Raw genomic sequence first — 1,149,227 nt, 5'->3', positions numbered from 1 at the left:
TTATTGGGTATTATATTTTTTAAAAGGTCATTTCATGTCCGCTGTACTCGGTTATTGGAGGATGAAAATGAAATTTAACACTTGACTGTTAAAAAAAGAAAAAAACACTTTTGTCACCGAGATAACATTAAATGGACAAAATGAATCATAGAATAAAATAAAAGAAAGTAACTAATGAAAAGCAGGCTAACTTTGTTGCGCTCCAGCAGTTACTGTATTAAAAAAAAAATTGACCTGGAGAAAAATGATCATTTGGAAGGTGCCTTCTCAGTGCACATTTCAGTTCCCTGCCACAATCTTTTCAATACAATCCGGGGCTCTTTTGGATTGTCTGATTTGACTTGCCACACTGAAAAACATGCAGTGTTGAATTTTACTCCCATTTTATTCGGTCAATAGTTGCACAAAATCAAATCATCTGGATCCAGATACCCTTTAAAGAAGTACAGTCTACTTAAATAATGATTTAGAGCAACCACTTTATTTCAACAATAACGTTTTTTTCAGTGCAAGAAGGCTCCAGTTTGTCTCCTGTCCAAGTACTTCAGTCATCATTGTGGCTTTTTCTTCTTTTAATAGAAGGCTACCAACAATGTTGTATGTGTTGTCGGCTCAAATCTTCCATTTGTTATTGAAGCTTTCATTTCTGTTTCGTCAAACCGGGTTGCCATCTTGGGCCGTAGCGGGGATTCTCACGGGCTGCTAGCAAGTATTGAATTTACGATGCCCAACCAAAACCGTGCTTTCACTTATTTAAAAAAACACCTGCCCCCTGCAACTGAGGGAAGGTCGAGATCAACGACATGAGGCGCCATCCAATTAGTTTCTCGATCTGGGTCCACATGGACAGATGGGATTGTATTGGCACCCCTTTATGATCTCAGCAAATACCTGTGGACAGAAACTAAAACCCAAACGCAAGTATGGTGTTTTTCTAGTCTGCAATTTCAGCAGAACTAAATTGAGTTTTTCGAAAGAAAAAAAAAAAAAGACTTATGTGCTGTTCTTTTTTTTTTTTTCCACCCACCTATGAAGGCTCACAAAGACTCTGTCCTATGGAGAGCAACACTTGGGATCCGGAGAATCTTTGCCAGATCATGGAAGGTGACACAAATGCAGTGTGGTTCCATATAATGATATCCCAAGGGAGCTGGGCTCTGGGCACCATGCTTTAAGTCATTTATGAGCCTGATCTCTCTAGGCTTTCCCCTTCCAAACCAGATTGGACCGTTCTTTGTGTGTGAGTCTGAGTCGACATGCTCTGCACACCATCCGCAGACATGTGCCTCGCATATGGATTGGGAGCGGCCCATTAGGAAAGCCTTGGCCGCCAATCAGCACTTATTGGGGCCTGGATTATGTGATTAAGGAGGTGTGATGGACCCATTGATTCGGAGCCCACCTTGACAGATGTTTTACTCTGGGAATTCACCAGAAGCTGTTTAGCCAAAGGGCCTTGCGCGAAAGGGTTAGGCTATGAATGTTTGTGACAGATCGAGCTGTCTACTTGTGCTGTAGAGCAGCAGAGGTGAAAAAGGTGGGGAGGGTTGGGGGGTGACACTCTACAGATGTAAATGTACAGATGCTTGCATAAAACAACACCAAAAAGCTCTGGTAAAAGTACTGATTCACCTCCTTTTAGTCAAAGTCAACTAAATACAAACTGAAATGTATTACAAGTACAAAATGTGTTTTTTTTTGGCAATTAAACGAGTGCGAGTAGCACCAAAAATGCTTGGGGCATTTCTAATTTATTCATTGAGCTAATTTGATACACCTATTAACCACAAATGCTGTTTAATATTATTTCAGGCTATCATTAGCCACACTACAAATTATGTGCCCGAATCAATTAGACTCTGTATGCGCCAAAATCAATGAAGAACTTTGCGGCGCTGCGAGCATCTCCCCTTGTTAAGTGCTGCGTTTCCATATTTTTGCAGAATTGCCCTTGTCTCCCATCTGTATTTTCACCATAAAAAAAAAATCAATAGCTTCTCTGCTGAGCCAGTGGAAACACAATACAATAGTTTGGTAGTTGAGGACAGAGGGAAGGTCATCGTGGCGGGCGATCAAGTGAAAACGCCACATGCCGTTAAATAGAATCTGTTTCAAGGGGGGGGTGGGGGGGGGAGTCACGTTGTTGGTCGAGCAGCATGCTGATGTGTGAGCTGACAATAAAATAAAGAGATAAAGTCTTGGGAGCGTGAAACAGTTCCAAAATTTTCCAAAAGAGTTTTCTTCCGGACAAAAAAAAATTACCACTGAAGTATTACAAATAAAACTAGCAGGTGTGTATATATATATATATATATACACCTAAAAACATTACATTTTTCTCAAAAGCTGCCAGTGCACTTTATAATCCGATGCGCCTTATATATGGGTAAATATTCTGATTTCTTGGTCGTTCTATATTAAATTTTCTGCAAAGCACATCGTTACAGCTGCAGCGGTTGTGAAAGTACGATATAAATAAAGCTCTATTGTATTGTATTGTATTCCCTTTAACGCAGCTCCATCTAGTGACTGCATAATGCAGCCTCAGCCACTATTGTAGCTTCTATTCTATGCACCTTATAATGCGGTAGTCCCGATATATGAAACGTTTTAAAATAGGCCATTCTTTGAAGGTGCGCCTTCTACTCTCAAGCGCGTTATAGTGCGGCAAATACGATATATATATATATATATATATATAAAATAAAAAATTTCTCGTCTCACCCCCCCTCGGGTGGTGTCCGTCCCTCATTCAGCTCGGGTCCTCTACCAGAGGCCAGGAAGCTTGGGGGTTCTGCGCAGTATCCTTGCTGTTCCCAGCACTGCACATTTCTGGACTGAGATGTCCGATGTTGTTCCCGGGATCTGTTGCAACCACTCATCTAGTTTGGGGGTCACTGCCCCGAGTGCTCTGACCACCACAGGCACGACTGTCACCTTTACCTTCCAGGCTCTCTCCAGCTCCTCTCTGAGCCCTTGGTATTTCTCGAGTTTCTCGTGGTTCCTTCTTTCTGATGTTTCCATCACTTGGGACCGCTACATCCACTACAACGGCTTTCCTCTGCCCTTTATCTATGATCACGATATCTGGTCGGTTCGCCATTACCATCTTGTCAGTCTGGATCTGGAAGTCCCACAGGATCTTCGCTCTGTCATTCTCCACCACCTTCGGAGGTGTTTCCCATTTTGACCTTGGGGTTTCCAGTCCATACTCCACACAGATGTTTCGGTAGACTATGCCAGCCACCTGGTTATGGCGTTCCATGTAGGCTTTCCCTGCCAGCATCTTACACCCTGCAGTTATGTATTGGATTGTCTCAGGTGCCTCTTTGCACAACCTACACCTTGCGGCTTGTCTGGTGTGGTATATCTGGGCCTCAATGGCTCTGGTGCTCAGGGCCTGCTCCTGAGCAGCCAGGATGAGTGCCTCTGTGCCGTCCTTCAGGCCAGCCCTCTCTAGCCACTGATAGGACTTCTTGAGATCGGCCACTTCAGTTATGGTCCGGTGGTACATCCCGTGTAGGGGCTTGTCCTCCCATGATGGTCCCTCTTCCAGCGACTCATCTTCTTTCTGTTCCCCATTGTCTGAGGCATTCTCTGAGTACGTCATCCGTTGGAGCCTTCTCCTTGATGTATTCATGGAGCTTGGATGTTTCATCCTGGACAGTGGCTCTCACACTCACTAGTCCCCGGCCTCCTTCCTTTCGGCTTGCGTACAGTCTCAGGGTGCTGGATTTGGGATGGAACCCTCCGTGCATGGTTAGGAGCTTTCGGGTCTTAACGTCCGTGGTCTGAATCTCTTCCTTTGGCCACCTTATTATTCCTGCAGGGTATCTGATCACTGGCAGGGCATATCTGTTTATTGCCCGGGTCTTATTCTTGCCATTGAGCTGGCTTCTTAGGACTTGCCTCACTCGCTGGAGGTATTTGGCCGTAGCCGCTTTCCTTGTTGCCAGTTCGAGGTTGCCAGTGGCTTGTGGTATACCGAGGTACTTGTAGCTGTCCTCACTGTCTGCTATTGTTCCTTCAGGGAGTGAGACACCTTCAGTGCAGACTACCTTTCCTCTCTTAGTCACCATCCGACTACATTTATATATATCCTGTATATATATATGTAGTCGAGCCTGTGTGCGTGTGTGTGCGTTTCCTGCCCCTGCTTGTGCTCACCTGCAACTGATTGTGCTCCCCCCTCCCCACCCCCATCTGTGTCTTGTCACTCCTATATATATAATGTTATGTTTAGAACCTCGTGTGTCATTCTGTCGTATCACCCGTTCATTGTACAACGTACCCTGCCATCACTTTCTAGCATTTGCTGTTGACTCAGCTACGCTCTGCCCCTGATTGTTTATTGACCTTGCCTTTTTGCCTCACGTATTTGATACTTTTGCCTTCACTGACCGGCAACTGTTGTCCTCAAACCAAGCTGGTTATTCAATTCAACCGTGTGTTTTTGTCGCACTGAGTCTTGCATTTCTGCCTTACCTCTTGAACTGTTCTTGACAGAAAGTGCTGCTGCGTTTTTGCACAAATGCGTTGACCTGAACCGAATTTCACTGGCATAAGTGACTCAAGTGAACCATATCACTTTAGAGAATGACTCACAGTAACCCGAGTCCATAAAATGAAGTGACTTCATCACCACTTGGACAGAAAGCTTTCATAAATGGTACTGCTATCTTTTTGATATCTTCACAGAAATATGCCTAATATGACTAAATTTGAACAATTGTTAGTCAATAACAGCTTTTTTAAATTTTGAAAGATAAATCTCAACATATTTCATGCATTTATACCCTATTCAAAAAAAACTGAGCATTGAACATTTGGAAGAGAAAGAAAAGGAAGTTGGGGACATTTTTCTGACAAATGGGACTTTAAGTGATGGAAATCCATAAACCTGAAAGTCTGCTGCTGTGCTAATGGTTCTACAAGGTTGCACAGCACCGCTTTTGTTTTTACGTTATAACTCGCATGCCATGTCACATTTGCATATCTTGCCATACTGGCACAATAGATTTGACAAGGAATATGATACATATTTTGAAAAATTTGCATTAGCTAAGATTATTAATGCAGATTATCTCGTATGTAAATTAGTAACGGCAGTTTAATTAGGATCAACAAACTTGTGGAATTAGGTACAGTACTGTACGTTTGGTTAAATGTCTTCCGAAAAGGACCACCGTCTACCACAATTTACCTGTGCATAATTAATACCATATTTCTTTTCTTTTAAACAGGTTTTGAATTCTATCGGTTTAGACAAAAGAAAAAAATTTAAATAACGCACACTGTGATTAGAAAGAAATTTAACTGACTGTGATCTTATCGTCAGGATTGTGTAGCTTTTCAATTATAGAAGCGCCCTGAAATGAATCACTTTTTTTGATCATACAGCAGGTGGCCTTTTGTCAAATGTATAATGCAATATCTTCAGGGATAGCACATACTGTTTTTTAAAATTAATTTATTCTCATTTTGTGCATTTTTATTCTGTCAATTTGTGTCACGCTACGAAGTGTCTGCAAAATCTACTTCACGTTGTTGCCGTTACTCACTCCGACCTTGTGCTGCGGAGTGTGGCAATACAAAAAATGGCTTTCATTACCATCACAAGTCGGGGCTGAGGTAGGGAGTGGCCTCTTATTGAGCTCAGTGTCTAATAAACTAGTGTGAAATAGACATTGCCCTTGAGCCATCAAAAAATAAATAAATACAATTAAAATTCAAAGCCCGGATTGCGTTTTCACTCCTGGAATCGGCACTTAGTTACTTCCACCTTAGTTACACTCACCAATTAGTGTGCTGAGCCATAAGTGTGGCACATGCAGCGGACATATAACCAGTGATTTGAATGGCACTCACTGTATATTGGTGGTGCCATGCATTTGGTACCTGACTCACCTTATTACCACCAATGTCATGTCGCAATTATACTGTAGAAACCCTTATACTAACCAATACTGTACCATCGATGTTGGAGCACTGACTGGAGTACCTCTGACTCAATATTCTATTTAATGAGTTCAGCAAAAAATAATAATAATAATCATCCGCATGAGAGATACTGATTATTAAACATATTGTGCGTAGATAAATGGTCATCATCTCCGCTCCCCTGACGCTGAGCATGGGAGTTCCTCAAGGGTGCGTCTTGAGCACCCTACCATATTCCATATACAGCCACCATTGTGTGTCCACACATTATTTGAACTTGGTGGTCAAGTTCGCTAATGGCAAAACAGTTGTTGAATTCAGAGAGACAGCATGGCATGGTGGAGTGAGAAGAACAACCTCTTCGGTAAGTGTTACCACAACCTCGGGAGGTAATTGACATTGAAAACAAAATAAGATGCGGGTCAGTATGCGTGTAAAACTGAAGAGTGTTGATGTGAGATTTGAATCTACAACACAAGGTTTCCACATGACAACAAATTAATTTTCTGTCAAATTCTTGTACATCGAATATTTCAATCTGTAAACATTCCATCAAGACTTCAAGGTTATAGAAGTAACATCCCAGTCACAATCCGTGGCGTTTCCTGCAATTTAGCGAAGGTTCTTAAGATTGGTTTCTTGAATAACACATTTTGTCCTCATCCATGGCTCTTCACCAGACGGCTAAACAAACTTGATCAACTGTGCTATTGCTGAGTTATTATAGGCGGTATTTTTCATTTGGAGCTGACTTGTGGAGGCTTCTACTCACACTTTAAATCTCAAAACTGTTCATACATCGTTCATGCAGTATTTTGATCCAGTGGAGGCTTTGGAGTGAAAGAAAATCGGTTTCAACTTTGTCATTTGGCAAGTAGCACAAGTGGCATGTGAGGAAAAACTCATCCAGCTTTTTATTTCATTACATCTACCATAGACGAGTGCAGCATTCCTCCTTATTTACCGCAAGGGCTGTGATAGGTCAAACGAAAACGATTGAAACAAATCTAACAGATGTGTTAAGTCAACTGCTAACAAGGCAACAACATTGCATCTCACTCTATCTCACACACACACACACACACACACACACACAATCACACGTGCACACAAAAGCACACACACTCACACATCACCATTACAAAATCCGCATGTATGTTACATTTTTTTGAATGATCAGTGTCCAAAGAAATATGATGTTCAATCAATTATTAGTAGAGTGCTTTACTGTGCAAACCATAACACGATGGGATTGTTGGTATGGTAGATCGCTTTCATTTGTGTTTTATTGGTTATTATTATTATTATTGTTTTCATGTGTAACTTATTTATTTATTTATTCACATTTTTAACTTAAATTTCAATAAAAGTTGTTTGGATAATGTTGCAGATTCAAGGTTGTTTTATTTCGCTTTTTGTGACCATAGCATGTGGGTATGGGCATTTAAATCGACTTCTTTGATCGACCGTGGGGGAAAATGAATCAATGAAAGAACATTTCAAATACTTTGAATAGAATGGCAACTACCACTCTGAATATTCTGATTATCTATTTGAGTGCTGGTGTTGTCCTGAGAAGAATTACGCTGTCTGGAGAAGTTACAGTAGCATAGCTTGTCAAGGTCTTCTTCAGGCCTACCACTCCTCGTTGCAACCAAATATTCTCCTCCATTTTGCCAAAATTGCTTCAAGATTCATTGACATTTTCATCATGGGCCAGAATTCTAACTGTACAATTATTGATTGATGACACTGCTCCACAGCAAATTTTAATCTGAGAATTTTTTTATGTGTTCCCCAACGTATTTGTTGACTGACGCTGATCTCAAAAAATGTCTTTACTTTCTTTTTTTTTCTAGCACATCAAGATTTTGAGATATTTTCATTTTTTACATTTTTGTTTGACCTATAAAAGCTTGTAAAAGTATTATTATAATTTATTATTATTATTATGATGAAAAATGAGGGCAGATTTAGCACCCAAAAATATCAAGAAAAGTTGACTAATACTGTTTTTCCCATCTGTAAATGCAAGCGATTTCAATAGCTACCTTGACTTCTCAGTGAATAACGCACCAATCCTAATAATACATTTAGGCAGACCAGTAAGTGTGCCTCCATGAAGGTGATCAAAATTAGGAATGTTCAACCTTGGAGGAGGTCTGCACCCTGCCGAGTGACATTCAAGTTACAGAGGCAGTAGTAGTTAGAGATGTAAAGCTCAATGTCAAAACAGAGAAGTACAAAGGGGTGTTTTCACTACCTCATAAAGTATTTATGTGCTCCCAGGAATTGATTATAGACGCCTCACCTTGTCCATAGACTTGATATTAATCTGGGACAAAACACTTGACGCTTTCTTGGTCAAAAATACCAAAAAAAAAACAAAAAAAACCAGGTTAAATAACCGTCTTCCCTTTTCTTGGGCGGGGAGATTTCAGATCATTCCAGCCAGCCAAGGAGGGAGAAAGAGTCCCACTGATCCCAGTATACACACGAGTACAAACATCCAGAGGAATATTCTGTCGATGACCATGGCGACATACTTCCAGTCCTCTTTCACCTAATGGACAGGGAAAACAGCAAAAAGGGACATTGAACACTTATTCCAATACACCAACATCCTGTTAGTCAGCTGTCAGTTGTCAGTTGAGTGATTTCTCACGAGTGGATGATTTTTTTCATTAGGATGACTAGTCCCGAAATGTCATTCAATCGTGTCATCTCTTGAAAAATTCAAGGTTGAATTGCTGAGGTCCACTTATTTCAATGATGGACCTTTACTGTGAAAGTGACTCAAATTGTTTTCTTATTATTTTTTTTTTAACTGTATCCACCATGTAGATATTTTGATAGGGCCAAGAACCCAAGGTTGTGATTTATTTTGTCTGTATCTGCAGCTTGCTAGCCAATGTGCTAAATCCCATAAAATAACATGGCTATGATTTATCAAGATCCACACTGAAAATATACAGTTTAAATAAGAACTCACTTGTAATGTTAGGAGATGAAACGTCTATTTCCAAAAAGAAAAAAAAAATCAACATTTACGAGATAAATTAGCTTTTATTAGAACGTAAGATCTATAAGTTAATACAAAGAACTGAATTCGGAAATCATACAAGGTACTGTAATTGCAAATGTTGCACACTCCCTCGAGCAATGTGCCATATATTAAGCATGCAGATAATCTAGCTAGCTACCCAGCTAGCTACCCACCCACCGATCTATCTATCTATCTATAATTATATACTAGATTTATAATTTGTGGACCTATGGTTTTCTCATAAATGTACTGTATGTATAACAATCACATTACAATGTTGTGAGGATCGTGTCGCACATTGACACAGAGTCAACGATGCTATTAGTTAGCCCGTACATGGCCTTTTGCATTGTTTGTTAGCATTAAGCATTCTGATTCTGAAAAGAGCAGAACATGTCAAGGTTATATATTAATCCTTATCTTTTATTTTCAAATTTTGAAAAATATAGGAATAACATGAAAGAGATAAAAAAAAATCGGTATGGTGTGAAAAATGGAAGAACTACAGGAAAACTTTAAAAAAATGGGGGCACTCTTATTTTGAAATTTTGAAAAAAATGTGTGTGTGGGATGAGATGAACATCAATTTGAATCGTGGAAAATACAAATAAAAGGAAGAAATTAGAGGGGAAAACAAAATGATTTCACTTTTTTTGGGGTTTTTTTTAATTTGGAACTAATAGAGATTTTTGGGGGGGTTTTAGTCGTGAACATGTTGAATATTTGCTAAATTTGAATTTTGGTGATGTTTTAAGTCATTGCCAAGGTGGTATTGATGGAGCTGAACATTTAAAAATTAGAAGGGGTTCAGGGGAACAACGTAAATCTCTTTTGTTGAATATGTGGTGGAGAATAATTTGGGAATTTTTGTGGGGATTTTACTGGGGAAAATGTAAATTTTTGGTACATCAGGTTTTTTGGGCGAATTTGAGTCACCTTAAATATTTACTTTTTTTACTCTTCTAACCGTGTAACTGTGCAGTAAAGAGAGCTTTAGATTTAGTTTTGATACTTTCTAAAAAGTACCACCTTACTTTTTTAACATTTCCATCAACTCACTGAGAAGTCGTCGTCCTCTGCCCTGAGATGATCAGCTATGTATTGAACTCCCTCAATGGCTCGTTGCATAGCAGGAGACAAGCGATGGATCACAGCTTCTTGTTGGCTTCTTGGGTCTTTAGCAGGCTCTGCTTTGAGGGTATCTGTAAGGCAGTTTGTCGAGGCTCGTTGTTTTGTTTGGTCTGCAGTCCCAGTCCATTTCTCCGGCCAGTCGTTGTTGTGCAGGCAGCAGGACTGATAGCCGCCCGAGTGACACCGTCGTGCAGCTCTCAGGGGGAGCTCCCTCTGCCGGTCACACATTTGCTCCACGCTGAGTGAGCGGCCATTTAAGAACAATTTATTCACGTCTTCGTTGGAAAGGTTGCGAAGGGGCCCGAGAGGCAAAGTTGGGGGTAAGGAAAGTTGAGAAGAAGACAAAATGGAGGAGTTTTGTCCTCGTTGGAGACCTGAATACTGTTTAGTGGGTGACTGGTAGAAAATGTTGGCCTTAACTGGGGGATCTTCCTGGTTGACTCCCTTGAGAGGGGAGGAGGAAGGAGACGGGGAGCAGACGCGGATGTTTGGGCTGTCGGGTGGAGTTTTTGGGAGGCTCTTCTCCTTCTGCATTGTTTGGGTCAGCCCTGTTTCTAAACCCATCCAAAAGGTCTGGGAGTTGCCCGTTGCTGATATTATGGTTGGGCGGTGCATCATTTCAATCAATTTCTTGCAGTGTTGCTTGGCCGTGCCGGGGGGCCGCTTCATGAAAAGGACCCGGGGCACCATGTCCAAAAAGACCCTTCGCACCCAATGCGGCATTCCGTGGGTTTGAGGTGATCGGTGGTGGACGTTCAAAACAAAGACTGTAATTATAATTGAAAGTGTGACAAAGACCATGGTGAACAGCAGGTATTCGCCAATGAGTGGAATCACCAAGGATGTGGACGGTATTATCTCTGTGATCAACAGCAGGAACACGGTTAGGGACAATAAAACGGAAATACACAAAGTGATCTTCTCTCCGCATTGGGACGGTAAATAAAACACCAGCACAGTCAAACAGGAGATAAGGAGACAGGGAATGATAAGATTAATGGTGTAGAACAACGGGAGCCTTCGGATGATGAAGTAGTACGTGATGTCTGCGTAGATCTCAGTGCAGCACTCGTACTTTTTGGTGTTGTACTTGCCCACGGCGTTCATAATGACCCACTCGCCGCTCTCCCAGTAGTCCATCTGATCCACGTCGCTGGCCATGCTGATAAGGTCGATCTTGGCTCGGTCGTAGGTCCAGGAGCCAAACTTCATCTTGCAACTTTGTTGGTCAAAGGGGAAAAAGGTGACGTCGATGCTGCACGAAGACTTGTAGATGGCCGGTGGCATCCACTTGATCCGTCCGTCATGGAATAGATGCGCCTTGGTTAGGTGGGTGACTGCAAAGTCACCATCAGCACTGCAGATCAGTAACGGGATATGAATGTGGTGATTCCCAACAAATGCAACGGTGCCACGAGAGATCATCGGGTGTGCCTTGGGATTTTTTTTCCCCCTGTTTCATTTTCATACTACAGTACAACACAAGTAAACCCTCTTCCACGAGATGACAGAAAGTTACAATTAACCTGCATGTGGATCCACCCCTTGCTCTTCATACAATAGAATGAGAGCTAGCTTATGTAATGTGCCACGAGAGCATTTCTCCCCCCCCGCCCCCCCGTTTCATTTTCATGTTTTCCTACAGTACAACACAACAAGTAAAGCCTCTTCCACCAGATGGCGGAAGCTACAATTAACCTGTGTATCCACCCGCTGCTCTTCATACAACAGAATGAGAGCTAGCTTAGCGTTCAATTTAGCGTTTACCTAAACAGGCCCCACAGCTTTCAAACTGAGTAAGAAAATGTCGAAATCATCATCATTTTAGTTAGGGCCCGACCAATCTGATTCCGGTTTACCTTTGCAACAGACAAGAAGTAAAAAAAAAACACCAAAAAAAACCACGTAAACAAGCACGAACTGATCAATTTAGATAGATATTCAGGCCATAAATGTGTGCAAATTGGAACATAATGAGGAAAGTTAGTGGAAAAACGTGATTTATCAAACACCTCTTCTTTGACAGAGTTGCAATTGAAATATTTGACGTACAATGGGAACCAATTTTTACACGAATAATTTTTATACTCAGCATGAAAATAACCCTTAACAGCACACTGTGGATATACTTTCAAACATTGCATGTCAACCGCCATTTGAGAGGACTAAGGATGATGTAATACACACAGAATAACGTTCGTCACCTGACTTCTTGCCCATACCTACTGAACAGTATTTACTGGTCAATGAAAATGTTCAATCATATTACAGTTTAAATGGCAAAACTCCAGTGGATTCTTATTATTATTTTGAAAAGGCCTAATTTTGACTGATATAATTGACTGTCTGATTGATCTATCACGCCCCAATTTGAGGAAATATACTTTTTGGGAACATTATTGTTTAACATTGACATTGTCTCATGCAACATTTTCTTCCCTGGACCCAGTGAAAAATAATCATGAAGTCACCAACTGATCGGACAGCGTTTGGGAGGTGTTTGCGACTGAGATGACTTTTTTAATTAAACGGTCTCGCTCCACTACTCTGGTGTGCACCAGGGTTCAGAATCAAATATATCATAACAAAAACTGTATTTCGACTGTGAGCGCAGCCCGTAAATAGAAAATACAATGTCTAAAAGTTTTACAGCAAGCATATGACCCCATGCCTTCCCCTTTTCTTTTCTTCTGCCGAAAGGCAATCACATCCGTGCAACTCTACGACATCTCAGCACAATACAATAAATAACCTCTTTCCAGGGCTCCATTATGTCATGCAAATCAATTTATATGTTAAAAAAAAATGGGCATCAGGTGCGGTGGTAATTTCAGTGTCATATGCTTTTCAAACGATGGCCACCTGTGTGCTGTTGGCTTTTTGTCTCGTCTTATTAGTTTCATAGCTGATAGGCCATTTAATCAGAAGACAGTGCAGTACACTCACTTTTGAATGACAAATCGATTTGGTAATGGTATTGCTCATATCATGTCATGTCTCATAAATTTCATTGTTATATTGGTCATTTAGAATTCCCTTCACTCATAATAAGAGACACATTGGATGCATTTATATCGGAGGCTCTTTGAAACGCCTTTAATTACATTTTATCTCCTAGTTCCTTCGCATAATATGCATTAGGCTTGCTTTGTGCAATGTACCAAGTTTGTTTATGGCCATTCCCATTAATGATGACCTTGCTCACAACCAAAGTACTTGATGACGTTGGCACAGGACAAGAGTGTTGGCACAGCGGCAGGATCTTGTTTTCTTCCAGTAACGCCTTCTATTGGAATTGAATCAGCAAATTTTGCAAATTAATGCTGATGTGATTACACTTGCGTCAAAGAGGGCAGCGTTGGTGCATGAATCACTTTGTGAGACTGCATCAAAGTAACGTTTGGCGATATTCTACCGAAGGATGGCTGTGATAAATTGATTTATGTAGTCATGATGGTTGTAAACTTTGCTGCTTTTGTTGTAATGGCTGATCTAAGGTTTGTAATAATGAGGTTGTGTTGTGAAGGGAACGAATGAAGTTGTAATGGATTTTAGAGGAGCAAGCAAAGAATGCAAAATGTCTGATAAAATGTTGGTTGTGGTCACACATTTTTTGTTTGGCTTCTAAATAGAAAAGTGAGGGAAACCTTAGAATAAAGCTTTCTCCTTACTTAGATGGTTCCGGCCCAACATTGTAAGGGAGGTGCCGGGGCGCGCCATGTAAAAATGGATGCATCTCCATTTTTGTGCTAGGGCAAGTCTAGTTTAGCATGTTTGTGATAGAGGCGTGAGGTGTTCCGGGTGATGCAGCTGCCGCACATACGGACGCCGTGGGTGCAAGGCGGTCTCCAATTGCCCACATGAAACACAAGGCCGACTACATCATCCGCAAGGGGAGAACTTGCAGTTTACCTTCCAATGTCATAGACGTACCCCAACGGGTCTACTTCTGCTTTTGCAATGTCAAGCACTGCTGATTTTAATGCAACTGACGGTAACTGTTACAATTGGCCGGGAGTCAGCTATATCCCATCCCACAAAGGCACACCGCATCTGTGCGAAACCTAGGAAAATACCAAAAGTGTGCGAGACTTACGCTGGGCACAAAATAGGGCTTCCTAAGGTTTACATTTTATACAATCTATCCATTCATCCTCTTTACCCTCACAAGGGTCGCGGGGCATGCTGGAGCCTATCGCAGCAGTCTTCGGGCAGTAGGCGGGGGACACCCTGAACCGCTTGCCAGCCAATCGCAGGGCACACACAGACGAACAACCATCCACGCTCACACTCACACCTAGGGACAATTTAGAGTGTTCAATCGGTCAATGTTTTTGGAATGTTGGAGAAAACCGGAGTATCCGGAGAAAACCCACACAGGCACGGGGAGAACATGCAAACTCCACACAGGGAGGCCGGAGCTGGAATCGAACCCGGTCGACCTCTGCACTGTGAGGTTGACGCACTAACCACTGGACCACAATTTAGCTGAATCTAATTTCTTCTTGGAATAAGACTTGTAAAACTGTCAAATGGATTCAAGAACAATTCCTCCACAAAAAAATAAAAACAAAAAAAACAATTCTTTTGACCAAATATCGATAAGGAAAATTAGGACCCTCCTGAAAAACAGCCCAATTACAAAAAAAAAAAAAAGCTGTTGGATTAATAGGATACATTTGAAAGTTTATCACAAAAAACTATGTTCACAGTCAAGTAATATTATTATTTTGGCAGGTCCCAAATGTCAAAATTGATCCCATTCACATGAACCTAACCACAGCAGCCCCTATTTTTTTCTCTAGAGATTCATCAAATAAGAATCGTTAATATTATTTTTGGCTACAACAACTCCCCAAAAAGAGTTGTTTTTAGTGTGTGTAGTTCTTTCTCAGGCACAGACAGGTTAACAGTTCCCATGATAACAAACTGCTCATAGCTGATGATGTTGTGGATGTGCCAACAATTTGGCCCTGCATAATCGGCCCCAATACTCCTTTGTTGGAAATGTTTTCAAAAGGCCACGCCAAATTGTAACATTAATGCATGCTATTAGAGGACACCCTTACTTGTTGTAAAGGACGATGTCGGGCCTCCAGATGATCTCTGAGGGAATACGGATGGAGGTAACATTCTCGTATTCCTCCGGGTTCCAGCGCAGTTTGTAATCGTTCCATTCCTGGAGGACAACGTTCACCATGGAGTGGTTACAATGATGCCATTCCGCATCGGATTCATTCTAGCGATTTTTATCTGCTGTCATTTACGTACTTGCTTCACCCAGACATTCGTAGTCATCATCTGGTTCTTCTCATCCTTCGTTGGTGGAAATAGAAAACAAATTATTTTCAAACAGTTTGGATAGTTGTCTGGAAGTTATTATTAGTATTGTACAAATTTGCTCAAAAACATCCGTGTCTTGTTAATGATACTTTTACTCAGTAAGAACATACGAAACAAGGCACCCAAATTTATGAGCTTACTGTGATGGAGAAAAGAAAATAATGCCTGGAGGCAATGTTTGCCACGCTCCTTCCAGCCCTGAAATACTCTATAGGAGAAGACAACTTGGCCAAGAGTTGCCTCATACTCTCAGGCATGTGAGACAAGCGCTCTCTCGAAGTGTGAGTAAAAACAATCCTCACGGTCATGCAGGCTTTGCATTTTCAATCATCCGAGCCCCCTGTAGAAAAAAAAAAAATGCATGTTCCCGACACCAAATGTCAGGTTTTCCCTGAGTCAGTAGAATTCCTCGAACAGGGTTTATGTAAAATATTCTCCACAGGGCCTGCAAATGCTATATGTATGCGATAGAAAAAAAACACCCACATTTTCATTCCCAGCCCAAGTTGAGCACAAAGAGCAGTCGAACTGTGCGCATTTGTGGAGTTTTCTTTTGGTATTTTGCAAGACCGGTAAAATTGGGCATAAAGCGGAACTTGCACCATTGTGTGCCATCGTGAATGGAACGAGTCTTATCCCGGCAAATTGTGGCAACATCTCTCACTTACATTAAAATCAGGCCTGTCAGAGCACAGTACATGCAAGTACAGTACGCCGTGCTTGACATTGAAGAAACAGAAATGAACTTGCTGGAGTCTGTGCGTGACATTGGCAGGTAAACTGCAAGCTCTCCCCTTGCGGATGATGTGCAGGTGACGTGGGCGACTGGAGACTGCCTTGGGCCTGCATGTGTGTGACCCCCCCCCCCCACCTCCCCCACCCAAAACTATTTAGAAAATGGTCCTGGTAATGAATTTAATGTGTTCAATGAATTGATTTTTACAATGATTTGGAGGGATTGTTCCCACACCGTTGTAATGTTTATGAATTTGATCCATTGACTTGCACTGCGGGCGGCCCGGTAGTCCAGTGGTTAGCACATCGGCTTCACAGTGCAGAGGTACCGGGTTCGATTCCAGCTCCGGCCTCCCTGTGTGGAGTTTGCATGTTCTCCCCGGGCCTGCGTGGGTTTTCTCCGGGTGCTCCGGTTTCCTCCCACATTCCAAAAACATGCATGGCAGGCTGATTGGACGCTCTAAATTGTCCCTAGGTGTGAGTGTGAGTGTGGGCGTGGATGGTTGTTTGTCTCTGTGTGCCCTGCGATTGGCTGGCAACTGATTCAGGGTGTCCCCCGCCTGCTGCCCGAAGGCGGCTGGGATAGGCTCCAGCACCCCCCGCGACCCTAGTGAGGATCAAGCGGTTCGGAAAATGGATGGATGGATGGACTTGCACTGCGGAGTGCCGAATTTGTCGACCTATGCCTTGATCAAAACACACCTAAATTGCTTTATGCCACCTACGCTGCACAATACACCTCCTTTTAGCAGGTCTTAAATTTAGTCTACTTTTTCTTACCAAATTGTGACAAGTACCCAGGTCCATTGAGGAGTAGCATATCTACCAAATTCACAAACACGCTGAATTAGACTATTGTCCCGGCACGAAAATGCAGACTACTTGCTGTTATGAAATTGTTGGATGAGTCAAGGGTGAAGTAACTCCATGCGGGGGAATGCTCACAGAGCCGCAACGTGGCCCCAAACATGCTGGATTTGACTTATTCTGGCACTAAAATGAAGTTCCAACCATTTATACACTGAAATGCCAGCAGCCCAGTCCACGAAAATAGTTCCCACTGTGTTTGAAAGTAGTGAAGATCTTACTCACCACATCTATAAGCTGAGCAATAGAAAGACCAAAGTGGACCAACACTGTGTCTGAGGAGTTTTCCACAGGCCTGGAGAGCTTGTTGTAACGCACAAACAGATCCTGCAGCAGTTTCTCCTCAGCGTGAGCCCGAGGACCAGCATAGCAGTACACTGGAGGAGATTATGAGAAATTACCAAACTGTTGACCAAAATGCTCTCCTCAAACATTTTAATATCCCTTTCCATCCATCCGTACATCTACGATAGAATTTTGGATAACAGTCCCAGGCACAATTTACAGTATGCGAATGTAATTGTCAGTGGTTCTTTGTTTGTATCTGCCCTGTGATTGCCTGGCGACTGGTCCAGAGTCAGCTGGGATAAGTTCCAGCTCACTCAGAACCCTCATGGGGGCTTCGCGGTATAGAAAATAGATGGATGGAAAGTTGCCGTTATCACAAATTGCAACTTTACACAAATATGGGAGGTTTTAATTGCATGCATTTTGATCAGCTTGTTTTTGTGTGCTAAACATTAATATTTCATTTGCAATTCACTACCTGTCTGGATTGGATTTAGTTATTTTTTTTTTTTGGGCAATAATGAGAACACGTTTGTAGTGCTGAAAACAGAAGGCGACCTGCGCTAGACCCAGCTGGCGTCATGGTTACACGAGACAGTGGGGAAAAGCAAAAGGAAGGATGAATGTGGATCAGAGGACATGTTGTGCCTGCAAAGCGTTTCGTCACCCCACCCTCACACAAAACTCCCACCTGTGCACCGGTGTCCCTTTGCTAACCATCTAATGGCACACCTCCCCCCTCCACCCCCACTCCTTTAAAACCACCTCACATTACACAGAAGATGACCTCGCCAAGTCCCAGAACAATTAGAGACTTGTCCCGAGGCTTGCACAACGCTTTGCCAATCTGTATACGCAGTGATATTTTTTTTTCCCCCTACAGTGAGTCGGGGCTTTCTTCTATTTGAGCCATTCATCATCATTGAGTGATTCATATTAGTGACTTCAATTACTACACTGGTACTGCTGCATTATTAAGTATGTTTTATGTGGTAGATTCATCCATCATTCCATCTATCAGTTTACTGCGCTGTACTGTATTTATCTTTTGGAAGTGGACTGAAAGAGCCTTCAGGAGTCTGTTTGACCTTGTCAATTATTTTATTCTCTTATGGTGGGGATGAAAGTATTTTGTTGCTGGGTTCTTTTTTATTTTTTATTTTTTGCCCATCGGTACAGGTAACTTATATACATCGTACAGACATTACTCGGAAAAATGTTTTCAGTTGTGAAAGAAGCCCCATATGATCTCTGTCGTAAGGCAAAACCATCTGCATTACGGCGTTACAACCAGAAGAGACGCTGTTGAGACACAGATGTTGGCGTTGTCCTCCTACACATTCAATCAAAGCTGATGTGTTGTCCTTTACTCGCTTGCAAAACGACATCCCAGGATCAATATCTGCCCACATATCGTCATGCTTTTTTTTTTTTTTAAATGCCGGATTCCATGTGCAAGTACCCATTAAGTAAACGGCAACAAAGCATAGTAGCCTACACATTGACCTTTCTTTCATCATCCCGTTACGTCTATCTAATGCATCTGATATTAAATCGAAGCATGTGCGAAATCTGTATAATAGCCAGCGAGGTAACTATTTGTGAGCCAGCGCAATGGTGTGTTGTAAAAGGTAGTAAATGTTTCATGATGGAATACTTGGCCTTGCAGACACTTTTCATTTCATTTCATGGCCACACTGAGGGTGATTTCGTTCATTTGATGGAGACAACCTGGGGCAAAGTGTATTTATGCTCTCCCCCAGACTCAAATTAAAAGATACAATAACGTGTTTTAATGAGGCATTGGCATCAAATGATTTGTCAATTTTTGATCTTCGAGATGATGTCAATCTATCACTTACAGCAACGAGGTTGTGTTGTATCGTTGCTACATCGGAATGCGGCATAGGCTAGCACTAAACTATGCTAAGTGGTAAAGTCATAATTATCATAAATATTTGCATGAAAAACATTTCCAGCCCATGAATGGGAAAGAATCGAGTATGGTAGTAAATGGATGGGACTTCTTGTGCTGCGTGATGACATATTCTTGTGCTGGTGTGCAAACCCAAACACTGACTTCAAAACCTCCTTTCAGGCTGATGTAGCCACTGAAAAATTACCTTACATGGACACAGGGTTCCAACAATACATTTATAATCAGTGAAATAGAGCTCTGATGCCTTTTCATATGCTGCTTCAACTTTTCCCTTCATTATTCAAACCATGTCATGTTATGCCCCTGGTTAATCGTGTCTTTCGGTGCTGTTACATCACATCATATAAAACCAGCGTAAAATCTGAAATTGAAATCAAGGATAACAGAAGACAGGACTTAAATATCTTAAATGGAGAGCTCTTTAAGCCACAGTAGGCTTGGGCCACCATTATATCTGACAAACAAGATACATTTAGATGCGGAAAAAGCAGTGGTTAACTTATTTTTACACTTTTATGATGGTTGGCAATCAATCTCAATTTCCTGAAAGATAAGTTGAAATGTTATGTCCATAATGCAAATGTTTTTTTTAAAGCAAGCATGAAAAATTTGGAAATATCAGATCGAGTTTTTCCACTTTAAATAAGGTACCATTGATTTAATTGGTGCTATGATGCCAAACTGGTGCGTGCAGGTTAGTTAGCTGCTGGTTTTTCCTGAACGACTGGACCTGATTCTGTCCTCATTTGATCAATGGACTCTCTGAGGCCAATAGTGCATCATCAGCAGCAAATATCTGCAAGCAGTGTTTACGCTCCGTCACAGGGAATGCTTTTTAGCAGGTCACCAAAGAAACATTGATATGATATTTACAGAAGCATAACGCACTCTTTTCAATTAGTACACACCTCCATCCAACCTGCTTGGTGCTCTGGGATTAATTCCCCTTTTTTTATACAGCATTTTAATTTCATTTTAAAATGACTTCGTCACATTTTCAATGTGATTGAAAGTTTGAAAAGGATGGAGGAGACATGCCTCGGAAACACAGAGCAAATATCGAGATCTTATCTCACGGTAGTATTTGATCAATCAAAATTACCTTGTGTGCCGAGAGTGAGCCAAAGTAAACTGAAACATTTGTTTACACCCATGGCGCTCCTCAAGCCGCAGGACGTCGCCATAGAAACAGTGTGGTCTTGCTTCAGATGATGTTATTAAAGAGGCAAAATGTTGAATGAGTCAATGTCAGCCTGGTGCCGCTCCCCGCCTCATCCATCTGTCCTTCCCTGTCACTCGGCTGTCCACTTTGAGTTGAGACAGAGGGACGCCTGCCTGGATTCGACTACGAGCGGGCGCCTCCTCGCTCTGGTGGAATCCTCGGATCACAGGAGTTTGCTTCCTTGCTCCTCTACATGCATGACTCCCTCAATCTGACTCTCGTCTCTCAGCCTCCTCCCCTCCTTCTCTCTCTCTTTCGCTCACCCTCACTTGAGCCCTCCAAACAGTTCCCGAAGAATGTACAATGGGCCCACTGAGGATGAACGGAATTCATTCCGTTCCTATTTTGAAGCATTTTTCCCCCACTGGATATAATGCTTATGCTGGGTCAGATTGCAGGAACATTTCTTGTTTGGAATGCAAGTCCGCTTACTTCAAAAAAGTTCACACTCTATGTTCAGTTGACTTAAATAGTGCTTAATACAAAAAAAATAATAAATACATAAACAAACAAAGGCAACTTTCATTGGAGTATAAAAATAGATCTAATTTCCTTTGTTGTTGCAGTGACATGTTGCTCATTAAAGATGATTATTACATGGGGAGAAAAACTCTTGGGCTTCAATTTTGTGTAATTGGTTGGCAAGAAAAATTAAAGTTCAATGTTTTATTTCTCGTATGCAAAAAAAATGTGATTCTCTGAAGTGCCTAACAACTCAGTCGGCATGGCTCGGTCGTAGAGTGATTGATTCATAACCCAAAAGGTTGGTGTTTTGTTTTGTTTTGTTTGCGACCATGTCGAAAGTGAATAAAGTAACAGTGTAAAGCGCTTTGAGTACCAAGGTAGAGAAGCACTATATTACTGACAGCTCATTTACAATTCATCCATCCATCCATTTTTCCAGCCGCCTTCGGGCAGTAGGCAGGGGACACCCTGAACCGGTTGCCAACCAATCGCAGGGCACACAGAGACGAACAACCATCCGCGGGACTCACACCATGGGGCAATCTAAAGTGTTCAATCAGCCTGCCATGTGTGTTTTGGGAATGTGGGAGGAAACCGGAGTACCCGGAGAAAACCCACGCAGGCCCGGGGAGAACATGCATACTCCACACAGGAAGGCCGGAGCCGGGATCGAACCCACGACCTCTGCACTGTGACTGCACTGTCGACGCGCTAACCACTCATTCACCGGGCCACCCATTTACCATTCAACAAGTCCAAAATAATTACATTTGGTCCTAATACGGTGTAACGGGCACATTTAAAGGGGTTACTTCACATATGCATACCATTTACACCAGTAAAAAGTGAATCTTTTGTCTGGAATTAATTTGATAACTTCATTTCTTTTTCATGTATGTTTAGTAACCTAATAAATACAATTTTAAAAATAATGTACCTGTTCATGTTCATTCGAAGACATGGTGCTCATTTCCCAGCTACACGCACACATGGACAACGTTGGAATTATTACACAATGTCCGTCTTACCTGACATGAGTGCTGCTTGGTCCTGTGTCTCACCGTAATTTACTCCGCTCGCATTATGTTCACGACGCCCACAATGCCACAGCATGCGCCCGCCGGGGATCGGGATGGATTGCGACAAAGTAGATCCTCGTCACATGTTCACGACACAAACGTGCGTGCCTGCCTGTTGAGGAGCACACTGCGGCTTAACAAAACTTTGCAGTCCGTCCATTTTTTGTAAAAAAAAATATAAATAAATCAATAAATTGTAGAATAACATACCTTGTTTACCGTTTCTGGTCGACCCCTTGCAAATGTTTGCTATGCATTATGCCGTTTTTTGTGTGTGTGTGTGTGTGTGTGTCCTTGTTATTCAATGTGTGTCTATTGTCCAGCAGTGTGAGTTTGCACATGTTGGTCCCAGGTGGACTCGCGTGCGTCGAAAATGTTGCCCTAAAAGTGAAATATATCCATTTTCCGAACCGCTTGATCCTCACTAGGGTCGCGGGGGGTGCTGGAGCCTATCCCAGCCATCTCCGGGCAGTAGGCGGGGGACACCCTGAATCAGTTGCTAGCCAATCGCAGGGCACACAGAGACGAACAACCATCCACGCCCACACTCACACCTAGGGACAATTTAGAGCGTCCAATCAGCCTGACATGCATGTTTTTGGAATGTGGGAGGAAACCGGAGCACCCGGAGAAAACCCACGCAGGCCCGGGGAGAACATGCAAACTCCACACAGGGAGGCCGGAGCTGGAATCGAACCCGGTACCTCTGCACTGTGAAGCCGACGTGCTAACCACTGGACTACCGGGCCGCCCTGTGAAATATATCAATCCAGAATTTATTTTTCAGTTCTTATATGTTCATGGGCATTTGGGTTGCTTTTCTTCAAATGTAATTGCGAATTTATCCATGGTGAGACAAATAAAGGTTTTTCTTCTTCTTCTTCTGCTCATAGTTTAGTCAGGGTAATGCAAGGCCATATTCATGGTGGCACACCCCACAGTTGAAGTGGTGTTACACTTGTATAAGACGCGATTGTGCCTTATCCTGTACTTCTTGAGCATTACTGGATTTTGACAAAAAAATAAAAAAGGTTCCTAATAGGTCTCTCTCTCTCTCTCACACACACACACACACACACAAATGCTTGCACAAACCTTTGCAGATAATCTGTTAAATTATTTTGACCTTGACTACACTTTCCTTTTGTGTAATTGGAACAAGTAAACTAGCGTATGATAAAGGTCTGTCTCCCCCCCACCCTCTCTCTCTCTCTCTCTATCCCAAACACTCGCACACATGCGCAGGCAGGCACAAATGCACTCACAATTCATTGCTTTCTCAGCCTTCCACGTTTTGTCTTTTCTTTCCAACCCAATCTTCCAGTTGTCTCTTTCGTTAGTGTGTGTGTGTGTGTGTGTGTGTGTGTGTGTGCATGCGCGCGCATGAGTTGCAAAGTACCTGCCAAGGTATATAGTATCCAAAATGTAAACAGCAAACCAAATATGCACGAATGCAGCGAACATCCGTCAACGTCCTCACTTCTCAAAAGAGCGAGCGTTGCGATGCATCAAATCACACCTTGGATACTCTTCAGGCTGAACCCAATCTCATCCCCTTTATTTGTTGCACCCTGACCCTCCCTGCTTGCAGACATTCCTCTTTACACCCCTCTCCTGCTCAGAGATGTTTGTGTCAGGTAGTGCCGGGCAGACTCTACCCGTCGAGAAACACGATCTTATTTGACCAGGTTGCATATGATATGTCATGAGCAGTGTTGCCACGGATACCTTGAAAAATGAACTAAAAGTAAATGATTACTTCCTATTACCTGATTTTCAAACCCTGCTTAACAATATATATATATATATATATATATATATATATACAGTACATACAGACGACCTTTTTGACTTACCCCAATTACTTTTATTAAAAAAAAAAAGACCCCACTAGATTTCACTTAACACGAATGAGCTACTTATTTTTTACTTTCTCGATTAACGTTAAAAACTGTGGAAATAAAATATAAAATAAAGGCAATCTTTTACTTGACATAGTTAGCTATTCATGTTGAAATGGAAAAGCGCAACATTTATAATGTACAATGTTGACTTCACGACTGAAAAATGACCTATTGTGGCAGAGATATATTTTTATTTATTTCTATTTTTTAAAAAATATGTCTGTCATATTTTCAACGCACCCACAGAGTAAAGCCTCCGCAGAGTACACATCAATATTTCTCGAATGAAAGACACAATTCACTTGATCGGCTCATGACTAACAGTGGCGTGAGCAAAACGAAGTGAGCCTCTCAGCCCCCATGCCATCCCCGAGGGACGCAACTACCACACTTTCATTGGCTGATTGTGTGTGTTGATAGCCGATAAGAGCCCAAGTAGGAATGTATTCGAGAAAGGAACTCAGCAGTTGGTAACCCGAGTGGGTGGAAATGAGCTCATTAATAAACACTTGAACACAGCAGTTTTTCCTCTGGTCTCTTCAGTTGAATCGAGGAGGTCCACCACAATTGCCTCAAAGTACGATTTTATCAGTCACGCATTATGTTGGATCATATAGCACACGTTTTGATGTCATTTTCTATTTCGATTCCCAAAACAGCATCAGCATTAGTGTTTGGAGAAGAATTTGATCGAACCATCCTCATGGGGGTGCTGGAGTCTCTCCCAGCTGTCTTCAAGCAGAAGGCAGGAGGACACCCTGAACCGGTTGCCAGCCAATCGCTGGGTACACAGAGACCAACAACCATCCACGCTTACGTTCACACCTAGGGGCAATTTAGAATGTTACATAACCTGTCATGCATGTTTTTGGAATGCGGGAGGAAACCACAGTGCCTGGACATGATTATCAGTCGATCACTGTGCCGCCCACATTCATGATACAAATAAGTAAACAATGTATAAAATTGGGCGGCCCGGTAGTCCAGTGGTTAGCACGTCGGCTTCACAGTGCAGAGGTACCGGGTTCGATTCCAGCTCCGGCCTCCCTGTGTGGAGTTTGCATGTTCTCCCCGGGCCTGCGTGGGTTTTCCCCGGGTGCTCCGGTTTCCTCCCACATTCCAAAAACATGCGTGGCAGGCTGTTTTAACACTCTAAATTGTCCCTAGGTGTGAGTGTGAGCGCGGATGGTTGTTCGTCTCCGTGTGCCCTGCGATTGGCTGGCAACCGATTCAGGGTGTCCCCTGCCTACTGCCCAGGTGACAGCTGGGATAGGCTCCAGCACCCCCCGCGACCCTAGTGAGGATCAAGCGGTACGGAAGATGAATGAATCTATAAAATTATAATAATAATCTCACTATTTTCAGTTTGTATCAGCTAAAAACAAAAAAATGTTTCTTGCACATCCGGCGTCATCAACAGAGTGTTATCTAGCTTCAATCACCCAACATTAAAAATAAAAAACAAGGATTGCAGCACCGTATTGCACTCAATCTTGAGCAGAAAGTCAGGAGGTCTTTTGTTTTTTTTGTTATATTCACAATGTTCTTTGTACAGGTGGGGCGGTGTAGCACGTCCGCCTCACAGTGCGGAGGTGCGGGGTTCGATTCCAGCTCTGACTTCCCTTTGTGTAGTTTGCATGTACTCCCAGGGTCTGTGTGGGTTTTCGCCGGGTACTCCGGTTTCCTCCCACATTCCGAACACACACATGGCAGGTTAATGGAACACTCTATATTGTCCCTAGGTGTGATTGTGAAAGCGGATCGTTGTTCGTCTAAGTGTGCCCTGCGTTTGGCTGGCAACCAGTTCAGGGTGTCCCCTGCCTACTGCCCAAAGACAGCTGGGATTGCCTATAGCACGCCCCACAACCCTTGTGAGGAGAGGCGGATTAGAAAATGGACGGATGGATGGACATCAAGGGCATGGATGGAATTTCAAATCGACACCACTCAGGGTTGAATCCAGGTGACATACCATTTCAACGTGTCAGTGTTACACAGGCTATTTTATTACAGAGTGGCGTTAATGCATCTGTTTTGAACACACCGCCCCTGATCTTTTAGGACTGGTTGATTTGCACTGCATGTCCAAAATGTCTTCATAAATTGAAGAGGTAAGATTTAAGAGTAACTAAGGTCTCGAGCCTAACCTCTTACTGATGAATTTAGGAAGTCTTTTACTACATAGGGAATTGTGACTCGCCAATTTATAGCAACAACAACAGTGAGAATGTGACGATAGATTTAATGATTATTCCACAAGGCTCAAAGTCCAGAGGGAATGAATCTTGTGACAATAGTTGAATTATTGATGAGCTTACCATGAAAAAACTTTGCCATTGATCACAACAGCCAAAGGGAAGTGACATCACTGCAATGGGTCAGATTCCGGGATAGAACTCCCAACAATGCATGCTTTTTTTTCTGCCTTCATGATTCAGACCTACTGCTTTTTCTTTGTTTGGATTCTTCCTCAGCATATACACACGCACGCGCCCAGGCACACACGCACGCACGCAGAGGGATACATCCATGCATGCGTAAACACCACCACCCACTAACACTGCCAAGACCACCTGTCAATCACGGCTTTAAAATAATACCTTTTCTGCACTTTTGCTGATTTATGGGCCGAACGTCAGATGTTTGCTTCCGACTATGAATATTAAGTAGTGATATGGATCACGCTCCAATTATATAATTGGACTTTACCGTATTTACTTAATCCAATATATGGCACTTGATTAAGCGGAATGCCAATACTTTTCAAAACATGGGTGGGGGTTATCGTTTGTTAAAATAAGACCGTGGCGACTCACCACTTATTTTTCTTTCGTGAGCTTGCGTTTACCGTCTATCAAAAATGTTTTCCTTTTTTTTTTTTTTTTTGCACTGATTACGTATCTGCCCTCATATCTGCATGCATGGAGGGTATAAGGGGTGCTGTAACCGCATCCGAACTCCGGCGAGCACCCCCCCCCCCCTTCCCGCACCTCACCCCCCTTGACGCTCCCCTGCAATTTATTTATTTATTTCAGTTTAAAAACATGAACAACTTCACAAATACAGTACGGTAATTGTGTTGTAACCGAATGGCTACAATGCAATTACCGTACGGTTCCTGTGCTCGGGCTGCAGCTGGATACGTTTGTGAAGGCGGTTCGGGGCAGGCCGAGTTTTTTTGGGACTTACACGTTTTCACACATTCGAACCTATGTTTGGATTTCTTTGAATCATTTTTGATAATGAATACAGAGCAGAGATTTGGCAGCTAAAATCATGTGCGGAAAAATTTACTTATATTATCCATAATGTGATGTTTTTGGATTAATTTTGTCAGTGTGTGTAAGACTGATGTATTCCCCCCCCCCCCCCCCCCCCCATTGCATTGGGTAATGGCATATGGCTGAGCTCCATAAAATCTGCCTCGCACAACATTATCGTTAAAGCGGGATTTTAATTAAATCAGTTCAATTAAACATATTATCATTTCACTAGTATGTTGTTGGAAAAGTGCTTTCTCTCTAAACACCAATTTACAGTGTACTATATTTGTACATTATATTTTCAATATTACCAATAATCCCATGCGGCTACTAGACTCTCGTGAGTTGTGTGGAGCCATTGTCAATACTTAAGTGACGTGACTACGTTTGGTTCCCTGACGGATAAAGGGTTAATATTCTTGTCATCATTCAATGGAGACATTGAAGCGTTCATGCATGCTGAGAACTAATCTAAATATTGACGTTAGCCGGATAGAACCGAGAGGAGCTGACATGGCTGTTAAACAGGTAACGGCAAAGGACATGGAACCGGTGACCGTGTCTGATTCGTTTATTTATTTATTTGTTTGATAAAGTAGTGCCTGTTGGGAGATGAAAACGGTGTGAACCTTTTAAATGCTGGTTCTTCTGCTGTTTGTAACAATTATGATGACCAACAGCTTTGGTCCGGGCTATTTGGAATCAATTTTACAGTATTCTGGTTAAGGTGTGTGTGTGGGGGGGGGGGGGGGGGGGGGGGGGGGGGGGGGGATCAATCATTGAGCTAAATTAATGGTGCATCCATGTGCAGCATCATTACCATGTCTTAATGCGTTCTGCTCTATTGATTGGTGACGTTAATTGGCAGATTTTTTTACATGCCCTCACAGTTGCTCAAATACATCACATTAATTGATGTCACATTGTTTGCACAGTAAAAGTAATGGTAGTGTTTGACTAGTATTATGACAACTACTGCTACTGCTGCTTATTCTTCCTTCTTTTTATTTTATGGCAGACTGGATACATGTGGCACCTCACAGGTCAGTCGTAGTATTTCTTTGGACATCCTAAACACGTGTCATGTGCTGCGTTGGTCATCTTGAGCAGACCACACACAAAAAGAGCAGAAGGAAAACATTTTTTCCCCCCCTCGTCAGGTGTGGAATCTGTCACAGTTAAAAAAAATTGGCTGGGATGTTGAAAATCATGTGTGTAGCCATCTTAACCCCCCCCCCCCCCCCTGAAAATAACTGACAAATGTCAGTTGAAACACTAATTAGATAAGACTAATTGACTTATGTATGTTCTCTCACACTTTTTAAAATATTTCTATTATTTATTTTCATTATATTTCTACAGTATATATATTATTTTTTCTCGCTTTGGGCAGAATCCACACGAACAGCTTAACTGCCACTTGAGGTATACACCAGGCAAAAAAAATAAAAAATACACCGCAATGAGCAGTTTAATTCCATTTTAATTACTGTACGCGATCCTTATAATCCCCGACAGCCTCTGCTTCCACTGTTTGTTTTTTGTCCCCCCCTTCCAGGTACACGCACCATTAATTATTGCTCAACTGCACATAGCTTGAAGTGTACTTCTGAAAGCAGTGTGATTTTATTTGCGAATGTTCATTGTAAGTCTGCTCATCATCATTTTCGATAACGCTTAGCATGCTCTATCCCATCTGACATCTAGTGAGAGGCAAACTAAACTCCGGATCCACGAGAAACAACTCATAATAAACACATTAAGCACTAGGACCAGGAAATTAAAAGATGGTCGTGATTGGGAATATTGTAAACACATTTTGAAGGGTTTTGTAACAGGACACTCGGTGAATACTTGAAAAACGTAAGTAGGGTATGACTAATCCATTTGAATAAACATTAAGGGGTAACAAATATGGTCGCAGTGGATAAGAATTCAAGCAAGAAATAAGCACCTCCAGATGCTTCAGCTCCTTTTTATGCAAGACGATCAAGTGTTAGATAGCCTCCAGCAAGGGTCACCAACGGGGTGCCCGTGGGCAGCAAGTAGCCCCCGAGGACCACATACAGTTAAGTAGCCCGCGGGCTAGTTCTGCAATGGAATATTTCCTTGGAATGTTGTAGAAGTGAGCATGTCTAAATATACCCCCACCTTGTTTAATCATTGCACAAAATCATTCACGTGATCAGTGTCTTCACATGCGTTAATATAATGACCAGTCGTTGTAATAATTTATAATTGAGGAATATTTGAGGAAATTTGTTATGTCGGAATTATGTATCAAACTTCATATTAACAGTAGCCTAGAAGTAGCTGTCAGTTCAAAAAAAGTTGGTGACAGTTGGCCTCCAGTAACAGATAAATGCTAAGTCACTCAGTTGTCCAATCGGATTGGGCTGATGACATCGGCAAACTGCTTGCAGCGAGAAAGGGGGGTCATAACACGATTACAAATTTTATTGTACAAAAAGAGGAGTCAGTAAAATATGACAAAAAACAAATTTTTTTGGATCCACCCGCCGAGCCATTATTTATCATTTTTCATGCCTTAGCCCATCCTTCAGAAAGTTCTTCAAATTAGTTTCTTTTTCTTTTTTTAATTCCACTGTGGTTCATAGATACGCAGATGAAGCAGAAAAGGGAGTAAAGCAATACTTTTTCTGCATGCATGTTTCCCATACACAGGCATTTCTCATCCTCTTTTATTGCCTTCTAACGTAATAAAATACCACATTAGCCAGCAATGTACATAAGCAGCAGTCAAATTCCAATTTTGCCCACAGAGTAAACCACGATGAGAAGTTTTTCTGCCAAGCTTCCTCTGAATGATATTGCTGCAGAGGGTGATCCCGTTAAAAAACGGTTATACTGGCAAAGTGTTAAACATGTGTCAGCAAAATATCCCAAAACGAGAACCGGAGGAGGCATCTCGGTGTGAGATGAGAATCCCCTTGGCCTGCGTGGAAATGACATTTTTATTTTTATGAAGAGCCATAAATCCAGTTTGCTTCTGGAGTCCATCCTCTTTGCCGGTTTGGAGTGAGACGCAGATGACACCTTAGGCTAGTTGCTAATCAATCACAGATTGTAAATGAGGCAAGTGGAAATGTACCCAATGGCAGGATGAAGTGGGGCAGTTGACGAAACTGCGACACAACACAAACAAAAACCTTGAATTCCCCAAATGTTGAGTAGTCGCGAAAGATAAAAACATGCCAACATCAGTCTACAGTGTAAAATTAAAACAAAATCCTTCTACAGTGGAAATTTTCCATTGAGCATTTTGAAGCACCAACAACTTGCAATTCCGCCACAAGTGAAATAACGTTTCTCAAAGTTGATCGACCAACAGATCAAAAATGTCAAGTCTTCATATTTATTTGCCCTTTTTATGTGTGGAGGATGGCATCTTCACAGGTCAGCTTCGACTACATCACAAATCGGTATCGTTGACACACGGCAGTGAATCTCAATTAGACTCAACTGTATTTATAGAACGCTTTAAAATAACCACCGCTGTATAAAGAGTGCTGTACGTGGAGCAAATGTCATATATACAACAATAAAACAATACATTAATAACGAAGACAGTAGAAATCACAAAAACAGTAAAACAAAAAATTAAGTCTGAGTCATGCTGAGTCAAAAGTCAAAGAATACAAATGAGCTTTGAGATGAGAAGATAATAGGACCTTAAAAAGAACTCTAAAATGTTTCGAGAGCCAGTGAAGGGATGCCAGAGTAGCTGTTATGTGCTCCCTCTTACGAGTACCAGTCAAGAGGCGAGCAGCAGCATTCTGGACCAACTGGAGACGCTTCATGGAGGATTGGCTGACTCCAAAGTCAAGTGCATTACATTAATCCAGCCGGGATGTGGGGATGTGACGAAGGCATGAATTACTGTTTCAAAGTGCTCATGAGAAAGGAGAGGCTTTACTTTAGCCAGCTGCCTAAGACGAAAGAACTGTCAAACGGCAAAGACTTAGATGGCCTGTGTGGAAGAAATATTTCTATTCTCTCCCAAAACCTCACAGCGATTCTCGATGTAATTCTTTTCCCAAATTTTAGTTTTACCAGCAAGTTATTTGATCTTTTGCGCATTCATGACTGTGAGCTACAGTAAAATGCGGAAGCAGTTGATTCAAAACCACCGCTTGACCGCAGATATATTTGTGGGTAGAACACAAGTCGCCATTTTAATCGGCTCTCCTTCAAATTTTGCGTGTCTGTAACAATACTCAAGGTCACCCAACTATGGTGCAAATCTTGTTCTTCAATTTGGATAATGGCTTACATTTTCCCGTGGACTCCTTATCATTTAATAATGTGCCCCTGATGTACATTTTCAAAATAAATGAATCCAAAGAATCTTTTTTTTTTTTCAGTGTATACTGTACATACCGGAGAGCGGTGTTTGCCACTTTTAAATTAGCCAAGGAAGATCACAACAGTCTTACAGCAGCCCTTCAAAAACAAAAATGCCCAAAAAGTACATGCAGGTATGCAGAAATAATCATGATCCTATCCTAATTTATTCATAAATGTATACAAAAGGTCACTCACATGCTCCACTTAAACTAAATATTGAAAATGAAATTGGTAGCGGCCGGAGTGATTATTTTTGGATTCACGGGAGACACTTCAGAATTAACGATGCATATTTTAAAATGTCAAGTGAATTAGGCGAAATCTCCAGATCATATCATGAGTCGCTTGTCTAGCTTAAAGGGCGTGACCCAAAAGACACGCGAGTGTCAAGTAGCCGCCAATGTTTGTGGCATCTTACAAGAGGCGTTGTCATCCATCATGAGTTCGAGGTGACAGCACTCGCCGCGCCTGAATGTTTGCATCTAATCCCTCCTCCTCACACATCACTGTGGCTTCCACAGCCCCCCCCCCCCCCCGAGATGCTCATCCATCAAGGACATAATTTGTACATGTGACATTTCATCATGCCACCAACTTTACTATGCAGAATAAAAATATAAAGGACGGACGGGAAAATAATCAGTCTGTCACGAAAGAATATCACGTCAGTAAATTTTGTTATGCAAGTCTTAAACAAGCAGTTGGCATGCTTTGTATCTGGCCAATAACAAGCTTACAAGAATGACTGTTTGGGGTACTTGATGACATCATTAAAGGACAAGATTGTCACCACACGCATTTTGCAAGAATTGAATTGTGAAAATTTGAAAAGTCTGCACTGGAATTGTGAGGAGAGGCCTTCTCTGCTTTCAGGAAGTGTGTAATTTTCCAAAGAGTGAGGCAGGAAATAGCAAAGAATGGCTTTGAGCAACCAAAACACCAACGGCAAGGAACCCATTTTAATCACACCGACATTAAACGGTTCAATATCAGGGCTGCAGGTAAATAGTAGATTATTTTTATGAATCCATTAATCTGACAATTAACATTTTGGATGAATAAAAAATTGGGTTAGAAACATTTTTAATGCGCTTCCTTTTACTAAAAAATAAGAAAACCTTTATTTGTCTCACAATGGAGAAATTCCCAATTTACAGCAGCAAAGGTTATGCAAGAGAGAAGTAGAAGGACAAAAAGTATATAAGTAAATATAAATTATAAAATATTAATACAAGCATATTCGGAATGGGTGAGTGGGGGTGAGTCCAGGTTTTCAGGTCAGGTCTGTCTATTCAATAAATAGGACATTATTTAAAAAAAAAATCTTTTTTCAAAAATTTATTATGATTCAGTTAAGGATTTGGTTCACCACATGTCACAAAATAGCATGATAACACATTTTGTCCTTTGATTCCAAAAGCAGATGTTGCAAATGTCTTATTTTGATTCTACATAAAGATATTCAATCTTTTTTTTTTTCTAGAAGGACGACGAAAATTTGAGAATATTCACTTTTGAGAGACTGAAATTTCAAGCAGGTGGACAATTAATTGTCAGTGAAAGGTAAAAGACTCGAAGCAATTGATTTATTTGACAATCCATTAGTTGTTGATGAATTAAAAATGACTTTTTTTCTTTTATATTCTGGCAATGAATGTCGCCGAACAATTATTCAAAATAATCAATGGCATAAAAACGTGTGCCGAGATATCTCCGTTAACAGGCTACCTTCTAGTTTATGGAGAATGATAGAAAGTAGGCGATAGGCAAGACAGAACAGGGTCGACCATATTTACACTCCGGGGGTCGAGGTAATGGAAGTGCTGGCGGCTCAGACGTGACTCAAAAGACAAAAAAAGACAAATTAAGTACCTCTATCCACATCGCATGGAAGGGTGATGGACTCTTCCTCACCAATTCACTAAATTTCCTCAAAAAAAAAAGGAAAAAAAAGCATTTTTGTTAAAAACAAAGGATACCTCCAGTCCCTGAATGGTATTAAGTCTCATGCATTAAAGACATATCTATAAAAATAAAAATAAACAACTAAGTGCCTATTTCCACATTTAAGAGGATCACCCTTGGCACACCATTCAACCATTTCATTGAAATTAGTTAGAGTTGTGTAGGCTTTGCATAATACGGTGAACCAGAGTCACACAGATTGAAAACTCACATTGACTTGAAAACAGTACGTCGTCAAAGGATACGTGTTCCCTCCCGTTTGTCAAGGCCATTGCATTCTTTCGCCTTCAAACATGACGGCGTCAGTCTGTCTCTTTCCTTCCTTTCTCATTTAATTTAAAGTTTCAAAGCGAGCTCAACTTTTTCTTTCCTCTTTCCATCCATCTCTCATCCTTTCAAAATCCATCCATCCCAATCTGCCCGCCTTGAAAGCACCTGCTGTTGTTCCCATGGCGAGAAGGGTCAGGGGGGCATGTGAGCATCTGTGTGTGTGTGTGTGTGTGTGGCCTATTTTTAACAATGTGCCGAAGACAACAACTGACAACCTCACCATCAGCAAACCTTATCGGAAATCCGTGTCAAAAAGTTTTCCCAAGGGGAAACTAAACTTGGAAACATAAGTTTATTTGAAATCCATCCATAGATTTCCTGTTGTGCTCGGCCTCATTAGGAATGAATAAAAAAAGAGCGCCAATCCCGCTGACGTTGGGTGAGAGGCCGCATACTAATATACAGCCTGAACAGAAAAAAAAAATCGGACGTTCACAATCACAACCATGGATAAACTTCATAGTAAAAGAATTGTCCATGTTTTTGCATTGTGGGAGATGATTGAGGAAAATTTAAACAGCTTGACTCATTTTTGAAACATGAGCAACCACACACATTCATTCATCTTCCGAACCGCCTCATCCTCATTAGGGTCGCGGGGGGTGCTGGAGCCTATCCCAGCTGTCTTCGGGCAGTAGGCGGGGGACACCCCGAATTGGTTGCCAGCCAATCGCAGGGCACACAGAGACAAACAACCATGCACGCCCGCACTCACACCTAAGGACAATTTAGAGTGTTCAATCAGCCTGCCATGCATGTTTTTGGAATGTGGGAGGAAACCGGAGCACCCGGAGAAAACCCACGCAGGCCCGGGGAGAACATGCAAACTCCACACAAGGAGGCCGGAGCTCGAATCGAACCCGGTACCTCTGCACTGTGAAGTCGACGTGCTAACCACTGGACTACCGGGCCGCCTAACCACACACATCCATATGCCAATCTGCTTCATCTTCACAAGGGTCGCGGGGGGTGCTGGAGCCTATCCCAGCTGTCTTTGGACAGTAGGCGGGGGACACCTTGAACCGGTTGCAAGCACACAGAGACGAACAACCATCCGCGCTCACACCCAGTAACAATTTTGAGTGTTCAATCAGCCTGCCATATATGTTTTTGGAATGTGGGAGGAAACCGGAGTACCCGGAGAAAACCCACGCAGGCCCGGGGAGAACATGCAAACTTCACACAAGAAGGCCGGAGCTGGAATCGAACCCGGTATCTCCGTATTGTGAGGTCGACGCGCTAACCACTCGATCACCGGGCTGCCCACCACACACATGAAGAGGAAGGAAAAAAAACAGCGTGCGTGTGCCTACTGCTCATAGTGTTTTGTGTAGTCCAGAAAACCGACCTGGCACCCCACATATGTATCGAATAGCTACACCAACAAGTGAGTGCCCTCCCGACAAAACCACGACAAAAATATGAAGTTTCATATAGTCAGAAATTATGTTGGGTGCCTGCAAAGTATATTGAAAGAAAAATAGCAAGTGCCTACATCCTGCGATGTAAATGTTAATACCCCATTTTTAAAAGTTATTTTTTAAACTCGAAGTTCTTTAGTGGAGGAACAATGAAATCCCACACAGAGTTCGATTTAAAGTAACTACAGACATGCAGACAAGATTCTGTACCCGATGAAACGAGGTTTGAACTCTTTTGGCTTCAATTTTAAAACCGCACGTGTGGAGGAAATCAGGCACTGCTTTTTCCCTGCTCTCCTGCCGGCACACAAGAGAAGATTCTCCTTGCTACTGTTGTACAATGACAGTGCAACCATTTTAACTGAATTTATTATTTTTCTATAGGAGGTGGGGAGGGGGGTCAACTATCCTTGATTGTTTTGTTTTGTTTTTTTGTCAAGAAGGAAATGAGCAATACTGTATTGAGGAACATTACAAGGCTTCAATTGTTCTGACCCTGAAAAAAAAATGGAATGATATTTACCGATATAAAACATTTTTTTTCACTCAGGAAATAAATCTTACAAGGACAGATTTTGACTACATTTTACTTGCATACATCACTGGCGTCCGCAGGAATACACGGAGGTACCAAAACTGTCAACTTGGAGCAAACGCAAGTGATATCGTGCATGAGGATGAGATTACAATTTCTGCATCCCCGGTGCCCTCAAGTTTGTCGGACTGCTTTTATGTTTCGCTCTCTCTATGACCAATAACGTCACACAATGTGGAGACTGTAAAATAAAAACTTTGCATCCTCCTGTATGCAAAATGTCAGTATAAAGGGAGCACTTAGATTGAGTTGAGTTAGGAATTTAAAGCATTTTGATGTAGCCCGCCAGGCATTTCTAAATCTATCTCAACCCCGAGAGGAGCTCTTGTAAACATATACAGGTAGCCACAATCGTTCATAATAGAGAAAAAGAAACATCAATGGGTTTCCCCCAGACCCGATTCAATGCTTTGCAGGTGAAGAGAAGGAAAGAGTTTAACTTACCGACTTACTGCCAACAGCTTTAGATTAGATCCGGCAAAAAAAACATTTCATTTCCCTGCTGAAAGAGAAACGTCCTTGTCTATTATCAAAGCAGTCTGCTGGAGCAAGTCAAAGAGTATTTTTTTTTTCAGCGAGGTGTACAGCCTATTTCAATGTCAAATACCCACCTTGCTTTTTGTTGCGTGCGCGCTGTCAAGGCTGATCTCACTCAATAGAGCTACATGAATAGCACTGTAGAAGATGACATTTAACTCGAAATTGAATTACAAAAAAAGTTATGTTTTTCCTTTCGCTCAAACTTAACCATGAAGGCAAGTGCAGGCATCAGTTTAATTTATGGCTTACTGCTATGGCCCGGAATCAAGTATTGATATACTCCAAAGGCTCTGTTTACACAAAACAAAAACAAGAGTGAGAACAAAAGACAACAACCGAGAGACTAGAGAGCAAAAACGGCAAGGGCGAGATCGAGCGGTCTAGAAAACAACACTTGAGCATGAGCGGCAAACAAGGTCAATAAATGGACAGAGACAAAGGATTTTGGCAGTCCTTAAATACTTGGCTAACTTAATAACCAAATAGGCAGCAGGTGTGCATGCTGGATGGAAGGCCCTCCACTGCCACCTGCTGGAGACATAAAAGAACAGGATCAGGGCTTTTTTTAAAAATTATTTTCAAACATGCTTTGTTTTACTTTGTTTTTTATTAGTTTTAGTATTATTTTTTGTCAAGTGTAAGAGTAAAGAAAAAGATCAGTAAGTATTGCATAATTAAGTAAACTTTCACTGTCAAGCGACTGTTTGACTTCCTTCTTCTAAAAGGATGTATATCAAAAGTGAAATAAAAGCATTTAAAATGAACCCCGACAGCTCATGTATGACACTAATCGACAAAAACAAAAATGAAGGACATTTTTGCGAGGATTATAGTGTTATCAATAACATGAAGTTTCAGTTAGTTTTCTTTCTTTTTTTTCAAGAGCTGTTTCATTTTTATTTTATTTTGTTATGAATTTTAGTTTTTGTTATTTTGTTAATTTTCATTAACTTTAATAACCTTGCTCTAAAAAAATATTTGTAATTCAAGTAGCACGTGACAGCATATCGGGTGTGAGAGTTTAGCATACTGTACGTGACGAGATTTCTGTTTCATGAGTAAGCCTAAAGAGGAAGTCAAGTCAAGAATTTTATTTTAGATTGCGTTTAGGGATCATGAATTAAGCAGCAAAATCCATCTGTTTTTGCGGTTGACTGAAAATGACATCACAGTTGCGCACGGCTCAGCTGTTTTCTGGGTTTGGTCATGCGCCGTTCACAAGCTGAGCCGTGATTGGTCATTACGTGAGTGAGCCCTGAGCAACTATGAAGTCATTTTCAGACATTTGCGGTTCCGCTGAATTTCAATTAATTCTTCATCTTCAAAAACATTTGAGAAAATCATGTTCGATGCCCATAAAGTGAAAAGTTTGTGCTCCAAGGTCAAAGCCAAATGACTTTTCTCACCCCAAAGGATGTTATCTCAGCTGCTCTTTGAATTGAAACCTGCGTTTTTAATGGCTTGTTATGAAAATGTAGCACAGACATCAATATCCCATCAGGATTAATTGGGATATCTGGTCCACCCACTTGTCATGTGACGAGCATTGTAAATACTACCGACTAAAAACCCTCATTGTCATTGTAATCTCATCTGATGCATCACAGTGGCTCGATGAATCATGACTTCCAATGGACACTTTTGTGGTAGGGGCAAAAGAACGATAAATACAATTTTCTTTATTTTCTTTCATTTAATTGAAATGCTTCTTATTGGTCGAAATTGGAAAAGATTTGAATACCTGTATGAACGTGAGCATAAGGGTGCAATATACAATAATTGGGCATCACCGTGGCCACCCTGTTGAAATGCACCATAAATATTACAATGGAAAAATGGTAACCCTTTTCCGAGCAGAAAAACACAATTTCAAGCAACTCAGTCATGTCTGTGTTTGTATCAATACAATTGATGTGTGACAACTCCTGAGAAGAACTGCTTCAGGCGAAAGCCATGACGGGGAAATGAGATCAATCCATTGTGGTAATTGTCTGATGATAAATGATCTGCTCCGCACACTCAATTAGGTTTAGTTCTCAATAACCATTAGGTGGATCCCTCTGTATGTTAAATAATGGGCAGATTTCTATTGTAACCGAATGGTTCTCACCCTCACAACATCATTTTTTGTTTTTTTAATTCTGTTCGGTACTAGAAAAATGAAATGCTTTTCTCATTATCTTCTAAGTTGCAGTGAGTTCATGGCAGATGGTAGGAACAACCTTTGCATCCACTTCTTGCCTCTCATGCAACAGAATAAGCCATGGCTTCCTCTGAGTATATGATGAGTATTTGTTTGTATACAACGGTTGGATCTCTAGATCGGTAAACTGAGCTCGGCTTGAAATAGAAAAATAAGTCGACCGACTCATATTTGTTTTCATTTGTTGGCTTTTTCTGCATTACTCTAATCGGTTTAGCTTTAAGTTCCACTGTCAAAATCCAAGACCGTTTCACTTAAGGGCCCGGTATCGTTAGCAGTTTAGCTAAAACAGAAGCGATTTTGCCATGGTTAGCTAGCAAGTAGCATGATGAGAGCCAGCTGTCGTTCCGGTCTGGAAAGAATCCAACATTTCTGACGTCAACCAAAAATGAATAGTTTATAAATCTGTGTCACTTCAGAGTAAATCGTAAACAATGAAAATGGAGCTACATACTGTATGTACAATATGTAACATGTATTCTCTCTCGAACATTGCTAAGCATCAACGCCTGCCTTCAACCAGGTGCTCAGAACAAAGTGATGTATGTATTGGGTCTTTGGCCAGAGTGAGACAGGTCCGCAAATTCGCGAAAGCCACAATATCCGTCTTTTCCTTGACAAATGTTCGCTCTGGCATTCATGCTAGTAAACAGTAAAATGAGACTTTGGCAATCCACCAGATGTATCTGTTTGAAAAAAAATCAATGCGCACCAGAAGAAAACAGTGTACTGCATACAGATCTCCAGCTTGAGGTGCTTGATGTTAAAAAAAAAAAAAGTTGACATTTACAGCATGAATTGGCCTTCGCCGGCCACATAAAATTATGTGGTGGGCCGAATCTGGCCCCAGGCCTTGAGTTTGACACTTGTGGTATAGACTTGGGCCGTGATACGTTACTGATGTATCTATGATATGCCCCGGCGTTTTGGAGATAGCATTTTAGTTTAAAAAATACACTTTAGAAACAAAATAGTTTCATTTGTGTCGACTGTGTTGCTGGAACACTTTACTTCAGTAAATCAACACAACTCGTCCTTGTCACAAAGACACTGTAGCCTTCCACCAGAGTGCAATAAAACTAAATGACATATCAGCCCATCAATATTTACACAACTGTTTATCCCAATCTGCTGTTGTCATTATTTAAGCATGCATATCAGGAAAGTCAGTTGCATTTGCCTTCATTGGGACTTTGATGCAGTTTTTTCTTATCATAACTAACACTGTAAAATGTTTATCAAGACGAGAAGGAGCAGCAGCGCACACCAACATACAGCTGGTATCAAGGACAAAAAGGTCATCCAGTCTCAGCTGTGATTGTGCTAAGGCATTTGAAAAGGCTTTTTCAAGGATATAGTTTAAGTATACAATGACTCGGGTGCGTATTTATTGCCGAGCATATTAGCGCACATCGCAGAAGGCTCAGTCCATCTGTTTTTTGGGGTCCCTCTTTGGACAAGCAGGGGTTTGCATCACGAGCTTTCATTGATCACTGGGCCTTTCCATTCATCACCAAAGGGCCATTATGCTACCTCCATCTAATGACTTTGTTTAAACGCCAATCTCTCATGTCTGAACAAATAGCTTGTGTCACTTTGTGTGAGCACTGCAGACGTTGTGTATGCTACAGTAAAAAAAAAGACTATATTTTCTGCACTATATAAGGCAGTTTGGATTATAAAGCGCACTGTCAAAGAATGGTCTATTTTCAAACTTTTTTCACATATTGGGCGCATTGCATTATAAGGCGCACAGAACAGAAGCTAATATAGTAGCTGCGGTTGCGCTATGGATCCACTAGATTGAGTTACGCTAAAGGGAATACAATACAATTTTATTTATATAGAGCCTTCCATCCACAAGGGGCTGAATATCCTTAGAAGTCTTGCTTGTCTCCTTCTTCTTTCATTTAGTCAGTAGTTAACTGTGCTTTGGGTATTATTTTCGTTTCATTCTGGCTGTGCAGAGCTCACAAAGTAGCTGTCTGTTTTGGCGAATGCACATGTCAATTTCTCATGTCAACTCCTTTAGGTTACAATTGGTTCCTGCTAATAATCACCACTAGATGGGATAGGAACACTAACACGGAAACAACTCAATGTGGAATATAAAGAGAGTGTAAGAGGCTTTTGGGAAAATGGAATGCTTTTAGGTGCGCCATATGAGTGTGGAAAATACGGTAATCTGTATTTTGTTTTAGTAGAATTGCACAATTGACAATCATTAAGTATCGCACCAGACACTTGGAAAATTTTTAAAATGCATTCCGGCACATGCTTTAAGTGAAGGGCTAAAGTTTGATGGATGGATGGGTGGGTGCATGTATCGATAGATCGATTGATAGGGAGAAAATTGAATTATTCCAGAGTTAGTCTGTCTTTGCCATCTTACAGCCTTCATCAACTGTACAAGTAATATTTAGGTAACATTTTTACAAATTCATACAAATGCAAAAACAGGTTTAGCACTGTACTAAACAGACGAGATCATGTGTGCTCTCAATTGTAGGAACCCTTTGTGGGAACCAATGGGCAGAGAGAGAGAGGATTTACACATTTTTCTTTTGTTCAATCCACGTTGACGTCTCCAGTTGTAAACACGTGAAAATAAACATCACATCATAGATAAAAGTAGATAAGCGTTACACCCTTTCCTGCCATCATCTGAATTTCATTTATGAGCCAATGAAATCCCATCCATCTTGCAATACTTCGAAATTGGCACACATAGGGCTGAGCCTTCTGGCCACGTTCCTGTTCTGCGCTTATTTGCCGTTAAGTAGGTTGTTAACTAAAATATGTCAGGGTAACACAATAGCTACATCAATTTTGTGATGACACAAATGGGACATTGCGGTTTAATTCCAAGAGAGGACGACCATCTGTCTGCCGGTTTTCACTATAAATTAAAGAACTCGACTGCCACCTGGTGATAAATGACGAGAATTGCACCATGTCAACGCGCTTCCTGCTGTTTGAAAGCATGCCCTTGTTCACATTGATTTATTGAAGTCGTCCAACTTTTTACATCAAGTACCACCTAAAAGGAAAATCCGCTCTTTAAGAATAAAACTTGTGATTTCGTCATTTAATTATTTGGTCAAACTTCTTATTCCAGTAGCCCTTTGCAATAATCAATGCATTAGGAGTAGTCCGCAGGTTCACCAAGGTCAGTGATTACTGCTGCAGGTGTAACCTCGCAAGATTTGCCCAAATCTTGACTTTATCAAGAAAAAAAAAACATACATAAAATGCAAATTTCTTGAGAAACTGAATTGTGGTTTTTGACCGTGACTCTCCGGTTCCAAAGCCCCAGATCAGTATCGTACGTACAGACCCTATAGACAAAATGTGGAAAGATAATGATGTCAAATAAAAGGTGTTTAACAGCCGCCAGCTGTCAGAAAACGTGTAGCTTTATTTAAACCCAAAACCACGGGGAAGAAAAAAAAAAGGCTCCTGGATTAAAAATATTGTACCTATCATTGAATGATCATAAAAACAAATTTTCAACTAACAGCTGGGATGTTCCAAAGGTATTACTGTAACTTGAACACATTCTTAGTAGGTGTCTTGAATAAATCTCAGGCCAACTGCTTTCACAAAATGTTTCAATCACCAGGCAACACGCCACCATATTTGGTACATTGGGACGCTTTAGAGGGGAAAAGTGATACAGTTGTGATTGAAGTGGCTACACAGAGAACATATGGAAACATGATTTAAAAAATAAGAAGAGCATTTAATATACCGTATGCATTCTGTAGTCACAATGTAGATCAATTCAACAACATAAGACAAAAAAAACGCACCACAACCACAGTCCCACCTCTCTTTTGGCAAAGTCTCTCAAACGAAACAGAGGAAATGACGAGATTGGGAATATTTGGATGAAAAACAACATCATTCTAAAATGAAAAGTGATAGCAGAACTCAAAACATGGATAAATTAGGTTCAAAACACAAGAAGGGGGGAAAAAAAGAGACAATGTGCAGAAAACTATTGTTTGGCCCACTGTGTTGTGTGCAAGGTGAACCAGCTCAAGACACAAGCAGTCTCATCAGAGGAAATGTCCTGTGTTTCCATCTCAAAAAAATACAAAACAAAAAGCTGAGCTGGCAAGAAAGGAGACGATTTACCCAATCCTGCCAGTGGGTGTTGCCGTTTTACTGAGGGGAAAGAAAACAAAAAACAACAAAAGCACTGCTTTTGCTTTCCTGCCCCAACACACAAGTCAGTGCTTGTTGGACAATAAAAATACTTGCATTAAAAAAAAAAAAAGTGAATGTGACCAAAAACAAAAAAAAAAACACAACAGCAGCAACTGACTCAGTCTATCTTAACTGCTGCGTAGATCTTCCTGATGAACATGTAGGCGGCGTAGAAGCCGATTGTGCCCGTTAGCAGCCAGAAGGACAGAACCATCAGGGTGGTGTAGCCAAAGTACAACAGCGACGGGATGAAATCCACAATGTCGAGCTGTGGAGGAAAAACCAAGAGGGAACACGCTTTCACATCACTTTTTTTTTTTTTTTTTTTTTTAAATCTCATGTTTGTCTTCTTGTTTTACGGAGGTCCGAGCAGATGACATCACGATTTCTTTCCAGTAGGTAGCAGAGCGGTTTATTTAATTGAGGAAAATGGGTGGGCTGTTTAATTGCGATGATTATAGCATATCACCACTAAATTAACATCAGTCAACTGTAATATAAGATTCAAACTGCATGTCATATATTTGTGTCAATTATCTGTGTGATCTACAACTATTAAATCTCATCTAGAAGGTTGCATTTATGCAAGTGTTCCAGCTACTTCCCATGTCCACCATGATCTCATGTATTGTTATACCTCACAGTCCTTATGTGAACAGAGTGACTATCTAAAGTTCCTTTTTTTAAATGAGTGTTAGTTTTCTTCTTTACCTTGAATAACATTTTGAGTAATATAAGAACTTGATTTTAAGTACAGTATCTAAAAAGTGGATACAGTACTAATGTTCTAATTTTACATATCTGACGGCTTCAGGTTCAACTCCAAAACCAAATTCTAAATTAAAAAACTCAGACCATGTGAACGCAAGTGTGAATGGTTGTCTGTCTATGTGCCCTGTGATTGGCTGGCGACCAATCCAGGGTGAAGTCTGCCCTTTGGCTCCAGCTCGCCACGGCCCTGAACACGATAAGCCCATTGCTTGTATGCTCGCATGGATAAAGGGAGTTCAACTCTTAAGTTCTCAACAACTTCAAGTCCAGAAAATGTGAGTCTATTCCACCATCTGACACTTGCTCAGCATACTGTGAAAGAAGTGAGCTTCGGGTACGACCCTTGGACTGTTTGCCAATCAAACGCAAAGCACATGTAGACAAACAAACATTCACATTTTCAACTATGGACAATTTTGTGAACAGGGAGAACATCCAAATTGCACACCAGCGTTCCAACGGATATATTCAAACAATGGAGTAGTTGAGCCCCTTGATAACAGTGTGAACTTCTACCTTGTTGACAAAGTAGAAGACGGCGTACACAAGGACATAGAACGCTGACCCTCCTGAAACCAGGAACGTTCTCCACCACCACCGGTAATCCTTTGTGCAACGTTGGCAGAAACAAAAAATACAAAGGTTAAAGCAGGTTACGGCAACAGCCAAATCTGCCCTTTTGCAATTCAAAGACGAAGAAAACAAACTAATCCTGAAACATGAATGCTGAAATTTCACCAAAAGCTGAATATTTTTTATAAAAACACGAGAAGTAAAACAAAAAAACAAAAAAAAACCAGGAAGGGCTGCTGGTTAACTACCAAAATATAACAGTATCTGTATATACAGTTTTAAATAAATGAAACAATATACTATACAATATATTTGAAATAATATTTAGTGTAAAATATTGGACATACTGTATGTTAATAAAAAACTTTTTTTAAAAAGGACAAAAGAACAAATATCCATACCTCTGCACACAGTTGGAAATAAACCATGACAATGCTGATCTGAGAGCAGGAGACCACCAATATGATGAAGACCAGAAACAGGAAGCCAAAGAGATAATAAAACTGATTCTCCCAGATGGCCTAAAGAGGTCAAAGTACACATGGGCATGAATGTATATGCAAGCGGGCGCTTTGCAACCGGTAATATACCTACTGTCGGTAGGGGCGAATAAACACACTAAAATGTACATAACAGAGAGAAGACTGCTTTTCAATGTGTCACAGTCATCACACTCACACTGAAAATGAAGAAGAGCTCAATGAACATGGCACCAAATGGCAGGATCCCAGCCATCAGGATTCTAATGAAAGAGGGACACAAAAAACAAACCAAAAAAAGGGCATGGTAAACAAACAGGCCTTGAATCAGCCATCTAAAAGGCCAAAATAGATTTTTTTTGGAGTTGTTCAACACTCACCCCACAAACTTGTTCATGTACCAGCGCTGCTCCGGGACCTGCCGAGGGATCTGGTTGGTGCGCACGGGGTTGTCATATGGCTGCTTGCGGAAGCCAAAGTAGTAGCCCAGGTAGACCAGGGGCATGGAGATCCCAAACCACATACACAGCAGAGCCAGCATGGTCGTGAAGGGCACCTGAATTAAAGCACAATCAAGCTGCGATTGGTCGTTTTGCTCTCATGTCGTATATTCACTGTCAATAATATCTGGCATTTTTAAAAGCGATGCTAACAATTCAGTACTATCGGATTATGCAGATCTTTGGCCTACTCACCGCCCCAGAGGAGTGCTCTCCCCAGATGAAACAATTGAGGATGAAGCAGATTCCAAACACCACAGCTGGATACAAAGTTGCCGTCTACGGGAGAGAACACAAATCTTCTCAGAGGTCCAAAAAAAACAAAGAGTTTACAAATTAGTCGCAATTAGTGTCCCAAAAGCCCCTGTACACTTCCTTTTTTTCTGTTTTGTTTCAGGCATCATCCGGACAGATATAAGGCCATCAGCATTGGATAACACAGCCAGAGTTTTTTTTCCATATAACTCTATCAAATCTAAATATAGAAAATGGCCCCATGACACTTTGTCCTGGTAAAGTTGGCACCCAAGTTCAAAAACGTTAAGTGGCTCTCATCTACAGACACTCACACAAAAGGCTCCTTTCCTCCACCGGTGGCCTTTCAGTGTGCGGTATAGTCTTCCGGCGAAGTAGCCGCCAAACACACTACAGGGGCAGGAATAAACAAAAAACAAAAACACTTCAACACGACAACCTGTTTCTCTGCATCATCATGTTGAGGATTCACGAGTCAACGATTCTCACCCCATAAACATGAAGAGGAAGCATGCAGTAGTCATCAAAGCTCCTCTACTCGAAGGAGACAACATGCCCAACATGGCAACAACTACACGGCACAGTGGAGAAACAATCAAACGCTGCTCAAGAATATTTCTTGTGTAAATGGAAAAACTATTTAACATAATCAATCATTTGTTATGCAAAGAAGGGTTTCATTTAAAAACTAAGGATGTTTGCCAGCTATCCCAAACAAAGTTACGTAATATATGTACCTATCACAACAGAACAGATGGTGACATTTCCGAAAGGGTCGGATTACCGATAATGAAGTTAACACTCACAGATGACGATAAGGATCATGCAAAAGAGTTGGATCCCTGAACCCAGAAGTGAGCTGAGTATCATGGGATACTGAGGCGGCCTGAAGACGTCGCCATGAACATTCTTCCATCCTGACTCTTCCATTGTGTCTTCCTGATTTGTGCGAGGCAGGGGAAAAACAGTCACATGGCTACAGCATCCTGGTCGAGCAAACTGAACAATCACAGTGCCCCAGAGACTTACGATATCGTCCTCTCGGTTGTAATTTGCAATGTCCTTCCTTAAGGTTCTGATGATGATCATACTCAAGATACCTGAAAGGGTAAAGACATAAAATTTAAAGCACTTGAGTGAGGTGATTTCGGGAAGGAAAGAAAAGTTTCATCATTTTCACGAGGAATAAGGCATAAGTGTTGTACTAACCCAGAAAAAACAAATGCCCATTATATCGTATTTTCCACACTACAAGGCGCACTTAAAGCATTTAATTCTCTCAAAAGCTGAGAGTGCACTTTATAATCGGATGCGCCTTATACAATGATCAATATTCAGATTTCAGAACATAGTATTTTAAATGTTCTATGAAGCGCATTGTTACAGCTGCAGCGCTTGTGAAAGCGCTCAATTAATGAAGCTGTATTGTACTGTATTCCTTTAGCGTAGCTCCATCTAGTGGACGCATAACGCAATAGCTGCCACTATTGCAGCTTCGATTCTATACGCCTTATAATGGAGTGCACCCTAGGTATGAAGACTGTTTCACAATAGCCTATTCATTGAAGATGTGCCTTATATTCCGAGGCCGCTTATAGTGCGGGAAATACGGGATATGTGCATTTATGACCTGAGATGCACAATGATTTCTACAATGGGGCTGTTGATCCAAAGCAAACATTTGTGCAGAATTTGACAACCATACCAGAGAGGAAGAAGACAACCACCACAGAGTTGACAATCGAGAACCAGTGTATCTGCACATCGCTCATGGTCAGGTACGTGTCCCATCGAGAAGCCCATTTCACCTCACTCTCCTGCACAGGTTACAAGACACACGGATGTCCTTATCATCTATTTATTTATCTTAGTGTAACCTGGGAAAGTTAAGAAGCTTTATTTTTTGTATTTATTATGTGGCTCAACAGTAATTATCTATTAATTTGCTCTCAAAAAGTCCAAACTGGAGTGTCATTACTCGTAAGCAGTTTGGGGGTCGAGTGTTGTTTCGCGGTTTGTACATCGACATACAGCTCTAAAAACGAAATGATGTCTCACCACAGCAAATATATTGAGACCATCAACTGTAACCTGGATCGTTCAGTTTCATTCCACTCATCAGTGGGCCACCCATATCCTGTGCTACTCAAGTGTAAACTAGCAGGGCACTCCAATCTGTGCTGTTAGTGCAACATACGGCACATTTGACAATGAAGTTGTACTGGACTTGAAAAGTTCTCCAGACAAATCAATTGCGCACAGCGCCCAAATCATGGCAGCCTCCATGAGTTGGACGTCAATTCAACACATGTCCCGTTAAAATTGCTTCTTTTCGGTATTATGAAGCCGAAAACAGCTGTGTGCAATCCATCAAGGATGTTGTCATGGGGAAACAGTGAACGCTTTTTTCTGCTAAATATTGGGAGAAATTTCATCCGAGTGCTGATCACTGCTAGACTTCGGACAGGACTCGACTACTTAATTGATACTTAAATGACTTTGCTATTGTACCGCCCTTTCAATGGGCCTCATTCACTAACTGTGCGTATACACAAATTGTGCTCAAATCACACAGACACAAATCTGTGATTCATCATGATGTTTGTACTCTGCAAACAAATTTAGAACCTTGTCGGCCCATGCATGTGCACAAACAATAATGGATCGGCTTTTGAAAAAAAAGAGAAAAAAAGAGTCAACCATTTGTTTGATGGTCGTCAGTCAACTGTAACTTTCTGGAAATGTTACTGTGGTCAGACAGTAGCAGAAACACAAAGCATATACACACATGAGCGCACTTGAACGACACAAGGGTAAAAGTGACGAGAAGTTTCCTTCACGGTTATTCAGGACATTAGTCAGCGCATTAGCAAATTCTCAGTTTAAGTTGTTATCGTTGCAACCGTTACTGATTTTCTAAATGACTGTAGTTTCAATATCTTTCATGGTATTAGTGAGGCTCTGATGCATGTTTTGAGTCATTAAGGGGGCATTGCTGAAAAGTGTGTATTGGACCTTGCTTGGTTTGAAAGGAGGGTCCAAAAGAGATGACATCTGAAGTCTCGCTGGCGTTTGTACGACATGACTGCTTCAGGAAGTGCTTCCGCTGTCGCCCGGAGATTTGACAGCAATTGAAACGTCTCAGCACCATTCAAATGCTGTGTTTTTTAGAGTTGTGGTCAGTTCAGTTGGGACAAAGATATCATAGTTTGTAGTCTAGAGTTTGGAGAGTGTCAATGGCATTTAATTAAATTGAGAGATAGCTTGCAGAGGAGAGTCAGCGAGCACAATCTCGCACGGTGCAACTGTACATTGGTCAAACTACACTCTTAAACCAAAGCCATTTTCTGAAATTGACTGAAAAATATTATAAAACCTGCCATATCATATGGTACCACCTTTTGGGGGATAAAAACACACAAAATACATATTTAAAAAATATTTTGTATTTTACACTTTTTAGTTAAGAAATTATACTTTGATGCGTTTTTTTTTTAATCATTCTTAGTCATAGTCGAGAGCCCCCACCAAAAAACAAGCCCCCCCCCCCCCAAAAAAAGCATCAATTCTTCAGGCTGAGATCTAATTGTGTGAAAAAAAGGTATTGGGTCAGTTGCAGTTGGTAGATCAGATCTGAAAACTTTAAACAAATGTGTTCCGTTTTCAAGAAAACTCACAACAGTCACTGACCTCCCAGTGCACAGAATACGTGAAGAGGACCTCATTCTCCTTGGTGGGGTCAATCTCCAGCGCAGCAGAGCTGCTGGCGTCTGGCAAGGTGCAAGTCTTTTCTTTTTGCACAGCCATCAGATCTGCAAATACAGGCCAGGTTCTCATGTAGATTCAGACATATCAGTGCATCGAGAAGTGCTGACAACTACCTTCGACTGGCACACTTTGCGGTACGACCTCAAATCGCACCACTCTGTAGTTGTGCTGCTCCCCCTCTTCGAGCTTCTCCTTGTGGAAGTACAGGATGAAGGAAAGGTGGTTGTGCAGATAAAACTGTGAGGGAGAGGAGAAAAGGCGCACAGGATTGGTATGTAAGATGCTCATGTCAAAACCAAAAGAACTTCCATTATCATATTTGGGGGTGGGGAGGCTTGTCTTAAACCACAGTATTCAAAGACATTTGATTCTCTGTGGTTTTATTGTTCTTGTTTTGGTTGTAAAGTGTCCTTGAGTGTCTTGAAAGGCACTTATAAATGAAATGTATTATTTTTATTATTATTCTACTCTCAAATTTTAGAAGGCTGCTTGAGAAGTTTACTTTGATACAACAACTACCCAGAATTGACTGTTTTCATGTGCAAGTGCACAGTACAGTACTATATTAAAGGTAAACAACAGAACTGGAACAACCTGCACAATTGTTGCCATTTTAGCAGTAAGAAATGCATGCAATAAAACCCCAGAGAAATCCAATAACTAACCACAATACTCTAAACGAAACAAGTTCAGATAAGTCAAACTGTACTTAAAAACAGTCCTCGGCAATCCGAAAAACAGATATTACCTACCTTGTTGTTGTCCACAAAGCCCAGCCGGTAGCCATGTTCAAACTGGACATCTTTTATGTCTTTCTTAAACTCCTCTTCTGCTCCCGCTTCTTTATTGAGATACACCTCCAACCTGGTGGCTACTGGCAGATTATCTGCAATTCTAAATGAGTAGAGAATGGCGTTGGGGTTTGGTTTGGTTTGCGCAGTGGGAAACATTTTCAAGTCCTCGGATTATGTCACACACTACTAACATCATGTCCAGATGCTGCAAATCGATTGGGCGTATTGCAGAAAAAATGTTTCAAATCAACATGGAGTTATTGTAATGCAAAGGCATGTCGTCATCTCGTTTACTCTGGGAATGGCTGGTTCTGGAAATGAATAAGAAATACTCACAGATGAACGTAATACTCCTCCTGTATTCTCTCGGCAAACAACTTGCTCTCTTCTTTGCTGAGTTTTTTCTTGTCGCACACTATCTCGCACTTCTTGTCCTTATTCATTTGCACATTGAAGGGCGTGTTTACAATACGGTCCCCACGCAACACCTCACCTGCAAAAGAGAAATGATTTGGGAGAGTTGAAACATAAACGCAAGCTTACTCAAGTGTAGGGAGGCCACCGCTCTTACCTAGGTTCTCTCCTTTGTAGACAACGGAGTTAGGCTTACAATACGGCAGAGAGTAGTATTCATAAGGAAGCTGGGTATGAGAGCTTGTCATCTTCACAGCCTGCCGAACAAATGATGAGACATTAAAGCGGGGCAAACACAACCAGTGATTTCTTCACATTCAGATTGACAGCAACGTAGCACCTTTGACCACCCTGACTTGCAATGAATTAGCTAAATTAAAATAAAATGGTATATAGTCATATGTTACCCAAGACACAATCTCAGATTTATCTAAAAGTGACTTTTAACTGGTGAGTAATTGGATTAGGGCTGTCACATTTTTTGTATCGATTTATCCTATTGAACGGTCCATCGAAGAATCAGATGGCTTTGCACCCTCCACCCCTTGTTGAAGAATGTTCCACAACATGTCCCACATTCCAACCAGCAACACACCTATGCACATCAATGCAAATAAAACTCAGCTTCCAACTTGTAGTCGACCAACACCATACAGTACGTTCCACTTAGCGATGCAAGCTTAACAGTCTGTTTTAACTGCCCATGGTAGTTTCTAAACGCAATCTACTTTAAGGCTGACAGATGCAATGGAGTGCAATGTTGACTCCTTTGGAGACAGGCGACCTTATACCGATGATGAAAGATAACATCCGAGTGTGCATGCTAGACCTCACTTCTCAGCTACTACCGGTCACAATCCCAGATAAAAATGGGTGAATTGTGTCATCAGGGCCACCTGATGTAAAAACTGTCACAAATGTATCACCGGTGTGACGACCCCACGTCAAGACATCATTGACTACAGTCACATCTTTCACCAATAGAGGGTGCTAGCAGACTGCCCCCCCCCCCAAGTAATTTACACTCAAAAAACAAACCTTGGGACAAATATTTGTGGCGACCTATTCTTGTGGTGACTTTTAGATGACTTTTTCCCAGACCATAATTGGACAGATGACATTCATTTTTCCATTTACTTTTCCATGCTCAGGAAAAAAAAAAAAAAAAAAAAAAAAAGTTGTTGAGTGTAGTTGAGTGTTCCTACCTTAATATCTACAATATCCCCTTCATGGAAGTCCCGGGGAGCAACGCCAGGAACGTAAAAGGGCAACACCACAGGCACCAAGGACAAGAGCAGCAAGGCCCACCACGTCTCCTGTAACAGACACGTGACATGGCGGCTGATCTCAGGAATCAAAACAAATTTACCAGCGGAAATTACAGCTTGTGGTTGTTTTTGGATTACTTTCACCCTTTGTTGAAAGCTGTCTTATACGCGTTCATTGAGAAATATATTGAAGTCTATAAAACCATTTACATGGCAATTTACAGAAAATGCATTCAAGCTATTGGGAGAAGGTTCATCATGCAACATGTCAGTGACACAAAACACACTGTCAACACAACAAAGGATTTAATCAGTGGGAACAAGGGGAAGGTCTTTGACTGGCCGAGTCAATCACTGAACTCGAATTTTTAAAAAAGCATGTTTTTTGTCTGTTTTACTATGGTTGAAAAGAAAAGGTTATATGGTTATACTCCTGATTGGTCCTTACAAGTTATGTATTGCTTACTCAGTCCTGGTTATTTTAAATTGAGCTAATCTTATGTAAGATCAGATGTATAAAGGACTTGTATACTTTCTTCTTTTATTGACTGTATGGACCTGTGAATTCACAATAAAAAAAGAATTGGAAAAAAAAGCATGCATTTCACCTCCTGAAGTGGAGAGTGAAAGAAAAAACACCCAGAGGAAAAAAAACAAGAATTGAAAGAGGCTGCACGAAATTCTAGACTTTTTCAAGACATTTCACTGTATTATTTCCAAATTCATAAATTCAATGCTTTTTGAGACTTTATAAGACCCCGCGGGAACCCTGCACACAATTTACAACGCGTTCCAAATACGAATGTAAATTATATTTTTCTCTTGATTTTCCTAAACAGTAAATGCAAATGACAGCATACTTTAAGTCATCACTGTTTGAGCAAGGACAGGCAAATTCTTTCATTTGACATCATACCGAGCACTATTAGAGTAAACATCAGGAAATTTGAAGTGTCAACTGGGAGGGTGACCACATTTTCCTGGCATCCCCCTCAAAAACAGTGTTTGTCATATTTTATTTCCTTAGGGTTTGATAGTAATAAACTGTCTCAAAATAGCCCTTTAAGAAATTTATAGTCCAGCATAGGACATAGTAAGACCCGACCGATATGGATTTTTTGAAGCAGATGCCAATTTTTGGCAAAAATACCAGTTACCGATTAATTAGCCAATGATTTTCAAAAATATACTTTGTTGGTTCACTCGTGTTGACACATTCTTAACTCTCTGTGCTGCTTTTGTCTCTTCATTTTACCCCCTCCAACATTCCCATTCACAATGATCTATTTTTGTTTAGTGTGGTCCCAATTCAGATTTTTGAATCATTGATAAACAGACAATGGAGGTGTCATGTCAGTGACCTTCATACTGTTCAACCCCAAAAGGACGGTGCCTGTCAACATCCAAGACTCCCAATTGTGCAAATTTGTGAGGGCATACATTGAGTTATGTTTTGGTTGGCTCTGGATGAAGGTTGACACTCTTTGCTCTGCCCTCCTTCCCTTATCTCCCTGCTTGATGACTTGGTTTATGTGCTGTCTTCTGTCTCAACTTATGCAAGCCTCCTGCTGTATTTTTCTTCTGGAAAGCAAACCGTGGAATTAGACTGAGCACTGTGGAGACATTTTTTTTGGACGAAAAGAGCAGGTAGTGGGGAGCATTCTTGGGACATTTGCTGCTGGGTACACCTTATATCAGGGGTGGGGAACTCCAGTTCCTCGAGAGCCTTATCCTGCCTGTTTTAGATCCCTCCCTACTCCAACACACCTGATTCAATTGTTTGTGATCTTTTCAGGCCTCTACTGAGCTTGATGGTGAGCTGATCATTTAAATAAACTCGTTTCGGTACAAAACTAAATTGTGGTCTACTTCATGTTCTAACTAGGGGCAAAAAAAACCCCTACATCCACTGTAGGAGAACTATGACCACATTTGTCATTTTATTGTAGACGAGTGCTTTGTATTTCTCTGGTGTACAGCTTCAGTGTGGAATTTTTTCATTTAATGTAGAATAACGTGTATCTTAGCTCACTACATATCCAAGTAGCTTGCCCAACACTGGTTGTTGGATCAACGTTCGGCAGCAACTCCTGCACTGTCAGCAATGAGTGATGCAGCCTGGAATGATACGGAGCCCAAGTTCTGCAGCCTATTTTTTCTCTTTAATTCTGTGAATCAATGAATGAATGATAGTTGAATAAAATCATCCGAGGCCTCCTCTATATTGTCAACACAGTCCAATTGACCTGACAAATACATTGGATCCGTTTTTGCAGCCACGGAGGAAGCTATGTGATGTTAGCTAAGTACCAGGAAGTTAGCAAGCACGTCAACACGAAACAACAGCTAAATCGCTATTCGTTTTCAAAGTGTTATATACCAAGTAATATAGACACAAAAGTGACCAATCAAAACCTTTCACCCGTTTTATAATCTGAACAGACATTCGGGAATGTGTGATTAGAAGAAAAAGTACTCGTTCCTCCACTCACCATCGCCGTGGCCGCCATTTTGACTACGTGTCATTGGTGACGTCATAGAATGCAATGTATGTTTTTTTTTAAAACAGCTATGTCCGGTTCAAATTCCATCGTTTTCACCATCGCATATTTCTACATTTTATCATGTTCTGTTTTTACAGCTGCTTTTTCTTTGGGACAGTAATATTATTCTTGATTTATTTGGGGATGCACTTTTAACATTGTATTGTATTCGATTCATGAGTTAAATGTTTTTTTTTTTTAATGAATCAGATCACTTCCCTCCCTTTATTCCAAAACATGTTATAATTTTGACATTGGCAGCCAAAAAAAAATCACAAACATAAATTTATTTTGATTCACTTAAACTGGATTGGCCCGTAACATGTAAATGAGGCAAAAATGAAATACATGTAGTAGATGTTTGCATCATTCAATGTTTTATATTGATCAAATAAAAAAGATATTCAGTCAACTTTTATGTAGGACTGCTGAAATCTGAAAATATTTACTGTTGAGAGGCTAAAATTCCAAGGATTTGGACAATTTTAAATTTAATGTGGTGTCCAATCAGTTAATCAATGATCAAAATAGTTGTTGGTTAATTTGATACTCGATTAATTTTGATTAATTTATTCATTGTTGCAACTCTCCAATTTTTATAGCTATTTGTATGGTGACATTGCTATTTCATGTTCTGACTATTTTCTGACTATATGTATTTGTCTCTGTATACTTTTCTGTATTAATTTAAGATAAGATAAGATAAGAAATCCTTTATTAGCCTCGCAATGGAGAAATTCCCGATTCACAGCAGCAAAGTTATGAAAGGAAGAAGTAGAACAACAAAATATAGGAGCTGCTGGAAAGGCAGCCACTCACGCGGCACCATTTTGAAGTCAAAATAACAAAAATAACACAACACAACACATAGGACACAGACAGTCGTGCAATCTTCACCACTTTTCTGCATACACTTTGTTCTCTGAAGCAGTTATAGATGAAAGAGGAGAGGATCAAAGTGTCCTTTCACCAGTGGATCAGAGACGTCATGCTGAAAATGTGCACACGTCTGCTAAAAGCTAAGTTTTGAAAGCAAACACGAAGCTGTAGCGTCCATTGACGAAAAAGAGATTGGCTCACATCTCCTGTCCCATGTAAATCCTCTTCAATTCCAAGCCGCGACTCCCAGTTCCACATCCGCATCGGCGCTACGCGCTAACGCTCCTTTCTTCTCATTGTCGGCTCCTCAAGCCTTACATCCATCCAGACCGTTCAACAGCACCGATCTCTCCACTGAACAAAGCGGGGCTGTGAAAAATGCTGCCCATAACAGGCGCAAGACACAAGCGCCCCGGGACTGTCCAGCAACGACAGTCAAATGGCGCCGACATTCCTCCCAGGCAAAAACAGCGCTGGTATACCCATGCTGCCGAGAAGGTGCAACCACCAAGCACAGAGTTTCCTCCTTGATGAATGTCGTGGCCAAAAAATGCTGAAAAAAGTCCACATCAGGTCCACACGATGTAACAACAAACACAAAGTGACAAAACAAACCAAAAAACAGTAAAAAAAAGCAAGGCTCATGAGAGCACTTGCCGACGGCTGCCTACTCGGGCGCCATCTTGACTTCAAAGATTACATGTTGAATACATTTGCTCTGTAAAAAGAGTTTTTAAGAAAAAAAATTAGTGATGAAACTCTCAAGCGTCTTCATGTAGTCAGTAAACTTTGTTTGTGGCAAGTTTCTTTCATTATTTCTGCCGAAAAGTAATGTGAGAAACATATCTCCTTTCCTTTGGTAAAGTATAGTCAAGGGGAGTATACTATGTGGGTCAAAGGTTGCATCCTTCAATCCTCTGCACCACTCTCATCTTCACTTGCATTGGAGGCAATTTTTGTCACATGGCAAGCCAGCAAACTGCTTGGACGCCATCCAGTGGCTCACTGACAGTTGTGGAGAGACAGGTTATTGGCCGATAGTTGGATGGGACTGCACCCTTTGAGGGATCCTTCATGATCAGGATCGTTCGCCCTTCGGTTAGCCTTCCTGGGTGAGCCCCATCCCTCAGCAACTGGTTCATTTGTGCTGCTAGGCGCTCATGGAGTGCCGCGAGTTTCTTTAGCCAGTAGGTGTGGACCATGTCCGGGCCTTGTGCTGTCCAGTTTTTCATATCTGAGACTCGTTCATATCTGGCCTCATTCTCTTTCGTGTACCTCTTTAGGCGATTGGACAAGGCTTGGAGCCTTTGTTTGGCAGTTTCGAGTGCTTCAGGTATGGTCATCTGGATGTACCTCTCAGGTATCGGCCTTTTCATCACACCTCTCTGGGCCTTCGTCAATTGACTCACATCTTTCCGAGCCGCCTTGATCTTAGCCTCCAACCGTTTTTTCCATGGTAGGTAACGTATCTCATGGCTCCCATGGTTGCTCTTATAGCCAAGCATCTCTAGGATCACTGATGCTGAAGCGTATATCAACTCATTGGTTTCCGTGATCGTTACGGTAGGGGTCGCCCTCAGTGCTGCATTCACAGTTTTCATGAGACTTTCAGGTGGTACTTCACATAGCCGTTGTAATCAGTTTCTAGTATGTATACTGTGTGTATATATATATATATATATATATATATATACACACACACACATCAAACTTCCTGTTCCTCTGGAATTACTCACCTGGCAGAAATAAATGCCTCCATCCATTTTCATATCCGCTTATCCTCACAAGGTTCGCAGGTGTACTGGAGTCTATCCCAGATGTCTTTTGGCATTCGGTAGGGTACACCCTGAACTGGTTGCCAGGCAATTTCAGGGCTTGCATAGACGAACAACCATTCACGCTCACAATCACACCAAGGGACAATTTAGTACTCCATTAACCTGCCATGCATGTTTGGGAATGTGGGAGGAAACTGGATTTCCTGAAGAAAATCCACACAGGCACGGGGAGAACATGCAAACTCCACACAGAAAGACTAGAGCTGGAATATGAACCCTGCACCTCTGCACTGTGAGGCGGATGTGGTAACCAGTTGACTACTGACTACCAATAAATGCCTCTTTAATATTCAAATGTTATTCGAAAAGTATTACGCTCCCTTGAATTTCCACTAACAAAACAAGGGACCTTAGGTAAAACATAAAATTAAAAACTGAATCTGGGCTTTTGATTCTACATATAGAATCAACATTATGTTCATAATCACTTCTTTATAAAAATTCCAAAAAGACCATTGAAAAGTCATTTTTATTGTTTAGTATTTCTCTTAATGCAAGCAATTTATTTGACCTTGACATGAAAATATAAGTTATTTTTCCAAAGAACAAAATGAAGGCTAATATAGTACCGTATGGCACTGAGTTTTCTTTCTTGCCCAAATGAATAACTAAATATTAATTTAAACTTGAAAAAAAACCCTTCATCTTTAGCTCAAGTAAAAGAAAGCAAAATATAATTTAAGCATGGGGCAAGGCACAAAGAAAAAGAAATGTTGAAAGCCAGCACTTAATAGTATTAGATTTTTTTTTTTTACTTTTGACTTTGCTCACCAGTATGCAGTTGAATGCTCAGTTTCAAATTAACAGTACAAAGTGCTTTGTCAAACCTAATTGTGTATTGGGAAGTGCTTGTTGTGGTAAATAGAAAAAAAAGGCCTCATTCTTTCTAAAATTTGGATCAACGAACTATCCTTTCAGCTTTCACTACTGTTTTTACTATTCATAATCCCACATACCTTTGTAATCTATTTTAAAAAATGGTGCAAATTGCAGTCACAGGCAATTCTTGAGACTTTGACTTTTGATAACACAATCGCTGAAAATGAAGGAATCAGTCAAACTGGTGCGTTTGTTTTCCCCAAGAAATTTCGTCCACAGCCTGCTGTGACATCAGGTTATTAAGGGGTAACAGATGTATGTACACAAGGACACATAGGAAAATACTCTCAAGATTTTGTACAAATACTACATCATGAAATGGCACAGAAACGATGACTCTGAGTCATGGTTGCTGCTGGTACTGGCTCTCTGTGGCTGTGTAGAAATCCTCCAGGACACTCTGCAGGTAGTCAAAGGTTGGACGGTCATCCGGTTTGTTCTTCCAACACTCTAGCATGATGTCATAGAGTTCCTTGGGACAACTGTCCTGACGCTGCATTCGGTAGCCCTTCTCCAGTGAACGGATCACCTCTGGATTGGTCATCCCTGAAAATACAAATCACTTCATGAAATTCACCATTGGAATTTGGTAAATAACAACGTCTTGAGCATTGAGAAGCATTGAGACGGACTCCTGCGGATTGGTTTGCGATGGCAATCAAATCTCACGACGGATTTATCGCATTGTCAAACATTGTGTGGTCGTTCGATGAAGGCCGCTTCACAACGGTGATCGCCCTGTCCTACGTTATATCATCAGCAACAGCGTATGCTGTATCAACACCGTAGTTGTTACCTGGGTACGGTGTGCGTCCATAACTGATGATCTCAGTCAGCAAAATGCCAAAAGACCAGACATCTGACTTAATCGTGAAACAGCCGTAGTTGATGGCTTCAGGGGCGGTCCACTTAATGGGAAATCGTGCTCCTGGAGAACCATAAAAGAATATTCCAGCTCATACATGAATAAAAAAACCTAAAATTCAGGCAGCTCATTGAAGACAAAATTAAATAATACTGTAGCATGTCGTACCTTCTCTTGCTGTGTATTCATTGTCTTCGATGATGCGGGCAAGCCCAAAGTCAGCAATTTTGCATACTAAAGCCTTATTGACCAGGATGTTGGCAGCCCTCAAGTCTCGGTGGATGTAGTTCCTTTGCTCAATGAAGGCCATACCCTCCGCTATCTAGGAATAAACAAGAGTAAGAACCAACACCTTAGCGCTGTGTGTGACAAAATGATCATAATGAAAAATCTTTCAGTTAAGTTGCAGAAGAGACTTTTCAGTTTCTGTTGGCTTCAATTTGTTGGTTTACCACTGCAGTGATACAGCATTACACAATGTGTGTTATGGTACTTGTTTTGATTAGAATCTAAAAAAATAAACTACAAAGGATTATTAGCAAGATATTGAAAAGGTTCAACGAATCCAACGTAAGACATATTCACATTGCAACATTAATGTGGATGTTTTCTAATTAGAGGGCTGAAGCTCTGAATGAGACTGAGGGACTATTACCTGGGCAGAGAAGTCGATCAGCTTGGGAAGTGGGATGCGACTGCCTTCATCACTCTTGAGGAAGTCTAATAAACTACCTGCATGCATGATCACAGGCAGACATCATAAAGGTAAATCCAGGTAAACTGGGCTTTTAAACTTTCATCAGCGGCCATCATGAGAAAATTGTCATCTTAATTCCTTTATTCTCAGCAGCAGCCCCTGCCAGTCTTCGGGCAACAGGTGGGGTACTGAACTGGGTGCCAGCCAATCGCAGGGCACACATAATGATAAACAACCATTCACACTCACAATCACCCCTAGGCACAATTTAGAGCGTTCAATCAGCCGACAGACAATTTAGAGCATTCAATTAACTTATAATGAATGTTTTTGGAATATGGGAGGAAACCGGAACACCCAGAAAAAACCCACGCAGGCATGGGGCACATGCAAACTCCACACAGGAAGGCCGGGGCTCGGAATCGAAACCCATGACCTCTGCACTGTGAGGTGGATGTGCTAACCAGTCGACCAGCCAAAAAATGTAACATGAACATTTCAATTTATTAAGAGGACATATTTTGCACGTATGCACATATTTTGTTCATATTAAAAAGGGCCTTTTTGGCATATATCTGCTTAGAAAGTTCTTGGTCCTCCTTGCTGGCTAAGAAGGAGCAACAAACAAATTTGCCCCTCACAACTTTTTCTTCGAGCAAGTTATTTCACGATTGGTTTAAGATTGTTGGAGCATTGTGCTTGACTAATACAGTTAAAATCGAGGAAGTTAGAAATTCCTGACCTTTGATATAAACACATCACACACACACCACACACACACACACACACACACACACACACACAAATAAGACTAGGAAGTCATTGTGATGAAGAACTCTGACCTCTAAATGGCACTTCACATAGTAAATGCAAAACTTCAAATCAAACAAAATTTAAATGATAGCTGTCTGTAGTCCTTGGTTATGTAATACAACAGTGCTAATGCTAATGTGCTGAACAACTTGCTTGTTGCGCGGGTCACTCTCTCTCTCCTACTTTGGTTTGAACTACAATTAAAACCATGTTCTAGTGTGACAAGATTTACACATACCTTTTTCCATCAATTCAGTGATAATATAAATGGGCTCCTCCTTGGTGACCACGGCATGGAGTCGCACCAGTTTGTCGTGCTGTAAAGTCTTCATCAGGTTGGCCTCAGCCATGAAGGCTTCCACTGACATGCTCCCAGGTTTCATGGTCTTCACTGCTACCTTGGTGTGTTTGTTGTATGTAGCTGAACACATAACAACATTGATCGCAAGACACTGAAATGCCGCCCCCCAAACAGACATCACCAGAGTCGGAAAGGTGCTTGAATGTGTTGTACCTAGCCAGACTTCTCCAAATTGGCCAGCACCAAGCCTCTTCTCCAGCTTAAGCGATGACCTTTGGATCTCCCAGGCGTCTTTCTCCCAAGGCTTCTCTGGTTTAGGACTCAGGCAAGGGTTGGTCAGGGTCTGGCAAAGGCCATCGCCTTGCTCTGGACCGAATGAGAAATTGATTTACCCGTACAAGATCTGTTACAGTATATTTAGATTTTATCATATGAACACAAACGATCTTTGGGTCAAGAAGTTTTATAGTTCAGTTAAGGTCAGATGAGAGAGCAAATTTAGCATCCAATAGTACAACAGATATTGTCACCACATAAAGATGGTTTATGTGTTTAGATCGACTTCCTCAAGATCAAAACTTAGGAAAATCATACTCACTCTTGTAATGCTTGACCATCTCTTGCAGGGTACTGAATGTGATCCGGGGAGAGATGTAAAATCCTCCATTGTCCAGCATACGGATTTTATAATGTTTAACCGTGTCACCAGATGGGCCATCACTGTCCCTGACGGACAGGGAGAAGCTTCCTGTGAGAAGAAACCACAAGACCATTCATGCTCATGCATATATTTTTTAAAAATCATCATGTTCGTCATTTTCATCTTTTGTGGTTATGTTTGACTTTGGGTTTGACTTCACAGTAGCTTAATTCTCTTTTTTGTGCCTTGATAGTGCAACGTGTTTGGTCGCAGTTTGGTTATTTCCCGTTATTATGTCTGCCCTTTCTGCTTGTTGTGATTTTCTTCAGGCGGGCTCATCAGTGCTCCTCCCCCGTCAGCCAAACAGCTCCCTCCGTTCTTGCGTGCTGCCTAACCGACTTTTTACACCACTGTGAGCATTTAAAAAACACCTCTTCAATTTCTCCTATGGGGCGGCCCGGTATTCCAGTGGTTAGCACGTCGGCTTCACAGTGCAGAGGTACCGGGTTCGATTCCAGCTCCGGCCTCCCTGTGTGGAGTTTGCATGTTCTCCCCGGGCCTGCGTGGGTTTTCTCCGGGTGCTCCGGTTTCCTCCCACATTCCCAAAACATGCATGGCAGGCTGATTGGACGCTCTAAATTGTCCCTAGGTGTGAGTGTGGGCGTGGATGGTTGTTCGTCTCCGTGTGCCCTGCGATTGGCTGGCAACTGATTCAGGGTGTCCCCCGCCTACTGCCCGAAGACGGCTGGGATAGGCTCCTGCACCCCCCGCGACCCTAGTGAGGATCAAGCGGTTCGGAAAATTAATGAATGAATGAATTTCTCCTATACACGGTAACCGAAACCGGACTCCTTGTTGGCCCAGCAGAAGATGGGATGGGCTGAACCGTGGCTCATTTGGATGAGACAGGACTGGTCCATCAAACCAGGCAAATTTCAGCGAGGCTCAAGAATAGAGGGTAAATGTGCTATAATTTTTGACCCTTGAGGTATTTAAAGCATATCAGACATGACACATACTGCTTTTAATTGTGAGACACCCCCAACCCCCACATTCTGACACATCTCCCTGCATGCCAAAATGGAGGCATATTGTCATCATCTTATATTAATAGAAGCAATTTTTTAAAATTATTGCTTTAAACATCTCGTCTGGATGTTGGCTGTCTGCAAAAATGGGCCACATCCCTAGTTGAACAGATCATTCAGTTCTACCCCAGAAATGAAATTATTCATAAAAATAACAATCAGAATTCTGTTCAGTTTTTCATGTTTTCCAGGGAAAAAAATATAAAAATGACTTTGGGTATTATTTTAGGAGGGTGACAATATGCAAGAGTTCGGTATCAATTAAGTTGCACAACTTTGTGCTAAAATAAGTTTGGAACGTTTAGCTTTGGTGGAAGTTTGAGCTGTGCTAAGTTTTGAATAAATATAAATTGTTTTTAAAATTGAGAACTGAAGAAGCAGAAAAAAAATATAAGACCTATAAAAATAAACTAGTAAATATTATAAGAACCAGTAAAAGAGATCATTATCATGCACTATTAGAGCAGAATAAAAGTAACACACAAGAAATATGGAAGATACTTAACCAAGTAATCAGAAATAGTCCTAAAAAAATGGATTATCCAGAGTATTTTATCAAAGGCAAAAATACTATTTTGGAAAATACTGCAGAAATAGCAACTGAATTTAATGAGTATTTTGTCAACATCGGCAGTAACCTAGCAAAACAAATTCCTGATCCAACAAACTTGTTTGAAATAGATAGATATGTAGAAAAAAACTCCTCCACGATGTTCCTTACTGCTGTAAAACAAGAAGAAGTATCAAATATTATAAAAACTTTTAAAAATAAAAAGTCAACTGATTGCTTTAATATTGACATGACAATAATAAAGCAGATTATAGAATATGTAGTGCGACCTTTCACGCACATATGCAACCTGTCATTCAAAGCTGGTATCTTTCCATCAAAAATGAAAATTGCTAAAGTTATTCCAATCTATAAAAGTGGAGAAAGACATCGGTTTACAAATTATAGACCAATATCACTACTACCACAATTTTCAAAAATATTAGAAAAACTATTTTCTCGCAGACTTGATAGCTTTATACAAAAGCATGCGCTGTTAAGTGAGAATCAATATGGCTTCAGGGAAAAGCGGACCACCTCAATGGCAGTTATGGAGTTTGTGGAAGCAATAGCCACTAATATAGACAACAAAGAATTTACTGTTGGGGTTTTCCTAGATCTAAAAAAAGCTTTTGACACAATAGATCACAGTATATTATTGAAAAAACTAGAAAGATATGGCATTAGAGGTGTAGCTTATAAATGGATAAAAAGTTATTTAGAAAACAGATATCAGTACGTGCAACTCAACAATAAAAAAACGAATCAACTAAAAATCACTCACGGAGTTCCTCAGGGGTCAGTGCTTGGTCCAAAACTATTCATCTTATATATAAATGATATCTGCAAGGTCTCAAAACAATTTAAATGTGTCCTATTTGCTGATGATACAACTTTCTACTGTTCTGGAATAAATCTGAAACAGCTCCTGACAACCGTAGAAAACGAATTAAACAAATTAAAAAACTGGTTCGACAGAAATAAATTGTCACTTAACCTGAAAAAATCGAAGTTAATTGTTTTTGGCACAAGACCAATCAAACACCAAGCTAAAATTATGGTAAACTCAATTGAGATAGAAAGAGCGTATGAAACCAAGTTTCTCGGATTAGTAATAGACTCAAAACTATGTTGGAAGCCACATATCGATAACGTAAAAAGAAAAATAGCCAAAACCGTAGGGATCCTCTACAAAACCAAGGAAGTGCTAAATAAGAGATCTTTGTACACATTGTACACCTCATTATTATTACCATATATGACCTACTGTGTGGAAATATGGGGAAATGCCTGCAAAACAAACACACTCCCTATTCTCAATCTACAAAAAAAAGCAATTCGAATTATTAATAGATCAAAATATACGGAACCCACAAATCCACTATTTATCAAATTAAATACGATGAAATTTTATGACCTGGTTGACTTTAAAATCGCCCAATTAATGTACAAAGCACACAATAACCTGCTCTGCCAAAACATTCAGAAGTTTTTCGAAATTCGAGAAAGCAGCTATGATTTAAGAGGTACCAACTTATTCAAAAAACTCAAAACAAGAACAAACATCAAGCAAAGAAGTGTATCTATCAAAGGTGTTAATCTGTGGAATAATCTCGAAACGGACCTGAAAATGAGTAAATCGCTTGCTGAGTTCAAAAACAAATTCAAAAAAATAGTACAAACAACCTACATCAATCAGAGTTAAAATGATAAATTCAAAACATTAAATATAATGATAAATCAGAACTAAGTTGATAAATAGAGAAAGGTATATAAATATCCATTATGAATTTAAGAGAAAATTGACACAAGAGTGTCAGGGTGTGGAAGTATATAATCCCGATACAAACCAAAAGTTGTAAAAATATCACGGTTAAGGGTAAAGTATGAGCCTTAATGGAGACTTCTTTCTTCTTACTTTTCTGATTGATATAAAAATGATTTATTAGATACAATCACATAACGGGGTAGGACTAGATAAGTTTTTTACTTCTTCCTACTCCCTTGAACATAATAACTGTGTTGAATGAAGATTGATTTCTTTCCTTTTACTTTTTTTATCTACCTTATTTTCTGTCAAATTATTACTGTATATATGTTTTATGTTCAATAAACAAACAAACAAACAAACAAACAAACTGCACCCTACTTGACTCACCCTTGTTGGTCTCGCTGTCTCGGATCATGAACGATCCTACTCTGTTCCCAGGGGCCAGCAGCTGCCTCTCGGCATCTCTCCTGCTCACGCCCTTAAAGAACCACCTCAACAACAGGAAACAGCCATAAGAGCAGAAACCACATCTCAATCCAAAAAAAGGTTCACTTTCCCTTCAAACTGTGTTTTGTGCTTTATTTTACACCACTGCCATGCTAAATTATTCTGTTTAAATAAAATCACATTTGAGCTTCCTAATCATGAAAAATGCAGCCTAATACAAAGAAATGCATGCAGTTTATTCATTTTAGGTCTACAAATATCGGGAGAGGGCCTTTATGATTTTGTCACACAAAGTGACATAAACCACTATTTGTAATACTCTAACAAACAGTTTGTAAGTAAAGATACCATGAATAGCCTTGCATGCCCATGAAATAACATAAACAGACCCTTACCATGTTTAATGTCTCTAACTAGTGTTGGTTGTACTGTATTTATACTTTTGATTCATAAAGTCATCTCTTGATTTTGTATTGCAGGCCAAATTTGTCGTAGGCTGAACTGCATCCTTTATTTTTAGATGTGTCCCAGCAAAAAAAAAAAAAAAAAAAAAAAAGGATTGGATTATACCTGTCTCCATCCCAAATCTCTGATATTAGTATTCATACACAAGCAGCCCATTCCGGACGCCGCTTCTACTCTTCTATTCAGCTGTGTCTTGATCTGGCATTCGGAATTCGAATAAATGGGTCTTATTTTCTCAAAGCCAACTGTCGTTGACTTTGTTTGAATAGTATCACTTGATCAAGTCTCTTCGAAAATTTCATACACAAAAAAAGCATGCATCATTCCTGCTGATATCGTATCAAAGCGATATTGGTATCGAAGAGTACACTAGGTTGCGATATTGGTATCGTATCGGAGGTGAGCGAGTTGTAACGGGACATCTCTATTAATTTCGTGCTCTTCTGACTCATTATATTAAAAATACATTTGTTAAGTGACAATGAAAGGACATCAAGGCAATTAATTGATATGCTGAGAAAAATAGAACTGTTGGCAATTAGAGCTTAATCTTCGGATGTGTTCCTTAATATTAGAGACCACAAAAGTTGCGCCATGGCAGCAAAAGACACATTCTCTTCTTTTCCTTGTTACAAACCAGATCAGCCTTCTAATGATGAAGTTGTTATTGCATTGTAAGGTCATAGTGTTACTTGTGTCTTGTGTCTACTTACTCCTCCGCCTCCAGGGTGTCTTTCGCAATATAATTGCTGGGGATGAAGCCTTCTTGACCTGTCGAGATTGCCATCGCTCGCCACCACTCCCCTGATCTAAACAGAGAGACAACAAAGGATATTCAGTGAATGAAATTTGTTTCGATGAACGAATCAAGCCAGAAAGCAGATATGTATGTCACTGGTGGCTCTACTCACTCCTCCAAAATTTTAAGTCGGTCTCCCTTCTTGAAGCCAAGGTCTCCATCATGAATGGCATCGTAATCGTACAGTGCGATAGCAATGGTGTCCCCTGCGTCAACATGGAAGAAGGAGAGAATTTCGTCTGCGTATATTTGAGTGCTCATAGATGAATATCCATCCTTCGATTTGTTTCATAGCAATGTCAATACCGCACATACCACCACCTGCCACCCTCAAGCTAAAGTATTTAGTGTCAACTCCTCTTACGCTTAAACCTGCCTCTGTTAATCATAAATGGAAAGGGAACCGACGGTATTTAATATCATTACAGACATTTTATTTTAGCTGTAGTCCAGAAAGCTAGCAAGTCAGCTATTTCAGCCTTCCAACAAGAAAAATGTGCAATGGAAAAAAAGACCTGAGTCTGACTTTTGCCCAGTGTAGCATATAACAGTGTTTTTGGTTCTGAAATTTCGACACTATCTGAAAACGTCAGTGTCACTCCACACATCCCTTGTTATCGAGTAAAACTTATTTTTAAGGGAATTGTATGACAGTAAGAACGTTAAAATCCATCCATTTTCTACACCATTTGTCCGCATTGGGTTACAGGTAGCTTCTGGAGCCCATCCGCCTCATGTGAAATGTCATTTGTCTCTTTAGTTGTAAAACGTCAGATTATGGTGATAGTTCCCTATTTCCATTATTTCTTACAGAAACAATGATACGATATTGACGTGGCCAAAAAACATCCCGCAAAAAAGAAATGACGTTCAATATTAGAGGTTCCACTGTACTTAATATTAGGCACTTGTCAGTCATGTGACTGACCATCCCGTTTTAGTGCCGAGATCTTTGCGACGATGACATAGGATACCATCCCGTGGCCAAAACTATTCTTTCCTTTGCGTGTTGAAATTGCTTGCTTGTGTGTACTGCCCAACATGGTGCCGAGCAATGTTGCATAAGTGCGAGGCCAGGCAATGTGATACATTGCAGAGGATGCAAATACAAGTAGTGGAGGGTGACGATAAAGCAGAAAAAGAATGCAAAAGAGGGTTGTACGAACCATCTGTTAAGTTTGCATTGGAGGGTGTTTTGCTCTGTGGACAAAAAATAAATAAAAAATGAGTACATAGTAACACGTGAAACAAACATAAGTACAAGCGCATATTTGACAGAAAGGAAGGACTTATTCTTATCAGCTTTAAATATCTGAGCCTTGTTGGTAGGTTTTCACTTGCTCAGTATATAAAAAGCAACCAGGAAGTAAAACTCGCTGTGTGTGCTATATCATGCTGCATCTAAAGGTTGAGTGATCTTGGTTGTTGCTTAATAGTGAGGTTTTAATCACGCATCTCCAGCCTTTTTGACGCTCTGCTTCTGCTTTAGTCAATTCTCCTTTCTTCACTTTGGGTGAAAGACAGGAAGCAACGGCCAGGGGAACCACACTTATTAGATAGCAGCAGTGCACTGCTACCCAGTCCTTCCAATTGTCCAAATTCCTAATTTGCAACCCAACAACAATTTTATGCAGACTTTTTGTCATATAACGACATGTATTTTTAGGATAAAAGATAAAAGTGGGCACACGGCGGTTCATCACGTCCGCCTCACAGTGCAGAGGTGCAGGGTTCGATTCCGGCTCCGGCCTTCCAGTGTGGAGTTTGCATGTTCTCCCCGTGCCCGTGTGGGTTTTCTCCGGGTACTCTGGTTTCCTCCCACATTATTGAAAAAAAAAGTACAATCTTTCGACTGGACTGGTTGGATTTTTTTTTTTTTTGTAAGTCTTAATTTTAACTACATTTCTATCATAGTAACTGCTTACACTTTTAGAATTTCCTACCGTGGGATCTTTGACGTAGTGGGTTGTCTGTGAACTTTTCTGCACCTCACTCTTCCCTTTCTGAAGATAGTCCCGGTCCTTCTTTGAGCCCACACAGCCCATGGTGACGTCCTCCTACTTGAGAACGAGAGCAGAAGAGACTTTCAGATGTCATCAAAGAATTCCTTTGTAATATCTTTTTGAAAGTTTTGTTGTTTTTAAATGTTACTAATCGCTGTGGTTAACGTTTATGGCTTGTAAGATTGTTAAAATGCTACTCGAGTATATCATGACTTCATATTACTCTCTTATTCTGGAGTATCCATTGAGCTCCATCAGAGCACATACTGTACAGCATGTAAGATGCCTATTGGAGAGATTTTTTTAAACCATCCCTGATTATACAATACTGTCTTGTATGTATCGCCAATATGTCTAAAATGTGACTGGGAGCCATACAACTAGAAAATCCCAAGATACGATATATAGAGGACAAATGCTCCTTTTGACATTTATGCAGTCAGCTGACTGCCCATGCGATATCTGGAGTGCAGTTTCGCTTGATGTTTTTATTAACTGTAACTGTGTAAGAACAGAACCAGTCAGCTCAGATACTGTGATCATATACATTTTTGCATACAACCACACTGAACTGCTTCGAGGCTTTCGGTCATTGTGTTGAGATGAGAATACAGTATACCAAAGGATGTGTGTGCGCGCGCGCGTGCGTGCGTGTGTGTGAGTGTGAGTAGCCCACCATCAGAAATCTATGTAGCCCAGGGGTGTCCAAACTTTTTTGTTTGAGGGCCAGATACAGAAAAATGGAAGGATGAAAGGACCACTTAAAGATTCTTCAACTTTTTTAAACACGCTTCAGTCAGTCAAGAGAATATGCATGTATTGTTTGTCGTGTCCAGTTAAATTCCGCAGCTTTCTGTGAAAGCAAATAGTAGAGGGGTTTTCCAAATTTTTGGGGTGGCCAACAGCCCGCTATCCCACAGATCCGATCCAGCTCTGCACTGAAAGCAGCCAAATCCCATCTCCACATTCAGAACCAAAAAATACAAAAAAAAAGTGTAGTTAGCTGTCCATTTTTCAGTTACTTGAGGATCATGAATGTGATGTCTTCATATATCAGGCATAGAGCTCAAAATGGAAGAAACTTTTTTTGCCTCCAAAATTGAATTAGCATTATTCACCACAGTGTTCCATCCATCCATCCATTTTCAACACCGCTTATCCTGAAGAGTGTAGTTGCTGGAGCCTATCCCAGGTGACTTCAGGCAGAAGGCAGACTACACCCTGAACTGGTCGCCAGTCAGTCACAGGGCACATGTGGAAACAAATGACCTTTCACACACACATCCACACCGTCACTAAGTGGGAACCGATCCCACGCTGCCGGCACACAAGACTGGCGAGTGTACCACTACACCATCAGCGACTTCCACTCCAGTGTTTTGAAGATAAGTTGTGTTCTTCTATTTATCACAAATGGTTTATATCTTTAAATATGGAGAAAGGTTCAACAGTACGCACTCCTTCAACAGTACGCACTGCCGTCTCACACATCTTCACGTTTTTTGACTAACCTTCCAGCCCATGTCAAATGTTTGTTTTTTTGCCATGCATGCCGCTGAAAAATAGATGGCGGGCTGGCAAATGGCCCCGGGCTGTAGTTTGAACACCCCGGATGTAGCCCCCAGTTAAGCCCCATCCAGCATTTTATGTGATATTGTAGAATATATTTAGGAATTATTTTCTCAGCACCCCTATGTATCGGACAAGTCCTCCTTTTGCCCCGGGAGAGAAAAAAAAATCCCAATCGCATTTGTTAGTAGTTTGATACAAAAATAAAATACTTACAAAGGTGTTAACAGTTAAGCATGACTTATTTGCTTTTGCAAGAGAACTACAATGTTTTGACATGTTTGGTGAAAAGTTTTGTTTTACAGTATGTGTTAAAGGTTTTGCAAAAATCGCCAATAGTTATGAATACATAACTGAAGCCATCAGAAAAAAACTAATTGTTGGATATAAATATAAAAAAATTGAAAGGTTTTCCTTTCTGACAAATGTTGTCAAAATAACCAATAATGACAAAAAAGATGTGCCTAAAATGAAAAATGAACAGACTAGCGATGATTTCAACTTTTTCATCTGTGGCACCATGAGTCACATTTCAACGGGATAGTTGCTATGCCAAGAATGTTTCCTCGATTCATTCATTTTAACAATACTGAGCATTGCAATGTCAGTCCTGACACATCGGTCCTTGTTTTGTGCGTGGTCTCGTGGTTCTATCCATTTACAAGCGCAGTTGGTTGACTTTAAGGCACATGGGCTGGCATTTCAGCCTTTATATCGTCAACTAGGAGAGAAGTGGGGCTCTCTTGAAATAATTTCAAGAATCATCCACCACTTCCTGCTGTGTCAAGGGATATATCACTTGTATTGTAAATTGATTGAGAGATGATTTAATCCTATTCTGCAATATGGCAATGTTCCTTCTAATATATTGTTCAGCTTTGTACAAGTGTTAGCTAAAACACTGACGTTTTTGAAACATTGGCAAACGAAAGCATTTTTGTGTCAATGTGTGTGTTTTGCTGAGAGAGAGATCATGTCATAAAATGGATGGGGAAAATTGCTTTCAGATGAGTTTAACCAAGGAAGACCCACCAAGGAATAGGAACTGGACAAATGATACATGAGGATATTCAAGTGAACAAGGAAAAAAAAAAGAGGAAGAACCGTGTGTGAAATTAAATGAACTTTAAATGAACCCACAGGGGTGAACAGGTATGTTGTACGTAAATGACATGAATGGTGTAGAAATAGAATGAATGACTGGGTGAATGATTTGTGGAGCATGGTTGAAAGTGGCATATTATCTGCATGGTTGCAAATCCTTCAACATGTGTGGAAAGAATAGAAGTTAAAAATGTGAGTGACTGATGAATGAACATTGAATCAGTCACTTTGGCCCACTTTAAGATAATCAATAATACTGGTTATGATTTATTTAGTGTGGTTTTTGTGATGGCCCGGTGCTCGAGTGGTTAGGGACCCCCAAAAATGGGATTTGGAGGTGACAAATGGAACACACTTAAGTAATTTTCAAAGCAGCAGCACAGGGCGCCATGCTTAAATACACCTTCGTCTTATTTTCATGGCCAAAAAGTGTTTTTCAAATAAATATTATTAATATAAATAATATTTCATCCAAATAATTACGAATTCACTCTTGTGTTTAGTGATATATGACACAATCGGACTCATGAATGAATTCGGGTTGGATCTACACCGTCGTAAAGCTTTGAAATTTAGTGGTTACTTTGCTCTATTCCCTTTTATTTTCTGTTTTGATTTCTCCTGGTTTCCATTTTGGGCAGCAAACTAGAGTTTAGATGCTGGGTTTAAATTGCACCCTCTGCTGGTTGCGATCTTATTGTGAAAGTCATTTCTTCAAACCAGCAACTCGAAAGCATAACTCAGTTGATTAAGGGGTGTGAAACTTGTTTTAGTCACAGGTCACATCGTAGTCATGTTTTTTTTCTGCATAATGATCTAATCTTATTACATACAATACAGTATACATAACTGTTCCTGTTGTAATTGAATTTGCAATTATAAACCACAAAAGCAAATATAAATCTTTTTAAAAACTACAACTTTCTCTTCAATAATATTAAGAAGGGATTCGGTCAAAAAAAAGTAACATCTCTTAAAAATGAAGAATAACTGCATTTTCTCTGCTCCAATAAAAATGCAAAAAAAAACAAAAAAACCCGTTTGGGCAGAAAAAAAAAGTCAACACTTTATTTGCTCTAGATTGCCCATTTGCTACAAACTGTAAAGTGATTGGGCCGGCCTGATGTGACCAGCCTCTGTTTTAGAGGTTGACATTTGTCATAGATTGATTTAATTCGAACCACAAAATTGATGATTGAATGAATCACATGTTTCCAGGACACTCTTCTTTGTACTGTGTTTCATGGAACAGATAAGAAGCAATGTCTTCATGATTTATCAGTCGTCATTAGTTGCTAAAATGTTGAATGAATGACCAATAACGTGGAGTTTACATGCTCCTTTGCATAATCGTGGAGGTTATTGAACAACATTTTGCCTAGAATGTTATAGTTTGAAATACAGCACAGACAATTAAACAATGATTTGGCCGGGGTATGATGTAATGTTGGCATTTTTTAAGAAAGGTTTTCACAACACACGGAGGACCGCTCCCATTTTACATTAATATAATATACCTGTACGTGTATATATATTTTCAAAAAGGAATCCAAGGATTAAAGCAGGTTTAAGAGGGATAGTGCATTCGTGCATGACTATAGCCTCCTATTGCATGACATATTTATTTGTGACAACACATGGGAACAGTGCTAAAAACACTCAAACTTCGTGACACATCACAGATAGTACCGACGGACCACGGATAATTTAGGCGCAACCTGTGTGAATCTTTCCCAGCATTAAAAAAAAAAAGTTAAAAATTGTAAAGGCATCAATCAGGTCGGTGCAGCTAACGTTTCGTTTATGCTAGGATAAAATCAAACTCCTAACCAATTCACTCACTGTTTTTTGATCACAACAATTGATGAACAATGTTTATAATTTCGTTTTTAGGACAATTTGGAATACTTGGCTCGACAGTGATGTCACAATATAAAAAAAGAAAAGAAAACTCACCGCCGCTTTAAACGAGCACTCCTATGACGACTAGTTTAATAAAATTATTCTGCCAGAGTCCCGGGTCCGAAATTATTCCTCATTTCGTTCTAGCAGCTTCCATTGCCAATGTGCTTCAAAATGAGGAGCACAGCAACTGCGACTTGGACGAGGAAGTTGGGAGTGTGCTGCTGCTAATCTTGAGCGAACAGACAAAAAGGGGAACCAGCTCTCCGAATCTTCCACTTTTACATTATTTGTTTGATTTTGCTTTCGTTATATTTAACAACACCGCCGTTTTTCACAATTCACTTTTTTTTGTATTGAAAACATTTTTAAAATGTAGGCCATATGCAGTAGTTAATGTCGTTATCTCTATTCTTTTGGTTTAATCCATTAGAGGTCGCTACAGAGAGTCGTCCTTTCCCATCTAATCGTCCAACTACGTCTTCCAGTGTATACAGAGAGTATGAACCCTCTCCTAGGTCCTCCTTTCCCTCTTGCTCCATCCTCATTGTCCTTCTACCAATAAACTCACAATCTTTCTGCTGAACGTGTCCTAACGTCCAAGGCCCAGTCTCTCTAAATTTGTCTCCAAAACGTCTAAACATGACTGTACCTCTGATGAGCCCATTTAAAATTCAGTTCAGTTTGGTCACTCGAAAAGAGAACATTAACATCTTTAGCTACCATACATTATGGCTGGCCGCACCAGTTTTATGAACCTGTCCATCGATCCATCCATTTTCTGAACTGCTCATGGTTCCAGGTGTGCTGGAGCCTATCCAAGCTGTCTTCAGGCAGTTGGCGGGGGACACCCTGAACTGGTCGAGTGTTCCATTAACCTGCCACACATCCTTTTGGAATGTACCCAAAGAAAACCCAAGCAGGCACGGGGAGAACATGCAAACTCTACACAGGAAGGATGCAGCGGGAATCGAACCTCTGCACTGCAAGGCCAACACGCTAACCAGTCGACCACCCGGCCACTATTTTTTTTAACCAGGGGTTTGAAAGGAGGTTGCATATGGATTGTACAGCGGCACAACAGCAGCTCACCAATGGGACACAAGAGAAAACCACCAGCTCTCAAGCATAATCCTTAATCAGCAGCCAGGATTAGAAATTCCCCTGAAATTTAGGGGAGGAGGATGGGGCTAAGGGTGAAAGGGGAATGAGGACACAAATTAAATGAGATGAGAGAAATGGAGAGAAGGGGCGGGGGGAGCAATGAATGGTAAAATGTAAGAGTTTTAAAATTGTGGAAAGATAATAGAAGATGAGTCAAGGGATAAAAGAATTGCGGCTGTGCAGCTGTTTACCCCTGCTGATGACCTCCTGTTCCCTCAACCACACTAAGCCAGTTGAGTCAGTGCTGACCTGGAGGGTGTTGACTCTAAAGATGAAGGTAACCCCCCCCCCCCCCCCAAAAACGTTCAATTTAGTAGTATTATGATTAGCAATATAATATTAAGAGTGATACTCGCACAACATAAGCATGTTTGCCACAAATAAAGTCTTAGTAATTGCGGGTGTATATTTTGCTTTTTGTAACATGTAAAAATATTAACCACTTTGATGGAACATGTGATGTCAGTATATCGTGCAAGGTAGCGTCACTGTCGTGCGTGACAGCGGCTTAGGAAGCAACAAAGTATTCACTCTGCATCTGCGTTGTGTGTTTTCCTTAGTGTTATGTGCTTTTATTTTGTAACACCCATTCCAAAAGAACATAAATGAAATGCATTTTTAATACATTCTCTTGCCTTTATATTAAGTCTAAAATGTGACACTATCATTATTATTTCTACCTTTTTGAAATACGAATAATCGACGGATATTGACCAAGCATCCTTGAATGGATTCTTTTTCAACCTCTTACCATATTTTAATAGACATTCTGTCAAAAACTGTGACCAAAAATAATCCATTGACAGGTGTACATCACTTATTAAAAAATAAAATAAGGGATTGGAGACTTGGTCACATTGGTCTCAGTTCCTCTGGACATCAACTTTAAGGAACCAAAAGTCCTGATGAGGCTCAGCACAGTGATGATCACCTTTCAACAAAGTTACTCGACTGGCTGAGAAATTTGATGATCAAAGATCATCACACCACAAGATTTTGCATAATCCCCTTCTTAAAATATGAATTGGGCTCTTACTTCTGCTTAGTAATTCCCATAGCATGCATTATGTTGCCTTTTATTTTGACAAAAGTTACCCGGACACCACAATTTAGTGAATCCAAACAACATACAGTATATTGATCAGTACCAGCCAATTCTGGACCAAGTCTGAAAAGATGTTTAAAAACGTCTTTGGGAGTGAATGAATTGTGTATAGGCAGTAAATTATAGTTGTAATTGACTGCATCACAATAAACAGACGAGTAAACAACAGTAAATTTGCAATATACCTTTAATTGACTGAAATACAACAGGAAACCATTGACTACTCATCCACATCATGTTTGCTTATGCATTTGGAAAGACGATCAGCTCAGTATCACAGCATCAGGGTCGCTCACACAAAGGCTAAAAACAAAGTGCAGACAAATACAAAATTCAAATCAAAAAGTGCAAATGTTAGAGCGAACAAAAAAATAATGACTGCTTTTATGGAATTACAAATGACACGGCGAATAGACTGAGCCCGGTCGAGGTGGACGACAGCCACAGTGACATTGCAGCAGTCTATCATTAAACCAACATTGTAACTGTAGTTTTATCACACGCACCCTTCCGCATGAACAGATGCTGTCACAGCTGTAAGTGGAAACTTAGTAGTTGCAAAATATGTGCATGTTGAAAATGAAAAAGAGGAAGAGGAAGTTGTTTTACTCATTTTTTTCCCCTTTGTTGGGCCACCTAAGGCTCTGAAGGCAACATGAGGGGGACTTCGTAGTCTAAAGTGGTGACACCAATGCCAGGAAAGTGAAATAGTTCCAAACATGTTTCAAAAACAAGAAGACAGTTTGTACTGAGCCTTTGAGGGAGTCTCAAAGCATAGAGTCGATACAACAAATTTAGATTTGTTGCGACAGAGCCAAATGTGGTATCGAATTATTCTTTCTAATTACTGTAGGATATAAATGCTAAAGTCTCCAAAAGCAAGATAGTAAACTCACAGATGCCCCCGATGCTGTGCCATCATTGGGTGAGTTCGGAGATTATGTGAAAGCATTGAGAGTAACGTGTGGGTAAAAACGCACTTTACATGAAAAAGCCCATTCACCATTTAAGTGCATTTAATAGACACAGATGAGCGAAAATGACAAGTGAAAAGTGTTCCCTATAAGCCTCGTTGCAACCATTCAGGTCCCAGTGAAAGTTTCTCTGCTGTTATAGTGTTGCATAAATTACATGGCTGGTGTCATGAGTGTTTTCGGGCATTGAGAAAACAAGCCACAGTAAGTCACATGGGAACGATTTGCAAGTATCTCCAGAGAGCTTTACTCTTGAGACACTTGGGGACTGACGTGCTCTGTTGTCATGGCCAATATTGCTCATAGTCACTTAGGAGTTATTTGCATGGCTTTTGAGGACTGCTTTTAAATAGCTTTTATGGGTCTCTTTTTTTTTTTTTTGGATTTCTTGGGCAATCTGGCTGGGTAAGAGCCTACCCCAGTATCCATCCATCCATTTTCTGAACCGCTTGATCCTCACTAGGGTTGCGGGGGCTGCTGGAGCCTATCCCAGCTGCTCTTCGGGCAGTAGGCGGGGGACACCCTGAATCGGTTGCCAGCCAATCGCAGGGCACACAGAGACAAACAACCATCCACACTCACAATCACACCTCGGGACAATTTTAGAGAGTTCAATCAGCCTGCCACGCATGTTTTTGGAATGTGGGAGGAAACCGGAGTACCCGGAGAAAACCCACGCAGGCCCGGGGAGAACATGCAAACTCCACACAGGGAGGCCGGAGCTGGAATTGAACCCGGTACCTCTGCACTGTGAAGTCGACGGGCTAACCACTGGACTACCGGGCCGCCCCCTACCCCAGTATTTGCGTGCAATTTAGGAGATGGTTTTCAATGAATTCAAGTTTAACCCGAACTACTTTTAAAACTTCGGAATGTACTGTACTACTTTATGGATCCCCAATTGCGGGTACAATCTTCCTTTAACTCCTGTGATAGAGCTCCAGTCCGCTCCCATCAGCTGGAGTTCTTTTCCGGAGCTCTTACTGTGATCTTGACCTTCTTTGCTTTTGCTATGACAGTGAGGAAAGAGAATTTCAAAAAATCCGTGTGGGCAAGAAGCTAACTTTAGACTTGAGACTGATGCTCACCGTCAGTGTCTGAGTCTTGGTCCATTTCTGTGTCCACGAATAATTTCTTCCTCTTGTAGGCATAGTTGGTTGCCTGTTCTGACACGTTTTCCTCCTCCTCCTCCTCCCCTGCTGCTTCTTCCTCCACTTCCTCCTCATCCTCCTCCCTTTCCTCCACCTGCTCCTCTGAGTTTTTTGGCTCGACGGCTGGCGGAGATGACTGCGATGAGACAGATATCATAATTTTCTTATTGAAATACTGTACTTGTAAAATCTGTTTCCTGTTGCCAAACACGTTCACGGTGAAAACAACGTTAACAAAAAACAAAGTGTTTTTGTTGTTGTTATTGGTGTTTGTGCATTCATGTATAGAACACGGATAACATAAGGCAAGAGACAGACACACATAGACAAGCAACAACATTGCTCACAGCATTTGGTCAAATGGCTCATCCACTTTTCTTCGGCACAGCGATGGGAGAAAGCTCATCATTTTGGAATTTAGTCACAACTCTGCGCAAGTTTATGCTCACCGACAACCACATTTTTGACATGCCAAAAAATAAAAATAAAAATCAAGGAATGGCTGGTAATAGTTAATCGATGCTTGTCTCCCCCAAGTACCCACCACACACGGCGATTAATAAGGAATCAACCACAATACAACTGTGGGTCGGAAAACTTGAATTAGGGTTAATTTTCCTCATGTGTAGCTGGTGCCCGTCAATTTATATTTTCATACGAAAAGATACCTGCAGGTCTCAGCATCACCTTACCTTGCCATTTGTTGATAAACCGTCTTGCATTTGAATAGCGGAACTCATACTCTCCAGCACGACTACTGTTCCAGAAACAAGACATGACTGCGTTAAAGATCAATGCATGGCTCCCAACTCAATTATTTATGAACCTTGTTTACCTGGACGTAATGATATAGTGAGGGCAGGGACCTTCTTTCCATTGCTTTGCTCTGTCTTTTCATCGGCCTCTTTTTTCTGCTCCGCATTCTCTTTTACCACCTGCTGGCATAAGACATTGTACGACAGACCAGACAATCTCTTGTCATCATTCACTGATTAGTCTAAGTACCTTCTGTTTGTGTTGCGTAACGTCTTGTTGTTGCGTGACCAGAGGTAAGGATGGTGCCAAGGATCGAGAAGAGGGAGGCGATGCAGTTTGACCAGGTGTGGGAAGACTCTGCATCAATTCCTTGTCAGTTCTCTTGTTTACACACTCTCCCTCTTGTGAGAATAAAGAAGGTTCATGTTTCGTTGTTTGGCTAGGTTTCGACTTTCCTCTGTCGGACAGATCGAGAGGACCATTGCAGAGATCTCTAAGCCCATCCCCAGAAACCCTTTCGGTGGTGGATGGTTGCGTGTCCCTCTTCTCCTGAGACTTACCCAGAATCCCTGTATGCTCTGATAAATTATTCAACCTAAATACCACGATTGGTTCTTTAATGGGGCCTTGGAAGCTGCTGTTTTTGTGCCACTGAGTCCCATAAACCTGATCTTGAATGCTGGAAAGGCTTGTGTGCTGGCCACTTGGGACCAAGTTTGGAAATCGAGGAAGATTTGATTTAGGATAAGGGTGCCTCGCCAGGTTTGTGCCTGAATTTGCCAGTGAAGCCCAGGCAGAAGATTCGGGTAGAGCCCAAGGAAAGGGAACAGGGCTGCTTTTGATTGGTTGAGGGCGACAGGGGACGGGGGCTTTGATTGTATGTCGGGTTGGATTCACATCAGCATTGAGTGAGGTCGTCCTCAAAAGAAGAGCTTGAGAGGGAACTGGGGGTGCCTGGTCCGGGGCTCCCACAACGTGAGATCTATGGGAGAAAGTGAGGAATGAGAGGAATAAACCAAAAAAAAAAATGGTTGAACCGGGTGCAAGTTATTTGAGTGACTTTGTCAATAAAATAATCGATTTTGTCCTACATTAATTAATATGCAGTTAATTAAGCAGTGCTATACTGCCCACCAGCATGAAATTATTTTTGTTTGGAGTGTTCAATTAGCCTGCCATGCATGTTTTTGGAATGTGGGAGGAAACCGGTGTACCCAGAGAAAACCCACATAGGCACGGGGAGAACATGCAAACTCCACACAGGAAGGCCGGAGCTGGAATCGAACCCGGCACCTCTGCACTAACCACTTGTCTACCGGGCCACCCCAGAATGGACTTTTAATACAGAAAACATTGCTCCCTTATAACTTTCTTGCACTCTGTCTGCCCAGTGATCCAAGTGATCAAGGCAGACTGCAGCCCCACTCTTGAGTCTCGGATCTCTCAAAAGTTTTTTTAGAGGGAATTTCTCCATTAATTCATCGCCGAGTGCTTGTGGGGTTCAATTAGTCCATTAATGTGTGAGGGGAGTTTGTTCTAGACCTGCTCCATATGTAGCTTCCTTGAGACAACTTCTTTTGCGAATCGGCAGGATATACTGGAAGTCAATTTTAACTGAAGTGAATTACCTCCTGTCGCCATGTGTCACACTGCTTTCTGTCTTCCAGGGCGGTGAAGTGAAAGTTGAGAGAGCCTTCAGCCAAGCCAAAAATAAACAATTACTTCATGTTCATGTCAAGAAGACTTTATTTATTTATTTATTTATTTATGATTCATCAAATATGTTGCCTGCTAACTTTCTGTATATCACGTTAAAAGCAGAATGCTGTGGCTGTCTTATACTTCAGAGTTTGACCCAAATAGCTCCGCTTGTCCAATACACAACAAGGCGATAATAAACTAAAAGAAGAGGAAAATAAGGTAGGCAAAAGTGGGAAACCAAGCTATGAGAAGAAATGTATTTATATCCTTATCACCAGTTTTATAAATGTAAATAATTCACAGTGCATGGAACTAACTGTATGTAGAAGGGGTCAAAATTAAACTTACAAAGTGGCTCTTGCTTATTGCTTGGAGCTGTCTGAACTCTGACGGAGGCTCTGTTCGGTCAAATAGAAACCGCCAATAATTTAGAACATGGGGAAAAAAAATTGAGAAACGCTTCCCCTGACTGCTGGGTCATTTTTCAACCTCACCATCAGCCATTTGGTTTGTGTCCGTTTTCACTGCAACATTGCCATCTACTGGCTGGTCGGAGGTAGCCCTGCCAGTCGCCATGGTGATGAGAGACACAGGTCCAGATAAAGGTGAAAGGTCAGGGGAGGTGTTTGGTTTTGCCTCCAAAGGTGTGTGGCTGTAAGATGCAAAGTCATCGTTGAATCTGTTGCACACATCTTAAACAAGCTCTCTTGTTGTCACTGTATACTTACCTTAATGCTTCTCTGAGATGATCAATCTCATCTCGTAGTCTCCTGTTTTCCTTTTTTAGGGCATTAGTCTCTCCAGCTATGACACAGTGACAGAGGGAATCCATGAGCAAAAAAAAAATAAAATACAGCGGAGTGCTAGATAGTTTTTATTTTTCCAGTTGCATCCCCCCCCACCCCAATAGTTTGGTTTGGTACTATAACTTCAGGTGTGACTTGTATCGACAGTATTAACATTAGAGCTCGGATTTGAACATGAAATTCCCTGTTTTCTAATCGTATTGACGGTAGCAAACGAGTTCCAGGTCGATTCAAAACTTCTGCTTCTAACTATGGAAATGTTTTTTTCTTTATAGTTTAAAATGGCTTACCCTAACTAGAATCCCACGACATGTTGTGGCCAAAGGTAGATTCCAGTTCAGTTATTGTGTCTTTTGGTGCAGTATAATAGTGAGCTACCTGGGGAACCGGTCCCACATTCTTTGCCATGACTAATTCTTGTTTTTCTTCCCTATTTTTCTTCTTACATTTTTCCCCCCACTTCTTTTTAGTGAATGGCAAATGCATTTGGTGCATTACCACCGCCATCTTTATTTTTACTATTTACAGCACAGTTTGTGCTGGTATTACCATCTTGCAATGATTGGCGCTTATTTCCCACGCAAAAGCTTGAGCCCCTGTATTAAAGGACTCGATATACGACCATGCTTGAGACACATTTCTGGTTATCATTAATGAGAAAGACTACCTAGCAGTGTGATGTGTTGGATGGTCTGCATCTGAGAGACTTCAAACTCCTGCTGCCTTCTCTTGGCCACCTCCTGAGTGACTGTGCATCTGTCACACAGGCCTGCCCTCAGTCTGCGAGTTGCATCGCACGAGCAAAGAATAACAAATGAGGAGGAATTAAAAGAATGGAAGCTAAAGGAAAAAAACAGATGTTGCATATGTATTGCTGCTTGTCCACTCAATTTCAAACCTTTATTCAAATGTGAATAAAACATGTATTTTGTATACCTGTTCTCAAGTGTCTTGATATTTTCAGTGAGTATTCGCTGCTGCTCCTTCATCTGTTGATTCTTTGTGAACAGCTCCTCCATTCGCTTTGTATCACTGAAAACACACACACACACACACACACACACACACACACACACACACACACACACACACACACACACACACACACACACGCACACACACACACACACACACACACGCACACACACACACACACACACACTCACACACACACACACACACACACACACGCACACGAAGTCATATCGTAGCTTTTTTCAACTGATTTGGGCGATATCAAAAAGCATATCTGCATCCTGACAGGGTTGTCCTTGTACATTGTACGTTGCACCCCACCTCCTTGTTGTTACTTTATCAAAGCATCATTTATTTCAATCTTCTCGACTGTTTTCCTTTCCATCCCAAGTAAAAAAACGGCGACTCTTCAGGCTCGTCCGTTCTGTCCCCCTCTGGTGGACATTATCGTTTTCTGTCTCTTCAAACGGCTTACTGTAACTTGTAACTGTTGTGTGAAATTTGTTGCTCTCTACTCATGACAAAAAAAATTTTAGGGGCGGGGGGGGGGGGTTCTCGGACTGGACCTGTTTGAACAAGAACTACCTTGAGAGTTGAACACAACAAGAAGTAACAGGTGGAGTGCACAGCTCAGTTGAAACGGCTCGACTCATCGATTGCTCATCTTGAATTGCCATCAATGTGGGAACAAGATTTTGTCTACAGACAAAACCGTGAAATTGAAGCCTTCACTCACCAACCCTTCTTGTTGGACAATTCTTGCACCTTCATCTGCCACCCTGAAAGTTAAACACAACACACTCAATTTTTAGGTCATCTCAAACAATTATGCCTTTTTTTTTTAAACTCATAAAACATCATTTATTTCCTCGTACCCTCAAGTTCTCGCTCATGGACCTCCCTGAGTTTAAGAAGCAGCTCATTGAAACTCTCCATCGCTCTCACGTTCGCTGTAGCGTGTCAGTCTGGAGGCAGAATGATTATTTTTCAAGGCTTTTACAGGTGAACAGCATATATACTGTATATATATATATATATGAGATTTTCACACTTACCTATAGTGTCATGTGGTTATCTGCTGAGGCATCACTATTTCTGACGACAATACTGTAACAAAAGAAAAAAATCTATTAAGGCAATATAGTAATCAGTACTCACACAACTACAAGAGCAAAATCACTTAGCTCCAATAATTTTGCTGTAAATATGTATTTTCATATATATACTATTTATACCTTGGGAATTTCTTTGCAAAGATGATAGTATATGTGAATAAATCACATTTTTTATTGATGTAACTATATTAATCAAAAATGACTTGGTAAATTGTCAGTGTCTCCATATACTGTAGGTTGTCACATGTTCTAAGAGTTAAGTAGTGTTTTGCATGGTAACCTTATTTGTGAACTTGTGTGAACATTCGGAAAATAACATGAGATTTCAAATATTATGCTCAGAGTTTCCCCCCATATTCACAGCAAATCTGAGCTCCATCCAACAGGGTTGTGTTTGCCCTTGGAGGTTCTCACTGCATCCAACGGGTTGAGTTTGCCCTTCGAGGTTCTCACTGCAGTCAGCTAATTTAGTGCTTTATCTATCAGGCAATGAGGCAAACATAGTTAAAGAAATAAAAAAAAGCCACTCTAACTCTAGCATGTGCTTTAATGCTAACTAACAAAACGTTACGCCCCAGGACCTTGTCATGCACCTTCGTACATGCGCTGCACCACATTTTGGTTGTCAAATTTGGTTGTCATATTGACGATGATGACAGCTGGCTGGACCGGTCTAGCTAGGCCTGGGAAAGCAAATGTGAACTTTGTGTATCAAGTACACAAACGTTTTTTTTTTCTCCCAAATGCGTATGTGTCAGCAGAACTATGTGTGCGGGTGGTAATTTACAGAATGTCTTCATGCAGGAATGAGTAAAATTACCAAACTGGCACACCAAAGACAGAGGGTAACATGGAGGAGCGAATATGACTTTTGATATCATTTCTGGTGTTTTACAATTAGCTTGTGGACTGCATGCAGTGTTCTTACTCACGTCACACAATGGAGCACTATATGGGTGAGGTGCTAGTTAATTTCCAAAACTGCCATGATGGCCTTGAACAAGACAACAAGGACCAAAGTGATCAGAGGTGGCATGGAGCTGCTTTCTTGGCTCTCCATTATATTGCTTACGCATGATCCTGATTGTATACGTACAGAGTCAAACTTAATCTAACAAGACCAAGACCTCTGCCAAGGCCTGACTGTTTAGAAATATGGTTACAATAAGTGTATTAAAATGCAAGGAAATTTTCACAAGTGGGACCTTATTTAGCTGTTTGTTTAAATTTAAGTGAGCAAGACTATGTAAATATAACTTAACCTTGTTCCATGAAGTTTTGTTTCTGGGTGGTGTAGACTGTGAATCTATTTGCATCATGAGTTTTTTTTTTAATCATATAGTTTATTTTGTAGTATAATACGGTCCTGAGGTCAGGTCAGCAGACTTGGGTCAATTAGTCGAGCCCAGAGTTGAAAGCAAACATGGTGCATCAGCATTTAGATGCTATGTTGCACAAAAACGGAATAAGCTGCTGACAAAACTGAAGTTAATTCCAAGTGTCAATTGTTTTAAATTGAGATTAAAAATGATGCTTTTCCTCCCATACCTACGATTTTGGTCTTTTAGAGCAGTTCTATAATCATTTCAAAATCATGCTCCTGCAGTAATTTTAGTGAACTACTTTTTACTTCTCTACTTTGCTTTTAAATGTCTTAAATTCTTCTGTTTTAATTGTCTCTATATTTAGTGTTGAATTTCCTGTTTAAACATTGTACAGTATTTAAATGTTGATTTGTAACTGTGAAGCACATTGAGTTATCTTGTGTATGATATGCGCAACACAAATGAAGACGCTTTGTCTTCTGAATTTATGTTATTAATGTACACTGGCCTTTTTTTTACTTTTTGTTAACAGTCTGGCAAAGATAGTGCCAAGAAGCACGCAAATAAACAGGTATGTTAGGTAGACAAAAACTAAGCATTCATATCATTATTTCGCATTGGTGAGTGGAAACTATCCTGCATCCACACCTATGAATAAATTTGTTTCATGATTCTGTTTTTTGTGCAGGTTACATTTGGTTTTGTCATAGTTTTGTTTCCTCGTGTTCTTTTGTCTTCCTTGTTTGGTTTTGTGTCCCCCTGTTCTTCTCATCCAGGTCCCTTGCGTTAGCTAATCAGCTCCCTCAACCCTTTGGATCTTGACGAGGTGTTTGTTGTCTCGTCTGTTTGCTTGTATTTAGTTCCCAGGTTTCAGAGCACGTCCTGCGGCTGCCGTCAGTCCCTGCTTTGGCGGTGCACGTCCTGCGGCCCCTGCTCGTCCCAGTTCCGGCGCCGCACGTCATGTGGCCGCCACCCATCCCAGTTTTGGCGCCGCATGTCCTGCAGCCACCGCCCATCCCTGATCTGGTGCCACACATCCTGCAGCCACCACTGGGTGACTTTGGGATGTCTGGGGTCCATCCCTTGAGGGAGGGGTACTGTCATGACTCTGTTTTTGTTTACGTTACATTTGCTTTTGGTTCCTCATGGGCTTTTGTCTTCCTCGTTTTGGTTTTGTTTCCATCTGTTGTCACCCGAGTCCCTTGTGGGAACCAATAATCTCCCTCAACCCTTTGTCTTGTCCTGGTGTTGTCTCGTCAGTTTGCTTGTATTTAGTTCCCAGGTATCTGTCAGCCTGTGTCGGATTGTTGTGTTACTGTTATGTTGTTTTGTCGTAGTGGTATGTTGGATCAGGTCTGAATAAAAAGTACAAACCACTACGGATTTGTACCACCTACTGGATACATGCGACTTTAGAAACAAAGTGTCGTGAAACTTGCATTGAATGACCTGCTCTTCACACTCAAAATCATTTAGCAGCTCTAATAACAGCACAACTATGCAGAAAGTAGGAATTTCATATTTTCTTCCATTTCCGGGTTTGTGCTCTGCGTACTACTTTCGTCATTTCCGTCCAATTCGATCGTCACACACATCAATGTGTACTCTTGCAAAAAGTACAGTATGACTCGAGGGGTTCGACTTTTGTGCTAACAACATTAACACAACAATGCCATGCAGTCGATCGGCCACAGTGGGAGGCTGCTTCCCTTTTCCTTGCAAACGCTGGTAGGTTAAGTGTAAATTTCTAGATTGGTTTATGTCACTAGAATTTTTTAGTGGGCTTTGATAATCGTTAGCAATGGAGATGTACACGGACACTTTAGATAGGCAGGCGAGTGTGTGGTATATTGTCTTTGATATGCGATTAGGATCCTTATTGAAACTTCCAACTGTCATGATTCGGTTTGGGACCAACAGGTGGCACTGTAGGGCTCCCCCCCCCCCCCCCCCCCGCCCCTGCAGCTGCACACCTGTTGGTCGTTAGGTAATTAGTGGCTTTAAACGGACTCCCAGCCTGAGGACTCATTGTTGTTGGTGCTCTTTGCTACTGTCATGTTTGTTTGGTGCTCTTTGCTGCTGTCATGTTTGTTTGTCATGTTTCAGTCATGTTTTGGTCATTGTTATGTTTTATCTTCAGTCGTGTGTTTTGTTTGATACTTTGGACTTGGTTTGTTTTGGATTTAGTTTTCTCTATATTTTAATACAATTCTTCAAGTACACCCTGCTCCTCCCTCCTGCCTGCTTTTTGGGGTCCACCACCACCTCGCAACATGACACCAACAGCAAGACTGGCTTGCTGACTTGCAAGTACTGCCCAGCGTGACTTATTTCGATCTCAATTATTATATATATGTGCATGGATACAAGTCCATGCAGAATAGTCTTGCGGTGGTAGTCACCCAGATCGGAATTACAGCGCTACGAAGTAGGCAAATGAAATTCACATGTTCTCATCAAATGTACGTTCAAGATTATTTGTTTTGGACGGGCGCTTGACAACCTATTGTACAAGAGGCAAAACGTTCTTAAAGGTGTTTATTTGTCACTGCAAACTGGCTGTTGTTCAATGCAAAACTGGCATTTAAAACAATTTATTAAACAACGAACATCTGCTAGCTAAATGCTATCATAAATTAAAAGGCAGACATGTCCATCAAAATTAGCGCCGATATTTCTGCAAATTATAAACCTTCAAACAACACGCAGGTAGCAGTCAGGTGTGTTGTATACTTATCTTCTTGTGTGATAACTATTCACAAAGAAAAGGGGAACAACCGCACGTCTGAGGTTTATTTGAAGCTCTCTCCAGAATCCTGCAAACCAATGGCAATATATGTGGCTTGCAAATATAGCAACAACTGAGCTTCCGGTAAAAAGTAGGCCTGCCTCTTTGTCAGTCGCTTTACTTTTGGTTGGGCGTAGTATACCTGGTTTGTGATGATTTTCTGAAGTCGAAAGAAACCTTTTCCTCCCTTTCCCCCCCAACTATTACAGCCAACAATGACACATGTACAAGGCATGATGAATTGTTAATGGGCCTCGCCTTTCAAAATGTCCGCCGCCAATGCATTGTGAGAGATGCAGTAAAGGCTGAACCCCTCAAAAGAAACCACAATAAAAGAAAATAATTATGTTTGCTTTTGGTCTGGACCAAAGGACTTTTCTGGTGTGGGGAGAAAAAAAGCCAATACAACAACAGAGCTGTCGTTTGATATGACGTAGGACAAACGTGTCAAACTCATGCCTGGGGGCCAGATCATTTTATGTGGCCCGCAAAATCACATCATGTTAACTTCAGTTGAACCAAATGACTGGAATCAAATTATCAAGTGTAATAAGTAGCGTTGAGATTTCACGTTTTAAATGACCCTTTTTACCATAATTATCCAAAATTTGTATGGTTTAGAGGGACAGCTGTGTCAAGAAAAAAAAAGGATTCTTTGGAACAGCTAATTATTGTGTGTGTGTATACATGTATATACATTATATGTATATACATGTATATGACATAGAACATTTAACGTTTTTTTAAAATCAGGACAAAGACCCGCTGGGACTGACTTTGGTAATTCTGAAGACAAGGCATGCCGTAATTGCAAACCTTTAATATTAGTTTCCATTTAGATCAGTGAGCTTCACACTCCCTCTTCAACAAGTCGGGATATGTCTTGCTCATCTCTGTGGTGCAAGAGAAGACCTGCCTGTCTTTCTGATGATCCAGCACAAACACACAAACAGACATGCACATGACGCTGAAGCAACATAATGACCAGCGCATGCCTGCATGAGGTATAAATTGTAGATAATATTTCAAAGGTAAACAAAAGTACACATCCCAACTTGACCGTGGCTTTTAAAAGTTTCGATATTCTAACCTCATTCACCCTTGATGCATGGTGGGGTGGGGGTGGGGGGATGAAAGCCCTAGTACCGTACAACGAAATGTGACTTCCCCTCTTCTGAAATCATTGACCACCCATTATTGATAACATTCGAAAAATGCCCAAGCCAGAACTGACTCTATTGAACCTGCACACACATGCAAATGAGCATGCATGCTGATGTCGATTGAGGTTATGGATAATTCCTGCCTTCACACCTCCACAACAGATATTGCCACCTGTGCTACACACCTGCCGGCAAAGGGCAACACCTCAGCACCCAACAACTCACCTCACACGGTGGGGCGATGCCCTCGGCTCCCCTTCTTTTTTCCCTTTACGCTCCAGAGATGGACGGAGTAATATGGACACACAGAGAAAAAAAACGGCGAGTGAGATTGTCTGACACCCTCCCATCCTTCATCTCCCCACCCCAGGAAACCGGTCCGAGCGGTTGTTCCCTTGAGGAACACAAACACTGAGGCCTGGGCAAGTTCTCCCTTGATATTCCAGTTCTGCTGAAATCTCACATAACTGGCCAAACTGGTCCCATAAAGCCCTGAGGTGATAGAGGGACGGGACCAATTGGGTAACTGGTGCAGGTCATTGCACATCCCTGTTGTATGCTCGACGGTAGATTGACATACTGTAAAAAAGGTATATTTAGCACACTATTCTCAAATATAACAAAATAATATCTTTCCACGATATCACAAATTGGAAAAGACAACATTATAAGGCAATTTCCGGATTCTGTAAAGTAAATTTCCGATGACTAACTTGACTGATCTCACTTCGCATCACGGTGCCTCACTCCATAGCATCCTTTCATGAATGGCAACCTTAAGTCTTGTAAACAAAAAACAGGACCTGGGCCGCTGTCCTGCCTGTTTTCCAGCTCTCCCAGGAGCAACACACCTGATTCACATCATCAGGATTGTTCTAAAGCTGCTCCAGAGCTGGTTGATGAGCTGATCATTTGAATCAGGTGTGTTACAGCTAGGAGAGCTGGAAAACAGGCAGGACAGCGGCCCTCCAGGACCGACTTTGGACACCCCTGCATTAGGACTTCTGTCGTCATTTTTGCTAGTCTCTCTTTTTTTTTTTTTTTTAAATAGACAATCCATCCATCCATTTTCTAATCCGTTTATCCTCACAAGGGTCGTTCGGTGTTATAAGTCATCACTGGATCATTATACATCGCTGTCAAAAAAACGTTCTGTTTCGTTTAATGCGGTAAGAGTAACCTGCCAGCGGATGTCAGTGCCGCCAAACGAAACACTTTCTCGATGCGTTGGCTTTTACATGGTGTAATAACACCTTTCTTTCACTAGAGGGTCCGAATACCCTGCAAAAATAGATGATGGGGACGAGACCGCCGAATCCTTGAAAAGGCTTGTTGAAGCTATTGATTTTGTTTTGGTGGTTCACAGCAGTGAGTTTGGCTTGTGCAGGGTGACCCCAGGGTGAATGAACAAGACTGCTATTGATTACCATTGCATTGATTTAATTGAACCAATTAAAGAGGAATGCGTTGCAAAACACTTTCCAACATTCAAAGGGCAAAAACCACATACGGGTTTTCAGTATTAGACTTTCAACACATTGTCGCGAATGGTGCCTTTGTTTCGCTTGTGCAAAGCACAGTCTTTGTTTTTTATTTCACTTCAAGACAGCCATTAGATGATGCGAGAAGTGCAGCTGGTGAAACGCAATGAAACAAAAGCTGCGAGTGCACAATCCTATCTGAACACGTGTGTGTTTTACAGGGTGAGTCTGTCTCAAGAGCTGTGGTGGCATGCTGTCACACAGACTGGTCTGTAAGCGTGTCATTGTGCAACATATTGTGCATGTGTATGCTAGAATGGTTACTTTAACTATTTGCGCTGTTACAGTGTGCACAATTTGGTTCAGCAGTAACACAAGTATTATTATTATTATTATTATGTTTACCGTTTTGTATATTATTGAAAGAAGAACAATTTTTATCATCACTCTGAATGACAGATTTGATGCTTGAGCTACTCAAAAGCCCTAAACTGCCCCCTGGTGGTTGTGTTAGAAATGATGAGAAGCTTCGGCCATTTGAACCATCGATAATTGGAACAGTTAGCGGCTAACTGTTAGCCACACTAACCTTTGTTCCTCTTTGCATTTTCCAGCAGTCTGGATACTCTGTGGCACCAGTCTTGGTGCTTTTCCAGACATCTGGTTTAGGGGAGGAGACTCACGACTGTTGGATATTTTGTTCCATGTGTGCTGTCCTGTGTTGTCTTCTCAAGTATGCTACAAACCATCAGAGCAGTAAACACACTTAGTGATATTTTCCTCATCATGTGTGGGGTCTTTTTTAACACTCAGTTAAGTTGTTAAAAATTGGCACATGCCCTGCTTAAAGGTACTAGCAACAAATTGTAATATTCTAATTATGTTTAATAAAATGTGGACTGTATACCATTCATGCTGACATAAAAACAAGAACACAAGAGATGAATAATCCTTAGCATGGGGCTGAAAATTTGATCTTTTTTTTCTCTCTACAAAGAGCGATAGAGGCTCTCGAGGACTGGACTTAGGCCCCTGTGTTATTGATCCTCTAAAACTATCCGAATGCCCCTGAGGTCATACAATTAGGAATTCAATCATAAATTTCGTTTCAGTCATAGAAAATTTCCAAATGTCCTAGACACTCTTGGCAATAAAGTTAATCCTGTGATGCCTTCAGATTCTTGAGGATTAACTCTACATATGTGCTTTTGTGCAACCCTTACAATATTTGAAAAGAAAGGGGAGCCTCCAGGAGAAACTACTTAGAGAACACACCGAAACTCACATTTGATGCGGGAAGCCTCCAATGTCACGTTATTCAGTTAAGGTCGATTGTTTTACTTTTTTTCCTGTGCTGTGTTTTACTTTCCGTTATACTTTTGGCAGTGGACAGTGTTACACTTGTATGATAGATTACAAAGATGTTTTATTTACAATGGGAAGATTTGTCTTGTAATATGAAGAAGTCAGAGGCTGAGCAATATCTTGGAAAGTATTCTGTTCACCCTCAGAGGTTCCACTGTACTGCGTCATTTAGTTCTAGGTCCTGAAAATGCTGTCATTTTTTCCAAGAATCATCAACAACAATCAACCAAGTGAAAATGTTCTAAATTTTGTATGTTAATGGGTTGCATTTTACTTGAAAAATGTGTGAAATGTTATGAAAGTGTCATCAATGTACTTTCCATGCCAGAGTGTGTACTTAAGAGCTTAAGTGTATTGGTGCATGATTTGAAAAACTGTTTATTTCATAAACCGTATTGAAAAAGAGAGGTAGAGATCATTGAGAGTGGTGGCCTCACACAAACGTGCTGTAAATTACGACACTCATGGCCCGAAGGAATTTGAACTTGTACACTTGTTATGATGTTCACGCAGGCTCTCTTTGTCCCCCTCCTCTCCTGCAACTCTTATTTATGATCATTACCTTGACCTGCTCTAGCCCGCACATGCTTGTAAATCACCACCGTCCTTCCCTCTTGCTCTCATGCTTACATAAACAACATTTAACACATCTATCGAGCAGGCTGCACGCCTGAGTGAGGGCTCTCATCAGAAAGACATCTTTTGGTTTGCTCGGTCTATGAAAAATGGGGGGAAAAAATTGCCCACCTGCAACAGTGTTTTCAAGAGTAACATGCTTTCAAGACCATTTCCTGGTTTCTGAATGTACGTGATATGCCTTTTTAAATCTTGAATAGATGAACTCAACAAAATGTAAGATTGAACTGGTTGAATGAATACGTCAGCCATGACAGAATTTCCAATTACCGTACTAGCTTTGCCATAGAAGCAAATTTTATATACAGTTTAAATTTATGGGTGGGACAGTGCTCGACTGGTTAGCATGTCCGCCTCACAGTGCCGAGATGCAGGGTTTGATTCCGGCGGAGTTTGCATGTTTAGCCCGTGCCTACGTGGGTTTTCTCCGGGTGCTCAGGTTTCCTCCCACATTCCAAAAACATCCATGGCAGGTTAATGGAACACTCTAAATTGTCCCTAGGTGTGATTGTGAGCACGAATGGTTGTTTGTCTATGTGTGACCTGCAATTGGCTGGCAACCCGTTCAGGGTGTCCCCCGTCTACTGCCTGAAGACGGCCAGGATAGGCTATTGACCATTGTGAGGATAAGAGTATTAGAAGATGGATGGACATAAAACATGAACATTAGAATCAAGGTTTAAGCAAATAGTCACTTCAAAAACTCTTTACTGATTATGTTTTGCCTTGTGTTACTCTTCTCTTTTGCATGTGTGGATTTTCCAGTAAATCCTGTGTTGTATATTCGTGTCATTTTAACGCTGGGCCGGGAAATAGGATCCACTCCGGGCTAGTCGCCAGTTGAGTCATAGAGTCATTTATATTTCCATTAAAATGTGATCATATAAAGTACTATTAATTGCATAAAGTTGGTGTTACACAGACAAGTGCAAAGCAGATAAGCGTTGAGCTTATTTTTTAATTTATCTATTCGCCCCGCATCCTGGCACAATAGCAGCCTTGTTCTGCCCACCGTCTTTCAAAGCTTAAATCATTGTGGAGCTCATGCGGAACGGCTACGTCATATATCAACAAAGACAGACACACAAAGAAGGACGATAGTTGCTTTAGGCAGAGATTTCCAACTTGTATGCCGTGAAAGCTCTTACGGTGTGCTGAGGGAAATGATCAAATTCCACTTCATTTGACAGGATTTTCTTTTTTTCGATAACAAATAATGTAGCTTTGTTTATCTATCTCCGCCAGTGTCTTATAGTGACAGACAGAACAAATAAATGATCCTTTATTACATGCCAGAAAGTATCTCTGGACATGGTATCTACTTTTGCTGTTGACATTTTTGTTTGTTGGTGTGCCGTGAGATTTATCGAATTTAAAATACAGTATGTGCCTTGGCTCAATATAATTTGGGAGTCGTTAGCTTAAGGGCTCTCCAAAAGTCTACCACTGTGAGAGTCACTCTACTTTAATAAGTACGACTATTTGCCAATATTTGTGAATTCTTGTTGCTGAGCATGATTCTAACTTTTACAGAGAACGGCGATAATATGGCGATTGAATGGCTGGAAAGAGCGCACACATACACACAGCGGTACTGTAGATAACGCATCAAAGCGGCAAACTGATTTACAAGACGCCATGGAGGGCCTTTAAAAATTACTGCTGCGTAAATGTTTATGCAGCTCTAAGCATGTCAGGCACTATGGGGAGGAGAGCATGGCTGCGCTGTGAACAAGAAGACACTTTGCAAATTAACAGCCTGGAATCAGACGTTTGCATTTCTGCTTAGGAGGAATGATCACGGCTTTAAATGCCTTTAAATCTTTTCTGCTTACTTAGAAAGGTCTGGAGGGTTTGACGCGAGTATTCTACGGAGGGCACTTTGCAGAAGTGGCAAATGGTATATTCAAGCAATGAGAAAAAAAAAAGGACTTCTATGGCAAAAGCAGCATGTGCGATTCAATGGTTTCTATACTTAGAGCACTACGTCTAAACTATGTGTACACATAGTGACACTTAACGCAGGCACACATGACAACTATGGAGCAAATGAACCAAATACATCTTGTTTGAGTGTAAATGACCCACTGCCCTTGAACCAGCTATGACTCCAGTCAGTGACCTCATCATATAGAGGTGCAAACATGAGTCCTTTAAGCAAAATGATCAATCTCCAGTATACATTGCGAACTGGCTCTGAAAACTCACCCCTCTTTTTTTTTGGGGGGGGGGGGGTAGATGATATTTGTGCCTCTAGCATCTGTGCTTTGGCTGTTGGTAGCGTTTATCTCATCGGTCAGCGTAGTACAATGATGTCAGGCTCACATCGACGGGGGGTATTACCATTTGTGCTTTGGTCACATTCACATTCAAAAATCAACTCAAAAAGAGGAAGAAAGTAAACGTCACTCCAGTTTCTGTGTGCACAGCCGAGTGGGTGTATTGTAGATTTATAGAAGAACAATGCTGATTTGAACATTCACCCAGGTGGAAATATCAAACACCTTTGCCATCTGCAACTATCGCACTATCACACACAGTTCCACCAGTTGGAGTGTGTGTGGGGGGGGGGGGGCGGGGGGGGGGGGGGACTGAGTCATTCCTCGGCCAGTAATGAGACATAAATCCTTTTCACAAAGCCTATTATCGATGGCATACTTTCACATTTGTCTCAGGTCGCTGTCTGTATGAAGAGACCCAGAACAGAGGGTAGAAATTTTATAGCCTTTGGAAGTAGTATCAGAGGACTAACACCCTGTCATGATTCGCTTTGGGACCAACAGGTGGCACTGTAGGGCTTCCCCTGCAGCTGCACACCTGTTGGTCATTAGGTAATTAGTTGTATAAAAGGACTGCCGCCCGACCACTCATCATGTTCGGGTCATTGTTTGTTTGTTTGTTTTTGTGTTGTTGCTTGTTGCTTGTCCTGTCATGGTTCTGTTCCTGTTAGTTTTTTGCCACACTCGTGGTTTTGTTTGATACTTTGGATTCGTTTTGTTTTCAGGACTTTGTTTTGGTTAGGATTTAGTTTTCTCTGTGTTTTAATACAATTTGTCAAGTTCATCCTGCTCCTCCCTCCTGCCTGCTTTTTTGGGGTCCACCACCACCTCGCAACGTGACACACCCCAGTGACTGCAAGCAAGCTACATACCCTTTTTTGAGCAAAATCCCACAAAATTCAAGTGAGAAGGTTCTTTATCTCTGGTAAAAGTTGAACTTTCTCAAGCGTTGTTAGCTTTGGCGAATTCCTGTCACATTTTCGCTTCATGTATGCACATAAGCCCAGACACGCAGTCACCTTTTCAGTTGATTTGTTTGTTTATCAGCAGTTTACAATCATGAAAAATTTGCCGACGTTGTTGTGCGACTCCCGCCGACTTCCTGCCTATACCAGCCTGTTTCCTGTGTGCTTCCGCCACCAGGACGTCTGTGGACTTCCTGCTTGGGATTACAGTAATGTGTGACTGCTGATAAAAGCAACGTGGCACTCTGTTTTTCTTCATCACTCTATTGCTGTTTTTTTTCTTCTTTTTTAAATATTTTTTTTACTCTCCTGTGCGTCACCACATGAAACTCTTTTTTTTTTTTGGTTGCACCCTTTCGGTGAGGAAATCATGTGAAATGGATGTGCGGTGAGCATATGTGGTGTATGCATTCATCTTCATTCCATGTAATAGAGATGGACAGATGGCCTCTGGGACACGGCGTATGTAACTCTTTGCAACACATGCGTCTTTCCAGCCGGCCAGACTGATGGACTGAAGACAGGCTGAGAGAGGTGGATAATAAATGGCTCTCTGATGGTCAATTTTAGGCACTTCTTATAAAGTTTCCTGCACCCCCCGCCCCCCATCATGTTCCCCTCTGCCTGGACAGACAGATTGCCTGGCCTTGGAAAGGGGTGAACACGCTCAAGTCAAGGGAGTGTTGGCGGAGGGAGAAGCCCTGATTTAAACATTGTTTCTAGTTCACGGCCTTTAGGTGACACTCATTCGTTCCATAGTATTAAACCTAAAGAACTGTTAACTTTGGCAAAATGTAGTATCAAAAGTCATCTGTGTGTTTGTTCCACACTGTAAAAAAAAAAAAAAAAAAAACACGAAAAACAAAAACAGTTGAGTGAAATGACAATCTCAAGGCAACACACAGTTTTGCTCATGTAATTGGCTTTCAACAACGAAATAAGAGTTTACAGAACTAATTGCCCCAACTTAGAGATATGTAAAAATAACTCAGAAAATTGTTTTTGGAGCAAACAACTTACATCATTGTTGTGCTAACTAATATCCATCCATCCATCCATTTTCCGAACCGCTTGATCCTCACTAGGGTCGCGGGGGGTGCTGGAGCCTATCCCAGCCGTCTTCGGGCAGTAGGCGGGGACACCCTGAATCAGTTGCCAGCCAATCGCAGGGCACACAGAGACGAACAACCATTCACGCCCACACTCACACCTAGGGACAATTTAGAGCGTCCAATCAGCCTGCCATGCATGTTTTTGGAATGTGGGAGGAAACCGGAGCACCCGGAGAAAACCCACGCAGGCCCGGGGAGAACATGCAAACTCCACACAGGGAGGCCGGAGCTGGAATCGAACCCGGTACCTCTGCACTGTGAAGCCGACGTGCTAACCACTGGACTACCGGGCCGCCCCGGCTAACTAATATACTTACCATAAATGTCAATCATTTATATTTCAAAGTTGTTCAAACTTTTACAAGTTGTATTTTTTACAGTGCAGTCTTTCTGCTGTCACAGTGATTGTTGTTTGAGTTGACATCCCCATAAAAATATAACAGTGGAGACGTGACTCCGAACTAGAATTTGCTAACCGTACTCTCATCTCTCATCACGAAAAAAAAAATGCTTGACCTAGGTCGGGATCTAGTCTTCTGGCCATGGGTGCTACTTTGTGGTTGTTCACTGGTCCTCAAAGATGGGTGAATTGGGTCTTTGATTCCAGCCTGTACCCTGGTAGATATGTGGTGCTGGGGATTTGGAATCACTGTTTTATCATTATCATTATTGATATTATTTTAAAAAAAATCACTGGTTATATGCTTAAATAGACATGAAAAGTAACATCTTGTTTTTGAATTTATATATCGAGATCCACTTTTATCTTAAGCACTCGCTTGCCTTGTTTTGGCCTCATTGGCTGTCTTTCAAGCCATTTGTCTTGAGAGCAACCAATGAGCAATGACGTCTAAGCTAAGTCAATCAAACAGCATGAGAGAGTGACACTGTGGGAGATTCTGGGACTATCTGGCCTGTTTAGAGTCTCCCGCCGCACTGACAGAAAGCAGAACCCCCGTTGGGAGGAAGAAAAAAAAGCAATTAGGCAATTACACCACTGAGTCCTATAAGGAGCTCACATCGCCCTGTTTTCATAGACTCTCTGTGGGTCGATAAGGGACAGCCACCGCCATGGTTGCGGTCCGGCTGACAAATGAGCACTGCAAGGACCTGAGGATGGCAAGTGAAGAGGGATGGCAAGCAAAGCAGGATATAAGAGAAAGGCTTTCCTGGGAGAAAGGCAGGAAGCAAATGGAAAGAGGGAGAAAGTGATGGATCAAGGAAAGGCTCCGAGGAGAAAGCCAAGGAATGCTTTAGTACAGAGCGCTCGGTGAAACAAAGCACCAGAAATGAATTGCGTGTCTAAGCTTGACGGAGTGGCTTGAATAAGTTAATGTGTTTTCACGTGACTCCATGAAAACTGCACATTTTACTTCGATAAGCAATTTTACGTCACTTGTGGTAAAACAGTGCATAGGCAGGACCATGAATGATGAGGCACTCTAAAACATATTTTTTTCCTATTTTTAAGCAAATAGCGCAAATAAAATTCAGGCAAATGTTGGTGTGGAGTATGTAAAGGGTTGATCAAAATGAAAATCGTTTCACTTTAGTCAAAGAAGATGATGTTCCTCCCATTCAGCTCAACACAGACTGACCAATAGACTGCTGCGCGTTTAGCTCTGCCCTTTTATGGTGCACTACTACGATTGGTAGCTCCAGCCGGAGTGGTACCCTGCTAGGCTGTATAGTATCCTTTCCCTTTACAATGTACATAAATGTTCAGAAAATACAATATATGTGGGCAAAAGAAGTATTTTGAAACAGGCCGATTGCACACATGTTTGACAGAATGAAGGCATGACATCATCGGTTGCAGATGAATGCTGCTGAGTCAAAAGAATCAAAGTGAGGTTGGCCATTCACCCGGCAGAATCCTTTTTGGTACTTCGTGAGGAGCACACTTGGGTGGTCCACAAGCATCCATCGCTTCTTCTCTAATTTTTTTCTCCTTTCCTCCCACACTCCCACATATCTATCCAGCGTGTGTATTGTCAAGCATGTCTATGCAAGCACTGCAGTGTCGCATCACAATTCAGATAGAAGCCATAAACACCTTCCATCAAAATTCCTTCATTCAATTTCTTTGGTCCTCTCCTCCGCATCCCATCATTGGACTCTGTGTTTCAAAGGCAAACTTTCTCCCCTCTTTAGCGAGAAATATGAGGTCCGCAAAGAGAATCTCCAATGTAATAAACAATTGTCAAGCGAGAGGGAAAGCAGAGCAAGAGAATGGGCCACTTTAAAAGCACATCAAAGGCTTGGTGCGAGACGAGACACACACACACTCACACACACACACACACACACACACACACACACACACACACACACACACACACTCACACACACCATTGTGTCCAGAAATGACTTCAAAGCCTTTTTAAGAAAATCCTAATAGTTTATGTTTAACTTTGTCACGCTTTAATGTTATCCCAATGCAAAGCCACAGACATGCAACCCTTTATACCGCATACAGTACATTTGCACAGATGTTACGAATTGTACTATACTGGATGTCCACGACCCCGTTTACTCCAAGAGATATTCCAGGATCTCTTGAACAGGTGGGACTTTATTTGACTATTAAATGGAATGAGCGCGCGGTAGTGCAATGCCAACGGGCAGGATGTTCCAGAGGGTTGGAGCGGCGGAGGCAAAGACTCTGTCCTCCACTTTGTCATGGTGATGATAGTGAGAAGGTTGCTGTCAGGAGAATGGTGGTAGCGAGTGGGTGAGCGGCAGGGGCGGCCCAGGTCATTTGGGGGCCTTATGCAAAATAATGCCATGGGGCCAATATTTTGGGCTTGTCATTTAGTTACAGTAGTGACATTAGTGCAACCCCTCCCTCCAGATTTCACCTATTCATCAGATTTTACAACATGGCAGAAGATAATTATAACTTTTCATCCCGACTGACTTTTGTAGATGGTTATTCAGAGCTTTGTGGCTAAAAAACATTTTTCTAAATAAATTAGCTGGATGCTAACTTAGACATCTACACAGGTATTGTACCAGTGTTCATCAATCTGCATTGTTGTTTTCAGATAAATAATAACCAATTTTTAATTGCATTGTTATTTGGAAATTGTTATGATATCATGTGATGACATGCCACTTCATCCACTTTCCCAGCTTTCTCCTGAGCTATACAGCCATTTTCCAGGACAGGTGGAGGTCCCGTCCGTCAAGGAACGCTCTCCTCGAACCTTTGCTGGTGTATTCAACCCCACCCACACGATTCCTCCCTGTTGGAGGAGCCAGGCTGGCTGAGGAGGAGGGATCCATCCCTCTGTTGGGCCAGCAGAGGAGGGAGATAAGTCGACTTCACAGCCTGTGACGTAAATCACATCAAGACATGACAGTGGGACGCTGAGCAGGACCGCTGATAAACCTCAGCATGGGAGGCACTGTTGAGGCACTGTTAAGGACAGAAGAAGAAGGAGGAGCGATGGCCTCCCAGGTCATTATTACTCCAACAAACTTGGAGAGGTGCTCAGTGAGGGGGTGGCATTGTTCCGTCTCTTACATCCCACACGCCTCAAGCAGCATATACTCTGATGATGTCATCTGTGAAGTGATCATATGGTTGGGTGCGTAAATAGGTCAATGAGGTACCGTCAATGTCTCATTGTTCCCACAGCAATATCTAATTATCGGGGGCCACACTTACGATATACAATGATAGTGCGATTTGATGATATTCAAACACAATCGTTATAGCGAAAATGTAAAACACGATGTGAGCTGCGTCATCATTTATTTAAAAGAGAATTCATCGTCATGAAGTATTTAACACTCATCAAAGAACATAGAACACCATAATGAAATTAATTTGTTTGTGAACTGGGGGGGACTAAAGAAGGTGTAGTGATTTATATTTATAATGAACAAAAAATCATTTATTAAATTATATATATATATTCATTTATAATTTAATAAATGATTTTTTGTTCATTGTAAATATAAATCACTATATATATATATATATATATACATAGTGATTTATATTTATAATGAACAAAAGATCATTTATTAAATTATAAATGAATATATATATTAGCACGTCGGCTTCACAGTGCGGAGGTACCGGGTTCGATTCCAGCTCCGGCCTCCCTGTGTGGAGTTTGCATGTTCTCCCCGGGCTTGCGTGGGTTTTCTCCGGGTGCTCCGGTTTCCTCCCACATTCCAAAAACATGCATGTCAGGCTGATTGGACGCTCTAAATTGTCCCTAGGTGTGAGTGTGGGCGTGGATGGTTGTTCGTCTCTGTGTGCCCTGCGATTGGCTAGCAACTGATTCAGGGTGTCCCCCGCCTACTGCCCGGGGATGGCTGGGATAGGCTCCAGCACCCCCCGCGACCCTAGTGAGGATCAAGCGGTTCGGAAAATGGATGGATGGATATATATATATATATATATATACTGTATATATATATATATACTGTATATATATATATATATATATATATATATATGCGCGAATGAGGGACGGACACCACCCAAGGGGTGAGACGAGGATATATATATATATAAAAACAGTACACATAAATTACAGAAATTAATTAAGGAATCCAGATTTTTTTTTCCCTTGAATTTTTCACAATATAATCAACATTCTAGGATTATATTTGACGGATTTTTCTTGGTCTTTTCACTGGCCCATAATACAGTTTTATGACCTCTGACCGCCCATTAAATGTAGAGATAAGCTTCGCCCTGTTCGTACCACATCAGTGAGGTTGGTAGCCAAAAAGTGGGATTCTATACTTCAGTCATTGCTGTAGTCTTTAAATTGTTCACATTGTAAACACACTCACACACACACACAAATGTGTACCCAACTGAACTAATATGGACTGGTAGGTTGAAATGAAACGTGACTATTGTAATGTTCTCTCAATCTCTCCTTCAGTGTGTGTGCGTATGTGTGTGTGTGTGTGTGTGTATGTGTGTGTGTGTGTGTGCGTGCATGCTGGGATTCTTCATGCCTGTCTCATTGTCCATGGGCCCTGTAAGACAAAGGGTTAAGTAAATGTTTGGGAAAGATAAGACCACTCAGCCTGACAGCCAGCAGGCCCCACGGCAAAGGGGGACCAAGTCCTAAACACACACGCGCGCACACACACACACACACACACACACACACACACACACCCGCACACACTGGTCTCATGGATAATTTTCATTCTGTGTAGCATGCAGTTCTGCTCATCCTTCATCCCATATGGACGTAGATCAATCACCATGGGGATGAGTAATTAAATTCCCGTTGTGGGTGAGGTAAAGGTCCTAGTGCAAAAAGGTCTGTTGGGTGCCACATGACGGCTTTCCGGATTTATCTGGTGGTCAGCTGCCTTGTTCCATATAATGTCTGTGATGAACCACCATCCAAACCGTTTGAGGGCAGTAATTTGTCCCATAGAAAATGATAAAATGATGACCAAAATATCTATTCCAGTGTCATATACTGTGACCATTGTACAAACTTTATAAACCATTCAGGTAATGTTTGAATGAATGATTTAAATGTTCGATAATTAAATACAGAAATTCACAAATGCCAATAATAACGTGCTAACGACTAAATATTCAATCTTCAATGCTGACGGTGTAATGTGAAGGCGATTTTTGTTGCAGATGTGCCTGACAAGACTCATGTTTTTAACATCCTTATCCGTCGGTCAAGTGTAATAAGATAACACTGGAAAACGTAAAAATGATCTTTACTTGGAAGTTCATCTATGATGACATCCGTATATTCTTCTTTTCATCATCTTACACAATTTTTTCAGGCTGGTCTTTTTGCAAAGGATGAGGGGGGGGGGGAAGGAAAACCTGTGTTCATGTTGGCAGTTTCAGTTTTGTGCGGCTTGACAATTTGTCAAAGTCCAATGAGTCTTGGTCGTATTTTTAGATGCACCAGCAATATCGCTGATCTCTACAAACATGAACCTCCCCAAAAAAGACATTTTAATCAGCATTTTGTTTCCGCAGAGTATGGCTTCATTCAGGTTGAAAAAAAAAGACTTTAACATAATTAAACATTTTTGCCACATTTTCAAACGATTTCAGTATTTCCAAATATAATATACACTGAAAGGTGCAAACAGCACTTTTTTTTTTTTAATGGCGATCTCAATTGTTTCCACTCAACTATGATGGGGCGACCCCAATCAGACCATTTTGTTGAATTGCTGTCTCTTGTTCTGGATGAGCTGACTGGAACTATTTATTTCTTCTTTACGTTTGGCTGCTGTAAAGTCCCTTATCTGTATGTTTAGCTGCTGTATGGAAGGAATGCAGCAACTAGCCTTTGTTCCTGTTTCCGCTGAGTTATACAGGGATGCTGCGTTTCAGTAGAGCGCAATGGTGCTAAATGCCTGCATTATTTCGAGCCTAAATCAAGAGAGGGGGAGAGAAAAGTTGACCCGAATCACAAAACCAAGTCAGACATTTCCTGATATTTTTTTCGGTGTTTTTAAGGCCCAACCACGAATCTGTCATTCATTTCAAGGATCACGCTACACTGTGTATGCGTGCGCATGATTGTGTGTGTGTGGTTGCACGCTTGCAAAGTCAATGGTGTATCATCTTGGATCCAGACAAAAACGTGGATCCATATGAGATTTGGACTCTTTCCTTCTTGGTCGCAGGTTCTCAACAGCTCCTTCAAATGTTTCGGCATTATTCCATCCAACCATGATCCTGTTCATGTTTGCAGTGAGGTGGAGGCTGTCCCAACTGCAATCTGGGCTGGCAGACGACCGTTCGCATCCACACTGTTGGTGAGTGGGAACGTGAATCGACCACATCTGCACCAAAGTCAGACAAGTGTACCACAACCATTATGACAAAATAAAAAGTATGAAATAAGAGTAAATACAATATTTCATAACCTGACCTTGCTTACCTTTTCACGTTATTGTTCTGGCCTAATGTAACGGCTGTTCCACTATGAACGGTACCTACACTCTATAACCTTGGAAAACCTCCTATATGAACATAAGTTTACGGTCTACCAAGTGAATAGAGCGCGTGACAGGCTAATTGACCAGGAAAGGGAGAAAGCAAAAATCAAAGATCAGCAATGACCAATAAGTACATTTTAAATGACCGATTTTTTGTACTAGCTGCTTAAACGTTTGCCACTGTTTAAACCTCATAGACTAAAATAGCTTCTCCCCCTCAGGTTTGCGGGTTTTGAGTTGTGCAAAATAACATGCAACTTGAAAGGTTCCACTGTACTACATTGACCCTTTTTACAGTCAAATGTGCACACGCGTACCGTAAGCACATGTCATCATTGTCACCTCCTTTATTGCTGCCCTTAAGTAATTAGTCATAATTGTACTAGATTGGGTTCAATTGAACTGGCAGCACACCTAGCATAACTTTTGCTCAATAAATCAACCATGTCCACTAATGCTGCCAGTGATTTCTTGTCCAGAGTTGAAAAAGCTTTAAAAAAAAAAATCCTCATCAGAGTATTAAGCTACATAGAGAAACAAAAAAAGGTTCTGCCCACTAAATCCCAGCGCACTCATAAACGGCACCTAGAGAATTCTTGTTTTCTCCATAGTTTATAAAGGCTATTAAGCGTATCGCATTACTGTTGGTCTTTTTCTGGAGTGTGGAGTATGAGGTGCTAGCTGGCCTTCAAAGATACTAATCGCACCTTTACAGATTGGATCCAGGAACATTCCTGGAGTTCTTAAATCAACATGTCCTCACCGCTGCAGAGATGTTTTTGTCCTAAAAGCCCAGTGATGCATTCCTGTAAGCTCTTGAAATGGAAGATGGGGGGGGGGGGGGGGGGGAGGAGTAAATTTGCCCAAGACAAAAAGTTCCCACGCTATGCTATCAAACCTAGCATGACTCATGAATATATCTCGCTCCACCCCCCCCCCCCCCCCCCTCCCAAAAAATAAAACAGAAAAAAAAGGATCCCATCATCTCTTATTTGGCTAAATCCACTGCAGCCAGTCAGTCTTTGGTCTGCACATTCTTCCCCACAGAAAAACTACTGAAACAAATAGGGTGCATCTCAGCACAGGAAACATTGGGGAGGCTTTGCCGAGGGTTATCCAGAGTGCACATTCAGAAGCTGAGACAGAAACAGATGACGGTAAGAAACGAGAGGCAAAGAAATGAGGGAGACGGATGGAGATGACTGCCAAAGGCCGGGAAGAAAGAAATGTATGAACTTTCAGGGAATGAGGAGAACTGGAGGAAAGAGAAGAAGCATGCAACGTACAAGTAAGAGGACAATATTGTCAGTGTTTTGCTCCTTCTTTTTATACTTGCAGTATTGCTAGCGAGGATCAAGGGAGTCATCTATTTTCTTTGCACAAGCAAACAATCTTAAAAAAAAATTACCTCCACTCTACCACAGCCATGGAACCCTTTTTTTTTGGGGGGGGGGGGGGGGGTTGGTGAGACTCATCATCATCAGCTGGAGGAGGAAATACAGAGAGAGGAGGGCTGGCAAGGAACTGATGGGGGAGATAATACAGGGAGATGAGTCTTTACGACGGCCGTAATGACGATTATTTAGTGTTGCGCTCAGGCGCATGCAAGCGGTGACTGCAGTTTCGTCAGAAGATCAAATGATGCTTGTCGGGTGGCTGAAAGCCTCCCCCCCCCCCCATCCCCTCCCCACTTCACTCCACTGTATCTTCAAAGCTTTTTGTGCATCACTGAATACACACCAGGTAGCAGCAATGTGTTTCCACTCCTGCAGTCGTCTACGAAAAGCAGTTGGAGTTGCAATTTTTATACGCGAGATGTATATAATTGCATTGTAATATTTCAGCTAACCGGTGTTCTCTGAGAGTTAATCTCAGTGTAACCAGCGTTCCGGCAGTGCTGATGGGTAATCCGTCAGTCTGGCACTTTTTTGTTGACATTTTAAGAGTCACTTTTAGGTTAAAATGTGACTTAAAACATTGCTTTGTGAAGTAATCCATATTTTCTAATGACCCTGAAACAGACCCATTTTTTTCTACTCATGCACATAGTGAGAAAACGGGAATGGATTTTGGAATGGATTGTGCTTGATTTCAGCGCTTCTGCTGTATTTTAATGTTGTTGCTTAAGTGTGTTTTGCCTCAACACGCAGGAGAAACAGTTCCTGTGAGGTCTCATTTGACATCTCAATGGACTACGTTCCTCTGTACTGCTTCTGATTTGTCTGTGGGAGATCATGATGAGTCGCAAGTGTGTGTGTGTGTGTGTGTGTGTGTGTGTGTGTGTGTGTGTGTGTGTGTGTGTGTGTGTGTGTTTGAGTATTTGTTTAAAAACACCAAAATACCAGCAGACCCTTGGAGCCGGTCATCGCTGACACCGCCCTGACTTCACTGAGAACTGTGTGACTGAGGGCTAGTACCTGGCACACATCACTCTACACCCCTTCCTCTCTTTCTCTCCCTCCCTCTCTCTCTCTCTCTCTCTCTCTCTAGCCACATATCGTCATCTTGCCTTCGGAAGTGCAAAGTGAAGAAAAACCATCTTTACAGCTATAACTTCTACTTTTCTGGAAAGACTTTCTACAACGTCTTGGAGTGTGCCTCTGTGAGAATGTTTTGCAAGTCACCCAGAAGGGGTCAACTGATAAACCTGAAAGAGAGCCTCCTGTTGTGCCATCTCTGATCTAGTTCATCCAAAAGCTGAGGTTATGGCCGGGGCTCGCCGGTTCTTCCATACCAAACACATCCAAGCATGCTTCTCTGGACCTTGTTTGTGTACGAGAGCGCAGTCATACTGGTCATTATGCAGATGTGCAACTCTGCTGTGTGCAAGTGCGCCATGGAAAATTGCCAACCCTTCCACTCCCACACAGTCACAACTGCAGCTACCTATAAATCAGAGGACTTTGAGAGGATTTGGAAAAGACCGTTGGAAAAATATCACCTCACACCTGCTGACATTTAACCCTTTCATGCACCGTGTAACCTGATAACATAATAAGCTGTCCACTGTAGTAACCGCCGTCACTGAAAGCGTTAAAGTTATCGGGTTTTTAGTCACAGCCTTAGTCTCAGACTGAGATTTTACAAAGACCGTGAAGGCATTTTTTTTTTCACCCCAATGCAATATTTGGCCATCAAGTTCGGTTGCGTTTGCACCTTTGTTTGTCCGTGCCTTTCTCATGATTGTAGACAAAAGTTTCCTGTTTGCGCTTTTGTTAGAGCTCATCTTTTGGTTGTTGCCACGTCACTGCAAAGACTGAAAGACGAGGAAAAGGCTGATCCAAAACACTTGAGATTACCACCTTACATTAAAAGGTGAGACGGGCACGCGCTGTGACTCCAGTAAAATTCTAAAACTTCCTTCTGACTTGTTAGTTTTTAGTCTGAGACTGTGGAAATCGTTCGGTGTTAGCCAATATCCAAACCTGATTTCACCTGAATTTGGTATGGCTATTTTAAGCAACCAGAATAGCCAAAGCTAACCACGCTAACCTGTGCGCTTATTTCTCTTTTCCTGCTCCTTCTCTGCTCAGAGATCTCCTCCTCCTCTCATCAGCTACTCTTTTGACCCATTCCACACCTCCTCCCCCCCGCTACTCTGTAAAATCAACTAGTTCTCCTCCCTCCTTAGCCCTTCATCCTTCATGTGAAGCTGATGGAGAGAGGGGAGGAAGAGGAGGAGGAGCGCCCGTGGGGGTTGAGTAAGCCTGGACTTGACCCCTGCTTTCTGGGCTCCGAGTAGTCTCCTCTCCACCCAAGCCAATGACTGATGGAGAGACAACCAGGCACGACACACATGCACGCTCATACACACACACACACACACACGCGCGCGCACACACATTGAATTTCTTTGGTACAAGCAGGAGACATGAAACTATGGGATCGACGTCCATTTGGGGCCAATAAATCCAACACTGTATGCATATGTGTATATTTGCTAGATTATGAAATATGGCTGTTTTTAGAGAGAGAGCGAGGTACGAAGGCTACATGAATCAACGTAAGTGAATGTCCACTCAGTTAACTTCCAAAAGTGATATTTTCTGAACTTCAAAGTTCGGAACATTGTTCTCTTGGGCACTGAGAAATGGATTAAAAAAAAAAAAACATCTTTCAAAACGTTTTTCTTTTCTCGTACATATTTATGTTGAACGCTGTGTCATTATAAAATATATATAACTGAGTAGTCACCAATCAATATGTGGAATACTCCATCTAGGGTGGCATTTATGATTGTTTGCATGAAGATGACATGGAACCAACTTGATGTGAAGCCGATATGCTCATGATTTTTTCACAGCTCAACCCCTATTTCTTTAGCCATACATCCATTGTCCTAATCGCTTATCCTCTGTCACGTACGTGCTGGAGAATATCACAGCTCTAGTTATATATTTATTCATCTATCCATCTATCTATCTATCTATCTATCTATCTATCTATCTATCTATTTGCAACATAAATAGAACCGAGTATCAGGATAATGTTTTTAATAATTCTTGTATTTATTCATAATGCACAATGATAATCATCATCAGGGTGGAACGGTGGTCGACTGGTTGCACGTTGGCAGCACAGTGCAGAGGTGCAGGGTTCAATTCCGGCTCCGGACTTCCTGTGTGGAGTTTGCATGTTCTCCCTGAGCCTGCGTGGGTTTTCTCCGGGTGCTCTGGTTTCCTCCCACATTCCAAAAACATACAGTACATGGTAGGTTGATTGGACACTCAAAATTGTCCCTAGGTGTGATTGTGAGTCTGAGCGCGGAGGGTTGTTCTTGTACATGCACTCTGCGATTGGCTGGCAACCAGTTCAGGGTGTCCCCCGCCTACTGCTTGAAGACAGCTAAAATAGGCTCCAGCACACCCCGCGACCCTTGTGAAGATAAAGCGGATCGGAATATGGATGAATGGATAATTATTATCATCATTTTTTTCACCCTTGTGAGAAAAAAATGCTTGAACTTGGCCCGAATACTTGCTATAGTGAAGCATTTGCACTGCTGTGTGTGCACGTGTGCGCGTGCATGCATGAGTGCCGAGAATCCAAAGGAAGGACATGAATCTTGCTCACGGGCACTTTCACTTTACCTCCCCCAAGGCTGACACTGTCAATATTACTTGAGGTGTCTTGGAGGTAATAAGGAGGTGAGGTCTGAGGTCGAGGTATTGTATTTGTGAGGCGTGATTCATATCCTGCATCAGAGCTCTCGGTGGAGTACAGACCTCTGCCACGGGTTAAACAACACCTGCTTTCACCATGTATTCATGGTAAATTGGCACATCAGAGGTTGAAGAGTTGGACAGTATTCACTTTCAGACCAAATTCATTGAAGCGGTATCAGTGCCATGTCTGAAAGTATACATTCACAATGCTAGAGGTAGTGTAATGAGATGTGAGGTGAGCTCCAAATTCTGCATCTTATGACGTTAAGGGTGGATATATAATACGTGCTAAGTGTAACCGGTGCTCGGAGCAAAGTTTCTCAATTGGTTCACTGCCCTCAATGATTGAGTTGACATTCTTCCCTTCCTTTCTAACTTTTTTTTTCTTCCTCAAGGAAACAATCAAACTCACGGTCACGGAAGTCATCGTTCACGTGTGTCACCGGGCCATCTATCATCCTGCTGTTTTTGGTTCTTATTTTAGCGCTCGCTCAGCCGTTTATAATACGTCTGTGAATGGCGGTCTGAGTTCAGGGCCAATTATATCAAGGGGTTTGTGATTCATGGTCTATGTATGGAGAACATCGAGAAAATAAAGCATGTTTCAAGCGCAGCAAAAAGTGGAAGTCATCAAGCATCGTTGGCTAGCATGTTAGCTCTCTGCTGTATTGCTGCTTGAGTATTGTTGACTCAATCTAATATAAGAGTGAAGGGTCACATGGGTTCAGTGTGGCCAAACAACAAACTCTAGAAGAGGCTTGACGGGTCTGGGTTTTGGGTTACAGGTTGTCACAAGCTTTGTTTCTGACTATAAGTTCGTGTCAGAGGTGGGCAACTCCAATCCTTGAGGGCCAGTATCCTGGATGTTTTATTTGCATCTCTGCTCCAATACACCTGATTCAAATATAAGGATCATTATCCAGCCGGGGTGGCCCGGTGATCCAGTGGTTAGCGCGTTGACCTCACAGTGCAGAGGTACCGGGTTCAATTTCAGCTCTGGCCTTCCTGTGTGGAGTTTGCATGTTCTCCCCGTGCTTGCGTGGGTTTTCTCCGGGCCCTCCGGTTTCCTCCCAAATTCCAAAAACATGCATGGCAGGCTGATTGAACACTCAAAATTGTCCCTAGGTGTGAGTGTGAGTGTGAGTCTGAGCGCGGATGGTTGTTCATCTCTGTGTGCCCTGCGATTGGCTGGCAACCAGTTCAGGGTGTCCCCCGCCTACTGCCCGACAACAGCTGGGATAGGCTCCAGCATCCCCGGGACCCTTGTGAGGATAAGCGGATCAGAAAATGCATCATACATACAACCATTCACAGTCACAGTCACACTGAGGAACAATTTAGAGTGTCCAATCAACTTACCATGCATATTTTTGGGATGTAAGAGGAAATTGGAGAAAATCCACGCTGGTATGAGGAGAGCATGCAAACTCCACACAGGGAGGCCGGATCCAGATACGAACCCTGCACCTCTGCACTGTGAGGCGCACATGCTAACAGTTTGACCGTGCCGCCCGGAGACATGTTGCAACATTCTCGAAAGCCATTTAAATTGATTGTGTCTGAAACTCCTAAAAACACTGTTCTCCATTTCAAGCACCTACTTTATTACCCTTTACCTGGCACGAAGGTGATCATGCCGCACTTGATTGAAGGCGTCTCCCAAGAATAGAGAGGACATAACATCTCACCCGGCGCTATAAAGTAGGGCGGTGTTGTTGGCGCAGTGGTGCCTACACGTCGCCATGGTGGCAGTAAAGCAGCCTTGTTGCTGACTGGGGTGCGTTCTCCTCCTTAGCATGGATTGATGCCATAAAGCACAGTTGGAACACAACCTTTGGACGACCACATGCCAAATAAACACACAAGCGTGTACACACACACACACACACACACACACACACACACACACACACACACACACACACACACACAAACTTTGCTCACTGAGTGAAGTTATACAGTTGTGTATTTTGCCGCAATTGTTAAATGTATGTGAGTGAAGGAGCGTGTGGCTCATGTTCAACTTTTACGTTACATTAATACAAGTCACTGCATTTAGAAGAAGGGGCAACTGACATTTCTTACACTATTACATGAGACACCATTTTGCGATCAGTTGGTCACTATTTTCCACAAATAAAATGTCTGCAGCAATCACAGATGTAATTTGAATCCTTATCAAGAATTATATATATATATATATATATATATATAAATGTTTAATGTCCATGATTAAGCAGAAATTGGACAGCTTCAAGTCTTAACAGGGATATTTTATAGACACATATACTGTTTGGTGCTTTCTACCGTCTTTGTGATTGATTTATTGTTTTATTGTTGTATGTATGATAGTTGTTCCATGTACATAACTTTGTATACAGCGATGGCTGTTTTAAAGTGCTTTATAAATACAGTTGAGTTGAGATATATATTTTTTTACAATTGTGACAATCAAGCACATGAAAAGAACAAAGATAATACATGGATTTTTAAAAATAACATTTAAGAATAATTGTTTGAACAATTTTTTCGAATTTAGTTTTCATTTTTGGACTACCGGTAATAGCATATATATTGTAAGTATTAAGAAAATATATTTTGAGTTACTTGAATGACTTTTTCTTCAACAACAAAAAAAAAAAACTACAGTATTAAGTTATGAAAATCCCACTTGGCAGTTTATTTGACGGTGTTGTAACAGGGCTCTGCATCACTAACTGTTTGTATTATTGAATTCTTGTTTGAATGCCATACATTGAGTTTGGCGGGGTGATCGCATGGATTTTTCATGACCTGTTGGGAATAACGTGTAGACTCCAGACCTACATTGGTAAATTACCAGTTGTGTTGTTTCATCTGCTCTCGTGACTTTGGAACCATTTAAAGGTGGTATAATTATTTATTATTGTTTTTAATGTTATTATTATTATTATTTTGGAAATACCGGTACGTTAAAAATTGTTAAATCCCTTCAGTGTTGAAATAACGTGTACGGATGACCTGAACTTGAAAAGGTCAATTTTTGGTCAGAATTATGAGCTCTTACATGCACTGAGATTTACTTTTTATTACATTCATTCTTTTTTCCATCAGTCAAATTAATAAATAGTAAATCGGTTCAACCTGAACTGATTTCAAAGGACTTTGATAAGAGAGAAGAAACAGACGGTGACATACGCTTTAAAATATTACAACAACAAACAGCTTTCATTCTCGACAAAATACATACAATGAAGTGACATTAGTTTTATAATTATTTCACTGTTTTTTTTTTCAATGGAGCCATTGCACCTTTATAGTCAATCGTTAGGGCAAACCTCTGATATGTACTCACAACACCTAAAAACGAACAATTGGGGATTTATTGATTCCCGTCATATCTCACAAACTAATTGCTCACATAACCCTGCATGGAGGTCACGCAACATGGCCGACCCACAGGGGGGAAGCGGTGTCAAACGATATTGTCTATGCCTTAACTGCCCTTATCTCAACATAAATAATGCGCCTATAAAAGTCAATCATCTACATGCTGAGTTGTGCTCAGCAGCCATAAAAGAAAAAAACTAAAAAGTTTTTCTGTCCATTTTTTTTTCTGCAGTGACAGTAATGTCCTTATTGTGTTCCTTAAACTCAGCAATAACAACTAGCTAGGCTATGGATTTAATATCCAGTTATGTGTTTCAGACTTTACGAGTCATATGACTGTCTTTGTATTGGTGCATTTCCTTGCTCCATAAAAGGTAGTTGTTTGTGAAATCCAGGTATGCTGCATCCTGGATCTTGGAGGTTCCTTGACAATCATGTAAGTTGCAGGGCCCGGTAGTACATTGCAAGTGGATCACGCTCTCTCAGCTGTCCTCATTTATATATGTGTGTGCATCAAATGTCCCGGCCGGTAAGACAGTGAGACTGGGTGACCTTTTTTTTTTTTTTAGGCCTCATGCTTGAGATAGAGCGCACCAGGAGTTCTGTGGGGCCATTGATGTTGGAGTAAAGGCATAATCCTCATATTTAATGTCCATATGTGCTGATGACACTGTAGTTACGTTCAGCTGGGTAGCCGTCTGTAGAGGAAAGGAAATATAAACAATTAGGATTTTTTCAAACCCAATGCGGTTTGTTGACATGTTTTGAAAGTCCAACTAAGGCTGCTTCAAACTTCAAATGTTTCTTCTGACAAAATTTAAAACTATCATCCAGAAAGAAAGAAAGAAAGAAAAAAAAAGACAAAAAAACCCTTGCACCTTTGTAATTTGGTGAAGTACAAAGCAAGATGCTTCCTAGAATGTTCGTACTATTTTAAAGCTCTTGCGGCAAATATTACACATTGCTCCTTTAAAAGGGGAAATAACATTACCGGTAATTGGAAGATGGACTTTTTAATTGGTTGGATAGAAATATTAGCATCTTTGTCGTGCCTGCTCACCTATGAAGTGTGAAATGAAATCTTTGGTTTTCTGCCTATTTGTGAACATGTGTCTGTTCACACAGTTTAAAAATAATGGGCCCCATTTTTCTGCCCAGACCAAGTCTAACGCAAAGTGCAGCCTAACCATTCTTTTGTTGTTTTTGTTGATGGGTGCAGTTCGAAATGGGCATTTGCGCCAATGTGGGAGTGAGCACAGCGAACGTCCAATCGGAACAGCTCCCCTCATTCCTAATACATTCAGCACTGCTGAGGCGTGTGGTCTACATGGCCTAAGCAAAATGGGCTCTTAGGAGGCAATTCACAGTTGAATTACCAAATTTCAACTTCAATACAACAGTAGTTAATTTCGATAGTTTCAAAATACAGTCAGGTAAGAGTTGCCATGCTCTATATTGATATGAACGAGATTACCTGGGAGGCAGACGTGACGGTTTGCCCGGCGTAAGGTGAGGAGGTCATGCTGGGTTCACTCTTGATGGTTGAGGCGTGCTCAGATACCGAAAGTGTCGATGGCGACCGACTGTTTGAGCTGATGGGTGCTCCTGAAGAATAACGTGTTTCCGACATTAGACCTTTCACTTCTCCTCTTCATTACGTTTGACAAAAACGAACAACGAAATGCTCCATCATTACTTGCTATGCCATTGTTATCTGCTGAAAAGGGAATGCAACACAAACATTTTCTTGACAAAACACGTTATTCTGATTAATGTTGCGTTTGAGAAATATGAAATAAACAGCAAAATCCACCCGTTCCTATCCATCCCAAGGGGTGGCCTTTTTGCCACTTTTGTGAGAGTTGCAAGCTCATGATTGGTTGTTACCGGAGCCCTGAGCAACTGTGACAAAATGGCTGCCCCCTGTGATAGATAAAAAAGGGTGGTTGTGGTTGCTGCTCATTTCATATTCCACAAACGCAATATTAATCAAAATACCATGTTTACACTAGTGGGGCTGCATAGAGTATATTTTTGAAAGAACATTTTTGAGTTGACTTCCCCTTTAAGAAGTAGAAGTTGGGATCTTTTTTTTTTTTTTGGACAGGTTGCTCCTTCTTGTTTTTGTCTTTTGAGCTACAGAAATAAAAAGGGCAAAGGGGGAATCATATCTTTAAAAAATGACATGCTATGTCATGCATACCTGAATATTATCTATTTTCATTTATGGCACATGTGTCAAAGTCAAGGCCCGGAGGCAATATCTGGCCCGCCACATCGTTTTATGTGGCCAGCGAGAGCAAATCAAACCTGGCAACTTCCATGATGCTTGCTAAACTATGTACCAAAATTTCAAATTCTCATATGTAATAAATAAGAGAGACATTGTTAGCGTTTTGTTGTTGCCAACACCTCATTACAGTAACTTAAACAATAGTTGAATAAACTGTTATTCTTGACTTCTTTATATGATTTCAGTCATAATGGCCCTCCAAGGGAAATGGTGACTAAAATGTGGCCCGCGACAAAAATGGATTTGACACCCCTGCTTTATGGTATGAATAAAGTATCTAGAATATTTATCATCTCACAACAACACGGATTTTATTCTTCTCCAAGGTAAGGTAACATCCATCTGATTGCGAAGCTGCCATTTTAATACAAAATGCCTAGAGGTTGCTGCTTTCATTTCTATTTCAGGCCACTTTTGCCCCACCTGTTGATAACTTGTTCTTGGGCATCTTGGGTTTGCGCTTCCTTGTCTGTATACTCTCTTTCTTCATGGCTAAAGGTCTGGGCACCTGTAGGGAGGTGGGAAGCAGTCATTAGTTGACTCACTGTTTTTACAGAGGCCACGGTGTCATGACAACCCACACAAGCTCCACTCCCACGTTGCAGCCCTGATAACATTGACCACAGCGCCCTTGGAGATGCATTTTGCTGTACAAATATCAGCCGCTCGACACTGGAAAGCCACGTTCACGCCAAACGTAACAGTTTAGTTCGGATCACAACAGGACGGTTTGGAACAGTAAACCCAAGCTGGCTCGTGCGTAAGCACCAGTGAGTCACTAAGTAGCGTGACATCACCGGATAAACCCACAAATAAATTCAACACTGATGAATTTGACATAGCACAGTGCTTTGTACTGGCATCAAAACGGCAACGGCTTTAGATCCTCTCTTGTTTGTAATGAAAAATGATGTGTTTGGAATAAGAAGAGGTCCAATTGTCTTTGATTCGTCTTTTGAGGATTAGCTGTGTGGTGTTCCGGTTCTTTTATACAAAGTACTAACCAATTAACTGTTCTTATAGTAATCGCTATGCATCCATCCATTATCTTTACAGCTTGTCCTCATTCAGGTCACGGGAAAGCTGGAGCCTATTTTAGCTGACTTTGAAAAAAAAGGTGGGGTACATCCAACCAATCGTGGGGCACGTACTGTTTAGACAAACACGCATTCACATTTAGATTTACGTCGAGGGGACAGTTCAGAGACTTTAATTAAACTTACGTGTTTTAGAATATGGGAGGAACCTGGAGAAAAGCCAGGTGAGCATGGGGAGGGATATGCAAATTCCACAAAGAGGGCCTGAACTGAGATTTAAACCCAGAACCTCTTGACTGGAAAGCAGGTGTGCTGGCCTATCATAATTGCACAATTTTAAAAACAACACATTAATTCCTCTTTGGCTTATCATTCCTGAAACCCTTGCAGAAATGTGTCGTACACAGTACGAGTAATAAAAAAAATAAAAAATATTTTTAAAAACCCAAAGTGCTATGTTTTTGTTCTCGTCATCTGGGTCCCTTGTGTTGAACCAATCAGCTCCCTCAATCCTTTGTGTCTTGTCCAGGTGTTTATCGTTGTCTCGTCAGTTTGTTCATATTTTCTTCCCTTGCTCCTTTCAGTTAGCGTCAGATCTTTTGCTTTGTATTTAGTTCCCTGGGTTCTGTCGGTTACTTGTCGGATTAATGTGTGTGTCTGTGTGCGCCTTTATGTTTTATTTCTGGAATTGTTTTATTATTATTATTTATTTTTTTTGCTACCTTGGTTCCTTGTGGTTTTCAGGACTTTGTTGGAGTATTTGAGTTATTTCTTCAGTGTACCCTGCAAGTGTTTTTTTTTTCCTCCCGTCTCCCTGCTTTTTGGCGTCCTCCCACCTCCCACCACGCAAAATGTGACACAAAGGACATGAAACACTAATATGGATGCAGAACATCTGCTGTAGATTTTTTTTTTGTTTTTGTTTTTTTAAAATATCCTGCCTTCCCCCTGTTTTGTAGACTTCAGTCACTTTGCGTGCAGGGATAGAAAGTAGGGTGGGTGAATGGATGTACAAATGAATAGATGATCTGATGGATGGATGGATGTGAACCTAACAATGCTAACCAGTCACTGTCGCTCACTGTCTCGTGCACCACACTGCACCTGCTGTTAGTACCACATTGGTAAGGTGTCCAAAAAAGTTTCATTATCATAATTGCTTTGGTGACTTTTTTCGTTGTGAACAATGGAAACAACCTAAAAAGTGAACCAAACTGTACCATTTGCACAAACTCAAATCTGATTGAAAGTAGACCTGGAGGCGTAGAAGATCTACAAATCTTATATACATACATGTGAAGATATGGTAAAAGAACCGAACACCAACGATAACCAAATTGCTTAATAACCATGCGAAGGTCCCGTGAGATGCAACATACCCCGTGCAATTTCATGTAGAGACCACAGGCGTTACACACTGGTTCTCCCTCCGCGTTACGTCTCCACAGCGTGGTGGTGCTCGTGTGACAGTTGGTACAGCACAGGCCAGCTCGGCGAGATGTGGTCTGCTGTAGGTGAAGACAAAAATAAAGTATAAACTTTGGATTTTTGCTTTGGCTCAGACCCCCCCCCCGAGACTCCATTTTAAGTCAAACTGTTCCCTTGAAAAAGAATCACAGGATGTCAGCGCAGGACAGAAAACATTCGACAGGGATGAATTATTACTGCATGGCTCGGATGCGAAAATAGCTAATGAGTCATTAGTATGGCAGCCTTTTAACAACCACATAAAGATTTTTTTTTTGCAAACAAAAATAATGATCTTGTTTTATAGAGCACAAGCAACAGCGGCCACGTTGGTGCTGAGAATCTCACAAACACCTCGTCCAAGGTCAAGGTCAATACGGGACAAATAAAAGCAGCTCTTGAGGTACTGGGGGTGTTTTTTTTTTTTTGTTTTGTTTGGGAAGGCCGGCCAACCACAGCTGCTCCACAAAAGGTAGCAAGCTTGTGGGAAATAACCAGCTGTGAAGCCTTGCCTTGACACCCCGCTCACCACTTGCAGAGCATTTTCATTTTCTTCAGTCTCCTAAATGACAAATGCCAACCGATCTTTCAACAATGTTTGCATCTTTACATGAAATGATGTTTCAACTTAAAAAAAAAAAAAAAAAAAAAAGGTTAGGCTAAAAGTTAAAGTCAAGCAAAGCAAAATAAGCAGGGGCATAGTTGGGCGGGGGACATGCGGGAACCGATTTAGCAATTTTCTGCAGTCAAAAGTTAATATTTTATCTATAATTAATTTGATGGGATCATTATTTTTCCATGCACACTGAACACCTTTAAGAATACATTTTTCACTTGCACCATGTCCCAATCACAGCTCAGCTTGCGAATTCCTCCATTGAGAGACGAATAAAGGTTTTCTTATCTTATCTTATCGTATCTTATGAACCTCACGTGAGCCGAGATTGGCTGTTCCCTGAGCCCTGAGCACATGTGACTTTTCGTTGACATTTTCAGTTGACAGCGTTTTGAAAGGTGTTAATTGTACATAACAAATAATGAAGTTATCAAATTCACTGTAGACAAAATTCAAAATAATAATAATAAAAAAAAGTTTAGTATCCCTTCCAGTTAAAACCGTTACGCTGTGATAGCCAATTTATGACAAATCAAGAGGTAACGTAAACATAAAATGATAATGCGGAGCGGATCAGTAATATTTGTCATTATCAAGTGTGGTCTGAGAGGCTTCTGCATTTTTTTTGTCAGTATCTCACGATTTACAAACAGTTTGACTCAGCCTCTCGAAACCATTATGGTCATAAATTGAGAGCCATTAATAATAACATATTAAGGTGAAGTGTGTATCAAAATGGTGGCCCTTTGCATTATTCAGCAGCCAGGTAATGTAGCTTGGAATTTCAAAGAGGTTAGTGACTCCTAATAGTGGCAGATTGGCCTGACTTGAGTCCAAGCAGCATGCATTCTGTTCCCACTCAGCGATGGTGTGAATGTGAGTGTGAATGGTTGTCCATCTCTATATGTGCCCTGCCATCGACTGATGACCAGTTCAGGTTATAGTCCGTCTTTCTCCGAAAGTCAGCTGACATAGTAGCCCGCAACCCTGAAAAGGGCAAGCGATGTTGAAAATGTGCTGGAGCCTATCCCAGGTGTCTTTGGGCAGTAGGCAGGGGGACACTCTGAATTGGTTGCCAGCCAATCGCAGGGCACACAGAGACGAACAACCATTCGTGCTCACAATCACACCTAGGGGCAATTTAGGGTGTTCCATTAACCTGCCATGCATGTTTTCGGAATGTGGGAGGAAACCGGAGTACCTGGAGAAAACCCACAGAGGTGGAGAGCAGTCAAACTCCACACAGGGAGGCCGCAGCCGGAATCGAAGCCTACACCTCTGCACCGTGAGGCTGATGTGCTAACCAGTGGTCCGCCGTTACGCGCATATTTCAAAATGTTCATCCATGTGCCACTCTTTCAGTTTTGGGAATGACTGAGGTCGTCTTTAATTCAAAATGTGAGAAAGTACTGGGAGGCTAAAAGCTTTTCTATGCTCAAGCTAATCCTTTATCCTTTATTTGTCCCACACTGGGGAAATTTACAGCCTCCAGCAGCAAGAATGTAGGCAGAAAGAAGAAAAAACAAACAAACACCGTTCAATTAAGTGCAATATAAATACAAAATGGATAAATCGCAGTGCTATTTACAGTTGTTTTCCACATCATTTAATTATCCATCCAACCATCCATCCATTTTCCGAACCGCTTGATCCTCACTAGGGTCGCGGGGGGTGCTGGAGCCTATCCCAGCTGTCTTCGGGCAGTAGGCGGGGGACACCCTGAATCGGTCGCCAGCCAATCGCAGGGCACACAGAGACGAACAACCATCCACGCTCACATTCACACCTAGGGACAATTTAGAGCGTTCAATCAGCCTGCCATGCATGTTTTTGGAATGTGGGAGGAAACCGGAGTACCCGGAGAAAACCCACGCAGGCCCGGGGAGAACATGCAAACTCCACACAGGGAGGCCGGAGCTGGAATTGAACCCGGTACCTCTGGACTGTGAAGTCGACGTGCTAACCACTGGACTACCGGGCCGCATCATTTAATTATTATTAATATTATTGTTGCTATTTTTTATTCAGCAGCCTGACAGCAGTTGGTAGGAACGAGCGTCGGTATCTCTCCTTCTTGCAGCGCGGGTGTAACAGTCTCTGGCTGAAGGAGCTACCTAGTGCTGTCAGGGCGGGCTGGAGAGGGTGGGAGGGACTGTCCATCATAGCTTTTAGCTTAGTTAGCATCCTTCTGCTGCCCACCTCCTCCAGAGTGTCAAGGGAGCAGCCCAGGACAGAACTGGCCTTCCTGACCAGTCGCTCCAGTCTCTTTCTGTCCCGGGCTGAGATGCTGCCTGACCAGCAGACAATGCCCATAAATGTCTTGCGCTCCTTGAAACACGAAGACAATTTGTCTGCATTCTTGCTGGACTGAGGAAATGAAAGTATTCACATTCGAGAGAATAAAATCAGAGAATTTGGAATTCTCAGCGTGAAGCCCAAGAAATGGCTCAATGGTTCTTTCCATTTTGTGTCCAGTTCTTCACTGATTTTTTTGTTTGTTTGTTCACTACTGATACTGTACATGCCATTTATGTTTTACTGTCATTGTGTTTTACCTCCTATGTGTCATCCTGAAAAAGAAAACAAAAACTAACTATCCCCACTTCTGAAATAATGGCTACGTCCCTGAAAACGAGCACATCCATAAGCCCCTAGACCCGGTGCAATTTTTAAAAAGTGCTGCAGTAAAACACATTTGCCAAGAAGACATTTGAGATTTTCACTTTCATTCATCCAAATCCTGCAATTGTGTTTAAATAAGAAAATATTTAATTTCGACTTGGCGGCCCGGTAGTCCAGTGGTTAGCACGTCAACTTCACAGTGCAGGGGTACCAGGTTCAATTCCAGCTCCGGCCTCCCTGTGTGGAGTTTGCATCTTCTCCCCGGGCCTGCGTGGGTTTTCTCCGGGTCCTCCGGTTTCCTCCCACATTCCAAAAACATGCGTGGCAGGCTGATTGAACACTCTGAATTGTCCCTAGGTGTGAGTGTGTGCGTGCATGGTTGTTTGTCTCTGTGTGCCCTGCGATTGGCTGGCAACCAATTCGGGGTGTCCCCCGCCTACTCCCCGAAGGCAGCTGGGATGGGCTCCAGCTCCCCCCGCGACCCAAGTGAGGATAAAAGCGGTTCGGAAGATGAATGAATGAATGAATAATTTCGACTAATGAAATTTCATCCAAATGTACTTTAGAAATAAATCTTAATTGAACTCAATTCAATATTAATTCACTTTGCAATGAATGATCAGATTAATCAGCATTTAAGTATTGATGTTAATAATGTCATTTTTTTGGTATTGTCATTGTTAATGAACTATTTCTTTCTTGCATTAAAACATTTTAATATTTATTTCATAATTGCTATATGTGGAAAAATAATGTCTCACGTGTCCAAATAAGTCATCTGTACTGTATGTTTGCAGTTGTTGTTGACAATAAACCTTTTGTGGTGAAAAGGCACATTCAAGCTGCACGCATTCGAGCTCCGTCTTACCAATCGTTTCTGAGGTTTGATGAGCGGCCTGTTGATCCCGTTCATCTTGTGGTAGAGGCCACAGGCGTTGCAGAGGTAGTGGCCCGTGCCATCTCTGCGCCACAGTGGTGTGGAGATGGAGCCGCAGTTGACGCATTCCCTGCCCTCGGTGGACATGTCCTCCACCAGATCTGAACACACGGTTTTAATCTTAATGGTGGCAAAAATGTAAACATCACCATTCGAAAGCGTTTATTACTAGATGACTCTCTGAGAAACAATAACGTGTCTCATTTCACCGAGATGCCTTTCTTTTTTTTTCCTGACGTAGAAAAAAAATCAAACAACAGGACCATTGTCGCACCAAATACACACTGTTTTTCTTTGCTTGTAATATGAATTTTCCATTCAATGCAGAGCAGTGGTTGTGCCGTGTTTCAATTGTGTTTTGTGTGTGTGCGTGTGTTTTTGGACACATATTTCCCAAGTGTGCCGTCTAGTTTAAGTTGCTCAGAAAGAAGAATTGCAATTGGGATACTTTAGTCTGCCAATATCGATTGTCCATGAGTGTTATCGGCCGATACCAATCACGTAAATTTGGTGTTTTTTATTTTAGAGCTACAACTACCGATTTTTTTTTTCGGTCATAAAGAGTTAAAATGACTCGCTCTCCTTGACGTTACAACGGCTCACCAAACATGCCGTTTTCTTTTTGTTTTGGTTTCTTGAAAAGTGTTTTTTTTTTTAGATGCATGATTTCCACTCAATGCCATTTTTGTGCATTTTATTTTAATCATTTCATGCATATGGGGCTCTAAAAAACTTTCCTGCACAACTAACAGCCATGCGGTCATATGACATAAACGTTCAACTAACTGTAACATGTAGCCTATTGGTAGGATTTTAGGGGTGGGGGTCTGGTTTAGGGACCAGTGGGTGATGAATAACTGTGTGAGGAATTTAAAATAACATCACTCTCATTCCGTGAGCCACGCATGTGATGGAGAGTCATCAAAACCTTCGTTGGGGAGACAGACTAATGGAAGGAATGGTGAGGTGGGGGTGTTATCAGTCGGAAAAAAATACAGGGGTTCCTTCTATCCATCACAGCCTTAACACACAACGGACTCCTGGCATGCATCCGTCAAAAATTCCCAATTACTCATCGAATGAGGGATGCCCTGCCTGCATGGCGACGTTTGAAAATGCAATTGAACAAGTCTGGAATAACTGTTGTTGTGTTAATGCTGGGAAGCCAGCATTGACACCGTTTCTTAAGTAAACATGTTATACAGTAAAATGCATTCTGAGACAAACCTTTTTTTTATTATGTTATTATACGCCAATACGAACCATTCTGTGTCCAATTAAGTCCAGGGACAACAAAACCAACAAATCGATAGCTGCTCGATTCGGATTTGCAGCCCAAACACTTCTTGGTTCTGCAGTTTGCAAACTAAAATAGATCATAATGTGTGTAGTAGGTCTTTCTTCAATTTTCAAACATTTATGACATTTTTGTCATAACTTTTTAATTCAATGGTGTTGAAAAGACAACTAACACGTCTGAGCTGAGCTTGATGATTTTCACGGTATACTCACACTGAAGGATGCCCGTCAGTTGTAGTTGTTTAGGCCCACACATTTATTTTTACTCATTGATTTAATGTTTTTTGTATATTATTATTTTGTTTCATTTGACGATTGCATTATTATCGTTAGTTCTTGCGTATCGCTTGCTTTTCTGTTTATTGGTCATTATAGAATACATGTCTGATGGAGTTTGGTCGGTATTGTGTTGCTATTACTTCAACATTCGTCTTATTTATTACAGATGAAAGACTAGTCACAATAGCAAATCTAAGATTGGATGAATCAAATTTTATGATCAACACAAACATCAAAGGAGACTTTAGTAGAGTTCGTTTATTGTCAAACTGTGTATGAGCAGAGAGACATTTTGAGTAATTCTTGATCCCAGTCTTGATGGTGGAGGTGATAAATGCTGCTGATGGCTCGGGACAATGGGTATTTGTGTGAGTGTGTATTGAGCCCTAAAATCAAAACACTGCACTGTTGCTCGGGATTAGATTAACATTTTAATTGATTGTTGTTACTCGGCTTTTCTGTCGAAGAATGTGTATTGTCTCACTTCAATTTGGGGGGGGGGGGGACTTTGATTCAATCAATGACACTGTTAGGGCACCTCCTTATAAATGGCAGTGACATATGATCAGAATGTATTATGGCAAGTTTAACAGAGAATTCCGTCGGTACAGGTCACGATTGCTTGTAACACTGTTCAAAAGAACAATAATTTATTAATAAATAAACACAATACCAATGAAAACGATGGACGGCTCACTGATAGATTTGTGAAATAATGACGAATATCTTGAAGCACAATTGAAAAGAAATATGACATTATTAATCATAGCTACACATAAAAAATGCCATTAATACATTTATTATATGTATTATTTATTTGTAGTTTAGTTTTGAGCCTTTAAAATAAGATGCTTTTATTTGGGTCTTAATCTAATAACATTATTATGAGGAAGATGTTTTATATTAATTATATTATTATTATTAATATTCTTATTATTATTATACGGAAATTTGTATCATACTGAGAAGATGTTTCTAATATTTTAAACTAGGGTTATTAATCTTGAGATGGGCACAATTTAAATCATCACAAGAATGCAACTATTGTTATTCACATACTCTATGTGTGTATTTTGTGATATGAATTAAGTTCTCATCTTTTCGACAGTGTAGATTTGAAAACATAACAACAGCATTTAAATGAGGCGAGTAAATTAATGCAGCTCCTTTATCGGATAGTATTTGATTGTGGAGAGTCTTAATAGAACCTATAAGATTTGCGTGTGATGTGAGATGTTTTTATGAAAATAAAAGTTTATTTAATTAGTTACTTTTATTGGAGTTGAAAAAGTGATAATGATATCATGTCGCAAGTTTTTCACCTAGCCATTCAAGAAAAATTACACCTTTCCCATGGGTTGCCATGAAATATTTCAATTTCATTTTGCTGGCAACCGCCATAACATGGCCGCATGTGACGTGGAGGCCTACCCAGACTGGAGCGCCGCGTTGACATGCCTCCTTGGCGGCCCTGCAGGCTCATCACTCCGCTCTCGAACGGTCCCGGCGTCCAGGAGGAAGTCGCCATCTCAGGGCTCATGTAAGCGTACGGGCTGGTGTAAGAGCCTCCCACTGGACGCACCAGGGCCCCGCTGAGCTGGTCCGCCCGGCCGCTGTTGCCGAGCACAAGCGAGCTCTGGTAGGATGCATCCCGGCCGGTGTTGGTACTCAGCGGCGGGCTGTGCGAGTACGAGAAGCCGTGTGGGGGGTGAGGACTGCTGGGTGCGAACGACGAGCCGTCCACGGTGCTCTGGGGCCAGCCGTGGTGGGGGTGGGGGTGATGGTGGTGGTGGTGGTGTGTCCCGAGTCCGTGGGACTGGTGAGGCGGTTCGCAGGTCTGCAGGTACGGGAGGGTGGGCAGCATGCTCGGGACCCTGCTGGTGGGGACGTAGACGGGCGAGTTGGCAGACGGGTGCATGTAATTCCCGGTGTCGTGCGTGTAAGGGGACTGGTTGGACGTCAAGGTCAGGCTTTGATACATTTTCCTCTCCTCTTTGCACGTCTTGGTATTAGAAATAATTTTGTCCGAGTCCTTCGTGCGCGGGAGATCTTCTCCACGCTCCTTCGATCGTTCCACAGCTTGCAGCAAAACACCAGTGAAACTGCAAAATACATCACACGAGTCATTGCAGAATTTGAGGACGCTTAAAAAAGAATCAATATACACGTGTAAAATAGGGAAACAAGCGCGTGTTAGTCATCGACAAAAAATTAACTGAAGCGGGTTTTAAGTGATTTCCTGAGCACCCTTTTTGTCTTGCCTCCCCCTTGACGAGCAACTTCAAATGTAACAAATGAAATACAGTTTTTAAAATTACGCATTTTGTATTAGTTTGATTCGTCCTTATTGTAAACATGAAACATTGTTTTGTTTGTTTTATCGGAGACACATTTGAAAGAATATTGATTATGCTTTGCTGTGCCTTTCAATACAAAATAGAATGCCCCGTTTAAATTTCAACAAAAGACAAAGAAAAGATCGAAGCTATGTTAAAACAAATCATCCTCATCACGTCAGACATTTTACGCCTTCCTCACGTGTGTGAGCTTGATTTAACTACGCATGCTAATTGAAGCTCACATAGGGGGGGGGGGGCATTAAAGTCCTCACAAAAAGAATCAAAATCACGCACACACACACACACACACACACAAATACACGCAAGCACGCATCCATCGATGATAACGCGCGGAAGGATACACGAGGAACATTATTTGGTTCCAAGGGCTCTCTTGCAGCGTATTATCTTACCAGATAAGGCCAACCAGGTGATAAAAAGAAACAAATCCGTCCAAACCCTGGAAGAATCCAAATATCACCCAAAGGAGAGAACCCCCCAGGCAAACGTTGTGGAAGGAAAAGCGAAGAGTGACTCCAAAGTATGCAGGCGCTTCACAACGCAGTAGTCCTTTCAAGTAAATCCGGGATTTTGGACTTCTTTCTTGTCCTCCCGTGGCCCTTGGTCGCGTGGAGATAGGGACCGGAGCTGATAATTGCTGATAGGCGTGTGTGTCGAGGCGCTCTCCCACTGGAAATTTTGTATTCGCTCGAGGAACACGTGACTCAGCGCGGAGGTCGGCCCAAAGAAAGGCTGCTGGTGGAGGAGGGCCATAGGTGCCCCCCCCCCCCCCACCCCCAGAGAAAGGCCTCTTCGGGTGCTTACACCTGTATGCAGGATTACTGTTTGTTTTTCTCGAGAAGAAAAAAAAGCAAGACAATTAAAAATCCAGATTGAAAGTACAGAATACAATTAGTTTATGTTACTTTGAGCAAAATTACTCGTTTCAGGACTGCGCTGTAAAATGATGGCAGGAATAAGTTCTCCACAGCTAATAATTCAGATTTAATTAATTTATCGAGTAACTTCATTTTCTGCTGCAGGATGTCTATCTTCTGATATGTTCTTTAAGAGAAAGTCACAATGGAACAAATCCAATTTTAGCGTTTATATTTTTCTATTCATTTAACGGCCATTCTACATGTAACAAAAACTCGTTTCAAGACGAAAGGAGGTCAAATCGAATAAATACACAAGTCATAATGAATAAATGTGGCGCTAATGTCCACTTTGGGGTTTTACATAGATAGATACATAGATAGATACTGTAAATAATAGCTACATCATGAAATAATAGTTTCAGTCCTCATTAAAAGACAAAACATCGGGCCTCGTAAATTATTACGAGGGCTTCAGGTTTCCACCAGTGTATGAATGCGCCTTGTGTGGGTGTGCGCGCTCGCGCGCGCGCGTGTGTGTGGGTGTGCGCGCGCGCGCGCGCGCGTGCCAAGCTTATTTGAGTTCGAGTTTTTAAAAAGCACCGTCATTTTTTTTCCATTCAAATATGCGTAAACATTTGTCTTTATAGAATTACATTTTGACTCAACAATCAATTTAGATTTGTACCCAAAAGATATTTAATCATAATTTTTATTGATAGGCATACGGTCATATTTTATTTACGATTTTTTTAATTGTTAAACAAATAATCTAGAGAAGTTTGGATTTTACAAATATTTTTACAGTGACAAAATCTGAACTTTTATTCCTTCATAAAACATAAGTCAAAATATGGACCTGGAGAGGAGTTGAAAACAAATCCAAAAAAATAAGCCGAACCAATCGTAAGTAATCATCATACATTTATGGAAATAACGTCGTATTTTTTTAAGTATTAAAACTGAAAGAAGGGACACATTCAAGGTGAATTGCATTGTGACTCTTTGATGTCGGACTTTCTTTTTTGCCACCTCAGAGTAATAACATTAATGGTCTGGTCTGCGGTCTTCGACCCTCACGCTCGTGTCTCACTTCCACTTACGACGACGGGGGTCTGCGCGCTTATCCTTGTTCTTGCTCTTCTCATGGCCCAACATTTTGTGAATGATTTCCACAAGCGCCGGTGTAAATGCAGTTATCCGTGCAGCTTTGAAGCCATAATAGGCGATTTAGATTAAAATGTGTCAAACATTTTTTGCATATGTTGTTTTATGTTTCCATTTTTTTCTTTTTGTCAATACCCAAAAGTGAATGGAACGCTTCAATGTGTTCTACCATATTTGTAGTGGGGTACAAAAAAAAATAAAAAATACAAACTGAGCATAAAATATATTTTCACATGTGTATGAGCTCATAATCCTTTTTTAATCTTAAATAATCATAATTGGGGCTTGATGAAAACATCGAAGGAGACGTTATCAAAGTGCAATAAAACAGTTTGCTTGATAGTTTATTACGACTTCATGTTCCCATATTTTTTTATTTATATATTTATTATTTTTGTAAATTGATGGCTTAACATTCAACAATATTCGTTTTGTTTTCAACGTTTAACATAACAACAGAGAAAAGAGCAATTGCATAGTCAAATTACCAAATTAAAACGCGCATTTATGTTTATGGGATGAATTAAACTTAAATAAAATCCTCACATTTTTTTTTATATTCCTGTTAATGCAACGTCAATTCATTAAAGTTATCATGTGCAGGAATTCAAGATAACACCATATAAATAAAGTTTTGTGTTTTACTGCCTAGATAAAATAGAGAGAGCTCCGGTTCTTCCTCTACAGGTGAGACATGCAATTCTCTTGTTAGCTACAGTTGTACAGATCACAAGTTTAGAAGTAATTATGTTCAATTAAATGTGCTGCAAACTGCACTATGTATGCAAGTTTGAACAGTGCACAACAGCTATTACAAAGCATGTGGGGTGGTCCACTAGTAATAAAGTGTTTCATCGTATCTTTAAAAATATATATACTGTCCAGATCATACCAAAAAACTACTTGAGTTTTGGTGGCACATGATTCAAATGTGTTAAACTAATACAAATCTTTTTTTTGGGGGGCGGGGGGTAATTATATAAATTTACCACATTTTAATCATGTGCAACTGATGTACATGTTTTTTCGGCTGATTTGAGGGGCGTGGGGGGCAGACTACACCCTGAACTGGTCGCCAGTCAGTCACAGGGCACATACAGGGACGAACAACCAGTCACACCCACATCCGCACTCGCTGAATGGGAACCGATCCAACGTTGCTCACACACAGGTCAGGAAAGAAAAAACTCGTCATAGTGCAACAAATGAAAAATCCAATTTGATCAATATGGGTCCGACACAAAGAGTTTAACACACACACACACGCACACGCACACACACACACACACACACACTTATTTGCCTTTAAAATTGTTAAGTACAGCAAGAACAGTCGGTAGCTGCCTGCTGCTGTTTTAATTTCTAAAATGCCAAGAAGTTTTCATTTAAAGTTTAAAAAGTGGCTTATCTTAAAATCCAATCCAAGTATCTTGCACACCTACTCCTGTCTTTAAATGCTTTGCTGCTGCTCCTTCTTCTTCTTCTTATTATTATTGGCAGATTACACCTCTGGTGTAGACCTTCACCTACTGTACAGAAGCTCAACGTGTTTTCATATATAGCTAATGGAAGCAACCCTGCTCCTATTCAATTCAGTCCCACGAACAAACAAACAAGATAGTCTTGAATATCCATAATTTCACCAAGATATAACAGAAAGCCACAACCATAAACGTTTATATGCAAACAAATACACAATCATAAAGTATTCAACTCAAACAAAGATTGTAGATTTGCGTGGTCAGTGTAAACCAGGGGTGTCAAACTCATTTCATATTGTGGGCCGCATACGGCCTCGGTCGATGTCAAGTGGGCCAGACCATTAAAATTATACCATACTCTGCTATAAATAACCAAAATATGTCTTTCCTTTGTTTTGATATAGCGACGCACAAGTACATGAGGAAAATGTTGAAATGTACCTACATTTCATTTACCTAACATTTCATAAAACACCTTAGATTTCCTTCGACAAATGTGCAATTTAATTTTATCATTCACTTATATGCAGTGCAACTGATCCCACTGATTGTACAAAGGCACAAAACTTGAACAGTTAGTATTTAAAATATAGTCATGCATTTTAAGATTAAACAAGATTTATAAAGAAAGGATTTTTTAAAACCATTTACACATGTGCATATGAAATCTAAATGTAACCCCCACCTACACTTTACAAACGAAAGAGAAAACAATGACTAGCGGTTAATACATGAATTGCATCTTAATAAAAATATTCATTTTGTGTCTTTTATGCTTTTTTTTCATTTTTAAATTATCCCGCGGGCCTGATCGAACCCCCTCGGGGGCCGGTTCCGGCCCGCGGGCCGTATGTTTGACACCCCTGGTGTAAACTGACATCATCGGATTCTACCTCCTTAGCCAATTGCAGCTGGCCATCACAGTCCCCACAGAAATTGTATTGAAAACAGGAGCATTCACACTTATATAGTCAATGTTGTCCTCTTTGAGAAAGCCTCGCAAACCCGAGATAGGCTGGGCATGTTTCTGTCCGTCAGCGACTGACTGAGAGGTCCCTCCGTCTGTACTTGACCGGGTTAATGACGATTACATGACTAAAATCCAATTCAATCAGTGCTTAGGCTGTCTTTTTTTTTTCATCAATTGTCAAGTGGATTCTGACATATTTGTCGGAATCCGTGACAAAAGTCACAATTTTTTAGTTTTTCCAATAGTCCCAAATAATTAATTCCAGGACACTTTTTGCCCTTAATTGAATACATTTTTAACATTACCAAAAAATAAGCAAACTTGTGTTAAAATAATCTATAAAAAATAATACAACAACAAAATAATGCAGTCAATTTGAATTCTATTGATGGGTAACTTGATGAGCTACAAGAAGCTCAGTGCATCCAACAATAAAAGGCGTACCCTCAACTTTGATGACGAAAGACTCATGATTTGGACTTGAAATCACCAAGCATGTGAACATTTTGTTCTTCTTTGCCCTTTTTTTTTTTTTTGCTCAATGCCTCACTGACATGGGCACATTGAGCAACCACAAGAGACATGTACCATTTTCCCTGTCATCATCACACTTTTTGTTCTTTTGGTTGTAACGTTATAAATACGGGTACTCTTCTGAGGTGACCTTTGAACAAAAGACAAAAGACAGACAAAAAAAAAAAAGGCCAAATATGAACACATTTGGAATCAATCCTTTTGATGCTCCTTGAGCTGAACTCATAGAAGATGATTGATTCCCCATGACAGTGGTTCAGTCTGGTGAATGTTACGCAACTTGAAAGAGTATTTGTATTGAAAACTAGGAATTCTGATTGGCTCTCCAGGTGAAACGTTCAATTTAAGTGGACGTGCTTGTTTTGTACTAGCGGGATTATATTTCACATATTTGCTCAGTCTATAAACTCTGCATGCACCATCTTGCGTCAGACCTGAGACAAGGCCAACGAGAGGGTTTAGCACACAGAGTAATTCTCGTCTCTCACTATAGGAGTCAGATAGCGAACATATGAATGAGGTGATTGGTGAGGACTCGCTCCACCGCAGCCTCATTTACACCCTTCATCATGCTCGGTGCTCATTGGTCTGTGTCAAGGGGCCTGTGGTAATACTGCTCACCGCGGTCACACAGTGGTTATGTCAATAATAAGCAGGGTCCGTAAATGTGGCGCATATTCCTCTTCGGCCCACATATTTGCTATTTGCATCGGTTTTTGTTTCTTTTCGGACTGTTCGGTCAAGCCGGTCACCACATTTAGGCATCGCCTTCAGGTCCAGAAAATACCTTTTGACTTTGAAACGCTCGCCAGCTGTGGTATAACTGTCCTTTTACTGCAACATTCTTTGGGCTGCAGTGGAATTTCAGTCTCTATCTTTAATGTACATACCTGCAAGATAAGTCAGGAATTTCCCTCAGGTATTTCTAGTCTATCAAAGAACACGCTGGTGTGCATGTGTATATGTGTGCGCTGTCACTCATGTTTTAGAGGTCCCCCCCTCACCCCCCTAATTCTTTGTCATTTTTGCAAATTGATTCAATGATCTGTCCAGATAAGATCCCAACTGGTCTTCATTCATCGCGAGGGAAAAGCATTATCACCTCCAGCCTAAACCAAACCCACCATGACCCGTTAGCGGCGACATGCTGGGAAGCAGCCATGTTGCAGAAGACACAGATGAAGGAGTAAAAGTCAGATAGCCGCTATCTCTGCGGTTGATTCCCGCATCATCCCTCCTCTTCACGTGATGGCAGATGACTGTGTTCACGGAACGAAAGCTGAGACTGTTGCTGGCCTCTGCTTTGCTACGAATGGAGTGATGCTGGATGTGAACAGACAGAACTCATGCATGGTTAGAATCACTTTCCACCCTTTGTGTGCGTGTGTGTGTGTGTGTGTGTGTTGGTGCGTCGTAGACATTTACATGTTTCAACAGGATTTTACGAGAATTTAGTAGGAAATCATTCAAAGAGTTAAGGGCTTTATTATGTTTATAACAGGCAACGAAGTGTTGTATGTGGTTCATAAATCTGCCTCACAGTTCTGAGTTTCAAGGTCTGAATTTCGGTTGTGGAGTTTTTAACTTTCTCCGTGCTTGAATGGATGTTCTCCATGTACTGCGGCTTGCTCATTGAAGAGTCAAAATTCCTCATCAACAGTACCCGGGTCCACATCAGACCACAAACTTCTTAATCAGACATATGACAAATTTGCCATTTATCTATGGACAAAATATGGATACACTACCTGTATATGAGTGTTTTCATTTTAAATTGAACCAACAGACATCAAGAACTGTATATCATTATATTTCATGTTCAAATATATTTATAAAAGATCCGCACGTCTCGGATCTCGACCAAATAGGGGTTCGTCCAGGAAATGTACCGTAAGATTTTTACGCCTCGATTTACGACCGAAAACCGGTTTTCGACCCAATTAAGCAAACCCGAATACGACATTTGTCTCCTATCGCCTTCCTTACACGAGGAAGTGACGTTTCCTCATTTTGCGTTCATTGTGAGCAGACGCGTTTGTTGTGATTTACGCAAATCTGTTTTTTTTCTTCTGCATAGTGTGTTAGCCCCTAATCATGGGCTAATAAAGTAGTTTTGGCTTTCGAACAAATCGCTTTTCGAACAGCATTCTCGAACGGATTATGGTCGAAAAACGAGGTATGATTGTATGTATATTTAAATTTGTATATATATGGTAATGTAGTATATTTTTATGATGAATACATGGGTTTAATTAATAAATATCTGATGATTTGCATCAGTTCAAGATGAATCGTGTGCCACAAATTAGTACAGTAATCTTAAATGGTGCTACGCAAGTAGGGAGGGAGCCTCACTTCCTGCTCCAAATGGTGTTTGTATCCATGATGCTTCACCCAAAATGATGTCATCGTCCAACTTGACTATTACAAGTTACCCTGAGTGTGACTCAGAGCTGAAAGTCTCCCAGAAAAAAAAAGAAAAAAGTATTTAAAGGGGTCAGAACAGGCCCCACGTGTTGCTTGCTTGGCTGGGGAATGTGAAGTAGGAGTCAGCCTAATCTCCAGCACCCATGGGAGACTGGCTCCTGTCTGCCTGGACGCCATGTCACTATCTGTGTGTTTCATTTCAGCCTGTCAGGTCCTATCTGGACTGCTGGTGCTGCTACTACCGCTGTTGGGTCCAAGCCGGGGAGTAGAATATACACATATACATACACAGGACTGCCAAGTACTGATAGTAAGCACCGAGCTGGTTCTCATGAGAATTAAGTTGGATTTCACACAAAAACATTGCACTGCACGTCTTGGACAAAAAGTGATGTATGTCAAAAGTTTGGTCACGCTTTCTCAGGCTGAGATACAGTACCAGCACTTTTTTTTTTAATGGGAATGGCATGCCGCCATAATTTATGGAAATCTAACGTTGTTGGACTGCATTGTAGCGATAGACCGACATGGGTTGATACAGACTATTAGTACTGAATGGGACAATAACTGATATTTGGAACTCATATTAAATTTCGATAAAAGGGAAAATATTGGCATTAAGACAAATACAAACTTTAACTCTTAAGTCAAACATTAAGGTAAAAATGTAAAACAAACAGACAAACAAAAATGGACATAGGTGTTTCTCATAGGACAGCATGATATGCAGTGTTTATGCTTGACCCTAGTTTCTGGTTTTAGAGCTGTAGACAGCTGTGGAACATAAAAAGTGAAAGTTCTTGTGGCTAAATAATTCAAAATTACAGTGAATTTGTCACAAAACTCAATGGCAATCATACACATCCTGCGAAAACCCAGTGTACCTCAGTTCGGTGAGCATCAAAGGATTAATTATAATTTCAAAAGTTTTTTTTCAACCCTTTCAGGGACAGCTGTTACTACAGTGGACAGTTTATCATGTTATCAGGTTACGGGGTGCGTGAAAGGGTTAATAGAGCCTCTATAAGAGAATAAAGTGAGAAGAGAAGAAGAATCCACAAGTTATGTGAAGTAAGCAGACTACCAATTGAAGCAGATCACTTATCCAAGTTAAGGGAGAGTGATTTTTTAAAAATACATATTTTTACATTTAGCGTGAGTTACCTTTGACAATCGCAGGACAATATTGTAAAAAAAAAAAGTGACTTTTACAACAGTTTGACTATTTTATATTATTTATTATTATTTATGTGTTTATTTATTTATTATATAATAATAATTATTATTATTATTATTAGATATTTAGATTATTAAAAACAGATAGGTTGATGTTCCCCTTATAAAATGTATTTGTTTGAGTGTCATATAAATGGTTCACATTTGCGGTGAGAGAAAAAGAAAAAAAAACCAAATCTCCATTCAGATAGCAGAGGAAAAACTCCTACGTGCACATAAGAGTTGTATGTTCACCTTGAGTTTGTTCACACAAGTGCCGTTGAATTAGCGGGAAGACTGCGTGACAACTGGTTGTGTGGCTGTATTGAGCAGTCCAAGTCCTGGTAAATGATCTGTGTAAATTGGCCTTTTATGGGACTACGGGGAAGGACCGTTCACACCCTGTTTAAATCTTTATCATTATTTTGTCCGAAAGGTCTCAGTTTGCAGGAATCTGAAGTGGTAGGGATGCCAGTTAGTGCTGATTCAATAGGGGAGAGAGACTGTGCCTTTTACTGGTATGTAAAGCAGACAATCCCCTTTTTCATCTGCACTGTCAATATGCAGGAGCTGAATTAAAAACAATATGGCGGAAGTGCTAAGATCAGCTCCATCAAACCAAAACCAAAACAAATATTTTCATCAATTGGTGCGCATATAGCATTTGTGACAGGGTCAAACTCTCATCATCATAAAACCTTGAATCACTATACACAGACTTCACGATGGAAGGTTTTAAGATACCTTAAATCAGTCAAGTTAACTAGCTGTTCATGTCCCCCCCCCTCTCCCAAAAAAACCCCCATCTAAATTATTTTGAGTTCGTTTAACGAAACATAATAATCACGGATATATCTTGCAACTCCAGAGCACCAAATAGAGTGTACAATATCTATGGAACTGCAGGTAAGTTGGCTACATGCATTGTCTGTAAAACCACACACGCACAAGCACGTACACACAGTGCTGATAGTAAAGTGGAGAAATACTTGCAATAGCGACCTTGAGATAGAACGCTATACAGACTTTTAAAAAATGTAATAGCGACAAGCACCCAAAATAGAGTAAAGTATATAACACACAATACATAAGTGCCAGCCGATTAATTCAAGTGGAAAACAAACTAGGAATGTATTTATGACCAAAAACAAAATGTGATTTGGGTTTGTTTGCAGTTTCTCACTAATCTAATCTCTAATTAGCTGCGGTTACGCAAGAGCTACCGACCACCTGTGTCAGCATTGCCTTGTCCCTCCAGCACACATTGCACAATTCCTCACCCTACACAATATCCAAGCACAAAGATTGCTTTTAACATGTACGCTCATTTCAAATTTCAGCGTTTTTGTCTGACATTTTTGACGTGCACGGTTACTTTCCTAACATGTCCTTATGCTAACCTGGGAAGTTCTTCTGATCCTTTGTTGAAGCGGATCATGCTAAATCACAATTGAAGCACATGAATTTGTGCTATTATGATTTAACTGGCTTAAGCGATGGCAACATGTCGGGTCGTGATTCGCACGTCTGCCTCACAGAACTGAAGTTGGAAATTTGAATCTCGGCACGTGTCTTCCTGTGTGGTGTTTGAATCTTCTCCCCATTCTTCCTTGTATTTTCGAAAGGTACTCTGGCTTCTTCCCACTTTCCCAACTTAAACATGTTGGGTATGACGACTTTAAATCGCATCCATAGGTGTGAATTTGAATTAATATTCAAAGTCAACTCGGCTATATTCAAGCTCACCTGTGACCTAAATGATGACGGGTGGTGTAGCGGACGGTGTATGAGCCACACTTATCACTGTGCACTATGACCCTTTTGTCAGAAATGGAAAGTAACAAAAGTGTTTGTGCTTGAATATGTTTTTCAGTACTTGAGGATGTGTTTTTCGGACCTTTTGTCCCCTTTTACCGTTTACATTTGAAAATGGGTGTCTGTATTTCCTAATCATGACTTTGTCAAAATAATCTTGTTCCTCTTTTCATGATGCAAAAAAAACCCCATATAAATAGAATCAGCTGCAAATGAATGATTTAGGTCTTTTACTTGCAGTGTATGATGGATCGAACGTGGACAGCGGCGAAATGAAGGAAAGTGAACCTGGGAGTATTTGCGATGACAGAAACAGATTTGGACAAGCAGAATATTCTTCAGTCATAGCCTTAAGAGAATTGATGATGACTCACGGCAATTGCATTGTGACTTTTGACAAGAAAAATCACAAGAATTTGGTGTTCGAAAACTCAACCGTACATACAGCTTATGTATTTTTCCAGCAGTTTAAAAAAAAAAGCTAGTTTAGTACATTTTGTTGATCCATTCATGTTAGCAAACCTATAGGAACACGGTTTGATAGCATCAAAATGGAGTCAGTGCAAGCAAACTAAAAAATAACATTCGACACACAAAAAAAAAAAATCTGTTCTTCTCAATTCTATGTGTTAAGTTAATGAAAGAGGTAACATATTTTGTTTGCAGAGATGTTTTTATTTGACATAAAAATAAATCTTTATATTTATTATCTTTATATTTATCTTTATAAAAATATAAAGATAAGAAGGATCTCAACTTTTTTACATTAACTTAAATGTGTTGAATCTAAAAAACGTAATTCTACTTTTACAAGACTCTTCTCTGCGAAGAATCTTTGAAGGAGGTGTCCTGCAGAGTGTGAGAAAAGTTTTGCCACCACTGCCCCTCTCCAAAAACACAATTACGGAGCTTCGACTCTCCTGCTGCAGGGAGTCCTGGAGGTGCAGCGCACACATCAACCAGAAGGGGGCAGTATGGACTTTCTCACGATTGGCGGAGAGACCATCTGCACTGCGTCGACTGTACTTGCGGTTTAAAACGCAGTCATGTCACAGGGACTTCTGAGGACTCTGTGCTGAGACCCTGAAGCCTTTTTTTTCGATTTCCAGATCTAGTTATGTAAATTATAAAACATGTAATGTAGATAACTACACGGACTATACTGACACACGACACATAAAACACGAGGCGTTTTATTTCAAGCTCAAAGTAAAGTCTTAACATTTCTTTTTGACTCCCTTTAATATGCAATAGTATAGTAATGATAGTAATCATACTCTGCAGCTTCATTCAATCGCAGGATGCACCAAAAGAGTTGATATATTTTCATGAAGTTCCATTCATTTACATTTTTTTTCTTAATTTCATGAAGGCAGATTTCGTATTATTACATTAACTGCTGCACTGTATGCTTGACATTCTCCTTGAGGTGTAAGGACCCCATAAAGGTTAGATCCTAGAATAGCCCCGTGTATGATCGTGACTGAAATACTCGCTGAGTAATGCAGTTCAAACTTTATCCTGCGCTGTATTTGAAATTTAGAGGGGTTTCCTGAATCACAAGCCTTGTAAAACACGGTATGTGCATAAAAACACTCCATCCAGTGCAATGGCCTTTTAAATATGACCTCTGCAGAACAATGATTGATGATCCGTCCTCAAGCCTGGTCTGTTTGTTTACAAATTAAAGTACTGTATATCTTCACAGTGGCTAGAGGCATTTTTATTCAACAGCAGAGAAAACTTGTCACCTCTTGGTAGTGAGCCGTGATTGTGGGGGCAGGTCTTCATTTGTACAAATGCATAAGTGTCACTACAAACACAAGCATTTTGTATCCCACCTGACGTACTGCATTTTGACACAAAAGCTGAAATGCGTTCTTCCTACATATAAACAAAGTAGGCCACAACTTTAACCATCATAATACATCCATCCATTTTTCCCACCTATTTGGCGTCGACTTGCGGGGACAGCTCGGAAGCCCAGACTTCTGCCCCCCTTGCCACTTTATCCAGCGTTACCATGTCAGACGGGAGGAACAGGCTCTCCAGCATCTGCCCCTCCCCCCTCCAAAGCCTCCTTGTGGTGAAAAGGAGAACACATCACCATGGAGGCATCCAGGAGACAACCTTACCAGATGTCCGAGCCAATTTATCTGGCTGCTCTTGATGGGGAGCAGCACCTAATCTATTCCGACTGTGACAAAACCGTGTCTCAAAGCGAGCCCCTCAATACAGTACTTCAAGGAAGCTCCATTCAAATAATCCGCATTGTTAGTTGGCTGGCAACCAGTCCAGGGTGTCCCCCGCCAACTGCCCAAAAACGGCTGGGATAGGTTCCAGCACGCCCTACGACCCTTATGACGATAAGCGGATTGGAAAATGGATGGATGGATGGATGGCTTTCAGTGGATGTCAGTTATACCCGGATATGTCAGTTCTATGCTGTGGTCCAACCCTTGATCAAGAAACCTGGCCTTGATCCAGATGTGCTGTCAAGTTTCAGGCCCATTTCCAAACTGCCTTTCATTTCCAAAATTCTGGAAAAAGTGGTGCACATGCAGTTGAAATTTTTCTTGGATGAACATAACATCTTGGAGGTCTTCCAGTCAGGTTTCAAGACGATGCATAGCACGGAGTCAGCCCTGTTACGCGTTTCTAATGACATCCTCCTGGCAAATGACTCTGGAGACCACGTGTGTCTAGTTTTATTGGACTTAACTGCAGCATTTGATACAGTGGATCACAGTATTCTGCTGTCTCGTTTGCAGCACTTGGTGGGCATTGGCGGCATTGCTCTTGAGTGGTTTAGGTCCTATTTAGCTGACAGAACCTTCTGTGTCAGCCTTGGCTGCTCTGAGTCACGCACTGCTCCCCTGTCATGTGGTGTTCCACAGGGCTCAATTCTGGGGCCTCTGCTGTTCTCGCTGTATCTGCTCCCATTGGGTTCCATCTTAAGGAAACTTGGTATTCCCTTCCACTGCTATGCAGATGACTGCCAGATCTATGTCCCACTGAGCAAGAAAGACGCCTTCTCATTAAGGCCACTCCTATCCTGTCTGGAAGAAATCAAAACCTGGATGGCACAAAATTTCTTGAGATTCAATGAAAAGAAGACATAGGTGATATTGTTTGGTCCCAGTGGCCCTTGTACATTCCATCCTGTAGACTTGGGCCCCCTGTCTCCTTATCTTAAGTCAACAGTCTCAAACTTGGGCCTTAAACTGGACAGTGATTTCAAACTCGATCGGCAAATTGGTGCCGTTGTTAAATCCAGCTTCTTTCACCTTAGACAGCTGGCCAAAATAAAACCTCTCCTCTCACATGAACACTTTGAAACAGTAATTCATGCCTTTGTCACATCCCGGCTCGATTACTGCAATGCCCTTTACTTTGGAGTCAGCCAGTCCTCCATTAAGCGCCTTCAGCTGGTCCAGAATGCCGCTGCTCGCCTCTTGACTGGTACTCGTAAGAGGGAGCACATAACTCCTACTCTGGCATCCCTTCACTGGCTCCCCATTCATTTTAGAGTTATTTTCAAGATCCTCTTATTTGTTTTCAAATCTCTGAATAATCTCGCGCCACCTTACCTCTCTGAGCTCATCCGCCCCTACACACCTGCCCGGCGCCTCAGGTCTGTGGACCAGACTTTATTAGAAGTACCAAGAACTAAACTGAGGCTCAGAGGGGATCGAGCCTTTTCTGTTGCTGGTCCCTCTCTCTGGAATGACCTCCCACTGAACATTCGGCAAGCCTCCTCGCTGCCCATCTTCAAAACCCTCCTCAAAACTCACTTGTATTCTTTGGCATTCGACTCAGCATGACTTAGATTTGTTCTTGGTTTTACTGTTTGGTGCTTTCTACCGCCTTTATTACCGATTTGTCTTACTGTTTATTGTGCATGTTAAATTGCTCCATGTACAGCACTTTGTATGCAGCGATGGCTGTTTGAAAGTGCTCTATAAATACTGTTGACTTGACTTGACTTGACTTCTACCCAGATTTTCGCTAGTTACTGGGCCACGATATTAATAGACCAGCAAGGAAAACCCCTCACATAGCATTCGTGCTAATATGATGAGATCCACCACACATGTCCGCCAAGTTCAGGATCTTTCAACCTGCGTCTCGATCAAGTTCACCAAAATCACGCGAGACCACCTACGCCAAAATTTTCACCTGGTTTCAGCAGGTGAAAAGTTTTCAGCCAGCAAGTTGTTAAGTGCATTGCGGGCATGTAAAAGAATGCCCTTGCTTTGTCGGAAACGACCAGCATCTGACCTTGCATGTCTGCATGTGCGTGATCTGGTTGTGTGTGGTGTGCAACAGAAAATATACAGAAAACCGTAAGTTGAATTTATCCTTGAGTGATTTTAATGAGTCCAATAAATGAATCTAGACAAAATTTACATCTCAAATGTTTTATTGTTTGTTCATGTCACATATGACATCCAAGAATATGAAATGTGACAGGTTTTTATGATAGTAGTTTGTCCCTGGCACAGATGAATTCAATTTCCATCATTTCCACTTGGAACATTTGTTCGAAAATCTCAACAAAACTGATTGTGTTTGAGCTTTGAGTTGATACTGTAACATGACAGGCTTTGCGGCTTTACTTATGGTGAGACCATTTGAAGAGCTGGTCATCTCTGCATTTGGCAATGAAGAAATAACAGAAGACAGCAAATGAGGATGAGATGACTTCACGCTTTCTGACTCACTAATGAAACTATTAATTGAATAAATGCAGACTGTTGTTTTGACTTCAGTGGCCCATGAAATGAGTGACTGTGCACTGTGTATATTTGCATGCGAGTACATTAGTGCGGCTGCCCTTGCCCGCAATTGCTTGTGTGTGTGGGGGGGGGGGGGGCACAACAGAGTGACAGTACGCCCAGTAAGCACATTTCCAACAGGCTAATTAAAGCTCCTCCGGAATAAGGCCAGGCTTATTAACATCTCAGCACAGCCACTAAAGTGTGCTCATAACCCAACGAGGATCAATGCTCTTCATTAGGGCAGGACCCGGTACTGCGGCCCTGCCAGAGCCACCTTAGCCACCCAAATGAATACTTGAGGGGCGATGCAGAGAGCTGCTGAAAATGCAGGAAGTGAGAAGTCGCCAGCAGTACATCCGCGCATTGCTCTGTAGGTGCTGGAAAGAGATTTTATCCAAGATCCAGATCAAAAATGTTCCTTTTTTAAAAACTGATAAACTACATCAAAGAGCACAAAGTGCAGACTTTACTCTTGAAAGGGTCATCACTGCTTTCTCTGGCATTAACCCTAAAACAGCCTCGGCTGCCTGTCAGACCATGATAGGAATCTTCCATCAAACAGCTGTTCGTTTTCGAGCTGGCTTTCTGCTCCTCCACTGACATGGCACATTTAAAGGAGCGAGGTGTTTGGATAGCACAGAAGGAAAAAAAAAAGTTAAGAACATCATCTGAAAGTTTTAAATTGGGTTCCAGAGAAAATTGGTGATAGGTGAAACACTAATAGGGTTTTTAGCATGCACAAGGGATTTATACACGTGTAAAAATCGAGAACGTGAGAGCTTCAATGGTATCAATTGTCCTGCTGATGCACTGGGGGAAATGTCAATTTTGACAGCTCATAGCAAGCCACCTTGGACAGTATATTCAAATACGGATCCATCCATCCATCCATTTTCTAATACGCTTATCCTCGCAAGGGTCGCAGGCGTGATGGAGCCTATCCCAACTGTCTCCGGGTAATAGGCGGAGGACACCCTGAACCGGTTTCAGCCAATCGCAGGGCACACATAGATGAACGACCATCCGTGCTCACACTCACACCTAGGGACAGTTTTAGAGTGTTCAATCAGCCTGCCATGCATGTTTTTGGAATGTGGGAGGAAACCGGAGTACCCGGAGAAAACCCACGCAGGCACGGGGAGAACATGCAAAATGCCTTCTACACAGGAAGGCCAGAGCTGGGATCGAACCCACGACCTCTGCACTGAGGTCAACGTGCTAACCACTCGATCACCGGGCCGCCCAAATATGGATCCTTGGCCAGCAAAGGACTTTTGTCTCCCATTCTAAAATATGTCTTCCTCTATTCTTTTTGTACAGAAATAAGGTGGAAAATCCTTCACTCAACTTCATCAATTAACGATGTCCCCCATGAAAGGTTAAGACTTGTGTACGTAAGGAATGCGCGCACACGCGCACACACACACGCACGCACGCACGCACACACACACACACATATTGTCAAACACGGACTATCCTCTTCATAAAATTAGTAATTCATTTGTAGGCAGATCATATTTACTGAAGTGTAGGCACAGCATATATCCTGTCTACCTCGAGGGCATCGTTGCTGACTCGTATCATATTTACTATGTAATTGATTTTTAAGCACACACATCTCTCCTTTTCAGCACTATAAGTTATTCTCTTCATTTTGGGGGTTGTGGGGGGGGGGCTTTCTTTCCTCAGTTAAACCCAGCAGTTCATCCTTTTAGTGTGACTCCATTTCTATAATCATCTTTTCTTTTGTCAAATACATTATCTCAGCATCCCATATTCTGTTCCATGATGATGATGAGTAGGTAATAGGACCCATGGGGGTGGAGGGTGGCTAGTAGATCAAAGCGAAGGAATAGGTCAAGGAGTGATCCGTGAGAACATGGCTGAGGTACATGAACATACTATGGGACCACATAGAAAACAAGATGACAGTGAAATACATTTTCATCGGAAGAGAATGAGCTGAAGGCTCAACAGACATGATGGAAATGCTCCTTTTGTGTTGGGTGGTCTCACTTGATTGTGCATAGTACCATATTGTGACTTGGGACCAGACCAAATCCAAGACAAAATAACAAACACACCATCACCAAAACTCACGATGAAACCGAGCGTGACAAATGATGGGGACTCCAAACCAAAGCAAAAATATCTGATGCTAACTGAAAGGAGCAAAGGAGGTAAATACCGTATTGGCCCTCATATAAGACGGTGTTTTTTTGCATTGAAATAAGACTGAAAAAGTGGGGGTCGTCTTATATTCTGGGTATAGACATTATACCCATTCACGACGCTAGATAGCGCCAGATATCATTGAAGCGAATGCTGAATTTGACTCCCCAGGCCAAAGTGAACCCCTGTCACGAAGAATAAAAATAAAAATAGCAGTAGCACGAAGAAGAAAAATAAAAAATAGCGGTAAGAAAGAAACGAGAAGAAAATAATGGAAGAGATAACAGAAAATGGAGAAACGTAGCAACAATCTGGAGAAAAGCGGGTCGAAGATCGGCCAGGTTAACCGGCAATTGAGGAGAAGTTATGATGTAATTTACGTTTCAAAACCACAAGCCATTCAGTTACGAATATGATTGCACTTTAGTTTACATATTTAAATATTCAGATATTAAGATTTGAATGAGGCAAAATAACATGCTTTTTCTCTCAAATATATTGCTTTAATATTTTTTTCCAGATGTATTTTAATTATTTTCTGTATCAAAATTAATTTGGTGTTCAAAAAGTATTTTTTCAAACTTGAGTCTTGAAAGAGGGGGTTGTCTTATAATCAGGGCCGTCTTATATTCGGGCCAATACGGTACCAACAAAATGACATGACAATGAGAAACACCCAGATAAGACAAAAAGGGTTGGAGCTGATTGGCTAACACAAGCAAGAGTATTGACAAGCACAGGTGGGCATGTTGACCTAACGAGCCAAAAATTTATAAAAACGGACACCATGAAAACATGACATAGCTAAAATCAGTCTGGCGGAATGCCCGCTTCTGCTAAGACAGCTTTCGGCAGGAAGACAAGTTACCTCAGCAACACTATTGAGACAATTTCATTATGGAAACAATGTCTTTGTTTTGAAAAAATGAACGTTCAAACAACATCGGTGAGATTATTGATACATTTTCAGTTCTAAAGATTTCAATGTAGCCACACATCATTGATGACAAATGCATGACTGACACCTTGTCAGTCATGCCTTCTGTCTCCAATTGGTTGTTTTTCTCGGGAGCGGTGGTTTCACGAAAATCATATTAGAGGTACGAAGATGGGGATGACATTTTTTTTTCCCACAGATTTGACTAATTTATACATTTCTGATCAAACTGACAGGTAAAACAAATATGACAAAAAGCTTTAGGGAATCATGAAAATCATACACTCGAGCTAAAAGAGGGATGGGCAACTTTGCTATCATTGCAAGTTGGACCTAATTCAGATGGCATACACCCACTCATTGGCCAAACGGCCGAGGATGGGGGGCCTCCGCGAATTGCCCGAGCCTGCCCTAAAAGTTTCCAAATCGATTTGGAAGCATAAAAATTGAATATAAAGGATCGATCAAAATGTGCTTGTGGGTTACGATTGTAGGACAACAGTGACAATGTACGAGAAGGTACGAAAAGGAGGACGGGCGGTGCAATTAGAGGAGAATGGAAGCAGAGAAAGTGAAGCCCTCCTTCCTTAGGGGAGGTGCAAAGCTCTTCTAATCAATCCATGGATGCATTGTAAAATCAATGCCCTGTATAATTAGGGCAATCCAAGGGTAAAAAAAAAAAAAAAGAAAAAGAACACCCTGCTCTGCATTTTGCCTCCGTCTGCACTCAGTCTTTCCCCCGCTGTAACGCCTTCATCTTAAATGGCTCTGGGTTACAGTTATACTATTCCAAATTGGTTGGAATAATTGAAAAAAACTCGTCACAAAGTGCGATAACCTTCCAGGCAACAATGTACCTTAATAAACTTCAGCCGTTTTTGGAAGCTGCCTTGTCTTATTTTCCGATAGAGTTTAGTACCACTCTCACTTTAGCTGAGCTCGAATCGATAGTGTCCAGCAAACCTATTTAGCATATATAGATTTTTTAAAATATATATTTTTGTTTTTTATTCCACTCCTCACCGGTGAAGACGTTCACGAAAGCAAACGCTGACAAGCGCATTTCTCTGCTTTTGCATGAAGACATGAAAAGGTTGGTTGTGAAAATTTGTTTGAAAGCAGGTCGTGTACACATATTCACTGTAATGTGTTTTATTGGATGGATGCCAAATCAAAAGTAGTTTTTCTGTTTTTACGACATGCAAAAGAAGCCACATTTTATGTATTCCGCGTATTCACCCGTCAAAGCAACAGGTGACACTTGAATGGGTAGCTTGCCAAGAGCACAAACTGAATTCCCTACTTTCAGGAAAATTGTTCACATCTTCGTGATGATAGAGCATTTCTTTTGACCACAAATGTTATTACGATGGATTTTGATGATAACCTCAATGCATTTAGAATTGATGAGGATTTGTTTCTTGTTAATGAGGTGTCTGACTCGATGTTATTATCGGCATGATGATGGATAATTTTCACATGAAAATGATGACAGAACATGAAAATGATGACAGAACACAGATCGTGCCCTCCTACTTTTTTGTGTGAGCTCTCTGAAATATTTAATTTAAATTTAAAAAAAGTGTTTTGAATTGAAATTTTGTAATATGCATTATTTACGGTTGAGGGGCAAGGGGTATTTTTCCCTACACTGTATAGTGTTAGCATGAACACTCGATAATGTTAATCCAAACACTCGAGACTGTCATCATTACTACACTGTCAACACCACATTTGTTGCTGTAACACACAAGTGAGTGTTGAACATTTAACACCTTAGAAAATGTTACTTTAACACCGGGTAGTGTGGATGAATTCAGATGCTTTTCCGATGTTAAAATTAACACTTTAGGATGTTGAATTAACACCAGTAGATTAGCAATATAGTAAGCGCTGACAGTGGAATGATGTGATTCTCATGGAATACCTCAGAAGATCTTCATGTGTCCATTAGTGATGAATTATATACAGTATATTGCATAAAAACGGAGCCAACCCACAACTAATCCATAAAGGATCATCAGACACACACCCGCACGCACACACACTTACACGCACGCACGCACGCATGCACGCACGCACGCACGCACGCACACGCACACACACACACACACACACACTCAGACTCTCCCTCTTTCTCTCATCATACAATCGCGTTTAATCTGTTTGAGTGTTTTCCCACTCCCCCTTCTTTCTTCCCGTCTTCCATTTCTCCCCCCGAGCTTTTGGGGCCATGAGGCTTCACGGTGCTAACGCCACGCAAGAGGCCATTCTTCTTCTGGTCGTCATAAATCGCTCACTGGACTGCTGATGCTGATGTCTACGTTGCAAGATTTGGCACGAGAACACATCTAATTTCTGAGATTAGATGGCTGATTTGTGAGAAAATAAAAAAATTCTAAGTGGATCCATATTGGGGGCTTTGTTTTGAAAATGGGGTCTCTGCAAAACTTTTGTTCTCTAAATACTCAAATATTTCTAATGAAGGCCATGCACTCGGAAAGTTAATTCATATAATTTTTCTTCAGTTTGAAGAGCTTTCCAGTTATCCCTCTTTCTATCGTTCCAGTTAAGTGGCTATTATTTTGGAGTTTTAAAAAAAACCCCAAAACTTATTGCCTAATATTTGATGTGTATGCATGTTTTTATATTCCCAAGATGATGTCACCACACAAAAAAAAATCACATTTGAAATAACACATCAGAGATTCATGTGAGTTATATTTGGTATCAGTAATCCACTCAATATTTCATTTAGATCAGAGGTGTCCAAACCATGGCCTGGGGACCATTTGCGGCCCGCCATCTATTTTGCAGCGGCCTGCTGTCAAGTGCAGAGCTGAATCTGCTCTGTGGATAGAGGGCGCTGGACACCCCAAAATCCTCAACTATTTGCCTTCACACATTTAACAGAAAGCTGATGAAATTAACTAGACAATGCGAACAATATATAATTGCTTTCCTGATTGACTCAAGCGTATTTCAAAAAGTTGGACAATTTTAATTGACGTTTTCATCCTTCCATTTTTTCTGATTTAGTTGACACATTTTGGTGCAGTGAAATAAGACATTCAATTATAATAAACCATTTTGCATCGGTGAGTTTAGGTGGCCTCAAACAAATGGGGAAATTGTTTTTTATTCCAAGTGGTACACTGTAGATATAGAACCATATGTAGTCATTCTAAATATACTTTAGTTCAAAATGTACCTGTCTAGAATATGCCATGAGAAAAATAATTGTCAGAATTGTTGTAATTGAATACTAACGATAGTTTCTGCCTTAGGTCTCGACTAAGGTAGGCAGTGATTTCCTTTTCACAAACTCACAAACTCTTATGTCTACTTCAATTTTTTGTTTCATTCATGTTATGGCTGTTGCTCATCAAGGCATGTGATGTGCACTTTTGCGCGTGCGTGTGCGTGTGTATGCATAGATGTGTGATAACGGGTCCATCGCGGGAGATTGGTTGCTTGAAATGTAGATCTTGGGTCAAAAAAGGTTGAGCATCCCTGCTCTCGGTTTTATAAACGGCAAAGGTTATTTTTGGGATACTTTTATGCTTTTATGATGGTTCCAAACTGTTTTTCCCCTTCAACCAATTTTCTCTGGCCTAACCTGAAGTGAACTGGGGGGCTCATACACACAATTTGAAACTGATGAATAAGTGAGACCATCTTTTACACACACGCGCACACACACACACACACACACACACACACACACACACACACACACACACACACACACCTGTACTGTTTGTTTGCCTTCGAGAAAGACCAATAACTGGATCTTACTGTCCCTCTAATTTCTATTTACGTGACTGTTTTTCTCCTGGGAGCACTGTGATGGATTGATTGCTTCACATTTGCTGCAGTGAGTATGCGATTTTTGTTTTAATGCTCCTTTTCCCCTTCACTCTCACCGTAAAGGAGCAGCAAGGAACAATTTGTTTGATTTGCTCCAGGATACCCCGTATAGAGTTACGGGTACAGTGTAATTTATTGTTAAGCCAGTGGTAACAATAAATGGGCGGAGAACAATCAGTATCTCGGCTGGTCAACTATGATTGTAGACCACCACAGGAGTTGATCAGGGTCGTAAAGTAAGTTCATCCATTTTCTATCCCAGCTGACTTTGGGTGAGAGGTGGAGAGTGCCGTGGACTGGTCGCCAGTCAATCGCAGAGCAATTATTAGTAAGTGAAACATAAAAGTAATTTTAAAGATGAGAATTTAGTGCCAGTGTAGTTCTCACACTCAATCAAAGTACCAAACGTGTTGACCTCTAGGAAAAATGTGGGGCAGGCTTAATGTGCATGGCAAGAATAACTCAACTCCATCCATATATCCATCCATTTTCTAACGCTTATCCGGCGTCGGGTCGCGGGGGCAAGAGCTTTAGCAGGGAAGCCCAGACTTCCCTCTCCTCAGCCACTTCTTCCCACTCTTCCCGGGGAATCCCAGCTGAGAAACATAGTCTCTCCAATGTGTCCTGGGTCATCCCCACAGCCTTTTGCCGGCGGGGCATGCCCGGAACACCTCACCAGGGAGATGTCCAGGAGGCATCCTAATCAAATGCCTGAGCCACCTCATCTGGCTCCTCTCGACGTGGGGGACACGCGGCCTGTCAATTTAAAAAAAATAAAATACAATAAAAATAAAATCGATACAATAATGAACTAAAACAATTCTGTCTCATGCTGAGTTGAAAGCCAAAGAATAAAAATGTCTCCAGGGTGTGATATTTCCAAAAATACGAGAAATTCCTAATTTTACCAAAGCTTCAGAATGCAAAATCACAGCAATGAAAACACACAGTTTTTAATTTGTCACATAAAAACAACAAAATGACAGCACATTTTGATTTTAGTCGTCAAACGTTTTCCCCTCAAATAAATAAGATTATAATCATGCACCGCCTCAAAAAATTAGCACATTTCCTCTATGTCATTCATGTACGTGTGTGTGTGTGCGCGCGCGCGCGTGTGTTGTCAATTTAGAAAAAGAAACACGTGACTCTCAAGATTCGGTGACTGATGATGTCAATCATGGCCCACAGAGGGAGCAGTTCTGAGACCCTCTCTCTCTTGGGCCTTCCTGAGCTGCAGCAACCTTGAAACGGGATAAGGAACAATCAACCATAAATCAACACAAAATGGGGTTGAGGGGGTGCGCGGCACAGGTGAGGAAAACTGGGTGAAGACGGGAGGCGAAGGGGGAGCCTGCGACAGCTGTCATTCCTCGTTTGGTTTCAGGACGTCAGTGGCTGGCCAGGTCGTGACGCTCCGCTGTTTGGTGGACTCAGCAAAATGGCAGATAACTCACCGGGGACTGACCTTCAGGAGGTGAGTGAGATTAGGGAGGCAGTGGTGGGGGTGGTGTTGAGGGGGTGGTCGAAGGCTCGTACTGTATATTACTGCACCATGCGTAGGTGTTGTTTGACAATTCAATCTGTCACACAGGCAATAGCCACTCTACAATAGAAACAGGGGGGACCATTTTTCTTTTCAATATGCATGTTGTATTTAAAGAGGAAGCCAGTTAAAAAAAATGTTCTTTTCAATGATATGTTCCATGTGCCCACACTAGTCTAAACACAGTATTTTGATTAATATTGCATCGGTGGAATATGAATTAAGGACTCGTTTACATCCATATCATGGGGTCACCATTTTGCCACTTGCTGTCAACTGAAAATGACATCACACTGCCAAAAGGCTTCAACATCACATGACAAAAGCCAGAAAACAGGTGAGCGGTGATTGGTTGTTACCTGAGCCCCCTGGGCATTGTGATGTTATTTTTACTCAAGTGGCAAAACGGGCGCCCCCTGAGATGGATAAAAACGGGGTGGATTTCTCTCCTAAATTCAGATTCCACGAACACAATATTCCACATATTCCACACAACATTCCAAACACATTATTGCAAAGGAAAAAATGTGACTTGGGGAACCTTTTTAATGCACAGCAGTAATTTAACTGAAAACTATTATCCATTCATCAGTCTTATAATCCGGGAAGCTCTGCCACCTTTCTAATGGGAGTGACCATGTTTTTCGTTCGCCTAAGGTGCAATAACAATTGAAGAATTTGAACTCCACCTGGCATATACCCAAACAACATGACATGGGCAAAGAATCCGAGAAGGGGGGATGATGGGGGGTGGTATTATTAAAGCCCTGTTCACACGTATGTGTCTATTAAAAAAATAAATAAATTACTCACAAAGGGGGAATTCTTTTGAGCATGTGAATGTTGCGCTCGATAAATGTCTGACTTCTCAGGGGAGCCCAGTGAAGACATTCTAATTTGGGTGTACAAAAGTGAATTCAGTAAGAATTTCTGATTCCCGTTCAAAATGATAAGAGCTCGTTATGGCACTTCATGAGGTTGGATGGGCTCAGAGAATAATACCGTCAATGGTCTCATATTCTATATTTATTTTTCTCCCTTTTGCACAAGTTCATTTGTGCAGCTACTTCCAGATGGACTTTCGATTTCTCTGTGCTCACTCGTATTCATGCTTTCCTGTGTCTGCTTATTAATTGCACTTTGTAATTGACTCCTATGTCAGCCACCTTAAATGACTCAGAACCATTCTGTCCCTCATGCATTTGTAGTCATCAGATTTTCATTGTCACTTGTTTTTGTCACATTGTCATCTGGTCATTGTACTTTTATAGTCTAAAGCCCTTGGATATTTAATTTTTTGCTGCTGCCGTGCGGCAAACTGCCAACTTAGCATTTCATTAATACATCAAATAATATCCATCATCCACCCTCTCATTTTCCATTGCACTCATTCTTGGGCGAAAGGGAGACTTCACCCTGGACTGGTCTGCAGTCAATCGTCCAAAAATATATACAGTATAACAAATAATGTACCTACATTTTCAAATTTTACTTCATTATCCGATCATTGCTGCATATACTTTCATCTGTAGCGGAGTCTTTGATGGCAAATAAATTTATTCATGAGGTTAAGTAAGCATGGAAGCTTTAATGAAAAGTAGTTGTGACCGCTTCCACAGCTGCTTTAAAGCCTTTTTTTTTAAACGAGTGCGTGCTTTCCATACTCGGATGGAGACAAGTGATTGGCTTAAAAGTGATAAATGGACATAATGTTGAGGATTATGAAGTGGATATGGTCAGTTGAAAAATAAATTGGAGGCATGGCTAATTTATCAAGACTCCGATATTATGATATTCATTAATTTACACACACACACACACACACACTGTATAGCAAAATACACTCTTTGTATCACTGTTTCACTAAAACAGTTAACTGTGATGGAACAATAAAACAGATTGGAAGGTGTCATTCGGCCACAACTATTTGGCTGACCAGAATCTGACCTCAGTATCATTGCTCAGCACGTGACAGATATAACTGCCCGGCCAATTGAGAACAGTCCACTCCAGTTGATGGCTTGTGTTTGGACCAGTGACAAATTTGTGCCGTAAAAAAATGCCCCCTATTTGTCTGTATGGTCATTGTAATTGTGAATTAAGTCCAATGCGTCCCTACGACGCCGCATTATGTGTTTATCCATAGTCGACTATCATCGATGTAGCCGTAGAACTGGTTTGGCGGTGAAGGTATTCGAGCCAGTGCAGATAAATTGGTTAGTGTCGTTATCCATCTATCTGGTAGTGAAGGAATCAGTGGTGTAGGTTATGACTGGTGCATGTCATTGTGATCCATGATCATATTGTATATTCAGACGAGCTGAGGCCTGTTGATACGGCACGTATCGACTCATATACCAGGGTCACACCGACCACAATGATCCATCATCATCGCCATGTATTTGTCTTTACGGGTACTCCAGCGTGCGCGTGTGTGCGCGCGTGTGTGTGTGGACGAGGGCAGTGCTGCTCTGCTCATTTGAGAATGCAAAGTGACGAATAAGGCTTGATTCAGCAGTATTGGTGATGTGAGTAAGGATGTCAAGGGAATCCAAAAGGCAAAGGCGGTTTATTTACCAAGAAAGATGACTGCTTTGAGGATTTTCAAGTATGTACACCAAGAGTGATCTGATTACTAATGTTGCAATGTACTGACTAGATTTTCAAGAATTTGCGGAAGCACTTCTCAGAGATGAGTACTTCACCCTATTTGTGTGCACCTGAAAACTGCATGTGCACACGCCCACCACACGCTGGTATAGAAATAAAGGTGACAAGACTTTAGAGTGTCAACATGACTCCGCTTTGTACTCCTAATGTAAAGGTCAATGGAGTTTGTAGATTTTGCTGAGCAGTAGTTTGAGATACCTACATTTTTTCTTTTTCTTACTGAGACTTGTTCCTGCTTGTATTACGAGTGGACATTGTTCTGGATATGATTTCATTTTATTTCATGACACCCTCCCTTTTACAGAAAAGAACACAAATATCAAACTGATGCTGACCCACCAAACCCACACCTCTCGATGGTGTTGTGTCACCCTGGCCACCCACTCTGAACATTTTCTGGCCACACACCCGTGAACACAAGATTGCCGTTCGAAACTCTATGCTGCTTTTTAGTGCCGTAAGCGCTTATAAAGTTCCATCCTGTAATATTCAAACACAATTTCAAAAGGGCATGTTCAGAGGGATACAGTAATCCCTCATTTATCAAGGTTAATGGGGACCAAAACCATCCCGCGATAAACGAAAATCAGCGAAGTAGCGACCCCCCCCATATAGGTACATGTACATAATATTTATAAGGCCAAATTTAATGGTATATATGCATGTAGAAGTAAATTTTGAAGTAATTAACATGACTTAATGCTGTATACTAATAGATTTAAACATGTATAAGTTAGGTTAGTTTATGAATAACAAAATACAGGAAACACAAAAAAAAGTCCGCAAACGGTCCGCGAGAAGCTGCGAAAGTCAGCAAATCGTAAATTTCCCCAGTGTGGGACAAATAAAGGATATCTCAAACAACAGCGAGTCACGTAGAGCAACATATACAGTACTGTACTTTTATTTTTTATTTTTATTATTTTTTTTTATGAATATGTTTGAAAAAATTTGCGATGCACTGAAGCCGCGATAAAAGAAACGCGAAATAGCGAGGGATCACTGTACTCCAAGTCCAAATGTAATCATTGAGATTCCCACATCAGAAGAGCTCGTGGAGACAGGTGTGCAGGGCTATTTGTATAGTCATGGCCAACAGTTACCGAAGCGGAAGGTGACACTGTCTCAAGCAGGGTCCCTTGGAGGTCTTCACTCATCAATACAACCCTCCAACCCAGTTTCTCCCAGTGACATCTGAGCTGCTTCCCCCCCTATAAAATCCCAGCCCGCGTGTGCCTGCATTGGGTCTTTCTTTAGCCTTTGCTGTCCGGCCAAATGCTCGGGCTGTTATATACCAAGCTATTCGAGAATGCATTGGCAGGGAACTTAAGTGTTCCAGCACCAGGAGTTCCCTGACAACAGCAGATTATACCAGCTGTTGCCACCTTTATATACAGCAGCATGTCATCTCTTCTCCCGGGTCATCTGTTTCTCTCTCTGAATATAGCAAAAAAAAAAGTATTTCTCTTTGTAGCTCTTGTTCTTCACTGCCTTTTATGTTGTCAACGTTTATTTATCTACACAAGCATCTGCCGTTTATACTGTCATGTCTCCACCCAACCCCCATGAGTCCATACATTTTTTTTTTTTTTAGTTAATGGCTTGTACTCCATATGTATAGGAAGTATAACGTAGTGAAGAATAGACAAATCTCTGAACAAAATAGCCAGAGCCATTTTGGGGGGAGGCCTTCTTCGATGTGTCTTGACAGTGCCCTTGCAGTGAAGGTAATGTCAGAAACACAATCGGAAAGGACTTGGTAAGAGGAACAGAGGGTTAAGCGCCACCTCAGAGAAAACTAAGTTGATTTGGAGTTTGATCAGCAGCCCGGTGGTCGACTGGTTAGCGCGTCGGGCTCACACTGCAGAGGTGCAGGGTTCGATTGTGGCTCCGGCCTCCCTGTGTGGAGTTTGCAGGTTTTCCCTGTGCCGGTGTGGGTTTTCTCCGGGTACTCCAGTTTCCTCCCACATTCCAAAAACTTGCATGGCAGGTTAATGGAACATTCTAAATTGTTCCTAGCTGTGAGTGTGAGTGCAGATGATTGTTCGTCTATGCCCTGCTATTGACTGGCAAGCAGTTCAGGGTGTCCCCTGCCTACTGCCCGAAGACAGCTAGGATAGGCTCCAGCTTGCCTCGTGACCCCTGTGAGGATTAGCGGATCAGAAAATGGATGGCTAGATGGATGGATGGAATTGATTGCTTGTCACAGCCCAGTTCGGTTCCCAAGCACTGACACGAAACCTCGAGCAAAAAAAAACGGAAGCCCCAACTGCTCTACTGTGACATGTTTCATTGAAGTGCAATTTTCCCTCAAGCATCAACATCATATGTAAAATAGCATTAACCTATCAATTCCGTTTGGTCACCAAATTGCCAGATGTGCGGTGGGCATGCAATAGATTACGATGAAACGCCTCTGGAGACAGAGCGTGGTTGACCAAATTCACAAACACGCTAAACTACACTTGCCCCGGCATGAAACTGAAGATGCAACCATTTTTTTATGCCGAGAATATGGGCACCTGCCTATGAAAATCAGGCCCTTAGTGTTTTGTTTTCTTGAGGCGGGTGTCGGAGTCTAGCGTCAAAGGGGCGGAGACTTTGGTATGGAGTCTGACAATTATGAGATTGAAGTTGCCTGATTTTGGAGAGCTTTGTAGGAAGGTTCAATGTATGGTAGTGCGATGTGTGTGAAAAGTGGGGACCTAGACTGACACGATCCCTTGACAACAATCTTTTCATTTTGAAGTATTGAAGTGGTTGGACCCAAAGTGAGATTTTGAAAACATCAGTCGATTCTGGATGTCATGAGCATGTGACCGCCTTCATCATGACCTCCACATTTGAGCAACTTGGGAAACCGGAGATTAATGTCGAGTGGAGTAGATCAATTAAGGAGTGGGGCAGCCCTACTTGCTAATAGACTATTCAAATCATATGCGCTAAAGGTTATATTGTGTATTGTTTGCCCTCATGCATTCAAATGCATGCATTGCATTTTTGAGGAGACGCAGTGTATACGCGCGCACACACATATGCACACACACATGCACATGAACATGCGCACACACACACACACACACACACACACACACATGATGGATAGGATAGTGTGTCTCTATAATCACTTTCTGGCCCGCTACTTCCCCTCATTTCTACCCATCATCTCATCTCCAGCGTTTCATTACAGGGACTTTAAAAACTTTTTCCCAGGGGGAGACTATTTTTTCTTCTCTCCCGCTGCTTTTGCTTCTTGCACCATCCTGTATGCTCTCCCTTCACTTGTATTACAAGCTACAGCACTGCTGTTTTACACAAGACCAATCCACTCATGCAGTGGTTTCTTTCGTCATAATTATATTTTATAGTGAGAATTTTCCTACTTTAAATCCTGCTGGTACAATCGCCAAATGAAGAAAAAAAAACGCATTATATATTCAGTTGGAGCCAAAATGAGACGTTTCACACATTTAATGTATAATGTAATTTATTAACTCATTCACTCCCAAAGACGTTTTTAAACGTCTTTTCAGACTTGGTCCAGAATTGGCTGGTCCTGAATGAGTTAATGTGGAATAATAGTCTAAATGTATCCATCACTGAGGTGTTACGGAGATTATAATTTTAAAACTTTGTGACAGTTTTTTAATTGGAATAAATCATACTATTTTTGTCCAACTTCAGATTTATTTGCAGATCTTGATTAAAAACTTGAAAAAAGTCAGATTCTCCTTTGTTTGTTTGACAATAACATGGTAATGGTAATACTGCCTCTTAAAGGACTGGAGTGTGACAATGACAACTATTTTCTTGGTCTCTTTAATATTTCTATTTCAAAGCTTGCAATTCAACCCTTTGTCCAATCCACCCATCCATCCATCAGGAGCCTATCCCAGCTGACTTCAGGCAGTAGGCGGAATACACTCTGAAATGGTTGCCAGCCAATCACAAGGCACACATCGACAAACAAACATTCACATTCAAAATCACAGCAATTAAGAGTAATCACTTAACTTACCCTGCATGTTTTTGGAATATGAGAGGAAACCAGAGTACCCAGAGAAAACTCACACATGCATGCAAACTCCACACAAGAAGGCCAAAGCCTGGAATCGAACTCACATCCTCTGCGCTCTGAGGCGGACGTGCTATTCACCCATTTTTCCTATTCACTTAAGGAAAACAATTTGCTTCAAAAAAAATTTCTATTAATGTTCCTGGAGAATTTACACAATTTGAGTTTCAAATTTTCCGTTTATTTTCGCTGTTTGAGCGTTTTTTATTTATTTATTTATTTTGCTACTTTTTAACTCTGTGATCTCATTTCCAACCAGCAATAAAATGAATGCATTTGTTTAAGCAGTATCTACATCTTTTGTCCTTTTCAAAGGGGAATGTGCGCATATTTATTTTTTTGTCATACTAGAAAAAAAATGTATTACATGTCCATTACAGATGTTTTGGCAGTGGCGCGCCCATTGTCAGACAGCGTGCAAGGAGTGTTAGCTCCTCTACAGGAGTGTACTTAAAAACAAATTTATAGACACATGATACTATATCTAGTCCTGCCGGAGAGTCGGGAGGGCCGCGGAATGTTTGCTTCTTCCTGGGGATGAGGTGAGCAGGGGGGGGGGGGGGCTTAAAAAGAAATAATTGAGATGCACTCACTGAGACTCACTTACCGGTACTCAATTTGGACTGGGTTATTATTTTGTTGGATGCTTTTCAGGTCTCCACGAAACTCTGTCCAAGTCAAGCGCCCCCCCCCCCCCCCCCCCCTGCCCTCCACTCATTTTCCTTCTCCCTCCTCAGATGGACTTCATTGAGATTTTCCTGGATGTCCTTTGCTTCCGACCAAGGTCTTTTCCGCTCATTCTTTTGCTCTCCACTCACACACTGTCTTTTGACTGTCTTAACCCAGGTAATGGAAAAACTGGCAATATGATGAAGGGTGCATTTGATGGAGAGGCAAATCAAGTCAATGTAGACTACATTTCAACAACTCGACAATATTTTGTGCTTTCACATGCAGTATATCAGTGCACCTACTGTGTGTATACACACACACCATATATTTATGTCACCTAATTACTGCAGGGGAGACTTGTCCCGAACATTTCATGCTGATTACATGCATTCGCTCATGGTCATAAGTGATGTGGCAATATTGGTTCTGTTTATGTGTTAAACAGATTGTACAACCGTCATCTTTACCTTTGGATAACGTGTGGCATTCTACAGAGTATCTTTGTCTGAGTTTTGTTCTATAATACGATAACTTGGTGTTACATCACAAAGTTGTTCACTACGGAAGCATGTTAACTGCCAATGCGCAGTTAAAATTTCTGACAGGGCTATGTTGTTCAAATGCATTGCTAAGGTGTTCTAACGTATTTGATGAAGTAGTTTGAACGCATTCCACTTTTCTTCCTTTTTTTTCTTTCTTTCTTTACAAATCATTTTGCTCTTTTTTAACAGTCTTTAACTATTGTTATAATTTGCATTGGTGCTTTTCCGCATTGCATATGTTTCTAATATTTTGCATCCTGTCGCTGAACAAGATGAAGTTGAAAGTGGAACATTAAGCAGGCGTCAAAACCTCGTTTGGATGAAATCGGTTTTGTTGTTTTATCTTGCGTTAATAATTTCACTGAAAGGACGGGCCCTGGTCAGTAATAAAGTATGTCAGTTACGTTAAGATGACTAAGAGACCAAGCGGCTGCAATCTTCTGTTGTTCTTTAAGTAACAAGAGACGAGATTAAATTTAAATGGAATAAAATGGAAACTGAACCTCATGAAAAATGGCGATAATGCCTACAATTTCCTGTGTGTGTGCGTGTGCGTGTGCGCGCGCGCATATACTGTATATCCTTTTTTTTTTTTTACACTGTGTTGCATTTAACCACATCGTCAACATTTGTGTAGAACAAAAGGAGCCAAGGACAAGGTTACGCAGATAATCTCTTACAACGCTCTCCCCCTTTAGGCACGTGCGAACCATAGCGGCGGAATTGAGGCATTAACATTAGGAGGAGAATGTGCTGCGTCTGCCGCATGTTGTGCGTGTATTCGGCAAGAAAGCGCGTGCGCGCGTGTATGTTTGTGTGCGGGTTTAAATTGGCCGGCTGGTGAAGGTCTAGTATCAGTCAAACCGCCTTCTACTTGCATGAGGGATTGGCCCCAGCTAAGACCTCACGTGGAATACCGACAGGCAAGTGAGGAAGATGAGGAGGCTGAAGAAGAGAAGATGGGGAATGCTTACTGTCCGATATCAGCCGCAGGGACACTTGGAAAGCAATCATTTGTTTGTCGATCCTTTGACCATTCAATCTTTTCGTGAGCCAGTCCGCTGTCACTGATTGCGATGCGACTTCACTTTTAACACCTGCTTACTCTTTTTGTGATTTATTATTATTTTCTTTTTTGGTGTGTGTGTACTCCGCTAAAGGCTGCATTTATATTGCAGGTCTCAGTGCTCAACTCAAACTTTGTGTGTGTGTGTACTGTATGTGTGTGTGCGTTGCGACATCTCACCCTGAAAGCTCTTTGCTTTCATAGCTGCACCTTAAAACGTGACCATCCCAGAAAAGGAATTAGGAGGAGCTTAGGGGAGACACTGAGTCACATCTACACTCTTGGCATACTGTACATACTTTAATGTATGTTTGTATGAGAGAACCATTCTCAAATGCATAGGGAGATAAGCACCTGACAGTTCTCATGAGAATTCTTTTAGGAGCAATTCATTCAGGTTAGAGTTTTGCAATTCAGATCGACCAATACAAAACTCATTGGAGCTGAATTTTTAAAAAATGGCAACACCCCCCCCCCCCCCCCCCCCCCCGCATGTATGTAAAGGTTTCGGACATGTTTTACATGTATTGTAAATTTGGCCATAAATAGCATTTTATCAAACGTATTTTTTCCAAACGTTTTTGTGCACTTTTTTGTCATTCATAAGCTTAACTAACAAGTGTAAAAATAAGCTTACTCTGCTGGGCCAACATAAAATAGCAGCGTTTAATGTTTGACTTGCGGCCCGGTGGTCCGGTTGGTTAGCACGTTGACCTCTCAGTGCAGAGGTATCAAATTCGATTCCAGCTACGGCCTTCCTGTGTGGAGTTTACATGTTCTCCCCGTGCCTGCGTGGGTTTTCTCCGGGTATTCCTCCCACATTCCCAAAACATGCATGGCAGGCTGATTGGACACTCTAAATTGTCCCGAGGTGTGAGTGTGGGCGCGAATGGTTGTTCGTCTCTGTCTGCCCTGCGATTGGCTGGCAACCGGTTCAGGGTGTCCCCCGCCTACTGCCCGACAACAGCTGGGATGGGCTCCAGCATGCCCCGCCACCCTTGTGAGGATAAAGAGGTTGAGAAAATGAATGGATTGATGGATGTTCGACTTTAGTACCTTTAATTTGAAACCTTGATTGTGTGTCTTGGTTTTGCGTCGATTGTCTTTTCTCTCTTCTTGTTACGTCATCCATTTAAACACAGTGAAACTGACTGATTTTATGTCTTATTGAAACTGACCCACTTAGTTTTGAGTTTGTGTCAAAATACATGACAACATTTCAGTTAGCAATTTGCTTTTTCCCTCTCATAAAAGTTTTATGAGGTCAACAGTTGAACCCGGGCGGGCGCTGACGTTTCTAGTTTCTTGTTCCGTTATTTCCTCAGTGGGGGTGAATTATTTGCTTGTTGGATTTATCAGCTTGAACGACAGCAATAGTTTGAACAGTAATATCAATCTGTCCGACAAATGAGTAATGATTGACAACAGATGATATCATGGTGTGGGAGACACGAACAGGGGGCAAGTATATGAGGGCGCACAAATCACTCAGTTAGAATGTCAAGGTTGTCATAAGGCTCTCTGCTTTTGTGCTGAGTCAAAGCAACATTTTTAATCATCTTATGTATCTCCTGGAGGTCATTCCCCATTTGTGGCTCATTTATTAACCCCAAAGTGCTGCTGCTGGCAGTCTTTAACTTCCGGCATTCAGGTGTTGGAAGATAAGCCGAGGTCGGCCATATTTATTTATGAATGTTTAGTGGCGTTTTTATGGGGTGAAATGAGAATGAATTATATCCCTCGTTTTTTTTCCGTTTAGAAACAACTGGGGCAAATACAGTGTAGAACAATCATGTACTCAGATAAATCAGCATAGAACAGGTGTTTCATTCATATATGACATCCTTTTTTAAAATTTGTATTATTGTTCTTACTAACCTACAAGTTTCACATCAACCGGAAATATGCATGTAATTATTTAGTATTTTATGGGCGTGCATTAATGGTCGTGAGTATGTCTCGCTTAAGAGCACAGACGAAGGCCTCAAGAAGAATATCTTGTCCCGATGTGTTTAGGTGTGCAGCAGGTTTTATGTCTCTCATCCTCCGTTTCCTAACGCCAACAAATTGCCACATTTTGATGAACTTCCACTAAGAAATCGATGAAGATAATAGCGGCTGCCTCGAAAATGTAATGTACAAGCGGAGAGCGCGTCAAGAAACGGTGAACGTCCTTGGTTGTATCAAATTAGGGAATTAGTTGTGAGAAGATTGATTCCTCGTTGATGGCTGGACTTCTTCCAGTCTTTTGCATCCAGTGTGGCATTGGCATGTTTGATTGATAAACGGTCATTTTTTTTGTTGTCCTGTACAAACTGATATGAGTTCCAGATAAAGATGTCTGTCAATTGATCAATCTGTGGACTCAACCTTTTATTTTATTAGCTTGGCTTGTGTGTGTGTGCGCGTGACTAAACATGTATTGGTTTGTTCCACCTTGCTGCTACAAAGTACTTCAAAATGAACCGAGCCCAATAACGGCATTCTCTCCAAAAGGTGATCTGATGCTGACTCAGGTTCTGGAAGGTGGGAGTAATTCTTGAAGGACAGTCAGACAATGATAAAGTCTCCCCTCACAACCCCCTCCCCAGTTCCCGGAGTAAGGGATTGTGGGATTGGCACCTCAACCCCACCCCTGCCCCCTTGCAAAAGGCAAAAGAAGAGCGGCGAAGAGGAATAAAGTGCTGATCAGGGAAATCTCGACTGCTTACACCTGGGGGGGCGGGGGGGGGGGGTCAAGGAGAAGACAAACCGGTGTCCGAGTACTGTCAACATTTTATTTTGCAGGAAGACGTCAAAAACAGAATGAGGAAACAGGGAGATTGATGATCTTGTGTCTCTATCTTCATGACTTCTTTTCACTCATTTTTAGTGATGGTCGGGATGGGTGTCAGTGTAACTCACAATACACCCGTGGAAATGTTACTTATTTTGAAGAAAAAAAAAAACCTGCCCATCCAACTGCATTTTGACTTAGGAAGACAAGTCAGTAAGTAGCTCCCTAACAGTAATTGAATGGGCAGCACTACTCTTTCTAAGGCTGGAGGTTAAGCAGACGAGCGAGCATACTGGGAGGAAACTGGCCTTGAGTCCTCTAAACGATTCTAAATGGAGGGATCTCCTCATTGCTGACCTTTCTGAGATAGATTTTAATGCATAAAGTGGAATAAAGCTGAATTAATCATGTGAAGGGACTAGGTCATGGACAGAGGTGTAATGTAGAGAGCAAGGTTTGTGTGTCTGCGTGTGTGTGTGTGTGTGTGTGTGTGTGTGTGTGTAGGCTTGTGTAAAATACAGACGGAAAAGATAAAAATGATTTACTGATCATCGACACAGAGAGCCACACATTGGCTATTTATATATATATTCGTGTATTTTCACAGTATGTGTGTGTGTGTGCGTGTATATATATATATATATATATATATATATATATATATATATACATACAGTATACACACACACACTGGGTATTTTCACACAAACACTTGCACGGGCATATGGATTCTTGTGTTAGTGGAAAATATTTTCATCGATTTGATGAAATAGTGCCAATTGTGTTTAACCATCAAGGTGCTTTCACAAGAGCGACAAAAAAAAAAAAAGGCACTCAAACAAATTGAAAGTCATTGATCATGCAAAATTGCGTGAAATGCACTAGAAAATTGAGAAAAACTGATCCTGTCCAAAAAAAATAGTAAAGTCAGCACCAAAATGTTAATAAATTTGCCAAATCCTTGACCGATGCTCCACCCTACAGAAAAAGCCTGATAAATGGTTAGAATGTGACAATGTGCAAACACAACATATTCATGTTCAGTATGTAAGCTTAAAATCAGCTGTAAGACATGCACGTGAACGCGCCCAAAAAATCTAATCAAATAAAATCCAAGGTCAAGCAGTGAGACATACAGTATGCGCATGTGGGTGCTGCTATAAACAGTAATGGCTGTGCACTCGAGTATGAGGCCAGGCTAACAACTCGACTGGCCCGCCTGCCGCCACACATCAGTGCTGCCCTCACCATCGGACGTGACAGCCACAAGCGTCCACACTAAAATAGCCACCATACGGCTCTTACAAGGCTCAGTAACAGAGGTCTGCTTACGAGGGCTGACGGCATCACATTTCAGCCCCAGCTGGCAGAACTCAAAGCTGGAAGGCAGGATAGAAAGAAAAAGAGATACTATAAAAGATGGCTAAAAACTGTAGTCAACCTTCGATTTGTCTGGATTTGCTCACAATTTTTCCAATAGGACATAGAATTTTTGGCGTCATGAAGCCATTATTTTTCAAGTCATAATAAGTGATTCATAGTTGTGTGATGCCCAGTGCATAATCTTCCCTCATCACATTTTTTTTAAATCAAACTTATTCAGTACCCAGCTGCCCATACCTGGATATCAGACAATATTGATACCTAAAATAAGTATACTGATGATGAAGCATCTGAGGATAACTATAATGTTTAAAAAGTGGAGGGTGTTGGAGTTTTTGTCTGGATCACACAGGTTTGACATAGCTGTTGTTAAAGAAAAAAACAAAACAAAACAAAAAAACAATGGCCAAGTGCTTACTATTCTTCCAATAAAACTTGAACGCCAAAGTGATTCGGATCTTGATCATGTCTCTGACTCGTTTTTGTAAAGATAAGATTGTCATGAAAACGTTTTTGGAGACTGATTCTGTGAACTACATTCTACACTTAATTTATTCCAAAGTTTAACTTCGTAGATGGTGATACAAAAGGTCTTTTTCGTTGTGCATGTGCGGCCAACCTTAAAATGTAGTCGTCACCTTACCACTCCCTTTTGATCAACATTGTCGGTCTAGTTTCTGGGAACATTATATTTCAAGCTCTGTAGATTGTTTGGACAGCTTAGAATTTAATTAGATCCATTAATTTAAAAGTTTTGGACTGTATGAATAATGTATGAGTGTGTTCATGAAATGTTCCATTCTGCATTATTCTGATGGCTGTTTTTTCAAGGATGCACAACGGTTATAAAGACATCTTGTATTGTATTTGCCCAGATCTGTGAACAGTAATTCAAATGTGGTCATATCAATGAATTATGAAGTATATGGAGCAATTTATAATTCAGGGAATATTTGACTTTGGACAGGACAGAAATGATTCTATACAGCTTGGTTTGTGTGTGTTTTATATGATGTTTCCAGGAAATGCTGACATCAATAATCACCCCTTGAAATGAATGTTCATGTACCTTTTTCGAAACTTACACTATCGATCTGGAACCGGATACTAGTACTAATATCCATCCATCCATTTTCCGAACCGCTTGATCCTCACTAGGGTCACGGGGGGTGCTGGAGCCTATCCCAGCCATCTCCGGGCAGTAGGCGGGGGACACCCTGAATCAGTTGCCAGCCAATCGCAGGGCACACAGAGACGAACAACCATCCACGCCCACACTCACACCTAGGGACAATTTAGAGCGTCCAATCAGCCTGACATGCATGTTTTTGGAATGTGGGAGGAAACCGGAGCACCCGGAGAAAACCCACGCAGGCCCGGGGAGAACATGCAAACTCCACACAGGGAGGCCGGAGCTGGAATCGAACCCGGTACCTCTGCACTGTGAAGCCGACGTGCTAACCACTGGACTACCGGGCCGCCCTAGTACTAATACACGTTTCCAAATATTATGTTCGTTTTATTTAGGTTTAGCAGTAACTTATTTCCATCAAACCATCCATCCATCCATGTTCCAATCATCTTATCCTCACTAGGGTCGCGGGGCGTGCTGGTGCCTATCCCAGCTGTCTTCGGGCAGTAGGCGGGGAACGCCCTGAACCGGTTGCCAGCCAATTAATCGCAGGGCACACAGAGACGAACAACCATCCACGCTCACACTCACATCTAGGGACAATTTAGAGTGCTCAATCAGACTGCCATGCATGTTTTTGGAATGTGGGAGGAAACTGGAGTACCCGGAGAAAACACACGCAGGCACGGGGAGAACATGCAAACTCCACACTGCTGGAATTGAACCCGGTACCTCTGCACTGTGAGGTCGACACGCTAACCACTGGGCGACTGAGCCGCGTTTCCATCAAATAATTTTTAAAAATAATTTGATAATCTCTCCAGAATTTTTCCTTTACAATAGCACTTGTATCGGCCATTTTGTTTTGACCTCGCTCTTGTTGTGTTCTTTCTTGTTGGCTCGCTGAATTGTGCTGATTTGGAGTCTTCAGGACGATGGCGAAAGAGGGTTTAAAATGTTAGCGCTGCCATACACGCCACAAATTGGAACAGGTGAGAGGAGAAGAGTGACTGAGTGAGGAGGAAGTGGGGTGAGATTTAAGGTTTCAAAAAGCCACTTTATATTATCAGCCTGCCTCAGGCTCCGCAGAGTCCGCCGCGAGGCCCAGAAGCTGCTGTTATCTCGCCTATATCTCAACAAATTATCCCAGCCAGACCCCACAGCCTTTCATCAGCCACGTCTCACCATGTCCTCGGGAGCCGGCCCGAACCCTCCAACCACCCCTTACCACCTCACCTTCTCTCCTTTTATAATAGCCTCAGAACCAGCCCGCTTTATCATTCAGCTGATATTTTGTTCATCTTCTGGGAAGTGGATGAACACCATAGAAATCTTTGTGCGGTGGGGATAAAAAGTCTCTTCAATTAGGTTCGGAAATGATTGGCACATTCGGTTTGGCTCTACTTGACTCAACAGCAAAGACGCATTGATGTTGGATTTTTTTCCCCCAACATACTGTGGACCTCAGTATTTTTTTTTTTACACTAACACAGGCAGTGCATTCATAATTTTCAGAGTCCTCTATTTTTTTTGGGTGGGGGGGGTATCGATTCATTTTCTATATTGCTTATCCTCAATAAGCTCCATTGGAGCCTCTGCCACCTGACTCTGGGCTCGAGGTACACCTTGGACTAATCTATCAGTAACAATGTTTATAAAGACAAAATTCACATACATTCACGTCTTTGGACGATATACAGTCTTCTGTGAATTTAGCATAGAACCGTGATACCCAGAGATACCGACACAGAGCATGTGCATGGTAACCACTAAGCAACCTGTAATTTGATATGATCATTTGTCAAAATTCATTCATACTTCAAAATAATCTACACATACTTCAAAATAATAATGTTCAGACACACATTTGGCAATCCGTCGACTTCAAGCTATAACTGTTAAACACCTTTAATTTGATTTTACGACTAGTCAGTGAAAGCGCCTCGTACATAGTTCATTCGCACATTCAGCTACAGCTATGGACATCAATAGTGCAGAGCAAAATCCGAATAAAAGCAACTCTTGGGCAAAATTGTGACCAAATTAACATGGGTCTGACATACAGTCAGTATTGAAGAACACATCTTAAAAAGGGCACACCTAAAATACTGTCGACAACATGCAGAATTGCACGGAGAAGACCAGCCAGTTTGATTTCATTTGGAAAACAAAACCTATTTAAACAAAATTAAGTATGAGAGATCTCCCCCAAAAAATCACTCAATGTTGGTGTGCACATTCTGGTGGGATCCGTTGAAAGTGGCAAATTTGGTTGGGAAGACGTTTTTGTCTGTAGGCAGGAGCAGCAGTGTGTGGGCATGTCTGCTCATTCATGCTCAATTGACTCTATGAGCGACACTGATACAGCACACTTGCCCTAATGGATTCTACTCAGTTCTAATTCACAGAGAAATGATCACCTGGCGGAAACTCCTCGGCCCTGAGCAAAGAGAAATGAACAGATAACTGTGTGAAGTGTGTTTTGTCGTGTTTTGCACACACAGCTACTGTAAGTATAAGCCACGGGTTTTCCCATCCAATTTCTATGCCTCCTGTCAATCACAGCGCTGATACTATAGAGAACAGAATACCATTTACAATCACAATCATATGGACAATTTCATAGTCTAGTAACCATTTTAGGTGTCATTCAAACTTGGCCAGCTCGGCGACCCGCCATTCATTACACTCCACGTTTTGGTTGAGCATCATTGAATGTGCTCATTCATGACCCTATGAACAGGAGTGGCTCAAGCTCTCTCTCAAAATTGTCTAAATGTGCCTTAAGAGTCTTCAGTGAATCTAACATTTGTGGTTTAGGTTTGCGATAGAAAGAGAATACTTGAAAGGTCCGGCAGATTTGAACACAAAACATCTCCGAGCTCCAAGGGCCTGCACGCCGCCTGTAGTGGCTGTTCAGCATGAGAATAGGAAATTAGAAAATTGATGGGAAGAGGCACAATCGCGCTCTTGGTAAGGATGATGGAAACGTTTAACTTCATTTTTATTGGTTATGTTGTCATTGTACTGTGCAGTCCCGACCTTGACATTAGGTACGGTGCATCTTTTGGAAAACAACTGTAAATAGCACTGCGATTTATCCATCTTGTATTTATATTGCACTTAATTGAACGGTGTTTGTTTGTTTTTTCTTCTTCTTTCTGCCTACATTCTTGCTGCTGGAGGCTGTAAATTTCCCCAGTGTGGGACAAATAAAGGATATCTTATCTTATCTTATCTTATCTTATGTTAAAAAGTGTGTAAAGGGTAAGCCAATGCTTTTTTCAGCCTCCTTCACGGATGAATGACATTCAAACCTAAATGACTCTCCTGCATATTTTCTACCCTCCTCACCAAGACAATGGAGCTAATTGCTAATTGGTGACACTCCAGCTCATATTTGAACACAATTTTTAATACCATGTGGTAAATGGTTAGAATTGGCTCATGGTTCTGAGCCCGCCTCTCACCCAATTTCTTGCAGAGATGACCCCACAAACAATGAAAAACATTATTTGAATTTATTGAGGTAAAAAATTTCATGAACATACATTCATTCATTCATTCATTTTCCGATCCGCTTATCCTCACAAGGGTCGCGGGGTGTGCTGGAGCCTATCCCACTTATCTTTGGGCAGTAGGCCGGGAACACCCTGAAACGGTTGCCAGCCAATCGCAGGGCACACAAAGACGAACAACCATTCGCGCTAACACTCACACCTTGGGACAATTTTGAGTGTTCAATCAACCTGCCATGCATGTTTTTGGAACGTGAGTAGAAACCGGAGTACCCGGAAAAAACCCACGCATGCCCAGGGAGAACATGCAAACTCCACACAGGGAGCTGGTATTGAACCCAGTACCTCTGCACTGTGAGGTCGATGCGCTAACCGCTGGACCACCGGGCCACCGTTCATGAACATGAAGTATAAAAACCAAACACGTTGAGTACAACTAACAAAAAATGAAAACACCCTTCAGAAAAGGTTGAAGCGCAACAAACCCCCGGATAAATCACAGAAGCACTTATATGAAAACAAGACAGACAACAGAATTTGACAGAGACGATACTGGTCACTAGCAAAGCAAAAACAGCCACAAGCAAAAATATTCCTGCACCTTCACTGTCCACTGAAGCCGCTCCTCCATACGACTGAGAGTAAGTTTCCAGCAGGTGCGGCAAGGAGCCCTCCTCCCCCACCCAACCCAGTGCTCCCGAAAGGGTCCGGGGAGATCACGGAAAATGATGTCACAAGCAGGCAGAAAGCCAGAACTTGACAGCGGTGATAGTCTGCATCCTCACATTATGAATATGAATCAAACAAGAAGGCACAGACGAATGCTTTCCTATTAACCCAAATTTCAAGTATAATGTTCATATAAAACACTTTAAAGTTACTCACTACTTATAATTACACGATTGATACATTCGCCATTTTTGTTAATGTGTCTTACTAAACTGACTTTCATCAGGCTTTTGATTGTCAACCTGCTGGTTATGTATTATTGTAAAAAAAAGAAAAAGCAAACAGTTGCTATAGCACGTGGTTGATGGCCATTTAGGAAAGTAAACAGCTACTTCATACGATAATGAAACAGCATCAGAGGAAAAAGTCAGATTCATTATCTTGCTCAAGGGCACTTGGGCAGGTGTACAAAGGAACAACCACAGAAGCTGTTAAAAAATGCTCATCGTCTTGACGCGTTTGTCACTCCGACTCTGTCATCCATTGGCAGGATTTGGATAGAAATATAGAAAGAGTGGTGGCGGTGATTGTGTCAGCGTTACGTGAGCCATGACTATATTTAGATGTGTTCATTGATTTGCTACTGACACATTACACTGGGCCTGTCTGCGGCCCATAATTTAGGTATCCGCAGAGATAGGCACAACCCTGAGCGCTAAATCACACAGCGGGGTGAAAACCTCATAAATGGTATCAATGGTGTCCATCACTTTAACACTCATAAGATGATAGAAATTTACAAAACTCAAAGCAAGTTAAGGGCACAATAAGGCAGTCGGACGGGTAAGAACATATTTGTTTTTCAAATCTCATCACAATGAATAAAAACAAGCCCAGAGTTCTTTAAACCAGCTCCAATTTTACAAAGTCTCCACACATACCAACAGACGCTTTCTGTGAGGACTTTGCAGACCACTTGAGAAGTAAAATCGATAACGTAAAATCCTGTCTTTTAGCTTGTCGAAATGTAGGCTTTTATAAACCCTGACAGTTATTTTTAGCTCAGGAAACACTGGAAAGCTTTGCCGTGGTTAATGCTAGGGACACTTGGTCGAGTTTCCAACAACTGCCTTTCAGATTCAAAGACGAAAGCCATTTTATAGATTCATCATAGAACTGATTTTAAATAAGTCGACTGATCTCTTGATATAGGTGTTTTCCCATTTAAATGACTGCTCTCAGGTTTTCCTAAAAATAATATTTCAAGCTTACACTTACTGCAGAACTCAGCCGCACAGGTGCTGACGAGGACCAGAGGACGGGAGGGAGCACATTATGCCATTTTTTACAATCGCTGCATTGTCTCTCCGCGTGTTTGAGAATTGATTTCAAGGTGCTTTTATTAGTTTATAAATGTCTTAACGGTCTTGGGCCATTTCATGTATCTGACCCGTTTTTATCACAGCAGCCTTCGTGTATCCTGAGGTCCTCTGGCACGGGCCTTTTAATTATTCCTCGGGTGAGAACCAAAACACACGGTGAGGCTGCATTCAGCCATTTTCGTCCACAGCTGTGGAATAGCCTGCAAGAAATCAGGTCCACAGAACCTGTTGAGACTTTTGAGAGGAGGCTCAAAACACAGCTTTTAGTTTGGATTTCAATGATTTCTTTCAAATTTTTAATTTAGACCTATTTTTATCTAATCTTGTGTTTGTGTGTGTGTGTGTGTGTGTGTGTGTGTGTGTGTGTGTGTGTGTGTGTGTGTGTGTGTGTGTGTGTGTGTGTTACGAGGGAGGGGGCAGGTCTTCTTTTAATGTTGTATTTTTGGATGTTTTTACCGCGCACCACTTTGAATTAAATTTCTATGTATGAAAAGTGGATTGACTTTGATCGATTGGTTCAGAACCAAACTTAACAACAAATTACATGTATGATGCTACTGGGGTTTCCTTCACAAATCTTCCGGTGTAAATTATTCTTCCCTGCTTTCACTTTAGTATGTAGCCAACAACAGTCATTGAAACAAATGTGCTGACACTGCATCAGCACGCAAGCTGAAATGTCACTCAAAAATGCATCCGTGAATATTAATGACGCTGTCGTCTGCCGCTCCCGTGACATCTTGTTTTTATTACCTGCGCCAGGGAGGTTATCACTTAATCACTTCTTGATTCTTGGGTAGCAAATTACTGTACTCCAAAACTGCAAAACTTGTTCTTATAAACGTTGATGATGTTGGGGGTTGGAACAAGAAAAAAAAATCTTTATCTGTGTAAAGCAATTAAAATGTACTCCATCCTTCCATCCATTTGCGATCGCTAATCCAGGATTGGGTTTAGCAGGGAAGCCCAGACTTTCCCTTCCCCAGCCACTTCTTCCAGCTCTTTCCGGTGATCCCAAGGTGTTCCGGAGCCAGCCGGCAGACACAACCTCTCCAGCATGCCCTGCATGACTGCAACACATCACCAGGGAGGCATCCTAGAGGCATTCTAATCAGATGCCCGAGCCACCTCATCTGGTTTCTCTTAACATGGAGGAGCAGCGGCTCGATTTTGAGTCCCCCCTGGATGACCGAGCTTCTCACCTTATATCTACGGGAGAGCCCGGACACCCTGTCGAGGAAACCCATTTCAGTCGCTTGTAACGGGATCTCGTTCTCTCGGTCATGACCCACAGCTCGTTACAATATGCGGGGGTGGGAATGAAATTGCTCGCCTGAATATTGTGCCGTGTGAGAAAATCTCTAAAAATCCTGCCGTGCCAATATGTTGTCTATCCACTTGTACTAACGACAAAATATAGTCACACACATTGTATTCTGTCTGTCGCACATTCTTTTGGCCCTTTCTATTTGCCCCGTGGGTGTTAAATACTCTCTTCCCATTGACTTTTTCAGCAGGCCTGCCGCAGGCAGCCAACACAGAGATGAAAAAGATCTGTACTTTGCGTCCACTCTGCTTCCCTGCCAACAGGTAATGCTGCAAAAAAACATTAATCTCCAAGGCCATTTCACATGGCTGTTTAGGAAACGGTCTCCTGGGAATTTTCATGGTTCGGAGAAGGGCAGAAAGGGAGGGGAAAAAAAACAAAGTAAATATTTAGGTATTTAGTAGCAGTGTGTGCAGCTTTTATGCAGTGAAGCATGTTGCAAAAACACTTTGAGAAACCAGCAGTTTTGCGCTTTGTTACATTTGCCAACTCAATGCAGTTTGATTTTGCCTGACAAAGGGGAAACTCACTCTGAGACTAAATGTTAATTGACCCTAATTAGCCAGCTGTAAAATAATGTCAAAACTTATGATTAAAGTCAGTATTTGGTGGTCGACTGGTTAACGCATCGGCCTCACTGTGCAGAGGTGCAGAGTTCGATTCTGGCCTTCCAGTGTGGAGTTTGTATATTCTCCCCCTGCCTGCGTGGGTTTTCTCCCACATTCCAAAAACATGCATGGCAGGTTAATGGAACACTCTAAATTGTCCCTAGGTGTGAGTGTGAGCGTGGATGGTTGTTCGTCTGTGTGTGCCCTGCGATTGGCTGGCAACCCATTCAGGGTGTCCCTCACTTACAGCCCGAAGACAGCTGGAATAGGCTCCAGCACCCTCCCCCGCGACCCTTGTGAGGATAAAGTGGATCGGAAAATGAATGGATGGATGGATAATGGGACCATAAAAGCCAAGCAAATGTTAATTTTAATAAAAGGCAAAAAAAGGTTCAAATACATTAGAATTGGTCAGTTGAATGTATTTTAATGATTATTGTTGGTTCCTGTTGTTCAAATAAGTGTGTAATATGTGATATGCGGTATTATTATGCATTTGTTGTCATTGCAGGACATTACTAAACAGATGACTCACATGAGTGAACCCCTGCTACACATCACCTTATAATGAATAATAATAATTATAATAATAATAATAATGATAATAATTAATAGGGCGGCCCGGTAGTCCAGTGGTTAGCACGTCGGCTTCACAGTGCAGAGGTACCGGGTTCGATTCCAGCTCCGGCCTCCCTGTGTGGAGTTTGCATGTTCTCCCCGGGCCTGCGTGGGTTTTCTCCGGGTGCTACGGTTTCCTCCCACATTCCAAAGACATGCATGTCAGGCTGATTGGACGCTCTAAATTGTCCCTAGGTGTGAGTGTGGGCGTGGATGGTTGTTCGTCTCTGTGTGCCCTGCGATTGGCTGGCAACTGATTCAGGGTGTCCCCCGCCTACTGCCCGGAGACGGCTGGGATGGGCTCCAGCACCCCCCGCGACCCTAGTGAGGATCAAGCGGTTCGGAAAATGGATGGATGGATGGATAATAATTAATATGTTAGCATGCATTCTATATTAGATACAACATTATTTATTCTTATTATTTCTTATATTTCTTATTATTATAATTATTTATATACGAAAGTGACTATTACTAGTAGTGACTAGTACTATTAATTTAGATGTGTGTTTGTTAAGCATTAAAGACATGGTCAGGAGAAAAGAAGGCGAAGGAATACATCTGGCGTAAAATTACAGAATGTACGTTCAACGACTGACAAACATAGGAGAAGACCATGTGAGGACAGCAGGGCAGAGATGTTTTTGTCCCTTTTTACAAGCCAGTGTAGCATCAACCGAACCCTGATGTCCAGGGTCAAATTACAAAATACGACATCGGCTCTATTTTGGTCGTCAAGGGCCTGGGTGCTTCGCGTAAAAATGGGCGTAACTTCATTTTGGTGCTTTTCCTTTTGGAGGGGAGTGCCATCAGGCCCAGACAAGTTGTCCAGATAGTGACTAAAGGAGACGAGCTTGCTCAAAGATGAATGGACTGAAACGGTGAGCATCAACAACAGCAGCAGCAGCAGCAGCTCCATTGACTGACACTCTTTCTCACCTCAAGTCTTCCCCGCCCGGACACTCCCACTTTGACACCCCCACCCGACCCCCAAACACTCCCAGTGCCACTTGGGAGGCTATTTTTTGCCACTCTTCACTAAATAAGGCTGTGCAACAGGGCCAGGATAGCTGGCCGGCGAAGGGGTGTGAGCCCCTAGCTCGTACCTTGGTATAAAAATGCCGGGACAGCGGGGCTTTCCTCTGATCACCTCCACCTCTTTCTCTGTCTCTCATGCTTCCCCCAAATTGCGTCCTTTAACTCCATTCTGTCTAACCTGCTTTGCTCAATCTTTAACACTCTGCTAATCATGACACTGATAAGAATTTATTTTGGGAGGCTATTATGAATCACCTTTTTATTTTTATTTTTTGGAGAACTTTTTTTGAAGGGGTGGCTAAGAGGAATATGATGGCAAAAGGACGAGAAGGCCAAGAAAGAGAGTAAGCAATAATTGAGATTTTTTTTCTCGCAGAAGTCAATGCTACTGATCATTAAAAAAAAAATTAAGAATTTCTTTTTTAATTGTTAGTCATAAAATCAACATACCTTCAATTATATTAGTGTATATTTGTGTGCAGGATCGTGAGAATGCTTCTGCTAATAGCGCAAAACAGACGACCGTGATGATTTTTCGCTCTGTCTTATCATTTGTGTTTGGGTTTTTTTCTAAACTATTATATTGTGTTTTACTATTTTCATATCGGGGCAAAAAAAAAATCCTGATGTTGTAACAATACTTTATTTTTAGTGTCATTTATTTCATTCTATTTATTCTATATATTTAATACAAACTGTATCTTGATCTGCACCAAGACCGTTTCCCTACTGCACATAATGAGATTTTTATAAATCCTGCTCACCAGCATGCCCAAATAGTTGTCCTTTGTAATATGTTTAAATTGTTCCATCCTTCTCCTCACCCTTGCCACCAGCATTCCCTCTCGTCCCCATTTGTCCTTCAGCTCCATCAGCGTTCACTACTATCTCGCTCCATCTCCTTCTTTCCTTCCTCAGCCGCCTCATCTGCTTGCCCTGCGTCCAATATGGATGGACAGCTGACACATTTTAGTGCTCAGTCATCACTTCACAAACATTCCTCTTAGACAAACCTCTCAGTGGCTCCTTTTTTTTTTTTTTTTGCCGTCAATTTCTGCCTCCGCCGGGTCACCGTCCACCTTCTCGTTTTTCCCCCTTCCGTCCGTCCTTCCTTCCTTTCTTCCCGCCTCCTCCTCCTCTCTCGTTATAACCATCAAGAGAGAGAGAGAACGAGAGAGAGAGGCAAGTCCCATGACCCTTTCCTTTTCTCTCCTGTCCTCTCTTTCACTCCTCTTCCTCCCCGCATCCTTAAACTCTCCATCGCTGATTCAGCTCCCAGCAAGGAGGAGGAGGAAGGAGAGCCACCGCCTGCAGCGACCGCCTCACTCCGTACGGGCCGCCAGCCTCATCTGGACCACTTGGATTCTGGTAGGTGCGGAAGTGTCTCTTTATTTGCATGATGAAAAAAAACAAAGTGGACTTTGGAAACATCTGTGCTCAACGTGCGCGTGGGTGTGACACTGTGTGTGACTATTCTCTTAAATCATACCACTCAGTTGTCAATGTGTGTGACTTGCAGTCAATTTCGCGAAACATTTAAGAGATCCTGCGTCAGACTTGCCTCAGCAGTGAACACGATTGAGGCACATTTAGTTGGGGTGAAAAGGTCAAGGCTTCTATTTGTGTCTTTCAATTAGCTTCAACAGTGGCGCTGTTGTGCTCGCATACTAAAAAAATGTACACGCTCACTTATGAGGTTTACAATAATTTCAACTTCCAGAATTCACCCAGTGAGAAGGTTGCTGGGAATAAGGAAGCGATCTTGTCAAGTCAGTGGTGTACCCTGTTTGCAATTTTTTTTGGGGGGGGGGGGGGGGGTTGCTCCAACGATCCCATCAATCAATCAATCAATAAATATCGTCAATTGTTATATGTATATATTTGCATGTTTATTTTTCTACTCTTACAAAAGATCTTCCCATGAGGATTGGTTAAAGATTTTTTATTTTTCCTAAATTCAAAACTGAGCGTCCTCACATCCCAGGCGTGACCTTGATTCATTCTATTTATTTCGATCTCATCTCTATCCACAGACAACATGTGTGTCACTCTCCGCAAGGCGGGGAAGAGAGGTTTAATAATAGTTTGAAGCAAAGTTTCTAAAAGCGTAACGCATTCCGTTCCCTTAACTTGCACCGGCTAATTTTACCCGCGTTGCAAATGCCGTGAAGATCAGCGGTGTTCAGCTGTCTTGTCAAAGCTCCTGCGGAGATGCTGGAGGTGGCAAAGTGTCAGGTGTCCCGAAAGGACACGGCCTGGCATGGCTGTGCCGCTTATAGTCGACATGCAGCTGTTATCGTGGGCATCGTGTGCAGGTTCTGAGTGTGTACCGGCGTTAAGCAGAGTGGATGTGAAACTTAATGTGGACTTGGACTTTTAAATATAAATACTGAAGGTGCAAGGGAAAAAAAAGCATGACCTCAGATAAGGTCATGACAGGAGTTCTTTTTGGAAAATAGATCGTTCTTTGCCGAGTTTTAAGTTCGGCGGGCTGCCGAGTAACACAAGTTGAATACAAAGTGTCCTTTTATTGCCAGTTCAATGCAACTCATTGTGATTTAAACCAACAAAATGGTGACTAAAAAGGTGTTTGAAAAGTAAAAGAGGAGAGGGCGATGAAGATAAAAACATGATCAAATTTGAGAATTGTGTTCACTCATCAACATTTGGAAGAAAGATCTTGATTTAAACTTTTCTTTTTTAATTTAACCTATTCTGGTAGGTTAGCACATTGTCTTTTTTTTTTATTTTGTAATCATGCAGCATTTCAGCGAAATGGTACTTTACTTTTTTTTTTTACTTTACTTCATGACCGTTTGGCCCACGAGGGAGCTCAATGAAAAGCTCAGAATGGTTTGAAATCATTTAATTTTTTGGGGGTGTTATTCTTGTAATTTATAATCATGATGTATCAAGTCAGTCAATGACGGCGTGGCGCTATAATGGCCTGACTTTGGTAAATACACCCTGGGTTCAGTTTCCACCAAGCGAGGGTGTCAATTAGAGAGCAAATGTTTGTTCAATCTTTATCTGCCACCCTGTGATTGACTGACGTCCAGTCCAGGGTGGTGTGTCCGCCTTTCCCCTTAAGACAGCCGAGATATGCTCCGGCTCCCCGCAACCTTGAACAGGATGAACGTTATGGAAAATGCACGGATTGATGGTCATGTCAAGATATTTCAAATAGCTTTTTCATTGTTCTTGTCACCTTCACTGATTCCCTCGATAGAGATTTCACCTCATTCAGGAAAAAAAAGGTCCATTTTCACTTAATTTGACCAAATATGGTTCCTTGTGCTGTCAAGATGTCAATTATGGATCAAATCATTTGGTTTAATTACATATGTACTGCTTGCATAATGGCAATGATTAACACACTAGAAGCATTTCTAAAATTATTCAGGAAACAAGTGTGAAGACTACAATGAGCTCCCTTTTTTTTTTTTTTTTTTTTTTGTATACTGAAGTCTTGCAACGTCATTTTGAATGAGCTGGCGTCCGTGTGTGATTTTGTGCCAGTTGGTGTTGTCGTGCGCGTGTGACTCAACTCTCATTGACGAGTTGATTTACTCAACCTTTCTTCCTTCCCGAGGAAAGCGAGCGAGAATGAAAGGAAGAAAGGAAGAAGGGAGGATGAGCGTGATTTATGTTCGAGACTTTTTCGTTTAATGACTGGGCGGGCAGCTCTGATGTGCGCTGCCACCGTGGCCCTATTTGCAAAACAACAAAAAGGGGTTTTGTGGGGGGAGGGGGGGGGGTGCAGAGGGATGACATATTCATATCGTTTGTGCAGATGCATTCCGATTCACTGACCCGATTTTTGTTCAAAGCATGGGACACGGGAAAACACATTTGACACAAACACAAATTTCCACAACCTTTCTAGAAGTCTATTTGTCCTGCATTCAAAGAAAAAAGCCTTTATTCATGAGAATATTGTGCTGTGTCAGCAGTTTCACATTGACGGTCAAGGTGAAACATTCACACATCAAGACTGTCATGTCTGTATGGTTGTAAACGTTCCACCGGTGCAAACAAATCTTTAACGGGGGGGGGGGGGGGGGAAGCGCAAGTGTAACAGCTGTTCATCCAATTTAATCACACAACACACATGCAAATTTTGCGACTAACCCTTTTCTTTACCGAGTGATCATTAAATGCCCGGTGCGGCCGATGGTTCAATTCATTAAAAGCACAGCTCGGCCTTTGTACATTTGCTTATAAATTGGTATTGATCCCGGAGAAAGTGGTGTGTGCACCAATGTGTGTGTGTGTGTGTATTGTTACGCGCTTGCGTGTCTACGTGTCGGCTTTTCTAACTAATTCTGTAAATGTTGCCATCATCACAATCATCATGTATCTCCGTGTATCTGCTAGAGAAGAAGAATTGAAAAAGCTTGCTCTAAAAGCGGGGGTTGGCTTCTGCGTGCCGGACGAAAACTTTAGCGCACGGGTAAGAGGGAGGCGGGAACGAGATAGGAAAGAGGAATACAGACTGCAGAGGCAGCACCTGGGCTACGCTGACTGAAGGAAGGGAGAAGGAGAGCACAGAGAGTCAATTCCTTCCTTTCTTTGCTCTCGATACTCTCTCCTGATGCATCGGGGAGTGAGCGCAGAGGGGTAGTTGAGGAGGGCGAGTGTGTGCGTGTGTGTATGCGGCGGGGTGGTGCAATCCAACATCTGCCAGTAGGTAAGTACAACATCTCCCTCATTTTCCCCTTTGCAGCCCCGCCCCCAACATTCACACACACCCCACAACTGGGGGCTTCACACTCAAGGTGAAGTGTGTGACAATGCTGATGGATGACATGCTCACCAGATGTTATAGGAATGCGTAGACCTCCGCAATTTATAGCGCTGCAATTTTTTTTTCAAGTCTAGGACTTAAGTCTGGGTTTTAGCCTGCCCTTGCACTTTTTTGTCCGGCACTTTTAGACATCAGCATAAATACTGCATTATTATTGCAGTTTTGGTACTGTGTCTTTAGTCGTGTGGCTTTAGCGTTCTCTCTTCGGTTTAGCCGTGAGCAGGATTCTCAGTTCTGGTTCTTAGATTATGTCTACAGCGGTTATGTTACAGTTTAGGCTCTCATTTTTTTGGGTATATTTAGTCCCAAAATGATTCCTATTACTTATCCCAGATTTAGCTCGTAGCGTTAACGTTTCCTCCTATGACTTGCCCCAGATTTAGCTCTTCGCGTTACCGTTTCTTTTTACTTTACATCTTGAATATTTCATCCATAATTAGTTCCTCCAGCTGTTATTCCTCAAGATTTTTGCCGATTTTGATTTGTTTGTTAGATTAATTCCAGCATATTTTATCATACAGCTGTAGGCCACTTGTAAAAAGTGGGCCTCTATAATTTTAGACAGCGCAGCTGCACTCGAGCGTAAAAACCAGGACTATCTGGATTTCTATGTCGAGGCAAGCCTAAATCCTCACGTTTGGGAATTTGGTTCATCCTTGTCCCATGCTGAGTGTTCCGAGGACATTTTCTTTGACATGTGCCCCGGTACAACTGACAATTTGGTGGCTAAAAGCAGACAAGCTAACTTTATGCCTGCTGGAACAATGTCTACGTATCGCCGCAGGTAGCGTAACGCGATTTTCGTGATTTGCATCAAGGTGCAGCAGATTCTGATGTCCTCGGGCATCATTGCTAAATTTGACAACAGTGTGCTTTGAACCTCCTGAATGATTACCGGATCAATTCATTGAATGCATGATTATTATTTTTTTAATTGTTATGATTGCAGGAGACTGGACTGTCTCAGAATTGTTTATTTTATTCACTCCTTTGTTGTGTGTTCACAACCCCCCCCCCCTCCCCATAGAATTTATTTCGTGATTTCCTCGCTTGATTTTCTGTTTTAGTGCATTATTTTGACTTTTCTGAGTGTCATTGAAGTAATCATTAATTTACGGGTTTTCAGAGGCGGCCCTTGAACGTCTCTCGAGTCGAACGGTAGTAGAGAAGGCACGGTGACGTAGAAGGGCGTGATTTTATTGGTTGAGACTGTGAAAAGCATTAATAAAGCATACGTTTTAAAAACCAACACCACAGCTCTCCTTTTTCGGAGCTGCAACATCATGTTTGTTATATATTTTACATAATCATCCCACTGTAGATGACACAGCTATGAAGGTTAGGCGGGAAAAAAGGGGGTGGTCAGACATACACATACCTGCGTACAATCCAGGTGAAAGGCAGTCTCCAATATCTGTAATTTCCCTGCCAACGTTATATGATCGGGGCCATGGAGGTCTGCTTGCAAGTTCCTTATAAATGCACTTTGCGCACCTTGACCGCGAATCAACCTTGGGTCTCAAAGTGTATTTACTCAAATCCCAACTAGGTTTTGCTAAATTGTAAGTTCCTTCCCTAAAAGGTTGTGGCACGATAGCAAATAGGTTTAAAATGGCCTCCAAAACTGAACAGCGAATATGTGACAAGAGTTAATAGTTGAGGACGGCAGGGTGGTACATGTGATTTCCAAATCCAATTCACAATTCTGAAGTCTTGGGGTTTCAATTTGGGCTCTTGAATTGAATGCTGTCAATTGTTGATTAGAATGTGATTGTAAATGATTGTTGGTCGGCCTCTCACTCCATGTCAGCTGGGTTAGGCTCCAGCTCACCTGTGACCCTAATGTGGAGAAACGGAATAGAAAATGGATGGATGGATGATTAGATCGGGACTACTGTATCTGTATAAAATATTCCAAGCAAACTACATCAGCATTCCTCTTTTCGTGCTGAGTTCAAGTAAACACAGTGCAGCATTTCAGACAAGCAGCAAGTTCTCCTGGGACGGCCGAGCCATTTGTATCCCGAAGGCCACTTTATTAGGGAATTGTAAATGAGGAGAACCGGCAGCCCGGCCCGGTCATAGCGCCTGGTTGGCAACTCCCTCTCAGACGCACTATTTTAAAGACGCAGAATCGGCCAGTGCAATTTATCTTGGTTTTGATGAATCACGTCGCACATGCTTGAGTCATCTTTTTTTTTTTTTTTTTGCATATACCTGTACTTCTTCCATAATGCGCAAAACGGACCATGTGACAATTTGCGGACACAATCCCAGTTGCGCCCGGTAAGATTAGCTTCCATCCATTTGCGTGCACAATCAAGTTCATCTTTGTGTTTCCATTGAATTCTTCTGGCAGCCATATATAGTGCTGTATCTTTCATCCCGCAGTTTCAGTTATTGATTTTAGTCTTTAGTTTCCTTCCTTGGTAGTTTTTGTCCTCAGATTGGATGTTATTTCATCCATCCATCCATCCATCCATTTTCCGATCTGCCTATCCTCACAAGGGCCGCGGGGGGGTGCTGGAACCTATCCCAGCCGTCTTGAGGCAGTAGGCGGCGGACACCCTGAACCGGTTGCCAGTCAATCGCAGGGCACACAGAGACAAACAACCATCTGCGCTCACACTCACACCTAGGGACAATTTCGAGTGTTCAATCAGCCTTGCATGTATGTTTTTGGGATGTGGGAGGAAACCGGAGTACCCGGAGAAAACCCACACAGGCACGGGGAGAACATGCAAACTCCACACAGGGAGGCCGGCGCTGGAATTGAACCCGGTACCTCTGCACTGTGAGGTTCGACGCGCTAACCACACGACCACCGGGCCACCTGGATGTTATTCCTCCATTGAAATTTGGGTTAAAAGAAGAGAAATTGTGTTCAGGGGAAGTAACTTGACGTGTGTAACTGAGACATATTGCTAAGTGATTTCAGTAGACTTTATTTCGGTTTTAACTGATGTTATTCTGGGATCCTCTTGCCAGCTGGGATAGGCTTCGATTGGCCACAGCCCCTCAATAGGGTGTGGGTGGGATCCAAGGAACCAGGACTTCACGTCACCAAGGACTGTGGCCCACTTGGGGGACATACTTCTTTATATGCCCATATGAACAAGAGCAGCTATGGAATGTAAAGAAGTATGTATCTCAGGTCGGGACATTTGACAACCAACCAGTTGTTCATCATATACCTGTCTGCAAAATGACTGCAACATTGTGAGTAAAGAACGTGTAGTCGTATATTTCTACACATCTACAAGATGAGTTGCCTCCCGCCCATTAGATCGGGCTGAATCCAGTCGATTCAGTGCTGCAGAAATATTTACAGAGTGGCAAAGTGGAGATGCTGCAACAGCACAAGTCAGCAGTTGTTTGCTGTAACCTCGCAGATGGTTGTTGGGGGTTGCCCTTTCAGTGTATCTTTTAATTTTATTGAACTTCATGTTTCTATTGTGCGCTCATGGGGAGGTTTCGAATCGCATCTTGATTATTCTGCCCCGTTTCCCCCCCCAATAGACACGTCAGTGATAGACACCACCTGTTTCCGGTCAATGGTACAGTGATTAAATGCTTGCTTAATGGATAACATGGGCCAAGCGTTTCACGGGAGAGCGATAGTCTAGCTAGTGGGCGCATGATGTCTTGTCAGTTTCGACTCCTTCTTTGTAGTCACCCTGGCTGTATCTGTAAGACTCAAAACATGCTGCCCTGTATAAAAGCGTAATTTTCCATTTCAACGATCGACAACAGGGACCATAAATAGCAGCATTTTCCACGCCCTTCTTCGATTGTTTGTTACTCCTTTTGTATGTACAAGCTATGAATGTGTTATATTTCCTCAAGTTTGGGTTTGACTGTCCCACCCCCCCCCCATCGCAGCCCCTCAAAAGACTGCACTAACAAAAACAGGAGGAAGACAAAATATTCAAAGACCTCATTTGTGTGATAATTACTTGTAATATAAATTTTCACTTTGTTTCCACTTTTTAAATTCGTAATTCTTGAAGTGTCGCATTCTTTACAACTACATATAATATTATGACTTTAGTCTATTAACATATGCATATATTTCATAATGTAGGGACTACACTACTGTAGACACTCACTACTGTGATTACAGGGACAAATGATGTAGTGTAAAAAAAATTTAAAAAACACACACACACGCACACACACATACACACATACTGTACATATATATATTCTTGTAGCATAATATTTTATCCTTGAAATGTGGTTTCATTCTTTGAACGTTTTTACACTTCATTTTGATAACATGATGAATTTTTATGACGAACTGTTAAAAGTGAAGTAGTATTCTCATGACTTGATGAGTTTTCTTTAAACAGTTTAAGGGGAAAAAAAAATCCCAGTGTGGCTTTAGTACGCAAACACCATCAGAGAGTGACAATCAAAAAGAAATTGCTCAGCAAAATTTGAAAGATCCAACAATGCGGGATACACTTGCCATTGGATTCCCAAAGCGCTTCGAGGCAGTCATGGAGCTGCGAGCGCGTGATATAAAGCAAGACAAAAAGAGGCGTTGACTGGATTGATGTAATGTCCCGCGCTGGTGTTTGACCGTGTATTATATGGAAAGGGGTGGGGTTGGTATTATAGATGGGGATGGGGTTCTGGGCGGGTATTGTTCTGTCACTTTTCCTGTGTCAGCAGGTGGAAGCTCTCATCAGGGCATTAAATATGCAACAATGCTGACTGCGGCACCATGCTGAGCCAGCCGTAGCCGCATGACTGCATGTGGGAGGGGGTCCTTTACAAGTGAAACAGCAACACACACACATACATGCAGCACACACATACGGGGATGCCCCGACCTTCTTTCCCCGTTCTCCCTCACTGCCTGGGCACCGGCTGCTTGACTGCTTCCCCATCTGTGAGCCAACCCAAGAGCAACAATGAATAAGAAAGTCCCACTGCAGCTCCAAATAGAGCAATCGTGGAAGATATGCATGGCAACAACATGGAAAGGAATGGTTGATTTATACACTCTTACTGTCTTACTGTTTATTGTGCATGTTAAATTGCTCCATGTACAGCACTTTGTATGCAGCGATGGCTGTTTGAAAGTGCTCTATAAATACTGTTGACTTGACTTGACTTGACTCCTGTCATTGACCGCAGCAAACATTCTAATTCTATTGCATTTCCAAGCCCCATCCGGAGAGTGGAATCCATGTACCATCCATGTGTGATTCCCATTTATTGATTAGACTGGTGCTTTTTTTTAAAGTCTCTTTAAATGAAAATGATTACGGTACTCTTTTTGTCTGTTTGGTTTGCATTGTGACCGATTGACATTTTTGTTGTTGTTGCTATGCACTGTAGGAATCATGATTGATTGCGGTTGATTATTTTTTTTTCAATATGCAGTTTTGATGAGATAATCAATTTCAATCATATATTTAGTCAGAATAGGAAACTTGATCCAAATTCAACTCGTTCGTTTGATTCGTCATTTAGCTCAAAAGTCATATAATTGCGTCCCCTTGTGTGACACAACAAACACATTGTACCTCCAAGAAGCTGATCAGTCCCCACTCTGGGATGGAGATCAGATCAATGCTGAGATCAATTAAACAGACATCTGCTTGAATTAGACTCCATTAGACTGCCAAAGGCCCTCACCCCTACACAACACGCGTGCGTGTGTGTGTGTGTGTGTGTGTGTCTTTCTGTCGAATGCACCCTCCCATGTGCGTGTATGTGGACTCTTCAAAATGTGTGGCATTCCTCTATTTTGTGTCACTGAATAACGTAACAGCAACTTGGATTTGTAAACGCGTCACAAATTTTCCTCAGTTCTTGCCTAATGCTGAAAGCCATGTACAGTGGCTTCTTTTCGATAGATGTTGCAGCAGTAGATGACCACCATATAACCCGCTGGACACCCCGCAATGTGTCTACGCGCAATGAAAACCTTGAAATACTGTCCAGGTACTGTGACCGTGTAGTGGCAGACATGCGACTTGTAAATCAGATGCATCCTCTCAACCACTTGGAAACAATGAATACCTCCACAGACAACTTTGTACGTAAGGCTTGTGTGTATTGTTGATGGTGCAGGGAAAGAATGAGCTCTAAGACAGTTGTGTTAGCCGGAGTTTAATATAATGGCTCCCCCAAGTGTTTTCTGTACATCACGCGATGCTGCTGACACCAGAGCTGGTCCATTACAGCAAATATGAGGGCGGGCAGTGGGGTAGGAGTGGGTGGGGGTTACTGCTGTCTTCAAATGAGTGCACGGTATAATGATATCCACTGTCGTTGTGAAGTGATTAAAGTAACAAGAGCATAGTGGCACGCCACCTCTTCCTCAAACATGTTCATCTTACCGGCCACATGCTCAATCTGTTCCTGTTCTGGAATGTTTATTATTTAGTAAAGTCATCTTGAAATAGCTTTAAAATCATTTATATGGTCCACTGTCTTGTGATATTGGTTTTTGCTGTCTTGAGTGTTCAGGCGGTTTAATTAAGGATCCCAAGGAAGACAAGAAAACTGAGTTCAATCGTTGGTGTCTCATCAACAAAAAACACATGGAAACCATGGATACAAAGTACGAAAGTAAAAACAAACAAAAAAAACCCCAATAGCAATAACAACATATTTTGTGACGTGAGGTAAGTAATGCAAACGACTAATAAGCTAATAATGCACCTGTAGCAAGTAATACAGAAAATTCAGAACAGGCACTTGGGCACTATTATAATGTATACAGTCTTATATATTATGACCACACCAGTTATTGAATCCGTTTAAAAAATGTTAGTGAGCACAACATCAATCCCTCTCGTGTAATGCTGCTTAACTATTGTGTCAATGTTTTATTAATCACTAAACAATACCAAATAAACAGCAAAAATGGGATGACAATCGGGGAACGGAATGGTTTTGTCACCCACTTTAACGTAAAGTTAAATGGTATCCCATTGTTTGATTAATTTATGGAATAATCCAGAGAATAATGGATTCTAAAAATATTCCACTGTGACAGCCCCAGATGGCCGTGAGCAAAGGTAATAATCTGACAACTCCGTTTTCACTCCACGACAGCAAGGCATATAAAACCCCAACAGATTGCAATAGCTTGCAGGTGCGCAAAAACGGACTCCGCCCACCAACTCTCACAGAGGAAAGACAAGGAAATCAAATGAAAAGAAAAACAACCTGTGGACATAACATATGCCACTTAACGTCGCCTGATTTTACCACCTTTTTGCCATTTGAATTTGCATTATATTTATGTTATTTTCCTGAAATTTTTATGGGAAGAAAATGCTTGAAGCATTTGAAATGGTCTGTAAGAAGAAATATGCACATGTTGAATGTGGACGGTCAGGCAGATTTTGACACTCTCTCGAATGAATGGAAATATGTTGTTCAATGGCGCATGTGAGTGGAGTGACATGAGTTTTCATTACGTGTCCATGGTTAGAATCATTTTTAAAATTTTTCATTATAGTTAGTTTTATCTTGTTTTGACTTTTGCTTATTGTTTAAATTTAATTAGTTTATCAAATAGCTTTAAAAGCTAGTTTGTAAGTTTTTATTTTTTTTAAATGCTCCATTTTAATTGAGTTTTTATTATTATTATTTTTAAGTATATGCTGTAATAAAATAAACTACAATTCTCAAGAGACTTTTTGACCTTCCTTCTTCTGTATGGATGCACAGTAATATAAATATAAATTCGTTTTAGTTTTATCAACTAAAATGTAGTTTGTTTGTTTTCATTTTTATTTTATTTCCTTCACAAAAACGTTTTTCAATTTTCCTTTGGGGTGCATGCAACTGAATTAACCGATGTTGACGTGAAATATGTGGAGGACATGTAGTTCTTATGTATCTCGAGAGACAGATGGAAGTTTGGATTATGTTTGTAGTATGTCGGCAAATGCATGAGTTGACAAGCATAATGTGCTTGTATCATGAGTCAGAAAGCTTTACTATATGACAACACTGTCCAATGGTTAAAAAAAAAAAAAAAGGACGTACTTGTCTCTCTGGCTTTTCTGAGCACAGAATTACAGTCGTAAAGTGCGGGCTTCTGGACAAGTGCTCCGTTCTTAACCTTGTGGCATGCTACATCGTTCTCAATGTTTGCGATGTCACACTGACTTGGTCGTCAAACAAAATTGACCTCAGTAAAAAATAAAATGTCTCTGCCATGGATGAGTATTGAGTGCCAAGATCCCTACATGCCGTAGCCCCTCATTTGAAAGAGCCAAAGATGCTCAGTGGGTCCTCCACTGTCCTTCATTACGTGAACGTATCCAGGAGAAGGTGAGAAAAAGAGTGCAGAGTTAGGACACGGCGAGTGAAAGAAAAACACAGGAAGAGAGACAGAAATAGAAATTGAAGTGCACAGGTTGGCGGCGGAGGAATAGAAAAGGACAAGGGACTGGAAAAAGTAAGCCAAGGTAACATTAAAACGCCTTTGTGTGTGTTTAGCTTACAAGAAACACGTGGATTAGTGGTCAATATGCCAACAAAAAAAGAGAAAAACAATCAAGGATGAGGACTCGGTCGTACAGGATATAAATTCCGAAGTGCACGAGCGCCATTCCCTCAAAGTAAATCTCCCGAAACCATAAAGAGTTACGCGTTGTGATCTGTTCCCCAGATCGTTGTGTGCTTTGCGATAATTGCTTCCATTTTCTGGCCCTGAGACTATTACAGTATATGAACGCTGGATTACTGTCTGTACAAGTGAGCGTTCCACACTTGCAAGAAGCGCTGAATCAGCAGCAGAGATGCGGCAAAACTTGGAGCTTTCGTGTACGGAAGAAGGAAAAAGAAGAACAACCCTTTATTAGTGTTAACAGCGGGAGTGTGTGTGTGCTGGCCTCAGGCTGTTGTACCACTTATGGGGTCCATTTTGTAGAACAGTGAATGCATTCTCAACCCCCGCCACCCCCCCCCCCCACCCCCCTCGCCGAATCCAACGATATCAGTGCATTACCTTGGCGGGATCAAATTCCATTAACTGCGAAACAAGTGAGCACACCTCCAACCTCAAATAGGTGTGCGCATGCAGAGAGAGAATCAATCACACTGTAATTCTGCATTTAAAAAAAAAAAAAAAAAAAAAAGCTCCCGGTTCCTCGAGAGCCATGTCCTGCCTGTTTTAGATCTTTCCTGACTTCATCTCACCTCATTCACTTGATCATGATCCTTTCAGGCTTTGACAGAGCTTGCTGATGAGCTGATGGTTTCAATCCGGTGTCTTATTATTTGCCTTCTTATTTGAGCTGTATGACCCTGTGATTGACACGGTGACAAGTTCATACCACTTCTCTCAATGAGATAGACTCCAGCATGTCCGCGACTCTCGTGAGGATAAGTGGTTCAGAGAATGAATGGATGGATGAACCAAATGAATTCGGAGAGAAAAGCGTTCATACTACAGTCATCCCGTATTTTGTTATTTATACACTAACATAACCTAACTTATACATCTTATACACACACACACATATATATATATATATATTTACATATACAGTATATACTGTATGTATATATATATATATATATATATATATATATATATACATATATATATATATATATATATATGTATACACTGTATATATATATTAGCATATAGCATTAAGTAATGTTAATTACTCCAAACATTTACTTCTACATGCATGTATACTATTAAATTTGGTCTTATAAATATTTTATATACTCATACACATGTACATATATCTGTACAGGGGGCGTACCTACTTCCCGGATTTTTGTGTTTCGCGGGAGGTCTTGGTCCCCTTTAACCGCAATAAGTGAGGGATCACTGTATTGGCATTACGAATATAAATAATTGTATTCATGGTTTATATACTCAACACACTTGAGTATGCTGAGAGACAGACATTGTGACCCTCGAGCAGGGGTAGGGAATTCCGGTTCCTCGAGAGCCAGATCCTGCCTGTTTTCGAGCTCTCTCTCTATTCTTCAACACATCTCATTCAAACGATCAGCTCACCAGCAAGCTCTGTAGAAGCCTGAAACGATTCAATTGAATCGGGTGTAATAGAGTAGAGAGAATTCTAAAACAGGCAGTTGAGGAACCGGAGTTCGCGTACAGTGTTTGAAGCTCAATCCGTGCGGCCCACAAATTGAGACGTGCCCTAAATTGTCCTTAGGTGTAAATATAAGTGTGAATGCTTGTTTTGTTTATCCTGTATGTGCCCTGCGATTGGCTGATGTCCAGTTCAGGGTTGCCCCACCTCTGCCCAAAGTCAGCTGGGTTTGGCTCCAGCTCAAGCAGGACCCCCAAATGAGGAGAAGTGGTCCAAAAAATCGATGATGAATGAAAGATTACAAGCAATTGTGAGTTTCTGAGTGTACTTTTAACTGCAGCCGCACGTGTTTGATGACAGGGATACTTTCAGAGGTCCACAAATTTAAACTTATACATCACTAGTACATACACTGTAGAATTCCTAGCAGGGAGCCAAAAAAGTAACTTCATGTGTTTTTAATTGCATTGGACAGAATGTATATTAAGTTACTACAGCTTCGAATGAATCGAGGCTTAAATAAGTAGAAGTGGTGGCCGGTTGAAAGGGGGAGGGGCGGGGTTGGTGGAGGAGGGGCGGCATCGGAGCGTGCTCAGCGTATGAATCAGAGTCACCGATACAGACAGGAAGGTGAAGATAAAAGGCAGGGTTGCGGCAGCTTGGCGAGTGTGGATCATGACATCACTCTCCCGCAAGTTGAAACCGCATCTTCGCCACGTTGACAATGAAGGAAGTCCTTCAAAAGAAAAAAAGGAAAGCGTGCAAATACACAAATCCAGTACCTGCGATTGTTTCATTGACCTTTGCCTGTGCCTTTCGTCATCTCAATCCAATCTCATTTAATGAGAAAACGTGAAGCTTTTTCCTTCATCACAAAAGGTCGTTTTTATCTCTTTGCCATTACTTCCCCCATCGTGCAATGCACGTATACATATAAAACACACTCACAAACGCACACACATCGTATATACACACACATGTGAGCTTCGTTTCCCATCAGACAATTGGCCGAGACAATAAAGACTGAAGCATCTTTAACTCTTCAAGGGACGGCGGTTACGAAAGTGGACATCTTATCATGTTATCAGGTTACAGCTTGCGTGAAAGGGTTAAACAAAATAGTTTGAAACTTCATCTCAGTATTTTCTCAACACGTAAAAATCACAGGAGCTGCAACATTGGCAGAGCCGTTATTCTTGTCTTTGTCGTATTGTTATTTCTTTCATTCAAGTTGTGGGGGGGAGGGGGGGGGGGTGCTGGCGTTGATGACATGTCCATGCAGGAGTCAAGGCTGGTTGGATTTTTTTCGTCTTGCTGAGGCCGATAAAACGCATACATGGAGTTATGATTTATTTGGCACATTCTTCCTGAATCTACTGTGTCGTGTGTTTTAACCAACACAAATCAGCACATAGGAGAGCAGTGATAAATGAAACGATTGCTTTTATCGTTTATAGCAGGAGCATTAGGGTTTTTTTTCTTCTGTTTTGAGTTATATTCTTAACTGTAATATTTGCATCCTGCATTGAACAATGGATCCTGTTTAGCAAATGTACTGATAAAATCAGTTTTTTATGAAATGTAAATGTCAGAGATTTTCTCGGACAAAGTTAAAGAAATGACTCGGCACACAGGAAAATTGTCTTCAATATCGGCGGGAGCGGATCTCTGAGAGCGAACGACGGTTAGTTGCTCCGCGATCACACTCTCAGTCCCGCCACCGCGAGTTCGACATTTTATTGTAACATATGCAAAATACAAGAAAAACACTGCCCCCGATGTTTGCATGCCGCACCCCGGTCCGGCTCCTCGGTAGTGATTGGTTACCTGTTTTTCCAACTTGAACCACCAGTACATTGGCGCCTTTTCTGGCTGGTCTACATCGAATTAGCATGTTGTAGACTTTGCGGATGGTCAATGTCTTCTGGGCGCGACGGGTGTTCTCAACTCGTCTTTTGTTGCTCAACCGCTGTTCCCGAATTATTCATTCCCCTTTTGTGACCGAGTGTCGCCTTCTCCCCTGTGGTTGTCCACCTGTATTGACGTGCTAATTGTGGACTTCAACAGTCCCCCGGCCAGATGTGTGCAGGCATTTGGGGGTGCTGGATACGCACCCAAACGCTTCGATGTGCCCAAATTAAATGAAACTTTAAACATGATACAATTTTGCTCATAGATTCCTCTAACATTCCCACCTCTGTATCATAATTAAAGTTTCGTCAAACGCCCAGGTGACATTGATATGCAATTGCACGGGTGGGAAGAAAAACTGTCCTGAGGGGAAGGGGGTGTAACGATCAGGACAGAAAACCCTTCCCGGGCAATGGCTATACATTAAATGAAAATCAAAATCTAATCTAGACACACATTAAATGAAAATCAAAACCTAATCTAAACACAAAGTAATTTAAAATCAAATCGAATCTAAACACACCTCGAATGAAAATCAAAATCTAACAAAACTAACTACTAACTAACTACTATATACAAAGTAAGCCAACCCAAGAACATCAAACACTCACATCTGCAATGCTTTTCTGTGAAGTCGTCATACGGGCTTACATAAGGTTCCAGTAAATCAATCACCAAAGTCAGTGTTAACATAATCTTCGTCAGACTCCGTGTGCACCTGTTGGTACTCCGACATGGCCACAGTCAGGTGAGCCGCCACTTCACTTTGATAGCATCCATGAATTTGGCAGCACAACCTCTGACCAGCGGGATCGCGCAAGCGACACGAAAACACAAAAAGAAAAATATACCAACAATCGTCTCCTGCCTCCCGACATTGAATCCCATGGGGCAAGTCACTCCTTCTGTGGGCCTGTGTGCCCACCGTGACTTCTCTTAGGCCCATAAGGATGATGCCGATGATGCTGATGGTGCATCGGCAACGCTTGACTGCCCTTCCGGTGGTCTTTCGGCGGCACGCAAGGTCAGCGCACTTGGACTTAGGTGCTGATTCTCCTTCCTGGGACTGGCGTCGCTAGGCCCCTCAACCTCAAACCGAAGGAGCTTGCACTGCGACTGGTGGATCCAGCCATCGCGTCCTTCGATCTTGACCGCAGTTTTTGTTGCTGCAATCACTTGGGAGGGGCCATTCCAGCGTTCACTGTCCCAGAGAAGTCTTTTCAGCACCTTGAGGAAATTCTGATCACCACTCCGGACCTGGCGAGTCTGTGGAGCAGAACACTCTGGCAAGTCATTGTGCCTATGCATCTCTTTCTGATCAAATAGTCTTTTAGTCTCTCTCATTGTCTCAATGAGCCTGGCTTTGACAGTTCCATTAATGCATTCCACAAATCCAGCCGATTGCGGGTGGTACGCACAGTGTCGCTCCAAATCAGTGTCCAACAATTCGCCCAATGCTTTCATGACAGTTCCTGAATCATCGTGAGCGCTCGAAGACAGTTCAACCCATTTTGAAAACACATCAACAATGACAAGACAGTATCGTTTCCCTTGTGTTTGGTTCAAACAGATTACACAACATCTCCAAATTCTTTTTGAAATATGCATAAACCCATGTGTATGATAATATTGGTGCACCTGTGTTATCATCGCTATCATCCCCCCTGTTGACACATGTGACAAGCCATGTGTCAACCTCGCGGCGCACTCGAAGAGAGAGATTGGAAGCCAACGTTTCCCGCCTTCCAATTTCTCTATCCCTGCGTCATCTGGTTGTGCTCTCTTATTTGTCCAATATTTTCGTTCTGTGTGAGGTGCAAAAATTTGTCTTGATTTCAAATCATCCTGTGTTGTGTCCTGTGCCTCTATTGCTAGTACGTCACGTGTTACTGCAATTTGTCAGCTGAAATGAACGGCCGGAGTAGTCATCACTTTCCAATTGATGTATTGACGCACCCAGCCATCCTGTGTTTCCTCGCACCCCGGATTGGCGGGGGAGGGGTTCCACAGGTGGTTTGGAACGGAGCTCGCAAGGTTATTCATATTTTTCCACTCACATTGCTCTGGTTTGCCGAGCGGTATGTAAATGTGTTGCCCTTGTGAGAGGAGGGGCTTGACCGCCCTTCCTACCCGCGCTGTGGTGAAACACCACTGATCTTTCCAATACACGTGCTCAACAACGATACCCTGGGGTTGCAGGCCCAGAAAAACTTTAGTGTAGTCAGGGTCTGGTCCTGGTGTCTGCTTACGTCTGATAGTCACGTGCAGGTTGTTCGCCGTTTGCACGTTACCTCCTGGCTTTAATTTGGTACCTGCCAATCGAACTAGACATTCGGAACTCCGAGTTACGTCATCGTTCGGTAAATCGAGTGTCCAAAAATAGCGAGCATCATGTTGACTGTTCCCCATGCGGGCTTCAATCTGGCCCTTGTGATTTACGATGGTGTAAATCTCGAGTTGCGTTTGAGCATCCCGTCCCAATAAATTATGTGGACAGCGAGAATTTAGCGCGGCTTCGACGAGTGCCTTCCGATTTGGGTCTGTGGGGGAAGTAATGGTTACTGTTTGCGATAACGTCAGGGGCTGCACGGAGCCGTGTGCTCCTTTCATGCGAATTTTGCCATCGCTTGGCTTCACAGTAACGCGATCCCAACGACCAAGAACAGTGATATCGGCGCCCGTGTCAACAAGGAAGACGGTCGGGATTCCTTCAACCAACAACGTCATTTCCGGTTTAGTTATGGACGAGGTTTCACATCTCAGCAGGTAGTTTTCTGTGTCGAAAACATGATTGCTACCGGCTAAGATGTCACCCTCGTCCTCACTTGAGGCGGGCGATTCAAACAAAGGCGCAGAGGCCTTTATCGCTGTCATAGCTACCTCCTCTTTTTTATTCCGTATCGTTTGTAAATCCTCCTCATCTGATGAGGAGGTCCCCGTGCTACCATCACGCTCCCGCACGCGCCTGTCCTTCCGCTGTTGTCTACATTCTTTCACCATGTGACCCTTTTGCCCACAAAGAAAACATCTGCCTTCAACAAAACGTTTTTGGTCCCTAGGGGTTAATTTGAAGGGAGCAAACGACCGTATTTGTTTATTACCTTTATAAGGAGGACCCGGGGTTTTCCCGTGTGCGTGTGGGTTTTTTGCGGCGTAATAAATGTTGGTCACGTGACTCTCATTCTTCCTTTTCTTGTTCTCGAGTCGTTCGTAATTCCGTGCGTAATTCAAAACCTCATCGATCGGACATGTTGGCCAATTCAAATTATGTCTTTTAACATATTGGGTAACATCAGGATGTGCTTGGTTTAGCAAATGCTGTTTTAAATGCGAATTGAACAAGTCTGACTGTGTCTCAGGGATACCGCCGTGTATTTTGAACACTATTCGCAGACGATGGAAAAAATCGTCCGTAGTTTCGTCAGCCTTTTGGATGCATGTGGCAATTTGTTTTGGATCTTGCGTCCGCTCGTATGCCTTGGCGCAACGTTCCATAATTTGGTCAAGGGGTCCCCCTACCTGCGTGAGTTCATCATAGCACAGATAACCTCCCGCAGCTTTCCTACCATTAAAGTTGCCCACAACTGCGCCAAACTTGGAACTGGTAGTTAATGAGAGCAATTTCAAAAGTTCACTCGCGTTAAGCCTGTGACTGTGGACTAAATCGGATAGTTCCCTTACGAACTCGTCCGGATCGTCCTTCGGTTTTGGAAGTGACGCGGCGATGTCTCGAAATTCGGCTGGCGTCCATGGTCTATATACGTACAGCGATTTGTCGTTCGTCGACGGCATTTGAACCATAGGGAACGCTTGGAAAGGGTACCATTCGAATCTAGACTCATACGAATTATGCTCTAGCGAGGTGGATGGGTCGAGGGTCCGCCTCCACTCACCCACCGTGCCTTTGGAGCGCGTTTCGTGTTGATGTCCAGGGTTTGGACCATCCTGCGATTTGACCGGGTTCTCTAGACTCCAATTCTGTGCGGTAGTTTGATCGAGGGGTGTTATGGGGGCTTGGTTAGTTCCCCAGGGCGGAGGGGGTACCGAATTCTTTTCTCTCGTAGTTTGCGATTGTGGGGGGAAGGCCGGGTACAACTCCCCCGAAACGGCGGCCGCTGGAGCGGCTGAGGGTTGCGTTGCAGCAGCCGCTGCAATTAAATCCTCATCCAGCCTCTGACGTGTGTCTTTCGCCTTTTTCACCCGTATTCGTCTGGCCCTTTCAACGAGTGTTTTACACTTGTACCATTGTTTACCGTGTTCATTATTTTTCCGCTTTTCTTTGTCTTTCAGCGATAATTTGCCCAACACCGTTTCCAATTCATCGCAATCATTAACGTCTCCCGAGAATCCGTATTTCTTTTTCCACTTTTTCACGAATCGCGTTGACCCTCTGCAGTCAATTTCAGCTAATCGTGTGTTTTCAATGATCGCCTCTACATCGTAACGTGCTGTTGTCTGCTGTGTTCCGCTCAATCGCCAACAACCCGAGGACTTCCGTGTCGCCATGTTGCCTAGCAACAGCTGGAAGCGTTTAGAGGTATTTTACAAAAAGAAAAAAAATCGCGATCTAGATCTGGGTCGTCACCCGAAAACAAACGGTACGTGCCCGCGCCGGAGTTTATATGGGTTACGTTACCACAATAGTGTGTTCACCAATCACACTCACGCACTAACACAAACCGATACGCGCAATATACGCATACAACGTTAGATGCAACACACGCCGAGGTGGTCAACCTCCGCAGGAAGACAAAGCTTCCTTACCGTTTTCGCTTAGCGAGAAACGATATCTAAATGAGCCGATGCTCTCACAGATGCGCTTGGGCTCTGTGTCCCGGGGATCTAATTTCCCCCGTACCGCTAACCACGAAACGGTACTCGAGCTAGCCTACTCCGTTTTCGGCGTTAACTCGTCTAATTCCGTCATTCAGTGGAGATAACCGACTACGCAACGGCTTCTCCACCACGCCGACTGACCTTATTTTTCCGACAATTGTCCCGATGCCGAGCTGAACCCAGGTTCGTTGGATGATGGCGCTTGCTTGCTCCTCACGGTGTCCGGTGCGGGGCTGGCTCCTCCTGGAAAAGTCTCCACGAGGTCTGGTCGGCTTCGGAGGCGCGAAACACGCGATCAGCCACGGATCGTCCACCGGAGGAAATCGGAGAGTCCAACAAAAAGCTCAAATCCGTTCGAACAAGCACATCATCCTGCCGACAACGCCAAGTTTCTGTCAGAGATTTTCTCGGACAAAGTTAAAGAAATGACTCGGCACACAGGAAAATTGTCTTCAATATCGGCGGGAGCGGATCTCTGAGAGCGAACGACGGTTAGTTGCTCCGCGATCACACTCTCAGTCCCGCCACCGCGAGTTCGACATTTTATTGTAACATATGCAAAATACAAGAAAAACACTGCCCCCGATGTTTGCATGCCGCACCCCGGTCCGGCTCCTCGGTAGTGATTGGTTACCTGTTTTTCCAACTTGAACCACCAGTACATTGGCGCCTTTTCTGGCTGGTCTACATCGAATTAGCATGTTGTAGACTTTGCGGATGGTCAATGTCTTCTGGGCGCGACGGGTGTTCTCAACTCGTCTTTTGTTGCTCAACCGCTGTTCCCGAATTATTCATTCCCCTTTTGTGACCGAGTGTCGCCTTCTCCCCTGTGGTTGTCCACCTGTATTGACGTGCTAATTGTGGACTTCAACAGTCCCCCGGCCAGATGTGTGCAGGCATTTGGGGGTGCTGGATACGCACCCAAACGCTTCGATGTGCCCAAATTAAATGAAACTTTAAACATGATACAATTTTGCTCATAGATTCCTCTAACAGTAAAAGTCTTAAGTAACATTTGAACTGTACTGTTAGATAAGTGAGTGTTCACACGTCATTGGCGACGATAAGTTTAACTTCTGGATCCGCGACACAAGTTTATTTCACATTCAAAGTGTGATAAATTTTTCCGAATGGGTCTTGAAGGAAATCACATGTTCCTTGAAAACGTCACGATCTGGAAATTAGGGCTATCCTCAAACTTCACCGAGCCATGTGTGTGTGTGTGTGTGTGTGTGTGTGTGTGTGTGTGTGTGTGTGTGTGTGTGTGTGTGTGTGTGTGTGTGTGTGTGTGTGTGAGATGTGTGGACAGGAGAACTGGCCAACCTTGAAAGTATCCATGCAAGGCGTGCAAAGGCCATAACGGAATTAAGTTTTTTTTAAGATACATTGAAGTCATTGAGGTCATGCAAAATGATGTCGACAAAACAGGATATATTTTGCGGAATTATGTTGAGCAGTTTTTGCATAAGTATGCTAACAAACAAATCAGAAAACAACTGGTTACAAAAAAAAATATATCTCCTTGGCCGATATGTTAATGTCCACATTTTTGTTGCAGTATGCTCAGTGTACTGTGTGTCTGCCAATCAATAAATGCTGCTCAATTACTTTTTGCTAACATTTTGTATCATAACCAAACTTACTGATGTAAAAAGATATCAGAAATGTGTCATGTTGCTGGGTTAAAGCAAGATCTGACACATTTTAGATTGACACACCCTTTTGCTGTATATGTAGCATGATCAAGATTCTTGAATCCTGAAATGTTTCAATGGGCAAAAATAAATGACATAGTGCGATCATCCTCAAAGAAGGGCAGGACAAGTGTGCACCAAAGAGGAGTGGATATAATTAAATATATCATCTAAATAGCTATTGATTGTCTGCAGGGTGTTGCTGTTGGATTAAAAGGTGAGGGAATTAAAGCGCTTTGAGGATTAAATCGTTATGATGTAAAACCAAGAACATAAACACTGCAAAAATCACAACGTATAGAACGCTCAATAAGGTCCTCCACTATCACGGCATTTAAGATTTGGTTCAGGATCACGACCAAAGGTGCTCACGGGTTCGTTTGCGTGCGCTCTGTGACAAACACAGCAGTGACACAAGGTCAAGCAAGCGACGGCGGGGAGTAGATAGCATTATCACCAACTGCATTAACCCACAGAGGAATGTCAAATGATAACGGCTACATTTTTCGCGGTAGCATTTCAATACCTGAGCCGAAGTTACCTTGCAAGGTCATCACGCGTTGTTTTATTTAAAAAAAATTTTTTTCAAGAAGACGTGTTTTATCTTCAGCGAGTGTAAAGAGGATAATAATTAAAAAAATATAGTTCTGTGACACCCCCAAGTCTTGTTCTGATTAACCAGTCAGGCTCTGAAATGCTGAAATAATGCTGAGTCGATGCGCAGGGAGCGGCGCGACGGCAGAGTAGCCAGTTAGCGATTGTCGACCGTGGACTGCACCATCATTAGCATGACCGACCCAAATGATGATTGGGGTTTTAGTGCACCAGTTATATTTGATCCAACTTGAATGTTTGCATTAGCTCCAGTATTGTCTTATATCAGAATTACACAACAGTGGAAAAGTATCAGGCTACCATTAGATTTGGACTGAGGGTGCTTATTTGCAGTGGCGCACAGTGAGGTGACTGGTGAGGACTCTGGAGTTGGATGTTAACATATTAACCCAAAATACCTGTAGAAGATTAGCCTGTACAGTCAAACCTCGGTTTTCATCCATGAAAACCGAATTGTTCGAAAACCGAAACCACGCTCTTTTTAAAATGAAAATGTTTGTTGAACACATCTGCTCACAATGGAAAGCAACACGAGGAAGCGTCACTTCCTCGTGTAAGGAAGGCGAGAGGAGTCAAATGGTGCATTCAAGTGCGCGCAGTTTGTTCGAGCATCGAAATTTGTCATCCGAGGCATAAAAAACTCGAAATTTTTGGTCGAAAACCGAATTGGTCGAGAATCGAGACGTTCGAAAACCGAGGTTTGACTGTATTTGTTTTTTGACCTAAACATTTGTTGTCAAAGCTTTTGATTCTGCTTCAAACACTTTTCAACGTGATAGCAAAAAAAAAACTAAAAACATAAAAGGATATTTAATGTAAGGTCAAGTTCATTGTGGTTTATCTGATCTCTCTTCCATCCATCCATCCGTTTTCCGATCCGCTTATCCCCACAAGGGTCGCGGGGGATGCTGGAGCCTATCGTAGCTATCTTTGGGCAGCAAGCGGGAGACACCCTGAAACGGTTGCCAGCCAATCACAGGACACACATAGCCGAACAACCATCCGCGCTCACACTCACACCTTGGGACAGTTTGGAGTGTTCAATCAGCCCGCCATGCATGTTTTTGGAAAAAATCTAATTATATATTTTTTTTAGCTGTTCAAGTTTTTCACCAGTCAGCAACAATAACCTGAAAGAAATCATATATGGAGCACATTTTCTTCAACTAATCTGAGCAAAACCAGCAGGAATTGGGCCTAGATGATTAAATTTACAGCTGACCACAGGTCAACGTTTGTTTCATTGCTATAGTGGGCCTCACATTAAGCTAATTATCAAACTGGCAGACACTCTCATCAGACATGCGACATCATTAGGTTGCCATGTCTATATGTGCTTCATTCCGATGCAGCATTACCGAGGATTATTGCCTTCTTAAGTGGATTTTAATGGATATTTCGTAAGAGTGGCCTCGCTGTTGCCCAGGCCTCTTGATCAGTTGGTCGCGGTGAGAGTGCGACGGGATGTGGCGCATTGAGGTTTGCAAGGCCTCGCCCGTGGCACTCTCACGCTGTAACTCGACAGCGGGTCGCTCGCTGAGATCCGCTTTGGGCTGATTAGGGGAGAAGGCTGAGAGGGAAGCTGAGGGAAAACAGAAGCCGACACTCAGAGCAGTGTGAGTGATGGCAAGTTGGGCTCGTAAGGTTCTGGCGTCAGGCCAGGAAATGGAAAATAAGACCGTGAACTAGAGTGACAGAGTCTGCTGTGGGACTGACTTGGAAGTGGCGAACCCGGTGGTGGGTTGGCAGCTGTTCCCTCACACCACACACTCGTACTGTGAGCGGGTCCCCAGGGATACCTTGCACCGTGACTGACCTTCCCGCTGTGACCCCCTTGACTGACTTTCCCACTGCGTCATGCCCCGCCTTGTCCCTCGGTGCTGGTGTCAAACTGTCCCCACCCGGTCCTTTGCCTTCCTGTCTTTCAATATAAGGCCAGGAATGCAGTGGACAGCACACACCCGGAATAGACAAGAGGCCAGCCCTGAGGGAGAGAACCTGCAGCTGCAAACATGACGCGGCATAAATAGTTCATAGAGTTTGGAGGTCTATAGCAAACTGCTTTTAGTGCGTTGTTTGATTGGACATTCTATGTATACATTTGCTCTTTTCAACTCAACCCAACCGTATTTATAGAGCACTTTAAAACAACCACCGCTGTAAACAAAGTGCTGTACATGGAACAAAGATTATTTGGACAACAACAAACAATAAAATAATAAATTAGCAACAAAGGCAGTAGAAAGCACAAAAACAGTCAAACTACACATCAAATCGAATGCTTAGTCAAAAGTCGTAGAATTAAAAATGAGTTTTGAGACGAGTGTTAAAGATGGGCAGCGAGGGGGCTTGCCAAACATTCAGTGGGAGTTCATTCCAAAGAGAGGGACCAGAAACGGAAAAGGTTCGATCCCCTCTGAGCCTTCGCTTAGTTCTTGGTACCTCTAATAATATCTGATCCGCAGACCTGAGGCATCGGGCAGGTGTGTAGGAGCGGAGGAGCTCAGAGAGGTAAGGTTGGCGCAAGGCCATTTAAAGAATTGAAAAGAAATCATCTTAAAAAGAACTCTAAAATGGATCGGGAGCCAGTGAAGGGATGCCAAGAGTTATGTGCTCCCGCTTTAGTGAAAAGAAGGTTTACATATTCAGCCAGAAAATATTGACCGTTTCCACCGCGGTGTCAATACTCTATTTGAACGGGGTGATTCCTTAATGATTATATGTTAAGCAATTGGCTAACAGAACCAGGAATTGTGTCCCGCTGAGGCGAGAGTGCTGAGTGCATCATCTGGGCACTGCGGAGCTCGAGACAGTGGATGGCCCGCAGAAATGCAGAAAAATGAGTGTGTGTGGATGCGTTAACAGCTGACGAATGTTGTACAATGCTGGAGGTCATCCTGTGTGCCTTCATTTGTGCTATTAACAATTTAGGTGATGAATTTCTTGTTTTCCGCAACTTTGGTAGCTTCTTTCTTATCTCTTAAGGCTCTCCACAGACAGACAGAAAGACACACACGCACACACATGCGTGTGTGCGCGCGCGCACACACACACACTATTTTCATCTTGTTTGCGCTTTCCTTTTCTGCATTCCCTTATCCTGTTAATTTTCTTCATCTACTTCCTCCATCTTCACTTCATTCCCTTTTTTTGTATACTTATGCTTCCTCAATGCAAAACAGGCACTTTTTCAAGGGCAACGACTGATTATCAGCGACTGAGTGTTGACTGTGCGTCTCCATATTCGTGCGAGCGTGTTGCGCATGCTTGTTTCGATGCGCCAGCCACATGAACTGACATTATTTTTCCTTGTCTGGCCCTTGCAGGTGTCCACCCAGATGGGTTCTCCAGCTGCAACAACCTTCTGTTCCAGAATCTACTTTCTCCCCATCCCAAACAACTTATGTAAATGCTTTGCTAAAGCTGGTAAAATGGAACCAAATCAACTGTTCAATGGATTTGGTCCCCTTCAACCAGCTGTAGCTGTGCATTGATTGCTCCGACTACTCACCCCACCCGCTCGCGCCCCTGTCACATGTGTGTGCCTGCAAATACGAAGGACCAATTTATGCAAAGAAGAGTGTTTGTTGCACCACTTTCAACAGCCACACACACATGCGCGCGTGCGCATGCACACACACACACACACACACATATATATACTCTATATATATATACACACACACTATTTGCATGAGTAACTGTCTTATGTCATTGTAATTTAGTATCGTCAGGGACAGTGAAAGGAAAACTGTGGTGCCATAGTTGCATTTTTTTTTATGTACTGTGACTGCATGCACAAACAAGCTTTGATTGTGCTACTAATCTTTCAATCAATAAAAGACAAAATTCCAACAAATGTATCAGGTAATCTTGTTTCTTGATTTCGGGCAAAGGTGGTGAGTTTTCAATGCATTCTCAATATAATTGCGAACTGAATACCCCATTCATTCAAACACTACTACTCTATGTTGTCCTTGTCTTACAGTGAAATCTACATCACATAAAATTATTATTTGTAATGATGGTCAGCAGACAAGGTTCACGTTTTATGCGACTTTTTAATAACAACGTGGCAGAGCTGTAAAATATGCGGTGTGCTCACTCTCAGTTACTTCCTGGAACTGCCCCTAGGCGGGACCTGTCAATCAACCGGAGGATGACGTATCACAGTACTGTCCAAACTTTCATAAACACACTACTCATATAATAATAGCCTATTATATGACATCATTATCCTTCAAAAAGTAGGCTGCTTGCTTTGCTTCATATCTTTGATAATCCTATAGCTCCTTTCGTCTTCCGGACATCATGTGAGTTACTCCCTACATGCATTTGTTTAGGCCACAATGATGGGAGGATCGTAACAACATTACAAGGCAACTATGCTACATTGCTAGTGGCTATCCCGCAGCAGACGACTTGCTACTTAAAGTCACCCCTAAAAAATAAAATACAAAAATATTTAGTAGTAAAGCAGTAAGGCTAACTGTCTGGCAATTTAGCCGCTAAGCTAACGAACCAAAGCAAGCTGGCAACTTCCAAATAAACATGAACACTGGCAATGTGGATAAGTTTCAGTCATTGATTGAAAACAGAAATTGTGCGAGTGTGTGTTTCAATGATAACAACTATATGGCTAGCAACATTGTTACTCAAACGTACCAATGAACCGCGATTATATAAGATACTGCAGTACATCAATCGGTAATAAAACACAGACAATGTAAATTATAGACATAGTGTGGACTGGCTAGGTGTGGAAATAGGAGTTGACTGATTGGATATCTATGTCTGGGTTGTTTTGCTTCGAATGACAATCTGCTGAGCCAAACATTTCTGAACCCAGCAGTTCAGAAGATCAAATAAAACATCTTGGATGGAGGAATTTTGAAATGGCTTTCAAAAAAAAGGGAAAAAAAGGGTAAAACATTTCCCTGGCATTTTGGGGGGGGGGGGTGGCTTTGTTTGGAATTATATTTTATTTTTCTAAATAATGAATGTGGCCATAAAACTTTAATACGCATGATGGCTTCTCTCACAATGGACACGAGGATAGAGAGGCAGTGGAGCCAACACACACACTGAAACAGCGGATGCAGTGATTTTGTGTTTTTGCTGTCATGGGCAAGTGAGCCATTATAAAATGGGTAGGTTGTAGATGTACCGGTAATTGCAGCAGGGATGAATCAGTGCTTGTCAAAATTGGAAACAGAAGTGAGAGAATCAAGTGGAACAAGCGCATTACAAATAAACTTGCAAATAAACAAGCAAAGCGATAGCATTTTGATGAAGATCGCGGTGTGTTTACAACCCGTTAAATCCGTGGGATTATTGAAAACACCTGTGCTGTGTTTCAAATGAGTGTGAGGATCAACAAGGGCTGAAGCAATCAATCAAGTCATAATACCTCTGTGTGCAAGGCTGAGGAACTTTTGAAGAATAGAGTGAGAGAGAAAATTACGATACAGGAAAATTACAAGCGTAGAGGTTTCCTTTTTTTTTTGACAATGACATAGAGGAAAGAAACGAGTAGTTAAACAGACGGGTCTGCGTGAAAACTTAAACATCTTAACAGAAATAAGGGTCAAGTAAAAGTACGTACATTTGCATTGTTTACATTTTGCACGTTTCCATTTAGGTGTTGCATTTTTGGATTGATTTTTTTGCCTCGATGTCAATTTTTGCCATCATTCTCTGTACTTCATTGCTTGACTTGAACTCAGTCACAGGAATGGTTCTGTTGTACATTTCACTGAATGCTACGCAAGAATGATCACAGGTTAACATACCTGTCAACTCATACGGTTTAGCCATAGTTCATACGGATTTTGTGGTGAATCTTACTATATGGCCGTATCGCACAAATCATACGGATTCTGACAATTTCCGTTTTTTCCCCCCTAACAGGTAGTTCCGTTTGCTTTTGCCCAGAATGGTGCTAGTCTACTCGAATGCTTTCAATTCCAAAGTAAATATGAATGGATGCTGTAACTTCCAGCCGATGGGTCAGCATTTGGAGTTGGTGAAAAAAGTAACGCAGGAATACAACTCTGAACACAGTAATGCCACTAAGTAGAATGATGATTAGACATTAACCAGACATTGTATTATGGAGATCTACAATAAATATCATTGAAAATTTCGTGGGGGGGGGGGGGGGGTTGCCGTTATTTTGACATATAAAATGCTTTGGTATGTTATAAGGATTTTTTGCTCTTTATAAGGATTTTTTTGGTAGTTTATACAGGTTGGCGCTCCGAAAAGTTGACAGGTATGGGTTAAGTGGCTGTATCGGGATTTTATGAAGTGTGGGGGAGGCATCCATTGAAACAAATTGGGGGGTTTTTTCCAACATAAAACCATTTTAGTACTGTTTCGGGCGGCCCGGTGGTCCATTAATTAGCGTGTCGACCTCATAGTGCAGAGGTACAGGGTTCAATCCCAGTTCCGGACTCCCTGTGTGGAGTTTGCATGTTCTCCCCAGGCCTGCGTGGGTTTTCTCCGGGTACTCCGGTTTCCTCCCACACTCCAAAAAAATGCACGGTAGGCTGATTGAACACTCCAAATTGTCCCGAGGTGTGAGTGTGGGCGCGAATGGTTGTTCGTTTCTGTGCCTTGAGATTGGCTGGCAACCGGTTCAGGGTGTCCCCTGCCTACTGCCCGAAGAGAGCTGGGATAGGCTCCAGCACCCCCCGCGACCCTTGTGAGGCTAAAGCAGATTGGAAAATGAATGGATGGATAGATGTATTGTCTAATTATATACATTATTCCAAAACAACGATTATACAACAGTAAACATCAGTTGGTGGTCCCTCGAAAGTTGATAAGGTGCGATTTTGGAGAAACTACGCTAAAGGACACCTCTCCAACCTCAAGCTTCATTATAGTCAACAGGAACCCTTTATGAGGATCAATATGTCCTCCACTTTCACAAAAAAGTTTAACCAACTGGTGCCAGACATGTCAGCCAACGCGAGTACGCAAAAGCCTTGCCCTTTACCGTACATCGGCAAATTTATCAGCCTCACCTCGTACATTGGAACAAATGTGCCAAGTCTCATAAAACAATGGGAGACATTTTAATAAAGAAATTGAAATGAAGGTTAGAGGCAAGATAAGTAAAGAGGGGTCAATCTAAACAGTGGAGGCAGTGTGTGTGTGTGTGTGTGCATTTGTGTGCGTGCGACCATTACCTTGTATTGATGCTGGACATCATCCATCAGGCCTTGCTGATTTGACTCTTAAAAGGCAACTACAGTTGTTGTACTTTTTTTTTTTCAACTTCCACTTGTGATGTCCCCCCTCACACTTTCTTTGACGTATACAATCCAGGCTGTCACTGTTATTAAGATAATAGTTTATATAGTACGATAAAATGACATAGAAATGATCTCCAAGGTCAAACTGTCGCTATGGATTAATTTAGCTCAAAGTTGCCTATGTGGATGAGGTGGGAGACATTGGGATCACTTTTTTGGGAGAGAATAAATGAAGACCCCGACAGACAGATTAATTTACTGTCATTATGCAACCTCACAGAAGCTTCATTTGGCTTGCAATGGCTGCCAATGTAAAATCTCACCCTGGTTTAAGGGAGGGCTGGTGAAAAAAAAAAGTCCATCAATGCGACCAAGTCAATCACAAAAAATAGTCGACGCAAAATATTTTCATCAGACGCAACTTTGTTCATCATCACAGACATTTTCAGGCCACATAGGGTAAATCTGTTGTATTCTATCTAGTCCGCACAGGAATTTGTTTTTGTTTTGTTTCACACCAGCTGAAGAGTTGGGCGTGACCCTTCAGCGGTGCACCTGTCTCTCATCAGCCAATCAAGCTTCAGTGGATTCAAGGACTGCCAAGTTCATGATCTCCCTGTCGGATTATTGCTCTTTTTGCGCAGTTCTTGCCCAAGTGCCGTTTTCAAGACCTCTTGCTCATAGTCGCTTTCCTCGTTATGGCTTTTGGTTTTGTAAGTATCTATTTTGTCATACTTTTGTTGACCATTTTTTCATGTTCGTAAGATTGGACTCATTTTCATTATCGTTTTGTGTATTTTCGGTGCGTAACTTTACCTCGCCGTTTGCAAGCGCTTTTTGTTTCTCATTCGGTTTTCCTGTTTTATGTCGCCAGCGATTTCTGTTGACTACTTTGTCGGTCTTTCGCTTTTCGGCAAATACATTTCTTTTATTATCGTCATATATCTGAGTCTGCGCTGGACGACTGGCTAGCACGTATGCCTCACAGTGGAGAGTACGGCCTTCCTGCGTGGAGTTTGCATGGTCTCCCCGGGCCTGCGTGGGTTTTCTCCGGGTACTCCGGTTTCCTCCCACATTCCCAAAACATGCATGGCAGGCCGATTGAAGACTCAAAATTGTCGCTAGGTGTGAGTGTGAGCCCGGATGGTTGTTCGTCGATGTTTGCACTGCGATTGGCTGGCAACCAGTTCAGGGTGTACCCCGCCTGTTGCCCGAAGACAGCTGGGAGGATAACCGTAATGGATAATGGATGGATGGATAGACATGTATAATGAGGATTTTGCTTTAGCACAGCATGAATATGAATCACTTTTCTTTCTCCCCCATGATTTCAATAAATCATAAGTATGCACAATCCGTGGAATCAAACAGAATTCTTGATATTCCCTGTTGCTTTAAATCTTTTTTTTTAGGCTAGATTCACTGCAGTTAAGAGTCAGTGAAACATTACTTAATGTTTGCAAATCTATATTTTATGACATAGCTGTTTCTGCTTTAACTTATTCAGTTACTGTATATCCACAGATGAATAGAAAAAGTTATATTTGTTGGATGTCTTGATAGCTTACGTTTTGTCCTATTTCCTACTTTGAAATGCTTGATAACAAAACACCTTGATAGACTCAAAATGGTCATTACCATTCAAGTAAATTGCATAAATACTGTATAAGAGTAGATGTTGTTTGTACACTAACCACTAAAATGTGTGACTCCGCCAGCTAAGCTTTGACAGAGCATCCATCTGTCTAAAAGCTTTATCAGCCTCACTTTCGCAATTCTCAAAGTGGGAGAAGATGAAACGGATTCTGCAAGGAGAAATGAATCCAAAAGTTTTTACTCTGTGTCCTGTGTCTCAGTAATATGCTCTCATTCAATAACAGAGAATATTGCTGTAAAGTCGTTTGCGGAGACATAGTGGAACTAGCATCTGGCTAAGTACGTGCATGTGTAGGTCACTGATGTAAATTGATGCTATGTGCACACTAATCATTTGGATTCCTTTGTTTCTTCCTAGAAGGTAGCCTGGTAGTCAAAGCACTTTTAAAATGTTGCCTCTTTAACACAATGCTAATGGCATGAAGAAGACTGGGTACTGTGAATCGCCCGTTCGGCCAGAGAGGAAGATGCTAAAGGTGCCGTGGACTCTTGGGGGCATCAAAAACTGGGCGATAATTCATCCATCCATCCATTTTCCGATCCGCTTTACCCTCAGAAGGGTCTCGGGGGGTGCTGGAGCCTATCCTAGCTGTCTTCGGGCAGTAGGCGGGGGACACCTTGAACCGGTTGCCAGCCAATCGCAGGGCACACAGAGACGAACAACCATCCGCGCTCACACTCACACCCAGGAACAATTTAGTGTTCAATCAATCTGCCATGCGTGTTTTGGGAATGTGGGAGGAAGCCCGACTACCCGGAAAAAAACCCACGCAGGCCCGGGGAGAACACTCCACACTCCACACAGGAAGGCCAGAGCCGGGAACGCACCCATGACCTCTTCACTGTGAGGTCGACACGCTAATCACTGGACCACGGGGCCACCCGGCAATAAATCATTCAAATGAATTATTACCATTCATCCATCCATCCATCCATTATCACGAATAATTCTCAATTTAAAGTCAAAAAGAAAAAACATTTATAAGACATAAGATATCCTTTATTTGTCCCACACTGGGGAAATTTACAGCCTTCAGCAGCAAGAATGTAGGCAGAAAGAAGAAAGAAGAAAAAACAAACAAACACCGTTCAATTAAGTGCAATATAAATACAAATACTTAATAATTTATACTCTAGCCATCTGCTTTAAAAAATGTAACTGGATCCAGATGATTTTATTTGTGCGACCGCTTGGTGAAATGAAATTGAGTAAATTCAACACAGCCTTTTTTTTTTCAGTTACAGGTCCGTATGTCTCCACATCATGGTTGTGTTTTTATTTCATTGTGTTTGCGGGAGACAAATCCGTTCAACAATCAAAAGTTGTGTAGCTTCCGTTCACGAATGGAGCAACGTCCTCCTGAATAAGGTCAAGATGATTGACAGGCGTTTCCTCCTTGCTTCCTTTTGTATTGAACTTCTTCACCTCTTTTCTGTCTCCTGCTTTTTTTGCTTCATGTCTCTGTTTCTGCTACACAAGGGCTTTCAGTTAAAATGTATTGATTTCTGCCCCCTTGTCCTCTTCTACCCCCCCCCCCCACCCCACCTCCCCGCATCCCATTCCCCTCTCATTCACACGCACACACAGACACACACACACCACACACACGTGTGTATACAATTCTGTGTTCAGAAAATAATGGCAGCTTTAGTACCCGCGGGTTCCGCTAGATTGTTACAGTTGAGTAATTGTCTGGTATTTTCTATCACTAGTATGGTTGGATGATACAAGGAGTTTAGAAACTCCCTGTAAAATATGATGTGCAAAAGAATAATTGTGTATTCAGTGATTCAGCAAATGGTCAAACCCAATCAGTATAGCCAACATCCAATTGTTATTTAAAACAGGTACATCCTGGGTCTTCTTTACATTTGTCACCTTCAAGTAAGGTAACTGAGTACAAATACTATGTTACTTTTCTTCTAAGATACGTGTACTTGTAGTCGGTTTCAGGTACTTAACCCTCTCAGGGTCAGCGGTTACCAGAGTGTTGTCAGGTTACAGGGTGCATGGAAGGGTTAATACAAGACTGGACCTTAACAAACTGCTCTGATGTTCCAGAATGCATTTCCCTGGCAAAATATATTTGTAATGACACGTTTTTTTTTTTTGTACATTACTTGTACATATATTTGTGTCAGTTACGAGTGCGTTACTGTAGTTATTAGTAGTATGGCATTTAAGACACAAGCTTGATGCTTCGTTCATGTGTTGCTTCTTTGCATCTTTTTCCTTTTATAACGCAAAGCTGTGTTTTGGCAAAGTTTTTTTCAAACGTTGTCTTTAGCGTGTACATTTATTTATTTGCTTAGTTATTCAAAATGCATTATTTAATGGCAGAACATAATATGAGTCCATTTCATTCACATGTATAAGAGCAGCTATAATGAATGTGGTTTTGAAACATACTTAGATGACATTTCGAATATAATCCAGTCCAGCATTAGATTTTGTAGCTCTTTTAAAACCGTGCTTGGCAAAATTTTGCCGCAAATGTAAATTTAGATTAAGTTTCGCATTGGTTTTTACTACTCTAGAGGACGGAAGAAAAAAAAAACCTTTGAAAACGTTTCTTAAAGGCACTCAAGATGGGTGCTGAGGTGAACACAACAGAAAGAGGTTGGGGCTAAAATGAGACGAAGATTTGACATGTCCAAAACTGTCCATCGAAATCTTTGAAACCTATAAAATGAAACATAATTCACAACTTTGAAGCTGACTTTTGTCTTCTTTGCAGAGGCAAGTTACAAGGGAGGGAGGAGTCAGGTCGCCTTTATTGAAATGGAGGTGATGTCATCTTCCTATTTATCTTGAGCTGTCTCTCTTTAGGCCAAGAAGTGAGTGCGTGATGTGTTGGCATGCCTTAGTGTGACATTGAGGCCGGCTGACGCAGTTTAAATATGCACAACCACTTTCTGCACACTTGTCTTTGTTTTTTTGTTTTTCGTACCTTTTGCGTGTATGTACAGCATTCTGTCTTGTCCTCACCTCATTCACGTCCAAGACGAAGTCATTACCGACTGCGTGCTAAAACAAATAGATAACCCAAGAGGTATTTTATTTTTATGGCGCTGTATAAATTCTCAATCAAGGGGCTGAATTTCAATCTCTGACAGCGGAGGGGTAGAAAAATCATCGTCGGTCGCTGTGGGATTTGCAACTGACTTTGTCTCAAACACATGCTAATCTTAATTGCACTCATTAATGTGTTTTTACTTACCATTTACACTCATTAACCTCAATTAGCATCAGAAAGTGGTACAGAAACGCTGCTCACACTTATCGTTCCTCAACATTTGTGTGTGTGTGCGAGTATGTGTGCAAGTGCATACGCGTACCATAATCAAGAGATTATTAATGACCATGTTCTGGAGAGAAAAAAAATGGCATTGTTAGTGGCACTGTGAATGCACTCGCACTGCTACTGTGGCGACAGTAATTTGTGTCACTTGGATGTTTTGGGTTTTTTTTTTGTCATGACAAGAGGAAATGTGGAAGGATTTATTTGAAAAATGTATACCGCATTTTCTGCACTATACGGTGCTTCGGCGTTTAGCGCTCGCACACCTTCAATAAATGGCCTATTTTAAAACTGTTTCCATATGTAGGGCGCATTGCATCATAAGGCTCATAAAATAGAAGCCACAATAGTGGCTGTGGTTACGTTGTGCATCCACTAGATGGAGCTACGCTAAAGAGAATGCAATACAGGTCAATACATCTTTATTTATATAGCGCTTTCGCAACCGCTGTAGCAAAGCGCTTTAAAGAACATTGAAGATACTATGTCCAAGAAATCAAAATATTGCGGGCTTTAGCATCTTGTGAGTAGACCAACATGGCTACCGTGAACTCCGTCAAGCCCTCTTTGAGTCCTCCCCCACTGCTGTGGTGGGTGGTTGTTTAAACTGCTGAGGAAGACATTGGTCCCAGTGGGCCAACAGATAATGAATGACCTCCATCCATTCCGCTCAGTGAGAGCAATGGAAAAAAAAAAAGACAGAACAAGGAAAGAATATGCAGTGCTTTCACATGATATCAATTGCATTGTAACTGAACCTCTACCCCCACCTTGCTTTTTTTTTTCATTGTTTCGGTTCTATCACCCAACATCCTACCCGATCACCTCTATTCGTCTTTTATCCAAGCACGCTTTCATAAGAATGCGGCTGAATCTACTGGCCGTCTGTTACACCATCCCCCTGACATACATCCATACAGTATGCAGACTGTGACCTTCATCGACTGAGAGAGGTGGACTTTCATCTTGGATCTGTAAAGTCAAGCCAGTGTGTTTTTCCTCAAAAATACAGATGCTCTGCACAGTGTGCGTGCGTGTGTGTCACGTATGGTACTGACTGCCCACAGAGCAAAAACCAAACAGCTTGATGAAGCAGTAAATTTCACTTCACTTGCTTGTATGTGTCCCCTGACAATCACTTCTTCGCCGAAAATGCGTTTCTGCTCTGTCGTGACCCTCCTTCACACTCGAACGGCTTTGTTGAGTTGAAACAAACGACAACCCGAACGCACACAGTTACTCAACGCAAACGCAGGCCAGCAGTCACGCACAAATGTCAACAACTAAATTAGCACTCAGTAGACCACAACCCCCCCCCCCTTCACTAAATAGTACCTCATACTTTTGGTTTTAAAACAAATAATATCAAATATACTGCAAATCTAGAAACGCACACAAATGTCAACAACTAAATTAGCACTCAGTAGACCACAACCCCCCCTTCACCAAATAGTACCTCATACTTTTGGTTTTAAAACAAATAATATCAAATATACTGCAAATGTAGAAACGCACACAACCGAAAATATTTTATGTGCACAGCACAAATTCAAAAGTGTTACATTTCCAGCATTGGTGTTGTATGTTAAAAAGCATCCCACACATACCGACACATGAATGGGGGTGGAATCTGGGCTCCACTTCACATTGGCCAACTTGACATCAACGCCAAGTGGGGCGCTTTAACACTCTTTCCTCATTTGCCTCTTGATGACGCGGCATCAAGAGCAACTGGGGGTTCAGTGTCTTGCTCAAGGACATTTCGACATGGTCCCAATGGTCAAACCCCCGACCTCTGGATTGAGAGACGACCACTCTAACACTGAGACTTCTTTGGCTTTTACACTACCTCGCTCACAAAAAAAAAAAAAAAATCATAAAATGACAAGGTTCGTGCTTGTGAAAGTATGCGTGCCAGAATCTGAAAGAAGTGAATGCGCAGGCAAGTCTGCACTATTTTATTTGTAGGGCGGTGGCAAACTGCCAAAGGCTTTAAAAGCAAATAGTGATCATGGGTTCATCATTGATCTGTGTGCCACCCGAAAATTAACTGCGTGTCATCCTGCTAACTGAAATACCGAGCGCAGAACGATGGAAAAAGTCAGGTTATGACCATCACGGAAGATGAAAAAGACATTGACTGAGAAGGACAGCGTAGATGTACAATACGGGCATGATCGGTGCGTGGCAGGGAACTAAAGAATTTGAGAAGTGAAAAGGGGAGGGGGGGGATGAGTGAGGACAGTTGAAAGCTGAAGTTTGCTGACAAGGACATAAAATGAGGCCTCCTCTGAGAGAGCAGCCTGATGAGTGCAACAAATGAGGCGACAGGAGAGAGCAGACGGCTCCGTCACACTGATGCGTGTCCGCCTGTGAGGTCGTATGTCTTTTTAGAAGAGTACAACAAATCCCCCGAGTGGGTGTCACTGATTCTGATACTTACACCAAAGGAAAGTATTCACATAAAAAAGAACTATGTAAGCCACTTTTTCCTGACAATGGTCACGGCCGTGTTGGAACTCCACACAGGCAAGCCGGGTTCTGGACTTGAACCCATGACCTCAGCGCTGTGAGGCTGTTGTGCTAACCAGTCGACCAATATATCCATCCGTCCATCCATTTTCCGATCCGCTTATCCTCACAAGGGTCGCGGGGCGTGCTGGAGCCTATCCCAGCCGCCTTCGGGCAGTCGGCGGGGAACACCCTGAACCGGTTGCCAGCCAATCGCAGGGCACACAGAGACAAACAACCATCCGCGCTCACACTCACACCTAGGGACAATTTAGAGTGTTCAATCAGCCTGCCAGGCATGTTTTTGGAATGTGGGAGGAAACCGGAGTACCCGGAGAAAACCCACACAGACACAGGAGAACATGCAAACACCACACAGGAAGGCCGGATCCGGGGTCAAACCCACAACTTCTGCACTGAACAAAAGTGCTGTTTCAAAAATGTGATCGTGGTACAGATATTTTCTGCTTATAATATCGACACACGGCACTTTGCTGTGTCGGTTTCTTCTTCAATACTCTGCTATGATGTCACACCAGGGATGACGCTACCCTGGGGTATCTATAGAAATTCATGTAGCCCCAGTTAAGCTCTTTCACCGTTTCATTTGATAATCTAAAATATGTTTACAAAGAAAAAGAAATGGCAGCCCCCTATACTGTATATCAGTCATGCCCCCCTTTAGCCCTTGGAGAGTAAAAAAAATCCTGGAGCCGTGCCTGTGCCATACTATATGGGAGGACTACTTTCTGCATACACATTAGCGATGGAACAACGAACCAAATCAGTATTTACTGTACCAAACCGAAACGTAGACATCGGGCTCAAGTAAAATGATTGAAAACCTCCTGGTGAGTGTCACGCTTTTCAGCAGTTTTCATTCACATATTCGACACATGGTGTTGACCCGCTCTGAAATGCACAGACAACTCTCAACTTTACAACACACACACACACACACACACTTGAACTCATCACTCACGTTACACCAAGCAATGGTGCAGAGCAATTCAGGATCACATCCATTTCAATCTAAAATAATAATCCTTGTGGCTAGAATAAATTATGGAGCCAACTCTCGCTGTGTTAGCACCAAGCTAATGATGCACATCCAGGTTATGTTCTTCATGCTCCAACAGATTAATTTTACTCCGACCAACTTGGTCTTCTGACGTTTAATCAAAAGTACTTGTCTTCATTTGGCGCTTTTAAAAGGCAAGCTGACACAAGATGTTTTGGGTGGTTGGGGTCAAAGGTCAGACCGAGGACACATTTTTTGATTTTTTTTTTTTTTTTTTTTTACTTTAAAAACGAAGGCAAGCCTGATGCCGCTGTACCCGAGTGCAGAACGCAGGGTTCTACAATTAGCTTTCATGAGAACGACACAGATGAAAGTAGCCAATCAAAAATGGTGTATCGTATCACAAAAATAGCTTGACTGTAACGGTATGAAGCAAGATCCCACCGGTTGCTGCCAAGCTGTACTGATACAATATATAATATAGAGATCTTGTGTTTTACAATAAGAGTCATCGATTTTTATCATTTCATATGTACAAGTGATTAAAAAAAAAACTTTTTCGACAGCATCCACTGTGTTTGTGTTCAAACGGTTTGAGAATGGGAGACATAAAATCAAAAAGACATGGTTAAAAATATATATCATGAGTGCTAATTGCATTTTTGAACTTGTCCTTTAAGGCGACGGCAAAAGTCACATTTGCAGTAAATATTCATTATTATTGAGTTAGCTGTTTTTTTGGTGTGAAATGCATTTTTGTTGCTTTTCTTCTTTGAAAACTGATTTTATTTTTTGTGTGCAACATATGCATGGTTCATTTTGTGTACTAATCAAATACATCTATAAATTATGTTTTTATTTTGCGCTTTACGAAGGTGAGTGCACGTGTTAAACGTGTGGTTCAACAAGGTTAAGAACCACATATTCAAGTTACTTTTGAAAACTGCGATAGGTTGAAGCTCCCTATGATCTTCAACAGCAGTGGAAAACGATAGAAAAGGAAAAGATAGAATATCGCGAAAAGAAATTTCAACCCCCCCCCCCAAAAAATCAGGTCGTTCTTGTGTGATCTTGTTAACATGTTTTCTCATAGAATCTATGTTCATTTCAGTTTCAATTATAAATTGCCCATGAGTGTGAACGTGGGGCATACATGGTTATTTTCTTGTTTCCTCTCTGTGTCCTGAGAATGACGAGTATTTCTCTACTCTTGGCTTGTGGGGGGAATGCATTCACCAAGGAATAGAAAAGGTTTGAGAAATCCATTCTCATCTTATATTATGAATGTTCCTGCACCGCTGTTAGATTCGCCTTCCAGTCAAACGCGTGCTAAGCCTGATGCTGCTCATAATGCAAGACACCTTCAAGCGCCTTATAGATCACGCAGTTATAAATACACAAACACAATATTAAGGTAATCGAGGCTCACGTCATTTAAATCTGACATCGGCATAAATGCATTTTGGGTGTTGAAATGAAATTATCCTTCTTCTTATCGATTAGCTGGATCACTCATAATTAAAGCGGATCGGACCTCGGGGCTACTGCAGTGTGTATGACTGAGTGTGATGAATGCTGAAGCCCCTAACATCAAGATCCCTCCACTCAGCACTATCGCAACCTCCTCTGGAAGCACGGCATGATCACGCAGAATTGTGTGTGTGTGTGTGTGTGTGTGTGTGTGTCTGTGTGTGTGTGTCTGTGTGTGTGTGTGTGTGTGTGTGTGTGGCAACAGAGAACAGAAACCACAAACAGATTTCTATCAGTGAACACTTGTATTTTCAAGCGTCAGTTACATACTTGAGTCAAGTTAGTGTTTCCGCCCAACAGCCTTTTAGAAACATCTTCAAAGCAGTGAGGACGTTTCGTTTTCATCCAGCCACACGTTCCAGTAAAAGAAAACAAAATGACGAAGAGAAGACAACGGAATAATTCAATGTCATTAACATTCACAATTAGTCTGTTTTATGGGGGCGGTCCTGTCTCATGCAAATGAATCATTGCTGTCCGCCGCACTTCTACAGCTCCTCCAGCGGTTCTTAACCTGGGTTCGATCGAACCATAGGGGTTCGGTGAATCCGTTTCAGGGGTTCGACAGAACCTCTGCACCCAACTCAATATGTAAATTAGTTATGATACGCCCACTTGGCTGGTTCATTTTGTGCACAATTAAAAAACAAAAAACTTCATGCTACAATTAATTGTTTACTTTTTTTCAGTTTTTAATAAATGCGTATTGAATTTGTAAAAAAAAAAAATTTATTTTTCACTCATAAAGGGTTCGGTGAATGTGCATATGAACTGGTTCGGTACCTCAAGTTTAAGAACCACTGTGATAGTACTTGAATTACAATGAGGGGCAGTACAACATGACTTATTGAGCCCTCTTTCTGAAAAAACACACACACACACACACACACACACACAAAAACCCCCACAAAATGTAAATTAGCTTGCATGAAAATGAACTGGTAACTCACAGACAATTAATGAACCAAAAACAAATTAGACCTACCTGTATGTGTGAGCCCTCCGTTTTAGAGGATTCGCCATTTGGAGGAGAGCGCCCTCTTGTGTTTCATATGAAGAAAAACATTAACCTTGAGAGTATTGTATCTGGAAACAGGACCGCTTTGCTGCGTGCTTTCCATCACTCCTTGATAAAACACATCTGATTCAAATGATCAGGATCAATATCAGTCTTCTGCAGAGCTTGCTGAGCATTTGAATCAGGTGTGTTGCGGCAAGGAAAGAGAGAAAACATGCAGCTTCGAAGAGTTTGAGAGCTGGTGGAGTAGAAAGAGACATGATCCTGTCTCCACGCGGCATGTGATTTATCAAAATATCATTTCATTTCATGTGACATCACTCAACTCTCACGGAAAATGGCCCTATAAAAGGTGCCGGATGTCTGCATCTGCAGACCGGGGCATCTATCACTACCGAGCACAATTGTTTCGTGGAAAGGAATCCTTCAATTTTACATGGCATATTATTGCCGCCGTATAATGCACACAGAGGATCTTCTTCTCAGAAGGCAATACTGAATTGAGAATTGAAGCATTGCGGCTTCTTAGTTGCTGATGAGAATGTCAATCACGCAATAATAATAATAGAGTGAAATCATTTTAGAAAAATAGGCTTGAAACCACAAACGATTTCTATGAATTGAGCAATAAACTGCTTTCAGACAATTCATTAGCCAGAGATGTCGCTTTTGAATGTAACCTAGAGTTTTTAGTCAGATGTACGTATTGAGTCAACATGACACATCGTTTTTCTCTACTGACCATAGGGGTTAATGTCCTTCCAGACAGTCATCTGCTTTCTGTCGCTGATACTGTGGACAATGCAGAGCTGGAGCTGATCTCGTTTTACCTAAGTGAAAGGTGGGGTACACCCTGGACCTGGACCTAATCTCCTAACATGCATGTTTTGGGGAATGTGGGAGGATACCAGAGAAAAGCCATACAAGCACGGGGAGAACATGCACTGGTTCAAATGCGTGGCGGCCTCCGCGTGGAACGGTCTGAGATTTGAGGTTTTCTGAAAGGTGTCTGACAGGCACTTTGGAGATGAAAGTCTTTATGTTTAAAAATTCTGTTTTCCATATATTCCATCAATTTAAAATTTTTGTAACTGCTTTTAACTAATGTACATTTTTTAAAAAGTGGGTTGCGGCGAAGTGGAAATTGGAAAACGCAGTCGAAATCCAATGATTTACAGTTTGGAATCTCAATAGTAAACTATTAACTGTTCATCAAAAATTTTAGAAATTAGGGGTGTGCGGCGCTCCGATATTCGATACGTCTCTTGATTAGGGCTGTAAGCCTGTAACTAATGTTCCTTTTAATAATTGATTAACGTGTCAATTATCATGTGGATTAATTGTGGATTAATGTCTCAAGTAATGACTGCCTACATTTGTTTGGGTGTCACACAGTCACAATAATTTTATAGCAATACAAGCAAAAATGTTTGCATATGACTAGAAACAACCTCACTGTCTCTACAATCTCTAAAATCTATGTCTGTACAAAAATAACACGTTAAAAAGGCATAACACGGGCACAAGTGTTACTGTCAACAGCGTGACGTGAAAGACTCCTAGAAATTGAAAAATGAGTTTTATTGAGCACACGTTGTTGTTATACATAATCATTTAGCACCCTCTACTGTTCAAAAATGCATACAACAGCAAATGGAGGATTATTGACACTAGCTACGTGAAGGGTTTCAATATAAAAGTGATCTGTTTGCCCTGACATTTTGTCGGCTGTAAGTGGAGATCTAATGACATTAAAGTGGCTCTAAGCGGTGCCAATATACCTATTTAACATTATAAATTAAAATAAATGACAGTGGGTGTTTTGTTTATTTATTTATTTGTTTGTTTATTTACATTATGGCTCTTGAAAAAGGCTTCTGATGATATCAATGGTTTGAATGAAAATTCAAGCTACCTGGGATATAATTGGACAATTTCATTTTGAAAAATGTATTGAAAGAGTGAAAAGCATAATGCCATTATTAAGGCTTAAAAAATAGCAACAATTTATTTTAAATGTGTATTTGTACAGCGTTTGGGTTCAGTATAAAAACGGATGTTGATTGTCGATAAAGTGTTTCCAAATTTTTGTTTTGTGGAGCCCCCCCCCCCCCCCTGTGATGGCCTTGGTAACCCTTGGCAACTAACTCTAAGGAGAAAAGTCGAGCTCCGCCATTGCCTGTTAACGGCTGTCAGTTAAAAATGCCAAGTGATTGTTTATAGTGGACAGGTTTAAGACAGCGAATGTAAAACCCAGTAAAACTTTATTTATAATTCACCCCCCCCCCTCCCCCAATGGAAACAAAAGAGGCAACCTCTAATAAATTTAAAATGTATTTTGCACTACTGATTCGGCTCCGTTTTGATTGTCACGGTGTCAGTGTCAAGTTCCGGCCATATTGACAGTCTCGCGAGGCGGCAACGTGCTTATTTCGTCCCAGCGCCGCTGTTATCAGCATGCAGCACTTGCACTTGTCATATTTCTCTCAGGAAACCAGACGTGGTGACACGAGGAAGGGTGTATATGAAGATTCTTTTCAAGGTAAGCGCCGTTCATTTGGAAGGAGAAAAAAAAACAGGCGTTCCATGCACCATGGTGCGGAAGCTGCCGAGAGGTGCACGGTTAGACGCACCAGACATGCATCGAGCATGCAAACCTGAACCGGGTTTCGCGACAACGCCGAACAAAAGGAATGTTTAGTAATCCGGTGACGACTGTAAAATAAACGCTATTAGGATTAAAACACATCACCAATTCAGGCATGTTCCATCACAACTGTTAACGCGATTCCTTCCTCCAGCGAAGATATTCATTAGAACGCAGTTGTTTGTTTTATCTTGCTGACAGCCGCTGGAAAAATAATCGCTACTACCGCGTGTTTTTATGCATGATGCTACCTTTGTCACCGCATGATCGCAGACGTGAGGGTGGTTCCCCCTTGCAGGGGGTGACGGGCTCACAGAGACCAAGACCTGGACCCAGATCGTTATGTTTATTGCACCCGTTTTTATCAATGCTCGTAGTTTTTGTTCGTAATGGCGAATCTAAGCTTTACGATGAGCATTATCATCTGAGAGCAAGACATATTATTTCAATATGATGGATGGATGGATAGATAGATAAATAGATACAGTACACTAACCATCTATTTTTCTGATGATAGATAAAATAACCATTTATCTATCTATCTAATAATGTTAAAACAATATGCCTGTCTTTCTGTCTATTTAAGTGAAAGATGATTTATGTTGAACCCAATGAAGTGGTTCTTCAGGTTGTCTCCCGCATGGTTGGGGTTGTTCCTCCCCAACAAACTCATCCGAGCATGCTTATTGATCTTGCTTTGTGTGCAAGAGAACAAAAAAGAGCCTTTCCCAAACTGCTCACACAAAGTTCATATCTGTCAACTTTTCAGAGCGCCAACCTGTATAAACTACCAAAAAAATCCTTATAAAGAGCAAAAAATCCTTATAACATACCAAAGCATTTTACATGTCAAAATAACGGCAGACAAAAATCCACGAAATTTTCAATGATATTTATTGTAGATCTCCATAATACAATGTCTGGTTAATGTCTAATCATCATTCTACTTAGTGGCATTACTGTATTCAGAGTTGTATTCCTGCGTTACTTTTTTCACCAACTCCGAATGCTGACCCATCGGCTCGAAGTTACAGCATCCATTCATAATTACTTTGCACTGCAATAATGCTGTCAGTGTTTCTGGTGCAAGCGTTTTTCGGAGATTTGTTTCCTTGTAGAACTTGCTTGTAAACAACCGAAGTATGCAATTAATACTCTGCTGTTTTCAACTAGGAACCACGTGATTTACTGGAAAGTTACCGGAAATGAAAGCATTCGAGTAGACTGGCACCATTCTGGGCAAAAGCAAACGGAACTACCTGTTAGGGGAAAATTTCAGAATCCGTATGATTTGTGCGATACGGCCATATACGTAAGATTCACCACCAAATCCGTATGAACTATGGCTAAACCGTATGAGTTGACAGGTATGAAAAGTTGGAAGCGTACAATTGTGTAAAAGTGGGAATTATTTAAGGAGAAATGATTTGGGGTTTTTATTTCGTCCAAGCCCTTGATAAAAATTGGTGTGTCTCAAAAATGTTGGTCCCCTTGAACCTGTGTAAAAGCACATCAATCTGCTGCTTTGTGTTCTGTACTGTAGCACAGCGTTTTTCAAACCTGTCAGGTGTGCCGCGGTATACAGTAATATCCAATTTGTCTGCCTGCGTGGTCTATTGCCCAGAAACTAATCGTGTAGTACACTCCCATACCGCTAGAGGACAGCAACAGCGAATTTGTGCCGCATGAATGCAGGACGACAGAAACTATAAATGTGAAAGATTTTTAAATACTTTTTGCTTTGTGCTCATTCCAATTCAAGCTGTTATAACGTCATTTTTCAATCTTAAAAACGGTCATAGTAACAATATAACACGTTAATTGATCAAATTAGGGGGGGTGTCACATTTTCAGCTAGTGGTGTGCCGCGGGATTTTTTCAATGACAGAAGTGTGCCTTGGCTCAAAAAAGTTTGAAAAACACTGCTGTAGCACAACAGTGATAGTATCAACAGTCACCAGGAAGAACAGGAAAAAAGCTACACTGCAGAGCAGTGGTTCTTAACCTATGGGCTCCCTCTACTGGTATGTGAAAGAATCATTGTCCAAGTCTGTTTCTAATTTTTTTTAAAATGTTCTGTTGCTGTAGCAATTATCACCGTGTCGTGCGTTGGGTCACAGGTGTCCCTCCGTTTTTACGCTTTGAAATATTCTTATTTTCTGTGCAAGTGTAAAAAGCACTTCACGACTTACAATGAAACATCACAACAGTAAGATGCTGACCATGTTATATAAGAACTTTCTGAAATACTCTGGATTGATTTTTGCTCAGTGTAAGATTGCATAACATCTGACGAGTAATCAGATCTGCTTGGTGGGTCAGAGAGGATTACTTGTTACTCGGCAGCTTTGCCAGCATTAGGGGTAGAATCTGTTTTTGTTGTTGATAGTTTAGTGAATTGCTCAGTAGAAGTAGATGCCTTAAGCGTCTGTTCACAAGGAGTAACATTCTAATAAAAATGATTTGGAACTATTCATTCGTACTACTCCATTCCTTTGACTCGCGCCTACTGGAGTGAGCATGATATGGAATAGAGGAAAGAGATGAGAAAATAGGTGCGCCTTACAGTGCAGAAAATACGGTAGCTCAGTACCAGTACTGAAATGTTACTACGGTAAAAGGTGAAGTAATATCAGTTGATAGATTCTGCCTCTGGAAGGGTCGGTTGATTGCCTCATCTCTGCACTGTATTGCTCCATCTTGCACAGGTTGAAAAAGGCTATGAGCGCTATAAACACTTAAGTCAGAAAGCGCTGTAGGTGATTGACTGATTGATTTTCAAAAACCTAACTCTAACCCTCAACCCTAACTAAGCCCTAAAACTAAACTCAAATTTAACCCTACCCTAACCCTAACCCCTAACCTAACCCTAAAATCAACCCTCACCCAGAACCGAACGCTAACCCGACCCTACCCTAACCTGAACCTAACCCTACCCTAAAACTAACCGTACTCCGACCCTACCCTAACCCTATCATAACCCGAACCCCCAAACCCTAACCCCAAAAGCAGTGGTTGTTAACCTTGTTAGAGGTACCGAACCCAACCAGTTCACATGCACATTCACCGAACCCTTCATTAGTGAAAAATGAAAGTATGATTTTTTTCTAATTCAAGACATTAAAAACACATTTATTAAACACAGAAAAAAAGTAAATTAAATTTCAAATAGTTTTTATATTTAATTGTATGGCGGAGGCTCCGTCGAACCCCTGAGACCTATGCACACTGAGCATGCGCGCTTTGTACACGGCACAGAGTATGAGTAGGAAGTGTAGACACGAAGTAGACAGACGGAGAGAGAAACGGAGAAAAGAGGTCTACCAAAAGCGAAAACGAGTAAAATATGATGAAGCGTATATAGCGCTTGGCTTCACTGTGACTACGGTGGGAGGAAAGACAGTGGACAGCAGTGGACTACCCTAACCTAACCCCTAACTCCTAACCCTAATCCTAACCATAACCCTAACACTCCCAATGTGGAGTTTGCATGTTCTCCCTGTGCTTGCATGAGTTCGCCCAAGGTAGCTTGGCCTGCCCCCCGAAGAGAAAACAGACACTTAAGTTGCACATTCTAAATTGTCCATAAGTGTGAATGGCTTTTTTTTTTGTCTCCTGGTGACCAGACCAGGTTGTACTACGGGCTCTTGGCCCCGGTTTACTTGAGTACGGCTGCTATGTTGCATACGCACATTCAAACACACAAACACATCAAACAATTCTGTCTTTGCAAAACTTAACATCTTAGAGGTGACTGGGGGCTTTTTCCCATCAGGGGTCGCCACAGCGAGTCACTCGCATGATATGTTTGGCGCAGTTTTCACCCTGGATGCCCTTCACGATGTAAACCACTCGCATTGTTATCCATTCTCTGGCCTGACTGGGATCTGAACCAAGTTCCCTGTGTCTCAAGACACCAGTGTTACACACAGAACAAAATTAGCACATATTCATAGAAACACTCACAGCACTGCAAGGAAACCGGTGCATGTTTTTAGTTAAATGAATTCACATTATTGATTTCATTGATGTCAGCATCTGAAAATATTGGACAAATAAAAAATACCTTAAATTCATGAGGGAAATAATTTGCATGAAAAAGCAGAACAAAGGTTGGTAATTACAAAAAAAACAAAAAAAAACACCAGTCCTTGACTCAAAGTAGTTGTTTGATGTGTTTGTGAAGTAAGTCCAACAGGAAGCACAAGAACAAAGCTTTTATTTGACTAAAGAGCAAAGAACACAAACATGTTATAGAAAGTCAAGTGGAAAGGACAATTTGTTTTATGAACAACCGCAGCCGAAACAAAGCGCCGTATACACAAATAAATCTACAAATATATAATTAAGATACAATAAAACAATAAGACACCAACAAAGGCAGCTTCTCAAGCTGTGTTAAAAGCGAAGGAACATAATTGGGTTTTGAGAGAGACATCGAATTAAGAGGAGATACCCACATTCAAAATTAAGGTACAGTATTCAGCTTTTTTTTATGATTATCGATATTACTTTATACAAACAAACTTTGGGGTTTCCTTTAGCCATGCTAGCAATGGTTAGCACTGACTCACGAGCAGAATAAGAAACTAAAGGCTAGTCACCGTTATTGCGCGCGCGCGCGCACACACACACGTACACGACACTCATATCAAAACGGTTTTATTCATATCTGTGCAGCATACAATATCAGTCTGTTGGTAAATTTCCCATGAAACCGTTTCATGACTGTCAATTACTTCCTGTAACGCTTTTCTCTCATAATGTACAATTATGCATTGTTTTTTATGCAGTAGTGTTATTTTGTGCGACTGTGCATTGATTGTCTCACGGTTCTCCATCGCGAGGTGGTACTGTAGTTATTATGATCAGAGGTATAGTGTCATAGAGTGACATAACATTAAGAATCATAAAGAGAAAAAAAAGGGACAAATTCTTCGGTTGACTGTGCTTCTTTTGGAAACAACACCACAGTTTTTGAGGAAGCAGCTTAAGGTCACCGGCGTGTTGTGGTTTACTCAACTTCAGTTCCCGCTCAGTGACGGTTTGAATGTCAGTGGGTATAGTTGTCTGTCTTTAAATGCCGTGCGATAGGCTGGCGACGAGTCTATTGTAGGGCGGAGTCAAAATTTTAGCTCATTGAATGGCCTGCAGCTCACCCCTAACTCTCAATGAGATAAGCAGTTCTAGAACCTGGATGGTTTGATAAAACAACATATTGATTTTGACAGGCATTTTTAGGGTGTCATGTGAATGTTAAGCCCTTCAGTTTGAACGGAGCCAAACTGAATTTGCTGCTCCTGCCAAGCATAACCTTGGGGCATGTCCTTTGCTTCTTCAGAAGCCTTTGTTTACCAGAGAGCAGGAAAGACCTCCCGAGGATGCAAATGAAAACTTTGTGAATGTTTGTACTGTAGTCATGGATCGGTGCAGCATTCGCCTAATTTGGCTGCATGCAGTTCAGTTGCCTCTCAGTGACTGCGTAGATGGTTGGCCGTGTGTATGTGTGACCTGCGATTGATTGGCAACTGGTTCTGGATGTACTCCGCCTCTGGGCTGAGGTCAGCCGGGATAGGCTCCGGCTCACCTGCAACCTGCGTGAGGTTAAATAGTACAGAAAATGGAGTTTTGAATGACATTATGTTTTGTGAATTGAATCACGATGGACCCGCTGAGACATAATGGGAGGAAAGTAGAGTCTCGCAGGTGGTTTATGTCGCACCAGAGCAAGCATGCCTCCCTCCCCCCACCCACCCTTATGGGCGTGTCCTGGTGTGCTGCCTCAGCACTACTTTATAAGAGGCTTTCTGAGATGGTCTTAGAAGTTGTTTTACTTTCATCTTTTCCTTTCGTTCTTCCGCAGACCTTTTTGCAGACCTCTTGATTGTGACATGTCGGAGTAGAGGTAGGAGGCTGTAACTCACAATCTTTTATAATTAGCAACTCTTGTGTTTTTGAGGACATTCTTAAACAATCAATTTTATATTTGTCAGCTCTACTCAAAACCTTTTAGGTTGCTCATTTTATAACGCTTACTTATCTCGGTATAGTGGCTCACTCGCTCACCACGCAGGCAGCTTGGGTTCGGTTCCCATTAGTGATGGTGTGAGTTGTGAATGAATGCGAATGGTTAGTGGTGACTGGCGACCAAACTTCAGGGTGTAGGCAGCTCGCATACGCTCCAGCTCTCCTCGATCCTTGAACACGGTGAGCGCTAGAGAAGATGGCTGGATGGAGTGTTGGCCTGCCTCCTTATTGAGCATTTTATTTTTCCAAGGTCACATCATGCTTGATGAGCTATTTTTCACATATTGATTATAAATTGCATTAAATATTGTACATATGTCTTTCTAGGAGCAGAATGGAAGATACCATGTACAGAGCACAGACAAATATTTCAGCAGGAGAGGAGGGTTTTATTGATTTATTTTTCTAGAAATGATTGACTAATGCAAACATTTACTCAGTCGTATTTTCAATTTTTTCAAAAAAAAATGTGTTGAACAAGTGTAATACAACAGATGTGCACATTCCTTCACATATGTTTGGTCATGTTCTACTGTGTTTGATTGGATGAACAACTTCCCAAGAAAGACCTGTTGGTCAATGAGGTGTGTCATTCCATCAACATTTATAAGTTCAAAAATCGAACACATATGCTAATCTGCCCTCACCCGCTTGCTGTGTGCAGTAAAATACTCCACAGTTTAAACTTTGCTGCCGCTCCATTTTCTTTGCTGCAGACAGTCTCCTCTTCAAAATAATTTGTTTACCTACCTTGAGTAACAGTCACATGCCCAGAAAAAAAAATGAAATTTGTTCTTTGTAAACAGGTCTTGTTTTCCACCTGATGCATTTGGTCATTGTATTATTTAAGGGGAAAACAGGCGTCCCCAAAAAGCCATGCCTCAAGCTGATTCATAGCAGTGGAAAAGCGATCATTTTGGCCCCAAATATGCTCCTTGACCATCAAAAGGGATAGGAAACTGTACTGTGACTATATACAGTTATGGTGACGTTTTAATAAAAAAATTTTGTCGTCCCTCTGTAGGAGGCCATGATTCAACCAGTCGTTTTGCCTTATAAAGCACCAGAACAGCCTTAGGAAGCACTCAGAAAGTGTGGATGCATGGACTGCAGTACACAAGAAAGAAGTACTTTTTTAATTGCAGAGACCAGCTGGATTAGAACCTTGGAACATTTCAGTGTGCCCCCCTTGGATTAAGCTGTTTCACAAGTAGTGTATCTTGTCATTGCCAAGCAGTGTCCCCATTCTTACCCCATCTGCAGCCCAAAACCCTCAATGCTCAATTCTGATGCCTCCTTCAGCTCCAGGCGGGAGCTCCTTGACCTACGAGGCCCCCCTCTGAGCAGGGATCCGTCTCTGGATGACCCGAGCCCCGTGGACTCTCACATAGACAGCCTCGTAGACTCGGGGGCCAGACGCACCAATGCTCCCGTTCGGCCATCCATTCTCACTGGAGTTTCCACCTTTCCAGGACAAATCTATGGGGCACAAAGCAGCCTTTGCTCAGAGTCACAGATTAGGTTGAATCAAATCCCCACAGACTCAAATCAGCTTTGCGGCTGGGGGGCTCTGACACCCAAAGCTGTCCAAGTCTTCAACACTCCCCGTTGGGTCTTGTTTTTCCTGTGCGTGGCCTCTTTCCTCCAAGGGATGATCATCAATGGCTTCATCAACACCGTGGTGACAACCATAGAGAGGCGCTTCGACCTGCGAAGCTACCAAGCGGGGCTCATTGCCAGCTCCTATGACATCGCGGCGTGCATTTGCCTGGCCTTTGTCAGCTACTTTGGCGGGACGGGCCACAAGCCTCGCTGGCTGGGTTGGGGAGTGCTTCTCATGGCTCTGGGTTCTCTGGTCTTCGCCTTGCCTCACTTCACCACGCCACCTTACCGGGTCAGTCTGTCCAAGCAAAGTGGAATGTGCTCTGCCAACCGGACCAGCCCTTGCCAGGACCAAGAGGGCGGGGGATTGTCCAGCTATCGATTTGTGTTCATGCTGGGACAATTTCTCCACGGTGTGGGCGCTACACCCCTTTACACGCTGGGTGTCACGTATCTGGATGAGAATGTCAAGTCAAACTACGGGCCTGTTTACACTGGTGAGTCACGTTTTGCAATTTTAAATACAGCACAAGGGGGATGGAATTTGCCTAGCATCCAACATTTTCAAGTGGCAATTACTAAAACTACAACAAATTTGCGGATCATGTGAAACATAATGGATTAATGACCAACTGGCTGGCTGTTGTACAGTGAAACTCCTCTACAACGAAACCTACATGGGCGAAAATACCCCCTAGTGTGAAAAAAATCTTCATGCATGAACACCGTTCCCACTATCCTGCCCCCCATACAACAAAAACTCCCCCTGTTGTGTTATACAAAATATTTTTCTCTGCTCTTGCCTCGCAACGAGATTCACTACAATGAAGTCTAATCCAACAGCGACCTCTACTGCTTCGTTCGGAAACAGCAACCGCCACACTGGTTTACACATGCGCAGTAGTCCAGCAAGTATTTGTTATTGTTAGTTTCAGTGCATCTGAAACTAACAATAACGATGCAAGAACGTTGCATTGCTAAAATGGCTACAAAACAGACCTTTGGATGTCAAGCAGCTAAGAGAAGAAGAGCTCTGACGCCGGAAGAGAGGGTAAAAGTGATCAAAATGAAAGAAGAAGGAAGCAAAATAAGACATTTTCCAAGAAATTGATGTAAGTGAAAGTGAATGCTGATCGTAAATTTCGCAATTTCTTTCCCTTTTTTTCTTTCTACACTGACTATATGTGTATGCTCATACTTGTGCACTATTGGAATAAAAATAAAGAGGACACTTTCATTTGTGTGTGTGTGTGTGCGTGCGTGCGTGCGTGCGTGTTTACATCTGAGATCAAATTTGCTACAGTGAAAAAACCCCTGTTGTGAAATATTTCTTGCTGCAAACATGATTTCGTTGTCGAGGAGTTTCACTGTATGTTGTGTGTAATTTGTGTGATGACAAGACCAAAGCAGTATCATGTATCATAATCCTTTATGGAACCTGATCCATTTTTGAGCAGAAAAACACAGCAACGGAGAAAAATGACCCTTTGTCACAAACTGAGTTCTTGTTACGAAAAAGGAAAGAGAAAGTTCCTGAAGTGACACACCCATGCTTTCATTCTCTGTCCCACAGGGATCTTTTATACTGCAGCCATTGTGGGTCCAGCAGCAGGTTACCTACTTGGGGGTTACTTCCTCAACATTAACACTGAGATCCACCTCACGTGAGTTTACTTAACAGTATGTGTGTGTTTTGGGAGAGTTGCATTCTTAAATAATTATTTGACAGTGTATTTTTCTGTAAAATAAGAGAAATAGAAATGACATGGTGTTTAGAAAGTCATTGACGGGGGTACCCATTCACATGACTGCACAAAAAATCATGGGTTTGGTTTATGTCAACGCAGAGTGTGAATGAAAAAATAGATGAAGCAGATGGACGGATGAATCCATCCATTTCTATGACGACTTATTTTGTTCAGCGTTGAAGAAAGGAGGCGCTGTTCCCCGCTGACTTTGACGAGACTTGTTGGCATCTAATCACTGGACAACACAGCGCTAGAACACTTTCACTTTCACATTCACACTGAACTGAACCCACCCTGTCTGCAGGGAAGAACAAACGACTACACCCTCGGTGATATCATGTTTTTTTTGTTTTTGTTTTTTTTCAATTTGGTCAGGAAGGAGCATGGTGGACTTAAGTGTCATGTTTCTGAAAGTGTGGTCCCTGCCCAAAATATACATCACTTGGGTTGAACTTTGGAGTGTGATACATTTTCATAACTGCTACTTAACTCTATTTACTTTGCAGGTACAATTTTTATGTAGGTTTTCGTCCATCTCAGGGGGCGGCCATTTTGCCACATGCTGTCAACTGAAAGTGACATCACCGTTGTTGAGGGTTCAGGGAACAACCAATCATGGATAAGCTTCAGAAGACAGGTGAGCTGTGATTGGTCGTTACCTGAGCCCCAAGCGACTGCAGGTCAATTTCCACCAACAGAAAGTGCTAAAATGGCTGCCCTCTGAGATGGCTAAAAACGTGTGGATTTCGCTGTATAACTCGTATTCCACAAACGTAATATGAATCAGAATGCAGTGTTTAGACTACAGAACGCGCATGCAATATATTATTGTAAAGAAAAGTTTGGGGTTAACCTCCCCTTAAAAGCACAGTTTTAATGTTCCAACTGTGAATGTTGTCACAGTGGCTTACAAGAATAATGTAATACAGTACAGTAATGTTAATTTTTTTATGAATAAAACATAGCTTGTGTTTTTTTATGAACACTTAGGCCTATTATAGCCCTCTATTTTGACATTGGTCATGAGAAAAGTATTTTTTATGTGATCCATTGTCAAAAGATTGACAACAACTAAACTGGAGGCTAGCAATTAAGTCATTTCTCAAGTTCGGGTTTGCGTCTTGACTCACTTTTTGTGTTGCTAAAAATGCAAAATCTCAATACATTCTAAAATAATGCTCACTATAATTAGCATATGGATGAATGTGTGGTGGGTGACAGGACAGAGATGACCCCAGAGAACCCTCTTTGGGTTGGTGCTTGGTGGATTGGCTTCCTACTCGGAGGAGCAGCAGCTCTGTTGGTGGCGTTTCCCATCCTGGGCTATCCAAGACAGCTGCCAGGTACTCATAATTGGTACACGTATTTTATATATATATATATATATATATAGTATACAGTTGAGATAAATGGCTAATGTATTGAAATTGAATTTTTTGCATGTTCAAATGATTGTTTAAAATAATACATAACATAAAATAGTGAGAGATAGCTTTGTTATCTTATGTAACATCATTGAATTTGATTCTGTTTTTCTTTGGTCCCATCTCACTTGGTCCTCCTCCAGGTTCTCAGGAGCACAAGGCCACGCGGGTGTCTGAGGCCCACCAGCTCAAAGATGGCAGTCACACCACAGCTTCGGACCCTCAGTTTGGCAAATCAGTCAAAGACATGCCAAGGTAAGCATGGCTTAACTCTGTGGTTTTTGAAAATGGTCAGATCCAGATGTAAACATAAATGTTTTTGGTTTGTATGTTACTGAAATGTCGTCCAAATTAAAAAACTATTTCCCAGATACTTTGTGGAATAATAATAAACCAAGAATATTTTCTCTTCTCACTGTATGAGTCACACGGTTATCCTCCCAGTGACCTCAGAGTACAAATTTTATCATCTTAAATTCGTCAGAGTGAATCTGAAACTAATATACGGAAGCACAGACAAATACACAGTATCACATAAATCTGACCACAGAACCCCCATTTTCATTGGGGACATTTTCTGGGCCTTTCCTTAAACATTTGAACCTTGGAAAAGGTCTGTGATCTATTGCGTTTGAGTGGAGTTGTTACTGGAACTTTTTTTTACTAAATTAACTTTTCATGGCTCCTGATGGGCAAAACTATCGGGAGTCATAGCGCCATCTGCTGCTTTGGCATGTGTTTGACATTTTGCCCATGTTATGCATGTATGGTAAAACACAATTTGGCCGGGTGTGGATTTATTATCTTGAAAGAAATAATCACCTGTGTTTGGAGAACTCCAAAAGAAATTGCACACAATATTAACAAGTCAGGGAAAAAAAATTGCATTCAAACATTTGCGGTTTTACAGACCGCTTCGAGGTTTAACATTAGATAATCCACAGTGATTAAGCAGGGCACATTATGTAACATGACATATCATTCAATGTAGTACCATAGTAATGAAACCATACCAAAAATAGCTCAGAGCTGTTGGGATTAGAGCAGCCGGTTTTAATTAAAATGAAGTAATTCAATTAGCTGGGCCTTAATCTGCCATGCAGTTCACTAAGAAACACAACACTCGCGACGGCACGGCACTCACCGATAACAAAGGGGCCCTTTTAGTAGCCGCTTTACTATCAGGAACTAAATGGCATATATGGCTGACGGAAGATTTTCAGAAGTGAACTGTGTCCATGTCAATCCTTTCACGTGCCCCTTAAGAGGAAATTTCTGTATTAAGGATGTATGTTTATAGGGTTTATATTAATGCTTAGAGTGCATTAGGAGTGTGTTGCTTCCAAAATTGGTTATCTGCTAGCGCAGTTTTTTCATGGCTGGCTCATTTTATTTTTTATTTTTTGAATTCCATCCGTGTCCATTCTCTCAATTTCCCATTCAGATGTGATTTCTATGAGTATATGTCTAAATCAATGCTTAGAATGCATTATTAGTGTGCTGCTGTGAACATTATATGGTTATTTGCTAACTCCCTGTGAGTGGTGTGATGACGTTCTCCATTGCGGTACGTCATGCACGTACTTATTTATGGACTGAGAATGGTATTTTTTTTTTCCTCTGGGCGGATTTTTTTAATCCATTTTTGTTATTTTGAATAGGTTAAAAAATTATATTGGCTGTTCCAAAATACTTAAATTGTGATCAAATTTTCAGCCGTATCGCACAGCCATATTTTTCCAACTTCATAGTGTCATACAAAACAGTTAACAGGTGAACCTGTATTATTTTGCACTATATTGCAATATATTTTCAACAAGGAATACGCTTCAGGGATTCGCTTAATTTATTACGAATGAATCCTAAATTTAGTTAGTTGTTTGTGTTTTATTTTGGACTTCAATTCTCTATGGCAAAGTGACTATTTTGCCTTTTGTCAGAAATAAGCGAAAGGTCTTTAAAAATATCTGTCATTGGTTCAATAGCTATTTTGTGTATCAAAATCACTTGTGGTATCAGTTCCTTGGTATCGGTAAGTGCTCAAAGATCGAAAACATCTGGTATCAGTCTGGAAAAAAGTGGTATCAAACATCCAATCCCCCACCCTATGTTCCAGATCTGTGCTGCTGCTCCTAAAGAATCCCACCTTCTTGTTTTTGTGCTTGGCTGGTGCTACAGAGGCCACTCTCATTGCTGGCATGTCAACATTTGGTCCCAAATTCTTAGAGTCTCAATTCAGCCTCAGTGCATCTGAAGCTGCCACTTGGTTCGGTGAGTTATATACGCATTACTGTATTAAGGAACAACTAAGATTTTTAGGGTTCAATACTGCTTGTCCTTGTGAAAATGTGAAAAGTGAGATTTACTTGTATGCCAGCCATTTGTCTTTGGGACCTATGTGGGGGTGTGGGTGGGCGCGACTGCATGCTCCTTCTCAGTGTCCCGTTTTCTGACCTCCCAACTCATGGACCGGTGGGGGGGGGGCTTCTCTCATTCCCTGGTCATTGCCATGGTCGCTGGGAATTTAATACAGTATAAGCATAGCAGTAGAATTCATTTTATAGATATAAACTATTGTATAATTCTTTGTTTTTTCCTTTGTCCATTTTTCCAGGTTACATGGTTGTACCAGCAGGAGGCGGGGGTACTTTCCTGGGGGGCTATATCGTAAAGAAACTGAACCTACGCTGCCGAGGCATCATTCGTTTCTGCATGATCTGTGCCACTGTCAGTCTGATCGCCATTTTCATCTTTCTCATCCACTGTCCGAATGTGCCCTTGGCCGGAATCACTACCCCATACCGGTTGCCGCTCAAAAACCCAATGGACCAGTTCCAGCAACTTTATGACCGACCTAATCATCTCGGGGCAGGAAACAGGTAATCATCTGGTAACGGTTAGGTCCGGCAGATCACTGAGATGAACTCAGGCCCGGAGAAGCCGGTGGCATTTTTGGGTGTTGTTGATGAATGGCTTGTGCTTTGCAGAGTTTTAAGTTGCACTTACGGATGTAGCACCCAACTGTATTTAACGACAGACGGTTTTCTGAAGTGTTCCTGAGGCTATGTGATGAAATCCTTGGCACATTGATGTCAGTTTTTTATGCAGTGCCGCCAATGTTGGTTTTTGGCCTTGCCGCTTACATGCAGTCATTTCTCCAGACTCTAGTGATTTACATATTATTGTATTCTGTTTGTCTTTATGTGTAAGACAAAGTCCCAACTTCATTGGAATTGAGTTTGTATTTTGTGCAACCATTTGAAAAAGTACAAATGAGTAAATTCAACACACTCATTTTTTTTCAGTGCCGTTGAATTTATAGTTTAGGAAGCGCCATCTAACCTTCTCTTCCTGTTCCATCCTGGCTGCTGGGTAATTCCTTCAGCAGCTCTTCTGTGACGGAGAGCTTGACAGTGGGCTGCAATGAAGGTTGTAGCTGTGCCTGGGAGCTGTATAACCCCGTTTGTGGTGCTGATAACGTCATGTATTACTCCCCCTGCCATGCTGGCTGTACCTCCATCAACCACACAGAAGACTCCACGGGCAAAAAGGTACATCAATATTAAAATTGTTTTCATATATACACCACATATGCACCACATTATAAGGCGCACAAAATAGAAGCTACAACAGTGGCTGCACTCACATTATGCATCCACTAGATGGAGCGACACTAAAGGGAATACAATACAATACATCTTTATTTATGTAGAGCTTTCGCAACCGCTGCAACTGTAACAAAGCGCTGGACAGGCAATTTCAAATACTACTTACAAGAAATCACAATATTGAAGCATATATAAGGCGCATCGGATTACGAGGCGCACTGTCGGCTTTTGAGAAAATTGAATGCTTTGAGGTGCGCCTTATAGTGCAGGTAAATACGGTAATCGGTCTGAAAATTACTGATTTATTGACTGGGAAAAATGTATCTCTCTGCACCAGTGGCATATAAGTGACAGCCAGAACAAATAAATGTTGTTCCAAAATGGCAGATGATTGGGAAATATGTATGAATTCACTTTTTGTTGGTGTGACATCATTAGCTCATTCAATCTCAGCCATTTTCACTGGAGCAACCCCCTCAATCCCAGCGTTTTACTGGATTTTGACTGATCTTGCAAGACCTACAGAATATTTGGTTCTAATGCTATATGGTTTGGACTCTCTTCTTTCAGGAGAAAAAAATTGTTTCTATCTTTTTCCATTCTTCAGCATTCGGCATTACAAAATGGCTAAGTTTCATGGAAATGGCGATTCCTAGGCAAAAAACTGAGAAAAATAGCTTTTTGTAAAAGCATTCATTTCAATCATGTGGGGCACCACTGCCACCTACTGGTCGCTTTTTTACATGATTTACAATGCAAACGGCTTATTTTCATTCACAGATTGCATCAGACCCTCCTCCTCTCTATGACGCAAAAAAAAAAAAGACTTAGACGTACAAGTGCGTCCTTGGTAGGCGGGGCCTAATTTTAAAAAGACGTCCAAGTACGTCTTGTGGAATCAAAGAGTTAAAAGTGACCCTGAACGGGTGAAGTATTGTTGAAAATGCATGAAGAGAGTGCAAATTACTGTGTTTAGTGGTAACACGCACACAAAAAAAAGAAAGGGAGGATGATCCAGTGCCTCACATAACATCCTGTGGCATGCACCTAGGTGTACTCTGGATGCAGCTGCGTGGTGTCGGCTAATGGCTCTTTGGACCAAAATGGATTTGCTACGGCAGGAAAGTGTGGCAGCAGCTGCCAGCACATGTCAGCCTTCCTCTCGTTTTTCTTCATCATCATCTTCTTCACCTTCCTCTGTAGCATCCCGGCACTCACTGCCACACTCAGGTAAGTTCATCAAATATTGCATTCTTCCAAGGAAACTGTCGATTTTGATTTGCCTTACACAAGTCGCAAATGCTGTTTTGGAGGTGTAGTCTTCCGGCGTGTAGACCCGGACTGCATCATACTATTGGGGGGTTTGTAATGATTATAACCAGTATTGTACTCTTTTAGGTGTGTTCCAGACAGTCAGAGATCCTTTGGACTAGGCATCCAGTGGATTGTGGTACGCACATTTGGTAAGATTCATGTTTACTTTAATGGAGTCAGAAAGAACGTTTTGTTTTTTTTTTGTGTCTGGGCTTCCCTATAGTTCTCCAAGTAGAATTACTTTTTTTCAGTCATGATCAGTTGTGAACCTGCTTTTGCTAACGTGAAAATGGTATTAGAATCCAGTGATTGTGTATCCTGAACGGCTATATCGTGTCAAATCGCAGCACCCAACAGTTACGTCAATGCTGAACATGGCACAAAAAACAACGTGGGAGGTGGTCATCCGGTCTGTAACCATAGCAATGACATTTGTTCTTCTACTTAATATAACCCAGTGTAGCAGCCCGATCATTTGGAAGCTGCTTTTTTTAAGATTTAGTGACCACATACTGTAGTCTTGCTTTAAACTCTTTAAATGCAACTATGTGATTTTTGACTCACATCAGTCAGATGTCAATTTCTGTTTCCTCGCAGGTGGTATTCCTGGACCCATCGCATTTGGCTCCATGATTGATATTTCCTGCTTACTATGGCAGGATAAGTGTGGAGAGCAGGGCTCATGCTACCTCTATCGGAACACGGCCATGAGCCGATACACGCTCTTCGCTGGCATTCTTTATAAGGTACGTAAATGTTAGACATCGGTGCTCTGAATTTTCTTCGATTACCTGTGAATCATTTATATGTAGAATGCATCTGAACTCAACTCTAACACTCACAAGACTGGATACATTTTAGCTGGCCAATCGTGTGTTTTTAACTGGGCAAACCTTTTCCGACTTGGAGAATCCCACTTCTCATGCACTGGAGTTTATGAGATTAACAATGACAAGCGCAAACAATAAATATTAGAAAGACTGTGTCATCTGATGGGGCATTGAGTGTGACATGATCATTTTTAATTCATATGTTGTGTGGTGAAATTTTACATTTCCATCATAAATGGTCTCTATCTATCTATCTATATATATTGTATATACAGGTAGATCTAGATCTATATATGTATATCTATCTATCTAGATCTCTCTCTCTCTCTCTCTCTCTATATATATATATATATATATATATAAAAACACACACACGTACCGTATTTTCCGCACTATGAGGCGCACCTAAAAGCATTCCCATTTTCTCAAAAGCTGACAGTGAGCCTTATAATCCGATGCGCCTTAAATATGTATTTTAAATGTTCTGTAAAGCGTTTTGTTATAGCTACAGTGGTTGTGAAAGCGCTGTATAAATAAAGCTGTATTTTATTTTATTGTATTCCCTTTTGTGTAGCTCCATCTCGTGGATGCGTCTACTGCGTTTATTCTATGTGCTTTTTTAATGCGGTGCGCCCTATATATGAAAACAGTTTTAAAATAGGCCATTCATTGAAGGTGTGCCTTAAACTCCAAAGCGCCTGATAGTGCGGAAAATACGGTACAGTTATACTAAATTAGACTAGTTGGTGGGAATGTGGCTGAGTCGACTTCGGTGTTGCTTTCAGGTTTTGGGGACAATCTTCTTCTTGCTGGCCAGCATCTTGTACAAGCCTCCCCCGGAGTCACCTCAAAGCAGCTGTGAAAGCAGTGACCACGAAACCTGCAACAAGAGCGACTTTCCTGTGAAAGATCTTTCTGCAGACGGTGTCATTGTCAACCCGCATGCCAGGTTTTGACAACCGAGGCTTTCATCTGTGGAGTCTCGGTTTATGTGACGGTGCTTTTTTGATACCTTCAGCCATAGGGAGGTTATTGTTCCCCAAAGCTGAAGCTAAACTTCTGTGTTCCCCATTATCTGTGTTTTCTCCATTATCAGTTCCGCATTTCTACATTACCTTCAAATAAGTGACAAACTCAAGGAAAACAAAGTGTAATCACTGAACGTAATTTCCGGACGACAAAGCACATCTGACTAGAGACCGCAACAGATAAATGTAGCCATAAAACCAAATATTGGTATGTACATGTTATGGCCACTTCACTTTATGAGCCGCAGGTCTGCAGAAGCGATCACACAGGGTTTTTTTTTGGTTGTTGTTGTTTGTTTATTTAATTTTTTAACTTTTGACTTCCTTAAACACCTGTAAATGCCCCCCCCCCCCCCCCCCACAACAATGCCAAACTTAGCCAGTTATACAGTAGCCTCCCAGAAAAGTAATTGATGGCTACCTTCTGCTTTTTCATCCTGCGCACTAAACCCACCACCAATCCTCAGTGTCGGAAAGGAAAAGCTTCCTTCAGTACGGGCAAGGAGCGAACCAGCTGGCCCCATTTAATCAACACAACTCTTGGTCAACATTCTCTCATAACCCTGTCGCGACATACATGATCACTGTGCAGCCATTCACTTAATGCCTCACTCACATGCGACCAGTTCTGGCAAAAGATTTCATCATCCTAGCCTCACTTTGAACTCCCCTCATGACTAATATCATGATTCAGTAGCAGTTGTAGTACAGAAGTTACAATAATTACAGATTCTTGTATGTAACGCTTGAAGACTTCATGAATGCTCAGAAGAGAATGGAAGCAAACTCCATATTTGATTTTATTGCCCTTGCTGCTATCAAATGTTTAAGCACTTTTCCACTACCAAATTGTGTTCCAGTCAGTACATGTAACTTCTGTATAATGAACTGTTTTCTAACAGGTGAGAATGTTGACCTCCAATCCTTCCATCATAATCCTTTTCCAACTGAATCAGAATACAGTGGACCTTGAGTTATGAATCTCCATTTTTATGAACTATTTGGGCTTTGCACTAAATATCCATAGAAAAATTATCTCTATGTACAATTTTTGATATACGAACGGTCTTTATGGATGAGCGGATGGATGGATATGTTATCCTCCTTCTCGTGCTACACAGCCATTATTAGCATTCTCGATCATCCATTGACAACCGATGGACGCGGTCGCCCAAACAAAGTCTAAAAAGTTCTTTTATTTTCATCAGAAAATATTATTTACAATATATTTTATTTAAAGGTATGTAGCGTCTCTTTAAGAGAATGAACGCTTAATGTCGGTTGAATCATGTCAAAATAGCCTTCCACGCCTGTTGTCGTGGAAGTTCCAACTACAGACAGTACATTCACCCGATCGCAAATGCCAGAAGCAGTCGCGTTATGAATGTATGCGTCAGTAGGTTCCATGGTGACACTTTGACCTTTTGCTAAACAAGTAGACAAAGTATTTACAATTGGAATGGCTGCGAAGAAAACAGAAGCTGCTATAGTAATGTTAAAACAAAGCTCGTTGTGTAGCCAGTCTGTGTGCATCATGCAAAGCAAGGTCGGCACTGAATTTTTGTACTAGTTTTGCTCTTGACAAAGAGCTTGCTGGTGATAATGTGAGGGAGACAATCAAAAAATTACATGGAAGAAAAATGTTTTCAAAAGAAATGTCAAATTAATCTTTTATAGTAAATGACGATATGACGTACCATTTTATGACATTTTTGGAACAGACAAAGACAAGTTTGGACCAGTTTACCAAATTCAAGCAATGATTTAGAAAGCAAAGACACACCAAAAAAAAAAAACAATGTTTTTATTTATGGAGGGCGACTTTTTCAATGAAGACGCTGTGGTCGTTCTTCCCCTTTTCTCCTCCTTTGTTAAAGTTAGCAAGCAATAAATAGTTACCGTGTTTTTTTTTTTAAGGTTAATTTCTTTTGAGTGTGTTTTCACATATATCTATAATGGATTATATTTATTTTTAACTTCACACTGTTTAAAAAAAAAAGAAATCTTGGCACGGGAAAATGGCATTTCCATTCATTTCAGTGGGAAACATGACCTCGGTTTTATGAACAGCTCAAGTGACAAACGAGGTCATGGGCCTAATTAAGTTTTAACTGTATTTTCAAATTGATGGTGACCTCCGGAGCAAAAATCAAAAGTCTGATTACTGGCCCATGTGTTAGAAAGTCTTTTGCTCCTTTTGTCTCCGCCTCAGTGACAGAAGATACCGTAGCCACTATTTTACCTTCATTGCTCCCTGCAAATAAAGCCATGCCTTTAAACTACTGCCCGATAACTTCTTTTTTTTTTTTTTTTGGTTGTCGTTAGAGTATTTGGAAAAGCTTGTGCTCAAACAAACAGTAAACGGAAAAGCACAATTGTATTTATATCAATTTGAACATGCGGGCGATGAGATTGACCGTCACGTGCTGGATTTTGCGGAAATCATAAAACCACCATTGTTTTGCAGGGTTCTCTCATTTTGGTTCGTCGTTCAGCTGATTTGCCCCGTTTGGCAGATTGAAGAGGTAAAGCGCTCATTAGTTTCTCCGTGTTGCCCGACAAACCACAGCAGCATGACTTAAATTTTAGATATACTGTAAATGAAAATGAGAACGTTGCTCTTTTAAAATATCTTAAGTGCAATAGAAATGTGACTACAAATGTGCCAAAGCGGCTTTATACTTCTTCACTGCTGTAACATATGCCAAGAGATGATGTACTGTATTGGATGACCACATTTTGTGATCCACATTCATGATTTAATGTTCAGTAAATACTCTGTCATTGCCCTCTGTCCGTTGTTAACATAAAATAGTGTCTCTTGTTGTTTTGGATGGACTTGCGATTTACGTTGCCAATGTCGTATGTAACAGCCAGCTAGCTGGGTTTTTCAGACTTTTTTTCATATCCTGAATGTCTTTTTTAAGGAAGATGAATTTGAATATATTTTTACGTGCTGTTTCAATGATGTCAAGTGTTGTATAATTAAAGATAAAATTGGACCAGTGGTTTTTGTGGGAGCGCTTATTTTAACAGGATGGAATTGAAAGATTCGGAAATTGTGCAGGTCGGGATCAATCTCATTCGCAGAATAATCAAAATGGACTTTTGCTGGGGATTTTTTTCTTTACAGCAGCATTTTATTATTTATTATCCCACTGCGCAAAAAATACATTTTCTCATTCAGGCCACTTTTATCCTGCCTGGAAGAAACCAAAACCTGGATGGCACAAAGTTTCTTGAATTACAATGAAAGGAAGACAGAAGTGACAGTGTTTGGTCCCAGTGGCCCTTGTACATCCCATCCTGTAGACTTGGGGCCCCCTTGTCTCCTTATCTTAAGTGTAAAATAGATTTTTTTGGGCCCCCTTGTCTCCTTAAGTGTAAAATAGATTTTTCCCTGTTTTTTTTTTTTTTTTTTTTTTTGCTGCAATGCAACAAGAAGAAAGAACGTAAAGAAAATTAAAGGAGTACAGTCCTTGACATGCATGCAATTTAATATCTGAATCTTCCGAAATCAACCATTTACATGCCATGCAGGCACTTCACAAATGGGCAAATAAGTGGGGGGCTCTTGTGTAATATTTGGGGAAAAATGACACTGATTTATAATCTGCAATTTGTGTATTTTAGCTCATGTCTCTAAATTTGCTACAGTTATCCAATCACTATTCTACACAGTGACATGTACAAGACATTTATCATCATTCATGTTTGCTTTTTGAAAAGTAAGATTGAACATTGAACAAAATGACCTTTTATTTCTTTTTCTGAGTGTGTGAGAAAGCCAGATTACCCAGAAAAAAAAGCATGGGGAGAACATGCAGTCACCACACAGGAAGGCTGGATCAGAACTTCAAAATTGTGACATACGTGCTAACCACGATTCCACTGACCATGCTGTCATATTTCCATTTTATTTAAATTGGTGTACACCGTTGTAAGTGCTGCATGATGATACCGTACTTGTTAGAATTGAACTACAGATGAAGTAGGCGTTGAGTTTAGCACATTCGCTTCACAGTTCTGAGGGAGAGGGTTCAAATCTAGTTCCGTGCCTACTTGTGCAGGCTTTCTCCACAACAACCTTCCCTCACATTGCCCCCATATAACATATCTTGAACAGAAGACTAAATTGTCCATAGTTACAAATGTGAGTGTGAATGGTAGTTTGTGTCTACAGTAAGTACCCTGCTATGGGCTGGCAACCAGTCTCATGGTGTAACCTGCCCCTCGATCAAAGTCAGCTGAGGATCCAGCATGCCCCTGAGCCTACTAATGATCAATGAAATACAAAATGGATGGATGGATAGATACATTTGTTTTTACTTTTTCTCTATCATCAAAAGTGGTATTGTTTTCATTCGTCCAGCCATATAAAACTACTTTCTGGTTCCTCAATATGACATTTTATATTCTGGGATAGGAGCATAAGAAGTTCAGAAAGTCAACAAAAAGTGAAAATATGTATCTTACCTCTATCTTATCTTTTAATTATTTGTCCTGGAAAGTGTTGTGCTCCTCCTTGCTACAATGTGTATACGTGGTGTTTGAGTGTAGGCGTTTGATAGAACAGAAAAAAAAATGATGATGATATATATATATATGTATATATATATATATCTAATTTCATATATATATATGAAATTAGCCCATTAATCCATTTACCATGTAGGGTGCAAAGTGAGCCAATCAACATCAGTGGGGGTACTATGCGGTAGGCGGGTGTTATCAGAAGTGATGCCTGAATACAAATTTTATAAGAATCTGTCTTAACTCATTCCCTCCCAAAGACGTTTTTAAACGTCTTTTCAGACTTGGTCTAGAATTGACTGGTACTAAATGAGTTAAGAATAGTTCCATTATTTTCACGCCACAGTAAGCAAAGAACATGGCTGAGAAGTTATTGTTTATCATACAATCCACAGTCATGGTTGTAAGTGCAGTCTCGTGATGTGAAAACGAAGCTTCATGAAGCTCTTGATCGTTGATCGATTTTGACTCCTCAAGATGGTGCTCTTTGTTTGAACATAAAGGTTAGTCCAATGGAAATGTATTAAAATTCCACTGCATCATTAAACCAAGAGTGCCATCTAGAGGAGTCAAAAACGATCCCAAATGCTTTATGAAGCTGTGTATGTTTACAATGTAAACTTTACATACGCGTGCTGCAACAGTCATTTATGGTAGTACGGTATCACGCCACATGGTGGCGCCTCTTTAATTTATTATGTCAATTGGTTACTTGGCTCCCTCTCAAGTCAAGCATGGTCAAGCTTGCTTTTTGCTCCCAATTAAACAAGTACCTGTGAAAATCTAGAAGTCTTTATCTAGCTGTCCAACAGCACATGTCCATGGCTAGTGGCTGCCACCTCAGCTCGCAGCACGTGCGTGCGTGGGGCGGCCTAAGCCAAGACACAAGGGCCGGTTCTTTGGTGGCAGTCCAGCCCTGTGTGTCTATGTGATATGTGATCTACACTTGTATGGGTTCACAGTCATAATGGCTCTCCAAGCAAAACCATAACTCTGACGTGGCCCGTGACAAAACTGAGTATGATACCTCTGTATTAAAGCATTGCTTATCGTGTTCTGGTACATCCCAGACAGTGCTTTGAGGACAAATCGTGTCCATGTTCAGTATTAAATCATTGAATCAAAATGATGAGCAACATTGGCTTCTAGGTCACATGACCATTTTGGCGTTTGCCAAGCAGGCCGTGGTGGGCAAAGCTACTTGAGTCCGGGCCATCCTTTCTCTCCACAGGAGGCCTCGCCAGAGAAGGACAAGGGCGAGGGAGCGTACAGGTCCGAGTCTGTGTCGGATTCGCCTTCCGCGAGGAATGGCCTCAACTTGGCACAGAGTGGCGCTGGGGCTCCGGCTTCTGTCCCTGCTGTCGACCCTCCTCCGCCGCCACCGGAGCCTGGGAAAAAAGACGCCCCGAAAAAGTCCTCTTTGGCCTGAGAGATGCTAAAGCCACTGAAGGAGCGCTCTAGCTCCTCGTGGTCCACGGACGGAATAGAGAGGGACGTGTCGCTCCCGGCATTGGTGGCGTCCTGCGGACGACGCCTCTGCCTCCGGTGACGTCTCCTGCTGAGGGAGCCGCTCTCTTGGCTTGAACGGTCGTGGGGTGGAGCGGGCGGAGGGGGAAGGCGGAACAGTCGAGGGGAATCGCTGCCGCCGACGGGCGAAGGGGTATTGGCCACGCTGCTGTTCCAGGCCGGCTGGCTGACAGGGTGCTGCAGCTGATGCTGCCACGAGGTAGAAGGGCGACTGTGACTACCAGACGGGGAAGCCGCTGATCCCGACACGTGCGCATCCGACAAAGGCTCTTTCTGCTCTAAAGACCCTTCAGTGCACAAGAAGTCCATCTCCCGTTCCTCCTTGACCATTTCCTCCTTCTGCTTGCTCTCCACTGGGCTGTGGTAAGGTGGCGCCGGATATGGTTCTTTGGAGTTAAAAAAGGCCTCTGTCTCAGAGCGAGGGATGCCCATGCGCTGAATATATACATGGACCAGAAAATCCAGCTTTCTGTCCATGCAGACCACCTGCAGGCAGAAGGGAAGCCCCCAAAACCAAGAAAACGTGAAAACCACCCAAAACATGAAACGCACTCTGAGAAGCATCCATCCATCCATCCAACCAGAGCTGTCGTCCTCACCTGTTTCTCAACTTTGACCAGACGTCCCATCATGCTTGTGTCCTCCGCAGCCTCTGCCTCACCTTTTGAACCTTTCCCCACTATTTGATCAACTCTAGCATGAGAAAATGTCAGATCTGAGGTTACAAAAATTGTATATTCATGTAACATACACGAAGGTAAAAGGTAATTTGTGGATTTTCTGATCTTTAACAATGCCGTAGGAACATACAGTGATCCCTCGCTATTTCGCGGTTCGTTTATCGCGGCTTCAGTGCATCGCGGATTTTTTCAAACAAATTCACAATTTATTTATTTTTGGTTGTTTTTTTTTAAGTCCGCAAAAAGTCCGCAAAAGGTCCCACTCAGCGAACGTCAGCAAAACAACAGTGAGTCACATAGAGCAACGTATACAGTACTGTACTACATGTATATGTTTACTGTATTTTGTTATTCATAAACTAACCTAACTTATACATGTTTAAATCTATTAGTATACAGCATTAAGTCATGTTAATTACTTCAAAATTGATTTCTACATGCATGTATACCATTAAATTTGGCCTTATAAATATTATGTACATGTACCTATATGGAGGAGGGGGGTCGTCGCTACTTTGCGGATTTTCATTTATCGCAGGTGGTTTTGGTCCCCATTAACTGTGATAAACGAGGGATTACTGTATAGCATTGCTGTCTAACATATCTTCAAATTTAGTGCGGTTCCCCCAACTTGCAAATTCATACTTTTTATTGGACAGCAACAATAGCTATATAAACGGCTGTTAAATAAGAAAAAAATATAGTGTTGAGTGGACCTTTGCCCATGTTTGCAAGCAGAAAACTCCACAGAGACTACCTTTGCAAAAGACAAAGTGTGATTTACTTTTACATGGTAAACATATGAAAACAGTTGACGTTGTCATGCTAACGGTGAATAAACCAATAAAAACGACTACAAACTACAGTGGAACCTCTGATTTCGGCTTCCCCTTTAGTAGCGCAATTCATTAGTTCTGCTAAATTTGAAATTCAAACAATCGAACTGACTGCGATGGCGGGAAGTGGGAAGTCGCTAAAGCAACAATAAGTTGCCAATCATAAAAGAAGAAGAGTACAAATGTACACTGCAAAATGTGTTGCTTTTACAATTAACGTGAACCGACTCAACTTACAAGCAGTAATGGTACAGTCAGCTTTTCCATCCGGTGAGTAGATAATTCATATTTGAGGTTGTACAACCCTTTCAAGTGCCAGTTTTAACTTGGCACTTTTTTTTTTAAGTTTGTAAATTGAAGTTGTCATGATGCAGAACATATTGCTGGACCTTTGAGGTTCCGCTGTATGTGAAAATGAAGTGAGCATATTCAAATAAGTAATGGTCATGGTCGTATCTGAGGTGTGCATACATGCTTAACATATACAGTTCACTGTTTCCCAATCACGATGATGTGGTGCTTAGTGAGAGAATAAGGTCCTGGCCCAAAATGCAACACAATGCATGCAACATGTTCTCACAAGAATTTTGTAGCTAAAAGGAGGACGACATTATAATCAACAGAATGACTATTCTCTAAGCAAGCTAAAAAAAAACAATCTGATTCGGCAACACATTCGATTTAACTAATATGGCAGCTATGCTGCACTAACAATGATTTTTAACATGACAAAACGCAGTTTTAAAGAGGCAATTCCGATGATTTACCTTTCCTATTCCCCAAGGCCCAGACCTCAATTAATTTTAACTATTAAATACTTTTCATTTCTACAAAATTTAGAAGCTGGGTTGGGTCCATTTTTATTTTTTTATTTTTTTTAAGGATTAAAAATAAACTTTTCCCACAACCAAAACGTTTCTTCTGCATCACGATTTAGACAATCCATCCATCCATCCATTTCCTAATCCGCTTTATCCTCACAAGGGTCACGGACGTGCTGGAGCCTGTCCCAGCTGTCTTTGGGCACTTGGCAGGATACAACCTGAACTGGTTGCCAGCCAATCGCAGGGCACTCATAGACAAACAACCATTCGCACTCACAATCACACTTACGGACAATTTATAGTGTTCCATTAACCTTCCATGCATGTTTTTGGAACGTGGTAGGAAACCGGAGTACCCGGAGAAAACCCACGCAGGCACGGGGAGAACATGAAAAACTCGACAGAGGAAGGCCGGAGCCAGAATCGAACCCACTGCACTGTGAGGCGAACGTGCTAACCATTCGACTACCGTGCCGCCCTATTTGTACAAAATTGTATTAAATCAATGTGAGAACATGCTCTTGCATACTTATTTGTGGTTTCATGCGCCATGAACATTTCATCCTGATGGTGGGGGGGGGGGGGGGGGGGGGCTTGTGCTATCTGTCTCTCCAGTTTGACACCAAGCAAAGGACCCCCATCTGAGTGAGGCCACAGTCACATGACTTATCACGGCTTTGATTTTCGTACATAGTCCTCTCAAGTGTTACTATGTGTCTGTCTGCATGCATGCTCTCTTTGATTGAAACATACAAGTGGCTTGAACTCAAAAGGGGGTCTCTCTGTCAAAATATATTGATTTTAGTTAGCATCTTATGTCGCTGGTTCAACACTGAGGACAAAGCTTGCAAAAATGATCACTCTGGATGTACAAGTCTTTTGACCTAACCTAGGACTTTCAGTGGACTTCTTATGGCGAGGTGTTGATGGGGGAGGGGCCCCAACAACCATATCTATCCTGGCAAGGCACACAGAGACGATATGAGCTTAATCCAGAAATGAAGCCATGTGGCAAATCTTCGCCTTCAATATATTCCGTAGACCACAGGTGTCAAACTCCGCTCCTGGAGGGCTGCCGTCCTGCATGTTTTCCATCTCTCCCTGTTGCAACACATCTAATTCAAATGAACAAGAACGATATCAGGCTTCTGCAGAGCTTTCTGATGAACTGATCATTTAAATCAGCTGCGTTGCAACAGGGCGAGATCGAAAACATGCAGGAAAAAGGCTCTCGAGGACCAGAGTTTGACACCTATGCCATAGACAAAAGACATAGAGTCAGTCAGGTAAGGAAATCTGCATGAAAGTTCAACGCTGGTGTTGGGCACAATCCTCACATTTCAAAAACCATCACTATTCAGGTAATGCACCATCAAAAGGCCAATACTTTAGATTTGTAAATTTGTTAGAATAAAAAAAAAACAACAACTATCACACGGGGATTGCCAAATTAGTTTGTGAAAAAATAAGAAATTGACCAAATTTGGACATAAGAGGTTTCTGCCCGACAGTGACGGTAAGTGTTTTCCTGTTGGAATATACTGACTGTACGGTTCATAGAAGATCTTTCATGGACATAAACAATGACATCTTGTGTAGGACGGACGGGCTCGTACCGCAAACAACGACATGTTGCAATCTGAGATTCAAATTAGTGAATTGTACTTTTTACAATGTCACTAATGTAAACAACTGGATACAACACATGTCTGAGAAATGAAACAGGCAAATGGCTTATTCGCATGTGTGTATACAGAAAACATGGCTTATATCAAATAACACGATAATCCGTATGTTCACTACAACGACAAGAAGAGTCTACATTTACCGTATTTTCCGCATTACAAGGCGCTTTGGAGTATAAGGCGCACCTTTAATGAATGGCCTATTTTAAAACTGTGTTCATATATCGGGCACACCGCATTATAAGGCACATGGAATACAGGCTACAATGGAGGCTGCAGTTGTGGTATGCATCCACTAGATGGAGCTACGCTAAAGGGAATACAATACAATACAATACAATACAGCTTTATTCATACCGAGCTTTGACAGCTGCTGAAGCTGCAACAAAACGCTTTACAGAACATTTAAATACTACGTCCAAAAAATCGGAATATTGAGCCATATGTAAGGCACATCGGCTTATAAGGTGCACCATCGGCTTTTGAGAAAATTGAATGCTTTTAGGTGTGCCTTATAGTGCGGAAAATACGGTACATACTATACATAGTGATGCTTGTGTACATTCTTCACGTATACATTCAGTCTCTGTAAGGTGATGCTGATTAGGTTTGCCCTGGACAGTGAACGTGTGCTTGCCTGGATTGTAGGTTCTTGATTCGGGTCAACATGTCCAAGTGACCTGCAGAGTACTGCTCGATCACATCCATAACATCGTACGGCCGCAGGCTCTCTTTGAATCTTCTCTTTGACACCAGGAAGGTCATGATGCTGAGGGAAGTCACATATTTCACCATTAAACCTTTCATGCACCAAAAATGACAACCTGTAACCTGATAACATGATAAGCTGTCCACTGTAGTAACCGCTGTCCCTGAAACGGTTTCTAACTGGATTGGAATAGTGAGGCGAATCCTTTCATTTAGCTGAAGAGGGAAACATTTGTTTTTGTCTTTAAAATAAAAGATGACTTTAAACAGATATTATTCAAACAATTATTAAATAGCATGAAATGTCCACGATCGGATTCAGCTCTGGTAGTGTTGTGGTTGCCTTTTGTGCCCAGCCACTGCTAATCCAAAATCAGATTTATTTTTTTTTAATTGGTGGGTTGCATCAGGAATGGGCGTCCAACGCAAACACTTTATCACACAAATCATACGAGTGACTCACTCTGGAAGAAGCCGCAGCAAAATCTACGTTCAGTTGCAGGCTTGCGTTTTGCCTACAAATGCTACATTTACACACGTTGGAAGTATAACAGGCATGAAAAGAGGAGCATGGAAAATTCAGCAACGGTGACGCTAAATGAAGGTATGAATTAATTGTAGTTATCGGACCAACATAAACCACAGCATTTTCGCAGGTGCAGCTAAACATAGCAGAGGAGAATTGAATGCGAGCGCTTACCATATTGCTCGTATTGCAACCCTTAACCCTGGTGGCAATTCTTGAGCGAGAAACTCACAGTGGCAACTCTTGTCGTCGCCAATGTCCTCTCCTGGAAAGCTTGACTCTACAGAACAGAGAGAAAGACACTTTTCAGAAAAGATGACTTTGGCCTACCTGATACAAGAGAATAAGAGAAGAGGCAAAGCAAAGCTGCTGCTTTTGTCTTTGACAGAGAATTGAATGGGAAATGATCAACAGCATGTTTGTGAGCGACATTTGTTGGCTTTGTGAAACAGAATTAAAATCAGTGAAGAATCAAAGGATAGTACAAATAGTGTGAAGCTTTTTTGAAACCTTTGACAAGTAGTCTAAAATTAAGCAGAGTAATTCTTAAATTCAGTTGAGCCAGGTGATGAATTTGACAGCAGTCAGGCAAAGGTTCTCTAGCCTTACTACTGTTGGCGGATGCTCAATAAAAAAAGTGAGGACTCTTCATGGAAAATGGTGACTCGGGCAATTTGGAGGCATTTGACCTTTTAATTTGACACCACTTGATTTGAACCCACGATGAATTTACTACACCCACGATCAATGGCATTGTGTTCACTTCAAATTTGTTGGTGGCTCCAGATCCCCAATTTCAGGGGTTTAAAAAAAAAAAATGGGTTCATGTCAAGTGAAAAAAATCTCTGCAGATTTCAGCATGCATGTTTTTCATAGAAATGAAGCTTTTCTTGACAACTATCATATAAGACAACCCAAAATATCCCAATGTCTTACTTATTAAACCTTCAATTGCTGCAAGGAGAGACAAAGAAAAGACACGAAAAAAAATTCATTATGGAGTCAAGTGAGAACGCCAATAACAGACAAATTTGATATACTTTTTCTTGGAATTCCTTGGCAAACGAGCTGCACATATGGGGAGACAATGAACAGTTTGTATTTTTATATTTCATTAAATGAATGTCAATAAAAACTATGTCATGAATTGAAAAAGGAATGCGTTGGATTAAACCCAGAGGCATACACTCGCATCGTGTAACCAGCGGGCAAAATTTCACACTGCATTAATACGGTACTTTGTTGAAGCTCACATAAAGTCTAAATGTAATCCCTGCCTACACTTTCTACACTAAATAGAGTGCTATTAAATGTGTGAAGAATAAAGTATTCATATGTCCTTGATACCGTCTGCTGTCTTGGGTCTGTCTCAGTGACAGACGGAGACTGTTTTGATCAGAGGAAGACAACAGCAGTCAATGTTGTCTTCTACTCTGTGTCCCCCTAGCGGATAATCCGCGAATTACACCCTATTAAAAATATTTATTCCGTTTCTTTTATGCCTTTTTTCACTTATAAATTATCCCGCGGGCCTGATCGAACCTCTTTGGGACATGATTCCGGCCCGCGAGCCGTATGTTAGACACCACTGTTATAGTGTATTCTGAAGCGATAAATAGAGCTAACGTGACAAACTTTTCATTTACTCTGAACAGACAGCAGAAATATCCATCCATACATCCATTTTCAACACTGCCTATCCTGAACAGGGATTTGCTGGAGCCTATCGCAGCTGACTACGGGCAGAAGGCAGACTACACCCTGAACTGGTCGCCGGTCAGTCGCATGGCACACATAGAGACAAACATTTGCACACCGAGTGGGAATCGATCCCACGTTGCCCGCTCACAAGTCAGGCAAGTGTACCACTACACCATTAGCGACCCAGCAGAAGTATCTTTTTGTTTCCCCAAAATCTTAGAAGTCTGGGAAATTTCTAAAGACACAAAACTGTATGGCCTTAAAAAAGGTTTTACACAATTAAAGCCCAGACATTTAAACATTCAGGAGGTGCAGAATGAACACACACAGTATATGTGAGATGCTTTACCCTCTGAGTTTTGGCGTGAGGCGCTGCCTCGGACTCTGAGAGAATGCCTGGGTCCTCGGTTCTTCTCCGTAAAGCTCCAGCTCTTAGCGACCTTGCTGGGGCTCGCCTCAGCGCCATCTTCTGGCCCAGGAGACTGGTCTTTCCCTTTGGCCAATGGAGCTTTGGAAGGACTGGGGAACATCTTGTCCTTTAGGCTCGCCTTCCGACTAGAAGGACCAAGTCAAGAAATGGTGAGCCTTTGTGGAAATAATAGTACATCATATTTACCGCGATGTAAAGTCATAATCTGTTAAGTAAACAATATTTGTCCCGTTATCTTTTGGCTTGTTCAAATGTAAAAAGGTATCACGCTCGTGTGACGCTTACCTCAAGAGAACCTACAGCAGTGGAAGCCATGTCCGTATCGGAACATAGTAGGGCACATTCAGCAGGTCAGGCAAGCAGCAGGAAGCTACAAGCAAGCATGCATGGGAAGCAAAGTGACATCTCAAAAGGATGAGCGGTGTCTCTTTCGACTGTGTGTGCAAAAGGACGAAACAAATCATGCGATAAAGAAATAAAGGATCATATTCAATGTCCTTTGTGAACAGAAGACAGAAGATCGACAGTAGCGGCAAAAAGGCAGCAAGCAAATAAAAAGCTTTCATTATAAGCCGATTCAAATAAATGTTAAATACATTAGCTATGATAGGTTAATAATAAAAAAATTACATTAAAAAAAACGGTGTTTCTTTATAAAAGGTGCTCTCTTTACTTGAACACAGATATGCCGCAAATGCCTTTGTGATCCCAAATTATTTTTTGGTCTGTATTGCAGTATTGCAGCTTTTGCTCCATGGCCCCCTTGGTCTTTAAACTCCCCTGCGCTGTTAGCTTTACAGGTGCCACGTCTGCTGGGCAGGCAATGTATTATGTTACTGTAACGCCGAATATTTCCCCTGAGGGTAAGAAAAGGGGGTGTGATTTTGTATATAGATGCAACGATTATTTCTTCAAGTGGAACCCTTTCAGGGACAGTGGTTACTACTGTCATGGTTCTGTTTGTGGCCAACAGGTGGCACTGTAGGGCTCCGCCTGCAGCTGCACACCTGTTGGTCATTGTGTCATTAGTTTGTTTGCTTAAAAGGACTAACGGGACGACCACTCGATGTCGGGTCATTGTTGCTGTTTGTTTGTTGCTGTGTGCACGTGTCATGTTTTGTTTTCTGTCTTAGGTTGTTGCTGCTTTGATTTCTTGTAAGTGAGTTTTTGAGTTAGTTTGTCCAGTGTATTCCTGTTTACATATTGTTGAATACATCTTGGTCACTCCACCCTGCTTCTCCCTGCCTCCCTGCTTTTTGGGGTCCTCTGTACTACCATCATGCAAAACATGACAACTACAGTGGACACCTTAATGTGCTATCGGGTTACAGGATTAGATTATGAAACAATGACAAGAAAATGAAAATGTATTTTTACGTATTAATACAATAATTAATATATTTTCTTTACAATTGAATCACATCCTGTCTTTTTGTTTCTATCACAATACTATTTTTGCTGGATCGAGAGGTGTACTTAAGATGCAAAAAATTGCAATTTTCACATGACCCAAACTTATCATATCTACAACAACAAAAATAAGAAGAAGAAGAAACAAAAAAGAAATTGTATCGAAGGAGGAATTGGAAGTGAGGTACGGGCGGTGAGACACAAACTTGCAGTGCAGTGGGTAGTATCTGTGCAATAACGATACCTAAAAGTTCTTGGACAGCAACCACAAAGTCTGTCTTTGTGTGCATTCTCATTACTGGAGCAGTAAGAGGAGACAAAAACAAAAGAGTGGGTACAGTGCCAAAAACAGCGGTATGTGCTACATCGTGTTTGTAAAGACACTTTATTGCAAATAGCGCATCTCCGCGAGCATCGACGCCCTAAATGATAAATTTCAACATTTTGGGGTTTTGATTTCACTCTTAATTCCCGCAGTCACAATAAAGTGTTGATGCGATGTCAATATTTCTCCAGTTTGAGGGAAGCGGGCGACAAGCAAAAGCATTGAAAAGTGTTTAAAAAAAAAAAGACAAAACACTTTTTCCTGTGGTGATGTCGAATGCTTCGCTGTCAAAAATCAGCTTATTGATGGGATGTGTAAGGAAGCTGTGAGCACTCGTCCCTGAGCATCACACACTGTATGCAAATGCAGCATGGCCATTCTTGAAGGAGGAATTCGGAACGCACAGCCACACCCATGGCTGCCAAATAGACCCGCACACGCGCACGCACGCACACACGCACACACGCACACACACACACACACACACACACACACACACACACACACACACACACACACACACACACACACACACACACATGCTCCCCCCTAGAAGAGTGGCTCAGCAGCAGCTAAAAGCAGAGTTGAAGAGAAGCCAACAGGAAGAAGAGACAACTGAATCAATCATATTACAGACCTGGGAGAGGTTTCTGTTTGGGACTCCTTCCTGTGAACAGAATGGGCACATTGGTCAAAATGAAGATTGTAAAAATTCTCTCGGAGCAACAGAATTTAATCAAACGTCGTCTTCCAAGCAGCCTTTAAAAATCATGGTTGTCTTTGAAAATCCGGTTAAAGTAATCAATTGAAAAAATGAATGATAGTAAACGCTCCACTGGGCAACTTCTGCATGTTGAGATGCATTCCAAGTTTAAAATGTCACCTCTCTTGTTTATCGTGATGTAACCACTGACACACATTGAACCAGGGGTGCCAAATTCAAAATCACGACTACAAAACTGTGAATGGATAATAAAATCAAAACAACCGAAGAACCACCACATTCAAACTTCAAGGTAACTTCTTGTTTGGGTCATTTGGTTCACGCAGATCAAGTTAATCCTTTCATGGACCAATAGTGACAACCTGTAACCTGATAACATGATAAACTGTCCACTGTACTAACCACTGTACCCGAAAGGGTTAAAATGTTGACTTTGTTATTCGTACAATCAACAATGGGTGTATGATGTCCTTTTTTTTGTGTTGGAATATGATGGAGTGTTAGACCAGCTTCCTGGAATGGATCATGTCTGATTTTAGAGGTTCCACTTTCGTAGGTGGTCTTCGTTAGTGTGGTGACGGTACCTGAAAGACCTTCCTTTTAGATTCCTTAGCAGATCCAGTTGATTCAACGGCGGAATTAATCTGAAAAGGGAGAAAGACACTTGCAACGTTCAGCTATTCTGTAAAAATATACTCACTCCCCTGCTGACCAAAGGTTGATTTTCGCCTGCGGGTGTTGACTTTTGCGCGGCTCATCACCTTTCCACTTTCATTTACGACTTGGAATGAAATAGAGGATTTCTAAGCATAGCAGACAAGCTGCAATATCCAGCTCCTGGATAAAATGTTGGCTGTGAGAGTCACGAAAGCAGCCTGTGAACTGAACGTTCAAACTGGGATGAATGATTTCAATAAGGGTTCCAAACTAGGATGAGGGATTCCAATTAAAATTGAAAACTAGGTTTCGGGTTTCGTAGTAGACTTTTCAAATTAGGGTTAGGGTTTCTTAGTAGGGTTTCAAACTAGGGTTCGAGTTTTCAATTGGGGTTTCAGACTAGGTTTAGTTAGGGCTTCAAAGTAGAATACAAATCTAGGGTTAGGGTTTCAAATAAGGATTTCAAAATTTGGTTAGGGTTTCAAAGTAGAGTTCCAAATTAGGGTTAGGGTATCAAAGGAGGCCTTCAAACAATGGTTAGGGCTTCCACTTAGGGTTTCAAACTACGTTAAGGGTTTCAAAGTAGGGTTTCAAACTAGAGTTGGCTTTTCCAATTAGGATTTCAAACTCGGGGCAGGGTTTCAAAGAAGAATTTCAAACTAAGCTTCAGGTTTCAGACTAGGAAAGGATTTCTAATTAGGGTTTCAAACTAAGGTTAGGGTTTCAAACTACAGTTTCAAACTAGGATGTGGGTATCAAAGTAGGCTTTCAAACTATGGTTAGGGCCTCTGATTAGGGATTCAAACTAGGGTTAGGGTTTCAATCTACAGTTAGGGTTTCAAAGTAGGGTTTACAATTAGGATTAGGGTTTCAAAGTAGGGTTTCAAACTAGAGTTAGGTTTTCCATTTAGGATTTCAAACTAGGGGCAGGGTTTCAAAGAAGAATTTCAAACTAGGCTTCAGGTTTCAGACTAGGAAAGGGTTTCTAATTAGGGTTTCAAACTAAGGTTAGGCTTTCAAAGTAGAGTTTCAAACTAAGGTGTGGGTATCAAAGTCGGCTTCCAAACTATGGTCAGGGCTTCTGATTAGGGATTCAATCTAGGGTTAGGGTTTCAAAGTGGGGTTTCAAACTATAGTTGGGATTTCCAATTCGTGTTTCTACCTATGGTTAGGGTTTCAAACTAGGGTTAGAAATTCAAAGTTGGGTTTCATATTAAGGTTAGGGTTTCCGATCACGATTTCAAACTAAGATTAGGGCTTTCAATTGGGGTTTTAGGCTAGGTTTAGGGTTTCAACAGAGTTTCAAAGTAGGGTTAAGCTTTCAAAATAGGGTTAGGGTGTCCAATTAGGGTTTCAAATTAGGGTTAGGGTTTACAATAAAGATTTCAAACTAGGGTTAGGGTTTCAAAGTAGGGTTTCAAACTAAGGTTAGGGTATAGTAAGCAGATGCGTTGTCATGGTGAAGCAGCCACAAGTTGTCATGCCACAATTCTCACCTTTTTTCTTGCACTAAACAAAGCAAATGTGTCAGAATCTCTTTGTAGATGGCAGTCTGGCTCACACTGAAGGGGAAAACTCGTAGTTTGTAATTTGTAATTTGGGTTTGTGTTTGTGACATCAGCTCTGGAACTTTTCTGACACTGCTTTATTCATACTTTTGTGAGGGAACATCGGATTGAACGATAGCCTACCTGTACATCGGGGTTGCTACAGTCTGCTCATAAAAATCCCAAGTGGATATCAGATCCGTGCGGGAAAGGTTGGTTGCATAAAACCTCCATGCAGCCTTGAGGGAGATGTGGCACAAAATTATGGCAGTGAGGGTTTCTGACAAAGACAAGTGAGCCAAGTGAAACTTTGCATTCAAACAGGTACCTGGATGAGGCTTGCTGCAGGATTGCGTCTCTTTTCAAAATGTTTCTGCCTGTGCTGCTCTTGGACTTTGAGGGCAAAACCAGAACCAAGGATGCCCTACAAAGGAGCACAGTGGATTTTAAAAATCAATCTTTTCTTTTCCAGATGCAGTGAAAAGCAACAGACTATGCTGTATGTAGTTTAATGTTAGTACATAATGCAGAAACTACTACTGTGTTTTAAACGAAACGTCTAATAGTTACATTTTTATGCCGGGGCAAGTCTACTTTACAGCATTTAGGAATTTGACACACTGCACTGGGTCTCGCTGACTGTTCCTGCAGACCAAAGGCAATTTCTATTACATGTTATATGCGCACCTGACAATTAGGGAACAGAAAGTAGACCAGACTTTAGACCATGTAATACCAGGTCTAAGTTTTGGCGATGCTGAGGCAGACAGATGCTGCGTTTTGCTGATACTGTTTTTGTAGGATATGTCATCGTATTTCATTCATAAATATGACATCAGCATGCATCAGAATCTCACAATCATTATACAAATCAATTAACTGAATGCATGATAATTAGTATTATCATCTTCTCATCTGAAGGAAGTCTCAAAGTGCCCACTTCGCAGCGGCCAACTTAACATAATCCTCGAACGGAGATCTTGCAGTTCCTTATAAACACTGTTCTCCTTCCGACAGGTAGGCCGAATGGAATGAGGGAAGCCGATTGAATCAATTTGGCTGTGTTCACACCCACAACAGTGGAAATGCCCATTTGTAACTCCAGCCATCCATGAAAATACTAAAAAAACGAAAATGCACGCAGTTAAGACTGCAGTTTGCGCTAGACTTGTGCTGGACACAAAAATACGTTTTGGAAAAAAAAAAGTGACGAACGTGAGAAGAGAAGAAAAGTTGATTGTACACTGAAAGGTGTAAATGCTAGCCACTACTAGTCCATCATGGGTGTGAATATGAGTGTGAATTATTGTTTGTCTATATACGTGCTCTGTGATTGCCTCGTGACCACTTGCCCAAAGGCAGCTCGTAGACTCCGGCAAAAGGAGCGAAAGTGTAAATTTTGTTTCACAGACACAACTCCCTGTCAACTGAGTGCTGACACTGCGTGATCGTTTTTTTTTCTTTCCCACAAAGGGCACAATGAACCCGTAAGACTGCTGACTCTGACATCTTTTAATCAGAGGTAAAAAGCTGAGCGTGTAATAATGAGTAACATATACATCCGGAGTCGGCCACAGAGGAGGCGCGTGAATGTGAAGGAGATAAAGATCTTGTGAAAATTGAGTGTTTTCGTGGGTTGACAAAAGCATGAAGGTAGACTGATCATATTTGTTCTTAATCAAAGTAAGACATTTTCAAACATATGCTTTTACTTTGGAAAACAATTATCAAAATATCTGCCTATTTTCTGACATATTTTGGACCATAATATGTCAGAAAATAGGCAGATCTTCTTCTTCTTCATTCTCACGAGGGTTGCGGGCATGCTGGAGCCTACCGCAGCTGTCTTGGAAGTTGGATGGATACACATTTTACATCTTTGCACATCAAGCAAAACAAAGCTTTCTTCATGATGCACTACGGAACAAAGCACATGCTGTATGTCACTTACAGCAGGAAGCGCAAAGAAGGCCACACCGATCATACTGAAGGTGGCCGCCAGTAAGCGCCCATTCCAAGTCTTTGGAACTTTATCTCCATAGCCAATGGTGGTAAGAGTTATCTGGGGAAAGATTTTTAAAAAGACATTTCTTCGGTGAAATGATGAAGCGAATGAACAAATACCTGTAAGGTTTGACCATTATTATTATGAAGAAGTATGGATGAGTCCTACCAGTCCCCACCAAAGTGCATCTGCATAGGTCTCAAACTCTTTGTTGGACTCCTTCTCCACCGAGTAGACCAGAAATGAAGCCAAAATGAGACATAGGAATCCGATGTACCACGCTGTGATGAGCTCCTGCACATACAAGCGATGCGGGAAGCATCAGCAGACCAACAGTAATACAGTGAGATGTTAAAATGATTAGAAAACTGGACATGATGGTGTTCATCTCAGGCAAGTACAGAGGAACCTCAATTTACAAATTTAATCGGTTCCTTGACCGTGTTTCTAACGTGACATGTTCATAAATCAAGGTAATGATTTCCATTGTAACGAATGGAAATGCAATTAATCCGTTCCGGCCCCAAACTTAAATCATCCTTACTTTTTACCAGTGTGTGTTATAAAATAAATATGATGCAATATAGAAATAAGTTAAAATACACTTTTATAAAGAAATAAAATACTGAACATTTAAAACGAGAAAGAACTCCTTTGTTGAAAAAGTCTTCTTTTCATAATGACATGGGGAAATTTTGATTTGAGTGTTTCTTTTCTAGTTCATTGGTTGATTTGATTCTGGCACACCGATCCAGTGAAACTTGTTTTTTTTTTGGGTAGCATACTCATTGTACGCAACAGCTATTAGAATGGTGATTGGATGATCAAAGGATGCAGAGGTGGAACGTCTGCCTATGGCTGTCCGCGCTACGTCACAGAAGGATACAATGTAGATCCAGAAAAAAAAATACAGGTCATTTTTGTACGAAAATGTTGTGTGTAACTCAGATTGTTTGTAAAAAGGATGTTCATAACTCAAAGTTCCATTTTATTTCGTGTCTTCTCTTTGGATGTTTACCCATCAGCTGTGGCTCCTCCTCACCACCTCACATTCACATAAACTGCCTTCTGTGGTTTGCTGCCTTATAGTGCTCGCTAATACTTCACTTTTAGGATGCATTAACAGGATACACGACTGCACGTTAAGTGTGTCACTCGGGCAGCAATTTGCTGGCGAATGAGACGGATAATCTAATACAATGAGAGTCTATCCGTATTCTATGATGCTTATCCTTTTCAGGGTCACGGGGAGCCGGAGCTTATCGTAGCTGACTGTGGACAAAAGGCAGACTACCGTTGAGTCATTCGGCAACAGACGGAAAACTCTTGACATTCTCACTGAATGGGAATTGAACACACGCTACCTGCACACAAGTCGGGTGAATGTACCACTATGCCATTAGGCACATCATAAAGAAAATAAGAATAACAATAAGGACTCTCATCAATACTAGTAAGTACAGCATATTCAATTTTCATCTGATGTTTTTTCTTTTTGCATTTCAATCTGTCAAATGAAAGTCGAATTCGACTACCCAATGAAAAGTTGGTCAAATCTAATCCCAATCCTTTGTCAAAGGATTTTACAACATTTATGTAACCATTTCCCATGTGATGAACAAACGTTTTATGATGACAGAGTTTTTGATTCCTGGAACAGAACGTTCCATTCACTTTTTAATGGGTTGAAATTCGACCAACATCACACGATTCTACGGTACATGCCGCGTGTCTGCCCACCTTGCTGTGGGCGTACACGACTGATCCAAGTAGCTTCCAAGTTCCCCCACGACGGTCCATACGCAGCATGCGAAGGATCTGTAAAAACCTCAGACTCCTGATGGCCGATGTGGCAAAAACATTGCCTTGCGATCCAGCTGCCAGCACCGACACCGAGGCGACCAGGACCATCATGTCTGACGACAGCGGCATGCCACATTGAACACCGTTGCCCAAAAACACTCCGACAGAGAATCTACGTGGACATTTGACGTGAACGTTTCTCACCTATGACACAGAAAGGCTTCCTGGCAAATTTGAGCCTCCCTCTCCATCCTCTGTATCGACAGCAGCAGCCAGCAGCCCATATCCGCACAATGTACTCCACTCCAAACACCACGATGGTCACAATTTCCTGTTGGAGCAGAAACAAAAGGGTGGCGTTCACGGTTTGGGCTGAAGGGTAAACATAAATTAGGTTGTGCATTAAATTCTGGAAGGGATACCCACCAGGATGTACAAGGCACTCTCTGAGCTATTTTTGAACTCTCTAATGGTGGCAAAAACTGAGAGAATGAGACAGGAAAAGACCAGGAGGAAACTAGGAAAGATCACAAGAAGAGAAGACCGTAAGTATGCGACCGTTATACGATAGTGAGAAATTACTATTTTGTTTACAAGGGTCAAGAAAGTCAAATTCTCTCTCTTCAATGGCATGTAACGTCAAAGAAAAATGACAAGGGAAAATGGACCGTTTGGCAAGGTGGCCATTGATCTGAAGCAACCAAGATTCTTAGTTCACTTCAGATTCAACGCTGGGCTTTGGTTGCGTAGATCAATTTAAAACAAAAGACTTGATTCCAAGAATTTGAATGAACCCAGTTGGGAAAATGGATGAATCATGTCTGGGCGGTGCTCTCATTTACAGAGACTGGCCAAGTAGCTCATTAAGGATGACTAATGATAGCAGAAGTGAGTAGGAAAGGAAGGAACATTTTGGACCAAATAAGTTTGATTGAAGAAACGAAGATAGATAACAGCAAGCTTTTGATTTCAGCGATCGCGAAAAAGATTTGATTGCACAGCTACGACTGCAGCTGAAAGTAATCAGTAAGAATCTATCGATTCAATGAATATGAGACAAGCACATGATGGATTTTGAGTCACTGAAGTAGTAGTGGAAAAAAAATCATTTCCGCAAACGCCCCTCCCATGCCAAAATGACTTCCAGCTAGCATTTCATTGGATGTGAGATAACTGGATTATGATAGCATGAGACACGGCAGGACACACCCTCGGGGACCTCCTACAGACAAGATCTCCTGGAAAGAATCCAATGCCGAGCTAATGGAGAACGCCCGGCGAAATTCGAAACTGGGACCAATGCAGCAGATGAAAAAGAATCTGACATGAGCGGCATTCATTACAGTAAAGGGTAATGAGGCCACACACCACAAGAGCTCGGAATTACAGTAGGTGTCACCTGTTCACTTTGGGAAGTAATTGTCCACGTTAATATAAATGACCTCATTCACCAACAAGTTCATTTTTTTTGTTTGTTTGTTTGTACTTATCTTATGAATTCTATCTAAAGGTCTTACATTGAGACCCCTATATTCCCTGACTGGTAATTCTCCATCTTTCCAAGACATTTTAAATACTGTAGTCCTATGCTTCCAACTTTGTTGGCAGCAGTTTATGAGAGTCCTTGACCACAACCCCGATATCTTTGTGATGAACCCTATTCTGGTTTAATGGACAGAACACGAAAGCCAATTTTGGTTCAGAATCATTAGGTTTATCAGAGGGCTGATTAGATGTTGCAGTAATTAGGCATGATCATTTGAAAATCATTAATCGACAGTGGGGGGGGGGGGGGGGGGTCACAGCTAGAATGGTCACGCCTAAATCAAACCTTTGTGTTCTTCTAGTCGAAACCTTTGTTGCTTGCAACAAAATACTGCACAAGATTTTGCTTGAATTGCTTCAGGCCAGGATGAATGGAAAATGGGTTCCATACGTTTGACAAAATTCTTAAATCGGTCAATTATTATGTGGGAGGTGATCAAGATTTTATACTGCCGACTACACATGGGAATTTCACTGCAGTCATTTCCACGGAGCATTTTGGTTCAGTTTGTGTAAGAGTAATTGTATTTCATTTATCACTATCTGCTTCTAAATGTATAATCAACCTACTAGTGCGGCACTGCGAGGACTTCATTGACATACGTAGTGAAAAGAAAAGTACCACGGTGTGCGAATCAAAGTAGGTTATCATGCTGAAGACACCAGCTTGGAGTGGAGATTTCGGCCACAGCTGCTCTCACAAGCCAATCGTCGGCATGACTCGTCCACTCGCCTAGAAATACTGAACATTGTGTGTTTCCCCACCCCTTTAAAAGTTTGTATGTTAGGACGATCCCTGAGACAATAAAAAGGGAGAGACGAGCAAACTGTTTCCAGAGCTGTTTGGCGATTGTAATGGATGACACCCGTTCACTCTCCTTGTGCAAAGACAACTCTGCTTGACTCGTAGTCTCTCTTGAGTTTTTAAGTTTGTCTCAAGGGTCTGATTGCCTGATAGCCCTGACAATTTGGTATCGGTTTCGAGCAAAATTGTCAAGGGTACTAGATAAAACTTGGAACATATTTGTTGGACTTCTGCCCACGATGGCAGAGTAGCAAAAGGGCAGATGTGGGCCCACGGCTCTCTATCGATTGGTCAACGGTGAATCATCACATCCGTTCTACTCCAGGAACGGAATGAGGAGAAATTGCATTGCTGGTTTCACATCACAGTGTCAGGTAGCTGACGTAGAAACACCCCGTTGGGAAGCAAGAAAGATCAGTAGTGCTTTATGAGCAATGCAGATTTGTTAGAAAGTGAACTCATGACAACCATAACAAGTCACTTGAGTTTTTTTCAAAGCTTATTCACGGAAGTTTGCTTTAGATTATGAACTGAAGAAATTGTGGTGACTTGCAAACAAAGAGTGAATGAGAAGAAACAGTAGAAATCATTTGATTGTGTTTTTCATCTCTGGTGTAGAGCGCATTTACATGCACACACTGGGTTGTTTTATTCAAGTTACAGTGAGGTCATCTTCCGTAATGAACGTGTGTGTTTTTAGCATCCCATACATCATTGATGGCCACTGTAGTCAAAGCTTGCTGGGTAAAACACAGCACTTACAATGTGTGAAAGAAGCTTTTGTTCTGCCTTGCCATCTAAGAGTTCTTTTTATGAGTTTTCCTGTCTTGTAATTTGTTGGAATGAGAGTAAAAAATGTCTTCACATTCTCTCTGACTTATCACATGTGACCGATACGTGTGCAGTATTGCTTCTGGCAGCTTTTGCACAATTACACACATTAACATTTCTCGCTCCGAGCTGAAAAGCTTTACTGCATTATGGCCATTAAATAAATCTAGTTATCCATCAGGCCATCTACTACCGGGACTTCTATCTGTGGGAATGTCAATAAACCGGAAGCATTTCACGGCAAACTTCATCATCAGTAACTACCGGTGAAGATATTCCCCCCCTGTAGCAGCCAAACAATTCGTTTCTACTTTCTCCTTATACATTCTCTCAAAAGACAAAGATTCATATAAACCTCCAAACCGGTGGCCATCGGGAATTTCTGAAAAATGTTGTGCATTTTTCCAGACCTGCCAGTCTACTTCCACGCCGGTTGAACCACATGACGGGTGGTGCGCATATTTTTAGGGGTCTCCCGATACAACTTTATCACTTCCGAGACGATACCGATTTTGCAGCATAGAGCGCTGAGCAATACCAATATCATTCCAATACAATATCAGCAGGAATGATTCATGTTTTTATTGATTTTTTTTAGTATGAGATGTTAGAAGAGTCTTGATCAACTGATACTCTTCAAACAAAGAACATTAAGATAAGATAAGAAAACCTTTATTAGTCTCGCAATGGAGAAATTCCTAATTCGCAGCAGCAAAGTTATGAAAGGAAGAAGTAGAACAACAAAATATAGGAGCTGCTGGAAAGGCAGCCACTCTCGCGGCGCCATTTTGAAGTCAAAATAACAAAAATAACACAACACAACACATAGGACACAGACAGTTGTACAATCTTCACCACTTTTCTGCATACACTTTGTTGTCTGAAGCAGTTCTAGATGAAAGAGGAGAGGATCAAAGTGTCCTTTCACCAGTGGATCAGAGACGTCATGCTGAAAATGTGCACACGTCTGCTACAAGCTAAGTTTTGAAAGCAAACACGAAGCTGTAGCGTCCATTGACGAAAAGAGATTAGTTCACTTCTCCTGTCCCACGTAATCCGCTTCAAACTCCAAGCCGCGACTCCCAGTTCCAAATCCGCATCGGCGCTCCGCGCTAACGCTCCTTTCTTCTCATCGTCGGCTCCTCAAGCCTTAAATCCATCCAGCCGCAGACCGTTCAACAGCACCGATCTCTCTGCCGAACAAAGCGGGGCTGTGAAAAATGCTGCCCATTACAGGCGCAAGACACAAGCGCCCCGGGACTGTCCAGCAACGACAGTCAAATGGCGCCGACATTCCTCCCAGTCAAAAACAGTGCTGGTATACCCATGCTGCCGAGAAGGCGCAACCACCAAGCACAGAGTTTCCTCCTTGATGAATGTCGTGGCCAAAAAATGCTGAAAAAAGTCCACATCAGGTCCACACGACGTAACAACAAACACAAAGTGACAAAACAAACACAAAAACAACAAAAAAAGCAAGGCTCATGAGAGCACTTGCCGACTGCTGCCTACTCGGGCGCCATCTTGACTTCATTAGTCAGTAACGGTAGGTATGATGCAAAATATGACTCATTTATTCCAAACATTTGCATTACATAAATTCACCCTCAAACATGAGAATGTACTGCACATGAAGAAAATTAAATACAAAAGAAATTAAAAGACCCTGAGAAATAACCCTAATAAGGTCAATTTAAAATATGATACTCTTTAGAGTGCTAAATAACAATTCAAGTTTACTTCAGTACATTCAGAGTCAATATATATATATATGCATGACACATCTGATACTGCTGATACTGTTTTTGAGGCTGATATCGTACTAGACCAAATCCGATATCAATCTCGTATCAGGACATCCCTCCATATTTTTTCTCAAAATGTGGCAAATTTTGAATTTATGACTTACAGGTATGTGGAACTAGTGCCCACTGTTTCACCAATAATCTACATAAAGAATAATAGAGTTTACATTATGTCAGTTGACAACAAAAGTGATCTCAAGATGCTCTCCATTACCCCCTTTTCCACCCAGAAAGTTTGGCACCAGGGCCAATGCTGCACTTAGTTGGTGCTGAACTAGTTCTTATGAAGAACGTGTTTGGCTTTCCTCTGACAAAGAGTCAAGTTGGAGCTATTTCCATGGTGGAAAAAGTAAGAACTTGTGCTAACCTTGGCACTGGCACTAGCAAAAGCACGGTGGAAAAGGTCAACATATGGCACAACTGTAGGACTAAATTGTCAGCAATCACATTGTTGTGTAACATAACTTGCATGTTAGTAGTGTCATTTACCTTATGAAGAATTTTAAAGTGGGTTCATTTGCCCCCAGCTTCAAGAGTCTGAGATTTGACTGCATGGTGCCATTCCGTGGCACTTTTGATTATAGGTGGCCGGTCATTTCCAACTTTAAATTTTTGGGGAGAATGCAGCGATACAGAAAAATATAGAAAGTAGAAATGTGACTATTGATTAATCAAGCCAAGTAGAGGTTTCTGGATGTAGAAAAGTGCACATTTTTTGCTGAGCTGCAGATCAAGCACTCAGTGTTACATTGCCTCCCTCGACATGCTCGTCAAAGCTAAATATAGACTGCGACAAACTCGAGCTGGGGAAATCTGTAAATTCTTTTGGGGTTGGTTGTCGGGTTTGTTGAGCCCAACCAGCGCCTGCAATACGAGAAAATTGAGCCCATTTCCAAGAAAATCACATTTGAGTTGTCTCATCAAGATAAGAAGGCCAACACAGAAGGAGAGATCAAAACATTGTTTTTGAACGTGACACCAAATTACTCATATTATTAGCAACAGTCCATTTCTCCCTTCACATTTTTGACAGTTTGATTTCTGTCACTGCTAAGCCGCATTTCCACAAGTGTGACTTTTTTGGTCAAAGACAGATTTCTTTTTTTTGCCTTTCCATTGATAACAGTTGAACACGGTGTATTAAAAAATATATTCTCATTGATATTCCCTGTTGTAGAAGTACTACATTGTTGAAAAACTGCTAAAAGAATGAAGGTGGTTTATGAAGGTGTTTGTGCAAGGCAGGTCAAAGCTAACCGAGCTCTGTATCGGGCACCGTCTTTGCAGGTAGCATCTGTTTGCCTGGACATTAGTTTTCAGCTGACTAGCTCAGCAAAAAAAAAAAAAAAAGTTCAATCCGTCCTCAGTGCCCTTCCTTCCCTTACTTTGTTCCTTCCTGTCTCTCCTTGAGGGTGCAGGTGACCGAATTGCATCTTGACTGCTGAAGAGGCCTCTCTACTTTGCAAAAAGAACATAATGACCCTCAGACAGGATCTGGCCTCACAGTCAGAGCTCCATATTCGCTGCCAACACTCAAAAACGGATGGACAAGCTGGTATATGATGTTGGATATAACACTCTTATTGACAACAGGCGTCCTTGCTAATGAGAGATCAAACAGCTGAATGCCAGTGATTGATCGACATGTCTTAAATGTACAATCCACACGAATGACCTTGACAGTCCATAATGGAATCTTTTGATGCTGGACCATTCCGGGATTGGGAACCCTGTAGAAATGGTATCGAAATGCATCGGGTTAGATTCCCTGTTGGGATGGCCAGAGGAGTAATTACATTAAGTGTCCAAAAAAGGCACAAGATTTGTACCTCTGAGTGTCTAATGCAAGATTTGGCAACCTTTGACACTCAAAGAGCCATTTCGACCCGGTTTCCACAGAAAAGGCAACACTGGGAGCCACAAGCAGCTATGTTACTGTTTTATTGTTTTTACCCATTCAGTTAAATTATATAGATATTCCTTCCCTGACCTCAATATATGTCTCTATTTTTATTCTAATTATTATTTTTTTAAAAACACCTTCACAAGAACCCGGTAGTTGAGTGGTTAGCGCGTCGACCTCACAATGCAGAGATCGTGAGTTCGATGCCAGCTCGGGCCTTCCTGTGTAGAGTTTGCATGTTCTCCCCATGCCTGTGTCGGTTTTCTCCGGGTACTTCAGTTTCCTCCCACATTCCAGAAACATTCATGGCATGCTGATTGATCACTCTCAATTGTCCCCAGCTGTGAGTGTGAGCGCGGATGGTTGTTCGTCTCTGTGTGCCAGTTCAGGGTGTGTGTCCCGCCTACTGCCCGAAGAAAGCTGCGATAGGCTCCAGCATGCCACGCGACCCTTGTGAGGATAAAGCAGATCAGAAAATGGATGGATGGACCTTCACAAGAACAGCCAGACAAAGACTGTGGAGACAGAAGGTGTGACCCAAGATTCTTGCCAATCATATGCCATTCACACATGGGCACACCCAGCAGCCTCGGTTTCTTGGTCGGATTATTTACCCCCGGTTTGCAACAAGAGTGGAAAAGAAGGAATTGGACAGCTCCCCAGACCCCCCCCCCCCAAAAAAAGGGGCAACATGTCACTCGATCATGAATAAATCATGCTCGCAATATAGCAACCGTGGCTAAGGACAGCTTGTTTACCATGCACGTTACAGTGCATGTCTCGCACAAATTCGCTTCGGGGAAGTGAGGCTACTCGGGGTATGAATCTCTCCAAAAAAGATGCGTTGCTAAGATTCGTCATACATGGGCTACAGTATGATTCAACGTGATACAGCTGTAGTTTTTGTCATGTTTATGAAAATGCAACAACAGGTAAAAAAAATAAAAATAAAAAAAAAGCTCTCCAATGTCCAAACCATCCAAGTTAATTAAATTCAAAGAAACAACAAATCATCGGCAATGTCAAACTGATTCAAAGCTAGCATACATGTCTCATAAAAGACAATTAGGTATATATCTCGATACATGCTATTTTCCGATTTGAATCTTTTTTTTGTCAAACTCCGAGGCTACATATTGTGTTTGTTATTTTACTTTATGTTAACTGTTTTATTAAACGCTTTGTTACAGCTGCAGCTGTTGTGAAAGCGCTATATAAATCAGGATGTATTGCATTGCATTCAAATCTTGCTAACAGTTTGAGAACCGGCAATTCCCACAGGACAACGGTTTGAAGGATTCCACAGAAAATATTTTAGGATTTTTGCTACAGATTGGATCCAAATGTATTTTCCTGTATTCCTCCCTGCATCCACCTCATCCACAATGCAAGAAATGTAGTCTGAGTGCTGTGATTCCCCTAACTGGTGAGGATGGAATTTTAGTCCACTGTTAAGGTATTAAACTAACATTTCAACAATCCAGACATCTTGCGTAGGCGTATGTGTGTCAGTGTGTGTGTGTGTTTTTCCATGAAAGCACAGTCTTACTACTCCTTCCAAGGCAGTCAATTTGCCATGCTCTGTAAATATTTCAGTAGTTGGGCCAATTTGACTGCCAACTACCCAAGCATGCATTTTCACTACCACAATAACTTACTCACAGCCAGATTGTGAACATTTCCCCATTATGTTTACCTATTGTATATTCCAGTATGAATATGAACATTTCCCTTTTAACGTGTTACCTATAGGCTATAGTTGAGTCCAGTGTGTAGCTCAAGGCAGGTGAAACGCTGGACTGCTAGTGCTAGTGTTATCAGGAAGCACAAACATATTGGGCAACCTTTGAAAAAAACAAGAATGTTGAACGAAAAAAATGAGACTGGTGTTCGTGGTTGTGATCGTGCTGCACAGTTTACTGATATCTACCATCTGTATAACTGCAATATTTATACTCTCTCTCTCTCTATATATATATATACATATATATACTGTATATATGTAACGGAGTGATATATTGCTTTTATTAAATTATGACGGAAGTGACGCAACAGCGCACAGTATGGCACCAGCTTCCCGCCGTAGTTCAGGCAGAGCTACCAGGGAAGTCACAGGGTAAGTCAGGTTTCATTCATGGTCCGGATTCATTTCTAGTTTAATTACAATATGTCACTTTGTTTTTCCTTTTTCTACGGTGCTGTGTATTTAATTAGTTCCCTGATTTGTTCAGAGTCCACATTGCTTTTTGTGTCGTCATTTAATTTAAGTTTTGTCGAATGAAAGTTTTTATCCATTGAGTTAACAGGTGTTTTTTTGTTGCGCAGTTATTTTTGAGACTGAAAAGCCCCGTGACTTCACCTATCCCTCCCGCCATACTGTGTTGCAGGTAATGCTTCTTTCCTTTTGGTTGTACTGTATATAGTCTTTCGTGTCATTTTTCATTTGGCTATCAGTGTGGCTGGCGTGTACCCGCGCGGTTCGTCACGGCCGCCATTATTGTACATTGCGCAGCCGTTCTGCTGCATGTGATGCGTTCAGCGGCATCACGTAAATACCAGTGGAAGTGTGTTTTTTTTCCCCTTTTATGGTAAATAGTTAATATACGATCACCTATGTTGTATATTTTGTTTTGTTGTGCATTTAGTTTTCTTATGGATGATGTTTAGTTCAGGCAGAGCTACCAGGGAAGTCACAGGTTATTTTTGAGACTGAAAAGCCCCGTGACTTCACCTATCCCTCCCGCCATACTGTGTTGCAGGCAATAAAAAAAAGAGAGAAAAGCCACATCCTAGTGTCTGGTGTTCTTGAGGCGGCAGCGACGTGGAGCTCGAGACCATCATAGTCGTGACCTCGTCACATTGGTGCCGTGACCCGTCGATCACAAGTTGACTCTCCACTTCGGACCGGGACCACGACGCTGTGCCGCTTCTTCTTATCACTAGGTGGACAGTGTGTGCTCATGTTCTGTGATTAGTGTGTTTTCGTCTCAACTGCTGTTTTGCAATTGGTGTACTTTTCTGCTATTTTTTTTCTCCTCCTCTTTTTTTTGTGAAGTCTCAAGATGAGCTCCTTGCAAGGAACATTTAGCACGCCTTTGAATAAGTGTGTTGGTAGAGGTAGAGGGATCCCGACCGTGTTGCAGTTTAGTAGTCCTGTACAGAGTGGTGTAGTTCGTGCAGAGGGGAATGGGCGGGTTCTAGCTGAGGCCACTTCAGTTAGTGGGGACAGAGTTCCTTCCCAGACCCAGTGCAGTGTGCCTATGACAAGCGCACAGGCTACTGATTTCGCGACGACAGATCCCTTACCCCCGTCACCTGACATAGTTGGTCAGATGAGTGACATAATAAGACATGTTGGCCAGCAGCTGGCAGATAGCATTGTTGCGCAACTCAGCCCAACACGTAACGTTGCCACGCATAACAACTCAGTCTTCCATGACACGGCCGTTGACACATCCGCACGAAGTCTTGACTCATCACAAGTTCTGCTCGTGCCGCACAGGAAAGTTCGGGAACCTCCAGCTTTCAAGGGGGATAACACTGATACAGTTAATGTGCATGAGTGGGAGGACCTAATGAGGAACTACATGAGGAGAGCAAATGTAGCTCCAGAGCATCAGGCAGAGGAAATCCTCATGAACCTCAGGGGTAGAGCTAAAGATGTTGTAAAAGTTAGCGCAAGAAACAGTGCAGTTGATGTTACCCAGAACCCAGATGCCATCTATGGCCTTCTTCGTAAACATTTTGCGACTGTCCCTTGTTCACCTCTCCCTTTAGCGGACTTTTACACTACGCTCCCCGAGAATAATGAGGACGCATATGACTATTGGTTGAGGATTAACAATGCAGCTGAGATTGCCGCTGACCGTCTCAGGGAACGGGGCAGAGATTTGGACTGTTCTTCTCTTGATGTAACACGGATGTTTATCAAGAATTGCCCATCCAAGGATCTCTCCATGACATTCAGGTCGAAAACAATAGACAAGTGGTCGGCAGTTGAGGTCCAGGCTATACTGGATGAGTACCAGACAGAGATTAGTTCAAGGGCCTCTGCATCGGCTGTGGTGAGCAGGAAACCCACTGAACATGTTTATGTGAACAAAGTTGAGATGCGGCAGAACACAGCGGGCCAAGATGACGGTCGGATAGCCCACCCAGCCAGGGCGCCCGACTCCGCGGCTCTTGAGCGTGTCATTTCCATGCTGGAGAGAGTTTTGCTGCAGGGAGCTAATCCTTCCTCCACTTCTGCCGCTGGTAAACGTAGGCCAAGGCTCCCTATGGTTGAAGGTTTGAATAATCTCCCATGTGCTGTCTGCGCTAACCCCGACCATTCTGCGCTCGTTCACTGCCGTGAAAAGAGACTTTGCTTTTTGTGCTACTCACCCGATCATTCCAGAGGCAACTGCCCCGTGCAGGCACAGCCCTCGCAGTCACCACAGTCGGGAAACTAATGTGTCCGCATCCAAGGGAGTGCGATGTGGATGAAGTTAGCAACCCTCCCAATAGTTTGACAGATGATTTCGGATCAGTATTGGAGTCACTCACTTCCAGTGTCCCCACAGAGAAGACGATTATCTTTCAAGGCACACACAAGGTTCTGAAGTCGGATAGTTTGTTTTACACTACTGCCACAATAGCTGGTGTTTCCCTGGCTGCGATGATTGACAGCGGCTCCACTGGGTGCACATTGAGTGAGTCGGCTATGGCTCGATTGTTGGTGTGCGATCCAGACATGAAACGTTACCCTGCAGACGACGTTGTCATTGTTGGATGTGGAGGTCATCGGGTGACACCTTCGGCTATATGCGATGTGGAAATGGTGGTGTATGATTGCAAGTTAGCTGTGCCTATGTTTGTGGTGCCTGGACAGACCGATGACGTAATTCTGGGCAGTAATGCCATTAAGAAAATTCTCCATCTGATGAGGAAGACTGAAGGCTACTGGCGGCTCATGTCACAGCCCGGCAGCATCGTTGACGATGACTCTCACCACTTTTTCTCACTCCTTTCTAACACAGAGAGATGGAGGGGTGTAACTGTACCTGACAAAGTTGGCACACTGAAGTTACGGCAGTGTGTGATGTTACAACCAAGGAGTGAACATCTTGTTTGGGCTAAGCTCCCCGCCTCCGCACTGATGTCGGTTGGCAGCACAGTCATAGTTGAACCAACTCAATCAAGGTGCAGATCCAGGAAAATTCTGGTTGGCAGGGTTATCGCACCGATGTGGGGCGATGGATGGCTCCCAGTGAGAGTCATCAACCCCTCTAGTGAACAAGTGGTATTGAAGAGAAACGCAAAGTTGGCTGATGTGTTTCCTTGCATTGCTGCTGAAGACTTGTCTGAGCCCGACAACATCCAAATTTTCTCCCAATCTGTTATGCATGCTGCGAGGCCAAGGTCCAAAGAGGACATTAAGATTGCACTGGACAAGCTTGGGCTACACGATCTGGACCTGGATGCGTGTGCTGTGTCTGACATGTGGAGGGACAGACTTTTCCAAATTATTGAGAGGTATGAATCGGTCTTTTCACGGAACAAGATGGACTGTGGGGAGGCCTCTGACTTTGTGCACAAGATACACCTGGTGGATGAGAGGCCGTTCCGCCTGCCTTACCGGAGAGTCCCACCGAGTCAATATGAGAAGCTGAGGATGACTCTCAATGAGATGGAAGAAAAGGGCATCATTCGGAAATCCACTAGCGAATATGCATCTCCATTGGTTTTAGTGTGGAAGAAGAATGGGGATTTGCGCATCTGCACAGATTTCAGATGGCTTAATGCAAGGACACAGCGGGATGCTCACCCACTACCCCATCAGGCTGATGCTCTTGCCGCACTTGGGGGAAATGTCTTCTTCTCCACCATGGATCTCACCTCCGGATTCTATAACGTGCCCCTGTTTGAGGATCACAAGAAGTACACTGCTTTTTCGTCTCCTTTTGGCCTGCACGAATATAACCGGATGCCACAGGGTTTATCGAACAGCCCGGCTACATTCATGCGGATGATGCTTTCCATTTTTGGTGACAAGAACTTCACGAGCCTTTTGTGCTATCTTGACGATCTCATGGTCTTTGGTCCGACAGAGCAGATTGCGCTTGAGCGATTGGAAATGGTTTTCTCCCGTTTAAAGAACCATAATCTCAGGCTAGCGCCGAAGAAGTTTCACTTTCTTCGGAGATCTGTGAAGTTCCTCGGCCATGTCATCTCCGAGTCAGGGGTACAGACGGACCCCGGAAAGGTGGAAGCTATAAACAGGGTGCAGGTGTCTGACTTGATGGATAGTGATGGCCTCACTCCCTCGCAGAAGAAGATTAGGTCTTTCTTAGGGATGGTGCTGTATTATCAGCACTTCATTGAGGACTGCTCCGTCAAGGCGAAGCCCCTATTCAAGCTCCTTTCGGGCCAGAAGACTGGTGGTAAAGCCAGACGAAGGGCGAAACCTGCATTGGATGCTTCAAGTCATGTGAAGTTGAAAGCGGAAGACTGGACCACTGAGTGTCAAAGTGCCTTTGAGGCTTTGAAGCACGACCTGTCACACAGCGTGACGTTGGCCCATCCCGACTTCGGGAAACCTTTCATCCTTGCTGTCGATGCATCGTTTGACGGCATCGGGGCCGTCCTTTCCCAGCGTCAACCTGGTGACAAGGTTGCGAGACCAGTGGCTTTTGCGAGTAAAACGTTGTCGCGAGCCCAGTTGAACTATCCTGCTCACAGGCTTGAATTCCTTGCTTTGAAGTGGGCCATTTGTGACAAGTTTTCCCACTGGCTGAAAGGCAGACACTTTACTGCATGGTCTGACAACAATCCCTTGACCTATATTCTGACCAAACCCAAGCTAGATGCCTGCGAACAAAGATGGGTGTCGAAGCTGGCGGCATATGACTTTGACCTGAAGTACGTTCCAGGACCCAAGAACACGGTGGCTGATGCCCTGAGTCGAGAACCCTTTGTCCAGTCTTGCGTGAGTCATCGCCTTGTGAAAGAGCCCTACCTGTCCTTACTGAATGAGGTCCAAGGAGTTGTTAATGGGACGGTGCAGGATGCTCTTCGTTTGACCAACAACTGTCAGGTCGTTCACACGGCTGGGGATTACGATGGAGGAGGTCCCCAGGGGGAAGCTCCCGATCAGTCGTCTGGAAGTGCCATTGGTGCAGAGGAGGTGTCTGCTGTTTTGGATGTCCATCAGACTGGTGGTGTCTCTCGGCTCCGTGGAGCGGCCCCATTGTCACTACAGCTACCTGAAGAAGATCCTTCCATTGTCATTCCCCATAGCCAGTTACGCGATCTGCAGCAGCAAGATGCTACAATCAGCAGAGTACTCTTCTATGTCCGGCGGCATATGAGACCCACTGCACGCGAAAGAGCAGCTGAGTCGAGCTGTGTGCTTATGTTGTTGAGGCACTGGAAGAAGTTGAAAGTTCGTGATGGGACTCTATACAGAGTAAGGAAAGATCGCCACATGGACCGTAAAGTCTTCCAGTTTGTCATACCTGGGTCTCTGAAGCGTCAAGTTCTGCATGGTGTTCATGACACAGCTGGTCATCAGGGCTGTTCTAGGACGCTCTCTCTGGCGAGTGAAAGGTTCTTTTGGACTGGGATGGAAAAAGATATCACAAAGCATGTGAAGCAATGCCGGAGATGCATCGTGGGTAAGACCCCTGAGCCGGACGCCCGGGCACCCCTGGAGAACATCCGCACTTCCTCTCCAATGGAACTAGTGTGCATTGATTTCTGGACAGCGGAGTCGGGTGACAAGAAAACCACTGATGTCCTTGTTGTGACAGACCATTTCTCAAAGTTGGCTCTTGCCTTCCCCTGCAGGAACCAGTCAGCAAAGCAGGTTGCCCGCTGCCTGTGGGATAAGTTTTTCTGCATCTATGGGTTCCCCCAAAGGATCCATTCGGATCAGGGAGCTAACTTTGAGAGTAGACTCATCAAGGATCTTCTCGAGATGGCGGGGGTGCACAAGTCCCACACGACGCCGTATCACCCCATGGGTAATGGCGTTGCGGAAAGGTTTAACCGGACTCTTGGAGGCATGATCAGAACACTTCCCCCAAAGTCCAGGTCCAAATGGCCACAGATGTTGAACATGTTGACTTTCTGCTATAACTGCACAGTACATGAGACCACGGGCTTTGCACCGTTCTACTTGATGTTTGGACGTGTCCCTCGCTTGCCCGTTGACATTATGTTCCATCATGTCTTGGAGAATGCCAATGTTGTTAGTCACAATGAGTTTGTGAGCAACTTGAAGAAGGATCTCTCTGAGGCCGCACAGATTGCTCAACGGCATGCACTCAAGGAACAGGCCCGTCACGCCCAGATCTACAACCGCAAAGTCAAGGGCTCGCCATTAGCTGTCGGTGACAGAGTGTTGCTAGCCAATCGAGGCGAGAAGGGCAAAAGGAAAGTTGCGGATCGTTGGGACTCGACCCCTTATGACGTAGTGTCTGTGAGGCCATCGATCAATGTGTACAGGATCCGGGACGGTGCCACGGGCAGAGAGAAGGTCGTACACAGGAACTTACTGCTCCCAGTTGACTTCTTGACGTTCTCAGGCCAGGTGGAGCACGGGTCATGTTCAGATGGGTCGGAAATGGATGCACGTTGTGGGAGTGACAAGAGCTCAGTTTTTGATGATCAGGAGGACGCTCAGCTGCGCACTGAGAACTGGCTCATGCAGTCACCAGTTCAGGCCGAGGTAGAACATGAGTGCTTCTCTGCGGAACCCGACTCTGTTGATGCGCGTCAAGAGGTCGTCAGTGAGAGAGGTCGGTCAGTGGGCCATGACATCTACACACAGACTGAGCCGTTGACAGATCCGGTGGTTGACATTATACACTCGACTTCCGACTCGCCCCCAGTTGAGACTGTACTAGAGGAGGTAGTTTGCACACAACCACAGGACACACAGGGCCCCGTCACTTTCACAAGGTGTGGTAGAACAGTTAAGCCCCCTGTTAGGCTTATATGTGAGATGTCCTATCAAAGAGTCGGGATGCCAACATTGATATGGGTTTAGTATGACCATTTGATTCTGTTTTTTTTGCTAATGCTGTGTGCCTTTTGTCACCATTATATCTTTATGGTTCTTTATTAATGGGTGTTGTTATGTGCAGTTTTGTGAAATGTAAATGGCATTTCATCTGGTCTGTGATGAGAATGGATTTTGGTACCACTCTATTCCTTCACACTTCTTTAAGAAGAATTCTTGTGATTGACTCTCTTGCACATCCTTGCCCGATAGCCATGGTTTTTGCCTGTTTGTCTTTCTGCTGTCTTTCATGTGTGTTGCCTCACTTCTGCATAATTTAGGGGGGTGTATGTAACGGAGTGATATATTGCTTTTATTAAATTATGACGGAAGTGACGCAACAGCGCACAGTATGGCACCAGCTTCCCGCCGTAGTTCAGGCAGAGCTACCAGGGAAGTCACAGGGTAAGTCAGGTTTCATTCATGGTCCGGATTCATTTCTAGTTTAATTACAATATGTCACTTTGTTTTTCCTTTTTCTACGGTGCTGTGTATTTAATTAGTTCCCTGATTTGTTCAGAGTCCACATTGCTTTTTGTGTCGTCATTTAATTTAAGTTTTGTCGAATGAAAGTTTTTATCCATTGAGTTAACAGGTGTTTTTTTGTTGCGCAGTTATTTTTGAGACTGAAAAGCCCCGTGACTTCACCTATCCCTCCCGCCATACTGTGTTGCAGGTAATGCTTCTTTCCTTTTGGTTGTACTGTATATAGTCTTTCGTGTCATTTTTCATTTGGCTATCAGTGTGGCTGGCGTGTACCCGCGCGGTTCGTCACGGCCGCCATTATTGTACATTGCGCAGCCGTTCTGCTGCATGTGATGCGTTCAGCGGCATCACGTAAATACCAGTGGAAGTGTGTTTTTTTTCCCCTTTTATGGTAAATAGTTAATATACGATCACCTATGTTGTATATTTTGTTTTGTTGTGCATTTAGTTTTCTTATGGATGATGTTTAGTTCAGGCAGAGCTACCAGGGAAGTCACAGGTTATTTTTGAGACTGAAAAGCCCCGTGACTTCACCTATCCCTCCCGCCATACTGTGTTGCAGGCAATAAAAAAAAGAGAGAAAAGCCACATCCTAGTGTCTGGTGTTCTTGAGGCGGCAGCGACGTGGAGCTCGAGACCATCATAGTCGTGACCTCGTCACATATATATATTATTATTTTTTTTAATTCATTTATTATTTATTTGTTATGGTAAGACTATTCTCACCACTCAAATATGCTGAACATCAGAGACGGCGAAGAAACCGTCCCTCCATGGAAGAAGCTTCTAACTTGTACAAACTAGCTAACAAGTCCAAGAAAGACGCAATAGAGAGAAGAAAGAAATACATGTAGAGTCAGCGAGGCGTTGTGGTCTGTTTCCATGTAAGTCCCATTCACTTTCTTGCATTTTAACAGACGTGACAAAATAGCTTTGTTTACATTCACCATTGCTACCGACAGGCCAAAATGGCCGCCATATCCCACAATGCAATGCGCTTCCAAAAGCTTTCTGCACTTGACGTGAAAAAGCGAACATGGTTCACAGTGATACACTAATGAACACAGTGTTATTTCTTCATTTAAAAAAAGGGTTTTCACTTTTATTTGTAACTACACGCAAAGGTTATTTTCGTGGAGGAAAACTAATGAAATAACTACAATTAACATTGAAACACATTCAAGCACCCTTCCTCCCCTGGGGCCAAGATTTTGGTGGTGCCCCTGCATGTTGCTGCTTTATGTCCCTGTTTTTTCAAGCTCTCAAATCTCTCCTTTTATCCTCTTTTTTGTTTGTGTTTGTTTCTTCATTGGCAGAGGGTGAAGTTTGTAACGAGCCTATTTTGACAAATGTCAGGAATAGAAAGCAGGCATGCCAAACATTTGAGTAAAGTACAGTTAGATGAAAAATCCAATCGGGACCGATCACTCATCAAAATGTCGCAACAAAGAGAGACAGCAACACAATGAGAATTAAAAAAGATGACACACGTGAAGTGATGCCAACACCATATGAACTTTTGACTATCATTAAATAACATGCCTCGCATAATCCTTTCAAATGGCACAAAGACAGCAGTCTGCTAGTACCCAAAAACCTATAAGGCCAAGAAGAAGCATCACTCACACATAAGCGTGGTAGATGAACGCCCATCCCCGCGGTCTTTCCAGCGCATTGTAGAGGAAATTCTGCAGCCTGCGATAACTGGCATTCTTCTTGGGGGGTCTGGATCTCCCCCCGGCTGAGATGCTGCCTCTGGGTCTACAAAGGATGCCGCTGCCCCGCTTGGTGCTGCTCTCCGCGCCCGCGATGAGCAGCGCCCCGTCCCGGCTTGATTCGGAACCCCCTGGCTCCAGACCCACGAAGCCGACTTTGTGCTTCCTCTCGCCGGCTTGAGTTGGGTAAACGCCGCCGTTGAGGGATTTCTGCACCATCCTAAAACCGGGTCGACTCAAGCGAGGAGTGGTCCGTGGCGTCGGAATGCATCGCCGTGTCTGAATGAGGAGTGTGTGTGAGTGTGTGTGTGCGCGCGCGCTCAAGTGCTGCGGCCAAAGCGGTCGGTGCGGGGGAGCAAAATGGAATATTCTCCTCACCAATTGCAGGTTGACTTTCACCTCGTCTTTTCCACTTCCGCCTGCCTTGCAGGTCAGGAAAACGAATAAGTTTCTTTAGCTTGCCGGCTTATTTAATTAGCTGCTGCCCAAGTGATCAATGTTGCCTTTTAGTGGAATTAATGTGTCTCGCTTCTTCACATTGAATCGGAATTTGTAACGAATAAGAGTGCACAAATGCTGACGCCGAGCTTAAGTGCAAAATGAAAAATGATTTGAAGACACTTGTTCAAGAACTTGAGCGCATCCCTTCACAAATGATGTAAAAGGCATGGGCAATTTCAATGCTGCAAGGGGGCCACATTTTGTCATCACGCTACTGTGGGGACACCAAGCAGCACGAATTTAGATCCATCCATCCATCCATTTTCCGAACCGCTTGATCCTCACTAGGGTCGCGGGGGGTGCTGGAGCCTATCCCAGCCGTCTTCGGGCAGTAGGCGGGGGACACCCTGAATCAGTTGCCAGCCAATCGCAGGGCACACAGAGATTGGACAATTTAGAGCTTCCAATCAACGCATGTTTTTGGAATGTGGGAGGAAACCGGAGCACCCGGAGAAAACCCACGCAGGCCCGGGGAGAACATGCAAACTCCACACAGGGAGGCCGGAGCTGGAATCGAACCCGGTACCTCTGCACTGTGAAGCCGACGTGCTAACCACTGGACTACCGGGCCGCCACGAATTTAGATTTTTTTTTAAATTATTAGTATTATTTTTAATATTGAAAATAAATCTGCAGGAGAGGAAACATTTTTAATTTACCAGCCCCGTCAAAAAAAAAAACACAAACCAAAGGGAGGCTCACAGTGATGTGGCGGGGACCACCAGTTGCCCATCCCTGATGTAAGGACAGAAAGAGAGAGAGAGAGATCCTCTTAAGGTGACTTTGACTTTTCCATTTGAGATTTCCTCTAAAACATCATATTCATGACATCAAGTAGATGTTATGCTGTGAAGCAATGCATGCTGGTCAAGCTCCACTTCTTATATAACTGAACTGCAAGCAGGAAGTATACAAGCACACAGCAATATACTCCATCCATTTTCCGAACCGCTTGATCCTCACTAGGGTCGCGGGGGGTGCTGGAGCCTATCCCAGCCGTCTTCGGGCAGTAGGCGGGGGACACCCTGAATCAGTTGCCAGCCAATCACAGGGCACACAGAGACGAACAACCATCCACGCCCACACTCACACCCAGGGACAATTTAGAACGTCCAAACAGCCTGCCATGCATGATTTTGGAATGTGGGAGGAAACCGGAGCACCCGGAGAAAACCCACGCAGGCCCGGGGAGAACATGCAAACTCCACACAGGGAGGCCGGAGCTGGAATCGAACCCGGTACCTCTGCACTGTGAAGCCAACGTGCTAACCACTGGACTACCGGGCAATATACTGTACATCAAAAATATATTGTCATCCCAATGAATGACCCGAGAATACAACTAACCTACTGTCTTTAGGTGCGTGTTAAATATTACAAAATCGATACCTCATATCACGTTTTTCACATATCATGCAACCGTATTTTTTCAGTATTCATTTTTAATAGTGCCACGGTAATGCAAAGCTTCATTTGCAATGGACCTCCACCCCACCCCCAAAGTTGAATGATAATTTGTTTTTTTTCCAATTGAGTTGGAGTGCAATGAGTAATGTCGCTGCTATGTCTATAGATGAGATCACAATAGAACAAGACAATTAGCAAGTATTTGGAAAGAATCCACTTGCCTTCAGGGAATTAAGATGCTGTAAACATCTCCAGAGATAATAACGAAACAAAGAAAGAAAACAACTCAAAAGCTATATCACAAAAGGCTCGCTGAGCTGTCAAGGCTATTTACGCCAATGAGTGATGGGAAAACCCAGGAAAAAAAAACCGAAAGAAAAAGCCATCAAGTACAAATTACATTATTATAACATTTAGCCAAAACTAGTATCACACTACAGCATTTATGCAATAATCAATGTCTTAGGACACAGGTGTCAAACAGAAGGCCCGAGGGCCAGATCCGGCCCGCCACATCATTTTATGTGGCCCATGAAAGCAGATCAAACATGTCAACTTCCATGATCCTTTCTAAAATGTCTACCAAAATTCTCATATGTAATAAATAAGAGAGAGATTGTAAGCATTTTCTTGTTACCAAACCACTCACAATAGTAACTTAAACAATAGTTGAATCAACAGTTATTCTTCCCTTCTTTGTATGGTTTCGGTCATAACGGCCCTCCAATTGAAACAGTAACGAAAATGTGGCCCGCGACAAAAATGTGTTTGACACCCCTGTCTTGGGAAGTAAAATATACACGATAAAGACAAACGTTTAAAGGCTGTTATACTGCGTTGCAAAACAATGATTCACTTCCACAAATTTCGATGGAGTTGATTTCATTATCCATACCACAGACAGGAATACTTTTTTATTTACATTTTTATTTACTAGCTTGTTAAGATTGCATTTACAGTGATCATTTTAGAAACAAAAGATCCTTTGTACAGTTATTTTCCAGCGAGATAAAATTGCAAATATCGTATATACACAGTAAGAAACATTGGAATAATGTCAAGACATTGCGTCACCGACGACATGCTTTTGTTTATTCAACATGCTGCAGTCATTAGCAAATCGAAACCAACAACGCACACATGGAAGGTGAGCTGACGCAGCGATGAAGGACCTCGCCTTGAGACCGAATTAGATGTGGTTTGGGTCCTGATTTCTTTTGAATAGTCAGTAGAAGAAGCCAGCGGTCTAATGAACGCAGCGTGTCGAGATTGCTGAAATGCATTTCAAACCTTTGTCATAGCCAGAAAAAAACACTGATCAATGAGGTTACACTGACAAAGCGTCCATTCGGTTTTTTTTTGTTTGTTTTTTAAAAAGCACACATTTGACGTACTACATTTGACGTAAAAAATACCCAATTCAATAAATGGCATTGTTTATCTGCTTTAAGACATAAGATAACAATTGCTCCTTGTCACGGCTACAGCTTGTATGTACAAAGAAATGTTACGACGATCCCTTTCTTGAGCGCCACCTAACAACTCTTTACAGTACTTTTTTTTGTTGTTGTTGCTAACACTGTCACATGCCCTCATTGAGTCTATTTTAATACCTAGTCTTATGACCACTTAAACATGTTAAAATAAACACCAGTATCAGAAGGTAATCCTTCAGGTAGTACATTTTAATGAATATATTAATTTACCAACGATTAAATATTGTTGTCCATTGACTGGACAAAATGTTTCGTGGTTTTCTTTTGTTTTGTTTGTTCCGATTCTGGTAATCCCCCCACACCCTCCTTTTATACCTCCTGAATATAAATGAAAGACCTCCTGGACAAAAACTTATATAAATAGATCACAAGAAACAAGCACTGATGGCAGGTCATTGGTCCTTTAAATACTGTTCAATATGCCAGCTGGAATGCTAGTAGATTCTTTAAAACCTGGTGTGGTATAAGGGATTTTAAAAAAAAGCTGCTTTCAGACACAATAAATAACTATCCTTCATATAGTGCGGCAATACAGTACTCACACTAAGCCTACAGTAATTGCACAGGAACCACATGCACTGGGTTGGATCCGCCCCTAAAATCCAGACCTTCCATCACTTTGCCATGACTTTCTGCTTTCCCCCCTCGACAAACACTGAGCCCTGCGGAACAGCAGTCTTAATAACAACGCAGACTGTCCTCCGGAGTTGCAGTCTGAGGGGGAAAAAAAAGGACAATCTTTGAGTTTTCGGGTGGAAGTTACTGCTAGTTTGGTTAATCCGGTTATTGTGAGGGCTGTGGCGGCAGCGCAAGCGGATATTGGGCTGCTTCCCGATAGGGACTTGGATGATCAACTTCAGGTTGCATTGGTTTCGAAAGGTGAAGCCAGACGTTATTGAGCGCTTATGATTAGATTGGTGTTGGAATCCACGGCAACAAAGGCGCTGTCGGGAAGAGGTTCTGTCCATAAGCGCTGTGCTTTAGATGGAAAAAGTGGCGAAACATTTGATTGTTTCATGTCTCCCTTGCCCGCATTTGCGAGTTCTCTCTGAGTTGGATGTTTTGTTTTGTTTTTCTTAGAGTTCTCCATCTGAGGGTGGCAAACATAGCTTGAAGAGTCTGTTTCAAAGACAAAACATAGGATTAGGGAATTGCGCCGAGAGAAAAGCCATCTATTGAGGAATACATTTTTGTGGTACCTTGGTGCTGATGGCGGCATCTGGTCCATTACCAAGAGGTTTTTAGCAGAGAGCTCAACTCTGGCCCCCTGGTGGCAGGCAGAGAAAACATGAGATTTCCTGTATTTTCCGCACTCTAAGGTGCAGCTAAAAGCATTCAATTTTTTTCAAAACAGGTGCGCCCTATAATCCAATGCACCCAATATAAAGAGACTGTAACTCTCTTTCTATTCCCCATTGAGTAGTTTCCCTGTTAGTGTTCCTATGCCATCTGGTGATTATTAGCACGAACCAATTGGAACCTAAGAGGGTTCTGCCTGACATGTGCATTCACCAACACACACTCAAACAGACAGGTCCTTTGTGAACTCTGCGCAGCCATTATGAAACAAAGATAATGCCAAAAGCAGAGTTAACTACTGACTAAATGAAGGAAGGAGACAAGTAAGACTTTTAAAGATATTTAGCCCCTTGTGAATGTGAGTCAATGAGGTTGGTGTGCGTTTTTGTTGACAGTTGTGACCAGTTCTCATTGTTACAGCTGCAGCGGTCGTGAAGGTTCTATATAAATAAAGCTGTATTAAGATAAGATAAGAAAACCTTTATTTGTCCCACAATGGAGAAATTTGCATTCTGAATTGCAAATTGAATTGTATTGTATTCCCTTAGTGTGGCACCATCTAGTGGATGCATAGCGCAATCGCATCCACGATTGTAGCTTCTATTCTATGCGCATTATATATGAACATTTTTCAAATTGGCCATTCATTGAAGGTGCACCTGAAAATCCGAGGCACCTTATAGTGCAGAAAATACAGTTCTGTAGTAACCGCTGCCCCTGAAAAGGTTAAGCGTCGCACAAACCCAAGTGTGGAACTGTCTTTACAACCCTGACACATCAACATATTTTCAGGTTTTTAGTGCACAGGATAGCAGCTATATTTGTGGAGCACATTTCATATACTAGGTTGGTGATCCCAAACCATCGGGCCGTGGAACGGGACAGGAATGCAGGCCATTTTGGACCGGCGGGCCGCACGGATGTAAGAAAAAAGAAACGTACAGTACTTCGGTTTATTGACGAAACAAGGTTGAAAAATGTTAGTATGTGTCTGTGACGCATGCCAAGATGCTCATTTCCGGTGATTTTTTTTTTTTTACCCCCCCAAATTAAAATAATCGATAACCTATTAATTTTAATGATAATGTAAGATAGAATGCAAATGACTCCAACGTTTTTGCGATCAAGGTTTATATTTACGGTCGAAAGTACTACTTTTCAAATCCAAGGGTTTACCTGTTTGCGCATGACGTCCATGGTCTGCATGATGCATCGCGGCATGAGGCCGTGATTCCTGGCAAGGATCATTGCCTGTTCCAGTGTCACACTTAGGGTACTTCTGCAAAGAACACCGAAAAACATTTATTAGGAAAAATGTGAATTAAGGCCGCGCTCACATGACGTCACCGGTGAGCATGAGGACGGCCGACCTCTGCATGCCCGTGGCACACATGGTGATGTGACAGGCTCCGAGGCGATTGCACAGCTCCGAGGACACGCACAGCACGCTGACACCCGAAGGGTGGCCGTGGGTACCGGGGCGCACGTTGACGTACGACTGCATCAGCCGACAAAGGTCGTCCAATGTGTTGAGGGGGCGGAGTAGCTGTGAGATGGAAGAGAGGGTCAACTTAGGCAAGGCTGCAACGATACCCGTGACAATAATGTTTGGATAGCGTCAGCAGCTCTTCTCGTTGATTTGTCTCATTTGTAAAAAGGCCAATATGTTCATGTCGTAGTTTTTGGCGAAGTACCCTCCTGCATTATACTGAAAGCCGTTTTCTATTTTCTAGTTCCTACAATGTGACAAAATGAACAGATGGGGCAGATTGGATGACATGTAGAGTGTGTGCGGTGGCCGCTAGCCCTGCCAAAAGATGGTGGTGGGCCATGACGAGCCAAATTTTATTCATGAGAGAACTTAAACTCCGGTTACGGTGGAACTTCAGTCACGAGACATGATCAAAGAGTGCCAGCCATTTTCAACACTTCAAATTGGTCAATCACATACATACAGCACATTTGAAAATAAAGTTGTATTCACTTCAATTCAATTCATTTGTAAAAAAAATAAATAAATACACACACACGTGGATTTCGGCCTGATGCCAGCGATAATGTAAAAATGTCACAAAAAGATTTTTTGTTTATTGTTTACATTTGACCAGACGTTTCAATGGATATGAACAAAAGTAATCAAACACACTTGAATGACACTTAAAAGTCAATCACAACTTCAGAACAAAATGCTACAGGCTAGCACTACGGATTGGAGTATTTTAATATACTAATGGGAAACTATATGCGCTATCATCAGTCTGGGGCTCTAAAATTGAATCAATGCTGAGGTCAACAATAAATGGAGGTGACAGAGGATGCGACGATGTTAGTTGGAGTTAATGGAAGGTTCTTGGCAAGCTAACGGGGTTCCAGTGAGGGAACGGGACACCAGTTCATCTTACTTTGGCAATGCTCGGCCGAAGATCTCTAACTTCACGGCCCAGTATCTGTGCTTGCATTTATACATTCAGTCACAACATTGCACACAGCTGGACTTAAGTTTCAGGAGTTGCATAACACTTGATATTGGAAAACAGCAAAAGCAATAAAAAGAAGCACAAAGACAGACGAGTGACAGTGAGGGAATATTTACCTGATCAATCTTCATAGCTGTGGTGTTGGAGTCTGTGGGGAGATTTGATTTCTCCAGATAGAAGGCCCTATCGTGACAGCAAAGGTTCTCGAGTCAGTTTCTCGGTTTTTCGAGTTTAAAATCCCACAAATTTCGTCTCATGCACATCATTAGAATTAGAACTCACACAACTCCGTCCTGCACTAAAATGATCAAACACGATACTGAGGAGTTCTATTAATATGGGAAATAATGATCATTTATTACCGTGCGTTTGTATTGATGCTACATTCCAGAAACCTCGGAAGTCCGAAATTTTGGACTCATGGATAGAAAAAAATTGCCTACATGATTCTCATGTGTATTGTTTATTCGTACTGTAGTTGCAGGCTATCACAATTTGCTTAAACCTGTGGTGTGAGGAAATTGCTGCATAGCATGATCACTAGCTCTGCTTTTTTTGTTTGTTTTAAATACACCCATCCATTTTCTCGAGCGTTTATCATCATTGGTGTTGCGAGCTGCAGCCTCTTCCAGCTGACTTTGAGAAGCGGGCTCCATACTGGATTGGATGCCAGCCAATCACAGAGCACAAAAACAATGAAGCCGGCACACCAAGATGCAACTTTGAGACTTCAATTAACTCTAAGACGCATGTTTTGGAAAAGTGGGAAAAAGCTGGAGAAAACCCATAAAAAAGCACAGGGAGAAAATGTGAACTCGACAGAGGGAGGCTGAAGCCCGGATTCAAACACCGTGGGGCAGATTTGCTAGCCACTCATCCAACGTGCTGTACAGCCTCCAATATAGATGAAGGCCTCCACAAAATACAGATTTGTCACGACTGCTGACATTCAAATAGTCTATCCACAAAGAAATTAAACACGAGCTGATCATGTCTGTCAACCATGTGTTTTGTCGTGGAATGCTTTGATGCTCCAGCTTTGGAATTTGCAGCAGTGTCCAATGCAACATTTCCGAATCGTATAAGACGCTTCACAATTTTAGGGGAAGCCCGCGAGCGATAGCACAAAAGTTGTTTGAGTTTAGGAATGTGTCTTAAATGACTACCTGAGTCTGCGGTAGTAGGCCTTGACCTTCTCTAAGGAGACGGCATTTGTGCGCTGCTGGAACTCCTCCATGGCGACGTAGTCCTGCTGGGACAGCCCCTCTGGGCGCTCCAGTGCTGGAAAACATGGCGGGGAACAGTCAGATCTGCATAGTTCATCTTTGTAGCATGTGACTTGTGACAGATTGGGATTTCAGTTCTCTTCCATAAACAAATACAAAAACCTTTGACGATCCGTACAAGCAACACAAATCTCATTGTTTTGACTTCATATGATGTAGCCTTTATCGCTTTGCTTTTATCTTGACTTTTTATGCTGCAATCTAATTGTGTTTTTTTTTCTATGCATCCCATGTATTTTGTTTTCCATTTTTGGCTCAAAAGGATTTTCAAAATGGCGGGAAAATCCTTTCAAGCCACTGTATCTTTTACCTTAAAATGGAAGTCAAGTCAAAAATATTCTTGACAATAATTTTTTTTCAATGCGCCCGCGCTAGTCTTAACACGGCATTCTGATTAATGAATTAAAATGAAGCATAAAAATCCACCCATTTTTGTCCATCTCAGAGGGTGCTCATTTTGCCTTGGACGGTCACTTGCTGTTGACGGAAAATGACATCACAGTGGACTAAAGCCCAGATCCCACTGAGCGGCGACGGTGTTTGCGAAGGGAGGGAAACTAGTTATTTTTATTTCTTTGGGGGGTTTGTTCAAATATGCCAACGCTCACAAAGATGTTCCCCAACTGATTTAATGGTCGCAAACAGTTTTTCTTCCTGCCAAGAAAATTTGAATTGTGAATTATGTTCAAAAGCACCACACCAACCAAGAGATGATATGTGCACTTCATTTGGCAGCTAATAACTAAAACTGGTTACACAGAAAACTACAATAGACTGTATTACATGATGGGACATTTTTTTGAGTGAAATGTTATACAGAGTGATCAATTTCTAATAACATCATTTTTATTACGGGCGGCCCGGTGGTCCAGTGGTTAGCGCGTTGACTTCACAGTGCAGAGGTTGTGGGTTCGATCCTGGCTCCGGCCTTCCCGTGTGGAGTTTGCATGTTCTCCCCGGGCCTGTGTGGGTTTTCTCTGGGTACTCCGATTCCCTCCAATGGCAGGCTGATTGAACACTCTATCTAAATTGTCCCTAGGTGTGAGTGTGAACGCGGATGGTTGTTCGTCTCTGTGTGCCCTGCGAGTGGCTGGCAACCGGTTCAGGGTGTCCCCTGCCTACTGCCCCAAGACAGCTGGGATAGGCTCCCTTGTGAGGATAAGCGGATCGTAAAATGGATGGATGGATGGATAATTTTAATTATATATTTTGAACACCTTCAACGTCGTTGCAACCATTTGCAACCTTGAACGAACCCTAACGAAAAATCAACATTCGCTACCTTCGCCACTCAGTGAGATACGGGCTTCTAGGCTCAGCTTGTGAACGTCACATGACCAAACCCAGAAAACAGGTGAGCCATGACAGTCGTTACCTGAGCCCTTAGGCACTGCGAGACCATTTTCAGTCCACAGAAAGTGGCAGCCCCCGTAGATGGATAAAAACGGGTGGGGGGTTTTTCTGCTGAAATCATACCCCAAAAAAGGCAACGCAAATCCACACGCATGTACTCTCAATAGTGAGTGAAAAAAAAAAGCATCAAAGGCTAAGTTATGCATGAAGTCTTTTTTAAATGAGAACTTTCATTTCTTAGAAAATCGCTTTCTGACTTTCGGGTTGAGTGAACGCTGGCGCGTTTTGGCTGCCGCTGCTCAACCCATATTGTTTTGTGTTTTTTGTTATTGTAAAGTGTCCTTGGGTGTCTTGAAAGGCGCTTATAAATAAAATCTACTACTACTACTACTACTACTACTACTACAATCAGATCATAAATCGGTCTCCTCCCCATCTGTAGAAAAGAGTGCTTTCCACTAGGGGGCGATGTACATCCTCCTATTCTCTCACAGCTGAGCCTTATGCTGCCAGCAGCTGCGCTCTGAATAATCAAACATATGAACAACATATGAGCTCTTTCATTGGATGAGTGTTCAAAATAGTTATTGTCTGTGGAAAATTGATGACTTTATGGCACCGGCGCAATGATGCATGAGGTGAAGTATTCACATTGGGCTGAGACTGGCCGAGAACAGAGCACTTTTGAAGTGAAGGGGGGAAACGTGAAAGGTGGATAAGCAAATGGCTTCAAACTAATTGAATAAAAGCAGTTAAATGTGTCATGAAAGCAGCTGGCAGCCCCTTTGATCCATGAAATCAGAGTTGAAAATGTTACCGCTTGAGTTTTGATTGACATTTCCTGAACACCACTGTGAAATATGTAGTAAATGGAGCAATCAGAACAGCATGCTTTTGAATGAGTTTTGTTACTCTTTCTGGTTAGGAGCCCCGCAGTTTAGAGATACAGGGTTCGATTCGGGCTCCGCGCTTCCTATGTGGAGTTTACATGTTCTCCCTATGCCTGAGTGGGTTTTTTCCGGGTACTCTAGTTTCCTCCCATATTTCAAAAACATGCATGGCAGGTTAATGCAACACTCCAAATTGTCGCTCGATGTGATTGTGAGTGCGAATGGTCGTTCGTCTATGTGTGCCCTGCGATTGGCTGGCAACCAGTTCAGCGTGTGTCCAAAGACAGCTGGGATAGGCTCCAGCATCCCCGTGACCCTCGGGAGGATTAAGCGATATCAGATCATAGATGGATGTCTGTTTAGGTGTAATTTAAAGTCTCAGTGTGAACAGTCGTGTATATTTGGGCAACTGATAAAACGGAGTACAAAGAACTACTTTGTATACGCGTATCGGACATTGTTTGCGTAAGATGTTAATACAGAGCAATCAGTTTCCACTCACTGACTTATCTCCTGCATACCTCTGGTGAAGAGAATGGTGTGAAGTTTGAGGTGGCCTCCGTTTTGCAGCCGGCTGGGTAGCTCACTGAAGTGCCAGCTGTCAAGGTAGAGCATCACCTTCAGGGCCTGTCGGCTACCCTCCACCTGGTAGCACACGGGTGAGTCTGCAACACACACGCAGAGACAAAGAGCCATTATCGAGACATCCGTGAAACACAATTAATAAGCGTGGGAGACAGCATTTAGACGTTTGTAAATAGCATTCTATAACTGAACGTGGAGATAAACACCCGCAAGTATCAGTCTTTTCCCAAAACGTGTCAAATTTGTTGAACTTGAAGCGCCTGTGTGCCATGAGTGAAACTTCCAGGGGCATAAAGCACCAAAAGACATCGTTCCTCAGGATCATTGGGACTCGACAACCCCTCCATACGATAAGGTGACGGCTCATGATGGGGCCATTCATTTTCAATGCTACTTTACCCAGGTTCCGGGCCACAGAGCGCTGGAGCCTATCCCGTCTGACTTTGGGCAAAAGGCAGACCACACCCAGAACTGGTCACCAGTCAGTTGCAGGGCAAATATGGAGACAAACAACTATTCTCACCGTCACTGAGTTGAACAGAATCTATTGTGCCTTCGCACAATTCAGGCAAGTGTACCACAAAACCACTAGTGACTAGGTTTACTACATTATAAAGTGTAAGTGCATCTATGGAATAAAAATAGGGATTGCCTTAAAAAAAAAACTGAAAATTGCTCAGTGCTGTTGGAGACAAAGAAACATTAAAAAGAAGAATTTAGTCCGCCCCTTGTCCACAAATAATCCATGCTTCTCCTGATTTTATTACAGTGGCACCGCCTATCTTTCAGAATCTGTAAAAGCGGTAATGGGATTTTTACAATGGTGACACACCACTCAGAAAAATGAAACGATGACATTTACAGAGTCTTTCTGGGGTCAGCATGTTTCCTTAAAAAGCCTACCAGCTGTCAGCCTGTGAAATTGGCTGAGATGTGTACGGCAGAGACTATGAGGTGATTGCATACTTCACATCGCTACCATTACAGTAGTCCTGGGCAGGTTGATCAATAATGTCTAATGGGCTTTGCCGCTATAAACTGTTCGATAGCATTGTTGCGGGTCTGGGTTGTAAATACCAGTACAAAGCAATAAAAAAAAAAAAACATGTTTAGGTCAGAAAGATAGATATGGCAAGATGTAGAGTGTGCACATTTTTGTGTGAGAAGGTTATTGGTTAAAAACGAAAAAAAAAAAAAAAGACTTTCAGTTTTATAGATGCTCTATTTGGGCTATAACTGGATATCATTTATTTTTAAGATGGCCACAACAACAACAACTGTAGTTTCCTTTTTTTAAATGATTATTTTATGCAAAATTCTTATGCCGTTTTGCTCTTAGTCTTAGTTCTAACGCGTTTGACATAATGGAACAAATTGCTATTCTAACTAGTCATTCTCCTTTGAACAAAGTATTACGGTCAAGTCTAAGTGAGCATATGCACACATTATGCAATTTTATCCCAAATTCAGTTTAACCGTACAGCTGCTCATCATCAGCAGTCTGGATTGACTGGGCTGGACTGACTGAAGACGTCTTTGTGATCTTACTTGCAACTAGACATTCATCCTCCAGTTGCCTGAAGAACACTGTGACTTTGTCCAAGTCTGACAGAGCCGCCTTGATGTCTTCTAGCATGGTCCGTTCTTCTTTCTGATGGAGGAGAGAGGGGGCAGGATGAGAAAATGCACCAGCAGGACAGTTTTGATGCACTATAAGCACAAATCTATTCCAACAAATATATTCAAATCAATTCCTGCCAGTTACAAATTCTCAGATCGTCGTCCTTTTTTTTTTTTTGCAGAGGGGGATCACTTTAATTATAAAAAAAATGTAAATGAATTGCTGCGTGTTTCCACAGGAGTTTTGTGTTTGTTTCTCCCATATACACTATTTCAGTGATTCTATGCGACATCAACAGGCTATGGCTGCGATTTTACAGTTTGAACTCTATGTTTTGCTGACTCTTATTACTTGGATTCCAATTTGTAGATTTTACTATACAGTAGACCACTAAGTGCCCGAAGACAGCTGGGATATGCACCAGCACGCCCGCGACCCTCGTGCGGAACAAGCTGATTAGAAAATGGATGGATGGATAGACCGACACTTCGAGGCATTGGAATAGAAAATGTGCGCTGATCTGCAACACTTGTCCTCACCACATGGGGCGCTAACGTGGACTGCAAGTGCACCAGCACGCCAATGGCAGATATTTGCTCCAGCCATTTGCGGCTAGTTTCCTTGCTGTCTTCCTGGTACTCGCCGGCGTTGTTGAAGCGGCATCGTAATGCGGCAAGCAGCTGCTCGGCCAGCGTGCACACAGCAGCTGTGGCGGCCTGGCAAAAGATGACATCGCGCCGAAGCTGCAGAGCTGTGTCTGGTGAAAGAAAGATGGAAATCCTGATTTGAAAAAAGTGAATGAGGCGGGTAAGAACAAGAAGTACATTTTATTTTTATAGTACTTCGCACACGAGAGAACTCACAGAACCCTTCACATGGTTAAAATGCAGGCTCCCAAGTCATTTACATTTTTCAGTTGACAAAAGTTCTTAGAAGGAAAAAAAAATCGATCTGATCAAATCCCAGTAAAAAAATTGAATAAGTCTGAAAGCAATGCCTGCCTGTAAAAAAAAAAAAAAGTACTTAAGAGGCAGCTAATAGAAAATTGCATTTCACAATTAAGAAGCAATGGACTGCAAATCACGATCATCTTTAATATTAATGTGAAAGCCAGTCAGTAAAAGACGGTCAGAATACCGCAGTGACCTAATAGGGCATAAAATGATGGCAGATCCACCAAGTATGGAGGAGCCCAGTCTTGCTTTCTGCTGGACTGCTTGCTCCAGAAATTAGACAGCAACCCATAAACCCATGAGAAGCAGGGAATTAGCTACAACCCTACACTGACCCGCGACAATATTGGATCCAGCTGGGAGAGACTAAATATAAACTCTCGCACTGTTGTTGTCATCTTAGTTTTATTGTCCATCGCATTAAAAACAATGATGTTTTACACTAACCTGTGCATTTAAGCAGGGCCAGGAGAAGCTGGCTCTTTCCATCTGCAAAAAAAAAAAAAAAGATGAAAAACAGGATGTCGTGATAATTGTGTTTCCACGATAAATCTATACATATTGCAAATATGATTGCACTGAATACAGTCATGATGGCGTATGATGCACTGGTGTATACATATTGGTGTACTTATTAACAAACCTTCCACAAATCTCTGCAGGCTCTCCACCAGAGTTTTAATCGAGTTGGGAAGGTTCCAAGGGTCCTCCTGGATGTTCTTGTGGATGACATAACGACAACGAACTGTCCAGTCTTCCGTCTGGCGAAACTCTGTTGAGATAAAAATAGCAAAATAAGTGAGTGTTGCCTGTGGCTGGCGACACTATTAAAACATACAAAAACATACAAATATGAACCTGGTTGGCTGTGATCGGAATAGAAGTACTTGGTCTCCTCACAGGCCTTGGTCATGACACTTCCTTTGAGGAGGCAGTTGATGGAGTCAACCTGTGTGCAACACACACACACACGCACAAAAATGAACTTACGCATGAATGAAAACAAATCTACAGCATTCACCCCAAACCGGAGGGCTTTTTTGTTGGGTAATATTGCCATGCCCCCTATCATGCATGTGCAGGCAGTCACATGGAAGTAAGCAATCAACAGGACCACGAGTCTAGCTTACGATGCTCTACCAGTGAGAAACCCCAGAGGAAGGGCGCCAAATGTAAAAGTACAACATGAATAAGTTACTTTATTAACCGCCACAACTTTCCACATACAAAAAAGTAATTAACAAACAGGGCGGGAATGTCTGGTCTTATGGAGTGCTTTTCGGTAAATTTGAATTGCTTCACTTCCATGTGAAAACAAACAAACCAAAAACCCACAACTCCAAGTACTTATTCTTTTTGCAACTAATCTTGTGTGCGTATATGTATGCATGTAACTCTCTCTCTCTCTCTCTTTCATACACAGTGTTTCCCCATTTTTCATGGGTGATACCATCCAAGTGATTTTCTACGAAACAGAGGAGGCTTTTTATTTTTATTTATTTTTACTTTTTTTGGGGTGTGGGGGGGCGCATTCCACTGCTATACCTCTATTAAGAACCACAACACACACACTCACACAAATATTCACACACACACACACACACACACACTAAGTCCCCACCCTTCAAAATACTTGTTACACTTAAATATCCTTTTTAAAAAGCAAAACGGATAAACACAGAGCTGCCGATTATAGCCAATGAGCCGTCTCATTTTCATGTTTTGGGGAAAACAAATGCAATGTTGGAGAGTATTGCAAGTTTTACATTTTATTTGTATTCAGTGATCCAAATCCCGCCCCCCACCCCTAACCCCAACCACCACCCACCCCTCGAAAGGCCCCGTGTACCACCAGTGGTACTCATATCCAACATTGAGAACCACTTGAGTACTTGACAGAACTTTGATGCGACCACTGTTGAACACATACATTCAGTACATTTCTTCAAAAGTGAACGCACCTGGTTGAAAAGGTGCTCGAGACAGCCGTGCAACTTGTCCTGTTTGTCCGAGGGGATCCTCATGTCACAAGGCAACTCATCCCCTGGCAAGCAGAACACATACAGTGTAAAATGATGAGGATATTTAATTCAGCGGTGCAAAAGTGTATTTGTTTCAGTTTTATTTTTTTATTTTTATTTTTTGCATTAGCTCCTATTAAAGGAAGTGGAAGATCCAGAAAAGATCAGCGGCCACCATTGCAACCACAAATATACACTATACTGTACTCCAAATCTGATACAAATTGGTGTACCGCTCACAAATTATAGAGCTGTTTTTAGGATCGATTCTTAAATATTGTAGCTTTAAGGTGTGATGCCAGATGTCATGATCATACACTTTTGATAAATAAATAAAAAGAATAAGTCATATTTTTATTAAGGTTAGCGTAAAAAAAAGAACTGCACCTAAGGGCATGAATATTTGTGCACATACAGTAAGTTGTTTCAATGTTAGTCGTGAGATGACACATTTATTTGCCTCGCGTTGGCTCTGGCATTGAATCAGGACGTTAGTCTCCAATGTGGCGAGAAGCCAGGCAGAAAAATAAAACAAAGGACTGAAAGTGTGTGAGAGCAGATAAAAAAGAATGAGAGCGTGGCATTTTGGATGAATACCTAACAACAAAATAAAGGGTTGCCCTACATTTTTCTCTTCAGGTTTTTGTTACCTGATCCCATTTCGTCACTTCCCAGGTAAGAGCTGTTACTCCTCACACTCGTGTAGGACAGGACAGAGTCTCGGTTGCTGTTGCATTCACTAACATAAAAGCACATAAAAAAAACAAACAAACACAAACACAGTTAAAATGTGCCATTCCTCTCTGCAACCACAGAGGACGTTTGCCAAGCTTTATCTTGTAATTATGCTGTCAAATACGTTTCTGATAGCGTCGAGAGCTAAACAAGACGATAGTAAATGTCCAGAACTGTTATTTATTTATAATTTTTTTTAAGGTTGATATTTATACCGTAGGTATTTATGATCAACGGGATTTGCAGGAGCACCATGACGATTTATGTGGCTTTAATTACACAGCCATTTTAATTCTGCGCACTTTAGTGGCTCAGACGTGTTGCAAATGATTCACAGAGAGCAAAGTGATGAATGGCCAAGCAGGAAGTGAACCACACGACAAGAACCGTCTTTCTCTTCCTCCCGGATGGCACGGGAGGGGGGTGGGGGGGGGGGCAATGGCTAGTTATCACCTGCTTGACTATTTTGCGTTTCTGTGCGTGCGTGCGTGCGTGTCAGCTTGGTGGGGGTGCGCAGGATGGCAGCAATTAAGCGGACTGTGTTAACACAGCAATCTGTCACCCGTTTGGCTCAGGTTCACCATTCACTTTTTATTTACCGGTGAACTCATACAAGCAAGCAACGATGCACCCACTCAAATAAATGTGTTTGTTTAGGCTGCAGTAAATATAGCATCAAGTATTTCACAATTCACATCCCCATGTCTAACTTAGATTTAAAAACGACGTATAGATTCATTGTTAATAGTGTACGCCATGGGTACAGGGCCAGGAAATGCAGACTGCATCAAACCAGACATATAAGTATCATAAATAGTATAAATATGTAAACCGGTACACAAAAGCTTGGGTAATGGAATGAAATATCCACAAGGTGATGGAATACTATAGGAATATAAATAATTACAGTGTAATCAGATGTTTAAATAGAGATGCATGTCATAGTGAAAGCCAATACTATACTGGAACAGCTGTAATTTAGTCATTACAGTAACAGGCAGCAGACAACACAGTCAAAACAATCTCCGTTCAATGACTTAACGCACTGTAACACGCATGCCAGCCCGCGAGGCGATGATGTCACCGTATAATTTCAGTTTACTCAAAGCCCGGATCATTTTAGACCCATAGAAAAAAAGATCGGAGATAAAAAAATAAACAAAACCCAAACAAACCATAATTAAACAACAAGAAACCCGGAGGGATCAACAACATCCCTAAAACTCACTACTCGTCATCTCAGGATTTACGTAAGAGATTTATAACCAATCGCACAGCAGTTTGCAACAGAAGCTACTTAATCGTGATATTTGCACACACTTCCTGCAGTCACATTTAATATCGCCCTATTTTCTAAAAGCGCAGCTCTCAACCCAGACCGACGATGAATAAATATGTGCACCTTCCTACCTTAAAATTATTGTCAAACTCACAAACAAAGCCTGGCCTACATTTTCCATCACATCTTATTGCAATGAGGTAGTTCCAACACGTTGTGGCGGCGCCTTAATGAGAGACTGGGCCAGAAGGCCACACCCCAAACGCTTGGCTCGATTATAGACCAACCTACCGCACCAACAACCAATAACTACAACTTTGTGGGTGGTGGAGGGCGGGCCTCAGTGGGGCAACACACACACACACACACACACACACACACACACACACACACACACACACACACACACACACAAAATCTCAAGTGAGCTCACAACAAGCAAATTACATAACCAGATCAGACCAAAACATTTTGAAGTCATTTTTGGCCATAGGATCTTAAATTACGATGCCAACATCTGGAATGAATTGTCAGGCTCCAAAAGGATGGGGGGGAGATGAGCTGCATTATGGGTTTATGAAGTCAGTAAACGAACTGAAACACTTGCTCATGTTTAATCCAGATGTGAGACAAGAGTTTCCTGTGTCTCCAAGAACTTGAGAATCCGATGTTTTGAAAATATTGCGCAATGAGTCAAGATAGCTCAGGTATCGGTATACAGTAGTTCGAAGCTATCATGAAAGCTCAAGAAATGCTTCAGTCACCTGTAGGAGTCTCTGTAGCTCATTGTGTCATGACCCGAGTCCTCCTGGTCTTCCTCGTTCACCTTGAAGCAAACCCGTTTGATGCCACCTTGCTCCACTTTGTCCTGGTCGCAGTTGTCCTCAGAGGGACCCAAAGAAGGGGGCTGGGCTGTATCATAGACGGGAGCCTCTCCTCCACCTGTCTGGATCTGTGTAGGCTCGGTGATGGATGACAGGAGACTGCAGAAATACAAGAAAAAATATTCTGATTTAAAAAAAAAAAAAATCTGACAGTCATTTTACGACAGTAAAGTATACTGCATGATGCTGACAAAGACTCTCTATCTCCCTCCCTCACAATCAAAGATTTCATTCACTGCTGCATGTTACACCCCTTCCTCCGTACTGACTCACAATGAGCGTGTTTCGCTCTCTCCTATTTATGCACTGACCTGGTTCATAAATATTTTGGGCCTGAGGAATGTTCTTTTCTTAAATTCATTCATTCATTCATTCATCTTCCGAACCGCTTGATCCTCACTAGGGTCGCGGGGGGTGCTGGAGCCTATCCCAGCTGTCTCCGGGCAGTAGGCGGGGGACACCCTGAATTGGTTGCCACCCAATCGCAGGGCACACAGAGACGAACAACCATCCACGCTCACACTCACACCTAGGGACAATTTAGAGTGTTCAATCAGCCTGCCACGCATGTTTTTGGAATGTGGGAGGAAACCGGAGTACCCGGAGAAAACCCACGCAGGCCCGGGGAGAACATGCAAACTCCACACAGGGAGGCCGGAGCTGGAATCGAACCCGGTACCTCTGCACTGTGAAGCCGACGTGCTAACCACTGGACTACCGGGCCGCCTGCCTTTTCTTAAATTGTCAGCCTTAAACAAGCAAAGAGCACAAAAAAAAATGTGGGCTTGACAACTGACCGACTCTTTCCAAAGAGTTTTCTAAATATCATTGTGGAGGCGAGACACGCATCATCGTCTATCCCAATGTTATGATAAGATAAGTCAAGACTTCCTGTTGAATGAAAGACAAAAAGGGGAACAATCAACCGATCCCACTTACACGTCGATCTGAGCCACATATTGCTTCATTTCCCGAACAGCAACGTCCAGGCGGCTGTACAAGTGAAGGTAGGCGTCCTGCGTCTCCGTGTCTTCCTGCTTGAGCAAAAAGCTCAAGCCGCCTTCGCCGTGACCCCGGCTGTCCATCAAACCTTCGCCCCCATTCACAGACTCCTCTCCGTCCTCCCCATCCAGGCCCGAAGAGTTCCACGAAGGCGCTCCCATGCTTGTGACGCAATGCTGGGTGTGTGACATCGGGTTCAGTTGAGCTGGGTGTGAAAAGAGTAGAGTAGATGAATGCAGGGTATAAGAAGGGCTGAGGAAAAAAGATAAATCGATGAAGAGTGGAATCAAGTATCGCAGAGTAAATGTAGAGCAGAGTAGAAAACACTTGTGGGCTGCGGCGGGTGAAAAAAACAGACTCGACTGTCTGACGTTGATATCCACAACAGATGTTTTAAATGTATGAAGTTAACACGTTTGTCTGCTTTCCATTTAAAAGGGAGAGCTTGTTGACATGCACTCCGGCGGCTGAAAAACAAGAGTTCAGTTAAATAAATACGTTGAAAGACAAAATAAAGCGACAGTAACCTGAGAAATCCCGCTGGGAATCCAAACGGAGTATTATTAGTAACTTTGACATAAAGCAGTGCCTCATACTCTATTTTTAAAACCTGCATTTTTAGATGAATGAGAACATCTGCTCAGTGCAACTGCGAGGCAGATGTCCGACGGCGCACAAGTAAGTCCCGAGGAACAATGCAAGAGATGTTGTCGAGACAGCTGTGTTGCATTTACATCTTTCATGAAAGTGGATGGAATTATTTGACTGTTTAGTAAGTCAAAAAGAAAATCTACTACTCACAAAAAGAAAAAAAAAAAAGAATTGTTTTATAAAATTATTGCGTGAAGACTTTTTTTCCCTGATGTACACACAATGTCAATTTTTCTCTGCCCTTTGACCTCTGCGCCATCGAATTTCTACTTGGGTAAAAAAACACCAGTCACTTATCAATAGCAAGAACGTGGCAGAGGGCTTAATGGGGTCCGAACAACGAAGCACTCTTCGGATGTACTATGGGAATAGTTGTAGCGAACTAATGGCATTCCATTCCCTGCACTGAGGGATTTCACTGGCCATAAAGGTCAATTAGCCAGAGTCGTTGCTGAGCTGCTGTTAAGTCGACTCTTACTACCCCCGGTACCATCACGGACGGATTTCAAAAGATTAAAAGGAATATTTAGGTACTGCATTGTTTTCACCACTATAACTGAAATCGGATACAATGTCCTCCATTTTCAACATTATGTATAAATATTTATCAATATATAGGGGTACTACCTTGATCCGGGTCGAGACCATACAGAGAGTTCTTCCGTCCAAAGCGGATACTAAAAGTCCTGCCAGCGGAGGTAACACTTTTGGGGTAGGAAACCTGCATCAGGTTGACGTGGAAGTTGGTAGGGACAAAGTCCATGCAGCTGAGCGGGTGGGTTCCGATGCTAGCTTGCCTAAAGGTGGGCCAGGCCATGTTTCGAAGTTCCAAGGAAAACTGGGAGAAAAATATGGGAAACACAATGAGAACTAGTTAATTATCTACATGCAATCCTTAATCATCACTGCAGCAGAAAAGGGCAATAGCAATTAAAATCATCAAACCAATGTGAATGTGAGAAAAAGATCATCCATTATGTAAACATGAGATGCAGTTTTTAAATGGTGATTTTATTAATTAAGAGGGGTTGGTGGGAGGGAGGGGGGGGGACACCTGGCCCTGTGTGAAAGAGGATCAACCCCCTTGTTAAATCATGAATTAACTGTTGATCACATTTTTTTGGAAAGCTGACTTCATTTTCACTCACCACATTCAAGCCTAATTACCTCCAGATCGGTTTAATCAAGAAATCACTTCGATATAGAACCTGTCTGGTCAAATGAAGTCCGCCAAAAGTTGCAACAAAACAGCACGATGCAAAGAAATTCAAGAACAGATGAGATATGAAGTAATTGACATCTACCAGTTTGGAAAGGGTTAAATATCCAGCAACAAGAACCACGCTCCACTCATATTCGTGAAGCAAGACCAGGGGGGTTCCATACCTGCTGGTAGTTGTTGATGCGACATCGGATGCTCTCCAGCTTGGTGTCACAGATGTGCCTGAACTCATACTGGGGCATCGTGACCACTTTGTCACTCCGCGAGATGAGCTGGCTGCAATTGCTAACAAACAGCCTGTCATCGCGACAGAATGCCTCAAGGATCTGCGTGCATAGATAGCAGAGAAGTGAAGGAAATATACCACCTAATTTGTGACACACGTTGATATAACATATTCATGGAAATTAGGAGTAAAGGCAAAATACTATTTTAGCAAGGTTTAACCTGGTAAACTACCTTAGCAGTGAGACTAAAGCAGCCTTTGGGTTGCTTTATCTTCTCCAGGACATGGCTCTTGATCCCAGCAGTGCTGACATATTCATAAAGCACCCCATGCTCCAGGTGGACATTATCCACAGTCAAATTGACCAGCGGTGTGTCATCTGAGATGGACAGGCTTCCCAGGCTATAATCTGTGAGCCATCGAATAAGAAATGAGAAAGAAAATCATTAATAACTACTTTGTGCCCTTTAGCCAAACATCAGATTGTGTAACATATGGTCATCCATCCATCCATTTTCGAATCAGCTGATCCTGATGTAAGAAGCAATGACGAAATGTTATGGTTGCATTATTACTCAATCTTCAATCAGACAGAAACCAGCAATAGTTCATCGGTCAGAATGAAATGGTTGGGCCACAAAAGATTCACAAAAAAGTGCAAAATATATGGGGGAAAAAAGAAAGAAAAAAAAACGCGCGAATAATCGGTCACCTGTTCCGTTGGTGCCATTCTCCTCACTGTGGTCAGAGCCGTTTTCTACAGGGTAAGGCCTGAACGGGCTCTCTTCCTTTTCAGCTGAAGCTTGCGGGCCTTGAAGCTCTTCCACATCCTCAAAAGCACGGTACACCCACTGACACTGAGGATGCAGAAAAGTAGAGCTGGATATTAATCCGTACATCCATGAATAGAATATTTAAGAATGAATTGATAAGTGATTGTTAATTTTTCATGATTAACTATCAAGTGTGCCCACTGTGCAACTTTCCTTAATCTACATTCAGAATTCCAAAAGTTAACATATGTGGATATGCTTTTAATAAAGAGAAATAAGAAGTTCCGCCGAGGGTGCAGTCCATGCTCGACCCAAAAACCCGGCAGTGCAATCAACCACATGAACAACAACATCCTGATATCAAATGAAGCTGCAACGATTTGGTGAAACAAAACCAAAGAGGATTCACACTTTGGCTGAGCCTGCTCATTGGGTGTGAGCGAAAAGGATTTGGAAAGAGAATAATAGTAGGCGGGGGATGACTGAAAGAGAACAAAACACTGCAGTGCCCTTAATACAATGAGGAGACGTCGCACTCTGTCTGAAGCCCGGTGAAAAAGTGCCTGGCACCAACCGACTTCCTGTGACCCAGACGTGAGCGTTGCAGGTTGGATGCTTCCCCGAGTAGAATTAAGAATGAACTTCTGAACTCAAACACGACTTCGGGAAATAAAAATTCAACCGAAACATTCTTGGCAGCAGTGATTGGCACTCCTGCAGAAAGATACAAGCTTGTTATTTTGAAATATTTGTTTTGCGCACAGTCTTGTCGACGTGTTGGGACTGTTGGAGCGTAAATAATGTTAATGCTCATGTCTTGTGTACCTACCAAGACATGAGTTGTGTATGCCACAAAGTGGAATAATGATGTCATCATACTTGTGGTCTTAGAATATATATGAAATAATACTGGCGCGTGTCTTCTCACCACATGGGGAAGCTCGAGGTTTGTCTGTTGTGCGCTGAAATGCTCCAGAACCTCTTGGTAGTCGCTGCGGTTGACGTTGTTGCCGTTGACCTTCAGGATGACCTGCCCGGGTTGAAGCCCCGCCCCTGCCGCCTCCCAGCCTGTGTAGAGTGTCAACGAGAAGGGTCAAAGGGGAGATCGGTTGAGTTGAGAAAAAAAAAAGTATGCATGTGTAATCTGAAACCGCTGGATGACCACAGAAAGCAAATTAAAAACATGTGGCAATTGTTGAGGGATAAACCTAAGTTAGAGAGGAACCCCAGAATCCTACAAGGACTTTGAAAAAAACAAACAAACCAAAAAAAAAAACCCAACAACAAAAACTTTGGAGTACCACTGTAATGTATGATGTCATTAAAAGGTCATCAAATTTTGAAAAACCTCATCAAATTTTGCAAAACCTCAGCTAAGTGAGCAGGATTAACTCTGGGACACTTTATATTTTGTAGGACCTGAGTGCACCCCACAAGACTTCAGTTTGCGGAGCTTTTTCTTCTTTCCCTCCCCCCACAATTCTTATCAAAAGGATGGCCCACCTCAACAAAGGGTGTGAAGAGAAGCAGAATATGACCAGAAAATGTACACAGAGAAAGCAAACTTGCATCGAAAACAGTAACTCCTGCGTCAGCATATACTGTTTGGTGTCATTTGTTCACCAGATGAAGATCGAGTTTCGACTCATACCCGCATGTGAGACAATGACTGTCAATTAATGTGCATTTGTGATACATCTCATTACTTCTCATCATTAAGTGTTTCGATTTTTTTCTATTTTACCACCATCAGTACAATCAAAAGTTTTGCAATGGTAATGAATATTTCCATTATTTTGTAGGGGTTTCAAAGAATCTGAACAAATTGCATGTCTTTTTTTTTTTTTTTTTTTTTGGTGAAACTCATTTTAGACATTATTAGAACATAACCTTTCAGGGGTTTTTTTGTTTTTGTTGTTGTTGTTGTTTTTGTTTTGGGTACAGCAAGAAAACAGACCCTCCATTTTCCCCAGAACATGCTGTTCTAAGCCACTAATGGCTTCACAGAATAGATGCCCAATCAACACCTCCATTATCTGTACCCCTCCCATTCTAAAAATATCCCTTGCATCATTTCCTCCCTTGAGCGCCAGCAGTTATCCAACTACAACTCCACTGGACCCATATTGGACAGCACAGAGGGAAACTAAATTAGGTGATACATGTTCGATTGCATTTCCTCCAACAGCTTTGGTTAGGATTAGGGCGATGTAATTGTGCATAATACCGGTATAATTAGAAGCGACTGGGAAGTAGAGTTTGATCTTTTTAAGGATTTGAACCTTGGCCAAATGCAGTGTGGGTGACAGGTGGTCATAAAAACCCAATAAAGGCTCACTAAGGGCAGAATGGAACAGGTGGCTAAAGGCTCGGGTTGCTTCATCCTTGCCTTGATTTCAGACGCGTTATTTGTCTTTTTGACACCATAAACACTTTCAAAGCATTCAGCAGCGCGGATGGTGTCATTGGAGGGATAGGTTTGCTGAAATATGTGCTCGGATCCCCAAACATTGGGGTCCGGCCTGCAAAATATAGGAGGCCTATAACTGAGTTTGGGAAACGTAAATTCAATTACACTTCGGCAGCTGCGCACTTGTCATTAGCAAAACTACTTTTGCCAGTGAACATACAAGCTGAAAAAAAAAACAGGTAGACATTTTGTTTCAGATGTTATTGCTGCATAAACACATATCTATTTATCTATCTACACACATACATTCGGTAGAGGTCCCTCTTAGCCAATGGGATGCCAGGATGATGCTCGGTAATACCCATTGGCAGAGCAGCTTTAAGGATGTTGCGTTCAGGAAACTCGGAGCTGCGACTAGCAGCCCAGACTGTATTTTTTACCTTTCATATCTTTAAATTTCTTTCGTAACAAGAGGCAATATTTTCCTGTTGAAGCATTTCGTAACTTGAAAATTTTGTATGAAGGGACGTCCGTAAGTAGAGGTACCACTGTACAATCGTTACAAAGGAAGTAATGTCATTTCAAGTATTCCAACAGGCAAAATCTGGTAACTATGGAGATAGCGATCTTGTATTGTGCACTCTTTGGTGCCGACGTCAATGAGAAATGTGCAGCCTGGGTGGAGGTCTGCGATTGGGTATTCAGACTGCATGCCACAGGGGAATTAATTTAACGATTGTGTACAGCGAGTCAATGAAAGCGGTCACTCACCTTTCCTGACAGCGGAGACATGAGGGGGTGCCGAGCCGCATAGTCGAAAGGAAAGGCTGTCTGGGTTGTCAGGGACCTTCACAATCCTGAAAGAGACATAAACCATCAGACCAAAGCACCAACCATGCTTGTGCGCACGTTTATGCGTGCGTTCACTTACTCCTTGGCTTTGGTGGCCACGAGCAGCCGCAAAGAGCGTCGTATGCAGAAGGCCTGGTTGATCATGGCTTCCACCTCGGCGAAAGGCCTGAGGAACAACAGGTCCTCGTTGATGGTGTGGATCTTCCTGCCCACCTGCAGACCTGCCATCTGGACGGACAGATGGACATGGATGATCTTTTTAATAATAGGTTACACCGTCCCACCAGGCCTGTGGTCTTATAGTAAGAGTGTCACGAGAGCACTGCAATAAGTTCATGTATTACCGGTGTGAGTGTGAACAGGTTCAATGCACTGTCAAATTTTGACGCCAAGATGAAACCATTCAATGCATCCAGGGAGTTTTTATTCAACCTTCCACTAGCTGCTCTGAAAATGATTCTTGCCATACAATGTATCTTCTCGTCCTCCATTTATGCCAGTGCTGTATACTGACAGACATTGTAATGCCCTTTCACCTGACGGCACAAGGTAGTTTTGTTTTGGGTTTTTTTACTTTCTCATACCATTGTTTTAAGTCGGAACACGACCCCGAGGTTTCCTTCTGGTAGAATTCTTCCTTTACTACTGAGGTCAAAATGTTACTGCATGTGAGGTTCTGTTAGGCCTACTTAACAATAAAGTGCATATTCCTAAGATTGCTCTGTATTGAAAAAATTCCTCTTGTTGTGAAGTTGCGCAAAATAACATAAGCTGAATAAACGATCACCCAACACCAAATAATGCCAATTGTACAACACAGTTCTCAAATAATTATACAATTATCCAATACAATATTACATGGATGGTGTAACATTTGGACGCATGCTTTGCTCCCCCCGCCAAATAAGATACAAGCTACTAATGACTCACACACTATGTGGCAACCTGCTATAGGACATGAAATGCGGTCACGTTGTGAGAATGATGTGACTCCAGTGTGAGTCTACAGTCTTGGACACACATCCGGATGGATGGCCTTAGTTGAGCTGGGGCCCCGACTCTGGGTAACGGCCCAGGATGGATGAATGACCGGGAGGAGCGGAGAGAAGTTTGCCTGACTTGATGTAATAGTATCACAGGGCTGTGCAAGTGTGTGCGTGCGTGCGTGTGTGCGTGCGTGTGTGAGAACCCCTTTCAGAGCCCCATGGGAATCGGCTGAGCCGTATTCACTGCCCTGGCACACTGGCGATGTCACAACTCCCAATGGTGTTATTGTGGAGAGGTTGGGGATGATGAATAAAAGAGCAAGAGGGAAAGAGAGTAATGGAGAAAAGAGAGCACAGATTGAGGGTTTACTGTGAATACTGCCCAGAGAGAAACGGAGAGAGATTATCCAGACGCCGAGAAGGCGTGCGATGTGGGAAACTGAAATAACAGAGAGTAATGGCACCAAGTAGAATTGAGACACTTGTCAAGGCCAAATGATCTTCATTTGGATCAAAAACTAAATTGCTCACGATACCTGACTTGTATCATTAAGATCCAGCTATTATTTCACACACAAAAAAATCAAATGCTGTGCTGAGGCATAAACATTTGTCATCTATTAATCAATTCGTCATCAATCAATGAGTGACCAGTGAAGATCTTCACAATTCATCTCAATCCATATTACGACTAGATTCAAAGTTTGAATCTATTCAAGAGAATTTTCGATGATACTTAAATTGCAGTGGAGCACAATTACAGCAGAGCACGCTGTTTTAAATATTGATTAAATATGTGCAAAATACATGCTCCTAATGTAATTCAGTTTTTATGATACATTTTTCAATGCATTTATTAAACATCCACTATCCTAACCCAACAGTAAAGAGGTTTGAGCAAAATAACCACACATTGTAGTTTTGTTTCGGTGCAAAGGGCTCGCTTGCATAAAAATTACCGTTCAAGGATGGCACAAAACCGCTGAACAAGAAACTGACATTAAGAGTAAGAAGTCTTGTTTTTGGGTTTTATTTGTATTTTTTTTTACATTTTTTCAAAATTAATTGGTTCTGGAAGAAATTTCTTAACTAGAAAATGTTGTAAGTAGAGAGGCGTTTTCCATGTAAATGCCCTGATTTGTTCCAAGCGCCCCCAAAATTCAAACATAAATATTTCCTAAAGCATAAAAATGAATCAAAATATGTAACACATACATGTTACAATTAGATTATTCCACAATAAATGAGAGTTGTGCATAATGTAAGTAGAGGTACCACTGTACTATGTTTGTCCTGCAAAACCATATTTGGCCTACTCACATTGTAGTACAGTATAGGGATATAAAACCAAGTGTCAGCACAACTCAGACATGTCTGCCAGCTAGTGGTGATTAGTGATATTACAATGTACAAACTACAGTCGAGCCCTGTATATTTGAAATTTGGCACACATAGATTTGCAGATTTTTTTCTTTTTACTTGTAAGTTTGTGGTATCATTTTGCTAGCTCACAAATAAAGCATGCCTCCTCACCAGGATTAAATGAACAAAATAAGTGTTACAATAAATGGGGAATAACAATGCTCACACTTGTTCAGAAGAGTTCAGCCAGACGCATCATCTGCCTATCCAAAGTAATTTCACAGTCCATTTTGTCCAGCAACCATTAACGTGGCACATTATTACTTTACTTGTTGCGTTTTATTTTGGGAATGTGAGTGGGCCTGCCCAATGGCTCAACATCCAATCACAACAAAGCTCCTTCAGGGAAATAGAAAGAGACAGACAGCAGCCGTCCAAACATTAGACAGCCTTCACCTACAGAAACTAATGTGATGGGGCAGAGAGAAGGAACACTCTGTCTGTATGTGTGCACGTATGTACGTGCATGCATGTGTGTGTGTGTGTTACCTCAGCATGTGAGCCTCTGGTGACAGACTTCACCACAATGGCCTTGTTTTTCTCCTCAATCTCAAAGCCGTAATCCTCCTCCTCGGGGTGAATCTAGCACACAAAGATTGAATTACTCAATTTAACCTGCTTCGTACGTACACTCATTGGCCACTTCTGGCGGAATCGAATAGTCTGCCTTCACAAATATAATAATGCTCATTTTCGATTGAAACTGTTAGCAATACAGCATGGCCGCCGTCGTTGCTGTTGTTAACTGTGCGGTTAGACTTGGCTGTTGGCTGGCTGTCTTTCATATTTTCACTTGGTCTGGTAGCGATATGAAAGTAACCTATCTTAACCCTTTCAGGGACAGGGGTTACTACAGTGGACAGCTTATCAGGATAACAGGTTATAATTATTTGTGCATGAAAGGGTTAAGGATGCGATGTTTATAGCACGTGACTTGTGTATTAATCCGATACTGAAACTTTGCAAAGAGTACACTGGCGCCTAATGGTGTATGTTTGCTGTTATGAGCATACTGTATGTGTGCATAACGTAGAGCATCTTGCTTCTCTGCTTCTTGCACTCTACTGCCCAGTTCACGGGGGGGTGCTCGATGTTGTCATAAGCAAGCACATTAGCTGGCTCCCAATAAGTGAGCATTCAGGGCCATCTTCCTGCTGCACAGCCCTCATAAGATGGAGATGGTGGCGTCAGATCAGAGGAAGATGTCGCTGGTAAATAAAGAGTTTCTGAAATGTACCTGGCCCTTGACGTGTGCGATGGGGCATATAAATGTTGGAACAAACAGAAAAGGGTTTCTATAAAGTTAACATGTCTCGTGAAGATGAAGAAATAAGATTGAGGAAGGATTAAGTGGTCCAATTCACCCTGGATTAATTGCTTGTGTCGAAATGCTTTTGACTGTGTGGCGCAAGGATCACGCTGAATACAAATTTGGGCCAGGGCTGTAAATATGTGTTCAATTCCACGATCTACCACAATCCAGATATACTCAATGACAATTTATGTTGCAAAGCAGCATTTAAGAAAATGTGAGTTCCAAGATGCCACGGTCAGTGTTACGTGCCTCCATGGTTAACACTGATGTTACTTACCAGTTACATGCGGTAGAGCCATGGATGGAAGATCGTTTCATGAACTTTTAAGCTCTGACTTGGGGATTTTGTCTCTCCGACTTTGATATCATCGTACCAAACTTAAATCATGTATCCGCAAACATGCCGCTGGGACAAAATTTCTACGTGACAATGAATTTTCCATTGTTGGACCAGCAGGTGGTGATGTGGCAATAGTTTTTTTTTGTTTTAATATTAAAGAAATACATGTAGTCATGACCGTGAAATGTGTATAAATTCATCTCAATATACTTATTCCAGTAGTGTAGATTTTCTTTTCATTTTTTGAGTGTTCGTGTGATTCTCTCTGATTTTCTATTCATGTTGGAATTCATATTCCAATCCTGGAATTCATATTGCAATCCTTCCTTAACTGTGTTGTGCAAAAACATAATAATAAAATCCTTCTTCCAATATGTTGCCCAGGAAAAAGATTGTATCCCATAAATTCTGCCAAGCAGTATGTAGCAAAATTGATGGCGCAAGAGACCAACTAATGTAGTCTACAGTACTGTGAGAAAAAAGGGCCAATGTCCAAACAGGACTGCTGCTTTCATCAGTGGTTGGCTTTGGATCCTTTTGACTTGTTTTGCCTCCAACATATTTTGACACTCACCACCAGAGATTTAACCAAGATGTTTTCGATGAGCTTGAAATCATTACGCTGGAGCTGTTTGCTCTTGGAGCTGGTTCCTTCCGTCTCTTCGTCGGCATAAAAGCGGAAGAACTGAGACTCGTCTTTGAACTCACTCTTCTCCAAAACTGGGGTTGGAACACAAAATATAACGATTAGACAAAAGAGAGTCTGGTGTTTGAATATTTAAAATACATACCACAGCAAAAGATACCAGCGAGTTTGACAGTCATTTGTGTACAGCGAGTTTGTGGCTAGCAACCAGTCCACAATGCACCAAAGCTCAGAAGTGACACTGAACAGGCGGAGCGAAAATGGAGTGATGGCTATTTTACTGTGTTTCCTGGAAGCAAAAGTGTGTTGTTAATTCTGTAATTGTTCATTTTTATCTTTATCCAAATTTCTTGGTTCCATGTACCATCGTGTTACATCGATGTTTGTGGAACCCTGCTAGCTAAATCTACAACTGACAAGTAGTGACCAAAACGTAACGTGTCGGCTTACTAAACATAACAAAATATATTTACTTTTTAAAAGTCAAATGTTTTGCCAAGACAGAGCACCAATTGTTCGATGTTCTTAGGTCAGTATTCCACACAATGATAAAAACACGTTCCTGGAACTGTGCTAAAATGTAATGCTTTGCTAGTAACCACGAAAGACCCAGTTCTCACAAGCACTTAGCTGGAGAGTATACGAAAAGGAAATGTTTGTTCGCTCGTACACAAACAATACATTGTTTGATGTTGTTTTCAAAAGCATCTTTTTTATTATGTACATTGACATTTGAAAATAGTATGATCTGACATACCCCCGTAAACTATATTGAGATATAAAATAAATGCAAATACTATATTGATATGGTGGCAAATATTATACCATGCAAAAAACAAAAAGCATCTATAGCACAAAGTGTCCACAGTTTTTAGAAAGTTTGTTGGAAATGTTTTGGGCCGTTTGTAGTATCATGCATAATGTACACTTGTGGTTACCAAAACGTTGTGTTGACACAAGAGTGTTCAACGCACAGAACTTAAGCTTTAACAGTGCACAATTCTTGACTCTTAACGAGGCCTTATTGGTCGAGTGGTCACTGATGCTGACACTAACATAGCCAAAACAGGACATAGCTAGCAGTCCCCCCTGGGGGGATTCAAGAAGCAGCCAGTGTCGTATTCATCTCTGCTCAGCCTCACTCAAACACATGGGGCCACTCAAACAGGTGAGCGGGACATTATAAATACAAAACACAGCGTTTTTGTCACGTTGCGCATTCCCTTGAGGTATACTAATGCATGAGCAATATTTGCACAATACTTCACTGATGGCATTTAGTTTTGCTGTATTTTGCATCAACTCAGTGCACAAGCACGGGCATATCACAACACAATGGGAAAACAGTTGCCAAGACATGCCAAGCGTGATTCTCAAATTGTTCATGGATCCCAACATGTCCGACCACAAAATATTGTGCTATGTATGCCTGTGGCCTCATAATTTTGGCTTTAGTCAGAGCGTTAACTTTCTAACATCTGGATTAATGTAATTATGAAAGGCAATTGGTGATGCAATTGTTGCATTTGATTTCATTAAAGGGAAACAGATAAAAACATATAAAAAGAACAATGACAAAACAATACCAACGGAATTTGTGTGGTTGTTTTGGATTCAGTCATAACCCAAGTTTGTGTGTGTGTGTGTGTGTGTGTGTGTTTAGGTGATATAATGGGTAAACAAATGTAAGACAACAGGCTGCACACAGCCAAAGGTACCCAGCTGCTGAGAAATTTAAAAAGCACCTGGCACCCGAGTTCCATAAAGCCTCACAAAGTGATTATACACACGCGGTGACGTTGGTCTTGTGGCACCTCAAACCAAAGTGAGTTATTTCCTCTGAGTCATAGAGGCTGTGGCCTCATAATAACAATTATTCAACGGGACTGAGTACCGCACTGTGTTTGTTTAAACAAACAAAACAAAACAAAAAAATTAGACCAGGCAGTGATGCTTAACCCTTTCCGGGACAGCGGTTACTCCAGTAGACAGCTTACCATGTTATTAGGTTGCATGAAAAGTTTAACTGTAGCAATATCAGAACACACAAAACAAACATTTTGAACTCAGAAGGGAATCCTCCAATAATATCGGCGGCATGGCTTCAGTGGTAGAGTGGTTGTTTCCCAACAGCAGATTTTCATCCATGCATCCATCCATTTTCCGATTCGCTTTATCCTCCGAAGGGTCATGGGGGGTGCTCGAGCCTATCCCAGCTGTCTTCAGGCAGTAGGCGGGAGACACCCTGAACCGGTTGCCAGCCAATCGCAGGGCACGCAGTGACGAACAACCATCCGCGCTCACACTCACACCTAGGGACAATTTGGAGTGTTCAATCAGCCTGCCATGCATGTTTGTGGAATGTGGGAGGAAACCGGAGTACCCGAAGCAAACCCACGCAGGCACGGGGAGAACATGCAAAACTCCACATAGGAAGGCCGGAGCCAGGATCAAACCCACGACCTCTGCACTGTGAGGTTGACGCACGAACCACTCGACCACCGGGCCACCCGATTCACAGACACGATAATCGATAAAATTTCAAAGGACATGTAACATGGAAATCTGCATCAGAATTCAAATACGAATCCAGAATGGAAACAAAACAAAACAAACAAAAAAAACCGAATAGAATCAACCGAGATGATGTGGCATGACTGATTCACACTGGGCAGCCCAAGAATATTGCAGAACTGAAACCATTTTGACAAAAGGGATTGTCCAAAATTCCTCCTTGACATTGGTGTAGGTCTGATCTGCAACTAGTGGGAAACACTTGGTTGAGATTATTGCTGCCAAGGGACTCTCTTCCCGTTAGTAAATTTCCACCCTAGATTGTTTTCAATGACATTAAAATGGTCAGGGTTATGCCAAGGCAAATGACTGTGTGCGAGTGAAAGTGGCCTGGTGGCTTTCACACAGAGTTCAACGCCTCAATGTTTTGCTTTTGAAGTCATCACATTGCCTGTTTTGCACCACAACACAGCGGGGACTGTGCAGCGATTCAAGGACAACCCAGAAAAAAAAAAAAAGAAATAAGAGGAATGAAGAACTAGGTGAAGGGCAACAGATGTGCTGACTGAGGTGAAAGTGGCTGGGAAGAAAACGGTTCTGACCCTGAAAGAGGAAAGAAAAAAAAAACGGACACCCCAGAATAGGTAACTCTTCAAAAGGTTGGCAAATGGAGCCTGTTCTTACAATTACATCATGGGATTTCAAACAGAAATTGTAACTAGTGGAAATGTACTTTGACTTTTTTTGTTGCTCAATTTTGTTTTGTCAAGCGGTTTCTACTTAAAATGCATCTGGATCCAGATAATTTTATTTTGCATAACCGATGGATGAAATAAAATTGAGTACATTCAACACACCATTTTTTCCCCCAGTGTATAAAGAGGAAAAACATTTTATTATAATTAATAAATATCAGACCTAACCAATCAGTACGCAGAGCTTTCAATGCTGTGTTTATTTAGAATGCGTCGTTTTAAGCATTTGCTTTAGTTGCATTTGTGTTGTAAAAGAAAAAAAAGTAATTAAAGCACCGTTTCCACTTTTTGGCACACAAAAAAGTGGTGCGGTTGCCAAAAGGGTGGAGGAAGAAATACTGCAATTGATTGTCACAGTACGACAACAAAAATGAAACGGTACAGGGGCTCTTTGATTTACAACATAAAAGGTTTTGAGGTTAAAAATGACACGCAATGAAAGAGTTTGTGGAGCGGCCTAAGAATACATTACCCCGTAACACAAGAAGTGTCTTTTTTTTTCATACAAATATTTACTGTAACAACGACCTTTGTGTATGTTAGTGGTAGATGAAAACCCCTGACAAAATGCGGGTTACGCCGCCGTTGTCGGAACTGAACTCCAGTGTAAACAAAGATGGATAAAATGTGTCATTTTTAAAAACAAATATTATAATCAAAATAACTGAAGATTACCAGCTCATATTGAGCCTTGAGGCGGTTGCCGTGGTTCAGTGGAATGACCCAGACCGGACAGTAGCGAAGCCAAACATGCTCCGGTTAGGATGCACTGCTAATGCTGTTTATGTTCAACATACTGGGCTGGAAGACAAAGCCGTCCTAACACATCAGGGTGGGCAATAAAGAAATAACCTGTTGCTTATGACGCATTTGCTTTCTTTGGGTATCTAGTCCCAAAATTAGGGTGAGCATCAATAACAGTTCTGTGGTCAATTTTATTGGGTGGGGTTCTCAGTGTAAATTGCCGTATTCATCCTTCAGTGGGCACAAAATTTCTTGCTGTTCTTGGTTTTCCATCAATGTCCACTCGAAGGTAATTTTTTTTTTTAAGTGTTTTTGTTCTGTACTCTGGCCTTTTCGTCCACACTCAAATTGCGGCCAAATTGCTTTAGTTTCAGGGTTATTATTAGGAATTTAAGCATTTTAGGGCTGAAAAAAAAACCTAAACTTGGTGATTTATGAGTGCATTTTACATTTCATTTTAAGCCTTATTCAAAAATCACCTTGTGTAATCGCGTAAATTTGGCACCAAGGCGGAACGTGATGATTCCCAACCCACTTATTTTTCCACTTTAATACAAAAGCATAATGCACACCTTACAGTACTCTAAGGGAAGCAAAACGGAATTTAGACTTGAATTAGTCAGTAGCATCAGCTTTGACAATGTTTACTCAGACTATTTGTTAATATTAATTTTAGCTTCGAAGCAATTCGAGCTATATTGTCAAGAATGCATATTATTTACATAATCCATATTCGAGTCCTTCTCAAGAAATCACCCAATTATTTGACTTTTCTACTAAAGACAGTCGTTTTGTACACACAAAAAAAAATCCAACTCAATCGACTTGAAAGCGCTGGTGGATAAGCAGCATTCATACATACAGTGTGAGCAGGGGTAAAACTGACCGTGATGCAGGAAGCCATTGTTGCAGAGACCCACACCCAGCGTCACTGCATCCTCTCGAGTCGAACAGTCTCCCTGGGAAACGATGACGCACACTGTCATTCACCGTCATCACCTGTTTACATCTTCACACACCTTGACGCAAAGCGGATTACCAAACCGAGGGGCCTTCAGTATTTTTTGCACTCAACAAGATGGTGTTCACTAAATATGTATGAGAAAGTCTAATCAACATCTGGAGATTGACTTGATTATTTAAAAAAAAACAACAAAAAAAACACTATTAGCATTGCCTCAATTTGATACTTTAAAGCAATTTTTCCTAACCTTATCTAAACGGAGCTCCTTTGAATAAATCCCCTTTAAATCTACTGCGGGCTGGTTGTGCCACACAAGTACACCGTGTGTTACCGTGACGACGGGGGCAGAACTAGAGATTGCGACGATGCGGGCAGCTACGAGCTATGTGTGTGCACAAGCAGAAGAGGCATGCACAACCTGAAGAACCACGAGCACCCATATAGACAGTAAAACAATCGATTGTATTTTAATTCATGGAGGCAGCACTTAATTAGGAAAACCCTAAATCACATGCGTCAATTACAGGCGCAGATCTGTGCATAGGGTGCATGCAGAGACATTCGCAGGACATTCCATACTTTTGAGGAGAGACCTGGAGCAAAACGATAATTGTTCCTTACTGTTGTTTAAATTGAAACAAAGTGACAATACCTGTGAGAGGAGCCAATCCACGAGTTTGCAAGCAGGCACCACGGATTTAAAGGTTTTCAAATGATGATCTCTGTCCCTAAAGCAAGAAAAAGAGCGCAAATTCATTTGGTGATACAATGCAAGTGCAATCAAAAAGTTGTCATTTGTCAAATAAAAACCAATGACGAACACGCCTCATTGATTGCTTGTCATTTTGATCCGTTCATTTTTGGGGGGGCAGGGGGGTTCACATTTTTGTCATATTTTATACAGCTACCCCAAACTAGTTTTGTGTTTCTGTCGCTATACAAAAAAACATGTACAACACAATTTGCTGATGTTTGTCATATTCAAGTTCTCAATCTTGACTCAACAAGTTTGAAACATGGTGGACAATGTCAATTTTATGATTCAGTACCAGCCAATTCTAGACCAAGTCTGAAAAGACGTTTAAAAACGTCTTTGGGAGTGAATGAGTTAAAAAGCGGGTGCATATGCCATACTGAACTGATCTGGCACGCAGTGATTTGCCTTTGTATGATGGGGATTTATTGATATACAGGGTTTTTGTTTGCACCGATGCAACGCTCCAGACTGTAATCAGACGGATGAAGGAATGAAAAGCTCCACACGTGCTTTAAATGAGCAGTGCGCTTTTGAAACTCCTTTCTTCTCTGTTTTGCAACTTCCTTTTTACTATCTGAGATAAGCTTCGCAGAGAAAGAAAACAAAAATCAAGTCAGCAAAGAAAAGGGCAGGTACTTACTTGATGACGGGGGTGTGGAGGCTGTGAAGGCGGCAGTAAAGCCTGACGCCCTAAAAGAGAAGAACCACGCTGCGGTTGAGTCAGAGAACATCACACACCTTTCATAAACAAGCACACAAATGGCTTCAAGGTGGGAAATTTTTAGCCGCGGTGCCCCGAGGCCAGTCTTTTAGCCAGCGCATATCAAACCTAATGTTGCCAAATCGGATTAAAGAACAGAAATCGGTGCCAGATGAGTATCACCGAAGTGATAACCTCACTGTCTTATTTGAAAGAAAGAAAAAAAAAAAGAACAGAGGATGACGACAAAAGTGACACATGAAATACCTTCGACATGATGTCCTCCATCTCGCTGCGGGCCTTATAGGTGCCGTCGTCGTAGCGGAAACGGTATAAAACCTGCTCATTTTTGAATTGATGCTTGTCTGATACTGAAATGAAACCAGAGTGGGGAGTGGAAACTGTCATGCGAAAATTTTTTGAGATGCAGAAAATATCTGGTCTTAAAATCCTGGAACTGATTATATGTCCACTGATGCAAGATTAAGGAGCAAAGCGAGAACTTCAGGGAAAACTCCGGTTATAAATTCACGACTGGTCTTAAACGTTCACCCTGGCAGACAGTTATCAATTTCTATTAACATCCTTCCAAGCAATTCGTCGCATTAAAATATTCTTGCTTCCAGTGAACCCATCCCAGGAACTAGAAAAGAACTATTTGGCTAAACGCTGAAGACGCCACAGCAAACGAGCTGACGGTTGTCATCGTCGACACTTAATTTCTTTCATAAACCAAAGGAATGCGTTGGGAAAGCAGTTGTTAGGACGTGTCAAATAGGAGATTAGAAATGAATAGTTGAGTTTTCAGGGTTGTGCTGTGGTATGCTAAATACACAGCTGATGTTCAGTTTGTGCACACGACTTCTCAGGGTCGACCTCATTTATTGACACCAAGTGTGCGAGACCAAAATCTTTGCCAAAACCTCAGTGTGAACCCGCAGAAGCCAGCATGTCAGCATTGCATCCCCTTCAGGGGGGTAGGCCACGATGACGCTAGACTTCAGGGGGATTTTCCATGGGAACCAAAAAAATAATAATAATAAACAACCCAGGCAGCCAATGTGCACTTATGATGGACAAGAGACCATTCAGCACCGTTGTGGACCACCGCCTTCATTCATTCATTATTTACAGCTGCTTGTTGGTCTTTCATTGCCCGATGTATAATTCAGGTCAGTGGAACTGAAAATGTCATGCTTGGGAAAGTTTTCAGTGCGGAGGGGAAACAGCATGGGAAGCAAGGTTTGGGGAAAAGCTGTTGTTCCCCTTTAACAGGAACTTGGATATCATCAGTCGAATGATTGAAGCAGGGAAATGATACTAGAATGGTACTAGAAGTGCAAGGCGGTCCTCATTTGAATCGGTATCAGATTTCATACCTTCATAGGTACCCAGCTCATTCATATGCATGAATTTTAATAATAAGACTCATGCATGATTAACTGTGAGGGTCGGTCTCCATCAATACTTGATTTTTATCCCCCCCCCCCCCCCCCCGAAATGACTCCCTGGATCCCAAATCCAGATAATCTTAGAAATTGAACGTTGTTAGGGTGAAAGTCTTGCAACCGAGAAAATAGCATTGTTTTCATGCAGTGACACAAAATTGCGCAAACAAACCTGCACACCCCCACCACCAAAAACGTTACAACTTTATATGATGGAAAATGACAGAAAAAATGCTTTTCTCCATATCTAAACAAAATAATTTTCTAATGCACATTGGCTTTCCAAAGGAACCCTGGAAAATCGATTTCAGGTGCATTTGCTTACCGCTGCTGTGTAACAAAATTGCAATGAAAACTTGGTGGAGCTAAGTAGATAAAAACATGACATATTGGAGGTACGGTTGGTGAAAATAAAAAGGAAAAATAAACAAGTAAGAACAGAGAGGAAGTCGATTTTGTGTTGCAGTCTCACCATGGTGAATGATGCCATTTTCCAACAAGGCTTGTCCTAAGTTGACCCCTTCGTCAGGTTTACTGATTTCTCCGCTCTCGATCAGCCACGATACAAACTCGCTGAGAAGAAAAAAAAACAGAAAAGAGGTCAAATATGGATTGCTTTATTTTGATTCTTGCAGGCCGATTTCAGGGAGGCAAGAACTTCGGGCAGGCTGGTCTGTCGGCAGTCATAGGAATAACACATTCACGATCAGAAAGAGCCGTGATTTCAACTTTTGATTGCACCACTTGACAATTGGGGATCGTCAACCAATTCAGTAAACCTTAGCAATCTGCTGAGTCATTTTATTCAACAATTTAGAAGCTACACACACTGCATCGGTTATACACGGTGCCATCTGAAACATATCCACATGTTAGCTGCTAAGACTTTCCGTCAAACTGAATTCGGTCTTCTGAGCGGGGGAGTACACCTCCTGGGACTTCAATTGAGATAGGGGAGCCGCTGGATGTGGTTTCACTTTGTGAAAGAAAGAAGTGTCTTTAGTAATCCGGCAGCAGCGGCACGCACTTGGGTGGTAAAGACTCAACAATATTTGTGCGCCAAAAGAAACGGACAGGACGTGAAGAATCCAACGGTTTCTGTTGGATCCTGTTTGCCAAAGAAGCTTGAACCTTTCTTCAAGCATTAACTGTGAAGAAGCACTTTGGAGAAGCAGAATAAGATGTTTTGTGTGGACTAAGCATCTTTATTTTGCCCAAAGCTCTTTCTCTATATGACAAGAAGAGCAATGTATTATTGACCGAGCTATTGATCGCTAAATGGCTCTTGCGTACTAATGGGAAGGCAGCACATTTGAGACAGCGTTTTCGTTGTGTCTAACAACTGAGAAAAATGCAAACAAACAAGCGCAAGAAAACTAGTCGAGCAATCAGATTATAGAAATCCACCAAAACCTTCACATCTATCACCTGTGAAATCAATGTCAGGCCTTCACAGCTAAAGGAAGGTAAAGCCCCATCTAAATTAACATTAATTAATAGCATCGATAGGGGAGAAATGAGTACATTTCCATACAAGCACAACCATATTGAAACCTTCTCCAGATCGGAGACTCTTTATTGGCCATAAATGTGAATCTGAGTGTGCATGGTTATTTATTGAAAGAAGATGTGCACAGGGAATGATAACTCAAGGCCAAATTCAGCTGGGAGAGGCCCCAACTCACTTGTTAGTCTTAATCAGACACAGCATAAGTGGTGGAAAAATTAAACAGAAAATCAAAAAAAGAATACCGTATTGTCCGTACTATAAGGCACAACTAAAAGCATTGAATTTTCCCAAAAGTCGAGAGTGCGCCCTATAATCTGATGCGCCTTATGTATGGTGTTGCAGTCTCTTTATACTCCCCATTGAGTTGTTTCCTTGTTCGTGTTCTGACGCCATCTAGTGGTGACTATTAACAGGACCCAATTGTAACCTAAAAGGGTTCTGCCCGACACGAACTGACATGTGCATTCGCCAACACACACTCCAACAGACAACTACTTTGTGTGTGCAGCCCTTATGAACTGAAGATAATACCAAAAGCATAGTTAACTACTGACTAAATGAAGGAAGAACGAGACAAGAAAGACTTGTGGATGTGAGCCCACAAGGTTTGTGTGCCTTTTTGTTGAATCAGTTGCCGTCATAACTTTTGTCATTTATTGTTTTGTAATGCAACTTGGATTTATATGTTTCATGTCCGTGTTTGTGACCAATTCTCATGGCTTTGTTACAGCTGCAGCGGTTGTGAAGTCTCTATATCAAAAAAAGCTGTATTGTATTGTATTGCTTTAGCTCTAGCATAGTGCAATCGCAGCCACTATTGTAGCTTCTATTCTATGTGCCTTATAATGCAGTGCACCCTATATATGAAAACAGTTTTAAAATAGGCCGTTCATTGAAGGTGCGTTTTATAATCCGAAGCGCCTTATAGTGCAGAAAATACGGAATCTACCCACAAAGCCACAAAGTAAAACAAAGTAAGCAACACCAAATCAAAACATATCCTTCGCAGATGTAGACAGAAGTTCCACATTTGCATCAAAACATGCACGTGAGTAAGATTTATATGTTCTGTCTTTCAGAAAGACCGCAAAATCCACCCTGAAATCCTGCAGGATTTCGCAAAGATGCGAACCAAAGTACGGTCGACAGCATTTTCCCTTTTCAAGTATGACGTTACTGTACTTCATCAAACGCAAAGACTAGATGCATATGCTTATTGCACATAATGATTTTTTTTTCTTTCTTAATTGATTGTCTTTAGTTGAAATGTGCAAGGTGCATGTATGGAAAAAAAAGAGAATCGCATCCTTCTCTTAAATCAAATCAGTCTGCTCACATCACTTGAATGCAGGACCGCGAGTGCGCACTCACATACGTGTGCGTGCATCCAGGCTGAAGCTGCGAGGAATTTAGACGCATTTACATTTAGATTACGCTTTCGGGCATCTGTGTAATTAATGTGTGACGTCTGCGGCTGACCCCCTTTGTGCACACACACGCCTAGCTGGTATAAGTCTCCAAGCGTGTGCATACACATCGAGGATGCAACAGAAGCGAGCGGACACCTTGAACCATCTGCCATAGCAACCTTTGTTGATAGCCTGCGGCATAAAAAAGTTGCATTCATCCATTCGTTCATTACCCGAGCCGATCATTATCACGAGCGGTCGTGGGCGTGCTGGACCCCATGACAGCCATCATCGGGCAGCACTTGATCAGAATTTGTTTTGTTCCGAGCGGTGAACAGCCAGGTGCATCCGATGTCGGTTATGTGGGGGTTTTTTGGGTTTTTTTTTACAGTATGTCCATAGTGGCTTGTGTTCAGGTTTAGAGCGCATGGTGGCTCTTTGTATGTGAACGCTCACGTCAAGGCTAGTGACCATTAATCAAAGTTGACGACAGAACTCAAGTGTGTGTGGATGTTATACAAGACAAATTTTGGTTACAATGCTGTTCAAGGAATTATCATGATGACCACGGAACCCTCGTGGGATGCAGGTACACATCATGTACACCTGACATGCGTTGTGTTGCAAAAACAAATGCATGCCACAAGGATTAAAACCCATGCATGGCGTGCATTTTTATTTTTTTTTGCAACACAACGCATGTCAGGTGTACATGATGTGTACCTGCATGGCACGAGGGTTGATAGTATGTGTGAAGAAGTGAGCGCAGGCGAGAGAAAACACAGAGAACCTTCCAGCGCCACAGAGTGAATGATGGGTGACGAGGAAATTGGCTTGGTGGGACACACCCATGCCGGTTGTTTATTTGGTGGGACACTCAGTGGCAGCAAATGACCACCACCAAGGAAATGAATCCATCAATCCAATCCTTTTTCATAATGCGCACACACGCACACACACACACATATATATATGTGTGTGTGTGTGAATAAAAGATAGATAGATAGATAGATAGACATGCGTTTGTATTTTGCTTTGATATGTTCAGAGAAAGAAACATATGCACAAATAAATAAATGACTGAATAAATAAAAGATTTTGTATCAAGAATTGTAATCAATCAAAGATATATTCCTTGTTCGGATTATGTAAAACTGTATGGTTCATATTATTATTATTATTTTTTTTTTTTTTAAATCGGTGTGCTTCTTCGCTTGGAAGTACAACATACTGTATTGCTTTTGTTTGAGTCGTGGAATAAGTATGTATTTGTAAAACTCTTGTACGGACATCCACCTTAAGTTCCTTATAGTAATAACATCCAAAATCGCAGCCTTCTCTTCGTGATTGTGCATGCGATAAAATGGTAAAAAAATGCTCTAGTATTAGATGCATACAAGAAAGGTTTTTGACAAATGTGCAAAAAAAAAAAACCCAACTTACTGTACTCACCACAGGTAACTATATATATATATATATATATATATATATATATATATATATATAGATAGATAGATATATATACTGCGATTGGCTGGCAACCGATTCAGGGTGTCCCCCGCCTACTGCCCGAAGACAGCTGGGATAGGCTCCAGCACCCCCCGCGACCCTAGTGAGGATCAAGCGGTTCGGAAAATGGATGCATCCATCCATTTTCCGAACCGCTTGGTTGTTATATATATATATATATATATATATATATATATCACACAGATAGAGAGAGAGAGAGAGAGAGAGAGAGGCATATAGCCTGTACACTGTGGAACCCAGTTGCCCTTCTGGGATGAATAAAGTTGTATTTATTCAATAGAATGAATGATCATGACATCAGCGCTTAAAAGAATTTGGACCTGATTCCATTTATTTCTCGAGTCTTTTTCCTAGCATGAAGACGCAAGGAAAAAATATATATGTATACATATAATATACTATGACAGCTTCATTCCACTAATGTCTTGGATGCCCCGATGTGGGGGGAAAAAAAAACTGACGTGAAATGCGATCTGTTAATGTGTATTAACGCTGACAAAGACCAGATAGGCGGTGACATTATGCTATCAGGACAACAGGCTGTTATCAAAGCGGCCACTCGATTTAATGAAATAAGCGTGCGGACCTTGGGCTGCCGCCCATTCGTCAGTAAGACAAATCCAGAGCGCAAATACGAGTTGCCCCTCGTCAACCGCACTTGACGGAGTGATGAAGTGAGGAGAGCGTGGACTGGCAGCAAAGGATATAGAGCACGTCGACTATCATTACAATCTGAAGCCGATTCAAAGCGACTGCTGGCACTGAGCTGTGACATGCAAGTGGATGGGCAGAACATGATAATTATGACTCACAATTTTAAAATAGTGGGCTCCGATGGGAACAAACGGAACGGTGGCGTATTCGGTTAGAGGGCAGAGAACGCAAAGTGCGGCCAGAGGCACATCACAACCGTCCCACTCTTTTTGAACTATATTTATATTTCTGTTTTATTTGGATCAGCACATGACATCATATTATTGTACTCTGGTTCTTTAAATCATATTAGAGGTCCAAAAAGACCAAAGTTTTGCTATTTAGAAAGCTCTTTGGACCGCTTCAGTGTGACCCCCCGCTCCGCTGCGCAAAGGGTTCTCATTACACTTCACAAACAAGCCAGAGCGCGGATTGTGTTGGCTGCCTGAGCTGCAAGTGATCTCTTTGTAATCCGATGACTTTGTGTGATGACGCTGCAGAAACACTCGTTTGGAAAGGAACACGTTCTTTTTCTTGTGCTTTTCTCTTGAGCACTGCTGAACTTTAGTATGAATTATGTAAGTAACTTTCTATGCAGTTTGCATTTATTTTCTTGGAAGTGTGATGAGCAAGGGGGGTCACACTTTTCTTAAACCAAGGTAGGGACTATTAATTCATATAAGTAGTACTTTATTATGTTTATTATTTTCAAGGAACATCTGTTTTGTCATCATTTCAAAAGGACTGAGTTCTGGTACCGATAGCCTACTTAAAAGTATTTAGATCATGATCGTTTTAATAATTGGTTTCAGGATTCGAGTGAAATGTTTTTTTTTTTTTACTTTTGTGGGGGGTGAGGGGGTCACAACTTCTAAGTTGCAAAAAAAAACTCTCTCTCTCTCTTTCTCTCTCTATACATATACCGTATATATATAAAACAATTGTAAAGGTGGAGTTTTGCCGTTCCAGTGTTAAGGAGGTTGCCGGTGTCTGCTGAATGGAACTCTCAAAGTAACACAAAACCTAAACAAGTAATCCGTAAATTATGTCCTCCAGCCTCCGAGAGCATCATGTGTTTGACCTTCCGTTGTGTAATCTACCAACAGCCAGATTTATCCATCATTTCAAATCAGCTAAAATAGAATATGGTTATATTTGACGCTTTTTCTTGCACATCTTCCAATATTTCTTTCTGAGGTGGTTTCAAAGACTCGGTGAAGATTTCTTTGGTTATTTTGGGGGGGGGTTTCCTCTCCATCAGTCATCTTTATTTTTGCACCCAAAAAAAAAAAAGTGATGGTTTGTAATGACTAACCTTATTTTTGGTTCACCCTAGTTGAAAATCTGTCTGCGGAGGACGAACCAGACCAGAAAGGGTAGCAGTGCAGATCAGGTCACTGACTAAGGACAGCAAATTCATAATTTAAAAGGATTATGTTCCTATTTATGTTGTAAATAATGTTTATTTCTGATGTGTGTAAAGACGCTAATCTAAGATAAAATTAATTGAATTACAAAAGCAAAATTGGTGAGGATGCAGTTTGGTGGCTTATCGCTCAGAAGTCAAATGAATAATGAACCTTAACGGTATGTTACGGTTGGTTTTTTTCCAGACAGTCCTGCCCATGTTTTTGTTTTCAATAATGCTTCTTGTTTTCACCCTTTCACCAAGCGTTATTTGTGGATCTCTACGGGAAGTCTTAAAAGGCCCTTTTTGTTTCTTTGCATTACAGACACATGAATGAAAGAGGGACAACCTCAGTTTGAGGTCTTCTGATGGCAAAAGTCTGCAAGGCACCACTTCCTATTCATGACGTCAGATTGGCCTCACTTTTCGGGAAGACTTGAACTAAGGATTTGGCTTAAGATGAAGGAAAGGCTTTGGGATAGGAAGCCAAAGCGGAGGTAGAGGATATAGAGGATGGAGGGAAGACAGAGGAAATCTTGCCAAGACTTTCCAGGAACAGTGAATACAAGCTCTTGCGAAAAACACACGGCGGACTCGTACTCACTTTCCCATGAAGCACTTGGGCACAATGCTGAGCTTCCTGCGTCTGTCCTTAATGAGGTGGCGGCTTTTGGTCATCATCATGTGATAGAGCTTCTCTCCTTTCTCAGCTATCATCACGTAGGCATCCCGTTCCATTCCAAGTTTGAGACCTGCGATGAGAGAGAAAAGGTGGCATGCAGTTAAAAACCTATCCATCCATCCATTTTCCGATCTGCTTTATCCTCACAAGGGCCGCGGCGGGTGCTGGAGCCTATCCCAGCTGTCTTCGGGCAGTAGGTGGGGGACACCCTGAACCGATTGCCAGCCAATCGCATGACACACTGAGATAAACAACCATCCACGCTCACATTCACACCTCGGTACAATTCTGAGTTTCAATCAGCCTGCCATGCATGTTTTTGGAATGTGGGAGGAACCCGGAATACCCAAAGAAAACCCACGCAGGCACGGGAGAACATGCAAGCTCCACAAAGGAAGGCCGGAGCCAGTATCGAACCCACGACCTCTGCACCGTGAGGTCAATGCGCTAACCACTGGACTGCGCAAGTACATGTAGGTTCAAAATAATGATGTAATGACCTACGGCTGGGCACGGAGTACGCATGCATTGAAGCATCCCAGACTGTGCCTAACCGTCGCGTAGATTGTACTCATAGCGCCAGAAACTGTCTTCCACAGTACCCACTTTCAACTTGAATCTAAAAACGGTTTTAATACATCTTACATTGGAAATTCATCATTCCTTTCTCCGTTTTTGTTTTTTTGGGGGGGGGGGGGGGGGTTGGGCTATGGCACAACTAGTTACCATCAAATGCAATTAACAGGCCTTTGTGGCTCATGGTGTAAATTGTGCTTTGAGAGACCAATAGGCTACCGCGACTCCTTACCACACTTTTCCATCTTCCAGAAGCCTATTTCGGACAATTGTGCTACAACATCCCACAGAGCCAAAGAATGAAAGCAGGTCTTGGGGCTATTTGAAGAAACAAGCATTCCTAGGCTTCCCAGCTGTTTAGACCTTGATACCATGCCAAACTAATCTTGAGGGGAAATATGAAAACAAACCCAGATGTTAATCTCAATTGAGCAAGCTATTTGTTGAGTTAAGGAGGGCATTGTGATTGGGATCTTGTTTCTGTGTGGATATGTTAACGATTATGTGGTTTGTAGTATATACAGCAAAGCATGCCCTGGAAGGGCCCCATTGTGAGTTGCGCTGCCCCTCCTGTGAGTCCACTTTTGGAGCTCCTTCCTAAATCCCTGGTGGATTTTGGTGAACTTCTGAACTACATTGTGACATTGTCTCTCATTTGCTCAACAAAAGTCAGAAACTCAATAAGCGACTCAGGTCTAGTTCGGTGCACATCAAACTCATTCCAAACACATTCCAAAAACATGCAAGGCAGGTTGATGGGACATTCTAAATTGCCCCTCGGTGTGATTGTGAGTGTGAGGGGAAGTGTGAACCGAAGCGGTTCAGATAATGGATGGATGAAGAAACAAAAGAAAGTCTCAGTGTCCTCAAACTGTTTTATAGGTTTGAAATGCTGAATTTCCAGCGCTGTGTTTTAACATGTCCCATATGTGCCTGTCAAATGAAAGATATGTATCGCCAATAATTTTTTAACTCATGGAAAATGCATGGACTTCATTTTAAAATAAAAGAAATTCAAGAGATATATGTGTCACGTGTTGATTTGCGATTGGAAGTCAGAGAAACCCGAGTGGGACGAAAGAATAAATAAAAAGGCAATTTGTCTATTGAGTCTTGGGTGGATGTACTGGTGGCCGTGATGGATGTTGAATTCTATTACATGTGACGGCAGCTGAAGAACAATGGGGGTTATTGAACAACACACGGGGGTCTTTCCAGCGAAGAGACCACTCGGCTTCTTGTCCAGCTGCCACAGTTTGTCTTGAGCTGCTTCTTGTCATCTCTCACTTACCAGCATGACCTAATCACATTTTATAAGGAGGCTGTTCCCACAAGAATTCAGTGGCATTTACTACTGTGTGTATATTTTATATATATATATATATATATATATATATATATATATATATATATATATATATATACAGAGAGAGAAGAGAGAGAGAGAGAGAGAGAGAGATGATTATTTAATCCCAAAAGTAGGAATAATTTATTACACGACTCGCAAACACCCTGTAATTATATTACCCCCTCCGTGTACAAAATTACGCATGCAGTAAATCAATAAACGCAGTCACGTGTTGATTATAACTCGATTAAACTTAATGATAGAGCACTTTAAAACAACAAAGTGCTCTACATTAAGTAAAAATCTGACGTTTAAAAAAAAACTGCAGGAAAGTGCGGTGGGAAAAAAATGCTGCTTCTCTTTGTAAATTGGTTTCAAATAAGAGCACAAACATGACGTACTACATGAGCCGCCGAAATGTTGAATTAAAAGCTTTTGAGATTTTATTTGGCCGTTCAGTTGTAATTTATTATCTTTGATCAACTACAATATGATTAAAAGTGTTGAAAGCTAAATATAAAGTGTGAATAAAAACTGATGTTGGGAGGGGAGGTAAGATATTTTAGATTGATCAACCAATGAGGGTAAAATGACTTGATTCAAATGTTGTGAATAAAAGTGGGCTGGTCTGAGCAATGAAACTCCAGGAATGCTCTTGACATCATGTTCAAAATATGGACGTTAAGACAAACACTTGAATCTGTTGCAATCTATGGAGGGTGCCGCTGCAACCACTTTTCCCCGAATACCGATAACGTAATGAGACTGGCGCACAGTTCATAAACAATTGAGCTCTTTTCGGACAATTGATTGCAGCCACGCGTGAGCGCAGTGAAAACACACTGAACACAAGCGGCATCAGGTGAAATGTCAAGCTTTGTTGAAAAAAAACCTTTACAAAGAAAGTCTAAAATAAAAGAGGCTGACAGAAAGGTAAGCCCACTGTGAGAGGTGTCGGCTGTCAAAAGGGAAGCGCGAGTGGAAATGAGGCGCCGTGACTGATCGGGCATCTGTTCGCCTCAGGTTAGTTTCCGCCAGCTCGTAATTTAACACCACAAGCTGCCGCACACTTCTGTGTGCTTATTCATCAGATCTGACGTTGTTAAAATCCACTCTGGGTGATTATTTCACATATGCCCAAATTACAAAGGCAAATTGACCATCTTGTGAAACATGATTCATGAAGTATTCCCGCATTTCCGACCAAATTGTGTCCAAACAATCACAGTTTGGATCTTTTTAAGCCATCAATACTATCAGGTGGCCTTTTATGTTACACACCAAACCTCGTTAAAGCCATTCGGTGTGAAATGCGCAACATTATAAAGACAGATGGCCCACAACAAACAGGTGGGAACACTTTCTAAGGCAGATCAGGGATGAAAAGGATTGAGTGAACATAACTGAAGCATCCGGTCACATGGTCAATCTCAAAACAGGTTATGAATAACTGATATGAATTAAAATTTGGATTCTCACACAATCAAACGTTATAGCCTGCTTGATTTTATAAATGGGCAAATAGTTTTCAGCAACTTCATCCTAATTTGGTGAAAGGTGTGATTCATCCATTTTCCGATCCGCTTTATCCTCACAAGGGTCGCTGGGGGTGCTGGAGCCTATCCCAGCTGCCTTCAGGCAGTAGCCGGGGAACACCCTGAACCGGTTGCCAGCCAATCGCAAGGCACAAAGAGACGAACAACCATCCACGCTCACAGTCACACCTAGGGACAATTTAGAGTCTTCATTGAAACTTTTTTTTTTTTGATGGGACGCTGCCACAGGACACAACACAATTGGCCAAAGACACATCCAGTCATTAATTAATCACCTGAAGGAGCCTTGCAAATATCCAAGATGAGACTCCGCAATAGCACAACTGCATGAAAGCCCAACATAATTTCAATGACTTTAACGGGTATCTTAACGGGGTGAAAAAAATTCAGTGGTAAGCCGCATTGGTCATGTTCTAGAGAGTGCCAACTCAGAAAAAGGTAAACTCATTTACACTGTGGCGCAGTCATGCTGGAAGAGCAAAGGGACTTCCCCCAAACTGTTCCCACAAAGTTGAGAGCATCCAATTGTCCATAATGATATTTTTATGAGAGGAAATCTAGTGGAATATTTTAAGCCCCCCATACCCCAGCTCAGCAAATAATGAGGTTGAAAAATGTTACTCACTCTCTCTCTGCTCTCGCTCCCTCAAGATGGCATCCAGCCACTTCTGCTTGTCCTCCGCTGTTTTGGCCATGCAGACGAACCACTTGTTTTTCGCTGTGTTGTGGATTTTCCAACCATTGGTCACTGTGTAGTTGTTGCTGTGATAATCCGCTGCAGGAAAAAAAAAGCACATATTGACAACAGACCAAAGCACATCAAAATAACAAGAATAAGAGGGGATACGAAACTATATTGCTTTCGTCACTGCCGTACATATGACATAAAAATATTTGAAAGTATCTAGCAGGTTACAGGAAAAAAAACTACAGTGGTACCTCTACTTACGAATGTTTCAAGTTACGAAACGTCTCAACAGGAAAATGTTGCCTCTTGTTAAAGAAATTTCAAGATACGAAAGGGAAAAGTACAGTATGGGCTGCTACTCACAGCTCCGAGTTTCCTGAACGCAACATACTTAAAGCTGCTCTGCCATTGGCTATTACCTGGCATCTTCCTGGCATCCCATTGGCTAAGAGGGACCTCAACCGTACGTGTCTGTGTGTGTAGATTGATAGATAGGCGTCACTGCCGCGTCCTCGTGATTCGCCCCCTCGGGCCATGAGGTGTTCCAATCGTTTTACGTAAATGTGAATCACCCAGAAAAAGTGTTCAACAGTCCGGTGGTCGCTCCCTATGCTGATGTCTGCCTTGGACATTTTCGAAGGATTGTTAAAAGCTGACAAAAGCAAACGTCCTTGGATCAGTTCTTTCCAAAACGGCAGGCAAAAAACACTTCTGAGAGAGAACATGAACTAAAGAGGGCAAAAAACGATGAGGACGCAGTTTAAAGTTAAATGACCATCATTTTTATTCCTTACTGTATTCTTTGTTTTTTACATAATGCGCACTTCTCATTTATTGTGCAATAATTTAATTGTAGCACGTATTTGTCAAGTCAAGTCAACAGTATTTATAGAGCACTTTCAAACAGCCATCGCTGCATACAAAGTGCTGTACATGGAGCAATTTAACATGCACAATAAACAGTAAGACAAATCGGTAATAAAGGCGGTAGAAAGCACCAAACAGTAAAACCAAGAACAAATCTAAGTCATGCTGAGTCGAATGCCAAAGAATACAAGTGAGTTTTGAGGAGGGTTTTGAAGATGGGCAGCGAGGAGGCTTGCCGAATGTTCAGTGGGAGGTCATTCCAGAGAGAGGAAATATGTCACAAATATTTGTGACATATTTTGATGCATTTTTATGCTTCATAAAAGATTTATGTCAGAATTTTGGCAGGGCTTGGAAAGAATTAGGGCATTTACATGGAAAATGCGTCTCTACTTACAAAATGTTGTAGTTCAGAAATTTCTTCCAGAACCAAATAATTTCGTAAGTAGAGGTACCACCTTTTGTCAGACTCAGCAAAAATCGAACGTGTTTTGTATCATCCACCGAGCTGGAGGTGAGCAGCACCTAAATAACGACTGTCCTCAAGTCAAGGGCTACATTAGCCTTGTGGCCAAAGATCAAATAAATACCGGTACTTGAAGGCCAACGAGGAGTATCCCAAGTGTGTATTAGGAGAAGAAAACGTTAAACTGGGGGAGTGTTTTTGCTTCTGGTGAAATCAATAGAAACACCGACATCTGGTCAGGTTTAGGAGACCTTGGGGACATTTTTAACTTTTGCCTTAGAAGCTAAAACTTAGCTGTTCTTATCTCGTTCCACTCTGGAGTTGGTTATGCGTGACATATTAAGACGAGAAACGTACACAGTTAATATCTTGGTAAATGAGATTGCACCGACAGTCTAAACACTCTTGTGATAAAAACACTTATGTTTGTGTTTTTGCGGTATTCTCGCAGCATACAGATGAACAAAAAAAAAAAAAAAGAAAGAAAGAGGAAACACGTGAAAGAGAGGAAGAAGGTGTTTCGAGACATATTTTTCACAACAGTGTCGGGCTGAATCGCACTAAGAGCTGAACCACATCCAGCCCACAGACGAGGCGTTGGCACGCGGCATTAACCAGAGTGCAAGTTTCTTGCTGAAGTTGAGGTATCTTTTGTACCTCTCGGTTGTAGCCACACCTTTAACGGAATATTGGACCTCAAAAAGGTGATATTCTACATGAGGATGTGCGCTACATCCTCTTTGAAACTCGGCGCAACGACAACACCCCACCCAAAACGTCAGCGAGTTTCAGATTCGGATAAACGTTGTCGTATCTATTTAGTCCTGAAAGACCAAATTCCTAAAACAAGACAGCAAATGAAGACACATGGCAAATTTAAAAATAACCAAAGCTCCAAAATGCAGCCAGCCTGAATTTCCATAGTTTGATCATGTGACAAGCACAGTGCCACTGATCCTGCCCGGATTTGTGTAATTGTCTTTTCACTTCTTCCCAAGTTCAGCAAGGCATTACAGGTATCCTATCACACACTGTTTTCAATCGAGACAAGTTTGTTTGTTTGTTTGTTTTTTCATCACAGCATAATCTAAGTGCAATTATCCAAAACATGATGTGAACTATAAGATAAGATAAGATAAGAAAACCTTTATTAGTCTCGCAACTATAGACATCAGCTTGATTTTGATCGATGTTTCTCAAAGTTGGATCATGTGATAAAGAAGGTTTTTATTCTGAATGACACTGAATTCACAAGAGGTACATTTCCAAATTTCTTGAAAAGGAACTAGAAAGGGGAAGAAAGAACATCTACATTTTCAGGAAGCGTGTTTCTGAAAGTATTCAATATGCAGCGACGCAAATCTGGTTTGTTTAGCCTTGGCAGAGGACTTCGCTCCACTGCCATTCTACTTTTGTCAGCGATATCACTTGTTCTATGACAGCCATTTAATGAAGTGCTTTAATGCAAAGAGAAATTTCCATAACTGTTCTGCACTGAGAGAGCGAGTCCCTAAAAGTTAATATTGCTGTGTAAACACGAACCTGTTCCATCTTCCACGTTTTCCACCTCCATCACCTCCGTGTTGATTCTGCCCCTGAACACATAGAGGGGACCGTTGATAGACTTGGTCCTCTTGGTGGACTTTTTTCCAGAAACCCTAGGAAATGAGACAGCGGTGTGGTTACACTCAGCATGGAAAACATCCGCCAGTGGCAGTGAAACAGCGTCTGCAACACTTGCACATTCATACAAACACACACAAACATGAAGCATGCACATCCTGCATCCGGCACAGAAAAATGGAAATTTATATATATATATATATATATATATATATATATATATACACTGTATATATATACACCCCCCCCCCCCCAGTTAAACAGGCAATGTATAGTAACCTCCTAAACTATTCTCTAAATGCTCATCAATCATGTTCTCCAAGCACCAATTCCTCCTCACCTGGACTTCCTCTTACAGTAGACCAAAAGATTATCAAAGAGGAAGAAGACTCGCTCTTGAATATTGCCCGCTGAGATCTTCAGGAGATTTCCATGAAGCAGTAATTCTGTGCAGATATCCGTCAAGTTAGTGCCCTGAAAGGATAAGGAAAAAAAGGAAAAAAGAATGAAATTCATCTTGCGCCCAAACACCTTGTTTTAATTGATGATGCAAAACAACACCGCCATTTTTAATTGGGTCATTTTAAAACGCATGCATTGGGTGTGTGCATTGTTGTATGTGGGTAGTAATCCACTCGAAGATCCCGAATATTTCACCCATGCTCCTGACCGACCCTGCACTTAATGTAAATGTGGTCATCAGGCCGCAGCAGTAATGGAAGGAAAGCACTAAACATAGCATTAGATGGAGTTTACCTTGCTCTACATTCTCCTATGGGAAATGGAAATCCCATCTAGGAGGGAAAGAGGGGGTGGAGCCTGAAGCATCAATTCTGAACTTAGGATGTACACTAAATATACCAGTACATCCGTTCACATAAAAGTATTACGCATTTATTTTCAATTGGTATTTAAGTTGTATTTAAAAATGGGTACGATCAGATGACTCATCTTTTCATTACCAAGCAAAATTTTGTTCATGGCGAAAATGCTGGGTCAAGCGCTTGCACTCATCTTATTTTGCGCAACAAAAAAAAAAAAAAACTAGCGTCAGCAATACGATTATGTATGCGCCATTGGTGCTAGCAAATATCAGCAGAGCATACAGGACAATACAGGACCTACTGAAATTGAAAGATGATCAGGTCTCTTTAAGCATCGTGAAACAGCTCGTTCCACTCTTAATCATCCGGAACTAAATACACCCATGTGCAGACACCACCCCAGGCACAAGCATACGTATATACATCAAATTCAAACCACACTGTGGTCTTTCAAATTTCGGCTCTGCGGAAACCCCCCTTAACCAGCCACACCCGCACTCAAGTGTCCATTATTGAGTCCCATGGGGATGTTTTTTATGATGGAAGGTCATCAGTCACAAGTATAAAGACAACGAGAAAGTTGTCTGAAGCTCAGCATCGGATTTTGTATCGGAGGCCAATTCGATTTAACCTCACGTTAACTGCACCGTGTTAAGCCGGGTGAGTGTGTATGTGCATGCCTGTGCGTGCATTTGTGTGTAATTTATCTGGGCCCGATCGGGTACGAGCAGATTGGTCTTCCATTAAGGCTGCAGGTGAACAGCCTAAAGATTCTACTGAGAGAGGAAAACAAGAATGAGACTAATGCAGTTAGGGATTGGGTGTGAGTGGGCGTCTTTCGGAGTATATTAGCCTGTTGCTAAGAGGCATAAGATAACAATGCCTGTATTCAAACACAAGATAATATTCTCCATTTGATGCTGTTGCGTGCTGATGCTATTGTGTGACAGAGTGGAGTATTTACGTAAATGCTATTTGGGCAATGAAAATTTTTTCTTTGTATTGTGTTAATACTAGGAATCGGGCATTTACACAAATTCTGCAACCTTGAAAGTTAAAAAAAACCAACAACAAAAACAAGTAGACTATATGACTATCGAACAAGCTGTTGGTGATGTCACTTCGTAAAGAAACATTACGTGAAAGGGTACCAAGTGAATGTTTGCCAGCCCTAGTCCGACAAATTTTTTTCAAAACCCTTTGTCAGCATTTCTGAACAATTTGACTGGTAAACAGTACGACTCTGTTGTATACGATCCTCATTTTACCTGCAATTTTATCTTGAGCGCACCCTAGAAGCATTCTCACGCAATATCAGTGAGATAAATACAATCGTTGGGGATTAAACGAACTACAAGGAACATCAAGAAAAAGGCAACGGGATAACAACTTTTTTTTTAATCAGCATAAGGATCTAAAGTATTTTATAAGATCCGTAGTATTTATTGACATGACCCTCTTTACAGAGCAGTATCTAGGTTTTCTGATGTTTTCTGCTCAACTATGACCACGGTCAAATGTTGACATTTTTGTGGAGGGGAAATTCAAGATGGTGGTTTGGTTTTGGCAAGCAAATCGCTAGATGTACTAGTGAGGCCCACTCCCAGGGTCCATCCTTTCCGGGGTTTTTTTTTTTTTTTGGGCCTCTCTTCCCTCCAAAGGTCCCCTCATAGAAGCCCCCCCCCCTCCCTCCAACCACAAGGGCTGGTAAGACGAAAGCTCAGCATCCTCCATCTCTTCTGATTGGGCAGAATGCCTGTTGGCATCCCCCTTGGCACCCTGTGTAGGTGGATTGTTCCTGTGGTGCCTCCTAAGACAAGGCCTCTGTTGTGGTGGGTGAGGGAGGCGTGAAAAATGCACTGGACCCTTCATTCGGCTCCCAAGCCCCATCCGTGCCCCTGCTGCAGGGTGCTGGCTCTGGTGGCAATTAACTCTTTAGGATAGATAGCAAATATGCTGGATGATTTACTGGAGGTTGCTGTGGTTAAAAACTATGACAGTATTTACATTTTGATGCACTATATGTAAATGTTTGGTCAATTACCATTTTTCTTTTTCCCCGTCCAGTCTTGATGGAAAGCTTCTTAAAACATTGGTGGGCCTCTTGCAGGATGGTATGAAAAGAAATCTGTCCAGAGCTTGATTTTGCATAAATAGGGTTTCACGATAAGCTTCCTTCCATGTGGAGTGTAATCAGACATACATTTGGAACATTTTTGCCAACACATACACAATTGTATGCAAAATAGGATTTTGCTGTGTTAAATACAGTAGTTCTCACCCTCAAAATGCAATTCTGCACCCCCACCTCAACCTCTATGTAAATTTTGCGCAGTCCTGTTAGAAGATGGGTGTGTTTTGTTCCTATGTTGTAACAGTCCAAGCTCAAACAATGATATGGTTTAGCACACAGGTGTCAAAGTCAAGGCCCAGGGGCCAGATCTGGCCCGCCACATCCTTTTTTGCGGCCGCGAAAGCAAATCAAGCATGTCAAATTCCATGATGCTTGCTAAAGTCTGAACCAAAATTTCAGATTGTCATATGTATTACACAATAACATTCATTATTCTTGACTTCTGATTTTAAAAATAGTTATTCATCAATTTGTTGTGCGCTTTGTATGCAATATGTGGAGGTGATTAAACATTTATATGGTTTCCCAAAATTCATAACAGCCCTCTAAGGCAAACCGTAACTACAATGTGGCCCGCGACAAAAATGAGTTTGACACCTCTGGTTTAGCATCAAGCTGTCTCCCTTCTTTTATAACCAATCAGTGACAAAAATATTGAGACAAAAAAAAAAAAGATTCATGAGTCAATAAGAGGTTGGGCTTGTCATATTGCTTTCCCACTGCAGCTTAGCTTTTTTTTCACCTCCGTTTGGGGTGGTAGGTTTCCACTTCAGAATTGCATGCCTCGAATCTGCGAAACTTACACTTACCCACTGAATACAATGAGATAACAGTAGAGGAGAACCAACGTGTCCAGTATTTACTGTACTTTTCAGTATTTGGCTGTCACCCACATGGTATCTGCTCAGCAAACTTGGCAAACTAGGTAGCCTCACTAGTGCGTCGAGCCAAGTCAGTAAGGCAGTGTACAGTATAAAATATGCTCTTGGCGGCCATGGTTGGCTTGTTTGCTTGAAACGTAGGATTATGGCCTTATTTTTTTCCCCCCTCTAGATTCAAGTTACTTCACATGGCTTATGGAGAAAATTTGTCAGGGGGGAGAGTGTGAGATGCCGTGCAAATGTATATGCTTCCCTTCCTGCGACGGACCGCCTCTAACGTTTTGATGTGATGCGTTTTGATAGGTTGATTTTGCCTTCACCCCCTTTTGATACGGCCAACTCTGTTTGACATCTGCACGGCGACTGCCATGGCTAATTTTTGGACAGTTTATAAATCGCGACGGGAATCCGCAGCAATCACAGCCTCTGACGTTTACCCATGCCACCCCCACCCCCACCCTATGTTGTCTCACGGCCATCCAGTTGTGAAACAAGGCTGCCGTGGCCTTCAAAGACAGTGTAAATTGCAGCTCAACGTGCAGTGATATTGGTTAACCCTAAATCGATGTCATTTAGCGAAAAGTGAGTGTTGAATGTTTTAAATAAGAATATGACAAAGCGGAAGCTTACAAAAGGGAATGTTCTCCATTTCCTCCGCCTTCCCCATATATTTCCCAACGTGATTACGATCGTCACGCTCTCACTCAGGCCTCACTCTGCTGTCACTCTGTCCTTGTTCTCACCTCCCAGCCTTCAATGTGAGACTGCAGCTGTTCCAGGGCCTCCAGTTTCTCCATCTGCCGCTTCGTCTCATTGATATTGGAGCAGACAGCCTTCATGGCCTGCAGAGCCTCCTCTACAGCAGGATAGTCAGCATGCTTCTTCGGGGTCCGCTTCAGTAGCTCCTGTGGTAGACAAACGGGGAGAGCTTGAGAACCAAGACTTGCAGTATTTGTCACCTGAAATCAATAATTACATCCTACGCTTCAATTAGTATTTTAAGAGCTACCACAGTCAATCGTATTGAGATCTTCCATTTCTGATTTGCCATCAGCAAGTTTGGACATACTGTAAGTTGGTTTGACTTCAATTCTTCTAAGCTTACAAAATTCTCACATAAGACTGGATAGCTTTTATGAAATATTAAAATATCCATCATTATAGTTAGCACTTGGATTTTTGAACCCTTCCATGCACCCTATAACCTGATAGCATGTTGTGCCGCAGTACACCGTGAAACAAATGCCATCTTAAATCAGCGAAATAACATGTAACAATGGATTGTACGGTGCAGTAAGTGATGGTTTATCTTAGTGTAAAAACAAATCACTGGCACCACGGTCCAAATCGTGTCGCATTTTGTTAGCCTATTAGCATCATCATCTTTTTTAGGAAGCAATTTAGTATTTTTATTGACATTGTGGCAGTACGTTAAAAATGTCTTTTAAGGACCCCGCCCAACACACACACACACACACACACACACACACACACACACACACACACACACACACACACACACACAGTGGGCATTTACATCTACTTTATAATTCAAGTTACCAAATATGGTTCGTTGCCCTATAAAGAGCTGTTATTTTAAAAATCTGGTCAAATCGTTGCACACAGTCAAATTGGGCCAGATGCTAACAGAGATTTATTTATTTTTTTTTGTGAACAGAGTACCTATCAAGGTCTCAAGGCATTATTATGACCTTCCTCAGAGACATTCTAATTATTGAACAGCTAGCATTGACAAGTTGAATAAAACCTTAAAAATGTCTAAGCAGTTTATATAAAAACATGTGTCTGGTAGTGTTTTAAAAAAATTATTTTATTTAAACACATTTAACAATCTAGGCTGCGTTTCGTTTTTTACCTTCAGCAGCAGCGGATACTTGCAGATCCTCTGAATGGGAGTGAGAAGATAGCCCTCCAATGGAATATCTGTGCTCTTTTTCCCTCCCAGTAGCATACAGTGCTGAAGGAGAGGCAAAGCCACACAAAAACACATCCAAAAGAACGTGCAATTAACATGACGCGACACTGTGCAGCATTCATACTTTGAACCGAAAGGAAGAATTTTAATAAGCAGAAAGTCTCAGGCCTGGAGGTCTGTTGTTGTGCTGGTGGCAATATTAGTTGGGGAATTTGGCAGAAGTAGCATCACCCTGCATTCTTTTTCACTTTCATTTTGAGTACGATTCAGAATGACATCCTTACTTGGTTCATGATTTGGAATTCTATTGCTCATTCCTGTTGTTGTTGTTTTTTTTTCTTGAATGAATCCTTTTATCAATGAATTTGCATGACAGGGATACTTCCATCATCAAAATCTAGGATGTGCCTGTTACGTTATTTCTTATACGTTATTTCAAAAGTTCCTGTTTGCAAAATTGTGGCTCCTCATTTTATTTCAGTTGCAAAAGTCTTTGGTGGTAGTCTTCAGTGCGGCATTTGTTTGCATTTTTGTTCTGTTCTTGCAGTACTGACCTCTGTTAATTGTTTTGATATCAATTCAAAACAGTGTCCTGCGGCATTAGAAGATATGCAACATCTCCAGTCGCAGGGTTGAAATCCGTTCGGGGTGCGGCACATTTTTGGAATATCTTTTTTTTTAAATATACAAATTGTTACATCTTTATACAGAGCAAGCCATGACCTCGGTATAAAGTATGTCAATGCGAGACTAAAGTTTTTGTTATCAATGAAATGGAATGTGTCATGCAACATTTTTGTTTCAAAAAAAAAATTGTTTTTACATTTCAACCATACCGAGGTGTGGCGAGTGGATCCTGCTTCTGTTGTTAAAACACAGTATCTAGGCATTATTATCATTACTTGTGTTCTTGCAAACCTCAATTTTGGGTTAAAAAAATGTTACTAAATGATAACATCCTGTCACTTTTCCTCAGAAATTCAAACTTTCATTTCGCACTTTCAGATCTTCTTCCGTCACAGTTTTGAGCTGCGACATCACATGACCATTTGTCAACTTACAATAAAATGCACTAACTTCGCTTTTAAGGACGCATTTATGATTCTCAACCACAAGAATCTGGAGACTAAAATTTATTCTTATCATTCACTAGAAAAAAGTCATTTTGCAAAATCCGCTGTATTGCCACTATATGCATTATACACAGGTGTGTGCGCGCATGTGTGCGTGTTGTATAGTATTCCGCATTTTCTATGCCACTTATCCTTGCTAGGGTTGTGGGTGTTGCTGGAGTCAATCCCAGCTGATTTCAGGCAAGAGGAAGAGTACACCGTGGACTGGATGCCAACCAAACCGAGAGCTCATATAGACAAACATAGACATGAATAAGTCAAATCTCTCTTCGTGTGTTTTCATTGAGCCCATAGTGTCTTTGAACCATCCCGGAGTCTTGGATCCCCCAAAGACCACCTCTACTTGTAGCTCTCAGAATCTTCAAAAGCAAAATAAGAAATTAGGCTCCTCTCCTGCGGAGACATCTTCCAGGCTCTGCCCAGTTCAGTCTGGTGGGGCAGACACCCTTTCTATATTTAAGAAGAGCCTTAAAAGCTTCTATTTTGGTAAAGCTTATACTGTGGTTAAGGCTGGATCACGCTTTCCCTGAATCTTCACTTTGTTATCCTGCCACAGGCCTCGACTGCTTGGGGATTTCCCAGGATGCACCAAGCTGCTCTGTTTTTCACAACCATCTCCGTCAGAGATGGTGAGAGAACCGAAACAATAATAAAAGTAATCAGTACCGTAAGGTAAATTGAGTGATCAATAAATCAAGAATAAGTCAGAAATGTATCATTTCTATGGGATGAATAGGTTATTAAACTGAACAAATTGGAGATCAGCCAATGTTAAACCTCAGCAACTACTGTCATTATTGCTTCAAATATTGATGTTATTGAGCATCGCTTGTCTTGCCCAAATATGCTTGATCCCATTGATCGAAGCATTTGGCCACGCAACAAATTAGTTCTGTTAAAGATTTTGAATGTTACTTCCGCAAAGAACTTGTTCATGTAAAGTTCTGTTGAGTCTCTTTGATACATGGACCTTGGTCTTGATGAAAAGAGATCAATTGGTACATATAAGCACTGAATTGAAGCAAACTGATTTCAACAGGTGGTTGTGCATCATATTTCGGAGGAAATATACCTCTTAAAAACAGACTATAGAATCCCCCCAATCCATCTTTTTCCAGCACCCCACTTTCTAAATCCAATCAGGCGCTCTTTTTTTCTACTTATTTATAATCTGCTATTTTAAAGCTAGAACTCCGCCAGTTCTCCCTCGGTTCTTCAGGCTGACCTCCTTTTTTTGTTTTGTTTAGGGGTTGTTTTTTTTTGCTTTTATCTACTCTTCTCCACCTCCAAAGTAATTAACACTTCATTTTTTTATATGGAATTCCAGAGGCTTCCTTCTCTGTGTAAACCAATGAGCATGAAAATGGTCACATTCAGAGAAGGAAAATTTAAACACTGCAGTATCCCACCAGCGTCACTTTGGGCTTTAATCTCGACTCCGGCTTTCCAGTGTGTAGTTTGCATGCTCTGCCTCTGCTTGTGGAGCTCATTGAAGGCTCCAAATCTTCCCAACCTTGGAACGTGAGGATGAATGTTTGCTTCTCTATATGTGTCCTTTGATTGGCTTTCAACCAGTCGAGGGTGTACACCGTGTGTCTCGCCCAAAATCAGTTGAACATTTTTACATGACACATTTAACGTCTATAGAAGCTTCCAAATGCCTTAAGTGAAACACTGTAAAACAAAAAACACTCGAACTTCACTTTGATAACAACACTGGACCATTATTGCTTTGACATGAATTCCAGTTGAGATTATACATCCTTCTTTTGGAAAAGACGTCACAGAAAAGCATCCAGCTGGTAAATTGTTGATGTTCTGAACGGAGCTGTTGACCCGTCACAAGACATAACATTAGGGCTGTTAGAAACCCGAATGTTGTTGCGCCTACATATCTTTATCAAAAAAAAAAAAAAAAGGTCAAATACCAAATTATATCACTTGGACAGACTTTGTATTTTTAGTGACAATGGTTCAGGGTTTTTCCTGAAGGTTTCGAGACCAAGCCGATGGCATTATCCGAACTTAGTATGGTACATAAACAGAATTTTATACACATAAAGCTTATAAATAAAATGTATTATTATTATTATTATTATAATTATTATAAATGGAGGACCGGTTATGCACAGTGAAGACTGAACAGTAAGTCAAAAGTCAACACCAACATTGTTACTCTGATCCTGCCGTTTATAGACCTACGGGTCAGAAGAAAGTCACGGGAGCAAACATCTGGTGGCAACAAAGTCATGTACAGCGGATCATTCCGCCAATCCCAACAAGGCTGCCAGCTATACGCAGCTGGCTGACCGTCCCCCCCACCCCCAGCCCCTTCAAGTCTGTTAAAAAATTTCCTCCGCAAATCCTGGTCACCACTGAGCATATTGTCTGGGGCCCAACGTTTGGGGTGTCAAAACATGGAAACAGCAGGCAGCGGAAACACTTACAAGAGTGTCACACAAAAGTGACCTTGAGAGCCATTGCATCCTGTCCAGGCAGGAAGAACCCAGATGACCCTTTTATGGTCTCGGCCTCTTTATGCAAGTGTTAAAACATGGAAATGGATTTGACATGATGAGAGGAAAAAAGAAAGAGGAGGGAGGGAAATGACATTAAAAGAAATATGTCACTGGGAAATTCAGTGAGACATATGATGATGGCAGTAGGTGGGAGCAAATTAAGTCAAATGTAAGGACAAGCACCATGAAGGAACATATCGGACTCATAAAAAATGTCCGGTACATAAAGACACGCACAATAAAGGAGGAAGGAGTTCCGAAGCCAGAAAGTGGTGAGCAGTTTTTCAGTACGATAAAGTACAAAAGCAATCGGGGGGATGTGCAGTCGTACAACAATGGCAATGAAAAAGGCCAAACTGTCTTCTTACCAGGAGGAAGGTCCTGATGTGGGGTATCTTGTTTAGCTCCATGAGGAGCCGCAAAGCCTTCTCATGGTTGCTACAGTACTCGCCATACACGGAGAATCTCTCCCTCTGCCAAACAGAAAAAAAAAACACAATAGGGATGACAGATATTAAATCTTTTTGCCGCTTGTTAATAATGACAAGTCCAGTGTATTGTCAACTGCTGTGGGTGCCTTATTGTTTTTCAAACACGTGCACTCAAAGAACCCATAGACTGAAGACTGATACCTTTCAGAAACTTCTATTTATGTCCCGTTTGTAAACTGATACATTGGCCTCTGGAAATCCTGTATAGTCGTTTGTCATACATTATTCACGTAGTTAGCATTAGACCTGCAATGCATAGACACCATGAAGGCCGCAATTGAGCCTGAAACGTATCTGCCTTCTGTTGTGAGCCCTTCTTATGTGCCTTCACTTAGCTACCGTCGTCACAATGCGATACCATGTACAACATGAGGCGATGGTTGTGGTCAATGCGTGAATCTGATGAGCCTCGTAAGAGACGTCTAAACAACAACTGCTGTTCTACGCATCTTCGCTGAAACTTTCCCAACACATGGGCTTCAAATAAATAACTATCATTATTAAGCCATTAACTCATTCACTCCCAAAGACGTTTTCAAACGTCTTTTCAGACTTGGTCTAGAATTGGCTGGTACTGAATGAGTTAAGGCAGTGGAAAGAGGGCGCTGAGGTCATACAATGTGGAGTTTCATCGAACTTTAGGTAGATTTGTAAATATGTACTGGCAGTGTAGTGGTGCACGATTCCCGGTCAGTGCTCCACTACCTAGCCACAAGTCTCGGCATTCAGCATGAAAACTATGCCCCAAAAAAATATATATATATCATAATCATGCAAGCAACTCTCTGTGGCGACGACCCCTGACAGGAAATGCCAAAAGTTCCTTTAGTTAAATTTTGAAACACATGCCTCGAAATATGTATTATACGATTACCCACTCTACAGTTAGGACAGAGGTAAGAAAACGATCCAATGGGCACCGAGTGGCATTTGGCAGGAAGATAGAGGCGCATTTTTAAATCACCTCAGGAAAGAGTGTGGCAGTTATGAATTTAGCGGTTCCACTGTAATGTATGTTACTTCAGCTATGAAACCTAAAAAAAAATAATAATAATAATAAAGCATGGAAAGTCATACAAGTGGTATTTCCCAAATCAACTGTGACATCACTCAATCTGCAATTGCCCAACCTGAAGTATTTTTCTGTCCTTCAGGTTGTCCTTCACATCAAATCCACGTAAAGCAGGGTTCTTCCATTCACGGAGTTGAACTTAAACATCAGGACAACAGTGAAAGATATCCACTTGTGCCCAGAATAGCTCCCCAGCTCTTTGATAAACATAAAGACTTATTTATATTCTTCTTCCCTGGAATGTTATTCCTAAAGCTTGATGAGAGGTTTGTGTCACGCTCCGAGAAGTGAAAGCATAATGGCTGTAGTTCAGAACACATAATGACGTGAGTGTTGGAGGACTCGCTGAAGAGACGCCCAGATTGTGCAAATATTGACGCCTCTGATTTCTCATCCAGCATTGCAATTACTTTTTGGACTGCAGAGAGGTGGAGTTACCCTAAGGGCAGAGTCTTTGAACTGTGATTTCTTGACTCCAAGACCAGTATTTGAGGCATCTCAAGGAACTTTGTAGTAAATTAAGCCCAGTCGGTAACAACGCTTCCTCGACGAATAGCTCAGCCTTTGAATAGTCATGATCAGCCGTGATTGGCAGTTGCTTTTATGGAACAATGTGAGAGGTTAATCAAATCCCAGTCATGGTGTTGACCTCGGTTCTGGGGTCAAGGGCTACGACCTGAGGGTGCCAGACGGGGCCGACCAATTGGCTGAGAGCTATCATTGCCGAAGGTCATGGGCTGTGAAAGGAAGTGGAATGGATACGCGGCTACAAAGGGGCTGCGTGAGGAGAAGTGCAATACCTCCAATGGACAACACCTAAACTTTACGCCCCATGCCAACATCATGACCGCGAATGTGTTTGTGATGCATTTGAGCCTTTTCATATTAAATACCGGTCACATACGTCAGATATATGAAGTGTGTTAGATGATGTACTGTATGTTGTGTCTCTAAAGCAAAATACAGCAGAAATATTCATAGCATTTTACTTTTTTGGGGAGAGTGTTGCCAGCCGGGTTGTCCCACAAAGTCATGTTGCTGAAAATATTTTAGTTTGCAAGAAAAAAAAAATGCATTTCGCAAAGCTCCTTAAATAATGTCTACTAGTTTATTCAAATTTATCCAGGACTTGAGTTGAAATGATGTTGATGTTTTCAAATGGGCTCACCAATAAGTAAACATAAGACATCGATGTATTTCTTCACTGTTAATTCTCGTGAAATCAAGTTAAACTGTGTAATGTGAATCTGAAGACTTTATTGATCCCTGCAGGGACTGGTTGATTGATTTATGCAGAGGTTGCCATGTCTGTCTGTTGAAAGGCATTTGAACTATGTGAATGATTGCAACTATGAATCAACTTCTAACTTTTAAAATGTACTTACACAGAAAATACGTATTAAATAACATCATATATGGTCCAAGTTGGATTTTTCTTTTTTGACATGGTGCAATTTTACATTACAAAATGAATTACTATATACAGACTATCAATTCATAGGTTTTGATTGATTGCTTTGACTCAGTATCTCTCACAAAAATCAGTATTAAATACTGCCTTCAGTCATCCATCTTTATTCCATCATATTTACCGTAGTCACACTTTTCTTTTTCCAGCAAATTCAGTTCCAAATCCAAGTACCTCCTGCTCGCTCATCCACAGTCTGACCTTTCTGTGGCCCGGTCCGACCACGCTGTGATGGAAAAAGACTCCCGTAATCAATTTTCCACCCTGACAGACGGAACGGCCTTGACGTCTCAGGCACATGTGTGAAGGTCTTATCTGATGAGCCACTTGAAGGAGTCATCAACAGACACTTACAATGAAAGTCCCTTTGTGCAACAAGCGATTGCCGAGTTGTTTGGGATATATGACTATTGATATAAATTCCAAATGCCATTGCAGAATCGCAAAAATTTGAAAAAGACATTCACACTCATTCATCACAGCACAACATAGCAATTCCCTGATACTGTTAAAATATGCTTCCTGAGGCCTGTGAATGGCATCAGTGATGACATCACAGTGATCTGAACCAAGTGTTGCTTTTTTTTTTAATACATTATATTTTAATTACTTTAAATTGCATTTTAATCATTATTGTTCCAAATCCTGCGCTGGCGCGCCTGTCGCATAACCCTTATGAAGGATGGAAGCTAGACTCACTGCTGTCTATTTATTAAGTGGCAGTGAAGCAAAAAGTGCTTTGGCAAAAATATTGTGGATCGTGATCAAATGTGAATTCATAGGCACATTTTGCATTGACTTTCTTTGGTTAATTAACAGGCAAATGGCAAAATGTCCTCTCATATGACCCATGAGGTCTCACTATTTATGTATTAGCGGTGGACGAAGAAGGTGGCTCATGCTTATATTCATGTCGGAAGGGAGTTGTGTTGCTGTGTGTGGGGAGGAGGGGGGGGGGGGGGGGGGGGGTTCGCGTAGTGCTGATGTGTGGAAAAAATGCTGGACCAACTATAAAAAGTGACCAAACAAATTACAGCTACTGCATCACAGTCCCATTAATGTCCTCAAACAAATTTAAATACATCGTGTAGTAAAGTCCCAGTTATCCAAACTGTACATGACAAATTTCATGTCCCTGAGCGTCAACATAATTATCACAGCTCTTCCGTGATCGCGGTTGAGCGTGATTGTTTAAGGATGCTGTTGGCCGCGGCAGACCGTGGCACAGCACCCGGCTGCGACACTCAAAGGCCTCGGTGAAAGTCGACTTGAAAATAGTTGGTCAAAGCATGACAAAGTGAGGGAGCGCGAGCTGGAGATGGAGTGCGACCAGAAGAAAAGGCATTGTCCCCTCGCAGACTGACACAGCAGCTCTTCCTTCCCAGGACACAGACCCGTCTTTGTTTGTCCCCAGAGGCCATGCGAGTTCAAACAGAGGGGAGCGGTGGTAGTGGTGGGTGGGGTGAAAAGCAGCGTGGATGGGTGGAATGTTTACAAAGAAAGAGCCAAGGAGACACTCCAAACATACTGTATGTAGTTTAAATGACACTACAGTTACATCACCTTGTCCAACTTTTCAAAGCTTTACAGCACAAATTGAAGAGTGCTATTGTGAATCTGCATCAAGCTAAATACAAGTAATATAGAAAACAGTTAAAGAGGAATATTTTCCAGTGAGAAGGTGGTCAGTCTGGTTCAAGGGGAGTAACATTCACAGCAAGTTTTTATCGTGCGGTTAAAGTGTGCAAGTAATAGGCGGTGAGACAGTTGCTCCGACTGACTTGACCAGACATATTCATTCAAGGCATTTGACTTTTGAGTAAGGACACAAAAAGTCCCCTTTTCATTTGCTAGGTCTGACCATAAACTGTGCAAACTCAGCGTTAACCACCAGTAAATTATTGTATTTTCCGCACTATAAGGCGCTTTCCGAGTATAAGGCGCACCTTCAATGAATGGCCTATTTTAAAACGGTTTTCATATATAAGGCCGTGCATTATAAGGCGCATAGATAGAAGCGACAATAGTGGCTGGGGTTGCATTATGCACCACTAGCTGGAGCTATGCTTAAGGGAATACCATACAATACAATACAGCTTTATTCATATGGAGTTTTCACAACCGCTCCAACTGTAACAAAGCGCTGCACAGAACATTTCAAATATTTGATCCATATATCGACTCATCGGATTATAAGACGCACGATCGTCTTTTGAGATAATTGAATGCTTCCAGGTATACCTTATAGTGCAGAAAATATGGTATTTTGCATCATTTTGATTTTTAATCAACTTTGCTCTTGACTGGAAATAGTAAATATTTATTTACTACCCCAATGCTGCAGCCCAGGGTTCTACCTTGGTCCGACTAAAATCTGACTGAAAAGATTTAACATTCACAGTTTTCGAGTGGAAATTTATACTGCTTGTGAATTGTCAGTCATGTGCATGCTCCAATCTACAGAACAAAACTTGATTTGGGTGTTGAATACCAATAAGGAGAAAACATTTTCCTGCATTGTGGTTAAGAGTGAAAAGTGTACATGTTTGTGTTTTTTTTTTTTGTATGTCCAGGTTTTTGCTGTTGATGCATTTTTGTATTATTGGACTTACAAACTGGAGAAACACGTGTCCCAGTGCATGATGGGGCTGGGGTTCTGGCTGCAGGATGGCCTCCACAGAGGACAACACCTCTTTGTGCAATTCCAGGATGTCCTCAATGTTGGAAAACAGAATCTATACACAGTGGGATGATTTAAACGGAAAGGATAGAGAGGAATGGGGAGATAAAGGAAAAGCAAAAGAGGGAGGAAGGAAGTGACCAACAGATGGATCCAGATGAGGGAAAGAAAGGTAAAGCAGGAAAAATTCATTCAGTGTGGAAGAAAATCCAGATTCATGTTGTTTTAAAAAAGTCAGTCCTACCTTGACGTGTTCAGGTGAGAGACATTGTTGGTCGTCTGCAGTTTGTCTGATTCTGTGCAAAAATGCCTGGAAAGGAGAAAATAAATTCTGGTAAATCTGTTTAGTGTGTTTGACAAAACTGTTCACTTTACATTTAAGGGAACACGCATGGCATTGAAAGGGTCCAGCAATCGTTTTGTATGCCTGAAGTTTATATGTAGAAGTCTTGGTTCTATTCGTTGATAATTGCAAAATGTGAACACAGAAATTGTCAACTTGGAAAAAGATAGCTGGGCCCATTTAAAAGGGAAGTCAACCCCAAAATGTTCTTTACAATAATGTGTTGTAAACCTGACATTCCCCTTTACCCCTTTCATACACCCTGTAACCTGATAACATGATAAGCTGTCCACTGTAGTAATCGTTGTCCCTAAAAGGGTTAGTAAGGCATTAAGTCTTTGAACAACATTAAGCCACATAAGCATTAAAAAAAATTCCACATTTGATGGCGCCATGAACAGAAAAGAACTTAATCCGCCAATCAACTAATCGACAGTCAAATGAATCGAATCATCATTTCGAATCACTGTTTCATTTAAAATTGGCAAAACTGTGCCGTGTTATCTGTGTTGAATTCGTCAGTGGGTTAAACAGTGTCGCGCTGCTATGATGTCATGTTTATTGCACTCCTGCCATGGAAACACACCAGCGTTTTTTTTTTGTTTGTTTGTTTGTTTGGTTGGTTACTTTGCTTGTCTTCTGACACCGCATATTTGTTCTATAGATTGAGTTCATCCACCGGAAAGCGGATGTCGAGGACCGAAACCTAAATAACTGCTCCACTGTCCAATTGCTTCCAATAGGAACGAAAATAACAGGATCACTCCGGTGTTCAGTTAAGGTGTGCACGTTTCTGCTTGAATGCTGTGCCAGAAGCAATTGTGACATGTGGACAAAGACAGCAAAAAGAAAAGAGGGATGTGAATCTTTCTTCTGCCATCGCTTCCCCATTCTTCTGGCCATTATCCCTTATCTGACAGTCTTAAACCTCCTCCACCCGTCTGACTTTCAACCTCAACTCCAGACAACCATCGTCTGAAAAAAAGAAGAGGGATAAAGCGAGAGACGTCAATTCAAAAACCACCCAATGAAGATTTTACCGGCGCCCACCTCCTTCCTCATCTTCCTTCCTTTTCCTGTCAATGTAATGAATGGTGTTGCACTCATAAAGTACAACCCCGCCTTGCAATTCTGTTCTGATGGCACTGAATTTAGCCAACAGTTGCACAAAGAAAGTCTGAAAGTTTCGTGAAATCTCCACACCTAGCGCCACGGTCCGATTGACAATGCATGAGAGGTATAATACCAACAGCTTTAAAGTAATTGACGATTTTTTTTTCCGACTAGTTTCCCACATCAAGCTATTGTGAAGTACCGGTATAAAATTACTGCCAAGCCACTGTACGACAAACCCCAATTCCAATGAAGTTGGGATGCTGCGTAAAATGTAAATAAAAACAATATGATGATTTGCAAATCCCTTCCACGGCAAAAATAGTCAAGTCAAGTACAACTTTAGTGTCAAATGCGCTGAACATACAGCACAGATGAAATTTCTTCCCTCTCAACCAGACAACAAGAGGAGCTGCTGCGGGTGCCCGCACCGCCATCAAAAGAACAGTTAATAGTTAATGATTAAACTGAAACATGCAAATACAGTATTCATGCAATTTGATGCATGCAAGCACTTGCTGTAATTGGTAATCGATTCCACACAGCCCCCCCCCCCCCAAAAAAAATCATAATATCATAATTTAAAATAGTCATCAGCAAGTCTGTACAACAGTGGCAACGGAGAATAAAGCAGTCCCCCTAGGAATTTGCGATTCTGCGACCGGAGAATTTACAGCTGATTCCAAAGCCCTCCGCAAAAATCAAAGCAGTTTGCGTAATCTAGGGCGATGTGCAGAATATTACATTTACGTGTTCATTTTCATTCCGGCAGCTAGCTCTCGCAATCATATCTAGGGACAGTTTAGAGTGTTCCATCAACCTGCAATGCATGTTTTTTTGGAATGTGGGAGAAAACCCGAGTGTCCGGAGAAAACCCACGCAGGCACTGGGAGAACATGCAAACTCCACAATAGGAAGGCCGGAATCGAACCCTGCACCTCGCACTGAAGTGGACGTGCTAACCAATCGACCACCGTGCCGCCCAAAGTTTACATGATATACCTTAAGTGACTTGTGATACCGTGGAAACAAAATACCATGAAAAGAAAAATCACCAATTGTACCCATCGAACTTCATTGACCCATCTGGTGGAGACAAGGCTTTACTGGCCACTCAAATAGGTGATCTGGGTCTCAATGGCAACAGCAGAGATGCTCTTTATCCCTATCACGAGCTACTGCGGCATGCAAATAATTTTGAAGCTGTAATTTTTACGTTAAAAGTAACATGTTGCTGCTTCAAGTTCAAGTCTGATGCAACATAACACTTAACGCTCTATAAAAATGAACTCGCAGTCAACGCCAACTTTGGCAAGTGTTACTTACAGTAGCTCCCTCTCCTTAAAGAAGGCCAACACTTATAATCACACATTTCATTATAATGTCTGAGGAGACCAAAATAGAATGCAAAAACACAGAGGTGCCTCCTCTCTAATTAAACCAGGGATAAAGGGAATCCGTTGTTGGGATATTGGCTGTTATTTTGGGGAGGAACCAACAATACTTTGCGCTTGAGGCGTACACTAATTTTTTTTTTCTCCCCATATGGCAATTTGTCACAAGTCCACACTGAAGAGTTCAATCAAGTGAGAGAGTGCCCAGTGCCAAATAAGACAAGAGGTGGCTGATGATGACTATAGCGGGCTAGAAGACAGCAAAAGATGAACAAATAAAATAGGTAAAGTGCTAGTGGTACAAGTTAAAGCGAGTTAAAAACCAAAATATATATATCCTGCAAAGAAATGTGCTGCACAGATGTGGTCACAGGATGGATTATAGTAGGAAGGGTGTTGGGCCAGAGCAACAAAGAAATCCTTTCAATCCAGTTCTCACTCTATTGGCCACCCTCATCCAGGATTGTGTTGGCTGTTGTCATTGTTCCATTACAAAGCACACAGTTTTGTTTAGAGAGAATATTCTGGCTTTCTCCCTCCACCACCCTGTCTCAGACACCGACATCAGTAGATGGAGCAGGGTGTGCACGTAAAAAACAAATGCGAAGTGAGGTGTCAGAAATCAATACTTTGATCATCTAAGCTGAAATAATTTGAGTGCGAGCACAATCATAAACAGAACAAAACAAAATTGGCGATCTCTAACATGTCCGACCTGAAAAAAAAAGTATTTCCATCTCGCCCAGCACTACCTTCATGTAATTTTCTCCAAGAAGACAATTCCGCAAAGCCCTTAATATACATTACAAAATACATTAAGGTATGAGCTGAATTCTGAAGATGCTATCTCTTACGTGGGCCGTAGCTAAACTGCTTGCTGCGGAAGTCATGAGAAGAAAACACCGTAACTCGATTCTCCCCTCTGAACACGTTGTTGAGCTCATTACTTTTTAATAAACAATACCGAGAGGCAAAAGGACGCAGCTGATGGCCCCTGTTTACTCTCTCCTACTGCCATCTCAGATGACCTTTGTGCGTTTTTTTCGGACATCAGATAACTGGTGAATAGTGAGCTCTAGTGGAGGGTCATGCATTAACGTATAATCTCCTGATTAGAAAAGGAAAGCTCTCATCTTCAGCCAATGGGTACTCACAACACCCATAATTGTAGTTTGCTTACATCATTGTGATGGTCAAAGTGGAACATGAAAAATCATGTCACCAAATGAATCAAGGATGAGCTTTTGACCGCACAGTAGCGGTATGTACAAACGGGGCGGGTGAAGTCTGCTTTTAGTGTTGGGCTTGGTTTGCCATGGTAATGGGCAGAAACGGCCAAAGTAAGGTTGCAAGCGGCACGGGAGCGACAATTCAGTGTGTTCAGTCAGCCTGCCATGCATGGTTTTGGAATGTGGGAGGAAACCGGAGTACCCGGAGAAAACCCACGCAGGCCCGGCGAGAACATGCAAACTCCACACAGGGAGGCCAGAGCTGGGATTGAACCCGATACCTCTGCACTGTGAGGTCGACGCGCTAACCACTGGACCACCGGGCCGCCTGAGAGGTCATATATACCCAATAATATAATAACAAATGGTTCTTGGCTTGGTTCCTGTTTGTCAGCTTTTTTCACATTTGATTGCTCGCAGACTATGCAAGTATTGTTACGCCAGTGAAAATAGCAGCAACATCTATCAGTTTGTTCACAATAGCTGATCAGATGGGACCCAAATTCCATCTTGCCAACTGCCAGCAAGGACTCAAGAGAGAGGTTGCACATGACGGCCTCGAGCCAAAAGGGTGGCAGGCTTGAAAGGTAAACTGCTGATGATGCAATCCCACAGGAGGCAAATAAGCTCGTTTAGCTCTTCGTAGAGCGCTTATAAAGGCTGCCAAGTACGAACCAGGTGCATTCAAAACACTCATGTCAAGTAAGGTCATGTCCCAAAACAACTCAAAAACGGAAATTGTTCTCGCAATAAAATAGAAAGCAAATTGAAAACATTGTCAAAGGTCATCATTCCAACTTGCAAATGTTCATGATGAAAAGATGACACATAGTTGATTGCTGCTTTCATCCGGTGGCTGCACAACTAGGTAGCAGCGGCTAAACCGCAGATGTTTATGTGGACAGGCTGTGCAAACTCCACTCGCATTTTCATGCTTCTTAGGTGGTACTTGTTCAAATGATTCGACAGATTTGTTGTATTGCCTTGTTTTGGATGACATACTTCTGTCGTGTTACAAATGTTGGCTTTGTATGACATCCAGTAGCTTTCTCACCCTGCACCATTTCCTCTAACCTAAAAAGCTGTTGAGTATTTTCACACTTAAAACAAGAACCGATGTGGCCATAAGATGATCGGCGTGGAGATACCACGAAGAAAGCAAGAAGTGGTTCTCACGTGAGGAGAAGCATCGCGTGTATTTCAAGAAGTATGTCACTAGATGGATTTTCATCATCGGCGCACGTTGTTTTATCGACCGCCGGTGATCAGATGAGGACACAAGTTGTGAAACCGCCCAGTGCTGCGTCACCATTCACTTCATTGCACCACTGTACAACAGGAGGTACACTTGCACAATCTAATACGTTCCAATAGAAGCACAGGATGTGAAATTCTGCTTGTAGAAAGATGATCATGCTCTTTTTTTTTTTTAAATCAGCACGGTTCATGGTATGTATATGATATGTTTAGCATAGTGGTTGTAGGATGCACTGCACTGCGCTGCATTCCATCATACCGTTTCTGATGTGGCTGCTGAATGTAGAAAAGGATGCAAGAGAAGTTGGGGTGAAAACAAAGTGCCGCAGAAGTGCACAGGCAACACCGCTTCGAGTGTGTTTCCGTGTGGCCTACAAACAGGAAGAAGCGGAAGGAGAACAAAACAAACCTTTTCAGGCGCACACAAATATCAATCTTTTCAAGGAGATTGGCAAGTGGCACAAGGAGCCGGGACAGGAAAATAAACAGTCTGTGAAACGAAGCAGTGCTTCTCGCGGCAGATGTTGTTTCAGGGAAGGAAGTGTGGCCTTTGTTAAAAAAAAAAAAAAAAAAAAAAGGAAGGACATGTTTAACTACTAATGCCACTGCTCTGTCTGCGACATTCGGTCTTAAAAAAGTAATCCATCCACCAGTTATTTCAGGTTTTCACAAACTTTCTCAGTTCAAGACAAAAAACAAGAACCTGGGTTCCGCTCCGAGACTTCAACGTAGAACAATATCGATGTACAAGGACATACACAAATACTACATTACACACTAGACAGGATTCTAAAATCCTTTGCCAAATAAGTGCTTGAGAACATGCAAATTCCACACAGGGAGGCCGCCATCAATTTTTTTTTCCATCCAAGAATACAAAGTATTACGAAAATGTTTTTTTTCCGATTCCTGTTTATGAACCAATTATTGTTTAGTTGGTATTGTTTAGTGATTACAACAATAACTAAAGAACAATTAAGCCACATCACATGAGAGGGACTGATGTACTCGCCAAGCCGTTGAAACTGATTCAATTTACTGATGTGGTCTGTTTTCAAAAGTGAGAGCAGATGTTTGCAAATGTTTTCATTTTTAGAGAGTTTGGACAATTTTGAGTTTAACAATGGCACTAAGCAATGTTTTGATTATGGAAATTGTTGATTAATTGGATAATTGATTCATTTTGACACCTCCAGGTTTGTGTTTTCAACCAGTGACAAAAAAAAACTGACCAATTTGTCACTAATAGCATTAGATTTGAAAATATTAAAGAAAACAATCATTTCAGCAAGTGAATAAAAAAATGAAAATGATTGAATTTCAAATGATCAGGATCATAAACCAACCTGTAACCAAACAGCTACGCTGTAATGTATACAATTTTGAAGAATCATTATCACTTGTTATCAAATGTTGCCTGTTTTATTGATGTCAGGTTTTTGGGGGGCGGGGGCGTTAGGCTCTCTTGATACTTGTTGACAATTTAGAATGTTGAAAAATCACTTGTGTGAACCATGTTACACCTTCCTCATCCATCATATGGGCAAAAATTGTTTTGCAATGAAAACAAATTGAGGTCGACCCCCTCATCCTGGAACTGATTGCATTCCACCTCAGAGGTCACTCATTTAACCTGACCTTTACATTTAAGAGCGCATCCATCATCATTGCCACCTGACACATTGCAAACACTCTTTATCACAGCCAACTGTGCTCAGTGTCATGTACTATCCATCCGGCGTGACTGTATGACCTTCAGTCAAAGGGTCAGATACGTGTCGGAGGGTCTGCTAACTGCTGCAGTTAATGGGCAGCAACAAAGAGCCAGACAGTAAGGTGTGAACAGCCAGATGGACCATATGCTGGTGTGGCCTTGTGTTCGCTCCAATGGGCGATGAGTAAAGAAGCCTGCTGCCCTCACGTCTGCCGTGTCAGTCTCGGAACCCTTTTTGACCTCCATCATCGAGCCAGTCCACACAATATCTTTATTGACAGTAACTTCTGTTTTGGAAGATTTGGATTCAATGGCGCTATTCAAGAAAAAGCAACTCAAGTTAATCAAAAGGATATTGAGTTGACCCTCAAAGTATCACCAAAATGAACTAAAGGGTTTAACAGGGAATATTGAGCACAAAAGTAAACGGGGTGAGATGAGTGTGCGGCATTGCTTTTCAAGTTTTACGATAAACAACTTACCTGTACGGCTTCAATGCTAAAATACCGGATTGCTCAATTGTGTGTATAATGATGAAATGTGGAGACCCACTGAATGGATTCATTCTATTTCAGTAATTTCTTTTGGGGGAAACAAATTACAAATGTTAACCAATCAAAAGTTGAATGGATTGTGTTTGGCTTTTTAAGTGGGTAAATGGAGCTTGGACAGTGAATGATTGGTATTTTTTTTTTAATCTGCCTTTAGAATGATAATAATACTCATAATTTGTGTGACATTAAATGCTTTGTTATTGCAGTGTAGAAATGCACTACGTCACACAGGGGAATTTGGCATTCGACTCAGCATGACTTAGATTTGTTCTTGGTTTTACTGTTTGGTGCTTTCTACCGCCTTTATTACCGATTTGTCTTACTGTTTATTGTGCATGTTAAATTGCTCCATGTACAGCACTTTGTATGCAGCGATGGCTGTTTGAAAGTGCTCTATAAATACTGTTGACTTGACTTGACTTGAATGTTTCAACAAGCTCATTGGTTTTTGTTTTTTGGGGTTTTTTTAAGTGAGTGCAAAGATTGAGATCGAGAGGGCGGCGGCACCGTGCTCAACTGGTTAGCCAGCGGGTCGGCCTGACAGTGCAAAGGTGCAGGGTTCGATTCCGACTTCGGCCTTCCTGTGTGGAGTTTGCATGTTCTCCCCGTGCCTGTTTGGATTTTCTCCGGGTACTCCGGTTTCCTCCCACATTCCAAAAACATGTGCGGCAGGTTAAGGGAACACACTAAATTGTCCCTTAGTGTGAATGTGAGCGCAAATGGTTGAATGTGTACATAAACTGAACAAAGCAATGCCAAAAACATGTTTCGGGGCAATGAAAAGGAAATGTGTCCAACTTTGTCAGTTGGGAGGAAAAACAGGTTCTTCGTCAAAAGAATGGAGAGAGTTACATGCCTCTTGACAATCAACCAAGAAGGGCTTTGCTAAAACTTGTCATTTTCAATTTACTTGAATGAATTTAGAGGCTTAGCACTTTGCTTCCGGAGAGAAGGGTGCAAGCCAACCATATATTGAGATTGTTGTGTCCATGTTCTCTGGTCACCAGCAAACACTCCACCCCTTCCCGTCCACAAGAAAACAACAAGCTGTAAAATAATGAATGCGTCCATGAATGGTCTCTTTTAGGTGAGCCAGACACAAAGGGGAGGGCCACAGGGCAGTTTTGGAGAGGTCTTGGGGCTATTTTGGGGTCAACGTAGCATGAAATTGAATAAATAAATGTCGAAATTCCCTCTTCAGAGGGCAAAGTGCAACAGAGCCTGAGAATGTTCCGTGTTGCTGCCACAATGAAGGATTCTAGCAAACCTTCAGTAGACTTCTTTCTCCCTGAGGCCCAAATTCACAAACTCTACTCTCAGGCACCCTCAAAACTCCCACAACGCTCCAACCAATCCCTCCCTGTCTTCCAAAAGAAAGCTATTTTGGCACAAGCAATCACGAAAAAACAAAGTCTTCTTTGAATGTTGTCCAGTTACTACCCCCCCCCCCCCCCGCACCCTCCAACTCACTTCCACTTTGAAGAACTTTAAAAATTCAGGTTTCTTTCAGTAGCTCACGGGGGGATAAAACATCAATGGACCAAAGCTTTCCTGACATTATACAGTACGTGTTGAAGATAACTGCTGAAAACTTGAAAAGACATTGAAGTGAGAACAACTACTACAGGTAGTACTCAATTGCGGCAATACTTGTAAAGCATTAAAGTGTTCATCACCATTTCAGTTTTCCTAACTTTTGGGCCGTGGCTTCATCAGCGTCCGGTGAGGCACTTCAGCATCTATGTAAGAACTTCGAGTGACCTAGTTATTATGACTAGTCCCAAGTCTGTTAGCTCGCGAGCTAGCTGTTGGCTGCTCATCGAGATAATGTTCATGAGGTAATCGAGTCCGTCATCTGTCCACGTATTACATTTCTGTCACTCCACGTCATGATGCCATCCGTGCCAATCATTGAGATAACGGAAATCTGCTGATTCGAAACATGCCAGTGACATCTTCATCCATTGCCGTGATTGATCAAAACAAACGTTTGGTCAATTTAGCGCCAGCGAATGCTAACGTTAGCGTACATCGCACGGTAGCAGCAGAACGTCACACATTAAATGGCAACCCCCACCCACCTCGCATGGCCGCACACTGGAAAAGGCACACAGAAAAAACCTCTCTTCAAACACCAACACCTTTGACAGACGGTAAATCCCTTAACAGCACGTCAGTCTTTAATTGTAACCCGCTCGTAGTGTGAGTTACGCTCTCTCGACTGCAACGCCTATGCAGAGGTGTGTCAAACTCATTTTTGTCGTGGGACACATATGAGTTACCATTTCTCATTGGAAGACCGTTATGACTGACACCAAATAAAAAAAGTCAATAGTTACGGTTTATTCAATTATTGTTTAAGGTTTCTGTAACGAGGAGTTTGGTTACAAGAAAATGCTTACGATTTGTCTCTTATTTATTACGTCTGAGAATTGCAAATTTTGGTCGAGATTTTAGCAAGCATCATGGAAGGTGACATGTTTGATTTGCTTTCGCGGGCCACATAAAATGATGTGGGGGGCAAGATCTTATCCCTGGGCCTTGAGTTTGACACCTGTGACCTTTAGCATTCCTTCCCAACAGTTGTCATCAATTTTCAATTAAAATGATCAGGGCTTAAATAATTAAAATCAAAATGCAATACAGTAACAGACTGGCATGGCGCTTTCCAATTGGAAAGGGTTATGTGTAATACATATAATATTTTCATCTTAAGCATGTCATGTGATTTGCTTGCTGGCACAGATCACAAGCAGGCTGGGACTTCCAGTCTGACCTTTCCTGATTAGACAAAGAATTCAACCATTCGGTAATCTTAGACAGGTTTTGAAAGTTCTAGAAATCTGCTTGCCGTTTTTTTTTCCAATGGGCAAATGACCTTTTGACCTGAAGGAGAAGGCACACATCTGGTTGTACTTGAGGAAGCCAACAAACATGTCAAGGCTGCTACCTCAGTTGGTGAAGCCCCTGCAAGCCTCAGTGCTGACATTATCCAGCATGAATAAATGTACTGTACACTGCACTTAAACAGATACATTTGACACATGTTCTAAGATATAACAGGTTCTGTTTACAATTCGGTTGAAGGAGCCCTAGCTGACCTTTTAATACGCATAAAACCTATTTTCTATGATACCATGTGATTGCCCCCCCCCCCCCAATATTTATACACAGTAGCAGCAACTTTTGATGGCAGGAGGTGAGGTGAGATCAGGGTGGGGCTTTTGACTCATGCCTCTGGGTATTACAGTGGTTTAGACTTGTTAACTTTTAATTCCTTAAATTCCTGCCGCAGTCTTGTGCTTGGAAAAACATGGCTTAGTAACACACATTTTCGCACGTGACCAAAAAAAAAAGAGAAATGTCAACTGCCATTCACCTTCGTTTTCCATGATGGTGCATGTGTCACGAAGCAACGTGCCAGTCTTCAAGTGCTATGAGATCCGCCACATACCAAGGGACAACGCGACTTGAACCGTCTCGCAGGATGCGGGATCCCGCAATGAGATTTTATGAATGGCCGAACATGCTACGATTTGAAATTTTGATCACGGGTGAACAGCGGTTGCAATATCGCAGATCTAACCACCAATCAATCAATCATGCTGTACCACTTGGAAAATCAATCTAGCCGCGACAATATAAGAACACCAGTGGTCAGTTTTGTTTTTTTGTTTGTTTGTTTTTTCAAATCGGCCAGGCACACTCTCCAGGTGTGCGGACGCGAGTCTCCGACTGTAATTTATTCACAATTGTCCACTTCAATCACGTTCAGATGTATTGCTCGGTATGCTGCGGACCTAATAGAATGACATACAGCGGGAGCCTTTCACAGTTACTCCACGTCTGGCCGGGATGCAAGATAACATTCACATCACTTACCCAACAACGGATCATTGTCTGGCGTCCATTTTCACAGATCTTTTTTTTTTTTTAGCAGATGGAAGAATAACATTGCTACGGGTTGCTCAAGATGATGTACTTTGCAACCAAAACAACAACAAAATGTTGGAGCTCAGTGCTGTCTTCATCTAATCCTAATAAATAACACCAGTGTTTTCAGTCATTTCTAAAAGTCCATGCACACAGGGAATGTTTAGACAACACTGTTGTCTTCATGGAAGTATTCAACAACTCTAAGAAGCACATTCTCGCTTTTATGAGGTTGTTGCCGCTTAACCGTAGCTGAAAACAATCAAACTGAATTGTTTAATTCTCTCCCCTCCGCTTTATCAAAGCACTAGAATATCAGCAACAGGCAACATTGGAAGGCGAGATTAAAATGCGTGTGACGCATTGCCCGTGGAGAATAAATGGCTTGTTTAAAGCCCCAAACCCTCGTAAAACCTCAGCAGGCCTCCATCGTAACTGTCCTACCTGCTGTTTAAAAGAAAAAAAAAATAGCGTACCCTGCTATGACTTCAGCTCGGGTGAGGTTGCAATGGACTGTAACCACCAGCGTTGGAGGCCAAACAGAGAGTTACGCTATTTATACCACCCCTCCTTAGAGAAAGTCCAGGGAAACTTGACGCTTGTGTGTGCCACCGACAGGGCAGGGCTGAGACGAAGGAGCGGAGGAAACAGAACACAAAAGGAAGTTGACACACGCTAAAGATTGGAACGGAAGTCGAGACGACTTGCTGCATGACGGCCTCGCTGCACCCGCGGTGTTATGTGTAAGCACGCGTGTGTGTCATCCTGTTTGCTTGCAATTACAACACGCTGCAGAGAAACAAGCGCACAAGGCAGAACAACACACAGCATCTGAGCTTTTGATAATCTCGCATGTGTGTGGCCCAAAGGAAGGACAGGATTTCCAGATCCTTCCTATTATCCCACAGTATGATGATGCAAACCCCCGCCCCGCCTCAATCTGCATTTACTGTTCACAGGGTCAAGAAAGGGGTGCCACAACTGTTGTCTATCGTGAACAGGCGTTAGAGATAAGGTGAGAAGCTCCGTCAACCCAAGGGTGGGGGGGGGGGGCTGATTGGGGTTTTAGTGTAAGTCAAGAAGGCCCACTTGAGGCAGTTTGAGCAACAATAATAGAAACAAAACACTCTAATGTGCGTGCCAGGCCAGTAACTGGCAAATCGCGACAACACCATCGTGTTCCACCATTTTGGCTCAGCTGTACTGGCACATGCCAAGACTAAACATTTAAAGATGTCTTCTGTTTTTACAACGGACAGTTTTCATCATTTGCATGAGGGGGGGGGGGGGGGGGGGCTGCACCAGAGTCTCCCAAATACCACAGTGAGAGCTGCATGCACAGCTCAGTAACCTATGAGCAAGGCACCAAACTTTTGCTAACTATGGAGTTATTTGCTGGAAGCAAATTATGTGGAATGGATGTCAAATAGTGAATCATGACCATAAGGGAGTCGGTTTTAGCGCGACTATATTCTACTGATCTTCGGTGGAAACGAGTCACAAAGGAGGGCGGATGTCCAAAAAAAGACCCTGCAGCTTTTATGGCGGCAAACTCCATTGTTATGCTTCAATAGGGAAATCCCCGCACAAAGTAAGTAAATAAAGGAAGAGAAGATAGATGGCCTACATTTTGGTACTGTACATGGCGAGATTCAACACAAAGCTGATCCATAATAGATCCCCGCTAATCTAAGGCACTAAGCAGTGATCAGATGCTAACAAGGGAATTTGTGGCTGGGGGAAAAAAAAACCTGCTATGGCAATTGACTCTGGCTTGTAATTATAAACCAGCTTTTCACTCCAGCAGAAAATTGAGATATGCAATGATAACACCTCAAAAAAGAAACACAAAACCAACCCTGTAATCCCTCTTTTGAAACTCCCAACCACCTCTTCCATCCCACCATTCCCTACGTGGTTGCATTCAGCTCCCAGAATGGGCTCCTTAGCGCCACCTACTCATGTTTTTTTGTGTTACTGTAGCTGGGAGGCTTGTTTTGTGCAGCTATAGATCTGGGGAGGGTTCAGCAAAGGGTGGAAAAGGGAGGTTAAAAATAAATCAGTGTTAATTAGTGCAAGAGGTGATGTTCGATATCTGCCGGAGATGAAAAGTTCCAATGAGACTGTGGGAAAGCAGAAATCTCCACCAGGTCTCTCAGCGATGGCACTGAGTGGAGCTCAAATTAGCGCCAAGGCTTTAGGAACGTACATTCAACTAAATTTCCTTGACTGAACATGGGAGGATTAAATGCACTTTTTTTATTTTTATTAAATGCATTTCCTGCTCTGAACTCTTGTCTTGATGCTATTGATCAGAATAATGCTTCCCGGAGTTTTCTGATAACATGCCACTTTGTCAATCGTTTGCAGACAAGACAGTGCCATTCAGTTGGTTCTCTTCTAGGTTTGGATCCCAACTGAGATCCCAGCCTCCCCTTAAACACAAACATCTCACAAGTTCTCAGTGCAGTTGTGTCAAAATTAAGTCAAAGATCACTATATATCCCTTCCCATCCCATTAAACAAAAGGACCCTCTTCATTTCCAATCATTTATTCGGGCTCCTGACTGTCAGGGACACCAACACAAAAACCAAATTATCTTTTTTTTTTCTCAAACCTGTCCTGTTAATGGTCACGCAGTATGGTGGAAATGAATGCTTTGTTATGCCAGAACAGTTTTGCTCTGTAACAGTGTGATGGGCTCACTCTGTGGTGACTTGTAATTTAACAGATATGTATTGGACAGAACGAGGTTTGAGAGAGAGAGAGCAGACAATGAGAAAATGGAGAACCTTCAATTATTCTCTATCTTTACGGAAACCATGTGTCCTGAGCTCCCACAGGCGGGACCCCCTTATCAACGCCCCTGTGAGCTAAGTGGTAACAAAGACTCGGCTCCCGCTGAGGTAAGAGGGCAAGCTCAGCTGGAGTCTGGATGGAGAGCAAGTGAAGGATTAGCAGCAAAGGAGGGCTCTTGGCAGAACACTTTTTTTTTTTTAAAGTAGTACATTTTCTCCTTGTCTTACCCAATCGGCAGGGCTCCAACAGCACAACGTACAGAGAACTGAATCCCACGTGAATATGTTTCATATTAAAATGTGTGAAGGGCGCCAACATCATCTATACCACATTTTGGCACTCTGACGTTGGTTAGTTCTTCAAGGGTTGAGCAAGAGACACTAAAGTTTGCTGACTGGTTTACAAAGATCGTAATTTCCACTGCAATGGTTCTGCCTGAGCGGGTCAGTTTTTCGTTTCAAAAAATGTCTCCATAAAAAACTGAGAAAATCACACCAGATGGACAGAATCAGTTGGAACAAGAGGCTATTACGACGACGCATGAAAACAAGGTTTAGTTATCAGCATGTGTTTGTGGGACACAGTAATGGGCTTCTAAAACGACACGAATTTTTGTCGTTGACGACGGTCGCGCCGTTAAGACGACCAGATTACACAGCGTTCCGTGTCTTGGACCGGGTCACACTACAAATCCATCACCAACAAGACTCTGCCCAGTTGTCACGTGCTTTCATCAAGATTCCGTCCATCGGCGCAGGTCTGTTGGGCAAGCGGCGCAATTTTCCATAGTCATATTGACGAGGGCAAAATGTGCGTGTGTGCTGTTTCTATGTTCAGAAATGGACCAAAAAAAAAAGAGAGTATGAAGCCGTTCCTGTGTGGTTGGGGGGGAGAAGGCGGTATGTACTGTCTCTTCTCTAAAAAGAACACGAGGTAACAAATTTGTTTAATGTCTCCACATTTGCTAACCAGCTTCTAGCTAACTTGCAGTTAGCAAACATAGCATGAGTTGAAATGCTACGTATACTTTCCAATATTTCCCAATTTGTTCAAGTCACTTTTTAAATACTCGACACCACATTGTGATTGTGTGACAAGACGAACAAACATTCTGACATGCCAGACTTTTGTCATGGTTGTGAAGCGTCCCAGACGTCTCTAGTTCATCTAACGGTGAACTAATAGAATGCAACTACCTAAGATCAAAGCACACGCTCTATGTTGCCTCAGACAGACCACACTTCGAAAGCTTAACACCAATTTCTTCAGCCGAGGTACAAGCAAAACGTCATCACAAACGACTTTTATTATTCCCTCCAGTGATGAAGTAATTGCATGGCATCTGTTATATTGGCTGTAATCATGATGTTGAGGAACTAAGTTCGCTAAATTGGTCTCCTTCGTTTATCCATAGCAGAAAGATGGCGGTGAAACACGCCAGCCTCCTGTAAGGAAGGCATGCCCTATCATATAGAATTTGAGATTAGTTCAACTATGAGTCAGTTAAAAAAATATTCTGTTGATGTTATAGAACATATATCTATTCGCATATTATAGAAATTAATAGTGCATTTTCAAAATATAGAACATTGAAAAAGCAACCATTTTTACACATTGCCCCTTTAAAGTGCAGACCTCCAACAAGGTTGTCACATTTGTTTTTGAAACAAGATATTCTGGCCCTGTACAAGCATTTTGCTTTGACACAGAAGACAATCAAAGCGATGAAAATGGAATAGGAACATCCGAGAAAGAATCCAGATTGATGCATCAAAAACTAAGGGGCAGGCAGATGTACACAATCTGCCTGAATTGACTTCGGTCCACTTAGACGGGGAGATGCCAGCTTTCACATGTCCACTGACATCTCTGATAAATCTTGGAGGCTGCGCCATTATCACTGCTCCCGGAAGGGGGGGTCGGTAAAGGGGAGGGCGACAGAGCACGTCCCTCTGCTGCTGCCTAAACCGTCTTGCAACACAAGATAAGCACCGAGCGCCTGTTACGTGGCGGCAACGTAGACAGGAGCTTCTTTTTTTTAAACTCTGATCGTATAATTGGGATCCATGCATCACACTGGTGCATTGTTCGACTGGCGTTCCATAATGGCTGAACAATATAGCACACTACCACATCATAATGGCATGAAGGTTGAATGAAAAGACCTGTTTCAAAGTGGGGAAGTGCACACAAACATGTGACAGAAATGATGAGAAAGAGGAAACTGCATGACAAACACTTGCCAATGTTCAACAACCACCGGCATGTGGATAAAACAATAGCGTGTTTGCTGACAGCGGCATTCAAAACAGAGGGAAGCCACATGAAGCCGAGGGCTGGCTTTTGACCATGTGGTGACAAAAAAAAAAGCAATAAAGCAAAAAAAGCTGCACTCTATTTGGCACATTAAATGCGGATAATTCAACAGTTAGCCCACTATTCACGTTCAGTTGGGACGCGACAGCTACAACACCTGACTTCTGTGAGGAGAAATTTGCAAGACTACGTGCATATTCATGTTTATATGAAAAACAATGATAGAAAAAGTGCTAGTGTGATGTTCCCTTAAATTGGTCTGGAAGGGGTGGGGGTGGGGGTCTTGGTGCTGATTGCTCATGAATAACAATTTACGTGCACACTGCTGATTTATTTTGAACCTGGGTAATCAAACACAATGGAGAGGTGCGAATGACGCCTGTGAGATAAAATCGCAGCATGTCTGTCTGACTTCACAGTCACAGCAAACAACACAAATAGCTGTCAAATGCGTCTATGTAAAGACCGAGTGGTGCACAAATGCACAGCAAAGTGCTGTAAAGGTTATGCAGAAAAGTTGCTCGAGTAGTAGAAACTGCCGTCGTTGATGTCCACGCCAAACCTCGTTGAGATTCCTAAGATTTTACGAGAGAAGACCCCCGCTTTACTGCAACACAAAACAAGCAAAGCTAAACAGAGAATCCATCATTAAATGGTTTTGTCTGTAGCGCCGAATTAATAAAGTTAATTTACTCTTTACGGACAGCCATGTGCACGACGCTCGTCTTGACCGTTTTAAACTGCTGAGGTCGCGTCCAAATGGAGGTATTTGTGCTCGGAGTTTGGCGTGGTGGTCGAGTGAAACGTGTGAAGGGTAAAAAAAAAATGGGACCACAAAAAGGGGTGAGAGGTGAAGTCAAACTTACCGACTGGAGGAAGAGCAAAGTCCGCACATAATCCCGCTCTGTGTTCAACGTTTCGTTGAGAACGCACAACCTGAGTCGTTGCTGTCGGTCCGACTCCTTGACGGCGTGGACCTGATGCCCGTCTTCCTCGTCCATGGTGGCGAGTGGACCCCTCAAAAAGGTGCCTCGCAACAAGAGGTTGGAGGGTAGAAAAAGTAGTCTTCTTACGTCGAGTATCCGCAATTGGCTTGCCAGCGACCCTTCAGTCCATTTCGAAGCATCCAAGCAACAAGGTCCCCGGGCGGGAGATGCTCGCAGCACCGCGCACCACGCGTGAAGCTCGACCAGCAAGAGAGGAGAAGTCCGCTTGTATGAGCAACGAGCAGCTGAGAGCCGAGCAGCGGACGCCGGAGGATGACGAGGAGGAGGGGCCGCTTCACTCTTGGGGTGCCTCAACTCTCCTCTAGTGGCGAGTCTACTGTTGACACCTTCGGTCGGACGCGGGGGTCGCAGCAATGAATGGTCTGTCGGGAATATAATTGAGGCTGAGGGCGCGCGTGTGAAGGCATTTCAAACGCAATTGAAATGCAATCATACACACGATAAAAATCAAATCAATTTAATTGTCGGCGACACATACCCTGGAAGGTACTTGTGATACCAAACACGAGTCAGGGTAGGCAAGTGAGGCAGTGCCCTACCTGCTGTCCACTCTGTTGGTGAAGAGTTAAAACAAAAGAAGGAATAATTTATCATCTCATCAAATTGTTACATTTTAGCTCAATAGTTCATGCTTTACATTAAAATCCTTTTACAACCCAATAATTATCAATGATTGTATTATTAAAATTGGCAAATCCAGTTCAAATACATGAGTAGTTTTTTTTGTTGTTGTTTTTAACTGTGGTCTGGGACTGTGATGAGACAGGGCTTAAAATCCAGTCCCATGTCGGCCTCTAATCGTAGGTCATATACATTCAAAAAGTTTGCATGTAGTGCAAATAGTGATTGGTTTTATAGCCTTTTTGTTCAGTGAGCTACTGATCGGTATTCTGTAAAATAGAGCATCTTTATAAAAGTGTTTAAAGTTCAGTTTTTGGTGACTGTATTTACATTTGTGTAGATAGAATTTAGCTAGAATGAGTTACATTTTTTTTTAAATTTAAGTGAAGGATTACACAATCCGTGACTGATAACGCACGCAGGAAATGTATATCATACTTACCAAATATGCCAATTTAAGCATACGGCAATTTCCTTGCTCACTATTTTCCAGGCATAGTCTTTTTTCGCACAGTACTGAATCCTGATATTGGTTGCAGATGTCAACAAAAAGTTCCAGGTGCCTGCTCAAAGCGACGCAATTTTTTTTCCTCTGTTTTTCTATTTGATTATATATTTGATTTCCTCTGTTTTCTATTCTTCAGACTGATAGGCCATTATGTGAATTTGTGGCATGTGTTCAAATCTTCCTAACAGTCTAAAACGTTTAATGAAAAAAAACTTGTCACTTAAGGTCCAAAAACAACACTCAGTCGTCACCAAAATTCATTTGCACATTTCTACTCCTGCCCATGACAACCTCGGAAAATATTAAAACAATTACCCTAACATTTTGGATTTTATGGATGTTAAGTGTTTTCTTCTGCAATGAAAACCTTAACGTTAACTGATGTCAGAAAACTGTCATTAATCTTTATGTGGACATCTCTGCTTCAGTCAGCTAAAACCAAATGTAAAGATTACAACATTGGATTTCATAGACATGAAACATCTTCCTTTGCATATGAAATCACTGCAGATATGCCTAATATGGAACATTCCTTATCATTAAAATCTGAACTAATGTACTTGCGTGATTGTACTAATAATTTCATTGGTCGAATTGGGCACAGGTACAGATGTCCACATTAATTTGGGTTGTGATTAATTGCAGTTTCTGACGTTAAGAGACATTACCACTACTACTAAGTGGTATATGAAAAAATACTGCCTAAGTATGCAATTCAGATAAATATACCTTGTTGTGTTTAGTCTTTAAGAACTGTTTTTCAGTTGTGAGGTACAATTTTTACTGCACTACTTTAGTTTAATGTTGGTCATGATGGCAGTACTTGGACAGAATTACAGATTCAGAGTTGTTCAATGAACCTACCATCACATGTTTGATAGACAGACACAGCAGACAGACAGATGGATTGAGAGAAGGGGATGGAGAGAGAGTAAGAGAGCTAGAGACAGACTAACAGATATACATATAGTGGGCCGTCGCATACTAGCGTATAGGCACCTGTTGATTCAAATACAGCATTTGATTTTTTTTCCTCAAATTTTTTTGTTGATTTTTGTCAACCTTTTTTCAGTTTTCTATCCTGATGACTTTCAATGGGCGTCAATTATACGCGGCTTTTCGGTATTCCAATGTTCTCCAAACAGGACGTCAAGATTCAAACCCAGAACCTTAGAAATGCCAGGCACACGTGCTAACCACTGTTCTGTAAACGCAAGATCTATAGCTATTTTCTATACCAGGCATGTCCAGCTCCGGGCCTGGAGGGCCACCGTGCTGCCTGTTTTCCATCTCTCTCGGCTGCAACACACCTGATTCAGATGATCAGCTCATCAGCCAGCTCTGAAAAGCAGCATTAGGACATTCCTGATTATTTGAATCAGGTGTGTTGCTCCTGGGAAAGCTGGAAAACAGGCAGGACAGCGGCCCTTGAAGACCGACTTTGGACACCCCTGTTCTGTACTCTCCAAAGTAGATAACGTAACAAAGGGTAAGCTATTAATACAACCACTGGTTTTGCATAACTGGTTGGCTTCGAAATCTTAGGGAAGGGCGCCATGTGGTGGCCAAAACGTTACATAACAGAAAAGTTAAAAAAAAAAGTAACCATCCACTCTCGCAAATGGTGGTCTGCTTCCTGGCAACACTGTTGAGTTGGCCTTGAGCACACCCCACCACAGATGGTATTGCTATGCAGCACATAATATATAGGAAGGTGTTTTAATTTCCTTTACGAAGTACAATTATTTTGGTCCAGTGCAGTGGGTGAACATTGAACACTTCTAAGTCAACATTTAGATATTCACTTTTTAAGTGAGTAACGTATGCAGTGTCATATACGTACGTAATTGTTGTTTCCGTTACTTGACTTGAAGTCCAGTACAGCTACTTTGCTTTGAGAATTTACCCCGTAGCTGTTGGCGAGTTGTCACATCCGCGCCCATTTCTTCTTGGCTCACTTTCTCACTCACTCACCAACTGACAACGGTAATTAACTGCCTCAATCCTCACACGCTAATAATAGTGGCTTTCTTGGTAGAAAAACATAATATGCACTTTTTCAAAAACGTGCGATCAGAAAAAGTAACCTACCTCGCACGGCACAAAACAACAAAAAACACCCTCGGTTAACCTTTGATACTATTTATAGATATTTTTCTGACCAATATCGATATGACGGCACTACTTCTTTCATGTAGGTCATGGTCACCAAACTACGGCCCGCGGACCGGATCCGGCCCGCCTCCACATTTGGCCCGGCCCCCCTGAACAATACCAGAGAGTCTTTTGATTTATTTTTCATCTATGTATATTTGTATTTTATCATAAAATTCGGCTTTTGCAATAAAATATTCCTTAGTTATGAACTATTTTCATGATTAACTATTAGCTCGTAACAATTTCATAAACACATATAACGTGACATTTGTTCCATCCTTCTGCGGTCTGTGCCGTTATCTGGCAACCCCAGAAAAAAAAAATCCTAAACCCGTCCCTCTCAAAGAGAACGTAATCATGGCGAAAAGGTGAGGTAAGAGAAAAAAAATATTCAGAATACAGGGAATTTAACCCAAAATGGAGAAACAATTTTTTTTTTCAATGCAAAGAAAAGATTGTCTGTCTCATCTGTCGGTGGCGGTATTCAAAGAATACAATCTGCGGAGACACTACGAAGCCCGTCACGACAACAAGTACGATTTTTTGCATGGGCAAATGAGAGCAGACAAACTGTCAATGCTAAAAAGAGGAACGTTAGCTCAGCAAAATACATTTGTACGCCAAGCTCAGCTGAACCAGCCATCTGTTCGGGCTAGCTTTCGGTTTGCTCAACTGATAGCAAGCAGCGGTAAGGAGAGTTTGTCAAGAAACACGCCCGAAACCAATTGACAAAGGAAATTAACATCGCTAAGAGAAGCTATGCAGAGAGGCTGAAAAACCAGTTCTCTGCTAACGACTCTGCATCTGTATGGAATGGCCTGAAAGCAATCACTAACTATAGAATGCCACCCCCCCAAACAGTGAACAATAAGGGTCTTGCTAATGAACTAAACATGTTTTTCTGCCGATTTGAAAAGGTCACCCCCATTTCCCACACACACCCACTCTACCAGAAACCACTCTACCTACCCCCCCACCCTCTTTTTCTCCACTACAGATCCACGAACAGGATGTGAGACGGCTCTTCAAGCAGCAGAAGATCAAGAAAGCTGCGGGGCCCGACAAAGTGTCCCCCTCCTGCCTGAAAGTCTGCGCTGACCAGCTGGCTCCGGTCTTCACACAAATCTTAAACAGATCTCTGGAGCTGTGTGAGGTCCCATCCTGCTTCAAACAGTCTACCATCATCCCAGTTCCCAAGAAATCGGCAACATCGGAACTGAACGACTATAGGCCTGTCGCCCTGACGTCTGTGGTCATGAAGTCCTTTGAACGCCTTGTGCTGAACCACCTAAAGAACGTCACCGGACCCCTGCTGGACCCTCTTCAGTTTGCCTACCGGGCAAACAGGTCTGTGGAGGACGCAGTCAACATAGGTCTGCACTACATCCTCGAGCACCTCGACAGCACAGGGACCTATGCAAGGATTCTGTTTGTGGATTTCAGCTCTGCGTTCAACACCATCATCCCGGAACTCCTCACCCCCAAACTTCTCCACCTCGGTGTGTCCCCTACGATCTGCCAGTGGATCCTCAGCTTCCTGACGGGACGGACACAACAGGTGAGACTGGGAGCAACAACATCATCAATACGCACCACCAGCACTGGAGCCCCACAGGGATGTGTCCTCTCTCCACTGCACTTCTCTCTCTACACAAACGATTGCACCTCAACAGATCCAGCTGTCAAACTCATAAAGTTCGCAGACGACACCACGGTCATCGGTCTCGTCAAAGACGGCGACGAGTCTGCGTACCGCCAACAAGTGGAGCAGCTGGAGCTCTGGTGCAGCCGACACAACCTCGGGCTGAACACGCTCAAGACTGTAGAGATGATCGTGGACTTCAGGAAACATTCTTCTCCACAGTTGCCCCTCACACTATCCAACTGCCCTGTGTCAACCGTCGAGACCTTCAAGTTCCTGGGAATCACAGTCTCCCAGGACATGAAGTGGGAAGTCAACACCATCTCCATCCTGAAAAGGGCCCGGCAGAGGATGTACTTCCTGAGGCTGCTGAGGAAGCATGGCCTGCCACAGGAGGTGCTACGACAGTTCTACACGGCAGTCATCGAATCAATCCTGTGTTCTTCCATCACGGTTTGGTTTGGGGCCGCCACAAAAAAGGACAAAATCCGACTTCAACGGACAGTTAGGACGGCGGAAAAAATCGTTGGCACCGCCCTACCCACTCTTGAGGACTTGCACACTGCAAGAATCAAGACAAGGGCACGGAAAATCCTCCTGGATCCCCCGCACCCTGCCCACCACCTTTTCCAGCTACTCCCCTCAGGCAGACGCTACAGATCCATGCGCACCAAATCCAGTAGACACTTAAACAGCTTCTTCCCTCTAGCCATTAACTCTTCTTGTACTACAAATACTGCTACTGGTTCCTCTAAAATGGTTCAATGATTTGTTGTTTACGATGATACTAATGCAGCGTGTTATACCGGAGACAAATTCCTTGTGTTCTACATACTTGGCCAATAAAGATGATTCTGATTCTGATTCTGAAATGCATGAATGCTGTCGCGGAGGTGGTGTGTCCCGAGAAGAAAGACGTCTTTAATACCGCGAGTGTATCAAAAAAAGTTATTTGATTTTGTGTGGGTTTCTGGGAAACAATACATTTTTACGTCTAGGTACTCTTGCAGTCACACTTTTGCTGTTACAAACTGACCCCGGCCCCCCCATCAGAGAAGCGAAAAGTTATGTGGCCCTCACAGGAAAAAGTTTGGGGACCACTGATGTAGGTTGTGAGACGACTGTGAATAAACATTCTTGGCGCTGCCGGAGAAACGGAACTCCGTTGCAACTCCGAGGATAAAATATTTATCGAAAAGTACTTATCGTAAAACTGAAAGTTCAATTTATTTTTAAGAAACAAAAAACTGAATGGAGAATGAAAATATCAATAATAGCTTTAATGGGTGTATGTTACATTCGGCACCCGTCCCACACAAAAACATACACAACCTGTCTCCCCACCCGAAGTGAGGAATGCAACAGACAACCTGTAAATGCCTTATGCTATAGTATATTTACAAATCATCCTTCATCGCGTCTGTACATGGCAAAAGTCTTTAAATACGATCCAACCAGTGAAGTAGTAACAGGATACAAGGTGGGTCATCTTGATTGTATGTGGGCTTTCCTCCAAGGGTTTTTTGTTCTCCTTCCCATAAAAGGCATGTGCATAAAGCACCGTAGTAAAAATTGAGTCACACAATTCGATGTGATAAGTCAAAAAGTCCATGGCGCCATTTCATTTACATTTTCACACGATAAAACTCTTCCTTCAGCAGGGGTTTCTTTGCAAATACACGCTCATTCAAAAAAGGTACAAAAAAAACGAGAAATGTTCTGGTAACCAAAAGGGACTAAGAAAATAAACACAGAATGTGCCCAGTGCATTAAGACTTTCCAAATAGAACAAAATACACTCGTCGTTTTCCACGTTTGTGATAAATAAGTTCACATTGTTGCAGGCAAGACAGTGAGAGGGGCCTTGAACCAAAATTACAGTGACTGAACACAAACAATTACGGAAGCTCCCGTGTTGACTAAACTGCACACTTGTCTTTTTCTTCAGACACAATCTAAAGGGGCCCATTCAAATATAGGATAAGAATGTAAAAAAAAACTAGATCTATGCAGCCAAAAGTTTTGCAAGTTTGATATGTATGTCAACAATGCAGTGATGCTTGAGCCAATAAATTAATCGCCAAAGACATTTCAAGCATGACACACAAACTGCTGTGGTTCTATATAGGGACTTGAGCAAAATGCATAAAAACTTCTAAATCATATTTTTCACACAAATTAATTATCAGAATATATTATAAGTGTATTCCCAAATTCAGACGCAGTCGTGTCCATAATATTTAGAGGTGCTGCTGTCGTTTGTGAAAAGTTGGCAGGAGCCTCAAAAGACCACAGATTTACATGCGATTGTTTGTAATAGATTACAAAATTATTGTACAATTTTGACTCATTGTGAGTTTAGTGGCTTTTTTTTTTATTTTGTTTTATAATATTGACTTTACTCTAGTAAAATAGCAATTATTTGCTCATGTTAATTACAATTGCAAAGTTACATCACCCGAGACCCCAGTGAGGATGAGCTGTTTGGAAAATGGATGGATGAAAGTTATGTCATTTGTGTAGTGTTTGGACTTGATTCTCCTTATTCTATAATCCCAAATACTTCTTCATAAAGCGAAGGGACTCCAAAACGTTGGCACTGAGCTCAGACAAGCTTTTCAATTGGATTGTATGATTCCATGACTTAAAGTGACAGTGTTATCTTTTAAATGCCTTTGATGTGGTGGGGGGGGATTGGGGGTGGGGGCACTCTCGGTCAGGTTGACTGGCTGGAAAAGCATAAAACGCACATGCAGATGCACACAAGCACACAGCAGTGGTTTGTGAGATGGGCCAGTTTAGGCAGGTAAAAAAACGACACCTCCATACAGTAAAAGAATACAGCTGAACCCCCGCACCCATGAATAACAATCATTCAAAAATCAGTGTGACTGCTAGTGAGCTGCTGCCATGGCCACCGGCGTACACAAGGAAGACTTTAGCATGTCGATGAAATGAGATGTCGGTAGATTCGGAAACAATTCATGGCTCCACCTGGGCCGAGATTCCACCAGCTGTCTGTGGAGATGTGTGGTGGGACACAAATTAGTGTGAGCAACAAGAAAATCATGTCGTCACAAGTATAGAGGAAATTTTTACAATCTTAGGTTGCTGACTGTGCTGTTTTTGTATTGCAGTTTGGGATGAGAACAAATTATCCTTCTCGAAGCAAAAGCAGAAACCCAAAGTTCAAGCAAGGCCATTTCAGCTGAAATTGTTTTGGGGAGTCGTTTTTGTTTTTGAGCCTGAAAACGGACAAAAAGTAGAAAAGATTTAGGTGGGGGAAAAGTAGATATTTGTCAACACCGACTGTAGCATTAACAACAGAAATGGTAGCCTGTAAAATTGAAGGACATCGTAGCTAACACGCAACATTTAGTACAACTGCTACACTGTCCGGCAGCTATAAACCAAAAGAAATGCACACCGTGTTGTTTTTTTCCACAGCAACACTTGCAATGACTGGCCTGGAATACATATTATATCATCTTCTATTATGTTTACATTTCTTTCCAAAACTGTGATTTTTAATCGTGGAACAATCAATCAATGTGGCAATATAACGTAGCATTATCGCTGACAAGAAATACTGTACTGACACACCAGCATCAAACATCCACATCTCTGTATACTTTCTTCAGTACTCTCGATAGTGATGCGTCTCAGATTTCAAATGTTTTAACTAATAATCTAATCATCATTAACTGAATCACTGTATTTTGATTCTGTCGTTACCACTGGCAAAAGACTGTATCGCGAGTAAGTGTGATTCCCACCCCTCGTATGAATGACATATTTGTGAATGCCCACCCAGACTGCACACAAACAAAAGTGCCTGTTCTCTCCTTTCACAGACGACACGGAAACGGTAACTGGTATTTTGCCAAATGTTCACTTCAGGTACATTAATGCTAGTTTTTCAGGCTCAAACACCAAAACGTTGCAGTTTCTGTCACGCGTAAACAGCCGTTGAGGGAGGCGGCGCAGTCACGGCCGTTCAAATCGTCGGTGAATTGTTGTGACCTCGAAATGAAGCCTCCCCCCCCCCCCCCCGACACACACACTTTACTCTCCAAGTCAGACAGTGTTGATATAGGAATTTATATAAATAACAAAGTTGAACAGTATAAATATAAAAATTCTGTGTTTGTCGATGACTTATGCATGTTTAGCATACATGTGTGTGTTTGTGTGCATGTTGTGTTTGTGTGCACTTGTGAGCCAGTGTTAAGACAGGACATGGCAGGGACTGTTAGAGGTGAGGCTTTCCCTCCCCCACCTCGTGGAAGAGGGAGGTGTAAAATTCGGGCTCCAGTTGCTTGTTGCGGTAACGCTGCACAATCTCCGTGATTCTCTGCTTCCGCCTCACGTGCGGCGGGTTGTACGAGTCACTTTCCAGGCGTTTCCGCCTGCACACGTTGATGATGGTTTGGCGCACCAGAAAGCCTGCGAAGAGAGAGTTGTAAGTGAAGGTTTCCTGATAGTCTGAGGATTCAGAAGTACTAAGTGCAGTACGGTTGTAGTCTACTTTTAAGATGGATACATTTGCATTTAGTCTTTAAAAACTGTATTTGGGGAAGACTTTCTCGGACTGGCTGACAAGATTCAGTTCAAGATATCCACCAGTAAGTTTGATAAATCCCTGAAAAATAACATTCATCAAAAGACACATAGATAAGAGAAGCTAGTACCTAGTGCCCGGCGGCTGACCACCATGCCATCCACCAGTGGGATCACCATGCTAAATTTGCCCACAGCTCCATGCAGTCGGATCCGAAAGAGGCCCGTCTTCAGAGGGTGGATAAAGATCAGAGGAACGTCCTTCTCGAGTAACCCTGATCTGAACCAGGAGCAACATCAACAGCAGTGATAATGTCCATGAATGACTTGTGACTTGAGAAAAATGCAGAATGAAGTCTAATAATAGTTTACTGCGATGCACACAGTGATTTCAAAAAAATTTAAATGTGATTATATAAAGAAAGGAAACCAATTTTTCACTTGTTATATTGTCGCGTTTTTAATGTTTAATAAAAGCCTTGCTTCAGGTTTCAGGGATTAAGCTGTAAAATAAAAACACTCTTCAAAATTGATTGCTCCTCAAATGAAGTCATTCATCATCAAAACTGCTCCCAAAAGAAAATTTTATTTCAGCCTTGTTTTGAGCCATATGCCTCCCTTGTTTCTTTCTGACTTTCGGGTTGAGTGAACGCTGGCGCGTTTTGGCTGCCACTGCTCAACCCGTATTGTTTTGTGTTTTTTGTTATTGTAAAGTGTCCTTGGGTGTCTTGAAAGGCGCTTATAAATAAAATCTATTATTATTATTATTATTATTATTTGAGCAGCAAAATGTTTACACTACCTGCAGGAGGTGCTGTTGCTCATGCTTGCTTCTAAACCTGTGCTGGTTTCACCAAGAAGATCAGACAAAGGAAAATTTTCTGGAAAAAACAAACAAACAAACAAACAGCAATTTTAAAGAAACCGTTTAAGACGACAGGATCAAGTTTTGTATCACACGAAAAGCTTTTGTGGAAAGTGATCCACAAGTACAAACATGCCTACCGATATCATCAAAGCGCTCCACCCAAATGACAAACACCTTTGTCTCTGGGCCCAGGGGTGGGAACGATTTTCCGCTCGAAGATCTCTTGGTCTTCACTAAAGGACTCAGCTTGAGAAAATCACACACACATCTTTCATTAAACTGCCCTGTCAAAACACTGCTCAATAAATTAAACTGCACCTTTTTGACAGACTCCAGGTTGTCCGAGTGATTAGGGAATAGCTCCAGTGTGAGATTGGGCTGTTTGAGTATACTAGGCATAAGGTCCATGCTGGTGTCAGCCTCCAGTGTTGAGTCACTGTGGACTGATGACTCCTCTGTGAGATAAAACAGCTTTTTTTTTAGACCACACCAAGTTGTCATCCTTATCTTCCGGTGCACAGATATTAAAAAATAATTTAGAATATAAAAGCAACTTTTCATCCATGTGAGAAGTTAAATGTAAGCTGTGAAGAACATGCCCAAACATGTAGCACTGAAGCACCAAAACAAAAATGAAAAAAGAGTAACATGGGTTGATAGATACTTCAATATAAAACCAACATTTAAAAAAAATAATAAAACTGAGCAAAACAGAAAATAAGGTTAAAGTTGAATCTGAAGAACTACTGTATATGTAACAGGCATACAAAAGTAGGTTTCATATTGAATAATAAAATAATAAATGTATAAAAATTCCACTATTTACAAACCCATTTTTATAGTTAGTTTTTCAATCTTCACAAATGTACGCACTCGCTATCTTAGATTTGGGGCTCAACAAGAAGTCACTCCCTCGTCCAACAACTAAAGCTATACTGAGCAGTGGCCCCGCAAAATAAGGGGTTGGGTGAGACGTGGCTCATAAGCATGAACTACCCCCCCCCCCCCCCCAACTCCATTAACTAATTTCAGTGTGGTTGCAAACTGGGTCTAAAATAGATTGTATTTCTTGCTCTTTTGGGTATTGTGATGAACGCATGTCACAGAAATGTTAAAGACACATGGGAAGTACTCCTTTAAATTCTGGGAAATAAAGAATAAAATGTCTTCTATTAACTTTGGCGATGGTAATAGACTACGAAAGGTCAATTATTTTGGGACACCGTGAAAACAGTTTTACTGTTTCAAAAGGTAGTAAAAAGGTAACAGAAAATCACCCATCTTCAAAAGAAAAAGAGAAAGTGTTCATGTGGCTATGATTTCATACATTTTCACAGATCTCTTTTAAGTTGTCAATGAGAGCACAAATACTGACCAGAATGTTCAGTTAGCGATGGAACAACAAAGGCAATTTCAGTCAGGGCATCTGCGTAGTACAAAACTTTCTTCTCTCCGTTGAACACCGAACCTCCCGTGTCCTCAGGAGTAGCTGCTTCGTCTGCAGGATAAAAGAAACATCTCCAAGTTTCTCATGTCACTGATGGTGACAAGTTGTTTCTGTTTCAGTCACTGACCAGTCTGTTGTACATCACTGTCAGACCATGAGTTGAGAGACCAGCTAGTATCGAGGTGTCCTGTCCACCCTGGGTGGCTCCCGACGTCCACAGGCCAGCCTAAGGACAGAAGGAATTCCAAGAAGTGGGGCTGAACGCTGGCTGATGATTCCACGTTCTTCAGGATCTAAAATACACAGCACAACAGCACTCTGAATACATCTTTATTCATAAAGCACTTTCACATCAGCTGCAAGAAAGCACTTTACAGAACATTTAACAATACAACAGAACACATCACATAAAACATCAACAATAATACAATCGTAACAACTATTCCGACATACACCTTGTTGTTTGAAGTGGTTGTAGATGAGAGAGGGAGAATCAAAGTCTCCTTTCACCAGTGGATCAAAGACGTCATGATCACAGCGTGCATGGCGTCACACACGTCTGCTACAAGCTAAAGTAGAAAGTAAACAAGAAGCTGCAGCGTCCATTGACAAACACAAAGATTGGTTCAGTTCTCCTGTCCCATCTACATCCTCTTCAATTCCAAACGCCGACTCTCAGTTCCAAATACACATCTGCGCTCCTCTCTCCTCATCCTCAGTTCCACCAGAACATCAGTCCATCCAGCCACAACAACGCAGACTGTCCAACAGCGCCGACATCGCCGCTGATCAAAACGAGGCGGTGAAAAATGCTGCCCATTACAGGCGCAAAAAACACGACCGCCCCCCAGCTGTTAAGTGGCGACAGTCACATACGTACACCCTAAACCGGTCGCCAACCAATCACAGCATACACACAGACGAACAAGCATTCGCGCTCACAATCACACCTAGAGACAATTTAAAGTGTTCCATTAACCTGTCGTGCATGTTTTGGGAATGTGGGAGAAAAACGGAGTTCCCGGAGAAAAACCCACGCAGCCACGGGGAGAACATGCAAACTCTACACAGGAAGGCCGGAGCCAAAATCGAACCCTGCACCTCTGCACTGTGAGGCCGACGCGCTAATCAGTCGACCACCGGGCCGCCGCCACCATCACAATATCGGAAAAAAAAAAAAGTTGGTTATCGATGTCAAAAAGTTTGAGTGCATTCAAAGATCCACACGAAACTTTCCATACAGCACTACGTAAAAACCTGTTACGAATCTTAGGTACTGTACGCACTTTTCACAAAGTGAACCAGCCACTTACAATCCTACACTTGTTGTGGATTACACTTTAGCAAGAACTGGAGTGACAGTTTAGAACCGGAATTTAGGCTCGATCCTCCATGCTTCAGGACACGGTGGCATCACCAGACTAAGACTTCAGTCTTAAGTCTTTCCAAAGCTACGGAGTAAGAGCGGACCATTTTGAAAACAACAGAGCATTGATGGACTGATTTGGTGACCAAGCATTCAAATTTAATTATTATAAGGTTATCGTTTTGAGATCATATCATTTGGAAACTAATGGTTAGTCCATCACAAATGTCATCAGACAACCAATCTGGCCATTACTTATGTGTTACTACATCCATTGCTCCAGTAACATTTGACTATGGAAAAATGGCGAGTCTCTCACACCATAAAACTGATGTTGGTAATAAAAATAACAAAAATATATTTTTGTTCCATCAGTATAGCAGACACTCAATTGTGTGGATTAGTTTTCCTCACCTCGTGACTGCTTTTCTGTCCAGCCCTCATGTAAAAAACAAAGACTGTGTCAAATGGGCGGCAGGGGAGCAGGTCTAGGTAGTTGATGTCATCGAAGAATCCAGGCAAGGATGACTCCAAGCCAATCAGATGAGGAGGTAGACGACTGTTGTTGGGCTCCTGCCAATAATTCACCAACATTGGTGAAGTAACAATTCGGGAACAATCGCACAATGATAGCATTTAGCTGAATTTGAACAACAAGAGCGGCACCTTAAGATACTCAATAACCTGAGCTATTAGCAACCGTAGCAAAGCATTTAGTAGAAATGTTGACAAACCTTGAGCGCCTCCAGGGAAAGAAAACCGAAGTGGGAGAGGAAGAGCCGAGCAGTCTGGAACTCCTGCGAAGGCGGAGGAGGTTTGCAGTCTATCTGTGGGTCAGGGAAAGGCTTGGACTTCCAGATGTCATCACCGTGCCGCTCCAACGTATTTTCGTAATCTATCTGCTTGGTCATCAGAATGCGAAGCTTGTCGTGTTGAACTTCCAGCTGAATAAGGAGGATGAGAGGAAACATGTTTAAAGAGGATTCCAAGTCAAACTGTTGTGGGCGGACAACGTCTGGTTGCACAAACCACATTCCCAAACCAGCGTTATCTTTTCCCAGTGCTGAAATGAGTCAACTGTGGTTATGACTTCATTGTAACAGCATTTTAAAATGGATTTAATCAGAGGACAAATTTATATTTTACACTTTATGGACTGGAATGGAAAGCAATTTTACCCGAAATGACGAAATTAACCAACCGGGGTTTGAAATATTGCAACCCAAGAGTTGGCATGTATTACATCGAGACCTCGAAAAAATATTGGAAGCACAAACCAACTTTCCAACATGACTAAGTTGCTGCTTGTGCAATGTATAAATTGGCACCATGCCTTTGGCAATGTTCAACCTGACTGATTGCCTTCTAGCAGGCTCCATTCTTGCCAGACGCAAAACTATCACAAAGATTGAAGATGCTGTGGCAATTTTCTGGAGTGGTTTCAATGCATCAGCGATTCTCATGAATTGCCAAGATGAATAAACCCCCCAAGCACCACTTTCATTTCCATGTAACCAAATACAGTCACTTGACCCTTTGGTTCCCTGACAAGTGACGTTTCCATCATCCATTAACTCGCGTCTGGGAAAAATATCTCAGCATATGTGTAGCTCTCAGACCATCCTGCCAGCCAATACGACACACCTGAGTTTATATAGTAACAAATGTTTCAGACTGTCAGACATACCGTATTTTCCGCACTAAAAGGCACACCTAAAAGCCTTCCATTTTCTTAAAAGCTCACAGCACGCCTTAAAATCTGATGCGCCTTGTGAATGGTCATTACGGTAATATGTCAACCCCAAAATGGCTCCTTGCTCGAGACATGCTGACAACGCAGAGTTCAAACTTAAGGCGATCAGTTACGCAGTTGAACACGGAAATAGAGCAGCGGCAAGAGAGTTCAACGTTAACAAGTCAATGTTATAACTTGCTGTTGGTTAAGTGAACTGTGTCGCTGCTGTATTAAATAAGTTTTGCTGACATCTGATCGTTCTGTACGCGTTCCCTTGAGTGTAGCTCCATCTAGTGGATGCATTGTAGATTGCGTCTTATAAGGTGGTGCGCCCAATGTATGAAAAAAATTACAAAATAGGCCATTCAGTGAAGGTGCGACTCATAATCCAGTGCACCTTTTAGTGCGGAAAAGACGGTACTTAAAATCCTGAAATGACCTCAAACATCAACAGTGTGCCTGCTACATTAGTTTGCCCTGTACTTCTAGTAGCTGTTGAAAAATGTGGTGGTGACAAACTTAAAGATAATAAAGGAAAACAAGTAGGGCATGGACAAATATACTTCTATGACTATGCGTACGCTTCCGTTAGAATTTGTTCTGTTTGCTGTTTTTGTAACACCTTCATAATTTTGTGATAAAAAGGGATTCAAGTCAAATTCAAGCGTAATCCCTTTTTGTTCAATTATAATCATCGTTCTTTGTTGTGCCGTTGTCGGATTATGCGAGACTTGAGTCAGGAATTTCTTGCCCGTCTGACATAAAACAAAAGGTAAAGCACAGTGCCGATACACTATCAAATAAACATAACATTTGAATCAAGTATTTAACATACAATGCTTCACAAAAATTATGTATCTTATGTATGAAAATAGACGCTTTGATCGATGTTGCACTTTACATCCGATGAGAGCTTTATCATCCATAAAATACGGTCATCAAAAAAAAAAAAAAAGGAATAATAATCAGAAATTGATGCAGTAATTCAGCAATTAGATGTAACAGGCCAATCTGCAAATGAATGATGGAAATTTCTCTCACCTCTTTGCTAACAATGTCGTCCAAATCAGGAATGCTAACATCGGCTTTGACCAGGGGGATCTTATCCACCTCTTCAGGGAACGGCCTCTGTTTTACGTTGTATTTGATCCCGACATCGTTGTTTGGTGTTGGACGGCCCTCGGGAACAAATACCTGCTGTGGAAGGAGGAAAGAGAAAGGGGGAACGGAAGATCATGAGGGTTGTCAGTTGGGTTGCACAAGTTTGTAAAATAATCAAATAATCTACCGTATTTTCACGACTATAAGGCGCCATTAAAAGTCTAAAATTTTCTCCAAAATGGACAGGACGCCTTATGATGCGAAGCGTCTTGTCTATGCGCTGAGTTCCAAAACCTGACTGACAGCCGACACACTGTTTATATAGAGAAAAGGCGGAAGTGACTGTGGACAGGCATGCGGCAAAGAAGTCGGCCAATCAGTGAAGGGTGGGCGTGTATATATACATATATGGAGAGAAAGAGAGCGAAAAGGCAGACGTGAGTGACAGGCATGCGGGGAAGCAGTCCGCCAATGAGTGAAGGGTGGGCGTGTAAGTGGACGCTAAAGGCACGCTACAAGCAGGTACCAACACCTGTATAGAGTGTGGCTATGTGCATTGTTGCAAAACAACTTCGGTTTTGGTTTCTAAGAACCCCCGAAAATAAATTCTACAAAGAGACACGCCTACGAAGCTCAGTTCAAACTTCAAGCCATCGGTTATGCTTTTGCTCACAGCAGCGGTGAAAAACCAAGTCAAGCAAATGAACTCTGAGCTTGCCGTTATTCCCGGAGCCTTGACTAAAGAACTCCAACCGCTGGACATCGGCATCAACCGGGCGTTCAAAGTAAAGTTGCGAACGGCATGGGAACAATGAATGATCGATGGCAAACACAACTTTACAAAGAGTGAGAGGCAGCGCCGGGCGAGTTACGCCACAATTTGCGAATGGATTGTGGCTGCTTGGACGAACGTGTCTGCTTGCACTGTTGTTCGAGTTTTTGGCAAAGCCGGCATCATTTCTGTGGAGCCACATGGCAATGAGAGTGACTGACAACGAGAGGGAACACGGCGTTTTTGATAGATTACCGGTACTTGCACAATTGTTCAATTCTGATACAGAGGATGAGGACTTTGATGGATTTCTGGGTGATGATTGATCGAAAAACGTGAGTACATTGTACGATGGCTAAATAAAATACAACGGAACTCAGTTTTCCGTTGCCTTTTTAAAAACGTGTTTTTAGCTTGTATCTGTATGTCTTGGCATGCTACAAGCTAACGTGTTTTTAGCGTGCGCGCATGCATGCCGTATGTTTAAGCTGGCGTATGTTTTACCACTTTAAAATTGCGCCCAATAATACAGTGCGTTTTGTCTATGTGTAAAATACAGAAATAGCACCCATTAATGAGACTGCGCCCAACCATACGGTGCGTCGAATGGTCGTGAAAATACGGTAATTGCAATTGTTTTTGCTACTTAGTACTGCAAATGTGATTTTATATGCACTTCTTTTTTTCAAGGGCCTTATGCAAAGTAAAGTGTCGTGTGCGATTTGAAAAATGCGTTCTATGACATTATGATGTTGATTTCAATTTGATTAATAGTTTAGCTGGCGGCACTCTGGTTGACTGGTTAGCAAATCTGCCGCACAGTGCGGAGGTGCAGGGGTCGATTCCAGTGTGGCCTTCCTGTGTGGAGGTTATGTTCTCTAAGTGCCTGTGTGGGGTTTCTCCGGGTACTGCAGTTTCTTCCCACATTCCAAAAACATATACGGCAGGTACATGGCAGGTTAATGGAACACTCTAAATTGTCCCTCGGTGTGATTGCGAGCGCAGATGGATGTTCACTATCCTGCCCGAAGACGGCTGGGATAGGCTCCATCACCTTTGCGAGGATAAGCGGATTAGAAAATGGATGAATGGATGAATGGAAAATAGTTTAGCCCGAGATGTCAGTTTGAGTTAAAGATTTCCAATAGATCTCTGATGCTATTCTGGTTTGACATCATCATCTTTGGATGTAGCAATGTTGGGTGTGATCTCACCCTTTGATTGGCCCGAGCTCCTCTGGGTTGGTGGAAGAGTTGCATGGTCCATGCATGTCTGCCAGCAGTCCCTCGGATCAGAACTGTCACTGACGGGCTGGGGTCTGTCATGAGAGAGGAAGACCACAGCCCATTTAACTTGATGCTCATCCGAGGGCGATTCTTAGAAATATTCAAAATGTTAAAAAAAAGAAATTAATTGCTGACTCTGCTCATTGCCGAGAGGTTGCTCCAGCATGGCGAGAATGACTGAGTTGTCCAATACAAAGTAGCGGAAGTTACTGGCCCCAGTGGCGCCAAGTCGTGCATAGCGAATCAGGGTGTCTTCATTGAGCAGACTGCAAGTGGAGGCAGGCCCACTAGGAGACGGGAATGCTCCTAATACCTGCATGATACTAAATGACCACACAACAGCACAAGCAAAAATGATAAGAGAGTTTTTCATTAAAAAATAAATAAATAAATAAAAAGTCATTAAGGCAAGGAGATTTTTACATTTTTCAGGTTCATAATTATTATTCTTCCAAATCGTTCAGCCCTAATTTGCAGGTTAAAATGAATCACTCAATGCCAACAACATTTGACAAAATCATCTCTGATAGATTATGTACAAACAATAATTGCATCTCACCATGATAGAGTGGCCTCAGCTGCATCTTTCACCCTCATGGAAGCAGGGTTATGCTCCTTCTCTCCTTTATGTCGCACTTCCTGTTCTTGACGGGACTTGCTGCCAGAGATTCCCAGCTCCACTATCTCCAATACTTCAACCAAACAATCCTTATGCAAAACAAGATTATGTTAAAAGGTGAGCTAGTACACAATAGATTATTAATTTTCTGTAATGGCTCATCTGAGAATTCTTCAATTTGGTCCGCGTACCTTTTCATCCAGCATGTCAGGGTGTTCAGTGAGCCACACACAAAGAAATTGGAAGGCAGCTACAATCATGGAGTGAAGGTCTCTGGACTGAAGAGGAGCTGGACGGCTACACTGGTACACAATGTACCCACATATAGAGCTGACTGCCCGTTTACGGTCTGCGGAGTCAACCCCCACCTTGACCTAAATAAAAGACAAAATGAGTTTAAGCGTGCTTATGTGTTTCTCTCACTCAAAGTGGCACTGAGTCATAATTAGGAGACACCTCTCGTACCGTTTGAGGAGCAGAAAGTAATATTCTAAAATATATCTATTATTTTATCATTTTATTTAAATTTAAATGAGAGATTTTTCCTTGTGGGTAGAATGCTAAATGACATTTGGATTTAAGCTATAAAAGGAAGCATTCAAATCTGTATATATTTGTTGTATTTATGTGATTTTTTAAAAAATTTATTATTATATTCTGTGGTTTCCAGAAGATATTCTCAATCTGAGCTACCTTTAGGATATAAAGCTCTCAGGTCACAGCAGCTCAGTTGTGATATGGTAGTGATTTGCTCGTATTCCTTACATTTTACATCTCTTGTTCTTGTTTGAAGTGAATGGGTAGGGCACAGGAAGCTAAACTACATGTTTGTAGGGTTTGGCCATTGCAGCATTACCTTGGCAAGGCCAGCCAGAAGTTCCAGGGCAGCTAGTGAAATGCTCATGTCTTGCCTCCATTGGGAATTGAGCCTCTGGGTGACCAGGTGGATGCTACGCACCAACAGGCCTGCCGCTGTATCTGGAAGAGCTAAAACATATAACAGCCCGAAATACCAAATAGAGCACAGCATAGAAAACACACCACATGTTGGTGTTTAAAAATGTGCGTGAAAAGAGAAAGGGATGAGGGGGGGGAAGCACAGGTTGAGCATATTTTGCACATATCCAGGCCTAGATATCAATGTAAACGGTACAAAATAGGGCAGGGCAATGCTGACATTTTACTTCATTAATTCCTTTACAACTTTCGTTTTTTTCCCTCTCCACAGTAATGTCTGATGTCACAAAGAATTTTATACACAATACTGCATGTGATGCATTCAAATAAGTGTTGGCACCGCATAGGTTTGGCTCCAGATTAAAGAATTTTTTTGTGGTATGTGTATACCGTCACTAAATCATGTTCAAATAGAGGACGTACAAAATTGAGTGCCTGGTGGTTGTTGTTTTCCCTAAGTCACGTTGGCATTGGACCATAAGTATATTCAAGGTCTTATTTCAGTAGTTTCATTGAGTTTGTCACATTCAATGGTACAAATGTATGTTGTAAACATTGCTCAATGACTTGAAAATAAACGCACACCCCCAGAAGACAACATTATTGTCTTCATATTTTTATAATTTCTTCCTTTGAGTAGGTACTAGTGACAAAATATTGACATCTTTTTGTATTATTATTTCAGTTCAGATCTATTCAATATGATGTATTGGCACTTAATTGCTAAATATATAATAATGTCATGGGAGTTTTATTTACAGAATGACATTACATGATATATCAGTGTCCAGTCCTTTATCAAAGCAAATTTTTACTCGAATCATCACAACATACCATTTTGGGCTGTGCATTTTCAGTGATAAAACTCTTTCCGTCCAAAACCAAAACTACACAGGAGGGCCATTTTCAGAAAGAAATTTGCAGTCACAAAATTTTCAGTGCATCCCTAGTATTGATGCCCCCCGCTGCATTGCAGATTTCTCTAATCGTCGTATCAATGTTTCTATTGTGGAAATTTGCAATTAAGAATGGGCACAGGCCACAGCACAGTCTCTGGCTTGAATGAGGAGAGTTCGGCCTGCCACAACACAGCAAGCGGGGAGGTGATGGCGGTCGGATGGCTTAAATGCTCACACTTTCCCAGCCCAACGAGGCCAAGTGTGGCTGCACAGCTAGATGCAACATGCATGTCACCACATATTTTCTGGTCAGCCACAACCCAGAGAAGCAAAGGAGCTGATTGCAGTCGTCTGGCAAGTTTAAATGCTCACACTCACCCAACGGAGAGATGCCAAGATGCTTGCATTTTTTTTGTGTGAGTTCAAACCATGTTTAAGTGTGTTAAAATGTGATTACAGAGTGTGGGAGGGGTACTTTAAAGCTGAAACTATTTATATGGTTTCTCTATATCGCATATATTTACATAAAGTGGATGGGTCTGGAACACAACTGTTGCGATCACTGGGGGATCCCCGTAGTACCATAAACTGTAAGAATACATTTTTGTGTGTGTTGATGCCTCCTACCATAGTCTCGAAGCAGGGCTTGGGCAGGACGCTCACATTCTGGGCTGGTAGCCTCCGTGCTGCCACCACTGCTGAAGCTAATGCCACTATTGTTTCTGCTGTGGTTTCTCCCCGTTGTGTGGCCGCCATCCACACTACCCTAGCAACATCAAAGCAGCGGATGAGAAGCCTGGACCAAAACGCTGAGCAGAATACCATTTTTTAATGATCTTTAAAAAAATAATTTTAAAAATCTTACTACTACAGAACTAATACCTACTGTTTCAGTCTGTGCACCTATGGACTCCAACAGTGCAGAGTCTTGAACAATGTTTAGCATTGCACCTGAGAAGCGAGAACAGATTGAAAGGACAACTTAAAATATGAAAGGAACACTGGCTACAAATACACAATCAAACAAAAGAACACACTGTCACTCTGTTAGAATGACATATTGCTGAACACATGTGAAATTGATTTTTTAAATCAAGGTTTTCTCACAAAATGTTGGACTGATTTATGTTGAGCATCGTATGATATTAAAAAGAAATAGATTGGAAATGGACACAATTCTAAAATTTAAAACACTGTATACCATACCTGCAGATTATGGAATTTTTGTTTTTTCATTTGACTATCTGATCCTTTTTTTTCCATTGAAAATGCAATGTTAAATAGATTTCAAGCATTTTCCTGAAATGCAAGCACTGATCGATGCCTATCTTGAAATAAAGGAAAGATATAGCAGCAGATACCCAAGATGAGCTGTGTGTTGGCAGGATCAGTCTCTGTCTGCAAGGCTCCGATCAAAACATTGACGAGGCGCAGCCTCAGGGACAAAAAAGACACAGGCTGGTCGTGAGGCAATCCATCCTCCTCGTTAAACTTGCCCTCCAACAGAACCTTTGAAGAGACACCATCCCTCTCAACACTGAAGTGGATGTACTGTACAGGACATTCACCTCCAGAAAAGCTCAGGGAGTGAATAAAAGCTATGAATTACCTCGGATTTGATGTTGCCAAAGTGATGTGGCAATGGCAGCATGGCCAGTAGAATGTTGATGGAGGCTCTCCTCAGATCGGTGGGATTTACATACATCTTGAATTTGGACAGCTCCCTAATAGAAATGACCACAGCAAGTACAAGACTTCAAGAAACTTAAGGTGATATCTTGAATTCACCAGTGGAAATATTCACGACAAAGGATGCCCAGCATTAAAAAAACTAACAAAAAAAACAGATACACAATTCATGTTAAAGTCAATCTGAAACTTTTTGCAACATGGTACTAGCCTGACCTGTCTGGTACAATAGTCTCCAAAGCCGCTATGAAGTATGGTACAACCACATTGATGCCCTTCAGGTCAGTACAGAAGAGAGAGGAAGAATTAAGAATGATGGAGGCCAAGACAGGTCTACAGATGTAATCAGAGATCTGGAGACCTTGAATGAGCACCATGTAGAACCTGGTGGAAAGGAAAAAAGACATTTCTCGATATGGTTCTAAGATTTTACATAAAAGACATAATATTGTTCCTTAACACGGTAGCCACAGTTATGAATTACAACCAACGAGCATCTCCACCTGTCCCCCCCCCCGCGCCCCCCCCCCCATAGGGGAGGTGTCAATTTGAGACGTAGTGCTTATTTGAATTGCCGTCGATTAGAGTCTATTGAGAAAATATGCCATTTTATCAGATAGTGTGTGATGTTACCTGGATAGATAAACAGGTAGAATTTCTTCACTGGTTTTCTTGCTACAGAAGATGCGGCATAGAGTCCCGCAGGCCTCAGCCCGGCCTGCCTCATAGCTCTCTGGGAACTCATTTGCATCAAACATGGGATTGGACACCATTGATTCGGTGGACATTTGGGAACCTTTCCTTCTCAGCTCCAATCCTACTTGTGTGGCTATTGCTGCATAGAGTGGGAAGAGACAGAATGAAAGCACCCTGAATTCTGAGGTGCCTATTCAAGTACATAACTAGTGCTCATGCACATAGAGGAGAAGCAAACTTAGATGCTAGCATTAAAAAAAAAAAAGTAAAAAATACCATCAAAAGAAAACAAAATTGATATCACATCCACATAAACTTAATACATCCATGACAATCGAAACACTCACATAATTCCATAGAATACAATAGAGGGAATTCTGACACAAAGAGTTTGCCGTAAAGTGCTGCTACCCAGGGACATAAAACATGACAAGGTAAAGGGAAATCAAATGCGCCTGTTGCAAGACCACAAAACAAAATCCCTGTGTCAGCTTTCTGGCTGTTGCAATTAAATGACTACCACTCATCGCACAGATCATTCACTTCATGCATTGAGGCACCAAACCAGTATAACCAGAGATCAAGTCAAACGGACAAAACAAAATGAACAAAATGAAGCTGAACTTGAGATGATCTGAAGCCAAATAAGAAGGATTAGTGTGACCCAAGGAAAATAAATAAAAACACATACTGGCAATGTTATGGTCGAGACAGGTGGTCAGTTGGTGAAAATCATTCCATCACTTCCAGAAAACGCTGAGATTACGCTGATGAAGGTTTTGGGGGGGGGGGGGGGTCTTTTTGGGGGAATGATGAGGAGTGAAAACGTAAAAGGATGGCAGTAATGGCGATGATCATGGGGCAACTCAACTCAAAAACGGGAAGATTGATCAAGAAACGCAAATCAAGTGGGGAAAAAAAAGCTGCTGTTCCTACTTACAAGATTTATAAGAAAGGAGAATTTGGATAAAAGAGGCTGCAAGATAACAGAAATAGTGGAGAGACACAAAATCAAAGATCAGCCAATTCATTTCAGGCATGAATTGTGTTTTTGCTGTTGTAGTCCTCTATAAATGACATTGACTCACTATAAACAGACACCGAAGAAGCGTATGCAGTACATGACACTACACAAATAGAAAGATGGGGAAAGAGAGGGAGCGGTATAAGCAAGTACTCGGCATGCTGTCACTCAGTGGACTTGGAATTACCATAGATTGCATTCCCAAAAAGTCGCCTTAGCTCTGAAGTTGAACCTCGCCGCAATTAATTGCAAGGTGTGTCATTCAGTGAATTAAACGCATCACCTCAAAAAGATTGTTCTTTTTGTCACCATACAGGCGGTGCCCCGACAAGCCCGTTAGTTTACTGATTGGCTGGCAACTAGATCAGGCTGTACACGCCTACTGCCGAAGACCTTCGTGAGGACAAGCAATTCGGATAATGGATGGATGGATGATATTTGCATGGACTTACAACCGTGCAGAAAAGTGCAAACTTTCCTGATCACGAGTGCCGTTCAAGCAGGTGCCTCAATCGTCGGGCCAAAACCAACGCTACTTATACACAAGTGGTCGGTTCACAAGAGTGGGTGGTTTTTTTTAACAAATTGCTGACAAATCTTAAGTGTTGAAAATGTCTTGAGCTCTCTGATTATGCAATGGTAAACAAATAGGCCATTTCTGGGCTCTTCTGAAAAGTAATTTTGGACGTTCGAGGGTTCCGACCGACGTCCGCAATATGTGGCAATGCAATGTTGAAACTTTTAACAGGGCAATATTACTTCTGCCTGGAACTGCGATATTCACTGAGATTTGAATTAAACCACACGCCAAAATAAACTCAATCACATTGTAATAGACAAGTCGCAATTTTCCGTCGACCAATAAACAAACAGCAATGTGTCTGGACCCACACAAGCTGTGACACATATCCTCTACTATGTTTGGCTCATCTTGCGGTATTGCAGATCGTCTGTTGCATACCTGCTACTGCGGATTCTTAAGTGACCGTTTTCTATGGGTTCGTACAATATACGGTGCAGGCAAGTCCGAATTTTGAGTTGCTCAACTTCAATTTATTAGTACACTGCACTGCATCATGCTGGGCAGTGCTGAGTTCTACTGGGAGAGAGGAAGCATAATTAACAGTAAGAGGCAGAAAAGGTCCCCAATTAAGTAATAGTCATTGTTCCCACAGGGCAGATCATATATGACTCTGAATATTGTTGTATGTTGTACTTGTTATGCATTGATGTGCTATCAATTATTTGAAGCTTTAGAGTCACCATGATATCCATGCTAATTTCCATTAGCTTGTCATGACAGCAATAAGACAGCTGACATTTGATGAAATGACGGGGATTCGTTGAACATTTTGGTGTTTTAAAAACACAATGTTTGATTCTCTTTTGTTTTATGGCTCTGTAAAATTTAACTGGGAGTGGCAAAAATGCTGGATATTAGCAGGTTTTGCCTTGTTTGGAGAAATGCAAGCGAGAGAATGAGCACAGGTGCTGAAGGAATACTTAAAAAAAGTGACTTAATAAAGTTCTAAAGTTAAATAAATTTGTTGCAATATGTTTAAGTATGTTTCAAGAGTATGGAAGGGATAACAAAAAAAAAACCCCACATCTATATCACTGTATACAGTATCTTCACAAATTGAAGGTGGCTCTGGAATGTATCCCCATCCCCCACGATAAACGGAGGGTGCATTGTAGTCAGGTTTACGCTGTTGCATGATGTAAATGGATTAAAATCTGGCGAGAGTCTTCTCGCCAAGCCCTCCACACATACACACAAAAAAAGTTTCAAAGTCAATGGTTGACAAAGAAAAAGGAAAGCATATCCCAACAACATACAGTTCAAAATAAGACACCAAAAACACAGAAAATGCCACAAAAAGAGGCATATTAATTGGCCAGCAGCAAAACACCCAACTGCCCATGCATGGAATGGAAACGATAGAACGGGGTATAGTCTCATGCCTTACCAGTCATGCTGGGGTCTCGACTGAGGCCGCTGTGGAGCTTACAGTGGACCAATGCAGCGTCAAACAACCACTGGCCAAACAGGTTGAGGATGCTATTGACTTTTGGTCGCGCTGGAGCGGGGAGCGGCCGCGACTCCCAACTGCTCTGGTTTGGGCTGGACAATAGTGTGGGAGATGAAGAAGTTTGTTGCTGCTGCTGTTGCTGCTGGGATGCTTTTGTTGGTTGACTCCCACTGCCCTGCATTGGGAAAGATGCCACATTCAACGAATGAATACGAATTAAGATAACTAATCCATCTGTGGGTGGGACAATAGCCGAGTGGTTAGCACATCCGCCTCACAGTGCAGAGGTGCAGGGTTCGATTTCCTCCCACATTCCAACAACATACATGGCAGGCTAACGGAATACTCGCTAACGGAATATATAATGTCCCACGGTGTGTTTGTGAGCACAAATGGTTATTTGTTAATGTGTGCCCTGCAATTGGCTGGCAACCAGTTCGGGGTGTACCCCACCTACTGCCCAAATTCAGCTGGGAAAGGCTCCAGCACGCCCGCGACCCTCGTGAGGATAAACGGATTAGAAAATGGATGGATGGATAATCCATCTGTTTTATTCAGATATCTCACGAGGCCAAGATTTTATTCAGCACCACCCACCTGCTGTCAACTAAAATTGACATCCAAGTCCCCTGTGGCCCGCACTGACAATGTCACATGACCAAATCCAGAAAAAAGGTGAGCAATGATGATTGCCATGCGACCCCGAGAGGAGTCTGATGTCAATTTCAGTCGACAACAAAGGGCAGTAGTGTCAAAATGGCTGCCCCCTAAAATGAATTAAAATGGGTGGATTAATCTGCTTGATTATTCATCCACCAATGCAATATTAATCGCAATACCAAGTTTAAATTAGTGGGGGGGACATGGAATATATAATTGCAAAGACTTTTTTTTTTTTTTTATTCTCCCTTCAATGACCGATGTGGAGGAAGGTCATATAATAAATAATATAAAGGACAATCAAATAACACTGTGCATAAAATGGACTTACAGTAGAACTCTTGCTCGTGGTTTTGGTGACAACCGTATGCCGCTGCTTGCGGCTGTGAGGTGGCGTGGTGTTGGCAATGGAGGGGGGCGGAGACATGCTCATTCTGTTGACCGGCGTGGGCGGGGCACTGTCAGCTCTGGGACGGGATATGCCTGATGAGACAAAGTTCGAATGACATGGTGCCTTTCTGTAATAGCTGGGATGGGAAGAAGAAGGTGACAATCACTGAAAGCGTTTTTCTATTTTTTTATTTTTTTTTTGCCGTTAAAAGAGAAGGAAATGGAGTGACAACTGAATCTGGGAGTTGATTTTAGGCAGGATTAATTTGTTAACATGCGAGACAAGTGGTTAGAACCAAATCACAGGTGCTTGATATTCATCCTGATTGACTTTTTCTTGCCCACAAAAGAGCCCTTGCAGGTGTTACAGATGCACCTGCAAGGTGGTCTGGAACTAGAGTTTTTAATGTCATCACCACCAATGAACAGACCACTTTCTCATTTGCCCATATTATATACAACATGGCAGCTGGTGTCGGTACCATGGGAGAGCAGCACTGGACAAAAAGAGAACACCCTCTCCCGCACATCTCTCTTTTCAACTGAGACACCTATAGTGTAGAGAAAAAAAATACACACTGACATGGAGTGATTATGATAATTTAACTGACGTCAGAATTTCTCGCAGGGAAGCGCTCAAGTAACTGCAATAATGTACAAGCACAAAAAAGCAAACATGTTGCCTTGTAATTCTTGAGGATTTTGCCTATTCGGGTTAAGTTACAGTAAATGGCTTATTAGGTGTATTCATACTGCATGCATGCATTCATGCAAGTATGATGTTGTATATACTGTTTAAATGTTCAAAACAAACATTTAAAAATTGGCCAGCTTGCGATCAGAACTGTGCTCTGGAAGTCTTATATATTTATTCATATCTCCTTACCAAGGAAGGCATCCACAAGGCAGCTAACTCCCCTCATGGCCCTGAAGAAAATCTGGGGTAGTTGCTTGAGGCAGGGGTGCAGCACCACCTCGTGTGGGATGCTGCTGGAGTTGAGAAATTGTTCTTGAAACTTTGGAGTAGTGCTCACTATCGCTGGGTTGCTCAGGTCCACTGGGTTGCTAGCACCAAAAAAGTACAATGCAATGGAATTATTTTTGGAATTATCTCTGCTACAGCCTTGTATTGAAACTGTACAATAACAGACATGTTTCATGATTGGATAAAAATGGGAAATTAATCATTCATTTTTGCACTCTGTTTTAAATCACCTAAGTGAAATTTTAAAGAAAAACAAATGTTTTGGTTGTGACTTATCTCTTTCATATGGAATCATAATGTGAGAATTTCATTTTATTTCTTATAATGGATACGGGTGAAGTTCTGAAAACGGTCTTTGAGGATGTAATTGGAGGATAGTGTATCGACAGGCAATACCCATCCCCCAAAATTATTTACATAAGGTGTTTAGTTCCTTGTCTGTGCCACAGCTCCTCTGTCACCCCAACAAAAACACAGGCTCAATGGAGAAACAGCATTACATGCAAGGTGAAGGATGCACTGACATTGGGCGAAGTTCATGTACCTGAGCATGTGTAGAAAACGATACCACGCCTGTGCCACACAGTCATTGTCCATCTCTAAAGGGATCAGGTTGGCATCCTCATCGGGGACTTTAAAAGCCGGGAAGGAAGGCCCATGGGTGAAGCGCAGAAGTCTGAATAGAAGATGGCAAATGTTCCCACAATACTCATTTAGAGGACACTCCAGCTTCTCGACAACCTTCAATTCAATGGCCATTATTACAATACAGTTGCAAAAGAGCCAGGCCAGCGAAGTACAGTAAAAATCACTTTTTATAGCTGGAAATTTCAATTTACTAAAAAAATACCAAAGAAATAAAGAACACAAATTGACTAATGACTAGTCTATTAGAGTGGGAAGGAGCAGAGAATATTACTGCAATCCTGAGGTAGTACGCAAACCTGACAAAAGTAACGACTTTCCCAACATGCACATTATGTGAATCCACACAAGCCTCATGTTTTTTGTGACCCTCTGTCAGCAACATGCGGTGAGGTTCCTAACTGGTGAGGCACTGACTCTTCTGGAGTTCCCAGTAGATTAGCCTGTATTTCAATTTTGACCTTCATAAAAAATGTTTTAATTATGCAACACTCATTGTTGTTTTTTCAACCGTCCAAGTCTTCCTCTAGTGGTTATATACTGGTATGTCTATGATAAAAGCGCCATGCATCTTCCACACATTACGCCAATGGAGCTCAGCATTGCCACCTGTGGCAGCGGCAATTTTTTGGCTCCATTGTGCACTTATAGTCGCTTTTCTGGCTAATTACAAAGACTAAATATGTCACCCACATTCATGAAATACGATATGACACAGACTGCTACAAACATCAGCATGTGCTGCGCATGTGTGATAAAATACGGATATTGACGATATAAAGACAGTTGCGATGTCTCTTATGTGTGGGCTCGCGCCAACTGCCTGCATCGGCAATTAATGTGTGCAGTTGCTAGATGCAATGTATTTGAACAAGAAATACGTAAATTCAGCTATGTTATTAATTTTAATGATTAAATCATTCACATGATTGAACTGAAAAACAACAATGTAAAGCGCCAACATTTTTTTTTTTTTTTTTGGTAATTTTAAAAAATGGGCTTGTCACATGCAGGGAGGCTCTTTCTCCCCTGCCTCCCCGGACGGCACATTCCTGTAGAGTGTGAATGTTTATCTCTAAAAAAATTTTGGAAGACATGTTCAGCATAGAAACAGAAATGGGACTTGTTGCCAAACTAACCTGGAGGTCAGGGCACAGGCGACCCGGCTCCACTGCTCAACAACCGGCGGATGATGTCTCCAGTTGGCCAGCATCTCCTTCGCTGTCTTCCAGTATGGCGGCGTGGGAAAGCAGCGGGCACACGCCAGGAGCCACACCTCAAACAGCACGGCCATTAATTTCTCTGCTAGTTTCTCTGCGACGCCCACTGGTAAACAACGAGTTAGGAAGTTGTGGTGGTTAGTAAGGCAATGCAAGTTGATGACATCAGCTAAGAAGGTTGGGTTTTCATTCTGCAACCTCCTGCTTGGAAATAGATAGATCTCTTCCATGAATAGGGGCTACATTTATCAGAGCTGCAAATTAAGCAGAGGGAGAACATCAATTACTACCTCCGACGGTAGGCGGAGCAAGCAAGGTGTCGTTGATACGAAGTAGGAAGAGCAGCAGCACCTCCCAGGTCTCCCTCACCATGCAAAGTGATTCTCGTGCTAGTTTTTGGACAGCAATCAGGACTTGCTGGCATAGTCTGATGTGATTCAGGCTGTGCTGCTCAGGCCTGGAAGAAGAGAAAGACAACAGTTTGACACGAGTAAATGAAATTTCTGACAGCACATTTCAAGATGACACAATACAGTATTAAAACAAACATGCCTCCCATGATGACCACATATTAACACTGTGTTTGAATATGGGCAAATGAGAAACTATTTTTGTTTGATTGTAATGATTCACTTAAAATGTCTTGCAGCGCTTGTTTTTTTTTGGGGGGCACCTAAATGTTTGTAAACAAGATGAAATGCTAATGCATGATACTTAAAAAGTGAACTACAACTCAACTGTGCTGAACAAATTTACTGGATTTCAATAAATTGCTTTAACTACTGTAACGTCATGCATAATTTGAACACTTGCATTAATACTACCATATATGGGAACCAGTGACACAGTTTCGAGCTACAAATTGAATTTATGCTCAGTATAACGTGAACAGTTAAATGTCAGTACCGTTTAGCAAACATTCATTCATTCATTCATTTTCCGAACCGCTTTTATCCTCACTAGGGTCGCGGGGGGTGCTGGAGCCTATCCCAGCTGTCTTCGGGCAGTAGGCGGGGGACACCCTGAACTGGTTGCCAGCCAATCGCAGGGCACACAGAGACGAACAACCATCCGCGCTCACACTCACACCTAGGGACAATTTTGAGTGTTCAAACAGCCTGCCATGCATGTCTTTGGAATGTGGGAGGAAACCGGAGTACCCGGAGAAAACCCACGCAGGCCCGGGGAGAACATGCAAACTCCACACAGGGAGGCCGGAGCCGGGATCGAACCCACGACCTCTGCACCGCGAGGTCGACGCGTTAACCACTGGATCACCGGGCCGCCCGTTTAGCAAACATCTATTTTTAAATTAGAACTTTAAATTACTTTGAATTTGTTTCTGTTAAACGGTTGTTAACTTGTCTTCACCCTCTCTGACATAAAGTCGTACAGACCCAAAACAGACTGTGGCCAAACATCAACAACGAACGCAAAAATGCTCAAGACACATATTCTAGACCCACCTTGGTACAAAGACATTGTGGAGATGTTTGAGGATGGTCTGCACATACATATTGGGCTCTCTGACCACAGGCTGAGGCATCGAGTCTCTGGGCGACACAAGGGCCATCATCCAGTCTGTGTACACGTCCACGCAGAGCTTGACAGTGTCACCCTCTAGGGGCAGGGTGAGGCCATAACACAGCACCTCCATGGTCCATTTCACCTTGGGAGCCAAACCGTTTTCATGAATAAAAATCTAAAACATAAAACAAACCTAAGGCCAGAGAAAACGGTGCTTCGGTTGAGGGCAAAGCTAAATTAAATGTTCTACAGGCAAGTTCAGTCACACAAATGCATTTCATATCCAAAATCTCAGCAATGTTTTGTCATACTTAAGGCAGACTTCCTTGGGTATTCCAAACCAATGTAATGCCTTTGACATCAGCTTCTCTCACCTCCTTGTCGGTCTTGAGGATGTTCTCCGTGGCTACAGGGCTGACGGCCGTGCAGAGTGGCTTAACCACGGCGTTGGCCACCTCTGTGCCCACATTGGTGGGGTAGGAGTGCAAAACACTCAGATGGCCCTGGTCGCTTTGCACCACCAGCTGCAGCGAGCGCCACTCTGAGTACATGGTGCCGACGTCTGCTGCACTTCTACTCGCACCTCATGCTCACACCTGTAGACAAACGTGTTCAAAGGTTCACCACATATACTGGTGATACAGAGGGAGCTCACCATTGTTTATATTGTTCTTCTTATATGTGGGGTATTGGGCTTGGTCTGTTGCTACACTATGTGAACAATGATTGATGGTAAGTGTAGCGGAATGTAGCTGCAGCTACTCCAACCAATGCGCCTAGATTGCGATAGCATTTGGCCATAAATGTTGTTATTCCCGTTTAGGGCCCATGCAAAATAGAATCAGAGTCCGAAGAGAAGTTTGTGCCAAAAAGAGGGAACCACAATTAGATGGTTTGGCATTGGTTTTGTTTAAAAAGGTCAGACACCGACCACAAAACAGTAATTTGCAATCAAAGCTTTTCTACCACTTAAAGACATGACATGAAGAATTGTGCAGGGACAGCATGAAGTTGCGATGACGCACGAATGTCACATCAAACCCACAGTGATGAAGAAAAAAATGACATACAGGAGTCATAAAAGAATTTTTGAACAAAGGCAACAACCAAGCAAGACACTATGGAATTATAGATGCCGTCTCTAAATTAGTTGATTTATTTGATTTGTATTTATCTTTTATTCTTTTTATTGTGTTTTCTATATACTGCACTGTAAAATATGTCCAAAAAAATTGAGAAAACATGGAGAAAACAGTAGACAAAACTGCCATTGAATTCATTTCATTTTACGGATTAGTAGCAGGGGTGTAACCAATGCTGATTTGAATTGGAAAATTGGTTTTGATTTAAAAGATCCAAGTGCATCAAATTGAGCCAACTCGTTCCACTTTGGAATATCTAGAAAAAAGTTTCCAAAGCGGCTTCTATTGGAGAAATATATCTTTGAAGGAAATGCCACATTTACAGTTCTGACAGGTCCATTCATATGCATGCAAAATGACAACAAATTCATCATACTCTCTCAAACTAAAACGGACCTTACTGAAACCAAATCGTCATCCCACTAAATCATTACACTTACAAATCAAACGTTCCTTGAATTGTATTGCACCCCATGTATCGAGATACGTATCGAATCATCTTTTGTTGCAGTGATGCACACAGCTAGTAGGTATCATATCATATCTGTTTCTACAGCGTGTTTGACGTAACACACCGTCACATTTAGTTTCTTAGATTACTTCGACAGCAGTAACGCTTATGGCTGAATTTGTAATTACTCAAGGTACCTAAAGGAGACGCAACTTCTTTCGTAGGTGCAAGTGTTAGCGGCTAACCACCAAAGGCCATTTTAGAGTCCAGACAGTGAAGGGAAATAATACTTGTGGCACTAATAATTTATTACTGACCTAACTTAAATGCTGGAGGGGGCCACAATTTTTCATCAGTGCTACTGGAGGGCCACATAAGACCACTCATTTGCTCAACAGATGTATGACAAAAGTTATATTTTAAATATGGACAAAATACCTACATATGTGCAAAATATGGGCTCTTAATATAGATTTTCTAAGCATGGATAAAAGATCCACTATACTATTCCAACAGAGTATAAAGCAAACAACAAAATAACCGGTCCTGTAATTTCTTGCTTGAAACTTTACGATTCAAATTGGTTTTCGTTAGATATTAGTGTAAGATAAATGCTTTGGGATCCTAGTTTGTAGTATAATTATGTCTTTAACTCTCAATATTTGAAATTAGAAGTATTTGTGGGGTGTTAATTACCCTGGCAAGGCTCAGCACCTATGTTTGCTGTATCTTCCAATGAGAGTAAAGCTGCCATCTCTGCTAATTAGTCACACGCTACCTGTATTTGTGCATAAGCTACGTCAGCCAAGTTTTCGTTTGATGCAAAGTTAAACCAATTCAGATGCGTGTGAGAAAACAATATTAAATAAAGTGCCATTTCTATGCACAAAAAAAAAACACTGGATGACAGAGTGTAAATACATGCGATTTGATGTGAATGCTGTATAGTTTGACAGTAAAAGCGGACGCATTAAACAAGTCATACGCCTCACATACATACATTATTGTTGTTAAATTGTCACTTTATGGTCTAAAGCGTTTGTGAACGGGCCGTAATCATCAGTAAATGCTAAGCTTCGGGTCAGAATCTCAACCAGGAAACGGTACCATTAGCCTGCTGATGCTAGCTAGCAGGAACATCACAACATATACAATTAGCTTGCGATAGCCGCTGCTTGGCTTCTGCGGTTCGGTACAAATAACACCAGATGTAGAAGAGCGTATCCACGATCTTAACATAACAGTTATCCAATGCACCGCTGTAGTTTATTCGACTTGCAACCTAGCTTCGCCGAGTTAGCGCCGTCGTTGACATTAGCCCAGTCATCAGTGCTCACTAATCAAACAGAATCGAAAGGCATTCGTTTGCCTAGTACGCAACTGTTTTCATTTTACCTGACCCAAATTGAGATGTCATAACAGGTATCCAAAAGGCGTAGTTCGTGCTCCGGGTTATTACCCGGGTTTAGACCCTAACAGCCTCCATCTTCGCAATGTCAAGGCTTGAACAGTACAGCTTGACACGGGAAACGGGATGTGATACGGACGCCTCCAACTGGTTGCCAAATAAACAGCAACAGACTTCACCTCAAACTCTGCACGGTCCTCGGTTTACGGCAGGTTCGATCGCACGTCTAACACAGAGGGCGATTTCTATTCAAACATTTTAGAGATCATCCACCCATTTTCAACACCGCTTGTTCTAAATAAGATTTTGTGTGTGTCTGGAGGGGTTGCTAAAGCCAATCCCAGCTGACTTCGAGCAGAAGGCTGACTACACTCTGAACTGGTCCCCAGTCAGCCGTTGATACCTCCTGGATCAAGGAGTTTAACACGTCCGTCTCACAATGCTGAGGTGCAGAGTTTTATTCCGCCGGGCTCCGACATTACTGTGTTGCGTTTGCATGTTCTCCGCGTGCCTGCGTGGGTTTTCTCCGAGTACTCCGGTTTCCTCCTGAATTCCTAAAAAAAAACCATGCATATTAAATTGAACATGCAAACTCCACACAGGAAGGCCGGAGCCAGAATCGAACCTTACACCTGTGCACTGTTAGACGGGCGTGCGAACCAGTCGCTCACCACACCGCCCCAGTCAACGTTCAACGTGTGATTAAAAAAACGAGAGTTGATTTTGAATCAAACTTTCAGTGTCCATTTAATTCAAGATTAAACGAGTTTCTATATATTCGGGTTAATCCACACACATTCATGTAAATACAATTGGGATTTGTTTTGGCAACAGTAAATTAAACGCAGTTCCACTAACCGATGTATTAAAAACATTGTTTTAGTGAGTTACTGATAGTGTAGTGGTACACACGCCTGACTCAGGTGCGGCCACCTTTGGATCGGTTCCCACTCAGTGACGGTGTGGATGTGAATGGTCGTTTGTCTCTATATGTCCCCTGCGATTGACTGGCGACCACTTTTGGGTGTAATCCGCCTTCCGCCCGAAATCAGCAACTCCCCGCGACCGTCTTCAAGATAATTGGTGTTGAAAGTAGACGGATAAATGGATTGTCAAAATGTGCTGAACCTTGTCCGTTGCCATTTAAAAGGACCGAAAAAATGACAAAGACCCAAGAAATTAGGCTGGATATACCCCAAAAAAACATTAAATGGCTTTATTGTGAGCTGATCTTACAAAGTAGAGAACAGGTCAACAGAAAAAATAAAATATAGATTTTTTTTAAACTCTCAGCGGACGTTGATCTGTTTTAATAAAAGTAAACTGCTGTGCTTGTTGACAGTAGAGGGCAGCAAAGACTAAATCTGTGACAGCCTTGATATGGAAAAAGACAACGTCATACTCGTGTATTAACTATTAATAACTTTAATTATAATCCCAGTTACCTGGTGTGAATAAATATTACTGATGGAATCAAGACATTTGTATTATACTTGTTTGGTCAAAGGTCACACTGAAGGGTTGTTACAGAACAGTGCATTGTCATTTAGGAGTTGCCAAATGCAATGTTTATAAGTACTTGTTATAAGAATAGACCAAAATGTTAACTTTTCTCTTACAGGTATGGTGTATAATAAAAAAAAAAAATAATCAAAACAAATGCTTAGGGCAATACTGCCCCGTTGGTGCAAAATAGTCTCCAAAACAAGCCACGTCAATCCCCCAATGGACACTCAGCATAGCCTTTCAACAAAGACCCGAGATACATTTCTTAGATTGAATGCTTATGTTTTTAACAGACTCCAATGGGCCTCTAATAGAACAGCTATACACAAAATGTTGCATTAAAAACGATTGTTGGATGCTATTAAATAATCTTTAAATTGAGATATGTTTCTAAAATTATACCTGACTGGGGAAGCATTAACACAGAGTATAAACATTTCAACCAGGCAAGCTAATAGAAATATGAACACAAGTAGTTCTTTTGTGTTGCAACTTTTTTCAGACAGCATGCTCCACATTGTAGCAGACCACTCCTTAATGTCTATGTTTTCCACACGAGTGCTCAGTACGCCAAGCTACACATCATTCCTGGATGATATTCACGGAGCAAGGAGAGCCATGGGAAAGAATTCTGAATGAAAAGTCAACATTGTTCTTTTTGCCGTGAGCCTCCATGTTTGGTTAGGTGCACTCGCTGCTACGGCAGTGTTATGATCGGTAGCCGTACGTTGACGCATCTAGAAGGGCAGAAGGAGAACACAACACAATGAGCATAAATAATAATGAAATGGTGAATTTGCATGAGAGCAAAGTGCAGCACCAGATCCAAAGGAAAAGTAAAACCTTTTACTTTTGTGTAACTTGTTTTTGAATTACTTGATTAATATGTAGTAACAGGCATGTTTCATAACCAATTTCAGTTTTCAGATTAATCTCAGTCTCAATGTATGCCAGCCTGAATCAAAATGATTTAGAATCAGAATTAGTCTGACTGGCTGCATTGAATAAATTGAATATTGAATAAACATAGTTCAAGTGACCTAATTTGACAGTGTATGCAGCCCAAAAAAAAAGATTGCAATATTTTCAGATCTAAATCAGGCCCTTAGATGTGACATTGGGGTAAAAGGACAGATTGGATAAACCCTGTCATTATAAGACTGATACCACTGAAAATGAGTGAGTGAAACCTACGGTACCATCTACGACCCATATTTAAGCACAGTGATATGTATCACTTGTAAGGAGATTTAAACACACAAAAAATGATTTAGGCACTCTATCAAAATTAGGTATCCTTTGTCCAACTACAGTGCTTCTGTTTCTCCCTGTCCTTTCTCTGCCTTGTGGTGCTGACCTAAGCTGTACAACAAAAAGAATAGTGAGCCTAACTAGTGTATGCAAATTTGTTATTGATTATGATTGACCTCCAAATGTGCCGTGCACCATATGTCAAAGGAAAACGTTCTCTTCCAAGAGCAATGTTCTAAGCAGTACACACCGCAAATATGTTGTTGCTTCATTACACAACTTAACAAAATTTTAGCAAGCTCCATAAAAGCACTCTGCTTTTTCTAGTGATGTTTGTTTGGCAACTTCTTACTCGGCAGAATTTATGGGGAACCCACACATCTGAGAAAGGACTGAGAGAATTCACATGAGGAAAGTTAGGTAAAGACAATTGAGATGCTCAATAATCTCTTTCTAATCAGCAAAATAAAGGAGGGTTATCTTGGAATACTGAGCGTTCTGTTTCCTAATTTTTTCAACTTTACACAAAGGTAAACAACAGTGTGCCACCCCAGTGGCAGAAAGTGGAATTACGCGCGAAAACAACAATATCGAGTTATCACTGGACAAGAAAAAAAAAATTGACAAAAAAGCACGACAGCAAACACCGAATGGGTGATGGCGAGGGGTTTACTGTAGGGAGTGGCGGCTTAAATGATGGCATAGTAGTCGAGGAAAAATGTTCCCAATCTACCCCGCCCCAAACATTTATTCTGAAAAAAATAAAATCATGGGGCCACTCAGCGTGTGGGCACAGACCACATGTGAATCACAGGCTGCCAGCTGCCAATCACTACTCTATATTTTTTGAGAACAATAAACATGCAGAGCATGCTGCTCACCTGAGGCAAATTTTGCCATGCAACACAGTCCCTCCCCACGTGCTGTCTTATAAATGGGTGACACGCAAACCCTTGCGGAAGGGGGAAGGTTGGTGAGTCGCGTGGACAGAGAGCTGGGCGGCAGGTAGAAAGAAGAGCGGTGGGCCACTCTTTGTTGCCCTTCCCAGGTGAGCCAGTAGCCCCTCAAACCATCAAAGCTTCCTTTCCAGTCAACCTGCAACGAGTGGCTGTCCACTGTAGTCAGCTGCAGGTCAGTCAGGGCTGGAGTCTCTGCAAAACATATCAGAAATCAGCAGCTATACAAGAATAGAAGGTGGCAGTTTTCATAAATTACTGGGTAGAATGTACATAATGATTATCCAACACGCCCTGGTTTTGCGCCCATGAAAAGGAAGTGGACTCCCCGTCAGCACACATCGGAGCACTCATGTTAGTCAAGCGAACCAGACACTTTCAAGCATGCCCAAGCATGGTACAAACGGCAACGAGTGAATGGTCCCTTAGCGAAGGAACCTTGATCCCAGAGCCAATTCCCAATGGAGTGAGCAACCGCCATGGGGATTTACCTGACTTAACCTCTTCATACCAACACTGTCACATCGCACGAGCTGTAGGATATAACAGTCTGTTATGGATATATTTTATTATTTTATTTTAGTTAATGGACAATGAGAATAAACATTAATCCTGACCAGAACACGAAGACATGCTTGCAGCAGGAAGATTATTTTCACCTGCAGTCAATCTATTATTAGATTTCCCTCATCCCTGCTGAGGAAATACTTCTTTACCACCACTAAGTTAGTGTGTTTTTGTGATTTTTATCATTCGATTCATTTACAGCTCAGCACAGTCATACTTCATATCTGACTGGTTAAAGAACCTGTCCAATTGCTAATATTGTAAAGTTTGAGTTGCATCTGTCAGTATGACTGCTTCTGAAGGTTCTGGACAGATCAGATTGACAATTGCACCTTGTAAAACTTTTAAACAACAATACAAGGACTGGAAGCAGAGCGGCCAAGAGAAATTCTACAAATTGAACAGAATAGACTTTTGTGAACTATTTCATACAATTTCATGAAATAAATATTAAAATGTCAGTTGAAAATGTCGGTCAGTGCTTCCGATAACGTTTAGGACAGCAGAGAAGGCCTTCCTGGGCCCGATGCTCCGCCACTGCTAGTTAGCCACCAAGTTGTTCGTACAGCTTACCTTCCTGCGTGCAGGCTTTGACCGACATTGCCTTCTCCTTCCCCGATGAATGCCGGGCGCTTACAGTGACCAGGTAGGTGCTATCCGGTTGGAGGTTCTTGAGAAGCGTGGAGTTTTGCCGCTTGTCCACTGTGACAGTATGTAGCTTTCCAGTGGGCAGGGCAGAGTATTCTATGAAATAACTTGTGACAGCCTCCGGCTGGAGAGGACCCCAGCTCACTCGAACACTGGTCGGCCCTGACTCTGACACCGTGACCTTCGCCAGACTTTGGATTTCTGGTGGGACAGCGAGACCAAATCATATATAAGCAAAGATCATATTTGCTTATATATCAAGTTTACAAGGTTTAAAATCCAACCTGATTGTGTCGTGAAGGTGACCGACAGAGTGTTAAAAGCTTGTTCATTGGACTCTGGAGTCAAAGTGGCAGTATAGGTTGTGTCAGGCTTTAGGCCTGTTAGCCTGACAGTGTCGGAATCTGATGATTGAACCAGTCTCTGGTAATGACTCCCACCAGTGCTCGGACTGGTCCCAGGACCGCTTCCTCCAGTTCCTGTCCCGCCTGATGGAAGTGGACCAAAGCGGATCTCATAGTAGCCCGCCAAACCGGACAGAACAGGTCGCCACTGGAGCGTGGCAGCGTTAGAGGACACATCCCGGACATTGATACGTTCGGCACGGATTATCTCTGTGGAAGGCATGATGGAGAAATATGTACATAAACGTGATGTTTTCTATGAATAAAAATCTGTCGCAGCCCACATATTAAAATTACAGTCCTGTGTGCTCTTTCAACATCAATGTACTTTACTATACGAGCAAGCATAATTGTAAACCATTCATCAAATAAAAATGTAAACAGCATATGGGCTTTGCAGTACATTAATTAAACTTCTGGAATGTTTTTGGATCTGGTCATGTAACACATTTGCACTGCCACTTGTTGCTTGACAGAAAACATCATCACTTTGTTTGTATCCCACAGCGTAATGAAGAAAATTTGCAGTTGAGTCCACTATGTTTTTTTATGGGCCACTGCATACCATAGCGAGTGCCACCAGAAACACAAGGTCAGACAGACACAGTAAATATACACCTGTATATACAACAAGTACGTACATTTGTAGACATTAATTATGCAGTTAATTCGGTACTTGCCCCCGATGCAGAAATCACGATATAGAAACATTTCTCGGTATTCTAGACCGCACGATCATTCAGACGATGGGGCAAGACAGGGTGCTAAAAATGTCTCAGCTTGAGACAGAAACCAGAGTGTAGACCAGCTTGGGTTTCTCAATACATTTATAACCCCTGCAATAAGACCTTGATATAGACAACCCAGTCAGGCCCTGAGGCAAAATAATAACATAACACCGAGGTGTTATCTGGGCATGTAAGATGATCTGTTGGTCTTTGTTGTGCACATACAGTATGACGAATTCATTCATGCAATGCAACGTGGCTTTGAGCAGCAGTGTGAATGTAAAATTGTCGAGGAGTCCCTGGGGGGGGGGGTGTCCAGGCAGCTACCTAATCTGGCAGCGAAGAACTGGACGTGTTCCTCAGTCTATATATAGGAAAGAATATATGCATCTGTAGGTGTCGTGTCTGTCACAGTAGCGTGGGATGTAACAACTCATTAATCCCTGAATAGATCATACTATCTCATTACACATGAGCTCAGTCATGAGTCCGGATTGCCGTCCAGTGTCCGTGTCTGCAGAAGCACGCATGGAACTTCGAGCAACTCGAAATGCAACTTATGATATGAGTATTGGCACTTCCAAGTGGTCATTGCAGTTTGGTGGAAAAATGTTTATGTCCATCCAAGAGCAATGACCTTGCGCAAGTGAGGCCCACTGTTGACTCGGCAAAATGTTTCAATAGAAAGACTTTGTTGGTGACTTTGCAACACAGAGCGAGTTTATATTTAAATAAATGGATGCAATTTGGCATCATCATTGCCACTGAAAGCCGCATTGTCAATTTAACTAAAACAAATACAGTACAGTATAAATGTCAACAATTCACGCCTGTTGTTGCGCCTTACACTGGTCGACCGCCAATTGCAGGGCAGATAAAAGAAAACTTACAGTCTTTGAAGAACCTAGCATGCATATTTTTTTTGATGTGTGAGGAACAAAGAGTACAAAGGAAGGCTTGGAAACAAAGGGGACAAAGAAAAGCTGGAGCCAAGATTCAACCTTCCATCTGGGCGGGAGACATCCGAGCCACTAGTTCATTGCACTGCACTTCGAGATCAGACAAATATGTTCATTAAATACTTCTCAGAACCTTCTTATATGAGTCGCTGTGCTGCCACAGAAGAAAAATAGTCCTTTCTACATAAAATAGGTTAAAAAAAATATATAGATATACACAGTAAATGTTGTAAGTTTAAAGGGGAAGTCAAGTCCAAAATGTTCTTTACAATAATATGGTCAATGCACCCCCACTAGTCTAAAGATGATATTCTCATCAATATTTTAAAGAAGATGAATCAAGCAGCAAAATCCACCCATTTTTATCCATTTCAAATGGCATCATAGTGCCCAAGGGCTCAGCTTGTGAATATCACATGACCAAACCCAGAAAACCGATGATTGATCATTATCTGAGGCCTTCTGCACTGGACCTAAAATTGCAGAACTGCCACAGTGTGTGTTCCGCCACTGTGTCATCAAACATGGCGGCACCCATTGATTTTGCTTGTTAAAGTTATATTACAACTTCAGTAAATTAGCAGGAAAGTAAAAACGTGAGCTCAGGCTTCCAGTCGCTGGCAGCTACGGCTCCATTACTTATCACAATCTGTGACTCTTGCACGATTTGCGGCGCATACAAAGAAGGTTGCCATGTACAGCAAATACAAAGTACAATAGGATAATGGAGATAGATTTCAAACGACTTCTCAATTTTAGGCTTTGATATACGTCAAACTCACCGATGATGGCATCTCGCAGATCCTCTAAGATGATGCTCATGTCATCAATGTCCACGAAGTACAGGTGGTTCTCAACAGGTGGCGACACAACTTGCCTCAACACCTGATAGTTACCATGGCCGGTGGAGACCACCAGCACGGCCACACCCTCCTCCCTCAGCTCAGTCATTGGGCCAATCACATCGCCCGGTTTCACTCCATCCGTCAGCCACACCAGCACCCTCGGGAGCCCCGGACGAGCCCCGTCCACAGGTCCTGGTCTCAGCACTTGATCCTTTGCAATTTTCAGCGCCTCTACGGTGTTGGTGTCCCCCCTGAGGGGTTTGGTGCCCCTCAAAGCCCCTTGCAGGCCACTTTGAGTGCGGAAGGTATCAAAGCCAAACTCAACGCGAGGTTGGGTGCCCACCTGGAGAAGGCCAATCCTCACCTGATCCTCCCCCAGGGAAAATGGCAGGAGGAGCCCAGACAGGAAGTCGAGCATGCGGGAGTGCTCATAGGACGACACGCTGCCGGAGGAATCCAACAGGAAAAGGACGTCCCCCTCGCAGCAGTTAAGAACTGTGTAGAAAAATATGAATGTGACAAAAAGTTTGAAGTCAACCATTGTTTGGTCAGATATATTCCAGACAGAGATGATGTACTTATTTTTGAAAATTAGGGATTTTTTTTGTTGCTTTTTACCCACCACTTGCAAAAATCAGCAGGAAAAACACGGACTGGCCTACATCGCAATTGGTGTTTATTTTTCTACTTATACTGTAAAGTTTTGTCAATAACTGGGCCACTCTGTATTACATGAGTTGCCCAGCTGGGATGAGTTTTCTGATTCTGAATTTTTGGCTCTGTAGAATTCAGAAGAAACTGTACACATGGAAAACTGTGATAGCACATTCTTTCTTTTTCACACTATCTAGTCCTATAATTTAGCACCATCAAAACTGCATATCTGCACCCATCTGGATCTCTTTCTCTGAACTCCCCCCACAATTCCATATCTCCATCCCTAAAATCATTCTCCAAACAAGTACCGGTAGTTGATTGTGATGTTCATCTGCAGTCTCAGTCTCAGCAATTTCAAAGCTTTTCAGCGGTTTCCTTTCATGCCTCAAATATACACGTTACACATTCTCAAACTCAGCATCTGACGTCGAACCCCCCAGCCCCCACCAAAGGTTATATAAACTGATTTTAAAGCATGAACGTCTGCAATTACAGTGACGATAAGACAGACGGACGCACAACAAATATAGCAACCCCAAAGTGAAACCGTCAATATGATATCATCAGAGTCGGAGTGCTTATAAAAAGCTCCCAAGCTCAGTAGTCAGAGTCGCCTCTCAGTTTTTCAGGCTAGTGAGTTACAGTATGTACGTGAAGGAGGTCATGTTTTGGCTGGGTATGTTTCTTATGTTTGTCTTTATTATCAGAAATACAAACATTTTCTAGATAATCACCTAAAAACTAGATATTCCATTTGAAGTTGATTCAAATACTTTGTTTCTTCTTATTTTTTTTTTTTTTTTAGGGGACATGCAGGAGGTGGGTACCAAATTAAGATTATTTGGCCAAAGGGTGTCGGGTGAGTGTAGAAAGGAGGCTGGGAGAGGGAACAGAGAAGGCTATAAAAAAAGAAGAGGGGCAGTCTGCGGGTAGTTCCATGTGAGAGACGGCAAGGAATGTTTGGATGGTAACGCACGCTTTGCAAAAAGTGACAGCAATAGAGGGAGGACCTAACAGGGCATTTTGGAGTGTGAGATTTTTAGACCATGAGTGGGAAGTAAAGTAAACCAAACATGTAAGTGTCACAGATCAGATATGCACTCAGAAAGAATGATCGTAATCATAATTAGAACCTTTTCTCATAGGTCTCAATATATGCAGTGATGTGTGAAGCTTTACACAATTCTAACACATCCAAACACATGCTTGCTGCTTGTCTTTCTATCTCAATGGAGAATTCTTTCCAATAAGTCTCACTGTTTGGACTTTGGAGTGTGTGGGGGTTCGCCATATCACAACAACCGCCTCCCTCACCACCATCTGTAGTTTTGTGCAGGTATGCTGTTTTCTGAAACATCTGTAGCCAAAGTATGAAGGCTTGACGTACACAAAATGGAGGACAGTATGGAGGCAATTCTGAGAGAGGGCCTGATGTCTCTCTGTTTAAGTTCTTTCCTAAAAAGTATGATGGGTTTCAAGGTCATGGGGTGTCAGTTTGTTCCACATCAAACTCGTCCAAGAATGCCTTTTTGAACTGTGTGTGTGTGGGAGGGGGGGGAAGAAGTGACCAAAATATTTTGGTAAGATTAAGAATTTAAGAGATGGGATCAAGTCAAGTAATTCTCAAACCTTTCACACCAAATGCCATCCACAAAAAAAATACTGAGTGCTCCACGTGCCACCATAATGAACAACATTAGGACGTGAAAGGCCTTCATGGAAATAATATTACTGCGAGTCATTGAAACATTATGCACCGTTTGAACGATGATACGCCACCTAAATATCAGAAAATTGTCCTAAAATATCCAATACAACCGACTTTGAGCAGTGATTGTTTCTGGTAGAGTGAGTCCGAATACCACCAGTACAGCACGTTGAGACAAACTGGTTAGTCAAAAGTCAGACTGATTATGTGACTGTTAAGATGTGTCTCAATATTTTTGTCCACATTTTGCATCCGTTTCCGAGTTTGTGTAGAGTGCAGAGATTACCCCTAACCCACAAGAAATGAATTCCAGATTTATTGGTGGACTCCTGATTGAAAGATGAAGCCAACCCACCCTATGGTTTCGCAACCTGCAAAACATATGGGGAGATTTTTTTTTTCTAAGCAAATGTGAAGTGCAGATGGCTTTAAGGTACGACAGAAAATAGTCTGCAAGATTCTAATTTACATTTCACACAATAGGGCCATTGTTTTCAAAATTTCCCTGCAAACAGGCAGATTTGCCTTTATTTCTATATGTTAAGGTTGAATAGATGACACTTAGACAGGTGCAAAAGCTCTTTTTTGCTGCTGAACTTTGTGGGGGTTAAACACGATCATCACCTATTCATGGACATAGCACAGTGGCAGCATCTCACTCACAACAACTATATTAACTCTCAATGACAGACTCAGCAGTTATAATGTACCACTGAGTTTAGCCTCCTGAATGCTTGAGGTTTTTGTTTTGAAGGAACCATCTATTTGAGTCGCAATAACATTATGATGCATCATGTTTTTTTTTCATAGACAGACAGACAAGAGAGAAAAGTGACAATAACAAAAACCTGGAAACCATTAGGATCAAGATATCTGGATGGAATTGTACAGTGTTGTGTCATAATCCGTATGAAATTAAAGATTCTCTGATTTATGTTGTCCTTCATGAAAACAGACAGTCTTTTGTTTTCTTTTTAATCAAAATAAAACATCTGCTTTTACTTTGGAAAACAATTACTGAACCAGTAAGTGAATCTGTTTCAAAAAGATTGGTGAGTAGATTAATACCGATCATGTGATATTGCATCATTATTATTATTATTTTATCTTAAGCAATACCAAATAGACAACTAGAATTGGTCAATAAACACACGTTAATGCAGAATAAAATGGAATAGTCAATAGTAACAGAATATAACTAATTATAAATAATAATACCGATATTGAGATGTATTTATATACTGTACACATATACAAACGCTCTCCTCTCTTTCTCTCTCTCTCTCTCTCTCTTTGCCCCCCCCCTACATTAGCATCGTCATTATTATAGTAAAAAAAATAAAAGAAAATAAATTTGGTTACACTGCGCTTAGTCTTTCATAAAAAAAATCAAAACGGCCCTCTCTGTCCCTTATCTTTTTCTGCCGTTTCCTTGATTACCACTATTGTGGGGTCCTTCCTTCAAATATACTGGACGCTATTGTGCTAGCGTATTTTTATGAGTGTCTTACCTTTCTGTTTTAAAAAAAAAAAATAATAATAATTTTGACTCACCTCCCTCAGGTGCACCCGCCTGTGCATTCAAAGTCTTCGGGAGCAAACACATGAGCATCCATGTCAGCAGCAAGTGGCTCTCCATTACTGCACCGACAAAGGGACTGGTCCACCCACCTAATTACAAAAAAATTAAAACACTAATGTGTTGCTGCGGCGTTTCAATATGACTGTACATCCACAAAATCAACCTGGAGCGACGAACTCCCAAGTTTGAAAAAGAAAATCCCAGTTAGAGCATAATTGAGGATTTCTTTTTGTCCCGTGCGGTATCTTCCGTTAATTTGGAATAAAATCAACGACGACGCTCCCCAAACACAAACTGGAAAGTGAGACAACTTCGACCAACCAGTAGTCTGACGGTCCGGTACCGCAAATGAGCTCGAAACACCATTGTCAAGGGTACTGTAATGAAGTGCAGCGTTTCCGGCAATGTGAGGGTTTCAAAATAATGCTAGTACTTGCGTTTGCTCTTGACTATTTTTTTTCTTTTTAATACCAGTGATGGACGGTCAGGGGCAGCAAGGCCCTACTTGGCCTAAACACGTCTGGCCTAAACACGATCAGAAGCACAGACCTACATTTTTTTCCTCAAATGTTATTTGTTCAATGAAAGATATTTTTCAGTCAATTCATTTGATGGTAATCATTATGGGCGCACTACTTCCTGTACATATGATCGGAAAGATTGTGTAGCTCACATACTTGATTAAAACAAAAAAGACCAGATGGCAGTCCTTCCCTTTTGGATTTATTTGCTGATTGACAAACAGATTGTCAATCTGTGGAAGACTTTCATCCATTTGTGTTTGCCCTTTGATTGACATACAGTACATATCAGCAAGTGAGATCTCATTTTTGCACCGGTCTTGGGTGGCATGGGGGTGGATATTATGATGTTAATTAGTCCAACTATTACATAGCAATGGGGCAAAAGTGTCCCCCCCCCCCCCTACTGCCCGAAGATAGCTGGGATAGGCTGCAGCACCCCCCACGACCCTAGTGAAGATCAAGCGGTTCGGAAAATGGATGGATGGATGGATTTTCAATTTTGCAGCTGTGAACATTGGCTTTACCACATTTTACAACAAAGAACCAAGTTTACAGAACTATTGTCGCCTGTATTGGTCACCCAAGTTAAAAATATAAGAAAGAAACACCTCACCAAATTGTTTTGCATGCTTCTTTTGTTGGGCTAACATTGTTGCCATAAATGTCAAGTTTTAAAGTCATTCCAACTTAAATGATTGTTCTAGCACCAAAACTACTGGTTGTGTTTTTGTTTTACAGATTCACTTGGTTGTTTCCACTTCTCTTCTACTTCTCTACTACTGTATATCCACTGTAAGATTTAATTGTGAAGTGAACGCGACAGAAAAATCCTCAGGCGTCTTCTGTCCAACTTGACTTACCTCACTTGTGTTCTTTCCCCACTCCTCCCCTGTCAAGTTTCCCCAACCAGGAATAGTAAAGAAGCTCGTGTTCACCATTCGGCATCTTGGATGTGAGACAGAATAGTTCTCCTTGCAAGGACGGAAATACATTTTAAGTACAGAACATCCTCTTCCCACTTTGTCAGCCATAGATATGAGGTTGTAAACACCACAGGGGAATACCATCTGATTTAGGATGATCTTCAATCGACTTTTGCTCTTTGGCGAATTTTTCTTTTAAGAGCCTTTAGACTAGAGAGTCAGTCAAACTTATGGCGTGCTTATATGACAACAACATTTTTTGTTGTGTTTTGAAAAAGTTACACATAGAGAAGATGAATGTTGTCAACACAAAACTCATGAAGACAGAAGTAAGAGAAAGACTGAAAACGCTGTAATTTAAATCCCAAATCAGGAGTTAGTAACGTCACCAAATCATTGTCTACTCATTGTCTTATCCGAAATTGTCCTTTGAGCATCTTTAATTGACATACTGTAGGTCTGGGTTTTGCCTTTGACATAGCGAGACTCCAGTCTAATAAACGCTGTTCCCCAATTCATCACTGGGTGCGTCATCCCCAAATTTGGACTGGATTTACACTGCAAGGTTCAAGTGACATAATTCCAAATTTCGGCTCTCTATTGGTACAATTGTGGCAGAGTAAAGAGAAAAAAACACATGAACTATAGTCCAAATATGCTACATAAGAGATGTGTCAATCATTATATAACAAAAATAGAGTCAGAAAAAAAAACATTGCGTTTACCGTAATTTAAACCAATTGGGCAAGAGTAATTTCAGGCCCACTAAACAGTAAGGAACGTTCAATATTTCCATTTTTAAATGGTGCTTACTATTCTGCTCAGATTGAGCATTATGCATTTATTGCATTTGCATTTTTTTGGGGGGTTTCTGTAAGTTTGAAATGTTTTAAAGCATTGTACAGCACTCCGAGTTGCATTCTTGTGTATGAAAAGTACTATATAAATAAAGTTTGATGGATTGATTTATTGTGCACTTTGTATTCTGGCTTGGCAACTATTTGAGGAAAATATGACATGTATGTCAATGTTAAAATCACAAGTGGATCAACACCCTTTATATTGCTCCAATTTACTTAATGCATATTTGCAAGTGCTGTTTTCATAGGTGACCGTTTTCAGCACTTTTCAACAGAAACAATAACAGTGTCTATTTGCACTCCGAGACCTGATTTCAAATGTTTTCTTTGTTATCAACAAATGGCCCAAATGAAACAATTTCCTCCATTTTCTTTCTTTTCTATTTTTTTTTTTTTAATTTTGAAGAAAAAAAAGTGGGGAAAAAATCCCTTGCAGAGTATTTTGGACATCTTAAACTTTGATACTCATTGGGGCTAAAAGAGTTTCTGCCATTGAAGAGATTAGAGAACTTCTGGCACACAGAGAAGGCACCACAAATACTTAAACACAGTGTTTGTATGCGTGTTGTGTGACAGAAGCCAAGTGGAAACAAAGGCAGTAGGAGGTCCGGTGGGATAAATGGACTAGGAAGGATGCTGGAATTCAAGTGGCATTGAACAAAGGTCTGGATTCCAATGTGACACTCGGGATTGAAATACGTCTTTTGTTCCGCTAAAGGCACTGACTATGAACGCAGCCTTTTGGACACACACACCTAGTGATTAAACACTACACTACCATTACAGTTGAGCAAGGTTTGGGACTTTTCCCTCTTGAATCTAGCACTGTTTGATTTCTAATTGCATTTGCATCATCAATCCTGGCATATGTGAAACGCTTCTGCTGAACTTGAACATGTTCTTACATGTGCATGAGCAGTACTGTACACAGTCAATGGCTGTGTTATAACCACACATGGGAGTCCTCTTCAAGCGTTTTTGGCAGTAAATCGGCTTGATATATGCTGAATATTCTCCCTTGGAAAAGTATGAGCATATCTCAATTCTTTTTTTTCTTTTTTTTTTGCACGTGTGTGTATTAAATCACATAGCATACAGAATGCACAGATGACTGACCCGTGTGCAGCGCGTGTACATTCAAATGACAGTCTGCGTTTGGACTGTATTGCACATCAATCCACAGACATTTCCAGCTGTTTTCAACCGCACGGTCTTGTGTCAGCACGTCCAAGCATCTCAATCCGTATGTGGGATTCTGCAATCTTTGCTCTAAGTCACAGGTGTCAAAGTCAAGGCCCGGGGGCCAGATCTGGTCCACCACATCATTTTATGTGGCCGGTGAAGCAAATCAAGCATGTCAAGTTCCATGATGCTTGCTAAAGTCTGAACCAAAATTTCAAATTGCCATATGTAATCCACAATAACAGTTATTATTCTTGACTTCTGATTTTAAAACTAGTTATCCATCACTTTTTTGTGTGCTGTGTTTGTAATATGTGGAGGTGATTAAACATTTTTATGGTTTTCCAAAATTCATAATGACCCTCCAAGGGAAACCATAACTACAATGTGGCCCACGATAAAAATGAGGTTGACACCCCTGCTCTAAGTGGACGCATTTGGGGGAAGGAAATATGTAATACCAGTCCTGTGCTGTAAACTTTAGCTCAGTCTCAAGCCGGGCAGTGCCCCCAGTGGGAGGTGCAGGAGGAAGAGGCAAAAAGTGTAAAATGTCAGCAACGGAAAACATTCTGACATTTTGTTCATCTCATTGAGGGTGTGATATAATGGAACTTTCGCAGCACATCCTTTGGGGGAGGGAGTGGGCTCATAACTCATAGCTTGGAACGATGTCAGCGTAATTACTTATTAGAAGTCTTTCTACACGCAGTTTTGACAGTGTGCAATATGATTGCCTCTGTCATCTTTGACTGAATTCCCCACGATGTATAGTTAGCAGTATTTTCTTCCTTTCTGCCAGTCTTTGATATTTGGTATCGTGTGAGTCATTATGTGTAGAGAAAGAATGCAGTCTGTCCCTCAGTGAACTTGGCCAAACATCAAGACAAAAGCTTGAGGAGAAAATAGATGCAAGGGTGATGATTATGGAAGGTGATGAAGGCACATCCCATGGATGGATAGAGGAAAGATACACATCCTGAAAGGTGAAGCTCCATCTGCAAGGTAGGGTTGATCATTGCCCCCGCCTTGGCCTAAAGTAAGTTGACTGTAAAAGAGAAAAGTGAAACTGCATGTACATTTATTCAGATACTCAATCCTGCTCTGAATCTGAATCTTTACTTCCAAACTAGCAAATGTTGATCAAATGCAGGCAATTGAAAATTGGGCCCCTTACAGCTCAAGGCACCAGCCAATTGCCTGCCTTGCTGTGGCACCTCTGAGTACAAACCTTTGGGTGCAAAAAAAATGTAAAATAAGTGCTTTGGCTCACAAAAAGTGAGGAAACACTGCAAGCATCATGAATAACAGCCAAAAAAAACCAAGCCAAAAATAGTGAAAAGGATTTGGCGGTACTTCCCCTCTCTGGGATTTGAAGATGATCAGAAATGCAGACGAGTGACTTCTACCTTCCTGAGAAGCGCTGACAGAATGGTACCTCCCGACATGCGTCAGTAGTACCTTCCTGCCCTCGTTAAACAGCATCCTGTGTATGTTCACAGTGGGTATTTTTCTGTTTAGCTCTATCTGTTAAGGCATTTCACCTTCAACCAAACGGACATTGTTTGGTGAGTGCATCACAAAGGAAATCCCAATTTAAATGTGGGAAAGATATTACTCAGATTGATATTGTTCACCTGTTTTAGAATGGCTCCATCCATTACTTAAATGGGGAGGCCAGTAGATAATATTACAAGCAGTCATAGGTCATTCTGAAAAATTGAGAATCGGGGGAATAAGACTTGAGATCACAGTGTTACAATGACATTTGTCCCTGTTAACAGCCATGTAATATGCTGGAATAAAAATATGAAACGCCACTTCGAAGCTACCTCTCCACCTCAAATTCTCAAATCTTGTTCTACAAGAACCCAAGACTTTGAAATGCTTAATCTTAGACTCCCCTAATCAAATAGGACAAGTTAGGTTAAACACAAGCCCTGAAGAAGCTGGGTTGCATTTTCCCAGAGTAGCTGAAAGTGCACATTCAAGTTTCCACATGCCTGCTAGCTTTTTTGGAGTAAACCTCAGTACTACTGGTTGTCTTTGGCCAGGGTTGGCACATCTGTTTTGTAATAAACAACAGCAAAGAAGCCAACACCCACAAGTTTCCACTGTAAAATGTCACAGCTTTTGGTTCGGCCAAGTTGGGTGAGTGCAGGTTCTCTGTGGAGCAGCCTCGGCTTTTCTTGAGAACTCAGCTCACACAATGGGGTCTCTTGTCCAGAGGAACTTAGATGAATAAATGTATGGATATTATTAGCTTAGCAAAAACGCAAAGTGAAAGGATGACCATCAAATGAGGCACAAGGGAAGAGGCACGTGCAGTGTTTGACTACATGTAGGTTATGACTTTCTTGAGATGAAAGGTTTCCTGTATACAACGGATCCTGACTCCAGCTGCGTGAGAGAAACTTGACCACGAATGAGCCTGAAGTCTCATGGAAACACTTCACTGGTTGTTTCCAAAAACCATCAGCAGAGTAAGTGATACTGCATCGGTAGGCTGAATCCTGGCCTGCCGACTACAGTTCAACAATATGAAAGGAAATCAAATTCCATTCAACCCCTCCATCTGCCCCAAGCGCTTCCTTGTTTTCGATGGCGCAAATGACTTTCATCCAAAAGAACAAGCAATTCACTAAATAATGAAGCCTCACTTATTCAGAAACCAGAGAAGAAAGGTCAGCAGCGGTGACTCATCGACTTTAGCCCGTGGAAAGAGCCACAAACTGACTACACTTGGTAGGATTGAACAGGCGAATCCCACACTCATCACAGTCTGGTACTGTGCTGAGTGTTACACAAGGGCTCAAATAAAACCTCTTTTTTTGACAGGGTCTGTTTTTGCCATGCAAGCGTGAGGCATGGGTCAGGTTTTGTGGTTGGCTAGCTAGCTTAGATCAGGGACTGGCAAGTGGCAGCAATTGGGCCCATTGATAAATAAAAAACAAACAAACAAAAACATTTGGGGGAGGGGGGTTAATTAAAACAAAACAAAAAATAGAAAAAAATAAACAAAAATCAGAAAATAGGCAAATTTGCGGCTGACGAACAGACAATATGCAGCACCTGTAGTTTTGAATTGTAATGTCACCATTCACCACTAGATGGCAGACAATGCTTTTCATCTTAATGTTGGTTTGCTGTTTATCAATTTACCATCCTTAAATGGACATTTTATGGAAGAGAGCCCTTTGCACTGGGAAAAAATCACAGTACTGTATGTGGCTATTTTGTTACTTGAAACCTTTTGTTGTTGGGTGTTTTATACATGCATGGTGAAATGTTATTTCTAGAAGTGCTATACAACCATGGTTATTATTATTATTATTATTATTTTGTTTTGTTTTATTTTATTATTATTATTATTAGCCGAGACTTTTCAAAACAATTCAAGCCACAGAGGATAGCAGCTGGATTGTGCATTCATTCTTCCCATTGTGATTCATCCCGCCCTCACTTCTGCTTCACATCCTGCAACCCCAGCTGCTTTCCACCCTCAGTGACACTCCATACAAAACTCCCACACAAGCCCTCACATGTAAGATGACATGCGTACTTGTGGACTACAGTAAATGCTCTCATCGACCGACACATGCACACAAAAGGTAGCTGAAGTCACTTTTGTGGTATGTGAGTCTGATTAAAAAAAAAAAAAAAAAAAGAAGGCACCTGTTATAATTACGCGCACATTTGCAAAGGAATTTGTCTGGGCAGGTTGAGTCAAGGGTGGAGCTTGTAACCAATTAAAGATATCAGACAAACCACGCCTCTCTCCACTCCAAACTACAAAGTAAAAGAAATAGGAGAACGGACACAAAAGGCAACAAAAGCCACAATCTCCCACCTGGTCAAATCTTGACTGTTGACCGACATACCAGAGCAGAACCTCACGGACGGGTGAGGCTGAAACTCAAACTTACACGCGAAAGCCTCACCAGGTGTGACGAACATCCTGACGTCCTTGAAACGGACAGAAAGATGACCAGCTTTCCATTGGTCCTGTTAACACCGTCCCCCTTGTGATCCGCTCAACATCCGCCAATCAAGTCTTCCTTGCCTTTCATTTCAAAACATGTTGTCCTCTTTCAGCTCGCCTCTGTCTTTTGTTTCCCAACTTCCTGCTTTTACTTTATGTACATAAACATACACACCCTCCGGGAGTGCCCTCAAGGTGAAAGAGTCCACTGCGTTGGTTTCAACTTCTGCCAATTGACATGGTGACAGGAGGGAGGAAAGGATTGTCATTGTCTGCTTGTGATATGGGAAAAGGGGGGTATTTGTTTCAACCTGTCTGATTTGAGCCAAGCCCGTCTACCTGTCTGTTCACCAATGAGTAATCCATTGTGAGGCTGAGCACACACAAACAGAGATTAGGCGGAAGTGGAGGAAGGAGGTTTTAGTTTGGAAGGCGGATCGATGGCTGACGACTGACAGAGGGAGCTGATGTCAAAGCATCGTTTTGTTACGAGAATGTTTGTAAAGCTTCTGTTCTTGAAGACAAAATCCATACTGATGTCAAGTGTCTTTTTTTTTTTTTTTTTAGATTTACAAGGAGTGCGACAAGAAGCCGTGTTACAGCCATACTTAAGATATTTAATTTGTTTTATATTAAGACCGCAGAAGTGTGTTTTAACATGAATATTTATGATATTGACATTTTGAAGTACAAATAGTATGCAATGAGCTAGCTTGTGGAGCACTTTAGGAATACGGTATGTCAGTAAGCAGCACATTAAGGCACGTTCATTTACCATACTGTTTTGTATGCTATTGTTTAATATTTATGGCCTAGGGGTGTTTTCATAGAAATATTAACTGTAATCATGATCTTACTACTGTGTTTGTTCCTCACTGATTCTGCGTGTTCCAACTTGCACACAAATCCGGTCGCTGCTGAAACTCAGGTGTAAACTGAGGACCCCCTGTATAACGAGTTGGTTACCTGTGATCCATTTAATTCCATCGTGTGGTACAGTTTGTTTTGTTATAAATAGTGATCAGTGTTTGTTTTCTTCATGGGGTGATAGCTGTATTTAGTATGCAAATCAGACACAGACACATACTATCTGACTGTGCACCTCTTGTGCGTCATTTTTAAAGGTTATGACAGTAGTAGCTTTGATTAGCAGCGAATAAAATCAACTGTGGTCACGCCCAAAACGGCGCAAAACACCCATTTTTAACTGTGTCTGTGAAAACATAGAAACTTGGTCGAGCCTACCTCTGCACAGATTTGGATCACGCCATGCTCTAGACTTGCACTGGGCATGAAAATAGAGCCCAAGTGGTGCAGAAATTTGATGGATGGATGGATGATAGGTGGTTTTGTAATGAATTCAGAGCTGCATTCAAGAATGATTCTGCATTATACTTCATATAAGGTCCTGTGACCAGCATGAGGAACAGTAGTTTGTCTATTTATGGTTTTCAAATTCATCATCACTATCAAAGGAGCACAGCATTCTCAACACTTAACATTTCTTCCACTCGATATTCTCCAATATACACACAGGTTTTGGCAAGATAAAAAGATCAAGACTGAGGACTTGTGGGCCCAGTACGTCATTTGTGTCTGTTTCTCATCACTAGTCAGTTGCATGAGTAGGACTGAGTAGCATATAATACCTAAATCTTCACAAGACGGAGATTCCAAAACATGAAGCTACTGTGTATCATTTGGAATCTCAGATGAGGAGGTCTGCAACTGCTCAAATTTTGATATATTTTAGAGTTGAAACATAAACAGGATGCCTTTCTGAGATACACAAAGTGCACATGTGGCTCTGGAAATTCTTCAGTGACAAGGAAGGGATATTATTTTGACAAAGTATTCTCAACGCACAGTTACACATGACTTTGACTGCCTGCCTCCTTCACTTGTGTGGGTTTACAGTTGTAGCACTTCTTTTTTGTTTAAACACATGATTCAGATCTTATTCCCATTAAAATGTCGAATGGATGGGAGCAAAGCCAAGTGTAGACAGTAGTGTACTGTACTGTGCTACGGGACAAATCATCCCTCACATCGATTTGCAAGTTGAAACTGCCCCCTGTTGGACAACAGTGAAACTTCATGCTCCAATGGTGGTTTTGGCATCTTATTTTGTCTCGATATGACATGAGAAAGAAAATAAGAAAAACAGAGTACAGTCGTGCGTTTTTACAGAAATTGTGGGATGCCCACTCCCCATGCAGCAATATTGAAATTCTAATCTCGACACAATATCTCTGCAGTATACGTGTAAATATCCTATTATGCCAAGTCCGTCTAATCATGCACTGTAGCTACAAATATTTTGTCGTCGCTTTAGACAATAAGAACCAATATTTGCACATAAATTGGCAATATTTTAAAGATAATGTATTCGACCAAATGTACCAACATGAAGCAATAAAAAAATCAAAAACAAAACAAGTTTGCGACGCACAGAACAAATCTCTCTTTGAAGGCTCCGCCCAGTTTTTGGCCACGTGGGAATACGTCACTGAAAAAAACTTGCCAACTCGAGATGCTTTGAAAGTTAACGTAGCTTTGACCATTCGTAATTGGAACTTTATTTTATATAATTAAGAATAATAGTTGTTGAGAAAAAAGTAGTGTTGTTTTCAATCAAACTGTTGACAAAGTACGTTCCGTGGTTCTTTGTATTAACCTTAACGTATGTGGGCGTACAGGCTGGTGATTATCCGTGCATGGTCGGAAGTCTTGAAGGCAACTAAAGTTCAACCGTGTGAGTTGTGACATCGCTCAACAAATGGAGGCAAAACATAACAGTGCCGACGCGACTTTTACTCCCGGTAAGTGAAATATAAATAAAATGTTATTATCAATATCACGACATCAGAGCAAGTAATGACGCTGTTGACGTTATGAAAACGTTGTTGTCATTCGCTTTTCCAAGTGGCCGAGAGTGCCCGCACATCTGTTCTGTTTGTTTGCTAACTCGAGTGTTACTACTAATCGCCAATAAGATGTCTCTCTTACACAGTGTTTTTTTTTGGTGGTTGTATCCTACATTGTTTGCAAGAAGCACTTACAGACCTCCCACGTTAGTTATTCAGGTCAGCTCATTAGTGCAGTAATAGCTTAGGTCATCGGAGCTATTTCAGTTGCAAGGCTGGGACGTAGTCAAACACTCAATCTCCAAAGGCCTCCTTGCTTAAAAGGTGACACTGATATATACATTAGGCATGACAAAATACATTGTCCTTAAAATTACAATGTGATATTCTTAACACCGTGTTTGTGTAACCCACCACCCCTATTCCTCGGACAAAGTATTCGTTTTTACGCGAGATCTCTCAAAAGTTACCGTTGATTGAGTTAATAATTACACTACGGTACCGCACTGTTTATCTCCTCAGATCCAGGGGGGGCAGAAGCAACACAAGATGCCTCCTGTGAACAAAGCTCCGAGGGAATTATCGCTCGGCAGATGAGTGAACAGGGCCGATTCGCCTATGCTGCACTGTGTGGTGTCTCACTGGGACAGTTGTTTAATGGGGATGAAAACAGGTAATAATGAAGTTGGACAGTGTCAAGTTATGTCCAATGTAAAAACAGATATGTCAAAAAGGTGTTACAACTACTCGTGTTTTTTCCCATACTAGTTTGTTCAGGGAACAGTACCTACAGGGCCTGGTCCTCTGGCTTGACCTGGATGAGTCTGTGATGCCTGTCATGGGGGCCTTCCTGTCAGGCCTGGGCTTGGAGGGCTCTGACACCTTCCTATCTATCCTGCAAGCTGAATCACTGATGTCTACAAGTGCCATCCCCATCATACAGGTATCATTGTAATAGCAAATGAGACAAAGATAAACAGGGTTTTCTATATGAAATGTTCATCTGATATGAAGCATATTTTACTGGATTTAATACATGCTAACATTAGATTAGCATTGTGCTCTTCCTTACCTGGATGTTGTACTTTTACCCAACAATACCTGCTTTGTAGAAGAGCCCCATTTATCTGCTTCCTCCGGCCTCTTATCAAAAACCAAAAACAAAAGAAGTTTTTCTTGTTCTGTAGCCACATGCCATGAAGTAAACACAGGAGACCATCGTTCCACTCCATGGCTGTTTGATAGCGTGTCACATTTTATCTGACTTGTTCATTGCGCCACAAGTTTTGCAGTTTCTTTCTGCACTATTAAAAAAAAAAAAACACATCACCATCAGAATAATTCACAACAGCTCTCCTGTAGCTGGTAGTAATGTGCACTGTCACTGACAAATGCCAAAAGAATTTGAGTCTTCTTTGAATCTGAAATTTTTGATGTTAAATAAACCGACACTAAATGTAATTGTACTGTCACAACATGTTGTTCTGTTTTTATTAGTATTCAAACACATTTATTTCTGGATTGCAGGACTTGGTGTCTTTCTCTGTCAAAGATGGTAAGAAACCTTCCTAAATATATTTCAGTGAAAATAGGATTTTGTGCAAAATGTTTGTTTTGATTTTGATTTGGCCATAGGAAATAATGAAAAAGAAATTATGTGTTCCACAGTCGAAATGTCTCTACCATAAAATGTTGAATAACTGTCCAAGCCATTTTGTTCATCTTCAGCATTCTTCACAATCATAGAAACATAATATTAAGTAAATCACTGCTAACATTATGAAATAAAACCAATAACACAATCATTCTTAACATTGAGGTGAGTGGCAAATGACAAAGGCTTACAGAACTGAGTTAGAGTGACATATCTTAAAGTCAAAAGTGTTTTTTTTTTTTACTTTTGACTTTACACAGGTTTTACTTATATATTTTTACAGAAATAATGTATGCAGCCTATTTTTTTCTTTGTAATAAACTGAAAGTGAGATGTTCTACCCCATGCTCTCAGGCCACTACGATGCCAGAGCGAGGGTGCTCATCCGGCACGTCGGCTGCCTGCTCCGAGTGTCCCCGCAAGAGCTGGAGGACTTTGAGGAGACGCTTGGAGAAAGGCTGACAGAAGGAGGAGAGGAGAGCGAGTAAGATGCTGAACAAGTGGCTTACTGTTTTCAAAAGTCTACCTCCGCTTCACATTAAGATTCATTGACAGATTTATTAGTATTGTTTCAAAACGTAACCCATGCAGCTGATTCCAATGCTTTGTTTACTAGGGAAGAGTCATCCCGGCGACGGAGGAAAGAAAGAGGTCGAAAATTAAGACGCTACTTCCTCATTGGACTCGCAACAGTCGGTGGTGGAACATTGATTGGTGATTATCCATCCATTGTCCATGCCGTTTATCATGTGACCATAGCAGAACTGGAGCCATCTCATGGTGAGAGGTGGGGTGCACAATGTAGAGATCACCTATCAATCAAGGCTTTGAGGAAAATAAACAATTTACCCTTAATAAATACCCGGTCCCTTCTGCTGCTGAGTAAATTAATGTCCCTGGCCACTGCATGGGGAATCAGCTGTTTTTTTGTTTTTTTTGTTTTTTTTTTCTTCCATACACTAAACACGCTCACAAATAGTTCCAAAGCATTGATGAATCATGAGGTCGACTGGTTTTGGTATGCCACTTATTTTTGCATCCTTGTTTGTCAGGTGTGACTGGTGGGCTGGCAGCCCCCTTAGTGGCAGCAGGGGCCGGCGCCGTACTCGGAGCTGGAGGGGCTGCCGCTCTGGGCTCAGCCACTGGCATAGCAATCATGGCCTCTCTTTTTGGAGCAGCCGGGGCGGGACTTACCGGTGGGTGAAAAGAGTTGTAAATGTCTCTTGTTAATTTCCCCAAATCTTTATTGTAATGTTTTATTTTCTACCCATTTGTTGGATTCACTCACCAAAGAGGTTTTGTTGTCATTGAGGTGCGTTTGTAGTTTTTAACGTTATATTTTTCATCAGGGTACAAGATGAATAAGTGTGTTGGTGCAATCGAGGAATTTGAATTTCTGCCGCTCAGCTCTGGAAAGCGTCTTCACCTTACCATAACAGTGACAGGGTGGCTCTGCACTGGTAAATACAGTAAGTGTTGAGCATAGTCTCGTTTATATTTGGAGCTCTGAATGCCATCGCACTAATTAATGAACATTTCATTCTTCTAATTAAGCCCATAAGAACGTTAGGTACACCTGGACTCTAATGAGATCGAAAACTAGCAAATAGTCTGCCGACAAAAGTTAATGGCCACTTGTATTATTGTGGCTGTAGAAACTTAACGTAGAGAGGAGATGTTACTTAACATGCAGTATCGAAGGAGCACTCTATTTGAAATTGCCACCCAGACGACTTGACATAAGAGGCTAACCGCTCTCATCCAGGCTCATTCCAGGCCCCTTGGTGCAGCCTGGGAGAGTGCGGAGAGCAGTACTGCTTGGTTTGGGAGTCGCGTTTCCTCAGGGACCTGGGCTCAGCCATGACCTCTCTTTTGGATGGGCTTGTCAGCATGATGGCCCAGGAGGCCCTGAAGTACACAGTTCTCTCAGGTAGGAGAAGAAGACTCAAAATGATGTTCGCCTGCCTGAAACATCTGCATGTGTTTTTCCGTGGGGTGGAACCTCTATAGCCGTTGCCCATAGTAATTCATAATGCATTAAAGCAGTCATCATGCAGATTATAGATACCCGCTTATTCCTGGGAAGTGAGTCCCGTCACCAAAAGCCTAAAAAATAATGTTGCAATGTCCATCCATGTTGCTTTGGTTTAATAAACAATGCTTTAAATGTTCACCAAACTGAAAATCTTGCGTAATATACTGAGGTCTCACTTTAAAATCCTTGAGGCATATTTTTCCAGAGTTCAGTTTCAGAGTTTCCAAATTCTTAAGTCGTAAAACTGAAGGGATGTTTGAGTTCCACTGTATTCAGCACACACGCAGGGTGACACGCAATGCTCCTCAACCCTTGGTGTTCAGTGACAGGTTTCGACAATGTCGTTGTCCAGGTATCGTAACAGCTCTGACATGGCCCGCTTCTTTGCTGGCGGCTGCCAGTGTCATTGACAATCCCTGGTGTGTTTGTCTGAACCGCTCGGCCGAGGTGGGGAAACACCTTGCTCAGGTTTTGAGAAGCAGCCAACAGGTAAGAAATGTTTTTTTATTTATTTGTTTGCAGCTGTTTGAAGCCTGTGGTAGTGTGTCAGCTGAAAGACATGTTCAAGAGCATCTTGTTAGAATAAGACAAGAGACAATTCAAATTGATTGATTGAATTGTTGAGATTGCAATCAGGCTCTCCTCTGTATCTAAAGGGGAAGCGGCCAGTGAGTCTGATAGGATTCAGCCTTGGGGCCAGAGTTATCTACTTCTGTCTTCAGGAGCTCGCGAACGATCAAGGTACGAACATCAAGTTTCGTCTTAAGACTTACTTCTTTTCTATTATGTGGTACTTTACTCAGCTCGACTTGCTAGTTGCACCGCTCCGTAGGCAAAACCAAGTACAATGAGCTGCTGTTTCCAACTTATGCTCTTTTAAGGTCATATCGGTCAAACTGAGGATGTGTGATCATGCTTGGTTGAAAACACGACAAGGACAAGATACCTAATGTTCAAACTGATGAATGTTATTCTTTGGGGAACATTGTCTCATTTTGAATGTGATGCCTGCAACAACTGGGACAAGAGCAACAAAAGACTGAGAAAGTTGAAGAATGCTCATCAAACACCTGTTTGGAACGTTTTACAGGTGAACAAGTAAATCGGAAACAGCTGAGTGGCATGATTGGGTATAAAAGTAGTATCCCCGAAAGGCTCAGCTGTTTACAAGCAACGAGGTGGCGAGGTCACCTCTTTGTCAACAACTGCGTGAGCAAATAGGTCTGATCTGATGATTTTGGTCTTGCTTATTTAAGCAAGACAATGCTCAGCCACATTCTGCACGTTACAACATCCTGACTTCAGAGTGTACGAGTAGTAAACTGGCCTGCCAGCTGTCCAGAACCGTCTCTTATTGAAAATCTGTGGCATTTATCATGAATCACTGGCAAGGAACAATCACATAAGTCATAGGAATGTTTTGTTTTGTTACGGTTCTCCAGGTTGTGAAGGTGTTGTGGAGGATGTGGTCCTGCTAGGTGCTCCTGTAGATGGCTCGGAGAAGGCATGGGAGAGAATGACCAGGGTGGTGGCTGGAAAAATAGTCAATGGATACTGCAGGTAATCTCTGTTTACATATTAGAGGAAACGCTGGGTGTCAAGTTGCAATCTTTTTCCACTATTTAACAGCTGCTGTCTTTCCAGGAGGATTTGTGATTTAATTATAGCCCACTTAAATTTTCTTTCTTCCTTGTCCACCTTTCAGAGGGGATTGGCTCCTGGGGTTCTTGTACCGAAGCTCAGCTGCTCAGCTCTGTGTTGCTGGGCTACAGCCAATCAGCACCCAGGATCGCCGTGTTATCAATGTAGACCTCTCCTCTGTGGTGAGCACATTTTTTTTATTCATTATTTTTTGGGGATAGAATCACTGAAGTGTTAGTAAGTTTTCAAGTGCATACAACTAATTAGTTCACGGTAGCAGTTTCCGCAGCTTGACCATTCAACTGTAAAATGTCACATCTCTTGAAGTCTGCCAACTAAGAGACACTCTCGTTGGATGGAGCTTCAAATATCATCAAATTGATTAAATACATACATGTAATAGATCAAGATCATAAAATAATATGATGCATCAAATTTAACTGGTTTGAAATGCAGCATTAATATAAATAAGAGCTTTCAGAAATGTCAGTTGGCAGAAAAGTCCGCTTTCACAAGATTGGGTGACATTTACTGTATATTACATTGATGATTGTTAATTTCCAAATTCCCAAACGGATTGGAGTTCATTCTTCTATTCTTTTTTTAATTATTGGTGGTTTGATCTGTTCTGGAGAACAAAGCAGGCTACAATATGTTTGGATGAATATTACAAATATAAATGAATAGATCAAAGTAATTCGGATGGAAATTCCGATTCTTAAAATTTCCTTCTAATCAGATGTATATAAAGCGCACAGCCGCAGCATCATATGACATTCTTGAAAAAAAACAATGAAATGCAAAAAGGAGTTAATCAATCTCAGCTTTGAGTTTAAAAAAATTCATCAATGTTTTTTTTCAATACTGTAGCTGTACTCCTCCCCTTTTCCCTTCCTTAGTTAAACTTAATCAGCAAGGTTTGTACTTTTTTAATGGTGTGTTTTCACTTTTTCTATATTTCATCATATTTATTTTTAACCACATGTAAAAGCAAGGTAAGTAAAACTTAGTTTTGGGACTGGAACGGATTAATTGCTTTTGTATTCTTTTCAATGATTTGTAAACATTTGAGGTTACAAACGGGCCCACAGAACCAATTCACTTCATAACTTGTGGTTCCACTGCATTTGTTTTCACATTACAGTGACTTAAATTTCAAACACTACAGTAGTTTAAGATCAGTGATTTATAAATCCCTGAAATGAAAACATTGAAAAAGTGTGCAAAAATGGTGGAACCAGTTTATTTGAAAACATTTGAATAAGCCCCGGTGTTAATAGCACAATAACACAATACACTTCAGCAACCACACACTGAACATTTTTTAATGAGTACAAAGATACGAAGTCTCAGCACAGAAAAGGTTTTTTTTTGTCTTTTTTTTTTTCACTGTCCGCACAACTCTAAAAACAGTATTCTGATTAATATTGTGTTGGTGGAACACCGTTGGCAATGGCAGCCCCAGAGTATGTTTGTGTCAGTTTCAGACAGCTGAGGGCTGTATAATGGTAGCCACCTGAGATGGATGAAAACTGGTTAATTTATCGTCTTCATTCTTATTCAACCAATACAATATTAATCAAAATACAGTACCATTTCAAAGAATATTTTTAACTTGAATTCTCCATTATGGATATCAAAAGAGGTTTTACAAAAAAAATTACATAATAGCAAAGTAATTAAAAAAATCTTGTTCATAAGGGAAAAAAAAAGAAAGAAATACAGACATGTATTTAGTATTTTTATGTTCCCCAGGTGAAAGGTCACTTAGACTACATGCGTCAAATGGAAACCATTTTGGTAGCGGTGGGAATTCCTACCAAAGAAGTCCCGGGATCTTCCTTCGTGCTTCCTCAGCCTGTAACTATTTCTAAGGACCTAGTAGATGCCCCGGACAAAACCCAAATCACGCAGCAGTTGCGGGAAACCCAAAGTCCAGTCCAGCAGGCTGAGACTCTTATGGCAGATATTGGTGAGGACTCAACAAGGACAACGGAGATCGCCGATGGCTGGGATGTCCCTGATATCTCAGACCTGTTGGATGCTATCACTAGTGACGATAATGTGTCAAAAAGTCCACCCAGCGACAGGAACAATGTACCTCCCTGTCAGGAGAGTGCCACTAACCACAGACCTGTTTTTAATGAGAGTGAAGAGCAGGCCGAGGCGGACGATGACCGCGTCTCATGGAGCTGGGATGATCCATATTGGACTGCAGAGCACAGTCATACACAAAGCGGACCGAAAATCTAAGAAGGCTGCTCTAGGACCAGCTGCTTCATTCAAGATTTTTACCCACTATTTGTTTTAGTATTGAAGAGTGTTTTGAGGAATGGAGGAATTTTAACAAACTTGTCATGTGAATCGGATTCTGTACAAAAATTGAAGGCACTGGGGGGCGGTTTAGGGCAGGGATGGGTACCTGGCTGTGCGTGGGCCGAATGCAGGCCCCGACCACACTCTGAGTGGCCCCTTGATTACAAAAAAAGAAAAAAATTGGCGCACGAGGTTGAAAAAAAATGTATTTGCAACAACAAAAAAATATTTACAAAAAACCCCCGATGATAAACATTCAATATATGTTTTCCACAGAAAATGAAAGTCTGGGTATGGGGGGAAAAATCCCAGAAAAAAAGGAAAAGCAATGAAAAAAACAATCTAAGAATATGTGAAACCATGAGTATGCAGGGGTTGACTGTGATTTAAACTTTTGATATCGCCATTTGATGGCAGACATAGCGTAGTTGCACTTACACCAGGTCTAATATTCACCTATACGACGACAGGAGTAGGCCTCATAATTTGTTGCAGATTTGGAATTACATGCAAGACAAACGCTACCTCCTTACTATTGAAATGTTAAATTTTGTTTAAAAAAAAAAAAAGTACACTATGAATTCCACTAGAAAGAGTTCTTGCACTTAATGTTCGTTTGCTATTCAGCAGTTTTGTGCCGTCCTTGAATGACCATTTTTGGGCAAGTGAGCCCTCTGCACTCTTGGACTTCATCCGCTTTGACCAGTAAAAAATGTCTTTTAGATTAAGCCTATAACTCATTGATAGTGGTCATCCTTCCAGTCATTCAGTTTAATGTAACTACCTGATTGGGAAGAAGAAGAAGAGGCACTTCAATCCCAGCATGCTCGGCGTCCACCAAATTCACGGCGTCTGTGGCGGTGGCAGGTGGAGGTGTGGTGTCAGAGGTCAGAGGGGACGGGGGTTCGCTGCAGATGTTCGGCTCTCCCGAGTTGCGGAGGGACAGGGAGAGTGCTGGCGACGGTTGTCTTGGCAACCGTGAGGAGGAACAGGGCAAGAGCTTCCCAAGTGCTCGCTTGAAGTCCCTCATGAAGAGCGGATAGATGATGGGATTCATGGTGCTGTTGCAGTAGCCCAGCCATGTGATGGCGTCGAAGAGCGCCAGGGGGACACACTCGCACACTGCCTGAATGAATTAACACAGCCAAATGAAGTTCACCCCTCTTTCAAGTTGAATAGATATTGCTATTGTCCTCAGTGATGAGACGCTAATGATCCATTTGTTTCAGTTTGGAGTTGTGAGAAACAACTCTACTGTATTTGTAGCCTTATATGTTTTTTGTAATGCAACTTTATACCTCAAGGGGTGATTGTGAGTCGCAATAGTGTGAATTTTTCAAGAGGATTTAACAAGATTTATTATGTGGTGTTGTTTAAAATCAATTTAGAAACATAATTTGGATTTAATTATTATTTATTTTACAACAATAAATGACTCAATGCTGGTGACATCATTTTTTCGGGGGTGGGGGGGGGGGGGGCGTACATTCACCGGTTGGTCCCGCCCATTTTATTGCTTACATTTATCCCATTGAGATTTAAATTTCCTATGAAATTATCATCCATCCATCCATCCATCCATCCGCTTTATCCACACAAGGGTCACGGGCGGTGCTGGAGCCTATCCCACCTGTCTTTGGGCAGTATGGGCGGAGTACAACCCAAACTGGTTGCCAGCCAATCTCAGGGCACACATAGATGAACAACCATTTGTGCTCACACTCACACATAGGGACAATTTAGAGTGTTCAATCTGCCTGCCATGCATGTTTTTGGAATACCCGAAGAAAACCCACACAGATCAGGGGAGAACATGCAAACTCCACACAGGAAGGTTGGAGCCAGTATCGAACCCACAACTGCACTGTGAGGTCGACGTGCTAACCACTGGACCCATCGGCCCATCATGAAATTAGCGTGAAACAACAACAAAAAACCAAATTGTATTTAGATGTTAATGTATTGGTTTGAATGTTTTTGCTTGGTTGACTTTTTCCTAGGTATCGGAGTGCATGCATTTTAGTGAGACTGTAATTCATAAACGTTCAAATGAAAAAGGACTAGTAAAGGAGACAGCTGCTAGAGGACAGCTTCCAATACGATGAAGATGAGATGGAAGGGGGGGGGCGGTAGTTGAAGAGAAAAGAGGTGTGTACGCGTGCGCGCGCATTTCACATGCCACATTGAGTGTGAGTAGGAAGACGTGAACAGGCACAGGCTGCTCTGTGTGATGCAGTTTTGGGCTGGGGAGGTCAGATGGGGGGGCTGGTTGTGAGAGGGCACAGATGGGAAATCAAAATGTCTGCAGCACTGAAAGCTCGAAAAACAGCACAAGTGTCATCACAGATGAAGATGGAGGAGCTGTTTTGGAGCGTCGTTGAAATGATGAAAATCAACAAGTGAAGATAAATAGCGAGCATAAGTGGTGAAGACAGAATGTTATTTTCTTAAATCTGGAATGAGTCAGCCACACAGTCGAAATGCCAATCTACAATGCATGTATGTCTTTATTGGACAGCTTGGACTTGATACCGTGACTGACAAATACAAAAATAGACCTGTATCCAAGGATCTTGCTTATGCATGTATTTCACACTGAAATGGTCACGCATACATATTCATTTGAGAGAAGTGACAAAACAACCTCTGACTCGGTTGGACACCACAGACTGGAAGCTGAAAAATCTCCACTAATTTGCTGCTGTTTCTTGGAACAGCATCAGACCGATGAGTCATTTTCATCAGACTTCAGGGTTAATGTTAGGAGGCAAACATTTTCATCAATGAGGCTTTGAGAAAGATGATGGTTTGAGGTGGATTTTGAAGGAAGAAAAAAATAGGTAAAAGTAGTCTAGTGGCACTACTACCTGTAGTGGTGGTTGTACCAGTACTTCCTGACATTTTTAACCTTCCTGTCTATACTTGGGTATTTATTTGTCTGATAATATCTATACTTTCTGCTCCCTACTTTGTCAGTGTGCTTGCCACTTTCCCAACCTCCTAACAATATGACGTACAAAAGATGGAAATAAAGAGAGCTGATATCAAGCACGGTTGTTTCATTGAGGTTCAGGTAACTGGTGGCAAATAGTATAGATTCACCCAGGCACTATCAAAAATGCCATGAAAATGTCGGAGAAAATACACACACAAAAAAAAAACTGACCTGAGCCATGTTGATGATGAAAAAGGGAAGCCAAGTGCAGAAGAAAAGTCCCAGAAGAACTCCAAGTGTCAGGCTGGCCTTCAGTGCCCTCCGACCCTGTCTGTGAGCCAGATGGCGCTCGCTGTTCACTGATGGCTACAGTCAGAAGTGAAATGTAATCGTATTGCAGCTTGATTTAGACAAAAGATGGTAGTAGGTATTGCGGGATCATCATCTATGTAAAAAAAAAAAAATATATATATATATATATACATTATTACTGATAGGATAAAATGGAATGCATGTAGAGTTCCTCAGCGGACACATTTTGTGTATGATTTGAGGTCAAGGTGTTCATGCTGCTTGTTGCTTACAGTTTAGCCATAAGTCGTAGATTTATGGCTACACTTAGATTCTAAGTGAATATCAGAGAAAGAAGGAATGCCATTTTGTTTATTGTTCAGTCATTTTGCCACGTTTTTCTTTCTGACACCCTCCTCCAATCATTTATGTGTGAAAGTCTATTTTCGCATTGCTTTGAATTGGGATCAGCTTCTCGTGTCATCAGTTTTGGTTTTTACTCTGGCTATTGAAGTCTCGTATCCTGTATATTTGTTACTGTACTCCTTAGTACCAACCACTTCTGTCTGGGTTCAGTTCAGTAGTTTTTTTTCTTTTGCGTTGAATTGTCCAAAGTACCCAAATAAGTTATGAAATTTGAAAAGGTACAGTTTAAACTGCTGAGTTTGCATTTTGCGCATCTTTTTTTTTTTAACCTGCTTTCATTGATGAACGAATGTCAGGCTGCTATGATGTCACACTTTATACATAATTAATGGAAACATTGCCAAAATTGAAGCTGGCGCTAAACTTTAAAGTGACAGTGTCGTATACAATTGAAGGAAGAGTCATTTTGTGTCTATCGCCACCCTTTAGGAACGATACCACTGTGGTACAGCTGATTGGGTTGTCAGCAAATTGGGGGGTGTGGAAGGCGTGCTATTAAAGACAAAAAATCATTTATAAAATATATTTTCATTCAAATTCAAGGAGTCTTAGTAACCGTACTGAGGTGGGGACTACAGGACACTTGTGAAGTTCTCGGACTGACTGACTCATATCCGCATCACCAAAGCGGAGAAGTACAGTGGCTATTAAAGATCAAAAAGTGCAGTACTGGACGGGTTGATGATACACGCTAAGTACTGCGCTGATATGTATGTCTGGTTGTTTAGTTGTACCGTTCAGGGCCTCTTAGACCTCTTAGCAATCTGGACCTTGCTCAAGCATGCCTGCACTCATGAATCAAACACTCGTAAATCAATTTTGTTTTTTTTTTGTACTTGTTTGAATGGTCAAGCATGGTAGACTTACATGATCCAATTCTAACAGTTGTACTTCAGCACGTTATCGTGTACCTTTACTTACCGGTATATTCTGTGGCACTGGGGCCTCCTGGTGACTGCACTCGTCTCCATCTTGGTGAGCTCCATCCCCGAGTGAAGGAGGCTGAGATGGTTCCCCGAGAGAGGGATGAGGGTGCGGTGGGTGGCTTAGGGCCGCCACCCTCTTGGCTTGCCTACGAGCCGCCAGAAGAATTCGACAGTAGGTGAAGCAGATGGCACTAGAGGGCAAAAAGAAGGTGAGCAAGGATGCCACCAGAGCGAAGGGCAACGTGACCTGCAGGCGGCACTGAAAGTAAAGGCCGTGGATCTGGAAATAGGATGCCGGGTACAGTAAGTCCGAGTGGGAGCTGATGTTGGTTCTTCCCCCTTCCGGGGACAAAGGCTGCCCACTCAAGTGTCCCAAGCTGTGCCACTTCATCTCGATGGGCAGGAACGAGGCGAACGCTGCTAACCCCCAAGCCCCTCCGACCAGTAGCAGCGCCCGAGGCATGGTCATCCTCTGCTTGTAGCGCAGTGGCGAGATGATAAAAAGGTAGCGGTCCAGGCTGATCATACACAGGTTGAGAATGGAGGCGCTGCAGCACATGACGTCAAAGGACAGCCAGACGGGGCAGAAGGCCGGCCAAAGCACCCAGGACCCGCACAGCACGTTAAGCATGGCGGGGGGCATGACCACCAGCGCCACCATGAGGTCTGACAGGAACAGGGACACTAAGAAGCAGTTGGAGGTGCATCGTAAGGAACGGTGGGCAAAAACCAACACGATGAGCAACACGTTGCCGCATACGGTGATGAGGATGATGACGGTCAGCAGGAAGGTGAGCAACCAGGGACCGCCACCGCTGATGTTCCAAGCACCGCTGCTTGGAAAGCTGCTGTTGTAGCTTCTGAAAGATCCAGAGTCGGGCATGGTGCTGCTTGGTAAGTGAATGAAAACTAGCTCCAGATGTTGCGGTCTCTTTGGAGACAAGCCATACACAAACTCGATTAACTAGATGAAGTTCCGGAAGTGAACATCTTGTCTCCTCGAGTCTTAAGAGATGCTTTCAGAAAATTCCAAACAGTCTCATCAATCCATCCACAACAACGAGCAGGAATGAGCCACCCAATGGACACGAAGATCCCAAAGAGAAGAGTCATCCAAGTATATGAAGGAGCCAAACAAGATATTCTTCAAAATTCCACTTCACCCCCCCCTTCTGCGATTGTCTTCACAAGGCTGCGGCGAGTTTACGCTCTGCCTGGATTTCTTTCTATTCCGGGAGATAAGAGCAGGGAAGCAAAAAAAAAAAAAAACGCCACCGAATTCATCTTTAACGAGGTGCATTGGTATCACGGTCCTTGTAACGCTGCGTTTAGAGTCTCTCGCTCCCCTTAATCCCCGCATCGGCCACTCTGGCGCGCCTCCCCTTCCAAGGCGCACAGATTCTGAGAAGGAGTGTGTCAAAGCGTTGGGCTGTTAATGCATAAGCATGCACAACCACAGCCAAGACATACTAATTTGTCAGCATAGGCACTCGAGTGGGCGGTGGTGCTCCGTGTTTGGTCATGGCGTTCTGTACCAACGGATGAAGTTGGGATGCTTCATAAAAAGGTTCATGTGCAAAAGGATTCGTTTAAAAGGTGTTTGTTAACTTGACTACAGTCAGGTTCCAGTTCACGGTAGCCTCTGTATTCAAATTATATTGAGAGGTTTTTTTTATAAATTAATCACGCTTTGACTAGAATCCCTCCCACTGTGTACAGTATTTCACTTAGCTTAATTTTTTTTTTTTTGCAATTTGTTTTTATGTATTCCCAACTTAAAAGAGCAATGATTTTCAATAAATTGGCCATCCGTTAAAGCAGTGATTCCCAACCTTTATTGAGCCAAGCGGAAACTTATGTTTCACGTGAAGGGAGTTATGTTGGTGAAATAAAATTTTGTAGTTCAAACCTGCTCATTAGATAGAAATGTCAGTTTCCAGTCTGTGTTTAGACTGAAGATTATATATATATATATATATATATATATATATATATATAGGGAGAGAGAAAGAGGGTTTTTTTAAATTAACTAATAATGGGTGTCAAATAGCATGTTGTGATGGCCATTTTGTCATTATGGTACATTTGAAGTAAAGTACAGTCAATTCTTTCAGTTAATTACTTTCACAACATGGCGGAGAAATAATTGTTCATAATACCACCCGATCATGGTTACATGAAATATAATGCACACATATAACAGTCTTGCACACACACTTATCAGACAAGCAGGAACAAAAAACGACGTAAAAAGCAATATTTAATATTGGGTCGATTAGAATTAAGGGACTTTTATGCCATTGTGATGTTTAGATATGATTTGAATTAATGAGCCATCGCTCGTAGTATGCAAAATGGTGTTGGCCATCTCTGACAAGAGGTAATCATTTTGGCAGTTAGCCAACAAGACAGAAGTCGAATATAAGTAGTACATAAAAGGAAAGCCACTGCATGGCCTGATCTAGAAAATTAAACACAGCAAAATGTTACTTTTTTTTTTACTTGCCGTTTTTTCAAAATTGAATGATTGACCCTATCTCACTTCAATACCCAGCATCTGTACTAGTAAAACCAACCAATCTTTTAAATCCATTCTCAATCTAGATTTAATCCATATATTCATCTCATATTTGGAGTGCATCCGTTTTGTTTTCCGAGCATTTGTGTGGAAATACCACAAACATCGCATGGTGTGGGTTTCATACTGATTTTAATACATAAACACAGACTGTCCTGATCAAGCATACAAAGAGCCACACTAGGAGAGGGTCTTCCAATGAGCAGACATGTGTGTCTATAATGGGAAGACGTTGCCAATGGTGACTCCCACAGAAGCAAAACAAAAGATGTTTAAAAAAAACAATCCTTTGGTGACTTGAGACTACTGGTCCTGTTGAAGAAAACATACATTGGTTACATCAACTTCGAAACATGATACAGCTCATGAAAAATAAAAATCTATTTTTACATTGCCTTAACAAAAATGACTAGAAATCGGTGGTTGTAGATGACCAACATGTTTGACATTGGCCATCTTTTGAATGTGCTTCTACACTCTGATACACAAGTGGATAAAAGTACAACGGGTGCTCTTACTACTGGTGATACACGGAGTACGGAGAGTTTATTCAAATCATAGGTGCATCATAAAATAATCAGAATTGGAAGAGTAGTGTAAAAATCGGTGTCATGGCAAGAAGTTTCAGGACAAATATACAAAAGCTTGACTAAGTATGGCGCTGGACATGCTGCTGTCTAATGATTGGTCAATGAATGATTAAATGTGTTCAAATCACTTCTCATATGTTCATTTGTCAAAAAAAAGTGCTATAGAATGGGACAAAATAATATCATGGCATAGAGAGAGGCTTTTATTTATTTGAGTGGATGGTAAACTCGGTGATTAATTGATTGAAAGCTATAGTTTAAGGATATACTGCAAAAAAATAAAAGCTCAGTATTATTATAGCGTACAATTCTACACAACTGTCAACGACAATTGGAATAATTAAACTAAGAGCTGTCATTAAAGTGGGTGCATTCCGATATTTGCCAAGGCATTTTTTTTTTCATTTGAATGTGCCAGTGTACCTGATATTGTGACCTTTGTGTGTGTGTATGTGCGTGTCAGTCTTACTTACCTTTTTAGGCACCAAATAATGTAACCTCAGGTCAGTCTGACAGTTGGCATATGCCATGCCAAGTCCCATCCCTGAGCCAAGCGTAATAGGCCATGTGCGCCCTTGAATCAGAGACAAGATGTATTGTGTGCAGCATCCGTTAGTTGTCTGTGCATCAGGTAGAACAGCATCAGAAGGTAACTTACGTTTAAAGAAGACGACAGAGAACACAATTCCCAAGCCCAGACCTGTGCCTAGGAAAAAAACAAACAAACAAGATTGTGAACAACAATTAATGTCATCCATGATAAATTAGCAACACTCATATTCAGTATTCATAACTTTATGTTTTGCTGCCCCACGCAATATTTAAGTGGACCATGGTGTTAAAGTACATTTTAAAATACTTGGTTTTCTCAAATAATTATTACCACTGCGACAAGCAAATATCTTATCATCCTAAATAAAGGCGTAAAATGCTATTGCAGTCGGACTTGCTCAACCTTCACACATACATTAGTCGATTTGAAAAACAGAATGTTGTCTCAGAATAACTAAATCCAAACCAGGTATTAACAGTGTTAAAAGGACACTTATTTTAATTTCCAAACATTGGGAACGAATTATCCATCATTATAGTAAATGTTATGTTTTATATGTGTTGAAAAGTGCCGAGAGATGTTTTGTGCGTGTAAAAAAATAACTGTTAATTAGTGGTCGGTGGCTTGCCCTTCGCTAGCTAGCTACCTCATCACTCAATGACAATTGCTGTTTTAGAAGCTGTTGCTCATTCTGTTCAACATCGTTGCCATAATCACAGTAAGAACAGAGAAATAGGGGCATATTTACCAAGCTTAATGACGCCATCCGCAAGGCATCGGTCCCACTTTTGTCCCAACTCTTTCTCAGACATGCTGAGCTCTTAGCTTGAAGCAGCCTCCAAGTGTCAAAAGGCTGACTCGTGCTGCTTTCAAGTACGATTGTAAACAATAGAAGCTCAGAGCAAAGTAAGAATAAAAATATAATCACCGATGACAGAAAAAGGCTGTATGCAGCATTAGGCCACAATCGGATATAACTAATAAGAATCAGGAAAATCAGAGACCATCGCAAAAACAAGTCCAAAATGTAACGAAAGTGCGATGCCAAACGCCCATAACGAAACATCCACTTATACGTGTTTACCCGAACGCAGCACATAGTTCTCGCGATACTATCATGCGCCAGGGTAGAACTACACGGACTTGACTTCCAAAGAATATAAACGCTGCATTTCCCCAAAATACATTAGTTTTATTGCTAAGATCGTATTTACAATTTTACGAGAGACATTTGGTTTGCCACAAAAGTACACCTTTTTTAATATAGTATTTCTGATTTCCTGAGACAACTATAGGTAGATTGTATGACAAAGAAGTACAGTATTGTACTCCAATATGAAGAAGTGTGGCCACATTTGGAGATTACGGTATAAACGTGCTGTCTTCTACAAATCGAATACTGTAAAGCCTTAAATTTGCGTTAAAAATAAACATCGTGTTGGCATCAAACAGCTCACAATATACATTTGGCTGCTTCAAGTAAAATGTATTACATGGGTGATGATGAGCAAGCGAATGAAAAGCAGAGGTAGAAACAAACGTGTTTATAGATTAAATATATCTTTGGCCTAAAACAACAAAATTCCTTTGCTCATACTGTACAATTGTTCTTTTCAAATGTATTCACTGAATTAACATCAATTTGATCATGCACCTAATTATGAAAAATCAACAATTATCATCCAAACTTGCACCACTACAAAAATGTTATGGTTTAACATGATGAACACAATAACATGGACCAAGGCCCTAAAAGTTCCATATGAAGCACTTCACATTAAATCACTGGACTCCGGCTGGGGCTTGTTTTGATGTGTTGCAGTTGCTGGCTGGGTGCTTTCCTCTTTCGCCACTGCCATTGAGTCCTTACTGATGGCCAGCAGGTCTCGCAGCTCCTTGTTCTCAATCTGACCAAGAGAATGCGACAAGGGACAAATGGGGATCAACAACAACAGGTAACCAAAACACTGCCCGATAAGAATTTTTCTGCAATTTGTGTCAGAATACGCAAAAATGACCAGAATCGCCATTCTTTTGTCATTGCACTGTCAGATAACCTTGGAAAACCAATTTGGAGGTCTAGACTCGACATCCATGTGTTGTAATTTTAATTTAGTTTGTCATAGTTTGTCACGTAAAATGGTATAGTATATAGGCCCCTTATCTTGTCAATCATTTACCATAACACTATTCTTAATATTAATCTAAGTTTGGCAAGTCCACAAATTGTATTTGTAATGTGGCGTGAAACAAGACTACAAAAGTAATAATGTATGTCTTTCAGGTAAGGTATTAAGGTTTGTAATTCTATAACACCACACAAATTTCAATTTTAACAGTTCACAGGTTAACATTTACAAAACACTCATTTCTTGAGAATTTTTTCCACCTTCCTTATTAGCCATGTCTTGCTGTTAGATTTGAGTACCGCATGTACAAACTGCAGCGCAGTTTTCCCCTGGCATCTCATGGTTCAGAGCGCCAGCCGTAACGCAGATTTTTAAGACTTTTGCCGAACATTCACCACGTGGAGATTTCAAACATTTGACCACTTGTGTTAGTAAAAAATATTTTTTAAATTCAGTATTGTTGTATGCTCAATTTTTATGTGACGCTGCTCCATTTGTGTTAAAGCGCCAGTTCAAAATTGTTGTTTAGTATAAACATTTTCTCTTTTACATTTTCAAATTTCTGAACATGACAATGTTTGAAAACAGAGCACATCACACAATATAAATATTGACAAAAGATTCAGCAGAATAATTTCTTCCTCTATTTATTTTTTTATATTTAGCCAGACAACTGGGATAGGCTCCAGCATGCCTTCGCCCCTCATGAGGATAAAGCAGTTCGGATCATGGATGGAACTAACATTTATTAGCATCTTTTTTCTTCTTCTCCATGCATCTTATCACTGTGAATGGGACAAAATAAGTCTAGTCACCTCCAGCTGGGCAAGTTTCTCTCGAATGGAGCAATAGCGCTGATCGTCCACCTGCATGGCCCGTCTCATCACCTGGCCCATCTCGCATATTCGCTCCACCTGGGTCTGCACTTCCTGGATAAAAGCCAATACGATATTTATCAATCTCGTGAATTTTGAGGATTATGAAATTAAGTTGCAACTGTATTTTTCTCTGCGTTGGATTGTAGCAATATGTGAATATTGTAAAGACAGCCACTATACTTTTGCATGGTCCTCATGGAGTGTAAGGACGGGTTTGGTGTCCACCTCCTCTTTGGCCATCATCATCTGGAGCATGTGCTTACGGTAACGGCCCATAATCAATTCTAACGTGTACTGATGCTCTTCAAGAGACAACCAGAGCTCTGCAGACATTAAATGCATGTCAAAGGATCACACTGGGAATACAGACAGAACAGAGGGAATTTATGTTTCCAAACCTTTATTCTCCTGCTGGAGTTCCTTGATTTGAGTGTTCTCCTGAGTCAAAAGGACATGAGGCTTGTACTTGATCATCTCCTGGATCTCAGAAGTGTCATCTGCATGCTGAAGAAAAAGAGACGGAATGAATTATGTAAAGCCACACCCACACACACAAACAAATTACTTGGCTGCTGAGCCTTGCACACCTACTGACAATCATAAACTTGCTGGAATTTTTTTTTAATCCCTTGCGTTTTAGAGGTTGCTTCTAATGGCTGCTCCATTGACTGCATGAAGACTCCATGCATTTTTGCTTTTTAGCCATAGTTAGGTCCATCCATCAATTTTGATGACAGAGAAGCTCACCCCAAGCAAAGAGCTAGAATTTAGCTCTTGCCTGAGGTGATCTTAGTTCAGTCCTGGAAGGTGAGCAGTTCTGGAGGACGGCTGTCCTGCATGATTTCCATCTCTCCCTGTTGCATCCACCGGGAGTCACTGTGGCAGATCGTCCAGCTATATGCTGTACCCCTCAAGTACATCAACATCTTCAGGTCATTGTACCACAACTCAACCTGTTGTGTCAAAACCAACAGTGGCACAACTGATGATTTTGACATTGTCACTGGTGTAAGACAGGGTTGCATTCTGTCACCCCTACTCTTCATCATCATAATTGACTTTGTGATGAGGAAGTCCATCACAGGGGAAGAAGTTGGTATCAAGTGGGGAGGGAGCAGACTAGCTGACCTGGAATTTGCAGATGATTTGGCTCTGTTAAGTCACACCCAGCCCGCACTCCAGGAGTTGACCAACAATCTGCATGAGCACGGAGTTAAGGTCGGTTTACGAATTAGCCAGGAAAAGACCAAGGCCATGGCCGTCGGACAGCACCAACACCTTCAACCACTCACTCTACACCAACATGACATAGAGTACATTGACAGCTTCACATATCTTGGGAGTAACATCTCAAATACAGGTGGTGTGGAGAAAGACGTCAACAGTAGACTTGGTAAAGCTGCGGGAGTGTTCCAACGCCTCCGCAACATCTGGTCATCGAAAGCCATCACTACGACCACCAAGCTACGCCTCTATATGTCAGTGGTTATCCCAACAGCGATTTACGCCTGTGAGACATGGATGAAGACAGCCAACATTACCAACAAGTTAGATGTCTTTCATCGGCGTTGCCTGAGATCCATCCTGAGGATCTCATGGAGAGACCACATCACCAACGAGGAGGTGATGAAGAGGGCAGGAGTGGCTGAACTGTCAGACATTGTCTCTGAAAGGAGAAGGAAAATGATCGGCCACGTACTCCGGCTGCCAAGAGAGAGACCGGCAAGTGTGGCCATGGACTGGATGCCAGAGGGTGGAAAGAGGAAGAGAGGTAGGCCAAAGAAGACGTGGCGACAGACTGCCAAAGAAGACCTCAGTGAGATGGGTGTCAGCTGGCATGGAGCAAGAAAGGTCGCCAGTGACCGGAACAAATGGAGGAGGCTCGTCGCCCAATGTTCCAAATAGGAGCGGGCGGAACTAACTAACTAACTAACTAACTGTTGCAACACACCTTATTCAAATGAACAGGATCGACATCAGGCTTCTGAAGAGCTTGCTGATTATCTGATCATTTGGATTAGGTGTGTTGCAACAGGAAAAGATTGAAAAATGCGGGACGACGGCCCTGCAGGACCGCCGTTTGACACCTATGAGCTAGACCCTGCACTGGTCAGTAGTCAATCGCAGGACACGTATGGTCAGACAACTCTTCTCTCACCCAACCCAAACAAAATGCAGAATATTACTGTGTTTGGAAATAATTCAGACGTTGAAGGCTTTTTGGTATAGCTACACAAGGGAATAGCTGCAGTTAACGTTGTTAGGTGTGGAATGGTTTGTTTTATCCTTTACCTTGTCTGGAAGACTATTTCCCACTTCTTTCATGCTATGCACCCTCTGATTGAGGGCCCCGGACTGTTCTATCAGGCCCTCGGCGGCTGTGTCGTGCTCCTTTAACCTCTCCAGCAGTGTCCGCGCATCACCCAACACTTTCTCTAAAGTGCAGGCCATCTGCCTGATGTAGACCGTCAATGTAGCGCTGACAAACTACTCACACAGCCCACTTCCCGTTGGCTAAAACAACCTCGTAGTGTTAAGCCGACGCTAGCGTTGTTGTCTTGGTGCACTAAAGATAGCTCCGAATCTGTTGCGGGTACGCGTTTATCTACTACATATCTACTAACATTATAACCATAAAAACTAGCCGATTGAATATAAACCTCGCAATTTCGGTCGTACGATAAACACGTATAATGCAGTGTGTGTGTTTTGCAGTCAAATTCGTATCTCTACCCGGAGCACTATGATGACGCCACTTCCGCAATTATGTTTTCTTTTCCCCGTTGTTTTTTCCCCTTTATTTGATAGGGTAATGTGCGGTATCCTCGGTGGCAAATATCGGGGAATTAAACTCCAGAAAACAAATCAGCAGTGCCAAATTATTCAACGGAGTTAACACATTTCAAATAAAATCACCTTACAAAACAAGTCGTATTGAGAGTGGGCCAACTGATTAAAACTCATTAAAGGTAATTCAAAAAAAAAAGTCTTCAGAATTGCTCACAGATACTATATTAAAGTCATGGGTGAACAAACAACAACAACAAGTTGGGTAGAAGTTCCTCTCTTCCTCCTGTATACTCTTTGGCTCTCGAGCGTTTGGTAAATATCGCGATAGCTGCCTTCAGACTCACTACGTAATGTGCCGTGCTGCTTCTAGCGGCGCTGGTGACAGTGCTGAAAGCTGTTGGGGTGAGTTTTTATAATAATTTACGGTTCCTTATTATATTCAAACACGTGTATGAATATGTCTAGCGGGTGGATACAATTTGTAGCGAGGGCGAGTTTTAAATTGAACTCCTTCGCCCTCGTTTCGCCGTGCTTTTGGGGGCCTTGGTGGGAGCAGACGTTTTCCTCTCAGCATAAATCACCCCACACAAGGACCCACCAGGTTAGCATAGCAAGCTAGCTTTAGCCACTAGCACCGGGCACGGCCTAACCAGATTCCGCTTGTAAAACATTCTCGCGATTATATCTAGACATCACAGTGTTGACACGACTATTGTCTAATAGTTTGATTTTGATTTCGTGTCGGTGACAGTTGAATAGCAGCAAATATAGATAAGCCCGATCTTAAATTCATCATTCGGCTTCTTTGTTGTCCGGTCCTCGTGCGGCTATTTTTTAACGGTGCCCGTTAACCGGAGTCTACAGGAATCATTAAAAGTCAGTTTGGCTACGATTAGAAGACTACATTTTAGAAACTCGCTCTTAAAACGAAACTCGTTCCAGTGCGGTACGGGTGGTGTACAATTGGGTGATCTCCCCTGAAGTTCATCTCAATACAGAAATTGAACTTAAATATGAGCAACGAATCGCTCCAAGGAGTGTTTTCCCTTTAGCGTATTTCGTACCTTTTTAATTGTACGGTCGTGTTGAATTTCCTGTGCCTCAGTTTAATACTTTGAATACAGTAAACAAACATATCCCGTAACTAACTTATTTGGGGAGACTGGCTTTCCCATTGCTGCGTTAATCGATCGGTAACGCCCTGGACATAAGCACCAAATAGTTAGCTTAGTGCTAATCTACCTGGTTCCGTTTGTTCAGACAAGGTCATTGAGAGAACGCAGTTTTTTTTCTTTTGTTAAAGCGACAGGCATTTACGCCGAGCCAAACGGAACGACTGACGGCAAACCACCTTCGCTTGCTTCATGACACGCACGTCCTTCTGGAAATGCTCTCGCGCCTTGGACGGCTGCATTATGTTGCAACGTGTTTGTTCAGGCCTCTGGCAGGTCCAGCTGAGCATGGCGACTGCTGGGAAGTCACATGGCGATTCCTGTCAGAGGGCTTGTTGTTCTGGAGCAAGCGTGGGCCCACTGAGTGGTTTGAAATTGCAGCCTTTTTAAAACAGTTTCCCACTTAACCCCATTTAGAATTAATGGTGTATTTATTCAATGAGAAAAGAATTCCCAGATTAGGAAATCATCCTTTAACAACAAATCATATTTCACAATTATTAGCACCCCTGATATTAGTATTTTGTACAACCACCCGTTGCCAACAAAACAGAACCTAATCTCTGTAATGGTTCACAAGATGTAAGGAAAAAGAAAGAAGGATCTTCAACCATTCCTCTTTGCGCTATCTAAAACATCCTGTAACTTCGGTCCTCTCCTCTGCACTCTCCTCTTTAGCTCACGACACACATTCTCAATGGGGTTGAAATCTGGGGACTGAGACGTCCAGAGCAGGAGCTTGATTGTGTCTTGTGAACCAACTTTCAGCACAAGAGTATGCTTCTGCAATTAAAATGAAATTGAAATGCTTTTAACGCATCTGAACCCTCGGTGCCAATAATTATGGAGGGCACTGTATATATCTAGTGTATAGTAATGAATTCCCTTCACTAAATAATGTAGTTTAAAAAGTTCAGCAACTTTGACACAATGATGTGTGACAAAATGAAGTTTACCATTCTGACTTGTCATGCAATTTTAAAAGGTCAACCACTTTAAAACATTTGTAACACTTTTCCTCTGTTCCCCAATGTTGATTAAGCCTAGGCACATATTTTACATGAGAAAAATATCACACCATCAAACAGAAATGCAACAAAGTGCAAATAGTTTTCCATAACATGACCGGTATTTGTTTGTCTTCCATGTTTCAGGTTGACATCCGGAGAATAAGCTAGGCTTGACACCGAAAGACTAGTAGAATGAAACGTGTTTGTTTTCACTCGTTTTCTTTGTATTTTGTAACTTAATTTCAGCTATGTTAGTAGATTCTTAATCTCTCTAGGTGTGCTGAGATGAAGTTGGCAGCGTATAGAGAAATATTGGCTGTAGCGCCCAAGACGCAAAATAAGAACTAAGTGGCCATCATGAACTCAACGTGATCAATCCACAATTCAAATTTATCTCGGTGCCAAACGGTGTGCAAGTAGAAATAAAACAGACAGCGCTTCACTTAATGATACAAAATAGTTGACAGCTCTTAGCCTAATTTTGCTGAAATAGCATCGACTTTGCCGAACGTAGGCCTCAAAACGAGAGAGCAAGTTAGTACGATGCGAGTTGTCTGCCATAACCGGTAATCAAATAATCAAGGGTGTACAGTACATAAAAAAAGGGCATTGTTCTCAAATGAGCAGCAGATGTTGTTTTGTGCTAAAAAAAAATTCCCAGGCAAGGTTTATCGTTATGTGTCGATGTATCATGTTAATCGAACTGAATAAACGTTTTACAGTTATTTATTTGGCTTTTAATGGAGTAAAGGTCAGAATGAGCATGAGCTAAGCATCCATAATGCAGTCGCATTGGAGTCATATGTAATTTATATCCACATACAAAAGAGGCCCGGATCAGATCAGGGGGAAAAAAATTGGAATTCTACTTTTCAAATTGCAAGAAAAAAAATCAGTTACATGTCACATATACGGGCAAAAAAATGCAATTGACCTGCAGGGTGAACATAGCTTTCATTTCCTCGGTTACTGTGTGAAAGATTGTCTGTCTTAATAAACACATTGACAACCAGTCCAGGTGGTAGTCCCCCCTTTGCCGAAAGTCGGCTCCGATGGGCTTCATTCAGTTCTTTTGCAATTTTAATGGATAATTATAATTTATTCACGCATTTTAAAATGTACTGTTTGAGGAAAAGTAAAGCACTTAATTTTTTTGATGTAGATATCGTGTTATAGTTTAATACCTGAACTGAAACATTTGTGGCGGATCCAAAACGTTAAAGCTCACTGAATTTGAAAGAGTCCACGTTGAAGCATTTCACGATGCTTGACAATCTCCCTGTCACAACTTGCACGTATGTACTAGCAATGAACTATACTGCCCCACACATTTAATTGAAAAAGAAAAATGAGCTATATCTTCGGCCTTGCCTCTCAGCCTGTTTTTTAAAGCTCTATACAATATTTAGGTCATAGTCTCATGTCTAACCCATTGATGGAATCCATCTCCTATTCAATGGGCCCCGATGTACTCTTTGACTGAACATGCACTCTTGGGTACGCAAAACGTGGTTGTGTTGAGAACTGTTGCGCAAGATCACATTAGGGCAATGCAGCCATAAATATCACGACCTGATCTGAAGGTATGCACGAGCACTTGTTGCTCCCGCCTTCTTGCTGTACTCTATCTAGTCAACTGCAGTCACATGCATCTGAGGAGAACCTATTTTTGGACCCGCGTGTTGGGCTCCCCCCAAAACATTTTGCAACACAACCCCCTTTGCATGTGACACAGAATACATACTGTAGTTTAATGCACTCCTATGAGGAGAGTCTTTCTTTGGTCAACAGTGGGACCCTCAAGAGTAGATTTGCACTACAGTTCCAAGAGGATGGTTGTACGTCATAATCGGATTAGATCTGATTAATTTTGGAAAATCTAATTGTGACCCCCCCCCCCCCCCCCACACACACACACATGAAAATTGTTAATGCAATTTAATGTACAGTAATTTTTTTCAAGGTCCTTTTCTATCAAACAAGTTAATTTGTCTTTATTATAATAAACCATGTATGCTCTTTTGATTTTAAAATGGCTTAATCTTAATAAAATAACCTCACTTAATGAACGGAGTGTACTGAAACTTGATGTTGTTCGAAGCGCTTTACCAAGCCTCATATTCACATCACATTGGATAGCGTGGGACTTGATTAAGCAGTATTGCGTTGCATTGACCTTCTGCCGGGTTCTTGCTAACCGTTTTTGAAATTCATTGATTTTAAGCGTATAAAGGGCCATTAATTACATGGGTGTGTTGGCATGTCACAAAGAGCAAGTGGGCACGAAAGCTATTTTTTCACCACCCGAAAGACATTCACACCCAAAAAACAGCCCAAATCGCAGCCTAATTATTTGTTTTATCTCTTCAAGCAATGAAAGTTGCATATTGATTCAGATTGTAAAGAATAGAATGACTCTCGAAGTGGGTCACCGTTTGACCATCCGGTTGGACCATCCATTCTGAAAATCGCCCATAAGCGCCAATGGGGACTTTAATTTGTCAAGTGGCGGACACAATATAGAGCCCGTGTGTGTGAGCACACAAACATCCGACACATGAATCGAAGTCAACCCTTTTATTTTATATGGGCAGCACACATCAGGAAGCTGTGCTAGCTTGCCTGTGAAAGGTTTGTTGCCCTTACAGCCACATGCTTCAGCCTGTACATACATACACAGTGCACACTATGATTTTCATTCATTTATTCATTTTAACGCTGCAAGGCGAAAAAGTCAAACATGTTAGCTACTCGCCTCAAGGTCTTGTGAGATGGAAAACTCACCGAAAATTATGCATACCTCGCGCGCCAGGCTTTAATAAGATTGTTGCCATCTATGCCTGCTCTGAACCTCTCCACCCTGCTCCCAATGATTTGACTCACAGTCTTTGTGAGTGGCAAATTGCAATTATATTGCAAATGCAATTATCTTCAGCCTTATCTTTTTTTTTTGAGGGGATGGGGGATCGATTTACACATCCAATTCAAGTCACACGATATGTTCATTGCACGCAACTCCACACGCATCAACACCGGGCAGTGATAGCATGGAGCTAAATCATATATTGATAGTATACATCATAAACATGACATATAGTTAACTTGGGATGCGTAATAGCCTTTTTCCTCCGGGCATTTGAAATCTAGGGACACCACGACTGTATTTTGCTGTGTTTTGAACCTAAACGTTTGATGTATATTTTCTTGTTTGAAAAAATATTAACGGCTCGTCCCTGTCGCTGTGTTTCTATCCCAACAGTATGAACTGAAACGGGACTGAATTTTTTTTTTGTACCATCCGCAACTGCTTCAAAGTTCAGATCACAAGAAAGAAACCGAAGAGAAATTTCCAAAAACAAAATAAGCAACGTTGCAACTCCCGAGACTCCCAAGATATGTTGGCTCCATGATCATTTCAAGGGTTCAAAACAACAAAGTGTAACCAAATCCTGACTTGACCAAAGACCAACATCAGGCCAGTCTACAAAAGCCGAAGAGAAGCAATCCTACGCCCCAACCTATTGTGAGAAGAAAACTGATCTGAAACCAGAAGTTTGTGCCTACTCAACAGCTTTGACAAAGCACACGTCCCAACGCTGCTCCTAGCTCTCCTCATCCTCATCACACCACCGACTCGACACCGGGGTGTAGAGTGAGCTGCTGTCTGCTAGTTTATTTTTTATTTTTTCCTCATAACTCCCCACACTTCAAACCCCCCCCCCCCCCCCCCCCTCTGTTCACCCACTGTTTTTCATCCAGGATTCTTTTTCCAAGCGGTGTTTTTCTACCTTCGCTACATTTCTTCCTGCTTTTGCTTGCTGCAAGCATCTACAACTTGTGCCACAAGCCTGTAACAAGTGTGCGCGCGTGCGTGTGTGTGTTGGACCGTGTATGAAGAGATCTCCAACAACGTATTAGTCATCAAGAACCTGCGAAGTACCTTTTCAAGACAACTGATAAAGGTGGGTCTTCATGTACAGTATTCTCAGCACAACATGTTAACCAGTGTTTCGCTATGCATCAAATGTTTCCCCCCGTTTTCAAGCTTTCTGTGATTTTTCCTAAAAGTTGAAGTTTGTTAAACCACTTAGCAAAAATGGTGGTTATATTTCAGTCGTGTAACTCATCCATTAGAGACATTTTCAAAGGTAAACAACCAGTGTTTGTCAGTGTAGCCGAATTTCGCAGGTGTATCAAAGAGAGCAGGAATATGTCCCAGAGTTTCTGCATTTGAAGCGGTGGCATTTATTGTTCGAAACATAAGTACTGATTTGCTATTGTGGGTTCAGCTTGGTAAGAAATGCCAAGTAAACGGTATAAGTGTTTTGTTTCTGATTGGAACCCATTTGGTCAAGAATGTTACTGCAGCCCAAATGGGAAATCCTCAAAAAAGTACCGCATACACAACCCAACTGTTAAGTTTGGGTATTTAAAAATAATACAAATTCATTTCTCACAGAAGTCTCCTTGAGCAACACTTGGAACACCCCTCAATTGCTCTAGCCTCCTAATTTTGCTCTCCTCAGTGTTAAATGAATTTTCCGCAGCGTCTCGGCACAGAAATTTGGTGGAATGAGACCTTCGCCAAGGCTCAAGAACACGTTTGGGGAATTTGCTTTTACACTACGTTCTTGGCTCGCTACCATATGGCGCAATTCACCTTGGCTTGAGGCTGTTGGGCTCCCACTTCAAAGTAGTACAGTGAGAACCTCCCAGTCAGCAAAAAGAAACATTATTTGTGCCATACTTTGGAATTTATTGAATGGGTTCTCCCTTGATCTACCCTCATTCATTCACCTAAATTGTCACAATTTCATCGTGTTTGATGCACACTCGTTTTATGTAATCTTTTGAAGAAACAAAACATGTCATTTTCAAAATGTTAATGATACTTAAATGATCCAAAAGTTGAACCAAAAAACGAGTAAATTCTGTTTTTCATTTTGCTGTGGTTGATTACCTTTGATAGAAAACGCCGTGCACTTACGGTTGATTCAAGGTATGTTCTAAGTATTAGTTTTCGACATTCTGTACACTTCCCCATCAGGGAAGAGCCCGAACCCCCTTTCCTGCTTTGTGAAATTGTGGCTGGCTGACCAATTTGCCTCACCCATCTTGTTTGTTCCTCTCTTCGCCCCTGCAGACATCCAGCGGTGTATCATTGGGTGGTTTCATTAGAGCTACGGTAATCATTTACCATCAAGCAAAAAAGAAAAAACAGTCACTTAAAAGATACTTATTGAAATCAGCAAAGGTGTTCAAGCAAGTGTGGTTCGAGTTTATGGGAAAATATGGGCAGCCCCTGGAAAGGCTTTGTTGAATTTACCATGCCTGCGTCACCACCCACCACGTTCGTTAGCGCTGAGCTGAGCAGCACATCCCCAGTCGGACTCAGCCTGTCGCCATATGGCCGATCTGTAAGTTCCACATTGCCACCTCTTTTCTAAAAAGCCCCACTGCCCTTCCATCGAATGCCCATCCACCCTTCCCATTGAACGCCCATCAGCCTGCCTTGGCCCCCCCGCGTCTATCTATTTGCTGTGAATGGCACTCCAACCTTCCATCACCTCTGGGCTCCAGAGACTAGCCTCTGCTCTGGAGTATTGTTCCAGGGTGGCTGTTCCAAGAAGAGTATCAAACTTTTCACGTCTCCTGTTCTGGCCTCCTACATACCAGCCCCCCTCCACCCCGAAACAAATCAATACAGGTTCCCCAATTTCACCCAGACACATGCAAAGCACTGCCCACAAACCAAGGCCAAGAAAAGGAGATAACTGGCCGTTGGCCGCCGAAGATCGATTTTTGTTGACACGTTTTAATGGACAATCAAAATGAGAACCTTTCCACTCTTTGGACTAAGTTATTATTTACTGGGCCAATAAAAGAGGCTGATCTTGGACCCCCTCCTCTCCCCATAACCCATCACTCATCACCACTCTCCACTGTAGATGCACTGCTCTTTGTCTTTTCCTTTGATATTCCCTCTATAGTGTAATAATTTGACTCTTCCAGTAACCTTTAGGATGCTGCCATAGAAATGTTTGATCTGCACTGCTTTAAGTTGATTTTAGTTTTTCTTCTTCCGTTGTCAGGGAAAATCATTCAGAGTGATGGGAGGGGGGGTTAAAGTTTTTCCGTCTAACCTTTTGCAATTGATTACCATGATGCTGAGCTGTTATGTGGCAATGATGTAATAGCTGTGTCGAGAAGGAAAATTCCGCAGTATTTTGGCAAAGATTGGATGTTGATATTTTGAGTACCTTTTGGGACGACAGTACACTGAAAACTGCATTTTATTTCGTTAAATGGTTGAACGTAGTGAAATCTGAATCCGGGTGATTTTGTGCAGCCACTGAAAAAAAATAACAGCGAGTAAATTCAGCACACCGTTTGTTTCAGTGTGCATGACCATCGCTACTGTCTGCATCAAGGTAGTAAAAATGCTCCTCTCCAACAGCATAGCCAAGCGCAAGCCAAAATGTCAAAAGTGGGAAGGGGCACTTCTGAGCCCCCGGTGGCTCGCAGCACCGGCGCATCCACCTCGACCGCTCCCATGTCTATTCCCCGCTCCTCGTCAGTCTCGTGCCACCACCTGTCAGGAAGTAAAAAACACAAGCGGACTCCCTTGTATCAGAGATCAGTAAGAGGGCATGCTGGGTGTCCCGAAGGATTTTTATAGTTCTATAACATCATAATGTATAATGTGCCTTAACAGCATGAACTGCGCATGGTGTTGTAAAACCATGTTTAACCAAGGTGTGTGGGGTGGCTTTTTTTGCCCCCCACTCCCCCCTTCTGGGTTTTCTTAGTGAGCCACAACTTAGTTCAGGGTTTCTCCAGCTAGAGCGGTTCACTGCAAGAAAATATCTTAAAGGCAAGGTTGAACATCAAGATGTATACCGTGTATTGTAATTCAATCCCAAATATTTCAAGGCCGTCAAATAACTGACAAATATAAACATTTTTTAGTCTTCCAACAAATGTTACTGATGATTTTCACATTGAACTGGACGTACTGTTAAAACATTTCTAGAACTTGTATTTCCTAATTTATCTGTTTAATCCAAGTCAATTTTATTTCTGTAGCACAACAGAAATGTTCTCAGGGTAGTTAAAACACACACACAGCAGTTCAAGGACCACACTTCTCGCTAATTAAATGACTGAGCCTTTGCGTCCAGTATTGTCAGGCCAAGTCCTTTTGGCCCTCTTCCCTCCACCTTGCAGGAAGTAATCGTGCCAAGGTTAGAACTAGTGCTGTCATTTTTACCGGATGCGGGCCACCGTGCCCTATTTTGCCCATGTCTGGGTTTCAGACTAGAAAGGGAGAAAGACAGACACATTGAGAGAGAGACAGATGTAGTTGTTTATTTGTTAGGGTCCCCATTAGCTGTGCCTTTACGCACTGTTAGTCTTCCTGGGGTCCTCTTAAAACCATCTATACATCCAATCAGTCTAGCTGTTTCTGGGGGCATAAATTCACACAAAGGCTTTCTGTGTTATTCCAGTGGAAAGATGAATGAATTACTTAAAATTGCTCTAGTTAAATGACAGGTTTTTGTTATACTAACCATAAAATAGCTCTGGGTCTATGAAAACGCGTCCGTGTTTAGATCTGGACCAAAGTCGACCCATACAGGATGTCTGACAGTAGAGGGAGCAGAGCAGGTTTTGTTTTACTAGAAATTGGAACTGTATGGCACTTGTTACTGTACTAATGACTTTCAAACTACAAATTGAAACTTTTTACTGCATGCAACTTGGATCATTCGTGCAACACCATTCTACTTATGTATGGGTTGAATTGTTTTGAAATTCAGCTGTAAGTGTAATGTTTGCTGTTGTACAGAGATACTTATTGAGTTGTTTTTTCCCGCCTTCCCACTTTTTTACGTGTGTTGTATGCATGGTTTTGCAAATCTTTGTTTTTATTTTTTTTGTCTTAACGTTGGCGGGGAACACTTGAACACTTGTTTTACATTTCGGATTGTCTGCGATGTTAACTCCAAATTCTTTCCTCTTCCCCAGATGAGTTTTGACCCAGGAATGCTCCATAACAATGGGCACACTGCATATGCTAATGGTACAGGCCCTGGCATTAGAGAGATGGGGGTGATAGAGAAGCTTCTGAATTCCTATGGCTTCATCCAGTGCTCTGAACGACAGGCTCGTCTTTTTTTCCACTGTTCTCAATACTGTGGCAACCTGGAGGACCTCAAAATAGGAGGTGAGGAATATTGGACCCACAGAAACTTGTGTGCTTGCTTCTGCCGACACCAAGTTATTTTTCCTCCGCTGTTCTCTTCGCAGATGATGTTGAGTTTGAAGTGTCCTCTGACAGGCGCACTGGCAAGCCCATAGCAGTGAAGCTGCTAAAGATTAAGCCAGAGGTGCTGCCAGAGGAGCGCATTTCAGGCCAGGTGGGGCCAGACTTGCACGCCTATCCCTTTACTGTGCTGCATGGTTATATTCATCCAGTTAAGGAACACCGTTTTATATTTGGTTCTGTCCTTGTCTGTCGCCTTAAAATGCTTAAGTTGTGTTGACGTTTTTCAAGCGTATGAATGAGCTCGCCATACAATCCAGTATGAAAAGACACAAAAACCAAGAGACGCAGACCGAGCTGCCATAGCAACGCCAATTGTACATTGAGAGCCGCAATGCATAAGCTGTATTAAAAATTCTGCTGCTAACAAAGTATGAACGAATAAATACTAAGACTTTATTATTTGAGTCTATGACTCCAAATATTGAAAACAACTTTCAGTGTAATGCCGTAAGGGTAGTCACCATTGAAAAGTGCAACAAGGAGCAAAAAATGTAATTCTGCTCTAGCAATCAAAATTGAGCTTTATTAATGTTTTAACGGCAGGAATTTTCATACAGCGACTGTATTTTGTTACATCAATTGAGCCGAATGTTGCATTAGCGTGTTGTCCTTCATACTGTATGTTTTCTTGGGCTTTGGGATGTCTGGAAGATTAATCGTCATGCTCAAATGGTCTGTAATTGGGGGTCAATGCCCTCATTGAGTATATCTCAATTGAGGAGTCTTCCAAATGGAGTTGATTTCTTATAGACCATAGTTCATTTTGCAGCGGAATGTGGATGATCCATCAATCAAACGAACATGCCAACATTCAAGAGGACCCTATACGTTACTCTGAGCTCTGTCATGCTCTATGCAGACCAATGGATAATAATTCAAAAATGGATATTTTGTGCCTGCACGAGATTACAAAGACAAATCAATAGTTGTAGAGCAGCCCGCACATCACCTTTTAACACCCCACAATCACAGCTGTACCCTTGAGCAAGGCATTTAAATCCCCAGCTCCACTTTGGCCAGTGCGTCACGAATGGTGAGCGCTTGTGTTCATTGCCATGGTAAGTGGCAGTCAACTTAGGTTTGAGCGTGTGTGTGTGTGTGTGTGCGTGCTTGTGCGCGTGTGTGTTCATGTTTTCAGCTTAATTTTAGAATCCCTTTTTTAAGTTTGGCAAAGATGTTTGTTAAATAACGACCTTGTTTTGTATAGGTTGTCTCCTCAATTCCTGGAACTTTAGACGGGAAATCCGCTCCCGGCCAGGTGCCCACTGGAAGTGTCTGTTATGAGCGTAATGGGGTAATGTGTCAAGACATTTCCGAATTATCCATCTCTCTAATTTCATGGCAACACACAACAGGCATAATTGTGTTTCATGTTTTGACTGCTTTCTGTTCGGCCGAGCTCAGACCACACAAATGTAGCCCAAATTTAACCTGACAAGCGCGTCGCAAGCATTTCCACTGTCATGGCTGATTTTGTGTTGACTTGAGGCCTTGTACGCCAATCGTATAACATAAACGATTGGTTGTCTGGGATGCTTCACGGCCATGACAGAATGTCTGGCGTGTCCGATTTTTTTGTTTTTGTTTGGTTTTTCGACATATTGTCGTGTAACTTGTCCTATGTGGCCACACAATTTGTTCTTAGACATTGATTCAATAGTGAGATGGAGCAAAACGGCTGTCACTGTTGACCAACTTGCTCAAGTGCCCTTTTCTGCCGGACATATATTGTGGGACACAAGCACAGGTCCATGTTTTGGCACTATGCGCTCGATGTAAAAGGCAAGCTCTGATAACTCGTGTCCATTCTTACTATGATGCCGACGCATATCTCACTACTGTTTTATAATCCCGCCGTTGCAAGCTAGCCCTCCATCCGTCCCAGCAAATGTTTTTAGTCCGCTCTTGTGTTTCCACTGTATAGAGTGTCGAGCCAGAAGCTCGTGCCCTCTGCTCTCGTTGTTCCTGCGGAGCCAAGCTCCGTGCCAGGAGCCTCACCTCGCTCCACCCATGCAGTCCCTCCCGTGCGCCGCCCCAGAGAAACGCAAATGCAAAATTCTTGATGTGCAAACAGCACGATCACAGACTTCATCTCGAGTGCAAATTCCTGATTTCGTACATGTGGTTAATTTAAACAGGCCGCATCCCATCCCTTATATCCAAGCTTGACAGTGGGTTTGATTTCCGCAGGAAGTGTTCTACCTTACCTACACTCCTGATGATGTGGAGGGCAATACTCACCTGGACACTGGTGACAAAGTCAGCTTTTATATGGAGACTAACAAGCAGTGAGTTCTCGCTCTCTGTCTTTGTCATTCGTGTTTCCCTTTTTCCAATAAGATTGCATGAACTCTATCCACCTCCTGTTTTTCAGTACTGGTGCGGTCAGCGCTCGTAATATTCAACTTGTCAAGAAAAAGCAAATGAGGTGCCAGGGTGTGGTGTGCGCTACAAAGGTAATCGTCACCGATAACATTGTTTGACCTGTGCCATCACCCGAACACCAAACACTCGACTTGAATAGTCGAGCAATAATTGTAAGTTATTTAAGCCTAGACTCTCTGGTGGTTTCATAATGTGCAAGGCTCAAAATTACTTTTTTCTTTGAGAAGTTTTGCTAATCTGTGACCCCATTTGCTGAGTAACTTTCCGATTTTGAGGACCATTTTTTGGGGGGGGGCGGTTAATTCCTGAAGCAAGGGTTTTATTAAAAAAATAACATGACAATATAAATGAACAATTGGTTATTTTTTTACACTTATTAGACACATCCTATAGGCGTAATGCATGCCGACTGTGATTTATCGACTTTTTGCAATTATGCAAATTTTAGACATGCATCTTTTGTCTTATTTAACCACCCGTTGTCTTTCTAGGAAGCTTTTGGTTTCATCGAGAGGGCTGATGTGGTAAAGGAGATCTTTTTTCACTACAGTGAGTTTAAGGGCGATCTTGAGGCCCTGCAGGCGGGAGATGATGTTGAGTTCACAATCAAAGACAGAAATGTAAGGATTCTCCAGCTTTTTTACACGACTTTGACTCCCCATGTTTTTCCATGAATCTCGCTTGACCTCTTGAACCACGTGTTCCTGTGATCGTAGGGTAAGGAGGTTGCCACAGAAGTCAAACTTCTCCCTCAAGGGACTGTAATCTTTGAGGATATCAGCATTGAACAGTTTGAAGGAACCGTCACCAAGGTCATCCCTAAGGTTCCCACTAAAAACCAGGCAAGTCGATCACACCTCAAAGGTCGTTTTAGAAAATAACTTGAGTAGAATACACCTTTTATCAATGGTCGCTCTTTCTTTTGCTGGCACAGAATGACCCTCTCCCAGGCTGTATCAGTGCTCGAATTGGATTCAGTGACAAAGAAATGCCGTTTGGTGAAAAGGACACAAAGTCAAAGGTGACTCTTTTGGAGGGCGACCATGTGCAATTCAACATCTCCACCGACCGCAGAGACAAGCTGGAGAGGGCGACCAACATTGACATTCTCTCTGACTCCTTTGATGTTACTAAAGAGACTCGTGAAATGGTGAGCAAGACAAAACGTTGGCGGGGTGTTGTGGCGACACGGTCCTTGAGGGAAATCACACTTAAGAGATGCAAATTAGTGGTTTCTTGTGGAAGACACGTTATCCAGACTAACGATTCTTATTTCAGGGGGTGATAGCTGCTATACGTGATGGCTTTGGCTTCATTAAGTGTGTAGATCGCGACGCTCGGATGTTCTTCCACTTCAGTGAAGTCCTGGAAGAGAGCCAACTGCACATCTCTGATGAAGTGGAGTTTACTGTCGTGCCTGTACGTTACATTTTCCCCATAACGCTGTAGACCAAATGAAGCTCAGTCTAATGATCTTGTCTTTGCTAGGATATGCTCTCTGCTCAGAGGAACCATGCCGTGCGCATCAAGAAGCTGCCTAAGGGCACGGTGTCCTTTCACACACAGTCTGAGCAGCGCTTTGTGGGCGTGGTGCAGAAGGATGTCGTGTCAGCCACTGCGAAAAATGCCAGTCCAAGCAAGGTCAAAGAGAAGGTACCGTATCATTAATTTGAACAGATAATGGCAATTTAGCCGTGTTGCATTTAAAAAAGGGTTGCTCGTGGTTCATGTTCTTTTTACCCTTTTTTTTTTTGCTTTCTTTTTCAATGACCACTTCTCTTGCCTCCTCTTGTGGTTAGAAAAAAGACAAGGTAGGACTCAAGAGTGCTGCATGCAGCAAAAATCAATTATATGACACAACAACGCAAGCTGAACATTTTTAGCAGGGCTCCAGGCTAACTTTTTTTTTTAGTATGTGTAGCATAAGTTTGTCAGAAACAAAAAATATTCAATCTTAATATATATTTTTTTAAATCGCACATGTGCAAGTAGATGCTGTAATGTACTTGCAAGGTCCCAAAAGATTAGAGGCAAAATGCCCAGATGTCGGGCCAGTCTGGAGCCCTGTTTAGGTTTGAGAATTTTTGTCTAATAGGTGCCTGTTCCTCTCATCTCTTTTAGGGTAAAATGGTAGGCAAGGTTGGTTTCTGAAGACACAAAGATTGCTTCTTTTTTTTTACTTTTGCAGCTGACAGCATGCATTTGGTCACCATTTAACTCATAGCGATGAAAAGAACAGCAATTTAGTAAGATGTATGGCTGCAGAATTATTGAAAGTAAAAATAACATAATCAACAATATGATTTAAAAGGGAATATACAAGGTCTGGATTACGGCTGGGCGATTATGGGGAAAGGTGCAAGAATTTTGAATTTGACTATTATTTGGTCTTCCGTAGGAGAAACTTTTCTCGGACGATAGGCCCTCCGTGCTGCTACATGCATTGGGCAATACATGCCACATACAACATACAGTACATTGGACAATACATGGAGCAGAGCAGTGAGAAAAGTCGGTCAATATTGCATCCAAATCGGTTAACTTGGCAACTCCGAGAGCTTTTGTTAATTAGCTCCTCGCTGTTTACAGCCATGTTATTGGATGCCAGCAATACATGTTTCCCGGGACATGCTTTGAGCTCTGGAATCCACGAAAAATTAATTTAATGATCCATCCTACCAATTTCTTTCAAGCAATAATTACCCGGCAAACCCTTTGACACACTTCCCAACTATTTTCACAGGGAAAGATAAGGTTCAGATCTCAAGAGAGCGTTACTATAGCAGACGTACCTGCCATCGCCCATGCCTTTACGATCGTACTGGGAATCTTCACTAAATGCGTTATGAGTTTAGCTCACATGCACATAATATTTTTAACAAGCTCTTCAATCATATGATCCATTTAACTTGTGTGTTTGATGTGGCTCATGGATAATTGTTATTTAGAAGAGTTGTTGATTGCCATTTTGATCCGCGCGGTCATATACTTAACCACTCCATTCTCTAAAATAGCAAATTGATATACAATTATATTGGATTGAATAAGTTTGTCGCTTTGTAGGAACCAGAGGAGGGAGTGATCGCCTACGAAGACTGTGGAGTGAAACTTACTGTGGCATACCATACAAAAGATCTGGAGGGATCATCTCGCCCACAGGTTGGAGACAAGGTATCATCTGATCAAATATTTTGACATCCTTTTTTGCTGTAGTGATGCCGAGAGATTCTTTGAGAAACCTGACCATATAGAGAAACTTCAGAATATGTTTTAAATAGTTTTACTCAGATTTAAAACTGCAACTTGGTTCTTCAGCATGTGGAACAAGAATTACGAGGAGTCGTTTGTGATGACATTTTGCTTGCGCCTCTTCTGAAGAAATTGGTGGTAGGCTTGCAAAGTGTGCTCGCTGTGCGGTACCGTACTGCGCGTGCTTCAAAATGCTCACGCTTCGGACTTAAGTCATTCCATTCTATCCGTTCACAACTCAGCTGTAATATTAATCATACAGTCTTAACACCCATTATGTGGTTGCTCTGTGCATTTCTTGTGGGAATGAATTGATCATAAAGACCTTAAGAGAAAGCCCCTTTTGAAAAAGGGAAACCGTAAATGCAGAAAATCTCTTTTGAATCGTGCTAGTATGTAACATTTTACATCTGATATTTTAAGATCACTCTAAATTGCCCCTAGGTGTGATTGTTAGCGTGATTGGTTGTTCATCTATGTGTGCCCTGCAATTGGCTAGCAACCAGTTCAGGGTGTACCCCCACTTACTGCCCGAAGACAGCTGCGAAAGGCTCCAGCACGCTCTGCGACCCTTGTGAGAATAAGCGGATTAGAAAATTTAGGTTTTAAGCTTTCCTATACAATATACTGTATTTATCTAGATGCCCTGCAAAGAGAACCCTTTAAGTCCGCTCCTCAGCTGTGGTGCCTGTGTGACATGGTCACGTTCAACCTCTAGGTGGAGTTCTCTATCAACGAAGTGAAAAGAAGCGGCCAGCAGAGTGCCGTTTCCATCCGGGTGGTTAACCGTAGCGCCTGCGGTGGCAAGAGACTGAAAGGCTTCATCGCCACACTGAAGGATAACTTTGGCTTCATCGAGACCGCAAATCACGACCAGGAGATCTTCTTTCACTATAGGTGAAGTTTTAAATTTAATTATTTATGATTTTGGAGAACTTGTTTCCGATTTTTCTCAACAGTGATAACTACATACTTGGTTAAAGTGTGTGTTGTTTCCAACTTTCAGTGAAATGTGTGGGGACTTGGATGATCTGGAGTTGGGTGACACAGTGGAGTATACTCTCTCCAAGGGAAAGGGAAATAAAGTCAGTGCTGAGAAGGTCACTAAAGTGGCTGCTGGTATGAGTTTGGATTAGTTTTGTTTTGTCTTGAACAAATGTCACTTTTCTTGCACACGATAAACAATGAGAAAATGCACCGTTTTCAGTGAATGGCATTGGAGATGATGTTGGCACGACAGTGATGGTGGGGAAAATCATCCGTCCAATACGGAGTGTGGACCCCTCTCAGACAGAATATCAGGGGCTTATTGAGGTCCTTGAGGAAGGTGGGGCTGATCTTGCAGTTGCATTTTCATTGCTTGTTTTTTTTTTTTCATCGACACTTTGGTTGTTTCAGGTGGTGGTAAAGGCCAGAGTTATCCCTTTGGGATCATGGGTATGGCTAACAAGGTTGACTGTCTGCAAAAAGGAGAACAAGTGAAATTCCAGGTTTGCACAATACCTCAGACCGGACAGAAGATGGCCTGTAATGTGGTGCCCCAACGTCGAGCCTTGGTGGAGTGCGTCAAAGACCAGGTTGTTGTCATGCACCAACTCAATACGACAGGATTCTTGCTGAAAGAAAAGGAATCTGAAGTATGTTGTGCTTCTCCTAGTTTGGTTTCATCACATACGAAGTTGGTGACAGCAAGAAGCTTTTCTTTCACGTCAAAGAAGTCCAAGATGGCTTGGAGCTCCAGACTGGAGATGAAGTGGAGTTTTCAGTTGTCTTTAATCAACGCACAGGAAAATGTAGTGCCTGCAATGTGCGCAGAGTCAGGTAGGAGCATGTTGAGGCTTTCATTCATCAAATTGTTCCACTGATCATTTGTAAAGTGTCACATTACTGTTGTGGCATGCTAAGCTAAACCTCCATTATCTTTTGACCCTGACATTGCAGTGAGGGGCCAAAACCGGTAGTGACTCCACGTCCCGACCGTCTGGTCAACAGACTGAAGAGCATCACTCTGGACGACGCCAGTGCCCCTCGTCTCGTCATCGTTCGACAGCCACGTGGTCCGGACAATACAAAGGTACCTCAATCGGAATCTTTGTCTTGAAAGCACCAAAGCCTATCACGAATACCTCAATGGATCCTTTGCAGAAATGTGTATCATCACAACATGCCATATGTAAAACTGAAGTCGACATATTTATGACCTATGCACAGGATATGACTTGTCTGGTCGAGACGGATCAAAACAACTGCAATCGCTATATCCATACAAATTAGCCTGTACTTGCAATAAGAGCGACTGCGGTCCTGTGGTGGTTTTGCCCCTCTACTTAATTTATGGCTCCCTCTAGTGGTTTTACGTTTTTATGGCCACCAGCATCGGGTGGTGTTTGCCTTTGTTGAGAACTGTCCCGTACTGATCCCGCCCACTGAATTTGATGCGTCAATGACAGATTTCCATTTCGGGCGCCAGGAGTGCCCAAAATAAATCAATGAATCTGGAAATAAATACATCATTGAAATACTGAAAGAAATATATATTGAGACATACGAGCAAATAAATAATTCAATGACATTTTTATCCAACAATTACTATTTAATGACATCTTTATTTAATTTGGGCACTGTTGAACCTTCTTGTTGAACAATACATTACGTAAGAATAATTGATTTTTTTCATTGTACACAGCTTTTCTGGATATCACTTTAATAGAACATACGTGCGATTATTAACATGAAATTCAATTGTCTCCCACACAGGGCTTCAGTGTGGAGCGCAAGACTCGCCAGCCTGGTGTCATTGACTGAGCAATACTGTTTGGTGCTGGTCGAAGCGGGGAAGGGGGTCGGTTTTTGGGGGGTGAGACTAGTGAACCCGATATGTCACGCTACGCTTAAAACCCAGAACGTACGCACACAATGCAGCAATTGGCCCACATAATTCATGGAGCCATGGATAATGCGGGGCAAGTTTTCCCCACCAGCCCCACCCCTGCCCCCGCCTTCATCGTATGATGTTCTTGATGAGTGCACATGAGATCTCTTGAGCGTGTGCATGTGTGATGTATCATCGCTGTGAGTAGGGACAGGGGCTCGTCCCACTAAATCAGACTGTGTGGCCATCTGTGCCCCCCCAATTGGTTTGGAATGAGCTTTTTCTGGAATTCTGCACCTGTCAATGTGTCCATTTGTTGAGTTGATGTGAATGAGTGTGCGCGCATGCGTGACTGCATGTCTTTTGAGTGTCTTTTCCAAGATATTGTTTTCCCCGAGTTTGTTTGCTTCTTTACCCACAGACACTTGAAATGGTTTCATTGTGAGATTTCTGCTACTGTATGCTTTCCTACAAAATGCATAAATTAAAGGTTCCCTCCATAAGGAGGATCATATTTCTCATGGGCGAGCTTCAACCGAGGATTTTTCTCTGCTCGTTTTTTTTGAGCAGTTTTTAAATGCTTGACTTGAGAGCTTTTTGAAAGCATGGGTTGTGTGTGTGTGTATGTGTGTATTTGCGATTCTAATGGGATTTAATTTTACCAAGCTGGAGCCTTTCAATACTTTTTTTTGGTATTCACAAGCTCCACTAAAGCAATTTCTTCCAGGTGCAGAATTCCTTGTGGCATCTTTATATCTCTTTTTCTTTTTTTCTTTTTTTTTTTTAAGTATTATTATTATTTGCACATGTTGCTTTTTCCATCGAAACTCAGTCTACTATGAGAAACAAGGTGCCTAAAAAAACCTACAAGCAAAATAAAGAGGGGGTGGTGGGGCTTTAAAAGGTTTGTTTGTTTCCCAGCCAGCCACCGATATAAAGAACAATCTTTGAATGGCTTTCTTGTTAAGTAGAGATAATGATATGCATCCCAAACCTGTGGGTTAAACAATACTGTATGTAATGTGTGCTTTTTTTTTCCCTTAGTTAAAATCAGACTTCATATATAAGAGAACAAATTTATGGGGGGGAAAGTAATGTATTAGAAACTAAGTTTAAAAACAACAAAGGAAAAAAAAACAACAGAATCAGGATCAGTCTGGAGAGATCACTGGGTTTCAGTTGAACCGCGTACAGAGGTTCCTATGTACGTTAATGGTCTTGAATGAATAAGCAAATTAAAGTTTTATGAAAATCAAGTGGTGGTATTTATTTTTTAACTTCCATCAATGACATTCCATAGTAGACCTGCCTGTCACTTGAAAGATCCGACGATTAGTATAGTAACTTTTCTGTAAGGTGTCCTTGTGATATACAAAACATTTTTTCCAAACTAGTAGCAACTGGTTAGCGCACCAGCATCACAGTGGAGAGGTGCAGGGTTCCATTCCGGTTCGGGCCTTCCTGTGTGGAGTTTCAATGTTCAACCCATGCCTGCGTGGGTTTTCTCCGGGTACTCCGGTTTCCTCCCACATTCCAAAAAGGATTAGAAAATTGATGGATGGGTATTTCCAAACTGATTCTGTACCAGGGACATGCAAAGCCCTTTTGGGGGGGGGGGCAGGTGCTCAAAGTTAAGAAAGGACCACATGGAACTTTTAAATTTGTAAAAATTATAAATATAACAATGTACACAAAATGCAAATTTGTGTCCATTCAACAAAAATTTATTGCACGCTACTGACACATTTGTCTCAGCAAAAGAAGAGCTCCTTTCATGGAAATGGGACAAAAAAATGTAAAGGTCAACACTAAAGACAATGGAGGGAGATATCATCGTCACATTTGATTTTGTTTTAGGCCAGGAATAAGATACAAAGACTCTCAAAAACCTGACAGCATCTTGCAGACACTTGACCACAGAAAACTAAATGACACTTGCTTTTTAGGACACCGGGGGCACTTTGGGCAACATTGGAAAGGAGCATTTCTTTAGGCACCCATGCCCCCCGCCCTACTCCCACGGCACAATACGGAAATAGATTAAGTGTGGACACTGGTAAGCAGTAACTTTAAGGTGGTCATGACAAAAACTCTTTTCACATCGGAGTACATGCCAGCAATGTTGGTTTGACAGCATTGGTGCTTCCTAAACATTTACATGAGAAATACCAAATAGTAACAAAGCGCCAAACAACTCACACTGACTTTTCCCTTGCTTCATTAATCTTTGGTACTGCCTAAATAAATCGTGAGCTCCGAGCGGTGTATCTCAGTCGTCTTTTTGTTTGATTTGGAGTTTTGGCCTGCAGACCAGCATGCCCACCACTCCCTGAGCTCGGCCGGCCCGGTGGGCCGGCGCTCCTTTATCTGACTTGGGGGAAATGAAGCAGGAGAGGGGTTGAAATTTCTGGGCGTCCACTTCCTGTCACTATTTACATCTAGTTCTGGCTCAAAGAGCTGCCCGTTGGAGTCTTTGGTCCGATTGTCATCTGCAACTCGTCGGCCCCCTTTGGAGTCAACATTTTGCGCTTCACAGAAGTCCAGTTTTTGCATTTCGTTTTTGTAGTCTTCCAGTTTGGCCTTGCAGTCCACAACCTTGGCTTTCATGTCATGAAACTGATTCTGCAAATCTCTCTCAAACTCTTCTTCTGCCTTTAATTCGTTCTCCCAGAATCTGATCTGCTCCATTTCTTCTTCAATCAGCTTCTGCTCTTCCCTGGTCCTCCCGCTTTCCTCCAGCTCTAAAATTTCATTGTCTACACACCCTATCTGGACCTGGAGCTTTTGAAGGTAGCTGAGCTGGCATATGATAGTCTCTCTTAGATGATTTTTTTCATCTTCACTGTTAGAATTGGAGAAGCTGTAGAGTTTCTCTGCACGTGTTTTTTTGGACTTTTTATTTTCTTTCACCCTCTGCTGGCTTCCCATGCAGCAAGATGTCTGATCCAAGTCGGACTTTGAGTTTCTGTGACCTCGGATTTGACTCTGTTCCCGCGGACTCTTCCTCGCGGCGGAAAGTGTGACACTCAGAAAAGTTCGTTGATTTTTTTCTGGCTTTTTCTTGCCACTGTCCTGATCGCAAGATGTACTATAAACTTGTGTTTTGCCGAGATTCTCCAGCCATTCCCAAGCCTCCTCCATGAAGGTCAGCGACTTTCTTTTGGGTCTTTTCAGGTGCTCGTTGTTCTGGTCTGTGTCGCGTCTCAAGCAGGACAGCGGGAAGCTCTGGCGATGCAGATTCAGCGACCCGCTGCGAGGCCAACCTCTAGCGCCGGTTTCTTTCCTCCGCAGTGGCGGACAAGGCTGGTGTCGGCCCACTTTGGCCCTGCTCATTTCGTCGGAAACTGAAGGGCCGCTGTGGAGCAAAGTGAGCTGGACGTCCTTGGCGTGTTCCCCGTACTTCTTTAGCATCTCCAGAGGCCGCTCAGCTGGCGCCATGCACCTCTCGAAGTCTTTGAACGTCTCTCGTAACATGTAGCGTCCAGGCTGGCCTGAAGGAAATTTTTTGCATAGTTTTGTTTTTAACTTTATGGGGGTCATAAAAATAAATGTATAGCTTCCACCAGATAGGCACGTACCCAGGGCTTGAGCCAACACTGTGACCACTTCTTGGCATGTTGTCTCATCTGTCACTCCGCAAACCAAACGTGGCAGACCGTCCACGGACACTTTGATTTCCATTGTACACAGCCTGAGAAGAAAAAAAAAAACTATATAAAGTATATTTTTTAAATAAAGCAGCCAAAAACAAATAGCGTGTTATTTCAACATTACCATTTGTTCTATCTTAAGTAAACCCAATGTGAGTTGGACTACGAATCAACTTAAAATGTCATTCACTTGTAACTGTTTAAAAGAAAAAAAAACATCTGATCAAATAAAACCCAAGCCAATGTTCAGATCTCAATTACTGTTCAACATAATGCGGATGGAAACCTGCCCTGCCCTGAAAAAAAACAACAACCCTCAATGGGAATATGAATCAAGTAACATATTCCCATGTTTGAGGTCTTGAATTTTCAAGCATAGTATATTCATCGAAAATTCAAAAAGGTCGACCTACCTTGATGTGGTGCTTGTGGCAAAGATGTTCGGAACTGTCTGCTTGTCTGAGTACTCTGCTCTGGAGGGGGAAAAAACAGACCTATTAAGAGTAATTAGAACTTCCTACGGCATTTAAACAACCAAAAGGCGCCTTATGGTCCCACCCATATTGCAGTCGCTGACTCTAATTTGACCACATTTGTTACATTTTCAGCTTGCTGTCAAGTTTTTTTTTTCTCTTATGTTCCACTGGAGGGTAGCGTATGAAATGGATTGTATAAGTTAGAAAGGCACTAGACATTTGAAAGTCCATTTAACATTGTTTAGTTCATGTAAATATAATATAAACGTTCAGATGAGTGGAAATATATTAATCACAATTCCAAACCTGAAAACTGCTAATGCAGAATCAAGGGTATATAGGCTCCAGTTTGACAAAAAAAAGTAGCGGTAGCTGTTTGCTGCATTCATCAGCATTTGTGCTGTTGGGATTCAAGATGATTTTCAATAATAAATCTAGTTCAGTAATTAAGTGGTAGAAGTACCACAAAGGGTTAGCGCGTCGACCTCACAGTGCAGAGGTCGTGGCTCGTGGGTTCGATCCCGGCTCCGGCCTTCCTGTGTGGAGTTTGCATGTTCTCCCCGGGCCTGTGTGGGCTTTCTCTGGGTACTCCGGTTTCTTCCCACATTCCAAAAGAATGCATGGCAGGTTAATGGAACACTCTAAATTGTCCCGAGGTGTGAGCGTGAGCGCGGATGGTTGTTCGTCTCTGTGTGCCCTGCGATTGGCTGGCAACCGGTTCAGGGTGCCCCCCGCCTACTGCCCGAAGACAGCTGGGATAGGCTCCAGCACCTCCCGCGGCCCTTGTGAGGATAAAGCTGATCGGAAAATGCATGGGTGGATGGAAGTACCACTAATGATACGCTGCGCTTCATTGAGTGGCACATGAAAAAATCTCTTCCTACAGTTCAGTTGGATTTACTTTGCATTAATTACCGTGTTCGACACACTTGCAGGCGGCCCGGTAGTCCAGTGGTTAGCACGTCGGCTTCACAGTGCAGAGGTACCGGGTTCAATTCCAGCTCCGGCCTCCCTGTGTGGAGTTTGCATGTTCTCCCCGGGCCTGCGTGGGTTTTCTCCGGGTGCTCCGGTTTCCTCCCACATTCCAAAAACATGCATGGCAGGCTGATTGGACGCTCTAAATTGTCCCTAGGTGTGAGTGTGGGCGTGAATGGTTGTTCGTTTCTGTGTGCCCTGCAGTTGGCTGGCAACCGGTTCAGGGTGTCCCCCGCCTACTGCCCGATGACGGCTGGGATAGGCTCCGGCACCCCCCGCGACCCTAGTGAGGATCAAGCGGTTCGGAAAATGGATGGATGGACACACTTGTATTTGAAGTGTCAGCCTAATTTTAATTGGTGGTGTGATTTTTAAAAGTAAAACCCCTAGTTTTTCATGAACACTTAGGCCGACTATACTAATGTGTATTTTAATGTTGTAGCTCTGCCAGTGCCGCCATTATGACCAATCATGATGGATCTGTTACGTGTTATTTCTTGGAAAAAGTTTGAGAATCAAGAACTAGATTAAGATTATCCAGCGTGCTCGCAGCTGTTGTCGGCTGTTCGAGGAGGCGGGACGGCGTTGCAAGGTAATATGATAGGAGGCGACCCCTCGGCTTGCATGTTGCCACATGTCCAGCAGCTCCGTGTTCACTTTGGCAACCATTTACATCTCACTCTAAAAGTGATGATTGATTGATTCATTTGTCTACCTTTTCACTTTGAAGCGGTGTCCTTCAAGTTCAATCTCACGTGGAAACCTTGGCAAAAGACCCCCGAGTGCGAGCTTTCACGCTTCTGGGCGTCAGTATCATGAGAACCCACGAAGATCAGATATATGATGACCACAATTTGTTGTTGTGGGATGAGAATTTTTATGAAGCAGACGAACAGCCAAGTTTTGAACTGCTGAAACCATCTCAACTGGAAAAAGATTATGTTCCATTCGGTATTACAGTAAATATTTATGCTTCCAGTGTACAGTATATACTTTGGTTGAAACCCCTAAGTGAATTTCTGAGCTTTGAACCAACTTGACTTTTTTTTTTTTTTACTTTTAAAACTCTAACCCGTTCAACCGTAAAATGAACTCTGACATTTAAGCTCATGTTCCCTAAAAATAGAAGTCCTGCTGACTTTCTTAATGCTGCAAAGTCTCATGATGGATGGCACACCATAGGCGGGTTACGTAAATGCCCACTGCAGGGTGTGTTGCACTACCCCAGATGTTATTTGAAACATTGAAAGCAGAAAGACGACAACACCATACCATACATGTTGCTCGTTATTAACCCTTTCAGGGACAGTGGTTACTACAGTGGACAGTTTATCATGTTATCAGGTTACAGGATGCATGAAAGGGTTAAAGTGAAGGGTGACAGATTATTATTATTATTATTTTTTAGGCACACTTATTTTTACACTTGTGTTACAGTTAAAAATTATAGACACCAGGTAGTTTTTTTTTTTATAGTTGGCCTTCATTTAAGTCAGGACTTCTGGATTTATTGCGATCACAATGGCGGTCCATGAATTATCTGAACTGCTTATTCTCACGAGGGTCGTGGAGCCTAACCCAGCCTTATTTGGGCAATAGGCGGGAACACCCTGAACTGGCTGCCAGTCAATCGCAGGGCACAGAGAGACGAACAACCATTCACAGACACACTTTAACACGTAATTTAGAATGCTTAATTAACCTACTGTGCATGTTTTTGGACTGTGGGAGGAAACCGAAGTACCCAGAGAAAAGCCATGCAGACACGGGGAGAACATGCAAACTCCACACAGGAAGGCCAGGGCCCGGAATCGAACCTATAACCTCCGCACTGTGAGGTGGATGTACTAATCAATGTTCCACTGTGCTACGAGCTCATATACCTACCGGTACTCGTTGAAGTGAAGTACCTGTTTCTAAAGCCAAACCGTGGCACGGTTTTTACTTTCTGGACCAGGATTCTCCACCTTTGCTTCTTTCCCATGTGTTTGTATAGAAAATGCTAAAATTCAGCAATGATGATGATGATGATGATGATTTTAACTCTTCAAATGCAGGGGAGGGAACATGGAGACTCTGATTCTCTTGTCTGCCGGTCTGTGACCACACATTCCTACTTATTGATTTAGGAATTGTGAATGACGGTACAATTAAAATGTTTGAGTGAATCGCTATTTGTGAAAACGTGCACGCAATGAGCTCTTACATTTAATGTTGACTCGTATCATTGGTTAAAAGCTGCGTGGACACCAAGGAGCGCTGACAAAAAAAAAAAGAAAAAAGATCAAGTTTGTCACGTATCTGGGTTCTGTGTGTGCGTGGGATACACAATTTAAAATAGAGGCGCAATCTATGAGTGCGTGTGGTGTCAGGGAGTGGGGGGGGGGGGGTGGCGGTGGGGAGTGCCTCGCCTCAGCGTGCACTTTTTGGGCTCAGCGGATTCCAGTTACATGTGCGACCCCCCAGGAGCTTCATATTGCCGTGACCCACCTCTTGGACTGCGCACACTCACCAGCACTGCAGCGGTCCGGTGGTCGACCACCCTCCTTGATTTATTCCCCGGGAGACGTGCACGAAGCGAGTCACCATGCCGAAAGTTCTGGTACCGGGTGAGTGTGAGCAATGTGTTTCAATGTGTGACTGCACAATTTGAATGGCAAAAGTGGAATTTTAGTAAATGCTGTTTAAGTGCCTCGGAAAAGACTGGAGAGGTGGGGCTAAAAAAAATTGGATGCGTAATCTTGTGAAAGCATATGTCAGAGGTCACTGCTTCGCTGTGTTGTACTATCAACACCAGGTCAGATAACGAACTTGCAGGTTCTAACTTTAGAAGGCAAGTTCATTGTGTGCAACGTTGAGAGTCAACCATTAATGATATGATGTGGCAAACTTTTCTCCCCCCCCCCCCACCCCCCAACTTATTTAATAAAAGGGAATAGTAGTTGGTGTGCCCTGAAGCACATAAGTCGACGCCAACGATACATAACCTATAGTAATCTCCTTTTCTGGAAATGTTATAAAGAATGCCGTTTTTGAAGAAAACGAAACAAATTCAGATAAAGAGGTTTTGACGTCATCATGCTGGACGTCACGAGATGCCAACAAATCCCAATGAAACTTCAGCCCTGTGAGCAATGGACAGATAAATTCCAGGTGTGATTTGGCATTTTCTATGATTATTTAGCGATGCCACCACAGATTGGCACCAGTGACGACAAACAGGCAAAGTGTGATGTTAACCACAGAACCCCAAAATTGACTTGACCCCGCACCCTGCGCACCACCTTTTCCAGCTACTCCCCTCAGGCAGACGCTACAGATCCATGCGCACCAAATCCAGTAGACACTTAAACAGCTTCTTCCCGCTAGCCATTAACTCCTTAAACAGTCACTGACGTAGTCACTCTTCTTGTACTACAAATACTGCTACTGGTCACTCTAAAATGGTTCAATGATTTTGTTGTTTACGATGATACTAATGCAGCGTGTTATACCGGAGACAAATTCCTTGTGTGTTCTACATACTTGCCCAATAAAGATGATTCTGATTCTGATTCTGACTTAATCTGACAAGGGGAACAACCTGGGTGATCAGTACAATTTGAGCAACTCAACAAAAATACACAATTTCATTTGACTGAAGAAGCATTGCCTGTTGTGAACACGCCTTGCACAAAAGCACTCTCAATAAATGCAATGATGAATTTAAGCCTTCACTGGCACATTGTAACTCTGTTCATCAATTTACAATCAGTAAAGCATTAAAGAAAGTTGAATATCATTGAGGAATACTGTGGAAGAAGCCACTGCTTTTCAAAAAAAGACTGCTACAGGTTTAAAGTTAGCAAAACAGCACTGGGGTGTTCCACAGCACTAGCAAACCTCTTCTGTGGACAGAAGGAAGAAACAGATAATGCTACACGGGGAGGGGGGGAAAAAAAAAAAACGCCACAGACCGAAACCTCTTCCAACTGTAATTATAGTCAAGGGCCAATGGTTTGGGGCTGCTTTGTGCCTCAGAACCTGGACGCATTGCCGTCATTGGAAGAAAAATGAATACCCAAGACATTTTGAAGGACAATTTAGAGCTACCTTTCTGGCAATTTAAGATGAACAGAAGATGGGTGATGCAACAGGACAACAACCCAAAGGACAGAAGTAACTCAACAATAGAATGGCTTCATCAGAAGAAATGTCACATTTGGAGTCCTGACTTCAACCGGATTGAGATGCTGGTTTGTTCTGCAAGAACGCGGAACATTTTTAATCCAATATTTCTTCATGATAAGTTGATCCATGACTGCAGGTATTTCCAAAGGTTTTCATTTTTTTTTCTTGCAACTGTAGACCAACAGAATTGGTTACAATGTTTTCCTGGTGATGTCACACTTTAGCACAGCCACAACGGTCACTGGACTTCATTAGCCAATTAAAAAAAAAAGCCATTCTAATTTAGTAAACTGCAGAGAGAGGTTAACCAAGTGTCTGTTCTTGGAAAGGTGGTTATTTTTCAGGAAGGACTTTCATAAGCCCTTGACTGCTCCTGAAAGTGGAATGTTCACAGTTCATTTACAACTCACCTCTTGTCTTTTCCCTTACTCTACATTTGCAAATTAGCAAATATGTGTGTTTTGAATTCTTCTTTTATGGCACCAACAACTCTCATAATTTTTTAAAATTATTTTTAATATCTGTTATGCCATGAAAAATAGAGCAAAAAATCTGAAACTCTTTGTTTAATCTCAAATGTGCAATACGGTAGATGAAAAACAAACAAACTAAAAACACAACATGGAATTATACTTCTATGATTGTGGTGGACAGCTATACATGTATTTTCCACTCCTATTCTAGGTATTCTGTGTATATGACACATGGTGTCGGCACAGTCTCTATTCCTGGATCTTTCTGTACAGTATAAGATCATCAGTGTATCTTTTTTTTTTCCATGCATGCCTTTTCTAACACTCTCTTTTTCTACCCTGGGTGGCGCTGCTATCTTGCCGGTCATGATCAGGTCAACATAGTAAGTATGGCGGGTGAGACGTGGTCCTTATGGGCCATATTGTATAATGGTTGTCTTTGGAGTCGACTTGTCGACGAGTGCATGTAGGCGACCGCTTCATTAGTCTCAGGCATTGTGGGATTGGATTGAGGCCCTCGTGAGGCCCTTTGTTATCTTTCTTCTTTTCTTTTCATTTATACTTTTTGTGACATATTGGCAATGTATTGATAGAGTTTGATAAGCATCCGGTCAGAATTTTGCTTGAAGGGATTGTAGTAGCGCTTTTGTTCTAGTGCGGCATGACAATATGTTGGAACGTCCAACATTTCCACGTGCTCACCGCCATCACCGTCTCTGCCGTATGTCCCCCAGAGATCGATGACAAGATGCGGGCCTTTGCCGAGCAGATCTTTGCATCTGAGAACAAAGGCGAGGACATCCGCGATGAGATCTCCGTCTTTGACGTGCCCGAGGACTGTCCCATCCTCCACCATGAAATGGCGCACCACCTTCATGTTGATGATGATCTTGAGAAGCGGTGAGTTTGTATACCATTGACGTAACTGCCATATTTTGGGAACTTGCGCAGTTTTGTAATGGTACGTGAGCAATCACATTATCCCCTTCAGTTTGGATAAATATGACGTCTACAGTTTTGAACCGTTTCTCCATAAGGTAGAGCAACTCTACAGTCCTTAATTGTTCTGTCCAAGATAAATCAGGCAGGGCAGTGCTACCGTGGTGGCCACTCTCCGCCCGCCTCATTGGCCAATCCCAAAACCAACCCTGCCCCCCCCCCCCCCCCAGTATTTTTGATACAGTGCGCACTGAACTGTGTTCACTGAATCAAGCGATTTGCAACAAGTACATGTATTGATCCACCCATAATATATATTCAGTATGTACCGTACATACAGTATATGTTTGTATATATACTGTATATTTAAATAATTTTAAACTCCCCAAATTATTCCCCAAAAATTGATCAACCTATTACGTGAGTTTTTTACAAAAAAAATAAAAAATAAATAAACCCTCTCCCAAAAGGTAAAACAAACCAAAAAAAAAAAAACCTGAAAAAATATTAGACAAAATGTTTGGTGTGTAATGCTATATTAGTTACAAAGAACTTTAAAAAGAAATTCTGTCAACAATTTTTTGGGGCTATAAATGTGAGCTGGGACTTATATATTATTGATTAACTCCATCCATAGCAAGAAGCGCTTTCACAGCATGGCCGCGCCAAGGGCTGATACCCACACACGTGAGGTCCCTGTGATGTCAGTGGAAGTGGACACACCCATCTATTTGGAAGTGCCGGACTTCCAAAGAGTGGCCATCATTGGGGACTACGCTTCTGGGGTAAGGGCAAGAGTTACATTTCTTTCTAACTAGTCGAAATCACAATTGCTTTAATAATTAATACGTAATTATGTCATGTTCAAAAAGCTGTGCTGCCTCCACTTAGCAGTCTAAACTTATGTCAATTTGTTTGTATTCTATACAACCTGCTGTCACAATGACAGAGGTAATCCCAACTGTCACTTTCAAAAGGTTTTTCAAAATCCAAATTATATGAGCTCGGGGTGGAGAGTGTATTGTATTTGTGTCTAGTCTCTGTATACTTGACTGCAGTGATCCCCGATGTAAATGTAATGATCGATTCACTGCACTACAATCTTTGTTTACCTATCTTTGATAGTCATGTATATTGTCAGACAGAACAATGAAATGTTCTTCTCTTAAATGTCAGAGAAGGACCAAAGTCAGTACGAAATCGGGATGCGCATTTTTGATATTTTTGTGTGGTGGTGTGCAGTGAGATTTTGCTAATTTAACGTGCGCTTCAGCTCAGTACAGTTTGAGAAACACTGCCTTGATGACACACTTAAAAAAAAAAAAGATGGTGATGATGATCTGTCTCTTTCCTCTGTACAGGTTACAATGGACGACTTTGAGCAGTCCTGTAAAGGTCTGTACCGAGCAATGAGCATCAGAGAGAAGTACATGAGGCTGGCCTACCAGCGCTTCCCCCGGACCGCCTCGCAGTACCTCCGTGACATTGAGGGCGAGGCCTTCAAGGCGGAGGACCAGGTGCAGCCCGGTGAGGACAATGTTTTGTCCTCGCTAATTCTCAACCTCTGATGCACAAATGCATTTGACTTGTCATAGATTAATAACGTCTGAATGTCAACATTAATAGTAGCCGAGTTCTACATGCCGAAATCACACAAAAAGGCCCGTGACGACTCATTGTATCTGATTGACTCTCCTTGTATCAATTTGATTTGCTGGACGGAACCTCCTAAGGCGTATTCTGCTAACATTTCTAGATGTTTCTGTTTTCACGTTGTCAGTGCTTTTCTATGTGGTGCATTGCTGAACATTTCCACACCATTTTTTTTTTTCAGTCTTCACATCCCCGCCGAAGAACGGCAAAGACCCGTTTGATACCGCGGACCTGCCAGAGAATCTGGGCTATGTCGCACGTATGAAGGATGGCGTCATCTACGTGTACAACGACGTCAAAGCCGCGGACAAACATCAGCCCAGAGACCTGCCATGTGCTAGCTACACCACCTTCATTGACGACATGAATTTCCTCATCGCTCTGATTGCTCAGGGTCCCACGTGAGTCCCCACGAGGGGTTTGTCTGCTGTGTTCACAATCAACCAGTCGCATTCAAACTCGTGTTAGACGGGAGTCGGCTGTGAGCACACAACCGCCATCTTTAAAAATGCCTCCTATAAACTCCAAATAAAGTTCAGATGTTCTAGTCGACTTTTCCTGGCATTTTTGACCTTCATTATTATAAATGGTGCTCTATTTTCAGCAAGACTTACACTCACCGTCGTCTAAAGTTCCTCATGTCCAAGTTCAACGTGCACGAGATGTTAAATGAGATGCAGGAGATGAAGGAGCTGAAGAAGAACCCCCACAGGGATTTCTACAACTGCAGAAAGGTAGCCGTCCAACAGAGTTTGTGTTTGCTCCCTTTTAGTCATGGTCAGAGTTGTCACGCGTGCGATATTTTGCGTCCACAGGTGGACACTCACATCCACGCCGCTGCCTGTATGAATCAGAAGCACCTTCTGCGCTTCATCAAGAAGTCGTACCGTGTGGACGCCGACCGTGTCGTGCATAACCTGAAAGGCAAAGAGGTCACCATGAAGGAGCTCTTTGAGTCGCTCAACCTGCATCCATATGACCTCACTGTGGACTCACTGGACGTGCATGCCGTAAGTTATTGACTACTGCAGAAAGTGAATTTTATGGAGTTAAAAATGCATATGTGTATTTTATTAGTTTGTAAATAATATTCATTTTTCGTGAAGAAATCTCACACAGCGCACTATCTAGAGTAAATACGACAATACTTCAGTCGGCCTTGAAGAAGTGGGGCCTGGCCCGATTAAACTGGCCTGCCTGTTTTTGACCTTCTAACATTGGTAAATGTCACATACCGTAACCATTTACAATGTTGTCCACAGGTAATGATAATCTCGTAATTTACTGCCCACACACAAAAACTATCCGAATTTTTTGTTCAATACAGTCATTCAATAGTTCAATAATTACCAGATTTTCTGCACTATAAGGCGCGCCAGAGTATAAGGCGCACCTTCATTGAATGGCCTATTTTAAAACTTTTCACATATAGGGTGCGCTGCATTATGAGGCGCATAGAATAGAAGCTTCAATAGTGGCTACGGTTGTGTTATGCATCTGCTAGATGGAGCTATGCTAAAGGGAATACAATACCATACAATACAATACAGCACTATTTATACAGAGCCTTCAAAGCACTTTACAGGACATTTATAATACTACATCGAAGAAATCAGACTATTGATCCATACGTAGCTGCCTCAGAATGTAGCATGAAGCACAACAGGCAATCCACAAAAATACAATATCTACTCCTTAACAACTGGTCACAAACACGAATGATCTACATTTAAAGACTCCAACTTTGGCCTGTCACGGTTTTCCAGCTTTTCATAGAATCTAAAATAAATGTATCTTTTTTTTAAAGGGCAGACAAACCTTTCAGCGTTTTGACAAGTTCAATGCCAAGTACAATCCTGTGGGAGCCAGCGAGCTACGTGACCTCTACCTGAAGACGGAGAATCACATCAACGGAGAATACTTTGCCACCATCATTAAGGTCAGTTGCTGTTCTAAAGAGTAGAATGTCCGTAATATAATTGTAGGAAAAGTAAAACACATTCTAGTTATTCTTCACCAAGGCATATGTGTGTGTATAGTGGATATCAAAAGTTGACAGAAACATGATTTATAGATTCCCTTCTTCTGGATTGACTCAATGTTTGTTTCAACAGGAGGTAGCCAGCGACCTGGAGGACGCCAAGTACCAATATGCTGAGCCTCGTCTGTCCATCTATGGCTGCACAGCCAACGAGTGGAATAAGTTGTCCAGCTGGTTTGTCAAGCACAGGGTCCACTCTGCTCACCTCAAGTGGATGATTCAAATTCCCAGGATCTAGTGAGTCTTCTCTTCTTTCCTATTATACCCAACTTCAGAGCAGATCTCGAGCCCGCCCTTGTGTATGTCTAAATCCTCATTTTCATCCCAATGTTTTGTCTCTCTTCTACTCTAGCGACATCTTCAGAGGCAGGGACTTTGTCCCGCACTTTGGCAAGATGTTGGAGAACATCTTCCTCCCAGTGTTCCACGCCACCATCGACCCAAGATCCAACCCCGAGCTCAGCATCTTCCTCAAGCATGTGAGCGAGAAAAGTCAACATGGATGGCTGTAGATATACAGCATTGAGCACAAATTGATAATTCCTCTTTTGCAATTATTTTGAAGTTTTGACCAGTTGCTTCTCGTTGCGCAGGTGACAGGTTTCGATAGTGTGGACGACGAGTCCAAGCACAGTGGTCACATGTTCTCCAGTAAGAGCCCCAAACCAGAGGAATGGGACATTGCTAGGAACCCATCCTACACCTACTACCTTTACTACATGTATGCTAACATCGCCATGCTCAACCAACTGCGGAGGTCAGTCACCCCAAGTCGTAACTACCGTATTGGCCCGAATATAAGACGGTGTTTTTTGCATTGAAATAAGACTGAAAAAGTGGGGGTCGTCTTATATTCGGGGTCTCGACATTATACCCATTCACGACGCTAGATGGCGCCAGATATCATTGAAGCGAATGCTGAACTTGACTCCCCAGGCCAAAGTGAAGCCCTGTCACGAAGAATAAAAAGTTAAAATAGCGGTAGCACGAAGAAGAAAAATCAAAAATCGCGGTAAGAAAGAAAAGAGAAGAAAATAATAGAAGCGATAACAGAAAATGGAGAAACATAGCGACAATCTGGAGAAAAGTGGGTCGAAGATCGGCCAGGTTAACCGTCAGCGGAGGAGAAGTTATGATGTCATTTACATTTCAAAAACCAGAAGCCATTCATTTACGAATGTGATTGCACTTTAGTTTACATATTTAAATGTTCAGATATTAAGATTTGAATGGGGCAAAATAACATGCTTTTTCTCTCAAATATATTGTTATAATCATTTGTTTCAGATGTTCTGTAATTATTATCTGTATTAAAATTAATTTGGTGTTCAAAAAGTGTTTTTTCAAACTTGAGTCTTGAAAAAGGGGGGATCGTCTTATAATCAGGGCCGTCTTATATTCAGGCCAATCAGTCATTGTCTGTTTTCCACATTTTTCAAAGTTCCCTCCAGTTTATTAACATCAGTTTGCATTCGCTAATCATCATTTTTTGGGTCTATTTGTTGCAGGCAGCGGGGGATGAACACGTTCATGTTCAGGCCTCATTGCGGTGAAGCCGGAGCCATCACTCATCTGTTGGCTGCCTTCATGACAGCTGACAACATTTCGCATGGCCTCAACCTTAAGAAGGTCAGTGGCGAAATGTTCAATTGCAGCCTGGATGCAGTGTACACTCCAATCACGTCCTGCTTGTTTTATTCCAATTCCACTGAGGTGGTGTGTAAAAATACTCGTAATTCATGCAAAAAGTGTGACCACTCAAATCCTTGCGAGCTCATACTCATGAGGATACTGTGAAAGCTTTCCACCATCGCCAAAACAACAACAACAATGCATTCTCTTGCAATGTGCTAACATTTGGAATGACAGCCTACGAATGACGCAGCCTGTTGACTATTTGCATAAAACTATTCCAGATGTTTATTTAGTGGAGTGAAAACAAGATTACACTTGGTCAACTTGACCATAATTTGGAATCAAATGTCATGTCACACATTAAAAAAAAAAGCACTATATTTATCCACTTGCCTTTTTCTTTTAAAGACACACATGAATAGAATACACAAACAGTTCATACTCCCAGGGGCCATCTGAATCAGCAAACTCGGCTAAGCAACTGTATGAGGTCATTCTTTTACCAGTACATTTCTTTCATTCTTCTGGACGTGTTCTTTGACCACCAGAGTCCAGTACTGCAGTACCTGTACTACCTGACCCAGATCCCCATTGCCATGTCCCCCCTGAGCAACAACAGTCTGTTCCTTGAGTATGCCAAGAACCCCCTGCTGGAGTTCCAAAAGAAAGGCCTGATGGTTTCCCTCTCCACCGACGACCCCATGCAGTTCCATTACACCAAGGTCTTTGACACGGGCTAAACAAGTGAACCTAAACATGATTGAATGAAAGAGTTTATCCTGTTGCTTTGTTTCCCCTGCAGGAGCCTCTGATGGAGGAGTATGCCATTGCGGCGCAGGTTTTCAAGTTAAGCACTTGCGATATGTGCGAGATATCCAGGAACAGCGTGCTGCAGAGCGCGTTGTCTGATGAGGTAGAGCAGCGAGCCCTTAGATTGAAAAAGTAAAACTGTCCACGTTCCCGATGACGTTTTTGATAGAGGCTGTGCAGTCAAACACCGGATGGCGCTGTTGCCTCATGGCAACAAGCTTCTGGGTTTACATTTCATTTTTGCTCGCACAGCCGCTAAAACATATCATAGCTTTGATTGTTCAACAGATTATAAATTGTTTCCAGTATTGATTTAAATGTGTGGATAGAACCTCTGAGGTCGAACACAATCCAAGTCATGTAAATTATTTAACCATCATACAGGTGTAAGCAGAAGTTAAACATATTAATTTGTGAATAATAAAAGGTTGAATTTTTACGGCGTCTTTAGTGACGCCGTAAAACGCAAGAACATGTGGCAAAGCATAATGGTGAAGCTTTCTGTTTTGAATGTGTGCAAACCCGCTTCCTGAGCGTCACTTTTGGTGTACACTGAACCCGCGTAGAGTTGCAAATTTCACCTATTCATTGACCCTCCGTTAATTTGCTGAATAACTCACCTATCTGTTGTTGTGCGTAGGTCAAAGCAATAAAAGTGTTACTTCGATTGATTTTGCTTGCCAGAACTGTATCGTAGTGAACTGAGGATCTTCAGACCCCTGATCAAACAAGCCGAAAGTCACAACAACAATAATAATAGCATTTAGTTTGTTACATTCCTGAACACTTCGGAGAGGGGGAGATCCGACAAATGTAGACAAGAGTTCGGAGCCCAGAAATCAAGAACGTCTAGAAAATTGAAGCACATAGAAACAGAGGCGTGAGCGAGGCGTAATAATCCAACAGCCAGTTGTCAACGTGGCAGTCTTTAAAAGGCAGCTGGTAACAAAGCATGATTACAGACAGCTGCGGTTCATGAGGGAAAGCCCTCCTCTGCCACCTACTGGAGACAAACAGAAACAGGATCACTCCACATGTGCTTTCAGTTTCACTTTTTGTTGGGCAGGTGCCTCAACTTTTAATTGCAGTATTAGTGACGGTTGTAGATTCAAAGTACAATTGTCCAGAGTGTCTTGGTAAACTGGAGTAATCAGTTAGTAGCTAGTTGACACCTGGTTAATGAACATCATCTCTGCTCTGTTTTTCTGTGCTCAGGAGAAAAGTCACTTCTTGGGTCAGAACTACCTGAAAGAGGGCCCGGAAGGGAACGACATCCGTAAGACCAACGTGGCTCAGATCCGTATGGCGTATCGCTATGAGACCATCTGCTATGAACTCAACCTCATCAAGGAAGGTCTGAAGACTGAATAAAAATATGAAAATGAATGGCATGAAAAAAAATGGATTTTTTTTCACTCAAATGTTTTATCTGGAGCCCAGAACAATTGCCCGCACTGTAATGCACAGTCCTGTATGTGCATTCTTGGTTTTCTTCAGGAACATCATGGGTAGAAGTACATTAAAAGGGGATTAAGAAGGGAAAAAAAAGTCTGTCTGTGATGTTTGCATGTGATTATTACTCCAGGAGAATATGGCGACATTATTTACTTTACAAGAGGATCTTCTCCAGTATTTACATAGTGACAACCAAACGAGAAGCAATAATGTTCATCTTTTGTAATGATGTATGGTTTCAGTCATTTTTACCCGACGTATCATGCATTGAATTTCAAAGAGAAGGTTCACTTTATGGAGTTTATATTAATTGTAGATTGACAAAGTGAAATGAGAAAGCTGACCTGTGTCTTGTGGTGACGTCATGACCACGTGCCGTCAATGGCGTTGTCTTGACAATGGCTGTTGACTTCTTAGTATCCAGGACTGGATGAAAAAAAAAATATATTTTTTAAATCTATTAAGTTAGCTGACATTCTTAAATATTATCTGCTTAATTGTGTATATAGAAAAGAAACGCACACACACACACACACACACACACACACACACACGGAGAGAGAGAGAGAGAGAGAGAGAGAGAGAGAGAGAGAGATACATGGAAAAGTGAAGGAGTCTTAGATTTTGTGGCGCTGAAATTTCATTTTTATTTTGAAAGCCGTCCCGACTTATTTTGAGGCTTTATGTTGAAAGCTCCAAACGGAATATGTGTGACTTGAACTTTTGAGATTGTCACCAGAGGAGGGCGAGGGCTGTAAAACTCAACTCGTCCCTTCTCTTTTTGTGTCTGCCACTTTTCTTTCTCGTTGCTGGACTGCACGATAATCAGCGGCACGCATTCGCCAACATTTTCTTCAGTTTAACTTTGATCTTATCGTCAGTAGGAGCCTTGAATGCAGATTTCCACGTCTGAAAACTTATCATTGAAGCATGAGCGTGACCAAAGTCATAACTTTAAGTCAAATATTTGATGGCCGAGGGGGACGAGGATGAGTTTTGCACTGCGCTTAACCGGTAAGTCCTTCTCAATACTTTCCTTTTGAATGTGTCCATGTTTGTTTTGTCTAGAAACAAGCCACGGTGGTGTGAGTCGACAACAAATTAGTTGAAGGTTTGACGTTCTTTGTCGTTAGCTAATTGTTAGTAATGGCTTATGATTAATTATTAGTTTGCAATAATGGAAGTTTACAATGTTTTGTTTGAGTCGGTGTGACATGTAACTCCTTGTCTGCCAGTCGAGCATTTTGACCGAACTTCCAAGACCCACAGAATATTGTAGCCTGGGACGCCGAATCTATCGACCAAAAGAAAGAAGATTCTCTTTTCTGACCGTGAAAAAATATATGTATAAAAAAAGCTTGTTTCTCGCGGTCTCTGTTCGTTCATAATCAGCGGTGGAACATTTACCCAAAACACTGGTTTCCGAACAAAAAGCGGAGTAAACGAGCTTTTTGTGAAAAGAAACATCTCAAGCAGAACAACGACTTCGTTGCTTGTTTTTTGGTTTTTTTTTTTGTTTTTTTTTGCTTTTGAGACTATGCAAACTATAAATCAATAAAAACAACACATTACGTCCCAATTTCATTCGAAACGGGTTTGTGGAATGCAATTTTCGTATCGTAACGGCTGCAATTTTTAAAAAAAGCCTAATTTTGGTCGGTGGTGAGACTTAAATTTTTTATGTGTCATATCTTTATTGATTTGAATCGTGTCTCCACAAATTCAGTACTCAAGAAATGCAGTCCACACATGTTTACGTATCATTGTGTCATGAAAAGTTGGAGTGATAAAGGCACAAATTTGTTTATGCTATTGCTGTAATGTAATCTATGATTTACACATTTATGTTTACTCCAAACTTGTGTGGTAGAATTTTTTGAAGTTATCTGAACACTTAAATGTCTGCAACTCAAGGTTAACAACTCTAATTGAAGTAGATAAACTGTCCTTCAGATTACTGGTTTATTTATTTTGGTATACGCCCAGCCTAGTAGACCAAAGCATTTATGTACAATAAATCTGACATTGTGGGCAACATGGTATTTCGAATGGTTAGCACGTCTGCCTCACATTGCAGAGGTGCAGGATTCGATTCCAGACCCTTGCCGTCCTGTGTGGAGTTTGCATGTTCTCCCCGTCCATGTGTGGGTTTTCTCCGGGTACTCCGGTTTCCTCCCACATTCCCAAAATATGCATGGCAGGTTAATGGAACACTCTTAAACTGTCTTTAGGTGTGATTGTGAGTGCGAATGATTGTTTGTCTATGTGAGCAATGTGATTGGCTGGCATCCAATTCAGTTTGTACCCCGCCTACTGCCCGAAGACGGCTGGGATAGGCTCCAGCATGCCTGCGACACTCATGAGGACGTGGGGATAAATGGATTAGAAAATGGATGGATGAAATCTGACATTGTTTATTTGTAATACAGATTAGTTTATATCTTGACTTTGTTAAAAAATATGTGGGAAGAGCACCTTGAAAAAAAATTGCATATTAAATTATTTCCATATTGAGGGGGAAGAAAAATGTGTGTGTGTGAGTGTGGGGGGGTACATACATACATACATACGTCCCAGGTGATTACACTTGAACATGGTTTATTTGTAGTAAGTGAATAACAGTCATAAAAAAGTGAAGATTCCATTGTAAATCCAAAGCTGTCTCTTTTTGCCACAACTTCTGTTCTTGTGGCGAGACTGGAGAACCGAGAGAGTTCCTCCTCATATTAGTTCCTCCCAAAAGGCGGTGTTTGACAGGATTCTGCTTCCACATCAAACCTCAACCAAAGCTTGTCTTTTATGCGCGATGTAGACTGGTGCACAGCCATGCTTGAAATGCACAATTACTTCCCCTGAACACAGCTGTCCAGAATGTCCACAGGCTTATCCTGGGAAAACCAGTCGGTAGCCTGCCAAATGAAGAAGTGTGATGAATCAGTTTGTACAGTTCCAGAGTTGACGGGTGGTGCGCTCCACGCTCCTCAGTTCCACACCTGGCAATGTGCCTGACAATTCGACACTTGTAAGACTTGCTTGCAGCTGCGCGGCGAGTGAAAACAATGCTACAGTATAAAAGGACATTTTTTGTGACAATCCTAAGGCAAGAGGAGGTTTTTAGTTCAGCATTAGACATTTTTTTTACACTACACTATCGAAAGATTTATTTGTTGTGTAATTCCACACTTGGTGGGTGGGCAAGGTACTTCAGAGACCAAACCATTTGTACACAAAAAGATAACAAGTACAATAATATGCTCCCGTTTAGCCTGCACATTGCTAACACCATTCCTTTTAACAAATTGCTGAACACATTTTCCGTTTAATTATTGACGAGTAAAAACCCAATATAGTAATTCGTCAAAGGTGACCTCATCCATTCCAGTCCACTTGTCCATCTCCAAATTAAGGCCCGGCGAATTAATCGGCCAGGCGGTTAAATCAGACCATTATGGACCTTCAAACTTCAGCCCAAATATTTGGCCAAATGGCCGATGTTTGTGTTGCAAGATATACTGACATGATGACTTTTCAACCTCCCAAGTTTCACTGTGACTTTTGAGAACAGATTTTTCCAGAAAAGGCCGCCTTTGAAGGAGCACTGGAATTGAGACTGCCTTCGCGCTGACTCTCTTATAAAATACAATAGAAGCGCTTTCACAACAGCTGCAGCTGTAACAAAGCGCTTGACAGAACAGTTAACATAAAATAATAAAATCCAATATTGCCTCATGTTTTTAACTTAGAGGCCAGCTCTCCCTTATGTCATTTATTGCAAGGGTGCTCTTTTATGACCGTCACATGGTTCAAATGTATCTTATCCCAACATAGCTCAAATAAGTGGTTGCAGCTTGTGCCCCATAATTATGGATAGTCCGTCGAGCCGTCTTCCTGCAGTGCAGGAAACACAACTCGGACCTTCCTGTGAAAATGTGCAAATAATGCAAGTGGGTCAGTTTGGGAGACACATTGGCATCGCACGCCACTGGAAGCGCATTCCAGTCCAGGCGCATATTTGATTGAGGTCAGGCCAAAACAAAGGCGACGTTTGACTGACAGAATGGCTCTGGTTAAGATGCTTACTCCAAATTCCTTCATTATAGCTCCATTTAGCACATATCATTATGAAGATAATGAGTTGTGTTGTGGAATTTGACAAGATCCCCCTCCCCCCCTCCCAACTTCCACCCCCACAGTCATTAAGGATTCTGTCATTGGTTGCAAACTGAAATCTGAAAAGAAAATCTATACGGTAGACATTTTTTTTCAGGACACACTGTTTGAGGCATTTGTTCCCATTTGTAGCCAGAACTGGCTGTACAGACGCTAGGGTGACAAAGAAAAAGAGTGAAGATACTCTATGTCAGGGGTGTCAAACTCATTTCATGTTGTGGGCCTCATACGGCCTCGGTAGATGTCAACTGAGCTGGACCATTAAAATTATACCATACTCTGCGAAAAATTGCCAAAATAATGTCTTTCCTTTGTTTTGGTCTAAAGAAGCACAAGAACATTAGGAAAATGTTGAAATTTAATGAACATATCTTTTACAAAACATTAGACAAATGTGTAATTTACTTTTATCAATCACATACATGCATCGCAACTGATCCCACTGGTTGTACAAAGGCACAGAACTTTAACAAGTACTGTAATTGGTATTGAAAAATATAGTCATGCATTTTAAGATTAAACGAGATTTATAAAGAAAGGAATTTTTAAACCATTTTCACATGTGCATGTAAAATCTAAATTTAATCCCTGCCTACACCTTACAAACTAAGGAGAGTGCTATTAAATGTGTAAAGATAAAGTATTCACATGTCCTTGCTAGCGTCTGCTGTGTTGGGTCTGTCTCAGTGACAGACTGAGGCTGCTTTTGTCTTCTTCTCTGATCAAAACAATGTGTCCCCTAGCGGATTCTCCATGAATTGCACTTATTAAAAATATTCATTCTGTGTCTTTTATGCGTTTTTTTTCACTTTTAAATGATCCTGTGGGCCTGATCGAACCTCCTTGGGGGCCGGTTCCGGCCCGCGGGCCGCATGTTTGACACCTTGCTCTATGTAATTATTAATTGAACTTCTGACGTTGCTCTCTTGATGGTTTTTATTGCATTGCGGTCAAGGTACAAAACCGCTCTGGAAATGTACATGCAGTCTGCGGTGAAATCCAACAAACATCCAGCCGTTTATCTTTTCAGCCCATCTTTGTCAAACAGTACATGGTATGCCTTTTAATATACTGTAAGTACCGTTTTTGCTGTGCAACATGGGAGTTTAATATATAGTATTTCTTCTGTTATTTGTATGGTCGTGGGCGTTTATTGGAAATGGAGTCTAGAATAAGGTTGGAGAGTTTGTTTGTTTGTTTGTTTATTGAACATAAAACATATATACAGTAATAATTTGACAGAAAATAAGGTAGATAAAAAAAGAAAGAAATCAATCTTCATACAACACAGTTATTATGTTCAAGGGAGTAGGAAGAAGTAAAAAACTTATCTAGTCCTACCCCGTTAAGTGATTGTATCTAATAAATCATTTTTATATCAATCAGAAAAGAAAAAAGTAAGAAGAAAGAAGAAAGAAGTCTCCATTAAGGCTCATACTTTACCCTTAACCGTGATATTTTTACAACTTTTGGTTTGTATCGGGATTATATACTTCCACACCCTGACACTCTTGTGTCAATTTTCTCTTGTATTCATAATGGATATTTATATACCTTTCTCTATTTATCAACTTAGTTCTGATTTATCATTATATTTAATGTTTTGAATTTATCATTTTAACTCTGATTGATGTAGGTTGTTTGTACTATTTTTTTGAATTTGTTTTTGAACTCAGCAAGCGATTTACTCATTTTCAGGTCCGTTTCGAGATTATTCCACAGATTAACACCTTTGATAGATACACTTCTTTGCTTGATGTTTGTTCTTGCTGAGGGGTGGACAGAGGGGGAGAAAAGAGTCAACACAGAGCAGCAATAGTATGACATTGTATGACGAAAATTAGACACGCGGGTTGGATTTTATCTGCCATGCTGTATATGTGGACTGAGGATGAGGAAGGGACGTACTAAAGTGACATGTGCACTGGTTGCCAACCAATCACAGGGCACATGTCGACCGACAACCAGTCACACTCAGAATTTTTCAGTCTCGCTTGAGTGAACATGCATGTTTTGAGGCATGTGGGATGAAAATGGAGAAACCAGGGGAAACCCACACTGACACGCGGAGAACTTAGAAACTCCACACAGGAAAGCGGCGGCCGACATTCAAACCCCAAACCTCACAGCTGTGAGCCAGATGTGTTAACCAGTAGTCCACCGTGCTGCCCCAATGGTGATTTAGTTACTGGTATTTTTTTTTTTTTACCACGCTCAGATGTGCTCTTGTAACAGATTAGTCATGAAGAAGTCACTATGTTGTAATTTAACCTCAAATTTAAAAAAAAATCCTCATGCTGCACACTACTTGGCAGAATCCACGGATCTCGAGGTCACACAGTACAGGCTGAAATAATTCTGTGGGCCGGTATGACCGCATTATATTTTCTTCTTTCTGTTTCCATACTGTCCATGTAAACAAGTCTGAGTGCTGAACAAAGAAGGCGCACACAATGGGGACCTCATAGAACGGCGATAGCCATACTCCTCTCTAGAAAGTGGTTAAAAACGTTTCCATCTCTCACCTCCTATTATTTATCGCCTGCTCTTTTTGTAGGCGCTAGCATTCTTGTGCAAAGTTTCTCACACCACTTTCACATACAGTACTCTTATTTTGAAGCTCCCACGTGTCAACGTGAGCCCCTGAAAGCACAAAATAAGATTCGACGTTCTGCTGTGTCATTGGTAATTCAGATTTAGCCGTCTATATCGGTAAAAGACAAAACCAGCAGAATTTGCCTGAGGCCTAAGCGAGGGTTGGGTCAGCTCAAGACATGACACGTAGTTACCCTGTTTTTGTCACTTGTCTTCCCTTTTATTTCCTTATTCTTACTGGTTTTATATTTTGGAAAGAGGCCTGACGGGGCCAGATGGGGGTCTGTCCTTACTGACCCTCGTTCTGGCTCTGTGACCATCTTGTAGCTGCCCTTACGTGTGTCCACCTTGCTTGACCCTGCGATGAGCTGTCTGGACTTGTTTTAAAGCACAGTGTGATTAAGAGGTGATTTTGTGTGTGTGTGTGTGTTTACATTTTAGGTTTACAAAAGGAGACAAGGAGGCAAACACGGGAACAAGAAGGCACATTAAGACTTCCTCGGTGCACGCATGAATGGAGAACTGGAGGCGAGTTGACTTGTACCCCCTCTGAACATGCTGGCTCTGAGTGTGGAGCAGGGCAGGCGAGGGGGTGCGCATGTTGATCATCTGCAGAAGGAGGCTGCTGTCGGATGGCAGGGCCGGCAGTCTCCTGAGCAGGGGGGTAACATCAAGGAGAGGATCTCCCAGTGGGAAGGTCGCAGCAAGGATGTTTCCGTGAAGGCCAAGCCTCTGAGTGTCGCCCGAATTCCGTCTGAGGCTGTCCTGAGCAATGGGGGTTCAAACAAGGGCCTTCATACTCAAGATTCTGCTAAAGCTCAGAGTTTGGCTTTAGATTTTCGGGAATCTCAAGCACAATCAAGAAACTGCAGGATTAGTCCAAAGTCTGAGTCCTCGCACAAATGCTCCACAAAAAATTTCACCTCAAGCCCAGCAGACAAGCCGATACAAAGACTGATGTCGCCTTTTCTAGATTCCAACACAGACAAAGTCGCAGTCGATGGCGAGCGAAAATCAGACGGCATCTTGGACGTCGATGCCGAGACCAAACATTTATCACACTTAGCCGACGACAACATGCCGGCTGGGAATTTTTATACTTCTCGGGGTTTCTGGCGGAGTCTCGAAGGGGGCCGATTTCTTTGGGAGAAAGGCAGAGCATCCTTAGGTGAAGCTCCTCCTAAACCGCAGCGGACATTCAAGTATCAGGGAGGTCAAAAGGACATACTGCCACGGAACAACGGATCAACTCAAAACAACCACGCCGGTGGCAGGGATCACAGGGTAGCCCGTCCACCGAGCTTCCGACCCCCTCCCTGTCCCGTTGCCAGGACCAATGGACTTTCAAGGCATCAAAATAACAGGTGGGTTGGCGCAATAATGTTCTTCATCGGGACGGATTACATTGTGGTCCGTTTGAATCTGAAATTTGTTTGTCCAGGACCAAACCCATGTTCTAATAGGAAATGCTATAGTTGGAAATGTTGGCCCTCGAGGTTCCACTGTACACTTTTCTGACCTTGTAAGGCAGATGTTCCCAACTGGGGGTGTGAAATTTGCAATTTGCATTTGACGATTTTCTAATAGCATAGATATAAGGGTTTCTTTCAAATTTATTGGGATGCCTTTTTCATCGATAAATGAATTACTGGGTTTGTATCTGAATTATCGTTTTTAATTTAATACTTTTTAAGTTGCATCACACCAACGTTTTTCCTCTTTGTTGCTCTCAGTAGAAGTTGCTGTTTTCCAGGCGTTTAAAGGCTTTGTTCTGACAAAAGTGCTGCCTTGCATCCAAGTGCTGATTTAGCGTTGTTTGCTATTATTTCAGGATGTAGCCTCAGCGGAGTCGTCATCTCTTGGCTCCCATCATCCTGTCACTGGCATTTATTTACTTACGTAACTTGCAATTGCCCAAGTCCTGACTTGTTTGCTCATATGACCTCATGCGAGGCAGGTCTCTAATGGTCACACCCATGATCCTGTGTCAAAGAAAAATGCTTGAATATCCTAGTTAGGATATTTAGTGACCAATGTCATGAACCAAATCAGAGATTACAGTACCGATATCTTCACAGTATAAAAATACTGTACTGTAGACTCTAGCTTGATCAGGATAATTAATTTGAATATACGTCAGAGATGGGCAGCTTAAATGCTTGAAGGGGCAAACATTTTTCATCAGTGCTACTAAGGGGGGGGGGGGTATAGGACCACTTGCTTCCTAACCAGATGCATGACAAAAACGGCATTTTAAATATGGACAAAATACATGCAAAATATGTGATCTTAAAATATTTCATTTGTCATCATACATTTTTCAGTGCATCAATAAAACATACACGATCTTAAACAGACAGCAAAGGATTTGAAGAAAAAAAACCAACAATTTTTTTTTCCAGTATAATGGGCTCTCTTGCATAAAAATTAACATTCAAGGACGGCACAAAACTCCTGAACAAGAAAGCAACATTAAATGAAAAAACTGTGTTTTTTCACAAAATAATCAATGGACTTAAAATATGAAAATTTTCAGGTAGTATCTCCTGCATATCATTCCAAATCCACAAAAACAATTATTAGGCTTACTCATGTTGTAGTCTCGGGCAGTATATGTGTAGGCGCTATTTTTTTTTTCCAGTTTCCAGTTTTGCTGTGATTACCCCCCCCCCCCCCCCCTTTCATCCCATGCTTTTTGTGGAAGATGAACAGTATTCAAAGGTTTACCAGCGCTTTCAAGAAAATTTATTTGTTTTGCAGAAAAATATTTCCCCCACGATTGTTGAGGTTGCCTGGGAGGTATTTATCAAGGGGCCACTCAGAGCAGCAGATTTTTTACATTTACATCTAACCACATCTAGAAGGACTGCTCAAGAGCCACAACTATGTTATTACTTGTCAATTGTCTTTTCACTTCACTACATCCCATAATTCTACAGGAGGTCCTTTGAGTATGAGGACGCACTGCATCCCGCTGTTAAGCAAGGCACGCTGCGAAGCCAAACGAGGCACTCGGGCCTTCACCATGCATACTCTGATGATAATATTTATGAAGACATCGTCTGTAAGTTGAGCTTGTGTGTGTATGTTTTTTCTTCTAAGTTAGTGATTGTCTTATATGAAGCCATCCACCACAAAGTTTTGGTTTTTTTTGGTATGCGGAACACTTACATCTTGTGTCTATATCTATATAAATAATATCAATTGAAGGATGGCCCGATCAAAAACACAGTACAGTGAAACTCCTCTACAACGAAATCATGTTTGTAGCAAGAAATTTTTCACTACAGGGGACTTTTCAAGCGTTAAAGCTTTGCTTTTCTTAACTCCTTGGTATTATGATAGATAAAATCGATGGCACTCAGTTTCCCTTGCCCGGACGCGGGTCACCGGGGCCCCCCTCTGGAGCCAGGCCTGGAGGTGGGGCTCGTTGGCAAGCGCCTGGTGGCCGGGCCTACACCCATGGGGCCCGGCCGGGCTCAGCCCGAAGAGGCAACGTGGGTCCCCCTTCTCATGGTCTCACCACCCGTGGGAGGGGTCAAAGGGGTCGGGTGCAATGCGAGCTGGGCGGCAGCCAAAGGCGGGGACCCTGGCGGTCCGATCCTCGGCTGCAGAAGCTAGCTCTTGGGACATGGAATGTCACCTCTCTGGCAGGGAAGGAGCCCGAGCTGGTGTGTGAGGTCGAGAAGTTCCGACTGGATATAGTCGGACTTGCCTCCACACACAGCCTGGGTTCTGGTACCAGTTCTCTCGAGAGGGGTTGGACTCTCTTCCACTCTGGAGTTGCTCAAGGTGAGAGGCGCAGAGCAGGTGTGGGCATACTCATTGCCCCCCGGCTCAGTGCCTGTACATTGGGGTTCACACCGGTAGACGAGAGGGTTGCTTCCCTCCGCCTTCGGGTGGGGGGACGGGTCCTGACTGTTGTTTGTGCATATGCACCAAACGGCAGCTCAGCATACCCACCCTTTTTGGAGTCCTTGGAGGGTGTGCTGGAGAGTACTCCTGCTGGGGACTCCCTTGTTCTGCTGGGGGACTTCAATGCTCACGTGGGCAATGACAGTGAGACCTGGAGGGGCGTGATTGGGAGGAACGGCCCCCCCGATCAGAACTCGAGTGGTGTTTTGTTATTGGACTTCTGTGCTCGTCACGGACTGTCCATAACGAACACCTTGTTCAAACATAAGGGTGTCCATATGTGCACTTGGCACCAGGACACCCTGGGCCGTAGTTCGATGATCGACCTTGTGGTTGTATCATCGGATTTGCGGCCGCATGTTTTGGACACTCGGGTGAAGAGAGGGGCGGAGCTGTCAACTGATCACCACCTGGTGGTGAGTAGGCTCCGATGGTGGGGGAAGATGCCGGTCCGTCCTGGCAGACCCAAACGTATTGTGAGGGTTTGTTGGGAGCGTCTGGCGGAATCCCCTGTCAGAAGGAGTTTCAACTCCCACCTCCGACAGAGCTTTTCCCATGTTCCGTGGGAGACGGGGGACATTGAGTCCGAGTGGACCATGTTCCGTGCCTCTATTGTTGAGGCGGCCAATCTGAGTTGTGGCCGTAAGGTGGTTGGTGCCTGTCGTGGCGGCAACCCTCGTACTCGCTGGTGGACACCAGCAGTAAGGGATGCCGTCAAGCTGAAGAAGGAGTCCTATCGAGCCTTTATGGCCTGTGGGACCCCAGAGGCAGCTGACGGGTATCGACTGGCCAAGCGGAACGCAGCTTCGGTGGTCGCCGAGGCAAAAACCCGAGCGTGGGAAGAGTTCGGTGAGGCCATGGAAGCCGACTTCCGGACGGCTTCGAGGAAATTCTGGTCCACCATCCGACGTCTCAGGAGGGGGAAGCAGTGCACCACTAACACTGTGTACAGTGGGGATGGGGCACTGCTGACTTCGACTCGGGACGTTGTGAACCGGTGGGCAGTGTACTTCGAAGACCTCCTCAACTCCACCAACACGTCTTCCTTGGAGGAAGCAGAGTCTGAGGACCCTGAGGTGGGCTCTCCTATCTCTGTGGTTGAAGTCACCGATGTGGTTAAAAAGCTCCTCGGTGGCAGGGCCCCAGGGGTGGATGAGATCCGCCCGGAGTTCCTCAAGGCTCTGGATGTTGTGGGGCTGTCCTGGTTGACACGCCTCTGCAACATCGCGTGGTCAACGGGGAGAGTGCCTCTGGATTGGCAGACCGGGGTGGTAGTCCCTCTTTTTAAAAAGGGGGACCGGAGGGTGTGTTCCAACTACAGAGGGATCACACTCCTCAGCCTCCCTGGTAAGGTCTATTCAGGGGTGCTGGAGAGGAGGGTCCGTCAGGAAGTCGAGCCTCAGATTGAGGAGGAGCAGTGTGGTTTTCGTCCCGGCCGTGGAACAGTGGACCAGCTCTACACCCTTAGCAGGGTCCTCGAGGGTATGTGGGAATTCGCCCAACCAGTCTACATGTGTTTTGTGGACTTGGAGAAGGCGTTTGACCGTGTCCCTCGGGGAGTTCTGTGGGGGGTGCTTCGTGGGTATGGGGTACCGAACCCCCTGATACGGGCTATTCGGTCACTATACCACCGATGTCAGAGTTTGGTTCGCATTGCCGGCAGTAAGTCGGAATCGTTTCCAGTGAGGGTAGGACTCCGCCAAGGCTGCCCTTTGTCGCCGATTCTGTTCATTATCTTTATGGACAGAATTTCTAGGCGCAGCCGAAGCGTTGAGGGTGTCCGTTTTGGTGGCCTCAGTATTGCATCCCTGCTTTTTGCAGATGATGTGCTGCTGTTGGCTCCTTCAAACGGGGCTCTCCAACTCTCACTGGAGCGTTTCGCAGCCGAGTGTGAAGCGGTTGGGATGAAAATCAGCACCTCCAAATCTGAAACCATGGTCCTCAGTCGGAAAAGGGTGGAGTGCCCCCTCCGGGTTGGGGGAGAGATCTTGCCCCAAGTGGAGTAGTTTAAGTATCTTGGGGTTTTGTTCACGAGTGAGGGCAGGAGGGAGCGAGAGATCGACAGGCGGATCGGTGCAGCGTCTGCTGTGATGCGGACGTTGTATCGGTCTGTCGTGGTGAAGAAGGAGCTGAGCCAAAGGGCGAAGCTCTCAATTTACCGGTCGATCTACGTTCCAACCCTCATCTATGGTCACGAGCTATGGGTCGTGACCGAAAGAACGAGATCCCGGATACAAGCGGCCGAAATGAGTTTTCTCCGCAGGGTGTCCGGGCTCTCCCTTAGAGATAAGGTGAGAAGCTCGGTCATCCGGGAGGGGCTCAGAGTCGAGCCGCTTCTCCTCCACATCGAGAGGAGCCAGATGAGGTGGCTTGGGCATCTGATTCGGATGCCTCCTGAACGCCTCCCTGGTGAGGTGTTCCGGGCATGTCCCACCAGGAGGAGACCCCGAGGAAGACCCAGGACACGCTGGAGTGACTATGTCACCCAGCTGGCCTGGGAACGCCTCGGGATCCCCCGGGGAGAGCTGGAAGAAGTAGCTAGGGAGAGGGAAGTCTGGGCTTCCCTGCTAAAGCTGTTGCCCCCGCGACCCGGCCCCGGATAAGCGGTAGAAGATGGATGGATGGATGGAACTCCTTGGTATGCAAAGGTCTGTTTTGTCACCATTTTAGCAATGCAACATTCGTGCTGCGTCTGTGTCAAATACTGTACTACTGCGCATGTGTAAACCAGTATGGTGGTTGCTGTTGCCGTTTCCGAATGAAGCAGTAGAGTTCGCTGTGGCATGCTGAGGTTGGATTAGACTTTTGCGGAAGGCTTGTTTTTGTTGTAGTGAATCTTGTTGCGAGGCAAGAGCAGAGAAAAAGATTTTGTAGAACGGAACAGGGACTTTTCGTTGTAGGGGGAACAGAAAAGTGCGAATGGCTTTCATGCATGAAATTCTTTTCACACTAGGGGGTATTGTCACCCATGTAGGTTTTGTTGTAGAGGAGTTTCACTGTATATGTGTTTCTATATTTATATAACTGTCATGTTACTTGATTTTACTCTTGGACTTAGCATGCAGGCAACCCTCTGCTCATTATTCTTGGTAATTGTAGCTTTCCGTTGCACACTTAGCAAGTCACACGTTGGATGTTCAGCACTGGGGTTTATTGGACTTGATTTGTTCTTTAAATTTCTCAGATGACTTGGTTTCTCCTCAGGTGAAGTGACCAGAGAGAACCCTTATGAAGATGTCAAGTTGCCCCCTCTGTGTCTTCCTGTCAACAGGCCTCAGAGCACAAAGGTAAGGGTCAATACAGTTAATACACCTCGTCGCAGATTTGTTTTGAAGCATATCCTCCATGATCTGCTGAAACAAATTCACTTATTTGGTCATTTGCTGTTTTTGTGCTTGAGCCAAAGCTCGGTCTAAAATCAAATTATTGTTTTGGCATCATTTTGTCACATCTTCGTGCCTAGCACCTTTGTTGAGCCAAGACTTGACTTGTCTAATAGAAAGGAAAGTGTTTTGTCACAACCTTGTGGCCTCTGTAGGCACTTACAATCCATTTTGGGTGAGCATCTATTATTCTGGCATTTTCGCGGCAGAGCTCAATCCCAATGTCTCACGAATACTGTGAGTTCACTTTATCGCAAAAGTTCCCGACGGATTCATCGCACCATAGTGACACGGTGACCCTAAAAAATTGTTTTACAGCTCCACTTAAAACCCCAAACCATACAGGGGGCATCTTGCAAAGTGGATAGGAGGACAATGCCACCATTAAGACCAACCATCGCCGATGATCCCAAGTCTGCGACCCCTCGACGCATAAGCGCTCCTAAAATTCAGAGGACTCCCCAGGTAATAGCTTGATTTTTGTCATTGCATTCCACGTGCCATTCAGCCAGTGATCCAGTGGTGTTTCTGCAATGTGGTAGAACAAGTGACGTCACTTGTTTCGGTGCAAGACTGTAAATGGAGGCGGATTTGTTACTAGACGGAAGTAGAAGGAAGACACTGAACAAACGACATAGTCGTAGAGCAACTGAAGAACACATTTATCCGAATAAAGACGCAACATATGAGCCATGGCGGTAGAAAGTGATTTGACAGAAACAATCTTTACCAATAAGGTACAGTAACACTTTACTCTTTACAAGAGACCTATTTTGGCTAAACATCTATATGTACCTTAGCTTTTAAATACCAAACAGGGTCAGATGTTGCTATTCTGTATTATCAACTTCAAGGGCTCTACAATAATGGGGGATCTGCCGTGACTCGGTTTGCGTTCACGCTTTTGTCGGTGATAATATTAGTATTCCAACAGAGTTCTGTGCAGGAATCTATCGAAATGTTTATTTCAAGAAATGGCGTCATAACTCAGACGAGTTGTAAGTGTTAACAAATTCACTCATCGCTTAGCTTATAACCACTTGACAATGACACGCTTACCACTGTCTATAAAAGTCAAAAAGAATCTCTTCCCTTCCTATGCTGAAACACACACACACAATTAACTGTCTGTGCCCATTTGGCCTATTAAAACATACTTCTCAAGTTCTTGTGGGTGCTCCCCTCTGCCATTTGTTTTTTTTGAGCATCTTTCTGGAATAGCTACAAAATCGTGTTCGTGTGTATTTTTCCTGACCACACAGTATGTCAATAAGATCAAGATGATATTTGATGACAAACGAGGGAGGAAGCGAGTGAAAAACCAAGGAGTTCCAGTGCGAGGTGACACACACGCGCACACACACACACAGACACACACAGACAAGGCCGAATGCAGCCAACTTTGCTGAACAATAAAGGCCGATTTCAAGTGACGATACTTTCTGTGACTCCTTTCCATACCGCTGCATCTTGCTAATCTGTCCTTTATTTATTTATTTTTTATTTTTTTGTTTAACTGCTCAGGGGAGACCAGCGGGACTGAGAGTGACCCCGAAGACAACGGCAAAGGTATCTCACAAACCACAACAGTAAATTCAATTTCGGACACAACTCTCCAAATTTCTTGTGAAAACGCGGGAAGCTCTTTATGTGGTGTGCAGCAGGTTTAAGGAGATCCGTTTACAAACAGTCCACACTGAAACGGAGGCCAGGCTACCGCACTCTGGAGAAAGACCTGATCCAGGCACAGCAGCAGCAGCTTTTCCAGATGTTTGTGGTGGTTTCTCTGAGGAAAGGTTCCCCAGCAAATACCTACTCCCCTGAAATAACACAACAGTTCCCAAAAATGGTTTGTAGCTTCTGATTGTGATGAATTACTGATTGATTCTTAATGTCCAACATTATTATTTCTTTTTTTTTTTATTGTACTACTAACCGTCTATGAGCTATGGTTGGTTGGGAGTTGCTTATCTGACTGGATTTGAATATGAATTGTTCCGTTTCAGTTTGAAAAGTCATCCAGACTCTCCAAGGAAGCCGAGGATCAGCTCAAGGTCATTCCCAAATTCTGTTTTCCTGACATCCGTGACTGGAAGCCTTCATCGCACACACCAAGGTCAGCCATGATAATTTGACATTTTTCTCATGATGATTTTGCTCCACCATCAATTATTTTGTTTAAATTCCCATGAGAGTGCAACAAAATGAATTCAATAAAACTATCGTAAAGTGTGTAATTTGTAAACCTGTGTTAATATTAAATCGTAACATTCTGTCTTAACTTTATTACGAAGTGGCAAATGAAATGCAGGGCATTTTGCAACACTACAAACATCTCCTTTTCCATTGTTTTAAGTTGGTCCGCGATGACTATTATTACCTCCACCGCAATGACCTCTACTTCCTCTTTGTGCTTTCCCTAAAACCGAAAAATCCCAACATGCATCTGCATTCTTTTCCATTGTAATTTTGATGTTTATCTGTAAAAACAAAACTCCAATCTTCATCAGTGATTTAGGATCTTTGAAGGCTGAGTCATGCCTGACAATCGTGATTTTCGTGTGTGTGTGTGTTTTTCCAGTGAAACCTTCTCCTTTGTCCTGACTGGAGAAGACGGGAGCCGTTGGTTTTGTTACTGCCGTAAGATCCTGGTGAGTCACTTTAGCGTGATGTTTTTGTGATGACTTGGCCGCCGGCCACGCGCTTACGCAACCATGTAGGGTCAGTGCGTGTGAGAATCGTGGACCAAAAACCACATGAGTGAAAGTGAGAAGAGTTTCCCATGTCTTTGTGTTTGAGGGAGATGTCAAAACCCCGTATAGTCTTTTTGGGTTTAAATGACGTGGCCTTGCTGATGTGTTATGTGGCTTTGGCCTGTTGTGTGCTGCCGGATTTTTTTTTTAGCTTTACAGTTGGATAAAACTGCTGCCTGCGTAGTAACGAGACGCTCGTTAACGGCACAGACCGCGTTCGTTTTTTTTTTTTTGTTTCCTTTGAATTGAAACGCTTGTAAACCCACCTTTTGTGTGCTGTAAAGTATCGTGTTGTTAAACGTACCGTGTTTGCTGAAGTGTTGATACTTGAGCAGTGATGTCATAGGTGTGTCTGACATACAGTATGAAACCTTTTGTCTTCTTCAAGCCCAGCGGAAAGGGCAAAAGGCTCCCTGAGGTTCATTGTGTCGTCAGCAAGTTGGGCTGTTTCAACCTGTTTGCTAAGGTAAAGTAAGCACACGCTGCAACTTTGAGCGTATTTCATTCCGATAGTCAAGCGAGAGATAAAATGCTGTTTTTAATTCCGGGGCACCGACCATTTGATAGGTTACACACAAGGTAATCTTGCATTTTCACTACCTGCGGGTGGACTGGCCAGGTGTCCCAATACTTTTCAAGCGATAGCAGTACCCAGAAGCAACGATCATTTGTCTGCCTCGTTCTGCACAGATTTTAGAGGAGGTGGAGCGGCGTCGAGAAATCTCCCCGGCACTAGTTTACCCTTTTATGCGTAGCGTGATGGAGGCGCCTCTCCCTGCTCCAGGCCGCACAGTCATGGTCAAAAGTTTCCTGCCAGGCACCGGGAATGAGGTAAGCCGCCAGAGGGAAGTGTTAATTCGCAATTTTGTTGCTCGGTGTCCGAGTTATGCGAGGCTGTCTGTGTCAGGGCACATTTAAACTGCGCTGTCGGCCCTGGCAGCCCCATTTGCCCGAGATGTAGTGTGCCGTCAGATTTTTGCCATTTTTCAACTCTTGATGTTGTACTATTTTGCTGACTAGGTTTCTCACCCACATGGAAAATTTTATGACAGTTTCAAATTCTTGCCGGGTGACCACGGCAATCACAGTCTGTTATGTTGACCGTTCAATAACGATAACCCATTTTGTTCGCGGTGGCCTGAAACGGTCCGTAAACCAAGCGTTAACGTACCTTAAACGGAACAGAAAGCTTCTTTAGCTTTATGTGTATTAATAAGAATAAGAATAAGAAAACCTTTATTTGTCTCACAATGGAGAAATTCCCAATTGACAGCAGCAAAGTTATGAAAGGAAGAAAGTAGAAGAACAAAAAGTATAGGAGCTGCTGTCAAGGCAGCCACTCTCGCGGCGTCATCTTGAAGTCAAAAGAACATCAGAACAAAATAATACAACACAACACATAATGTTAAAAAAACAAAAACTTACGATCGGACTCTCATTGCAGGTGCTCACTCTGTGTCGTCCGGTCGACTCCAGACTAGAGCATGTGGACTTTGACACGCTGCTCCAGTGTCTCAGCGTGGGAAACCTCCTGCAGGTGTTCGCTTCCCTTCTGCTTGAGAGGAGGGTCATCTTCGTCGCTGAAAAACTCAGGTGCCCCCCCTCCACAAACATGCGCCTGCGTTCTTTTCTGAATTCACGCAGCTCTGTGAAAAGGCATCTCTTCGTCTTGCTTGAAAGCTTGTTTTTATTGTTTCATCTGATCTTACCAGTGTGTTGTCTCGTTGCGGCCACGGAGTGCTGGCGCTGTTGTACCCGTTTACCTGGCAGCACACCTTTGTGCCTGTGCTTCCTACCAGCATGTTGGACATCAGCTGCTCCCCCACACCTTTCCTCATCGGGGTGCTGGCCCCTTGCTTACCGCAGGTGCTTGAACTCCCAATAGAGGAGGTTGGTCACAGCTCATTATCTACATCACTCAACTGTTTATATTGTTTTTATTGATTGCACTTTATGGATCACGAAGAGATTTTGTTTTGGTTGGAACCAATTAAATTTGCCTCAAAATTGAGGTAACATATCATGCTTAGGGACATACTCGTATTAGTATTTCTTCGAAGTCTGTTGTCTGCCTTACATATTTTTTTTAGAAATGATTTCTACAAATAAAGGCCTCCTCGCTAAGCAAACTACTCTGCAGTTGAGTTAACATGAAACACTATTTGAGGAAATCAGATTTTTCCATATGTAGAAATGCAGATAGCAGAATTTGTTTTTCTCCCTTTGTTGTCTGAGCCATGGTGGAACTGCAAAATAGAAAATGGTGCAGTCCAGTGGTCTTGGAGAATCTGGAAGTCCCTAACTGTCACACGAAATGACAGACACTTTGAAACTTGTGGTAGTTGGCCTTCAACAGAGTGGCCGTCTAGTTTTTGTGGATTTTGTCAACTTTTTTGTCTTTTGGTCTTCCCTGCATAGGAATATGAATTTTGCTCATATCATCTTTTTTTCCAACTCTTTTTGCAGGTGCTCATTGTGGATTTGTGTGCAGATGAGATTGTCACTCAGGTAGGATGATGCTCAGAGATACCTTTTCAATGCCATGAAAAAGTATTTGCCCCCATCTACAGTTTCCCCACATCGTTAAGTTCATCAAACAAATGTAATGATTAGACACAGATAAACAACATGTACATAAAATGCAGTTTTTAAATGACTTGATTAATTAAGAGGGGAAAAAAAATCAAAGCTGCCTAACTCTGTGTGGAAAAAACCATCAAGGCTCATCTTAATTTTGGAGATTAAAGATTCCCAAGACTTGAGGGAGAATATTATCTGGACGAACAAAATGAAAGTTGAACTTTTTGGGAAGTGTGAGTGTCGCTTTTATCTGGCATGAATATAGCAACAGCATTTTAGAAAAAGAACATCATGGCAACAGCCAAACATGGTGGTGGTGTGATGATCTGGAGCTGCTTTGCTACTTCAGGACCTATATGACTTCATACCTGTCAACTAGTACGTTTTCCTCGTATTTTATACGTTTTTTCTTTTTTTTAATCATTTCAAATCATGTACAGCGTATTACAACTTTTATCTGGGCGAAAAAAAGAAAAAAAAACAATTGTGAACTGATCTCACAAAGACCATTTAGGCTCAAATCCAGATCGTCTCACCTGCTGGTAGCCAACGATAATGCCGTTTGTCGATCGCTACTATTGTCACGGCAAACCAGCAAAAGTAATCCTCAATCGTATATTTTTTTTCCATCGCTGCGTACGGTCGGATTGATAAAGCATGATGTACGCATGCGCGGTAAACCGTTATACGGGTTTTTGTTGCTTTGTAAGGGGAATCGTAATCATTTATAAGGGCCGCTATAAGCCGAGGTTGACAGGTATGTGACTTGCTGTGATTGATGGAACCATGAATTCTGGAATTGACCCTTTTTCACACCACTGTAGAATCAGCACAAAAACTGGATTATTATATGTGAATTTATGAGTGATCAAGAGTAGACCCACTTGAATGTGGGCAAAAAATAAATCACTGCATTGAATACCACAAAATCAAGTGCGGTGTTACTGAAAAATCATCTTATGCCTGATCGTTGTGCAGCTCGGGGATGAGGACTGCATCCTGCCAAGTAAACTGCAAGCAGCATTACAGCAGATTCTGGAAGAGCGGGAAGAAATTCTTAAGCAGGACGACGCAGATACAGTTGAAGGTTGGTACGTTGTTCTCTGACTGTCCACTAGGTGGCAGTGTTGCTATAAAAATACTGTTGAGATGAAAAAGGTTGTGGTGTTAAGCCCAGTGTTTGGCTACATACTGGCCTTATTTTGCCTCTCAACACCACATACCTAACCTGGTTTAGGAATGATTTAATGGGACGGGAGGAAAACCCACTTCCCTCCTTTAAAATAAATAAATAAATACTTCTCGTCCTGTGTCCTGCTCATTCAGACCAGCCGGTGGACCTGTGCTCCCTGGTATCGGAGGCCTTTGTGTGCTTCTTTGTGGAGCTGGTGGGCCATTATCCTCTCCACATGACCGAGTCCTCCAACGGGAGCAGGGAGCTTCAGCGCGACAACTTCCGCAAGTCTCACCCGTCACGTGGCGTCCGTCAGTTCTTGCAGCTCTTCATGGAATCGCAGATGTTTGCCGGCTTCATTCAGGACAAAGAGCTGCGCAAGGGAGGAGGAAGAGGTACTGCTGATCGACTAAAACCAATACAATTTTTTTTGCCTATGTTATGTGTTCTTCCCCAAGCATTTTCACAAAGGTCTTGAGAGATTAGCGATGCAATGAATAAAACAATGGGTTGACTAACCGTTTGTTTAAGGTGGCTATTAATCTGCACAGAAACTTAAGGGTCAAGGCTCATGTGTGTCCTTCTGAAACCAAGCAGTACAGCAAACTATTTGAATCAAATAAGCCAACTCAAATGTTTGTAAACTTATTGTTTTCACTTGCTATTTTCGAAAAATCATCCCCAAAATAATTCCTGCGCTAGTGCAGCACACATGGCTAGTTAAGACTCATTTGCAATCCATGTAATCAATCGGACCTGTAATTTGTGTCTCTCCTGTGTAGGGCTGTTTGAAACTAGAGTGGCTGAATATTTGGACTCTTCTTCTGACCCTGAACCGAGCGGAGTCAACAAGTTTCTTAAAGGACTGGGTGAGTCTTATTCTTTCCTTTATTATTATTATTCAAAGTGTAACTTCAACAAATTATTTGCTTATTACAGGAAACAAGATGAAGCTTCTACAAATAAAATGAAAATGATCAACCAACATTTCTGTTTTCCAACGTAATCGTAATTTAAGGAGGAAAAAGTGACATTTTAGAAAGTAATTGTTTTCACTGGAAATGTATTCTAGCTTCTGTACGTTTATGAGTGACTCAGGACAGTATGTCTCTGTGGAGCCGCAACAAATATTACTTCAAATGGACCTCTCTTGTCAACATTTGTGGTTGCAATAATTGTCTTGTTTATGTTTTAATATTGGAATCTATTCAGTTTATATTTGCATGAAAAGTGTAAAGTGGCATGTTTAGGACCAGCCTGATTTTGTACAAAGTCATTCACGGGAAAAGCTGTGTTTATTTGTCTGCGTTTCATCTAAAAGTTGAGAATTATTGTCTGATCATAACATTTCAGTGTTAGACTGAGTCTCCTCTTCCTCTTGCGGAATCTGGTTTTGTACATATTTATTGTTTTTTTTCCTTAGACATTTTGCACATTGTTGAGAACCTGTGAAAAACATTTTGAGACATTTTTTTTAAAAATAAATAGTCATGGGTCCCGCATAAGTGGGCTACAAGAACAGCAATGCATTCACGGTCATCTTTTATTTGTGCATGCACAAACCAGCCAATTTTAAAAGCTGTTGATTCCTGGCTTTCAGTCCTTCACTAGATCTTAACAGATGTAATCAGTAACGCGGGTAGTCATATACGTGTCTTGGACGGACTAAAAACGGACACCAATGAAGCCGCATGATTCTGGCACAACAGGCAATGGAAAGAAGCAAAATATGTCCTCTCTGAGGCACTGTAGTCCGCGTGCTTCAAAATGCAGGCGCTTTCACCTTAGATTATTGCATTCTATTAGTACACCACTAGATGGCACTAATTTCTACACACCGTACCTTTAATGTAAAGTAGTGGACATGATTACAAAATGATACTTCCAAGAACGAGTATGTAGTAACTTAATACCTTAAAAGAACCAGTTCAAAATCATGTTTGTATACATGTGAGTAAAAAGGTTGAATCTGTTTCAATGCCGTGGTAACATTCATTAATTCATTGTTCAAATCCGGACACGTTTCATGGTTGCGCTTGTGACGTGCTTGTGTTAATGGCCATAGTTGTGTGACACACGTGACTCCACTCAATTACAACTGATCACGTGGTCAATGTTGTTTTTAAACATACTAAAAACTGACGGGTCAAAATTTTTACCCACATTTGTTCGTGTTTAACTCAGCCACTCGGTTATAATACTGTCCCAACACCACCAGGAGTTAATTTGTACCAGTCAAATATTTGCAAACCGATTCAAATTCATATTCATAAATTCAAGCTTTTGACTTTTGATAATGCACAGCTGTAAACTGATTGAGAAAACACAAAGATGTGCAAAGCTGTTATCTGGGCAAAAGATGCTAACTTTGAAAGATCTAAAATTGAGATCTTTCAAAGTTAGCATCTTTTCTAAATTATAACGCATTCTGTTTTGATAAACTTTTTTTGGGGTGTGTTTACTAAATTATTCCATCAACATTTGCTCACAATGTCGAGTACTTAAGTATTCATCTACAATTCAGAACATTTTTAAATCATGAAAATATGCTGTATTAGAGGAGAAATCAATGTGTGTACGGTTAATTGCAGGAATCCAGTACGGCTGTACGTGACAATAGTGATCTGGAGCTCGCAAGGCGAACCTGTAAACGCACTTTGAGCCATGTGCACCAACTACGTCTTCCCGATGTCCCAATAAAAGAAATATTGACTCACACGAGGACATATTCCCTCCCTTGTCTGGATGGATGTCAGCAAATGGAGGGCCAAAGTTGATTTGGATTCGAAACGTGACTGTATTGCAGGGCCATAAAGATAAGTCGATGGCCTAAACTGATGTACAGTCAATGGCACACTCAAGCCTTGATAGCTCGTCTCACTCGTACTCGATTCGGGTGTTTGTTTGGACCAAAACATTTAATGGTTTCTGCTGATTGATTAGGTTTCTAGGCCACAGCCTTTGTCTGTTTAAGTTTGGGTGTGCTGCAAAAAGAATTACCATGTTGATTTATTGTTCTCTCACACACAAGAAGAGAGACCTCTTTCTCTGGTTTGACTTTATTTTTTTTTCACCCAAGAATTTCTTTGTCAGCATGTTGTGAACATAGTTCGGGGTCCGCCCATGGCACATTGCCAAAAATGATCAGAATATAATTAAAAGGCCACAAAGTCGAATGCACAACCTCACCGAGGCAGAGAGTGTCGTATTTGTATTTGTCTGGAGAACAATAAATGATTCAACTTCAAAACCATCGAAAAATGTGACAGACAGACTCCAGAAAATGATCTATTGATTGAAACTCAAAGAAGCCGTAACTGTTCTTGCTTTGTGGTTGTACTGAAATATCCGTGATATAAGTACCATCCATTCAGTTTCTCTAGCGTTTGTGGTCCTGGGTGAGCTGGAGCCAGCCAGACAGATACTTCCAGATGACATGGAGATTTTACAGTCCATCCTCTCACGTGCATCCCCCGAATGCAACTCATCCTGACAAATAAATGATTTAGTAGAAAACTTATCTCTACAGTCAGGAACACGTCATGAATCCAATATGTTCCAGGAAGAGAAATGACATTTTTTCCGACTTGTTCCTTAAAGCGGCGGTGATGCAGCAAATTAAAACACTCCTCTCCTGATATGACACTGCATTATTTGAGATTGGGTTAATAAATAACCCAACACGTAGTATTGAACACTCACGTTTTTGCCATTAGCAGTGACCATGAAATAAAGGAGGAACATTCTGTAAGTCATGGCAAACAATGTCCTAGTCATTTGGGGCTTTTAATAATTTAGTTGAATCATTTCAGGATTATATTTTCCCAGGATGGAATGATTTTTAGAGTGCATCCAAAAGTACTCGCAGCATTTCACTTTTTCTATATTTTATTATGTAACAGCCTCATCACAAAATAGAATATAATACATTCATTTTTTCCCCTTCTCAAAATTCTATACACAAATGCAATTGGCTGGCAACCGGTCCAGGGTGTACCCCGCCTGTTGACCGAAGACAGCCGGGATAGGCTCCAGCACACCTGCGACCCTGGTGAGGCTAAGTGGTTCACATAATGGATGTAATTACCGTTGTTTCATGTTTAAATTATCCAAAAACCGCTCCAAGCAAACACTTAACCTCTTCTTTGAACAATCTGACACTTGTTTTTTTTTTTTTTTGCCCAAAACTCAAGAGAATGCATCACTCGGATATTGGGGTTGCATTGTGCATGCATAGTCGCAGTTTGGCATTTGTGAGGTTTCTTTTTTTTTAATTTGCTAAAAAACAACAACTGACCTACTACCTTTGTTTACGCCGAGGGTTTGGTTCTTATTCCCCACACATAATAGGGTTTCATTGCACAACATCGAATAATCAAGCCAACAATTTTCACCAGTCACCAATACCTTTACATCCTATGCCATCTGACTGAGAAGATACACTCTCGACTTGCTGCCACTCACATTCACACACAATTCCAATTTAAGGGGCAATTAACAATTAGGAAAGTCAATCCAACCTAAAAAGCATGTATGTGGAATGTGATAGCAAGCTCCACATATGAACAATGAGATTTTTAACCCCGACCCACACACAAAGCTTGACTCTGGCTTGTTCATCAATCATCCCTTAGTTTTTTTGTTGCCCGTCATCAATTTAGAGATTAAATGCATCTCTGTTTCAGGACTGAATTGCTGTAATTGATCATCTTCGCCACTAGGTGAGCAACTATACTCATCTGTTAAGAATGGAAAAGAAAACATCAGGAGGTGTCCGGTGAAATACATCGAATACATTTCTTGTTTGATGAGTTTGCTAATTCTGAGAAGCATGTTAAAAAACAAAAAACAAAAACAAAACACAAAAAAAAATCATTAAAAACAAACAAAAAACGTTTGTGACTTGTAATTTGAAACGAAACGCAGCCGAAAACAACTTTCTAAGTATCCTTCGGGGATGGGGGCGGGTGGGGTTGGAATGCGAGTGGGAAACCAAACTTGTATTTCCTTGAAGCCTTCCTCTCCTTTGCCTCAAGTCGCCACCTCAAGGTCGGGACGCGGTTCGGAAGCATTTGCATAAAGCGCTAAAAAAGGGAGACTTGTCTGGGCAGACGAGGTGATAACGACCAACGAGCACAAGCGAGGAGGAAGGCCAACACACACAGGCAGGGAAGCAGGCACACCCCCTCACACACTCGACCTTATGCGCCAAACTCGAACAACAGAAGCTGCCAGAGAAAGACGACCCAGTAGCACAAATCTGCTTCTTCATTTTCTTTGAGGGGACGCAAGGACGCCAGAGGACACTTGGATTCCAGGTAAAAATATTCTTCATCACATCTTGATAGGAATTACTTTTTTTACAGTGTTTTCCAACTCTATTTTTTGGAGATCTAGAAAAAAAGAAAAAAAATAATTAGAATGTCGCTGTAGCGTACTTTGCAACTGTGTCAAACTAACTGCATTGTAGCGAGCTAGAGTGTAACTTCCAAAGTCGAATTCCTCAAAAATGGTGCAATCTGGAGTTTAACCAAAGTATCCTGGAAAAATATACTTTAAAAAAACGGTTGTGTGTGACATGGATGTGTGACAACAACACTAGCATCCTAGGGCTAACTCCGCATTGGTTAGCCAACCGATTTTTTATTTGATTTTCAATTTTGTGATGACACCGAAGAAGGACACAAGTGAAAGCAGGGGAAACGTGTAATTATAACCAATGAATCAGAAATTGAAATTAATTTTTCTTTTTTAATGGTACACGGGACACAGGCAGAGCATTCACACTCACATTCACACTTATGGACAAATTCGATTATTAATGAAGCTATCATGCAGAGGTGGGAATTTGGCAACATTCTGCAAGTCCATCATTCGGCATCTGGGTACCCATCCATCATTGTCAGGTGGTCATTTTTTTTCAAGCTTTTCCAAACTGCAATCATCAATCGATCAGTCCGTCAGGTTACGTTAACCATTCTTCTGTCATCGCTTCTGTCACTGGTCCACCGGTCCGCCAGTCATTTTGTCAGTGGTTGGATGGATGAATGGATGGATGCATGGATAGATCTGATAATGAGGTACAATATCTTGCAATGATTGGATTAGTCAACTTTTTTTTTAATCAGAGATGCAAGCAAACTTTTCCAGCGGAATTTTTTTTGTTGCCCTAATTTAGAATCTGCTCTCGTTTTTTTCTTCAGCATCTAAGGTTTTCATAATACCATTAATAAGAATATAGTAATATACTGAGAAATATTAATGAATTGAGGGTGAGGTTCAGCAACAGGTGGAGTCATTTTCCGAAAACATCATGACTATAAATTACAATTCAAACATCTTTATTGCACAAGCTCTGATAGGTCAAACTTAAAAAAAAAAAGGAAATGTCAGCAAAATATATTATGTTAAAAGGTAAAGACATTTTAAAAATCAAAAATACTTGAAAACATGAAGCCATCTCTGATTAACATTTCGTGTTGATCAGTGTTATTGTTATAGCAACCAACATAGCATTAGCAATAATGAAAACAGCAAAAATGTGTCAGTATTGTTGAATCGCAGTGCTATGCAAATATGTTAATTTTTTTTTTTTGATGAATGGTTAACTGCCAGTTAAAAATGACCATGTATACTAAGCCGTTTTTAGCCGAAAAAAACGACCATGTTTTTTTACGGTGCGACCATGGTCGTTTTTTTCGGCTAAAAACACCTTACTATACGTGGTCGTTTTTTCCCGCTAAAAACGCCTTACTATACATGCTTGTTTTTTTCCGGCTAAAACGCCTTACTATACATGGTCGTTTTTTTCGGCTCAAAACACCTTTCTATACATGGTCGTTTTTTTCGTCGAAAAACGCCTTACTATACATGGTCGTTTTTTTTTCGGCTAAAAACGCCTTACTATATACATGGTTGTTTTTTTTTTGTCTAAAAACGGATTACTAGACATGGTTGTTTTTTCTTCGGCTAAAAACGCCTTACAATACATGGTCGTTTTTTTTTCGTCTAAAAACGCCTTACTATACATGGTCGTTTTTTTTCGGCTAAAAACACCTTACTCTTCATGGTAGTTTTTTTCGGCTCAAAACACCTTACTATACATGGTCGTTTTTTTCGTCGGAAAACGCCTTACTATACATGGTCGTTTTTTGCCGGCCAAACCCGGAAGTGAAGTGCCGACATTATTGACTCCAGCTGTAACGCAAATTACTTGGTTCAAACAAACATTGTAGTGCGACCGCACAAACGTGACGACTGTGCAAAAATAACTAAATAAAAGACACCGCTGTTACAGAAAGGCTTTACACGCTATTTAAACTGCCGATCGCGAACGCAACAAACCCTGATTGAAACTAACTGTGATGCCGCTGGCGCGTTTTGGCTGCCGCTGCTCAACCCGTATTGTTTTGTGTTTTTTGTTATTGTAAAGTGTCCTTGGGTGTCTTGAAAGGCGCTTATAAATAAAATCTATTATTATTATTATTATTACTGACTGTCAGTGACAGCCCCGCCCCTCTTAAAGCGCCAGACAAAGTTATCAACGTGGGTTTCCCTGGATGGATTTTGTTTGATTTCTTTGTGATTTTTGCGGTCCTCTGGCCCACTTTATACCTGTGGACGAAGGATTAGGGGCTCTAATCCCTCGTTGTATCCGAGGACCGGCAACCCAAGGCCAAGGCCAAGGCCAAGGACTTGACTCCGAGGCCAAGGCCAAGGACCAAGGACTTGACTCAGAGGCCGAGGACCAAGGACCGCCCTTCGGTCCTCGAGCCGGTCCTCGATTCCAAGGACCGGCTCGAGGAAGACATCACTGTTAACTGGACACTCCTTTAACTTTGTTATCGAAAATGTCAGCGTTTAAGCAGCCGACAGTTTAAAGTAGCACCCGCATCTGTTTATCATTATGTCACTACTCGAAAGTTTTTTTTTCTGCCCTCTCAGCCTGCATGTTCAACTCCACTGACTGGTTTGTGTTTATTTTATTTACACTGTGCAAACTTAGCTCAAATTTTTTTCCCCATCTCTTGCTACTAGCTACTTTAGTTGAGGCTCTTTCAACAACAGGGTGGATCAGGTTCCAACTGGCAGGTTGAGCACCTTCATCTTAATCAATCATCCTCGCATTTGGCAGTTGAGCTGATGGCGCGGCTCGGATAACACAAAGGAAAACAGTTACAAAAAAAAAGATTGAAAGTACGTGTCTGTAGGTCAGTGGCACAGGGAGAAAATACACAACAACATGTGCAGGTGATAAGACCAATGATTATCACTCTACGGGGTGAAACGTTGGCGCTTTTGAGTCTTCGCAGTTAATATTTGACTGTGCTGTATACTATTCAGCACTTTGGCCAAATAAAAACAGAGCCTGTCTTTTCTAGAGTACATCTACTGCATGGTCTCCTCTTACCGTAACTGTGGTCAAAACATCTCCACCTAAGTAAACGCAATTCAAATATTTACAACCTGAATCCATTTCAATTTCAAGAGCTTTGCCTGCTTCTTGAAAACGAAGAGCATTTGATCAATTCAAATCACCAAAATCGATTCATCTCACAAGGCCCGATTCGATTTAAGATTTGCTTTGATCTGTTGTCATGCAGTGTCTTTCATATTAGTTCTCTTTCATATTATAGTCCACTTTCACGCTGCAGATACAGTGAAACTCCTCTACAACGAAATCGTGTTTGCAGCAAGAAATTTTTCACAACAGGGGGTTTTCACTGTAGCAAATTAGATCTCGGATGTAAACACACACACACACACACATTAATGCATGAAGATTTTTTCACACTAGGGGGTATTTTCGCCCATGCAGGTATCGTTGTAGAGGAGTTCCACTGTAGAAGAAACGTCTTGCTCTTACTTTGTGTATTAGTAAACGTATGAATATTTACATTAGGAATTGAACCCACTGTTGTATAAATCATGAATATTTAATTGAACATGACCTTATGAAAAAATAAATAGTACCAAATTTTCCGATCTATAAGGATTGAATTTCCTCAAAAGCCCAATAATCCGATGCGCTTTATATATGGTGCCGCATTCTCTTTATAGTCCACATTGAGTTGTTTCCCTGTTAGTGTTCCTCTGCCATCTAGTGGTGATTATTAACAGTATCTAAGGGTATTTTTACCTCCTTGTGGATGTTGTGAAGGCTCTATATAAATAAAATTGTTTTGTATTGTATTTCCTTTTGTGTCGCACCATCTAGTGGAGGCATCACGCAACCGCAGCCACTATTGTAGCTTCTATTCTATGCGCCCTATATACTGTATGAAAACAGGTTTAAAATAGGCCATTCATTGAAGGTGCGCCTTATAATCCGAAGCGCCTTACAGTACAAAAAATCCGGTAATTTCAATCAATTTCAACCACATGGCAGGCTGTGTAAATAAAGTGGCAAAAACACACTGTTAGCTCATGACATTCACATTCCTGTGACTGTAACAAAGTTTCAGTTTATTGCTGGGTTTGTGTTTTGTTTTTTTTAAACCCCCAAACTTGCAGGCGTCTGCCTTCAAGCTTGTTGGCGCTGATTTCAGTGCTTTGGCCATATGTGTTGATACGCCACCCTTGCGTAGTGACGAGATCTCACGTGACGCAAGAGGTCACATGAATTTATGAGAAAAAGCCGAATTAAAAGTATTGGTTTATGGTTTTGTGAATCGATATTGGGTTAGGAAAAGGGAAAGTGAATTGATTCAATGAATCGATTTTTTTTAGAGTCAGCCCTATTTGATAGTAAAAGAGTGTATTAGGTTTTTGCATCCTTTGTTAGCCATGTGGAGCCCACTGTAACAATTCAGTTAAATTATGACAAGCACTTATGAGCACAATGTAGCCTCAGGTTACAATTTTCAAGCTAAAGATAACGGCCAGAAGATGGAAAACATTGCAGGACACTTCATTAGCTCAAAACAAAGTAAAAAATGACACAATATTACACTGGGGGAAACTTACAAATGTTTTTTAAAAAATAAACTAAAATGCCTCTTGTGTTCTGTGCAGCCAGGGGTACCTAATTGTGTGGCCAGTAAGTGAATAAAATCCTGTGTTAATAGAATGGCATCAAAGGTCAGACTGGGTTGCTATTACAACTGCTTTCACTTCACTGGCTTCGATCAACACGGGCCAGTGTTGTTATTTACCTAGTGCACGGTGCAGGTCGTGTTTGCAACAACACGCACCTCCACCCCAATTTGAATCTTCTTGTCTTTGCAAATACACACCCAGAAAAGCTACTTCTTCTCAAGCCGGTTACTCAAATAACGTACTGTAGGTCATAATGATCCGATGTTTATAGGGACATTGCATAGAAATGGCGAAGAAGCAAAGAAAAAACAATACTAAGGTCGGGTCAAACTGCAATGCTGAATCGTTGAACAAAAAAGCTGAACATGCAACAATGTGCATACTATGTTTCGAGGCCTCTGTCTGTCAACAATTCAGCGGGTGGAAATTCCCTCAAAAGTATTCCACTGGGTTGTAAAAAGGTTACATTTGGAGCACAACTCGTTGGATTTTCCACACCAACTTAACCAACCTTTAAAAAAAAGCTCTTTTGTTCAGTCAGTGTTGTTGAACCGTTAACTAAAACCTCTGAAATTGCTTCAATATGCATACTGGACAATGATAAAAAACACACTTGCAGTATATGAGCACTAAATCTTTATCCTCCTGAACCTTCGAACCTTAAAGCCATCCTTCAAATTCTTTCCCTCTTCAGAGCACATGTTTTAAACACATGCTAAAATGATTGCATGGTCTCACTTGGTTGTTTTAGTTTTGTCGTTTTGGTGTTTAAACTGAAACAATTTGTATCCATTCACATTTAAAAACGTGTGGTGTACAGAATGTGAAGACCGAAATCAGTTTTTTTTTTAAGTTCCTCCCAAAGCGGGATGAAAAGCTCCAATCTTTTGGCTGTGGTAATGGAAGCTAGCAAAAAAACTGCTAAAGTGCTAGCATCACATTAGCTAGCATCATCTTTGAAGACTGCATCTTTGAAGAATGTGTTATCTTTAAATGATTTGTCACACACTTTTGATGGATAGAATAACTGGAATAATTATTGGATCTACTTTGTTAGACAACCTTATAAATTATGAATTACCTTAATGAATGTTTGTAGTGTATTGTCCCAGAAACAGGCAACTGTCGTTATCATAAATGGGGCATGATTGATCGTCCGTTTGTCTTGATTGATGACTTTATTTCACTAATCTTACTTGCTTAAGACTCTCTGTACTTACAGGCACGTAATGTACTCAATGTTTTTGGTATTACGGTAGTTGCTTGTTGGCGGAATGGCTCAAACCACTGGTGACCATGTGTCTTCTTGCAATGGCCGATCAAGATGATTCTGATTCCTCATGCTTATTTCGATTGACTTGCATTCGTCAGCCCCCTCAACGCTGCACAACCACTCCAGTGAGAATCGGAAGCGACCAGTTAAATATTTGTCTGACACACTTTTGGATAAGTCATACTTCACTGGAAGCTATTTGCATTTTGTACTTGGTGAAAGGGGGGCCGGCCATCATGAGGAGCAGAATTTTTCTCTAAGGGAAACTTTGGAGAGAGGGGGGGGGGGGTGTGCTACTTTCAGCAGTTGAAGGGGGAGAGCCAAGCTGATCAGACAGCTGGGATTTTGCATGCACATACCATAACAGTCATAATATAGAGAGAGAGCAAGAGAAAGAGAGAGAGAGAGATAAAGAAAAGAGAGATCAAAGCAGAAATTCCGGGAGTAGATCGAGCGCTTGTAAGCAAGAACAAGCAGTGACTTTGTTGCAGTGCTGAGTGTCCAGAAAGGAACACCTGCTGGAAGCAACAGAAACAACACTGAAATTGAATCCTAATTTGAGGGCACCGTAAAGCCAGCTACTGGATGCTGGAAGAACTGGTTGACAGGCGAATGATTTGGCACACTAATAAGGGAGCTTTATGCATTCGAACTCTTCAGGTGGAGCCAAAATAAATAACAAATGCCATTACTTGTGTGTGTGTGTGTGTGTGTGTGTTTATATTATAGACTAGTTCAAATGGTTACTGTCCACAAGAAGACAAATTATTGATGTTATATTTAATTCAAAAGAAAAATAAAATATGTTAAATTTCATGAAAATCTGTTAGTGGTTACACTAAACTTCCAAATCAGACTAGCTTCATTGTCATTGTAAAAAAGGGAGCAACAAAATGGAACAGACACAGAAAAACAATCACTAACAGGGGCACACAGAACATGAATCCGCCCGGTAGAAGAAAAGAATAACATAAAAACAGGGAGGGGAAAAAACAACAACTCCAATCTAAGCTCCTGTAAGAGGAGCACAGTATGGATTTTGGGGGGAAAAAAACGAAAACAAATTTATTCAGCACTTTGCTCCCTTACTTGACCCAATGTGAACTAAACCGTACCCATAAAACGAAGGTACATACCAAACTCTGATTTATGGTGTATCGTTAGGACCGACCCCCTCAGGGCAGCCTATTTGATTCTCTCGCATTCACTACGACAAGCCGGATGCATCACACTAAGTGGAACCTCCAATTTTGTTCGACCCCGAGGTGGCGGCTCAAAATCAGAAGATCCACTGGATCGCATACAGAGAGAAAACAAGAACGTGTTCAACTGGGCATGACTGGCAATAATGCATGCTTGAGCAAATCAAATCATCTCGAGGCTAAAAGATTGTGTAATACTAAACTAACAACTTGCTACTTTCTTTGTTGTCTTAGGGCGGTTGAGGAGTCAAGGGGAAAGCAGGAGGAGGAGGAAGTTCCAATTGGAGCGCTTTGGACTTTATTCTTAAAAATGGAACAGTCGCCGCAGATTTGGCATACGCAGGCGGACCACCCGGAGGCCACAGGCGAGCCCCAAAAGAAGATGTCCATCGCGAGCCAGCTGGAGTGCCCCATCTGCTACAACACCTACGACAACGTCTTCAAAACGCCAAAGTTGTTGACGTGCACCCACACCTTCTGCCTGGAGTGCCTCTCCCGCCTCATGGCCATCTCGCCGGCCGAGCAGGACGGCACCGCTCAGGGGACGCCGCAACTCTTTTGCCCTTTCTGCCGCCATAGCACCACTTTGCCAGAAGGGGGCCCCCCGTCTCTGCCCACCAACCACGAAATGCTGCATAAGCTGCCCGGCCACCAGCAGCAGGAGGAGCCCGTTTGGCTGGATGGGGAGAAGCTGTGTTACAAAAGCAACAGGCCGGCGTCCGACAGCCTCTCGGCTTTGTGCATCTGCATCGACATTGGCGCCGACAAGCGGGGCAGTGCTCCCGTTCAGTCGCCGTCTCAGAATTTAGGCCTGCTGGACCGGATGGCAGACTGGAAGCGGATGATGCTCTTCGTTGTGCTTATGGTGCTGCTGGTAATTGTGGTGCTGTGGCCGCTGCAGTGTATATTCAGCACTGGAAACATGCGATGTATGCAGATGGACCGCCCGAACCGCACCGCCGTCACCGCGACCATGGTCCCCGCTTTTGACCCAGTCAACCGACCTGCGCGTCTGTCAGAATAGACATGAACAATAATCGGCAGGTGGGGGGACTTGACTCCGTGTATAGTTTGCGGATCACATCAGAGGGATGGCCTGAAGAAAATGCTTTGGAAATAGTTTCACTTTTTGTAAATAGTTTCACTTGTGACGGGCTCACTGTGTTTTCCATTTGATTTTCCCCCTGCAGCACCTGGCCACAAGAGGCCGCTCTCCTGAAGTTTTTTTTAAAAATATGATGACACCCCCTAGTGGTAGTCTGAAAAAATACACAGTATACACTTCATATTTCACTTTTTCCGCAGACTATTTTGTTGCTTTTCAATGAAAGGCTCATTTGTCCAAATTTTGTGGGTCTCACAAAAAAATTGACTACGACATATACTTTATTAATCCCATAAAGGAAATCAGGGAAGCAATTACTTTCAATTGTGCTATGATTGCTGTCTAGGATGCATTTTATGTTAAGAAATTCAATCAAGAAAATGTGAAATTCAAAAATCTGTTGTCTCGCTAGAATTGAATTGGACAGACACGCTTTTCATTGCAGAGCAACACTTTGAAGGTTTGGCATCATTTAATATCTTGACTATTAACTGAGCCAGATCCAAATGGACTTGCTCTACGCTGCATTCCGACGGGAAGGGGAAAAAGTTCTTTGTTGCACTTTAATCCACATTTTTGCAGATTTGCTATTGGAGGGTTTTTTTCTCCCAAAATATTTTATGACCAAGTTGATTTGTATTTTTATTTTATTTTTTTTGTGGGTAATAATAAATGAAATGAGAACTAAAATGGTGCTTTGGCTGGCTTTACACCACTGACAAATCACCTTTGTGGGTCACAAACACACAAAAAAGCAAAGCAGACACATGAGGTTTAGGTGTTAATGGTTTCCTTTCGAAAATGGACATTACTGCGAATGGGCAAATTCGTCAGAAAATTATCAGCTCGTACGAATGTGCTTGTCCGCTTGTATTCCGCTGTGATGAACACTGACATCACTCAACAAAGGGACTTTCCAGGGCTCAAGTTTGGTGGCCTTAAGGGCTCAAAAAGTTAAATCTGTGGTGTGTTAGCGAGATCCTCCTTCCAACTGTCACCGTCGCAATTAAGGTGAACGGAGCATAACGTGAGTCACGATGCGATACCTGAATGTGATCATGGAAACGTTCTCATCATAAAACAGTCATTAACTCTAATGCCCTCCCACAACGAACCTTTGGACTCTTGACTAAACACAACAAAAGCCTTGTCAGGAAGTCGTGATAAAAAGAGTTCTTGTATGAAGCAAGAAGGGGTTTTCTGGGCAGGCCATCATGATGACAGGCGGCGGATAGAATTTTACAATACGAGTCGCGAGGGAACAGTCATAAAAGCACAACTTCCTCAATAACCAGTGGGGAGGAAAAATAATTGTCTAATTCGTTCACGTGAACAAATAGCGTGCGGTGGAGCGTGGCAGACTGACAAACCACAATGCATTGCTGTACCGAGAAACAAGATGCAAAGCCAAGAATTTTTTTCACTTGAGTTCATACGGCAAGATAGCCATGCATATTTTTGGCGGGGGGACATTTCAAGAACATACGAATGAAGTTAGAATTCAGACAAATCCAAGAAGTGTAGTACATAGTGCAGTGGTCCTTAACCTGAGTTCGGTGAGTCGGTCTCAGGGGTTCGACGGAGACTCTGCCATGGAGGGTAAGACACACGCCCGCTTGGCCATCACTGGCTGCTGATGATCACATGACATTGCTTGTCCAATCAGTGTTGTGGGAAATTTAGTTCGTTTAGTAGTCAACGTGTGACTGTCGAGATAGTACGTCGTACAAAAAAAAGTATACTTATCTCTTGAAATTGTATCGACTTTTTTCTGTTTTTAATCAATGCGTTTTTTTTAAGATCTTGAATTTGTAAAAATAGATATCTTTATTTTTCACTCATTAAGGGTTTGGTGAATGTGCATATGAACTGGTTGGGTTCGGTACCTTGAAAAAGGTTAAGAACCACTGACATAGTGCATGTTAAAATATCCGATGATCCATTTATTCTGTAATTTAAAACGCCTCATATTGAAGACCAAGAGATTTTACCATTAGCTCATTCACTCCCAAAGACGTTTTTATACGTCTTTGTAGACTTGGTCCAGAATTGGCTGGTACTGAATGAGTTAAAACAAAAAAAACAAGTCTCAGCATAACATATACAGTAAGTTTATTGTAACAAACCACGCTCGGCAACTTTTTGCCTCCGCGAGCGGCGGCTTGTTCAGCTTGAAGGCAACTGAGCAGAAGCCAGTGCGAGAACAAGAGGCAGGACTCACGTCAGAACATACGAAAGGAAACAAAAAGAAATATCTTCAAGTAAATACACAGTGAGGGGACGAGCAGAAAGTACACTGCAAACCCTCCTTGAACACTGGTTCAAAACAGGAAACGCAACAAGAATAATAATATACATTCAGACAAACACAATCAAAACAAAACATTTTAACATTTGAGAAAACCCCCCCCACAAATGTCCAAGATTCAGCATTTTCATACTTTCAAGTATTGATGTTACAACATGTCAAAGAAAGAGGCCAAGTGGAAGAAAAATGAAACAAATTCAAAAAGATTCAATGCGTTGACAACGTTCATAAATACGGGAACACAACCAAGCCTTTCCCAATGAAGTCAGGGTACACGGGCCACGGTTTCGAACACACTGGGAAGCGATGCCATGAAGGTGGCAATTGTAGAAAAACAACAATTAAAAAGATGTCAATATAACAAGGTGACTTGTGAATGCGGCCCACAATAGCAACATTTTCAAAATAAGGCTCTCTGAGACAACAGCCTCATGGGACTGGACCTCGCCTTAGGGTCAGATAGTATAGCTAATTGTTTTTTTTCTTGCTTCACCAATTCATTTTGTGAGAGTGAACATGCAATTTAGCGCCTGCTCGTCGAGATTTTAGTAAATCGGGCCCTAAAAGTGTATTGAGCAGAGACCGACACTGTCTCAATGAAAAGCCAAAAATGTTGGCGAAATGGAACAACCCAGCTAAACATGCTTTCTACTTTTCCCCTATTCACCGTCGAGACTGTGCGCTGAGATACACATATATTAAATATAAGATACAAAAATAAAAGAAAGAAATTCATGCCACTGGTGAGCCAAGCAGGTGATGTTGTTTGATCATTAAAACTCGGATTACGCAAGAAACCTGACTCATTTGTCATTAAGAACTTTCATGACAAAACCTGGCGGGTATCACCGTCTAAAAGCATGTCAATCGGTCTAATCCAAATTGAATCAATTTCATTCGAGCTCTCTTTACTTTTTCTTTCACGGATTTCGAGCCCGGTCAAGTTCCACTAACATGGTTGCCGTTGTTTTTGACGAGGACAGGGGCTAAAAATAGCTTGCTGGGTTCAGCGCTCCAACGGGCTTCCTTATCGCATCAGTGACGTCGACTTTGCGCGCTCAGCTATCATCAAGCCTGGATTACGGCTGTCGTCTAAATTACTTTTTGGAGACCAATCTATTCCTCAATCTCGGGCAGATAGCCATCTGGTGCGGCGTAATCGCCATCCCGGGTCTCCTTGTGACCTTCGCCTGGGGCAGATGTTGAAGCGCATCAGACTTGATGATTAACGAGGACGGCGAGTCAAACAAAATCCACAGATGGCTACTTCTCATTCAGGAATCCTTTCATGCCTTCTTCCCGACTCGTACTGGTTATGAGCTAATTGGTGGCCACGCCAAAAACAAAAAAAATGGTAAAATGTACACTCAAAGGGCAGGTTTGCAGTTTTCAACGTGCTTGTAAGAGGTGAATGTATCCTAGCCTCCGTTCACTCTTCCGTGCCCGGATCCTCGAGTATGTGATGAAAAGCCACGCCTCTCACTGACGAGGGGGCGCATGTTCGTAAACGAGATGGATGATCTTAGCCACGGTTGCTACAATGCTAACATTTCTTATTCATGTTGGTAATAATGCCAAATGAATATACAAGGCACACTGAGAGTGCTCGGTGTCCCTGCACAGCTGCGCCACGTGACGGCAAATGAGTGACACGATTTCCTAAGCCACGCCTTCCGTCTCTTCTGTCTCTGATTGGCTATTCATTTTTTTATTCAAAATTTTTAAAAAATAATTAAATTAGAGGGGACCAGAGTGCGATGATTTTTCAAAATATCATTTTATTAATATTCGGTCATATGATAAAACGTTTTTTTTTTTAAACTGCAAAATTGACCTTAAACATCCTTGCCAGTGCTCATTTTACCGCAGGTACTGTATTCATTCATAATCAAGACATTTCCAGCTTTCTTCTCTAATTTTATTCCTGTAAAATGACATATATTTTCCGTGTCAATTTTTTCTAGCAAAGCAAGTATTTTCCTGTAATACTACAATATTATGCCTTTAGCATAACAACACTTTGTTCTTGATGAAATTATGACATTTTTCTTGTCATATTGAGACTTTTTTCACAATAAAAGGGTTATCTTTCAAATGCAAATTACAATTTTATTGTTGTTAAATTATGACCGTTTCATAATATTATGACCGACTTTTCACAAAATTTTACAACCTTTTTTATTATCTTAATCCCACAAGGTTTTCTCAATGCAAGTTCTTTTTTTGTAATCTTTAATTTTTCCTCATAAATAATTATTCAACATTTTGTATTCTATATACCGCAATTTTACAATTTCATTCTTGGGAAATTATTATTTATCTCTCACTTTACAGCTTTTCCTACATATTAGAGTACAATCCTTGAAATGAATTAAATGATATTTTTACTCTCCACACGCAATGACAACATTATGTCTCATAAACCAATGTTTTTCCAAGAGTATTTTATGCATTTACACATTCTTTCTTTTGAGCGTGGCCTTAACGGAAGCTTGTGCTATTAAATAACACAAGATACTATTTTGTCAGGTACCATTTTTGGTCCATGCTGAGATATTAAGTGCTGATAAAATTTGTGAACCGGTTCCAAATAAAACTCTGGCTGTTTTACACTCCAAGTCTGTAGCTGAACGATCAAGATTACATTTCGGCACGATACACTTATTCGGAGAAACAATAGAAAGCCAGACGTCGATGATTTGTTCCTAAAATTATTATTTTCGGATGAAATGACGAAACCCGTAGCAGCCTCATTTAGGATGTCTGTGAGGTGACCTTGCTTTGACCTTTTCTTGGCTCCGATCCAATACTTTTGTGGCCGCGCAACCCCTCGGTTGAACCTTCATCTTCCAAGTAAGAGCAGAAAGGTAACATCTTGATTCGAGACAACAAGGCACGTTCATTGATTAATAGAAGGAAAGGCTTTTGGAGGCAGCAGCGGAAATGGAGGAAAAAGCAGGAGGGTCAGGAGCACAATCCGTGACAAGTCCTCCTCCTTCTTGGAGATTTAACTCCAGAAGCGGAAGCAGAGGTTCCAACTTGAGAGAAGTCGCTCACCACGGGCAAGGTGCACTTTCTCGACAGTACACTGCGATCCCGCCTCCCCCGCCGGAGGGATTTTGGGTGGCAGATGAGGCCTCCGCTGACACTGAAGTGAACGGACAAGACAGACAAGTGGCGTTCAAGGCCGCTGTCTCTTTGCATTAAGAGGACAAGAAACCGATGTCCTTGATGAGGCTAAAACATAATCAGCGTGCGCTCGGACTTCGAATGAGCAAACGCTGTGGGAATTAAGCCAGATTCCACCTTTGTCATGACGTGTTAAGCAGGGATGAATTAAATGCGATGGTCTCCATACAAATGATAAGCACACAATGTTTGATATTATTATTATTATTATTATTGTGGATGGCTTTCAGCATGACCTTTTAGTTACAAATCTTCATTTGTTTGGTCATTGTTAAATGACAATCTGTGCTGCATGGCGTAAAGTCAAACCTCAGTGTAAATGCGGGTCTGTGCTGCTTCATTTACTGTACAGCACTGCAGGATTGCACGTAAGACTATTAAAATTGTACATTTAAAGCCAAACTTTACACCCAGATAGAATGAAACTGTCTTTACATATCAGGGATGGGCAAACGTTTGGTGTTCAGGGGCCACATTGAATTTTTACAATGGACAGATGGGCCAGGGCATCCGTACTCAGCTAAAAAAAAAAAAATACAAAAATAATTACAATGTAAATGTACAATCTGTCCAGTAAAGTACAAAGTTAGTTTATTTTATTCATTATATAATAATAAATAAAAATAAAATTAATAAAAATATTTTAAAAATATTTAAAAACAATTAATATACAGTATAATGACTAATTACTTCACAGAATGTAAACGTTTTAAATATGCATTACATATAAAATGATCTATTTTACCACCAAAAACTGCTCCGCAAATGGGGGTAGGGGGGAAGCTATTTCGAGCCTTGAAGAGTATTGCTTGCTTGCTTGGACGTTTAACACAAAAGTCATCCGGAAGAAAAAAAAAACAACAACAAAAAAAAAGATTTGACACTATGATCTTGAGATTGCTGATGAGGGATCATTTTCCTGTTTGAACTTTGAATATAAACAATTAAAGAGTCTGAGCAAATAGAGCAGGTTTTCATAATCACCAGATGCCGTTTTACATAATCCGCATTGCAAACGATACTCACAGAGAGGCTTGCGAGGAACACGTGCGGGTCGGCAGCGCTGGGTTTTACCTCCTGGTGTTACTGCTGAACGACGTCTGCGGGCTTTTAAAGTTGATGTTCTCGTACACGCTTGAAGAATCATCGTTTGTCATCCTAAAACGACGCAGGGGGATAAAATATGCTTGCTTACGAACGCAGTTTAGAGATTGCAATTTTTGGCTCTATTTACCGGTTCTTCTTGCACGTGACGCTTATTCACTATTACCATTTACATTTTCTGAACCCATGAAACAACGTGCAGCTACACGTCGGCGCACATAATACTGTTTTAAATATTTATGTTATGTAATATATCCATCCATCCATCCATTTTCCGAACCGCTTGATCCTCACTAGGGTCGCGGGGGGTGCTGGAGCCTATCCCAGCCATCTCCGGGCAGTAGGCGGGGGACACCCTGAATCAGTTGCCAGCCAATCGCAGGGCACACAGAGACGAACAACCATCCACGCCCACACTCACACCTAGGGACAATTTAGAGCGTCCAATCAGCCTGCCATGCATGTTTTTGGAATGTGGGAGGAAACCGGAGCACCCGGAGAAAACCCACGCAGGCCCGGGGAGAACATGCAAACTCCACACAGGGAGGCCGGAGCTGGAATCGAACCCGGTACCTCTGCACTGTGAAGCCGACGTGCTAACCACTGGACTACCGGGCCGCCCTGTTATGTAATATATAGGTGACAAATATATGGAATGCCGCATTTTCCAGATATAGTCAGATCATTTTGGTGTTTTCTGATGAAAACTTGACCTGAGCCAGCAGAATTCACCAACGACATCCCACTCGCATGATTTTACACATTGCCTACAGTATTTAAATGAAAGGAATATTGCCTCGTGAAACATCATCATCTTTTTTTTTTTTTTTTCCAGTTTGAACTGCGGTGTGATTTCAGGAACATTTGAACAGCGAAAGAAAAAAAAACCAAATTCAAATGTAGTAGAAATTCTTGCAATTTCATTTATTTAACCCTTTCAGGGACAGCGGTTACTAAAGTGGAGAGCTTATCATGTTCTCAGGTTACAGGTGATCATTTTTGGTGCATGAAATACTTGCTTACTGGCAAAAAAGTGGGATTATTTTGCTCATTTTTAGACATTTGTACACAGGGACGGCGGCTCACTAGAAGGTTGGTGAGGTTCTGGAGACTTTTCTGCTGGCCGACACATCACCAGGTACATTATTTATTTGTATTTTGTTTTGTACATTAAGCCATCATGTGGATTTAAGCATAGATATGTTTGAACCCGAAAGCGGCACACAAGTTACAAGCCCACTTAAACCTCTTGCCGGCTTTTCATTGATAGCGGCCGCCAGAGGCATTCGACGCACGTCAAAAGTCACTTCAATGCGAGAGTCTGAATTGTACTTACACAGACGAAGAGCGCGACGATGCCATGTTGAGTTTGGACCTTGAATTGGCCATTGGAGGATATTTGATGTTGGAGTATTCTCTCTCCTTCATCTTACTCTTCTGTAAAGTGACAACATTATGATCACGCAGCTGGACTTCATCCTCACCGACTGATTGGAATTCGATGGAAAAGATCCACAATGAAAACATGGGGTGGATCACTTTGGAGACCTACTGGGAGGGTTCATGTTGAGTCCACCGATTTAGCTGTCATCAAATGTACTGGTCCGGCGTGAATTTTCTAAAGCTTTTGGAATTTTTGTGTTTAACGACCAACCTGCTCTTCTTCCAACCTCTTCTGAGCTGTGTCTATGTACTGCTGCACGGCCATGTAGATGAACTTGTATTGGGCCTCTGTCTGTACCATGCCGGACCTCTGCTGCCGTACCTTCTGGATGGTCTTGGGGATGTCGATATCGCAATCAAGGCCTGAGGCACAAGCACACACACACGCGCGCGCGCGCACAGTATAAACACAGACAAAGTTCAGCGAGGATTCAGCACAAAAACCTTTTAAGACAAATGGACTCATGTCATTTCATGTGTTCAATATGATGGGATCAGTCAGGATATTTGATTGCGGATCAAGATGAAATGTGACGCAAAAGCAATAAAAAAAATAAAATAAAAATAAAAGTACATAACGTTGGTTAGCCACTTTAATGATCGAAATGAAATCGCGGAACTCTTGACCTGACAAAATTTATGATGGAGGTTGTAACAGCAGCAGCTATAGAGAATGTATCATCGTGAAACCAAGGTCATAGAACAGCGCACGGGCTTTTTCTTGATGGAAAGCATGCAACCTCCTCCCCACTTTCCCAAATTGGTTTCAGGAAGTCACCGGCATTTTGTCAAATGAAAGCCTCACACTTCACTTGTAATGTCTCTGATCCGATTTGTCACTAAAATGACTGAATGGGATAAGAAAACTCAAAACAAACAACCTTTGCAATTCCATTCCGGTAGCACTGATTTGTGATAAGACCGTATTAAGTAACACATTTTAATCAGAAAAAAAAGTGATCCTACCTTGGCGGTGTATAATATCAATGAGGATGTCAATGACAATAATGGTGCCAGTCCTCCCAATCCCAGCGCTGTGGGAACAACAAGAACGAAAGGTCTCATTATGTATGAGGAAACGAACCATGTGAACAAAAACAAATTTGGTCAATTTCGGCATTTTGGGCTGACTTTGAATTCGTTTGATTATGCACGTTTGGCTAGCTCAGTTAATAGACAATAACAATCTGAAACTCAAGGATCAGATGTGGTTAACAGGTTAAGACATTGGCGTCTGACCAAAAAAAAAACCAAAAACCACAAGTCAAGAAAAAAAACTCAACTGTAAACAATGCGCACGGTGGGACAGCGAGGTTGGAGTGATATGTGGACCGCCACTTGCGCAGGGATGATCTAAACCGGGGTGTCAAACTCATTTTTGTCGCACACCACATTTTAGTTATCATTTTCCTTGTAGGGCCATTATGAGTGAAACCATATAAAGAAGTCAAGAATAACGGTTTATTCACCTATTGTTGAAGTTACTGTCATGAGAAGTTTGGTAAAAGCAAAAGGTTTACAGCATCACAATTATTTATTACAAATGAGGATTTGAAATTTTGGTGGAGATTTTAGCAAGCGTCATGAAAGTTGCCATCTTTGATTTGCTTTCGCGGGCCACATAAAATGATGTGGCGGGCCACATCTGGCCCGCGGGCCCCGAGTTTGATACATTGATCTAAAATGTTCTGGTACCTGCAATGGACGACGATGGGCCCAGATTCTGGACTGCTCATCTGTGTCCGGTTGATCACCTCAAGAAACGAAAGGACCCCCCCGGGCTCGTTGGGAACTCCGTGGTCTGGCCAAGTCAGGTACTGGTAGTGCGAGACGTATCTCAGAGGTTCCCTCTGTGAGCATCAAAGTAAAAACCAAAACAGTAAGCTGGGGGGCATTTGATCGATCCTGGTTCAGTCTTCATTCTAGAATATAGTTGTTCAAGATGGCGCCGTAGTTGGCAAGAGCTTTGCTTTTTGTTGTTTTTGTGTTTTGTCATACGGTGTTTGTAGTCCTTCGTGCGAACCCGACGTGGACTGTTTTTCAGCATTTTGGCAACGACATTCTTCGAAGGGAGAACAATCTGTGCTGGATGGGTGCGCCTTCTCGGCAGCACGCGTGTGCCAGCAATGATCTGGGTTTTGATGGGGAGGAATGTTGGCGCTATTTGACTGTCACTGTTAGACAGGCCTCGGGTAGCTTGTGTTTTTCGCATCGGTAATGGGCAGCATTTTTCACAGCCCCGTTTTGTTCAGCGGAGATGTCGGCACTGTTGGACAGTCTGTGTGAGTGCGGCTGGATGGATGGATGGCTTGTGAAGCCGTAGGTGAGGAGAGAGGAGCGTCGGCGTGGAGCACTGATGCATACTTGGAACTGAGAGTCGCCGCTTGGAATTGAAGCGGATTTACATAGGACGAGAGAAGTGAACCCAACCAATCTCTTTTTTTTTTCGTCGATGGACGCTACAGCTTTGTGTTGACTTTCAAACTTAGCTTGTAGCAGACGTGTGCACATTTTGAGCATGACGTCTCTGATCCACAGGTGAAAGGACACACACAAGGACACTTTCATCCAGAACTGCTTCAAACAACAGAGCGTATGCATGAGAAGTGGTTACTATTGCATGACTGTCTGTGTTTTAAGTTGTGTTATATTATCTTATTATTTTATGTTCACTGTTCTGTAAAGCGCTTTGTTACAGCTCCAGCTGTTGTGAAAGCGCTATATGAATAAAGATGTATGGCATTGTATTGTATTGCATAATATGTCCCTCAGCACATGGTGTGTGGTTGCTCCAATAGAAAGAGAACGGAGGTGTCGTAAAGCAGATGTGTTTGGAAGGACAGTTAGGACAGCAAAGTGAGGTACTTTTGATAAAAAATGATTTTAAAAAATGTTAACTGCTTTTTTGGTGACAACATTTGAACAGAACATGAATGCAAACGTATTAAGTGAAAAAGTCATAATCTTTCTGTATTTGCATTGTTATCCAAATCATAATGTTTCCTTCCTTCATTAACACATTACCCCTCTCCAAAGCTGTGAACAAGAGTCCTGCATGTTCCCTGCCATACTGCACCTCACAATACTTGTGGATTTCTAATTGGATTACATCTATTTTTATTTATGGGCGGAAGCATCCAGAGCCGACTACATATTGTTTTTATTGAATTTTATTCTTCCCAAGAGCTGTAAATGCACGTAACGGAGCAGAGCAGTACAGCAGGTTGTGCATGTTTACGGCTAACTGACTTGAAAATGAGTTACCGAACTTCAATTTGCTCACGTGGTTGCGTCTTTTAAAGCATGGCAGGGGTGGGGGGGGGGGGGGGGGGTCATTCTGAGTAGGGCGAGGCCCAGGATTCACAGATTTCCACTTTTAAGGAGATGACAGTACAGTATATTTTATGCATACATAATATCACAAACAATTGTTTCGAAATGAATACGATTACGTGTTGAAGGCTTTGCTAATATCTGTTCAATGTTTCCTTGAGAGCGAGCAGGCACAGCACGTGTTGAAGGTTTTTCTGCAAAGGGTTATATAATCTTGACCCCAGGTCAGTGTGTCAGCTCTGATTGAGGGCAAAGCTTTCCCTACCCGGTCCAGATGGGCCACCTCCAACTCCGTCAGGTTGTAGTCTTGAGCTCGCCACTCTTCCACGTTTTTCACCTGCACCCTTCCAAACTCCACGGTGCTGTGAGGGTCAGGCCAGTAACGGACACATTTGTTCTACATCAAAGGAATAAGATAGCGGAACAGTCAGAGTGAGACGGGGGCGGGGCTGTGGCGGCAGCGGCGGGTGTTTGTCGGAATTAGACAACCTAAAGAACTGGATCCACTCAAGCGGCTTTTGCAAACGGCTTAACTGTCATACTATCCTTGTTAGCCGTCTTCCTTATTTTGGCCCACACATGAACTAAAATAAGTAGTAGATGCGAAATGAACGAATGTGACAATCAACAGCACCGTAAACGCCACAGCGAAGCAATGCTGAATGATATGACAGTGGTTCATTTTTTTCTTTCTTTTTTTTTTTTTAACAAGTGAATGGCAATTAAGAATGCCCCATTGTGGACATAAATGCATGCTCCAGTGCTGAATATTTGTAGTGTTGTCCCCTAAAATGAATTATAACACTTAAAAATAACAACAATACCCGTGATCTCTCCATCTCCTTTGTGGTCATGACGATGACGCGTGTATTTTCCTGATACACCATTTTCCAGAAGTCAATAACTGTATTCTGCAGGCACCCTTGGGTGGCGATGAAGAATTTGTCCTCCTCCCCCTGGCGCCCTTCCTCATGTGAGCCCTGCACAGAAAAAAAAACATGTAAAGCTCTTGAGTCTCGCATTATATCATTATTATGAGAGTTCAAACTAAATAGACAAAAAATAAAAAAGTGTGATTATGACCGGACTTCTTGTGTTACACTTCCTACCAATAGGGGGCAGCATATAACCGGGTTGATATTATATCAAGCATGACCTGCCTGTAACTTTACTTTCAACTGCCTCACGCTAACCAAAGCAGACTCACTCTTATGTAGTTGGCGTTAATGTAGTCTGAACCAGGAACATCTGGATCTGCGTCTCGAATTTCAACCCGTGTCGTGTCAACTGAAACAAGCAAACAAACAAACAAAAAAACCCCCCATCGTTAATCCACATTGCAGCTCTTGCGGACCTTCCTGATGTTCTCTGCCTGTCTGCAAAGTTATCGCAAACCACATCAGAGGCCTTGTCTGCTTTGTCTATTTGTGTCACGCTTTCTTTCCACAGGAAGCCGGTGAGGCAGGAAACAGCAGTATGCTCAGCGACTCACAGGGGAGGATATTCTTGTATCTGTTTTTACTCTTGTTTTCTGGTTTCATGCCTTCCTTCCGGGGATACAGCAGCTTACACTCTTGTTGTTGAAGTACCTGTGGGAATCGGAGCAAGAGAAATGCTGTTTTCTGCCTGATTACGTGCAACGTACAAGATTAAATGTGACAAAACTGTCATGGTGATAAAATAGGACACCTGGGCCACACGTGTATACATGGTGAAAATGGAAATAAATAGATTGAGTGCACCGCGCCTTCCAAACTGCTCCCCGCCAAAAAAAGATCACTTTACCTTACCTTGGTTCCATTTCCACGGAAAGCGGGATTTTCTGGGATGACGGTGATCAAAGCAAAAGTTTGGAACGGACTGGATGTATTGTGCCATTTTCCCCTGCTGCTTTACGTGAGAGCTTTCCATGACGCGAAAAAAAAAAGTTGCTCCCTGATAAGATGAAGAATGAAGGCTCAGGAGGAATTATGGTCTTGCAGTTCATATACTTTTGTCCGCATAGTAATGTACTGTATGTGTGTAATTTTCTGCGCTAAGTGGCTGAAAGAAACCATATGGTTCACCTGTTTGTCTAACTTTCATTCTACTATACAACACGGTTAAAATAATAGCGACATAGATACACTTTATTATCGTTGTGAGGAATATGAATCTATTTCCTGTTGATTTTTTTTCACCATTATCGCGAACTTGTATATTTCGATTCCATTCTCTCGTTGGGTTTTAGTTATTTAGTACTACTGCATCCAATATTTATCATGGTGCCACGCAGAAATAAAGCAAAAGAGCATAGTTTAGCTGACGTAAACAGTACCGCGAAACACGGATAATTTAAGTTGAATGAAATAATAGGGCGGCCCGATGGTCCAGTGATTCGCGCGTCGACCTCACAGTGCAGAGGTTCAATTCCAGCTCCGACCTCCCTGTGTGGCGTTTGCATGTTCTCCCCGGGCCTGTGTGGGTTTTCTCCGGGTACTCCGGTTTCCTCCCACATTCCAAAAAAACATGCATGGCAGGCTGATTGAATACTCTAAATTGTCCCGAGGTGCGAGTGTGAGCGTGGATGGTGGTTCGTCTCTGTGTGCTCTGCGATTGGCTGGCAACCGGTTCAGGGTGTGCCCCGCCTACTGCCCGAAGTCGGCTGGGATTGGCTCCAGCTCCCCCCGCGACCCTTGTGAGGATAAGCGGATCGGAAAATGGATGGATGGATGAAATAATAGGGATGCACACTAACAATTTGAAGCGATATTGAAAGCCGCCTCAAATACCACAACGTTGGGTTCTGATTACGGTCACTTTAAGACTCCAAGCGTCTGCTGCATGACGGAGGAGGTTAGATGGCGCCGCTGCGCGTGACTTCTGAAGTAACAGTGAGCCATTTGTTAACGGGGCTTTAGTTTTCCCAGAGCTCTTTCTTTGAAGCGGAGCTCATTTGGGTGCACAGGCGTCTCAATTACACAAAGCGGTAACTGAAAAAGAATTATAGATTGTACATGTATAACCAGCCAAAGTCTCCTCGACCCTAAATTAAATATTGAATTGAAATATTAAAACTTGAGCGCATGCACCACCCACTGAGTCCCATTCACTTCAATGAGAGACGAGAGCCGCAGCTGAGGCTCCTTCGACGGTCACCTGGCCCAAACATTTTGGGCTGCGCCAAAGCGCTTGGACGCCGGTGGGTGATGATTAAGCCGTGCGTTTTCCTTTTTAAGGATTATGAAACCTTGGTTGCTGGATGCTTTAATTGTGTGGACTTTATCAACACTGGCTTACAATTGAAACTTTCAAAATCTCGGACAATATAGCCGACCGGCAGGACGTTCATGGATTGTCGGTGCGTCATGCGCACAAAGCACGATATAAAATGACCAAAAAAAAGCATAAAGAGCACCAAAAAAACAACATTAAAAAACCCAAACAAAGGCAACATACCTCAAACTCTTCCCAAAATCCTTGTTTGGGCTTCTCCGAATTGTCTGCTACCTTGTTGAGCTCTCGCACTCGATTCTCAATGTTGGCTGCGTTTATTCTTGTGGCGTTGAAGGGCTGTTTGAAAAAGGAGATGATAACAAAGCAAAGCAAAGTCAGCTGAGATGCCGCGTGACCTTAAACAAGGTCAGCAGTACAAAATGGGGGTAAATTTTTTTCTTTTTTTCATGATGACATCATCCATCCATCCATTTTCTGATCTGCTTATCCTCACAAGGGGTGTGCGAGATTCTATCCCAGCTGTCTTCCGGCAGTAGGTGGGGTACACCCTGAACCGGTTGTCAGCCAATCACAGGGGCACACAGACAAAAAAAACATCCGCGCTCACACTCACACCTAGGGACAATTTTGAGTGTTCCATTAACCTGCCACGCGTGTTTTTGGAATGTGGGAGGAAACCGGAGTACCCAGAGAAAACCCACACAGGCACGGGGAGAACATGTAAACTCCACACAGGAAGGCCGGAGCCAAAATCGAACCATTGCATCTCTGTACTGTGAGGCAGACGTGCTAACCAGTCAACTACCGGGACAGAGAAACCAATGATTACTTTGCCAACTATATCTTTGCCTAAAAGTACATTGGGAGGGTGTTGACAGCAGGAGAATGAAACATCGTCAAGACATATTCAAGACGGAATACGAAAGAATTGGTCGAGAATTACTTTTTGTGAATCGAACCTGTTTGAGGTGCACGACGATGCCGCTCTTCTCTACCATCGGGTTCTTTTTGTAGTGATCCACCAGGTCCGCCAGGGTATCGAACCTCTCGCCACCACCTACGTCGTATTTACCGTCCTGCTGGAGAACACCAAATCCGAGTTCAAACGTGATTAGGACCAAACACTTCAGTATTTCTGTGGCATCATGCCGAAGTACCTGGTATCGGATCATCACGTGGGTGACCTTGGTTTTGCGGTCGACATTCTCGTGCTTCTCCTCGTGGGTGAGAACCGAGAGGACAAAGTCGCCCGGTTTGCTCTGGCTCTCTCGAACCAGAAAGCTACCAGCCTTGCCTTTTTCTGTGAGCAGTTTCTCAGCGTCTCGACCTGAGAGGTGGCCGTGATACCACCTGGAGGACAGGGAGGAATCATACACAAACACACAAATGAAAATGACAAGTAGCATGTCTTTGGAATGTGTCAAGAAACCGAGTAGCCACAGGGGGAAAAAAAAAAGCCTGCAAACCGGGCCGAATGTGCAAACTCCACACATTTACTTGAACAATGAAAATATGTTCAACAACAATGTTCAATTTAGGTCAAGTCCCCCCCACCCCACCCCAAAAACAAATCCGGTTGTCTTGAACCATGTACATTTTCACAACAAGCTCATTATTGTGGTTTCAGGTTGTATTTGCGTCACAGACGGTGTAGTGATTCACTCTCTCGAGTCGCGACTTCCGTTCTGGCAGCAGAGGTTCAGTTCTCACTCACTGATGGTGCGAAAGGGAGTGTGAGTGTGACTGGTGGTCTGTTTTGATTGCACCCAAGTGATTGATTGGTTGACCAGTCCAAAGTGAAGTCCGCCTTTTACCCGAAGTCAGCTGGGATAGACTCGATGTCCCCGTGACCCACAATAATAAAAGCAGTGCAGTGTATACAGCGGTGGATGGATAATTTGCAAAGGGTGTACAACTGCATCCTACTGAAAGTGCTTTCTACGAATGTAACCATCTCATCTCATGAAATACAGTGAACACAATCTTATCATCTCTCAGTCCAATTCAACGTTGGTTTGATCAGTCTGCAGAATATTTTGCCAATCGTGCTCTGGAACTTCCAAGAGCTCTTTCACAAGCTTCGACTACAACTCTATGACATCCTTTTCCAGCCTTCTACACGACAACAATTCTGAACCGCCGGTCTTCCGAGAGCGCTTTTGAGCAAGGCTTGGTAAACATCAGGCAATACTTCTTGAGAGGAGACAGTTCTCTCCCGGTCTCGTTGATCAGACTCCAGCTTGGCTCACACCTGTGCCTGATTAGCCCTTGGAAATCCATAGCGGGCTATTAGTTTCAATCAAGTTATGAACACATAATTGTTCGCGTGGTATTCGTCTAATCAGACTGCTTAAATTATTCTTGCTACTCAAGTGAAGATCAGACAACATTTGATTCCAAACTGCTGCAGAAATGGAAGAAATTCCAAACGCTTCACATCCGTTTTGACTCCCACTGTGAACTGTTCAAGTGGAGCTCAACTTTTACTTATGGTGCAGTAAGATAGCAATTTTACTCGCGTTATCCCCCTACTCGAAAACTAAGCCATGTTTTATTATTGTGGACATCTTTTTTCATGTTTTTCAAGGTGAACTTGGCCGTTATACAACAAGAAAGAAAATCGAAAAAGCTCAGCTTGAGGCTAGAAGAAGGGGGTGGGGGGAATAGGGGAAGACAAATGATCAAGACAAGCAAGAGGATCTGAGTTGAGGAAGGCTTAACAATGTTCTAACTTCCTGTGGGGGGAAACGGCCTCTTAATGTTGCTGCGGGCATCTCACGCATGCCGATTTCTACTCGAACATTACGGGAGATGGAAACAGAGCCCAGTTTGTTCATCAAAAAAGGAAGAAAGAAATGAAAGGAACCTTGCAAACACTGAATAATTTCAAGAAATGAGTGTCCACAAAAAGATGCTGAAAGGTTGTAGTGTGTATGCCAAGCCTAAAGTGGCGCTGTTGCGCAGCCATGGGACGTTACCGGGAAACAGAAGAAGAAGCTTAAGCATAAATAGAGGAAGAATAAGCTAAGAAACAGCCATTGCGACAATGGCAGCGAATTCCAAACAATCAGAGAAGGAGAGTTTTGTCTGGATGGATGACGAAGTAAAGCGCCTCCTTCAGGCCATCACACAGTTATCCGCCATTGTTGTTGGCAATGATGGTGGCTACACCCACGTCATCCAACTGCTACAAGTACTCAATGAGTACCCCGTCAATGGGACGATGATACCTCAAGGAGTGTATTGACCCACTTCACAAACTGTGTCAGCACTGTATTGACTCTGTGTTGGTCACCCAATAGTGACCCCTGCAGTAGTTATAAAATCATTGCAGGTAAAGGAATTCCTTGTTTGTGTAAATGCTAAACTGAGTTGGTATGTAAAATATAGCAAATTTGAGTTACAATTCAGATTTTTAACTTATGTAGAAAGTTTTGTTAAATCATGTGAAATAAAAGACAAAAAAGTGATTAGTTTATGAAATGTTATCAAGGAACAAAAGTTTTTGGAGTGTCTTTGCTCCAAGGCGATTTCTCCTCTTAGACACCAGCTCCCCAGCCTCAGAAAATACTCTTTCACATGGTTCAGATGATGATCGTGAGCAGAGTGTTTTAAATGAAAGTTGATGCAGATGTGGATATGTTTTCTGGTTCCATTTCCAATATTGTAAAGGGTCGTGGTTACTGGGTGTGTTTGCTTCTGACAGGCAGCGTTGGACTTCAATTATGGAGGATCTCGCAATTATAAGATAAAATGAATAAAGCAACTGTAAGGCTCTTTAACTGACTATCACATGTATAACAGGTCATTCACTTGATAAACTTATAAAGTGGGTGCAATGCGTAAAAGATTTGTATATACTGTAACAGTAAACAATAATCAAAGGAGAAAAAGATTTACCAAGATCAAAATTATTCCACACTGGGAAAACTTCTTAGAACGATCCATAATTTCGCAAAACTCCAGCCAACAAACCCACAACATGTTGATACAGTTTGTGTCCTTATCAACACACTTTGGCGCAGCACATTCAAACGATTCAGTTCTGGTATTGGTCACGTGATTCTTTCTTAAAGGAATACAGTACACGCACCGATGCGGGGTTTCACTCTTGAGCTCTTGGCCTTGTGCTGACGCACCAGTGTCGCTCGTCCCATCACTAATACTCATCAATCGGGGAAATAAGCATATGTACTGTACACACTGAAATCCAAAGGGGCGACATTTTGTGATCTATTCTCTCTCGCGCCTGGTTGGAATCGATTACAGGTTCTCAAGCGCCGCCTGGGGTGGATGGAATGCCCAAATGGCGAATAACTTGCAGATACACTGAAACACGTTTTCATGTGGACAGGGTCTAAGATACAGTGCATCAGGTAAGCATTCCATTTTGGAATAAGGCTGTAAGACCACAATATGTAGAAAGAGTTTCCGGAAGCACTGTGAGTGAAGACACATCTATGCTGCATGATGATCAAGCCACCATTTTTTTTTGGGCGGATTAATGAATCAATCAGGCGTTGGACGACAACAGTTAGCTCCCCCCAACGCTTAATTCTTAATTTTACTTGAATATATTTTCCGCTTGACGAGATGAATTTGGTGCGAAACAAGCCCCGTCAAACACATTTAAGATGAATTAAAACGGAGATTGTGAGCCAGCAGCGCTTCTCTCAGGTCCAACATTAGTGACTCCTGACCTCACAACTACCGGTGTGAAACGTTTTTTTTTTTATCAGTTTTGGAAAAACATGTGATCCTGAATTTAGAGTATAATATTTCATCGAAAAAAAAACAGACTTAGATGCAATTTCTATTCCATCTTGGGAGAAATGACGAACCTGTCTCGGGTTAAAGTGCAGCATGTGCTGCAATCGGGCGACGAAAGGAAAGTGCGCTAAAAGCTTCGCTAATAACACCTCTTAGATGGCTTAACTGCCTCTTCAACTGTAAAAGCAACACCGTGAAGTCTGTGGAGTGAAGAATTTAACCTAATAGCCCCCCCCCCCAAAAAAAAAAAACCCGATACAAAAACAAATACCGTTCTGCAGACAGAAAGAAACTTCGATGTCGTTTTAATGGGCTTATGGAAAGTAGCCAGACATTCTGCTGACCTTACGGATGGCTGCGTGTATGTTTGTGCAGGACTGAATGCAAACCGGATCTGATTTATCAGGGTGGGCGTGAAGCGGGCACCTCTCAGACGTGGGGTCTTTGCAGTTGAGCGGATACTTGAGCTCGATGACATGGCCGTTCCTCTCTCGCAGCAGGTCCTGTTGTTCGGTGTAGTACTGCACCAGCTCGGCCAGCGTGGCAAACGTCTCGCCCCCGTACAGGTCATAGTAGTCCCCGGAGTTTTGGATCTTGATGTGGGTCACCTCATCGTTGCGCCTTGGTGGGCAGAGGGGACAGTTTTAAAAAATATATATATATTTCAGAGGTAGGCCTATGCCCTGCGGACATGTAGAAATTACTCCCACACGTGTGCCTGCATAAGTAAAATATAGATCATGTTTATTTGCCAAGCGCCCACTCACACGCTATAGTACCACTCGATGAATTTTATCGAGCCATCTGCTTGCTTTTCAAGGCTTGTTTTGACAAAGTTTATTTGAGAAGGGCTTCAACGTAGTTTAACTCATGATGACCGCTGATGATGACCTTGAAATTTGTCTCATACACACACATTGAATGGCAAAATTGCGAGCGCCACATGAACACACAGTATTCATATGTCTCATGTTAAAGTGCTTTCCACACAAATTAAGTTGCATAAATGCTGTTCATGTTTTTTTTTTAAATTTTTTTTTATGAATGACATTTAAACACTTTTTAAAACCGAAATACATATTCACGTTTTTAAATTGCCACACACAAAAGAAAACAGTTTGCTGCTCGGCACAATGTGAAACTAAGAAAAAGAAACCAATTGTTCGTTCGTTACTAGGTGGAATGTTTTATTTTCTCTTTTGTGTTCATAACTGCTCTTTCATCAAGCAAGTCATTTATTTTTATCCAGCGGGATATTACTTGTTCGTTTCAAATGATTTCAGTGAGCATTGTGGGTCCCAACAAGTTTGCCTCTGTGTGTACAAAGAGACACTGGCTTCCAATCATCTGTAGAATAGATTTTAAAATTCTGCTACTGGTGAATACTTTAATGCAGGTGTGGCAAATTCATTTTTTGTCGCGGGCCACTTCGGAGTTACGGCTTCCCTCGGAGGGGCCGGTGGAAAATCTCACTGTTATTTATTACCCATGGTAATTTGACATTTCGGTACAGATTTCAGCAAGAATCATGATAGTTGACACACATGATTTGCTACCGTGGGCCACATAAAATGACGTGGGGGGCCGGATCTGGACCCCGGGCCTTGACTTTGACACCATGCCTTAATGAAATGCTGATTGACCATAAAGTCAGTAGGGCTCGGAGAGCCGCCAACTTTCATCCATTGGTGGAGCCCCAAGTCCAAAGTAAACAAGATGCATGCAGTCGTTATGCTGCATGGAAATGGAAAAAAACAGCCCACAGAATTGAAGTCAGCCCCCAGTGTAATACTTTAAGATCCAAGTTAAAACTTTGCTTTTTTTTAACCCTTTCCTTTGATTAAGGTCTTCTGATCATTTTAAAAACATTTTTAAAATTATTTTTCTCTCCATTTTTAGAATGTTCAAAAGTCTTTTCAAGTTTTCTATTGTACATTCTTTGAGTAATATTTGTAAGCTACTTTAGTTTTTTTCCGCTTTTTTCTGAATGTCGGCGTGCCTGTAAATGCTTTTAGCGTGTTGCGTCATTGCTCGAGTGAAGCCTTGTGGATGAAATGCGGGATATCAATAAAGTTGCCTTGCCTGAGAGCTGAAGTCATATTTGTTTAGTGCACTGGGCAGGCAGAGCAAGCTAATTGTTATTTGTCCATACAAAGAAAAAAGGAGCGACGTGCTTCACTCCAGTCGGTCCTGATCTTTGAGCGAGAAATTGTGCCTATTTTTACGAGAGTACTCGTTTTTGTCATCAGAAGTCATCGCATTGTGAATAACAAATGCATGCAGTCTGCATCCAAACTGACAGACAGGAAACAAGAATAGAGTCCCTCACCACACACAGACTTGGTAAGATACAATACAATACAGTACATGCAGATTTATATAGCGCTTTCACAACAGCGACAGCTGTAACAAAGCGCTTCACAAAACAGTTAACAAAGTAAAATAATAAACACAACACATAACATAAAACACGGACAGTCGTGCAGTCCTAACCACTTTTCTGTCGCACGCTTTGTTGTTTGAAGCAGTTTCAGATGAAAGAGGAGAGAATCAAAGTGTCCTTTAACCAGTGGATCAGAGACGTCATGCTCAAAATGTGCACACGTCGGCTACAAGCTAAGTTTCAAAGTCAACAAGAAGCTGTAGCATCCATTGGCGAAAAAAGAGATTGGTTCACTTCTCCTGTCCCATGGAAATCCATTTCAATTCCAAGCGGCGACTCACGGTTCCAAATACGCATCGGCGCTCTGCGCCAACGCTCCTCTCTCCTCATCCTCAACTTCAGCAGCCATCCATCCAGCCGCACCAACGCCGACTGTCCAACAGCGCCGACATAGCCACTGAACAAAACGGGGTTGTGAAAAATGCTGCCCATGACGGGCACAAAAAACACAAGCACCCCAGGTCTGTCCAGCACCGACAGTCAATGGCGGCGACATTCCTCCAAATCAACATCTGTGCTGGTACAGGCGTGCTGCCGAGAAGGCGCAACCACCAAGCACAGATACTTCTCCTTTGACGAATGTCGTGGCCAAAAAGCGGTGAAAACAGTCCATATCAGGTCCACACGATGAAACAACAAACAACGTGACAAAACAAAAGACAAAAATACCAAAAAAGAACAAAAAAGCAAGGCTCTTGAAGAGCACTTGCTGAAGGCTGCCTACTCGGGCGCCATTTTGGAAAAAAAAATGAAGAAATGATGATGAAGAAAGAAGATTCTGGAGGGAGGAACGAAGCAGCCCAGGCCAACCTCTGATTGATTGATTGATTGATTGATCGCACTGCTGTTTCTCAACACTTCCGTTCCTTTCTCCTTTTGTCCCATGAGCCACTGTTTTCTCTTTATGCTTTTCCCGGTAATTGCTTAACAGCTTTAGTATTGGCGCTTGGCACGGCGCCATAGATCCATAGTCCTGTTCAAGTCCCACTTCGACGCTCAGGCCTTCAGACTGCTTTTATCTCACAGTTAAACACTGTTACCGATGGAAGAGCCCAACATAAGCGCTTCCATTTTATTCACTTCCTTAATTACTTTACTATTGTACGTACATTACAATGGAAGACACGGGAGCAAATCCGATAAATATTTTATTCCCGTGTCAAACCGGGTGGGGACTATCATCTCATCAACACAGGTGCAGCCGCTAGAATCAACGCTAAGCACAAAGGAAGAAGGAGAAGAGAGTGAGGCGGAAATCCTCGCACACACCACCGGGGCAAAACTCCACGATGGCGAATGCTGAATTTTGGCTCAGCGTCACCATGACAACAACCCGCAGGGAATGCAAACTGTTGGCGAGATGATGTGGTGTTTGCAACCTGAAATTGACTTAGCCAAGATTGAAAGTCAGTAAACGAATGAACTCCCGATTTCCAGTTGGGCAATGTGGATCATACGGTTGAGAAGAAAAATAAGAGACCTCGAGTGCTGTCGCACGGAAATATGAATAGTGAAAAGGTTTTTCCCAATATGTGCGGTCACCAGCGAAAGAATTTGAATGGATCAAAATGCGTTACAACGGACCAAACAACCAAAACGAATCAAGTCAATGATCTAATCGGTTTAGGGTTTACATGTGCAGTGTTCCCTCGCTATCAGGCGATTTGCGTTTCGCGGCCTTGCTGTTTGGTGGATTATTCTTATTTTTTCCAGTAAAATACAGGACTGTATGGAAATGGAAATCATCCAATATAATTATTTAAAAAAACAAGTGAAAATATTTATGATAATGAAAAACATTTGAAAGGAATTAAATATGTACTGTAAACAAAAAAAACCCACAACAAAACAAAAAAACATAATATCAAGTGCATTTGGTGTATTTATCCTACACCTGAGTTTGTTTGCTGTCGCCACACCCGTCGAAATGAACCACACGCACCAAGTGAGGTGATGAACTTCAGTTTGAAAAAAAAAAGAAAGAAAAAGTGCTTGCGTGAAAAGACCCTTCACTGTGAACTAGAACTTAAACTTTCTACTTTGGGACAAATTTCAAGAATTCTGCATTACTTTTTTTATTTATTTAATGCTTATAAAACCCTAAATATCCAGCATACAAACCCCAAATTCTCTGTGTTATAATGTCTTTAATTAAACATTCTGTGATCATTTAGCATGTTTCTACAAAAAAAAAAAAAAAAAAAATTGCAATAACAGCACAAATGTTACTGCTACACAAACTCATGCCTCGCACATTCCCACTTTCCCTCCTTGAGGTTTCATCTCCCTAGAAATTGATTACATCGCTATTATGTTTCCTGGGTTCCATATACAATGGAGAAGATAAGAGCAGGGGAGACTCCAAAAAGAAAAAAAAAAAGGAGAGAAAGAGAAGACAGAGCAAGGAGGCCAACCTCCCACAGTGACTATTACCATCAGAACTATCACTCAAAGTACTCATGCCGGATAATGACTAATTAGCTCATTAGGCTCTCCACTGCTCTGATAACATACTGAAAGTGTGCGCACGTGGTGAGAAATGGCGAGTGCGGTACACTGAATTGTGAGCCAAGAAGAGCTTACCACATGATGAACAACAGGATTAGTTTAGTATGCTGGAGGCTGTAAATTTCCCCAGTGTGGGACTAATAAAAGATATCTTATCTTATCTTAAACATTTTTGGACATTATATAGTCGACATCTGGAAATGCTGGAAATACGCACGCGTACGCGTGACTGTGTGTGTGTTATTAATATATATTTTTGTATTACCGTATTTTCCGCACTAAAATGGCGCACCTAAAAGCCTTCTATTTTCTTAAAAGCTCACAGGGCGCCTTAAAATCCGATGTGCCTTGTGTATGGTCATTACGGTAATATTTCGACCCCAAAATGGCTCCTTGCTCGAGACATGCTTACAATGCAGAGTTCAAACTCAAGGCGATCGGTTTCGCAGTTGAACACGGAAATAGAGCAGCGGCAAGCGAGTTCAACATTAACGGTGTTAAAACTTGCTGTTGGTTAAGCGAACTGTATCACTGCTTGATTAAGTTTTACTGACATCTGATCGTCGCTATATAAATCAGGGTGTAGTGTCGTGTTCTGTTGGCATTTACTTGAGCATAGCTCCATCTAGTGGATGCATTGTAGATTGCATCTTATAAGATAAGATAAGAAAACCTTTATTAGTCTCGCAATGGAGAAATTCCCAATTCACAGCAGCAAAGTTATGAAAGGAAGAAGTAGAACAACAAAATATAGGAGCTGCTGGAAAGGCAGCCACTCTCGCGGCGCCATTTTGAAGTCAAAATAACAAAAATAACACAACACAACACATAGGACACAGACAGTCGTGCAATCTTCACCACTTTTCTGCATACACTTTGTTGTCTGAAGCAGTTATAGATGAAAGAGGAGAGGATCAAAGTGTCCTTTTACCAGTGGATCAGAGACGTCATGCTGAAAATGTGCACACGTCTGCTACAAGCTAAGTTTTGAAAGCAAACACGAAGCTGTAGCGTCCATTGACGAAAAGAGATTAGTTCACTTCTCCTGTCCCACGTAATCCGCTTCAAACTCCAAGCCGCGACTCCCAGTTCCAAATCCGCATCGGCGCTCCGCGCTAACGCTCCTTTCTTTTCATCGTCGGCTCCCCAAGACGTTCATCCATCCAGCCGCAGACCGTTCAACAGCACCGATCTCTCCGCTGAACAAAGCGGGGCTGTGAAAAATGCTGCCCATTACAGGCGCAAGACACAAGTGCCCCGGGACTGTCCAGCAACCGACAGTGAAATGGCGCCGACATTCCTCCCAGTCAAAAACAGTGCTGGTATACCCATGCTGCCGAGAAGGCGCAACCACCAAGCACAGAGTCTCCTCCTTGATGAATGTCATGGCCGAAAAATGCTGAAAAAAGTCAACATCAGGTCCACACGACGTAACAACAAACACAAAGTGACAAAAAACCCCCCACAAAAAAACGACAAAAAAAGCAAGTCTCATGAGAGCACTTGCTGACGGCTGCCTACTCGGGCGCCATCTTGACTTCAATTATAGTGTGGTGCGTCCAATATATGAAAAAAAATTACAAAATAGGCCATTCATTTCACCTTTCAGGTCACCTTTAACCCACATGACCGACATCAACCGGAAGCTGTTAGCAGTCAACAGTCTGCAACTGCAGCTTGCGATCAGAGCCGTTGCGATCCATCTTTTGTTATTATTATGCTCATTGAAAGTTTGTTTCATTGGGCAATTCACCGATGGCAAGCAATGGGAATCTGGAGTGCCAGGAGAAACATTTCCATATGTTACACATGAGCTACGATAGTGATATTCTTGCAGTTAACACGCTGCGAAAGTGTGCCCCATGCCGCCCTGACTAAGGGAGGCAGTGATTTGCTTTTCATAAACTCACAAACTCTTGTATCTGCTTTATTTTTCTGTTTCGTTCATGTTCGGGGCCGTTATGGCGACTGCTCACCATGGCATGCGTGGGTGTGTGCGTATGCGTGCACGTGCAGTAATGAATCGATCGCGGGAGGTTGGTTGACCGAAAAGTCGATCTTCAGTCCAAAAAGGGTGGGGCACTCCGAGTATAGATGCTACTTTGTTTTTGTTTTTTAAAACAAATTTTTGAAAATGCCTCGCTCTCTTTGAAGATACAATTGAACAAATGCCGTTCTGGGGTATCCTGAAAAGAGTTTATTTTTGAGGTCTAAAGATTCCGACCGATGCCAGTGATACACGATTCATTTTAAGGATGTGGAGTCTCTGAACTTTCCAGTGTGGGTTCAGATGTTGGTACATAAACTTTAAATGAGTGTGGATTGGTATCTGAAAATACTCACAATGTCATTTCAGTGACTCTAAAATGGTAAACTCATCTCTCAGCCGGGCAGAACTGAGGTTTGTTTGCTCTCACTACTGAACTTTGCAATTTGAGAACAGCGAGGCAGAAAAAAAAAGGCTTGTGATCGATGAGGGAGAAAAAAAAAACAGATGTAGGGGAAGCAAGGGAAGAGCATAAATACCTGACTGAAAGGGTGAAATCCCCCGGATTGCTCTTGCTGGGCCGGGCCAGGAAACTGCCGTGGACGCCGCGGGTCAACAGGAGCTGCTCTGCTACGATTCCGGTGATGTTGGGATGGAACCACCTGAAAACAAAAAAAGCAAAATGCAGCTGCTGTCACGCATTAAGTCGGGAGTGTATTATGCCTTTTCATTTTACATTTTGATGCTTCAGTGACACTGGTGGTATCCCAATCGGAATAAAATCGTAAATCATCATATACCACAATAAAATCGTAAAGTCGTAAAAAATTAATTGTACTTTTGGACATACAACACGGCAAAGTGGTACATGTTTCTATATTCACAACAATATAGTTCAACGGTCAAAATGGGGAAAATTGTGCTTGAATACGAATAAATCAAAGAGTGACCATCACCCCGGAACTGATTGTGTTCGACGTCAGCCATTCCATTATAAAGTACACTTTAAAAGGTCACATGGATTCCGATCATACTGATTATCAAATCATCACGTGCCTAATGTTGCTTAAAATTGCAAATGTTGGACTTAATCGCATGCAGGCCATTGCTAATGCCTGTCAGGTTAGCAAATCTTCCATTAGCAGGTCCTGTCATTTGCGCTATTAAAAAAAATTATATAACAGGCCCAGATTGCAAACTTTATCTTCCGGGATGCCTCGTTAATTTCATTGTTTTGTCAGAGAAGACGAGGCGGAGAACTTAAACAGCTCACTCGGGAGAAGCAGAAACTATGTTCAAATTGAGTGATAAACGTTATTATTGCCAGATTGCGGATGTGAGATATGCATGGAACTAGACAGCTAAAAAAAACAAAAGAAAAAAAAAAGAAAAAAAAAAAGAAAGTCGGGTTTGATACTCTTCAGAAATTCTCGTGTTGTCAAATGCCACCGTTGACGTAACAGGAAAACAGGAGGCATCTATTCCATGTCTCGGTATACATCTAATTGATTTTTATTCCAAAAGGAAAACAGATCGGGCGTGAGAGAAGATGAAGGTATGCTGCTCACTTCCTCATTGTCTTCTAACTTAGAAGAGAGGGCCGCTTTCCATCTCTCCCTGCTGTAACACACCTGATAGCCTGATCACGATCTCAGGGAGAGATGGAAAAACATGCAGGAGAACGGCCCTCCAGAACCCGAGTTTGAGACCCCTCCCTATAGCTTCTTGTGATATTTCGGCGGTTGAAATAGGCTTAAGTAGAGACGTCCACCTCGATGAGACATTCACCGGACTAACCTAAATGTGATCAGTAGTGTTTAGTAAAAACAGGGAAAGGGAACATTCAACTTCAGAGGAATGCGAAGCAGAAGCTAATAGATTACATGATCACTACCTCTGTTGCAAAACACAAATGTGTAAATACAGTTTCTATCCAATCGACTTCTCAAAGTAACTGCGGGCTGGTGCACACTCGCTCCCTCAAAAAATATTCACGACATACGAACAGCTGCAAAACGTCCATGCTGAAGTTGGATTCAAGTCGTGAGTAAAAAAGAAAGCTATATTGTATTGCGCTTGGTACGTAAGCAGACGTACGTGGGTAGACAGAGTAAAGCAACAAGAATGTACTGAAGGGATGCCACACGTCAGCTGTGCAGACATATCGCGCTCCCGTTTAAAACTCTCTAATGACTGCAGGCCATTGCGGGCTAATTTAATCCTTTCATGCACCCTGTAACCTGATAAAAAGATAAACTGTCCACTGTCGGAACCACTGTGCCTGAAAGGGCTAATGCACCACAATCATTGTCAAGTCCCATTTGAAGGGTCAAAGACAGAGAATTGAAAGAAGAAAAATCAACAGTGAAATGTCTTTCGTGTATAACAAAGGCTTTAGATTGGTTTGGTGGTCAAAGAGAATACAACTTTACATTTTGTTGACATCAAAGAAAAAAGATATCGGGCCTGATGTACTCAGATTGGCAGGTGCTAAATGGTAGATTCACTCTCACAAGTTGTGCGCTGTTCGGTATGACTTTATAAGATTGCACCGCAAATAGAAATATGAAGTAATGGAATTGGAAGTGTCAGTACAAGAGTAAAACAAATATAATCATGTTATCAAAAAGAAATAGAACACTCCGCATGACCGCCTTAGCTTTGTTTATTTGTCATTTCACTCGCCCCCGAGCGCCTGACAATTGGACGTGTAGGTATTGGGCATGTCACGGGTATTCGATATCGCGATGTTAATCGTGTCTCAATATTGTCGTGGTACCGTCTAGGTATAAAATAATGAGATGGTGCGCTGGAATTACGTTTTGCGCTCGGCTATACGGAGGCACTTTGCTTGGCAGGGCTGCACCACACAGAACACACTAACACACACAATAACACAATTAAAAAAAAAAAGAAAAAAAAAAGAGCGTCCATACTGTAAAATCAATTGAGCATAGTTGGTCACAGATATGACGATAGGATTTAAAAATGGTTGGTAAAAATGCACTCGATGATGCACGTCACATTGCAAATGTGGAAAAAAAAAAGTTTTTTGTACAAAAACAAGTTTTACTATAGACTGCCCAGGGGAGAGAAATCTCTAGGTAACTAGTGAAACGTTCTCTACACCTACACGCTACGGCCCATACGGCACATTACATAAAACTCATGTGTCACCGCACAGCCTTAATCTAATGTGCAAAACTCTCATTTATTTCTAACTGTTCAGTTTAACTGACAGCCATGGAAAAGGCAAGAAATATCCTTCTGAGAGATAAATGGAAATGTCAGACTTTAGCACTCTGCATTGAGAGATAACCCCTCAGCTACCATTTTGTACTTGACAGACAATTCCAAGTGACAACGATGGCTTGGCCGTTGCTATTGGCATGTTTTCTCCATGATTTTTCTTGAACTTCAATTACACTGAAACAATTTGGGATGCAAATATTAGAAGACATTAGGAAAATATGCGGGTCTCTGAAGGTGCGATAATGGCAAAAACATGAACTGGATTATTTTAAAATAGAAGCCAGACATCTGTCCCGGAATGCACCTGACCTGGATCCTCACCAGGCTGGATTAGATTGTGGGACGCGAGGGAGTCAAGTCAACTGATGCAATTTCTGTCATTTGAAAGTGCAAAGTACAGAGCGTAGCAGCAACAGTACAAATGATATATTTACAACTCGAAGGGATTAAACTAAAGTCTATGTTTTGTGGCTAAATGGGATAAAGGCATCAAGAAAAGGATTTTTGGTGATGCGAGGGGGGCTGGGCAGCGAATGCTTCAAATTTGAGGACTTTGTTGATGATGAGTTATTCGCTATGGTGAATTTGTACAGCAGTTTAATAGAAATTGGGTGGGTATGAGCAGAGGAAACAATTATTTAAGGTTACCCAAGGAACAAAGTTTGTTAAAAATAAGGCTATACGATTCAATAGAAATGTTTTGAAATTTGAATGGGGTAAAAAAAAAAAAAAAAAAAAAAATCACTTGGAGTTTGTCACAACTTGTGATTCACAACTGAGCAAGCCAAAATCAAAATGAGCATTCTTGTACGTTACATGTTAAATCTGTCTGGCTAAAGATTGATCATGGTCATTCTGCAGCCAGCTAAATTAGTAGCGATCCAAGCCTCTTCTGTTTTTGTTGGTCTGACGATGATCGCTCATTCTCCAGTCTTAATTCGTACAGTCTCGTCATCTTTCCATTTTGGCAGAACTTTGTCCTCCACTCGCAACTGTAATTCAAGATCACGTTTTTCGGCAGCAACCACCAAAATGTAACTTAATCTTGAAACACAGTCAATGTTAGTATCAGACTGTTTTGGGGATTTTTCACCGGCCATTTTTCATGGCGTATTTTATTTTTTTCGAAACGAGTGACAACGGTATTGTTATCCTCTGATCATTTACGGAAAATTGACTCTGCCGAGGAACCACTGAGAGGTCGCGTGTGTCAGATGGTGATCAGATTACTCATTGTCGTGTTTTTTTTTTTTAATCCTTCACAGATACATAGAGAAAAAGATAAGTGTGCGGCAAATAAAAACTGTGGTCTGTCACTAATCTATATTTAATCCTTCCATCCCAGAACTGCTGTCGCAATGAAAACATCAAAACAATGGGGACACGCTACAAGAAATGCGACTCTGAAACAATTGTAGATATCAACACACCAAGGTCAAACAAGATGGAGTTCAACCTCTCATTTTGAGGAAAATATTGGGCCGATTCCAAAGAGTCAACAAAAGTTATTTCCCGGACCAAAAATGGGACTATGAGTTTATTTCATCGGATTAAGATGGAAATCACATTTCACCCAGAACCGAACCAGTCAATCATATGGTGATTGAGAACATCAACTCGGAATTGATTGAACCACTTGCACAAATGACTTTTCTGTAAAACTACTAAATTACTAAAGGCCTAAAACAATTCACATACGTACAGTTTAAAAAAATGGCAAAACTTTGACCACTGCTGCAATTTTAGTTGGTCGTAATTCGGAAGAAATGTCCAAATGACTCTTGCAGCTGATTTGGTTCTGTGCCAGGAGTCACGATTCAACACCTGTTGTATGTTTCTATTCAATGACACCAAAATAACTCGAGCTAAATGCATTAGCAGCAACACGGGGAAAGTTGAAGGGGATTATTTCTGCCTACCTCACCATTCTGGTCGAAGCCTTCCACAAGCCCCTGCCTTCTCCTCTGATTTTAATAATCCAGAAAAGTTACACAAGTGAGGGCAGGAGGGAATCGGGACAAAATAGAGACAAATTGAGGGTGTGCGGGAGGGTGGGGGGGGGGGAAGCTTTAGGGGTGTGTGCTCGTCCGTGTTACCGGGGTCAGCGAGAATAAAACGGTGAGAGAAATGTGGTGCTTTGCGCAAATGTTTGAAAGAGAGGGAGTGTGCAGGGGAGCGCAAGGGGCGGAGGGTTTGTAATCTGGGATTTGGATGAATGTGAGCGAGCCTGATAGCACTATCAGCCCCCCCCCCCCAGTTCCCCCCCTACTTACCCCACTTTAGGTGAATGTGACAACCTTAAAGCCGACTAGTCTGACCGCCTTCCTCCCCGAGTGGTCAGCAGCAAACAGAGTCCAGCCTGTGATCCCCAAGCCAAGAGAGTTTTTGCTGGCTGTGACACGAGCCAGACTGTGCCAGACCAGATGAGGGCACTGACAGGTCCTGGCTCGGACTTGTCATGGGGAGCAAACACAACAGCTGTGTTGCCCGTGCCTGGAGATTACATCTAATCGTGTGTGGCGTAGTTACACCAGATCATAGTCGGCCCTGACCAACATAACCCCCGCCGCAATCCGGCCAATTCAGCAGCATGCCATTAGGCTATTCATTTTTCAGTCATGGGATGAACGTGTAATTAAATCCAGCAAGTATCCAGTATCAGACTAGACATTTTCAGGATGACTTTTCTATGACCCTCGGATTAAGTATTTAAAATGCATTGTACAAGGGAATTGCATTCACAGTACATGTAGAGCTTGAAATCAGAGAGCGAGAGAGAGAGAGAGAGAGAGAGAGAGAGAGGATATCACAAACAAAATGTCTTCTTTATGGTCTAGGTCACAGGTGTCAAAGTCAAGGCCCGGGGGTCAGATCTGGCCCGCCACATCATTTGATGTGGCCCGCAAAAGCAATTCCAGCATGTCTAGTTCCATGATGCTTGCTAAAGTCTGCACCAAAATTTCAAATTGTCATATGCAATCCACAATAACAGTCATTATTCTTGACTCCTGATTTTAAAACTAGTTATTCATCAATTTGTTGTGCGCTGTATCTGTAATATTAAGAGGGGATTAAACATTGATACGGTTTCCCAAAATTCATAACGGCCCTCCAAGGCAAACCGTAACTACAATGTGGCCCGCGACAAAAATGAGTTTGACACCCCTGGTCTAGGTATTTCAATATTTTGTTTATCTACACATCACGCGATGTGCCCCTTGCCAAGACTCCGGCAAAAGGAGGCAAATATTAACAGTGATTAACATTGAGTCGGGCACTGACTGGGGGAGTCATGCTGGTACAGTAAAGGCCCTTCTACAAAGTGGTCCCACAAAGTTATAGCATATACTGTAATTTTTCAAACATCTTGCTAAGAGTTGATTGTCCCTAGGTGTGAGTGTGAGTGTGGATGGTTTTTCGTCTATGTGTTCTCTGCGATTGCTTTCGTCCTCCAAATAATTACTTGAGTAAGAGAAAGTATTCAAAGAAAAGACTGTCAGCTCAATCCATCCATCCATCCATCCATTTTCTGATCCGCTTATCCTCGCAAGGGTCATGGGGGTTGCTGGAGCCTATCCCAGCTGTCTTCGGGCAGTAGGCGGGGGACACCCTGAACCGGTTGCCAGCCACTCGCAGGGTACACAGAAACCAACAACCATCCGCGCTCACACTCACACTGAGGGATAATTTAGAGGGTTCGGTTAACGTCCCATGCATGTTTTTGCAATGTGGGAGGAAAGCAGAGTACCCGGAGAAAACCCACGCAGGCACAGGGAGAACATGAAAATTCCACACAGGAAGGCTGGAGGACCTCCGCACTGTGAGGCCAGCGCGCGAAGCAGTCGAGCACCGGGCCACCACACCTCTACGAAATTACATTACATTTTATGGATTTATATCATTTATCAATTAAAGTCTGATTATTTGGTTGCTTCATTGTCTCACTCCCTCCTCCTCAGGTCATGACTTCTGGAAATGAGTGAGTCAGGGCTTTCCAAGAATAGGATTTCCTTTGACAGCCACCATGCGACCCACTTCCTTGCAAAAGCCTGGAGCAGCAAACCAGACAAACAAAAGCGAGCGCATGAGATGGCAAAATAACCTGCTTTGGCCTGATAAGACGCCAAGAGAACAGAGAGGCAAACAAAATATGTCACGGGAAAGATACGGGCAGCTGGGAGCTTCGTGTTGGGCCTCAAGCTGGTTGATGGAAAATGGGGCACGGAAGGCATCAGCTGCTGTTTAGCCTCTTACGTAATGTCTCAAGTTCAATAAAGCCTCGGCCGTCTATTTACAGCATGCCTGTCTAGGCCCGCCGACAAAAAGGTGGTATACTTAGCAGCCCCAGCATGGCATCAGACTATATTGGCGAGGGCTATATTGGTCACAGACGAGTCTTGGGGTGTATATTTTGCTAATGTGATCTGTATTTTTAGCTCAGATGATGAGCTGCAGTATTTACACGCGGTGCTAAACTCACACATCCCGCATGATTGGATGTTTCTCAGTCTAAGTCCACACTTTGCATAATTAACTAAATTACTCCTTTGAAAGGGGAATCTGGCTCCCGATCTTTTCATCCTTTGGAATTACATCAAGTTTTTCTGCCTGTGCAAAACACACAAATTGGGTGAGAAACAGACAAATATACATTTGGATTTTTCCATTTATTGTTCTGTATTGGAGGTGGCCCGGTAGTCGAGTGGTTAGCATGTTGACTTCACAGTGCAGAGGTTCAATTCCAGCTCCGGCCTTCCTGTGTAGAGTTTGCATGTTCTCCCCGGGCCTGCGTGGGTTTTCTCCGGGTACTCTGGTTTCCTCCCACATTCCAAAAAGGTGCATGGCAGGCTGATTGGACACTCCAAATTGTCCCTAGGTGTGAGTGTGAGCGCAAAAGGTTGTTCGTTTCTGTGTGCCCTGCGATTGGCTGGCAACCGGTTCAGGGTGTCCCCCGCCTACTGCCTGATGACGGCTGGGATAGGCTCCAACATCCCCTGTGACCCTAGTGAGGATAAAGCGGTTCGGAAAATGAATGAATGAATGAATGTTCTGTATTTCAAATTTCAAAATGTGATTTTAAATGGGGGTGGCTCGGTGGTCGACTGGTTAGCGCATCGGCTTCACAGTGGGTTTAATTCCGGCCTGGCCTTCCTATGTGGAGTTTGCATGTTCTCCCCGGGCCTGTGTGGGTTTTCTCCGGGTACTCGGGTTTCCTCCCACATTCCAAAAACATGCGTGGCAGGTTAATGGAACACTCTAAATTGTCCCCGAGTGTGAGCGCGGATGGTTGTTCGTCTCTGTGTGGCCTGCGATTGGCTGGCAACCAGTTCAGGGTGTCCCCCGCTTACTGCCTGAAGAATAAATATGAAATGATGCATAGTATACAGTTTTTAAATCAAATGCTTCAGTATAAACTCAATGAGGACAGACAAGGTGTTGATGGGTTCAGGCCGTGTACAATAAATACATATTCAACATCCAATAATATGCTTTTTATGCTCACCTGGCTGACTGAATTTTAAAAATTATCTTTTTTCTTTCATGTTTTATGCGTAATGTAATAAGTCAACAATTATGGGATATTTAAAAAAAACAGTACAATATACTGTATTAAATTTGACCTTTTTTCAAAATAGAAAAAACAGCGACTTCATTTTTTTTTTCTCTCATGCACCTTTGGGAATCGTGCAGTACTCCATAATATGCATGCGGTGCATTGAAAAAAAAAAAGCATGAACAGTTGGTGGTGTGGCGACTTGTTGTTGCCAGCGTTATCTTATTCCTCCACACAGGCTGTTGTTTTCCTGTGGCCCTACAGAGAAAACTGACTCACTCTTCTCAAATGAGTTTCAGTGACAGATGCGGTCTGGTCCATTAACAAAGGGGGGCTAGGTGGGGGGGGGGGGGCCCTTTTGGTGGGTTCATAATGAACACAGAGCAGCAACATGACGTTATTTTCGATGGATGGAGAAGCGTGGGCAACGATATGTGTGGATTTAAAGGGGGATTCAAATGTGGTGCGACGGAGCAGTGAAAAACTGTTTCATGAAGATTGAACTGCGCATCTTCTGTTGGCACTGTGAGATTTTCACCTCAGGAAGTGTGGAGGCAGTCTCAAAGCAACACTCTGAAATGTCACGGCCGCTCACACCGCTCATACCTACTTTAAATCTCATTCTTTGTGTGTGTGTGTGTGTGCGTGCTCTGTCTGCCTTGAACCTAATTGCGATCCCCAGCGTTAAGGTTCTGACGTTCTGCAATGAAGTATTTTTGGTCCTGGTTCTATGACTCTCATTAGCCGGTTCTCACGAAGTTTGGGATGAAAATTTAACACACTACAAACTTGTAAAACGGAGCATTGTCTGGGAGTTATAATAAACCTATTCACAAGGGGGTAGGAGCCGAGCCTTCCCACAAATTGTGAAAAAACATGAATAATTTACCCCCCAAAAGTGACTGAAAACCATGAATAATTTACCCCCCAAAAGTGACGGAACCCCCCCCCCCCCGCCCCCAACACACGAAATGCCCACAGCAATTTCACATTAAAAAGGTGGTTGTTGAACCAATATTACATTTTTCTACGAATGTAGGGGGCCGCAAAATGTGATCACGCGGGCTGCAAATGGGCCCCAGGCCGCGCGTTTGAGACCATTGTGCTAACGCTGACAAGGATCAACTATGTATTGGGGAAATTTGTCAGTGGATCCTGGCCATGCTTTGAAACACTGTTATGCAATGCAATATTATTGCTTCTGAATGTTGTTGTTTGTTCTTTTATACTTGTATGACAGTTAAGCCAGTAATTTTTTTTTATATTTTAAAGGTAATTAATATTTTGTGACTCTTTAACCTTGAAACTGATTAGTTCCTTTTCCATTATTTCCTATTGGGGGGGGAAATAAAAACACCATTCCAGAATGTGTTTATCAACTGTTCTGCTTTACTTTCCATTTTGTGATGTTTATAGAATTATACCAAAATGGAAGGAAGCACTGACAAACCTGGAAAATAAATAGATAGATAGATAGATAGATAAATAAATATTTTACACACACACACACACACACATTGAATTAAGGATTTTCAGCACCTTTGACAACATCAGTATCAACTAACACATCTGCCACACTGACCTGTTTACCACCCGTATAGTGATTTGCTTTCCTGTGTCAACTACAAACTCCAGGAGTGCAAAGAAAGCAATTTGTGAAGAGCGTGATGCACAAAATTGTCTCCAGAGCAGCCAGCTGGTTGAGTCAACATCTCCCAGTTCACCTTGCAGCGGGACAGAATGCTGAAGCACGAGAACAAATACTTGGCCCAGCGGTAAAGAGCAAGTGCTGCGCGTTTGCAACTATGGCTGAGCTCGAACACACAAACTATTCGTCACAAAACCAAACAATTATGATTCAACAAAACCATATTCCAAAAAGCAGGCCAATATTGGCGCTCAAACTGCGAGCAAAAACATTTTGATAATTGTAATTTTTGAATATAAATACTTTTACTTTTCCCCACTTCCTTATCCTGTCTGCTTCTGGGTCCAAATACGGTTCCTCACATGACATTTTTACCATATTTACTGTTTGTTTAACGGGTGTAAAATGGTTAATAAAGGTTTAAGAATGGCAACAGTTTAATTTTGCAACAGATTTATTAATCTGAAAATACTTCCAATTGGAATTTCCTAAATTGCAATAAATCAGAGGTCATCCAGCATTTGGATAGTGTTAGACCTTAAAGATTCCGCTGTGGGTCACCCCCCCCCCCCCCCCCAACCCCCAGTAACTGCGCTTTTAAATATCAACCATCGTGTCCTCAATGAGGCTGTGGGATAACCGGACTATCTCAAATGACTCGAGGCGAAGGGCGAGGTACACCCCGGACCAGTCACCAGCCTATCACAGGGCACACAGAGACAAACAACGACTCAGGTTCACACCTATGGGCAATCAGGCGTCATCTTCCCAAAAGGTTTCTAGTGTTGAGAATTGCTGTCAGGGCGCCTTCTGGCAAATCCAGGTAGAAGTAACAATAGATATACACTCTGTCCATAACATTAGGCACACCTAATCTGAGCATTGTATTGAGATCCAATAAAACAGATATATCCACATTTTACTTGGAGGCAATTCTGCAGAGAGAGAATGTCACTTATGTTCTTTGTCAATGTTTGTAACATGATTCTTTAACCATGAGGGAATGCACTTTTATGAGGGAGTTTGTCCTATTTAAGATTGGCCAAAATTGAAACTGCCCCCCTGATCTCGACCAACTGCAGGCGCTCTCTCGATATCCCAGCGGCTGTAAACTTGCCGAAGCTCGGCTCGTGCAAAGTGAAGCAGGTGTCCCAACACTTCGGCAGTAACAGGTGACAGTTTAAAAATATAAGGTAACTTCACTTTACCTGCGAGATGACATCGCAGTCTCTCCGAGCTTTCAGGAGTCTACAAACGTTGTTCTTGTCTCCGCGCAAGATTGTCTCTAGAGCGGCGGACAGTTTCAGCGAGCTCCGGCTATTTGGCTAACCGTTTCGTCAAGTTTCACACAATAGCAGTGTGGCGCGTATGTTCCGGCTCTGACCTTCAGAACAAACTCTTAGCACCTGTGTGCTTGTAGGAGGAGTACTGTACTCAATTTAAGCTAACGTTATTTCTAAAGCACTTAAAAAAGCAACTGCGGATTAAATAAATTACTTTGCATTCTAACGGTTGAACATTCAATATTAAAAGCACTACAAAAATGCTGCACTTATTTGTTATGTGTACTGCGGCCATCTACACGACACACTATTCATGACTACTGGAGTGGAACTTCCTGCTCTGACCTCCAAAACAAGAGTGTTTGCTATTTATTAAATTGTGACATAGGAGGTTTCGGCAAGACACCAGCAATATACTCATCAAAGTGATGAAGAACTAGTTTTGTCATCAGTTTTGTTCAAATATTATTACATTTTAAAAGAGGGAATAGTAAAAAAAATATATATATACAATATCCCAACATTTTTAATGTAAAGACAATTCCAATTTTAGTATTTTAGCCAATTTTGGTATTTTAGCCAAAAACAAGTTGATACAAATAATTTGCTTTTGTAGATCACGATAAAATGATGTGGCAGGCAGGAATTGGCCCCCGGGCCTTGAGTTTGGCACCTGTGCTCCAAAGTTTACTGTATTTTATCCAATGGCCAACCAGTTGACTGTACAAACTGTAAACGGACAATGAAGCAAATACAATATTCTGCACTTCCATTTTGAATTCTCCTCTTGTAGCCTGTTGAGCGTTAAACCAATAAGGACATGTAAATTAATTTTGCTCTCTGCTGTCAAAATGTCAATTGGTTTCAAGAGAAAAGATGCTGCTAGCACCTCTCTGTTCTGGAGGATGGCGCGTGCGTACACGGGCGGCATTGACGTCAACAGGCCTATCACTCCAGATTAATCTACTGTGGCATGGACAGGTTTATGCAATTGTCTGCGAGCCCAAAGGCATCACAACTATGGATTTATTTGCCTCCCCGCAGCTTGACCCCGTGTCCTGCCACAACCCACACATACACAAGCGCTGACAGAACGGAGAGATGGAACATCTCCTCTCCTTGGAATTTTTCCTCAGCCCAATGCAATGTGCTCCGGGCTGAAAAGATCCGCTCCCACTGAGTATTTATTGCTTACGTCTGGCGAGCAGTTAAAAATGATGCTGGCACACAATGGGACGACTTCACTGTCTGATCGATATGTGATGGAAATGGATGTGGAAGGAGAATAGCGCTAGCTGCGTATTTGCTCTCTAACACTAAATGTGATGGATGCAAAGTCATCAACCTTGCGTCTGGGGATTCAAATCCATATCGCAGGTCTCATGTTCATTTCAAGAGGATGTGTTGCACCTGCGTAGGCAAATATTGCACAAGATAATGGTGCATGTGTGTGTGTGTGTTTGATGATAATCTACTTGAAGAATCCAGCCATTGAAACAGCTGACAGTCTGTGGTGAATCGAGTTCCTTATCTTCGCTTATATGCTCACATTCAATCTATTTCTCTTTTATTGACATTCCCGTTTTCTAAAGGTTTAAGAGCAGAAACTTTGTAAATAATCAAAAATACTGCCTGGATAACGAAATTAATACCTTTATTAGTTATTTGATTTATCTTTCAAATAACTGTTTGAAAGAAATGTTCACCTGAGGAAATATACAAAAAAAACTTTATTAGTAACAAAAATAAATACAATGTACAAAGAAAAATAAACACATTACAAGTGGACAGTTGCCAAGTGGTTTTATAAGTTGCATGCTTTTTCAAAAAGGTCAGTTTGGAATAATTTCAGGATCATTTTAAGGTAAAATTATTAACCTGAACAGAAACGTATGTACCAAATGACTGACGGGTTGGCTTATGAGCATTAAAGGCTAAATAGTTTTAGCAACCTGTTCCTTAATTGTGGGAACTAACACTACAATCGCCAAAGACACAGGTGTCAAACTCAAGGCCCGGGGGCCAGATACGGCCCGCAACATTATTTTATGTGGCCCCCCCGAAAGAAAATCAAGTGTGTCAACTTGCATGATCCTTGCCAAATAAATGTACCGACATGTCAACTTGTCATCTGTAATAAATGACGTTGAGATTTTGCAATCATTTTGTTACCCTTACAAGTAATAATGCGATATAAAATAAAGCAGGCAAATCTTTAACCTACGGTGGCATGTGACCTCCGTCACCGGAAGTCGTTAGCGCTCAGTTGTCTGCAATTGCAGCTTGTGATCAGAGCTGTTGCGTTATATCTTTTATCGTTATCATTATTCTCATTCAGTTTGTTTCGTGTACAATTCACCGAGGGCACGGGCAAAGAATAGGAATCTAGAGGGCAGAGGTAAGCATGTTTAAACGGTACGTGTGAGCTGTGATGGTGAACAGGCTGCAAAAGTCTCATCATGGCGTGCATGTGTCTGTGCGTGCTTGTGCGCGGTAACAGGTCGATCGCAGGAGGTTGGTTGATCAAAAAGTTGATCTTCGGTCCAAAAGGTTTGGACACCCCAGCTCTAAATTGTTCCTAGGTGTGATTGTGAGCACGAATGGTTGTTTGTCTATGTGTGCCCTGCGATTGGCTGGTGACCAGTTCAGAGTGTAGCCAGCCGACTGCCCGAAGACAGCTGAGATAGGCTCCAGCACCCTCCGCGACCCTTGTGAGCATGATAAAGCGGATCGGAATACGGATGAAACAATGACAAGCAAGAAGTCCATTTTGGTTGACATTTTATTTCATGATGGTAGGAACACAAGACAAAGGTCATAAAGTTAGTAATGTTCAGGTCATACCACTTTTACTTGGTGCACTGCCCTTTGACGAGGTTGGTGATCAGACAGTAGTTTACATCCACTTTGAGATATAAATAAGGAACAGAAGAGAGGAACTCAACATTCCTCGAGCATTTTTTCTTTTCCTACGACTATCTGTCATTATTATTACTATTATACGGGAATGGGGCTTCTCAATTGGCTAAAATAAGGACGACGCTTAGAGTCAAGGTGACTGGTGGCTTTAAAGGCAATTCCAAGTTGGCATTAAATCATGTGGCTTTATTGTTTGGAGTCACATACAAATATCCATATATTCTTAAGTGTCGCCATCTGAATTGGTCAAAACCAAAGAACAGCATGGCTAAAAACAAAATTTAAAAAAAGAAATAAAGAGAGCGACTGCTGGAATTGAAATGCATTTTGATACACCAGAAGGGAGTTTCCTGATTTCACCTGATATTATGCATGACAGTTATATAATAGCTTTCGTGACATCCCTCCCCCGTGTACATTTATCAAAGTGTGGTAGAAGAGACATGGCTCCAGTGTATATTCCGAAAAGAAATAAAAATAAACATAAACCTCCACAGATAACACATTTTGCTAAATTTACACTTATAACGGGTGGGCTGTACATAAAAATGGATGCCAGATCTTTTCTGAGAGGAAACATTGTCAAGAATGTAAACGAACAAGAGCGTTTGCTACTCAACCACCAAATATGTCTTTATGATTTTGTTCTAGAATATATATTGCCAAAGATCTCATATCAAAAGAAGATATCAGTCATCACAGCTTATTGTAGTTCAGCAACTCCTCATTGCCTCACTGACTGTTTACGAATCCATGCGCTACGACAGTATGTTAGTTAGTTAACAAGGAATCATCACTGATTTGTGGCTGTTATGGCTTCAACAAGGGTCACAGTCTTTCTCAACAGCCCCTTCCAGGAATGTGGAAGAGAAAAAAAAAAGTAAGTCAAGTCTTTTGTTGTTTTTTGACTGTTAACCAGGCAGGATAACGTCCCAAGATAGTCGTCTCTTTTTTCTTGCATTGCTCCTTTTCTCATTTTTTTTTTCTCGTGCGCCATTCAAGGTTCCTGCGCAACTCCCAGGAAAAGCTTTGGAAAGATACAGGAAGTGAGCCAATACTTTTGTTATTGTCATGAAAAAAAAAAAAGATTTTTTTTTTGCGTGTTAAGGACAGAAAAATCAACGCTGCATACATCCATCCATGCATTAATAGTGGTCAATATGAGTGATCATTTGTTGACAAAAATGATCTGAGGAGAACCAACCTTACACATTCACAGTCTCTGGTATTATTTATAAACTATTTATTTATATGATGTCATTTCATGTCGTGATGGTGTTAGAGTCAGATGGGCTTCTGATCCGGCAAAAGATCAATTTAATTTGAAATTCATACATTTTTGGCGCTGTGAGCTGAAGATGGGAGTGAATGGCTGAATGTATTTATTTATTGTACTTTGTCACTGTAGCAGCTTGACTGATCTCAAAGAGTCCCATTTGGGAATTGCAATGAGCTGGTAGTGGTGAGGGAATGTGGTACAATATGATATGGATGTACATGGAATATATATTATTGAATGTAAAAATAATGTTTGGGGCTGGCAGATATGGCACCATGACAAGGCTTTAAGTAAAAATCAACACCAGAGGTCAAGTAATGAGCAAAATCAATAAGTAACCGTTTCTTGTTACCTTGGCGACGGCTTTAACAGCAAAACGATTCCACAGGAAAAAAATGTTTTATATTGATTTTAAAAAAAAAAAGGCAACGGACGTGAATGGAGGTGCAGAAGAAAAAAATTCTGAAAAAAAAACCCAACAAGAAAAAAAAATCTTCCCATATAAAAACCGATGAAAAGTTTACAAAAATAGAAAATAATTACAGCAGGAGACATGGGTGCTATGGAGGGAGTGGAAAGGGTGGTGAGGATTTCTTGAGTATTGACTGATTTGTTTCCTCATTTCGCTCAGTGTTTATTTTTATTTTTATTTTTCTTTCGTGCTTGGATGCTTATTTGGCCGCCGGACAGTGTAATATTTGGGGGCTGTTCAAGGCGTCCTCCACCAGGTGGAGCTCCACGCCGTCCACCACCACGTCCTTGATGCAGCCCACAAAGCCCGTGCTGTAGGCCTTGGGCAGCCGACGGGCCACGGCCACTTCTTCCAGACCGCCTGAGGGCAACAGCAGACAAGGTGACAGGTCAGCCGTTGGGAAGAGCAAACAAAAGATGTGATTAGTCTCTCTGTCAATACAAAAATAATAGCGGTGGGATGTAACTGAGCACAAATCGTTTCGCAGTACACTGAATTTGGGGTGTTTCATTTACAGATGTCTGCTCTTTTTCAAAACAGGCTTGTTACTTTATTAAATCTGCGGTTGACGACACAACATAAAGAAAAACATAATGAGAGAGAGGTAAAAAGTCGACCCCTGTTGATATCTTAATCTTGCAGGAATGTGACGATACCACATAATCAGAGAAGGAAGATATTCCAAATCCTTTTTTTGGTTGTTGTCGGACACAAGAATGATTCGTGGTAATTGTCTTTTGCCAGGCCAAACACTAGCAGCTTCTGGCATTCAAAAATGATCAGTTAGCTGTTATCATAATTGTTTTGTTTTTTGTTTTAAGTATGTTGTTTGATTTTGCTCACGGGCAGGGGCAACCAGAGGGTGGGGCCGAGCATTCACCAGCATCCCATTTGTGCGTTTACGATCGTGTGGAAGGCGCATCCGGCTTGCATTAGGGGTCATCAATTTGGGAACACTCCCATCCATCACAAGCATACAACTAGGGTTAAGGTTTCAAATTAGGGTTTTAAACTAAGGTTAGGGGTTAAAATTAGGGTTTCAAACTAGCGTTGTTATGGTTTCAAATAAGGGATTTAAACTTCGGAGAGGTTTTCAAAGTATGGTTTCAAATTAGGGTTTTAAACTACAGTTAGGGGGTTCAAAGTAGAGTTTGAAACTAGGGTGAGCATTTCAATGAAGGGTTTTAAACTAGTGTTTGGATTTCAAAGTCGGGTTTTAGCTTTTGGTAAGGCTTTCAAAGGAGTGTTTAGTGGCCAAGTGACGCCTCCGCTGCCTTGTGGTTCTGAATTGAATCTAATTGAATTCGAATTTAAATGGGTTCTGAAATGTTGCTGTATTGAAAAGAGTGCAAACAATGGTGATCGTAAGAGTTGCCTTTCGGAGGTGGAGGAACCTCAGGCAGTTAAAAGGTTTCATAAGTGAGTGACATGACATTAGCAATCTTTCTGCTCCACAATGAAGTTTATCGTTTCTTTTGGATTTCAAATGAATTGTGCACAGGGTTGAAGGCCCTTTTAAAGCTCCGGCCCTTTGTTTTGATGTACCGGTACTTGAATATACTTTTAATCTTCGAGGAATCTCCTCTTGGCTGACGTATGCACTACTGTGTTCATCATGAAGTCATTTGGCTCCATGAGAGAGTGACAGTCCGTGTGGATGACATTTTTCGAAAGAACTCTCGGTATGATGCTATGCACCGCAAACTACGGCCACGAACGTGTGCAGTGTCAATCAAGCGGGGGCATTATTATTATCTTTGGAGGGGCAGAATTGAAGATGTTGATATCTAAATTGGAAGGTAGCCCTCTGAGGACGGTCATGATGTGTTTTAATCTCAGCGTGAACAGAATGAAAGAGTTCTTCTCTCATATGAAATGAGCACTTTTGTAATTCAACGCAAGTGATTCAGTCCATTGTGCTTTCTATTTTCGCACCTTTTCAATTTAAATCGAATTCTAAATGATTCCTTCTATCCCTTGAGGAGACGCAGTGATCCAATGGGCATTTTGACGCCTCCTATTCTGCTCCAATATGTTTGATGGCGAGTTACGTATTTGCGTCAGCACAGTCAAATTCGTCTTCTTTCTCGACGCACCAGCAAGTTTTTAATTCAAATATTCATCCGAGCTTATACGTTCTCCTCATCGTTGATATCCCGCACTTATCGGCTGGACTCAAGAGTTCACTTTGCCATCAAAAGCTCTTTTACCCCTTCTGTCGCGCCCATTTTAATCGGATTGTGCACCTTAGAAATCGGGGATCGACAGGCCTAATTTCACGCGCGTTACCGTCGAATTAATGACGGGTGGTGAAAAGGGGATTTAAAAAGAAGAGCCCTTGACGGAAGGATTGGAGGATTATGTATTCTTGCTGCGGGGCTCAGTTCTCTCAACTGACTTCATGTCGTTACCTGAACGCAACGACACACCTCCATTGTCTCGACCTAGCCGCAAGATTTGGTTTCGGTCGATCTATTCTCCATTGCGAGACTAATAAAGGTTTTCTTATCTTTTCTTATCTTAATGCTTTTCTACAGTGAAACCCCCCCCCCCCCCCCCGCAAATAGTTGACTAAAACCATTCCACTTTTGGTACACTCTTGTTGCCATACCGAATGTGGTGGTACGCTGTGTGCTGTTGTGCTTTCAATTGCACCAATTCTACACTGTTAAAAAAACAAAAGAACAAAAAGCTGAGTGAACTCAAAATTTCCTTGCAAAAAACGGATAAAATTTGAAGTTAGCCAAGTCAACAAAATATTTTAAGTTTTACTCATGTCGTAAATTGGCTCTCCCACATTTCCAACAGAGAAATAAGAGTTTACAGTACTAACTCTCCCTTGAATAGTCCCACAACTTCCAGATGTAAGGAAAAACAACTCAGCTTTGTTGTGCTAACTAAAATTGTTGCCTAACTGTTAAAAATGTCAATTTTAAAGTTGTTCCATCTTAAATAGCTGTTTTAGCCACCAACCCCCCTCAACTCCAAATACATGTGGTGTCTTTTGGAGTGCAGATGCTTGAATTGATCAATGTAAGGGTCCCTTCAAAGCAAGGCTGTCACCTTTGTATAATGCTTGATTTGGATCAGAGGACATGTGATTCTTTGCGTTTAAGCCTTTCATGCACCCTGCAACCTGATAACATGATAAGCTGTCCACTGTAGCAACTGCTGTCCCTGAAAGGGTTAAATGGGCCGCCCCATTGGGGCTTGGTCAGCTGGAGCAAAGCGCCCCCATGATGGAGGCCGTTTTGTAGAGCGGATGATCTATTTCTCCATTTCTCTATCCAAGCGCGGCCACCTACCCAACCAAAGTGCTCCGTCTGTGTCCAGCTGAGTTGCCGCCAAAGGCGATGATCCCGTCACTGCCGCCTCATTGCCGACTTGTAGCGATCCATCTCGTAGCGCTCTGCGGAAAGACGGAGCTGTTGTTTAGAAGCATGCGCGTCATACTCAATAGCTGTAAAATGTTCTTTTGATTTAATCTGAAGCATCATGACTCCACCGCTCCACTGGCAGCACACTGAGCACCCCCCCATAAACGCCTTTGCCAAGCAGCGTTCTAAATGGGCCCGCCAGCAGCTAACAGATGCCGCAAGAGTCGCCTTCATACAAGGTGGCCCCCGTACTAAGCGGTTGCACACACTCAAGAATTGTGACGACGGGGATAATTTGAACCCACTAAAGTGTCATTCCGACAGAGGGGGCCTCATTAAAACGGCAAGGAACGCAGATTGCAGCACTATAACTACACATGCTGTGATTTACTCCGCCGTCAACATCCGAATGATGCCGTGTGGCTCTTGGCGTGCCAAGGATGAGACGTGAGAGCGATCCTTGGCTTGGCATGGACGTTGAACCATCAATTATTACTGCTTTCTTACACAATGGAAGCAAATGTAATTATCCGCCGCACTTGGGTTCACAGCCGTGCTGAAAGCTTATGTCCAGCAGGTGATAAATGGGTCACACTCCAATTTCAAGCAGCGTAATTTGTTTCTAATGACAGAATCCTTTAATGTGATCGATGCACGCTCGATGCCACGCTTCCTTTCTTTTTGTTAAAGCATTGCACTAAATGAGCTGCGTTTTTTTGGACAACATCCACAAACGAACATTTTAAACAATCGTCGAAGTAAGTTTAAACGTATTGAATCGAAACTTTGCGAATTAACGATGGCGCCTTGAGCGCGGCAGCTTGTTACGCTAATTTTTTCTCTTTAATTTTTATGTTGCCACACTTTTTTTTTAATGTTTATTGAACATGGCGTAAACCTGTTGTGGATTGTTTTTAGCGCTTTTGGCCGTGATGGGCACTTGTTTTGCGCCATGACGGGCGGCATGTTTGCGACCGCGCTGTTTTTGTTGATCGGGGGCTCTGTCGGATTGTCTGGGAAGGTACGACTACGAGGAGTCACAAGAAGATTATTCCCGAGGAGAGATCAAGAGGGATACGAGTCAACGTTCCAAAAAGTAAAGTGAAGCGAAAGAGTTGACTAAATGGGACAGGAGAACTCAACCGATCTTTCTATCGGTGTGTTTTTCGCCAATGGACGAACTGCTTGCTTCTGTAAAACTACAGTTGCTGGGTTACTTTCAAACAGCTCGTCGCAAATATGTTTGACTTGATGTGTGTTGTGATCATGACATGCTATGGTCAATGAATACTTTAGTCTTGCCCCTCTCTCAGCTTCAAACCACATGCGCAACAAGAGGGAATACAACGCGGCACCTCCTGCACACAAAGCGGCAAATGCAAACGGGGCCGCTGTGTATTTTGTTCGGAGATTATTCCTAACGGCATATAATTTGATGTTTTGTCGCCGCGCAGCTTTTGTTACAGCCGCAGCTGTCGTGAAAGCGATGTCAATCAAAGTTTCATTTGAATTTTAAAACCTCGTCAACATACATACGCAGCGCATCCACAGGAAGCGGCGATGTCAAGGCAACATCCAATTCGGAGCTAACCTGATGAATTTAAATGCAGTCTATACGTAACATTGACAATTTGAACATTACTATTTTCACGACTGAACCCCCTGAAGGCGCACCGTTTTAATCTCGTCGAATTACTGTGGGGAGTATATTGCGCTTTGCTGATGGGATACATGATCTACCCATACTGTTTCATTACATTTGAATCACAACAAGATTGTAATTTATCGTCCCACCGTATTACATTTGATTGTGCTGAGAAAATCTAAATGCCGTGGCTGAGGTGATGTCTGTGCTCTCTGCATGGATGCGCTGTCCTACTCATATAGATCAGGGAAGGAGAACATCAATGCTGGAAGGGACGGGGCAATTTTTCACCAGTGCTATTGAGAGTCCACATAGGACCACACACTTCCTAACAAGATGCATGACAGAAAAAGCTGTTTTAAATACGTACAAACTATGTGCAGATGAGGAACACTTCATACATTTCATACATTTGGTGTGACGATGAGCACGAATGGTTGTTTGTCTATGTGTGTCCTGCAATTGGCTGGACACCAGTTCAGGGTGTCCCCAGCCTACTGCCCGATGACAGCTGGGACAGGCTCCAGCACATCCGTGAACCCTCGTGAGGATAAGCGGCACAGATATTGGATGAACGGGTGAATAATACATTTCTCAATGCATGAACAAAAGATCCACGACACAAACCCGTCAGAAAAGCGTTTGAAGCAAACGACAAAATAACCACTAACTGTATTTTTTCTATCCGTGCAAAGGGCTCTCTTGCATGAAAATTACCATTGAAGGATGACACAAAGCTGCTGCTTAAGAAACCAACATTAAGTGCAAGAACTCATTTTTGTGCGTTTTTCACAAAAATCAGCTGTTAAAATTGGAATTTTATTGAGATCCTGCTTATCATTCCAAATCCACCAAAAATAAAAAATAAAATAAAAAATAGGCCGACTCATGTTTTAGTGCAGTATAAAACCCACATTGTAAGTGCAACTCTGTCGTCAAATAATGTTTGGGTCGGACTACATTGTCTCAAGTCGACACCGGAATATTTGCAGTTTAGCACCAGCCACTTTGCATATTCCCAGATTTTTTTCCTTTTTTCATATTTGCGATATTTCCCAGGTTTCACTGGATTTTTTTTTCCCCCATTCATGCCCTGTTTTTCATGGAAAACGTGAGATGATTTTTTTTCCTTTTTGCCCCATCTGTAATATACATAATATGCTAGTGCTACGGGAAAATGAAGAATACTCTTCTGGAAAACTGAATTACTCAAAGGGGAACGCACACAACCCACTCAGAGGGTATAAAAAGCTTCCAAGTTTGCCCCGCTTCAACTAATTTGTGGTAATCTGATTAATTGCAAATGTAATTTAGATCTTAATTCCCCAAAGTGTGGCATCAGCTGTCATGCTAGGAGCGTGATCGCCAAGATGCATTTGTGTGTGTTGGGATTCGGCTTCGTGCGGTTTTTATGACATTATTATTTAATTTTCCCATGTGGAGCCTAAGTGCTGCTGCATGTTCTTCCTTCCCCCACATTCATTAATGCAGCCACGGAATTTCATCTGCAAGGCGCATCGCATTCAAGCATGACCAGGCGTGGAAATAACCTTAATCTGAGACTAATCTGTCAACTCAGAGCATCAGAGGATTGATGCGAGGGATGGCAGCGACAGGAATAGAATACGGATGAAGTGTAATCCCATCAAAGTGATAAAAAAAAGCCTTCCCTCGCTGACACGGCACCACTCACCTGCTCGCCTTGATGCGTATCCAGCGGTTGGTGTCGACGCGCACCGAGGAACGCAGCACCACCGGCTTGGAGCCCAGGTCGTACATCATCTGAACGCGGCCGTCCACGATGGCCAGGGCGATGTAGTCGGAACGCTCCACGCCCTTCCCGCTCCACAGCACGAGGCCCTGAGTCGCCTCCGTGCGGATGCGGAGCTCGAATTTGTTCACCAGCAGAGCCTTTTCACTGAGGGGGCAGAACGGCGGAGGCGTGAGGTGACATGTGGATGTCCTTCTGTCAACTGAAAAGAGTTCAAATAGTTGACCGGAGGGGGGGGGGGGGGGGGGGGGGGGAGTCTGTGAAGCAAGGGAGCGCTATATTCAACTCTCTTATCATCATGAAGATGACACAAGGTGCAGGATATTATTGATTACGAGGATGGACAATTGGTTGGAAGTTGCAAAAGAAAATTGAGATGGTACAACTGGGATTTGGACAGACATTGGGTGTCATTCCTTCCAAAAATAGGCGTAGCCTCAGCAATGCGTAGTAAGAGGAAGAATGTAAGGGGGGGGGGGGGGGGATCGACACCAGAAGTTGAAGTGGACTTGCATTCAAATTGAGTTAGACTGCAATGTCAAGCAATGCATCGCCACGTATCACAGTCGAAGGAGAATATTTATTTCACTTTTAACACTAATGTAACAATTACCGTGTTAAAATGTTACTTAATACATTACCTGCACAGTTAATATAAGGTTTTTTATGGCGGAGACAGTTTATTCTTAGATGCGATGCTATTTGGGTGGGGGGGATTTTTTTTTTCGATATTAAGTCAAGGTTGCCCAATGTCCTGGAATTGATTGATCCTGACATTTTAAGTTCTAATTTATTGACATCAAAAAGTGTTGCTAGGGGATCGTGAAAAGAATCCAAATGAACGGGGATCCTCTTCAGTACTGCACAGTGGTTCTTAACCTTGTTCGAGGTACTGAACCCAACTAGTTCACATGCACATTCACCGAACCCTTCATTTGTGAAAAATATATATATTTTTTTACAAATTCAAGGCATTAAAAAACTCATTAAAAATGGAAAAAAGTAAATAAAATTTCAAGCCATAAGGATAGTTTTTAAAAATAATTTAATTGTATGGCAGAGGCGTCGTCGAACTCCTGAGATCGATTCACCGAAACTCTAGGGTTCGATTAAACCCAGATTAAGAACCACTGGTATAGCTCAATAATAAAATATAAATATGCAGTAAATTGACAATGACAGAGGACTTGGAAAAGTATGTCAACACACTTTTGCCAACTTGTATCCAGTATACAGTGAGGCTCTGTGTTCTCATACAGAACTCGTTTACCCGCTTTGCTTCATTTGATGGCCAGAGTTTACTGACCTTGTCCCTGAGAGCTTTGCGTCCATCCCTCTGCTCCAATTTCACACCACTTTAATCCGAAAATTTCTTTGTGCAACTTGAATTTTTGTCACAATCAGGGGACAAGAGCTTTCCGCAAAAAAATTAGGACCATACAATTATCCAAAATGACGCCTTTGGAAGATGAAGATTCAAGATTCAGGAGCAACGAAGCATGACTAATTCATTCTACAAACTCCATCTCACGACTTTCATCCATGTTGTGTATTATTGACGTGAGGGCAATCGGAATGCAGACAGTGTTTTAGTATAGCGGGGGCGCTGTGTGTCCACCGAGAGGGTGTTATTCACAACCTCTCTTCTTGTGTCTGCTGATGTGTCTTCAGGTGGCATGTTTGATCTTCTGCCTGCTCACACCCTGGGAGGGTGAAGATAAGACGCTATCCCAAAGAGGCATTGCACGGAACGGCCAAACGTGCACTCACAATCGCCATACGAGTATGTTAAAAATAAAAAAAAGGCCAGCCAGTTCTTTATGTTTTCCCGGTGGAGTGTCAACGGGTACGCCCCCCCCCCCCCAACCTACCATATGCCGGCATGACTGTTCGTAAGGTACAATTTTGTGTGCGTGCCATCAATCAGCATCTGTGCAATTGTTCGCACATCTGGCACAAAGCTATAATCCACCTTCCTCAAAGGGTATTTTAACACAAAGACAAGGTGAGGACAACAAACAACCAGTGGCACATAGATGAAAACAACAAACAACAACAGCAAAGAGCTGGGCACAAAAGATTAGACGAGACAGACGACATGGCACGGGAGTCAGCGTGGAAAAAAAAAAAGAGGCTCACGGAAGTGATTTTTTTTCTTATGTGCAAGAATGAAAGAGGAACACTGTGAAGAGTAATGAGACAAGAGTTGGCAGAACAGCAAAAATGTGGTTCACCTCAGCAGAACAAAATGACTTTTAAAAAAAGTGTTTCATTTTATATTTCTTATCTTCTGTTTACAAATGCAAAGTTTTTATTTCCTTTTTGTTCTTGAATTCCTATTTCTCCATTTAAAAAAAAAGTCCTGGATGTAAAAGTCATTCATTATCTGAATCTGCTGAGGTTACCAGAAACACCAACAAAAAAGGAAATTATCGTATTTTTTTTCTCTCCATACAGAGAAAAAAAAAATACAACCCAAAACAAATAAAGCTCAACGAATCCTCTTCTGGCAAACCCTCAAAGAGCTCACAGGGACCAATAAATCTCCATCCGAGCAGCTTGTCAGTGATAAGTTCAAGGTTATTAAGCGAGCTGAATATATCATGAATAAAACAACGGCGCGCACGCGAGGTTTGGAAATCTCATATACGCCGCTGACTTCCGCGACCGGTACTGTGTCGTTGCCTCTGTTTTTATAAATGGTTGGATTTTATCTACTTCGAACACGTGTTCAAATTCTGTTAACAGCGTATTCCGCAACGGCCCGCTCCTGCCAGTGTGACTCTAGGTGGCAGCAGAGTGTAAAATACAAGAGCCAAAGGCCCCAACGGGTGAGCCTCGGAGGCTGCGGATCCAGTTCTGTGCTGCCATCAGAGCCTTGAATTTGGATGAAATCAAAAAATGGGAAGAGGTTCAGTCTGACTCGTTTTTGTAACTCTGTCGCGATAATTAAAATGATGCCGCATCCGCGCAAGGAGCTTTAGCCTGTTGGGCGGAAGGTGAGGGTTTGTCTCAGAAGAAGAAGAACAAGGGGGATGAGGAATAAGAGCCCGCATGTCTTAAAGGTCTGAGAGACTCACCTCTGGTCAGACGGGTTCTCCACAGACTCGGGACTTCGGGAAAAGGGGGGGGGGGGGGGGAGGGAGAAAGTCAAGGGCATGCAATGTAAGCGGAGAGGCCAAAAAAGGACGGAGGGAAAGAGGGGTTGGTGTGACCAAAAGCTGAAACAAGCTAATGATCCTTCACTCCAATATCCAGCATGGTGACTGTCGTGATCACAGGAAGTGTGCGACGAGGGATAGGCGTGTTCAAATGATGGATCGATTGTTGAGCAAACACATTTTGTTTGACCACATTTGACTTCTATTATTTGCAACAGAAGCGTGATGTTGTATCGTCGCAGGTCTGAAGTTGCCCTGGTAAATAAATGCCGTCAAAGGAAAAGTGCACCGGAATGCCGCTCGAAGTCATATTTCCTGTTCCTTAACTCAGAACGGCTGAAACACTGCAATTTGAATGTGAGGTCACACAAAAAAAAAAGACCCCCGCAGTTAATATCAATCCAATCCAGCAATTTTCTTTGTTGCTCATCCTGTTCCAAGGAAATCAGTATTTTGCTATGTCCTCTCTGCATGAGCCGTTTCAGTGAATCTTTATCGGAAACAATTATCCGAGACTGCCATTAAAAAAAAAAAAAGAAAAAGATACATACAGTTGATTGTTATTACTGCTGGCGGTCAAATTGTCGATTCGAAACAAAACAAATTCTTGCTTATTACCTTCGTCAGCCATGTGACGCTAATGCTAGAAAAAGACACCGGATAAAAGCAACGGTTGGTGTAAACACGATGTGCACTAAAAGACCAGATTGCTGGAAAGGAAATGGAGTGAAGTGCCAAATAGAGCTGGCGGTCACTGGATTCAATTGGACTCCAAACTCGAGTGTATTCATATCGTGATACACTCTTTATTCGCGAGAACCAATGTGACGCAGTTACTTTATTTCATTCCAGTTGATTTGCGCGATCGAATACAAAACACAGTTTGTTCACGGTCTTTGAGGTCTCTTTGTTTGGCTTTGAATGGGGCGTTTTAACAATTAAGAGTGTCTAAGTGGTGAAATATAATTACCTCTTGGAAATGGAGTTTATTGTAGGAGAACAAGCTGTTATGCACCGCGATCATTGCCAACAATATTTGTTTTCTCGATCTGACAATCGAGACATTCACCTGAATGTGCATCCCTTTGTGCCTTCTTCACACTGCAACCATGAAAAGAGGCCCTCCAGGGCACCACTGTTGCATCAAGGTGTGCCCCCCCCCCCAAATAAAACAAGCATCTTTTAAAGGGCAACATCAAGATAACGTGTCTTCATTTCCAGCGTCTGTACCTCGCACCGAGACCTTATTCAGCTACTTTCCCCGAACAACCGCTTGAGCTAAATGAGGCAAGTATGCCACTGGGTAGCATCAATTAACTAGAGCAGTGAACGAGACACACTGGTCAAAAAATGGGGTCAAGTGCTACAGCGGCGGTGGGAAATCATCGCCATATATGATTTGTCATTGAAAGAACGGGCCTTGAGCCAAATCCACCCGAGCTTTTACGGGCCGGGCAAAGCGAGCAGAGCCATCCAAGGGTGCTCCGCGTGGTAGTGCCATTAACCCGAGGTGAACGTTTTTGACTTCGCGCCCTTGCCGAGCACTCGATGGCCTTTGTGAGAAATGTATTCATTTCTGGTTCAAAATCAAATCAAGCCGAATTGATCCGTGCACCTGCAGAGCGCCGCGCCCGAGCTGCGCTTACTTAGACTCAAATTCATTGTTGCGCTTTAACTAAATGTGACATCCATTACACTTTTGACAGTCTGGCTCAGAGGAGCCGTTATCCCCCCCCGGCCCCCACCTCTGTTAAGTGAGATTGATGCCTTTGGATACACACTGGAAGGGCTCTCAACTGGGGGTCCATGGGTGGGGGGCCATGTTTGTGATTAACATGATGCTGGCCTGTAATGTAATTAATTAATTCCTCATAACAGATATTTGGAAAATAAACACAGAGGACAAAGATTGGAAATCTGATCCGAATCCAGTAAGCTTTTCTAGGCTACTTACCAAGCTAATGATCAGGAATAATAAACTGTCCAAGCGCCAGAAACTAGGTCAGTATATCTTCCTCTTGCTGTTTTTCAAGGGAGGGAGGCGGAGGTGGAGGGGGGGGGGGGTCTCCTTCATGTTCCGCATTCCACTTAATACCATTTAATGCATAAATGCATGGCGGTTCATTTTGTATACTCACCGTGCATAAAATATCGCACATTTTCAAAACAGCAATTCAATTTGGCAATGCTTATCATGCGCACATTCATGCTTCTCGCTTGCACTGGGGGAGGGCCGAGGGGAACAGAAAGGGTCAAATGACACTGCAAATGGTGGTGACAACAACAAAATCTGTCAAAATGAAACAAAATGAAGTTGAATTGAAAGAATAAGGGGGACATGTACAGTCGGGATGGTTCTCGTAGGCATGGAGATGAGAATATGACTGGAAACGTGATGTTTTTAGTGTTTTTCAGTTATGTTAATTATCCCAAAAAAATGGACCATTTGTTGCTGTTAGTTGGGCTCGATCTGAAGCCGGGCAATTTCCCAATAGACGTATCGTCTACTTACTCTGGGATCTCATTGGTCAGTTGGCTTTAGTGGAAAAGGAAAGACAGTGAGGGACATTTTATGTGAGACGTGACACTCAAAGACAAAAAGACATCAAGGCTAACACTGGACAAAGCAAGCAACACACAAAAACAGACAGTGGTCAGGGAGCGCCTTTTGCAACATTGCTTGTTATTTGGAGCTTTGTGTCGACAAATGTACGGAGCCGTTTATTTTCTCTCTGTTCATAGACTGTTTCTAATCATCCCTGTGGCAAACTTCACGCTGGAGAAGTACAAATGTCAAACCAGCATCCTAGAAGGAGACAACCTTTTGTTTTCTTCTTGTGTCGTGTCTCCTCCACGACACTCTTCGACATTGATGCCATCAGCTTGATCTCTTTTGTAGAACGTCAGATATTGCAAGTCTTATGCAAAAAGACGACATGGTTTACTCAGGGCAACACTTTGATTGTTGAACGTCTCGGTAATTATGGGAAATTGTGTTAAAAGAAGGCCTATTAGCTTGCTGCTAGTCCCCCTGAAGCGTGTGAGCTAATGATATCATCAAGCTTGTCATCGCGGCTTAGTGAGGGCGCGACGAGACAGATCGTATTATTATATTATTTGGTTAATACGGCAATTAGGATGGAATTGTAGTATTAGGCTAAATAGATGGGGACATGATCTCGTCCTCTTCCTTACCTCCTGGTGACGGCGTTGTGGTATTCGATGAACGTCCGCCCGTCAAAGGCAATGGCCTCAGTCTCAGTCCCGGCAGACTTCTCATAAATGGCTGTGAAGGAAGGGGCAGGATGGGACACCGGGGGATTGTTGAGTGGATGAGCTCACACCAATCAATAAGAGGGAAGGTTCAGTCATCAGAGCCGACACGGGAGTGCTGGTGCATATTTAATTAACGTCAAAAGGACAGACGGCCACGTGCGCAAGGTTAATGGCAGAGGCGGGGAATGTTTTCGGAAGATACATCGAGCCAGGGGTTCATTTAAAGCTGCCAAGCAGACACGATAAAAGGTACAGCGAGTCACATGTTGCGGAAGTGCCAGATGATTCACTTAATAATTTCCCTGAGTGCTACTTTAGTATAAGATCAAAGAACAATAATACTGGCTGGTAAGGATTAACTACATGTAATATTGCTTTATTATGACCCGCTTTTGCAAAATTCTAGACACTGAAATGGATTAGAGCGCCAAACATTTCAATGGACTTTTGCTCTTCATTAAACCCGATGATATGAGCTCAATTCCACAAGTCATTCAGCTTGCGCTCGTGAGAATTTAAAAGTGTACAAAATGTTAAGCCCTAGATTTCAACAATTCATTTTTGTACATTAAGTCAATGGTTTTTTTTTTAAACTTTGACAATCATCATAAAAAAAGAAAAAAATATGGCAGACATGCTTGCGCCAAAACAGTACAATAATAATGATAATAATAATAATAATAATAATAATAATAATAATACAGTGGTACCTCTACTTACGAACGTCTCTTCACACTGAATTTTCAAGTTACGAAACGCCTCAACAGGAAAATATTACTTTCATGTTGCAAAGGAAATTTCAAGATACGAAAGGTAAAAACACAGTATGAGCTGGTACTCGCAGCTCCGTTTTTCCTGAACGCAACATACTTATAGCTGCTCTCCCATTGGCTATTATCTAGCATTTTCCTGGCATCTCATTGGCTAAGAGGGACCTCTACCAAATGTGTCTATGTGTGTAGATAGATAAATAGATAGATATGTGTCTATGTCATTCGCCCCTCGGGCCATGAGGCGTTCCGATAATGTTACGTGAATGTGAATCACTCAGAAAAAGTGTTCACCAGTCAGGCGATCGCTCCCTATGGTGATGTTTGCCTTGGACATTTTCCAAGGATCATCAAAAGCCGACAAAAGCAACCGTCCTTGGATCAGTTCTTTACAAAACGCCAGACAAAAACCACTTCTGAGAGAGAACGTGAACTAAGGAGGGCAAAAAATGATGAGGACGCAGGTAAAACTTAACTGACCATCATTTTAGTTCTTTACTGTTTTCATTGTTTTTGACATTATGCACAACTCTCTTTTATTGTGCAATAATCTAATTGCAACATGTATTTGTTCCATATGTTGATGCATTTTTATGCTTTAGAAAACATTTATGTCTGAATTTTGGGTGGGTTTGGAACGGATTAGGGCATTTACATGTAAAACGCATTTCTACTTACAAAAGGTTCTAGTGAAGAAATTTCTTCCAAAACTCGACTTAATTTCGTAAGTAGAGGTACCACTGTAAATCTACTCAAGTTACTTACTGTTCTGACAGTGTCCGCCAGAGTAGCCACTGAGGCACACACACTCATAAGTGTCCAGCTGGGGGTTGCAGCGCCCCCCATTGTGGCAGGGTTCTCGGGAACATGCGTGCTCCTGGAACATGGCCAGATTTTGGGAGCGCAGGGCGTTCTCTTCTCTGAGGATTGGCGTGCCCATCAAAATGATCTAGTGCAAAAACTCATGCCAGTTAGTCAAATCAGTCAATGCCAAGTCAAGACGAGATTTATCAGCCCTGCATAACATCTGTATCCTGTCCGGTTTTAGACGATGAGGCACACTTCACAACGGTAGTCGAATCCATGGAGCAAAAACAATCAATCATCTACACTTTGCTCTGGAGGAAAGGATATCATGGGCGAGTAAAACCACATACATCACCGAAGGAGAAATACTAACATCCACAGTAATAGTGGCATCGGATATTACAACTGGTGCTCATGCATCACAAAGTGTATGTTAAACTCTACATCAAACTGAGAACTCAACACTTTTTCGACATAATTAACTTTTCTCCAGTGGCCACGAAAGACAAATGCCATACTTAGCTTGTGATTTTCTCCAAAGTGTCAGGGGGAAACTGTAGAAGAGAACTAATCACAAGTTTATGCAAACAGCAACATCCTGCTTTTGTTCTGCTGGGCTATTTATGTCATTTTACTGGAAAGCGAGAGATGGGGACGATTTAAAAAAAAAAATACCAGGAAGATGTTCGGGAAAGATCTAAGGCAAAACAAAAAAGGAACTTCATAATGCGCATTCTATTCTTAAATTCATGGCATGCTAATCCAAATTAGCAGTGCCACTTTGATCTTAGAACGTGAAAAAAATATATTAATATGACTGAGGATAAAGTGACAACTTGACAACTAATATACAACTGCTTGGTATTTGTATGGGCCAAAAGAACAAGTCATTAAATAGTACAGCGGAACGTCTCCTGATCACCGGAGCCCAGAGTTCAAAGTAAACATGGTGAAGCAGCATTTAGCTGTTATGCTGCAAAAAAAGTAAAATAAAATGGAAGAAGTGGAGTTAGCCCCAGTGATCTTTTTAAATTACTTTCGTGTTCTCTGCTTTGCTTCTAATGTCGTTAGCGGTAGTCTTTGTAAATGCTTGTAGGTGTTGTGTCTTTGCCGGTGTGTAGCACAGTGAGCTGCCTTGTGTATAAAATGTGCAATCTAAATTAAGTTGCCTTGCCTTTACATTCGAACGGTGATGATCAACCTGTTTGTTTAGATTAAGCTTTGGGGACTGAGGAAATTACATTGATGTGTTACAGGGTCAAATACAATAATAATAATTATAAAGCCTTCATTGAGCGTACTGGCAAATTCTAAGTAATATTTTGACAATCTAGGTCAGCATAAATGTAAACAATGTAGAACCACTGTTTGATACTTAAAAACAACCAATGGTATACACTTTGATAACCTGACAGATGCACAGCACCCGATAGTTAAGTTCTACCACAATATTTGCGCTTTATACTCCGATGCGCCTTACATGTGCATCAATACTCCGATTTCTTGGACGGAGTATTTGAAATGTTCTGTCAAGCGCTTTGTTACAGCTGCAGCAGTTGTGAGGGCTCGATATAAATAAAGCTGTATTGTATTGTATTCCCTTTAGCGTAGCTCCATCTAGAGGATGCATAACGTAACCACAGCCACTATTGTATCTTCTATTCTATGCGCCTTTTAATGCGGTGCGCCCCACATATGAGAACAGTTTCAAACTAGGCCATTCATTGAAGGTGCGCCGTACACTCCGAAGCGCCTTATACTAACCCGACCCCTGCTCTACACCCCTCGCGATCGACTTGGGACCAGTCCGCGAGCTACCACTCAATCGCGTTAGACGTAATGGGCACTCCTACTGTACAGTATATGCATTGCGCTAGCTCAGTCTTAAGGTAAAGAATGTGTAGAAGACTTTGCCTTGCACTTTCAATTCCTATTTTCATTGATGACATTTCGTCAAGCTGCGATCTTGTAGCTATACTTTTATTTTTTGTTATCGCTTTCACAAAAACACACAAAAAAAAGACAAACAAAAATGGCATGAATCCTTTTGCTGCTTTTGTGAGATGTCAGAGTGTTACGTGACACTTTTCAAGACAGCAGTTCAAACTTTCGGGTTTTATTTCAGAGGCTTCAGTGCAAAAAAGGCCACAGGCTGCGTCGATGTCACAACAGTCCTGCAGGAAATAAAGGCTGCCAAACATTTACCTTTTGGATCGTTCCCTTGAAGCCTTCTGTGAGTGCGGCGCTTCGTGCAAGTCGGCTATAGTCAGGAGCCCCACCAACAAAGAGAGATTCTTTCAGGTTGAGGTCCACATGGAGGTTCTGATGAAAGATGAGAACAAATTGGTTTCAACAGGGAAAACAAACACAAAACCCTCCTCGCTTTAGAATGTAATCTGTTTTTGGAGTCCTTTTGTATTCAGGACGTGATGGTTTATGCAGTTGTATGCTTTGGGTCCTGTGAGCCTGAAATAAGTTGCATCCTTTTAGTTGATATATATAAAGGGGGAGATTAATGTAGTGCATTTGCACATATGCCATCGTAATAAATAGATTCTTCCATTAAAATGATCCGTATTCGTTTTGGAGCCCGCGGAGGCTATAACCGCACCTTCTTACCCTCAACGCACATCAGCGCAGTTGATGTATTACAACATAATTAATTTCTATGTCTGCTGAGAGGGTGGTCAATTATCTTCTAGATGTGAGGCATTAAAAGCAAGTCCAAAAGAGAATCATCCTGAGATATAAAGACAAGAGAATTTTTTTATAGATCTGTTTTTAAAGCTTGGCACAGATCTAAGGAAAGAAAAAAAACAAGTTTATTCTAAGTGGGCCACTAATTGTCAGCAGAGAAAGATGGAGTTAATTGCTGGGAAAATGATAGAAGAGGCCAAATAAACAGGCTTTGTGAAGGCGAGCTGGCTTTTATTGAGGCGAGGATTTGGAGTGCAGGAGGCAGAGACGCTTGGCTTAAGCTGAGATTGTGTTGTTGCATCCAACAGAGACATATCGAGGGCTTAAGCCAAGGTGGCTGGACCCAGATGTGAGTGTATTCGCTCTGCTTCGCCAATGTTCTCATCCACTGCGGGACAGCGACGATGCAAAGCCCCAAATTGTGTTACGCAGTGACGATTCTATATACACACCCAAAAAGTACAATAGAGACAATATATAATAGGAATATTAAATCACTGATCAATCTTTGAGTGTACAATGTTCAAATTCTTGAACCGCGACTTGATAAATGCATTTAAAAAATATATTTTTTATATTATATTTAAGTTATAAGCAAAACAAAACATTAAACAAAAATCCATCCATCCATTTTCCAATCCGCTTATCCTCATGAGCGTCGCAGGGGTGCTGGAGCCTATCCCGTTTTTTTTCGGGGCAGTACGTGGGCCAATCGCAGGGCACACATAAACAATCATTCACTCTTGCAGTCACACCTAGAAACAATTTCGAGTGTTCCATTCACTTGCCATGCATGTTTTTGGAATGTAGGAGGGAACCGAAATACCTGGAGGAAACCCAGGCAGGCATGGGGAGAACATGCAAACGCCACACAGGAAGGGCCGGAATTGAACCTTGCACCTCTGTACTGTGAGGCGGATGTGCCGCCCGTTCACCAAATATTTGTAAATTACATTAAAACTTCAATAGCGAAGCAAATAAAAATATAGGGGCGGGGCCTGCTTAATAAACAAATTTGCACTCGTTATCACGACTACTTATTTTTTTTACAAAAATCATTTATTAACTTGCTTGAAATTTTGCAATATTTGAGTTATTCCGACCTCTGCAATATAACTTCAATAAATATACAGTATCCATCCATTTTCTGATCCACTTTATCCACACAAGGGTCGCGGGGCATGCTGGAGCCTATCCCAGCTGTATTCGGGCAGTAGGCGGGGGACACTCTGAGCCGGTCACCAGCCAATCACAGGCCACACAGAGACAAACAACCATCCGCGCTCACACTCACACCGAGGGACAGTTTTAGAGTGATCAATCAGCCTGCCATGCATGTTTTGGAATGTGGGAGGAAACCGGAGTACCCGGAGAAAAGCCAGGCAGGCACGGGGAGAAACTACATACGGGAAGGCTGGAGCTGGGATCGAACCCACGAACTCTGCACTGTGAGGTTGATGTGCTAACCACTCGACCACCGGCCCGCCCGTCAATAAATACATGATCAATAAAAAAATCTATTTTTTAAAATGTGATTTTTTTAGTTCACTGTATTCATCATATTTCATTATATTTTTCTTCAATCATAAGGAAAAACTTGCAAAAGTCCAAAAAAAATTTTTTTTTTTTTTGAACGGACTCTTCCTTGGGCCACTTGATATTTCCATGGAAATTATTTTACAATGTTTAATCCTCCTCACCGACTCACAAACAAAATGGCAATTAAATCACTGTCTCCTTGAGGACGGTACGATTCGCATGATTATTTCAATGTACGAAATCCAACAGCGAGCACGCTAATTGGATATACTGTCCACCTCTTTCTGATCTGTTGGGCTGCTAACTGAGCTATGAGACAGTAGGATATATTCTGAAGTACGCTTTGCCTTTTTTTTTTGAAACAGAGCACCATCGCCACAGCTGCCACTGCAGAAAAGAAAACAAAAAACTTGTTGTGTTTTTGCAACACTCAAGTTAGATATCATACAAGGAAAAAGTGTCATTTAGTTGGCTCTTGTGAGAGAGGGCACAACAGGTTTGATGGAGTGTTTGTAGCTCGCTGAAGTTCACTGCGCATTTGGGCTACTGTGGGGCCGAGCGAGTGGGTGAAGGGGGACTTGTCATAGGACGAAGGACTGTTTCTGTTTACAAAACAGGCAGACGACAAAGGAACAACGCGGGTTTGCTCCTAAGTACCTCCACTGTCTTCATGGGTACATTTTTCACAGCTGCGAGGCCCCGACGCGATATCTCCACCTACGCAGGACTAATGAAAACGTTTGTTGCCACTTAAAAACAATGGCCGGCACAATGACGGCTGCCTCTGCTTCTTTCTTTCTTCCTTCCAACCTTCACACCCCAACCGCCCCCGCAGCAGATGGACTGAGGTGAAAGCCAATGTGTGTTTTTATAGAGCTCCTTGCCTCAGTGCGGTTTTGTGTGCGCGCACGGGCTTATGAAACGACAAGTTTTTCGACAAAGCTGCCCACTGCTCTGGAGAATTATTATTTATTTATTTTCCCCATGACACAAAGAGTGGTGGGAGTGAGAGGACATAGTGAATGGCTGAAAATGAAACATGGGCTAAGGTGTGACTTGTCTCATTACCTTGCGTGATTTCTTATATCCAGACAGCACATCATAGAGAAAGAAATAGGGAGGAATATAGTTATTAGAAGACCGGTAAGGGTGCATAGTGAGACATGCTGAAACCTGCAGCAACATGCACACATGAAGCGGCTTCATGCACTGAGCCAGACCAAATATACTGTATGCCCAAAGTTTGGCTTTAAAAATGCCCGTTTTTTAAAATATTTTTATTTTATGCCGGGCGTCACCAACATAGAGCCAGTGGCACCAGGTAGCCCCCAAAGACCACATGATGAGCTTACGGGTCTGTTTAATAGTAGCTCATGGTGAGACATTGGCATGAATGTTGCAGAAGCGATCTTTTTTTTTTTTTTTTTTAATTAAATTATATGTTTCAAATTTATTATACGACTGGGTACTATTCAGCGGTTGGTGACATCTGTTCTCTGCATTTTGGTCTTCGGTCCACACATGGCTATTTTAGTTATGGATGAGCTAGCTAGCTAGCAAAATAAATAAATAAATAAAAGTTCACTTCATGATGTCATTAATGTGAGAAGATTGTACTTGGTTTTGTTTTGGTTTAGCCTTTGTTACGCCACGATCGGTCGATAAGTATACTGGACTTCTTTAAGTTGCTATAAGCAGTCGCTAAGATGCCGTGCCTTGATTCTTGCCGGGTACGTCGTCAACTTAAAAATAATTTTGTACAATAACTAATCACCTGACCCCGGGGGGGGGGAAATAACAGGTGGTGCGTCATGGTGACTGTAATTACCTTTACTCTGCCATCTGATACCAATATGTGTCACAGGAGACATCGTTAACTGAACAGCAAATAAGTCATCTGTAAAGTTGAAAACTTGAAATTGAAAACATGTTTCATTATATTCTTTTGGCAATGATCTGGTTAAGAGTTCATGATTTTTTTTTAATTTTTTTTTTACCATGTGAGTCAATATGTGGAACTGTCCAACCATCAGAATCATTTTGGGCAGCTGGCATCTGTTCCACATCACACATTAACAAGATGGTAACTTGCTACCTAACATGGAGATGGACAAACCAAACCCAAATGCAAAACTCTCTGAATTGTCTTCACAGTTCATCCTTGGCAATATACTTTTTATTGCCAAAACAACAAATGTTATGGTGCAAAGATTTTGCACAGTACTGTACAGTATATTCTAAGACAGGTCTTTAAATTAGCAAGGGAATGGGCCTGAGCTGTAAGAATATGCGACACAGCATGCGGTGTGGCATTATCACTCGTATACATCTTGTACATTCACATTAAAAACTCAAATGAAAATACTCATTGATCATGCAAGAAGAAGAAATGGCATTGTGAAGAGATGAAAACAGAAACCTTGTCGATAACAAAGGTATCCCTCAATAAGCCTCATTTAAAGGACGTGCAGCCGTGATGTGTGAGGTGAACCAAAACTGTTATTTCTTCTGTCTGTGCCTTTGAAAGTATGTGCTTCATCATGCTGTCAGCCCGAGCTGTCCTCGGTATGAAGAACACTCCCAGCATGCAATATATCCTGGATATAAATATATAAGTCCATTCCAAGCGCGCAGACGTTTTATTTTGAAGAGTGCCGACACTCGGCTCTAAAGCTCTTTAACTAGCTTCAGCTCATCCCTTGCCGTCCCAACGGCCCATCACCCCCCTCCACTGCCTTCTTTGCTTTTCGCCCCCTTTATTCTATGAAGATTTTCTGCCTCTATTGCAGGAGTAAGATTACAATTACCATATGGATGATGAAAGAAGGTGGCGGCGGGGAAGCAGCGAAGAGGAAAATTTGCTGTGTTGATTGTGAGGAGATGATGGGAGTTAACCAAATGCGTGTTCATAATCACAAATTACACAGTCAAATGTAATTGGACGGCTCATGGCGGCTTATCGGGCCAAAGGCTCGACACCATTTGAAACTGCGCACCTACTCGGGTGGACTAAAGAATTTTGTGATGCCGCAATGTGCTTCTTCGGTGTCTGACTTCATAAATTTAAGGGTGCACTCTTGAGGCTATTTTTCTTTGGATTGTTACCTCAATGAAATGAAAGGCTGAAAAACAAAACAAAACAGGAATTACAGGATCCACAGCCTGTCAAAAGTGTCCCCTGATATCTGCAGCTCGACCTCTAACTTTGATGAATGTCAGACTTGGGCATTTTTTTCAGCCAAATGCCATAGAGAGCTGGGTTTCATCATGGATCTCATTAAAAAAAAACACAAAAGAGGAGCCAGTACCCTTACATAATACTTAAAATCATATTATAGCCTATGTCTGGAGTTGAATTCTATACACAGAGGGAAATTAGCAGAAATGTTTGGGGCTTCAAAAATAACAGAAGCACAAAGAAGAGCACAAACAATTGTAATAGTTGATGGGGATTTTGCAATATGATGTGAGAGGAGCATTTGATGGAACAACAACAGGAAGTATGCCCCCCAAGCATGGCAAAGCATCCCGCATCGGCCCAAAAGCTCAGCATGCTGAAAGCAAGACGACATTAGCAGGAGCTCGTGAGCGCATTTACCGGTGCCTCTCCTCGAACAGCGTCCTTCTTGTTCACCATGATCTCTCCTTTGCGATTGGAGCGCTCCAAGCTGATGGTGTTCCACATGTTGAGCCTGATTGGTTCTTTACTCCTAAATCACAAGAACATCTCGGTGTGTGAGCAACTGGGCAAACGTTGTCAGGCAATGTAGAATAAAGCCAAATAAAATTAAATACATTAGAATACTACGTCAACTCCCCCCAGGCCCCAAAAAAAGGGAGTAAGGCTATGGAGTAAGGTTTGTTTGAACGGTATGTCCATAAATCCATCCATTTTCTGATTTTCTGATCCGCTTATCCTCACAAGTCGAGGGGGGTGATGGAGCCTATCTCAGCCGTCTCCGGGCAGTAGCCGGGGGACACCCTGAACCGGCCGACAGCCAATCGCAGGTCACACAGAGACGACCAACCATCCACGCTCGTACTCACACCTAGGGACAATTTTAGTGTTCAATCAGCCTGCCATGCATATTTTTGGAATGTGGGAGGAAACCGGAGCACCCGGAGAAAACCCACACAGGCCCGGAGAACATGCAAACTCCACACAAGGAAGGATCGAAACCACGAGCTCTGCACTGTGAGGTTGATGAGCTAACCACTGGATCACTGGGCCGCCCGAACGGAATGTTTGTCACAAAAATAGCAGCATAAGTTGTGACATAAAATATAAAGTGTGTTTACTGCAGCTGTGTCCCTGGCTTTGACAACCCTTATTACGAGAGTCGGTTTATGCCAACCTGATGGTAGCAGGCCCCTTGCCAAGGTCATAGCGGAACTCCAGGATCCCCTCATCCAGGGACAAAGAGATGAAGTCTCCTTTTCCGTCAGATTTTTGCCCGTTGTAGAAGATCAGGCCGTTGGAGTCATTGGCCATCAGAACGACTGTCATGCTGACTTTTTGACTGGATACAAAGCGCATGCAGAGAGGTTAAACATGTACGCAAGAGTTGCTTATTGTGTTTCAAGTCACAACGATGTGGCGGATGAGTAATGCAAACATCTGGATGCAGAAAAAAAAAAGAACTCACCGCAGATCATGTCCGTAAAGATGCAGTCCCTTGAGCTCGAGGTAAGAGTCTCCATTAAATAGTGGCATGTAGGCTCCTCTCCTCTCCGCAACTGGAAGCATAAAAAAGGGGACTTTCATTCCGCCTGTTTAACCCTTTCATGCACCCTGTAACCCGATTACATGATAAGCTGTCCACTGCAGTCACCGCTGTCCCTGAAAGGGTTAAAGAGGAGCGAATATAATGGAATCAGAATCTACATAAGCAAACAACTGACAACCGGCAGAATGAAGACGTTGAATCAGATTTTCCATGCGTTGATCCAAATGACGGCAACTAAACAGTGACAATGAGATCTTGGCTGAAACTTGGCTGGACAGCTTCTGACCCTCCATGCACCGCACATTTTCTAAAAAGTTCAGATTTTAGAATTGCACTGCTAAAACAATAAGACATTTTGAATGTTTTGCATTAAATCAACTTGAATTAGTAAACTACTGCAAACTAAACTTTTTTTTTCAGATAATTAAGACTTGTGATATTAATTTTGTCCACAATTCCCATTGCATATTTTCATGACTGATGACTACATGAAATTGACTTCATCCGTTAATAATTTTGACGCTAACACTCCTTTTGTGGGAGTTTAACCAAAATGTAATTGGAACATCCTCAAACTGTTAAAAACAAAAAAAAAAAAAAAAACAACAACTTGCAAATCCAAGGTGAAGTACATAACATAACTTCCTTTGTGCCGTTCAGAAAAAAACAAAACCAAACAATACACAGCAGCAGCAGTCTGTCACTGTGTCACAGTCAAACAAACAACATCTAAGGGCACGTGGAGTGCCATTTGGAAAGAATGCCACTATGTCTGCAGGATGTTCTGTTCCGTGGCAAGAAGAAAAAGCAGAAGAGCTTGAAGTGGTTTGACGTTGGCCAAGCAATCAAGTGCAACCGGAGGGGATGTGTTTGGGGATGTTCCTTCAGTCCGTTACATTCACAGTGTGGAAATAAGCCTCGCACACCTACAGCGTGATTGGTAACGGGGTGAAATGAGGAACTGTCTTGGCTCAGGCATGCTGAGATGAGAAAGCTAATAAGAAACACTGAATCGGAATGACGCAGCGCACCGGTTGGAAACTTGCAGACAACCATCACGCGTGGAACTAATTTCTTTGAAATAGAAAACTGAACTACTGAGACTATAATTTCTCGGAGCGGAGAGGGGGAATTTTATTTATTTATTTGCATGTGTGGAAAATAATGTAAGGAGCTGAGTGGCCATGGCTAAAAACCAGATCACATATGGATGAAGAAGAGCATACTTCTTTGCCAAAGCACTCATCCATGATAACGGTTTGAAGATGACAGTTTAGACTGGAGCAAATTTTAGTGGCTCCTTGAGAGACGAGTGACTTGACTTTTGAGTTATTTGAGACACAGGTTGTCATTTGGCCATTTTGTTTGGCTTTGACTTACGAGCGCAAACTTGTGAGACGAGCACTATATGGCGGCAGTGACCTCAATTCAGCGTACTCCAAAAGAAACAACCATTTGACAAACTGTAGCGCTGAACGATTTTAATAAATAATCTAACTGCAACTCCCCCCCCCCCCCATATTGCAATTTAGATTTAATACAAGATGCTTTTTCCCCCCATGTACTTTTATAACAAGCACAAGCAATAAATGAATTTGTATTACAATATGAGATTTATTACGCATACATGTTTGTGTCTTATAGGTTAGGCGTAACCTAAAATAAAGTTTTCCTCGAAGGGCCATTATGACTGTGAAACCGTATAAAGGTTTTATTGCCTCCTCATGTTTTACATACACAGGGCACAATTCATGGAGAACTAGTTTTGAAATCAAAAGTCAAGCATCGTAGTATATTCAACTGTTGCTTCGAATGACTCTCAAGTCATTAGAAAATGCTTGCATTACCTCAACAGTATTTTTTATTACATATGACAATTTGAAATTTTGGTACGGATTTCAGCAATCATCATGGAAGTTGACGTGCTTGATTTGCTTTCATGGGCCGCATAATATGATGTGGTGGGCCAGATATGGCCCCTGGGACTTGAGTTTGCGCTAACCACTCAACCACTGGGCACACACACACACACACACACACACACACACACACACACACACACACACACACACACACACACACACACACACACACACACACACACACACACACACACACACAAAAATAAATATATATATATACCTGTATTTATATTCCATCAATGCTGGCAAGAACATTAACAGGGTATGATTTTTATTTCCACTATTACCTCTGGAAAAATAGCTTAAGATATGAATGAATTGAGTACGAAATGAATCGCGGCTTGGCAGCAAACCACAACTCAGCTTTGAAAAGGAATTTCTGGGGTGATTTTAAGTAACAGTGGGACTAATGCTATTTTGTCGGAAGTACAAACAGTAATCTGATCACACTAATTCCAAACAGGAGTGACCATAATCTCCTCAATTGTAATAGTAATCTTTGCATTGAATGTATGAACGTAACCAGGTTAGACTACTTAAGTTTTATTTACGTGAAAACTGCCTGTCTTTTTAACTGTTGTCAGTTCAGTCCTCGGGAGCTTTGTCCACCAGGCTGCCGCTTTATCTGCGAGCCCCTGTCGGGGGCTGACTGACGCCCTCATTAATCACAGCAGTCGGGGGCGGGAGGGGCGATGCGATTATTCATCTCATTGATTTCTGTGTAAAAGTAAATAAATAAAAATCGCCTTTTGGAATGGGAGACACTCTCAATGGGATGGCATTGATTTTGCTTCAAGTCCATCTATTTGATTTGATTCACCTGCGATCAGGGACTCACCCATTCCCGTTTAGCTTTTGCGGATTCCCAAAGGGTTTGGAGTGCCAGGGCTTCATGCCTCTCTTGTGATAATCATGTGCGCAATACTATGTTGCCATTTTTTTGAAGGACACTCCCGATCGCAAAGAGGTAAACACGCTTTCAATTTTCGTCATACGTGGCAACAATACATTGACAATAACCTTGAAAGAAAGAATTCAATGTAGATGTGAAAGTTAGTCTGAGGCTCGCATTCTTCCGCTGACATGTGGCGCTTCGATAGCAACACGTTGGTTTGAATGTGACACCTGGGGGTGTGGGGGGAGCGAGTCAGGGAGAAATGCTGCTTTTCACTAACAACCATTGCAGAGTCAATACAGCGGACGGCCCAGTGGGGCCAATCGTTTGCATTCGGCCTTCCTCACTTTCAACCCATCGGACCTCTGTTGCTCACCAACCCTGAGGGGCTCACACCATTTCCCCTTCATGCTCTTTGTAATCGATCTTCCCTTTTGATTCAAAATAGATGGAAATGTCACAGGTTGCGAAGAGCACGAGACACAACTGAGGGAGGATGCGGAACAAAAGCTGGTAAAGCCTGAGAATTGTCGAGTGCCAAGTTATTTTCTAGCAATTGGTGCAGCTCAGTTTGGAAATAGGTTTCCATTGTGGGGTATTTAGGCAGGATGACTGTGTCAGTTATGCAACATAGCATGGCAACATTCGAAGCGGCCAAGAACAACAAGGGAGAAGAAGTAAACAAAATAGTTTTTTTTTGTCTTTTGACTCTTGTTACTTTTAAAAAAAAACTATCAAACAGTTATTTACCCATCACTTTTATCTTTTTTAAAAATATTACGGACCATACTGAATTGAAACAAAATATATCACGTGATGAAAAAGAGTCGAACGATGATGTGGGTGAGTTGAAATCTGATTTCCTGTTAACGTTACCTATCTCGCAGTGCCTCCCTTCGCGACCCATCGGACATTCACACTTGTAGCCTCCCTCGGGAAGTGCCTGGCAGCGGGAGGACGGATGGCATCTGCTGGGCTCGCATGGGTCATGGACATCGGCACAAGTTGGACCTAGAGATGCAAACAAATCCATCGTGAGAGGATTGCCATACTCGTCTTTCAACTGATTTGAGGCAAAATATGGAGCATAACAGTGGGGGGATTTTCTCTAAAATGGAGGTCAGGTACTAACAGTAGGCATCCGGTTTAAAGGTAATAGGTCATCGTGATGATTATAGGTTAGTGTTGAAAGGCTGTGGGTTTGATGGTTTGGCTCTCTACACCAGTTGAAGTCACCCGCTATTCCTTTTGGGAGTCAAAGCCTGTGGCAAGGAGCACTTTAATGATCCTTATCCCTACTGAGCTCAATGGAAAAAAAAATTGTACTTGATTTTTGGTTTCACGTGATTAAAATTGGTTCAACTGCCACATATTATTTGTTTGGAGGTAAACTCAGGGAAATTACAGCAGTTGACCACATTTTCATCATGTGCACCTGATGTTTTTCACGGCAGGCGCTGACCAATTTCCCTCCCTGCTGTTTTTTTCTTTTTTCCTTGCAACCCTTCGCTAATGTAAATGTTTGCTCAGAGCAAAATGTCTCAAGGTATTTCTCAGGTCCAAGGTCGTGCTTCTCACAATAACAGAATCAAAAGAGCCCCTCCATAAGCAAGGACTCACGGCGAAGGCTTGCGGTGAGAAACTAAATCGACCTCGATGCGCAACAACTGGAAAATGATCACGTTTGACCCCGCAGTAAACAGCATTGATTGGAATTCTTACAGTTTGAAAAGCAACTGAAAGAGGGAGGAAAGAGACCAATTTTATAAATCCATCAACTTATTTGGACCAGAAAAAGGGCTCTAGGGCACCCTATATTCCTTCTCTTGGCTCCTTCATAATTAACGGATTTGTTATGCGGCGAATAAGCACGCCGCGTAGTATAAGGAATAAAAATCAGTTAAGCCAGGATCCAGGAAGGACATTTATCTCTTTAGTTTATTTCATTTGGACACAGCGAACCAGATTCAAGTACACAGGCATCGAGGCTCTTGCAGCTGACTGGCTCTCAATGACCTTCTCAAACCCCTTTTAAAGGAGTACACCTGATCTGCAAGCTAATCAGGTCAGAGCTCAGCAATTGGCCATCCATAGGTGGCAATTTCCTTCCCTGAAACAATCAGCTGACCACAAAACAGATCTTTAATTCCTTCCAATCAATGGTAGTTTGTCTCTGACTGACGGAGCGGTAATATTGTTCAGTGGTGGAAATTTAGTGGTTGAAATATGCTTTCTCCACCCCCAAGGATATGTCCATCGGAGGGGATATAAATCCCTTTAAGATTAAGGCACAAAAGTTGACCCTAACAATTAACTTGGCGGAAAAACTTTCTGCTACATGCCACAGAGCAAACCGGCGAGAGGCACGCGTGATTAGGCTGCGCCGCTGTCTGCTCTTAACTGTTCTCTCTGAGCTGCTTGTTAGCTGGCATCGGCTGCAGGGAGGGAAACAACCAGAATGGATGTTGAAGCACAGATAGGCCAAAGGCCAATTACTGAGCATTTGGCGGACCTTTTCCTCTTTCTGTCCAGCCTCAACATTTAATCTCTTATGTCTGTGTTGGACGCCCCGACTTGATGGTGTTCACAAACAGACCTCCAGCACGAACATGCCTACAGTCCTGAAGCAATTTCAGGCTCACTTGGGATTTGTCAGCATGACATGATCACAGTGAAACCCTTACTTGAAAGAAAATCAACGTCCACAAGTTCACACAAGAATTTAGGAGCAATTCTTATGAAATATATTACATTCATGAGTGATGGAGGTGTTGTCACACTCCATAGTTGCTTAGTTGACTTATTAATAATAATAATAACAATAAAAATGGCAGCCAAGTGGTCGACTGGTTAGTACATTGGCCTCATAGTGGAGAGGTACAGGGTTCGATTTCGCCTCCGGCCTTCCCATGTGGAGTTTGCATGTTCTCCCCATGCCTGTGTGGGTTTTCTACGGGTATTCTGGTTTCCTCCCACATTCCACAAACATGCATGGTTGGTTAATGGAACACTCCAAATTGTTCCTAGGTGTGAGTGTGACCATGGATGTTTTTTTTTTATCTATGTGCGCCCTGCGATTGGCTGGCAACCCGTTCAGGGTGTATCTGGCCTCCTGCCCGAAGTCAGCTGGGAGAGGCTCCAGCACAGCCGCGACCCTTGTGAGGGTAAGCGGATTAGAAAATTGATGGATCTACTGTGTGTGTGTGTGTGTGTGAGAGAGAGAGAGAATATAATTTTTTTTTTATAAATATTATAAACATTATATATATATATATATATATATATATATATATTTTTTTTTTACTTTACATATTTATTGAAAAGGCCTGCCACCCAGGCTAATTCAATTTCCCCCAATTGAGGGATAAAATAAACCCCATGTGCACTTTTACATTGTTACAGCTTCCCTGTCATCAACTCACCCCAGAATCCTTTGCTGCACTGGCAATGGAACATCTCTGCCTCTTTGACCTGACAGGTGGCTCCATTCTTGCAGGGATTTGGCAGGCATGGGTTGTTGCCACATTCGCCTACACCGCTGCCATAGAGATTATCAACACCGTTCTCTTGTAGGTTGAGCACCCGGTTGTTGACATCCAGCAGGCGGATGCAGCCCACGAGACCCGAGGCTACAGCAGTCCTCTCCTTTACGCTGCAAAAACGAGAGAAGGAAAAGTCATCCCATCACGCTAATGTTCGACATCTTAAAATCACAACAGTGAAACTAATGACCCTTTGGATGCCAATGAACTTGAAAGGGATAATTCAATTTTGATGATCATTTAGCGTGTTCATATCTTACGGAATGTCTTGATGTTGTAGAACTTGAATGTAACCATTGAAGACAAATGACGCTCACAAGTTATACAAAAAACTGGTAGTTTTAGTCAGTGATGGTGTTGTGGTCCACTCGCCTGACTTCGGTGCAGGCGGCGTGGGTTCATTTCCCACTAAGCGGTGGTGTGAATGTGAGTGTGATAGGCTGTTTGTGTCTACGTGTGCCCTGCAGCTGCCTGGGGAGCAATCCGGGCTACAGTGCACCTTTAGCCGGAAGTCACCTGGGATGGGCTTCGGGTTCCCGCGAGGCCCAACAGCAATAACCAGTAGAAAAAAATTGGATGGATGGATCGAAGCGACAGTTTTATTCAAAACATTTTCAACTTTTGTGTGTGTGTGTGACAGTGACAGAGAGCCCAACATGAGCTGAAGATGGTGTCCCGGATAATTCTAACAAATATATGCTCTTTTGGGCTTTTGGAATTCACCATTTCCTCACGAGGTATGACAACAGCACTTTTATTTTTCAGCCATCCACACATATTAAAATGCACGGGGGAAATCTACAGTAGAAGATGTCTGGTGGGACACATTGCGTTTGTCGACAACTGACGCATTCCGAGTTTAAATACGAACCTCCTGATATTACTTGTCTGACATTATTACTAGCCTGATAGAGAGGAGCTCCTTGTCAAACGGTACTTCATGATGCAAATGTCACCATTGATTTTTTTCGCTGCATGAGCAAATCTTTCCCAATTATTACCTCCATCGTTTGAATTAAGACATATGGCCGAACTCCATATTGGATTAAAATGTCAGAATTCATTAGCAAAATTCCCAAAGCGAAGAAAATTGGATCTGATGAGCGCTGTTTAGACAGAGATGTCACAATGCAAATTCAATAGCAAAAGCTACCAAATGAATGATTCCCATGAATGATGGCTGCAGTCAACAGATTATGTGTGTCTTTTCAAGCATATTCAGAATGAAGTTACTGCATATTCATGAATAAATGTAAAAACTTACTCCTGCTTCATTTCTTCAGGCACCCCTCCAATGAACAGATTGGTGTCCAGGTTGAGGCCGTCAGTCCCACGCGGACTCTCGCCCTCGACGTGCGGCTCGTTGTCCACACTGAGCATGGCGAGACGCCGATTGCGGGTCACCACCAGTTGATGCCAGCGGCCCTGAGTGATTTCAATGTTGCTGACCACAATGCCCGTGCCCGAACCTGTGTTGAATCTGACAAAGACGCAGCGTGTGAAACGGTCTGCCAGCAACTTTTTCCAACATGATTCAATTTGACAATTCATTTAGGTTGAGAACATAGCAGAAAGTAATCATATCATATTTGGTAAATGGTAAAATGTGTCCATTGATAAGCATGTATCTATTTTGTGATTTGTTTTTTCTATATCTAAAAAAAAGAAAAAAAAACCCATAACTAAACATTAAAATACATGTCCCTCTATATCTAGACCAAAAAACTTTCTGTAGAAATTGCATGTAAAGGCTGAAATGCTGAATAAAAATATCTCGAAAGGTAGAAAATCGGCATATGCGAAGTACATCTATGAGGACCTGCAAGATCTCCACTTGCAGATGATGTAAAATTGCCCCCCCCCCCCCCCCCCCCCCCCGCCCACCACCACACACGCACAAACACACGTGAGTTGTGCCACAGCACTGGGGTGTTTTTAAAAATCAAATTGGGGAGTTCGATTATGCTGATGTCATATGACATCCACAAGACATACAGTATCGGCGGAGTGTAGAATCTGTCTGCCTGCACCTCAATCAAATCCACCAAAATCGCATTACACCACCTGTGCCACAACATAGACCTGCTTTTACCTGGTCTAAATTGTAGTCTACTTTCAGTCACCACCAATCGCACGCGCACCTATCTTCCAAAAAAGGCTCATCGTGTTGCTTTTTACAAACTTGCTCTGCTCATGTAAATGACATGCCTGTAATGAGGCGACGACTCACTTATACATTTCTTTTTTAAACAACCTTTCGTCTAATGAGGTTTTGGAAGGAAAGGACACAGCACAGAAAGAGTCATCCATGCGCACACACACACATTAAGCAACGCAGAAGCAATTATTTGCCACAAATAATTTGTTCATGTGCCCATGACTTGGATTTATAGAGCTGTGAGTGGTGATCTCACTGCGAGACTTCTGGAATTGAGCTCGTTTCTAAATTTACAAGTGACTAATCTCATCTTGATTACTTCGCTGTTGATTGCACTCGGAATTGGGTGTGGAAAGAAAGAAGGGATTTTAGGAGGCAGCAGAAAGATTTACATGTAATTAAAAAAATATATATATATTGTAGTGGTAACCTTTAACCTCGTAGGCAAGCTATATCAAAATGGTGCCTTTACAAAGGTTTGTAGTTTTGGGTAACACTGTCGGAAAGGTATACATTCAAAAGGCCAAAATCCCCAGTTTTTATCCATCTCAGGGGGTTGCCATTTTGCCACCTGTTATCAGATGAAACTGACATCACAGTTGCTCAGTCGCAAATAATCATGGCTCGCTTGTTTTCTCAATTTGGTCATGAAACTTTCGCAAGTTGAGCCATTATTGGTCATTACCTGAGCCCTGAGTGACCGTGATGTCATTTTCAGTCGGCAGCGAGTGGCAAAATGGTTGCCCCCTCGAGAGGGATTAAAAGTGATTTTGCGGATTAATTCATGTTCTACAAAAACAATACCAATCAGAACATACATGTTGAGACTAGTCGGGCTGCAGAGAACATATTCTTGCAACAAAAATTGTTGACTTGACTTTCCCTACAAAGATAGTTTACGCACTATATAATACTGACCGTTTCTGATATTTTGGAAACATCTCTCAAAAACGCAGTTCAGTTCTTACATCACTGCAAACTTTGCAATATTATGATTGACATATCTAGTGGAAGTTTTGATATACCTCCTGTATTTGATCATTTGATTTCCAGGCAATTCCACTGAATTGTGTGGTCCTGCATTTATGAATCATAATGAGACCTCCCGCACATACAGTATGCATCGTGATTATGTTTATCTCACCAAACATGATTATGAAAAGCTTTACTTCCACAGCTTCAACCTGCAAATCTGCCAATAACCTGCTTTGTCAATATTTAGTTTCTCGTGGTGGGGGGCCTTGACTCCATCAATGACTTGTATTTGTTTTTATTCTCAGTTTTAGTGAAAGCCAAAGCCATTGCGAGGACCCACGTTCCTTTGCAGGGATTCGTAAGCCTTTTGAATTTGTAGCGGAAGCACTACTGTTGAAGACAGTAGTGCTTCTTTTTCTTTACTTGAACATGAAACAATTCTGCCCATAGGAAACAATTTAAACTGAAGTAATCCGTTCCACGATTTCAGGTTAAAGGAGACATTATGCAGTTTTTCACAATTAAAAAAAAAATGTTGGTGTCTTGTCATGTATGGGACATGGTTTTGTCAAAATATCACAAGGATAAGGAATTACAGACATATTTTAGTGTGCATTTCTAACCGTATCAAACACACATACACACACACCCAGACATATACTACTAGTAAACAATTTCTCTTCACAACGGTGACAAAATGGCTTCACAAATGGTTTCCTCCATTTTCTGCTCTGTCAAAGTATGATCTAAAACATATAACATGAATCATTAAGAATTGTCAGCATATTACAGATCAGTCCTGTTTTGTTTCTGAATGTGGAAATCTGCTTAGCGCAGGGGTGGATCTATTCTTGTGCCTCAAAACCCGAAAACACCTCAACTACTTCCTGATAAACTTTTGTTTTTCAAACGAACTGTAACATCTAAACAATCTATAACAGCCTGATGGAATGTTTTTCACGTGTTTGATGAATTCAAGTCAAAAAGTATCAAAGTGAGGGCCACTGTGACACTTTTCCACTTGGATTCATTCATTGCTTGCAGCCCTCAGGGGGAACCCTTTGTATTTGAAAATTTCAGTCGAAATCAATCATGTATGACTTCAGGGATACTGACGAGCCATTGTTCACTATGCGATTGGTTACCTGAGTTCCACTTTGCCATTCACCACAGCCAGAGAGATGAAATCCTTCTTGTTCTCTTGGCCGTTGTAGAGCAGGATGCCTGTCATCTCGGATGCTCTGAACTCCATGGCAATGCGGACGGTGTGGTATGCGCTCATGGTTTGGAAGGCCAAGTAAGAGTGGCCGCCGAATGACGGGATAAAGTACTTGATCACTGCAGGGGGACAAAGTCAATACGTGACTCACTTTGTTTCCGGTGTAACAGGTGCATCGTCGGGGGAGAGCGAGGTCAGGGCTTGATGACAGCTGATCAGTTTATTTTTGGGGAAAGGTGATTGTTCTTGTTTGTCAAAGTGGAGATGATGACAAGAGGAAGGAGCAGCTGAGCCTTTCATTTACACATTTAGACACAAGCATGGGAATCTTTTGTTTTTTCTGACTCTTGACAATTATGATTATCCTCATCATCCATTTTTCTCCCTGGGCTCCTTTTCTCTCCATCAGGCTGTCTGGCTCTCTGTGTGTGTGCAGGGAGTTGATGAGCTCGTTCTCGTGAATTGATTGATCAGATGAATATGCGTGTGTGTGTGCGTGTGTGTGTGCGTATGTGTATGTGCGTGACTTCATTTCGATGTGTGAAATCAGACTTTCCTCAGAGGCACTTCCCCATCTAAGATATTAGTTTAAAATATTTGATGAAGCTGACCCACTAAATGGACAGACGCTTTGGGATTTGGGACATTACACTGACAGATGCTGGAAATTGAACCAACAGTGGAGTCGACCATCTGTCTTGTAGTTCATCTGAAAGGTCTTTGAAAGGCCAGTTGGTCTTTTTTTTTTTTTTTTGTGAAAATGGTCAAAGTAGAATAAAAAACAAGTTGAAGAAAACACATACCATATTTTCCGCACTAAAAGGCGCACCTAAAAGCCTTCCATTTTCTTAAAAGCTCACAGCGCACCTTAAAATTCGATGTGCCTCGTGTATGGTCATTACGGTAATATTTCGATCCCAAAATTGCTCTTTGCTCGAGACATGATGACAACGCAGAGTTCAAACTTAAGGCGATCGGTTACGCAGTTGAACACAGAAATAGAGCAGCGGCAAGAGAGTTCAACGTTAACGAGTCAATGTTATCACTTGCTGTTGGTTAAGTGAACTGTGTCGCTGCTTTATTAAATAAGTTTTACTGACATCTGATTGTCGCTATCTAAATCAGGGTGTAGTGTCGTATTCTGTTGGCATTTCCTTGAGCGTAGCTCCATCTAGTGGATGCATTGTAGATTGCGTCTTATAATGCGGTGCGCCCAATGTATGAAGAAAATTACAAAATAGGCCATTCATTGAAGGTGAGCCTCATAATGCAGTGCACCTTTTAGTGTAGAAAATACGGTAATATTTTAATGAAAAAAAAAAAAACAACCCCTCACCTTTTTCACACACAGAGCCTCCTCTCCCGGCAGGACACTTGCAACTGAAGTCATCACCCTCCTCCTCACAGGTCCCCCCGTGGAGGCAAGGGTGGGAATCGCAGGGTCTCTGGTGCTTGTGCAGTCTTTCGCGGACGTGGGCGACGGTGGTGGTTCGCGGCATTGCCGTCGTAGTGATGATCGGTTGTGCCGCGGTGGTGATTGGGATCGGGGTGGTGACGGGTGCTGATGCGGCGGTGGTCCGTCTGCCAGTGCTGGGCCTGCGGGTCGTGCCCGGGGGCCGACGGGTGATGTAGGGGGAGGTTACCATACGTCTGGTTGTGGTGGTGGGAGCATGAGTGGTGACTAAAGTGGTGGTGGTAGTATAGAAGGGCATGGAGGATACGCCTGTCAATGTAAAGGATGAGAACTTTTAATGCATGGCTGTCGTCAACCGCAAAGTATCCCACTCAGCACCCATGCATCCAACACTGATGGTTAAAACTGTTGAAAATCATGTTTGTGAATGACCTACAGTCATATGAAGTTATCAGTAAGCGATGTGGAAACAATTTATAAATGCACTATTCATTAACTCCGACACACTCCTCGATCAATTACCATAGTTGTTGAAGCGAATATTTTCATCCAGCGGCTTCTTCACGGCGATGCTCGTTCCCTTGGAGACTTTCAGCTGTTTAAGGAGAGCTCCCTCGATGTCCTCCACTGTGTATCTTGTGTCTATAATAAACAACAGGCGCATCCACTCAGGGCAAGACCTCGAAGGATCACTTACAGAATAAACACACATGACTTGTGCTTCTTTAGCGTGGCAGTGGATATACCAGAGAAACCCTGCCTGTGACACCAGGAGGCTCTCCGGGGACCACTTGTCCTCCACCTGCATGTCGGACTGCTTCCCCACCCCTCCCCCATGTTTCAGATGAATTGATCTCATAATGTTTGACACAGATGTTCATTTTAGTGGTCTCGGAGGACAGCCGCTTTAATGATGCCCGTTAGCCCGTATGACGGGGATAAAGGAAGCTAAATGCAGTTTGTAAAAATAAATCACTATATATATACTGTATATATAAAATATATAAAATATTTTTTTTAAAAAGAAATAAAATAAATGAAGGACAGTTTATGGCGGGGGGGGGGGGGAATGGGCTTTTGTCAACTGCAACGGGAGGTTTTAGTTGGACATTTCTGTCACACTTTGAAGAAATTCCAAGCAAAAGTGACATGATAGAACAATTTGGTAGTGTTAACCAATTGTAAGAAAAACATGTCTTCTGGATTTCATAAATTTTGCTAACTGGCATCAAACAGTGGTGAGAAATGTGCAATAAACTCAAACCGAAGTCATATGACGGGCTGCCATTGAAATTACAACTAGAAGGTGAAAGAGAAAGGCGAATAAATTCCCAATCTTAAAATACTTCACACTTATTTTGTCTTTTCAGGTCCGTTGGCATCTCACCTGGTTTGAAATTAGCCTCCACAAAGGCCAGGATGGAGTTGCTGGGTGCCAGGTTACGGACACGAATGCTCATGAAGTCTCTGCGTACCTCCGATTTTCTGAAGAGGTCATTGAGCTGAATAAAAGAAGGGGCGATTGAGAGCGTTAGAGAGTGAAAAGGGACATGGGGAAAGGAAAAAAAGGATCTTAAATGAGGCTGGCGACAAGTGCAAACCTATCACGAAGCTAATTTCATTTCTCAACAGCTGGACCCGATCTGCTTGCTAGAAAATGTTGCTGTGTGTGTGTGTGTGATTAAAAAAAAAAAAAAAGAAAGAAACTGACATTTTAGCTCAACCCGTGACAGGGGTTAAAGCTTGAAGATAAATGTCGTGCTCTTGATTAGTTTTGCCTCAATATGTGAAAGCCAAATTCAAAGACTCTCTCAACGCAAGATGGTTCAAAGCTCCAAGTTTATTTAAGGCCACTACACTTTCAGCTCTGAAAGCTGTTTCTGGTCCGCCGAAAAAGAATCCAGGACAGCGTTTATTCCTGAAATGGGAGCTTCAAAAATGTTATGCTACGAAAAAAAGAAAAGCAAGCCATTTTAAGTGTTCCTTCCCTTTTGCAGTGGATTCATCACATCCAATCTCCTAAATACACACGGTGTCATTATTTAAGCTGCCAGAGGGCCTGTTAAACCACTTCCAGCAGCTCCCGTACCCCTCCCCACATATGCATCGCACTGATTTGACAGAGGCATATTATGTCCCATTTACTGATGCTTTCAAAGAAATCTCACACTCTCTTCACTTGATTTCTCAGCTGATTGAAAACCGCCAAAAGGAGAATGTCACCGACACTGCAAAATAAATTTATACTGTGTGAATAGCAGGACGCTGTCAATTTTTGTGCGGGATTCTCTGTGGAAAGGGCGTCTTTCATTGCCTCTGGACTGAATGTCGCATTAAAGCCAATCAAGTATCGACAAAACCTTCAAAAAGCAGCTATGCAACACAAATGGCACCAAAACATACTGTATGTAAACAGAAATTCCACCTCCGCATCCTCAATTATCAAATCACAAATGATTGACATGTTAGCTTAAAAGAAGTTTAAAAAAATGACGTTATTTTATCCAAAATGTATTCTTTTGTGTATTTGTGAAAACTTCAAATAGCTCCATGGAACATGGCGGAAGGACACAAAAGTACTACTCGGTAGATGTCTGTCCGTGGCTTAGATTTCTTGTAGCAGAAACTGAAGCTTGACTTTTCCCCACTTCAATTTTCAACAGAGGACCGTGGATGTGTGCGGTATGTAAATGATGGCGGGTGACAGCAGAGACAAACAAGCGGAGTTTTAACAGTGGCACACGCGTGCGCACGCAGACACTTTGAGGTAACATAGATTAGGTCCCACTGGATGCTTGTGACACTGATCCAGCAGTTGGTCGATGTGACTACACACCGACGTGCATTTACACACAAGCAAGGCCTCATTTCATCAGGGAAGTGAGGCTCGACTACAAAAACGTTAATTTCAAGGGCCGATAATGACAGAGACAACAAACTGGACTGGCAGCTTGATTACATCTCTCAGGACCTCGTGGCAAACTGGAACGGCTATTTGAAACACAGTTCTTTACGGGACGTTTCCAAATAACTTTGCGACTCGTGTTCACATACTTTTTGCTGCTACGGTTTTGGAAGCAATTGAATTTGTCAGTTGTTTGTTTTAGATTTTCCCAGTTCAATCTTGCCACTATCTCGACGTGAGCTGTGCTTTTTATTCATTTATTTATTTTTTTAAAGAAGGCGCAGGAGGCATTTGTCTTGGTACTCAGGATGCCGATACTACAATAACTCTTGCGTGCAACGTATTGAATTAAAAGTGTCGGCTTGAACGAAACGAGCATAGCCATTGCTCGACACTCCCGGGAATCTCCTTTGTACCAATCTGCCTTAAAGGACCCACAAAACCATTAGAAATGAACAATTTAACAAAGGTCTGACTATAAACAACAGTTTCTTGAATTATGTATTTTTGTGAGTGAATTATTAATTAATTTTGCTAAAAATAAATATATTGAAAACAGAAACTCAGCTGGGATAGGCTTCAGCACACCCGCGACCCAGAGAATGGATGGATGGATGACTGCTGGACTCCTCATGGATTAATTCTAAAGCTCTTAATTTTTAATTGACAGTGATCGAAATAATGATTCCAAAGTGGAAAATGATATTTTCTTAATTATGAAAAAAAATTAGCTTTATTGACCTTTTTTTCCCCGAAGATCAAACCAATAATTTGAATCGGAGTTAACACAAAAAATGACATTTCCTGCCTGGAATTAATGAAGTAGAATGTTTATCCATCTAATACATTTATTGAATCTCTTTTGCCAACAATGAATGTGCTTAATTTTGTGTAAAAAAAAAAAAAGAAAAGTCGAGAATTGATGTCTACAAAATTAAAAACAGCAAGACTAAATTTTTCCTCATTGCTGACATGCCTTGAAAAATGACACCAAAGCTAATGGTGTGATTTTCCCAGACAAAACTTTTGAAATCAGAACATACTTCCTTGTTTGATGTTCGTGTTTGTGAAAATAACACACCACCACTACAAACTCATTTTCTTGGTGATTTTCTGAAAATTATTTGCCAATATACCTGTACCTTTGATCAAACATCAACCAGGCAACCATGTCGGAATAATGTGATCTGAATTCACACTCCACTCGGGCAGCCAGCAAAAATGTTCTATTCCGCTCTCTATCATCCCGGTGCACCTGAGTACCATTTAGCAACCACAGCAGTGTCAACACCTGCAATGAAACCAGCCTGAGTGGACCTGAAGGAGCTGGAGGAAAACGATGAGTCCGGCCGGCTCTAAGTGGAGATTTGTCAAATGATGCTTGAAAACGATGACTTAGGCTCTCTCCAAATCAGAAGTTCTCTGCAGGAAAACTTTGAAGCGAGTCGACGCAGTGGCAAAATGGAGGGAAACTGTTCACATGGCAGCATTTTTCAACGTCAATTTAGGCAGGAAATGTTCTCAAGATGCTTTAAAGCACCATTTCATTTTTTTTTTTACCACTTGAATCAGCAGCTGAACAAGCTCCAAACACAACTTCAGATGATGATATCAAGTTTTATGGCAGTGAAACCATTTGCAAACAATTTTCACTTTCATCAGCACATCGGCAATTTTGAGAATACTTGATGCCCTCCACTATTCACCATATCCTTAGAATAGTTTGCTTTGTGTCCCTGTACAAAAACAGTTTGGTGTGCATGTGTGATGTTTTATGCTGAGAAGTTTATCAAATAACCATTACCACACACACACACACACACACACACACACACACACACACACACACACACACACACACACACACACACACACACACACACACACACACACACACACTCATTAGGGATGTAACAATAACGGCGATATCGCAACATTAAAATTACCACGATATCGTTGTCATCATGTCATGACATTAAAAGCCCCACATCTGGTAAATAGGCCAGATATTCCCATTTCTGGTTAGTTTGTTGGTAGTTTAGTTTGAATTATAATAATAATAATAATAATAGATTTTATTTATAAGCGCCTTTCAAGACACCCAAGGACACTTTACAATAACAAAAAACACAATTAGGCACGTTTTGGCCACCTACGTTTTTCAGACCAATGCTAATCACCGGATCAAGGGGAACTTTTGAGTTCACAAATTGATTCAATTTTCTAACGTGTGCATGCATTATCAAGTAAGTACCTCAATATTCAGTGTTGTTGGTGTTATCAGCCGGAGACAGCTGTGCCAAATACAAAGTGGGATCGACGAAAAAAATAAACATTTTATCATCACTGTAAAATTCTAAACTGAGTAAGATTTCATGACTTGACTAAGAACTCTTGAACCAAGTGAACCAAATGACTATACTTGCTTGAAATTTGATGGCGGCTCAGCTTGACTTGCTTGTTTTTTTTCCAATGGTGACTTGTGACTATGTGACTTATTCCCATCACTACCTTTCACGCTTCCAAAACTTGTACTACTGAATATTCCTAGTTAGCTGGCTTAAGCTTACAACCATACAGCCATGTTCCTACTATATTACGTTGCGTGCTAAAATGCTAGCTGCTCAAGTATGGTCGCGCAATGGCTTGTAGCCAGCATATACTGTAGCATATAAGCTAGTGACACTCAGCACTTACGGCACTCTCGATGCTGCGGGCCGTCTCTCCGAAAAGCTCCGATTTGGGGTCCTCCATCTCGGGGGTGTATACTACTTCTTGTCCCTCCACCTGGTCCAAGTGAAGAAAACCACTGAACTTCATGGTGGCTAGAGGGAAAGAAGAAGAGATACTGTGACATAACAACTTGTCTTGAGCAGACTTCCTGCTGCCTTCACACACCGTTCATTTTCAGCTCGTGCCACTCGTGGGTTAGTGATGGATTGTGCGTTGGCGTGTGTCTGACAAAGGCGAGTTAGTGTGTTTGCTGTTGGTTGGGTATTTCCATAAGACTGGAAGTAAAAGTGGGAGAGGGACATATCTGGTGGTGAATGGCGTGGATGTGGTGGACAGTGAAATGTGAGAGGGAGGCAAGAAGGTGGAAATTTAAGCCATTTTGTTTTCTTTTACCAGACAGCGATTCATCCCAAAAATTGGCTGAGGCATGGAGGGCTAGGTAAAAAGACAGCATGTTAGACAGACATACACAACACATAAGAGGAAAAGACAACGCGCACTGGCACGAACATCCTTCACAGTCGGGATCAACATTGAGGACAATGCCTTAATTGTGAAACGGTTGTGATGGTAAATGATTTTTAATCACACTACATTCTGAAATTAATACTATATTGAAAGGCCTTTTGCTTTAAAGGGGCCAAATCATGCTAGTACAACTGTTTGCGAGCTTTAAACCACATTAAAATGCTAATTCCTCACCAAAAACACCCACAAAGTGGTGTTTTCCTTTCGTCACCCTTCTCTGTGAATTCCTGCCCATTCCTCCTCTCTCTAAAACACAGGTGTCAAAGTCAAGGCCCGCCACATCATTTTATGTGGCCCGCGAAAGCAAATCAAGCATGTCAAGTTCCATGATGCTTGCTAAAGTCTGAACCAAAATTTCAAATTGTCATATGCAATCCACAATAACAGTCATTATTCTTGACGTCTGATGTCAAAACTAGTTTTCAATTTTTGTGCGCTGTATGTGTAATTTGTAGAGGGGATTAAACAGTGATATGGTTTCCCAAAATTCACGAAACCGTAACTAGAATGTGGCCCGCGACAAAAATGAGCTTGACACCCCTGCTTAAGCCACTATCCCACTGAGTACCGAACATTTACGACCTTTAAATCCATTCTGGTCCTGATTTGGGTACATGTTTGGTGTGCTTGATTCATGTACGTAAAATAATTGTGATGCACGAAAGACAAAACCTCAGTGTTTCAAAATATCAGTTATCGTGTTCAAGTGCTACTCGCAAAAATGCCCCCCTCGGCAGAGGAGACGATTCGCTGAATGCATCTTTGGAGGTTTCGTCGCACACCATCACTCAGTTCTCTGCGCAGTTTTACTCCCGAGTCGAGGGCCCCTAAGTGAGCGAGGACGTGTGAGATTCTGCGCTTCCACGCTGCTTGTAATCAACAGAACAAATTGGCCAAATCAATCATGGTTGCCCCTGTCTGAGCTTTGGCAATGGGAGGAAATGGGAGGAGCACTTGCATGATTATCGTGAAAGATAGTCTTAATTGTCTCTTAAGAGCAGCAGGGCTGTGACTGATGCGGCCTGGCTGAAAGTGTACAAAAAAAAAAAAAAAGATGGTCGACGCCACACCCTTCCTTCTGCAGTACTTTTACAGGTGGTGACTCAGTGACTCACATCTAATGGTGCCCATAAAACAGAAGCAAAATGAACAAAGTTTGCCCAGTAAACTGAGCAAGGAGGAAAAAGCGCACCGGTTGAGAGAATTTAAATGTGAGAGGAAGACAAACATCCGAGAGGGTGATGTACCAGGCTTTTACTGTGACGAAGAATGGGAGTAAAAGAGGAGGGACAGAGCTGTTGGAACATCAGCTTCTACTGAACTGTGAAGCATAAACGTCCAGCAACGTATGGAAGAGTTGAAGAGAAGCTGGAACTTAGCGCACCATTAATGCTCCCACGAGCAATTGCTGGCCGTTATCGTGGATGTCATATTGCTGCTAGTGTCTTGTTCAAATGTAACCCGCTGCGGTCGATGACGTTTTCCCTCGAGGGAAAACCAATAAAAGGTATTCCCACACATTAGACTGTCTTTTCGTTAATTAGATATAACAATTGTCTTCTTCACAGTTGGATGTGACAATAAAGTGGTGCAATTAGGAAAGTAGGCTGGATTCAAACCACAGGTCTGACGAGCACCTGTGATAGAGCGCCTCGTGACCATCCAGCATGAAGTACTTTAACCCTTTCAGGGACAGCGGTTACCACAGTCGACAGCTTATCATGTTATCAGGTTACAAGGTCCATGAAATTGTGCATGGAAGAGCAATGATACATTTCAAACTGAATTTCCCTTTTGATCCCAACATTTGAGCCGGCACACTGGGCTTCTCAATCACAAACGTATCAAGCGTAACATTCAACCATTAAACAATCTGCTCACGACGCGAGACCAATTCTTGACAAGAATGTGACTTCTTACTCAAGAAATGAAAATTTGATTTAGCACTCTGTCGTTTTAAATTTTGAATAGAAATAGTTGGTGGTTTCATATTCAGTATTCATTACGAACCGACGCGATATCTAACATCGCTGTGTTTATATTTCCTGTTTACCTGAAACCCGCATAAATCATCCACCCACAATGCAGGAAATAACTGCATCAGTGTCAACACCGAGCAAGGACAACGATGACGTAATCCAGAATATTTTGATAAATTATTCAATTATTAAACCTTGAATATTGCTTATTCGGCCTGGACTGACTCTTTCCCAACTTTAGTTTGTAAGCCAGTAACCTTGTCTTACAAACTAGTTACTTCACTGTCTGCAATCGTTTTCCTGATTTAATAATGACTACAGTAATCCCTCGTTTATCGCGGTTAATGGGGACCAAAACCACCCGCGATAAATGAAAATCCGCGAAATAGTGACCAATAAACATATACAGGTAAAATAAATAAATAAATAAATTATATATACAGTATATATATATATATTTTTTTTTGTTTTTTTTAAGTCCGCAAACGGTCCGCGAGAAGCTGTAAAACAACAGCGAGTCACATAGAGCAACATATACAGTACTGTACTCCATGTATATATTAAAAAAGAAAAACAATTATGAATGTTTGAAAAAATCCGCGATGCACTGAAGCCGCGATAAACGAACCGCGAAATAGCGAGGGATTACTGTACATCATTAATGTGTTTAACTTAAAAAAAAGAAGGTTTTTTACATCATATTTTGAATAGTCTGCGATTTTGCTGGAGGTCCTTTTTCATTACCAGCAGTGTACTATGTACAATGACAGCGTATCAGATTTGTCGTTTTAAATTAAGGTGCAACTGTTTCAGCAGAAAGGAGATTCAGAACATATTTCTATCCATAATATAATATAATAATACAAGTCTTAATCAAACCATAGTTTTAGAGTTGTCATGGTTATAGTCCTCGCAGGGTGTTTGTCAATTCTTTCCTTTTTGGGGGGCCGGGGGGGGGGGGTAATGGATGGAGGTTTTTCTGAATCAATCCACTCATCCATTTTCTTTCCCGCTTATCCTGTTTAGGGTCACGATAGAAACTGAAGCCTTTCCCAAGCGAACTCCACACTGCACTGGTTGCCAGTTAATCATCTTTAATTGGGTATAGGCCAGACATGTCCAGCTCCGGGCCTGGAGGGCCACCGTCCTGCCTGTTTTCCATCTCTCTCGGCTGCAACACACCTGATTCAGATGATCAGCTCATCAGCCAGCTCTGAAGCAGCATGAGAACATTCCTGATTATTTGAATCAGGTGCGTGTCTCCTGGGAGAGCTGGAAACCAGGCAGGAGAGCGGCCCTTGAGGACCGACTTTGGACACCCCTGGTATAGGCAATTGAGTGTAATTGATCCTGTGTCGGCTGATGTAAAATCTGTCCTATTGATCTGCCCACTGCGTTCCTCTTCTTTTAGTGGCAGGTTACACACTGTTCACACTGATGTGATGTCACTCAAGAAGACCATCAATATTCCGCCTACACACCCCTTGGTTAGAACACTTAACAGATCATGGTTTTACTGTACTGTGACGAACTGAAGTGAACAGTCACATGTCCTTTGCGCCCACCTAACAGACATGTTGTGATTTGTTGATTATGTTTTGACTTCGATGCAATGGGAGGAACGTTTAAACAGAGCCCGCGAACAGCAAAAGAATTGCAAATCGTATCTTCATTTCTAACGCGGAGTGGGATCTGGGGCAGAGAATTCTCCTGGTTTGACCTCCCGAGTACTATGGGATACCACAGGTGGTAGAGTTACTGCTCAAAATTTGCCAAGTTATATTAACACTGGTGAAACACATAGAAAACAGAATTCAACTAAAGGGATGGAGCAGCCACGGACGGAGCCCTTTATCTCTTTAGAAACAAGTCTATCAGAACGCACTGATTGGATTGAAAGCCCCTTCAGTAGCCGATCCACTCTTTTTCCCTGCCGGAGTCCGCAGAGAAATAGAGTGTTACAAAGCAGGATTGACACTGACCCGGTTCATCTGGGGAGAAAAGTGAGATGTAGCACACCAGGGAGATATCGAGTAGTGTCACTGACTAATAAGAAGAGGTGGCGAGCGTGGCTGAGATGAAAACCGAAGAACAAAATGTGAAGGAAGATCAAGATTTACCGCAAATAGAGACAATGGCATTTACTTCCAACCGCAGCGGCCTTAAAATAAATTCACTTGGGGATCAGACGGACCCAGTGGCAAGCTAGTAAATATAGACTTTGCAAGAGAAGTGCAGTGGATTGATCATTTTCAGATATTAAAAAAAACAACAAAAAAACCCAACAACACCATTTTCAAAAGCTTCCACTTTGAAACTTTCTTTGATGACGACACTGCAAAAGGCCATCATCAGGTCAACGAAGGGCCATGCTGCAATTTTTCAGTTAAAAACGGATCTCCGTCCGACCACTCACACAGTATGTAAACGTGTCGGACTAAAATGGATTTTGATTCTCAAACAAGCCCGACAACTACGGCATTTTATTGTCAAAATCATTGGGAGGGTCCTTGCAAGGCAACGAGACTCGGCACATTCTGCCCCTGGCAGGGCCTACAATCCGTTATTTCTTTGAACAGATCAGTTTTGTGAAAGGATCATCTTCTCAGTCATGACAAACTTTGGTCATATTTTCCCCCACGTGAGATTTGTTTACTTTCAATCCATCTGTCAAAACTTGAGGGAGTTGATTCATGAAAGCAGAGAAAATACCAGCTGTTCATCTGTTTGTTACTGCAGATGGCAGAATATTAGTTACCTCAAAATAAACATTGGAAATGAACACAAAATCTCTTCAATGCATAAATTATAAAAATGACGGAAAAATAACATAACGTAGAACATGTGAGCAAAGAGATATTTTGCAAGCGATTTCGTCATTTAATCAAAATCCCCAATTTTATAAGTCATTTTAAACCCTGCCTAACACTGTTTATTTATGCATTGAGATTGTGATATTTAATGTATGTCAAATGATATTCAATTATTAAAAAAAAAAAAAAAAAAAAGGGAAACTTAACCGAAAATCAGATTTGCTAATTGAGTTAATGAAAATAAGAGTACTCACGTGGACAGTTGGTTCCGTCTGAGCTGCTGGCTGGAGTCAGACTGTCAGGGCAGCATCCAAATTCGGTGTTATCACAGGACGACTTGTCGTCAGCGACGGATATTGCCGTGTTTTCCAATGTGGGTCCTGGAGGGCGGTTTGGGGTGCAAATATTAGAAACAAGACGGCAAACTACAAGCACAACAATAAAGATCTTAGGAAGTTAATACCACTCTGATTGTGCCTATCTTTGAGTACTTCTTTATTGTTATGATTATTATGATTAATATTACACTTTATATTATCATATTTTTTTGTGATTTAATACATTTTCTGTCTTGATTTGAGAATGTTCATTGTGATTAGTAGAATCTGCATTTCATGACTACCTATTTTAAATTCTCAAACAGGAAGCAAAACGTAAAGCACATTATGAGCACTGTCAAAAGACCATGCCCACTGTTGATGCTCCGCACTGGAGCAAAAACAGCAGTTGTGTATTTTAGAATCTCATAATGATATGAATAATATTACATATACAATAGCACAATGAATACCCAAGAGTCTACGACTCTAACATAATAATAGAGTACAAGAAAGGATTATGACAGCGGGTAATAATAAAGGGCAGATACGCTTGCATCACATTCCTGTAAATTGCATACATTGTCTGTCTGATTGCCCGTTCCTGACAATTCACGCTGCCCTTTCTCACCTTTTATGTCAGTTGGGAAGTTTTATAATGAGACTGGTCAACTATTTGTTGACAAATTGGAATTGGAGAAAGCCCAAACACAGTAAGTTAGTATTCTATCATATTTGCAGCATATTTACCGTATTGGCCGAATACAAGACGGTGTTTTTTGTCTTATATTTGGGGTCTAGACATTATACACATTCACGACGCTAGATGGCGCCAGATATCATTGAAGCGAATGCTGAACTTGACTCCCCAGGCCTAAGTGAATCCCTGTCACGAAGAATAAAAATAAAAATAGCGGTAGCACGAAGAAGAAAAATAAAAAAATAGCGGTAAGAAAGAAAAGAGAACAAAATAATAGAAGAGATAACAGAAAATGGAGAAACGTAGCGACAAACTGGAGAAAAGTGGGTCGAAGATTGGCCAGGTTAACCGGCAGCTGACGAGAAGTTATGATGTAATTTACATTTCAAAAACCAGAAGCCATTCATTTATGAATGTGATTGCACTTTAGATTTTAATGAGGCCAAATAACATGCTTTTTCTCTCAAATATATTGTTATAATCATTTGTTTCAGATGTACTGTAATTATTTTCTGTATAAAAATTAATTTGGTGTTCAAAAAGCCTTTTTTCAAACTCGAGTCTTGAAAAAGAGGGGGTCGTCTTATAATCAGGGCTGTCTTATATTCGGGCCAATACGGTATTTAAAAAAAAGGTGAATGGGGTTTCCAAATAAAGAGATCTGACTGACAGCCGGCATCAATGCTGTCCCTTCCTCTCTCACGAGAAGAAAAGTTATGCATGTATGCTTGTTGTATATGCGGCCATCTTAGCACATAAAAAAAAAAAACCAAAACATTAAAAGTGTGTGGTCCCGCTCCCTGACCAACTGTGTAATATACCGCACAGGCAGTGAACCTCCATCTTCACTAATGACGGTGTCGGCGGCAGGGGCGTCTCGGCCGAAACCGCGCAGTTTATGGCCGCTCGGCGATCAGAAATAATCATGGAGGCAAACAGCTAACGGCTAAACAAGTCGTAAAGACGTCAAAAGACGGGAGGGGGCGGGGAGGGAGGGGGGGGGACACATTCTACTCAAGGACTCGCGGTCAAAGGAAGGAGGGAGGAGAAAGATGAAGGGCTTATAGAGCATGTGTTGGAGTGTGCTCTGTAGATTTATGGGTGCTGGGCCAAAGAGGAGAGGATGGCTACGGGGAATATGAAGTGGCAAGGAGACTGCATCGCAACTCCACGGGGAGCCGTAAGAATAACTGTCACATAAACATGCGCTAACACACGGACAGATTTTATGTGTGGATTTCAATTGAGCGCCATTACACATGCACGAGGTCTGCACACACCCCACCACCTGCTTGATTTACATACTCTATTGCAACGGTACACTAACGATTTGTTACAGTAACACGAAAGAATCATTCAGTAATAAGTAGTAAAAGTAACAAGTAAAAAAAAGTTGTACTTAATTCAACAATTCATGTGTTTTGTACAATAAAAAGTTGGTTTCTAGGTTACCTCCACGCTACCATTAGCGGAACTTCCATCCATGCATTAATTTTTGAGCTCTTTCTATTCCCGTTCTGCACATGGGCTGGAAGCTATTCCGGCCGACTTTGGGTGAGAGGCGCAGGGCACATAAAGACAACTCACAGCCAAATTCACACCAATTGACAATTTAGAGTTTTCAATTAACCTCACATGCATTTTTTTCTTTTTGTAATGTGGTAGGAAGGCCTCAGCTTGAGATTTGAACCACTCAACTCCGCTAACATCTTGGATTGCTTTGGATATGTGCATCGTTGTGGAATCCCATTATGCTACATTCTAAAAAAAAAAAGGCTATTTGATATGGTACGGCACTTCAATAGACGCACATAAAGCTTAGGGAGAAAAAAAAACCCCACCCGGGCATGGTTGGATACACTTTCATTCAGACAGAGAGGCACAAGACAGCAGGTCTGCTTGGTAAACACACTACATGCTCCTTGAGTCACCGAGCATTGGTCAGTATCTGACAGGAGGATAAATCTAAGACGCTTGGGAGAGCGAGGAGGCGAGGAAGAGGATGAGGAAGACCACAAGCCGACAACTGAGGCGGATGGAAGGAGGGAAAACTAGACAGGATCTGAGGGAAAGGAGCCCGTCATCCCCAGGCAGCAGGGCGTATCGGGAAAGATTTGGGATGACTCGTCATGTGACTGTGACTGATTGAAGGCAGCCTACACGCACGCGCTCTCACCTCAAACCGCCCAGTCATATCATCCTCTCAATTCAGGTTCCTAAGAGACCCGGATACGGGCCAGCGCTTTCATCTGGCCAGCTCAAACTTTATTCTTCTGCTATTTGACTGTCGGAAGAATGAGAGCATGGACGATGGGCAGTGACAGTGAACCATGCAGATTGCTGTCTGACTCAAATTGAGATATCATGAAAAGAAGAAATCTCAGCATGTAAGCAGCAAGGCTGCAAACCAAGATTGAACGCCTGTCACCTTTAATCCTTCAGGCTGGACCTCATTAAAGCCGGGCATGATTTTGAAAACGACATTGCCATGTGGGCTCGGAAGCAATTGGGAAAACCCCTGCCAGTTAATACAGTTCTACAAATGCAAGTTAAAACTCTTCCATGCAAAGCAAAGGCCATCGGCTTCTCTGAGCCCAAGCTCTTCTGACGTTGACCCGACGCTAAGTGGAAAAAGCGTACCGTGGTCTGAGGAGTCCACATTTCAAATTGTTTTTTGGAAAACATTGTGAACCCAAGAGGAAAATACTGTCCGGATTGGTCTCTGGGAAAAATAGACTTGCACATCTCTGAGATCATAATTAATGCTAAAAGGTACATGGAGGTTTTAGAGCTACGCTACCATCCAAGCGACATCTGAATATCAATATTCACAACTGTCATTGTAAATTGAATCCATCTCGGACAGTGACCATCAAAGGTGAACATTAATTAAAATTTTTTTGATCACCGGATCTGATTAAACTGTGCAGGTGTGGTCAACGACGGAACATAAAGAAGATAATAAACCCATCTTCATACAACATCTACATATTTGACTTGCAGTATTTGATGACATGAATATGTTATGGTATGACATTAAATATTTGGTCCATACTCACAATATGTTGAGCTGTGAAAGCATTATGGGTGTGATCATGAAAGAGCAAGGATTTACCAAAAGGCTCCTCCGCCCCACTGGCCTCTGGTGGCACGCCGCTACCCGCTTCCTCTTCCGGCTCCTCCTCTTCCTCAGCTTGGTCATCTCCACTAGGCTCCCCACTGCCCGAACCCTCGAAAGAATTTGCAGCGGTCGAGGGGGCGGGGCTACCTTGAGAGGCGGTAGCGGTAGGGGCAGGGGTTGACCGTGGCGACTGAGGTTGGATGTGGATGGAGGGGTGGTGGTGGCTTTTTTGCGCACGGTGGTGTGTGAGCGTGGGTGAGGGCGTGGTGGCAGGGGGCTGCACCGTAGTCTCAGCAGTCTCGGCCGTTCTCGGAGGCGGAATGGCCCACACCAGGTTATGATTTAAGGGAGCTGGCGTTGTGATGGTGGTGGCGGTAAGCGGGGTTGGAGTGGGTCGCTCAGCCCGCTCGGAGATGGTTTCTGGCGGAGGGAAGGGGAGGAAGCAAGGAATGGATGAATGATTGAGCCAAGATGGAAATGTTGGAAACTTGTGACATTTGCTGTAATTCCCCCTCATAGTAAAACTTACACAAAGGCAACAAAATAATTTTTTTTTTCCTGACTGATGACAAAAAATATGTCCACTTTCCTTCTCGGTGATGGTCAGCAATGTCATAATGAAACCACACACACACACACACACACACACACACACACACACACACACACACACACACACACACACACATTGGCTGGCAACCGGTTCAGGGTGTCCCCCGCCTACTGCCCGATGACGGCTGGGATCGGCTCCAGCACGCCCCCGCGACTTGTGAGGATAAAGCGGATCGGAAAATGGGTGGATGGATGGACAAACAGGTAAAGAAACAAACAATACACACACTGTTATCCGCTCTTTAGATGTCAGAAGAAGGGCTTTGTGGTTGCCGTTATTTCATTTTTCCGTGGTAGCGGTCCAATAAAGTAATGATGAATATGGATAGTGCCAACAGATAACCACACAGAGCAAAATGCACTCTAGTGTGTCATCTGCACATTGTTGCAATCAATGCACGATTCGAGTGTGTCTTTTCCGCCTATTTTCACGCTTACTATTTATTCATGTTTGTGTAGTGCACGTATGCCTTTGAATTTTCTATCCATATTCACATGCTGCCTTGTAGAAGTAAAGCTTTAATCACCAACAGCCAGTGCCGCTGGTGATGAATGATTGATGGAAATAGGCCATGAAAAAAACAACCCAAGCTGCTTTAACTCAGGGCTTCAAAGGCGGCACTCCGCTCGCTGGCGCCACAGTCGTCAACGCCACCACAAACAGATGCACAGCAAACAAGCGCTCATTCGGGCAAAGAATCACTCAGAGTATGGAAGAGAGAGGAGGCTCGCTGCCGAGAGACCATTATTACCCACGGAAAAATAAAAAAGGACATAACTCTGTTCTGATGAAAGAACGATAAATAGGACAAAAAGTCCTCCTGAAGAAAAGTGAGTAAATACGGAGAAGCTACTTAAGCAAGTAAGCTGAGACAAGCGGGCTTTCTTTGCATCCCTCACTGGCTATACTAATAAATGCAGGTGGGTGACATCAACACAAACCTAATTAGGATTCGCCTATCATTATGTGTACGGCCTAATCACGTTGCTATAATCACCTCCTTGACTGACAGTTCCTCACTGAGGTGTGAAACGTGATACCAACTGGGGCGGCGGAGGTGTCAGCCTTGAGCTCGGAACATTTTTTTTGCGTAGGGACGGATTTGGAGTGGTTCGCAAAGAGAAGTGGAGATGGTATCGTCGACATTGTGGCGGCATGCATTGCCATTCCCCTTGGCTACACCTGTCACTCCGCATGCAGGCTTAGTGTCAGGTGGCTGGATGGCTGTGCAGATAATGGCAGAGGCTAAGGTAAGAGGGGAGAAAAAGCGACGCTGCATTTACAAAAGCAATGGAACTCCTGCAGGAATTGCAAATGGGAACCATATGTGGGATTTTCACCTGCAGAAACTTCCACTCTGCTTGGAAAACTTTTGACAAGATTTTGAAAAGAGGCTGGGGGGATTTTGTTCATTCATCCATAAGGTCAGATAGCTGTGATTAATAGTGACATTATTTTGTTACAGTGAAACTCCTCTACAACGAAACCTACATGGACGAAAATACTCCCCAGTGTGAAAAAAATCTTCATGCATTAACACCATTCCCACTTTCCTGCCCCCCATACAACGAACCCCCCCCCCCCCCCCCCCCCTCCCTGTTGCGTTATATGAAATCTTTTTCTCTGCTCTTGCCTCGCGACGAGATTCACTACAACGAAGTCTAATCCAACAGCGACCTCAACTGCTTTGTTCGGAAACGGCAACATCAACCACCACACTGGTTCACACATGCACAGTAGTCCAGCAAGTATTTGTTATTGTTAGTTTCAGACGCAGCAAGAACATTGCATTGCTAAAATGGGTACAAAACGGACCTTTGGATGTCAAGCAGCTAAGACAAAAAGAGCTCTGACGCTGGAAGAGAGAGTAAAAGTGATCAACATGAAAGACGGAGGAAGTCTTTCTTTCTACACTGATTATATGAAGTGTCAAATAAGTGTATGCTCATACTTATGCACTATTGGAATAAAAATAAATAGTGCACATATGTTTGTGTGTGCGTGTACACATCCGTTTGTGTGTGTGTGTTAATATCTGAGATTAAATTTGCTACAGTGAAAACCCCCCTGTTGTGAAAAATTTCTTGCTGCAAACATGATTTCGTTGTAGAGGAGTTTCTCTGTACTTCACAAAAAGGCCGGAGTTGAACACATGGGCCAACTATGTGTGTACACCAAATATGCGGTCACATTGGTCGCCAGGCAACCACCTGGGTGAAACAGACGGTAAAAATTACATTTGCCCCTCACACATTATGAATACCTTCTAATGGGAAAAACAAGCAACTGACATTCATGGTGAGTCAGTGGTCATTTTTTTCTGCGTTTTGTCCAGTGTTTTTGTCTTGAGAGTGGCAGCAGTATGAGATGACTCAAACACTTTTCTCCCACTGATCTGTCAAAAGTGTGCTGTCGACTCAAGGGTCAGTGAAGTCAAACATTTCGGCCCTTCTGAATTGAAAATTGGGCCCGTGCAGTGTACGTTTATAGAGAATAGCGTAAGTATGAGATAGAGGGACATTCGGCCCAGCCTTTTCATTTTTTGGGGCTTTTCTCAATCAGATTGAACACTCCGTTAGCATTCATTTATCTGTGTTAGCCGGCCAGTGAACAGTCATGTCACCAAGACGGAGAGGAAGAAAAGAAATCATTGTCATCATGGTTTGTCTGGAAGCATGTATTTAATGTTGAAACATGGCTATTAAGATTGTTCAGGTTGTCAACCATGTTCGGCTGTAAGGGGGAGAGTGAAGGCAAAAGACAGAGGCCAGAAGAAGAAGGGCGACAGAGTGACAAAGTAAACAAGTTAACAAAGGCAGCAGTGGGAGAGAAGATGGCAGAGCAAACAATAGGGGGAAGAACGAGGGATTGAATAATGAGAAATAAAACCTCTGAGCACGAGCTGGAGAAGGCAACAGAAGCCTGACTAACACACAGGCTGACGACGCCATATGCTAGCATCATTTGCCAATTTGCTGCAAACCTACAGGTGATAACGCCATATGGGAGGAGGCCAAGCCATTGGCAAGTCACTGGCCACTTCCCACCATGGGAAGATTGCGCACAAATGTTTTTTTTTCTTCCCAGGTTATTGAAAGGCTTTATAGTTTGCAACACAGTGCTGCTCGCCTACCCCAAGAACCCGCACCCTCACACTATAAGTGGTCATGTAGTCATTTCCATTAAATGGTCACTCTGCTACATGGTATTTGTGTTGTGTTCCATGTTTACATATAATTCAAGAAGATCATCGTGAAGAGCTTATGAAGGCAGCAGTCTGTCCCTGGAACATTTGCGTTATTTTATTTACTTTGGGAGCGGATTGCATTCGACCTTGGAGCTTCCACTGCACCTCAATGCATAAATAGTCACCCAAATCCATAAGCCCTTGGTCTTGCATTGTTGACAAATGCAACACGGTCAGCTAGTGCGTTCACAAATCCGCCATGTCTGCAAACTCCGCATGTACACAGCAGGGGGGATTGAAGGACCGGGCTGGAGCACAGCAAGAGGAAGGAGGCAGAGCTAATGCTAATTCGCACCCAGCCACACGTGAAATGAGCTCCAGATCGAACCCCTGAAGCCTACAGGAGTGGCGGAGATGCTTCCCGCCACGCAACCGCATCCGGGGGGTGGGGAAAGAATTAAAAGATCTTCCGTCAGGGCGCCTGTCTGTTCCTTCCCTGAGGGCTTGATAGAATGAGTCGAAAAGAAAAAAAACGAATCTGCTTGGAGGCGTCTTCTGGCCTTCCTTCCATGTGCGGCAACACTTGGCGAGGGATTACACACGAGTCACATGGCAACTGCCAGGCAATGGAGGCATGAAAAAAAAAAACATGGAATGAATTTTGGCAGCCTTTATTTTCCCCCTGGTAACCCATCTCAGAACATGTCTGGCCCGGTGACCTGTTCGCAGCATATCTTTGCTTGGACCACTGTCCCTGAAATTTAAAGCGCTGCTTGGCTCCTGAAAATGGGGACAAAAGAGTCTAACAAGGAGTCACTGACTAGTAGTGGATGACTTAGTTATCCCAGTGACAGGTGTACAAAATCACCTGGCCTGAGTGCACAGAGAGATGAGGTGAAAGAACCACTTCCAGCCAAGCTGCTGCCAGTGGCTTATGTCCAGAGCCGTACAGCTGGCCCTCCTCTTCTTCACTGCAACATTTCCATCCCGTCCCAATGTGGCAAAAGCTGGCTGTCACTGGGGCAACATGATCAGACATGAAAGTCATGACCTTGGCTCTTGTGCCGGCAAACCAAAACACTGATCCCAACTGTGCCCAGTGGCATCTGCACCAAAACGAAAAAGGAGATGTGCCTTTCACTCTATACACATCCACTTGGCATGTTCCATAACGTTTGTGACCGATTTGAATTGACACGCTTCATAGAAGGGGTCAAAATCAGGACACTGGGTGAGTAAAATAGACAGCCTGCCAGTGCTTTATTTATAATAATAAGAATAAGAAAACCTTTATTTGTCTCACAATGGAGAAATCCCCAATTTACAGCAGCAAAGTTATTAAAGGAAGAAATTAAAAGAATAAAAAGTATAGGAGCTGCTGTAAAGACAGCCACTCCCGTGGCAATGCGACTTTTCATTCCTATAAATGTTCAGCAAATTTTCTCTCGTGACGCACGCCACTTTGCTTTCACCTAGCCTTACTTTTAAACAGCTCCATGAATGTGGTGAAAGTAGTTTGGATTGATTGTTTTGTTCAGTGGAGATGTCGGCGCTGTGGGACAGTCGGCGTTGGTGCGGTTGGATGGATGGCTGCTGAGGATGAGGAGAGAGGAGCATCGGCGCTCTGCGCCGACGCGTATTTGGAACCGAGAGTCGCCGCTTGGATGGCGGATGTCCATGGGACAGGAGAAGTGAACCAATCTCTTTTTTTCGTCAATGGATGCTACAGCTTCTTGTTGACTTTGAAACTTAGCTTGTAGCCGACGTGTGCACATTTTGAGCATGACGTCTCTGATCCACTGGTTAAAGGACACTTTGATTCTGTCCTCTTTCGTCTCAAACTGCTTCAAACACAAAGCGTGTGACGGAAAAGTGGTTAGGACTGCACGACTGTCCGTGTTTTATGTTATGTGTTGTGTTTATTATTTTACTTTATGTTAACTGTTTTGTTAAGCGCTTTGTTACAGCTGCCGCTGTTGTGAAAGCGCTATATAAATCAGCCTGTATTGTATTGTATTGTATTGATCTAATTAAAATATCACTCAAAAAAATGAACACTGCTGCTTTGCTGAGTAAACATGGTTAAAGGCATGGAACGTCTAAGGTTGAACATAATCTGTACAATATTTGTGAAACTGATTGGTATTGGAATGTATACCAATATAGATATATACCAGAGAAAGACAGAGAGAGAGAGAGAAATCATTTTAGTAGCATGAAAATATGTCTGTCATAAAGTCATACCTCATTAACTTTCATAAAAGTGTAGAAAAAGGTGACCTACTACTGTACAAATTATTTTAAATCAAAACACTATCTTTGACGAGGAAATTTTTAATGAATTTTCCCAATTTCGCAGATGACAAATTTACATCTAATGTCATCTATGTAATCATGAATACAGATAAGGCCCTCAAATCTACATGGTTTCAAAGATTACCTCCTTGGAAGAGCTCTTCATTTTCTACATTATTTATGTTGTTCAGGGGTCATGAACTCTCCGAGCTGACTTCGGGTGAAAGGTGAACTACACTCGAGACTCGTCGCAGGACACTGTTGGAGCACTGAGTGGAAATTGACTCCACATTCGGTCAGCACACTGCACGACTGATAATATCCACCAGATCAAACTCAAGCATAAGATCCCAATACATGCACAAGGTGATTTAAAAAAAATAAATAATCAGATATGAAGGCTAATGACAGACTGATTCGAGGTTGGGGGCCGGGGGTGCATATGTGAGACCAGGGTGTTACGTGTTGTCATGTGACTGGGGCGACTGGGGCCGGGGGGGGGGGACATTTGGCCATCTGTACGATGTGTATGATGCATGGAGGCTTCATCAGGGCTCACCTGTGCATTGTCCAAAGTGTTGCACTGTGATGTCCTTGTCCTGCCTGCAGGCGATGGTCCTCAGCTGGCACTGGTCGCCATACGTCACCCCATCAGAACCGCACACCTGCTCCACATGGGCAGAGATGGGGAACACTTTATTATTCCCTGTTGGAACACGCTAGCAAACCCACTCAATTAAAGCTGACCCCCCCCCACACACACACACAGTCACGCACAGCACCATTGTGAAATACACACCTTAGTTTTGTTGCGTTCATCACAGTCAGGTGAGGGGCACTCACAATGGGCCTGACCATTCACCTCAAAACAAGATGCTCCAAAACTACAAAGTAACTCATCACATGAATTCGGAGCCTCTGGACCTGAAAGAGTAATTAGTTGATATTATTAATTGATTAGGTTTAATCTTTCTGCTTGCAAGAGTAATGACATGAAATTAAACGCAACCAAATTTGGAGCCCCTATTAAAATCTCTACACTTTGTGTGCACATTGTAAACCCAGTAAACAATATTCTTGCTGTTTGCTCTTATGTATTGAATATACTTTAGTATAACAGTATAATCAACATAAAAAAAACTATAAATATAAATAAAACAAGAGGTACACAGAGGTTTCCATCGGATTGTTCCGTAGTAAAGAAGAACTCTTTGAATCAAGCACTATTGTATACACGCACGGTTTACGGAGTCGTTTATTGACAGACGACGAGACTAACTCTGAATTATTGATCGGGTACATTATCTATGTATTATACCCTCATATAACCCAAAGTGTTAATATATTAATATAGTCACAAAGCAGTGTATTCACCTGTCAAATACATAAATGAATAATTCAGAGTTTTCCTGTCGCACACTATTTCATCCAAAAGCAGCCTCGGTGGATCAAAGGGAATGTCATATTGCGAAAATGTACCGCACTTCGGAATATTTTGGAGAGGCCTTTGTCATGTTTACATTCGGTAAATCTTTTTGGTACTTAAGAAGCGTTTGAAGCCTTGAAGTTAACTGCTGTACGTGCTGAAGGGGCCTGGCGTGCACGCAACAGGCCAGAAGCGAAAGACCTTTGCGCGAGAGCGCAAACCACAGCAGCTTAAAGCACCCCCCTGTACTTCCCTCCTGATTTCATGCACCTCAACCTCCCGGAGCCCTGTCTTTTCATCTGACATGGTGAACAGGGAGGGGAGCCCCACCGGTGCGCCCCGTTGCTGACTTGATTCAGCTTTTGACTTGCAGTCAATAGCTGATAGAGCATCTTAATCAAGCAGCTGCGTGCCCCTGCCCACAGCAGGAACTAACCTTTTCTATCAACCTACTTAAAGCCAACCCGTTTTCATTATTCATCTGAAGAATCAATAGTGCTTATGCGGAAATACAAATGAACCAAGTTGCAGTCATATATGTTAAGAGGAGAACATTTGGAACAAGGTTACACCGAGGCAAGCGGCCGTCAACCTTCTTCTTAAAAAAACAACAAAAAAAAACACCTGATGTCTCCTTATTTTGGACCAACCCCAAACCTTCCCTTGTTGACCAAGATTTTCGAGCGAGTGGTTTCCATTCAACTTTTTCAAGCAAATTTTTGAACTTAAACGTATTCCAATCAAGTGTCCAACCTCATTACTCTTATGACTGTAGAAAATGATATCACTTCACACACTGATGCAGGGAAGGCGTTGGTGCTTGTCTTATTGGATCTCAGAGCAGCGTTTGATACAGCTGATAATATACTGTTGAAGAGGTTAGAAATGTAGGCGGGATTAAATACAACAGTCCTAAAGAAAGTTTGAAGTTGATCAAATGGCGATGACAATGTGGGGTCCTGTCCGAAAGGCTTTTGGACCCCCAGTCAGCTGTCGAAAAGATTTGAAAATTCTGCTCCTGGTGTATATATTATCGAATGGTATGAGCCATGAAGACATTAAAGAAATGCTTTAAATGACATTTTAAAAAAGGATTGAATGTCTGTAAAGTGATAGCTGCAGACTTGGGTCAATTCGTGGAGCCCAAGTAAACATGATGAAGTTGTATTTAGCTGTTATGCTGCATACACATGGAGCAAGAGGCCAACAGAAGTCACGCCCTTGGGTGTAAACTCTTTTCCGTACCTTTGATGTTACTCTTTTATTTTATTTTTCTTTAGTATTCAATAAAGCTACTTTTATTTCTTTACTTTTAAAGATTTAAAATATTTTGGTCTTCTGTTCATGTGTTTAAATCAATTCAATCTGCTGTAAATTGGGAATATCTCTATTGTGAGACAAATAAAGGTTTTCTTATGTTATCTTAAATGTCGTCATGGTGTTTAAAACATTTTGTTCAGTTACTTTTCCTTTTTTCTACTTTTGAATGTCGTGAGCTGTTGTGTTTGCAAATGCTTTAAGGTCTTTTTTTGTGTGAAGCACAGTGAGATGTCTTGTGTTTGAAAAGTGTGCTTCTATAAATGATGCTGCATTGTTCTGCCTTAAAACATTGTTCAATTTGCTGAAAAAGTAAGTTTGTGACGACGGGATGTTTTATATAATCTTACTTTGATTGTCATTGATACGGCGTGAGAAGAAAATTGTACCTTTCAAGAATAACATCCTCAATCTAAAAGATTAAAGCCGCTAAATTAGAACAATAATCTTGCAACAATAGAAAATGAATATTTTCTATTTAAAGTCATTTTTTAAGAGAATACCAAAATTAACAATATAATGTGTAAGATATTATGACAAGAACAAACATATACCGGGTTGAAGCGTTTATCTTTTTTTTTTTTTTTTAATCAAGTTACACATGCACTGCCACGTGCAGATGAAAATAACTTCCCTGGTGGAGGTAGTAAAAATGTTCACGCGTACTGTGTCATTAAAATGTACATTGCAGGATTGTCTTCCTTGCTATTGATGACGGGCAGAGGCCCCTGTTAGACACAAAGTTATCCCCAGAAAAACAACATTGAAGAACAAGAGTGCATTGAAATTTTTGTCAGTTTTGTTCCGGTAATTGCCCGTGTGTTACCTTTGTCGCAGCCGTTCATGCCCATCTTGCTTCCATCTGGACACACATTACACTTCATGCCCTTCACCCCGGCCTTACAAGAGCACAGACCCGACATCTGCTCGCAGTCGTCACGCACGGACCCGCTGGCGTCGCAGTTGCACGCTGCCCGTGGGGAAGGAGAGAAGAAAGGATTGATAAAAGGGATGGATCGATGAGGGCTGAGGTCAGTCCCTGTCCTGTGACTCACTCATTCTGAGGGCCAGAGAGGAAGGCAAGTGTGCAACAAAAAGCCAAAGACAATCAGCCTGAGGGTGCGACAATAATCCTGCCGTGTTCCTGAAATCAATGACGTGTGCGCTTCGTTGTCTTTCGGGGATCGAGAATTGCCGTACATCCCTCTGTCATGCTTATTAAGAGAGGCCGAGGCACATCTCGGCTTATTGACGAGAAATCATCTGCGGCTATAGGAGCATCTGAACGTTGACATTTCGGCTGCAGGAAACGGCATCCCATGGGAGCCAAGCGGACTACTTGAATACAAATGGATGTTTGTTGGTTTCAGTTTGACAGGACAAAATCAGGTTTCCCAAAAGAAGAAATAAAGCAGTCATTTTAAAATAGAATTAGCCGGTTGTGATTGCACATCTAAATCCACTGTGAAAATGAAACAAAAACACAACATTTACTATGAAAAAAAAAAAGCTTTGGACATGATTTTCATAAAATGAAAAAAAGAATCGAAAAAAAAGATGTAAAAAAAAAATGACCGTGCTCTGGTACATTTGTATTAAAGCGGTTTCGTTTCACAAATTAAAACAGTTCGCACACGTCTTAATAACGTGACATGAAAATAACAATACGAAGTAACAAGGCACACTTTTTCTTTAGAGGGTGCAATCTTGACAGAGGCAAATAAGGGAGCTCATTTGCTGTGGCGCTCACTGCTTATAACTACAGCGAGTTTTGCTTAGTGAATTTTTATCACCATGACAACTGAGTGGAGCTAGGACACTGCGACTAAGCGGAAGATCGTTGTCAGACTACCTGGCATGCCACGGGTGGAAACGTTTGGTCTGGTGGTGGGGTTTTATATAGATATATAGACAGCACGTTAGCCAAACCGTGTCGCTATTTATCCGCAAACTCGCTCACAGACAGTTTCAAATAGACAACACCAGATTTACTATTCCTGTAATTTTTTTTCTTGACAGACCCAATTATACTACAGATAGAAACCATTAATAGAAAATTTTCAGTAATATGTGTGTGACTCGGTTGTTACTCTGCTATTCAAAATGGGAGATGCGCCCCCCCCCCCCCCCACCACCGCCCCACCCCCAAAAAAGCTTACGTGTGCAGCCGCTCATGTTCTCCGTCACAATACCACGGAAGTTCCAGAAGCCAGGCTCGCAGCGGTCGCACTTCTGTCCCCCGACACCCGGTTTACAAGAGCACTGACCAGTGGCTGGGTCACATGTGCCCTTATAGGAGCCGTAGACATTACATTGGCAGGTGCCTGAGGACGACAACAACAACAACAACAAGGACAAAATGAATTGCTCAACACTACATTGTTTATTTCTGGTCCTTTTTCACCCACAATCCAACTTACAAAGGAGAATTTTTGGATTTAGCGAGGCTCAGTGTTCCACAAATAGATGGTGGAGAGAGTGAGCTAAATCTCGACTAAATCCGAGTTTATCCCTATTTCAAATTGCGTTGTTTCTTTTTCAGCCACACGCTACACTCAAGTCGAGATTTTACAATTGTCACTTATTGTCCTTATTCAATGGATCTCATGCACGGCAATGCTTTCAGCATTTCCGGTGGAAAGGTCAGGTGGCATAACAAGTTTCGCTGTCAATATGTTCCAGCAAACCTTTGTTTTGAAATGTGTGATCACCCGGGGTTGTGAGCTAGTTGTATTCAATAGTGAGATCACAGTACTTTTGGAAGGCGAAATGTCAGGAAGAGTTTTTACTTTTCAAAAGACAAAGAGAGCCAACCAACACATATGGACTGGAAGTTAACATGCCACCACCTTAGACCGAGCGCGGAAATGCTCCATGCAGTCCTTTTATTTATTTTTTGGATACCGGACAGAAAGCATTTAAGAACCTCACCAGCATTTGGAGCGGTGATGTTGGGGCTGCAAAATATAACTCCCCATCCACAGGTTTACTTCCCACATTTTTTACACTGTATGCGTTTAGGCGCAGAGCTGCAGTCTTAAAAGAGCAATAGGAAGGTGTTTAAAATAGTCCAAAATAGGACTAGCTAACATTCTTGTTTGTATGCGACAAGGACAAGGATCTCAGAACACAGGCATAAATAATCTTGAATTTGAAGATTTGAGAATGTTAGTGTGACTTGAACCTTCTTGTGACTCAAGCTCAGCTAAGTGCAGATCTATCTGCACCAGCAGTACCAAAAGGTTAGAGCAAATGATAGATTAAACCCTAAGCTAATGGAATCCGTCCCTACACAAACTTTAGTCGGAATAAGTTAAGAGCTTTTTTTGCGCAATCCTGCTCACAAACATAATTTGATCTAATGACATAATAGTGTTTTTACAATATGAACGCAACATAAGACAAAGGGTGATAATGTGATGTAGTGGAAGACTCACTCGGACAGCCAGCCAGTCCGACTCCCAAGGCGGCTGTGAAGTTGTCGGCGCAGCATCCGTACACAGACAGAGAGCAGTGCTGGGTCTCGGCGGGCTCCGGCAGCGATGTGGCTGAAATCACATATGAGGTAGGGAACAAAAAGGAAAAGAAAATGAGGGATTTCACCGCGAGCTAAAGAAGAAAAAAAAATGTTTCGGAAAGGCACAGAAACACAATCACTTTAGTACAATACGTTCTTTGCCAACAATGAGATTGGCTCAAGGGGCAGACATATAAAGTGGTGGGCTACCGGTCGGTTTTCAGGAAAAAAAAATAATCTATTTGCGACTTCCTTGACAATGGCTCAAAATCGTGGGAGGGAGGGAATGATGCTTTTACCTTCAGTGAAAACAAAAAAAAAACGATGCAGCTGACATTTACTGCCTACTTGCAGGCATGTTCTCTTCATTTATTCCTGTCAGATATAACGGGATTGGAAATACTGCCCTTTAGCCATCTCCAGATCCTCAAAGAGACAGACATGCTGCATATATTTCGGTGGCATTGCCAGACAGGTTCCTTCTATGCTGAGTTCGCGTGGCGCTTCTTTGTCTAAGGACGCGGTAGCCTTCAACAGACCAAAATTGCCCGAACCAGACTCATTCATTTGTTTTCCAGTGTTGTTAGATAACAATACAAAGCAGTGATCCAATTGTGTGAAATAAATGATCCACCATCCTTTCATCCTTATTCTTATGAAGATCGTGTATTTCCCATCATGTGTCCTGCAATGTGCCGCCAGTCTCTCGTTTTATTATGTTACCTCCCACAAATTTAGGAATACGTTTTGTTGTCTGTTGTAGTTACAGTAGTTGAAATGTGCCGAGCAACAAGTGCCTGTGAAAATGTGACCAGCAAAAAGAATCAAATTAATGATGTTGATGTGCATCGCTGCACCTGCTTGAGGGGAACCATTTTCTTACTATGAGCTTATAATAAAGCCGCTTTTTTTCTTCAGTCTGTGTGATTGATAGTACAGCATTTCCATTGGAAAATGAAAGCACATCAGACAGTAAAAGAGAGTGTTGTGGTTTTCCTAGTACGTGGCCTACCTAAGTCTTAGATAGCCAACCCATTCGTTTTCGGCCGAGGTAAAAATATCAATCAAAATCTCATCATTCATGCCAGGTTTTGATAAAATTTTTTCCCAAGCAAAATAAAATGGTACAGACAGAAAATAGAAATCTCTCCCTCTTTTCTCCCTCTCAATCGCTTTTTCTTGGCTGCTCATTTACAGTCGGGGGGCTGAAGATACAACGGTCATAAATCACACTGGTTACTGGTGTGAATATGAGCCTCAGTCTAATGGTGATGACTGGCCTTGCTCCTTTTCCAGTGCTTTCCAGCTCCAGGGAAGGGCAGTGGTCACAGTTCATTTCACTAGCCAGTTTCCTCAGCTCATTTCAGCGATCTCTACTGAGCCTATTAGGTCGAGCAGAACTTTTTACGTTTGTATGTTCTCGCTGCCCTTCAAGGGTTTTCACCCTTCCCTTGCCATTGTCTGGCCCAATTTAGCATGCTCAGTGACACGCTCTCACGCTGTCTTGGCCTGCTGCATCGCTAATATCTTGATACAACAGTTTGAGCACATACGTAAAATTTGGTGAAGTGAGATTTTACAGGTGTAAAAATAAGATAACTGATGATAAAATAAAGATAATAATAACGGAACCACTGTAAGACCTGAAAATAAGGATACAAATAATATGAACCAACAGTCCATGACTAGTATTACAATTCACTGTACTATTTTATACAGTTTATATATTGGGTGCAATAATTCATCTTTGCCAACTTCTGATTATTGCTCCGTGTATCTTTTTGTACAGTACATCATGTTTATTTGTTCTGGACTAATTCTGATTCATTTTGGTTGAATTTGTACCTTTTTTTTTTTTAAATAATACGTTGCAAAACATCTTTTCACTGTTTCTACAGCAATACCGAATGAAATATATTGAGGTGTATTCTACAAATAATTTCACAAGTGCACAAATGCAGACATTTGAGTTTGTATTGTACTTATACATTGACCTCCTTTGAAAACAAAACTAGTAACAACTGAATTTTCCAGAAATCTTTGACCCGGATTTGCAAGGTTGAATTGAAATAAAACGCAAATGCAGCCGATTACAACCTTTGGCATTCTCTGGAAAAAAATAAAAATAAAAAATAACGTTCTTTGGAATATCTAAAAACAGCTAGGCTTTCAATGCTCTGCCAAGCACGTTTTGATGCTTCGCTGGTAGTTGAGGTTAACTGAAGTTTCTCTCAACACAGCTAATGCGAAGGCCAGTGAAATTCTCCAACATCGGAGTTTGATACCATTTAGCCAATGGGAGAGGAGAGCCCATAGAGGGTACTTTGGAAAAGGCATTGATTATCCACGGATGGAAGAAAAGCGTGACAGTCAGAGCCCAAAGAGGCCAGCTTCGGAAGCAGAACAATCTCCAAGGATAGGTGTGAAAACATGGGCAATTTTCCCCCTCTCTCCATCTTACTCTCTTTTATTCCCATGGGGAATCAAAGAGGCTGAAATGATCACATGAAATCCCTTCAGTGGCTTTTGCTCTGCTTCCAGACACACGTTAAACGGTGCATTCAATTTCACTTTGGAAAGAAGACAACGGCGACTTATGCAGTTGGGCCGCTGATCCGGTAAATCTAACACATTAACACAGTTGCAGACAACGAGAGGGTGTTTATCCTCAAGTCAGAAACCAAAGTTACTGTACAGCCTACGCAGGAGGCCATCGGCCGTGCAGACAAACACAAGTGTGGTACCGTATTGGCTCGAATATAAGACGTTGTTTTTTGCATTGAAATAAGACTGAAAAAGTGGGGGTCGTCTTATATTCGGGGTCTAGACATTATACCCATTCACGACGCTAGATGGCGCCAGATATCATTGAAGCGAATGCTGAACTTGACTCCCAGGCCAAAGTGAAGGAAGATTAAAAATAAAAATAGCGGTAGCACGAAGAAGAAAAATAAAAAATAGCGGTAAGAAAGAAAAGAGAAGAAAATAATAGAAGAGATAACAGAAAATGGAGAAACGTAGCGACAATCTGGAGAAAAGTGGGTCGGAGATCGGCCAGGTTAACCGGCAGTTGAGGAGAAGTTATGATGTAATTTACATTTCAAAAACCAGAAGCCATTCATTTACGAATGTGATTGCACTTTAGTTTACATATTTAAATGTTCAGATATTAAGATTTGAATGAGGCAAAATAACATATTTTTTCTCTCAAATATATTATAATCATTTGTTTCAGATGTACTGTAATTATTTTCTGTATAAAAATTAATGTGGTGTTCAAAAAGTCTTTTTTCAAACTTGAGTCGTGAAAAAGAGGGGGTCGTCTTATAATCAGGGCCGTCTTATATTCGGGCCAATACGGTATATCATCAGCTTTTAGTGGGAGTGACTTTCAAAATTCTTCCATAAAATTGCAAAAAGTAAAAAATAGAAGGGTTCATGTTTGTAAGTTGTGTCGCAGGGCTAATATTTAAGCAGAAGATGAGGAACAATTTAGATTTATTTGTGGGCATCAAACTTGACCACACCACGGGATTGTAAAGTAAAACAAAATAAACACCACTCACCGAATTATGATGCATTTTTCCCACCAACAATATTTGAGTAATGCGTAATGCCTGTGAATTACTGTAACATTATGAAACATACCCAACTTCAAATCCCCAATACTACGCAAGACCACAGTTCTATAGGCACAATTCCAAATCCAGCATCGTAGGCATTTACTAATCCTGTCCCATCAATGGATGACATGAGAGAGTGAGAGATGTGGGATGTCAATGACAATGACTGCTGGAGATGCATTGAGAGGATACACAGACCTGCGCACAAGCCCAGGTGCTGAACTGTCAACTGCTCTTGTTTCTCACATCTGGCCTTCTTCAGCTCGCACTCATTGCTGTAACTTTTCCCGTCTGAGCCACAAACCTACATGTGAAACACACAGAAATCCACAATCTATTATCAATCACAAATACATTGATGTCTGTGTTTATAATAACATTTGTCAGGTCTAGCAGGCAATCAAACACTCAAGATAAATTTTAAAATACAAGAGAGACTAGGAGTCAAGCAGAGCTGTCTTTTAACTTGTGCACGAAGTGAGTGAACGAGTGTAATCGATTACAATCTCCGAACAGCTCTGGAACCACTTCGCACGTCGAGCCCATTTCGTTGTCCTCGGGAGTGTCCTAATACAAAAATTTCTAAAGGGGTGTGGAAGTACACAATGTATTCCTAGGTAATTGGAAGGGGTCATGCTGACAGTTGCTTTGTGATAGCAGCTGTGGATTTGTCACGGGCGCGCCGTCCTGAGGCTGGTATCATATCTTCAAGGCTGTGAACAGGAACAAGCTGGTATCTTCAGAATGATAAACTACTTTGATTGCACGCTATGTACGTGAATGAAGTCCTTGCAGTGTCACACTAGTAAGTTGATTATCCATCTAAAAGCAGAGAGCGTTAACTCATTCACTCCCAAAGACGTTTTTAAACGTCTTTTCAGACTTGGTCCAGAAATGGCGGGTACTGAATGAATGTTAATTAAATTATATACAATTACTCTTACAATTTTTTTTTTAATTTACAGGAAAAAAACCCCCAAAACATCCATCCATCCATGATCCAAACAGTTTATCCTCATGGTGAAATGGTAATAATTTTTCATTTGGAATAATTTGAATTTGTGTTTGTATCAGAAAGCTCATGAGTGCTCAAACAATATTAACATTTAAATGAACTATACTTGACCACCTAATATCACTCATGATTTGACAAATGGGTGATGATGTTGTTTTTTTTTAGTTGTTAAATTTTTTTTTAATCTGGTTTGCAAATGTGACCGAGACTGGCCAATGAATTTGTTTCACAACTGATTCATCAACTGAAACAATCATTACCTCGATGTGAGGCACAGTGTGGCAAGTAAAGTCACACACGCATCGGTCTTCTTCGGCGTCTTCGTCCAACGAGCCTCCAAACATGCGACAGCGGTCCTGTTCGCAGCTCTCCGCACCGGAGCCCGACCCTCCTGAGCCACAGTCTGCAAGAAAACGATCACAGACTTAAGTTCATTCGCACAGGAACACACAGGTGAGACAGCAGCTAATGTGAGACTCATGTTGTCAAGGTTTTTATGATACTATGGCAAAGAGGAAGCACTTGAGCTAAGGTTCAACAAAACTAATGGCGGTACTACTGCTCCTACTTTTAAGACTTTCAAGATTAGCTGTACAGTCATTAAACATTTTCTTAACAGCCTAAATTCAACCCCCTGGAGTGGATTAATATTCGTTATCTAGCAGGGAAATCAATTTTAAACAAATCGAGCTCCTTGTCACTGACTTCAGCGAGTCCACAGAAAGAAGCTTGGCCTCCAACTGTGCAGAAAAAAAATGGTGGAAAGGCGTGCTTTTCGGCTGTCTGATTTCAGAAATGAGAATTTAACTAAATACAACAGTGAGGTAATTGAGTTCTTAATTTCTAATTAAATCTTGCAAAGACCCTTAAGAAAGTTGTCCCAGTTGGTCTTTCACTGTGACCTTGGAAGAAATTTTATGGGTTCACTTCTATAAGTCAACGAGGTGCTCAGGTTGGCCATATGTTGAACAACGCCCCATAATTCAGACCATGACCACGACCGGTGGGATCACAAAAGTGCTGTTGCAGCTGCTGTATAAACTTTAGCACACGGCGATAAATTCAAGTCTTAAAACCGGCAACGAAGAGGAAAGAAAGAGAAGCTGCAGGATTGTTTGGGGACTCGTTTAGGGGAAACAACAAACCTCAAGTAAAACTCCTGAGGGAGAATAGGTGAATGCATGTGAAGGCAGTGAGTGAAAGCAAGCCAGCTTGGAAAAGTTGGAGGGACTAGCAGATGCAGAGTTTGCAAGACAAGTACCCATGGGGAAAAAGAAAGTTCATTTGAAACAAATTTGTTACTCAAAAGAGAAAAGGGAAACATCCAAAAGCGTTCAATACAGCAAATTTGTTACTCAAAAGAGAAAAGGGAAACATCCAAAAGCGTTCAATACAGCAATAAAATGTAATTGAGGTATGAAACTGTGCCTGTGCACAGTTTGTCGAGATGACCTTTTATATAGCTGTATTTTGGTAACTTGTAGGACACATCCAGTTACCAATATCCATCCATCCATCAATCCATTCTCCGATCCGCTTTATCCTCACAAGGGTCGCGGGGGGTGCTGGAGCTTATCCCTGCTGTTTTCGCGCAGTAGGCCGGGGACACCCTGAACCGGTTGCCAGCCAATCGCAGGGCACACACAGACAAACAACCATCCATGCTCACACGCACACCCAGGGACAATTTTGAGTGTTCAATCAGCCTCCCATGCATGTTTTTGGAATGTGGGAGGAAATCAGAGTACCCGGAGAAATCCCACGCAGGCCCGGGGAGAACATGCAAACTCCACACAGGAAGGCCAGAGCCGTGATGGAAAACCACGACCTCTGCACTGTGAGGTCTACGCACTAACCACTGGACCATCGGGCCGCCCCAGTTACCAATATTACACAAAAATACTACAAAGTGACTGTCAAGAAACCAGGAAGTGTGCATATGCCCTGTTTTGTGGTAGATCAATGAAACTACACATGGAATGGCTTTCCAGACAATGAAACCAGGTGTTCCCAAACGCATTCATCGAAAGCACCATTGCACACCAATTTCTGCTACGTGTAATAGAAATCATTCATTCAATCAATGCACAAATAATCAGCGAGCTACATGGCCTGGAGAAATGAGCGCAAGGTTCATCCAATCTACAGAAAAGCTCGGTGGATGTGTGCTTAAAACAAGAAGCTGAGGCGTGCTGGCGAGCATACAGTTGTGACGTCGCATGTCCTAAGTTTGCCATACAAGGATCGAAATAACTCGCCCTCATCTCGTTAATCATAAAAAACCTCTTGTTTGAGGGCCATGACATATTTCTTTTTTAATGATTCTATTCAATCATGCTTCCATCATCTGAACTGCTTGTCAACAGCATGTTTCCACTTCTCAGCACGGCCATGTAAGCTACCTGCTGGTTTCGCAGGTTCTCTTTGCCCCCTTGGCCATGTTTTTGGATTTCTTAACGGGATTGCTGCTACTACATATGGTCAATAGCAGGCGTTTCTCAATGCAAATGAGGCTACACATGCGCGAGTGTGGCACTTGGAACAGGTGGGATTTATCAACACAGATTACTTCCTGGTGTGCACATGACAAGGTGTCACACATTTGATGAATGTAGATTTTTTTTTTATTTTTTATTTTTTACTTAGCCTCGCTCTAAAATTCAGTCGTATGAGCGAATTTAGGACCTGTTCTAAGAACTCTGATAAATGAAGCAAGCTCCAGGTCGGGTGGTGCATTGGCCAAGGAGGAGCCCATCGAATACACAAAATCCTCAGAGATTTCTATAAACACACACCCAAGTCCTATGAGGACATACTCAGCCGGTCTTAACTAAATAAGCTTACTTACTGTATATATCGAAAGCCATCATGCGAGTTCCACCTTCTATTTTGTGACATTCTCAAGTTTTGCAACATTCTCCCAGGTACATTCTATAACAAGTCAAATGAGCAGGAAGAGAATGGAATAACAGCAGAGGCATTCCAGGGTTGGCTACTTGCCCTTGCGCCGGCGTACGCAAGCTCAGCAGTGCACAGTAAAAAAGAAATGCATACGAAGCCAATTGGTATTCGCTCAAGCCTCCTTCTCCGAGACAAATAAATAGAAGAGATAAGACACAGGAATGGAATATTGAAAAGTGAAAAGCAAACGGGGATTCCTAATTATCTTTTGCTCTCTGATGTGCCCACCACGCAGCTGAAGAACCTTTCAATTAATGTGTCCCCGGCCAAGATGACTACATCAGCTCTCTGCACTGCCCATCCAGTCATTGTTACTCAATGGAGTCGAAACTCTCCATCTATTTAGCAAAAGGACCTCTATTAAGAATCAGTGGTGAGGAGAGGGAGAGAAAATAAATAGCATACAAAATACACAGATGGGAGAAAGAAATCATTTTTGAGCATTTGACAATGTCAATAATAGAAGAGGATGACTTTGTCTCCAAGAGTGTCGAAGCGATAGACAACGAAATAATAGAGGCCAATGTGAGGACGACAATGTCTGCTCGACCACATTAGTCAGGCCGTTCATGTCTAACGTGTACTGTGTCAAGGCCAAGATAAACTCGGACCACACGCTTTAGCGGTGAAACGCGAATGCCTCGAATTGTTTGTTGTATAGCTCCAATAAATTCAATTCAGAATTAACAGCAAACTGAAGCCCTACAGTGAAACTCCTCTACAACTAAACCTACATGGGCGAACATACCCCCCTAGTGTGAAAAAATCTTCATGCATTAACACCATTCCCACTTTCCTGCCCCCCATACAACGAAGAAAAAACCCTATTGCGTTATACGAAATCTTTTTCTCTGCTCTTACCTCGCGACGAGTTTCACTACAACGAAGTCTAATCCAAGAGCGACCTCTACTGCTTCGTTCGGAATCGGCAACAGCAACCGCCACACTGGTTTACACATGCGCAGTAGTCCAGGAAGTATTTGTTATTGTTCGTTTCAGACGCAGCAAGAACTTTGCTTTGCTAAAATGGCAACAAAACAGACCTTTGGATGTCAAGCAGCTAAGACAAGAAGAGCTCTGACGCTGGAAGAGACGGTAAAAGTGATCAAAACGAAAGACGGAAGAAGCAAAATAAAAGACATTATCCAAGAAATTGATGTAAGTGAAAGTGAATGCTGATTGTAAATTTTGAAATGTCTCTTTTTTTCTTTCTTCCCTGACTATATGAAGTGTCATATAAGTGGATGCTCATACTTATGCACTATTGGAATAAAAATTAAGAGTACACATACGTTTGTGTGTGTGTGTGTGTGTGTGCGTTTACATCTGAGATCAAATTTGCTCCAGTGAAAAAAACCCTGTTGTGAAAAATTTCTTGCGGCAAACATGATTTCGTTGTAGAGGAGTTTCACTGTACTAGAGATTAGCATATACAGTATCAGATAGCTAGACACATATGAGGCTATTGCCAACTATTCAAATAGGGCTTGATATCATGCCATTGTTATAGTGTGACATGAAGAACATTGTTTTAATTTTCAGTTAATGTCTTCCATTGGCATTTTACGCAACAACCGCTGTTCACCCTCCACCATAGGTTATGCATCGCTCTCACTTGCTACTTTTCCTGAGTGGTGAAGAGACGCTAAAGCCAGACTAACCCAAGTGTGCAATTAAACAGGTGATAAATTCTCCTGTAAGGTGGACAGAGGGGACACTGTCATTTTTCATTATTGCTCAATTAAAGCTGAGGGAAAACAAGGGCCAATTTATGCTTGGCACACTTGGTTCTGTGAAGCAAGACTTAAGAGGAGTATTTAAAAGAAAAGAAAAAAAAACATCGTCCCTGGTCTTATCCCAGATTTTAAGCATAAAAAGTGGGTAAATACAGACAAACTGTATGTCTTAGATGAGGAGCTTGGCTGTTGTCTACAGCAGAGTGAGTGAATATAGTCCCCGGGCTTTTATTCTGTGATCGAGTGCAAAAGAAATTGCCGATGAGTCCCATCCAGCAGCTATATTAAGTGTTTCAACAAGTTTTCAACTATGTCGCGCTCAGACCTGCACCAAGTAGGTTGTGTATGTACTTTCCTATGTTAGCATGCAACAGACCTAATAAGACAACGGGACTGTCTTTTTTTGGAAGGGGTGGAGGGGCTTCATTTTGACCAAAACAGCCACTGGCGTTTTGTGAAAGTGATATTTTAGCTGGATAATGGTGTATTTACAGTAATAATAGAAGACTTAGGTACCGACAAAACCTACCTACCATTAAGCACAATATTCATGCCGCCAATATTTTTAGGGCGAATTCCATTTCTACCCCGAGCCCTTGTTTCAACCTTCCGCCCTTGACTGTGCATGCGGTTTTTCCCAGGGGTTGGTCTGACATCAGGAAGTGGTGACAGCTCCGAAATACAGCCTGCGAGCAAGCCAACTGCAGCCTAATGTGAGACTAAGACCCCTCACACAGCGTCACATAAACTAAGAAGAAAAAAGGTGTCTGATATACGAGTGATCATCTCTGTGGCGACTTGCTGTGGAAAATACTGTACTTGTTGCTGTTTGGGGAACCCACTGGAAAAACACACACACACACACACACACACACACACACACACACACACACACACACGAGATTTAGGATAAGAGATGTTTGTTTTGATTTACAGCCATTTCGGTGTTCCTAACCCCAACCTGTTTTGGGACAAATCTACTCGGGGGGCCGTCATGATTCTTGGTGAGCAGCAAAAATGATGATCGCCGAAACTGTTGTTAAGGTAAGAGACCTTCTCTTTACACCAATAAATACATAATGTGTCTGAACACAAGAATCCCATGTAAGAGCTTTGTCTTGTTTTTGTGTTTTTGATGAATTGATGAAGGCTGCCGCTGAAACTGTCAGCAAAGTAAGAGCTTTTTCTCTTTACTGGAAAAAAACAACTGACTGAAGAAAATCAAACTAACAAAAAAAATCCCTGTCTATCAAATGACTATGTGAAATGATAATATTTCTCTTTTTAAGTGGGGATACTTGCCCCAATTTAGCACTGTATAAAACATACTGTACACACAGAAGAAAAAAATTTGAAGGAGGATTTGAAGGCGAACAGATAGGTTTGAAAGAGCAAACAAAAAAGTCAGGCCTCATGCGTCTCCCAGTAGAACCTTATCGATCACAGCCAATTCAAGTGCTGTCTGTAACATTTTTCTTTCCAAGGGGCCTGTTTTTTTTTTTTTTTTAGAAAATAGTGCAAAATGGAGAGGGACAAGAGTGGGCGACAAGGCAGGCAGCGACGGTGAGCGAACACAAAAAAGAGACAAGATTCTCTTGTGTAAGGCTCTGAATGAAAATGAGCAAGTGATGAAAAGTGGAGGATGCTCGGGGACAGTATGAACTAGGCGTAGAATGAAATAGAAAAATTAAACCATCAGGCAGCACGACCTAGTGTGGAGACCCTCAGGGGAGGGGGGGGGGAGGCAAAGGTTTGTCTGCCTGATGCAGGCCCACTCTCAGACAATGTGGATAGAGCAGATGAATGCCAGGGTGTGAAGCGTGTGTCTAGGGACGGACAGATAGACACACACACACACAGACTTGTGCATTTCTTCACGCTCTACATACAAAAAAAGGTCACTCAGTCAATGAAGTGATGTTAAATCTACCACAAGAGGCTTTGGCACCACGAGTCGCCTCATAGGCCCCCGGCCAATGTGGTAGACAATGGCAATGAAGGAACTGAGGGTGTTGGAGAAAGAGTGCGAAAAAAAAGCAAAGAAAAGAAACACCCATGGCAAGCTCGTAGAATGGAAGTGGATTCATCTCGTGTCTATTTGCACCATCCTCCACCTGCCCCCTCTTTTCTTCTCTGCAGCTACCTCCCAGCCCTCCCGTTGGCAGGAGTAATCTGCTCCCCTTCGCACGTTGTCTGCTTGCTGTGATCACCCACGAGCCACAAGAGGAACGGCGTAGCACCATCTGCGTGACAGCCAGAGGACAGCTCGTCGCTCCCTGCAGAGTCACGCTCGAGGAAGGGAATGTGATATCGCTGCCTGGCTCTGTCAGTGCTGATCCAGATATGATTTGCTCACTGAATTAGATCTAATTCATTGAAAATATAACACTACATGAGAACGACTGACTGAGCTACAGTCTTGAGAACTCTGTAAAACGTACTGGGAAAGAGTAACTGTATAGTAGAGCTTTGATAATAAGTCAGTCTGAGCGTTTCTGGCTGCGCTTTTCCAATGTTACAATGTGGGAGCGTATCTTTCAGCTGCCGTGCCCGAGCAAAAAAAGGTCCGGTAATGGTGAGTGCGTTGACTTGTTTTCAGCTGCTGAACCGTCAATCCAAAGAGTATTTTGCATTAGCGACAGTGAGAACGCAACCATCGGTCACCAGATTGACAAGTGATGTTACAACTTTATTTTTTTCATATGTCAGAGGATCCCCTCCTCTACTCCGCTTGAAGCAACTACCCTTGTAATTGCACAGAGAACAAAAGCAAGTGAGATACGTGGTGTTTCGTGTCCGGTCTGAACCTAGCATAATCGCACTAAATCTAACAAACAAACATATGGTACAGTTAGAAGGAACTATTTAACATATACAGTATGCTTCACGAAAAGAACGCGCCATATAAGCTGCAGTGAAAATGCTTTAAAATAGACGCGTTTGTTGACAATAAAATCTATTATACACAAAACACAAGTTAAGGCATAAGGAGCAGCATAAAAACAGAACACCCACCCATATAAAAGCATACATAAAGTGCTGCAGTACAAACATTTGCAGTACTGTAAATCAGCTAAAGTACTGTCCAATCCTCCACAAAATTAGACAGTTGTCCCTCCTATGAAGTCATTGATTCGCAAAAACTGCGAAAAATAATTTAAAAATAAAATCTGAGTCTTGTATTCCATCACATAAATACACAGCTAGCCTGGAAAGTCTGCCGGTGGCAGTGAGCAGGGATGACAGAGTAATGTCAGTTATTTGCGTCGACGCCAAGGTCACAATTATATTCTTTTTTTGTCTTGCAGTTGAGAAAAATACGAGCTAATTCGGGACACTGAACTAACATTTAGTTTTTTTGATTGAGGGATTGGGCTCCTCTTTCTTCCGTTTCGACGCATTTTTAGAGGCAAACCAGCATGGTGCATGCGCTGGAATCACAGATTTGACACAACAAAAGAATCCAAGTGTGACAAACTTATTTATAAATGTCCAACTAACCTATCTTTAAGCAGCCAGAATTAATTGCCATTCCCCATGATAGGCTTTATTTATGACCACACAGTTCCAGATCATTCTCTCTACTCCAGTTCATTAGCATGCGGCGGGTGGCACGTGTGCCCATTAGCAAAAAAAAAAAAAAAGAAGCACAGATGACTGAATATTGTACGTCAGGTCAGCCGATTAAGATGATTACACAACTTCAACGGCCGATTGGTTAACATCATTACGCTATTTCAAAGTCCATTTCCTACCTTGGTCGCAACTGCCGGCCTTCGCCACTTCGACTCTCTTCTTCTGCACGCACGAGGACAGGCGGAGTTCACACTCGTTCTCGTAGGTGGTGCCGTCACTTCCACACACCGGAGAAAATGCTTCACCGGAGCACGGTGGGCACTCGCATTTACTTTGCACGCAGCGGGCGCCCCAGGCACACACAGTGTTGCCACAAGTTTCTGAAAAAACACACAAGAGAATAGAGACGCACTATATTTGCGCAACCCACCATTACGAAGAGTTTTCCAGGGCATGCAGAAAACCTTTAAGTATTTTTTGATGATAAACATATTGTACCAACTGGGCTGTTCATTCAATCTGGAAATGTTTTTTTTTTTTCCCCTTCAGGATTCATACACAACAGTTCTCAGCTTGATACAATGAGTAAAAAGGATGCACTACTTACTGCACTCTCCCTGGCTGACCACTCGCAAGTCCATCTGTTTTTTGCAGGCCCGCACATGTAGCTCGCACTCGCTGGTGTAGGTCGTGCCATCGCTACCGCATACGGGCTGGTGGGACTCCACACACTCTGTTGCACAAACACATTGTGCACTTTGGGCGTCGCAGATTGCCCCGAAAGAGCAATTGGCACAGGCCTCATCTACAAGGAAAGAAGATCAAATAAGTGCATGGCAGGAACATTTTTAATAAGATAAGATAAGATAAGATAAGATAAGATAAAATATCCTTTATTTGTCCCAGACTGGGGAAATTTACATTCTACAGCAGCAAAATTGGGGGGTAGAAAGGGTGTGATGTCTTTGCAGCAAAGCAGTAACAACGAATGAAGAAAACAGAAATTCAGAGTTTCCACATTGATAGTAACACACAACCAGAGTCTACCTGAGGCAAGTTATGTTCATTTGAACAAGAACCTTCAAAATAAAACAAGAATGGAAAAAAAAACCTTCACAGATGTAACTCTATTGAGATTCAGATCTGAGGACAAGGTTGAAGAAAAAAAAAAGACAAACCCAAACAATTCCCAAGAGCAGGGCTGGCTGGCATCACTGAAGACATTTGCAACCACTTGGGCTCTATAAATAAGCTCAAACTCTGAAAATGGAAAGAGCGTTGAATTTTCTCGGCACGACAAGAGCATTTTAAATAGATTGTCCCAGAGGCTCCTTGTTGATGATAGCCTGACACAAGCCAACCAAACAATCATGATGTATAGTTGGACACTGTTGTCGCTCATTCTGAGCAGCTGAAAAGTCGAAACGATCACGGTATAATGATCCTGTATGTGTGCTAGATGTTCACTTTCAATGACAACGGAGCTGTCAAAGTTTTGTCGTATCCACAGCATCACTCCGAACAATTTGCGAGTGTGTAAACGTTTGTGTCTGCCCCAGAGAACCATCGAGCCATCCGGCTTGAGCATCTGGCCCTAGCTTGAGCAGCAACAGTTGCATGAGGCACTCTACCACCTTCATTCATATCGATTTGTTTTCCAAAGTAGACACTACACTCTGCCTTTGCATTATCCTTTTCCTGCTGTGACTCATTTTCTTAACTATTCCTTTTTCGTGACTATTCCTGCTTCTAACCCCCCCTCCCCATGCTCCGCACAGCACGAGACAACGGCATACATAATGACCAATGTGCGCGCTCAAAGCTAGAGAAGCTTTGCAAAAAAGGTAAACTGCCTTCAAGACAGATGATCAGCTAACATTTTGATATTTGTGTATCTATCCCTATTGTCCATAAACAGATATTTTGAGCATCTTGAGTTTTGATTACGATTACATTTAACTGCTGCGTGTAGATTTCAATCAGCTTCCTAATACAACAGCAACATACAACGATGCTGGGTCTAATGGTACAAAAAAAAAGAACCCATGATAGTATCTGTAATTTTCATGCTGTTTTTAAACGCAGGTGTTACCATAGTGCTCATTTCCTTCAATAACCCAGACAACAGTTCATCAAGGTGCCCTTGAAAGTCGCTGGGCTTCGAGTGGAAACCTCTGATGTTACTTATGTCACTCTGATTTATTCTTTTTTTTTCTCTTTTGGTGGCAAAGTGGTGGGCCGGTGGTCCAGTGGTTAGCGCGTCGACCTCCCAGTGCAGAGGTACCGGGTTCAATTCCAGCTCTGGCCTCCCTGTGTGGAGTTTGTTTGCATGTTCTCCCCGGGCCTGCGTGGGGTTTCTCCGGGTACTCCGGTTTCCTCCTACATTCCAAAAACATGCATAGCAGGCTGATTGAACGCTCTAAATTGTCCCGATTTGTGAGTGTGAGAGTGAATGGTTGTTTGTCTCTGTGTGCCCTGCGATTGGCTAGCAACCGGTTCAGGGTGTCCCCCGCCTACTGCCTGATGATGGCTGGGATAGACTCCAGCACCCCCGCGACACTTGTCAGGATGAAGCGGCTAAGAAAATGGATGGATGGATGGTGGCAAAGTGTTTAAGTTTTGAATGGATTGGTGGAAAAAAAATGACCTTCAATGCATCATGGATTGAACTCCATTGGTGAAAATCATACAAATACCCTCTTAGAGCAAAGCATACCTATTATTCCCTATGTGGTTTGCTCCTCCTGATTATTTATCCCTCATCCTGTTTCCTCATGCTGTTTGTGCGACCTATATACCGCCTTCTAGCCTGTGTATCATTTCTAAAACCAGCGGGAGGGTGAAAAATCTGGTGCGGCGCAAGTTGTTATTTTTTCCTATTCTCACATCTGTTTGGCTAAAGCCATATGAAGGATCCCGATCCTGAGGTCAATGTTATATCCAGCTGAGGTGTCTATTAACCAAGCATGCCGATCCCAGCCCTCCGAGACAAGGTGTTGGGTCACTCACCATTAAAAATGCCAGCGGGGACTGGATTTAAAGGACAATTGGTGAGTTGAGATCTTTCGAATAATAACAGATGTCAGGTTGCACCCAACTCATGCATATAACAATTTATTTATTTATTTTTTTGGTTTACAGTCCTCGGGGTTGGAAATAAAATCATACTGGAGTCTAAAAATGCACACACACGCACGCGCACGCACACACACACACACACACACACACACACACACACACACACACACACACACACACACACACACACACACACACACACACACACACACACACACACACACACACACACACACACTCACTCACACACACACGTACAGGAGGCCAGAGTGAACTTTATAGGGAAGGTGGTGGATGGGAAGTGCTATTCCGGATTAGTACCTGATGAATTACTGTAGATGCATTACCTGTATCGCCTGAAACATATTTTAAAAGATTTTGTAGCCCAATTCATTGCCTGCAGCATTAACTACGAGAATAAATAAATGCTGCATAGCAAATAAAAGCCTCTTATGAGATCTGCTCTAACTTATATGATTTATGTCTCATTCGAAAGAAAGCAACTTTTTAGTGAGTCACTTTGCTCAACTGCATTTGTACCTTTCACCAAAAATTGAATTGTCTTGTTTGGCACAGGTTCCACATTTTATGCAGTGTCAAGTAAATCTGTATTTCTAACATCTGCTGTATAAATAATTGACAAATTCTTCAATAATGACTAAAATCACAGTTTCTTACTTTTGCTTCAACCTTTTAAACAGAATCAAAGATTGAGTAGAGTGGAACCTACGTTCAAAAATTGCATTTGTTCCATGCAAACAGAAACCTTTGCAAACTGAGGTCAGGTTTCCCATTGAAATGAATGGAAATACAATGTTAGTGATAGAACAAAGTTGGGTTGACCTTGTTTTTAAATCAGCGTGTACTAAAAAAAAAAAAAAAACAATCAGCACAATATGGCATAATTATTAAGACATAATGCAATGCAATTACTGGGATATCGGTGCGCGGCATCTTAGCCGATTAGCATTCAACATTGTATGCTTTGGGAAGCGTGTTACATTGTCGAATGTGGCAGCCATTTTGGGCTAGTCATATCCATGGAGAACCTAAAAGAGGCCGTGTGGTAAACACGAGCCTGCTAGTTAGCTGTCACTAGCTTGTCGTCACTAGCAGCTTCTCCTGCCTTGGAGTAACGACTCCTTTGTGTCCCCGCTCCTGCTGCATGCATCAATTTTATTTAGTCTTTTAACTTGTTGCTTTGTGTGCATCTGTAAGTGTCAAGAAAAGCACTATATATAAATGTATTTCTGGCTTTATTATTCTCACCACCACAATTCAGATGGCAGATTTAGCAAAACCCCACTGTGCAGCATGATCACCGACATTACCACATGTCGACTCCCTGAGAACACGATTTCCAATTTATTGAGAGTCATACTGAGGGCTCATTTCGAGAAAAAAAAAGATACCTGCAATGTGTGACACATTTCCCATATGTGCTGCGAAAAAAAGCACAAGCGAGGCGATGCAGTTGGCGAACTGAAAATAGCGCGTCAATCAAGTGCATTTTACAAAATTGTGTTCAAAAATTGTTCTTCACCAAGATTGTTTGTAAACCGACATTCCACTGTCTATTTCATTCCGCTTCTTCGTTTCTGCCCCATAAACACCGTTAGTCGAGGAAATAGCCTTTACGGGGATTACAGGGAATCACTGGTGACTGTCCTGAATGAAGCTGTGCAAACAGCCCAAAAATAACTCACATGATCACGGCCATCGTTCCGCAGATGGCTAATTCCAGGCAAACCAATGGCTCGGCATTGTTTTATGGCCGAACTGTCAAAAAGCAAACCAACCATCCACTTGGGCTGGATTTCTCCTTGGACTGTTGCTTTGTCGAGTAAACAATTGTTCATTCCTTCATTGAGTGCCGACGCATGCCGTTTACCTGTGGCGTGGCACCATTTGCGTCAATCTGTGAGTGCTCGTTTCATTTCTTGTTGCCATGACACCAGAGACATAAGTTTCAATTTATAGAGAGCCATCAATGGAATATGACTGATGCTCTCCATAGGCATGGAGGGAGTAATCCATGTTCCACCTCAACGACAAAATCCCTATTTTATATACTTAGTGCAGGGAAAACATCAAACCTTTTCTCATGTTGCAAAACAAGCAGTCGAGTAATCACACAAAGTGGTTTCAAATTTATGGTGAATGCGATGCCACACCTGAAAAGTGATAATAATCCTTCTGTATTGATCCTCCTGTATTAGCAGCCGTATTCTCCACTATATTCTTTTCAAATTATCCATCCATCCATTTTCTGATCCGCTTATCCTCACAAGGGTCGCGGGGTGTGCTGGAGCCGATCCCAGCCGTCTTCGGGCAGTAGGCGGGGGCTCGCCAGCCAATCGCAGGGCACACAGAGACGGACTACCATTTGCGCTCACACTCACACCTAGGGACAAGTGTTGCATTAACCCGCCGTGCATGTTTTTTTGGAATGTGCGAGGAAACCGGAGTACCCGGAGAAAACCCACGCTGGCACGGGGAGAATGTACAAACGCCACGCCAGAATTTCCATCCGAATAAAAGGCTGTGAAAGGGATATTGAGTGAGAGGGATTGTAGGAAGGGTCTGCATTGCGGCGCACGATAACTGCCGTACTTTAGCTCCGTGTGCGTGAATTGAGAGGTTAAAAAGAAAAGAAAAAAAAGAAAGGAAGAAGAAAGAAAATACTCAATCACCAGTGGAGCCTGTGGGATAATTGGCCTGCCAAGATGGCATCGAGAGTATTCAGTGAGTGGCTTTAACAAGCTGTAAATCTCTTCTTGGGACTGTGTGTCTGCAAAGTGGATCTGTAGATATTTGCTCAAGTTGAAACTCCATTGTCCCCCGCGTGCTAATCATGAGCTGATGCGCCACCGCTGCCAGATAATGCCAAATGACTCATGTAGCCAATTACACACAAGTATGCTCTGTGTTCTCTTTGATTGGGACTAAAGTGCAACACGACACTTAAAGGTCAGAGAACGAATTAAACCGACAGAAAGTCAGAGAGAGTCAAGAGTTTGTGTTAAAGAACAGAGTGTTTTTTCTTTGCGATTGATCCCATACCTGGGAAACAGTACGTTGTAATGCAACATGATCTGACTGTAGAGTTGGAGGAAATCATTTACGTCTAAGCGTCAGTCGGCACGCAGTGGCAATCATATGTTGAACCGAGGCTGTTGTTGTGTTTGGGGGTGTGTTTTGTTGTTGTGATGTCAAGTCAAGTCAAGTCAACAGTATTTATAGAGCACTTTCAAACAGCCATCGCTGCATACAAAGTGCTGTACATAGAGCAATTTAACATGCACAATAAACAGTAAGACAAATCGGTAATAAAGGCGGTAGAAAGCACCAAACAGTAAAACCAAGAACAAATCTAAGTCATGCTGAGTCGAATGCCAAAGAATACAAGTGAGTTTTGAGGAGGGTTTTGAAGATGGGCAGCGAGGAGGCTTGCCGAATGTTTAGTGGGAGGTCATTCCAGAGAGAGGGACCAGCAACAGAAAAGGCTCGATCCCCTCTCTGATGTTGTTGACGTTGCTGCTCGGTGTTGTTTGTTATGGTTCGGTTAGTTTGAAATAGGGCTGAAATTTACAATTATTCTAAGAACTGATGACCGATTAATCGATGAATTGGATGAACATAACATGTTTAAATTGCCATCCCTTTATTAAAAAACAGGATGTTTTTTTACAAACTGACAGTGCAGAAAATGCATCGATGAAAACAATTTGTGATTCTGTTCCTGGTTTAGTCCCTAACATGGAAAATAGGCAAAATTGTTGATTATTTTTTTTTTGCACCCAAACCAAAAGCAAATTTTTTATTTTTATTTTGATTCAACACAAAGATACTCTGTCTGCTTTAATGGAGGAGTACACAAATTCGGCATTGATTGTTGAGAAGCTAAAATTCCGAGGATCTGGACCTTTTTAACCCTTTAAGGGACACCGGTTACTACAGTGGACAGCTCATCATGTGATCAGGTTGCAGAATGCATGAAAGGGTTAAATTCAAAACGGTATCGAAACAATTCATCCATTATGAAAAAAAAAATGGATTAATTTGAGTTTAGATTCATTGTTGGTGAATCGTTTCACTTCTATTTTGAAATAAAATCTTCTTCCTCTTATCTATTTAAGCAGTGTAGTAATGAACCCGAGACTGTCAACATTCCATTACTGGGCAATTTTGAATTGGTCAGTGAGTGTAACCCGATACCACATCAACTGCACAGAAAGTCTGCAATATGAACCAGTACGCCACCAACAGCCCTTCGTTATTGTACCAGCAATGTTTTAACTGACATTTTATTACACTGAATTGCGAGGTAAGCTTTTGAAAAAAAGCTACACCAGTTCTGCCGTCATCATTACTATTTTTTTGGGGGGATTTCTGACACGCTTTTGGAATGTCAGAGGGCCAAAAATAGTATAGTACATCGATTGACTACCTCTATCCATACTTGGACAAAACGTGACTACCGGTAAATTATTTTCTGCAAAGTGACAGCATGATGTATGGTTCTCTGAGTCTCTAAATGAGGTCCTGGCATGTGTTTTGTTTCTATCATTTTAATATGCAGACACTCACCGCAGGGCCCTTTATGCTGGATGTGGATCGCTTTCTGGAGAGCACAGCCCATCGCTCGCATCTCACAGGGGCTGCCGTAACTGCTGCCGTCAGAGCCGCACACCGGGTCTGATGTTTGAGGGCAGGCTTCCAGGCATTCACACACGGGCTCATCGTTTTTGACCACGCACAATGCGCCGTGGTGGCACACCTTATCCAAACAGGGACTTGGCGTGTGGAGATCTGAAAGCCAACAACCCAAAAGACAAAAAGTTATTATTGTGAAACAGTGATGGGTGATTTCAAATAGAGGTTGGAGAATGGTCTTGGGGCTAGAACGGGCAAAAAAAGGTGACAATTTGGACTACAGTGTCACTGAGAACTGTTAAAAATGAATGTCGGGACCCGGGGAAAAGAAACATGACAACCACCTGTGACTGTGATGCATCATCTTCCTGTCACTTCTTTTCCTATGTGCCTATCCTGATGTATGCTAAATCTTTTGAGGAGTATATTCAAACTGGCGGCACGAACAACAGCCAAGACAAAAAAAAAAAAAGCTGCCCTGTGGCAGAGCAGTGATGAAAAAGCCAACGAACAATGGTTGCGCTACCAAGTAAGCGTCAGGATTAATTGACATTCCCAGCGTGCCCCTTCAAAGGCATCCATTTGCATCTGAGCAAGAGCCATGGCTTCAGCTAAAGAGAGTAAAGCATCGAGAACAGACAGAAATAATAATTTTATAAAAAACCTAATAATAAGGAAAAGAAAGAAGAAAGGGGCCTCTGCTTAATAATTTAAAAACGGCAAGCTGCTGGGCAGAGGCTGATATAAAATGTGAACATCACAGGAAGGTGTCTGCTCCAGTCTCCCCAATAACACTCCAGCACGGCTTCATTAAAACGAAGGCAGGATCTGGCACCGGCAGTTCTCGTGAAATGAGTGCAGGCGGGGCAGACACGGCCTGAGTTGATCAGGAGAGTAGGAAACCCGAACAGTCGTTTGATCGGACCCTGCCCCCCCTGACTCCATCAATTCTTTAAAACCTTACGAGTCGGTGGAAGTATTAGATTGAGGTCTGACGGAGGGTCGGTGTGCACTTCTGCATCCGAAATACGCGAGAGGCGAATTTCATCAAAGCTTTCAGCAATGAAGGATGGCCCTCTCTGCCAAATGTGGTGCGTCTATAGGGCAGAGCGGCAAATCTATCTTGATGAAAAATTGCCAGCGAAGCCTCAGAGCAACTAAGGACTTCATTTGAAGTCGATTTGTTCTTCGTTGCTTTTGTTAGAAGGTAACATTGGTGTGACCATGAAGGAATGACATCGCATCATTCCTTAGCATGGTTGGAGTCTTGTGATTGATTTGTGCTACATTTGGAGCCGACCAGCAACACGAATGTCACGTTGTGTGAAATATTTACAGACATAATGAGCATGCTATTCTCCTTTTAACAAAAAGTGTGAGAAATAAGCGTCGCAGTCCTCGGACAATCAGAATTTATTAGGATTCTGAGAGAAAAATTGTTTGGGGTTTTCTGAGATTTTATAGAGGTGGTCTACCGGGTACGATATGATGAGAGACGCTGGAGGGGCACATAAACACATAAGCTCTTTGGCACGAGTTGAATTCAGGCTAGCTTTGAAAACGAATGACTGCCCTGCAAGCCTTTTCAAAGCGTGCAAGCTTAAACTTAACTTCGGCCTGCGCAAAAGTTCAGCAGCCAAAGTCGCGAGCAGCCGCAGCCTGCGATAACGCCTTTGTCTACCATAAAAAAAAAAAAAAAAAAAGATCAAAGTATTTCCATTCCAAACAGTTTTTATCATGCTGCCACCTCCTTGGGGCAAAATTTCTGCCTGATTTATTAATGGGCGAGCATGTTAGGGACAAAAAAAAAAAAAAAAAAGACAACTCTTCCAAAGTGTAAAAACTTGTGCTGCACAGTCAGAAATGGAAAATGTATTTCATTTTTCCTCTCAGATGGAGTAAGAAGCTTTTGTTTGTTTGTTTGTTTGGTAATTCTTAATATTTTCCCACTCCCAAACCCTTAAATCCAACACCTCATGCATGTTTCTGTGTTTCTGTTACAGAATGAACTAAAAGCTGCAAGTTATTTATTCATTCAAAGCGACAGCTGAATGGGAACCTCTGCCCAGCAAAGACTTTGGCAGTTCAGCCAAGGCATTGATTGTTGTTGCCGCTCCACAGGCTGAACCGTCGTTCCGACGTAACAGCGACGGAAAGTGAGGACATTAATTAAGACTTCTGCTCCCCACTTAGCGCCGCCACACAAGTTAAGGTCTACGTGCCGCAACAATTTGAATTCAGAATAGCAAGGCTCCAAAATGGATGACAGTGGAGCCTCAAAACTCTGATGCTCGGGTTATATCATTTAAAAAGTGAACAAGTCGTGAAACTTACTGCGATGGAAGTAAGCGATAGTACGAGTCGATGTTCCAGGCAAACGCACGAATCCTCACTTTGGAGGACATTTCAGCGACAGCGGTTACTACAGTGGACAGCTGATCAAGTTATCAGGTTACAGGGTGTGTGAAAGGGTTCAGAATGCTAAAAACATTGATGCATGAAGTAGCTCGCCTTCATCACATTTTTTCATGTCTAATCACTTTTCATTTTATTTTTACCACACAGCAGTTAACTGATTGGTGCACTCGTTCAACTTTTCCTGTGCACATGGCTTGTACAGTGGTACTTCTACTTACAAAATTAATTGGTTCTGGAAGAAATTTCTTAACTAGAACATTTTGTAAGGAGAGACGCGTTTTCCATGTAAATGACCTAATCCGTTCTAAGACCACCAAAGTTCAGGCATAAATGCATACCTGTCAACTTTTCAGAGCGCCAACCTGTATAAACTACCCCAAAAATCCTTATAAAGAGCAAAAAATCCATATAACATACCAAAGCATTTTATATGTCAAAACAACGGCAGAAAAAAACCCACGAAATTTTCAACGATATTTATTGTAGATCTCCATAATACAATGTCTGGTTAATGTCTAATCATCATTCTACTTAGTGGCATTACTGTGTTCAGAGTTGTATTCCGGAAATGAAAGCATTCGAGTAGACGAGCACCATTCTGGGCAAAAGCAAACGGAACTACCTGTTAGGGGGGGAAAAAAAAACAAAAAACGGAAATTTTCAGAATCCGTATGATTTGTGCGATACGGCCATATACGTAAGATTCACCACAAAATCCGTATGAACTATGGCTAAACCGTATGAGTTGACAGGTATGTAAATGTTCTATGAAGCATAAAAATGCATCGAAATATGTAACAAATATACGATGTTACAATTAGATTGTTGCACAATAAATGAGAGTTGTGCATAATGTAAAAAACAAAGAATAAAGAATAAAAATCATGGTCATTTAACCCTCTTTAGGTCATGTTCTCTCTAAGAAGTGGGTTTTGCCTGGCGTTTTGTAAAGAACGGATCCAAGGACGTTTGCTTTTGTCTGCTTTTAACAATCCTTTGAAAATGTCGAAGGCAAACATCAGCATAGTGAGAGATCACTTTTTCTGGGTGATTCACATTTACGTAAAACTATCGGAACAACTCATGGCCCGAGGGGGCAACTGAGGAGGACGCTGCATAAACGCATATCTATCCATCTACATTCATAGACACAAACGGTAGATGTCCCTCTTAGCCAATGGGATGCCATGAAGATGCTCGGTAATAGCCAGTGGCAGAGCAGCTATAAGTATGTTGCGTTCAGGAAACTCGGAGCTGCGAGTAGCAGCCCATACTGTATTTTTACCTTTCGTATCTTGAAATTTCCTTTGCAACATGAAAGTAATATTTTCCTGTTGAGGCGTTTCGTAACTTGAACATTTCGTATGAAGAGACGTTCATAAGTAGAGGTACCACTGTACAGTTCAAGCTTTTGATGAAGAGGACACCCTGACCTTGGAACAGTAAATGGGAAATTACAACCCTAAATAATTGGAAAGTGGCAACTCTACCAACAAAGTTCCAAAAACGCGCAAACCAGGAAAGTGGGGATGGTGCAGTCCCATTAAACTCCTGTAACTTGTTAAATTGCTGAGGGAATATTTAGGGAAGCGCTGCTCAATTCATGCATAGGTAATTGGAGTCCAACCTCAGCCCTGCGGGTCCAGGTGCAATTCAATCAGTTCGTGTTCGGATTATGCAGTCTGTGGAATTGGCTCAGTCCAGGTGACGCTTGCAGTGGCCAACTGGCCGAGAGAAAGACCTTACAAGCCCATTGCAAGCCAGCATTCCAATGGGACGCAGACAATGCACACCAAGCATCACCTTGTCTTTTTTTGTTTTTTTTTAACTTGCCAGCCTTTGATTGAAATCCCTTGTCCCCTTTTGTGTTAAAAGACATTCATGTATGATATCAGTGAAGGAAAAGGCTCCATTAACATAAAGGAGAAGACATACCCTGTGGGCTGTGTCTGTCAACGACTCTTGAATACTTATGAGGGGCACGGGTGCTTCTCAACTCAGACAACGGTGCATTTTGAGTGAAATACGGAGGACATTTTTTGATCGGCCAATGGGGCAGTTTTTAGAAACAGGTGACCAAAAAAACGTAATTCTTATCCTTGATTCTGTACGTTTAAGAACATCACCCAAACATCTTTTTTTCTTTTCAGTTGTGAAGTATTTAGAATGATTAGCAATTGATGTCATTAATGGCATTACTTACAAAGAATCCACAGAATGTGTTGAGAGACGCAAAGAGCAAAAGTGCAATCCAATTAAACCAAATTGGCAAACGTGTGGCTTTGCTTGATTTCATCACAGCCCAGCGGCACGCAGCCACCTCAAGTGACTTGTGGCACCCCGCTGACCTAAATAATCTCGACAATTTCTGCTTGCGGAGAATGGCCCGGAGATCATGTTAGGTGGACTGGCAGGCTGCCTGCTGTCAATCTGCTTCTACGCCGCACTTCCTCAAATTAACTTGATTAAGAAAAACAGCACTCAGGCTGACGTGTGCGCTCAAAACTCAGCGACTGCTTGGGAGTCAAACCCTCAACTCTTGCGTATTAAAGAACACAAATCATGATTTGACATCGGTCACCTTTTAGAGGCTGTGGCGTTATATGAGGCGCTAGCATACCAGGGCAAACTCGCATGTTCAATCAATTTTCTAAGTCCATTTGGGGATCCATCTGGTTCTTCAAATGGAATGGTAAAATATCGAATTTGGGTTCGACTGGAGGTTTGTGATGCAACTCACAGGGCAGGGTGATATCAGTACTTGATAAAATATACAAATGCCTTAACTTTGTTTCGAAAAGTAAATGACTAGTTTCAGTCAGCTAATAACTTGTGTATGACACAATCTTTTTTTATGTCATGACATATACAGTATGCCCAAAACAATTGAGGAAAGTCGAAAAGTGGCCGAAAATATGAGTTTGTCAGGTCTGTCTGGTTTGTTTTGAGCCTCAGCTGTCGTGAAGGGCGTTTCCCTCCAGCAGGTGCACCTGTTCCGCGTCTACCAATCAAGCCTGCCATGTATTTAAGGACTACCAAACTGCCTTGTCTCTTGTCGGATTATTGACCTTGCTCGCTGTAGCGCTTAACGTGTTGTATTCTTGGTTTTGCTTTTCTCCGTAAAACGAGTTATGTGTTTCAAGTTATTTCCCCCTAAAATTCTGATACACTCAATTAGTTTCAAGCCCATTTTTAATATCTGGAGTAGTAGTAGTAGTTTTTTGTTTGTTATTTTGTTTTGGTTTTTTTTCTAGACTGAATTTATTCATCATGCATTGGTTAGACGGGAGGCAGCGCAGCTCTAAATGCCAATGAAGGCATGTCTTTGACGCACAGTGACATGCTGCAAATCCAAATATCCTTTCACCAAGCTCCGGGCGGTACAGACGAGCCAAAAAAAGCACATTAGGCAGAGTACACTGCACACAGGTACAATGACACGTCGGGGACCCACTGAGCCATTTGGATTGTTAATGCCCAGCGCGCTGCAGGGACGTGGCCCACTTACTGGATCTTTCCTGCCAAATTCACACGCTCGTCATCTTCCACATTAATGGGCTGATGATGAAAAATATTGAGATGAGCTATTAATAAACTATCGGGAATCAAATAAGACAAAACGTCTGCCCGTTTTGCGTGGGATGAAGACTGGATACGAACAGATGTGAACTCATCCAGAAACCTCCAAGCAATTCAAATTCTGCAACCCTTTTTGGAACATCCACCCATCCATCCATTTTCCGGTCCGCGTTATCCTCACACCTGGGACAGGTGCTGGAACCTATCCCAGCCATTTTCAGGCAGTAGGCAAGGGACACCCTGAACTGGTTGCCAGCCAATCGAAGGGCACACAGAGACGAATAACCATCCGCGCTCACACTCACACCGAGGGACAATTTAGTGTTCCATCAGCCTGCCATGCATGTTTTTGGAATATGGGAGGAAACCGGAGTTACCGGAGAAAACCGGAGAAAACACGATGTATCACAGTATGTAACCTGGAGAGACATTCAGGTGGTTAGCATGTCCGCCTCACAGTCGAGAGGTTTTCGGAATCTCAGTTTAGCCGTTCTGTATGGAGTTTGCATGCTCTAGCCGTATTTGAACGGGTTTCTGCCGAACAACTGAGCCTCCATCGACATACCAAACACATGCAAGTTAGATTAAAATACGGCAGGCATGATCCAGTTACTCTAACCACTCCAGGATTTACTCCACCTCTCACCCAAATGCTATACAAACATCGCTAGGAACGTTAAAATCAAATTGAACAAAATCTATTCGAAATTTCCCATCCCTCTTATATGGTGATATACTGACAGACGAAAAAATTAATGAATAAAGGATCCCAGAAGATACCTCGCCTAGTAAGTGGCCATTTAAGAACACATGAATAATTGTGACAATCGATCATTGTCTAATTTTTCAAATCAACATGTTGGCATCTAACAATAGGGGAAAAAAAACATCATTGTACTACCGCAGACTAGAATTCCTCTTTGTGTTCCGCACAGGGAAATGACTAACGATGCCATCTGTGAGGATTTACAATCCGTTATCCATAAATTAACCACAATAGATATGTCTCGCCTTCTAATGAGACTAACGGGAACGGGGGTTTTGTGGTTGGGACGCTTTAATCGATTGCACTTGACTTGGGGAATTATTGAACTGCACTGTGGCAAAAGCTCAACATGGAACGTAATCATTTCAACGAGATGAATCATCACGACGTCGAAGGAGGTGAAAGGAAAGTAGCCACGAATGCTGAAATACGTTGGAGAACACATTTTCCAACAAGCTGATATTTTAACCCTATAATGCCATTTGTATCATATTTGATACATGCATTTTCATTATGTAACTCATTCTTTCGAGTACATTAAATCATCTGTATCAAATTTGATACTGCAAGTTTAAAATATGATTTTCCCCAAATTTTCAGTTTTTGATGTAATCTACATAACGCTTATAAATGTGATACAACAAATATCTAAAACAAAATAAAAAGGCAAACATATTTTTGTGGATTTGGTTATAAGGGTTAATGAACATCTCAGTTCCCCAAAATCAGATTTTTTTCTGGCTATTCCTTGATGGGTCAGGCATGAAAGGGTGAAGACTTTGAGCAACGTGGTTCTTGAAAGAAATTACTGGAAGGGATGTACGATGTGGGCCGGATCCTAGAATCAAATCAGCTAAAAAGGAAGTGAAGAATATTTTTCTTTGGCAAATGTGTATGAGTGTGTAATACTTTCGGTTAGTGTAACTTAAGTATCCTTTTAACCAAACTTTACCGTTTGGTATGCGATTTATTGCAGACTCAAACTATCCCACATTTCAGGGGACCTTTTTTAGGGTGATGGAATGCACTAAATGAGAATAAAATTTCGATATTCGTTGTCACTTTTGTTGACAGTGCAAGAAAGACATTTTCCTAAATTGCATGAAGCTTCATCACCACATGCTAAAATTACGGTACATGATGTAGGTGAGCATTTTGCTACTGAGTTAAACAATGGAAGTGGTTTTGATGCAAGTGCTCTATTGACCCTCATTTTATTTGTTTCATCACTTCTCTGTTTTTAAATTTATGTCTTGAAGTAAAAATTGTCAGTTCAATTGAATGTACAAGAGAGTGAGAAGGTGTCTCAAAAGCAACGGCAGAGTTGCAGTTCTGCTCACGAGCCAGGGTAGCATATAGATGATTTTAGAGTTATTATGATCAAATATCCATCCATCCATCCATCCATTTCCAGGGGGCGAACATGCAAACTCCACACAGGAAGGCCGGAGCCGGATTTGAACGTTGCACCTCTGCGGCAGATGTGCTTACCAGTCGACCACCGTACCGCCTGTGGTAAAGTACCACAATTAAAATGATTCAAGGGATGCAGACATTATTATGAATTATTTCATGAACATGTAAATGTGTTGACTAAAACACTTGACTGACACGCAGGGATCACCAAGCATGCATGCCAAACAAAGACAAACGCTACCTCTTGACATGAAACTGAAGCCCGGAGGCACTGATTGTGTTTGCGCACCCGGCTGACATTTTCTGACAGAGCCGCCGAACTGTCAAGATGCGAGCATCGCTGAGGAAACTCCACACTGCGTCGTGTTGCCAGAGCTCTTTGGGTTACGGTTTGAGCGCACATGCACACGAGGATCTTGAATCTTTTACAAGGCTGCTAATCTCCGCAGTGTTTTTTTAAAGACAGTGACTAACCTAATCTGCTCTCAGTTCTACCAAGACAGACAAAAAAAAAAAAGTGCAAGTGTATCTTGTGTGCAAGTGTGCTTACCACCAGTCTGACGAAGCTAACCGTCTCGGTGGGCTGCTCTGCTTTTCTCTTTTGATGTTTAATTAAAAAATGGAATCAAGCTTTGACGTTTGTGCTGTTTTGAATAATATGCAAATTCCAATAAGAATGTATTAAAGCACATGCACGCGCGCGCACACACACACACACACACACACACACACACACACACACATAAACTAGCTGCATGATGCGCTTGGGAAGAAGAGATATTGAGAGGGAAGTCGAATAACGAGACTAAAATGTGGGTGGAGTTGTTGGAAGGCACAAAACAAAACACATCAGTGTTGGCACTGTCAACTGTTTCATTAATGCCAAGCACAGGCAGACAAGTCATGGTAATGAAGGACGCCGCCTGCTAATGCAGACAACACGAGATTGAGTTTGGTATTCAGTTCTGGTCTAAGGACAAACATAAAGTATGTACATCTTAATGTGTTAATCACATAGTCTGGTGATGTGAATATGGTCCAATGGGCTCTCATAGTCGACTATTCACATTTGAAGGAGAAAAAAAAGTCCCATGATAACTTAGAATCGTTGCCATAAATAACATCACAGTTCCTCATGAGAATTCACCTTGCGTGTGCTTTTTGGCCTTTTGACGACACATTTTCAAAGAAAATAAGCAGCTTCGACAAAAGGGGTGTAATGTGAATTCTGAGATTCTTTTCAGGGCTGGCGTGACCACTTTCGAGCGCCTCAGTGTACATTATGAGTGCAGACATGTCACAGAGAGATGGTGGAAGACCAAGGAGAAAAAAATAAAAGCCCAACATGACAGCCAGCGTGTGGACAGAGGCCTCGCACTGGCGTGGCCCTTTTTGAGCGCCTCGTTGTCACAGCAAGCACAATGACAAACCCAGTGGGATATATTCCAACCACCTGACCTCTTAAGCCAGGGGTGGGCAATTATTTTTTGCATAGGGCCACATGAGAACCAGAAAATATTATGTAGGGCCGGATCAAAAGGGTGAACTAAATTCGACATAATATTAATTGGATTTCTTTATTTAAAAAGCAGTATTTTGCATTTTTTGGCATGTTTTTCAGACTTTAAGAGTGCATTATTCCATCGTATCGAACGGGATTTGCTTGACTTGGCGCTACTGCGGGCTTCCGTATCGTCTCCCCCTTCCTCCCTATGCTCTGCAACTTCAAGTAACTGTGCCACCCGGCGTTCAAATGCCTGTCATCACAAGTCCAAATGAAATGAATGCAGTCGTTGACATCGAACCTTAATTGTGTACCAACCTTCGGCGGGCTGGATTAAAAAGACCAACGGGCCGGATTTGGCCCGCGGGCCGTAGTTTGCCCATCTCTGTCTTAAGCGGATGTATTCTCACAGCTCAAAATTATAGTTGCGCGTAAGCATAGGAAAGATGTACGATGAAGTAGGATCCATTTTCTAGAACTTAGTATTTGGTGTTTAATTGCCAGTTTGCAGTTGAGTGGGGCATGGTTCCAGCACATTCAGCAGCCAATTATTTGCTATTTCATAATTTTGAAGTCTCATTTTATAAACTAATACAAAAACATCACAATCGAAAAGAAACTTATTGTGTTATGGTGTGAAATGCAACAGAATACATAAGACTGTACAACATTAACAAAATTATACTGGAAAACAAAAGGTTGTTGAAACTCAACATTTCAAGGTGTACTGTACATTTGATAACATTTTAAATTGGTCAATAAAACACAAAATTTGCTGTTGTGAAAATTGGCTTTCCCAAATTCCACAGCAAAGTAAAATAAGCTTATAGAATGGTTCTACCTTTAATTGAAAGCTGAATTAAATAGATGAGTAAAAACAATGCCCTTGCTTTGTTGCGCTAACATTGTTAGCATGAATGTCAGCCATTTTTATATTTGAAAGATTTTCAAACTTAAATTACTGTTTGAGGTAAACAAAGTATCAGTTCTGTTTTGTTTTTGTTTACAGTGTAGAAATGCGTATTTGTAGACTACAGCGAATCTACCAGGACATTCTAATGCACATAGAGGAAATTTGGTAAATTAGCTTCAGGACAACTTTTTGTCATGAATTTATCAAACATTTCTTGGAAATGACGACTTTTGAACCCTTTCAGGGACAGCGATTACTACAGTGGACAGCTTATCGTGTTATCAAGTTACAGGGTGCATGAAAGGGTTAATGGCAAATTGTAGCATTTTCAGAGCACCATACCTAACTAAACTGTGTACGGTACTTCAAAATCATGTTTGGGAAAAGGACAATTGTGTTAAAAAAATCCCCTCAATAAACTTTATTAAATCCTGTGTTGCACGTGTATCGTCTTCGAATGAAAAGAGAATTTACTTGTTTGAAATTGAAGGAGGATCTAACCATAAAAAAAAAAGAAAAAATGAAACCATCTGTGATGGTTTCATTTTGTGATGCAGTCCTTTCATATTGAAAGGACTGCAGCTGAAAGTTTTTTTAATCAATACTGTATTGTGGAAAATGGGGAACAGGCTGATATGGGTAATTTTGAGTGTACTACAGCATGCCAAACAAAAAGACTTGGGTGTGTGGGTTTGGGAATTTAAGAGAAAAAGTAGGCAGACTTCTCCAACCTCATGGTTCATAACAGTGCAGTAAGAGTGAAACAAAGAGACTGGAAGAAGAGCAGCGGTACAAGACCCCTCCTGTTGGATCCGCCCGGGGCAAAGCGGAAGGCCTCACCCCGCCCCAGCATCCATCTGATGAGGTCGCCCATTGGGTGACCTCACTTTCCACCTGTCGCCAGACAGCCAGGAAGACACAGCCAACATGGACAAAGACGGACAGACAGACAAGACTGACTGAGGCACTGTAACAAGAAAGAACAGCTTTTTTTTTTTAGACAACACGCAAGACGACGAGACAAAGACGGATTGAGGCGCAGGTGGATGAATGAAACATGCGGGTGTCATCGGAGATGGAGGGATGAGCTTCAAAGATGAACAAGTGACGTGAAGGCACAGGCTCGAGTGGCCCCTCCCCATTCAAAGAGCATCATTGAACCATTTAAGACATTTGTGAGTCTACAACGTTAGGAAGAAACAGAAGGAGGGCAGCGGGGGGGGAGGACACCTCGTCCTCCTCCCTTTGGTCCACTCACCACAGGGCCCAGCATGCTTGATGGGGATGAGGATCTTGCCCAGGCACTCGGCCTTGCGGCGCATGCAGTCGTTGGTGTACGTGTGGCCGTCCTTGCCGCAGACGGGCTTGTAGGACCCGTCGCACTCGATGGGATCGCACGAGCAGCGAGTATTCAGCTGCTCGACGAGACACACGGCGTTGAAGCGACACTCCTCCTGACATTCTTCTGCAACGAGGAAACAGAAATCCATCGTCCATAGTCATGAATCTGTCCAAACGCACACTGGAGATGGTTGCACAGCCATGATTTATTGTGCACATAGGTTTTATTCGGAACATGTAGAGTTGTATTTATTTTTTTTCCAAAAGGTCTCAAAATATGGTGTTGATTTTTTTAAATTGATTTTTAATTTTTTTTTTCCAGAAAACTGTATTGACTTAAATGCACACATTTACACATGTGGAAGTCAATTCCCAATGGCATTATGGGAAAAAAAATGTTTTTACCATTTGATTTATGTGTGTTTGAAAGACTGCAGTACGGTCAAACGACTTTTCAAACTAGCCAAACATGGCCCAGTCAAAATTGTTATTCTATCTATCCATCCATCAATTTTCCGACCCGCTTCATCCTCACAAGGGTCATGGGGGGTGCTGGAGCCTATCCCAGCTGTCTTCACGCAGTAGGCAGGGGACACCCTGAACTGGTTGCCAGCCAATCGCAGGGCACACACAGACGAACAACCATTCATGCTCACAATCACACTTTGGGACAATTTAAAGTGTTCAATCAGCCTGCCATGCATGTTTTTTGGAATGTGGGAGGAAACCGGAGTACCCTGAGAAAACCCACGCAGGCCCGGGGAGAACATGCAAACTCCACACAGGGAGGCCGCAGCTGTAATCGAACCCTGAACCTCTGCAATGTGAGGCAGACGCGCTAACCAAAGGACCACCGGGCCGCCCAAATGTTATTCTAATACAGCAAAAATTTAAAATTTAAAAACCACATTCCCTGGGGTCACCACATGCACACCCCCTAGCATTGCACTACGCCCCCTAGGGTGGCACACCCTACTATTTGAGAAAGGCTGGCGATTGTAGCCTTGTGGTCACTAACGCTCACATGATGTCATGTTTTGCTTGATGTGAAACTTCCACACCAAAAAGTTTGACAACACTGTCAACTCTTAAAAATTATATTTTTACGGCCAAGTTAAAGTCGAAACTGCCACACTCATTATTTTTCAACTCACTAAGCAGAAATTCATTTGGAAAATGAAGAAAAAGATGAACTGGTTGCGTCAAATGGCAAGTTTAGCGGTGAAGTGAGAAAATCCAATTTGAGGCCTCTGTTCTCGCACCGCTCGCAAGGCTTCGAAATTATTTCATTGCTGATTGGTGGATCAAATTTGTACAGCAATCCAACTCCTCTCCCCGCTTTCTTTAAAAGCATGTCATGCCACACTTAATTACATTGCTCCTCAATCTGAGTGAGAGGGCTCCAAAGATGTGCACTAGCATGTCGAAATGGCCATTCTGATTAGTTACCAACTCTTAATTTCCTAATGGATATGATTTCATGGATTGGTTTTTCAAATTGAATTGTTCTTTCATTTGAAATGCGCATAACAGAAAGGGATGAAAGAGAGGCACGCGTCAGCACACGCATTTATGACTTGGAACTTTTTGAGTGTGTTTCAGTGAGCACCGTGTGTTTCAGTGAGCACCGAAAAACTTGTTTATTCAATGAACAACAACAACAAAAGAAAACTAGCATGCTACTAGCATACGACAACTTCCGTACCATTTCCGACTACGTTATCAGGGATTCAATGTTGCGGTGTTCAGTGTTTCTCAGCCTTTGAGACAGACAGCTCCAATAAGGAGACGGATACTCTTTGCCCGTTCTTGATTTTTATGTTCAACACCTTACAGTCTGTCCACACAGGCTGCCCTGAACCGACACTGCTGTTCGTGAGCTCGGCTCCGATGAAAACACAGCGTGGAAACTGGTGTTTTCATCAATAACACAGCTATTTTTCAACTATGGTTTCCTCCTCTTGTCCCACTCACACTGATAGTCAGCCTGAAGGCTTTTATCAGGCTGGAGGAGGCTACTGTTGGGAAGGTACTGACCTTAAACCCTCAGAATCATTCAACTCTATCCCGCTGAGAGGGGTTGGATTGGGGTGAGGTCTTGACGCCACCTCGTCAAATATTAAACAGAAATAGATCCGTGAAGGGCGGCCCAGTGGGCGAGTCGTTTGCGCTTTGACCTCACAGTGCAGAGGTACCGGGTTCGATTCCAGCTCCGGCCTTCCTATGTGGAGTTTGCATGTTCTCCCTGTGCCTGCATGGGTTTTCTCCGGGTACTCCTGTTTCCTCCCACATTCCAAAAACATGCATGGTAGGCTGATTGGAAACTCTAAATTGTCCCCAGGTGTGATTGTGAGTGCGAATGTTTGTTCGTCTCTGTGTGTCCCGCGATTGGCTGGCAACCGGTTCAGGGTGTCCCTCGCCTACTGCCCGAAGACAGCTGGGATAGGCTCCAGCACCCCCCGCGGCTCTTGTGAGGATAAAGCGGATCACAAAATGGGTGGATAGATGGATAGATCTGTGAATGGCTGTGCACATGACATTGTTGTGAAGGGGAACGGCATCATGGATTGGATTGGAGGAAGAGAAATCGTGGAAGGTGAAGTTGGAACTTACCCCGCCCCCTGCATCGTCCCGCGTGAATCTTTCTGAGTTTGATGCCTTTCTGCAGGCCCGTTGTTCTCATGGCACACTCGCTGTTGTAGGTTTCGCCGTCACTGGCGCACAACGGTTCGCGAGCTGGGGGGCACGACTCGGGCAAGCCGAAGATGAGCGGCTGGCGGGTGATGGCCTCGACCCGGCACATTGTGTTGAAACTGTTCTCACTGTCTTTACAAGGGTCTGTGGACACACACACACACACACACACACACGCACACACGCACACACATGTCTGAATGTTAATTAACTGCTGCAACATGGCAAGAAGAAGATACGGTATTTGCCCTTCAGTACATGTCAAATATTGCAGTGTCCACAGAGGTGAGGGGAAATGCTGTGACCTGGTACAACCAATGAATACAGACAGACATGTTTAATTGATATCATGTTGTAATGAACATTTTACTTTACATTGGGAGCTGTTGATGTCATCATCATATATCTTCATCCTTCGGAAATTGGTTCCGGTAGGTCCATTTTTTCCAATGAAGGAACTCTGAATACATGCTCTCGATGTGTGAAATAAAAAAAAAATGCTTTAGTTGTTCAGACCGTAGGCATGGAGCATTGAAAAAAAAAAGTCTCATTAGTTGGTCTTTCTGTCATCTAAAATAGAACGGCAACGGAAGAAAATCAAGTTTGAAAAAAATCATCATGGGTCATGCGGTTCTCCGACATGGCAATTTTATAGCCGTGGGTGCCGGTAAGAAGCAACTTCAATGTACCAAATTGAAACGCAGAGATGACTGCGAGAGGAGAAGGGTGGAGTTGAGTCTTAGAAAGTGGAGAGTGGAAGGAAACACTTTCATTCCTGCTGCTCTACGCATAACTTAATTTTACATTATCTTTAGCCTAGCAACCGAGAGCACCTCCGAGTGAGTTCTTGATCGTAAAGCAGACAAGGAATGAGATAAAGAGGCAGTCAGTTTGATTCGCTCCCCGTTGCTGCTCCTTCGTTGCAGGCGATCCTGTTTGGCCTTATCAGGCCCGGATCATAATGGGATTGGTTTGTGGATGAGCAAGAGGACGTTGGCGCGCGTCGAAACAAGACTCTAGGCTTTATCCTGCTCGACACATTTTTACAATGGGCCAAGACAAAGGATTTATGTTGCGGTGTGACATTAAAACGCAGCCGTGCTTCGCACAAGACATACCGAGTGCACTCGGTTGTATAATCCAGGAAAGCCACACACATGAGCAGAAAGGTAACGACTATAAGCACCCCGTATCAGGGTAATTTACTGTGATTAGAAAAATAAAGATATTGTACAGATGACAGTGTTATGATCCGCAAAAATGGCCTGAAATGCTGGAATAACCATGCACTGTCAATGGTTGTTGATATCCGAAGAAACACAATGCGAGGGCTTTTCAAAGTGTCCCTTCGAAGCAAAAACACAACAATCGTGCTGTTGCCGACAACTTGCTGCGATTGTGACATAGAAGGGCTCTCTGGTACAAACAATTTAGACACGTCATCCCATCAGTTTCAAAATAAACGTCAATGGGTGTCGTTTTCAGAACCTGCCCATTTTGGAACCTGTTTTTACAAAAACATGTTTTTTTTTAAAAATTTTAAATATTATTCTATTTCGTACGCGAGGACTATAATGTATGCAAGAGACGTAGCTTGCTTCAGGTTCAAGTCCTGAGCAAGCACACAACAGTGCTGCGGTCCACCATTGACATCTCAGTTATGACATATAAACTCATGCCTACTCTGGACAATTCACTTGCACTTCATTTTTATATTTTTTTACAGACAATTCTTGTCAGTGTTTTGATAGACAAGACTTGTCAATCTCTTCCACTTTGAGACCTGATTTTAACCCTTTCAGGGACAGCGGTTACTAGAGTGGACAGCTATTCAAATGCTGTTTTCTCTTATATTAATGCATCTTAATGTCACGGTTGTGCATAAACTACTACTATGGACCCTTATGTGTGTTGCCATCCAATGCAATTATTATAAAAAGATTTTATGCCAAAAGACTCATAAAACACTCGAGAAATAAAATCCTGATGTAGGTTGTCATTATTTGTGCATGAAAGGGTTAAAATGAGACCATTTTTGAAAATGGTGTTGTGTGATGTCTTCTATTGAGAAAAAAAAATGCCCTTGATTGATGAAGAAGATAATTAGCAGTCAATTCAACAGTTAAGTCATTTCGCCGTCAACTTGTATTGTTTAAATACAATTTTATATCCATGTAATATGGACGTAATCACAGAGGAAAGTTTGTTGATCCATATAGACATGATTTCCCCCCATATATTCAACAAGCAATTCAAAGTTTATCATACTCCTCTCTTGTGTGAACAGCCCCTAAAACAGAAACCCATAAAAGGTTCCCAAGTGATTTTTGGCTGCGATATGAAGAGCAGCAATGCAAAGGACAGAGCGGTCTGCCTTCTGAGAGTCAGAAGACTCTTTTCTACCAGGACAATGCAGAGGCTTATGAAGACAAGAAAACAGGTCTTTTATCTCATTGCACGTGGCGCCTCTCTGCATAACGCAGCACCTCACTGCCAGCCAGGCCATTACTTGGGAGCAACACCATTACCTCCCATTAAGTGAGAAGAACAGCTTCCAGGTTCCCCGCTCTCTTCCAGCCGAGCAAAGAGGGTAATTACAAAAAGAATGGCCTGCATGCTGCAGAAACTAGCAGCGCAGATAAATCGGGGGAAGCACCGCTCCCTGTGGGCCGACTCGGGTTGGATTTATGCGACCAACCTTCTGTCTGCAGACCTGCATATCCATCTCCCTTTGCCCACCACTAGGCTCTGTCTCTGAGCGAGAAACTACCATGCTCTCTCTCCATCTGGCTCCCCACCACAAAGGGGGGGGGGGGGGCAAGATTGCCTTGGGAGTAAACAACCACTTCGAGATGAAAACAAGTACGCGTGGGGGGCGGGGGAAGCTGGGCCGTGCGAAACTGACAAGTGCTACTTAGAACAGTTCACACTACAGGAGTGCTGGTGTGAGGCAAAATAAATAAATAAATAAAAATAAGCAAACAAGTAAATAAAGAATGAAAATGAGCAGGGACACGTTGCCAGTGAGGGGAGAACACAAAAGAGAATTAATAGCCAGAGGTAGTGGCTAAGTGAAGAAAAGAAAGAGACGACAAGAGAGAAACACCAAAAAGTTTCTGCTTACAAGAAAAAAACTATCATTTGTTTGGGGCCCTGATTAGCTGGCAACCTGTTCAGAGTGTATCGAACCTGCTGCCCGAAGACAGCTGGGAGAGGCTCCAGCACGGATAGTTTGGGGCTCGTCCCAATATTAAAACAAACACGTTTGGGTTTTTTTTTGGGTTGTATTTTTTTGCGTGTTCGCTTCTTTGTTGCAAAAATATCTTGAAGTTTTTTTCATAGTAAGTCATGCCCTGCATGTAAAGATACTTCTGATTAGTTAAATAATTCCTATGATTATAGTGGCACTTGATAGCTTGTGAATGTGTTTTCTAATGGAACAAAAATGTTATTTGTCCATCGGCATGGACATTTTGTTTTCTTACAACAAGTGGAGGGAAAATAAGTTTAAAAAAAAACAAACAATTATAACAGCTCTGAAATTGTCTGGCAACCAGTTCAGGGTGTATTCCGCCTCTTGCACAAAGTCAGACGTAATAAGCTCCAGTTCATACGCAATCCTAATGAGGACCAGCAGTATGGAAAATGGATGGATGGGTGTTGAAAAAGCCTAAATAAGAGAATGTGTCAGAAAGGTTTATTGACTGATGTGACATCAAATATATTTCAAATCCAAACTACAAATCACAAGTTTTCCCCTTCAACGTAATCCCCCTGGATTCTAATATATACTCTCCCAGTCTTCAATTTGTTCATGGATTAGTGGAGAGTTTCTTTCAGATTCCTGCAAAGCTCAGTCCTCACGGCCATCTTGATACTGTCCATATCTTCAAAACGGGTGCCCTTGATGAAACCCATGTAATGATAGAAAAAAAAAGGTCGTGTAGATTCGTGTCATCAATCCCACTGTGAGGCTGACGTGCTAACCAGTCGACCACTGTACCGCCACCAGACAACTCATAATCAATCAATTTTACATTGCATTCATTTGTAATATTTGACATTAAATATGTTGGAATGCAAGTATGCCCTTTTTACAACCTCTAGGTTCTGGTAAACGTTGAATGAAAAAAAAAAGTGTGATTTTTCTCAAGGGCGCCCGGCCTGGTGGTCCAATTGTTAGGACGTTGACCTCACAGTGCAGAGGTCATGGGTTCGTTTCCGACTCTGGCCTCCCTGTGTGGAGTTTGCATGTTCTCCCCGTGCCTGTGTGGGTTTTCTCCGGGTACTCCGGTTTCCTCTCACATTCCAAAAACATGCATGGCAGGCTGATCGAACACTCAAAATTGTCCCTAGGTGTGAGTGTGAGTGCGGATGGTTGTTCATCTGTGTGTGCCCTGCTATTAGCTGGCGACTGGTTCAAGATGTCCCCCGCCTACTGTCCGAAGACGGCTGGGATGGGCTCCAGCACGCCCCGCGACCCTTGTGAGGATCAAGCAGATCAGAAAATGGATGGATGGATGGATTTTTATCAACCCTTGTGCAATGCAGTGGGACAGGTTTGCTTCTTTTCTTTTTTTGTGTATTCATCATGGGAAATTACGGTCATTAAAATCTTGGCAAAATACATCTGTTCAAACAAAAACAGTTTGAAAGCTCCAGAGGAGGGTGGCTTGCGTCGTATGCAATGTGACAAAATCCCAAAGTCCAAAATCTTACCGCATCGTCCTTGATGTTGCACCCTGATGTTCTTGTGGTGCTTGCAGGCATACTGATGCAGCTCACACTCGTTGCGGTAGTCCTTTCCATCGCTGCCACACACCGTCTGCTCCGGTTTGCCCTCACAGCCCAGCGGGCACATGCATTTAGCCGACAAGCCGTCAGTGGACTGGACACAGGTGCTGCCGTAGCTGCAGGTCACCTCAGTGCAAGGGTCTTTGAGAACTGAAGGCAGGGAAAGGCAGGTGTGTGTGTGTGGGGGGGGGGGGGGGGGGGGCGGGGGGAGAAAAAAAAACAATAAGTCCAAAAGAGTGTGCTTCTCACTCACACTGCTGCCAAACAATTGTACTTGAGGCCACTCGCTCCTACCGTCACAATGGAGTATTTCATTGCATGGAGTCCATTGTATTTAAGTGGCGGCTAGTGCGCGTTGGAAGGCCCATTGCAGTATTTCAGAATGTCAAGAAGCACTTGACATCCCTCGGAGGGGACGTACTGTCGCGGCTTTGTGTTCTGATTTAGAGCTTTGAATTCCAAACATGCTTTCCTGCCATGCTCCAGCGAGCTTTAATCGCTCTGGCCGAGAAGGGACCCATTGAATATTTACCTTGCCACAAATGAGTCCAAGAGCGAGAAGAGAAAAATGGGAAAGGTATTCTCCCGGAGGACTTTGTTTTCAGCCTAATTAAACCGCGTGCCACTTGTCGCCGAGTGATTCACTGGTGCAACTTTTCATTCTGCTGATGCTTGCTGCCACTAACGGGCTGTTCGTTGGGCTCAGAAGCTCCACAAAAGGTAATGGAACGCAATCGGCATCCCGCAGATCAATTAATATTTAAGAACGGCACATTTCACTGTATGCACTCCAGTTAAAAGAGAAGTGTCATGCCGTAAAGCACTCCCATTTCCAAAACCTTGCAAAATGGTTGTTAACCGTGGCCGGTAAAATGCTCCTCGTTGCAACAAACATAGCTGGAATTCATACACAGTACGATGAATTCACATGTAACGCACGCATACAAGCGGATAAGTCCACTTCGTTAAATAGTGGTCTCAACTCTAATTACAGTAATTGGTTGGGTTATCCACTTGAATAGATAGGGGGGGGGAAAAAACCACTGGTCATCTAAATGTCTGTAATTACCAATACCGAGTCTTCACCACGGCACAGACGACATCTGTAAAGGTGAAGTTTAGGTTGGAGTTTCAAATCATATTTAAAATAGACACCAAAATCATATTATAAAATAGAATCATATACAGTTGTACCTCTACTTACGAAAGTCTCTTCATACGAAATTTTCAAGTTTTCAAGATACGAAAGGTAAAAATACAGTATGGGCTGCTACTCGCAGCTCCGAGTTTCCTGAACACAACATACTTAAAGCTGCTTTGCCATTGGCTATTACCTATTACCGAGCATCGTCCTGGCATCCCATTGGCTAAGAGGGACATCTACCGTTTGTCTCTATGTATGTAGATGGATAGATATGCGTTTATGCAGCGTCCTCGTCATTCGCCGCTCGGGCCATGAGGTGTTCCGATAGCTTTACGTTAATGTGAATCACCCAGAAAAAGTGTTCGCTCACTATGCTGATTTTTGCCTTGGACATTTTCGAAGGATCGTTAAGAGCCGACAAAAGCAAACGTCCTAGGATCAGTTCTTTCCAAAATGCCAGGCAAAAACCACTTCTGAGAGAGAACATGAACCAAAGAGGGCAAAAAACGATGAGGACGCAGTTAAAAGTGAAATGAACATCATTTTTATTCCTTACTCTATTCTTAGATTCTCAGATGATGCACAACTCTCATTTATTGTGTAATAATCTAATTGTAACATATATTTGTGAGATATTTTGATGCATTTTTATGCTTCATAAAAAATTTCTGAACTTTCGGGGGCTTGGAACGAATTAGGACACTTACATGGAAAACGCGTCTCCACTTCCAAAATGTTCTAGTTCAGACATTTCTTCCAGAACCAATTAATTTCTTAAGTAGAGATACCACTGTACTATACAGTCATTCCTTGGTTTCGACTATAATCCATTCCAGAAGGATGTTCGAAAACCGTTTTGTTCGAAAACCGAAACGACGCTCTTTAAAAAAATAAAAACGTTATTGAACACGTCTGTTCACAATGGAACGCTATACGAGGAAGCGTAACTTCCTCGTCTACCCGAGGAAGCGTCACTTCCTCGTGTAAGGAAGGCGAGAGGAGTCAAGTGACGCATTCATGTGCGCTCAGTTTGTTCGAGAACCGAAATTCGGTCGTCATCCGAGGCATAAAAAACTTGAAATTTTGGGTCCAAAACCGATTTGGTCGAGAACAGAGGCGTTTGAAAACTGAGCTTTGATTGTATATTGATATCAAAACTCAAATGAAACGCCGGACATGCTTTGCTCTTATGCACATAAATACCCACCGCGCCCATAAGATGAGGAAGGATGAGTTGTATTGACCCTCTCGCTTAAATAATAAATAAAAAAAAAGGGAGCTTCTTTTTGAAAACATGATCCTCAGCTTCTTGCCTTCGGGATGAAATGACACCACTGTCTTTTTAATAAGAGCCAGAGATGTGGGCAGAGATACTTTATGGATGTGTAAGAAGAAAGAGCGGCTATGAAGACCGCTCTTAATCAAAGCATATCCCCACTCGTTCTCTCTCACTCTCGTTCTCAAGATACATTTTCCTCCTTTTTATTTCCTGCTCCTGTCAAGTCCTTTGGAGGTTTAGAGAGCATTAAGGCTTTGCTAACGAACACTTTGGGAAACTTTTTTTTATTTTTTAAAATATATAAATATATCTTATTTTCCCGGAGTATTTCAAAAGGAACTCTAATTTAGAACCATTCAAGAGCAAGTTTCAAATCAAGCATGAAATAGCGGCTCTCAATTTGGGAAAACTGATGAAAATCATGTAGTCATCCGCGGCGGCCGTTCGATGGCAGCCATCGTGGCACTCTAATTAGGTCGGAACAATGAAGCGCTGATCATCCTCGGGTCCTAAAGTAATGACCTCGCTGAGGTTAAGCAGAGCAGCTCAAAGGTTATGATCGGCCTCAACGGAACATGCAAAACAAAAATTCTAGCCTAACACAGCGCCCCAAACTTCGGGTATGCACCCAAGACCCGTCGCAGATCAGTTTTTATTGGGTAGCTGATTGTCAGAGTTGGTGAAAGCCCTCGTTGAATTAAATATATTGAAACTCAAATCACAAGCTAATGGAAGAAAATATTGAGGGATGAAATTGAGGGGCCATTTGGAAGGAGCAAAATGAGATGATTCTAGCCGCCAATTAAAGATATCTATCAGATAGCTATCACTGGAGAAAATCCCAGAGCATTTTAAATGGCGACGATAATGACAAAACTGAAGATAAGGGGGGGGGGGTGACAGATACACTGACAAGATAAAGATGCAGAGCAATGACATTTTAGCGCCATTGTGGTGAGACAGCATCTCGAAAGTCAGGATGATTGCGTGTGGCTTTTGTGACTGTTTGTTCTGAAGGTTGAAATGCACAAGCAAGTTTTTAAATCATCCGTACCAGTGGGGCAAGTTCTTTTTTTGGGTTAGCATTGGAAATAAGGTGACAAATTGCATTTCTTCTTAGCATCTCAATTATAGTGATGAGAAAGTGTATGTGTATATAGCGGAAGTCGGCATCTATGACGGTGTCCATTTTTGTGATCCACATTATGATTTAATATATGATATTGTATGCGGGCGGCCCGGTGTCCAGTGGTTAACGCGTCGACCTCACAGTACAGAAAGGTACCGGGTTCAATTCCAGCTCCAGCCTCCCTGTGTGGATTTTGCATGTTCTCCCCGTGCCTCTGTGGGTTTTCTCCGGGTACTCCGGTTTCCTCCCACATCCCAGAAACATGCACGGCAGACTGATTGAACACTCTAAATCACAGGCGTCAAACTCAAGGCCTGGGGGCCAGATCCGGGCCTGCCAGGTCATTTTATGTGGCCCGCGAAAGCAAATGTGTAATAAATAACGTTGAGATTTTACAATAATTTTGTTACCCACTTTACACTCACTTGAACAATAATTGAACAAACTATTATAATTGACTTGACTGATATCAAAACAAGTAATCTATTAATTTGTTGTGTACAGGTAATAATTTTGTTTTTTCACTGTCATAGTGGCCCTCCGAGGGAAAACGTAACTCCAAATCGGCCCGCGACTAAAATGAGTTTGACGCTGTCATGTTTCAGTTTGTGACCAACAGGTGGCACTGTAGGGCTCTCCCTGCAGCTGCACACCTGTTGGTCGTTAGGCAATTAGTGGCACAAAAGGACTCCAGCCCGACCATTCATTGTCGGGTCATTGTTGCTGTTGGCTACTGTCATGTTTGTTTGTTGCTGTTTGTTTGGTGCTCTTTGCTGCTGTCATGTTTGTTGGTCATGTTTCTGTTATTGATAGTTTTGAGCTTCAGTCATGGGTTTTGTTTGATACTTTGGATTAGTTTTGTTGTTAGGACTTTGTTTTTTTAGGATTTAGATTTCTCTGTTTTAATACAATTTGTCTAGTCCACCCCGCTCCTCCCTCTTGCCTGCTTTTTGGGGTCCACCACCACCTCCCTATGTGACAGACACCCCTGCTTTACATTGAGTGAGTGTGAGCGTGGATGGTTGTTCATCTCTGTGGGCCCTGCGATTGGCTGGCAACCGGTTCAGGGTGTCTCCCGCCTATTGCTCGAAGACAGCTGGGATAGGCTCCAGCACCCGCCGCGACCCTTGTGAGGACAAAGCGGATCGCAAAATGGATGGATGGATATTATATGCTTAAGCGGAGGTCGGCGGTCTACTGAGTGCAAGCAGACCTTTGTCAGTTTTTCAATAACGCTTGAATGATCCCGACAGTCAATGGCAGATGGACTGATGTGGTTACATTTTTTTTTTTAAATTCGATTAACTACATCCAACGCTCGACGAATGACGTGATTGCGAGCAATGACATGGAAATAAGTCAGTAATATTGTCACACAGAAGGTTTAAATCACTGAAACCACAGAGCAGACATTCTCAGTCGGTGGCCACGCCGTCAATGGTGATTCCAAACTCTGTCATTCAAGAGGGAAAAAAAAATATCTGAGTGTTATAGTTTCAAGATTTCTAGACATGATTTTCACCAAATGCCACAGCGATACAACCGCAATTCAATGTGATGCAATAAAAATGTTGTCAGAACAGCCCATTTAAAATATCCATTGGTTAATTTAAGGGTGTGGAAAAAAAATGATCTGAGATTATAAGTGTCCACTGTTGAAGTTGAGATCTCTCGTTTTACTATTTCATACATTTGTGCTTAACTTCATTTTACTCGTATGACAGTTCACATTGTGCCCGCAAAAGAAACTCATCACAATACCATCAGCATATTTTTATGCTTTGTACGCTGTTACAAATGTATGTCATAGATTCTTTATAGAGTTGTCTGAAGATGGGCGGGATGTTGTTTTGAAATCTGAACACATTGGAGCAGCGTTCTGAAACGGATTGTGACCCACCTCAGGGATTGTATTAAGGCGAGATACATCCGCGCTACTTTACGGCTAGTTTTAGCATGTTTTGTTCAAAAGTAGTTTACGAAGTGAGGAAAATACACTTCAAAGCTCTTCGTGGTGATACCTTACGAGACTTAGTTACGAGATGACTGATGACAACTGAGAAGAATCAAGAGTAAGGAGAGATGGATAATGTCTTCCTCAAAAAGTGGGGCAGAGGGGCTTTGGAATATGGGGGGCAATTACTGCGATCGTCTCCCATCTCATCCAAAGCCCAGGCATCCAGGAGGCAGGTGGGTTGGTCTATTCGGATGGGGATCAGCTCTGCTCTCTCAACCACTGTTTGCCACTGCAAAGTTTATGAATGCTTCATTAGGGACAGCAAGTTGTCAGCAACATGCTGGTGTGAGCTGGTTCCCTGCTGACATGGAATCAACAGCAGCCTGTGTGTGTGTGTGCGTGTGTGTCCGTGTGGAGACTGATTGGCATTGCATGTGTCCTTTAAAGGTGTGTGATGATGAGTTTGCAATGCGCATAAATGTGCTATTGTGCATGCATGCGAATGAGTGGGCTGCTTCCTGTAGTGCAGGCGCAGAGATGGAAGGGGGAAGATGGGGTGACTGGAGCGGGGGGAAGGGGGGTGGGAGCTAATCAAATGCAATGATGCGATGTGGGAGAACTTGGCAGTGTGAGTTCTAATCAAGAACCCCCAACCTTCCAGCAGCAGGGGAAGAAGAGAGGAAAGTGGCTACAAAGGTGACAGTGACATGAAGGAGAGGGAGTCTTTTGAAAAACACGGTATAAAAAGGAAAGTGAACATTCACAGATGCTCACTGGGGGGGGGAAGAAAATTCTCTCTCTCTCTCTCTCTCTCCATCTCCATAATAAAAACTTTGTTAGCCGTACATATGTATTAAAACATATAACATTATTTACAAAAATGTATTATCAAGTGTTCATATTAATATGAAAAAACATACATCACTCAGTCGTAACTTCAGCAATAAATGACAAAGGTGTATTGTGACACCGTCCCATACGAATTTGGGAAATGAAAACAACACAATCTTATTTTCATCGTTTGACAAAGTTATGATGACACGTATTTTGCTATGTTAGAATCTTACTGCTTTGGATTTGAGTTTGCTTATATAACATGATGAGCTGAGTACAATATTTTCTTCGGCCTTTCTCAATATCTCTTATTGAGGCTGCTCCTTCTTTTGGAATAAGTACCACAAAAATTTTTTTAATTAAATGCATGCCCAGAGATTACGCTTTAATGACTGCTATACTGAGATATGATTTTTTTTTAATACAGCCCATTTATTAGACCTTATTAGATTGTGCTGGTGGTCTTAATGTTTTGCTCGGTTGGCCAACATGAATTTTTCAACATATTAAAAAATAATAATAATTAAACATGGAAAAGGTACTGAACTTTTTTTTCTGCAAACTGTTTGTTTTTGCTTATAATCTTAATTGTTATTCCTGCTATCCATTACCAACGAGATCCAACTAAAAGTACAAACGCTATTTGTTTTGGCATTGACAGAATCTATTTCGAATTATTATGCTACTTGTTAATTTTTGGTTGCTTAATCAATCAATTAATTTTGTTTTTCATGACCGTTTTTACAATGTCCAACTCAAGTGTGCTTTTTAATGAACTCTTGCAGTTTGGGACAATTACCATTTGTTATCACATCAAAAATGATTTTTAGGTATTCATGATACATTTTATAAGTTTTATTCCAAAAACATTATTCGAAAGTGGAAAGACAATCACGTAAAAAAAAAAAAAAAGTGGGAATGTGAAGACTTTACACGTTCGAACGCAAAGGCAAGATTCAATTTGAAGCAATTAAGAATGTATTTAATGACAGTATTCAATCATTTATAGTTTTATTAGAGCTATGTTCCTGTGGAAACAGTGAACCAGAGCCCATTTTCATTCAGTCAATTCAATGAAATTCGAATGAACAAACTGAGACAAAAGAGAGACTCAAATGATGTCAGAGCTTGGGATGAAGCAATGAAAGTTAATGTTAAGGCTGAAGGAGAAAATGTGGAGAAAGGATGTGGAGCAATGTAAGAGGTAATAAGACTGAAAGGTGCAGAAAAGAGATAAGGGAAAGGGTCAGGGTGCTGTTGAAGAGGACAAACTCTGAAGAAATAAACAAAATTAATGTGTGGAAAAAAAGTAAATACAGACGATGACGTGAATCCAAAAGAGAGAATGGGGGGAGTCGGCCGAAACGACGAGAAGGCCAAAGGGTTAATATTGCTTCATCTTTCTCAACACAAGGCCCACTAGAGGATAATTCTCCATGTTTGATGTCGTTCTTCAAACAGTCCCACTGAACTGAGACCCCCTTTTTTTTTTCACTCACTTTGCTGGGTTGCCCTTGAGAATGCAGGGCGAACCATAAAATCTTCTCATCATTCATCATTTCCAAAACAAAGCATGCCGGCATATGTTTCTCCAATTTCATTTCACTCGCAACTTCAACTTTTGAGGGTAAAAGCGTCGACAGCAACAAGAGTGATAATTACATCTGCTGAGGAATAGGTTTGGGAAATAATTTGGTAAACCTCAGTGCACGGGAATGGTGGTATGGAGACCACCGATAATAGGGTACACAAATCGTATAATTACAACTGGAGGGTGGCTTCCCATTAAGATATTAAAATGACCCATTGGTAGTGCAGCCAAGTATTGGCCACTTATATATACACAGCACAAAATCCATCCATTCATCCATTTTCTAATCCGCTTCTCTTCACAAGGGTGTGCTGGAGCCTATCCCAGTCGTCATAAGGCAGTAGGCGGGGGACACCCTGAACCGGTTGCCAGCCAATCGCAGGGCACACAGAGACGAACAACCATCCACGCTCACACTCACACCTCGGGACAATTTAGAGTATTCAATCAGCCTGCCATGCAGGTTTTTGGAATGTGGGAGGCAACCAGAGTACCCGGAGAAAACCCACGCAGGCACGGGGAGAACATGCAAACTCCACACAGGGAGGTCGGAGCCGAAATCGAACCCTGCACCTCTGCACTGTGAGGCCAGCGCACTAACCGCCCTTCTAAAGTCTTTGCAAACCATTAATGCACACTTATGACCATCACTATAATAATCCCATTCCAAGCCATTACACATAGAGGTACTCCATATGAATGCATTATAGGCTACACAAAACTGGAGCAGTATAATTCCAAGAAATACACCCACAGTTGCAATCTTTAGTCTGTTTCTACGCTGGCACGTATGCAGATAGTCGCCGTGTCTTACAGCAGTTTGCATTGTGTGGATTGCATGCTTGTATAGGGGACTTCAAACACAAATGTATATTTAATCTGCGAGTGTGTGCCCACATACGGGTAGTACTGCTGTATTCATACCATATATAGCGTATTGACACACACGCACGAACACAGTGTTAGTTTGGCCAAGATCTGGTTATGAATACCAAGAGAAAAAAAAAAAGAAATCAACACCTTGGGGAAATGAGAGCAGGGAAATGGAGTTGGATACCATGACCCCGTGGCTCTCTTTGTGTTAGTGTGAGCGTGCATAAATGTGCTAAATAATCCCCCAAGAGAGATTTGATTAGTCTGTGTTTTTGTATATCTGGGCAATTGTGCAATGCGCGTTACTGCTTATGACAGCAGCAGCAAGACACGAGGAGATGGTATCTTTCAGAGGCAAAGGAGGAGGAAGGGAGTGAAGAAAATTGATCGGACGAGTTGAGCGCTAATCTGCATTTGTAATTTCTGCTATCAAGATTTTTCTGGAGTTTTGCTCAGAATCACGTCACAGGATACTGACTGACCTTTTGTAGACCTTTCTCCAGTCTGGAGATTTTCAAGGCTTCTAATATATGCTAATGTTATGTTTGTCTGATAATAAGAAGAAGGCCTTCAGTCACGGACATGTCTGGATGACTAACTTAAGTTTTGTAGCGACAGTGTCTCGTCAACGAAAACTCACATACGTCACGTCATATTTTAGTCATCAAAGAACCACGTTTAGCTCGTCATTGTCTCATTTTCGTCATGCAAAAAAGGGGCGTTAACGAAATAATTTCATCATTGTGGACAAAAACAAAACTGGTCCAACTCTCCGTAGTAGCATTTTATTTGAAGGTGCCTTTCTTGGCACTCAAGGACATTGTATAATGCCTCATTATATTTAATGAAATAACAAAATTGGAATGAGAGTGAAAAAACCCCAGAAAGGGGCAGATCAAAAATGATCGGTCGAGTAGGCAGTTTTAAACAGGTGTGTTTAGAGCAATGATACAAATTGAGTGAAAGAGTCTCCTCCTAAGTGCCACCGTCGTCTTGGTTCATGCATTCATATGTTTGCCATGTGTGCAATCAGAGGGGGAACAGATGCAAACTGCACTCTGATGTCAAACTGAGCGTGGGCTTGTTTGTGCTGGTATGTCATCGGCGCAATATCCTTTTGTGACGGGGACGTCAAGACAAAGCAAACTGCAGGTGCAAATGAAGAGCAATTACGGGCAATGACAGCAGCCGCAGTTCATTCACTCTTTGTGGATTCGGGCCCAGAGTGATGCATCTCCGCCATCTAGCAGAGGGTGTTACCAAACCAATAACACAAGTGGGGAGAAGAGGGTACAAAAGAGAGCACTCGTGTCAGATACAAAGCTGAGAGACACTTTGGCTTGGAGGTTTCCTGACCTTAGCGCTCTTCGCCTTAGCTCGTTTAGAAGGGGATGAATCTGCGCTTTCTACAGCCCAGTTAAAAAAAAGAAAAGAAAATCAGACCAAAAACAGAAAACCAAGAAAAGCAACCGACGTAGCAACTTGGCTGATTTCAGGCTCCTTCACTTTACAAGTTCAGGTGCAAAACTAACATTTTTGTGTCCCCTCGAATCAGTCTGTGTTTAGCTGCAGGTACTGAAGATCGTGTTGTTCCCAAAATCTTTCATCTGCATGCTCTCTGTAATACGGAATGGGTGCAGCACACGGAACGACACAACCTGACTTGACTGAACTTTCGCGCAGTGTGTAAATAGTGTTACAGTGAAACTCCTCTACAACGAAATCATGTTTGCAGCAAGAAATTTTTCACAACAGGGGGGTTTTCACTGTAGCAAATTTGATCTCAGATGTAAACACACACACACACACACACAACCGTATGTGTACACGCACACACAAACGTATGTGTGCTCTATTTTTATTCCAATGGTGCATAAGTATAAGCATACACTTATTTGACACTTCATATAGTGAGTGTAGAAAGAAGTAAAGGAAAAGAAATTGCGAAATTTACGATCAGCATTCACTTTCACTTACATCAATTTCTTGGATTTTGCTTCCTCCGTCTTTCATTTTGATCACTTTTAGCCTCTCTTCCAGCGTCAGAGCTCTTCTTGTTTTAGCTGCTTGACATCCAAAGGTCTGTTTTGTAGCCAATTTAGCAATGCAACGTTCTTGCTGCATCTGAAACTAACAATAACAAATACTTCCTGGACTACTGCGCATGTGTAAACCAGTGTGGTGGTTGCTGTTGCTCTTGGATTAGACTTCGTTGTAGTGAATCTCGTTGCGAGGCAAGAGCAGAGAAAAAGATTTCGTATAACGCAACAGGGGTTTTTTTTTCATTGTATGGGGGTAGGACAGTGGGAATGGTGTTAATGCATGAAGATTTTTTCACACTCGGGGTATTTTCGCCCATGTAGGTTTTGTTGTAGAGGAGTTTCACTGTACAATGTCCACATGCTTGTGGTAAACTCGCCTCACTTGTGTGCGGGCAGCATGGGATCGGATCCCACTCTGTGACGGTGTGAATCTGGGTGTGTATGTTTGTTCGTCTCTATATGATACCCTGTGACTGGACTTGCGACCAGTTCAGGGGTTAGTCCGCCTTTCGCCTGAAATCAGCTGGGATAGGCTCCAGCAACCCCCGGCCATTGGTTTTAGAGCGATAGATCTATAACTCAATGAGTGATGGAGCATGCACTCATCGAGTGAGAAAGCAGGAGTAGGGTAGAAGGCACGCACGTACGAACGCTCGCTCGCACACACACACACACACACACACACACACACACACACACACACACACACACACACACACACACACACACACACACACAAAATCCCAATGTCATTCTCAGCCAACTTCATCCACATGCACACTTGCATTCTGCACTGCCTGCTGTGCTTACACAAAGCAAAAGCAAGGACGAATGAAAAGTCCCTGTTCCACAACAGTGGCTACACAAGATGACTTCTCCAGCAATTCCCGCTCTCTCTCTGGAAGAGAGAGTCACAGCACGTGCGGTCTGGGAAGGGGTACATTGTATATTCCTGGCGGTCAGAGCAGCCCCTTTTTCCCCAGACCGTAGTGAAGCTCCCTAATGTCAACCCCACATTACACAATTAATAAGGCTGAAAACAAAGAGGAGTTCATTTACAACAGGAGGTACAGTGCGGCCAACTTTGTCTCCTTTAAGCCGAGCTTTTTAAAAAAGGACTAGCAACATGAACTTCTGTTAAATAACAGACAATATGAGTGGATTCATTCTCACGTCGGTTTTTGCATGATAAGAAAGTTATCCAGTTGAAGGCAATCACGGAGTCAGCCGCGCTGAACATTGCCAAAGACATGATGTGCATTGACATCAAATGCAAACGCAATGATTTAGTGACGTGGTAACTTTGGAGTGCAGATATGCAAATATTCTACCAAGGTCGCTTTGCCTTACATGCATAATTCTACATGAGGAAAGACCATCAGAGAGCTGGAGGTGCCGGGTTACAGCGAAGCCATGCATTGACAGCTTCTTAACATTTACAGTGTGATTGGATTGTACTAATAAGAAGTACTTTTCACATGTTCCCGAAAAAATAAGAAATAAGTACAGGGGAACCTCAACATAACAAACAACTGGGACTAGGGGTCTCCCGTGAAAGATGACTGTGCAACAAAGTATTATACAATAAAAAAATATTGCTTTGTTATTTTCGTAGCCTAAACATTTCCAGTACAGTGTAACATTAATTTAAGTATTGATTAAAAAAAAATCCTGTAACTCTTTAAAAAGTTTATCCAAACTGTGTACTATACTGTGCCAAAATCAAAGATGGCATACCCGAGAGATGATTAGCGCCCGAGTTAAAAACAGCCGTCGATACGAATCGGTAGACGCAACATGCTTCTTTCGAGCTGCGCGCTTACGGCGATGCTAGGCTAATGTCCATGCTTTGTATTACCTTTTCCTTTTCGTCAATTGAGTCATGTCGGGATCTGTTGAGCAGCATCAGTGTCTATCTAACTTTTTTATGTCACACAAATCCACGAATGAGAAAAATATAAAGTAATTCTGGCACATCACTATATTCTTAATTTGAAACTTTATAATATAGACAATACTTTTCCATTAAATAATAAAAGATCAGGGGCATTTCATTTTGGATGTTTTTTTTTTCTTCAACTTGGCTTTTTCCAGCTCTCCATTGAGTGCCGTTGGCTTCTCGTTGTTATCAGGTACTCACTTTAAACGGAGCCTCTCCTTTTAATTTTGATCATATCTGAGGCCATTTATCTTTTAACCACGTGACCGTCAAGATGTGAAAACGAGACAATTTTGACTGAAGAACAAAATGAGGATAATGAAGAAGCTTGCCCTGAACTGGTCCGAACCATTAAGAAGCGGACGATATAAATACAGTATTAGATGGACAAGTGAGGGCGAGCAGAAGCCCTCATCTCAAAAATAAGAAAAAAAAAGTGGCCCACAGGAGAGGACGAACACGTTAAATGTTCTAATAGCCTCTTTGGTGAGATGAGTGAGATGCTCAGTGAATGTGATGATTTGCCCACTTGTCAGCTTCAGGGGAGTGTGCAGTCAGAGCGGCTATGTTACCATGACAGTGATGACAGTGAGGTAGAAAACCAAACACGAGTTGTTATATACAGCTGCCTTTCTAAAGGGTGACACATGACTGAGGTTTTTATAAGCGGAACGGTTGTCAACAGCTGACCTGATAGTAGAAGGGGAAAAAAAATGATGGCGTCGGAATTGCCTGCCTACAATATGGAGAATGTTGCATATTATAATTCCTCCCAAAACGTGTCATGCTTTCTTTCCTCAACTGCTTCAATTTACTTTATTCAGAGTTCAGTCATTATTTAACTTAGTTCCGATTATTTTCATTTCAAGATAAATAAATGAAATTCTTCGTCGGCACGGTGGTCGACTGGTTAGCACGTCGGCCTCACAGTGTAGAGGTGCAGGGTTCAATTCCAGCTCCGGGCTTCCTGTGTGTAGTGTGCATGTTCAACCCGTGCCTGCGTGGGTTTTCTCCGGGTACTCTGGTTTCCGATTGGCCAACTAATTCTTAAATTTAGTTGATGTGCTGTGCAAAAATCCCGAGACTCTGCCGCACAAATCCTACATTTTGCTATCATTTGGTTATGTTTACATTTGGACATTAAGGTCGGGGGAAATTATTTAGGGCTAATGCTTTAATAGTCGATTTTTCTGATGATTATTTTGTCGATTGTTGGATTAATTTGATGAAAACATGTTATATTTTGGAAAATGAACATTTTCTTTAATCTAATTTTTGTTACAAACAGGAAATGATTTCAAGTTGACAAGGCAGAGAACGCCGAAATTACGATTCAGTTCTTGGTTTGGACCGTGACATGTCAGAAAATTGCCAAAAATGCTCAAAAAAGCAAAAGCAGATGCTTCTAAATGTTTTATTTTTAAATGTAATAATTTTATTCTCTGCTTTTCAGAGGCAGACATTCTGAGGAGTTGGAACGTTTTAAATTAAACAAGGTATTTTACAGATTAATCGATTAGCAAAACATTGATATCTATTCACTTGGTCATCGATTAGTAGTTGACGAATAAATCAATCATTGCTCTTGCAATATAATTACAATAATTTTGCTGTTTTGTCCACAAAAAAAAACCCTGGAAGCACAAAAAGGTGTATTTAAGGCACCTTACATATGTTCTGCTTCTAAACATAAATGTGACGATGTGTGGAAAAGTGCACGTCTTCTTTGGTGACTGCGCTGCAGAAAAGACTGACTAGTTGATTTGAATCAGACATGACAGCTTCTCAGAAATCTTGCCACTTCATTTACCTCCATGAAAACCTGCCAAACACTTTCGAACCGGCATATGAGAACATTTGACAATTTAATCCAACTGACAGGCTACTTGGAATACACCCCAGTCCGTCAGATTGTTCACCTTGTGCACACTCCGTATTCTACAATCCTGATCTACGCTGCTGATGCGGCCCGAAAGGCTATAATCTCCGGCAGAGTGACCCATCTTGAGCTAAGAAGCGCTTGGCGTCACATGACCTCCAAGTAACACTTATTTTTACTTTCTCACACAAATACGCAGAGACAAACATCGGCAGTGGGACTATTGGTGAATTCAAGGGAAATTAGATTGATGGCAACTGGTCAGCAAATTAGGGAAACCTACTCAAGTCAAACACAGATCATTTTTGTCGCTTTTTTTTTTTTTTCAAATTTCCCTTTCAGGAGCCATTGAAATAGACTGTCTATTGCAGCATTGTCTGCGTTTGCAAAACGGATTTAATGTGGCATAAAACAAACAGTTTGGAAAAGTATGGATGGATTTATGATGAACTAGTTAACTCGTATGTACACAAATATAGACTTGAATTTTGATTGCCCCGGCTTAAAGTTTTTCAAATCACGATCTGTCACTCGATCACTTTTTTTTTGCTTTGCTTTGTGTCACAAGATAGCCAAAAAAGCTTCAGATACAACACTGCTCGAGTGAACTGCGGAAAAAACTCGCTGGTGCAATTTACATTTCTTTTGAATGACAAAAAAAAAAAAAGGAAATACAAAAATGAAACACTTGCTGGCGGCTAAATTACGCTTTAGAAGACTAGTTGATTTGTTTAAATTCTCCTGTATTCTTTTTTAATATTCTTTTACACAATACAGTGCTATATTTGTTTGTGAAAAACAAATACTGTAATAGAAAAAGTAGTTGCCGTATTTGGGGCCTGAAGCAGATTAGCTTAATAGAATTTCAATTAATTTCAATGACAAACAATAGCTAACAATAGCGAACTGGAATTGAGACAAAATAAAATAAAATAAAATCTCAGATGTTGTTTATTTATTTATTTATTACAAAAGTCACATTGCTGACTTTCAAAATATTTTTTCTCTCCTTTTCGTGGAAAAAAGAATTTTTCACAATGCTTTTTGGATGTTTTCTTTGTTTTCCAGCCATATCTTTTTCCGGGATGGAGTTTTACAGGTAAAGGAAATATGTATGACTTGGTAGCACATACATCGGGTCAAAGTTGTTCAACGTGTAGGGAAAAAAAACCTGCTTTTGCAATTTGCAAATTTTCAGCACGATTGATTTCATGATTGCTTTCCACTGGGCCTTTATCCTGTTATACAGAAAGGAGTGTGAAAATGATTCTGCCCATGGGATTGCCTGTTTCTTCGATTAAATTAATGTCATTAGACACTTTTTTTAAAGTCACTGGGGCATTTAGAAAAATCATTAAACGTAGTCAAACCAAATGGATAATTTGGCAACATTGACTGCATTTGTAATGTAGCTACTCTGTTCACAGCCATGTTGTCAGTGTAAGCAGTGCACATCAGTTGAAATGAAAAGGTAACGTAAGTGAAGTATCGATTCACGTTCACCATGAAATGTCTTCAAAACCCCACCTGAGTTCTGTGAGGGTGGGGGTGGGGGGGCTTTGAGGCAATAAGGGCAGTCTGTTTTCCCTCCGCTCTAATTGTGACCTTTTAAAAACAAGCATTTTAATCCCTAAGTGAAATTCAGCAAGACAACCATCATCATTATCATCATGAGAATTGCTGTGCTTATTTATACTGTTTTCGCAGTGACCACATGCTGTTTGTTGCCTGCGGTAATTGTTCTGCTCCTGCTGCACAGGGGACACATGCAGATTTGGCTTTCAAGTCTTTTTTTATTTTTATTTTTTTTAGGCGGTGGTTCCTCAGTCATTGGTCGGCTCTTTCATCTCCATCTATGGTGAATGTTTCAGTTTACGCCCGTTTCAATGTTATTTCTAACCTCCCTCTTCCGTGGCCCTGCCGCTTCGGCCCGCCCATTCTTTGCCTCTTTTTATCTCCTTCCCTTCCTCTTCGCCTGCGGTGACCACTCACCGAGCTTGTTATTAGTAGCAGAAGCCAACCTGCAATGTAATCCTACCCTTGGAATAAGCGCCGGAACCACACTGGTTGGACCACGTGAGGCCGACAGAACATTGCAACGGTAGTCTCGGTGTGTTGAGGGTACATGTGGTGTCTCAGCTTTGGTTTTGTCTCCATAGTGGCGAAATATATGAAAAGGAGACTGGACAAGATTGAAAAGTTTGCTTTGTTGGGAGAAAGACAGAACTGCAAAGCTGTGCAGGTAGGACAGAGCGCAACGGGGATTCATTAAGATGACAATAACAAGCAATTAAGCGCCACTCAGAGACCTGTGGTGTGGGAGAAATCACAATATGTTCTCCCCCATCAAAAATGCCAGTTCTAAATCCACTGTTTTCACAATATTATTATTTTACTGCCTGAAATTAGATGCTATTTAATTTGACTTCCCATGTACAGGCCACACACGCATAATGTGGGCAGAAAGCTGTCTGTTAAAGAAACAGAAAGTGGAATAATATACAATGAAATATAAATTTGAAAAAAAAAAGGGCTGAATGGAAATCAGACGTTGCTTGACATTTGTGATCTAACAGAATTAGTCTTTCAGTTATGCGAAATGAACTTCGCACCTGTCAGCCAGTATTTTGGCAATCGTACCATTTTCCATAAATGCACGATGGTCAGCACGCCCCTGGTTCTTGTGCAATATTATATTACGGTATTAGGGTTTCAGTGTACCTACTTTTGTAGCCAGTAATTGTTCATACGCAGTCAAAATAATGAATACACGTACAGTACATAATGTAGCTTGTAATCAGGACAAGAGCGATTCTGTTGTTGCCAATGCAAACGTGCATGAACTAATGTAAAATATTGGTGGACGTTCCATGTTGCCTCAGTGTCCGCACAAATATTACTGTAGCACCGTATTTTCCGGATTATAAATTGTAGGTTTTTTTTTTTTTGGGGGCGGGGGCCGGTTCATTGTTTGGGCAAGGCTACGATTTATACTCTGGAGCGATTTATGTGTGAAATTCGTAACATATTATGATTATTTCACATGTTATTTTCACATTAAACCACAAGCGGGAGCTCTAGGCCTGTGCTGATAAATCAATTATGACATAAGCGACGTAGAAGAGGAAGCGCAGCATCTTCTGCCTTCGGAGTTGGCGGAGTTGTTTAAAACTGACAGAGAGGATGAAGATTTCATTGGATTTAGTGGTTTGGAATGATGGTTTTGTAAACTTGTTAGCATGTTCTTCATGCTATAGTTATCTGAATAACTCTTAATATGTTACGTGAACATACCAGGCACGTTCTCAGGTCATTGTTATGCGTCATGTACAGTATTGTTAGCATATCGTACACTCATTCAGCCTGTTGTTCTCTCTTTTATTTTAAATACACTTTCAAGATGACATGTCTGTTCTTGGTGTTTGATTTTATCAAATAAATGTCCCTAAAAAATGTGACTTATACTCCAGTGCGACATACAGTATGTTTTGTTTTTTTTCCTCGATATTATACATTTTATGGCTGGTGCGATTTACAATCCGGAAAATACGGTAACCACAAAATGACTTCTGTTAAATGCAAAGTTTTGGTTTGTCAATTGTTGGTCCGGCGGTGGTACTTACAGCATGGCCCCTTACGCAGCACCTTGATGCGTCGCTGGGTCTGGCACTGGGCTTTCTCCAGCTCGCACTCGTTGCTGTAGGTGGACGAATCGGAACCACACACAGGCGCCACCAAGGACGGACATTCACCTCTCTTGCAGACGCACTCTGCGTTGGCAGGGTCGTTCGGGTCTCGCTCACACACGGCGCCAAAGCCGCACAACTTCCCTCGGCAGCCTGAATAGGAGACAGGTCGGTCTTAGAAATGATTTGGTACAAATTCATATAATGAGCGATAGGGCCTTTGCAAAACATTACACATTACATATATGTCCTATAATCACCTACTGCAATAAAATACGATACTAAGGATATCTTCACATTCCAAGTGAGTCAAAAACAATTAGTCTAACACATTAATGTTGGCACAGTTGTGGTGTTATTTAAAACATTGGAGCCTGTTCAGCATATTTTGCCCGAGTGAGGTTGGTTGTTACATTGTACAACAAAATGTACTCTAAAACCACAACACTGGCATCGTTTTATGATTCGTATACAGGTGTGGTGCGCAGTCTGTCAGAAAATAAGCAAACATATTGATTACTGTTTTCCCAAGTAAAGACAGATATTAACTATAACTGTCTTTTTTTTTTTTTGATGCGACACAATGATCAGTCTGCTTTTATAGAGGAATAAAAAAAATTCTGAAAAAACAAACTGCGGAGAGGCTGAAATTTGGACAAGAGGATTTGGACAATTTTATGATTCAAAATGATTAATCGTTTGTCAAAAAGAATCATTGGTTAATTTGATAACCAACTGGTTGTTGGTTCATTGTTGCATCTCGACAATAAACAAACCAGCAGTGACGAGGATCTCTTGGGCATGAACATGAAGCAACGACAACTGTGAAAACAACAATGCCACACTCCCAACTTTGTCCTTAGCTTCATGACCAGATATAAAAAATGACACACTGCTGCGAATATAAACCAAACAGGCAGACTATAATATGTGTATGCGCTTGTGCTTCGATGTAGTGTGAACATAAAACACCAAGTTAGAAACTAATTGACCCGTGTAGTGGCAGCTCCAGCTGGTGGCACGACACACTCACTTTGAGGGCCTCTTGCCAGCCAGCTGGCGATGCGTCTTTGCAAAAAATAAATACACTCTCAAAGGTGCCCGACCTGATCATCACTCACTGGGACCGATTCCCACTCACGAGAGTCTACAAAGCCAATACATGAAACATGTTACATGAACACCTACTTGCACACAGATAGCCACTTCTTATCAGTGGCCCTCAGGCCGAGACTTCAAGCAGTCCGGCATGTGCACTTGGACCGGCCGCTGGGTTTTGCTGAAGTAGATCGACAGTTTGATACACATCGCACACGCTCACAAACACAGGCCATCTGTGTGCAAACAGTCTACCTTCTCCCCCAAGGCAACTTATTCTATCCTGGGAGTGATAGTTTGTGTGTGTGTGTGTGTGTATGTGTGTGTGTGTGTGTGTGTGTGTGTGTGTGTGTGTGTGTGTGTGTGTGTGTGTGTGTGTGTGTTTGGACATGTCCACTCTTCTCAGTGGGAGAATGATTGACTGCTACCTGAGCTCACTCTCTTTTGTCTCTAGGGAAAAGTTTTGTGTGTGTGTGTGTGTGTGTGTGTGTGTGTGTGTGTGTGTGTGTGTGTGTGTGTGTGTGTGTGTGTGTGTGTGTGTGTGTGTGTGTGTGTGATGTGTGAACTCAAAATATGGCAGATAGTGGTTAATGCATTGACTCATTTTGTCACACTGTCAACCAAGTTAGCATTTAGCATTAGCTAAAGTAATAACACAACCACTAGTCACTGGTCATTGACTAGCGATTAAATTTCGTGTGTTTAATTCCTGGTGAAAATTTGCCATGTTTGAATGAGAGACGAACAAAACATAAAGAGAGTTTAGGAGTCAAGAAACGTCTTAATGTATGTAACAACAGCAGTGATGCAAGCAGAGTGCCAAAGTCATGAACATTGATGGAATTGCTTATTGATTGTGAACTGCGTTCTGGTAGTGTCAAGATTTGGACTTATTTGGAGGTGATGTACTGGAAGATTAAGGGATAGCTGTGCTTCCTGCTTAGTCATAGTGGTCTATATTGTCAAATACGCAACATCTCTCTCTCTCTCTCTCTCTCTCTCTCTCTCTCTCTCTCTCTCTCTCTCTCTCTCTCTCTCTCTCTCTCGCTCTCTCTCTCTCAGTAATGTCACACATAGTGATTGCGACATGATGGCGGTGGTTTTAAGAGGTGAATTACTTTACCGAAAGGCCCTGCATGAAATGCACCACCTGTCACTGGTATGCAGTGTACCATAATAAAACAATCAGGTTCCAGTCGTATCAGCTTAATAAAACTGTTAGCCCAATGTGAAAATATGTCATAACTTCATCAAAGCTAAAGAAACAAACACCATTTACAGCCCATGTTGATATGTTTAGTGTGCTTCAAACGCAACTTTGAATGGGATCAGCGCACAAACAACTTTCCGAGGTGGATGAACGACGAAGCCAAAGAGGGATACAACAATCGTCATATGAAATGATGAAAGGCTAAGGAAAAAAAAGACGATTTTCTTTTGACAGCTGACCCACCACCTGGAGAGAAAGGCTGACGGTTCACAGCCAAATTTCTTCTGCAGTGTTTTGCTCTGAATCCCGACTGTAGCCTCGAGCTGAGCTGAGTGAAGAAAGACTGACATTGAAGGTGCAGACACGGTCAAAGAGAAGGCACCGTATCAGGTGCATGCAACAGTCTGAATATCCAAACTGCATACTTATGTAGTTCTTTCCTGGAGGAGATCACGTATTTGATGATTGTGTTTCCTTCGGATCCACAAACAGACAGGATACTAAACAGCAACACCACAGCTAAACAACAAAGGCCCCTAAAACTTTATCAACAATCAACACGAAATATGCTGGCTCTGACGAACTCTGATTGACAGGTGATCTTTGGGAATGTGTAAAGAATGTGAACAAAATGGATCAGGTGGATTTATCCCGGAGGAAGACAGATATCAGTTTAAAAGCATCCATACATCCGTCTACGTTCTCCCGCTTCTCCTGTCCAGGGTTACAGGTGAGCTGGGACCGATCCCATCTGATATTTTTTTTCACTAAACAAAATCACATTATAAAATAGAATCATATACAGTGATACCTCTACTTACAAACATCTCTACATACGAAATTTTCAAGTTACGAAACGCCTCAACAGGAAAATATTGCCTCTTGTTACCAAAGAAATTTCAAGATATGAAAGGTAAAAATATGGTATGGCCTGCTCCTTGCAGCTCTGAGATTCCTGAACGCAACATACTTATAGCAGCGCTGCCATTGGCTACTACCGAGCATCATCCTGGCATCCCATTGGCTAAGAGGGACCTCTACCATGTGTCTATGTGTGCAGATATATACATGGGTGTTGATGCAGCATCCTCGTCATTCACCCCTGGGACCACGAGGTGTTCTGATCGCTTTACGTAAATATGAATCACCCAGAAAAAATATTTACCAGTCGGGCGATCTCTCTCCAATTAATTTCGTTAGTAGAGGTACCACTGTAATGAGATACAAATAAAATACACAAACGTGGCCATATGTGCTTTTCATCAGACTGTTTCCCAGCACTGATTTGTCACATGTGGATCAAAACACTCCAGAAAACGTTTTCTGTCTAAACACTCGACAAACATGGTGGACATGCTGTGCGGCAAACACTATGCTTGCCTCCTGACTTCAAAATGGCGCCGCAAGAGTGGCTGCCTTTCCAGCAGCTCCTATATTTTGTTGTTCTATTTCTTCCTTTCATAACTTTGCTGCTGTGAATTGGGAATTTCTCCATTGCGAGACTAATAAAGGTTTTCTTATCTTATCCACTAAAGTGGTAGGATTAAAATATACTATCTTAACATGATTACCCTTAAAGGGTGGCAGGGTGGGTTTGATTCTGGGCTCTGTCTTTCCTGCTTCCTGTGCGGAGTTTGCATGTTCTCCCTGTGCCTGTGTGGGTTTTCTGCGGGTACTCCAGTTTACTCCCATATTCCAAAAATATGCATGGTAGGTTAATGCAACACTCTAAATTGTTCCGAGATCTGAGCGTGAGAGGTTGTTTTTTGTCTATGTGTGCCCTGGGATTGTCTGTTAACCATTTCAAGGTGTATCCCCCCCACCTCCTGCACTAATTCATCTCCAGAAACGCCCGTGATCCTCATGAGGATAAGTGGTTCAGACAATGGACGGATGGATGAATTACCCTAAAATCTTGTGGGTTTTGGTGGGCGTCTGCACTCTACTCAACAACCATAGATGCCACAAAAGGACATATTAATATGAATAATCATTGTTTTTTAGAATAAAGAATCCAGCTGTTTCGAGAAAAAAACCCAGTAGAATTATGTCTGTTCGGGACTGATTGCAATGTATGACTGAGTGGATGATGCTACTGAATTTTCATGTGAACAGGCTGAACAAGAATGGGTACTCATACACTATGCATAGTTTATAAAAGCTCTACAGCGTTTTCTACTTCTACAACAAATCTACTTGATTGATGGTTAAGAGTCTATGAAGTCTAACATCCTTGTCCATTAAACCGACAAATATCGCATGGTTTGTAATTTAATGTTTAAGTTCCTTGCATGATAAATGCAATCATCCACCCAGTGTACATGATGACCAAGTGCGATTCTGACATGAGAAAAATAAGTATTGGGCATAAAGGATAAACACTTTTTCCCCTTAGGTTAGGGTGACTAGACCTCCCGGTTTAACAGAGACAGTCTCAGGTTTGAGCCTTGGGTCCCGAGTGTCCGCAGATATCGCCAGCGCCATCATTTTGTCTCACTTTAATGCAGACCTCTTCCCGTTTATTCATTTATTTTTTTCTTCCAGTCAGCAAGCCAACCATTTTCCCTCTTTGTTCCTCTGTTGTGCTCTTTTTATTTTCATGCCTGTTTGAGATGAATAAAATAAAATCAAATGTTTGCGCCATCAGGACATCAGTCATACAGTTTTTCATAATGATTCACACAATAAAGCAATTAAAAAGGAATTTTACTGTTAAATTCCTTCCTATTGACTATCACATTCACATTTGCGTTCTCGTTCTCAATCCGAATCTAATAGCTAGGAGGCATGTTTTCGCCCTACCCGAACGAGAAACATTTGAAATGTAGTTCTCATGGCCGAATGCCGCAATTGCCAGTCAGACCCAACGCAGGCTGAGCTTTTCTGGCGACATATTTCCATTTTACAGCACGAAGTGAACAACACAATTGGCTTGCAATAGCTGCCGGGACCAAGCCAAAAAAAGGTCAGATAATTTAGCGCCATTCAACTGTCAACCAAGATAACATTGAACATTTGCCAAAAAGTAATCACACAACCACTGACCACTGGTCATTGACTAGCGATTACATTTCTTACAGTGGCGATTGCTCTCGGACTGCAAGGGAAGCTCGGCTTCCCCTAAAATGTCATCCAGCCCCTTGGCGTCTCTGGGACTGGATGGCAGTGGGAGGGTACCGGACGCCAGGCTTTTCTGCATCAGATTGGATGATCTGTCTGAGCCTGTGTGCCAGTTTGATTGACATCGAAATGAGCCAATCACCGACTTTTTAGTGTAGGCATCCGTGTGAGCAATTTTTCAATTCACATTCTGTTCTGAGTTGAGCTGGAGACTTCTCCTAATCATCTTAGCGACACTCTGTGTTGTAAACAACGAGTGACAAATTAATCTTTTATTTCTGGTGGGTTTTATTGTAGTTCCTGTAGTTGTAGGACACTAATTAAGTCCCTGGAAAAGACGCCTTGCTGGTATGACAGGGTCACAGATCATTTTCTTGAAAAGGAACAGAGAGTAGAATTCACGTATAAATAAACGGACACATTTTATGATGTTGGCCAAAATTGAGCTTCCCCTCTTTGACAGACCAGCATCCACCGCTGATTTATTATATTTAGTTCCTGGTGAAAATTTAATGTGCATTCGATTCTCAGCGAAAATTGGAGTGTTCGGGTTTTGAATTGTGAAAATCTGATCACCCTGTCCCGCAACCCTAGTGAGGATCAAGCGGTTCGGTAGATGAATAAATGAATGATCACCCTGTTTGAGGTGGCTGTAATGCAGTATGTTGTCATGTCCACTCGGAAAGTGGAGACTGAACTATATTACTGCAGAGCTAAGGCAGAAAAATGTAAACTGACTTTAAATCACGAACTCGTAACCCTCCCTTGTACCCAGGAGGAGTGCACAATGAAACACGCACAGGCAAGAAATGGACATGGATTTAGATGATCGAAATATATGCAAAGTTGACAGCACGAGCTGTGCTTGGATTTTAAATGAGTGTTTGGTGAGCATGTGTGTGTGTGTGTGTGTGTGTGTGTGTGTGTGTGTGTGTGTATTGTGTGCTGAGTGTGTGTGCGTTTGTGACGACAGAGTCTGCTGTGACCGGATGGCTGCACCGTGCTGGGTTTACACTTTGCTCGCTATTGATTAATAATACAAACTCAAACCATTTCCAATGTGAATACAAGCTTTGCAATTCTTTGTCCAAAGGTCTTACAGAGCGAAAATGAGTGCGCGCATGCATGTTTGCTCTTCCATGCACTCACACAGTGTAACGTAATCTCCCTTGAGCCCTGCAGCGTTACAAGCTTCACTTCCATGCTGCTATTTTTTTTTTCCTTTTCTATTGGAGGCCGAGAACGAAAATCCCATTGCAGAGAAAGACAGCATGTCCAAGTTTGTACTTGTTCGAGCAAACATCTTTTCCAGGTGTTGAGGCTCATCCATTAAGCATGATGGCTCGATGGCGCCTTAAGTATCGACAGAATGAGTCATGAAAGAGAAGCGATAGCACTGTTGTGATTAAAACACGGCACACTTGCGGAAAGATGTATGATTTAACGGCATACCTTTAGCCAGGGCTGATTCAGTATGTTCAAAACTTAAAAACAAACATTTCTGGCTCAAATGGCATCATGCAATACTTTATTTTATTGTTAATGGAAATTTGAAGAAAGACGACGATAGTATTGTGTGTAAATATACTTCTCAGCACATATGTGCACGTGGGCCATTTATCTCCTGACATTATTTTATTCATCATTCAAGTTTATTGATTTGTGCATGCTCAATAACTTATTGTTTCTGTCAACTTTTGTAAAAATGTGACATTGAGATGTAGCTCCACTTTACAGTTTGTATCCTGTCTGTAATTTACCAGTGTTGTGACTTTTTCTGAAATGAATTTCTTTTGCTTCCAACTGGCAATAATGTCCTTTGGCGGCAAGATTACAGTCTCCCCTGTGGTTTAATGTGTTTTGGAAGCCAGAAAACATTGACTATGCTTGTCTTTTTTTTTTAAATCCAATTTAATCGAGGTGGACAACACAATTACATAAAAATATATTGTCGCTGCATTGTGAAAAAACACATATGCCCATTTTTGTCTTTTTTTTTTTTTTTAACATGAATGGGATGGCCAAAACGAGGACACCCCATTAACGTTTTTTTGTTTTAATGGAAAACTGGTTGAAATTATGTAAACTACAGTGACCGATCCCAGTTCCACAACATTCTCTCTGTTCACCAAAAACATCTTAAGACATGTTTTGGAAAGTCTCAATTCTAGTCAAAGTTTGTTAATTTATGAAGGTAGTGACAAGAAGCATTGTGAGGAAGTTCAGAACTGTACACAATTTTCCACCTTTGTCACACTTAAATAGTTATCAACTAATGTTAGCTGCATGTAGGCATGGAGTGGTTAGCAGTATCAAGGTGTACCACGATTTTAAAAAGTCATGGTGTAAAAATCAGGGAGATCAGCTTTTTTTTGGTTTTGTTTTGTTTTAATTGTGATTTTCGTTGCCCGCAGTTGTTAGTCGTGGCCGAATTGACTACTAGCTGCTGCCCGTAATGGTGCAGCACAAGTTAGCTTAGCGCCAAGCATTTGGGAGTAGCCAGGAAAGCAGGAACAAGATAGGCAACTGTGTGATGTGGCTGAGAAACGTTTTTTAACCAGCTCAGAGCTGTCCACAAATGCCGCTTGTGATGAGTGAGCCCAAGGGGATTAAAATGCGTTTTTTTTTTTCATGAAGTCGCATTGTCTGAGATCACGATTTTGATCAGAAAACAATAAATCATTAATTGTAATATGCCCCATTATGTATTCATACACATGTTAAATCTGAATAAAACTGATCATGAATTACGTGGTGGCCAGGCATATGAAATCATTGTCAGACATTTATTTCTGTTTAACATCTGAAAGCCGGTACAAGCTGGCTGGTCCAACCTCCGCCACGTATGATTGTGTAAAGCTCGAAAGGTTGGCCCTTAAAAGTTTTAATGTCAGTGGTTCATGCCAGGTCTTGGAAAGATTCCATCGTTTTCTGTCAGACTTCAAAGCGAATCAGAAAAGGATTTGAGAAGACCCAAAGGAAGCAAGTGAAGATGGTCATAAATAATAAAACGTCATGAGCCGAGACAAGACTACAGCCAAATAGCGAAAGCACAAGGGCACCAATGCACAAATAGCAAATGTGACGATGTGAACCCCCAGATTTGATCAATGACACAAACACCAATGAACGACTAGCCGAAAGACAGAAGATCAGAGTGTGAGAGTGGATGGGGTTTCGATGGGAGACACAGCTCAGTGGCACCGAAGTGACGTCGTATCGATGTTGAATGAGTGTAAATTCATTATACTCCAGCACTCCTGAGGGACATCTTCCATTTACTGCCCAATAAATGGAGCTGCTCTATTTTTCTTTTCCCCAGCTGATGCTAAGTAATACAGAGGGGCTCTTTTAACGGTTCTTGTCTTGGCCCTTCTATTTATAAGCAGTGTGCCTATTAGCGACGGTGCCTGAAAACTTGAGGCAGTGAGGGGAAAGGTTGCCATGACAACGGCCGGTGATGCAATTAGAGCCACTTGCATCATACATTTGGTAAAGCAATACTTTCCATTGTGCACACGCAGGTGGTTTAGATCACACAACCAACCGTCAAGGTTGACTCCCTCTGCATCTTCATGGCGGCGCGCCAATTGTCAAATCTTCGGGAAAACCGATTGACCTTGCAAATCTTGACTTCTTGCGATGTCAAATGATTTTTAAAAAAAGTATATACTTTATTTATTTATTTATTCAGTCCTGCAAAAATGGTGAAACAGAGTTCTCATTGAAAATTAAAGCTTGCATTAAACCACTTATACGGTCTCTGACACAAATAGACGGTGGTAATAAACCCATTGACTACTTTCTGTGTCTTCTGCTATTTACTACAAGTAGGCATGGTGAAGTCTCCATTGCCTAAAAAGCTGATCAATGTGTCACTGCTCAACGTGAGGGCGAGTAAGTGCCCTACTCAAGATAATAGGTAGTTTAACATACGGGCTTTTTAAAAAAAGTCAAAATGTCATAAAATGTAATAAAATGGCTAATGGGAATGTAGTAAGTTGGAAAGCAACAACAGACGGTACATGCCAGAGTCCTTGCACTTCCGGAGCATTTTTTTCCAATCATGTTTTTGTTTGTTCATTTATTTATAAGGGTATTGTTACAAAATGAATTTAAAATGGTTTCTAGTTTTCTTTTTTTTTTTAAAGGGGTGAGGGGTCATAGTTTATGGTAAATTTAGGGTTAAACTTTTAATATAATTACCTACCATTTTTAACTATGCAGATCGGGGCAAGGTATTTATAGTGGTGCCACTTAAACAATTTCACCCGTGTACCTGACTCGAACACCCACTCTCACAAATGAGCCATCTGGTTCTCACTCGGCTAATGCGCAGGATGAACACATTTACCAAACAATAGACCCTGTATTGTGCAAGCACAGGCTATAGACCAGACCACTGCAGTCAGTAAGGCAATTTAGGGAAATGTGAAGTAATCTCGGTGATGGCAGAGAAGGAGGAGAGGACATTAAGTTCATTAGGAGTATTAGGAGAATATGGTATGCGGCAAAGAGGGAAACATGGGTGAGAAAATGAATTGGCAATAATGAAGTCTCCTGTCGCCATAAACTTTTAAAAGCAGATCATTATGCCATATACTGTACATCTCTGCATAAACACCTATAAGACATCTCTCAAATACATACATTAGACAACTTGTTTTAAAAACAAACCCAGATTTGTCATTTTCCCCATGCTAACGTTGTTTCCTATTGTTGCTCCTGCTCTGGGATCCAGTCATTGCTATTTGTAGACTCCCTTGGCTAATGCTACTTCATTTCTTTTAATTATGTCCCACTGGCATGGAGTGCAGCTCAAAACACGAGGCAAAGAAACAAGGAGCATATAGAAAACCTGTGGCACATAATCGTGTGTAGAGCCAACCGCATTACAAGAAATATTCACACAATACCTTTGTTACTCAAGTCAAGGCTGAGTGCATTATTGTTTTTGTGTAAAGATCCAGTAAAGTGAATTTGAAGATATGTTTCTTGATACATCTTAATAATAATTTCGAATGTTACTTAAGGTAAGGCAAGGCGGGATTTAAACATTTTTAAAAGACCTCAATCAAAGGCTTGGGGGGGGGGGCTTTTTAAAAAAAATCTGGGTTTAAAGGCATTTACTCTCTGCGCTAACTTCATTTCGGTTGGCACTTTATTCCATTTACATGCAGCATCACAGCTGCTTCCCCATGTTTGCTTTACAATTTAATACAACATTACCTGTTCATTTATTCCCGTTTTTGTGATGTGACCGTTTGCTGGAACTGTTCATTTCTATTTTCTTCATTTCCTCATAAAACAAAATATTTCAAATTAAACATCGACAAACATCCTCAAACGGAATATTGCTCGAATAAATAGGAGACATCATTTATAGCCTAGCACCCTGCAGAAAACAGGAGAAATAAAATAGTTACCTAAGCAAATGTCCGACAGCTACATCAATCCCTTCCCTCATTTATTGTTCTTTTTAGTCTTTGAAGCAAGCAGATGCTGCGTCTTCATAAATCAGCGGTGAAATATGACAGTAGTTGACGGCAAATAACATCGGCCTAATCATGCTTGTTATGGAAGGGGAAAAAAGTTTGTTTGAAGGATAAGACACATGGCGATACGTCTTCAATGAGCAACAGACAATGAGAATTCCTTAATTAGTCATACTGATTGCAATTTATTAATGCGGTAGTAATGCACACGAACGACACGTCTGTCTTCTGCTTATGGAATCTTGAAAGTACAAGCTTGAACCCTTTCGTGCACCCTGTAACCTGCACATGCACGATACGCTGTCTACTGAAGGAACCACTGTCCCTGTAAGGGTTAAGGAAAACAATGTGTATATTATGTCCTCCTAGATGAGGAAAAAACGTTCAAAGACCGCTTAAAATTAGACACCCCGTTTCACTGCACTGGATAATCGCTATGATTTACGTCAGGGGTGTCAAAGTCATTTTGTCCCGGGCCAGATTTTAATTAGTTTCCTTTGGAGGGCCGTTTGGCTGAAACCATATAAAGAAGTCAAGAATAACAGTTTATTCACTGATTGTTGAAGTTACTGTAATGAGGGGTTTGGTAACAAGAAAATGCTCACAGTATCACTCTTATTTATTACAAATGAGAATTTGCAATTTTGTTCGAGATTTTAGTAAGCATCATGAAAATTGACATCTTTGATTTGCTTTCGAGGGCCACATAAAATGATGTGGCGGGCCAGATCTGGCCCCCAGGCCTCGAGTTTGACACCTGTGATTTACAATACAGACTCAAATTCAAATGCATGATTATAATACTTCACATGCGCATTTCATCTTTTCTCATTGTCCTAATAGGATCATGTGATTTTCAGCCTTATAAAAAGTTACCACGTTGGTACACGTTAATTTGAGAGAAAAAAAATGGACAAAAAAAATGTGTTCGGATATCTTTGTTACAGACCAATTGGAACAATGGACATCAAGTAGTTGTACTCTCGCTAGTTAATATGATTCGCTGAACATGGAACAGAGCTAGTTGACCAAAAATAGTTTCAACTCTGTTGTCGTCCTGCTCCACGTGTCTTTTTTCCAAACGTTATCAATAATGCAGCCATGGATGACAGAACCCGATTCTGTCACCTCCTATCTGCTGCTCGAACTCAGCAGCAGTTAGCCACAGAACTGATTTCTGCGGGTCTGCAATATGCATGAAGGAAGCCAGGACTGCTGCCGGCACACTGTTGGATGCAATTATTCAGCCGAGCTGATATGATGAGGAGAAAGAGTGCCGCTTTGTTCACATCACTGAGTGTGACATCACTTCACAAAGACCGCTGATGGACATTCGATAGAAAATATTTTCTTGTCTCTCGCCTTGGGTATTCTATTTTTATTTATTTTTTACCCTTTCCAATTACAAACAGGCATAGTGAGCGAGTGTGAGGAACACTTTTTAATGAGGAACAACATACAGTACTTGGAGACATGCAGGGAATAGATGCAAAGAAACAAAGATAATGATGCAGACACATGCAGACATCAGACCAAAATTCCAGAAGCTAAACCAATTTCAAACTTGGTAACTTGGAGGCAGTTGCTGCATGACACGAACTACTTTTTAAATATATAAACAACTTGGAATCGAGCTTTGGAAGAGTTCCCTCCAGTGACTGCTGCCCAATTGATGCTTGGCAGAGGGAAGCCATGCCATCAGAACTCTCCTTGAAAAAGGAGTTGGACAGGAATCCAAGCCCTGCATGCCGGCTGCAGTGTTGGGCATATCAGGGCTCTGTTTATATATATATATATACACACACATATATATATATATATATATATATATATATATTATTATTTTTTTTTTGATATCCCTGGAATTTTGGAGGAAGCCCAAATCAATAGCAGATGGCAGCAGGATGCATCTCACAGGAAACCCGGAGAGAGCTTGGATGGCAAGCCAGGAAGCGTCCACGTTCCTAGATGAGAGAGGCAAGCCTCCTCCATATGGTCCTCATCGCCATGCCTCAGCACAACAAAGTGCACACAGACTCATTAACACTTAGGAGAGCTGGGAGAGGAAATGGTTCTAACTTGTGCATTAGTGCCACCATATGGGAAAAGAGGTATTAGGACACAGTAAGCTTCTGATGGCCCCAGAAAAGAAGTGGAGGGTTTGAGATCCGGCAGTTAATGGACATTGACTTACAAAAACATTCCACCAAGTGATACAATTCAGTAGGCTAAACCTCAGAGAGATGCTCAAACACCGTTATGGGGCAAATTATTGTGCCATGAGCTGTGTGCCACATATAATTATCCAGTTTTACAAAACTGATCTGAAAAATGATTATATAGCTACCGTATTTTCCGCACTATAAGGCGCATTTAAAAGCATTCAATTTTCTCAAAAGCCGACAGTGCGCTTTATAATTTGATGCACCTTATGTATGGATTAATATTCTGTTTTCTCGGACGTAGTATTTTAAATGTTCTGTAAAGTGCTTTGTTACAGCTGCAGCGGTTGTGAAAGCTCTATATAAATAAAGCTGTATTGTATTGTATTCCTTTAGCGTAGCTCCATCTTGTGGATGTATAACGCAACCGCAGCCACTATTGTGGCTTCTGTTCTATACATTTCATAATGGGGTTGGCCCAACATATGAAAACAGTTTTAAAATAGGCAAATAACTGAAGGCACGCCTCATACTCCAAAGCGCCTTACCGTGCCGAAAATACGGTAGGATATATTATATACCTATGTTCATGGGCAAGGTTGACAGGGGTTAGAACAATTCATTCCCTTTTGTCATTACATTATTCTCAGCGGACCTTGAATGCATCAGAAACAATCCGTACACACGGGCACAAGATCAATCAGCACATGAGAGACGTGCTGGACATGGCAGAGCTGAAAAAAAAAATTTCAGCAAACAAGCCTGGAGAAGGCACAAAAAAAAAATGTGCATGCACTCTTCCAGACAAGCAATGTCAGTTGGGTAAATCTATTACACAGGGTAATGCAGCCAAATCATGACAAATTAATAGGTGATGCAAACGTTAGGGACAATGTCAACCCCCCCCCCCCCCCCCCCAGCACTTCTGAAATGATCGCCATGCATCTTTCTCGGAGGAATGCCAGAAAATGTAATGCTACAGATAAGTCTTTTTGTTAATGTTGACATTCCGTTGACAATGGTGAGGTACCTGTATATAACATAAATCTAACTTTATTGCTATGAAAGAAAATTAGTTTTATTGTATTTGGCACTATCTGAAATTTACACGTTGCTCTTTGACAATGTCACTTAAAAGGGAGTCTTCTTATATTTATAAAGGAATATTTTCTACCAATTAAGTATCTCCAGTGGCTATAAAGTATCCATCCCATCAGAGGTGCGCCAAGACATGGTATGGAACTTTTAGGAAGTACAACGGAAAGGCACAATCTACCATGATGTATCAAAGAAAACTACAATACTTGGGAGTAAACATGACCTAATAGGTACACAGAAAGCTCTTTCGGTTTGTATCGAGTCTCCATCAAGGGGAACGTGACGAAAACTGTCTGGAAGTCTTGCGGCTGGCCTAGTTGTAGAGGCGCCTCCAATGAGCCCCATAATTCACCTCCCTGCTGTGCACCTCCTCATTCAATTGCTTTAGGTCTCTGATCAATAGCTCCAACCAATGTGGCTACAAATCACTTTATTTTGTTCGCCCTCTCCCTCTCTTTCACCGGCTTCTGCGCAGGGAAAATAAAAACAGCGACCAGGGGGATGGAGATGTGAAAAATTGACCTCTTCTTTTAAACCAGTTCAAAACGAGGACTCCAAATAGGCCAATAGAGAAAAGTGGAAGTGATTTTCATAGAAGCAAAGCAGCACTGTGGAACCCTGTCACTCTTTGCAAACTTTTATCTCACTATTTCTTAGTTAACACTCCTGAAAGTTGAATGTAGCATATAATTGTGTTCAGCCAAAAATCAAAATGCAGCGTCCCCTGCATATCCAATACACTGAACTTATTCTCCGAGGTACCTTAAGGGCCTTCAGCGTACATAATTTACAAAAACACACACTTTGGAGAGGATGGGTAACCGCAAGGGACAGAGAATGGGCGTGCATTTAAATTTATTGACAGTATCCAGCACACACACTGCTGGCTTTAAGCGTAGCGTTGGAGCGATGTGAGATGCTACTAGCTGCCGCTGTTGAATTAATTGAGGATGACACAAAATTATCTAAAAAAAAACAGCCACCCTTTGTGATTTTCATCAGTAAGCTGGGAGTGCTTGGTGTGATATTTTCTCTGTGAGAGGAAAAAAACAAAAAGTACAACTAGGGTTCGTGTGTAGTTTGGAATATGATGGGAGAGTGTTTAGCAGCACTCAGCTCATTTGTCTTCATTTTCTCTCTTATGAGCGCTGAGCTCATCCTGACCTGCAACATGATGCCACCGCTATGTTCACAGCTCTGTGCGGGCAGCTGCACGGACGCTCTCGCGTACACACTTGCAGAGACTTACAGCGTGAGCAGTCAGATTGAACAAATAGATACATAGTCAAAATCTGACCCGAGGGACTGGATGTTGGTGTGACACCTCGAAGGGGAAAGCTGGCCAATAACCAGAAAAGTACTTTAGACTGTGAAAATATTACATACAGCTGCACCACCTAATGCAGTGGTGTCAAATTCATTTTTGTCACGGGCCACTTTAAAGTTAAGTCTCCCCTCGAAGGGCCGTTACAACAGTGAAACCAAATAAATGTTTAATCGTCTCTTGTATCATGACTTCTATACAACAAAGTGGTGGCTTACTAAGTTTTGAAATCACTCAAGTCAGCTATATACAGTAGTTTGTTCAAGTAAGTGTAAACAGGGTAACAAAAGTACTGCAAGATCTCTACGTTATTCATTACTCCTGACAATTTGGCATTTAGATACAGATTTTAGCCAGAATGATGGAAGTTGACATTCATGATTTGCTTTCACGGGCCATATAAAATGATGTGGCGGGCCGGATCTGGCCCCGGGGCCTTGAGTTTGACATTTGTGACCTAATGGAATCAACAGAGAGGGAAACGTATGTCTTTCCAAAGTTAATAAGGCAGAGTTTTAATAGACGGCATCAGAAAATTACTAAGTCAATAAAATCTTGATAATATTGACTGTATGTCGGCGGCACTGCATATTACTGAGAAATGTTTTGTCCCATCCATGTTGCTAAATTAAGTAGCCAGTTTTATTGCTGAGGATGAAGGACTACGAAAAAAAAATGATCATCCCTTTCTTTATATAGAAGCTACCACTAATGTATTCCATCTAAATCCTCTCCCAAAAAATCAATAAACATGCAAGGCACAAAAGCAGTGTGAAAGCTTGTCCGTTTAATTCATACCATAAACAGCACAAGCAACAGCAGAACATTTAACAATGCAGTTTTTTTTAAGTTATTTCTCTTTGCTCAACCCCCCCTTCTAAAATTGCTCTTTTCACTAAGTGCGTCTGCTCACGAGGAAATAATGAAAAAATAAGAGAAAAAAGCTTTCCACTCTCTCACAGAAATTCGTTTTCAACTGTGCCAATAGAAAAGATTGTCTTTCAGAAGAGCCGTTCGGTTACCCGGGGCAACAAGACATTTTTTTATTTTTTTTAGCTAGCGCATGCATATCGTTGTCATTAGGCACTGCCATTTGTCTTTGAATGTGTCTCTGCTCGTGGTTGCGCTTGTTAATTATCCACTTCCAATATGTCCCCCATACTAAGGAATGCTTGAACACATGGCTGTTTTGCTGTTTTAGAAGAATTCAACAAACAGATTCTCACTCAGTGCTGTCGAGGATCAGACTGTTTTTGGATGAAGTAAATAGATTTTTTTCGGCCGCTTTTCATTTTGATCACTATTGGTACGCGAGGTAACCTGACAACATTTTTGCTTGATAGAAAATATTTTGAATGGATACAAACTGACAAACATGAATTTTTAGTTTTTCATGTAGAAATTATATAATATATCCATCCATCCATTTTCTAATCCATTTCCCCTGACAAAGGCGTGCTGGAGCCTATCCCAGCTGTCTTCGGGCTGTAGGCAGGGTACACCCTGAACCGGTTGCCAGCCAATCGCAGGGCACACATAGACAAACAACCATTCGCGCTCACAATCACACCGAGTGACAATTTGAAATGTTCAATCAACTTACTATCCATGCTTTTGGAATGTGGAAGGAAACCAGAGTACCCAGAGAAAACCCACACATTCACGGTAAGAACATGCAAACTCTAAACAGGAAGGCGGGAGCCGGAATTGAACCCTGCACTCTGCACTGTGAAGCCGACGTGCTAACCAGTTGACCACTGTGCCGCCCTTATAAAACAGTATATGTTTTTTTTTTTGGGGGGGAGGGGGTTAATTGTGAAAGTCATTTGAAGAATTTCTAGCCATTCTAAAATGTATTATTAATACATATGGTATGCTGATAAAGTTTTTGTAGACATTTGTTGGTTGTGAAATCCTACTAAAATACTGTACATGACAGATATAAAAGTTGCTTTAAATCGTAACTTCCCGATCCAATAAAATGTACAAATAAACACACCCATGTGAAATAGAGACTGGCTCATTTAGCGGACGCCTTTCCTTCCCATTCAGCACGTTTTTTGCTTCAGAGGTTATCTATCATACATTGGGTTGAGCAATTTATATGGAAAACACTTTTAATGTGCAGCAGAGCGGCGCATCGCATGCAAACGAGACATCCGTTTAAAATACATGTCAGCAATGTTTCATCTATTAAAGGCTTTTTGGCTGAGCGATGCCTCACCTCGCGATGTTCAACATATGGCGGCTCAGATAAATGTTGCTCATTGTCTCTAGAGCAACACACTCAGCCTCTATGGTCGTCTATTGCATAAAGGGAATCTTGTAGAATGGGAAAGTAGTCAGAGATTATTGCGGACTATGTGATTCCCCAGGAAGGTGCGCTTACTATGCTTCGCAGCAATGACATCCTTGAGTCTGATTAAAACACTGCATTCTCTCAGCACTTCAAGAGGGATCATGTCAAGGCTGAATTTCTTCACCTGTAATTAGGTAGTTTCAACATATGCAGAGGCCTCATGGGACACTTTGGACTCTGCCTGAACTTTACCGTGCAATATCCAATTCCAAAGCCCACGGGTTTTTTTCGGAGTCCTAAAAAAAAACGTATCGCCACGCCTACCTCTTTGTGAACCTTTTTTTTCCTTCATACATGCGCAGCTTGCCTAACACGATTTGAACTGCCAGTGCCTCTTAAGCTTCACCTTGCGAGTTCAAACTGTGAACATCGTCTATTCAGTTTGTTTTGAATAGAGCGGCTAAATGGATGTGGCACACAACAAAAGGCAGTCGTGAAAGTGGTCAAGCTACTTAGATCGGCAGCAACACAACAGAGACAAAAATACAAACGCAACACTGTTGGTTTGGGCTCCCACTTTCCATAAATTTAACTTAAAGATGTCCTAAAAGCAAACAAGAGGCGTACAATATATCTTTTGAATACATTTCAATTTAAACCTGTATTAGTGAGTTCTAAAGAAATTTGTAATTTATTGACAAATGCTATCTGATGTTTTCAATGTCAAGAAATCGTTTTGGCTAACCTTTATCAAATACAATAAAACGAGACGTACTCGGTGAATGTCAAAGGATGAGTTGTTTATCCTTTTATTTGGCTTCTCTGGGGGGAAGGAACAGCTTCAGAAAGGGGTGTTAAGAGAAAAGTAGAGAAATAGAAGATCGCAGGATACACTGAGATAAACAACCATCCGCGCTCACACTCACACCCAGGGGCAATTTTGAGTGTTCAATCAGCCTGCCATGCATGTTTTTGGAATGTGGGAGGAAACCAGAGTACCCGTAGAAAACCCACGCAGGCCCGGGGAGAACATGCAAACTCCACACAGGAAGGCTGGAGCCGGGATCAAACCCACAACCTCTGCACTGTGAGGTCGATGCGCTAACCACAGCACCACCGGGCCGCCATATTTCAATTTGTGATTTTAAAAAAATACTTCACAGTTTAATTTTAATATGAACATGATATTGAAGAAAACAATCGGGCCATGGCTATCGACCCAAAGACTTGTGAGTAGACACACAAAAGCATCAATGAACACTCTTTACTAATATAAAAGCCAAGAAGTCTCATACACACTTCTTTTGCAAAACAGTTTTGAGCAGAGAAAAGCCAAATTTTATATATCAGTGAAACCTATTTCTTCCGACAACGAGACTACCTCCAAAAAGCTCTTGGAAGTAAAACAAGAGGACTGCAGTTAATGGTTTGCTGATGCTCGTGCGTTGAGTGTTTGTCATCGCACTGCTCGGCAGAGTGGTCTTGAAGCAAAGACTGCATCGGATTCACTTTCCATTTAATGGAGTGCTAGCATGCATTAAGTAGAATCAGTTATGTACTAAATATAGGCCAATTCATATGGTGAGATGTGTTGGCTGTGAATGTATAAATATCTGTATAGTAAAGAAACGAGCAGAAAGAACAGCCTTGGTGAAAGAATAACAACAGTGAGTAAGCACACCATTGTGCATGTGCTACGTTTGCTGAGATATGGCACATAACCATCCAACGGTCCATTCATTCAGCCAACAAACCAACTAACCGTTCACGCATCGACCCATGGCCATCAATCCATCACATTTTTGTCCACACAGTTTTGTTTGCCGTATTCATTAAGTCGGTCTTGTTATTTAATGATCGACATGCATTCATCCAGCCGTCAAGATCCCATCTATCAAATGTCACGGGTTGTGGCATTTTGCGGTGATGGTGGACAGTGGTGGAGGAGTCGAGTAGCAGGGGGGCAAAGCAGGACGAAGCACCAAAAAAATGATTTCACCAAAAAAAAAAAAAACAGGCTGGGAGAGCTGATTGGTTGTCACAAGGTGTGAATATAAAAACCGGATGAGCAAGGAGAGATGACAAAAGCAACACAGGGCAAACATAACAGGGCAAGCCAAGGAAGCTTTCTCTATCGAGTCCATTTCAAAGACAAGGCAACTCAACGTGCTTCACAAAACATGAAACAAAATGTAATCCAATCACAACAGTCAAGAAAAACGTACAACATGACATCTAGTGCCCAGAAAATACATTCATTAACCCATCATTCATCAGTTCTTTCCAATCCATCCATTAACCGTGCGTTCGGCCGCCTTGAATTCATCCTTCACCTACCACCCACTGACAATCATTACACATTCAGCCCACCTAACCTTTTTTCTATCTATTCGTCACTGGAAGGACATTTCATTCTGGCTGGTTTGCACTTACTGCTGTGTGCACACGCTGTACACAAACACACTAAACAGCAGATGTAGTTTTAATCCCAAAGACACTGTCCATGATGTGTGTGCCTGGGTAGAATAGCGGCAGGACTGATGGAAAGGGCATCATGAATAGTGCATCAGGATGGGTAGGGTCAGACTCTTCAACGCCTGTAACCTCTCAGCAGATGATCTCCAGCTGGTTTTGTGCGGGGGTCTTTGACTGGTCAGACATTAGTGCATGCGTGTGTGTGTATGTGTGTGTGCGTGTGTTTGTGTGTGTGTGTGTGTGTGGTCTTTTCTCTAGCAGGGACTGCTCCATATTCATGTTTCACCAATAAGCAGAGAATTGAGTGTCACATGAGGCCATTTACTTCCTGGAAATTGGGCTGGAAATTATAGGGGGTGACATCATGGGGGTCCGACCTTTGAACCGCACATTGTGTGTGAGAGTTAGTATGGAGGTTTTGTTCAATTTGTTTGAGTGTAAATTGAGGCTTTGCTCAATAACACGAACCAAGACTATTTTAATGAAGCCTTCCTCGATCAACTTTCAATCTTCAGTCAATCTGCTAATGAATAGATGAATGGACACATATCACATTCTTTTTTCAGTCTGATCTATTCCTCTTCTAATATTTTTGCGCCCCACAGTGAATAGTATTTAATAACAGGCCAGGCAGGCAGGTAAACAGCTTGGACCGATCTGTTCCTTCTCAGATGCGAGACCAATCTGAAGCAGGTCAGGCGTTGTTGCCTGAGCCAGAGATGGAAAATATACGCAGGAAATTACACCAATGGATGAAATACAAACAAATCACTTCAAAATTGGGCAAACTCAAATGCAGCTCGGGCTATTTCTATTGTGTGAATTCTGAGGGATAAGCAAAAGATTTTTTTTTTTTTAAATGGATGATGACAGTCAGTGGCATGATCAATCTTGGTAGGATGGATCGTTCCTTAGCGACTTCATCCATCCATCCTTCCATTTTTCTATCCTGCTTATCCTTGTCATGTCTGTCTGTTTGTTTTGTTTAAAGCCCCAGCTGTATGCGAAAGGCGTTTCCCTCCAGCAGGCGCACCCGTTCCACGTTTACCAATCAAAGGCTGGCATGTATTAAAGGACTGCCAAGCTGCTTAGTCTCTTGTCAGATTATTGACCTTGCTTGCTGTTGTGCTTCAAGTGGTGTATTCTAGACCTCTCGATAGCTTTCATTGTCACTCTCGTTTTGTCATCGAACTTTGTATTTTCATTACTCCTTTTTATCGAGCCTGATCTTTGGTTTCGCGTTATTGGACTTGTGATATTTTGTTTGTGTATTCTCGGTGTGCTCTTGTACCTTGCCGTTGCAAGCGCTTTTTGCTTTATGCATTGTTTTTTTGGGTTGTTTTTTCCTGGCTCCTTGTGAACAGCGATTTCAGTTTGTACTTTGTCTGGAATAAATCTTTTTTTGTTATCACACTTTGACTGAGCCTGCATTTCTGGAATGCAAAACCTGGTTCGGTTTGGTTGAGAGCCTGACAATCCTCATTCGGTTGGTGGGTCAGCTGGAGTCTCTTACATCACCTTTGACACTAAACTGCTATATGCATGCCTATGTAAATGGCAATAAGTATTTTAACCCACATTTTTTGCTGTTGTTTTATTTTGTTTTTGTTTTTTTAAGCCAGCAGCTTTAAGATGTTTTTGTGTGAGAGACCGGGCACCAGCCAAAGGCAGGGAACAAAGAACAATTCAACACTCACGTTCACAACAAACTTGTAGTCTTAAATAAACCTATCATGCATGTTGGCGGTACGACGACGGCGTACTCACAGAAAACCCGCAACGGCACAAGAGGAGCATGCGAACTTCACACAGGAAAGCCAGAGGCCAGATTCGAAACATCAACCTCGGAAATCTGAGGCATCCAATGTCTCTTGCGACTGAAACTGCGACATTGTTTTTTTCTATCTGCAACCTCATCCGCATTGTCACCAAGTTCTCCTAGCCAGCTCGCTACAAAGTTCCATGAAAATCTTTCTAACGGAACCCCATCATTTGTGTTCATATGCTAAAAGTGAAACATAGCCTTTCTTTTTCACAGCACTGTATGTCATGATACTCTCTCATGCACAAACACACCCAAAGAGTTTTCTTCACTTTCCTTTGACGCCTTCATGTTTTATTATTAATCTTTACACCGATTCTCTCTGCACTCAGAACTCCTCCAGTCTCCAAATCTACCCCACCCCCACACACACACAGACACACTCACGTATACACTCTGCTTTCAATAATTGATACATTTCCAAGCTCTCTAACTAAAAATAGCCTGATCATCTTCGCTTCATTCGGGATCCTTTCCTCTCCACAAAGTACAAATTCAGACTGAAATATAATGCACCACCACATATATGAACAACACACACACACACACGCACACACACACACACACACACAAGCAATAATTCTTTGCCGTGGTGGTGTGAGAGATACAAGTCCTGAGGACAGGAATACTAATAACAAAATGTTTCCCAAGCACACCGAGCTCCTGTTGAGCCCTCGGGCAAGAGCCACAAGAACGCACCAACCCACCCAAACACTCACAAGCAGCCAATCAGACACAATATTGGCTTATGCAATGCACGGGCAATACTTCAGAATCCATCAGTATCCTTGAGTCTCTGTCCATCGAGGTTTAATAATTAGTGGCAAAAAATAAATAAAATAAAATAAGATGGACTTATAGTTACAAAACACCCTGATATATCCAGAATTTGTATTCAGCAGGTTCAGCTCGGAGCCACGCTGAAAAGCATTTGGGAATATATTAGAGGATGAACTTTTGTTTTCAAATTATTAAAGCTGAGAGGTACTGTTTTGATAGCTGTTTTGTTGCTCTCTCTGTTATAGTTAGCAGGACTATGCAAATAAATATCCATAAAGACAACTTCTGCACAACTTTGTGATGGAGTTTCACAGATTGAAAGAAACCCTTGAATTCGTGGACAAATGAATGTAAATATCCAAACAGAAAAAAAATCACTTTAAATAGCAATTGAACAGTTTCCCTTTGCCAGAACTTCAATGTTGCGAGTCCAATCCATGATTTACTGAGGCCAACCTCCGCACACCAGAACAAACAGATAACACAAACACAAATACCATGCTCCAACATTTTTTTTCAGAAATTAATTTTGTCGTTGTGCGGTTTGCATCATGATATTGGCATTGTTAAAAAAAAAAAAAAAAAAAGCACAAAAATGTCCCTATACCTATTTATGTGTCTCCTTGTTGGTGTGCTAGCTAGCGGCTTTTGATTATGGCTCTCTCTCTCTCTCTCTCTCTCTATATATATATATATATATATATAGATAGATAGATAGATAGATAGATAGATAGATAGATAGATAGATATACACACACACACAATATTTACAGTTTGATGAAAAGCGGAAAATAGCTAGATACATTAGTAAACATCAGTATTGTGTGAATAAATGAAGCGGTCAAAGGTTGGCAGGAGGTAAGTTAACAAGAATTTCAACTCACATGAGTCAATCAGCAAATCAGCAATACAGCAAAGCAAATGCATTGCGACAAGCTGTGAATCTTTCAAAATCGCCTTTATCTTCCCTCAGTCTGTATCTATGTTGTGCTCTTATCTCCAATGCGTCTCAGATGTACTGCAAAGACCCATATTCAAGCTATCTGATCCAAACATTTTTCAATGCATTGCAATTTCCCCAACAACACTATCCCGGGCTAACACATGGTGGTTACAGCCAAGTATATCTTGGAAAAACCTCCCCCTCTTTTTTTTTTTTTTTGTACGGGGTGCACTTTGATCTAAAACTTCTCTTGATGAAGAATGCAGAAATGTACACCGAGTTGAATCCCCTCTCATGCACCTAATGGGCTGCATGTCATCTTGGCAAGTGTCTCCGCTGACTTCTCTCCTTGCTCATTAAAAGTCAAGGAAACTAAAACGCATCCTGAAGAAAAAAAACAAAAATTTTAAAAAAACGTGGCGCTTTGACAGCGGCTCTGACTCGTATCATTGTGTCTTTTCACCATTTAAGAGTTTTTAAATAAAGGAAGCAAGCATGATTTCAATCTGCCACATACCAAGTATTGAGTATTGATTAGTAATTTGTTTAAAAGACAAAAATATTGCCATTCACTCAAGCTGAACTTGGTACTTTAAAGTGCAATGTTGTGAGCCTAAACATATGAGTAATAAGTCTATCTATTTTGAATGGCGGCCATAAGAGGTGAAATGAATGTACTTTCAGATCTCTGACTGTGAAAGTTGTCAAAAATCCTTAGTTTCTGTTACTCTGTGCAAGAAGCAACCACTGCCGAGGTTTGAGGTTGACCGGGGGTTGTTTAGTGAACAAGTGAATAACTTTGCAGCAGTTGTGGCAATCCTTGTGACGCCCCTCATTCCTTTTACAGGGTTGCAGAGAAATGAACTGAGAAGCATTTTTGGCAGTATACTGTGTGTGTGTGTGTGAGTTGCATTCTCCACTAATGTATTAAATTAGAAAACACACCCACTCGACACCAGTGGTCATTCACGAGCCTTTTTCCATAACCCCCCCCCCCCCTCCACCTAAATAGGGTATGTGTGGCACATATGACTATGTACTAATTTGAATCTACACGGCAAAGTAGTTGAATGCATTTTTCGAATTGCAAAGGCTGCAAAAATTTTTAAAAAACAACTTCATTTCTTCATTTCGGTAGGCTTGTTCTTTTGTATGCAGAATACTGTTTGTATATTTTATGCAAAGGTGGGCATTTTACAAAATGTTGCCGGTCCGTCATTCATCATCCGTCAAAGGCCTGGGTACCTGTCCGTCGTCATCGTCAGTCCGTCATTTTATTTCAAGCCGAACCAAACTGTAATCAGGTCATATCATATTATTTTGTTGTATTTATCCGGCATAAAAGGCCGGTCCCTGAAATTATTGTCTGACATTAAACCGGTCCGTGGGGCAAAAAAGGTTGGGGACCGCTGATTTAGAGCATTCAATCAACCGTGTGCAGTCCATATGTTTACACATAAGTGTTTCATAAAACATGAAAAGTTAAAGTTCAAAGGCCACAAGTTTTTTTTTTGGTTGAATTTACTGAAGTTGTCAATGCTTACAAGACTGTTAATAAGTTAACAACTGCAACTGAAGTTGATAAATGTATTGTCTTTCAAAATAATTCATGGTCCATTTGCCTTTTAAGTAACCTATAAAGCAAAAACATTTATGTTTATTAAATCTAATATCGTTTATTCTAATACTGATTAATTTATTGCTTGTGTAAGCATGGAAAGAGGACCTTGAAAAAAATCAACCCGTCCTAATGCATAGTTTGCTTTGCTTCACTTGACGTGGATGTCACAGCTACCCCGAGGTAATGACCTGGCCCGAAGATTAAGACTTGCAGAAATGTGAGGAACGCCATTTTTCTGCTTTCTCTTTTCATGTACCCTTTTTACCACAGCTGATTTAACTCTAATGTATTCAATTAATACCTAACATGAAATCATGGTATCGTTTCCTCATCACAAAAGCAACCGACCGGTTAAATTGGGAAGACACTTGTTACTGGAATTACGGCGATGTGGTGACAGGAAGCAGCTGTGGCGAAATTGGAGCCTCCTGAAACCGGTGGCTATTGTCACAGCTTATAAATCACGAGTGGAAGCACTCACACCGTTATTGCGCACATTATGTGTGGGTGTGTCTGAGTGTATGTGTGCGCGTGTGTGTGTGTGTGTGTGTGTGTGTGTGTGTGTGTGTGTGTGTGTGTGTGTGTGTGCGTGCATGTGTGTGTGAGTCTGTGCGTGTGTGCACATCAGCTGTCCAGGAAGTTGAAGCAACAGCAATCAAAAAATGCCGCCTGGTCAATCGCAGACTACAAATATATCTGAACTAGGGTCACCATGGCAACAACAGAGCTACTGTGCTTTCTTATTACAAGCCAGGGCAGTATCGATATCATGACAAAACTGTTATTCTGCCGGCAAGTTCTTACCTACTCTAGCTTTAAAGTCTATTTACGGTATATATCTCCGTTTAGGTAGTAGTGCTGCTCCACCCAAGATGAGATCAGTCTCTAAAAAAGAACTTGGACCAAATATCAATTTTCAGCATCCTTTAAAGAAGAGGAAGCAGCTATGCTTCCTCTTCTTTAAAAGAGCAATAGAACACAGACAGCGCGCGTAGTGTTGACACTAACTTCTAATTATCGGGACAGAAGGGGTGTGGGGCTTAAACTGCAAGAGTTTAGCACTGCCACCATGACTGTTCACTTACTGTATAAGAGGAGCTTTTTTCTTTCTCATGACTTTGTTTTTATGCCTGTCACATTATGGCCACGAGCAGCTAACTCCTCACAGAGTAAAGCGCAGTTGAAATGAGTCTGTTGGTGTTTCAGAGAGAGTACTTTGCAGCTGCATCGGTAGTGCTGCTTTTATTATGTTTGGAGCGAGGAGGGCTGTGTTTACAAAAAAAAAAACACACACTGGAGAAAGCTTGCTGACTTCTTTCTGATTAATTTTTTGGAGCATTGGCAGCCACTTTTTAACGGCCATTACCATACAATGGTACCTCTACTTACGAATTTCTCTTCATACGAAATCTTCAAGTTACGAAACGTCTCAATGGGAAAATATTGCCTCTTGTTTTGAAAGAAATTTCAAGATACAAAAGGTAAAAATACAGTATGGTCTGCTAGTCGCAGCTCCGAGTTTCCTGAACGCAACATACTCATAGCTGCTATGCCATTGGCTATTACCGAGCATCATCCTGGCATCCCATTGGCTAAGAGGGACTTCTACCGTATGTGTCTTTGTGTGTAGATAGATAGATGTGTGTTTATGCAGCGTCCTCGTCATTCACCCCTAGGCCATGAGGTGTTCCGATAGCTTTACGTTAATGTGAATCACCCAGAAAAAGTGTTCATCAGTCGGGCGATCGCTCACTATGCTGATGTTGGCTGATGCCTTGGACATTTTCGAAGGAGTGTTAAAAGCCGACATAAGTAAACCTCCTTGGATCGGTTCGTGACAAAACGCCAGGCAAAAACCACTTCTGAGAGAGAACATGGACCAAAGAGGGCAAAAAACTATGAGGATGCAGTTAAAAGTTAAATGACCATCATTTTTATTCTTTCTTCTTTGTTTTTTATATTATGCACAAATCTCATTTATCGTGCAATAATCTAATTGTAGCATGTATTTGTTACATATTTTGATGCATTTTTATGCTTTCGGAAACATTTATGTCAGAATTTTGGGGGTGCTTGGAACGAATTAGGGCATTTACATGGAAAATGTGTCTCTACTTACAAATGCTCTTCCAGAACCAATTAATTTCGTAAGGAGAAGTACCACTGTATTATGTATGTCTCATTCTACGCACATTCAGCATTTTGGCAATCTTCTAACCAATTCAGTGTCAAGAACCAACCACGTAAATCCATTTCCATATTATGGGAACATCATTTTAGAGCAAGAGTTTGTAACACACATACAGCTGCCATAAGTTACATGCATGTCGTGTAAACAAGCCCCAGGGTTGTTTATTAAAGCCATTTTAGGCATGGACAAGCTGGTGAACAACATCATGTCTCTTGATCGACCACTTTGCCATGTGACAGCCGCTTCTGGCTGGCTGTCACATGGCAGCGCACAACTTGTTGTCTTTCTGCACAAATAACAAATATATTATTTGTTTATTGATGCCTTTCTGTACACTCGGATGTTAAAAAAATAAATAAAAGTCAAGCCGAAACATTGACATAAAGGTGATTTACCGGCCTTCTTTCTTCAACTTTCTCTTGCTTTTTGCTGTCATAAATAATATTAGAGAGGGCAACAAGCAGTCTACCGGAGTGTGTGTGTGTGTGTGTGTTTGTATTGCGGATGGCTTGAACATAAATGGCGTCAGTCACATGCTGCTCAGCCACATGTTGCGGTGTTCTAATGGTGTGAGGCAGAACGCACAGTGGTTGTCATGTCAGCCTCCAAGAAAGTAATACAGTACATCGCACAAAAGCAAAGAAAATGTTCACTGCATCATGCAGGTTTACAACACTAGCACATCATTCGTTCGTTTTTTTTTGTTTGTTTTTCACGACAATAAATCATAAAATTTTCGACATAAATGAAGCCAAAAAGTAGCAGAGATGCATTCATTAAAAATAATAATTACAGCAAAAGAAGAATTGCCATGTAAGCTCGCAATAGAAAATACATTTTATACAAGTATGTACTGCTTAAAAAGGAAATGAAGAAAAGAAAATGTATTAAATCCCACCCTATCTCACATACAAAGTCCTAATCATGTAAATAACAGAAAGTAAACAGACGAGTACAGTATATTACTGTCACGTTCCGTACGAAGCAGGAAAAAGGGAACTGCTTCGTACGTAACGGAGAAAACGAAAACAAGCGGATCCCCGAAATAGCAGGCTCCGACAAGGACTTTGTAAAAACAATAATATTTATTACAAACAAAAATCCCGCCTAATAAACAACAGAAAACACTGGTCAAAGGACGATAGCCAGGAAAGGAAAAACGCGACAACAGAAAACGCTGGTAAAAAACGAGAACCAGGAAAATAAGAAAACACGACAACAGAAAACGCTTGCAAAAAACCGGCAAGGAACGTATGTTCATACAAATACTAGATCAAGCACGATACTATAAGAATTCCCTTGGGACGACGAAAATGTAACTAACCGCGAATGGTATCGAATAATTTGTGAAACATGGGCAACAGCAGTGGCACGGCATGTAATACTCCGGCAGTGATTTGACTGTCGGAGCGCCTAGATATAGCAGGTGCAATCTCTGGCAAATAGGCAGCAGGTGTGCAGGCGACAGAAGTGAACGCGTGCCACCTGCTGCCGAATACGGATCATGACAGTACCCCCCCCTCAACGGACGCCTCCCGGCGGCCCACCCGGTTTGGACGGGTGAGAAGCGTGGAAGTCATGAATCAGGGATGGATCTAGGATCCAGGAGCGGGGGACCCATTGCCGATCCTCTGGCCCATAGCCCTCCCAGTCGACCAGATACTGGAACCCCTTACCCCTGCGCCGAGAGTCCAGGATGGCCCGCACAGTGTACACGGGGTCACCGTCGACAACCCGCGGAGGAGGAGGCGGGGTGGGAGACGGAGCCAAGGGACTGGTCGCCACCGGCTTGATCAGCGAGACGTGGAACACGGGGTGAACCTTCATTGAGGCCGGCAACCGGAGCTTGACCGTGACGGGGCCGACGACGGAGTCCACCACAAACGGTCCGGTGAACCGTGGCCCCAACTTGGCAGACGTGCCGGCCAGGCGCAGGTCCCTCGTAGCCAGCCACACTTTCTGCCCCACCACATAGGTCGGCGCCGGGCATCGCCGACGGTCCGCGATCTGCCGGTTCCTGGACGCGGTGCGGGACAATGCGGCCCTGGCCTCCTTCCACACGCGATGAGCCCGTTTGAGGTGGAACTGCACCGACGGAACCTCCACCTGACCCTCCTGGGACGGGAACAGCGGTGGTTGGTATCCGTAGGCCGTCATGAAAGGGGACCGCCCAGTAGCTGAAGAGACGAGGGTGTTGTGCGCATACTCCACCCAAGGTAAGTGGTCAGCCCAGGACGAGGGACGGTGGAGACACACGCAACGGAGGGCCGCCCCCAGATCCTGGTTAGCGCGCTCCGCCTGCCCATTGGACTGCGGGTGGTATCCCGACGTCAAACTCGCCGTGGCCCCCAGGGACCGGCAGAAACGCTTCCACACCTTGGACATGAACTGGGGCCCCCGGTCGGATACAATGTCCTGAGGGATGCCATGGAGGCGGAAGACATGCCTGACGAGGAGGTCGGCGGTCTCCAACGCCGACGGCAATTTGGACAGAGGGATGAAGTGGGCCGATTTAGAGAAACGGTCCACGATGGTGAGAATGACGGACCACCCACGGGAGGGGGGAAGACCCGTGACAAAGTCCAGGGAGATGTGGGACCAAGGTCGAGGAGGTATGGGGAGTGGTTGGAGCAATCCCGCCGGAGGCCGATGCGAGGCCTTGCCGCAGGCGCAGGTGGAGCAGGCGCTGACGAACTCCATGACATCCTTCCGTTGCGCCGGCCACCAGAACCTCTGGGAGATGAGGTGCAAAGTCCGGTTCACCCCGGGATGGCAAGCCACCTTGGACGCATGCCCCCACTGCAACACCTCCGAGCGCAGTGGTGGAGGCACAAACAGCTTCCCTGCTGGACAATCAGCCGAGACTTGGACCCCATCTTGGACCCCCTGAACCCTCCGCTCGATCTCCCACCTCAACGCCCCCAGGATGCGATGATCCGGAAGGATGGCTCCTGGTGTGGGGTCCCTTTCCGCAGGATCGTGGAGGCGGGAGAGGGCATCAGGCTTGGTGTTCTTGGATCCGGGACAATAGGTCAAGGTGAAATTAAATCGTGTCAATAGAAGCGCCCACCGGGCCTGTCGCGAATTCAGTCTTTTCGCGGACCGAATGTATTCCAGGTTCTTATGGTCCGTGAAAACTGTGAAGGGCTCTTTAGTCCCCTCGAGCCAGTGTCTCCACTCCTGTAGTGCCGCCACCACAGCTAGTAGTTCACGGTTTCCCACGTCGTAGTTCGCCTCGGCGGCACTGAGACGACGAGAGAAAAAGGCGCAGGGGTGCAGCTTCTGGTCAACCGGAGAGCGTTGAGACAAAACTGCCCCCACTCCTGAATCCGAGGCGTCCACCTCTACTACAAAAGGGTGGTCAGGATCAGGATGCTGCAGTACTGGTGGGTTGGTGAAGGCTCTTTTAAAGTTTGTGAACGCTGTGTCTGCGTCCGAGTCCCATGTAAACGGGAGCTTAACGGAAGTCAACCGGGTTAACGGTAGAGCCTGTTGGCTATAATTACGAATGAATCGTCTGTAGAAGTTGGCAAACCCCAAGAAGCGTTGCAGTTCCTTGCGGCTGGTGGGTGTAGGCCACTCCACCACCGCCTTGGTCTTTACGGGGTCGGCTCTCAGTTTACCCTGCTCGATGATAAATCCCAGGAACGAGATGGCTTGTACGTGGAACTCACACTTCTCTGCCTTGACGAAGAGCCTGTTCTCTAATAACCGTTGTAAAACGAGCCTGACGTGCTGTTTGTGCTCCTGTAACGACCGGGAGAAAATTAAAATATCATCGAGATAGACGAAACAAAAAACGTTCAGCATGTCCCTCAACACGTCGTTAACCAGACTCTGGAACACAGCGGGGGCATTAGTCAGACCGAAAGGCATGACTAAGTATTCGAAATGGCCTAATGGGGTCTTAAAAGCCGTCTTCCACTCATCCCCTTCTCGCACACGAACCAGATGGTACGCACTACGCAAGTCTAATTTTGAGAAAATGGTGGCCGATTGTAATGGAGCGAAAGCGGAATCTAACAACGGCAGAGGGTATTTATTTTTGATCGTAATGTCGTTGAGCCCCCGATAATCCACACACGGCCGTAACGACTTGTCCTTCTTCTCAACGAAGAAGAACCCGGCACCTAACGGTGATCGTGATGGTCTGATGAGACCTGCAGCGAGCGAGCTATTAATGTAGTCCCTCAAGGCCTCTTGTTCAGGTCGAGACACTTGATATAATCGAGAGCTCGGCAGCGGGGCGCCCACCTGCAGGTCTATGGCACAGTCGTACGGACGGTGCGGAGGTAGAGATCGGGCGCGATCCTTACTAAAAACCTGTTTCAAATCGTGATAGTAACTAGGCACCCCGTCAAGGCAGATGTCTTCGGGGGCATCGTTACCGACACGCGTGTGCCCCCCTACGGCAGACCGCAAACAATGCTCGTGACAGAACGGGCTCCATAGTTCTATGGCCGGGCGGTTCCAGGAAATGCTTGGGTTGTGAGTCTTGAGCCAGGGTAAACCGAGAATAACCGGAACGGCTCGGGTATGCATCAAATAAAACCGTCTGTGTTCTACGTGATTCCCTGACAACCTGAGTTTAAGCGGTTCGGTGATCCGTGTTACCACCGCTAGAAGGCGTCCGTCGAGGTCGTGAACACGTTTCTTTTCGGCTAGTTCCTCACTCGAACAGCCTATCTCCGAGGCAATGTCGGTGTCCAGGAAACAGTCATCGGAACCGGAGTCTATCAGGGCCCAGATCTGACGCGCACGAGACGCCCCATAGATCTCACCCTCGAGTTCCAGTCTCCTGGTGCGTCCCGGTCGAGAGTCGACTCTCCGAGGTTCTCGAGATTCAGCGCGGGGTCGTGACTCACAGTACTCGACGGTCGTAGGTGGTTGAGGTCCCGATGGGCAGGGAGCAGCCCGATGTCTCGGTAGGTCGCGGTTTGAACCAGCCTGGTCCTCAAACTGGCGCCGTCTCTCCTCCGGTCGGGAATTGCCGCCCCCCAGCTGCATCGACTCCTCCCTGGCGGCAGCCCTCCGGTCGCTGGGGTGCTCCCCGGACCCAGCTGTCCGAGTTGTCTCGGGGGATGCACCGTGGTCCGCTGTGTGCCGGAACGGGAACCATCCACCTCCGCGCTCCCGGCTTCTCTCTCTCAGGCGATTGTCCAAGAGCAGAGAAAGATCAATCAACTCCTCCAGGTCTGTACTGTTGTCGCGGGTGGCCAGTTCGTCCTTCAGCATCGTGCTAAGCCCGCGACGAAACAAGCCACACAGCGCCCGGTCGCCATAGCCACTCTGGGTGGCCAAAATGCGAAACTTGATCGAGTAGTCCGCCACGGATTGTCTTCCTTGGCGGAGCTCCAGGAGTCGACCCTCAGCCTCTCTTCCCCGCACGGGATGATGGAACACCCGACGAAACGCCGCCACAAAGTCGGGGAAGGAAGACCGAAGGTTCGGTTTTGCTTCGCGCACTGCAATTGCCCATGACGCCGCCCGACCAGTCAATAAGCTCATGACGTAGGCAACCTTCGCGTCATCGCTGACATAAATGGAAGGCTGCTGGTCAAAGATGAGCGAGCACTGGTGGAGGAAATGCCCGCACTGACCATGCTCGCCTCCATAGCGTGGAGGATGTGGAAGCCTCGGTTCCCTACAAAAGGTAGGAGACGGGACGGGTACCTCCGGGGTAAACGCTCTCCGTCCTTCTAAAAAATTTACGCGAGGTTCGTAATCCTCGAGCCTGTGAGCCAACATGTTGACCGCGCCGCGGAGCTCGGAAATGGTTTGGTTCTGCTGACTCCTAAGTTGCTCTTGGCGGGACAGAGCCGACAAAACCTTATCGATGTCCGCGGGATCCATGGTGGCCGGAGTATTCTGTCACGTTCCGTACGAAGCAGGAAAAAGGGAACTGCTTCGTACGTAACGGAGAAAACGAAAACAAGCGGATCCCCGAAATAGCAGGCTCCGACAAGGACTTTGTAAAAACAATAATATTTATTACAAACAAAAATCCCGCCTAATAAACAACAGAAAACGCTGGTCAAAGGACGATAGCCAGGAAAGGAAAAACGCGACAACAGAAAACGCTGGTAAAAAACGAGAACCAGGAAAATAAGAAAACACGACAACAGAAAACGCTTGCAAAAAACCGGCAAGGAACGTATGTTCATACAAATACTAGATCAAGCACGATACTATAAGAATTCCCTTGGGACGACGAAAATGTAACTAACCGCGAATGGTATCGAATAATTTGTGAAACATGGGCAACAGCAGTGGCACGGCATGTAATACTCCGGCAGTGATTTGACTGTCGGAGCGCCTAGATATAGCAGGTGCAATCTCTGGCAAATAGGCAGCAGGTGTGCAGGCGACAGAAGTGAACGCGTGCCACCTGCTGCCGAATACGGATCATGACAATTACATTCAGTAACTATCTACATCATGGTGTCAAACTCAAGGCCCGGGGGCCAGATCCAGCCCGTGACGTCATATTATGTGGCCAGCAGAAGCAAATCAAGCATGTCGACTTGCATGATGCTTGCCAAAATCTCTTCCAAAATAGAAAATTTTCATCTGTAATAAATAAGAGCCATATTGTATTACTTTCCTTGTAACCTAACCGCTCATTACAGTAACTTAAACAATAGTTGAATGAACCATTATATCGACTAACTAAAATGTGGCCCACGACAAAAAGAGTTTGACGCCCTTGATTGAAATGATCGTCTGCATAATTTAGAGTACAGTAGATTTCCACAATAATTATATACCAACAATGGTAATGGAAAAGATACAGACCAAAATGGTAAACAACGAGCACATATCAATGACGGCGGTGACAATGAAAGCGCGCAAGTTCTAATAAGCCCGAGTTGGAGTGCGTCACAAGGCACCGTTTCCCCCCCCCCCCCCTCCAAAAAAATCTGGATCACTAAAATGCAAAAATATTCAATGCTTAATCTCCACAACTGAGTAGTTGCTACAGTTTCTCAGTCTTGGTATGTATTTTCAGCCACTATCCTCAAATTTAATGGAGCATGACATTAGTCTTTTTGTAAACAAATCTCTGAATTCACTTTACGAGGGTTCCACTGTAACTATCAACGGAGAGCAATGAACGGCAGAGCTCTGACTTCTTTGCAAGGGCAGAACATGCAGGACTGTCTGTGTGTTTCTAAGTGGGAGTAAACAGCCCTCCCCCCAATACTCCCCCCCCCCCCACTGCTCTAAACGCTTAAATAACTTCACACAGCCTCATTATGGAAGACATCAACTGTGATGGAGGACTCAGTTAACAACAGGAAATCAGAGTACGACATTGTTCAGCAACACATTGACATGGCAGGACATTTCGTTCAATCTAATTATCATATCTTACCCAAATTAACATATTAACAATGTCATTCTGGTGACGTTTCAGTGTGTGTGAGTGTGCGTGCGCGTTCGTTTTTTTTTTCTCCACCACTTCTGTCAACACCATCCAACAATTTAATTGGAGTCATCACTGCCCGAGCAACTCTCATTTATATGTAATGAACTGATTATGATTATTAAGGAGGAACAAAGAGTCGGCATCTCAACATCAATGAAAAGATCAGCATATTAGCACATGCTAATTCTCTGCAGTATATGTCAAGGTGAAAAGCGTACTTTCACTCCATACCACCACGGTGTGTTCGATTTGATAAGTAGAAAAAGCTTTGATCAGGAGAAAAAAAATAATTATCACACCCTTACTACTCTGTTATTAATTTAATATGGGTTTGATAATATAAATATAAATATAAAATAATAGGCTGCTGAATAAAAAATAAAATACGTGAAAAAACAGTAACAATTTTAAATCGCACAGCCACCTATCTATATCTATATTTATATTGCACTTAATTGAACTGTGTACAGCTCTCTCTGAAACATTTATTTTTGTGCATGCAAACAATTGTTTTTCTTCTTTCTATCCCCCAATTTTGCTGCTGTAGACTGTAAATTTCCCCAGTGTGGGACAAATAAAGGATATCTTGAATCTTCAACGATGCGTTTCTGGTTGTACGTTCCAGCTAGGATCTATGAAGATTGTGAGATATTTGTAAAATCAATATTATTTCAATTATTTGTTACTTTTGGTAAATTTGTTTTTCCGTTTGTTTTGTTGTTTTGCATTATACACAGTGTCGTATATAACCATATATTCTACCTTAAAAAATATACTTACTTTCATATATTTGCATAGAATTGATAAAGTTTGTGACCAGACTTTTTTTCACTTTAAGAACGCAGATGCACAAAGAACGTGAGCACATTAAAAACATTTCCACTATGGCGTTGGTATGAATTGTTTATATAATATAACAAATTTAGGTCACAACCAACCAAGTCTCAGTACTTGTAGTCCTGCCCACTTCACATCAGCTTCATTTGATCTCGAACACAAAGTACAGATCAAAGTTTGATCTGTACAAAGTCGCGGCTCTTTACGAAGGGAAGAAAAAGGTAGTCCAAATATTTGCGTCCATGTGGTGACATGTCACCTTGCCGACATGTAAATGTGATTAATTTGCAACTGACCTGCTCTTTTCTCTCCAAAAGAATACACCTTAAACATGATGCATACGATGGGGCCATGAAATGAAACAGAGCACTCCAACCAAGAGTTTTGTGTACTTTCAAAGGGCATTCAACTTTGTTTTGGTGGAGTCAAGGCCTTCACCGGCGTCAAATGTTTAAAACGCTTCTGTGAATTTCGATATCTGGGCAGACAACAAGCAGCATAAATTTGCCAAGTTAATGTGAGACCTTCTCAGCCAGGAAAACCATGCCGCCTCTGAGATGCGGAAGATATTTTGTCTCTGTTGTGAGAAATCTATGATGTGAAAAGATTTAATTAAGATAGGCTGGTGGAGTCATAATTAATTCCGCTCCTGTGTGAATCACGCCTATTGCCAAGAACATAGGAAAAACTCAAGCAGCACGAATTGCAAATTTAAACACACGTCCACCCGTGTGTTTAAATGTGTGCCCGAACTTCTCCCTCATCTGAGGTTTCTCATGATGTAAAGTATTTGGTCCCTGTATTACCCCTGAGCTGCCAAAAAGCTATATTCTTTTCGAGTGTTGTGTTCAAAGTATAAGGAAGCATGCAGCCGCTATTTTTTTTTCCAGGTGTCCTAGCGGCTTTGATCAAATCTAATATCGGTGCTACAGGGTATACTTTGTCCGTCCGTCAGGATATACACCTAAATTGGCTGCTGTCACCGGGCTCGACACTGCGACCCTGAACCTTGCAAATGCTCCAATTTTTTTCAGGGTGTGCTGGTAAACATTTCATCCGGTCGCACAGCACGAATGCATCTTTCAATGCTCCTCGCCGTGTCCGTCTCTCAGGCTGCACACAGAAAGAAGGTGTACCATGTGTCATGTTCGATCCTTCCCCTACGAATTAAAGAAATAAGCATCCAAGTCTGGATGTGTACTTTGCCATGCTAACGGCCACCTAATTTAGCTAGCACGATTAGCTTTATAAATGAAGCTTCACGATCAGGGAACCGATTAGTCGGAGCAGCACTTTTTAATTTCCTATTCTTTACGCCTTCAGCAATGTGTCTCACCAAAATGAAATCAGACGATCTTTCAAAGAATAGAGCCCATAATAAAAACAAATCCAGAAGCTATATCAAAAGCTGTAGCCATGAAGTTGCACAAGTGTTCCACACAGGAGGTCACCTCCACAGAACCTCTTGCCCCAAAATTAAGAACTTCGTTCATTTGTTGTCCTCCATAAAGAACTTCCTAAAGTACACTTCTGATACCCCAAACTGCCTATTAGCAGAGCTAGCTAGCTTTGGCGAAACATCTAAAAACTGTCTTATCATTGAAAGACAACAGCCAGTGAAGAACAGCTGAGCTGAGCTAATTAAAAACTGTTTGGTGACTTTTATCATTGTTGGGACGAGTGATTGCAGGTCATTCATCTAGCGGGGAGGGGGACTTCACATTCATCTGTGGGCGGTACACAACACAACTATCTCCGAGCTGGGGTAATTTGTCCCCCAGGACCCAGGATTATCTCGCTCTAATTTGCTAAAGTTTTCCTTTACAATCTGTGCGCCGAAAAGGACGTATCATCAACAGCACTTCCGAAACCAACTAGGCTAAAAAAAACAAAAAACAAAAAAAACACGCTCCCTGGTATGCTTGTCTGTGATTTCCTGTAATTAAGAACCACAGAGTGGAGTGTCCTTGGCGTGGAGGACAGATTCTGTGGAAGCCCTGCTTGTGCTCTTTGGACCAGATTTGACTAATGGCATGGTTATATTAGCCGTTGGATGCTGGGGAGCATCTTCTTAATCACCGCTGCACGAGTGCTAAATCTCCAAAGAGTGGCCAACTCTTCTATTGAGGCAGACTGTAATTGTCTCACTAATCTCCCCGGCGTTAAATGACCCGCAGAAACAGTGTCCCGCTGGACAGGCTTAATCCACTGATTGGAGATTGGCCTTTTTGTTTTCCTTGGAATATTAAAAAAAAAAAAAAAACAGGCTGCTGATGGAAAGCCTACAGAAATATTGGAAAGGTAATTAAAAGCGAGCAGCAGTTTTTAAACGCTTGACTTGTGCAGAAACAAACTGTGCCCCCAGACACGGAAAATGCATGGTGAATGCTGGGCTCAGTCCATCAGCAGCATTTCATTCCTTTTGTGCGGGTAAAATTAGATCAGTACACGGCAGGCTTCGCAACAGAGACTCACATCCTGTCACAATATTTGCTTTTCAAATGTGTGTAACTGTTTGTCATTTGTCAAGTTCATTCAGTTTGCATCATTAACATGTAAATAAATGACTGCTCTAAATTGTACTGCCTGCAATCAAATCGCAAATGCTTCTTTGGCGCACAACCTGACGGGGAGCAGATGCAGGCGGAAGGCAAAATTCAAGGATTGATCAATTCGTCCACTTCAATAATCTCTCATGACAGCGAGCAGCCTATTAGCAAGAAAAAAAAAAAACATCATCCCTCAGATGGACCCGCTACGATCGCGAAAATAAACTGGCCTATGTGGGGCTGGGATGAAGAGCACTTAATGTATCAAAGTAGGATTCAGCAGCATCACCCGTCTGGCTGGAATCATTATACTCGCTCGCCCTTTAGGCACCCAGCTTTGGTGCCAACCAATAAGCAGGATGATCCATTACCTTTAGAGCTTGCGAAAGCCCAGCTCAAGGCGTTGAAAAACTACACAACTAAAATCTATCAAGCACTATCGCACTGTGCTACAGCTGATAAATATTCATGCTAAGGCTTGAAACAGAGATGTGTTGGCTTATATGAAAGGTAAATTAAATGCAGAAAACAACTATGAGAATACTATAATAACATGGGGTGAGATCCATGGATAGTCTGGCCTTAAAAGTGGTCAGGTAGGGTATTTATACTAAAAGACCATATGAAAATAGAAACAAGGCCGCATTGACAATTAATGAGCACACTATAAGTCCAACTTGCAAAGCAGAGCCCATCAGTTGACTTTGATTTGAGATGCATTTAGTGGCATCGAGAAAAATGTCCAAGGATCGTTTCCATTTGTTTCCACATTTACATTAACAATGAACTTTTCTATGCAATGAAGCAAAGGACAAGGAGCACTGAAGACCGAGGAGGTTCGGAAGAGTGTACAATGAGATCGACTCATGGTCCTGTACAATGTAATGACTGCAGCCAACTTCCTGGGTATAGTCCCGAGTTATCCGCAGTATCCGATATCGCCAAAACAACAGTGTTCAACAATGAGAAAGAAGACTTACCATCAGGAAGCTGAGCGGGTGTAAAGTGAGGAGGCTTGTCTGAAAGAGAGAAGAGCAAAAAAATAAATAAGCTTTTGAAACCCTGCAGCAAATATTGTGTAATGAAGACACATTATAGTTGATAGTTAAGCTTTTTGTAAAAAATACACCGTATTTTCAGAATGAGGTGTTCCACATGAATGGGGGGTTATTATTGATATCTGTACATTATGTGACTTTTTTTTTTTTTTTTGCGTTTTGGGGGTTAAAAATAACATATTGAGACATTGTATTTGTACTATGTTGTCAGACCAGACAATGTAGGGAACACATTATCATGACATTGTAGCTCCAAGTGAATCACAAACTTAACCTGTCCATTACAGAAACACCCAAATGCTAAATTTAAACAGAAGTGGCCCATGGTGCAAAGTCCCTTTTTTAACAGACAAAATTAGATTGTGATCCACATAAAATTGTGACCCACATGCTGTGCCTTAAAAAGAATTTCTGCAAATACTGTAGGTAACCCATCTGAAATACTTTTGAGTCAGAGACTTCAAAAAGACGATTTGGAATTAATGTCTTCAAAGCTCCACAATATCAGATAACACACAAGAGGTCAGCATAACTTGAATGTTGAAAATGATTTTCAACAACTTACAATAAGTAAAGGTTTTATGTTGCAGGCATTTTGACTCTGAAAACCTTGGATACTATTTCCATTATTTTCAATGGGGAGGGGGAATATTTGGAAATATGAATGAATCTGCGGTCTCACACAAGACACAACAATGAATGATGTTCAACCTTGGAGGCATAATGGATCGAAACGTCACGTAACTAAAAAAAACACAATGCCAACATGGCGTGCTACTCAATGATGCATGGATCCCAGAACAGCAGCTAGCTGGAGTGCAGAACTCAATCAAACCTCCATCAGCACGGAGAAGATCTATCTCACTCAACAGAGCCCCCTGGTGGTTAGGACTGACATTGCAGCACATTTCACATTGTCTCTACTCCGCATAACTCGGGGAATATAAATAAAACACAGCAATTAAACCACAAACATAACACATTTATGCGGGGGATCCACGATTCATTCCTCGGACTTTCCAAGAATCTTTAGACGCGCCTGACATTTAAATCGAGACTGACAGAGAATTGCTTGTCAACAGCTGGGAGCTTCGGGGGAAGAAAGAGAGTGCGGGGGGGGGAAAAACAAGAGGAGAGTGCAAAGACGAGGCCGGGGCTTCAAGTGAATAATGAAGTGTCTGCCGAAGCTGTGCCCCAGTCACTCATGACGGGAGCCTTTTGCATCGGGGAGAAGCTTTCTTGAGAGAAGCAGACAGCGCTGGGAGATAAATACCGTATGGGGCACATACGCAAAGGATCTGCTCAAAAGTCTTGGGACACACCTCTTTATTAATTAAATCATTCACTCCCAAAGACGTTTTTAAACGTCTTTTCAGACTTGGTCGAGAATTGGCTGGTACTGAATGAGTTAAATGCCAAGTTGGGCTACGCAACCCTGACTGAATGGACACACTCTATTTTCAATCCATCATTCCTTTCTTCCAGGGTTTTACTTGTTTGTCAATTATATTCCAAAAATCACATGATGACAGAAAATACACGCACAGACACAGACACAGACACAGACACACACCAACACACTAACCCAGATAGGCAACATACAGTAAGAAGCAAGGCACGGGGAGGAAAAACAATTCTTCCCATTTTCATGGACGTGACGATGTCTTTTCAAAAACGTATTCGTCTTCCCCCATCTCACTTTCTTGACACAGTGGCTGCCTGTGTGAATGTCACCGCATGAACATCATTCAGCCAATATCTTTAGGGAATCAATACGTGTCTGAGTGTGACATTTTAGCCAAGCGAAGGAAGACGTTAGATAAATGATTTTTGTGTGTTTCTGTGTATCATTTTCCCCTCACACGGGTAGTCAAACACCTTGATAGTGTGTGTGTATGTGTATGCGTGCGTGTGTGTGTATGGCAACATCCAATGAGAGTATAACCATGGTCATTCTTGGATCACATGCTGACTTCATCCATCTCTCCAGGGTATATTTTCACCCCCCAACACACACACACGCACACACACAAACACCTGTCTGCCTGTTTTGAAATGATCCACCTTATCCCAGTTGCACCCGCAAAACACAACATGAGAAGCAAAGGACCCCAAGGATTAGAAAGTGAAACCAAGTTAGAGTGACACAGCCAACTGGTACAGAGGAAATTGTCCAAAAAACAGAAAATAATGGATACTTCGTGAAGATCGCAAAGTGGATATGCCCGATTTCTACAACCTTAATTGCTATTCACATTTCCAAAACCAAAACAATTTTTCTTCTCCCATTCCAGTGGCCATTCTGTGGCGCCCAATGAAGTGTGTATCAAGATCCAGCAAATTCCGCCCTATAGGTGGCGTACTACAGCATTAAGTACCTCAACAAAAGACTGCCAGAAAGTAACAGTTCCAAGTGTATAACACACAAATATGTCCTTTTCTAGGGCGGTCAGGAGAAACGCAAACATTCGTGCACTACACCGAACCGAATGTAGCCAGACTGCAATCCAAACAACGTTTTTGGCTGCTTTCTTTGGCAAATAACGCAGCGATCAAGTGAATGCGGTATTCAAAAGGTATAAACCTACAGTTGTTGAGGAAGAGGAGAACGGCGAATCCTAGCGTAGACGTGGCCAGGAGGATCAGGCAGATGTTGCAGGGGATCATGAAGTAGCGCACCACCAGAGACACTTTGTGTTGGTATCTCCGCTCCCGCTCTGGCGGTGTTGGCGAAGGATAATGACATCCGGCCATGGTCCACTCCATTGACCCCCTCCCCTCCAGGGCGGCCGAGGAGACAACGGGGCGAGGAGGGCGTCGAGAGGCGCCCAAAGACCCGTTGGAGAGTATGATGGCGGTTGGTTAAACGACGCCCAGTGAAGAAATACCAAAAAAAATAAACAAAATGCAACTGTAATGGTCCGTTATTCAGGTGTGTTTCCAGCTGTGAATTGCACTGGCAAGACGGCGACTCTTTCCAACTGAGAAACTTTCAGCCGTACCCGGGCGATACATTTTTAAACATCATAACATCCACCACGTGAGGGAAGAAAGCTGGACAGAGGAGGACTTGTTGGAGTCAGCCCACCACCTGTCCATGCTACCTCTTACTATCTACATCCTGCCGTGGCCTCTTGGGAAAATCCAAATGGTCTTTCGGTGCGGAATATTTATGAGTGGCGGTAATGTGTTAATACTTAAAGTGAATATAACAGTATGATACACGTGGGTGGTGGTGATGATGTGGTTGTAAATCTGCGTACGAGAGTGTTGCACTGCTATGCCTCAGAGTTATGGGAAAAAAAAAAAGTATGGTTAAATTGTAATATATCCACACGGAAAACTTCTACTCCGACAGGAATCCTCTTCTGCTCTTAAAGTGACCCTGACTGCCGATTTGTTGGTTGATCGGGGGATTGCCTTCTATAAGCTCTCTGCCTCCATTGTCAAAAGCCCTTAGAAACCATGCCGAGGTCTGGTGCTCAGCAGCAACGTGTCAAGTATTTCCCAAAGAGCCAGGTATCTTCTTCCCACCTCTCCACGGAACTCGCCGCGGTCAAAAACAACAATTTGCTCCTCTAACGCGACGCAGCTGTTTCTTTGTATCCCTCGGACAAGCTGGTCACGGTGAAGAGATAGACAAGCGTGGCATATGAAAGCTTGACACAAGCACCGCTCTTGGGCTTGTTATTCTTCCTCTCCCGCGCCTCTCGACGTCTTCAGAAATGCCCCCCCCCCAAAAAAAAAACAAGAAAAGTTGAGGATTACGATGCACGCAACCTGTCAGAGTGGTTCCATGAGCATAAAACACAAGATTAACACTCTATAGGAAAAACAAGTCAAAGACGGTTAAAAAATTAAATGTGGCCAGAAGTGGAGATTTGTGGTGCTCTCCTAGAGCATATTACGAGCAGTACCAAAGAAATCTCAACTGCAAAAATGAGAGGAAAAGGCTCTCATTGCACCCTGATCTGATTGAGCAGGAAATAACTTCTTCACTCTTTGCCCGCTTTCAACAGTTTATCAGCTGTTGTTTGTTTTTGTTTTTTTACGCTTCCCTGAGCATCAATTCCGTTGGATTGTCTCGGTCCATGCCTTGGTGTCTTGGACACGTGGATTTCTGTGTTACGTCTCTGAGGTGGACCTTCACAATCAGCAGCCAAAGCGACAAAGCAGACTCCGGGTATTGAAAGAACGCTTAATCCCCCGGCAGCAGGTTATGGTCCCGGTGCCAACACCCTCGGTCGACCGAGGCAGCCGTGAGTGAGCCAGTGAGCAAAGTCCGTGCACAGATGTGGCAGTCGAGAGCGCGACTGAGAGACGGTGGGGCGGGTAGTGAAATAATAAGGGGAGGAGGAGTGCTGTTTTAAAAGCAAAAAAAAGAAGCGCTTTGGTCCGCGTAGTAATTTTTTTTCCCAAAGAAAAACAATAGTAGCGTATTGCTGGTTTCCCCATACACGCTCCTCCTGAAGTGCGGGAGCACTGAGCCGGCGGAATGAATGAGAGCAAAGTGTGTGTGAGAGAGAGAGAGAGAGAGAGATGGGGGGGGGCTGTTGGACGGAAGGTTGTCTTAACAAAAGGGAGGAGGGGTCGGGGATCGAACGAGCATGAAGAATAAAGGCTTTGCAGAATAGCGCTGTCGTCCTACCGGAGAGGAGGGTGACAACTGACAACAGTGTAGCGCGGCTAAACAAAAGGGGTTTGAGGTCTTGGGAGATGTCAGCCAACTCCATTTGCTTAGCGTCTAATCAAAAGAATCACTTGCACAAAAGTGTTTGAACAAACCATTAAAATGGGATTTTGATTAGGTCACCGATGGGTCAACGCATCTGAGCATTAAGTCCCTCTCTCTTTTTTTTTTTTTTTATATATACAGTTACATTCAACTCACAGGCATACCCTCACTGATGACAAATAAGCCAAAAAAGAGCATTGTATTACACTGAGATCTGAAAATAATATACCGTATTGGCCCGAATATAAGACGGCCCTGATTGTAAGACGACCCCCTCTTTTTCAAGACTCAAGTTTGAGAAAAGACTTTTTCATCCATTCCGTCCATTTTCCCAACCGCTTTATCCTCACTAGGCTCGCGGGGGGTGCTGGAGCCTATCCCAGCCGTCTTCGGGCAGTAGGCAGGGGACACCATGAACCGGTTGCCAGCCAATCGCAGGGCACACAGAAACGAACAACCAGTCGCGCTCACACTCACACCTAGGGACAATATGGAGTGGTCATGTGCCATGCATGTTTTTGGAATGCGGGAGGAAACCGGAGGAGAAAACCCACGCAAGCACGGGGAGAACATGCAAACTCCACACAGGAAGGCCGGAGCTGGAATCGAACCTGGTACCTCTGCACTGTGAAGTCGACGTGCTAACCACTGGATTACCGGGCCGCCCAAAAAGACTTTTTGAGCACCAAATTAATTTTTATACAGAAAATAATTACAGTACTTCTGAAACACATTATTATAACAATATATTTGAGAGATAAAGCATGTTATTTTGTCTGATTCAAATCTTAATATCTGAACATTTAAATATGTAAACTAAAGTGCAATCACATTCGTAAATGAATGGCTTCTGGTTTTTGAAATGTAAATTTTAACTTAACTTCTCCTCAGCTGCCGATCTTTGACCCACTTTTCTCCAGATTGTCGCTACGTTTCTCCATTTTCTGTTATCTCTTCTATTATTTTCTTCTCTTTTCTTTCTTACCACTTTTTTATTTTTCTTCTTTGTGCTACCGCTATTTTTATTTTTATTCTTCGTGACAGGGGTTCACTTTGGCCTGGGGAGTCAAGTTCAGCATTCGCTTCAATGATATCTGGCACCATCTAGCGTCGTCAATGGGTATAATGTCAAGACGCCGAAGAAAAGACGACCCCCCACTTTTTCAGTCTTATTTCAATGCCAAAAACACCGTCTTATATTCGGGTCAATACGGTTTATGCTATTTACAATAACACCGCTAAACACATTTATCAGATAATTAAGAAATTCAAGCATCATCTTCCAACTTTCAATTTCAGTGACATTTTGCGATTTTCAACAGGAATTTGCAATTCAAAAGTCACTTCGCCTCTCCGTACCCACATTGGGCTTCTCTGAGATTCTCTGGTACGTCAAAAATGAAGAATCATGCATAACATTCAACCATTAAAGCTTATGTTGTGGAATACAGGTAAATAACTACAAGTTGACCTCTTCATCAAGAAGTAATAATGTGGATCGCAATGAACACACTTTTTCAAAAAAGCAGCAACCTTTAGCCAGAGTTGGTCGCGTACAGGTATCTGTATCAGGCTAATAGCAGCCATATTTCAAGCTATCAAGTTTTCATGGATGCTGCTGATACCAGCCACCAATACTTAAAGCGAATTAATGTGGCATCAGGTCAGTCCTCTTTACCAGTAGGTGGCGCTCTCAAGCAGTGGCGTGACACATTAGCGAATGAAAAGCATCAGTAAGAAAGAAAGGTCTTTTTTAGGTATCAAAAGTACAGCGTCTGTGTCTACATCTCAATGACTATTGAAGATGGTAAAACCTAACTTATATTTCCTGAATCTGGAGTTTTTGAAGCAAAAATTTAACACAGCATTCCAAGACTTGAATGTTTGATCAAAATTTCCACAGATGTTCAACATGGTTACATAGCATACCTCATGTGAAACCAGTTTTATCTTGCTACCCATGCCAGTTCCCAACATGTGAGTTTTTGTAAAGTGACTTAAAGGTTTTTCATCATCCTGCACTAGTGGGAGCGTTATCAGTCGGAAAAAAAGCGGTACCGAACATCCGTACAAAGAGAGGGCAGTGCGTGTACCAACTTCCCATTGCTAACGTTATGTCTGATTTCTTCAGACAGCAAAACCAGTTGAAACTAAATCAACAGCGCCTCTGCTGTTTGCAGCCGAGCGGTGCGCTCCATTTGGCCTCAACACAAATTAACGACCGACAATTATATCTCACCCTGACACAAACGTGACTAAATCCTCAGGCTCTCCTATTTGCGGCTCTCGCTAAATACAAAAAGGTGTAGAGGAATTTGCATCCATATCATAGCGCTACATTTTTCAAAGGTATTTTTAAGAAGACATTCCTCACTGCTCTCCTAATGCGATAATGAGGTCATGCTATGTTTCGGCTTGGAATAAACTCAACGACAGCAGGCGGCAGATGCGAGGCGGGATCGAGCATCAATTATTTATGTTTCTTTGCGCTCTCTCTCCCTCTCTCTCTCGCGCGTTCTGTGTCTTCTCCAGCTACGTCTCTGCCTCCATTTTCATCTCTGCCATTCGCGTCCGCCACCACGCATCCCCAACACCTCTCCACACCTCATCATCAACATCATTGTCGCCGTCATCATCACGATCCACACAAAAAGTGTCTCAGCGGTCTCCTGAACAGCTTGAACAATTCAGCCGCATAACAAAACCCGAGAAAAAGGGGGATAATTATTGCACTCTGTTCATTGTCTTCTTGACTTTTACAACTGTTTATGTGCATGACAAAGAGGGAACAACCCGAATCCGATCTGTGAAATGCCGCCTCCTCCCAGCAGAGGGTGACATGGATCTGACAGAAGATCCTTGTCCACATCAAAGCGGCGCCGCTTTGATCCATTTTTAATGCCGCCAGTAGCGCGCAAGGTTAACATCTCTTTCATGAAGCCTTTGAAATGACAACCACGATTAAAGGAGCCAAAAGATCTGCTCTAGCCTGTTTAATGATGGTCACGAAGATGATGATGGTGGGAGAGGGTCCAAAAAAAAGTTGTGGGCATGTTATAGTTTGTGCCAAGAGAGACATTTGTCGAGTTCAATAAGTGATTGGCAGTGATGGGTCAACAAGGTGTGTATGTGTGTGTGTGTGTGTGTGTGTGTGTGTGTCTCGAGGCTGCCGCATGCTGCAAGGCTTATCGGCTGTAGAAGCAAATCTGGCTTTTAAGATTCATTTTAACCAAGACAATGAGAGATGAGAGACGCCTTACGTCAGTTCGGTCTACGTTGGAGCCGCTGAAGTTTAACACCCCCGGTGCACGTCATTCAATTCCGAATTTCATCATCCTCGTTTTGAGAGCATCAAAGGAATGAATTCTCCTTGGTTTTTTGAGGGTAATGCAAGGAAAAAAAATCTCCTGGAATGAATGTTATTCCATAAAAATGATGTTTATACATCGTGGGCGTACATTTTCATCTTAAAAAGCGGCAAGAGGAGATGTTGAAACTCCCTTATGGTCAAACCTAATATTTGCAGGATTTTGCAAAGCTGTACCCTGAAAGCAAGGATCCAAAGTAGAAACATAAGTACATGAAGATGACTAAGCACATGAGGGATGTTTTTTTTCTTAAGAAGCAGCATTTCTTCTCTGGGTTAGACCTGGTCAAAGCTCTTCCCAAAAGTAAGTAGTCAAACTTGTTTTGATGGCTCTCCAGGCTTCCTCGTGTAAGATTATACTTCTTCTGAGGCTCCATATCTGTTTTTAACCCTTTCAGGGACTGTGGTTACGACACACGGGCGGCTTATCGTGTTATCAGGTTGCAAGGTGCATGAAAGGCTTAAACTTGAGGACATAAAATGTGCGACATCAATCCATCCATCACCTTTCAATCCAGCCTTGCGAATCTTTTGCAATGCAGAAAGGCCACAAATTATGCGTGCTGACTCCCTCATGAGCAGCAGTGCGGCGAGTTGAGTTTGGAGAAGGAAGGCTCACTCCAGGTGGGCCAACTGTCTCATTGACGTCTTCATTCTTTCATGCACCAATAATGACACCCCGTAACCTGATAACATGATAAGCTGTCCACTGTAGTAACCGCACACACACACACACACACACACGCACACACACACACAACATTCGATGCGCACTTACTCAAGATTCTCTCACCTGTGTTTACATTGGCGGGAATGTTTCAGGCCGTTTATGTGTGGCCAGCACTTCCGCTGCAACTTTTCTAACGTTGGAAGACTTCTATTCCTTATGTTAAATTCGTATGAGCAAGTCGAAGAGGCGTAATGATATTAATCATGACATCCTGTAGATTGCATGTGAATGTCTCCCCCATGCATGACTGAAAATGTCATGGGCATTTTGGGGCTCATTTGGAGTTAATTTCTATTGCGCAAGGTGTTTTCTCGTGGCGAAAATGAAATCAAATGAATTAGCCTACCATTAAATGGCTATTCTATTCTATTTGATTTGATGGAGACAAATTGTTCAGGGAGCATGCAGACAACGTTTTGCCGAAATTTTGGCCACACCAGTTTGCAACGTGACCAATGGAATGCAATGCAATGGAATGTATAAGTTTGGAAAAACAGTAGAAATCGGCCAAAAACGGCCAAAGTAGGAAGACGTGTGCTGAGTGAATGGACTGCAGCATGTCATTTCACACTGTGATCTGTATGGAAGCATAAACGTATCGTCTTGCTTTCATTTGGCCTTTTTGTGTACCGTATTTTCCACACTAAAAGGCGCACTGGATTATGAGGCGCACCTTCAATGAATGGCCTAAATTGTCATTTTTTCATACATTGGGCGCACCGCATTATAAGACGCAATCTACAATGCATCCACTAGATGGAGCTATGCTCAAGGAAACGTCAACAGAACGATCAGATGTCAGTAAAACGTATTTAATAATAAAGCAGCGACACAGTTCACTTTACCAACAGCAAGTTATAACATTGGCTCGTTAACGTTGAACTCTCTTGCCGCTGCTCTATTTCCGTGTTCAACTGCATAACTGATCACTTTAAGTTTGAACTCTGTGCTGTCAGCATGTCTCGAGCAAGGAGCCCTTTTGGGGTCGAAATACTACCGTAATGACCATACACAAGGCGCATCGGATTTTAAGGCGCCTTGTGAGCTTTTAAGAAAATGGAAGGCTTTTAGGTGCGCCTTTTAGTGCGGAAAATACGGTACTCATCATTCCCTCAAATTGTAAAAATACAAACGGTAACTGACACCCTCTGCGCTCATTCAACTGCATCTCTTTTCATAACCAATCAAGCGAATGTCAGATAAGAACAGAACCGTTGTTGAAGCCACATCGGAAGAGGCGTCACGAGTACGTTGAGTTCACTGCATATCAAATACATACTGACGATCTGGCGCGGTCTTAGAATGCAGCGAGAAGCATGACAACCACTCATTACAAATTGGAAGCTGGCCCTCCAAGAATGAAGCAGCTAGTTTACCCTCGATGGTAGCACGGCAGATTTGAATGGTTCTTAAGGTTCTTCCTCTCACAGAACAAAAACACAGATATTTTTGTAGCACAGCACACTTTCATGCAATGGGATATTTCAATGGACCGGAATAGGAACAAATAAAAACTAACTATTAGGAGCATAATTCACTATTACATTGAATATCGGTATTAGAAATTAGTGGGAGCCTTGTGCATATTTTTCTCTTCAACGAACCAACAAGTCTCCTCTTGTGTTCTAGCGACGTGTTTTAAGATGGGACATCATGGTCAGACTCTAAAAATAGATGAAACATTTCTTTGTTTCACGGATTCTATTTCACTTCCTATTTTGGGAAAGACTTTGCATAATTTAAAAGTGACCATGCTACTGCTCTCATTCTTTGGTCAAATATTTCCACACGCTTGTAAAATGCTCCAGGCACTTGTGTGACAGGTAATACGTCACAGTGTCATAGCGTGACACAAATGTCTTGATGTTGGTGCATGCTGTATCCTACATCTTCTATGATGAATAAAGATCTTTCGCACACAGCTTGTGACACTTTAAGAGACACATTTTAGCAAGGAAGATGGAGTTTAACTTCGGACAACTGCCCCTGTTCACTAATTGACGATTTAAAGACTAGCCGAAGCTAGCAAGCCTAACCGCTATTTTCATGCACGACCAGTTTATTTTCAACTAAAAGTATCATGCACCACCACGTGGACCTGAGAAATAGGAGTCATCATTAAAATCATACTGTGAGTTACCTCTCCTGTTATGCAGGAGAATAGTTTCAAAGCCCAAACTACTTTGGCCCAAAAGAGCACGTTGCTATTCATAGATGACAATCAGTGTGGATGCACAAAGTGAACGATTTCTTTCATGAAACAGCTCCTGTTTTACTTTAATGCTTTAATGAGCGTCACGGCTGGCAAAATATTCTATTTTCCATTCCAGTTCCATCAAAAGCCCTTATGTGCAGTTTTTTTTTTGTTTGTTTTGAACGACAATGCCCTTGTTTTTCAGCGTCGATGCTTTTGTTTGCACGCGTTGCTGGATCTTTCTCGAAACAGTGCAGAACAACATACTGATGTAAAACACAAACATGTTGTATAGCTGATTATCTTTGTCCTATTGAAAGTGACGGCGAGAAGATTCATTTGCATGTACGCAACAGAGCTCGCTCCAGTTTTTCACTGCGTCTCTGTCGCTGGTTGCTGGCTGCCTGTCGAGTTGGATCTTCTCTGATAGAGGGAGAGGGGGCGATATTAATTGGCTCGCGATGTTGAAATTCAGCCTATAAATGAGACAGCCATAAATTTTACATGCATATGCTCACGTTGTCCTTTCAAACTAGCCAGTCAATGTAGTTCCTGCTATCTCTTTCACCCTCATAATTCCAGTTCTTTTTAATAGAAGTGCAGTCTGACAGCATGCTGGAATCCTGCCTAAATGGGGGGGGGGGGGGGAATCGCAATTATTCTAGCAGCAATCACAAAGACGGGCAAATGAACGGCCTGTTTAGCTCCATTTATTCAGTCTTAACAAGTGCTGGGAAGGTTTAAGTTGAAGCAAAAACTGATTTAGGGGCAAAAGTAAAATGCAGTGACCATGAGGAACTTGGTGTAGAAATGTGAATGGATTCATCATATTTTACCAGAATCATTACGAAAAACAAAAAACGAATAGAGCATTTTGGCTGTATTTGTTTTTCATTCTGTGCAGAATTCAAGCACGCAGTCGGTCTTTTCACAGGAAATTAGCAGAAGGAGAATATAATGTGACTCAATATTTTGCCAACAAAACACCGCATTTTGACATCATGTAAAAAATCATTAGTGGTTAGCCACCAGCGGTTAGCGGATTATGGTGAGGACCGTAAACCGCTTTCTTCATAAATGTTGTCTGAAGACAATGACAGTGGTGAAAAGCAGGGCTTAATTGAGCTCTGTGCAGCCATTAGGAAGCGAAGATAATACCAAAAGCAGAGTTGACTTCTGACTAAATGAAGGAAGATGGAGACAAGCAAGACCTCTAAGGATCTTTAGCCCCTTGTGGATGTGAGCCCACGAGGTTTGTGTGCCTTTTTGTTTGTACCGTCTTCATAACGTTCATTTATTGTTTTGGAATGCCATTTGTATTTATATGGTTCACATCCGTGTTTGTGACCAGTTCTCATGGCTTTGTTACAGCTGCAGTGGTTGTGTAGGCTCTATATAAAAAAAATTAAAAAATTAAAAAGCTGTATTGTATTCCCTCTACCGTAGCTTCATCTTGTGGATGCGTATCGCAACTGCATCCATTATTGTAGCTTCTATTCTATGCGTCTTATAATGCAGTGCGCCCTACTCATTAAAACAGTTTTGAAATTTGTTAGTGTATTTATCTGCACCTGGTCAAAATGAAAATCACAAGTTAGTTTCCATGTCCAATGTGGCCTTGGTGGATGCATGGGTGATTCTTCAAGTGTTTGAAGGCAATTTTGAAAAATGAAAAAAGGTTCAACACAAGAGTGTTGAATGAACAGAGGTGTGCAGCATATGCCCCTCTCTCGAAATCTGACAGAAGCTTTATGTGCATGATGACAGAAATAGCCTCTCTTCATCCAGAGCGTAACTAGCAAGACTCAACAAGACCGAGCGCCTATGCATCAACTCGTCTGTCATCCACAAGTGGAGGGGTGGACTCAGAGGGAGGCGGCGGGGGGGGGTTAGCGGGCTTGATTTTTTTTTCTTTTCTTTTTATGAGCATCACAGCAATGTGCTTGGCGTATTGCCCGAGCCACAAGCCACCTTATCCATTATTCATCTGGCTAACAAACTGCTAAACGAGGTAAACGAACAGGAACAACCACAGTGAAAAGTATGGCCATGAACCGAGACCAATGACTGCGCACGGACATTTTGACTGCATGCACGGGAGCTTTATTACTGAGGCCCAAACACGCATATGACTCAACTCAACGCAACTGTATTTAGAGAGCACTTTAAAACAACCATGTTGTAAACAAAGTGCTGTACATGGAGCAAATGTCACATATACAACAATAAAACAATAAATTAATTTGTATTTCGATATAATTCCTTCAGGCTATTTTATTTATTTATTTATTTATTTATTTGCGTAGTCCCGTTCACTATTAAACTAGAATGTCGCTCTTCGGATTTCAGCAAAGACTGGGAAAAAAAAACTCAATCAGACCCCCTTCATTGACAGCCACTTCTGAATTTTTTAACTTAAGGAAAAATGTAGAAATATGAGGAAAAAAAGAAAAAAAAGAGGCAGGCTTCCTGGATCTCTAAAGCCCGTATCTTGGGAGTCCGTTTTATTGTCATGGTTCGTTCAATGTTGCAAACAGGTTACAAAGACGTTCGCCTGACATTCCCAAACAGTTTTAATGTTCACAAACGGGGCTTTTTTGGCCTTCAAATTTTAAACATCTTCAAAATTTCTTTGCCAAAAGAAAAACTGTTGAGACGATCAAAATTGTTGGTGGCCGTCTTTGCGAGCGTCTTTGCGACCGTTTGCGACCTTGAACGAACCCCGCCGACAAACAACATTCACGACGTGCGCACACGCTCGCAAACCTTTGCTACGCAGCAAGATACAGCCTTAATTTTATTCAAATCTGCACCAAAATGGAATGTTCTCACTTGGCCCATGGCCTTGTCCTCATCAAAGTTTCATGGAATCCAGATAAATCGTTTTTTGTTTTTTGTTTTGCATAATCCTGCAAAGTAATAAACCTTCGATAAAAACATAATCTCCTTGGCAGAGGTAAAAATGTGAAGTCTTCCAGATCCTTTTAATGACAAAACCAGGCGGGTTCCCCTTAAGTCAGCCTTTCTTTCAGAGGCTGCTTTTCCCGCAAGTCTATTACCGGCATCTTGCATGCATCCTGCACAAGTGACCCGTTCCTTTGACCCTCTCCATCCTCCCCAAAAGGTAAAATGAAATCGCTTTACCACAGACGGCAAGCACATGTTACAGAGAGCACGAACAATACAGTATTTCACCTCTCACAAGTCAGGCCCAATCCATGCATCCATGATCTTTACAAGACAGCGGGGGGGGGGGATGAATTATTGCCCCGTTGCCACGACAACACCTCGTATGGAGAAAACACCGCCGAGAAAAAAATGATGATTTGTGAGATTTCATTTTGAAAACCATCCCGAAGACGAGGAGGCAAAGACGGAGGAGAAAAATTGAGTCGGTGAAACAAGAGTGGAGAGAGAGAGAGAGAGAGAGAGAGAAAAGGAGAAGAGTGCGAGCAATGGTCTGCTCCCAGCAATTTGTGGGAGTACGTTCCACAATTTTGCGCACTGTGTTTTTTCTACAAAGCGAGCCGGAACACCTCTTCTGACATTCATTTCATTTCCATTTCAACACCTGCAAGCCATTCCACCGCAAGCGGAATTATAAGTATGCCATGCTGGAACACGACACCAAGCATCCAAAACTGGAGGAATATGTCAGACCTCTCTTCACACACTCCAATTGTCCTCCCAGTCGTCATCCTCTCAGGTTTCCACTTACACCCCCCCAACCCCCGCCCCGTCCCCACATACAGCCTTCACCTCTTGATCTAAACCAGATCTTTACCATGTGACCCTTACAAGCCCCCACAGCGCCCAGTGGCTCCCTGAGGACCTGAGGCCAGATCGTCTGTCTTGACTCACCACAGCAACAAATGAAGCAGGCGCTCAATAGCTCACTTGATTGGCCCGTCATGGGCCATCATTCCGGACGGCAGACAGCCACCACCGAGCTTCGCTTTTTTTTTTTTTTTTTTTTTGCAAATAGTGCAGGAAGAGGTGGAAGAAGACCTGCGTTTTAGCTTTAATTCACACTTCCATTCACTTAGAATGCTTTTATGGCCCAAATTTACATGACAATGAAAGTGCATTTGAATTCAAGAAAGGTGGTACCCATGCATGAGAAAGACAGAACAGATGGATGTCAGAAAAATAGTACCTATGCACAGGCAGATATGCACTACACGGCATTTTAAAAGAGTATTTTTGGTTGCCTCACTCGGTTTTGTCAATAGTCATTAACCCTTTCAGGGACAGCGGTTATGACAATGGACAGCTTACCATGTAATCAGGTTATAAGGTGCATGAAAGGGTTAAGCATAAAATCACTTGTATGCAAGATGCTTTCCAAACAAAGCTTCCTGTTATTGGCCTACTTTTCCATTTACTTTTCCATTGGTGAGCATGCAGGAAACAACACATTTCAATTGACCGATAACGCAAAATAAGAAAAATGAGGCAGTTTCAGCACCATGGAGAGCAACATTATTCCCCCCCCCCGTACAGTGTCTATTGTGTCTGTCCTCATTTGGATCACATATGAGGTAGAGTCTATTCCAGCGGAGTTGACGAGAAGCGGGTTACACCGTGGCTTGATTGCCGGCCAATCACGGAGCACATAAACACAAAAAAACGATTCACACTTTTGGGCAATTTAATCCTAAACTAGCATTCAACTTGTGGGAGGAAAAAAACAAGGGAGCATGGAAAGAAAATGAAAACTCCATACAGTAAAGCCCGCAGCCAAGATTTGAACCCCGGACTTTCGAACTGTGAGGCAATCATATTGCTGTATATTCTTATTTAGCTTAAGGGAGCAAAAAATAAACACAGATCAATTTTTTTGCCTCCTAAAAAACAACAGCATCTTTTCAGCGATACTATTATCAACGATTGCAGTACAAATCCACATTATTCTTGTGATTTTTTAAAAAGTACTTAGTAGGTAGCATTTTAGTTCAGCAGGACATCACGCATTGATGATAATACCCCCTCATATCGGTGTTATATTTAGCGATGTTAGTTTAGTTTTTGAGGTAAAACGTAGCGTAGAAGATGTCGCTCCATCTGTGTCTGGTTGCACAACTCCGTGTTTGGAGGTGGGTTTCATTTCAGCAAAGAGTTTAATGTATGATAGACTTCATGTCGATTTCCGAGCCAAACATACTTTGTACCACATATTTTGTACACCCCAAATGCAATAATGGCATTAAGATGTCTCGGCAGCTCTAGAGGGAGCATAGACCACTCATCTGCAATCAACTGCACCGGCGCCATTTTTGGTCACTTGTCTGATTTCTTGGAAAAAAAAATTCCAGCTTTTTCTATATTCAGACTCAAGAGTATGTAATTAATCAGACTTTTTGTTTTCTCCTTTTCTTGCTACCGTGACCCATGTCGGTATTGTGCCACTTGGGAGCTAAAAAACAAAAAATAAATAAAATCATGATTGTGTCACCCAAACCATGTCGTGTAAATCCAGCCTATGAAACTGAAAGCAGAAGTTCTGACCTTGGCTCACAGTACAACAAAGCCATTTAAACCCAAATAGCCGGGGAACTCATCTTCCACAGCAAAGTTTATCTTTGCTCAGTCCCATATCGGTCCCCAAGTCAATGTTGACTCATCGACCGTCTGCTCTCCTGCCGTCAATAAACCACAGTGTAGCATTTAAGATACCGGTCTTCCTCTAAAGAATAAGCAAAACGGATGACCTCCAAGTCCTGAACAAGTACAGACCGGTTGACATTAATCCATTTGTAGGTGTGTCCTTTAACGGCATTCTCTTGTCATTTCTATGTCGTACTTTACTCACTCCACAGCACAAAGGTTGCAAGCAGAAAAAGTAGACGGGAAGTTGCAAGGTGAAGTCCATGAAAACACGCAATAATAATATTGAAATTGACACTTAAAGCACGGCAGACAGAGGACATGAGTGTCTGGAGGACGAAAAACATTTTTCTTCCAAACCCAAGTACACACCAAATAAGTCACTGGGAAATCTGTTGCAGTCGAACGAAGGTTGCAAGTTCCTTGTTCGATTTCCCTCTTTCATTAGCCTCTAAAGTTTTCCCACACAGACCCGACTGAAAACAATATCAAACCCCAATTGAATGAAGTGATCAGGAATCGCGCCAATCACCTAATTATCAGCTGAATGCTAACGAGTAAAGAAATATGATTTTGGTTTTTAACAGCACGGTTGGGTTCTAAATTTTAAGTTATTAACAGGGCTGTTTGATGATGATAAAAATTGTGTTTCGGTGTGGATCCAGATTCACAAACCTTTATGGCAGGGGTGTCAAACTCATTTTTGTCGCAGGGCCACATTGTGGTTACGGTTTGCCTTGGAGGGTCGTTATGAATTTTGGGAAACCATATCAATGTTTAATCACCTCCAAAAATTACATACAAGGCGCACAACAAATTGATGGATAACTAGTTTTAAAATCAGAAGTCAAGAATAATGACTGTTATTGTGGATTAAATTTGGAATTTGAAATTTTGGTTCAGACTTTAGCAAGCATCATGGAACTTGACATGCTTGATTTGCTTTCGCGGGCCACATAAAATGATGTGGCGGGCCAGATCTGGCCCTCGGGCCTTGACTTTGACACCCATGCTTTATGGGTGATGACAACTACATCAAACAAGACAGCAGACACATTTTTGTCTCCTTGATTCTACGTTTTACTACGTGTCACTGCCATTTTCTGTGCATCTTCTGTGTTACACAGAATGTATGTTAAAAAATATAAGAACACTGTCAAAATGAAGGTTTTCTATGACAGATGTCTAATAAAAAAAAATTGCTACTTCATTTGAAAGAAAATTGACAGGACAGGAGAGCAAATAAATGATCCTCGCCTAAAACTAGCAAGTGAAGTGTTTCACTAAAGGGAAACATCAGCAACATTAGGTTTGCCATTTGTAGAGGTGGGGGGTGGGGGGGGATGCTGGAATTGTCTATGTACAGTCGGTGTGCGGTGAGAGGAAAATGGCAGCATGAGATATGAAACACAAAGATAAGAAATGGATGTGAGTGAAAGGAGGCTGTCAGCATTTGTAGGTCAGTGTAAATGTTTAATGCTTTATGCAAATGAGATGATGCTCTATCCGCGTCTAAAACGATACACTCTGTCATTCCACACAAACACTTTGGGAGCCTCTTTTTCTTTACTGTTTATTTTCCCCAAGCTCCCCGACTCACCAATTAAGTGCCCGAAAGTGCCAATTAGGCTAATGGACCTCTGCGACAGAGGCCCCCCCCCCCCTGCCACCCCCTCATACTTGCATTACTCATTTCCCGAGCAAGATGTCTCATTCTTCTTAACCAGACCTTCACAAGTCTTCCAGTTCTCCGGTCAGCCGATTGACGTCACAAGCGTGTCCAAATAATCTAATTTTAAACAGTCAGACATTCACATTCAAGTTCCTGCTCTCGGCACTGCATTTTTGTTTTGTTTTGTTTTTTTCACCCGGTGTACACAAAATGACTTAAGCGGTGTTCTGGATCTGCCTTGTTACGTGCACTCCATTACGGAAGCCAGGGATGGATTAGTGTAATGTGACAAGGAGGAAAAGACTGGAGGTGAACACTGAAGGTGGGGCGAATAAATCCCATAATGGCTTGCTTATATTATCAATTAGGGAACGATAATACCTGTGTTTTTCGTTCTTGTTTATGTTTTTAATGAGAAACTGCCAGGGTTTGCCACTAGGTACGATCATATTTAAATTTAATTAATTGAATTTCATTTGCCTATTCTCAAAGGCGTGTGCTTGGAGTTCCAATGTGAGATCGGGTATTGTACGGAGAAGACAATTTACATGTTGGCTTTTTTTAATTATCCAATTCATGTTTTTAAAATGATGTCCCAACGCTAAACCCCGAGCCACTTTAATATGCTGTGAAAATGTTTTGGTGTCAAAATAAAGCCTACAGAACCTGCAAAGTCACACAAGTTTGAGTGGGAACATTTTTTTCATCCATCCATTTTCCGATCCGCTTTATCCTCACAAGGGGGCGTGCTGGAGCCTATTCCAGCTGTCTTCAGGCAGTAGGCGGGGGACACTGAACCGATTGCCAGCCAATCACAGGGCACACAGAGACGAACAACCATCCGTGCTCTTATTCACGCTTAGGGACAATTTTGAGTGTTCCATGAACCATGCATGTTTTTGGAATGTGGGAGGAAACTGGAGTACCCTGAGAAAACCCACGCAGGCCCTGGGAGAACATGCAAACTCCACACAGGGAGGCCGGAGCCGGGATCGAAGCCACTACCTCTGCACTGTGAGGTCAACGTGCTAACAGCATCACATTTCACAAAGAGTTAAAAAACTGCTTTGTTGCTGTTGTTGTGTTATAAGAATGGTTAGCTTGTTTTTTGACTTGTATAACTTCTTGAAATGTTCACACATGTATGTCATTTACTGAAAAAAATGACTACAAAGTTAAAGTTTCGTGATGGTGCTAGATCGATGCAGGAGCGGATTAATTAAATCCAAGGGGGAAAAAAATCTATTGCCAGGAAAACACTTTTTTTTTTAAAAAAAAATCAATGATTTGTGAAAAAATCATGAATTGTGCATTTTTGAACTGATAAAGGACATTTCTTGAATTGTAAAGGGGTTTTTTTTCCTTTCTGTGTGTCATTTTTCAACACCTCGTTTGTATTCAGTGAAATCCAGGCCATTAATGCCTTTTCGATGCTGCTTCCCACACGTGTTGTTTCTCACGCGCTGTACGTTGGGTATGCACAGTGGTTTCATTACAGCGCCATATGTTGCGTGGTTATGTGCCCACCTGTGTCAAAAATGAGACTCCTTGTTGCTGCATGAAATCCACCTTGTCAAAATCCAAACTCTTCACTGCCAAAGATGGTAAGTCATTGCATTAAAAAAATAAAATAAAATAAAAAAAGAGGGAGGAAGATCACACTCTGTGTAACTGGGTTGACTTTAAAGGCAATGGACAGACTGAAATGAGGAGCTTTGGGGGTCTTTTAAACTTCATTTAGTATATAACTGTATTGTGGAACCTGTCCACTGGAGGTTGGTTGTACTGTTTAAATTTCAACCCAAATTTTCAGAAGGGTTTTTTTTTTTCCTCCACAGGTTTTCCAAAACCACAAGTGACCTCATCAAGGAGTGGTAGGAGAAGAAGACTTAACGATCAAAGAACTAAGACTCCACTTAGTGCGGCACTTGTTACGAGATCATTTCATTCACAATCAGCTCTCATTATGTTAATTTCAATTTCATGCATCATAAGTGCTGGTGGTATCGATATGTGGTATCGGTCTGAAAAAAGTGGTATCAAACATCCCTCGTTTTCATGCACTCGTTACATCCATCCATCCATTTCCTAGACCGCTTGTCCTATTTAGAGTCACAGTTGAGTCAATAATTTACACTCATAGTCGCACCTTTGGAGTATTTCGAGTCTTTAATGAATATAACATGCATTTTTGAGGAATGTGGGAGGTGTAGCTGGACCCACGCAAGAAATTTGAGGCAGATATGCTAAACGCGAGTTGGCCTTATTTTTACACATGTATAACAGAATTTGAAGATGTAAAATGGTTTCAAAACAAACAAATGGGAAGTGCACTCAAATAGGGTTCGCCCATAAAGATTCCAGTGTCGTCCATGCATATGCAGTATCACATACTTGTAATGTGCTTAGTGTCGTGGATCATGCAGTGGCTTGTGAATGGTGTTTGCGTAAGCTCAACAAGGCCTTGAGCCCCCAACCCCGCAATCAGAGCAGCAACACCAAAAAAAAAAAAAAAACTGGTTCTCGGCACTGGGCGTGGCCTGAATTCAAACAAAGCAGACCCCCCCCCCCCCAAGCAGGTCATCATCGCCTTTTGCGTGGACTGTACGCACGAGCGAATTGGGGCCAGCAGAGAGGATCCAGGGCAAGTCTGCTCTGAGGATGGGGAATGGAGGAGGGGAGTGGGATCAACGCCGTCGGATAAACGGGGGAGGGCAGAACTTGGATGTGGAGGATCAGGATTATCCTTCAATTAAATACAAATCTCTGGGCAGGAATAGGAGCAGTCATCAATGCATGCTTATTATCTCATCTTCAGGTTCTTATCCCGATCAAGGTGCAGCCATTTTTCAAAGTTACCCTTTAAAACTGGAATATATGCATCTTCGTAGCTCCACAACTTCAATGAAGGGGAAAGACTTTGATTGGCTGCCATCTCGATATGGATTTTATTTTTGCTGCTAATGGGGAGCTCACCCCATGCCTGTCCCCCGAGCTTGTCCGCCCAAACCACAAAATGAGGATGACAGTTGGGGGCATTGAGTGAAGGAGCAAGTGGGGGAGGGATGGGACATATTCTGGGTCAGACAGTGGCCTCTTAATCTGGGTATGGTCAACACGCACGCACACACACACACACACACACACACGCACACACACTACTGCACACTAGCACATATGAATGCACACTAGCAAACTAACTCACACAAACACATAAATCCACACTTGCACACAAACACTCATACACACACTGATGCGCACTAACACACACACACACACACATGCACACGCACGCAATACTCCAATTCTTATTTACTTTCTTTTACACACGCCGTCCTAGTTATCACTACAGTAGAAGCAACCATGGGTAAATGACATCATATTAGCATCGCCTAGATACTGTAAACCTCCACCAGACAAACACTCACATGCACGCGCGCATGCACACACACACACACACACACACACACACACACACACACACACACACACACACACACACACACACAACAATCCTCTGGCCTCTTAGCAATAATAATTATTTGGGTGTATGGAAAAGTACATATTTGTGAAAAGGGCCTGAGTATCGCCACACGGGTTTGAATCGTGAACTTGATCAAATATTTCAGTCTTCAATGATGCTCATTACAAAATGTATGCAAATATATATCATCAAGACTGAAAAAAAACCGCATGCTGGATTCACCGCAGACCGCAAATTGGTGATGATCAAAATAGCACGAGTGGAATTAAGAATGACTGAATTAAATGTTCAAACTGTGCATGACACGACAATGATTTTTGTTGGTTTCTTTGTGTTTTTTTATGCCAGTTATGTCATTTATTATAGCTCAGTTGAATTTAATTTTTAAATTCAAAACATTTGGATTCAATTTTTTGTTGTCTTTCAGAGTTCCGCATTGTTTGGAACAAAACGTTTACCGCTGTTTAAGGTAATTAAAAGTGTTTGGGGGGGTTTTCTTGGCAAATACAGTCATACCTCGGTTTTCGACCATAATCAGTTCCAGAGGATTGTTCGAAAACCGATTTGTTTTCGATTTGAACACGTCTGGTCACAATGGAACGCTACACAAGGAAGCGTCACTTCCTCGACCAGCCGAGGAAGCATAATTTCCTCGTGTAAGGAAGGCGAGAGGAGTCAAGTGGCGCATTCAAGTGTGCTGAATTTGGTCGAGAACCGATTTTCGGTCGTAATCTGAGGCATAAAAAGCTCGAAATTTCATTTTTTGGTGTTCGAGAGGAGGATGCGCAAGACAAACTGATGGAAAAGGATGGCATGCCGCGGTGACTCCTAATGGGAAAAACTCTCCCCATCAGGTGAAGCTCTGCAATGCCGAGCCTGTATTCCACAACCTGGAGGACGATGTGTTCGTCACGTCTCAACGTGTGCACCGGGCGAAGTCTGCCATGACCTACCATGTGAGTTGCTGTACATTGTTTCATCCTATTTTGCCAACTTTGTGAACAGAGAAACCAAAAGCCAGATGTGGGTTTCATTCCACCAGCGTAGAGTTGGCACACTGGGGGCTTATTAATATGATCCAAGTGTGTCAAATGCCCTCACAATAAATGGGGCTTCACTGAATCGCAGAAACCAAAGAATACTGATATTGTTTTTTTCTCTTCTTGCAGCCAACAGTGAGCAGTTTTGTGCGTGGCCGACAAAGTGACAGCGGAACATACCATCCACAGTCATGGTTTCTATTAAATGAACACATGTACCAGTCACACACCCTCCAATTTCAAGCAGGAACAAATCTAAGAAAAAAAGCAACATCAAGAATTGTCAAAAATTAAGACTTTGACGTTTTTGTGCTTTTTCGATATGAATTGAATGAATGATCCACTGGCTGCAGTATGCGAAATGGCAAAATAAATAAAACGTAAGTGCACAACAGTGCCAACCCCCCCCCCCCGCCCCCCCACACACACACACCACAGGATTAGAATGGAAGACAACGCCCTTGTCTATATAATAACCCCAGAGGTGCACCCGAGCGATGAAGATTCCACACTACGCGGCTCAAATGACATATTAAATATGAATGAGCATGAACCACCGCTCTCCATTTTAGAGTTCTGCCTCCCCAATTGTTCTCTTTTAATGATCGTGTATGTGTATAATGGGCTAATAAAGACTTATGTCAATTCCCAGAGACCCTTTCCACCCAGTCCCCCATGCTCATCACTCACTATCCAACGACCAGATGTTATATAAAAAAAATAAATATGAAAAAAAAACATAATTAAACCTGAAATAGCTCAATGAAAACACATTCTAGGTTGTTTGTCATGTGCCAAGTATGTGAGTGAATAATAATGTGATGTCCTTGTGGCAGCAACTGATGGAGGATGAGTGTTGCTTGTTCCCCACCAAAAAATAAAAAGTAAAAATAGTGACATGAAATGGCTTTCTACTTGGTAATTCTGTGATGCTTAATCACAGCCATTTAGATGGGAATTTGCACACTCTTGTTGAGCCACCCTCTCAAAGAGAGGTGCATGGTGACTCAGCATCTCTCAGTAAGTATTCGTGTGTTGGAAACTCAGGACTGACTCTAAAGCTACCACAAATCTTTAGCTCCAACCAGGCAGGACAATGATACTGATGTGAATAATTCAATGCAATCATGAGACCTGATGACCCTATCCCGAACGCAAAGGGAAAAATGTGTCTTCTGACCTCTCATGTAACAGTAGGATGATATTGCTTTCATGAATTAATTAAACAGACTAACTCTTAGCCAAAAAGAAAGAAAACAATAATGTTGGGAAACAACGTCAAAACTATTACTCTTGACGTACTCCAGTACGTGTACGTGCGCGCGTGTGTGTGGTGTGTGTGTGTGTGGTGTGTGTGTGTGTGTGGTGTGTGTGTGTGTGTGGTGTGTGTGTGTGGAGTTCATAGTTGGTAGGAACTTCTCAGCAGAGCACTTTCACCTTCGTGCTGGAGCAAGAGCCTCTCCTAGTGGTTCCTCTTGGTATTGCAACTGGTCACCACAACCTCTCTTTTTTTTGTACGCGTTAAAAAATGTTGATTATCTCAAGGACCAACCGACTACCAACCGACTTTAGAGGACTTTAGAGGATGAATTCCACTTCACTTTGAATTTACTCACTCAAATTGCATCCTCCCAAAATAGAATATGAGTTGGGGCGGGGGGGGGGGGGGTCAACAAAGATGTTAAATACTGTATATTATGTTAATTAGGGTTGTTAACTTCATAAAAAATATAGGTAAACATAAAACACAAGAAAACGGGAGGGCCCGAATGAATGAGTGTGTTTCTGCGTGATTCAGTGACAGCAATTCCAGGGAGGAGTCTGCCATTTGACCAAAAGTCAGCTCGGCTAAGCTTCAGCTCCTCCCGAACCCTCAACCGGATAAACAAGATTTGAAAATATATTTTTTTACAATTCCTCCTGGTTTTTCTCAGCAGACAGTGTCTGCTCACACATTGTAAATGGAGTATATGCATCTTGCCAAGAGATGGCAGCAGTTTCTAAGAGAAGAGAACGTTGCAAAGACGTGCTGGGAAAAGAGCTCCAGCCTTCCCAATTACGCAAAGAGCTTTTAATCTTTTGAGAGACCTTCAATTTGTATGCCTGAGTCTGCACAATTCACACAGTAAGACATAAAATGTAAGTACTGTACATCATTTGAATGGATGTGCTACGTTAAAGTGCTGAGCATTTTCTGGCTTTCCAGTGTGGTAAAGGGAGAGACTGAAATAATTTCACTGAACATTACAGTAAACACAAAGCACTTTTTTGAAATGAAATGTTTAAAATTGAATACGCCGATCAGTTGAAGAAACTTTGTTGGACATGTGGCGGGGTCAAGGCTAGTCGGAGGCATGAGCAGACATTGCAGGAATATTTCACCAAGTTTGATGAGACCTTGCAGATAAGAATTTTACATGGGGGTTAGAATGAAAAGTCCTAACGCCTTATTGTACCGGTGCTGTCTGTATTCAGGGAAAACGTGCATTCAATTGTTGCACGGTCTGAAGGAGAGAGAGAGAAACTGAAGCATTTAGCATAAGATACAGTGCAGAAAGACAACCGCAGCAACTCAATAAACATGCCCATAGGCGACAATCGTCTTACTTAAGTGAATCACTGAGGTTATGTCGGAAAGACTTTTAATTTGTTTGTTTATTTATTTATTCAGTGGGAGTTTTTTTTTAATTCTGAAAGAAAGTTTTTGTTGTTTTTTTCCTGATGGGTGTCTACTGGTGCTGTCTACATGGATTGGTCATTATTGTGACATTTGAGTGCATATTTGTTGAAATGTTGAATTTGGGGCAAAAAAATCGTCTGTGTGGAGACATCTTCAGGTTAAACACTGCACTGCATGTGAATTTGGCTTTTTGTGCTCTGGGTTGGACTCGCAGGGAATCTCGACGTCACTTCCTAAATCTCGACTTCGTCGATGGGCTGAATTTTGCCATTTTCCGCCCCACACATAAGGGATGACTAAGAGTAAATGATGCTCTGTTCGTGGGACTCGCCTTTCAATATGTCCGCCAGCAATGCATTGTGGGAGATACAAAAAGTCCGAACCCCTCTCTACAAGCAGCTCCGTCTTGTACATGCCACCGTAGTGAGTTGGAACAATAGCGTTTGCAAACATCTTGATGTCAATTTTCATCTTCGTAATGTATTACAATGGCATGTGGTTAGTTTATTCAGCGTAGCTTGTCGTAGTATAGAAATGATTTACCTTGTCATCACCGGCAAACCACGCCCAATCCTCGTCCTCCTTTGCAACCCCAATGGTCATCCTGGCAATGCACCCTTTGAGCACCATTTTCAAAACATTTGTGCGTGGTGGAGAGTCTGGTTGGTGGTTTAATGTCATTATTTTTTGATGCAGGAAAAAAAATTGGCTAATCCAAATACAAACAAATCAGTGCCTACCAGTGTCTCGTTGAATTTCTTTTCTGAAGTAAAATAACTTTTAAAATAAATTAATTGCAACAACAAAAGTCAATACTGTCTGTTAAGTGCATCACCCTCAAAAAATGTGATGCATGTTTGAACAACAAATGCTACGTATACATGCTATATGCAGTCATAAAATACTTGGGTGGCTTTGCTCCGAAATATAGTCTTTATTCAAGACCGTTTTTCGATGACTATGAAATGATCAAATGTATGTCCCCCTACAATGTTTGCCAAAAAACAGATTAGCATTGATTGAACAAAATTTTAAATGATAACGCTTTTTCAATAGCAACATTACATTGCCAGAGGCGTCTGCTCTCGAGACGGCTCATCTGCTTTAAGACACTTCGGAAATAAACCTCAGGCTCAGACATGTGGAGCGGGAAATAAACAGTCCTATGTGCAGGTGTCCATGGGAATAAACACTCGTAAGTCTTTTGCAAAGAAGTACTCGCGCATGCCAAACGGCATGAACTAACATGTTTATATTCCAAAGCCCTGACACTTTGAAATGGACACAAACAAGACGAAGTTGACACTGGTAATAACTGACAGATTCGTCACAGAGGACTTGAAATAACAACCAAAGAAAAACAATGACTCAGAGCCAAGAAAGTAAAGGAGGTCAAAATCAAGCATGGCTCTATCATGAAGGTCAGGCACATAAAGCCCCTCCTGTTGATGTGTCCCAAACTCAGCGAGTATGGTAGCAATGCCAAATGTGACTGATCCGCCATCAAGGGGCTGAAAAATGGAACAGACAAATCCAATCCTTGAGAACTTTGGTGACTGTGTCACTTCATTAGCCGCTTATCTGAACAGAGGCAGAAACACAGGGTCAGGACGGCCCTGACCGTTGGGGGAGGCTTTCCAGATAGATGGAAAGTGTCTCGTCCAAGGCTGGACCTCCTGGGTGGACTTTAATCTTAATTCAAGGATACAAGGAGGATGGGATGCCAAAAAGAAGCGGAGATAACTCGCCCACAAAACGGTATTGCTTGTGTGGCCTAAAATGGGCAGGAGAGCTCAACAAAGAAAGCGTGAAGAGGAAATGGAAAGAGGGATGCATTATTGCGGGTATATGACAAAATATCTCCCATTCAGTGACTACACCAATGAAGATCCGCTGAAAAAAATAACAGGAGGACCGTTTGTGTGCATTGTTGACAGAGCGTAACATTTGAAACAGCCCAAACTAGCTGCTTTTTGTTCCTTAAGGCTGGAGGGGAAGCGCAACAATATACTGGTAATACGGTCTTTCAGCAAAGCACCTGCAAGCTCAATGTGCTATTCATGGGCTTTTTAAAGAAATCAATTCTTTTCAACAATAACAAACAGAGGCAGTGAACAAAGCACTGTAATCCTTAATTTTGTACCACAAAGGTTAAAGAAAGGTGTTATATAGTAAAGGTGAAGAGCCGCTTAGGAGATCACATGATTTTTTTTTTTACTGGAGCGCTTGTGTCAAACGCTCAAAACGAAGATGCTGATTGGATGAAGAGGAGATCTGGGTTCTGCTATCGATTGCTCATCCTCAAGTATCAGATGGTTGTCGAACTGAATTCGCGAATTGAAAATTTGAATTGTTACTAGTAAAACTGAATGCGACAAGTCAGTGAAATGAATCTGGGTGGAAAGAATTTGATTTTGTATTTGTAAAACCGAATGTGAAAAAAGACACGGCATTGAATTCTCAGTGAAGAATTTTAAATTCAAATTGTATAATTCAGATGCAGTTTTTAAACGTAAAGATTGAAATTAAACTATGCAAATTCAATTGTTGTAATTCGGATTCAGTTTTTCAATGCGCAGTAAAAGGATAGATCTGCCACAAAGAACCAACAAAAATTCCACTGAGTAACTCTGCAATATTTTCATGTCTCCTTGAACTTTCCAACAATTAACACTGACTGAAACATGTTGAACTACGTGCCCATTTCAAAGCCAGTTCTTACCTGCAACGATATACTTGTGAGCTTCCGTAGGCAAAAAAAGAGGGGGAGAAACAAGTTATTAGGCATTAGCTTGAAGAAAGAGTCAATAACATATCCAAAAATATGATGGAGGGTGAACATGATGAGAATGGCTTCGATGAGGCGGGAAGTCGATTTACAGGTACAGTGGGGCCACATCTCATGAGTGTGTCACTTGTTACAACCGATGAGGTCAAAAAATGGTTGAATTTATCTTAAGGTATCGTTGTTTGGTTTCGACAGCTGCTGGCATAATACATCTGGTGCTAATCTGTCCTTAAAGTTCCACTTAAACTAGAATTCCGCATCAACAGCAATTAAACAACACCAAAACACAGTGGTCCCCATAAGGTCGAACACAACCGAAGTTGTGCATTTCGGAATGAAGAAGTACTTTCAGGGGGAAAAAAAAGAGAGTCTCACAGTACTGCAAACGTTGCAAGAGTTGAGTTTTTGTCAGGGTAGCGATCGTTTACGACTTTGAACGAACCCTGATGAAAAAAATAAAAATAAAAAATCCGCTACGTGCACACACACTCGCAAACCTTCAGTGCTCAGTGACATCCGGCCTAAAGTTGTACAAAATCTTGGAGTTTAAATCAGTTTGAGCATCAGTAATTCTTCGCATGCATTTTGCTTTTTTGTCCCTTTTTTTTTTTAATCATCCAAAAAAGATAGGTCTAGCTTTAACCAGGGATGATAAAAGAAGATCAACAAGAGAACAAAAGAGGAATAACCAGAACTGAGAGTAAGATACCAGTGGCACCATAATGAACGGTTGCTTCTTATTAAAATCAAGACTTTTTCAATTATATTACTGTGGTTAAATGATTTTTTACAGCTGTACGGCTGAGAAGAACTTGTTTAGAGCTGGTAAATTTCAAGATTTTATGGCACCTCAAACTGATTTTTAATTTTTAACAAGATTCTTTTTTTGTTTTTTTCCGACAAATAAAAAGGTTCCAGTTGTCATCTGATTATATAAAGGTTTCGATGCACCCCCCCCCCTCGACCTCAAAATAGCAGCCATCCTCCCCTCCCAAACAAAAGTATTTTTGATGGAAGTTGTCCGTGGGTGGGTATTAGCACAATGTCCTTGCCCCTTCTCTGTTCACCCTCTTTACTTTCTCTCATTTTGCTTTCTGTGCTCTCTTCTTGATCCTCATTATTCCAAACTGGGGTCTCTGAGGGAGCAAACAGTCTATTATCCAAAGATGGAGCTTAAGACAACTTAAATCTCCGGAGGAGTGGCTATTTAGTCAAGTTGAAAGAGCGAAAGAGAAGGAGGGAGTGTGTGTCTGGCCTGCCGTTCCCATATCACTTAGGCTAATGTGATTAAGGGGGAGCGCAGAGTGGTGGTGGGAGTGGGGGTGAGGGTGTTGGGAGGTGTCCATTTAGCTCAGAGTGTGTTGGTTCTAAGTGATTCATGACAGGGAGAGTTGTGGCTATAGATTGAGAGAAGTGGCTGATCTCAGGACTTCCTCGAGCTCAATCAAATAAAATGACTAATCGTACAGAAACAGTGATGCCCATAAAATAAAAGTGCTGCCATGCTTCACCAAAGTGAAAGTTTTCATTTCGCGATAAAACTTGTGAGTATGGATGTGGGCCAAATCCATTGACGACACCTGGGGCTAAACAGCAGTATGTAGGAGGGTGTCGCTGCTCTTTTATTCGAAGTAGTAGGCCGATGCATACTGAAAGCATCGCCCTAAGCAAATACGGCCAGAAAACCAAACACCGATCCATTGGTTTTATTGGTTGAGTAAGAGCCCAAGAAGGTGGAGTAAGTCGCCATTTATTAATCACAACCTTTGGCGGAAAACAAACACAAACTACTCTTCTAGTGGGACACTGGCCAAACACTGATTTGTTTCCATTTCCAAACTATTTTCCCCTTAATGTAAATGGAATTACAGTGGTACCTCGACTTACGAAATTAATTGGTTCTGGAAGAAATTTCTGAACTAGAAAATGTTGTAACTAGAGACGTGTTTTCCATTTAAATGCCATAATCTGTTCCAAGCCCCCCAAAATTCAGACATAAATGTTTTCTGAAGCATAAAAAGGCATCATAATATGTAACAAATACATGTTACAATTAGATTGATTCAATGATGGTCATTTAACTTTTAACTGAGTCCTCCTCGTTTTTTGCCCTCTTTAGTTCATGTTCTCTCTCAGAAGTGGCTTTTGCCTTGTGTGTTTGTCAAGAATAGATCCAAGGACATTTGCTTTTATCTGCTTTTTAACAATCCTTCGAAAATGTCCAAGGCAAACATCGGCATGTTGAGCAATCGCCTGACTGGTGAACACTTTTTCTGGGTGATTCGCATTTAGGTAAAACTATCGGAACGCCTCATGGCCGAAGGGTGAATGACGAGGACGCTGCATAGACACATACCTATCTATTTATCCATCTATACACATAGACACATACAGTAAAGAGGTCCCTCTTAGCCAATGGGATGCCAGGACGATGCTTGGTAATTGCCAATGGCAGAGCAGCTATAAGTATGTTGCATTCTGGAAACTCGGAGCTGCGACTAGCTGCGTATTTGTACCTTTTTTTCGTAACAAGAGGCAATATTTCCCTGTTGAGGCGCTTTGTAACTTGAACATTTCATATGAAGAGACGTTCGTAAGTAGAGGTACTACTGTAGAAATGATCTGTTTGAAGGTCAAACGTGCCATAATAAAACCTTCATTAACTTGCTAACGTTTTGAGTTTAGCATTCTTCAAAAAATTGAAATGTCCTTTTTCTTGTCACGTAAGCGAGTCTCTTTCATTTCCGATGTTTCGTCTCTTCTTATTTTCATTGTCTCTTAAATGCTTCTCTATTGAGGCTCATCCTTAAAAAAAGAAAAACAATCACAGCCATGTTAAAACGCCCAACTATATTTTGTGCAAGTTTAGAAGCACGTTTTTCCAGCAAGTTGTAAAACCTCCGAGCCATTGAAATATCAAGGTTTCGCTGCTAACTCTCGTACAATTTTGCTGATTTCACAAGATGGCTCGATCCAAATGGAGAAGACCAAGGCCACACCATTTTCCTTCTTTCATTTGGCATTCCACTGAGATTCCTTTCAAAATGTCTTTGTTAAAAGTTGCCTGTCGCAAAGGAAGGGGGGCTTTGTTTCCAAGTTCTGACTCAAGTTTACCACATGGAGCGAGCCCACTGAATACTGTCCCCCTCTCAAAGGGACACCCCCACTCCGCAGACTTTCAAGGCAGGAAGAGAAATTTGTCATCCGTCCCCTTCTTTCTCATTCCATTGTACACTTCCAAAACCTCACTCACCTCACACTGGTCAAAGGGAACTGGTTCCTTGGCAGCCAAGGATTTTTATCCTCTGAGTTTTTAATACAGTAAAATCATTAGCAAGCTTACAAGCCATCAACGATACTTAAAATGATTAGCATTGGTCAAAATGTGGAAATTGTTCAAAGAATTAAGGCAGCTTCTACACACTAAAAGTGCTTCAGAGATGAGTGAGTCTGTGCTGGAAAGCTGTGAGGCCAAGCCACAAACAAGACCAAAAACCCGGAAAATGGGAGAAAGTCTAAAGCAGGGGTGTCAAACTCATTTCACATTGTAGGCCACATACGGCTTCGGTAGATATCAAGTGGGCCGGACCATTAAAATTATACCATACTCTGCTCTAAATAACCAAAATAACATGGCTTTCCTTTGTATTGGTCTAAAGAAGCACAAGAACATTAGGAAAACGTATCTTTTCCAAAACATTTCATGAAGCACCTTAGATTTCCTTCGAAAACGTGCAATTTACTTTTATCATTCACATATGTGCATTGCAACTGATCCCACTGATTGTACAAAGGCACAAAACTTTACTAAGTAATTGGTATTGAAAAATATAGTCATGCACTTTAAGATGAAACGAGATTTATAAAGAAAGGAATTTTTAAACCATTTACACATGTGCATATAAAATCTAAATGTAATCCCTGCCTACACCTTACAAACTAAGGAGAGTGCTATTAAATGTGTAAAGAATAAAGTATTTACATGTCCTTGATAGCGTCTGCTGTGTTGGGTCTGTCTCGGTGACAGACTGAGGCTGCTTTTGTCTTCTTCTCTGATCAAAAGAATGTTGTCTTCTACTCTGATCAAAACAGTGAACTCCATGAATTGCACCTTGTTAAAATATTAATTGCGTGTCTTTTATGCATTTTTTCACCTTTGAATTATCCTGTGGGCCTGATTGAACCTCCTTGGGGGCCAGTTCCGGCCCACGGGCCGTATCTTTGACACCCTTGGTCTAAAAGAACACAGAGCCACTACAGCATTTTCTCACAGGCGGGACACGGTGAGTTGTAAAAAGTCTGATCAGTTTCCAGCTGTGAGGCATATACAAGCCTTTCACTATATTGCCTCTTTTTTTCTCAAGAATAAATAGAAGTTGAGAAATAGGCTAGGGGGCAAGAGTAGGAAAAAGGGAGGCATGGGATTCTTTTGGTCGTTGTTTACCTCATGCAGCGCATCATTCAAGTGGCACCAATTGCCAGGGTGGCCTTTGCCAAAACATGACTTGCTGGATAGGGGGGGGGGGGGTTTGCTGGCTGCTTAATCTCAACGGATGGGAACTGAGGTGTTAACTGCTGGAGCCACCAATCTGGCACAATTTGGTGTTTTTTTGTTATTTATTTATTTTTATTTTTTGAGGCAAATGAAGTCATGTCAGAGCACCTTGGCCTCGTGTTTGTGCATTGGTGATGCATTCCCACAGAGAGGTTTATCAGTTCTCACAAATATGCCCGGATGAATTCTACTACTCGTTAAGGAGTGGGAGTTTCCCCTCATTTGACAAGAGGTCAAAGAAACCTTGCTCCCACACGCGCAATTTGATGATGAGCATGCAACTCCTCCGACAATCTGCTTCCACTTTGTTGACGAGTTGAAAGGTGGGAGCTGCCGTGATTACGAATGCAGCTGGTGGGACTGCGATGGTGCGAAGTGGGAGTATGACTGCTGACTCCCTCCTTTTCCTCACAATGTTATCCTGTGAAACTTTTAGCTAAGGAATCCGAAACTAGAGAAACTGTGCATGTTATTTCCTCCTGGTCCTGGTCAACTGTAAACAAATGAAGACACAAGTAGTGATTTGGAGATGGGAGGCAAAAGCAACTCTGGACAACATTATTAAATCAAATATTAATGGGAAAGGAGTAGTCGAGAGAACTCGTGCTCTATGGATCAAATCAGACAGGTTTGCTAACTGGTGCTTCCAAATATTCCATATTCCAATAATGGCAGTGACACTGTAATAGCAATGCCGCCACATTAACCTTGTCAAGTGTTTCGTGAAGCAGCAGAAGCATCGGACCGCTTCACCAGGATTCATTAATCTAATACAGTGCTAAATGCCGACCCGGCATGAGCAGCCATTCCAAAGGGTTTTGCTGCATAACAAAGGGTTTTGCTACATAATTAAAGCAAGCAGATGTCAAAGTCAAAGAGGCACAGGGAAATCAAATGTATCGGCGATATTCAAAAACTCTCATCACGCTGCTTGGTGCAACCAGTGACATCACAGTCTGACCTCCGTCAAAGCATATGCAGTGCCATTATTTCTGGCTATATTAAGCTACTCCTTTGTGCCATTTTCCATAACATACTGCTCAGTTCATGGCTCTTAAAGCTCCTGCTGTCAGAAGAAATAGCTTTAAATTTCTGTAATTAACAAGCTCATCAATTTGCCAATGGAGCATGATGAAGAGGACAAAAGCATGATGTGGACCGAGATATATCTATCAAGATTTAATGACGCAAAGCACATTTGGAGAGGGCTGGAACTCTGAGCTCAAGTCAGACAAACAGTTTGCTAACATGATGAGATGTGAGACAGTTAATCATAATGTCCTTGGTTGACGACACGCACTGGCTTTTTACAGATGAGGGATGTTGTTTTAGATACGCCCGAACACTCGAAGATCCTTGCGCTGTCTCACGACGGAATGATTAAAAGAACAACATCGAGTGGTGATGCAGTTCATCTGGATGAAGGTCAGGCAACACAAAAATCATCAGATAAGCCCATAGCGGGTGGTTAACACATCCCGTATTTTCTGCATTATAAGGTGCTTTGGAGTATAAGGTGCACCTTCAATGAATGGCCTATTTTAAAACAGTTTTCATATATAGGGCGCAACGCATTATAGAATAGAAGCTACGATAGTGGCTGCAGTTGCGTTATGCATACACTAGATGGAGTTTCGCTAAAGGGAATACAATACAATACAGTTTTATTTTACAGCTTTATTTATATAGAGCTTTCACAACCACTGCAGCTGTAACAAAGCGCTTTACAGAACATTTAAAATACAACGTCCAAGAAGTCAGAATATTGATCCGTATATAAGGTGCACCGTAATATAAGGCGCACTGTCGGCTTGTGAGAAAATGGAATGCTTTTAGGTGCGCGGAAAATATAGTAAGTACAGTGGAACTTTTGGGTTGAACACAAACCGCTTGTTCGCCACAAATTTAATCTCCATATATGTCAATCGGCAGTGTCAAATCTGGAACTATTTGATTGAACAAAAATCTGATCTATACACAGGTAAATATGACTTTTTCGTCTGTACGAATGCCAACAGGTTTATTGTATCTTCTGCCATCTTGGAGAGGAATGTGCACCTTCCTCCCCATCCAAAATCCACTCCAATCAGTTGTTAGCATGGGTAATATGGCTTTATGACAGATACTGATGTCTCACGCCACGGCACCCTGGTTGGGAATCACTAATGTCTGTTTGCCAGGCGGAACAACAGAATGGCACATCTCCAGTTGTTGCGCCAAAGTCTTGCATCTGATTAGAACTACAACTTTCATTTTCTCAAAATGGGTGTGATTGCTCTGTGCTTTGGATTGGACAAATTCAGCACGGGATAGAAAACTATCTTACATATTTTGTGCAAAAGATAAATATCATAGGAACAGCTTAATCTTTAAGTGAATGCAGTGCGGCTCAGCATCCATAAATGTCACTGTCCTTCCACACATTTTCCTAAAGTGGAGAAAGAGAGTGGTGTCTGTACAAAGCAGCTGTTTTTTGGTGCATTTTTTGTTTGGCTTGTGGAAGCCAACAAAAAGGGCCTTGTGTAAAGGTTGCCATCCATCTTCATCCGCCTGGCATGTGCTTTACTTGATTCTCCCCTCAATGTGTCTTTTTGTCTACTCCTTGTGTTTAATTCCGCGTGTGTGAGTGCGTGTGTGTGTGTGTTGCATGTGACATTGAGGTTAATGAAGTGTATCCAACTCTTCCTCCTGGAATGAACAAGGCTTCATGAAGCAAGCAACTGACTACACTGCCACTCTCCTGAAGCAAGACAAACGTTGGCACAAGCAGGAACACACACACACGCGCACACACACACACACTACTTGAGAAAGGCATTCATGTATTCATATTACAGGCCCTCTAGCAATGTTTGTTTTGACAAGTGACACATTCTGATTTCCAAATTAGTCTTAAAAAGAACATTTCTAGCTACGTTCATTTTGAAGCAATCTGTGATAGACTGTGATTTGGCGCGGTCATCATCTGTCAAAATCTAGTCGTGTCTAATATTTTGAAAAATCATGATGAAATGGTGTCACATCCACACATCCTAGCATGTTAAGTCCTGTAGAGTTATGTTTTTGCAATGAAGTGTGATGAATTGATTTTTACTATCTTAAACTGACACCGTGTATGAAAATGAGTGTTAATAACATGGCTCACCTCCAGTTGTGTTTGTCATGTTGGAATTCCACGTTGGCCCGTTTTCCCTGCCACCAACATGACCATACGTTCCGCCTTTTTATTCCTATTCGATGCACGTAAACACCACAAATTCCAACGCGCAGTATGAACATGCAGTGCGTTTATGATCCACTCATTTGACGTTGCGTTATGTGGCTCGTGCTCATCTTACAGGACTGCAGAAATCATAGAATAAATCATAGACTTTAGGGTGCTTTCACACCAGCACCCTTTAATTTGTTATAATCAAACTCAAGCTTTTTTCCCGGATCGTAACCGGAATCGTCCCAATTCTCAGGATGCGCAACCCAACGCTTAGTATTCTCACCGATTACGTGTCCCTTCTCCATCTCATTACATCAGTCGTGCTACTCCTTTCTCTCTCCTACTGCGTCCTTTCCTTTCGACCTCCCACATAATTCAGGTCACCGGGAAAGCAATCGTCTTAAGTGTTCTGGTGGTCAGGAGCTGATGAGAACACATGCAGCTGAATAACGCTGCACCTTACGTAATTCAGCTCTTTTTCCGACACGATAACGCAAATTGATTAAACATGATAGTTGTCAGATCATACTTTCCAACAGGGTCAACCTTTTTAAAAAAGTTCATGACGGGAGAGTCAGGGTGAAGCCTCAAGAGTTGGTGTTAAAGTACACTACACCTGAAGAAAGCAATTCATTCTGAATTTTTAATACGATCATCTAAGACACTCCATTCATCTTCTACATTTCAAAGAGCAATGCCAGAGGGAAAAAAACTAAACTGGATTGTAACCACAGGTGTGAGTTGATGGAGTACACGTTTGTAGAAAGACCACAGACCCATTTCACATCGATTAGGTTCCCACAACTCGAGCCAGTCCTCACACTAGCAAAATACCTTTTTTTTTCCTTTACGGTGAAAGCATCTGTATCCAAGCCATTTGGCTTTGCATCAAAGGTACATTGCTCAATTACTAATCTTCAAGGTGAGAAATTTGATATGAGGGCGACATGACCAAAGCGACAATCCTGACTGATGTAAGATGACAACTGTGAAAACTGCTGCAATGACATAACTGCTGGCAAAAACATCTCAATATCCTTGAAAACAACTATTAAAGCTAACACCGGCGCATAGCATTGCAACTCCCGGGAGCTATCTTTCCTAATCCCCTCCTCAAATTCAGTCAGAGGTCCAAGTCAGCTTAGTGCGGCGTGGCTATGGGAGCTCGTCTGCATATGCTGCATACAATCTGACAATTGGACCAAAGCTGGAATGGAGGAGGATGGGTCTGGCACACAGGCCGCTGCACCCGCTTGCCCCAGTATTTTCGGGCTTCCCTCCACATTTACGTCAGCGACTCCCATCCCACAAACACCCCACCACCCCCACCCCCGCCCGGTGGCATGTGTGCAGCCAACAATGGCCACTTATGTTCCCACAGGCGAAGTAAAAGATGGCGCAAGGGACATGTCTCACACAGATGCACACGCACACACACACTCACAAAACAAATGAGTAAAACAGGCTTCAAGCACAAACATACAATTACATGTGGATATACACACACACATACTCACACATACAAATAACCTACACACCCCTTTAGAGGTGAATAGCCTCAAAACCTTATGCACGGACGGTGACATTGTGATGACTGATGGCCAAGCAGCAAAAATGAGCAGGGTGGTTGAGATCACAGAAAGGTGAAATGGGAAAAGTGGAATTCCGAGTGGGAATGCACAGTTGCAACCATCTGGGTGAACGATTTTTCTGAGGTGAGGATTTGGGTTACAGGCATAAAATTTACAACCTGTACTGACACACAACAGAAAGAAATGTTACATATATACGACAGACAAGGAAACACGAGAGTATGGATGTTCGAGGCCCCATTTTTATTTTTTTTACAGACGCATACCAGTACAAGTACTCAACTCCTCAGTATTCACACTGAAACCAAGTAACTAATACCAATACAGTGGTACCTCTACATACGAAATTAATTGGTTCTGGAAGAAATTTCTTCACTAGAAAATTAAATTAAGTAGAGACGACGCGTTTTCCATGGAAATGCGCTACTCCGTTCCAAGTCCCCCAAAATTCAGACATAAATGTTTTATAAAGCAGTTTTATGCTTTATGCTGCATCAAAATATGTAACAAATACGTGTTACAAATAGATTATTGCACAGTAAATGAGAGTTGTGTATAACGTGCTCTGAAATAGAATTAATGTCTAAAATAAAACACAAACAACTCTCACTGAATTAAAGACTCATTTGTAATAAAACAAAAGTGCAAAATAAAACTGAACAAATCCATCCATCCATTTTCCGACCCGCTTCATCCTCACAAGGGTCGCGGGGGGTGCTGGAGCCTATCCCAGCCGTCTTCGGGCAGTAGGCGGGGACACCCTGAATCAGTTGCCAGCCAATCGCAGGGCACACAGAGACGAACAACCATCCACGCTCACACTCACACCGAGGGACAATTCAGTGTGTTCAACCAGCCTGCCATGCATGTTTTTGGAATGTGGGAGGAAACCGGAGTACCCGGAGAAAACCCACGCAGATCCAGGGAGAACATGCAAACTCCACACATGGAGGCCGGGCTGGAATTGAACCCGGTACCTCTGCACTGTGTGGTCGACTTGCTAACCACTAGTACACCGGGCCGCCCTGAACAAATCCTTGAGTGTGGTTTTTTTTTTCTTCAAAATAAATTGGAGTGCAAAATAATGCAATTTCAACTCTTTTTAATAAAGACACAAAGAAGTACGGACACCGTCAACATGAAGCATGAGGTCATTATCGCAGGCTTACGATTGCTCATCATTAGGCTATTACACTGTGCCTTGATTTTGATGGCGGTCTGAGCACATTTAGTGAAATCCTTCCTTGAAATACCCGAGAGAACAGATTGTGCAACAGACAAGAGATATAGATGGAGATGGACAGAAAGAAAGAGCACATAAGAATGTCAGTGCAGGCCGACACAGGATCAGCCCAAAACATGCCTCAACTTGTCTTTTTCCTGAGCCGCATCATTCCTTTCTGATGTCTCGACTCTTTGCTATGGTGTGCCTCCCTCTCGTCCTTTTAGAAGTCTCATTGTGCATCATTTTCTTATTTCGCTATGAACCCAAAAAAAAAGGTCCGGGAAATGTCTCGTGTCTGAAGTTTGCTCATGCTGAGAAGGCGCAAAAGGGTTTTGTGTGTTGCGGGCGTGCCTTTTTGCCCTTATGGGTGAATGGGCAGGAAGGAACCGGAGCTGTTGTCACATGGAGGAGCTTAAGTTGCTCTTACAGGGGGTCCCCGCACACATACGGCCAAGTGGTGGGTGTCCCCGGTGCTTGCCACCATGAGAGCTCATCATGCCTCGGCATTACACTGGCATGCATTTGATACACATGCATGCTCACAAACACAGCCAAGCACACAGCACGCATGGAACCGTAACATTTATGCGCGGCGTGCAGAACTTTTTGTATCGAATGGATGACCAACTGTATCTACATGCTGGTTTATGCTTCTATATCCCAAAATGACAGATTTGTTGGCTTTCAAGCACATTTTGTGACATCATGATGATAAAACAGCTTCAGGAGACTTGGTTGGAAGTTCGGATTCCTCCATTCGTGGATGTGCAGTATATTATGCTGCTCTAGATGTACATAGCACGTGTGACAATATTAGGTGGGTTATTCTGTGTTAGTCAATCCAAAAAAAATACAAAATAAAAAAACTAAAACTACTTTTAAAATCAGAAGTCAAGAATAATGACTGTTATTGTGGATTGCATGTGACAATTTGACATTTTGATTCAGACTTTAGCAAACATCATGGAACTTGACATGCTTGCTTTGCTTTCGCGGGCCACATAAAATGATGTGGCGGGCCAGATCTGGCGCCCGGGCCTTGACTTTGACATCCAAGATTTAGACTCTTCAGTTATGGAATCAAGATCAAATGCATCACATGTTGCACATGTCAAAAGATACAAACCCAGAAAAAAACTCTTCTACACACAAACAATGAAGTATGAGGAAAAGGCGAAAACATGATTTGATAAATCAAGTGACTTTTTTTTTAATTGTCATTTATCTTCAAATTTTAAAGTAAAAAGTAAAGAACACATTACAATACTTGAATCCAATTATTATCCTCCTGTTTATTATACAGTAAAATATATGACATGAGAGAAAACAAATTGAATGGCATTTTACATTTACTACATGTTTTTTACAGAATTAGAACCCTTAAAAAAACGAGACCAGACATCTCAAGTCGATACCGTGATTAATAAACAAATAAAGATGAAAGGTGCACCGGCGCTGCCGCAGTTCTCCATTTTCAGAGCGCAGGACTACAAAAAGGAATGACTCAAATTCCTTTCTCAGATGGTATGGCCCTAATCTTATTATCTGGAAGGATATGAAAACTGCATTCCAGCCTCCTCTCTCTCTCTCTCTCTCTCTCTCACTCTCCAAAGTTTAGAACTTGAAATAAGGACAACAAAGCGCACATATGAAGTTGTGTCAAAGCACCATTCGGCATGACATCATGCCAAACCTCAGTGACCTCATAAGAAGACAACAAAACCCAGTGTCGCCATGTGTCATTACTTGGTCACAAAGTTGCCGTGTATGTATTGTTTTTTAACAATATTTAAATTCCTTTAAATTGAAAAATGTGTTTGAAAAGAATGGGAATTTTTTAATTTAAACAGTGGCACTTCATTAAGGATTTTTGCTGATGACAGTTTCTCCCGGCAACAGATTCCCACATTTGCTATGGTTAAAATAATGTGATCCATCATTGCGGAATTAATTGGTTTTCCGCTTTAGATTTTCCATTTTAGATGGCATCCTATATGAAGAAGAAAAAGCAGCTGATACTGAGGAACTGGTTGAATGAAAAAAAAAAACACTTCCAGCTTCCTCCTAGGAAACGCAAGGTTGGAAGAGATGGGGGCATCGCACGGAGTGACAAGAGGACCTCCCACTTTAAAGAGGTGCAGCGATGAGGCGTGACCACTCATCTGACAGGTGTTTTGTCTCGCTTAGTGCAATGTGCTGTGGCCACTTCCACTCAAATGCCACACAAAAAAAAAAAAAAGAGGGGGAAGAGATTAAGCTATGCCGCAAACAAACTGGCAAAAATGAGCGTCAATCAGTAAGCCGACTTGACAATGGCGAGGTTAAAAAGGCCGGTGAATCCAGTGACGGTATCAAAGACTTGAAGGTTAAACAGAGCTTTTGTATTTCTTGGGGTTCGGGTGTATTTGTTTGGAGAAAAAAATACATTAAACAGTCAATGTCAATTCTTAAGACCAGACTGGAATTTAATCAGCAGAAATCCGCTGTAAGCGACAAAGAGAAGATATTGCGATCCGATTACAATGTACAAAGCCCACACTGTTTGGTATTGCGACATCAGGTACTTCATTTTTAAGTAGCAGCGCTCTATCGCTCATCAATGATCTGAAATTCTTCAATAACTTTGTAGAGTCTGTGTCATGATTTGTGTTTTTGTTGACTTTGCTTTGATTAGATTTTCTTTTTTCATGTTTTGCTTGTGTGCCTGTTTTTCATTACTTGCTAGGTTTTTGTTTCCACCTGTAATGTAATGAACCAAAGCTGCAAAGAAAGTCACCACAAAAGGCAACAAGACATGACTTGGGGAAATGTCTCTGATGACAACAGCGACAGAAATAATGAAGAGACGTGGGCTGTTGGTCAATATGAAGAATGTAGAATATGGTCCTGTGAACTTGCCAAGTACAGTCTTCTAAAGAATGTACGCGAGAACGTTCTTCGAGTCTCTGTGAATTAGAATGGCTGTGTATTTGTTAACTTTGCCCCTGACTCTGTCATACAGCATCACGAAATGCATCTTGGGATGTTTTCCGAGCCAAGCCTTCTCACGAGTATCCAACCGATACAACCTTTGTTTAAGCTAGCGGACAAGAAGATTAAGCAGGTATTGTGTGCATTGTTGGTTCATTCGCACTTCCAATTGGAGCAGTAATTGAGCCACAACTGACTTTTGACAAATGACTTTTTTAGCATCACAAGGACGTAAAAATGGACAAGAACGCAAATTGAGAAACGGCCATAGACTAAGCTAGCTAAGGTAGCTAGTAAATACAAGACGAAACAATGAGGTACACCTGGATAAACGCGATTGGCTGATCGAAGCTGATTGATCGACACAACGGACTGATTTGACAAGAACAGGTCGAAAAGAAAACCTAACGAGCAAGATGAGCTAACAAACTGGAAACGGAAAACATGAGCAAACTAAATCCAGTCAAAACCAAATCGACAAAAACTGATTATAATTTTCCGTATGAGAAATGACCACTATGCTCAGAATACAACAGCGCAACCCCCGGTAGAGTCAGTGTTTTACAACATCTACTCCGAAGTGAACATTTTCAAGTCAAATATGCATATGGATGCGCAATCACAACATTTTGGCAATAAGCTACTTGTCTGGTTACAGCTGAAGAGCAGCTTGGCTGGGACTGTACTAGTAGGAAGGGAAGGGCAAGAGAGGGGAACACATGAAAGGACATCTCTGTCATCTGGAAGCTTTAATGACAGACTGGAAAGCTTGTTTTGACTGAAGAGCTCTTTTAATATGCATAACAAAAGATATCCTTCCGAGACCTTGCCTGGCAACAGCGCTCCAGCCCCGGACCGAATCTCGTTGTGGTCTGTCGCTACGTTTCATTTGCAGTGGTTGAAAGCGGCATCAAAGTGGATGTCCCTTTAGCACGAGCAAAGCCATCTGCTCTTGATGGCCCATTCAGAGTTGGAAATGAGTGTGCTTCATGCACAATGAGTTTCAAACAAAAGGGGCGCACAGTTCAATTGCTAAACCTGTTGTAATTGGGAAATCAACCAACCTCGCTTACTCGCTGTAAGTTTTAGAGCATCCGCACTGTTCTCCTTTCGCATGTTTTACACTGAGATCCTGCCGTAAAACGCTGGTGCTTTTTACACAGAATCGTACACAGCAAAACATGCAATTAGATCATCAGATGTGTGACAGCGCCAGTGTCAGACACATTGCTCTCAACACACCAGGAAACGAAAGTGACTGTGCTGGGTATTCTGTGATGTGTCCGATACTACCTGTAAATGTCAATTTGGTGCGCGTATTCCAAATGTGAATGTGTCTAAATGTGAAGGTATCAAATATTCAACAAAAAATGCAAATAGCAATTTAATATACCGCATTGGCCCGAATATAAGACGGCCCTGATTATAAGACGACCCCCACTTTTTCAGTCTTATTTCAATGCAAAAAAGACCGTATTATATTCGGGCCAATACGGTAATGTGAATGAATCAACACAGAAAGTTAGGTAGAGGAGTCAGGTGATAACGGAAAGACGACAGCATCTCTGGAGGAATCCAGTGCATTTGAATGCAAGCAGTGCTAAATCACGTCAATTCCGATTCTACAAAAGATGCCCCACGTCCAACTCGGGCACATCTCATGAAGCTAGGTGTCAAGGGATGACGATGGGCAGCACTTAACGGGAAGTCAACCGCAAAGTTGTCTTTACAATAATGAGTTCTATGCAGCCCGACTAGTCTGAACACGGAATTATGATTAATATTGTATTTATAGAATCTGAGTTCGAAGTTATACTCTTTCTTCAGAACAGTGTTTGTTTGTTTGTTTGTTTATTGAACATAAAACATATATACAGTAATAATTTGACAGAAAATAAGGTAGATAAAAAAAGAGTAAAAAGAAAGAAATCAATCTTCATTCAACACAGTTATTATGTTCAAGGGAGTAGGAAGAAGTAAAAAACTTATCTAGTCCTACCCCGTTATGTGTTTATATCTAATAAATCATTTTTATATCAATCAGAAAAGAAAAAAGTAAGAAGAAAGAAGTCTCCATTAAGGCTCATACTTTACCCTTAACCGTGATATTTTTACAACTTTTGGTTTGTATCGGGATTATATACTTTCACACCCTGACACTCTTGTGTCAATTTTCTCTTGTATTCATAATGGATATTTATATACCTTTCTCTATTTATCAACTTAGTTCTGATTTATCATTATATTTAATGTTTTGAATTTATCATTTTAACTCTGATTGATGTAGGTTGTTTGTACTATTTTTTTGAATTTGTTTTTGAACTCAGCAAGCGATTTACTCATTTTCAGGTCCGTTTCGAGATTATTCCACAGATTAACACCTTTGATAGATACACTTCTTTGCTTGATGTTTGTTCTTGTTTTGAGTTTTTTGAATAAGTTGATACCTCTTAAATCATAGATGCTTTCTCGAATTTCGAAAAACTTCTGAATGTTTTGGCAGAGCAGGTTATTGTGTACTTTGTACATTAATTGGGCGATTTTAAAGTCAACCAGGTCATAAAATTTCATCGTATTTAATTTGATAAATAGTGGATTTGTGGGTTCCGTATATTTTTATCTATTAATAATTCGAATTGCTTTTTTTTGTAGGTTGAGAATAGGGAGTGTGTTTGTTTTGCAGGCATTTCCCCATATTTCCACACAGTAGGTCATATATGGTAATAATAATAATGAAGTGTATAATATGTACAAAGATCTCTTATTTAGCACTTCCTTGGTTTTGTAGAGGATCCCTACGGTTTTGGCTATTTTTCTTTTTACGTTATCGATATGTGGCTTCCAACATAGTTTTGAGTCTATTACTAATCCGAGAAACTTGGTTTCATACGCTCTTTCTATCTCAATTGAGTTTACCATAATTTTAGCTTGGTGTTTGATTGGTCTTGTGCCAAAAACAATTAACTTCGATTTTTTCAGGTTAAGTGACAATTTATTTCTGTCGAACCAGTTTTTTAATTTGTTTAATTCGTTTTCTACGGTTGTCAGGAGCTGTTTCAGATTTATTCCAGAACAGTAGAAAGTTGTATCATCAGCAAATAGGACACATTTAAATTGTTTTGGGACCTTGCAGATATCATTTATATATAAGATGAATAGTTTTGGACCAAGCACTGACCCCTGAGGAACTCCGTGAGTGATTTTCAGTTGATTCGTTTTTTTATTGTTGAGTTGCACGTACTGATATCTGTTTTCTAAATAACTTTTTATCCATTTATAACCTCTAATGCCATATCTTTCTAGTTTTTTCAATAATATACTGTGATCTATTGTGTCAAAAGCTTTTTTTAGATCTAGGAAAACCCCAACAGTAAATTCTTTGTTGTCTATATTAGTGGCTATTGCTTCCACAAACTCCATAACTGCCATTGAGGTGGTCCGTTTTTCCCTGAAGCCATATTGATTCTCACTTAACAGCGCATGCTTTTGTATAAAGCTATCAAGTCTGCGAGAAAATCGTTTTTCTAATATTTTTGAAAATTGTGGTAGTAGTGATATTGGTCTATAATTTGTAAACCGATGTCTTTCTCCACTTTTATAGATTGGAATAACTTTTGCAATTTTCATTTTTGATGGAAAGATACCAGCTTTGAATGACAGGTTGCATATGTGCGTGAAAAGTCGCACTACATATTCTATAATCTGCTTTATTATTGTCATATCAATATTAAAGCAATCAGTTGACTTTATTTTTAAAAGTTTTTATAATATTTGATACTTCTTGTTTTACAGCAGTAAGGAACATCGTGGAGGAGTTTTTTTCTACATATCTATCTATTTCAAACAAGTTTGTTGGATCAGGAATTTGTTTTGCTAATTTACTGCCGATGTTGACAAAATACTCATTAAATTCAGTTGCTATTTCTGTGTTCAAACTTTACTGCACATCACGCAACTTTCGGGCCAAAAATCAATCAAGATTTTCCCAAAGTAGAGCAGGAGGGTAAGAATAGCTTTCGTTGGTGTGTGAGTATACATCATATGGTACAAAACTTTGATATCTGCCTCACATTGACAGCATATATTGTATCTGTCCATAGGCTGTTGTTCCTTTGCCATAAGATTTGGATCTGGTTTCTTTTTTTTCCATATTTGAAATAGGTCTATGGATTAAGAAGATGAGGAATTCCATCTGTGATTTTTTTTTTTGGTTATGTTTTGTTTTCACACGGTTATGGCCCAAATCTAATTCGGGCTACATGAGCGTAAAAACATGTAATTGGGTCACTTGAACCATGTAGTGTAAATCCAGCCTGAAATATTTCATGCAGTGTTTTATTGATTCCACAAATTACCAGTGAGATTAAAAATACAATTTTGTACAATGAATCAAGTTGTTTTCGACGCACAAAATATTTCAGCCTGGGTTCATGTCTCATTTGCCAAAGCTGAACCTGGACAGTAACAACACTCCCTGGGGGTCTTTGGAGGTAATAAAAAGGTGCGTGGGTGGGCTGTGTTTGGTGAGCAAATGTGTTTTTTGGGACCATGGTCATGATGATCGAAGAGAATAAAGACAAGGGAGTGGTCTTACCTGGAAGGGCATTGGCGGAACAAAAGGAAGACAGCACATGAAAGAAAGAGAAGAACACATTAAGAACTGTTTGCCAAGACTCCAGGCGTCCATCAGGATGTGGATTGGAGGACAAGGCTACACTGTCTCCCGACTGGAGGCACATTTAAGTTCATGGGCTTCACATCAAACAATAGACAAGATGGGAAAGTTGTCCAGCACTAGTGAAGCAGGAAATTGTATTCGACTGAATCTAATCTTATCCTGGGACATGAGATAAAAATAAAGCTACACTATGCTAGCTTAAGACGAAGAGCTAGATTTCGATAGACTTTTCTCGTACAAAGTACATTCTTGTTTGGATTGATTTTTCTGCGACTATCGCATTTAGCTCTTATGCTACACACAAATGGAATAAGATGCTAACACAGGTGAAGTCAATCCGCAGTGTAAAAATGTTAAATCCAGGTTAAAATCTTAGCTTTTTTGCCTCCATACCTTTTAATATATTCTGAAAATTTTAAATCATTGTTTGCTTTTAGTTATTTTAGAAATCTACTCTTATTTCTTTACTTTGCTTTTCCATATTTTAAATAAATAAAGCTGCCTTTCCTTGCCTTCCCTTCTGAAAATCAGCCATTGAAGTTGCTACATAAAATAAAGTTCAAAACAGCACATTGACATAAGGGCCACAATCATTAGTGCCCAACAACTTGCAACAATAACTATTTTCATTTGTTCATTTTATATATAGAAAAAAAACAGAACAGAAAACTACGATTTGGATTGGATTGGATAAGCTTTATTGTCAAATGTGCTGTATGTGTAACATAGAGCACAGATGAAATTTCTTCCCTCTCAACATAAAACAAGAGGAGCCGCTGCGGGTGTCCGCGCCGCTATCAAAAGAAAAGTTAACAAAAAAATGGCAAAATAATACAGAACAACACAGGAGACACAGACAACCGTGCACTCTTAACCACTTTCCTGCATACACTTTGTTGTCTGAAGCAGTTATAGATGAAAGAGGAGTGAATCAAAGTGTCCTTTTCACCAGTGGATTGGCATGTTTCAAACGCAATGACATGTTCAGAATAGTTTTCAAAATACTGCAACACAAGGTAAGTATATACATTTCATGTGTTGTCGTGATTTGTATCATGCTCGAAAATAATTCCTACTAAATTCTTGGAAATAACACGCCGTGACATCATACTGAGTCCAATGACACGGTGATGTGCTTGGAAACGGCACATGACCAATTACAAGGCTTTGTTGTCTGCTTCATTGTTAACAAGGACTGGAATAGAACCTTCTCTCTTTTTTTTTCCATCCACTTTTTGTGAAGATATTTCAAAGACGACAAGGGAAGAAGAAAGATGGTGAGTGTGGATTCCAGGAGAAGCTCTTCGTTTATCACTTGGATGGTGCCTTGATGGAGAGAGATACTATGTGGTGGGAAACCGCCATAGACAAAACAGGAGCACTATCGACCCCTATCCATCTTTGTCAGGGTCACGAGACCAGTAGGTGAACCCAGCAACACCCAAAAGCCTTTTCTGACCCAGAAGAAGTGAAAAGACGTGAGGTGGACTGCGACACGCCTTTTTTCTTGAAGTAAAATAGCGGAGTTTCCATTCGTAAGTTCCCTGTGGTGGAAGAGGGTGAAGCAAAAGAACTGTAGTAGAAAGTCGCTCTATGAAATGTCTTTTTTTTTTAAACCAAGAGTCTCCCCCTGTTCATTTAAAAATAAACTTGAATATGGTTGTAAACGGAAACAAATGGACAACTGGGTGTAAACTAACTTACGAACGTCTCGAAATTTTCAAGTTACGAAACGCCTCACCAGGAAAATATTGCCCCTTGTTACAAAAGAAATTTCAAGATACGAAAGGTAAAAATACAGTATGGGCTGCAAGTCGCAGCTCAGAGTTTCCTGACGCAACATACTTATAGCTGCTCTCCCATTGGCTACTACCGAGCGTCATCCTTGAATACCATTGGCGAAGAGTGACCTCTACCGTTTGTGTGTGCGTGTATGTGTGTGTGTGTGTGAGCATGCACATGTGTGCGTGTGTGTGTATAACTGTGTGTTTACGGAGTGTCCTCGTCATTCGCCCCTCGCTCCATCAGGTGTTCCAATAGTATAAATGCGAATCGCCCAGAAAAAGTGTTCACCAGTCGGGCGATCGCTCACTATGCTAATGTTTGCCTTGGACATTTTCGAGGGACTGTTAAAAGCCAACAAAAGCAAACGTCCTTGACTCAGTTCTTTCCAAAAAAATACTTCTGAGCGAGAACATGAACTAAAGAGGGCAAAAAACGATCGGGATGCAGTTGAGTTAAATGACCATCATTTTTATTCTTTACTATATTCTTTGTTTTGTTACATTATGCAAAACTCTCATTTATTGTGCAATAATCTATGTATTTGTTCAATATTTTGATGCATTTTTATGCTTTAAAAAAAAGGTCTGGGGCTTGGAACGGATTCGGGCATTTACATGGAAAACACGTCTTTACTTACAAGATTTCCAGTTAAGAAATTTCTCCCAGAACCAATTAATTTCGTAAGTAGAGGTACCACTGTATTAAGTAAGATCCAGCATCAAAACAACTCCCGAGTCAATTGCCCTTTTTAGGACATTAACTTTTTTTTTTTTTAATACATCAGCTTAGCATTGAATATAGGGGGAAAATATAGGATTTTGGGAGTATGCAGACTCACTCAATGTACTTTACTTTTTACAACCATGATGCAGATTTTCTGCAAGTGGCTACAGCTACACCATGCTGGGGCATATGAACAACAAAAAAGAGCATCTAAACGGAGCACCTTAAGTTTGCTGGCACTTAAGGTAACCAAGTTCACGAGCAATCCTCATTACTCTGAAAGCACTCAGCTTTATTGAGATTTGGAGATGAGGGGAAGGTTGCAAGCGCACAAAAAGGATTTATTGATCGCACTTAATACAATAAGCATGAAGGGTCCATGGCAACCATTTCATTAAAGTCCTGTTCGGGAGGAAGAGTGACGTTGACTTTTAGAGGAGAATGACTTGAGTAAGGACGCATAAATATATGGTAGCAGAGACAGCCATGGCCCCTTGAATTCATTAGTCGCTTTACACAGCAGTCATTTACACAGTAGTCATCGGACCCTTCTGAGAATTTCATTAGCGGTGGGTGAAATAGAGTTTCTGATTTGTATTCTTCATTTATTTATTGATTGCCAAGAATTTAATCAACAATCAGTCCTAACCGAGCTCTCTTGTTTATGACTGAAAACAGCTTAGTCCCTTTTCCTAACCTCACTATATTTTGGGGGAAACATGTTCACAGAACATAGAACTGCCAATAAAAGTCCGAGTGCATCATCATGTGTACTTTTCGAGTAAACACGAGAGTCGAGTCATCCCAAAGACAACATCCTCTCTCCAGAAAAAAGGCCTCAACATGAATAATTATACACAAGCTTGATTGCTCCATGTTCTTTGTTGAAAACGTCTGCCGGTGTTGGCGCAAGGGTTCTATTTGTCCTCGTTTTCACATTTAAATCATCTCCTTTCTCATTTACGCACAGCTGGATCTTCGCCGCTCATAAACAGAGCGGGGCCAGTGAAATAAACAGATCTGGAGGCGAGCGAGGGACAGTCAACATGTGTTCCAGCTGTTTGCTTTTCTCCCAGTGCACCCCCGATGCAAAGCGCTCGCCAGACGACCCCCCAGCTGAAACTCCTGTCAACTCTTCATTCAACCTTCCCGTCTCCGTCTGCCCCGCACCACCGCCTCCCCTTGCTGACCCTTTACAGATCGGGTCAGGGCAATAAACCGTGGGTGCTGCTCTATGGAGGCGTGTTGTCGATTCAGCCCCTGACACCTGTACAAAGACTGAGGAAACTTGAGCAAATGAAGACAGCAAGCTTGACACAGACAAAGTAAATCTCCTTTTTTTTTTTTTTTTTTTTTTTTTACAGAGGATTTCGGCGGGTTTTCCAATGTTTCTGGGTCTGTAAGTCTCCCGTTGGCTTGCTGGGTTTGAAAGATTAGGACTATTTCCAAAAAGGAGAGAAGGCAGAACATTTTTAGGATGCCGTTTTTCAAACGTGTTTAAAATCCCGACGACAAGACAGGAGGAGGATGTTCATGGGGAATTAGCTATGGAATTCAAGAGTTCGAGAGGCTGAAACAAGTTCAAAATGAGAACAGCAACTTTTTGCAGCCATCTATCAATTCCTGATTGAATTCCAGCCACTCTTTCCTCCTGGGGAGTTGTTACTGTACGGTCCGCGTTGGCCGACTAGTTCTGACTTTTAAGCAGTCATGCTCCACCACAGTTGAGTGGTTGTTTGCCAAGTTAATAAGCGCATTTGCACAACTCCCGCTGCGGTTGTAGAAACATTATCAAAGCTCATAGTGAGCGTAAAACAAACACCAGGCAAAATTCTGAACAGTTGCAGTGAGCCAGTGAGATGAAAAGCATTGTAAAGACAGCCAGCCCATTTTATTCTTGTCATTCTCAATTTTCAACCATCATGTTTTTCTTATTCGTCAACACCGGTACCCCCCTGTCATGCTAGGACAAATTTGTAAAATAAAAAGCAAAACACAATTGTGGAGTTAATCTTTTCGATCAGGCATGTCCAACTAAATTTTTGTCACAGGTCACGTAGTAGTTATGGCAGGCCTGGGTAACGAATTCAGCAAATCTGCTGCATGAAAAACTGGAACGCTTGCAGGGGGCCAAGATGCTAACCTCAGCTTTGTTTTATATTATTTATAATGTATTGATAAAAAGCACATGTGTAGTTGTATTGTTAGAATTAGGCATTTTAATCCAAATTGCAAGCGATCATTAAAAACCCTTATGCCCTTCGAAAAAAGCTGATACCGAACCTACGCGTTTTACAATTTTGTAAATGCTGTATGTTGTGTTATACAAACGTTCTTTTTTTTTTTTCAAACACTCAAAATGTTCAGCGGGATCTGTGCTATCCATACATATATAGTTTATATTAATTCCTTGGGATTTTTTGCCCTTTATGGACAATAAAGCAGTTCTGTGCTATGACACTTCAGAGAAATATTGCATTCTTTGTAAACGGTCGACTATGAGGGTTAAAATGACGTCTTTCTAACATTAATGGGTCGTACCAACTGACAAGTCATATTAGCCGTACCTAGTCATGACTTCTAAATACAGTCATCCCTCGGTTTTCGACCAAAATCCGTTCCAGGAGGCTGTTCGAAAAGCGATTTTTTCGAAATCCGAAACTATTTTATTAGCCCATGATTAGCGGCTAATACACAGAAATAACATAAAAACAGTCAGATTTGCGTAAATCACAACATAAACGTCTGTTCACAATGAACGTGACACCAGAAGTCACTTCCTCGTGTAAGGAAGCCGAGAGGAGTCGAGTGGGGTGTTCGGGTTTGCTCAATTTGGTCGAAAACCGTTTTTTGCTCGTAATCCGAGGCGTAAAAATCTCGAATTTTCTGGACAAAATCCGATTCGGTCGATAACAGAGACGTTCGAAAACCGAGGTTTGACTGTATATAGTTGAGTGGGAAGTACATATAGTATGTACAGTGATGAATTACAATACACCCACTACATATGGCCTATGAAACTGTAAATTTGCATATTACCAGGCCAAATCTTTTGGCCCTCGACCCTCCACCATGTAGGAAATAAGAGTGATGCTCACACGAGGACCACTATTGTCATTTTTGCTGTTCTCATTTTTTTGGGGGTGGGAGGTGGGGTGTAAACAGTTGTTAGAGAAGTCACTAAATAGTTGGCAATACTGCAGACACGAGTCGTAGCTCTTGCTTGCACCAATGTGCACATGAGAAAATGAAACAAAACCACAACTTTCAAAGTAAATATATACAAAATATTTTATATTTTATTTTGACTTCATGATCTCTGTGAGACTGTGGGTGGTCAAATGTTGCCGCCGGGCTGTACTTTGCCCAGGGCTGTGTAATGGTGTCCCTCAGAGGGCCATTATGACTGTGAACTCATGGAAATAAATGCATGAAAGCCTCACACTATGCTATTTACACAACAAATGGATGGAAATGAGAAGTGTGTAATTGTACGTTTAACTATTTTTCAAATATTTTTTAAAAAGGCATTGGTAACAACAACAATTTAAAAAATGCTAGCATGCTAGCTTTTTTTTTTCTGACTTCCGGGTTGAGTGAACGCTGGCGCGTTTTGGCTGCCGCTGCTCAACCCGTATTGTTTTGTGTTTTTTGTTATTGTAAAGTGTCCTTGGGTGTCTTGAAAGGCGCTTATAAATAAAATGTATTATTATTATTATTATTATTCAATGTAATTTAAAAAAATTGGAGAATTTGGAATTTTGGTATTTGTAGCTACATTGATACATATAAATGCCCATCCTAGCACATATAAAATTATGTGCTAGCCTGGAATTGGCTGCCGTGGCCTTGACTTTTTGACACTTGTGAAGATGAAGTCTTACAAGATTTACTGAAGTCTCAAATAAAATCACACCTCATGACTTATTTAGGCGTATAGTTTCCCAAAAAATTATGGTCAGTCAAAATGTCTGACATCAACCTTCAAAAAACTTTTTACTTTTGAGGTATAAGCCTCTTTTACAACAACATTGTAGCGGCACAGCTGTTTCGAAGTGAGCTGAGGATGACAAGGATGCATCAATCAGCCACTTTCCCTCTGCAGTTTCACACTTGACAATAGCTCATCGTGACAAAAGGCGCATTTTTAACTCGTGCCCTCATCTTGGGTCTTCTGTGGTTTCGCAGCTGAGTCCTCGTTGCATATAGCTTGCTCACCCATTCATCAGCCTTGATTGGACTGCCAGCCGAGTATTGACCTCCCCTTGACACGCTCAAGACATATATGCCAAGTGAAACGAATGGACCGACGGTGGGCTGCTTAGCTTGAGATGGATGGGCGTGCTATACACACCCACCGACTTTTGTTTCCCCTTTATCGGAATGGCGTTGTTTGAAAAACCTGACGGGTATGAATGCACATACTCAAGTCAGCCTTACAATTTAGATGTTTGAGGTTCAGTGAAATTCGCGCCAATAAGACATTGGGAGAGCCGGGGGGGAGGGGGGGGGGGGACTCGTATGATTCCCACATTCTTGCAGCGTCGCATCGACAACCTGACCCGATACACTCCTTAATCCCTCCCAACCTAACTACCACTTTAAGGCTTTGACCTTTGATCTGTGGTGGTGAGAACTTTTATGGCTCTGTGATCTTGCTTCATACTTCTCTGTTTCCGACCTTCCCCTCTTCAGCGCATACTTTCCCTTCTTCCCACTGGTCCCGCACTCCTTAGCCCCCCAGCACTTTTACTTTGCCGCACGTTTGCGTGTGAAAGGGTTTTTGCTGAAGATTAAAGGTCTGATTTCTGGGATGGATCTGGAGCTAGTTGACTGGTAATTGGATGTTGGGAAAGCACGTCAAATATGAGACTAACTGTGAAAGCTCATTGATTTATTTTTTCATAAGATATTAATTTGGCTAAAACCCCCTCAATCACTGCAGAACATGATTCAGAAGCAACACGAAAAACCTGAATTGGGTCAAGTCTGGGGTACTGGCATAGTTTAGATTCGAACACACACACACTAAGATTCAGACTTCATCTCTTTCCCCACATCAAAGTGAGAGCTTGCACAAAATCCAGTGACATGTGAGGGTTTAGCAAACAAAGACTTATGATCAATGTGTGGGGTCAGATTGGGGACGTCTCTTACTTTGGCTCTCGTCTCCACGAAATCAGATTTATTTTAAAACTACGACCTGCGTAATGACCTTTGACAAACAACGTTGGATTTATTAACTCTCCTTTAGCATTTAAAATTGGATATCAAAACTGGATTTTACCTTGATGGACCTGACAAGCTGTCTCTAGTGTGATTTCAGATCTAATTAGTGAGAATCTCATGCTTTACTTGGGCTTTTTTTTTTGATGCCACTACAAGTGATGGCAAAAGTTTCAAGTGGTGAAACGCGAAGAACCTTGAAAGTTCAATGTCACTTGAAACTAAAGTTTTTCTCTGTCCAGGCTGAGTAGAATTCCAAGCAAGATGAAAAAAATGGAATTGTGAATCCGCTTTCTTTGGTGTTAATGTGAAGCACAACACGATGAAACGATTTCTGGTTATCAGTATTGGTTCGGAAAAGCAGTTGCAGGCCAATGTCACTCCCTGGACACTAATTAAAGGTAATGTGGCGGTGGTAGTTTTACTCTGGTACAGATTTTTTTTCCTCTCCTTGTATTTCCTGTGGAAAAAAAAATCCAGCCCAAAACAAATTGGAAATGGTGCAGTGTCCTGGAATGGGGTGTTTTTACCCTTTGTACTGTAAAAGCAAATGACACATTTTGGCTAAACCACTCCATCCAAGTACCGTATTTTCACGACTATAAGGCGCCATTAAAAGTCTAAAATTTTCTCCAAAATGGACAGGACGCCTTATGATGCGGAGCGTCTTGTCTATGCGCTGAGTTCCAAAACCTGACTGACAGCCGACATGCTGTTTATATAGAGAAAAGGCAGAAGTGACTGTGGACAGGCATGCGGCAAAGAAGTCGGCCAATCAGTGAAGGGTGGGCGTGTATATATACACTTATGGAGAGCGAGAGAGAGAAAAGGCAGATGTGAGTGAGGACAGGCATGCGGGGAAGAAGTCCGCCAATGGGTGAAGGGTGGGCGTGTAAGTGGACGCTAAAGGTACGCCCCAAGCAGGTACCAACACCTGTATAGAGTGTGGCTATGTGCATTGTTGCAAAACAACTTCGGTTTTGGTTTCTAAGAACCCCCGAAAATAAATTCTACAAAGAGACACGCCTACGAAGCTCAGTTCAAACTTCAAGCCATCGGTTATGCTTTTGGCATGCGTGCCCATCTCACAGCAGCGGTGAAAAACCAAGTCAAGCAAATGAACTCTGAGCTTGCCGTTATTCCCGGAGGCTTGACTAAAGAACTCCAACCGCTGGACATCGGCATCAACCGGGCGTTCAAAGTAAAGTTGCGAACGGCATGGGAACAATGAATGATCGATGGCAAACACAACTTTACAAAGAGTGAGAGGCAGCGCCGGGCGAGTTACGCCACAATTTGCGAATGGATTGTGGCTGCTTGGACGAACGTGTCTGCTTGCACTGTTGTTCGAGTTTTTGGCAAAGCCGGCATCATTTCTGTGGAGCCACATGGCAATGAGAGTGACTGACAACGAGAGGGAACACGGCGTTTTTGATGGATTACCGGTACTTGCACAATTGTTCAATTCTGATACAGAGGATGAGGACTATGATGGATTTCTGGGTGATGATTGATCGAAAAACGTGAGTACATTGTACAATGGCTAAATAAAATACAACGGAATTCAGTTTTAGTTCCGTTGCCTTTTTAAAAACGTGTTTTTAGCTTGTATCTGTATGTCTTGGCATGCTACCGTATGCTTCAAGCTAACGTGTTTTTAGCGTGCGCGCATGCATGCCGTATGTTTAAGCTGGCGTATGTTTTACCACTTTAAAATTGCGCCCAATAATACAGTGCGTTTTGTCTATGTGTAAAATACAGAAATAGCACCCATTAATGAGACTGCGCCCAACCATACGGTGCGTCGAATGGTCGTGAAAATACGGTACATGTTATCCAAACTCAGCAGCTATATTTCTTTACCAATAAACCAGCTCTAAATCCGGCAAGCACAATATTATGTGTTTTGTTATGCCCAACCTAAAACACTCTGAAACTATTGCGTTTATAAAAAAAAAAAAAAAAAAAAGTCAAAGCATTTCATCCTGTGCTAAGCATCACCACCATCTTTGTTGAGTCCAGGTGGGTATTTGCTTGCTTTTCTTTACAGACTTCCTTCACTCTTTGAAACTCTTAGAAAACCAAATGTGTGGTGATGGTTGGCCGTCCACACTGGTACTATTCCGCTAAGTCTTTCCCTCAGTGTCTTGAGCAACATTTAGCCTCATGAGAGGCATGTTTGACCTCAGAGCACTGCCCCGTGAAGGAGAAGTCTGTAATCTAATATCTAATTATGGGAAAAAAGCTCAGACGGAAAAGTGTTTACCCAGAAACAAAAGCACACTCCAAGAAATGTGAGCAAACTCACCGACTTATTCAAGGCACTGCTGTTAATCCAAAATAATAATTAAAAAAAAAAAGATAGCAAGCAAATATCTCTTGCTGCAAGCATTCGCTCAATAATTTTTGGAAAACCTCAACAAAACAATTATCTTAATTGAACATATATGCCTCCATTTCTTTATACAAGAAATATTTTCTTCATGAGGATGCGGCAATGGCTTTGAATTTGGTGGGTGTCTGATGACATAATCTTTCATGTACTGCAATGAATGATTGCATAGCTAAAAGGTCTCATTGTGTCATCATTATTTAAAAAGAAAAAACGCACACACATGCCTGCCTGCCTGGGGGAAAGAGTTAAGTAGGGAGTGAGGAATGAGAAAGAATCCCATTGTTGGACGGGGCAGTACAGAGGCACCGTGACACAGGTATTCTGCTCAATAAGGCCCAGCATTGTACTGGACAGATAAAGCAAAAACATTGCAAGAGGGAGGGGGGGGGGGGGGGGGGGGAGCCTTGTGGGGCTTCAAAATGCTCGAATAATGACCTTGCCATGGATTGACACCGTTGTTTGGAAAACCTCAACAAGTGAAATGGCATTCCTCTTTAATTCACACTATACTGGTAAATTAAAAAAATATATAATATATATATATATATATTATATATATATATATAATATATATAAGGATCAAGCGGTTCGGAAAATGAATGAATGAAATATATATATATATACTGTATATATATACCTGTATATATATACAGTATAATCTCAACAGCTGAAGAAAAGACAAGAAAACAGATGCACAGCAAAGAAACAACAAAGGAAGTAGTTGGGCAGACTAGTCATTGGTCGTACTATCAATGGCGCACTTGTGGCTAGCTTGTTTACACTGCACATCACGTGCACATCAGTAGGGGGTGTGGCTTTGCTTGTGAAAGGGAGAGACGAGTGAAGTGAGGCTTCTGCTAAAATAAAAATGAAGTCTAAATTTGTGATTTCGATGGAATACAAAATTCTGAGCCCTACGATACATTTGGCATTTCCAAATTAAAATGTCTGACCACGCAGCACAGATGCAAGAATGGGGGTCTGAAGTTGCACAGACTAATTCCTCCATTTCCAACTATAAACTTTGTATATTTTACAACATCCAAGGGCACAAAGGAAATTGTGAAAAGAGCATCGCAAGAATCAGTCGAAAGTTACTCCCTTTTGCCACGATCCAGGTCACCACAGCAATTCCATTTGAGGAGTGAATTCTCCTCTCTCACTCCTCGTACCAAGCGAAGGCAGATACAGTGGCACCGATTTATCTAATCCAGCCTTAGTGCAGTTAGAAACCAATGTGCTTTTCTCTGGCTCCTCAGCAAGCGGTGGTTGTGATCTAATTACCAGTGGAGAAATTAAGTTGTCTCCCCCGAGCCAAGCTGAAGAGGCCATTCTTCTTGTGTATGAAAAAGAAGGCTGATTCTCACATCAAGTCATCTTACCGGAAAGAAGCTAATGCAATAGTGTATTAGTAAAAGGCTATGGTCCATTGATTCAAGCTCAGTTTCAACCGACTAGTAAATTTTATGTTAGTACATTATGTAATGTTTTTTTTTTCCAGGATTTTCTTCAGAGAGGGGCATTGGTCGTGTAGTAAAAGCCGCATGCAACTAGCATGGATTTGGGTCCGACACACACACATAGCCACAGAACTCAAGCAAGTTAGGAAACATGACTCAGTGTGGTTATCCGGCCAAAACGGCACCAGGCATAAGCATCTAGTCATCCCCTGATGTTGGAAACCAACTACGGCACAACAGGAGACAAGCAACAGACAACGGGTGGCGCTAGCGGATCTAAAAACTAATACTTCCAAACAACAGCAAGGAACTACACCAAACAAAAACTATTTCAAAGCAAATAATAAGGGTTTGTGCTTCTCTTGTTGTGTGTTGTTGAGTTTTGTATTTATAAGATAAGATAAGAAAACCTTTATTAGCCTCGCAATGGAGAAATTCCCAATTCACAGCAGCAAAGTTATGAAAGGAAGAAGTAGAACAACAAAATATAGGAGCTGCTGGAAAGGCAGCCACTCTCGCGGCGCCATTTTGAAGTCAAAATAACAAAAATAACACAACACAACACATAGGACACAGACAGCCGTGCAATTTTCACCACTTTTCTGCATACACTTTGTTGTCTGAAGCAGTTCTAGATGAAAGAGGAGAGGATCAAAGTGTCCTTTCACCAGTGGATCAGAGACGTCATGCTGAAAATGTGCACACGTCTGCTACAAGCTAAGTTTTGAAAGCAAACACAAAGCTGTAGCGTCCATTGACGAAAAGAGATTCGTTCACTTCTCCTGTCCCACGTAATCCGCTTCAAACTCCAAGCCGCGACTCCCAGGTCCAAATCCGCATCGGCGCTCCGCGCTAACGCTCCTTTCTTCTCATCGTCGGCTCCTCAAGCCTTACATCCATCCAGCCGCAGACCGTTCAACAGCACCGATCTCTCCGCTGAACAAAGCGGGGCTGTGAAAAATGCTGCCCATTCCAGGCGCAAGACACAAGCGCCCCGGGACTGTCCAGCAACGACAGTCAAATGGCGCCAACATTCCTCCCAGTCAAAAACAGTGCTGGTATACCCATGCTGCCGAGAAGGCGCAACCACCGAGCACAGAGTCTCCTCCTTGATGAATGCCGTGGCCAAAAAATGCTGAAAAAACTCCACATCAGGTCCACACGACGTAACAACAAACACAAAGTGACAAAACAAACACAAAAACAACAAAAAAGCAAGGCTCATGAGAGCACTTGCTGACGGCTGCCTACTCGGGCGCCATCTTGACTCATTAAACCGTTATTTTATTTTAATTTTTTTACGAAATGCACTAAGAAGTGGCACCCAAATTTCGGTGTATTCTATACAATGACAATAAAGGCGATTCTGATTCTGATTCTGATTGTGGAAATATTGATCAAGTAATGTATTCTACTGGTGTCTGTCATGGTACTGTATCAATATAGTAGCAATCATGCTAGCATCCAGTTAAACATGTATCATAGCTACTGCCCGACGACAGCTAGGATAGGCTCCAACACGCCCGTGACCCTCGTGACGATAAGCGTCTTGGATAACAGATGGATGGTTTTACGTTGCTATAAAAATTGTTTTACACACTTTTCTATCTTAAACAAGAAAACCTGTTTGTATGTATTCTTGTAGTACTGTACTGTGAGCACTGCACATTTGCTGTATCAACATTATTATTGGTAAGGTCTGTCATACTCTTGTAGTGCAGCTTTTGCATGTTATATGTTTGTGTCTAGTAATGAATAAGAAGGGTCATATGGTTTTCTTGTTTCCAAGTAAACAGGCAGAATTGTATTATTTACACTTTATTGTTGAATTACTTGTTACCACTGAGTTGGGATAGTTTCATTGATCCCACACACCCCTTCGTGTGTCATCCCAAACCGTGTAATGGCAAATTGAAGTCCACTGTAACACTCAATTGAGGCTGCCCAAATGAGGTTGTAGCCGAAAGAAGCAAACTGTGGTTTTCAGCACCATCTTTTGAAATGGAATTTGCACCCATATACAACAGTTAAAGGAAAAACAAATCAGCTTTATTGAAGGTTTGTCCATCTAATTATATCTTCCAACTGGATTCTTACCTGGGAACGCAACTGTATTGAATTTTTCACATGATACGATTGACATTACTCCTAGTCTGGAGGGGGTTCAAACGTGTGTCAACGAGACGATAACAAAGCTTCCCATAGACAACCCCGTCACTCTGACACTTCACTGCCACTGTGGTTGCATTCTTCCGGCTTGTCCCTCAACAAGAAAGCGCGCTCACCTCGGGAAAACGGCTTGACCTGATTCATGCGCACTCACCAAGTGCTTTGTCCAGCCATTTTCTTTACGACTAAGACAGGACCACACACACACACACACACACACACACACACACACACGCACACGCACACAACGTCTACAACTAGCTCTGGTATTGTTTCACGTGGTTTCTAAGGTACAACAGACACAATGGAATGGCCACAGTTGTTTCAGGCGAAGGAATTCTTTATATTTATCCTGCCATCAATGCTGCCAATAACTGTGCATTGGCTGCATGTTTACAAGGAACGCAGTCATTTCTCTAGCTCAGGGGTTGGCAACCCAAAATGTTGAAAGAGCGCTATAGGAAAAAAAAAAAACACAAATATGTCTGGAGCCGCAAAAAAATAAAAGCCTTCTATAAAACTTACAATGAAGGAAGCACATGCTGTATGCATGTTGGAGACTGGACTGTCTCAGAATTGTTTGTTATTCAGTCCTTTGTTGTGTGTTCGCAAACCCATAGAATTTATTTTGTGATTTTCTCGCTTGATTTTTTGTTTTGGTGCATTATTTTCGCTTTTCTTAGTGTCAGTGAAGTGATCATTAATTTCCGTTTTTTGAGGCTGTCTTTGAACGCCTCTCGAGTTGAACGCGAAGAGAGAAAGCACGGAGTAGCACGCAGATGTGTCTGTGTTAGTCGAGACTGTTAAAAGCATAAATAAAGTGTACGTTTTTTAAAAAAAAACATCACAGCTCTCCTTTTTCGGAGCTGCAACATGTATCTATATCTATTTGAGCTATATTAGCCTACTATCAATTTTTTTTTCCATTTTCAAAAATGTTTTATAAAGCTCCAGGGAGCCACTAGATGTCACTAAAGAGCCGCATGCGGCTCTGGAGCCACGTGTTGCCGACCCCCGCTCTAGCTAAAGGTTTCGGGAAGCCAGTGCGGTTTCCCATTTGCGTTCCGATAATCAAACTGCTAGCGGGCTCATAGAGCTATCTGTAGGGATTTTGCAAAGCTCCAAACAAACGTCATATGTGATAGTCGTCACAGTCCTTTTTAGGTGTTCAGCTGAAAGGGAATACTTTTACTCACACAAGGCAGGCATGTAAAAGGTTTCTTATCTATTTGTCAGACAAAAAGTTCAAACTCATGCATCTGTCATATTATCTATTTCATGGCGCAAATTAATCTCTATGTCGCGGTTGTGGTGACAACCTCCGATATATTAAACACTTTCCGGGGATAGCTGAATACAGAAAAACAAAAAAAGGGAGTGTAGAGCAGATTGGGTTGATCTCTTTCATTTGCACAATGAAACAATGCCTCCCCGGGGCTCAAATTACTACTTGTTTCAAATTATCACGAGCATCATGTCTGCTGGTGTCATGTTAATCAGGGTTTAACATGACAACGAGGTTTTGAGAATGAGCAGGCAAGGGAGGGGAGTCACTCAGTTCTAAAGCAAGATGCAGCAATCACAAGCCGTGCCGTTTTAGGGTGGAGATAATACATCGTCCACAAACAAATAGCAAGAAAGACCAAAAAAAATTTTTTTTTAAATGAGGGCATTGTATGATTTCTAAGAATATAACACTTTGTTTGTATTTCCATGTATGTTTTTGTTGTCACAGTTCATTCTTGACAGCGAACCAACGAACATGTTTAAAAGGCACAGCCTCTGCTCAAGGACAAAAACATAGCCACGATCAAGGCAGAAAGGGGACAAGAGTTGAGAAGTGTGCTCCGGTGAAGATCATAATAATGTCGTCAACTTGATGGAACGGGATGAACCATAAAGATTATGTGCTTTGCTCGGCACTTTGGACACTGTTGTGTCTCATCAACCTTTTGACCACCCCCGACCTGATTTGTTGATATCCGTCCCGGCGAACAGACGATGCCAACGGTAGATAACGGGAGGCACCAAACACAAGAGTCAGATTTTAACCAAGCCGTGGTAAAGTGAACAAAAGTGTTGTCATGAAAAGCAAACAATTTTGTACACCCAATTCCAACAAGTTCCCCTTGTCATAAATCAGAAAAATATCACTCCCAGGGAAAAAAAATGTTTTGGACAGATTTATTTATTTTTTTAACTGTCATTTGGTGGTTGTCTGTAACTGTGCAGATCTAAAACAAGATGTATTCCTAATATTTTGTTAACCCAAGCAGTAAAAAAAACCCAAACAGGATGTACCAAATAAAACAGCACCACAAATTACAGACTCAATGTCAGATCCAGAAAGCGAAGAGAAATTATTTCCGCGAGCGATCATTTGTGAGGGCAGCGATATTTCACATTGAAGTCTCTTTCATTACCAAGCCGCCGTGGAAACTCAGGAACACAAGAAGCAAAGGACGTAAAAACAAAGTCTGTGCACTTGAAGGTCGGTCAGACAGTCAAACTATTTCTTCATATCACAGCGGTATCACGATTAAGAGAAAATTTAATTAAGATGACAACAATTAAATCATTAATTTGAATCATCTAAACAAAATATCATTACACGTTTAAAAAATATATTATTTATGACAAAGTGCTGTAGTAATGTATACTGTATGTTGTTGTTTTTTTTATCCGAGTGGCTTGGGGAGTGAAACAGCTACGAGAAATGTCAACAGTTTGAAGGCCGGTTCAAGCAGTCGCCTGCCCTAATAGCAGTTTTGGCAGGTATAACTACCTCAAGACCAGTTTCATGAGCTGTAAAATACAATGTTTCCTCTCACTGGCGCGCCAAGGCTTTCATTGAAAGGGACCATATGTTTTGGGAATCTGCTTCTTATTAGGTATAATCGCGACAGGCCTAAATTTGGCTCTGGTGCGTCGTGCTTCAAACCACAGCGTGCATGGATTTCAAACAGGAAACAGCGGCTTAGGGCAAGTTAGGTTGAGCTACAAGATATTGAGACACTGAAGCAGGTTAAGTTTTGACAACATCCCTTTTCAGCCTTCATCCTTTTTTTTCCCCCTCCCCAGAACCTGTTGTCATGGTTTTGCTCTGTCTGTGTTTTTTGTTTTGGCAGCAGCTGGCGTGGAGGGCGTGCCTCTTCAGCGATGCACCCGTGTCTGGTTTCCAATCAAGCTTTACCAAGTTTTTTTTTTTTTTTTTTAAGAATAGAAACTGTTTCCTATCTTCTTAACAATTTGGAAAGTGTGACAAAATTAACTTATTTTTTTTTGTGGTTGGAAGTATTTATGGAAGATGCTGCAGTGGTACTTTTTGAGAGGGTTGCATCGCTGCTGCAGTGGTCAAAATGGTCAACGTAATAAAAGGTCATTTCCTACTGCCTTCAGTTCAACTCAAAAGGGAGTGAATAAAATTTGAAGTTGGGCAATTCAATCAAATCTTCACATTTTCACTAATGTGAAAATTAGCTTTCCCACATTTTCAACAAAGAAGAATTTAGAGAACTAATCGTCAATTGCCCGCCATATTAAACATGTAATTAAAAACAACTCAGCAGATTGTTTTGTAGCAAACAACTTGCTTGCTTTGTTGTGCTAACCAACAGAGGTGGGCGATTTCGTAAATGTTGCCAGTCCGTCAGTGGACCCAGCGGCCTGGGTACCCGTCCATCACCCGTCATTATGTCAAACAGTACCCAAGTGTAATCGTCAGTCCAGCATATTTCAACCGTGCTTCCGTCGGCACTGAAATTAGTTCGTCATTGGATATATATATATAGATATATATATATATATATATACATATATATACTGTATATATATATACAGATATAGATATATATATATATATATATATATATATATATATACACACACACACACATACTATTTTAACCTAAACAGAAAACGATTACGGAAAACAAGAACATTCACTCTCACTGATGCTCACGCACATATTTTGTGAATGAAGTCCTCTCTAAATAACCTAATAAACAAACATATGCAAAAGAGGAAGACATGTTTCCATCAGTCGTCAGCATAATGGCATAATGGGCATCCGTCAGTGACGGACTTATGAATCTTTCGACACTTCTGATGAAATGGCTGTTTTAGCCCTAAAAACACATGAGTTGTTTTTTTACAGTGTTGACAAGAGATACTCAAGGTCACTTTTATTGTCTAGTCGTGGACCCTTTGAGGTTGGAGGTTAGTCCGGTTTAGCAGGGGTGTTTCATATCAGGGATGTCTGCAGGGGATGGACAGTCAATCTGATGAGGAGCATGACACCGTGGAAATTCACTGAAGGTGTGTCGAGTCGACATACTGTGTAATATCAAATCGATGCAAATGTGGGGAACTTCAGTGGCATTCACCATCCGAGAACCAAGGCCACTGAAGCATGTGCGTGGATAGATTTCATTCGCGAAAAGCGTCGAGTCACAGTGAGGGATCACGGCAGTGGAAGAAACAAAAGAACTGAAAACGAGTTGTTCATATTTTAAAACCAGCCCTGAGAGAAAACGCTCACAGACAACGTTCACGTTTTATGATCGCTAATAGCTGGCTGACATTGTTGAAGGTTACTTCACTGGAGTTTATGCGAAATAAAATGTCGGAATGGAAGTAAATCAGCAAGGAGATATTATCCCTAAAATAAAATGCAAATTTCACTTTGCTGTGTCAATATATTGCACATATCCCAAGTACCGAACCATAATCCTGCCATAATCTCTCTATCCCACCTATAGCACTTAAAAAGAAAAAGAAAAAAGATATTATGATTGACATAAAACGACAGCAAAGTAGACTGAACCGACGAAACATTGAGGCTTTTGAGGTTTTTTGTCTCGCTGGCTCTGTATGTCATACCACTTGTGTTTGCAGCTGCAAGGCCGGCTAGACAGCTGTCCACTTGACTGTCTGGGCTTCAGTCCAAGCAAGTGTGGCGGAGGATGCTTTGGCTTTGGGCTTTAATCCTTGCTGGTCAAACCTGAGATGTGCTGTTGCGCATTTTTTTTTTTTTTTTTTGCTCTGTGAGTGTTGGGATTGATTTATGAAGCATGAAGAAAAGCCTGCGGAGAAAGTCAGATGACGACAAACTATCCGGGTGGTGGGGGCTGGGGTAATTCAGTTGCGCCATCAACATGCTCTCGGATGCATTGTTAGTCATGATTAATCCCAATATCCAATTCAGGATGTTGAGAAATATTTAGCAGATGTAAAAGGTCTCATGGGGCCTGACAACCTTAGGATGTTCGTCAAGTTCCTGAGCTGATACACTTCTTCTCTGCATGTTTTGTGGACAGACTGAATTTAGGTTTATTTAGCTTCAAGAAGTTCCAAAAATAGGGAGGTGCTTGTTCATGTGAAGTGAACGACAATTGGAAAATATTTCAAAATTCCTATACTTAGTTGTTATATATTTGCCTGTGTATATTAACGAACGTTACCTGTTATTTTGTGTGTGGGGTGTTTTCACGCTCATTGAACTGTAGTTTGTTCATCCCCTTGGTGCTATTCATTTGTCTAAGAGTGAACAAATTACTGAAACTGAGGGCCAAAATAAATTGGTCCTATTCTGGACGCTACGGTACAGTTCCAAACAAACTCTACGACTTCCTTGCAAGTTGACAACTGTAGTTGCACTCAGCAGACTGTTATCAGTACGTTTTCATGTTGGCTGTTACTGGACGGTCACGACAACATTGTCAGAGAACCAGTGTCAAAGAGTTGCAACCCTTTTGCAACCCTTTTGTGAGTGTCACCGAGGGAAAGCGGCGGAAAAACAATGTTGTTGATTCACCCTCATCTCTAACCTTTCCTCAGAACTCTGCTGAGCGCATTTGTCACACTCATGTAAATCATTAGCGAGCCGTTTTAATGAACAGGTTGTTAACCTCGCTCTCTCGCTTGCTCTCTCTCCGCTGTCCTCCTCCGTGATGCGTCATGTTGAGTATTTGTCAAATGGCACATCCATGCAAGCAAGCGACCAGTTAGTCATTAGAAGTCGCTGCGTTCAACCTTCAATCACAAACACGTCACATAGTATATTAAGTCAAGTCAACTGTATTTATAGAGCACTTTCAAACAGCCATCGCTGCATACAAAGTGCTGTACATGGAGCAATTTAACATGCACAATAAACAGTAAGACAAATCGGTAATAACATTAACATTAAAACCCCAAATAAATGTTGGCAAATCCTCACACAATTGAATGTTTGATCAGAAAGGACAGATGATAGTGGGCGTGAAGGAGAAGACATCCAAATTGTCCAAATTTAAAAATCGTTATGAAATCTGAGGAGGTTCACATGCATGTTAAATGTGGGATCAACTTTTTAATTTTAAGCAATTTTCTCCCTTCAAAAAAATCAAATGACATTATTTCAAACAGTTTTTGTTTCAGGATGTTTTTTTTTTTTGGGGTCCATTTGTGGGATTTGCAGTTGTGTATAAAGTAGGAACTACTAATAAGGCGCTTAAGGATCAAAGCTTCCTGATATTAAATGTATTGAAGTTTTTAATTCATTATTTATTCATTCATTCATTCATTTTTCGAACCGCTTCATCCTCACTAGGGTCGCGGGGGGTGCTGGAGCCTATCCCAGCTGTCTTCGGGCAGTAGGCGGGGGACAACCTGAATCTGTTGCCAGCCAATCGCAGGGCACACAGAGACGAACAACCATCCACGCCCACACTCACACCTCGGGACAATTTAGAGTGCTCAGCCAGCCTGCCATGCATGTTTTTGGAACGTGGGAGGAAACCCACGCAGGCCCGGGGAGAACATGCAAACTCCACACAGGGAGGCCGGAGCTGGAATCGAACCCGGTACCTCTGCACTGTGAAGTCGACGTGCTAACCACTGGACTACCGGGCCCCCCTTCATTATTTATTTTAATTTATTTATTTATTCATTTTTAAGTGAGTCATTCATGATTATCAGCATCTCGTTGTCATGACCTCGCCTACCGGTCTCTCGACTGACCATGTCGGAAGTCAGCGGGTTATACGCTTTGAACCAGGGAAGTTGGAAAAAAAAGTGGTTAAAAAAATGAAATTAAGACCAAAATTAATCCACTGACCCCCCCCCCCTGCAAAAAAAAAAAGAAAAATCATATATGACTTCATTACGAAGTGACATCATCATCTACTGTGGCAATGCATATTGCAGACGGTCAGATATTTTGACCGCATTTTTTTTTTCCTTTTCAGTATTGCAGAAATATACACGAAAGCACAGCAGCGGGTTTCAAAAGTTTGTTAGCATCCACTAAATGTGGTTTTGTTGCAACCCACAGCAATAAAATATCCTCCTGCCCTCGAGCTATTGTTCTTCTCACTTGAAACAAAAGCTAGAAATAAAAACTAACTCTCCCTCATCCACACATTGAATCACACCCTCGGGCCAAATTGCATGACATGCTTTTGTGAGTTTCGATTTTGAACTGCTTTGTTCTTTGAGTAATGGTAAGGCAATTTTAGTTTCAATGTAGCATTTATGAACAAAGCAAGGTCAGGACTTCGGTGTGCACAGAACATGCCTACCCCAGCTTCACACTGCCCTGACCTCAAGCACATTCAACACCTTCACAATGGGATGAACAGGAATTTAGTTGCAAGTCAGTTCCCATCTCCTTGCTTTATGCTTAAAAGGACAAGACCCTGCAGCAACTTTGGGGAAAGTTGGGGAGAGCTACCGCATCTACATACTACCAAAAAAGAATGTAAGATTGTAATAAAATAGACGCTAAGTAAATCCTGGTGAAATTTGCGACTCGATTTGATACTTCCAGACATTGCTCTTATCTTGCCGCTGCTGCTGCACCACCAACTATGGCCAAAAATCTGACTTCCATTTTTCTCTATGGGCCTGTATAATTAACCCTCTCAGCCTCTTCAGACAGGAGCTGGACTGATTTACTCGACTTCTCTTACACTTTCCTCATCATCCTTGCTCTGACTTCCTCCTGTTGCAAAAGAAACACACACACAAAAAAAAAAAGCCTGCGCTGGCATTTTGACCTGAGGTGAGATCGATTACGAGTGTGTGTGGCTTTAAAGGGTTTGTCAGTTCGTGTTTGACATCAAAGTGTCGGCATCCGTTGGAGCAAACATTTAAGTTCAGAAAATTTTGCTGAATGGGGAATAGCAGACCCGCGGGAGGGGAGTCAACCGTTAGCGCGTCAGTCTCACAGTGCATGTTCTTCCCGTGCCTGCGTGGGTTTTCTCTAGGTATTCCGATGTCCTCCGACATTCCCAAAACATGCGTGGCAGGGTAATGGAACACTCTAAATTGTCCCTAGGTGTGAGTGTGAGCGTGGATGGTTGTTCGTCTCGATGTGCCCTGCGATTGGCTGGCAACCAGTTCAGGGCATCCCCCAACTACTGCCCGAAGACAGCTGGGATAGGCTCCAGCATACCCGCAACCCTCAGGAAGATTAAGTGTTTCAGATGGATGGATGGATATAGAATGGACTGATTATCTTTGTGTTGAACGAAACTAAAACATTACTTTTACTTTGGAAAACAATGATGCACCGTACGTTTTTGCCTATTTTCTGGATCAAACCAGTAATGTAACCCTTTTGTAATAATGGGGTGGAAATTACATTCATTAATTGACAAAATACTTGTAATTGAAAAAAATAATTGATTCTTACAACAATAATTGTTAATTGCAGACCTATTGGAAACCAACGAGAAAGATGTCAGCGATACCGAAGGTCACGTTGTTCGGTTTGTGCTCCATTCCCATTTCCGACAAATCTATTCCTCCGTGACTGCCACACATTGCATTTATTCTATCCGAGTGATGAAGACAATGCAGAGTTGAAAGTTACACCAGAAAAAGACCGGCGGTGCACTGGCACGTGACGACAAAAGAACAAAAGCCATCAATGCAGGAAGGAATTTGAGAAATGTTAAAAGTCAACAGAGGTGCACACACACGTGCACACACAACTAAATTGTATCCTCAGGTTTCAATGCTCACCTGCTGTTACTTATTGTGAGACCGCAGAGCACATTTAAACATCCCGGCTGTTGCTGCAAGAGGATGCAACACTCTGAAGTCGGGACATGGTGAGATAGAATCTGAGGACAGGGCTCATAAAGTAAGTGCAAAGGTCAAAGGTAGTGACAGCCCTTAAGGTCATGGAGTTGAAATGGTTATATGCCTCTGAAGGTAATGAGTATTTACTGCTCTTCATACTCAGGAAACATTATGCGGTTTAAATCTGTAATTTGTTCCTAAAATTGTAACTCACTGACACAAATCCAGAAGATGACATCATTGATTTTTTTTTTTTGCTATGCATTTGTTATTAAACATTTTCCCAAAAGGCCCATGCTCAGGTGATGGATATGTGCCAGTTCCTGCAGCCCCCGAACATCCGCCTCTCTTTTGCTGCATTTCTATGCTATGTGCTTAGTGTTCACGTTGGCCGATTCCCAGCTCTGGCTACTTTGCTCCAGTTCCCATTCCCCTCTCACTTGGCCCCGCTCTCTCAGTCTCAGCACAATCAAGTGCTCCCGGTCAGCCATAGGCATTTCATTAGCTAAGTGCCAATTCCTTAGCAACCGGGGCAGGTAAAGCACTTGACCACATGCTGGATGCTGAATTTGAATAAGGGCCTGAGCCTGTGCCGAGTGCTTCAATAGACAAGGTCTAAACAACTTCTGAAAAGCAAACAAGCAAGCGAAGATCATGTGGTATTTAAATGAGGGAACTCAGACGAAGCTTTACAAACAATGGGACAGAGATTAGGTAGGTAGTAGGTTCAAGGAACATGTTCAAAGTTCAAATTTATTACTGGTGGGATAAAAAAAATCTAATCTCTGTCCGTATAGAAAAATGTTTTTTGGCATGGTCTTCATCTGAAGGACTAACAAACTCCAAACTACACAAATTTTACCATCAACAAAATAAGTCTGAGATGAATAGAACAAAAGAAAAAGAGGGCCTTTCTTTTTATGGGTCTAGCAATTCTCTGCACATCCCTGCACTTGATAAGCGTCTTTGTAGTGTAATTTAATTAGAAATTATTGATAATGATACATTGACCATATCAGGCACTGCTTGCTGTGAAGCAGGAAAAAAACTGCTATTTTAAACTAAAAAGTTATGGAGTGCTAACCAGAAGTGAGTTTGGTTTCAATAAATGCAGTTGTTTCCAGTTGTAGAGTTTGAGTTTTGAGAAATGTATTCAAAATGTGCAGTGCACTACTGGTACTTGAATATAAACAGCAGTGGTACGGTTTATATAATCTCAACTAGTTTTTGTCTTGAAGAACCTGACTAAAAACCAATTCATAACAGAACCTATGACTTCATGATCAATTGACATTTTTCAAATGTCCATACCATGCCTAATACACATCACCAGATTCACCAATATTACGAACACTGCTACCATTTAAACAAAACAAGCGCTTACATTATAGCAGTTTTGGAGACAACATGCGACACAAGATCTCTAAAAGGCGCTGTGTTTACCAAGGTGAGTGCAACTTCTACATCTCCTTTCCTCCCAGGCTGATGAACAGGCGGGAAACCGCCGCCGTCAGGTAAAATGACCCATAATGTCCCCTGAATGCTGTGGCGAACTTTACACGCTCAGGTCATTACGGAGAACAAAGGGCAAGCCAAACAGCTAGACCACCATATCCCCCCCCCCTTTTCAACCGTGAGAGCTCATGCTCAACAAACGCTCCTGAAGATTTCCCCAACACTTCCTTCATATGTGAGCAACAGAACAGAGCCTTCCCAAGTTGGAAAAAGGCTAACAGATAACATGGGGGATGAAAATAAATTAACTGGGTTGTTTGCATTTGGCTAGCGTTCAGGTGAAGTAGGCCGGATGGCTGAGGGTGCATGAAAACTGCTAACAGGCCTTTTGGGAGAGGCTGACAGCCATCGCATCGGGTATATTAACAATGTTTGCAGATGGCTAAAAGGCCAGCAGGGAATATTGATGATAACCTTGTGTTTGTGTGCGTTTCCTGCACACTGCAAATGCACAAAGAGCACTCACAAAGCAGAGATTATTTGTCTCACTTGACCGTCTTCAAATACTGAATAATGTTCTCTCATGTAGTTCTCAGAGATCAAGGTCACATGACAGCTTTCCAAAAAATGTAATGTCTGAGTGTAGACAGCAGCGTTTGATTTATCCTTTGAGAAAGAATGTTGGAGGTCAGTGCTAAATTGTGCTAACTGTGAGATGTTATCATTCTCAATTTCTCCTTCTCAAACTGAGACAAACCCAAGATAGCCTGAGACTTTCTTTACTAACTGGTTGGTCTATTTTTGACCGTGGATCTTAATACGTAACACTGGGAAATGGTGGCACTGGCTGGGTCTTTATATACAATTAGAGTTGAAAAATAGGCAAAAAAAAAACAACCAACCAACCAAACAAACAAACAAGTACAGTTTAAGAGAGGACATATTATGGAATGTGACTTTTCATTGATTGTATCTAAATAGTTTGGTCACCAGAGGTTACAAGAGCAAAAGAAGCACTTTGTAGCCGCAACCAAAGTTCAACATTAAGCAGAGCTGTTGTGTTAGCGCAGATAAGCATTAGCACCCACAGTCCGTTTCATTTCCGCCAAAAAGTTTGTAATTAACAATAGCGTCTGTGCCATAGATGGGGTGAGATTTCCAGCTGACGATCTTGTCAAGACCAACTATTTCCATTTGCCATGTTTCTCAATAGATTTTTGGAAATATTACCTGCTCGTCAAAGCTATGGCACGCTATGGAAGGAAAATGAAAAAGATTACGTTTCAGCAATCAAACGCTGCTGCCGAGAATTGATGTCTGACTTTGTGTCAGGATTTTAGGAAGTACTAGTGCGTCTGAAAAGCAGATTCAACCTCCACCGCTATAACGGCAAAATGAGCGGCAGCGGGGAAGAAATTTTCTGTGGAAAGTGCTTACTTGGAGCCAGTCACAAGGAGTTCACCTGCCTTGCCATGACAAAACTCCTTTTAACCCTTTTTATGCCTGACCCATCAAGGAATAGCCAGAAAAATCTGCAGCATTTCTGTGCTTTTCAAGGTGTACCATCACCGAGTTTTAAATGTAATGTTACACAGGATGGACACATACCTGTACATCCAATTGCAATAGAATTAGGGCAGATTAAATTAAATGAAACATGGCTTTTATGTGGTCACTGGTTTCCCCCAAATTATTGGAATGCTCGATTTATTTTCTGTACCTAATTGATGTTAGTTTGCCTCTTCCACTTACAAAGCACAAAATCCTGGGGATGGTTTGTGTGAAAAAAAGATGACATGCCAGAGCCATGCGGTCCTCCTCGCTATCCTTAATCAAGTGGAGAACCATTCCAGACACAAAAAGCTTGCTACTTTAAGTCACTACAAAAGGAGGGGAAAAAAAAAAAGGACTCTTGTACTGATGAAGTTTACTTTGCTCAGAGATGTATTGTAAGCTTCAATTGTTGTATAATCTTGTATCTTTGAACAAACAAACATGAGTGGTCACGGACCGGCAGGAGAATGTGAGCAAAAACGTCAGTTTCGTCAAGTATGGACAGACAGGCAGCAATGAAGTATCCACGCCCAACAACCCCGGCGACCCTCACCTGTGGTGTTCTTGAGCAAGACGCCATTACCCTGAACTGCACCCTGCTTGCTGTGGTCGGTTCAGTGGAGGACACAATTCCTGGATTTGCTCGTGTTCATGACAGTAAAGATGATTCTTGTGACTTTTATGTGCTTGTAACATCACTGAAAATAAGGCTATGCCCTCACTGAGCCCTCACGATTGAATGGGGGAGTTTGCAGTTTTATAACTGCTAGGAAAATTTGAATGCGGCCTCACTTTACTAATCCCTCCCCGCCTCAAGTCTTTGATCAAAGCCACGCTACTCACTGACATGCACAAGCCGACATTTACCACAGCTGCTACATTGTTCGCTGTATTTATTTGGAACAGAGTGTTAATATAACACAAAATGTTAGCGCTTTGAAGTTGTATTTTTTGGGATGCACAGTCAATCAAAAATCAAACAGAGGTGATAAACTTACCTGCCGAGAAGATATGTTACTAATTTCACCTCAGACAGGCTGCTCCTATGACCACCCTTGTTCAGTGTCAGGATCTGTCCAATCCATACTTTTACTATTTTCTTACTAACTTTTATTGCTAGTGGGAAGTGGATATTGGATAAATTCAGCACGGCTCATCAACCTCAACTCAACATTCCATCAGTCACACCTTCTGTTGTTTTTCATCGGGCGGAACGGTTTCTTAAAAATAAGTCTGTTCATACAAAAATGGATTTCAGTGTATTTGGCATGTTTGAACATGTCGTCCGCACAGAACCAATTTTATGAGCCCAAAAACGGTCATCTTCTATCCCAGAGTGGCAAGTTCTCAAAACGCGATATTTATTCATGTACTACTGTCAGCTCAGACTGAAACATTCTGACGATGGGGGGTAAGCCTCCAAAGAATGGATGGATGGATGGATGACTTTTTTTGATAATTGCAAACCTTTAGAAAAAAAAAAGGTTGAATGAATGAAAAAAAGATCGCCATGTTTAATTGAGCTGAAGAAGCCTCATTCTAACTGATTTCATCAAGAGTGACAAAAAAGAACATCAAAGTTTCAATTTCCAATGGAAAAATACACCCTTGTCATTTCTGTGGTCAAGCACACTCCATCACCATTATAATTGTTCTCCACTACAGCTGGTTGATTTGGAGGGGGGACAAAAAAAAAAAAAAAGAGCCTGTCACTTCCAGTGTCACATTACGCTGCGCAAGCTAACAAAAGTAAAGCCAAACATAAAAGAGGCGGTTCAAACTCTGCAAGGGAGCAATAATTTCAGCTCATTTAGAATGAAATCCCCAAAAGTAATCTGTCAACAGGAGAGCCTAACTCCGTAACCCAGAATGGTCCAGATAAAGTATGCTCGGGTGAGTGTCATTTTTGTATGCGTCCCAGAGGACAGTCAAGCCCTTTCTGGGTCTGAACCCACCTGACTATTATGACACGGTCCGGGCTTACCCTCTCCCAAATGTAGCACTCACAAAATACACATTTGAGATGTCACTAAATATGCCTTGGTCGAGCGGACACAAATGGAATGGAGCAGGCACAACACAGAATTACAAACATTGACAGTGTGGCAATAACTTTGACATGCTGCAAAATAACAAGCTTCCACCCCCAAAAAACTTGCAGTTGAAACACTCACGGAAGCATGTCAAAAAGTCATGGATTTTGTGGTTGGTGTGTTCATCTGGCGTAGCTTTACGTACATTACCAGGTATGCACATTTAAAATTCATGACCAATCAATGACCGTAAAATTGTATTTTACAAATCACTTTATTTGTAAAATACAATTTTGCATGGGATGTGAGAATTCCTCTCTGAACTTGATGAACTCCTGTGACAACACCAGTTTGTAACGTTGCAGCCCTGAGGAGGTGTGCATGAGTGTTGTAACCTTCACAAATCTGCCATCATGTTCTTCTCAAGACTTTGAATGGACTGTATCAATAGTGCCTCTGGCTGGTGCCCGATGCCTTGTCCAAAGTCGGCTGGGATGGGCTCCAGCTCACCCGCTATACTTGTGAGCAAAAGCGCGACAGAGGATGGATTGATGAAATGGAATGGATTGGAAGGTGCTGATGTTCACAGCACACGTTTTCATCTCAAAATAAGTGCATCTATGCATGTTTGTATAGTAAATGGCCCCAGGTTTGTGCATGGTGAAAAAAATCGTATCTGTCCACGTGCTCCCCTAAAAGGTAAAACTTGTGCACAAAGGGTCTGCCCACCTCAGACTTGATCTGTCAATTGCCATTAAATTCAGGGATCACTTGTGTGGTGCAGTATATTATGCTCAACGTAGCATGTGTGAAAACATTTATTCTAATCACACAAAGTACTATCATGACAGTCTCCCAGTGACTACTGAGCGAACTAAATTTCCCGTAGCACTGATTGGACAAGCAATGTAATGTGATCATCTGCAGCCAGTGAGGGCCAAGCGGCGTGTCATAACTAAATGACGTAGAGTCGGCTGTGGCTTAACCTCCTTGGCGGAGTCTCCGTCGAACCCCATGACTGATTCACCGAACCCCTGGGTTCGATCGAACCCACGTTAAGAAACACTGTTCTAAACAATATAACAAAATATGTGACCTAGATTCCACTGGGTGTACCCAATGCGAGCAGTGAAAACCTGTGCATGAGCAAACACACTTTATTTTAATCAGTCATGTCACAATGTGTGACTCCGTGGTCTTAACTGGATTCAACTCGTAGGTTTGCCAAGAGTACCGAAGATAAGGAAGGCCAAGCGAGAGAGAAGCCACAGCGATACAAAGTCACCTGTCTACGTGTCGCAAAGAGGGCTAATCTAACTACGGTAGAGCAAGAATGGTCGTACACCTCCACGACAAACACCTCACCCTTTCTGCCTTGATGAGTGCTTTGCAACAATACACCACTTCTGTAGACCTGTCACTGTCCCTCCCAACAGTTCCTCATTCCTTGAACTTGACGGTATGCCCTGGATGCCGTTACATTTTTTTGTAACGCTTCGAACCAATTACGATATTCCGAAATCTGCGGCGCAGGACCATTAGAGTTTTGAGTCACCATGGCAGGCAGGTGGCTGGGAGGGAACGCTTTGCAAAAGACAAGAAGTCAACGACAAAGGACAGCAGCCCCTGTGGCCTCCACCCCCACCCCCCGCAACCCACCAGAAACTGGCCTCCAAGCTTTTGTCTATGTTGAACTGAAAAGGGAGAAGCTGAGTGCGGGTAATAATTTACAATCCAACTGTGAATGCTTGTTCTGTATGCCTTGCCCTATGTTGCATATAAGTAGATACAAAGATGAAGTTTCTCCACGTAACCAATTATTCAAATTGTATGCAAATAAGTGCCCAGTTAATTTACAAGAATGTGACAAGTCAAACTAAAAAGTCCTAATCCAAATAATGACTTGAGTTAGTACTATTTTCATTGGAAAAAAAATTTCCAAGTACTGAGTAACTAATAAATAACTTCTGATTTTAACGGTGCACGAATGTCAAATGGACAAAAACATAAAATAGGTACATGCAAATTCAAATACTGCCCAACAAGCACTTCGAAACATTTTTTTTTTTTTTTGACAGCACCTAACAGAGACCTGATAACGGTTCTGAGAGGGTCAAACGAACAGCAATTTATATTCACATGCTTTGGTTGACCTGCTTTCTATTTTTCCCACAGAACATTACAAGTTACAAATACAAATGCCTTCTGTATGTTTTCCGATCTCCAAGGGGAGTTCTTGTAGGCTGAAATCCCGACCTTTTAGGCAGACACAAAGCACATTGGACAACATAGCTTTTCTGTCTCCTAGTTCATCCATCCATCTCCAATATCGCTTATCCTCACTAAGTCGCAGGTGAGCCGCAGTCTATCAGTAAGGTTTATATAGATTTCGGCCATGTTTAACTAAATCACTTTGAAAACCTGTGTAGACTGCATGTGTGGTGATATGTGACTGCCGGGCTGCGTTAGTTTGATCAAGTAAGAGTAAAGGGCATGTTTGATTAAAAACTACTCAGACAATCACAACTCACCGTTTAATCCTTGCTAATAAACTATGAAAGTATGAAAATTGTCACTGGTTGCAAATTGTGTTCACATCTGTAATTTCAATTTATTGAGCATGTTCAATCTCATTAAGTGTGATATTCCCCGTCGTGGTGACGCTGATGACTAGTTTCAAAATGTCAAACGTAAAAGTTGCTGACATTTTCATGGAATGTAATAAATCATTGTACGGCCTAAAGGTGCAACATTTCAACAGTCTTAAATCTTATGCAAAAAAAAAACTACCCCAAAAAAATATATATACCACATAGATGAATAATTCTTCAAATCAAATCATGTGTTCAGCAATTAATAGCGCCCCTGATGTCAACACAAAGTACATTGTCGAACCCCCTTTTGCCAACAAGACAGCACCTAATCTCCTCCTATAATGTTTGATGGGAGAATACAGAAAAAAAAACGATCTTCAACAATTCCTCTTTGCACAATCTCTCAAAATCACCCAGCAACCAGGAAATCTTGGGTAGATTTAAGGATCAATCATTTTGTGGTGATCTCGTGATGAACTAAAAGAATGCAAGCATCTAAGTACGGACCATAAACATTTTGAAACACATACACTAGATGCCGCAGAGAGAAAATACACTTTGCAAATTCTTCAGCAAAGGTGCAAGCTAAATGTCATCACAAACGACTTGTGGGATTCCCTCCCGTGATGAAGTTGGCATTATTGTCAGCATTTTAAATTGTAACGGTTACCAAACTAGTAATTGTGTACCTTTACATTATTTTTCACGTTTTACAGTAAGTGGTGGGAGAGAGAATGATCATCTCAAATTTTCCTCCCCCCACCCCCAAAATAGTGTCGACTACTGTGGATTACAGTTCCCATGCCACGGAGAGCTCAACTGTACTGCTTGAAGGAAATGTCGCTCAAGTGGACTGACAAACCATTATCAGCCTGCCCCATTTTACCTGTCTGAGGGAAAACGAATATACCGCATAAAGCTTGAAACAGGAACACATTTCCCCCGTCCGTTCTTGCAAATCATACGTCATTAAAACTGACACTAATTACAGATTTTGAAAAGCACAAGTGCGCCCTGACATGCTGATGAGATTTGTAATTTGTTAAAAAATGAGAACAGTTTAGTTTGGAGTGCTTCACCCTAATCTGGGATGTATTCGAGCAAGAGGAGGTGCCATGTTGTCAAATCATATGGATCAGTCTCTGCGTCGCAAGGCCTGGATATGACATTACAGGCATTGGCGTGGCAAGTCCTCGGGTCGCGAGCAAATATATTGTTAAGATCTTAAACACGTGGGTATGTAAAGCAACGTGTGCTGTTGATCTCCAGAAAAGCTTCACCATTGTGATCACTGATGAAGCTCAGTCACATTTAGTTTAGTCTACTGCCTCCATCTTTTGTACCCCTTCTTTTAAAACATCGCTTTAGCAAAAGAACAATAAAAGGGGAGGGTTTGCTCAGGACAAGCCAACAGAAGAAGGACAAGGAAGAGGAGCGGTTGGTTCAAGGAGGGGAAAAAAGACCATGCGACGAGAAAGACTGCTTCTCCACTCTAGCCATTGTCTTCATGTAAATTGGACCTGATCAAGATTCTGCAAGTGTCACGAGCAGTAACGTCAATCTCCACCAACTTCACAGCAAAAGGTAGTGGCGCCATGCTCATAAGACACGGAATAAATTAAACATTCACATTGTATGTGTGAATAAACACAGATTTGATTTTGCTCACTTTTCGTGTGCGCACATCGGAACAGTGGAAATTCAACCAGATGCAGTGAATAAGCATCAAAGAATTAAAGCAAAAACAAAAAGAAAGAATTCAAGCATGGTGTCCATTTTGCGGGGGGGGGGGGGGGGGGTTGGCTCGTTGTGCCTTTTTTATTCGAGAACCACCACATGAGATGTCACGTCAGTGTGTGTGTGTGTGTATACACAGGGACATGGTCAAGTTGGTGACACATGCTTTCCCACTTATCTCAGTTTGACTCAGAAAGCCATCATGTCCTTGCTAGTGTTGGCTAAAACAACATAACGGGGCAGAACAAGCTCCTGCCATGAATTTGGAAGGCACTGGTCCTGGAAGGGGAATTGGTTTGAGTTCCTATCTTATTTAAGTCTCAGAAGAGATATTTATTTAAGAATTTGTCTGAAGACGCAAAGAGAGAGTATAAATTTACCGTATTTTCCGGAGTATAAATCGCAGTTTTTTTCATAATTTGGCCGGGAGGTGCGACTTATACTCTGGAGCGACGTATGTGTGAAATGGTTAACACATTGTACACATCACATGTTATTTTCACATTAACCGGAAGAGGGTGCTCTCGGCCTGTGTTGATACGTTCCACGTTGGCGGTAATTGAGAAAAACAACTGACGATGACTCCGACGTAAGCGACGTAGAAGAGGAAGCGCTGCATCTTCTACCACCGGAATTGGCGGAGTTGTTTAAAAGTGAAACAGAGCATGAAGATTTCATTGGACTTCGTGATTTGGAGTGACGCTGATGGTTTGGTAAATTTGTTAGCATGTTCTTTGTGCTATAGTTGTCTAAAAAACTCTTAATATGTTACGTGAACATACCAGGCACATTCACAGTTCATTGTTTAAGCGTCATGTAACATTAGCATATCGTACACTTATGCGCCTGTAGTTCTCTAGTTTTATTTTTATTTTAAATTGCCTTTCAAGATGACATGTATGTTTTTGGTGTTGGATTTTATCAAATAAATTTCCCCCAAAAATGCGACTTATACTCCAGTGCAATTTATGTTTTTTCCTTATGCATTTTTTGGCTTGTGCAATTTATAATCCGGAGCGACGTATAATCTGAAAAATACGGTATGTTAAATGCCATCGCAGATTATGTTTCTAAAACGTGTAATGTTTAATTATGACATATCCCTGTACAATTTCAATATAGTTAACACCAACTTGCTTAGTCAGTTAGTATCTGTTAAAAGGTAACGACACAAAAAGTGTTCCTCCATTCACTATTTATAATCCCTGCTGACAGCAACGCGTTTCATCGGATGTCATAATCAGAGGATTGATGACATTGTGCACATGTGCAGGTCACTTAAAGAATGTGAGAGGATGACTGAAGATAACGAATGAAAGTTGGAAGTAAGGCAAAGTGATAAGGGAAGAAAACATGGCATTCAAAGTGGGTTCACCATGACAACTCATTGACAGAGGGACGGATGAGTGGGTGGAAAGGAAGTCACAGAGACGGAGGTGTCGTCCGAAGAACTCCAAACAAGCCAGCCATCCCGTGTTTGTTGATAAAAGTGGGACTCCCAACTGTCAGGTCTGCCGCGCTTCCTATATATACCGGTGTGTGTATGTATATATATATATCTATATATATATATACACAGGTATATATATATGTGTGTGTGTGTGTGTGTGTGTGCATGTGCAGAAACGTGCAGTAGTTGTTTTGGCAAAAAGTAATGCATTCATGATTGGTTACTAAGTACATTTTTGTGGGATCCTCTGATTGTTTAATTAAAAAAAAAAAAAGATAGTACTGTATTTCTTTTTTTATTTGATAGTAGTGGTTCTCGAAATGCAAATTCCATGTGGGCTTCTATGATCTCTTGGGTGTTCCAGCAAAACAATTTCCCCCTAAATCTGATGGTTTTGGCGTGATGACAGTAGAGAGCCGCAAGAGCCACAGCAGCTGCCCTGCTTTAGTAATGTAACCCGGGAACAGGAATTCTGTTGCCCAGAGGGAGTCCGAATCTCATGCAGACTCTTGCTCTGATTTCCTTTATGCACCAGACACAGGAGGGACTTTTCCGGGTCACTGTACATCCAAGTGACTGCCCAGAATCACTTTGGGCATTTCAACTTGCCTGTTCTTCACCTTTAAAATGATTCAAAAGGGACATTGACCTCAACTAGCTTTGCACTTTACATGTTGGTAGTCTTGAAAACAGCCACGGATATAATTGAGAGAGCTTACTCCTTTTGAGTCTATCGGCTGTTTTAGTCATCTTTTAAACGGGTCATGTCACACTTATTTAATTTTTATTTTTTTTAAATAATTTTTGATGTCCTTTTTGTAATGTCCAGGTTAGTGAGATAAACTGGGTTGAAAATGTCCAGGAGGCCTTTTTCAAGCTATTCGATTTGGTCTTAAACACCTGGTCATCGTACAGCTGGATTTTTCAATAAAATTTGGTAGGTAAATACTGTCAACTAAGGCTATCACTATTGGATACTTTTAGAGTCAAATATTCAATCGATTATCCCAACGGTCAACCGAAAAATTCGTTTAAAAGTGATTTTTCATTCAAATGTATTGCTAAATCTAAACAACCTCATCATTGTGATGATTGCTGTTTATTTGCCACACAACCAAATCAACAGCAGTATAGCAATGTCACACTCGAGGGTGACGCCGGAGTGGCTTTTCAATCCCGTACCATCCCACCACCATAGAAAAATAAATAAATAAATACAATTCTACTCCAGTCCTCACCAGGAGCCAAGCCAAGCCTCCAGCTGCAGGGACCCCACCACAGGGGTGATCCCAAACCAAGAAGATGGAGGAGACCCCCCAACCCTCGGAGCCAGGACCCCCCTAATGGCAGCATCCCTACAGCCAGAGATCAACACAGCTCCCAGTGTGGTCAGACCAACAGTGAGGAACACTGGATTTAAAACATGATAAAATAAGACAGGAGATGAGTAGAGGCTTCCCCTGATGGATAACAACACCTTTTACTTTCTACAATAGTTTTATGTTTAAATTACAGTGAGTTGAGCGACAAAAGAAAAAAGGAGCTCATCAAAAGGTTAGAATTATGTCAAAAAAGTCTAAAGTGCTGCTGTGATGATGACTTTTTCAGTGTGTTTGACTGTCACATCAACGACTGAAAAGAAATTCTGAGTGTATAGTTTTTCCTCTTCACTCATGCAGCGTATCCGAAGTTGTATGAACATCCAATTTTGACTCGTAACATAAAGAGGAGAAAAAATGACCAAACAGTTGTTCTTTGGTAAGCATCAACCACTGAAATGTAGTATTTTTTATAATTCTTATGCCATCCCAACCAAATATCTGCTCGTATAGGCATGGATGGGATGACAATATGGATCTCATATAGATGCAACTTTAGAATTCTACACACAAATTTTCTCTTAGAAAGAAGTCATGTGCTAGCTACCGTATATTTGTACATGCGTGTATGAAAAGATGTCATAACTGTAGCCTTAGAATGACTGAAGCGAACTAAGCTAAAACAGAAACAGAGGAATGAATGGCATTGAGGTTATTCAAGAAAATGTACTGGATTTCATACTTAAAACAGAGTACTTGCTATTATTCCTCTGATATAGGGAAAAGGTAGACAGGTGGCTCGAGCAGGTTATGCATTCCAGACAATTCAGCGCCTCCACCTTGCACAAACAGTGGGAAAAGGCCGAGACTCATTCACAGAAGGAGCAGCAGAGGCACAGGGAGAGCGAAAGGAATGGAGGGGAGGGGGCTTGACTCACCAAGTTCTCTATCCCACCCACCCCGAGAAGAATTCCACAGACCTGTCTGCATGCACGTCATTAAGCAGGACCACCTGCTGTTAAATCAGGACCCCCGCCGCGATCTCAGTAAGCCCGGCCGACACAATCACTGCGGAGCCCGGCCGTAGCGATCGAATGACTGAGCGGAAAAATGCTCCTTTCCGCATACAGAGTACGTATTACGAATGATGCAAAACGCTGGTCCCTCTCTCACCTTCTTTATTAAGACAAGAAAAAGAGGAAGACAGAAAGAAAGAAACAATCTTTTGTTTCTCCACTGTGTCAGACTCTTGAAGGAAAAAAGTCCCAAGTGATCCCCACCTATAACCATCCCACTTTTCAACGCGCTTTTTTTTAGGTATTGGTCATTGGCGAATGCTAGTAGATGTGCATTTCCTCTTACTTCTCCTGAATTCTCAAATTGCCAGTGTCAAGTATCTCACACAAAGCCCTTTTCTTGAGGACATGTCTCCCAGTCTAGCTCCCTGCCAGGCATTCTGGAGTCTATCCAACATGTCAAGAATGAGGAGAAAGCATGGGAGTGCACAATGACTTCGGTGGCAGGTAGAGTCTTGTCCCATTGCTAACATCCCAATCTCTGAACGTGGTGGTTGCAAACAATCCGATCCAACGTTTCATTAAAATGTAGGACCAAAACTAGCCTGAAAGTCCATTTCCCCTACCTGGAGGCATGTCAACATCTGGGCCAATTTATAAAGATTTGATAGTGAGCCAAACATGTCAATCTTAGTGGAACTTTGAAAAGCAGAGTGGAACATGATAAATGAAGTCTTGGAACCCTTAAATGTTGAGACCACAATGCTGTCTCGGCATGCTAGCACGACACGTATTTATTTTCATCAAACTTCAATTTTGTTTCTACTTTGATACAGTTCATACGGTCAGGTGTGAACACGTTTTGGTTTGTTTTTTTCCACAGACTGATTTGTGGACCGAATCTCTGAAGGACCTTCTAGCAGCAACTTTGGCGTTGTTCGGTTGTGGTGAGAAATGAACCCAATCATGGGCTGCACCAATGCTAAATGACCACAGACAATGTAAACAGATGAGACTGTTGACTCGTTAAACACATCTTAGGTTTAGCATGGTCATCATATTTTCACCTGAACCTTTTCAGGGACAGCAGTTACTACGGTGGACAGCCTATCATGTTATCAGGTTACAGGTTATCATTATTGGGGCATGAAAGGATTCAACTCAGATTTAACTTTGCAAACCAATCAACTCAATTGGAGGAGAAAAGGTGAACTGCAAGTGTAAAAAAAAAGCACACTTACTTTTAACCATTGACTTCTTGGGAGTGTTCTGTGTATTCATCCAGTCGAACGGCGACATGAGAAAATGTGCTTGCCAAGTAAACCGTCCCAAATAAAAGGGCCAAAACAAACATGGATGACAGTAGCCAGTCAGTCAGAGCCAAACAGCTACTCACTCCATATCAGCAATGGGGGGGGGGGGGGGGGGGGGGGGGGGGGGGGGGGTAATACCAGCACAGGGAATCATAGCAGGATAGGCAAACTCAACTTAATACTTGAAACAACAACACTTTAAATAAAACCACACACACATCTGAAGTGAGAAATGGGCCCCTTTTCACCTATTACACCCCCAGTCCCCCCCCCCCCCCCGGCGCTTTAGTTTGATCCAAACTTTGAACAGCTGCAAAGAGTAAAAGTTAAACAGCGGAAAGCTCACTTCCCACTGGCATGGGGGGGCTCAGGTGGCAAGCGTACTCATGAACTTGCAATACGTATTATTCATGGGTACACTGTTCATTCCATAACGGAGATTAACTTTGAAACAAATTGTGACACGGCGAGGTAATGTTTAATTTATTGAAGTGAAAATGGTGCGAAGCCGTGGTAAAAAGTTGGATGACGGAGATTACTCTGTTACAAGGTTATAAATGGCAAACTGTTTAACCCCTGACTTCAAATAGCAAGGCAATCGAGTGTAAAGGTCGGGAATTACTCTTCGACCACGGAAGTCTGATCCTTCAGGTGTTCGTCAGGCACACCCACCTCCAAAGCAACAAAGCTCAGAAAATGACTCAGGTGTCCTCAATTCATAAAGTTCTGGGAAACAGAGTCTGGAATCATGAAGCTATATCATTTAAGCAGAGCCCAGCGTTTGAAATCTTTGCAGTTTTAAGTGATCAGAAATTGCTTTCAGTCTATTTTAAAAAAACAAAAAAACATTTGTGACAGATAAAGCTCAAAGACAGGAAACGATTTTTAGAATTTGCCATTCATCACATTTCACTGGCATTTCTGCTTACCTTCCACACAGTGTTCCACATCCTCCAGGTTCCGCAAAGTAATCCTCATCAGGCTTGAGTTGAGCATCAGTTCATTCTTGTGTTCGGACCCCATCGACTCCGGGGCAGGGTTAAGAAAAAATATGCGAGTATCACCCGTGGCAACCTGATTGTCGCAGATTCCCGTGTTGCCGAAGCCACCGATCATCACTTTGTTGCCACCATCCAACAGGATTTCACGGTTTATGGTGGTCTTTCCTTTCAAGTAGCGCCACACCCTGACCTATTGGTTAAAAGAGGACAGGAAAACACAACTCAGAACAAAATAGCGGACTATTGTAAAGAGATCTGTTTTATTTGCTATCGAACATGTTTAGAAGGATCTGAAGCGTGCGGTTTGGAAAAAGCAGCCCTCAACGCTGAGAGGACTAAAGCGGTTTGTTCACGAGGAGTGTGCCATTAAACCTGTTACCTGTTAAGTGTTACAGAAATTGTTGGATTGCATGAGGTTCCTATAATTAGATCAACACAAATGTGACTGGCATTGCATCTATGAAAAAATAATAAAAAATCAGATAATCAAAACTGAAGAAAGAATGCTACTTTTAAAAACACAAAAAAACCCGCAAAGGTGGCCCAAATAAAACTTTTGCTTCGTGTTCTCTGAACAAAGTATCCTGGGGCTTCCTTCAATGTGATACAATAATGTTATTTGAATCCACTAGGAATCCAGAAAAATCTTGAGTAGCGTAGGCAACCACTGGAGTACAAAAATTGTTAGACATTACAGGAAGCGGCACGAGATTTGATGAATGAATCGTCACGGAAGGGCCATTTTCATTTTGGAGGAATCGTCTCAATTTAGCTACTGGTGGTGGTTTCTGTCTCCGGTGCGAGAACTGTGTGCCTCTAATCTAGTCAGCTCATTCACTCGGAGTCGGAAGGCAAATTGACCAAACAAGGTTGTTTATTTTGACAGATTATAGAGTGGTCTACCACAAGTCTACTGCGGTGCAGAAGTTTCACAATGAGTGCCCACGAAATGGGGAGAGAGAACGACTTCTTCGTTCAAAGCGAAGCACCAGGAACAGGGTGCATTGTTCTCTAATGCTATTTTAAGGACCGCACTCAAAATTTGCAGCCAAAATTTCATACACTTCTGAATAGAAACTGACAACTATTACTTATATACATGCAGCCATACATATAAGATTTATATACATACAGTACATACACATTCTAAAGCGCTTGCCCTTATTTGGAGGCTAGCCAGCTGATTTTGGGGAAGACGTAACAGAAACGCAGAACCGGTAGCCAGACAATCACAGGGCACATACAGACAAACAATCATTGACACCCACATTTATACCTAACAATTTAGAGTAAGTGAATTAATAATTCATGTGGCATAATGTAGGAGAATGTGGTTTCCTTCATCTTGCTTCAAGACAAATGTATCACAAATATTTTGATTTTAAATGTTCAGATCAGGTGGCCACTGGGAGCCATACTAAAATACATAATCTATGACATTAGCAAAGGCTATAAATGATGATAAGTATGGTGCTAATTGTATCAGTTGATCAATGAAGTGAAAAAGCCTTTGTCAAAAAATTGTGTCGATGTTCAACAAATTGCCTAAAGCTGGAAACTGCTTTAGGCAATTTGTTGAACATCTATTGATTGGTGACCAAATAAAAACAGAGTATAAGAAAGTCTGCTTAAATATATAAGGTTGGTCTGTAAAAAAAAAAAAAAAAAAATGAACACTTGTTTCCAACTAATAATTTCCACAAAACAAATGACATAAATATATATTTTTTAATTTGTTATACTGGTTGTAATCCCTCAAGGGGGGATTTCAGATGAGACGCTACACTGCCCTGTCAAAAATAAACACATTTTGGTCAACAATTGGAATGATGTGCGACTTGATTCAATTTGACGCAACTTTCTGGGTTGTTTTCTTTAAATCAACCCATTTTTTGTCCAAGACAACCCCCCCCCCCTCCCCAAAAAAAAAAATCGGGGTGTTTTGATATAAAACAATCTACAGTTGGTCAATTGTTGGGTCGATCAAATTTCGGAACCTTTTTTTGCGGGGGGGGGGGGTTCCAGCGGCACTCCATGTTTTTGTAGCATACCACACAGAAAAGCAGATGTCAGCTTTTGATATACTGTACAATGTCAATTATTCCGCCTGCTTTCACATGTTTATCAAGTCTCATCTGTTGCTCGTGGAAAAGAAAACCACTTCCTTTCCAATTGTGTGACAATGCATTTAAAGAATTTGTTCCGTAAGGTTCTATCCGGGCAAACTAAGTGTGGCGATATAGTTGCATACGCTCGATTTTGTTAATTTTTGGGGGGCATACAGCAGGTGTACTGGCTTGCAAGCTGCAAATGTCACAAACCACATGGAGACGAACTCACCTTGCAAGAGTAGGTGTTGTGCACCGGGTCCATATTTATGATTTCGTCCACAGTGCCCGTCAAAACTACGTTGGCCTCTTCTTCGCGGTCCTCCAAGTCCTTCTCCGGGCAACTGGCCACACAGCACCGCAACAGGACCGCCAGCAGCCCGACTAGGAGCAGCGTTGGCCGCCCGCCTCCGAATCTCCGCTGCGGACTCATGACCGCCGCACAAATTTGCACAAGTTAACTTTTCTTGGGAAATTATCGATTTGATCTCTAATATTAACCACCGGGAGTGTGCGACAACTCCAAATGGTTTTGAATGGGTTGGAATTTTGTCCGGAGGCTCTCCACAACTTCTCTACCGGTTACCCGTTTCTCTTGCACTCCGCAGTCCCAGTTCCGCGCATCTATGACCAGGTTGAAAATCTGCTTTCCGCCGCCGCCGCCGGCTGGAAGAGCTGGATGGAAGAGAGAGGAACGAGGAGGAAGGGTAAGAGGGTTCTCTCTCTCTCTCTCTCTCTCTCTCTCTCTCTCTCTCTCTCTCTCTCTCTCTCTCTCTCTCTCTCTCTCTCTCTCTCTCTCTCTCTCTCTCTCTCTAGAGGAATGCAACAGCACTTTTCTCTCCCCCTCTCACACACGGATTTGCATGCAATCTGAATAGTTGGTCCCACAAGCGTGTCAATGTGCGTCCTCCGAGGGGGGGCTGCAGGGGATGGCCGAGTCAAGTGGTTGATCAAGGGCGCCCCCAGTCGCACAGACGATGCCCTTGCCCTTACCATTTTCAAAAGTGTCAATTAAGAAGAAAAGTCACGAGAAAGCTGCAGGAGGTGAGATGCATCGGTAAACAACTGCCATACTACACGATCAATAATGATGACAAAAACTGCACAGTCGACTGTCAGCAAATGAAATGCATTTGATATTTATCTCATTAAATCTTTCCAGTGAGCTGATAAAATGATCTCAAAAATGAAATAGTGACTTGTTCATATTAAATGGCAAGAGTTTTTATGGCGTATCAGGTCATTTTGACCTTGAGTATTGATATAATGTTTTTTTTTAAATGACATAGATATATAATTAATCATGTCAATGTATTATGGGTCTGTAAAAAGTGGTCCGTAACCACCAGGCCGCGGACCGGTACAGTGCCATGGGCCATTTCTTTGCTGCTCAGATAAAAAAGAAAAAAAAACTTAAATCACTTCCGATGTATTTAATATCCGGGCTGAAAAATGTTTTATTTTGAAAAGTGAACGGATTCTCACCAATACATGCGTATGACTGAATGCTAAATGTCTTGCTCACAGTAAAACTAATATTAAATGTACAAGCTGTCATAATGAGTTTAAAAAAAACACATAAGTATAGAGAAAGTCTCTTTCTTCCAGAAGCATGGACCTGTCAAGTGGAGTAAAAATATTTTGATTGGCAAATATGTTCAAAAGTACATTCAAATATACTCGCAAGTACGTTCAGACGTACTCGCAAATACGTATCCAGGATCTTGTTCTTTAGGTCATGACTCACAGCCTTCCAGTCTTCCACTGAGGAGCTCAGAGATACGAGAACCCACCTCGGAGTCTTTCGGACGCTACTACTGTACCTCAAAAGAAGGTGTATCACTGGAATTGAGGAGGTCTTTCAAGTATTGCCTCTACCGTCTCAAGATGTCCTGAGTCAAGGTCAGCACCGCCCCATCTCTACCATACACGTTGTTAATGGTGCAAGACTTAAAGTTCACCCAGCAAAATGATGGAGTGCCCAGCAGGTGCTCTCTGAGGCACCCACTCCAAGCAGTCCAAAAAGGATGGGAACTCTGCATCGTTGTTTGGGACCTATCCCTCAAATTCAGGTGCAATTTAACATTCAGTATGTCTAATTTCCGAGAAGAAATTAAAAGTTTTATAAAGCAGCACAAACAAATCTGTTAATGTGAACATTGACACAATTGTTTTAATTTGCAATCCCACTTAGCAACTTTGGGGAGTTATTTTTGAATACTCAAAACAATTTTCTAAATGCAGATACTTGACAATACAAGCATTTGAGAGTTGCAGGAAAGTGTTATCTACTGTACAATTTATGGTTGAGGAGTCTTAAGAAACCAAATCCTAATGCTGCGCTGGCCTAAGCTAAATACACACTGTGTCATATGTCATTTAGGGTCCATGCTTATATCATAAAACCTTGCACAAATGTATAAATGATACCACATGGTTATATTCTCAGAGCTCCATTTGAGAACAGACAGTGCGTCAATTTCTAGTCCTTAAAAGCTGTAATTTTAACTAGGCGTCTATTCCTGGGGAAAATGACAGGCTTACTCCTTCCTACACAGTTGCCGGAGAAGATATTTGTAGAAATGAGTTCCTACATCTCACTTTTGACAACTTAGTACAAATAGAGAACTTTCTTGGATGAAAGGTAAAAAAAAAATGACACCAGGTGAAATATTACAAGGGTGAGTTTCCCCTGCAACGCACCCTTGTAATATTTCACCCGGTGGCTGTCATTGCTAATTGCTTATTCAGCCACGAAGCATGACCATGAATAATCTGAGGTCCCAAATCAAAAACACCATCAATATGCATGGCCTGGAACTGATCTATGCGTCCAATGTGAGTCCTCAATCCAATTTTGGGGGATTCTAAATTCGGAGCAGTAAAAACTGGTTAGATCCGCAACAGAAATATTTCCATACGCACAAAAGATAAAACAAGAAATAACTTCATGCTGTGTGAGCCGTGTCTTGTATTAAAAAAAAAAAGTAAGACAACTCTCAGAATGTTATCAAAAGTCAAAGAATTACGTTCAAATTCATGCATAAATGAAAAGTAAGACACAAATTTGCAAAAGTTTTAAAGCGTTTCTTTTTTTTTTTTTTTAATAGGTCACAAGAAGCCACTTTGTTCCAAAACAATTTAATTTCATGGCATCGTCAATTTAAGAACACATGCAATCCTATGCCCCCCGGGGGGTCTGGCTGGTGCAAACAGCAACACATTTTGCAGCCCACACTTGGGCCGCAGCCCTTATAGGTAGAACAGCTGCATATTAATTTATTTATTTGAACAAAAACCTCATCCATCTCCCCAATCAACTCATAATATGCCTTGAACACAATTTATGCTGGCTTTCTGTCTAATGGATGATAAAATACATTCCCCGCTTGATCTTTGGCAGGTGGTCGCTAGGGTCCATTAAGAAATTAGTCTACAGTGAAAGCTTGCATATGCACTGCAGCTACATAGAGCCTGGTTTCCACCAGTTCACTTTGCCATCGTACAGTTTGAAATGGTAAATTCGAATCAAGCTTGTTAGTCCACTGTGGGGTGTGTAGGTGGGATAGTGAGTAGTAGTAGTAAAAAAAATAGTAGCCTAAAACTGTGCCGTTTACCAATGAACAATTTAAAAGGAGAAAGAAAGAGGGCATGCTTTGTTTGTGGAAATGTTGTTTTGACGTTGATCGATTAATTTTCTGTGATGCTTAACTGTCACAGGGATTTAAAGGGGGGACAGTTTACCAAATCAGGTGGGAGGCGGGGTTCATCTGCACTGATCACCTGTCAATCACAGGACTGACACACAATTGGCTGTGTCTAAATTCACAGGATGGACCCTTCAAAGGCCGCATTTTCTGCCACAAGGACATGACTTATGTTGCAGCTCGACCACACCTGGTGTCCAAATTAACATTGAGCTTGCCCAAACTTGCCATGGTTTATGCGGTCCGTGGCGGCTACATGAGGAAGAACCTTTGAAGGCATTAAAGGACCCAGCCTGCGAAGTGTCTTTCTCGAAATTGGAATCCCTCAATGAGCACTAAGAATCCAAAGACTTTTTATCAAAGGTTGCAAGTTAGATTTAACTGGTTTTAGCTTTCCCCAGTATGGTCATCCATGGATTGCCAATCGTTCTCGATCTTTACTGTACGTCTCGCTAGAGGAGAAAGGGATTTCTACACAAGGACTCAGTGTCTGTCTTTATAACGGCCCTTTAAATCAACGCACTGATGTGTGTGTGGCAGGGATGAACCAAGCCAGGGATCTTGAAAAAAGTGCAGCATCATCATGACTGCCTCCTTAACATACTTGGTTTGGCTCTGAATGGCTGTGCAGTTGCATTAGCAAATTGCACACCCCAATGTCATTGTGCCGCTTTATGCCCTGTTATTAGACAAGCTGTGCTGACTCAGCTCAGAATCAAAAAAAGGCTGGCTGGATCGAATAAAATTTGCGTCGTTGGATATAAGTGGAAATAAAAGTTGATTTTAGGCGTGATGATGACGTGATATATGCTTCAAAATCACTATATCTGTTGGTGTTGTTACTGCACTTTTTTTTACTTTGTTCATTTAATATTTGGCGTATTGTTTGAGTACACATTTTGTTAGATTTCTCTGGCTCCCAAGTCTTCTTCTCTACTTCCCTGCACTTGAGTGCTAACCATGCAAAACCAAAATGCACAAACTGTGGTTTAAGTTTCTCCAGAAAAGGAATGTGGACCAAGGACTTGACTTTTCCATTCATCCCTTATTCCATTTTGTGTAGGCCTACCACCCTTCCTTATTACAAAGGTGTGGCTGAGCTGCAGACTATCCCAGCAGACTTTGAGCGAGAGGTGAAGTAGAACGTGCGCTGAATGATTGCCACTCAGTTGCAGAGAACAAGAGACAAACAACCTCTCATGCTCAGATTCACACCCATGGGCAGTTTGGAGTCTTCAATTAACCTAGCGTGCGTGTTTTTGGAATGTGGGAGTGAGCTGCAGTTCCCGGAGAAAGTCCATGCAAGCACAGGGAGAATGTACACACAGGAGGATTCAAACCCAGAGCCTCCGAACTTCGAGGCAGATGTCCTAACTTCTGCTCCACCTTGCCTCTCTTGCTGCAAAATCTCAAAGTTCGGTTGACACTTCTAGGAGCACTGCAAAATAATCAGTGATTTGACCTTGGGGCTTGGATATAAGAAAATCTCAGCTATCTTGTTCAAAGTGACAAAAGATCAACTATAGTGTTAGTCATTGTTAAAGTGGACAGGGATTAATTTACTTTTTGAAACACTTCCGTGATGCAAAACACCCTAAACTAGGAGTGTCAAACTCATTTTAGGTGCAAGCCATTTTGGATTTACGTCTTCCATCAGAGGACCATTATGACAGTGAAGCCAAATACATGTTTTATTGTCTCATTGTATTGTTACGTGTAAACAAAAGTGGATGGATTACTAGTTTTGAAATCACTCAAGTCAACTATAATAGTTTGTTCAATTATTGTTTAAGTGACTATAAACAGGGTGACAAAATTATTGCAAAATCTCCAATCTTATTTATTACACATGACAATTTGACATTTTGATACAGATTTTAGCAACATAAAATGACGTGACGGGCCAAATATGGCCCCCGATCCATGAGTTTGACACCTTTCCCTACACCAGGAATAGACTTTCATGTTAAGAGTGAGTATTTGGTTTTATCTTATAAGAGATATAAATTGTTATACTTGCTTGACATGTGTTAGTGGGGGTTTTTTTTTATGCCTGTGTCATCAAAATGTATGATGGGCGAGAGTTTGTCATTGCTACTTCTCGCCCAAAGTCAACTGGGATAGGCTCAAGCACACATGAACAGGATAAGTGGTGAAAAAGATCCGTGTATGGTTTAGATTTACATTGCACCTGCACAGTCTGTGCAGATAACTGAGTTTTCCCTTTGTGGCCACTATTTGCGGATTTTGTGTCAAAATAACTGATGAGAGTAAACACCGCCTGGGCTGGTGAATATATTAACACGTCAGGAAACACCTTTGGGCTTTGTCCAGGTAAGTAATGAGAGCCACCCACGCAGCCCCAAAAAACAGATGTTGCCATGTGAATCTTTACTCAGGAATCTGTGACTCATACAAACTCCCTCCCCCACTGTTAAAGAATACCTTCTAAAATAATAGATGACATGAATGTGATTGTTAGGGGGGCAGGAAAGGGATGAGGTACATGACAGTGCGAGGGTAGTCTGAAGGTGTGAGTGATTAGCAGATGGATAGAACAAGAAGTGCGGGGGGAGTAATGCAGGCATTGGGCCGCCTTTTCAACGGGCGTATTAAATCTTGCTTGGGTCTCTTCTTAATGACAGGCTCCACAACTGGCAACATTTCAAAAACACATTTGGGTGAGGAGGCAAAGCACAAAATAAACAGATGCATGAAATCAAAGCCTTGAGCTGATTATAGCTGGCCTGACATCCTGTCTGTTGCATCCTGTCCAGGGGTGTCTGTTAGGACAGGAGCACTGAATACACTTGAAGAGCATATTTTCAAGTCAAGTCATTCTTTCCCTCCCACTGGCACATCAGCCAAAGCTCCTTAAGAAAGGTAAGGCCCGCTGATTGACTATGACGACGTCTCATCAGTTAAGAATGCTTGGCTCGTCCAAGATAAGGCGACAGTGGAATCTGTTCCCCCCTCTGATTTTTCCACCAAGTTTTCACAGTCTTCTTTTATTCATGGTTATTTTTGTAAGGCTTCTGAGGCCCGCTTTATTTCTGCTGCTTCTGCAAAATCACATCACATATAAAACAAACACTGGTCTTATCACAAACTGACACTAAAAGTACTTGCATTAGCTATCACAAATGCAATATTCGGGCTGAAATGGGTGAATGCTGCTGAAAATTAAACACTCCTGTATATTCCCCTCAAAATAATTCATCCAACCATCCATTTTCCAATCCGATTTTTCCTCACAAGGCTTGCGGGGGTGCTGGAGCATATCCCAGCTGTCTTCGGGCAGTAGGTGGGGGACACCCTGAACCAGTTGCTACATTCCTGACCCATCTACCAATCCATTTTCACTCCAATCCTTTCATGTGCAATGTTCCTTTGATGCCTTGATTTCCCGCTCTCTTGCTCTCCCATCTCCAAGTCAAGTCAAGGACAACTTTATTGTCAAATGTGCTGTACAGCACAGATGACATTTCTTCCCTCTCAAGACAACATGCAACAAGAGGAGCCGCTGTGGGTGCCTGCAACGCCATCAAAAGAAAAGTTAACATAAAATGACAAAATAATACAAGACAACACATAAGACAGGGGTCCCCAACCTTTTTTGCCCCACGGACCGGTTTATGTCAGACAATATTTTCACGGACCGGCATTTAAGGTGTGGCGGAAATAATACAACAAAATAATATGGTATGAGCTGCGTGAAAACGGTGGTGTTTTCGAAATATAATAATAAACACAAGGAGCGTCTAATCTGGCCGCAACACTCTGATCAATATGGTAATGCCTTCAAAATACGATACAACGCAAGACATCAAGTACACACTCATGACACACTAAATCACGAGCAACACTTAATTTAATAAAACTATCAACATGCTGCTAAGTGCGAGGCTTCACCATTGCTATAATATTTCTACTGTTTATTCATCTCGAATTTAAAAAAAACAGAAATGAACGCATTCGGATTACGATGGCGCATCTTTCATCTTTTAGAGGTAAAGTCTGTATTGCGTTGTCTGCGCAAGATACGCGCAATATCTATTCTCGTTAAACCCCCGTTCAGAACCCTGCAGGACGTCAGCTCCGGCTAAACATTAGCTAGCTAAACTTACACCCAGGTGCAGCCTGATTGTTGTATCATGAAGGATTTTCTGCAAGAGTCGAGTAATATATAGGTTATGCGCCTGTAAAATACGTAAGTCAATTTACATGTGAGTATGTATCTTAAAGGTCTGCGACATTGACTATGATTGCTTCACGTTAGCTATAGCTATAGCTGACGTTAGCTAAACACAAACAACTATCGCTATTTACCTGTTGGTATTCATTAATCTCAGATCTGCTATGTGCCAAAGAGTGTAGAATTTTTCGAGATAAAACGTACACTCCATTTTACGGTAACCATAAATTTATTAACCACAAGCCATAATCCAGAGACGAGGCTATCTACTGTACTGTCAACGAGTAACGCACCCGTGAAGCAATCAATCAAACTCAATATTCTTGCTTGTCAAGTAAACTTTAAACTAATTATAACACAGCATATATGTCGTTTTTGATTAAAAAAAATGCAGATCAGGCAATCGAAATGGTGATCATGTCAGGCACAGCCACTGTGCTGCAGCAGTTTGTCAGTGGGCTCAAGAGTCGAAATGAAGACACCAGAGCCAAATCTGCCAAGGATCTGCAGCACTATGTGACAACAGAGTTGAGAGAGGTAAGTATACATGTAAACCAGGGACTCCAACTCCACATTGATTTAGCTTTCGCTTGCAGCTGGTTTAATTTTGTCCTTAATATGAATGTATTTATTTACAGTGGGTTTGTGTTGCTGATTTATGCGTTTTGTGATGGTTTGTGGAAACACTGGTTTGTGTTGTCTTCAACAGTTAAGTCAAGATGAAGCTACAACATTCTATGATGAGTTAAATCACCACATATTTGAGCTGGTGTCCAGCTCTGATGTGAATGAGAAGAAAGGAGGGATTCTTGCAATAGGTAAACGTTTAGTCATGCTTTATCCATTTTTTCTTTTTTTTTTGTCGCCCCCCCACGCCCCCCAAAAAAAGTCATGCTGTATGGTCTCCCCCCCCCCTTTTTAATGGATTATGCCCAATTCAAATTTTTCTATGTACTCTGTCACATTACAAAAACAAATGCGACTTCTAATGTGAACAGATCACATCCATGATGTCACACTCATATGCACAGACCATGATGCTGCGTGACCAACAAAAGACAATGTGAAACGGAATAAACAAACATCCCTTTTGACTATATGAGGAAAATGGATAAATTGCCAGCATTACTTAATCCTCCTCTTGGAAAAGCATGTGCTTGTTGTGTTTTATGGAAAACTATGTCTAGCAATTTTGTTTCCCCACAGTCAGTCTGATTGGAGTTGAGGGAGGCAATGCCACCAGGATCAGCCGCTTCGCCAATTACCTGCGCAACCTGCTACCTTCCAGTGACCCAGTGGTGATGGAAATGGCTTCCAAAGCCATGGGTCACTTGTCTATGGCAGGGGACACATTCACAGCTGAATATGTCGAGTTTGAAGTGAAGAGGGCGCTGGAGTGGCTGGGAGCAGACAGGAATGAAGGCAGACGCCATGCTGCAGTGAGTGGCAATACTGGGTTTTGTTGTTTGTTGTTTTCAATTGTGTTTGTATTTTGTATATTTGATATTTCAAGTTCACTAAGAACAGATAGATGTCATAGGTTAAAAGATAGTTTATATATATATATATATATATATATATATATACATATATATATATATAAGTGGATCCATAAAAGTGAGCATTGCAGTGCACTTGATTTGTAGCGTATTTGAAGATTAATGGTTGAAACAGAACATTGTTGTATTTACATACACTGTAGAGAGAATTTTAAAAAAGTGACAATGGCATGAAAATATTTTCTGTCTTCTATTTCAGGTATTGGTGTTGAGGGAACTGGCTGTGAGTGCGCCAACCTTCTTCTTTCAGCAAGTGCAGCCTTTCTTTGACAACATCTTCTACGCCGTTTGGGACCCCAAGCAGGCCATCCGAGAGGGTGCTGTGTCTGCGCTGCGGGCCTGTCTCATTCTCACCACGCAGAGGGAGACAAAAGAAATGCAGAAACCACAGTGGTACAAAGTATGGGCCGTCATCGTATCCACTCAAATCACCTTTTAATGGAGGTGTTGTAAAGCTAACGATTTCTTGTATGTGACAGCAAACCTTTGACGAGGCAGAGAAGGGCTTTGACGAAACCCTGGCTAAGGAGAAAGGCATGAATCGGGACGACAGGTTCCACGGTGCGCTTCTCATCTTGAATGAGCTGGTTCGTATCAGCAGCATGGAAGGAGAGGTGAGGCACTCTCTCAGTACGTTTACTGCAGTTTAGTGAATGCAAGTTAAGTTTCATCATAGGACTTTTGATTCCAAGGGTTTGTTGTAATTAGATTTTATCGACTACCACATACGGATACTGACTATAATCATTCATCAGCGCATGCGTGAGGAAATGGAGGAGATAACGCAGCAGCAGCTGGTGCACGATAAGTACTGCAAGGAGCTCATGGGCTTCGGAACAAAGCCCCGCCACATCACTCCTTTCACCAGCTTCCAGTCGGTGCAGCCACAACAGTCCAACGCTCTCCTGGGCCTACTGGGATACAACACGCCGCAGGGCTTCCTCAGTTTTGGAGCTACACCGGTACCCGCTAAGAGCTCACTGGTGGAGAGCAGATACTGCCGTGAGCTCATGGAAGAGCGTTTTGATCAGGTTAGTTTCACCATTTTTTTTTCTTTCATATTTTGCTGTTGTTGCCACTCTGAAATTGTATACGTATACCGTAAATGGATTTAAAGTAATCTGCCACCATACTACATGTATTGTGCCTTACTCACATTTCTTATTTCAACAGAGCCTGAGAGCTCAACATCGGCCAAAAATCTAATTTCTTTGTTCAATGGGGATAAAGTTCTGAAATCAGCTCTCTTCCAAAAGACAGCTGACACTTTAATTTGAATTGATCTCAGGGTGGTTCACAGTTGCATGGGTTTTCACAATTGTTTCGTAAGGAGTATGGTCTTTCAATTTTAAATTGTGAATATAATCTGCCTTTGTTTGTTTTTCCCCCCAGGTGTGTCGATGGGTGCTCAAATACAGAACCAGTAAAAATCCCCTCATCCAGATGACTACACTAAATCTGCTGCCACGGCTCGGTGCCTTCCAGCCGCATACTTTTACTGGTGGGTTGAATTAATATTTAAATTAAAAATAATATGTAAATAAGTACAAAAATAAACAATTTGACCATCTGGGTAGTTTGCACTATTTTCTGTCAAAACCTCAGAGAAGGAATGGCTATGATATGAATGTCCTTGTAATATCATGACCCAAGTTTACTTTGGTTTAGCTGTAGTGGGCAACATGCTATACTGTAATTAGTACGATGACCTCATAGATTCGTATGTTTGCCTCACATTTCTCCGGTGCAGTTTCCCCTTTCTCCCTGTCCTTGCATTATTAGTATTTTCAGTGTATTCTGGCCAAAAACACGCATGTTAAGTCTGCCATTGCACCTTAATGTGCTGTGAAAGATCATTTAATTTCACTTAAAGCGGAAGTGAAAAAGAAAAGATGTGTTAAATAATATGTTGTATGTGCCCCCATTGGTCCGAGCACAATATTCAGATTAATATTTGTGGAATAAGAATTAATCAGATCAATCCACACATTTTCCATCGATAGAAATTGGCAACAAAGCGGCCTTAACTTGCATTGGGAACTTCCTAGTTTACCTGTTTTCTAGGTTTGGCAATGTGATATTCGCAATGCCATCAATTTCTGTTGTTGGAGGTGGGAAACCCTGTTTACGTTAATTGAAACTAATAAATTGTCCACAGGTATGAGTGTGATTCTGTTTATGCCATTGGCTGGGTATTTGCCATCCCTTGCCCAAATTCAGCTGGGATAATATATGGAGTTGGATAAGCGCTAATAGAAACAATTTTTAAACACTTGGCCGCAAATTTTCTTTTCCTTTCTTTCTTTCTTTCTTTCTTTCTTTCTTTCTTTCAGTGCAGTAACCTTGCTGATAGACAGCAAGTTGCAACTTAATTTTGCCTCACTGTTTTCTCATTACTTCTTCGTGTTTTGAGCCCACACACGTTTTATAATGTAATATTTACATGTGCATTACAGACCAATATCTGTCCGACACGATGGGCTACCTACTGGGCAGTCTAAAAAAGGAGAAGGAGCGAACAGCAGCCTTCCAAGCTCTGGGCTTACTGGTGGTGGCAGTCCGATCTGAAATACAGCCGTATCTTTCCAAGATTCTGGAGATTATAAAGGCGGCTCTACCACCCAAGGACTTCGCTCATAAGTCAGTGCAGGGGGTCTTCAATTAATATTGTTCCTAGCATATGACCTTTCGCCGTTACCAAAGTTGTGCAGTGACCCAGTTTTTGCAGTGCTGAAAAACTCTTGTCACTTGTTTTATATTTGTGGCATAGGAATGTTTATTTTCCTGCAAATATTTACTGAAATTTTGACTTTAGTACTGCGTCGAGGTAGTTTAGTGACATATTATGGTATGTTCTGATTTGGCTTACAAAGTCAGAAAATCACTGCGTACCTTCAATGGGAGAACTGACACTGGGAACTGGAGGCTGGATGCACTTTTGGAGCGCATAAAGCCATTTTTGCAGAAACATCCGTCACGGCTCGCATGCACCATTTTAAAATGCCGCTCTAGATTTGCATCCTTGCCATTGTTGCGTTGCAGATCAAACAAACAAGCTTTGAATGAGAACACACACACGCACACAAATATATACCATAGGTGAGATGCCCTACTTCTTTTCATACTTTGTGGACTTGAGACTTATAGGTTTGACAGGCTCTAGTGTACACAAACAAAACAAAAAAAAGGAAAGAATATAAACATGCACACACACCACAAAACCTTTTTTTTTTTTCGCCCTCTCTCACCTACACCCACCGTGGTCGAATTGGGAGCATTTCACGATTATCCAGTTGACCGTGATCGACTAGTTGGGCACTCCTGCTTATAGTAATTATTTGATGTCGTTGTTGTTTGTATTCGGTCATGTTTGGGGGACTTAAAGAATCAATGATTTCCCTTTCCCATCGGTCATGTGCAGGAGACAGAAGTCCATCCAGGTGGACGCCACCGTTTTCACATGTATCAGCATGCTTTCCAGAGCTATGGGTCCAAGCATCCAGCCAGACATCAAGGAGCTGTTGGAGCCCATGCTGGCTGTGGGCCTCAGGTATTACACACTGTAATCTGTTATCGTGTATGTATAGCTACATGTGTACTGGGTGCTTGAAATTGTTGAATTTTGAGATTTTCAGTTTGTTTGTAAAATAATTTTGAATAAAGTGCTTGGGAAAAAAACAAATGCTCTCAAAGGTATGAGGTTTTTTTTTTCACAAAGCGCAGCTTTGGCAACATCTTCAGTATATGCATAATTTAGGCAGTCACTTGACTTTTTTTATTTTCCAATAGCCAGAACAAAGACCTTGTGCTTTGTATTGTGTGCCAAGAAAATTCACAAATTAAATGATTCTTTTCCTTCAGTTCATTAAAATGTCAGCTGTAGGTTTTATCCAATAACTTGAACTTGTCCTCTATTTGTCCAGTCCTGCACTGACGGCGGTGCTGTATGATCTGAGTCGTCAGATCCCGCAGCTGAAAAAGGACATACAGGACGGGCTTCTGAAGATGCTCTCGCTGGTTTTGATGCACAAGCCGTTACGCCACCCAGGCATGCCCAAAGGCTTGGCTCACCAGCTTGCGTCGCCAAGCCTTACCAATATCCCAGAGGCCAGTGATGTTGGCAGCATCACACTTGCGCTGCGCACTCTAGGAAGCTTTGAGTTTGAAGGTGAGAGCCAAGACATTGACACAGTTAAACTGGTTGGTGGAGTCTTGGCTACCTTTTGAGAACTGCAGAGAGAAGACCGTACCCAATGTGCATGAAAAGTTTGACGTGGTTCATGAAGGTCAAGTTATTGCAATTGAAAATTTAAACATCTTGGCATACATCACTGTCAAGCCGCAGTGTTTATACAGTGATTCCACAGAAAGTAGTCACATTATTTGCATTTTTCCACATTTTATGTTGCACTCTCGAGTCGAGCGAAAAATGCTTGTGAATATTCCTGGTCATTCATTTCTCAGGGCACTGAAATGCAGTTGCTATTTTTTTTAAAAAGCACACAGTTTGGATCAATAGAGCTCGCACTGTGATTTTTCATCAGGACACTCCCTCACTCAGTTTGTGCGACACTGTGCCGACCACTTCTTAAACAGTGAGCACAAAGAGATCCGAATGGAGGCAGCTCGCACCTGCTCCCGTCTCCTCACTCCCTCCATACACCCCATCAGCGGCCACGTTGTGAGCCAGACGGCGGTACAGGTTGTTGCAGATGTGCTGAGTAAACTTCTTGTGGTTGGCATTACAGATCCAGGTAACTTCTGACAGTCTTCCACCGAGGATGACTATGATCGAAACATTCACTCTTAACATTTGTCACCATCCTTCTTCAGATCCAGACATACGGTATTGTGTGCTGGCGTCTCTGGACGAGCGCTTTGATGCCCACCTTGCTCAGGCGGAAAACCTGCAAGCGCTCTTTGTGGCTCTGAATGATGAAGTGTTTGAGATCAGAGAATTGGCCATCTGTACAATCGGACGACTCAGCAGCATGAACCCGGCTTTTGTCATGCCCTTCTTACGAAAGATGCTCATTCAGGTTGGAGACGTTGAGCCAAAAAAGTCGTGTGAATGAAAAGATTGGCACGGAATTAAAGAAAAGGGATTCTCTCATAACCTGAGTATTATAAATATTCTGAAATGACATGCATATCAATAACGTTTTTTTTTACGTTCATCCTCAGTTGCTGTGCTGTGCCTGTTGCACACCTATAGAGGGCAGTAAATACAAATCTATCAAATACTGCAAGGAGGAAATTTGAGTACAGTATCTTAGGTGCAAGAAAGTGTAAACCACAGAAGCGGAGTGCAAAAATAGCTTCAGAAAGGAGAGATAACAAATGCTGTAAAAAAAATACTGGTATAATCCTGTCACAAATGTAAATACTGTAATATACGGAGATGAAGCACGGGGACCCATATACATAGGAGAAAATGTTACTCCATAAAAATGTCCTGAAATATAAACTTCTCTGAAAATAATGTTCACTCATCACCAATTTTCATTTTTAGCGAATCTTTCACAAGCATATGTTGCTCTACACTGATGTTTAATGTTTAAAAAATGAAGTATGCTTTATTTGCTGATGATTTTGTTTCAGATTTTAACAGAGCTGGAGCACAGTGGTGTTGGCAGAAACAAAGAGCAAAGTGCCCGTATGCTCGGTCATCTGGTGTCCAACGCCCCCCGCCTCATACGGCCCTACATGGAGCCCATTCTCAAGGTATAACTCTAATTTGCATATGGTGCATATGGCTTTAAAATTAACCAGACCTCTGGAACAGATAATTGTTGGAATACCTCATTATATCCTCTTTGTCACTAAAAATCCCCTCTGCCTTCTTCAGGCTCTAATCCTTAAACTGAAAGACCCAGACCCCAATCCTGGAGTGGTTATCAGTGTCCTAGCCACCATTGGCGAGTTGGCTCAGGTAAGGCTTGAGGCACTCTTGTCCAAGTCATGTACAAGACTTCAAAGTAGGCAGCAGAAGAAGCTAACTGGAGCCAAACCACGCTGAAAAAAAAAAAAAAAAAAGTATGACCATAAAATGAAAACTTTAACTTGCCAGCTGTATGAAATGATAAGAGTTGACTATATGCATGTATTGTAGAATAATTCTACAAGACAAAAGTTTATCTTATGAAGTCTGTGCTGTAGAATACACAAACAATACATTGCAGCTGCTTTATTTTGGGTATTCAATGCAAACACTTGGAACATACTGTAAGATTGATTTGTCCAAATAAAGGAAGTGTCAAATGAGGAAAATTTATGCAGCCCAATTAGCAAAAACAATTCTTCCAAAATAATTTGAGCGGACACCAAAGGGAAATAAATGTGATGTATCTCCGGTGATATCTTGTCTAGGTGAGCGGTCTGGAAATGAGGAAGTGGATGGATGAGCTTTTTCCTATTATCATGGACATGCTGCAGGACTCGTCGTCATTAGCCAAGCGACAGGTATGAACTTGGTATTGTCATTATGTTCCTCTTATAGTAAGCAAACAATAGCAATTTTTTTTTGGGGAAAAATAAATGTGTGCTGAAGTTAAAACATTGAGTTAGTATTTGTAGAATTAAAAACTGATCAATACAAACACATTATTAAATCTGCATCTGACTTTCCACCAGGTGGCGCTGTGGACTTTAGGCCAACAGGTGGCCAGCACAGGTTATGTGGTGGAGCCCTACCGCAAATACCCTTCCCTTCTCGAGGTGCTGCTCAATTTCCTGAAGACAGAGCAGAATCAGGGCATCAGGAGAGAAGTATGCACAAGTGCCTCTGTCCTCTTGTGTTTCTCACGCTTTCCTTAGTAGCAGCATGAGCATCCTTCAGGAGTTCAGTGACACGTAATAAGGCCGAGCAGTTCACATATGCTAAATAAATGAAGACTTGTCTGTTTTGATTTTGACCAATGAGTCATCATCACATGAATACAAACACTCCAAGATACTTCCTTACTTTTCCATAGAGACCTGAAACTTTTGTGCAGTGATGTAATTGGTAATTGTTTGTTTCCCTACCTGTTATGTAATGAGAGACTCAGGGAAGGCGGTCATTACATTGGCAATACATGTGCTTGGGGGGGGGGGCAATGACTGGTAAATTAATACCCTTTAAAATATTTGTTGAATACAAAACTATTTATATATAGTTATTTTACACAAACATTTTATCTGGTTCTGACTTGTTGAATGCGTCTAGCAGTTATTTCTGTTCATATGATTCAATGTATATGTGATGTTTTGACAAAATGAGGCTTTTGTTGTGTGTGGGGAAAGAACAAGTTAAAGAATATAATGATGCACGTTTCATGTAAATCTGGGCTGAAGTGATGGATTAATAATGATTTAAAGTACCCTACCGAGACCGAGAAGTTTTTGAGAAAATTGTTTTTGAAAATACAATTAAAAGCCCTTCATTAATATACCTTAATCCCAACAAATTGAGTATGTATGGAAAGAACCCAATTCTTCTGACATTTTTTTTCTTTGTTATGACATACATTTTATGGACTATGTGCACAACGGCATGTTACATAATTTCTGGTGGAATGATTCGGAGCCATCAGAGCCTCTGGTTTGCATTATTCCAAACTACCTGGACACATTTTGGAGTAAAAATAACCAAATTCTTTAAAATTGTCTTAACATGAGTCCAAATAGCTCGGAGCTAGTGTTTTTCATAGTGGAGATGTCATCTAAGGAGCAAATCTTTAAAAACTAAGTAACCCCTCCTTCAAGCAACTCTGTTGTCGAATTTAGTTTTTTCATTGATTGATGGATGAAAAAAAATATCCCGATTTGGACATCATGCTCTGCACTGTGACGTGGTCTCAGGAGCTAAAAAGAGGTAAAGTTTCATCCAGAACCTTCATTTCCAGTTACAAGGGAATAAATGAGGAAAACATTTGAGGTGCCGGTATGCCTTCATGGCCTTGGCGCGGGTCTGTGCTCTGTGATTGCTCTTGAGGCTTGTCTGTTTTCAGAAAGTATTCATTAATAATTGCAGATTTCCACCAGTTAGAAAATGACTTACTGTCATGGCGTGTGTGTCATGTGTCCAACCCCCTAGGCCATTCGCGTTCTCGGTCTGCTGGGAGCTCTGGACCCATACAAGCACAAGGTGAACATTGGCATGATCGACCAGTCACGAGATGCCTCTGCAGTCAGCCTCTCTGAGTCCAAGTCCAGTCAGGATTCAGGTATGCCTTTCAACACTGTGACTAATCTCTGCGTAGGCAGCACGTTTTATTGTGTCCTGAATAAATGATTGGTAAAACACTGCATTGTTTTGTTCTTGGAAAAATACTAGTGATATTAAATTCTCAGCAGATGGAAAGTTTGTTCTGCAGCCCCTCACCCACATCATGGACCCTTCCTAAATTTTCTCTGATCGTTATTTACACATGGGTACAGTGAGCAATTTTTTCTTTGTCTCAATGTGTGTCGGTGTAAAAGCTTATTCAGACTAACCGTCATAGAAATGTGCAATGGCTGCCAGATTTTCACACACCTGCCAACCGTAGGACATGTTGCCATAATAGATTGTGTAGGATATACATTTGAAAATATACATTTCAATGACGCATGCAGGATACAGGGCATTGGCAATTGCAAACCTCCTGTGGATGGTCATTAAGGTTATAAAAACATAACGTGACAGGGCAGTTAACATCTTGGTGTAATGTGTGTAAAAGTTGTTTAAGAAAGCCTTTCAGTATGTAGAATAAAACGTATATGGATTGGGATAGATTTCATCAGCTCTTTTTGCGTTTTGGGTTGACCAAATGCCAGTTAAGAGATGGTTTAGAGCATCTGGATTTTGGGGGCTTTCTCTGGCAAAATGGTTCTTTAATTATGACTTGAGTTATGGAACGTCTCAAGCCCATGGTCGTCGTTGGCAGATCATGTGTCTTGTTCATTCGACATGCACGTGCGTGTGTCTCGGCAGACTTGGGAAGCGTCGAAAGAGCTTTTGCTTTGTCTTTTTGCTTTATTATGTTTTTACTTCTTCCTACCTCCTTTGAACATGTAAATTGTGATGAATGATGACAAAATGTTTTTTTTTCTTTCTTAAGCTTTTTTCAAATTGACTTCCTGTCAAATTTCTATTATTTGTTTATATGTTCAATAAACAAACACACTTTGGCCAGATTTATCAACGACCATTGACACGATATGAAGAACAGAGTCGTCAATACGTTTGCCTAAAATGGGAAATAATGTGACCCTTTTCAGGGTTGATTTCCCCCCCCCCCCCAACAAATTTTTGTCTTTGAAAAGAATTCAATCACTTAATGTGCTCCCCACTTCACAAATGTTGGCAAAATGTGCCATCACTGTTCAGATTCATTGAGAGACTTTAATTAAGTCTACAAGCACAGCTCAGAAAAGTTGACATCCAAGTGATAGCTCGATATTGAGAAAAATAGGTCGATGGGATAGATTTTGACACTGAATGCACATGTAACCATGCGCATGGAGAACCACCGCCTGCATCCCAGCTTGTGTCTTGACTTACAATATGGTAATAGTCTTACCAGATTGTTCTTAAACTGAATGGACTCCAGCCAGACCTGAAGGCTCAGGTCGTATGTGTTGGCAGATTTATTAGGGTCATTTTGTGGCGTGTGGGTTTTTAGGGCACCAATTTTGTCTGTCACATTTTTCATTGGTTCTGCCCATCTCTTTAACTGTATATTTTTTTAAAATATTATTATTTTTGTGAGATCGGTATTGCTCAAAATTGCAAAAATATTTTCCGTCAGTTCTGTTAATTAATTTAACCCCACTGATTATTTATTTTTCGGTTACATAAACAGGCCATTAGCTGTCTTCTGCTGACAAGTTGTCGATTTGAATAATAAAAGGCACAAAGAGCAAAGCTTCTCACTTTAGTCTGCAGACCTATTGACAGCCTACGTTGTCTACAGCCCTTCAGGGAGATGAGCACTCTTGCAGGAGCGCAATAAGATCCTGAATATCAGACATCTGTCTAGCATCAGACGTCTAGTTCTCCACATTTAAATCGACATACTACCACAATAAGCATCACTTGCGGAAAAGGTACTTGCAAAAAAACTGCTTTGAAGGACACAGGAATGAATTGTCGGCCAACAGCTGTCATTTGAACTTTGAGATTATGGTATGTCAAGGTAATGACACATACAAAGGCAACAATTACCGTAAGTTCTTCAATAACGAGCATTCGAATGTTATAGCCCCCTCGCTGAAAGTTGCCCTTCAACAGCTGTCCTGCATGCCAAAAACAAACATTTGGAACACCCTAATTCGTCCTTATTTCCGTGAGGGAATCATGTGAAACCACATCGGTCATACAAATTTGTACAGTACCATTAGACATTAAATATGTTATTGGAACAAAAGTGCAGTACACTTTATTCACAACAATGACAAATATTTGTCACATTTTATAATAAGATAAGATAACCTTTATTTGTCCCACACTGGGGAAATTTGCAGTCTACAGCAGCAAAATTGGGGGGAAGAAAAAATAAACAGTGTTTCATTGCACAAAATAAATGTTTCAGAAAGAACTGTACACAGTTCAATAAAAGTGCAATGTAAAATATCGCATTAGCAATCCAGTATATTTGTAGAATAAATATACCGGTAATAAATATAATAAATTAGCAATAGAAAAGAAAACTCAGCATAAGGTGTATTTTCTATAATATAATGTACTTGTGTATAATACTCAAAGCAAACAATTTCACTGCCAGACCCTCCTTTACCCTACCATCTGAAAAATAAAATATATCTTCCTGGGATTGAATGTCTGGATACTTTAGATAAAAATATGTCCTAACAGTGTATGCAAAGTGTTGTGTTAGATATAAAGTAGATAATTCAGTCTTACCTCTGCAGTTGATGTACATCTTGTCCGGAAATGTCTGCTAACAGTGTGCCCCCATATGATTCGGCATTACCTCATAAAGCTTACAATACAAGAAAACCATAAGCATGCTTGCTTTGGGAGACACTTTTCCACATGGATCTTTGAAGATGATGAAACACACAGGCTATAGCCATGATCAAGCTGCATGCTGTGATTCACAGTTGTGTTCATGCATTAAACCTCCCCTTGTCCATGATGTTGGAACCAAAGCCTTTTTAGGTTGACGAATGTCTCGACGAAGTAAATGATATTTATTCATTTAGAAGACTAGGTTAGGGTCCCGAACGTCCTATAACATGAGTACTGAGATATTGCACACAACCACGAGGCATTAGAGATATTTGTCACCATCAAGTACACTCAATGGAAGACTCCTCTACTATGCAGGTTACTATTACACCCTCCTCTGTTAGGAAGAGGCTGCCAGCGTAACCTTGCTCAAGAAGGTCTTGATTCTGTTCTCTCACGGCTGCCCTCTTCACTGAATCAACGCAATACGGATGTTGCTTTACTGGCGCCGCGTCTCCGATATCAATGTCATGTTTCATAATATTTGTGCGAGATGGAATGCTTCCAAACAAAACAGTATATTCGAGTATCAAGGATTCCAAATCCTTTTGCCGGTCAAAATAGGGAGAACTACTAAACACAAGATAAGCCATGTATTTGTTTTTATTTTTCGCACAAATATTAGAATTTTTAGATGTTTTATCAGAAGCTATTAGTACTATGGTGGTTGACATAGCAGAATTATGGCTGGAGCTGGTGTGGGATCAGTTCCCCATTCAATTTACACTTCACAATGGAAGGCGCAAGCTGCGCAGATTGACTAAGAGCAACAACTGGACAATCCTTGCTGTACGTTCTGGTCGCTCATATTTCCATCATGTGCTGTTGATGACTGTAGTTTTCTCTTCAATTCCAGCTGACTACAGCACCAGTGAGATGCTGGTCAATATGGGAAACCTGCCCCTGGATGAGTTTTACCCCGCCGTGGCAATCGTTACTCTGATGCGTATCCTGAGAGATCCATCACTGTCAAACCACCACACCATGGTGGTTCAGGCTGTTACCTTCATTTTCAAGTCTCTGGGCCTCAAGTGCGTCCAATTCCTACCTCAGGTCATGCCCACTTTTCTCAACGTGATTCGCGTCTGTGATGCCAGTATCCGAGAGGTAGGTAGCACTACAGATAGGGCTAGAATGCTATCAAGTTTCTTCTCGGTTTAAGTTGAATACCGATATCCCCACAGTAATTCTGGTCTTACCTTCTTCCTTGTGTTTCTCCAGTTCCTTTTTCAGCAGATGGGAATGGTGGTATGCTTTGTCAAGATCCACATCCGCCCCTACATGGATGACATCTTCACCCTCATCAGAGTGAGTAATTATGTTTACTTTCCATCCTTGTAATTACGGTCCCCTCTTTTCCTCATCAGTGAGGATGTTCCAATGATTTAATATGTCACGGATGAGATGAGCAATGGGTAAGAGAGAAGAGAACCTCGAGTGAAGCTTAGAGCAATGAACTAGCGCCGGTTGCAGATGTTTGGGGAAATGTTCTCATTTGGAACATGTTTATTGATTAGTCATCTGGCCCACTTGCACAGTAAATCCTTTCAGAATAGCCTTGAGCAAAATACCTTTTGGGATGCATTCTATTATTTTCAATGTAACAACCTCTGTCTTCAAGATACAGAGGCTGCTTTGTAATAAAGACCTTGCGAGCTTTTGCCATCAAGAGCTCTGATCTGCAATAACTGTAATCAGAGATGGCTTTGTGTGTCCCTAAAGCTGTTGTAAAAGCGCTATATAACTAAAGATGTATGGTTAACATATTTTCGATGTAGATTTCCAAAATGTCAGGTTTTTGAGTCATTTTAATTTTTTGTTTTTAAGTGTTAACTATAAAAGCTTTGACAGTATCCATGCTATGTGTTGTAATTTATAGTTGTGATGTTTTAGAAAAAAAACCCTCCACCGGTTGCTGATCCTAATCCTTAATTTATAATTTATAAATATTATTTAATATTTTACTATATTATTATATTTATCATTATGAAAACCTGATGTGCTAGAGAGAAAAAAAACGAGGGCAGGTGCGAAATCAATGCAAAAAATTGTATCTGTAAAGGTTGACTTGGATCTCTGAAAAATAATTTTTTAAATGTGTACAGATGCAACAGGGTAATGGTGTATGTTATTAACTCTTGGTTTTAGCCATCATATTTTTATATATCGTTTCATTATGATCATTTTATTTTCCTCAAAAGGTTTTGCGAGTCGGATGCTCTGTGTCATGAATGAGACAGAAATATTTGAAATGGCAAATGACCGTGTCCCCTGACCTCCAGTTTTCAAACGGGGATCAACCAGTCCCTTCATGCAAACAGCTGTAAACCTTTGAGATGGAGGTTGTGTTCTCCATTTGACTCGTTTGTAACTTGATCAGGGCCTCGATGAATGACGTTTTGGCCCCCGCTTCACATAGCAGAGCAGAGCATAAGCAAATTATTACACAACATATCACTCAAGCAAGACTCATAGAATCATGTCAAATGATCAATCAAATGTAGCCATTAAATTCTTTCCACTCAGGCTTTCTCAGCCTCCCACTTGTTGGGAGGCTGAGGCTGAGGGATCATTTCACACACTGAAATACATATGGCATTGGGAGCCGCAGTTAACAGCTCTGAGGTATGATTTCCACTCAAAACATCCAGTTCCTTCTTCCCGTTAAAACCCACACTGACTCACACCATTCACCTTTATCACATGATGCTGAATGACTGCTAAATCCATATCCTCTGCACTTGCACAAACCCACCTGTCATGCTCATAATTAAATTGCAAGGCACAAAATATCGTATGACTACCTTTCTGTTGGAACTCACTCGCAACTTTCAAAGTACTTTTTCAATGGTGATAAATCTTAGAGAGAAATAATTGAGAGAACCAAGAGAAGCAACTATGTCCCACCGGGTGAATAAAAGGCAAGTGAAACAAAGAATCTATTCTCCTTTTTTTTCCCCTTCCCTAACTGCTGCAACCATAGGAGGAAGCTTGAATAGTCATTGCGAACGCGCACTCATTTGCTCTGTCGTCAGCACCCACGGGCAGGCAAGGCGGGAAGTCGGTATTTGCCCTCTGGCCTCTTGACCAAAAACACCTCCACCAGTTAATGATACTTCATGTACTCTGCTTTAAGTTCAAAGGCCAGTGTCTCTCAGGAACACAGTTGTCATTTGTACCACCTATTCTGAAAATGGTGTTATAGTTTTTACTGAAGTGTGATGTCATCTTACTTCCCTGTTAATGACCCCCCCACCACCACCACTATCCCTGGCTGCAACTAATATTATGACAATCCCTTTTCCTGGATCCAGCTCATGAAAACGTCTCAAATCCAGAGGAAATACATTTTGTCCCATTTTCTCAAAAATCCTCAACCCTAGACCAGAGCTGGTTCGACGTATTATATATGTACAGTACAGTATATACCTGTGTATATAATATATACACACACATATACATACATAAAAAATACGTGTTCAATCATTGGAATAACATTTAATAAGGCCACTCGCTTTGGAATAACATTCTACTTAGTCCTGTTTTTTTCACTCAAACGTCATTTGGGTTGTGCCATCTTTTGAATTGTATCATAGAACTGATGACAAAAGAAAGTGATGTTTTGCTGTGCACTTGGGTGTTTTTAAGAAGCCCGTATGTCATACACTTTACATATACGTTTAGTTAATGCCTCGTCAACGTTGGACAGTGACAACACAGAAGTCACCACCACTTAATAAATGAGGAAAAATAGCATTATTTACAGATACCATCCACTATTTCAGCATATTTATTATTTAATTGTGTCACCTGGGTGCAAAGAATCAGAACTGTCGCTTGAACGAGTACAAATAGAGCTCAGGAGTCCAATCGTCGCTGGTAGTTTTGCAATTCATGTAGGTCCCTCGAATTTTTGAATACGTTTCTGACACATTTCTCACAAAATAAATAGCTACTGTGTTTTTTTAAATTATTGTTACTGGGACACTAAAGTACTTGTTGTTTTGCAGGAGTACTGGACACCAAACAATCCCATGCAGAACACCATCATCCTTCTGATTGAACAGATTGTAGTGGCCCTGGGGGGAGAGTTTAAACTTTACCTGCCTCAGCTCATCCCGCACATGTTGCGTGTCTTCATGCATGACAACAGCACCGGGCGCAGTGTTACTATTAAGGTAAATGCAGGCTTGTGCTCCCAACAAAAGCAATCTTTGTTGGAAACTGGCTACTTGAAATGACTGCTGGCGAAAACATTAGCCTCCTGTGTTCAGGTGGAGGTTTTGATTTGAAACAGGTTCACATTTTGTATGCTGGTAAGAGTTTTTTGAAATCTCACCATGGGCTGAAAGTGTATTCCCATCAAGCATGGAAAAGTGTCAGAATAATCAGAATCAGAATGTATACCATTTTTCTTATCGGTGAAGAATAAATTACACGGAAATACACTCTGTATTCTCAGTAAATTGACACATTTTATAGTGGAACACAATCCGTTCAGAGAAGCTGGTTGGCCTAATGAAGTGTTTGAATTTTGAAGTGATTATGATTTTAAAGACAAATAATTTGTTTCAGGGTCAAACTGCCACCATCATAAACCCTTCATTACAGTAACATTTTGACATTAGATTTCATTCACATGGAAAAAGCCACGGATATTAATATACAGAAATAATAAAGCAGTCTACCTTAAGTTGGATATGAAGTGAAAACACAGCTGCGGTCTGACTATATTGAATGTAGTTTGGTTACGTCACGTAACCTCTGGTATACAGTACATTCTTCTCGTCACGCGTTCTTCGTTCAACACACCTTGTTGAGGCTGGTCTTTTTATTGAGCAACTGAAACATTCAAACAACAAATGACACTATCCTTGAATGCTTGTCTTGTGATGTCATGCATGATGGCCGTTCAAACTCGTAATGATTGTGTGACATGAATCTGATTTTCATCAAAATTCCCAATTGTGCCTGTGGCTCGTTAGAATTTAGGGGTTCCAATGTTGTTAATATATTCCAGTTCAGTTTTCTGTTGGCTCCATCAAGCTCATTCAGAGCTCAACTGTAAGTTGTGTAATGCACTCTCCAAAAGGCAAGACTGTATAGACCCGAAGCAGCCACTCACTTCTGTTTTAGATGCTTCTCGCGTTTGTGTGTTTTTTCCCTGAAAATAGTTCAGGTTGAAGGCCACTAGGACATTATCATATGCTAAAGGTTTTTTCGTGGTGCATTTTCCCCTCTGCTATTGGTTAATCTCTGAGGCTTTACTAAGTAGATAACAGCAGCCTATAGACTGGGTCATCTATGAGTCAGATTTGGCTGAAAAGGATTTGGGGTTGACCAAAATGTCGTGAAATGGGACTCCGGTTATCCACTAATCCAAAGGAGTGGAAAAGAAAAGCATACTTCCATCATTCCAAGGAACTGTTCATTCTGTCTACAACCATCTCTCAGGATACACTTGCACACCTCTGCTTCCTGCTGGCGTGCCTTGTGCGCATTAAATAAGGGTGCTCACTTCTGCTCGTGTTTTAGCAGTTGGAGGTATTTTTAGAGGCGACTCATTAGGACTTTTGCCTGCAAATCTTTGTCGAGTTTATAATGCTATCAATCATTCTATTGATTACTCGGGTAAAAAGTGACTAATGACACCAAGAGAGGCCTATTAAGATGTTTGTGCTGGGTTGTGTGCTTTTATCTGCAGCTGCTCAATGCCATCCAGCTGTTTGGTGCCAATCTCGACGACTACCTCCACCTGTTGCTGCCTCCGATTGTCAAGCTTTTTGATGCCCCCGATGTGCCCCTGCAAGCCCGCAAGTCTGTACCACATGTCTGTGGATGGAGTGTCGGTTCATCCAGAAAATGCCATTTCAGTCAAACCTCACTCAATCATTAATCTTTACTTGCATATGAACATGTTACCCTTTAAAGGGGAAGTCAACTCCAAAATGTTCTTCAAAATAACATCTTCTATGCACCCCCAATAATCTAGACATTGCATTTTTGAAATATGATTTAAACAAAAAATTACAACTGTTAATCCATCTCTGACACTTGCTACCAACTGAAAATTACATCACAGTGTCTAAAACCTCCGGTAACAACCGTCACTGCTCACATGCTGTCTGGGTTTGGTCATGATGTGACATTTGCAAATTTTCATATTCCACAAATGCAATATTAATCAACATACTGTGTTCAGAATAGTGGGGGCGCATAAAATATCATGAAGACAAATTTTGACCTGACTCCCCCTCTAATATTTGTAGTAATATTATAAAACACAATACATCTTTATGAATCGTCAGCGTTATTATTAATAATCCCTAATAAAAAGAATAGCATTCATAGTAATAACAGTAATTCCTATAGTTATGTATCACTAATCCTGATAAATATTTTAGAACAAGAAATTATCATTGTCATTTTTCATCTCAAAAACACAATGGTGTAATTTTGACATGGCAAAACAGCAAGTACCGGTAGTAGGACAGGTTAAACATGATTGAAAATTCCAAAGTATTTTCACAAAATTTGAGGATGGTGCATGGAACCATTGAACTATTTGAGAGGGATCCGGGGGAAGAGTACCCAGAAAAAACATGCAAACATGGGCAGAATATGCAAATATATTTATTTGTATGTTTGAATGGTTTTCCCCTCTTTCTCTGTGGCTCAGGGTTGCCTTATAAGATAAGATAAGATCTCTTTTATTTGTCCCACACTGGGACTTAGAGACTCTGGACAGGCTAACAGAATCCCTGGACTTCAGAAAAACATGCAAACATGGGCAGAATATGCAAATATATTTATTTGTATGTTTGAATGGTTTTCCCCTCTTTCTCTGTGGCTCAGGGTTGCCTTAGAGACTCTGGACAGGCTAACAGAATCCCTGGACTTCACTGACTACGCATCTCGAATTATCCACCCCATCGTCCGGACGCTTGACAGTACGTCTGAATTGCGCTCCACGTCCATGGACACCCTGTCCTCGCTCGTCTTCCAATTGGGCAAAAAGGTAGCTGTTGACTCTCTCTGGAGAAATTATTCAGTAGAACACTTCCCGCCTTCCCACTGCTGGCTGCAAATGAACGTAATTTCACTTACCTCTACACCCCGTGCCCTTTATTACTTCCCGTTAGACTGCTTATGTCATGGTCTGTCAGTGGGGGTGTTCTGTTTATGAGCGTGGCTAAGGTCACATTTACTCGGTCTCCTCCCATGCCTTACCCCTCCCCATTCATCAACACTATCGTTAGCATTCCTCATGTAGCCACGTCTGGCAACATGTGAAAAGGAAGCTTTTGATGTAAGACCCCATAAGTAGTTTGATCCTCATTTATTTGGCTTATGGGGAAAAGGATTTCGGGGAAAACAAAATTAGGTATGTAATTAAGCACACATATACCCTGTGATTTACTCTCCTTCACCTGCCTCCCATCTGCAGTACCAGATCTTTATCCCCATGGTAAATAAAGTGATGCTGAAGCACCGGATCAACCACCAACGCTATGACATACTCATATGTCGCATTGTTAAGGTGAGCTCCTCTCCTCGTTGTATGGAATAAAAATACTGACAACTCTACTAAAGTGATGAATAATACACCTTTACATTAATTTGCAATTATTTAATATTTAAAGTACGAGCAATTAGCACCTAACATCAGGTATTGCCACATTTTTGAGAAAAAAGTTAATCAGAATCAAACCTTTTACATGCATACAGTATGTAACACAAACAAAAAATTTGTAGTTATTCCCCCGAATGGATATGCACTTGTTAATTCACAAAACATTTTTTTTTTGTCAGCCTGATGCGACAGCCTTTTTTTTTTTTTTCCATCTGTGTGGTCCTTGCATGTCTGTATTCATAACAGGGCTATACTCTGGCCGAGGAGGAAGAGAATCCTCTTATCTTTCAGCACCGCCATGTACGTGGTAACCAAGGTGATGCATTGGTCAGTGGACCAGTGGAAGCGGGACCAATGAAGAAACTTCACGTTAGCACAACAGCTCTTCAAAAGGTCAGAAAGTATCGTAATGAAAGCTGTATTTAGCTTTGTTTGCATGTTAAATGAAGTATATAAACCAATCACTTGTCTGCAAGACATTTTAGTTTACTTGAGGTGATGACTTAAGAACAGACCGTTACAAATTAAAGGGGGGGGGGGATAACTCAAGTCTGGTGGTGAAATCTATTGAGTGCAGATGCGCGCTGGGTAACCGAATGCCTTTGTGTAAAAGAACAGCAACAGCTCTGTTAGAGTCCAGAAGTCTACTGCGGCACAAGAGATAATGCGGTAGGGTCAGATAGCATAGCAAAGAGTATAATAATGTGCTCAAGAGAAGCAGGGACCTTTTGTGATGTTTTTATATATGTTTATATATTGGCGCATGTCAAAATAGTTGACAATTGGAGAAATCATATCCACTGTCTTCCCGAGATCTGAGTTTTCATCTAGATCAAATTTACCTCTGGTGCAGAGCTTTTCATCTAAGATTTAAAAAGAATGCAAAGCCCTAATTTGATTCTTGTGTTTGTTAGTCATTGTGTTCATTTGTGAGCTGGCTACATTCTGGTTCACAGGAGAATGATGTAAGACGTTAGGAATGGCCAGGAGGGGCCATGTGCATTCAGTGATACCGTGGACAGCAGATAGTTCCAGTGATTCAAACAGTGAAAATAAATTCCTTTAGCTGCACCTTCTATTCCCTCGACAACATTTTGTGGAAAATAAGTTATGTAGCATTTCTCTGAGAAACTGACCGACAATCCCCCGCCTCTCATTGCAGCTCATGCTGAGGTAGGCTTTTAAAATACATGTGGCAATCTTATAATGACAAGTCAAAGTACCGCGATATTAATATTGTCTTACGATGGTGTCAATGATGAATTACGGAGCATGGAATGAACATCAATTCCTAGTGTAATGGAAGAACTGCAACCTTATTTGATTTTGGTTTGGTTTGCCACTGCTCTGCAACCATGAGCAATTTACAATAAATCAAATCTAGAGTTCTTGTGAACTATTGCATCACAGAAGTGCATTTGTGCAACTGTGCATGGTGATCATCCAACAGGCTGCTCCCACGTAGTTCTCAAGAACTAAGTAAACGATCTGTTGCTCACAGGCCTGGGGCGCCGCTCGAAAGGTTTCCAAAGATGACTGGCTGGAGTGGTTGAGACGCTTAAGTGTTGTCCTCCTGAAGGAGTCTTCCTCCCCAGCACTGAGATCGTGTTGGTCGTTGGCTCAAACCTACATCCCACTAGCCAGGTACACCACCACATTAGTCATACGCAGACTAAAGTATTCGGACACCTGGCCATTATACGTACAGGAACTGAAGATGGAATAAAATATGGTGTCGATCTTCAGTTCAGATATTTTTTAATTTGTCTTTTGCGGTGGATCTATGAAAAAAAAAAAAAAACCCCGCCCACAAAAAAAACTTCCAAAAGCCATCTAAAATGTCTTTCTAGCATGAAGAGTTCAGATTCGAGCAGATGAATAGTCTAATTAACCTCTAACCTATCTAGTGGTTCAATTCCTCTCTGTTGTCTGACCTTTCAAATCCTACCTGTTACTTCTGAGATCATTAAAATATAAATCGTGTATTTGTCCCACAATAATATAATACATAATTGACCACTTTGTAGTGCTTGCATTATGAATAGCTACCACTGTGCATAGCAAAAAACAAACAAACTAACAAACCAAAAAAAACCCCACAGAACATATGTTGTGGATCTGTGTACTGGTTGCAAACACTAGTAGCTTCCAGATGTGACCTTAAGAAGAAAACAAAAAAAACTGAAAGAGATTACACTTGGTTAATCACTGTGTTTGTAAGGTACCAGTAGTTGAAAGACTGTGTGCTCTTCGACATCCCCAAGTGTCTTTTTAACATTTGTGTATCTCTGTCTATAGGGACCTTTTCAATGCGGCTTTCCTATCCTGTTGGTCCGAGCTAAGTGAAGACCAGCAGGATGAGCTCATCCGCAGCATCGAGTTAGCGCTCACATCACAGGACATCGCAGAGGTCACGCAGACACTCCTGAACCTGGCAGAGTTCATGGAGCACAGTGACAAGGTTGACATTGAGCAGTAAAACCACCACACCTCCCTCGTACAATTAAACGGCAGGATTGGACAGGTCATATTTTGGGGGAAATCTCAGCTGTGTATCCGTAGATACACAATCTGAGGGGATTTTAAAATGGTTGAATTCTAAAACCAGAATAGCGCAGTACTATAGTAAATATAATCATTGTGAAATCACAGTTGACTAAACTGATCAAATAGCTCTATTAATAATATATTTGTCATTAGTTCTTCATTGAGACTGTATGAAGAAACGTGGTCTTTATTAGGGATGGACATTTGACTACATTTCATTGATAAATGTTTATAGAATTTTTTGAAACAGTCTATCCAGCAAATGTACGTAAACACAAGTGAAACCAATGCGGAGATAACCAAGGGCTAATGTCACTCACCTGTGTGCCAACCTTGCTAGCCTATGCGCTGTGCTCAAACTGTCCTATGTTCTGAACTAGCTCTAGGAGTGAGTTGTTGTGTAGCAACCTCCTTCGCTGACTTGGTTGCTTGTTTTGGTATATATCTCCTGTCCAGGGGCCTCTGCCATTGAGAGATGACAATGGTATTGTTCTGCTTGGTGAGAGAGCCGCTAAGTGCCGCGCATATGCCAAAGCTTTGCATTATAAAGAGTTGGAGTTTCAAAAAGGTCCGTCACCCCTCATCCTGGAGTCTCTTATCAGGTAGGATGCTGAAATTTATTTCTTAATTGAAATTGCATGTGAATGCTGAAAATTCCTCAGGCACAGCCAAAATGCCAATGACACAGGTGTATCATATTCTAACCATTTGTACAGCACAGACTTCTGCCAAAGCTAAAACTAAAGATTTATTACCAGAACTTCATTTCCTCTGTGATTAACAAAGCACATAAATCTAATCGCAAAAGGGAGGTGAAGAGTCATGGAGCTCAAAATATAATCAGCGCTTACAAAGCATAACAAAAAACGGTAGCCACCATATCTGATGAAATTTCACAGTAGCATAAGTCTTAAATTAATTTTGCAATTTCTTTATTACTTATTATATTTGAGATTAATTGTAGTTCCCGGAGGACAGGATTCAACAAATTTTCATCTTCAGTTCTTTACCCATTATTTTGTGAAATCTTGCCAAAAATAAATGGAAATTTTGTGGAATATATGCCAATGCTGACAAAAAACAGCAACTGTTATTATTATTATTATTGTTGGTCAGATTTTTGAAGTGGTTGTATTGAATGCTTTGCATAATTTTTCTTTGTTTTCTGCAAAAATTGTGATTGTATGTCAGCTTAAAGTAGTATTATGTAAATGTATTTATTGTCATTGAGTCAATGTAACTGAAAGATTACAACTGTCTTTTTAGGCCAATTTCACATCCCTTTCCTATTAATTGTTCCAAGTAGTTATGCACAGTTATTGTCACAAAAATCTAGTTTGGCAGGTGAGTGTGACACAAGCCAACTGTTAATTTTGAAAAAAATTGATCCAATTACAAAACACATGCTATCAGTTCTCCATAACCTTTAGATATAATGCGTCACGTTTTCCACCCTTTTGTGTTTGCATTTATTTCTTTGTTTTCGGAATGGCATACAGAAAGCAGTTTTCCAGGCATCTAATTGGACATTTACCCCTTTTTCATCTATGAGTATCTGCAATTGTGTTTCTCAGGGGGCTGTTTGCAATTTCTCTGGAGCCTTGATGATGATGATGATGATGATGATGATGATGATGAATGATGGTAACAGGCAGTCTAGTTTTTTCATATCCCCATCTGGTTCTCACTTCTCCAGAATTTCCCATAAAAAATAAATAAACATAGCCTGGTATGCATGAAACACTTTGTAAACCTGGCTCTAATGAGTCGCGACTTCATTTTGAAAAGGAGGGGAAAAAAATCGCACGCAGTATCTGATCGCCATTCTGATAATATTGAAGGCAACATGCTGGTGCTTGAATAATTGAGTAGTCATGGTGCGTGTTCATGACCTTCTGATTACTATTGGGCATTTTATTCTGTCGTGTGGATCTTTATGCTCAAATTTGAACACAATGCAACAATGATACCCCACTACAAATGAGTAAAATGTTCTGTCATTGTATTTATTATTGCTGCTGTCCATTTTGACCAAGTTCCCATGTTTGATGCTTTGGCCTGTAAAGGGTTTTGGTTTCACGACTGTATTTGTAGGCCCTATCGCTATGGCTAATTTCAGAATACCTTTGTACCCTTATCCTCAACTGTAGTGGTGTGCTGTTCATTGACCATATTCGTTTCATCTCCATTATAATGATCAAACTGGGTAATGTTTATATGGGGCAATGGGCTGCAGGATCTGAACCACATGTTAATAATAAACGTTGAGCTATATTGCTGGTGGTGACAATGGAAATACTTGAAAATGGAATTCAGAATTAGGCTAAGGTTGATCTGATCTTTTTAGATGTCTGCAATTCTTGATGAAAATGTCATCTATAGTATGCCGCCTGCCTTTTTAATGTACTGTGTTAAAACATATTTATTATATACAGTATGTCCTGAGCATGATGCAACAAAATACACCACCTCTCATGATGCTCACTGAGTTCAATCATGTTGTAAAAAAAACAACACAGATGGCATAATATACTGCAAAATCCTCCCAGTGGCCCATCGACTGCAAATGCGATCTGCTTGCGTGAACGCACAAAGATATAATCGCACCATAGCTGTAGCGTCACATGGAAAGCAGCACGCTTGTCTATCTCTGTACAATCTTGTTCGATGGTCCACATCAGTGATAATAGAAGATCAGAATGTTTACCACAAATTCAGCTGTTTAATGTTAATGTGTGGTCACAGACAGCAGAAATGTCCCTCGACGTTCGTCAGTGTGTCGGGGTCCACCGTACATGATCAGAGTTATGGGCGTGAGCATAGTTTATGATGTCTGTTAAGCAAAGGTTTTTTTTTCTTTACACAAATTTGGCAGTTAAAGATTAAAATGCTATCGTGTTGTATTATTTCCTTCGCAAAATCTGGTGGCGGCACTTGACCAGCGTTATTGAACAGACTGTTCAGTCTGAGAGTACAAAAGCCATGATTGTTTCACTAATGTGCTAACTATGGCGCCAACAACCATCACTGCTGACATTTGAAAGTGCTAAGAGAAATACAAAACCCCAAATTACCGAACTTTCGTAACACAAGCCAAAAGCACTCAAAGTTAACCATAACACTGTTGCCGCTTGGTATAGCAGCAATGGCCCATCGTCAACATTTTTAGACTCTGTCAGGTCTCCTTTTCAGATATGTGCAAGTCTTTCATCGTGCATATTTTCGGGACAAGGACGTAAGGTCCCTGTTGTAATGTCACTGTCGCCCTCTGGAAAGCAGGCTAGTAAAATGACGTCCCACTCTAGATGCAGTTCATATACAACGAGGATATATTTTTGGTCAAGCCAATTTTATTATGAAAATATATGTGACCCGACACAGTCCAGAGTGTCATTATTATTAGTAATATTTTCCACAATGTTATTACAGTTGGTTTCACCAGTTTGATTACTTTTATAGACTTGGATCAGTCGGTCTTCCGCCACATTCCGACTTAATTCCACTGGTAATTTCTTCCAAAAGGGAAGGGATACCATTACAGCCTTAATTAGATGTTTATCGTAACTTAATGTGGCACCTTGTAAAATTAAAATGAATCTCTCCAAGCCTGCCATCGAACTTCCGAGACACTGGAGCTTGTTTTGTAGTTTTTTTATGATTATTATTTTTTTGTAAGCATGTCAGTATTGTAACAAACTTGTTGATCAAAACGTAGCAAAACTGGCTCCTTTTCTAAGTATGTTTCTTGATGGCAGAATAAAGTATTTTGTGGGTGGTCTTCATCGCTGTGGAAGCAGCCTTAGAACCTTCTGTCACGAGGTGACCACATGTCAGAGTCAGAGGTCAGTCACTCAAAGCAAATAGATTTGGTATGAATGGTGAGAATACTTTGGTATGCATTGAGTTAGTCACGTTTCAAAGCCGGAAAAGGTAATTGTCACAGTCAAGTTAGGCATATAATTTCTTTTAAAAAATATGTTTATTTTCTGTCACATAAAAACAGCATACTTACAGCTCTGTACACATTTTACAAATTTCAGACATCAATAGTTCGTTTTAAAACAAAATGCAGCACAATTAAAATGCATTTGGTCCCATTCCAGCAATAAAATGATGCATTGAAATTGGGTTTTACCCACACATGATATAGATTTGATCCACCTTGACATGTCTTTGCTACTCTTCATGAATGAAATTTATCAATCCAGAAAAAAAAAAGCTTTCTTGATTTTGCAAGTACTGTAAATGAGTCATGGTCCAGCCACCCATGTGGCACAGTGGAAAAAGAGCATACATTTAAAATACAATATTTTACTGATAAATACACTAAACACAACTACAATTTACAATAACACCCAATACCAACAAAACATTCAACTGACTTGAACCTCATCAAGGCAATTCTCAACAAATTGACTTCCTTTGGCAGCTGTCGGAAAGTCATTTTTGCTTGATCATGTATAAGTGAGATCTTGTGTGGTCTTGATCCAGGATTTACATCTGTAGAACTTAGGGCTAGAAACCTACTGGCCGGACTTTCATCTCCACCTTTTTCAGGGAATAGTTGGGACCATGCCATCCGTACCAAGTGATCCCATCCGTGCCCTTCATGTGCTCACCGTAGCGGTAAAAAACTCCATTCAAGTTTGAGTCAGTGCAGCAATTGTACCAGTAACCACCTACAAAAGAGATGAGATTGAGTTGAGGGCATTTATTTGGACAGTTTTTGAGAACCATCATTGCTCCATTGTTTGTGGAGTTGGTGTCATGAATTACCTTTGCGTAATGCCGCACAGTTATCCACACACTTGTCATTGTCTTTGTTGAAAGTGCTGAAGTTGGTGTTGTTATGGTAACGCAAAGAATCTCCAGCATTCCCTCTGTAGTGGGCAAGTAAGAGCTTGTAGCTGTTGAGCTCATTGGCCACAGAGAAAAGCCCGTACTCAGCATAACGAGTCTCTCCTTCCCAGTCCTGCATATAAAATGTTTTTAGTCATTTTTGTGCACTGATACTGTTCGTTATAAATGTGTTTTATGCATCGTTTATGTATGGGGGTTTTTTTCCCTTCAAATTTTGCAGACCTGGCTTTGCCAACACCTACCTCCATCTCAATCCTGAGCACACTAGGCTGCCTTGTTAGACGGAATATGTGGTCATTGCCAAGCCAGAAGTCTCCACGGATGGATCCAAATCCGCTTTTGTACTGCTTCCAGTCGCGGCTAAATATTGTCAGACCAACTTTACGCCTCTGGATGAGAGTCCAGCCACCTCCGTTTGTCTCCATATCGCAGAACACCTAAAAGGATTTTCAAAATCTTAACCAGAGTAAAAATCCAAACGTTCCTCATTCATGCTTTACCAAAATGATCACCACAAGGTCGTGCATAAAATACAGAAAGCTTCAGTATTACTCACACTGAGCTCAGGTGTTCCCAGGAACTCATCTTTTGGAAGTTTGTACTCGCCAGAGATCTTATAGTTCTTGCTGTAGAGTGTTGCACAGTCATAGATGGCATCTGGAGAAAAGAACATTGTCAGTCGTCATCAAAGATTGAAATAGTTTAATGTGCTGATTTAACTACCACCCCAAAAGATAACTCGGAATCCTGTAGTTTATTCTGTTTTTCACCTTCATCCTGATGCAGTAATACTAATTACTTCTTCGTTACGAATGAACGGTTCCTTTTCCGTGAAAGGTTTACAAGAAGTAGAGATGGACTCGAAATCTCAAATACGAAATCTCAAATCTTAAATCTAGCCCAATCCCAGGCCTCGTCCCGCTCTGCGCTCCCGTCTAATTTGCTCACATTGTCCAAAGGTCTCCATGTCCCCTTTTCTCAGTGACATAAATGTGACCCAGTGAGACTGCACAGTCAAGATACTGGAATGATAAATGACATCATGCCTAGTTTGCCTCGCTCTGGGTTCGTGTTGTTTTAATGCTGAAATGATAGATGACTTTGACAGAAAATCAGATTGAAAGTTATGTAGATCGAACTTTAAATTCCGTAAAAAGGATTTTAAAAAAGATTACAGCGGAGATACAAAAAGCTTCTAATGCATATATTTTATGATACTCGCACACAGAAGTGCTACTAATTGGGCGGCTGTTAACATCCGCGATAAAAGGCTGAATGCTCACCTGATGTTGTCGTCTGAGGAGCAGACTGCAGGGTCTGAAGCTGCATGATCTCCACGCGGTTGTTGATTTCAGAGTACTTGCTCTCGGCCTCGGTGACCCTGGCTTCCTGCTGCCGGTTCTGTTTGTCCAGGTCCATGATTTGCCTCACGACATTCATCTGGTCTGCCTCCTGCTTGCGGCTCAGCTCCCCGAGGAGACTGGTCAGATTAGCCACTTGAACCTTGAGAGAACGCACCTCATCGCAGCACTGAGCCTTGTTTGGCTTTGGTGGTTTCAGCGTTTTCCTGGGATTCTGGGCCCATGTCCCGACTACCAGCAGAATGCTGACTGCCACAATGCTGAGATTGACTTTTGACATATTGAAGACGTTCTAGATATTCACTCGGGTTGTTGGTGATAGCTTTTCGAGCCCAGTCAGTCAGTCAGTCAAGTTGTGGTTGCTCAGTTGTTCTTTGAACGGCAGCTCACTCGTGTTCCCTCACTGAAGACCTCCTCTCCCAGAGCATCTTAAATATTTGCATGTGGGTCCTCCCATTTCTTCCCAGTGCTCAACCCACTGGGTGTAAGTCCTTTCTCACCCCTGCCCCTCTACCTTTCCTTCCAAGTGACTTTCGCTTCTTCTACTTTTTTTTTTTTTGTTGACCTCTTCTCTGCAGAAGAATCCAAAGGTTGCTGCTTGAAGTTCCAAGGGCATTTGCAGTTTTAAGTTAGCTTCTTAATTCAGTCATTTGCGTTAGCAGTTAAAATACAGACAACTTTGTTTGTTTATTTGTTTATTGAACATAAAAACATATACAGTAATAAATTGACAGAAAGTGAGGTAAGTGAAAAAGGACAAAAGAAAGAGAAATCAGTCATCATACGACACAATTATTATGTTCAAAGGAGTAGGAAGAAATAAAAAAACGTATCTAGTCCTACCCCAAATGTTAGGTTAGGCAGTCAAATGTTATTCACAGTTACTGACGATTCTACGGCTGCGGTGTAATCTTTCTTACGGTATTTTAAGTTATCTCTGCAGATTTGACTAAATTCTTAAGGAATAACATGCCAAGACCTGCCTCAAGTATGGTACTTGAAGATTGGAACGCCACTGTTCTAAATTACACGCCACAACTCAGTATGCATGAATCTACTCTATATCAAATTATTATTTTTTCCATTAATTTTGTGAAATATCCTTGAATATCAGGTGACAAGTTTGAAAGCATGAGAATTGTAATGTAACAAAGTATGGTGGAATACATCCGATCAAGTCTAAATGGCCTTAATGCGAATGTATTTTTAAATGATTACAGTAATCCCTCGTTTATCGTGGTTAATGGAGACCAAAACCACCCGCGATGAACAAAAATAGTAGCAACCAATAAACATATACAGGTTAAAAAAAAAATATATATATATATATACAATATATATATATATATATTTTTTTTTTTAAAGTCCGCAAATGGTCCGCGAGAAGCTGACAAACAACAGCGAGTCACATAGAGCAACATATACAGTACTGTATCCGCGATGCACTGAAGCCGCAATAAACGAACCGCGAAATAGCGAGGGATCACTGTATTCAAGTTTATGTGAAATTGTTTATATCGTTTAACTTTGTCTCTTTTCTAAATAATCACAGGCAGGGTTGGTGACGTGATAATAGATTCTTGGTCATTGAAGCTCTCGTGAATCCTGTAACCTTAAGTCACTGATGTGCGTCAGTCTCCCTTTCTGGAAAAAATGTGATTAATTTGCCTTCCTGCATGTCCTCATTTGCCTAACTACTCTGAGTCACATCTTCTCACTTGCCAGCAACGCATCCCAGCGGCATCACTTTCCTCTTTACTTGACCCGGACTCTGTCATTTGGTACTAGCACGAACCAGCTGGATGCTATTTAATATGTTTACAAGCACACCGTTTTTCCTTCGAAACAGTACACTAAAACACAGCTACCCACTAACTCATCTCATCAGATGTTACATTACCAAAGCACCCGACCTATGGTGACTTACACAATGCTCACTGGAGGCTTTTCTGTCACCAATATATGCTGAAAGATGTTCTGTTATTCACCAGTGGCCACTGGAGCTAAGCTGTCATCAGAACACTCATGGGTTCAATTACGGTACATGAGGTGGAAAAAGAAATTGGAATTACATCATAACGTTAACTCTTTTCTACCTGTCCTGCAGATCCTTCCCTTTAAGTAATCTTTTTTTGGTGGGGACAATCAATGTATCATCCAATTAGTGCAGTGATAAGAACGGCTTCCTCACTATACAATTATGTTTCAACCAGTAGCTTGCTGAGTCCTCTACAGTTTGCATGGTCTTATTATTCCTGGGTGCGCCTACTTCTTCCGACCACACAGACGCACCGGATTCGGTGAACTGAAGACTTCAGCTGCTCACGTGTGGATGTTTATCATTTCGTGTCAAGCCCTAGTTGACTTGCAGACAGTCCGCGGCATATCCCACCTCTTGTGAAATATCAAGCTCTCTGCGACACTGTGCAAGTTAAGCTACATCAATAGTGGACGGCCATCAAGGCTAAACATAACATTTTAACGATATGGTTTTCATTAAAACCTAAGGATGGAGACTGAGGTAGGCCTTTTGCCTCAAAATTGCCAGTAGATATGAACATTGATTGTAATTTAAAACACCAGTCCAACAGTGTTGTTACTGCCGTGAAGATTTACTCCATCAACCCCAGTTTGCTTCATCTTTACTGCTAAGACATCCGGCTTTTTATTGGTTGATAACATCATGCCACCCGCGCATCTTACAGTGGAAACGCAAGTCACACGGGATTTTTGAGAACTTTCTCTCATTGGCAATGGATTGTTTTTGTTTTGTTTTTTAAAGGTATAAAATCCAATGCAGACAAATCACATGCTAAACCAAATCAGATTATTGCTGACTTGCATTGGGCTTCTTTGGGGAAAAAAATGTGAACAACGATCTGTTACACAGTTAAACCTCTGACTTTGGCTTAAATCAACTATTCTAAGATACTTTTATACTATTTTCCATGAGGTGGAAGACTATATGAATACACTGGGGGCATTGTGCAGGTCTGAGTGGCTTACTTCATGCCTTGGCAAACCCTCAAGTGTCCTGGTGGCTTCAGCTAGTGATGGCTGCCAGCTGGTATCTGTTATAGAGCAAACGCAAGCTACTCCATCAGCTAACAGTTTGCCATCCTCCAAACCAGTAGCTCGGGCAAACATCCTGGGCAAATACAGCATCCACAATTCACAAAAGTAGTCCCAGGCGTTTGAATGAGAACACACAATATTTTAGGTTGCCATTGATTTATATGTGTGATGGAGAACTCTGTCGGCCTTTTTTTTTTTTTTTTTTTTTTTAATGATATACTGTATATATATTTTTTTTCTGGAATAACTCTAAAGAGAATATTCTTAATATGCAACCAAGCCCAGACTTCGTTTTTCACACAGTAAGAGCAGCATTCCAATTGTTCAAGGAATGGGGGCACCAGAGACACTTTGTTCTGCCGGCCTTTTAACCTGAAGGTGACGAGTCCAGGAAACGCGGTCTGCTCTGCTCTCCCAGTTGACGATAATGTTTCAATAGTTTCTCCAGCTGAAAGCTCAACATGCTCAAGGCAACATAACAAAAGCAAAAAAAAACAAAAAAAAAAACGTTGCCTACTTTCCATTCACGGTATTAGAAAGGACTAATGTTATCCCGTTTATTGGATCTGTTGGGTAAAAACATGCTGAGCAGCTTTATGGTGTCAGAGGTCTAACCCACCATTAGCTATGTTTATCCCAGGACAGTTTGCAAGTGTGCCATCCAGCAGGTGTTGAGTTCACGTGCTTTACCTACATGCTAAGACGTTCACAGTCTGAGTTTGGGGATGCACACATTCTCACTATCACCATCAAAGTTGCTGAACCCTGATCCACATGTAAAAATGTCTCTTCATGAATTCTGTATACCACTTTTCCTCATTAGGGTCATGGGTGTGCTGGAGCCGAAACCAGCTGTCTTTGGGCAAGAGTTGTGGTACACCCTCAGCTGGTCACTAGACGGTTTCAGATGTTAAAAATAGCCCTGCATTATTTAAGCTTTTCTCACGCGAGTAGCTGTACATATGACGGATCAGTATTCATTTCTGAATGCGCTTTGCCAGTTTGCCTTTCAGAAGTTTGATTCCATTAAGGTCTCAATGTGCATTTGGCTGGCCTCAAATATCCGGGATCAAGAGGATTTCTTTCTTATTAAATTTGGTCCAGTAGTGACGTCTGGTGTTCCTCTCTGTTGGCTTTGCATACATTACAAGATTTCCAATTATTAGATGAGGAACTTGTCATCCTTTCTTCCATTTTTCGTAAAGTTTGATCAAGAGTCTTTGTTCAGCGCAGGTTCGTTCGGCATTACATTCCTTGCATTAATTGTGGAAGGCGGAGATTTTGACGATTCCTTATTTTATTTTACAGCAAGTATCCTGCAGAGTCGCATTTTCCTTTGGATAGTCAAAGAACAAAAGTGGAGCAAAGGTCTGTTTTTGGAATCAGAAGGGCAATAAATATTCAGAGTTGTTGAATCTGAAAAGCAAATCTGGTAAATGGGTGTAAGTCTTGAGGCCAGTATATTTCGAAATGGTCTGAAATTGTCCTTTTTGAACCTTATGGTCTCTCAGGTTTCTTTATGTTCTTTACATTCTTTAGTCAATTGACTTGCCATTCCTCTTTACAACTGGTGTCAGTTTTCGTCTTTTCTTTTCGGGGACGACTCACTTGCCAATAATCCTGAAGGAATTCACCATTCTAAGTAATTTGATTTTGCATAAACGGCACATTTTCAATACGTATTTGCGTTAATACTTAATTATTCTGAAGTCGGACCGGGCAGAGCTTCAACCATTGGACGTCACCTTTCAATTCAGGACAAAGGCTTTAGGTTGTCTTGTCCCATGGTGATTTTCATCGTAAGCAAAAGAGATTCTTGACACGAGTCATGAAGTTCTGTCCTTGCGAATAGTTGAGATGGAGAACATGATGTTTGAGCCTTGTCATGTGGATGTGATTAGACTGCATGTGTTGTGGAAGCTGGCAGCCAGATGGTTTTAGCTGCGGGCCAATTAAATCTACAGGGTCCACAAGGAGAGAAGAGTCGTATTCAACGTTGTCTCGTCTGATGAAAAGCCACAACTGGGCAACATTTAGCATACCTTGACTGAGCTGCTTCTGTGCTGCACGGAATAGATTCCCAGTTGCTCTGTAGAAATATGAATTTTCATATGTGCAATATCTTTTGTGTTGCACAAGAGATCTTCAAGATCTGTGTGTGTAGCTTGTTACCCTGTCTACTGGTGTTCTTATATATTTTAATCAAATTTCTGAAGATGTTAAACTTGCTTTATGGCCTTGTCCTTGGGATTTTTTTTAATTTCTTTTAAATTCTGGAACTCTGGCTAAAAAAAATGCTCTGGTTTCAACTTTGCTGGTGAATGATGATCATTTCAGAGTTCAGTTTAGTGCTTAGTTTCTGACAGTGGTTACATTTGGTTTCTATTCAAGTAAATTCCCAGTGTGCATATTAATTGTACCTGTCACAGCAGCTTTAAGATCATTTGCAGTGGCCACACGCAGAGCTATTTTTCATCACACTGGGACCTCAGCTCTGTCTCAAAAGTCATGTCTGACAAACATGCTCAGGCGTCCCTCAGCATTGTCCTCGGGAACTCCACTGCATACCATAATTTCTCAAGCGCTTCGTTTTACAGATGGATTGGCTGCGATATTCTCTTGGGTTTTACCATTAAGGTACTACAGTATAGTATAGTGCAGTTGTCCTTCAAAAGATAACACAAAAGTGAAAAGTGCCTCAAATGTCAGTTATTCTAATTATATCAAAGTCTAATTTACATTCCATTGCAGAGTAGTGATGTAACGATAACGGCGATATTGCGATATTCATATTGCCACAATATCGTCAATTTTCATGTCACCATATGTAAAGCAACACTGTTAAAAAGGCCAGATTGGTTCCCATTTGTGCAGTTCCAGTACCCTCTGGTGGTGGTTTTATTAGTGCAATTTAATTTGAATTGGGCATGTTTTGACCCACGCTAATTGCCAGATGAATGGGAACGTGACGCATTTAAATTCCTCCACAAATTGACTTGAATTACAATGCCCGTCCATTGGCGTGGCCGCGAAATTCTTTGTAATTTTTCTCGGCGAATAAACATCATGGCTCTGTGGTTCTGCAGTCTTTGTTTTTGTTACTTTTATTTAGTTATTTAATTTTGGGGGGCCTACAATGACCACCACATCCCCCAATGCAACGCAAAAGCCGTGTCACATTGTTGGGGATGGTGTCCATTTACCATAGCCAGAAAGGCTAAGACACTGCACGGTGATTTGCAAACAAACCCACTGTTATTTCATCACCATAAATTATCTTGTCACCTTTTTGCACATTGCGCAGAATTTAATATTTAACCACACAACGATCAAACTAAGGTCAATTTCATGACTCATTCTGTTTCCATGAATTTGAATGGGGAAAAGAACCAATTAATTTTGCAACCCAAGGTTCCACTGTACATCCTCCTAGAAATTATGTCATGACAGAACCACATCACGTCATACATCATCGTAAGGCAGTTACGCTTTCCAGATATGTCACCATTCTGTCACTGGCATATATGGCAACAGGTTCAAGCAAAAACAATTTGAAGTATGACAACAGCGATTCAAAATGTGCATCTTAATGTAAATTCCATTGACAACAACCAATATTATACTTTATTTTATCACAGTATTTGGAAGTTATCATTGAAGCTATGATTCCAAAGCAAAAAGTGTTTAGTAAAGCTCATTCCGAAAACGCCCCACATACAACTTAAGCTAGATATTTCTCTGAAAGTCAGCATGTGTCTTATTTTTCAGTATCAACAATAAACTGCAGCAGCCAGAAGCCGCATCAGGTGTGCTGGAATATGCCATGAAACATTTTGGTGAACTGGTAAGTTTTTTTTCCCTTCTTCTAAACCCTAAGTAAACTTTACTAATCATGCGTTAAGTTATCTGTATTGCTCCAGAATCCTTTCTGCCACTATTATGTGTGACTAGAGAGTTTTTTTTTTTAAATCTTTTGCTTCTCAGTCTAATCAGCTGGGATAAATGTTAGCAACTTTAATGCGTTTAACCTTGAGTTATTTGTGCATTTATATTGCATACTTCTGTCAAGACAGATCAGAAAAAGTAATGGTAAGCCTGCCCATGAGAAATTAAATAACATTTGATATTGCGTTTTCAACACTTGGCAAGTTGGCATTGGATTTGGTAATTCTCACTGTCACCATTATCTTCTCAATGCCACGATTGATTCACAGGATAAAATACAACCTTGATGACCTGTGCTGTGGGTTGTTTTATTGCAGCTTCCATCTCTTTAGGGGGTACTGTCCAGCTGCGTACCCGCAGAACACCTTGTTCTTAAAATGCAGCATGTGGAAAACCCATTTACTCGTCTGGCTTGGAGTATTGAGTATTTTCCCAATTGTATAGACAAAAAATTTGTTGAAAAAGCACACATTAGCAAATTGTTGCTGTCTTGCAGTGTACAGAAAATGTGCATACCTCATGGTTTTTTTTTGGTTTTTTTTTTTTTGGTCACACACTTCATGGAGCCATTATGTAATGTTGTAGCTTTGGAGAGTTACCTAGGGCAACAGTGATGAGAAATTAGGACTGCGGCTTTCGAATATTTTGGTATTTGGATATCCTACTGAAAATTCAATCAACTAATCGAGTATTCAGATGAAAAAAAAATCTATATATCTATATATGTGTGTGTGTGTATATATATACTGTATATATACAGTATATATATACTGTATATATACAGTATATATATATATATATATATATATATATATAATATATATATATATGTATATATATATATATATATATATATATATATATATATATATATATATATAAAGAAAACCTTTATTAGTCTCGCAATGGAGAAATTCCCAATTCACAGCAGCAAAGTTATGAAAGGAAGAAGTAGAACAACAAAATATATAGGAGCTGCTGGAAAGGCAGCCACTCTCGCGGCGCCATTTTGAAGTCAAAATAACAAAAATAACACAACACAACACATAGGGCACAGACAGTCGTGCAATCTTCACCACTTTTCTGCATACACTTTGTTGTCTGAAGCAGTTCTATTTTTCATATATATAGGAAAGGCGATAAAAGTTTCCATTGTATCACTTTTCTCATACCATGTCTATCGTCATATGACACCTATATTGACACTTACTTTAAATTGCGAGTCACTTGCGTCAGCCATGTGCGAATAGTGGGCGGGCGAGGCAAGATTGCTGCCACTTAAAGTCGCAGCATCTAGCTAGCAACAAGCTTTGGCTGGCTGCTATTGCTTGGACTGCGCATGAATGCGTTGAGCTTTTCCTCCTAAGTCAGTAATCACAGCGTCCATGGTGGTAAATAAACTACACTTCTGACAAGGATTATGAGGAGTGATTAATAGAGGGAAAGATTTCATTGCTGAGCGAACTAAATGTTGTGAAAGATGCGAATTCATTCATATTTTACAAACAAAATAATGAAAAGAATACTGTGGAATATTTTTGCCCTTTTAATAACTATATGGTACTAAATTTAGTGTACTATAGGAATCTTTTCGAAAGATGTCCAAGATGAACAATTTTTGTAGGTCCTTATGGACATGCCTAGAAAAAAGACATTGCGTTGTCACTTAAAATGCCTCGTAAGGTGTATTAGTAAGATTGTACCGGTTTCTTACATCTCAAAAAGTAAGACTTTAATTGCCTTACATTTCATTATGCATCGGTCCAAACAATGCTGTTTTATATGTCCGCTTTTTGATCAGGAAATCCAAGCCACTTGGTATGAGAAGCTCCATGAGTGGGAAGATGCTCTGGTGGCATACGATAAGAAGATTGACATGAACAAAGAGGATCCAGAGCTCATCCTGGGCAGAATGCGCTGCTTAGAGGCCCTGGGAGAATGGTATGTGATTATGTATCCTGGAGTTTGACATCTGAGTTGCCATTCTAGTCTAGCCTTTCAGCTGTGTGCATAACCGTGAATTCATCAGCTACTGTATACCCTCCTTGTTCGATGCTTTTAGTTTAGTTTTTTTTTCCCTATGTCGGAGAAGGAGTTAGTCAATGTAGTGTGAATACATTAATTATGCCTGGGATCACTGGATTAGGAGACTTTTCCAAATCTCCTGACAAAAATCCTTTTGATGGGGGTGAGAAGATTGAAACAAGGTTCCTTTGAGTTGACTGAAGTAATTCAATCCGGAAAGAATGAAGAGACGGCCAACTCCAGTTAGAGGTGCAGCCACTCTACTGAAGGCTTACCATAGCGACAGCTCACCCTCAAAGAGCATTCTTGGGGGGAAAAAGACAGTAATGTCCAAAAGATCCAAATGCTGTATGTGGATAGTTGTCGAAATTCAGACACTAAACAGATGGCTATCTACTTATGTAACTGTCTTGTGTGATTGTTGTCAGTGGTGTCATTTTGGTAAATGATATGATATTTATTATGCAAGAAAATGATTTTGCTGAGGTTGGGGTTTGGGAGAACCTGAAGAGTCTGAAGATTATGTAATATTTGAAAGGGTTATGAGTCGATGAGGATCAGATTTTGGAGAACACATTGTTGCCTGTCAGGTTAATAATAATAATTCGAGAAAGCGTTTTTTCCCAAGGTAGAAATAGAACATGTTAAAGTTGTGCTATCGGCACGTTACGTGACATTTAGGGTTCCTGTAGATGAAAACAAGGCAATTTAAGATGAGTTTTAGTTCCTTGAACATGGCACACTGTTGTCAGGAAAATAAATATTTTATTTTGGATCAAGTGTATGCAGAATATGTACTTGTAATTGCAGAATGTTGATGCAGTTCCTGCCTGGTGGCGAATGTTTACATCTCCCATCCAAAACACCAAGGCATCTTATTTGGGAAGTTCCAGCAACAGTCTTATGTCACTCTTCCAATGTCTCCCAATGCCCTGAAAAATGAGGAAATGCAATGTGAATTACATGAAGGCTAATTTGAGAGTCAATAGTCGAGAGTTATTGATGAAGCCACAGAAGACAATACGGTTTGTTTGTCGTTCCCATACCGAAGGAAAGACGACAACAATATTGCAATATATTATTCAACTTTTAATGAAAAGAAAAACCCACAATGGTCACAGAAATATCTTCAATCAGACATAAATACCGGGATAACAATAAATATAAATCTAATGAAAATTAAACAATGAAAAATCACTTTTTAACTTTTTTAACAGGATTATTTTAAAAAAAAAACAACTCCTGTCACAGGTCTGGACAAAAGGGTAACAAGAAGGGTACCAACGATTTTGTCCATGTGTCTATGACTGCCGGCTAGGCTGGAAACTTCTTATTCTCGTGGAAGAGGCTCTGGAGAGGGAATTCTGGGCTTCTTTACTCAGGCTGCTGCCCCCATGACTCGATTCGGATTAGCGTGGGTGGGTAGACAGATGGTTTAGAGAAGTTTGCGCCGTTAGCAGCTTCAATGAATCAAGTGAATTCAAACGAGGGTTTAGTTTGACACTAATAAGTGGTTGTAAGGTATACGTTGTTAATCTGACTCACGATAATATTTTAACCTTTAACACAATAACTCCTCTCAAGCACTTCCTCGCCTACAGTATTGCTACACATTGTATTATTGGAAGCTGTGTGTGCTTGCATCTTGCACGCATTAGTCAGTTGGAGACTGGCTTCACTTGGTTTCCAAACCTCCTTCATGCTCTTGGTTTTTGTGCATCCTTCTATTTCTCATTCTCTTTCAAGCCCACTCCAGCTGAATTCCCGTATAAGATGATGTGATGATTTGGTCTCCTGTAGGACAGTCCGTCCAGCTCTGATTGTTCATAATGAATTTTGTGTGTGTGTGTGTGTGTGTGTGTGTGTGTGTGTGCGCATATAAGAAACATGTATTGTGGATTGTAGTGCAATAGGTCATTTATTTGCTAAGGTACTTCATGTTATCAAGCTTTTATTGAATGTTGTTTTGATCTGAAATGTTAATTTTTAAAGAGCAATATATGAATGAATATTTGAAATGTTAAAAAAAACACTTATAATATCTTTTACTTCCAAGTGTCAGTTCTTTATTATTAAATGTTAGTCAACAAAAGAAACTGATATATTTTGGAATGATTTTAGTAAACCTTTATAACACACATTTCTTTTTTTTTAATTATCCGTATTTACTGTAGTCAATATGTGTAAGCACTATAAAGTGTATTGCCAGTTCATATCTAAATTATAAATGGAATGCGGCATGTTGAAGCATGTGGCTAGCACGTTTGCCTCACAGTGGTTCCTGGCTCAAATACATCCAATTTTTCGGATCGACATTAAAATGGGTTCTTCCTTGGCCCATTTCGCACTTGTCGCCGAATCTTTGTTTGGAGGTAACTTGGCAAACCTCCACCATGACTGAGCAATCTAATTTAACAGTCCTGATGTGTTTTGAATTTTACATTGAGATCAATACACTCTTCACAGGAACATTGAGGAAAATCGTTGCGGTGCTAGCCGCAGTTTTAAAAATTACTGCATCTGATGTAGCAAACATTAGAGGCGTAGCATTACAATTCCAACCCCCCTTTCACCATTTTCAAAATGGTGTGACCGTGGAAGGAAAAAGAACGTTAAGGTACTGCTGTATTTTCTTGTATATGCACACTTAGAGCCCATGCTGATTCTTTTTTAGGGGTCAGTTGCACCAACAGTGCTGTGAGGAGTGGACTCTCGTCAGTGAAGAAACTCAGGCCAAGATGGCTCGTATGGCTGCTGCGGCCGCTTGGGGACTTGGTAACTCAGATACTTTTTAATCTCACGAACATTAACTCAAGTAAAAATCACTTCACGAGGAGCACTTTTTTTTGTAAATTTCATGCATTTAGAGCTGCAGAGCTTTTGGAAAATATGTGGCTGGAGGATGCAATGGATGACTGTGAAATATAAACAATCGCATCCTCGCATGACATGGAAGTGGCCAACCACAACATTGACATAATATATAATGGCGGAGGAAAAACGTACCACAGTCAGAGCGCATCGCCTGAGATTTGTGGTCTGTGGCTTTGCCTTGGACCAGCAAAGCTCTCTATATGAAGACTGTCTTGACAGCGTATCATTGACAAGTCATGTTTGGGGTCCTTGTTATGTCAATCGGGGTCACCTACGGTGAAACGGTCATTGAGCGTTTGATTGTTTTTCCCTTCAGGACACTGGGACAGCATGGAAGAATACACATGCATGATCCCCAGAGACACGCATGATGGTGCCTTCTATAGGGCAGTGCTCGCCCTGCATCAGGACCTGTTCTCGTTGGCCCAGCAGGTATGTTATGTTATGTCATCATCTTTGAAATACACCCAAAGGAGCAAACGTCTACCCCCCGTTTACTGTACAGTACATTAAGGCTGTATTTTTAGAAAAGCCAAAGAAAAGACATGCCATGGGAATGCACAATAGCCTCACTGTTTCTGGAATTTCCATTAGGCTTTTCAGCAAGCCATTGAACGTTTACCTCAGTGGACAACCTACTTTAAAGGAATAAAGGAATAAAAAATGTCTAGGAATATTCCAGACTTAAAATATCAAATTCCCTCATTGCCTCGTTATGATCGTTTTTTTTTCTCTCTTCTTTTTTTAATAAAGTGATACGTATATGGTGTTGAAATGTTATGTAACTGCCCTTTGAAGCATTCAATCACAATTTTCAGGTTCACGCACTTTAGAGCCTGACCCTGTCTGCGGGATGTGGTGGAACATAAAATACAATAAGAGTGCTCTTTTTGCCATGCAATGTAACGGCAACATACTATACATAACCTTTTGATAGCGGCGCGGACACCCGCAGCGGCTCCTCTTGTTTTATGTTGAGAGGGAAGAAATTTCATCGGTGCTGTATGTTACACATGCAGTACATTTGACAATAAAATTTATCCAATCCAAATCCAATCCAATAAGTGGAATAGACATATCCACTCGGGCTACGATGATGGAGTGAAGGGGCTACAGGATTTGGTGCGGTACCAAATGCAAGGGGCACCTCTTTACCAAAACACAAATCAACCAGAAACCCATGAAGGGTCAAGGTCACAGACGATAACAAAATGATTTACCTTTCATGACATTTTTCATGATGCGCCATCTTCAAATGGCAACTGTGTAGAAAATGCACGTTATTCTAATTCCAAATCAATCCAATTTGTATTAGCACTACTTATATAATGTACCAGTACTTAAGTAAAATAAGCTAATTTAATTGGGCTGGAGTCTGCCCTGAGATACCTTTACTAAAACCACCAAGTAAAGTGCGTTATCGTTCATTTTAGTCACACAATGCATCACAAGCGCTATCCAATCAGTTTGTGACTTTATCTACTGGTATATGATGTTTACTGGTCGACGTTTGAGCCAATGACAGAAAGGCCTGTTTGAACACTAAACCAGGGCCAGATGTGCTTTTCACATCTTTTTTTTGTGTGAACACAGCTTTAAATGCTGCTCTTTATCACCCTATTTTATATGATACTTGGTAAATCACACGGTTTTATGTACGTATTTGGATTATCTTGAAACTGCGGCCTTGTAGTTCTCAGTCGCTATCCTGAGAACAAGCCCTTGATGCAAATGAGCTGATCTTACTGGAATAGGTCATCAAGAGTTTTAATGAACACAAGCTTCACCACTGACACCTGTTCCTCTGCTGTCCTGGGATTGATCCACCACATCCCCTAAACACTCCGAAAGCCCCAAGGCTTGCTCTCTGTGCTCCCCACCTCACCCCCTCTAAAGCCGAGATTAGATCCAGGTGTGGCCTATCGGATGTGGCGTCCGATGAATAGGGAAAGCAGCCGTTTTACTCTTACTGACACCAGGCCATTCAAAATGAATAATGAGCAATGAAAAGCAGATGGAGCACGGGTGAAAGATGAAATGTCAACATGAGCTCAGTCTAGTCTTGCGGATGTGGTTCTTAATCCTCACACTTAAATTTGTTTGATTTCATATGGGCTGGTTGTTTTGCCGCTCAAGCAGACACGCAGACATGTGCGCGCCGGATCCCAGAGGGCTTCTGTGTCTGCGAATAGTTTGAGGCGGCTTTGTAAATTGTTTGTTCCAGCGGTAATGCATAGCCACAGCAATCCAGGGAAGCAGTCTTCTGTAACAATACCGATGCTAGAAGTGGCCTTCTACCATGTATTTATTTAACGTTTACATGTTTTCATCTTTTTCGGGACAGACGGTCTCTAACAGGGCAATTTATTCCAAACCATTCATATAGCATCATACATACCATGCTTTAATGGTATAGTAATGTCAGTGGAGTCACGCAAATGCATATAAGACCAATATTTAAGGAGGAGAATAGATGGGCTCATCGTGTTTGCCTTGCATTAGAGCCAGACACTGCATTTATCAGGAGCCATCTGTCTTACACAAGTCCAATGATGGCATTCTGGTGTCAACAAAACTAACTGTGAAGAAAAAAGCCTCATCGTCACCTTTTCCCTCTCACAGTCTCTTTTTGTTGTGCATGCCTGCGCAGGTGTTTTGGCACATAAGTCTTCCTTTCCCTGCCTGTGAAAAATAATTGCTGGTAGTTGGTCTGAAACAGCTGTTTGGCCTGGCTTGTGAGAACGTCCTCAGTCACCGACCATCATTTTACCCTTTTTCTAGTGACAGCTCCAGAAAACATGACTCTTACAGACAACAGATGAGTATTTAATATGAAGGAATGCCATGCTTTGGGTTATGAGCATCTTATGAATACCACACTTCTTAAAAGTTGACTAAAATTGGATTTGTGGCTGCAGCTGAAGAAATTAGTTTGTGACCAAATAAAAAAGGACATTGTTGATTCCCACAATGATTTATGGATAATTGTCAGCATCATGAAGCCATTGTTGACTACAAAGGCAATGTTTTCGTAACATTTTGAGAAACTGTCATGCGAGTGTAAAATTAAGTTAACCACACATAAATCAAAGCATTAAACCTCACTGACAGAAGTAAATACAAAGTTGGTTCATATCACTCATATGCCTCCCACATCTAAAAAAATATGTGACATAAGACATAAGTGTAACAATAGATTAACCATCATTCAAACTGAGTTATTCCTCTGATGCTCACTGAATTTTGGTCTTCCACAATAGTGACATAATGCTTAGCAGTGGATGGAACTCAGATCTGTGGTCCATATTTCTAGTATTTTTTTTTTAACTCAACACGCAAGGTAGCGTGTGGATTGCTTCCAACAGTTCATTTTATATAACACTTGGCAGTCAACAGTTCATCAAACTGTTTTGCCGTATGCACTGGCCTAAGTTTTAGTCGCACTTCTGTGTCACTTTTGGCAGCGCTTGCGAACAATGATGCCTTAAGCCAGTGAATCTAGCCATCTATATTGTATTTTAACGTGGCTGTAGCCTGGTACCAGCTGCTTTTCATTCAATATTACATTTTAATAGAATCAGTAACCAGGCCATCTTTTGAAATAATTCTGAATCCTATTCGTAGGCAGACATCAGGCTTACTTTTCACTGGCTCTGCAGATCCAGTCAAACAGATTTAAAATAACAATGCATTTTTTTTGTTGTTTGTCTGAGAGCATTGTTGTCAACATCCAATCTGTAATTATAATGTATTTGTTTTGCAGTGCATTGACAAAGCAAGAGACCTCCTTGATGCTGAACTGACAGCCATGGCTGGAGAGAGCTACAGTCGAGCCTATGGGGTACATTGAAATACATTTTATCTCTATTGCAACTTCTATGAATTTCTTTTGGTGTGTGAAGAGCGACTATGAGATATTTCAGAAAGGTTCAGAATTTCAAACCTCAACTCCAAAATTGGAGTTTTCCTCTTCAACGAGGACCAGACAGTCAATCAGTACATCCACAAAGAGATCCTGCGGCGTTCGCCTCGTTTAGTGTGGAAGATGAGGCGAGAGTTGTGGTGGGACAACTTTGTGATTGCCGCATGACAACACGTCTGCTTACAATGCCTCCAGCATCCGACGGTTACTGGCCAAGATGAACATCACCATGAATGGAGCAAGCTCCCTTCTTACCCAACTTGGCTACGTCTGATTTTTGTTATGTTTTTTCCTCTTCCGAAGCTGAAGGAAGACATCATTGGGACCCATTTTGAAAATGTAGACGACATCAAGATGGTTCTGAAGATGTGGAGGATCTCTGAAGAATCCTATCATGAGACATGATATAGAAGGCTGGGAAAGTGCTTTAGACTCCAGAGGAATTACTTCAAAGAGAAAAACATGACATTTGGAATTTAGATTTAGTGGCGCCTTGAATACCCGATTTACAAGATTTTCAAGATACAAGCTGCCATCAGCTGACTTTTTTTAATGTCCTTTGACTTGCAAGCGTGGACTTGAGATATAATAATAGTAATAACAATGATAATGACACATCAGATTTGAGAACAGTAGGTTCAAAAAAGAGGATTCCATCTGTTGAATGCCACTCCCATCTTAAGCTTTACGCAACTAATGTTTGAACACCAGTGGCGCAGCAATACATTTAGATGTTCACTAGAACACTCCGATCAATCATCTACTATTTGTCTTGTGAGAGGAGCTGTGATGAGCTGGAAAGTCTATACAGTACTGTACAGAAGTCGATGTACAGTATATCCATCTGTCATATATGGCCCCCAGGTGCTTCGGGCAGGTAGCGGCACAATGTCCATTCAAATAATGCAAAGTGTGACAAAAATGATTGAATCCTATAATTACTCTCTATGTATTGTGTACGTACAGATAAAATAGAATATTATAGACTGCTATTTTTGAGAAGGAATGGGTTGTTGACTGAAACCAATAAATGGCATGTCCATCTATTTCAATGGGGGGGAAAGTATTTGATATGCTAGTGATTTCAGTTATGAGGATTGTCACGGAAGGAATCAAACTCGTATCGCAAGGCACCACAGTATATATTTTTGTGACACCAGTTGTGGAACTTTGCTAACACACCTTGTATTATGAGTTTAGCGATAGGCAAAATCCAACAAGGCTTTACTCGCCACCTGCACCCCAAAGTGGCTTAAAGGGGATTTGTTTGATACCATGTACTTCATTGCTGCAACAGCAACTTTCTGAACGTAGTCCAGGGACTAATGGATAGGATGGAAAATATTGTTGATAATCACTCAATCAATTTACTATTTAACATTACTCTATTTAACATGACAAAAGTCAATTCAGCCTTACTCTGTGAGCTAAATTGCTACAGTCAACTTTAAGAGAATAGTAGGTCGAACCACATTAATTCAGTGTGAAATGTAGAAAAAAAAAGGTCCAGCAGTTTAAAATGATCACCCACAAGGTAGTTGGTGTGATTGATATATTTACCGGTACTTTAAATTCCTAGAACATCTCATTTCAATTAGTAGCAGACTAATTAATTATTCACCTGTCTAATTGCTGCCACCTCAGCGTCAAGACAGAGTTCACATGCAACATAACCTTAATCCGTAAATCATCCATCCATCCAATGTCAATATATGAAAATATATTAAGCACAGACCAGAGAATTATAATTTTTATGATACAGGTTGACCACATATCCCTGCCATATAATTCTTAATTTTAAGTGCCGCCCCCCCAAAAAAATCTAAGCAGACTTTGTGGTAAGCGTTTAATGCTTGCTGAACTGAGGTCAGCCACTCTGAAGTTCTTTGTGATTTAAAAGACCTATTTTTCCACAAATATATTGAATAAAATACATGACCGCAGGGGCGTGCAGCTTCTGGAGAAATTTCACAATGTCTTGAGCATTTCTAAAAAGCTGATATATGAGTAACTGGTAATAACCATGTCCTTGCGAGGGCTACACATGTTCACGTGTCTCTTGTATTGTACATGTATGGGATATTGTCCCCATAAATTAAATTAAAACAATCGTGCTCATGTGTTTCCCAGGCAATGGTGTCGTGCCAGATGCTGTCAGAGCTGGAGGAGGTGATCCAGTACAAGCTTGTGCCCGAGAGGAGGGACATCATTCGGGAAACATGGTGGGAGAGGCTTCAGGTAACCTCAGGCCTTCAATATTATGTATCGGAGCGCGCGCACACACACACACACACGCACACGAACTCACATGTGAAAGCTCAAATGCATCTTAAAGCAGATGTTGAAAAGGCTACTGTGGTTCAAGGGCGGCATTGTATGCCAAACATCATACAGTTGGTGCACACAAGGATACATGAGTAGTTTCCCAGCAAAGCCTTATAGTCTCTCGGAAAGCATGGAAAGTTCCTCTGTCTCCAAATCTGACTTTTGCTAAACAAGTCCATAAGCCTACTAGTTTTAAATATTACAGCATTGGAATATATACTGTGTATATAAAATACACACTCACACTTCCAAGATCGTTCCTGTTAAGGATGAGTGTTTAACAACATGTCCTTGATTTTGTGTGGGAGAAATTAACAGTCTATTAGTGCTCGGGCAGTAGTTCTTAACCTTATTAGAGGTGCGGAACCCAACCAGTTCATATGGACATTAACTGAACCCTTCATTGTGAAAAATAAAGATGTCTATTTTCTTTTTTTTTTTTTTTACAAATTGAAGATATATTATAAAACGCATTTATTAATAAACAGAAAAAAGTAAATAACATTTCAAGGGATAATTATACTTGACCAGGTCGACCAAGTCACTCACCAAAAATGGTCAATGCAAAATGATTTGTCCCGAGGCATTGCACCATTGTACGCCATCCACACAAATATTTCCATTTCTAAACCCCTCATGTCCTTTATACAGTCGACTAGAGCACTCTCTTGGCAGGAATTTTACCCTGCAATCAGTTAGAGTTTCCACTGTTGGGGCACGACGGTGATGATATTTTTGGCAGTTTTTACACCGGATGCCCTTCCTGATGCATCACGCTTGTTTTTCTCCAGATTTTGTACAGGTTAACACAGGCAGTGGCTTGGAATTAGGGTGTAGCATACCCATTAGGATGTTGGCGTTGGTGACTGCGCTTTGAAGCGCTGTCCCCTGTGGGAAAGGCAGGAATCGACTGCTGCAAAGTAACGTGGTTTTAATCTACCATCGCTAGTTAAAGCATAATCATCATCATATTAATAAATATCGAAAAATATATAATATTTAAATTATAATACACTTTTCAACTATATTTGAGACAACACTTTGAGACAGTAATTCATGCCTTTGTCACATCCCGGCTCGATTACTGCAATGCCCTTTACTTTGGAGTCAGCCAGTCCTCCATTAAGCGCCTTCAGCTGGTCCAGAATGCCGCTGCTCGCCTCTTGACTGGTACTCCTAAGAGGGAGCACATAACTCCTACTCTGGCATCCCTTCACTGGCTCCCCATACATTTTAGAGTTATTTTCAAGGTGCTCTTATTTGTTTTCAAATCTCTGAATAATCTCGCGCCACCTTACCTCTCTGAGCTCATCCGCCCCTACACACCTGCCCGGCGCCTCAGGTCTCTGGACCAGACCTTATTAGAAGTACCAAGAACTAAACTGAGGCTCAGAGGGGATCGAGCCTTTTCTGTTGCTGGTCCCTCTCTCTGGAATGACCTCCCACTGAACATTCGGCAAGCCTCCTCGCTGCCCATCTTCAAAACCCTCCTCAAAACTCACTTGTATTCTTTGGCATTCGACTCAGCATGACTTCGATTTGTTCTTGGTTTTACTGTTTGGTGCTTTCTACCGCCTTTATTACCGATTTGTCTTACTGTTTATTGTGCATGTTAAATTGCTCCATGTACAGCACTTTGTATGCAGCGATGGCTGTTTGAAAGTGCTCTATAAATACTGTTGACTTGACTTGACTTGACTATATGCTCAGCCCTAGTTTTTCACATTTGGTCAAGGAATAATAGCATTTACATACAGTATATTTGACAATAAAGTTTATCCAATCCAATCCAATTATGTGAGTTGGAGTTTGAATTTGTCTCTTGACAAAAGATGGCTCCTCACCTCACCAACTTCAAAATGAAAAGCAGCGCGTTTCATTCGTGTCTATCCATTTTCTTCCCACGGTTCGAAACGGCACCTGGCAAATTCCTTTCTGTGACTTTTCAAAGCTTTCAGACTTGACAGTTGGAAAGAAAGCGTTTCCAGACGAACTGAATTCCTGTCTCTGTGAAATGACGCTACTCTTGATCAGTCTGACCCCCCCCCCCCCCCATTGTAAAAGATGAGATTTGCTTTAGGGTCTCGTTATGGCCATGCGGAGCAAACACACTGACCTTATAATGCCATCAACAGCAGTGACGTCCTTTTTTCTCCCCTCATAACAATTAATTTGGGATTGATGTCACTCCTCTATCAAAGGGTCCCTGTCCTACTCATCAACTATGCCATTTATATTATTTTATATTCAAGTAACGTGCGTGTGCCTTAACCTTCAGGCGACTATCATGCATTACTGTTTTTCCAGACATTTCTCTCTGTCAAATGGACTCAAAATGCTCAAAATTGAGATCCCCTCAGAAACTGTTCCGCAGAAAGATTTTTCATTAAAATGAAGTGAAATATTGTCATCGCTTTACTGCAAGACTTAAAATATTGAGTTACACCATTTTGCTCTTTCATGCAAAAAATAAATAAATAAATTATAATATTGCCTTCCTCGTGTAAATCATGTCCGAACAGAGGATGCCAACGAATAGTTCTTGAAAATACATAAAAGTTGACCTATATATCTGTTTATTGTACTGGCACGTGGAACTTGACGTGTGTGTGTGTGTGTGTGTGTGTGTGTGTGTGTGTGTGTGTGTGTGTGTGTGTGTGTGTGTGTGTGTGTGTGTGTGTGTGTGTGTGTGTGTGTGTGTGTGTGTGTGTGTGTGTGTGTGTGTGTGTGTGTGGCGTCTATAATGGCATTTCATATGTGCTTTTTGTGTGTGTGTGTGTGTGTGTGTGTGTGTGGGGTTTTTTTTTTTCTCTCAGGGTTGTCAGCGTATTGTGGAGGATTGGCAAAGGATTCTAATGGTCAGGTCACTGGTGATCAGCCCCCATGAGGATATGAGGACGTGGTTGAAATATGCCAGCCTCTGTGGCAAGAGTGGACGTCTGGTAAGAAGCCGCATCATTCCTTAGCATATACTCATATTCAACTTCAAAAAATATACGGGTAGATTTATTCGTCACAAACAATGGAATACCGAAACACTCATTTGGTTGCTTTCGCAGTACGCTTCATTCAGGTCATTGTCCATCTGCCTTTTAATGCAGTGTCCAATAAGTTCTGAAGCATTTGGCTGAATATGAGCGGAAAGCATTGCCCAAAACCCACTTGAGAATTAAACCTGGCATTTTTGTCAGTAGTCACATCATCAGCAAATACAAAGGAGCCAGTCCCATGGCAGTCATACATGCCCACGCCGTGACACTTATCACCACCATGCTTCACTGATGTGATGGTATGCTTTGGATCTTGAGCAGTTTTGTCTTACCATCACTCTCACGCAAGCTGATCTTCGTCTCAACTGGCCACACAATGGTGTGTCAGAATTGTATAGGGTTTGTATTTATTTCTTTTTTTTAAAGATGTTTGGCAAGCCCTAATGTGACCTTTCTGTTTTTGAAGCTTTATATATCTTGTATTTAACCCTCTGTATTGACTCTGTTGAAGTCTTCTCTTGATTGTTGGCTTTGACACATGCATCTACCTGGAGACTGTCCTTGACTTCTGTGGCCAACGGTTGTAAAGGTTTTTTTGGGTTGGGGGTTTTTTTTTCAACAGGGAAAGAATTCTTCGGCCATGTACCACAGTCTTTTTCTGTGCATTCTTTTTTCAAAGAATTTTCCAAACAGTTCATGTGGCCAACTCTAATGTTTTTGCTCACTCTATGATGGGCTTGTTTGGATTTTCCAGCATAATGATGACTTGCTCACTCATGGTGAGAGGTCTTTCGATCTGAGCCAGTTGACAGCAGCAGATCTTGTAACGAAATTTTGAACTTTTATCTGCTCCTTGTAAACGGCATAATGAGGGAATAACATGCACCTGGCCATGGAGCAGCTCAGCATACAATTGTCCCATTACTTTTGTCCCTGAAAAAGTATAATTCTGTTGCAATTCCTACACCATAACACCATTCACTTGGTTTGCATTTGCAGTAAATACCCTCAACTTAAATCTGAAAGTCTGCACTTAAAGCAGATCTTGTTCACTTTGATTCAAATCTATTGTGATGGCTTTAGTGCTAAAAAAAAAAAAAAAAAAAGAGCACTATGTTGGACATGATTGCATCTGAACTGGGGCACAGTTAGAAACACTCTTGTTCCCTGTAGTGTAAATCTGTGCTGGATTAGCTACGTGATGTCATTTTTATCAAAGTAGCCATGCTTGGCCTCGGGTCCATCAAATTGAACTTTTCAGTAACTTAAATCACTCAGCCAACTATCCCCCCCCCCCCCCCCCAACATTGAAACACATAAATTACATCCACCTCTATGTTAGTCTCATTGATTGCAAAGCATTGCAGACAATCAGCTTCACACACACATAATGCTTGAATGACTAACTGTGATGTAACTGAAAGTGAAAGCAATGGCAAGCATATTGGAGAAAGTGAAGACATGGTTTGGGGGTGGGAAGAAAAAAAACCTTTTAAAACTGGTCTTTTTCTCCTTTTTACCTTCTTTGCTTCCCAAAATCTTTTTAATAACTTCTTCCTGCTGACTTCAGTAAACGTGTGTCATGACAGTTATATAATGACGGTCTGTCAGGTCTCAAGGCCTCTAAGTTTTTCCAAAATGACAGAATGTCATCAACGGGTGTCTGCCTCGATGGTCCGTCAACTTGCTGACGCTGCTCTTCATTCCGCTGTGATGCATTTGCCCGTGTTTTACTTTCTCGCCTCACTCCTTGCAGGCTTTGGCCCATAAGACCCTGGTGCTCCTTTTGGGTGTCGACCCCTCGAAGCAACTTGATCACCCACTGCCCACAGCCCACCCCCATGTCACCTACGCTTATATGAAGTATATGTGGAAGAGTGCTCGAAAGGTGAGCGCAAGCGAACTCTCTTTTTGGTCACCCTTCTGGATGGGAATGCAGTAATAGAAAAGAGGTGGAATTCTTTAGGACCATTTCATCTTATTTTCGCATATCCTGTCTAAGCCAGACCGGTTTTACACTTTTATTTCCATCACAACTGTATCCCGCTATAAAGACAGCCTGTAATGTTAGACGTGCATGAGTCAGTCATTCAGGAGCAGTGGTTTATGATTGATTGCTTTGAAGCTGGATAAAAACATTTAGTTTCCAATAAATTTCTTGCAAGTCCTGCGGGGGGAGCTTTGATTTCACTGGAGACTTTAGTCAGTTTTTTTCATGTAATTTCCAAGTAAAAACTAAACTAGGACTCATGGGTAATTGTTTTACATTTGGCAAATGAAAAGATATTAAAAATGAATATAGTCTGGTGGGCTTTTACACTGCAGATGTCACATTCATTTTAGTCATGGGCCACATGGTAATTTCCTTCAGAATTTCCTTTTGACTTTGAAACCTCATCACCTCATATTATTACATATACATATAAAGTTACTTATATTTATATTATTTTCCAAATGTGTTGCACAGAAAGGTCTCAGGAAAAAGCACTTTTGAACATAAATAGAGCATTTGTGTTCAGTGTTCAGCTTGATGACTCATGCAGTTTGTATTGTAGCACATATAGCCATTACAAATTTCACCAGGCATGATTTAGAGCTGTGACATTCCAGAAAAAAAATCCACCTGGTGCTGAACCTAACCCTTAATTCATTAAATATTTTATTATTACTATTATTATTATTATTTTGCAAACCTGATGTGCTCGAGAAAAATCGGGCTCAGCACAAAAATGTCAATTTTACTTTACTAAATCTTACTATTGCCACTGTGGTGTGATTTTACTTTTTTTTTAATAATACTTTTGAATTTCTAAAACACTGTTATGAATGCAGTGCACTTTGCTTAGACCTCAGTTCAGCAAGCATTGAAGGATGAACTCCGCTTGTGCTTGCCTGCTTGGTTTATCGTCCTTTTGGAGCTATAGCTCAACAAGCTGTGAGAAAAGATGATTCACAATTACAAGTGACAGTGGTGAACTACGTTTTTGTGTGAGTTATAAAATGTGGTATGCAAATTGCATATAAAGTATAATCGAGGATTCATGAGAGTGACTGCCCTGTTCACTGTCTACATGCTGAGTGTGCTATCAAAGTAAATTTCTTCACTTTGAGTCTTTGCTTTATCATTGTTTCTTTCTTCGATTCAGGGTGACACTTACAGACCAGAAAGCCTTCCAGCCATCATCCAACCTTTCTCTCTCTAAAGTTCATTTTGTGCCTCTTTAGATTGATGCCTTCCAGCACATGCAGCATTTTGTGCAAGGGATGGAGCAACAAGCCCAGCATGCTATTGCGGCCGAAGACCAAAAACACAAACAGGAGCTTCATAAACTGATGGCAAGGTTTGTCCCCTTTAAATAAACATACTTTTTAAAAAAAAAGGTGCTTTCCGACCAAATTGTATGCAAATCTCTAATCTAGTCCTCTGTGCTCTTTGACTGACTTGAGGTTTGGTTTATGTGTACTTTATATATGGAAATTTGTTCGGGAATCGTACTTGAGATAATAACTGTTCAACTCATTTGCGTCACTTTCCTTTATTTCCGTAACAATGTCTGTCTACATTATTAATGCTGCATGGTGTATCCAACTGTCATGCTAATTGAAGAAAAATGTAGCCCTGTGAGGGGTTTTTTTTCCTGTTTTAAAAAACACCTTCACGTACATTCCCAGGGTCTTTTTCAAGGTGAGCCTGATCCTTTGAGTGACTAAATGGTAAACATTCGCAATGCAAAATTAGCCCTCTTTCGCACTATATCACGCACAGCTACTCATCAGCAACCCAAACATGGCACCGTGCCGTCAAATGTCGCAGATGTGGTTTGCTTCTTCCACAACGCTGCCGGTTTTTCACCTTCAGGCCTCCCGCTGAGTTGCTTGACTGACGGCTCTGGCAGAAAGGTGCAGCTCACTGTGGGGAAACCATGCGTAGCATGAACTATTTTTCAAAATGTTGTCAGCTTAACTGCAACTTTTCAAAAGCCTGACATTCAGATGACTTCCTGTGTTGTCATACGCTGATTACAGAGATTTGATCCTGATTCGGTCTAATGGAAAATAGAATATAAAAGCCTGCATTGAAAATTACCTCGGTGGTATAGTTCCATTCTTAACTGTCCCACAATTCTAAAATGAAGTTAGGCACTGGAGTATTCATTAAAAATAAATACACTCTACCTTCACAAGTGAGCACACGTACTGTGAATTCCTATTTTGTAATACAGGTACTGTAAGAAAAGCAAAGAAAGAGCTCAGCAGCTCAACAACATTTGTTATTTGTAAATTACAACATGAAGTTAAATGCATTTAAGTGCAACTGTAGAGTATCGTACATGCGTAATATGCAGAATATCTATTACATGATTTATGTTTTGTTTACTGATCACATCCAAAGCTCAGTTGATATATGCAAACGTTTCTGGAGCGGATGGATCTTGGGGAGCAGGGTAATTGGGATTTTTATGCTTTAACATCTGCCCTGAGTTACAATCTTTCTCAACTTCTGACACAAACGCGCAGATATGGATCATTGCTTCTCATTTGTCACACATTGACACAGTGAAGCGTGACAAATTTGGAAAAAAGACCTGGGCTGTTTTGGAAAAATCGTTTCAACCTCCCAAGAGGGACACTGGTTGTCTGAGGAATGCATGTTAGTAACAACAAGAGTATCTCGTCAGTCAAGGGCTGGTTTCCTACAGACACGCTGACACACTTTAAAGAATACAGGTCTGATGTGCGCTATGGGGCACACCCGAGCGGCTCGGCCCAACACTGTGTGTACACAATCACAGGGACGTTCTTCCCGCTAGACAAAGTCTATCTAGCGTGACTAAGCTTTATAACCTGGTATTACCTCTCCAAATGACACACAGTTTTGACATCCCCGAACATCCAGACACCTCCTGCTATTTTCCAAAAAGTCAAACCTGTTACATTTTCTGCAGTTTAAGGAAACTTTTGCCATTTTACACGTGAAGACGTGCTCGCATGGAAAAGCACTCAGGAAAAATTACATAATCTCCTTCAAAACAATTTAGTTTAGGTATTCTGCAAATGGACCCGAGACTGCTGGATTCTTGATGGAAGGGATGACAACACCATGTGTACAAAGCGCTCAATTTGCTTCAACATGTGTGAGCGTTTTATTCAGCCTTTGCCACACACCAGTAGTTTGCTTGTGAGCGTCTTACCATCCAGAGCTTGATGAAGAGGAATGCCGCAGAGCTCGCTATAACTGAAGAAAAAGTAGTTTGGATAATTAAGCAGACCCTCTGGATGTACTCCCAGAACCTTTCAGCACATATGGGAAGTTTTTATTCGTGTTTGATTATTTAAAAATAAATGCATAAATAAAAAATGCCGTCTTGCTTCTCCCGAAGTCAAAACAGAATTGGCTCCTTTTTTTTTTTTTTTTTTTGATCAACTGTCCTTCGTACTCTGAATCCCACTTATCAGATGTGTTTTGGAAGCTGCGACATAATCATGATTATATTCCTCAGTAGGACCATTTTACTGCTCATGCGGTCATGTCATTCAGTGGTTCTAGAAATTGAACGTTTCCCTTGTTAAATTAGGAGCAGGAGACCCTGAAACCGCACTCATTTTACAGCATTTAGAACATTTTCGCGATTGAGTTTGTTGCTGTAGAGCAGGGCTGACCTCTGACCTCCTGTTTCCTATCAGGTCCCCAGCAATTTGGTGTTTTTGTTATCCTACTTAATGTTTTTTTTTAACATATCGTTTACAATGAGCATTTTTTTTAGTTTTCTTTATTAGATGCGCTGATTTCCGTGACTTTTATTCTTCTTTTGCACAGATGCTTCCTAAAGCTGGGAGAGTGGCAGCTCAGTCTGCAGGGCATCAATGAGAGTACCATCCCCAAGGTCCTGCAGTATTACAGCCATTCCACTGAGCATGACCGCAACTGGTACAAGGTCAGCCCCACCGCTCGTCTTTACATTCTAACCTTTCTCTTTCAACCTCTCCGGCGACAGCTAAAAAAATAAAAATAAATAGAATCCAGCTCTGTCGGCAGGAGGCTGTCCTTACAAGCGAAAGTCTTAAATGCCTTTCAACACAAACATCTCCACAAAACGATGTTTAGATTCAGTCAGTTCATGGCCCATTTGTACAGATCGATAAGTGGTTATATTTTGAGTGTATCCTCCAGTGTATCAAAGATTTTACGAAACTGCGGTGCGGAGAATTATTTTTTTTTTTTGGTGGTTTTTTTGTTTTGTTTTGTTTTTTGGTCCAAGCCAGTGCTTCAGGCTACAGGGCTGTTTACATTTTACTCAGCTATCCAGCCTCCTACCATCTGTCCATGCCAACTGCCTTAAGCTTTTAACCTTTTTAATAGGTGGTTGCATAACGCATCAAACATCACATTCGCTCACACATGTTTGGATCACCAACCAAAACTGGAAAAATTACATCATGAGCCATCATCGTGATGGAAGTCATTTCCAGTTGTTGCCTCCTTCCTTTTTTTACCCAGCTTGTACAATCTTTTGGCAGGCCTGGCACGCATGGGCAGTTATGAATTTTGAAGCGGTGCTGCACTACAAGCACCAGAGTCAGGCGAGAGATGAGAAGAAGAAGCTGCGGCACGCCAGTGGTACCAGTGCCAACAGCGAGGCCAGCAACAGCGACAGTGAGGTTGACAGCAACGACCAGAGTCCTGCTCCTTCGCCAGGACAAAAAAAGGTTAATGAGGTGAGAATGGTGCAGAATGAAGCTCACATCATAGTGGTCCACTGGCAGTCGGGTGTACTAAAAAAAACAACAAAAAAACGGAACCTTCGGTTGTACATGATTCATATGTGGTCAACTGAAGTACTTTTCGACTGATTATTCTAAAAAATATTCAAATGATGTTTGCTGGTTTAATACATTTTAATCCTGCCAAACCGATGTACATGTCCGAATGAAGTAAATGCAATAGAACCAAAGGGGGGTTTTTTTCAGTGTAGGTATAATAATTAAGAATTCTGTCCATAGTGCAGAACGGATTGTTTATTCACTTTTCAGTTCTGGTTTGAAGCTAGTCCTAACAGGCTTATCATTTCGAAACAAGATTTGCAGAAATATGCAAGCGAATACAGTATCACCATTGTGTCATGGTTATGCAACGGTCACACTGAACACAGTTTGTGTGATCAGCCCTGGAAGCGTGCCGGGCGGCACGTTTGAAGCGTCCGAAGCAAAAATTTCGGTGTTGAGCACCTTGCGCAGAACAAGCACACACACAGTCAAGTAAAGTTAAAAAAAACACACACACAGACACACACACACACACCGAGAAGTATGTACAACACGGCCAGTTTCCTTCACCAGCAAAGAACCGAGACAAAAAAGATGCAGGCTGGACGTGGGAGCAGACTGAATTGTGTAAAATTGTAGCTTTTTAACACTCAACAAATGTGAGGAACATGGTTTATAATAATACTCAAATAATAATTACAAATATATTATGCTCCTACATATTTCTTTCTTTCTTTTTCTCTCCAAGACCTTGCTTCTGTACACGGTTCCTGCTGTTCAAGGGTTCTTCCGCTCCATTTCATTGTCGAGAGGAAACAACCTGCAAGACACACTCAGGTAAGTCAAATAGCTCCGGTACTGTCCTGAATTGGCAAAGCAAGACTTATGTGAGTTTAAGAGGACATCTAGTGGTTGCTTGTTCTCCTACTCTTCTTTTCGGTCTGTAATAACTAGGCTCACTCTTATATCTTCATCCATTCATTTTCTGTACTGTTTATCCTCACGTTCTATTTCATGACTGTACTTTTTAGGGTTCTGACTTTGTGGTTTGACTATGGCCATTGGCCTGAAGTAAATGAGGCCCTGGTGGAGGGCATCAAGACCATCCAAATAGATACCTGGCTGCAGGTAAAACTTACACACATACTGTTGTCACCAGTTCATGGTCAGAACAAGAGTTTTTTTTTCAGACCAATAGTTTCTCAATCGCCAGTGTACTGTCTGTTCATTAGTTTATCGTATGCTTGTTTGTGTTTAAATGATTATATGAATTACGAATTACATAAGTGTTGGATTTTAATACTCGGGTGAGAATATCCACATTTAGGACATCCTGCCACAAAAATACCACAATTTTACAGTGAAACTTGCCAGGCAACAACGACTTAAAGTAGTGATTGACCGATTATTGGCACGACAGATAATCAGGGCCACTCACTATTCAGGTACATATCAGCATCTGCCTTTTCTTTTCTTTTTTTTTTAAAATAAATCAGCCTAGCGAGAAGTGATAAGTTATGAACTGTAGTAAGTTATTTTGAGATATTAAGTTCTCTGCTTGCACCTCACACTGGTGACCTGCTGGTCCATAGCTGCGTTGAGTATTCGCTTATTTGTTTTTGAACTTTAAACAAAAATAATAGGGATGAGTAATAAGTGAACATTTTAAATTTCACCGACAGTCGACCCCGACTATTCGCGGAATAGCGGAAATCCACGTGTAATTGCTGCCCAATGCATTGGGGGGGGGGGGGGGGGGGGGAAACAATCTACCTTCATGTAAAAGCAGTTTCATCTTGATCGACTCAATATGAAGCATTTGATGGCATTTGATTTAATAATGAATTTTGTACATTTTCAGACAAGTTTTCTCTGTCAATCCCTCAACTCAAGTTATTTGGTATCGGCGACTGGTGAGGTGAAAACTATTTAATTTAGTGCTCATCTTCGTGTTTCCTATTCAGGTGATCCCACAGCTCATTGCTCGGATTGATACCCCTCGTCCTCTGGTGGGTCGCCTCATCCACCAGTTGCTAACAGACATTGGGAGATATCATCCACAAGTAGGTTTGCACTTCTACTGCTAAATGAGCTCCCCCGCTTTTTGTCCTGAAACAATATTTAAAGCAATAACCATTGCTTAACTACGAACCGTTCCTCTCCAGGCGTTGATCTACCCACTAACTGTGGCCTCAAAATCAACCACCACGGCTCGCCACAATGCTGCAAACAAAATCCTGAAAAACATGTGTGAACACTGCAACACTCTGGTTCAGCAAGCCATCATGGTATGGACATGATTGTATTTTTTACTTAAACAGTACATATATAAATTGTGACATCATCATCAAAGTATTTTTGATTAAGCTGTTGAATTACATCCGCATATTTTGGTGGTATGAGTCATTACTCTGTTATGTATACTTTTGTGTCCTCGATCCAGGTTAGCGAGGAGCTCATCCGAGTTGCCATCTTGTGGCATGAGATGTGGCACGAGGGCCTCGAGGAGGCTTCACGTCTCTACTTTGGGGAGCGCAATGTCAAGGGCATGTTTGCTGTGCTGGAACCTCTACACGCCATGATGGAGAGGGGGCCGCAGACCCTGAAAGAAACGTCATTTAATCAGGTCTGTGTCTGGCTGCCCTCTTCATCGTACACCTAGTTCTGACCTCATGACAAAAAAATATACTGTATATGTCATAGGTGCCATTTAAATGAAAGAATTCAAATCGAAGGTTATTAATCAAGCAACGTTCAAGGATTAAATCATTTATTTCTATTCATGGTAAAGGCTTATGGCAGAGACCTGATGGAGGCTCAGGATTGGTGCAGGAAGTACATGCGCTCTGGAAATGTGAAGGACTTGACACAGGCCTGGGACCTTTACTATCATGTGTTCAGACGCATCTCCAAACAGTTGCCACAGGTAAGCAAAGCTGCGCCAACACAAATGTCTTATGACCAATTCTGACTTCCTCAGCTATTTTATATTCCACACATGTAAGTTAGCGTACAGTGCAATGCAGTCCCTCGACTATGCTGATAAGTTTTCGGCAAATCAGAGAAAAATGATTATCAGTGTGTGATCTACATTTTCTTTGCTGGATTGATTGTGTGTGTTGCACTGCTATGATGTCACATTATTTACTCGTGTGACAGAGCTGTTACTATTCCATCTACAGTACACTCACAAGCTAGATCAGGACCTACCAGTCCAATCTATATCATCATGGCTAATTGAACTCCACTGTTTAGTGAAAATCCAGCTTTTTACTTACGAAAAACATGACAGAATGGGAAAAAAAAAAGATCCCTTCGCTCATACCGGTTTCGGTGGAGGGCACTGGTAAATGTCATGCCTCTAGAGTTTCACACTAGCGGCGTTTACATGGAGTCTTGTGTTCCAATTAAAGTGAAACCGAAGACCAACAGAATGAAAACGCTCCATGTAAATAAAAAGGCCGAATCCCAATGGAATTTCTTTTGAAATCACAGGGGCGGGTATATTTCTTTTGCCAATCTAAACAAACTTCATGTAAACACTTCAATCGACATTTTAAACGACTTTTTGCACGGTGGGGGCTCGTCATGACCGCAGACTTTGAAGTGCACAGCTGCCGCTGGTTCCATATTTGTACTATTTTAATCAATGACAGCGTAATCAATTAGTGGGGGTTTTTATCCTATTAAATTAGCCATTGAATATATTTTTGGGGTGGTGGTGTGTTGATGTGAATATGCACTGTGCAAAGGCATGTCATAGCAGTATGAGGTATAGCACAACTTGAACAAAGCAGTGACCTGAGGACTCAAACAAACTGGCATTTTTTTCCCTGAAAAGTTGTCATTTTGATAGTACACAGATTCTGCCCGACAGCGACGATATACTTGAGGCTGACAGTAGCAGTTTTGATCATTCATCCATCCATTCTCTACACCACTTATACTCAAAAGGGTTGCAGGTATGCAATAGCCTGTCCCAGATGACTTCGGGCCAGGGTACACCCTGAAATGGTCCCCAGCCAATCGCAGGCCACACATAGATAAGACAATTTATAGTCTTCAGTAAACCTACCATGCATGGAATGTGAGAGGAAACCGGAGTACCCAAAGAACACTCACGCAGTCATGGAGAGAACATGCAAACCCCACACAGGAAAGCTGGAGCTTGAATTTGAACCCATGACCTCTGCGCTGTGAGACAGATGTGCTAACCAGTGCAGCTTTTTTTCCCCATATGGCACAAAAAGAAGCTTCCTCTGCTGCATCATCAGACCATCTCATTAACCGATCCTCTCAAAATTCTATGCAGCTTACTTCTCTGGAGCTGCAGTATGTTTCACCTAAATTGCTGATGTGCCGCGACCTGGAACTGGCCGTCCCGGGTACCTATGACCCCAACCAGCCAATCATTCGCATCCAGTCCATCGCGCCCTCCCTGCAGGTCATCACCTCCAAGCAGCGCCCACGAAAACTCACCATTATGGGTAAGGATTATCGGCAGGTTGCTTTAGTTTGTCGGGTTCGAGAAAAAAGCTTTGTGATTCTTTGGCTTAACTTTAACTTGTCCGAAAACTGTATGAACACGGATGTCAAACCGCACAAAAGTTACACATGTGCACACACACAGGCACACAAACATCTATCCATCCATTATCTGTGAAACCGCTTAGTCATCACGAGGGTCGTGGGCATGCCGGAGCCTATCCCAGATGTCTTCGGGCAGTAGGCGGGGTACACCCTGAACTGGTTGCCAGCTAATCGCATGGCACACAGAGACGAATAACCGTTCACGCTCACAATCACACCTACGGACAAGTTAGAGTGTTAAATTAGCCTGCCATGCATATTTTTTGGAATGTGGGAGGAAACCGGAGTACCCAGAGAAAACCCACACAGGCACGGGGAGAACATGCATTGTGAGGCGAACATGCTAACCAGTTGACCAGTGTGCCGTCTCACATAAATCAGCAACCTTGTGACCTTGACATGCCACCAAATCCAGTTGAAGCAAAGGGCTTCCTACGTCTAAAAGAATGCTTGTGCATGGCTTAACTCGCTTTATCATACTTCCTTGATTTCACATCAAGACGTGCCAAAGCAAAACGGTTATATCGCTTTGGCCTGAGCACAGCAGCATCAAGCCTTTTTTTTTCTCCGGGAATATTAGAAGATAGTTATTTGCCAGTTCATTGGACATGTAAAAGACAATTACCAATGGCAAATGTAATTGCTGAAATTCGTTATGCTGAGAATAACAGTTTTGAGAAGGGCACTTCAATTGAGGTCACAGTCACACAGTGCCTTGGGTGTAGCTCTCCTGCTGTGACTATGATTCTAAAATACTGGGGGCGGGGGGGCATGCAAGTCACAAATGCCTAACTGTGAGTACACCGCAGTTCACTTACATAAAATTAAAAATTGATTGGGAATATACAGCTGGAGTGATGGTGTTCATGTCAAGAGACTCATCTCCCAAATTAGTCACGTTCTTCTGCATATTAGTTCCTCATCGAAATTAAAGGTCAGTATTGTGTTATGATTAAGTTATTATTACACTTGTATTGCAGTTACAAATGTTCATGTTACTTTAAAAACTGCCCGTGTAGTAAATGGTTTAAAATGGCAATTTCTATTTCCATTCTTTCCTCGAGGTAAATTTTGATTCCAACTCCGAACAGCTGCAGGTGAATCAAAATTGCAGAACAGATTGTTTGACATTAGCAGTTCCATCATCCTAGTGATAAAAGTTTCCATTTGCACATAAATCTGAATTCTTCCCTAATACCAATCTTGGACAACAATTTGGAGGCATAAATAAATAACAGCGACACTATCCCATTTGCTGTGCTCTATGGTGAGAAATATCACACTGGAAGGCCTTTCAAAAAATTGCCACGCCACCGTAAAGTCACCTTGTCTCGAAGCCAAATCACGCTGCTATTAATCACAAATGCTGCGCTTTACCTCCCACTTTGCAATGGGCAGCGTCGTGCCTCGTTCTCATGTTGCGCCCTCAGTGATACACAATGCGCGCTGTAAAAGATGAAAGGCAATAAATCAACTGACCTCTGGAGCAAGACATCAGATTAAGACCTGTCACCCGCTACGGGGCTCCGAGATTTTACTGTCAGACCTCTCTGGCGGCGGGAAACGCGTTGCATCGCTTGGATGGTGTTGAGAAGCAAACAACTATACAAATCTAATATTAAAGCTTGAGCACAAATTACTCTCTGAGAACCACAATCATGCAGCCACAGCTTTTTCAAATTTGTAGGACTTTTAAACTGATCTCAGTGATCCCTCCAAGAAGTCTAGTCCATATTCATGATATGGAAATTTGGCCATATTTTTTCTCAAAGGACATCAACATATAGAGGTAATTGAAGAATGATTCCTTCCATCTTGCTATCAGGTTATGTCGTCAATGTTGTGTTTTGTGGCTCCCTCTGCAGGCAGCAACGGCCATGAGTTCATGTTCCTGTTAAAGGGCCACGAGGACCTCAGGCAGGATGAGAGAGTCATGCAGCTATTTGGTCTGGTCAACACGCTGCTCGCAAACGACCCCGCCTCTTTGCGCAAGAACCTCAGGTAGGCTAACTGCCCGCGTATTCACGCACAGTAGCATCTTTGTTGAAAACCCTTCCCTCACAGAATTAATATTTGTTATCCTTCATGTGTCGCTCATGTTAGCATCCAGCGCTACGCAGTGATCCCTTTGTCTACAAACTCAGGCCTGATCGGCTGGGTGCCCCACTGTGACACCCTGCACGCTCTCATTCGAGACTACAGAGAAAAGAAAAAGATCCTGCTGAACATTGAACATCGCATCATGCTCAGGGTATGTAATCACTGCCTGAAGTCCTTTTTCCTCAAAACTGTTAGCGAAAGGGACCGATCCTAGAATGGGTTTCAAGTTTGCTGATGTTGGCAGCTTTCTTCATTTTACGTTTCTCAGTGAATAATTAACAAATGTTGCACATATAAGGATTTATGTCATGCAATTCTTTCTTGCCAAGGTTCGCCACAGTGTCATTTTAGTTTCTTCTATTTTAAATTCAAAAGCCAGTTTTTATCATTTTTGAAACCCCCTTTGTTTGTAATCTATTCCACATTTGGCATTGTTTAGTTTTACCTTGACAATAAGTCATAATCCGAGGTGCATTTATGTAATGTCTTTCAAGGGACTCAGTGACTGCGCATCCATCACCCGATGGGTCTTTTTATAATTCAGGAAGAATTTGATTGGGGTTTGTTTGTTTTTTTCCTCTATTAGAATCGACTTGAAACCTGTGAGCTGTTATCCGTCAACTTCGCAAAAAGTGCCAGGGAAATTTTAATCATACCATATCGGAACTGGTGATTCATCACTGTTATGTCATATATGCAAATGTTCCCATTGTTACGGTTGTCCTAAAGTGCCCTCATTGCCTTTAACCTCCTAAGAGCAGAATGCTTACTGAAACACATGATAGTTTTTAATGTTTTTTTTGGTTTTGTTTTTTTTCATGGCGTCACCAGTGTGTTGGACTACAGCCTGTATTGATTTGTTTTTCGCATTTGCCCCCAACACCTACGTACCGGTCCTTAAATTCAGAGAGCAACACTGAGGCGCAAACACATTTGCACAACAAATTATCATTCATTTTGTACAATGCAGATTTATGTTTAATTAAGCAAACACATGGCCTTCACTGTTTCTGCCATCTGTTGTTTTGAAATGACAATTTTACCCCAAAAAAAAAAAAAAGAAGACACCAACTGCTAAAGGTTACATTTCAAATTGATTCATCAAAACACAAGATCCTATTTACATTCATTTGTTGTCTAATAAAGACCAATGCATCTTTAACGAAGATGCATTTGGACTCCTTAATTGCTTTGCGCCGCAGGGTTTTCTTTCGATAGTATATAAAAGGAATTGAAAGAATATAAAAGGAATTGAAAGAGATTTTGCAACAATATAATGTCCCAATCATTACCATATCTAATGAACAAATAGTCAATGACAATAAACCAGCATCTAGTTTCAGCCAATAGAGTGAGACATTAAAACATTGGGGAAAAAATGATATTAGCCGTTTTGATTTTGCTCGTGATACAGTTGTTAAAAAAAGGGGGGGGGGGGGATAAAATCATAGGTGTGCTTGATTTAATTGTATACCAAGTCAAATTTGAGTGGTGAGGCTGACAAAAGTGCTCCGGGGCCTGCTCATGATGCGAAGATTGGCGTTGCGCTCAGTGCAGGAGCTATTTTATCAGAAACCAGCTTGTTGTTGTTTTTCTTTTGTTTCTTTGGAGAGCCTATCTAGAATAATTCTGCTTGGAAACTTCCCTGGAACAAATGTATACATGATTCCCATGTAGTTTTTTTGTTTGTTTGTTTTTGCAGTCCTTGAGGGTTTGTTTGGTTTTTTTGGGGAAAGTTTTACTTGGTGCCGTTCAGCGTAGTTGCTTGGCTCTTTTTCTTCTTCAGCTGAATAGCTGGGTAGTGCTGTTGCTGTTTCTGGGAAGGCTTTGATGGTTTCCGGCGTTATTCCGTCCAGACCTTGTGCTTTGGGATCCTTCAGTTTTATATCCTTTTCTTGTTTTTTTTTTTTTGTGCTTATTTGTGAAGTGTTCTGCCCCTTATCCTTAATTTTTCCTTCCTTTTGAGTAGTTTTCCTTCCTTGACTCATTTTGGTCTGTCGAGGACTCTAGGTTTTTGTAATTGCCCATTCGTATCCGTGTTACATTGTAGTTTTGGTGGGTTGATTGGCTACGTCTTCGGCCTGGGTTGCAAGGTTACTGATGAGCTATCTTTTGTCTTTCTTGATTCTCCTTTTCACTTTGCTAGGGAGTATTCAAGCTGTGCTTTTTGCTTTTGTAGCTATTTTTTGATTGCGTCCTTCACTTTTTCCTGAGTTGGCAGTTTCTGCAGAGTGTCCCCTGATATTTCTTCCATATTGTTTCTCATCCTTTTCCCGCATGTCTTCACATGCCTCACTCCAAGCTCTCAATGCTTTGCCACTATTGAGCCGTGCTCCGTTCTTCTTCCAGTTGACCTAGCAGGTGGAATAGGTTGCAATTTCTCTCTGATGTTTTGGGCCTGGACATGGCTAAAGTTGAATGTTCTGCTGTTTGTTTTTGTTGTTGTTTGTATTTTTTACTGCAGAAAAAAAAATACACTTCACCTCTTCCAGATTTGTTCGTAATGTTTTGCTGATGCAAATCTGATCAATGTAATTTTCAGTTTTGTGATCCGAGCCAACTATGCCATTTTGTGAGGAAAGACAATGCTTCCTATGACCAAGTTTTGAAAAAGCACAGAAAGCTTTTAATTGTCCGCCATTGATTTTAATTAGCATTGCCCATTCTTTGCTCCTTTCTCATGTTATCTTGACCTATTTTGGAACTGAAGTTTCATGTCAGTATAATGTTTTGTTTTGTTTTTTTGTTAAAGACCTATTTTAGGCATTCATAAAAGTTGTCTTTTTGCTGCTGCACTGCCTTGTTTGTTGGTGCATAGCACTGGATTATGGTGATTTTCTTGGATGGAGTGAAAAGTCATGCAGTGGTTGGTTTTTCTTCCAGATGGCGCCTGACTATGACCACCTGACACTGATGGAGAAAGTGGAGGTGTTTGAGCACGCAGTCAACAACACTGCCGGGGATGACCTGGCAAAGCTTTTGTGGCTAAAGAGCCCCAGTTCGGAGGTAAGATGCTCTGCTTCTTTTTCTTTTTTCTTGTTGGCAGCACTGGCAAGGATAAATGAGTGTACATGATCTTTTCAGCATCGGTCCTCACTGGTTCAAGGGTAAAATGTCAAGGACACTTGACAAACACATCTAAAATAAGAAACCGTGCAATAAAAGAGGAACTACTGTAGGACAAGGAAAGTGTCATTGAAGGCACCGTACCTCACTTTAATAAGTAGCCTTGCAGCTGCAATTTTTATTAGTTTGGGAACCTCTTCAAATGTTCAGAGATTAGGCGTTGAGAAAAAACATCCTTTTATCTTGTTTGTCATCTTGCACAGCTCATTTAGACATTTTGTAATCCAGTCATTATTTCTCCTCCAGGTGTGGTTTGATAGGAGGACGAATTATACTCGCTCCTTGGCTGTGATGTCAATGGTCGGCTACATCCTGGGACTGGGCGACAGGTGGACTCATCGACGAGATCAAAGTTACCATTGTTCAACTTTGTTTATAAGGAGATTATGTTTCTGTTCTTCACAGACATCCTTCCAATTTGATGTTGGATCGGTTAAGTGGAAAGATCCTCCATATTGACTTTGGAGATTGTTTTGAGGTAAGACGAATTTATTTATGCGACATGCACGCGTCATACAATTATTTTGGCTCCAAGATTAACCAGGATTACATTGATCAGGTTGCCATGACTCGAGAAAAGTTTCCTGAAAAGATTCCCTTCAGATTGACAAGGATGCTGACCAATGCCATGGAGGTAACCGGCACAACATCTTCATCTGTATTTAGCCTTTGGTCGCAAATACTGGACTCATCCCGAATTTATTTGTCCTGACAGAAAACTGTGATTGTGTACAAAGTTTGTGTTTGCGGCCAGTAATTTGCGTGTTTTTGACTGTGTGCAAGGTGACAGGCTTGGACGGTAACTACCGAATCACATGCCACACGGTCATGGAAGTGCTGAGGGAGCACAGAGACAGTGTCATGGCCGTGCTGGAGGCCTTCGTCTACGACCCGCTGCTCAATTGGAGACTCATGGACAGTAAGGAACCATTTAGGACAATTGAACATTGTCCTCCGTGGTATCAGCATTTTCTTGCGGAAGCATACAGTATGTTCTATTAAAGAAACAAAAATGCACGTTGGCACTGAAATAACGTGAGATAAATTGACACTGATGGAAAAAAAATCAATATTGACAAGGCACAAAGCTTCTGGGAGAAACTCCTTCAGCCCCATGCTTACAAATGTAAAAAAAAAATGAAGCACGCAAAAAAAAAGAACAAACACCGAAAAGACATCCGATTTTATTGTTACTTTTTTAATGTATGCTACTATTTCGTACCAAACTATTTCAAACTGTAGTATGAGAAGTCCTGCTTTGTACAGTATCTCCCAAACATGTTACAGTAATAAGTTACCTAGTCTCATTCTTAAGAAAAAAAAATCAACATAAATAAAGATAAAAATCTTTGACCGAGCTACATTACAAATAGCAATTTACTGTCAGGTTGAAGGGAAGATTTGTAACGTAGTACAGCGTGTGCGGAGTTGATGCGTGTTAACGGCAGTCTGGCTCAGTGTGACCGTTTTCTCTGCCTGTGACAGAATGACAGATGATTACTTTATGAAATAATGTCTCTTAACTGCATGGCTGGACAAAGGAACAGTATTTAGGCGGTTTAATGGAAGGCCGGCAGGCATTGTCGTGACGCAAAGCATTTCAAGTACAAATTTCTCCTTTTCCTTCAATTTTCAAGGTCATTTCAAGCAACAGAACAGATTCACAGAACAGATGGTGATGTACTATTAGATAAAAAAAAATTGTTGTCAGATAAAGAGTGATGAGGTTCGAATTGGTCAATCACATATGCATTGATATATGTATCGTTACTCATCAAGTTCACTGTAAATTAGGCTTTTTGTTTCAAACCTAAGTCTAGGAAGCTGTAGCCCTTCATTAAAAAAAAGTTTGAAGAGTAGGTAGATTTAAAAAGAAATGTATCGATGTGAAAATTGGATTTTTTGGTTCTGCTCTTTAATTATGATTGGGTGTAAATACAAATGAATGGTGCACTGCTAATTAACTGTATGTGGTCTAATAATAACTTCTTTTTTTGAACAGCAGAAAAATCTTTCTACCTGACTGTGTTTTGACTCAGAAGTAGAATTCACAGCACTTTTTGAACAAAACAAAAAAAATAAAAGCCATGTTGTTGTGGTCATCGCTAACAAACATGATTTGCCCCCCAGCTAACACAAAAGGCAACAAGCGCTCACGCACGAGGACAGACTCGTATACGGCGGGTCAGTCAGTCGGTGAGTCACCAATGTTGCTTTTATTTGTACAAAGATGCCCCCACCTCCTCCCCCACACTCCCCTGACAGTGTTCTGTCCTCTTACGCAGAAGCGCTTGAGGGAATAGAAATGGGTGAAGCTACGCACAAGAAACCAGGGACCACAGTGCCTGAATCCATTCACTCATTCAGTGAGTTTTTGCCTTTTCACGCTTTATTTGCTCTGTTTGCTCTTGTTTTGATTGTTGAACGAGGCCACTTCTGCTCACTGCTTAGCCAACACAATATGATACCTTTGCAAGAGTCTGATATTTGAAATTTCTAGTCAACAACTCTGTCTGTTTCAGTTGGCGATGGCTTGGTGCAACCCGAAGCCCTCAACAAGAAAGCCATTCAAATTATCAACAGAGTGCGAGATAAACTGACAGGTAAATTCTGCAGCCTTCAAGCAGTCCGCTTCAGGTTCCACGCTGATGGTCACAATCACACTTCTTCAATGACAAATCAATGTCAATATGAAATGAACGATGAATGATCTTAAATGATCACCCTTCTAACTTCATGGCATTTCACACGATAAACACACACGCACAGACTGTGTACTTTTTCCTCCTGGCCACTTTAACTGTGAAGGAAATGATGCTTCAAGCGTCTACGTTTATTTTCTTTCTTACTTGGCCTCAGAGAAGGCTGGTGTAGAAGTACCTGGCCTTTCTTTGGCCGATCCAAACAAATGGCATTTTGCATTTTAACCCTTTGAGGGACAGCGGTCACTACAGTGGACAGCTTATCGTGTTATCAGGTTACAGGGTGCACGAAAGGGTTAATGTGACTGTGGTCCCTCCAGGTCGAGACTTCTCTCATGACGAGACGCTGGATGTGCCAACGCAAGTAGAGCTTCTGATCAAGCAGGCCACGTCCCATGAGAACCTGTGCCAATGTTACATTGGATGGTCCGTACCACTGCTTGTTTGTGCACCTGCTTTTTGTGTGTTTGTTTGTCTACAATCGGCAGTGTCATTGCCAGGATAGTTGCCATAGTCTGTTGTAGCCATAATGATGAAAAGGGTGAAAGTGAACACACTCCTGTTAATCTAGTTTAAAAAGTACTGTAAGTACTTAGTTGTGATCATCATCGTTTGTAAACTGTGTAAAACACTTTTACCTGACTTGTTCATAATATCATTTTGTCCTCTCTCTTTAGGTGTCCCTTCTGGTGAAGAACCATTTTTGGGAGCCATTTTTTTCACTCGACATTCTTAGCAATGAATCATGAAGACACATTCTCAAACTCAACCGACACACTAATTCCTAGACGAAACTGTACAGTTGTGCCTTGAAAGTCAACCACAATCGGTTCTGTGACATTGATGAACTTCAGTTAGGTCGATTTCCCAACATTTCCCAATGAGAGAATTTCATCTGGAACCATTTTCTCGAGTCCAGACTGTTACCATCATGAACTCTTGGTTGTAAATGTCATTTTAAAAACAGACATTATGAATTATTATGAATTGAAAACAGTTGCCAGGCGTCTTAACGTTTGTGATATGCTTTCATCAAAGTACATCAGTGATCAAGAATTATGGACATAAATTTACTGCTTGTATTGCAGAAAGAACTAATTGCTGAATTTGAGCCCAGTTAGACGGAGGACATCGGCAAGCACCCTCGTAATGTTGAAATTGGCTTGTTGTAGGGGCAGAGCTGTTTCATGAAGCTTGCCAGCCCTCATCCTACCCTACATACTGTACCCCTCGGCCAAATTTAAATTTACAGTTCGTTAAATTGACGACTATTGACCTTCTGCCAAGTTTTGGAAAATGAGCTGTACTTACCGGTATATCTGGAAAGAAACACAGCACTTGATTTTTTTTGTAGTTTGTTATGGCCTCATTCCAACGTGGAATAATTTGTTTCCCTCAAAATTCTCTACACAACCCCCTATAATGATGTGAAATAGAGAGAAAAAAAAGTTTTTTGGTTTTTTGGGTTTTTTTTGGTGACAATTTCTTTAAAAAAAAAACTAAAACAAATGGCATCCACATAGAATAAGTAATTACAGCTTTTGCCACAAATCTCAAAACTGAGCTCAGGTTTTCATTGAGCATCCTTGAAAGGTTCCTACATCTTAATTGGACTCCATCTTTGGTTGATTCAGTTGATTTGGCTTCATTTGGAAAGGCATGCCTCTATCGATAGTATTTAAGGTCCCACTGGTGAAGGTGCAGTGGAGTGGCCCGTACATACTGAAAAGCTGCGCCTAACTGACAACTATAGAAATGCATTGTGGAGAAAGGACGTTTTAGCCCCAAAATAATCAAAATTAATCACATTCATAATTTTCCATATGTTCCCTCCACGTAATATTTTAACTATATTGTCATACACATATTAACAATATTTGAAACAGTTGAACACTTTTTAAACACTCTTAATTTTAGCCCATGGCAGCTAGCCAGAGAAGCTAAAATCGCAATTTACACCTTCACTCAGTGTTCTCCAAAATGTCAGTTGTACTCCAAATTTCAACTTTGGAGTTCCCCACTGTCTGTTTTTACACAGTGTAGCTTTTGCTCTTTCAGTCCTTTTTCCCTCCACTGTGGTCTCTTTCCATGGCATGCTTTTGGGGGGAAAAGCTACTTCCAAGCTCAATTTTTACCCGATTATCCTGATTTAAGTGGACATGCTGCGAGCCCCCCAGCAATAACTCCTGGCTAACAGTTTTCTACTTTGGCCATTTTGACAGCGACACAATTATACTTTGCACGCTAGATGCTTCTTAGACACCCAGTTGTGTGGTCATGTCGTATGTTAATTGATTAATGTGACGTTTCAGTACAAAGGTTCGCCTTTTTATGAACTTCAAACTCAATGTGTAATCCATGATATGAATGAAACTGAAATCCTCATGACACACTGTATAGGCATTGTGTGCCATTAAACATGTACAGACACACTTTTGGCCTTGTGTTTTGTTAATTTGGCCACCGTTTGCGCTCTCAATTAAGGAAAATGAAGGCTTGCGCATTTTAGCCGCAGGCAGATTTGCTGCTATCCTTCCTCTTGTTTTTCTTTTCTTGCCCACAGAGGGCACTCTGACTCCTAATAAGACCATCCTCCCTCCGTCTTTGGCAAAAGAGGATGTTGTGATCAGGCTGCAGATAGACGACGAAATGTTCTTTGGAAAGCTGAGCAGTCCTGGGATGCATATGCTGTTGAACATTTGGCCCAGAAAAGAGATTAGATGACTTGTCTAACAGCAGCGACGCAGTGTTTACCCTCGTCCCAAAGCCAAATTGCCGGTGTTTTATATGTCCCCCCGTTGTTGTTCCCTCTTTATCTCCCACGTTCTCCTTTTGTAGGTTAATTACTTATTGATAGTTACGGATTACAGATCAACAAAAAGCAGCCCATTGATCTCTTCCCTCACCTCTGCAATGTCACACTCTACACATTGGGACAGAGCCCTTGTGATTATCTGTTCCCATCGACCCATTCCTCTTTATTTTCCTCTGTTTCTCTCTTTTTTTCTCCACCCCCCCCCCCTCCGCTGCCAAAGCCTCATTAGACAAAATGTGTCTTTTCATATGCCGCCTGCTTCCATTTCTGTTGTTCTTCCTCGCTCGCCTAATTTGTTTGTGTTTTGTCAGCACATGCCATGGAGCCTGCTGAGGGGCAGGTGACTCAATAGCTGATGGTAAATAGGTTCCATCGATTTGAGGGAGTGATTTTGTTGTGTACCAACTGTCTATATGGACTGACTTCACAGCAAAAGAGTGCTGGTTTCGGTGGGGATAAATGCTACTCTCTGGAGAAAGGTGTGAATTGATGACAGCGGTGTGGGATCGAGCTAGCCAGGTACCAGACATTGGAAATATGCCAGGCTTAAATAATGTCACAAAAATCATTTATAAGGGTGGCCTGGTGGGTTAGTGGTTAGCGCGTCGACCTCACAGTGCAGAGGTACCGGGTTCGATTCCAACTCTGTGTGGTGTTTCTCCCTGTGCCTGCATGGGTTTTCTCCGGGTACTCCGGTTTCCTCCCATATTCCAAAAACATGCATGGCAGGCTGATTGAACACTCAAAATTGTCCCGAGGTGTGAGCGCGGAAGGTTGTTTGTCTCTGTGTGCCCTGCCATTGGCTGGCAACCGGTTCATGGGTGTCCCCGAAGACGGCTGGGATAGGCTCCTGCATGCCCCGCGACCTTTGTGAGAATAAAGCAGATCAGAAAATGGATGGATGGATGGAAATCATTTATTATTGTTGCAGCCAATATATACAGGCCATACATAAAAGGCAGACGTAAGAAAAATTTGGATTGGATACAACTTTATTGTCAAATGAAAAAAGTCAAGTGTGCAATGGGTGAGTCCAGTTTCTCTCCCATTGGATGCATACAGAAAAATTAAACAATACATGAGCCACTTTGTAATTGTTCCGCTTAATTTAGCTAAGCCATCATTGTAGATCAGGTGTCACCTACTCAACGTACTGTATGTGCAGGCCGCTGGAGATAGTCGGGTGTGTCTGGGCCGCATCTAGTGTTCCACGAAAAAAGGGGTTCAAGTTTTCAATTTAAAAAAATGACCACTAATCTAATCTTCTCAATCGTTATTAATAACGGTTCAGAGCATTAATGTTACTTCAGAACAAAAACAAGATTAGTGACTCGGTCCTCTCATCTCCCTGCTACTTTGTATTCTCCTCACTGTCTCGTTGAGTCATGACGACTGAATTCTTGAGCAGTGCAACTTTGGATGAGCATTCAAGACAAGTCAGGGTGCTGCTGTCCTGAACAACAACAAAAAAATCATCCCATCTCTGTTCTCATCCCCAACCGCTCCCTTCACGGCAAGTTTTGAAAACCACATGACTGGGATCGGGTGACAAGATATCTTTTCCTTCCACTTGGGTGTCACTTCATAAGTATGTTTTGCCAAAAGTCATCATGAACCTAAGCAATGGTAGCTCATAAGTGATTAAAAAAAACTTGGAGTTGTCATGACAAAAAAGGTGGCCACTAACATTAAATTTTGTCAAGATGTCCCTGAAAGTGTGTTGGGCATGAACAGTGCACTTTTTTTTTACATTTCTACTTGCATCTCAAGCACTTGTAATGGTGACTTTCCATTGCAAGCCAGCAATTTGTAGTGCTCGCAAATGCTAAAGACAACAGGTGCAGTTTAGTGATACATGCTGCTGCCGTTCCTGCAGACAGTGCAAATTTGATTCCTGGCCAGTGTCCCAATACCCACCCACGAAAATAACAAATACATCAAAAAAAAAAAAAAAACGACAACAAATGGGTTGTCTCAGGAAGGGTGTCTGGCACATTAAAAAAATGCCAAACTAATAATGCAATGACTGGCTGTGAAGAGTGCCAATCGGAAAAGCTGTGCTCAAAACAAAGACAACAATCACTGGAATAGCTGACCAAATTTCTTACTCAGTTCAGTGTACAGGTACCGGTACTTTGTCATATGTGCATGAGTCTGAGGTTTCTATGGCATTCTGGAAAACTGGACCCACTGAAGGCTCCCGACTGCAAACAAGTGAAGTAAAATAAAAACGGGAAATCCAACTAGTGAATGGGAAAACACAATTCATTTTCACCTCAGGGATCACAGGCAAAGTAAGACAGAGTGCAGGCCTTCTTGCTTCAGCTTGAGGCCTGCACGTTGGATTTAATTAAGATGTCATGAAAATGTATTGCTCTTCTAAAGAGGCATAAATCAGATGTGAAAGTGTAGAGCTCCAAGAGAAAATCGCGTTTAAGTACTACTTTCAAAGTTGCTCACAAAGAACCTGAGACAACACCCCGACCCCCTCCACAACCTTCGCACCTCACGTCTCTTTCTTCCGGCCGCCTCGACCCAGAAAGACGGTGGCCAAATTGACGGCCCGCTTGCGGGAGTTTGTTAGTTAGCAGGCTGTGAAGTTGCTAAGCGCCATCAGACTGCAGCCAGTTGTCGGGCTGTCTTTGTTCACCGCGCTGGAAAGCCTGTATCGATGAAGCTGACAGCGGTTTAGGCCACCAGAGATTGGCTGTTCTGGAAGGGCGGTTTTGAACGTGATTTCTTTCCCTGCCTGTTAGTCTTCTCTGCAGTCATCCATCCGTCCATTTTCGAACCCGCTTATCCTCATGAGGGTCGCGGGCATGCCGCAGCCTATCCTAGCTGTCTTTGGGCAGTAGGCTATTGTAATACCTTTTGTCTGTCTACGTTTTCTAAATTTAAATGTCATTTGACAAAACTTGAGTAAGTGGGCAAGAAAACAAAAGTAAGAATATGAACAGATATGTATGCACGCACAGTAGTGTACGTGCGTGTATAGCGGGAGCAAATGTGGATGGAAATGTTGGCTGGAGTGGCAATGACAGAGAATCGTGTTCTCCTTTTAAAGAACCAGGTGAGCATGCCTCTACTCGAATTAGAATCTGTTATTGAAGGTCATACGGTTACATAATGTGCGCTAAATCAAATACATTTTGATCATACTTTGTTGGCCAGTTGACAGGATTGGCTACTAGACTCGATATGCAAATGCATCCCTTTATGGCGGGGGTGTCAAACTCATTTTTGTCACAGGCCACATTGTAGTTACGGTTTCCCTTGGAGGGCCGTTATGACTGGGAGTTTTGTCAAACCATATAAATGTTTAACCACCTCCACATATTACATACACAACGAACAACAAATAGATGGATAACTAGTTTTGACATCAGAAGTCAAGAATAAGGGATTTTTGAAGCATTGTATTTATTCCATTATATACGACAATTTGAGCATCATTGAAGTTGGCATGCTTGAATTGCTTTCGCGGGCCACATAAAATGACGTGGTGGGCCAGATCTGGCCCCCGGGCCTCGACTTTGACACCAGTGCTTTATGGTAACTGTGAAAGTGGAGTAAGGCTGTTATTTTCCTTCATATCTCAGTGGTTAGTGCATAACTACATTCTAGATATCTCTTGAACGACAGTAATTATGGCCACTTTTGCGCCACAGGAAGCTGACAGAAGAAACAAAGTCTGATTGAAGGTGCATTGTGTCCTGTGTGCAGCCATGCTGATGTAATCCAACCTTTTCTTCCATCGTCATGTCATTATCCCACTGGACACCTTAAGTGGTGTTAGTCGGGTCGGTGGGAGGTAAAAGGTCTGTTTTAGCCTCAAGCCTTGAACCTTTTGAGTCATCCACGTGTTTCACCATTGGACTATTACGGTTTCTGCAGCGGGAGACTGAAAGTATTATTCCAAAGTTCCACCACATGCGACCTTAACATTTTATCCGCCTCAAGTGATCCACTGGTTTAGATCTGAATTGTGTGCGACAGCTCAGTTGAAAGTTCGTTCTCCAGACATGCTTGTGGTTCAGAGCTTGCGCACTTTGACAAAGTGCTCTGAATAAAGATCTCAATTTTCAAATGCGCGTCTCGGTAACTACCTGACATCGCCGCATTGTCATTTGGAATGCATCACACACTTGTTGGATTGCAGAGATGCATTAAGCGACTAGACTCATTTTCCCCACACGGGCTAAGGAGCCAAAGAGTAAAAATTGGACCAAAATGCTCCACGGTGATACTTCACTGTCTGGAGAGTGTTCACGGCTTCACATTTTCATGACCATGTATGCACGGCACATAGTTTTCAACATTGTACTGGTTCACGTAGATTACCAGCTGGCGCCGGGTGAATTTCAATTCAAAGCGCCCTGTGATTGATTGGCAACCAGTCCAGCGTGTTCGCCTTTACTCTCCTCTTTGAAAGCAGCCATTTATCAGATTTAACGCAATCACTTGATCCATCCTTAACCTCACTGCTCGTCATTCTTTACCGGAAGGACAAAAAAGAAATTGTGAAATAATAAACTGTCTTATTTTTCTTTTCAAGAAGCAATTGGCTGTTGTTGTACTACAACATGATTACTTCGGTGTAATCCACCCATTTAGAACCGCCGCTGATCCAAATGAGTGAAATTAGTCGGAGGCTACCACAACTGTTGTTTTAGTGAAGCTAGAGGTGTGCTTCAATTCACTTTTTGGGATGTCAGATGGAAATAACTGCACATCTGCATCATGCCCTCCCCCGCTTGAGGACACCTAAAGGCCTTTTTTTCAGCAACCAGTCCCAATTACCCCCCAGCGTGTCTTGAACTTGCAACACTTCGATCTCCAAGCCAAAAGCCTTGAAGAATGACCTCGTGAACAAAAGCTTGCCATGCTATCAGCATCAAGTGGCAGTCACGGGGTCTTGCTTGCAGGGGGACGCTGAACTAGATAAGTGGCCTGTTTATGTCGTAAATTCACCGTGGTACTATAGAAATCAACGTACCGGTAATCGCCGTAAATGTACTTATTATTAGAACAGGATTCCCCCCAAATTTGGAATCCAAGCCCTTGAGCAGTCACAGAGCGAATCGTCACGCTCTGTTCCTGCACACCCTTAATGAAGTCTAAGCAGCCCTCATTTACAGCCATAAATTCTTGTCTAATGATGCAAACATAATCAAATCACATGACAAATTTCGGTAATCCGAAAAAGCAACGGTGCCAGTATATTATCAACCCTTAGTTTTGCATAATTTTGCATCGACATTCGCTCCCACAAGCTAAGTGTACACGTAGTTGCAAGAAAAAAAAGGATGTGAACCATTTGGGTTTACCCGGATTTCAGCGTGCAGTGGTCATCAAATGTAGACGGACACAGTTTTCTGAAACTAACCCAACACAAACGGTGACACTTTTTTAATTGAGCACAACTGGGTAAAGTATTCTCTGTTTTTTTTCTCTTTGGTTTGAATATCAAGTTGGGCCTCCTTTTTTAGAAATAACCTCAACCAAATATTCCTGTAGTTGTAGATTAGAACAGGGGAGCATTCCTTTCGCGTTGTTTTGATTCATCAATTTTATTCGGATGTGTGGCATGAATGGCTCTGTTTAAGTTATGGCACAGCGTCTCATTCAGGTTGAGATCAGGATTCTGATCGGGTCATTTCTGAGGGCATATTTTCGTCGGTTGATGTCATTCTGTCAATTATTATTTTTTTTTTTTACCCGCTGTTCTTTCTGTCTTTGTGCATTGCCCATTTCTGTTCAACTCCCAATTAGCAGACAGATGATGTGATGTTGCTTCGCTTGAAAATTTTTCAGATGAACTTAATTATTCATTTTAGTGTCGGTGATAGTAATGCATCCAGGCCCTGAAGTAGGACAGCAATCTCAAAACCGACCACCTTTTTTTGAATTACTGTTGTGACCCTCTCCAGCTTCATGCAAGTTAACAATTGTTAATTGTAGGTCATTAGCTGTTTTGTGAATTACATGGTTCACATTAGGCAGTGCTTCTTGAGATGAAAAAACTCAAAGTGTGTGTGTGTGTGTGTGTTATTGTATGAGTCAGAAAATCTTAACCACCCCATCCAACCTTGTTCCATTGATTGGTGACAATGACGTCATCGGGCCTTGCAGTGGCTCCCTCAGTGTCCCTGATAAGTGCTCCTAAATCGAGAAAAGGATGCAGGAAACAACAAAGGCAACTCTTTGGTTTCAGATGCTTTTTGAACAAGGCTGCTCACCCGCAACTCTAATGAGGGTGAACATTACAGGCAATGAATTGATGGAAGTCACACATTGGTTCCTTACAGACCAGCATCATTTTGACTAAGAATCATCCCCCGTCCCCTTCTGCACTTTTTCATATTTGAGGCATATGGTAGAAATGTTTATTATTCTGTCTGACGCATGCCGTGTGTGTCAGCAAGAAGTCTATACAAGTCTTGAATGTCATCAGCATTCATTGTGTTGCCCACTAGCAACAGCCGCACAAATGTTTGTCGGGGGGAAAAAAAAAAGTAAAGTATTAGTTTATAGCACAAGCAGGCCATCTTTTCGGATTCTGCTGACTCTTCCAAGTAATTTCGCCCCTTGAACCCGATGCTTCAGACTAAATAACTTGTTGATGCGGGCCTGTCTTCCACCTGTCTCAGATTGGCCATCAACGCCCAGATTTACACAGCGGGGGTGTATGGCTATTACATCTCCTGTTATTTGTCATAAAAAAAGCACTGAACGGTGACCAAGTCTGAGGCTGCGATAAAAAGCAGCGGCCCGTGAGATGGCACCTATGCGTCATCAATCAGACACAGTGGTGAAGCAGTGGGCCCCTCTGCTGGGTGTTGGAAATTGATTTTACTGTTAAGTCTCACCGATTAGGGTATGAAAGGGACCAGCAAGAAGGAATGAGTTCAGATTAGATTGGCCTCTGTGAGAAAACACAGCAAACCCTGATGATTCACAATCGGTTTGTCGCTTTTAGACTGACCTATCTGTACATACAAATGCACACTGAATTAGCCCTTCTTAAAATTTGTTGATATTAATGCGGGACATTAATGCAGGAGGAATATGTTGTTGTGTTCGCTTGAAAATTTCTCAGATGAACTTAATTATTCATTTTACTGTCAGTGATAGTAATGCGTCCAGGCCCTGGAGTAGGAGGAACAGCAGTCTCAAAACCGACCACCTTTTTGTGAATTACTGTTGTGACCCTCTCCAGCTTCATGCAAGTTAACAATTAGTTTTTGGGGGATATTTATTTGGCGGGATATTAATGCGGGAATACGGGACACCATCACTCAGACTGTCGTAGTTCATGACATGGCTGTCAACCAGTTCTCGCTGTACCCCACCTACTGCCCGAAGACAGCTGGGATAGGCTCCAGCATGCCCGCGACCTTCATGAGGATAAGCGGATTAGAAAATGGATGGATGGATAAATGAAATGAAATTTCCAGACCAAAGTGAACATTGTGTTGGTCCCATTGTCTTTCCTCGATTCAAAATTTTGCAATATCACAGGTGGGCAGATTTTTGTGCTCAAAGACCATTCTGGAATTTTAAAATGGATGGAAAAGCGGGGGCGGCTGCTCGCAGCCGCGATGGCCATAACTGGCCAACAAATACACTGGCTGTTCGGGAATATTTACATATCTTCCAAAGATCCCAGATGGGCACCCTGCCCCTGTCAGAAATCGACAGGAATGAGAATTCTCTACCAGTCAGCGGACTTCTTGAGATAAGCGCAATTCCCTGAATACATTTTCATTGGTGTGTCTTGGACCATCTCGGACTGCTTTATGCTCGATCCTGAGCATTCTCTAAATTGTTTTTTCGTTGGAAATCGTGCAGTTGTTTGTGGCAACTGTGCAAGCGTAGCAATTTAACGAAATGATTTTAGAAAAACAGCTGCAACAAATAATACAGGACTCTTGATATTTTAAATGCTGAGTGGGCCCGATTAAACAATGGAGCGGGCGATACAGTTCGTGGCCCCTGGTCCATACTTTGCCCATCAATCAGTGGTCACCTGCAAAGCTAAAAAATGATCAATATTTTGCTGATATTTCAGAAAGTTGAAAGCTTCATTCAAAATGAATAATCGTTATTGAGCCACCAAGAAAGTCGAATGAAGGATTTAATCGAGAACCAAAAAGTCACGGCAAACAGTCAAGCCACGAGAACGTTGTCTTTTCAACCACATTTCAACATTTAAATCTCTTATTTTCGTACGAACGTTGCCCGCTCCTTCCCACCTGAACATGCGATCCTCATGCCGCGTGCACGCAAGAAACACGGGACGCAATGTACCACATCACAAAGAGATGAAGCTGTGTGCAGCCAGCCCCTCCACTTTTCTGCTCTTATCTCCATTCATTTACCATGCCTCATCCGTGCACAGAAACGCACGCGTTGAAATATGAGTCAGTGCACTATTCTTACTGTAGCCCGGGCGTGGTGATGTTCTGAGGCATGCGGGTGCAGTGACCTGCGCACCCCATCGCCCATATACCCAATATGCATAACCATATGTGACAAGGCCACGGCAACTGAAGGAAAGGGGGTGTAATGCAGCTGACCTCTTTTCCATGTAAATCCTTCCTCTTCACCCCATTTCAAAAATGCTTTTAGCGTGAACATTAAACCCACAAACCATATACCGTGGCTCATGATGGAAAATAACGTCAGCTATGTTTCCACCAAGCTGCCAGGAATAGCTCCATTCTCGAATGTGTGAAGTGTCACTTGAAAGAAATACGTTAAGAATTGATTTCACACGGCATGCTGGCCGTAATTTGCACTACGTCGGGGTAATTTGATTTTAAAAATTTGGAGAAAAAAATTCATACACTGTACTGAGTTACTTTTGTTCTACTGAAAATATCCACTCACCCTGTCCACCTGACTAACCTGTGAGAGGCAACGGGGGAGCAGTTGAAGAAAAAAAAGAACAAGCTAGGCTAATAGTTTGCTAGTCTGCTAGCTACAGTACATTGACGATGAGACCCCTTCTACTCAAGTTCTTGAGATGTAAAGTCCATGTCGTTCCTATTGTGGTGAATGATTGGGACACACATACCAAACAACTAAGACCACCAGTTGATCCCCTATTTGGTTCCAGCATCCTTGTGTCACCCATGTATGACTTCATTGGCTATTGTTCTGTTTCAGTCACACACACAAAATCAAAAGACCATTATATGAATGAAAGAAACCTTAAACCCATTTGCCTAAACTAAAACAAGGTGTAGCCTACTTGGAAGAAATGTATCGTATTTTCCGCACTATAAGGCGCTTTGGAGTGTAAGATGCACCTTCAATGACTGGCCTATTTAAAACAGTTTTCACATATAGGGCACACTATAAGGCGCATAGAATAGAAGCTACAAAAATGGCTGTGGTTGCGTTACGCATCCACTAGATGGAGCGACACTAAAGAGAATACAATACAATACAGTTTCATTTATATAGAGCTTTCACAACCGCTGCAGCTGTAACAAAGAACACAACATTTCAATTATGACATCCAAGAAATCGGAATATTGATCCCTGTATAAGGTGCATCGGATTATAAGGCGCACTGTCGGCTTTTGAGAAAATTGAATGCTTTTAGGGGCTCCTTGTAGTGCGGAAAATACGGTAGCCGGCAGTTCAGTCTTTCTATCCTCAATCAAGTTAAGACCAGGACGTGTGAGGCATTTTCCTCATTTCTGAGAAAATACTGCAAAGAAGGATACAGTCACACATTTATGTGTTTTATGTTTCCTACCCCCACACGTCTTTCTTCTGAGTCAATCTTGTGTCTGCAGCAACAATGTGCATACGGCCATTATCTCAAGTAGGGGGTGCCAGAGCGTGAGGGGCACCGTTCGCCTGACTGACTTTCATTTACAAAGTAGTCGTGCTACTTTTGTGTGGGGAAATGAGATAGCACTGCAGCTACATTATCCCAAGCACGGTTTGCATCCTGTTCGTTCTCTGCCCCCGCTTTTATCAGCAGCTCTCTTCTCCCCTAATGCCACATTATTCAGCGGCTCCCGAGACAAAAGCCCTACTGCTCCTTCTCCTCTCTCCCAGGATCAATTAGTCACTTGCACAGGAGTAACAAAAGCGGCCGGCCATGATGGCGTAGCAGCGGGGTGAGGATGTGACACGGTCTCGGTTTGAGGGTATGAACATGACAAAGCCGTACTTGTGGGAACAGAGAACCTGACAGTACCACCAGGGCACCAACGAGAAGTCAAAAGCGGGCTCACTTTTGGCCTTATTTGGAGCTGATTTCTCTTGTCTAGGAAGAAATGGCCAACTCTCTCCTATTCTTTCTTCACATCTCCTTATTTAGTTCCTAAATCTAAAAGGGGACCTTAGAAAGTTGACTTTTTAATTGGCCACATACCGGTACATACAACGGTCCCTGATTTACAAGTACCCCGACTCACAAGTTATTAGAACAATAGATTTTTGCTTGGCGTTTCAAGCCAAAGCTGAATATATCAGAATGAGCTTTAGCTACAAAAAAACTAAAATAAAAAATGTGTTTTTTTGCAGTAATAGCGGCAATTCGGATTTCTATGGTCGAAAGCCACATTAAGTTTACTTTTAAAAAAAATGTATGATCCAGATGATTTGATTTAGTGCAACCACTTCAAATACATTTGAGTACATTGACCGTTTTTTTTTCTTCAGTACAGTAATACTGTCTTCAAACAGTGTTGCCACCAATTGCAACTTTTATTCCCCCACGTCAACTGATATTTGGCTAACCAAACTCGAATGGCAAATTTTTCTCATGCTTTATACTTTTTCTTGCCTTCTTTTTACCTGTCGGGGCAGCTTTATCCCAAATGTCACCAAAAGAAAAACACATGAAAAGATGCAGAATCTATCTATCTATCACAGTCCTGATCTTTCCTGCAATTTAAGAGACGTCTGCGAGGGAAAAGGTCAACATGTGAATTGTTCAGCTCCCGCTGTAGGGTGCTGCGAAAGCCCAATTTGAATGCTATTATGCCATTATTATTACTACTACCACCTATATGATCATGCCTAATACTTGATAAAATTATATAAAAATGTCATATTTATTTCCGGTTTTTTTCCCCCCCATACAAAATTTTCTAAAATTCTCTCCACAGAAACGGTGTTGCGAGTGACAATATTTGTGCCCATGTTTGTTTTTGTCTCTCCCATTTGACGCCAGCCATCCTTGGGAATATTCATTCATTTGTTCATTCAGCGATAGCTCATTCTCCACACGCATGCAATTGTGTCAATTAATGTTGCGGGTACTTAACAAGCGTTTAAATACTGTGACGCTTCAGTCGTGTTTCTCTGCTCTAATGGCTTTACTTGAGCCCTAGCCAAGGTGACACTGGTCATGCCAAACAGTGAGTCATAGCAGGACGCAAAAAGTTGGATTATTTTTAGTATTTGCGATGACTATTCCGCCGATGCTTCGGTCGCCAGAAGCGTTGTGTGTTGCGTAGAGAGCTGTGAATTTGGACTTTTTACTCACTGAATCGCATATAACCTGATATTTAATTTAAAACACAGTGAACCCCCTCCTAGTCACAGTTGGTGTTCCACAAATTTACAGAGTCACTTTTTTTTTTTCCTGTGGAGGCTATCCTCAGCTATTCACTGAGAAACATACCTATTCTCAGCTCTTGGCACACTTTATGGTCTTTCTGTAGTACTCTTGATCTTCGTGTTGGTGGAAATGGCACGAAGATCATGGTGTATAAGTCTGTCGTCCTCCCGACCCTTCTCTATGGCGCCGAATGTTGGACCCTCTATCGGAGCAGCATCAAGAGGCTCGAGAGGTTCCACCAAGGACGACTCCGATCTCTCCTCAACGTTTCCTGGGAGGAGAGAGTGACTAATAATGAGATCCTCACCCGGGCTGGCCTCACGAGTATCGAGGCCATGATCACCCTGGCCCAACTGCGGTGGGCCGGCCATGTGCAGCGGATGAGCGACGACCGTCTCCCGAAGCAGCTCCTCTACGCGGAGTTGCTGGAGGGCACCCGTCCCCGCGGTGGCCCGAAAAGACGATTCAAAGACCAGCTAAAGGGTCATCTTCAGCGGTGCCGGATTCCCCCGGCACAGTGGGCTGACCTGGCCGCGGATCGGGCGGCCTGGCGTGGGGCTGTGCGGGGCGGGGTCCAGGTCCTCGAGACTCGACGCGTCGCTGCGGAGGAGGACCGGCGAGCGCGGAGGAAGGAGAGGGCCCGGCAACCGCCCGGCCCCCCAACCCACTTCTGTCAATCCTGCGGGCGGGGCTTTCGGGGAAGACTGGGCCTCTACAGTCATCGGAGACACAAGCACCAGGAGCCGTCGCCTTGTCCTGGGGGCCGCATTCCTCGATAACGAGGGCCTTCACCGACCGTAGTACTCTAAGATGCCAAAAGATGGTGCCAACACCCTGGCTAATAGGAAAACAGTAATTGGTATCAAGGAAGTAGATTGAGGTCAAATATTTTACTGTTTAAGATCTTAGTACTGGCGTCCCGATGGTCGAGTGGTTAGCGCGTCGACGTCACAGTGCAGAGGTAGTGGGTTCAATTCCAGCTCCAGCCTCCCTGTGTGGAGTTTGCATGTTTTCCCCGGGCCACTGTGGGTTTTCTCCGGGTACTCCGGTTTCCTCCCACATTCCAAAAAACATGCATGGCAGGCTGCTTGAACACTCTAAATTGTCCCTAGGTGTGAGTGTGAGCGCGGATGGTTGTTCGTTTCTGTGTGCCCTGCAATTGGCTTGCAACCGGTTCAGGGTGTCCCTCGCCTACTGCCCGAAGACAGCTGGGATAGGCTCCAGCACCCCCCCCCCCCTCCCGCGACCCTTGTGAGCCTGGTTATTTGTGACTGTTATTTCTCCTTTCACAGAATTCACTCTACATGTTCAACGTCTCCACCCACCCTGACTGTCCGGGCAATGTGAGTGATGAGACACTGCTTTTGTTGAATGGCAATGGAAACTAATAAAGCACTGCCACTCTGTGGAGAGTCATAGTGTGGGCCAAAGAGGATACTCTTTAATGAAAAATCTGTCTAGAAGAGAAAGAGAGCCTTTTATCGTCTGTCCCTTGTTGTGAAACCGCCATTTTGCAGAAGACAGAGGCCATGTTTTTCTCCTTTCGTTTTAAAGCAAACACTTTATAGTGCATGTCATGACCACATGCTATCGGTTTCGTTTAGACAGTAATCCCTCGTTTTTCGTGGTTAATTGGGACCTGAAGGAAAATGCGACAAACCGCGAAGTAGGATTTGCCCCCCACCCCCTGGAATTTTCCTGTTTGTGGATGCAATGTTGGCATACAGTTGAGCGAGAACGGTGATTTCACGGCTGTTCCACGGGTATGTTTGCACTCTCTGTTGTTGGTCAAGGTGTGACATGACAGGCGGTTGACAACAGACCAGTTACGTCCGTCTAATCATTAATGTTATTGTAAGCAAAAGAAAAAAAAAGTACCAGCATCTTTAAAATACGTAAGCAGTATTTATACTTGTCACATTTGAAATTACAACAGTACACATTTACTTTAATCCTTATTTATAAAACCTTATACAGTGAATAATGTTCACTGTATGGCCGCCAAAGAGAGGCGAACAGGATTGTGTTGGTGGCGTAGAAGGCGGCTCCCACTTGACGCATTGCAGCTTTCGGTTCACTGGGAAATTCTTCTGCTGGAGGCGCTAACGGTGTAGCTGAGGCTTCTCAATTGGAGGAAAACATGGTCATGGGTAGCGCTATGACGTTCATCTTGTCTTCTTATTAGTTGAAATGGGTTCAAAGGTTTCTTTTTTTTTTATCAGACTACGGTCTTGTTTCGGTGAAGGGAAAAACTCTTTCCGAGCTGGCGGTTTCGGCTGTCATTTTCCGACTTCGCCTGAGCTGTCAGTACCAAGGTTGCGAACCAGCACCTCCCGCTTCCGCTGCAGTTCAAGCAATGCCTCCCTATTGATGGTGCCATCTCCGACGAGCGGGGCAACACGTTCTCACAAAGCCGGGACGCATTGCTTACTTGAACAACAACAACAACATCAAAAAAGTTATCGCGAACACATCGCTAAGATACAAAATATGCAAGACAGTCAACAGTCTGGCGATGATGCGCGGGCCAATCAGATCACGGGATAAATACACTCTTGCGCTCATTGGTCGATGTCGCACCGGGAGCCAATCACGCGCCCTTGTTTGAGTGCGCGTGAAAGCCATGTCAGCGCTTTGTTCGGCAAGCAGGGAAATCTTTTCTCATTCGGCGGCAGGTTAACATGAAACGAGTCTTTCCGCAATATGGCTGCCGATATGGCTGTATTGATTTGTTTATTAATGGGGAAAAAAAAAGTGAAACACTGAAGCCGCAAAGTTTGAAGCATGAAGTGGCGAGGGATCACTGCACACTGTGTGTACACAAAGTTCGGGATGTTGGGCTTTCAGGTGACATTTCAGGGTGAATTTAAAATGCGTGATAAAGGTTCCAGGTGACCTTCATTTGACCTCTAAAATTTTGAATGCACAGCAAACTGTTCAGCATTTCAGTCACCTTCCTTAAGTATAATATGTGAAAATAAAAAGCTGCACAGTCATGCTGTAATGGCTGTCAAGTGTTTCCTTCCTCTCACCTCCTCCTGCTCCTCCTCTCCTGTTAACATTCCGATACCATCCGGCTCTCCTACTTTCTCATTCTCCTTTACTTTCCTTCCTCAAAACGGCTTTGAAGACCGATGCTCCATCACTTCTTTCTCGTCGCCACCGTCTCAACAGCACCGTCATTTGATTGGTCACACTCAAATTGATCAAAAGCTCTGATTTTAATATGTTTTAAACAATCCAACCGAATAGTGTTCTATCCTACATCCATAATTTACCGAAAAACATCTTGCCTGTCTTACGCCTCCAATCCCAATAGACGTCAAAATTGATTGGGTTCAATCCCGGGCCTCATACTGCCACAAAGTTTCCTGGGAATCGGTGAGGTTGTTTAAAAAAAATCAAACACGCGAACAGTAATGGAAGCCCAAACTCCCTGGTGGAGGTAATCAATCAGTTTCAGCTTTACTTTTCAAGGTTACTTGACATGCGAATGTGAACCGTGAGGTTAAACACTCGAGTGTTTTATGAGAAAGTCATTCATCTTAAAACCACATTTTATTTTCTTTTTTTGGGGCACTGTGAATGACAGCGTTTGGAAATAGGTATCAAACACCAGTCACCTCACGTCGACTCCCCATTGACTTTTGTCATCTACTTTCACTCCAAAATTCCAACCCACCTCACAGGCACATTTTGTTGCCGGGGCTAGAGAACAAACATGTCATATTTTTTCAATTAGAATTCATACGGTGCCTGTGATTTATTTGTGAGTCTCCTTGCTCGATATGACTTATTGATATAACACACACACATACGTGTGTGTATTATATATATGTGTATATACTGTATATACTGTATATATAATGTATATATATCCCAGCTGCCTTCAGTAGGCGGGGGACACCCCGAACTGGTTGCCAGCCAATCGCAGGGCACACAGAGACAAACAACCATCTGCGCTTACACTCACACAGACGGACAATCAATCAATCAGCCTGCCATGCATGGTTTTGGAATGTGGGAGGAAACCACAGTACCCGGAAAAAACCCACGCAGGCTCGGGGAGAACTTCACACAGGAAGGCCGGACTCGAACCCTGTACCTCTGCACTGTTTGGTTGACGCGCCAATCAATGGACCACCGGGCCACCCTATATGTGTGTTTGTGTGTGTGTATATATATATATATACTGTATATAAATAAAACATCCCAATAAACTGCACAATACAACTTGTGCAGTTGTCTTGGTAGGCCCTCCAAATAAATGGATGAGTTTAAATCATCGGGTGTGATCACAACCTTCCATATCACTTCACTCGTACACGCGGTGGTCCATTCCCTTGCGCAGAAACATTCAAATGTGCCATAGATGGTCGAGTGTTGACTAGGGTGGAAGCGGTTTTTAGGTAACAGTGGTGCAATTCTTGCTTTCGTGTCTTTTAGGAATATATCATAAAGCTACTGATCATTTGGGTCTCCGAGAATCGTGATGTGCAATTTTCATGCTCTCGATTCTTTATTGTCTCAAGAGGAAGAGGGTTTTGTTTATGAGTCGATCCGCTGACATTTTCCATGTTAGATCGGAAAACTGAAGCAATCCCTCTGAGTAGCCACTTCAAGGCCCGGTTGCTGAGGTACAGTTAGGGCTGCGCAAGCTGTTGTGTTCACGCTGTTGTGTTTACTCTGTGCACGGTGCACCCGAGATGCTGCAGGCCTCGACAGACATGCGGAGGAAGAACACAAAACAGCCACCAGGAGTGGATTCGCTCGACTAAATGACAATCTGCTGTGCCTGCCTCTTCATCTGGCTGCCGCGGCAGTCAGATCCTAAATTAGCTGTAAATTTGGCACAGCTGCCTCATGCTTGATTACCTCTGATCCGAGTTTTCGCTCACTTTTTCATCACTTCTCTGTGCCTTATCTCGTTTACTTTTCTTCTTGCCGTCTCGCATGAGTGCCCTTTCGCATCCACTTTGCATTTGCGTCTCTTTTTTTTTTCTTTATCCCGATTTTTCTGTTTAGCCTGCTTGTATTTGAAGAATCTCACTCCTGCGTTTAGTTTTAATTCGATTTTTGGCCAAATTTCTCCATGGTGGGCATTTGGCTCACAGTCAAATGATTTAGGTTCTAATTGCTTCTCTAACCTTCCTGTGTGGAGTTTGCATGTTCTGCTTGTGCCTGCGTGGGTTTTCTCCGGGTACTCCGGTTTCCTCCCACATTCCAAATACATGCGTGGCAGGTTAATGGAACACTCTAAATGAGTATTTTTACATTTTATGACCGTTTTAAAGAATCACTTTGGTTGATGAGGATTACACTGTACAATATTACATTGTGCACAAAATTTGAATTCATTCCAGCACCAATTCATTTTTTTTTTCTCTGAGTCAATGAAACTGATTTTTTTTTTTTGTTTCCTGGAAAAAATGTTCTCCTGATGGGCTGTGCTTTCTAATTTTGGTGGGATTGTACGGGGAATTCCTTTTAAAGGTCCTCAATGTTGACTATTTCATACAGTTCAAGGCCCATATGTAATGTGCAGGCCCAGCACTTTTGAGGGGCTCCATTTGAATGATGTGCCTGTTGGCCGTCGTCCGATTCAGGCAGAAAGAAGTCATTTTTTTTCCATGAAGGAATAAGGTTACGTTTAATAGCGGAGAGGCTCCTACTGTGCTAAAAGGATGCTAAGCTGAGCCTTTCTATATGTTCAATAATGATAACTTGTTAGAATCAGCATGGAAAGCAAAGGAAATGGCCGTTTGACATTTAAATGGACAGCGCTGTGGTTTCAGCAACAATAGAGCGCAGGCTCCTGAGGGAGGCAAACTATCGTGAATAGCAAATGTAGGAGGAGGAAAAAATATGCGCCGCAAATTACAGTGCGTCCTGTTTTTCTTGATACCAAAACAAATACCTCTAAAATGAACTCAGAAACCTTTTGTGTGATGTTAACTGACGGAGGCAAATATGGAGGACTTTTTCACAATAATTATAGTTACTTTTATAAATGTCCAATAAATTTAGATGTAGTTTTTGTTATTGAAAAAGCATTTAGGTGTTTTTATTTTATTTCATTGTTTTGTTTTGGCGGCCCGGTAGTCCAGTGGTTAGCACGTCGGCTTCACAGTGCAGAGGTACCGGGTTCGATTCCAGCTCCGGCCTCCCTGTGTGGAGTTTGCATGTTCTCCCCGGGCCTGCGTGGGTTTTCTCCGGGTCCTCCCACTTTCCAAAAACATGCATGTCAGGCTGATTGGACGCTCTAAATTGTCCCTAGGTGTGAGTGTGGGCGTGGATGGTTGTTCGTCTCTGTGTGCTCTGCGATTGGCTGGCAACTGATTCAGGGTGTCCCCCGCCTACTGCCCGGAGATGGCTGGGATAGGCTCCAGCACCCCCCGCGACCCGAGTGAGGATCAAGCGGTTCAGAAAATGGATGGATGGATGGATGGATGGATGTTTTGTTTTGTTTTGTTTTCTCAATTTTAGATTTTTCTTCATTATTTTTCATTAACTATCAGGACGAGGAAACTATTCTGGAGTGATATGTGCCGCGCCTCCTCAAGAAGCTTGGGCTCAGCCGCAGGTCAAGGCCCACCGCACACCAAGCAGCGAGGGCGAACCGAACGACTGAACTGGACCGTCACGAAAAAGTACGTCCACGCTCACACCCAACAATTGAGCATCGCGCATTTCCCAACGCACATGTGAAAATACAATGGCCTGTGGCGTGTTATATTTCCTCTTTTGCGCGATGATTTATTTCGTCAATTGTAGCGAGTACGGTAAACTTTACACGGTAGGCTAGTTTTATAGATGCCACATCGACTATGTAACAGATGTGTGTTGTGCTAATGAGGTCTACTGTGACACTGGTGTGTAATTACAGTCATCTTGAGGAACCACCTGCTTTTTGGGGGGGGGGACAAATGATCATCTATTTTAGGTGAGGTATTCATTGATGCAAGTGCGGCGCTCATGGTGCGATTCATATAACACGGCCTCTATCGGAATCGCTATTTGAGCTATTTCCGTATTCAGACGTACGAGCTGCGGGGTGGCGGGGTCATCACTCAAAAGTCTTAGCAAATGCAATCCCAGTGAAAGTTGAACATTAGTAGTCTAGTCGTCGCATGGAGCAGTTGGCGGAGCTAATTTGCCACTGATGAGAGCGCACAAAGATGGAATGTTGGGGAATATAAAATTCATTTGAAATTGATTTTTTTTTTAAATTATTATTTTTTTAATCATCGACTGTGATCCTGTTGCGCAGCATGTTGCCTTTGGCAAAGAAATTAGAAGGGGGTGGGGGCGGATGAATTAGCAAATGCGGCCTCGTAAATCATTGGCTGTTCATTCATGTCTGAATGACTCGTGTGTTTTAAAATTCGACAGGAATGCAGTCACAATGCGTTCCCAGTTAACGACTGAATATTTCACCTAAAGGCACCAACTTTTTCAACCTCTCTTGGAAAAGTTCGGTAATAACTACTTTGTATCCAAGGCCTCGGAGCCTGCACTCGCTACCTTTCACCATGCACATTGTTTGCATTCAAAGGCCCACGCAGCAAGGGAGGGGATAAGCCAAGTCTGTTGGCGGATAAAGTATTGCGCCTTTGGCTGCTGCACCCTCTTTTCATTTCCGTCTGTCTGCCGGAGTGTCGGAGGCTCCTGGCCGCAGCTGGAAGATGAATAGTACCGCACCACTCCACTTTGTCACGGTGTGCAAGAAGGTCCTAAATGGCATTGAGAGACTCCGAGGCTCACACAAATAGGATCTCTGCAGCCCCACCGTAACCTTGCGAGTCGGAATCGAAAGGGGCTGCTGCATATGCCCGCTTGTGGGCAACATTTTAAGCAGTAACGCCGTAGTCGTTTTACTTTCAAGAATAAAATCTTCGACATCCTTTACTGTAGATGTCCTGTCTTGAATGAAGTATGAGCGCCAAAGACCACTGAGACGAAACGGGGCGCACAAAGTGTAGCTGCAAATATATTGGAACAGGTTCTTAGGAAGCAGATGATACGTAAAAGAGGGCAGACATTTAAGAAATACCTTTTGATTTGATATACAGTCAAACTTCGGTTTTCGAACGTCTCGGTTCTCGACCAATTCGGTTTTCGACCAAAAATTTCGAGTTTTTTATGCCTCGGATGACGAACAAATTTCGGTTCTCGAACAAACTGAGCGCACTTGAATGCACCGCTTGACTCCTCTTGCCTTCCTTACACGACGAAATGACGCTTGCTCAAGAGCGTGGTTTCGGTTTTCGAACAATTTCGGTTTTAGAACAGCCTTCTGGAACGGATTATGGACGAAAACCGAGGTTTGACTGTACTGCCAACCCAAGGACGAAAACACATTATCATGAACAAATATTTTTTTAAAAAGTTACATACACACATATATATATATATATATATATATATACACACACACATACACCATTTGGTTATCGATGGAGTAGGGAATTGTTTGGGGCTGACTTATAAGGGATTTTGTTAAGCAGCTCACATTGGGCCGCTGACCCGTGTTTGGGGGCCACTTTTCCAGTTGTGCTTCATGTGACAGGTATCTTCCTTTTCCTACTTTATGGATGTGCCAAACTTAAACTGACTGCTGATGCTTGAGCTGGCAAGACAGAGATAACAAAACAAAACAAAAAAAAAACCCTGAATTCCTCCAGCAGTGTTTTTGCCTCCGCTTCAATTGTTTATTTTTCTCATCACCTTCCTACTCCTGGAAATTCATCGCACGAGCTGGGGGGAAGAAACTGTGCTGTTGCATCCTTGGTTACCACTCTAAGTCTTCACTTTGTTTTGGTTGATCGGCTCATATGACACACACTGGCTTGTTGAAGGAGATGCACTTCCCTCGCCATGTTTCCCTTGGTTCTAATGTGTGCATTTTAATGCGTGACATGAAAAAGCAATACTGCCCGAGGGGTTTTTTAGAAACCAAGATTAAACCAGAGCCGCCGTGGGCCGACGGGCACTGATATCACGAGCTCCCGTTTTAGAAAGCCTTGATGGCAATCCCAAGTGGCATGTGCCTATGGAGAGGATGCTTTTGTTTGAAGGGAAGAATAAGCAATCAGAGCAAGATGGCCGTTCGACCTACAGGAAGTGGAATTGGCAGATTTAGCATTTTCGAGTCGAGCAACAGCATCTACGTACTCCTTTGGGAAGAATCTCATGACGTCACAGCGTGACATGTATATTTGTGAAATGACAAGTTTGCCTTCAGTCAATGCTGCCATGTCACCGCAGCGCAGCAAACTGCGCACGGACATTCGGAGGAGATTTAACTGTGACACACAAAAAAAAGAAAAAAACACTCCCCTGTGAATGCTGTCCTTCACTTGCTTCAGGGGGGAGGAGTTAAGACCCAGAGGCCCAGCGTGGTAATAAAAGGATGCAGGCAGTGTGCCTAATTCCACCTTTGAAGACTCTGTAGCACAATGGCTCCTCTCTGCACTTGCGATAGGGCGCATGAGGAAGAGAAAGGCTCACATTTAATCCCGAGTACTGAGGCAAATGTTACGCTTGGCGTGCGTCATTTAAGCCATATGTCCGCAATATGTGCGAATGTTCTCAAAATTGTTTTCCCGCCGGGTGATGAAAGAGATCTCTTCCCTCCCCCCAAAAAATTGCACGAGCAGGTTATGTTAAGCCAGGGGTCGGCAACCCAAAATAATGAAGGAGCCATATTGGACAAGAAAAAAAACAAAAAACAAATATGTCCGGAGCCGCAAAAAAACAAAAGCCTTGTATAAGCCTTGTAATGAAGGCAACACATGCTGTAAGTATCTATATTAGCCTACTATCAAAATGACTCAGTTGGCTTCAAATACTTTATTTTTCCCTGCACTGCATCGTGTAGAGCAGAGGTGCCCAACCTTTTTTGACCGAAGATCTACTTTTCGATCAACCAACCTCCCGCGATCGACCCGTTACCGCACACGCGCGCACTTACACACGCGTGGCTACCTACCTTCGTCGAGACCAGACTCTGACTTTTGCAGCGTGTTAACTACGTAGCTCCCGTGTACCGTTTTAAAATGCTTCAATCGTTCCTCCAGATTCCCATTCTTTGCCAGTACCTCGGTGAATTGTACATGAAAGGCCGTTTTTTTTTTTTTTTTGTCTTTTTGCAACAACCACCTGCATGGCATCCCGCCCTGCAAATAGAAACGTGTGTCGCAGGCTATGACGCAAATCTTCAATGACAGAAATGTTGAAATTTAATATTTATTCTACACATTGTTACAGCATTGGAAAATGTTAAGAATGTTTGTGGCATGTTTTTCCTCCTACAGAAACCATGTTAAAATATACATATATATTTCCCTCCCCCATCTTTTTCCATTTTCCAAACATTTTGAAAAAGCTCCAGGGAGCCACTAGGGCGGCGCTAAAGAGCCGCATGCGGCTCTGGAGCCACGGGTTGCCGACCCCCGTGTTAAGCGCATGCCAAGGCAGCAGGTGGTGCTACAACCAAAATGCCATTGTAGCCAATCAAAAGCCTCGGGACAATCATTTCAGAATGAGACCGCGAAGCTAAGTAGAACGCAGGTATTCCTCCAGGGCAGCAAGATTGTGATACTGTATAACAAGTCTACTTATCCACCATAATGCTGTAAAGGCACAAAGCCAAATTTCAAGGGAGGTTGGGAAATAAGCAAACGCTAATCACACACATATGTCATGTTTTTTTGCACAAGGTCTCATGGTAGTCCGCTTTTGCGTAGTCCTGCTAACTAAGCAATCAACCAACTGGTCCAAACGTTTTGCACCTGGCAGAGGTTACAATGATGGTGTAACAGAAAAGTGGAAATCACAATTACGATACCAAAAGACCTATAAACACCGCAACAAAATACATCCAGCAACAAAAACAGAACCTCACCCTCTAAATGCGATCTTTGAAATTACTATAGTCTACATGAGTTGATTGACAAAACATTGTAGATGGATATTTAAAGCTTTTTGAAGTGGAATGCTTGGAAAATGTGTCAGGTTTTTTTTTAAACTTTTGGTGAGTTCAACCTATTTTAGTGCTTGTGCATGATGTAGCGCTTCATTTGCCTGACTTGTGTGCAGGCACCGTAGGTCCGGTTCCCACTCGGTGGTGGATTGAATGGTTATTTGTCTTTGCCCTGTGATGGGGGTGGAGCTTATCTTTCACCCGAGATAGGCTCCAGCTTGCTGTGATCCTCGACATGATAGGAGTGAATAGATCTTTCATATAGTTTTCATTCTCATTCAATGTTATTTGACCTGACTTTTGATCACGAGAGACTAATGAGGCAAAAGACAAAGAAATTAAATGCAATTATTTTTTTAAGGTGACCAGGAAAATGACCTTGAGATAAGATCATAGGAATTAGACACTTTGGATATGAAGGTAAGTCACTGATGGTGTAGGGCCTCGACAATAAACCTTGCCCAGATGCTCTGTAAGTCTTTTAAGATCGGGTCCATAAGTCCCGACAAATAAAATCTCTCCTTGTTTTTTGATGAACACCTAGGCATACTACGCTACTATATTTTAATGTTGGTCGTGATCCCCAGATTATTCGCAGGTGGGAAACGGGGTTAAACGTTTACGAACCGTGGAGATAGGGGAGCTTATCATATTGTACAGGTGGACTAGGGTGGAGAAAGGTTTCAGGGAGGTCACGATTTCCACAATCCTCAGATGGCTCAAAGGACAGCGTGCAGCGTCCAGGCTGAGAAACATTGAATGCCATGCGTGTTAAAAATAAATTTCTTATCCTTGTGTGAATGCTGAGATAAGCATTGATGTCATTGATGCGGATGTAAAAGCAGTTCTTATTTTACGTAATGAGAGCATCATCACTCAGGGATAAATATTCAACAAAAAACTGTATGCGTCCCCACCGTGGCATTCTTGCATCATCATATTTGTTAATTACGGTGATGTTGGATTGATTTTTGTATTATTTTGTGGCGGTTCAGCTCAATGAAACTATCTGTCAGCATTTATGCAAATTCTAGTTTAGAAAATGGTGCTTTTAAAAAACACACACAGAGAAGCATGTTTCACAAGCCCTGTTATTTTTAGCCATACAATGAGATTAAGGGGTGTTTAGAAAAATGCCGCCAGAGCTTTTAATGGGATTGAAAGTCCCACCTAGGAGGATTTAATTAACGCTCGGAATGAATAATGTTTCACCCAGTTCTCTCTGTCCTTGGTAATCAGTTCTGGGCCATTAAAGAGAGGATGACTATCGACTGTATGCGCACACTCCTGATAATTGAATGTGTAGAGCCCATTAAGCAGTGTTGATCAAAAACAAACATTCCAAAAGGAGTTTCTGAATAATAATATAAATCAACAACAGTTCACTTATGTTTGTTGTCAATGTGAAAGTCTTCTGTCTCCTTTCGGGCTAGTCACGGAGAATGGAATAATTTAAAAGACACTTCTGCAGAGCGTCATTCCGAATCTCAACCGTAGGAAACGTGCCTCTTTTCCACCGCACCGCATCTAATTGGCTGGACGTGCCTCTGCTGTATTAACACATTTCTACAGGCAAAAGGCAAGTACTGGAACTGGTACTTGCCTTACAAGCTGTTATTCCCACATCATTGTTTCATACATGACTTGAAATTGGGAAAAAAAAACACACACACACACACGCACACCTTTTGTGCCTAACATGCAGTATTCATGTTTATTTTACGATTTGCACATCGCGCTCCACAATGAATGTTGTAAACCGCATAAACGTAATTTACATGCAAATCAATAGAACTATCGGGCTTTTACAACTCATTGCAAATCCACTGATATACAAGACTCATTCATTCATATGCTATAGGACATGGGGAAAAAAAACAACCTGTTTGGAATTGCTGTGAGGAGCATGTGGTGGTAGTTACTTCGACCTTCATGCTGCACTCAAATTTGTTTGCTTTGTTTGTTCAAGGTCCGCTGCCTTTCAAAGATCTGCGAGAGCGCTACTCGCTTGTCCAGCGGAGCAGAACATCAGCTCCACTTCGTGTCCTTTGTGACAGCACAAGAGGTAGTCGCCGCTTATAAATAAATAAATAAAGAAAGAAAAATAAAGACATGGCTCAACTAGTGGGGGATGTCCTCAAAAGTGGAACCTCAAAAGGCAAGGCGAGGTAGCTTCATTTATGCAGCATATTTCAGACGCAAGGTAACTCAGTGTGATTCACATGATTAAAAATGCACCATTTAAAACAAAGATCAAATAAAAGACAGCCTACAGTCATGAAAATAAAGTGCAAGAAAATACAAATTTGAATCATTTTGAAATCAGCTCAATCATAAAAGAATGTTAACAAAACAAAATTCAGTTGTAAAATCAGAATCCACCTATGTTTCGTGGAGACATATCCCTAGAGTAGCACAAAAACTGTTTTTATTTATTTTACTTATTTTATATACTTTATTTATTTTATCTTCAGCTCAGTTAGCGTCTAAAGAACTGACTTTGTAAGTGTGTTTCGCAGGAATCTGCCTCCCTGTGTGTTCCTCACCTCGTCAAGTGAAGGGTGAGTACTCATCGATTGTTCTCAAATTGTAACAAACAGTGATCCGTTTCTCTCGATGCTATGACAGAATGTCCAAAAAGTCAACTCCACTTCACGGTCAACGGTAACAACGCTGTTCAGGGTTTCTAATTTTCATCTCTAATTCTTACCTTCTATTGACCGTACATTTAATAATGGTTTTAATTTAGATGGTTTAACCCTGGGGAAATTTCCATTGTTTCATAAAACACTGGTGAACAGAACTGGTAGAATATGTGAGGGGCATTCATTCCTTCAATGAGGTTTAATGAAAATAAATACAGTCAAACCTCGGTTTTCGAACGTCTCGGTTCTCGACCAATTCGGTTTCCGACCAAAAATTTCTATTTTTTTATGCCTCGGATAACGAACAAATTTCGGTTCTCGAACAAACTGAGCGCACTTGAATTCACCATTTGACTCCTCTCGCCTTCCTTACATGAGGAAGTGACGCTTCCTCGTGTTGCTTTCCATTGTGAGCAGACGTGTTCAATAAACATTTTTATTTTCAAAAGAGCGTGGTTTCGGTTTTCGAACAATTCGGTTTTCGAACAACCTTTTGGAGCGGATTATGGACGAAAACTGAGGTTTGACTGTACCATATTTTATGCACTATAGGGGGCTTCAGAGTATAAGGCACAGCTTCAATGAATGGCCTATTCTAAAACTGTTTTAATATATATGGCACACCACATTATAAGTCGCATAGAATAGAAGCCACAATAGTGGCTGCAGTTGCGTTATGCATCCACTAGATGGAGCTATGCTAAAGGAAATACAATACAATACAGTCCAGCTTTATTTATAGAGCTTTCACATCCGCCGCAGCTGGAACAAAGCGCTTTACAGAACATTTCAAATACTACGTCCAAGACATCCGAATATTGATCCATATATAAGGCGCATCGGATTATAAGGCGCACTGTTGGCTTTTGAGAAAATGGAATGTTTTTAGGTGCGCCTCATAGTGCGGAAAATACGGTAAATACACCCCACCCCAGTCATACTCAATGCGCTGCTTCGTGAGAAACCCAAGGAAAGGACAGATAAACACACAGTATAGGACTAAGATCAAAAATTGCAGTCTGGATTACAACATCGTAAAGTTATTTCTCCTTCCCTACTCAACAAAGTTGAGTCCGAATACCGCATGTAGCCTGCGCGACATCAACAGCCCGTTCGTAGCCGAGAATAAGGATGGCCAACCTGCAAAAACTTCCATGACATAGAACAGTGTCGGACATTTTTCACCGTGTGACAGCGGTGATAAGGCCGGCCCGATACGTCATCATAAAAGCCATTCAGGGAGAGGCTGATGGCAGAGCCGCACACTGGGGGGGGACATCTTCATCTACTAATAAAGTGCACCTTCTTTAGTCATGGAATATTCCGTGAGTGCATGTGTGTATTTGGGAAGGTATGAGTTATAGTGATGATCCTGGAGTAGCAAGGGAGTCTTAAATGGTGCACTTTCACAAGATAGACTGTCTTTTGCAAATGCTTTTGTGTGCACAGACACACATGCATGCACGCGCAGACTCACACCGAGCATATTATAGTGTAACTTACTTCGATCTTTATCAAGCATAGCTCCATATTGGGTAAGACAAAGTGGATCTTTTAAAATGGAGTCTGCATGTCTCACCATGAAATCCATTGAGGTTAGAACTGTCTTATTTCTCCAAGACCGATCAATCAAAACAATAATGGTGATAATGATACTATGACAATGAACAATGTATTTGATATCGCTATACATTGGTACCTCTACTTACGAAATCAATTGGTTCTGGGAGAAATTTTGTAACTAGAGACGTAAGTAGAGACACGTTTTCCATGTAAATGCCCCGTTCCAAGCACCACCCGCCACCCAATTCAGATATAAATGTTTTATGAAGCATAAAATATATCAAATATATAAATATTGAAAAAAATTATTTATATTTATAAATATAAATATAAATATAAATAAATATATATAATCAAATATATCTAAATATCTAAAAAAAATACCTGTACATTTTACAATGAGATTATTGCACAATAAATGAGTTGTGCATAATGTAAAAAAAAAACAAAGAATAGAGTCAAGAATAAAAATGATGGTCATTTAACTTTTACCTGCGTCCTCATCGTTTTTTGCCCTCTAGTTCATGTTCTCTCTCAGCGGTGGTTTTTGTCTGCCGTTTTCGAAAGAACTGATCCAAGGACGTTTGCTTTTGTCGGCTTTTAACAATCCTTTGAAAATGTCCAAGGCAGACATCAGCATAGTGAGCAATCGCTGGACTGGTGAGCACTGTTTCTGGGTGATTGACATTTACGTCAAACTATCGGCACACCTCATAGCCCGAGGGGCGAATGACGAGGACTCTGTATCGACAAATACTGTATCTATCTTCATACATAGACACAGATGGTAGAGGTCCCTCTTAGCCAATGGGATGCCAGGATGATGCTCGATAATAGCCAATGGCAGAACAGCTTTCGGTATGTTGCGTTCAGGAAACTCGTAGCAGCCCACACCGTATTTTTAGCCTTTCGAATATTGAAATTTCTTTCGTAACGAGGCAATATTTCCCTGTTGAGGCGTTTCATAGCTTGAAAATCTTGTATCAAGAGACATTCATCAGTAGAGGTACTACTGTAGTTTTTCATTTAACATCCAGATTTTCCTGAAATTGTTATAAAGTTATACGGACTTGTAAGATCTCAATGGCGGTTGAATTGAAATGAGAGGTGCCACTGTATCAAACTAAGCCATTATAGTAAGATGGAATGGCAATATCCGCCCATTCATTTGCTCTCTATTTTCTCCAGCTTGCCCTCATTAGTGGCATTCATGCGCTGGAGCCAAATCCAACCACTGCCCGCAAATCATATATAGACAAACACCCATTCACATTCACGGAATCACACCTACGGACAAGTGAGAGTCCTTAATGGGATTCAGAAGGAAGTTGCAGTCTAATGACAATCGAAATTTAGAAAACGTCATGAATGTATTTGTCAACAATGAGTGCGTCCTTACTGCAGTTGCCGTAGTCATCATGGTTGGGAGCTGAGATAGCACATCTTAGTGTGCATAAATCAGCATCATCTACAGCAGCGGTGTCAAACTCATTTTTGTCTTGGGCCACATTACAGTTACGGTTTCCCTTGGAGGGCCGTTATGAATTTTGGGAAACCATATAAATGTTTAATCCCCTCTTCATATTCCATACACAACAAATTGATGAATGACTTGATACTGTAAAGTGTAAACCAATTAAGTAAGGAAAGATCGTTTATTCAAAATTTTATGCTTTTATTATGGCTGCAGTGTATGATTTACATTCAGCATTTTTTGGGGAGCAGTTAGTAAACAAGTACGGGGTACCGTATTTGCGATGTACGTTCGAACGCACTGTACTTGCGATTAGGTTTAAACCTACTTGCGAGGATGGTCCAATCCATTTTCGTGTGTGTGTGTGTGTGTGTGTGTGTGTGTGTGTGTGTGTGTGTGTGCGTGTGTGCGCGCGTGTGCGTGCGTGCGTGCGCACGCGTACCTCTGATGCGCGTGCACGTGCATGCGCACGCGCACCTCTGATGCGCTTTTGCGCCTTTAAACGCCTTTGCAGACTACGCGCACGGCTTGGTTGCGCACAAGTTTGCGCACCGGTTTACTTTGCTTCGGATAAAAACGTGTGTGTGGAAATCGCCCGAGAAGGAAGAAGCCTTCATTCCCGCCGTCCTCCTCCTCCTCCTCCTCCTCCTCCACGTCCTCCAGATCTTCATCATCATCATCATCATCCCCGCTTGGATCAGAAGTACACATTCTCCTCCCTCATACAGAGCTCAGCTTTCATCGGAACCACTCGATTCCACCAAACTGGACCCACAGCTGCGAGAACTTGTACACCTTTGCCGACATTGTGTGTTTGCAAAGCGAAATTGGATCTGTAGCTCCCTGAGGGATTTTTTTTTTTAGGGTAGGGGGGCGGTGGCAGGAAAGAGGATTTTATTTTGTATGTTTACTTTTCCTTCATCAGCCCCCTTCATCCCTTTTATTAGTTCAAAATGGATGCCGTCGACAGGATGTGGCGGCGCCCCTGGATTAGCCGCTGATGTGATTGACAGTTAAGGTGGAGGGGGGCCACAAAGTTTTGGTCATCCAGGAGGGGCGGAAAAGGTGCAGGATGCAGTCCGGAATAAAGATGATTTCCGCAGGTGGAGGTGCGTCGCTCTGTTGTCTGTTGCTCCTCTGGCTCATCTACTCCCATCTGCTCCGAGAGGGTAAATCTCCAGTCTTACTTTGCCTCCTGGGGGGGGTTAGAAGAAGTTGGTTTGTTTGTTTGTTTAATTTGCATGCAGCTGCTCCAAACACCAGAGTCATTTAAAAAGTAGCCAGTTGTTTTATGACACAAATTCTTGCATAAGGGCTATATGTTGTCACCTTGTTGAGGTAAATGATTGCCAAGCATGCATGCATGGAGATTTTTTTTCCCCTGTACATTATCTGTGCGGATAGATAAAATAAAGTATGGTGACAGACATTTATTTTTAAATCCATTGATCCATCCGGTTGCTGGAGCCTTTTCAGGATGACTCTGGGGCTAAAGAAATACTAAATCCTCGACTGGTCGCCAGCCAATCACAGGTTAAATGGAGAAGCAAAAAAAAAAAAAAAAAAACATTCACATTAAGATTCATGCTCTTGCTCAGTGGGAACTTAAGCTCCACTGCTTGATCGTCTTGTTCCTAGAAATGTGTCATTTTGGACCAGCATTAATGTATTACACCAGTCATACGAATAATAAATGAATCAACAGCTGTCAGGTGCACGTTAAAAAAAATTATCAATAATTTGAATCAACACAGACTGCCACTGTCCCTTTTCGATATGTGGTACGACATTCGAGGGCAACCACGATGTATCCTATGACTGGGGACTTCATACATTTTGTTAATTCACATTTATTGAGGACATTTAAAAAAAAAAAAAAAAAAAAAACCTGACTTTGCTGCTCCATTGTTTAAAGTGCTTCCTTGCCAAAATTTACCAACATCCTAGCTGTGAACACTGTCAGCAACACAGTAGAGACGTTTCTGACCCCGCAGAGACTAGTCTTTCAAAAAGTGAATAATCATAATCCCCATGAAGAAACACACAATATGAGTGAAATCATGTTCATATTTGGTTGTAATGTATAAGATAAGAAAGCCGCCAAGTGGAAGGTATCGATCATGCAGTTAATTGCGCTGCCAAAGATTTCTTGACATTTCGGAAGGTTTTGACCCCGAGGTATGTGCTTCCAAGCTACAAATTATTTTTACTGCGGTGCATGTTTTAACATAGACGCTGTGTGTGTGTGTGTGTGTGTGTGTATGTATGTATATATTGTATATATATCATATATATTCCTGCCCACAGTTGAGATCTTCTTTTCAGTCATGCTTTGCTTTTTTTTTTTTTTTTTTTTTTGTGGACAGACATAATTATTTCCTTTGTTTATCGGCTAATATGGGGAAAACCGGATATACCTGTCTATGGATATTCATACCGCAACAGACCTTGGTCTCCGGTGTCCATTCAAAAGCATGTCACAATTTTCGGATATTTTTTTCTTTCTATTCGAATAACAGCAAAAGTGGCTCTTCGGAAAGTCACATCAAACCCTCACAGACACATACGCGTTTCCGTAGCGGTAGCGACAGCATTGTGATGGAAGAAATTCACAATTGTGTCGTGAAGTTGGTGAATGTTAGGTTGATTGTTTTTAGTTATCATACATTTGCATATTATTCATGATAAATTGACGATGCTTCCAATGAAGAACGCTTATGCTTGCAATAAGTGAACTACAGTTAAATCAAGTAAAAAAAATAAAATAAAATAAAAATGACACCTGTTTTCTGATATTCGAATAGCATGATAATAGACAACCACCATAGGGAAATCAATACCGGCTCTTATCGATACATGAATGGATATCGCACAATATAATACATTACTGTCTTGAGACAAAAAAAAAACCCAATAGATGATGAAGTAATTTGCTGAGCGTCATACAATGAGGCTCACTCATTTCCCACCATACTTACTGTTTTTCATTTGATTGGGTTATGGCTTCCACTTTTTTTTCCTTTAAAAAAAATATTTGCTGTGTGTTACAGCTTTACGTTGACTAGAATGCCCAACAGCACATATAAGTGCACTCCATTTGCTGTTAACATTGTAAAGGGTAAACCGTAAATGGGTTACGTCACCGCTGTGAGAACACAACTCCATGCTAAACAGAGGACGTGTAGTCCGATTGCTCTTGCAAGTGGGACGTTGGTTCAATCCAGTTTGATCAAAGCGCTGTAAAAAATACACCCTGTGTTTGTCCTAAGTTGCAATTGAAAATATCCATCCATCCATCCATTTTCCGAACCGCTTGATCCTCACTAGGGTCGCGGGGGGTGCTGGAACCTATCCCAGCCATCTCCGGGCAGTAGGCGGGGGACACCCTGAATCAGTTGCCAGCCAATCGCAGGCAATTGAAAATAGTGGTTTCAAAACACAAAATATGTGAGAATAATGTAAACAAAATAAAAACATTAACGCATGGAATGATACGAGACACCAAGGAAAGCATTCTAATTATGAATTTTCAAATGACCTGCAGACACAAACCCTTAAAGCCGTTTTCTATAAGGAGGTTTGGGGGGGGGGGGGGTGTCATCTCTTCTGTTTGGTTCTTTTTTGAACACAAACATTTGCAAAATGGGGTCGAGATGGCAATCGGCCCCCGGGGTGACGAGCTAAAAGTTTTTCATTATTTGTGGAACACTAACAGGACTTGACATTTTTACCTCAACCCCACTTTTGCACTTATATTGACAGACAACACACTCTGTTATTATTGTCTGGATTCATGGCATGACGAGGCTTCGGGTGAAAGCCAGCGACACATCTTATTTCAATTCCGGGTGCAGGAAGAGCCTCGCCGGGGCCTTGGAGCGTTCTAATTTCCCACTGTATAAATCTGTAATCCCGTAGTGCTTCCCTTCTTGAATAAAACATCCTCTGCTGCAATTACACTCCCACCCTGACACAGAGCAGAAAGCAAAACGATGTTTTCTCTGCACTTTATTGGTTATTGTCAATGACAAAAACCACTCAAGATTTCAACTATCGCAAGCTTGGAAAAAAAGACCAACAGGGGGTCGCGTTTGGAGATGTAGAACAACTACATTTGGAGATTAGATCTTTTTAATCAAGCTTTGGCCAGCTTTATAATTACCGCCTGGGAGAAAGAACAGCGCCTACACAGACGTATCGGGCATCGCGCTGACAGCACGAGTAGACGATGTGAAAAATGAACCGGATGAGCTTTGAAATGTTCTCCCTTTGCCCTCCAATTTACACGTTTGCGCTCATGTTCATTCCGTCACCCGCCTCTCAAACTCTTTCAGTGAAGAGCGTGTGTTCCCCTCAGCTATTTATACGGCACTACTTTTCATAGCACCATCACCTCATTAGTGTCGTATGGTGCAAGATTGTTTAATCAATCCCTGTGAACTTTGCTCACTCTTGATATTCCAAAGGAAATAGAGCATGATTTTCGACTTGGTTACCTCCGCATGTCGCCCACTACAACTGAGTCGTAAGCCCTAAAGTGCATCATGTTGTTATAAAAAATAAATAAATAGAAAAAAAATGCTTGGATTTGCTGAATCTTATTCGACCGAATATCCGTCTACCACTATCTAGTACAAAGGTGTCAAAGTCGTGGCCCGGGGGCCAGATCTGGCCCACCACACCCTTTTATGTGGCCCCGGAAAGCAAAATCAAGCACGTCAAGCTCCACGATGCTTGCTAAAGTCTGAACCAAAATTTAAATGTCATATGTAATCCGCAATAACAGTCATTATTATTGACTCCTGATTGTAAAAATAGCTATTGATCAATTTGTTGTGCGCAGTGTATGTAATATGTGGAGGGGATTCAACATTTACAGTATATGGTTTCCCAAAATTCATAATGGCCCTCCAAGGGAAACCGTAATTGCAATGTGGCCCGCGACAAAAACGAGTTTGACACCTCTGATCTAGTACATTTAGCTGCACTCTAGAATATGAAAGGATGGATGGCAACCCGTTTGGTAGGATACAAGTCCATTGTGGTTTATGGTGGTCTATGCATCCCTCTATGTCCTCTAGGGTTTTGTCTGTTTCCAAACCTTTATTGAGCAATACATTTTACATTAGAGAAAATATCACTGTACATAACCAGACGGAAAAAAAAAGCACCATTGAAAAAAGTGGTTGGAAATACTTTGTACAGCTCCCATTTGCCAACAACATGGCAGCTATGTTTCGCAAGGTGGTAGAAGACAGAAAGAGGGATCTTTCCATTCCTCTTTGCACAATCTCTCAAAATCATTCAGTGAGCCGGCCCCTCTCCTATGCAGTCTCCTCTTTAGCCCACTCCTTGGGTTTTCAATGGGGTTGAGGTCTGGGGACTGATATGACCATGGAAGAAGCTTGATTCTGTTCTCTGGGGAAACATGTGTCCAATTTTTAGTATGAGAGTATGCTTCTGAAATTAAAATTTGAATTTCTTTTATGGATTTTTAACACATCTTAAGGGGTGCCAGTAATTTTAGAGGGCACTGTAACTTACATAACACAGGTGTCAGGTGGAAAACCTCTTCTCTAAAGCCATCACTTTTCAGAAAAAAAAATGCTGCTTTTGGTCCATTAAAATGTTTTATCTGCACAATAAAATTGAATAGTTAAATATCAACACAAAAGATGAAAAGCAAGCCATTTTAAACACTTTTTTACTTTTCATTTTCAACACATGACTTTATATGGTCAATAATTTGTCCAAATAAAATTTCCTTATGGGGACTGACTGCACGATGTACTACCACCCCCTGACAGGACTGGAGTGAAACATAACGACTGCCATGATTTTCCATGACAGTTTTTCGAAGTGGCATTGGTCTATTTCTAAAATCAGAATTGAACTTGGTAAAAAAAAAAAGAAATTGCTTATTAGTCATGTTGACAATATAGCATGGAGACACGTTCGGGTCTAAACTGCCACTTAAGTTTGATGACAAATTCATTGCTGTGAAACCTCAAGTTACAAACGGCCCTTTTTATGTGCAATTCGGGTTTTGCATACAATTTCGTCCAAAAATTCCATCTCTTTCCGTTCTTTTCATTTACATATATATATATATATATATAAGAACTGTCTTGACATGGACCTGCAGATGGATTCTGCTTTGGTTCTCTTGCATTGTGCACCCATCATTGGCAACATAAGCCTCTATGGGGGAAAAAAATAACATTTTAGTTTTGAAATACTATTCCTTAATCGGTAGTTTGTAGCTTATGTTTGACTGCCTGAACGTAATTATTGTCCATATCTGGCTTCCAACATGTCCACTTCTTTTCAATGAGTGCAGGGAGGTAGTCTTTGGGCAGAGAGGTGATGCCGTGTGACAGCGAGAGCCTGTTTTGCCTCCATCCACTCTGTAGTTCATCTGTCAGGCCAGCCAGGACAGGAAATCAAAGCGTTGCAGCCGTGTCTGTGCACGGCATCGAGCCAGCGCCCACCACGATGAATGGCCTGTCAGCTGCTCGGTACGCTGCCAATTTATTCAACGATAAATTTGGAAACGTCTGGGTTCCCTAAGTGGACCCCACTCCCAATGCGAGGCGCACAGTAAGAGCCGTGGCGATGCGTCACAGTTTTGAGGTTGGACAGGTGATTTGTCCTCAGCTTTTGACATTTCTAACGGCATTAATTAGGAGGTGGACAAACAGTTGGCCTCTGCTGCAGTTGAAACAGTTCTCCTTTAAAAAAAATAAACTGGCATGTGAGAGAGAAATAAAAGAGAGAGCGATTCACATGTCGTGAATTGTTTCAGACTAGTGGACCAGTGTTATAATTTTCCTCCTCCCATCACATGTGTCATAATACAACAGACCACACTGAATGATTTGTATGCTCCAATTGCAGACTTCTGAGACGAACAACATTATGTTGCTGGGGAAAAAAAAATCTATGGTGTTATCTTGCTGTGGTGTAGAGGCCCGTCGATGGGACTAACAGAGCGCATCTTATGAGATATGACTGCAAGCAGTCTCAGTAAATTCCGAAGTGACTCAGCGGCTCCTCAACAGTCATTAGTGAGCCGCTCCATTGATGAATGGTGAATATGCTCCACTGTACTTTATGGACGCCACTGTGTCTGTCTGTTCTTCTGACCAAATATCATCAAGAGACTACGGGGGATTTTATCCTGGGGAATTAAACTGTGCTCTCATCCGGAGGGTTTTTGTACGTTGTGGGGTGGTGAGTCTTCATGGAAGATCACAGTCAGTATGTTTACTCTACATTGTTGAGTCTACAATCACAGTTTAGTTGAGCTACCTAACGAAAATACGTTCCAATTTTTAATATCTTAATTGATTTTTAAAAGTTAAGATGAAGAGGAAAAAGATTGGGATGCGCGTTCATTGATCTTACCTGTCAAGATCTGTTGTCATACCAAGACCGACCTATGGAGGGCGGCAGGGTGCCACAGGGCATCCAAACAACCCGTAAAACAAGAAGCGCTAATGATTCTAGTCATAGTCTTTGGATGGAGAAGAAATAGAAGAAGCTAGGCTAACTGTTAGCTTTTCGATAACCCCATTGCAGCTCAAAACTCTTGTCAATCTTATTGTGCTGAATGACTTGTGACACACGTAATAAAAATGATTAACACAACTAAAAACTTTTTAAAAAATTATTATTAACTCTATTTTGACGTTGGTCACGATGGAGGTATTTAGAAAGTTGACCAAGGACCACAAAAAATACATTTAGTCCTCCAAGTACCACAATAATGACTAGTAATAAAATACAATAGTGTAGAAGGTGTTCACAAAAAAGGAACCATTGGTTTTATTCCGAAAAAAAAAATATTATTGTAAGGAATGCAAAAACACTCAAACCAGCTCCAGTTTGAACAATAACATTACTCCCAAACATTTTTCCAAAAATATAAAACAAATGTACTTTATAATGATACTTGATTATATTATTTTAGAATTTTGATTTCTTAAACATTTAAGCAGACTGTATATGTATAGCTGCAAGGTGTTCCTGATGGGCTTTGCTTTCATTTCACTGTGGCGTTTTTGCCATCGAGACAGAAAATAACGTGAAAAGACTGCAGATAATTCAGAATGTATTCCAGTTTTGCGTTCAGAGCAATTGGCAACACAACATGACTTAAATTCACGCTGCGGCAATTAAACAACATGACGTGTCCAGGTTATTTGTAGATGTCGGTGGAATGAACACACGATCTCTCTGAGCACCCCTTGACTCCTCAACCAAACGCAAATCATACTCCGTTGGGCGCCTTTCAGGCAGGGGTCTCGGGAATCTATGGCTCGCGAGCCAGGTGTGGCGCTTTTGATCATTGCATCTGGCTCGCAGATAAAACTACATATTCTTGCTTGTTGAATCCATCCATCAATTTTTCACTGCTCATGTCCTGTTCAGGGCTGCAGTTGGCTGCAGGAGCAATTTTCATTGGATGATACTGGCCTCCGTTGGCCATTGCTGGGGAAACAGTTAAACGCCCCCTTTTGAATCAGCCTGCTCGGTCATTAGCTCAAAACGAATCCTTTGACAAATAAGATGGTGAAAAGAAAAAAAGATGACGAGTATGGTACACTTCATGTCAAATGGACCAAAGGATTGGCCTCTGTGGAGTGAACAGGTTATTCATTCATTCATATATATATATCATACCTGTCAACTTGTATGTTTTCCCCGTATTTTATACATTTTTTTTATCATTTCAAATCATGTACGGCGTATTCCAACTTTTATACGTGAAAAAAAAAACAACAATTGTGAACCGATCTCACAAAGACCATTTTGGCTCAAATCCAGATCGTCTCACCTGCTGATAGCCAACAGCAATGCCGTCGTCCATCGCTACTATTGTCAAGGCAAACCAGCATATTGTAAGTAATCCTCAATCGTATTTTTTTTTTCATCGCTGCGTACGGTCGGATTGAAAAAGCATGATGTGCGCATGTGCGGTAAACCGTTGTACGGGTTTTCGTTGCTTTGTAAGGGGAGTCGTAATCATTTATAAGGGCCGCTATTAGCCGAGGTTGACAGGTATGATATATTCTAGCATGGAATCGCTGACTTTTCTGAGAAAAATGGCTGATTTCTCTTTGAGTGGCTTTGAAAGTGGCATTCCATATGCAGTGTGAGCGTGGCTTGATTATAATCGGGGCTGTAAATTTTAAGCAAATCACTCAGGGCCCCCACTCCTACAGGCGGAGGAGCTATAAAAATAAGAACATCTTTATGAAACAAAATGAAAATAATTTTTACAGCATAATCAATTTAGCAGTCCACAAAGCTCATATTTCACAGTCCCCCCGAATATGAATTCTCCCTCACTGTCAGCACTGACCTCCCCAGTGGATCAGTGTATTTCGGCATTGTCATTCTCCAGGCTGAAAGTGCTAGGCCTGAAACAACTCCAGGGCATGGAGGGTGCGCATAATTAGATATGTTCCTGCTGTCTTGCACCCTACTCCGTTTTCCACTTGATGCGGTGATTATATTGCCTGAGAGAGCCGTGGTTTAATATTAAAGCTGTGTGTCACGCCTAATTGTACTGCAATCTGGGTGGGAGGGGGGGGGGGCTTAATGGTCTGTTGCATGCTGCTCTCTCCATCTTTGCATTAAATGAGGGCATCCTGGAGGATTATCTGAGTGAAATTTAATAATAATAATAATAATAATAGATTTTATTTATAAGCGCCTTTCAAGACACCCAAGGACACTTTACAATAACAAAAAACACAAAACAATACGGGTTGAGCAGCGGCAGCCAAAACGCGCCAGCGTTCACTCAACCCGAAAGTCAGAAAGAAACAAGGGAGGGAGAGGGGGAGAAAAAAAACCCCACGCTCGAACTACCCTCATTTGAGGATAATTTGAGTGAGGCAAAAAACTCCTGCACAAGCATATGACAGTTACAACAGGTCACAAGACATAAATAATTCGCGCATTAGTCAAGAAACGGCATCGTGAACAGATTTGTAATAGCCCGTAGTGTCTGCCCAAGTCTTTACGCGGACAAGGGTAAGCAGAATTGTTCTCTAGTTTTTGTTTGCGATGTGGAATGCTGCTGATCTCCAACAACGTATGCACGCGCCCTCTGGCATTCGGTCATCGGCACGGTATTCTGATTCAATGACTTTTTCATTTGAAGCGCGTGCTTCACCACTTGTTCAAACAACTTGAAAGTGTTCTTCGCAGCAGCCGGAGCAGGTCGATTAATTTGAAGTAAGTCACGGGCCATGCACTCTTGGCTGCATCACAGTGAAGCTTTTTGCCCAGCATATTACACATTAACTCTTATGTGTAGAAAGTTTCCTTACTTACACCGAGTTGGGAGGAAGGAAGTTGGCATTCAGTACCTGGTAAGTGTATTTATTTGTTAATGATGTTGAACTGCACCGAGGTAGCAATAATGTTTAGCATTAGCCAAAGTATTTAGCATAACCACCCGACGACGATGTTCAAATTTTTTTTTTTTTTCTGTCAGAGGAGTTTTGCCGCAAAATGTGACATCTTCCTCAAGAAAGGTGCTGCAGGAGAAAAAGAGCGGCTCGGCCCTAGTCCCAGGAAAGAAGGGAAAGTACAGTGGTACCTCTACTTATGAACGTCTCTTCATACAAAAGTTACGAAACGCCTCTACGGGAAAATATTGCCTCTTGTTACGAAAGAAATCTCGAGATACGAAGGGTAAAAATAGAGTATGGGCTGCGACTCGCAACCCCGAGTTTCCTGAACGCAACATACTTAAAGCTGCTCTGCCATTGGCTATTACCAAGCATCTTCCTGGCATCCCATTGGCTAAGAGGGACTTCTACTGTCTATGTCGTTCTGTGAAGATAGAGATGTGTCAATGCTGCATCCTCGTCGATCGCCCCTCGGGCCATGAGGCGTTCCAATAGTTTTACGTAAATGTGAATCACCCAGAAAAAGTGTTCGGCCGATCGCTCACTAGGCTGATGTTTGCCTTGGACATTTTCTAAGGATTGTTAAAAGCCGACAAAATCAAATGTCATTGGATCCGTTTTTTTTTTTTTTTAAATGCCAGGCAAAATCCACTTCTGAGAGATAACATGAACTAAAGAGGGCAAAAAACGATGAGAATGCAGTTAAAATTTTAATGACCATCAATTTTATTCTTTATTCTTAGTTTTTTTACACTATGCACAATTCTCATTTAGTGTGTAATAATGAATTTTTGGCGGGGGAGGAACGGATTAGGGCATTTACATGGAAAACGCGTCCCTACATACAAAAATATTTTTGTTAAGAAATTTCTTCCAGAACCCATTAATTTCAAAAGTTGAGGTACCACTGTACTCCCAGTGGTCTCTTTTCTCAACCCGGTGAAATGCTTTACAGTACAATTGTTGTCTACCGAGCGACACACCTCCGCTTCTCTGTTGTATGCAAATGAAACATCTGCCTCGTTCACCTGTTATCCTTAGTCTGGCGCGACGCACACGCGTCAAACGGCGTCTCGGTAATGAGAAGCGCTTGGCCCATCGTGATGAGCATATGCTCGGTGGAACGAGACTGCCGTTTGATGTCATACAGAGTCGTTCAGAGCAGACAGGAATGAGAGCACGATGGGGAGACTGTGTTCGTGTGGAAGTCACGGCAAGGCCGCTGAATTCGGGCTCGAAAAGATGGCTGGAATAATGCATGTCATACATCAGAGAGAAAGAAAAAACACGACTGGCTAATCTAACTTCAGGCAGTGAACGAATTACAACAAAAAAAGGAAGTTGTTTCTTCGTTGCGTCGCTTCACTTTTCTGGGAAGATTTTGTACAAGACCTTGCAGTGAGGTGCATAAGGGAATTTGTTTTGTCCATTCACCCAGAAGAACACACAAGCCAAAGTCCAATGATTTTAGAACTGAGCTGCTTCCAGTTTATCTCAAAGGTGTTATTCTTACACACCAAACATCACATCCTTTTCTTTTGTAGACCTTGCTTTGTGCACTGGGAAGAGATAGGCCTCCCGGGATTAAACAAAAAACCTGTATCAAGAACATTCTCTCTTTTGAGCATCAACTATTGGACGCCATGTTTTTCTAGTATATTGCCTCACCCATGTTGTTAAATAAAACATTTAGAGACGAGCCTTCTTGAGATGCAGTCCAACACCATTGCAAAACACAATAGCAAACATATTGTTAACTAAATGCCAGTCTGATAGGGTCAAATATTCACGTGTATTAGCTTTGCGGTGTGTGTGGATTAGATTGTGCGAGTATACATAGTTTTGTGGCCGGAATGCATTAAAATGTACAGTATTTGTATTTGTCCTAGTACAGGTAAACTGTATATAGAATGGCTGAGTGAATAAGCGGTTGAGGTGTAAGTGTGATGACAGATAACCTCTGATCCACAGTTTCGCGGCAGTCAGTGTTTACTATCAATTTCTTCAACAGCTTATACACCGCCTCTTCCAAAGTATTGAAACTGTATAATACCGTATTGGCCCAAATATAAGACGGCGTTTTTTTGTATTGTAATAAGAAATAAGGACCCCACATTGAAAAAAGTGGGGGTCGTCTTATATTCGGGGTCTAGACATTATACCCATTCACGACGCTAGATGGCGCCAGATATCATTGAAGCGAATGCTGAACTTGACTCCCCAGGCCAAAGTGAACCCCTGTCACGAAGAAAAAAAATATAGCGGTAGCACGAAGAAGAAAAATAAAAAATAGCGGTAAGAAAGAAAAGAAAAGAGATAACAGAAAATGGAGAAACGTAGCGACAATCTGGAGAAAAGTGGTTCGAAGATCGGCCAGGTTAACCGGCAGCTGAGAAGTTATGATGTAATTTACATTTCAAAAACCAGAAGCCATTCATTTACGAATGTGATTGCACTTCAGTTCACATATTTAAATGTTCAGATATTAAGATTTGAATGAGGCAAAACAACATGTTTTTTCTCTCATTTTATTGTTATAATCATTTGTTTCAGATGTACTGTAATTATTTTCTGTATAGAAATTAATGTGGTGTTCAAAAAGTCTTTTTTCAAACTTGAGTCTTGAAAAACAGGGGGTTGCCTTATAATCAGGGCCGTCTTATATTCGGGCCAATACGGTATATTTATTTACTGCTGTGGACTGAAAACATGGAAAAAAATGGATGGAAAAAAAATTTAGTCGTTTATTTCAAAGACCAAATATCAAATTAAATCAACAAAAATACATTTAAAAAAGGGCACTGGACTAGGAAAAACTAAAATGTATCTACAGTATAGATATATACTGGCATCCACTCATTTCATCCATTCTCCTGCTTTTTTTTTTTTTAATGACATCAACCAGCGTCAGGGAAAGGAGCCTATGTTCTCCTCTTCAGGTTTCTCTGTAACTGATACTGCTGATACATGGAGTGGCATAGTGTTTTGGGTTTTCTGTACAAATTGGGTGAATATAAATGATTGCCTTTCCCTCGTCTCTCCACCGAGTCTTTGTTCTTGCCATTTTCGACCTTGAGAGCAGCTCCTCCATTAAGAGAAGGAGCATACAAAGAATGAGGATAATCTGACTTAATGTATGCCAGTGTAGTTTCTTGATAGAGCCTGCTTAGCTCTCTTGTGGACGGGGAATTCTCAGTGCCAGAATATGAAAGACAAGTGGAACATCTCAATATTGGACTCGACTCTTATTGGAGCATTAAACCAAACACAATACATACCGTCATGAATAATGAAGTGCACTAGATTTAGAACAACTGCAATTTTGAATGAATTACATTTGTAACAGAATGCATTTGCCCGGAGCCACGGTGAAAGCACATTGAAATCCTCAGCAGTATGAAATTAGAATATGCATTATAAAAGAACATTATTTTTGGGGAGGTGTGATTGAATCCTTACATGGAGTTCTTATCGTCAGGTACTGGATATGATAAAATATTCACAAACACAAAACTCTTCGGTCAGAACCGATGAAATGAAGTTACTTGGTATGACGGGTAGAAATATTAATTTTTAAAAAACTACCGGGTGGAAATGACAAAAACTGAATGTGTTGCTGTGATGGGGAATCACTGGACCCTGCTAAGCCAAACAAACCAACGTCACAGACTGACAATGTTCGGTTTCCACTTTTCTAGAATGTGTTGTACATAGTGGGGGGGGGGGTTTCTAGATACTATTTTTAAGTGATGTATCTGGCCCCAAATGATTTTATTTTGTGCAACCACTTGATGAAATAAAATGGAGTAAGTTCGACACATTTTCTTTTTCAGTGCATGAGGGATTGTCCTTATCCAATTCCACATACACTGAACAAAAAGATGTGCTTTGAATTCACTCGGTCTTACTCAAGTGGTTGCGCACAATAACATTATCTGGATCCAGATACATTTTTTAACTACTGCTTTATACGTATAACCACTTGATGAAATCAAAATTCAACACCACATTGAGTAAATTCAATGCGCTATTTTTTTCAGCGTAGTTTGTCGGAAAATGATTGATTTATTACAAACCTTTGGTGATCTATCTATACCAGCAACATATCCAGACTGGTATCATCGTAAAATATTCCATACTCCATTCGAGGACAGGAAATGTAATCAACCTTTGTTTCCGCTTGTTGCTTTGTGTGCAATCACGCCCAGATTTAATACTGAGTACCGTATTTTCCACACTATAAGGCGCACCTAAAAGTATTAAATTTTCTCAAAAGCCGACAATGCGCTTTATAATCCGATGTGCTTTATACATGGATTAATATTATGATTTCTTGGGCATAGTATTTTAAATGTTCTGTAAACAGTTTTGTTACGGCTGCAGCGGTTGTGAAAGCTCTGTATAAATAAAGCTGAATTGTATTATATTCCGTTTAGCGTCTAGTGGATGTATAACGCAACTGCAGCCACTATTGTAGCTTCTATTCTATGCGCCTTATAATGCAGTGCGCCCTATACATGAAAACAGTTTTAAAATAGGCCATTCACTGGAGGTGTGCCTTATACTCCGAAGCACCTTATAGTGCGGAAAATATGTTGAATCAACTTCTGACTAAATTGTGACAACATGATCATTATATCAGTATTCGATTTGTGAAATGTTTGTGGTGGTGTCAGCATAGGTGGGGTTAATCTTCTGTTCAAAAAATATTTGATCAGATTGGTTTTCTGTCAACAACAAATGCATTAATCCATCTGTTGGATTAAACTAAAACTCTCGCTCTCTCTCGCTCTGAGCTGCCACTGAGCTGAAATGACTTTTTTTTCCTTTTTTTTTTGTGCAGCATTGTATGCCTGTGGTCTGAAAAGATGTTTCTCAGAGGTGGAGAATGAATTCTCACACATTGATGTTGACGTGCAAAATTTGAAAGTCAGCTCACTTGGCATCGCAAAAAGATGCGTGTGGATCAGTAATTTGACAGGATGCGACGTGACCATATGTAAATGATCTCTTTTGTTTCCCTTGGGGTTTTTTTTTTCTCGTCTTTCTTCTGTCTCTCATTGTTTGTGACTCAAATACGTAGATGAACACGTTGATGATAAAATATGAACTTTGGCATGAAAAGGCTTCACTGCAGGAGCCAAAGGAACTCATTTGGGTGGTGGTTTCCTCTCGTGACGCTGACACATGTGTGCCATGAGATTTTTTGACGATAAAATAGGTGCTTTAGCTCAGTAAAATTTAGGAAACGCATATTTAGTCTGATTAAGTATCTAATGCGGCATCACCATGGCAACAACAGAGACGCTACTCACCCCGGGGCATATTCTCTCGCTTGCGCTGAGGTTGACTTTCTTTCGCACCTTTCTCGCTCACCTTCTAGACTTGTGGATCCAGACCTGGTACTGACCCTCGCCAGTGATGTGTGTACATCCATTTTTTTAACCGGTTCTCCTGACCTGGGTCAAGGAGTTTCTGGAGCCTTTTCTAGTCCCCCATACCGTTCTCATGATGAATGCTTAGGAGACAGTGCAAAGTGAGTGAAAGTTGACCAGGTTGCCACGCAACGCAATTCGATTAAATACAGAAAAATCCATAACTCACGGCTCGTTATTATAACTGTATTGTTTGTGATTGGTGCTGGTGGAATTGTTCCTCACAAAGGAAGTCTGTTGGCCCTTATTCATTTCCTTCCACTAGTTAAAGATTATAGACAGCAATGCCGGTGTTCTGCTGTGATTGTAATGTGTTCGGGAGACATATACAGACGTTTGGCAGTCATTGAGCGCATTTGTATTGGGTACCGAACCTAATCACCAGCCGGCAACGGCTGTGAAATGAATCAAAATGAGCAATATGAAGACTCACCTTGCAGAGGCGCTAGACCTCAGTACAGCTTCGGGAGTACGTAAGAGAGAAGAAGCTTAAGTCTGTGGCAGAATGCGCGCATTGACAGATTTGTCCACCCGGTGCGTACATTTCATGAAGCTTCGTAAGTGACACATAATTTTTTGATGTGAGCATCTGCGCAGCAAAAAATAAAAACCCTTTTCAGACTTAAGTACGTGGGAGACTATGACCCTTTATGAGCCCGTGTCGCACCCGGCTGCTCTTTGAAGCTAAAATGAGTGCATATTGTCCCATTAATTACCTCATTATGTACACCAGCTCTCAATGCTACTGAATCAGTGACACACTGCAAGTGTTGGCTCCTGCACCCCATTTCACGCCCGGTTATTAAGAAACTTGTGCTGCACTGCTTTGGTGAGTGTGTCTGATCACAGTGGTGATATGTTGCACTTGGATACATTTGCCTCAAGCTGTGTGTTTGAACTCTGAAGTTGTGCGTGTGTGGGAGTTGGGGGTGGAGGGGTGGAGTTGTGGTGGGACTGTCACTTTGCACTGGTTTAGTGTCGATGCAGTGATAGTGCGATCAAATTGTAAATAAGTGCTGTTATGCTTTCTTCGGATCAAATTGCGAAATACAGCTTGGCCCCGCTTGTCCGGTGGGGATGAGCAGTTGAGGTTTCTTCTGAAGATATCACCTATGTTATATGTTTAGCTTAAAACTTTGTATCATAGACAGGTCGACTTTGACTATTAGGTCTCTGTCCTGAACATCCGCTACTTAAAACAAAGAATGTAGTGTGAAGCTGGGCTCCTATTTCCCCTTGAGTGATTAACAGCCCCCCAAGTGTTTTCTTTTGCGTCTCCCACCTTGGGAAAGTCCCTGAAGGCTGTCAAGTGCCTTCGAAGAGGAACCCTAATCTCAAGATTTGTGGACCAACAGATATGGTCTGTACTTTGTCAAAATGCCAAAATCGAACTTTGCTTGACTTTCTTTATTTCCGATTTTTACATAAGGGGAAGGACTGCCCGCCCCTAAATTAATATAATTAACATACTATGCCTATATGTACGTGTGACTGTAGTTGCTCGGGGCTTCCTGATGAAATCTGAGACTCACAGGAGCCCGAATCGATTCGTGTTGTGCCCTGAACGTTCAGTAAAACATCTTGCAAGAACTTCTCCATTTCCAGCCTCTGACTTTTGCACATCAACTCAGCCCGAATCAAACGAACACGCGGAGGACCTGGGGAAGTGGAGAACGGTCAAGGGATCCCGCCGTGTCGACAACAACACACTTCCCCCTGTTTGATCATCCTCCAACACTTCCCACAGAGAGGCTCGTCCTTCTAACATTGCTAACTGGTGTTGAAAACTTTGGCTGATGCTAAATGCTATCTTGGTTGACGGTTCAACAGCGGTAATCCAGTCAAGACACTCACCAGATACATCAACTTCCTCGCTCACCATTCTCCAAACCTGCTTGTAGATGAACTCAAAATTTGAAATCAGCACATTTGAGAATTTTAGCTAAAGGTTTAGCTTTTGTGGAAGTTGACTTTTCCCACATCTACAACGGAATGGATGGACTTACGAACTCATAGGGTGTAATACATGTCATACAACAGCCATATTACAAATGCTGAGCGAGTGCTGACCTTCACCAAGGTCAAATTCGGCATCTGTGCCAAAGATAAACTTTATTCCTTGGATATCGCCGATATCTCTCCTTTTCACCCCCTTCACAGAACTGAGTATGAATTTACTTTTTATTTTTGGATATAAAGTATTTTCGACATGTACTGTGCTGCTCCATGTATTTTTTTTTCATTGTTACCTTATTCGCTATGATAAGAGTAAAATAGAGTATTATTGTGGAGTGAAAAATATGTATTTTTTTGTTTTCTTTTACTTTATACAACCTTTAATGTAATTTTTAAAAAATGATAATGGAAGACATGATGGTGGCGCGGGCACCCGCAGCGGCTCCTGTTGTCTGGTTGAGAGGGAAGAAATTTCATCTGTGCTGTGTTGCACATACAGCGCATTTGACAATAAAGTTGTACTTGACTTGACTTGACTTGAATAAAAGACATTGTTATTGAACCTCAAACTGAAGATAAAACTAGCAACAACTCAGCAAATTGTTTTGGAGCGAGCAACTTGCTAGCTGTGTTGTGCTAACTAACACTGTTGCCATAAATAGCTATAATTCGTGTAATTTTCAAGTTCTTCCATATTAAATGACTTTTTTAGGCCAAAAAGAGACACGTTTGTTTTTGTTTTTTTGAATTTATGGTGTGTCAATTTTCATTTTCCGGATTTGGTAGAGGGCTACTTTGGACTGGATCATCTAAGGGCTCCAAAACATGTGCACTTTTCATCATGCTAAATAAGGTTGCTTTGCAGGTGCGTTCTCACGACTGAATGATACGAACCCTCTGTCACATGACTCATATGTCATTGAAATGATGGAGTGCAAGGCGATGGCGAAGGGCATGTTACAAAGCGCCTTCCAACCTCCCCTCATTCTCACAGCCCACTCCCTGCACAAGTTCTTGCTCTACCAGTCTGTGCCTTCGAGCTTATTGCATGACGCCAATTCATCTGTTCAGTAGAGAAACATGGGAGACAGCACAGATATCTCACATCACCTCCGCCCTCCCAGCACTCACATGCATAAAAGGGCTCGCATCAGCAAAAGCAACATTGGCCGGGGCTGCGATGATGGTGTGTAGTGAGTGAGCAGAATATTAAATACTTCACATTTCCATAGAGAGAGGCTCCTTGTAGTTGTCTTTCTAAATTGCTGGAATGTATCGGATCCAAACGCGGAGCTGTGGTATTTTTCGGAACCGTCACAGTTCACTCCATTGACAGTTAAGCTTACGTGAAAACAACCGCCACAACGGTTGTAATAACCTCATTATCTGAGCTTTTCTGTCAGGCTTGGCTCTTGGGGGGGAAATAACTGTCTCAGTGATATCAGGCAAAATCTTTAATATATTTTTAATACGGTGGAACACACAATTTCTTTGGGGATATTGGTCAACCTCCATCTTATTTCTATTTTGAAACAGGGGGGTGAGTTCTAGTATCAGAAATTTGGCAGTTTTGGTGCCGGAGCACATCCGACAGGGGGGCGGGGGCATTCGGTCGTCGGGGGGTGCTGGACGTATCACATTTTTCCGCTCAAAAACATGCATGCGCACACACTCACAAAAAAAGGAGTTTGAATGATAATGGACATCGAGTCCGTAGCATGTCGGCTTTTATATTAACACTATCATGGTTTTGGCTCTGCCTTGTTTTGGTTGCAAGGCAGAGGAGTGGAGGGCGTTCCTCCTCAGCAGCGCACCATGCATACGTAGTGTTTAAAGGAGGAAAGCAGTTGATTTCATACATTCCACTTTTTAAGTTGATCCATTTTCGACAGTATTCGTCCTCATTAGAATCTGAGGTGAGCTGGAGCCTGTCCAAGATGATTTGGGGCGAGAGTTGCTTCCACACACCTTTGACTGGTTGCCAGGCAATGACAGGGTGATTAGAGACAAACAGGGCGGCCTGGTGATCCAGTGGATTGCCTGTCGAGCACAGAGGTACCGGGTTCGATTCCAGCTCCAGCCTTCCTGTGTGGAGTTTGCATGTTCTCCCCGTGCCTGTGTGGGTTTTCTTCGGGTACTCCGGTTTCCTCCCACGCATGGTTGACTGAACACTCGAAATTGTCCCTAGGTGTGATTGTGAGCGCGGATGGTTGTTCGTCTCTGTGTGTCCTGTGATTGGCTGGTAACCGGTTCAGGGTGTCCCCCGCCTACTGCCCGAAGACAGCTGGGATAGGCTCCAGCACCCCCCCCCCCCCCACCCCCACCGCAACTTGGATAAAGCGGTTCAGAAAATGGATATGACGGATATAGACAAACAACCACTATCACTCATTAAGAATGGAGTGTTCAGCACATATAAACGAATCTTTGGAATGTAGAAGGAAACCAGAGGACCTGAAGAAAATTGAATCCAACACATGGAGACCATGCAAATCCACAGAGGAAGGCTGGAGCCAAGATTCAAACGATTCACCTCAGAACTGTGAGGCAAGAGGCAGACGTCCAACCCACTCATTCCCTGTCCTTCCCTCTTTTAACTGTGTAATATAAATTCATTCAATATACAGTTTGTTAACTGATATGTAAATCATCACCGTGACTTGCATTTGAACAGCTTGAAGGTCTGTGATAACCTTGATTTGAGGCTGCCCCAAAACCTCCTCCCGTGACTTCACCTGGACAAAAAGCTGCTGTTTGGCGTCGCCCCAACTGAGCGCTGACGCATCTCATCTCCTAAATGTCACTTACTGTGATTACATTGTGGCCATTCCTAGAACACAACAACCATTAGCGACTAATTGTTCCGGCAAGGCTACATAAAAAAACAATTAAGCACCTTCCCTCTGGTTTTCAACTCATTTCATTGACAGAACAACTGTCTTAATGTTTATTGCTCACTGGAGCTGTGAGATTTAAATGGCCGCAAGGAAGGGAGAAAAATTCAACATTTATGTGCGTTGTTCGTGTGGCCGTTAGCATGAAGCCGCCCGTGTCATTGTGGCGGCGAGGAGCAAAGATTTGAAGCGGCGCTGTTGTTTGTCTGGTGAGGACGTCAACGTAATTGGCACCATGAGAACGTTGCTGCCAATTAAACATTTTGTTGGGTTGCCGCACAACAGCGCTTGCTTTTTTTTTAAATTCGCCTTTTGCGCTTGGCATTTTGGAATTAAGGGTTTGCGAAATCATTTTTGGATCCCTCATTATTTTCATGCGATGATGCTGAATTGGTCACATGTAGCGTCTGCATCATAACTGATTCATCTACTCTACTGTATTTGACGGTTGCTGAGGATTCCGTTGATTGAGCGGAAGTGATTCTGATCGATTCAGTCTCTAGTAGACACAATACAATGTGACTTCATTTGTTTTACAAATATATGTCACTTTTATACTGGTCAACAATTTTATACAAAATATTTTAACCAGAGATGCAAATAAAGGTTTTTTTTGGTGTTTCTGAATGTGCACATCAATATTTAATAATAATAATAATAATATGGAATATACTGGTAGTCATATATTTAGTGATATGATAAATTAAGTCTTCCATTCAGCAACAGGTTGATTATTTTTTCTGAAACAACAGCTATAAATTACAACGAATCGTAAAATCTCTATTGTGTAAGCCCTTTTAGGTCAAACTTAAAACAAAACAAAACCAAAAAAAAAAACCAGAACCAAATCCTGGAAAAAACAGGGACATTTCTTTTTAAATCAGCGGGAAAAAAATGTGTTTAGGGGCACATAAAGCCAATCTGGGATTAAAATTTGTGGCCATCAAAGCCTATCTAGACGCCATTTTGAAGAAAACAGGATTGAATCAAGCTGTAAATCAAATGAAGAGGCAGTTAAACCATAAGTTGTTGGGGGGGTGGGGGGGTTGCAGTCTGGGAACGATGAACTAACTCACTTGTTCCTATTTGAGCCGCTCTCGATCCTCTGCAGTGTGTCCGTTACAGGCTCATTATGCTAATGCCCTTCCCTGCTCCCCGCTGTGTTTGGCAGGCCAGTTGGCGATGGGAACCTGCGAGATAGTCATGCTCAACAGGGACAGCAGCGTTCCCAGACGAACCATCGCCAGGCAGACAGCCCGCTGCGCCTGCCGGAGAGGTCAGATCGCCGGCACCACACGGGCCAGGCCGGCATGTGTCGATGGTATGTGGACGATCATTTCCAGTCTTGTTCTCTCAAAGGCAGACACATGCTCCAATTTTTTACTCCTACTCTTCCGAACGCGTTTCAAAGGAGTTTTTCAAATGTATTTTGCGAAGGCCATTGAAGATGATATATAATAGTATTATTGATACATAGTATGCCGTGAGAAAGTCTTCTATTGCTTTCGGAGTTTGTCTGGGGATGTTTTTGCATCTCTCCTATTAATAATCACATCCTTGACATCTCCATTTTTTTTCTTGTTAGTTCTGTAGACCATAAATCATGAATTGCCAATAGAGGGCTCCGTCCTTTTAGTAATTACCCACAATGCACTACCGGCGGCCATATTGGAGGGCTGTTATAAACCACGTATAAAACACGTATTCGTGTATGGCTATTCGTGTATACACGTATTCGTGTATGGCTTGTTTATAACAGCCCTCCAATATGGCCGCCGGTAGTGCATTGTGGGTAAATACTAAAAGGACGGAGCCCTCTGTAGTACAGCAGTTGAAATAGCAGCCATAGATGTCCATGTTGTGGAATGCTTTGGATCATGAGGTGGCTTTTTTTTTCTTTTTTTGCATTTCTTTTTAACGCCATTCTATTCTGAATGTTAAACTATTTCTATTTATTTCAGTTGAGGGGTCTCTTGATTGTAGAATTTTATGAGGATTAATTTTTTTTGTGAGACCTCCTGAATTAAAGCTGAACGCCTCCATTTCAATCAGATCCAGATTATTTCATTTCAATTCAACTGTAGTGTTCTGTCAGCTGACAGGCCAGATACTGACCTTGAATTTGATTTTTTTACACTAGCTCCTCAACTCTTGACTTTTAAATGGAGTCTTACCGTGAATGGATTGAGGAGCTCCTGGCTGGCGATGTCAGCAAAGTGAATGCTTTCAACTTTTGGAATCACCCAACCCAGAGCACAGAAATCTCTTTCTGAATGTTCTAAACTCCTTTTTCAATACCAGTGCCGTATTGAGGTAAATAATAGATATATATCTATGATGCGCCACAATGCAAGTCTATGTTTATGTGTATCAACTTGCCATAACTGACGTCATCTTTATCTCGTGAACAAGTTAAGATTGAATCGGCAACATCTCGGGCCCATGCTAATTTTTCTTGCCAGCTTCAAATGCAATTTTCATGACTACGCCCATTCTTTTTCTTTGGCTTATATTTCTGGGCCTCAGTTAAACTGTCATACAAAGTCCTATTATTCATTCACTTTCATTGTTTTTAGTGTGCTGTTAAATCACCCCCCCCCCTTTCCTCAGCTGTTTAATAACGGCAACTAATTAAGGATCACTCATGGCGTAGGAGGTGAGTTAGATAAGGTTTAATGCACGACGGCCTGTCTGGGTTATCAGGCGTTATCTGGTGGAACGTGACAGATGGCCTTTAACGGCGGTTGACACCATCGTGCTGATTGGATCTCCCAATATCACAATGACATGCACCACAAGGCCCATTAGTTCCAATGACTCACAGCATCTAATAGCCTCCAACGCGGCATGCGGTCCCACGGCTCGCGTCACGTTCCCCCAACATCGTTTCCAACCACCTCCGATGCGCAACAGACACCCCCCCCCCCCCCCCATCCCTCTCTCCTTCTAAACACTCAACAGATACTAATTAACTTAGAGAGAACTATGATTAAAGCAGGAGGAAATTGATTTTCACTGGCTTCCCGCTGCACTGAACCCTGTACTCCATTAGTGGCCACCGCATTAAAGACTGAATCTGTTGCTTGCAGCGTCAGTGTAAGGTTTCCTGCGGACAGCCGTTGGGGAATCATACGGATACATGCCGGCGACTGGTATAGATTCAATGTGAAATGTATTTATTTATTTGTAGAAGAGATACATTTCCTGCTGCTTTTTTGTTTTGTGTTTTAGTTCATGGGCAATTTACGCACAAAATGATAATAAGAAACCTTTATTAGTCTCACAATGGAGAAATTCCCGATTCACAGCAGCAAAGTTATGAAAGGAAGAAATCGCTCACTGTTGGTGAATTGAATCGTTGAATTGAACTTACCATGAAGGTTTTACACTGCTAAAGCCCCTATCCCACTGAAGGGTGAACAATTGCGACTGTGGGCAACGTCAGCAAAATGCGCGTTCGCAAAATGTTCGCCAAACATTCGCCAAACATTCGGCAACAGTTTTAATGGGTTTTTTTTTTTCGAAACGCAATGAAATTTTGCACATGTTCAAAATCCCTTGCCACCACGAATGTACAGCCGAACGTCTTATGACCGTTTAGCAAACCATGGCGACCTTGAAAGAACCCTGACGAGAACACAATATTCACTGCCTTTGCGAATACAGTACTCGCAGTTGTTCGCCACTCAGTGGGATACGGGCTTAAGCGTACATTCTAAAAACATCAGTTTAAAATCGTTTAAGGCGTTCCACCCGTAAATCCTCACAAACCTTGAGGATTCATGACTGTGAGTGTTCCTCAGCTTTGTCTTCTAGGAAGAGGTCGGTGCTTGGACTTCCTTCTGTACGCACTTTCTCAATGGTTGCTAGTAACCTTTCACATTAGTTTCCAAGAGAGGAGTAAATAGCCAGTTAAACCTCATGGATTTGAAACTAACTTTATCTGCTGTATTGAACCGAAAGTAAAATCCACGGCTTACTTCCTCAAGTGTAGCCTTTGGGACGTTTTCACATTTACAACAGTGTGCAGCTGGTGGCTTAATGAAGGAGAACTGGGCTAATTCTTTTAATCTCTCCTCCCATCCTGTTTGCATTCTCACTTATTGACTCATGCGCAAGTGCGCATGAGTCAATAAGCGAAGTGACTCATTTGTATGAGACAGAACTGACCTTATACTGTATATGAAATATAAGACAGCACAAATTGTTGGAAAGGAAACAGAGTGAGGTTCCATTGGCCTGCGGTATTTAGCATGTCAATATTTCACCACAGTTAGTCACTATTTTAATAACTATTTATCGGCTAGACAAGGTGTGGTTGTTATTCCATATTTTATTTGTCCACACACAGGTCATTTTAATGATACATTGACAGTTCTATCGAAAGAAAACTTTGTTAACACTTTTGTTGGAAGAGTTTTCAAGTTTTTCATAGACTGTTCCCACCGACGTCAATTTACACGCAATGTTTAGTTTCGGGCCACTATATTTAAAGGCACACACGAAGAGTAGAACATGAAGAGAAGCGTTATCCATTGTTGCCGTTATCGGCAAAGGTATGTTGCTTTTGGTTGACAGTATGACTACTTTAATGGTCTAAAAGTTGTTGTGTCTGGATAAATAAACTCGTCTTGATATATATCGAAGCTGTATTTCAAGCTAGCTAAGCTTGCTAGCTGCTAACAAAGAGTCGTGCTTGATTGCAAAACATCGCTCAGCAGTGTTTGTACTTATTATTTAGCATCAGAATTTTTACATTGGGTTTTAATCAAGCGTTGTTTATGTTTCAAAACATAAGCTTCATTAAAGTGGTCTTCCTGCATGATGAACAAATTCATGTTAAACAGAAATCCGAACTAAAACTTGCATGGGTATGCCAACAGCTAAGCATCGCATCTGCCTTGTATGTTTTGATGGTGTACAGTGGTCACGTCGAAGATTTGATCGTCGTGCTCGTCTTCTTTCACTAAACTGATTTGTTTTTCTGGTATCAAAAAGAGTCTGTAGTTGACTGACAAGAACATCAGTAAACAGAGCAGCTGTTCACCTTTGTTGTGAACACAAAATAGAATTAGCAACTACTTTACCTCTGTTCTCAAATTTACTCGACCGGCTGCCCTCAAACATGGAAGGCTTTGCACATTGCATACAAATGTGACATCACACGGTAAGGGTCTATTGATTGTGCATTTTCCCAATTTAATGGTCAATCTTTTTGAATCCAGGTCTCTTTTATCTCATGTTTGGGCCACAATCAACAACAACAATCTTAGCCTTTGTTTCGACCTTTTTTTCTGATGATGTCTGCACAAAACAGCTCCATGCTCTAATTCTAATCTCTCCTCAAACTGTCGATTTTTCTCTGCTGGCCTTCTTGCCGCCATACTGCCACTCCATTATCGCATGTGGCTTGATAGTCACCGTGATAAGCGTCAACGGTGGGACTGTGTTTATTCTGGCTCCAAGGTTTTATGCATACTTTACAAAGAAGTCACACATGCTCATTTTAATTTTGCTGTTAGTGCAGCTTAAGCATTTCCCCGTTGTTTTGATAAATAATGTTTTCTGTTGTGCTAATTCCATGAGTGCTTCAAGCACAATTTACTGTGTTGTTTCCAGACTTTCAACTTGTGTACAAGAACAATGTCTTCGGAGCTAAATGTTTGTTTTTGTTTTTTTAACGGTGTGTGAGTTTAATTGATGCCAAGCAACGAGAGAGAATGCTAACAAATAACGTTTTCACCGCACTATGGCCGAAAGATAATATAATTTGGTCCAGATATTTTCACTCTGATTTTTGACAAATTCTTGTGTTTGAAGTTTTGTTTTTGTGCCGCCATGTACAATTGTCAGGAAAGTTTTAGGGCACTGTGGTAAGTATAAATTGTCAGGACAATGCATTGAATAAGTCAATGAATGTACATGCTAAACCCCGCCAAAAATTTTATCCTGCCTTGAATTAAATTATTATAGCATGTTTGCACGAGCGCTACAAAAAACAAAAAAGAGTAACATTAGCACCAATGCTAGTGCTAACGCAACAGAGAGACACACCCTGGCTTGTCTGCTATTTGTATTGACCTCTAAAGTAGTTGACAACTGGGGCAATGACACTGGCTATTTACCTTATTCATAGTCAGGTTTCATACTTCCTCCTCATCTACAAAAAAAACATGCTGAAGAAATCATGAAAAACCTAATGGCACTGTTGCTTTAAAAAAGAGAAACATGGGGGAAAACCAAATTTTAGTTCCAATGTCAAAACAATCTGGCACTGTGCTGGCTATATACAGTAGTGGTCTACCGACTAAACCACAATTTGACTATTTGAACGGCTTCAGCCTGGATCAAGTCATGGCCGCTCATTGAAGAAGTAACAAGGTCACAGCACAGTGCGACAGCCCGAAGACATTTATTTAATCTGACCTGCGCCATTCTGGGATGAAGTCAGTCCCCGGTTAGTCAGCACTCCCGCCGCTTTGCTAACTCAGCCCTTTTTTATTTTCTCAGCTCGGGAAATTGAGTTTTGCTGGCCACAGTCCTGTACTCTGAATTACATGTGCAACTGACTGATAAATTTGCACTCCGGCGGCGGAGGCGTTGTTGGAATGAAAATTCACAGAAGCGTTTTAGGAGGAAGGTCACTGGAGCACTCCAAAAAATGTTTAGTGTGAGATTCCAGGTACATGATGTAAAAAATCGCTCTTAAGCCTTGTTGGCTTTAATGAGATAACTTGTCTCTTGATGGTTTTATTACTCTGCTGCACCATATTCAGTGAAATATGATACGCCCCACTTGCTCTTGCGGTTACACACTCAGCTCTTCTAGACATTCGACAACTCGTTATCCCTTTATTTCAATCTGTTGACCATTTTAGCTTGTTCCACAAAAGGTTGCCCATGGGAGGGAAGGGCGGAAGCAGGACCGGGCCAGGTCCATTGAGAGCTGATAACCTTTGCCTGTTTTTTAAACACACTGTGGAAAGAACAATCGGCTCTTATCGGTGTGCGCCACAGGCATGATGTTAATTCAACATTATGCAGACGGCGCTCAAGAGAAGCGACGAGAGACGTCACTCGCAAGATGACTGCGCCCTCCCGTTGTCTGTCGCAGACTGATAGCTTGAATATGCCTGGCTCTCCATTTGTCTTTTCTAATCTGCTCCTCTTTCCATGATGCGCACCGGAAATGTTTGTGAGACTTAATTTCGGGTTCAGCACTTATCACATTCAAACAAATAATCGTAATAATATTCCCTCTCTGTTGCTTACGATGTGTTTGAACATTGCACGAATATAAACTTTCGATTTGGTGCTGTTCAATACCAAACCATCTTTGAGTCACGTAAAAGAGAGTGAAATATAAGTCAAATGCTATTGCAACATTCTTCGATTCTCCTGTTCAAAAAATATACCTGTATATATAATCATATTTGGAATTTAGAGTTTATAGAATTTTCTGTCATTAGCAGCAACAAATGACTAACTTCATTTTACACCTGTGTGACAATTCAAAATGTGTTTTAAAAAAAGATGGTGTGAGGCAACTTTGCCTTCAGTATTCGTCATTTTTACACGTTAGCAATGTGAGAATGCTAAAATGATTCCAGATTCAGATTATTTCTTTTTGCACTAGTTCCTTTGACAAATACAAACTAAACGGGATTCGTCCTGCAATAAGGAAATGCCAATTTTACAGAAGAAAAGTCGTCATTAGCAGTCCACAATAATAAAAATCACCAAGTCTCCTTGACACTCTGCGTTTACCGTTTGAATGTGCAGCAGTGTATGTGGCAGCTATGCGTGAATGAAAAAATACAAAATATTTCCAAATTCAAAACAATCATCCCAATGGGAAGGGAGTTCAACAAGCATCCAAGTGTGTATTTTTTTATTTTATTTTTTGTGACCTCCTGCCTCATACTATGCTTGGCAATCAAGTAATAATAAAAAAAAAAATTCTCACACAGTCATAACGATGCTGTCAAATTTAATTTGAATCTCCCTCAGCCGGGTAGTACCTAACCCATGTCCCCCCCCCAGCGAGAATCGTGCGGAGTCGTCAGTGGTGTGAGATGACCCCCTGTGTGGAGGGCGAAGTTTGCAGCCTCCTTTTCAACCGCTCGGGATGGACCTGCACCAGAAGCAGCGGACGCATCAAGACCGTCACGGTAACTTCTGTCGCCTTATACAACTCGATGATAAAGTGTACGCACATGACCTCAAGTGTTTAATATCCGTTTTTCGATGCACGGGAGCGGACGGTTCCACTGATAGTCGAGTGACTATTTAAAAACAACAAACAACGAACTTTTGAAAGTAACAATCCTCCAAAACCAAGCTTTTGTTTTCATTTGTAAGACATCTTCTGACATTTTACCATGACGTCGCACATTGTTGCGACGTGGCTTCACCACTGTCATCGCGAGTAAACGAACCCTTCCATGTCATTTGACCAGCAGAGCCTTCGTCTCTTTTGCCGTACGTTGAATGGTAAAGTGTCAATCAAAAAGATGTTAACGTGAGGTTAGCTGCTCGGAAGGGAGATCAATTTTCATTTCCTTGCTTTCTAATTAAGAAAGCTGCGATCACTTAAGCTCGACTTTTCTCTTGCTGTGCCATTCACTTGGTTTTGAAGACCAGCAAAGGCTCTCACGACAAGAGCTGATCACCTTGAATTTGTTGAGAATGAACCAAGTGGTGAGTACCTTAGCTTATGAATGATCTGGTTTGTACAGACGATGAACGTTTCTTTTCACTGAAACAAATTTGAATGCGTTCAGATCTGAGCCGTTGTCAACACAGAAAGAGAGCCGATCTATTTCTTTGTTTCCTCTAAGCGCAGAATTGTTTCAATTGTGTCCATGAAAAGTTGTTGGATTCAAGATTGTGTGGAATATACTTTGTGCTCTTCTCCACTTGTTGCTGACGCTGGTTGAAGAGCAGCAAGCGATTTTGCTCTCAAAGCGGAATCATGCTCGGCAGCTTTTAGTTGCTGCTGCTGGCGGTGTCGTTCGCGCGCGGTTACGCGCCAAGTGATACCGTCATGTCATGGTCTCGGGAAAGATGGCACAAAAGATGATCATTTATGGTGCCATTGCTTGTGTGTCCTTTTTTGAAATACTTCACTGCACCATGACCAAAGACACATGAAAGCCCAGATGCGGTTTGAAAAATCAGCGTGGTTCTCGTCCTCAGGAGATTTGCCATCATGCTCAGGTACACAACATCAGAAGGAAAGCTGCGGCTTTTTATTTATTTATTTTTTGCTGTTGATCTTTGCTCTTTCTCTCTTTCTCACTTGCAATCTCTTCTTGTCTCTTGCTCGCTCATCCGCCTCCTCTGTCCGACTGCCTCGGGCAGCTACGGGAGATTTCACGCATGCTTTGCACTCGTGTCCTAATCTATTCTGAAAGCATACTTAGGTTCATGTTTGTGTATGTATGCAGCCTGCGTGTGCGTGCGTACGTGTGTGTGTGTGTGTGCGTGTGTTTGTATGTGCTACACACACAACCTGTGTGCTTCTCTACATCTTTTCAATTAGCACGGCTGAGATCAGGTACAGTTAATTGAGATGATGGCGATGGTTTTAGGGGAAACAAGGTTATGAATAATAAGACAAGGAAGTGGGGGTTATGTAAGCACTAGCTGGAAACTGAATGTGAAATAAGATCCATAGTGAAGCTTAATTAATACAGAACCAGACACTTTGTGGACTACGCTGTCTTACTGGCTGATTTCCTTTTTTTTTTTTTTTTTTTTCTCATTTCAGTGATGCACTCAACCACACACACACACACACACACACACACACACACACACACACACACACAGTGCGGAGGTGCAGGATTCGATTCCGGGTCCGTCCTTCCTGTGTGACGTTTGCCCTGTGCCTCCGTGGGTTTTCTCCGGGTCCATCGGTTTCCTCCCACATTGCAAAAACATGCGTGGCAGGTTGTTGGAACACCCTAAATTGTCCCTCGGTGTGAGTGTAAGCACGGATGGTTGTTTGGCAGGCAACCGGTTCAGGGTGTCCCCCGCCTACTGCCCGAACGACGGCTGGGATCGGCTCCAGCATGCCCCCGCGTTCCTTGTGAGGATAAGTGGCTCAGAAAATGGATGGATGGATTTTACGTTCAGTACGACACCGAAACCCAACGAAAGAGGTGATTTCCACGTGGATGGACACTGAGGGGCATCTTCTCCCATCAGCTTCAATCAGAAAAGCATAGATTTGCATCTTTCTGACGCCAAACATTCTCCCATCGACTGAAGTCTGTCATTTACGCTCTCATGAAAGCGGCACGCCGCTGCATAGCTCACAATCTGTCTTTACGCAATTAAATTCACCAAAATCTGCTCCAATACTTAGATGTGATTCCAACAGGCATCAAGTTTAATCTAAAAATCTTTAGCTTTGTGCCACCCAATGGTCAGGCGCGCCGAGGGTGTGTCACCGCAAACGACCTCGCTATGCTTAACACCCTAGCGTGCCGCAGAGCCGCCTGACAAATTCCCCACAATGAGGTTTGTATTTGCACAAAAATCAAGATGCAACGGTTTTTGACCAGCGTGCAGCTGGTCAGACGGGCTGCGTCGCGGTCGCCCCCCCCCCCCCCTTCCCATTCATCCGCCCTCTCATTACATGTTATGTCTTGTGACTTGTTGTAACTGTCATATGCTTATTTATGTGCTAGAGTCTTTTTTTTATTATCCTGGACTTAAATTATCCTCAGAAGAGGATAGTTCGAGCGTGTTTTTTTTCCCTCTCCCTACCCAGTGTTTTCCTTTCTGAACTCTGACTGTAAATTTCCCCATTGCGGGACAAATAAAGGATATCTTAATCTTTTACATTCAAGCTAACCTGCGCAGTCTACGACTCTAGACACCTGATAGTTTCCAAGATCAGACGGAACGTCTCCTCACGTGAACCGAATCAAATGACCCGGCAGCCTTCGGGAGGACAATGTAGATTTGTAAGAACCGCTGATGACGCCGCTCTTATTCATGCTCAGATCTGCTACGCGTACCGAGCCTTGCGCTTGAACGCTGCCGTGCTCTCTTGGAGGATGATTCACAAGATTCGTAAGCCAATGAAATGCGTCACTCTTCTGTGATTCAACACATTTTATGATGCACTACTTTGAAACCTGTGTATGTGTTTTAGACGAAGCGATTGGTCACCAGTCGATCGCAGGGCTCACAAGTGATTACCCCAAAAAAATGATCTTCTCATTCCAAGTATTTTTTTTTTACATTTTGAGCGATAAATTGAGCTCACACTTCGCATCTCATTGGTCTCATTCAACCTTTTTGCAGTTGCATTATGGTGAACTTGTGCAGTATTTCGTTCTTTAACGGTTTAAATGAGATGTGCCTCCTGCACCTCTTGCCAAAAAGCAGAACTCTTGACATGAATGAGCTCTATTCTGGTAAAATGACTGTCATTAGGCCGCGACTAGCACAGTTCATTGAGTACAATGCATCAGGCAGTGAGGGGAACAATGTGTAAAGATTATCGTTTGAACCACGTCCCTTTGTACTGACAGGTTGGTACATGCAGTAAAAAAATGAGCCTAGAGAAAAATAAATGTATTTTAAATGGTCTTATTTCTATCCAGTCGGAAAGTGTTGGCGAGGAATATCAGTACTAAAAGTCATTAGAGCAATGTTGACGTCGTTAAAATTCAATGATCGAGTATTGGATTTCTGGTATTAAATATGAATGCCATACAATATGTGCTCTGTCCTCCAACGTTCTGTCGCTGCTGCCTTTCAGTCTCATTTGCGGAGAAATGTATTTGATCTTGTCCAGCAGCAAGTACGCCTAACAATGCTGCATTTACAATGCAGTACAAAGCGACTGTGATGCAGTCAAACAAGCACTTCTTTTACTTTCCGTACAGTTCAATCAGCATACTAATGCTGCTTTTAAATGAGGCAAAGGATCGTGTGTTCAGCTTTTGGCTTTGCTCGCTTGAGATTTCAGTCTTCGTCATACTTATGTTAAAGTACTGTAGTTACCATATTTTCCACACTATAAGGCACACCGAAAAGCATTCCATTTTCTCAAAAGCCGACAGTGCGCCTTGTAATCCGATGCTCCTGACATATGGATCAATATTCAGATTTTTTGGGCATAGTTTTCTAAATGTCCTGCTATGCGCTTTGTTACATCTGCAGCGGTTGTGAAGGATCTATAGAAATAAAGCTGTATTGTATTGCATTGTATCCTTTTAGCGCAGCTCCATCTAGTAGATGCATAACGCAACCGCAGCCAATATTCTATGCGCCTCATAATGCGTTGCGCCCTACATATGAAAACTCTTTTAAATTGGGCCATTCATTGAAGGTGTGCCTTATACTTTGAAGCGTCTTTTAGTGCGGAAAATACGGTACCTTATTTTTGTTGGTTGACATGTCTCGTTCCAACAATGACTTAACTTTTACGCGATGCGGTGACTGCATGAGACCGAGTGTATATGAGAGAAACTGAGTGACAAAAGGCCATCTTTGCATCCCCCTTCACCTTATTAATTTTTAATGTAGCTCATGTTTTGTTTGGTATTTATTCCCACCCTCTTTCATTTATGTACAGTATGTATTCTTTGTTGTTGTTTCCTTCCATCAGCTTTGGGCTGGAGGTCTTTTCTCTGGCTAGTGTGTCAGAGGCTGCACGCACTCCCTCGAGTTGTCACATCGAGCACACTTTATCCTTCTGCTCTTTTTTGAAGTTCTGTCATCGGCAGCCTTTGAACTGCCACTTGTGTTTTAGCTCGTCTCCGGAGGTTCATCTGGTGTGAAATCGTTGGAGCTAAAGGCCACGTTTCAACACTGAGTCTTGATAGCACTTCGGGCAAAGAAAAGCCTTTCACTGGGTGAGACACGCTAAAGCTCTCAACAACACTCTGCACCTTTTTTTTTTTCCTCCCAAAACTACTAGTGGCATTGAGGCAGCACGATGGCTGGATGGTTAGCTCATCTGCCTCATAGTTCTGAGTTTAGAAGTTTAAATCTCAGCTCTGGCCTTTTTGAAGACTCTAAATTGCCCGAAGGTGTAGATATGAGTGTAAATATTGACCGGTGATCAGTCCAAGGTGTACCACATGTCAGGTAGCCTCTTCAGGTAGTTTGACTACGTCAGGTAGTCAAAAGTCAGGTAGCATACACTTTTGCTCATCCGCAGCCTTAGTGAACATGAACAGTGTAGAAAATGGACAAATGGAAAGAGGTATTGAAACTGATGAGCATTTATGTGTGACAATGCATCTACTCGAGTTAAGTGGAATTCAGCGACTTGGTGATGAAATAGGTGAAAATACAAATGATCAGAATCAGATGTATTGGCCAAGTATGCCCAAGCCAAACAAGGAACATTCTTGATTCTTGTTTGACTTCAGACGACCAGTTCCTCAGCTTTATTTTATGTTTTCACACCTGGATTCATTGGATTCATAGTTTTGAAGAGTTTCTTTACTTGATCTTTGTGAGCAAAACAATGTTCACATGTTTGCGGGTGACATTTTGTGGATATGGAACGACTTGACATCTTAAGGCGAAACAAAAATTTTGAAGTGTTTGCTTCAATGGATTTTCTTCTGATATTAAAAATGCAAAACTATTCATCAGCTTGAGCTTTTGTTTGTGAAACACAATGTTTCTAAAAATAATAATAATAATAATACTTTGTTCCTGAATTATGCCACGTCGATGAAGAAAAGTAGTTAATTGATTGCCTTTTAACATTTCAGCATCGATCTTCAGTGGCGCCTTCTGAAAGATTCTGCCGGCGTGCCTCATTTGAACTGCGAGACTTGATCATTTATTTACAACACTTGATGTTTACAAGTCAGGTTGAAAAGCGTGCACCTCCAGCTCAGAGAGGAGATCCAAAAAAATGCCCTGCATTACACAACAAATTGCTCGTGAAGGAAGCCCTCTCGTCCCGCATGCCAGCAGGAAATCGATGTTTTCCAAGTCCAAAATTTGTCAGGTTCCGGTTTTGTTAGCAGCCATGGATGATGAGCCCATTTTTTGCACTGTCTTGTCCACATTCATCTTGTTGTCCTTTTAATTCGTGGGAACAATTCATTGTGCTGCCTCAGCATTCTGCTTCGACTTCACGAGGGTCTCAGATCGATAACTTAAACCCGAAGAAAGAGACAAGGTCCTCAGTTGTGAGCCCAGATGCGATGAAATCTCTGAAGAGGTAAACAATATCTCCAGGTAACTGATCAAGCTACACCTGTGCTTTACGAAATAATAGAAATAGAATGTATCCCCTTCAAGTGTTAAATGGTCGCCATCAAGTGACATTCTTAAAAGTCATCGTGTCAAAGTAACTTTAATCAAATAAATGGATATTCAATATTGCTGCATGTAGAATAGAAATGAAAGTTTTCACCCTGGTAAAAATGTGCCTTTTGTTTGTGAGCCTCTCTGGTCATTTCCATGTTAGTCATTAGCCAAATTGCTTTTGGCTTGAATTCAATGATTAACATCAACGCTCCTGTAAAATGAAAATAAAAAGTCTTATAAATTTGACATACCACAAGGAGCGTTGGTAACAACACTGCCAAATCCCAATGATTAGAAAAATTGCAAGCGCATAAAATGAGGCTTCAAAATCAAGACTTTCAAATGGTGTGGGCGTGTCTGATCAATGTGTTGAAACCACACTGCACTCAATTGTCAATCAAATTCCACTGCTTCTACTAAAGGGCCTGTTTTATGCTATTTTAAACTTTCCACGGTTAGCATAAGTCATACGTGTGATTATATCTTACCGTTGGCACAATGGTGATCTTAGCACGTTGGGCTCACAGTGCAGAAGGTGCAGGGTTCGATTCCGGCTCCGACCTTTCTGTATGGAGTTTGAATGTCCTCCCCGTGCCTGTGTGGGTTTTCTCCAGGTACTCCGGTTTTCTTTTACATTCCAAAAACATGCATGGTAGGCTGATTGAACACTCTAGTCTAAATTGTCCCTTGGTGTGACTGTGAGCGCGGATGGTTGTTCGTCTTTGTGTGCCCTGCGATTTGCTGGTAACCGGTTCAGGGTGTCCCCCGCCTACTGCCCGAAGACAGCTGGGATAGGCTCCAGCTACCCCCGCCACCCTTGTGAGGAGAAACGGATTAGAAGATGGATGGATGAAATGATGGGATGTTTTACTGAGCAACTGGAAGAGGCGCATGATTACCACCACTACATTGCATCATCGTATTTTCTTCTATGACATAACCGGTCAAGTCAAAGGAGGAGGGGGGAAAATACAGCCGATGCATTAGATGCTGACAGAGATGACTCTAGTAACATTGATCTTCTGATACAGATACAGCTGGAAAATCTACCGTGGTTTTTTTTAAGAGAACTCAAACAGCTTGCTATTTTCTCCGAAAGCCACCTCGAGCTGGGGCTTCTCCATAAGCATATCCTCTCTTTTGGTCTTTGCCCATCAAAAGGGTTAACAAGGTATCACAATTCATTGTGTTTGTTCCTCTTGTCCAACCCTTTCTGAGCTGCTCCGTGAATGTAATAGAAAGCCAGAGGTTTGCTTTGCATCGCAGCCGTCGTGGCTCGTATCCCTGCGGGCAGCCTCATTTTGCTCCTTGTTTTGATTTAAAGATGCAGTGGAAGTACTTAGCATTTAGATGACATGCCGGAGAGAGGTGTGATGGATCAACAGCTCTTCAGAGGCCTGAATTCCGTCACCGGCCCAGCGAGCCGGTCTTACAGACGGACGAACCGAGTGACAGATCACAGGACGAGAAGCCGGGTTGGCTGCGGAATACCAAGTCCGCAGAAACGACTGAAACAGAATGCCTGGCACAACCAAGAGGAGAGCAGCGGAATGCCAATGCGGCTCTCCCAACGCTTGCCTCGCCTTTGCTCCTCTGATTGGCTAAACACATCATTAGCTTCGTGATTATGATTAGCTGAGTCATTATCTCCACAAAAGTGGCTCATTCGCCAATATTAAGACGACAAGGAAGCTGCTTGGTCCCAACAGTCAAGAGGAAAGAAAAATGCCAAGATTAAGCCGTTGTTGGCGGTGCACCTCTCCCGAAGGGTCAAGCAAAACAAAACAAAAAAAGCGCACTTAGTAACCTTCGTCTTCCATTCTTTCACCTTGTACATAATTAGAAGACATACCGCGTGTGCTTTTAAATGAACATACGCTCTTTACCAGAGGCCAGCATGTTGAGGGAAGGTTTCATAAAACATTCTTTTAATGTCGATCTACCTTCTTTTGCAGCCTTTGCCCAGGGAGCCATCGTAGAATGCAGCGGTGGGAAAAAGACCACCTGCGAGTATGTGAGTATTATATTTATTCGGTGGAGACAGAAATACTAATCACAGGCACTATTTTTTAGTCCTTTCAGGGACAGCGGTTACTACAGTGGACAGGGGTTAAATACTGTATATAGATTATTATATTGAAATCGAATGGGGTTTTTTTAAGGCTTCTAGTAGTGCAAACATCTTCTGACATTTAAAACGTTGACCTGTCAGCGATTTCTGATAATTCATGAAACCACGTTTTGAAAAAAAAAAAACTAAAACTGATTGTAAAGAACTGATCACAAACATACCAATACTCATGAGCATTTGTCAACTCCTTTAGTGTTTGCAAAGGATCATAAAATACAAAAATGCACTTTACTATGTATGCTTCCTTTCTATTAAGCCATGTTTACGCAAATCAAATTTCCCCCCCCCCCCCCCCGCCCCCATGTGTACTTTATTGTCCATCTCGCGTCGCCACGCCCAAGGCGCAACTGGCCTAACACAAGTTATAATTGAAAGTCATATCTCGTCAGAGTGTTACACTCACTCTGCTTGACTTTGCTGGAAGGTTTCCATCCCTTTCTTTCTGAAAAAAATAATAGAAAACATATGAGACATTTAGCTTAGTTCTTTTCCCAAAGCTGTGTCTGTGAAGTTTTTGTATTCGACAAATCCAGAGGCTTCTGGAAGATTGATTTCCCCTCTCCCGCCGAGAAAACAAAATGAATCATGCACAATTACCAAGGACACTGAAAGAAGGCGTGATTGGGGGCGCCATAAATATTTATTTGCCGGTACTAGGAATTTATACTATATGGATTTGCCACATCCCATTTAGGTATCAGAATGATTTATTTACGCAATCCTGGGTTTGTCGACGCTTATGCCCCGCCATGTATGTATTAGCATTTTATGGATTTATCCATCGTACACTGTCGACGTCAATTATCGTTCAAATGGGTACTTGATCGGATGATTGGCTAAATGAAGTCATTACCTGACCTTTCTCTTTATTCAGTTCTTTGTGAAGTTCACTTTTTCAAGATTTTGCTGGTTTGATATACATTGCTGGTCTTGCGATTGCTTCTCGGCACTCCAAAATGGATGCCCGTTTCATGAAGATTTTAGCTCGTCAGTTATACACAAAGAGATTTGGTGAATTGCACACAACTCAAAGGAATGCAATATCAAACTAGATATAAAAACATAATTTAATGACACTCAACTGATTTAAGTGCCACTCACACACAAAAAAAAAAGTCTGGCTCAGTCTGAACATGTTCAACAAAATGGGATCGTCTATCGTGTACACATTATGATTGCGATGCAAAATCTCTTCGAGTCATCATGAAGTGGAAGGACAAAATGTTATTAGACACTGATGAAATACTTCATGAGTGTGTAAGCTGTTCTTGTCTCATCATTTGTTGCTTCCCGCTTTGTTCCTTACCAGGTTCCCTGATTCATGCTGTGAGACAAGCTGCGGCCAATCACTACACAGAGCATTACGTCTGTCCAACAAAAAGTTTCACAAACTCGACACCATGCCTTGAGCCTCTCTTTTTTTGGGCTTTTTCTTTCTGGTAGTTTCAGCATCAGCCTTGACACTTCTGCAGCCACATTTAGAGACTAAACATTGAGCGGTGTGTCAGCGGTGAAACATTCTTCGACAAGTATTGGCCATGCAGTCTGGAGGACACTGCCCGCAAGACTTTATGAGAAGATCTTTTCCTAAAATCAAGGCCGTCCATATTCTCCCTTTGCCAACACTGAGGCCATCCAAGATGATTTTACAACTATCCGTATGATGCTGACTCACCGCTAACTTCACCCAGGCCACTGATGAACCCACAGCATTCACTAGGATGTAGCCAGCAGACACTCGGCGTGAAGAGCGAAAAATATTGTGAGCGTGGACGTCTACTTGGACTCTTACTGGGGTGGACACATCACATGTGAAAATGACTGACACATGTCCGACCCTGTCAACAAAGGTCATCACGTGGCCCGTTTGAATCGCTCGTCATCCAGCGTGTTTTTTATTATTATTTTTTAAACATAGTAGTTAAATCATTTTTGTCAATGAAGCTCACTTCATCAGAGGAATTTCTCATAACAGACCCCTGGCGCAGTGTGAGCGCTGTGTGTGCGTGTGTGCGGGCACATCCAGGGATACACTGTGAAATAAATTCAATCAAATGTCATTGTTCATCCACTTGTATTTTTGCCCACACACAGAATGAAACGTACAGGACTGGGATTCAAGCCCCACTGTAAAGATAAGAAGGAAAAACTCCACTATTGGAACAAAATTCTTGAACATTGGAAAAAAAGCCCAATTTTGTGTTCAAGAAAAGTGTCAAGCTCGAGGCCCGGGGGCCAGATCTGGCCCGCCACATCATTTTATGTGGCCCACGAAAGCAAATCAAACATGTCAACTTCCACGATGATTGCTAAAATCTCGACCAAAATTTAACATTGTCATATGTAATCAATAAGAGACATAGTGGAAGCATTTTCTTGCTACCAAACCCCGCATTACAGTAACTTAAACAATAGTTGAATAAACCGTTATTATAGACTTTTTTATATGGTTTTAGTCATAAGGGAAACGGTAACTAAAATGTGGCCCACGACAAAAATGAGTTTGACACCCCTGTGTTAAAGTAAGAATGTTGTCAAGTTACCGGGTAAATTTGTGCAAACTTGACAAGCAATGAAACTGTGTTTGTGTTTGTTGACACATCAACACCAGCAGCAGAATGAACTCCTTTTAATGTGTAAATGTTTCAAGTATGCGTTGAACTCACCTCTGATGTTTGTCTTTGTTCAATCATGAAGCAGAACTGTTTTGCAACAAATATGAAAAGATATTTAATGAGGACGAGTATATGAGACGTCTCTCCAGACACACAGCCACTGCTGATCTCAGACCTTGGCATTTGGTGAGAATTTTGATATTTACTTGTTAACATGGCAACATAATTTCTGTGGAGAAATTATTTTCTCTAAAAAAAACAAAAAAACAAACCAGACTCATACCTTTTTTTTTTTCCAGGAAAAAAGAATGATACTTTTGTTCTTACAACTTTAAGACATTTCTTCTTGTAATGTAACTTCTTTTCTTTTTCAGTGTGGCCCAAATATTTCTTTGTACACCGTACACAATCTCGCACTAAATTGTGTCCTTGTGTTGAAATTGCAAAGCGTTTGCACATTTGCTTTTTTTTTTGTGGTCTTAATTTTTTTTGCATTGAAATATTTGTATTGAGGTGGCGGAACAGAAATAGTGTATAACTGAAAGTAGTAGTAGTAAAAAAAAAAAATCTGCTATCCAGAACATTTCCTATGTGATGTATTTCGGGGCACTGGTCTAAAAACAAGTCTATTTTGATATGAAATCTTTTATTGATCTGAAAGTATTAGCTGCTCTCAGATGCTTGATATATTTGACATGATATACTGTATATATAATTAAAGTACAATTATGGTACTTTATGTTCAATGGATGTCAGACATAAAGAACACTGAAAATGTGCGTTAGAGACCCCCCTTCACTCATTATCTTCACTTCAGCTGATTGTTGCTAATGCTACTAAGAGGTTAACTCATCGATCACAAAAGTTAAAGCAAGACTTTATTAAAAGAAACAATTTATTAATTATCACGCCAGTCATTCTAAATAATGAAATTCTGTTCGGACCACATCTCAAAGCTGTAGCGATGGCGATTCGGTTACATTTCACTCATAATGTTTTCAGAATAATAGTATTATCAAACACTGCTTTGTCCACTTCATTTTTTTTCAGTTGCCTTAAACAAATCAGGAAGTACAATAGTTATCAGATTCATTTTCTTACCAGAAATGTCGATCAATCAGTTTGTATGATTAGCAGTCCCGAACCTTTTTTTGCGGAATCGCTCCTTGCGGTTACACGTAAGCACCAAAAACAAACAGGGGGGGGGGGGGGGGGGGGGTATGCAAGGGCCAATATAATCAAGCACTAAATATCACCACCAAAATGCTGTAATCACACCACCTCTTTGATCAACTGGCAGACCTTGCTCGTAGACAAGACCTTCGACCAAGTAAAAGCTAAAGTCACTAACAGTTTTGGCGTTGGGTGGCGTAGTGTGATTTGAGCTCTGTTGATATGCGTCTTGGATTTCACCTTATTTTGTTCATAAATATAACAGTGTACCTCAGACCCTCTGAATCATTGTACAAAACAATCCATTGAATGCATTATTATCATTATTATTATTGTTAACACACAGACACGCGATTGTGGGTGGAAGGTGGTCTCCAAGTGCCCACTTTACTGTGGCCAACTTTATATGATCCGCAAGTGGAGATCTTGCAATTGTTTGTTGTGAGAGGTGGAAAAGCCACCTTGTTGTTATTCCTGTCATTAGTTAGCGAGCCTCATGAGCATTTTCCATCTGCCTTCTTTTGTCTGAATGATCGAATCACAGTTGTAATGTTTGTTTAAGGTAAAAATCACCAGTGAGTTCTTTTGAAAACAACAAAACAAATGACATTATACATAAGCTGAAATCTGAAAAATAAATGAGTCTTTTCGAGGACAAAAGCATGTCGAGCTGGTGTCCCTGTTAATGTGATGATACCCTTATTTTTTTCTTTGCCTGTTTCTTTCTTTTCTTTTTTTTGCTGTTGTTTATTTGTACTTAAAATCCTGTATATCGGTGTCGTAATGTATGCATTCGAGAATATAAAGTGAGCATCTGCTTGAGGGAAGACTGACTTTTCACTGTGTTTGTGGGTGTGTGCCACTATTGCAGCTTCTATTCTATGCGCCTTATAATACCATCCATCCATCCATTTTCCGAACCGCTTGATCCTCACTAGGGTCGCGGGGGGTGCTGGAGCCTATCCCAGCTGTCTTCGGGCAGTAGGCGGGGGACACCCTGAACCAGTTGCCAGCCAATCCCAGGGCACACAGAGACGAACAACCATCCACGCTCACATTCACACCTAGGGACAATTTTAGAGAGTCCAATCAGCCTGCCATGCATGTTCTTGGAATGTGGGAGGAAACCGGAGTACCCGGAGAAAACCCACGCAGGCCCGGGGAGAACATGCAAACTCCACACAGGGAGGCCGGAGCTGGAATTGAACCCGGTACCTCTGCACTGTGAAGTCGACGTGCTAACCACTGGACTACCGGGCCGCCTCCCTTATAATACCGTGCGCCCTATTTTTGGAATGTGGGAGGAAACCGGAGTACCCTCAGAAAATCCACACAGGCAAGAGCAGAAAATGCAAACGCCACACTGGAAGGCCGGGGCCCAGAATCCAGCCCATGACATCTGCACTGTAAAGCGGACGTGCTAATCTGTCGACCATTGCGATGTATGTTAAAATAAATAAATAAATGTATACAGATTACTTCAATTATTATTTAATTATTTTTTAACTGAAAAAAGAATTTATAATAACATTACGCTGTGTAAAAGGGTTTTGGATCCTGCACATGTGTTTTGAAAGAAAACTAAATCAGAGACAAATTGGAATAATACTGTACAACAGTACAGTATTATTGTTTTTATTGTTTTTTTTTCCTTGCAATGAGACTGAACTGGAACAAAAAAAATCACAAGAATATAGCAGATGATAATACAGTCTACTACATATTTCATGACAACGCCTGCATATTACATTACACCGGTTGCCCTCAGCCATCGTGCAGGGGATAATCCACACTGAGGGGGTGCAGTTATTGCTTCGCTCAAAGCAGACTTTTTCCAAATCTACATCCTGGATCATGAATATTCCAGTAAAATGTTTGTAAAATGGGAAGCGGAAAGCTTGATGTGTTTTAAGCTTCAGTGAATCCTGCGGACAGGCTGAAACAAGATCTCCTAAACAACTCAAGAAGGCTGCGACCACTAATTTGCAACTGAAATGGAAATAATGTTTCATCACATTATTCTAAGACAGCAGACAGTTTTGTTTTTGTTTTGTTTTTTCATATGTAACTGTCACACATGTGTAAAAAAATAGCTTGACCAATATAAAACATGAAAACAATAAAACCCTTATTCGGCCTACCCTTAAATGCCCTTACTTCTACAAACTTCTGGTTAACTCTATTGTGGCCAGCAGGAAAGTGCAAAATCAGGAAGCTTGTGGCACTAAAACGACCATTATATGAGCATCAATGCAAATTGCAAAGTGCATGCCGAAGTCAAAATTTTAGTCTTCAGTCGTTTTGGTTGAATTCCAAATTGTACATTCTGGTGAGTGCTCTACTGTGCTCCTTCAGTGGTATTCTAGCCCAAATCCGAGAAAGTGATGTCTGTTTACACATCAACTAAAACTGGGGACAGGCCAAATATCTCAGTCTGGATGGCCTTTATCTGATCTTTGGAACGGAGACTTTTAAATCCCAAACAGATCTCTGCCTGAGCCCAATGAAGCGCTCCATCCTCCACCACCAACAAATTAGCATTTATCCGGATATAAAAATCTATTTACTGATCCATTAGCTTAGCTAAGCCTTAGCATTGTCCAAATTGTTCACGTCGGATGACTTATCGGGGACTTGGGTTTGCCAACGGCGCGTCGCTAAAGGTATAGCTACTTAGAATGGGACGGTCTGAGGAGTGTAAAGTCAAGTCAAGTGCTGTTGAGGAGCAGAAGTCGCACCTTTTCCCCACTACAGTAATTGGTGTGTTTTCTAAGCAGTTTTTTTCTTACTTCTCAAGAGGTACAGGTAGCCCAAACACACATCTGTTTGCAGAGAATAGAAGTACTGCTGTCATGTGAAATCTATTATGTCATCCCTCAAACTAACAGCTGCAAACAGCAATTACAGTCTGGCCCAGATAAGCAGAGCAACACTAGCTCCGAGGATGGCACTTCATATATGGTGAGTGACTGAAAGAAGCTGAACTACTCGTCGTGACATTTTCATTTGAGAATAGGGCCGTCCAAATGGCGTCCTGAGATAAGCACGGTATGCACCAATGACTGCGGTCATCAGACCTGTTGCAATTTCTTTTAGGAACGATGAGCTAGCAAAATAATCCGTGTCATCACCGTTTATCTAATTTTTGCATGGGACACCTTTGTATAAGCACCTCAGCCAATGGCAATGCAAACACATTCTTACAAAAGCAATGACGCAACATTCTGAGGCAAAAAGGCAAACTTTTGAAAACTCAGATTGGACCGTAGCCTAGCATGGCTTTTCAGCTCCCAGTATTAGGCAAGTAATTGCTTCCTCTACAGTGAGAACCTCTAGCATTTCCTGCGGTCCAAAAGGAAAAAATATACTGTATATATATATGTCTTATCAAGACAAACTGCATCCAAACTTATTTTTGGTTACACTGATTGTATTAAAGTGCACTCTCGTGAAACTTGTTTGTCAGCTAACGCGCCCAGCCATATTTGCCTGAAAGAGACAGAGCAATAATGTAGCAGCCATCTTGGCACAGCCTTCTCCCCAATTCAACTACAGTATGTCATTTACTTGTTTAGATTCTCACAAATCTGTGTTGCTCTCACAACTTTCTGAAGGTGGGCACTCCGTCAATACTGACAGAAGTGTCGTCAATCGTCACTAGTGGATGCCCGTTTAGCTGACTCTGTGCAACGACGAAGCCCGGTGCTGCAGTGCATAGCAAAACCATCTACCACATGCGAAAGCGAAAACCTGTCAATGTGGGTCAGGCTGCATCCTTTCCGTTATATAAATAAGTAACAGATAAATCGGGCCCGCATCAAATATGAAATGTACTGCAAAGAAAAAAAATCTGAACTAATATTAGCACAGACCTTGGCATAAATACGTGTCTCCTGGCCGGTCCACAAATGTAACAGTTAACTTCATGTGTGGCATGATTCTGTTTGTGACCAACAGGTGGCATTGTAGGGCTCCCCCTGCAGTTGCACACCTGTTGGTCGTTATGTTATTAGTAGTATAAAAGGACTCCCTCCCGACCACTCATTGTGGGGTCATTGTTTGTTTGTTTGCTTGCTTGCTTCTGTCATGTTAGTTGTTGTCACGGTTTCTGTTGGTTTGTGTTTATCACTTTGTTTTTTGCTTATGCCATGGTTTTGTTTGCTACTTTGGATTCGTTTTGTTTTCCAGACTTTGTGTGTTCTGGATTTCGTTTCCATCCATCCATCCATTTTCCGAACCGCTTGATCCTCACGAGGGTCGCGGGGGGTGCTGGAGCCTATCCCAGCTGTCTTCGGGCAGTAGGCGGGGGACACCCTGAATCAGTCGCCAGCCAATCGCAGGGCACACAGAGACGAACAACCATCCACGCCCACACTCACACCTAGGGACAATTTAGAGCGTCCAATCAGCCTGCCATGCATGTTTTTGGAATGTGGGAGGAAACCGGAGCACCCGGAGAAAACCCACGCAGGCCCGGGGAGAACATGCAAACTCCACACAGGGAGGCCGGAGCTGGAATCGAACCCGGTACCTCTGCACTGTGAAGCCGACGTGCTAACCACTGGACTACCGGGCCGCCCTGGATTTCGTTTCCTTAGTATTTTAATATAATTCTTCAAGTACAATCTGCTCCTCCCTCCTGCCTGCTTTTTGGGGGCCACCGCCACCACGCTATGTGACAATGTGATGAAAGATTGAGAAGGTTGACATGATATCCTCCTTGTTAGCATGTCGCATCTGAATCGTTTTAAAGTCTGCTTATTACATATTGTTGCTTCAGCATATATGGTAGCCCCTTTGCGGCACATCGACACTAAAGTGGAACGAGCAGCAGAGAGAAGAGGAAGGTATAAAATGGTCGTTTTGCTAGAGCAACAGAAGCTAATTTGTCATTCTCCAGGGGTCAGGCGACGCTCCCTTGGTCGTGAATTTTAATGTTGTTTTTTATGGCTCTTAATAAACTCGATTTTGCTGCGGGCGCTTACACAGAGAAGCACAGCATCCGTCACTCAGCTTACTTAGTGACTCAAGGAGAGAGAGGCAAATTTAGCCCACAGAGCTATCTTGTACTGTATTACGGGGTGCAGTACGGTGAAGTACTGTGGTCATTAGACACACTATGGAAGTCATCCTGATATGTATTTTGAATCCTAATTTTGTTTTATATAGCACTAAGGATTTTTGCATGTGCACACACTGTCAACAAATCAAATTATGACGCGAATAAAGAAGACAATATACGATGCTTGTCCCTTCAAATTAAGATTGTAAATCAGTGTTCGTCACAATCTTGAAACGAGCCCAGCTGCTTTATGAACTGTAAAAAATAAAGAAATAAAAGTTCACGTTATTCATGTTCGAAGCATAGCTGTAGAAAATCTATCTGGCTGGGGCTGCTCTGTGGCCTTCATCCTTGATCCAAAACACAGTCATATACTGGAGTTACCGAAGTTCTTGCAGAGGTCTGTCCGCAGCATGACACTTGTGCTTTCCACTCACTCAGTGATTTGGCTGCTGACAGCAGTAGAAAATCATGGTGTGGTACAACTTTATGATAAGTTGTGTATTTCTCACCTGGTGTTTCTACCTCGGCCCCGAGCGCAGCTGCAAATTTGGTTTCAAAAGTAGATGAAATTTTACACGTGCTCATATTGTGCAATGCGGGTGGTCCAATCCAATTTTAGTGTTTTTCTGGTGGAGGCGCATGCAGACTGGACTCGGCGATCCGTGAATGTACAAAGTGGACGTCTTGGTGTTTCATTCAGAAAGATCACACCAGTGTGAGAAAATCATTATGAATCTTTGTAGGTATTAATTAATTGGATTATAAGCATCATCATCATCATCATCATAATAACATATTTTAATAGCACCCTTGTCACTATTGCTGGACAACAAGGTGTCAAGAAAAGTGAAGTCAGTGTAAATGCTTTTAAATCCAGGTCAAAAACGACCCCCCCCCCCCCCTCTTATATATGATTCAAGTTTGTTTAATCATTTAAAAAATATTTTTTTCAAAAATCTTGCTCCTGCACTTTTCGGAATTTTAGGAAGCTACTTTCTATTTTTGACTTTACTTTTAAATGTCTTTAAATAATTTCTTTGTAAATGTTTTTAAATGTAGTACTTTTAATTAGATGAAGCAGATTCAGCTACCGTGTATTGTATATGCGTAAGTATAAGTATTGGACGGATTAATAGCTCACTCTCCTTTTAAATGAGCACCAACCAGTCATTTCGAGGGCCTTGACAAAAGGTCTGCTGTCACAATTTGTCAGTGACCCTTTCACGTGGAAGGAAATTCACTATGATGAGGGTACGGCTCTCCACACGGCTTAGCGACTTGTTTATCGAATTTTCAAAGGTTGATTGGCACCATTTAACACCAGGGTCAATTCATCACACGATTGCATCCGGCCCCATCTGTCTCACTGATCCGCAGCTCTGCATGTACACAATTAGCAGGCCTACTGCTGAGGACTCATTTGTGTTTTGGAACACTTTATAGCCTTTAAGAAAATTCGGCATGTCCCCGACGACGAACGGTACTTGACCGAGGAAAGTGGACATTTGAATCATCTTAAACCTCTGTATTTCAGCAATACACAGAAATACGTAAAAAGCTACTTTACAAAAAAATAATAATAAAATACGATACTTGAAGGGAACAGCACTGTCTTACCATTTTGCAATTAATGGAATTTCAGTCAGTGTCCTCATCATCTTTGCCATAGCAACCGGGACTTTAAACTAAAGACAAGAAAATGAGTGGCCCTACCAGGACGCCTCTCGCGTTGGGTTACATTGTCATTGCGACCGCTTGACACATGATGTGGTTTCCTTCGGGCTGAGCTGCTGTGTTCCTTAAAGGAAACCTTAGTTGTGGCAATGTTGACACCGTTGGTGTTCGGTGATGTGTCCGCTGCATGTGCCAAATGCACAGATCCGCAACGCTAATGGTGTAATTCGGCAGTTCTGTGTTCAAGTGTTGCCAGCAGGAATGAAAATACAAAGGATTATTTTACTTTGTTGCAATGTGCTTTACACCAGATTTTAAGTCTGCGATTTTTACTTGGGCTTTAACCTTTTTTGAAAACACATTTCTACTTTTGAATTCTTTTTGTGGTATTGGAGAAGGGCAAAATCATTTTTTTTAAACTACCGGTACTCTATTGTCAACATATTTCTGTTCCTTAGTGCAAGACAGTTTTCTCCCATTTGTCTTGAAGTTAAAATTTTGAAACCATTTATATAAGTGTTTGGGCCATATGGAAAAGAAACTAATGATCCCACAAGGATGAAGTCAACACAAAAATGGATACTTCAAAGTTTTGAGTCCAATCCATATGTAAATACAGTACTGGTACCTGGAAATGAAAGTAGAACTGTTGATCTCTTGTGTCTTTTCCTTGAAAAAGAATTATTTGGATTACAACTTCTCACAATTAGCTTTCTTCTATTGTGTACTGGTAATTGTTAAAAAAAAAAAAAGTAATACTCTTTCGTAGAAACCTATCAAGCAATATTGCAATTGATCCACACAGCATATGTTTGAAAATGAGTACCCGAAACACGTCTGAATAACCTCAAGCTGTCGAGCGCCTTAATGTGCGATTAAGCATGATCCATAATGCCTACCAGCATAAATGGACCCTTTCCATGCCTCCAACCCGACAGATGATATCCTGTGAAATATGGAGAAAATGTCTGTCATTGCAGGCAGTCTGTCATTGCCAGTCTTGATTAGCTCAAACTCTGCTGAGCACAGTGAGCTGTCGCCGTCCTCCTGACTCAAAGACGACCACCTCTGGGTTTTAGTTGTGACAGATTGAGGGTGTCGGGGGGGGGGGGCTCCCAAGGGTGCCTGCGTGTGCGTGTTTGCATTTCTGCGGTACTTGTTACACTGTGTGTGCATAAGCATTTGCCTTTGCGCAGCAATGCGTGATTTCATCCGTGTTCGTTTGTGTGGATGTGCTTACGGCCCACAAACTGTACTGTGATTGTGTGCGTGCACGAGCTGTCATCCCAGTCTGTTTGTGTGCACGGGCATGCGTGCGTGGTTGGAGGCTGAGTGTACCAGGGTCACGATACCGTCTGTGAATCGCATGTCTCCCATCAGTCTGACAGCATTAAGCCGAGTCCAATCAATACCCAGAGGGCCTCCAATCCCTGCATGACAGCTACATAAAGACGCACAAAAGGCAAGCAGGGAAGGGTGCCGCGAAGAGATTGCGGTGCTACGGTGACTTGACTTGGTAAGTGATGGATAAGATTGAGTGCAAAGCTCCCGCCATATTTGTGGTTTAAGGTTTTCATGGGTCATTGGGCTCAAATTGGACCCTTTTTTTTTTCTTATTCAGGGCGGACCGGTGGTCGCCTGGTTTGCACGTCGGCCTCACAGTGCAGAGGTGCAGGGTTCGATTCTGGCTCCGGCCTTCCTGTGTGGAGTTTGCATGTTCTCCCCGTATCTGTGTGGGTTTTCTCCGGGTACTCTGGTTTCCTTCCACATTCCAAAATCATGCATGGCAGGCTCGATCCTGAAGATTGGAGCAGCTGGATGATGTATTTTTGGCATGACATTACAATTTAGCTTTCCCTGGAACACCAGTGAAATGTTACGATCCATGAGGTGGAGACACATGATGTGTGCCCCAAAATACGTTTCTACTTTTCACAGGAAGTCATCAGGAAGTCCTCCACACACAAGCCACTGCATCTCAAACCACCCCTCAACTATTAATTCCGTGGGGAAATTAAATCTACAAGCACCACCGTACGTAGTATGTACCACACTGTAACTTATCTTTAGAGTCAAGTCAATGTGCATTGATAGATGGAGGAGGAAGAAGGATAAGTTATTCTTGGCGATGGGCAAAGTTGTCATTGGAGACATCGCCGTCGGAAATTTCTTATCTTCATTGGATTCCTCTAAGAGTGCCAAGTTCAGGTGGGGCTGTTGAAGTGGCATTGTAGGGGAGTCAGGTGCTAACAATGGCATTTCAGAAGATTTGGTGACCTGAGTTGTTTCCTTTCTTCTTCTACTACCTGGTTCATGTAGGATGATGTCATAGGTTTCTGATTCCGGTCGCCGGAAGGTACAGTTGTACTCGGTCGTAAAGCAAAAAATGGTGACGGAAACATTTTGTAGCACACATTTATTGTTTGTTAGCTAGTCACTGATAGCATACAGGTTAACTCTACTGAAATGCATGCAGGCAGCTTAGCTTTTTTGTTCCCTCTCAGTGAAAGTGCGATGAAACAGATTGGGACTCTACCATTTGCTACCTCCGGTGGGAAGTTTCAACCTGATTCAAATCTGAATGTATCACAGAGGACATTCAGAAGTACCATGCTAATTGCCTACAAACCAATAGACACACACACCACTCTCCATTGTGTTCACTTTTAATAAAGCAATTCATTTTCTTCTTTTCTCCCGGCAGTTTGAGCCGCAGTGAAACCATCCCGGGAATGCAAATGTTAGACCCCTGCCCATTTATCCCATGATTGAGAAACAAAATGGCAAAGCCACTTTTGCTAGAGGAATTCCCCAGAGAAGATGCATGGCACATTGAGTATTTAGCATTTATGGGGAAAACTACTGCACATTCAAAGGGGTGCACAGCTGGTTGTTTGATCATGAAGAATTATGGATGGATGGATGGATGGATGGATGGATGGATGGATGGATGGATGGATGGATGGTCAGACTGCAGACACTTGTGGAAAGAAATGTACGTTCCACTCATTCTGAAAGATTTAGAGGGAAAAAAAGGCTTCCTCATTCCTGCTTTGCATTTGGCTTTTTAACGTGTACCTCTCCAGCATGCAAATCAATTAGTTAGCCAAGCAGCGATTGGGATTCCACACGTGGGCGTCTGATCAGTTTGCGCGGGGATTCACGGGGCGAGTCGATCAAAGGTAATTCACAATGAAATATCCACAGTTACGCTTCAGCGGGCGCGCTTGGCCCACACCATTCATTTTGTTTAGTCGGCCCAATGTGGCAATCGGAATGAATTAACATGACAATTTTATTTCTGAAAAGGCTTAGGCCAGCCTATTTTTACTGATGAATTTCAATGAAGACTTGACAAAAGGTCTGCCCCCCTCCTTTTGCACTTCACCTTCAGGTATCTGTGTCTAGTTTGTGTGTGGATGTGGCCATCGTAAATCTGCACATCAACCGTAATCGTTTTATCGGCTTCCAGATCTTCATTCGTTTGGCCTCAAGTTGGTAAGCAGCCAAGGTGGTGAAAAGGTCTGAGTCGATGACATTTATGGAGACATATCTCCCAAGCTTTTGTCATAGAAAGCCATCCCGATCTCTACCTTGATTCCTTTGTGGGTTTAGTATATTGAAATGGAATAATTCCCTTCAAGCACTTAGATTGTTGCTGGGCTTTAAAAAAAAAAAAAAGAAAAAGAAAATGGCCTTAAGCATGGCAATAGCTTTCATTTTTTTAAGTGGCCCATTCAAATGTAGGCTTATTTTGAGTGTGTGCTCAAGCAGAATAATCCCTAAATGGATGTTGAAAATTCTGTTCACAAAATCTTGGATTTTCTGTGCACAAGAATATAATGCATTCTTCTTTGGCCATTGTCATATTTCTCCACGTAGTTGTAAGTGAGTTCAATTGTTTATGCAAAATTCTGCTGACTAATATATAAATATCTATCTACGGATTCCAGGGAATTTGTCTCCGCCCACTCAGTCTGTGCACACAATCAGGCTCCACACCGTGCTCCAGATGCTTTCCTCCATCCACTCCCAATCCCTCATTGTATATGGTGACATATATCTGTCGATTTTGTGACCTGCCGTCCTCCGAAAGGTAACACTGTCATTATGACGATTCATAGTCCATTATTCCCACAACTGCTCATGATGTCCCATTACCTAAACTATTTTGGACCTTTGGCATTTGAGACTGCAAACTTACTTGTTCTGCATGTTTTTAGATTCCGCCCATCTTGCATGGATTGAATACGCCCACACAACACTCTGGCCTCCTCATCCACCGGTATGTAACCATTAATGGTCGCGAACGGTTTCTAGCCTCCACTTTTCCCTTTTCAGCAGAGTTTGGTGACGTTCAAATCTATTCATTAACACCTTTGAAGAGCTTGCCGAGTCTGGCCCGAGGTTCGAACTGCCCTTTCTCAGACTGTGGCTGGGAACTAAAGTCTGACTGACAACAGTCTCTCGGTTGACTATCGTCGCTCACCCGTCCCGGATTACAAGGCAGATGAAAGAGTGTGGTTGTCGACCCGTGACCTTCCTCTGCACACAGATTCTAGAAAACTGCCTCAGAGGTACATTGGAGCTTATAAAATTGACTGGGACCTCAACACCTTGGTTGATAGACTGAAATTGCCCCCCAGTCCATCCCGCTTTTCTCATGTTTCTCTTCTAGAGCATGCCACTATTTGCCATTTGGCTGATTCTCTGTGGGTCTTTTAACAGGAAATATTTACTTTTTGCATTAAAATAACTCCATAGTTGCATTCGAACATAGGTACCGTGACTTTAAAGGGAGTCAATGTATACCTGATATGACTTTTAGGCCATATTGCTCAGAAGGAATTTAGTCTACAACAAAAAATACAAAAAATAATTGACATACAATCTTACAGTTATATACAATGCATATTTATATTAGTGTCAAATTTAAAACATTTTTGGTTGAAAGAAAAAAAAAAAAAAGGTTTCGGGCCAGTGTGCGCCTCGTAAGAAAAAGTTCGTCTGGTGCCTTTCATCATGACGCCAAGACAATACCTAAAAATTGATCAACAGTATCTTGCTATTGCGAAGCTTCAAACAGGATGTAACTACAGACGTGCCTCCACTGAGTGTCACAGAATGTTATCATAAAGTTGCACTACAGAGACAGACTGGAAGAGTCACTGAAAGGCATAGAAGTGAATGCCCTTGGAAATGTAATGCTTGATTCATTAATCAAACACCTGGGGCTCTATTAGAGTGATCGCCGCAAATCTGGCGTGGCGTAAGTCCATGCGGAAGCATGTTCCACCAGGTGTTGGTAATTTTATAGACATCTGCAGGCCGGCATATTTATAAAAGGGTGGGCATAAACACAGCTCACTCCATTTGTCGCCAATCAAAGTGGCTCTAAATCTCTTTGAATTGGGCACACTCACATCTCGCATGGAGACATCTCCGTATGGAAAAGGAGAAAATCCGTACATCGGCGGTTCATTGTCATTGCTCGCGCCTGGTGTGGCAAAAGACAATGTGAACGGGTGCCCTTATTAAATGACCTTTTTGTGGACATCATCTACCGATCCCCATCGCTGATTGATAACCCATAAGCGGGCCAGGATTGCCCCGGCGCCTTCAGCACTACCACCATCTCTCTTATCGTCACATACAGTCGGTGTGTGATCTGTGCCGGATCAAACAGTGGAAGGACAGAACTGTCCCAGGGTGCAAAAAGAGCAGAGGCTGGGGAATATGTGATCCGGAAATGCTGTATTAGCCAGCGGGGCCTGGTGCAATTCAGACCAAGGGGAGTCCATCAAACGTCCTGGAGGCTCCATTCCAAAAGGCCTCATCTGTACTTCTTCAAAGGCCAGAAGCTACCTTAAATATCACACTGCTCACAGAGCTTCATCATCCGCAATCCTTGATTTTGAAAGTGATGCTCTCACTATCATCTCATTAGAACATGGAAAAAAAAGAAGGCCCGGGGGGTTGAAGGTTCTCACGTCGATCACAGGCAAAGCCGTCTTCACGTCATGAGTTGTCTATGAAGTCCAATATGTTTTGACCAACTCTGCTTGTGTCCAAGTGTCTTTACTCAGTCAATGTCTGATGACCAAGTAAGTCATTTTAGCCTTAATCGTGTGAAAGCATGCATGCCATCTCTCGCCCAAGAGTTACGGGGCTTTCTAATTAGCTTCAGGGCTTAGCGAAAGAAAAGAGGAACGAGAGACGGAGAGGGATCTGGTTTTTCCACGTGCTTCTTCATCATCAATAGCTTTTGTAGAGGCTTGGCTCACATCCTGCGTAGTACACAAAAATACGTTGATGGGGGAGAAAGGGAGAGGAGCAGCATGGGAGAGGCATTGATTAGCGGAGTGAGAGAAGGAGGAAAGATGGATAGAGAAAGCGGGCGCAACAAGGGAAGGACAAAGTTTTCCCGTCAGGTCATCATTGCATGTTGTGTAAGTGCACAAATGCCCTCGCGTCCAAGGTCTTGTGTGGGCTGACCGCACTTAATGACGCCCCTGCAGGCGTAACATGTCTTCATTTTCAACTTTCTCCTGACTCAAACAACTGCTCTGCACTTTGGTCCACTTTAGTTGATGTGTATTCGTAATATTGTAGACATTCAAGCCTCTACAATGGGCAGTCAAAGCAAACGATTGACATGCTCACATTGTACACACAGACTGAGTGCCATGATGTGTACATTTGGTTCCACTTAAATCCCGGAGATCATTCAAACGGTGTGTCAAATGAATCACAAAGATGTTTCTGCTCTCTGTGGACTCGGAATGCAAATTTTAAAAACGGTCGTAACAATAAAACAATCTGCTTCTCATATTTATGGCACAGTCTATTTTGAAATTGAAAATAAAGAGCCGCTAGCACTAAATGAACAGGGCTTCACAAACTTTTTGCATTCAGCGACCCCTTAAACATACATTAGATGCCAATGGGTCATGATGGATGTCCAACTGGATGTCAGTATGTTTTGTCTCCGCCGTTGACACCGCTTCTGGTTTGGGAATAAATCGAGTCATAGCTTTACAGACTGGTTCAGAGCTGCCAATCTTTCCATGCTCCCCGTGTCGACTGCTCGATAATCAACACTTGGCAAACTTGAAATTTCAAAAGTGAATCACCAACTGAAATGGGGATAGAAAGAGCTTGACACACTGTATGCCCAGCACATTTTTGCTGGCGGTGTAAAGTTTAAACTCTTCAGGAAAAGATAAAACTGCTTTACTACAACTTCAAAAATGGGTAGTTTGTCCGGCATCCAAAGCAATATTTGTCTTTGCAAACCAACCACTTTAGGGGCCATTTACAAGAAATTACTAGTCATTTTTATTCATACCTAGGAGTGCGCATCGCTCAGCACATTCCAAAACCATACCTAAAATGGCACTTTTTGTTGCAAAATTGTCAAATCTGAAAGTAGCCCGAAATGTCTTTTTCTTCCTTTTATACTCACATAAATGATACTATGTTGAAGAAACACTATCATTTAGGCTTCAGCGATGAATCAATCTCAATATGTATCGCAATAGACACGTGATAAATATCTATCGAAAATACGTAGGGTTCTATATTAAGAGTCACCCGTGGCCACTGCATGACTGTGTCGGAGCATCTGATATTCCCTGACGCTGGCCCAAGCGGGTCAGTACAATTTTAATATTTAATATTTCACATTTTTGCATTTCATCCACTTAAATTGAACGATGATCATTGATCTTTTTACCACACCGAACCCATACTTTGGTGTATCAGGTTAAATCCTACCATAAGGAATGAAGTGAACAAGTAATAAAGCCCAGAAAATGTAAAATGTTTATTTATACAGATGTAGATATAGCTATATCGGGCCCCAGGGGTGGATGAGATCTGCCTAAATTTCCTAAGGGCTCTGGATGTCATGGGACTGTCCATGTTGATGCGCATCTGCAACATCGCAGTGATATCAGGGGCAGTGCCTCTGGATTGGCACCGGGGTGGTCGTCACCCTTTTTAAGAAGTGTGTTCCAACTACAGGGGGAATCACACACCTCAGCCTCCCCTGGCAAGGTCTATTTGGGCCTCCTGGAGACAAGGGTCCATCTGGAAGTTGAATCTGTTTTTTGTCCTGTGGACCATATGCTGCTCCTCTGCATTGGTGGCTCATGTATCTGATTAAGAAACCTCCTGGTGAGGTTTTTCCGGGCACGTCCAACTCGGAGGAGGCCACGTTGTCGATCCGGGAAAACCCTGGAGAGACTATGTCTCCCGGCTGGCCTAGAAATGCCTTGGGATTACCTGAGAAGAGTTGGAAGAAGTGGCAGGGAAGATGAACGTTTGGGCTTCGCTATTTTTGCAGGATGGATATGTATATATATATATATATATATATATATATATATATATATATATATATATATATGTATATATATATATATATATATGTATACTGTATTGCAATTGGCTGGCAAGCAGTTTAGAGCGTAGCCCACCTATTGCCCAAAGACAGCTGGGATAGGCTCCAGCACGCCTTGTGACCCTCATGGGAATAAGCAGATCAGAAAATGTTTGGATGGATGGATATGTATAAACTGTACATTGCCCCAAATGAAAATAGAAACACTTTTACCCACTGAATCGGAACCCCAAAATACGGGTGTGTTTATTTATTTTTGTACTTGTTTGAATGCATTACGTTTTTCAAAAATTCCACAGCTTTTGTGAATACAGATTCAAGGGTAAATTTGCGATTGTCTGATTCAGTGGCATTTGACTTGAAAGGTTTCACTGAAAATAAAAGCTCATGAGCTTGTACTATCGTATAACTGCCCCACCTTCGGTTTAAATTTGTCCCCCTGATTCTAAGGCATGGTAGGCTCGCATCCGTCAAGTCCTCGCTGCAACGATGTACCATGCATGCCAAGCGGCCAGTCCCTCGATTGCCTCACATGATTTTGTAGGAAACAGCTTCGCCTGAATACAGTCATTTTTCCTCTCTCCCTGCCTTTTTCCTTTTCTCTTTTTTTTTCTTCTTCCTTCTGATATTGTCAAAGTGCCAAATCATTATGCCAGAGATAATCCAGATTCCCCTTGCCCCTTCTCAGCCTCACCCCTCAAACATGTCTGTCTTACAAGATGTAAGAGAAGATGTAAGAGAAGGGGGAAAATAGTGACGAAACCAAATGGAGACTGGTAGAGGGAGAGCAATGGAGGGCCAAGGAGAGCGAAAGGAGGAAAGGGAGGTTGCAAATGACTTCTTAGCAGAGCAGCGAGATGTGAAGGACAGACTGGCGTGAGACAGTGTGGCGAGCAAACTAATGAGCAACACAGCTCCTGACGAGAAAGAAGGCAGGGAAAGGGGGGTGAGAGGGAGGGTAGCTGGAGCTGTCAGGATGAGATGATGACAGAGATAGAGTAGAGAGCAGGGGAGGAGGAGGTGAAATGATGGAGGGAAAACAATATTGAAAAGATGAAGTGAGAAGTCCCACTCTGGCAAAGTGAAAGAAAAGACGGGAGGCGAAAGAGTGAGATGAAAAATGACCTTTCACAGCAAGATTTTCTCATTTAGCCTTTCCGTGACAATGAACAATAAAATTAGCTGGGATGAGATATTGGAATGGGCACATATTCTCACAGGCGGCTCATATACCTTTCATCATTGTTACAGTAGGACTTTCAAAGATTTCTATTCATGTGAGTAAAAAAAAAAAGGAAGGAAGGAATGGGTATTTGATGGAAAAAAAATGTCAAAAGGATGTTCCTTTCTTGTAATGCTGATCGGAGCTGTTGTGCTTCCTGAGCATGGTGGAGTATTTAGTTATTTGGGGGCCCAAAGCAAACTCATTTATGGGGTCCAGATTCTGAATATTAACGTTCATCATCAATTAAAAAATCGGAATTTGAGATAATTCCTGCAATAAAGTCCTTGAAATGATTTAATTATGAAATCATGATCAAACAAGTAAAGCATCTCAACGCATTTATTGTAATTGATGAGAACATGAATCAATATTTAATATAGTTTACCAATGCAACCACTTTAACATCCACATCTTGTTAATGAGAAACACTCGCGTCAGTGTCACTTTCCACTTATCTCTACTGCATCCTCCTCAGCTGCCACTGACAGTCGGCTCTTATTATAGAAACCTTTGGTCGTTTTGATTAAAAAATAATTATTAAGACTTAATACATCAGGTTTTAGGATCTATTTGGGGGCGGGGGCGGGGGGTCTGACAATATTCGACCACAGACGATTGCCTGTCTTTGCTTCATGACAACTGCGCCCATGCCTGGCAACAGTCAAAGCTCAGGCAGTCAGCTTTATTAAATTAATGCTGGACTCAATATGATAGAAATCAGCAAGTACAAAAAGTCTCAGCATATTACAACATGTTCCAGTTGTGTCATCGCCACTGGCACAACCACATGTGTTTGGGCTGCTTCGATTAAAGCAGTCCTCATCTTCCGCCTTTCAGCCACCACATTTGTGTCCAACTTCTATTCTAATGCCGCGAACCGGCGATTTAGATGGAAAGAAGCCCCATGTGGCCGTCTTCAGCTTGGACAAATCAAACCTAATCGAGTTCTGTCACCTGGTGGAGACACACAAGAACAGGATTTCTTGTGTGTCTCCACCAGGTGGCAGATGAGGGCCTTCCCTCCAGTGTGCACACCTGCTGCCAATTTTCGTTAGCCATTTATTTAAGGACCGGCAAGCTGTCTGCTGCTTGTCGGATTATTGACCTTGTTGCTGCTCTTGCTCAAGTGTTTGTTTTCTAGAACTCTCGCTCCGGTCGTAGTCGTTCTTGTTCCCTTAGTTCCATGTTTTTCTAAGTATAGTCTGTTTTGTCATTTGATCTTGCTTTTGTTTTGTCATGTGAATTGGACTCTGGTCATTTCATTTGGTATTCTCGGTTTAACTCTTTCCTTGCCCTTTGCAAGCGCTTTTTGTTCATGTATTGTTTATCCCGGTCCTTGTTTACCAGAGATTTCTGTTTATATGTTGTCACTGCACGTTATTCTTGTAAATCGGTGTCTACGTTCGTGGGATCCGATCGCTATTCATTCGTTCCCGAAATGTGACAATTTCACTTGCAAGCGAAGGCTCGCCCAGGCCATGACATGGTTGGAGTTGTACTCACTGCCTATGTCAGCAACCTGGAAGGCATGACAATACAGGACTGAACTAGCCAACCTCAGGCAGATCTAGTGTCTCGTGTGCCCAACATTGGATGACCACGTGACCAGACAGCGACGTGCGTGTTGGAAATGTGTGTTTAAGATTACATGTCAGTTGTCTTATGCCCACTTTAACCAGACTGTCCCCACTGACTCATCTCTCACTGAGGCAGAATTTTCCCAGGACGTGGAGAATCACGTCATCGCGCCTACCTGTTTGCGCATTCCACTCACCAGCAACAACTTTGTGGACTGGACTGAACTCCTCTGTTTTTCGTAGATGTTGCCCTTGACTTGTTCATCCGCATTCAAGGTAGGTGCATACGCCACAATCATAGAAATTTTACACTCGGATAGCAGCTAATAAAATTAAAAAGAGCGATACCTCTAACCACCCTCCCTGAATTGCACTTCCTTAACCGCTACACACTCATCATGTGCCAAAGGGTGAGTGCACAATGGATTTATTGTTTCGTCATTTTATTGTTCAACTGTTAACATTTTTTTACACTCATGCATGACCATTAAGAACATTCTCTGTGGCTGTTTATCTTCACTCGGCTCACAGATATGCTGGAGCCTACGCTAGTTGACTTTGGGCGAGTAGTAAACTTGTCGCTAACCAGTCGCAGGGCACATATAAAAAAAACTGCGATTCATACTCACTCACATTCACACAGGCAATTTAAAGTCTTCAATTCACCTACCGCTTATGTTTTTGGAATTTAGGAGAAAACCGGAGTACCCGGAGAAAACCCACGCAGGCACGGGGATACTATGCAGACTCCACACAAGGAAAGCCCGAATTTAAACCCATGACCTCTGAACTATCAGGGAGAAATGCTATACTGTTGTCCGCAGTGCCGCATCGTTAAGAATGCAGTGCATGCTCACTGTTAATTGAAACCTAAAAGTGAACCTCTCAACAGCATTCAGGTTTCGGACTTATTTGTTTATGTGAGCGTCACTGTATGGAAGAGGCTGTTCCACAAAATGCTTGGAGACACTCAGGATAGTGCAAAATGTCAAGGGCAAAGCTCGCAGTGTGAAATAGGACGAGCTGAGCCGTGGGCTCACACGCACACAAAGAAGCTGACATTTTGCATGCCTTTACCACAACCTGGACACAAGTCTGCGTGTGATTAGTCTCATTTCTTTCATAAACACATTTCCATGTCATATTTGATCCATTAACATTACCAAAACAAATGAATGGACTCTGCCAGCGTTGTTTCGCAACCTTTACTTAACTAAGCACAACAACATACAAAAATGTCTCAGTAGGCACTTGGAGAATACCGACTTGACGATCTCATCTCAGTTTACTCTTCCAGTGGAAGACCATTGTTGTCGTTGTTCTGCCTGTCACAGACGGCACTGACATAGATCGCTGAACAAAAATACATTATTCATCGTAAATGAATAATTTTTGGATTAACTGAATTGAGATCATTTCTTGACTACTGCGCCGCAGCACAACGGTTTCGAAACAGTGCTACAAATGCATTCTAGTTGTCAGGGATGCTCACTTTTGTCTCTCAAACAGTACTCTCTGTAGATTTGTGACAATGCTCGGTCCTTGGCGACACAATGATACATTATGGCGCATACAGTGCAGCATACAGCATAAGGCAGGACAACATACATTAGCTTGACAATGACAAATGACTCTGTTGTTTACCTGCTCAACAAATGCATGTTTCTCCCTTTCTGAGTGTATGGAGTGAGCCAATCTGTGTGCCAATCACGAATGGTAATTCCAAATACTAGATGGAGAGAAAGGGAAAAAAAAACAGCCAGTAGTTCAATGATGTGTGTGGACACAGATTGCCGTATGTAAATTTTAACCTTTCTGCCAGTGCTGGCTATCAGGCTTGTAGACAGAAAGGTCCTCCTGTTGACGTGACGAGCGGGGAAGACACAAGCTGTCACCGCTGACTAATTACACTGCAAGCAAACAGTTGAGTCCTCTGTTTACATTTGGACGGCCTCGGGAGAATGAGATGAGCGTCATGAATCAGATTGTCTTTTGCATGTGAGTCTCACATGCATTTGTGAGATTGCAGAAAGCCATCAGTCATGTTTTAGAAGCGAAGGACAGTCCTTAAAATGACCAAAGTATTGACGCGGTGATGGATGTTGACGGTAAGCCTGTGGTAAGTCAAACCCCTTTTCCTTTGGAAGATGTGGTCGACTCTGAGACGATATTAAATAATGCTGACAACTGCGGAACAGCACTCAACATTGCTATTGTCTTCATAGCATATAGTCTTAACAATTCGCTAGTGAGCTGCGGTCTGTATTTCAGTCCGTCCCGAGTCTTCTGCCACAGCCAAACTGCGTTGGGAACAGACTTACTGACTGGTATGATGTCACACGCAGGTGCCGCACACCTGACACGCAGCCAAATACAGAAAAAATAAGAAATAAAACAATGTTCTGTCCTACAGACCTTAATGGCGTATCCCTGATAGTTTTTATTTCACCAATCACCAGGCTGTGTTATTTTTAATTGTATATAATGTATATGATATATATATATGCACGCACATACATACATGCATACTGGTTAGCGCATCGGCCCCACAGTGCAGGGTTCGATTCTGGCCTTCCTCCGTGGGTTTTCTGCGGGTACTCCGGTTTTCTTCCACATTCCAAAAAACATGCATGGCAGGCTGATTGAACACTCTAAATTGTCCCTCGGTGTGAGTGTGAGCGCGGATGGTTGTTCATCTCTGTGTGCCATGCGATTGGCTGGCAACCGGTTCAGGGTGTCCCCGGCCTACTGCCCGAAGACGGCTGGGATCGGCTCCAGCACCCCCCGCGACCCTTGTGAGGATAAGCGGATCTGAAGATGGATGGATGGATGAACTTTTGTCCATTTATCAGTAGAAAAGTAAAGGTTACCAACAAAAGCTGCGTGGCGAGTAAAGGAGTCTCCATTCTTAACATTTTAGCTTTCTACCACTTGTCATGTGTGGCTTAAGGTCATGTGGCACTAACAAACTGGGACAGTCTCCACTATGAGTGTATTCACAGGGCAGAAGGAGGTTTTGCTGTGCTGCAAGCTTGAGATCAGGGACACTTTGGAGAATGCCGAACAAGAAGTTAAAAGGTTACATTTCCATATGACCATGTACAGCAGTGGAGCCGTGTTGTCATGTGGTGTAATGGATAAAATTGTATGGACTGTAACTATAGCTCCTTACATATTAGCCATCTAAGCCATCTTTTTTTCTGCCATTGTACTGTCTCGCCATCTGTCTACAGGGCACCTTTGTCACACTGGGAAGTTGAAGTCAACCTGAGAATGTGGCGGCTTCTGAGGGAGTATCAAAGGTGACCACCAGCCACGACCGTGAAGTTTAACACCCGAAACGTACTGCCACAGCCCCCTTTGTGTCAAATGCACATTGTGATTGCACATTTTGGACGTTGGAGTTCTATCTGAAAGGGCCTGATTGAATAGAGTACATCTTATTACTCCTGTTCCACCGGAATCGCACCTCTGATATAATCAATGGAGTGTGAAAGCTTCTTATAACTGGCATCTCGCCCCAGCCTCAATCTTGTTGAACATTTGTGGACTTTTGCTTTAAAAACTGTGTCCATGCCAGGAAAGAAATCACTTTTGAAGAGCAATGGTCAATAATCAACCTGAACTATGCCAGAAGCTTGGATGAGCTGAAACAATATTCATGTTGAAAATGTTGAAATGTTGTCAGCTGACTGACACTGAAGTATGTTTTCTGACAGATGGCCTCATAAATTTGTCAGGTGCTGTACCATACAGTACATTACATTCAAATGGTTGATTGCACGTTATGTGTTTGTGTCCTGTTGCATCCCTGGTAGGCTTCGTGCATGGGTCTATGAATTGACAGGTGACAGATCTTCTGGGCCACCGAGCCGGACAGGCAAGGCGCATCACTGTCCCCTCACGGCCTGCCTGACATACAGCCAGACCTACCATGACAGGCGTAAGTAACACGTTTTGGCCTGAAAGTTAACAACTTTCGACACATAAACAGCACAAAAGCTGCCCATCCAGCGTGTATATTTTCCATACTAATTAAAGGCATTGCGTATGTTGTCAGTGGAGGTCATGGTGGTGTTTTGTTTTTTTTTGCCAATACTCACAATGACTCAACTTTGAATGTTGTTGCATTAGCAAAGTCCTAAAGCCCAACAATATAATTTGGATCGTTATAAAATTTAACACATTAACTCAGAGGTGTCAAAATCGTTTTCGTCACAAGCCACATTGTAGTTACGGTTTCCCTTGGAGGGCAGTTATGAATTTTGGGAAACCATATAAATGTTTAATCCCCTCCACATATTACATACACAGCGCGCAACAATTTGATGAATAACTAGTTTTAAAATCAGAAGTCAAGAATAATGACTGTTATTGTGGATTACATATGACAATTTGAAAATTTGGTTCAGACTTTGGCAAGCATCATGGAACTTGACGTGCTTGATTTGCTTTCGCGGGCCACATAAGATGGTGTGGCGGGCCAGATCTGGCCCCCGGGCCTTGACTTTGACACCTGTGCCTTAACTGATACCTGACTCCTAAATGTACGTGAAATTTGTCATTCAGATGAATATATTAATTCCTTAGAAATGAAGGAAAATGGTCAGCGTGTCAACAAAATTAAACGAATAACATTCATTGGGTTATGCAAAAACATACATGTCGAGCAACCTTCTTGGTTGAAGTACAGAAAAAGACATCCACCAATAAATTGTAATTTTGTAAGATACTCCACACACAATTACTGTATATATGTCTTGTTAAAATTCAATAAACATTTAATCAAGCTTGTTAGCAGTGTGAGCTGGTGTTGGAAAATCAACATAAAGCAGCATGCACGGACATACGTTAACCACAGGCATAATGAGATGATTGCTCCAGTATATTACAGCCAATGGTGACCCAGGGTAGAATCGGTCCCCTGCAACCGCTTGCTGATTGTAAGAGGTGACATTCGGGGTGACTTGTCATCCTTGAGTTGCAACCTGTTTTGCTGGAGGAAACAATCTGGTCCTTGAGGGAAGTATCAGACTGCAGGTCGTGCTCACAAACTTGCCGCGATATATTTGGCTGTATACCTGCCTGGCTAACAAAAGGTAAACCAGATCTGATTAATAATTAACGCAACCCCAACTGAAATGAAGACCGCAGACAATCGGACTCTAACAGCACAAAACCCACCTTGCAAGGAAAGCAAAAAATAAACTTCTCACTGGACCAAAATGCCCAAATCAAAATAAAAAACTCATTTTAAATGTTATGGCCCACCATGGCCACAATCACCTCGTAGCCTTCACATCCTACACCGACATGATGCAAAATAACCTCAGTGCAATTGCAATGGTGTCAGAGCATTTTTTTTTGCACCGACTTTAAAAATATTTGCCATTCCAGATATCTATCTACATCTTAACTCCAGCGAGTACAATATTTTTGAAAAACTTTTCATTGTACAATTGGTACTGTCCAAATACAACCTGCACATCTTGGGAATCAAATATTCATAGAAGAACCGATATAATTCATGCAGCAGCAGTCCACCTTCATCTCCTTAAAACCATGACACTGTGCACAGTTTCTCTGGGACTATGCATCGTTGACTTTGTGCACCAACTGCCACCGCCCGACATCATGATGGCATTCATCATGATTTCAGTGGACACAGACCTCTCTGGGGAGGCACCAGGTCAGATGCCAAAGGCAGGATTCTTGAGAATGTTGTCACCAACAACACCTTAGGTCTGCAAAGACACACACAAAAAAACAACAACACATAGTTATGTCCATGCTGGACCTCCTCTCTAATTGGGCTGACGAGGGCTGGAAGATACAGTATGGCTGAAAAGTGTATCACGATGTAAGTATTTCATTTCAGTCGACATTGATAATTATTTTTTTTTCCAAATTGAAATAAGAAAAAAAAACATTAAAATGGGTTAAAGATAAACTGCAGTAAAACACTACTTTCCAGAAGAAGAAGAAAACGATCATTCAAAATATTGGGTAGACAAACTAATTTACACAAAATTTGTTTTGTGTATATTGTAACGTAGTGTGATGTGAAATGTTGTTCATACATCCATACTCCTCGATCGCTGCTTTTCTTTGTATGCTTACTTTTTGCGTCTGTAAACACAGCGCTGCAATTTTCTCATCTGTTCAACGAATGTTTTCCCAGATTTACCAATAATGATTTTGCCAAATTCCATTCTCATCAGTTTGTCTTTTCAAGTTATTCAAGTAAGCCCTTGGTTGATTGTCGAGACCTAAAATGTTTTTATAGTGTAAAATAGGTGCCCCACTTCCACTGTATCAGCCAACTGCAGGCACAAAGGTAAAAATTTAAGGTAAGATTATTTTTTTAATCACTATTGAAGGGTTTTTCATTTAAAAACAAATATTGTAACTATGACTTTTCTACAGCATTACCATGGTAGGGACTACATGTATTCATTGCTGTCATAGGAGCAGAACTCCACAGTAAATCGATCCACTGTTCATTCTTTTTCCTTTTTGTAGCAAATCTTATTTAAATTCTGATTTGAGTCAAGTTCTGCTCTTGTTTATGCGGCATTATCCAAAGCAAACAGAGAATCGCCTCAAATAGTGGCCTCTGCTTTGCTACCCTAATTAATTCCCAGGTGTGCCATCAGCATAAATAAATAAATGCCGCACCTCAAATAGATGCCCTTTTTTTTTTCCTCGGGAGATAGCTGTAATTACCTTTAGGGTGACTTAGACCACCATGTTATGTGGCAAACATCATTACCGCACACTGCCTGCATTGCAGTGTGCCATCTGTTGAGCCAAAGTTAATTGTACAATGCCGTCTAGAGAGGAGAGCACTCTGAAATAGCTTGCAAACTTTTTAACACTGACCAGAGAAGATTAAGAAAGAAAGAATACCTTACACTTAATAGACCTCCACTGCAATTGATGGAAAAATACCCACTGTCAGAAATCTATTTGAACCCACAAGTGACTCGAGACCAGTCCAGGGTGTCAGCTGAGATCGGCTCCAGCTCTACAAGACATGACACACAATACAAGACATACAAGCTCGTTTGTAAACAAGTTTTGCAAAAGACTAGCTGCTCTGCATCAAATATAAAATGCAAATCAAATTGATTCTCTGAACAGTAACAGCAATCGTTGTCCTCTTCAGCTGGTGAAGGTGATACAGTGCTTGAGCACAAGGATCGTCTCTTGGAAGCTGAGCGTATGGGTGTTCGAAAGCAGCCATTGTCCCCGAAGGCAGCTTTTAAATGGAATAGATTTTTTTTTTCCTACATCCCTAGCCAAGGCTTTAGGGAAGGTCGCTTCATTAATCAAAGCCAAATGCCAATGCCTGCCCATCTCTGTCCTTAACCCACCAACAGATAACACCATTCATTGGTACTAATAATTAAATGTCCACCAGGACAGAGAGTACCATTATTTGGGGGAAACTGTAATTACCACGTAATTACCCATTAGGTTAATGTCATTGTGTCCTGCAGAAGTGTGCCTGTAACTAGAAATTTTTCAATGGGGCAGACGGATCATGAATCACTACTGTATGATGTTTGATTCTTTTTCATAACATCCACACTCTGGGTTTCATGAAATAACATACCATCACACTCATAACCAAGCAGGAACAAGTCGAAGTAAGAAGAACCATTTTGCTGAGGTCAACTTAGTAGATAACGCCACTTCTTTGAAATTCAAGTCAAGATACATTTATTTGAAATTCTCAGTCTACTTCGACCTCATACACTTGATTTGCTTGCTCACAGCCAATCAGAGAGACCAATTGTCACCGACGGACGTGATTTTGGCATTCTGGCTCATTGATTCAAATCATATCTAAAAAGCACAGTGACACAAAAATCTCTTCTTCACAATTCTAGATCGTGCCTTTGTATTAGGTGTGTTCCTGTTTGTATTATGAGTGTGTATATAATATTGGTTTATGTGACTATTTTATTTCCTGAAACCATGACTGTGGATGGTATGATAAACAATGACATCTCGGCCATGCTATTTGCATATTGTGGTTGGAAAGTAATGACTTTGATTGAGAGTACTCACAAAATTTGAAAGTTATGTTTCTCAGATTGTTATTGTCTGTATGTTCTTATCAATAATATATGTTTTCTTGACCTATGCAGCTCAGATTTTTTTAAACTATAAATAAGTATCAAATAGTCTCAGCCTACTGCATCCATGTCAAAATGGCAGAAACATTACAGATATCGACATTTTCCCCCAGATGTGAGGGTAGCCATTGAAATGGCCATAGAGTGAGAAATGGCCATCACATAGCAATGCCAGCCCATTTCTGCTCCAGGGCCATGGGCTGGCATTGGCCTTTTGGGAGTCTGTGTGTTCCTGTTGCAAAGCTTCAGCAGGGCTCATGATGGTGCCAGCCCACTTTCTGTGCTGATTCAGTGTTGGAAAATGTCAAGTCAAATTTCGCTTGAGAGGATTTTGGCAGATGGGTGGAAGCGCAGGGAATGACACAAGAAAAGACACATAACTGGAGTTGTGATGTACGCACACATTTGTTGTGTGTTTCTCTTGGGTCACACGCATACCACCAGTCACGCTATGGACTTTGCACTACAGGCAAATTCAAAGGACATGTCATAATGTTTTACTATCTGACAATCTGTGCTGTATGATCGAAATGGAGTGAGGATGTGGGTGCATTGTACCCCCCCAGAGTTTTTGCTTAACTCATGTTATTCTGTGACGTGTTCACCAAAATAAATGTCACAACATGCAACACTTTGGCTTTTGTTTGCATTCGTTATAGAGAATGAAGAGAGGATTCAAACCATAAGCTTGGGGGAAACTGGACAAAGGATGTGATTTTACCTTTTATTCCCTATTTTATTGGGGGGGGGTTCCTTTCACAACGTCACTAGCTGTAATTCAAGGTGGTGGCAATTTTGGAACTGCATACGTTATTTGTAGATATCATTTATTGTTGTCAGGCACCAAGTGAAGACAATCAGTGGACAGTGCAAACAAGCACTCAACATTTATAACTCAGCAAAACGCCAGCGCCATCTACTGGTGAAAATTGGATCTGGTGAGAGCAATCTGGGAGTTTTCTTACCTAATCTATTTCTTAACTTCAATTTAAATTTGACATAACAGAGGAAAATCTATGATGTGGACTTCAAATGTGGATACTGAAGTGCTGTTCTAAAACTGGAAGGCAGTACGTAGTAGTAGCATTCTTATCCCCAACCACGCCCGCACACCAAAAATCAACAACAATCTATCCCCCATGATTTTTCACTCTTTGACACTACACTCCAACAAATAAATAAATACCCTTGACGTCTCACAATGCAGACGTCAAGGGTTCAAATTTGGGCCCCAGCCTTCCCGTTTGGAGTTTGCACGTTCTCCCCGTGCCTGCGTGGATTGTTTGTCTATGAGCGATTGTCTGGCAACCAGTTCAGGGTGTACCTCGCCTTAATTTAATTTTTGTATAGCAGTTTCTGCACAGCAGCTGACCTGGGTAAAAAAAATCCGGTGATCACTTTTATATTTTTCTTTTTAAGGAAACCAAATCCAGACTGTTTGTCAATAAACAGTCATTAAATAAAACGAGCCTAATAAAATACTTGGTCATGAAACATATTGAGATTTGGAAATGTTATTTAATGATAGAAAAAGATCTTAGGGTTACTGTTGCACGGATTTCTTAGTCCGTGTACAACCCCCGTATTTACTTGGTGTCTAATCGATAGCAAAATTTGCAATATCGCAAACCACGATTGAACACCCCATTTCCGGTTTTATTCCATGAACGGCACCACCGGAGATGACGTTGTTGCGCACTACCTCGCACTTGACCAATGTTTTGGCTTTGCCTTTCTTCTTGGCAAGTGTCAGGCGTTCATGTGAAGGGAGAAGTTGTCGCTCCAATCTTCGGCTTCTCCTCGTCGTCATGGAGGCTCGGGCGAGCTTCTGCCGTGAGGAAATCAACAGCACCGTGTGGGAGGTTCCGGAGAAGTACACCCATCTCAAGCAGATCGGAACCGGGGCGTACGGCTCTGTTTGGTGAGTCGTTTGCCACGCTCATTGTTGGGGTCGTATGAACACTATTGTGTTGTCTCAATGGGAAAGTGTTAGCCACAATACTCGCGTGCACACACACATGCAGGAAGCCACTGGCCTGGCTGGAGTGTATTCATAACGCATATAAACACTATGACAACACTTGGACACCCCACCCGAAAAGATATCCAATTACAGGAGAATCTAATTGAGGCAAGGGCCGCAGCTCCACTATTTACAGCTACCCTGTATGTGTATCTCTGTAGTACTGTATATCTTTGTGCCTGCCTGCCTTATCTATCTATCTCTCTATCTAACTATCTATCTATCTATCTTCGGCCAGTCAGCGGGGTACACCCTGATCTGGTTGCCGGCCAATCACACATTAATAGCATGGATATTATTTAATGGCAATGATGCTGCCATCCCTCCTCCAGAACATCATAGCACTTGCTGGATAGAATATAGACAACTCAGAATATTATTATTCCCCGTCTTGACCTTGCAGTCATATTTGCATATGATTGTCACTGCTTATGGCTTTCAATTCATTTTTTCACTAGTATTTCAGCTCGGTGACATTTTTTCATGGGTTCTGTCTCTGAAATAAATGCAATTTCTTGATATTCAATGTTAATAATTAATATATATTTCTCACCTTCCTACTTTTGTGTGGCCAACATTGGGGGCTCCAATTTGCCCATGACCCTCGTGAGTAGGGATTGTAACAATATCCAAACGTCACTTTACACTATTATCACAATGTTGTGGGGAGGTTGGGATCTAAAAAAGCTCACCATACTGTGAAAAAAAAATTAAGAAAAAAAGCGTGTGATATTACAACAACAACAAAAAATCCACACACAATATTGTTTTGGAACATAATATAAGCGGTGACCCCCCCCCCCCCCAAAAAAAAAAGACTTGGCCAATCATATTATTGTCATGTATTCCACTGGCCCAGTGGGGCAAAGTATCTTGGTCTTTTTCGTTCACAATGCCTTGTTCGGCTGAAGCAGGCGAAAACTGTTTTTGGACATAGACATCCTGCTTTTTATATGACGCGATGATATCGTTGCAATTTTAATATTGCGATCTTGGCGTTATCGCTACGCCTGTTCTTGTGAGGATAAGCACCTATAATTTGCATTTTTCCATGTTTAATCAAATGTAGAAATACAGTATATACAGTGATCCCTCGCTACTTCGCGGTTCGTTTATCGCGGGTTCAGTGCATCGCAGATTTTTTCAAACATATTAAAAAAATATATATATGTATATATATATTTATTTATTTTTTACATATACATGGAGTACAGTACTGTATATTTTGCTCTATGTGACTCGCTGTTGTTTTGCAGCTTCTCGCGTACTGTTTGCAGACTTTAAAAAATAATATTTTTTTTTTACCTGTCTATGTTAATTGGACGCTACTTCGCGGATTTTCGTTTATCGCGGGTGGTTTTGGTCCCCATTAACCGCGATAAACGAGGGATTACTGTAATCCTTAATGCAATTCTAATTTGCCTCAATGCTCTACATGTACATACTGCATTAACGAATGATCCCTTTCTAACTTATGTATAAATAAAACATTACATTATGGTACACTTTCTCAGAAACTTGCTGACAAGAAAAGAAATGGTGCACTTTCTACTGTACAATATACTATATGACAATAAAGAGTTGCAACTCCAAAACGTCCAACAAATCCTGTGTGTAAGTTTATACTGAGCCGTAGTAACCTACTAAATACTAAATAATTACTGTAATGCATGAATTAAATAATACAATGTCATTTCAAGGTCTGATGAGACAAATAAGTCACCATCTATACACTCCAGTGACTGAGAAAATAAAAACCAAAAGGAGCATAAATCTTTGTTTCACGGCGAGAGAACATTTCAGATGGGCTGTTTATTTAATGTACATACTTTACAGAATTTTTCTTTGGGGAGTAAAGTAAGTATAATAGATATTTGTTCTTTTATAATGAGTACTGGTTGTACCTGACTGCAATTTCTCGATGAGTGTGTCTCTCTCTCGCCAATGTGTTGGTGGATGGCCCTGCAAATAGCCCAACAAGCTCTCCCTCCCACAAACTGGTGCCCTCCGGATCACTGCAAACATTAACAACCTGCTACTTGGCTTTACTGAATACAGAAAGACATGCAACCTCTCATGCTCGCATTTGCACCTTGGTGCAATTTACCGTTGAACATAAATGTTTTTATTTCAGACTACTCATCATTTTTGATGAACCTGATTCACATGTTTTTCTAATCATTGATGAAAAAAAACATGACCTCAATGAACCTGACATGCATCCATTTTCGAAAGCATGTGTTTAAATGGCGTCGTCGGAGGTTAGCTGGAGCCTAACCCGGCTGACTTTAAGAGAGAGGCAGGGTATACCCTGAACTGGTCGCCAAACAATCACAGAGCACATACTTAAAAGACAAACAACTATTCACACTCAAATTCACGCCAGCGGGCCATTTTGAGTTTTCAATTAACCTAACATATGCGGTAGAGCAGCGGTGTCAAACATGTTTTTGTCACGGCCCACATTGGAGTTACAGTTTGCCTTGGAGGGCTGCTAGAAATTTTAGGAAGCCATATAAATGTTGAATCACCTTCACATTTTACATACACAGCGCACAAGAAATTGATGAATAACTAGTTTTAAAAGCAGAAGTCAAGAATAATGACTGTTATTGTGGATTACATATGACAATTTGAAATTTTGGTTCAGACTTTAGCAAGTATCATGGAACTTGACGTGCTTGATTTGCTTTCATGGACCATAGAAAATTATGTGGCGGGCCAGATTCGGCCCCCGGGCCTTGACTTTGACACATGTGCTGTAGAGGTTAAGCCAAAGCCACCTCCCAAAGCCAAAGGAACATTCCTGCCAACCGCCAATTAACCTTTAACACTCATATACTCTGTAACCACATTCAATCACCGGGTGAACATACAAATTCGACTGTATACTGGAAAGGATCAATGCAAGGACTAAACTGAAGACCTGCTGGATTTGTGGCCAAAGTGCTGACCACTGGACACAAACAAATGCAGCCTAAAAATGCAGTGTAATTATGTCTTGTTCCATTATTCACCACAGCTCAGCAACAAATGAGAAGACGAAGGAGAGAGTGGCCATCAAGAAGCTCCACCGGCCCTTCCAGTCAGAGATCTTCGCTAAAAGGGCCTACCGGGAACTGCGGTTGCTCAAGCACATGAAACATGAAAATGTGAGAAGTATAAAGCCTTCACATTTCCTTGAATAGCAATACTGTATGTCTCTTTCATCTCCAAATGGTACACCCATTGTGTGTTTCAACTATGACAGCCTACATATTAAAATATTGACATTCCGTAGCTCGTGTCCAGGGGTGTCCAACTATTTTTATTTTATTTTATTTTTTATTTTTTGGGTGTCACGGGCCACAACACAGTTACGGTTTCTCTCGGAGGCCCATTATGAATAATGAGCCCATATGAATATACGATCATGTCATCTTATCAAATATATGCAACAAATTGACGGATGACTCATTTTGAAATCAGAAGCCAGTAAAAATTCTTTTTTAAAAATCAATTTTGATAATTTAGCAAGGCACATGAAGTTGATGCACATGATGTGCAACAAGCACAAATAGCACTGTGTCTGGCTCCATCCCCGAGGTACCATACAAGTGTAAATAGTACCTCCACAGATGACTGCCACAAAGTCGTATTGTAATTATCCATCCATTTTCTGATCCGCTTTATCCTCACAAGGGTCGCGGGGTGTGCTGGAGCCTATCCCAGCTGTCTTCAGGTAGTAGGCGGGGTACACCCTGAACGGGTTCCAGCCAATCACAGGGCACGCATAGACGAACAACCATCCGCGCTCACACTCACACCTAGGGACAATTTGGAGTGTTCAACCAGCCTGCCATGCATGTTTTTGGAATGTGGGAGGAAACCGGAGTACCCGGAGAAAACCCACGCAGGCACGGGGAGAACATGCAAACCCATGCTATTTACTAAAAGAAAACAAATGAATCAATAGATAGATCATTGTGTCTCCTCATATTCAGTCAGAGAAGTATGGTTGTTAAATATCATATTTCATCAACTGAGCCTATTTGTTCCCGCATTTCCCGCACTAAAAGGCACACCTAAAAGCCTTCCATTTTCTTAAAAGCTCACAGCGCCTTAAAATCCGATGCGCCTTGTGTATGGTCACTACGGTAATATTTCGACCCCAAAATGGCTCTTTACTCGAGACATGATGACAATGCAGAGTTCAAACTTAAGGTGATCGGTTACGCAGTTGAACATGAAAAAAGAGCAGCTGCAACAGAGTTCAACGTTAACGAGTCAATATTATAACTTGCTGTTGGTTAAGTGAACTGTGTTGCTGCTTTATTAAATAAGTTTTATTAACATCTGATCGTTCTGTTGGTGTTTGTAGATTGCGTATTATAACGCAGTGCGCCCAATGTTTGAAAAAAATTACAAAATAGGCCATTCATTGAAGGTGCACCTCATAATCCAGTGCACCTTTTAGTGTGGAAAATAAGGTAGTTAATTAAGTTGCATGACATTTCCTTTTAGATCTACCTTATTATGGACCACGTTGTGTAAACTTGTAAACCACCATGAACAGTGAATCAATCAGACACCTGTGTTCCACGATCTCCTCTTACTCATCATTTTCTCATTCCAATTAGGTGATAGGACTTCTTGATGTGTTTACATCTGTTTCAAGCCTCGACGACTTCCAGGACTTGTGAGTATTTTCTGGCTCATCAGTCAACGCAGTGTTAAGTATTCAGCTACTACACAGTCACGGGGACACAGGACCACATTTATCCTTGTGTTTGTATTTGATGTTTGTTTGTATCATGAGGATACAATGGAATGCTGACGTTTTTAGACAATGTTCAATTTAGGATCAGTTGTTCACAATAAAAAATTTTTTTGACATAAGCATTTTTAGGACGACATTAATTGAATACTCCGGAGAGGTGCAGTAGTGGTTTGCATGTTTCGCTTGCAGTCTGAATAAATATTTGATTTATACACACACACACACACACACACACACACACACACACACACACACACACACACACACACACACACACACACACACAGGAAATAATTAATAGGCAAAAACTACAAACGTTTTAATTAATGTTTAGTACACTTGCTCTGTTGGCTGGGTGCATGTATTCCAAGCCCCCGCGCCAAACACACACACACACTTTCCTACAAGGTAGGATTGTTGGCCAAATGCTGGCATTAACTCAAATGTAGGGTGAGAGGCTTATTTGTTCTCCTCGGCTTAACAGAAGGTGAAAGTGCAGTTTCAGTAGCTTTAGTACAAAATGGTTTAAAAAAAATAATAATCTTGGGTTGATGATGATGATGTGTTCAACATATTTGATTTCTATTTGGGTTTTTATACTCAAACAAGCAGCATGTAAAGATGCCATGAGAAGAGATGGGACAAGAATAAACCATCCTGACACAGACACAATCTGTTTATTTCCAAGTCCATCTGTGAGTGCACAGTGGAGATGAAAAAGTGGGCACACAAACATCAAACCAATGTTTTGGTTACGATTATGTCTACCAGTGTTACAAATGTGTTTTCTCAACAAAGTGACAGTGGGTGGCTGCTACCAAGGAGCTTGCTGAGCGATGGTCATAATAAACAATTAATCTTTTTTTTTTGGGGGGGGGGGGTATTGATTAACTGAAGGCACTAAATTGCTAAGAGGTGGGAATGTAAATGTTGTTGACCAGTTCCAGATGTACCCCACCTCTCACCCACTATGGTATTGAGATTCCACCTCATCCGTGAACCTAATGAGAACAAGCACTGTTTTTACAAACATGACATATTTGCCTATGAGCTGCAAGTACTTTGCACACAAACAAAGGAGCAAACTACTAAACAGACCGCAAACAAAACAACCTCATCGTATCTGACTATGTACAGATGGAAACAAGAAATTTACATAAATGTTACATAATCAAACACTGACCTCCTTAATGAAAGGTGCAAATTTGTGTGCAGTTAAACAGCTTCATTGTCAGGTTCTGATTAGGTTACCGCCTTCCCATTTACTGAGAGAACATCAAAATTATTATTTTTTTATTCTTTTCTCAGCTACCTTGTGATGCCTTACATGTTTACTGACCTGTCAAAGGTGCGAGGTCATCTCTCTGATGACAAAGTCCAGTTTCTTGTCTACCAAATGCTCTGTGGGCTCAGGGTAAGCTACCCTTTTATTCACACACACACACACACACGCACACACACGTGTGTGTGTGTGTGCCTCTCATGACTGTGATTGTGCTATCTGCCCTGTCTACCTCTCTGCAGTACATCCACAAGGCTGGAATCATTCACAGGGTAAGTACAAGTAAAGTTGTAACCATAGTTTTCTTGCATTAGAGCAGGGGTGTCAAACTCATTTTTGTCACGGGCCACTTTGGAGTGACGTCTTCACTCGGAGGGCCGTTACGACAGTGAAACTGAATAAATGTTTAATCATCAAACCGTGTAATTACTTGTACACAACAAATTGATGGATGACTAGTGAACTATTTGTTGTTTGTTCAACGTTATTGCACAGGACAATTGGACATTTCGGTACAGATTTTAGCAAGGATCATTGAAGTTGACACATGATTTGCTTTCGCGGGCCACATTAAATGATGTGGCGGACCAGACCTGGCCCCCGGGCCTTGAGTTTGACATCTGTGCATTAGAGTATTGGTTGAAACTAATCAGTAGCTTCATAGGGCAGTGCTTTTTGTTCCTTGTTTTTCTGACTCAGACCGCATACGTGCCAGACTGAATTGCAAAAGTACAAGGGATAGTTGATTCAATTCATTCCTATTAAGTCAGATGAAACTGCAACTGCACCTGCACCGACAGGTAGTATGAGGTAACTCTGACAGCATGTCTGGAGTTGTCGAGCCACACCCTTAAGCTCCATTTCCAATACCTCTCGGTGCAAGTGTGAAGCACAGACTGTCTTTAAAAAAAACAAAAAAAACATCCAGAATGTAATCTCTTGGGTGGGGAAAGTGAAGTACAGGGGTTACTCAAGTCATTCCAAATCATATTTTCCAAACAGATTTTTGCCCGAGATTTCCAGAAACAATTCGAAATGGGGACATGTCAGACCACAGCACACGTTTCCACTTTGCGTCAGTCTATCTCAGATAAGCTTGCTACCAGAGAAGCCGTCGGCGTTTCTGGGTGTTGTTGATTTATGGCTTTCGTTTTGCATGATGGAGACTTAACTTGCATTTGTCGATGTAGCGACAAATTGTGTTAACTGACAATGGTTTTCTGACGTGCTCCCGAGTTTACATAGCAATATCCCTTCATCAGTGATGCCAGTTTTAAATGCAATGCAGCCTATGGGATCAAAGAAAATTCAAAATTAGCCAATATTTCCCTCCAAAATAAAAAAATGAAATAGCTTAACTTTGGAGTCTATTCAATTGAATGCAAGTTGGAAAGGATTTGTAAATCATTGGATTTTGTTTTTTATTGACATTTTACACAACATCCCATCTTCATTGGAATTGGGTTTTGTATTTTAAGATGAAAATAAATATTGTTGTTATTTCACATTACATAATGTAACACAATTCCGCCTTTCCAAGTTCAGCTCCACCCAAGTACAATTGACTCAAAGCGATTCCTCTTCTAAGCGTAAACCTGACTATCCGGTGTAGCGCCACTTCCAAGGAGACGAATGGTTGATTGCTGTAGATATTTGCATTTCTTTTTTTTTTTTTTTTTACATTGAGTAGTTTGGAATGCAGGAACAATGGTGGCTCACAGTTCCAAAGTTTGGGGTTTGAGTCACGGCTCAAGCTTTGCTGTGTGAACTTTGCACATGTCCCCAATCCTTGATTTGGTTTTCTTCAGGTACTCTGCTTTCCTCCCACATTCCAAAAACATGCATGATAGGTTCAGTGAGGACTCTTATATATGGACCGTCGTCCAGTCCACGGTGCACCACATCTCTCGCCCTGTCGTCTGGGAGAGACTTCAGATGACCTTAAGAGGGCAGGACCTTAGAAAATTGATTCATATTTTGGAATGCAAGAATAGGAATTTCACAAAATAAGTCTTTGGTTTATTTGGTTTTATTTACTGATTGGGGGGGGGCTTCTTTCCCCCGCGTGTTTGTTGAATTTCGGACGAGGAGAATGTTGGTTCTTCAAATACAGGCTGGAATCGATGAACAGTTTCTTCAAAGCTTTTAATAACAGAATATTCTGGGCATCAGTGAATTACAGACAATGGCTGCGTGTCACGAGTGCGAAGCAGGAAGAGATTCACATCATTTTTATTTTATCAGAAGGGCGGTACCGAGACACGAGGTGTGACGCCATAACTTTCGTTTCTCCTAAAGTTTAGCACATTCCAATGTTTGTGCATCTCCAGCAGGGAGTATTCCAATTTTAAATGATGATTATTTCAAGGGCGCCAAGCTACGCTGTGGGCATGAGAAAGTTATACAGCATGACTAAATATGAGCAGATACGACCAAAATGATGGTCTCCGTCCACCCAGCATTTTTGCTATTTGTTTGCATTTCCTATTGCTGGAATTGGATTAAAACCTCCGAAACACACTCACACACGGTCTAATTACACGCCGCTGCTGGTACACTCGTCACAGTAAAGCTGCAAAGAATTGCAAACGGTCTGGAACTCAGCACACATCACAGAATTTTTATGGGTAACCATGGAAATGCAGGTAGTCAGCCAGTATTTGTCTCCTTTGGCTCTTCAAACAAAAGTGGCGGGGTGAGAAAGTCCTGCAGATCACCGTGAAAATCATCTCTGTGTGTACAGTATTAACTAACCGTCATTCATCCCATCCTCTATTGCAGGATCTTAAGCCTGGAAACTTGGCTGTAAACCAAGACTGTGAACTGAAGGTTTGTATTTGGAATGATGACAACCTTACCAATCAATATCATTTGAGCAGACTCGTGTCAACAAAACAGGAAATCATTTGTGATCATTTACTTCGAAGTCTTTGTCGTAAGAAAGGTATGTCTCTCCAGATCCTGGACTTCGGGCTAGCTCGCAGCACCGACGCCGAGATGACAGGCTATGTGGTGACTCGTTGGTACCGGGCACCTGAGGTCATTCTGAACTGGATGCACTACACGCAAACTGGCAAGAGAACCGTAGCTATTAACCCTTTCCTGCACCCTTGTAACCTGATAACATGTGAAGCTGACTACTGCGGTAACCGCTGTCCTCGAAAGGGGTTAACATTCTCAACTCCATCCTCGTTATTGTCTCAGCGCTCAGCTCGGTTTGGCTTGTCTGTGATCTTTTGAGTTGATGATGCATGCAAACGCAAACATTGCGGTGCCACTTAAAGGAATGAGTTGTGTGTTGTGTGCCGTTGGTCTTTTTTTTGTCATTCAGTCACACTGGTGAGGGAAATGCATTTGAGGTGGCATCAGTGTCATTGTGACACTGAAGCTGTCGCACTTGAATCTGTCAGCGTAGACAGATGTTCCTGACGAGTGAGAACGCTGAGACTCTTTCACTCCGCTGCTGCCAATTGCAATTAACAGGACTTTCCGAAGGATTTATGCTTTTTCGGGCTAAAGCTTGTGGAGTTTGCATGTTCTCCCCGGGCCTGCGTGGGTTTTCTCCGGGTGCTCCGGTTTCCTCCCACATTCCAAAAACATGCATGGCAGGCTGATTGGACGCTCTAAATTGTCCTTAGGTGTGAGTGTGGGCGTGAATGGTTGTTTGTCTCTGTGTGCCCTGCGATTGGCTGGCAACTGATTCAGGGTGTCCCCGCCTACTGCCCGAAGACGGCTGGGATAGGCTCCAGCACCCCCGCGACCCTAGTGAGGATCAAGCGGTTTGGAAAATGGATGGATGGATGGATGGGCTAAAGCTTTTTCTACTCAGCCTCAATTGTATCGGATTGTTATCCCGCCTCCTTATGAGGAGCAGCACAATCGTTTCCTGTCAAGATTGAAAACTGGAGTTATGCTTGTATATGCTTCATTTTCACAATTTTTTGGAGCGCTGCGCCAATAATGAAATGTTGTCACGGATGTGTCTCTCCTCACTCACACTTGTGTGTGGTCTATTCTAGTGGACATCTGGTCTGTGGGCTGCATCATGGCTGAAATGATCAACGGAAAAACCCTTTTTAAAGGGAAAGATTGTATCCTTTCACCCGCATTGATTGGTAAATCCCCCATTGAGGTATAGATCATCTTACTCACCTGAGTGTGTCTTAGTACAACACAAAAGTATGAAAATAATTTCCACATTTGAGGGGTCTCAGAACATGGCGTTCTGTCGACAAATTGTTTTGATCGGCTGCCTTATATGCAGTTCAAGTCACGAGATCTCATTTTATATGATATATTTATTTTTTATGCCTGCTTTTGCTGATGTAAAAAAAAACAAAACAAAAAAAAATCGGATTGGTGAGGCTGAACCATGACAGAACGCATTATATTTTTAAGTTCAGTCTCTGATTTATTTACACTTTTGTTTACATCGCTAGGAAGGGATTTAGATATTTCTTCTATTCACAATGGCGCTTAAATCGTAATGCCGACATGCATACACACACATATGGTAACAACGAATGTTGGTATCTTTCCATTAGAGAATGAAAAAAAACTACAATAGTAGCTGAAATAATCTGACAAATGAAATACTAAAAATCTTTTACAAATTAAACTCACGGGTGGCTCGGTGGTCCAGTGGTCAGCGCGTCGATCTCACAGTGCAGAGGTCGTGGGTTCGATCCCGGCACCGGCTTTTCTGTGTGGAGTTTGCATGTTCTCCCCGTGCCTCCGTGGGTTTTCTCCGGGTACTCCGGTTTCCTCCCACATTCCAAAAAACATGCATGGCAGGCTGATTGAACACTCAAAATTGTCCCCGGGTGTGAGTGTGAGCCCGGATGGTTGTTCGTCTCTGTGTGCCCTGCGATTGGCTGGCAACCAGTTCAGGGTGTCCCCCGCCTACTGCCCGAAGACAGCTGAGATAGGCTCCAGCACCGCCCGCGACCCTTGTGAGGATAAGCGATTCAGAAAATGGATAGATGGATAGTGAAACTCATGCATAACCATTTCTGGTGGTTTGAGCCAGGTCACTGCAATCCTATAACTGCTCTCTCAGGTTTCAAGGGTGCCTTCTCCTGATTTCATGTTACAGCTCCTTCCACAACTGTTCAATAAAATGTAGATCAGGGCTCATATAAAGCCACTTCACAGCATAGTCCATTCATTCATTCATTTTCCGAACCGCTTGATCGCAGGGCACACAGAGACGAACAACCATCCACGCTCACATTCACACCTAGGGACAATTTAGAGTGTTCAATCAGCCTGCCATGCATGTTTTTGGAATGTGGGAGGAAACCGGACTACCCGGAGAAAACGCACGCAGGCCCGGGGAGAACATGCAAACTCCACACAGGGAGGCCGGAGCTGGAATCGAACCCGGTACCTCTGCACTGTGAAGTCGACGTGCTAACCACTAGACTACCGGGCCGCCCACAGCATAGTCCAGTGTTTTGTTTTTTAGTCATTCTTGGCTAACGAATAGCGCCTTAGTCTCAACTAATTAAACATTACCTATCAGATTCATGTCTGGTGCTTAAACACCTTCCTTGCTTAACCAAACCTAACTCTAAACACAGACATGGACCAGCTGACACAGATAATGAAAGTTACCGGAGTGCCTGGACCAGAGTTTATACAGAAACTGGACAGCCCTGAGGTACAACCTGTTAAAAGAATAGAATTTTAAAGGGGACATTTTATAGAAAGTTATTGATTTTAAAGTCCTATAGACAAATAGTGTTGTATGTGGAGTGCCTAGCAACAAGCGCGAAATTAAACAACCGAGTAAATCTTTAGTGACCTGCGGCTTTCTGAAAATGTGTCTGTTAGGAAGCTGTTCAGCGCTTCCACCCCACTGTTCTGAGACAATGGGCTTGATTAACATTGCAACCACCCGCAGACCAAGTTTCTCAGCCATCGATTTGGCAGATAGGCCGTATGAAGTTCCAGAATGAAAGCAAAAGCACAATCATGTCAAAACTAAAAAAGAGACGGATTCACTTCTTCAGATGTTATAACGTTCCGCGAAATTGTTGATGTGATAATTGGGGAGGGGGGGATTGTTTGTGTTTGCCGATGTTTTGCGCCACACTGCTTAATTCATTGACGCCTAATTTTGGGTGAGTGGTAATGGAATGCTGCGTGTGATAATTTATTGGAATATCAATGGACGCTTGCTTTTAGTGTGTGTGGCTAAATTACCCACCGGTATCTTTGTTCAATGTGTTCTGTTGAATGCATAGATTAGCATAAATTGACAACATTAGCTAGCTTGAGTTTTGCAACACAGGAGTTTATTTGTGTTTGGGATTACAGTATATCTAATGCACCACATACTCACTTTTTATTCCACACTCAAGGCTCTGCTTACGTTTGTAGAAGCAAGCAGCCGGCCGGTGCAAACATTCAATGCCAAGAGAAAGGATTGTCTGTCAGGCTGATGAAGGCCAGGCTCCCCATTGGCCCATCAAAACGTGAGGCAGGATGAGGGCTGGCGCACTGAACGAGACTGATCTGGCCCTCAAATAAATATGCTGTAAAACAAAATTATGAATCTACAATCATTGATGAAATCATTTTGATAAAAACATGGAACAAACATTTCATTCAGACCCCTGTGAACTGTTTAAAAAAAATGCATAGTTTGTCTCCTTTTAAAGTTGAGAATGTGTAGACATGCAGCATGGAAATGTCTTCCTATTTGGACTCATTTAAATCACAGCCGATCCAACCATGTAAAACCACAACCAACCACATTACTTATTCAGTACCAACATTATTGGGAATACTAACAAACAAGTATTGATGATTCATGAATACTTTCCGAACGTGTGACACGAACTCCATGTTATGTGCGTACATGCTGAAGTGCATGCTTACCAAGTGGACTTAACCAAGACGGGTTAATTTTGGTTATGATCTGTTCAACATATGTAGCAAGATTGCAAAACCTAAAAAACAAAATAAAATAGAATCTACGAATTTTAGTGAGCTGGATGCAGCTCTATTTGCACTACTCTGATGTCAGCCACTATACTTTTCAGTCCTAAAAAAAAGGCTTATTAGCATAGCATCTGAGACCACGATGACGACTTAACCAAACATGCCCTCTTATTAATTTATTCAATGTGTTGGCTGGCAATAGAAATGACTCAGCATTCTGAGAGCATTATAATTTCCCTACCTAGCAAACATTTCATATTTTTCTGCTCCACCAATTCATCGGAGAAATGAATGAATCACGTTGCATATGTTTTTTTCTGCAATGTTTTGTTTCATCCAAAAACAGGCAAAAAAGTATGTGAAGGCCCTTCCTCACTATCCCAGAAAAGACTTCTCAACATTGTTTCCTCGAGCCAGTGCCAACGGTGAGTTTGATTTAAAACAAAGCTTTTCCTTAGCATCCAGAGCATTGTTGATCATTTGTTTAATTACCAGGCATCGACCTGCTGGAGAAGATGCTTGTTCTGGACAATGATGAGAGGCCCACAGCTGAACTGGCACTGGAGCATCCGTACTTTGACAACCTCAGGGACCCAGATGACCTACCTGAGCCGGCACCATATGATGACAGCCACGACAATGCCCAGTTAACTCTTGAGGAGTGGAAGCGTAAGTAGAAACTGTTCACATACATCATTTTAAAGAGAAGATCTGCAAATAGGTAAGGATAGGTTAACTTTAACTCGTTCAGCGCAAGCCATTTTCAGACCCTTTTTTTCTTTTTTTACTCAAAGGCTTGAAAAAATATATAAGTAAGTGTCTAGGGTTGAATTTGTGGAGTCTGAAAAGACTATATGACCCTATTCTTTATTTTTTGTCACTGACAGATACTGTTAAAAAGAAAACTTATACCTCTCCGCTCCAGATGGCAAGTGATATTTTATCGAAACGGAAGCCTGATGCAGCAAGTGTCTTGGCCACATATTTTCCTAGCTGTACAAGTGTTCTCTTAGGCAAATGTTAAAATCAACACTTACATGCAGTAAATTTTTATCCATAAAAGCACATTATTGGACATGTTTTTTAATGCAATAACCACTACATGATTAAATTGAACATTTAAATAATAATGAATTCAAAGAAAACATTGTTGGCCTTAGAAGACATATTTGGTGCTACAGTATCATACTTTTTACTTTTGTATATCAACCGAAAGTAAATAAGCAAAATATGAATGGGTTAGCTAGTAGTGTTTTCACCTCTTATAGCTTTCAAAATATTGAACATTTTGAATAATCGGCAAAATGGAAAAAAGAAGAGTACAGACCTCCTGCAAATCCATGCTGCTATATAGAGAAGGGGAGAAAATTTAGATTTGCTATTGTTGATCCATGCGAGTGGAGGATGGTGTAAGATACCTAACAATTAGAAAAGCCATCCAACAAACGGTAATCTAATAGTTGCTGGAGGATATGATGTGGCTGTGATGTCAAACAACTTAATCTGCAGTCAGGTTGCGCTCACGTCATCCCTTTACCATTCACAGTCAGGAGGGGGCGTGTTTGCATGGTATGTGGGAATTATGAGCAGCCCCTTGTCAAAGGAGAGTACAGTACAGTATTGTGAATTTCTGAAATGTTATACTGTAGTTAAAACTTAGCTGCCGTTGATTTCTTGTAAATTAGAATTGTTTAATCCAAAATGTTGCATTGGTTTCCTCTTCTATTGGAGTACAGTACTCATTCGTTGTGCTGAGCATTATAGTCCTTCATTCACCCCCCGCCCCTCTTTTCTTGGGGGAATTGACTCTCTCGTTTGTTTATAAAGTTTAACAAATTTAAACTGAGGGGGGGTTCCAGATTTTTTTTAAATGAGTGAAGGCAGGCGAGATTGCTCTCTCATATAAAAGGGATAGGTAAGGTATAATAAACTGTAATAAATAATAAACCACTGCCCAAAGGGCCAATCCCTCTCTGTGTTTGAAGTATTAAAGCTGTTCAACGAGTTCACAAGCATGCTGTAGCAGAACTGATGGTGAATAATTGATGTTAAAAATGCTCTTTGATGGGGCTCTGTAAATCCAGTGGACAGGCTGAAAAATGAACAATGTTCTCTTCTGACCGACAGGGTTATGTTTCCGAGAGGTGAAGAGCTTCGTGCCATTCCCTCGGCGAGACTCCAAGAGAAAAAACACGCTGACTATGACTCCCTGACTTGATAAATGTCATGTAAATATATAGATATAAATATGCTCATGTCCCAACTACTGCACAGCCAATTGTGCTCTTGTACTGTATATTACAATTAGGGATTCCTTTTATTTCTTTTGCCCTTATCATCTACACATTTCAAATCATTTTTGCGTCAAGTGTAGGTGTTTGTGAAAGAGACATTTCATGTTACTCATTCAGTTTCCTGTCAATGAATTGCCTTACTAATTATTTTAATCTTGTCCAATTAATAACTATTTGTGTGCATACCCACTTCATTATTGAGTTGATATTGTTTGAACTTAGGAAGGCCAAGTTTATCACCATCACAATGGTAATGAGTACATGAAATATTAATTGTCGGCACATTTTATGGCCTTGGATCTTGGTGTTATTATTTTAATTTTGGTCATTTATGATTTTGTTCTCTGTGCTGTCTGTTTGCACTTTATGACTTAATTTTAAGACGAATGTCTGTCTCTCCTAGACGTTGCCATTTTTATTTGAAATGAACAAGTGCATCTGCATGTTTTTGTTCCAAAAATCAATGCATACAAAGGAAATAAATAATAACATTGGAACACATTAATTAAATTGTGACATAATGTATTACATTGTCAATCTATTTAAAAACAATTTACTTATTGAGATATACATTTAAGGGCATCTATGCACGGGTCAAACAACAAATAACTTACTTTCATATGATTGTTTCAGATTATATTTTACTGTTTAGTTAATACATCGATTCACATTTGTTATTCATTTCATTGACCTTACATTTTCATACTGTTGAATGCCAGACGATTGCACCCGGGTCATACATTCCTGATAACAATGTTGAATTTCTGCACTTAAATTACATTTTGAATGCTACAGTGGACAAACTGTTCCCTTGTGTAATCCAATAGAATGTACAAATATATTGCTCTGGACACTTGTCTACGTGTGTTTTGTGTTGTGCAATTGCAGGGCCGGTGTCACGTTGAACTCTTGTTTAGAAGCCTGGGCGCCAAAATCATGCTGAGTGACGTCGAGAGGGCGGGCGTTACTTAATCAAGTTGTACAGTGTTAGATAAACCGGAAGTGAAACGATACATGAGCTTATTAAATAACGATCAACTTTTACTCTGATCAATGACCAATTAAATTACGACTATATTAAATAGAGTGTTGTGTGTAATAAGTACAAATATTATCTGAATAACGATGGCAGAAAGTGAAATGAATGCAATGATTTGCGTGTCGTTTTAAAGATTTTTGTTTTGAAAGATGTGTCCGGATGTGTGTGGTAATACCAATACCAATACCAATGGAGTTAGCAAGATTTGCAAGGCTAGCTGAAGGAGGCTAACCCACAAAATTAGGTCGACATTATATAGTCTCTTACAGTAAAATTGCAGATATGTGACTCGTATGTTGGTTGGATGTATGGGCGTTAGTCCCCAACTCCTTAATCGCCGTTTTACTTAAGGGCGGACCCGTTAATAAATAACGACACATACCGGGTGTAGCAACAGACTGTAGCTGGCTAAGCGTAAGTTAGCGTTTAGCTACGGGGTCCAGTAAAGTAACACCACAGGCTAGGTGGCAACCATTTCTGGAGAAACGCCTCAGACCGCCGGCTGTGGAGCTACTTGTGTCACCCAATCGCCATAATAGGTAAGAATGTTTCTTTTAATCGGTAATCACGTAAAAACTTTAACTGACTACCAAACAGCGACCCCGTGTTTTGTTCTTTCCGTGTCAGTGTAAAAAGAAGACATTATGTTACTACAGCATATTTGTCAAAGTTAGCAATCGAGCTAACTGTACATAAAAAAATGCTATATGACCGCTCCGGACAACTGTCATAACGTCTTTCTCGGGGAAAATGGACATAAGACCATGCTTCAAAATGACATGGGTGAAAGTAAGGTGTAAAGTGCTTAGTATGGTGTTTTAAAACTGTAAATATGGCTGACAGTGTACTCCAGAAATTAGGACACAGAGCTGTTGGAGTTCTGCGGCTTTCTTCGAGGTGATTGGCTCAGGATACCTCAATCAAGTATTCCTGAAAGCTGATTGGCTGGCCGTCTTTGTGTTTTGACTGAGTTAGAGAGGAGTGAAGTTGATGAAGTTACAGTTAACGAAAATAATGCGAACGTTTCATGTTCTTGTCCTCGGCCGACCTTGACCAGACACGAAAGTAAGGAGTCAGCTATCCATCTTATTGTAATAATAATAATAATATTTCCTTTCAAAATATTTTTGCATTTTCTAGGGTACAGTATGCAAGACACATTGTATCTCTGATTAAAATTATTATTGTAAATTCAAATTGCTTCCAAATAACACGTTTTCTTTCTTGTTTTACAATTCATATTATATATCTGTTCATAAGTTAAAATTGTCATCTTACTTTTTCCCCCCTGATGCCGGTAACTTTCTGCTTCTCCAAACAGATACTGATAAACAAGCATTTTTTTTGATAGACTACAAATATATGTTACTTCCGCTCAAAAGAATAAAACATTTTAATCCTGTTTCATAGTAAAGCAGCAGGTTCGGCGGATGATGTACTGTCGGATGTTTTGCCACTTGCTGAACTCTTGTCACTTCACACGGTGAGGTGATGGGGAATCTCAAAAGCGCTGATGCATGTCAGTACCTATTAATAAAGTTGGTCATGTTTTTTTTTAACACCCTGACTAGTGTTTAAGGCTTCAAAAAAACAAATCACTCATAAATGTATTTAGTCAGCAGTGACATTGCCATAATTTGGACATTGGACGTTTACATGCACACACACTTTTAAAAAAAAGATGGACCACAAACATTTTAGTGCTACTGGCCATTTTCATGTGAAGAGATTTTCAAGGACCAAAAAAATATATATATATCACCATACCTGCACTTCACTGAGCCGTGGCCATTTGTATTCCAACAAGTACAGTAGGACAGGGCAGTGTCTTTTGCTATCCATTCCTTTATTTCTGAACCATTTATCATCACTTTGAGCCATTAACTTAGGCATAGCTTGGATCTGGCAGAGCCCCGCTTTTGTTTATGTTTTGCCTCGGCACTCTGCCAGATCCAACAACAATCCACGGAGTCTTGCTAGTCGGCTATCTCGTCCGAAATGGTGAAATTGCAATGAAACTCGCTTTTGTTTATGTTGCCTCTGCTGCCCAGGGCACCTGCTATACCCCACATGAATCCACAAAGGTCCCGCTGCCCGGGGCATCTCCTCTAGAAGGACAAAACTTAACTCACACCCAACTGTAATTAGGTTTCAATAGCATATTGAAGACTTTGCTACTTCCCTATAACTTGTATAGAAATGGTAATAGACATTTTGTATTGCAGTTGGCTTACGAGCGTTAACACTTGGTGCATGTTTTTCTGCACCACCGTTGATTTATTATTTAAATGATATCTGCTCTCATTTGTTTCTCGCTGCCTTTTGGTGTAATTTTGCTCGATTTGAATTCCGCAGGAGGGAACGTGTGATCAGTGGCCCATGAGGAAGCCACGCCGAAAAGGCCTGGTGGGTCCAGGATGTGGCAAAGATGACAGGAAGTCCAAGGGGACACCAGTCGGTGGTTGCGGCGTCGGTGCGCGCCAGCGATCCCCATCCCCGTACATTCTCAAAGCATCGCCAAGCAGAGAAATGCTGAGCTATGCTCAGGCTCAGAAGGTTGTGGAAGTGGAGCTGGATGGCCGGCTTCACCGAATCTCCATTTTGGAGCCTTTGGTCGTCATCACTGAGGACGAAATGATGGCGCAGGACATCAGCGAGTGTAACAGCAACAAAGAGAACAGCGAGCAGCCATCGCCTCCCATCAGTGCCACGCAAATTGTCTGCAAGTCCAACATGCCCCGTGGCCGCCGGAAAGACTCCAAATGTCCGTCTTTCAAGTCTCCGCCACCTTCGAAAAACCACTACGCCCGCGCTCAACCGCAAACGCCTGAAAAGTTAAATGCAACGCACAATCACCTGATACCCCTTCCTGAGCCTTCGTTTCGCCTTGTAGACACTTTCACCCATGTGGAGGTACCTCCTCTGCCCACGGCATACTACCGCTACATCGAACGTTTGACCGAGGACCGGGAAGCGCTGGCCGAATACGACATGGACGAGGAAGACTCGGCCTGGTTGGAGATGGTCAATGCCGGCCGGACAGCGGAGGGTTGCACCGCGCTATCGGCAGACACTTTTGAGCTGCTGGTAGACCGCCTCGAGGACGAGGCGTACCGGGAGGCGCGCATTCGGGTGCCCTGTCAAAACGCCATCGATGACGACGCCTTCTGTTGCGTCTGCTTGGACGACGAGTGCCTCAACAGCAACGTCATCCTTTTCTGTGACGCGTGCAACTTGGCCGTGCACCAGGAATGCTACGGTGTTCCCTACATCCCCGAAGGACAGTGGCTCTGCCGCTGCTGCCTTCAGTCCCCTCAGAAACCAGTTGACTGCGTACTGTGCCCCAACAGAGGCGGCGCCTTTAAGCAAACCAGCGACGGCCGCTGGGCGCATGTAGTCTGCGCTATCTGGATCCCTGAAGTCTGTTTTGCCAATACAGTTTTTTTGGAACCAGTGGAAGGTGTCAACAACATTCCCCCAGCACGCTGGAAACTGACGTGCTACCTTTGTAAGCAGAAAGGTCACGGGGCATCCATCCAGTGCCACAAAGCCAACTGTTACACTGCCTTTCACGTCACTTGCGCGCAACGCGCAGGCCTGTTCATGAAAATCGACCCAGTACGAGAGACAAACGTCAACGGGACCACGTTTTCCGTGAAGAAAACGGCATTCTGTGAGACTCATTCACCTGCGGGCCAGGATGGCACCTCTGATGAGGAGAGTGAAGGGCGCGTGGTGGGCAGCCGAGGGAGGGCCAGTCGAGGGCGAAGTGCATACACCGATGGTCCCGCGACACTTAAAAAAGGCAAAAAGTCTGAGAGCGATTGCAAGATGGATAAAAAGAAAGGGAAGAGGGACGCGGGCTCCGCAACACTGAACAATGCTTCAATGCCTCAAGTCATTGTGCCTGAAATACCCGCAAGCAGGTATATTTTAGAGCATTGCAATGTGGGTGTTGTGTGAGCAACGTGTATATGTACATATAGTCCTCACATTTGTATTTGTTCTTCTTATTTATTGTATGTGCCACAAATTCAGCCTTTAATTTCACCTTATTCAGTACACACTCATTAACCAGTATTGCAGGTGACTTCGATTATTTTTTTGTTGTTGTTGTAATGTTTATTATTTATTAAGCGCACAGGGTTGCCACAGCGAGTCTGTGGCAACCCCTGAAAAGGGACAAGCCGAAAGGAGAAGAAGAAGATGTTTATTATTTATTAAGCATTGAGGGAGAACAATTTAAATGGGGGAAGTTTACCGGTATGTTTCTCGCCATCAAAATGTCTTATGAAACTCATGCACAAAACTATAAGAATGCAAAGCCGGTAACAATCAACTTTAGGCCGGTCCTAATTTTGGGCATAAAAAAAGTACAGATTACAGTTTCATTGGCCAATTAATTAAAAAAAATATATAATATATACAGTATAAAATAATATTCATCCCCACCCCCAATGCATTTCAGTCGGTGTCCATTATATGCGCTGTTTTCTCGCTGTTTGCAAGCCACCCTGGTCCCCATTCACCGTGAATAGCAGGAGTCAACTGATGGTTGGGAAAAAAAATAACTTTCCTTGACAGTTACCAGAATGGATTATGTGGCACAATGCATTTAATTAATGAAGTTATTAGGACATCCTTGTCATATACGTGTTGAATGTGTCAAGTTCAACACATTTATCTTGCACTATGTTTGTCTTTTTTTTTTTTTTCTTTTTTTTTTTTAACAAACTGTGACTTTAGGTTCTGTGTAAAGTAGTAAAATCCTGGTCAGTTACTTGCACAATTTCCTCGCATAGCTCACCTTTGCGTTGCTTGTAAAAAAATGTACGATTTGCTTTGTCTTTCAATGACAAGTCCATAAAATTACCTGATCAACAGATTTGATTAACTCCATTTAGAATACGAGTTTATGCTATAGATTTATGTGTCATAAATAATGAGAGCAGTGTTACTTGTGTTCTACCGCTATAAATGGTTAGAGTACATCGAGGTAAAAACAATTGGAAAATTTAGACGATGTTTGAAAGGCCATAATTGGCCGATTAATGTATCAGGCCCTAATCAACTTGAATCTCTTGCTCCTGTTCAGGTTGAATGACATCTGCAAAGGTATTCTCTTTCAAAGGAAGAGTCAATTCATGCAGAGGCTGCATAGCTACTGGTTATTGAAGCGTCAGTCCCGAAACGGTGTGCCACTGGTCCGTCGTTTGCACTCTAATGTCCAATCCCAACGGAACACCGAACAGGTCAGGCTGGGACTTGAGCCTCCTTTTTTTTCTTTTTTTTTCCCCCTGTTTCTCGAGCAAGATTCTAAATTTGATTGGATAGTTCTGGGATGTAAAGTTCAAATAAATTCTATATTTTTAACTCTTTCACGTTGTAGCCTGAGGTGGTTGATGAACAAGTATCCGCAGCCAGAGAAGCTCTGAGATATTGGCAGAAGCTTCGACATGACCTTGAAAAGGCCAGGCTGCTGGTGGAGCTCATCCGTAAAAGGGAGAAACTCAAGCGAGAACAGGTAACGCTGAGCAAGACGATGTAAGGCTGCATTTACACTACATGTCTAAGCGCCAATTATGATTTCAAGCCTATATCGGTGTCTATTTCCATGCCTTTTTGAAGGATTATTTCAGATATCACTATTTAGATTCAGTCAACACACACATCGCACAAATGCAGTTCAATTGTTTATGGGATTACAAAATCTTTCAAGCGAATAAAATTATAGTCATTTCATTGACAATAAACAGCTGAACAAAAATAAAACAAATCAGAATGGAATATACCTATTACCGGTACCTTTGGTTACTTTTCTCACGTGAAAATATTGATTGCGGGTGTTAAAGGATTGTTGGTCTGTATGTGCCGTGTTGTTGGCTGGCAGCTTGTCTTTGGTGTGCCTCCCTTCTTGCCAAAGTCTTCCGGGATAGGCTCCAGCTCACCCGCAACCCTAGTGAGGATAATTGGGATACAAAATGGATGGATTGGAAGACCTTTGTGCAAGTATTTGCCATTCGTGAATTATGACAGGTGTTGGTGGCTGTAAACCTATCGTTGGTTGAAATGACATCTTCGGGTTGCCAGCATAAACATCGAGAGAATTTTCACCACCACTCATCCTGAACAAGGTCACGCTGCGGGAGCCTATCCCAGCTGACTTTGGGTGGAAGACGAACTATACCCTAAACTGGTCGCCAGTCAGTCAACAGGGTACATATAGAGACCATTCACACCTACATCTGCACCGTCACTGGGTGTGGGAACTGATCCCACGCTGCCCGTACGTAAATCGGGCGAGTGAACCACTACACACCATCAGAGACAGTATATAGTGCAGTGAATATTTACTTTGCCAGTAAACTTACTGTAGGAGCTCCAAACATTTCAGGTGAGGGGCCACTGTGCTACTCGTAAAATTGTTTCAAATTTGAGTCAAGTTGCCTTTCATTGTTTCTTGTCTTTCGAGAGTTTCTTTCCCAGATGTACAGTATCTTCCGCCAGTCACTTGCATTGAGCGTTTAATAATTGCAGATCAAAGTCCATCAGGCAGCTCTGGAGCTGCAGTTGACCCCGATGTTGTTATTGCTCCGCTCAACTCTGGACCACCTGCAGGAGAAGGACACAGCTGAGATCTTTGCGGAACCAGTCAACCTCAAGGAGGTCAGACATTCTAAAATGTCTTCCATCATTCCCACAAACTAGAATGCACACAAATATCCCAGCATATGTATTGGTGAGATTAAGGGATAAGATTTATGGGGAAATTTAGCGGTTTAGCTGGTTAATTAATATGTGAAGATATGTGTCCCAAAAATAATGCAGAGCTTGTCGATTGTCTCATTAACTAATGTGTGTGGTCTCACCAGGTACCAGACTACATGGAGTTCATAAGTCATCCAATGGACTTTTCAACAATGCGCTCCAAGCTAGAAAATCATGTCTACCGTTCTGTGGCTGACCTGGAAGTTGACTTCAACTTGATGGTGTCCAACTGCCTACTGTACAACAGCAAGGAGACCATCTTCCACCGCGCCGCACTGCGTCTTCAGGAACTCGGGGGAGCCGTGTTGCGTCATGCCCAACGACAGGCCACCAACATGGGCCTGGAGCTGGAGACTGGCATGCACCTCCCCGAGTCACAGCAGAAGCGAGAATTTTACAGCTGTACATGGGAGGACGGTATGATGCAGGAAGTTCTTCCCTTTTGTGGAGAGTGACAAAAGTAAAAAGTAACAATCCGTTTTGTGATGTTGGTCAACTTCTGAGAAGTCAAATTCTGACTAATTCATTACGTAGCCCGACATTTGATTGACCGTATTCAACAGGTTACATAGAATCAATGACATTAATTGCCACCCGAGGCCTGCGTTATGTGGAATGGCTGCTTTGAGTCAATAAAGGTTGACCAACACTGTCCACTAATGTAATCCAAGACATGAAAAAGCTAACTGTGAAAAGCTAATAAAACAAACATCTATCACTCCATTTTCTTCCGCTTCCCCACAAAACATTGGTAAATATTGGCTCTGCTTGAGAGTACTGCGGCACACAGGAACAAGAAGTAGAAACCTATCAAAATAAAATCGGTTACTGCAGTGCCATTTGCTTGATCTCAAACTTGAATGGCACTAAAACATACGCTGGACAAAAGTAGGTTGAGTCTTAACAGCTTTAAATTAGTCCACTTGCGTCACAGTCACCTCAAGTGCAAAAGTCAGTCTTCTCATTTTTTCTCGTTGAGGGTTTCTCTCAAAAAGCCAAATGAAAACATAAAACGGTTTTAATCGTATGTTAAATGTAGGTGTCGTGAGGCGCGCAGATGGCATACATGATAAGTTGACGTCACGCAGTGATACATTTTCAATGCCCAAAGTTTCAATTTTAGGCACATTTTTCCCAAGAAATGAGTTCATCTTACGAATGCTACGAGACATTTAACCTTTTGAGGGGCCACTATAGACAAATATTAAGAACAGGTCAAGGATGAGCTTGCCTGCTAACGTGCCCTTCCTTTTTTTTTTGTCCAGTGGACTGTGTGCTGAACCCAGACAACCGTCTCCATATGAGTGTGGAGGAGCAGCTGAAGGAGCTGCTGGACAAGCTGGACTTTGTCAGCTCCATGCGATGCAGCAGCGCTCGCACGCGACGGATGCGCCTGCTCCGCCGCGAGATCAACAACATTCGCTTCCGGCAGGGTCCGCACCGCCACAGCCTTCACAACGGCCGTCTAAAAGAAGACAGCGATGAGGAAGAGGAGGAGGAAGACGACAAGGCCAACGACATCAAGGCAGAAAATGGCCTTTCCACATCCGACAAAGGTTAGCGATCAAAAGCCGGTGTCTCGGAGAACTTGCCGGTGCATGTACCGGTACTTTTTTTTTTCCCCCCCTTCTTCTGCTTCCCTTGAAACCCACTTTTGTTTCAATGAGACAGACCAGTTGTGAACATGAGCTAACGGCACATTGTCCTCAGGTAATTGAGCCAGGGTCTCCCCCACGCACCAACCCCAACCACCACACTGTCTGCAGTCTAGTAAGTAGGGGCCCACAGAGTCTCGTTAGCCATGGCTGCCTCACAACTCCTCTCTCAAAGTACACTCTGCACCTCTTCTACACATCCCTCTCATGGCCTCACCACTCTCCATTGGCCACGTGCTGTACAGTCATGTCATATCATCCCACTTCGGGTTCAAACAGGCTCATACCGTCGTGGAGGAGGGTGGGAGGAAACTGATTCTGGTCAGTGGCACCATTTCAATCCAGACCTGGTACCACGGTGGTGCTGGTGTGCAGTTGTGAGAGCAATGATAATTCTTCACTTGTCTTAATATCGTGAGTGTGTTATGATGTTACCCCCCCCCCCCCCCCCCCCACAGAATACAGTGGAACCTCCATCAAGCCAAGCGCCAATGTGCTCGTACTGTTTGGAATTGGTGAAGTTTTGAACCACTGCCATGCTTGACTTATGAGACTTTAACTCACTGAAGCATTAAAAGGATTTATTGGAATTGGACTAATTGTCAAGCTTGGTATTATTGTGGCTGGCGCTTCACTTTCATACCTCCGAGTTACACTTAATCCTTTCCGTCAGCATTGCATTACTGATATTATGATTGCCTTGAAAATGTTCTTATTTCCCTACCGAACAGCTGTAATTAGATTTTTTTCGCAATGTAAAAATGTTACATACACACATACGACCGCCACTTTGACCCAGGACCAGATTATTTTTGGGTAGATGATGTGAAAAATGGATTCTAAATCAAATTGGCTGGCGTCCACGAACCGATTGTGTTTGACTCCAGAGGTTCCACTGAAGCTCAAGTCTCTTTTTGTGCTGTGGTGAGACAGTTATGTCGAATTTTGGATCAGAGACCGGGCAGGACACCATTCTCCAGTGTGACTACAACACCACCACATCACCCCACATAACTCAATGGCCATTTCATGGAACTACATGTAGAGTGAAAGTGAATTTCACCTTTTCCCCCCTTCTTCCAGAAGACCTCAAATCCACCTCGCCCCCAACACTGGAACCCACCGGGCCGGCCCCTCCTCCACGACTAGGCGACGCGCCCCTGGAGCCTCCCACACTGCGACCGATCACGAAGGAGGCCCCATTCTCCAGATGGCCCTGCAAACGCCGAAAGCTCATCGGTAGCCTTGCAAAGAGCGACGCAGGACGCAACGGTTGCGCGAATGTCCAGGAGACGTCGCCACTGCAGAGTTTGCACAGCGAGGGGCAGGTGGTGGCCAACGGGCTCCCTGACCTCGCCATCCCCACTCGGCCGCTCGCCGGGGGCGTTGGACGACGGACCGTCGTGTTGTTCAAAAAGGCCAAAAATGGTGCAAAGGTGTGCAGAGACAATGCGTTGCCTAACGGGGAGGGGTCGCAGGACGACAGCGCAAGCCCGTTACCCTCTGCACCCAACACCCCTTCCACTACGCCTTCTTCCACGCCTACCAAAACCCCTCAGAAAGCCATCGGCCCCCCCTGCCTGAATGACCCATGGAGCCCCAGTCAAGACATGAGCTCAGATGGAGAACTGGACAAAATGTTAAAAAGTGGTAAGAAGCTTTACCTATTTATTTTATTTTTTTAAACATGACGCACCAACAAAATCATGGAAGGTTCACATAACAAAAAGTATATTTAGTCCCCTTAGACTATACACTTAAGGCATGGGCCAAAATATAACATAATAGATGTTTTGTTTTGTTTTGTTTTTTTGCACCCAAGTCCGAGACCTTTGCTTTTAAAGGGATACTTTACTAATGTAAAAAGCTAATATTTTGTCTGTAATGAATTGAATCAAATCATTATTTTTCATGTACGATGAACACCTGTAAATACGCATTTGCCACTTGAAAAATAATGACGTTATCAAGTTCATTAGAGACAAAATATTAACTTTCTACTGCTGAAAATGGCAACAATAGCTGCAACCGATTAATTCCATTTACATTTATTTTACTGGGAAATATGGAGCTCTTGTATTGGATCTTGCTCCCGGCTCTGAATGCAGGTGTATCAAATAATGTAGCTCGGAGGTGTCATACAACATGTCAGTTTTCCTTCTTCACCAATTAAATGTATTTTCTCATGATACCTTACAGGATAGTTTTTATCCCCAATATAAACTTGCATTGCCTTTCATATCAATAAATAAATAGAAATAAAACATTTCTTTGCAGCTAATGTGAAATTTAAAAAAAAACAAAACGTAATTGTTTGAATACTTTTGTTGGCTACCACTGAGGTTGCGTGTCTGTTCCAGTTCTCTTGACATTGCTCTCCTTTGCTTTCAGGACTGACCAACGGCTTCGACAAGCACAGAAACGCCGAATCCGATTCTGAATACAGCCCCTGTCCGGTCCTCCATAAAGAAATGTAAAAAAAATTGTGTGTCCTAGTTGTCTGGTTGCCAGACATCATTGTTTGACTCATACAGCGCGTTTTTTGTTTATTTTATTTTTTTGTAGCACCTCGCCACTGAAACGAAGCCTGGGGAAACCCGCCCTTTCCAAAGCGCCCTTCCTGGAGCTGGTCAACGGAGACGCTGATTACACTGGTGTGTGTTCATTGTGCTCTCACATCTTTTCCATCGCACAGTAAATTGATGTGCTTTATTGTTAACCGTAGGTATTGGTAGCCAACCATCTGAGGATGAGACCGAGCTCGAGCCTCTAGACCTGGTTTGGGCCAAGTGTCGAGGATATCCCTCCTATCCCGCCCTGGTATGACAGCCCTTTCGGGTCTTTGTAACCATTCTTCGGGCACCGCCTCATCATCAGTCGGACTGACCGCAAGCTTGTTCCAGATCATCGACCCGGAGATGCCGGAAGAGGGCCTTCTGCTCAATGGCGTGCCCATCCCAGTCCCACCCAAAGATGTCCTCCGATTGGGGGAGCAGAGGCAGGAGGAGAGCAGCCAGAGGCTCTACCTGGTGCTCTTCTTTGACAACAAGCGAACATGGTGAGACGAGGATTCTGGTCTTTGTGAAATTTTGCTCGGATAAATGCAATAGCAGAATTCATTTTGACAATGGAGACTGCGTGCGCAGCTCCAGTACTTCATCATTATGAATTACATAATTACATGTAGAATTATGAACGCAGCCAGTTGGATTTCAAACTAACAAGCGATCGCTAGCTTTAAACACAGAAATGTTTTGTCTGTGTGTGTGCGTGAGTGCGTGCGCTCGTTGAGTCAGGCGTGCCGTGTAACTGGAATATTTGTCCTTTCGTTTATAAATATAGCCAACCTTTGTGCGTGTAAATCACTTTGCCATTTTACTAGCCATCAATGTCTCGTCACTTAAGTTGCAATACCGAATGAAATCACGAGACTGTCATCCTTCATTCTAGCGACTGGGATGTCAAAAGTGAAAAATTCTCAGATTTTATGCTCCGCAAAGGCTGTAATACACAACAAATCATCTGGTGGCCCAAAACCAAAAAAATATTCACTGGTTCCAAAGTGTTTAAAAGTATTTAACTTTTTTTTTTGTATTTGATCAAAGTATTCTCATCAGTATTCTTCTGGTGATGGTTTGAATTAACCCTTCCAGGGACAGCGGTTACTACCGTGGACAGCTGATCATGTTATCAGGTTACTAAATTGAAGTTCAGATCTCAGCTGTTATTTCACTGCTTCTTACAGAAGCTTTTGATGTATTGTTTGAATTCCATATGGAGGTTTTTTTTTTGTTTTGTTTTGTTTTTTAATGCAGGTACAGTATCAGTGTCAAAATGTTAGCATTGTGACATCAGTCCTGGGAAATAAAACGCATTGCATTCGCGCAAAGCAGACTATATGCATGCGCGTGTGTGTGACTTCCCTTGGTGCATCGCTCCACCCAGATTGCATCCATTCCATGAATTTCAAAACACTAACGTCGAGAGGAGAATGCACGCAGCCGAACATATTTTCCGACTTGAGTACGCCAGAGAAGATGCCCCCAAGTTATTTCGCCTCAGACCACCAGATGGTGCCACGTACTGCATGTCTCACGCATCTGTCCTTGCGCCCACAGGCAGTGGCTCACACGTGACAAGGTGAGCCCCCTGGGGGTGGACAACACTACCGACAAGCTGCGCATCATGGAAGGCCGCAAGCCCAGCCTCCGCAAGTCGGTGCAGGTGGCGTACGACCGTGCCATGATCCACCAGAGCAGAGTGAGCCACAGCCACGGTTTTGTCACCTCCAACTTCCTGTAGAGCTCGTTTGCCACTGCCAAAATGAAGCTTGGGCACGCCCGCCCCTCTCCGCCCTCCTCATTTCGTGGTCCGCTGCGCCCTACTGAGTCACGTGTCTGCTTGTGTTGTACGTCATGCGAATTAGTTGTAATTTTTTTTTTTTTTTTTTTTTTTTTTTTTTTTTGTGCGATGAACTTTGAACAATATTTATACCAAGTGCAGAGGACCTATGAATGGATCACTGCCATCTTTTATAAAAAAAAATAGCTTTTTACACTTTTAATCTTTTATGAAATCCACTTGTACAGATCAAATGTACACTTAGTGTGCATTATGTTTATAAGATGAAGTCTTGGTCACTTTGTGTTGCTCTTTTCAATCAAGCCACGAGGATTTGTGGAGGGGTTCATTCCTGACTTGCTGCATTGTGTGTGTGTGTGCACTTGTGTGTGAGTGCGTGTGTGTGTCAATGTACACAATGAATGAGCCATTGTTCATAATTATGAATTCTCTTCTTTTGATACAAGAGAGAGATTATTTATGGAAGACAAAACTATAGAAATAAAATTATATTGGTAAAAGCAAAAATTATATTTAAAAGACAAATTGTAAAGGTTTTTTTTAAAAAACTAACATTTTAGCAGGTAAATATTGTTGCCGTTGGGTCGAATCCTGGTACCTCCAAAATGATCACTTTTCACGAGACCCCCAAAAAGTCAAATTTGTTCAACCATAAAGAGAGTAAGCCATTTTCAACTCCTTAAAAAAAAAATAACACCCACAAGTGTGGACTGACTCAGTATGATTTGTGAAAAATATTAATTTTACCAAATTTTGATATAGGTTTCAACCCAGCGTCAGCAATATGCACATTTGAATTGTTGCTCCCAACAAGACACATCTATCCCAACCCAAGTATTTATTAGTATGAAATGTAAAAAAAAAACGACACCTTCATAAGCTTGTGCATATTTTCTCTACCCGCCAAATATTTTGTTCGAGTCCATAATTCCTCATTCAGGGAAAGAAATGCTCTATTAAAACCTTTTGGAGTATATACAACTGGCTCATTATCTTTTTTTTTTCTTTTTTTTTTTTTTTTAAATATGAGTTTTAAAATTGTTCATCAAAATTATCTCAGTTACGACCCGATTTGCAAAAAAAAAGGAAAAAAGAAATCTGTCCATGTATGTACTGTAATCCTGGCACACTAAAAGTGGCATTGCATTAAATAGGCAGGAGTCCTTTTCATTCTTAGTCGCTATCAATAATGCAGTGCAGTTGTAAATGGTTGTCTTATGTCCCCTATGGTTGCCTGGCAACCAGTCCAGGGTGTAACCTGTCACCTCTCTCACCCCAAGTCAGCGAGGGTTGTCTCCAGCTCACCTGCAACCCGAATGAGGGTTATAGAAAATTAATCGGTAGACGAAATCCTGCTGCTTCCTCATGTCATTGTCGTTAAGAGATGAGCTAACCAAACCGTGGTGCCAAAATCAAATCGGACTAACATTGCTATAATAAAGCCAGTTGCTCTCGAGTGGCACTTGGAGGCGTTTAGTTTGTTTCGGTGGCTACTGGTTGAGGAAGCATATTCAAATAATTCTTCTCCAACTCGGGTGGGTAAACTTGTGCCCCAGGCCACATTTGATTTTTAAAATGAACAGCTGGGCCTGGCATCAACAATAAGCCATTCTTTTTTATTAGATTATTTATAATTCATTTATTATAAATAACCAATTATTTAATAAAGATTTTTAAAAATGCTACATCTAAATTAGGGTACTTGTAAAATTATTTCCATGACCAAAAAAACATTTTTAATTTCATTATTTACAAATGAAATTATAAGTAGCAAAGTAATTAAGAAATGTTACGCGCCTAGCTCGAGGTGATAAAACAGTTGTTTTTAAGTATATCACTCAGTGTATAAGTTGGTTATAATTAAAAATTGTAAAAAAAAAAATACTATGTGCTAAAAATACTGCATTCTTATTTGAATTGTTTTTATAATTATAAATAAGCAATTATTTAATACATTTTAAAAACTGCATACTGCAAATGTGCAATTAACTCATTCAGTACCAGCCAATTCTGGACCAAGTCTGAAAAGACGTTTAAAAACGTCTTTGGGACTGAATGAGTTAATGCAAAATTGTTTATTATAATGATTAAATCTTTTTTTTTCCTCTCATAAATATGATGTACTAAATTTCAATTATCCATACACATCTGAATGTATTTTAAATGTAAAATTATCAAGGGCGGCGCAGTGGCCAATTGGTTAGGAGGTCGACCTCACAGCGCCGATATGTGGGGTTTGCATGTTCTCCCCGTGCCTGCGTGGGTTTTCTCCGGGTACTGTGGATTCCTCCCACATTCCAAAAACATGCGTGGCAGGTTAATGGAACACTCTAAATTGGTCCTAGGTGTGAGTGTGAACACGGATGGTTGTTCGTCTATGTGTGCCATGCGATTGGCTGGCTCTAATATTTTATATATATATATATATACTGTACATATATAAAATGTTATATCATTATAATGAAAACCCGATGTGCTTGAGAAAAAACAAGGGCAGATTCCGAATCAGTGCAAAAAAGAAAAATCGTTCAAAGTTGACTTGCATCTCTGATTTAATAAAGTCTTGACCAGTATTAATAACATAAAGGAATAATACAAATAAATAATAAACACCTTTCCAAAACTAACCAAAATTTTAGAGAGAAAAAAATGCCTAAATTAATGCAACGAATATCAGAGGACCCTTGGTGAGGAAAGTGCCCTGTGGCCCAGATTAAAAATTGGAGTGGGCTGTATTTGGCCCGTGGACCATGCTTTGCTCACCTATGCCAAAGAAGGAATCTAGGTATACTGTAATAGTACCTGAAGAGCAACACAGACCAACACAAGTGTTGTGCGTGCCAGTCAAAACACTGCCGTTGTCATAGCACACGAGACACAAAGAGACCTTGCGCTCATTTCCTCCCCACCACCCCCATCAGGGTCCGTGGTTGGGTCGGGTCAAGAGGAGGTAGTTGTGACGGAGGGTCCGAAGCTCCGTCAGCCGACCCAGAAGACGACCAAACCTCCGCGGTCCGCCTCCTGCCGCTCCAACCTGGGTCCCACACATGCGAGACAGTAGGTCCAAAATCAGCTCCTGCAATTTTTCCACGTAGCTGCCGGCCAACAGCGACGCACTGTCTGTTGAATGAACACAGCAGAAGCACAACTCAACCACAAGCAGCTGCCAATACTGGGTGAGTTTACTCCTGATCTAGGGGCCGATCCCAATTGTTCTGTACTGCTGTAATTACAGTAAACCCTCTCCGTCCATCGCGGGGGCCTATGTTCCAGAAATCCATGATGTAGAAATGCCCTATTCAAATACTCCCTAGGCATGTTTTCATTTTCTTATTTTTTTAAAGGTCTTCAAACACACTAAAGCAGTGGTTCTTAACCTTTTTAGAGGTACCGAACCCAACCAGTTAATATGCACATTCACCAAACCCTTCATGAGTGAAAATTTTATTTTATTTTTACAAATTCAAGATAATAAAAAAACCTGCATTTATTAAAAACAGAAAAAAGTAAATAACATTTCAAGAGATAAGTATATCTTTTTTTTTAACGACATACGAACACGACTGTCACACGTTGACTACTAAGCGAATTAAATTTCCCACAACACTGATTGGACAAGCAATGTCATGTGATCATCGGCAGCCAGTGATGGCCAAGCGGGCATGTCATAAGTAATTAACACGTTGAGTCGCGTGTGTCTTACCCTCCATGGCAGAGGCTCTGTCAAACCCCTGAAACCGACTCACCGAGCCCCTGGGGCTCGATCGAACCCAGGTTGAGAACCACTGCACTAATGCATCAAAAACCGAACATACATGTACCGTCATTGTTAATCCATCGTGTATAAATCATAAGTCTGTGGGCAAGTTTGCACAGAGTAAAGCACGACCTACCACCTAGTGGCCAAACGTGAAATAACACCACAAAATAAAGACCAAATTTTGAGTTATAACGAGACAAAAAAAATGTAACACAACTGTACCTGTATATTGTTTGGGTCAGGCTTTTGATTGCCGTGCTGAATACATTGGCTTTGCAGCCAAACAATTCATGAATAATTGCAAGATAATTTACTCTCACATGATAACGGACAAATCCAAGATGACGCCAAAGCAATACTTTTATATGGTAGGTGATAAGTAATCTGTGATTAATTGGCCAATGCCGGACCGCAAATAAACAGGGGTTCACGGTACTCCCAACAGTGGTCAATTTATTTTACTCTACTTTCCAGTAAATGACAGTCATTATTCAAGTTTTTTTTATAATTCAGACCTGAGCAGAGCAGAGCGGTGGCACCAAGCAGGGTGTACTCGGTCTCGGTCACCTGCAATGCCACCATGCTATGAAAGAATTTGAGCACGGGGCTCAAGAGATCCTCGCTGCGTCCTGTCAACACACACACACACACACATTCCTTTTCACTTTCTTTGGTTTGTCGCTATGAATACAGTATAACTTGTGACTGGTACTCACTTTGGAAACTGTCCATTGAGCCGACAAATCTCAAACAGGTGGGCGTTGATGTGTTGAAAAGCTGCAGTGCTAAAAAAGCAACAATTGGAACTGAGTACGATGTTACAAGTACCACCTAAAAAAACATTGCTCTCCAAGTAGCTCATCACCACTACTACTAAAATACTAAAAATAAATAAATAAAAATTTAAAAGGATTTAAAAATAAGAGTTCTGAAAGATGAAGTGCACTTCAACGTTAACTACACACTAACTAACCAAGGTATTGTACTGGACTAAAAATAACTCGAACCACTCTACAGGAACATCAAACACAGTTTGAAAAGTGAATTCTATTATTCTCTCATTCATAGTTAGAGGGGGCCCATGAACCAAACTGTCAAACTGGTCCACTTTGGTGAAGTCTACACTCTAAAAAAAATGACTCGATTTTATTTCGTCAAGTGGGTAACATGAAAGAAAAATCTGAATCCATCTACATCTTAAAATATTTATCTGGATCCAGATGATATTATTATGTGCAGCCACATCAACACCCCCCCCCCCCCAGATGATTTTTTTTTTTTTTGTGCAACCAGTTGACGATATAAAATTGGGAAAATTCAACAAAATACTTCTTTCAGTGGAGCTAACCTCGACTTGCTTTCTCACCTGCAGCAGGTTTTGCACTCGGGTTATTGGCGAAGTTCTGGGCGAACAGCAGGAACATGAGGTCCAGTGAAGATGCGGACAAGAGGCAGCGCTGGTCTGACAAGTCCAACAAGTCAAAACCTGTGGAAAAGCATAGCCTGTATTGATGTACCACGTATTCTGACTCAGCCTCAAAACTTGTTTATAGGTAAGAATGTAAGCCTAGTTGTCGATACAATATGTCAAGTTCACTCTGCCTCTCGCCTAACGTCTGTAAAAGTTGCAACAAAATCCTTCCAAGATCAACAATAATTTCCACAGTTCTACAGCATTCACCAGTCAGGAGAACTTTTTTTTTTTTCACAGCTGGACATAAAAAGTGACCCTCCGGTCCCTCCTGCCTAACATTTAAAAGACACGTGGCCACATTTTAGCAAATATTCGGCAACTTTCTCAAAAATATTACCAGGCACCATCCTGGCAAATTGCAGCACGCTTTGCAGGTGAGGCGAGGTCACATCTGAAAGCTCCTCCCCTTCCTCTGCACATGGCCAATCAAACATCTGTGGACAAATACAAAGTGAGTACAGCCCACACAAAGAAAACGGTGTACTTGGATTACGACGTCATGTCGTCACCCTGCAGCGGTCGCTGTACTGAGCTCGACACACTCGATGAGCCTCCACCATCTTGTCCACGGTGTGCTTCTGTTCTCGGCTTAAGGTGGATGCAACGACCTGGTGTGGCACACAATCAAATAGTTTACACTAATGCAGAATACAATTGAATTCCCAGAAATCTTGTATGAGGTTTGAGTATTTTAACACAAAATAACTTTAGTAGAAATTACCTTGTAGAATATAACATGAGCAAAAGTTTGCAAGTGGAAATCAAGTCATTAACTTGACTTTCAACTTTGTGTTGGGATGCGCCACATTAAGTCTAAACACAGCTTTCTGATTAATATTGCGTATGTGTAATATAAATTAAGCAGCTCAATCCACCCATTTGTATCACTCTCAAAGGGCAGCCATTTTGCCTCTTGCCGTCGACTGAAAATGACATCATAAGTGCCGAAGAGCCGACCTTGTGAATGTCACGGCTCACCTTTTTTGGGGGGTTGAAGTTATATGTCAAGTATTGGAAGTAAAAATAAAAGTATTTAAAACTATTTGGACGTTTGATTGTTTTTACTTACAGTAATTTACCAGTACTTTTTTTTAACTTAATTTATGTGGTGTAATCGAGTACGACAAGACTACAGAGTCGCTGGGCGATTACGTCACGGGTGTGAGACGAGTTATGTTTGCTGAATGCTTTCTCATGTTTGGAATAATGAATATTGATAATGCATAGTTTAAAAACATGGTTGATTTAATTATTTATTATTATTGTGAAGTTGAAGGTATTAATTAATGTAGTATTAGTGGTAGTGGTAATAATAGTAGTACTCAGAGAATGTTTAGAGATTCAGCCATCTCGTTACCTCCGCGTCCCGGGACGCACAGTTCCAAATAATGTGCGTTTTTGAGACGCAAGGAAATTTCTCAGTCAAAACAAATAAACAAACAAAAAAAAAAACTACGGCAAGCCTGAGGATTTCACGATAACAATCGTTACCGGTAGCATGTCGTTTCCGTGGCGTCATTTTAACGGTACCGAAAAATAGTCACCGCACACGAGTTGACTGTGTGATCAACGCGATTTCACTGTGCCTGTATGTGTGTTTGTGGTGTGGTGTGTGAGTGTCTTTCTTCTCATTTACTTTCGTTTTGTTTTTCTTTTCAGTGTTGCAACAGGTAACGTTATGTGCGCATGCGGGTTGCTACCCAGTCAGCAAAGGCATCTGGCCCGGATTCGGCATGAAGCTGGCACAGCTGGCCTTGAGTCGGCACTGGCATAATGCATGTGGGCCGAACACGGCCCAGGAGTGGCAAAGGAGGCACTGGCTTGACTCTGGCAAACCAGATGAGGGCCAGTTGTGGAGTGAAGTATTTGGGCCAGAAATCAATTTACAACTCCGGCCCGTATATGGCCAGCCAGTATTGAGCCACCCTTAAATGCAGTTTCAGATTAATTTTTTCAACACACAGCCTTGTTTTACAATTGCACACCGATGCGGAATTCCATTCATCACACACACACACATACACACACACACACACACACACACACACACACACACACACTCGCGCGCGTTTAAAAAGGAAAAAGATGCATAAAAGACAGAATGAATATTTTTAATAAGGTGTAATTCATTAAGTGTCCGCTAGGGCACACTGTTTTGACCAGAGAAGAAGACAACAGCAGCCTCAGTCCGCCACTGAGACAGACCCATGTCAGCAGACAATATCAATAGCCCTCTCACATTTACACATTTAATAGCACTCTCCTTAGTTTGTAAGGTGTAGGCAGGGATTACATTTAGATTTTATATGCACGTGTAAATGGTTTAAAACTTCCTTTCTTTATAAATCTTGTTTAATCATAAAGTGCATTACTATATTTTTCAATACCAATTACTTGTTAAAGTTTGTACAATCAATGGGATCAGTTGCAATGCATATATGTGAATGATAAAAGTAAATTGCACATTTGTTGAAAGAAATGTAAGGTGCTGCATGAAATGTTTTGTAAAAGATACGTTCATTAAATTTCAACATTTTCCAAATGTTCTTGTGCTTCTTTATACCAAAACAAAGGAAAGACATATTGTTTTGGTTGTTTACACCAAAGTATGGTATCATTTTAGTGGTCCGGCACACTTGACATCTACCGAGGCCGTATGTGACCCACCATGTGAAATGAGTTTGACACCAGTGATGTATAGTAAGGCGTTTTTAGCCGAAAAAAACAACCATGTACAGAAAGATGTTTTTAGCCGAAAAAACCCCGACCATATTTATAGTAAGGCGTTTTAAATGAAAAAAACAACCATGTATAGTAAGGCGTGTTTCGACGAAAAAAACGACCATGTATAGTAAGGTGTTTTAGCTGAAACACAAAAACGACCATGTATAGTAAGGCGTTTTTAGACGAAAAAAAAACGACCATATATAGTAAGGCGTTTTTAGCCAAAAAAACGACCATGTGTAGGAAGGCGTTTTTCGACGAAAAAAACGACCATGTAAAGAAAGGTGTTTTGAGCCAAAAAAAACGACCATGAATAGTAAGGCGGTTTTAGCCCAAAAAAAACCCCACCATGTATAGGAAGGTGTTTTTAGGCGAAAAAAACGACCATGTATAGTAAGGTGTTTTAACCCCAAAAAATGACCATGTATAGTAAGGCGTTTTTCGACGAAAATAACGACCATGTATAATAAGGCGTTTTTAGCCGAAAAAAAACAACCGTGTGCAGTAAGGCATTTTTAGCCGAAAAAAAAACTACCATGTACAGCAAGGCGTTTTTAGACGAAAAACACGACCATGTATAGTAAGGCGTGTTTCGACGAAAAAAACGACCATGTATAGTAAGGTGTTTTTAGCTGAAACACAAAAACGACCATGTATAGTAAGGCGTTTTTAGACGAAAAAAAACGACCATATATAGTAAGGCGTTTTTAGCCAAAAAAACGACCATGTGTATGAAGGCGTTTTTCGACGAAAAAAACGACCATGCAAAGAAAGGTGTTTTGAGCCAAAAAAAACGACCATGAATAGTAAGGCGGTTTTAGCCCCAAAAAAACCCCACCATGTATAGGAAGGTGTTTTTAGGCGAAAAAAACGACCATGTATAGTAAGGTGTTTTTCGACGAAAATAACGACCATGTATAATAAGGCGTTTTTAGCCGAAAAAAAACCTACCATGTACAGCAAGGCGTTTTTAGACGAAAAAAACGACCATGTATAGTAAGGCGTTTTGAGACAAAAAAAACGACCATGTGTAGTAAGGCGTTTTTAGACGAAAATTAACGACCATGTATAGTAAGGCGTGTTTCGACGAAAAAAACAACCTTGTATATAGTAAGGCGTTTTTAGCCCAAAAAAAAAGACCATGTATAGGAAGGTGTTTTTAGCCGAAAAAAATGACCATGAAGATTAAGGTGTTTAACCCAAAAAAACGACCAAGTATAGTAAGGCGTTTTTTGACCAAAAAAAGACCATGTATAGTAAGGCGTTTTTCGACGAAAAAGACGACCATGTAAGGAAAGGTGTTTTGAGCCGAAAAAAACGACCATGTAAAGTAAGGCGTTTTTCGACGAAAAAGACGACCATGTAAGGAAAGGTGTTTTGAGCCGACAAAAACGACCATGTAAAGTAAGGTGTTTTGAGCCGAAAAAAACGACCATGAATAGTAAGGCGTTTTTAGCCCAAAAAAACCTACCATGTATAGCAAGGCGTTTTTAACCGAAAAAACCCACCATGTATCTAGTAAGCCGTTTTTCGCCGAAAAAAATGACCATGTATAGTAAGGCGTTTTTAGATAAAAAAACGACCATGTGTAGTAAGGCGTTTTTAGACGAAAATTAACGGCCATGTATAGTAAGGCGTGTTTCGACGAAAAAAACAACCATGTATATAGTAAGGCGTTTTTAGACAAAAAAAACGACCATGTGTAGGAAGGCATTTTTAGCCCCCCCAAAAAAATGACCATGTATAGTAAGGCGTGTTTCGACGAAAAAAACAACCTTGTATATAGTAAGGCGTTTTTAGCCAGAAAAAAAAGACCATGTATAGGAAGGTGTTTTTAGCCGAAAAAAATGACCATGAAGATTAAGGTGTTTAACCCAAAAAAACGACCAAGTATAGTAAGGCGTTTTTTGACCAAAAAAAGACCATGTATAGTAAGGCGTTTTTCGACGAAAAAGACGACCATGTAAGGAAAGGTGTTTTGAGCCGAAAAAAACGACCATGTAAAGTAAGGTGTTTTGAGCCAAAAAAAAACGACCATGAATAGTAAGGCGTTTTTATCCGAAAAAAAACTACCTTGTATAGCAAGGCGTTTTTAGCCGAAAAAAACTACCATGTATCTAGTAAGCTGTTTTTCGCCGAAAAAAACGACCATGTATAGTAAGGCGTTTTTAGACAAAAAAAACGACCATGTGTAGTAAGGCGTTTTTAGACGAAAATTAACGACCATGTATAGTAAGGCGTGTTTCGACGAAAAAAACAACCATGTATAGAGTAAGGCGTTTTTAGACAAAAAAAAAACGACCATGTGTAGTAAGGCGTTTTTCGACGAAAAAGACGACCATGCAAGGAAAGGTGTTTTGAGCCGAAAAAAATAACCATGAATAGAAAGGCGTTTTTAGCCGAAAAAAACAACCATGTATTCCTATACATGGTTGTTTTTAGCCCCCCCAAAAAATGACCATGTATAGGAAGGTGTTTTTAGCCGAAAAAAACGACCATGTATAGTAAGGTGTTTTAACCCAAAAAAATGACCATGTATAGTAAGGCGTTTTTTGACGAAAATAACGACCATGTATAATAAGGCGTTTTTAGCCGGAAAAAAAACAACCGTGTGCAGTAAGGCGTTTTTAGCCGAAAAAAAACGACCATGTATAGCAAGCCGTTTTTAGCTGAAAAAACAACCGTGTGCAGTAAGGCATTTTTAGCCGAAAAAAAACTACCATGTACAGCAAGGCGTTTTTAGCCGAAAAACCCCCACCATGTATAGTAAGGCGTTTTTAGACAAAAAAAACGACCATGTGTAGCAAGGCGTTTTTAGACGAAAATTAACGACCATGTATAGTAAGGCGTGTTTCGACGAAAAAAACAACCATGTATATAGTAAGGCGTTTTTAGACAAAATAAAATGACCATGTGTAGTAAGGCGTTTTTAGCCCAAAAAAAAAAGACCATGTATAGGAAGGTGTTTTTAGCCGAAAAAAACGACCATGAAGAGTAAGGTGTTTTAACCCAACAAAACGACCAAGTATAGTAAGGCTTTTTTTGACCAAAAAAAGACCATGTATAGTAAGGCGTTTTTCGACGAAAAAGACGACCATGTAAGGAAAGGTGTTTTGAGCCGACAAAAACGACCATGTAAAGTAAGGTGTTTTGAGCCGAAAAAAACGACCATGAATAGTAAGGCGTTTTTAGCCAAAAAAAAACTACCATGTATAGCAAGGCGTTTGTAACCGAAAAAACCCACCATGTATCTAGTAAGCCGTTTTTCGCCGAAAAAAATGACCATGTATAGTAAGGCGTTTTTAGATAAAAAAACGACCATGTGTAGTAAGGCGTTTTTAGACGAAAATTAACGGCCATGTATAGTAAGGCGTGTTTCGACGAAAAAAACAACCATGTATATAGTAAGGCGTTTTTAGACAAAAAAAACGACCATGTGTAGGAAGGCATTTTTAGCCCCCCCAAAAAAATGACCATGTATAGGAAGGTGTTTTTAGCCGAAAAAAACGACCATGTACAGTAAGGTGTTTTAACCCAAAAAATGACCAAGTATAGAAGGCATTTTTGGACCAAAAAAACAACCATGAATAGAAAGGCGTTTTAGCCGAAAAAACAACAACCATGTATAGGAAGGTGTTTTTAGCCGAAAAAAACGACCATGAATAGTAAGGTGTTTTTAGACGAAAAAAAACGACCACGTATAAGTAAGGTGTTTTTCGCCGAAAAAAACGACCACGTATAGAAAGGCGTTTTTAGCCGAAAAAAATGACCATGTATAGTAAGGCGTTTTTAGACGAAAAAAATGACCATGTATCGAGTAAGCCGTTTTTCGCCGAAAAACCGACCATGTCTAGTAATCCGTTTTTAGACAAAAAAACCCGACCATGAATCATAAGACGTTTTTAGCCGAAAAAAACGACCATGTATACAGTAAGGCATTTTTAGCCGAAAAAAACGACCATGTATACAGTAAGGCGTTTTTAGCCGAAAAAAAACGACCATGAATCATAAGGCGTTTTTAGCCGAAAAAACCACCATGTATACAGTAAGGCGTTTTTAGACGGAAAAAAAAACGACCATGTAGAGTAAGGTGTTTTTAGCCGAAAAAAAACCCGACCATGTATAGTAAGGCGTTTTTAGACGAAAAAAACGACCATGTTTAATAACGCGTTTTTAGCCGAAAAAGAACAACCGTGTGCACTTAGGCGTTTTCAGCCGAAAAAAAACGACCATGTATAGCAAGGCGTTTTTAGACAAAAAAAACGACCATATATCTAGTAAGGCGTTTTTCGCCGAAAAAACAACGACCATGTCTAGTAATCCGTTTTTAGACAAAAAAAAAAAAAACGACCATGGATCGTAAGGCGTTTTTAGCCGAAAAAAACGACCATGTATATAGTAAGGCGTTTTTAGCCGAAAAAAACGACCATGTGTAGTAAGGCGTTTTTAGCCAAAAAAAACCCCGACCATGAATAGTAAGGTGTTTTAACCCAGTCGGGCCGGAGTAGGGCCAGATATGGTTTTACAATGCGGCTCAGATCTGGGCCGAATGCGGCCCACATCATGGATGCCAGACGTGGGCCACTGCAGGACCGTCATTCATTGAGGTATGTGGGCCGAGTGTACTGCCGTGTCTGCCCCAGAGCTGGGCCAGACCAATTTTACTGACTGGGTATGTTGTTGTTTGTGTTTTTATCATATGTAGTTGAATAAGTAGACCATTTCAGAATTCGAAATTTGGGACTCTCTCAACGCATAATGGGACTCATACTTTTCTGATCAGCGAGTCCCTGGGACTCGCTGCCAGTAAACTGTAAAATTATCACTGCAAAGATTACCGCTTTTTCTGCACTCAGTGATTGACTTCTATGCAAAGTCATTTCTCAACTTGTCTTCCGTGCCACGTCATGCCTGTTGAGTGTTGATTTACTTCATATTAAGAAACTACTGCACTAAAACATTCATTCATAAATGTATATCATATGCTTTTATTTTTGTTTTTCTCAGTTTAGATAACACGTACCCTGACTGTTCTACTCTTTGAATAAAAACACTTCATTCAAGCGTTAGGGAGTGCAAGGGGTTATGATGGATGGGTGTTGCAAATCATGAAGACCTGCCAAGTGGTATGATAGCATTGTTTTATACATGTCCACGGCTAGGCCTCAGCTTCAAAATCAGTCCTTGGTCCTTGGCCTTGGCCTCGGAAGATTTCTCAAGTCCTTGGCCTTGGCCTTGGCCTTGGGTTGCCGGTCCTTGGACACAACACTGACCTTTCCATTTAGTCTGCTGGTGGAGCTGACTTGCTTGCTGTCCTCACTCTCCTCTTCCTCCTGTGTTCTTCCTCTTCCTCCTTTCCTCAGTCGTTTGGACTGACACTGAACCTCTGTCAGAAGGCCTGTGGAGAGGACGGAGGAAGGAGTACAGTGCAACTCATCATCATCACAGCAGTCCTATCTGCTGTTGTAGCAGCATTTGCAAAAATCCTGCTTAAAAAAAAAGATTGTAAGTTGAGGGGCTCGTTGCTTTTAGTGGATAGCTCTACTTTACGAATGACAAAAGGAGAGATGGAATCCTTTAATGCAGTTTATTAAAAGGGGGAAAAAAGACGTCTGCACCACAGCACGATCAAGAACACAACTCTCGTAACTAAAATCACTTTCTGCTTCTCTTACTTTAACAGCCAATCAGAACCTATCAACATAAAAACATGTCGAAGCAATTATTAAACAACAGAATATAATTTAGGTATGCTTAACATGAAATAATATGATGCTCAAACTTAAAATGATAATTAATAATATAACATAAGCTTACATTATTAAATAGCACCGACCAACATGTTTTTGGTTTTTTTTTTTTTTTTTTGTGTGACAGACAAAGACACAATAGCCAAGATTTAAACAACCGGCAGACAGGACAATGACCAGAGCTACGGCAACCCAGCAGGGTCAGCATGGTGCTCGGGCATATACTGTATATATATATACAGGTATATATATATATATATATATATACAGGTGTATATATATATATATATATTATTTATTTTTTTTTCGAGAGAGAGAGAAAATATTTTTTATTTTTGGGTGCTGCACCATATGATAGACAACCTGTGTTCCATCAGTGCAATAATGAAGGCATGTGGGCTCTACTCACACTCAGCCAGCATTCCCACAGCGCGACACTTCCTGAAGCGACAGTCTTGACATTTCCTCCGCATGTACATGTCCATCTCACAGGCACCGCCTCTCTTACAGTGATACACAGCTTTTTTGGTCACGCTACGCCGGAAGAAACCTGCGACATTCAGGTGAGAAAGAGGAAAAAAACTCGATCGCTTGACAACGGCGGCATATTGCGCGAGCTGTCACCTTTGCATCCCTCGCAGGTGAGAGCGTTGTAGTGATACCCCGACGCTTTGTCTCCACACACCACACACAGCTCGTCATGACCTCGAGTCTTCCCGGCGGACCCCACGCGTGGTCTCCGTGCCGCAGGAAGGCCCGTTAACCCGAAGCCCTGAGGCAGGCCCCCACAGTGGGGCTCGGTGGGAATGGGCTCGCAAGGACCCTCCAGGAAGTCAGAGTCAAAATGATACAGCGTATGGCCGGGCTGCGAGGAAGACGAGGACGTGGACGACGACGGAGAGCCGTAGAGTGGGAAGGACGCACCGGCTGGGTTGTACTGCTGTGGGCTGTAAGGGAGCAGCTGGAGGTCAGGGTCCGGCAGTGGGTAGCCCATAGGGTCAGCCAACATCTCTGATTGAAAAAGAATTCAAATTACAAGGCTCAAATATGTTTGTTTGTTTTTCCTTGTGGAGCAGTTTTATGAATTAATGTTTTCATTTATGGAGCAAATTTCTTCAATTCCAATGAAGTTGGGATGTTGTGTTAGTAGTAAATGTTCAGCATCTGTTTGGAACATCTCACAGCTAAACAGGTTAATTGGGAAGTGGGTGCCATGATTGTTTATAAAAGGAGCTTCCCTAAATTGATCTTTCGCAAAAAGATGGGGCATACAGTACAAGTACTCTTATTTTTCTTGGGGGGGGGGGGGGGGGGGGTTGCCATCCTGTGTTTATGTGAAGCATCCAAAAACCATGACTTAGCAAACTGGAATTTCTAATTGGAATTTGCTCTTGTTGTTCATGTTGGCTTATTATGCCCTCCCTAAAAATCTGTGAGCTTGTGAAGCTTTCAGAAACAGGATGCAGCTGACGAGGTCCCAGTGACGTCGACCTCATTTTGGTGTCTGCAAATGTCATTAAGTCTCTGCGCGACGCTCAGTCTGAAGACGTCTGATATGCTGCCTCCAGTGGGGGGGGGGGGGAAAAAACGTTTGTGTCCGTTGGCAGCCTCCTAAAGTGCAGCTGGAACGTTCCGACTGGGAGTAATGAAGTAGGGTGTCAGCGAATGGGGCAGTCACATTTCAAGAGCTGAGGCCTGGAAGAATTTGGTGGACGGATACCGGACTTAAATTGATGATAAATATTGAATGGCTAAATGGATGAATGGATGGAGATGTGTTTTATTAGTCAGGAATTTCAAGGCTCCAGTAGTCTCATTACCACCCAATTCTGTCGTTTAGTTTTTCACCAGCTGTTTCTTGTCTTTATCGGACCATGCTTGTGTGTTCGGGTGTGTGTGTGTGTGTGTGTGTGTGGAGGGGGTTGGGGGTGGGGGGGGGGCATATCATGTGACCAAAGTGTTTATAAACCATTGGAAACTGTCCAAACACCCCTCAGCATCCCTTGCATCCCACACGTTTGGAAGCCAACAACAATCTGCCTCCTGCCCTCACCCCGCCCTCATCGCATCCCCCGCCTCTGCCCCTCTGAGGGCAGCCCGGGAGCCCACAAATGCTTGAGGGGGTGGGCTCGTTGCCTCCCGCATGTCGGACCTTCCTAAATGAGTCTGCTTGGCAAATCAACGCAATCCATCAAATGGCCCGACGTCCACCTGAGCAACACAAGAAGGCGACGTCCTCTATTGTTGCTAATTTATCGCCGACAGCGCGTGTGATTCTTGCTGCTCAATTAATATGATGAATACTCGCTGCTTCCCCGGAGAGACAACTCACAAGACGTTGCGAAATAAATCATGAGGACCTCTTAGCATTGTCATTTTAAATGGCCGCTTTGCTTAGAAAATCCAAAACACAACAGAGACATTCACAAGAATAATAATGATTTTCATCCGGATGTGTTTTCTTCTGGATAAAAAAGGTGCCAGTCCAGGAATTTATTGTCACGTATGGCTGTGACTGTCTGCTTGCATTGTGGACAAGAGACAAAGTGGTCAAAAAAGACATTGAGCTGTGTTTGTCGTGAATGCTGACTCAAATTTTCATGAATTAGATTTTATCGTACGGTACACATTGTTTAAGGTTGCGGGGTCATGGTGGAGTTCTGTGCCGTGACTTTGTTTGCACTGGCAGTGATTGCATGTGATAACAAAAATCGCGTGATACAAATAAGTACTGCGAACCAAGGTTGTTTTGGTTAACGAAAACAAACAAAATAACTAAAACCCAAATTGGAAAAAAAAATTGTAAATGAAAAAAATAAAAGGGGAAAATGCTTTTTTTTCCAAGAAATGAAAATTCACTGAAGCGACACCTTAAATTTCTAAAACTAACTTTAACTAGAATGACAGTGAAAATATCCTTAATTGTCATCTTTGTCAATTAATATCATACTGTCACTGTCACAAACAAGTGGATTTACCTTCTTTATTTTATTCCTATTCCACCAACCCAACATTAATCAAAATACTGTTTAGATATTTCGATGAGTGTTCGAACAATGACTTGACTTCCACTATAACTTCCTTTTACAGAATAATTATTTCCACTTCTATTATTTCTAATAGGAAAAATCCCCAAATTGTTTCTTAAGAAACTTTTTTTTTGTGGTGTTCTAATACAATGACAAAAGGTCATTAATATTGCTACAAAATTACCAAGACAACCAAACGCAGCCAATAACAGCACTGAATTTCAGCTCATTTTGGAAGGACACGCTGCATAAAATCGCTTCACCCACCCCCCAAAAAAAGTCTGTAAGCTTCCAATGGAAGCAAAACTCCATTGCAACACTCACCATCATGTTCCACTTCCACAAATAAACGTTTTTTTTTTTTTCTTAATGATTAAGAAGAAGACGCAGACTCACCGTAGAACTGCAGCTGCTCTGACGGGCAGTAAGTGTCCGAGGAGGCGAGAAAGCCCCCCGCTGAGAAGTTCATGCCCAAGTCCGTCCACTCTCTCATCGGAATCCAAGCGGATCTGCGCTGACTGACTGCAACTATTCTAACGCACCCAAAATCGGAAAGCGTGACACAACTCACGCAATCATCCCCACACGCATGTCAAGTTTCATGAAGTATCTGGGAAGTTGGGGAGTCATGGAGTGGAGGGAAACATTCCACAATCCCCCAGGAGAAGGTCTCTTAGCGGTCCTTTTTTAAAGTGGAGGGGAAGAGTTCAGCTGAGGCTTGTTGGATTCTGTGATAAATGATGTGTTGGAGGAGGTCCGAATCGGGCCCCCCCCCAGAGGTTAAGACCAGAAAGGGGGAGAGGGGACACCCAGGAAGGACTTGGGATGTGACTGTGATCCAAACAGCTGGGACTGACTGGGACTTTGTAGAGCAGAACATGTCCACATTTGAGGGAAACGGGGTGAACTTTCACCTTGCTGGCAACACCATGACGGATGTGTAACACTCGTGTGTGTTTGTGCCTGTGTGTGGGTGTGTTTCCGCATCTTTGTATACTGTACATAATACGTGTGGATGTGTGCGTGCATCGCGGTTTGTTTTACCATACCTGAAAGAAAAAAAAAAATCCACAATGATTATTTCAGATTTTGATCATTGATATCTTAATATTAATACAGTACATGCTCCCCCTTGACAGAAAATCATTTGAAAAAAAATCATGATTAGGTTTCACACTTTGTGGTCGAGGTTGTGTGGATCATCACTACTTCACATTGTACTGCACAGTATATCAATGTCAAAGTACATTATTTCATATCTTTGTATCCATTGTTTTTTTGAGGCTTGAACCAGCAATCCTCACTTCACGCGCGTGTATGCTTGAAAAATCGATGCGCATTCAATAAATTAGTAAGAAATGTAAAAAGATTTTTTACTTTTCATCATGCATGTTGCTCTTTTCTTTTCGTGTCATATCTAATCCCCTGATAGATATACCGTACCTTCCACTGAAATGTTTTAGAGGCTTTGGGGTGGCGGGGGGAGGCTAAATTTATTCATTTGCTTTGAATCTAATATTGAATATTAAATGATCTGTCTTCAGTTTATGGTAACAGGTCACAACTTTTGAGTAAACTGTATTTTGAAGGCAGACCCTCCAACGTCTGTGTGCGTATGCGAGTGAACAGGTGTGTGCTCTTTCTCCACAGGTTAAATTGCATATATGCAAAAATGCAATAATAAACTTTTCTACATACATGTGTGTGTGTGTGTATATATATATATATATATATATATATATACATATATAAAACATGCACTTGAGGGGATGGCTTTTGGGAAGCTTTTACAAACAAGCACTGCTAATTAATTATTAACTGCGCGTGTTTGTGTGTGTCCGTGCCGCGCTTGTGACAAAACCTTGGGAGTGTGTTTACTTTGCCTTTTGTTTATCATTCATCTGTTTGTGCTGCAGTTAATGTTGGACAGAAGTTGGATTTTAAAAAGGCTCAAGGAAATCGTCCTCCACCCCCCTCCCCCCTTCACCCCACCCCCAGAAGCCCTGAGGGTGGGTAGAGGTCCATAGCGTTGTAGGCAGAAAGGCTCAGCAGCCGCTGGAGCCCCCCACCGACAAGAAGTCTGTCCTGTCAATCTCAGCGTGACATGGAACATGCCCGCCCATTCAGGACGTCATTTGTCCATTTGGATCTCCAACCAAAGTTTGCTCCATGTTGACGTCACTGCGCAAACACAAAGTGGCGCTGCACCATCGCGGAAAACAAATAAATCACGGTGGACCTTTTGTGTCATGCACAATACACGGCCAGTGCCACTTTAGTCCAGTGGTTTTAGTTCTTTGTAATATGGATTTGATAGTTAATGCAGAGCAGTGATTGAACTGTGAGATTAGTTTTTCTCGTTATAGCTAAGGCAGAAAGTGTTATGTTGTGGTCAAACTATTTTAACAGCTTTGTCGTTAAAGTTACAGCTGAGTTTGTGTATTTCTTGATATTAATTCCATTGTATTCCTTTTTATTTACAAAACGGCAACGAACAACAGAAATTCTCTCAGGGCACTTTACACAGTGTGCAGGACTAAAACCATGCATACATTAACTACATCTGCATGCATAAACTAGACCAATTGGTAGCCATTGATTCATTAAAAATATTTTATCGGGCGAAAATATAAACACGATACTATAATTTTGAGTTGTAATACCACAATTCACCACTAGATGGTAGATATCGCTTAGTTGTGCTTGCACTGAGTCTTACCATGCCCGAGACCACAACTTCAGTGGGCCGAGTCTTTTTTTATTTTTATTTTTTGTGGATTTGGAATGACATGCAGGACAAATCTCAACATCCGTCCATCCTTCCATTATATAATCTGCTTATCCTCACGAGGGTCGCGGGTGTGCTGGAGCCTATCCCGGCCATCTTAGGGCAGTAGGCGGAGGACACCCTGAACTGGTTGACAGCCAATCAATTAAAATTGAAAGCCCGAATCCAATGATTCTCCAATTTGGAACGGAGGCGCCCTCTACTGGAATATGAGAGAATCACTACCAAAGTACTGTTCAGTTGTATTTAACCTTCAGACAATTCAAGACATTTGCATTTGATAGCGTCCCATTCATTTCGTCAAAAGAATCCCTCCTCCAGATTTGTGAGGAAATAAGACAGCTATTAAAAGAAGGTCACGTTATTTCCGGTTGGAACGTGTCACCGTGGGCATTGGAAAGAGACGTCAGACAATTTGGGCTCTAACCTGACAGCAAGTGCTTGTTCGCCCATCATAGATGGGAAAACCCCCCCAGACAGAACAGCATTCATGGCACGGATCAAACCGTTTACATAGTAAAGTGATGCGAAGACACAACACAAGTATGAGTCGCGACACACTCACAGCATAAACCCCCAAGATAAATTCAACACTCCATACATCATGTTTGTTTTTATTTATTTTTATCATTGCCGGTTGGCCTTGAGTGTTTGGTGAGGAAACGTCACGGGACCCGCGACCCACAATCAGCGAGTTAAGTCCATTTCAGAACACGTCAATGCGCTTATCAGGAGGAAGAATGTAAACAACTGGTGACTGCGTAAAGGGGAGGCAGTCGATCCACCAGATGGCACATGTGCCATAGCTGCTTCCAAATAGTAGCCCCGTTTCAAAATGTAAAGCGCCAAATTATTGCAATAGCTTTTATTCCCAATGCATTGGGAACATTATTTCTTTACAGGTGGAGGAAAAGCAATATTCGGCTGTTCAAAAGAAACAGTGTGCATTTTTCTTCACAAACTCGAACATTTACTTAACAATTATCACTTATTACCTATTGTATGAGCTAATATTTAGTTGCATAACCAACCAGTTTCTGAGAACTGCTTCACATCTATTTTGCTTGGGAGAACACCAACATCTAATTCCAGGTCAGGATGTGAAGTGTATTTTGGAAAGAAAATGAAGATCGGTGCTGTTATTTTGCCCAAACTCCAGAGTTGCATATATTTTTCTTCACTTTCGGTAAAGGAATTGTCCCTTTGATATTGGACAGAACAGGGATGTGCAACTTAAATGGGGGATGAATTGTGGCCCCTCAATTTATGATGAGTGCTACTTGGGTTTCAAACGGTAGCTCCACATACTCCATCACCAGATGTATGACAAAAACGTGACTTTAAATATGGATACACTACCTGCATATCCTCAGGAGGTTCGCGTGCGTGCTGTTGCCTATCCCAGCAGGCTTCAGGCAGTTGGTGAGGTACACCCTGTACTGGTTGCCTGCTAATGGCAGGACAAACACAGAGAAACAAACATTCACACTCACACCTCGGGACAATTTCGGGTGTTCCATTAACCTGCCGTGCATATTTTTGGAATGTGGAGAAAACCCACGCAGGCACCGAGAGAACATGCAAACTCCACAATGGAAGACCTGGATCCGGAATCTAAACTATGACCTCTTAGGTGGACGTGCTAACCGGTCGTCCACTGTGCCGCCGATCACAAATATCAAATCAAAAAAATTGTATTTATAAGTACTCGGTTTGTCCAGCATATCATTCCAAATCAAGCAAAAAATATTAGACCTAGTCACGTTATTATATATATATATATATATATATATATATATATATATATATATATATATATATATAGGGCAGTACATGTCTGCCATCTAGTAGTGATGGGTGATATTACAACTTAAAACTTTTGTCGACCCCTGCATATCCGCAATTCAGCACCCGTGGATTTACATAATTCTATATTTTTATTTTCATTTTAAATACGTTTTTACATCCTGTATTTGGGATTTTCCGGGTAGTTCCAGGATACCCCCCAAACACCCCTAACAATTCCATTGCAGGTTCTGAATGTTTATCAAAGTTTTTTGGGGATTGTCAAAAATATATAGATAGATCTTTCTAGATTTTTCGCGGTGTGGTCACATGCGGACCGCAGGCTGCCAGTTGCCCATCCTTGGGGTTGAACGCGCATATCCGTGTATATAAAATAAAATCCATTATAATAATCAACACGCATTCCTTTTTTTTTCTGAACAGAACTGTAGCACTTGATTCCTGTGAACACAATCTGAATATTTCTCGATAACATTGGATTTCAGTTGTCTGTTTAGGTTACAAGTCCAGCAAAAACAAATTTGCCACAAAACAGTGGTGTGGAATCAGACTCTCAACGGTCACACAAAGCAAATTTCAACCTGTACCGGAGGAAGGAAACCAAAAAGAAAGGAAGAGCGAGTGATCGGGTGGCCCTGTGTATGAAAACACCACTGGCACGGCCAATTTGCCCCGATGCTGCATTAAAACACATGCGGTAGATCTACATTTATTTATTTTGTTTGGGATGAGGGGTTGGGGGGCCTACAAGATTTCTCGCCAGTTTGTATTGGCTGAAAACATCTCATTAAAAAATTCCCACAAGAGTTGTGTTTATAAATTGCCTCCGTTCATCCTTAGTGATGGATGGGCGCTTCCCCTCACTCACAAAAAAAAAAAAAAACAGCCATCGCAATCTTTTTTTGCCACTGTTTCACAACCGTTCACACGCGCGCACACAGAGGCCTCATTTTTACATTGACCTTACACCCGAAGCGGGTGGGCCCTTGAGCTTTGTATGTGTGTGTGTGGTTGCTTGGTGGCAAAGTCCATGTTTGAAGAGGTCACCGTGGGGTAGCTAATGAAGGGAAAACAACACCCAACAAGGATAATCGTTCATAATATTCATATCAAAATAAAAGAAAATGAACAGCAAGCAGAAGTAAATAGTTTCCATTTTAGTTTTTTTTTAACAGTACACTGACCCAATGACACTTTCCCTCTCCCCCCTGAAACAAAAGTACAAAAAAAATGTGTGCAAAAATTATGTGAGAATGTTGACTAAAACTATAAATTAAACATGCATAAATTTGTGTATAACAGCTTACGTGGCATGCAAAATCACCAAAATAAAACTGGTCATGGTGTCTGTATGTAAAACTAAGTACAAAGTCAAATAAAAACAAAGAAACTTGAAATTAAAATGCGTTTAAAATACACAAAAACAAAAAGCACCTTTTTTTTTTTTTACCGATTCCATTAAAATGTAGAATTTCTACATTTAAGAGCAGAAAAACAACCAATGAAGTCAAGATTCAAGCTACAGTTGCGCTGTAAACGAGACCAGAGATCTTCATTGCAGCAGCGTTTTGTCAACTTGTTAGCGAAAAAAAAAAAAAAAAACTCCCAAGAAAAGCTTCCATGCAAGAGTTCTTCGCCATTCCCTTTAAAACTGTACCAGAAAAATGCATAATCCGTCTGCAATATTTAAAAGAGCATTTACCTGAAATGGGGAGTGAAATAAATACTATACAATTAAAACAAAATGAAATGTAGTTTATCCTGATTTGGTGATTTTCTGAGAGGCGTTGAATGGCAGAGGAGTGGTTTGGGGAACATTCTAGCTCCCCATCAGAGGCGTCGTTTCCGAGCTGCTGGTGTCCGGCCGCTCTGAAGCTTTACGGTAGCTAATGAACTGCACGGAGATCTGAAGCACGGCGTTAAAGATGAAAAAGCCCAGAGAACGAGACCGAACACAAGGGCAACAATGCTGTTTTCAAGTAGCTGTTTTAGCCATCCCTTAAAGCGTGGCTTAAAATCTCCCAGCGGTTTACAATGAAACGGTAGCTAATTAACTGCACGAAGATCTGAAGCGCGGCGTTAAAGAAGAAAAGCCGAGAGAACAAGACCGAACACAAAGGCAACAATGCTGTTTTCAAGTAGCTGTTTTAGCCATCCCCTCAAGGGTGGCTAAAATGTTACAGTGGCTTACAATGAAGGGTTCTGCTCTAAAAGTTTTCTTAATTACTTATTCTGCCATTGTCCCATCGATTAAGGGGATAAAAATGTACTTTGCATGATTAAACAACAAATATACACGTATTTTATACAACAAGTGCTGTGGTTGTCCACTTTGGATTGCCGTTCTCACGTCTGGTCACTGGGCAACAGCAAATTTTAAATCAGAGATGGCTTTATGTGTACCTAAATGTACTTGTGATGCCGATTTGAAAAAAAAAAAAAAGTCTTGACTTTTATTCTTGCACATCAGATTTTTGAGATACTTTCATTTTTTTTCTTTTTAGGTCTGACCTATAAAAGCTTGTGCAATACGGCTTTTTATCATGCATTGTAATTTATAGCTATGACGTTTGGGGGTGGGGGGGGACACCTGCTGCTGAACCTCACCCTAAATTCATAAATATCCATCCGTCCATCTATTTTCCAATCTGCTTTATCCTCACAAGGGTCGCGAGGGGTGCTGGAGCCTCTCCCAGCTGTCTTCGGCCAGTAGACGGGGGACACCCTGAACCGGTTGCCAGCCAATCGCAGGGCACACGGAGACAAACAACCATCCGCGCTCACACTCAAACCTAGGGACAATTTAGAGTGTTCAATCAGCCTGCCATGCATGCTTTTGGAATGTGAGAGGAAACCGGAGTACCCGGAGAAAACCCACGCAGGCCCGGGGAGAACATGCAAACTCCACACAAGAAGGCCGGAGCCAGGATCGAACCCGGTACCTCTGCAGTGTGAGGTCGACGCGCTAACCACTGGATCATCGTAAATATTGGCCTTCGTAAATATTATGAAACATATTACTATCCCAAGATTATATTATTATCATGTTAGTTATCATTATTATAATAATTGTTATTCGGAAAACATGACATGCTAGAGAGGTGATCGACAGGTTAGCACGTCGGCCTCGCAGTGCACAGGTGCAGGATTCGACTCTGGCTCCAGCCTTGCTGTGTGGAGTTTGCATGTTCTTCTTGTGTCTGTGTGGGATTTCTGCAGGTACTCCAGTTTCCGCCCACATTTCAAAAACATGCGTGTCATCTTATTGGAATACTTGAAATTGTCCTGAGGTGTGAATGTGAGTGCAAATGTTTGTTTGTCTGTGTTTGCCTTGCGGTTGGCTGGCAACCAAGTCATGGTTGTACCTCGGCAATTGCCTGAAGAAAGAAACTGCCTGAAGCTGAGATAGGCTCCGGCACGCATGCGAACCTCGTGAGGATAATGGGAATCAGAAAATGGGTAGATGGATGGGCATGCTGGAGAATAAACGAGGGCATATTCAGAAGTGGTGAAAAAAATATATAGTTACAATTTGTTGACCAGCACAATCTCTGTGCCTTTGAGTGTGTGTGGCTTTAAAAAGTGGGTCTTGGACTCTAGCAAGGGTCGTCTAGATTAAATTAGCTAACTGCTCTTGTGTTGGTGGTCATCGTGCTGTTGTAATATGTTTGTTAGTTCTGCTTTGTGTCACTGATCGCTCTCAGTAGAACTTGATCTCCGCATTTGTTATCAAGGTTGTAAAAAACAATGATTGCCTCACTGGGCTGAGCGAGTGCTTGGATACTTGCCATGATGTGCGCAGTCACATGACGACACTCTGAAATGTAGCAAGTACACGCCGAAGCGGCTGGGAGCGAGGCCGGCAAAGGATACAAAGAGGTCCAAGACGAGCGTTCCGAGGCTTCCGATGAGCCAGGGCAGGTGATGGATCACGTAGCTGTTCTCACCTTGACCCTGGTCAGGGTTCTTCAGCAGCACACTCAGGCCATATGTAGTGTTTCCGAGGATTACCAGAGCAAACAGGAAGAAAGACACCCCCTCGGTTGACTTCCTCTTGAACTGTGAACAGAAGTCAGAGTTGAACATATTCAATCACTAACAGAGCACAGAGCAAACTGGCCTCCCTTCATATATGACTAATAATAACAACATCGTGTGATCGCCACTCCTCCAGGGTGGACAGGACATTGTTGGGGTAAGAGCATTATTTCACAACACTTTGAATACGACACTCACTATGCATTCCTTAGACCTACACAGGTCTCAAACTGAAGGCCCATGCGCCGGATCTGACCCTCCAAGTTATTTGATATGATCCATCCCTCCCCTCCACAATCCGCTTTATCCTCACAAGGGTCGCGGAGCGTGCTGGAGCCTATCCCAGCTGTCTTCGGGCAGTCGGCGGGAGACAATCTGAACTGGTTGCCAGCCAAGAGGGCACACATAGACGAACAACCATTTCGGCTCACAATCACACCTAGGGACGATTTAGAGTGTTCCATTAACCTCCATTAACCCATGCATGTTTTTGCAATGTGGGAGGAAACCGGAGTACCCGGAGAAAACCCGCGCAGGGGGCAAGCATGCAAACTCCACACAGGAAGGCCGGAACTGGAATCGAACCCGGCACCTCTGCACAGTGAGGCCAATGTGCTAAACAGTCTTCCACCGTTTCCACATAGAACATTTAAGGCACAATGCAACTCAGCTTCTGGCTAGCTAACGTCCTAGCTAGCCATGTTTTAAATGCAAATTCAAGCACCATTAAAACAGCAACAACTGACAAGCCATTATGAGGGTTTACATCAAATTAACACTGCTCAGGCTGTTTCTGGTACACTTGACGGCATTCTTCATTTTCTTTAAGACTGGCTTGACCTAAAATGAAAATATTTAAGCCATTGGTGCTTTGTTTTCAGTCTCCTTAAACGTGTTCCTGTTTACACCAAAGACATTATTTCATGTTGTCTCCTTACTGCACAGAATGTGAAATTTTACAAGGGCAAACCAGACCGACAATGTGGCCAGCAATGTGGACAAGTTCGACACCTCGGCTCGACAATCCACCAGATATTAACGCCGCACGAAACTCCCTTTGAAGCCGCATGGAAACCTCAGGGTTCAAAGCCGTATATGCCGTCAGATTGGATGTGCTCTTAGTTCAGAATATTGATCCATATTTAGGGCGCATCAGATTATAAGGCGCCTTTTGAGAAAATCAAATGCTTTTATGTGGGCCTTATAGTGCGGAAATTACGGTAGCTTGCAACTCGCTGGTGAACACTGTGGAATATTTTTGCACCGCAGAAGCCAAAATATCATTTTGGAGTCATGCGAGGAGAGACATCCATTTGCAAAACAAACACATGTTCAATATGCAATTTCAATATGTCCATACAGAACCCATGTTGCCATACTCACATTAGTGTAAATTTGAGGAAGTCTGGAAGACAGGTAGAGCACCGATGATACTGAGCCAATGGAGAATCCGATGATTTCTTTGGGGGTGAAGGACTGAAGCAATGAAAACGAGAGACAAGCAAGAACAAGTTTGAAACAGTTACAACCTGCGATTCATTTTGAAAAAACGTACATTTATTCCCCCGTCATCAATGTGTAAGTAAAGACAACAAATTCATTCGGATAGAGAATTTAACAGAGATCTTTTGAAAATGTTTTGCAGGGCCCTAACAACCTCATTTTGGGGCATTTGCATGTTTTTTTTTCAGTAAAAAAAGGTTATTGAATATTTCACCATTGACATTTTCTGGGCTTTATCTTGTTGCCGTTCCTTATAGATGGATTTAACCTGACGTGCAAAATAATGTTTACTTTGCAGTAAAAAGATCAATGGTGATTCATCAAATTAAGTGGATGAAACACAAAATACTGAAATACTGTTCAAAAAGTTACATCATCGCATTTATGTACAGATTATGTACCAGCCCAATTTGGCCAGCATCGGTGAACTTCGGATGGCCCGCCACAGTCACGTCGTTGCCCCGGGCCATCGGGCCACTGTTAACGTAGAACCCTGTTTTGTCCACGCTACTCTAAAAGGATTTGTTTAAGTCGCTCTTAACGATCTTATCAAATGTGGACTCGGAGCAAATTTCATTTGGACTTGATAGAATTTGTCCAAAGGGGGATTTCTAGAGAAAGTTATTTCTTGTAATGAGCTGCCCATGAGCAAAACTGCGCTCATGAAAAGAAGACATCATAGTGTAGAAAACACAGCGGTCACGACTAAACGTATCCAGTGGTACTTATAATCAAGGAGCTTCATACTGACCCCGCCAATATCCGCGCTTGAGAGCAGCGTGCGGCCCCTGTATGCCGAGGGCATCGCTTCCTGCTGGTTAGCGAGCCACCCTGGAAGGTTGGCGAAGCTTGTTGTGACGCCCAGAACGCACGTCAAACCCATCACGTGCAAAACCCTCCTGTCTGGTGAAGAGCAGAACAGCCGAGTCAGTCAACAGACATTTCAGCGCAATCTTGCAGAAAAGGACTGCAATGTCAGAACATCATCTTCCTGTGGGTAGAAGTGCGGCAAAGACTCAACTCCGCAGAAATAAGTTCCCCAAATATATCATCATCCTCGCTGATGATTTCCAGTTTTGAAAAACAGCACACGGCGGTAGCATTTTATGATCCTTTCTTACAAAAAGACTGACGTGGTAATCAAATGCTATGCTACGCGAAGTTAATAATATTACACATTGGCCTTCAACACAAAGCATGCAACTTGAAAGCAGGGAGACTGAAGGTCAACTTTTTTTTTTCTAAGAAACTAACTTTTTAAAAGTGATTTTAGACTTGGCTGCATCAAGAAATGGTTTGACTTGATTTAAAAAAAAAAAAAAAAGGAACCAAGTAAATGGAATCCACAATCATGATACGTAATCTTATTTTGGCACTGCTGACTTGGGATAAGACGGTCGTCAATGTATTAAATGTACATTTTATACTAGTCTTAATTGCAGTAATTAGCAAGATGTAACTTACTACGGCAACTGAAGTTTTGTATTTAAATGGGTTTCTTAGATTTGCCACATGAATAAAAGAATTTCATACAGCATACTCACTTTCAGCCATTCTGTTCTTCATCTTGTAGTATAAATACATGGCCAACATCAACAAGTCCGCCAGAACATAATAAACTGCAGTGTACGTCTAGAGGAAGTAAAAAAAAAAAAAAAAAATCAAAAAGATGTGGGTGAGACCAAGATTCTATAATGGTTAGCCAATAAAACGATAGTTCAGCTTCATTCTTGAACCCAACCCGTCAAGTCCTGTAATATTTCCAAAAACTGGTTGAATAATATCTACACTGTATATATATTCATCACTTAGTCATTTATCCTTTTTATTGACTTTCTCAAATAACATCTTAATGAATGTCCATCCATCCATCCATTTTCCGAACCGCTTGATCCTCACTAGGGTCGCGGGGGGTGCTGGAGCCTATCCCAGCCATCTCCGGGCAGTAGGCGGGGGACACCCTGAATCAGTTGCCAGCCAATCGCAGGGCACACAGAGACGAACAACCATCCACGCCCACACTCACACCTAGTGACAATTTAGAGCGTCCAATCAGCCTGACATGCATGTTTTTTGGAATGTGGGAGGAAACCGGAGCACCCGGAGAAAACCCACGCAGGCCCGGGGAGAACATGCAAACTCCACACAGGGAGGCCGGAGCTGGAATCGAACCCGGTACCTCTGCACTGTGAAGCCGACGTGCTAACCACTGGACTACCGGGCCGCCTTAATGAATGTCAATTTGACTAATTATAAGTTTGACAGTTTCACACAAGGCAATTATTTCTATTTCCATTATTTTCTATGGAGTTAATTGAATTAGAAGCAGTCAAGCACTTCACAAGAGTCATTGAAATAGGAAATTGATTGACATTTGCACAAGACGCAATAAATATTTTGTCACTTGCGCCACTCGGCACCAGAAGAACAGAAGATTTTTTTTTTTTCACCTGAAGCGGAAGCTGATCTGCTAAAAAGGACCCCACCAAGTTGCAGGTGTCACCTCCCAACCACAGCAGCAGAAACCAAATGGAGAGCGCCCTGTCCATATTCCCCGTTTTGCACGAGCTGTAGTACTGCCTGTGAACAATTCAAACACACACGATGTTGCGTTCAGGTGAATGCGTATTTCCTTCCATAGGGCCCAGAGAGGGCGTTACTTACGGCAGTGAGGACATCATGAAGCAGAAGATAGACAGGAGGCCCAAATAGATGCTGGCCATATCCCTTGCATCCTGGGCACATTCTCCAAGACCTTCCCAGACCCATTTGGACCCGTTGGGGCACAATGTAGTTAAGTTTCCACCCGAGGCCCATCCAAAAGGCACATTTGTGAGGACTCCGTCCTTCAGCATATTCTGAAGACAAAAATAGCTGTGAAAATCAATTGTGAATGATTGTCTCCAAACTGGTAAACAACGTCTATCTAGTATGGCGCTTCCCAACCTTTATTTAGCCAAGGTATAGTTTACATTTGACAAACTTGACAGAAAACCATTAAGGTAAAATGTCACAAGTAGACAGCTGTACTAAAAACGACTCATCTCCTTTTACTTACAAATTTATGTTAATTATCTTCCTTCTGCTATCTACTGAAAGATTATTTACTTGGTCTGCATTCATCATTTATGAATAAAATAGATAGAGGAACAAGATAGATTATTATGGAAACCTAAAAGAGTCCAAATTAAATATTTTAAAACAACCTTTTGAAATAAGTACAATTTTGATAAAATAAGACAATACAATATGGTCATTAACTTGTAAGACAAGGTAATATTATTTGGAAATATGTTCTTACGATTTTTAATATTTCTCATAATTTTATTATAATTAAATATTTCACAATAATTACTTTAACAATGTCACACTTTTTAAAAGACTGTAATAACTTGTTTGTCAAGATTTTATTTGTTTTAAAAACGAAACGTTTTTGTATTTTCCCCCCCAGAGTCCATATACAATTCCTAACGCCATTTTTCAGGAAAAGAAAAACAGTCTGTCAATCAAAATTAGAGGATTGGACTTCTGAGTGTGGTCACCCACGTTAGCATTTGGTTGCGTCAATGCTGGACTGAAATGTGAACTTCCAGACAACACATCATCAAAAACACAGCGCTGCTGCAATTCTCTCTGAGGCTGAGGTTAAGGCCTTCCGTTACGATCCAGACGATGGGCAACTTCTCTGAGTAACTCTGAAACGGACTTCTCTCCTGTAGCCATTCTGTCGGATGTCTCCACGCTTGAAGTGATATTGCATTTGATTGACAGACCAAGTCACTGTGCTGAAATACAGCATTATGAAATGAAAAAGGCCATTGTGAAAAAGGACATTATTAAATAAAAATGGACTTTATTAAAAAAAACAACAACAAAAGAAATAAAAACACTTTTTAATGTTATACAACCTGGGGGGAAAAGTTATTATTTTAAAAAGTATGACATTTGATAATAGTCATTATGAAATATGTAAGTATAATTACATTTTAATAAGTGGATATTAAAGGATTGTAAGAACATATTTCATAATTACATTACCTTATTTTATAATTGAATGGCCATATTATAAATGTCTTTATTTTAATGAGGAAGTATTGCTAAATTGTGTTTCTATTTATTTTGACTCATTGGGCCTTCCATAGATTATTTGTAGAAAACAATTTTCGTGAAAATTGGATTGGTAATCACTGGTTTCGAAAATTGCTCATGCAGCCCATGAATTAAAACGAATACAGAAGAGTCGCTTTAATTTATTTTGTGAACAGATCAATTCGTTTTTTAAATCTTAACTTTTCAATCTAATCCTATATCCTATGGGCTCGATCATATCGACCTATTTAATAAAACACAATTTCCAGTGAAAACAAAATCGAAAGGATGAAGTTTAATCACGTGACGCCACTGATTAGATCAACCGAGCGCATCCGCATGGAAACAGATTTAAAATTACGTATCTGCTCAGGTTTTGTGCAGTCAGCACTTAAGGAAAACAGGTCTTAGCCACTTAGTTAGCTTCACATCTAGCAAGAAACAAGTGACTGAGTTTCCGTTCAACTGCTGTCTTGTAACATCAAATATGTTCAGTGAAATCACAGTATAATGAGCAATGAAAAGGTGTCTTGCCTGTGCGGTAGCTGGACGGCGGATGCAATCAACCCGACGGCCGACGTTTTGCTCTGGAACAATGCAATGCTGAACAAAACAAGGAAGAAAATGACAAATAAAGTAGCTCGCTGCGACTTGATTGGCTGCAGCGTTGTTGTCATGTGACATAAAGTGGGCCAATGGCGTGGGCGAAAGCAAGTCTGTATTTAAACCGAGTTTTAGATGGATCGATAGATCTAATCAGAACGCCATGTCTAGACGACTGAGGCTGAATATAACATGACTGCTCAGAAAATTTTGACTTGACTTCTCCTTTAAGTGATGTGTGAAAGTTATGCAAATCAACATTTTGATTTTTGCGTTCCAAGTAAATGCCACTTTTAAGACGCGGCATATGCAATGCGGCTGCACATGTGTACAGGCACGCAAATATTTCACACGAACTTGTCACATATCCACAAACCTTGACAAAAAGTGCATCGTGTGTCTCCACGTGCTGATTTAGTAATTAACACTGTCACCAGCTTTATATTTTTAGAACGCGGTTGTGAAAGAAAGAGCGGTTACAATGTGCCATCGTGTGCAAAAAGAATGGCTGGGACAAATGGTGATTTGTTCAAATTCAAGGTCAAGTTAAAGCAGAGCCTGGCTGAGACATGGCAACTAAGCACATTGTTCGGGCCCTTGGCCAGTAGGGGCCCACCAAAATTCGTGAGGATTTTTATTTTTTATTTTTTTTTTACTATAAAACACCATCCATCCATTTTCTAATATGCGGGCGTGCTGAAGCCTATCGTTGTCGGGAGAACACCCTGAACTGGTTGCCAGCCGCCATACATACAACAGACGATATGCGAGGGGTAAACGTGTACGGCGGTTAAGACAAGGGAAATGTCAGGCGAAATGTCAGCTGACTGTTGACTCAGCATCCATCAACCAGCCGGCACGCGTCACCCGGTGCGCCGCGTTCAAGATTCACGCTACAGGTCACGTGCTTTCATTACTTCCGCATTCCAGGAAAGATTTGCACAATTGTCGAGCTGCTGTGTTAACGCACACTTCAAGTATACGGCACGGGGGAATGTAGGGTTTCCCTACATACAAGTGCAAATACAAGGATTTGCACTTGTATTCATGTAAGTTTACATGGATGTATCAGAATACCATCTATTCGTATACTATAAACACACCTGAAAAGCAACACTAAAAAGGATGCGACTTTCAAGCCCAATTTCACAACATATAATTTCCTTTAATATATTTCAGTTGACGATGCACCCACTAATGAATACTGCAGGAATGCCTTCATTCCGAGGGCTAGATTTTCTTATACACACATATTCATCAAGTAAACACATTTCAAGTAAAAAAAACAAAACAAAAAAAAAGTTACTGTATATTTATTACACTTAGGTCAGGGAAAGCTTGTTTTATAAAGAAATTATCACATCATATATACAAATGAAAATGCTCGATGTAAAAAAAAAAAAAAAAAGTCCTTTACAACTGTCAAACAAATTCAACTTAAAAATCTGAAGAGGCAAGTTGTGAAATGTTCATGAAACCAGAAAGAGATTGCCGCTGCTCTTCTTACTTGATGTGGAAAATTTTGTCATCCGTTTTTAACCGTTTACGTCGGGGTTGAATGAAGTCGTCATCAGAGTCCTCCGTTTCCTCCCCCTCCCTCTCCTTCTCCTTTTCGTTTGTGTCCACGGTTTGCTCATCAGGCGGCTCGGGGAAGCTCTGTCCCGGAAAGATCTCCTGCAGCTTTTCCTCAAAGTAGACACTCACTGCCTTACCGGAGACGGCCATCTCTGATCCATCCTGCCAGGGAAGGAGGAGAAAGAAGACGAGGAGTTGGGGATAAAATGGGTTGAAGAGGAGACAAATTAGATGTGGTGTAAAGCTGTGCTAATACGGTAGCTCTGGCTGAACCTTGCTATACAGAGCACTGAAATCTTGCCACTTTATTTCACCACATCCCAACCCACTGTGGCTCCAGGAAACATTGCTGCAATTCAGCAAGTGTGTTTGCACGCACGTTTAGTCGCACTACCGCTGCAGCTCTAGTTTTCTTGGGACTACATGTGCTGTGTACATGCATCCAGGGCCTCTGCTACCGTCTGTGGCGTTATGCCCCCCTTTGAGCATGCACTCACGGATAAATTTAATTACGTGTTGACCAGCCTGGAGATCAATGAGGTGACTCTTGTTCCCATTTATTATTTATAAACCCCATTGAGCATAATAAAAATCAACAGAGGTTAATAATCCACAAAGATCATAGTAGAGTCCTGAATTGGACCCCACCCCGCTCCGACAAATTAAAATTAATTATAAAAACAGACTGGGGTTATGTTTTCAGAGGATTGACTATTCAGTCGGTTTGTTTTGTGCATTCCCCAATTCTGGAGATCTGACTGGGTCTGTAATGTACTTCCCTCCACGATAGAAGGGGTTTACTGCACATATAAGAAAAACACACACAATGGTTTGCAATAATGTATTGTAGGAAACCTGCAGTTGTGTTGCAAAAGTTATGCACATAAGATCTGACTAAGTGAGACCCTGAGGGCATCTGTGAATTGTGACTGGATGAGTGAGTAGCGGGTTGGGGGCCGCATCTTAAAGCTGTGGGATGAAAGTTGACGGTTGGCAGAAACGCCCATTGGGATGTTCTCTTTGGGTGTCCAGCGTTAATTGTGCACACGCACACACACACGCACACAAAGACGTTACTGATCAGCTACTGCAATATATCATCTTGTCATCGGAGAATGTTTGGTGAAGTTGCAGATAGCTGATGTGAGGATTTAAGCTCTTTGTCAGCTAGCGTTAGCTGATGCCTTTTCAGACGGAAGGAGTGCACGGCACTTATGGTTTAGTTCTATTTGAGTATATTTGCTTGTATATTTCAAAAGTGCTTGTTCCACCAGCCCCATTTTTAATAAGATAGTTCTACAAGCATGTTGATTTCAGCGAGGCATCCGTCTTCTTGCCAAAAGACGAGATTCCAGCTGAAGCGAAGTTGTAAAGTCGACAACAACAACCAAGTCCAGTGGTGTCGGATGTATGGCCCGATGGCCAGGACCAGCCGACAGGGGGTTCAGTTGTGGCCTGTGGGGATTGTTCTGCCTGTCTGGAAAGTTCTAATTCATTTTTACATAAGACTCTTATTTTGAAACTCATGTTTTTATTTTGACACACACTTTGGAAGTCTGGACTCGTGGACTTCAAGCATGTCGTTGACAAAGACAAAAGATTGCAATCCATGCATGAAGTAAGAAACATCTGTAGGCCTCATAATACCTTATGCTGTTTTGTAAATAATTTCAGATGCAAAAACGAGCCTGTGCAAGTCACTTGGGACATGTTTTTAAAAATGTCTTAGTAAGATATACAAGATCATTTGATGAATGCTAATAGTTGGAGATGGGTTGCTAATTCTTTATTCTGACTAAATGCTTACCTCAAATATATATATTCACTGTATTTTAGCTAAAATATGCCTGCTTTTTAGAACAAGGTAGAAAGTGGTAAAAGCTAATTTAAGTTTCTATTTTGCACTTACTGTGGTTGTGTCATTAATAGATATTCACATTACATTTTGCACAACTTCCCAAATAAATGCGGAAATTTCTGTAAATTTTAAATAATTTATAAATTATAGGTTGTTTTATAAAATATACATCTAGTGTATAGATTGGAAAATAGGATTTGCAACAAGATAATCGATAAATGTGAATCTTTTCCAAATGTAATTATACCCCCCGCCGACCCCCGCAAATTTATCAGTGATGTATATACCGGTCCGGCCCCACTTGACATCCAATCTGGGTGAATGTGTCCCCTGAATTGAAACGAGCTTGACACCTCTGGACTAGTCAATTCATCCCCTAGTAGACAGTAGAAATCCAACAATATGAGGACTGTTTCATATACTCCTCTAATATGACAAAAATATTTCTTAAAGCCTCAGCGGGAGGGGACAGGACATCTGTGCTCTATTTCAAACATCTTACCTGCGTATTAATCGCTTTCTCCTCAGCATAAACCTGGATTATTCGAGACATCTAAAAAGGGGCAATAACATTACAACACAGACAGTCAAGTAGCAGGGGGAGAAAAGAGTTCACAGCATAGGCAACTGAGGTAAGAACAGATCGGAGGTCTGTGGATGGGTGACTGTATCCAGGCTATCCCCTGTATCATGATCACCAAAAGTGAATCGCGTTCAAGGTGATTTGCTGCCCGAGGAATAATCTCTCTCACTTTACTTCTTTGTATGTGTCCTTTAGTTATTTCAGGTTGACAAACCGATTTAATATGTTTCAAAATAAATAAATATATTTCCCAAAGAGACGACGATTTCCATCACGGGGCAAATTTTGTTTATGAACAAACCAAGTTGATTGCTCACCAAATTTTCTTCATATCCTAATTTATGGACTATTTTCCATTTGAAAAGGATCTTGATATGAACACCCTGAAAAAAGCAGTTGAGGCAGGAGTTTGATTTCTACCACCGACCACTTGCTCTCACTATCGCCAGGGAGCGCTCGCATCGTGGCCAAAGGTGAATTTGGGACAGCTAATCCGCTGAGAGACTTTACTTCCTCGCTGCAAGTATGTGTTTTCACTCATTTTGATCTGAACCACAGACCCATAACGATACAGTAAATCTAACTGCTTAATTGCATTTTCATTCATTTCAACGGGAAACAACCTCGATTTACGATACATTCAGGTTCAAAACAAGGTCACAGAACAAATTAAATAAAATCTGAACCCGAGGTTTTCGTAATAGCAGCAAAAGTCCCGAAATTGGGACCAATCTGACGTTAACGAGTGTCCTGGAACACACTTCTGTTCGTGTGCAATGTACGATCATGACATCAACCATTCTCTTTGGAATCAATGTCATATTGCATGCTTTCTATCCTCATTATTTTAATCGCTGTCTGTTAACAGTGTGGAGTGTTCTCTCCCTCTGCTACTGTGAGTATGATTAGCATGCAAAGTTTAGGATAATCATGTTTGTCTGTGGCCCCAGGGACGTCTTCAATATCTTATCCCTTGCAAAAACATGCTATGCTAAGAACCCCGACAGCATGTAAACTGCAGTTTCTTAAAAGCTATTCTTTGAACCGGTTGCGGTCATTCTCACCAAAAATTGCATGCACGCTCAGAAACACACCAGGTGGTATTTCCAAAAACAGGCTAGAGAGTCATGCTGCGCACCTCATTGTAGTTTGCACAGTTTTGGAAGATCATGCGCATGTCACACACAAATTCCTGGATGGACGTGTAGTACTGGGAGTTCTGGAGCTGCAGCTTTTTCTTCACTTTCTTCAAGTCCATCGGGTGCTTGATGATTCTGTAGTAGTTTGGCACCTAAATTAAAAGGGGGAAAAAAAAGGAAAAACAGTTGCACTCCTGTTGTAAACATGTGGACTGCAGCTTTGGATAAAGAGAAAATATATTCATGATGACAATACAATAATAACAGTATTTTAAACTGTCTTGGTATAAAGGCAAACAATATTTGAGTTTGCGTTGGTGACGAAAAATACAACTTTCCTGTTGTGGTTACCATTTTTGAAGCTCGAGCACAAATTAGCCATTTCCCGGGCAAAGGTGAGATGTGTTATGTGCTTCTGGTATTTGCTTGTTTCAATCTACTAGGATGACCTCTGGAGGAAAAACAACCTCACTGTGTTTGTGTGATAGCTATAGTCAATTGTTTGGAGCCGGTCGGTGCCTTTCAAGGTGGAAATGTCATCATAAGTTGTGACTTTTTAAAGACGGATATCGCTCATTAAGCCATCTCTGTGGTGTGCCGATAATTGTATTCAACGATTCCACTGCGCTTTTAATTTGAACACACCTAACAAGTGATGGGTCAGCCAACACCGTGTAAAGTTCATTGAGTGAAACTCCATGTCGATACAAGTATCGCTTTAACAAAAATCACGTGGTCATCTTAAATTATTTGACACTTGTGGCAGTTACGAGTAAATGCGTTTCATTGCTGTTATTTTATTATTGGCTGTCTTTTATGTTTTCCTGAAGAACATTTTAATGCATCTGCGCCATAAAGTGTGGCGAAGGCTTTGTATTCTATTTTATTCAACTTTGCCAATACTCAGATCGCTGAAGAAAAGAGAACCGTCATTCACGGTAACTTGATGTCATTTCGGGAGACAGTGAGTATATTGTCAAAAGTTTGATACTATCGCTATGTGTTGGACTAACGACTGCAAGCAAGCATGCTGTCGAACCCAAATTGGGAAACGGTGCGTGTGCATAGAGTCCATTCTACTTTATGTGGGTGTGCATGGCTACTCACAGAGCTCGGGACAGGCTTCCGGAAGCCCACACTCAGCTCATGACAGAAGATATACAGTAGGAGGCGCTCACATTTCTGCAGAGAATTAAGAAGAGAATTAATTTTGTCAGTAAGGATATTCAAGCCCAGTGCAGATATGCTGGCTGTACTCGCCCTCTGCTCTTCAGGATTAAGGACATTCTCTCCACTGACTTTCCTGCTGTCGTCACAGTATTCTATCTCAGGACTAGATATACTCCGGCAAAATGTGCACAGAAAATCCCCCCTGAGAAATATGCAAAAAAAACAATGTGATTCAAAGGAAAAGTGCAAGTTTGATTGTGCAGAATGCATTTATGTCAGTCTTCTTTGCAGACTACTCACTTGGGGAATATTTTGATGGTGGGTACATGGCATTTCATGTGGAACACTTTGGGACAACGATCGCAGCACAGCAAGTCGCCGCCATTGATGCAAACAGCGCACCAGTCTTCGTTAGGGTCATCCTCCTTCACGTCAAGATTGCCCGTTGCGGTTGATGACCCCTTGTCCATGCATCCGTTGGTTAGCGGCGTACCAGAGCCGTTGAGCCCAGAGCAAGAGGTCTGAGACTGGGCCTCTGATTTAATATTCTCCTTTGTGTTGCTTACAGGACTAGGACTGCCCATCTGCAGGGCGAGGAAAGGCAGGTTTTGGTGTCATTTTTTTTATACAATACAATAAAACAAATGGTGGAGAAATCTCAATTGAGGAGACAGAGAGAGGGAGAAAAACCTCACACTCGATATACGGTGCTACAGCAACAATCTTGAACTGAAAGTTGCCAGTCTTGGCACTTCATTGGAGGAAATAAATTGTTAATTGGGTTGGTAAATCTAGCAACAGAGTCATATAAAAATACTGAGCAGAAGAACTGTTCCAAGGGAAAACACAATTTGATTGGTTGGTAGTGTCACATGTGACGCTGTGCCGGCAAGAGGCAGAGCTGAGCTTTTTGACTTTTTCCCTCTCATTTCGCATGTGTTTTCCATGACTGGAATATTTGTCAATCATTTTTCAGGTTTTCCCGGACATGCAAGGGCTGGCCCCGTCCGCATGCTCCTGAAATGTGGTGATTGTGAAGACACAAAGTGTGAAAAAGTTCAAGGAGAATTACCGGTAATCCTTTTTTAAGACACAATAAAGGCAGGAAGGCAAAGAGAGAATTCAGTGTAAGGGGGCCCGCAAACAATTTTTGTATCGCTCCAGCTAGGGTGGTGAGGTCAGTGCCTTGCTCAAGGGCGACTCGCCAGTACATAGAACGCAGACTAGCATCTCTCCAACTATACTATTTGCCATTTTCCGTACCATGCAAGCACTCCTCCCAGAGTCTTGTGCTCCCTCCGCCTTCGTGGAAGTACTTGGACACCTGTAACTCTCCTCTGAATCAGGCTCCTGTTTGACCCGAACAGGTTCCACAGTACCTCCACTGGCTGCTGTTCTCCCTGCAGAGCTACAACTTGAGAAGACAGCAGGAGAGAACAGATCACCTTAAATTACAAAATGTCAAATGAGAAGATAATCAAATGAGACTATCTCGAGCGGGCGTGGCCAACAAATTTTCCAAAAGGGCCGTCGAAGAAGATGGAACAACTGCAGAGGGCCACGTCATGCTATTTTTTTCAGTATAAATTGAAGCTTGTGACACGTGAGCCCAAATCTGAACTTGCGCAAAACCAGTTAAAATTAAATCTGCTTAAAATCAAACAACAACCCCAAAAAATTGCCCATAAAGCAATAAATTGTGTTGCTCTGACAAGCTTTATATAGTTAAGGCCTTTTCACACTGCACTTGGTTTTTACTTGCCCCTATTTGGAAATGCCTGCGTAGCAGCAAACCAGGAAGAAACACCAAGGCTTTCCTCACTGGTTGGTCTATTGCTGTTAGCATCCTGAAATCACTCCGCCAGACCATCTCCGGGACGTCACATAAGCGCTTTCGAATCACGCATTTTTCAATTGGAGAGAGTGTCGCGTGCCCACCTTGCACATCGCGCCACGACTCGCTGTTCCCTCATTGCACATATGCAATTAATGGCTGCTGAATGTTGGTAACTGCAGTGTAAAAATGCCTTCGTAATCAAAAATGAAAAATGTCAAAATTATAATCTGTCATTAATATTACACACAGAATACACACATTAACTCTATCACTACTTAACAATCACCGTCCACATCAATTTTGTAAAATATGCAGACATGTTGAGTCCCAACCGTTAACTCATTAGGTGTTCCGAGTTGGGACACACAAATCATTGTTAGGGCAAATCCCCCTGGCCTTCTTCCCACCACCGTGCAGGAAATATGTTGCTCACGTAAAGACTACTTTATGCTTTGTTGCCAGTTGCTTTAAAAAAATAAAAAAATCAAGTCGAGGGGTAGGAAAAAAACTTCACAAAGACTTTGCATGGGCTGGTCTGAGACAGTGTTCAGGTCAATAATGGCCCACAAGCTGCAGTGATGCCTCACCTGCCTCTGCTGCCTGTGCTGGATGTGCTGGAGGGTCGTGCGGGCGTGTGTGCATTGGAAAGACCTGCAGACACAAAATGGTGTAATGTAAATACGGCAGTTAAATAGTACATAAGGTGAGTCTGGGGCACAAGAGTGGTGGAGTACTTTGTAAGGATTTGGGTACCTGAGGATCCAGGCGAGTGTATCGAAAGTCCAGGGGAGGGGTTCATGTCCATTGAACCCGACTGCTGTTGTGTGCTCGCTGTGATGTAGCGAGTCAGGAGGTGGCCAAGGGTGCTCGAACCCGCATCCTCTAGCTATTGAAACAAATGTACAGTTATGTTACATTTAGTTGGTGCTCCAGATAAATTCAGATGATTAACGGGGAAGTCAACTCAAAATAAATCCCAGAAGTCATTTATACTTATTTTCCAAAATTGTTCAGTCCTGGTTACCAGCACCAAAAAATTCTCATATGCACACCTGAATGGGTGGGATCTCCGGTAGACAGGGCAAGTTCTCTGGGTTGGTGACTGAGGGGATGAGCTCAATGGGAGCGATGACAGGATTGGCAGAGCCTCGATGAGCATGTGCCCCTGCCATGCTGGCACTGGTAGGACTTGTGGGGTTTGCATTGTGGCCCGAAGCCACTGGGAAAGGGCCTGCATGGCCTGGGTTGGAATGCTGAATAAAAACCAGGAAGGATTGAGGGGGGTAATGGGAGACAGAGGAGAAATGTTGGGAAAACAAGAATGCAAGACACCCAGTGAGTGTTATTAAGAATTAAAATTAAAAAAGTCTGCTGTGTTGAAGATGGTTACCAATCATGCATTTGGATGACAAACATGCTACACCAAATACACGAATGGCAAAGTAGTAAAAAGGTACCAAACCCCAGATTGCAGTAAGAAACGAAACCTTTGGTGGCTCATCTCAGATTCTAAAGACATCTGGACACAGAAACAAACATGGCGGGGTATAGTGGAAGTTTCGCTGTCCTAGTCTTACATGCAGGTAGTACGCGTACATTTTGACACTGCATTCTTAATGGCTACCTTGGAAATTGATTGATCGATACTACATAAAGTTAAGGTGAATCAATATGCACTGCATTAAAAAAAAGAAAAGAAAGAATTCCATCACATTAAGATTCGGTCATATGCCAGTACACAGTACAGTACTACATTCATAACTTAAATGTAAAACACAAACACCCAGAATCTCATTCATAAAACAGAGTGTGATCATTCTAAACACTCAATATTACTAATATTCATTTTTAAACTAGCGGCTATTAACTTGCAATTTGGGATTCAGTACTTGCCCTTGTAATAAATATATCATTTGATAGTCCAGATCAGAGCTTCCCAACCACCGGGCTAGGCCCATTTGGTACCGGGCCGCACAGAAACAGACTATGGACACTTATTAATTTGCTGTTCCACTAAAATCAGCCAAGTCGGAAAAGTCGGCACCCCAAAAATATTCAAAATCATTTCTACTGTATGCAATTACTGTTTCCAAACCCCTCATGACCTTATCACAGTATATGAGCACCCTCTATTGGTGTGGAGACTGCAGTTTATGAATTCTGGTCAGGTTCACCACAGCTGATATGACAAGTTTTTCACCGGATGTCAATCATGATGCAGCCCACGCATTTTTATCCTGGGTTTAAGATCTGTAAAGGCTGGGAATCGGGGTTGAGCATAAAGGGTCTTGCCGAAAGACTCAATAGGATGTTATCATTCATAGATCAGAAGCCTAGTCCCCTGTGTCCAAAGGCAGCGATGTTAGCTACTTAAGATGCCATTGCATCGTTTAGCTTTAAGTTTATAATGTACCATCGCTGGTTAGAGTGTACTCTTAACCCTAGCATGACTAATTATAACGTACTGTACGCAGTTTGTGGACTAAATATCACATTAAGATGTGGAAAGTTGGAGAAGGAACCTGTGTTAAATGCAAGATGGCTAAACTTAGCTTTGCAAAAGCTTGCTGCTTGCGAACAGACACAGCTGTTGATAACATAACAGACAAGTAAAGCAGAGACCAAATGTGAGTGTAAGTGACGTTATTGTGGGGAAAATGAGCACGAGAAATAACTAAATAGCAGACCAGTGGATCGCACGTCCCTGGCGCCAGCAGGCCACTGTCTCACTCGGAGAATTGTGGCTAATTCGCCACTACGAGGGCAGTGATGAGTGATTTTAGAGTGACCATTCCACCGGGTTAGCCGCACTCGCGAGCCAGCAAGAAGCTTCCTGCATCAGTTAGTCCAAATCCATAAAAATGATCACTTAAAAAATACATGATCAAGCAAGGTGTGAAAAAACTGGATTTTGGTGGGGAACACTAAAAAAAGGCTCAAGTGAGGAGATTAAAGCAGGTAATTAATAAAAAACTGTGCTGTCACATAAAAAGAGAAGAAGGAGAAAAAAAAGACAGATTTGTGCGGGTGCTTGCGTGTCCGTGCAAGTGCGGACTGACCTGTCGCTGCAGGTGAGGCTGTATCATGGTGGGAAACTGTTGCCCGTTGTGTCTCGGCTGAGCTGTGGGTATCCTGCCCTGTCCCTGTGGAGGGCCTGGTAGACGCATATGGTGGGACGAAGAGTACATGGAGGGAACGGGCCCACCATTTAGGACCATTTGCCCTCTTGGGTGCTGCTGCATACTGATGAGCCTGGGAGGCTGGTCAGAAAGTAATGCAGAACTTTAGAAATTTAAGCTGGTGACGACACAGAGAACAGAGTTAGAATTCGTGAGTTCATGAATAATGTGTCAATTTCCCAAGCAAACATTTGATTTTAAATACACGAGCATGACATTATCATTTTTAATCTATGTTCTTGCTTTTTAAATAGAGTATTCAATATTTTGAGTTTTATTCAGTTAAATTCATCAATCATCGGCATTTGTACCAAATTGATAGAAGGAATGGCTTCAACAAGATATAAAGCATAGAAAAATAGCTCAAATATTCTGTTAGCTTTTATACTAGCGCTGCCAACTTAAAGAAATTCACTTCTTAAACGTGCCTGGGACTGGCTGTGTGCAATTGCAGGACCTGACTAAATCAAGGTATTGGAATTGCATCAATTAATATATTCAGCCTTTTCTGACACGATTGCATTATGATGGCTGCACGTAACAGTGACACTTGGAATTACCTGCTGCTGTACTATGGGTGGGACAGTCTGTCTGGTATGTTGCTGGGGCATTTGGGAAGCAAGGCGCATCTGTTGCTGCATCTGCTGCTGTTGCTGCTGCTGCTGCTGGAGATGTTGCTGCTTCTGTGCAAAAGCTGCCTGCTGCATGTGCTGCAGACGAAGCTGGGCTAAATTTATCTGCCCTTGATTTTTGCCATGTTGACCGTGGCCTGGTGAAATGGGAGCACCTCCACCCATCATATTCGGAGGATGTGCAGGCGGCGGTGGCTTCTCAATTACCAGATTACCTAAAATTGGAAAAAATGGTACTCACAGAAACAGCTGGGTGCATCCAAAGCAATCAATTAATTAATTACAAGCGTTATAATTCTAGGTACCATAAATATTGGGACATGCACTAAATAACACCACCATAAAGGGTCTGAAATGAATTGAAATGCATGTCTTCTTTTTGTGGTCATACTAACACAAATTTTCACATGCCAGGCACGAAATACAATCCCCGAGGTTCCAGGTTATCCCACTAAGTCCCAAGACTTGTGAAAATAAATTTATAAAAATAAAAAATAAAAAAAATAAATATAAAGAGATAAGGGTAAGGCTTATTCAATAGCTTCAATATGTATAATTATGCAAGGCCTCAAAGGGGTGGATGTAGCAGAACGAAAACTCAAGAGCCTTCAATTTCACCAACCTACAAGGTAATTTTGTACTTGACAAAAAGAATAAGAATGTTCAAGGGTCAAATGTTCAATGTACAGGGATGAATGGGCATGGGGCTAGGATGTTAATGGAAATCAATGGTGTCGTTTTTGCGTAACGCTGCTAACCAACCAATGGACCAAAAGACGAGGCTTGCTTTCATGCTTGGTAGAAGTAAAATTAAGACCCATGGTCACAACTGAAACTTGAAAAATCTGCCATCATATGTGAAATCTGCTCCATACCTAGATTAACCACATTTTTGGCCCAGAAGGTTGGGTCACAGAAAAAGCGCACTTCTCCATTAGACACAGGCACTGGCTCCAGTCTTGCCTTAAAGAGCTGGCGAAGCTGAAATAGAATCTGTAAATACACACACACACAGAAGTCATTTGTTGACCCGACTCCACAATGCCATTAAAAACGAGTAACTTTCTTGTTTGGCCAATGCACCACCACCATTCTACAACCATTCACCACCACCATTCTTTTATTTATTTATTTTTATTTTTTTACTGTAAATATGTTGTAAATGTATTTACTTTTTTATTTTTGTCCCTTCATCGCCGGCCCCAATTTTCAATATATCGTGATACATATGAACATGCTGATCAATGTATATGGAGTACAAAAATAAAAAAACAACACCAGCTCTGTATTTAAAAATTTAAGTGAACAACGGATATGAATGATGTCACCCTCCATCATTTTAGTTTCTAATCACTGCTCTACTATGTTTCATGAAAATTTGTAGCATAATTTTTGAATTATTCTGATGATTAATTTAAACTCATAAATGGGGATAATGTACACTAAAAATGACAAACAAACTGTAGTATTCCCCATGGTTGCCACTTTATTAAGTATCTTTGTGGTAAATAAAATATGACATGATACATATGAACATGCAGGTCAAGAACATACCGGCCTTTTGCTATAAAGCAGCGCTGTGCTGCTGCCAGTCGAGATGGCCCATTGACAGAAGTTCAGCACATGGTGGATCTGCTGGGCGAGCTGGGTGGTATCCTTATGCTGGGCCATTAGCCTCGCGCTGCGCTCTTTGGTCACAGTCTAGACACAAGTGGGAATATTTCATTGTAAAATTACACTTGAGCATTGTAAAACGGTCACACAGAGGACAGTTTAAGCACTGGTACAAAGATCCTAGAGACCCCCATTTTAATCCAAAACAAAAATAAAAAATAAGTAAAATAAAAGCACTGAACACTTGTTTGAATAAATAAATTCAGTGAACAAAGATGAGTTCATCAGAGAAATTCTTCTCACCTCCAGCTGCTGTAGTAAAGACTTGCCCTTTTTGTTAATTTCATTTATCAAAGTAAACACTGCAATCTTGATCTCATGTTCAACTTTCTTATGGGATTCAGCCAGCTCTTTTAACCTGGATTTAAAAATCACACACACATTACAATAATTCTATTGATCTTGTCAGGTCACTATGATAGGAATTGACAAATCCATGTCAATAAGCAGCGACAAAGAGTTGACATTCACTCACCTGTTTTGTACTTGAGTCACTGAATAATGGACGTAGTTTTTCTTCTCCTGGAGTTTGGTCATTGTTGATTCAATGATACTTTTATGGTTAAGAAAAGCTTCTTCCAAGAACTGATACCTGAAAATAGGGGTGGGTCATGTGGGCAAATAAATGTAGCTCGATTATCTTTTCAAATTTTCCAATAAGGATAATCTGATGATATCTACAAAAAAAATGCTGTAAACTTGCAACTCATTTACCAACACGCATCATCAATGTCTTTGTACAAACCCAATTCCACAAATCACATTCTGCACGTTAGAGCGGCGTGGCTTCGTAGTACAAGAGTGACGATACGAGATTGTTAGACCCGGAAATCCATCGAGGCGCTTGCATCAAGCCAAGGCACAGGCTCTCCCATGATTGAGTTTTTCTATCGATCTAGTAGTTGCATCTTCCAACATTTCCACAACTTTATAGTTGACAAACGACCAGCAAAAAAGATCTTAGGGGCACTCTTAGCTGCTGGCTTAGCCGCATTGAATTTCAGCTACTAAACTATTAATGCCTTTTTGCAGTTATATGCAATCATTTCTTTTTAACAAATTATTGTGAAGCGTTTATTGATTGTCTCATAATCTATTTTTCCTTTGCATGTTTTTGGACACCATTCTCTCATTTAATTTTGGAAATAATTAAAAATGTTTTGATAGATTTTTTGGGGGATGATTTGGCATGAAGTCGAATGAGGACTTCCAGGAACTTTCTCCTCTTTTGTAATCTATGCATACAATCGGTTTTCATTTAGAGACAAGTATAGATAGATAATGTAAAATTGCACATCGTTAAAACAATGTTCACAATAATATCGTTAGCGATTTACAATGAATACAAAAACAGTAATTGTCAGTGACAGCTTTCATATAACAGAAGAATTCAAATCAAGCCTTAATGCCTGGATGAATACACACACACACACAAAAAATAAAAAGCCAATCATTTAATTTATCATTCAACTGAATTAATATTTCAAAGTATACAGTAATTCCCCATCTGTCCGCAAGGGTTACATTCCAGACCACTCCCACAATAAGTGAAATCCGGGGAGTATTTGAATACTCCCGGGCATATTTTTTTTAAAATATTTTATGGAATGTTATCTTCTTTAAAACACACATTTAAACATTCAATAATACTCAGCAAAAACTACAGCTGAGCTGTAGCATGTCTTAGTTTCATTCTTCTTCCAAATTTACACTGAAATAAAATAGTGCGCCACAATTGCCTGGTCAACAGAGGCATTGCACCCCAAAAAAACACCTCTAACAAAACAGTCCAAAAGATAAATATTAAATAACAATAGCTGAACCATTGATGGAGATGGGTTTACTGTATGAGGAATGCAACTCTGCTGGAAGATGGAGCACACTTAACAAGCATGCTCTCTATTTTTATAGACAAATTGAATGACTACCTATGCTCCTTGTGCTCGAGCAGCTGGCAGTCCCGGCAAGTCAAAGTGTCACAGGTCTCACAGAAAAGCTTGAGTGGCTCTTGCTTGTGGATGGGACAAAAAACGGGCCTCTGTCCAGATGTACCCACAGACTCTGGGAACACAGTGGAGAAGACACCGGTAAATGAATTGGGCGATACAAATGTTGAAGATATGTTTCCACACATACCATCAACCCAAACTGGAGGATAGATTTAAGCATGAAATCAGGTTGGGGGGTTTTGTTGTTGTTTTTTTTGCTCATGTCAACAAGGGTAGGTTGTGCAGATGCTGCTACATACTGAAGAAATAGACATGAAAATGTGTTTTTCTCATTGGCAGTAGGGCTGTCATAAACGATTATTTTGCTAGTCGTCTACTCAGTAGTCACGATTAGTCAACTAGTCGGATCATGTATAATTTATGGCGTCTCGCACCAGCATGCGGCTGCTCTTACAACCATCATTAGCTTACAGCTTGAATTATTAAAGGTATGAACAAGGTATGACAAATAAAATGATACATGAAGACTGTCCATTGAACTTTGACCGGCATTCCTTTTTAAAAAATGAGGGACAAACTTTAAATTTTTAGCTGTAATTTAATGCATTCTAAAATGGAACCAAAACTATACACTATGCAGAGTTGCACCCATACAGTGAAACTATCAATGATACACAAACGAAATACCTGTAATCATATTTCACTCTACTTGGGCATGAAGCCGAGGAATATATTAGGAAAATGCACTGCGCAAATGAAAACTAAACACTCGTATTGGTTTTAGATTTTCATTTTAATGTTTATCCAAAATGTTTTTTCCTCACGAGTATGCATTATTCGAATTAGTAAATTGATCTACACAAATGTGGTATGCCCCTGGGAAAATATTTTTGGAGGAACAAATGTAATTTTGTGTTTTAGTGTTTAGTCGTGTGATGCTGATAAGGGCTTGCATTGCGCAAATATGTCATGTTGTGTTACTACATTTCAACACATTTGAGAGAGAGAGAGAGAGAGAGAGAGAGAGAGAAATCTTTCTGCCATCTATGTCACCGCTATGGCACACACACGCACACACACTGCTGGTTGTTAATAAATGTGAGTCCACCGACTAATTCCTCCTTAACCCATAGTAGATACAACAATATGTTAGCGTACCAACAAGGACATCGTGTTACGTTCCATCAAACACATACAGCAGTGCTTCTCAAATAGTGGGGCGCGCCCCCCTTGGGGGGTGCGAGGCTCCGTCAAGGGGGGCGCGTTTGACCTCGGGGAACATGCTTTTTTATTTCGACTTTTTTTTTTTAAACTTTCCTAGAATAAAGTGCAGTTGCACCTCCACTACATTAGGGGGCAGTGGCGCTCTCATTGGCAGAGTGCGCGCAGGGAGCATTCGAAGGGAGGAAATATGACGAAGCGTATGTAGCGCTTGGCTTCACTGTGACCACGGTGGGAGACGAGGAAAGGCTGTTAATAGCCTGTTAAGAAAATACAGTGTTTGGCTACACTTACCAGACGCCGTGTCAGCATCCTCTTTCGTGCGAATCTTGTGATCTTTGGTTATTTTGACCCTCTGGTGAGCTTCCACACAGGTCTTACACAGCCACTCTCCACACTCCACGCAAAAGCCTATGGTTCCAGCATTATCCTCACAACTTGTACATACCTTGAAAAGATAAAAGTCAGGACAAATGCACGGTAAAACAGCTGCATTCATACAGCAAACGATAAATTTCCTTCATAATGTCAAAATAGAAATCAGACATCCTATCCCCTTTCACACAGACCAACAAATACCTTTATATGCTGTACCATGCAGCAACTCGTGCATGCCAACCAAACTTTGGTTTGATCAATCACGCCATACGCCTTTGTTTTGACCAGCTGAATCCTGTTATTTCCACGATTGGTACAGTTGGAATCATGGCTTGCGGGATAGTTGTTGTTTTCGCGATGTAAATATGCGGATAAAGGGTGTCTGAAATAACACGCCGTTGATTTTTGAATCAAGCCGATTGGCAACCGAGAAAGGTTTTCGTCAACGCCTCATATATCCCCCAAAATCGAATTTTCACTATTCGTGGGCCAGCTCGGTTCATGTCACCTGTGAATAGCAGGGGTCCACTGTACACTTTAAACAAATTCTGATTAAGCAGAAGCTCACCCAAGAGAATAGGGGAAAGAGTTGTCAAGTGTTGTTGGCTTTGTAAAAATGTATTGGAAGATTTGCGGAACGGTTTCTAATTTCTAGGTAAACGAATGCAACAGCTACTCGTAAACAAACGAGCTGGGAAAGCTTTTAGGAAAAACAAATATGCCGCGACAGCAATTCAAGAAACCGAAAGTGAAGTATCCATTGAAAGCTACGCCCTATTTAGAGTATATAAGATTTGCCTTGGGATATTGACCCTGCGCATTTGTGCCTTGACCACAGCCATTGTCTGTATCACACTTGTGCCCTGAACATTCTGATAAAATCTTCTTGAAGCAACTTCTCCCTTTCCAGGCTCTGATTTCACACTTCAACTCAGCCCGAATTCAAATGAACGTGAGGAGGACTCTGAGGACGCAGAGGACGGCGAAAGGATCCTGCCGACCACAACATCCTCTCCCTCCTCGCCTCCATCAAGTTCCATCACCCCCCCCCCCCACCCCCAAAAAAAACAAGACCTCATTTCAAGTTATGGTGCAGGAAATGCACCTACAAATTGATAATTCGGTGCTGGTTTAGTCCTTAAAATGAGAAAATAGGCAAAATTGTTGATCATCGTTTCCCAAAGTATAGCAGATGTTTACAAACGCTTTGCTTTGATTATTCAAAGACAATCGTTCTGCTTTCATGGACGTTTACAGAAATCTGAGAATATTTACTGTTGAGAGGCTGAAATTTCGAGGAGTCTGGCAATTTTAATTAAAACAAGGTCGCTAAACAATTATCAATTAATTTGATAATCAATTAATTGTTGCACCTCTACTCTTTATGATGGCATCATTATTTTTTTCCCAGCACTGTGAGGGGGTGCTAACAAGCAGCTGCCATTGGTTGAGACACTCAAGTGTGCGGGTAGCTATTGTGTTAATTACGCTACTGTTTTGTGACAGTAACATTTTAAGAAATAGGCAGACAACGCCAAACGATTTAGTTCCAAAAGTAAATTCTCCAGATGTCACCTTAACATTAAAGATTGGTGTTGACAAATTCCAGCCTTTTCTTAACTTACCTGTGCGGCTTTTTCATCGGACGTGCTGGTCGCCTCTGAGGTATCTTTAACAAAGTAGTTGGCGACAATATCGTTCTGTTTGTAGTCCTGGTGGCACACTGAGCATCGCATAACATTTACTGAGGACACAAGACAGAATAAAAGAATGAGATTCGAGTCAACTGGGTTTAGAAAGGCTCGTTATTTGGAAAGTTGTGTGAATTTCTTGGAGGAAAATAGAAGGAAAAAAAACAGCAAACGGTATTCAAGGATTACAAAGCTTGTAAACGACTTAAAAGCTATACTCAGTATTCGACTTTTTTGTTATAAGTGGCTGCAAAAGAAATATTTCTGTAGGGCCATCAAAGGAAGCTTGAGTTTGAGTCATGGAAGTTTGAGTTTAAATGATGCTTCAATCTTGGTATGCTCGGGTTGCGTTAAAAGGTAATTACCGGTAGATCTTCCATCCCAAATCGCTTCAGTTGCTCAATCAGGATCGTTAATTACATTAATCAAATTGCAAATTACACCAGCATGCGAATAATTTCGTTAGGATGTTGAACTACCAATTATTTTACACACATGATTTTAAACTTCACGAGATGTTTTGAAAGTAAAAGCCAATAAACAAGTGCTTGATCCGCCATTTTAGCCAACAACGAGAATGAGGTGGTTCGAGCCAGCCAGAACCGGTTTGAGCAGCTCCCAGCCAGTTTATGGAAGTGCCATCTGCTCGGGTCCCTGAATGATTGAGCGCTAAGTGTGTGCACGCGTGCTCACACACAAAATTACTCGAAATTGAACAGGACCAGAAAACCTCTGCTGCTTACTGAAATCACACCTACTCTTCATTGAAACCTTATACAGTATTAAACAGGATTAATACAAATAACACCAATTTGAGAGAAATTAACATGTTACAGCAGCAAGGAAGAAAACAAGAATTACATATCGTTATCTGTCTATTTAATGCTTTGACCTGTTTAACACGATGCAATTATCGGTGTTTGACTGCATAAATGAATTGTAGCAACAACAACAACAACAACAAAAAAACATGCCTCATACCACCATGTTTGTAACAAGTATTTGCATTTGGCTGCCGGGACTGTTCACCAAAAAAGGGAATTTCCTCTTTCGACAATCCTTCCTCCATTCGCTTATGAGCCTTTCACACTGCCCATAAAAGCAAGCATTTCACTGGTTATTTTTCCAGGTCATAAATTGAGAGGCACCGATACTCAAATCGGGTGTGGAATTCACCCAGAAATGTTTTCATTCCCTACATCGTACCACGAGCATGACAGAGACAACACACAGCTTGTGTGTGTTAGATTAGACTTCTTTGGCACATAAGTAGACATGGGGTGAATTCAGTCAGAACTTTTCAAGCCTTAGTGATCAAAAAGCCACAACCAAAGTGTGGTGTTTGTCATCTGAGACTGACAAAGGCAATTATGTCAAATGGCTGGAATGGATAATAATAATAATAATAATACATCACATTTGCAAGTGCCTTTCATAACACTCAAGGACACTGTACAACCAAGAGCAATAGTAAAACAGATAAAATAATAAACAAAGAAAGAAAGATCTAAGGCGGGTAGGCAAGTCTGAATAGGTGGGTTTTGAGCTGGGTTTTGAATATGGAAAGAGAGTCAATATTACGAATGTTGGGAGGAAGTGAGTTCCAGAGTTTGGGGGCAGAGCGACTGAAGGCTCTGCACCCCATTGTACTGAGACGGGCAGAGGGTAGAAAAAGGTGGAGGGAGGATGAGGACCTGGAGTGTTTTGTTTTGTTTTGTTTTTTCCAGCCGAGCAACACAAGAACTGTATACTGTAGTAGGCACACAGCACACATCCTAGGGGAGAGGTCAGGTCCAGTTCTCTTTTTGACACCGACGCATCCTCTCTAGATGAATCTTATTTATTATTATTCCAAAAGAAAACCAGACCTGGCATGAGAGAAACTGAATGTAAGCCGCTGATTTCTCACCTGGCAAGACCCAGATTGATAAGTGAATCACCCTCAAAGCAGTTCTCCACAGTATCAGTGTTTCAAACCACAACAGTTTGTTTTACAGTTTACATTTTTAAATGAAGAAAATGTTTGAAATCTTTTCAGTCAACATTTGTCTCAGGTTGTTTGAGTTTATTTAATTTGCTTCATTTAATGTAAACATACTTTATATTGTTTAACTGTGAACATTCGAACGTTTGAGATCCTTGACGCACAGAATGTTGACAAGACCACTTGTCTGAGATTGTAAGTTTATTTTACTTGGCTGGAGACTACAAAGTTAAAACATGTTGTATCTATGTTCACTTCTTCTAATGTGACCAAAGAACTCAGTCCTTGGCCTCGGAGTCAAGTCCTTGGTCCTTGGCCTCGGAGTCAAGTCCTCGGGTCCGAGGACCGCAAAAATCATGAAGAAATCAAACAAACTCCATCCAGGGAAACCCATATTGTTGGATTTATCTGTCGCTTTAAGAGGGGCAGGGCTGCCACTGACAGGTGACAGTTAACGCAACGTATAAAGAGCGGCATCACAGTTAGTTTCAATCACGGTCAGTTACCGTTCGCGATCGACAGTTTAAATGCTGTGTTAAGTCTTTCTGTAACAGTGGTGTCTTTTATTTAGTTATTTTTGCACAGTTGTCACGTGTGTGCGGTGGCACTAGAATGTTTGTTTGAACCAAGTAATTTGCGTTACAGCTGGAGTCAATAATGCCGGCACTTCGCTTCCGGGTTTGGCCGTTGGGATTTGGAGTCCTTTTGCTCGATTCCAGTTATGTTTGCTGAATGCTTTCTCATGTTTAGAATAATAAATATTGATAATACATAGTTTAAAATCATGGTTGATTGAATTATTTATGATTATTGTGAAGTTGAAGGTATGAACTTAATTAATGTCAAATATACACATTTACATTGTGATGCCTAAGGTAGATATATTCATTAAATTGCATTTGTTTACTTTAGGTCATTACCTGCTACTGCTTCTTATCCTGAATCTGCTACTTATCCTGCATCCGGCATGTCATGCCTGTTGAGTGTTGATTTACTTCATATTAAGAAACTACTGCACGAAAACATTAATTCATAAATGTATATCATATGCTTTTAGTTTTTTTCTCAGTATAAATAACACGTACCCTGACTGTTCTACTCTTTGAATAAAAACACTTCATTCAAGCGTTAGGGAGTGACGTGTGCTAGGGGTTATGGTAGAGGGGTGTTGCAAATCATGAAGACCTGCCAAGTGGTATGATAGCATCGTTTTATACATGTCCTCGGCTTCAACATCAGTCCTTGATCCTTGACCTTGTCTTCGGCCAGGCCTCGGCCTCAAAATCAGTCCTTGGCCTTGGCCTTGCCTCGGAACAATTTCCAAGTCCTTGGCCTTGGCCTCGGAGTTAAGTCCTTGGCCTTGGCCTCGGGTTGCCGGTCCTCGGACACGACACTGAAGTGTGCACATTTTGAGCATGACGTCTCTGATCCACTGGTAGAAGGACACTTTGATCCTCTCCTCTTTCATTGATAACTGTTTCAAATAAAGTGTATGCAGGAAAAGTGATTAAGATTACACGACTGTCTGTGTCTTATATGTTGTGTTATTTTGCTCTTTTGGGATAGGCTCCAGCATCCCCCGCGACCCTAGTGAGGATTAAGCGGTTCGGAAAATGGATGGATGGATGGACTTCAAGATGGCGCCGTGAGAGTGGCTGCCTTTCCAGCAGCTCCTAAATTTACTTCTACTTCTTCCTTTGATAACTTTGCTGCTAGGAATTGGGAATATCTCCATTACGAGACTAATAAAGGATTTCTTTCTATTAAAGGATCTTATCATGTAAAATTGCATAGAGTGAAAGCAAGTTTGATGATAGATAGATAGATAGATAGATAGATAGATAGATAGATAGATAGATAGATAGATAGATAGATAGATAGATGTCTCACCCACCCCTAGTTGGAGTTCACAAAAGTAAGTAACAGTTCGCCAATTAATCAGTTAGGCCCTAAAAATTTGCCATGGGACCTGGTCGGCCAGCATCAGTGAACTTCAGGTCACGTGGTGGCCCCGGGCCACCATTGATGCCAAACCCTGTAATTACAGTCACATAATGCTAATTCGAAAAGTACCTTTATTTTGAGGAATGGGTGCATGGCAACCATTATTTCATGTCCTATTTTTAAATGTCAAACCATCGATGCCCATGTATATATTTGGAGGCTTTTATTTTGACGTGTCCTAACGATATACGCACTTGTTGCCACACTTATGTGATCAAAGCTTCCATGACACGCATGATAACAACTAGTGATGTGCAGGCAACACTCCGATGTGTCAAAGCAGCAGCCGGCTCCATTTCGCGTGCGGCGTAATTAATGAGAAAACTCACCAATATGTGTGTTGGTTTGCCCGTGCGGTCCAGTCACCTGCACGCTGATCTGCCTATCTGGTTGCGGAATACATTTCAGGCAAAAGGAGTGCAAGCAAGGTAGAAGTTTTGGTTCGCTCTCTCGGCTCTGAAGACTTTGTTTACACACTGCGCACGTATCCAATAAATTAATGGGAGTCTGTGCCGGTGCGGCTGCTGGGGCCGTGGGTGGTGGGGACATTTCCGAGGCGAGTCCGCTGACTGCTGCATCACCGGCGGCCGGGGCTTCGGCGGGACTCGGCTCGGCGTTAGTTGGGCTGGCATCCATCGGGCTAGCAGCGCTCCTGCCGCTAACATTGCTGATGCTAACCTCACCGCCTCCTATAGCGGTGGCTGCAGTTGCCTCGTGAGCGGGAACAAGCGACTCGGTCTCTTCCGCCTCCTTCGTTTCACCTTCTATGACCGCAGACGCAGGTTCGGGTTGGGTCTCCGCCTGCACGTTGTCTTGAGCCAAAGGAGGAGGCTCTGGGTTTGGTGACGGTCCCATATCATCGACGCCTTTGTTATCCGCCATCTTCCTTCCTCTTTGAACCGCTTGGACGTCCTACGTGACTTGCCAAACCACGACTACGTCCGTGCGTCATGACGTTGGAGCTGTTGCCTCGTGAGCTTCCGTTTTTCTGACGCTCACAATCAATGTATGACATTTCAAATAGATACACGTTGACATTACGTATCGCATCATTCAACGTCATGCCACCTACATCATGCTCGCAGTATCATGACGCCAAATCAAAACACTTTTGATCTATATTATCTCAGTAACACGCGGTGACGAGTCTGCAAATTACATCCGTGCAGTGCCCCCCTATTCCACTAGAGAGCACAGTTTTCTTGTTAATACCAGCGACGTACACAAAACGAGTCTGGCCAATTTAAGATCTCAATCGACAAATATGTAAAAATAATTCGTATCCATAACTACAGCCACAAATGTTTTACATTGATCAACAAATGCGTGACTCAAAGTCACAAATGTGTAACGAAAATATACATATGTGTGATTGAAGTTACACATTTGTAACGAGAACCTACAAATTAGTGACTGGAGTCACAAATGTGTGACTGACGTCAGAAATGCGTAACATAAATTTGCACATGTATATATTGATTTTAAATACATTGTTAAGTCGTACATAAGTCTACAGTATACGCGTAATAGCTGTAAACACAAAGCCTCTTGATTGGCTGTATCCTCCACGTGTGACTATTGCTTCGGTCTTGCATACCCGACTCACAGATGCGTGCGGCGATTTGCAAATTCGTGTCTGGAGGAGTGAGTGTGAGGCTCCGTAGCTTCATATTCACACCACACCAGCATGTCCACGAAAGACTGAACCATTTACTGTCAGGTGATTGAATACAGCGTAGCATATAAGAGAACATGAAAAGTTATTAAATCACTGCTGTATCACTGCCCGCGTGTATAACAAAACAAATATAATCACAATCCAATTATTCATACGCATAAACAAGTGGACGCGATTTTCCTTCTTTTAATTAATTTTGCAGGTATTTTGCATTATTCTAGATGTTTCCCATTGAGAATTAGGGTAACTAAAGAAGAAAGGTTGAAATAACAATAAAAATGGCTGGATGGAACGGACATTGGATTGGATTGGATTGGATACAACTTTATTGTCAAATGATGCTTGGGCACGATGGACGATCACATCCTCCAGTAACGAGTTTGTGGGTTTGAATCTGGGATTGGTCTTTTGTGTGGAATTTGCATGTTCTCCCCATGCTTGCACATGCTTCCTCCTACGCTCCAAAAGCATGCGTGCTAGGTCCAATGAAGACTCTGAAGGTGTAGATACCTGTTTGTAGTTGCTCCCCCAGCTGAGACCAATCCTTTGGAGTCGAATTCATTTGAGACAGTGTTTTCCTTTACTACGTTGGAGAGGAAGCACCTTTTCATTGGTCCTTGGCATGATGATATAACTTTCCCACGGAAGGCCCATGGAACACAGATGACAGTGGAGTGAAAGAGAGGGGGAATGGAATACAGTACCTGTATATTATACAATATACTAAAGGGAACATCTGCTGCGTGATCGGATGAGATTTCCATTTATCTATCCCTATGATACGGATTGAAATTGAATAGGAAGGATATGTTTATACTGAGTAGGTGTACAGTATCAGTGTGTGTGTGCGTGCGTGCGTGCGTGCGTGCGTGTGTGTGCGTGCGTGCGTGTGTGTGCGTGTGCGTGCGTGCGTGTGTTTCCCGTCACTTGGGTCGTGAAAATGCTGCCAGCATAACCTGCCATGTCCCTTTGCGTATCCTGTGCAGTAGGTGGCGGCATGCACCAAAGATGTAATCCGCCAGTAAATGAAAAGACGTTGACGAAGAAGAAGGAACCGGAAATATTAAGACGTCAAAAAATTGGCGAAGTTCAACAAGATACTTATTGCTAATTGAACAGTTTTGTCTCGATTAACATGTCTGGGACTGCCTCAGTTGCGGGTGAAGTGTTTGTTGATGCATTACCTTATTTTGACCAAGGTTACGATGCTGCCGGTGTCAGAGAAGCTGTGAGTAAAGTCTGGTGTATTGCAAACGAAGAGCAACTATGAGCATGTGCTAAGATGAGCATGTGCTAAGTTAGCTATTATTCGAGTTTCATTAATGTACTCCATAGCTTTTGATCCTGTCAAGCAGTTAAATATGAGTTATCCAACCGGCGACTGCAGCAACATCCAAGTGCTGCATGCAGATTATCAGATCGAGGTGATCAAGGGGATTCCACTGTACGTCATATGTAATAATAAGATAAGAAAACCTTTATTTGTCTCACAATGGGGAAATTCCCAATTTATAGTCACGGAAACCCCGTTTTTAACCAACCATTGTGCGATTTTCTGAGAGAATATTAATAATTCTAAGAGAATCCGTAACTGCTTTTCTAAAATAGAATAGCATATCAGTGAGGCAAGGTGACCATTTGTAGCTTGGAAGCACAAAATTTTCAAACATGTTGATGAATTACTGTTTTTGCAACGTACAAATTAGCATCACTTCTTGGAAATTGAAATGTTCAGCATTATTGAATTGATGATTTATTGACTTCCGCCGGGCTCCTTTCTTGCCATACACAAAATAATAGCAGGAATGGACTCTATGCACTCAGCACTCATTCTTTCAGTGTAAAGTGGCATATATACGTAATGACAATTATGGGAAACGTGTTAAAAACTCAAAACCGAGTTGACATTGAACATAGCGGCACACTGCACTGTTGGCTGGAGGAGATAAGATAAGATATCCTTTATTTCACACTGGGGAAATTTACAGCCTCCAGCAGCAAGAATGTAGGCAGAAAGAAGAAGAAAAAACAAACAAACACCGTTCAATTAAGGTAACAAGGAGCTATCGCCCTCAAAAATTCTGAACTTCTCATACCACTTCGAACACAAAAAGTTCAGACTACAGAATATACTGTGCCTATTACACAACCCCGTTTTACCACACTTTACATTCTTTCAGATAACATCCCAGTAGCTTAGAACTTTTTGAAAAATAGAAGTGTTGCATAAGACGCTTAAAATAGTGACAACACTGACTACTTTTTTCAACCGGCTCCTTTGTTCCTGGGAATATTCTCATTCATTCAGGGAATTTCCTCAATGTGGACATCAAAGTCCAATAAATGCAGTAGACACGTGTCACTGATAGGGTCTTTTCCTTTAAATGTGTTCAGAGCCCTCGCTCCTCTGTTCACAGCCATGTTTTGTAAGCAATGTACATCAAACTGCACATGCAACAAAACAAAATCAGACAGATACTTGAATCAATCAATAAATCAATTCATCACCCAACCTTAATTTAATCTAAAATGTGATTTGTGTTTCTCAGGCTGCAGCATTAGTAGAGGAGGAGACCAGAAGATACAGACCAACCAAGAACTACCTGAGCTACCTGCCAACTCCTGACTTTTCTGCTTTTGAGGTGACAAAACACCCTCGGTCCCGAAAATCATCTTTCGAGCTTCCGCAGTGCCAAAAATACAAACCTGGCCTTTCCTCATGCTCTAGACTGAAATTATGAAGAATGAATTTGATCGCCTTGCAGCACGACAACCAATGGACCTCCTGAGCATGAAGAGGTAGGTTTTGCACTACTGTGGTAAAAAAAAAAAAAAAAATGCTTTCTCTGGTAAACAATACCTGAATTAAATTTTTGAAGACGAGGTAACTTTCGCCGTTTTTTTATTTGTTTATTTTTATTTTTTAATCTTTACCAAGAGGTTAAACTATCAACATGGTGACAAAGCAGTATACCCACATATCTGGCCAATAGGAGGACTCTTAAGTTCCAAAATTAGTCGCTGTAGTTTACTGGTGCGATGGTGCAATTAACAGAGGCTGCTATCCAAAATACCGCGGTGTGCCGCCATTGTCCCGGTAAGATAAAGCACCCCAGTAGACCGACTGATGTGATGGCCATGTTGGGACGGGCAACTTTCATCAGAAGTAATGGCAAGCATGGGCATTAGCTTCACTCAAAAGGAGCATCTCGTATCTACATATTTATATTTATGGTTTTGTTTCATGGAGCGAGATCTTCTCTCAGACATGCTATTTTTTGGTATAGTACACAGTTGTTGGTTTTTTTGTTGTTGGTTTTTTTGTGTCGAGGTCTTATAAATGGCATCAAATCCCAAGATGAAAAAAGGTAGTGAGCTAATATTGCACCTCATTAACATGAGCAGCTGCATGCCATATCCCCCCTTCAGCAAGGTAACAATTTTTTAAAACAATTTGAAGCATTCATGTGCATATATTTACCATAATTATATACCGCACGGGCGGCCCGGTAGTCCAGTGGTTAGCGCGTCGGCTTCACAGTGCAGAGGTACCGGGTTCGATTCCAGCTCCGGCCTCCCTGTGTGGAGTTTGCGTGTTCTCCCCGGGCCTGCGTGGGTTTTCTCCGGGTGCTCCGGTTTCCTCCCACATTCCAAAAACATGCATGGCAGGCTGATTGAACGCTCTAAATTGTCCCTGGGTGTGAATGTGAGCGTGGATGGTTGTTCGTCTCTGTGTGCCCTGCGATTGGCTGGCAACCGGTTCAGGGTGTCCCCCGCCTACTGCCCGAAGACAGCTGGGATAGGCTCCAGCACCCCCCCCCCCCCCCCCGCGACCCTAGTGAGGATCAAGCGGTTCGGACAATGGATGGATGGATATATACCGCACTGGGTGTTTTTAGGCCACAAATGAAATAGCAATCATTTTGTACTGGACTTGGTGTTTTGAGGCCATTAAAAAAATGCTGCCCACGATTTAGCAGACAGAATTTCTAGACGAAGTTTGATGGCCTTTCATATTTAAACCCCTGTCCCCATTACTGAGACTAGCATAAGCAGAAGAAAACATTCATAGACTTTTCATCAAGTGACGTCGCCATTCCTCTGAAGGTATGAGCTGCCAGCGCCCTCTTCGGGTCAAAAGAATGACATTACAGCTTGGCAGGAGTGTGTGAACAACTCCATGGCCCAGTTAGAGCACCAGGCCATTCGCATCGAGAACCTGGAGCTCATGTCACAGTACGGAACCAACGCTTGGAAAGTCTACAACGAGTACGTAAGGGTAACCGCGTCCTGTTGAAAAATTTGGGCTTCAATTTAACCAGGACTTTTCTCATTTTTCCTCCTGCAGTAACCTGGCCTTCATGATCGAGATGGCTCAAAAGGAACTGCAGAAATTCAGGTGAAGTCACCTGAAAAAGATCTCTCTGGTGAAGATAAATGAACATGTATGTGTTTATCAGTTGATGTAACTTCTGTCACTCAGGAAACAAATTCAAGATTTGAATTGGCAGCGTAAAAATGACCAGTTAGCCGGAGGAGCCAAACTACGAGAACTGGAGTCAAAGTATGTGACAAGCTGCACGTCTTTCATTGAATTGTATTCGTTTATATTCGGTAGGCTAACTTTTGGTGCATCTTCTCTTCCTAACAGTTGGGTATCGCTGGTCAGCAAGAACTACGAGATTGAGCGGGCCATCATACATCTAGAAAACGAAATCGGTCAGCTCAGACAGCAGCAGGGCGACGAGAACAAGGAAAACATTCGGCAGGATTTCTGACCTACAAAACGTATTCATTCTTTGTCAGATCACCCTTTTTTGTATTTTATTTTATTTTTTTAATAATGACAAAAGAAAGTCAAAATGGAGGAAAGCCAACATTTGGAAAGGTGAGTCTTTGAGAACAGACCAAGGAGGGACCTTCACGATGCTGGATGACTTCCTATTTTCAGCCAAGAGCAGATTTGAAGTATGACGCTGGACCTGATTGATTGTTTCCTGTCACTTTGTCTTTTATCAGCAGCGCTCTTCATCAGCTCAATTTTTTTGGGGCATTTTAATAAAGTCAACATTTATTTCCTAAAGTGGCATTTTTTCATTCTATTATCCAAAACTTTTGTTTGGTTACCCTTGTTATTTTAAGTAAATGACATTTGTCGACTGTTTATCTGAAGACACAGATAATAATTTTAACAATTACCCATGGTAGGAAACAAATATCAATATGCAACACTTGATATCTATAACTCCGTGAGCACTTCTTCAACATTCCTAGGAAATCACAACATCCTATCACTGGGGATCCATTTTTAGAACGTTTGAATGCAAGTCGTCTTAGATTCCATTTTCCTGACATTCCAAATTGTGTCGATGTATTTGACCTGAACCAGACTCCACTTGCTATTCTTGGTCAATCTTCTGTGCTGGTGGCAAATTAGATTAGCTGAGTGGGGCGACAAGGTTTAACGTCACCTCCCAGTCCAATGACTCTTATCTCCAATGACATGAAACTGGCATGGTTCCTCTAAGAGTCGATACTTTCTAATTAGGTAATGTTTCCGGAATAATGGGATAAGTGAGTTATGCTGTTTCATCTCAAGGGGGTTCCATGTCCTCCGTTTCATTACACTTGACAACCATGGAGTTACAACACCGCAGTCGCCACAACCCCAATTTTGGGTTTGTGGGCATAATGCAATTTTTCAAAAAAGATTTTAAATATTAATATATAAATATTAAAGATTAGTTTGATCATTGCATCAATATATTTTCATAATTTTAGTAATGTCCTGATTGAAGAAAGGTAATTATGAAAATGAAAACATTGATGACTACCGGTAATTTCTTTTAGAGCCAAAGGCATTGCATGATCAACCACGTCTACTTCTTTGTGTGAACATGCGAGTTACTATACCTTAAATTATTCAGTGCAGTCATTAGGGCCCAATAAAGAAAATATTCTAAATTGTTTCCATGCATAACGCAGAATTGTAGATGTGGCTGTCCTTAGAAGGGGGGGGGGGGGGGGGGGGAGAAACACTGCATTTTGCCATTCAGCTCCTTTTTGAGAACAAGTTGTGCACAAAGTAAAGAAACATTTTCGGGTTGAGAAAGGTCAAATTAAGATCGCCTGTAAAGGTTGTGAATCTTATGTTCATTCTAACATAAAATTCGTGGCAATGATGAAAAGCTGTGTGCCCATCACTGGTTTAATGTCTCATCTTGCAAATGTTATATGACCAAATGCAGATTACAGGTGAGTTGTGACAGTCATTACCCTAGCCTGAGCAGGTGGCAAAATGGCCACCCCGATGAAAACGGGTGGATTTTTCTGCTTAATACAAATCCCACAAACACAATGTCATGTTTAGACTGGGGCTGGCACATAAAATATACTACTGTAAAAGATTTTTTTTTACTTGATTTCCCCATTAACACACACCCTATCTCTAAAAATGCCATTGTAGCGTTAATAAAGGGCAAACACTCTTGGGTCTACACCCTTTATTTTTTTTCAACATTTGGCAACCATTTGGTAATGCTCAGTTGTGTTGCTGTGAACTTGGATAACAAAATAAGATAGTATAAATTAATGTATGACATTATAGATTATATAGAATATATAGTCTGCATTTTGAGTACGGTACTTTTAACAAGGAGCATCACAATTTGTGGTCCACCTCTTGCTTTTTACTCTTTTGCTCAGATGAAACAAACAATGATCCAGAGAATCAAAATAAAGTCAGTCTGGCAGATTAAGCCCCCCAAATCCTTCATTAAATAATCGTGTGTTAACTGTAACCACACACCTGCGCGCACACAAACGCTAACAAAATCAGGCATTGAACTTGACGAAAACACAAGGAACTCTCAAAAATTAGGTCTGTCCTGGTGTGGCTTTTCCGATGCTCCCTCCACGTGTGCAGGCACCCTTAACGTTTGTCGAAAAATCACCCACTGGGACTCTGTATCAAATTTGACTGTGCAAATCCTTATGGAAAAACATCTTTCACCAGCAGTTTTTTCTTTTGGTCCACGTGACAGTCTCATATACTGAGTGTGTTTAAAGCTGGTATCAAAGTGACAGCCTCTGGTAGATTCTTGTTCTGGTCCACTCTGTTGTTGAGGACTTTGATTCGATTTCGTTCCTCTTGATGTTTTTTCTTCTTTTGTTTTTTCTCCTCTTTCTTCTGCTTGTTGGGCACCTGACAATGACAGACAACACTCGGTTCAATCGTTTTTAAGTCAGTAATGTTCGTCTTCTAGTACAGTGGAAGTAGTTGGCAATACAGCCTGCCGCACGCAAACACACACACACACACACACACACACACACACACACACACACACACACACCAAGACCTCAAGCCAAGGACTTGAAAATCCCAATGTCAAGTCTATACAGCAATATACAGCAATACATCATGTCAAATAATAATAGTGTTCCCTCACACTTAACTGACACGACTAAAAAATATTTCGTACATGTTTCTCTGACCTCCTTTTCATTAATGTATTCTTGTTTAAACCTGTTTAGCATGAACTCAGTTCATTGGACCTCCATCCCTTGGATCCAGATTGTGGCCAGCAAGACAGTATATTTTCTTCAATACTTACCAAAACTTGTACGCAACACACTTTGTTTAATAAACGATTGTATCTTCATTAGGTTTATTTATGGCGAAACTGTCTAAATTGTTAGTCAGTTCTCTTGAATGTTCTTCTTTGAAGATGAAATATATAGTGTTTATAGTGTTTAAAAGCCCCCCCCCCCCAAAATCACTGTATTTGTTAAAACTGTCAGGATGACTTTACAGTAGTATAAGATTAAAATGATTTGTGGGGAAAAAGAAAAGTCTGCTTTCTCTGGTCCATCTTGTGACTCTAACGAAGGACTTTGTGGACTGGTGCCAGCAGAATCTCCTCCAGATCAACCCTAGGAAAACTAAGGAGTTGGTTGTGGATTTCTGCAGGAAACAGTCCTCACCAGCACCGATGAACATCCAGGGTATGGACATAGAGAGGGTGACCTCCTACAAGTACCTAGGTGTTCTTCTGAACAACAAACTGGACTGGTCTACAAACACGGACACCCTGATTAGGAAAGGACTCTTCCTACTCAGGAAACTGAGGTCTTTTGGGGTTCAGGGGTCGCTCCTTAAGACTTTCTATAACTCGGTGGTGGCCTCGGCCATCCATTATGGCATTGTCTGCTGGTCAGGCAGCATCTCAGCCCGGGACAGAAAGAGACTGGAGCGACTGGTCAGGAAGGCCAGTTCTGTCCTGGGCTGCTCCCTTGACACTCTGGAGGAGGTGGGCAACAGAAGGATGCTAACTAAGCTAAAAGCTATGATGCACAGTCCCTCCCACCCCCTCCAGCCCGCCCTGACAGCACTAGGTAGCTCCTTCAGCCAGACACTGTTACACCCGCGCTGCAAGAAGGAGAGATACCGCCGCTCGTTCCTACCGACTGCTGTCAGGCTGCTGAATAAAAATAATAACAATAATAATAATAATAATTGAATGAATGTGAAAAACAATTGTAAATAGCACTGTGATTTATCCATTTTGTATTTATATTGCACTTAATTGAACGGTGTTTGTTTGTTTTTTCTTCTTTCTTCTTTCTACCCACATTCTTGCTGCTGTAGGCTGTAAATTTCCCCAGTGTGGGACAAATAAAGGATATCTTAATCTTAATTAAATTGATGTGCAAGAAAACGACCGCACTTGATGGGGAAAAACAACTAATCAGAGACAGAGGGTGCGGCTCACCATGTGTCAATCATTTCTCATGCACTCGCAAGCACACCCTTGTATGCTCACGCTGACCTGTTATAGCTTCAGCTGCGGCTAACGGTGGCGTGTTTACAGTCCTCACGCTAAGGCTGCTATTTTCCTGAATATGTTTTTGGCCATTTCTCAATTTCAAGAACGCAGAATACGGTCAGTCTGGTGAACTTGAAAAGTATGGTCTTCCTAAGAACGCTAGTTGCTCCGTAATTGGAACGGCTGTGTACTTATGAACTTTGCGCACCCCATGTTTTTTGGTAAAGACTTTGTCCCTAAATGTTTACAAAAACAAATATATTTGGTTTGTCGCAGATTGAGCTGTCTTCGGTGTTAACATGTGCCCCTACCAATTTATGGTGGCTGCATTCGGGTGGAACAGGTTCTCCTCATCAACTGAAGAAGACACTAATGTTCCTGGTATTGTAGAACAGACTTCATCAAAAGTGTTTACTCAGTATTTCTTGTATCTTTCTCATTCTTAATGGTTGTCCGTCATTTGCAAATGTTCTCTGCAGCCAACGAGACAAACATAATCTCTCTGACCCTGCATTCCTCGGTTCTCGATGGAGGCTAGTATCACATTGCCGGATTCTGGGGATGTTGGTGAAGGTTTTTCTTGTCTGCCTCTCTGACCATCCCCGAATTTCCACTGCTGGCGCTGCAAGTTCTGCGAGCAGCATAAGTAAAACCACATCAGCACCATACTGATTAAGTTGGCTCCACACATTTTTAACGCTTTGGATGATATTTAGAATTCGGAACATCTCACACGACGGGGGTTGGGTATAATTGCCATGTGTGCTTAGTATTCTGAACGTGAGTGATTCGCTCGATATGGCCAGCACACATAGCGATATTTCCTCCGACAATCGTGAGTCACCTGCCGAAAAACAGGTGTCGGGGTTAAGTACCAAGACTGAGGGACGATGGTGCGACAGGGCATCCAGACTCAGGGAGGAAAAAAAACTGATGTAAGGCTGTTTATAAGGGAGGCAGTGTGTGCCCGCTGTGTTTGGTGTGTAATATTAAGATAAGATAAGAAAACCTTTATTAGTCTCGCAATGGAGAAATTCCCGATTCACAGCAGCAAAGTTATGAAAGGAGAAGTCGAACAACAAAATATAGGAGCTGCTGGAAAGGCAGCCACTCACGCGGCGCCATTTTGAAGTCAAAATAACAAAAATAACACAACACAACACATAGGACACAGACAGTCGTGCAATCTTCACCACTTTTCTGCATACACTTTGTTGTCTGAAGCAGTTATAGATGAAAGAGGAGAGGATCAAAGTGTCCTTTCACCAGTGGATCAGAGACGTCATGCCGAAAATGTGCACACGTCTGCTACAAGCTAAGTTTTGAAAGCAAACGCGAAGCTATAGCGTCCAATCACGGTACACTTAAATCCCAGCGTCCAATATATACCTGAATGCGTAGCCGACCACGGCTCTCGGAGTTGTCGCCGATGCGCCTCACGCTGTCGTAATGATCCCCGTAGCGGTACGCAATGTGTAGTTCTCTACACATCTGCTTCTCTGTACCATTTATCTGACAGCCAAAACAAACAAACAAACAAAAAAATACATTAACCGAAATAGTTAAGATAGTCTTGACATGACATATGGTTGTTAAAAAAAAAAAAAAAAAAAAAGGTTGAAAAGTAAATAAATAAATAAAGTCATGGCCTCACCTCCCAAAGTGGTGTGTTCAGCTGATGGATGACCACTTTCACCTGCTGACTGCGAGCAAAAGCCACGATTGCGTCATTGCCTGCAAATGTTCCAGGCTGTGCCAGGTTGGATACTATGCATAAAAAGGAACAAATGCGTATATATACATTTTGTCTTTTCATATCACGCATATCACGTACGGTTTGGGATGCAAAATTGGTTGTGGGTTAGTTTTTATTCAGTTGCCGATCAAAGCAAACACACTGCAAAAGCCATTTTCGTGATCATCGCAGAGGAACTCACTGACTTTCAAAAGGCTTTGTTGCAATAATGATGATGAGGCTTATCGCAATAATTTATTTTGTCTTCTGTATCATGATAACGTTAGGTTGACGTGATCTATTTTAGTGATCTTTTTGTGTCTCAGAGAGGAACAAAATGTCTACCTTCGGTCTTATACCACGTCTACCTTACAGTTAAAGGTTTAAAGGTTCTGTGTGTTTTCTTTTGGAGTTCCTTTTGTGCTTCGGTGGGTTTTCCCACGAGTCCTCCAACTTCCTCCCACATTCCAAAAGACACATTTTAGCTCAATGAAGATAATTGCGCATCAGTCTGAATGTGAGTATGAATAACTGTTTCTCTCTATGTGCACTGCGATTCACTGGAGAAGTCCAGGGTGTACCGCTCTTGCTGGGTATTGAGCATCCTGAGTTTGGGAAACCCTGACTGAACATCAAATGCAGCAATGTTAATGATGGGGTCATATTCTTACAGTGCTCTGTGAAGGGAATATCATCCTCAACAAAAGGTTCGAAATCTTGTCGATGGGACATCATGTACTGGACAGTCTCCTGACGTAGCTCCAGATGAGATCGTGAGTGACCCTCTAACTGGTCTCCGAGAGCTCTGAATAAGCAGTTCCTGCAGGAAACATTTTGACAAAGTAAGAAATAGAAAAGTACAGATGCAGAGGTAAACAATACACGATTGTTGTATTCATCGTGATTTTAACTTCAATCACAAAATAATCTGGATTTTTCCATCAGCATCCAGCCCTAATTTCTGAACGATTTCTGGAGGGAAAGATGATTTTGAGATGTGGTCGTTTTGAGTGACAAGTGTGGTCAACCAACAAATTAAACTCATATGTCAAGACAGCACTCTGTTTTCAGATGCAGGGATTAGGAATAAAATGTAGTCAGACAAATGAATTTAAAAAAGTTCAGATACTTGAGAAATCTACTGATAAAGTACTTCCTGCCACTGGTGGTCTGACAGAGCTGGAGATGATGCGGTGAAGGAACACAGACCCCCCAACTCCCCCCCGACCCACAGCTCTGGTGTCCTTGAGCAAGACAGATACCCTGAACTGCAACCCGAGTGTTAAATCACACCATGTTCCAGTGTGTGTGACACATCACAAGAATGAATAGGAAGAGGAACACGTTCATAACAATAAAGATTATTCTTTCTCTTTTAAGTATTCAGTGACTTACCCATCACCGGGGACCTCTCTCAGCTTCAGCCCCATTGCCTGCAGCTGAGTGGAGAAACTGAGAAACTCTGCTCCTTCATTGTCATCCTGAGGATGATTCTTACGGGCCTTGGCGAGGGCCCTACGTGCTGCCCGCTCGTCTCTCTTACGTTCCAGTTCATTCTTCTTGTTGCTCCGTGAAAGCTTGGCTGTGTGTTTTGTAGACATGTTACGTGACAGCCCTGCAAAACCAGTCACAGAATTACAGAAATCAAGGTGAGGCAACACGCAATGAAAAACAAACTGATTGCTGAGACTAACTCCAAACAAATGACATTAATCTCTATAACGTAATGAATTTTAGTTTGTACTTGATTCTTAAAAAAACGTTCAGTGTAAAAAAACAACTGATATAAGAAAAGGAAATCATAATAATAAAAGATAAAAATGATTAAAAAATGTGAAATATCGAACGAACCACACATCAAAAGAAAATAATACAACAACCATAAAAGTGACTAGAATTCATAAGAATTCCTTCCAGCTATATTCATGCGGTGAGGTGGTTTGGTTCCATTTATTTCTTGAGTATGACAAGAAACGGAAGCAATTTGTTGAAAGGACTAAATAAAACTCTAATTGCCTCAAAAGTAATCTTTTTCAACAAGCGTAACAATTATTTAAGTAGCACGGACATTTCGTTCAATAACTATAACGCCACAGGGGTCGATTGTAAAAGAAAATTGATAGTGTTGGGGAAAGTCATGTGTTCAAATTGATCAACTTTCACATCTATGCTAGCAGCTAGCACATGATAGCTCGTTATTACGTAAAAAAAATCACCGTAAAGCCACCTTACTCCGAAAGGCGGACAAATGGAGGTTTAAACACAGTTTGTAAGTATTGTAACTTACTTTGATTCGATTAAGTTGAAAAGTGCGTTTGAGTTCAGAGTAATATGATTGTCCTGCTACGTCACTCCAAATGGTTGTTTGCTTCCGCATACGTCACCAGGAAGTAGTGCAAATCCGAAACTCTTTCACAGCAAGGTAAAATAAATAAATATTGTCGTCAAATTCAACAAAACTCCAAATGTTGTAACTTTATCATCAGTACAATTGGATAATTACAATTTCCATTATCTCTTTTGTTATATCCGATGTGATATTCATATTCAAATTGCAGACACTGACCCAAAAACGACACGCCAGTCAATGTTTTAAGCAGGTGTGAAAAAAAAAGCATTCCACCTGCTGCTGTTCTCAGCTCTTCGCAAAGCTACTCGTCATATTTTCCTGATGACTCCACACAGTTGGAGAATGTGATGTGGAGGAGGCGTGGGATGAGAAGCAGTCCACTGAATGTTTGCTAAATCAAATTCCCAGTGAGACAAGAGCATAAAAATTGCATCAGTAGAAGGATGCAGTACATACCTGTACAACTACACACGTAAGTGAGTGTTCTAAAGGAGCATTGCTTGGATGCAGCTGTCATGGCTTCAAGGCTACCCATACATGTGCAGCAATCAGCAGTGGCCACCTGAGTGGAACAGAAGAGCAGTCAGCCATGTGGGCAACTCATCGTTACATTAGTATACATGCTGCATGAGTGAGCCTTGAAATAACCGCTTGAAAGCTCGAGAGGTTTATATATCATGAACGTGACTGTATAGCACATAAAATCTCATTTTACAGGCCTCTCTAGTAAGTAAAGTCAAAAGAGTGAATAGATTTGACTGTTGATAGATGACAATAAATGACACAAAAAGGCTTGAAACTTACAGCTATCGCGGGGTGGAATTTGTTTCAGTACAGTCTAAAGTAATGTTAATGATAATGTAAAAAAGTGTTATGTTGGCGACCCCCGCTCTGTATGATATAAATTGCGAGGGTGAATGTCTTTTGGCGAACTGTCCAAGGTGTACCCTGCCTCTCACTCAAAGTCAGCTCAGGTAGATTCCAGCTGGAGTCATGCACAGATGAATCATAGTGTTTCTCAAAACACTTAACATTTTACTATGTTGTTGATCTTTTTTTTCTGAAAATCTCCCTTCCATACCATTAAAACAAGGAGAGAAAGTTCAGACAAACAAGTTAACAACTTTCGGATGAGTGTTATATGTGCCTTGAAAAAGCAGGGCCTGGTGTGGTGGCACATGCTCTGGAATGACCTCCCACTGAACATTCGGCAAGCCTCCTCGCTGCCCATCTTCAAAACCCTCCTCAAAACTCACTTGTATTCTTTGGCATTCGACTCAGCATGACTTAGATTTGTTCTTGGTTTTACTGTTTGGTGCTTTCTACCGCCTTTATTACCGATTTGTCTTACTGTTTATTGTGCATGTTAAATTGCTCCATGTACAGCACTTTGTATGCAGCGATGGCTGTTTGAAAGTGCTCTATAAATACTGTTGACTTGACTTGACTTGACATGCCACATGTCTCAGTGTAAGTAAGCTGTGGGTGACAGCATGGGGGCGCTTGTTGTGTTTATGTTTTTTTTCTGTTCTCCCAGCATACAATAAATGTCTTACAAGTGCATTGACAACTGTAGCTCTCCCAGCATTATATCTCCTTACACAGTTGACCCCTCCCATTCACAAGGGATAAGGACCGGCCCGTGAATAGTGAAAATCCTTGTATAATTGGCGGCCACTGAAATACTTTTTTTGGGGAAGGGGGCTGCATATACAGTGTGTGTGTGTGTGTGTGTGTGTGTGTGTGTGTGTATATATATATATATATATATATATATATATATATATATATACGTGTGTATATATATATATATATATACTGTATATCCATCAATCCATCCATTTTCCGATCCGCTTAATCCTCACTAGGGTTGCGGGGGGTGCTGGAGCCTATCCCAGCCGTCGTTCGGGCAGTAGGCGGGGGACACCCTGAACTGGTTGCCAGACAATAGCAGGGCACACACAGACGAACAAACATGCACACTAACACTCACACCTAGGTACAATTTAGTGTGTTCAATCAGCCTGCCACATATATTTTATATATAGTATAATTAATTGGCCATCCATGACAGTAGGTGGCAGTGGCATTCAATTGTTTTTATCTCAGTCAAATTGATGCACTTCAAATCCTTTCTACTACACACTGAAAAACAAGGATAATAATACATTTACAGTATTCTTTGTTTAAAGTTCATTTATTTCCTTTTCTTTTTTTTTCTTTAATATGAATAAGGATACAATGTCATGCAGAAGTGTACTTCTAAAAATTTTAGAGACAAACGATACTATTTATAGTCGCGGCAGAGTCGGGGGCGCGCGCAATGCTTTGTTCTTCCTTGGTGGGCGTAACGGAAAATAATTGAGACGCACTGCGCTAAGGACAACTGCAAAAACCTCAATTTTGCATGCCATTTAATTGTGTAGGTGTACCTAATAAAATGTCCTGTGTGTGTAGCGAAGCATTAACCCAGCCCTCCTCTACCCCTCCCTCCCCTCCTCGCCGCCCACCATGCAGTGGCGTGCGCGCCCCGTCGTTGGAGTGGTTGCTGGTCTTGGTCTGAGCCGCTACTGCTGGTGGATCGAGGATGGGTTAGTCGTCATGTGCGTGTGGCTCCGGGCATCAGTACAGCTTGATTCGGTCCTGGACTCAGGGCACAGCGGGAGTCTAACCAGCTCGCAGAATTTGTCCATCCCCATGTCGACCGAGAGGGGAGTCGTCAGTGCACATTTTTGACGCATCCATCCGGGGGAAAGTCACCGTTTTGGCCCCATGGAGGACAGACTTTGCCGGTACTGAGGCGGAATATCCCGGGCGGAGGGAGAACGGATAGCGAGGCATCCCTTTTTTGCAAGGATACCTTTTCATTTTTGTCCATTTGATTTTTTCAAGATGGATTGAGAAAAGATCGGATCTTTTTGCATTCTTAATTAGGAGACAGCCGCTGAGCTGCATCCGAGACACCGGCGAGGGGGTGTCGTTGGACGGCGAGGGCCCACTGCTGCTTCCCGTGGAACGGAGGAGGACACCGGAGGAGTAAGACAGGGAGGGAGGGGTACCCCGGGTAGTCTACACCGGGAGCCAGGGGCTGTGCGGCGGCTCCATGAGGAGGGAGAGCCCTGCAGAGCCCAGCCGGAGTAGAGAGAGAGAGAGGACCAGTGGTGGGCCAGTTTGGAAGTTTGGATGCATATGATCACAACCACCATGATTTTTATGATTCTGGGTGCTTCAGTTGTCATGGTAAGACACACACCCGACACATGCCCCGCCACGCATGGTAGAGGGGTTCTACTAATTCGAGTTGAATCAAACACAACCTTCCAGACGGTCAATTTAAGTTTGCTTGCCTTTATAACCACCTTCCTTCATAAATAAATAATCAAGTTTCATCCATGCCTCCTCCTTCTTCTCCCCATCCTCCTCCTGCTCATCTTAGAATCTGGATGGTCTTCTCTCTCTTTTTAACCTCTCCTCGCGAGGGATATTTTTGTCTTGTGCTTTTTTTTTGTGAGAGAATATACAGTAGATCCCCCTTTCTAAAAATTTGCTCGTCATGTCCCAGCTGACTGGCATGTGTGTTTTCAGGCCATCGCCTGTTTAATGGACATGAACGCACTACTAGATCGCTTTCACAACTACATCCTGCCACATCTACGAGGGGAGGACCGCGTCTGTCACTGCAACTGTGGAAGGTAATAAACGCCGTCGTGTGCGGGCGTGTGTGTGTGTGCGTGTGTGTGTGTGTGCGCGCGCGCGCGTGATTCTCTTCATGCTTTACCCGTTGATTTGTTATGGGGAGGCCCGGCGGTGGGGGTCCGCAAAGCTGTCTGCTGCCTCCGTTTATTCCAACACAGAAGACATGCACTGGTGGTCGAGGTGTGTTTTGCATGCGTCGACTGTATACGCCTTTGCTGCATGCAGCCTTGCCAAGGTGTTTGTCGGAGGCGCAATAAAAAGGTGATGGAGTGTGAGCTTCAAGTGCACAAGCACTCGATACGGGCATCAAAAATGAAAGCTGGCTACGATAAAAGGGTGGTGGATGAGGTTGAAGATGTGGTAAGGGAGAGTGTAATGTTGAGTGTTGACTGGGTTAGCAGCGGCAGCAATCAACTCATCCATGTATTCATTAATGTGCAGTAGAATGCATTTCTATTAACTGGAAGGGTGTCAGATACTGCAGGGCAGACATTGTCCTCTTTTCTGGACTGTTGCATCCATTCACACTGAATTTGACATTAAAACGGCAGGCTGTATATACACTATATTTGCCATAGGATTTGGTACACTATTGAACATATGTGCTGTATTGAAAAAAAACTGTCTTAGCAGACAAAATAATGCTTTTAATATAACAGCATCTTTACAAAGGGGATTGGGGGTATTTTGACCTCGCCCCAGGTAAGTCACTTGTATTTTTGTAACACTTTTCTGAGATACTAATAGAATAGTCATGCATACAATTCAGAATTTTACATTTTACAGTTAAAGGGTGAATTTGTATTTTTTTAAAAACTCGCTCTTTGCCATGTTTTTAATACAGTCATTATTACCTGATTAGTTTGTAGTCGTAGTACTAATCGTTGTTTTTGTTTTCATTTCATGACTTCATTTGAGGTGATGAATCTTGTGTTGACCTGTCAGTGAGTGTGTTTGTGGAAATGGATTTGACTTGTAAAAAAGGGCATTGACTTGATAAGCTGTGGTTTCAGCCTACGCCACAGGTGTCAAACTCCGGTCCCCGAGGGCTGCTATCCTGCATTTCTTAGATATATCCCTCCTGCAACATACTCTATTCAAATGATTAGGAAGAGTTTGCTGATGGTGGTCTCTTTTATAATATAGTGGAAGGGGCAAAGAGCCCAAGAGAGGCCAGGGAGCCTTTTTTTTTCTAAAGATCATATTCATTATGTACTACAGCAAACTTGAATGACTGTTTTTGCAAAATGACAAAAGTGCTATTTTTTTTAAAAATAGCAAAATCTCCCTTTAGCACAAGAAAAAACACAAATGTAACATAAAAATAAATACCACCTCCCCAAAGAAGCCCAAAACATTAAAAACAATCTTGTATTACTGGAATGTTTGCCAAAACAAATGTGTTTTTAACTACTTTTTAGTCATTTCCAATTGTCTTCACTCAAAAAGGAAGCGTGTTCCATAATTTGGGGGCAACGGACTGCCAGGCTCTATTACCTTTAGTTTTTAATTTTCTGCAAGCAACCTTAAGTACTTTGTAAAAGGCAGAGAGCAGTCACTGAACACGACAACAGTCACTGAACAAGACAATAAAAAGAAAGAAAATCCTAAAATGAGCTATGGTGCAAGGATGACAGGACAGGAGTGACGTGGCTGAACCTATTAATCAAAAGTCTGAATGTAACTATGTGCTTATTATCGAGGTTGCACCCTGTGTAGAACAGGACTGCATGATAACAAAGCCGTTCCTCATATTTCGACCCTCTGTAGGAAAACAAAGTGGCCCAAGTATTGCAACTTCCCTTGGAAAATTTGAGGTACGAATCACAGAGTGACTCTGTCCAATGTCTATTGCGCTTATCCCTATTTGGGGTCGCAGATGAGTTGAAGCCTCGCCCAGCTGCTTGGGTGAATACACCCTGGATTGGTTGGCAGCACGTCGCAGGGCACAAATAGACGAACAACAATCCACTTGCACAATCAAACCAATATATGGACAATTCCAAGCCAACATTTAACATGTTTTGGAATGCCGGCAGAAGCTGCCATTTTAGAGAATACAGTAAATTCTCTAAGGTTGAACACAATTTGACTTGGCTTAGGCAAAAAAATTTTTACTCCATAAAAAATAAGGGAAGTAAAAATAAACCATTAAAATGTTGCCATCATAAAAACATTATTGACTGAGCAATATTTTCAGCATTTTTTTAAAATTGTAACTGTCACACACGTACAAAAGGTTAAACCCTTTTGGTTAGTAAGATATCAAGGCAGTTAAACACTCAGGTCTCCATTAGGCCTCAAAACACATCTGTTTAGACAAGCTTATTCACTCTAACCATAAATCCATTGTCTCTATTTTGTTTTATTTTATCTTATTTTATTTGATGTTGTTTTTAACATTGTATTTGTGTTTTTTAACTGCTTGTTGTAAGGTGTCCTTGAGTTCTTAGAAAGGTGCCCACAAATAAAATGTATTATTATTATTATTATTATTATTATTATTTTTGTGAATGGCATAAATGTGGCGTGACACACAGCGTAACTCTGCACAGAGGCAGGTTAGACTCAGTGTTGGTTATTTCACACTCAAAAGTAGGCCAGAGGATCTCAGAGAGGGAGGCCTGCAATGCTGTGGTAATGGTGTTAGCTCTCTTCAATCACGGTCAATCAAAGCGGTTCCTTTCATTCTTTTTTAATGTGACGCAAGAGTCTTAACATGGCGGATAGCACATCTGCACCGTGAAGTGGGCAGTTGGAGACTATATATATATATATATATATATATATATATATATATATATATATATATATATATATATATATATATATATATATATATATATATATATATACATACACACACACACACACACACACATATATGTGTGTGTGTGTAATTTTTTTTAATTGATCATATATGGTGTGTGTACCTGTTATTGTGGCCAGTGAGTGTGTTGCTCCTTGTCGGTCATTGTTTACATCACTCGAGTATGCATACGAATGCCCGCCCCATCGATATTCGGTCAGTTTGTCTGGCGCGTGACTTGTGCAGACGTGGGCTGGTCCACCTGAGGAGTGTGGACGTGTCACGGTGCCCACACGACTCACCTTGTCAGCCTGGAGGGCGCAGTCAGTGTCACTTTATTTGGCAACCGCTATCGCTCTGCTGTTCGATGAAGCCTGGCATACGTCAGCTGGCTGTTTGTTTGGTTCTTTGATTTTTCTTTTAATTCACCTGTTCACATTTTAAGGCATTTTAACAATCTTTCTTCATCTCTTACAAAATATACAGTACATATTGGAAAAGGTTTGATTAAGAGCTTGCAAATATCGCAAAAACCATTATCCACTGCAACTATGCTAAGCAAGTATTCTTCCAACATGAATGACAGATTTGTTGCAAAAATTATTAAACATATTACAAAATATATGGATCCGCATGTTAAATGCAAATATTGTCTTGCTACATGTTATGGATTGAATGGTTAAATATTGATGTTCGATTTTATAGGAATCCAAATGAAGGCTTGTTTGGAATACTGTGCTTGTATTATCACATTTATCTTCATATCAGAATACTGCATGCCAAGATTCAATGTCTAATACCATTCGGTGTGCGCTTGACTGGTGTTCAACTGAATGACAATGAAGCTTCTTGTTTGCCAAACCCGATGAAGATGTGTTTTGGTGTGAATGGAATTTGGTGGCACTTCTTACTCAGAATGAAGGCTCTGATTTCCAGGATATAGATTTCCAATTAAAATGGGAATCAACAGCATGCAAATCGGAGCTGAAGACATGATCAAACGTTGAAAGCGAGAGCCACACATGAAACAATCAGGAAGAACAAACTATCAAAGGCTCAAAGGAATTTGACCAAATAGAACAAGACTCGAGAGACTGCGTTCGAAGAAAGAAATCTGCAGTGACAGAAAGGGATGACACATCTGCGAGAGCATGAAGGATTACAGGGAGGTAACAAGAAAAGTTTCAAATTTAGATAGTAGGTAGTTAAATTCGGGAGTCAGCGCAGTGGTGGGGTAGTTTGCATGTCTTCCTCACAGTCACAGAAGTTTTTTGGGGGGGCTCCTGTGGAGAATTTTTTTCCATGGTATTGGGACTACATAGAGTAAATTTGAGTACCTTATCATGAAGATTTTAAATTTTCAATAGCTTTGATGCCGGTATAAGCTTTTTTTTTTTTTTGGTCATTGAATTAACAAGTGGTCGAGAGGTTCTGGGTTTGAACCTCAGCTCTTGTGAGGTTCATTGAGTGTCACGTTCTTTTTGCATGTGCTTGAGTCCCAGCTGGAGCGGCGGGCGTTTCCCTTCAGCGGCGCACCTGTCTCACATCATGATTATGCACTACTTAAGTACCGGGTACTGTCATTCCGACCACTCAGCATCACATAATTCGCTTTCTTCAAGCCATTGTTCCAAGTGCCATTTTCTTGCTGTTCCATGATTTTGCCCTGTTGTTTTTTGTTTTGTTCTGTTTTGTTTTTTTGGGCCACATTTTTGTATCGATTCATGCAAGTACTGTTTTTGTTTCTCACTTTTATTCATGGTTTGCACCATAAACTGAAGCTATTTTAGTTTATATTCTCCTTGCCTTTTGCAAGCACTTTTTGTTCTTTTCATTTTATCATGGTTCATTGTACCAGCGTCATTTGTAGTTTGTCAGCCTCACGCCTTTTTCTGTAAATAAATATTTTTGGTCAAAACTTTTATCTGAGTCTACGTTTGTAGAGTCAGATTCTGTCCAGAAAACTTCCAGACATCCTGACAATTGAGGATGCTGGTCCATAGGTGTGAATGGGAGTGTAAATGGTTGTTAAATGAAAACAAGCGCTGTAGAAAATTGGATGGCTAAGACAGTAGTAACACGTTATTATAATTTTATGGGCTACACTATTAATGACATAATACAGGGTGTATTATCAGTGTAGTGGGTCCGCTGATTAAGTGATGGTGTGAATATGAGTGTGAATGATTGTCTGTATGTGCCCTGTGATTGACTGGTGGCCATCTGGGGTGTAGTCTGCCTCTTGCTAAGATAGGATATGCTGCAAATAGTACAGAAAATGGATGGCTGTATATTGAGGGCATTAATATAATTACATTTTAGAGGGTGAAAAGCTTTCTACAGATCACATTGGTGCTAATTTATTGCTAACAACAGTATGTGTCCTATTGAAGTGACTAACTTACTTCAGTACTGTTTAACTGTCCAAAGAACTCTTTGGAAAATTCATAACATTAGTACAGACTTAAAGCGGAAGGCAAATCAAAAATGTTCTTGACAGTAATATGTTCTAAGCACCCCCACGAGTCTAAACACGGTATTGTGATGGATATTGCATTGTGGAAGAAGCAGAATAATCTACGAGTTTTTATCCATTCCAGTGGGTAGCCATTTTGTCCTGTACTGCCATTTGTTGTCAACTGAAAATGACACCACAATGCCTAAGGGCTCAGGTTCCAAACGTCACTTGACCAGACTCAGAAAACAGGTGTGCCGTGAAAGTCATGGAAGTGGCAGTCCAAGACAAAATGGCCGCTCCCTGAGATCGATAAAAATGGTTGTAAAATATTTTATGTGACTTCCCCTTTAAGCCTTACAAGGCTTTTGAACAGACCTGTACATAGCACACAGTAGATCTAACAGGCATCCCTCTTTACCGACAGGCATCATGTCCACTATGTCATTCCGTACGATGGGGACCATTCCCTGGTGGACTCCTCAGAGAACTACTTTGTCAGTGACAGTGTGACCAAGCAGGAGATGGACTTGATGCTGGGGCTTCTGCTGGGCTTCTGCATCAGCTGGCTCTTGCTGTGGCTGGACGGCATCCTGCACTGCGCCGTCAGGGCCTGGAGGTCGAGCCGCTACTACGGTAAGATGCCCTTTGGTCCTGGACCCACTCGACTCTCACTGCAGACAGACAGTGTGACGTTTGATAATTTGACATGGTGAATATTGAGGTTGGAGACGAGTCATTCTGTGCAGCTGTTATGAGGAATTATTGAAAATAGAAATCATTTGCTCCAGCCTTCATTAACTGTACAAGCATTTTGACAAGTGTATAGATGATTTAACCACTGTTAGTAAAACATGTAAACAATAAAACTGTCGGTTGTAAATGGCAATTTATCTTAAAGACGCTGCAAAGGGAACATACTGGCACCGTTAAACTTTTTTTCACCTTTTTTCCCCCTATTTTTTGTGGGCGAGGTCCCACTTTGGCATTCAGCATGAATCAACCCCCCACGCCCTCAATGTAAAAAGTGTATGCGCCTTAATTTAGCATCAGCAGTTGTCCGGCGCACTTGCGATATATGTACAATATTATTCCCCGGCCCTTTTCTCCCAGTGTGGAGTTAGCTAGATTTGTCTACACCCCAAAAATGTATCTTCCCAGGATGTCTCAATTTACTGAACTAAACTTCACCGAGTGTACCTACTTTGCCGGTGTTCACACCTTAGCCTGACGGTGACAGTAATGTGACAGATGTAGCCCTTGATTCAGTCAATTGAGTCGATATTGTTATTTGTTCTATATGTATGTGTTACTGCCAATTTTATGCTAACGCAACAGTTGCTTGATGGTTTAAAATGACCGTAATAGGGATGTTAATATCCATTAGCCCGTTAGTGTCAGGTGTTTCCCCCTGAATGTGAGCATTAAGCTAAAGATGGGAAATATTGTCATGGCTTGGGCCTATAGGGTCTCAACATTATTTCTGTGAAGGTAACCTGCATCTCTCATCATCTCAAGATGAACAATGAGCAACATGTCAGACTTTATGTTTCCTTTTCTCAAAGGATCAAGTCGATACCAAAACAAAATTTGGGCGCACAGATGCCGAGAAAATGGACATTTTATCTCGCTGACTATTATCTGCTGTCAAAACAATTGATCATTCATCCGAGCAACCTTGTCAGTTCAAATATTGCTCAAGTGGCACTTTGTGAGCTGTAAATTCTCTGTGGTGCACATTTTGACGCTTCTTTCAGAGCTTTATTAAACTCTATGTCAGTGACCTGTACATCTAATGAGATGAAATGTAAAATACATTAATGCACGTATGACAAGAGGGTAGAAGTACGAGCACTGTAGGATCCAATTTCTGTTTCTCGAAAGTCAAATTTCCATCCATCCATCCATTTTCTCAAGTGTGTATCCTGGAGTCCATCCCAGCTGACTGGATGTCAGTCAAACACAGGGCACAAATAGAGACAGACAGTCATTCACACTCATTTTTAGGCCGTCACTGAGTGCAAAATGAACCTACACAGCGCACTCAAGTCAGGCGAGTGAAGCCCTTTACTATCAGTGACAGTTCAGTACCCACAGTACTAATTATTTGACTCCAGTGTCCCCCTTAGTTCTTTTTTTAGTTTCAGAAAGTACACAGATGTAAATACAAGTCATGCTTCTGGTATTGTTCAGGCTAGCAAAGAGAGCCTTTCTGGCCCTGCACCACCAATTTTTGTTCCCCGCCTTTATATATTTATATGGCCTAACGGTGACCCCAGCCCCACAATCTGCATCATCATCAACATCATCATCTTTTCACGCCATATGCTTGGATCGAAATAAGCATATCTGTGCCTTTATTTTCCTTTTCCCTGATAGTTGCTCAATGTGTTCTCTGATTACACAATAGCCACTGAGCTGGATAATACAACATCCACAACATTCTTACGTTGGAACCACCATCTGCTTTTGTATCTAAATATGGAATGTTTTCAGTCGTTTGGCACAAATTGGCAGGGGAAAAAAAACATCCATGATGACAGAACATTCTGTGCAAGCTGGGGCTTCAGTCCCTCCGTTTTTTTTTAATTAGTAGAAATGTTGGTGATGCTGATTAACCTCAAACTTTTGGGGATTTCAATTTGTTTTTTTTCTATAGGAAAGAATGAAAATAAAAATATTCTATTCCAGGGACAACTGTTCTCATCATAAAGTCTTTGTTTACTGTACACACAGTTGTACTGTACAGTTGATAAAAGCAAGTAACAATTGAATTTAGTTGTGAAATAATTTGTGCATTCTACTTTTTAACATTTTACTATTCTTAGGGTAGAATAAAACACATAAAGGCAGCATGCACATTTGCCTGAGAGTTCTGAGGATACATTTGGGCAGATTTTTTGCTTTCCTTTGCGAGGGAAACCTTGAAATACTGTACAAGCGGTGTACGCTGGCAGTGAACTCAATTCAACTCACTTAACAATAAGTATCAGTTTGGCTTCAAGATGTTTCATGACATTCTCAGTAGAAGTCAGCTGTCACATTAGAATTAAAAAAATGTTGTTTATTTTTAAAACAACCTAATTTTTCTTCATGGAAACGCTGTGTAGCCAAATGCTCACAAACAATTCGAACCACCATTGACATGCTAAGAGTTAGCATCGATATGGGTTTAGAAGCAACGCATTTGAACACAACACATTTAGAGAGTTTAATAATACCGCTAGGCATATATTCTTTATTCTCGACAAAAAGTGACTAATCTTACAGTATCTTACTGCGTCACTTACAATAATAGTAGAAAAACAACCCTGATCTTCTTTGTGACTGCATGGATGTACAGGAAGCTTTTATACTGCCTCCCCCTGGCGGGCATACTCTGAGGAGCAGCACAATGGAATGTAGCATTAAATCCTGAGGCACAATTTGTTTAATCTTTTACATTCTATTTAATGATGTTACTACACTATGTTTATATCAAGTATATTATACAGAGAGCTATTTCAGACACAAAAATGTTGGGTCTTTAGGGGGGTGTAGGCTGGGATGGATTACTTTCCATTTTCATTCATTTCAATGGAGGAAGATGATTTGATGTTTTGATTTACTAGCGTGGTCACTGAATGACTGAAACACGTAGCTCAAGCAGTTAGAATAGTTTTGGATTTTTCATGATAGGTTTTTTTTTTCTTTTCATTTTGATGTGTAATAAAGTAAAGTAAACTAAAATCCCCAGAAGACTGTTTGACCTTTTTCTGTATGGACGTACAGCAACAACGAAATAAATACTTGTTCAAGCTCACGTATGATATTAATAGACAAAGACTAAAACTAAGGACATTTTAACTATAGTTATAACTTTTGTTTGATTTATAAAGCATAAGTTAATTTTTGTATTTTAAAAGATATGAAAATTCATTCATTCATTCATTCATTTTCCGAACCGCTTGATCCTCACTAGGGTCGCGGGGGGTGCTAGAGCCTATCCCAGCTGTCTTCGGGCAGTAGGCGGTGGACACCCTAAACCGGTTGCCAGCCAATCGCAAGATATGAAAATGTTTTTTTAATTTTAGTGTTGGTTATTTTGTTAGTCTTCGTTAACTATAATAACAAGATTGGATTGCAGTTCTATTCATTCTTGTCCATTCAACCACATAGAAGGACAAAAAAGTGAAACAATAAAATACCCATTATACACTGCATGCATTTAATGTTGATACTAGATAGTTATTATACTTTGTAATACAAAATGTTAGGATACACAGAGTCACCTATGAGAGTCGGATACAACATTCAGTGCATTAGTGGACAGAAATGCAAAAGCACTCAAAAAGTGGAAGCAGCCGCAGAGGATGACAAATTATTATTTTTTTTCATTTTGTGCAGGTTGGGAATGCCCCGTGTGTGTGTGTGTTGTGTGTGTGTGTGTGTGCGCGCGTTTGTGTGCGTGTGTGTGCATGTGTGTGTGTGAGTGTGCGCGTTTGTGTGTGCGGGTGTGTGTGTGAGTGTGTGTGTGCGAGGTGGCGAGAGGCTCAGGATGAAGGTGCTGTCACGTCTCCACCCCCACTTACACACCACTCTCTCCTCCACCCGTTCTAAAAATAGATTGAGAGTGAGTGAACAGCTGGAATGGCAAGTGAGGAAGATGCACACACACATGAGGATGTTGCGATTGCCTCTCCACCTCATTTTTTATATGATGGTTCATGTTCTATGAATATAATATCATTGGCAAGAAGGAAACAAAAAACAAGACAACAAAAGTTAAGCCCTCAACTTAAAATCATAAAAAATTTTATAAAATACAATCAATTTTCCAGGCCATGCATTGTCATCTCCACGCTTCTATTCAAACAAGAGACCTGTCTTTGCTTGCCCCCCATTTCCTTTGGATACCCTTCAGAACAGTCCTTGTGGACAGCATGGCCCATTCGAAGCTATAAATAACTCACCCCCACCCCTACATCACGCACACACACCCCATCCTCGCTCAACTTCACCACCATTGCTCCTCCTTCTCCTCCTCCTCCCACTCATCTGTTAGCTGGGCCAATTGTGATCTCGGCTCTTGCCTCCTCCTGTCTCCCAGGGCCTCGCCTCACCTCCTTCACTTTAAAACCTGAGTGATTGAAAAGTGAACATCTCTGCCCCACTCCTCACCTCACACGACCAAAATTCATCAGTGTTGGCCTCCAGGTGGCCAGCGATCCACATCTACGTGACTTTTATGTCATCAAATTGACGATGTCGCGCAGAACTGTAGTCGAATGTTTTATACATTTTTGAATTCTGAGATTCTTGTTTTTCACATGTTACTCCAGCTACTTTGGTGATGGGATTATGTCTTTTTTTCTTCAATTTAGTGTCCTCTCTCCCTCTAGACTGGCCTTAGATAATCGCATCGTGTCATTCAGTTGAATAAATAAATGCCTCATCTCAAATGAACAGCTTTCCACTTGTCGGCCATAATTATGTGTGGTGAGATGAAAACCTATTTGAATGAGAAAATCGGTTTTGATGTGAGTGCATCGAATCAAACCAAATCCAATTGTTCCACTTCGAATTGTATCACACCCCATGTTTTGAGATACGTAACGAAAGGTCTTTTATTGGCAAGATGATCAAGATATTCACCCCTTGTGTGTATATATTCTTTTATTTATTCATTTTCCGATCCGCTTTGTCCTCCCAAGGACGCGGGGGGTGCTGGAGGCTATCCCAGCTGTCTTCCGGCAGTAGGCGGGGGACACCCTGAACCGGTTGCCAGTCAATCGCAGGGCACACAGAGACGAACAACCATCCGCGCTCACACTCACACCTAGGGACAATTTTGAGTGTTCAATCAGCCTGCCATGCATGTTTTCGGAATGTGGGAGGAAACCGGAGTACCCGGAGAAAACCCACGCAGGCTCGGGGAGAACATGCAAACTCCACACAGGTTGGCTGGAATCAAACCCTCCACCTCTGCACTGTGAGGCTGGCGTGCTAATCAGTCGACCACTGTGCCGCCTAGTTGTACATTCACAGCTCATATCCTTCCCAAGAAGACAAAAAGTTCTCTTGACTGCTGGGCTGCAATCTAATTTCAACCTTCATATCTATGATAGGATATCACAAGAAATAAATCCAGGACTGTGCACTCTGCCGGTGTGAGAAAGCTCCCTTGTACTTCCCAGAATTAAATGTTATTAGAGCGATGTAGAAGCTGGGGGCTAAACGACCTCAGCCACTCCAGTCCAAAGTCTGTGCGAGTGCAATAAGTCATTTTTATGCTGGGCAAATGAGTGAAACTTTAATGCAAGCCATTCTGGGTCGTCGTGTGTAAGTAGCCCCTCCCAACACACGAAAAGCTGCAAGGAAGATGTGCTTGGGAGTGGATTCAATTTTAAAACATTGATCATGTCATTTGTGTAGTTCACCAAATTGTCACTTCTGTAATCGGAACAATCTCGTCTTGTACCCAGAAAAACACACACACACACGCGCACACACGCACACACACACACACACGACAGCAGTGTAATCAGAGCATTATACCGTCTCGCATCTCTCTTCTCCAGATACGCCATCCTGGTCATGGCTGCCACAGTTCTGCAACCTTCGAGAGTTGCGTCGCAGGGCCCAGCTCCGACAGTTAGACGACTCAAGTGGCAACATGGTGCATATCAAGCAGAAGCTCTACCACAATGGCCACCCAAGCCCCCGTCATCTCTGACTCAACAGCAGAATCACAACCAACTAATCTGAGCGTGTCCGGCTGGAATCCTTCTTTCACCCGCCCCCAAATTTCACGGCATGTGGCCTCACAGGAATCCCCACGCACCCTGCATAACGTTACCCTCTGAAGAGCCCCAAGAGAATTTTCTGCAGTCCGAAGCAGGCCCCCATCACCATCGGAGAAATGAAATTCCCAATTGAAGCAAGTTGGGTCCAACATTTTGGGAGCAGGGACAAAAACAAAACAAAACATTTTTAAGGGTGGTTTTTTTCTGTATAGAGACATTTTCTGTGTTGATTGTTTAACTTGGCATGCTCTTTTAGAACAGGGTACGATGTGGGCAGTGTTTCCGTTTTTTATTTTGGGTGGGAGAGTTGTTGCTTTGGGGTGGGTGGGTGAATGAAACTCCTGGGTGGGTGGGTTTTTGTGATGTTAGATTGCTGCTTGTGTACATAGGTATAAATATGGACCGGGGGGTTAAAAACATAAAAAAAAGAGGAAGTGGGTTTGATGACTTGTTTATCGATAAGAATTGGCTTGTTGGGTCCAAATTATAGCAGCAGAACAGGAAGATGAGTCTGTTTGAAAACTGGATGTGATACCATGTTAAATTCTGCCAAAAAAACAAAAACAAAAGAAACACAGATGAATTAGCTTTATAGTGAATTACCTGAATGTAATATTTTTTTCCGTGTAAATATGTGAGAGAGAGGGAACGAAAAGGGTTGTGGTTTGGGTTCTCTTTGCTACATATAATTATCATTTCTGAGAATACACAGGAGGAGAACATGTGTGCTTCCTGTTTTCATGTACGTAGATCCCTTTTCAGTTTTCTCACTTTTGTGTTGCCCGGCCAGTGGCCTCCTCGAATTCATAGAGCTCAAGCATAACTACCCAATGAAAAAGATAACACAAACTAAGGAAATTACTCCAAACACAGCACAATACGGATTAAAGACCCTGTAAAGTGAATTCAGATATATTTCTCAATACATTCTACATGTTTAAAGACACAGCTGAAAATGTGCTAAGACTGAGAATTAGCTAGCACTCATTTGTGTATAGCGTGAAACTGTTTTTCACCATTTAGGTTTTTCTGATTTTTGGAGCCTAGTCACACAATTTGGCATCAGGCATGAGTCTCTCCTCACCACTTAGAACTTCAATGCCTTCACTCACATCAATGGCAATTGCGTTACTGAGTTATTATTAGTTGGCTAAAGATTAGCTTGTGAGCTAGCTGGTAGCTAGCGGCCTCTCATCGTGGTGTGGAAAGCCCTGTGACGACCCACCTGGAGGCTATTAGTTAATATATTTTTGCGGATCACACATGTAGATATGTGCCAGCATAAGCCCAGTGTGATTTCACGCATTCTGTATATATGGCCACAGCGTTGTGGAGACACCAGCGAAGATAGAGACGACGGTTAACAACAATCTTCTCTGTCAAGCATTAAATCTACTAGACATATATATATATTTGCCTGGTGGTCAAGTGGTTAGCGCGTCGACCTCACAGTGCAGAAGTACCGGGTTCGATTCCAGCTCCGGCCTTCCTGTGTGGAGTTTGCATGTTCTCCCCGGGCCTGCGTGGATTTTCTCCGGGTACTCTGATTTCCCCCCACATTCCAAAAACATGCATGGCTGGCTGATTGAACACTCGAAAATTGTCCGTAGGTGACAGTGAGAGTGCGGATGGTTGTTCGTCTCTGTCTGCCCTGCGATTGGCTGGCAACCAGTTCAGGGTGTACCCCGGCCTACTGCGCAGAGATGGCTGGGATAGGCTCCAGCACCCCCCGCGACCCTTGTGCGGATAAAGTGGATCAGAAAATGGATGGATGGATATTTATTTTTACTTTACAGGGATCTTAAGAGGTCAACTGCTCACGATGTACAAGGTACTCTTAAAAGGGAAGTAAACCCCCAAGTTCTCTTGAGAGTAATATGTTCTATCCATCTCTACTAGTCCAAACATGGCATTCTGATTAATATTGCATTTGTGTGATATGAAATAATCAGCAAAATCCACTCGTTTTAGCCATCTCAGGGGTGGTCATTTTCCCCACTTTATTTCAGCTGAAAATGACATCACAGTTGCTCTGGGCTCAGGTAACAACCAATCACAGCGCATTCGTTTTCTGAAGCTGAGCCATGATTGTTTGTTACCTGAGCCCTGAACAACTGTGGCAACTCCCTGAGATGGACAAAAATGGGTGGATTTACTGCTTAACTCATATTCCACAAACACAATTCTAATCATCATGCTATGTTTACACTAATATGGCTGCGTAGAACTTATTATCGTAAAGAAAAATTTGGGGTTGATTTCCCCTTTAAGTAAACTCCACGCTAGAGGTGTTAACATTTATCAATTAATTGACAATAAATCCATTATCAACTTGAACAACTATTTTAATAATTGAGTAACCATTTAGAGCCATTGTTTAACTTAAAAATTGTCCAAATCCTCTGATTTCAGCCTCTCAACAGTAACTATTCTCTAATTTCCGTAGTCCTTCATGGAAGCAGTCTGATAATATTTTCTTATCTTCACAAGCATCTGCTTTTCCTTTATAATCAATAGATCAAGAATTCGATAGTGACAGCCCAACTCCACAGGTTATTGTTTGGGTCATATGACTTCTGCGTCACTGTAGACTTTATTACCACAACACACAACACCTTTACAGAAGGCAGTGTACTATGTCACATTTGTAAAGCTGTCGTTTATTATGGAGGATAAGGGAAAAGTCCGTTAAACGTTACAACGGTGACTCGAAATACTTAAAACACACAAATTTACTGTATGTAACTTCTCACCATCAGCCATGAAGCGCAGGGAACCCTCACCAGATCCCCACTCGCCCACCCTCCTCCTGTCCAGACATTGCTGTTGTGAGGATGAAATGTCTGTTTTATTAAAAGTGCCATTGAAGCGCAGCAGTGACCTCTGATGTTTGATTGTGTCAGTACAACCACACTCATAATTATGCGTGGGGTATGCGCTGCTCAGAATGAAATAGAAAGTAAATATTCATTTAACTTATTTTCACTGTATGACTGGGGGGAATGTGAAACAGAAGTTTATCAGTGAAAAAAAAAAGGAGAATAATTAAAATAAAAAGAGCAAATGTTCTGGTTCCAACAACGTGAGTAAAAAATATAAATATTTGCAACTACTGTCTCAAATTTTAGGAGCAACTTACAACCCTTTTGGCGTAGTCTGGAGCCCTGCTCTCTCAGTTTGACCTTATCATCAACAATCCATTGCTCAATGCCCACTGATCCTCCAATTTTTTCTTTAAAAACCATTGCCCCCAAAGCAACTAATAGTAACTGTCACCACAATCCTGTTTAATTATTTGTATGAATACATATGTAAAGAAAATGATAATTCATCCTCACATAGATTTTAAAAACGTTTTAACATGACAAAATTAAAAAAGAAATCTTCATTTGATATCATTAAAAAAACATTCTTAATTTTCATGTACGTATAAGTATAAAATGTTGCTGCTTTCTTCACAAATTGTAACTTCCTCTGTATAGTGCATTATTCTCTATTCACTTTCGTCTCCGAACACCACATGTTGAGGCTGCTCTTTCTTTTGGAAGAAGTGCTGCTCTCCTTATATCGCGACATCCCATGCGACCTCATCTATGACAACAATTTTTGGTTATTAAATATTTTTCCCGGAAAGTTTTGGACTCATCATGAATGTGACCTCAGTGGCATTTGAATCAATTACATTAGCTATTTACAAATTATTTTTGACAACAATGCACAGTACTGTACGCTAAGAAGATGAAGTTCACAGTGTATTAATGACGTTCCTCTGCCCGCCAACATGGTTTCACCCAGCGTTCAAACACTGTGACAGTTGTGGTTAGAAGTACACACAGCAGTTTCCAACACATCGTCGATGAAAAATAAGGAGGCCTGCTTCTCTGTCCTCTGTAGTCCTCCTGTGGAGAAAGTATAACACGGCTTGACAGGTTTGACATAGATTTACTCAGCCTGCAAATTTGTCCCACTTAGAAAGGAAGACACAGAACTTCCATTCCATAAAACACTCTTCCCACTATCCTTCTAAGCGTAAAAGATGACGATGACACAACCTGGCATCGATTCGACAGTCATTGTCACCATTTTGCTCACGTTCAATTTGAACTGAAAGTTCACATTGCCTTTGTGATTACGGTGGTTCCTTTTACGCTCAGCCTGACATGAAACATTCACATTTAGTGCAACTTTGACATCATCAAGTTGCCATTAGCGTAACAAACATATTTGAATCAGGGACCTGTACAGGAGTCCAAAGTAGTTGCTGAAATAATTCCACATGATGGCAATCTGACCTTAATTTAGGGACTTGCAGGATGCCCCTACCTGACATCAAAGCTTTATGCTAGTGCATAAAGTACATCTCCACCTTTTTGTGTAGTGTTGTTGCCTTGTGCAAATAATGGTATGCCATCCTGGTCTGGTTCAGTTTGGTTTGATTTAATTTGACTTGACTTGACCCGACCGGACCATTTGGCTGCTAGTTGGATGGTCGGATAAGTCACCTCACCCACTTCAAGTGTTGGCAAGTCATGAGTCAACATGTCATGAACAATCATGGTGTAACATCAAAACCAAACTTATCATAGCAAACTGAATAAAATACGAACTAGTTACGAAACCACTGATGATTGAAGAAATTATGTAGACGCAGCATGCCTTGACACACTATTTACGTTCTTATTGCCGCAAAACATGCAGAGTGCATTCAATTTCCCAGCGACGCTACATTATATACGAAATGGTCATATATATTCACATAATTTAAATACACTGGCAATATATGCATTTTCGTGTCCGTAGGTTTTGGTTACTAAAGTAACCGTACAGTCATACTGTACACAAAACTGACCTGGGTGACCTCGTCCACTGAGAGGCGTAGCATATACAGTACCGTACTTCGTTCACTTGCTATGGGACATATAATCATTCCTACCATTGGACACTTTAGTTAACCGACTTGAAAAAAAAAATAAAAAAATAACAAACGTGTATGTAAAAAAAAAGTATTGTTTTTCTAATAAATTTACGTAGCGCCAAACAGTCATACGGTAGTCTGAAATAGCTGATGGTGATCACCTAGGCAACACTGGTGACGAGTTTGATTTTTTTCAATGCGTCATTTCAATGCACCCTAACTGGGGCGGGGTTTAAGGTTACGTGTCTGTTCAGTTGAATCCGACAGTTTCACTGTCTTAGAGCAAATATGTCGATACCTTGCGGCGCCTTGACTCGGAATGCTTTGGCAATCAGGAACTCTGGCATTTTGGTGGTAAGTCGACTTCGAGACCCCGTTTTGACGTGTCTTTACTGGACACATGAACGTGTGAAGTTATATCATGGAAGCTCACATGGGATATAGTAGTTCCCGTTATCATGCGAGGCAATGTAATGTTATACTTTATCATCATAATCAATTTTGCGTCGAAATATATTTGAATAACACAGGAAATAATAGTACCGTACAAGAGTCTCTGTAGTTAGTCGTTCATTATAGCAACTACTGTATGTCGTAGGTTCTGAAATATTTTTAAAATGTTTTAGTGTAATGTAAATATATTATACAGTAGTTACATCGTAAATTTATCAGCAAAAAGAAGTTGAAGCGCTTCTTAAATTCAGCCGTCATTGCCACAAAGACAGTTTGGTAACAAAGAAAGCAAAGTGATGTAACAAGAGCACGCAGTTCACCCTGGTTACCACTAAGGGGAGACTATGTTACACAGAAAGAGTTACTCAACGGTCACGACATTAGGGACGCTTTCACAATTGGATGCCCTCCGAGCAAGAGCTTTGTAATGTTTAATTCGTTTTTGAATGAACATTTTAAATAATTTTTGATTTGGAATTTAAAGTTATCAAGTAAAAGTATATGTTAAGTTATTAATAACACTCTGCATCCTCCACTTGTACATAATTACAAGTGTTGGCTAATATTGATTCAAGGGTGGAAAGTTAGCCCATCTTAAAGTCATGACAAGCAACACAACCTGTCAACGCTTACTGTTGTGTGACAGAAAAAAAAAACTAATAAATTCAATTACACATCAACATCTCCCTCACTGACAGTTTAATCTTATAGAGGGTTCCTGTTATTTGTTGTCTGTGATGCAGACGGTGCGCAATGCCCAGACGTTGACTTCACCTGCTCCTGAACCCAGGGTAAAGAAGTTCCAGATTTACCGCTGGGATCCAGACACTGCTGGGGACAAACCCCGTATGCAGACATATGATGTTGACCTAAACACGTAAGACATGTGACACATGGTGCTTCAGAAAAACAAAATAACAGGGGGTGCCACAAGATAGCAGTAATTGCCTTAACCACCCACACAGTTAATTGGTACACAACGCAATGATTTTCTATATTTTTATAGACACAAAAAATGTTCACATTAATGTAAGATAGACCCTGCGACTGGCTGGCGACCACGCGGTGTACTTTGCCTCTTGTTCAACATCAGTCAGGATAGGTCCTGGGTCACCTGTGACCCTTGGAAGTATAAGTGGTATAGTTACTGTAAATGATTGATGGATAGCAGACAGTTACATGTAACACAGATTTAGTAATTTCCCATTGGCCAATGAACATACAGCTGGCTCCGTTTTTTTAAATATATCAACCCAAAGGCAAGTATTTGCGCAAGGAAATGGTTCAGTTGAAATAAACCCCACATTTTCTCCAGTTGAGTAAATGCCCCAACACACTAAATGAATTCGACTGAACATTGGTGAGCGGTGTTCTCAATTTTAGGATACTGTTCCAATATAACAAAAATGCAATGCGAGTGTTTCAGGAATTTGGGTAACATTTTCTACTTGATGTTTTGTATGGTCCGATCAATTTTAGCTGCAGGACACTAGTAGCCCTGATTATAGATGCACAGGATGATTAAAATGGATGAGTGGGTATGACAGTGTTTTGAATACCGGTCGTTTCTCTTTTTATACAGCTGCGGTCCGATGGTTCTGGATGCCCTCATCAAGATCAAGAATGAGATGGACCCCACACTTACATTCAGACGTTCCTGTCGTGAGGGTGAGGGACTAATTATTGTTGTTTTCTTCACTACAACTTAACGACATTTAAATGAATAGTACAAAACTGAGAATGCTGCTCTAATGACTAATGTTCATTCCAGGTATTTGTGGCTCATGTGCCATGAACATCAATGGAGGCAATACACTTGCATGCCTCAACAAAATAGACGGCAACACAAACAAAGCCACTAAAATTTACCCGCTCCCTCATATGTACGTGGTCAAAGATCTTGTGCCTGTAAGTACTGGAAGTTTGTTTAGTTGTGAGTTTAGTTTTTTTTTTGAGCAGAACATTTACTTCCGGTTCCTGCAAAAAAATGACATTTCCTAAGCTAATACATTTTTATGAAGTGCTGATTAAAAATATAACTTCCCCACTCCTAGAATATCCATGTTGGGATAGTGTTTAGGGTTTTAGAATAATATACCGTATGCTAACTTCCTCCAGGACATGAGCAACTTCTATGCACAGTACAAATCCATTGAGCCCTACCTAAAAAAGAAGGATGAAACTCAGGAAGGGAAGGACCAATATTACCAGTCAGTGGAGGACAGGCAAAAACTGGTAAATATATCAATTTCTTTTCATCATCATGAAAGCACATTCCACCAAATGGTACAATTCAGTTCATCTTACCACATGCTTTAGACCTGGTAAGTGGTTTGTCGATGACAGATATGTAGCTACATTCGCTGAAATTGTGTGTCATCATGAACACCACAACACCGTGTAAACTCCGAAATGTATTCAAAAAGAATGTGACAAACTGTTGTGAATCATCTCTCTGTCCAAATTTATTTTAAATGTTTTGTGTTCCCAGTCTGTTCGTATTGCACATATTCTTTGTTCACCAAGAAGATTGGAGAACATAGTTGTCATCTTTATAAAGTTTTACTGTCCAATATCTCTCATGACCAACAAATAAAAGGAATTGCAACATATGTTACACCACAACACACCGAATCAAAATAGACTAGTAGAATCATGCCTTTACATATCTCAAAGAAACATGGAATGCAAAATCCTGTAGATCAGAAAATAGTGGAAAATATGGCGACAAAGTGGACTGGTGAACCCAGAGGTGCGCAAATGCCGTTTTTGACTCACCCCGGGTGCTGTCAACCCACGCTACACCATTAGCATGATGTTCTACTCCGTCATATTAGAACAAAACAATTTTTACTAATAAAGTGTACGTTTGTAAAATGATGTGTTCAACCCAACAGGACGGCTTGTACGAGTGCATCCTGTGTGCATGCTGCAGCACCAGTTGTCCGAGTTATTGGTGGAATGGGGACAAATACTTAGGACCCGCTGTTCTCATGCAGGTACAGTATTGTAAATCCAATTCAGGATGCTGTATGTTCTCTCAAGGAATGTTATTATTTTTTTAATGTAATAGTTAAGAGGTATTTTAATATCATGTCTGGAACAGCTTTTTCAAAACAGACTCAAGAGCAAGATTTACAACAAACTTATGTCACTGACATTACACCAGTTCAAGGGACCGCCCCATGTTATGCAAGTTACATTAGTTGTTGTTATTAATATTATTAGCAGACGTAGCAGTATTGCTATACAAGTAGAGTATGAAAGGTCAATGGAAAATGAAACCCTAATGGGGAAGGGAGTACAGACCAACTAATAGTGTTGTGAAGAATTATTCTGAATACACATTATATAATAATTGGTGAACTTCATGCTGTCACACAGGCCTACCGGTGGATGATAGACTCTCGCGATGACTTTACTGAGGAGCGGCTGTCTAAACTTCAGGACCCCTTCTCTCTCTACCGCTGCCACACTATCATGAATTGCACCAAGTCCTGCCCCAAGGTAGTTTGAGAACTATTAAATATTCTCTCTCTCCCAGATTTAAAAAAGAGTTCTGCGATCTCATTGGCTCTGCTTTCCACAGGGACTCAACCCAGCGAAGGCCATCGCTGAGATCAAGAAAATGATGGCAATTTACCAAGAAAAGAAAGCGGTTGCATCATGAACAGACACGAGTTAAGACCGCTCAGAACCACCAATCCTACTTCAATTTCAGCTGAGTGGAAGAGAAGATCCAACCAGGAACGTTGGCAATTTTTGCAGATGTGGGCAGTTACGTAGCTGACCGTGCTACAAAACGGTCAACATATTTATTTTCACTTTACGAGTCGCAATTAAAAAGCTTTTTTTAAACAATCCGGAACCTGAAGACGTTTGAGGTTATTACAGTCAAAGGCTTTAAAGTGTGTTGTTTAGCCAAAAAAATGGCTGAGGTCAAAGTAGAAGTTAGCATATCTTGCTGGTCACCTCTATATCTTATTTTCTCAATTGCAATACATGAAATACATGAGCTGTCTCGTGTCAGAGGTAAAAATCTGAGCATAACCATCTAATATGTGATTGTTCTGCTTGGACTATAAATGTATTTTCCATTTGTAGCAATGTTATCTGTGCGTTTGTATTAACGTATGATTGTCAATGAATGAATACTGGGGCAGTAAAAACACATAAGTCCAATGTAATGAAAATGAATACAAACTGTAAATAATGGCACATGTACTCATTAAAATATGTTGACTTTATAATGAAATCCGAATTGTATTATGAAATACCTGCCAACATATCTTTATTTGTGCCAGAGCTTCTATTGTATGGTGCAGTGCTGCACTGCAGACGTCGGAACCTGCCCAACTGGTTTTACGCAACCAAAAGCGCATGTAATTTTCCTGACTTTGTGAGCCTTTTATCGCACAATATGGGACCATGTCAGGCCCTTCAAAATGCATCCGCACCTCAAAGTAACGTACGGGTTAATTTGAAAAAGTATTTTAAAAAACGCGTGAAAACAAATTTGGACATTGTCGCGTATTGTAGACGCATGTTTATAAATGACGTGTTATCTGATTTGTTTTGGGCGGGCAATATGGCATAAATAAAAGGGAACCACTCATTATAGAGCCGGTGACTCGTCAGGAGCAGACGTAAGTACAATTTAAATTACTCGTCCTCCCGTTTCTAAAAGGTTTAGAGATTAAGTCATACGGCAACACGAGCACAGCCCAAAAGAGGCTAAATGCTACAGCTAGCACCATAGTGGCAAATACTGTACCTAAAACGAGGAGCTAAATGACCTGGATCCACCGTAGTGTATGTGGAGTATTCAAACAAAGCTGAAAGGATTTGCGCATTTAATGTGTTCATAATTCTACAGGACTGTATGATCAAGTGAAAGTCCATTTTCCAACAGCCTGGGTGTTTACATTTCATACAAAAAACAAATCTAAAATGCTGTTGTCCGAAAGGTGTAAGGCAAAAAAGAGTGCCTGTGTGCGTGTTATGATGATATATTTTTGTTTTAGTGTACACTGCACCCGAAGCATCCGATCAGTTTCACTTTCACAAGAAAAGTATACAAATACATTTTTTAAAAAGTAGGTCATTTTTACGGTGGCGCACTACCTGCATCACAGGAAATTGTTAGTGGTCACTAGTCTGCAATTACAGCTAATAATCAGAGCCCTAAAAAGATATTTTTTTGTTCATCTTTTTTTTTTGCTCTGCAATGCATCAATGAAATTGTCAAAGAAGGGCAATCTGTGGAATTAAATGCGCCTGACATACAATTCTAAAAACAAACAAAATCAATTTAAAACCGGAACTGTAACAAGCAAAACATAAATGTTCATAATTGATGGACATAAACATGTGTAAAATCGTTGCATCAAATTCGTTAGTTCGTGTACCGATGAACTTGCATTTTTAAATCAAGATTGAGTTTCCAACACTTATGACACGGTAAAAAAACATTGTGCGACAATTTATGGTTTTGTTATCAGTAGTATGAGTGATAACACGTTCATGTGGGCCTCTTTTGATATGTGTATGACAGTTTATTGCCATTTTTAGAACAGACAAATCGGCTTGGTCATTTGTAGGCAAGATTTAAAAAAAAAAAGTTACATTTGGCTGTTTAAATTGAGGTTGTAGTCGATCCCAAATGGCTCTAGGCAAGAGGCAAGATACACCCTGGACTGGTCGGCATTTGTCAACATGTCCCTTGCATTCGGCCGGTCACCATTGCAATGTGTGAAGTCAGCTGGGATAGATTCTAGTTCACCTGCAACTCTAAAAAAGGGGGATGGATGGATAGTTAAACAACCAATCATTTATAAGTTAAAATAGTTTAAATATACAAATGCTTTTCTTTATTTACTCATTTCAAAATGTTATTTTTAGCAAGTAAAGCAAGCAACCATTTAAAAAATTTGTAAAATTAATTTAAAAAAAATACTGGTACAAGCGTTTTGAGGAACCAAAATATAGCAAGGGATATGATAAGGTATTCTTCTAATGAATCAACATTGCGAAAGACTATGACACTAATTAAAAACTTAAAACCATGTTAGTGTTAATACCGTTAAGGAAATTTGTGACGTTCCAGACAAGTGCTATTTAGGACAAAACAACCATGTGATCGCATTGCATCAAGCTTGGCTGGCTTTCACATGATTTCAAGCCAGTCATGTGGTACGACTGATTCCTGTACCAAATATTTTGCCACCATTATAAGAGTAAGATGTCCGTTTGTTTGTTTGTTTGTTTGTTTTGGTTTTTTGTTCTGTCTTTGCTCTGATTTGAGACCTATCACATACTGATATGCAGTGTCTCAGGACTCCCCCAGGGGACAGGAAGCGCCTCAGAACTGCTATTTTGAGGAGGCATTTGACAAACAGCCACATACTGAACTGAAACTAACTATACTGGTTAAAGGGGCCGCATTATGGAAAATTGACTTTTTAATTGCTTTAATACAAATCTGTGGTTGTCGCTGGAGTGCCAGCCGGCCCATCACATGTGATGATACTAAAATCTGCCCTTGGGCTTTATTTAACATTTCACCTGAGCTTGTATTTGTTGAAATTTCTTCATAATAGTTTGTTTCATTCTCCCTGTAGACTTTAAAAATTATTCTTGAGACGTCTGCAGCGTGTGCCCAGCCTTTCGTCCAAAATCGGGTGGGAGGGGCTCCACTTCACCTTTGAGAAAATGGAAGGATGGCTGGATGTCGACTGCTCTTTATGACCTTAGAGGTGTTCACATTTTAATGCTCAACTCTATACTTGTTTATGTCAGGGGTGCCCAAACGTTTTTCACCGAATATCTACTTTTCGATCAACCAACCTCCCGCGATCGACCCGTTACCGCGCACGCGCTTATACGCACGCACGTACACACCCATGCCATGATGTGGCACACGACGCACTTTTGCAGCCTGTTAACGATCGTAGCCCATGCGTACCATTTTAAAATGCTTCTCTCGGCCCTCCAGATTACCATTCTTTGCCCATCCCCTTGGCGAATTGTACAAAACAAACTCTGAATGAGAATAATAATCACGATAAAAGATACAGCCAACAACTCTAATCACAAGCTGCAACTGCAGACTGTTGAGCGCTAGCAACTTCCGGTGATGCAGTCACACGTCACGGTAGCTTAAAGATGACCTGCTTTATTTTATTTTCTTTTTAAAATACTTTTTGTGAAAGTGAGACTGATAGAATGATTAGGGTGCAGTGTGCATTAACACAAAAAATATATTAATAACATGCACAGAGACACAAATTTATGTGTTTATTTTTTTTCCTCTCCACCTCTGATCGACTCGGGACCAATCCTTGATCTACTGGTCGATCGCGATCGACGTGATGGGCACCTCTGGTTTATGTCATATGCTTACCTAACTGCCCGTTGACGTTAATGTAGCATTGCATATTTTTAAAAGGAATGCGTGTTTGAGCAACAATGCACAACCTGAAACCCATGATGGATGTCTTCTAAGCATCCCAACAGATCCTAATTTCAGTCTCTGATGTGGTCACCAAATCACAAACGGCCATTGCAATGCAGGTGGGACGTTTTGTTCATCATAAATAGAAAGAGAATACAATGTTTTGCGAATCCTGTACAATCTACATTGAATTGGATACACTGCAGAGAAAAGATATTTAATGTTCAAACTGATAAACTTTATTGTTTTTGGAACGTAATAATTAACTTTGAATTTTATGACTGCTAGGTCCAATAAAGTTTGTCTGTTTGAACATATCTTGTCTTGGTAGTGTCTTCAATTAAATAAAGGTTGAACATAAGTTACAAACCATTGTATTCAAATTTTCGTTATGTTTTAACACAACATTCCAACTTCACTGGATTTGGGTTGGTAGGTCCACCTGTTTCTGTGTGTTTGCATGTAGATGGACGGCTCACCTCCTTTTCCTGACTTGTCACCTGGTGAATTAGTGCACCCGTTGCTGTATCACAATCCTGTTGTTTCAATTGTCATTCATTGGGTGTGCGTGTTTAGGGACTCGGTTCACGCAAATGTTGCCTAAGCGAGAGACCTGTTTTGTGACATTGATATGTGAACTACCTCTTAGGAATTAAGCTGCCGGGTGGATTTCCTGTCGCTGGCCTACATGACTGGCCCTGCTTGTGCATGACAAACCCATGGTAAGAACCACTCGCCGTGTCAGGAGAGGCAGATGATTTGAGTTCACAGCGTGCTACAAATGACAAAACAAATTGGAAACATTGTGAACAGTGTATTGTACTTCTGATTTCAAATCATCAGACAACTAAATTGAGATTACGTAGAGGTGGAAGCACTCAGAGGGGTAAAGTGGGGTGAGAAAAGACAAATCAATCTTAAAATGAACTCCAAAATTTACAGGGAGCCATTGAAGGGAGGCCAAAATCAAGTTATGTGTTTCCTCCCGTGAGTTCCAGTTAGGAAGCAAACGGCTGCATTTTCGACCAACTGGAGACGCTTGAGGCTGACTCAAAAAAAAAAAAAAGTGCATTACAAGAATCCAGCCGAGATACAGTATATTCAAATATCAAAGGCATGGATTACAGTTTTCTAAGTGATGTTGTGGACGAAGAGGCTTTTATTTAGCCAGCTGGCCGAAACCGATCTTGATGCGATATGATTTCAGCAGGAATGATCCTTGCTGTGGTTTTTTTTATTAATTATTTTTTTAAAGTATGAAATGTTAGAAGAGACCAAGTAATCAAGTGATAAGATTCAAACAAAGAAATATGAGAATGTACTGTGCCTGAATAAAACAAAATAAATGAACCCCCGTATCACCGAAAATGGACTTGACTTAACTGGAAATCTCCTGGATTTTCCACTACTTTCCAGTTATGTAAAAGAACAAAAGTACAAATACTTTTTTCCCCAAGAGGATTTTGTTAGTTAGGAAAACACAAGCGGTTCAGAAAATTGATGGATTTTTTTTAGCCGTTTTTATATACTGTAATAAATCCATATTTTTGTACCAGTATTGATATCCTACATGATCCAAGTAAAATGCTGACTTGTTAAACTTACATTCTTTTTTCCCCCCTTTCTCCCCCCCCCCCCCCCCACCACTCACCAGAATGCTCAAGGATACAAGTGGGTCCGATGGCGGGCGTGGTTGTGTCACCTGATGGCTGTGCTGTCCCTGGGCGTTCTCCTGATTGTGTTCCACTGGCGCCCTCGACTATCTCTTCTGGCACGCTGCCGTCCCTGTCCTCTCGGGCTTGCAGATTTTGTGCTAATACGAGTGAGAACAATGATTTTATCTCAACTTTTGATTATATATACTGTATATACCGGTATATATTTTCTAATGCTAAACCATAGTACTGTACAAGTGTACTGTGTAGCTTTTGCTTTTTTTCAGAACTGTGTGATTGGGTTATTGTTCCCACAACTTAAAAAAAAAAAAAGATGATTTTTTTTTTTCCTGTTCTCATGAAATAGTTTCAAGAAGTAAAATACTGTTTAGTCAATACAATTCTTAGTGGTCAAATAATTGTAGCCAGTCATGCAAATCCTGCGTACGTTTTGTAGTTGATTCTTGTTTGTGATCAGAAGTTGTCAAGAGACATCTACTGTTGTGGGTCAAACTATGGTACTGTTACCCGTACGAGAAACTCTACTCACATATTCCTGTTGTCTTTTTGCCTTTAGGATAGTTGTGGCTACTACCATGTGGCGGAAGTGCTCACAGAGGAGCTGGAGGAGGGCAGGTGAGCTTTTGTGAGCTTTGCCTTATGTCCACACAACACTTTACGCTTGTGTGAAAAGAAGCCTTGCCATTTTTTTGTGTTGTTTTTCTCTCTGTAATAGTTTGGAATTATTGGGAGATATAGAGGCTACAGAATGGAGGGACACCATTCAGCTTTACCAGGAGAAGGTGAAGAACACGTTTTTCTTTTTTTTGTTTTGTTTTTTTAAATTCATTAGTGGAGTGCTCTCCAACCTTGCCGGTGTTCTTTTACAGAAAACACTTCTGCGCTACTACCTGTTTGAAGGCCTTCGCTACATATGGTTGGACAGGAAGGCAGCTTTCTGTCTCGTGAGGTAATGTGAAAGGCGTCTTCCTGAATACTGAGCAGCTTTATTTTTGCTTTAAAACAGCTTCCGGGCAGTATTACGGCACCCAAGATGTTTTGCTTGATCTTACATAGTGAGATGAAATCTGGCAGTACCATCACAATCTTGTTTATGTTTTGACTGTAGTGTCCTCAATGAGGACTGGACCTGCAAGGATCTTCATGGCTTCAAAAATGGTTTGAGTCACCTTGAACAAAACTTGAGGTGAGCATGTGTCTGACCTGTATATATTTATTTATTTTACTGCTTCATTTCGTGTGGTATGTTACAAATTTGCTCTAATAGGATGCTGCTCAGTGAATCGCTGATTGTTGTCCACGTAACGAAACACAAGATGTTGGTTGTCAAGTATTTTATTGTGACTCAAGGTTGTAGCAGGGTGCCGCTGAGGGCACACACACCAGCTTTTCTTTTGTTGGACCGCCACATATGCTGAATAAAATACTTTTCTTGGATTTATTCCATCCAGAATAACGTTGCGTGCTCCCCTTCGAAGTCTAGCATTCTAGTCAGAGTGATGACGATGGCGCTTAGGTTACCGAGTGTTATTTTAGTGTACTTTGTAGTGCACATATTATACTGTGCTTCATTTCCCAAATGGATTCCTCTGACATTCACAAGTCTAAGGAAAACTCCATCCGCCATGATTTGGAGGCAGTTTCAGACTTCAGCGTCTCTTTGGCGGTCGGGCGCACATTACCCGTTGATGCGCTGTGGATGGGTCAGAAAATCTGGTAGGGATAATGGAACGTGCGCAAGCCAAGTGCATTAAAAAAAAGTCTTGCATAAGAGTGCGAGAATATTGTTATAGCAGAATAACACTTGCAGGTACGAGTTGCTCTCTCAGCGTTCGCACCCTTTCTTTTGTTGGTTTCACTTTTTGGGTTTCCCATGTTATAGGAGACAAGTGTATGGACCCAATGTGATTGATGTGCCTGTCAAGTCTTACTTCCAACTTTTAATTGAGGAGGTGAGATGGATATTAACCTTCTTTGATATTTTCCTTGATGTATATATTTGATCCCTCGTATCTATATATTTGATCATGGAGTTACAATTTGCCGATCCAAATATTGTCTTTGCCCGTAGGTCCTCAACCCCTTCTACTTTTTCCAGTTATTCAGCATGGTCCTGTGGACGGTTGATGAATATTACTACTACTCCACGAGTATATTTTTAATCTCTTTTTTCTCCATCGGTATCTCACTTTATGAGATCCGCAAGGTGACGCTTTCGTCTTGAGTTACCCTTGATTTTTGTGTGAATGTACAAAAATATCTAAAAACAATAGCTCTTTCTTGATTCCACAGCAAAGAGTCATTCTTCACAACATGGCACGCTTGGTCACCAACGTCACAGTCATAAGAAAGACCGGAGGTATTTTTAATTAATTTTTTTCTTGCATTTTCTCCCCTTTGATGTAATGTAACATTTCTGGTCCTGTAACTCTATGTTGAGTCCTATGTACCGTCGATTATTTTTAAAAAATGGAATCAATCAGATGTCCTGTCTCAGAGCAGGCGAATGTTAGTTCGGAGGAGCTGGTGCCTGGTGACTGCATATGTTTACCTAAGGATGGCCAACTGATGCCTTGTGACGCTGCCCTGCTGGCGGGAGAGTGTCTGGTCAATGAAGGCATGTTGACAGGTCAGCTCACCCAGCCATCTTTAGAACTTCGCAAATAGATCATTTATGCTTCCTGGGGCCGATCACATAACAATACCACATGAATCTGTCGATAGACTGTGTGCGTGTGTGGTAGCATCTAGAAGAGGGTTCTCGATTAAAAGTTGAAATGGTCTTGTTGAGTCAAGATGTCTTAAAAATGACGCCCAGAATTTATATATTTATATATATTAATTGTAATTCATCCCTGATGTTTTGCCTTGAACAACTTACTGTTTAATAAGGTAATATTCCAAAACACTATCTTGTGATTCTCACCAAATCGTGATGACAGTTTCTTCCATTTGCTCACCCCAAATTTATTCATTCAGAATATTTTGCAGAAATTGTGGGAGTCACCTTATTTTCAAATATATTTGATAAATTGGGTTTTTGACAATCATCAAATGTGTAATCTGCATACATGAAATAAAAGCACAATAAGAGAAAAGAGATCTCAATCATATATGTTTTTAAGATCAGATGAGGATGTGTTTTTAGATGTCATTAGATTGTGCATGTCTATCTATTGATCTGTGGTATGCGTCTGTATGAAAATATGAGACCTTTTCAACTATTCCCCGTGTCCAGGTGAGAGTGTCCCAGTGCTAAAAACTCCTCTGCTGAGTTCAGAAAAAAAATATATCTCAGACGTTGACCGTAAGCACACACTCTTCTGTGGAACGCAACTCATCCAGGCCAAAGGAGGGGGGTCTGGTGATGTTGGTGCTGTCGCCGTAGTCACAGGGACTGGTAAGTGAAAATGGGCATTGTTGCCATTAGTGATGCCTGTAGGGGAGACTGAGATACATTGAGCACAGCCACCCCTTGCTCCTAAGAAAACTTTTTTTTTTAAATTGAGTATGTGACAGAATGTTTCGGGGGAAGAATCTATTTTGTGGACCGTGTGGATAATAAATTCAATATGGGAGCCATTGTGTACGTTGAGCAATATGGGGAGGCTCAAGTTGAGCCGGCGACTGAACTTACCCCATTTAATTTGTTAGGGGTGTGCATCGCTCCAGAAAAAAAATTATACATGAGGTGCGATACGACTAAAGGATGATCCGTTTTCAAGTGGAACGAAATCTGTTAGGTTTCAGGAGTGTGTCTCTATCAATTTAAAGACAAATTGATGCATATCTTAACACATGGCGCGAGATATGATTGAGATGGCACATTTTAAAGTCGAATAATTCCATTAGGTTAGAATGCAATTTTTTAATGAATTTATAAGTGGTCATTAAAATGACATCTCCATGCTTTAAAAATTAGGACATTCATTTTGTGCACTAGCTACAAACTCAAATTAGCCGCGCCTCGTCAACACTCCCAAATGTATAGATAAGTGACACGTGTAGTATTATTGTCAGTGATGATTTATCATATACTCAATATGTACGCTCTATGAAACGGTAGTTTTGTTTACAGAGTTATCGGGCCCAAAACCTTTGGCCCCCTCTTTGCTGCACCGTGCAGAAAACAAGAATGTTGCAACCTGTCATTTTTGCTAGGCTCTTTTTTTGGGGGGGGGGGGGGGTGTTGCCAGCGAGATCTGAAGTCGCTAACTATTGCGAAAATGTTTGCTAACATGGCAACACTGCAGACACAAGTCGTAGCTCTTGTTTGCTACCTTGCTTATATCGCCTCCTGGAAAATGATTTCAAGAGAAGAGTGGGAACTCTGATTTCGTCAAATGCCCAATCCCGAGTCGCCTCGTGTGTGTAAAATCAGTTCACGCAATAATTGTGTGTCATCCACAGGTTTTTTTACCGCCAAAGGTAACTTGGTCAGCTCCATTTTGTACCCGCAGCCCATCAACTTTCGCTTCTACCGAGATGCTGCAAAGTTCCTGGTCATCTTGGGATTTTTTGGTAAGAGCTTTTGACAGCAACATTGGGCTGTCTGTTGGACTTTTGTATTCCACATGTAGTTTTTTTTTTCCTTTGTTTGTTTTTCCATTTGTGTCCTTGACATTTCAACATGTGAACTTAGATAAGATAAACGTTTACTGCTTTACCAATCACTGGTTGATGACCTGATTGATTTTTGTGTCCAACAAGTTATGTCCTTATCATGTATTATTTCAGAAGTGTTACTCACATTTGAAATCCCTATTTTGCTTTTTCATTTTTTTTTTTTTTGGACAGCTTTTATTGGGACCGTGTACAGCTTTGTGATCCTCTCACATTATAATGTAAGTGCGCACGTGAACAGCCAGGAAAACAAATCCGGGAACCTCTTGACATTCCAACCAAATGCGTCTTTCTGTATGTGTCTAGATGAGCTGGTTTGAGTTGGTGGTTCGGGTTTTGGATATTGTCACCATTGTGGTGCCACCGGCCCTACCTGCTGCCATCACCATCGGCACCATCTATGCCCAGCACAGACTGAAGAAGCAAGGCATATTCTGCATTAGTCCACCGCGCATCAATGTCTGCGGCAAGGTGTCGCTGTTTTGTTTTGACAAGGTGAGGAGCAGCGTGCTCGTGTATGATGCTGTCCAATAAACTATGCACAATCATATTTCTTCAGATAGTGTCTGGACCCCAATTAATCACCGTTTATTATCCGCTTGAATGATTAAAGTGAGCACCCCAGATGGACTCTCACTTCCACTTTGTATTCTCCAGACAGGAACTCTGACAGAGGAGGGGCTGGACGTGTGGGGAGTAGTGGAGGGGGGATCTGCCGGTTTTTCAGATGTGGTCTCTGACCCGAGTCTACTCCCGCCAGGGCCAATGATTTCATGCCTGGCCTGCTGTCACACTCTGGTCCTTCTGCAAGGGCAACCCATTGGAGACCCATTGGAGCTCAAAATGTTTAAATCCACCGGTTGGGTATGAGCCAAAAATGATGACCATTTCTGTCACATGATTTCGACATGATGCTTACAATTTCTATGAGACAAGTGACTGTGTTGAATGAACAAGGAGGAATTTTTGTCTTTACAGTAATCCCTCGTTTATCGCGGTTAATGGGGACCAAAACCACCCGCGATAAACGTAAATCCGCGAGGTGGCGACCAATTAACATATATATTTAAAAAACTGCCCCACGAGGGCCTTTGCGCTTGAGCAGAGCGCACTAACAAACACACACACACACACACACACAGGGCAGCGATCCCACTATCGTGCAGCAGGCGTGTTTATGATTCGTCAATTAAGGTTGTTTAGACAATTAAGGATGGAGAGACCTGCTTTTGTTCTTATAAGTCTCTCTCTCTCTCTCTTTCTCTCAGCAACACACATACACTCACCTGCCGCCCATGCGTGCGAAGGCGCACACACACACGTGCCCCACGTGGACCTTCCGAGTTTGAGCAGAGTGCGCACACACTAGCAAGCATAGTAAACAACACTTAAGGGGTGTTCACACGGCAAGATTTGGTCCGGTGCTACGACGGGGCTGCCCCAGTAGAGCGTTCACACGTGCAAATTAGCTCCGGCGTAGCCCCGGAAAACGGCTTACACCGGACCAAATTTGATCCACCTCAGGGAGGTGGTTTAAAAATTTGCTCCAGAGCAAATGCTCGTTAGCGAAGCAGCACCGGTGTAAATTTGCACGTGTGAACGCAACTGGGTTAAATTTGCTCCAGAGCAAATGCTTGTGAAGAGTTTACGTACGGCGAGAATGCGTTGCTTTCGTGCTCTGTCGGACTTCCGTCATGTGTTTGTTTAATAACGACACAAGACTTTGCTGGTAACATCTTTCCTTTTGTAGAAGACTGGACTGTCTCGGAGTTGTTTGTATAGTTTGTTCATTTGTTGTGTGTTCACAACCCCCCGCTCCCCATATAATTTATTTTGTGATTTCCTCTCTTGATTTTCTGTTTGGCGCATTACGTGTTTGCTTTTCTGAGTGTCATTGAAGTCATCGTTGATTTACGTTTTCGGGGGCGGTCACTCTCGAGCAGAAGGCACGGAGACCGAGAAGGAGAAGGACGTACCTGTCCAGTAGTCGCTTGAGTTGTGTATACGTTTTAAAAAGAACCAACACGACAGCTCATTTGTTTTCTGTCGTTTTGCCCCGCTGCAGAAACTGCCGTGTGAACGCAAGTGGGGCTGCACCGACGCTGTGCCGGTGCAGACGCGGTCAGCGGCTTTGTACGTGTGAACGCTCCACACAATTTGCTGCGGTGCAAAATATATCGCAACAAAATACATCGGTGCAGCGCCGGAGCAAATGTGTGCCGTGTGAACACCCCTTACCGCACACACACACACACACACACACACACGTGCCCCACGTGGACCTTCCGAGTTTGAGCAGAGTGCGCACACACTAGCAAGCATAGTAAACAACACTTAGACACAGATTTTTGAGGACTTCAAAAAAAAATTTTTTTGTTGTTTTTTTTTTGTTTTTTATGAATGTTTGAAAAAATCCGCGATGCACCGAAGCCGCGATAAACAAACCGCGAAATAGCGAGGGATCACTGTATTTATAATCTTGGACCTCTACTGAAGCACAATTCTGTGTTTGGTTCCAGACACTCCAAGAATCAGGGGAACATGGTGCACTGGATGCCGAGTTTGGAGGGCAGAGAGTATTAGCGGTAATGAGACGTCCTCCACGGCTGCTTCCTTTTCATGCGACTGTAAGTGTCGTGTCTACCACTCACTATGTATTCTTTCATTAGAATGTTCCCTTCATAATCAGTCTTTTTAGGCAGGGAAGGATGTACTGTTGTGAAATGTTCATATCTCGTTCGTGTTTTCACAAAAACAAGTTTAATTGATTGAAAGAAGCGATGAATCTTTCAGAACTTTGAGCTTTTCATGCTTCTTTCAGTCCACAAGTGAGCCTGTGGCAATTGTTCAGCGGTTTCCCTTCTCCTCGGCCCTGCAGAGGATGAGTGTGGTGACGGTGGTCTGCGGGGGGCGCTCTGCTCTAGCTTTCATGAAAGGCTCTCCCGAGATGGTGGCGAGCCTCTGCCGACAAGAAACGGGTCAGACATTGGTGATATGCTTGATTTTTGATATGCCATAAAGTGGCTCTCGGGCAATTGGTCCGAAAATTATTTTACAACAAATAATGTTCATCTGTCTATGCCAGTGACATAGACTGACAGACAGACGCTCGATGGCAGAAGATACAACTACAACCCGTGTTACCACCTGTTGTAATTCAAACATTGGAAGGCTTTTTGAATTTCTTAAATTTCTGCATAAACTTAAATTAGGTCACTAGAATGTGCTAAATTTAATACCACACAAACCAGTCCAAGTTTACTTTTCCTCACTGTCATGTGAATGTTTATGCTCTATAAAAATATAAAACCAGGTAATTGTGTGGCATTTGACATTTATAGACTTGTAGCATCTTACCCAATTTTTTAAAACGTGAAAGGCCCAAGCATGGCATGAAAAAATAACCCTGTAAGTCTAGGCTAATTGCTGTTTATAACGTATTGCCGAGGTGCCCGATCCTACCTCTCATCTATCATCCCCTCCCCACTTTGTGTCTGTACTTGCGACCAGTAAAAAGTGACACAAAAAAAGAGGCAGAAAAATGTCAGCTTTTACAGGCAGTGTAAAAGGGGCTTTGAAACCTCGCCGTGACACCTGTTAGAGTGAAAATAGAAAAAACAAATGCCGAGTATTTGCCCAGTTAAATGATGTCAATCAGATCAAACTCATTTTTTGTCTAGGGCCACTTCGGAGGTACGCTTTCCTTGGAGGGGCGATGTAAAATTGCAACGTTATTTATTACCCATGACAATTTGACATTTCGGTACAGATTTCAGCAAGGAGCATGAAAGTTGACACACATGGTTTGCTCCCGCGAGCCACATAAAATGACATGACGGGCCTGATCTGGCCCCCGGGCCTTGACTTTGACACCTGTGCCTTATATAGTGTTTTTTAAAGCCGTAGGCTGTCATTTTTTTTCATGAATTGGAACATTGTCCATACTAGATGATATATCAGTACTGAATAAGATGCATTCTTTATGACAGTGCCGCCAGAGTTTTCAAAGAAACTAAGCAGCTTTTCCAGTGAAGGTCTCCGAGTTCTCGCTCTTAGTTATAAACCAATGGACACAAGCACTGATCTAAGCGCTGCTGAACGGTGAGATTCCTGTCTCGGTCAGTCACATAATTTTGTTCTATGTAAAAGCTGAAATGGATCTCAAAAGCGCAAACTGTCTGTTGGCATATTTCTTCACAGAGGGGAAGTAGAGAAGGACATGCACTTCTTGGGCCTGCTGATGATGAAGAACCTGGTGAAACCGGAGAGTGCCGAGGTCATCCGCACATTGAGGCTGGCGAAGCTCCGAACTGTCATGGTCACAGGTGGGAGTCGCTTGTCAACAATGTGGTCCTCTTCCATTGACTTTGTGAACATTTGGTCATATGTTATTCCTAAAATGGTAATTTTTTCTTTCATAGGTGACAACATTCAAACGGCAGTCAGCGTTGCCCAAAGGTGCGAAATGGTGACGGCTGATGAGGGGCTCATCTTTGTCGAAGCCACCGCCTGCACTGCTCAAACCGCACCCACCCTCAGGTTCACCGTAGAAGATAGCGAGGGCACATTTGTCACAGCCCAGGTAAGTCCCACTCAAACATCACTCAAGAGCACTTTGTGTGTCGATTTAGACCTCTTACTTGCAGCCTGCGACCCTACTAAAAGGAAGCCACCCACTCGCACACTTGCACCAGGGATCGTTTTGATTATTTTGAATCAAGCATTCATATAAAATAAATACAAAATTGCAGTTACATGCAGTTGATGTTTTCTTTCCTCTACCAGGGAGATTTTGGTTATCACTTGGCTATCAGTGGCAGTTCATTTGCTGCCCTATGCAACCACTTCCCTGAGCATCTGCCAAAGGTAATGAAAAGACGTACTCCGCTTTTCTCTGCTGTAAAACTATGAAAAGTAAGTTCTGTCTCTGTCCTTTTACTGTAGTTTATTAATCTTGTCATGGTGTCATTGCGCAGGTTTTGATGCGAGCAACAGTCTTTGCACGGATGGCTCCTGACCAGAAAACACAACTGGTGAAAGAGTTCCAGAAATTGAAGTGAGCGCACACCCAGGAAGGAACTAAAAACATGCACATCATTTTCAGCGTTAGGAGGTTGTATTTAATAAAATCAAAGCAAATTCAATCAAAAACATCTCAACAGCTCCAGTTACAATTTAACACAGCAAGTTCAGCAAAGTACTAATTTCATTTTTTTTACATGTAAAATGTCTTGAAACCAACAAAAATTTCTACCGTCCTATTTCTTTATGACAGCTACCGGGTGGGCATGTGTGGAGATGGTGCCAACGACTGCGGTGCCTTGAGAGCCGCTGACGCCGGGGTCTCTTTGTCGGAGGCGGAGGCCTCCATTGCTTCACCTTTCACCTCCAAGACTGAAAATATCAGCTGTGTGCCATTGCTCATTAGGTGAGCAATCGTGGTGATGCAATGTAACCAGGTGTGGCATCATGGTGGGGTAGCGGTTAGCAAATCAGGAGATCGAGGTTCCAATCTCTGTTGGGGGGCGTGTGTGTGTGTGTGTGTGTGCGTGCTGTCTCAAGTCATACCACCTGCCGTCCACAATTCAACAACATGAATTTTAGCCTCAAAATTGTCTTGTTGGTGTCACTGTTTTTGAATGGTCATTTGTCTGTATGTACCTTGCTCTTGACTGCCGACCAGTCCAGGATGTATCCTGCTTCTTGCCTAAAATCAGCTCAGATACTCCACTCAATTGTATTTATAGAGTACTTCAAAACAACAAGTGCTGTACATGGAGCAAAAATAATGAGACTCCAACTCACCTGTGACCCGAAGGAAAATGGATGGATAGGTGAATGGGTGGGCTCGTCAAATTACAAGCTCTGGAATTTGCCCAAAATGGCTGACTTCTTTTTCAGCTTTGGACACGATTTATTTGTGTCCTGCTGTAGTGGACACATCCACCCAAATTCACGTCAGTCGGTGAAACTTGTGATGGAGGTATTTTATTTTATTTTTTACGTTTCCAGGAGGCACAACTGACTGAGTTTTGGATGTACCCCTAAAATTCATTCTGGGGTTTTTTTTTTTGTTTGTTTGTTTTTTGGGCGTAATGTCCATGACGTCTGACTTGTTTTTGTCTCCGCAGAGAAGGTCGATGTTCACTGGTTACCGCATTCAGCCTCTTCAGATACATGGCCGTGTATAGCATGATTCAGTTCTGCTCTGTGCTCATCCTGTACACAGTGAGTCCACCAGCTAACACAAATAACACAGAGAATAATCCTGTATCATTTTAACGGGTTGAAAACATGTCCAGGTGAGCACCAATCTGGGTGACCTGCAGTTCTTCTTCACCGATGTCGTGCTGGTGACCCTGCTGGCTATCGTGATGGGGAAGGGCGGCCCCAGTGAGAAACTGAGCCCGTGCCGGCCACCGGCCAATCTGTTCGCCTTGCCCGTTTTAGGCAGCCTGTTCATCCACATATCCGTGATAATCTTGGGTCAGATGGTTGCGCTCTTCATCACCAAATCACAGGATTGGTCAGTCCATATTCAACATGTGTGCGCTTGCGTGCCAAAATTTGAGTAATGTTTAGATTACAATATGGAGTGTTCATTTGCTACAGATGGCGGATGCTAAATGGGTCAATTGAGTAATGTCATATGTGCTTGTTATACCTCATTAAATTTGCCATCTACCTGTGTGGTGTATTTGATAAGCACATTAGCATCCAAGGTTTAGCCACCATATGCACCCATACACTTACTTATGTTTTTCCGACTTTTATTCTCAATTTTGATTTTAATCCCTGATTAGCTTAGCAAAGAATTGATCAATAATCACTCCCATGCCTGATGATGATTTGCTTCTCCACCAGGTATATTCCCCTCAATTCCACGCTTTTTGGGACTGCCAACTTGCCCAACATGGAGAACACCAGCATCTTTTCCTTGTCTGGTTTCCAGTACATCTTCATGGCCGTGGTGGTCACTAAGGGTCACCCTCACAAGAAACTTCTCTACCACAATTGTAAGAGATGCTGATGCTGACACTTTGACCACTATTGCTTCTTGCTTTAAAAGCCATCTTGACCGAGTCGAGTTCTTGACAGATTTTTGCCCTTATTTTCCTTGCAGTGATTTTCCTGTGTTTACTCTTCGTCCAGTTTGCCGTGATGACTTGTCTAGTGTTGTATCCAGGACCTTTCTTCATAAAGATCATGCAGCTTTATGACTTCACTGACTTGAATTTCAAGATGCTGCATGTCGCTCTGGCTGCTCTCAATTTCCTCATTTGTTTTGTTGTGGAGGTGAGTGTGAACAGGAATGTGGAAGCATTGCTATTCAACGTTTTCTTTTCCCATTAAGAAACTTTGCATCTACGCAGACTGTGTAGTAAGGAATGATTTTTTTTTTTAACTCCAGAGTTCCCACCTGAATTCTGAAATATAAGTAACATTTCATTTACTGTGTTAAAAACAAATGGAGGATGCATTTTTTGTAGATTCTCAGTTCTCCAGGTCATGTTTATCTTCAAAGGTTGAATTGAGGAAACTGGATTCTTAAGCTTAATGCAAAAGGATAGAAAGAAACCGCTCCTTTGTTGTGCCAGGCGTTTGTACGAGAGTGTCTTAAACTTAGTGTAGCTCATTGAAATTAAACCGTTTACGCGCTGAACCTCTTTAAAAATTTCTGAGTATTTAAAATGTTTCCAAAATTATTGGTTTGCGAAACCAGTTGTAACTCATCTCACATTACCCTAAAAAAATAAATGACTTACCTGTATGTCTTCCAATCATTCGCTGTTGAGAAATATGCAAGCATTTTCCCTTTGCAACACATCAAAATAGCTACTGTGAATTGGTAACAAGGCATCTGTCGTTTGCTCCTAGAAGATTTTTATCTGCCACTCAGCAGAGCAAAAACATACATATCATCTCCACTAACCCCGGCACTCCCCTGACATAAAGTTTATTTTAGCTGAAATGTATCACTTTAACATATTTCTGTGACGCTAATTGCTATTTTCCTATTAGACAAGGCTGTGATGCCATCTTGTGGCATTCACATTTACACAAAAACGTGAATTAGTTTTCCAGCAATTTGCTTTGCGTCTGTTCCACAGAAGGAAGAAAAAAAAACCAAGGGATTAATTTGTGAATTGCAAATTAATAAAATATGCATGTTCACTATAATACAGTGGCTGCTTATCTTAGTGGTGATTCTTTGGTTCCTTTTGATGATTTTTAACTCATCATATTTTGATGTGACTGACAAAATATGCTTGTATATTGTCTTGTTTTGCAGATGCTGATTGATGTTGGTGCCCTGAAGTATCTTTGCTGCCTCTGCCCAAAGCGTTCATCCAAGAAAAAGTTCAAACACCTCAATTCACTCCTTTGTGATCCCTCCGTCTCATCATGGCCGCCCCTGAACCAAACATTGTATTCCTCGGAGTACACAGCCATTGGCATAAATTAGCATCTCATTCCCCTGACGTACAAACACTGTCAACATATAGTATAGGACTACAAAAGCCTAATAAAGTGACATGACTGAGGCCTGTGTTTATTTTTTGCGGACGTTAATGAAGCACATCTTGCGGGGGTTTTTTTTTTTTTTTGGTAAGTCATTTGATTAAATCTGTTTATTTACAGTCTGCACTTTCGCAAGGCGTTCCATAGGCTGTTTTCAGTCACACTCTCCACTTGCACCCCCAGGAAGTTAAAAAAAAGATACAGGCAGAATCGAACCTTTCCATCAATGGCTTGTACCACAAAATATGGCTTTCTCGAAGTCTACGTGGGAAAAAAAACCGCGGGTGGGGTAAACAACACGAAACCTTAACAACATGAAACATCATTTTTCGGCTAACTGGTGACTTGCTTTCTGCTCTCTGGATCATGTTCGAATCATATATCCTCATTCATAGCAGTGTCAGAATTCCAGCAGTGACCTTTTGCGCATGGAGTCAAACATTTCAAACTGACAACAGCCACCATGTTGGCATAAATTCATGAAAAAGAAAAAAAAAATAGGAAATAAAATCCTTTTTGATTCATTCTGAAAGCATTTGAAATAGTTAACTTCCTACGTGTTGCGCTGGAGAAGACATAGCCAAGCTTGCTAAAAGGAAAGGAAACTCATGCTTTTTGTACAAAGTATGCTGGGTAACCTGATTCCCATCTTTGTTCTTGGGTTAAAATACTTCTGGCGTTACGCCGTCTCTATTTAAAAGGCAGAAAAGCTCCTTTAAAAAGGTCAACGCCAAGCCCGCTTACTTTACTCAAGGCGCTTACTTTTAAAACAGAACGACGTGATAACCCTTGGAGAAAGGCCGGCAACGCAAAAACAAAATTAAGCAGAAATAAAATGGTTCAAAATAAATGGCAACATGCTGGTAAGGGCCGCACTGATAAAGCCACGCTGCGACACCATGAGATGATCAATTTTGCATCCCCAAAACAATGGCTACATTTCACATGGTTTATGTATCTCGAGGGCTATGCTGGCAAGTCCTCTTTACAAATGATTTATGTAAAAACGACCAAGCGGAGAAACCGTTGTAATAATCCCAAATCCGAGGGGAAAAAAAGCGAAAGGTAAAAAGGTGGTGAGCCCAACATGAAAGATTTAAAAATGACAACTATAAAGTGACGTCTTGACTATTATTGCTGGGGGATGGCCATCACCTCACTGCACCTCCTCTTTGCTAGTCTTTGCTTGGAGAGGAGGAGTGAGGCGTTCCTTATAAAGGGATCGTCACAGTGAGTCCAGGTGTTCATTGTCACAGTGTCGAGATGGAAGGAGGGAGGGAGGGCGAATGCTCTTCCTGTAGAGGAAGTGGGAAGAAAGTTTGGGGCAATGTAGTGCTTCTTGTCCCCCCGCCCCCCTCCCCAAAAAAGGCTCACTCTCCTTACGGTGGCCCCTAGGTCCAATTTATCTGTGCTGTCGGAAACCTTGGGTGCCATCGGGGCTGTTTGGCTGTCGGATCGTGTGATTGTTGGATCTGGTGTCCTCTGAAGGCAACGTAGAGTTGATGCGACCGGTCCTGGAGGAAAAACACACAACAGGAGGTAAACGTTTCCATGTTTGGTTCAGCATGTTGTGGGAGTAGAGATTGTAAATTGCACGAGTAGACCAGAAAGTGGTTGCCAACCATTTCCACTCCAAAGCCCAATTTTGGAATTCATTTTTGCCCATAGTCAGCACATTGAAGTTGTTAGATAACTTCAACTATTATATTAATCTTGTTGTGGTCAACGTATGTCTTTGTAGTAGAGCAAGACATCAAGAGATTAGTGTCTAAACAAGATTTACCTGTCTGAAGCGTTCTTATCCTGGGCCGTCTCCTCCGGACAGGCGCTCCCCAAAATTCTCTTGCGAGCCTCAGCGTACTCCGCCTCACGCTGTGCTAGGGACTTGACCTGTGGTGTGGGCCTGTTCTGGTTCAAGGGGGACCCCAGCGACCCATTGTTCGCGGGCCGCTTCAAGATGCGAATCTGAGGTGGTGGCGCTGCCGGTAGACAGTCGTCCTGGATCACCATGGCTGTCTTCAGTGGCGAGTGTGAAGAACAATGGTGGTTACTTGACTCTCTGGAAACAGCAGCGGGCAAGGTAAAACTGATGAGAAATATGGTCTTGATAAGGGATGTTACGAAAAGACAACCCTTTCATGATCTCCAGCAGGGAAATCCAAATATTACAGCAGCACACAGTATTTTTAATAGTGACAATAAACAAATGTGTTTTGATGAGCGGGGCAACATAAAACATTACTGCAAAGAAAACTTGCAGCAAGCAGACAACAAATGGACACATTTTTGTGAAAAATAAAACTAGAGATTTTCTTTTAAGGGCACATCTCCTGGCCCTACCAAGATACACTTTAAGAAATGGAGGGACATGACATTTATACCACTTTAAAACAACTTCAACAAATAAATGCAGTTTTAGCGTCTTACTTCTCTCTTTGGCTGATTCTTAGTTTCTCCTCTAACCGCTTTTCCATTTCCTGCGGAAGGGAAATGCAAACATTAACTCATGTAAACAAATGAGTCCAATGCGGATTTTGATGGCAGGGAGAAAAGAAATTAAGTTAATGTGTGAAGGATAGAGAGCAAGTCCTGGAGTGGAAGGAAAACAGGGTTGAGTTACAAGCTATTTATACATTACACCGGGGCAGCTGTCAAGTCACGGTATGAAAGCGGTCAGCTCGCTAACATTAGCCACAATATGCCGTCATTAGGGAGGGAGTTGTTTTCTTCAATGACAATTAGGATATGTGAGGAATTATGACGTTAAGCACAGCGCCGCTGGCTAGCCACTTCCGACAAACAGCGCCTTCTCGGGCCGCGGTGGTGACGTCATCGGTTGGCGCTAAGCTAACTTTGCCTGCAAACTTGATCACTCGGCACTGTCGTTAAATGGGCTAACTTGGCTACTTCCCAAACAGTTTGCCGACAGAACGCTGTCTCCACTCTCCGACGTCAAACTTGTGAAATTGAGCTATTTGAAAATGAACTTTAAAAAGACAGGCCGTTAATACCAACATATTGAATTAGCTATCGTGAAAAGTTGGAACCCGCGCTGAACAAATCGGAGCCAAACGGCCCATTGAGTGTGCGGTGCGTCGACATCGTATTAATTATAATTATGAAGCCTTCGTTCTGTGCGTGTACAACAAATACGTGAGTAGAATTAGAAGCGGTATCTGTCAGAAGCGCAGCCATAAAGTAAGCCGGAAGCCAGTTGAACCGTAACACTGACACGAGCCGGTTCCATGCCAGCCACAGCAGCGTTAGCTAAAGTGAAAAAAAAAATGAAACTTTGTCACCGGAACAGGCCTACACGATAAACGGGCCGCTTGGAGATTAGGTACTAACTAGTCCTTACAGAATAACGCACTCGCTTATCGAGCTCACTTTGATTCAGCCGAGCTAACTCGTGAGTCGCTTGGCTTTAGCTCGCTAACTTTGCCGATGCTAACGCGCTAGCAAGAGCCACATTGTTGGCCCGCGGCACTCGGGACACACAACAAGCTTTCCAACAATGTCCCGCGACGACGCCGAAACCAAGTCACTACCAACTCGGTGGCGAACAAATTAATGTCAGTCTGGTGTTGCTTTACCCCGTTATCAGCCGCTTCCTCCCAACTTTCCGTGACCTCCTCATCCATGTTTCATCGTGTTGGTGGAGACACGCAGCTCGGCGGCTGCTACACAGCCGGGTCCGCCTCTCTGCCCTCAGGCACGTCACTGTGACGGCTTCCCCCGCGGCACGGTGAAGCAATGCGTACGGTGGTCCTCGGTTTACGATCGTAACCCAGAGGTTTCGACGTTAGGCAGTGCGCGCAACCAAGGGCGTTTCTACACCGCTGGCGTGGGGGTTCCAGGGAAGAAGCGCCGTGGAGCCAATTTGAATGGGAAAATTGGTTTTGATTCAATCAAATCGAATCCTAACATGTACTGTCTTTGAAGCGTATCACAATGCATGTATCCAGATATCAATTGAATCGTTGAAGTTCGAAATAGTTTGGGGTTTGGAGCGCTACCACATCTTACACATTAATAAATATGGCGAAATTAACCAAATGGAATCGTTCCACTTGAAAATGTACCATTCTTGATTCGTATCATACCACATACAGTATATGTGTGCAGTGGCGGTTCTGGGGGGGGGGGCAACGGGGGCCAGTGCCCCTGTAGCACCGATTCTACCCCCCCCTCCGAGCGCAGATTACGCAGTCGTGCCGAGTCGCCGACGCGAAAGGTGGAACCAAAGTGCGTGATTTAACATTCTAGTCGGACCCTTTAGTGCGCTGCGCCATTTAAAAATGAGCGGGAAAATGAGAAGCAGTCCGCAGAGAAGGAAATTACCACGACACGAGTGCTATTTGCGTGTGTGTGCGTGCGCGCGTGTTTGTGTGTGTGTGTTTTATTTCTTTTATCTCCTTCTTCTTTATATCTCCCTTTTTATTTTAATTTTTATTTAACAGGATCAATATATAAGACATTGCCTTTTAAAATTTGGATAATTATATGCATGTAAAACATCTAGCTTCAGTGTATTTGCAATTTTTGTCCCCGGCAGGCTGGTACCATATCATCCCCTGGCTTGAATATTCTCAACAGACGTATTGTTACGCTTGCAGACATTTTAGCCCTCCTAATACTGTTTTTTTCTCATCACTGTAATGTTATGACTACAATTTCAAAGTCTGATGAAATAAAAAGTCAAATAAGATTTCGAATCTGTCTTTTTAGCCCTGGGTTGAATGTGCCCCCCCCCCCCCCCATCAAAACCCCTGGCCCCAGCCCGGCCCCCTCAGTGAAATTGATCCAGAACCGCCCCTGTATGTGTGGAATCGTATTTTATTGGAGAGATTCACAACCTTTAAGAAACTACCTTAAACAAACAATGAAATTTGCTAAATCTTAGTAAACAAGCAAAAAAATAGCATGGAAGGCAATAGATTACATTACTTACATCTGAGTGAAGCTTTTTCTGCTTCTCTCCCCACAAATGTGGACGCGTTCAACTCTGCCGTTCACCCGCACTTATCTCTCTCCCTGCCTGCTGACTTGGTCTTGAATACAGGCTTCTATCTTTCAACTAGCATCCCAGCCTTCCGCTGCATCTTCTCCCGAATATCAAACCACGAAATTGGTCAGCTGGTCTCTCAACACAATCAACAACATTTTCTCAGCCAGAAGAGCAGAGAAGGGGAGAAGCTGTTTTTTTCCGGATGGTACATTCGCTGCTGGGTATATGTTGGATTCCTGGAACAAGTGGAAGAAGCATACATTTTTGGAATTCTGATGCTGTTTGGAGCTGGCGGGTTCGCAAAATTCAGAAGATGGGAGCAGCTTTATTAGAAATGAGCAAGCTGCCGGTGATGTTTGGTGTGCTGCGGCAAGCTATCAACACTCAAACTCAGGTGACGAGTGAGCTCAATCGCAGGTTGGATTCATCCAATTCATCCAATCCAACCGATGTCCATTCAAAGCTGTAGGAAAAAGACTCAAGGTTGACTGAAATCCTCCTTGTCCTCTACTTGGTGTTCGTGATTAGGCGATTCGAGGCTGTGTCCATGACGACAAGACAATATGTTTTGGCGTGCCAGATGGGACAGAGGACACAGACTTGCACATACACGCTGTTGAGCGTGCAACGCTTACACAATCCCATTATCACTGCCTTTTCGTTGTGCTCCGTTGGCGACCAGCACCTCTCACCTAATGTCAATAGGCTGTAGTTTACCCACGATTATCATGAAGACAGGCACTTTAGAACACAGATGGATTTCATTGTCATATATTTCGTCAAACAAGTACAATTCAATATCATTAATTGTTCAACTTAACTGGTAGCTATTTTTGCTGCAGACTACAACATACCTGTCCACCTCGGCTAATAGCTGACCTTATAAATGATTATGATTCCCCTTACAAAGCAAAAAAAAAAAAAAAACAGTACAACGGTTTACCGCGCATGCGCACATCATGCTTTATCAATCCGACCGTACCGCAGCGATGAAAAAATAATAAACGATTGAAGATTACTTTTGCTGGTTTGCCGTGACAATAGTAGCGATGGACGACGGCATTGCTGTTGGCTACCAGCAGGTGAGACGATCTGGATTTGAGCCCAAATGGTCTTTGTGAGATCGGTTCACAATTGTTTCCCCCCCACCCCCGTATAAAAGTTGTAATATGCCGTACATGATTTGAAATGATAAAAAAAAACGTATAAAATACGGGGAAAAAGTACAAGTTGACAGGTATGCTATAAAATCACGAAACATGATCAATTCATAGTAACCAATCAATGAGATATATAGCAGCGAGTCAACCTGTGTTGCGTATTGCAACATACAGTATGAGGGGAGGTCAAATAAAAGTAAGCAATACGACCCCCCCCCACCCCCTGTGTCTGACAATGCATTTCGGTATGTCATTCCAAGTGTTTGAAAATGAGAGTGTGGGCTTATATGAGTGAAGTGTCCCGTTCCTTCACCACAACACCGATGGTGCTCTTAATGTTCTTCAGTTTGTCACTGTCAAAGCTGACCAGCAGCATGCTGGAGCCAGCCATGGTCGGAGTAAACACGGCGGTGACCATGGCTTCCTGTTTGGGTCCCACACGCCCAATCCTGGAAGAATAACAGAAGTAGAAGAATTATTAAATAAATTCCACACGTTTTCCAAATGAAGATAAGAATATGGAACCTAATTCCCGCTGACTTTGGATGTAAGGTGGTCTACGTCCTGTACTGGTCGGTGGTCAATCAAAAGTCACTTCAAGTCACAAACTAATTCACAGCCATGGGCAATTTAGAGTCTTCACTAAACTTAATGTGCACGTTTTTGGAATGCGGGAGCAAGGAGAACATGGAAACTCCACACGGGCCCAAATCCAAGAGTCAATGATAGATGTGTCAGCCAGCCTTATTATGTGGGCGGGATCAAATGCTGTTGTTCTTTCGTCCATGCACTGATTTCACTTTTCAATGAACTTAACATGCATGTTGTCAAGAAGAAAGCGCCAATAGCCTACATACTTGAGTGTTATGGGTTTGCCATCGATGAGGCCAGCTCCCCCAACAGTGAAGCTGCAGTCCAGGAGCTCCTCCGGCAACGGGTTTTGCATGGTCAGCCTCACCGACACTGGCCGCATCACCTTGACTTCTCCTAGCATCTGCACAAACACATTTAATGAAAGGCTAGTGCAGCAGTAAATAAATGGGGAATTACGACATTCTCCAGCCTCCGGAAGGCTCAGATAACACCACAAGATAAGTAGCTAGATTTAATCCCTGTCACTTTTTTTTTTTTTAAGTTTGCTATAAATGTTGGAAATGTTGCTAAATGTAGTAACAAGGTTGCTCCGGTGGCTAAACGGCATAGCGAATATCTTAATGAAAGTCATACTCGGCAACTGCATGAGATGGAACCGCCCCCCCCTAAAACCCACTGATATGAACCAGAATCCGAAAAGTAGATATTAAGTCTGTAATTATTCTTTATCCTTTATATTTTGATAGGAGAATATCATATCATATCAATATCATACCTTTTATGAAGACACATGGAAACTGGTTTAAAATGTAAAAAAAAAAAAATTCAGAATATGTCCCATATCAGATTTCAATACTATACCTTGATTTCTACACGTGGCTCGTCTAGCACTATCGTCTTCTCGGCCTTGTGGTAGTCGACGCTTTGCTTGTCGATGGTGATGGCTGACAGCTGAATGAGTCGATCGGACGTGATCACCGGGCCGTAAGTGCCATATTCCAATTTAAGGTACAGTCGTCTCTCTTAAAAAAACACAATCAGTCAACTCTCCATTCATGAATCTACTGTAAATTCTATTACAGATGATGACATTTTATTTGATTTTTAATTTCTAAACATTTTTAATGGGATAGTAGAATCTCTCTGAATGTTCTGAAGTCCTTTTTTTTAATTCAAGTAAAATCTAATTTGAATGACTGGGCAACCAATGAGCTATTTTGTACGATGTGTGTCCATTTTGGTGAATTGAGGAGGTTGTCACCTTCTCCAGCGGGCACCTCCAGTCTGTCTGAGGTGAATCCACAGCTCTTTCCTCGCCCGCCGTTGTAACCCACAGCTTTGGCAAAGAAGAGGAGCGTACACGTCTTTGTCACCATGCAGTTATTGGTGACGACTGCGTACACCTCAAAGTCTGAACCCACGATCATATTTTCTGCCAGCTTGATCTTCAATAAAAAGGACAACAATTATTTAGTTTGGGTCATCGGTAGAACAAGGACAATAATGCATTGCTCTTATTCAGATACTGCCATAAACTTTTTTTTGGTGTGTTAGTTATAATGCCAAATCAATTTTGAACGTATTTATGTCAGCCAGTTCTGTGTAATTGTATTTTGTTAAACACAAAAAAATTAAATTAATTGTGGATCAACTTAACAAATGAAAAAGGGTTTCTGTTAGGGAGTTGGGGTTAGGCTTTGGGGGGTTAGGGTTAGAGTTAGGGTCAGGGGGTTAGGGCTTGGGGGTTAGAGTTTTGGGTTAGGTGGTTTTAGAGTTACGGGGTTAGGATTAGGGTTGGGGTGAGCGGTTAGGGCTTAGGGTTGGGGCTAGGTTTAGGGTTAGGGGTTAGTGTTAGGCGTTACGGGGGTAGGGTTAGGGTTTAGGTTTAGAGGTTAGGGGTTAGGGTTAGGGTCGGTGTATGCACTGGACTGGTTGCAACACTATCACAGGGCGCATCCAGACAAACAGCCAGTCACACTCGCATTCACACTATTGGAATTTACATAATGTCATAGAGACGGCCGGAGATTCACCCCTAAAACTCTGAATTGTGAGGCAGATGTGCTAACCACTTGGCCACTGTTAGACCAAATGAGCCAATTACAATTCAAGTTGAATTCAAGTTTGATGAACCTTGAGGCGGAGGCCCGGGTCCTCTCCTCGTTGTTGTAGCTTGTTGTGGTGCTGGGCCTTCTTGTACACTTCCCGCTCCTCTTTGGAACCTAAAGCATCAAGCGACAGGATTTGTTGCTGCTCTTTAATGCACATTGAAGAAAATGCACAAGACGTGTGTTTACCTTCAGGATACTTGTACTCATCTGTGATGTCCTGTCTCTCATCTGAAGCGACAGCTTTGGTGCTGATGAAGCGTCCGACGGATTTCGTGGATCCGCTGAATTTGACAAGCTCTCCGTTCGACAGGTGCACCAAGTCCACCACGTCGGCATTGACCTAATGCAACACAGAACTACCGTATGTCATCAGTCTCTCTCCGAACCCAAACCGCTACCCTTATTTCGTAGGTGAGGTTTAATGCAAATTGCATCAACTTGTTTGAGCTTGGTTGATTTCTAAGTTTAACAAGTATTTTTGTTCTTTCTAAGTATCATCACTATTATCCATCATTAAACTCACTTCAGCAAAAATAAAAGGGGCGTCATATTTTTTGGTGAGCTCTCCTTCCTTAATGGCCCTCAGTGCAGCCGGTCCACAACAATAAACACCTGAAAATATACGGAAGCGGATCTCAGAGGGATTCATTCCAACAGTTTTGTATTCGTGTTTCAACGAAGGCTTACGCTACAATCAAAATGGTGTCAAATGAATACGTTGCTGATGTCATTAAAATCAAAAGAATATAATATTTGAATTTTTGCTACGGCTCTTGCATCAGATGTCATCCGATTGTATAAGTGTACCTCATGTTGCGGCCATCGGGGTGTATATGAAAACTCGAGCTCACCATCACTCTTCTCCTGTGGTGTTGGATCGCTTGTTTGCCAACCGTCAAACTCCTTGCCCAAATCTGGACGGGTCATCCAGCTGTCCACCCAAACATGGAAGTTCCTGCCAAGAGGAGATGAAGATGAAGCTTGTAAATGATGATGATGATGATCACCATCGCCATGACTGGCTGTACTGTTACTCACCAGACCGAGTCCCCTTCTGAAATCCTTTCCCCATCTTCATTGTAATGGTTTTCTATGATGAGGTTGGCGTTACTGTCATGGGCCGAACCAAAGTTGGTGACCACCCGACATGGGATACCCAGGGCGCGGGACACTGGAGGAAGCAGGTAAACATTGGATAACGTCTTTACTATGTATGCGTGTGTGTGTGTGTGTGCGTGCGTGTGCATGCACTACCCATTCAAATGTCAAAGAAAGACATGCTTTTCATTTCGTGTTCTGTAATTGGAATAATGTGATTTCATGTACAAAGTAGTAAGTCTCTTACAATCACCTCTGAAAAATAAGATTAAAAAAAAAAAGTGCTGTCTGTCCAATTGTTGAAATGTGCTTTTTACATTTTTATTTTTGTCCTAAATTCATGAGCGGTGAGCTCAAGCCTAACCCAGCTGACTCCGTGCAAGACGTGGGGGGACGCCCTATTCACAAATATTGACTATTTTTATTTTTTTATTTTTCCTTATTATGCTGTTCATTTTCAGTGATTATTGATTTTTTTGGCGGGGTGTACCCCGTGTCTCGCTGGGATAGGCTCATGCTACCTGTGAGTTAGCAGCGATTTAAAAAAACAAAACAAACATGATCTCATATGTGAAAACTGTCTGTATGACCTGACCCTTGGAATATTATTAAAATATTTTTTTTTGGGGGCGGGGGAACACTGGTTTCCAGAAAATTCTACTCAGAAATGGCTTTATCGCTCCCAAAATAATTTTTGATATTGATTTAAACAATGTATAGTCTTGTCTAGCGCATCACGTTTTGGAGATATTTTCCCTCTTTTTTTTTTCTTTTTATAAGTTTGACCTACAAAACCGTAAAGGGACCACACAAATTGTACAGAAATGCCTTTTCTCCATGACTGTGCAATCATTTTTTTCAAATAACCGTCAAAGAGGGATTAACAGTCAAGAAAACGATTTTGCAAAGTTGGACTCATCCTCTACCTGTACAGCCAACAGCGGCGAACACCCAACACTGTCCATAGCGGACGGGGCCACTCTCCACCCACTGGCGCAGGATGTCCCCGGTACCGACCCACCGACCGGGATGAACGCCTCCAGTAAAGTCATACCACTCTCCCACCAGGACCCCTTTGTCGTCATTACTGTTGATCTGAGGCAACAAACGCGGAAATAGTGAATATCAAGTCTTATTGGCTTACACGTGGCCTAAGATTGACCTTCCGCCATGTGCCCCGCCTCTCGCCAAAGTCACCTGGGAGAGGCATCTAGTTAACCTACAACCCTAATGAGGACAGACAAGGATGAATGGATTTTTATTTTATTTTTTTAATATAGGGCGAAGATGAACTAAATCTTCATCCATCCATTTTCTCCAGCGCTTGTCCACATTGGGGTGCATACTGATAATGTTTTGGCGTTGATTCGCCATCATGACTGAAGTCATAAAAATACATTGCTGTGGCCGCATTTTCATCAACAGTAGATCCTCGCCTTGGCCTTAAGCTACCTACCATGGCGCTCAGGACTCGAGTCACGTAGATCGGATTTTTCCTGGCTGAACAGTCCTGATCGGCGTCCGAAACAAATTTCGGGTTGTCGTCCAGGATCTTCAGACAGATGTCCAGAATTCCAGCTTCAAACTGCACACAGAGCAAATGGAACAAAGCTTCCTATTGTGTCTATAATTATGATGCAAATGATGTTTCTATCAATCATCCATTTTCTGAACCGCTTATCCTCATGAGGGTCGTGCTGAAGCCTATCCGCCAGCTGTCTTCGGGCAGTAGGCGGGGTCCACCCTGAACTGATTGACAGCCGATCGCAGGGCACACAGAGACGAACAACCATCCGCTCTCACACTCACACTCACACCTCGGGACATTTTAGACTGTACAATCAGCCTGCCATGCAGGTTTTTGGAATGTGGGAGGAAACCGGAGTACCCGAAGAAAACCCACGCAGGCACGGGGAGAACATGCAAACTATTTTCCACAAATGACTTTTTTTGTTTCTTTTTGTTATAAAATGTGCATCATAATTTGGAACAGTGCGTTTGTCTAGACTAGTTATAAAGCTCAGAAACAAACATAATTTGCGTAATAATTTGGAACCAGGTACATGTGTACACACATGCGCAGAGAGACTTAGTGATCCTTTTTTTTTTTTTTTTTTTTGAGTGTACACACCTGTCCAAAATTCCACGGGGTCCCCATGATGCGTTTGTGCGTGCCTCTGTAGATCTGGCCGTGCTGCGCCAAAACATACCCGTGCCTCTTAGCCTCGCCGTGCATGTACACAGCATCATCTGTGAGAACGCGCACAATGTGAAAAGCGTTACTGACAATGGTGAACAGAGGGATTTGCCTCACCGCCTCCGCCAAGAATGTTACTTTGGGGATAGAGGATTTCATTTTCACTGTTTGAGTCATGGTTGAAGTACTGTACACCTATTTCAATTCGAGCCTCTACAAACTTTCCTCTAATGTTGCCTATGTTTGCACTTATACATTTAAAAAAAAATCAAAGAATTTCACTTTTATTGTAATCTACCACTTCCACAAACAACAACTCATAATGTTACTGCTATCACTGTAATATTATAAATATTTTCCTCAAAAGTAAAAACAAGCACGTGAATGTGACCAATTCCCAATTTTCTCACTTCACCCTTTCCTGAACCCTCGAACTTGATAACATGATAAGCTGTCGATCGTAGTAACCGATGTCCCTCAAAGGGTTAATATTGCCATGTTTCAAGAAAAATACATTTTCATATTATTTTTCTCCTCTATAATGATGTACATTGATGTTAGCACATTATTCTGTGACATTGTGCCTTCTAAAAGAAAACAAAGAAACTACTTTTCACTTTCCAACTGTTACTTTGTTCAAATTACTTTTGAGAGTGATTGCCCCCCATCAAGTTGGTAAATTGTGGTGAAGAATTTACTTGATAGAACACCTAATGGTTTCCAAAGTGAAGGCAAAAAAAAAAAAAGGAGGACTAACTTGGACACCAAGCGTTAAAGAGCAAAGTGAATTGCCCTAAGGTGGTCTTCTGCCCGCGGTGGTCTACAGTCAGAGAGTAGAGCCCAATGGGTGCAATGGGGGACGACATTATGGTGAGGGACACTTTGTTGCCACCCCGATCGTGAGTGGCCGAAGCACTCCACTCCGTGTCAACGGTAGAGTCACTGAGCGGGAAGGAAACCTTAGTGTCTGATTCTTTTTTGGGCAGCGGACCTGCAGGGTGCACATAAAAAAAATCTAAATCAAGACACACAACACACACGTGTGCATGAACAACGCGTCTTCCGGTGGTGGGGCGATTGCTTTCTCACCAGTGTGGACAATGAAGTTGAGGTCGGTGTCGTGTGCTTTGAGTGTTTTGCTGCCAGGCCTCAAGTGGACAAAGATGGTGAAGGCTTGTCCCCGTCGGACAATCAGGCGCTGGTCTGCAAACAACTCCGTGTGATGGCTGCTTTTGTTGCCTCCGATGTTAAGATCGCAGCGCTCGATGGCCAAAACTGACGCAAACACATGACTCAATGAGAAAATATCATGCCATCAAGTTTGGTCGACCGATGTTCATATTTTATAGATTTCCCCAATCCCAGGAGTGTCATGTAAATATTTACAGTAAATTAATTTTTTTTTTTTCGATTTATTTTTTAAATCAAATCCACAAACAGTGAAGCACTGGAGTCTGTAGAGCATGGTGTCAAAGTCAAAGCCCAGGGGCCAGATTTGGCCCGCCACATCATTTTCTGTGGACCGCGAAAGAAAATTATGCGTGTCAACTTGCCTGATCCTTGCTAAAATCTGTACAGAAATGTCAACGTGTCATGTGTAATAAATGACGTTGCGGTTTTGCAATCATTTTGTTACCCTGTTGACACTCACTTCAACAATAACGGGACAAACAACAAGCAAATAGCTGTTTTTAAGACACGTTCCAAGGAAGCAGTGACAGCTCCGATGAAGGCTGAAGTGACAGCCGAAACTGTCAGCCAGGTAAGAGTTGAAGAGAAACTTCACAAAAAAAAAAAAAAAAAAGTCTGGAAAAACAAACAAAAAAAACCCTTTAAACCTAATTTAACAAACAAAGAGTTGGCTTGAGTGATTTCAAAACTAGTAATCCATCAATTAATTAGTTGTGTACAATTTCTGCGAAGAGAATGATTAAACATTTATTTGGTTCCAGTGTCGTAACGGCCCGCCGAGGGAAAGCGTGACTCCAAAATGGCCCGCGACAAAAATAATTTGACATCAATGCAATGTATCCCTACTGTAAAATAAATCATAACAAACATGTAGAGCATAGGTGTCAAACTGCGGTTCTGGAGGCCCGCCATCATGCATGTTTTCCATCTCTACCTGTTTGCAACACACCTCATTCAAATGAACAGGCTCAATATTCGGCTTTTGAAGAGCTTGTTGCTGAGCTGATTATTTCAGTCAGGTTTATTGTAACTGAGAGAGATGGAAAACATGCAGGACGGCGGCCCTGCACGACCAGAGTTTGACATCTATGATGTAGAAGAGCATGCTTTTTTTCAGCTTACCTTGACTCATGATTGCAGTGGCGCTCGGGGTGTGTGTATGTGTGTGAGATGTGCCTGAAGCAAAGTCACAGCTCCAGGCCCTGGTGGGTATTTGTAGCCACATGAAACCAGAGTGGGCAGTTCATGTCTAACCTCGTCTGGTCATTATTCTGTTTTTAGTTGGAAGGGCAGACGGCCCTGCATCACTTCCTCTTTCTCTTTTTGAGGGACATTGATTTCTACCAAAGTTCATTTGACGCGTGTCATTGAGGCGAGACAGGTGACGTGCATGTTAAGCCATCACTGTATATCAAAAAAATATTTGTGGCTGTGTACTATTGTATTTCACAATTTATACGATGCGGTGCCATGACATTTATTTGTCGTCTAATTCATCATCCATGACAGACAAATGAAGAAATCAACATCTTCTGCTAACAGCACACTTTCAACTTTATTGGTACCAAAACAACATGAACAAGAGACCTGACTGCACATAATACTGCAAATACTTAATACAAACAAATACTGACTCAACTTGTGTAAACAGCTTCAGAAAGGAAATATGATAAAATGTTAGCAGTTTCACAGGCAATGTCAACCGTGTGTGTGTTTGACCAGACAAAAAAAAAAACAAAAAACAAAACAAAAAAAAAAAAAAACAACTGCCCACCCCCCTGAAAATCACAGTGACATACCTCAATTCAAAGTGTCCATTGTCTTTTGTCCCTGCATTGATGAACTGACACAGCACCTCAAATTCACATGCTGTTTAAAACATGTGATTCGTATGTTAGCAAGTGGCCTGTCCCTTTTGTAAATAAAACACACTTACACACATACACACGAAAAGTACATCAAATATTTGGAGGATTGCTGTGATAAATAATAATAATAAAAAGAAAGAATGAAAACTAAGTCAATCCATCAATGTGTCCAAGCTGTCCATGAAGGACAGCAATTGTCAATTTTGGTGTGTGAGTGTGTGTGTGTGTGTGGGGGGGGGGGGGGGGGTCATAAACGCTCTCTGGAGTCATGTCCTTAGATTTGAAAAAAATAAAATAAATCCATTTGACTCTGGTCCTGTGTGTTCAAGTTGACATTATTGAACGCTAGTTCAATGCGACTCCTGCATGGCCAGATTTTGACAAAGCACAAAATAAAACACGCTGCCACAAGAAGGCAAAACCAGTTGCCGCTGTATTTGCTGTTTTCTATTTTATTATTTAAACTTCATTGGCCTATGTGTTGTTCATGCAAATATTTACTCTAATATAGCCTTATGACTTCCGGCACAGTGGTTGAATAGTTAGCGTGTCTGCCTCACAGTGCAGAGGTGCTGGGTTCGATTGCGGCTCGGGCCTTCTAGTGTGGAGTTGAGTTTGCATGTTCTCCCCGTGCCTGCGTGGGTTTTCTCCGGGTACTCCCACATTCCAAAAATGTGCACGGCAGGCTAATGCAACACTCTAAATTGTCCCTAGGGTGTGACTGTGCGTATCAATGTTATTTTTGTCTGTGTGTATCCTGCGATTGGCTGACAACAGGTTCAGGGTGTCCCCCGCCAACTGCCCGAAGATGGCTTCGATAGGCTCCAGCACACCCCGCGACCCTTGTGAGGATAAAGCGGATCAGAAAATGGATGGATGGATGGACTTACACAAGATAAAAACTTCAGGCTATGTTACAGCTGTACAAATGGAACTTGTTACTGAGGAGCCCCTGCAACAACAACAAAAAAAAAGGAAAATAAGATCTAAAACATAAAATGTTATTTCAAAAATTTCGGCTTGTCCGTTTTCTGCTGTATGCATTGTTTTGTATGCTATAAAACCTTGAAATAAACAACCAGGCCAATAAATGCTGGCTCGTGTGCGTGGCCTCATAAAGTCCAAAGGTCACATGGAAGGAAGTGAAGTGATAAATAAGAATCCTAAAAGAATGAGGAGGTGCACCAGAAGAAACCAGAGCGACGGTGAGGACCAACTATCTGCAATTGAAATGAATTGTCACAATTAAGATAAGAGGCTTACCTTGCCCTCGGAATCCAGGTTAAACCTCTGTTGATTTGCCTATTGGGATATCTCCCTGTAATGCAAAAACACACACTTGTAACAGGAAAATGAAACCCTCGAACCTACTTTTGCACGGCAAATCCTCACCCAATTTAGACGGCATCAACAAAAACCAATCGCACTTCAGTAGTAAAACACAAGTACTGACTGATACCAGGTATCGGTATCGGACTGATACCAGCCTTATTTTAACATATCAGATACTCACGATGGTGGACGATACTAGTCATCAATACCAAGATAGCGTGTCTATTATACAGAGTCCAATAATCACATGTTGCCTTTTTTACACTTGTATGTGCACATATTTTCCACCACTATGGTTAGTGTATCTGCTTCTGAGTGTTGTTTTATCCATAGTTCATCAAAGTAAGATGAGTATTTCAGCAGATAACAGAAGGCAATGAATGGATGAATCTCTGAACGCCTAACCGTAAATATACGTCAGTTCACTGTACATCCTCTCGCCACGCACCTGAGCATCATCCAGACACGGAGGCTTGGCGTCAACGGACGCATTCTTCGTCTTGACGGACGGCGAGCTATTCATGTGACGCAGCGATGCGCACGGCTGGGGACTGTGGGAGCCAAGTGACGATGAGGAGTCCACAACCTCCCCGCCGAGGGCCGACAGACAACTGTGCTCCGAGTCGCTGAAGAAGACGTTGGCGCTTTCCTCGGATGAGTCTGCTGTGTCTGTTAAGTCTGAAAGATAAAATAAGTCATGAGCTGAACTTTGTACAAGTAATACCGGTCAACACATACTGGAGCTGGATGGAGCTAAAACATGTAAAGGTATTTTTATTTTTCCCATTATTGACACGTTTTTACATGGTATCAAGTTTTGACATGATAATGTTCAAATTTTTACATGATAAGTACAGTATTTTCCGCACTAAAAGGCGCACCTAAAAACCTTCCATTTTCTTAAAAGCTCACAGCGCGCCTTAAAAGCCGATGCGCCTTGTGTATGGTCATTACGGTAATATTTCAACCTCAAAATGGCTCCTTGCTCGAGACATGCTGACAACGCAGAGTTCAAACTTAAGGCGATCGGTTCACTTACATTTGTAACAAGTAGGCGGTCAATAAATGTTGTTACATTTGTCAACAGTTGAACATGGAAATAGAGCAGTGGCAAGAGAGTTCAACGTTAACGAGTCAATGTTATAACTTGCTGTTGGTTAAGTGAACCGTGTCGCTGCTTTATTAAACAAGTTTTACTGACATCTGGTCGTTTTATTGGTGTTTCCATGAGCGTAGCTCCATCTAGTGGATGCATTGTAGATTGCGTCTTTTAATGCGGTATGCCCAATGTATGAAAAAAATTACAAAATAGGCCTTCATTGAAAATGCGCCTCATAATAACCCAGTGCACCTTTTAGTGTGGAAAATACGGTATTACGTTTTTACGTGACACTTATCGATGCTTCTCCCCTACTCTGAGATGGTCTGCGTCAAACGTACTGAGCGGACGATGGTTTGTTTTCCAGCGTTCCCGGTCCTGATGAAGTCGATAGTTACGAGTGTTGACCTCATTGTCCAGTACGCCGTCGGGGGCGGGGCCTGCAGCCGGGCTTCCAAGATAGCCAACGGGCGAAAGCGAGCCACGACCCGACGATGAAGACGACTGGCTGAAGGTGGTGGAGGAGGAGCCAACGGAGTACGGGCGAGCGAATTCTATAGCCCTGTGTGAACAACATGCCACAGGGACTGACAACACACAGGCATACAGTAGTTGCCATCAATCACACAAGAAGGAGCTCGGTGACCACAAGCATGAACTATGGTAGTGTGTTCCACTTCTGACTTGGACTTGGACATACTCAAATACCTCAACCATTCCTTCCATAGATATTTTCAGATACAATGTTTGCGTTAGGACCACCGTCATGGACAGCTAAGACAATTGCCTACACTGCCTCGATGTGACCGCAATAAATGTACCGTATTCTATGCAGAATGTTCCCAACACTTACCTCTGCCAGGCAGGATGCCACTGACATCCCGGTCGCAGATGGCAGCCTCGCTGGGTTGAATGTCCAAGAATGATTTGTGACCCAGTCCCATGAACGCTCTCTCCTGTAATCTTAGTTCTGCAACAGAGAACATAGTCTGCATATTCCAATGCACGCAATTGCAATGGTGTTGACATGTCATTGACTGACATTATGGACAGTTAGAGAACAGATAAAAGAACAGATACAAAGATTGATAGTGGAATGGATGGCCTTTTTATTTTTCCTCGACGGTCCAAATGATTCAGTTGGTACCTCGACTGTGAGTCGCCTGATCCCAGAGAATCTTCTCCAGGTCAGCGGTCCAGGCTTTCTTCAGATCTACGTTGGTGGCCTTCAAAGTGTAAGTGTCCTCGCTCTTCCTCCTGCGGAACCAGATTTCAAAGCAAAGGCCGCTCACGCCGGCGTCATGAGTCATCCCGATGTCGTTAGTCTGGGCGAAAGAAAACTCCGATGAGACAACAGGTTCACAGTCAAGTTGTGAAAACAAGTGGGCACCAGGTTCTCCACACCTTAAAGGACTGTTTGTAGACATAAACTTCATTTCCAACTTCGGTCTTCTTGGTCTTGCTGAAGAGAATGAGATGCTCAAAGAGGAAGATGCGGCGCAGGCATTTCTTCTTCCGAAAGAAAACAGTAAACTCATCCTGTCGAATGAGCTGACCTTGTTCTTTTAAGTTTACCTGTCAGCAAAGAGAAGAAATGCCTGTATTCTAACTACCACCACCTTGTTTGAAAGTGCTCCCCTGCGATATGCTTTTTGCAAATTTTGTGTGTGTTGAAATACGTTTTGTGGATGTTTAAACATAGCGTTTTGATTTAATTCATTATACCTCCCGTTTTACATCAAAGTCTTACATCACAGTCCTGGATAGCATCCATGGTGAGCAGGTCGTTGCCGTGACGCATCTGAAAGCGAACCAGGTCAACGGCAGCCTTGATGTCAGCCCGTTCGCTCGCTCTGCCGCTGAACTCGGCATCGTTGACACCCGCAGTGGCATCAGTGTTGTCTTGCGGCCAGCAGGATGCAGTCAGAGCCAGCATGTCCTGCAGCAAGAGGCTGTACTTGCTGATCCTTTGGATGGGCCTCAGCAAGTAGGAGGACAGATCCATCATGTCCCCGAGCTCCTGCTGCTTCTTCTGTGAAGGCAAAATGAAGACTTAACTCATCACGTTTTTAAACGTCTTTTCAGACTTGGTCCAGAATTGGCTGGTACTGAATGAGTTAAATGTGGAGGGACTGGGGCAGAAATGTAAGACAACCAGAACTGCTTCAACAACAGCTGTATGTCTTTGAAGGAATGAGTTGTTCTTTTTTTTTGCAAAGTCTCACCAGATCGTGTAGCTTTTCTATACAAATATATATGTATATATATATATATATACTGTATATATGTTGTAACTATTACATAACAAATCACATACTTAGTGAGGAGGCACTTTTGTGTCAAGCACCACAAAGACACAAAACGTCTTAAAAAGTTCCCATAAATTGTCACATGGTATGAAGGGTTGTGGTCATGTGATCTATGCACCTGCGGTTGACCAATCAGATCATTTGGTTCCTCGTTTCTTTGTGTGCTTTTTTTGTGGCTTTCTCTTCATGTGCTCTAACCACAACAATAAAGGAACCTGATCATTTACCAGACGAAACGGCTGTAACTCATGTTTTGGTTAGACATCAAATGACCTTGAAGATGTCATGGCGACGATGTAGTATCAGGGAGTCTGACTGAGGTTTGTTCTTGCTGTAGAGTGCATAAAGGCCAAAACTGTCACTCTGTGGAGAGAAACAAATATACCGATACATTTTCATTAAGATCCTTGATTTTTATATGTGCTTTAAAGAAAAATTACCGAGACATCTTTTCATTAAAAAAAGAACGCATAATAATGGAGACATTTCATTATTACATCAAATGTGAAGAATAGATGACTGAAAAAGGCTGTTTTGAAGCACTGAGTCATAATGGGAAATTTACCGTCTTCAATTAACCTCCAGACATTTTTGAAGAGAGACAGTGAGTGAAAGTTCGCAAGAATTAGGGCATATACAATAATAATAATGTCGAGTGTCTACTGCCGTACATTTGTGAGAAAACAACGGGCCACCATAGCAGGATCCCTGTGGCAGGCCTCCAACTCGGGCAGGAAGTCGTGGCTGTGGAAATCATGAAGCTTCTGCAGGATGCCGAAGATAATAGCACGCTTGCCTCGGAGGTCCTGGGGGATGTCCAAACTGTCCAGCAGGGGTAGGTAGTGAGTCAGGATATAGTTCAGCGAGCGGACATACTCCCGCTCTGTGAACAGCAGCTCCTCCAGGACATGCTGCAAGCGCCTGGGAAACGTGGAGAAAATAAATAATTCATGTCATCTTAGACAGTGTTATAAGATGACATTTACAGAATGCAAATAGATACAGGTTTCTATTTGCATGCTTGCCCATGCACCTGCCATTTAGAAACACAAATTGCATTTGACTTATTACTTGTCTAAATGCATGTTTTTAATACCGTTCATTTTAGTCTGATCGTAGAAACACATTCATGTCTTGTTTTTACACACCAGTTTACATGGAAATATTTTACAGAACTTCCAGAATCTCATTAGAATTTTTTTGGGGGGGTGGGGGGGGGGGTGGAAATTTCAGACTATAAAGCATTACATATTTTCAACAGTGCTCCATACTATTGTCAGCTAAGTGTTAGGAGCTCTCTGAAACTATTGTGAGAATATTTATGAATGCAACCTGGCTGCTGAACGTCTTTTGTGAATCCCATTGGGATATCAAAGGAAAGATGATGAAGAAAAAAATCAGAAGTAACAATACCTGTAGAACCTCAATGTAAGCTTGGAGACAAAGAAGATTAAAAAAAACGAAATAGGATGTGAGCCAAACTCAATTGTGCATTCAGCTCTCAACACTGAAACAAAAACTTCATCCACTTACAGAGCACTGTTGGCGCCCTCTTGTGGCCTTTCCAAACAAAACGGTCCTTCACCCCTGCCATTGGGCAGGCTGGAGTGTTTGCAGAGATAAGCCCGGTTGTCCTCCGCAACTCCCCGATTGCAGGAGCCCTCGGAGCAAAAGCTTCCGTGGCGGGAGAGCTGAAATTTCTGAGCCTCTTGGAGGATCCGACAAGATGGCTGACCATGGTGGGAGCAGGAGGACGACGGTCTAACATGCTCCTCAACAGCTGTGGAAGACTCAGGCGCCCCTATCGCTGTCGAAGATGAATCTTGGGACTTGGCTCGCAGGCCACGTCCCCACGGAAACCACTGGCAGCCGACGGTGTGAGGCTGAGATACAGCGGCGGCGTCAGGATCACTTCTTGCCCTGTTCCTCTTGGTCTCACGTTCCGCTTTCTTTGCTGACCTAGAGCACCGCCAAAATGTTTATAAATGCCTACCTTAATAGCTCAAAACCGAAATACACCCCAAACTATTATCCCACAACATTTTAATACAATTTCTAACTAATTTCATAACACAAATTTAGAGTCTCCAATAGAACGAGTGTACATGATTTTTAAAATATGGCAGGAGGCATGGGGAGAACAAGCAAACGCAACACTCCAAGAACCCCAAATCTCATAACTTTAAGGAAGACGTACTAACCACGAGTTCACCATGCTGCTCAAGTATGCATCTTTCAGCATAATTGTTACACCGTTGTTTCGTCTATTTCCTCTCACCAAGTGAATGCGTACCTGTGAGATGACCTTGGTGTGACCTTTGACCCCTGGCCGCCACCATGATCACTTTTATCTTCAGGTTTGATGGTAATTTTACATTCCGCTTCAGCTGTGTTGCTCTTGGCCAGGAATGGTCTTCGTTTCTCAAAATCCACTGCCCCTGACACAATGTTCGCCCACTCTGGATGCTGTGGCCCTGGTGTTGACTGTACCGCCACACTAAAAGGTGGTGCTGTCTGAGTGCTGGCAACATCCACATAATGATGCCCGCAACACCCACGACACTGTGGTTGACTGTTGAAGACCTTGTCAGTGACATCCTGCATCCTCTCCTGAAGTAACTGCTGGGCCTCCTGACACCGGAGCCATGCCGTGTTCCAGACCCTCATTCCCCTGGAGCTCCTCAAGGCACTGGCTTGGGCCTTCAACTCCTGAAAGTTTTCAACACTGAACTGAAGGAACTTGTCCTGGAAGAGTTGGAGGACAGAGCTGTCATCTGAGGCTAATAAACTGGTGTTGGTAGTCGGAACGGAGTTGAGCACTGTCTGGATGTCACACTGGCTGCCGTGAGGTCCAGGGTCTTTGTTGCCAGGCGCTGTCCTTTGACTACAGTCTTGGGTTTTAAGGATTCTGGATTGATTCTGGTTCAGATAGTCCATACATTCAACAGCCAAGGACGTAGCCTGTTGAAAAAGAAGAAATACTGTACTGTAAAACAGTTCGGCTTCTTCGGTAAATTGTTACTTATTGCATTCATGTGCCTATTAACTATTATCAGAAGCTATGAATCTTTTTTGAATGTTGTCTTTGTCACTCCTGTAAATAAGCGGTTGCTATGCTGAAAAAAACAATGTATAGACATAAAAATGTTGAATAGTTTTTTTATTCTAATGCTTTGCACCTCATCCTCAATTTTAACATACAAATTGCACAATGATATCAATATTGTACAATTACCTGCTCACAAAAGTCACACACATTGACCATGATCCGCAGTTCCCGGCCACATGCCTCGGCTCTACACAGGAAGTCGTCCAGGTCTGATTTGAATGCGCAGACCTGGCTGCTGAACGCCTGTGTCTCCGGGTATGACATCCCAGCCTGCTGGAGGTGCTCGGCCTCTTGCGCTAATGACATTGCATGGTGTCTACGATCCTGGGAGGAGATGGAGAGGTTCAGAGATCATAATCTTGTGTATTACCTCAAACTGTGCTAAAGTGCAGCGAGTACTGGCAACTCACATACTATTCACAAAGCTCGTGCAGCTATCAGATTTCATTTAGTACTGTGATCAATTGCTGAATGTGCTTCTGTTATGGGGCTGAGCAACCCTGAAGATCAGACTCTTGAAAATGGGCATAATGGTCACCAGTCGACAATTACAAGACTCACATTAGCCTCTATCAGAAAAGCAGTGAAGCTGTTGAGGATCTGATCCAGTTGGTCTCCGGAATATTCCATTGATTCGGCCTCCTGCAGATGGCGCTCACCCTCTACATAAAACCACTGCTGCAGCTGTGCAAAGAGAAAGATCATTAAAATGACTGACCAATAAATAACATTAAAATGTTCAATTCAGTCACGATCCTGGTGGCTCATACTTGTGTGAAATGTCCTTCCATCTCTCTGACTTGCAGCAGATATTTCAAATGTTCCAGAGACATGTTGGAGCTCTGTACAAGGTTATGGACCTGCTCCTCCACATGGTTGTACAGGCTGGTCAGTGAGTCCACAGCGTCACTGCATGTAGGACAAAGACAGTATCGTCTATTCTGAAAACTGATGCTGCAATTAAAATCAGCAGAATATGAAAGAAGCAAATTCATTTTATGCCCACCTGAGATCCTCACAATGAGGATATCTGAGGTCACTTTCCTTCCTCAGCCTCACCAGGATGGCCCCGCCCTCCCTCTGGAGGCTGACCAACCGCCTGTCCTCCAGCACATCACGCATCAAAGTCCTCTGGTCCATCATACATTGTTGCACGGTCTGGACAAGCAAGCACAGTCGCACTTTGAGACCAGATCATGAGAGACCAGGACCGAATAACTCATTTAATAACTTACCTGCTGATCACTGACCATGTGTGATACAATATATGGGTACAAGTATATGGGAACACCCTGGCCATTTCACCACCAAAATGTCATTATAAAAGCTTCCAATATTCTTGAATGACTTACTACAAGATTTTGGAGTGTGGGGGAATTTTGGGCCATTCATTCAGGACATTTGCAAGATCACTGACGAGGGACCTGAGACAGGGGTTGCCTCTCCTCAATCTCTATTCAACTTCACCTGAAAGGTTTTCGATGGGGGTTTTGAGGGTTAGGTTCTTCGATCGAAGCACACTTTTATGGAGCGAGCTTTTTGCATCAGCACCTTAGTGTGCACACTACGCACATAAAAACCTGCAGGCATCTAGCTGCAGACATCATAGGTTCATCTGGCCAGTAACTCACTACACAGTTGACTCATACAGTAATTCCATCATGGCCTTTTGCAAATGTTGGTCAATTTTGCACATCCTTGTCGAGATGGTACCATAATCCTTATTGCTGCGTTGGTGGTTGTTGATCACTATTCCACACTTTAACCCTTTCAGGGACAGCGGTTACAGCAATGGGCAGCTGTTCATGTTATCAGGTTACAGGTTATCATTATTGGTGTACAAAAGGGTTAAAATGCATCATCATATCATTGCAGTGAAACACGCGCAATAGAGTACCTGTACAGAATTTGTCCTCTGGGGAGCTTTTAAATGACTGATTGCCCTCAGCAGCAGACTGGATGCATCATGAAGATCCAATGCAAATGGAAAGAGTTTCTAAAGAAGAAAATAAAAGATGTGGTCATCATTATTACCGCACAAGTAACTGTTGTATGATTGGCTCGAGGAGAACAGTGCAACCTGCTCCAGGTTCTTTGAGAGAAGTATTAGATTACTAATCATTTCTGGCTGGGGGTACAAGCAACTTGGTGGGCGGGCACGGCCCCCTATGGCCTGCTCGTGGCGATGGGTGTGCCTGCCTACTCACCTGATGAAGCTCCAGCCAGTCACAGTGGTTGTAGGACAGTGTTCCATCCAGGCGGGAAGTCCGTTGGCTCTCGTCTACCATCTTCATCAGGGCCTTCATCGATGTCACCACTTCAGTCTGTGTAGTCCAAAAAAACAAAAAAAACAAAGCAACATCAAGAGCTTTCATGCACCCTGTAACCTGATAACATGATAAGCTGTCCACTGCAGTAACGGTCGTACCTGAAAGGGTTAATGGCCTTGCTTGTGTCTTGCCCCAATAAAGGACTTTGTCGTTTTTTGCAATTCATTGTTAACCAACCAACATTGATGAAACCTTAATTATATGTATAAGCTGACTAACCTGCATGGTGGGGCATCTCTCTGGTTGGGTGCAGCGTTCTTTATCCACTAGAAGCACCAAGCTGTTCACCGCCTGGGGAGATTGCTCCTGAATACAATCGTTATTTTTGACATGTTAAACTGTTTAAGTGCTGATTAAAATGTGCTAAAAAAAACAACCCTGCCAAATGAATACATTTCAACTGACCTTTTGTGACCATTTCTATATTGATTCATCATACGCACCAGTGGTATAGCAGCTAAAAATTGTACACAAGCAAGAGTGCTGTTTCTTTAAAATAATAAGACTTAAGTAAAAGTAGTCCTCAAAATAATTACTTGAGTCAGAGTAAAAAAGTAGCCAGTCAAAAAATTACTCAAGTACTGAGCAGCTGGTGAGTAACTTCAGATTTTTTAAATATTAAAATATATAAATATAAAAATATTTAAAATGAAATAAATATGAAATCATGTTTATTCCTTACCTGCAGTGTCATCAAGGCCTTGTATAGCTGCGGAAGAGGATTTGATTTCCTAGCATCAAAGATTAGGGTCATCCCGGCTTCTCTGATTTCTCTCCTTAAGATACAAAAAAACCCCCAAAAAACCAACACATAAAACACATAATGTACATTCCCAGTCCTTGACTTATTATAATGAACTCATACTATCATTTAGCTACATTGTATTGAGGTGCCAGGGCAAGTGTCTGCTTTCACCCAACTATCAAGTACCTGATGATTGTTAAAAATCAGCCATATACTGTACATGAAAATCAATGTATTTCTCATGAATTTACAGTTTTTCTGCAGGTGCCCTGTTAGGCCTCACCTGATGATAGAATGGAAGTAGAGCAACATCTCCAAGAGCTCCTGGCTGGTCATGTTAGAGCTCCATCCTTGGTGGTCTCCATAAAGCTCAGTGATCGGCCTACCTGACCTGTCTCTGCCTCCTGCAAAGCTCAATGAAACAAAAGATTAGAAGTGCATCGAAAGTATAACCCCACCTTCTGATATTTAGAAGGAGGCGCTACGATCTTCATTTCCAAGCATCTTAACCCTATCAGGGACAGCGGTTACTACAGTGGACATCTTATCATGATATCAGGTTCCAGGTGCTCATTATTGGTGCATGAAAGGGTTAAGGTGAAAACGTATGGCTCACATTACCTTACTGTACACTTAAACTGACTACATTGCCACTTGTACAGTATATTCTGAAAAAGAACAATTTCAGGACAGATGATTGGAGTACTTTTGGAACCTGCCTGTGAGCGCCGCTACTCCTTGATAGAGAGGGTGAGCTATGGGGTCCGGAAACCCCAAAAGAAGGTGGTCTGGTCTGTGACTGGCATGAGCGGAGGATGGAAGAGGAGTCCTCTGAATTTCTGTTGCTGGAAGTGAAGCAATGGGTGAGGAGCTCTCCGTCTTTCTACCTGTGGTGGATTTACTTGGCCCATTTATAAAAGGACGGAGGCATTTTTATGGATCATCAATCATGCTTCATCTTAACTCATATGTATATAAATTCATATATGTTAATTATGATATTATAATATCAAGTTGGTGCACCGTTTACCTGGAATGGCCATCTTCATTTTGTTGATTTGGGGTGAAACTAATCGAAAGGCTGTGCTTTTTTTACATTTGACCACGTGAAGCTGAGGAACATCTGCATAGACGTCATCATTTCGATCCCTCCTGACATTTGCGCCATCAACGAGGACCAACTGGCACTTCTCTGAGGTGTCTACCACTGCGGTAGAGAGGGAGGAACATCTTCCATCGGATTCCCGAGGTGAAACAGGCGTGGACACATTTGGACTGAGCCCAGTGGAAGAGGGTATATTTAGTGGTCCTTCACAAGGTTTGGGATGTTTGGAACAACCAGATGCTAAGTTGTGGTGTTTGGTGGAGATCACACATGCCTTTGCAGTGTCACTGGTGCTCTCCAATGCTCCTTCATCATTTGTTCCACTCCCATTTTGTAAACCGATAAAAGTTTTGTTGCAATGTTCCCGAAAAGGCACAGTGGTCCTGTGAGTTAGGAATTCCGGTTTGCCGTCATGTCCGTGGTTGTCAGGCATAAAGAGAACAGCATTAGTATCTCCTGGTTTCCAAAACAGGGCAGTGTTTTTCTCTCCTGATTCCTCACAGACAGCACCGCTGGCAATGGAAGTGTGTTGGTTTTGCATCTCGGATTTAGAGCAAACTTTTTGGCCATGACATTGAGGTGCATCTCTTCCAGTCTCTGTTGGTCTCCTGTCACTGCAATGTAAGATTTCCCCATCCTCCTGCACAACACCCAACATCCTGGCTCTGGCCTTCTCATGCCGAACAGTGACAGGATTTCGGAGAGCAGCCCGGTAGGATTCCCGATGACGACATTTCATCTCTTGACTTTGGGAAGGCATTTTCCCTTGTCTCCTGGCCATGCACGGAGTACAGGGTTTCTCTGAGAACTTGACAGTGCGCGCACACCGAAAAGCTTCAGTTGTAACAAGGAAAGGTTGACGGCATTGGGAATGGTCGAGATCAGGTGAGGGTTCAGCTGCCACATTTGTGTGTTGTAATGAAGCAGTTTCTTTTTGAGCATTACCGTTTGTTTGTGTTTTAGGTAAATGCAGGAGTATGTGTTCTTTACGTGGCATTGACTGGCTGTGCATAATTGACTCCGGTGGTGCCCTTGGTTGCATTTGTACCTCTGCTTTTTGTTCCTTTGTTGCTAATGGAGTGCGTCCAAAGAGCATAGTTGCCCGCAGAATATCAATGCAGTCTTCCTCAGCGGCTATCTGGTCTGAAGACTGACTTACTTGGTTTGTATTTTCAACCTCACCCATATTTTCAATTTTGCACAAATCTGTAGGGTTGCAAACATCCGTTGCTGTATTTAGTTCCGTCCCATCGAAGCGGCTGTCCCAAGTATTGGGCGAAACCCAGCCAACAGGCTTTGGCTCTGTCTCCGTATCCTTGTCTCTGGCAAGCCTGGATGCGGAAGCGGTGCTAGTATCCACAAGGCAGAGAGACACCGCAATGCCGTGCTTGGCTGGACATATTCTGGTCTCCAGCGAGAAGGCAGGAGGATGTGAAAAGGACGGTACGAAGGAGGTCTGTTGAATGACACGATACTGTTTGGTTGCAGTTTCCTTTGAAAGAGAAGGATCAACAGAACCGCTTGATGACAAATGATCAGGTCCATGAGCACGAGACATGGGAGGAGGTGATGGAGCATATGAACGAGGAGGACAGGCCATGCTATAGCTGGGACTTTGTGGCCAACCCACGAGGTCAAAGCTTCCGGTTCACATGGTAACCGGATCTCATCCAAAAGGTAAATGTAATTGTATGACGATTAGGGTCTCCTCCTTCTTCTTTTCAAAGACCTTCCGCTTTCGGGTGGCTGCAGTTCACAAAGATGGATAATTGCTTCACAGAAAGTTGTCGCTTTAAGGTTGCGGGATCCAAGGTCAAGGTGGATGATTACAGCGCCAACAAAATGTTCTAGATGAATGAGAAGAGAGAAAAAATATGAGTCCTTGGTCAGCCGGAAAATATTTGTAGCCAGCCAAAATGTCCAGTAGGGGACAGTGCAGTACACAATAATGCGAAATGGAAGGGGGTGTTTATTCAATATTCTCTATTGCGAACCACTGCAGCTATTGCATGACATAAATGCTTGATAATTGTACACTAGTGCACCTATCAGAGGCAATATAAGGATACCCAATAGAAGAGCCGCATTAAATATTCTGCCTTTGGAATGGCCTGAATATGGCAGGAAAAAGTATGTGAACCATTTGGAATGGGTCATCATGCATAACATGTAAACATTCACAGCACTGGAAGGAATAATTAAGTTAAGAATTGGATCTAATAACTGGTTAAGCATCTTTTGGCAGTAATAACCTCAACCAAACGCTTCTTGTCGTTGCAGATCAGATGTGCACAATGATCTAGATGAATTTTGGACAAAGTTGTTGCAGTTCAGCAAGATGCATTGGGTGGTGATGACGTACAACAGCGATCAAGATTTGTATGCTCCTCTACAAAAAAAAAAAGAATTAAAAAAATTCCGTGGTCACACAGCCATTGATGTGAAATCTGTTGGTCCCCAGTCGTCTGCTGGAGCATCCCCTACACACGCGTGAGCACTAATTTACAGAGTATACTGGAACAACGATGCAATCAAAACCTTTATTAATAAGGCACCTTTCAATCTTTAAAAGCAACACAAAGTGCTTCAGAAAAGAAATGATGAAAGGCACAAACAAATTCCCTATACTCCCATACCGGGAGTGTGTGGACCCCTGTGTGGACCCCTAGGGTATTCAAGACCAAAGTAGGAGCAGTTTAAAAGATTATTAAATACATAGACTGGTTGCTGAGGCAAGGATGAGCACAGAGTTGAGTCTTGCCGTGTTGCCCCTGATTTTTATTTATTTTTTTAAATATATTTGAAACAATCAGTGTTATAGA

The 1,149,227-nt window shown here is 41.9% G+C and overlaps 38 protein-coding genes and 2 long non-coding RNA genes across 94 annotated transcripts; 15 read left to right on the top strand and 25 right to left on the bottom strand.

The window, feature by feature from the left end:
- Positions 1-6,829: 6,829 nt before the first annotated feature.
- On the bottom strand, positions 6,830-20,643 carry LOC147210217 (neuronal acetylcholine receptor subunit alpha-4-like). Its single transcript, XM_086106937.1, has 6 exons — positions 20,392-20,643; positions 17,288-17,439; positions 15,389-15,433; positions 15,187-15,296; positions 10,046-11,474; positions 6,830-8,503 (listed from the first exon to the last, which is right to left on the bottom strand). The coding sequence occupies exons 1-6, from the start codon at positions 20,471-20,473 to the stop codon at positions 8,378-8,380; spliced, it is 1,944 nt and encodes a 647-aa protein (XP_085963063.1). The 5' UTR covers positions 20,474-20,643; the 3' UTR covers positions 6,830-8,377.
- A 21,399-nt stretch (positions 20,644-42,042) lies between these two features.
- On the bottom strand, positions 42,043-54,212 carry tm9sf4 (transmembrane 9 superfamily protein member 4). Of its 2 annotated transcripts, XM_086106925.1 has the most exons (18): positions 54,171-54,212; positions 51,616-51,726; positions 50,568-50,667; positions 50,333-50,489; positions 49,955-50,096; positions 49,316-49,439; positions 49,125-49,246; positions 47,140-47,251; positions 46,464-46,534; positions 46,241-46,373; positions 45,924-46,005; positions 45,749-45,824; positions 45,375-45,458; positions 45,060-45,235; positions 44,879-44,942; positions 44,602-44,721; positions 44,144-44,233; positions 42,043-43,124 (listed from the first exon to the last, which is right to left on the bottom strand). In XM_086106925.1, exons 1-18 carry the CDS (start codon positions 54,186-54,188, stop codon positions 42,975-42,977), a joined length of 1,932 nt encoding a protein of 643 aa, XP_085963051.1. In that variant the 5' UTR covers positions 54,189-54,212; the 3' UTR covers positions 42,043-42,974. The 2 variants fall into 2 exon arrangements, with proteins under 2 accessions (XP_085963051.1, XP_085963043.1); XM_086106917.1 differs by having other exon boundaries at positions 46,241-46,534.
- A 3,177-nt stretch (positions 54,213-57,389) lies between these two features.
- On the bottom strand, positions 57,390-73,105 carry hck (HCK proto-oncogene, Src family tyrosine kinase). Of its 2 annotated transcripts, none has more exons than XM_086106904.1 (13): positions 72,886-73,105; positions 68,197-68,310; positions 67,420-67,453; positions 66,366-66,459; positions 66,168-66,263; positions 64,930-65,033; positions 61,092-61,241; positions 60,707-60,859; positions 60,431-60,613; positions 59,338-59,414; positions 58,851-59,004; positions 58,614-58,745; positions 57,390-58,363 (listed from the first exon to the last, which is right to left on the bottom strand). In XM_086106904.1, the coding sequence occupies exons 2-13, from the start codon at positions 68,296-68,298 to the stop codon at positions 58,161-58,163; spliced, it is 1,482 nt and encodes a 493-aa protein (XP_085963030.1). In that variant the 5' UTR covers positions 68,299-68,310; positions 72,886-73,105; the 3' UTR covers positions 57,390-58,160. The 2 variants fall into 2 exon arrangements, with proteins under 2 accessions (XP_085963030.1, XP_085963020.1); XM_086106894.1 differs by having other exon boundaries at positions 68,197-68,313; positions 72,886-73,100.
- Positions 73,106-75,269: 2,164 nt separating this feature from the next.
- On the bottom strand, positions 75,270-88,165 carry rbbp8nl (RBBP8 N-terminal like). Of its 5 annotated transcripts, none has more exons than XM_086106852.1 (15): positions 88,080-88,165; positions 82,519-82,570; positions 82,339-82,428; positions 82,200-82,242; positions 81,425-81,520; positions 81,156-81,328; positions 80,411-80,486; positions 80,177-80,334; positions 80,031-80,080; positions 79,610-79,674; positions 78,231-78,963; positions 78,061-78,163; positions 77,918-77,982; positions 77,163-77,361; positions 75,270-77,084 (listed from the first exon to the last, which is right to left on the bottom strand). In XM_086106852.1, exons 3-15 carry the CDS (start codon positions 82,397-82,399, stop codon positions 77,029-77,031), a joined length of 1,878 nt encoding a protein of 625 aa, XP_085962978.1. In that variant the 5' UTR covers positions 82,400-82,428; positions 82,519-82,570; positions 88,080-88,165; the 3' UTR covers positions 75,270-77,028. The 5 variants fall into 5 exon arrangements, with proteins under 5 accessions (XP_085962978.1, XP_085962992.1, XP_085962984.1 ...); XM_086106866.1 differs by having other exon boundaries at positions 77,918-77,979; XM_086106858.1 differs by having other exon boundaries at positions 78,061-78,160.
- A 22,746-nt stretch (positions 88,166-110,911) lies between these two features.
- On the bottom strand, positions 110,912-124,738 carry gata5 (GATA binding protein 5). Its single transcript, XM_086130171.1, has 7 exons — positions 124,498-124,738; positions 123,177-123,847; positions 120,099-120,268; positions 115,905-116,033; positions 113,912-113,996; positions 112,670-112,800; positions 110,912-111,893 (listed from the first exon to the last, which is right to left on the bottom strand). Exons 2-7 carry the CDS (start codon positions 123,724-123,726, stop codon positions 111,768-111,770), a joined length of 1,191 nt encoding a protein of 396 aa, XP_085986297.1. The 5' UTR covers positions 123,727-123,847; positions 124,498-124,738; the 3' UTR covers positions 110,912-111,767.
- A 46,745-nt stretch (positions 124,739-171,483) lies between these two features.
- On the top strand, positions 171,484-199,131 carry LOC147210211 (uncharacterized). 2 transcript variants are annotated; one of them, XR_015102946.1, is made up of 3 exons: positions 171,484-171,697; positions 172,626-172,721; positions 198,595-199,131. It is a non-coding gene; the product is annotated as an uncharacterized LOC147210211 (long non-coding RNA). The 2 variants fall into 2 exon arrangements; XR_015102945.1 differs by lacking the exon at positions 171,484-171,697 and having other exon boundaries at positions 172,172-172,721.
- On the bottom strand, positions 187,852-192,940 carry LOC147210212 (uncharacterized). Its single transcript, XM_086106841.1, has one exon. The coding sequence runs from the start codon at positions 192,627-192,629 to the stop codon at positions 190,023-190,025; it is 2,607 nt and encodes an 868-aa protein (XP_085962967.1). The 5' UTR covers positions 192,630-192,940; the 3' UTR covers positions 187,852-190,022.
- A 16,828-nt stretch (positions 199,132-215,959) lies between the features above and the next one.
- On the top strand, positions 215,960-236,804 carry slco4a1 (solute carrier organic anion transporter family, member 4A1). Of its 5 annotated transcripts, none has more exons than XM_086106828.1 (13): positions 215,960-216,110; positions 223,267-224,341; positions 225,418-225,508; positions 226,814-226,935; positions 227,160-227,271; positions 229,133-229,287; positions 229,631-229,895; positions 230,405-230,445; positions 230,548-230,567; positions 231,676-231,854; positions 232,023-232,087; positions 232,536-232,684; positions 233,554-236,804. In XM_086106828.1, exons 2-13 carry the CDS (start codon positions 223,519-223,521, stop codon positions 233,722-233,724), a joined length of 2,193 nt encoding a protein of 730 aa, XP_085962954.1. In that variant the 5' UTR covers positions 215,960-216,110; positions 223,267-223,518; the 3' UTR covers positions 233,725-236,804. The 5 variants fall into 5 exon arrangements, with proteins under 5 accessions (XP_085962954.1, XP_085962945.1, XP_085962937.1 ...); XM_086106819.1 differs by having other exon boundaries at positions 230,402-230,445; XM_086106811.1 differs by having other exon boundaries at positions 230,405-230,567.
- A 471-nt stretch (positions 236,805-237,275) lies between these two features.
- On the bottom strand, positions 237,276-274,206 carry kcnq2a (potassium voltage-gated channel, KQT-like subfamily, member 2a). 5 transcript variants are annotated; one of them, XM_086106784.1, is made up of 17 exons: positions 273,762-274,206; positions 256,144-256,234; positions 255,922-256,048; positions 255,655-255,830; positions 254,083-254,208; positions 253,861-253,971; positions 252,238-252,333; positions 252,054-252,148; positions 250,290-250,349; positions 249,619-249,648; positions 248,901-248,954; positions 247,166-247,371; positions 246,052-246,069; positions 245,290-245,395; positions 244,519-244,650; positions 240,456-240,549; positions 237,276-240,342 (listed from the first exon to the last, which is right to left on the bottom strand). In XM_086106784.1, the coding sequence occupies exons 1-17, from the start codon at positions 274,067-274,069 to the stop codon at positions 239,527-239,529; spliced, it is 2,646 nt and encodes an 881-aa protein (XP_085962910.1). In that variant the 5' UTR covers positions 274,070-274,206; the 3' UTR covers positions 237,276-239,526. The 5 variants fall into 5 exon arrangements, with proteins under 5 accessions (XP_085962910.1, XP_085962876.1, XP_085962884.1 ...); XM_086106750.1 differs by lacking the exon at positions 248,901-248,954 and adding an exon at positions 243,086-243,154; XM_086106758.1 differs by lacking the exons at positions 246,052-246,069; positions 248,901-248,954 and adding an exon at positions 243,086-243,154 and having other exon boundaries at positions 273,762-274,205.
- Positions 274,207-276,623: 2,417 nt separating this feature from the next.
- prex1 (phosphatidylinositol-3,4,5-trisphosphate-dependent Rac exchange factor 1) lies at positions 276,624-359,751 on the bottom strand. 2 transcript variants are annotated; one of them, XM_086106731.1, is made up of 41 exons: positions 359,378-359,751; positions 342,103-342,168; positions 341,791-341,913; positions 336,516-336,620; positions 332,436-332,537; positions 331,303-331,464; positions 327,061-327,194; positions 326,640-326,755; positions 323,702-323,851; positions 319,519-319,666; positions 312,837-312,937; positions 311,184-311,287; positions 310,857-310,906; positions 310,112-310,187; positions 309,382-309,454; positions 304,411-304,556; positions 302,671-302,763; positions 299,853-300,001; positions 299,693-299,778; positions 297,440-297,579; positions 296,451-296,595; positions 295,972-296,147; positions 295,677-295,838; positions 294,918-295,128; positions 293,577-293,844; positions 292,518-292,736; positions 290,390-290,478; positions 289,680-289,762; positions 288,577-288,667; positions 288,362-288,490; positions 288,166-288,207; positions 287,305-287,522; positions 286,693-286,795; positions 285,081-285,224; positions 282,197-282,311; positions 281,147-281,213; positions 280,956-281,000; positions 279,924-280,099; positions 279,730-279,832; positions 278,454-278,521; positions 276,624-278,373 (listed from the first exon to the last, which is right to left on the bottom strand). In XM_086106731.1, the coding sequence occupies exons 1-41, from the start codon at positions 359,510-359,512 to the stop codon at positions 278,331-278,333; spliced, it is 4,956 nt and encodes a 1,651-aa protein (XP_085962857.1). In that variant the 5' UTR covers positions 359,513-359,751; the 3' UTR covers positions 276,624-278,330. The 2 variants fall into 2 exon arrangements, with proteins under 2 accessions (XP_085962857.1, XP_085962866.1); XM_086106740.1 differs by lacking the exon at positions 280,956-281,000 and having other exon boundaries at positions 359,378-359,750.
- A 5,960-nt stretch (positions 359,752-365,711) lies between these two features.
- Positions 365,712-394,093, bottom strand: LOC147210207 (ral GTPase-activating protein subunit beta-like). 8 transcript variants are annotated; one of them, XM_086106663.1, is made up of 32 exons: positions 393,978-394,093; positions 391,300-391,521; positions 390,865-391,067; positions 389,689-389,855; positions 389,318-389,504; positions 388,078-388,209; positions 387,435-387,613; positions 387,031-387,099; positions 386,490-386,641; positions 385,436-385,673; positions 382,379-382,580; positions 381,962-382,129; positions 381,666-381,780; positions 381,418-381,565; positions 380,943-381,007; positions 380,684-380,822; positions 379,057-379,187; positions 378,392-378,574; positions 378,141-378,289; positions 377,717-377,904; positions 377,510-377,613; positions 375,464-375,619; positions 373,422-373,631; positions 373,102-373,260; positions 371,449-371,614; positions 371,250-371,372; positions 370,193-370,329; positions 370,012-370,120; positions 369,809-369,887; positions 369,138-369,286; positions 368,726-368,892; positions 365,712-367,464 (listed from the first exon to the last, which is right to left on the bottom strand). In XM_086106663.1, the coding sequence occupies exons 2-32, from the start codon at positions 391,474-391,476 to the stop codon at positions 367,429-367,431; spliced, it is 4,587 nt and encodes a 1,528-aa protein (XP_085962789.1). In that variant the 5' UTR covers positions 391,477-391,521; positions 393,978-394,093; the 3' UTR covers positions 365,712-367,428. The 8 variants fall into 8 exon arrangements, with proteins under 8 accessions (XP_085962789.1, XP_085962782.1, XP_085962798.1 ...); XM_086106656.1 differs by having other exon boundaries at positions 393,914-394,059; XM_086106672.1 differs by having other exon boundaries at positions 375,464-375,616; positions 393,914-394,059.
- A 1,012-nt stretch (positions 394,094-395,105) lies between these two features.
- vwa1 (von Willebrand factor A domain containing 1) lies at positions 395,106-413,508 on the bottom strand. Of its 3 annotated transcripts, none has more exons than XM_086106629.1 (7): positions 413,165-413,502; positions 405,710-405,826; positions 401,728-402,285; positions 399,139-399,468; positions 398,780-399,055; positions 397,565-397,834; positions 395,106-396,169 (listed from the first exon to the last, which is right to left on the bottom strand). In XM_086106629.1, the coding sequence occupies exons 1-7, from the start codon at positions 413,178-413,180 to the stop codon at positions 396,141-396,143; spliced, it is 1,596 nt and encodes a 531-aa protein (XP_085962755.1). In that variant the 5' UTR covers positions 413,181-413,502; the 3' UTR covers positions 395,106-396,140. The 3 variants fall into 3 exon arrangements, with proteins under 3 accessions (XP_085962755.1, XP_085962764.1, XP_085962771.1); XM_086106638.1 differs by lacking the exon at positions 413,165-413,502 and adding an exon at positions 405,901-406,119; XM_086106645.1 differs by lacking the exon at positions 395,106-396,169 and adding an exon at positions 398,131-398,172 and having other exon boundaries at positions 397,715-397,834; positions 413,165-413,508.
- A 2,230-nt stretch (positions 413,509-415,738) lies between these two features.
- On the top strand, positions 415,739-425,163 carry tmco4 (transmembrane and coiled-coil domains 4). The gene is made up of 14 exons (XM_086106555.1): positions 415,739-416,027; positions 416,595-416,745; positions 416,841-417,015; positions 417,600-417,627; positions 418,081-418,210; positions 418,343-418,440; positions 418,779-418,922; positions 419,076-419,195; positions 419,492-419,656; positions 420,114-420,250; positions 420,418-420,502; positions 421,204-421,321; positions 421,467-421,584; positions 423,158-425,163. The coding sequence occupies exons 1-14, from the start codon at positions 415,985-415,987 to the stop codon at positions 423,653-423,655; spliced, it is 2,010 nt and encodes a 669-aa protein (XP_085962681.1). The 5' UTR covers positions 415,739-415,984; the 3' UTR covers positions 423,656-425,163.
- On the bottom strand, positions 424,277-429,299 carry htr6 (5-hydroxytryptamine (serotonin) receptor 6). Its single transcript, XM_086106619.1, has 3 exons — positions 428,292-429,299; positions 426,885-427,019; positions 424,277-424,844 (listed from the first exon to the last, which is right to left on the bottom strand). Exons 1-3 carry the CDS (start codon positions 429,177-429,179, stop codon positions 424,485-424,487), a joined length of 1,383 nt encoding a protein of 460 aa, XP_085962745.1. The 5' UTR covers positions 429,180-429,299; the 3' UTR covers positions 424,277-424,484.
- A 1,690-nt stretch (positions 429,300-430,989) lies between these two features.
- micos10 (mitochondrial contact site and cristae organizing system subunit 10) lies at positions 430,990-432,930 on the bottom strand. The gene is made up of 4 exons (XM_086106607.1): positions 432,766-432,930; positions 432,123-432,170; positions 431,938-432,038; positions 430,990-431,186 (listed from the first exon to the last, which is right to left on the bottom strand). The coding sequence occupies exons 1-4, from the start codon at positions 432,827-432,829 to the stop codon at positions 431,178-431,180; spliced, it is 222 nt and encodes a 73-aa protein (XP_085962733.1). The 5' UTR covers positions 432,830-432,930; the 3' UTR covers positions 430,990-431,177.
- Positions 432,931-433,194: 264 nt separating this feature from the next.
- Positions 433,195-439,265, bottom strand: sike1 (suppressor of IKBKE 1). Of its 2 annotated transcripts, none has more exons than XM_086106591.1 (5): positions 439,166-439,265; positions 435,423-435,528; positions 435,205-435,347; positions 434,962-435,075; positions 433,195-433,924 (listed from the first exon to the last, which is right to left on the bottom strand). In XM_086106591.1, the coding sequence occupies exons 1-5, from the start codon at positions 439,226-439,228 to the stop codon at positions 433,790-433,792; spliced, it is 561 nt and encodes a 186-aa protein (XP_085962717.1). In that variant the 5' UTR covers positions 439,229-439,265; the 3' UTR covers positions 433,195-433,789. The 2 variants fall into 2 exon arrangements, with proteins under 2 accessions (XP_085962717.1, XP_085962708.1); XM_086106582.1 differs by lacking the exon at positions 439,166-439,265 and adding an exon at positions 437,317-437,796.
- Positions 438,136-458,087, top strand: csde1 (cold shock domain containing E1, RNA-binding). 5 transcript variants are annotated; one of them, XM_086106516.1, is made up of 22 exons: positions 438,136-438,216; positions 443,256-443,958; positions 445,140-445,413; positions 446,454-446,636; positions 448,025-448,223; positions 448,307-448,416; positions 449,533-449,619; positions 450,516-450,613; positions 450,700-450,781; positions 451,202-451,330; positions 451,427-451,552; positions 451,645-451,860; positions 451,989-452,129; positions 452,199-452,363; positions 453,774-453,881; positions 454,678-454,856; positions 454,966-455,078; positions 455,167-455,286; positions 455,358-455,536; positions 455,617-455,780; positions 455,901-456,033; positions 456,717-458,087. In XM_086106516.1, the coding sequence occupies exons 3-22, from the start codon at positions 445,288-445,290 to the stop codon at positions 456,762-456,764; spliced, it is 2,706 nt and encodes a 901-aa protein (XP_085962642.1). In that variant the 5' UTR covers positions 438,136-438,216; positions 443,256-443,958; positions 445,140-445,287; the 3' UTR covers positions 456,765-458,087. The 5 variants fall into 5 exon arrangements, with proteins under 5 accessions (XP_085962642.1, XP_085962633.1, XP_085962652.1 ...); XM_086106507.1 differs by having other exon boundaries at positions 448,307-448,473; XM_086106526.1 differs by lacking the exon at positions 445,140-445,413 and having other exon boundaries at positions 448,307-448,473.
- Positions 457,591-460,965, bottom strand: rassf11 (Ras association domain family member 11). The gene is made up of 3 exons (XM_086106568.1): positions 460,895-460,965; positions 460,410-460,522; positions 457,591-460,322 (listed from the first exon to the last, which is right to left on the bottom strand). Exons 2-3 carry the CDS (start codon positions 460,510-460,512, stop codon positions 459,052-459,054), a joined length of 1,374 nt encoding a protein of 457 aa, XP_085962694.1. The 5' UTR covers positions 460,513-460,522; positions 460,895-460,965; the 3' UTR covers positions 457,591-459,051.
- Positions 460,966-466,669: 5,704 nt separating this feature from the next.
- Positions 466,670-475,217, top strand: ampd1 (adenosine monophosphate deaminase 1 (isoform M)). Its single transcript, XM_086106495.1, has 14 exons — positions 466,670-467,475; positions 468,152-468,299; positions 468,876-469,041; positions 469,349-469,568; positions 469,772-469,901; positions 469,983-470,177; positions 470,975-471,106; positions 471,282-471,445; positions 471,561-471,687; positions 471,802-471,965; positions 472,717-472,837; positions 473,392-473,565; positions 473,646-473,756; positions 474,869-475,217. Exons 1-14 carry the CDS (start codon positions 467,237-467,239, stop codon positions 475,022-475,024), a joined length of 2,247 nt encoding a protein of 748 aa, XP_085962621.1. The 5' UTR covers positions 466,670-467,236; the 3' UTR covers positions 475,025-475,217.
- Positions 475,218-475,856: 639 nt separating this feature from the next.
- Positions 475,857-497,199, top strand: dennd2c (DENN/MADD domain containing 2C). 3 transcript variants are annotated; one of them, XM_086106476.1, is made up of 20 exons: positions 475,857-476,122; positions 480,234-480,332; positions 482,315-483,237; positions 484,813-484,937; positions 488,993-489,075; positions 489,490-489,636; positions 490,434-490,512; positions 490,696-490,740; positions 490,833-491,020; positions 491,178-491,287; positions 491,753-491,822; positions 492,313-492,390; positions 492,615-492,755; positions 493,369-493,517; positions 493,637-493,814; positions 494,391-494,432; positions 495,483-495,591; positions 495,831-496,073; positions 496,461-496,547; positions 496,618-497,199. In XM_086106476.1, exons 3-20 carry the CDS (start codon positions 482,429-482,431, stop codon positions 496,647-496,649), a joined length of 2,715 nt encoding a protein of 904 aa, XP_085962602.1. In that variant the 5' UTR covers positions 475,857-476,122; positions 480,234-480,332; positions 482,315-482,428; the 3' UTR covers positions 496,650-497,199. The 3 variants fall into 3 exon arrangements, with proteins under 3 accessions (XP_085962602.1, XP_085962609.1, XP_085962594.1); XM_086106483.1 differs by having other exon boundaries at positions 480,234-480,351; XM_086106468.1 differs by lacking the exon at positions 480,234-480,332.
- A 3,517-nt stretch (positions 497,200-500,716) lies between these two features.
- rnf223 (ring finger protein 223) lies at positions 500,717-509,975 on the top strand. Its single transcript, XM_086106457.1, has 2 exons — positions 500,717-500,996; positions 508,426-509,975. Exon 2 carries the CDS (start codon positions 508,502-508,504, stop codon positions 509,213-509,215), a length of 714 nt encoding a protein of 237 aa, XP_085962583.1. The 5' UTR covers positions 500,717-500,996; positions 508,426-508,501; the 3' UTR covers positions 509,216-509,975.
- A 1,416-nt stretch (positions 509,976-511,391) lies between these two features.
- ptpn11b (protein tyrosine phosphatase non-receptor type 11b) lies at positions 511,392-547,390 on the bottom strand. 3 transcript variants are annotated; one of them, XM_086106438.1, is made up of 16 exons: positions 547,260-547,390; positions 536,137-536,259; positions 529,086-529,280; positions 525,047-525,239; positions 524,849-524,968; positions 524,112-524,225; positions 522,166-522,262; positions 521,881-521,960; positions 521,498-521,653; positions 520,939-521,070; positions 519,036-519,190; positions 518,307-518,374; positions 517,552-517,703; positions 517,234-517,334; positions 515,820-515,951; positions 511,392-514,752 (listed from the first exon to the last, which is right to left on the bottom strand). In XM_086106438.1, exons 1-15 carry the CDS (start codon positions 547,271-547,273, stop codon positions 515,864-515,866), a joined length of 1,788 nt encoding a protein of 595 aa, XP_085962564.1. In that variant the 5' UTR covers positions 547,274-547,390; the 3' UTR covers positions 511,392-514,752; positions 515,820-515,863. The 3 variants fall into 3 exon arrangements, with proteins under 3 accessions (XP_085962564.1, XP_085962569.1, XP_085962574.1); XM_086106443.1 differs by having other exon boundaries at positions 524,849-524,965; XM_086106448.1 differs by lacking the exon at positions 547,260-547,390 and adding an exon at positions 540,769-540,896.
- A 2,708-nt stretch (positions 547,391-550,098) lies between these two features.
- Positions 550,099-800,939, bottom strand: agrn (agrin). 4 transcript variants are annotated; one of them, XM_086106411.1, is made up of 37 exons: positions 800,452-800,939; positions 798,040-798,301; positions 713,207-713,245; positions 673,711-673,926; positions 655,346-655,570; positions 650,546-650,770; positions 647,850-648,056; positions 635,930-636,151; positions 628,869-629,066; positions 628,441-628,641; positions 620,249-620,391; positions 619,172-619,277; positions 615,271-615,381; positions 613,993-614,157; positions 612,660-612,803; positions 609,890-610,014; positions 609,650-609,755; positions 602,990-603,415; positions 599,112-599,237; positions 593,502-593,629; positions 589,287-589,401; positions 588,422-588,541; positions 587,822-588,208; positions 586,412-586,604; positions 583,398-583,613; positions 582,014-582,243; positions 579,468-579,602; positions 575,694-575,784; positions 575,403-575,567; positions 574,646-574,757; positions 569,017-569,133; positions 566,770-566,953; positions 565,154-565,244; positions 561,878-561,910; positions 558,720-558,944; positions 555,310-555,413; positions 550,099-552,364 (listed from the first exon to the last, which is right to left on the bottom strand). In XM_086106411.1, the coding sequence occupies exons 1-37, from the start codon at positions 800,650-800,652 to the stop codon at positions 552,204-552,206; spliced, it is 6,255 nt and encodes a 2,084-aa protein (XP_085962537.1). In that variant the 5' UTR covers positions 800,653-800,939; the 3' UTR covers positions 550,099-552,203. The 4 variants fall into 4 exon arrangements, with proteins under 4 accessions (XP_085962537.1, XP_085962544.1, XP_085962553.1 ...); XM_086106418.1 differs by lacking the exon at positions 561,878-561,910 and having other exon boundaries at positions 800,452-800,937; XM_086106427.1 differs by lacking the exons at positions 798,040-798,301; positions 800,452-800,939 and adding an exon at positions 715,873-717,777.
- A 7,058-nt stretch (positions 800,940-807,997) lies between these two features.
- On the top strand, positions 807,998-879,945 carry mtor (mechanistic target of rapamycin kinase). 3 transcript variants are annotated; one of them, XM_086106388.1, is made up of 58 exons: positions 807,998-808,136; positions 808,516-808,658; positions 808,831-808,939; positions 809,328-809,560; positions 809,880-810,080; positions 810,160-810,294; positions 810,436-810,711; positions 811,073-811,181; positions 812,137-812,320; positions 813,102-813,230; positions 813,604-813,848; positions 814,225-814,434; positions 814,514-814,719; positions 815,282-815,404; positions 815,529-815,612; positions 816,050-816,142; positions 816,314-816,448; positions 817,758-817,887; positions 821,530-821,780; positions 821,895-821,981; positions 824,684-824,851; positions 826,378-826,490; positions 827,529-827,691; positions 828,121-828,213; positions 828,553-828,699; positions 829,808-829,950; positions 830,605-830,767; positions 831,310-831,455; positions 843,918-843,993; positions 845,896-846,035; positions 848,794-848,894; positions 849,310-849,425; positions 852,757-852,834; positions 855,046-855,153; positions 858,057-858,182; positions 859,987-860,118; positions 861,456-861,571; positions 864,049-864,166; positions 864,750-864,938; positions 865,744-865,832; positions 866,027-866,123; positions 866,960-867,058; positions 867,161-867,283; positions 867,439-867,621; positions 867,787-867,921; positions 869,308-869,482; positions 871,451-871,586; positions 871,689-871,836; positions 874,569-874,691; positions 875,058-875,140; positions 875,217-875,289; positions 875,371-875,445; positions 875,595-875,730; positions 876,942-877,007; positions 877,097-877,177; positions 877,334-877,414; positions 877,834-877,939; positions 878,191-879,945. In XM_086106388.1, the coding sequence occupies exons 2-58, from the start codon at positions 808,530-808,532 to the stop codon at positions 878,204-878,206; spliced, it is 7,530 nt and encodes a 2,509-aa protein (XP_085962514.1). In that variant the 5' UTR covers positions 807,998-808,136; positions 808,516-808,529; the 3' UTR covers positions 878,207-879,945. The 3 variants fall into 3 exon arrangements, with proteins under 3 accessions (XP_085962514.1, XP_085962498.1, XP_085962506.1); XM_086106372.1 differs by having other exon boundaries at positions 864,750-864,947; XM_086106380.1 differs by having other exon boundaries at positions 808,005-808,152; positions 864,750-864,947.
- LOC147210194 (uncharacterized) lies at positions 815,592-819,941 on the bottom strand. Its single transcript, XR_015100396.1, has 3 exons — positions 819,870-819,941; positions 817,722-817,787; positions 815,592-815,695 (listed from the first exon to the last, which is right to left on the bottom strand). It is a non-coding gene; the product is annotated as an uncharacterized LOC147210194 (long non-coding RNA).
- angptl7 (angiopoietin-like 7) lies at positions 834,814-837,475 on the bottom strand. The gene is made up of 5 exons (XM_086106358.1): positions 836,997-837,475; positions 836,270-836,370; positions 835,956-836,150; positions 835,630-835,825; positions 834,814-835,532 (listed from the first exon to the last, which is right to left on the bottom strand). Exons 1-5 carry the CDS (start codon positions 837,352-837,354, stop codon positions 835,369-835,371), a joined length of 1,014 nt encoding a protein of 337 aa, XP_085962484.1. The 5' UTR covers positions 837,355-837,475; the 3' UTR covers positions 834,814-835,368.
- Positions 879,946-909,259: 29,314 nt separating the features above from the next.
- Positions 909,260-949,540, top strand: tafa5l (TAFA chemokine like family member 5, like). Of its 3 annotated transcripts, none has more exons than XM_086106346.1 (5): positions 909,260-909,693; positions 930,468-930,617; positions 937,340-937,467; positions 945,550-945,608; positions 947,035-949,540. In XM_086106346.1, exons 1-4 carry the CDS (start codon positions 909,657-909,659, stop codon positions 945,571-945,573), a joined length of 339 nt encoding a protein of 112 aa, XP_085962472.1. In that variant the 5' UTR covers positions 909,260-909,656; the 3' UTR covers positions 945,574-945,608; positions 947,035-949,540. The 3 variants fall into 3 exon arrangements, with proteins under 3 accessions (XP_085962472.1, XP_085962463.1, XP_085962454.1); XM_086106337.1 differs by having other exon boundaries at positions 909,260-909,753; positions 945,550-945,604; XM_086106328.1 differs by having other exon boundaries at positions 909,260-909,753.
- A 20,207-nt stretch (positions 949,541-969,747) lies between these two features.
- On the top strand, positions 969,748-993,764 carry mapk13 (mitogen-activated protein kinase 13). 3 transcript variants are annotated; one of them, XM_086106305.1, is made up of 13 exons: positions 969,748-970,760; positions 971,277-971,401; positions 977,350-977,523; positions 980,648-980,777; positions 982,245-982,303; positions 983,693-983,798; positions 983,909-983,938; positions 986,448-986,739; positions 987,686-987,757; positions 989,249-989,328; positions 990,961-991,039; positions 991,110-991,283; positions 992,742-993,764. In XM_086106305.1, the coding sequence occupies exons 3-13, from the start codon at positions 977,411-977,413 to the stop codon at positions 992,825-992,827; spliced, it is 1,221 nt and encodes a 406-aa protein (XP_085962431.1). In that variant the 5' UTR covers positions 969,748-970,760; positions 971,277-971,401; positions 977,350-977,410; the 3' UTR covers positions 992,828-993,764. The 3 variants fall into 3 exon arrangements, with proteins under 3 accessions (XP_085962431.1, XP_085962422.1, XP_085962441.1); XM_086106315.1 differs by lacking the exons at positions 969,748-970,760; positions 971,277-971,401 and having other exon boundaries at positions 977,304-977,523; positions 986,448-986,495; positions 986,625-986,739; XM_086106296.1 differs by lacking the exons at positions 969,748-970,760; positions 971,277-971,401 and having other exon boundaries at positions 977,302-977,523.
- Positions 993,765-994,151: 387 nt separating this feature from the next.
- brpf3b (bromodomain and PHD finger containing, 3b) lies at positions 994,152-1,008,190 on the top strand. Of its 2 annotated transcripts, none has more exons than XM_086106284.1 (13): positions 994,152-994,486; positions 996,303-997,873; positions 999,043-999,199; positions 999,337-999,471; positions 1,000,485-1,000,613; positions 1,000,820-1,001,132; positions 1,001,981-1,002,271; positions 1,003,457-1,004,020; positions 1,004,762-1,004,843; positions 1,004,936-1,005,024; positions 1,005,096-1,005,190; positions 1,005,274-1,005,428; positions 1,006,489-1,008,190. In XM_086106284.1, exons 2-13 carry the CDS (start codon positions 996,327-996,329, stop codon positions 1,006,670-1,006,672), a joined length of 3,741 nt encoding a protein of 1,246 aa, XP_085962410.1. In that variant the 5' UTR covers positions 994,152-994,486; positions 996,303-996,326; the 3' UTR covers positions 1,006,673-1,008,190. The 2 variants fall into 2 exon arrangements, with proteins under 2 accessions (XP_085962410.1, XP_085962400.1); XM_086106274.1 differs by having other exon boundaries at positions 1,003,454-1,004,020.
- A 1,076-nt stretch (positions 1,008,191-1,009,266) lies between these two features.
- On the bottom strand, positions 1,009,267-1,024,339 carry nr1h5 (nuclear receptor subfamily 1, group H, member 5). Its single transcript, XM_086106263.1, has 10 exons — positions 1,023,866-1,024,339; positions 1,021,065-1,021,451; positions 1,020,850-1,020,990; positions 1,019,964-1,020,088; positions 1,012,476-1,012,574; positions 1,012,304-1,012,400; positions 1,011,859-1,011,978; positions 1,011,209-1,011,277; positions 1,011,008-1,011,121; positions 1,009,267-1,009,852 (listed from the first exon to the last, which is right to left on the bottom strand). The coding sequence occupies exons 1-10, from the start codon at positions 1,023,960-1,023,962 to the stop codon at positions 1,009,650-1,009,652; spliced, it is 1,452 nt and encodes a 483-aa protein (XP_085962389.1). The 5' UTR covers positions 1,023,963-1,024,339; the 3' UTR covers positions 1,009,267-1,009,649.
- A 3,836-nt stretch (positions 1,024,340-1,028,175) lies between these two features.
- On the bottom strand, positions 1,028,176-1,038,323 carry slc66a1 (solute carrier family 66 member 1). Of its 2 annotated transcripts, none has more exons than XM_086106240.1 (8): positions 1,038,228-1,038,323; positions 1,036,269-1,036,462; positions 1,036,055-1,036,184; positions 1,035,149-1,035,236; positions 1,034,356-1,034,507; positions 1,033,485-1,033,577; positions 1,031,937-1,032,122; positions 1,028,176-1,029,969 (listed from the first exon to the last, which is right to left on the bottom strand). In XM_086106240.1, exons 2-8 carry the CDS (start codon positions 1,036,457-1,036,459, stop codon positions 1,029,883-1,029,885), a joined length of 927 nt encoding a protein of 308 aa, XP_085962366.1. In that variant the 5' UTR covers positions 1,036,460-1,036,462; positions 1,038,228-1,038,323; the 3' UTR covers positions 1,028,176-1,029,882. The 2 variants fall into 2 exon arrangements, with proteins under 2 accessions (XP_085962366.1, XP_085962377.1); XM_086106251.1 differs by lacking the exon at positions 1,028,176-1,029,969 and adding an exon at positions 1,029,982-1,030,129.
- Positions 1,038,324-1,039,440: 1,117 nt separating this feature from the next.
- Positions 1,039,441-1,062,071, bottom strand: trim33 (tripartite motif containing 33). 5 transcript variants are annotated; one of them, XM_086106191.1, is made up of 21 exons: positions 1,061,500-1,062,071; positions 1,057,117-1,057,235; positions 1,055,408-1,055,561; positions 1,053,872-1,054,004; positions 1,052,419-1,052,535; positions 1,052,187-1,052,301; positions 1,051,824-1,051,970; positions 1,051,145-1,051,262; positions 1,050,198-1,050,484; positions 1,049,518-1,049,718; positions 1,047,921-1,047,977; positions 1,047,511-1,047,711; positions 1,047,212-1,047,344; positions 1,047,046-1,047,109; positions 1,045,885-1,046,035; positions 1,044,922-1,045,205; positions 1,044,712-1,044,823; positions 1,044,559-1,044,633; positions 1,043,451-1,043,603; positions 1,042,232-1,042,282; positions 1,039,441-1,040,033 (listed from the first exon to the last, which is right to left on the bottom strand). In XM_086106191.1, exons 1-21 carry the CDS (start codon positions 1,062,050-1,062,052, stop codon positions 1,039,800-1,039,802), a joined length of 3,459 nt encoding a protein of 1,152 aa, XP_085962317.1. In that variant the 5' UTR covers positions 1,062,053-1,062,071; the 3' UTR covers positions 1,039,441-1,039,799. The 5 variants fall into 5 exon arrangements, with proteins under 5 accessions (XP_085962317.1, XP_085962327.1, XP_085962336.1 ...); XM_086106201.1 differs by having other exon boundaries at positions 1,045,885-1,046,029; XM_086106210.1 differs by lacking the exon at positions 1,042,232-1,042,282.
- Positions 1,062,072-1,063,886: 1,815 nt separating this feature from the next.
- bcas2 (BCAS2 pre-mRNA processing factor) lies at positions 1,063,887-1,067,931 on the top strand. The gene is made up of 7 exons (XM_086106185.1): positions 1,063,887-1,064,076; positions 1,065,398-1,065,490; positions 1,065,577-1,065,647; positions 1,066,956-1,067,117; positions 1,067,197-1,067,247; positions 1,067,332-1,067,412; positions 1,067,500-1,067,931. The coding sequence occupies exons 1-7, from the start codon at positions 1,063,984-1,063,986 to the stop codon at positions 1,067,624-1,067,626; spliced, it is 678 nt and encodes a 225-aa protein (XP_085962311.1). The 5' UTR covers positions 1,063,887-1,063,983; the 3' UTR covers positions 1,067,627-1,067,931.
- A 1,111-nt stretch (positions 1,067,932-1,069,042) lies between these two features.
- otud3 (OTU deubiquitinase 3) lies at positions 1,069,043-1,075,807 on the bottom strand. Of its 3 annotated transcripts, XM_086106183.1 has the most exons (8): positions 1,075,699-1,075,807; positions 1,074,807-1,075,026; positions 1,074,083-1,074,231; positions 1,073,331-1,073,443; positions 1,073,066-1,073,188; positions 1,072,184-1,072,307; positions 1,071,988-1,072,054; positions 1,069,775-1,070,052 (listed from the first exon to the last, which is right to left on the bottom strand). In XM_086106183.1, the coding sequence occupies exons 2-8, from the start codon at positions 1,075,010-1,075,012 to the stop codon at positions 1,069,923-1,069,925; spliced, it is 912 nt and encodes a 303-aa protein (XP_085962309.1). In that variant the 5' UTR covers positions 1,075,013-1,075,026; positions 1,075,699-1,075,807; the 3' UTR covers positions 1,069,775-1,069,922. The 3 variants fall into 3 exon arrangements, with proteins under 3 accessions (XP_085962308.1, XP_085962310.1, XP_085962309.1); XM_086106182.1 differs by lacking the exon at positions 1,071,988-1,072,054 and having other exon boundaries at positions 1,069,043-1,070,052; XM_086106184.1 differs by lacking the exons at positions 1,071,988-1,072,054; positions 1,072,184-1,072,307 and having other exon boundaries at positions 1,069,747-1,070,052.
- A 2,356-nt stretch (positions 1,075,808-1,078,163) lies between these two features.
- tmem240a (transmembrane protein 240a) lies at positions 1,078,164-1,091,798 on the top strand. 2 transcript variants are annotated; one of them, XM_086130147.1, is made up of 4 exons: positions 1,078,164-1,078,797; positions 1,079,347-1,079,453; positions 1,085,149-1,085,357; positions 1,091,282-1,091,798. In XM_086130147.1, the coding sequence occupies exons 2-4, from the start codon at positions 1,079,362-1,079,364 to the stop codon at positions 1,091,434-1,091,436; spliced, it is 456 nt and encodes a 151-aa protein (XP_085986273.1). In that variant the 5' UTR covers positions 1,078,164-1,078,797; positions 1,079,347-1,079,361; the 3' UTR covers positions 1,091,437-1,091,798. The 2 variants fall into 2 exon arrangements, with proteins under 2 accessions (XP_085986273.1, XP_085986265.1); XM_086130139.1 differs by lacking the exon at positions 1,078,164-1,078,797 and adding an exon at positions 1,078,807-1,079,001.
- A 4,839-nt stretch (positions 1,091,799-1,096,637) lies between these two features.
- On the top strand, positions 1,096,638-1,101,129 carry LOC147210182 (succinate dehydrogenase [ubiquinone] iron-sulfur subunit, mitochondrial-like). Its single transcript, XM_086130128.1, has 8 exons — positions 1,096,638-1,096,775; positions 1,097,618-1,097,751; positions 1,098,457-1,098,542; positions 1,098,646-1,098,782; positions 1,098,993-1,099,109; positions 1,099,772-1,099,873; positions 1,100,259-1,100,381; positions 1,100,464-1,101,129. The coding sequence occupies exons 1-8, from the start codon at positions 1,096,710-1,096,712 to the stop codon at positions 1,100,542-1,100,544; spliced, it is 846 nt and encodes a 281-aa protein (XP_085986254.1). The 5' UTR covers positions 1,096,638-1,096,709; the 3' UTR covers positions 1,100,545-1,101,129.
- Positions 1,101,130-1,101,387: 258 nt separating this feature from the next.
- atp13a2 (ATPase cation transporting 13A2) lies at positions 1,101,388-1,119,172 on the top strand. 3 transcript variants are annotated; one of them, XM_086106178.1, is made up of 30 exons: positions 1,101,453-1,101,520; positions 1,103,495-1,103,629; positions 1,104,977-1,105,049; positions 1,105,982-1,106,149; positions 1,106,560-1,106,618; positions 1,106,719-1,106,785; positions 1,106,873-1,106,952; positions 1,107,112-1,107,189; positions 1,107,886-1,107,955; positions 1,108,075-1,108,209; positions 1,108,296-1,108,362; positions 1,108,501-1,108,632; positions 1,109,242-1,109,403; positions 1,110,414-1,110,524; positions 1,110,801-1,110,847; positions 1,110,933-1,111,121; positions 1,111,284-1,111,490; positions 1,113,146-1,113,253; positions 1,113,448-1,113,604; positions 1,114,616-1,114,727; positions 1,114,827-1,114,951; positions 1,115,048-1,115,208; positions 1,115,412-1,115,492; positions 1,115,603-1,115,682; positions 1,115,902-1,116,054; positions 1,116,758-1,116,854; positions 1,116,929-1,117,152; positions 1,117,491-1,117,642; positions 1,117,750-1,117,922; positions 1,118,920-1,119,172. In XM_086106178.1, the coding sequence occupies exons 3-30, from the start codon at positions 1,105,047-1,105,049 to the stop codon at positions 1,119,091-1,119,093; spliced, it is 3,372 nt and encodes a 1,123-aa protein (XP_085962304.1). In that variant the 5' UTR covers positions 1,101,453-1,101,520; positions 1,103,495-1,103,629; positions 1,104,977-1,105,046; the 3' UTR covers positions 1,119,094-1,119,172. The 3 variants fall into 3 exon arrangements, with proteins under 3 accessions (XP_085962305.1, XP_085962302.1, XP_085962304.1); XM_086106179.1 differs by lacking the exon at positions 1,103,495-1,103,629 and having other exon boundaries at positions 1,101,388-1,101,520; positions 1,113,505-1,113,604; XM_086106176.1 differs by lacking the exon at positions 1,103,495-1,103,629 and having other exon boundaries at positions 1,101,388-1,101,520.
- LOC147210180 (SUZ RNA-binding domain-containing-like) lies at positions 1,119,155-1,122,975 on the bottom strand. The gene is made up of 4 exons (XM_086106181.1): positions 1,122,743-1,122,975; positions 1,121,577-1,121,626; positions 1,120,933-1,121,208; positions 1,119,155-1,120,663 (listed from the first exon to the last, which is right to left on the bottom strand). The coding sequence occupies exons 1-4, from the start codon at positions 1,122,788-1,122,790 to the stop codon at positions 1,120,552-1,120,554; spliced, it is 486 nt and encodes a 161-aa protein (XP_085962307.1). The 5' UTR covers positions 1,122,791-1,122,975; the 3' UTR covers positions 1,119,155-1,120,551.
- A 1,937-nt stretch (positions 1,122,976-1,124,912) lies between these two features.
- LOC147210179 (protein-glutamine gamma-glutamyltransferase 2-like) lies at positions 1,124,913-1,133,702 on the bottom strand. Its single transcript, XM_086106180.1, has 15 exons — positions 1,133,631-1,133,702; positions 1,132,407-1,132,592; positions 1,132,075-1,132,308; positions 1,131,252-1,131,370; positions 1,130,577-1,130,705; positions 1,130,047-1,130,215; positions 1,129,061-1,129,193; positions 1,128,874-1,128,977; positions 1,128,546-1,128,634; positions 1,128,209-1,128,362; positions 1,128,045-1,128,133; positions 1,127,173-1,127,356; positions 1,126,773-1,126,933; positions 1,126,175-1,126,311; positions 1,124,913-1,125,766 (listed from the first exon to the last, which is right to left on the bottom strand). Exons 1-15 carry the CDS (start codon positions 1,133,638-1,133,640, stop codon positions 1,125,601-1,125,603), a joined length of 2,064 nt encoding a protein of 687 aa, XP_085962306.1. The 5' UTR covers positions 1,133,641-1,133,702; the 3' UTR covers positions 1,124,913-1,125,600.
- Positions 1,133,703-1,134,044: 342 nt separating this feature from the next.
- LOC147210178 (uncharacterized) lies at positions 1,134,045-1,148,242 on the bottom strand. The gene is made up of 23 exons (XM_086106175.1): positions 1,146,331-1,148,242; positions 1,146,020-1,146,187; positions 1,145,584-1,145,704; positions 1,145,238-1,145,331; positions 1,144,775-1,144,861; positions 1,144,433-1,144,549; positions 1,144,123-1,144,221; positions 1,143,232-1,143,383; positions 1,142,996-1,143,134; positions 1,142,787-1,142,909; positions 1,142,352-1,142,549; positions 1,141,410-1,142,077; positions 1,140,650-1,141,075; positions 1,139,788-1,140,037; positions 1,139,390-1,139,479; positions 1,138,558-1,138,839; positions 1,138,212-1,138,382; positions 1,137,955-1,138,132; positions 1,137,661-1,137,777; positions 1,137,149-1,137,394; positions 1,136,157-1,136,386; positions 1,135,640-1,135,694; positions 1,134,045-1,135,218 (listed from the first exon to the last, which is right to left on the bottom strand). Exons 1-22 carry the CDS (start codon positions 1,148,003-1,148,005, stop codon positions 1,135,659-1,135,661), a joined length of 5,667 nt encoding a protein of 1,888 aa, XP_085962301.1. The 5' UTR covers positions 1,148,006-1,148,242; the 3' UTR covers positions 1,134,045-1,135,218; positions 1,135,640-1,135,658.
- Positions 1,148,243-1,149,227: the final 985 nt, after the last annotated feature.

Source organism: Hippocampus guttulatus, chromosome 1 (assembly GCF_054856545.1).
Source record: "Hippocampus guttulatus isolate MCC_2025c chromosome 1, RoL_Hgut_1.0, whole genome shotgun sequence".
Lineage (NCBI taxonomy): Eukaryota > Metazoa > Chordata > Actinopteri > Syngnathiformes > Syngnathidae > Hippocampus > Hippocampus guttulatus.
Note: the sequence above shows the minus strand (reverse complement) of the source record. Positions and strands in the feature narration are given on the sequence as shown.

Bases quoted from the DNA above. Each gene is read 5' to 3' on its own strand.
- LOC147210217 (XM_086106937.1), bottom strand. From the start codon at position 20,473: ATGGCGACGTCCTGCGGCTTGAGGAGCGCCATGGGTGTAAACAAATGT. The intron at 17,440-20,391 runs GTAATTTTGATT...AATCTCCTCCAG, and splicing joins GCTCACTCTCGGCACACAAG to TGTACTGCTATGCTGGTCCT. The intron at 8,504-10,045 runs GTGAGTTGATGG...CCTGTCCATTAG, and splicing joins CAGAGGACGACGACTTCTCA to GTGAAAGAGGACTGGAAGTA.
- tm9sf4 (XM_086106917.1), bottom strand. The intron at 49,440-49,954 runs GTAGGTAATATC...TCTCCCTCACAG, and splicing joins GCTTTGTGGACAACAACAAG to TTTTATCTGCACAACCACCT. The intron at 45,459-45,748 runs GTGAGTGTCTGT...TCTCTCCCGTAG, and splicing joins GGAGGAAAGGAGCCTTTTGT to ACGGCAACTTTGTATCCAGC.
- hck (XM_086106904.1), bottom strand. From the start codon at position 68,298: ATGGGCTGTGTGGGCTCAAAGAAGGACCGGGACTATCTTCAGAAAGGG. The intron at 67,454-68,196 runs GTAGGAAATTCT...TTTTGTCCACAG, and splicing joins ACTACGTCAAAGATCCCACG to AGCAAAACACCCTCCAATGC. The intron at 65,034-66,167 runs GTAAGTAGACAC...CCTGTTGTTGAG, and splicing joins GACACCCTGGAGGCGGAGGA to GTGGTTCTTTAAGGGCGTGA.
- rbbp8nl (XM_086106852.1), bottom strand. From the start codon at position 82,399: ATGGAGAGTTTCAATGAGCTGCTTCTTAAACTCAGGGAGGTCCATGAG. The intron at 80,487-81,155 runs GTAGTCTTTCTC...ACTGTGTCATAG, and splicing joins CCAACACATCACACTGCTAG to CTGGAGAGACTAATGCCCTA. The intron at 78,164-78,230 runs GTACTTAGACTA...GTCTTATGCCAG, and splicing joins TTACGCAACACAAACAGAAG to CAGGTGGTAAAAGAGAATGC.
- gata5 (XM_086130171.1), bottom strand. From the start codon at position 123,726: ATGTATCAAAGCCTGACCTTGACGTCCAACCAGTCCCCTTACACGCAC. The intron at 113,997-115,904 runs GTATGTTGCATC...ACCTCCCTACAG, and splicing joins TCTACATGAAATTGCACGGG to GTGCCCAGACCTTTAGCCAT. The intron at 111,894-112,669 runs GTAATCTCGTTC...TTTCCTCTACAG, and splicing joins CCGTCACGTCTGCCTCCCAG to ACGGCTACCCAGCTGAACGT.
- LOC147210212 (XM_086106841.1), bottom strand. From the start codon at position 192,629: ATGGCGACACGGAAGTCCTCGGGTTGTTGGCGATTGAGCGGAACACAG.
- slco4a1 (XM_086106796.1), top strand. From the start codon at position 223,519: ATGCTCAATTCTGATGCCTCCTTCAGCTCCAGGCGGGAGCTCCTTGAC. The intron at 224,342-225,417 runs GTGAGTCACGTT...TCTGTCCCACAG, and splicing joins CTACGGGCCTGTTTACACTG to GGATCTTTTATACTGCAGCC. The intron at 229,896-230,401 runs GTAATCATCTGG...TAATTCCTTCAG, and splicing joins CATCTCGGGGCAGGAAACAG to CAGCTCTTCTGTGACGGAGA.
- kcnq2a (XM_086106750.1), bottom strand. From the start codon at position 274,069: ATGGTGCAGAAATCCCTCAACGGCGGCGTTTACCCAACTCAAGCCGGC. The intron at 256,235-273,761 runs GTGAGTGATGCT...GATCTTTCCTAG, and splicing joins TTCATCTACCACGCTTATGT to TTTCCTCCTGGTCTTTTCCT. The intron at 250,350-252,053 runs GTAGGCTATCGT...CTCCCTTTTCAG, and splicing joins GTAGCAACCCCGATGTACAG to ATTAATTCCGCCGTTGAATC.
- prex1 (XM_086106731.1), bottom strand. From the start codon at position 359,512: ATGGACGAGGAAGACGGGCATCAGGTCCACGCCGTCAAGGAGTCGGAC. The intron at 295,129-295,676 runs GTATGGAACCCC...TTTTTCTCCCAG, and splicing joins GCATCAACAACTACCAGCAG to TTTTCCTTGGAACTTCGAAA. The intron at 293,845-294,917 runs GTAGTACCCCTA...TTTCACACCCAG, and splicing joins TGGTCTCGACCCGGATCAAG to CTCAACTGAACCCGATGTCA.
- LOC147210207 (XM_086106663.1), bottom strand. From the start codon at position 391,476: ATGTACTCAGAGTGGCGCTCGCTGCAGCTGGTGGTGCAAAGCGACCAG. The intron at 382,581-385,435 runs GTAAGGCATGAG...CACTCTATGCAG, and splicing joins TCGAGACCCCAGCATGACTG to CAATAGCCACACAAGTAGGA. The intron at 370,121-370,192 runs GTGCAGTTTAAT...GATTTTCTCAAG, and splicing joins ACCTGGAGTCTGTCAAAAAG to CTGAGTCCTTTAGTGAAGAC.
- vwa1 (XM_086106629.1), bottom strand. The intron at 402,286-405,709 runs GTGAGTCAAAAT...TTTTCTACACAG, and splicing joins GGCGGGTGCACCTGAGGGAG to TTCTTAACTGCTGCGAGGGG. The intron at 396,170-397,564 runs GTGAGCAGCATG...CTGCCCTTCTAG, and splicing joins CATGGCAAAATTTGCCTCAG to ATGCGTCAACGTACGGCTAC.
- tmco4 (XM_086106555.1), top strand. From the start codon at position 415,985: ATGGAGGCAAAACATAACAGTGCCGACGCGACTTTTACTCCCG. The intron at 417,628-418,080 runs GTAAGAAACCTT...CCATGCTCTCAG, and splicing joins GTCTTTCTCTGTCAAAGATG to GCCACTACGATGCCAGAGCG. The intron at 421,322-421,466 runs GTAATCTCTGTT...TCCACCTTTCAG, and splicing joins ATAGTCAATGGATACTGCAG to AGGGGATTGGCTCCTGGGGT.
- htr6 (XM_086106619.1), bottom strand. From the start codon at position 429,179: ATGCCCGACTCTGGATCTTTCAGAAGCTACAACAGCAGCTTTCCAAGC. The intron at 427,020-428,291 runs GTAAGTAAAGGT...TTCTGACTGTAG, and splicing joins CAGTGCCACAGAATATACCG to CCATCAGTGAACAGCGAGCG. The intron at 424,845-426,884 runs GTCAGTTTTTTT...TAATTCATTCAG, and splicing joins TCATCATCAACATGGCTCAG to GCAGTGTGCGAGTGTGTCCC.
- micos10 (XM_086106607.1), bottom strand. From the start codon at position 432,829: ATGTCTGAGAAAGAGTTGGGACAAAAGTGGGACCGATGCCTTGCGGAT. The intron at 432,171-432,765 runs GTAAATATGCCC...TTTTTTTCCTAG, and splicing joins GGATGGCGTCATTAAGCTTG to GCACAGGTCTGGGCTTGGGA. The intron at 432,039-432,122 runs GTAAGTTACCTT...CTCTGATTCAAG, and splicing joins CTCTGTCGTCTTCTTTAAAC to GGCGCACATGGCCTATTACG.
- sike1 (XM_086106582.1), bottom strand. From the start codon at position 437,475: ATGGCCTGCACTTTAGAGAAAGTGTTGGGTGATGCGCGGACACTGCTG. The intron at 435,348-435,422 runs GTTTGGAAACAT...TAATGTCTGCAG, and splicing joins ACTCCAGCAGGAGAATAAAG to AGCTCTGGTTGTCTCTTGAA. The intron at 435,076-435,204 runs GTATAGTGGCTG...GCTTTTATCCAG, and splicing joins TCCATGAGGACCATGCAAAA to GAAGTGCAGACCCAGGTGGA.
- csde1 (XM_086106507.1), top strand. From the start codon at position 445,288: ATGGGCAGCCCCTGGAAAGGCTTTGTTGAATTTACCATGCCTGCGTCA. The intron at 448,474-449,532 runs GTTAAGGAACAC...TGTTTTGTATAG, and splicing joins TGCATGGTTATATTCATCCA to GTTGTCTCCTCAATTCCTGG. The intron at 452,130-452,198 runs GTACGTTACATT...TGTCTTTGCTAG, and splicing joins TGGAGTTTACTGTCGTGCCT to GATATGCTCTCTGCTCAGAG.
- rassf11 (XM_086106568.1), bottom strand. From the start codon at position 460,512: ATGGAAATCAAAGTGTCCGTGGACGGTCTGCCACGTTTGGTTTGCGGA. The intron at 460,323-460,409 runs GTACGTGCCTAT...AATTTCCTTCAG, and splicing joins AGTGTTGGCTCAAGCCCTGG to GCCAGCCTGGACGCTACATG.
- ampd1 (XM_086106495.1), top strand. From the start codon at position 467,237: ATGACAATATGTTGGAACGTCCAACATTTCCACGTGCTCACCGCCATC. The intron at 469,902-469,982 runs GTAGCCGTCCAA...TTGCGTCCACAG, and splicing joins ATTTCTACAACTGCAGAAAG to GTGGACACTCACATCCACGC. The intron at 473,757-474,868 runs GTAGAGCAGCGA...TTCTGTGCTCAG, and splicing joins AGAGCGCGTTGTCTGATGAG to GAGAAAAGTCACTTCTTGGG.
- dennd2c (XM_086106468.1), top strand. From the start codon at position 482,429: ATGCTGGCTCTGAGTGTGGAGCAGGGCAGGCGAGGGGGTGCGCATGTT. The intron at 491,288-491,752 runs GTCAGCCATGAT...GTGTTTTTCCAG, and splicing joins CCTTCATCGCACACACCAAG to TGAAACCTTCTCCTTTGTCC. The intron at 492,756-493,368 runs GTAAGCCGCCAG...CTCTCATTGCAG, and splicing joins TGCCAGGCACCGGGAATGAG to GTGCTCACTCTGTGTCGTCC.
- rnf223 (XM_086106457.1), top strand. From the start codon at position 508,502: ATGGAACAGTCGCCGCAGATTTGGCATACGCAGGCGGACCACCCGGAG.
- ptpn11b (XM_086106438.1), bottom strand. The intron at 518,375-519,035 runs GTACCAGAACAT...TTGTTCCCACAG, and splicing joins CCCATCGTCGTCCATTGCAG to CGCTGGGATTGGGAGGACTG. The intron at 515,952-517,233 runs GTAAGTACAATT...GCGTCGTTTTAG, and splicing joins TCGTCGCGCTCTTCGTCTGT to GATGACAAACGATGATTCTT.
- agrn (XM_086106411.1), bottom strand. From the start codon at position 800,652: ATGAGTCCGCAGCGGAGATTCGGAGGCGGGCGGCCAACGCTGCTCCTA. The intron at 589,402-593,501 runs GTAAGTGCTGAG...TCTTTTATTCAG, and splicing joins CCCGCAGCATCGAGAGTGCC to CTCAATGACCTCTTCAGAAA. The intron at 582,244-583,397 runs GTAAGTTTTTAC...TCGTTTTTGCAG, and splicing joins CCTGAAGAAATGAAGCAGGA to CGTAAAGGAGAGGACTGCTG.
- mtor (XM_086106372.1), top strand. From the start codon at position 808,530: ATGGTGATCATGTCAGGCACAGCCACTGTGCTGCAGCAGTTTGTCAGT. The intron at 849,426-852,756 runs GTATGTTATGTT...TTTGTTTTGCAG, and splicing joins TGTTCTCGTTGGCCCAGCAG to TGCATTGACAAAGCAAGAGA. The intron at 877,008-877,096 runs GTGAGTCACCAA...CCTCTTACGCAG, and splicing joins TACGGCGGGTCAGTCAGTCG to AAGCGCTTGAGGGAATAGAA.
- angptl7 (XM_086106358.1), bottom strand. From the start codon at position 837,354: ATGTCAAAAGTCAATCTCAGCATTGTGGCAGTCAGCATTCTGCTGGTA. The intron at 836,151-836,269 runs GTGAGTAATACT...AAATCCTTTTAG, and splicing joins TGGGAACACCTGAGCTCAGT to GTGTTCTGCGATATGGAGAC. The intron at 835,533-835,629 runs GTAATTCATGAC...TCTCTTTTGTAG, and splicing joins CTGTGCGGCATTACGCAAAG to GTGGTTACTGGTACAATTGC.
- tafa5l (XM_086106337.1), top strand. From the start codon at position 909,657: ATGCAGTCCGGAATAAAGATGATTTCCGCAGGTGGAGGTGCGTCGCTC. The intron at 930,618-937,339 runs GTATGTGGACGA...TCCCCCCCCCAG, and splicing joins CAGGCCGGCATGTGTCGATG to CGAGAATCGTGCGGAGTCGT. The intron at 937,468-945,549 runs GTAACTTCTGTC...CTTCTTTTGCAG, and splicing joins GACGCATCAAGACCGTCACG to CCTTTGCCCAGGGAGCCATC.
- mapk13 (XM_086106305.1), top strand. From the start codon at position 977,411: ATGGAGGCTCGGGCGAGCTTCTGCCGTGAGGAAATCAACAGCACCGTG. The intron at 982,304-983,692 runs GTGAGTATTTTC...TTCTTTTCTCAG, and splicing joins CTCGACGACTTCCAGGACTT to CTACCTTGTGATGCCTTACA. The intron at 991,040-991,109 runs GTGAGTTTGATT...TTTAATTACCAG, and splicing joins TCCTCGAGCCAGTGCCAACG to GCATCGACCTGCTGGAGAAG.
- brpf3b (XM_086106274.1), top strand. From the start codon at position 996,327: ATGAGGAAGCCACGCCGAAAAGGCCTGGTGGGTCCAGGATGTGGCAAA. The intron at 1,005,191-1,005,273 runs GTATGACAGCCC...AGCTTGTTCCAG, and splicing joins ATCCCTCCTATCCCGCCCTG to ATCATCGACCCGGAGATGCC. The intron at 1,005,429-1,006,488 runs GTGAGACGAGGA...TTGCGCCCACAG, and splicing joins TTTGACAACAAGCGAACATG to GCAGTGGCTCACACGTGACA.
- nr1h5 (XM_086106263.1), bottom strand. From the start codon at position 1,023,962: ATGAGAGAGTGGACGGACTTGGGCATGAACTTCTCAGCGGGGGGCTTT. The intron at 1,012,575-1,019,963 runs GTCAGTGTTGTG...GTGCCACACCAG, and splicing joins CCAGCAGACTAAATGGAAAG to GTCGTTGCATCCACCTTAAG. The intron at 1,009,853-1,011,007 runs GTCTGAATTATA...TTCATTCAACAG, and splicing joins CACCGCTCTGCTCTGCTCAG to ACAGTGCGTCGCTGTTGGCC.
- slc66a1 (XM_086106240.1), bottom strand. From the start codon at position 1,036,459: ATGCTGAAGGACGGAGTCCTCACAAATGTGCCTTTTGGATGGGCCTCG. The intron at 1,036,185-1,036,268 runs GTAAGTAACGCC...AATTGTTCACAG, and splicing joins TTCATGATGTCCTCACTGCC to GCAGTACTACAGCTCGTGCA. The intron at 1,029,970-1,031,936 runs GTATCCTTTGCC...GCCGTGCTTCAG, and splicing joins CGCTCGTCTTGGACCTCTTT to ATCTCCGTGCAGTTCATTAG.
- trim33 (XM_086106191.1), bottom strand. From the start codon at position 1,062,052: ATGGCGGATAACAAAGGCGTCGATGATATGGGACCGTCACCAAACCCA. The intron at 1,055,562-1,057,116 runs GTAAGTTAAGAA...TATCTTTTCAAG, and splicing joins CCGATGAAAAAGCCGCACAG to GTATGTACAAGTTGTGAGGA. The intron at 1,045,206-1,045,884 runs GTACGGAAAATG...CTCGCCCTGCAG, and splicing joins CTGGGAGGAGTGCTTGCATG to ATGGGCAGTCCTAGTCCTGT.
- bcas2 (XM_086106185.1), top strand. From the start codon at position 1,063,984: ATGTCTGGGACTGCCTCAGTTGCGGGTGAAGTGTTTGTTGATGCATTA. The intron at 1,064,077-1,065,397 runs GTGAGTAAAGTC...TGTGTTTCTCAG, and splicing joins CTGCCGGTGTCAGAGAAGCT to GCTGCAGCATTAGTAGAGGA. The intron at 1,065,491-1,065,576 runs GTGACAAAACAC...CTCATGCTCTAG, and splicing joins CTGACTTTTCTGCTTTTGAG to ACTGAAATTATGAAGAATGA.
- otud3 (XM_086106182.1), bottom strand. From the start codon at position 1,075,012: ATGTCTACAAAACACACAGCCAAGCTTTCACGGAGCAACAAGAAGAAT. The intron at 1,073,189-1,073,330 runs GTGAGGCCATGA...TTTGGCTGTCAG, and splicing joins TGAACACACCACTTTGGGAG to ATAAATGGTACAGAGAAGCA. The intron at 1,070,053-1,072,183 runs GTCAGAGAGATT...TGTCATTGTCAG, and splicing joins CGAGAACCGAGGAATGCAGG to GTGCCCAACAAGCAGAAGAA.
- tmem240a (XM_086130139.1), top strand. From the start codon at position 1,078,945: ATGCATATGATCACAACCACCATGATTTTTATGATTCTGGGTGCTTCA. The intron at 1,079,454-1,085,148 runs GTAATAAACGCC...CTTTACCGACAG, and splicing joins TGTCACTGCAACTGTGGAAG to GCATCATGTCCACTATGTCA. The intron at 1,085,358-1,091,281 runs GTAAGATGCCCT...TCTCTTCTCCAG, and splicing joins GAGGTCGAGCCGCTACTACG to ATACGCCATCCTGGTCATGG.
- LOC147210182 (XM_086130128.1), top strand. From the start codon at position 1,096,710: ATGTCGATACCTTGCGGCGCCTTGACTCGGAATGCTTTGGCAATCAGG. The intron at 1,098,783-1,098,992 runs GTAAGTACTGGA...AACTTCCTCCAG, and splicing joins TGGTCAAAGATCTTGTGCCT to GACATGAGCAACTTCTATGC. The intron at 1,099,110-1,099,771 runs GTAAATATATCA...TCAACCCAACAG, and splicing joins TGGAGGACAGGCAAAAACTG to GACGGCTTGTACGAGTGCAT.
- atp13a2 (XM_086106176.1), top strand. The intron at 1,106,786-1,106,872 runs GTGAAGAACACG...GTTCTTTTACAG, and splicing joins TTCAGCTTTACCAGGAGAAG to AAAACACTTCTGCGCTACTA. The intron at 1,111,122-1,111,283 runs GTGAGGAGCAGC...TGTATTCTCCAG, and splicing joins CGCTGTTTTGTTTTGACAAG to ACAGGAACTCTGACAGAGGA.
- LOC147210180 (XM_086106181.1), bottom strand. From the start codon at position 1,122,790: ATGGATGAGGAGGTCACGGAAAGTTGGGAGGAAGCGGCTGATAACGGG. The intron at 1,121,209-1,121,576 runs GTAAGACGCTAA...TGCTGTTTCCAG, and splicing joins AGAATCAGCCAAAGAGAGAA to AGAGTCAAGTAACCACCATT. The intron at 1,120,664-1,120,932 runs GTAAATCTTGTT...TTTTTCCTCCAG, and splicing joins GATAAGAACGCTTCAGACAG to GACCGGTCGCATCAACTCTA.
- LOC147210179 (XM_086106180.1), bottom strand. The intron at 1,130,216-1,130,576 runs GTAGGTAGCTTA...TTGTTGCCTCAG, and splicing joins CTCGAGTCCTGAGCGCCATG to ATCAACAGTAATGACGACAA. The intron at 1,128,363-1,128,545 runs GTGAGTTTAATG...GTGTTGCATTAG, and splicing joins CCCCTTTTATTTTTGCTGAA to GTCAATGCCGACGTGGTGGA.
- LOC147210178 (XM_086106175.1), bottom strand. From the start codon at position 1,148,005: ATGGCCTGTCCTCCTCGTTCATATGCTCCATCACCTCCTCCCATGTCT. The intron at 1,145,705-1,146,019 runs GCAGGTTCCAAA...TGAGCTTTGCAG, and splicing joins AGGAGTAGCGGCGCTCACAG to GAGGCAGAGACAGGTCAGGT. The intron at 1,144,222-1,144,432 runs GTGAGTAGGCAG...TTTCTTCTTTAG, and splicing joins ACTGGCTGGAGCTTCATCAG to AAACTCTTTCCATTTGCATT.